This window comes from Narcine bancroftii, chromosome 2 (genome assembly GCF_036971445.1).
Source record: "Narcine bancroftii isolate sNarBan1 chromosome 2, sNarBan1.hap1, whole genome shotgun sequence".
Classification (NCBI taxonomy): domain Eukaryota; kingdom Metazoa; phylum Chordata; class Chondrichthyes; order Torpediniformes; family Narcinidae; genus Narcine; species Narcine bancroftii.
In genome coordinates this window covers 236,261,867-237,264,562 of record NC_091470.1, presented here as the reverse complement: position 1 = coordinate 237,264,562, position 1,002,696 = coordinate 236,261,867, and the positions used below count along the sequence as shown (strand labels likewise).

Here is a 1,002,696-nt window from a genome sequence, read left to right as displayed (position 1 = left end):
AGGTTAGCTGAGCCAGGACTTTTCTATTTGGAGTGAAGAAGGATGAAAGGAGACTTAATAGAGGTCTACAAGATTCTGAGGTGCATAGATAAGGTGGACAGCCAACATCTTTTTCCCAGGGTGGGAGTTGCAGACACCAGAGAGCATCTGTAGAAAGTGAAGGGAGAAAAGTTTCGGGGAGACATCAGGCGTAAGTTTTTTTACACAGTTGTAGGTGCCTGGAATGCTTTGCTAGGGATCGAGGTGGAGGCTGAAACAGTTGGGGCATTTAACAGACTCCTAGACAGGCACATGGATGAAAGTAAGAAAAACAGAGAGTTATGAGGTAGGGAGGGTTTGTTTTCTTATTTTTGGTTGGATTATATAGGTCGGTAAAGCATTGAGGACCAAAGGACCAGTACTGTGCTGTAGTGTTCAATGCATTCTTTTAAAATGTTCTTTTGAGGTGATCAACCATTCTACCCAATTCACCTCAGCAAAAGCTAAAATATCTGAAGATTTTGAGTCTCTTCCTTTTTGAATTCTCCTGATTCTTGGATTACTTTGGTCCCTTTGGTCATGATGGACCAATAGACTCCAAAAAGATAACTATCTGCCATGTTTCATACTTGATATTTGCATTTGCAAATACTTCAAAAGGGCTTGTGTCTAATAGATTATTCTGTTATGGAGTAACGTCCTCGTCTGGTCAAAGACAGCACCCTCTTCCATGCAGGCAGATTACACCAACAATTAGAGTGCAGTACAACTCCAATTATCCAAAATGCTCAGGTCCGGGCATTTTTTAAAAACAGCCCAGTAGCAACAGCAAATCACTTGTAGTGTGTTTAAAGAACATCAAACAAGGTAAGGCTTTTTTAAGCATTAAAATAATGTTTAATGCTCACCAAAAAAATGCTAGCCACCTCCAATCACTGACACTTCTCCACCGAGGCCCCGCTTGTGCTGGGAGCCCGAAGGTCCCGCTCCTGCCCTGGAGCCCAAGGTCTGCTACTGCTACCATCGGGATTCCGACATCCCAGTCAGCTCTGAAAATAATTTCAGATAAATGAGGATTTCTGATTTGTTTTGGATATAGTCATTTTTCAGAAATGTAAAAAAAATGGATAACTGCGGATTTTGGAGAATCCAATTTTGGATAATGGGAGTTGAACCTCAAAGCTGAATCACACAGTGCTCTGTTTTTTTTTTCATTTAATATACTGTGGGACTGGGGGGTGGGGGAGCATTTTGGGGGTGGAGGAAATGCCAGGAATATCGTCTGATGGATTATTTCATGAATTAAGTTTCTCTTTTGTGTCCTTTGTGGATCCAATAACCTTGCACATGAGGAAGTCAGAGCATGTGGTGCATTGTCCTGTGTTTGCCTGCTTTCAGAAAGAGGTCTGTTAAAACAGGTAATTACGAGCTTGTATGGGGGCACCAATACCTCTGAACAGAAATCCCTGCAGAAGCTGACACAGCCCAGCACATCACAAGCAAAACCTTCCCCACCATCAAAAAAAAATCTACTTAGAATGTTGCTGTTGGAGAGAAGCAGCATCATCAAGAATCCAAACCACCCAGAGCATGCTCTGTTTTCTCTGCAGCCATCAGGAAAGAGGTATAGTGCCTCACAACTTGTACCACCAGGTTCAGGAACAGTTGCTACCCCTCCACCATCAAACTCCTCAACAACAGACTCAATCAGACAATCAGTCAAGGACTCTTGCTTTGCATATTATTTATTGTTGAATATTTATTTTCTGCATTGCATTTCATTTGTTTACATTTCTTTCTTTTTGTTTCCTTTCCTCTTTTTTCTTAAGACACATCTTCTTGGGGTTGATAAATAGGACCAAGTTTTACAATCCCTGACATTTAGGAATTGGTTAAATTGATCATCTCTCATAGAGTTAGTACAGTTGGTTGCCTCAATTATAATAATGGAGAATGATCACTAGAGAATATTATCCAGTATCAATACATCTTCATTTGTATTCACTGGTATTATTGGGTGTTTTGGCCTTTTAAACAGACAATATATTCTGCCAAGGCAAGCCCACCACAGGCTGATCAGACCTGGGTGAGTGTGCCAAAACTATTTCTTCTTGTGGACATTTAGAGCGAGATAGGATCCCTCCTTTTCAGCCAGAGCCATTGACTGGTGTTTTCAGCTAAGTCAGAAACTTGGTTATGGATTTGGCAATAGTACAGTTTACAGTTACCGATAATTTGAAATGCTGCCTGGTGTACAGGAAAAAAATCTCAGGGTTTTGTGTGAAGTCATGTATGAACTCTGACATAAATATGAACTTTAGAACATTATTTTTGAACGTGTGAATACCGAAACAGGACTTGTGAATGCTGGCCACACACCCCAGGATGGTCCTACATTATATTTTGTATTAATGGCAGCCCTCCATTTTTATCGTCCTCATCCCTATCCATGGGAATGAACTTCTTCCATCTCATTTACTGCTCTATCACTGGTTTCTCAGCATAAGCCTCTTCTTCCTCAGTTATCTATTATCTGCTGCTCCCATCAATCTTTTTTCTCCACCCAAATAATTCCCAACAGCTGATCCTCAACCTTGATTTTGCTATTAACCTTCCATGTTGAACCTCGACCCAACTGCTCCATAAATCAATTACAGCCGATAATAATCTCTCCTCCTTCATAATACACCAAATCCAGTGGTTTACAACTCAGTGCCTGTACAACTCCAGAGCTTCTCCTTGCACAAAATGCAACTGACCTTCAATCTCCTTTGAGCTCCAATTGATCTTATGGGCATCAGGCACTGTAACGTTAGGACATTAAAAATTGTGATGCCATAATTATTTAATCTGCTGAAACAGGTGCTATCCTTTTTCTTTTGGACCATGATCTTGATCACATGGAACCAGATTAGCATTGTTGCAGACCAATTGAACGAGTCTGCAACCGTATTAATCCTGCAGTGAAGATAAATGGTTCATTAGTTCATACTCGATAGTGCTCATTAAAGCAAAAATAATGATCACATTATCAATTTTTAAATTATATTATTGGATTTTGTGTTCATTTGACACATTACAATGTTTGCGAAGCACAGCACAGTTAACATTTAGTATTGCTTTTGTAGTTTTACCCCTGGTTAAGTTTGAAGAGTGTGTTGAAGATCCAACTCGGTGAGAAAGAGACAACAGTCCTTCCAAATAAACCAGACTTGTAATAGTCACCTGTCTATTCCTGGGACTCTGTGCATACAAGAGAAGGTGTTAAATAATAGACTTATAATATGCATTATTAATTTGTAATGAAAACCAGTTACGTGAAACTAATAAATTCATTGGACCATCTGTCGTTCAGTTGTTATCTCTGAACCATTCAGAATTCCCATTTAATTTTATTACTCTGATGGATAAATCTCAGCGAATAATGACTAAATGCAGTGAAGCTTTATAAGGAAATTTGTTTTTTCATAATCTTCATGATTTTTTTTTCAATATAACTTTATAATCAGTTGGTGGACATCTGCAGAGAAATTTTAAGATGCGTTGGTGTTTATAATATATAGCGCAGTAAACTGAGGCCAATTTAATAATAAATGAATTACACTCATATACAAATTAATTTAGAATCTTGAAAGGTGAAAAATTATTTTCTAACTAATAATGATCATATCTCTCAATAACTAGTTGCACTTTATGAAGTATTAAGGAAGACAATTTCAATATTAGCATTTATTTTGAGAGGATCAGTATATTAAGGCAAAGATGTAAAACTGAGTCTTTACAAGGCATTGGTTAGATCAGTGGCTCTCAACCTTTTTCTTTCCACTTACATACCACTTTAAGCATTCCCTATGCCATAGGGGCTCAGTGATTAGTAAGGGATTGGTTAAAGTGGTATGTGGGTGAACAGAAAAAGTTTGAAAACCACTGTTTTAATGATCCCTTATTGACTAATTATGTGTATGGTTTCACAACTCCAAAGGAAATGGGCCAATAACAATTTTCTCAAGTAAAATATTTCAGTAACTGTTGGGTGTAGAACAGTGATTCTCAACCTTCCCTTCCCACCTTAAGCAATCCCTTACTAATCACAGAGCATCGATGGCATAGGGATTACTTAAAGTGGTATGTGAGGAAAGAAAAAGGTTGAGAACCACTGGGTTAGATCCTGTTTGGAGTATTGTTTTTGACCCCTCATCTGAGGAAAGATGTGCTGAGGAGTCTTAGATGACTCAAGACTTGTATTCGCTGGGCTTTAAAAGGCTGAGAGGGATCTCACTGAGAAATGGGTGGGTGGGGGGGGCAGACACATTTAGCAAAGTGGTTAGTGGAACGCTATTCTTTGGCGGCTTCGCGGACGAAGATTTATGGAGGGGGTAAAAGTCCACGTCAGCTGCAGGCTCGTTGGTGGCTGACAAGTCCGATGCGGGACAGGCCTTCCCATCTGGTGCTGGCCGTAAGGAGTTTGTACATTCTCCCCATGTCTGCTTGGGTTTCCTTCAGGTGCTCCAGTTTTCTCCCACCCTGCATCAGAGTCATATGTTATTTGGGTACTTGAGGACCACACGCTTGTGGGCTGGAAGGCCGGTGACTGAGCTATGTGTATATATATATTTTTAAAGTAAATACCTAATCTTGAAAGGGCTTGATAGAGTGAACGTGACTTTCCCAATAGTGGGAAGGTCTAGGATCAGAGGGCATAGCCTCAGAATAAAAGGATCTTCCTTCAAAGCAGAGATGAGAAATTTCTTCAGCCAAAGGATGATGAATCTGTGGCATTTGTTGCCACAAACAGCTGTGGAAGCTACGTCATTGGATATATTTAAAGCAGTTGATAGGTTCTTGATGAGGTTATGGGGAGAAGGCAGGAAAAATGGGGTTCAAGGACTAATACCTCAGCAATAATTTGAAAAGCAGAGCACATTCAATGGGCTTAATTCTGCTCCTAAGTCTTCACATGTTATGGTCTTATTTAGAATTATATCAATTTGAAGGAATATTCCTGTTCTTCTGAGCCCTGAGGGAAAGTTATGAAAAATAAAATGCTGATTAGTTCCAGCATTTAACACATCTCAAATTAACACATCTCAGAAATTGATTTTTTTTTATATAAGGCATCTGCTTGACAACCTCAAATTTAGCCAAGAGACCAAACCTCCTAAATTTATTTTTGCCTGTTTTTTTTTTAAACCAAGAATTCACTGCCTCATTGTTCACTTTTAATTGTTGGCCGTGTTACATCGCAGACCAGCAGCAATAGAAAGTCACCAAGAGACTGTTATTGTTTTTTTTTTCTTTTAACAACTATAATGACTTATCTAAACTTAACCCTCAACTATGTGCAGCTGAGGCACAATTCTGGAAAGTCAGTTCACAGTTCAATCTTAGAAATCCTGTGCTGAAACTCAGGCTTTTTACCAGAAAAGGGTCAATCAAAGTGACCTGTTCTTTGGTCATGATGTGGTTCAGTAATTCTGACAGGGAGAATCAACCAAATTGTCCAATTCACTCAGAGTCATTCCAGCACCATGGTCATGGTGGTCAAATCGGCTCTTTCTTTAGGTGTCCCAATCATGTGTCTCTCTCCCCACCTGTGTTCCGAGATAAAGCAATAAAATTTTCTTCCTCTTCCTGGCGAGTATCAACATTGGGCACAGTCAGTACCTGATTGTTGCCGTTGCAGCTGGTACTAGCCCTTAAAGTGACAGCCACTAATTGAAACAGGAGCTTGGAATAGTAGAAATGCTGTAATTTGACTGCAAGTTGGGTGTCATTGCCTTTAATGTGATACCAAACAGTCTTGAAATTGATATCACAAGGAATCATTACCTCTATACCTGATATTCTTTCAAGTTGCCACTTTTTTTTTCCTTTTCCTCTCATCTTTGCTTTGATTCATTTATTTTTCTGGTAAGTTTTCTTGTCTAACATTTCTAACACATGGATCAATCTGTTTCCATTTATCACCAGTTCCTGTGTCTTTCCTCAATCTTACAATGACCATTTTTCTGTCACCAACTTACCTATTTCCTTTCCTTCTCAATCTTTTTTATGAATTCTTCTTATATATCATATTTATGTTTTCATTTTTTCTCATAAAAAATTATAAACCTTGTTGAATCAAGGCCAGCTCCCAGAATATCCTGTCAACCCCATCTGAGCATCCACCTTTCTTTCACCAACTCTCGTTCTTGTGCCCAAGGCCTCACTTCCCAATCCCTTCCTGCCCACCTGCAATCAAGGCAATCTGCAATAATTGATCAGTCCAGGATGTCGTTGCAAACCAGAGCAACTGCTTAAAAATCCTCTGAGAATATGTGGCCTTCACATGGATAGTACAGGATATTAGAATCAAAGCTGAGTTACTGAAGCCGTGAGACATCAGCAGTATTTGCAGCAGGAAGGGATCAAGGGACATCAGTGTGGTTCAGGCTGATCTAAAAGACCTGTCATCAAGCTTAATATAAAAGCAAGTTGTTAGATTGCGGTGCAACCATTGTCATTTTGGATGGTGGCATTTAAAAAACCATATTTTAGACATACAGCACGGTAACAGGCCATTTCAGCCCATGAATCCGTGCCAGCCAATTTACACCTACCTAACCAACAGGCCCGGTATGTTTCAAATAGTGAAAGGAAACTGGAGCCCCTGGGGAAAACCCACGCAGTCACAGGGAGACCATATAAACTCCTTACAGACATCGCAGGATTCAAACACCAGTCCAGATCGCCGGCACTGTAAAGGTGTCGCACTAAACGCTACGCCAACTGTGCCACAGTGGCAAACAAAAGATATTTTCTGTTATGGTTCTATATTTACAGATAATGAACCGATAAAATCCAAACTCTTTTCTTTTATGGTAAACTTCATTTGAAAAGTAATCACTGTGAAGAGAGATCAAGTGTCACGAATTATGGAACAAAATGGAAGCACAGATGCTTATGTTGCACTCTGTGATGCAGTTATTGGTTACAGCCAAAGTGCTTGAAATGGACCACTGGTTTGCATTCAGATTTATTGGGAACAGCTTGTACCCAAGGACTGCCAGTACTGTGAAAATATCTGTTAAGTGTTCTGGGACCTGTGCTTAATTTCCATTGCAAATCAAGTGTGGCCATAATGAAACTTTGCATGTGTAAAATACTAATTTTGTGATTAATGGAAAAACTGGACACTTATGTGGTGATGCAATTTATTTATGGGTGTAAGATATCTTCACCATCACTATATGGTACATGAAAATGATGTATCAATTGCTCACCTCAGAAATGGTTAAAATGACAAAATGGTTAAAAGTTTGAATATTGCTTGCATTGCAAGCAGGTGTGTCCAGCCACGACTGCATATAATGTGTTAATGTGGTCATTGGGCAAAAATAGGTGGTACTTATTTTCTTTTGCTAGGATATTTCAGCATATGGTTCCTCCAGACTAATTAAAAGCTGTAAATCACTTCTGATATACAAATGAAATTAAGCAAAAACATTTTAAATTTTAAATATGGCATTTGAAATATAATAAACTGCAATTGAACCTCATCACCGATTACAAATACCAATATATTGCAATGTTCTGAACACAAATATGACGTTAGGTTAGATGCTGAATAAATCACAATATTTGTCGTAATCACTTAAGAACGTTCAGTGTCCCTTTACATCTTCATTGAAGAAAATCAAGGGGAGAAAACTCATTTTCCCTCTGTAACACAAAAGTTAGCATCACGCACTTTTAGTCAAGGTTTGCCATGACTCAAGTAGAGAAAATGTTATCTCTCTTGGACTCTGTATAAGTTTTTTATGCTGATAAGACTTAATTTTTCTGGAGCTTGAACATCACAGAAAAAAACAAATATTGTTCCATCTGAACTGATTAGTTTTCGATGTAATTGTCTATGATCCTGTGTCTTTTAATGCCAGTAAAACAATGGAAAGTAATAAAAAGATCAAGATACAGCATAGTTTTGTTGGAACGATGCAGTCAGATGTTACTGATGTTAATTTGAATATCTTGAGTGGAAGATATTTAATAAGTTGTTATAAGTAGTGACGATGTTCAAAATCAGGTAGAATTGAAAAGTCTCCACTTAGATGAGGTATAGAAAGAAATTCTTATGAAGCAATGAGTAGAGAAATATCCTGTTCATCTTGACAATGGCATTTCCATACCAAAGGAAGGCTGGTGATGACACCTGGAATTCCCTCAATACTCATCTCCCTGCATCAGAACAAATGCTATAAATTTTCAACATTCTTGTCAAAAGAGCAGAGGACATGTTACGCAAAGATGTCCAACAAACTTGGCCAGAAATAAGCCAGTGATATCAGTAAATAATTTGACTAACACCTCACCCACATCATGTTCACCACCACAGAAAGGAAGGCCACCAAGCAAGGTTGGTTCCTTCAGAAACACCTCCCTTTATTCTCACCAAACCATCCACTCACAGTAGGTCGCCATTATTTGAAGAGCGTGACCCCGGTTAGACATTCCACCAAACAAGATCAGGAATGAGAGTTGTCTGTGAGATGTCCATCAGTGCAACCAAGTGTGAATGGTAATTACATAGAATTGCAAGTTTTTGGCTCCTTGTCCCTTTGGCCATTTCTGAGCCAAATGTACATTGGGAAGCGTTCATTCCATATGTGCCTGACTTATTCATCACAGAGCTCAGCTTGTTCCTTAGGTTCAACAAATTTGCATTTACAGAACAAACCATCAGGGTTTGAAATGGCATTCATTCGAAATGAGATTTGAAAGGTAAAGACTGCTGGAGATGTTCAGCATCTGTGATTGTGATTTGTGATTGTTCATAACAGCCTGGAAATGGTCAGAGTAGAAGTTGAAAGGCTGTTTCCAATGGAAGGAGAATCTAGGACAAGACGGCACAACAGGAATTTATTCAGCTAGAGCAGGGGTGGCCACACTTGCTTAACATAAGAGCTGCATACCATAAACTTCAGATGTTTGAGAGCCGAAGCAATCACACGATTGCAAGCCACACCCACTAACACTATCGTTAGCTCCTTTCAGGTGGCCATAATACCCGGATGTAAAGCTGCCTAAAATTCCCGAATGTGGCTATCAGGAGGTCATCTGAACTTAGAGAACCCGTCCCTGAGGTGTACTTACTCAACCAATCTCGGGGAGGTATATTCTCAGCTTCCGAGCGCTTCCCCTAGGCACCTGAAAGCAGCAGACAGGCTGCTGACAGTCAGCTGGCGACCCACTGACAACCACCATCTCTGCTGATGACAGCCATCCTCCCTGCTGCCGACATGCACCATCCTCGCTGCCGACACCTATCCTCCCCACTGCCGACACCTAACCTTCCCACGAGCCGCACATTACATGTCAAAAATCCGCATGTGGCTCGCTGGCCATGGTTTGGCCACCCCTGAGCTAGAGGGTGGTTCATCTGTTGTGAAATCCAATTCATTGGGTGTATTTAAGGAAGAGTATGATAGGTTTTTGATTAGCCAGGTTACGGGGTGGGGGGGGTGGGGGGGGAGGCCAATCGATGGAGCTGAGTATAAAAATGGATTAACTCACAAATCAATGGCAGGGCAGGCCTGATGGGCTGAATATCTTATTTCTGCTCCTACATCTTTTTTGTCTTATGGTTCAATTTTAAGAGCTGAGTGGATTTTCTCCCTGCCGTGAAGCTTTGCAACAGCTTTTCTCACTTATTGATTACTTGCAAATACCCAACATGTTTATTTAGATTTCACCTTGTCATGTTCCTTAAGAATGTGCTAAAACATGTGATTTTTGACAGATCTCTGTTGATGAAATGAATCCCATTCAAAGCACTTTGGTTTGTTGTTGGTGATTGCAGAAGTTAAATCCATGTATAAATCACACCTGAAACACTGGAACGATTTACCCTTGAAGGAAATATCAACAAAAAAATTCTCTCGATTGCACAAATGAAAAGGGATGAAATTTAAGGCTGCAATTTTAACTTGGAATAGTTCAACCATGACTGAAAGAGATTAAATTCTGTGGGAAAAAGAGGGTGAAAGGAGAAAAAAAACACTTTGTCGGTGTAGGTGTAATGGAAAAATTGTATGAACTTAGAATATTATATAAAATAAACAATTATTTTATGCGACAGAAAATCAAGGAAATCACATCGACCCTATCAGCGAACATTTATATGAAACACTGCTAAGAATCCCCTGATTGGTTGATTAAATTATTTTTATTGTGCATGAAAAACACCTTGCATAAAATCACATCTGATACCCATGGTTTGTCTGATCAAAGAACAACACCCAATAAAGTAAATCAAAATGATAATGATGATTTTTTTAATCCTTGCAGGAGAAATTTGGTCGTTGTCATTGTAGAGTTGTGATAGCTTGAAGAGCCACTTGGGCTCATGCCCTGATATTTGACTCCATCATCTGTGGAATTAAATTATCAGAACGCTTCTGTATTTGGCCATTGATGTTCTAAAATCTCTCCTTTTGATCGACGACTGCAAAGAATTGGGAACTTTATTAATTTCTGCAAAGGCTGCAGGTAGCCTGCTGATCTCAAACCTATTGCTAAAATGTGAAAAGAAAGCAGGCCCCACTGGAATTTTTTTTCAACAATGAAATAGAAAGAGAAAGCTGCAAGCAGGAGGTGAGGGAGGGTGAGGTCAAGTGGGATATTACAAAGGGCCTAGAGATAGTGAGGGAGGAATGGATAAGAAGCCGGTAGTGATGGCTTGATGTGGGTCAGGGTGGAGGAAAAGTCAGGGTAATGAAGGGAGGTGGGTGGATTCAGTGAGTGAGAGTGGATGTCAGACGTCTGAGATCTGTGGTGAGAGCGTAAAAGTAAAATCAGGCAGATGGCAAACTAAAGAGAAAAAAATATCTGAAGCTTGAGCGAATGGTCAGTAGGCAGAGTCGAAGTGAAAAGGAGGAAGCGAGCAGAGGAAAGAAACAGTGGAAAGAAATGTTGCCCCATAAAGCAGAGGAAGCCGGCTCAAATGTAACAGGGCATAGTGGGAAGGTTTGGGACAGACATGTTTCGACTATATTAGGGGAAGAAAAGAGTTACGGTTAGAAATTTGGTTTGCAGAGCCACATCATGGTTAAAGTCTGCAGTTGCATCCAGTTATATAATATCCTGAAAGGATAACAGATTTTTAAAGTTCAGACTGCATCACTTTAACCAAATATGCAATGCTACCCCAATATATACAACAAACTCAGCTTCAATTAATCAGTGTAATTGACTTTTGAAAACAAATTTTAGAAGTGACCAATAGCAAATGGCTGTTGATGTTGGTAAGTTGGATGTAAGTGAGCATCACGAAATTCAAAGTTGACATAAATAACAACTAAAAATTTCCACTTATCCGTGAGATTCAATGATGAGAAATTTGCAGATGCATGATTTTGAGCGCAGACAATAAAAACCCATGACTGGAAAAAGTGTAGAATTATTTGGAATAATTATAGAACAGAACAACACAGAGGGAAGCCATTCAGTGTCTGTTGGGTTTTTAACCAAAGCTTATCGATTTACACTGCAATTTTCCTCCTTCAGGAATATATGTTCAATTCTACTTTGAATGTCATGAATGAAATGGTGAATAGTATTTCGTATTAGCTCCTGACTACTTTGTATTAAGATATGAAAGTCTGCAGTCATTGTGATTGAAGAAAGATCACAATGGTGGAATAAGATCACAGCAGGTCAAACATTGTACTTTACAAAGCAAAGATAAAGATAGATAGCCAACATTTCACGCTTGAGTAGGCAAAAAAATGTAGGAAGGCGTCCGAACAAAATCGTAGGTGGAGCAGGGGGGAGGAGCATAGTCCCACAGGCAGGAGGAAATAGGTGGATAAAGGAGGGAGGGTACACCAGCAAACAAGAGGAGGAGAAAGGTTCTGTGAATAGAGAGGGAAGGGCTAGAGAGCTGGAGGATAGAAAACAGAGAGATGGGGAATATAGGGAGAATAGTGAGTGGACTAGCAGAAACTAGAGAAGATTATGTTAATGGCATCTGGTTGGAAGGTGCCCAGATGGAAAATGAGGTGCTGCTATTTTACAGTGGTCTTAGTTTGGCATTATATGAGACCATGGACAGACATGTTAGTGTAGGAGTGGGGCACAGACTTGAAATAATTGGCCACTGGGAGATCACTGTCACTGCTGTGGACAGAGCAAAGGTGCTCAGTGAAGCAACCTCCCAGTCTGCATCCAGTCAATCATGCAGATGTAGAAAAGGCCACATCGGGAGAACCTGATGCAATAGATGACACCCACAGATACATATGTGAAGTTTTGCTTCACTTGGAAGGACTGTTTGGGGCCCAGAGGTGAGGGAGGAGGTGTGGGCACAAGAGTGGTACTTCTTGAGGCCATAGGAGAAGGTTTCAAGGGGATGATTAATGGGAAGGGATGAGTGGATGAGGGAGTCATGGAGGGAGCAGTCCCTTTGAAGGCAGAGGGGAGGAGAGGGGAAGATATATCTATGGGTGGGATCACGTTGTAGTTGACGAAACTTACAGAGGATAATGTGTTGGATGCGGAGGCTGGTGGGGTGATAGGTGAGGACTAGGGGAATCCTGTTTGTGTTGCATCTGGGGGCAGAGGGAGACCAAGCTAAATGAGTGGGAAATGGAGAAGATGAGGATAAAGGCTAAATTGATGGTGGTGGAGGGGAAGCCACATTTTTGAAAGAAGGAGGATATTTTGGATGAACTGGACTGGAAGACATCAACTTGGGAACAGATACGACAGAGACAGAAGAATTGAGAGAAAGGAATGGAATCCATGCAGGGAACTTGCGGGAGTTGATGGGTTTGTAAAAAAAAATGTAATTAGACAGCTTGTCTCCTGAGATGGAGACAGAAGGATCAAGAAAGGGGAGAGTATTGCTGGAGATGAACCAAATAAATTTGAGGTTGGTGTGAAAGTTAGCAACAAAATGAATAAAGTTAACAGATTTTTTTAAGGTTTCAGATTTATTGTAAGAATACTGTACATGACATCACAAACAACCCTGAGATTCTTTTTATCTCTTTGGAAGGCAAATTTACCACTTATTAGAAGGGCAAAAAAAAACTGTACAGGGTTTATATATGTAAACAAATAAAGAACTGTAAACAATTAATGAGCGTAAACTGACTGCAATACGGAAAGAATTACAAAAATCAATAAAATGCACAAGTAAGAGTCCTTAAATGAATCCCTGATTGAGTTTGTTGTTGAGGAATCTGATGGTGGAGAGAGAGCAGCTGTTCCTGAACCTGGTAGAGCAAATATTGTGGCACCTATGCCTCTTTCCTGATGGTAGCAGTGAGAACAGAGCGTGTGCTGGGTGAAGTGGATCCTTTATGATTGCTACTGCTCTCCGACAGCAGCTTTCCCGATGGTGGGAAGGGTTTTGCCTGTGATGACCTGGGCTGTGTCCACTACCTTTTGGAGAGCTTTAACACTCAGGTCTATTGGTCTCCCCATACGAGACTGATACAGCCAGTCAACACACTTTCAAATTTTTTGTAGAAATTTGCTAGTTTTTGGTGTCATACCAAACCTCTGCAAACTCCTGAGGAAGTCAAGGTGTTGATGAACCATAGAAACATAGAAACATAGAAGATAGGAGCAGGAGTAGGTCATTCGACCCTTCGAGCCTGCTCCACCATTCAACGAGATCATGGCTGATCTTAAAGTTCAGTACCCCATCCCTGCCTTCTCTCCGTAACCTTTAATACCCTTATACTGAAGAAATATATCTAATTCCCTCTTAAATATATTTAATGAACCTGCCTCTACTGCCCTCTGTGGCAATGAATTCCACAGATTCACCACACTCTGGGTAAAGAAATTCCTCCTCATCTCGATCCTAAATGGTTTGCCTATTATCCTCAAACCATGGCCCTGGGTTCTGGACTCCCCCACCATTGGAAACATCCCATTTGCATCCATTCTGTCCAGTCCTGCCAGAATTTTATATGTCTCTATGAGATCCCCTCTCAATCTTCTAAACTCCAGCGAGTCCAATCCCAATTTGCGCAATCTTTCCTCATAAGTCATTCCTGCCATTCCAGGTATCAGCCTGGTGAATCGCCTCTGCACTCCCTCCATTGCAAGAACATCCTTCCTTAGATAAGTTGACCAAAACTGCACACAATACTCCAGGTGTGGTCTCACCAAGGCCCTGTACAGCTGCAGTAAGGTATCCTTGTTCCTATACTCAAACCCTCTTGATATGAAGGCCAACATACCATTTCCTTTTTAACCACCTGCTGTACCTGCATGCTCGCCTTCAGAGACTGGTGTACAAGTACCCCTAGGTCTCTCTGCACTTCCCCATCTCTTAATCTATTGCCATTCAAATAGTAATCTGCCCTCCGGTTTGTATTACCAAAGTGGATAACCTCACATTTAACCACATTGTAGTGAATTTGCCATGTATCTGCCCAGTCCCTCAATTTATCCAAATCACACTGGAGCTTCCTGACCCCCTCTTCCGTGCGCACAACCCCTCCTAGCTTAGTGTCATCTGCAAATTTGGAGATATTACATCCAATCCCCTCATCCAGATCATTAATGTAAATTGTGAACAGCTGGGATCCCAGTACAGATCCCTGTGGCACCCCACTGGTCACCGCCTGCCACTCAGAAAACGAGCCATTTATCCCAACTCTCTGTCTTCTACCTGCCAGCCAGTTCTCAATCCACATCAATACTTTGCCCCCAATCCCATGAGCCTTGATTTTGGAAGCCAGTCATTTATGCGGGACATTATCGAAGGCCTTTTGGAAGTCCAGGTACACCACATCCACTGGCTCTCCCCCATCTATTTTACCTGTCACCATCTCAAAGAATTCCAATAGATTTGTCAAGTACGATTTACCTTTTGTAAATCCATGTTGACTCCGTTCGATCCCTTCTCTGCTAGTCATATGCTCTGCTATTGCATCCTTAATAATGGATTCCATCATTTTGCCCACTACTGATGTAAGGCTCACCAGCCTATAATTCCCCGCTTTTTCTCTACCCCCCTTTTTAAATAGTGGGGTAACATTAGCTACCCTCCAATCCATGGGTACTGATCCTGAGTCTATCGAGTTCTGGAAAATAATTCTTAAAGCATCTGCTATCTGAATGGCCACTTCCTTAAGTACCCTAGGATGTAGATTATCAGGCCCTTGGGATTTATCTGCCTTCAATCCCATCAATTTACCCAAGACCATGTCCTTAGAGATACTGATTTCTTTCAGTTCCTCCCTTGCATTAGTCTCTATGTTTCCCAACATCCTTGGAAGGTTATTTGTATCCACTCTTGTAAAAACAGAACTAAAGTAAGAATTTAATTGGTCTGCCATTTCCTTATTCCCCATTATATATTCCCCTGATTCTGACTGCAAAGGACCTACTCTGGATTTCACCAATCTTTTCCTCTTGACTTATTTATAAAAGCTTTTGCAGTCGGTTTTTATATTTGCCACAAGCTTACTTTCGTAATTTATTTTTGCTCTCTTGATTAATCCCTTTGTCCTCCTTTGCTGCATCTTGAACTGCTCCCAGTCTTCGGTTGCGGTACTTTTTTTGGCCAATTGATATGCTCTCTCTTTGGACCCAATGCTGTCTCTAATTTCCCTTGTTATCCACGGTTGAGTCACCTTTTTTGGTTTATTTTTATGCCAAACCGGTATAAACGATTTTTGCAATTTCTCCATTAGATCTGTGAATGCTTTTCATTGTCTATCCACAATCAACTCCCCCATAAACACCACTCAATCAATCTTACTCAACTCCCGTCTCATACCATCATAATTCCCTTTATTTAAATTCAGGACTTTAGTCTCGGTTTTAATTTCATCACTCTCCATGTCGAGTGAGAATTCGATCGTATTGTGATCGCTCCTACCCAAAGGGCCTCGCACAACAAGATTGCTGATTAGCCCCTTATCATTGCATAATACCCAATCTAAAATGGCCTGCTCCCGAGTTGGTTCCTCGACATATTGGTCTAGATAACCGTCCCATAAACATTCAAGGAATTCCTCCTCCTCAGTATTTTTACCAATTTGACTAGTCCAATCTATATGCAAATTAAAGTCTCCCATGATGACAGCTGTTCCTTTATTGCACGCTTTTCTAATTTCTCTTTTAATGCCTTCCCTCACCTCTACACTACTATTTGGAGGCCTATATACCACCCCCACTAACGTTTTCCACCCCTTGCTATTCATCAGTTCTACCCATATAGATTCCGCATCTTCTGAGTTAATATCCTTCCTGTCAATCGTGTCGGTCCCTTCTCTCACCATCAATACTACCCCACCCCCTTTTCTTTCTTGCCAATCCCTCCTAAATATCGTATACCCCGGGATGTTAAGTTCGCAGGCTTGCCCACCCTGCAGCCATGTTTCTGTAATCCCAATCAAATCATATTTGTTTATCTCAATTTTCACAGCTAATTCATCTACCTTGTTCCGAATGCTTCTTGCATTAAAATATAAAGCCTTCAGATTTGCCTTTTCACCCTCCTTGCTCTTTCTGATTTTTTACTTTCGCTGCCTAACCTAACTTTTCCTGTTTTATCTTTTCTGTCCTTTGCCCAATCATACAGGTTAGCACCCCCCTGCCAAATTAGTTTAAACTGCACCCGATGAGAGCTCCAGAGCTCATTACGGGTGCATGAGGCATCACCGATGTTGTCTATGTAGTGGAGGAAGAGTTGAGGGGCCTTGCCTGTGTAGGCCCTCTTTCCCCACTGTTCTACTTAGTTCTCTTGCAAATCACTCTTAATTTGGTTCTTGAAACTGCATCTTACAGCATTGCATTGTGCTGTCACCAAAACACTGCATTTTTTACACTATAGTGGATGGCCCGTAATACAGTAAAACTGCTCTTCATTTTAGCTTTCAGATGCCCACCTGAGTTTCCATATTGCCATCAGTCTGTGGAAATGGACATAATGGCATGAATGCAGTGAGCTATGAAATCCCAGGATATGAATAACATGTTCATTTATAGAAGTAGGTTAAGGAAAGTGGAGTGAGAGGATTTAGTGAGTAAGCTGATTTGATTTCATGCCTTTGATGTTTTGTTTTAATTAAAGCAGTCTGTCTTCTTGACTTTCCAGATAAATGAATTAACTTCAAACTGTGTGCATGGTCTTAAGAACAAGGACCACTGCTTTTCCTGATTATGCAACTAATAAATTAGATTTGGATGACAATAAACTTTGAGGAGTGAAAGATCATTCAAGAAGTTGGTGGAATAGGCAGGCAAAACAAGAGACAACTTAATAACAGAGGTATAATTATAAAAGGGAACAATGAAAAGAGATCCTGCAGGTTCACAAATCTTTGAATGAAGCAGGACAGGTTGAGAAGACCCTTCAAAACAAGGTTCTGTGAAATGAGCAATGAACTTGAGTAAAAGTCATTGTTGAGACCCTTTTAAGCATTAGTTTAGCTTCAGCCTCTCCTTGCCATTATGCTGCAGGGAGTGTGCGAAAAATTTAGAGAGGGTGCAGGAAAATGTATGTATTGATCAAATTAGTCTCCTTGATGCAATGAAGGCTGTGAGGTGTTTTGATTAACTGTTTGGAAACATCAAAGATACAGACAAAATAAATGAAGAAAAACTGGTTCCACTGATAGTGGACTGGAACTAAAGGGTACAACTTTAATATTATTGGGAAAAAAGCAAGGGATGTTAGGAGAAGAATTTGGTCTCACACTGCAAGTGGTTATGGTTTGAAATTCATAAAATGGAAGGGTGGGGAAATATATTTAATTGTTACTTTTCAAAGGAAGTTGGATAGCTACTTGTTAAGAGAAAATAAATCAGTCCAATGTGGAACAAGTCAAAGGACCTCCTTCTGTGTCGCAATGATTTTTAACCTGAGAGATCATGTATGAGCTCCATTTCAGTCCAATTTATTTAAATTATATCCCAAGTCATGAAGCATTCTCTCACAATATCATTTAAGTGAGTCTGAATTTTCCAATCAACTCTCTTCATTTCACAATCTTCAGCTTCGAGGAACACCGAAATTGAGAGTTCAACAAGAGTAAAGGTTTAAGATGGGGCCACAAGGTTATTTTGTCGAATCCATTTACCTTTGGATTCTGGATTGGTTGCCATGGAAAATTCAGAATTAGGTTAGTGACCACAATGATGATGAGATTGGATTGGGTGGGGGGGGGGGGGGAATGAAGTTGGATGTTGGGTCTCTTCATAGTTCAAAACCCTCACTGTGTTATTTGGGGTTGAGTTGAGCACAGGCCAATTAATTAAATATTTAATGATGATTACAGTAGTTCTAAATTAAAATTTAGCCATACAACACAATAACAGGCCCTTCCAGCGCACAAGCTCGACCCACCCATTGATCTACAACCCCTGGTGTATTTTTAACTGTGAGGGGGGAACCAGAGCCCCCAGGGAAACACACACAGTTATGGGGAGAACAGACAAACTTCTTAGGGACAACGCAGGATTCGAACTCTGGTCACGCGTTATAACAGTGTTGCACTATCCATGCCATCCATTCATAAGCATTCTGTATGAAATCTCTTTGATCAATCTCATTTTGATTTGGTATGATTACAAGTCTGAATGTAAACCTATCCCAATTGCCAATTTAAATCAAATTGTTGGCTTAGATCCAAGTGGGATGTTGGTATTGCTTGCCTGCATGTTAAAGACACAGAAAAGGAACTATCCATATGACACTTCAGTCAAAAGTAGGCATTAAAATATTCCAATTAGATATGAAGATCAGGACAAATCCTTCAATGCTCCTAGAGATATATGCAAGATTTATATCATCTTTAATTGTCTCAACATACGAAAGGTAAAAAAAAATATCCAAAATCCTTGATCTTCAATTTCCTTTCAAAAGGATTAAAAATTGCTTGATGGGAAATCCTGTTATATCCCTGGTTGATTTAGGATTCTGTATGATTTAGATGCTGAGTACGTGAACAGCAGTCCCCAATGTGATGGATATCCGCTGGAAATAAGAAATTAAAAGTGGAAATATTTAAAAGCACACTTTGGCTTCATCGGCATCTTAAACAAGCAATGAAAATGAAAGTGTGGAGGCTTTTGAATGGATAGAAGGAAGATCATGTTGCATCTGAGCATTACTTTTTTGCAGATTTGAAGCCAAATATCTAAAAGAAGAAATAGAAGGAAAGGAACTTCTTCCAAAGAACATTGTTAAAGTATGTGGAATGAAAATACCTCATTGGTTTCAGCTTTTTGTTATGCTTCCAACAGAAGTAGGGCCACTTGAACTTTTGGTGCCAAAGGTTGAGGCCTATCCAGATCTCTCACATCTGGACACCCAACTTTGTTCCTTCTATAAGCAATCAACGTGAAGCTGGATGTACTCACCATCCATGAGTAGAAATGATCAGTGATCATCAGGACCCTTTAATGAGACTGTTCCTGCCAAGTTGTCCAAACCATTTTGAGGCCTGGCTCTCACTTCAACAACCTGCCTCTATAAAATTAAGGCAGCAGGCACACTCTTGTTGGCCAAGGCAAATACTGAATTAAAGGATTTGGGGCCATTTCTTGCAACACCCTCTTTAAGAAACACTGAAAAGGCCACACTGTTCTCGAGAAGCGAGGTGCAATTGGAGTAATTCCGGAAATAGTGGCCCCATTTGATCTCTCAGGTCATAAAATCAATGCAGCATGGAAATAAATCATTTGCCACCTAAGCCATCGTAAACAGATTTTATCCCTCTACTTTGAAAGACATCCAGTCAAGGTGACAGCATGAAACCATTTCCAGGATTCCTTGGAATTGTTTTTCAGGGATTAGTTGAGCTTTTGTGCATTTCTGTCATTATTCACTTGTTTCACTATAAATATTGTTTCCAGCATCTCTCAATTCTAATGTCTCATTTGAAAGACAAAACAGTATTGATTTATAGATCACTTGTGTATGAATTACAGGAACTAATGGCTTGACTTACATATTTATGTACTGTGTGCTATTGATTATTTTTAGGATATATTTTCAGCTTCAAATTACTAAGAATCATATTCCAGCTTTGTTATGCTGAATTTTATTCTGCAATTGTTCATCCTCTTTGAAGCAAATTAAGTAAATTAATTTTTCTATTGCAAAAAAAAAAGAAATTACTGTAATTTTCCCTGCGTTTAATTTAAATTATTGAAGGAAAGATAGGTAGACATCCTAAAAATAAGAATTAACTGAACACAGGATGGTTTCTCTCATGTAACTGGATCAATTGATTTCAATGAAATAGGAATGTCAATAATTGATCAGATTATTCTTGTATTAGTGGCTGGAGGTGGACAATCCCTTCAACACCTCTGGGATTGGCTTGTGTTCCTTCATTGCACCAGCTATACCAGCTCATTTTTTAATCATCATCCTGAGTTTGATATTAGAGCATAAAATACTCCAACACAGTACAGGCCCTTTGGCCATCGATGTTGTGCTGACTCATCTATTCTTTAAAAAAATACTAAACCCTCCATAATCATTAACTCTATTTTTCTTTCATCCATGGGCCTGTCTACAAATCTTTTAAATGCCCCTAATGTTTCAGCCTCCACCACCATCCATGGCAAGGCATTTCTTGCACCCATAACTCTCTGCATAAAAAACCTACACTTGATATCTCCCCTATGTTTTCCTCCCTTCACTTTGTTCTTATGTACTCTGGTGTTTGCTATGCCTGCCCTGGGAAACAGGCATGAGCTGTCCACGCTATCTATGTCTCTCATAATCTTGAAGACCTCTCATCCATCTAAGCTCTAAAAAAAAGTCCCAGCTCTGATAAACATGCCTCATAAGACTTACTTTCCAATCCATGTAACATCCTGGTAAATCTCCTCTGCACCCTCTCCATAGCTTCCACACCTTCCTATAATGAGGTAACTAGAACTGAACACAATACTCTAAGTGTGCTCTCACCAGAAATACATAGAGTTGTATCATGACCTATCTACTCTTGAATTCAATCCCCCCATTAATGAAGCCCAGCATCCCATAAGCCATCTTAATTATCCTATTAACCTGTGCAGCGCCTTGAGGGATGTATGGATTTGGATCCCAATTTTCTGCTTTCCATCCATACACAAGTAATCAACCATTAACCCTGTACTAGGCCTTCTGGTTTGTCCTTCCAAAATGCATAATCACACACTCCATCTGCCACTTTTCTGTCCAACTCTTCATCCTGTCTATATCCTTTGTAACCTTCGAAACCTTCAGTTCCATCTACAACTCCACCAACCTTGGTATATTCCACAAACTTACTGACCATCCTTCAACCTCTTCATCCAGGTTATCTATAAAAATTACAAAGAGCAGCTGTCTCAGAACAGATCCTTGCTGTACTCCACTTGTCACTGACCTCTGTAATGCGCATTGAAAGAACCAAAGACGTTGATCCAAACCAATGCTTTTATTAACTAAAAGACTGGAGCATATCAGAAGTAGGTCGACCAGTCCAGAATGACCTGGTCTGGCTTGGAGCAAACCTTTAAGACCTGCCAATAGGTGTGGCTACACTCTTAGCCAATCACAGTCATCCTACACTACAATCTGTACATATACACATTGGTGATTGAATCTGTACTATCACAACCTCCAAGAAGAATACTTTCCTTCCACTGCTACTCTCTGCTTTCTACCTGCAAGCCAATTTTATATCCACACAGTAAGGCTGCATGGATCCCACGCTTAAAGATTTTGGAATGAGTGTCTCATGTCAAATGTCATACTAAAATCCACGTAGACGACATGTACAGTCTTTCCCTCATCAATTTCTTTTGTTAGCCAACCGCGGGGTCTTATTAATCTTAATTTTTTTAAGAAGATCCAACACTTCCTCTTCCTTAATGTCAACACTGTCCACTGGCCTTTTCTATTCCAACTTCAGCCTGATTGAGGACGTTTTCTCTTCTGAATACTGAAGCAAAGTATTAATTTAGGACCTCCTCCACTTCCAGACACATGTTACCTCCTTTATTCTTTAGTGGCTACACCTTCAGTGGAAAGATCTCTCTGCTACCTTAATCATTACATCAAATATACATTTTATTACTGATCTTGTTGAACTTGAAGTCCAATATTCGGTATCTGGATCAGGGTAGTGCTGGGTACATTATGCCTGCACTTTGGAATAATCTAGTGCTAAAGAAAGTCCCAAAAGAAATGTAATCACATGCAGTAGAAAGGAACAAGGAGAAAAAAAAAGAATGGAGGATTAAACAAAGCAGAAAACTGTAGCCTTGGAATAATGCATGTAATGCAAGAGTGGAACACGGGCTAGTTTCTCACCCCACAGGCTAAGTATTGATCAGGGATTCCCATCCAACCAACTGTCCATTTCACCTCCACTCCTCATGGCCCACCAGCAATGGTTAAGAGCCAAGTTTACTAACTTGATATTAGTGCCAGAAATCTGTGGAAATTGAGATGTTATTCCTTCGGTATTTTTTAAAAAAACCTCACTTGGGAGAATCCTACACAGAGGAAAAGAGGATACTAATGATCATGAATTTATTGTCATATGCATTGTGCAATGTACATATGCACTGAAATGACTTGCTGCAGCGAAAAGGTTCTTTCCATTAAAGAGAATGCTGCAATAGATCACTTAGTTGAATTAAAAAGAGACAATCAATACAAAAGATAGATAATATCATTTTTATCCTAGCGCAACAAAAATTGTGCAGACAGTCCTTTTGTGGCATTGGAGCAGTCTGTAATAAGTGTATCAAGGGGACGTTCAAGATGGCAATTTCACAGAGCAGATATTTTCAATAGTCAGGAGATGGACATGGGTCTGTTTGCTACCTCTGGAGTCTGTGCATTCCTGAACAGTTGATTTACTAAACCAGGATATGATGCAACCAGTCAGTATGATTTCCACAGTTCATTGATTGAAATTTGACTGATTATTCAATCCCACACTGAATATTCATTCTCCTTAGACAGTATTTTTATGCCTTATTCACGGTTGCCCTGGATGTACCTGCTCTGTGAGAGGTCTTCTGAAATATGGACGCCGAAGAGTTTGAAGGTTCTAACCCACTCCACCTTCACCCCATCAATGCAGACAGATGTGTGATTCCGTCAACCATTCTTCCTGAAAAAAGCAATAAGCTCCTCATTCTTGGAGATGTTGTCTGGCACCTCCCAAAGAGGTTCTCCATCTCCACTATGTATTCTGACTCATCATTTCCAGTTATTTAGCCAGCGATGGTGGAGTTGTTAGCAAATTTGTGGATTGAGGAAGAGCCAAACTTGGCTACACGCTCATGTATGTACAGGGGACTAAGTAGGGAGCCTTGAGGTGTCCTTCTGTTGAGGAAGAGGTGATGTGCTAACCCACACTGATTGGGATCTTCTAATGAGGAAGATGAGGATCCAGTTGCAGAGGGATGAACAGAATCTCTGAACCTTCAGTTTGATCAGAGGTTTTGCTGGTATGATGGTGTAGAATGCTGAGCTGGAGTCAATGAACAACATCCAGACAAGGGTGTTCCTGTCATCAAGGTGATGTAATGAAGAGTGGAGGGCCAGCGAGATAGCATCTGCAATTGACCTGTCGTGACATTAGGTATAGTATATTGAAATGGTTCCAGGTTCTCCCTGCAATTGGAGGCTACATAACTGACGTCAAATTATTTCATAACGGAAGACATCAGTCCCACTGTCTGATATTTGTTGAAGCAGGTCGCCTTGCTCTTAAATTTTAATTTTAAATTTAAATTTACACATACAGCAAGGTAACAGGCCATTTTGACCTATGAGTCTGTGGTACCCAATTTACACCCCATTAACCTACACCCTGGTACATTCCAAATGGTGGGAGGAAACCAGTGCCCCCCAAGGAAAACCCACCCAGGAATGGGGAGAACGTCCAAACTCCTTACAGACAGTGTGGGATTAGAAACCTGGTCCTGATCACTGGCACTGTAAAGGCATTGTGCAAACTGCTACGTCAACAGTGCCACTCCTTCCTGGGAACCAGAATAATGGATGTCCTTCTGAAGGAGGTGGGACTTTTAACCATTGTATGAAAAGTTGAAAATGCAAAAAAACTCTAGCCAGTTGGTTCTCACGGGCACAGCCATATATATAACCTGAGCCAGACACTTTCTGAGGATTCATCCTCCTGAAGATTCTATTTACATCAGCCTTTAAAAACTAGAAACATAGTCTTCCAGGCTGTGGGGCTCGCAAGGATTCTGCATTTTTTGCCTCTTCTAAATGAACATTGAAGCATTGCGCCCGTCCAGATAAATTTGCCCTCTTGCTTTATGAGCTAAATAGGAAATGTGATGATGTTGCAATATGAAACATTGCGTATGAAATTTCATTTTGATTTAAAGACAATGAAAGCCATTGCAAAGAGGTTTCACAGAATGTGCTCTTCCATTCCAAGCCTGTTTATTGTAATTAGGTGACTGAAGATATTTCTATTTGATTAAATATATTCAAGCAAGGGCTTCCAGTAAAAATTTAGGATATGAGAACATTTTAGAGAACTTTGAAAGGGAAATGTAGCTGTGATATACAGGGAAGTGACTCTGGATGGATTTGATGGCAGAGGTAAGGTGAAGGCAGCCCATCTGAAAGTTTGGGATAATAATTCACGGCTTCAAAATAAACAAAATGAATTATCACAGAGAGTGGTTCTATTAATTGACAACAATCTGCAATGCATTGTTTATTTTTCTTTAGTACACATTTAACTTTAATGCCTGACCTAACATTTTTAATGATAAAACAATAGGCCATTTTATGTTTCACATGATAAAGTACATATTTTAATGAGATTCATTGCTTTGTGTGTCAGTGTTATTGACATGAAACATGAAAGTCTGCAGATACTAATTGCAGTAAAAACACAGAAATCCTAGAGGAACAGAGCAGGTCTTGCAGTGCCTGTAGGAGTAATGATATATAACTGATGTTTTGGGTCTGATCCCTTTTTCAAGTTAAAGAGTAGGCAAGCAGTGGAATTAAAAAGCTGGGGAGGGAACAAGGGGTGGGGGTGGGGGAGTACCGACCAACAGACAAAAGGTGTTCATTGGATCTGGATGGGACACAGGAGGAAAGAATGGTGAGAATTGACTGAGGAAAGGGAAGGTTGTTTGGGGCTCTGTGGAAGCAGAGCTAGGGAAAAGAGACACAGGGAAAAAGAGGTTGCGGGGGAGGGGGGGAGTAAACAAAAACTGGAGGTTGATATTAATGTCATCTGTTTGGAGGGTACCCAGAGAGAATATGAGGTGTTGTTCCTCCAATTTCCAGGTGATCTCAGTCCAGCAGTGCACGAGATTATGGACAGACATGTTGGCAAGGTGTTGGGGTGGGGAGCTGAAATGGGTGGCCACTTGGATATACCTGCTATTGCAGAAGACAAGAAGCAAGATTCTGAATGAAGCAATCTCCCAGGAGGTGTCCAGTCTTTCTGATGTAGTGGAGAACACAACAGGTGTACTGAAGGCAGCAGATGTTCCATGCAGATTTACAGGTGGTATTTCATAAGGCCCATGATCCTGTGTGCTGCCAATTACACACAATTTTGACTGGTGGAAGGAAACCAGAGCACCCGGAGGAAACACACGTTGACATGGGGAGAATGTACAGACCCCTTACAGACAGTGCCGGATTAGAACCCCGGTCACTGGCGCTGTAACAGCGTTGCGCTAACCACATTGATTTTTTTTCTGTCCAGCATACCCGGCAGCCACAGTTTGAAGATGATGTTCATCGAGGTGGTTGCATTCTTCTCGATGCTTTGAGCTTCTATAGGAATATAAGAACAAAATAGCAACAGCAGGAAAAGGCTAATCATCCCCTTGATCCTTCACTCTCATTCAGTCTGACTTTGACGAACCTATTATTGGCCTCAGCACCTCTTTTCTGCTTTTTTCCATTCACTCTGACTTAGCTCTGCCTTGAATATATTCAGTGACTGTCAAATGAGTCATGACCATGTGAAAGTCATAATTCGCCTGTCTTTGCTTGGCTTCTCGAATGAAGATTTAGGAAGGGGGCTGTCCACGTCTGCTGCAGGCTCAGTGGTGGCTGATGAGGCCAATGTGGGACCGACACGCCCGACCATAGCAGCTGCAAGGAAAATTCTGTTCTGTGTTTGGTGCTGTGTCAAGGTTCTTCCTCCATCTTCTTTTGTCATCAAGGCCAACCCTGCGTGCGTTCTCGAAGAAGGAGACAGAGTGGTGAATGATGTGTCAATAGGTCGTGCCATCAGAGGCTAGAGCAGACCACTGGCAATGAGAAAGGCACCAAGGGATTTCTTCAGAGAGTGCTTGTACCTCTTTTTCGGAGCCCCTTTATCACGGTGGCCAGTGGAGAGTTTGCCATACAGCATAATCTTGGGCAGGCAATGATGCTCGGTACCACTGTGAGAAATTGGTAGCTCCTTGCAGTGGAATAATGCTCCCTCGTTCCCCGTGAGAGAAAAGAAACCATCTGCTCAGCCTCCATGGTATCAATTGTCTACATAGTATAATATGTTTCAGCCAAATCATCTCTCATGTTTATATTCTCCAATGAACATTGGGCTGACTGAGTTACCTTTCTTCATGTATCAACCCCTTTATCCCAGGAATTAATCATTATGACTCATCCACTATTATGTTCAGGGACTAAGACTGGAGCAATACTCCAGGTGCAATTTTATTAATCCCCTAACAAAATACCATCCAAACCTCCCTTTCCTTACACTACTATCCCCTTGCAATGAACTTTCCATTAAAATCCTGAATTAGCTGCCATATCAGTCTGCTAATAGATACATTTTCAAGCTTAGAATCCCAGATCTCTTTGAATATGTATTTTTAAAAACATATGAATAATGTCTTTTTTCTTCTTACCAATAACCTCATATATTCCACACCATACTCCACACTTCAGACTGCTTTCTCCACTTTGAAGAACCATGATAACATAGCAAATATCATCAAATTAACAAAATTGAGAAAATAAATTAAATTTGCAGCCATCGAATTAAAGGGATTTTGGAAATGAAACAATAATTGGCTGTCTTTACTCTTTAGCTCAGGTTCTCCAAATGAAAGGAGCAACAACCTTAATTTGACCATTTTTGGAAGGAAATTATGATGCATTTTTGCTGCAGGTTTGCCATTGCTGTCACTGAGTCCAAGCAGCTAGTGCTACTATTGCACATAGCTCCAGTGACCCATGTGGGAACTAGATTTTGGGAGTTGTCCATGTGCATTCTCCTTATGAACTCGTGGGTTTCCTTAAGGTTCTCCGGTTTCCTCACTCATCAAAAATGTGGTAGTAGGTTAATGGTTGCTGTGCACTACCCTTCATGGAGATGGGTGAAATTAGAATCAGGAAGGAATTGATGCCAATATGAGAGATAATGGGTGACAGAGAATAAGTAAAGGGGTGAGATTAATGAGATTGTTCTGGGGACTCAGTGGGCATCCTGTGTAAACAAAATATGAGAAAGATGAGGCCATAGCTATTGGCCTAATGTTATAATCAGGTTTGCTGATAAGCAATTTGGAGCATGTAGATCGGATATTGAAATACAGACAGAAAAAGTTGTGGGGTGAAACGACACTGTTGATAAATATCTCTCTCTATTCCACAGGCCACAATTCTAACTCAGATTTCACATGTAACATATTTGCAGTCTCAATTTTATGATACCTTTGATGAGTTTTGATGTTTCATAATGAACTGTGTGAGATTGTATTAAAATACAAAGCTAAATAAGACAAATATTTGAAATACTGACTAATATCAATTTAAGGCTGGTGGCAAAATAATATTTATATTTTTAGCATGTACAAACTGACATGCATATTTAAAACATGCAAATCAAAATTTAACATTTGTTCCCTGAGATAATATATCACCATAAAATTTGCAGGTAAATTAAATCAGTGCAGGTTTGTATGCGATTTACCACACAGGCATGATTGTGTCTAAATAAATAAGTGATTTCACTTGTCAAACACCAGCCACTACTGGCATTTAGTTGTCAGTGTCCTGGAATGTCGAGAAGGTGAAAACAGGTTCTTTTAATCTGTATTTTCCTTGATTCTCTGAAGTTATGCAATCCATCACTGTTCGATTTGTCAGTTCAAATGCTACAACGTGTGGCTGTGAACACAAATGTCCAGCTCAGTGCAATCCTCTCAGTACATTTAGCCGATTGCACTTTCTGGAACAAGATAGTAGCTTGAGAGATATTGCGACATCTTCGGTTTGAAAATGAATAATCTGAATGCTCGCTCCTTGACAGGCAGAATGCTACATGTAACTTCCCTCTGACCACCTTTATCCTGTCGTCTGATTACGTGGCTTCAGTATTTTCTCTTCTCTCAATCTTGCTTCAGGCGATATAATTTTTAAGTTGGTAAAGGGAATTGTAGCTTTTAATCCCAATTTCCAGGGTTAAGTTTAATTGATAGGGGCCATACATATTTAATGTATGTTTTATTTTTACTCCATTGTTGGGTCTTAGCTGATATTTAACTGAAAAAAATAAATAGTTTAATGCAACAATTGAGAGTTCACCATTGATAGCTAATTCCAAGTCTGCCTGCCACTGATTCTTTTGCAATGAATTAATAAAACTAAACTGTAATGAAACAATTGTTCAAAAATTATTTTGATGATTATAAAACATGAGATGTCTTGAGGTCATGAAACAAAAGTTATTTTCTCTGTGCATTTAAGTATAAAAGAGACAAATCTCCCTGAAAAATCAATTTTCATGTAATTCCAAAACCTTTGAACAATTTTCTTTTACCTGAAACCTGTCCATGAATGGATCACTGCTAAATAACCGATGCTGAGTCTCATAACCATATAACCATTTACGGAGCAGAAACAGGCCATGTTGGCCTTTCGAGTCCGCACTGGTTCACTGATTTGGTGCGCCCTCTTCAGGCATTGATCCCGGTAGATCTTCATTCAATAACGATGGGCGAATTCAATGCGAAGGTGACAATAAATGGATAAATAATCGAACCAATTTAAATTAAATAGGTCAACTTGGCAGAACTGATAAGAACAGAAAATAAAAGGAATATAAAATCAGTCTATTTGCAGATGATGTCACAGTATGCTTAACAGAACTATCAATAAAAGAATTACATAAGAAATTGAAGGAATACAGAGAAGTATCAGGGTACAAGATCAATGCAAATAAAAGAAATATTTGACAAAGTTGTATTTTTTAAAAAATCAATACATTTTGTTTAAAACTTAATGTTACTAATTCCATTACCATGTGATGTACTTGTAAATGCAATCACTGTGAACTTCATTCAGGTGGTCTCAGGATAAAGGCATAAACAATACACATGGAAGCTGGTCTTCATTACATTTGTGTTCTCTGCTTTGGATAAACTATTGATCCTGCATCAATTATTCCCAGCTCCTCCATTATGGCATAAGGAGCTAGATTCAAATGATATTGATATGATGTGAGCACAGAGGTGCTGAAATTGTTTCTTGTTGCTGCCACATGGGTATATAACATGCACCAACACAACAGATGCATGCTAAATTACCACAATACACCACAAGACAAATTAAAGTTATAAATATTAAAGGATAGATACATTTTCTCAGTTGCATTTAGTCTAAGTGTGTTGATTCAGAAATGCATTGGTGGTTCTGGAGTGGTTTATCTTGAGGTTCCCAAGCCTGATAGCTGTTTGAAGGAAAAGGTACTGAATCTGAAGGTGATGGACTTGAAGATTCTGCACCTTCTGCCTGAAAGTACAGTTAGATTGTATCCAGTGCGATGGGAGTCCTTAATAATATTTGCTTGTTTCTTGAGGCACTGCTTCACATAAATGTCTTCAACGGGTGAGAGGTTAGTCTCTGTAATAGACTTGGCTAGATTTGCCAATATCTACAGCATTCTACCTTCTGGGCTTTTGATCATCTTTGGAGTCTGTAGTTGCCATTTTCCAACAAGGACCAGAGTTGTGCCAATGAAATCAAAGAAGCCATTATGAGGCTGAAAAACAAGAATAAAACAATAAGAGGCATCGTCCAAACCTTAGATTACCAAAATCAACTGTTTGGAACATCTTTAAAAAGGAAAAAAAAACGTATTGGTGAGTTCAGTAATCACAAAGGGACTGGCCAGCCAAGGAAGCCATCCACTGCAGATGACAGAAGAATTCTCATCATAATGAAGAAAAATCCCCACACTCCTGTCCAACAGAATAGAAACGCTTGTCAGGAGGCACGCATGGAAGTGTCAATGACTACTTACCACAGAAGACTTCATGAATAGAAATACAGAGCCTAAATTGCTAGATGCAAAACACTAGTTAGCCACAGATACAGGATGGCCAGATTAGTTTGCCAAGAAGTTGCAGCCAGCTGCACTGATCCACAAACAAACCGGGTCATGGAGGTGCAGGCTCGCACTGGGCTGACATCACAATAGTCCCGGTGGGAGGGGCCAAAAATGTCTTTGGAGTGGTGCAGATAAGCTCTGAAAGTTCCAATAAAGTCATTTGGTTGGTTCAACTCACTCACAGCTTCTGTGTGCTGTTTTTTTCCTTTCATTCGCTGCACAGTACACTGATCACAAAGTATTAAAAGGAGCCTGCAGAATTCTGGAAAAAGGTCTTGTGGATGAATGAGTCCAAGATTAACATGCATCTGAGTGATGGTAAGAGAAAAGTGTGGGGGCATGAAGGAACTGCCCTAGATTAAAAGCAGACCACCTCATCTGTGAAACATGATGTTAAGCCTGAGTAAGTATAACTGCTCCAGGTACTGGTTCACTTAACTTCACTGATGATGTAACTGCTGATGGAAGTAGCATAATGAATTCTGAGGTGTATAGAAACACCTTGCCTTCTCAAATTCGAGCAAATGCCTCCAAGCTCATTGGTCAACACATCATCCTACAACAAGCAATGATCCCAAACATACTGCTAAAGCAACAAAGGAGGTTTTCAAAGTAAAAAAAAAAATGGAAAATTCTTGAATGGCCAAGTCAGTCCAATTGAGCATGCCTTCCATAAACTGAAGAAAAAACTTAAGGGAACAAGTCCCCGAAGCAAGCAGGAGCTGAGGATGGGTGCAGTATAGGCCTGGTAGTGAAGTTATCAACACCTGGCAATGTCTATGAATCACAGACTTCAAACATTATTGCATGCAAGGGATATGTAAAAAGTTCTAAATGTGACTACTTTAATATACATACCATTGTTACATCCCATATTATTATGGTGCCCTGAAATAAGGGGGGGGAGGAAGGGGGAGGGAGAGACTCTATCAATAACTCCAAAGCCGTAGAGTGAGGAATGATAGGCTTTATTATACTTTAGATGTAGCTGGCCCGATTCCAAGTGCTCGATTGAGGATAGGGAGAGGGAGCTCAAACTTTATTCCAAGTTGACAAGGAGAGGAGTTACCAGGGAGTGAGTCACCAGTGGGGCACGGGCCAGCTATCCATTAGCAGTTACATATTTGTATCACCACATTCATTCCCCTCTTTTAAAACAAAAACCTTGCCGGGTTTAAAGTCCTAGATGCTCAGCCGGTCAGGTGGTCAACTTGGCCTCTGTGACTGGCACAGTTCCACTGGTGGTATAATGGTCGGCTCTATTGCTGGTCATGTGTCCTGAGGCTGGGGAGAGAGGGCTGGCTTCATCAGACGTGGGGCTTGGTTGTATGTGGGAGCAGTCTTGGTGGTTGGAGCAAAATGAGCAGAGAGAGCTTACCTTCACTGAGTCCTAATAGGAGGCAGTATGGGTTTAGGTAGGTCCTGGGTGGAAGGGGGTGGGGAGTGGACAGGGGTCTCCAGTATGCACCAGGTTCCAGATGGGGACCGTGTCCTCATGGCCATCCAGGTACACTACATAGGCATACCGAGAGTTGGTGTGCAGGAGTTGCACCTCTTTGACCAATAGGTTGGATTGTGATCCCTCGAATGTTTCCGCAGCAGGATGACCCCAGGGATGATCTGATCCCCGACTTCCTGAGGAAGGAAAATATGCATTGTGTTGGTAGAGGTGCAAATCAGAGATCAGATGGCAAAGAGTGCTTCCGACAGGACTTCCTACCAATGGGACAATGCTAGCCCTTTTGATTTAAGATCCAAGAGGACAACTTTCCAAACTGTGCTGTTTTCGCTCTCTCTCTGGCTGTTCTCCTGGGGGTTGTAGCTGGTTGTCCTACTAGTGGCAATGCCTCTATCCAACAGGTACTGTCGCTGTTTGTTGCTCTTAAAAGAGGACCTCCGATCACTGTAGATGCAATTCGGGTACCCAAAGAGGGTAAATATACTGTAAAGTGCCTTAATGATGGTGGCTGAGGTCACGTCAGGACAGTGGTTGGCAAAAAGGAACCTGGAGTTACCTGTCAATGATATTAAGGAAATATATATGTTCCCGTTGGATGATGGCAGGGGTCCCTTGAAATCGATATTGAGACGTTCAAAGGGGCGTGTGGCCTTTATGAGGTGCGACTTGTCAGGCCAGAAGAACTATGGCTTTTTCCACACAGATCGACAATGTCTGGTCAATGATCTGACATTCTCAATGGACTAGGGAAGGTTCTGGGTTTTCACGAAGTGGAACAATCTTGTAACTCTGGGATAGCAAAGGTTGTTGTGGAGCGAGTGGAGGCAGCCGAGATACATGCTAGTGAACTCCCCTCGGGATTGGGTATCTGGGGGGGGTCAGTGATCTTGCCCAGCAGCATAGCTTGTCATAGTATTAAGTGGAGAGCTCGATTCTCCACCTCAGGAATTTGTCATTTTTGATCTTACCCCACAATTTGGTATTGAACATGAACACAATGGCTAGTTGGTCCATTAGCAGTGAAAATCTCTTCCCAGACAGGTAATGACCAGTGATGTACCTTCTCAACGATGGCCTGTGCCTCCTTATCGACAGAGGAGTGCAGTATCTCAGGATGGGAAAAAATGCTACTGGCTGACTGCCTAGTTGAGAGAAGTGGCCATCGCGAAGTCAGAGGCATCGCTTTTCATCTGAAATGAGATGGATTTGTCCACTCGTGCATTGTGGTTTTGGCGAAGTCTCACTTGATTTGGGTGAAGGCTGCCCGGCTTCTGTTGATAAGGGGAAGGTTGTAGATCTTACCGGGGGTAGGCTTTATCAGCATAGATGGGCACCCCTTGGGCATAATAGAAGAACACCAGGCACACACACTTGTCCGCGTTGTAGGTCAGATTGAGGGACTTAGCAGTATGGAGGAATTTGATGTGCTTGTCCACCATCTGATCAATTTCCCTCTGAAATACAGAAACACCATTGGTGACTCCGAAGGGTACCTGGAGGAAGTGGTAGAGCCTGCCATCCACTTTGAATGTGGTATACTGGCAGTCTCCTGGGCGTAGGGAGAGTTGGTGGAACCCTGACTTTAGATCAGTGTACTGGACGATCATGTTGACCACGTCAGCAATCCATGGAAGGGGGTATGTGTTCAGCTGAGTGAAGCAGTTGATTGTTTGGCTATAGTTGATCCCCATATTGGGTTTACTTTTGCCCCGACCACCACAACTTGGGCTGTCCAAGACCTGGTGTTGTGTGCTATGAACCCCACCCCCCCCCAACTCTGCCAGGAGTCACTGCATCTCAGACTTTATAAATGCCCTGTCCTCAGCGCTGTAGCGTCTGCTCTTAGTTGCTATGGGCTTACAATCCGGAGTCAGGTAGAGATATGTGGAGGGTGGAGCGACCTCAGGTGGGGGCTGGCTGCAGGGTGTCCGTGAGAGGTGGATGAAAAAGGCAGAAGTGATATTGTCCATTTTGGTGACCCCTGGGTCGAGCCATTCAAGGCCGGAAGTGATATTGTCACTATGGGAGGAAGTGAAGTCACGTTTGTTGGCTGACCCTCAGGGGTGCACGAGGTGCTGCTCGGTAGGGAAGGCTTCGACTTACACAATCTCTCTTCCTGCATTTCGAGCAGGTGGTTTCTCTCACCGGGCAGGTGCTCAGCTGGGGCAGTGGTGGTGGGGACAGAACTTCACTGTATGGAGAAAGTCTGTGACACCCTGTTCCAAAATAGCTGTGCCCACAGCCTGCATGTGGAGGTCGTTGCAGGCAGTAATGGGTTCAGCATGGCGGTGGGCTGAATCTAAAATCTTAGCAAGGTGGAGGGTTCTCTGCCATGGCAGCCTGTCTTCCCCTAGCAGTCGCTGGTGGATGTAATCAGACCTCACACCAGCCACACAGGCATCCCGGATCAGCCTTCCACATCCTTGTCTGCTGATACTGGGTGTCAGGGATATTGCCCCTGTAATCAGATCATACAGGGTCAGAAAGAAATCAGCCAGAGACTCATCAGGTTGCTGTTTTCTCGAGGCCAGGAAGTACCATGAGTAGACGTTGTTTACCCATGGTCTGTAGAGGTTGTGGAGCTCAGTCATGTTGCGGAGTAAGTCGTGCAGTCCCAAATTGCGAAGTATGCATGGTGGCCGACCCTCACTCACAGTAACTTGAGTTTCTTCTCGTCAGAGCTAACAAGGTCCTCATAAGCTTCCAGGAAGTCAATGCAGCATTTAATTCAATGCTCTTACATCTCTGGGGCTTTGGGCGCCTGTGGGTCAAGGTCCAGTCTGTCGGGTCACAGCAGTTTGTCCATTCTGTGTAGATTTAAAGTGTAATAAATTGATAGGCTCTATCACTAACTCCAAAGTCATAGAGTGAGGAACGATAGGGTTTATTATACTTTAGACGTAGCTGGCCCGATTCCAAGTGCTTGACTGATGATAGGGAGAGGGAGGTCAACCTTTATTCCAAGGTCATAAGGGAACGAGTTATCAGGGAGCAAGTCACCAGTAGAGGATGGGAGGATGGGCACACATTCATATAACCACTATATATATATATATATATATATATATATATATACACATTAGGGATGAAAGGGATGAAAGCGCTCCAATGGATGTTGAGGATGGAGCGGAGACAACGCTGGTGGAAGCGTTCTAGGAGCCATAGGTGATGCCGGTAGAGGACCCATGATTCAGAGCCGAACATCCTCAACATCCATTGGAGCGCTTTCATCCCTAACGTCGAAGTACTCGAGATGGCAGAGGTCGACAGCATCGAGTCCACGCTGCTGAAGATCCAACTGCACTGGGTGGGTCACGTCTCCAGAATGGAGGACCATCGCCTTCCCAAGATTGTGTTATATGGCGAGCTCTCCACTGGCCACTGTGACAGAGGTGCACCAAAGAAAATGTACAAGGACTGCCTAAAGAAATCTCTTGGTGCCTGCCACATTGGCCACCGCCAGTGGGCTGATCTCGCCTCAAACCGTGCATCTTGGTGCCTCACAGTTTGGCGGGCAGCAACCTCCTTTGAAGAAGACCACAGAGCCCACCTCACTGACAAAAGGCAAAGGAGGAAAAACCCAACACCCAACCCCAACCAACCAATTTTCCCCTGCAGCCACTGCAACCGTGTCTGCCTGTCCCGCATCGGACTTGTCAGCCACAAATGAGCCTGCAGCTGACGTGGACTTTTTACCCCCTCCATAAATCTTCGTCCGCGAAGCCAAGCCAAAGAAAAAGAATATATACACATACACACACACACACATATATTATATATAAAAAGTGCTGAATTTCTGCATGGTTAAACCAGAATGTATTCAAATAGCCTTGAATAAAATCTGGAATGTGCACTTTAATCACATGTGCACTGCTTGATTACAAATTTAAAACTGTAGAGCGTGGGGCAAATAAAGTAAATAAGTGTCTTTGTCCCAAACATTATCGAGGGCACTGAATTTGCAATTAGTCAAGCTGGTTTTATATTAAAAGTGTGTTCTTTAATTCTGGACAGATTTGCTAGGCTGATACATTGTAATAAAAACTGCACTAAATATTTGAACTTCAAGCCCTGCCAGCCCATGCAAGCCCAATGGGATCTGACAAGATTGTTGACGCTGAATTGGGTATTAAAAAATATTGCGTGCAGAGAAATGAAACAATTTATTTGATCTGATGTGAGATGTGGTTAAAGTATAGAACGGAGAGTAATTTCTGGGTCAAGCTGGTTTTAATTTTTGTGCTTTAAATAAACTTACTGAAAAATTACAAATATTTTGCAATAATTTTACAGAAAAGGTGTTGTGTCACAAATTATCCTGTGTGATGGAAATTTTTCAGTTTATCTCTTAACTAAAGATTGGACACATAAACCAGAAAATTGGAAGTCTTGGTCCAATGCTTGTAATGAGGATATTGTGAATTTCTATCATTAGGGACAGAATTACTGTACAATTGAACAGTGATAAAAGAGAATCGGTATGGATTTTTAAAATGTGCACCTAGTTTTGGTCTCATTATTTCTTGTTAATATCTTGTTATTTTCAGAAACAGTGTCTATCCCTCCATCATCAGACTCCAAAACAACTAACTCAATCAGGGGCTCCTTTAAGAATTCTTTCTTTGCACTTTGTTTATTATTGGATATTTATTTGCTGTCTTGCACAGTTGGTTTGTACTTGCTTCTTGCTTACCTTTCTCTCCTTTGTGTGCGCATCTTTTCTGGAGCACAGTTTTTTTTTTGCAATACCAATGAGAAATTCTGCCTGGCCCTCAGGAACAAGAATCTCAGGGTTGGATGTGATGTCATGCATTTACGCTGACAATAAATTTTAACTTTGAAAATTTCTTTGCATGTTTCAAGAAAACTAACAAAAGTGAGAGCTTGTTGAATTGGAGACAGTCTATTGGCTTGAGTTGGTGGTTAATTGAGAAGTTAGGACAGCTACCTCAAATTTTGTTTCTAAAAACAGTAACTGAGAGCATGATATAGTGGCCATGTTATATTCTGCACTCATCAAACTGTGTTTTCACTTTTTTGAGCTTATGATTGAATTTCAAGACAATTGAGTGGCAATAATGTACGCAAATGTTAGCTGTCTGCTAGAATTACAAACCCAAGTCTATAAATGCTTTAGAAGACTAAGTAGAATCATACATTAAAAATCTGTTGTCAAACAAGTGAACAGCATAACAAACAAGACGGAAGAAAATATTCAAAGGTTTATTGATGCTCTTGATGTGGGGAGACGTGTCACCATCAGTGTGTTGAGTGTCTTTCATTAAGGCTCTGAGAGAGAGGTCAGAGTAGTTTCTAGTAACTGTGGATAATCAAGAAGGTTTCAAGATTGAAGATCTCTACAAATTAATACATAGATAATTCAAAAGATGGTGGGATGTTGCCTCCATCGAAAGAAGATGGAAGATCATAAGGTGAGAAATTGGATAAAATTCAACAATGTACTGAGAACTCTACATTTCAGAAAGATTGAATGAATGCAGTGCCAACATAAAGTTGAAAGTTGCTGAAATTAAAGGAATTAGGTCAGAAGATGCATTCCTTTCTGCAAAGCATGAAGAAAAGTAATGAAAGGGAGCTATCTAAAATTATAAAATGATGTGGTAGGGCAGTTAGTGAGAAATTAGCTGTAGTTGATGAGGGAGTCCAGAAGGAGTAGAATGCCTTAAAATGAGACAAGGCATTCATGAACAAAAGTCACGGAAGGCTGTGATCCTGCCCCATCAAAAAGGGAGCTGAAAATTTTGAAATGCAGATTGACACATTTTGATAAGAAATGTAATGAGGAGGTAGGTGGAAAATTAGATCAATGGAGATGGAATCTAACTGGGAAGAAGAAAAGGCATAAATGTTCATGGTCACTGCCAAATTTTCTCTCATAATATGCATAAAACATGATGATTCACAAAAAGAATATTTTGAGAAGAACCTGTATGATCTCATCTGTGGTGCCTGTGATAGGTTTTATCCTGATCTGCCAATCTCACCACTGTGTGGAGTTAAGTTCCGTGCTGCATCATTCTTTGGTGGGTTCCTTTGGTTGGTTCCTTCTATTTCCTGTGGTAAAGCAACAATTGCAGATCACGAAAGGAATGAGAGTTGACCCATGAAAAACTTGCAGATACAGCAAGAAAGAAAAAAACAACAAATAGTGCAAGAAAGAAGAATAAGCAGGAAAAAAGTAATGAATAAAAGTGGTGAAATGCAAAATGACTCTTGAGGATACTCAGCAGGGGAATAAAGACATGACATGACCAGGCTTTGTTGAGAATTATTAGAACTATAAAATTGCCATGAGAAACACAAGGTTGCAATTAGAGTCAAAGCTTATAAAATGTACCTGTCGTAGCATCTGTTACTCTACTTGTCGACACAATTTTTATTTATCTCAGAAGTACTGGTGGAAAACAAATTGGCAATTCCATTGAATGAAAGAACACTACAGCACAGAAATAGGCCCTTCAGCCCATCCATTCTATATCAAACTATTGCTCTGCTTTGACTCATTGACTTCTACCTGGACCAGAGCTCTCAATATTCCCTCCCATCTATATATCTGATGAAATTTTTCTTAAATGTTGAAAAATATCCTGCATTCATCACTTTGGATTAAAGTATAACATGAAAATCTGTAGACACTGTGGGATCCTGTGCGATTCTCCCTCACGACTCCACATCTGTAACCCCTGCTACTCTCAACCTCTACGACCATAGTGTTTTTACTTCAGATGAAAGCTCATTCCACACTCGCACCACTTTCTGCGTGAAGAGTTTCCCCTTACTTTTCCCTTTAAACATATCACTTTTCATCCTTAATCCTCTTGATCTTGACTCAACCAATCTCAGTGGAAAAAGCATGCTTGCATATTTTTCTATCTATACCCCTCATAATTATATATACCTCTTTCAAATCTCTCCTCATCAACACTCAAGTGAATAAAGTCCTAACCTGTTTACCTTTCCTTGTGACTCAATTCTTAAAGTCCTGGTAACATCCCAGTAAATTTACTTTGCACACTTTCAATCATATTGATATAATTTCTGCAGTTAGGTGACCAAAATTGTACTTTATATAACATCCCAACTCTGGTACTCAATACTTTGATTTATGAAGTCTGTAGTCCAGTCCCTTGGCAACTGCTGCAATCGTGTTGCATCCACTGTACTTGCTCTGGATTGGTGGGCTGGAGTTCAACGGAGTCCAGGCACAGAGCTCCCACTTATCTGTAAGTAGTAGTAAATAGTTACTGTTGTAACCTCTCCTCTTGAGTAGTATCATTGCTACCACATCAATAAAGATGGTGTCAGAAGTTGGATGGAGAGTGTCCTGAGCTTGAGGCTTCCCAGTCGACTTGCAAGTGAGGAACCACACCTCATTGCAGCAGTCATCATTTCAGATGGATTCAGATTTCCACACCCACTCATCTTCAAGGGTAACATTGTTGAGTACTGACATATTTTCAAACAAGAGTATGATATATTTATCACAATGGCGCATGGTGACAAGCCTGCCCGCACCAGAGCGAACATTTTATAACATTTGGCAGGTCTGAAAGCAATAGAGATGGAGAAATCATTTGTTTATGCAAGTGAAGTATGTGAAGGGGAGTGTTTCATCTTATATTTGTATGTGTGAGTTCTTAGACAATGTGTAGATGAAGGAAAAGGTTTTCTATTTTAAATTTGATATATACAGTACTATGAGGCTGCAAGCCTATTACAGATCTAACATACTGCAGTCTCCTGCTCTGTGTCAGCCCCCTGCTGGCAGCCTAGTCTAATCAAACAAGAACTATAATCAAGGCCTTTCTAGTGGCCATGCAAACATAATTACTATCATTACAGGGAGCTGATCCTTAGTTCAGCAGAATCAACACAGGGTCCTGAGTGCTTGAAAAAGAATTTAGAGAATGTGCATATATATCACAATGGAAAGGCACACATTTAATATTAGAGATCAAAAGCCTGGTGAATCGATCAATTTATATGGCAGCAATTTAAAGATAAGAGCAAAGACATGTGAGGAACTAATCAGAGACAGGCTGGTCTGTGGCATTTATAATGACAGCATGAGGAAGGTGTTTGTGCATGACAGTGACTCAATGTTAGCCAAGGCTATTATGAAATGACTGAGGAAAATATCAAGAGGTGAGCCTCTTCACAGCAGCCTACCACAAGCTTTGATGCAGTCCAGGCGGGATCTGCAAAGAAACAATGGCTGGAGACCAGGAGGAAGAGCCAGCCAGTCCAAACCACATCATCATCCATTGTAAAATGCAACAAGTGTGGAGGTGATCATGCAGCGAGAAAGGAAATGTGTCCAACTTTTGGCCAACATTGTCGAGCCTGCAGAAAGTGGAACCATTTCAAAAGATGCTGCAGATCCAGACAGCAGATCAATACTAGACCCAGACCCAGAAGGACAATTGATCAACTAGAGCCTGAACAGGATGAAAGCAATACAGAAGAAACATATTTCATCAATGGGCTGACATTGCAGATGGCAGTGGACTCAATGGAGGCATGGATTATTGGAAACAATGAAGTTTTCATAACCATAAAGGTCAATGGCAGGCAGCGGAAATGAAGGTTGACACAGGAGCCAAGTGTAACGTCATGTTGGAGAAGACATTCAGTCGACTAAGGGGAACAGATCAACCCACATATCTGCCAAAAAGAGAAGGGGCAGTGTTAGATCTACAGTTGGGAAATGAGATAGGTCAGGTGTCAGGTGAAGATGGGGAACACTTCAGGTCCAGAGATCATAGTAACATTAGCTTCAATGTAATTATGGAAAGGGATAAGACAGGACCTAGGGTTGAGGTTTTTGATTGGGGAAAGCTAGATTTGAGGAGATGCAAAAGAATTTACAAGGAGTGGATTGGGATGATTTGTTTTATGGGCAGGATGTAGTAGAGAAATGGAAGTATTTTAAAGGTGAGATTTTGAGGGGAGAAAATCTTTCTGTTTCTGTTAGGTTAAAAGTCAGGGTCAAAAGTTTGAGAGAGCCATGGTTTTCAAGGGATATTGGAAATTTGGTTTGAAAAAAAGAGCGAGACATACAATAAATATTAAAAAAAAAACAAGGATAAAAGGAGATGTTTGGAAAATACATTGAATATAAAAAAAAGAATCTTAAGAAAAAATTAGAAAAGCTCAAAGAAGGTAATGAGGTGGCTATAGCAAACAGGGTGAAAATAAATCTAAAAGGTTTCTACAAATATGTTAATAGCAAAAGTAGAATGAGGGATAAAATTGGTCTCTAAGAGGATCAGAGCAGAGAAGTCTATGTGGAGCCAAAAGAGATGGGGGAGATTTTGAACAGTTTTTTTCTTTGGTATTCACTAAAGGAGAAGGATATTGAATTCTGCTGGGTAAAGGAAACAAAGAGGGTAATTATGGAGACTATAGTTATTAGGAACGAGGAAGCACTGGAGCTTTTGAAGCATATAAAGATGGATAAGTCTCCAGGTCCTGACGGAATTTTTCCCAGGACCTTGAGAGAAGTTAGTGAGAAAATAGCAGAGACTCTGACAGATCTAAATGTCATGAGAGATGGGTAGAGTGCTAGCAATTATTGGCATGTAAATTTGATGTCTGTCGTAGGCAAATTAACAGGAAGCATTCTTAGAAATAGTGTATATAAGTATCTTGGAGAGGTAGGGTCTGATCAAGAACACTCAACATGGATTTGTGCGAAGAAGGTCATGTTTGATAAATCTTGTTGAATTTTTTGAAGAGTTGACTAGGAATGTTGATGAGGGTAGAGCAATAGATGTTGTCTATATGGACTTCAGTAAGGACTTTGATAAGGTTCCACTTGGAAGGTTAGTTAGGAATGTTCAGTCATTAGGTATTAATTTTGAGATAGTCAAATGGATTCAACAGTGGCTGGAAGGGCAATGCCAAAGAGTTGTAGTGGATAACTGTTTGTCAGGCTGGAGGCTGGTGACAAGCAGTGTGCCTCAGGGATCTGTATTGGGTCCACTGCTGTTTGTCATATACATGAATGATCTGGATGATGGGGTGGTAAATTGGAGTAGTAAATATGCAGATTATACTAAAATTGTTGGATTTTAGATAATTAAGAAGCCTTTCAAAGATTGCAGAGGGATTTAGACTGCTTAGAAGAGTGGACTGAAAGATGGCAGTTGGTGTTTAATTTAGATATGCGTGAAATGTTTCATTTTGGTAGGAATAATCAAAACAGGAGATACATAGTAAATGGGAGGGAACTGAGGAATGCAGTGGAGCAGAAAGATCTAGGAATAATGGTGCATCATTTCCTGAAGGTATAATCTCAAGTGGATAGGGTGGTGAAGATGGCTTTTGGTATGCTGGCCTTTATAAATCAATGCATAGAATAGAAGAGTTGGGAAGTGATGTTGTGACTGTTCAAGGCATTGTTGAGGCCAGATTTAGAGTACTGTGTGCAGTTCTGGTCACCAAATTATAGGAAGGATATCAACAAGGTAGAGAGAATGCAGAGAAGGTTTACGAAAATGTTACCTGGGTTTCATCATCTCGATTACAAAGAAAGATTGAGCAAATTAGGTCTTTATTCTTTGGAGTTGAGAGTGGATTTGATAGAGGTTTTTAAGATTATGAGGGGGATAGATAGAGCTGATGTGGATAGACTTTTTCCATTGAGAGTAGGAGAGATTGAAACAAGAGGTCATGAGTTAAGGGGCAAAAGTTTAGAAATAACATGAGGGGGGACTTCTTTATTCAGAGAGTGGTGGCTGGAAGGAATGAGCTTCTGGGAGAAGTAGTAGTGGCAGGGTTAATTTTGTCATTTAAGGAAAATTTGGATAGGTATATAGATGGGAGGGGAATGTAGGGTTATGGATAGGGTGCAGGTATGTGGGACTAGAAGAGACTACTTAGTTTAGTGTGGACTAGAAGGGCCAAAATGGCTTGTTTTTGTGCTGTAATTGTTATATGTTATATAGTTATCGTCAATATGTCTAGTGGCATATGGAGGCAGCAAGATCAAAACCATTGGCATGGTGAAGCTGCAGTGCTACCTACAAGGACAGTTACATTTACAGATATTCTTCATTGTCCATGAGGTCATGCCTCTTCTTGGTTTAAGTGCATGTATGGACATGGGACTCATCTCATTTAATAGAGATGTCCACCAAGTGTGCCCCTCTGAAGATGGTCTGTCACAGAATATTTTCTCAGACAACAGTGATCTCTTCTCAGATGACCTTGGGAGGCTGCCAGTAATGTATTCCATTAGGCTCAACTCAGAAGTAAGACCTATGGTTTGTCCAGTGCATCACATACTTGTGGCCATGAAGGACAAAGTCAAAGCCAAGTTGAACAGAATGCTGGAATGGGGGTGATAACTCCAAATTTTGAGCCGAGCGCATGGGTGTCTTCCATGTTAGCAGCCAACAAGAAGAATGGGCAAGATATCTAGATATTCATTAACCCGCAGGCTCTCAAAGCACCCCTGAAGAGACAACACCATCCAATGTGCACCATGGCAGAGGTTGCTCCACAAATGGCTGACACAAATGCATTCTCAGACCTAGATGCCAAGAGCTCCTTTTGGCAGATCACGCTCGACCACAAATTATCATTACTGATCACATGTAGCACTGGTTCTGTTCAGTACAGATTTCTGCAGATGCCATTTGGAATTAATTCAGCCAGTGAAGTGTTCCAAAAATCCATGGAACAGATTTTTCCAGGTAACCCTGTGCCATCATAGTCGATGATATACTCATGGATGGCAAGAGCATAGAAGAACATGATGCCAATTTAAAGAAAGTGCTCGACCGTGCCAGGAAAGTGAACATGAGGGCTCAACCCCCTCAAGTGCAGGTTCCAGCTGAAACAGGTCTGCTACGTTCCTCACGTTTTTACCAGCAAAAGCCTGAAAGTGAACCCCTTGAAAATGAAGGCAATCTGCGAGATACCAGTGCCAGGGACGTATCAGCCCTACAGAGGTTGCTTTGTGTGGTTAACTACCTGGGCAAGTTCATTCCGGACTTGAGTGAACACACAGCCCCATTGAAACAGCTTAAACATAAGGACGTGAAGTGGACTTGGCACGAGCAACAACAAAATGCTTTCTACACTTTAAAGAAGTGCATGTCATGCTCACCAGTTCTGTTGTATTACAACATCCAAAAGCCAGTGGCTGATGCTTCAAGATCACTCACCGACACAGAGACCAGGTACGCACTAATTAAAAAAGAATTGGTGGTGGTGATTATTGCCTGTTTCAAGTTTAATGACTACATCTATAGAAAGCCAGTGACCATGGAGACTGATCACCAACTCCTGGTCACAATATTGAAAAAGCCCATCCATGCAGCACCAACGAGGTTATAAAGGATGATGCTCCGACTTCAGAAATACAATATCACCCTGATATACAACAGCAGAAAAGAGATGCACCTAGCCAACACGCTGTCTCATGACCCCAGAGACTCCACTATCCATCTATTAGAGGAGGAGGAGGAGGAGAATTTTAACGTAATGACAGTCACTCACATATCCTCGTCTCACCTGGAGGAGCTGAGGAGACACATGGCAGAGGAAGCGACTTTAAAGGTCCTTGGATCTTTCATCAAGGGTGGTAGGCTGAACAAGCAGCACAGTCTGTCACCAGCAGTGTGCCCCCTACTTCCCATTCTGTGATGAACAGCTCATCGAGGAAGGGATCATCATGAACGGCCAGAGAGCTGTGACTCCCAACAGTGCAGAAAACATATGTCAACATCCTGCACAGAGGGCATCCGGGAGCAGAGGCAACAAAACAGAGGACAAGGGACATAATTTTTTGGCCTGGGATGACTGAAAACATAGACGAAGAGGTACAAGCTTGCTTGGTGTGTAATAGCATAAGCCAGACCAGCAGAAGGAACCATTACAGCTTCGTCCAGTTCCAGATTTAATTTGCACAACTGTGGCAACTGACACTTTCAAGTGGCGATGTCAGCAATACCTCGTGTTGGTTGACTCGTCTACGGGGTGGTTCAAAATAGACCTGTTATGTGATGCTACTTCCTCAACAGTCATCACCAAGTTGAAAAGGCACTTCTCAGAGCACGGAACACCACACACCCTGTTATCAGATAACGGCACACGTTTACAAACCAAACATTTAAGGGCTTCACTGCAGAGTTGGGACTTTACTTACATCACCAGCAGTCCAGAATATACACAGTCTAATGGGTTGGTTGAGAGAGCTGTAAGAAACATGAAACAGCTCATGGAAAAGTCCTACAGAGAAAAAACGGACGTATTCCTCAATCTGCTTAACCTGAGGAACATCCCTTGCATCCCACACTTGGGTCTCTGGTGCAGAGACTGATGTCGAGACAGACATGAACAACCTTACCTGTGGCAAGGAAGTTTCTGGAACCCCAAATGAGAAATCAACAGGAGATCAAGGCCCAGCTGTTGAGCAAAAGTCTGTTGCAGAAGGAGTGCCAGGACAAGATGAGCCGACCGCTCAAGTCTTTGACGGAGGGACAAGTCATCAGGATCCAAACTCTGCAGGGCTATGACTGGACTGGCATGGTAAAAGAAAGCTGCCAGGAGCCTGGGACCGATCAAAAGGGAAAGTGTACAGGAGAAACCGACGACACATACTTCCTGTGAGGGAGCTCATTCCAGTTCAACATGATCCTGACGAGACTGTGTACCAGAACACAGGACTTGACCTAAAGACGGTGGTACTCCCTCAGTAGCCACACCTGAAATAGCGAGCAATGGACCTTCTCAGTCTGAGATACCACAGGCCTCTACCTCCTGCAGAGGGCTATTACAGGACATGCTCCTGGTGTATCTGTAAACCTGACCCTAAGTATAAAGACTGATCCACTTCAGTTGGGTCCGTTGTGTCATGTGAACTTGTGAACTGTTACTTTGGGGATTCCTAAAGAAAGGGGATGTAGACCAGTTATTTGGCACCTGCTGCAATTGTGTTACAGCCACCATACTTACAGTAGCGTTCTGTGGATAGAAACATAGAAAATAGGTATAGGACTAGGCCATTTGGCCCTTCAAGCCTACACTGCAATTCATTATGATTACGGTTCCTGTCTTCTCCCCATACCCTCTTATCCCCTTAGCTACAAGGGCCAAATCTAACCTCCTCGTAAATATTGATAAGGAACCACCCTCAACTACTTCCTGTGGCAAAAAATTCCACAGATTCACCACTCCAGATTGGCAGACTGGAGTTCAACGGCGTCCAGGCATTGCATGGCCACCATGGACAGAGCTCTCACCTACTTGTAAACAGCAATAAATAGTCATGGTTTTAACCTCTCCTCTCAAGTAGTCTCACTATTATCACATTGACAAGCAAGGACTAATGTGCCAAAAGATCTCTTTATGACCCAATCTGCCCGTGATGCCAATTTAAGGGAATAATCAATCTGTATTCCTGGCTCCCTCTGTTATATTTCACTCCTCATTGCCATAAAATTCAGTTTATCTGTTCACCCTCTCCCCTTCCCCAATCATCTCATGAACCTGTGACATCAAGGCTAGTTTAAGTGGACTTGCAATCAGTTGTTTGTTGCCTTGCCTGAATATATTTTTCTTGTGGTGGTCTTTTTACACAACATAAGGCTGCTACTTAGTTTATATGATTCATATATAGTGTTAGAAATGTTGAAATAATAATGTACTCCTTGAAAATAGTGATTTTATCAATTATGGAATTATTTCAGATCTCCATATGCTTGTCAGAACATCATCTACAATGATCTCAATTCCAAATTAGCGGTTCGTTAATTATGGTTCTGATGTGAAATCACATTGGGAGGAATGGAAGAACTTGGTTTCAAATCCATTCCAGGTTTCTTGAAATGACAAAAGCAGAATATAACAATATAAATGTGAATCGTCACCTTTATGCCATGTGTGTGACATTATTGCACGCGTTAACATAAGTTGCAACGCACTTGAGTTTTATAGTTGCAATCTGTTTGTGAGAATACCCTTTCATATATATTCAGATCATGATGGCTTTCCCAGCAAATGATGTTTTTTAAAAAAATATTGCCTGTTGAGTTTTCTAGTATAAAAGCACGTTTTTTTCAGCATTTTGTTGATTATCTAATACTTTGCATCGTTCCAAGGATATGACCAAGTGTTTTATAAATTCTTCATCAAATCTTTGTCAAAGGACATTAAAATATTGCAAAATTAATATCTCTGCTTGAATACAAGTGTATGAATTCATAATTATAATTTTGTGATATCATACAATGCCTGCCAACAGTTTCCATGGTAACTTTCAAAAGGGAAGTATAATTTCCTGAATTGCTGTGAAGAAATTTCTGTATTTGCCTCTCAAGCAACCCCTATCAATCAAGTTGATGTTTCTGTACCTGTTACTTGCAGCAGGCACCTTGCTTGCTCCTTTTGCTGTGACAGAGTTTAGATAGTGACACCACAAATGGAGGACACTCCTGACATGTCCGTGTTCGCTCAAGAGATTCCTATTGTACTTTACCACATTTTAAATGTCCCATTAAGTATATTTCATTAAAAATCTAATTTGTCCTATGCTTCATGAATTGCAACATTCAGCCGCGTCCCTGATTGAAGTTCACCGCAGTATGCATGCAGTTTTAGCTAAGACTACAATAAAAAAACAAATCTTACTTTACATATTTTGTTAAATGTCTGCTTAAAATTCTCATTTAAAGTAATCAAAATCCAAACTTGAGATGCAGTGAATTACCACAATATTGATTGACTGTTATATTCAACAGAACTTGCAATACAGGAAAGAGAACACTATTTTTGAATAACGTTCAAAAACTAACATTTCAAGTGGATTTAAAAAAAACAGTAAGTGTGAAAGCAATCCAGCTTGAAACATTTAATTGTTCCTCAGTGTAATCTGAAGAAAGTGGGAAAATTTCTCCAGAAATTTGGACAAAATTTTCATTCTGCAAGTAAACTTTTATTATTACTTCATTGACATCTGAAAAGCTGATACACTTAGCCTTGGGAATATCAATATGCTTCTAATGCAAAGACATATTATGTATTATCAGTGAACCATGACAAAAATGCAACTCCTTTGTATCTGCAATTTCAAAAATCAACTTTTATGAATGAACAAATTGTTTCTTTGTTAAAAGGAATAAAATATATCTTTAGCATATGTTCCTAAGGCAAAAAGTGCAATTTTTTTGTCTCATTCATTCATGGGTACAGTCAGCATTTAATGCATATCCTAAATTGCCTTGAAGAAGAGATGATGAGCTATACTGAGAAGGTCTGAACTTTTCCAAACTTTTCCTTGTTAATAGGGCCAATTTGCCCGTATCAGGTACTCAGGCAAGATGCACTAGTTATTTTTGATTATCTACTCATAGGTGGTATGCCCTGAAGGAATTCCCATGTGCTTATAAACAAGGAATTCCTGGAATTTACTCCATTAGTGATGAAGAAGTGATTTTTTTTAAACAGTGGAAGATGGCAAGGGAGAACTTGGAAGTGCTGTTATTCCCATGCACCTGCCCTTCTTGAAGATGGAGTTTTGTAATGTAGTTTAATAATCCTTTGCATTCTAATTCTTTATGTTTAACATATAGTCCAACATAACATACCTGTTCATCTGGTGAACCAGTGACTGCTGTGAAAGAGCAACTGACAACTAGGGAAAGCCCTTGTGACACCATGAAAAGACAGCTGGTAGGAAGGAACAGACCCACTGAAGCTTCCATGGGATAGCTACATGCCGAAGCGGGATCTACCACAAAAATTGGAAGAAGAAAATAACCCCTGAGTCAGCGAGAGCGGAGGTCAAAGATGACTCATAGGTAGATAAACTTGGTAAATGATACAGGAATGGAACAGACAATGAGTTGAATGATCAGCACACCTGAGGCTGCAACAGCTACAGCAGCACACAAGCTCCAAACTTGCATGTATGGCTGGGCCTGAAAATACATCTGGGGAGGAAAGGATGCCTGAAGAAGGGGCAACAAGGACCTCGCATCGACAGCTACTTTTTTGAGAAGCTGGTCACATCAGTTGACTGAAGTTCAACAGCAGGACAAAACCTAAAGTTTACATGGCATCAATATCCTTGTCTTAGTGGAGGAAGAGCAAGGCAAAGGAGAACAATCTGAACCCAGCCCATTTTGACTGGAAATGGAAAAAAAGATCCAGGGCAAAAGCTATTGATAACATGGCCAAAATCCTGTAAGAAGGAAATGTGGGGGGAGGTCGATACTGACCTCTGGAACATCTTAGAGGCAACACTGAGAAGAAGTTGGAAAGAATGGGGGAAATTAATCTATAGCTATAGAGCAGAGTGTTTTGGAGTGCCATAGAGGATGAAGACTACACTGACAATCCCCACCACATCCAGGAGGCAAAAGGAGATAGATTGTCTGATCGAAGAAACAATGGAGGAAGGCCACAGAGGAGGAGAAGGAAGGATAAACCTATTATAAACAGATATCCCGACCAGGAATGCAAAACCGAGGAGAGCAGAGAACCTGGTATAGAAGCACAGGAAGAAGGAACGGACAAGAACAGGCTTCTATATAGATCGCTTCAAGTTTGTGAAGGGCCTCTTTACAGAGGAGAAGAGTGGAAGTCTCTGAGTGTCAAGGGCAGAACTGGGAAAACACCTGGAAAATCTCCTCACAGACAACCGAGGTCATAAAGAGATCACCATCCCACCTGACATACCACCAATCCATCCATCAGAACACCAACTTGATATCAGCCCACTTAGATGGAACGAGGTGGAGAAAATCATGTATAGAACAAGAGGTGGGTCAGCCCCAGGTCCCAATGGAATGCCATACAGACTCTACAAAAATGTACAAGGTGGACTGTGAATCTTCTGGAGACTCATGCAGGTGTTATGGTGTAATCAGGAGATACCAACATCCTGTCAGAGAGAGGGAAGAATCCTGATCCCAAAGGAAAAGGGTTCATCAGCCAATTCCACCAGATCAGTTTCCTGAATGTTGAGGACAAAATATTCTTCAGTGTGGTGGCTCATAGGCTGTCACGATATCTGTAAAGAAACCATCTGATTGATCAATAATCCAAAACCAGGGATCTCAAGCTACTCTGGCTGTCTGGAACATGCTTCCACTATCTGACATCTGATCCATGTTGACAAGAAGGAGGGAACAGATCTTCATGAAGTGTTTCTAGACCTCGCCAACACCTTCAGCTCAGTCTCTCATAACCTCCTCTGGACTGCTTTTGACTTGTTTAGGGTCCCAATAGCCCTCACAGGGCCCAATAAGGCCTACTTGCAGGATGTGCTGATGTGTTTGACACCACAGCATGGCACCATCTAGAGGTGGGAATCATGGTTGGTTGTACCATCTCCCCGCTAGCCTTCACCATGGCCATTAGAGCATCATGATGGGTTATTGGAGGGCAGCGCATAAGACCTGATTTGAGACTGCCATCTATCAGACCATATATGGATGATTTCACAACACTGACCAAAACCAAGCTTTGTACTGTACGTCTGTTGAGGAAGCTTCAAGAGAACATTGAACAGGTTTGGATGAAGATCAAGCCGAGCAGGTCCAGAAGTATCTCCATCATTAAGGGGAAGCTGGTAGATCAACACCTACATGGGCAATGAGACAATTCCAAAAGTCTTTGAGAAACCAGTGAAATATAAATTGGTGGTATAACACATCCCTCAAAGATACAGAGCAGGTCCATTGGCTCAGAAAGGATCCCATCAGTAGCCTTGAGAGGATCAGCAGAACCACAGCACTTTGCGAGTTGAAGCTCTGGTGTATGTCTTGGTCTTTGGGGCAGTATACCATCCTGGAACAAGGCTACTCCATCTCAGAGATGTAGGCTTGTGACAGAAGAGATACGATGGCAGGAGGAGGTGGCAAGATACGCAAAGATTGTCACTCAGGCAAAGCAAAGGCAATGGACAAGATGGAAGGGAGTGGAGTAAAGGAAGATCTCCTTAAAAAAAAATTTCAGGGGATGGAGACCTTCAGAGCGAGCTTCACCATCACGGCTGCTTACAATATCTTGGTGTCTGCTATGAATGTCAGCCAATGGTATGGAGAGAACCCCACATACACCCTCTGGCCAACTTCAGCAACACTAAAACATATTTTGGTGGGCTGCAAGGTCTCATAACTAGGTGCAGCAGTATCTTGCAACAGTGCTGGAAAATTGGTGGAGAGTATTAGCACTCTACCTTCCCTTTCATCCTTTGTCTGGGAAGGTGAAGGTCAAGCCGGAATTGCCATGTCAAGATCAGATTCTGGGCAGTGAGGCAGGGCATGTGATTGGAAGATGGTGGAAAACTTAGGCCAGGGGCTCTGCTTTCTAAATGAAATAGCAGAAACCAACCTGACATCAGACCTTGTGCTGTGGTTGGCCTCGTTCCATCTCATTTATATAATCGAGTTTACAGTGTCCTGGGAGGATGCAGTGGAGGAGCCCTATGCACGCAAGAAACTGAGTTACACTGAGCTTGCAGCTGATGTGCAGCATCGTGGCTGGAAGGCAAGGGTCCGACCGGTTGAAATGGGTCGCAGAGGATTTGTAGCGATGTTGACATCAAGGCTACTCGGGGACTTGGGAGTGCGAAAAAAATATACTCCGACAAGCAGACAAAGATCTCTTCAGAGCTACTGAAGAGGGTAGATAGTGGAACTAGATGAGGAGAAAGGATTCCAACTGGGCCCCCAGATGAGTGAATGGCATCTCAGGGGTGAGCCCAGGATGCTGGGATTCACTGCTGAACCCTCCGGAGGCATATTGAGGAAGGAAGGTGCCCATTTGATAACCCAGAAAATGCCACCACTCACTTGGCTACCCTGCAAAGTGTAGGCAGCAAGTCTCAGGAGTGCAATAAGGGAATATTAACATTTGGTCCTATATAACATACATAACTCCTGTGCATAGTCTACATTGTACAAGCTACAGCCAAATTGTACCAATGATGGATGGGATCATTATTGAAGGTAGTGGATAAAATGCAAGAGAAATGGGTTGCTTCACCCTGGCACTGATAAGGTTCTCAGTGATATTGTAACCTCGAGGTATGTCAAAAGTCAACCAGTACATCCCTAGCCTGCACTTTATGGCTTGAGGAAAGAATTGGTGTGTCAGAGGTTACGTCCCATCTATTCAGATACCTGAAATAAATAAAAGTGCTGGAGAAAGTCAGCAGGTCCTATTTAAAAAGCAAGTGTCCACTGATATCTACACATAGAATCAAGGGTGCTCTGTAGATTTTGGTGAGAAAAGCGAAGGGAGCAAGAGTCAATGCAGCAAAGGTATTTGCGATCCTTATGGGGGGGGCAAATGGAGACCTGGAAACAGAGCTGGAAACTGTGGCCTTAGATGGCTGCAGAGGCAAGTAGCCTGGAAGGACACGTGCATATAGAAGTGTCTGAGTTATTGCATGGTCATAGAGCTTGAAAGCAGCAGGGATTGTAGAAGGAGAACATTGAAAGAGATTCTTCAATAGAATAGAACTTCTTCAGGTTAGTCAACCCTTGAAGAGACTTCACAGTGGAACAGCTGAATAGAGTAGAACAACATTAGAGAGCAATAATCAACCACACTTGATAGCGGGGATGGTCCATAGAATTCGGCAAGAAGCAAATTTATATGTAACTGCACTTTAATTCCACATATATTTATTTTGTGGGTAACTGAATAAAGTGGAATTAGTCTTGCACATTAACTGATTAGACATAGAAGGGTCTGACATCAAAATGGAAAAATCATCAAGGAGCACTGTTTTCTTTTCATTTCAACTTCTCAATGATCTGTGATACGAACATATTGAGAAGATTTGACCTGTGAAATGCTTTTGCCCATCATATTCATTCCTGCTCTGATTAGGACAGAAAGATTACACTACAGGCCCACTCCAGCTTGGGCAATATGAGAAATATTTCTATGAACTCTGAAATATCAGGAAAAAGCTGTGAGCTCGAGATGTGACATACTCACATTTCAGGTGCACAACGCCACAACTCCAGTTGATGAATTTTAATGGAATTGAATAACAGAAATAAACTTTACTCACATGTGTGAAATTGTATCTGAATTCAACTTTACTACGTAAAAAATCCAAGCTCCACAATCTTACACTTGGTTTTATTTAAGATGCCATCTAGAGAATAATTCTGTTTGCTCTCCCTATTATCCACTTTCTTTCCATGATTAATTTAAAATTAAATGTATTTATTTATTTACAACCTGGTAGAAGCCAATTCTGGCCAATGAAACTGGTGTTGGCCAATTTAACCCAATTAACCTACAGCCCTCTATATTTTGAAGGGTGGGAGAAAACCAAAGCATCCAGGGAAAACCCACATAGGTCAGGGGAATAATGTACATACTCTTTATAGACAGTGCAGCATTCGAAATCGGGTCACTGCCGCTGTAATCACATTGCACAATAGAAATTTGTCATCCGTTCAATAAATTAAAATGATCTTGGTAATTATTTGAAAATTTAATGGGCATTGAACACTGTAGGTTATCATAAATAAATCATGTGCAGAAGAAAGTAATAGAGAACAACATTTCTTAAGAACAGTGAAGTTGAATTCCGATGATATTTTGCTACCAATTGAGTACATTTGATGTATAACCACTTTAGAAGACAGAAAATGTTTGAAAAAAAATGTTTGTTAATATATTGTCAGAAACAACTTCTCCCTTATACTCTAAATTGTAGTTAAAATCTGCTGTTCATGAGTGTTTAACTATTCAGTGAAATTAAATAGAAAAGAAGGATTCACATGATGTGCTATCTACTTTTGTATTTTCCCCTTTGAAGCAGTCCACAACAAAACACTGGCCACAGACCACATCCTTGATATTCATATGTAGACTTTTGCAAAAGTTCTTAAAAAATGGCTCATTTATGTCCAAGAGCGCAAATGGGAATTTCTCAAATGTATTTGAATTTTGTTAATGTTATAGGAAGTGATTTATAAATACCATTAAGCCATTTACAGTAACAGTTACAGAAAGGGAATAAGCACAAGATGATGTTTTAATATTGCAGCATAAGATGAATTTCAGAACATTTTGTGGGCATGAAACACTCAAAATCAGCCTCCTTTGTGCATCATGGTGCGTGATATGCATTTGATGGATATTGCAACACCTGCTTATTTAGGTAAAAACGAGGAATTTTGCATGAAGTTTGCATCCACTCCCCATACCATAGAAAGTCTCAGCAAATGCATTGTTGTCATTGCCGGAGGGTGATTTACTAAGTTGAGACCTCTCCAGGCCAGTTTAATTTACCCAGGGAACAATGAAGCTGATGACAATTAATTCTCAGGGAGATTCTCCTCCTTTAAATGAGGCAGTTTTTGTCTTAACGCTGAGAAAGATACACAACATTCAGTTAAATGATTGATGGAAGTGACCAAGTTGATTATAAAAATGAATTGTAAAGAAAAGAGACGACAGATGCTGGAGAAACACACCAGATGGTGGATGAAATCGGTTGGACAGCAAATTCCATGGCAGGCAAAAGATAGTCAATGTTTCAGGCTGGAATCTGTCATCAAGAATTGCAAGAAATTGGCAGATGCCTGAATAAAATTGTGATGAAGGGTTTGGCAGGTTATAGATAAATAAATGCAGGTGGGGAGGGGACAAAATGGAAACAAAAAGTAAGAAGCTTATAGGAGGAAGAGGGTGAAGGACTCTGGCTGGAGGAATGAAGGGAAAAGATGGGGAGCTAGAAGAAGGAAGACGTAGATGATGGGCTGATAGAGAGGACAGGGAGGGGGAAGGGAAGGAAAAGGGGAGGACGAAGGCAGCTAGAATGAAAAAGAATTTAATAAGATGTTGCCTGGATTGAAGTATCTAGAATATGGAGAAAGATAGAGTAGACTGGGTCTTTATTCATTGGAGCGTAGAAGGTTGAGGAGGGATTTGATAGAGGTATATAAAATTATGAGGGGAATAGGTAGAGTAGATGTCAATAGGATCTTCCCCTTGAGGGTAGGAGAGATTGGAATGAGGGTTCATAAGTTAAGGGTTGGGGGTAAAACTTTAGAAGTAACATAAGAGGAAGCTTCTTCACTCAGAGAGTGGTGGCTGAGTGGAATGACCTTCTGGAAGAGGTGGTTGCAGCAGGGTCAATTTGGTCACTTAAGAGGAGGTTGGATGAGTTCATGGATGTCATGGGGTTGGAGGGTTATGGGCAGGGAGCAGGTTGGTGGAACAAGTGGAATTCACAAATCGGTGCGGACTAGAAGGGCCGATATGGCTGTTTCCGTACTGTAATTGTTATATGGAAAGCTAAGAAAGGGGATGGGATGAGACATTACAGATTGGGGGGTGGGGGTGTTACTGGAAAATAGTAGTCAATGTTGATGCAGTTTAGTTGGACATTACTAGAATGGCATATAAGGTGCTATTCCTCCAATTTGCAAGTGGCCCAAACTGGTAGTGCATTGGGCCAGGAATGGGCATGTCAATATGGGACTGGAAAGTAGAATTCAAGAGGCTGGCCCCTGGGTTATCGTAGATGTTGCCATATGCAAAGTGAAGATGATCAGTGAAGTAACCCCCAATATTCGCTTAGTCTACCTAATTTAGAAGAGGCTACACTGGGAGCACTGAATCCAGTAAAAAGATCCCTGAGGATTCGCATGTCAAGTGTTGTCACATGAGGTAGAACTGAGCAAGGAAACATTGTGGTTGGAGAATGTAGAAGGGAGATCTCTGGAGACAATAATGTCAGTGATAATGAGGGGGATGGTGTTCCCACTCAAGGAGTGTCTGCGAGCTGCTGTCTTCCCTCAGCAAGATAGATGTCAGTGCACAATGGCACCACACTTGTCTGCGAGTTTGGTCGTGAGGTTGAGATTACTGCAGAGAGCAGAAAGTTCTGCGGTGATGAGGTTAGAATAAGTGACGGAAGTGGTGGCCAAAACAGTTAACATCTTGTCAGCAACTGGAAATAAAGAAGAGATGGGACAGGTAGAAAGCCAGAATGGAGTGCCCAAGAGGAAGAAGAGAGCTTAAGGTGGGTGAAGGAAACCGAACATTTTCCAATTTGATGGACATGAATGAATACAAGTAAGAAAAAGACATCCAACTGCAAATAAATTATCAGCCAGATTAGCTGAAGTGAGGAATTGCTGTTTCTGCTTCAGGTAAATGAGGTGTTCTGTCCCCAGGCTTGCTGCTTTCCCTGATGTAGTGTACAAAGCAACAGGAAGTGTCAGAGAGCGGTGACAGAAAAGGAAAATGGAAGTTTTATAGAGATATTTTTTAAAAAAGAAAAATGGAGCAGGAAAAAGGATGATATTGATACTGCAGGACAAATGACTGCCGTCTGAAGTGAAGAAAATGTTGTTCAATGAGTTCTCAGATCCACAGTTGCGTCTATGTGAGAAGAAAGTATGGAGTGCTCTTTTGGATGCAGCAAGCATGGGATGTTTGTCTGCATGGAATGAGAATTGAGGTCACCAAAATTTCTCCTGCTTCTGTTCTAGCTCTTATCCACACATCTTTTGTTCCAGTGTTTGCTGACTTACATTAGCTCCCATCTACAAAATGCCACGGTTTTATAATTATTTTTATCTTGAAATCCCAACCTGACCTTCTCCCTCTCTCTCTGCATTTCCTCTTGCCCTGAGATACATGCTCTCATCTCCTGGGGACTTCTGAACACAGGCACCATGACTTTTGCTTCTCTATATTATTTGTTGATCTGTGAGTTCAGAAATTCCTTCCCAGCAACCTACTTCCCCTTTGCCTTTTAAAATGGTTATTAAATCACACCTTCTTTTGTATATTTTTTTCTGACCAGGTGTCAAATATATTTGATATCTCGCCACCTCCCTGTGCAGCAATGTGGGAATTTACAATACTATTGTTGGGAATTAGCTGTATTGTTTATCTTTATAATGTTGGGAGAGAAGCAAGGGAACGATTAATGTTTAGGAACATTGGGACAGAACTTGCCTAAGAAATAAAAAGAGAGAAATGGTTTGCTGCTCTTCCAGGTGTTGAATTGTTTTTGTATGCTTGCACATCCAGAAACTTTTCCAATGAGGTGGTCTTGTGTGTTATTTGGAAGAACATGCTTGCCAATACCTTGGCCCAGATTTTTCACGTGTCAGGAAGGAAAGACTGGTCAATGCTCTTTTACATAATGGCATGAAATTGCCACCAAGTTCTGGAGAAGGCAAAGGAGTTCCTCCACATGCTCTTTTGCAACCTTAGCCAGTTTGATCAGAAATCAATGTGAAGAGAATTCTAGGGGCTTTCAATTCATTTTTCTTCTAAAAAAAATTCCCCCAAAATATTAAGCTATTTTGCATAAGGAATAAGTGTGGGTTTTAGTGCTGTGCCAACCCAATTATTACTGCTTAGAAACATATTCAGGCTTAAAAGAGTAATCTTACATGCATGAACTGTTGTTTTCTTGGATAATTAATTAAATTATGTATTCATTGTTCAATAAAAAAAAGCTTGCTACTTCTATCTTCATCTTGCATGTCTCAATCTGCATTTTACAGAAGGTTTAAAAAACGTATTTGAAAGACTGGGCAACCAATTGGCCACTGTGTCATACAATGGCCCCTGACATTTCTTTGGCCCTTTCAATGGCCAATTGGCCATTGTGTCATACAATGGGCCCTGACATTTCTTTGACACTGTCCACGATCATGCTCACCATTTGCCTGCCTCTTCATTCTCCTCAAGCTTGACACTCCTGGAAGCTTATGAAAGTGAGCAGGCTCTGAGCTCATGAGGGATTAAATAGCTCACATATTTGTGATCTAGTGAATGCCATCCATGGATAAAGCATCTGTGAGGAGCTTCAAAAATGTTCTTCAATATCTTTGAAAGTGCTATTTTATATTCAAAATTATTCAAGAAAAAATAAATACATTACTTAAGCATAATAAAAAAAAACTTAAGCCCTTAGAAAGGTTCAATTAAGCAAATCCAATTTAAGGATGGCATGGTTTGCATGGCAGTTAGCATAATCGTATCACAGCACCAATGACCCGAGTTAAAATCCACCACTGTCTGCAAGGAGTTTGTACATTCTCCCTGTTTCATCTTGTATTCGTATATGTGACAACACATGGATGAAGGAAAAGGTTCTTTACTTTACAGTTGATGTAAACAGCAGCATGAGGCAGGCCATGAGGCTGCAAGCCTCCATCACAGATCCAGCATACTGTGTGTCAGCCCCTGGTGGCAGCCAAGTATAATCAAACAGTAAGGCATTGCTAGTTGACTTGCAACCACGACCACTATCATTACACTCCCCATGTCTGCATGGTTTCCTCAAGGTGCTCCAGTTTGCTCCCACATTCTAAAGATGTATGGGGTTAGTCTGTTCATTGGTCTCGTGGGTATATTTGGGCAGCATGAGCTGGAATGGCCTGTTGATGTGCTGTAACTTTAAATTAAATTAAATTATAAAAATGTAATCACCTTGTAATTTTCTCTCTCACATCCATTATAGTTCATTGATCTGAAATTACTGAACCTGGACAATGTTTCATCTGGAGGAGATATACAAGTTCTCAATCTATTGGCAGCCATTCATCAGGAATAACAGTTTTCCATAATGGGGGCACTTGCTGTGAAGTGGTGAACTTTCTCGTTAAAACCCATCTGTTCCATATTGGACCGATGACTAATTTCTATAAAAACAGGTTATTCAAAGGCATTTTGGTATGGTTAGTGTTCTTGTAAAGCACCTGCAATAATAGTGCTTTATGGAATGGAAGTCTGATGTGCATTTATTTAATAATTCACCAGTAAAATGTTCTTCCTCTTTAAAGATTTGTTAGGAAATCACAAGACAAGCCAAAACACGTCAAGCAGATGATTCACTGTTCCAAGAGATGTTCCATGTCAGCACTGCATACAGTATAAATTGTTGAAGCTGTTAACTGAATAGAAGTCAATGGTTAACACACCAAAATGCTGCATGGTTCCCTCAAGGTGCTCCAGTTTGCTCCCACATTCTAAAGATGTATGGGGTTAGTCTGTTCATTGGTCTCGTGGGTATACAAGTCAACTAGCAATGCCTTACTGTTTGATTATACTTGGCTGCCACCAGGGGCTGACACACAGTATGCTGGTCTTTTCGGCATCAATAGGAGACGAAGATATATTGTCGATGTTTCGGGCCTGAGCCCTTCTTCGAGGAAAAAAAATCAGAAAAGGTAGAAGCAGGATGAATCAAAGTCTCACAATTCAAACAAAAAAAGGGGCGGGGGAGGAATCCAGATCAACAAAAGATATTAATTGCATATGCTTCGGGACAAGGTAGAATTGATCATATCTGTTCAAAAGACGGTGGGGAAGAAGGGGTTTAATGAAAGTCAGAGAAGTTGATATTAATGCCATCCGGTTGGACAGTGTCCAGTCAGAAGATGAGATGTTGTTCCTCCAATTTACTGGTGGTCTCGGTCTGACAGTGTATGAGGCCATGGACAGACATGTCTGCAAGGAAATGGAATGGATAATTGAAATGAGTGGTCACTAGGAGATCCATGCAATTGCGGTGGAGAGAGCCAAAGTGCTTAACAAATTAATCTCCCAATCTGCGTTCAGTCTCTTTGATGTATAGGAGACCACAACAGGAGCACCAGATGACCCCTACATATTCACAAGTGAAATGTTGCTTCACTTTGGACCTTTTGGGGTCTCCAAATGGTGCTGAGGGAGGAGGCGTGGGCACAAATGGAACATCTTCTGCGGGGACAGGGAAAGATCCCAAGGGGATGATTGGTGAGGAGGTAGGAGTGGACAAGTGAGTCACAGAGGGAGTGGTCCCTGCAGAAGGTGGAGAGGAGAACATGTGTCTAATGGTGGGATAACATAGTAGGTGGTGGAAAAGACATAGGAGGACATGTGGATGTGGAGGGTGGTGAGGACAAGGGGAATCCTGTGCTTGTGTATGGTGATGGAGGGGGGCAGGAAAGATGTGAGGGTAATGGATGAATATCAAGTTGATGGGGAGGGTGGTGTAGAGGGAAAGCTGAGTCACCAAATACTTATGTTTTCACAACTGTGCAAAGCACTCAGTTGATTTTAAATAATTATTAACATAGTTCATTCATTATAAATAATGTTCCCAGTTGACAAGATTGGTTTATTTATTTTAAAAGTAAAATAAAAACAAATATACTTTTGGTTTTATTTTTGCCTGCTGTCAAATACATTTATACTTTGATATGCACTGTAGGCAATTGATTTTCCTTTGGGAATTATCTCTATCTAATTTGATGGGAAGAAAAGGAGGATCTACAGAAATCACAGGCAGCTTGTAAGACTAATACCCACCTTTACGACACAGTCTATCTTAGATAGTCATGATTGAATTTTAACTGCCAAGATCTGCAGTGCATTTCAAAGGTAACATGGACTGCATCCATCGGGATCACCAGGATACGAGAGGGTGAAAGTGGACCGGAAAGAAAAGAGGTCTGACGGACCATACAGGGTGAACCAGGAGCAAGATTGGACACCACAATGGGGAGCCACTTGAAAATGCACATTACTATTTGGATAGAGAGTGAGCTCAATGATTAGAAGTGAACTACGAACAGCATGGAACTTAATGACAGCACAAGGGTGAGAGGTCATAGTGATCTAAGTTGTGGTTTAGTGCCAGCGGGCAGATTGAAGTGGCAGCCAGAACATTTGGATTGGTTCTGGCAAACGGTACAAGAACCTGGTTGATGAAGCTTCGAGCAGACCTGGAAGGAATATGGCAGGAAGACACAAAAATGAAAGAGTGCGGTGGGGCAAAAACCAAATGTGATGGCCTGACAATGTGTCAGGTGAACCAGGAGCAGCATTGGATATTGCAAAGGGGAATACAACCAACAAATGTGCACTAGTATCAGGATAGAGGGGAACTTGAGCCATTAGAACTGAACTGTGAACCATGTAGAACTGCAAGATGTGGAGAGAGTACACCAGGTGAGTCGTCAGAGCGAACCATATTTAGCTCCTGTGGCTAGAAAGCAGCACAGAAATGGGAGGCAATGAGAATGATTCTGATTTGTTGCAGACCAGGCAAGGTAAAGCTCATGCAGGCCATATAGGAATATGACAGAGCATGGTTCAGATGGAGGTGAAAATGAAGTAACAAGGCAGGCTTAAGGTGGACCGAGTCCGGTGGGACCTGTAATGATAATGATCATGGTTGCCATACAACTAGTAATGTCTTCCTGTTTGATTAGACTTGGCTCCCATTAGGGGGCTGATACACAGTATGTTTGATCTGTAATGGAGACTTGCAGCCTCATGGCCTGCCTCATGTGCTGTTTACAACAACTTTAAAGTAAAGAACCTTTTCCTTCATCCATGTTGTCTAAGAACTTACACCTATGAATACAAAATGAAACAGACAGCAGAGAGAACAGAGCATGTGCTTGGCGGTGAGGGTCTTTGATGATTGCTACCCATGATATCCTGGGCTGTGTCCACTACCTTTTTGAGGGCTTGACAATCGGGGTATTGGTATCCTTATGCCAGATTGTGATGCAGCTGGTCAGGACACTTTCCACCACACATCTATAGAAATTTCCAGGGTTTCTGATGTTATGCCAAACCTCTACAAACTCCCGAGGAAGTCGAGGCACTGACATGCTTTCTTCAATATGCCATTCATGTATTGGGTCCAGGAAAGATCCTCTGAAATATTGACTCCCAAGAAATTAAATTTTCTCACCCTCTCCCCCTCAAATACCCCAATGATCACTGAATTGTACACCTCTGGCTTTCCTTTATTGAAGTCAAGAATCAGTTCCTTAGTGTTGATGACATTGTTAATCACATCACTCTGCAAAAGTTAGGACCTCCTAGTGGCCAACCATTTTATTGCATGCTGTATTGCCATACTAACATGCCTATCCATGGCCTTGTGCTCTGCCAAGAAGCATCATAAATTTGAAGTAAACCTCATTCTGTCTCAACATTCTCTAACGAGACACCATCAATATTGATCTCTAATTTATGGAGACCCCCTCTCCATCCATCTCTTTTCCCTCTCCTCTGACCTCCTTCCTTCAACTTCACACACCCTTCCATCAGTGAGCTATCTTTCTTAGCCCTCATCCCCCATCATTTCTTAGCTTACCTCTCCCCTTCCCCCACCTATGGCCTGTGTTCGATCCCCTCCCACTCACCTATTTTAGTCTGGCATCTGCTGAATTTTTGACACTCCTGGAGAAGGGCTCAGGCCTGAAACAGCAACCATTTACTTTATCTGGATGCCCTGTGACCTGCTGAGTTTCTCCAGTACTTTTGTTTCCTGTATCCCTCCACCACCACCCTGAGTCTTCAGTGGCTATGCCAAATTTAATCTTTTGAGATCATCCTTCCATGGGGGGGGGGTGCTTGTTAAATGACTGAAGACCACAGAAAACATTCACTGCTCTACCCTTATAAATCATCTTTATCTCTTTCTCATAGAACTCAATTAGGTATATTGGAAATGACCTACTGTGCCAGAAGCTATGCTGACTTTCTCTAATTAGCCTATACTTACAAAATGCTGTCCTGAAGCATCTTCAATAATTTCCCCACCTCTGACAAGAGGTTTGCTGGTCAATGATTTGCTGGATACTACTCATTTCTCTTCATATGTAACAGCATTGGATTTTCTCCAGTGTTCTAGGACCTGCCGGTCACTATACAGAATATAATGACCTCTATTAAGGTCTCAGCATTCTCATCTTTGACCTCCCTCAATAGCTTTGGAAAGATTCCATCAGGTCCTGGTAATTTATCACTTGTGTTAGACAGGAAAGTCCACAGATGTTATTATCGTAGTGCAACACAGAAAAGCACTGGACAAACTCAGCAGGTCACATAGGAAGCAAAGCTATATCACTGACATTGCAGACCTGAGCATTTAATTAAGGTCGGAGCAGAAAGCAGTCTGTCATCAGAATAAAGAGGTAGGGAGTGGAGGAAAGAAAGGGCAGGGGAGGAGTTGTATTCAGAATAGGTTTGATGGGTTCAAAGAGAATCAAGTCTTTTACGAAAGGCTGAAACATTGGGAATTAAAAATATTCCTCTTAAAAATACTCCCAAGAATTTTAAGATGATTTTTCTAGGACTAACCTAGAAAAATGCACAAAGAACTATGCATCAGATGCAAATAAATTGCTGTTAAACATTCTGGGCTTCTGATTGGGAATGCAAGGTAACACATTATCCATCCACCCACAGGCACAACACACTAATGAACAATAAATTAATTAGAGCTAACAAGTATGTCAAAGCATCAACCACACCACAGGATACAAAATGAGCCCATTGCAGTTGACCCTCCAGTGCTCACCCATGGCCAACAGCAGCAGCAAAAAAAAACAATTTGGCTCCATGCATATCTTTTTAATGCAGAGCTCATACAAATGACTTGCTCGGATCAATCGCACATCAGCCTCACCTGTTGGCAGATCTAGCAATTGATTGATACCCAGAGGATCAATCACATGCCAGCTGCAAGAACCAATCACACATCAACCTCAGATGGCCAGATCTAACTTTTTATTGGCAAGTGAGGTCACTTCTCATCTTAGGCTTACTGGAAAAGCCATATGATTCTCCACAATCTACAGTACAGGAGCATAGGATTTTGTGTAACTTGCCATTTGTCATGCTCTTCAAGAAACCAATCAAGGCAAGTCATATACAAGGTAGGCTTCTGAGGATAGTTGTGAAAACAGGGAGGCCTAGGGTTACAAAAAATTATTCTTTGAATGTAGTCATGTAGACTGTACTTAACAAAGCTTTGACGTACTTGCCTTCATTGTTTTGGCTATTGTGTGTGAGAGTTGTGTTGTCAGGTTGCAGCTGTACAAGATGCTTGAGAGACCACACTTGAGTATTGTGTGCAGTTCTGGTTACTACATCAATGGAAGTATGTGATTGAGTGAGAATTGGTGCAGAAAATCTTCACAAGTATGTTTTCAGGACCGGTGGGCTTGAGTTGTTAGGTGAGGCAGGACAGGAGGGATCTACATTCATTGACCAAAAGTGAACTTTGCAGAGGTTTACAAAATCATGATCGTCACCGATAAGGTGGATGATTACATTTCTCCCAGTGTAAGGTTGTCTTAAACCTTTTATTTAAAAAAAAAAAAAAAATTGATGTTAAAGGAAATGAAAATAAAATTCTTTTTAACAGTGATAAATGGGGGGGGAAACTACTTGGTGAATTAGAAAGGAAGGTCAAATTGCAATATTAAAAAGACATCTGGACAGTTACATGGAAAGGAATTGTTTTGAAGGATGTAGACTAAGCGTAAGCTGATGAAACTAGCTCTCAGAGCTACCTGGTAAACATTGTCAAGTCATGCTCAAGGGCTAGTTTCCATGCTGTACTCCATGATGCTCGTTTACCTCCTGCAAAGCAAAAGTCAAATATAATTATTGGACTGTTAGTACAGAAACTCAAAATTACTTTCCTGATTTTTCTCCTCTGTGTTTGAGTGGGAAGATGTTATCATTTGAATGATCTTTTATTTGGCCTTGAAATAAGAACAAAGCCTAATTAGTTTTGTCAAAATACAACTGACTGGAAATTCTTTTCCAAGATGCAATCTTCTTTTGCATTACAGATAGTTTCTGAGTTGGGAATTGATCACTGGAAATGGTTTCCATCGCTCTATGACATAATGCATCTTTATTCATTGTGCTCCCCTGTATGTGTGCCTGACTATGACATATTTATTGCAAGCTGCTGAATACACAGCAGGTAGTTTTCCAATATACATTATATTATTGACTTTGCCACACTGTTATGGGAAGATGTGATTCAGAAACACAGAACAGACTTTCACGATAGGGAGCAGCATGTTCCAGGGCTTGTCTCTGCTGGAGATACTGTCAGAAGTTGCCCGAAAATCCTATGAGATTTCATTGTTCCTTAATCTTGGACTGAGGGGATGGGATGTTCAGCTGAAAACAATAATTGTTCAAGATTCCCACCCTTTGACTCTATAATGTCCCATTGGAATGTAATTGCCTGCAGTCTGACCTCATTAATCAACTACCAGCTGAAAGGAAGGCTGCTTCACTAATTGAAACAGTGGTCCCTGTTGGAAACCACCTGATTAACAGGCTTGTGCCTCTCAGGTGACTTTGCACTTTTGCGAAGGCAATTGAGGGAGGCAAAAGAGAAGATTGTGCACATTGGTCTCCTTTCAAATGTGTTGAACGATGAAAAACCATATGTATCAGAACATTTCTGTGCAAAGCTTTGTCAATCAAATGTTCAATATCCACTGCATCTGCTCACCTTGTAAATTAAACTACCTCTCCAGTTTTAATTCTAAATTTTATGTATGGAAACAGAACACTACAGGATAGAAACAGATACTAGTCAGGGTCAAACTATTTTTCTGATGGTCCCATCAACCCGCACCTAGACCATAGCCCTCCACACCTTTCCCCCCACCCCCTTTCCATCTACCCATCCAAATTTATTTTCTTTATTGAAATAAAACTGCACCCACCATTTTCGTTGGCAGCTTGCTCCATATTCTGAGTGCAAGTACCACCCCGCCCCCCAAATATTCGCTTTCAACAGTTCACTCTTATGTGTCTTATTTCAATCAACTTCAGTGGAAAAAGCCTGCTTCCATTTACCCATCTATACTCCTCATAATTTTGTGTACCTCTATAAATCTCCATTCACCCTTCAATGCTCCAGAGAGTCAAGTCCTAACCTATTCAATCTTGTATAACTCAGCTCCTATCAGCATCCTTTTAAGTTTTCTTTGCTCTGTTTCAATCTTATTGATCCCTTTCCAGTCGGTGGGGTGAGATGCCACCGGCAACAGTGATTGGGCCCGGGATTCAAAGACTCTAATTCCATGTGACACTACAGTTCATATGAATAAATGTAATAACAACATTTGAAGAAAAACAAAATAAGAAGTGAGATTAACTGAATGGTGATGGTTTTGAAAGAGGAGCATGATGCTGAAAAAGGAATTCAAGTTCATGAAGCAGTTGGGAAGGTAAATGTTTGTTGAAAGAGAATAAACTGCCATAGTTTATAGATCTTGGAACAACCCTATTTCAAGTTTCTAATCAAAGGAAGATTTTCTTGCAATGGAGTGAGTGTTATGAATATTCAATCGATTGGTCCTAGGCTCTTTTGTTCAGGTGCCTGCCAGTTTTTGCTTAAACTCTACAAATGGCCCCGAGACATTGGTTACCTTTTCCTCCTTGTGGACATAGAGTTGCATGACCTGCAGAGTTCCTCCAGCACATTTGTCCAGTGCACTTGATCCCAGCATCTGCAGTTTTTCTTGTTTTAACTACAGTTAACTATGGGATGACAGAGCAAAAATACAAGAAGTGATTGGGAGGGTTAAGCCCATTCTAAAGAAGAATGAGTGAGGATCTGATGGAAAAACTAAGGTTTCAGCAGGACTAGGTACAGAGATGCTGTTCCTGAAGGCTGGTGGTCACAACCTCAGGTTATGGGTTTGCCAATTCAAACCAAGATTTGTAGAAATCACTTCACCCTGGAGGTTAGACTGCTGTCACAGACATTTGATGGAGGCCGAATCAATTTAAAAAAAAAAAATATGTCAGCTATCTTAATGCCAGAGGGATCAAGGGTATGTGAAAATGAGGTTGGTTAAGTGACATGATCATGTTGAATGAGGGAGCAGGGCTCATGGTATGAACAGTGCTTTCCTGTTTTTATCTTCCATTTCTGTACAAAGTGATAGATGTACAGGTCTTGAATAAGCATGACAGTTCAGTTGTAATTTAAATTTGAAGGATAGGAAAGGAGTAAAAATAATAAATTAATAGAAAGAATGTAAACTGATGCTCGGAAACTCTTCCTTTGATCAAGTTTTTAGTTCATCTCCAGGTTTCTGTTAATATATGGTTCTACTCATGTTTGTTCTTAGAGACCTTGCTATCTCAATGACTGTTTGACCACTGACATGGGTGGGGGTGGGGGGTGGGTGGTGCCGCTTTGAGGCCAGCTCCATTGGTGGAGAAAAATGTGCACTTAGCTTTTTATAGAAAGGCCTAAAAGGCTGCTGCAGTATCACTTTTATGAAAAGCGGGGCCTCATTGCGTCCTCTGAGGTGAATGGAGGCGGGGTGACTGCTGCTGTCACCTGGCCTGTCAACATGATGGCATACATATGTGGCAAACATTGGCCGTCTTCATTACCCATTATCCCCCATGCAGCTGGAACCGCTCTGGGAAACACAGAGTGTTTCCAGCTGCATGAGGATTCTGGGTAACGAATATGGCCATTGATCTTTCTTTTGCCCGATGCTGCCCCTCTGGCATGTAGAGGGACTCTGACCTCCGGCAATTATGCAGTGTTACTGCTTCAATGACGAGGTTCTGGGTTGTGGGCTGACGGCATTATCATGACTTTATCAGCCTGACCCAGCCAGCAGCTTGCAGCGGTAGTACATATGTGGATAAAGGAGGAGGGCTTCGCTCAGCCTGAGGAAGGATCAGATTTGGCAACTTGAAGCTGCGTGCAGAGAATTTATGGAGTTATGCTCAGTGATGTGAGGGCGGAGAAATCTGCCTTTACATTTGCAATTTTTTTCTCTATAAAAGGGCCAGGTGACTGCAACAGTATCTAAAGGTGCTACTTTGTGTAACACAGTTGACAACAAACACTATCTTCCTGTGTGATTAGACTCGATAATGCAGAAATCCTGAAAACTCTGAAAGCAAAACCTTGTCTCAATAGAGTCTAACAATTGACCTTGATGTCTGTCAGTTTCTTTCTTATTTTACATTATCAGTTGACAAGAAGCATCAGCTGAACAATGTAGTAGCATGCTTAATGGACTTTGGTGAGAAAAGATGGACACCTTTTCTAGTTGTAGAGCTGTTGAAAAATTATTTTCATGACCAAATTAGATTTCATCTCAACTCCTGCCAAGCACACTAAATCCCTCACCAATATCTGTATGAAAACAAGAACATTATCTGTGGGGGTCACATGATAGTGAGTGTCTAGGAGGTCGCAGATCCTAGGATCTCCCAGACCTAGATCAGAAAACAGCGTTTCAAAAAATCCAGAAATCGAAAAAGGAAAAAAATCCTGCCCAATCAAGAGGATGAAGAAGTTTCAATTAACAACCAAAGGGAAAGCACAGTGAGGAAATGGGTCGCCCAACAAGGATCTGAGGTGTGGCAATGCATTGTGTCAAGAATTATGACAGTGCTGACCAAAGAGCCACAGAAAAAAGATGCGGTCACCCCAACCCGGCACCAACAGGAGTCTAGCAATCAAGCTGCTGCCAGAATGGAGGAGTGGTCCAGTGTGGCCGGGACAGGAGAAGGGGAGTGAGTGGGGATGTGAGAGGAGACAGCTGCTTCTCACTCAACACACACATTCACGCACAAATCGGTGGGCTCTCTGATGCCTGGGATCTGCGAGCAGTGTGTCAAATTGAGAGTCGGTGGGCTCGAGTAGAGCCAGCGCAAGCTTGGTATTGACGAGCTCAGACGAGGATACAGAGCAGGGTGGCCAGGACAGTGACGGCGGTAATAAAGAAGACAGTCGCGTCGGTGACGTGGGACTGCAGGATAGCAGCGGTCAAGAGAGTGAGGGACGCAGTCACGAGGCCAGAAGATGTCAGAAGGCAGAGCTGCTAAAGAAAAGGGAGGAGGAGGTCCTGGAGCCTTCCTTAAGAGACATTTTAGAGACTCTGATCCAACTGGAAAATGGGTTCGACAAGGTAGTGGACAGAAGGGCCAGAGACGTGTCAGAAAAATTAGACAGGATAGAGGGGGCTCTGGTGAATATAACAGGCAGGGTGACTGAGATAGAGGAGAGGTTGGGGGCAGGAGAGGATAGAATTGCTACAATGGAGCAATAAATTAAAGGTCTCCTAAAAGAAAGATGAGGTATCGGGAAAGTTGGACTTCCTGGAAAACGTCACAAAACACTGCAACATTAAATTAGTGGGATTGAAAGAAGAATCTGAGGTGGGGGAAATCTTTGATTTCCAAACTAAATGGATCCCCCAAAGTAATCAGAAAGAATTTAACTGAAATTTTATGTTAACTGCAAATAAAAGCTTTTAATGTTATTGTCCTTCAAGGAGGAAGAGTGTACATTTAATTTGAACTGCTCCAGCTGTCGATCAACATGTCTTGCTTGCTTTTCATTGAAAATCACGAGAAAAGTAGTTGTGAGCGAACATCTCCCAAAATCCACTGGGTTCTCTATGCTGCATGAACTGTATTGATTGGCCTCAGATGACAAAAGCCATCTCTCTTTGTGCAAAATCTGACTCCAACCATTGGAACATTTGATCAGTTTGACCAGGGCACCTTGACATTACATTCAATCAAATCTTTGGTTTGGTTTGCTGAGCAGTTGGTCTCATTTCATCTCTGGAATTCATCTCTTTGGTTCATGTTGATGTTGAAATGCAATAATCCTGGCAAATTTCATCTCTGGAATTTACAAGCAGGTTATTGCATATCTTTACCCACTCTAGATGCTGTGAGACCTGAAAAATTCCTCCATTATTCCAATGTTTTTAATACAATTACAGTGTCCACAGACATTGGTCCATGTTTCACTCCAGCAGGTTATTGATGTGCAGATATCACTTGATCACACTGTCAATAACACCTATCAACTAAGTGCAGATTGGTTCAATGGTAATTAAGGATATTGAGAACTGACTATAAATCAGCCACTTGCTATATTGTTGAATGGATGTCTGTGTCGTAATTGTACTGAATTGATTGACCAGAAACACTGCTAATTCTGGAGCACTGGTCTTCAGAACTGCACCTGCAATCTTGACTGTATTCAATGCTCTCGATCATTTTTACATTACACACAGAATAAAATTAGCTTGAGACAGAATTCTCAAGTCAAATTTATGGTCCTCTGATTGTACAAATACAACCTGACAAAACAGCATTTACTAGTCCCAGTGCAAAACATGTAGACAGATAACCAGACATAATGCACTTACAGATAATCAATTTATATGCAGTACAAGTATTTCATCTATACCAATAAATGAATAAATATTGCTTTGTACCTGTCAGATGGTTAGTGTGAGCAGGTCTTTTGGTTGTTCAGCATTCTTGCTGCCTGTTGCAGGAAAAAAACTGTACTTCAGCCTGGTGGTACTGGCTCGGATACTCCTGTATCTCTTCCCTAATGGTAGCAACTGAAGATGCGATGTGCAGGATGAACTGGGACCTCACTGATATTTGCACACCCTCTTCAGGCAATGATCCTGGTAGATTGTGTTGATGGGAGAGTGGGCGGGAGACTCCAGTGATCCTCTCTTCCACTTTTGTTTGTTTTCCTGTGGATTGACTTCCAATCCATTTCTCTGCAGCAAATGCACCATGCTGTGATGCAGCTGGCCAGGAGTGGCTCGATAGAGCTCCTGCAGAAAGTTGACATAATGGTGGCTAGTAGCCTTGCTGTTTCACTCTTAGAAAGTGCAGTTGCTGTTACACCTTCCTTATGAGTGAGGTGATGTTGTGGGTCCATGATGGGTCATTAGTTAAGTGAACTCCAAGGAACTTGGTACTATCAACTCTCTCAATTAGAGTTGTTGATGTGTAGTAGAGAGTGGTAGTTCCTGGTCCTCCTGAAGTCCATGATCATTTCCTTTGGTTTGTCCACATTGAGACTCAGGTTGTTATTCTCACGTCATTTCATGAGATTTTCAACTTCTTTTCTGCAATGAGTTTGAGGCATGTGTGTCGCAGTACAAAGCTGAGATTGATCATAGATATACATGTTCGGTTGTAGATGTTTGTGAAGTTTCAGCCTGGTCTTTAGCATTCACAAATTAGGCCCAAATATTGGTGAGGATGGGCAGTAGATGGGGTCACCACCATTATCAATAAGCAATAGTCATCCTCAGACTGTATAGATGTGATCTGATGTATTGATGGGAGCTTTGCACGATGATCTTTATTCATTGCCATCAGCAACTTTTAATCTTGGGCTGAATTGCTCCTGTACTGTGTAGCGATGCATCCCACTTGGACACTTTCAATGGTGCACTTGCAGAGGTTAAGGCACATGTGGGACATGCTGAATTTCCTATCCCTTCTAAGATGGTAGAGGCATTGGTGTGATTTTTGCCCATTGGTTTTGGACAAGTCATTTGAGGTGTTAAATCCCATGAACGTGAAGCTATCTACTGTCTTCACTTCAGTGCCATTGATGTGGACAGTGAAATTGCTCTCTTTCTGCCAAATCATTTGCATCTTTCATCAAAATTGTGTATCAACATGTATGTTCATGATTTTTGTCAGCAATCTGGATGAAATGCCTTAAAATGCCTTTATTTCATAGCTGACTCAAAGAATCTGGAGAGAGTTGGTGGCAATTTGCAGCGAAAAGGTTGCAGTGAAAATTAGCGGAATGGAATTGTTCTGTGAGCTGGCATGGACTCAACAGGCTGAATCATCTCCAATGTCATCAGGAAATAAGAAATATAGGTGGTAGTGCCATTTTCAGAAGAATAATTACTGGAAATGAGCTTATGATCTGTTATCTAGGTGAGCATCCTATCAAGAAGCAATTGATGAACCTACTTGACATTGAACACACAATGGACATTGTTTCTGCTTAAGTATAATTTTGTTTTGAGCTTCACACAGAAAAATCACAGGTTTCTCTTGCTGTCTTCCATTTTGTCACTGAGCTCTCCATGGCACGATGATGCTTTCCATTGATCGGATTGAAATATGCAGAAATCAGCCACCTCCTGTGCCATACGTATGTCGTATATTTTTCCACCTGCAATAAATGATGCATCAAAGTGCTATTCCCTATTCTGGAAGAAAACATGAATAATTTTACACTGTCCTCATTAATCTCCATTCAGATGCAGTTCTTTTGTTAACATTTTGGTCATGTAAATCTTGGGGTTTGCCAAATTTTGGTGGTCAGTGGTGATGGTCGCTTCTTTAATACTTCTTTTATAAAGGCTATACACCATTTACATTCGCTCTCAGACCCAGAAAATAAAAAATAAAAAAATAAACTTCACATTGTGCCTTTGAGATTGCTGTAGCATTTCCTTCAGAATTTGTAGATCCTTCCCTTTAGCATGCTGATGAAATGAAGTGTGGTCTATCCACTGCAACATGTTGTTCAAGGTGCAGCAAAAAGCTAAAAGGGTAAACATTGGCCTTTATTGCAAAGAGGATAGTGTTTAGAAGTAGGGTGGGGGGGGGGGGGGTGAAGTTGTATAGCATTTGTATTGGTTAGTAAAGCCACAACTGGAGTGCCATGCACAGTTTTGATCCCAACTGCATAAGAAAATACAAAATGTCATTGGAGGCAGTCCAAACAAGATCCATCGGGCTAATTCTGGGGATGAAGGGACTGCCCTATAGAGAGGGGCAAATTGGCTGTATCTGTATTCTTTGCAGTTGATGAGATTTTTTTTGAAATGTATAAGATTTCAATATGACAGGATAGATGTCAAAATGTTTTCACCAATGGCAGTACATGCTTGAATATGTCTTTCTTTCATGCTGAGTTCCATGGAATATTTTTCTCACAGAGGGCAGTCCAGAATTCTCTGACCCAGGGAATTGTGGAGTTTGGATTGCTGGAAGTTAAAGTGGAGTGAGTTTGAGAAATTGCAGGTCAATGGGCACCTGGCACAAAGGAAGAAATGAGGCCTTGGGTAGATCTGTCATGATCATATTGACTGGGGGTCCATACGCAGGCTTGAGGGACCAGGTGGCAAAGTCCTTTTTTTTGTATTCTTCTGCTATCTGCCACAATCCTGTTCGAGCCATGGGATGTTTTATGGACACCTTTTGATTTGACGGAGCCTTGATTTAAAACTTCATTCTCATGACCTAGAAATTTTACCATGCAGCTGAACAGTTTGCTTAAATTTTACTGAAATTTCAGTTACTAAATGAAGGCCAGGATTTTTGATCCCTACTGCATCCATCTGCACAGAAGCCACGTAGCATGCACAATTAAGGCAAGTGGAGTGCTGCACTTATTTTGAAATTACTTTGTTGATGAAGCTGACAACCATTAAATCTTTCACCCAAGATTTGAAACTTGCTTCATTGTGTTTCTTGAAGATGCCAAATATTATTTTGGCCATTGATAATGAGTTGTCCTTATTCTCCAACATTTCTGGGAAAGGGGAAGTTTTTAGCTCTCTGTTCCTGATCCTTTCCCTAATTCCACCGCTCAGATATCTTAACTCACCCACACCCCTGAACATCTTCCTTAATTTCCCCTGTTGTACAATTATCTATATAAATCAATAGTTTTCAATCTTTTTATTCCCATTCACATATCATTTTAAGTCATCCCTATGCCATAGGTGATTAGTAAGGGATTGCTTAAGGTCGTATGCGGATAGAAAGTACAAGTTTGGAAAAACTACTGTTTTAATCTTATTGACTCATTGCGTGCATGGTTTCATATTCCAAAGGAAATGGGCCAATAATTTTTCTCAAGCAAAATATTTCAGTCACAATTGGGTCTAGTGCAATGATTCTCAACCTTCCCTTCCCACTCACATGCCACCTTAAGCAATCCTTTACTAATCACAGAGCACTTATGGCATAAGGAATACTTAGTGATATGTGAGTGGGAAGAAAAAGGTTGAGAGCCACTGATACAAAGGATTAACCAGCTCAAATGATGATCCGCTTCCTCAATGTTCCTCTGCTTAATCATTTCTCTGATCAAACCATCTCCGAAATCCTCACAACTATTCTCACCAAACATCTCTCACCCTGACCAACCCTTTTCAGATTCTTGAACCAAGATGGTTATCTTGCCTCACCCCACCCCCCCCCACCCCCAAACCCCCACCACTATCCATCAAATCAGGTCTTGAATACACTCCTTTGATGGTTTCCTAAATTCATAATAGTTAGTGTTTCCAGAAAGGCCTTTGTATGTGAACTGAGTTGTAAACTTGACCATGCGATTATACAATATTATTGCTAAGGTGCTGTATGGAAAAACTGGTATTGGCCCTACAAGCTGGATTGGTTCATGTACTTTTAGCAAGCATCTTTTCCAATTGTGCACTGAAGAGTCAACCTAGATTTTTTTGAGCGCCAGCCTCAGCAGAGGGATTTGAACCTATAACCTCAGTTCTCCCAATGCAGAGATAGCTTATAATGATTTATTTTGTTTGATAGTAGAATTTCATAGGAGATTTGCTCAATAATTTTTGCATTATTTTTGGGCATGTTGTTTTGATTAAAATTGCTTACCTTCTCTCTGAGGTCCAGGACTAAAACAAATCTAAAATTTATGACTAGCAAAATATTGAAATGTTTATTTCTTGAAATTTTATCTATTTTCCAAAAAAAAGCAGTATTGAAAATATTTCAGTTTTCAATGTTGTTTTTTTCCACAAACCAAATTTGATTTTTTTTTCCTCAAAAGGGCGTATTTTTAGAAAGTGCACATTGTATGTTCCCTGGAAGTCACAAAGTACTTCACTGTTAATAAATCATTTCTGACATTTGTTCACCATTGTGCTGCAGACATGCTCAGCTGACAACATAGATTCAGGAATGTTCCAGTGACATCAAATGAATAGTAATTCTCAATTGATGGAGAAAGTTGAGAGAGAATTCTTTTCTGTGAGATAAATTTTTGGCCACTACCTCTATTCTCTTCTGAGTATGGAATATCTCATTATAGTACATATTCATGTAATAGCATGGATAGAGGATTGGTTAACCAATAGAAAGCAGTGAGTTGGGATAAAGAGCTGTTTTACTGGCTGTCAATCAGTGGTGAGTGGGGTGCTGCAGGGGTTGGTGCTGGGACTGCAATATATCTAAGTTTGCTGATGACCATAAATTCAGTGAAAAAGCAAATTGTGCAGAGGATATGGAGAGTCTGCAGAGAGGTATAGATAGGTTAAGTGAGTTGGCAAGCTCTGGCAAATGGAGTGCAATGTTGGTAATTGTAAGGTTATCCACTTGGAAAGGATAAATGGAGGGTCAAATTATTTAAATAGCAAGCGATTGCAGCATGCTATCTTGCAAAAGGACTTGGGAGTAGTTGTGCATGAATCAGAAAAGGTTGGTTTGCAAGTGCAGCAGGCCATCAATAATACAAATGTAATGTTGGTCTGCATTGTTAAAGGGATTCAATTTTGGAGCAGGGAAGTTATGCTGCAACTGTACAAGGTACTGGTGAAGGCCACATCTGGAGTATTGCATGACTTCTGGCCTCCTTCCTTGAGGAAGGATGCAGTGCTCTGGAGGCAATCCAGCTGAGTTTCACCAGCTTGATTCTAGAGATGAGGGGGTTAGTCTGTGAGGAGAGTGAGTCATCTAGGGCTGTACTTGCTTGAATTGAGAAAAATGAGAGTGGATCTTTGAGAAATATATAAAATTATGAAAGGCATAGATAAGATGCAGGTTAAGTTATTCTTATTAGTGGGGGAGACTAGAATTGGGGGAGAGCCTCAAGATCTGGCTGGTAGATTTAGGACAGAGATAAGAAGGAATTGGTTTTCCTAGAGGCTGATGTACCTCTGAAATTTGCTCCCCATTGAAGCAGTGGAGTTGACCTTAATGAATATATTTAAGATGAGGTTGGATAGAATTTCACATAGTAGGAAAATTAAGTGATATAGGGAAAAGATGAGCCTATTATCAATCAGCCATGAGCTTCATGGGCTGGATGGCCTACTCTGCTCTTATTTCTTGTGTTCTAATATTTACCTGAACAGATATGAAAAATCGGCCTAACGTATTCAAATGATATATGAAACATTCTTACTGGGAAATAAAATGGTCACCACTGAAATTGTTTGAACATTTATCATGTACTTCTGAGAAAAACATAAATGGTTATCAATTGAAGAGAAAATTTACATGCCCACTGAGATATCCTGTGGCCAAGTATGGTCCTGTTGTCCTAATATACAGACATGCCCAAGAAATTGGAATCCAAATTTGAGAGAAGATACTGTCCTCACTTAATGCTTATTACAATGTAAAGCCAGAATAGTGTTTCTATGCAGATGCATTAAGGTGTTTTATACCATACTGAATAATGCAGAAAGAGTGAATGGAAAGCTGAGTTAGAATAGATATTCTTTTTCAAGAAGGAGCCCAGAGAAAGGCAAAGATGAAGAGTGCTTTCAATTGACAATCTATTCTGTGCATTTATCTTTATGGATTGAATTTGACAACAATATTTCAGCCAACAACACATCAGAGCAACAGAATGTTCAACAGTGGTGATTAGGGAAGAATAAACAACAGAAAATGGTTAAGAATAGTTAATAATCTGGCTCAAGAAGGTACCTCAGTTGTGAGTTGCCAACTTACTCCCAGAAATTCAAATCAAAGAGCTGAGGCTGCATTCCAAACTGTGGCAAATAGCTATGAATAGATATAGGCAAGATTTGGACAAAAGTTTGAAGTATTTTGATATAAGGCATCTAATTAAATATTTTTTTTAAATGTAGTCCAACACACATGAAGACCTTGTGTTCAAAGGTAAAGGTGTTTTATCTAACTTGGAAGGAGAAACAACTTGACTAATGGGCTTGGAATTGTGTCCTCTGCACAATTTGCTTTTTAAGTTAATTTATTGCCATAATCTGTAAAACTGCTTTAGTTCATATTACATTGTTTCAACCAATGGAGGAGCTGAACTAAATACCAGCTCCCAATGGTTTAGAAAAATTTTGAAGAGACATCAGGAGCATGACGTGACAACCTTGAAGTTCCTGAAATACTGCATGAAGAAATCTAATGAGCAACATCTATTGATATCCCCATGACTGCTTGGATCAGAAAGACACAAAGATAAATAGCACTGTGACCTCCAAACCTTTGTAAACTCTATTGTATGCTTCTTGTTGGAAAGACCAGATCACACTCCATCACCCAGAAAGGGTTCAGCATCTCTGATATTCTCTCCACACTGTACTGGCTTTGAGAAAAACAAAACTGTTCAATCGTCACATCTCCACGTCATCTTTGTTGATCTACGTAAGCCCTTTAGAATGGAACAGAATGTTCAAGATCGTGTTGAAAGTTGGAAATTCACAAGATTTCTTGCCTAATTTAAGCAGTTGCATGAAAGAGTGAAGAAAAGACATTAATAATATTAAAATCATGTTTTTGTGCATATATTGTCTTCATTATTTGCATGGTTCTTGAACACACCTTTGGAAGTGATCAAACTAGTACAATTATGGAATTGAGGATGGATGCAGCTGGAACCGCTTTAGTCAATTTTGATACAAAATATGTTTCCCACCTCACCAAATGATATCTGCCCTGTTGCGGACGTCACATTGTTGAGCATGTTGATGATTCCAAGCGTCTCTTTCAAAACTTTTTTTTAAACTATTTATTAGTTCAAAATACAAATAGTAGATAACATATACAACAATTAACCATAAACATGAACATATTTATATATAGAAAATAACCCCCCCCCTTCAGCCAGCTCTCCTAAGGAAAGCCATAAAGAAAAAAAATAAGGAAAAATTAAACATGCATATCAAGATCTAATCAATGTAAATATTCTGAATATAACAACCACTTACTAATAAAAAAAACTGTAATTAACATGTGAAATGTATGTAATTTTTTCCATTATTAAACAATATTTCATCTTGTTATGCCATCTATTAATATCATTCATATTTGTATCTTTCCATGTACTAGCAATACATGTTTTTGATCAACTTTGACATATCTGCTAATATTACTAAATACCAATAATATCTTTACATGAAAACTCAAATCAATGTATATAGGCCCTGTCTCTTTCAAAACTTGAATCATTAATGAAGCTTTGGATAACTTGCATCACTTCTGTTATCTTGCTTTTCATCTCACTTGGAAAAGCCTCCATCTGCAAGAACTCAACCTGATGCAAGAATTTGAAGCTTTGATCCAGTGATGAAGCCATGAAAGATCTTCCAAGTAATTCTGTCACTCCTAACAATTGGAAGAAGCTTAACCACAACTGCTCAGTGTGGACAAGCAGGTTAAGGCTGCTGCAGTTATCATGGGAAAACTGACAGAAGGTTCAGGCTAAAGAGTACAGAGCTAGCAGCTGCATCCTCCACTAGTTCGAGATCAAGTGGACAAGGATGTGCTTTGTCATCAGTCTTATTTGTTTTTAATTTGTAAATCTGAGCAAATTATCTGGCAAGATCTTTTAGCTATCGAAGAGCTTGCCCAGATAATTTGCTCAGATTTACAAATTAAGGGTTTTAGGGTAGGTCAAGAAGAACACAATCAGTTTATTTGCAGATGATGCCATAATATTTTTAACAGAACCCAAGTTATCTTTATGTAGATTGTGTGCTCAACTGGAAGAATATGGGCAAGATTTGAGTTATAAAATAAATTGGGATAAAAGTGAAATTATGCCTTTGACAGTAGGTGATTATACCCAGTGTCAGAGAGATACGCAGTTTAAATGGCCAAAGGAAAGTATTAGATATTTAGGAATACATACAAATAGTAATTTGAAGAATTTGTATAATTTGAATTTTTTATCTTTAATTGAAAAGATTGAGCAAGATTTTTTGTAAATGGATAAATTTATCTATAACTTTATTTGAAGGGTGAATTGTACAAATATAAGTATTTCCAATGATACAATACATTTTTCAGATGCTATCAATATTAATGCCTCAAAAAAAAATCAAGAATTAAATAAACAAATAAGGAAAGTTCTTTAGAAGGTAAAATGGCAAGAGTTTCTATAAAAAATTTAACATGGAAATGTAAATTAGGAGGATTACAGTTCCCCAATTTTAAGAATTATTATCGAATGCCATAGGTGAATTTCCTCGCTGATTTATTTGAAAATGTGAAACCAGCATGGGTTAACATAGAACTGAACAAAATTGGAGAAAATAAATCAGAAGAATTTATATTTAAGTGGGAATTGAAATTGTTGGTTGCTGAGAAAGACACACCACTATTGAAGCATTTACTTAATGTTTGGAATAAAATGAATTAAGATATTAGTGGAGGGTCTTTATCACCTAACATGCCATTGATTGATACTCTTGTTGTTCTCAAGAGACAATCAGATCTTAAAATCTTTGTATCATAAAGGAATTATTAATATGGAGGACTGCAATGAGAGAGGACAATTAATGTCGTTTGAACAGTTAAGGGACACACATGATATAACACATTACTCTTGTTATTTTCAATTAAGAGCATATTTGAAAGATGAATTGGGGCCAGCGATGTTTTTGTCTAATTGTCCTGAGGTAGAACTTATTAGGAGTGAGAATGTCAATAAATTTATTTATTTGATATATTTGTTGTTGCAAGTAATAACTCCTTAACTAGGATTGTATAGAGCTGGACAGAGATGGGAAACCAACTTGAATATTATGATAGAGTGACAAATTTGGGAAAAATTTGAAGAGATTCCATGACTCATTGTAAGGGGCAGATTAGTTCAATACAATTTTTTTTTACATCAATTATACACCACAGAAGTTGAATAGTTGGAAATCTGATTGATCAGATCTATGTTTTAGATGTGGTGAAGATGTAGAATCTTCCATATTTTCAACCTGGTCTTGTCCAAATGTGCCCATGTGGGTGTCCAAAAATTTTTTTTACAAATTACAGGAGCTGTTTTTCCTAAAATCCTGATTTAATTTTATTAGAAAATATTGAAGATACATATCCAAAATTGAAATTTTCAATTTATCAATTAAAATTTTGTAAAATTAGATGAGCAATTATGAGAAAATGTATTGCAATTACCTGGAAATCAGATATATTTTTAACATTGCCAAGGTGGCATGTTGAAATTCAAAGTTGTATTCCTTTGTGGGTGGGGGGGGGGAGGGGAGGGAGAAATACTTATAATCTGAGAAATAAATATTCTATGATTTTACAAATTTGGCACCTGTATACTCGGGTAATGGGATTAAATTTATAGTGTGTTACGAACTGAGTGTAACAAACAGTAATAGACATTAATCCAGATAGTGTTTAATTTTAAAACACTAATTATATTTTACTCTTATGGTCTTCTAAACTATCCTCGGTAGGAATTCTATCCCCAACTGTGCATGTGTACTAGTGTATGTCTGATATACCCAAACCATTATAGTCTAAGCCAAAATCTAGCAAGTTACTTCAATGTTCAGTCTTTTAAATTCAGTGTTGAAGTGTGAGCCTTTGAAATTTGAGGCCCAGAATTAATAATGAACTAATGGGAAGACTGGAATTGTCGCTGCTACAAACTCATCGATTCTCTTTGCATTTCCTTTGAAGAAATGCCCATCCATATGAGCTGTGGTCATAACACTCCTGGTCCTTTTGTAGGCAAGATTAGAACTGCATAGCCTCCACAAAGCTTCCAAGACCCTGGCTCTGGTATCTCTCCGTGACCTTCACTGCAAAGAACCCAATAACCCCAGAATGCCATCAAAAGATCTTCAGTGTAATGGGAACATTGGTGATATTGTTAACTGCAGCTAGAAAAGATAAATTTTATGATTGGCAGGCATTCAAGATGGTCATTAATGATGGGAAGTGCAACAGAAGGCTTATTGGAACCATTAATAGGGCAATAAAACTGCAGCCTCTATTTTTTTTGCAAACTAAAATTGTCTCCATGTTGTTCATAATAGGCATTTACAGCTCATTCTCCAAAGCCTGTTTTGCCAATTATAAATGGCACGCCAGGGTATCGATTTAATGTACTTTCCACACTCAAATCATGATACCTCTGAATAAATTTGTGACTTGTATGTCTTTAACCTGCATCCACCACAATTTGTCTGGATTCTTAATAATTAGAATTTGCAGCAGATTCTACTTTTGACTAGCAATATACTTCATTGCCTCAAGTTTTTAATTCCACAAGAATCCACATGAATGCAGAAGAACTTCCATTTAAATGCTAATAAATATTGTGAAATAAAATGAGAAAATGTATATTTTTAACCTTGTCACATAATTATTGTTTTGGATGCATGTGGGACAAAGCTGATGTGGAATCTGAAGCAAAAGCTAGCCTCTTAGAGAAACTGTTTCTTTCCATCTGTTTCTCTTTCTGTCTCTGTGTTGTTCTCTCTGTCATTCTTGCTGCCATTCTCAATGCTTGAATTTTGATGAAATAGTTGTGACAGAATATAGATATGTTTTTGGGAGATAAATTGGGACAGGATTTTTATTGTAGGTCACATACAAACACTTGAAAACAGATCTTATTTAAAATACTGGGCTCTGATAATGCTAGACATATCAGCCCCAGAACCTTTGTAGAAGCTTTGGAGAGTGCACAAGAGACTACACTAATGGATTGTTGCTTACAAAAAGGCAACAGATGAAAGAACCTGTCAGAGCCGCAGATTGCCTGGAGAGGAACTTGCTGTTCTAAAAGTGTCATGTGGTTTTGCAAGCAGAGAGAATCAAACAGCCTCTCTCAGAGAGAGAGAGAGAGAGAGAGAGAGAGAGATAATTTCTACAGTTTTACAGTCAGCAGCAGGGACTGGAACAGGACAAGCTTGTGGAAAGCCCATGTGGGAAGACAGCCTGGTCAAAGCCCTTATGAGATAAATAGCTGTCTAATGTTTCACTTGGAATAAGTGAAACAAAAAGCAACTCTGTGGTGACCTGAAAGAAAGAGGTTATCATCTGGATAACCCTGAGGGAGCAAGTTTTGTCAGCAAGACACTGAAGTGGCTGACGGAAGTAGATCACTTGTGAGTGTCCTGGAACAACAAATCTCCCTCTGAAAACCGGCAAGAACCTTCCTGAGCGGTAACCATTTACCTTTCAAGTACCAAAGCCTGGTAAACATTATAAATGTTAAATTCTGTGCACAGTACAAGAATTGCCTGTCTGAACTTGCACACACATTACATATATGTGCGCTTAGAATTAGAAGGGGATTAAGTTAGGTTAGTTAAGTCAATAGTGATAAGTTAAAGGGTGATTCTGTTTTCATGTTTAAAGATAATTAAAAACAACTTTTGTTTAAGTAACCATTTATCTTGATTATTATCTATTGCTGCTGGGTTTTAGTCTTATGGGCTCATAACATAGTAAAGATTCAACTGAATTTTTTAAAATTCCATGCCTAAAGGTAGTGTCTCCCCAGGCTACAAAAGATGAGACTTGCAAATTCTACCAACACTTCAACAAGTTGGCTCCAGAAAAGGTTTTCTGAAATATAGTCTCACAGGAACTTTAAGGGACTAACCTTCTCTAAATCTATCCCATTAATGAGGACAGGTGCATGGTCCCTTGGCCTCTCCATCCAAAATCAACAATATGCTCCTTGGTCTTGATGAGACAAAATAGTTGTTCTGGCACCATCCAATTGGTTCTCAATTTTCAACCAGTATACTGACATAATTTCCATTTAGTCAACCAACAACAGTGGTTTCATATGTGAATTTGATGCTTGAATTGGTCCTGAATCTGGGGTATCTGAAATGTGTGAAGAGATTTAATAACTATGGTCATATCTATGCAGGGGATGGTGAATGGGAATAATGAGCATTTGTCAATGATGTTGAGAAAATGCACATTCTGATTCGTCAAGGGAAGGAGTCAATACTTAGGCATTTGAAGGGTGGGTGGCTTTGATCAGGTGAGTTTTATTTGGCTGGTAGGTGCGGATTACCCTCTGGGCAGCTGCGGGTCAACTCTTATGTCTTCACCTGAGTATGGGAGGTTGCACTCTCTCACAAAGGGATAGAATCTAGTGACCCTGGGGTGGAAGAGGCTGTTGTGAAGGGCTTGGAGGGGGTCTGCTTGATCATTGGTGCAGGTACCCCAGAACAGGGCATTAGGAAGCTCGTTATGCTTCCTGGGCCAGTTCAAGATCTTGTAGTTGCAGGTGGATAGCTCTATTCTCCACCTCAGGATCTTGTCATTCTTAATTTTAACCATTTTGCTGTTAAACATGAATATGACTGCACTTTGGTCAGTCAGCAGGGTGAATGTTTTGCTGGCTAGATAATTCCTCCAGTGGTGCCCAGCTTTCAGTATGGCCTGGGCCTCTTTCTCAATGACTGAATGCTGGAGTTTGGGTCCCTGGAAGGTACGGATGAAAAATGCCACCGACTTGCTCACCTTGTGAAGTATGGCAGCAAGGGCAAAGTATGACTCATTGCTCTCCACCTGAAATGGGATGGATTCATCTGCAGCATGTATTGCTGCCTTGGCAATGTTGACTTTGATGCGAGTGAAGGCCGCTTGGGCTTCTGCTGACAGGGCAAAGGTGGTAGTTTTTACCAGAGGGTGTGGTTTGTCTGCATATTTAGTGACCCATTGTTCATAATATGAAAAGAACCCCAGGCACCTTTTTCTGGGCCTTGAGGCTATGGGGAAAATGGGAGATCAGCAGGGCCTGCATATACTCAGGGTTGGGTCCAATGACTCCATCCTCCACCTCGCACCCTAGTATAGTCAGAAGTGAAGTGCGGAACATGCATTTCTTCTGGTTATTCATGAAGTTTTTGGCTTGGATGTCTGGAGGAAATAATGCAGGTTAGCATTGTTAGCCTGCTGGTCATGGCCACAGATGGTCATGTTGCCCAGGTAGGGAAATGTGGCTTTCAGTTGGTGGTCATCCATCATTTGGTCCATTTTCCTCTGGAAGACTGAAATCCCATTCGTGACTCCAAAAGGGTCCATGAGGAAATGGTAGAGGTGGCCATCCACCTCAAATGCTGTGTATGGGCTGTCCTCTTGGTGGATTGGGAGGTGGTGATGGGCCAACTTGAAGTCAATGGTGAAGACCCAGTACTGAGCAATCTAGTTCACCACATTGGGAAAGGGGGGTTGGCATCCAGGAGGGTGAACTGGTCTGGCTGTAGTCTGACCATTCTGTGCTTCTCTCTGCTCTTTACCACCACCAGGTGCTCTCCAAGGCTTGGTGTTGGCCTCGACAATGCCTTTGACCAGGTGTCATTTAACCTCAGCCTTGATGATGGCTCTGTCTGGGTCTGTATCGCCTGCCCTTAGTGGCCACAGGGACTTATAGTTGGGAGTGAGGTTTTCAAACAATGTGGGCAGTGGGACCTGGAGGGTGGACAGACTGCAGGTCATGAGCAGTGGGTGGTGTTCTGGTCACTGATTGGCCATGTTCAGTGGGGGGTGGGAGGAAGGTGGGTGGCTTAAAAGTTGTTTATTACTGACTGTGAGGGAGAACACTTTTAATTTGGCATTGAAAGTCCACCCCCCCCCCCCCACCCACCAGTATGATTGGTGCACAGAGTTGTGGCGTAACAAGCAATTTAAAATTCTTGTATTTAGTGCCACCCACGGTTACCGTTACTGTGCAGCTCCCTCAGATTTTGGTTGAGTGGGATATTTTACACTGGACTGGGGTCACTGTGAGTGAACACCACTATACATTGCCCGTGTAAAGCTTTCTGTGTCAAGCAAACAGTCTGTAATGTGGCTGTTTACCCTGATGTACATGCTGGATCCGGTAGTGCCGTAGGTGGGTCCTCTACCGGCACCACCTATGGCTCCTAGAACGCTTCCACCAGCGTTGTCTTCGCTCCATCCTCAACATTCATTGGAGCGCCTTCATCCCTAACGTCGAAGTACTCGAGATGGCAGAGGTCGACAGCATCGAGTCCACGCTGCTGAAGATTCAGCTGCGCTGGGTGCGTCACGTCTCCAGAATGGAGGACCATCGCCTTCCCAAGATCGTGTTATATGGCGAGCTCCCCACTGGCCACCGTGACAGAGGTGCACCAAAGAAAAGGTACAAGGACTGCCTAAAGAAATCTCTTGGTGCCTGCCACATTGACCACCACCAGTGGGCTGATAACGCCTCAAACCGTGCATCTTGGCGCCTCACAGTTTGGCGGGCAGCAACCTCCTTTGAAGAAGACCGCAGAGCCCACCTCACTGACAAAAGGCAAAGGAGGAAAAACCCAACACCCAACCCCAACCAACCAATTTTCCGCTGCAACCGTGTCTGCCTGTCCCGCATCGGACTTGTCAGCCACAAACGAGCCTGCAGCTGACGTGGACTTTTTACCCCCTCCATAAATCTTCATCCGTGAAGCCAAGCCAAAGAAGAAAAAAAAAAAGAAGACATGCTGGATCTTGCTAATTGATGCGGGCTGCTCTGGTTCAGAACAATACATGCTAGTGGCAGCTCATTGTCTGACTCACTGCGGCGGTATGTGTGCATTGGCAACTTTCAAGATGTCTGGCCCGAAGATGGTGGGAGAGTTAAGGTACTGGCACACTTCAGTTGATGATGTGACTACTGATGAGAATAGAAAAATGAATTCTGAGGTGTTTTGAAACATCTGCTCAGGTTTGAGCAAATGCTGCCCAGCTCAATGGACGGCGCTTCATCCTACAGCAAGACAATGATCCCAAACATATTGCTGAAGCAACAAAGGAATTTTTCAAAGCTAAAAGCTGGAAAATTCTTGAATGGCCAAGTCAGTCACCTGATCTAAATCCCATTGAGCGTGCCTTCCATATGCTGAAGAAAAAACTTGAGGGGACAAGCCTCTGAAACGAGCAGGAGCTGAAGATGGCTGCAGTAGAGGCCTAGCAGAGCATCAGCATACATACAAGGGATGTGCAATAAAGTACTTAATATGATTACTTCAATACCATTGCTATGCCAAAGTATTATGGTGCCCTGAAATGAGGGAACTATATACAAAAAAGTGCTTAATTTATGCAGTGTTCAACAAAAATGTACTCGTATACCCTTTAATAAAATCTGGAATGTGCACTTCAAACATATGTGAATTGTTTGATTACAAATTTAAAACTCTGGAGCACAGGGACAAATAAAGGAAAAAATGTGTCTCCCAGCAAAAATAAAATTATGGTGGATACAGCAGCACCTTCGTGATATACAAAGTACATTATGTGTTGTTGCTTTTCTAATAAAAAGGGGATAAGAATCAGCCATATTATGGAATCTGTTAGTTCCAAAGAGAACAGATGATGCCTTGGTTTATGGGGCTCAATCATTTGACCCATCATCCACCTGCCTCTCACTGTTCTGTTGTGGGTGTAAAATAAATTACTCAGAAATTATTGGTGAAACACTAAAACTCTCAGATGAGTTCTGCAGACAGAACCTTTCGCAGATTCCATGCTGCTTAAAGTACTATGGTTATGTGAATTCCCCTTTCACGTTGAGATGATTTCATCCTCGCATTCTCCCTCCATCCCTTCTAGCACCAGGTTATAATTTGTCTCTATGTGCATATTTCTGAGAGTCAAGCCAATAACAGGGATATTGGAGCAAGTGTTAAACTATCCCCTCTTAAATGTTTTACTGACAAAGTACAAATCTGAGGAGCAGCATTTGGACCAATGTTTGTTCAAGTGAGCCAGGAAAATTGAAGGTTGCTTGGAGGAAGCAAGGGTCACCATATTCCATTTACTTGTTTATCTGCTCAAAAAGAGTAAAAGCACAGAAAACAAAGGAAATCTGAATGGATTGCATGACAAGCCTGCTCATGAGAAATGCAGGGATGGGTCTGATTTGAATAAGTTGTTTGTGCATCTGAGAGGCACCTTGATCCTTTTAATATTACTGGGATCTGGAACATGGATGCATTTCTGACTAGGAATTTCTTTTTCATTCTCAATCCTATTGATGAATGGTGCAGTCGGGGATTTTGTTTCAGTTTTTAAAATTAATGTACAATTCTGCTCTCTGCATTCAAATGTATGCTTTGGCAATTTCTGACAGCACGTTTTAAGTAAATATTAGTCCAATTTAAATTTTGTTTGTGTTATTCTCTGTGTGCATGTGTTTGATATGCATCGCCTTGGCTTTAATATTGTTGAGGGTTTAACTGTCGGCAAAAGCCAACATCAAGCTGCTGTCTTTGAAGAGAAAGAAATGCATATATTTCATAAAGAAGTTCCAGTAAATGCTGAAGCATTTGCTTTTCTTATTTTTCTTTGATTGCTGTAAATACAGTTCCTTTGGGTAAATAACTTCCCTAATCCAGCTGGTTCAATAATAAATTGACTGTGAGAACCCAATTAATAAATAGAAAAATAAGATCAGGAAAATTATTAACGAATCTACCTCCAGTCTTCTCTCATAACATCGCAGATTGAGCCAAGTGTCTTGTTTCTTCCTGTGCTCTCCCACAGTGAATCAGGTATGTTATAAACTGATGGATTCTTAAGCACCTCAGCCCAGTCACTGAAGGTGAGGGATAGAAATCTCTGTGATCACGAGACTGCTTTAAAAACCTTCTTCAATTGTAATTAATGTTGTCATGAGGTCAGTGGAATGGTAATGCCCGAGTACTCCCCACTGATCCAACCCCCTAACTAAAACGAAAGGAGAGGGCAGATGCGGAAATACCTTGGTACTTGTGTGTTATCAGGTTTGGTGTTCTGGCTCTTGGATTCATGCAAATTATAGCATTTTGATCGTAAGATAATCTAAGCATACCAGTTCAGAGGTGTTGGTCCAGATTTTTGTGCTCGAGTCGGTGGAGTTGGGTTTGAGCCCATAGTCTTCTGGCTCACACACAAGAGCCGTCCTCTGAGCCACAGATGATGTTTAAGCTGCTGCAAAGTCTTTTGCTATCAAAAACACGTGTAGAATAGACTTGCTCTTATTTAAGATTAAACACTCACAAGAATAAAAAGATTTTTTTTAAACTTTCCACAAAACCTATCAAGGTGACTTTATCACTCCCAATCCAGATTTTTACTGTAATGCTGATTCTCAAACAATTTGTTTCAGTATTTTTAAGCATTGACTTTAAAAGGTTGATATTTAAAAAAAAAACATGTTCAGTGACAAAATTAGGAGGATTTAAAGAGGCAGAAATGTGAAGGTAAAATGGAGATAAAATATGGAATGAGATGCTTCTCATGCCAAATAAAAAGTGATTAAAAGACAAAAGCCCAACAGTAAAATGGATTTCTATTACAGAACATTGGCTGAGAACAAAAGCAAGTACTGCATTTCAGTGTCTTGTTCATCATGGACTATTGTTTCCTTTTGACAAGTCTTCTATTCAGTGCTGAGCACTGATCAAATGCACAATAAAATATCATGAAAATTGCATTCTCTGCAAATCCAGTTTCTGTGATTAATTAATAGCTTTGCAACCTGCCCACAGTTGGAAAGGGACCTCTCTTCTCCCATGCTCTTATCACAACCATAGAGGTTAAGAAGAGGAAAGATCACAACTCCTGAGGGATGGGGGCATATTGCACAACTACTTGGAGGAACTTTAAAAGAACTGACCTATCAGTAGGTATGGTTTCATTTCATCTGTTCCCTTCTGATATTTATTTTTTATAGAGATGTGACCTCATCCAGCTCATTAAAATCTTGTTAATTTTTAATACAACTCTTCTGACCCTTCAAGATCTATCCTCTTTCTGAACTACCACCAATGTTTTCTCCTTGCAGACACTTTTTTAACAAGTATAGCACAGTAGCAGGCCCTTCTGGCCCATGAGCCGATGTCGCCCAATTAAGCTATAGCCCCCATATGTTTTGAAGGGCGAGAGGAAACTGGAGCACCCAGAGGAAACCCACACAGACACTGAGAGAACAAAAGCAAGTACAGGCCTGAACTTGCTTTTGTTCTTGGCCGCAACCCAGGTTGCTGGCCCTGTTACAGTGTTATGCTAACTATGCTGCCCAGGTTTTAGTTGTGATTTCTCGAGTACAAGCCTCGGGAATTGCTCAACAGTTTTGAGTACAGTTTCAAAGCATTCAAGCTGGTTTTAATGAACTACAGCCATGCTAGTGCAACCTCCGGTGGTGTGTTTCTGCCAGTACGTGGGCATCAGCTGAATACAGCAGTCATCTTTGTTCTTTTCGGATGCATTTCTGGCTAACATGACAACACCAGTTAGAGGCTGTCATATAATTGACATCAGATTGACCATAGTTACAGAGCAGACAGTCAAAAAAAACCTGTCCTCCTGCAGCAACAGGAATTAAAACTTTCATCTGGCTCATGGAACCAAGTGGTTCTATTGGGCTTGCCATCCCTCCCATAACATAGCTTACATTAGGTTTTAGCAACGACATGTTCATTCTAACATAGAGCTTACATGCCATATAAATGGCACTTTAGAGCAGCCATTCTTGACCTTTTTCTGGCTATGGCTCCCTTGGGATTCTGCACAAAATTTATGGGCCCACTTCTCTGTGAAGCAGTCAAATTTTTGTTTCTTCTGTACAACATTAAAGCATAACAAATATTTGAAAATAAAACCAGCTTTTCACTTGAGTTGTGTCCACAGAAAGTGTGAGAAACAGAATTTGCTCGAGACAAAAATTGAGAACAAACATTTATTATACAACAATGCAAAGTTGGGTGATTTCCCCTTACCCTGGGAATACACACATACACTGGGGCTCACCCAACTTTTATACAGTTTATTTCAAAACATTGGCTGAGAACAAAAGCAAGTACTGCATTTCAGTGTCTTGTTCATCATGGACTATTGTTTCCTTTTGACAAGTCTTCTATTTCAGTATAGAAGTACCCTCCCCCTTACATTCTTCTGCCTCCTGGATGAGTTTGGCATTAGGCAATCCTGTCTGCCTATGTGAACTTGGAGGACCAGGGGGTATCCTGCCGGTGTCCCATCATGTCATTGTCCTTATTCACAAATCTGCCTTTGTTCTTATTCACACCTTCCCTACTCTCAGGCTACAACCTTGTATGCAGAACTTGCTAATTCTGTCTAAAAGGCTAGAAGACCCTTATCTTATTCAGACTAACTTTACCTTCCTACATTCTATTATCCTTATCCTATTCGTACTGGCTTTATTCATTACACATATATCCATACTAGTTTTCTTCATCTTTCATATTTTCATATTAGTTTTACTCATCTCTCACAATCCTCACTTTTCTTTTAGCTACGCTTCGTGAATTCTCAACTGGAATGTATTACTTGTAAACTTGGTCTTTTTCCCAGCGAGTCAGTAAACAAACTGCAGTCTCAGCATCATCAGACAGAATTTGGGAAACATACATCCTTTGGGTTCTAGTATCTGACGAGGGGTCCGTTGAATTAAATGCTGCATACAAGTCTTTAGGCAGGGGAGCACCATAATGGTCATAATAGCGAGTCCAGCTGCTATAAGGGCTGTGGGTATCAGACTCCAGTTACCAATAAAAAATCTAGTCCATCCCACCAAGGTTGCCAAGTCTGAACCTGGGCATGGGAAGATTTTCGAACTCCTGAAGAAGTGTCTTTAACCGCCTGACCGTTGTGAGCTTTGTCATTAATCAGTCTTTCACAAACGCTGCCTTCAGCAGCCAACGAGTAATCGAGAGCCAGGCGGTTTTGTTGAACTGTGGCTCATATCTGTCGTCTTTCTTCAGCCCATAAATTCAGGGCCATCGCTGTCTGATCGGTGATGATCTCCACAGCTGCCTGGAGTCTGATTAAATGATTTAAATGGCAAGCAGCTGTGGTGTTCTGGAGCAGCTTACGTCGTTTACAGCTGGAACTCCCCTTATCGTGGTAGTGCTTAACATTCCGAATGTCTGTGTCAGGGGTGTCAAACTCAAATTCACGGAGGGCCAAAATTAAAAACTTGGACTAAGTCGAGGGCCGAACTAAATATTTATTGAAAATTTTCAACAACATCTGAATGTTTTCTCTTCTTTCAACATATGTAATGTTAAACTTTAGGATATAACTTTAGGAGGATAATGTTACAGGTCAGGAGTAGGTAGCTCAAGTTCACCCTTTGCTTGACCTGAGGGAAACATATTTGGTCCCTGTGGAGATGTACTCAGCATTCACAGGCTGTGTCCATTTTGGCCTGCATCAAGACTCAGCATTTCCTGCTCATTCCTCAGGCTCTAGGCCTCTATTCACCCTCGACCCACCATCCCTCTACTTGACCAGTCCTTTACCCAACCTCTACTCACCCCTCACTCCACTCGCTCTGCCTCTACCCACCCCATCCTATACACACCCCTCTACTGCCTCTCCCCTCAACCTGTTCCTCCTTCTACCCGTCTCTCACCCTCTAATCACCCCTCCCCTACTTGCCCTGCCCCTCCCCTTTTACCTCTTCCCTATCCACCCCTCCTTCTACTCATCCCTCCCTCTAACTGCCCCTCGCACCACCATAACTTCCCCTGCCCATTACTCCTCACCTACACCCTCAGCCCACTCCTGCTTACCCGCCCACTCCTGCTTACCCACCCACTCAGGCCCAGCGCGCAGCTGATCAGCCCTTGCGGACAGCCACCATCTCTCTCTTCACGTGCAGGGCCGAACCAGCCGTCCCTGGGGTCCACGTGGGTGCAAGCGCTGAAGGCCGTGGCGACTGGGAGAAGTGCGCTCGCGCTGTGGAAGGGCCATCTGGCAGCAGTCGCGCAGGGCTCGCGCTGCCCGGGGGCCATACACAGCCTGCCATGCCCGTCGCGCCGACACCACCACATCGCTCGACAGGTGGGAGAAGTGACTGGTTGTGCGGGGAGCCTTCCAACCGGCTTGCCAGCTGATGACATCGACAGACTTCTCGTGTTACAATTTCTCATGTTACAATGGGGAAGGATGTGCAATGAAGGGGGAGGATGGTGGGGGTGACATTACCAAAAAACAGCATCGGCTCTCGCTGAAGGGCGGGCCACCTCTAATACATTTTTGAAATGATCTTGCGGGCCAAATATAATTATATCGTGGGCCAAATTTGGCCCGCAGGCCGGAGTTTGACATGTGTGGTCTGTTTGACCCAAAGGATGATTTACAGGAGACCAAGTTGGGGAGAGGTGTTTCTTGTCACTGGACCTGTGAGTTGCAGCTTGTCTGCGAACATTAGCATATGTATTCACTCTCTCTGCTACATGTACAATCCTGACTAACATTCTGTCTGTCATTGTCCCACCATCTTTGTGCTATCTCTTTAAAACTCCTCGTTTTAATACCTGTAGAGGCTGAAATACAACTCAAATCTACTCCTCTAGGGCCGTTCTGTTCCCCTGGTCCATGTTGGGATCCTATATTAACCCATACCCCACTATGACTATACTCTATACCTGCACCCTATCTACATTCTAAAGGTAAATAATTGTCACCTCTGCTGCCCTTGTTCCAGGAGGACTTAATACATTGTGAGCAATTTGGTGATTTCCCAAAAATTGGGAACCAACAAGTAAACAAAACAGCAAATGGTAAAAACGACATTACAGCACTTTTTCCTGGCGTAGTGTAACTTCCAGATCAGAAGGATGAAGGACTGCACGCCAGGTGGAGGGTAGATTATCAATGTCGTTATTCTGCGGTTCAGCAGCTCATTTAATTCGTTGGATGTGGGTCCATCCCTTTTCTTTCATTCGCACGGCAATGTCTGTAATCAAAAGTACACAATAGGAGCCATCCCAGACAGGTTTTAGTTGGTGATCTTGCCATGCTTTTACGTATACCCAATCACCAGGTTTAATAGAATGAATAGGATACTCCAGGGGTGGGGTTTGAGCTAATAAGCCCTTCTGTCGTAAGTCATACCAGAGAAGTAGAAAGTCCCTTTAAATATTTAGATATGTACTGGTCATTAGCCTCAGGGATAGGGGTATCAGTGTGAAATCCCATGTAAGGAAGACCAAACATCATTTCATATGGTGAAACAGCAAGGTCCTTACGAGGAGCTGTGCGAGTCCTAATTAAAGCTAAGGGTAAGCATTTAATCCAGGAGAGGCCAGTTTCCTCATGAAGTCGAGTGAGCTGATTTTTCAAGGTCTGATTCATTCGTTCAACATGGCCTGAGCTCTAGGGGTGCCATGGGGTATGTAGCTGCCAATCTATTCCCAGTATTTTACACACACCCTGAGAGGTAAAATGTGTACCTCGATCTGAGTCAATGATTTGAATCATACTGTATCGTGGAATCAACAATCAACAGACTCCAGTAGTATCCTGATAATGGTGCTGGCACGATCATTAGGGGTCGGGAAAGCCTCAACCCATCATGTGAAATGATCTACCATCACCAGGAGGTATTTGTAAACCCCTATCATAGGTAATTCCGTAAGATCAATTTGTATCCGTTGAAATGGGTGTACAGCTATATCGCAACCGCCAGGCAATACCTGGCGCATAACTTTCTTATTTACTCTCTGACAGATTGGAGAACCCCGAGTACTTTGCTTGGCTATGGTGTATATGCCCGAGCAATGAAAAGATCGTACAAAAGTATCCACAAGTGCCTGTGTTCCCCAGTGTGTCTGCTGGTGGAGCTGATCAATAATTTGCCGAGCCAAGGCTTTGTTCAACACTTGGCGTCCTTCTGCCGTCCACCACAACCGATCAACAGTTTGACACATTCCCTGGTCTTTCATGTAAACCTCCTCTTCCTGTGAAAAGATGGGAGTCTTTTGAACCTCATGGGGTGGGCAGTAACAGCTGCATGTCTATTTTCTCTGTGAGCGCAGCCTGTTTGGCAGCTGCATCTGCTTGTCTGTTCCCCTGTGCTTCAGGACTGTCACCACTTTGATGGCTCCGTACATGAACTACAGCTATTTCCTCAGGTAATGTAAGAGCATCTAGAGATTGGACAATTAAGTTTTCATGGATTAACTTTTGTCCTTTTCCAGTTATCATTCCCTGCTCTTTCCAGATCTTCCCAAAGGTGTGCACTACACCAAAAGCATACTTTGAGTCTGTGTAGATCGTGCCCACCTTGTTCTCTAGACCCTGGAGAGCTCTACAGAGGGCATACAATTCACAAGATTGTGCTGAGCAATGACCTGGAATGCGACCGGCTTCAATCACTACTCCTTCCTTTCCATCCACTACACTATACCCGCTATAAGGAGTGCCATCAATGCAACGGGAAGATCCATCAATAAACCACCTTTCACCCTCCTGTAAAGGCTCATCGCTTAAATCCTCTCTAATTCTGGTCTGTAAATCTATTACCTCTAAACATACATGCTCTAACTCATTCATGGTATTGTCAGAATTTGGAGAAACCAAGAAAGCTGCTGGATTGTGTTCTTTATTTGTAATCAGGGTCAAATCATCCCTATCCATTAGGATCGCTTCATACTTTAAAATTCTAGAGTCTGTGAGCCACCTTCCAGCACATTGTAAGAGAATATTGCGGACTGTGTGAGGGGTGTGAATTATCATCAGGGCACCAAACGTAATCTTTCGTCCTTCCTCAACTAAAATAGCAGTGGCTGCGATGGCTTGTACACATTCTGGCCAACCACGACAAACAGGGTCTAAAACTTTTTGACAGAAAAGCAACATTCCTGCCCTGTCCTCTCTTGTGTTAGTACTCTGGTGGCCACACCTCTTTTCGCAGGTCGCGCTGTTTCACGAAGTTAAAATCTTTAATCTCTTCCTCTGTCCAGACAACAGCTTCGCCCCCTAGAATTGTGAGTTTATCATAGAGAAATCTGACCAGGCTAGAATAATTTTCAATCCAGATTCTACAGTATCCCACTAAACCAAGGAATTTCATAAGTTCTTGGGCATTCTTGGGAGGTGGGATCTGTAGAATACCACATATCCTCTCTGGACTTATTTTCCTAGTTCCCTGACTCACCAGATGACCTAAGTATTTAACTTCTGATTGAACAAATTGTAATTTGGATTCGCTCACCCTGAGACCCTTATTCTCCAGAAAGTTCAAAAGTTCAACAGTATACTTTTTAACTAATTCGTACGTTTTTCCCGTAATTAACAAATCATCAAAATATTGTATCAACTGGCAATTCTCTCTCCGAGGAGCCTCATCTAGTATTTGTTCTAATAAGACCTGGCCGAATAAATTTGGTGATTCTGTAAAGCACTGGGGAAGGACTGTCCACCAGTATTGATTCTTGCGTCCAGTAAAAGGATTTTCCCATTCAAAGGCAAACATATCTCTACTCTCTGTTGCTAGTGGACAGGTCCAAAAAGCATCTTTGAGGTCAATCACACTAAACCATTTACTATGGGGATCGATTTTACCCATTATCGTATAGGGATTAGATACAACCGGGTGACGGGTGAGAATAATTTTGTTCAGCTCCCTCAAGTCCTGCACTAATCGATAGGTACCGTCTGGTTTTTGGACAGGTAAAATTGGGGTATTAAAAGGTGACATGCAAGGTCAATTACTGGCTGCAGCCCCTTTCGGCCAGCCATAGGAATTGGGTACTGTTTTCGTTTAATTACTCGCTCAATTACTTGGCCAATATACCGAATTACTTTTAAAGTAACTTGCAGGGGAGGAATATCTAACACTCCTCTATTGCCTCTTTTTGCCCATACTCCAGGATTTATTAGTTCCCGATCTTCCTTGGTTAATACATACAATTGAACCCCGATACCTGATTCCTGTGGTCTGATGCCGATAGCCAATTGGTCCTGTAAATCTCATCCTAGCAAACAAACTCCAGCTTGGGGAACTAGTAAAATATCCTCTGTTATTATCTTTTCTCCCATTTGTTTTCTTACATCCCTTAATGCAGGGACCGTAAAATCTCTTCCTCCTACTCCTGAAATCATCACTGTCCCCTCTATCTTAACACCCTCGGGTGGTTGTAAAATACTAGACTGGGCTGCCCCAGAATCAACTAAAAATACCATCTTGTCACTGTGGGGTCCTACGCTTAAATATACCAATGGTTCTCCGTGCAGCCCCACGGTGTGTATTGACTGAGAACCGTGACCCCCCATTCATAATCTGCTTCCATCAGGGCGTAAGATCGCGTCTCCCTGGCTCGCATTGGGCATTCTCTCTTAAAATGTCCCTCCTTTTTACAATGGTAGCAAACTAATGCTCCAGTTTCCCAATTCCTATCAGGGTCTCCACGGGGTCCCGGGAATGGTCGTCGTCCCTGGAATTCTCCTCTACCCCTGCCTCTGCTCTGGTCTCTACTTCCCCACTCCTGGCACTCCTCCCAATGTCAAGGAACTGGCACACAGCCCCTACCCTTTCCTTGCTGTCCCTCCTTGACTGCCTGCATCAAAATCTTAGCCTTTCCTTTCTGTTTATCCTCAGACCTCTGGACGTATGCCCTTTGTGCGATCTGTAAAAGCTGTGTTATTCCCTGCTCATGCCAATTCTCAGTCTTCTGCAATTTCCTTCTAATGTCTGGGGCTGAGTTTGTAACAAAGCCCGTTAATACCAATTGTTCACCCACTGGGGATTCTATATCCAGACCCGCATATTGCTGTATGGCCATACGCAATCTATTTAGAAATGCAGAGGGGGTCTCCTCGGGACCTTGGGGAACCTCAAATGCTTTCTTAAAATTCTGTCCCTTTGGAACAGATTCCTTGATTCCTTTTATCAGATTAACCCTATATTCCTCCATTAATGTGCAACCATCATTAGTATTCTTATCCCAATTTGGCTTTGCCAGGGGGAATTTAAGTTTCCCAGGTATCGCCTCTGGTCCCCCTTGGTGTTCCCTATCCCAGACTCTAATCCCTGCCTGGCGAATCATTCCACGTTCATCCAAAGTGAACAGAGCCCTAAAGATTGATGTTAACTTATCCCGTGTGTGTGTGTGTGTGTGTGTGTGTGTGTGTGTGTGTGTGTGTGTGTGTGTGTGTGTGTGTGTGTGTGTGTGTGTGTGTGTGTGTGTGTGTGTGTGTGTGTGTGTGTGTGTGTGTGTGTGTGTGTGTGTGTGTGTGTGTGTGTGTGTGTGTGTGTGTGTGTGTGTGTGTGTGTGTGTGTGTGTGTGTGTGTATATCTAAATAAAATTTTTGGTCCCAAAAATTGATCTTAATTGTTCGGCACATCCCTGAGGATCCTCTATCAGGGAGGTCATTTCTCTCTTAAAGTTACGCACCTCCGTACTAGTCAGGGGCACATTTATGAAACCGAGACCCCCTCCCACGGGAACTTCCCGTGAAGGTCTCATCCAGTTAATTTCTGGCTTATAATGTCTAGGTTCCTGCTCTCCGGGAAATGAATCAAAGGGTTCTGCCCTTTCCTCCTGGAGGGTCTCGCACTGTTCTGAGTCCCAGTCTCCTCCCTCTCTTGTCAATAGAGGTGGTAATCTAGTACTTTGTGAACGGGTCATCATACCACCCCTACTTTCTTCTCCTTCCTTTAGCTGTGGGGGAGGAGGGGAAGGTGAAGAAGGGTAGAGCATAGGAGAGAGGGGAAAGATAGGAGCTGGCATAGGAGCATAAGGTGGAGGAAGGGAATGTAACACATCCCATTCTTGTGTTTCAGGGACAAAAGATTCCTCATCCTTCTTTCCTTACATTCCTTTTCATTCAAAACCACTTGATCAACTGATCCACTTAGCCAGCAGGCTGCATATTCTCTGCTCTCAATATTATGTCTTTGGTTTTGATAGAGCCAGATGTTCAATGCCTGACACATCCAGTCCTCCTTGGATCCGAACTTTGGCCAATATACCGAATTCCCTTTTATCGGGCTTTTAACCCATTCCAGACAGCGATACCTGACCATGGTCTGTTTGTCTTTCCCGCGGGTTCTCCCCGCACCCCAATCAGATAGCATTAATCCTAACGGACTTTGCTTAGTTATCTGATCGTCCCATCCTTCGCTAGGACTATCTTCCATGCTACTCACACCTCCCATACTAACAGGTAAGTAAAATTCCTTTTACCGGGATCCAGTAGCTATTCCTAGCACGCTTCCTTAACGTCCTCCCATCGTTTGTTCTCGGTGCCTCTTCTCGGATATCACTCGCTTCATCCACTGACCAGTCACCCGCCGTCTGTGAGTCCAGCTGAATCAGCTGGGGTGCACCTACCCTCGTCGTCGGGCACTCTGTCAGTGGAGGGAGTGGGATCCCGGACAAGCCCCCATTTGTGAGAAACAGAAGTATCTTCACAGAATTTGCTCGAGACAAAGATTGAGAACAAAGAACATTTATTATACAACAATGCAAAGTTGGGTGCTTCCCCTTACCCTGGGAATGTACATACACTGGGGCTCACCCAACATTTATACAGTTTATTTCAGTATAGAAATACCCTCCTCCTTACATTCTTCTGCCTCCTGGATGAGTTTGGCATTAGGTAATCCTGTCTGCCTATGTGCTGTTTCTGTGAACTTGGAGGACCAGGGGGTATCCTGTCGGTGTCCCATCATGTCATTGTCCTTATTCACAAACCTGCCTTTGTCCTTATTCACGCCTTCCCGACTCTCAGGGCTACAACCTTATATGCAGAACTTGCCTTGCTAATTCTGTCTAAGGCTAGAAGACCCTTATCTTATTCAGACTAACTTTACTTCCTACATTCTATTATCTATCCTTATCCTATTCATACTGGCTTTATTCATTACACATATATCCATACTAGTTTTCTTCATCTTTCATATTTTCATATTAGTTTTACTCATCTCTTACAGAAAGGGTTGGGGGGGGGGGGGGTGTGGCAGGGAGGGCTTAGGGCCTTCATTGAGATTTGCTGCATTAGAATGATCTGTGCTTTGAGTCTTTTAGAAGCAAGTTTCTTTAGGATTTGGATGCTAGAAATGTGTTAATCTTGAATGCTGAATTTATTATAGATTAGATTTCATAAAAATACCTTTTCTAATTTCCCAGTGTTTTAGATTAGCTCATGACATGCACTTTCACAGAAATATTGTTTCATTTTTGAGTTGCCTCAATTCTGAGTTTTATTTGCCTGTTAAACCTTGCAACTGTCATATCTTGTTGCAATAATTGTTGAAAGATCATGGGTTGAATGCACTTATTATTGAATCCTCTCGTGTGTCCTTCTGTTTAATGTAGCATAGGTGAAGTTTCACAAGGTCTTTTGCCTGATCAAATGAAGGAATTTTTGAGCAATAAAGTAGGTGGGTAGCCTCAGTCCTAAAATTCGGGACCATTATTTATATTTTAATTATTTACTTGAAATGATGTTTGAATATTCTTTATTGACAGAGAACACTGATAAATTTCTTCCATCTTTTGAGAAAGTCGAACAGTGTCTTTATTAAAGTCTTCCACTCCACATCCTTCCAGTCAAAATATAGCTCAATTCATGTCATTTCAATAGAAGATTTGGTGTACATAATTTATACAATATTCATTCAGTGTGAATGTTTTAACTACAAGTGACTGTGCAACCCAACAGTGATTTACGTTTTCAACCTCATCTTAAAAGATGTGGAATGATAGATGTAGTTATCAAGGATAAATGCAAGGAAAAGATAAATGAATAGGCAGAAAGATAATGAGATGAACAATTTTCAACCCATCTTTTCATTTCATGCTTAATATTTGATTTAACCCTCTGCATGTATGTATCTTGCAAATAGCGTCGATCTTGGTATTTGATATTTGTGTAGAAATGAGTAAGCTTGAGTTGTGATTTACAAATTAGAGGAGTGAGTTCAAAATTAAAGTTATCTTTCTACAAGTTGGTGGATTTCAAAAACTGGTGAACATCTGGTTATTTTTTTCCAAAACAGATAAATGGGCCTTGAAATTTGCAAATTTTGATCAAAACTTTAGTGGGCACGTTCTCATCTCGCCTTTCTGTAAAGTATTGTAACATTTTCTGGATTGTTCTCGTGGAATTTCCAGATATTGGTTGACAAGTAATTAAAAGATTATAGAGGTGAACTTTTATGCAACAGATGGAAGTAAAACAGTAGATCAGCACATCTTTTATGTTATTAAATGCAAGGCAGTAGGAAACTGGCTCCAAACACTAAAGACAAGCAGAGAAATTCACAAACTTGAAGCCTGCAGATGTTACATCCCTGTGCAAACAATGAGCTACTGCATGGACACTGTAGATCAGATAACATTCGAGAGGTTTTTTTGGGTCTGGACTCTTTATCAAGGAAAAGGGTGATCATATTTTATCTATAACAGGAAAAGATGTTGGGGGGAGGGGTCAAGGTGACAGGTTATTGGACAGAAGATGTGAAGAGTCATTGAAGAGGAGATGCTGTAAAATTGGTTATATTTATCTTCATGCCATTGGGACAAAGATCACCCAGGTCTCTAATATATGGTTGGTCTTGCCATCACAGTGGATGAGGCTGTGGACAGACATACCTGTGTTGGAATGGTTCGGGAGCTGTTGTGATTCACAGCAAGAATGTCAAGCTTAGACCCACGAAGTACAAGTATTCAGTGGAGCAAAGCCTTAAATCTGATGACAAATCATTGATTTCTCCAATTTTAGGAAACCCCCACCTCCATCTGATTCCACTGTTTCTATGTTTTCTTTACCTACTCATGACTTTTTACCTCTAATTTCAATACCACCCCCCCCTCAGCTTCTTTCACCCTGTAAACATGCAATAACACCATCTTTTTCTTGGGTCTTGACAAAGAGTTCCAATCAGAAAGGTTGAGTGACCATTTCTACTTATGGATACTCTCAAACCTGGTGAAACCCTCCAGCAGCTCATTGATTAGTTTTGTTGAACAGGCAAAAGGCTAGAAAGAATGTTTGGATAAATTCAGTGAGCTGAGACTAAAGTTCATCCATCACACCTAAATGCCATTAAATTAATATGTAGTTGGGAATTGAAAATATGATTTATTTGAAACAATTTCTGGAAAATTGAACATGAGCAGATTTATATAATTTAGGGTTTTGGCTTCTTAAAAATTGTTCTTGGAAACACAAACATTGTTCTCTTGTGTATGAAACCATCTCATCCGATTGTAAACCTGACTGTCATCATGAGCAACATGCAAGTGCTGAAGGAACTCAGCAGGACAGGGCCATTGTTGAAAGGTTTTAGCCCAAAACATTGACTGTCCTTCTATTGTTCTATTGCAATTTGGTTTTGCTTCAGCTTTTCAACATCTGCAGGTATCTTGTTTACCGTCATTATGAAGTGAATTTTATAGCACCAGCCACTGCTTAGACTTAATTAAGTGTGGGAGGTGCTGAAGTTAACTTTTTTTTTCTTGGCAGAAGATCTTACTGATAATAATTCATAACAATTTGACCACTTTCCCTTTGTAAAGTGTCCAAAACAAAATAGGTTTAAAAAAATGTCACCTTTGCAAATCATGGAGGAATGCTTAAATAATATCGGATCTGTGCATATCATTTGAAGATTGACATTGTGAACTATTTTATGTTATTGATCAGAAGAGATAAAAATAAATATTGTGGGAATTAATTTTAAAGTTTACTATCAATTGCCTGAGACAGAATTGATCCTCCATGACTATATTTTGATCCCACTTTGTCTTTTATCCAATATGGCAGCAAAATTCAACTTGCCATAATTTTGAACTTGTCCAAGATTCTGCTATCTTTTGTTCAGTGCCATTCACTTAACATTTGTGTTCATTAATTTGTAATGTATAGTCTTGATTTGAAACTTTTCAAACCTTCTATGTTTTTGAAGTTCGAAATCTTTAATTTCCTCCAGCTCCAGACTCCTCGACAAGGCCTCATTCTATTAATTCTGGCTTCTTGACCTTGAGAACATCAGCAATCATCAAGTATCCACATCACCCAGGATCTTGTCTGTCCTTGCTGCTGCCATCAAGAGGAATAAGTGGCAGTAGACTGATAAACAAGGTTCAGGAACAATTGCTGCCCTCAAATTCTTTGGCTTGGCTTTGCGGACGAAGATTTATGGAGGGGTAATGTCCACGTCAGCTGCAGGCTCGTTTGTGGCTGACAAGTCCGATGCGGGACAGGCAGACACGGTTGCAAGGGAAAATTGGTTGGTTGGGGTTGGGTGTTGGGTTTTTCTTCCTTTGTCTTTTGTCAGTGAGGTGGGCTCTGCGGTCTTCTTCAAAGGAGGTTGCTGCCCGCTGAACTGTGAGCACCAAGATGCACGGTTGGAGGTGATATCAGCCCACTGGCAGTGGTCAATGGGGCAGGCACCAAGAGATTTCTTTAGGCAATCCTTGTACATCTTTGGTGCACCTCTGTCTCGGTGGCCAGTGGAGAGCTCGCCATAGAACACGATCTTGGGAAGGTGATGGTCCTCCATTCTGGAGACGTGACCTACCCAGCACAGTTGGATCTTCAGCAGCGTGGATTCGATGCTGTCGGCCTCTGCCATCTCGAGTACTTCGATGTTGGTGATGAAGTTGCTCCATTGAATGTTGAGGATGGAGCGGAGACAACGCTGGTGGAAGCGTTCTAGGAGCCGTAGGTGATGCCGGTAGAGGACCCATGATTCAAATATCAGTCTCCTAAACTACAGTCTCGATCAGAGATTTTACATTTAGAGCTTGTGATAGTACGGATTCTCTCACCAATGCGTATATGTACAGATCGTAGTGTGGGATGGTTGTGATTGGTGAGAGTGTATAGCCACGGCTACTGGCAGGCCTTAAAGGGTTGCTCCTAGCCAGACTCTGATCATTCTGGACTGGTCGACCTCCATGTGATACGCTCCAGTCTTCTAGTTAATAAAAGCTATGGTTTGGATCAATAAGCCTTTGATTCTTTCGACGTGCACTACAGAGCTACAGCAATTTAACAAGCCATTTTGGCCCATGAGCTTGTGTTGCATTAATTTTTGAAAAATGGGAAGAAACCTGAGGACCTGGATGAAATCCACACAGACATGGGGAGAACATACAAAACTTTTTATGGACAGCATTGGATTCGAACCCTGTAAACTGCTTCCGTAATGCTGCCGCCTTTAGATTTAATCACTCTGGAAGCTGTACCTGCAGTTTACAACACTCATTTGTCTCAAATTCCCTTCCTCTCTTTCTTTCTGGTTCTAGACTTTGGACCTTACCACAAAACCTTTGGCGTTTTTTTTTCCCCCATTGATTAATTATGTTGAGAGGGAATTTAATTTAAGGGATGGTCTGATGGAACTTTATAAAATTATGAGAGGCATGGATCGTATATAGACAGTCAGAATCTCCCATAATAAAAATGACAAATACCAAAGGTCAGGCTTTTGAGTTGGGGAGGGGGTTGACTGGATGGATATGTGGTGAGGTATTATTTTTACACAGAAAGTTGTGGGTGCCTAGAATTGCCTGCCAGAGTTTGTGATGAATTAGACGGTGGGATTTAAGAGATTTATTGATAGATGAGTGAATATGCAGGGAATAGAGGGAATGGAGCAAGCATAAGCGGAAGAAGTTTAGTTTTATCTGGCATCATGTTCAGTTCAAACTTGTGTTGTTCTGCAAAGCAGTTGGCTCTCTTTGAATGACCTCATTTGTGAAATGGTGGATGGCAAATTGTGATACATTACAGATATTTCAAGCTCCTCTCTGAAGGAAACCAAAGACAAAATTTCCTTAGTAAATGAAAATGATAACAAAAAAAAACAACCGACGCTGAAATCCGAAATCTGAAACAGAAAATGTTGCAGGAACTCAACAGATCACGTGGTGTCTGTGGATAGAAAAACAGTTAATATTTCAGGTCAAAGAGCTTTCGGGGGTGGAGTGGGGGGTGGGGGTGGAGTGGGGGGTGGGGGGGGAAGGGAGGGAAGAAACTCTTCCTTCAAATTCAATACTAATAATCTCGCCTGAAACTTGTAAATTATTTTTCAGCTCTTTCTATTTTTATGACACATGCTTTCAAGCTTATTGTGTCCTTAATAGGGACTTGCAATGTTATTCTCACTCTAATCTAACAATTTGGCTTGTGGCAGGTGATGCATTTCAATGAGGCCATCTTAATGAACACTACCACCTGTGTATTGCCCTTTCCAGTCGACATGGCGCACATTTCCTCAAATGCTGCTCCTTTCCAAGCAGCTTATCCTCTTCATTCCTTCAGTATAGTAAAAATCTTGTTGAGTGCCTTAGGATGTCTGCTCTGTCAGAGACACAATATATGTAAGCTATTTTTAAAGATTAACAGAAGTGTGGCACAGCTGAGATAAGGATCAAGCCATAATTGCTGAGGCCACTTAATGATAACAGTGACCAGATGGACTTGTCAGCGATTGGGATTTGGTTCATGAAAAGGTGAGTACTTGTTAACTGTCTCAAAACCTTGTAAATTTCCTCACATAATTACATGTTTGTTGCTCTGCATTTCTACTTTGAAAGTGCAAATGTTTACATTCAGCTTTTTGGCCTTGGTATGGCAAAAATTAGTATTTATGAAATTTAACACACTCAATGCTGATGTTTTATTCACAGTTTGAAATAGACAACATGTATCATGTTTTATACTCTTTTCATTTTTAAAAAAATGATGCTCACTTGTTGCTGCAGAAGAATCCAGGAGGTGAAAAATAAATCACCATGGGTTATAATTTACTCAGAAATAAAAAGGTTATATTCCCAAAATGCCAAAAAGTACACATCTTCAAGACAAAATCCTTTGAGAAATTTGGGAAGCCCTCTTGTTTTATCGTTGAGTAAAATCATGGGATATGTTTCCTCAGTCCCATTTCCTCTATTGTAAGTACAGCCTCTTTTAGTTAACGAGGCCACACATGCACAATATTGTGGGTGCTGGTTATCTGAATTTTTAGAATGTGGGGCTTCATCTTGCAGGATGCAATGCAGCCAGCAAGAGGTCATTCAGTTTCCCTTGAGCCTGCATTGGGATTTGTTGGTACAGTGTAAAAGCCTGAGTCAGAAAGGTCATAGTGAAAATGGGATAGAGAAATAAAGTAATAGGCAAATGGAAGCTCGTGTTCACTCTTGCAAACTGAATGGTGCAGTGATATTTCAATTTTAGTCAGCCTGCCTTTCCAATTTGTCAGAAATGGCCCATTCTGATGGAAGTTCCTCAGTGTGTAATGTTGCTTCATCATGTGTTCTTCATGAAAGTGCATGTGGAGGTCTGTACTGTGTGCAATGTTCATCTTAAGGAGAATATACCTTCTCTAGCGGGACTGAAATAAGTATTCTGCAAACTGCTTCATTCAGTTACAAGTCTGCCTGATGAGAACAAAGGCATCTGTTCACCAGAGATCAGGATCGTAATAAGCAAATTTATTGAAACATGAAAAATTCTTGGCGATGAGTCAAAGCAAATGTTTCCCCTTGGTGAGAAGTTTAGAATCTGGAGTCATTTTTACAAAATAAAAAAAAATTAGCCAGTTCGGACTGAAAAAAAACATGTTTCTTTACACAACATAGAGTAAATCTTTGGAATTTCCTCCATGGATTACAATAGAGGTCTGGGCATTTTTTTTTGGGGGGGGGAAACATCAATATGTTTCTGGATGTTAGAAGAAGCAGAAATATGGAGAAAATAGCAGGATAATGGAGTTGAAGTGGAACATCAGCCACAATGCCAGAGCAGGCTTCAGAGGCCAAAAAGATCATTCCTGTTCCTGCTTCTCGTGTATTTACAGCAAAACTTACTTTCTCCTCAGATGCTATCTGTCCTGCTTTTCATTTTTGCATTTTTAAAAAAATATTTTGGATGACCAGCAGCAATGTACAGTTCCAGCATTGTTTCCTCTCATGGTTTCCACCATCATTCATTTCTTCTTTTACATCTCCTTAAGAAAGAATAACTTCAGCACCCCACCTTTTGGAGTCACTAATTTTTCCCTTCATCCATCCACTCAAAGAAATTCATTTTGTCCTTCTCGGTGACTTGTTTTCATAATTCTGATATGTCGACTCATTTATTGTCCCCACAGACATCACATGGCTTGCTGAATATTTGTAGCATTTTCTGCATTTATTCATTGTTAAAATAGCCAAATTTACTTTTTTCTTGTTTTACTCTTGGTCTTGCTTTTCTATCTAACTCCCCCACCCCCACAGTGGCCTGTCTCTCAACTCTTGGAGTTTAATCTGGACAGGTATGAGGAAATTATTCAGTTAAGGTCAGTGCTCTCAATTTGGGGGTCCTGGTCAATAGCTCATTTCAAATGTCCACTCTCAAGTAGATGGGGTGGAAAAGAAGGCGTGGAAAACTTTGGTCAGGAACAGTATGTGCATTTCTGGTCACCTCATTGCAGGAAGGATGTAGTGACTTTGGAAAGGGGAGTAAGGAGGTTTATTGGGATATTATCTGGTTAAAAGGGTATTTGTTGGGAGAGATTGGATAAAGTTGGATTATTTTCTCTGGAGCAAAGGAAGATGACTGGAGATCTGACAAATGTTTACAAGATCATGAGAAGCATTGGTAGGGTGTACAGTCTGAAACCTAACCCCATGGTAGAAGTGTCACACATAAGAGGATGTGTATTTAAGATGACTGAAAGAAATTGAATGGAGATGTGTCGGGCAACTATTTTATAGTATTAGATGCCTTGAACCGACTGCCATGTGTTACGACGGAAGCAATGACAACAGCAGCATTGAAGAGGCTTTGAGATGTGTATATCTATGTATGAAGGAAATGGAGAGATGACTATCATGTGTAACAAGCAGATTTTTAGTTTGATTTGGACATGTTCAGCTCAGACATGTGGGTCAAAGAGCCTGATCCTGTGGTGTTCTGTGTTGGATGCTAAATAGTTGTACAGAACATTAGAAAGTCAATTAAAGCTGCATTATCTTTAGTAGCTTATTTCTTGCATCCTTCTGAAGTGGAGAAAGGAGGTGAAGAAAATGGCAATCAAATAAAAGTGCCCGAGTCTGAAATGATTCCATGAATCTTCCATTTCAAAAGCCTATTTATTCATTTGCCTAACTGGAGCTCGATAGCTTTATGACATGCACATGGACTTCTCCTTCATGCATATTGCAAGAATAGAAATGCTTCAATGGTCAAGCATAAACTTTGTCAGGTAAGTGCAATAGTTTCAATGCTGCAGAAAAAAAAAACTGGTCGTGGATGTGATGGTGCCACTCTTAAGCTTTGTGTGGAGTGGAGTGCAATCAGCAATTGATGCTTGTACTGAATCATAAATTGCACCCTCAGGTTGAACCAATGACTTACTTTACTCTCTGTTAATGTTTGACTTGTACTGTATTTGACTAAATTTCTCAGTAATTACAACCTGTAGGTAGAATTAGCTCTTTAACTGTGAGTTGCTATTGCCGACTGCTTGCACTCCCATTTTCTATACTTTTGGCTCAAAGCTTGAATCAAGTTGTCATTTTGCAATGTTTTTTGACTTTTTTTGGTCATATAAGCTGAGATGGAATGACACACTTTATTTTGCAAACCATCTGGTCACGTGTACCCATACTCAAGTACAGTAGGCAGTACAATAATAAAATGGAAGTGCAGGATGCATTGTTAGCCAGTAGTAAAAAAAAAAACACAACAGACTGAACAAGTATCATGAATGAAACTAGATTGCACCTGTTTTATTTCTATCCTTGGATTTTGGCCAATGGTCCCTGTTGAAAAGTTTTGCTATTAATTTATTGTGTAAAGAAGTGAAATTCAGGTAAACAGAGTGATCTTGCATTGAGTGCAGCACATAACTGCTGGAGAAAGTTAACAGGCTATGCCGCATCAGTCGAAAGCAAAAGGTACTTTTGAGATTATAGAGATTGACGTATTTGATTAGTCAGGGCATCAAGGATTACAGGGAGTGGGCTGAGGATTGGGACTGAGTTGGGGATGATTCAGCTCATGATAAAATGGCAGAGCTTACTAGGTGGGCTGATGAGTCTGCTTCTATATCCAGCATCTGGAGACCTCTTGTCTACCTTGAAATAGAACTGAGCATTAATGATTGCAGTACATAAATAACATTTGCTTTTTAAATATTGGTGAAATATGCTATGTAACAAGCATTTTGTTTTTAATGGGGAGAGCAACGTGGTATTCCCCTGATATTGATAAGTTAATTCAACAATATCCATGCATTTTAAATGCAAGCCTATTTAGAAGATGTGCCAAAAAAAATCAACACTGCTTTGTTTTTCACAAAAGCTTCACTTGTTTGATTAATACTTTAAAATTTAAACACGCAATCTTTATGTGAAGATTAATATTACCCCTTCCATCCAACCAAACTGTTTCCTTTAATTCTGACATTGACCCAGGAGATGATGCAAATGAAAGATAAAAACGTGAATGACAGAGAACAATAAATTTGCTGATAATAACCAAAACATTTCCATTTTGGATTCTTGCAGGTTGTCGGGAATGAATCTGCCTCCACCCATTATCAGCAGTAAAAACTGGCTTAGGCTGCACTTTATATCCGACAACAACCACAGGCACAGGGGATTCAGCGCTCAATATCAAGGTATGTTTACACAGGGAAATGATGCTTAACTTGAATGATTTTTTTTGCAATGACTAAAACAGATACATTGAGCTGCAAACTTTCAGCCGTTATGGACACATTTAAAACAAGTCGTAAAATGATGCATGTCTTTATCCAAAATAAGAAAGTGGCAATTGTAAAAGAATAATCTTCAGAGTGCAGAGCCAAATTTGTCAGTGAAGTTGGGGTTCGTCAACATTTTGTTTTCCTGTTCAAAGCAGTTCTGCCACATCTTGCATTACGACAGATCATGCTTATTATCATTATTCAGGTTAACTTAAAAGCAATGCAGTGATTTCCTGACTCCTGTTGATTTTTTTTGGGGGGGACCAGTTCATTCTTGTGAGTTCCTGTTCACTCCTTGCGAAGTGTAAAGGAGTTGAAAAATATTTTCTTATCAATTCAAGGTGATTGCAATTCATATTAACTTTGCCTGAGAGTTCAATTTATAAATTACTGCAGAAAATTGCTGGTTGACTGTTAAATAGAATGTGTGGGTTACTATCTGCAATGATAACAATGAAATTGCAAATGAAATGTATGTTTTGAATCTTCTTTCGAAGATTGTTCCTGGCTTACATCAAGGAAAATCCTCTAAATGGGGTGAATCTCAATTCCTCAATCCATTCAGTTCTATATTTCTTTATTACTCTGGACTCTAAGAGCAGCGCTTTTATACTTTTAAATTATTTTTTGGTGCCTTTCAACTGTTTGGTGGTACATCAGTAAATAAGAGGACAAGCTATCAACATCATGAATTGAAGGCAGTACTCTGAACAAAATGGGAATATCTCAATGTTGCTCCGACAAGCCATAATGTATGCTCAGTTCTTAAAGACCTGGATGTAAATTTCATCAAGAATGTCAAGACGTTACATGAAGGACAAATCTGGGAATAAATGTTAAAATACATGTGTTTATTTTAGACAACAATCAGAAGCAAAAAAAGGAAGACTACTGTAGTAATCAAAAGTTAGATTAAAATGATCCAGAAAATTGATTATTTTGCGATATCTTTTAAAATTACCCAGAAAGAAATGCTGCCTTGAAAAATAATTTATTTTTTATGGTGGTTATTTCCCTTATGGAGCATTTCACACAGCCTCCTGCTGCTGTTTCCAACATTATCCTGTGAACTATATCATAAGTGGATTACCATTGTGAAGTAAATAACTGTACCTCAGCATATCCCAGACATCTTCAACAAAAGTAACTCCATTTGATATGGCTTTATGCAAACAGCTACCAATTGGTGAGCCCCATGTGTCCAAGATTTAAAGTTAATCTCATTTCAGGTGGGAATGTAAATTAACTCCAAAACAAGAAGTAATATGATCATTGCAAAAGCATTTCGTCCATTAAGATAGAACGAGTGGAGGTCCTGATATTAATTGGAGAAAAACATTCATGTGTATTTTGCTGTTACAGCATATTGAGGAACATTTTGAGAATTCATTCTGATATTGTACTGAGCTAGCAGTAAATCCTGATTTCAATATACTCCAGCATGAAACTCGTACAATGCACAGCATCCAAATAGTGCAACTGATAATCATTTGATATCGCAGCTGCCTTCATAAATATTCTCAAATGCATCCATGATGATCATACTCGTCACTTTCTGCTCTTCATCCTTAAAGATTATATTCCTCATTCTCAGATAATTTTCAAACTTGTGAAAGAAAATTGAGTGTCAGAAACTATTTTGTGCTGAATATCTGAGCAACAGCGAAGTTTTTGTTTCAGCAAATTTTGAAAGAGAATATCGGGCATAACATTAGAACCACTTGGATGTGCCATCCAAATGTTGACATGTGAAAGATGCACCCCATTTACTCATTTGTTTTAAATATTTTACCACTTTCGAGGCTGAGCTCATAGGAATAACCACACACAAATCACCACATCTGTTATTAGTTGAAGAAAAGAAAGGAGATCCACCAAACAATCCATTGTACGGGACTGTTTATAATCCTAGCAGATTTGTATGGTGTGATGTCACTGGGTGCATGGCAGTTTGAACCATGAAATCAATTGCCACTCTATATGAAGATTATGGAGAGGGTGTAGAAGAGGTTCACAACAAATCTATATGCAATAGTTAGGCAAAATTACACTTTTTTCTGGAGTGTTAGAGTCTGAGGGGCAACATGATGGAAATATATCAATTTATCTAAGTCATAGGATTGTTAGGCTTTTTACCAGGGTGGAAGTGTAGCTTTACAGTGAGGAGGGGAACATTTTAAAAGAGACACGAGGCAAGTTTATTTACACCCAGCCCATCTGGAACACACTGCCAGGGGTGGTGGCAGAAGTGATGAGGCATTTAGACAGTACAGGGGATACAGATCATGTGCAGGCAAATGGGATGTTTAGTTTGGTGTCATGGTGAGCAAATGCATGATGGGATGATTGGCCTGTTCCTGTACTGAATTGTTACATGTTCCACATAACTTTGGATCTAACATTAAGAATCTCAGTTGATTTGTGCCTTTATTATTTGGGGTTTTTTGAAGTGAGGGCAAATTTGCAAACAATGAAATTCATGTAAGCCACACAGGCTACATGTACAATGCTTACTCCGTGTCATTACATTTCTCTTTTGCCTTGTTTACATTGAGAAAATTCTCCACTGGGGAAAGATCTGCTGCTGTCACACCTCAAGCCTGTTGATAATATTAGGGCAAGGTCTGTAAATCTGGGGGTGAAACTTCACAAAACAACCAAGTGGATTTTTGTTTTATAGAATTTCCATGTCAACTTCTGTTCTTTGCCTGGAAATTTAAAAGCAGATTTAGCTTCAACTGGCTTATCAGATTACTAGACCATTGTGATCTTAACATTGGTACTTGTGTATTATTATTTTTAATGTGCCTGAATCTAGCACAAGGTCCAAATTTGCACGATGACGGTCATCATTTCATTTGCAACAGCTTACCTTGTGTCATTTAAAAAAAATCAACATGGTCAGTGAAATAAAATCCTACTTTATTAAAATCACAATCTTCCTATTGAAATTGGATTTTTAATGGAAACTGGAGGCACAGCTTTTCTTAGCAACCAAAAATTAAAATTATAGATTTGCTCTTGTCTGACACTTAAACATTTTTCACAGCATGAATTATTTTATGCTCACATTTTCTTGTCAGTGTTTGCTGGAATATCTTAAGAGTCTTTGTACTAGTGAAAATAGTTATTTATGGAAGTTATATTCTCATTTTACAGCAGATGACATCATAAAATATAATCCAAATTGATGTGAACCTTGGATGAAATAAAACAAATGCAAAAGTTTACTACTTGAATTTTTTTCTACCTTCATCCTTCTATTATAGTTTCTTAGTTGACAAGGAACTGAAGATGATTGACAAAGAATTATTTTTATTAATAAAAGAGATAATGTCCTGTTGTTTTCATTCAATTGATTTCACTTTCCTTTTCAATGGTAGTGATAATGGAACAGTTCAGTAAAGAGCCAAGCCCAGTTAATAAACCCCAAGATCAAGTCTTGTCAAGTTTGTCATCTGATTGTAAGACTAACCAGTGTTCTCCGGTCCTTGTCGCAAAACACATAGACATGACACATAAACTGACTAACAATATAAATATTATTTGGTGAATATGAGCGTCTCAGACAGTTAGGGCGAGCAGGTCCTTTGATCGTTCAGCATTCTCACTGCCTGTTAGAAGAAGCTATTCCTCAACCTTATGGTGGTGGCTCTGGTGCTCCTGAGGGAAGCAGCTGGAAGATGCTGTGTGTATGGAAGAAGGGGTTCCCCTATTGTGAACCCTCTTCAGACAACCATCCCAGTAAAATGTGTCAATGTAGGTTGGGGGGGGGGGAGGGAAGGATGGAAGGCTTTCCGTGATCCTCTCTGCCACTCTTATAGTCCTGTGGATTGACCTCCAAGACCCATTAGCATTACAACCAATGTGATAAATTCACTCTGAGCTATCTTCAGTAAAACTAGAAAATATTGAAAATACTCAGCAGGTCAGGTTGCAAACTTCAGTAAAATTTGTTATTTCAAAGTTGTATTCCAAAATGATGAATTGGATTAAAAGTAACACTAGATTAACAGCAGTCAGTGGAAGTGTGGAGCATTGAGGCTTTCAATATTTACTGTTGCACAGTGTTGGGGCTAATTTGCAGAATCACTTTCATTCCTCAGCACAAGATAAATAATAAGCTATGATTTATAAATTGTAGGAAGCACACTCCTTAATTGGTGAATGTTTTAAGATGTATTGTAATTGATTGTACCCTCAGGATAAATCATGTCCCAAAATCTCCTGTCCAAACAGGAGTAATTCAGTCCATGTTGATAAATATCTTGGAGTATTTCAGCAGAAAAACCACACAGCACCTTTTCAGAATTTGTAATCCAACTATTATTATATTCCCCCATGAGAAATTTTAAATCATCTAGTTTGTTGTTGTTATTATATTGACGTCATGGTGCCACAGTGCCTATTAGAATCCCTGTGATATCTATCTCTGAGGGCGATGACAGAACATCATTCAAGAGGGTGAATCTTTGCAAGGCATCAGTAGCATTAACTTGTACTGTGATGAAATGCTTTCAGAGGTTGATCATGTCCAGAATTAACATGTACCTAAGCAAAGATCTGAACCTGCTGCAACTCACTTATTGTTACAATCGCTCCACAGCAGATGCAATATTGCTGGCTCTCTACTCAGCTCTGGATCACCCTGAAAACAGCAATTCATACACATGGCTGTTCTTCATGGACTATAGCTCGGCCTTCAATAGAAGGTCAAGAAGCTACAAACTCTTGGCCTCTCTATCCCCCCTTGCAACTGGATCCTTGACTACTTCATTGGAAGACCACATTCAGCAGTAATCAGAAACCACATCTCCTCCTCATTGATCATCAACACAGGTGCACCCCAAGGATGTATGCTTAGCCCACTGCTCTACTCATTATATATCCATTACTGTGTTGTCAGACACAATTCCAATGCTATCAGCAAGTTTGCTGATGACATCATAGATGTCAGAACATTCACAAATGGCAAATAAGGAAGCATACTGGAGGGCGATAGATCAGCTCATTGAATGGTGTAATGACAACAACCTTGTGCTCAATGTCAGCAAAACCAAGGAGATGATTGTGGACTTCAGGAGGAAGTCAGGGGAACACGACCTAGTTCCCATCTACTGCTTTGGTTTATGCCCAATCATTTAATGAAAATCTTTGTAATAAGAAAAAAAACCCACTAGTGTTGTAGTATTAGTTGGTACACTGACTTTTCACCTGTGATATATTTGGTTCACATGCAGTGCAGATTGAGACGATCTTTGAGTTTCGCAGTGGTGGGCTGAGGCTATTATGGTACACTGGTGAGAGAGTGGCTATTTGTGTAACTAGGTTGAATTATCAGAACTAAAATCATTTAGTCAAGAACTTGAATTTGCATTAATTGGATAAGTTCGAGGGAGAGTTGGGATTTGGGCATCGTATTTGATCCACAATGCAGGTCAAATCTGTGTAGATAGAATGACTACCATAATTCTAAATATAGACTGACTCATTATGATTTTCTGCATCAATTATATCTCACACCTCAAAAGATACATAAAAGTAAACCAGAATTTTCTGATAAGTGTTTTAATGTGTGATAGATGATGGTAACTTTTTGCATTCTATCTAGTTATGTACGAAATTAAGACCCTTTTGAATGGAATTAGGGGAAGATTGAGACAAAACTTGTTGGGGTGAACTTCCCTCTAGACCTGGAATTTTTTCTTCTGGAGAATTTGGCAGTATTAAAAGTAAACTTCTCCAAAAGTAAATCTAAATTTATTAAAATTGTGTTGTCAATGGCCAGGAAATGTATAGTGGTAACATGGAAATCTGATTCCCTACGTCACATTGGTTGTTGGAACATGGAAGTGCGAAGTTGTATTCCCCTTGAGAAGAATATTTATTGTTTTACGAATAGATCTAGTATGCTCAGTGAAATTTGGCAATCGTGTTTAGGTTACTTGTGTGCCCAGAGTGTATAATTTATTTTGATATTTGTCAATTAGTATGCTCCTTATTAGAAATATAATTATTTTAAAATGATGTGATTCTGAGATCTGACTGTTGCTTTATCTTATATTTCTTTTCTTTTTTATCTCCCTCTTCCCTGTGGTCAGTGCCCTTTTTAATCAAATCTGGGGAGGGGGCACGGGACAAGGGACACTTTTTTTCAGACCATATAAATGTTTTTCTATGATTTTATATTCACTATTATTATTTTGATTGAGTCCTATATGTTCTTAAAACTTTAATAAAATATTCAAAAAAAATTGGATGTATAGAATAGAGATGAGCTTTAACTCCTGGAGAGTTCATAAGCCCATTTGCAGTAACTCAAAAGCCCCAACAAACTCATGAATTATACCCTATCTTCAGGTGAGAAAAAGGGTGAATAATTATCTTGCTGATCAATAAGAAGGCAAAGTTCACATGCTCTCATGATTTTTGTGCACAAGTTGCATTGTTTGCTTCTTTTTTCCATTGAAGCATTAAAATTGTTATAATCACATTTGAAAATGAAAAATCAATAGCTGCCTACTTTATTTTTTTAAAATGTTGATTCTTTCAGGATAATAGATTAGAATAGATACCAGGCAGTGATGCAACCAGCCAGAATGCTCTCCACGGTTCACCTGTAGAAGTTTGAGACTCTCCGGTGACATATCCAACTTCCTCAGGCATCTCACAAAATTATACCCTCTGATGATGGCATCAATGTGGAGGCTCCAGGACAGATCCTCAGAAATGTGGATACCCAGGAATTTGAATTTCTTGACCTTCTCCACTACAGAGCCCTTGATGAGGACTGGGTTGTGTTCCCATGACTTCCTCCTGAAGTCCAGTATCTTATCTTTGGTTTTACTAATGTTGAGCACAAGATTGTTGTCATTACACCATTCCATGAGCTGATCTATTTCCCTCCTGTTCACTTCCTCAATGCCATTTGTGATTCTGCCGACAACTGTGGTGTCACTGATAGACTTAGAGATAGCATTGGGATTGTGGCTGGCCATGCAGCCACGGGTGTATAATGTGTAGAAAAGTGTGCTTGCATTGTAAGTCAATGAAGAGATGTTTCCAATTTGTACTGACTGTGGTCTTCTACTGAGGAAGTAAAGGATCCAGTTGCAGAGTGGGATACAGAGAGCTAGAGCTTGTGGCTTCTTGACCAGCACTGAGGGAGAAATGGTTTTGAAAGCCAAACTGTAGACAATGAAGAGCAGCCGTATGTATGAATTGTTGTTTGAGGTTATCCAGAGCTGAGTGGAGAGCCAGCGATATTGCATCTGCTGTGGAGCAACTGTGATGATGGGTGAATAGTAGCGGATCAAGATCTTTGCTTAAATACGTGTTAACTTGGCCATAACTAGTGCCTCAAAACATTTAATCACAGTAGAAATTAATGCTACTGGGCTGTAGTTGTTGAGGCAGCTCACACGACTCTTCTTGGGTACAGGGATGATCGATGCCCTTTTGAAGCAGGTGCAAACCTCTGATGGCAACAACAAGAGCTTGAAAATGTCTGTGAACACTCTAGCTAGTTGGTTGGTGGAGATTTTCAGTACACTGCCAGGTATGCCATCAGGGCCTGATGTCTTCAGAGACAGATATTACAGGGTCCTCAGCCTTTTCAGGTATATTAATAGACAACAAGGTTGGGTCAGATACAGCAATGAGCTCTCTGAACCCTTCTCCATTAACAATGGCGTGAAGCAAGGCTGTGTTCTCGCACCAACCCTCTTTTCAATCTTCTTCAGCATGATGCTGAACCAAGCCATGAAAGACCCCAACAATGAAGACGCTGTTTACATCCGGTACCGCACGGATGGCAGTCTCTTCAATCTGAGGCGCCTGCAAGCTCACACCAAGACACAAGAGAAACTTGTCCGTGAACTACTCTTTGCAGACGATGCCGCTTTAGTTGCCCATTCAGAGCCAGCTCTTCAGCGCTTGACGTCCTGCTTTGCGGAAACTGCCAAAATGTTTGGCCTGGAAGTCAGCCTGAAGAAAACTGAGGTCCTCCATCAGCCAGCTCCCCACCATGATTACCAGCCCCCCCACATCTCCATCGGGCACACAAAACTCAAAACGGTCAACCAGTTTACCTATCTCGGCTGCACCATTTCATCAGATGCAAGGATCGACAATGAGATAGACAACAGACTCGCCAAGGCAAATAGCGCTTTTGGAAGACTACACAAAAGAGTCTGGAAAAACAACCAACTGAAAAACCTCACAAAGATAAGCGTATACAGAGCCGTTGTCATACCCACACTCCTGTTCGGCTCCGAATCATGGGTCCTCTACCGGCACCACCTACGGCTCCTAGAACGCTTCCACCAGCGTTGTCTCCGCTCCATCCTCAACATCCATTGGAGCGCTTACATCCCTAACGTCGAAGTACTCGAGATGGCAGAGGTCGACAGCATCGAGTCCACGCTGCTGAAGATCCAGCTGCGCTGGATGGGTCACGTCTCCAGAATGGAGGACCATCGCCTTCCCAAGATCGTGTTATATGGCGAGCTCTCCACTGGCCCCCGTGACAGAGGTGCACCAAAGAAAAGGTACAAGGACTGCCTAAAGAAATCTCTTGGTGCCTGCCACATTGACCACCGCCAGTGGGCTGATAACGCCTCAAACCGTGCATCTTGGCGCCTCACAGTTTGGCGGGCAGCAACCTCTTTTGAAGAAGACCGCAGAGCCCACCTCACTGACAAAAGGCAAAGGAGGAAAAACCCAACACCCAACCCCAACCAACCAATTTTCCCCTGCAACCGCTGCAATCGTGTCTGCCTGTCCCGCATCGGACTTGTCAGCCACAAACGAGCCTGCAGCTGACGTGGACATTTACCCCCTCCATAAATCTTCGTCCGCGAAGCCAAGCCAAAGAATAGGCACTGTTTAGTTCTTCTTGCACCTCATGCATAATTTGCTGCTTCCCTTCAAAGTAAATGCAAACTGTTATCTATTTGATGTTTAAGTTCATTTTATCACAAGATATCTCGTATAGAGAGAAGGGTTCTGCAAACAGACCAACACGTAATGTTGAGGATTGCATACAGGCATGTGTTGAGCACAATTTATAGATTATAGAATTACAATGAAAAGGAAGGGCATTTCACACCAAGTAGGGGCAGCATGAGAACACTGTTATGGGGTTCATTCAGGTCCCTGATGGCTGCAGGGACAATTTTTGTTTAAGTTTAATGTATGGTTTCACACTCTTAAACCTTCCCAATTGAAGGTGGAAGAAAAGAGTGTGTCTGGGGTGTGTAATGGATCTTTTGGTATGTTTACTACCTTTTCTATGGAGTGGGTGACCGGGACAGAAGTTGCAATATTTGCTGAGCTGCATTCACCTCCTTCTACAATATATTTCAATTTTGATCTGACCAGCTCCTGTGCCATGATGCTGTAATGTATCCAGTAAGTATGCTTTCAAAGGAACTTTTGTAGAGCTTGTTGACGGACAAGGGGGTTGTGCTGAACTTCCTTCATTTTCTAAGAAAATAGAGGCATTGGTGTGTTTTCTTCATCATTGCATCAATGTGCTGTCCCAGGTCAGCTTCAACACTATTAATATGGCCAGGAGTGTGTGGACTCTAACCTTTCAAATGAATATATAATTTATACAATTAATAACTCACTTTTTAAACTTCCTCATGCTACACCTGTTTGATTCTCTGGACAGTGCCTGATGAAACTATCTCGCACTCAATTTTCATTGATCTATATTGATGCAAAATATTTCCCCATACATTTTATTATAACCTTCCAAATAATTAACATAGTAATTTGATTATTTTTAACTGACTTATTTCCAAATTTAATTTATTGTTTTAATTTTTAAAATTTTAGGTAATTATTCTCTCCTTTTGATACGTGGAGCTCCCTTGCCTTTTTTTTGCTTCCAAGGTAACTGGTATTTGGTAGTCAGACAGACTTTGAGAATTTGGTTACAATTTAGAAAACATTTTGGTTTTTATTTTTAATTTTTATTTTTATTTTTGGCCCTATTCTAAACAACTCCTTTTTTTCCCTATGGTCTAAGATATCACTTATACTCCGTGGCTAAGCTTGGGTATCCAATCTTTTCTAGATTTATATATTGATCATAATTTGCTGTTTTGAACAATTATCCATTAGATTTAAAATACCTAAACATCACTTTTATTATTTACAGAATAGGAACTTCTTAAGTTCTTTAATGTTGAAGCTTCCCCAGGATTTAACCTTATTTAGGAAGTATATAATTTTAAACCTAATTATAAAGGATTGCTTTTTGTCCTTTATGAATAACTTTTAAGAGCTAGGGATAATTCCCTGGGTGGTGTTAAGAAAATATGGGACTCAGACTTTCAACATCCATTTGCTGAAACTACATGGGATTCTCTTTTGAAACACATTCCCTCATCTTCTCTTTGTGCTAGGCACTCATTAATTCAATTTAAGATAATCCACTTTTCAAAGGTTCATTTAGCTCAGTTTTATCCCAATATTTCCTTTAAATGTGATAAATGCATAACTGAGGAAGATGTATGTTTTGGTTATGTCATCATCTCTTTAAATTCTGACGAGGTATTTCACACCTCTTTGTTAGTATTAATTTGACTTCTTTCTCTTTCATTGCTATATTTGGAGTGAGTGGGCCAGTGGATTTAATATTGACTTCTTTTGACAATCCCGTGTTGTGGCTTTTGCTGCCCTTATTGCTAGAAGGGCCATCTTGCTGAGATGGAAAGATGCTGTCCCTCCCACTCATACTCGATGATTGTCAGATGTGATGGCCTGTCTTTGGGGGGGGGGGGGGGAAATAGCTTTCTACTACTACAATGGATCTTAACTTTCTTTCTCTTTGTTGTCCTTAATTATTTTCAAAATTTGTAGATTAATTATCTTTTTTTTTTTAAATGGCCCCATAGTTATTATTAGTAGTGGATTCCTTAAACTTTTGTTCCATGTAATAACATGGATTCATATGTACCTGTTCATAGTTTTTTGATACTTCTAACTTGGTATTAATTTACTTTATTATTACCATATTTACCTATGTATTTTGCATATGTTAAAACCAATAAAATGTTTGAAAAGTAAATGTTAATGATACAGCAGGGTAGATGGCCCTTCCAGCCCATGAACCGACGCAGCCCAATACCGACAATCTCCGAACATTTTTGGAGGGTGGGAAGAAATCTGAGCACCCCGAGAAAATCCACACAGGTCACAGGAAAAATGTATAAACTCCTTACAAACAGCACCAGATTCTAACCCAGGTTGCTAGTGCTACAATAGCATTGTGCTAACTGACATGAACTGCAAAATGGAAAACCCCCCACATTGAGTTTAATGATGCCACACCAGGTCTCATTTTGTGTTGGATCAAAGAGGCCATTTCCAAGTAATATGGACTTGGCCCCTGGCCATGAAGACCAGGGACAAAGAAGAGTGACAGATGGAAAAGTTGCCATTCACCCAACAAGAGTTGTACTGACGTTTTTTTTATTTCAATTTTCTTTTTATTTAATTGTCTGTAAATGTTACTGTGATTGGAAAGGTAGCATGCTAATATGAACTGGTAACTTTTACTTCAGGCATCAACCAACCTCCTTATTCATCAAAATGTTGAAGGTCTTGAAAAATTATTTCTATTTGTTCTGCTGATCTAATTATTTATGGCTGCCCTGTATTCCGAGATATCCCCCCTTAGGCCACTTCACTTAATCTGCAGCATAATATTTGCATTCATTTATTTGAAAACAGATTGGCAAAATGATCTAATTGAAGGATTTTGTGTTCACTAATTTTTAATTTGAATCTTATTTTCAAAACTACTTCATTAAAATGTTATTTGACATTCTTATAACTTCTGCCTAATTATATTTCAGCAATAATATGTATTCTGAAAACAATTTCAATCCAACGTCCTTGCTTATTTTGGCCTGGAGCTAGCACTGGTTTTGAAATGGACTTGTAAATGATAGCTCATGCATAACAAATCTGATTGAATTTAAGGAAGTGGCGATTCAAGGTTTGGAGAGGGCAATGTTTCTGGTAGTTATTCATTTGTGCTTTCAGAAAGCATTAGATAAAATATTTTCTTAGTAACTGAGTTAAAATTAAACCATATCAAAATGAAAGCAAATCATTGATTTAGTTAGAAAATCAATTGAACAATAAGATATAGGTTGAGCTGATGGGCAGGAACTCATGTTGTAAGGATAGGCTTTGTGGTGTCTTATTGTGTCTGAATTATTAGAGACTGAGTCATGAGTGGTAAAGGCTTCAGATATTTAGAAACACCACTCTTGAACTTGTTTACTGAGTTGATTTATAAATCTATATTTTTTCCTTCATTGCTGCATTGTCCAAAGCCTGGAACACACTCTCCTACAGCACTGCTGCGGTTCAAAAGGATAATTCATTATCCACTTCTCAAGGGCAGTTAGATGTGGGTGATAAATAGTAGCAAAGCCTTGATCCTGAAAAAGATTAATTAAAGGGATACAAATTGTTATTGCAGTTCAGGAGAATGGCCAAAATGATGCAAAGCAATTTTCCTCATTGAAAATATCAGGTTATCCATTTTGGATACAAAAATACAGAATAATTTCTAAATCTTCAAAACCTGGAAGCAATGGACAATCAAAAAGACTTCAAGACAGTTTTGGTGGATTTATAAGATTTTAGAGTGCTGGTCCTTGCATCTGGGGATCTATTAATACCAGTAGACATTATAATATAATATTACTGCATCTGCATTACCTGGTTTGCTTGCAGATCACCTTCAAAGTAAATGCAAACTGTTATCTATAATATTGCAAAAAAAATATAATACAAAGTGGGCCTGGAGTTCATGAGCACAGCTTTGGGGATCACACCATGAGAAGGAAAGTGTTGGGAGAGATGCAAGAAGACCTTGGAATTGTGTCTCCACCCAATGGACTGACTTTCAAGGTGGGAATTCTCTGAAAATGGGTTGTGTTTCTCTGTAACTGAGAAAGTCGTGTTTTCATGGAAGAGAAAAAGCAAAGGAAAGTTAGCCATCCATTAGAAATAGCTTTTCTCAATCTATCTCTGTCTAAACATTATATCACATAATTAAAATATAAGAGTAAAAATGGGAAATAATCCCTTCTGCTGAAAATGTTCATAGTTTATAGCTTTACATTCCCAAAGGACAGATAATGCTAGGTTAGTTATTCATTTCAAATTCAAGATTGATATTCCTTAATATCTTTGGTGATCAAAAATATAATAAGAGGAAGGTTGATATTTTTAATTGGGTAATTGGTCTCATTGAATGGAGAAACAGGCTGAAGTGGTATATTGTTTGAAGTTGTGTACTTTTAACTAATATTGATGTTAGAAATCTGGTTGCAACTTTGCTGAGTTCTCTAGACATGAATATAATAATGAATAGATATTGTGTTTTTAATTATATTAGTTAAGATCCTGTCCACTTCAAAAACAGTGCCAAGAACCCTCTTTATTTTTAGGGTAGATCAATGTTCAATAAAATATATTCCTCAAGCAGAAGTCAAGATTAAAGTTTGGGCATTACTATTTCACAGGAATAAGTAAGGGAAACCCAAACCTGCTGGCACTCAAAGTGAAAATACCAGTTTAAAGGGGTAGGAACAGGAGATCAGGCAAACTAGATGTGAATGATCATTGATATTGGTGCAGGACAAAAGGAAGGCAATCAAGAGAACAATGAAGGAGCAGCATGGTGTCAGACAAACAACAGAAATAACATAGCAAGCCGAAAGCATTCGCTATCAAGTAAAATAAAAGGCAGAAGTGAATCAGGGGGTAGGATCGAAAAAAGGACATGGGGCTATCAAGATTATAGAGGCAGTACTGTCAGAATTGTGGTTAGTGCAGCACTGTGACAGTGCAGGTGACAGGGGTTTTAATCCGCCACTGTCTGCAAGAAGTTTGTACGTTCCTCAATGCGTCCATGCAGGTTTCCTCAGAGTGCTTCCGAGTCCTCCCATGTTCCAACGAGGTTCAGGTTTGGCACATGGGTGTATTTGGGCTGCGCAGAGACAGCGGGGGCTGTTGTTGTGCTGTATTTCTAAATTTAAATCCCCAAGCCAGAGGTATTGACAGGAGATTCTCCTACAAGGTCCCCCATTCCCAGAAGCACCAATGGACACAAACAGCCACAACAGATGCCTCATTCTGAAGCTCACATTTGGGGGGGGGGGGAGCATACTTAAGGAGGCTTCAGCAAAAAAAAAAGGCATTTCTTTGCTTGAGAAAAGAAGGCAGGAATGCTGCCATTTGCCTACTGATGCAAACTTCATTTTTGACATTGTGCAGAAGGTGAAGTGCTAAATGTATGGAAAAGAATCCTAGAAACAGACAAAATAGAAATGGGCACTGACAGTCCAGTCCACCATGATGCTTATCTACATTCACCCTATTTGACCACTTTAGGCTTGTATCCATTTAACATCTTCCTTGTCCACATACCTGATCACTGTAATAGAACCCCCTCCTGTTTCTAAAGCAGTGTGTATTATACTGACGAGAATGGTCGGAGGGGAACTCTGTCCTGTCCATATTCTCACTTGACAGTTCCCAGTGATTACCCAACTTCCTGTCATCAATGTTTGCACATCACAGGCGCTATCACCATTGGAATACATTTTGAAGAGAAAATTTCTTTCTTTCTCCAGTATTAATCACCTGGATCATTTCTTTCAAGCTGCAAGACTTTCAATTGAGCATGTCACAGTGACCTTTAAGGAATTGTGGTCGCTGATCCTGAATAGAGTTAAAATGATTTTTGAAATATTCATTCATGTGGCATATTCCTTACACTCTTGGGATGACACTCATTCATTTATTTTCATTGTGATTGGATGCCATTTCTAACAATTTGTCATTAGTGTGTTTGTGAATTGTTTATATTGAGATAAATGCAGGGCAGTATGAGATTTTACTTCTCAATTTAGAAAGGAAATTGAAAACAAAAAAAAATCACATGTAATTGCATTTCATTTGATGGCAAATGCATTTTGCAAATTTGTATCAACAATTTTGCTATTTGGACTTTACACAATTATGCACATTTCCTATTGTGTCATTATATGCAAGCCAATTGCCCCATTGGGTTATTTTATTTCCTTTTATAGTTGTGCACTCTCAGTCGTAATATCATCCTTGTAAATCTTTTGCACTTTTTTTTGTTCTCCTATATCCTATTTGTAGCATGGAGGTAAGAACTGATGCATTCCACCAATTTGAATTTTATTGGGTATCAAATGGCTGAAGTTTTATCTACTCATTTTAAATTAATTGTATGTGGTAAAACAATCCTTCTGTCAGGATGTCTGGGTAACTTCAGGAAATTGACTGCTGAATGAATGCAGGGGTGGTATTCTGGAAGAATGGGATCCACCACAGTTCATATCCACATTTATCTTACTCTGAGAAACTGACCACCTCAAAATACACGAGTCTTAGCAACAATTAGTGTGCAAAGTTTTCCACCAAATACTTTTCACACTTGAACGTGTTGGAATGAAATCTGGCAACAAATGGGTCTCGTTTGATGTGTTGGAAACAGGGTTGGTGGTGGAGGCTGGTACAACAGAGAAATTTGACCAACTCTCAGATAGGCTCATGGTTGTAAGAATATCAAGGGGAATGGGCTGTGAGCCTGGAAAGGGTTAAACTGATTATGAAGTAGAGTAGATTTATGTAGATCAGTGCCACATCATTGGTAGAAGGACTGATATTTTGCTGTACTGTTCAATGTTCTTTTACAATTTGGGTAGATTTTGCATAATTGCTGTTGAAAATTCTATTGCAATCAGTGAAGAATGGATCTTTTTACTGAATAGAATCAGGGCTGGATTAACATAGTAGTGTGTAGTGAACTGGGATTCACTAGAAGTGTCCTGTACTGTCAACTGGCCCAGCCTTGTATATAACCCTGGTTTCCTGCCTAAACCCTGCACACCTCTGAAGCCTGTGTTGTAAGCTAATAAAAGCGTTAGCTCTCCCTCCAGTCGAGTGTGAGCTTTTATCAACGCTACATAGTGAAAGTAGCAAATACTAAGAGCCCCCACATTTATGCACTATGAATTATGAGAAACTTTTTTGTTTTCATCTTTGTCCAGCACCTTTAAGATCCACACTGATGGTGTTAATAACCCTGATAAAAGGTGACAATTGGCTAAAATTGCTAAGCTTAAATTTTAGGTTAACAATTTTAGCTGAATATCACCTTTAATCAGGGTTATTAACACAGTCTTTGGGTTTTTATCTCACAGTTGCTGCACAATAGTCTGATTAAAGGTGATAATAGGCTATAATCACTAACCTTGAGTTGTGGGGGAGGGGGCGCCACTGACCTCGCCAGACTGCCTTGCTCCTAGCTGCGGCTGCCTTCCCCCTTCTCTAACTTCCAATGCAGCAGCAGGGGTGCAGTGCTGCCAGCACCTGAGCACTGCTCCAGCATCTGATCAGGCCGCTTCGGGGCTGCCTCAGCACCTCACAATGGTGACTCAATGGGGGAGCAATGGCCATCTTCGTTACCTATAGTAACGGCTATTGCTCCCAGATTGTGCCAGTCGCCAGTCACTGCAGCTGTCAGTAAATTCAGTTTTTACAAAATGTGTAAGTAAGTTTTAACAGGGGAGGGGAGAGGAAGGTTGGGCACAATTTCACTGTAAGTGTAATATAAGTGTAAGTGCAAAATGTGTAAGAAAATTTTAATGGGGGGGCTGTGTGTAATATTAGTTCTTGCCACAGGTGCAATGTTCCCTTGGTACGCCACTGGGAATCGTTGAATATATAGTGATCTGAGAAAGCTAGCATCATTTTGTTCAGAATAATTAAGACTATTTCATACTTACCAAAATGGACATGCAGAACCAGCGTCAGAAACTCTCTCGGGATGGGGGCGGAGCAGCAGTCACATTTCCCCTTCACCACGCATGTGCCACTGGCACTCTTTAGGACTGCACATGTGCTAACTGGCACAATTTAGGGCCCCTTTAAAATAAATGCTACGGCCCCGCCATACCTGAATCTGGCGTTGATTAGAATGTTTATATTTTAAAAAAAGTCTTCAGAAGTCATTGGTTATTTGGGGCTTTATTCAGTTAAAAAAAATCAGCCATTGGTTTTACAACAATTCCAGTTTTCTTTTTACAGGATTTGAATTGTGCATTAAATGAAGTAGCATTTAAAGCAGACTGCCAATTGCCAATTTATCATAAACTCGCATTTTGACCTTGGGGAAGACTCATTTCAAATATATTTTCCCAGTTTTAAAGATGTAATTGTGAAAGACCAACTCAAATGAAGTATTTGATTGTTATGATGTAGAGCATTGCACAAAGGAAATCATGAAACCAATTTTATTTGGCTCTTTTTGATTTTGTTTTCTATTGATTCAGTTTTACTTCAAATATCCATCTCAATTAAATTTTGTTCCAGTGGCCCTATTCAAAACATTTTTATTCTTAATTTTATTGGGTGACTGAATAATTGACCAAGTTGAACCAGTACTATTTTACCAAGTCTGTGAGATGAGATGGTCTTAGTCAGTCCCCATTTTTCCCCTTCAGGACAAATGTATAGTTTTCAGTTTGCTGACCAAACAATCTTATCAAACCAGTGATGCTCCCAAATACACTATTACAGGGACTGAAAATAAGAAACAGAAACAAAATAATGCTCAGCACTTCTGTCATTTATTAGTAAAGGTGTGTGATAAATCTGCATAATAGTGATGGACCCTTCACTGTTCCAAATATAACTCGTCCTACCATACTACTTCAGTATCCATGATCATGAATTAAGCATTGTATCCAGTTCAGTATTGATTCCACTGTCATATTTAAATTAATCAAAACATCTTTTGAAAATTAATCCTTTAACATAATTCAGTTAAACTCTGTATATGTAGTACATGTTAAATAATTCTGTAAATTCACTGCAATCTTTATAACTTCTGGAAAAAATAAAACAATTGAAAACAAGATGATTAGGAACTTGGTAAACTGGGTTTTCCATTTTGAAAACTTGCAACTTAATAAGCAGCCATAAAGATGTTCTTGGAGAAGTATTTATTTTTCACTATTTTTGAATATCAAAGTACAATCAGTTTCAGAAAAGAACGTGTATAAATCCTCCATACATACTGTATGCACAGAACAAACTGGGTCGAACTGACCTGATAATTATGGTGATATGCAATACAAGGCATCTTTCTATGCCTAAGAAATTAGATGATCTGATCTTTCCTCCAAGTTCAGTGTATCAGCTGAAGTTCAGACGAACATTGTAACTAAGCCACAGTAATTCACTAATTTGATTCCTCTTCCTCCATGCAGCAATTGACTCTCAACTGATAACTTTTTGAGCATGAATAATGTCAGGACCAATCCTGTGGGGAACATTACTACTATTCCAAGTCACGGCATCTTATGTGCTCAAGATGGTGTGCTCACAACCTTCTAAGGCTTGCTTTATTACATAATCCATGGTTGGAGGATCCTGTACAAATTCTATCAAGCATAAATCAGAAGTGACTTGTGAGGGATGAAAGAAATTCCAGGGTACATGGGAAATAAGAAGGGGAATGGGACAAATGGGATTACACATTTTGGTACAATATGAACTTGATCATCTGAATGACCTGTGTTATTATAAAATGAAAAACAGAATTAGAATAAAGTTACAGAAAAACACTCTGAAACTGTATCAAAAATCAAGCAAACATTCTTGTCATGGTGATAAGGTTGATTAATGATTGTGTATTTTGAAAATCCCATTGTGACTATTTTTAATTCAGCATCTAAATTTCCCTTTTGGTTTAAACACAATGCTGGAGAAGCTCAGCAGGCCAAATGTTGATAAAGGGCTCAAGCACGAAACGTTGGTTATGTGTTTTTATGTTTGCTATATAAAGGGCACTGTTTGACCTGCTGAGTTTCTCCAACATTGTGAGTTTCGCTTCAACCACGGTGTCTACAGATTTTAGTGTTTTACTTTCCCCTTCGGTTTAATCAGTCTTGCTTTAATCAGTCAGCTAAATAAACTTCAAAATGGGCTTGATTACTTAAAAAAACACACACAACATTCTGCTTGAGAATATCAAGAAAACATTTGTAGATTTGGTTTTATAAGGTTGAATAAAACAGTTATAGCCTAAACACGATTTGGGTCAAATAAAATAAATGGGTCATTAATTTTTCTTGCGATGCTTCAAACTATCTGATTTTGTGTTAATTGGAGAATCTTCACTCTCTGGATGTATATTTTCAAAGATTTCCCCATCACAGATATTTTGCATCTATTGAATGTCAAAATTTCTCCTCAAGCTTTCTATAAACTTATGAGATGGAAACTGGAAATGAACTGAGAAGCAGCTTTTAAAAATATATATTGACATAATGCTGGTTGTGGTTTATACGTTCATCTTTTCCTTGCAATGAATTGTATCACATCAACACTGGAGATTATTGAATAACAATTCTTAAAGAAAATTCAGCTTTATATTCAATTGTTTCTTCTGATGTGTATTTTTGTTTGTTTTTCTAAATAGTGAAAAAGTCCATAGATTTTAAATCTAGAGGAGTTAAATTGTTCCCAGGGAAAGACAACAGCAACAAGTTTTCTATCTGTGAGTCTACCTTTTTGTTACCTTTTCTAGCAGAATAGTGAAATAAGTCTGTGTCATTTGTGATGTGTACTCTGTGTGTTTTCTGTGCTTTATCTTGTTTTGTTGCTGGTCATTGTAATGGATACAGCTTTGTGACCGTATGCATGGATCTACTTACTGTTCTTGTTATCCGCACGGAAAGAGACATAATTGTTTTGGAACCAGATTGTGGAAAACGTTATTAAAGTTACACCTCCAAACCCCTGAACAAATCAGGTCTGAATTATTCAATCATTCTTGCATGTTTATTGTGCATGGGCCATAGGACAAAATGTATTTGCATTGATGATTACTCCACATGCATGGAAGCCCACTCGAGAAGCTAGGATTCAGGACTTAGCATGGGACTGAATTAATGTATATAATGAAAATGTATTTTGTGAAATCTCTTAGCACAGCTAGATTTGCCAATTGTCATTATGCTTTGAGACGAACTTCATATTTCAGCAGTTATGGTGTGAACATGAAATGGACTGGATCCTTGCCACGATGAAAAGTTCATTCCATCCTTCTCTCTGACAACTGTCTTTAATCTGAATTAAACTTTTATTATGACTGGCTCCACTTTCGATGCCAAAGTGAACTCCTGAAAACGAATTCTCGGGAATAATATTCTTACTCAATAATGTCACCTGATTCCTCCACATTTCAGGTCATGTGTTAACTGGAACTCAAAAACGTAATTTTGTTTCCATGTTGTTTGAACATTCTGAGGCACTCCTGACTCCTCCTATTTCCATGGACTTGTACATCTTGGAGTAACCTGCATTTTAACCTCATGCTCACTTTCCATGTTTTAATTTGTCTATTTTCATCTTTGCCTTCAAATCTCTCCCTTCAACCTTACAACTCTTAAAGATTTCCATGTCTTAACTTTTGCATTTTTTTAAAAATCACTCAACATTTTGTGGTATTGTCCAAAGTTCATCCTTAAATGTCTCAGTCCCTTGAATAAGTTTCCCTCCTTTAAATTGAACATACTCCTTTCAATGAAATTCTTGTTTTATTTCTTAATATTTCTTTTTATAGCACAATGTCAAATAGTATTTTATAATGTTCTTGGCCAATGCCTTGCATCGTTTTGTTAAAATGCTAAATAAAAGCAAGTAGGCATTGTTCATGTATATTCCTTCACAACTAGAATGCAATCAAATAAACAGTGTGATTTTCCAAATGACTGGTCAAGTTTATCCAATGAATAAATGAATAGAATTCCTGCCCAGTTCCTCTTGCATTATCCACTGTAACTTTGAAAATTAATATAGATGCAAGAAACATTCAACATGCCAATCCCTGAAATCAGCCCCAATCCCATCCTTATCCAGTTGAAATCATAAACCTACAAGATATTGATAGATGCAACAAAATAGACCATAGGAAACAAGAACTGTTAGCTACTTGACCCCTTGATATTATTTTATTATTCCATAAAATCCTGGCTGATTCAGTCTTGGCCTCAATGTGACTCTCTTGCTCTTTTCAGAATGTACCTATTTAATCTCTTTAGTTCTCTCACTTTGACCTGTAAAAGTTTCAAAAGATGACCATAAATATTGAGGTACTTTCCAGTTTTGCTTCAGTAAAGAAACCACAGATTATACGTATATGTATTCCCCATCAGTTTGAACACTAAAATAAATCTAAATTCATGAATAGCCTGGGTATTGGGAAGACTTTTACAAAAATTTAACCAATCGTCAAAAATGTGGAAAAATAAATATGAAGAAGGGTGTCAGCTGAATTCAGAAGAGCAGAGCAGAGCAGGCGGGTAGCATAAGGTGTTTTATTTCACAAGTTTTAATGTGAAGAAGTTTGAAGTATTGAACTTTGGCATGAAACAACTGGCCACATAAGGTAAGTGGAAGAGTTTTATGGTGGATGCAGAAGTGAAGAGATCTGACAGTCTGCTTGCGCAAACCTTTCAATGTAGCAGACATTAATTATGCAAAGAAAAGTATGTTTGGAATCCATGACAATATGTAAATTGCCACAAAAATACAAAGTAATTTATATTTTATATCTATCTTGTTGGATATCAGCTGAAGCATTGTATGCAATTCTTTGCACCAGAGGTCTTGAAAGAGTACAAGAAACACTGGAGTGATTCACATAGTTGTGTCATTTCTGTGACACTGATGAAAGGTGAGATGTGGTTTAAGGAGAAATATGTTGAAGGGGAGATTTAAAAAGATAATGAAACATAATCTTGGAAGGATATTCCTGTTGGAGGTTTCCCAGACACGGAGCCTTTGACCAGTTGAGGCCATTCTGTCCAAGGAGTTTTAATCTGTGAAGCAGACAACATGCAGATGATCTTAAATGAGCATGTCAGGTGGAAGTTTTCACCTTTTCACAGAATCGTAGTCCAGACCAAAGTCCAATGTGAGGTAAGTGCAGAAACCAGAAATAACGTAATGAGGTGTGTGCATGAATAAAGATGGTATGGAGCTGGGTATTCACCTTCAATTACATGCACTAAAAATATAATCTCGTGGCATATACTTAATAAAATCACAAGGATTTTTTCTATTGCGGTCAATTTCTCCCGTTAGTCGTGGTCAAAGTAAGGATCATTGAAAAACCTAATGGCACCTCGTGCTTTGCTAGACACTGGTTGATTGTAGTTTTGTGGATATATCCCTATATTGTAGCATTATTAATTAGTACCACTGATGTACAGATTATCGCACTATCATTTTACAGTTTCTGAAGTAAATCTGAATATTTACAGTTTATTAGTAAACCATTTTTATGAGTAAACCTAATTGCTGACTGAAACTGCTTCTCACCCATGGTTTCTTCATGGTTCCCATTTTGTCCGTCCATCATAGTCACCTCGTTCTTCGAGTTTTTCACACCACAGTTGCAGGCACAGAAATGTTAACAACAAACACAAGGAACTTGTTCTGTATGTGTAAGCGTTTTGGCGGACGTGGTTGCCTCGAAATTCAACTGCACATTGTTCTTTCCAGAATTATTAAATTAGTAATTACTGTTTCTTCTGGAAAAATAATGATTTCTGGGGTTCTCACCTCTCGCAATTCAACTGGTTGTTTCTGGGCATGTCATCATTGTCTCATCAGGGGATTGCTGGGTGAGTTTATTTCCATGAAGTGCTTTGAAAACATCTAAGCGACATTCGATGATGTTGTCCTGAAAATTTTGTGTGTGTGGGTGTGTGGGTGTGTGGTAACTCTTGAATCTCTACATTGAACTAATCATCCATGGTTGCCAAACTTTGAAGGACCAGTTTCAGTTGCAAATTGAAACATTAGGTTTAATTCACATTTATTTGCCTCTATGAAAGATTTTTTTTTTCAAGTCAAGAAAGTTCAAGGGGGTAAAAGCATTGTAATCATTGCCCTTTAATTTTTCAATTTTTCTGCATTCCTATCACCCATCCTTCTCTTTTTTTAATCTTAATATTAGACATAGATCCCGGTAACAGGCCATTTTGGCCCATGAGGCTGTGCTGCCCAATTAACCTACAACACTGGAAAGAAACCGGGGGCCTCAGGGAAAGCCCACACAGACACGGGCTGCCTCCAGTGAAACAATATCCTGTTCTTGATTTTTGTATGATTATTGCTCCACTTGTGGTTCCCTCACTGCCCCCTGCCCCCACCCTTGCCAATCCTAGTACGTCATAAGCCTGATTCATCTTTATCACCCATCCTTTTTTGAATATTTTATTTAAAATGATCTCCATACATGCAGAAATCAGAATTAATACAATGATAGATTTCAAAAGTTACATACATGATGGTGTTCACCCCCTCCCAAAACCCTTCCTTTCCTAACCCATCCCCCACAAAATAATCATGGTTAATATAAAGATATAAAATAACTGTATAAAAATAGAAAAAAATAGTAAAAGGAAAGAATTTTTCAGGATTGGACAGAGAGATGTCATCCAACACAAGTACGAAGGGTAGACGGCGGCGGCCCCGATACGGGCAGGAGCAAGGGGGAGGCGGCGGCCCCAGTCCGGGCACAGGGAGAGCAGCGGCGGCCCCGGCCCCGGTCCGGGCGAAGGGTAGACGGCGGCGGCCCCGATCCGGGCAGGAGCAAGGGGGAGACGGCGGCCCCAGTCCGGGCACAGGGAGAGCAGCGGCGGCCCCGGCCCCGGTCCGGGCGAAGGGTAGACGGCGGCGGCCCCGATACGGGCAGGAGCAAGGGGGAGGCGGCGGCCCCAGTCCGGGCACAGGGAGAGCAGCGGCGGCCCCGGCCCCGGTCCGGGCGAAGGGTAGACGGCGGCGGCCCCGATCCGGGCAGGAGCAAGGGGGAGACGGCGGCCCCAGTCCGGGCACAGGGAGAGCAGCGGCGGCCCCGGCCCCGGTCCGGGCGAAGGGTAGACGGCGGCGGCCCCGATACGGGCAGGAGCAAGGGGGAGACGGCGGCCCCGGCCTCGGTCGAGTGAGGCAGACGGAGGCCCCGGTCCGGGCAGTATGGACCGACCTAGGAGGGGAGGCAGGCCCCTCCAGCCCGGGTAAGAAACCTGCATAGGAGAAGGCCACTCCGATATAAAACCTACGACCCAAGGACCTCGCTGCCACGTCCCAGCTTGCTTGGCCACGGCACACGAACCATGGGTGTAAAGGGTGGGGCCAGTACTGCGCGCACTGCACTCCACCTAAAAGCTCCTTTGCGCAGGCCCGAGGACAGGTCCACGTCCTCCCCCTCCACGTCCTCCCCCTCCACGTCCTCCCCCTCAAAAGATGCTCACAAACTCAAGCTAGCATGCTGGAACATCAGAACCATGCTAGATAAGACTGACAGCCATCGACCTGAACGTCGGTCTGCCCTCATTGCACATGAACTCCTCAGACTTGACATCGACATAGCCGCTCTCAGTGAAGTCCGCCTGGCAGATGTAGGCAGCTTCCAAGAACGCGGCGCGGGCTACACACTCTACTGGTCTGGCAAGCCTTCGGATGAACGACGCCTATCTGGTGTAGGCTTCATGGTCAAGAGCTTCATTGCCTCCAAACTCGAAAAACTTCCGACAGGCCTCTCGGACCGAATCATGTCCATGCGACTCCCACTTCAAAACAAGCGTCACATCACCCTCATCAGTGTCTATGCTCCAACCCTCCAGGCGGAACCAGCAGAAAAGAACAAGTTCTACACCGACCTGTGCAACCTCATCCAACGTACCCCTACAGCCGACAAGGTTGTCATCCTGGGCGACTTCAACGCTCGTGTCGGCAAAGATTCAGAAACCTGGCCAGGAATCCTGGGCAAGCATGGCGTCGGCAAGTGCAACGACAATGGGCGCCTCCTGTTGGAGCTCTGCGCAGAACAGCGGCTTGTCATTACAAACACCCTTTTTCAGCAGAGGGACAGCCTTAAGACCACCTGGATGCATCCCCGATCCAAACACTGGCACCTCCTGGACTACATCCTGGTGCGAGAAAGTGACAAACAAGATGTGCTCCACACCAGGGTCATGCCTAGCGCGGAATGCCACACTGACCACCGGCTGGTTCGCTGCAAGCTCAACCTTCACTTCAAGCCAAAGCCCAGGAACAATAAAGCCCCCAGAAAGTGGTTCAATGTTGGAAAACTGCAGTCAGACGAAGCGAGAGGAAACTTCCAGGCAAACCTCAAAGCAAAGCTCGACGTTGCAACCCGCCTCACGGACCCGTCCCCTGAAACCCTCTGGGATCAGTTGAAGACTACCATACTGCAATCCACTGAAGAGGTACTGGGCTTCTCCTCCAGGAAAAACAAGGACTGGTTTGACGAAAACAGCCAGGAAATCCAGGAGCTGCTGGCAAAGAAGCGAGCTGCCCACCAGGCTCACCTTACAAAGCCGTCCTGTCCAGAGAAGAAACAAGCCTTCCGTCGCGCATGCAGCCATCTTCAGCGCAAACTCCGGGAGATCCAAAATGAGTGGTGGACTAGCCTCGCCAAACGAACACAGCTCAGCGCGGACATTGGCGACTTCAGGGGTTTCTACGAGGCTCTAAAGGCTGTGTACGGCCCCTCACCCCAAGTCCAAAGCCCGCTGCGCAGCTCAGACGGCAAAGTCCTCCTCAGCGACAAGATCTCCATCCTCAACCGATGGTCAGAACACTTCCAATCTCTTTTCAGTACCAACCGCTCAGTCCAAGATTCCGCCCTGCTCCAGCTCCCTCAACAGCCCCTAAGGCTAGAGCTGGATGAGGTTCCCACCCTGGATGAGACATATAAGGCAATCGAACAACTGAAAAGTGGCAAAGCAGCAGGTATGGATGGAATCCCCCCAGAAGTCTGGAAGGCTGGCGGCAAAACTCTGCATGCCAAACTGCATGAGTTTTTCAAGCTTTGTTGGGACCAAGGTAAACTGCCTCAGGATCTTCGTGATGCCACCATCATCACCCTGTACAAAAACAAAGGCGAGAAATCAGACTGCTCAAACTACAGGGGAATCACGTTGCTCTCCATTGCAGGCAAAATCTTCGCTAGGATTCTACTAAATAGAATAATACCTAGTGTCGCTGAGAATATTCTCCCAGAATCACAGTGCGGCTTTCGCGCTAACAGAGGAACCACTGACATGGTCTTAGCCCTCAGACAGCTCCAAGAAAAGTGTAGAGAACAAAACAAAGGACTCTACATCACCTTTGTTGACCTCACCAAAGCCTTCGACACCGTGAGCAGGAAAGGGCTTTGGCAAATACTAGAGCGCATCGGATGTCCCCCAAAGTTCCTCAACATGATTATCCAACTGCACGAAAACCAACAAGGTCGGGTCAGATACAGCAATGAGCTCTCTGAACCCTTCTCCATTAACAATGGCGTGAAGCAAGGCTGTGTTCTGGCACCAACCCTCTTTTCAATCTTCTTCAGCATGATGCTGAACCAAGCCATGAAAGACCCCAACAATGAAGACGCTGTTTACATCCGGTACCGCACGGATGGCAGTCTCTTCAATCTGAGGCGCCTGCAAGCTCACACCAAGACACAAGAGAAACTTGTCCGTGAACTACTCTTTGCAGATGATGCCGCTTTAGTTGCCCATTCAGAGCCAGCTCTTCAGCGCTTGACGTCCTGCTTTGCGGAAACTGCCAAAATGTTTGGCCTGGAAGTCAGCCTGAAGAAAACTGAGGTCCTCCATCAGCCAGCTCCCCACCATGACTACCAGCCCCCCCACATCTCCATCGGGCACACAAAACTCAAAACGGTCAACCAGTTTACCTATCTCGGCTGCACCATTTCATCAGATGCAAGGATCGACAATGAGATAGACAACAGACTCGCCAAGGCAAATAGCGCCTTTGGAAGACTACACAAAAGAGTCTGGAAAAACAACCAACTGAAAAACCTCACAAAGATAAGCGTATACAGAGCCGTTGTCATACCCACGCTCCTGTTCGGCTCCGAATCATGGGTCCTCTACCGGCACCACCTACGGCTCCTAGAACGCTTCCACCAGCGTTGTCTCCGCTCCATCCTCAACATCCATTGGAGCGCTCACACCCATAACGTCGAGGTACTCGAGATGGCAGAGTTCGACAGCATCGAGTCCACGCTGCTGAAGATCCAGCTGCGCTGGATGGGTCACGTCTCCAGAATGGAGGACCATCGCCTTCCCAAGATCGTATAATATGGCGAGCTCTCCACTGGCCACCGTGACAGAGGTGCACCAAAGAAAAGGTACAAGGACTGCCTAAAGAAATCTCTTGGTGCCTGCCACATTGACCACCGCCAGTGGGCTGATAACGCCTCAAACCGTGCATCTTGGCGCCTCACAGTTTGGCGGGCAGCAGCCTCCTTTGAAGAAGACCGCAGAGCCCACCTCACTGACAAAAGGCAAAGGAGGAAAAACCCAACACCCAACCCCAACCAACCAATTTTCCCTTGCAACCGCTGCAATCGTGTCTGCCTGTCCCGCATCGGACTGGTCAGCCACAAACGAGCCTGCAGCTGACGTGGACTTTTTACCCCCTCCATAAATCTTCGTCCGCGAAGCCAAGCCAAAGAAGAGAAAGATATATAAAAAAAATTCATTACAACACAGAGGAGAATCTCATAGGTGTGGAGGGACAGAAAGGACATTACAAATTTAAGCCTAAACTTTGAGTATACAGGTGCCAAATTTGCTAAAGCATAGGGTATTTATTTCTCAAACTATATGTAATGTCTTTCAAAGGAATACAACTTTGATTTTCTGTATGCCATCTTGGCATTCCTAAAAATGTATCTCATTTCCAAGTGACTGCAATACATTTCCTTGAACTGATAATGCTAATTTAACAAATTACAATTGATAGACTGATCATTTTAATTTAGTAATTGTTCCTTCAATATTTCCCAATAAAAATTTGTTCGGACTTTGCGGAAAGACAACTCCTGTAACTTGTTCCAAAAAAAAACTCTGTAAATCTACCCAAAAAGATCTTGCATGAGGACAAAGCCAAATTGAATGCAAGAAAGTTCCTACATTTTCATTACATCTAAAACATTGTTCTGACAAATCTGATATTATTCCATTCATTTTCTGTGGTGAAAGATATAACTGATTAAAAAAAAAAAATTATATTGAACTACTCGATATCTTGCTAATATTGGTCATAGAATCCTTACTTAAATCTGCCCATGTTTGGTCATACATTACAATATTTCCACCTTTACTTGTAAAAATAATATACATATCTTAGAAGTAAACATTTTAAACATTTTCTCTTAATAATGAGTTCTACTTCAGTACAACTGGGCAACAACCTGGATGATCCTAACCTATCCCTCAAATAAGCTTAATTGAAAACAACAACAAAAAGTGTTGTGAGTTTTAACATATTTAGTTCTCAATTGCTCAAATGACATTAATTGATCCCTTTCATCAAAATCTTTAACATTTTTAATCCCCTTATGAAACCAACTGCCCAAAAATGGAATGTCCTTAGAAAAAGATGAGGATTTTGAATTAAATGCTTTTTAAGTGATAAACCTCCTTTTACATCAATATATTAATCAAATGGTTCAATAATGGCATATCTTTATAAGTAGCCATTAATTTTGATTCTCATTTATATATAAAGTCTACAGCTTTTCTCTCTGCTATTTTATTCAATTATACTTTCACCCCTGCTGATTTTTTCCCTTTTAAAGAAGTGATAAATCTTATTTGAGCCACTCAATAATAATTTTTAAAATTTAAAAGTTGTATACTTCTCAATTCTTAATTCCATGTTAACTTCTCTGAAGAAACACTTGACATTTTTACCTTTCCAAGTGAATTTCCTTACATGTATTAAAACAGGCAATGTTTGGAAAAGATATTGCATTCTTGGAAATATATTCATCTTAATACATTTAACCCATCCCACCAAAGTTGTAGGTAAATTCATCCATTTTAAAAATACCTTTCTCAATCTTTTTAAGTAACAGTGAATAATTCAATTTATATATTTTCAAATTATTATCTGTACAGATACGTACATATTTAATACCCTCTTTTGGGCATTTCAACTGAATATCCCTTTGATATTGAGTATAATCACCTTAATGGCATCATTTTTCTTTTATTCCAATTTTATTTTATAACCCGAAAATTTCCCATATTCTTTCAGTTGAACATATAATTTTTGCAAAGATGTCTCTGGTTCAGTTAATTTTTTAAAGAACAAATCTACAAATAAACTAATTTTGTGTTCTTCTTGACCTACCCTAAATCCATTAATTTCCAAATCCCTTCGAATTGCTTGAGCAACAGGTTCTAATGCTAAAATAAACAAAGCTAGATATAGAGGGAAACTTTGTCTATTTGATCTAGCTAATTGAAAAGGTGTAGCTATTTGTTTGTTCATAACTACTTTAGCTTTAGGATTATTATACAGTGCCATAATCCAATTTATAAAGTTCAATTTAATTCCAAATTTTTCTAACACCTCAAACAAAAAAAAATCCCATTCCCATCTATCAATCAATTTTCTGCATGTAAAGCCATTTGCAACACTCAAATCGTATCCTTTTTGAGATAAATTAATTATATTAGGTAGTCCTGTTTGACCAATGTTTATTAATTTAGGAAGGAATTTAGTTGATCTGTTTGCCAAAATTTTTGCAACAATTTTATAATCTGCATTTAATAATGAAATGGGTCTATAAGATGAAGATTTCAAAAGATTTCTATCCTTTTTAGGAAATATTGTAACTTTTGCCATCAAAAATGATTCTGGGAGAGTATGGGTCACCATAGCCTGATTTGATACTTGCATAAATATCAGAATTAATAAATCTTCAATTGTTTTATAAAATTCAGTTGGAAATCCATTTTCTCCCAGAGATTTATTACTCTGTAATGAACACTTAGCTTCCTTCATGTCTACCTCTGTAAAAGAAACATTCAACTCAGTCTGCTCTTCCAAACTTAAACTAGGCAACACTATCTGTGATAAATGACTTTTATTTTTATCTTTTAAAGATTGCAAACAATATAATAACAGATAAAAAATGTTATTTTTTTTCTTGAGGCTTACAAGCAATTGCACTGTTATTCTTTTTAAGTACATTCATTATTCTCGAGGTCTGTTCTGCCCTTAACTGCCAAGCTAATGCTTTGTGATCTCTCATCTAATTTGTAATATCATTGCTTTGTTCTTATAATAGCTTTCTTATTTTTATAAGATTGCAACTATAACATTGAAGTTTTTTTTGTTAATTGTCTACATTTTTCATTCGATCTTTGTTTTTGAAGATCCTTTTCCAAAATTGTTATCTCTCTTTTTAATTGATCAATCTCTCTCGTACAATCCTTTTTTAATTTTAGAGGTGAAACATAATTTGGCCTCTTAAATATGATTTTGAACCATCCAGTATAACAAACTTATAATTTACCAAGTTCAAATTATTATTAAAAACTGTCTGAATTTGTATTCAGACAAAATTTAAAAAAAAATTCTGTTCAATAGCAAAGAATTCAATCTCCATCTATAAATCATCTTATCCTTTTCAGGCATTTCCACCATTATTAACAAAGGAGAATGATCAGATAAAATCCTCATTTTATAATTGACTTCAAGAATCCTAGCTTGCATTTGTGCCAAAATTAAAAATAAAATTGTTCCAGAATAAGATTCATACCTATTCAAATAAAATGAATAATATTTCTCTTTGGATGAACCTCCTCCATAAATCTATTTAATTCAAATATTGTAACAACAATTATAATATGTTCATACAGAGTATATAATTAAATTTAAAAAAAACAATCTTCATCTCCCTCCCCACTAGCACCCACCCTCCTCCCCTTCTACCCACTAAGAAAAAGAAATTAGACCATCATTTAAAAAAAATACATTCAACTATTTAGCTGTGAAAGCTGAGACACCACACCAGAATGGATTGAGAGATTAAATCTTCAAACCAAGAATTTTTAGGTATGACCTCCATACTTTTTACAAAGAAATTGTATTTATCCCTCAAATTATATGTTATCTTTTAAAGAGGAATACAAAATGCTATCTTTGCATTCATTTAAAAAAAAACTTTATTTATGATTTCAGAATACATATAAAAGAATAAACAAAAACAAACAAAACCACCCCCCCCTACACACAACAGACCCCTCATGGGGAGCAAAAATCATATATCCATTAATTACATATGCTGTATGATGTGTCAAACTTACAATGAAACAAAAATTAAAATATTTCCAATCCCATTAATTTCAAATAAGGTGACCACATCTGAACCAAAACATAATAATTATCATGCAAATTGTATGTTATTTTCTCCATATAAATACAGGATCTCAACTCATTATGCCAGCGGGCTCTAATTAATTCCACATTATCTTTCCATGTAATCGCAATACATTTCCTCACTACAGCTTCTGCCAAATCAACAAACACCATCTGAAACTTGTCCAACCCTAAACCAGTAACTAACGATGCAGAATAACCCAACAAAAATTTAATGGGTCCAATGGTAATTTAATATTAAATAATTCTTCCAAAAAGATTTTAATGTTTTTCCAAAATGATTAAACTTTATCACAAGACCAACCTGCATGTAAAATGGTTACAATATGAAGTCCACATCTAAAACATAAATATGAATTACTAAAGCCGTACCTTTTTAACTTCTCGGGAGTCATGTATAGCTGACGTAAAAAGTTATAATTAACTAAACTATACCTTACATTATGTAACTTGGTCACACTATCTTGACACATAACTTCCCATTCCTCCTGAGATACATCAAAAGATAAATCTTCTTTCCTTTTAATTCTAGATTTACTTAAATCTGATTTGTTCATCTTGTAGCAAAGGATACATTTCTGAAATAAATTCCTTTTTTATTGTATCCAAAATGAAAAGCTCAAACTTGGTTAATTTAGATTGCATCATTTCTCTTCCAAAATTATCTATCTCAAAAGCTCACACTTTATAATATACAAATAGGGAATTATATGGTATCCCAAACTTCTCCCTAAATCTAGTAAAAGAAATAAACAGTCTGTCTTCAAGACAAACATCTATCACCTTTAAACCCTTAGAATTCCAAATCTTTAAATACGAATTATTCATCGAAAAAGGGATAACTTTATTTTGATATAATGGGGTTTGGGCCACAATCTTACCCCTAGAACCTATAACATAATTTCTTTTAGTCCAAATCAATTCAATTCTAGAAAAGGATCATGTCATGATGAATAAAAAGAAAAAACCTTTTTCCGTCGGATTTAATCTTCTCCAAACCAAATTTCAACCAAATTCAAATCTTTAATCAACGCTGCCATTTTTACAGCCATCTTAGATTTCTTTACACTTTTTGGAGATTTATCCAATAACGGATCCAAAACACAATTAAAATATCCTCCAATCAAAATATTTTCATTAGCCTGATTCAAAGTCAAAAAAGTTTCAGATATAAACCCTTCATCTACACTAGGTGCGTAAACATTCAACAATCTCTAGGATTCTGCAAAAATTTTACAATTCACCATCAAAACTCTGCTGGCAGTCTCAGAAAATGATTCCAATTCAAATGGCAAAATTTCCTCTCCTTGCACCTTAGAATTAAAAGAAGAAGCAATAACATGTCCTACCCAATCCCTTTTCAACTTCATAAGTTCTCTCTCGGTCAAGTGTGTTTCCTCTTTTTTAAAATAAATATCAATCTTCATCTTGTTAATATATACCAGAACACGCTTTCACTTAATCAGATTATTAAGACCCTGAACATTAAAATTCAAATTAGCCATATTTTACTAAAAAGAGGGCACCTCACACAGCCAATAAAAATCCCCTTGTGTAAATAAAAATATTCCTCTCTAAAACTACACACAAAAAACCCTAAAAAAACCCCAGAATAAAATATATATTAAAAAAAAACCTCCCCTAAACTACAACAAAGATAGTAAGTCCCCAATTAACTGGGTGTGGACAATACCACTAGTGGCAGATGACTTTCGGAAGTATCAGAGCCATCTACACCCCCCCCCCCCCACAACCTCAGCTGAGCTTCTTTAGAAATTAATCGTCTTGGTCAAGTTCATCCAACTAACTCCATTCCAGAAAAAGGTTGTTCTGGGTCCTTCATATCGAGCAGACTTTGCGTCATTTCCCTCTTCTTCCCGTTCCCATTCTCATTCCTCTTGTCAGATACTCTCCTCTTAAGTAATTGTGGTCTATCAGATGAACACACACATCTGGCAAAGAATTAGCATAAAATTAATGCATCCTGATCACTCTCAAAGAATTGAGATTGATAATTCCCATAAAAAAAGCTTTCAACACAGTGGGATATCAAAAGATAAACTTGCACTCTTTTCTCCACAATACCTCTTTAGCTGAATTAAATTCCTTGCATCTCTTATCTCTTGACTCAAATCTGCATAAAATAATACTCTATTACCCTGAACTATCAATGGAGCCTAACTTTGACGAGCTTTTTGAACAGCCATCTGCAAAATTATCTCCCTATCCTGATACCTCAGATATAGAAAAAGGACAGCCCGAGGCGGTTGTCCTGGGTAAGGTTTCTTACTCAATGCCCTATGTGCTCTATCCAATTCTAAGATGTCCGGGAAAAATTCAGCACCCAGAGTATCTGGAATCCACTTCTTAAAAAACTTAACCAGATCCGAGCCTTCAATATCTACTGGAAGTCCCAATATCTTCACATTATTACTCCGACTTTGGTTTTCCAAAAAATCAATTTTCTTCAACAACTCTCTTTTCTGAATTTCCCAGCCTGTAAAAGAATCTTCCACTTTTTCCATTTTTCCTCTATTTTGTTTCACTTGATCTCTACATTCAAGAAATGCCTCTTCAATTTTCTTAAAATTATCCTGCACTGTATCAACCACCTTCAGATATTTATTAATATCAGTTTTCACTGTGGACTTTTTTTTTAAACAGATGACACTTCTTCACAAATATTGTTCATTCTGCCCTTCATATTCATAAATTCTTGATTAATCTGTGACTTCATCTGAAAAGATATTCTCCATCTGTTTAGCAATACCTTCTATAACAGTAAAAAACTGCTTCAATCCCAGACTCTACCATCCCTTGAGACATTTCAGTTAAAGCACCACTTTGAGGCCTACCTTCCTCAATTGTGGCTGCTGCAGTTAAAGTTGCTTGGTCTTGTGCCTCCAGCAGGACAGGACTTTCTTCCCCTTCTTCACCTGCAATCACTGCTGGGCATGCTGTCCGACTACAGGTTTGGGCCCCTGCCAATATCGGGCCAACTTCTTCTGCTCGACACTGGATGGGTCCTCACACAGTACAAACTCACTCCAGCAGGTCGCGCATGTGCGTATTCCCATGCATGACTGGAAGCCTCGAAGGCCGCATAGGCGCGTCTTCTGACCACTGCTCTGGGCCATCGGCGATTAGAGGCTAGACATCACTCGGCTGCCTCAACTGCACACCTGGCAACACGGGCACACGTTTGTTACCCCACTGAGCGGCTAGAAGAACCGGTGCCATCTTGCGGCTGCAAGACGGGCACCGGTGTAATAATTAGCCTGCCAGGTGTACGTCCTGACTTGGGAGCCACGTCAATCAACTCCGTGGCTTCTTTCTTTTGTAATTAAGTTTTAGCTTTCTTCACATTTACAGCCATTTGTATGATTTTCGTCTTCAAATATCTTCAGCAAATTTTCCCAGGTTTTCCAAACTTTTTAATTTGGGCATTATAGTTCAACTGGGGAGAGGTGGTTTTCTTCTTCCTATACTATCAGACCACGCACCCCTCCCCGCCTTTTGTTTCTGTTGTTATTCAAGTAGTTCTATCTAACAATGGATCTAAACAAAAATTGAAGTCTCCTATTAAAATATTCTCATGTGCCTTTGCTAGATTAAGAAATGTTTCTTGTATAAACTTCTCATCATCAGTATTTGGAACATACAGATTTAAGAGTCCACAATTCTGAAAACATTTGCCTGTGTACCATTACATATCTCCCTGCTGGATCTATAACAACATTTTGAATTTTAAGTGGAAGATTCTTTTTTATTAAAATTGCCACACCTCTCATCCTAGAATTGAGTGAAGAAGGCCCTACATGTTCAACACAATCCCTTTTAAATTTCAAATGTTTTTCAGCTAATTTCTTGAAGAAAGACCACATCAATTCCCATTTTCTTTGTATATGTTAAGACTCTCTTCCTTGTTATTTCTCACTCATCCAAACTCCAAACAAATTTTCCAGTTCTTTTTCACTCTCAAGACCAGGCTTGCTGTCAAACATCAGGGAATACCTTCACACATACATCAGGCACAATGAGAAGTTCTCCTGTAAAGCCCCCTGTGGATCATACACATTTCATTAAGGTCACTCCCCATTATAAATTGCAAAGAATACAGATCCAAACTCTTTAGCCTTTCTTGACAAGGCAACCTTCTCATCCAAGGAATTAGCCTGGTGAAAGTCTTCAGGCTGCCTCCAGTGCAGGAATATCCTGTTCAGACCAGGGGATGAAAACTGTTCGAAGTATTCCAGGTGTGGCTGCACCAACACCTGTTCAACTGTGAAATAAATGTCAAAATGTAATTTGCTTTCTTACTGATTTGCTAGAGCCTGCCAACTTTTTTTTGGTGATTCATGCACAATAGCTCCTTCATTTCTCTGATCTTCACTCATTTTTGGTCCATTTCCATTTAGACTGCAATATGCTTTTTTATTCCTCTTAGTAAAGCCATGTTTGCCATATTTTTTTCCATCCTATCTATATTCCATTGCAGAATCATGAAATCCATGCCACAACATTCCCTTGTATATCTTAATATCATTTGCAAAATTGGAAACCTCATTCTCTTCTCCAGATCAGCAATATAAATAATTGTGAAGAATCAATTTGTGGTGTCCTCCACTAGTTATATCCCTCCAATCTGAAAAAAAACCCTACTTTATCCTAACTCTTTGCTTTTAATGTGACAGCCAGTTTTCAATCCAAGCAAACATGTTTCCTTCAGTATCCTGGCCTCTTCTTCTGTAGAAGCCTGTTCAGTGATACATAATTAAGTGCCTTTTGGAATTCTAAATATATTACGTTTACAGATTCCCTCTATCAGCACTCCCCATCACATCCTCTAGAATTCAAGAAATTTTATCAAATATATTTACCTTCAATAAAAACATGTTGACCAGACTTGTTTATATTTTGGCTTTCCTTAATTCTTTCCTCTTTGAAATGTCTAACATTATGCCAAACATGAATGTCAAATTAACTGTGCAATAATCAATTATTACAAAGGAGTCATGTTAGCTGGTTTCTGATGTTTTAATACCTTCCTGGTATTCATCAAATTTTGAAAGATTTTAACCAATGGGTCCCTTCTCTAGTCACCCCTTTCCTTTCAAGCTCACGGGTGCAAGCCATTGGTTCTTGGCAATCTATGCATGTTTGCCCAATTAATTTCTTGAATAATGTATCCCTTGTGTTTTGGCTTCTGAAAGATCCCCACTTCAGCAGTGGAGTTCCATCCCTGGTCCAAAGCACTTCTACTGCAGCTAGCCCTGAGAAAGATATTTTCTTAAGGGCAGCATGGTTATCAGAGCAGTTTGCTCAACACTCCTCCAGCACCACCGACCCGGGTTCAAAACCTGTCTGTGAGAAATTTTACATTTTCCCTGAGTCCTTTGTGGATTTTCCCCGGGTGCTCTGGTTTCCTTCCACCCTCCAAAAATGGATATGGTTTGTAGATCAATTTGTATATTTTGGAGGCACAAGCTTGTGGGCTGGAAGGGTTAGTTAATACACTGAATCTCAAAATTAAAAACATTCCAAATGTTATGACAAATTCCTGATTTTCAGCCAGCCTTGGTCCTCCAGAAAAAAACAAACTCCTCAATCACTTTTTTACTTTCATCTTTAATGTCCTTGGATGACTAGAAATTTCATTGCTTACCATCCTGGTAGCTCCCCTGATATAGCACTTGATACCACATTAAAAAAAACCATCTGATTTATCATTGTTTTCAGATCTGTATAGAACAAATCAGGTCTTTCTTTGCTCTACCAAAACTTTTATCTGATCAGGAATTCATTTATTATGCAAATTAAGCTGACTTTTCACTGCCAACATCTTGAACCCTTCTCTCCTGTTCCATGCTTCCTAAACCTTCAATAAATGTGTATATTATGGCCCTTGTGATTGAAAATACTGAAACCATTTGTTCAGTTGCCTCTGTTTTCCCTTCTGTTTTAACCCAACCTTACTCTGAGCTTCATATATTTCCTAGGCCAGAACTTGTCTGTTTCTCTAAAATCCCTGCAATTTCCCTGCATCTAATCTGTGATAAACACTTCCTGCTTTCTCAAGAAATGTTGACTGTCCAATTTCTCCAATTGCCCTCATTCATGCTGATCTATTTTCCTTTGAAATTCATTTTTAAGCAAAACCTCTCACAAATAAAATCAGAGAATTTTTTTTTTCTTTGCAAATGACTGACTACCTTATCCATGGGTAACCTTTTGGCCCCAAACATTTTGAATCTGTGCTCCTTTTTCCAAAATGAATTCAGGTGACCTTTCCAATTAAGTTTTTCACATTGATGGAACTGACGTGGGCATCCATATGTGGCTGCAATTGTTTTGCAATACCTTGTGCCAACACCACCGTTTTATTACACTGATTGTAACTTCTAATTCTTCCTTTTCCCCTTATTTATTCAGCTATGAAGAAGCATACCCTTATTTTCTTTAATTCACATTGTGACCCTCAATAAGGGGTGGTACACTTTGCATACCTGTTAGTGCAATACCTTTATAACACCAGCGATTGGGACCGGAGTTTAAATCCCTCACTGTCTGTAAGGCAATAGACAATAGATGGAGTAGGCCAATTGGCCCATCGAGCCAGCACCACCATTTACCAGATCATGGCTGATCTTTCTCTTTCAATAACCAATCCCAGCCTTATCCCCATAACCCTCAACTCTCCTGCCCACAAGAGCCTTATCCAACTCTCTCTTAAATCTATCCAGCAAATCCGCCCCCACTACCCTCTGTGGCAATGCATTCCACAGATCCACAGCTCTCTAGGTAAAAAGATTTCTCCTAATTTTAAGGTCTTAAATGACCTTCCCCGTATTCTTAAACTATGCCCTCTCGTCCTAGTCTCTCCCATCCTTGGGAACATATACTCCGATTTCATCCTGTCAAGTCCTTTGATAATCCTAAATTCCTCAATCATGTCTCTCCTCATCCTTCTAAACTCCATCACATATAGTCCAAGTCTTTCTAACCTATCCACATATGACAATCCTGCCATCCCGGGAACTAACCTTGTAAACCTGCGCTGCATTCCCTCTATAGCAAGTATGTCCTTTCTTAAATATGGGGACCAGAACTGGACGCAATACTCCAGGTGAGGTCTCACCAGGGTCCTGTACAACTGCAGGAGGGCTTCTCTCCTCCTATACTCCAATCCCCTCTTTATGAAAGCCAGCATACCATTCGTTCGCCTTCTTCACCGCTTGCTGAACCTGCATGCTCGCTTTCAATGACTGGTGAACAAGTACGCCAGTTTGTATATTCTCCTGTGTCTGCGTGGGTTTAACCCAGGGGCTCTTGTTTCCTCCCACAATTCAAAAATGTACTGCAAATGTAGGTCAATTGGGTGTCATTGGGCAGCATGGGCTTGTGGGCCAAAATGGCCTGTTATTGTGCTGTATGGCTAATTAAAAAAAAAATCTAAGTAAAAATAACATGGGAAGACCAAATTGATGCTGGATCCCATGAGAAGGAATTTACTGAATGCCCTCAGGATGGCTTCTGAGAACAGCTTGTGGCTGAGCCAACCAGGAGCATGGCAATTCTGGTTTGGCTATTGTGTAATGAACCAGAGTTGATGAGTGAGCTAAAAGTCAGGGAATAACTGGGAGGCAGTAATCATAATATAATAGAATTTAAGAGGAATAAAATAAAATCAGATGTTTCAATAAATCAATGGAATAAAGGGGACTACATAGGTATGAGAGAGGAACTACCAAAATTGATTGGAATGACACACTAACAGGGATGAGGGTAGAGTGGCAATGGCTAGATTTAATGTGAGAGATAACGTGCTGTGTGAGAAGGGAAAAGTTGAGTGGGTTCAAAGAACAAGAAGTCTGGACACAGGCTGAACCCAGGAGGGATCTTTATTACAACACACATAAAGGGATTGCAGCAGTCACAAAACACAGTATTATCAGTCATATCAAGACTTGACACTACTGATGATAGCAACAAGATGAACAAGCTCAGTACAACCCTGTCACGTCAGACTTAACACTAGCAATTGTACAGACTTATAGGAACCAAAGATTACAATATGCTACCCGTTGTTCCGTGTCTAACATGGACATAGCTCCAATGCTGTTTAACAGCCCTGATTTCTGTGTAGTGCATTTCTTACCAATAACTTCTCCAGCATTGTCCACAGTTCGTGAGTTGGAGTGGAGCAGGATTCATCTCAGGACTGAAGAGCAAAAGAAAGAGAGAGCTACTGCATGTAGTGGGCTTCATAGTAAAGTAAACTAGCAGGTCTGACCAAGGTAATCACTTGGTGATTAAAGGGACAAATGGTCATGTGTTCACGAATGGGTGGGCAGAGTCCAACTTTGATTGGCTAGTAATGCGACTTCCGAGTAGATTCCAGATGGAGAGGTCACTAGATCCTCCACAATTCACATTCTCACCAGGTTCCAGACGGAGAGGTCACATGACCTTCCACAATCCACAGCATGATGAGGAAAGAGCAGGATGGGTATATTCCAAAATAGAAGAAATATTTGCATAGAAAATGAAACTACTGTGGCTGACGAGAAATCAAAGCCAAAGGAAAAGCAAAAGAAAGGGTATAGAAGGAAGAAAAACAGCGGGAACAGAGAACTGGGAAGCTTTTAAAAAGCTTACAGAAGGCAAATAAGAAGGACATTAGGAAGGAAAAGATTAACTTCAAAAGGAAGGAAGCAAATAGTATAAAAAAAAACCAAAATCTTATTTTTAATATATTTGGAGTCAAAAAAGAAGCAAGAATAGACATGGGACCAAAAGAAAATGGTGCTGAAGGAAGTGTAATAGGAGACCAGGAGATGGCAGAGGAACTGAATGAGTATTATGCATCAGTATTTGCTGTTGAAGACATTAACAGTATACCAGACATCCAAGGGTGGCAAGGTCATGAAGTGAGTGCAATCATGATTAATATAGTTGCTTGGCATCTGAAAGGTCTGAGGGTAGATAGGTCTCCTGGACCAAATGGAAAGCAGTAACTACAGAGATGGTGGAGGTATTAGTAATGATCTTCCAAGAATCAATAGATTCTTGCATGATTCCAGTGGACTGGAAAATCGCAAAGGTCACTCCGCTATTTCAAAAGGAATGGAAGCAGCAGAAAGGAAATTATAGACTGTTGGGCAGTTGTTGGATTGATTATCAAGGATGAGGTTACATAGTAGCTAGCAGGGCTTGACAAGGTAGGCCAAAGTCGGCAGTATTTCCTTGAGGGCAAACTTGTCTGATAAACCTGCAATTTTCTGAGGAAACCATAAGCAGGTTAAATCAAGGAGATGCAATGGATGTATTTGAATTTGTATTTGTGTATTTGAATTTTGAAAAGGCCTTTGACAAGGTCCCACAGATGAGGGTGCTTAAGATGAGAGCTCATGGAATCACTGGAAAGATACTAGCATATGTAGAGCATTGGCTGATCATCAGGAAACCGAGATTAAGAATAAAAGGATCCTATTCTGATTCAGTACCAGGATCAGTGATGTTCCACAGGGGTTGATGTTGATGCCACTACTTTTCATGTTGTATGTTAATGATTTGGATTGTGGAATAAATGGCTTTGTGGCTAAGTTTGTAGATGATACAAAGATAACTGGGAGGGGGAAGTTGGTAATGAGGAAATAGAGAGACTGCAGAAAGGTTTAGATGGATCAGGAGAATGGGAAAAGAAGTTGCAAAGTCATGTACTTTGGTCATCGGAATAAAACAATGGATGGGGAGAAAATTCAAACTTGGGATACTTTATGCAGGATACCTGAAGATTTACCTCCAGGTTGATTCAGTGGCGAAGAAGGTGAATGCAATGTCGGCATTACTATTTAGAGGAATAGGATAGCAGAGCAGTGGTGTGATGTTGAAGCTTTATAAGGCACTGGTGAGGACTCATTTGGAGTAATGGGGACAGTTTTGAGCACCTTATTTCAGAAAGGATATGTTGGCATTTGGAGAGGGTTCAGAGAAGATTGATAAGAATGATTCCTAGAATGATTAGATGAGCATTTGAGAAACATTTTTGCTCCTTGGAGTTCAAAAGATTAAAGATTCAAAAGATTTTGAATGCTAAATGGACTGGGCACTTTCGGTGTGGTGAAGTTTACCATGATGAGGGAGTCTAGAACAAGAGAGCACACTTCAGTATTGAAGGGCACCCATTTAAAACATAGTTGTGGAGGAACTTCTGAAACCAGAGAGTTGTGAACCTCCAGGATTTACTCCCATGGGCACCTGTGGAAGCCAGATTGTTGGGTGTATTTAAGGCAGAGATCAATAGTTACCTGAATAATCAGGGTATCAAAGGTTATGGGGGGGAAAGGCTGAGTGGGAGAATGGAACAGCTCATTATGGAATGGCAAAGCAGACAATGGCTGATTGGCCTATTTCTTGTTCTATATCTAATGATCCATTTTTTAAAACTTTATTTATTCATTCAAAAAACAAATAATATAACATATACAGCAATTAAACATTAATATTTATATATATATATATTTTTTAATATATATATATATTAATATATATATCTATATATATTAATATATATAGATATATATATCTATATATCTATATATCTATATGTATATATCCATTGGAGCGCTTTCATCCCTAACGTCGAAGTACTCGAGATGGCAGAGGTCGACGGCATCGAGATCCAGCTGCGCTGGGTGGGTCACGTCTCCAGAATGGAGGACCATCGCCTTCCCAAGATCGTGTTATATGGCGAGCTCTCCACTGGCCACCGTGACAGAGGTGCACCAAAGAAAAGGTACAAGGACTGCCTAAAGAAATCTCTTGGTGCCTGCCACATTGACCACCGCCAATGGGCTGATATTGCCTCAAACCGTGCATCTTGGCTCCTCATAGTTTGGTGGGCAGCAACCTCCTTTGAAGAAGACCGCAGAGTCCACCTCACTGACAAAAGGCAAAGGAGGACAAACCCAACACCCAACCCCAACCAACCAATTTTCCCCTGCAGCCGCTGCAACCGTGTCTGCCTGTCCCACATCGGACTTGTCAGCCACAAACGAGCCTGCAGCTGATGTGGACTTTTACCCCCTCCATAAATCTTCGTCCGCGAAGCCAAGCCAGATATATATAGATATAGATAGAGAGAGAGATAGAGAGAGAGAGAGATAAGAAAAAAAGAATATTTTTTTAAAAAGTTAAATATATGTTAAAATCTAATCAATATAAATTAAAATGTAGATATCCTGAGTATAACAGCCACTTATTAATAAAAAAATTATAATTATCATGTGAAACATACGTAAGCTTTTTCCATTATTAAACAATATTTCATCTCATTATGCCATCTATTAATATCAATCATATTTGTATCTTTCCATGTACTAGAAATACATTTTTTCACTATGGATAAAGCTTAATATACAAAAGCAAGCTGAAATTTATCTAATCCCAAGCCTTTGAGGTTACAAACTACCCAATAAAAATACTGTTGGATCTAAAATCTTTTAATCTTATACCGATATTCTAAAAATGATTGAATTTTCTTCGAAAAAGATTGTATATGTATACATGACCAAACAGCATGATAAAAAGTTCCAACCGTATCACTACATCTAAAGCACAAATCTGACTCATTAAAACCATATTTTTTCAATTTTTCAGGTGTCAAACACAACTGATGTAAAAAAAATTGTAATCAATCATTGCATAATGTGCATTTATCAATCTGGTTACACTATCATAACAATTATCTAACCAATCTTCTTCAGAAAAAGTAAAACCAATATCTGCTTCCCATTTACTTTTAGATCTATCCCAACCCTTTTTATCCATACCATCCTGTAATATTTGATACATAAATGAAATATAACCCTTCTCTGGTACCTTCATTTTTCTTTATCTATAACTTCATTAAATGTTTAAAAAGGCAATATCAATTTTCATTTTCTTAATATACTCCAAGACTCGCTTACGGTTAATCATACTATTTAATCCTCGAACATTAAAAGTAGCAAACCTCAACTTCGACATATCTACTATTATTACTAAATACCAATAATATGATTTTTAAAAATCTCAAATCAATGTATATAGGCCCTCCAATAAAAAAAATCACAAATTAAAAACTAAGAAAAAAGTAAAAAAAAACTGAAAAAATCCCCCCCCCCTCAAAAACCTACCAGAAGGTAATAATCCCCTAAACAAAAATTGGGTGTGGGTCACCCAGTGGGTGATGACTAGTAAAGAACTTGGTGCGAATCTCCCCCTCCCCAGCCAAACAATCAGTAACATCCAAGTATCATAATAACAAAAGAAAATATAAAATAAGAAAATTCTTCTTTTCATCCAAAATACTCCAATCTCGAAGATCCTATTTCAGAAGGAGGTGGACTCTTTCCATTCCAATTTTTCCCATTTCTGCCATTTCTTCCATTTCCAGAACCACCAGACTTTTCTTTAGGAGATAATGGTGGGCTACATCTTTGTCCTCTTATATCTGACAATGAATCAGCATAAATAATTGCTTCACAATCAGTTTCAAAAAACCGAAATTGATAGTCAACACTGCAGGGTAACGAAAAGTAGACTTATAACAAGACTTCATTAACTGGATTAAATTGACGTCGATGTTGAATGACATCTTGACTCAGTTCAGGATTTAAAAAAAGACTACTATTCTGAATCAATAATGGGGTTTGTCATTGTCTCGTATTTTGTACTGCAAGTCGAAGTATTGCTTCTCTATCCAAATAACTCAGACATCGATTTATTACCGGTTTCGGGGGTTGACCAGCTGAGGGTATTCTTCTTAAAGCTCTATGGGCTCTTTCCAGTGCCAATCCCCCAAGAGAAAAATTCTTGCCCTCATATTTGCGGAATCCAGTCTTTAAAAAAAAACAAAGAGGATCTTGTCTTTCTATACCTTCCGGCAAACCAACAGTTTTCACATTATTCCTTCTGCTTTGATTTTCCAAATAATCTATTTTTCTTTCTAGCTCCTTCTCACGATCTCCTAATTCTGACTGATTTTTCCACCTTCAACACTTTTTCTGTGTTAGAAGTCACTTGTTGTTTACAGTCCAAAAAAGCAGTCTGAATTTTTTTAAATTCTTCATAAGATGCATCCACATGTGTCTTAACCATATTTAATTCTGAACTTATACCAGCATTCATTTGAGATGTCAACAAATCCATTCCAGGTTTTATAACAGCTTGAATAATTGCATTTATTTGCATACACTGTAATTCGGTAAATCTCAGCTCTGCTCTCTCTGACATGGTGGCAGAACAAGGTAACTGCAGCTCCTGCTGCAATTTAACAGAAGGCATTTCAAAAGTTTTACTGTAGGTCTGGTCTGGACTCCCAGCGAAGGCATCCTGACTTCTTCAGGGAGTTGCCGCAGGTCTTCCCCCCCCCCCCCCCCCCCCCCCCCCCCCCCCCCCGCATCTTGTTGTTTTCTCATCAATTCGCAATACAAAAACATTTTCTTCAGTTTGTAATGCTGCCTGATGCATTTCCTTTTCAGTCTCCACAGGTGACTTTGGGATTTAGACAATGAAGAAATTGAGCCTGGGGCTGTTTTAAGTCATCTAGGCCCAGATCTTCAACACTTAATGTATTTTCCTTTGGACTTGAGATTTAGTCTTTTTACCATTAGTGGCCATAATAATTCCTTAATACTTTAAACTAAAATTTAAAAAAGCTTAAACTTGGAAACAAAGAGTAAAAAAACTGGTATTTAAAAGTCTGGCCAGAGAGGTCGAGATTGTACTCTAGACTCTATGCCATCTTTCCACACCCCCCTATATCTAATGATCCTTATAAGATTATTAAAAACCACTTAGCCATATTCCACATGTGCACGAACAACATTAACTGCTACCTTTCCTGTCCTTTCTACTGCTTCATATTCAACAAATGCAATGTTCTCCTAATGACTGTTTAGAGGTCATACCAAACCAATTAGGTGATATCTTTACCCGGCCTCTGGTTGAGGCTGAAGATTATTTTCACCTAAAATTTCCCATTTAACATTCAGTTCAACTTTGAATCTTGCATGTTCTCTCTCTACAAAAACAAACCTCAAAATGATGCTTTTCTCTGCCTTTACCTTCTTCCATCTATCTTCTGCAATCTCCATCATTCATATCTTTTGCATCTCTGCTGGAGTGAATGATTTCCATCTTCTATCCCAAGCACTCAGTCTTACCCATACACTGATGTCCTTATCCTCTTTAAACCCATTCCTTATTGCAATCATGTCCTATCTGAATGCTTGCATGGTCTTGAATTTCAAATTCTCAGACGCATGGTCAAATCTCTCTCATGCTATTTCTGTAGAAGTATTTTCACTGAGCCTTACCAATATTTCTAATTAGTTAGATTCAATTTCTGCCAGCTTTACAATCAATTAACCCAGGGTCTTAAATGACAGCCAACCAAAATGTATAAATCGATGATCTTCATTGATTTGAGTTGAGAGTTTACAATAACCTTGCAATATGGCTGACATGAAAGCTTTAATGCTTTCAAAGTGACATTTTAACCCCCTGTATTCATGTTTTATTTGCTGGTAAATCTGTTGATTATCTGGTGTTTTATGTCTTCAGATGACAAACCAGGTAACATATTTATCATTGCAGTCACTTTACAAACATTGGAACTTTATTCAGGGTAAAAATGTTTCCTATGTGTAGGGGAGGGTAGTGAATTTAAAGGAGATTCCTGTATCATTTTTTTTACTGGAATTTGGCTCGTCAGGGGTAGTATTAGAAGCAAATCTGATAATAGTGTCTAAGATGCTTCCAGGTAAACCTATGAATAAGTTAAGAATAGAGGGATAAATATCATGTGCAAGCATGTGGCAATGTAGGCTTGCCTTTTACTGCTTTCCTCAGTCGTTTCATACACGAAGCACATTGTGATGCCCGTTGCTAGCGTCAACTCGAAGGAGCGCCTTCCACATATTATCGTCACAAATGCCATAGACATTTCTGTCTTTAATTAGTTTGTGGCAAAGTATGCTGATATAATAGGTTTTCACCCTGATTTTTAAATCCCTGACATATAAATGTATTGATTTGCCAGGTTTTTGGTGTCTCATGTTAAATTTGTGCCTTTCCATTGTCACATTCCTCTGAGGGTTGTACATTTCTCTGAATTTATGCCTTAAATATTTGGGGTCCTCTCTTGACCATACATCAGCTGGGCTGGTGTGGGCAGCAGCAATGTCCATTCGTGGTGCTGCAGGGTCCCAAAGATGGCACTCCCCCCCACCCCCACAGATTGCACATGGTCCTGCTGAGTAATGACAGATTCTGGGACGGCGGCCCCCATGATCTGCATGTGACACTGTTAGGAAGGGGTCCAGACTTTCACACTCTAATGTTGTTGCCCGCCCACAGCTGGAGCAAGTTGAAACATTTACCGGGAAGGATTTCCTCTGATGTTTGCCCATACCATAGAAGTATCATTTTGAGTGCTCCCTTAGGATTGTGGCTGTGGTTGGGTCGCCACCTGAGCCAGACGAATGCAGCAGGAAGTGGTTGCATAGCATTGCTGCTGTGGTTGAGTCGTTAGTGGAGTGAGGGGGTGGCAGCGTGCCCCTAGATGGCGGCACCCAGGATAACCATGAGGCAGCCGAGTTGTCAGAAGAGAAGGCCTCCATTTTCTGGACAGCCACTTCCAGCATACCTGCCAGCTCAACTGCTCTCTGCAGACTGAGCTCCCCTTGCTCCAAGATTCTCTGTCGGATGTAGTTTGACTTGATCCCTGCGATGTTGGTGTCCCGGATCAGGTCCTTGATGTACTCTGCATTGGACATGATCTTGCATTCACAGGCACTGCTGAAGGATTTTAGGGCCCAAAGATATTCGGCGTTGGTCTCGCCAGGTTGTTGTTTTCGAGTCACTGGGAGGTGTCTGGTGTACACAACATTGATTTTATGCAGGTACTGTCCTTTGAGAACATCCATGGCTTCCTGGTGCATTGTAGCATCCCTTATCATGGAGTACACCAGGGTGCCATCCTGGGAGTACAGCACTTGCAGTTTTTAGGTCTCTGATCACTCAATGGTGGAGGAGGCCTGCAGGAATGCTCCAAAACAGCACAGCCAGAGCTCAAAGTTGGTGGATGCCTCAGGCGACTGAGGGTCGATCTCCAGCTTTTCTGGCTTCAGGATCTGCTCCGTTGTTTATAAAAAAAAAACTGTGAATAAAATTGATGCACCATCAATTACTCAAAAGACTATTGTAGAGAAACCAATAGGCTTTCATTCACTTAAGAACATAAGCACATCCATACTGTTCAATTGTCCTGCACTGAGCTGCAGTGGGCTGTGGAACAGTTACCTTTATACAGGAGCCTGTGGGGAGAGGCCACAGGAACAACCTGACCAGACAATTATATGCAACAGTGGTTTACCACAATGGGTTGTTCTGAAATAGCTGAAGCATTGTACCCTTCATGGATCAGCTGCATAACTGATTGCATCCAATAACCTGTGCTATCAGAAGGGTTGATTGGTAAGGTTCAATGGGCATTGGTTCCTCTCTGGAATGTTGCCCATTATTCATAGCATAGACATTGATATTTTCTTTTAATATGATGATGCAATTAAGCCCATTTTTTTGTCAGTTAATATAAACACAGAGGTTTGTGCTCACTTAAGCCCAATTCCTCCATTCACTCTTCAGCCTAGAGAACTGAAGACCAGTGATCCCTACAATGTGAAGTTCAAATCAATATTTTTTTTTCCATTCAATAATCAGAACTTTTGTGACCAATTTAATTACGTTGCACTTAGTTAAGATTTAGGCCCACTGAAATGAAATTAATTAATTTGTAATGGCTTAATAGCCGACTAATGAACCTATGATAAATCAAAGAAAAATCCTAGTCAAGAAATGTTATTGTGTAGCATAATAGTTTTGGGCATTGTGCAACAAAATTATATTGAGACACTTGATTAGGCATTTGGTGCATGCTCCTGTTTTGGGGTCTAATTATGCATGAAGTTTGAATGCACAGAAAATGCCAGGTTTGAGAAAGACATCAAATTTAAAATTATATAATTTGACACCACCTACTTAAAATGATAGTGAGCAGACAAGATCTGCAAACAGCATTGAGTTGTCCATTGAGTTTGTTTAGGTTGCGGCCAGAGAGACCCAAATATCCATCATCGTTCAGATATGTGATTCTTTGAGTATTTTTCAGTGATTACAGCCACCTCACAGACAACATTCTCATCTCTGATTATCTTGATCCTTTGACTGCTTGCCCACTGTCTCCCCAATAACTCCCCAGCTCATCACCTCCATTTTCCTTAATGAAATGTACATCTTGCTCCAAATTATTTTTCCCATCATATCCCCAATTACATGTCATGTTTCCCCTACCAATGGTACCCCCCTCCAAATATTCTTTCAAATTGGAGGCCTCCATGTCTCCCTGCTGTACCCAAGACCAATGCTTGTGGAAGGACATTCTGACCAATTTAGTTCCGCCTTGCTCCAGTCATTTTGAATGATGAAACATGTAAGCATAACCATATCTGTGGACAAAGAGAGGTGGCATAGTTCATCGAGTCCCAAAGACACCAATGTGGACACAGATGGAAATGTTATTTCTTGAACTGATGTCTGGCTTTATTTGAGCAGTCAGTGTTGGAGATGGAGAGGTGGGAGTGCGATAGAGAACAATGGTCGAAGCACGGGAAATAGAAGTGAATCTCTGTTTCATTTTAATTCTTTCACTTTCTTTTGTATCTACCTGCCATTTTTTTTTTTAACTTTGAAGTAACCATGAGAGTTTTGGTCTGCAACCTGTTCTCATCACCCACCCTATACCACAATATAAAGGACACATGTCTTCTTAAATTTTCAGTTCTGATGAATGATCCATCCATCCATCCCCTGAAACATTTGCTCTTTTCTTCTCCCCTCTGCTGCTTGCTTGGCACTTTCAATATTTTATACTTTTGTTTTGAATATTCTCAAATACAATTTTTGTTTGTTTTAATATTTTCCATATAATGCAGCTTCCACACATCTATTTCCTGCTCCTTTTAAAAATTACTTCCATGGATCATGTCTTAAATAACATCAATTTGACATGATGTCAAATTTTGTCTGATTTCCCAATGAAGTGCATTACATTGTTACATTAAAATGATTAGATTAAAGCCCATTGTTGATGATAAATTTTACTCTTCTTCCTTGTTTTTAACCATTCTTCCAATCTGGTTTCTCCAGATTTCATTATTGGATAAATTGGTATTTATGTTTGTATCCAGTAGGTTTGGATTTCTCGAACTGTAATCATAATTTTTGTATCCATTTAATGTCATGACATAATTTTAAAGATCCTTTATCAGGTCAGTTCATGAAGTGTTGAATCCAGGCCTATCCTGAGCAAATAACAGCCACTCATTATAGCAATATCCATCCCTGACAATTGTTTATTTACATATCTGTGGTTCTCGGCCCTGCTTTTTTCCTTCTTTATGATGATCCTCTCTTCTGCCTTTTGAACTCTTACTTCCTATGGTAGCAATTTAACCCAAACTCCTGATTCTTTCCTCCAATCCAAGAGAGGGTGTGGCCTTCAATGTGGCATTGAAGTTGCTTATCTCCAAAATGACTGACAAATCTTCGTCTAACTTTGCCAACAATAAAACCTCCTAAAAGATTTTTTAATCATTCATTGATGGTTCTAGCATTTGGATTTATTTAAAAATGATTGGAACCAAAATTTATAAAACTTTGCCATGGTCTGGGAAGTCTCAGATGAAGTCAGCACCATGCTCAAACAGGAGGGTGAACAGCAACATGTTGTGAGCCACATGTCAATGAGGGCAGAAATAGGAAGGTCAGAAGTGGCTGAAGAGTTGGTGCTAGGGCAAGAATTCAGATTTGTGGATCTCTTCTGGGGAAGGTATGACACGTACAAAAAAGATATGTCGCACCTGAACTAGAAGGGAAGAAATAACTGGTTGGCAAGTTTGTGAGACCTGGGGAGGGATTAAACTTGTTTGGCAGGGGATGGGAATGGGAATTGAGTGGATGGTGGAAAAGTTGATGCAATGTGTGATGAGTTTGAGGAAGGATGAACAGTGGGCAAGATGTAAATGTTGTCATTTGGAGGATTTGAAATGTATTTATTTCATTGCAAGAAATATCAGTAATAAGCGTGATAGACAGAGCATGGATCAGTAAGTACTTCATAACATTGTGGCTGCTATAGAGACTTGGCTGATGCAATAATGGGATTGGCTGTTGCAGGTCCCAGGGTTTAGATGTTTTCAAAGGGATAGGATGGGAGGTAAAAGGGGGAGGAATCACAATAGTCATTAGGCATCGTATCACCGCTGCAGAAAGAGAACATACTGCAGAGGGAGTGGCCACTGAGTCAGTGTGGGTGGAAGTCAGAAGCAGGAAGGGAATGATCACTTTATTGGGAGTAGTCTGGAGGCCCACAAATCTTCCTCATCTCTCTGGTCAAGGAGTAGACACATAAGAGGACAGATTTTGGAAAGGTGCAGAAATATAAATGTTGCTGTTATCAGACACTTCCACTTCCCAAATATTGGCTGGCACTTCTTTACTGAAGGAGGGATGAAAGAGGCAGAATTTTTCAGATGTTCCAAGAAGGATTGCTGACCCACCGTGTGGGCCAGCTGATGAGGGATTTACTGGATCTTGTACAGTTTAATGAACCTGGTCAGATGACAGACCCCTTGGTTGGGGAGTATTTTGGTGATGGTGACCACAAGTCCCTGAGGACAAGGATAAGAGTAGGTAAAATTGTTGCGTGTCTAATTGGGGAATGGCTAACCACGCTGCTGAAGATCCAGCTGCGTTGGGTGGGTCATGTCTCCAGAATGGAGGACCATCGCCTTCCCAAGATCGTGTTATATGGTGAGCTCTCCACTGGCCACCGTGACAGAGGTGCACCAAAGAAGAGGTACAAGGACTGCCTAAAGAAATCTCTTGGTGCCTGCCACATTGACCACCGCCAGTGGGCTGATATCGCCTCAAACCGTGCATCTTGGCGCCTCACAGTTCGGCGGGCAGCAACCTCCTTTGAAGAAGACCGCAGAGCCCACCTCACTGACAAAAGACAAAGGAGGAAAAACCCAACACCCAACCCCAACCAACCAATTTTCCCCTGCAACCGCTGCAACCGTGTCTGCCTGTCCTGCATCGGACTTGTCAGCCACAAACAAGCCTGCAGCTGACGTGGACATTTACCCCCTCTATAAATCTTCGTCCGCGAAGCCAAGCCAAAGAAGAAAGAAGAAGACAGGAACTGGAGAGAGTAAATTGGGAACTGATGTTCTTGGGAGGGAAAAACACAGAACCAATGTGGAGGATGCTTAGGGACCATTTGCCCATGAGTTCTTGATAGGTTTGTTCCACTGATACATGGAAAAGGTGGTTGTGTAAGGCAACCATAGCTGACAAAAGAAATGAGGCAACGAGTTGAGGGAAAGAAGGAAGCGTACATTAGATTAAGGAAACAAAAGACTGGAAGGTCTCGTGAGAATTGTATCATAACCAGGAAGGACTTGGGAGAGCTAGAAATGGGCATGAGAAGGCTTTAGAGAATAGCATTAAGGAAAATCTGAAGGCATTCTATGCATATGTGAAGAACAGAAGTATGACAAGAGTCAAGGTAAGGCCACTAAGGTTAAAGGAGGTAACATGTGCCTGGAGACATAAGATGGGGACAAGTCTAAATGAATACTTTGCTTTGGTGTTCACCAGAGACAGGGGAACTGAACAATGTGAGGTCAAAATGGAACAAGCTTGGGTGCTGAAGCACATTGAGGTTAAGAAAGAGGAGTGCTGGATCTTCTTAAAACAATTAGGATTGATAGGTCACCAGGACCATATGAGATATACCCATGGTTACTACAGGAAGGAAGGGAAGAGATTGCTGGGGCATTGGCAATTATTTTTGCTGCAGGAGATGTTTTAGTCGATTAGAGAATGACAAATGTAGTCCCCTTATTTAAGAAAGGTAATGAGAGAATTGTGGAAATTATAGACCATTAATTCTTATGTCAGTGGTGGGAAAGCTATTGGAGAATATTCTTAGGCATAGGATTTGCATGCATTTAGAGAAGTATAGTCTGATCAGGGATAGTCAGCTTAGCTTTGTGAGGAAGTAACTAAAGAAATTAAAGATGGGGTAGTATATGTGGTGAATGTGGATTTTACTAAGGCATTTGACAAGGTTCCCCATGGTAGACTAATTCAGGAAGTTGTATGGTATGATATCTATGGAACCTTGGCTTTGTGGATTCAGAATTGGCTTGCCTGTAGAAATTGTATTCTGCCTGGAGAACATCGATAAGTGGAGTTTCACATGGATCTGTTCTGAGACCCCTGCTATTTGTGATTTTTTATAAATAACCTGGATAAATTTTCAAAGAATAAGTCAGTAAATTTGCAGATGGCATAAAGGTTGGATGTGTTGTGGATAATGTCGAAAGTTGCTGTAAGCTGCAGCAGGATATAGACAGGATGTAGAGTTGGGTGGAGAAGTGTCCGATGGAGTTCAATCTGGATCATTGTGAAGTGATACAATTTGGAAGGTCAAACTTAAAGGTGGAGTATGTCGTTGATTTTAGGATTCTTAATAGTGTGGAAGAACAGTGGGGCCTTGGGGTCCAAATCCATAGATCTCTCAAGGTGCCCATGTAGGCTGATAGGGTCGTTAAAAAGGCTAATTGTATGCTGGGCTTCATTAGTAGGGCAATAAAGTTGTTGAGTCGAGAGGTAATGTTGTTGCTCAAAACTTTTTTTAGACCACATTTGGAATATTGCGTAAAGTTTTTATTACAGGAAGGATATGGAAGCTTCAGAGAGGGTGAAAAGGACATTTACCAGGATGTTGCCTGGACTGGAGAATGTGTGTTATATGCAAGGTTAACAGAGCTAGAATTTTCTCTTCAGAGCAAAGAAGATTGAGAGGTGATTTAATAGATGTCTATAAGATTGAGAGGTATAGATAGGATGGACAGCCAGCACCTTTTTTTCCTTGGGGTGATCACAGCAAATACCAGAAGATATCTATATAAGGTGAGGGGAGAACAATTTAAGGGAGATATCAGGAGTAATTTTTATTTATTCAGAAAGTAGTGGGTGCTTGGAATACATTGTCAGGGGTGGTGGTGGAGGTTGGTACAAAAGGGACAATTAAAAGACTCTTGGACAGTGATGCACCATCAAAGACTACAAGTTATAGAGAAACTGATAGGCTTTAATTCACAACAGAATGGATGTCCGTCCATGCTGGTTGACTGCCTTGGACTGAGAAGGAGGCTGTAGCACAGTCGCCTTTCTTCAGGGGGTTGATCTCAGTCATAGACAACAAGCAGCATGTCCAAGCACATCCAAACATATATACAGTTTTTTTACCACAGATAAGCGCATGGATGCAAGAAAAATGGAGGGTTATGGATATGAGATAGGGAAGGTTTAGATTATTGATTATGTTTATTGTATGTTGGGACAATATTGTAGGCCATAGGGCCTGTTCTTTGCTATAATGTTCTCGGTATTCTGTAATGGGATGTCCAAAATTGTACACTGTATTCCCAGTGCAGCTTTCTCAAATATTTATATGTTTGCAATGTGTCTTCTTAATTTTTATAGCCAACATCCCACCCAATGGTGGGATCTTTACAACCCTATCCACTTGCATGGCCACTTTAAAGATGTAATGGATATGAACCCCTAGCTCCCTCAGCACATCAATGCTTTTGAGAGTTTTGCCATTCACTGTACACATTGCTGAGATATTTGACTTCCTAAAGTGCAACACTTCACACTTGTCCATATTAAAAGGCTATTAGCATTTCTTTGCCCATGTCTGACTTGTGCACTGAAGTATTTTTGATAACTCTGTACTATCAACAATTCCACTGACCTGTTTATCATCCACCAACATTTCCATTCAAGTCATTTAGATCCCAACACTGATCTGTGTGAAATACCACCATTCACAAGCCTACAGTTGGAATAAAACCCTTCCATTGCTATACCCTGTCTTCCATAGCCCTACCAATTTCATGTCCAAACTGTCAACTCACCATGGATCCAATGTATCTGTACCTTCTCAATCAGCCCATCTTGAGGGATCTTGAGAAGTACCTTATTAAAGTCCATTTATTCAACTTCCAGTGTCCTCCCCTCATCAACCATCTTTGTCATCTCCTCAAAAAACTCAAATTGGTTAGACATAACCTCCCCCTCAAAGGGTATGTTAACTGTCTGAAATCTGATGATGACTTTCCAAATGTGCATAAATCCTATTCCTTATTATCCTGAGTATCAATAGCATAGCACTAATATGAAATATACTAACCCTATGGTTTCCTGGAATATTCTTCTTTCCCTTGTAAAAAGATAGAATATTGCATGGCATCCTGATGAGATGGGGAACTGGGCTAAGAAATGGAAGATGCAATTCAAGTTGGAGGAATGTGGAGTGCTCCATTTGGATAAATCAAACAATGGGAGGAACACGGATAACAGCAGTGTTCTAAAGTATGTTATGGAGCTGAGGGGCCTTGGCTTATAGGTTCTTGGCTCTAGGAAAATAGTAGCACATGTAGATAGAATAGAGCTTTTGGGATGATTGCCTTTATTAGTTTTGACATTGAGTGGTGTCACTTGGGTTGGTGTCACCACCCCCACCAAAATGTGGATTTTTTTTCACTTTTTCTCCTTTTCCTTTAATTATAAGTTCACAAATACTAATTACCACAATATTGTAGCTAAAGCACCAGAAAGTTTAACAAAAATCAGCAACTATAGAAGCGACAGCAACCACAAAAACAACTGTGCTTGCTTGTAGAACAAGCAGATGAACCCACGTGATTTGAAGCATCATGGTAATTGGAAAGGATACAGGAGAGTTTTGCCAAGATTATGGAAGTTGCATTATCATGGGAGACTGAAAAAGCAGGGCCTGTTTCTCCTTTCAATGTGTTCCTGTGTATGGTTCGAACTCCACAATCAAGTTCACTGATGACACCACGGTGTTTAGCCTGATCAGAGGGGATGATGAGATGGCCTACAGAGATGAGATCCACCACCTGGACATGTGGTGTGTTGACAATAACTTGGCCCTTAACACCCAGAAGACCAAGAAGATCATTGTGGACTTCAAGCATGCTGGGAGCCACACTCATGCCCCTATCTATACCAATGGAGCTGTAGTGGAATGTGTATCAAGCTTCAAATTCCTTCATGTCCTCATTTCCGATGACCTCACCTGGCCGCTGAACTCCTCCATCCTGATCAAAAAGGTGCAATAGTGCCTTTATTTCCAGAAAGCTCAGCTCTGGCCCAGGATACTGATGGATTTTTACTGTTGTACAGTTGAGAGCATACTCACCTATGGCATCTCAATGTGGTATGGCAAATGTCCTGTATTGGACTATAAAGTACTCCAGTGGTTGGTGAAAACTGCCCAGTGGATTATCAGCACTCAATTGCCCACCATTGAGAACATATATCAGAAATGCTGCCTGGGCAGGTTGAAAAGCTTTATCAAGGATGCATGTCACCCTAAGTATGGGCATTTTACTCTCCTTCAATCTGTCCCTGAACCAGCAGGCTCAGAAAGAGCTTCTTTCCTGAGGCTGTGATCTTGCTGAACCTTGCATCACAATGCTGAGCAGTATTGGCAGCCATATTGTACTGTCAGTACTTTTATACTTATTTGTTTGCTGGAGTGCTTGCTTTTATTCACAGTTACTTGTAAATATCACTATACTGTATTTCTGGTTAGATGCTCATTGCATTTCATTGGCTTTGTATCTGTACTTGGCACAATGATAATAAAGTTGAATCTAATCTAATGCATACAGATGGAATGGAAGTAAGAAGGTGTGAAACAGGGCCTGTGGGCCTATTTCCATGCTGTGGACTCTTCAGTCCTCTGAAGCTCTCCCAGCAATCTCTTCTCTTGCCTCTTTCAAAAACATCTGATACATCCAATCAGATGCAGAACACATAGTGTATATTAATGTTCCTCAGAAGAACCAACACCATCTTGTTCTTCATCTCAAAATGCTCTAACTATTCTTTATATCCTGCTCTTTTCTCACTGTCTTCCTTTGTAAAAAGTGATGAAAAGTAAATTTTAAAATTAAATTTAGACATACAGCCTGGTAACGGGCCCTTTCGGCCCACAAGCACATGAGGCCTAATTGCACCCAATTGACCAACAAACCCTGGGACATTTTTGGACAGTGGGAAGAAACTAGATACTCACTGCTTAGTAAGTTCCGAGCTGACGAACTTACTCTGTAGAAGAATGCTTCATATTTCACTTATATTTTAATGCTTTTGACTTGTATCTCAATGCCAAAGCTTTTGATTTTAACACAAGGTTTGCTGACAAACTCTTTGTGTGACATATGATGGCTGAAAAATTAGACCTTGCAAACATGCTTTGAGAATAGGCATCGAATTGTGCAGACTCTGCAAGGTCATATGCAATGGAAAGCAAAGAAAGTTAGTATACACATCATTAATTTTGTATTTTGGGGGGCAATCTCAAACCAGAACATATTCTATTTTTTCTTATGAAAAGTAAACACCAAAAATCCAAGTGTCAGGGCTGGGAAACCATTTTTTTCATATATAGAATGATGTATCATTAAGAGTGAGGGTCTTTCTGTCCCTTAATCATTTGAAATTGTATAAATATAGAAGCTACTATCTGTATCTTTGAAGTAAGAGCTGAGACTTCAAAAGGGTGTCTTGTAACTCGTCATCCTCACTTCCCATATAGAGGTTGAACATTTATAATAAAACCTGTGTGCTTTGAAGAGATATTTTTGCTGTGCGTTCTTTGCAGTCTGATTTAATTTCAAAGGCACGGGCTAACTTCCGCAACTCTTTGACCAGCATGTCCAAGAAAGCGGTAAGCTTAGTGCAGCCTAAATGTTGGAGTCCTAGTCATTCTCTTGGGAAAGGTTGGTAGCTGCAAGGAGATTCAGCCTAATGATTTGGCTTGAAGCCCTTGGTTGATTTGTGTGTGTGTGTGTGTGTGTGTGTGTGTGTGTGTGTGTGTGTGTGTGTGTGTGTGTGTGTGTGTGTGTGTGATCATCATTTGCTCTGGAACAAATTGAGTGGACTGTACTTTCCTTTTTCCAAAATATCTCATTATTTCTTTTGAGTTCAAATTTCTTTTGAAGTTGAGAGGTAATTACAGTTATCCTTTTGATCTCCTCTTGACAAAGAATGTATTTTTCCTTTACATCTTTTAGCAGCTAAATTGTACAAAATAGAGAATGTAAAAAGGAATTTATTGGTTGCAATCTGCTTTCATTGCCTTGAACATGAAAGGGAATTGCTTTTCTCAGGGAAATATACTGAAGGGAATGTTATTCTTCTCAACTATTCCACTAGCTTTGGGATACCATTGATGCAGATGGGGCGTGCTATCGGTCAGAAGCAAACACATAAACCAAAAGACTGTACAACAGGATGTATTCAACATAAACTTCCACAGAGCCAGCTGTGAGATCATACTGCTGTACACTCTGAGAGTGTCTTCAAAGGGCCGGCTCAGGCTTATATCCCGGACGGTCATTGATAACTGACCGGGTGGGGCTTGGTCTATTCAGGTCAGCTGATTGACAGCTGGCCAGGTGTTGTCTTGTCCCCATGCAGAGGTTTCCCCCTGCAGTAGGCCAGTGGTGTACCACCGCAGCAGACATTTAAAAAAAAATTTACAGACTATTCCCTGGTGGTGTGTGCAAATGGAGTTGGGTTCCATATGAAGACTGACATTTTTATCGGAGTGTTCATAGTATTCAAAACAACATCAGTGAACTTATGGCATAAATCAGTACAGTAGGGTATGATTTAGTGACCATTATGATTGCAGGGTGGAGAGGATTTGAAATTAAATATCCAAGGATATCAGGTGATGCAGAAGGACAGGCAAGGAGGTAAGGGAAGTAGGTAGTGCTCTAAGTTAAGGATGAGATCAAGGAAATAGTGAGGGATGATGCAAGATCCAAGGTACAAAATGTTGAATCCATCTGGGTGAAGATTGGGAATATTAAAGAGGGCGGGGGGGGGGAAGGGAGAAACACTGGTGGTAATTGTCTATAGGCCACCTAATAATAATATTACAGTGGCCCAGGCAATAAACTAAGAAATGTCAGTCATATAAGGATGGAACAGCTATTATCATGGGGACTTAAACATGCACATCAACTGAGTGAATCAGGTTGGTTGAGGCAACCTTGGGAGGACTTCATTGAATGTATTTATCATAGCTTTCTTGAACAGCATGTTACTGAAACCTGTAAGGGAACATGCTCTCTTGGATCGGATCCTGTGCAATGAGATATGTGTAATGCCAAGGGAAACAACAAGGGGATGAGGGAGGAATTAGCCAGGATAGATTGCAAATGCAGGCTATATGGAGGAACAGTTGAGGATCAGTGGAAGACATGCAAAGGGATTTTTCATGGTGCTCAACAAAAACAGTTAAAAGCAAGGACAGGAAGAATGGGGACAGCCAGTTTTGGATAACTAAGGAAATAAAGGAAGGCATTAAACTAAAAGCTCATGATACAAAGTTGCCAAGAGGAGTGGGAAACAAAAAGATTGGGAAAACTTTAAAAAGCAACAAAAAATCACGAAGCGAGCAGTTAAAAAAAAGATGGTAATTTTTGTTTTAAAGCATAAAATATAAAAACAGACAGTAACTTTTTTTATAATTATATAAAGTAGGTAAGGGTGGCTAATGTGAAAATTAGTCCCTTGGAGGATAAGAGGGGGGAATTAATACTAGGTAATGAGAAAATGACAGGATTTAAATGACTACTTTGTGTCAATATTCACTGTGAAGGACACATTTACCATGTTAAAGACAGATGTTATGGACTTGATGGGAGTGAGGACCAATGGAATAGCTATCACTAAACAGCAAGCATGTGGATTAAAGATAGACAAGTCCCCTGGTCCTGATGGAATGCATCACAGGGTACTGAAAGGAATGGCAGAAGTTTTCGTAGAGGCTTTTGTGATAATTTACCATAATTATCTGGACTCTGGGGAGGTTCTGGCAGATTGGAAGATGGTAAATGTCACACCGTGATGTGAAAAAAAAAGTAGGCAAAAGGCAGGGAAACACAGGCCAGTTAGTTTAATATCTGTGGTTGGGAAAATGCTTGAAGGTCTCATTGAAAAAGAAAGGATGACATATCTGGTGTGAAATGGATTCCTCAGGTAAACACAACAAAGTCAGGTCCTGTTTGATTAACTTACTGGAGTTCTTTAAGGATTTAGCAAATGTTGTAGATAGAGGTGAGCAGATGAACGTTGTTTGTTTGGATTTCCAAAATGTGTACAATAGGGTACTGCATAAAAGATGTACAGAAGATAAAGATGCATAGAGTTGCGGGTGATGTATTAGCATGGATAGAGGATTCATTAACCAATAGAAAGCAAATAGTTGAAATACAGTGGTGTTTTTCTCGTTGGCAATCAGAGGTGAGTGAGGGGCTGTAGGAGTCAGTGCTGAGCCCACCATCTGGAAGAGGGATGGAATGTACTGCATCAAAGTTTGCTGATGAGACTAAATTGAGTGGAAAAGTAAATTGTGCAGAGGATATGGAGGGTCTGCAGAGAGGTATAGATAGGTCTGGCAGATGGAGTGCAATGTTGGTAATTGTAAGGTTGTCCACTTGGGAAAGAAAAAAATGGAAGATCCGTTTATTCTTTAAATGGCAAACTATTGCAGCGTGCTGCTGTGCAGAAGGACTTGGGAGTCCTTGTTGCTGAATTGCAAAGGTTTGGCTTTACCAGAGTGATTGCATTTAGGAGTAGGGAGGTTATGATGGAAATGTACAAGGTACTGGCGAGGCTGCATCTGAAGTACTGTGTGTAGGTCTGGTCTCCTTACCTGAAGGATGTACTGACTTTGGAGACAATCCAGATGAGGTTCATAAAGTAAATTTCAGAAATGAGGGGGTTAGCCTCTGAGGAGAGATTGAGTTGTCTGGGGCTTTACTTGCTTGAATTTAGAAGAATGAGGGGACATTCCTTTAAGGTCCAAGGTAGTAGATTTAGGACAGACTTGAGGAGAAATTGTTTTACCCAGAAGGTGGTGAATCAATGCAGTTTTGTGCCCATTGAAGCAGTGGAAGCTACCTCAGTGAATATATTTAAGACAAAGTTGGATAGATTTTTTACAAAGTAGGTGAATTAAGGGATATGAGGGAAAAGGCAGGTAGGTGGAGATGAGCCCATCATCAGATCAGTCATTGAATGACAGAGCAGGCTCAATGGGCTGGATGGCCTATTCTTGCTTCGATCTTATTCTTTTATACCCTTTAATCCAGGCAACATCTTGGTAAATTTCTTTGGTACAATATCCAATACCTCCACATTCTTCTGGGAATGGGGCAACCAGATTTGCATTCAATATTCTAGGTGTAACCTGACCTAAGGTTTATACACTTGCAGCATGAATTCTTTATGCTTATACACAGTGACCAATGAGGTTAGCTTTTTGTGTGCTTCCTTTGCCACCCAATCTCTTTGTTTGGCCATTTTCAGGAAACCATGGGCTTGGAACCTAAGATCCTTCTGTCTATCAAAGTTGGAAATGGTCATGCTGTAAACTGTATACTTACCCTTTACATTCAATCTACTAAAGTACAACATTTTACATTTATTTGGACTGAACTGCATCTGTCATTTCTCTGCTCATACCTGTAACTTTAGTACATCCTGCAGTTTTCTTTGATTACACTCTGCATTGTCCACAGTGTGAGCAATTTTGGTGTTATTTGCAAACTTACGAACTGACCCATCAACACTTTTATTCAAATGACAAACAAAACATTGTCCCAGCACCAATCCTTGTAGAATACCACTGGTGATGGATCTCCTGCTAGTAAAACACCCTTTCTGCACCATCCTCTGTCTTTGATGTTCAACTCACTGTGGAAGCCATGCATCTTTATTTTCTGAATCACCCTACCTTGGGGAAAAATTAACTTTACTCAAACGCACGCTGAGAACCTTCACTACTCCATTCTCAGAAAACTCAATAAACTGTTTACAGCTGGACTTTCTTGGTCAAACACCAGAAGTTTGGTTATAAATATGAACATATATTATACCTCCCCAACCCACCACTAATTTTGACATCCACTTTAAAAAAAAAAGATGCAAAGGGTGCTTTGTTGCCAAACTAAATTCATAACAGTATATCATGAACAGTCTCAAAACGATCACAATACAACTGGTGTCGGAAATTCAAACCTTCAGCATCATTGTTTATACAATTGCCTTTGGATGACCATTATTGCCATGATGAGATTATACAACTGTATCAATATGGAAAATCTTCCAAGAGACTTTATTTACAATACTCAATAATAGTGATTTGAACAACTTAGAGACAGCAAGACGATGACCACAATCCTGCTATTTTCCTTCATGAAAATGAAAGTGAAAATACTTATTGCAAATTGTGTGCATGGAAAAGACCATCTGTAGCTATAACATTGAGAATCTGACTCATTTTTTTCATCTTGTATAAAATGTGAGCAGTATTCTGACTGCCATTATTAAAATATGATTATTTTCATAAGACAGAAGTGTTTGGCTTTGGTGTGATGTGTGTCCAGTGGATAAACTCACCACCATGTGGTCCAAGCTCAAACTCCCCTGAAGAGATTGCATTCTTCCATGGCTGGCTGTCTTTCTCACCCAGGTGATGCAACAAGACACGTCGAATACATCACTTCAATCTTTGCATTGTTTGAAATTTTGCAGCAGTCCAAATTATAAGTAACATTAAATATATGAAATGCTTAACAGGCACTTTACAAAATAAAGTCAATCATAATGCAGGAATATCCCTCATGATAATTGGATCCCACAACAACTGAGTGAACTGAATGACTTGGCAAATTAATTTTGATTGCACTTTACCACTTTTATTTTAAATTCTATTTAAGCAAACTATCCTCCCAATCTTGTTTCCATTTTCACAAGACAAAGGAGCAGAAGGAGGCCACTAGGCCCATTGAGTCTGTTCTGTAAAACTACACAAAACTACTCTACACTAGTGACAATTTCTGGCCTTTTCCCCATATCCCTTGATGCCCTCACTAATGAGATATTTGTCTATTTCTTGTTGAAATACTCCCAGTAATCTGGCTTCCACTGCTGTATACAGCAGCGAGTTCCACAGATCCACAACCCTCTGGCTAAAGAAGTTCTTTCTAATCTCTGTTTTCTATGGATAACCTCTAATTTTCAGACTATGACCCTTTGTCCTCGATTCACCCACCAAGGGAAACATCTCACATCCACCCTATCTGAACATTTCAAAATACAAAATCCTCTATGAGATCTCCTCATTCTCCTATACTCCAATGGATACAACCCAAGAGTTGCCAAATGCTCCTCATCTGTTAGCCCTTGGATTCTGGGAATCATCCTAATAAATCTCCTCTGCAGTCTTTCTAACAACATCACATTCTTTTTAAGATAGGGGGCCCAAAACTGCACACAGTACTCCAAATGAGGTCTCACCAGTGCCCCATAGAGACTCATCAACACATCTTTACTCTTGTACACTATTCCTCTTGAAATGAATGCCAACATAGCATTCGCTTTCTTCACTGCCAATTTCACCTGGTCCTTAACTTTTAGGTTTCCCTGCACGAGGACACCCACGTCCCTTTGCACATCTGAGGTCTGAATTTTCACCCCATCCAAATAGTATTCTGCCTGTTTGTTTCCACTGCCAAAGTGTACAACTGTATATTTCTCTTAAGTTGAATCTCATCTGCCATAGTTTTGCACAGTCTCCTAATCTGTCTATATTCTTCTTCAACTTTACAGTTTTTACTACACTTACTACTTTGCCACCCATCTTGGTGTCATCTGCAAATTTGGCCACAAAACCATTTATACCACAATCCAAATCATTAATATAAATTGTAAACAGCAGTAGTCCCAGGGAGATGTAATCAATGTAGATAGGTGAGAGCAGCAATGATAACAAACCAAATATACTGTGTAAGAAAACATAAGCTACGTTGCTTTCAAAAATTTTGGATTGTGACGAAGAAGCAGCTGGTTTTTTAAAAATAAGAGTTGCAGATGAGTTTTGGAATCATGTGATGTCAAAATTGGGAACATGGTAGATGGAAAATCATGGCCATGATCTATTGTTCCGTGTTTCTGGCAACAAATAATTGTGTTCTTAAAACTAACTTGTAACATGACCCCTTAGTCAAGGATTGCTGAAAATATGGATGCTCTGCCAAAACTAAAGAACAAATGTGCAACCTCTTGGTAAAGGATGAAATGGATATTGATTTTCAAAACTATTTATTTAATTCAGTATGCATAATTCCTTTACAAGAGGTCTCAAATTGCTTTATAATCCATTACATACTTTTTGAGGTGTTTTCACTGTTGGAATGAGAAACACAAAAGAAAATTCATGTATAGAATGCTTCGAAAAACAACAGTCAACTTTATAAATGTCGAAGGCTGGATGAAACATATAGGTATTTATAATGAGGTGCAATTCTCATAAATTAAAATATGTAGGTCAATGACGTTACATTAAAAAAAAACTCATAAAACAATTATCTGTAAACTAAAGACAATGTCTTTAAAGAGAGATGTAGTTAAAGGAGGCATTAATGACAAATTTTCATCCCTTATCAGAATCTTTGGTTGACAAAGACACACTCATGAAGTTGGACTATTTTAAATTTATGCTTACCTATAATGTTTGGGTCTGATCAGTTTCTGTGATGTTTTAGAGAATGTGCTTTAGCATGAGTTATAGCATCCTTGACCCAGCTGGTTGATGAAGAACTGATCTGCCGCAGCACCCTTCCATACTGATCCCATTTTCCAGCATAGCCTTTTATCCTTTGGTGGTTTCAGTGTTCATTCAAATGTTTCTTAAAGGTTGTGAGAAAGTTCATCTTCAACAGCCTGCAGTGCATTCAAACTTTTATCCAATCAACCTATGGGTGAGAAAACTTCTTCAGATTTTTTCTAAACCTCATTTTAAACCCATGCCCTTTGGCTTTCAAAACGTCAACTATGAGGAAACTAACTGATGTGCACCCCGCCCCCCCAAACCCCCACCCTCTAAACTGTAATTTTATACTTTCCCACAGCATACTCTCCAGTCCAATCACATCGTTTCTAGTCTGTGACCAGAAATAGACATACTGCTCCAGTTGTGTCTGAACCAACATTTTATAAAATTAAACCGTGATGCCTATGATCTGATCGTCTCTGCCTTAGCAATGCAGGCAAATATTCTGAAAGCCATCTTAATTATCTACCTGTGATGCCATCTGATGTACAAGTTCAAAGATCAACTTGTTCACCAACTTTCCTCTCTGTTTCTCATCTCTCATGTCCTACCCTTGCATCATCTCATACTTAACAGGATTAAATTCCATTTTACCAAATGATCAATATCATTACATCAACCTAAAACTATCTACATCATTATCAACAGAACCAATTTTATTTGTGAAACCTGTACATTTGTTAATCATAACTTTTATATTCACATTCAAAACATTCATGACAAACAAGTCTTTGTACTGATCCTTGTAGTACACCATCAGTCACAGGCTTCCAAATACAAAACTGCTCTTTGACCATAATCATCTATTTTCTTTTACAGGCTCATTTTGGATCAATCTTACCAACTTGCCTTATCTTCTCTTGAACACCAGGTTTTTGGATTGATCCCCCATAAAGACCACACTATCTAAACCTTTCAATTAAATCAGTCAGATAGAATCTCAGAATTCTGAGGACTTAATTTCACCCTGCTTTTCCAAATCTTGGTTAATTCTCTCTCAGAATATTTTCAGATAACATCCCTTCCACTGACATGATATTCCTTGACTTATCCCTCATGTTCTTCACAAATAAAGTATCACATTTTCTATCCTCCTGTCATCTGCTGCCTCACGTGTCCAACAAAGATTTAAAAGTTTATGTTGGATTTACAGGAATCTCCTCCTTTTGTTCCTGTGGTAATCTGTGATCTTCCACATCAGTACTTGGGGATTTGTACATCTTTAAGACTGCTTAGGCACCTCTGATTTTCCAGGGGTAATTTTTACCATACCCTTCATTGAGTTCATTAACTACATTGCCTCAATGATGAGAAAAAAACATAATTAAAGACTTCACTTGCATCCTGTGCCTTTGATGGCCACTTTGGCCTACAAAGTTCCCTTCTCTCACTTGTTTTCATTTTGGTCTTTATATACTTTTAAAATTTGGGATGTTTCTTGATGTCCAACGTAGATCAGACCCCTCACAGTTGGTCATCCAACATCACCTGTGGACCGCAATCTGGAATGGAGCTCAGGGATTTTGTCAAGGAAACAAAGAGGGTGATTTACTCCATGTGGTGGGCTTTATGCTCGAGTCAGGTAGAGGGGCCAGCCCAAGTGACCTGTGAAGATGAATGGCATCTGCAGGAGCCAGACCCAGAATTGTCCATATGACTGAGGAGAACTAATTGCTTAGCAGCCTCATCTGTGGGTGGATCTCTCTTTGATTGATATGGGGAAATAACTTTCAACCTGCTTCCTGCATGGCTGGTCAGATAACCCTCGAGGAACAAATGCATGGAAATTCTTTTTTTTTTTTTTTTGGAACAATTTCCTGTCCAACCTGTTGGATAATCCTCCAGATAACACCTGATCATTACTTTTTTTTGAATCACGCACATACATAACAGGAATGCACTATTCCTGAAATGTTCCTCTTGCATTTTGTAGACTGAGGAAACATAACATAACAATTTACAGCACGGAAACAGGCCATTAGGCCCTTCTAGTCCGCACCGAACCAAACACCCCTCTCTAGTCCCACCTCCCTGCACAATGCCCATAACCCTCCATCTTCTTCTCATCCATATACCTGTCCAACCTTTTCTTAAATAATACAATTGACTCTGCCGCCACTATTTCTCCCGGAAGCTCATTCCACACGTCTGCCACTCTCTGAGTAAAGAAGTTCCCCCTCATGTTACCTCTAAACCTCTGCCCCTTGGAATAACCTCTGCAATAATTGGATACAATGACCTCTTCTCAGCTCATATCCTCTGATGTAGAGGCTGAAAATCCCTGCTGGACATATTTAAAATTATCTATATCCTTTAATCCAGTGATTTTCAAACTTTCTACTCACATACCACCTTAAGTAATCCCTATGCTATCAGTGCTCTGTGATTAGTAAGGGATTGCTTAAGGTGGTGTGTGAGTGGGAAGGGAAGACTGAGAATTACTGCTCAATAGCCAATATTTTGCTTGAGAAAAATTGTCATTGGCCCATTTCCTTTGGAGTGATGAAACTGTGCACATAACGAGTCAATTAGCTGCAATTAAAATAGTAGTTTTCAAATGTTTTCTTCCCACTGACATGGCATCTTAAGCAATCCCTGAATAATCACAGAGTACTTATGGCATAGGGAATACTTTAAATGGTACCTGATCTGGGAAGGACCCCGAGTGACTATTCTGATTGGAACTAGAGATGTAAGTCAAAAATGCAGATATTTTTGCAGAATACTGTCAAGGATGAGGTCACGAAGTACCTGGAGGTGCAGGAAAAATCAGTACAAGGAAAATAGTGCTTGCCAAACCTATTACAATTTTTAAAAGATCACAAGTAGAATAGGCAGGGCAGGTGCAGTGGATGTTGTATATTTGGACTTTCAAATAGCCTTTGACAAGGTGCCACACAGGGCTGCAGAACAAGATGAGAACCCATGAAATAACAGGACGAATACTAGTACGGCTGATTGGCAGGAAACAGAGATTTGGAACCACAGGTGTCAGTGTTGAGCTGCCTCTTTTTTATGTTGTGTAGTAATGATGTTGATTATGGAATAGATGCCTTTATGGCTAAATTTGCAAGTGATACCAAACTAGGTGGACAGATGCTACTGAGGAGGTTGCGGGGAGACTTGGATAGATCAGGAGACGAGGCACAGAACTGGCAGATAAAATACAATGTTAGAAGGTGTACAGCAGGGGTGTCAAATTCAAATTCACGGAGGGCCAAAATTAAAAACTTGGACTAAGTCGAGGGCCGAACTAAATATTAATTGAAAATTTTCCACATCTGCACATTTTCTCTCCTTTCAACATATGTCGTGTTAAACTTTAGGATTATAACGTTAGGAGGATAATGTTCCAGGTCAGGAGTAGGTAGCTCAAGTTCACCCTTTGCTTGACCTGAGGGAAACCTATTTGGTCCCTGTGGAGATGTAGTCAGCATTCACAGGCTGTGTCCATTTTGGCCTGCATCAGGACTCAGCATTTCCTGCTAACTCCTCAGGCTCTAGACCTCTATTCACCCTCGGCCCACCATCCCTCTACCTGACCAGTCCTTTACCCAACCTCGACTCACCCCTCACTCCACTCGCTCAGCCTCTACCCACCCCATCCTGTACACGCCCCTCTATTGCCTCTCCCCTCAACCTGTTCCTCCCTCTACCCATCTCTCACCCCTCCTCTACTCACCCTGTCCCTCCCCTTTTACCTCTTCCCTATCCACCCCTCATTCTACTCATCCCTCCCTCTAACTGCCCCTCGCACCACTATAACTTCCCCTGCCCATTACTCCTCACCTACACCCTCTGCTTACCCACCCACTCAGGCCCAGCGCGCTGCCAATCAGCCTTTGCGGACAGCCACCATCTCTCTCTTCACGAGCAGGGCCGAACCAGCCGTCCCTGGGGTCCGCGCAGGTGCAAGCGCTGAAGGCCGTGACGACCGGGAGAAGTGCGCTTGCGCTGTGGAAGGGCCGTCCGCTGCCAGTCATGCGGGGCTCGCGATGCCCAGGGGCCGTGCGCAGCCTGCCATGCCCGTCGCGCCGACAGGAAATCACAGGCGCTCGCCCATCCGCCGCACCGCTCGACAGATGGGAGAAGTGACTGGTTGTGCGGGGAGCCTTCTAACTGGCTTGCCGGCTGATGACATCGACAGACTTCTCGTGTTACAATTTCTCGTGTTACAATGGGGAAGGATGTGCAATGAAGGGGGAGGATGGTGGGGGTGACATTACCAAAAAACAGCATCGGCTCTCGCTGCAGGGCGGGCCACCTCTAATACATTTTTGAAATGATCTTGCGGGCCAGATATAATTATATCGCGGGCCAAATTTGGCCCGCGGGCCAGAGTTTGACATGTGTGGTGTACAGTCATGCAGTTTGGTAGAAGGAGGCGAATGCAATGTTGGCATTCATTTCCAGAGGAATAGCATATAAGAGAAGAGATGCAATGTTGAGACTGATTAAGGAACTGGTGAGACCTCAGTTTTGGCACCTTATGTGAGAAAAAGGCGTGCTGGTATTGGAAAGTATTCTGAGATTCACTGGAAAGAAGCCAGGAATAAAAGAATTAGCACACGAGGAAAGTTTGTCAGCTCTTGGATGTACTTATTGGAGTACAGAAGGATGAGGGGGGCCTTATAGAGGCATTTCAAATGCTGAAAGGCCTGGGAAGTGTAGATCTGTTAAGAAGGATTCCCATAGTAAGGGAGTCCAGGACAAGAGGGCATAATTTCAGGATAAAAGGGCATCAATTTAAAACAGATGCGTAAAATTTCTTTAGTCAGAGGGTCATGATGCTGTGGCACTTGTTGCCAGATGCAGCTGTGGATGTGAGGTCATTGAGTGTATTTAAGGCAGAGATTGACAGATATTTGATCAGTCAGGACATCAAGGGTTACAGGAAGAGACGGGGGAGTGGAGCTGAGTGGGAGGATGGTTAGAACGGCAGAGCAGATTCGATAGGCCAACCTCTCTTGTACCTTATGATCTCCTGACTCTGATATGAGCTAAATTTTCCAACCATTGACAATTGCATAGGTGAATGAGGGATAGAAAATCATGAAAAACCATGTGGCTAGGCTTTCTATCCAATGATCAAAGTGCAACATTTTCAAGTCCTAATTATCTGACGTTCTATCCATAATAGGTTAGCGTAGCCATTAGTGCAACACTACTACAGCACTAGTGATCCGGGTAAGGAATTTGTAGGTTTTCTGTGTCTGCTTGGGTTTTTGTTCGGGTGCTCTAGTTTTGTCTCACCCTACAGAACCTACAGGGGTTCTAGGTTATTTGAGCATCACAGGTTCGTGGGCCAATAGGGACTGTTTACTGTGCTGTTTGTTTAAATATTTTTCAAAAACAAGTTTAAAAATTGGTATGTCCTCCCTCTGCATTGCTATTCTGAGGCACCCTTTCAGAGCAGTCAAATTACTCTGGGCTTATGGTTATTTTGTTTTCTGTTCAAATCCAGACAATTGTCAAGGTTCAAGTTTTCTTCACTGTGAAAAGTTTGCTCACTTTCCTTTGTCATAAATGTACACAAGGAGCCCAGCAATCCCAACGATCAGAGAAAGAAAAGCAAAAGAGCATCCCTTTAGCGACACCATGGATTTGTCTCCTGTGCTCAAGTAATCTCTGTTGCCACTCTTTATCATTCCCACAGTGAACATAAGCTCCTAGTTCCAAATCACCGATATGATTAGGAAGCTGTTAACACCCAAGGCCCTTTGGGAGCCCTGCTCACTATCTGTGCCCTGATGAATCCTGATCTCTATACCTGGTTCGCAAGTCTCTGGAAGCCTGGTGTGAGTTCTTTGACCTCCAATATCCTCCTCGGTCTGCTTCCATGGACACCTTTCCCATAACATCCTCTTCCAGGCTCCTTCTCCTCAAATGAATGGGTGCACTTTGTCTGTTCACGGATGTACCGGAGTCCACAAGCCTTGTCGTCTGCCGACGAACATGAGCACCATCATCTTGGTCTTGGACCTCTGTGATTCTATCAATGTTTAAAAAAAAAGGAACATCGCTGGCCCCTTCCGCAGGTAGTTTAATACTATAAAGCATCCTCAGCTCAACAGGCGGTGGTAGGATGCCATGGAGAGGCACTGAGTCACTGCTACCTGTACTCCCAGATCCACATCAGTAGCACTGTGATTTCACCAGATGTAGCAGTGCAGCCATTTCTTTTCATTTCAGTGTGAATGATGTGCTTGCTATTCATACTCTACCTCCTACTGGTGCTCATCCTTGTAGCTGAAGGATAACTCTCCATGGGTTACTGCAAGGCTGCCCATATTTGCCTTGCTCTCAGAAGAACTTTACACGTACTTTCAGTCTAATTTTGAAGTCTGCAATCCTATTATCCCACATAAATTTCAAACATAATGGTAATACTTAACCTGTTCTTTTTCAGAACAAGTTATATGGTATCGAACTGCCGTCATTTTGGGATAACTTTAAGTCGGAAACAATCCCACTATAACTTACTTTATTCCAATAGTCAGTTTGAGAAGATTTAACATTCTCAATAAATGGAATTTGTCATTTCTTTCTTAAATGCTGTTTGGAATTTATAATCTTTGAAGAATGCTGCCCACAAAGGTGCAGTCATGTATGAACTATTCCTTTGTCCATATAACAATTACAGCATAGAAAAATATCAGTTTAGCCCTTCTCGTCCATGCCAAACACCTTCGCCCACCTCATCCCATTGACCCACACCCGGCCCATAGCCTTTCATACCTCTCTCATAGACCTAGCCAACTTTTCCATAAACATTAAATTTGAACCCACATCTCTCACTTTGGCTGGAAGCTTATTCCACATTCCCACCACACTCTGAGTGAAGAAATTCCCCTTCATGTTTCCCCTAAACTTTTCCCCCTTCCATCTCAATCAGTGTCCCTCTTGTTTGAATCTCCCCCACTCTCAATGTCCACATTGACTCTATCTGTCCCCCTCATAATTTTAAATATCTCTATCAAATCACCCCTCAGTCTTCTATGTTTCAGGGAATAAAGTCCCAGTCTACTCAACCTTTCCCTGTAAATCAAACCATGAAACCCAGGAAACATTTTTGTACATCTCCTCTGCATTCTCTCTATTATGTTTTGTATTCTTCCTATAATTCAGTGACCAAAACTGCACACGCAATTCTAAATTTGGTTTCACCAATGCCTTATACAACTTCAATGTGGTATCCCAACTCTGATTTATTTAGGCCAACATACCAAATGCTTTCCTCACCACCTGATCTTCATATGTCTCAACTTTCAGGGAATTATGTACCAGAATTCCTAAATCCCTTTGATATACTACATTCCTTAATTGTATGACCTTAGCTGACTAGTACTACCAAGATGTAGCACTTTACATTTATCTATATTAAACTTCATCTGCCATCTTTCAGCCCACTCTTCTAACTGGCCTATATCCCACTGTAAGCTTTGATAACCTTCTTCACTGTCCACAGCACCACCAATCTTTATATCATCTATATACTTACTAATCCAATTTACCACCCTATTATCTAGATTATTTAATACATAAGAAACAACAATGAACCCAGCACAAATCCCTAAGGCACACTACTAGTCACCGGCCTCCAAATTGACAAAGAATTTTCCACTGCTACTCCCTGGCATCTCCCATCCACCCATTGTTGAATCCATTTCACTACTTCAACATTATTACCTAATGCTTGAACCTTCCTAAAGTCCATATAATCAACATCCACAATCTTTCCCTCATCAACCTTCTTAATATCCTCCTCTAAATTCTGATTTGTTAAGCATGATGTACCACATACAAAACCATGTTGATTACACCTAATCAATCATTGTCTTTCAAAATAATTGTAAATACCATTTCTAAGAACATTCTCCATTAATTTACCCACCTCTGACATCAGACTCACAGGTTTACTTTTGGATTTTTTTTAAACAATGGAACAAGATGAGCTATCCTCCAGTTGTCCAGCTCCTCCTCCATGGCAGGTGACCTTTTAAATATTTCTGTCAGAGCCCCCATTATTTGTACATTATCCTCCCGCAGGGTCCTTTTCAGGACCCAAAGATTTATCCACCTTTCTTCTTTTTAAAATAGCCAATACTACTTTCTCATTGATCTGTATATTTTCCATGACCTCACCACCAGATTTCCTGACTTCACTTGAATCAATATTCGTTTCCTGAATGAATACTGAAGAAAAAAAAATAATTGAAAATTTCCCCCATCTCTTCGGACTTCCCATAAAGTTTACCTCTCTGATCGTCAAGGGGCCCAATTTTATACCTCACTATTCTTTTACTTTTAATGTACCTCTAGAAACCTTCTGGATTTATTTTTACCTTGCCTGCCAAAGCAACCTCATAATCTCCTTGTAGCCTTTCTAATTTTCCTTAATTTTTTTAATACTCCTTGTATTCCTCAAACACCTCATCTATTCCCTGCTTCCTATACTTGTACACACCCCTCTTCCTCTGAACCAAATTTCCAATATCCTTTGAAAACCAAGACTCCCTATATTTTCTAACCTTTCTTTTAATCCTCACAGGGACATACCAACACTGTACTCTCATAATTTCCCCTTTGAATATTCTCTATTTATCTGTTGCATCCTTCTCTGAAATAAATGATCCCGATCCACACCCTCTAAATCCTTTTGCATCTCCTCTAAATTTGCCTTATTCCAATCAAGAATCTTAACCTTAGGCCCAGCCCTATCCATCTACATTATTAACCTAAAACTAATAGTATTATGATCACCAGGCCAAAGCGTTCCCCAACACAAACTTCTGTCACCTGACCTATCCCATTTCCTAACAGGAGATCCAATACGTCCTCCTCTCTTGTCAGTTCTTCTATGTATTGATTTAGAAAACTTTTCTGAACACATTTGACAAACTTTTAGAGTATGGATGCCCCAGTCAATATCTGGAAAGTTTAAGTCTCTTATAATCATCAACTTGTGTTTATTACATATTTATGCTTTTCCTTACAAATTTGTTCCTCTAATTCCCTCTTTGCTACAAGATCTGTGGCATCGAGTCAGCAAACACAATGAAGAATTTTTGAAACTGATTTTAAAATATTTTACAGAGAACGGAAATTGTGCTGAAGCATCATAAACTTTTTTTTAAAGTCTAAAGTGCAATGTATTTGTTTGTTTAAAAAAAAAAATTGGTTAATTCTGTACTCATCAGTTCACTGTTTACACAAGTCTGAAATTGGGAATCCTGTATCAGAGAGGGATTGAGTGACTGTAGCTTCTCAATTTATGCCTTTAGCTCCACATGAAGGAATGCTAAAGTTGCTGTCAGATTTCCTACATGATTACAAAGATCACTGACAACCCCATTATTATTAACACTACACATTCCAAGCCAATAACATTGGTAGTCATGGACTCATTACAAATTTCCATCACCTAATTCCCATTTGTGGTTTCTAATTGTATTCCAATCAGTGGGGTTTTCCATAAGCAATTTGCTAGCAGCATTCGACAACCCTCTGACATGTTGTATTTTCTTGCAATGGAGTCAGCCAAGGAGCAGATCAGGTGCCCTAAATTAGAGGACATTATACTATAATTCAATTTAGATTCCGTACTGCTTGTTCAGCAGATGATTGAGCATGAAATTCAGAGATGATAGTATTTGAAAGCTTCTTTGGAATTAGATTAACACATTCACCAGCAGACAAGTATACATAAAACACTGGCAAAGGAAAAAGTTACAGGTTTCATTTTCATACCAATACACTGCAGTTGATGTGTATTTTCTTCAGAATTAAATGCATGGATAGATTTTATGAATTAGTCGTACAGAAGTTGTGTTTTATGTATCTTTCTCGTAAGATGGGCGACTGGCCACAGAGATGACAAAACTTCTTGATTCTATCTGTGACTAAATGGAAAGACCTTTTCTGCTCGTTTAATTCCTGAACCATCTGTTGCAAGTAGATTTTTGAGGCACTAACTTGTGAAATCTACCCTTTCAAATTCTTGGATATCCATACTATTTCTGTAAATTTTGCGGATTCAAAGTGGGATCACAGTTGTGTACAAGGTAAACCTCCATGAACTGGATTTGCTGATATAAAATAAGTGCTGAACAACTTGTTTTGAGATTCAAAAATAATGTCTATCCAAAAAAGATCATTATTTTAAGTGTCACTCCAGACTATAAAATGTGCATTGCATTTTTGCATGTGTTGGTCATGGATAGCTCCTGCTTTAGACTTAATTGCAGGAATTTAACCAGAGATGAGTTAAATAGATGTTAACCTGCTCTACAAATTGAATGCATATTTATTTGATGCCAGGTTTTATAAAATACTTCCTGTCCATGTTATGCCCCTAAAAATTGGGAGAAATAATCACAAAAGTGATTGGGTGATCTTTCCTCAGTGGGACCGTGAGCTAAAATCCAATTATCAAATATATACACAATTTCCAAACAACATACCAGCTCTGTTATACAGTAGAATACATACTCTCTGTAAATTATAATGATATACAGCATTTCCGTGAGACATTATTCTCATTTTCTCTACTGCTAAATAGTATGTAACTTCTTCTTTTCTTTGACTTGGCTTCGCGGATGAAGATTTATGGAGGGGTATGTCCACGTCTGCAGCAGGCTCGTTGGTGACTGACAAGTCCGATGCGGGACAGGCAGGCACGGTTGCAGCGGTTGCAAGGGAAAATTAGTTGGTGGGGTTGGGTGTTGGGTTTTTCCTCCTTTGTCTTTTGTCAGTGAGGTGGGCTCTGCGGTCTTCTTAAAGGAGGTTGCTGCCTGCCGAACTGTGAGGCGCCAAGATGCACGGTTGGAGGCGATATCAGCCCACTGGCGGTGGTCAATGCAGCAGGCACCAAGAGATTTCTTTAAGCAGTCCTTGTACCTCTTCTTTGGTGCACCTCTGTCTCGGTGGCCAGTGGAGAGCTCGCCATATAACACGATCTTGGGAAGGCGGTGGTCCTCCATTCTGGAGACGTGACTCACCCAGCACAGTTGGGTCTTCAGCAGCATGGATTCGATGCTTGCAGACTCTGCCAGCTCGAGTACTTCAATAGTGGTGATGAAATCATTCCAATGAATGTTGAGGATGGAGCGGAGACAGCGCTGATGGAAGCGTTCTAGGAGCCGTAGGTGATGCCGGTAGAGGACCCATGATTCAGAGCCAAACAGGAGCGTGGGTATGACAACGACTCTGAACACGCTGATCTTTGTGTGCTTCTTCAGGTGGTTGTTTTTCCAGACTCTTGTGTAGTCTTCCAAAGGCGCTATTTGCCTTGGTGAGTCTGTTGTCTATCTCTTTGTCGATCCTTGCATCAGGTGAAATGGTGCAGCCGAGGTTGGTAAACTGGTTGACTGTTTTGAGTTCTGTGTGCCCGATGAGGGGGGGGGGGGGGGTGCTGGTGGAGGACCTCAGTTTTCTTCAGGCTGACTTCCAGGCCAAACATTTTGGCAGTTTCCGCACAACAGGATGTCATGCGCTGGAGAGCTGGCTCTGAATGGGCAACTAAAGCTGCATCATCTGCAAAGATTAGTTCACGGACAAGTTGCTCTTGTGTCTTGGTGTGAGCTTGCAGATGCCTCAGATTGAAGAGACTGCCATCCGTGCGGTACTGGATGTAAACACCGTCTTTATTGTTGAGGTCTTTATTGGCTTGTTTCAGCATCATGCTGAAGAAGATAGTAAAGAGGGTTGGTGCGATACAGCCTTGCTTCACGCCATTGTCAATGGAGAAGGGTTCAGAGAGCTCATTGCTGTATCTGACCCGACCTTGTTGGTTTTTGTGCAATTGGATAACCATGTTGAGGAACTTGGGGGGGCATCCGAGGCACTCTAGTATTTGCCAAAACCCTTTCCTGCTCACGGTGTCAAAGGCTTTGGTGAGGTCAACAAAGGTGATGTAGAGTCTTTTGTTTTGTTCTCTGCACTTTTCTTGGAGCTGTCTGAGGGCAAAGACCATATCAGTAGTTCCTCTGTTCGCGCGAAAGCCACACTGTGATTCTGGGAGGACATTTTCGGCGACACTAGGTATTAGTCTGTTAAGGAGAATCCTAGCGAAGATTTTGCTGGAGAGCAGCGTGTAACTATTGGCTCAGTAAACACTCGCAAAATTCTAATAGTTCCTAAATACACAATATACCAAAACTTTCAAATATATTTACTTGTGTACATTTGACTTTACCACATGGTGGAATCACTCCGCACGGCTAACGGTTGCGCTCGACTAACACGCAGGGGTTTGCCCACACATACACCTGGTCATACTCGGCAAAACTGTACTTGAACTTACTCAAAATGTTACATCAACGTTCTCTTGACACTTGAAACATCTTAATGAATTATCACAACCACTCCACTAGTGTGGAATACCCACAGCGTACCTGAAAATGGGGAGAAATAATCAAAAGTGATCAGGTGATGTTTCCTCAGTGGGACATACTGTGGGTAATGTGGGCGGAGACATTATTATACTATTATGGTTCCATTCTTACCAATAAAGACTGAAATAAACAATGAATTAATTGAAAACCTTTTGGCTTTTTAACAGTTTTTCACATAATGTGTTTCTACTGTTTTAGGCACCTTTTGAACACATTTTATAAATACCTTTTAAGTACCTTCCTTTTAAACACATTTTTACCCTTATCATAGAATTTTCACCTTATTACAGACCATGAATTTACTGTTTTTTTAGACTTGTCACATCAGGGCAGAAGAAACATGAGAGCTCTTCCAACTCCACAGTTGTTGGCCACAATGCTAAAACCTAATGCTATATATTGGAGCAGCAACATGTGGTATAACAGACCATGACAATTGCCTGTAAATTTGCCAATGTGTAAATCGGCAAGACAGGTGATCAATGTGGTTGGAGAAACAAAGATTAGTGCTGCAAACCCATGGAAGATGCTATGTGTCTGTGATCCCATCATTGCTGATGGGATCATTTCAGATATTTCGGCATCCATCTTACTGATATCAAAACTTATATGAGTATTGTATACAGATATGATTTTGGGAGATAAAGTGTGGCAGGTTTTTTTTAGTGTATGTCACATACAAACACTTTAAAACAGAGCTTATTTGAAACACTGGAGCTCTGCTCATGCTTGGCGGGCAGGCTCCGAATACCTTTACAAAAGCTTTGTAGAGTGCCCAAGGGACTTCACTAATGGATTGTCAATTTGAAAAGCAACTGTCTGTGTGGAGGTTGCTGTTCTAAGAGGGTCATGTGGTTTTGCAAGCAGAGAGAGTCAACAGGTTTTTCTATGAGTGAGAGAGAGAGAATTCAGTTCAGCAGCAGCAGCTGGGACTAGAACAGGACAAGCTGGCAAACTTATGGAAAAACCCCATTTTGAAGATGGGTTGTAAGTGCTTAGTTCACCCTGGTCAAAGCCCTTGTGGTTCATACAAGAGGAGAGGACTGGCTGCCTAATGTTTCTTTTGAAATTAGACAAACATAATGGAACTCTGTGGTGAATGGAAAGTAAAAGGTTATCATCTGATGATGGGGCAAGTTCCTTCAGCAAGCCACTGCACTGACGTAGCTGATTAAAAGGAATCCATTTTGTGGGTGTCCAGCAACCAGCAAGAACCTTCCTGAGTGGTAAACATTTACCTTTCAAGCACCAAAGCCTAGTGAAATTCAGAAAAGTTTAATTCTGTGCACAGTACAAGAATTGCCTGCAACCAATGAATTTGGAGGAATGAGAAGTCAGATTGAACTGCAAATTAAAGAACTTTTCTAAACTTAAACCAATTGACGTGCCAGCTAGTTCCTTTGCCCAACCATAATGATGTTGCATATGTTATTTGTTTGCTGAGAAGTTGTCTTGCAGCATAAAGAGGGTCAACATTTTCTGGCCTATAGTTGCTCACTAACCCAAACCCCTCCATAAATCTTCGTCCGCGAAGCCAAGCCAAAGAAAGAAGAATGCAGATCCAGTCTCAGACCATTAAAAAATTGGAACTGTGCAAATTTTAAATACAGTACAACTACGATTATCCAACAATTTTATTTTGGACCCAGAAGTGACGTCTTTTCGGCTCTGATATTTTTTTTGCGGACAATTGAGGATCCGAGAAAAATCTGAAATCCTCATTTATACGAAAAATTTGGCAGCTGAAATGACGTAATTTGTGTTCGAAAAATTTTGGGGATACGAGGATATCCAAAACAATCAGAAATCCTCAGTTATCTGAAATTTTTTTGGAGGTGAACTTAATGTTGCTGTTTGAAAGAATTGTGAAATTTTGGAAAAACCTTTGAGTAGAATTTTGGGTTTTGGTGTTGGATTTATCTTATTTTGTTCAGGTTGGTTTTTGGTGAGATTGAAACATAACAAGGGAAGGCTTTTAAGGCATGAAATTGTTGTTGTTTAAACACTGTTTCAAGTAATTTGCTGTTGCTACTAGGCTGTTTTTAAAAAAGGACCAGTTATCTGAAAATATCTGAAATAGAGCCAGTCCCGACCATTTTGGATAATCAGAGATGAACTCTATTGGCTGTTTCCTGTTGCAGCTTTGCCTGCTTTAAGAAATTGATCGTATTTATGCTACTCAGTGTCCCTGTCGCCAAAAAAAAACAGTGTATCTGGGTCTTATTGTTGATTGTATATGATTCAATTGTTTCTTTCTTGTATCCACTTAGGTCACATTGTTTTTTTATGATAAGTCAATAAAACTGCAAAGAAAAATACCAATTTTATTTTTAGAGCAGTAATCATGATCCAATTGGTCCTGAGAACTTCACGGGATTGTTGATAAGTAAAACTCATATGTTCAGAAATGGAATTTCTTCTTCAAATCTTCATTTAATGTGGGTATAAATCTCTTTAGTACCTGTTTAAGGCCTGCAATATGGAGGAGTCAATAGATGTTTGATGGTTTAACATTGAATTTCATTCAACATTTATTTCAGTTTTATTCAGTCTTTCACAGAACACAAATTCTGCTGTTAGTTCACACATGGCAAAGACTATTTCAGCTCTTCATTGATATATTTTGAATCCTTATCAGTACCCATATGTGTGACCTAATCCATTTTGAGCAGGCATTAATGAGCACAAGGAAATGATTGTTTACCTTTTGACAAAAATCATTTTAGGAATAGATCTGTTGACCATTTCCCTGCTCTTTAATATCACTACCTGGGCTCTCCAGGGGCTCGTACTTTGTTCTATCACCCACTCAGCGAGGATGCATCTCACCTCTGACATAATGAATGCCCCGTCCTTGGCACTGTATTGCCGACTTTTAGTGGCAATGGGCTTACAGTCAGGGGTGAGATGAGCAAACAGGGGTGGGGGTGGGGGAGGAAATCCAGAGCGTGGAGAGGCCACATGTCAGGTGCAGTGATCTGACTTGAGGCTGCTGGCCGACTACATGGTAAGGGGGCAGCGTCCAGTTCATGAATTGCTTGTTGCAGACCGTGAGGGAAAGGTGGGGCCCATCATACTCCATAGTGATGCTCTTAAGTTACATTGGAAGTCCAATTCCAAGATGACAGGGGCACAGAGCTGTGGCAGAACAAGGAGCATAAAGCCGGTGCTTACTGTGTCTTTGACCATCAAGGTTACTGTGCAGCTCCCACAAACCTTTGCCGATTTGGCTAGGGAGACACTGAATTTCCCTGGCTGCCCTTCCAGGGAGTATTGCTGTACAGTATTAGAGTGAATGAAGCTCTTGGTGCTTCCACTGTCAAATAGGCATGAGGTGAATGGTCATTTTCCTGGGCATTCATCGTGGCCCTGGAGAGTTGATGGAATCGGCATTGATCCAGTGTTACCGATGCCACCATCACCAAGGGGTTCATCATCTGACAAGATGGTGGTCATGATGGTGGTCCCGATGGTTCGCACGCAGCCCTGTCATTACTCACCGGAAGAGAAGAAGGAGAAAGCGGAGGTGATGTCATCACCAGAAGTGATGAGGAAGAAGGCGGAAGTGACACCATAGCAGTCGGTGGTCTCCATAGTGCACATGCATGGACATTCCTATTCCCCTGAAGAGGCGATCCCAGTTCACATGTGGCACTAATGGGCTTGGGGCTTTGCTTTACCAACTTACAGACCTTTGAAAAGTGTCCCTTTTTCGAGAAATTGGTGCAGGTGGTGTCCTTGGTGGGGCAGCATTTCCTCAGATGCTTGCCCTGACCACAGAAATAACCTGTTGGGAGGTCGCCAATGGATGTGGAAGACAGGTCAGAACGGGAGGCTTGCGATCCCACCTCCCAAGATGGTGGCACCCGAGTTCTCCATGAGGTGGGCGTGTGCTCGCTTGAGATTGATTCAGCATTGTGGATGGCACCTTCTAGGGTACTCACCAGTTCGATGGTTTGAGGTAGACTCAATTGTTTCGTTTCGAGTAGTCTTTGTCTCACGTGGTCAGAGCGGGTGCCCACCACACAGGCACCTCTCATTAGTAGCTGTGAATGCTGCTCTGCACTCACAGGTTGGCAGCTACAGTCCCTTACAAGCTCCTGCAGGGCCCTGACAAAGTCATTGAATGTCTCCCTGGGTCGCTGCCTGTGTGAATGCAGTATATGCCATGCATAGACCTCATTCACCTGTACTTTGTACTGGTCTTTTAAAATGTCCATGGCATTTCCGTAAGTTCGGCAGTCCTAGACCATCCGGTATACGAGAGCAGTAAGTGGAACTTACCTTCATCGGATCACATCTGTGGAGACTAAGGAATCTTTCGAAGCAGCGATGCCAGAGAGTGAGTTTGTCGGCTGCTTTGGGTTCTTTTGGGTCAATTTCCAGGTGATCCGATTTCAGATACTTGTCCATGTTCCAAGGAAGCAAAATTCTAGTTAATAAAATTGATGTGCAATCAATTAACCCAAAGGCTGAAGGACAGGAACTGAAGGGTTTTTTTAGCTGGAGATGGGCAGCATCTCTTGAATTTCTGGCTCACACTGACCCAGGCTCGAGCTAGGGGCAGGGTTGTGGCATGACAGGCTTTATGGGGAATAAAGGGGAAGAGTCACGAGCTGGTCAGTGAGAGAAGGGTCAAACATACAAGGTCAAAGTATTTACATACACATGTGGTTTCACCACAGGGCCTTGGAGCTTCAAGAGATCCTTTCAACTCTTTGACCACATTCAGATCTGTCTCTGGGTGCACAACCTTAAAAATTTTTTCCAATACTATAATATCTCGGTTTGGCTTTTAATACAGCAGTGTAATTGTAGATAGTTCTCAAATTCTGGTTGTGTCTGCTGAATTTATAATCCTCCTTCATTAAACAGTAATGGATTAAAATATCCTTCTACTCTCCGGGTGGGTATTTGACACTCAGACCCAAAACTTTGGATACTCTTCAGTTATTATAGCTTGCTGTGTTGTCCTACCGAGTTTCTCCAGCATGTTTGTGTGTTCTACTTCTATCCTCTGACCTATCCCTGCAAATAATGTGTCTGCAGCTCCTTGAACAGGGAGGTTTGTGAGAGTGCAATACACATGAAACTATTTCCATGAATAATATTGCTTATATTCGCAGTTCACACTGCATTATTCAATATTTGTGCATTTTTAATATCTTATTCTAGCTCTGAAGTTCTCGAAAGTGATAGATGTGAGTGATTCATAATTGTTGTTTCATGTTGCGTTGTGTTGAGCTGCTCTGTGATTGATGTACCATCACAACAGTAGTCACTGGATATTAACCAGCATCAAGAGTTCTTGCCATTTTTTTGTCCCATGAATGAATACAAGGATTCCAGGAGCTCACTTCCATTTTGGCTTGGGTTTAATCAATGTTCTTCCCAAAGAATAAAATGTTTCAGTTGCGTAATAATAAAAACAATTTGTTTGCCCTTCTAAACAGATGCTGGGTCAAAGATAACATTGAGTCAGTCACAGTGCTCAGGCATTTCCTTCGCTGTTTAAACAGGGTTTCAGAGGTTACTAGAGAATTAACATTAAAGGTGAGAACCGATAAACTGAAAGATCTGAAATGATTTTCATTGGACTTGCACCTGGCAAACTCTCAGCAAAATCATAACTGTCATTTTTGACTGTCAAAGCAATTCACATTTTTCACTGCATCGGTACATTGTACTAACTCTAATTCATTCCTTCATTCATCCATTCAATTGGCCATAACAGCAAGGAACTAACATGTCTCCTCTCAACAACCAGATACATTTACTTTCCAGCATGGATCAAGAAATCAACTGTGACTCTTTTTATTTATTTTCTGTTCAGGCCTTGCATTTGCTCCTTGGCCTGCTCTAATTAAACTAGAAAAAACAGATTGAAAAATATATATTTCAAGGAATGCTTCAGCAATATTGTGGTTGTGTTCTTCACCTGTGCTTGATCTCTTTAATTATTTATTATTATTACTCTCTGCAGAGTTATTCCTTTTCAATAGTTTTTATTGAATTTTACATAATAGTACATACATAAGTGAATGATGCATAAAAATAAATCAAACTGTAATAGAGCAGACAAGCACAATATGTCAGAAGAAAATAAGTTTTCTTATGCATTAGTATTATTCACAGGTAAGTTGGGAAATATATATATATCTCTCTGGCTTGGCTTCGCGGACGAAGATTTATGGAGGGGTAATGTCCACGTCAGCTCCAGGCTCGTTTGTGGCTGACAAGTCCGATGCGGGACAGGCAGGCACGGTTGCAGCGGTTACAAGGGAAAATTGGTGGGTTGGGGTTGGGTGTTGGGTTTTTCCTCCTTTGTCTTTTGTCAGTGAGGTGGGCTCTGCGGTCTTCTTCAAAGGAGGTTGCTGCCCGTCGAACTGTGAGGCGCCAATATGCACGGTTGGAGGCGATATCAGCCCACTGGCGGTGGTCAATGTGGCAGGCACCAAGAGCTTTCTTTAGGGAGTCCTTGTACCTCTTCTTTGGTGCACCTCTGTCACGGTGGCCAGTGGAGAGCTCGCCATATAACATGATCTTGGGAAGGCAATGATCCTCCATTCTGGAGACGTGACCTACCCAGCGCAGTTGGATATATATATATATAATTAATCTAAACCCCAAACAATTCCTAATTTTCATTGCAATATGGAAAAAAGAACTGCCAATAGAAATAGAAAGAAATGCATAATCAGAAGAATCGCAAAGAACCTGATTAAGATTCCCATTAAAGTCTATGAAAATAATTCAAAAAAGAACCCCAAATGATTGGGCAAGTTTAAATTTGAGCCACTTATGGAGCATCTTATTTTCTCCAAGGTTAAATATAACATCACATTTTCTAGCCAGTGATTATAAGTAGGTGGGGCAGCATCTTTCCATCGTTTTGAAAATTTTATTATCCATATGCATCAAACACAAATAATTAATCATTCATCCAAAAATACAGTACAATAAAATGATGCACAACATTTTATCTCGCCCCTCCCACCCTTAACCCTCCCCCAGATAGAAAAAGAAAGAAGAAAGAAAAGAGCAATGCCTGGATGTATAGAGAGAGAGAGAGAGAGAGATAACTATTCATATTATTCTATTAAGATTGTTTTATCTTCAAAATATGGCAGGAGTTGGAAATATGAATGATATAAGTGGACTCTTACCAATTAAATCCATATATGGTTGCCAAATCATATTAAAAACATTCCCAAATTGATTCCTTAAAATATAAGTAATCTTTTCCAAAGGTGTACAATTTTGTCTTTCAATCTGCCACCTATCTAGTCGAATAGAATTTTCCAATTTCCATGTTCGTGCCACATAATTCCCAGCATCCGTCCATATGATCAAAATATCTTGCAATAAGAGAAGCAAAGGCTAATACATAACATTGAAATGAAGGCAATTTCAGTACCCTCTTTTCAACCATCCCAAACAAGGTGCGAGGTTGACATTAATAATTATTGATAAAGTTTGAAAGACCTCTTCCCAATACTTGGCAAGGTTCAAACAAGACGAAAACATATAAATTAATGATCCATCCTCATTCTTTCATCTGTCACAGCATGAAGTAATATTAAGGAAAATACTAGCTAATTTAACTTTAGACATATAAACTCTGTGCACAATGAGTGATGGGCAGAAAGAGAAGATGTCTGAACCAACATTAAATATGTTCCAAGAGTCATCAGCAGAGCTTCATATAAAATAGTTATTAATCTTTTCTGAGATGGTTGAGGATTGTAAATTGTTTCTATCAAATTCATAACAGGAACCTGCAAGAATTTGGTAGCTTTAGGATAGGGAAAGTCCCTAATCTGCATATATCTAAAAAAGTGAGTATTTGGTTAGTTGAACTTTAAAGAAAGTTGCTGAAAGTAGCAACATTATTATCAATATATAAATCAAAAAATGTTTAATGTCTAATCTGTAGCACTCCTGAAAAGCAAAATCTTTCAAAGAAGGTTGACAAAATTTTATTAGATAAAATTGGACTGAAAGAAAGAAACCTTTGGAGCCCAAAAGGTTATCTGGACTGAAACCAAATCCTAATTGAAGGTTTAACCACCAGAATATCAATCTTTTTACCTATAGGAAAAGGTGGTAGTATTGAAATATTAGAGAATTTCTGGGTCAGATTCAGCTCTAAATCAACCAAAGTGGGGCCACCTGTTTTACTATAATATGCTGTTTACATCCGGTACCACACGGATGGCAGTCTCTTCAATTTGAGGCGCCTGCAAGCTCACACCAAGACACAAGAGCAACTTGTCCGTGAACTACTCTTTGTAGACGATGCCACTTTAGTTGCCCATTCAGAGCCAGCTCTTCAGTGCTTGATGTCCTGTTTTGAGGAAACTGCCAAAATGTTTGGCCTGGAAGTCAGCCTTAAGAAAACTGAGGTCCTCCATCAGCCAGCTCCCCACCATGACTACCAGCCCTCCCACATCTCCATCGGGCACACAAAACTCAAAATGGTCAACCAGTTTACCTATCTCGGCTGCACCATTTCATCGGATGCAAAGATCGACAACGAGATAGACAACAGACTCGCCAAGGCAAATAGCACCTTTGGAAGACTACACAAAAGAGTCTGGAAAAACAACCAACTGAAAAACCTCACTAAGATTAGCGTATACAGAGCCATTGTTATACCCACACTCCTGTTCGGCTCCAAATCATGGGTCCTTTACCGGCATCACCATTTACGCTTCTACCAGCGTTGTCTCGCTCCATCCTCAACGTTCATTGGAGCGAATTAATCTCCAACATCAAAGTACTCGAGATGGCAGAGGCCGACAGCATTGAATCCATGCTGCTGAAGATCAAACTGCGCTGGGTAGGTCACATCTCCAGAATGGAGGACCATCGCCTTCCCAAGATCGTGCTATATGGTGAGCTCTCCACTGGCCACCGAGACAAAGGTGCACCAAAGAAGAGGTACAAGGACTGCCGAAATAAAGCTCTTGGTGCCTGCCACATTGACCATCGCCAGTGGGCTGCTATCGCCTCAAACCATGCATCTTGGCACCTCACAGTTCGACGGGCAGCAACCACCTTTGAAGAAGACCGCTGAGCCCACCTCACTGTCAAAAGGCAAAGGAGGAAAAACCCAACACCTTACCCCAACAAACCAATTTTCCCTTGCAACCATGTCTACCTGTCCCGCATCGGACTTGTCAGCCACAAACGAGCCTGCAGCTGACATGGACGTTACCCCTCCATAAATCTTCGTCTGCGAAGCAAAGCCAAAGAAGAAGAAAGATTACCAAAATTTAACATAGTGACTATTGACAGCCCAATAACAAAATCTGAAATTTGGTAGAGCCAAGCTTCCATTCTTCTTAATATCTTGGAGATGTACTTGTCTTAAATGAGGACATTTATTTTTCCAAATATATGATGATATGATGGAATCAAGTGAGTGAAAAAAAAAGATTTAGGAACAAAAATTGAAATAGCTTGAAAAATATATATAATTTTGGTAAAATATTCATCTTTATGGCATTTACTATTCCAATTAAGGACATCAAAAGAGGAGACCATTGTAATGATGATTTCTCCACCAGATTAAATGAGGCAAAGGCAATCTATTTAAACAGATGTTTATGACAATTTATAATTTGTACACAAAGGTGTGTAAATTGGGCTTTAGCAATCATAAAAGGAAAAGCAGTATGTAAGGGGGCTAGTGTGTTCAAAGGAAATAATTTTCCCTTTTTAAATTTAATTTATATCCAGAAAACTGACAAAATTGCTGAAATTATATTTGTAAAGCAGGAAATGAGGAGGAAGGAACCAACACTAAAAACAAAAGGTGATCACCAGAAACAGAAACTTTATAAATCAATCTTATCCTGAAATATCCTGAGATTCTCTAAGGACAATAGGCAGAGGTTCTAAGACTAAATTATACAACCATGGACTACGAGGGCACCCCTGTCTCATTCCACGATAAAGTTTGAAAGCTTTAGATAATGTAGAATTTGTAAGAATAGAAGCAACAGGAGATGAGTATAAATAACAATCTATAAATAAATGTATGGCCAAAATTATACCTTTCTAATATTGGAAGTAAATATTCCCATTCAACTCTATCAAAATCATTTTCAGCATCTAAGGCAATAATATATTGCAAAGAAGAAACAGAAGGGGAATATATAATATTCAATAAGCAGCAAAAAATGAAATGTGAATAATTATTATTTTAATAAAACCCACCTGATTCTCAGATATAATAAAAGTTGAGATGTTTTCAAATATTTGAGAAAGATTTCTGCATCAACTTGGAAAAGAGAAATTGGCCTGTCGTAGGCACAAACTGAAAAATCTTTATTCTTTTTTGGGATAAGGGAGATCATTGCATCATAAAATATAATTGAAAATGTGATGAGCCCAGAGGACCCCAAAACCCAGCAACAATAGATATTCACCAAGACAAATGGTTATTTAAACAAAAGTTGCTTTTAATTATCTTTAAAGATAAAAACAGAATCACACTTTAACTTATCACTATTGACTAAACTAACCTAATTTAACCCCCTTCTAATTCTAAGCGCATGTGTATGTAATGTGTGTGTAAGTTCAGAAAAGTTATTTGATTCACAGTCCAATCTCACTTCTCATTCCTCCAAGTTCACTGGTTGCAGGCAATTCTTATCCTGTGAACAGAATTTAACATTTGTAAAGTTCACCAGGCTTTGGTGCTTGGAAGGTAAATGGTTACTGCTCAGGAAGGTTCTTGTCAGTCTTAGAGAGAGATTTGTTGTTCCAGGTGTCTTTGGTAAACTTGTACCTCTCACTTTGTTCGTTTTAGATTGGTCACAGTGTTCGAACTACTGAAAGAAAATAGACACACACACCGAGAGCAGTTCAGTTTATACAAGTCTTTATTACTAAATCTAAAGCTGAATTCACACTACAATATGCAAGCCCTTCCCAATTATACTTATCAATGCCTGGACTGGTCCCAACTGCCGAAGCGAGGCACACTTGTAGTAGGTTGTCGGGGCGCCGGAACCAGCTTCTCTACCTCCCTCAACCAGGACGCTAGCTGGACTCTTGAAGTTCTTCTTGCTGAAAGATGTAGTCACCTCTTCCAGAGTCTCTCTCTTCAGCAGTGGGACCAGGGCTTATATTACCCAAAAGTTGTTTACTTCAGATCTTATCTTTTTGAACAAATGGCTTAATTATATTCCTCTTGCTGAGAGATGTTGCCACCTCTTGGAGAGTCTCTCACTTCAGCAGTGGGACCATGGCTCATATCACCCCAAAATTTGTTTACCTCAAATCCTATCTCTTTGAACAAATGGTTTAATTATCATCAAGGTCTCCTGACAGACTGCGACCAACAAATGTAAACTGCTCTGGGCCTCATAAGTGTAAATTAGGTAATGTCTTCCTATTCAACTGCATCCTAGGCCCAATGGTGAATGTTTACTAAATATGCATCCTGGGCCTCATAGTGTAAACCAGATGTGTCTACTAATCCTAAAAAAACAGGCAAGTTCTCAGCTTTGCAGTAAAAGACACAATTTAAATCTTCCATTACACAGGACACCCACAACTGATTCCTTTTTAATCAACCACTTCAATGTCTTGCTGACAAAATCTGCCCCCTCAGGGTTCTCCAGATGATAACCTCTTACTTTCAGGTCACCACCGCGTTTCTTTCAAATCAATACTCTCCTCTTGCATGAAACTACCAGGCTGAACCAAGCACTCACAAACCATCTTCCAAATGGTGTTTTCCACAAGCTTGTCCTGTTCCAGTCCCTGTTGCTGACTGTAAAAGTGTACAACTGATGTCTCTCTCTCTCTCTCTCTCTCTCTCTCTCTCTCTCTCTCTCTCCCCCCCTCCCCCCCTCTGAGAAAAGGCCTCTTTGACTCTGCTTGCAAACCCACATGACCCTCTTAAAACAGCAAGTTCCACTCCAGACAGAATGCAGCTCCAACAAGTTCTTTCATCTGTTGCCTTTTTGTAAACAACAATCCATTAGTGAAGTCTCTTGGGCACTCTCCAAAGCTTCTGCAAATGTTCTGGGGCCAATATGTCTAGCATTAGCAGAGCTCCAGTATTTTACAAAAGATCTGTTTTAAAGTGTTTGTATGTGATCTACATTAAAAACCATGGCCCAATTTTTCTCCCAAAAACATAACTATATTCTGTGACAGTACATTGCCAGAAGAGTCAGAAAACACAGCACAGATAGCGTACTAATAGATGGGAAAAAGTTTTATAAAACTCAAAAAGAAAGCTATAATATTTACATGGACCACTGGAACATGGTCTGAAATAACAACAGACTAATATTTACATGCAGAAAACAAAGGAATCAATTGTTTATCAGTTTGTTTTTTTTTAAATCAATCCACAAATACATATAATGAACATCAGGGGGAAAAAAAAACAGGAAAAATCCTTATCATTAGGATGGAGAAAATGCCATACATCTAAAATGCTATTCTTTAACAGAAAAGAATGAATAATTAGAATAGACTTGCTTAATGTGATTTTTTGAAGAAGACAAATGGTCTAAGGCAGGGCCAAGCCAACAATTAAAGTGCCTTCCTAAGGCAAGAACAACTTTTGAAAATCTGCACCAGAGTGTCAAAGACAACCCCTTTCACTGTTTGTTCTTGCTATTTAAGTGAGTATCCAAAGGCAATCAATTTTGTAGGTCTGTAAATAAAGCAAAGTGGATGAAAGGAGTAATACTCGACAGTTAAACTTGTATTCCCTGAACTAATGGAGTAAAATGGATAAATAGGTTCAGAATTAAATATCCCAACTGCATTTGTTGGAAACCACATCTATTAAGATGATTAAACAAACTATCACCTAAATGTAGAGATTCCAGCAGTCACCTTTGAAAATACTCTTTGACTTGAAATCAATTTCTGAAGGGCCTTGTGCAATAGTGCTCTGGAGGCATAGACTGGTGGAAAACCAAAGGAGACTATTCAGCCAATCATGCCTGGTCAATGCCTTCTCTTCCCTCTTCTCCCCGCAAACGTTTCTGCTGCATGCACTTATCTGATTTTAATTTTCAAATGACTATATTCAGATAAAGAATTCTGACAATGTATTGTGTAAAGGAGTTTTCAAACAAATCTCATTCAAATCTTTGAGAGTCTTTTCAGAGGTGATACCATATAACTATCCTAGTTCTCAATACCTAATCACATGGTACCAATCCTGTGATGCTGGACATTTCTTCAGGATAATAAAAGGGTATTTATGGACTAGAGAAACACAGAAAATGCAGAAAATGAAATCTTGAGCAAACAACGAGAAGCTAGAACCCAGCAGGTCAGGCAGCATCCGTGGGTCAGTCAACATTTTGGGTCAGGACCCTTAGGTTCAATACTGTTAAGCTGTACTCTATTGTTTGAAGCTCAAATTGTCACAAATGGCAGTTGAACCAGAGTTTAAATCACCAGGAAGTGGTACTTCTCTGTCCTCGAAAGGGCAATGCAGCATTCAAGCACGACATGGGGTCTTGTGCCTCAGTCAAATAGTCAGTTAATTAAAGTTCACAGTTGAGAAATGCTTATGCTAAGCCAAAAATCAACCTGATATGTGTAAAGTCCCACCAATAGATTGAAACATTTAAATTTTGGGTTGTGTTGTTCAAAAATAAAAGCATAATTACATCAAAACAAATGATAAAAAATTGGAGTAAACCACAAAACTGGAGAAACTCAGCTGGTCAAACAGTGCACTTTAACAAAAATAAAGAGATATAACCAATGTTTTAGGCCTGAGCCCTTCATCAAGGTGTAAAAATTTGTAGATGGCATGAGAGCAGATGATTGCAGTTGAATGAAAAAATTCAATCATTTTATGGATTCAATCCATTTCACTGCTGTAATTTGATGATATTGGAAGATCCACGACATTATTGTAAGATGACTGAATAAAGTGCAGAAAGGGGGCAGAATATTATTAGGGAATATATAGCCTGATCAAAGAAAATAAAAATACAGATTTATTGTCATGGCATCACAAACAACCCTGAGATTCTTTTTTCCTGTGGATGAGGCAGAATTACCACTTATTGGTAGTGCAAAGAAAACTGTACTCAATGTACACATGTAATTAAAGAAATGTAAACAAACCAACTGTCCAATACAGAGAAAACAAAATGGCATGCAAATTCAAGAGTCCTTGAATGAATCCCTGATTGAGTTTGTTGTGGAGGAGTCTGATGGTGGAGGGGTAACAGCTGTTCCTGAACCTGCTGGTGTGAATCTTGTGGCACTGACACTTCTTTCCAGATGGTAGCAGCGAGAACAGAGCATGTGCTTGGTGATGTGGATACTTGATTATTGCTGCCGCTCTCTGGCAGCAGTGTTTCCTGTCAATGTTCTCAATGGTGAGTAAGTTTTTCCCATGATGTCCTGGGCTGTGTCTAATACCTTTTTTAAGGGCTTTAAGCTCAGGAGTAGTTGCAAAGTATAGATTCAGAATTTATGTCATGAACGAGTCACAAAATTCAGAGTTTTGTGACAGCATCATGGTGCAATCATTTATATTACGAACCATCTGCAGCAATAATATAAAAATAGAATACACAAAAAGAAAGGCAATGTCTTTGGATAATTGATTATTCAGGAAGTCCTTATCTTTAGGCTCCTGTACCTTTTTCCCAATGGTAGCAGAGTGAAGAGGGCATGGCCTTGGTGGTGGGGCTCTTTTGACGATAGAAGCTGCTTTCTTTTAAAGACACCACCTATTGTAGATGTCCTTGATGGAGTGAAGTCTGTTAACAACCCTCTAGAGTTTATTCTTGTCCTGGAATTTGGCAGCTCCATACCAGATCGTGATGCAACCTCCCAGAATGCTCTCCACCTGTAGAAGTTTTGAGAGTTTCCGGTGACACACTGAGTCTCCTGAAATACCTCACAAAGTCTTGCCTCTGGTGAGCCTTCCTTGTGATTCCATCAATGTGGAGGCTCCAGGACCGATCCTCAGAGGTGCTGCTGTTTCATCTTGCATTCATATGTGTGAGTTCTTAGACAACACATGGATGAAAGAAAAGGTTCTTTACTTTAAAGTTGAAGTAAACAGCACGAGGCATGCCATAAGGCTGCAAGCCTCCATTACAGATCTGCATGCTGTGTGTCAGCCCCCTGCTGGAACCCAAGTCTAATCAAACAGTAACTGTAATCAAGGCCTTGCTCGTGGCCATGCAAACATGATCACTATAATTACATTTGACACCCAGGAATTTGAAGTTCTTACTCTCTCCACTACTGAGCCCTCATTGAGGACTCGGTTGTGTTCCCCTGACTTCCTCCTGAAGACCACGGTTATCTCCTTGGTTTTGTTCACGTTGAGAGCAAGGTTGTTGTCGTGTGACACCACTCAGAACTGATCTTCTTCCCTCCTTTACACTTCCTCATTGCTGCTTGTGATTCTGCTGACAACTGCGGAGTCATCGGCAAGTTTGTAGATAGCAGTGGAATTGTGCTTTGCCACACTGTCGTGAGTGGAGCAGTGGGCTGAGCCCTCATCCTTGGGGTGCGCCTGTATTGATGATCAGTGAGGAAGTTTGGTTCTTTCCAACTGCAACTGAGTGTTGCTTTACAATGAGAAAGTGGCTGAAGACCAATATGTTTTGAGTCAGAGGGAGCTTTTGCTCTAAAGCTCTTCTTGCTCTCTTGAGACAAGTCCACATATTTTAACTTGAAAGGTGACCACAGAGATAAATTTTGACACTGACATTCTTGTCCCTGCCATGAAAAGCTGAAACTTTTAACATCATAGATCAAAGGTTTTTTCCCCTGTCTCGGAATGGCTGCATACTACATTGCAAGTGTACAAAATGCAAACGGTCTACAGCAACACAGATCGCTGCAAATCTGCATTTTCTGAAACATTATTAAGAGGTTATTTCCTTAATTTTGAAAAAAAAAATGCCTATTTGTAAGGGAAAGTTCTTTTGTTTACCCTCCACCCACCAGTTTTTGTTTCTGAAAGTCAAAAACATGGGTTAGCTTTAAGTTGAATGATCTCCTCAAAAAATTGTCAGAGTACGTACATGACAGCACATACAACTCTAAGATTTTTTTCCAGGCAAAATCTCTACTTATTGGTAGTGCAAGAAAAATGGTAGTCAACAAAAGATAGGCATACAAAAGAGAGAAATGTAAACCAATAAATAGATAACAAATAATGTACTAAGTAAGAGTCCTAAAATGATTCTCTAATTGAGTTTGTTGTTTGGGAATCTGAAGTAGTAAATGACAAATATCAAGCAATTCAACTGAAGAGATGGATTATTAGACACAGTCGTCAACCAGCAGAGGTTCAAATGGAGCCAATGTGTTTAAAATGTCACAAATTATAAAGATATTAAAAGAAAAAAAACCAGTGGCCTCCATAGCATCAGGATGGCAAAATATTGTGGGACAATATGAATTTCATATGGAATATCTCTATGAAAGGATTTGTCTTCATATCTTCAGTGTGAGATACAAGCTATTACAAAAGGCACCCGGTTACAAAGAAAAGCTTATTAATCATGTGCATTTGATTACTGAGAGTCAATTCATCAGCTGTATGGCTTTGGCAGGGAATTGTTCCTGCTGCTCTTCCAAGCTTTCCAAAAGAACAATCTAACAGATTCAGTAAATGATGCTTGACCGATTCATGTTTTTAGAGTGGAATGCATCAGAAGCTTTTGCCTTTTTTTTCAATTCACAAAGTATTTTAGTGAAAAAGTACATTGCAATTGCAGACCCCAGTGCTTCATTGATCTGTTCACATGGTATTTCTGTGTCACTAGTCCAGACTTTAAATTTAGACACACAGCACAGTAACAGGCCATTTCGGCCCATGAATCCATGCTGCTCAATTTGCAGCCGATTAACCCCCAGCCCCAGAATGCATCATGCAGAGGGAGGAAAGCAGAGCCCCGGGGAAAACCCATGCAGACACAGAGAGAATGTACAAACTCATTACAGACATTTCAGGATTCAAACCCAGTCCCTATCCCTGGCACTGTAAAGGTGTTGCGCTAACTGCTATAGCCAACTGTGCCCTCCCCAAAAACATACCGTTGTTTGATAAGTAAGCTGAGACAGGCAATCTGTATGATGTAATTGTGCTGTTGGTACCAAAAGATGGTTCTTTGCTGCTTGTCAATTATTAGAATTTGTCACATGTGTGAGAACATTGTACAAAAACACTGAAATTCTTGCTAGCTGCAGGTACCCAGGAACAGCTAACAGTAAGAATGAATTACCAAACGAGAGGTAAACATCATAATAAATATGAATGGATAGATAAATATTAACAGTTGCAGTTCAAGCAAACTAAAAAGAAATGGGATGTTACAATAGTGTAGATAGATCTTTAGTCCTGCAGCAGTTTTCTAGTTCAAGGTGTTAGAAAAAAAATGTTCTTGAACCTTGAAGTGTTGAGTTTCAGGCTTCTATATATTCTGCTTTAAGGTAATTGTGAAAAGAGGGCATGACTAGGGTGATGGGGATTCTTCATGATTTTGATTAAGTTCTTGAGGCAGCTTCTCCAATAAATATCTTCGGCAGAAGGGAGGTCATTGCCGATGATGAACTGAGCTACGTTTGCCACTTTATGCTTCCTTATATTTTCCTCAGAATAACATTTTAAGATGTACAAGTAGCTCTTTTCACACAAGTGATTACCACTGCAAAACTATTAACATATTGATGAGTAATGTTGCATTTATCTAAGATGAATAATTGTAAGAATTTCAGAAGTTTTGAGAAGATTAAAGAAAAGTTTTGATTTTAAAAATGTTCAACAAAACACAAGAAAATCAATGGACAATGTTTTCCCAAATGGAGCCCAATTCTGCACTCAAATCCAACATTCCTGATTTCCCTGAAATTTCCTTCTCCTAGTCAAAAGGTTGTTATCACTGTTCAAACAGCTCCATATATTCAAATACTCTTATTAAAAGTTTTTAGTCGTCCACTTTTCGAAGTAAAGACACATACGTGAGTGTAGTCAGGTATAGCTCTGGTTTATTGAGGCTGAAGCCCGACTTTTATGTTCCTGCCATATGTCCCCATTTGCTGACATCACCGCCCGCATAACAATAGTGGGTTTCCTGCGCGCGGGTACAATCTTAAATGGCAGGACCTTCTTCCCAGTACGCTGCACCTATCAGTAGGCTGTGTGGTGGGGCGGTTGCCACTTTGGGGTTGCTGGCCCCTATGCTGCCTTAGCCATTCAACTGTTGGTTTACTTGCTGGGGCCAGTGCCATTGCGCGGTCTGCTGGCACTTGGTTGCGCTTGCCGTCAAGTGCGCCGGCCCGAATGCCACGGGGGCGTGCCGCTATAGGTTAATGATTGAAATGTTTAAAAGTAAATAAAATTCATATGCACTTTAAAAATAATCTATGTATCTGAAGTGGAAAAATACATCAATGCTGGAGAAACTCAGCAGGTCAAACAGTGCCTTTATGTAGCAAAGGTGAAGATACATCACCAACATTTTGGGCTTGATCCCTTCACCTTGATGAAGGGCTCAAGATCAACATTGGTGATATATCTTTACCTTTGCAACATAAAGGCACTGTTTGACCTGCTGTGTTTCTCCACCATTGGTGTGTTATTTCACCTATCCTTGGTGTCAACAGAATCCTGTGTTTTACCAATGTATCTGAAGTAATAATCTTAAAGTAATTTAAATAAATAACTTATCTATGAGGACTCCAGTGACACAGAAAGCCATTGGGGATTCACTCATAACCTAACCTTTAAATCTGGGACTTCGTAATTCATGAGAAAAACCTAAAGCTAACCAGTACCTCTGATGAGAAATGTCAAGAGTTCCATGTGGAATTGCTGTCAAAATACGGATTTTTTTAAAAAAAAAAGAAAATTCAGGTCATTCTCAACCTTATTGCAGAAAGTTGACTAATTATTTAGGGCAATATCTGTCAATTTTATGGGTAGCATGCATATATTTTTTTCCTCCTTCAGGTGCTCTGTTGGTTCCATTAATATAGCTGGATGTTTGCATCAGCATTTATTAAGCAAGTTATGCCAGTCATCATACAGAAGAATGTGAAGACGCAAAGGTTCAGAAATCTTGAACATTGTAGGGGCACCAAATTAAACTTCATAGGCTCAGCTGATACCATTTATTAGCAAAGCAACATGTTGAGCAACTGATAATAATTTTCCATCAATGTTGTTTAAAGGTTCCATCAGCTTTTTGTGACTCAATTGCTGCTTGTTTTTCAGTTTCAAACTGTTCTTCTTTCATAAGAGCTTCGGTTCTTCAAAAGTGCTCGCAGAGTACTGAGAACCTTGTGCAAGGAAGTGAGAGGGTTACATTTTATTTTGTGACTGCAATTTGCAGTTGCTCCTGGACAAGAGTGCTTTGAAGCTGTTCTGCTGAGAGTTGCAGGATTGGGAGAATGGTCAGAGAACATTCAGCATCCAAACCACTTAATGAATGCAATGGAAGGAATGATGGAGTCTCAGCAGATCCACCAAGGATATTAAAGGAACAGTTCTCCTGTACCTGGTTCAGTGAAGAACAATTGCAATTCTCAGGGAGGTCCAATATACCACATTCTCCAATCAGAACATAAATTTGAAACCTACTTTCCCATAGCGATTGAGATCAAATTGTAAATGTTTGGCTTGACCTGAAGTTAACCACATAATTTAACAATATGCTTTACATTATTGCATAAGAGAGGTCATAGAATATTCCTGTTCCAAGAAATTTTGATACATTTAGTCCTCCCTTGTTATGGTATCACTAAAATTGGAGGGGGGGGGGTGTCCTAACTGAGCAGGATTTTGATACAATTCTTTTGATTGATGTTGAAGCATCAAGTATCCAATATTTCTCATAACATGTGATTACAACCTCCACGATCTGTTTTCTCATGTATATGTCAAACAATCAAATCAGAATTAGGAAACTCCTTCGCTAATAAATTTGGATATTTCACTTCTTCTGGCATTATTGCTTTTTCCAATCTTCCTCCTACTCTCAATACATCATTTACAGAAATAGAATTTAGCATGTAAACACAACTTGTTTTTGTAACAATCGGAACAATGGTGTAATTGAGCAAATGTGGCAGTTCCAAAGTCTGTTGGATTAAAACATCTGTTGACTTCAAAATTTTCTCACATTTTAAGATTCTCAATCAATTCATCCAATCTTGTGCAATGGAATCTGATACAGTTTCATCCCATTCAATTTTTTTTCCTTCACAATTCTTGCAGAATTTTCTTGGCTATTAATACTATCAGTGCCAATATTCCCAAAGGAAGATTGAAACAATACCTCTTCTTGTTAAAGGCCATATCTTCAAAATAATCTCGAATTTGAAAACATCAGATTGAACACATCATTGCCCCCCCTAGAATTCTTTCAATGGGTAGAAGTTCACAATCCAAGTCAAGCTGTTTTATCTCCTTTGCTCTTTCTTCCTCAGGAATAACAGCCAACACATCTCGACTGTTGCTAATCCATTTCATAAGGAAGAAACCTCCTTTATTACAGGTCTCTTTTAACTCATGATAATGATCTATTGATCCATTTTCTGAAAGCACTGAAGATGATCGTCAACACAGAAATTATTTCTGATGATGTTTATAGCTTGAGAACTAAATTGCTCTTTGTTATCTTCAACACATTTTCTGAGAGTAAAATTTGTACAACTTGGTGATGAAGTTGTTCCAAATAAATGAACTTTCATTCTGTATTTAATTCATATCTTTTCTGTAATCTCCATTTGGCCACCATAATAATTGTTAAAAAAAAATCACGATCGTCTGTTGGTACTTTTCCTTGATAAAACATCGCTTCAATATCTGCAACAATTACAATAGGCTCTTTACAAAATCTTACCAGAACACCTATTAAAGTATTGGTTGAGTCTGCACATTGAAGAAGTTGAGAATTCAATGAAACTCCTTGAAATGATGGCCCACAATCAAATATTATGCATAGTTTCTTCTTTTCTGGATCTATAACTCCATGATGAGATAAATACCAATTTTTAACCATCTTTCCAAGATATCTTCTGATACCTTTTTTACATAAACATTGAATATCTTGTCCAACATGACATCTGTATATTCCAAATAAAAGGAAGAATTTATCTTGAATTTTCTCTTCAAATTCAGCATATGCTCTTCTGCAATTATTTTATTGGTTGCCATACAAATTTCTCTGTTCGTCAAAGGTAATGCTGTACAGAAATGACCATCGATGTGTTTAACAGAATTTGAAACAAAATCCAGAAACTGCATATCCTCCTTTGAAGGATCTTGAATATCAATTTTAAACTGTTGTTCCCACAGATCATTGTTTTACAACTGAAATTCTGTTGACATTCACATTCAATGTCTCCTTATCATTATTAATTTTTCCTCCTAATGGTTTGTTAATTATCCATTCAAGCAACGTTCTCACAGCATAAGGTCCGTCATTTTGACTCATTACTTCTAGAGGTTCAAGACCTTTTGGTACATTTAATCCAATTAACATCTCAATCTTGGCATCAATCTGAGATGAGCCCACTGTTTAATATCATCCTGATATAAATATTCTCCTTATTCAGAGCCATAGCCCTCTGAGTATATTCACTTGGAAGATCACAAAATTCATTGCTATTCAATCCAGTAGTCTGTAAGCCTGAAACTATATTAGTTTCCAGTTTTTTTTCATCATTCATTGTCTTCAATAAGTTCCATGAAGATAAAGTTTATTCATTAACTCAACAGTACAAAATGATGCGGTATTTCCTGGATCAAGAAATGCGTATGTCTTCTCTGTGAATCTCCCCTTTTTAGCTGTAACCTGCACAGAAACTATTGAGAGATATTTGTCACTGGCCCCAGTCAGACTGTTTGTCTGAACTGAAGCTGAAGCATACTTTTTAACTGTGTCTTTAGTCTTGGATTCAGATTATTTGTCTTTCTTCTCAACTTTAATTTGTTGAGTTTGCAGTAACTTGGGATGCTTTAAACTGCATATATCACAAATGAGTCACTTATTACAAGTTTTGCTGATGTGTCCTTTACACAGCAACTAAAACGCATTTCATTCTTTAAAAAGGTTAATTTCTCGTCATGCGATCTTTTCTCCAATCGTGAACATCTTTCTAAAGCATGCTTATCTTTGCAATAAAAAACAGCTTTCCTGAACAGTCTGATCTTCCTTTTCCATTGTTTGCTTGTTCTTTCCTGTGGTTGTATCTGACACAGCAGTAACAAATATACTTCCTTTTGGTTTCTATTGAGACAATAACTTGGACTTCTTTACATCTTTAGAAACTAAATATCCTTAATATTTCCAAATACCGGTACAGTGTTAACATGCACATGCCATCCCAAAAATTGTACAACATCCTCAAAAGTGGCATCCCATCGGGAAGAATCTTAAGCTCGGCAACTTTGGTTCTCCATAATTTCTTCATCTTATGAGGTGATTTGTTTATAATAATTGATAAATTAGCAAGCAAATTCAGCTCTTGCAAATGTACACTACTTCCCATTGCATTGCAAGATCCTCTCAGAAAGAGTGTATATGCTTGTAAAGCCTTTGTGTCCTCGAATTTTATTGCTCTCCAAGAAAGAATCTTGTCTCTGTGGGCCCTTGTGATTTTATGTTCTTTTCCATAATGATGATGCAATAGAAATTCACCAAGACAAATGGTTATATAACCAAAAATTGCTTTTATTTATCTTTAAGCATGAAAACAGTGATTAAACCTATTACTATTAACTTAACACCCTTCTAATTCTAAGCACATATGTATGTAATGGGTGTGTAAGTACAAAGTTTTTATTTGATTCACAGTCCAATCTCACTTCTCACTCCTCCAAGTTCATTGATATCAAGCAATTCTTCTACTGTGCACAGAATTTAACATTTATGAATTTCACCAGGCTTTGTTGCTTGAAAGGTAAATGGTTACCACTCAGGAATATTCTTGTCACAGTTTTCAGAGGGAGATTTGTTATTTGCTGGACACAAACTGATTCCTTCCGATCAGCCACTTCAGTGTCTTGCTGATGAAACTTGCCCCTTCAGGGTTTTTCTTTTTCTTTCAGGTCTCCATAGAGTTCCTTCTTGTTTCCCTTATTTCAAGTGAAACATCATACAGCCAGCCATCTCCTCTTGTATGGACCACAAGGGGTTGGATGAGGCTGAACTAAGAACTCGCAACCCATTTTCAAAATGTTTTTTGTTCCACGAGCTGGCCATGTTCCTGTCCTAGCAGCTGTTGCTGAACTGAAGAACTGAAACTGAATTCTCTCTGTCACAGAGAAAACCACATGAACCTCTTCGAACAGCAAAGTGCATTTAGACTGCGGCTCTGGACCCAATCTTCTGAGTTTGTTCATCTGTTGCTTTCCAAAACAATAATCCATTACTCCACAGCATGTCCAATTAACACCTACTTGTGAAGTCCTTACAGGCACTCTTCAAAGTTTTTGCAAAGGATCTCAGACTTGGACTGTTTGACTTGAGCCAAGCTCTTGCATTTTAAATGAGATATCTGTTTTGAAGTGTTTGTATGTGACCTGCACTAAAAAAAACCTGCCACAATTTATCTCCTTTAAAACATATCTCTATACAATATAAAATATAACATAATCTGTCACATCTACAGTAGAGGCATTATTATCATGGCAGCTAAACATAATTTGCTGGAATTCAGTGGATCAAGCAGCTTCAGTGGGATAAAACAAATAGGTTTTATGAAGATTTTGACTTAGAGTTGAGCATTCCTTTTTCCCCCACTTGTACTGCTCAACTCACTGAATTCCTCCAGCAGACTGTGTTTAGCTTCACATTGCAGCATCTGCAATCTCCTGGATGCCCCTGATCAACTTTGCATGGTTAATGTCACACTGATATTGCTGATGTAGGATCTGACATTGTTCTTCGTCATACCCGAAGAAAAGAATTGTGTACAATGTAGCATCATAAGCTCTCTAGATTTTGGGCTTTGGGGTGCAGCCTTTACTTTTTCCTTTGCTGGTTGTAGGGTTTAGCTGTTAACATTAAAACTAATATGCACTACTTTCTCTGCAAAAGTGCACATTTGTTTCAATGTAATGTCATGTTCTTTCATATATAGCCTCCTAAACACCTGCAAAAATCAGAGCACTCTTCCTCTGATCAGATCTGATGAAGGTTCTTTGACCTGAAGCATCAACTCTGTTCCTCTTTCCTCAGGCACTGCTTGAGTCACTGAGTCTGTTGAGAATTTTTAGATTTCATGCATCTTACATTTTTAACATTTACAAAGGGTCATCTTCATTTCACAATCATCCATTGATGCATTTAGATTGAGTACTTTCTTCTCCTGTGGTAACTTTTATGTGAGCGGAGCTCTTTGTTTATGGTGATGGTTCTACATTGCTGGCTGTTTTGGCCAATATTCAACTGCACTAAGAAATATCTAATATTAGGAATAAACTTGATTATTCCACTCTGTGTTTTAACCTTATGAAATGAGTAAGAAGTTTGTTCATCATCGACAGCTCAGTTCAGAGTGACTTCATTGCCTCTGTGAGCAGTTGACAGTTTTCCTGCCTTGGACAGAACCATTACTACCATGGTCAACTCACCAGGGCATCAATTCAACCTGATCTATCAAATTCCTTCTCAACATGATCCTTCAGTGCATGTGGGACTGGTGTGGGACCATAATGGGCCAAAAATGCATTGTGCTTGGTGTGGATGAGTAAAAGGATTGGTGGGCCAGAAGTCCTGTATCTGCACTCATGGTGCAAACTTGTGCAATTCACTCTATCATGCTACTAGACAAAGAACAGACTTGCAAACTACAGGTATCTTGAATTCCTTCAGTTACTCCTTTCTCATTAAAATTGCTTACACTGTTGGCTGTGGTGGTGGGTAAGTGTACCTGAAGATAAATAAAGGAGCTGAATTGAGAGGAAATCCAAGCCATAGCCGAGACCTCATCAAGTCAAAGCTCAATTGAAACATGATTGTCCTGACCAAGCTATATGACAGACAAGGCTCAGAACAGATCTTTCTGGGGAGTAGTCTGAAGGACGCTTGGTGGGAAATAATGTAAAGTGAAAATATGAAAATTGTGTCATCATTACAAGTGAATGGATGTCCCAGTTAATTGTTAGGAGTGGTTCGATGTGACCCTGAGGTCAGTGCTGGGATATTTAACTCTGGAAATAACTGACATTGGTCAGCTTGGCATTGAAAGAGATGCACAGGATTTCTAGTTTTTAATTCGAAAATACCTGAGTTCTTCCAACTCTTGACACTTTTGCAACAAGTCAGCTTTTCAACAACAATGTTTTTGGGTTTGGTCAAACTTGTTTGATCTATGTGTAAAATATGGGATTCATTCAGCAATTACATCTGGTTATCAGTTGACTACATTGAATTGAATTTGTTTGAAACAGTAAAGATTGCATTTGGTGAGTATTTATCATGCAAGAGTTTTAAGTTTGCAGATACATTGTCATTCCAAATGTTAAATAATGGCTCGGCATAAAGCCATTGGACTTTTTATCTGCTTGGTAATTTAAATAACTATATTCATGTATTTTAGAGGTGACTGACCTTTATATTCAGTGGTTACTTAATCACATCTCTCATATTGCCAAGTCATTCAATAACAGGGGAACTGAACATAAAATATTCATGTGTGTCTTAGAAAGCAATTCTTCTTTTATGTCCTCCTTGTATATTTTGGCACTTTCCTGGGCTGTTCATATTACACAATGAATCCCTCTTTCTACATCTTATCAGATCGAACAACAGTCACATGAGGATTATTTCTTGGTTAAATGTTCTTGACAATTAATGATCCGTGTAAAAAGGTCTCATCCTGAAAATTATTAGTCCTTTTCAAATCCTAAAGAGATGAATTGACCTGGTTCTGCATGAAATGCTGGCAAGCAAGCTGGGAACTAAGTTATTAAGAGAGAATGTGCATACATTTTAATTAAATATTTCAATTAGCATAATTATTCCCATGCGGAATAGAAGATTAAATATGACGTGGTAAAATTAAACTGTTATTTCTTACAAATGTTAAATAATTTTGCTTGAGCCTAACAACCATCTCTTTTTAATTATCCCTCTATAATCTATTTCATATTTGAACTAAAATGCAAATAACCCAATGAATTAATAAAAAAAAAGCACAATATAGGTTCTATGCTTTGTTTCTGCATTGGGCACAATTGGCAACAAATATGGAGCAGGAATAGATCACTGGCTCTCACTTCTCTGCCTCCATTATTCTTGAGAACATAGAACCTTATAGCACAGAAGACCCAAGTGTCTGTACTGAACATGATGTCCAAATCTAACTAAAATTCTGCAACTTGCACCTGTTCAATATTGCTCCATCCTCTTCATATTGATTTCTTTCCAGAGCTTTTTTAAGTGTGTGTGTGTGTGTGTGTGTGTGTGTGTGTGTGTGTGTGTGTGTGTGCCCATCCCTGTGGGACACCACTGGTCACAGACCTCCAGGTAGAATAACACTCTTCCACTACTACCCTTTGACTTCTGTGGCCAGCCAATTATATATCCAAACTATCAAATCACTATGAATCCCTTAAATCTGCACATTATGCTCCTGTATATTGTCTGCGTACTTTACCTTGGTAAGCACCTATGAGAAGTATAAAGTTAGCACGTCATCCAATTCCTCTGACACCAAACATAAATTGGTCCTCCTTTGTCTTTGAGTATGTTAATCCTCTTGCTTCTCATGTACAGTACTTTTCATGAATATGCAAAATGCCTTACAAGTTTCTTTAAGCTTGCTTGATCTAGGAACTTACAAAGATTAAACCTTCATAGAGAAAAGGTTTTGGTGCCCTCTGTATTAAATTGGTAATTCTTTATCTTTAACCTGGCTCTTGATTCTCACAAGAGGAATTTTTATCACATTCATTTTATCAAGATCTTTTAGGATCATATTTTTCATGTTTTTAAAAACTGAAGTCCTGTTTCAAGTTCCCACTCCCACTGATACAGTTAAAATTATTGTCATTTTTGTTTCATAAATCCATTTGGTTGAATAGTGTTTTAAAATGTGTCTTGTTTTGCTTTGATAAATTATTCTTGGTGACGTTTGCTTAATACTGCTGTAAGTGGAATTATCAGAAGCATTTTTAACAAGTGTCTGCACGGAGCCAAATGAGATGGGGGAGACCTTAAATGGGTTTTTATTTTGAATCTGCATTTACTTAGGAAAATAGCAGAGTCGTGGGAAGTAAGGAAAACAAGCAGTGAGTTCATGGAACCTACATAGATTCAAAAGGGAGGTGCTTGCTGTCTTAAAGCAACAAAGGGAGAATAAATTCTCAGGGCCTGGCAAGATATTGCCTCAAACTATGATGGAGGCTATTATAGAAATTGCAGGGGGCCTGCAGAAATATTTAAGATGTCCTTATCCGCTGGTGAGATGCCAAAAGATTGGAGGGTAGCTCGTGTTGATCAGTTGCTTTAAAAAAAGGCTCCAAAAGTTATCCAGGTAACTATAGGCTGGTGAGCCTGACATCAGCAGTAGGTGAATTATTAGAAGGTGTCCTAAGAGATTGGGTATCAAATATTTAGATAGCTACAGACAGATTAGGGACAGTCAACATGGTTTTGTGTGTGATATGTCATGTTTTGCTAATATTAAAGTTTTGTGAGGAGGTTGCCAGAAATGTTGATGAAAGCTGAAAATGTCTACATGGACTTCAGTAAGGTTTTTGATGAGATCCCACATGAGAAGTTAGTCAAGAAGATTCAGATGCTGGGTATTTATGGTGAGTTAGTAAACTGTATTCAAAATTGGTAAAGGGTGGTAGCCAGATGATCGCTTCTCAGACTGGAGATCTGTGACTTGTGGTGTTCCTCAAGGATCATTGCTGGGACCATTGCTGTTTAATCTACATCAATGATTTGGATGATAATGTGACAAATTGGATCAACAAATTAGTGGATGTCACTAAAATTGGAGGCATTGTGGACTGCGAGGAAGGCGTTCAAAACTTGCAGATCTGGACCAGGTTGAAAAATGGCCTGAAAAGTTGCAGATGGAATTTAAGTGTGAGGTGTGGCATTTTGGAGAGCAAACTAACGTAGGAAATGTCTGGTAAATGGTAGGTTACTGAAATTTGTGGTAGAACAGAGTGATCTGGGAACACATTTACATCATTCCCTGAAATGCCATTACAGGTAGATGGGTTGTAAAAACAGCTTTAGGCATATTGGCCTTCATGAATTGAATTATTGAGTGTTAAGAGTTGGGATTTTATGGTAAATTTGTAGAAGACATTGGTGAGGCCAAATTTGGAGTGTTTTGTGCAGTTTTGGTCACCTAACTACAGGAAAGATATCAATAAAATTGAAAGAATATAGAGAAGCTTGCTGGGCTTCACGAACTGAATTACAGTGAAAAATTAAAGTAGTTAGAACATCATTCCTTGGAGCATAAAATAATGAAGGGAGATTTGATAGCACTTTGCAAAATTATGAGGGGGATAGACAGAATAAATGCAAATAGATATTTTCCATTAAGGGTTTATGAGGTACAAACCAAAGGACATGGGATAAGGGTGAAAGGAGAAAAGTTTAGGGGAACTTTTTTCCACACAGAGGATAGTGGGAGTGTGGAATGAGCTGCCAGCTGAAATGGTGAATGTGGACTCAATTTTAACATTTAATTAAAAAATTTGACAGGTACATGGATAAGACATATTATGGAGGGTTATGGACTGGGTACAGGTAAGTGGGATAAGGCAGAATAATATTTTGGCACAGATAAGAAGGACCAAAGAGCCTATTCTCTATGCTGTCATGTTCTAAGGATCTATAGTTTAATGTCTGCACAAAGTCATAATTAGTGAATATTTACCAAACTGATGAAGGTGCATTAAAAAAAAATAGCATGGCAGTAGGAGCTGCTCTGCTCAAGGATGGAAGCTGCAGAACCTGGTGAATGCAGCTTAGAACATCACTCAAAGTTATCTCCCCTACATGGATTCCATCTGCATTTCCTGCTGCCCTAAAAAGGGAGCCATCATACTGAAAGACCCATCACCCTCAGGACACATTCACGTCTCCCTGCTCCCATTGGGGAGGACATTCAAGGGTGTGAATGGGTGCACCAAAAAAGGTTAAAATGGGTTTCTTCCTTGCAGCCATCAATTTCCTGAATGAAATCCACAACACTGCCCTTCTTTAGTATGAATTCATCAATGTCATTGTGACTCTATATTCTCTAATTGAGCACATCCTTTAAAGTTAAATTAATCAAAAGAATCAAAGATCAAATTAAAGAATACAGGTGACATCACATCCAATCCTGAGATTCTTTCTTCATGTGGGCAAGGCAGAATTTCTGCTCAACAGTATCTGTGAACTGTACAGAAGAAGAAAGACACATATGCAAAAGAAAGAAATATAAATAAGAAAGAAATGTGAACAAATTGTACAATACAGGAAAAATTTAAATATTTAGTAATAGCTAATGTGCAAAGTATGAGTTCTTGCATGAGTCTCTGTGTTTGTTGTTGAGGAGACTGACAGTGGAGGGGTAGCAACTGTTCCTGAACCTGGAGGTATGAATCTTCTGGCACCCATAACTCTTTCCTGATGGCAGCAGCAAAAACAAAGCATGTCCTGGAAGTGGGGTGGGGTGTGTGGTGACTCGATGATTGTTGACAGCGGCATTTCATGAGATTTTCTTGATGCTGTGGAGAATTTTGTCTGTGATGTACTGAGCTGTGTTTACAACCTTTTGCAATGCTTTTGCAATACTCATCAGTATTGGTCCCCCAATACCAGGCTGTAATTCAGCTTGTCAGCACACTTTCCACTAAAAGTTTGGAAAAATTTGCCAAGGTTTCTGATGTCATACTGAACCTCCACAAACTGCTGAGGAAGTAGAGGCGCTGATGGGCTTTCTTCACAATAACATTAGTACATTGGGTCCAGGAAAGGTCTTCTGGTATAGTCTCCTTGGAATTTAAATTTGGTCATGTCTGCAACTCTGATTTCCCCAATGATCAACTGGATCATGCACCTCTGATTTTCCCCTCCTAACATCACGATTAGTTCCTTGGTTTTGGTTACATTGCATGAGAGGTTATTGTTCATGCATCATTCACCTAAATTTTCAATAACCCTCCTAATATTCTGACTCATCTCTTTGTACAATCCACTACATCAGCAAATTTTATGGATTGCATTATTGTGTTAAAGTCTGATCATGCTAAAATGGAAATCCCCAGCAGAACCATGGCGAATTCAACCAAGTTTATTCACATCGGTCACAATTATTACGCTGGAGGGAACAAGGGATACAAGACATGAGTTCATCTCTGACTCTCATTTTGTATTGAACCTTGTTCCAATTACAGGTGGCAAGGGTACCCTTTTTGAACCATATTTCTGCATATTCACCAGTACATAACATTACAAGCAAGTTATTTCCATGCTTTGTTTGATTGGCTTTTAATACAAGTGGGTGGAAATTATTTATGTTATACAAGAGGAAATGGGAAATGATCAGTCTTATACATTAGCCTGATAATTGTCTTAGAGTTTTGATCCTTTGATAGAGTCTCACATGTTACTTGTAAGTTTCATTGGGTTGCATTGTTCATCTGGCTTGGTTTCAAGTTTAATTATAAGATGTTAATTTGTCCCATAAGAAGAATGATTCTGTTCCTGTTTTTGTTCATTGTGCCATTCTTTGTGTGATCTCTGGCAGTGTAGTATTAATGCTGTCTCCACCTGACAATCTGTGTTGATTTCAGGATAATTAGTTCAATCTCTTGTTATATCTGTGGGGCAATTCAACGGGACACAATTTAACATATGGATGAGTTCTCCAGCAACTGTGTTGGATTCAATAGGACACAATTAGCCTTGTGGCAGCATGTAACATTTGCAGACCTGTACGAGATCAGATTTATTTCTAACCTCTAAGTGATGTCCTTATAAATTTTTACAATTTGTCGTACCGAGCCACAAATTCATTGGTGTAAAGTGACCCTGTGGTGCTTTGGTACTGATGGAGATTGTTGAGTTGATGTTTTCACCATCCTTATTGATTGTAGTCTGGAGTTGGGGAAATCCATGATCCAACTACACAGTGGGGTGTTGAGTCAGTTTCGAGGGGATGATGGTGTTAAATGCCTAAATGTAGTCAATAAAGAGAATTCTGATGAATGGATCATTACTGTCAAGGTGTTCAAGGGCTGCTATTCTTCTTTCTTTGGCTTGGCTTCGCGGACGAAGATTTATGGAGGGGGTAAATGTCCACGTCAGCTGCAGGCTCGTTTGTGGCTGACAAGTCCGATGCGGGACAGGCAGACACGGTTGCAGCGGTTGCGGGGGAAAATTGGTTGGTTGGGGTTGGGTGTTGGGTTTTTCCTCCTTTGCCTTTTGTCAGTGAGGTGGGCTCTGCGGTCTTCTTCAAAGGAGGTTGCTGCCCGCCAAACTGTGAGGCGCCAAGATGCACGGTTTGAGGCGATATCAGCCCACTGGCGGTGGTCAATGTGGCAGACACCAAGAGATTTCTTTAGGCAGTCCTTGTACCTTTTCTTTGGTGCACCTCTGTCACGGTGGCCAGTGGAGAACTCGCCTTATAACACGATCTTGGGAAGGCGAAGGTCCTCCATTCTGGAGACGTAACCCACCCAGCGCAGCTGGATCTTCAGCAGCATGGACTCGATGCTGTCGACCTCTGCCATCTCGAGTACTTCGACGTTAGGGATGAAAGCGCTCCAATGAATGTTGAGGATGGAGCGGAGACAACGCTGGTGGAAGCGTTCTAGGAGCCGTAGGTGATGCCGGTAGCGGACCCATGATTCGGAGCCAAACAGGAGTGTGGGTATGACAACGGCTCTGTATACGCTTATCTTTGTGAGGTTTTTCAGTTGCTTGTTTTACCAGATTCTTTTGTGTAGTCTTCCAAAGGCGCTATTTGCCTTGGCGAGTCTGTTGTCTATCTCGTTGTCGATCCTTGCATCTGATGAAATGGTGCAGCTGAGATAGGTAAACTGGTTCACCGTTTTGAGTTTTGTGTGCCCGATGGAGATGTGGGGGGGCTGGTAGTCATGGTGGGGAGCTGGCTGATGGAAGACCTCAGTTTTCTTCAGGCTGACTTCCAGGCCAAACATTTTGGCAGTTTCCGCAAAACAGGACGTCAAGCGCTGAAGAGCTGGCTCTGAATGGGCAACTAAAGCGGCATCATCTGCAAAGAGTAGTTCACGGACAAGTTTCTCTTGTGTCTGCTATAGACTTGCTGCAAAGGCCATTTGGAACAGATCCACCTTGCTGCTCATAGGAGGTGATATGCTTGAACACTCAAAATTATTTATCACTGTAAATGTGAGTGCCACTGATCTATAGTCATTTAAGAAGGTTACCACTCTCTTCATGGGCACCAGTATGATTGAGGCCTGTGTAACAGATGGGTTCCAAGCCTTCCTGGGTGAGATGTTGAAGAATCTGTGAATATATTTGCAAGTTGGTCAGTACTGGTTTTTAGTACTTGACTGGGTACTCCCTCTAGACCAGATGCATTCCTTGAATTCACTCTCCTGCAAGATCATCCTTCAATACTGAGAACTGAGAATCATCAGGGGATTTCGCAGTGGTTCATCCTTTTTTTCTGCTGGTCAAATCAGGTGCATTCGGCATTGAGTTTATCTGGGAATGGATCTTTGCTGTCTCCTACTGGTTCTGTAGCACGTTGTCATTTCAGCCCTGCCTCAGGGGACAGGTTTCCTTTGTTATTTCCATTTTTGTCCAGAACCTCCATTTTGACCATGAAATTGCCTTTTGCGTAGTGTTATGGATCGGGGCGGCCCCGATACGGGCAGGAGCAAGGGGGAGACGGCGGCCCCGGCCTCGGTCGAGAGAGGCAGGCGGACGCCCCGGTCCGGACAGGGAGTGGGAGGCGGCGGCCCCAGTTCAGGCACAGGGAGAGCAGCAGCGGCCCCGGCCCCGGTCCGGGCGAAGGGTAGACGGCGGCGGCCTCGATCCGGGCAGGAGCAAGGGGGAGACGGCGGCCCCGGCCTCGGTCAAGTGGGGCAGGGGGAGGCCCCGATCCGGGCAGAGAGTGGGAGGCGGCAGCCCCAGTCCAGGCACAGGGTGAGCTGCGGCGGCCTCGGCACCGGTCCGGGCAGTATGGTCCGACCTAGGAGGGGAGGCAGGCCCCTCCAGCCCGGGTAAGAAACCTGCATAGGAGAAGGCCACTCCGATATAAAACCTACGACCCAAGGACCTCGCTGCCACGTCCCAGCTTGCTTGGCCACGGCACACGAACCATGGGTGTAAAGGGTGGGGCCAGTACTGCGCGCACTGCACCCCACCTAAAAGCTCCTTTGCGCAGGCCTGAGGACAGGTCCACGTCCTCCCCCTCCACGTCGTCCCCCTCCACGTCCTCCCCCTCCACGTCCTCCCCCTCCACGTCCTCCCCCTCCACGTCCTCCCCCTCCACGTCCTCCCCCTCCACGTCCTCCCCCTCCACGTCCTCCCCCTCCACGTCCTCCCCCTCCACGTCCTCCCCCTCCACGTCCTCCCCCTCCACGTCCTCCGCCTCCACGTCCTCCGCCTCCACGTCCTCCCCCTCAAAAGATGCTCACAAACTCAAGCTAGCATGCTGGAACATCAGAACCATGCTAGACAAGGCTGGCAGCCACCGACCTGAACGTCGGTCTGCCCTCATTGCACATGAACTCCTCAGACTTGACATCGACATAGCCGCTCTCAGTGAAGTCCGCCTGGCAGATGTAGGCAGCCTCCAAGAACACGGCGCGGGCTACACACTCTACTGGTCTGGCAAGCCTTCAGATGAACGACGCCTATCTGGTGTAGGCTTCATGGTCAAGAGCTTCATTGCCTCCAAACTCGAAAACCTTCCGACAGGCCTCTCGGACCGAATCATGTCCATGCGACTCCCCCTTCAAAACAAGCGTCACATTACCCTCATCAGTGTCTATGCTCCAACCCTCCAGGCGGAACCAGCAGAAAAGGACAAGTTCTACACTGACCTGCGCAACCTCATCCAACGCACCCCTACAGCTGACAAGGTTGTCATCCTGGGCGACTTCAACGCTCGTGTCGGCAAAGACTCAGAAACCTGGCCAGGAATCCTGGGCAAGCATGGCGTCGGCAAGTGCAACGACAATGGGCGCCTCCTGTTGGAGCTCTGCGCAGAACAGCGGTTTGTCATCACAAACACCCTTTTTCAGCAGAGGGACAGCCTTAAGACCACCTGGATGCATCCCCGATCCAAACACTGGCACCTCCTGGACTACATCCTGGTGCGAAAAAGTGACAAACGAGATGTGCTCCACACCAGGGTCATGCCTAGCACGGAATGCCACACTGACCACCGGCTGGTTCGCTGCAAGCTCAACCTTCACTTCAAACCAAAGCCCAGGAACAATAAAGCCCCCAGAAAGAGGTTCAATGTTGGAAACCTGCAGTCAGACGAAGCGAGAGGAAACTTCCAGGCAAACCTCAAAGCAAAGCTCGACGATGCAACCCGCCTCACGGACCCGTCCCCTGAAACCCTCTGGGATCAGTTGAAGACTACCATACTGCAATCCACTGAAAAGGTACTGGGCTTCTCCTCCAGGAAAAACAAGGACTGGTTTGACGAAAACAGCCAGGAAATCCAGGAGCTGCTGGCAAAGAAGCGAGCTGCCCACCAGGCTCACCTTACAAAGCCGTCCTGTCCAGAGAAGAAACAAGCCTTCCGTCGCGCATGCAGCCATCTTCAGCGCAAACTCCGGGAGATCCAAAATGAGTGGTGGACTAGCCTCGCCAAACGAACCCAGCTCAGCGTGGACATTGGCGACTTCAGGGGTTTCTACGAGGCTCTAAAGGCTGTGTACGGCCCCTCACCCCAAGTCCAAAGCCCGCTGCGCAGCTCAGACGGCAAAGTCCTCCTCAGCGACAAGATCTCCATCCTCAACCGATTGTCAGAACACTTCCAATCTCTTTTCAGTGCCAACCGCTCAGTCCAAGATTCCGCCCTGCTCCAGCTCCCTCAACAGCCCCTAAGGCTAGAGCTGGATGAGGGTCCCACCCTGGATGAGACGTATAAGGCAATCGAACAACTGAAAAGTGGCAAAGCAGCAGGTATGGATGGAATCCCCCCAGAAGTCTGGAAGGCTGGCGGCAAAACTCTGCATGCCAAACTGCATGAGTTTTTCAAGCTTTGTTGGGACCAAGGTAAACTGCCTCAGGATCTTCGTGATGCCACCATCATCACCCTGTACAAAAACAAAGGCGAGAAATCAGACTGCTCAAACTACAGGGGAATCACGTTGCTCTCCATTGCAGGCAAAATCTTCGCTAGGATTCTACTAAATAGAATAATACCTAGTGTCGCCGAGAATATTCTCCCAGAATCACAGTGCGGCTTTCGCGCAAACAGAGGAACTACTGACATGGTCTTTGCCCTCAGACAGCTCCAAGAAAAATGCAGAGAACAAAACAAAGGACTCTACATCACCTTTGTTGACCTCACCAAAGCCTTCGACACCGTGAGCAGGAAAGGGCTTTGGCAAATACTGGAGCGCATCGGATGTCCCCCAAAGTTCCTCAACATGATTATACAACTGCACGAAAACCAACAAGGTCGGGTCAGATACAGCAATGAGCTCTCTGAACCCTTCTCCATTAACAATGGCGTGAAGCAAGGCTGTGTTCTCGCACCAACCCTCTTTTCAATCTTCTTCAGCATGATGCTGAACCAAGCCATGAAAGACCCCAACAATGAAGACGCTGTTTACATCCGGTACCGCACGGATGGCAGTCTCTTCAATCTGAGGCGCCTGCAAGCTCACACCAAGACACAAGAGAAACTTGTCCGTGAACTACTCTTTGCAGACGATGCCGCTCTAGTTGCCCATTCAGAGCCAGCTCTTCAGCGCTTGACGTCCTGCTTTGCGGAAACTGCCAAAATGTTTGGCCTGGAAGTCAGCCTGAAGAAAACTGAGGTCCTCCATCAGCCAGCTCCCCACCATGATTACCAGCCCCCCCACATCTCCATCGGGCACACAAAACTCAAAACGGTCAACCAGTTTACCTATCTCAGCTGCACCATTTCATCAGATGCAAGGATCGACAATGAGATAGACAACAGACTCGCCAAGGCAAATAGCGCCTTTGGAAGACTACACAAAAGAGTCTGGAAAAACAACCAACTGAAAAACCTCACAAAGATAAGCGTATACAGAGCCGTTGTCATACCCACACTCCTGTTCGGCTCCGAATCATGGGTCCTTTACCGGCACCACCTACGGCTCCTAGAACGCTTCCACCAGCGTTGTCTCCGCTCCATCCTCAACATCCATTGGAGCGCTTACATCCCTAACGTCGAAGTACTCGAGATGGCAGAGGTCGACAGCATCGAGTCCACGCTGCTGAAGATCCAGCTGCGCTGGATGGGTCACGTCTCCAGAATGGAGGACCATCGCCTTCCCAAGATCGTGTTATATGGCGAGCTCTCCACTGGCCACCGTGACAGAGGTGCAACAAAGAAAAGGTACAAGGACTGCCTAAAGAAATCTCTTGGTGCCTGCCACATTGACCACCGCCAGTGGGCTGATAACGCCTCAAACCGTGCATCTTGGCACCTCACAGTTTGGCGGGCAGCAACCTCCTTTGAAGAAGACCGCAGAGCCTACCTCACTGACAAAAGGCAAAGGAGGAAAAACCCAACACCCAACTCCAACCAACCAATTTTCCCCTGCAACCGCTGCAATCGTGTCTGCCTGTCCCGCATCGGACTTGTCAGCCACAAACGAGCCTGCAGCTGACGTGGACTTTTTACCCCCTCCATAAATCTTCGTCCGCGAAGCCAAGCCAAAGAAAGAATGGATCACTGGACTGAAATATCTGTGATCTGGCTCTCAGCATGTTCTGAATTTAATTGTTCATTGAGGACTTCTATTTTATACATCAATATGCTGGTTTGAGTTGACCTGTTAGATACTTGGCAGGAGGATTCTCTTCACTGTACTGCTATAAATTGACATTAAACTTAAACTTTTAAACCTGCCACAGTATTGTATCCTCACATTGAATATCTATGCTTACATTGTCTAAATAGTGGAAAAGCATTTAATCTCTGCAATGTTTAGTTGACCACAATTGGCAATTTGGTTTTGAATCTTGCATTTAGCAACAAATTACTTGTTCAATGTTAAAGCACTTTGATATATAGCAAGACAAACTGGTGAATGATAATCAACCGTTCTTTTATGAGGAAACACCTGGCTGCGAAATACTTTCCAAACCAAACATCCCAGGGATTTCTCAGTATTTGTCAGTGACCTCAGAAAAAAAATGGATTTGGACTCGAACATTACAATTTAATAACCAGGCATCAAATCACAGGGAAAGGATGTTTACTGTCTGAACAAAATTCCTCAGAAAATTGAATTCTCAACTAAAGTATTTCTTATAATGGGAAACTCTTGACTTTACAAATAATGAGGGCCTGATAATTTCAAATTAGAGTTGGAGTTATTTTTGTTGCAATGGAAATACTGCACCACTTGCAATTTTTTTTTCCCCCCTTTTCAAAGTTTATTTTGATGGAGTTAAGAGGGTGAGACAGAATGCAATGTGAAGTGGCATAAAAAAGAACTTTACTGTTTGTGGTTTTCTCAAGGAAGTATAAGGTCCAGCATGTAGTTTTGTGGGAAATAGAAAGTCTGCCCAAGGCCTGGATAAAGGGAGCTCCATGTTGGCTATAATGCTAACTAATATGCCCAAATGATTGCCAAGCTGCTAATCTGAATAAGCTATGCAAAATAATGTTTGCCGATGGTACTCATTCAGGAAATTTAGTTTCATGGATTTAAATTGAACTGCACTTAAGGAATGGAGTCACCTATGTTGCTACTTTTTGTTTTCAATGATGCTGACCGTTTCATCTTGCATTTAATTTAATAAAGCAGAGAATTCTAGAAATCTAATTAATTATTAACTAACCATATACTTTTCTCCCAGATTTTATCTGACAGCTGAGGTGTTTTTCCATACATTCAGGACATATGTGAAAGACTTTGGGGACAAATGGGAATTTTGAACATTTGCTCATAGCACAAGTATCTTATTTTCTTCATTGTTTATATTTTTGAAAGTGGGAGTAAAACTAAGCTCCAGGGACAGAACTTGAAGCAAGGAATGGAGCTCAGAGATATGCTGATCAGTTGGACTGAGCAACATTTTGAATGTAGATAACATGAGTTAGCAAGCTGATGAAGACCTCATGTGATGTTTAGCTTATTTCAAATTTATGGAGATTGATCAATGAATGTGTCTTCACGCGAAATATTCCTGGCATAAAACAAGGACAGGAACTGGAGGGAAAGGAAGCCAAACACAATCTGCTGGAGGAACCCAATGGGTCAAACAAGAGTAGTGGGAGAAATTTTGGAAAATCTGCAGTGTGCAAATTAGCTTGTACTTGATGCCTGACCCTGCACAAGGCAGCAAGAAAGTGCATGTATCTGAACTTCTATTCTGAGTCCAGCAACAGAGCTGAGCTGATACGCCCCAGATTTAGCTCTGAGACTGGATGCCTGACAGGGCCTGTGTATGTAGACTCTATTCATCTGAATGGGACTGGGTACAAAGATTAGAAAGGAAAGGGCACATAAGTCGGTTTGAATTTTTCCTCTTAATCTTTTTTAATTCGTCTAAAATATTTTTTTCTATTTTTTTTATTTTTATAACATTTTCAACATTTAAGTCTGCTTTAGTTTTTTTTTTAAAAACACGTCTCCAATTGTCAGAGACATCTGAAAAGGCAGCAAGTGGTCAAAAGGCTATCAAGAAACACATCTTACCAAATTGGAACGTGATAAATTAAAAAGAGGATGGGTGGGACAAATTAATATCATTTTACTTTGGTTCAAAGGCAAGAGGGGTTGGCTATTCTAATGAATAAAAATACACCATTGTTGATAGAAGATACCTCGATTGAACAAGTTGGAAGGTATGTAGTGGCATATTGTAAAATTTATGGAGAAGCCTGGACATTTATGAATATTTATGCACACAATTATGATGATGAACTCTATGAAGGATATTTTCTTAAAAATAGCAGAGGGAAGACAAAATATATTAGTTAGAGGAGACTAATTTCTGCTTAGAACCAATACTAGATTAATTCAGCAAGAACAATAATGAGGATGAAAGCAGCAAAAAAAAACACAATTTCATGTATGAAAATTCTAAATCTTATCAATGTATGGAGGCAATTGAATCCCACTGAGAGGCTACTCTTACACAAGGGTGCACAACTCTCACAAAAGGATTGACTTATTTTTAATGTCTGCCCAGTTAAACAGTAGAGTGATAAAAAGAGAATATCTAGCAAGGCTTCTATGGGACCATTCTCAATTAATATTAACTAGGGCAATAATGGAAAAGCAAGAGAAAGTTTACAGATGGCCTCTCAATACTACATTGCTTAAAAGAACAGACCTGCGAAGTTATAGAGACAAATATTTAGTGAAACAAATCTGCCGTCTACTAATAATTGCTTTCTGATATGGGACGCACTCCTAGTATATTTAAGTGGGCAAATTTTATCCTATACAAAGAATCTTCAGATGGGACGTGTGACAGAAGTAAACTGTTTGGAGAAGGATAGAAAAGAATTAGGAAAAAAAAAATCAAAGAACAGGACTACAAGAAGAATACAGATTACTGCAGAATAAAGCTAAGATACAATACAAAAATTTAGGACATATAAAGCTATATTAAAAACTAAACAACAATACTCTGAGTTGGGTGAAAAGGCAGACAAAATTTTAGCTTGGCAGATTAACACAGAGAATGATAAATGATATAAAAACAAACATACAATGTAGTATATAAGCAAAAAGAAGTTAACAACACATTGATATAATATTGTTCAAAACCATACAAATCAGAATTACTAGATTAGAATGAAATGGAAAAATTTTTTGGTGAACTTCCAAGGCTGGAAGACAGAGAAAGGATAGAATTAGATACTCCCTTCACAAGAGAAGAAATTGAAAAGGCCATGGGCACCCTACAGGTGAATAAATCACAGGAGAGGATGGATTTCCACCTATGTTTTATAGTAAATTCAAATAAATATTAATGCCCCTTTTAATTGAAATCCTGGGCCAAGCTGTGGAAATAACTACCTTTCCGGAGTCATACTAAACCATGATTATTATAGGGTCACCAATAAATAATAGGGACCCACAAAAAAAAACTTCATACAGACTAATTAAATGATGATTATTCTTCTTTGGCTTGGCTTCGCGGACGAAGATTTATGGAGGGGGTAAAAAGTCCACGTCAGCTGCAGGCTCGTTTGTGGCTGACAAGTCCGATGCGGGACAGGCATCACTTTCATTTTGATTATAAGATACTAGCAAAAGCACTGGATAATAGGTTAGGACAATACTTGCCAAAACTGATATATACGGACCAAGCAGGATTTCTTAATGGAAGGCATTCCTGAAGTAGTCTAGGATAAATATTTAATATTATACACATGGCAAAATTGAAACAAAATCTAAGTATTACAGTCTCCCGAGATGAGGAAAAAGCTTTTGACCCTTTAGAATGACCCTTTCTATTTATAATACTGGAAAATTTAGTATGGGCAAACATTTATAAATTGGATAAAAACTTTATACCATAAACCACAAGCTAAAGTAATAAAAAATAATCGGATGTTGGTAGTGTTCTTCTTGAGTAAATCAAGCAGACAGGGATGCCCCCTATTCTCAGCACTTTTTACTTTAGTGATTGAACTGCTGGCAAAGATGCTAAGAAGGAATCAGGATATAAAGGGTTTCAAAATCAGACAAAAAGAACATAAAATCAGTCTATTTGCCATTAAGTGCTTTCAGAACCAGCTAAATCTTTGGAAAAATTAAATATGGATAATAGTGAGATAATGCCATTAACAATTTTTTTATATGAAAGGTACCAAAAAGGAAATAAATGTAAGTGGAAGACAGATGGAATAAAATGTCTTGGAATAGCAATTGATAATTATTTGAAGAATCTGTCCAAACTATATTCTGTTTCTTGGGTAGATAGAAAGAGGCCTACAGAAATGGAGAGACTTACTGATTACTTTGGTTGGAAGGGTTAACTGTGTCAAAATGAAAGTGATGCCAAGACTGCAATTCCTTTATCAATCACTGCCTATTCAATTACCTAAAAACACTTTAAAGCTATGAAACAATCATATTAGACAGCTCCTATGGAACAATAAGGTATCAAGAATTCCAATGGAAAATCTGACCTGGGATTTCGGGCTGGAAGGACTTCCAGATTTAAAAATTTTTACCAAGATACACAGGCTAGATTTCTTGCTGCCTTCTTTGCTGTAGACAACCTTGGGTTCATATGGGAATGTACTCAATGGAAAAGGGGGAAGAAAAGGTCTTTAGTGATTTGACACTCCATTTATAGATAAAGAAAAAGATGGATAACCCCATTCTAATATATTTGATAATAACATAGCAAGAAATTAATGAATGTATGGGAAAAAATAGGGATATCAATAAAACAACATTGTGTAAAAATATGTTATTGCCTATGAATATGGGCAATAGAATATTAAATTTATGGTATGACAAAGGTATAAGATATATTGTTACACAGAAGGAACTCTTTGTCCTTTGAACAATTGAAACACAAATATGGAATGGCCAATGGACCTTCTTTTGTTCCCTCCAGCTTAGATAAAAGAACCAATGTTGACCCCACCTGAAATTAGTAAAACTGAATGAATGGTCTGGATGTGGAATGCATCCAAATTTATAACAACGATGTACTATGCTCTCCAGAGAGAGAGTGCAAAACCAGGGTTGCAGAGGTCAAGGGAACGATGGGAGTCGGACTTAGGTGTGGTGATTTCATAACGAAGCAGGTCAGCTTGGTGTAAGGACAGCATGACATCAATTATAAATGCAAGATATGGATTGGTTCAGTATATTTTTTTTACACCAATCATATCTTACCCTACAAAAGTTACATAGATCAAATGCTGAAATTTCAGAAATGTGTTTCAGATGTTGGACACCATGTGGTCATGCATGAAAGTGAGGCCATTTTGACAAGAAATAGCAGAAAAATTAACCAGGATACAGGAGTGACCTTCACAGGTGACCCAGAGCTATATCTAATAGGTAATTTCATGGACAACTTGACCAAATATCAAATCGCATCTTTAAAAATAGCTCTGGCAGTAGCGGAAAAAATATATATTGCGATCACTTGGAAGTCTGACTCCTCTCTACTGACAGCATGATGGTCTGTGGAAATGAACCGCTGTATACCTATGGGAAAGAAAATCACAGAATAAATAGGACTCTTTTGTTAACGTATGGCAGCCATATCTGGACTTCTTAGGGGCACAGATACTAATAAAAATGTAAAAAAAGTTACATACATATGTGTGTGTGTGTGTGTGTGTGTGTGTGTGTGTGTGTGTGTGTGTGTGTGTGTGTGTGTGTATATATGTATGTGTGCGTGGACATTACCCCTCCATAAATCTTTGTCCACGAAGCCAAGCCAAAGAAGAAATATATATATGTCTGTGTGTGTGTGTATATATATATATGTGTGTGCATGTATGTATGTGTCTATATACATATATATATGTGTGTATATATATATGTACGTATGTGTGTATACACACACACACACACACACACACACACACACACACACACACACACACAAAAACTGTTTCCCCAACTGTACTCTATATACTTAAAAATATATGTAAGCTCTGACGGTGAATGGACTTGTATGTATAGAAAGGGATGAAGGAGGGAGGGACTGTTTGGATTTTTTTTGTGTTTGTTTGTGAGAAAAGTTTAATATTGTAAATTTAAATTGTTACTATGCATTTTTTTAAAAAAGCCCAGAACATATTTAAAAAAAAAACTCTTGGCTGAAGGGAACAGGGTCTCTTTGTGCCATGGGTGTTTAGTTTCAGGCTTCTGTACCTTCTTCTTGATGGTAGCAGTGAGAAGAGGGCATGGCCTGGGTTGTATGTATCCTTGAGAAGATTCCATCTCTTGTAGTTATTCTTAACCAGCAATAAGGTGTACCATGGAGAGCATTGTGGCTGGTTGCATTACTGTCTGCTATGGTGGTGCCAACGCTCAGGATTAGAAAACTCTCCAGTGGTTTGTTAACTCGGCCTGCGACATCATGGCACCAGACTTCAATCCATCGAGGACATCTACAAGAGCTTAAAAAAAGCACTCTCTATCCTCAAAGACCCTGACCACCCAGGCTATGCCCTATTCACTCTGTTACCATTAGGGAAAATGGTACAGGAGCCTCAAGGCGAGCACTCAGTGGCGCAAGTGTAGCTTCTTCCCCTCTGCCATCAGATTCCTGAATAATCAATGAACCAGACACTTTTTGAGGACGATTATTTAAAAATTTATTGTTGTAAGGTGGTTTATATGAATGTTTGCACTGTGTTGCGATCGCAAAACAACAAATTTTGTGATTTGTTCATGACAATAAAATCTGATTCTGATGATTATTGGATCCCAGTTGGCAGAAATTCACCTTGGTGTGTAATTTAATATTGGTGCTTTGCAAGTTATTGCAAGTGTCTGGCATCCAGTGGGATATTTCTGATTACTTTGAAAGAGTTGCAGAAACTCTTGCACCCACATTCTGCTATCTTCTGGATTGGTTTCAATTATTTGGTGTAAAATTGCAGTCAAACGAAATGCAATCTTCCTGAAACTTGGCCAAAAAGAGGAAAGCTAAATATTATTGAAGATTTGAAGTGGAATCTCATTGGCACTTGGAATTGTTTGTTGGATATATCAATTCATTCTGGCAAAAATAAACATTGGGTACTTAAAATCTTCACACTTGCTTTTCTTCCATGTACCCTCCTTTTGAAGACTGCACTCTCCATGGCATTCAGTATGTGCTTCAAGGCATTCAACCTTTCCCATCGACTAATATTACTGCAGGTTGCATTTGATGCCACCACACACCTGACCTCATACAAAACCATGCTCAGGGTTCACGATGTGCATCATCAGCTGATAAGATCCACTGAGGTGTAAGAACATTCCCCATAAATTCTTCACAACGATCACTGATTATCACAATTGCCCTGCCAGTATGCTTTATTCCTGTGTCTCAATCAAAAATTTGCTCTTCAAGCTCCACGTCACTGCTGTCATTAATTTAATGGCCCATTGGCACAGTTCCTGCTTAAAAGAGATATTTTACCATTGGCCTCAGAAACAATCTATCGCCAATAAAAGCAGATAAGCTGCTGGTTCATCATCTTGCTTTTGGTTCAATTTCACCATTGCACGTTGTCATCAATGTCACCCCAGATAATATGTCTGTGGCACAGCTTAATAGAATTGCTAACACACAACTCCAACATTCCAGTTATGATCCCAGTCTCTGGTTCTGTCTGTGTGGATTTCGCATGTATTCCTGAAGCTGATTTCCTCCAGGCATATCGATTTCCTTCCACAAATGTGAGTTAATTGGTGACAAAATTCTGGGGCAAATGGTGATGTGAGGAAAAAAAATGGTAGTACTGACAGACCTGCTGTAACAACAGTACTGCCGCTGGTGTAGACCCACAGAGAGCAGAGACACAGCACTCCTGCCAGTTCCAACAGCTCAGTCTGACTTCCATCAGCTCCGTACAGGCTTCCAGTGGACCGTTAAAGGAGCTGATGTTGGTTTTATTTAAAATTCCCTGACTATGGGATCTGGACCCAAGATGGTAGTGCGCATGATCGGCAGCAACCATGAGAGGTTGCAAACTCCGGAAGACTGGCGCAGGGTACCAGAAAATGGGGATACCAATCCTTGCGTGGTCTGAGAGGAAGAAGCAGAAGAGATGACTCATGGGATGGCGGCAGTGAGGAGTTCAGCAGCTGAAGAAACCATGCAAGGTCGAGGGCTGCAGCTGACTCAATGTGAGGAATCCACAGTGGCTGTGTGTGCTGAAGACTTCGGTTAAGGGACTTGCACCTGGCTGAAGACTGCTGGAGACAGGCTTGAAACTGGCTGAAGGGGATCACATATCAGAACTGTGATGCGAGAGGGTGCCAAGGGTGTTGAAGGGTTCATAATTATATTGGAAGTTCGGATCTGGAGCTCGGGTTGCCAATGGTTTGGTTTGGACTGGAGTCTGTGTGGCTGCGGAGGTTGCAAGAGCACTAATCCACAGAAATTTGGTGACTCTTGGCGGGGGGTGGGGGAATCTCTTTTGTTTCTCTTTCTTTGACTGTCTGGCAATTTCTGCCGATAGCAAATCCATCTGCCTTATGACAGACAAAAACTATTTCATATTATATAGCCCTATTTTTATTACATGACAATATATTGTATCTTGAATGGATAGGATTGGATTAGTAAAAAAAAAAAGGCCTCTTGATGGTCATCATGAGCAATGAGCCACAGGACTGAGTTTCCACGATTTTCTCTGTGATTAATTGTGGCTGGGATTAGAGAAAAAAAATTATATTGAATGCTGAGAAAGAGGAAGTTTGAATACTCAAATGAAGCTACTTAAATACACATTTTTCTTTTAATTAGAACCTTCAGATCCATGGCTATTTTGGTGATGAGATCAGTCTCTTGCATAAATTCAGCACTAATAATAAAACCCCTGGTATCTGGGATTAGTAGATGCCAGATAAGTGAATTTATTGGTTGCTTGAGATGGTGTGTTGCATGACTGGCCAACTTACGGCGAGATGTGCCAATTTTAAACATCCATTTTTTTTACCTATTCCCTCAATTTTTTTTTGCCGGTTGCTTGAGGATGCTGGTTGCTTGAATTACAGATAACGAGGCTTTTATTGCATATTTTATGTTTGAACAGTAAGAAACCATGTGGTTTTACTTCAGTTTATTTTGATGCTTCATTTTATGCAATACAAAATATAATATTGAGACCATCTTGACTTTTATCACAAATATTTTTCACCAGAACTCCACTGAAATTACTGAAAATAATTGTTAATGGAAAAAAAATCCTGTTTCTGCTTTTAATGTATGTTGATGGATCTCTGTTTGTTTGCGATCTTTTACAGTGAATGAGGGAGGAGTAAAGCAAGCATCCAATTCTTGTCCAGATCCTGGAGAGCCTGAACATGGAGTCAGAATTGGTTCTGATTTTAGGTAACCAATTAATTTAAACATTTCTGTGAATTGCAATTATAGGTTAACAATGCAACCGATTTTCAAAAAAATTCTTCACCCACTGACCCACCATCCCCTATCATTCTGCAGAGCAACTGTGACAGAAAAACAACCAATCCTTTTCTAGAATGCCTGTGATATCAGACAGTAGACGTGGGAGATGATATATCTGCTTCCCTTGGCATGTGGGAGGAGTAGGGATGCTATTTGGTGGGTGGGGCTGTTTATTTGCCACATTAAATTTGGGCTAAAATCTAATCAAGTTTGTTTTTCTGCCAAGTGTTGAAATTGATTGTCTTTTTTTAAAACTGAAATAAATTTAGCTGCTGAGCACATCTTATGGACACACAGAGTTCAAATTGAAAGAAATAACCTTTTGCTGTTGAGAACCTTCTGACATTCTAGATTTGACCCAAATAACCTCAATGAAATGAATAGAATGAAATAAATGTGAGAATAACCACTGCTGGATTATTTGTGGATCACATGGTTTACCTGGTTCCGATGCATCCTGAAAGAAGTGGTCAGAGAAAGAATAGATTCATTGATTCTGATTTTCCAAATATCTTGAAGTCGTAACAAAGTTTTATTTCTACACATCAGTATTCAAAAAGATGTGAAGCAAGAAATGAGTGCCGGTACATTGTTCAGAATAATGTTTATGGTTCAAAAAACATTATAATCAACTACTTAAAAAAAAAAGCAGCAGATCATTTGGAAAATTACAATCTAGCCAAGTAGAGTTAGTATGAAGGGGAACCAATTTATTAAAGTTCTTTGAGAAGATTAGGGTTCAGTGGATTGATAAAAAGTAATCAATGCAACCTGCTTGATTCTTAAAAAGTATTCTATATATTGCTTTGCGAAAGGTTATTTCACAAGTTAAGAGCTCGTGAACTTGGAGATAACCGTAGAACACTACAGCACAGAAACAGGCCCCAACCATTTCTATTTGCCCAGTCCTACTGACCTGAACCCATAACCCTCCATACCTCTCCCATCATCGTACCTGTCCAAAATCTTCTTAAACGTTGAAATTGAATCCGCCTTTAACACTGAGTTAGAATTGAACATGAATTGAAAATGGAGCTTGGTCACATTTCTGAATGGTGAGAATTGCAACAGAGCTGATTTCAGTTCAACTAATGACTTTGCTGGTTATCCTTGACCCGAAAAACAGGATGAATCACATGCATCTGTATCCATTTTTGACAAAAATGTTCAGGTTCTTCCTCTTGGAACCATAGAACATTACAGCACAGAAGCAGACCCCTCTAGTCCATGCTGGAGTTCCCATTATTTTCTCTTGTCCCACTGAACTACACATTTACCATACCCTCCCAACCTCTCCCATCCATGCACCTATCCAAATTCTTCTTAAATGTTAAAACTGAGCCTGCATTCACCACCACAGCTGGCAACTATTTCAACACTCCCTCTACACTCTTTATGAGGAAGTTCCTTCCTAAACTTTCCCCATTTCACTCTTAATCCATGTCCTCTGGTTTGTATCTCACTTAGCCTCAGCAGAAAAAGTTTATCTACATTTACTGTCTATCTCACTCATAATATTAAACGCTTCCCTATTAACTTTTTCTGCATTCTACTATGCTCCAGGGAATAAAGTCCAAACCTATTTACCTTTCCCTGTAACTCAGTCCCTGAAGACTGGGCAACATCTTAGAAAGAGTGCAGAGAAGATTTAATATCTTAGTGATATTTTTCTTGTAATTAGGTGACCAAAGCTGCACACAATACTCCTCTAAATTTTGCCTCACCAATGCCTTGTACAATTTTACCGTAACATCTCAGCTCCTATACATATTTTTATTTATGAAGGCCTATATATCAAAAGCTCTCTTTACAACCCTATCCACCTGTGATCCCACTTTCAGGGAATTATGTATCTGTATTCCCAATCCCTCTGTTCTATTGCAATCCTCAGTACCCTCCCATTCACCATGTATGTCCTTTCTTGGTTTGTGCTTCGAAAATGTAACACCTCACATTTGTCTGCATTAAATTCCATCTGCTGTTTTGCCAGTTGATCCAGATCCCTCTGCAAGTTTTGAAAACTTTATTTACTCTCCAAGACTCCTCAAATCTTTGTGTCATCTGGAAACTTGCTGATCCAATTTACTACATTATCATCCAGATCATTGAGTATAAATTACATATAACAATGGTCCCAGCACTGACCCCTGAGGCACAGCACTTGTCACAGGCCTCTAGTCTGAGAAGCAATCATCCACCACTACTCACTGGCTTCTGCTATCCAGCCATTGTCAAATCCATTTTGTTACTTCACTATAAATTCTTAGCTTCTGAACCTTCCTGACTAACCTCCCACATGGGACCTTGTCAAAGGCCTTACTAAAGTCCATGTAGATAACATCCACAGCCTTTCCTTCATCAACTTTTCTGGTAACTTCTTCAAAAAACTCTATCAGATTGGTTAAACATGACCTCCCATGCACAAAGCCATGTTGGCTATCTTTAATCAGTTTCGGGCTATCCAAATAATTGGATATCTAATCCTGTAGAACATCTTCAAATAATTACAAGCTCACCAGTCTATAATTTCCAGGGTTATTTTGGAGCCTTTTTTAAACAACGGAACAACATGAGCTACCCTCCAATCCTCTGGCACTACACCCATGGGTAAGGACATTTTAAATATTTCTGCCAGAGCCCCTGCAGTTTCTATACTAGCCTTCCTCAAGGCCTGAAGGAATATCTTGTCAGGCTCTGGGGATTTATCCACCCATATTTGGTTTAAGACAGTAAGCAGCTGCTCCTCTTTAATCTGCATAGGTTCCTTGAATAACTGTTTGTTTTCCTTACTTCCAACAACTCTTGCCTGTTTCCTGAGTAAATACTGAAAAAATATATATTTAATATGTCCCCATCTCCTTTGGCTCGATACATAGCTGACCACTCTGATCTTCAAAGTGACCAATTTATCCCTTACTATTATTTTGTTCTTAAGATACCAAAAGAAGCCCTAAGGATTTTCCTTGATATTGTTTCCCAAAGAAACTGCATTTTTATTTTAACCTTCCTGATTTCTTTTCCTGAAAATCAAAATAAAATATCCTAATTTATTACTTGATGGTTTTTCATGCAGTTTTTATACTCCTCAAGTACCTCATTTGCTTCATGTTTCCTATACCTGCTATAGATCTCAACCAGATCCTGAAAATCTCTCAAAAACCAAGGATACCTATGCCTTCTAATCTTGACAGGAAAATTAAAATTTCACCTTTGAAAGTCCTCCACTTCCACATCCTTGCCTGAAAACAACTTCTCCCAGCCCACTCATTCTAAATCCTTTCTCCTTTCCTCAAAATTGGTGTTTTGTGGCAGTACACATAATTGCAGCAGTGAATTGGCCCCGCTTCTCATGTGTGGTCAGGGGGTCTGCCACAACAAAGATGGTGTTATAGGTCCTTCTCTTCCGATGCAGACCGGAGAAGAGCATACGCACTTGCGTCAGCATGACGCTAGTTCCAGGATGCGAGGGGTGGGCTCCGGATGGCCTTAAAGGCTGCAGCATGAACTTCAAAGTAAATCGGTCGTGTTAAGTGATCTCACAGCCTCCTGTCTCAGTTTTTCTCAATGAGCTTTCACACAACTTGCGACACTTTCTCCATTTTAGAAACTCAACCCTAGGCCCAGACCTATCCATAAATGTCTTTGAAACTAATGACATCATAATCACTGGACCAAAGATGTTCCCCTACCCCTATTTCTGTCACCTGTCCTGTCTTGTTCTCTAAAAGATCCATTATTGCATTCTCTCTAGTTGGTACTCCTATGTATTGATCTAGAAAACTTTCCTGAACACCTTTGACAAATCCATTTTACAATATGTGTAGTCAATATGTGTAAAATAAAAATCACCTTCTATCATAATCTTGTGTTCCTGCAGCTTTCTGCTATCTTTCCATAATTTGCTGCTCCAATTCTCGTCGACTATTTAGCAGTTGATAATAGAACCTAACGAATTTTGTCAGACCTTTCTCATTTCTCAGCTCCACCCATATTGCCTCAGTAGGCGAGTGCTCTGTTCTGTCCTGCCGTGATATTTTCCCTGACAAACAATGCCACTCCTGCCCCTTTCATCCACCTCATTCCAAAGCAATGGAAGCATGGAATATTGAGCTACCAGTCCTGCCCTTCCTGCAACTAAATTTCAATAATGGCCACAATCTCATAATTACACGTGCCAATCAATGTTCTAAGCTCATCTGCCTTTCCTACAATTCTCCTTGCATTAAAATGAATGCACTTCAGAAAATTTCAACCATGTACAATCCATTGATTTCTGACACTGCATCTAATTTTCACATGATCTTTTCCTTCCTCCACTCCTCTATCTGCTCTGGCACTCTGGTTCCCATCCCCCCTGCAAATCTAGTTTAAAACCCACTGGAACAGCATGAGCAAACCTTCCTGCAAGGATATTAGTCCCCCTCCTGTTCAGATGCAAACAGTCGCATCATAAAAGGACAAACCTTCCCTGGAAAAGAGTCCAATGATCTAGAAACCTGAAGTCCTCCCTCCTGCACCATGTGTTTAGCCACGTGTTTATCTGCATAATCCTCCCATTTCTATCCTCACTAGTACATGGCACTGAGATCACAACCCTGGAGGTCCTGCCCTTCAACTTAACTTCAGCGCCTAACTCCCTGAACTCTCCTTGCAGGACCTCCTCACCTTTTCTACACATTTCATTAGTCCCTATATGAACCAGAACATCTGGCTGCTCACTCTCCCTCCTGAGAATGATGTGAACGTGATCTGAGATATCCCGGACCCTGGCACCAGGGAGACCACATACCATCCAGGATACTTGATTTATTCCACAGAACTCTGACATTTCCCCCAACTATGGAATCCCCTATCAAGACTGCTCGCCTCTTCCCTTCCCTTCCTTTAGCCACAGGGCCTGACTCTATGCCAGAGACCTGATCACCATGGCTTGTGCCTGGTAGGTTGATCCCCCACAACAGTATCCAAAATAGTATATAGGGGAACAGCCACAGGAGTGCCCTGCACAGCTTGCCTGTTCCCTTTGCCTCTCCTGACTGTCACCCATCTACCCTCCTCCTGCCTCCTAGTTGTGTTAGTGTCCCTGTAACTCCTCTCTATCTCCCCTACTGCCTGCTGAATTATCCAGAGTTCATCTAACTCCAGCTCCAATTACTTAACCCAGCTTGTCAGAAGCTGCACTTCTCACAGATGACATCATCAGGGATACTGTTGGCTTTCCTGATGGCCCAGATTTCTCACGAGGAGCATTCCTCAGCTTTGGCTGCCATTCCCACTGTGAATGACAAGAGGAACAAAAGATAATATCTAAAACCTCTCCTTATCTCTGCCTACCTGCTGAATCCTATTTGTTACTCAAATAGGGTGTCCCTTTCTAAATTCAACTCCAACTATCCTTTGTCTCTTACTGGTTAACACCAAAGCCTGTTGAACCAAAGCCTTACCTCTCTGACGATGAATGCTCCCTTGGTTACATAGTCACAAGGATAGAAGATTGGCTAACTCATAGGAAATTGCAAATAGGGATGGAAGAGTTATTGCTAGGTTGGCAGTTTATAACAAGTCAGCTATTGCAAGTATCAGTACTAGGAAAACAGATGTTTGCAAAAATATTAATGAGATGGATAATGTTTATTTTTAAACACATTGGGCCAAGTAAAATGCACCAAAATTAAATTTTTAATTTAGACATACCATACAGTAACAGGCCCTTTCGGCCCATGAGTTTGTGCTGCCCAATTTACACCCAATTTGGCGGGCAGCAACCTCCTTTGAAGAAGACCGCAGAGCCCACCTCACTGGCAAAAGGCAAAGGAGGAAAAACCCAACACCCAACCAACCAATTTTCCCCTGCAACCGCTGCAACCGTGTCTGCCTGTTCCACATCGGACTTGTCAGCCACAAAGGAGCCTGCAGTTGACGTGGACATTTACCCCCTCCATAAATCTTCGTCCGCGAAGCCAAGCCAAAGAAAGAATCCTTAAACGTCTCATCCTTATATGTCTCATCCTGGGTGAGGACCTCATCCAGCTCTAGCCTTAGGGGCTGTTGAGGGAGCTGGAGCAGGGCGGAATCTTGGACTGAGCGGTTGCACTGAAAAGAGATTGGAAGTGTTCTGACCATCGGTTGAGGATGGAGATCTTGTCGCTGAGGAGGACTTTGCCGTCTGAGCTGCGCAGCGGGCTTTGGACTTGGGGTGAGGGGCCGTACACAGCCTTTAAAGCCTCGTAGAAACCCCTGAAGTCGCCAATGTCCGCGCTGAGCTGGGTTCGTTTGGCGAGGGTAGTCCACCACTCATTTTGGATCTCCCGGAGTTTGCGCTGAAGATGGCTGCATGCGCGACGGAAGGCTTGTTTCTTCTCTGGACAGGACGGCTTTGTAAGGTGAGCCTGGTGGGTAGCTCGCTTCTTTGCCAGCAGCTCCTGGATTTCCTGGCTGTTTTCGTCGAACCAGTCCTTGTTTTTCCTGGAGGAGAAGCCCATTACCTTTTCAGTGGATTGCAGTATGGTAGTCTTCAACTGATCCCAGAGGGTTTCAGGGGACGGGTCCGTGAGGCGGATTGCATCCTCGAGCTTTGCTTTGAGGTTTGCCTGGAAGTTTCCTCTCGCTTCGTCTGACTGCAGGTTTCCAACATTGAACCTCTTTCTGGGGGCTTTACTGTTCCTGGGCTTTGGCTTGAAGTGAAGGTTGAGCTTGCAGCGAACCAGCCTGTGGTCAGTGTGGCATTCCGGGCTGGGCATGACCCTGGTGTGGAGCACATCTCGTTTGTCACTTTCTCGCACCAGGATGTAGTCCAGGAGGTGCCAGTGTTTGGATCGGGGATGCATCCAGGTGGTCTTAAGGCTGTCCCTCTGCTGAAAAAGGGTGTTTGTAATGACAAGTCGCTGTTCTGCGCAGAGCTCCAACAGGAGGCGCCCATTGTCGTTGCACTTGCCGACGCCGTGCTTGCCCAGGATTCCTGGCCAGGTTTCTGAGTCTTTGCCGACGCGAGCGTTGAAGTCGCCAAGGATGACAACCTTGTCGGCTGTAGGGGTGCGTTGGATGAGGTTGTGCAGGTCAGTGTAGAACTTGTTCTTTTCTGCTGGTTCTGCCTGGAGGGTTGGAGTATAGACACTGATGAGGGTGATGCAACGCTTGTTTTGATGGGGAGTCGCATGGACATGATTCGGTCCAAGTGGCCTGTCAGAAGGTTTTCGAGTTTGGAGGCAATGAAGTTCTAGACCATGAAGCCTACACCAGATAGGCGTCGTTCATCCGAAGGCTTGCCAGACCAGTAGAGTGTGTAGCCCGCGCCGCATTCTTGGAGGCTGCCTACATCTGCCAGGCGGACTTCACTGAGAGCGGCTATGTCGATGTGAAGTCTGAGGAGTTCATGTGCAATGAGGGCAGACCGATGTTCAGGTCGGTGGCTGTCAGCCTTGTCTAGCATGGTTCAGATGTCCCAGCATGCTAGCTTGAGTTTGTGAGCATCTTTTGAGGGGGAGGACGTGGAGGGGAAGGACGTGGAGGGGGAGGACGTGGAGGGGGAGGACGTGGAGGGGGAGGACGTGGAGGGGGAGGACGTGGAGGGTGAGGACGTGGACCTGTACTCGGGCTTGCGCCAAGGAGCTTTTAGGTGGAGTGCAGTGCGCGCAGTACTGGCCCCACCCTTTACACCCATGGTTCGTGTGCTGTGGCCAAGCAAGCTGGGACGTGGCAGCGAGGTCCTTGGGTCGTAGGTTTTATATCGGAGTGGCCTTTTCCTATGGAGGTTTCTTACACGGGCTGGTGGGGTCTGCATCCCCTCCTAGGTTGGACCATACTGCCCAGACCGGGGCCGAGGCCGCCGCAGCTCTCCCTGCGCCCGCCGCAGCTCTCCCTGCGCCCGCCGCAGCTCTCCGCCTGCCTCACTCGATCGAGGCCGGGGCCGCCGTCTCCCCCTTGCTCCTGCCCGGATCGGGGCCGCCGCTGCCTACCTTTCGCCTGGACCGGTGCCGCCGCTGCTCTCCCTGTGCCCGGACTGGGGCCGCCGCCTCCAACTCTCTGCCCGGACCGGGGCCTCCGCCTGCATCACTTGACCGAGGCCGCCATCTCCACCTTGCTCCTGCCCGGATCGGGGCCTCCGCCTGCCTCACTCGATCGAGGCCGGGGCCGCCGTCTCCCCCTTGCTCCTGCCCGGATCGGGGCCGCCGCTGCCTACCTTTCGCCCGGACCGGTGCCGCCGCTGCTCTCCCTGTGCCCGGACTGGGGCCGCCGCCTCCAACTCTCTGCCCGGACCGGGGCCTCCGCCTGCATCACTCGACCGAGGCCGCCATCTCCCCCTTGCTCCTGCCCGGATCGGGGCCTCCGCCTGCCTCACTCGACCGAGGCCGGGGCCGCCGCCTCCCCCTTGCTCCTGCCCGGATTGGGGCCGCCGCCGCTTACCCTCAGCCCGGGCTGGGGCCGCTGCTGCTCTCCCTGTGCCCGGACTGGGGCCGCCGCCTCCCACTCTCTGCCCGGACCGGGGCCTCCGCCTGCCTCACTCAACCGCGGCCGGGGCCGCCATCTCCCCCTTGGTCTTGCCCGGATCGGGGCCGCCGCCGCTGCCTTTACTAGTCATCTAGTAAAGAGATAAACCCCACCCCATCCTCTTCCCTGCCCATCCATTGTGTGAGCAGGACTACTGGAATGGATGGAATCCCCCCAGAGGTCTGGAAGGCTGGCGGCAAAACTCTGCATGCCAAACTGCATGAGTTTTTCAAGCTTTGTTGGGATCAAGGAAAACTGCCTCAGGACCTTCGTGATGCCACCATCATCACCCTGTACAAAAACAAAGGCGAGAAATCAGACTGCTCAAACTACAGGGGAATCACGCTGCTCTCCATTGCAGGCAAAATCTTCGCTAGGATTCTCCTAAATAGAATAATACCTAGTGTCGCCGAGAATATTCTCCCAGAATCACAGTGCGGCTTTCGCGCAAACAGAGGAACTACTGACATGGTCTTTGCCCTCAGACAGCTCCAAGAAAAGTGCAGAGAACAAAACAAAGGACTCTACATCACTTTGTTGACCTCACCAAAGCCTTCGACACCGTAAGCAGGAAAGGGCTTTGGCAAATACTAGAACGCATCGGATGCCCCCCAAAGTTCCTCAACATGATTATCCAACTGCACGAAAACCAACAAGGTCGGGTCAGATACAGCAATGAGCTCTCTGAACCCTTCTCCATTAACAATGGCGTGAAGCAAGGCTGTGTTCTGGCACCAACCCTCTTTTCAATCTTCTTCAGCATGATGCTGAAACAAGCCATGAAAGACCTCAACAATGAAGACGCTGTTTACATCCGGTACCGCACGGATGGCAGTCTCTTCAATCTGAGGCGCCTGCAAGCTCACATCAAGACACAAGATAAACTTGTCCGTGAACTACTCTTTGCAGACGATGCCGCTTTAGTTGCCCATTCAGAGCCAGCTCTTCAGCGCTTGACGTCCTGTTTTGCGGAAACTGCCAAAATGTTTGGCCTGGAAGTCAGCCTGAAGAAAACTGAGGTCCTCCATCAGCCAGCTCCCCACCATGACTACCAGCCCCCCCACATCTCCATCGGGCACACAAAACTCAAAATGGTCAACCAGTTTACCTATCTCGGCTGCACCATTTCATCAGATGCAAGGATCGACAATGAGATAGACCAGAGACTCGCCAAGGCAAATAGCGCCTTTGGAAGACTACACAAAAGAGTCTGGAAAAACAACCAACTGAAAAACCTCACAAAGATAAGCGTATACAGAGCCATTGTCATACCCACACTCCTGTTCGTCTCCGAATCATGGGTCCTCTACTGGCATCACCTACGGCTCCTAAAACGCTTCCACCAGCGTTGTCTCCGCTCCATCCTCAACATTCATTGGAGCGCTTTCATCCCTAACGTCGAAGTACTCGAGATGGCAGAGGTTGACAGCATCGAGTCCATGCTGCTGAAGATCCAGCTGCGCTGGGTGGGTCAGGTCTCCAGAATGGAGGACCATCGCCTTCCCAAGATCGTGTTATATGGCGAGCTCTCCACTGGCCACCGTGACAGAGGTGCACCAAAGAAGAGGTACAAGGACTGCCTAAAGAAATCTCTTGGTGCCTGCCACATTGACCACCGCCAGTGGGCTGATATCGCCTCAAACCGTGCATCTTGGCGCCTCACAGTTTGGCGGGCAACAACCTCCTTTGAAGAAGACCGCAGAGCCCACCTCACTGACAAAAGGCAAAGGAGGAAAAACCCAACACCCAACCCCAACCAACCAATTTTCCCCTGCAACCGTGTCTGCCTGTCCCGCATCGGACTTGTCAGCCACAAACGAGCCTGCAGTTGACGTGGACATTTACCCCCTCCATAAATCTTCGTGCGCGAAGCCAAGCCAAAGAAAGAATCTATACCCCCATTATGTTTTGACTTCAAAATTATTTCTTGCTGTAGCAGAACAGATACTTGTGAAGGAAAAAAGTAAACATACCTAATTAAATTTTAAAAGACAATAAATACATTAATACAATATCCTAGTGCAAAACAAAGTGACTTGCAATTTTTCTGTTTTGCTATTGGAGCAGTCCAAGTTGTGTACCAAGGGAAGGTTGAAGAAACAATAGTTGTTGGAAAGAAAGTGAATTTGGACCTAGAGGTGACATACCCTTCCAGTCTACGAGGCCCTGTTATGCAAACATTATTCTGAACATTATAATTATTGGGAAATGCCAGGGTTGAATATCATTCAGTGTTGTGTTAGGTTATTTCAGTTTTGATGCCAACAAAATGTGTCAATTAGTTTCCATGCACATGAACTATTGGTTCATTTTTTTCAGTCGATTCTTAGCTGGAATAAACAGGAATTGGTATCATTAAGATGTGGTGGATTGAGCTGTGAAATCATCCACAAATAGTCCATCAGTCCAGATATGATATGTAGTCGCTCAAGTAAAATACAGGAGGACACTTGATTCAATTTGATGTTTGTGGATGAAAATGAATGTAACTGTGGAATAGAAATCCAGGCAAAGTGAAATCAAAGCCTGTTGAGAGAAAACATTTATACAAAGTGATGCTCATATCATTCTCTTGCATATTTGATAGTTTTGGCTCTCCCCATTTTTCTTCAAGTGGAAAACTCAAATATTGAAGAGGCAACCCGTTGAATTGTATCTTGTGAGAGGAGAAGGCTCCATCCCCTTTTGTGCCATTCAGAAGTTTATCTGCATCCCTCATACAAATAGAGTGATTTTATGGTTTCCTGCTTGGTGTGGTCAGCGTGAAATAAATGTGCTGTTTCATAAAAAAATAATAATTTTGCCCATTTGTTGATCAGACATTTCTCTGAGGAATTCAGAAGTTTCTATCCTAATGTGGAACTGATCACCAGGCTTTTTCTAAAGAGTCAAACACAGTCTCAAGCTTTGGTGGAGATCATTGATGCAGTTACAATGCATCTGTCCCAAATCATCCATTCATAAAACTCACCCTTCGGTTTGATAACAATTTAATTACTGTTGTAAGGAGCTCAATTCTGTAAATTCTGAAATATTGACGACTGAATAATGAACTCCAATCACAAAACATTGCACAATAATGAGTGGAAGGTTTCAGAAATATTTAGACATCAGATTATATCAAAATCACTTAATCCTTTCCAAATAAAATAAAATGTGTGGAAACAAAGAGATATAATGCAGTGCAAGAAAGTAATGGGAATGCAGCATAGTTAAATATACACCTATGAAATCCTTGCAAAGTTGGCTTATCGTTTTTTTTCCTTGATGAAATCATTTCCCCCTCAGATTCCGACTGATTGTCGCCTTTCAATAGCCCACTGACTTGAGTATTCACAGCACTGTTCCTTCCAGGAGTGTCACTCAACTGGAGGCCTCTTGCCACCTAGTGAAAAATCTGAGCGAGTATGGATTTCTAAAAGGGGAGATGTTGATTTGGATACATCAGTAAAAAGTGAAATAATTATCGATCCTCCTGACACTGGAATCAGTTTTTACTTAACAGAACCAACAAATCCTCTCAATTTTTAAGATAACTTCTTTCTGTTCAAATTATTGAACTTATTGAGCATTACCCTTCCTCCTGTTTGTCTGAGCAAGTGTCAAAAATGTACTTTTTGCCTAAAGACATTAATGCTGCCTGAGTTTCTGCAGAGTCCTCCCAATCTGCTGTAATACTTGAATTAAAATCTTACAAGTGCGAGCTTATTTTTATTGCACAACACTTGCAATTACACCTCCAAATTCAAGTGCACATAGGTTCAAAAGTTGGATTGGCTGGTCAACAGAAAAGGTGACTGCTATTTCAAGAATTACTCATGTAATTTACATACATATGTGTTGAAAATGGTTATTTGTTTTCAGATTTTACATTATTGTTCCAACATGCATTCTGCCTGTGTCTTATCTTCTCAGTTGGCACACCTGATGTGCTGTGCTAATTGCATTCATTTAATTCATTTGAACCCTGATTCTGTTGTGAGACTGAGATATGCACCCATTGCTATTATTCTAAATACATTATGTACAAAAACCAGAATGAGCTGCCCAAATGACTAACTCCCAGTAGCTCTCGCATCTACTGTGATGAAATGCTTTGAGAGGTTGGTCATGGCCAGTATTAACTAGTACCTGAGTAAAGATCAGGGCCCATTGCAATTCATCTTTCATCACAATCGCTCCACAGCAGATGCAATATTACTGGCTCTCCATTCAGCTGCGGATCACCTCGATAACGGCAACATGCACATCAGACCACTCTTCATCAACCAGAGCTCAGCTTTCAATACCATCATACCCTCAGTACTGGTCAACAAGCTGAGCATCTGCACCTTTCTCTACAACTAAATCTTTGACTTGCTCATCGGAAGGTCACAACAAATTTGAATTGGAAACCACACTGATAATCAACACAAGTGCAGCTCAAGAATATGTGGTTACTCACTCCTCTACTCATTAAACACCCATGGACTGTGTGGCTAGACACAATTCAAATTTGTCGAAGGCACCATTGTCATCCACAGAATGATAGACAGCAATGAGGAAGTGTACAGGAGGGAGATAAATCATCTGGTTGATTGGTGTCGCAACAAGAAGCTTGCTTACAACATTCGAAAAATCAAGGAACTCATTCTGAACTTGAGAATGGGAAATCAGAAGAACATAAACCAGTCCTCATCAAGGGAATGGAAAGGTTAAGAACTTCTAATTCCTGGTTGTCAACATCTTTGAAGATCTGTCCTCGGGCCTCCATGCGATCATGAAGAATAGTCATAAGCAGCTATACTCTGTGAGGATATTTAGTATGTCACCAAAGACTCCTGAATTTCTACAGGTATACATTATGGCTGGTTGCATCACTGCCTGGTACGGACATAGCAATGCACAGGACAGGAACAGACTACAAAAAGATGTGAACATGGCCAGTGCCATCGTGGGCATCAGCCTTCACTCCATCTAAGACCTCTATAAGCCTGAAGAAAGTAGCCTTCCAACCTCAAGGACTCTCATCACCCAGGCCAAGCCCTCTTCATACTGCTACAACTACAGCAAAATCATTGAGGACCCCTTCCACTCTGCACACAGCATCTTCCAGCTGCTCCCATCAGGAAAGAGATACAGGAGTATCAGAGCCAGCACCCAGCCCCAGGCTGAGGAACAGCTTCTTCCCAGGGACAATGAGAATGGTGAGCGACCAAAGAAACTATTTGCACAAACCATCCGAGACTTTCATAATTCATGAAGCAATATTTATTTGTATACATTAATACTTGTCCTGCGTGCGTATTGTTTGACTGTAGTTGTATTGTGTCTGTGTGTTTTGCGCCAAACTCTGGAGAATGCTGCTGCTTTAGGTTATGCCTGTGCAATCAGATGACAACAAACTTGACAGCCATCAAGGAGGAGGTACAGGAGCCTGGAGACAAATACCTAGAGGCTCAAAAACAGCTTCTTCCCCTCTGCCATCAGAAATCTGAATGGACAAAAGAAAATAAATCCTCACTTTCACTTCCTTTGCACTAATTTATTATTAAATGTATTTCATGGCAATATTTGCACCTAAAATGGTATCACAAAATAAAATGCATGTTCCTCAGAATAAATTCTAATTCGTATCTCTTAAACTTGATTTTAAGCATAGTTTTCTGCTATAAAATCAGAAGATTATTTTGTGTTATTTTAAATTTTCAGTTATTGCAAATCAGAACGAGAGTTAATTGTTTTTTTTAAAATCTTATCTCTCTCAAGCCTTGGAGCTTTGGTGCAGTTCACATGCGATGAAGATTTTGTTCTGCAAGGATCCAAAACGATAGTATGCCAGACAATTGCTGAAGTCTTTGCAGCCTGGAGTGACCACAGACCTGTATGTAAAGGTATGAATGTTGATAAGTTTCACTGCATATAAAATGTTTCCACAGAGGGGGGGGGGGGGCATTTGCATGTTATGAGAGTAGAGTTATTTGCATTAGTACAGGCATAACTCTGTTGAGCTGCATCACTTGATCACAACACTCAACGTCTTTCGACACCTTCTGCTTTTATTAAAGCAGTGTCAACTGAAGTGGTTTTCTTTCACCTAATGTAATCATTTTCTTCTTCCCCAGTGAATTCAATTGATAATACAACACATGAATTTCACATCCCATTTTTCACATGATGAAGGTCACAATGTATTTGTGACATTTCAGAAAGGTTAACCAGGTTGTCATCTAGGGGAGGAAGGGCCGAATGCAAGGCATCCAAGTTTGTCAGTTGAATAAAAAGAGGCATAAGTCAAATTGAGATGAGGATATTGTGGATCTGCAAAAGGATGTAGGCCCAGATGAAGTAAAACTTGGCAAATGAAGTTCAATATGGGGAATAGTGTGGTCATGTACTTCGGTTACAGAAAAGTCATCTCTCATCTCAGTGGGGGAAAAAAAGTGTAGAAATTAATGAAGTCAAGAGGGATCTCAGCTTTCTTGTGAATTAATGACACAAAATTAGCAAATAAGTACCAAGTTAGTTGAGAGAGCGAATTGTACCTTGTCATCTTATCGAAAGGGTTGAAATGTAGAAATGCAAACGTTCTGTCATGATTGTGCATGGTGTTAGTGAGGCTGTCCCCAGAGCACTTGGCAAGTTTTGGTTTCCTGCCTTGTCAATAATTTATAAACACGGGAGGCAGTCCAAAAGAGTTTCACTAGGGTTAAGAAGATTGTTCTATCAACCTTGACCTCAGCCGCTGAATCCATGACTTTTCTTCCCGCAGTACACAATCACCCTGACCACTGTTTGCCCTGCAAGGCTGCATGCTCAGCCCCCCAACCATGCTCCCTGTGTACCTATGACAGTGTAGTCAAACACTGCTTCAACTCCACCCTAAATTGGCAGATGGCACTACTATGGTAGGCTCTAACTCAAACATAGATGATTCAGACTATAGAAGGGAAATGGAGGGATGAGTGCTTGATTCCAGGACAACAAACTTTCCTGTAATCTCATTAAGACTAAATAGCTTCTATTGGAAGAGATTGAAAGAGGTACTGTATAGATGGGAATATATTCATTTTAATCGAAAGTTATCAATTTATTTAAATCAACCTCAATTTTAAGCAAAGAGAGGAAGTAATTTTATACAATTTTTTTCAAGTCATTATCCATTTTGATCCCCAAGTACTTAATCCCATTCTTAATGTCTGGATCCTGTTGAATAATTTCTACCAAAGGTTCCATAGCCAATAAAAAAGAGCCGGAGATAATGGACATCCTTGTCTCCTACACTTGGATAGTAGGAATGTTGAAGATACTTGGTCATTCATTACAACTCTGGCCTTGGGTTTATTGTTTAGACCTCAAATCCAGTTGATAAAGTTTTGACTTTATCTAAATTTCTCCAATACTTTAAATAAAAAGTCCCACTTCAATCAATCAAATACCTTTTCTGCATCCAAGACAACTGCTATACTTAAAGCACCTCTTTTGGGCAAAATGAATTATACTAAGCGATCTGGTTACATTGTCCTCTGATTGCCTTTTCTTAACAGATCCTGTTGGGACTTTATTTATCAATTTTTCCAAAATATTTGCCAATCTGTTTGCCAAAGATTTGACTGGTACTTTATAGTCTGTTATTCAGCAAGAAAATAAGCCTAAAATGATGGTTTCAATGGATCTCGATCTTTTTTGGGGAATTACCATTATTATTGCTATTGAGAAAAAAATAGCAAGTTATGTGATCCAACCGCTTGATTTAGCACCTCCATAAAAAGAGGAATAAACAAATCTTTATAAAATTCCATTGGAAAACCATCCTCACCAGGAGATCAATAAACATGCAATGCCTCTCGTATTTCCAGTTGAGTAAAAGATGCATTGAGTTCCATCTGCTCAACAAAACTTAAATTTGGGCAAACCAATTGTGACAAATAATCATTTAATTTATTCCTAACTTTTTGAGATTCTAATTTGTTTAATTTGGAATAGAATGATTTGAAAGTCTCAATAGTTTCCTGTGGCTTATAAGAAGTTCTATTAGCTTCTATTTCAATTGTCAAGATAAGACCTTATGAGCTTTTTCCCCAAGCTCATAGCACTTTTGTTCTCATTATTGCTTTCTCTATCTTTTAAGTTTGTAATATATTATACTCAAGCCTTTTATTAATAAGAACTCTTTGCTTCTGTTCTGAACTCAACTGCAGATCCTTCCCTGATGATATATAGAAACATGTCCCATGTAGTAAATTTATTGGCAATAGTTAGTCTAACAGAAGATTGCAATATGTATTCTAATAAAGTCACAAAATTCAGATCTTCTGAACAATAATGGATAGAAATGCCATCTATATACCATGTCCTGCTTTCAGACATAATAAATGATAATAATAGAGTTAAATGCTCTGACAGGACTTTCATCTGATACTCAATTTCCACAATTCTGTTCTGTGAATGCCTTGTTAGTAAAAATAAATCTATCCTGGAGTACATGTCTATTAGAGTGAAAAGAGTAGTGTCTTTGTCTTGGCTGTAATTTCCTCCAGACACCCATTAAATTCAGCTCTCTCATTGAAACTAAGGTGGCTCTAGCCATCATTGTCCTGGCTACTGCTCTTGTTGATTTTTCCAAAATGGGATCCAGACAAGAATTTAAATCCCCTGCCACTATTATATTTTGATGTGCATCTGCCAATTGAGAAAAAAAGGTTTCTTTTATAAACCTTTCATAATCTACATTTGGGATGTATAAATTTAACAGGGTCCAAGATTCAGAATATATCTTACAAAGAACCTTCACATACCTACCTTCCGGATCAGTTACAACATCATGTATTCCAACTGGAAGATCCTTTTTTATTAAGATCACCACTCCTTTGCATTAGAATTAAATGATGATTCTAGAACCTGGCCCACCCAGTCCTTTGGTTTTCACAGGGTTATTTAAACTATTAAGGCTAATACTAACAGACTTTACCACATTTAACATTCACACAGATTATTGCAATAATGAATCTGTTGTCCTTTGTCCCATCTATCCCCAGTCCCTCTCTCAGAGATCCAAATTTACTTTTCTTCTACCACTGGACTCAACCCTGCCGACATTTCCAATATAAAAAGATCAAATAGAAATATATATAGATATAGAAAGATATGTTAATATCTATAAAGAAAATCAAAACAAAACTTAAATTCCACCTACAAGTGTTCAGAGATAACCTCAAAACACCACCCAACTTATTATTATGAGCTGTGTCTAATATACAAATACACATATGGTGTGAGGCAGACATCCTTGATACACATTTTGATTTACAATTTTCTCAGAAAGGTTTAATATCTTATTTATAACAATTTGCTTGATTTGAGGATAGCCTCGTAACTTAAAACCAAGAACGATTGGGAATATGATTTGAATCTTTCATTCTCAGATGAGATTTGGGACTCTATTTGTAATTTGATTAATACGACCTCCCTTTGTGTATGGCACTGTGGCAATTTAAAGTTGTCCATAGAGTACATGCGCCTAATGTTAAATTGTCTTGTTTTTATTCAGACATAAATCCTCTATGTGACAAATGTTTAATTGCTGATACTTCTTTGGTTCACATCTTCTGGACATGCCCTAGTTTAGAAACAAATTGGAAAGATATCTTTCAAACATGATCAGTGATTCTTAAGTTCCAATTTGAACCTTACCCTTTAAATGCTCTGGATCATTTCAAGATGATGTTTTACTGACTCCAACTCAAAACTGAATTTTATCTTTTACTTCATTGACAGCCAGACGTGCAATTTTGATTAAATGGAAAGACATACACACAATGGTTAAATTATATTATGTCTTGTTTAAGTTTAGAAAAAAAGTAGATATGCCATTAAAGATTCAAATATTAATTCCCAAAAGATGTGGGGCCCATTTATAGACTATTATCATAAACTAAAGATTTAGAGTTGTTCTCAAGCATTGAGCCATGCTGTCCATCTCCAGGTTGTTGTCACTTGCTTTTAACCTTGCTCTTAGGGGTAGGGGTTTTGATTTACAAGTTTTTAAAAAAAATTATTTTAGGTTTTGAAATACAATATATAACTACTGTTCAATTTCTCATTACGTAAACATCAATAAAATATTTTTTTAAATAAAGAAAGAAGATGGTCTGAAAGTGAGTGGAAGTAGTTTGGGATGATTGCTCGATTGCCAAGAGCAAGCATGCTGGTGGAATGTGATCAGAGATGTTTCCAACCTGAAATATGAAAGAAGATTCCTGATTCTTTGAGCTCCGATCATTCTTTTGTAATGTTTTCTCAATAATTCTGGTGATGAGAACACACATGAATGGTTGTGCTGGCCCAAGGGCCCTTTTAAATATTAATATTCCAGAGTCTAGATAGTATCAAACTGAGCTTGCTAACTCACAGTGTATGAACTTCCAGGGCGATATTTCAGTGTCCTTGATTTGTTGTTCAACAAATATGTATGCGGTGTATTTAGGCCATGCGAGCTCATCGGCCGGAAGGACCTGTATCCATTCTGAATCTCTAAATTAATTTAAAAAAATAATTAAACAACATTGTCAGCCTTCTCCAGATGCCTGTGCATTGAATTTCATAGCTGAATTCAATGTGACAGAATTTGGGTGTGACCTCAGCAATTGGTGACATGGCATCTTTGCTGCACATTGCAGCTGTCTTGGCTACAACTGACTTGTGTATGGATATTCAAAATTTCTTGGCCTCTAAAGTTACTCTTTGTCGAAGGAAAACAGTAGCAGGCATCAGCTGGTGTCTGGTCAAGTTTTGCCTTTAACTTCATCCATCTTTCGGTCCCATAGTCGAAGATGCTACCATTGATAAACATACATGAGGTTAGTTGATTGGCTTTCATGGACATTTAAGGAAGAGGTTAACCCACTCACCTCATCTGAAACAGGATGGTGGCAAACGCATCAACTCCATCATCTCTATCCATGTGTTTGGCCTGGATGCTGAAGAGGCTGGTAATGTCCATGGAGTTCTCTGTTTTTAATTATACTCCAGCTGTGTACTTAATTATCCAAAATTATTCAGGTCTAGATGTGATTGTACTGCAAAACTTCATTGTGTTGTTTTGTGACATTGCTCAGACCGTTCCATTGTTTGCAGCAGATTTTTGTTAGCATTTCTGTGTGGCGGTTGCCCAGTACAAAGTCCAGGGTTCATGGTAATGGTGGATTGACCAGTCTGCTACATCATGAGGTTAAAAACTGAGATGGAACACAATTCTGCTCCTGCAATTATTGCCTGGTGCTTCATTGTCCCGATTACCCAATGAACCTATCAAGAGCACAGATATTTGGTTAAAACTTTGGTTTGGCCACAGTTATAAGACTGTATCCTATTCCTGTCACCAGGAAGGATGTAAAGATCTCAAGGAAGGTGTGGGAATAATTTATCAGAATGAAAAGACGGGTAAAGAAAGGAGGTTCCAGGAGCAAAGATGAAGCAGAGATTTGCAAGAGGTTTACAAGATCTTGATGGAAATTAAATAGAAGAAATAGGGAATGGACATTTACATTCGTAGTGCTTTAAGATCAAAAGTATACAGATCTGTGATGGAAATTTATTTTCTCAAAATGAATACATCTTGAATTCACTATCTGCCAGGATGGAGGAAACAGAATAAATCAATGGCAACAAACTGGATCTCTGACATTTGAAGATGGGCTCCTTTAAGGAGACAACTAATTTAGCAGATAAAAGAGTCACACTACAGAGTGAATCACCCATCTCCATCAGATTCTTGTTTAGTTTTCTACACCTTGATTTCTCGTGTGTTGGTCTGGCAGATACGAAGCTTTGGGGTTACAAGTGGGTGAGTTTTGTTGAAAGTGCAAGCAAATGTCCTCCCCTCCCGTCCCTCCTATTGCATTACATGTTGTTTGAGGGGAAGAATTGTGAGATGATCATATCATTCACTCATCCATTCCTTAACTGCTTTACTAACCACCAATTAATTCATTCAGTTACCTCCATCAACCTGACTCAACACAGCAGCAGCAGAAAAATTGCTGCAAGGGAATCAATGTTGAAGCTCTCTTGAATCCCACAAAGGCAGCTGTTCTAAGAAAGTGCCCGATAGAAAATGTGTACGCTCATCCTTTTGAGGTCTGCCATAATATGTACCTGTGAAGAAAATATCGGCTTCTCAATGAAAAAATAGCAAAACTGATATGAAGAGAATAACAATGAGGTCGAGGAATTATTCATTCACCAGCTCAAGGCATTCCTGAATTTGAAGCTTTACTTTCCATAAAAGGAAAAAAAAAGTACTGCAGGCACCTGATTGCAAAGGTCCAACAATAAACTCACAACCTAAAGAACAGTTGGTGGGTGAAGAGAACACAAAGACTCAACAGCTTGGCCACAGAAATTATGTTATACTTTGATAACTCAAAGCAGGGAGGAATTTCACAGCAAATGGGAGAGCCCTGGAGAATATTGAGGATGTGGGTTCAATAGCAAGACTTAAATTACATTAAAACAGGTGTATGAATAGGTATAGGGACTAGCTGATATGGACAAGTTAGGCAGAAGGGACTGTTTCTGCACTTTTATAACTCTGTGATCCTATTGCCATGATTGTTACCATGTAGAAGAAAGACAAGTCTGATTGTTGTAATTACAGATTGTCTTCCAACTGACTGCCACATAACAAGTGGTCACTGTGGATTCATGTGGGCATTTGTTTCTGCTTTCTGTGGCTGCCATGCATCTGAGCAGCCATAAAAAATACAGGTGTGATTATGGCAAGCAGCTGCCATTCTTAATCAGGGAAGTATAAATGCTGCAAATGATGGCATCCTGAGCAAACAAAGAATTGTTGGATGCAATCAGCAGGCCAGCCACCATCCATGGGTAAAAATGGTCAGTCAATGTTTTGAGTCAAAACCCTTTATCCTCATTAATCCAAATGATTTGTTGCAGGTCAGTTTCACCAATTTCATGATTTGTAAGATGCCCCAAGATGCTTATAATCACATTGATTTAGCACATTGTTCATAGACGAAGTTCAGTTTTTTTAAACTTGCACAATATTGCTAAATGATTTGAAATGGAATGTGAAGAATGCTTGTATTTACTCCTAAGTTTACTTGAATAGACTTTTCAAGTGAACAAAGCTATAGGAATTACATCTTTAAGGTAAATAGCCATCTTGGAAGTTTTTATTTTTTTACAGATTGAATTATATATTAAGAACATACAATTATCCCTTTGAGATGCTCCTTTAAGATAGAAAATGACGAAAGCTGCAGAAGCTGAATCTTGAGCAAGCAAAGAATTGCTAGAGGAGCACAATGGGTTAGACAGCATGAATGGGTAGAAATGGCCTTTCAATGATTCAGATGTGAACTCGTTATCAAGACTAATCTAAAACACAGAACAATACAGCACAGTACAGGCCCTTTGGCTCTCGATGTTGTTCTGATCCATATATTCCCTCCAAAATAGTACTAAGCCCTCTTTCTTTCATCCATGTGCCTGTTTCAGAATCTCTTAAATACCCCCACTGTTTCAGTCTCCACCACCATCCCCGCAAGGGCACCCACAACTCATTTTTATTTAAAAAAAATTCATCCCTGATGCTCCCCCTAAACTTCCCTCTCTTAACTTTGTACATATATACTCTGATGTTTGCTGATCCTGCTCTGCGAAACAGGCGCTGGCTGTCCATCCTGTCTATGCCTCTCAAAATCTTGTAGACCTCTATCAAGTCTCCTCTCATCCTTCTACGCTCCAAAGAGAAAAGTCCCAGCTCTGCTAACCTTGCCTCATAAGACTTGTTCCAATCCAGGCAACATCCTGGTAAATATAGATAATATAAATCCTCCAGCAATTGTTTCTTTCATGAACATCAGGGCTACTGTTTGGAAGAGATTCAAAGCAATCTGCAGATTTGTGATGTTGCTGCCTGGAGATAAATGGGTAATCAATGTGCTTTAATCATCCTTCTTAGAATTGGAATGTGGTGGATAATTTTACTCAAATTAAAGATTTGACCACACAGTCACAGACAACACTGGAGAAGTTGCTCTTTGATAGAAAATAGAGATCAGACTCAGTGAGGGCCATTGTTTCTTCAGGAACTTTTCTAACAGGGAAACACAACACAAAAGCTGCAGTTGCTGGAATCTTGATCAGACGAAGAATTGGTGGAGAAACTCAGCAGGTCAGGCTCCATCCATGGGTAGAAATTGTCAACCAACATTTCAGGTCTGAACCCTTCATAAAGACCAAGATAAGAGGGTCATATTACATTTATAACAAGGGGAAGATATTGAGGGATGGCCCCCGTTGCGATAGGGGAATGGAAAATGTGTGAGAAGTAATGAGACAGCTCGTGGGAGAAACCATTAGGAAAGGAATGGAGAAGAAAAGTAGGAAAAATTAATGCTGGGGAAGGTAAAGAGATAGAAGCAGTTTTTAAAAAGGTTTGATGTCTGCCCATCTAAATTCCAAATGGTCATGTTTCCACTTCATTTATCTTTGTCCAATGCAAACTTTAAATTCAAATGACTGAAAATCATGAAACAATTCAAGTGATGCACTTTTCTACATTTATGTGTGGCATATTGCCACTTGACCTGTTGAAATGTTCATGTTTTGTTATTTAGCCATGAAATACTCCTAAACAATTGATCTTTATCAATCGATTAGTTACATTTCAATTCCCTACACTATCAATATTCACAGCTTTTCACATGAGGGAGATTTCTCAAAATGGATGGAACATGTTTATATTTCCACTACAGCATCGGACTTGTCAGCCACAAACGAGCCTGCAGCTGACGTGGACATTTACCCCCTCCATAAATCTTCGTCCGCGAAGCCAAGCCAAAGAAAGAAAAAACAGCTCCTATATTTAATCAGAAACATGGATGTAGAAGGATGTTCTCCAGGGACACTTACTGGCTTGTTTTCTTGTCTGTCCTGCTGGATGCTGATGGGATTTTGAATACTCAAATAATTAATGAGAAACTGATGTGAAATGGTGAGATCAGGATAACATGAACCTTTGAGTTAAATTGCAGTGGATCCATTTTATTAGCTTTTATTAAAATGTGCATTTCAAACAGAATTAAAACTTTTCAAACAAAATACCACAACATACCTGATGAAGGGCTCGGAGTGAAACATTAATAAACTTTCACTTTCTGTGGATGCTGCGTGACATACTGAATTTCTCAAGCACCTTTGTGGATTGCGTTTGACCCTGGAATCAGCAGATTTTCTTATTTAATGCCACTAGATCACAGTGTGCTCACCACTACCTACTCAATACCCATACATCTGTTTGCTACACATCAAGGGCTGAACAGGCTGGTCCTCCATACCCAGGAGAGATGCTGCAAGGCAGTGAAGGTTTCGAGAAGTGAATTGGCCTCACCATCCAGTTAACAATTTGCTTTGAAAGGCCTCTCATTTAAGCCAAAGGACGGTGATGGTGACAGTCAAAGTGAATGCTTGTTGGGGTAAATATGAGTGGAAAACATTGATGATTCTGAGAGGTATTGGCTTATAGGAAGCTGGTGAAAACCTGTTAATAGGAGCAAAACTTTCTGAGGTGGATGACTTAGAACAAAAGGGGGAGAAAATGAAACAAAGTTGGGTCTGTGAGGTGGAGAACATTGCACATGCTACAGATCAGGAATTAATTGTATGGGTTGATTCTTCTTTCTTTGACTTGGCTTCGTGGACGAAGATTTATGGAGGGGTAATGTCCACGTCAGCTGCAGACTCGTTTGTGGCTGACAAGTCCGATGCGGGACAGGCAGACACGGTTGCAGCGGTTGCAAGGGAAAATTGGTGGGTTGGGGTTGGGTGTTGGGTTTTTCCTCCTTTGTCTTTTGTCAGTGAGGTAGTATTAAAACCAATTCTGCCAATAATCAGGAATGACTATCTGCTCTTCAAGATATGAGAGTCAAGATTCCTTTATATGTTCATAAATACGCAACATTTGTCAACTTTTGCTTGTCATTCAGGGGCACAGAGAGACACCACAGCTCCCTGTCCATTCCAGTTGTGAACCCAAGCTCCTAGTCCAAACCTCCGATATGATTCAGGAAGCTAATAACATCTGGAAAAGTTAAAACAGCAACAGAAATGAAACTAAAGCAGAAGGTACCAGAAATGATAGAAATCTGCAATGTTAATAAAGCCACCATATCAGTTAAAAAAAATTATCCCAGTACGACAGAGAAGATTTCAGTCAACTACAAAAATCCCCACTACAAAAATAATTTATGATATCTCTATTATAGACAACCTGACACTATCTTAATGATTTTGTTTTTGTTCTAATTGATCTCTCATCCTGTATCCTTGAGCCAGTTGTGAATCCTTTAGCCTGTCCATCTATGGTCACTTGCACTGGTCCTCTGATCCTCTAGAGCGGGGAAACTCTTGTGATCTGCTGTCAAGCATGGGTACCACATTCGCGGGCACAGATGTCTGTAGCTCTGCCGATATTTAAAAGAAAAACTTTGCCAGCCTCTTTAACTATTTAAAATCTGCATGGGGCCATTGGCATAACAACCAGGCAGTATCACATTTTCCAAATGACTCAGCAGCTGGAAAAGTGAGCTTGAAGTCCAACATATTGATATCGGGTAGAAATCCTTACCAAATGGTACTATGGACAGCTGAGTAAGGGTGGTGCTTGTGAAGTAATCATTGTCCAAGCTTGGTCATGCATGATATTTGGAACCACAATGACTTTCTTGAGTACTCAAATGCATTCATTGAAGCTCTTGTGGAACTGCATCTGACTGATGAGTATTTTATTCTTGGCATTGATCTCCATGGCTCAATAATCTGATAGTCATCTAGTTTTGTGTCTAGAGGACCACTAGGTCCTTGTTGGTAAAGGTTATCCTTACCACCTTCATTTGGTTGAGAAAGGCCTCCTGTACCCCCTCTAATTTGTGTGGAGCCCAATTTCCCTCTCATTATATCAATTTTCAGTGAAGTGCTATGTTGAATGGTGATTTGAGTATATGATGTTCAGTGAATTCACTGAATCATCAAGAAAGTCTACCTTTCTGTTAGTAGTCTGTTAAAATTGTTTATAACAGTGTAAATGCTTCCGGATCCTTCTAAATTCTTTTTTCCTCCATCATTGACAAATTGTGGAACTCTTCTGTTCATAATCGATTGGTGGCTCTCGGAGAATTTTTGCTTTCCTTGTTGATGTCTAATGCTGTCGATCATGAGGTTTATCGAGCTGGCTCTCATATCACTGGTACAAGGCAAAATAAGATCAATCTGATCGTCCAGTGATGATATTGAATGGTGGTGCAGTGCCATCAGCATTTAATGTTGTTCAGCATGAAAATATTGTGCAACAGTATTTCTTTGGCACTGACATGATTTCCGTTGATAGTGATGAGAGATGAGCTGGACAGTTTTCAGATTTAATGATGTTTAAGTCGATGTCTATGTTTGTGTTCCAATAATTATAATAATTTTTAAATATTTCAATTTTCTTATGAATAGTGGTGCATTTTCAGTTATCAGAAAATATTTTGTTTATTTGACAGTCTTGACAGTTGTTGAATGATGGAGGAAAAGCTTGGCTCACGATCAAAAGCTAATAGAAACTGCATTAATTGTGTAGCTGGGACACCTCCTATGAATGCTGTCTTCCTCCCTTCACTTCCAAACACATCCACCAACCACATCCACTCACTGCTCCTTTTCTAACATAAACTAGCATTGATGCACAAACCATTTTGCACGCACTGGGATTACCTTTTTTCATAGGTTAGAAGGAAGCTGTGATGACTTACTGCTAATTTAAAAAAAAAAAAAAAAAAAATTCTTGACTATAATTTTTAAGTGTACTCAGGAATGCAGGTGAACATATATTCCCTATTAAAGGTGATAAAATCACTCCTCAGGTAAACAGTGTAGTGAATTCACATGCTGTGTTATGTATGAAAATTATTTTAATAGACCTTGACAGGGTGATAGCATATGGAAACCAGTACATCAATTTGATATCAGAATAGTGTATGCAGTTCACTAGAGGGAAAACAAAATCATGGTCCTGTGAAGAAAATGTGATTTTGCAGTCTTGTAAACAACAGGAGTTGTAAATGGAATTTAATGCTGTACGACATAAAAGACTGAAGTAGTTTTGTCTGAGATGAAGTTTTTCTTCATTTTCGTTGTGAACAAGTCAAGTCAGTCTACATCAAGTATCATCTTTAAACAAGTAACATCGTATCATGTTTTTTTTCAAAGATTGAATAAATTTGGATTGGGTGAAAGCACAAAATGGATATCAGTGAACGGCCAGTTCCTCCCCATTTAGATGATTGAAAAAGACAGCCTGACTGTAGTTAGGTCAATACTATCCAGTTTATGGCTCTACATGGACCAGATTTGTACCCCAACATATCACGTAGAATGCTTAAGGAAGAAATCATATTGCAATGCCGTGAGCAGATGAGTCTGAACACCACAATCGCTCAATTTGAAAAATGAACTTCCAATAATTACCTTCTCATTGAAGATTCTTATAGTTTTGTTCACAATATTATTAGATCCAGAATTTATTGTCATGAACAGGTTAGGAAATTTGGTGTTTTGCGGCTGCGTCATATTGCAAACATTCATATTCTAACCGTCTTGCAACATTACTATAAAAAATTAAAATAATATTGTGTAAAATATAGGCAGTGTCTTTGGTTCATTGATCATTCAGGAATCTGATGGCAGCGGGGAAGAAGCTGTCATTGTGTAGCTGAGAGCTCATCTTTAGGCTCCTGTATTTTTGTCCCAATGATAGCAGAGTGAAGAGGAAATGACGTGGGTGGTGGGGGTCTTTAAGAATACAAGCCACTACCTCATATCCTCGGTGGAATGAAGTCTGGTGTCTGTGATGTTGCAGGCCAAGTTAACAACCCATTGGAGTTTAGTCTTGTCCTGAGAGTTGGTGCCTCCATACCAGGCAGTGATGCAACCAGCCAGAATGCTCTCCATTGTACACCTGTAGAAGTTTACGAGAGTCTTCGGTGTCGTACCCAACCTCCTCAGGCACTTCACAAATAATAGCTGCTGCCAAGCCTTTTTTGTGATTGCATTAACATGGAGGCTCCAGAACAGATGTTTGGAGATGTTCACACCCAGGAATTTGATGAATTTGTTCCCCTGACTTCCTCCTGAAGTCCATAACAATTCCCTTAGTTTTGCTGACATTGAGCGCAAGGTAGTTGTGGTTACACCATTCATTGAGCTGACCTATCTCCCTCCTGTATGCTTCCTCATTGACGTTTGTGATTCTGCCAACAATTGTGGTGTCATCAGTAAACTTGTCGATGGCATTGGAATTGTGCCTGGCCACACAGACATGGAGGATGTATAACAAGTAGAGCAGTGGGCTAAGTACATATCCTTGGGGTGCGTCTGTCTTGATGATCATTGAGGAGGAGACATTGTTTCGTATTTGTACTAAATGTGGTCTTCCAATGAGAAGGCCAAGGATCCAGTTGCAGGGGGATACAGAGGCCTAGAGTTTGTAGCTTCTTTACTGGCACTGAGGGGATAATAGTGTTGAATTTGAGCTGTAGTCAATGAAGAGCAGCATATGTATGAATTGTTTTCAAGGTGATCCAGAGCTGAGGGGAGAGCCAGATATATTGCATCGGCTGTGGACCAATTGTGATGATTGGTGAATTGCAATGGGTCCGTATCTTTGCTTCTGTACTTGTTAATTCTGGTCATGACAAACTTCTCAAAGCATTTCTTCACAGTAGTTAGTGCTACGGGTTTGTAGTCATTGAAGCAGTCCACACTACTCTTCTTGAGTACAGGGACGATTGATGCCCTTTTGAAGCAGGTGGGAACATCTGACTGCAACAATGAGAGGTTGAAAATATTGTGAACGCTCCAGGTATTTGGTTGACACAGATTTTCTGTACCCTGCCAGGTAAGCCATCAGTGTCTGATGCTTTGCGAGGGTTCACCCTCTTGAATGATGTTCTGATGTTGCCCTCAGAGACAGATATCACAGGGTCATCAGCCTTTTTGAGTAAAATAGTAGGCATTGTGTAGAGTGAATAAAAGCTCTCACGACTAGAGGGAGAATGAATGCTTTTATTAGCTCCAACTAAGGGTAGAGTTAAACAGTAGTCCTCAGAAGGATTCTGAGTTTAGGCAGAAAACCAGGGTTACCTGCAGGCAGATGGGGGCAGAGCAAGTGAATCCCAGTTCACTGTTTGGTTCTTCTTCTCAAATACAAATTAACAAGTGATTTGTTCAATGTGTCTTAATGTTATCACTCTGACATTTAAAAAAAAAAAAAATTCTATTCAAAGTTGGAAATATTGAATCTAAAGATATTCTGGCTTTCAATCAGAAATATATGCAGAAGACACAAAGATGCAGACAATCAGTGGCTGAATCTTAAAGGGTCTGAAATTAATTTAGAATCAGAATTTGTCATAAACATATCATGAAATTTTGTTTTGCTCCACCATTATTACTACAAATTACATTTAAAAATTAAATAAGTTAGGGCAAAAGAAGATAAAGTGAGGTTGTGTCTATGGTTCATTGTGCATTCAGAAATATGATGGCTGAGGGGAAGAAGCCATTTTTGTACCAATGGGTGTTTGTCTTCAGCTTCCCGCACCTTGTCCCTGATGATAGCAGTGTGACAAGGACATGGCCTGGGTGCTGATGATCCTGGCATCTTTAGGCTGCTTTCTAAAGATGGAGTGATGACTGATGCCCATGATGTCACTGGCCAAGTTCACAACTCTCTGAATTATTTTCCTGTCCTTCCTCCAAGTTTACAGATAAACCCTCACTAATATACTTAATAATATACTAATAAAGATAAAGATTTTTTACTAAGGAGGAATAAGGCGACCCCCCCCTCCCACCACCAATGGCAAGTTATATTAACCAGCTCAACATCCTTTGTGACACCACTTTATTCAAACACAACTTTATTCGAACAACTGCTACAAACAAAGCACAACCAAGGACCTCTGCTGGCTGAATATTTTCTCCTCACCAAAGGTTAATAGGTTACTTCAGAGAACATTTGGTTTTATAATTTTGTACCTTTATTTAAATTTTACTTAATCTTGTTGATTCTAATTTATTTTGTCTGTGGCTTGAATTGCAGATAACGGAGGTTTGACTGTAGTTCCATTTACCTGCAGTTGATTTGCATCCCTCTGGAGTTTCACAATTAATGTACCTGTCAAAATGACTTTTGAACATTTTCTCCTACTTCCATCACTTCCTCTGCTAGCTGATTCCATATATCCATAACACTCTGCATGAAGAAGGTGCCCCTTAGGTCCCTTTTAAATAGTTCCCTCTCACCTTGAATCTATCACCTCGGGTTTTAGTCAAGTTTATTGTTATCTGATTGGACAAGTACAACCCAATGAAACTACGTTCTCCAGTCCTTGGTGCACAAAAAAAAGCAGACATTTCAGACATATAGACAAACAATACATATGCAGGACAAGTATTTCACCTATACAAATAAATATTGTTTTGAGCCTATGAGAGTCTTCGATGGTTCATGTGAGCTGTTCCTTTTGTCGTTCATCATTCTAAGTGACCGTGGGGAAAAAACTGTTTCTCATCCTGTTGGTGCTGGTTCTGATAAGGAGCTGTGTGCAGGGTGGAATGGGTCCGCGATTATTTTGTGCGCCCTCTTTAGACAACAATCCTGAAGGATCACATTGATTGGGAGGGGGTGAGAGAGACCTCATCCTGGAAAAAAGACTATCACAATTTAGCTTAGCTTTGTCACTTATGATTTCAAGAGTCTCCCTTTGGGCTCCTCTACTCCAGGGAGAAAAGTCCCAGCATATACAGCCACTCATTATAATGGAATCCTACCAGCCCCAATGACATTTATGTGCGCAACTTAAAATGGGGTCCATAAGATGCAAGATTAAAAATAGCCTATTCAGCCAATCGAGTCTGCCCTGCCTTTTAATTATGAGCTGATCCATTTTCACACTCACCCCTACTGCCTGACCTTTTCCCCATAATCTGTGATGCTGTGTTTAAGAACCTCTCAATCTCTTCCTTAAACACACCCAATGAACTGGCCTCCACCACAAACTGTGGCAACAAACTCCACTGTTTTACCACCGTCTGCAGAAATCTCTCAACCTCTCCATTCTAAGTGGACACCTTTCAATCTTGAAGTTGTGCTCTTTTGTCCTAGACTCTTCCACCATGGGAAACAGCCTTTCTACATCTACTCTGTCCATGCCTTTCAACATCAAAATGTTTCAATGAGATCCCCCTCATTCTCCTAAATTCCAAGAGCTAATAAACACTCCTTAAAACAATAATCCTTCCATTTGCAGAATCATCCAAGTGAACCTACTCTGAGCCTTCTCCAATATCAACACATCTTTTGATAAATGCGGATCTTAAATCTGCACACACTCATACCTGTTCTTCTATTCTATTTCTCTTGAAATGAATGCCAACTTTGCATTTGCCTTCTTCAGAACTGACTCAGGCTCGCCCTCACAAGGAATCCCAAGTCCCTTTGCTTCTGGATATTTTCAATTTTCTCCCCACTTAGAAAATAGTCTGCCTGTTTATTATTTCTAACAAAATGTGTGGCAGTACCTTTTCAACATTGCGTTTAATTTGCCATTTCTTTTTCCATTCTCCTTATCTGTCTAAGTCCTTCTGCATCTTTCCTGTTTCCTCAGCACTACCTGCTCCTCCACCTACCTTCATATCAGCTGGCAATCTGGCCACAAAGCCATTCATTCCATATTCCAAATCATAAATATACAATATAAAAAGCTGCCTCAACATTGAACCCTGTGGAACACCATGAGCAACTGACAGACAACCAGAATATGATCAATGTTTTGAACTCTCTGCTTCCTATTTTCAGATTTATTGTCAGACTAAATACAAGATATCGCATACAATGTTGAAATTCTATTTTCCCTGCGGGCATGGCAGAATTACCTCTAATCAGTAGTTCACAAAATAAATTGTACATAGCATGAAACATGTAAACAAAAGAAGAACTGTAAAGAGGTAATGAATGTAAATAAACTGCAATACAGAGAGAACAAAAAGCAATCAATAAACTGCACAAATAAGACTCCTTAAATGAGTATCTGATTGACTTTGTTGTTGACGAGCCTGATGGTGGAGGAGTCTGATGGTGGAGGGTAGCAGCTATTTCGGAACCTGGTGGTGCAAGTCTTGTGGCCCCTAGGCCTCTTTCCTGATGGCAGCAGTGAGAATAGGGCATGTGCTGGGTGGGTCTTGATGATTGCTCCTGCTCTCCAACAGCAACATTCCCTGGAGATGTTTTCAATAGTAGAGGGTTTTGCCTGATTTATCCTGGGCTGAGTCCACTACCTTTTGGAGGGCTTTATGCTCAGGGATATTATTGTTTCAATACCAGACTGTGATGCAGCTGGTCAACACACTTTCTACTACACCTCTGTAGAAATTTTCCAGGGTTTCTGATGTCATACCAAACCTTTGCAAACTCCTGAGGAAATAGAGCCACTGATGTGGCTCATGATGCCATTGGCATAATGGGTCGAGGAAAGATCCTCCGAGATGGTGACTCCCAAGAACTTGAATTTGTGCACCCTCTCCAATTGGATTGTATATCTCTGGCTTTCCTTTCCTGAAGTGAACAATCAGCTCTTTAGTTTTACTGACATTGAGTGCAAGGTTGTTGCTACACCATTCAGCCAAGTTTTTAATCTTTATCCTGTAAGATGACTTATCCCCTTTCTTTATATAACCCACTCTCGGTGCTAGTATATTTCCTGTCATGCCATGTACACTGACCTTGTTAAGTAGCCTTATGAATGACGCTTGTCAAAAGGCCTTCTAAAAATACAAGTACACATCATCCATTGCATCTCCTTTATCACACATCCCTAAGATGAACACATTTCTAATAAATTGGCCACTAACTTGTTCCTTGTTTGTGTGAGTGGTGGAAAATTTGTGAAACTTGATGGGTATATGGAAAAAAAATATACGGATGAGAGTCGGGTTTCTTGATGATGGGCACAGGTTTGGTGGAGTTGAAAAAGCCAAATGGCCTATTTCTGAGGTTTTAAGTATGTGCAGTTATATGGAATAAAGAGCTTGTAATCTTTAACTGTTATACACAGCTTGTGGTTTATGTCAGTATTTTTGATTACCATTTATTATCAATTTTTTGTTCAATGTGGACAATGATGGAATTACATTAAAAGCAATCTTATAAAATACTTTTAATTCTTGTTGTGCATCTCTCAAATAATAATGTATTTTAGCAGATTTTCTCATATTTTACATATCTGTTTCCATTGTATTCAGTTGTTGCTGGTGCTAAACTTGTTGAGTGATTTAGAAGTGGTCTCTTTCATCAGTCCACAGATGGACAGTTATTGTTCTTGCATGTATCATTCATCTTTAATCTTGTAATCTTTCTACTGAGGCCACATATTTTATATTTGTTCATGCTAATGTTTATTATCCTTTGATTCTCTTTAAAGGATTTGTTCATATTTTTATTCATAATCAGTAATGTGTTTAAAATTTCATATTCATGGCATGGAAATTCCTGACAGCAAAGATGATATACTTTCAATAAGTATTATCCATTATTCAAAACTATCTTAGCTTTTGTGAAGGACATTAGTTATATGAATTTGTTCCAGCATCTCGAGTATCTATGTAATTGTGTCTTTGGTAAAATTAGAGCAGGTTATATACATACACACATTTCAAAACAGATCTCATTTGAAATACTGAAGAATTCATATTCAGTAACATTAAAGAAGCTATGGAGCAGGCTATGCACATTTCACAAGCAGCTGCTAATTGAAATGATGCCATCAAATGAATCGACTGGAGACAGGTCGTCTGTGTTGAACATTTTTACAAGACTTCTGACCCTACTGCAAATTGCACAGAAAGATCACTCCTGACAAGTTTGTTTACCTAAGACAACAGATGGGAGCAAAAGACTGACTCCTATTGTTTGCTGGAGAAAGTTGGGGGGGGGGGGGGGTTGCAAGTGAGAGAGTCACATAGGCTTTCTAACAGTTGGAAGATGAAGAGAGGGAGAGACTGAACAGTCACAGCTGAAGCAAGCAGGAAAAGCTTGTTGGAACTGAAACAGAAAGCTCCAGAGTGGTTGATGGCTGGAAGTGCTATCTCTCTTGAAATAAGTGGAACAGAAAGAAATGCTGTAATAGCCTGAAAGAAAGAGGTTATCATCTGGAGAACCCTGATGGGACATGTTTCATCAGTAAGACATTGAGGTAACAAATGGTGGTACCTCAGTTGTGGAAATCCTTGAACAATGACTCTCTCTCTGCAAACCCTACAAGAACCTTCCTGAGCGGTAAACATTTACCTTTTCGAGCACCAAAGCCTGGTGAACTTTATACATGTTAAATTCTGTGCACAGCATAAGATTTGCCTGCAACCAGTCAACTTGGAAGAATGAGAAGTGAGATTGAACTGTGAACCAAAGAACTTTTCTTAAATTTGCACACACATTACATACACGTGCGCTTAGAATTAGAAGGGGTTAAGATTAGTTAAGTTAATAGAAAAAAGTTAAAGTTTGATTCTGTTTTCATGTTTAAAGATAATTAAAATAAACTTTTGTTTAAGTTACCATTTGTCATGGTGAATATCTATTGCTGCTGGGTTTTGGGGTCCTTTAGGCTCGCAACCACACACACACACACACACACACACACACACACACACACACACACACACACACACACACACACACACACACACACACACACACACACACACACTATATATATGATACATGCTCTGGCAAATTTGTCCTGCATGCTCTCACTTGCTTCAACTAAAGACTACATTTAGTTGTCTCCAAATAAAAATAGACTAGTCTTTTATATTTTTAGTGCATTGTATGTTTCAACCAGTCAAATTGTATGTCCTGTCATTCACCATGTGGTAAAATAAATTAAGTTGTACTCGTGTAGTTAGATGTACTTCAGTTACTGCTATAATCGTATATCACTGCTCTCTCTGCCTGTCAATTCAAGAAGGTATCATTTATTAGTTTAAAGGAGCTTTCAAATGTAATATGTTGAATTGAGGTGCACAAGAGATTGATTTACACAGGTATCTTAAATGTTGAGAACTATTTCTGGCTATTATGAGTGGATATTTCCAGTACTGATTCCATTGTTGTACGTATGGGCTGCATACAAGTTCTGATTTCCATTAGCCCAAACAGCTGTCTTGTAAGCAAACTCAATCTCTCTAGTCAGACTCTTTGAAACAGATATTGGGCAAGAAAAATGTTAAGGAACCATGATAAAAAAAAAAATTAGGGCCTGAAGTTAGAACTGATCCATTTATGTCCATAAGTCGATAGAGTTTTGCACTCAGATCTTATATTTCAGCTTCTGCCCCTCTTTCATTGGCACTCAGTTACATCCTGAGTGTGTAGTTTAAATGCTCCTTGGGAATGTAGAAAGATGTGAGATGACCATGAAACTGGAGGAGTGTTCCTGCTCCTCCTGGCTTCATTATTTTTCAAGGAAATGCCTAACTGTTAGCTTTAGAACCGTACGGGTAGAGGGGAGCTTGTCACAGAACAATGAGCAGTTGAGGCCCAATGTTTGTATTTTTCATCAGGAGGTATTGGGCATTTCATTGATTTCAAAGAAGGGTTGGCAGTGGAATTTGCATCTACAAGGATTAGTAGAGGGTTATTCTTTATTAAATTATTGCATGTCTTGCCCATTTTACTCTCAAAACAGGCATCATACATATTAATTAATGCATTATGTATTTTTCTTTGTTTTGTCTGATGTGAAATTCACCTCAGTAGATAAACAAACTTATTCCCCTCAACAATGGGAGTTTGACATATGTTGTATGATGTTAAATTGCAATTGTTGTTTTTGGTGCTTTTAGAAAAGCAATTGTGGATAAATTTTAATTTTATTTCTTCATTTTATTGTCTCTACTGAATAACTGCAACTCTATTAATAATTAGTGTGGTTTGACAGAAATGAAAACAACTGGCAAATAACTGGTTTCTGCCATTTGATATTTCATTCCCTAAAATAAGCACCATGATTAAAAAATAATAATTATTTAAACATTTGTTTTTTTTCTCTCAGTATTATAACTATGGAGAGGTATTTATTTGCAATTAAAGCATTGATATGGTGGTGCAAAGTTCAAGGAAGTTTAAGTTTCTGAATGAAATATTACATTTTCAAGTTGACTCAGCATTAATTATGCTCATCATAGGTCAGATAGAGATTAAAACGCCCTACCAATAACAGTTTGCATCCACTGTATGGGATTGTGGGCATGTTTACCTCCATTAGATGCTGCTTGGTCCATTATATCTCTGATATTGCCAGACCAATAAATCACACTCATCTACTTTTCCCTCTGCGTCATTCCTTTCTATGATTAACCATGTCTAATTTTCTCTCAAAATGCCATATGTGGCTCAACCATCCCTGTACATAACCATTGAATGTTCCTGGATCTGTCTCCATGAAGAGGTTTATTCCAAATTGCCTCCTTGCGCATGAAGTTTATCTCAAAGGACCAATATGCCATTTGCTATTTCTGTTTCACCATCTCTGTTCATTCTATTTCTGAAACTAGCAGCTCTTGCAGTCTATTAATGCTAATTAGTCCTGGATCATGAAAGATTTTATATTGCATATTGAAACCCAGAGAAACTAAATTAAGTTTGGTCAATGTCACATCTCATTTTCTATTGTCAATTCAAACTAGACCTTGATGTAAAATTGAAAAAAAAAATTCTAGAAATGTTACCATGCAATGAGCTTAATGTGTACTTATTAGCTACGTACAATTCAAAAGGATTCCCTTGAAGAATATGATGATCTGGTATTGAACGTCTAGTCCACTGTTAGACTTTCAGGTCTCATGTGCATGTGAGATACAAAAATACATGCATGCGCAGTTCTGTCTCACGTTGGGTAATGTATGCCTGTTTGAATTGTTTATTGTCATGTGTACAAGATGTGTGGATGGTGAAGATTGAGCTGGTGGAAGGGGAATTTGGAGTTGCATGATGGCATTGGCTGTGTTCACACTTTCTGTGGGGTTGGTGATCTTGATGCAGGATACATTCTACGGTCCGTCTATGAACATTGGTGAGAGTTATTGAGGAAATGCCAAAATTCCCGAATCTTCTGAACACCATGATTTTCAATGACCTTCACAGCACAAGCTTTGTTGTTAAAGAGAAACTGCCTGAAACCTTCCAGTCTATGGGATGAGTGCTGGGAATCTGTTTCATCTGGACTCAATTTGATATAACATGTATTCATCCTTTGAGCCTCCTGCACCTACCTCACAGTTTATAACCTCCATTGCATCTGTCTTGTCACTAGTTTGACCTTCTCTCCATGCCTGTCCAGGGTAATAAATCTCATGGCCCAGCAGCTGATTACAGTCCTGACAATCATACAACTTCATTCTTTGTCACGATTTGTTTCTCCTTCTACCAATGTCTTTCCTCTCATGTTGATGCTGACACCATACTTTCCACTGTGGAGTGTGACAATCTCCTTCACCTTCAGATCCCATGATTGAGAACAGGATTCATGATTTCTATACATGCTCCATAACGGTAGAGGATAGGAGGGGAGAGATTTTGTGTCTTGTGTGCCACAGAATTACATCACCTCTCATCTCCATCAATCCAATGAGAACTCTAGCTCAGTCAAACTTTCTTCTCCAGATGCATTCTCCAATCCAGGCAACATCCTGGTAAATTTTCTCTTCACTCTCTCCAAAGTTTCCACATCCTTCCTGTAATGTGATAATCAGAACTGAACACAATACTCTGAACTATGGTCTAATTGGAGTTTTATAGATCTGCAAAATTAACTTGCAGGTCTTGAACTCAATTTCTCAAATCATGAAGGCCAACACACCATATACCTTCTTAGCCAACCTATCAGCTTGTGCAGCAACTTTGAGGAATCTATACATTTGGACCTCAAGATCCTTCTGTTTGTCTATAAGTACAATCTTACAAAGTCTATCACTCACTCTTTTCCAGATTAAACTCCCTTTGCCATTTCTTCACCAAAACCCACATCTCATTTAAATTCATTTGTAACCTACGACAACCTTTCACACTATCCACAACACCTCCGAGCTTCATCTGCAAACTTACTGACTCACCCCTCCACTTCATTCAAGTCTTTTACATTTACATGATGCATTCAATGTACAATGAGCCAAGGGTAAATCTCACGGGCTCTCAGGCAGATCAAAGCACATGAAAGCAGTTAAGTCAAGTTTATTGTCATTTGATTGCACATGTACAACCCGTTGAAACAGTGTTCTCCAGTCCTCGGTGGAAAGCACGCAGACAAGCAACCATATATAACACACATACGACAAATGATCCAAATGCAAGAAAAACATTCATATACGCAAATAAATATTGTTTGGTAAATATGAGCGTCTTGGATGGTTAGTGTGATTGGTTCCCTTTTTCATTCAGCAAGATGAAGGAGATGATCGTGGACTTCAGGAGGACCACGAATGACTACCCTCCACGACGCACCAAGAAGATTGCAGTGGAAAGACTGGAGAGCACCAAATTCCTTGGAGTCTACTTAACTAGTGACCTATCGTGGACACATAACATCTCCTCACATGTCAGGAAGACACAACAGTGATTGGTTTTCCTGAGAAGACTGAGGTGATCAAGGCTGCCAGCCATTGTTATGTCAACCTTCTTTTGAAGCTCAATTAAGAGCATCCAGTTGCTGCAGAATAATGATTGGAAGTCAATCCACAGGTCCAGAAGCGTGGCTGAGAGAATCACTGGAGTCTCCCTTCCCCCATTTGATGTGGTCTACCGGGATAATTGTCTGAAGACGGTGTACAAAATCAATGAGACCCCTTCCACTTTGCACACAACACCTTGCAGCTGCTCCTGTAGGAAAAGAGATACAGGAGTATCAGAGCCAGCACCAACAGATTGAGGAACGGCTTCTTGCCACTGGTAGTGAGAATGCTGAATGACCAAAGGAACTGCTCACACTCACTGTCCGAGACTCTCATTTGCACACAACAATATTTATTTGTGTAGATGAAATACTTCTCCTGCATATATATTGTTTTTCTGTATGTATGATATATCTAGTTGTGTCTGTGTGGTTTGCACTGAAAACTGAAGATCACTTGTACAATTAGATGACAATAAACTTGACTTGATTTTCCACTGCCCTTGTGTAGAGGCTGTTAGTCAGCCTGCTGGTGCTGCCTTGGACAATCCTGTATCTCCTCCCCAATGGAAGGAACTAAGAGATGCAGTGTGCAGGATGGAAGGGACCCTTAATGATTTTTGCTCGCCCTTTTCAGACAACAATCCTGGGAGATCATGTCGATGGGGTGAGGAAGACTCCAATGATCCTCTCTGCCACTCTTATGATCCTATGGATTGAGCTCTAATCAATTTCTCTGCAGCAACTGTACACCACTCTGATATAGCTGGTCAGGATGCTCTCAATAGATCTTCTCTGGAAGCTTTACATAATAGTGGCAGGATACGTTTCTAATTTTATTCTTCTCAGGAAGTTTTGTTGCTGTTGTGCCTTCCTAATAAGTAAGGACATTTTGCATAATAGGGTCACTAGTGTAGTGAACTCCAAGGAACTTGCAATGTGGGACTCTCTCCATGACCGAGCTCCTGATGTGCAGTGGTCGATGGTTGTTCCTGGTCTGCCGGTAGTCCCCTTTGTCTTGTCCACATTGAGACGCGGGTAGTTTCTCTCGCACCAGATCACAAGGTTTTCCTCCTCTTCTCAGTAGGGCAACTCATCGTTGTTGCTGATGAGGCCAAGTACTGTTGTGTCATCTGAAAAATTGATGACATTTTTACAGCTGGTTCTGGTGATGCAGTCATGGGCGAGTAGCATGAATAGCCCTGAGCTGTGCAAGTTAACTTGATTCTCGTGATTTGTTTTGCTCAGTATTTATCTCAGATTTTCTCATTCTCTGTTTAATCCTAATATATTTTAATCTATTTTAAGTTGCTATGCAACTTCATGCAAGTCCATTTTAATCACATCCACAGACTTGTGATAAATAACTGGATTAATTAATTGGACTAAACTGTGCTATTACCAGTGCACAGAATACCACAGAAACATTGACTGATAATTAACTTCAAGTCATTCTCTCAGTTTCTCTGTCACCTGTTGTGACACTTTAAACACTATTGCCTTTCAGATGTCCTTTTTCCTCAGCATGACTTACCCACACCTATACTTGATTGAATCTCCTCTATTATTCTGCCTCTTCTTTTCCTTTCTCCTTCCTGTCAGAAGCAGATAGTTCCTCCCCCCTCCCATCTCATTAACCATTATGCTCACCTTCTCTAATTTCTGCTACCTTCAATGAGATTCCATCATCAAATCTTTGCTCCATAAGAGTGTTGACATTCTGATCCCTCTGTGACACCCAGGTGCATTACTTTACCTCCAACAAATGCTCCTTTTCCCTCCACATTCTCAAATGCAAATTCAGGAGTATCAACACATCCCCTTGGCCCCTTCCTTTTCTGCCATCCTGAGACCCAAACAGTCCACTATGAGGCAGGGATGCAGTTGCATTTTGAATTAAATATTTTGTACTCCGTGCCCACATCTCATACCCATATGAAGAATCTGATCCACATTTGAAAACTACTATGCTGTGCATTCTGTTCAGACCACAAGAGTGACATGGAGGAGAGCAAGGGTCCAGTTGGCTGTCACTTTATTGTGCATCCCACTCTCAATCTCACCTCCCTGTCTTTGATGTCTTTCCACTGCTTCATTGTTAATTCATTAATTTCAATGTTTTTAATGATTAGAATTTAACACTTTAAGAAAAGTATTAAGATATAAATTTTGATAATCTATTTAAATAGTGTTTAAATATTTTTAACAACCAGCAAAATATCCAAGGCCATGAAGCATTGAGAGATTAATTCTCAAGGCTTATTTGACACTTGGAGTCTCCACTACCTCCTGAACATCAAAGGATTGATCAGCCCATCTGGGCCTCTGCAGCTGTGTGAGTTTCATACTTAAGAGTATTGGGTTCAGTTCACATTATAGGAAGGATGTGGAAGCTTTGGAGAGGGTGAAGAGAAGATTTTTCAGGATTGGAGAATGCATCTGGAGAAGGAAGTTTGGCCGAGCTAGAATTTTCTTTGGATTGATGGAGGTGAGAAGTGATGTAATTCTGTGGCACACAAGACACAAAATCTCTCCCATCCTATCCACTACCATCATGGAGCATGTATAGAAATCATGTATCCTGTTCTCAATCATGGGATCTGAAGGTGAAGGAGCTTGTCACACTCCACAATGGAAAGTATGGTGTCAGCATCAACATGAGAGGAAAGACATTGGTAGAAGGAGAAACAAATCGTGACAAAGAATGAAGTTGAACGATTGTCAGGACTGTAATCAGCTGCTGGGCCATGAGATTTATTACCCTGGACAGGCATGGAGAGAAGGTCAAGCTAGTGACAAGACAGATGCAATGGAGGTTGTAAACTTAGGTAGGTGCAGGAGGCTCAAAGGATCAATACATGTTGTATCAAATTGAGTCCAGATGAAACAGATTCCAGCACTTGACCCATCGACTGGAAGGTTTCAGGCAGTTTCTCTTGAATAACGAAGAAAAATCAGAAATCCTCAGTTATCCAAAATTGTTTCAGAGCTGAACTGATGTCACAGGTTGAAAATTTTTTTGAAATTTTGGAAAAACTTCTGAGTAGAATTTTGAGGTTTTTGGTGTTGGATTTATCTTATTTTGTTCAGGTTGTTTTTTTTGATAAGAATTAAACATTGTTTCATGCTTAAACAGCCTTCCCTTATTGTTTGTTGCTTAAACACTGTTACAAATGATTTTCTGTTGCTACTGGGCTGTTTTTTAAAAAATGACCAGTTGTCCAAAAATATTGTTTATCCGAAATAGGCCCGGCCCTGACCATTTTAGATAATTGGAGTTGCTACTGTACCTGCACTAATACCTGCTTCAAACACCTCCTCCTGCAACCCTCTCCATTCACTCTGTAAAAAATGTTTCCCTTCATGCTCTTATGAAATATCCCTCTCCTACCTTAAAACATCCTCTGGTTACCAATTCCCCTACACTGTGTAAAAGAATGTGCATTCACCCAAACTATTTCTCTCATTATTTTGTAAACCTCTATCACCTGTCCTCCTCTTCCACTCCAAGGAATAAAGCCCAGTCTCCTCAGCCTTTCCCAATAGCTCAGGCCCCTGTGTCCTGGCAACATTCTCATATATCTTCTCTATACCCTCTCCAGCTTGACAAAATGTGTGGAACAGATACTGTACTGAATCAATAGAATAGCTGGAGGGAGGAATCAAGTGTATAATTTACAACCAGGACAAAAGCCTTTATCAACATGAACACTGCAAAAACTGGGAATGAGGTTTCATGCCTTTTGGTTGAATAGAAAATGGAATCAGAAGCATTATGTGATGACCAGAAAATGAAAATTTAAAACATTAAACTGAAAGATGTGAATGATTTAAAATCGACAGAAGAGAGGGAATATCAGGCATTCAAAAGAGAGTGAATCAATGTTATCAGTTATTGACTATTCCAGACAGATCACTCCCAGAATGAAGAGCAAGGTGAAAAGAGTGATCAAAGCTGAGATCTGGGGAATTGTTAAAATTATTTTGGAGTCACACTAGAGTTAATAATATGAATATTTTGAATCTCATTGCTGACCAGGCAACTGTTCTGTAAAAAATCACGTCCTCGCGACCATGTGCAGGTCAATTTTCTCCCGACTTCCACGTAGCACTGTGGGAGTCATCAAGCATCTTGTGTTCTGACCTCATTCTGCTGCTGAACTCAGCACTACATTGAAGATGGAGCACACATATGCTGAACTAAGGGACTGGCAACCCTGGCTTATCCATTCTTTTGAAATGGATTTCCAATCTTGATTCAAAACTAAATGCAGGTTGATTTTGATATTTTTAAAAATAAATTTCTATTATTTCAACAAGTTTTCAAGTGCTTTTAATTGTGTTCTTATTTTGAACACCTTTGACAAAAGAGTTCATGTGTAATTGAGCCCATTATCAAGTATCAATAATTAAGAGGAAAGCATGATTTAGTTTTCACTGCGGATACTGTATGTTATAACTGGAAATAAAGCTTTACATGTAGTGTGGCAAAGCACATATTTGATGACCAGGTGAACCGGCTCCATGTGTTAAGCGCGTGTCATCGGAGCAGCTGCATCAAAGATGGCGTTGTGTGGCCTTCTTTTCCGGTAGAAGCTGGGGACCTGCATGCATGCAGGTAGCGCGCTTACACCAAAATGACATGATCTCCGGTGTGCTGGGCTAGGAGCTTTAAATGCCTTAAAAGCGGCAGCGTGTTAGTGAAAACAAGTTCACGAGTTCCAGTGAGCCCACCGACTTCTGGTCTCGTTCATTCACTCAGTTAGCACGCTCACCATAGTACCAAAATAAAACGGAAAGTCTGGCTGGAAAAAAAAACACATGGTGGTGTTGGAGGAATGATATTCATGATCTATGAAAAATACGCCTGCTGAGTGAAAAGATGTCACAATGCCATTGTCATTTGCAATTATAATTCAAACACCAGTTGCAAGTTGTACTTATCATGTGTCGTGCAGACCTCCTAAGTGGAACCTATAAAACTAAATCATTTTAATGTGTTAATGCATTAAAATAAAGTAAGCACTCTATATAGATGTCTTTAAATGGAAGGTTAATTTTACAAATTGAGGCTCGCTAGAATTACAGCGCTGTGACAATAGCCCCAGTGGCATTATAAAATGAATTAAGTTCTCAAAATTTTAACCGTAATCTCTGTTCATCACTATGTGAGTTGGCATGATTTATAGTTACTGGTCCGTTTAAATTTATGGTCCACTGCTTAATAGATTAAAAAAACACTATCTTGTATTACGAACAGGAATGTAGAAGTGGGTAACGTTCTGGAACATTGATCTAATGTTCATTTTATCTCATCAACCAGCACATCAGCCTGGTAGTTATTTTCAAAAAATGTTTTATTTTGATGGAAGTGCAATCTAGGTTTTATGATCTGCCCCCCCCAGGATAATATTTTGAATATGGTAGCTTGAGTTCCTTGTGTAGGGCCCAACCAAAATATTTTATTTAATGAAAAATATTTAATTATGCCAATTTAATTATTATTTCTTAAATATTCAATTACATTCCATTAGTAAATTTAAATAACATTTAAGACCCTCAGGCACTCATCTCTCCCCACTAATTTCACTTCCTCTCTCCCCAACCCCCCCCCCCCCCTTCCCCTATGCCACACTTGCACTCATTGTTGTTATTCTATTAAAGGTGCTCTGTTATTACAGCCTTCATTATAGACTCCAGTATTTCCTAAACTTTTTGGCTAACAGATCAGTAGTTCATGTTTTTCCTCACACCCCCCCCCCCCCACCTCCTTCCAGAAATAGTGAGATTACACAGAAAAGAATTTCTAGTAACTGGAGGATCAGAAGATGATAACCAAAGCTGAGAGTGAGGTGCTTCATTATGGGAAGAATAACCAAAATAGGACATATGCAGTGAAGGGGAGGGCATTGAGGAATGCAGAGGAACAGAGAGATCTTGGAATAACGGTTCAGCGTTCTTTGAAGGTAGAGTCTCATGTAGATACAGGGTGATGAAGAAGGCTTTTGGTATGCTGGCCTTCGTAAATCATAGCATAGAATATAGGAGCTGGGAGGTAATGTTGAGACTGTTCAAGGCATCGGTGAGGCCAAGTTTGGAATATTGTGTGCATTTCTGGTCTCCAAATTATAGGAAGGATATCAAGAAAATAGAGAGTGTACAGAGAAGATTTACTAAAATGCTGCCTGGATTGCAGCATATAGAATATGGAGAAAGACTGAGTAGACTGGGTCTTTATTCATTGGAGCATAGATGATTGAGAGTGGATTTGATAGACGTATATAAATTTATGCGGGAAATAGATGTGAATAGGCTCTTTTCCCTGAGGGTAGGGGAGATTGGAACAAGAGGTCATAAGTTAAGGGTAAGGGAGCAAAACTTTAGAAATAACTTAAGAGGAAGCTTCTTTACTCAGAGAGTGGTGGATGAGTGGAATGACCTTCCGGAAGAGGTAGCTGCAGCAAGGTCAGTTCTGTAATTTGAGAGGAGATTGGATGAGTACATGGATGTGAGGGGATTGGAGGGTTATGGGCAGGGAGCAGGTCGGTGGAACTAGTGGAGTTTCACTTAAATCGGTGTGGACTAGAAGGGCCGATATGGCCTGTTTCCATATTGTAATTGTTATATGGTTATAAAGCATCCCACATTGGAAGTTCCCAAGTCATGTTGTTTTCTATTCCTCATGACTCTGCAATCTGATTTTACCATGAGTCAGAAATAATTTCAATGAGGTTTGCTGAACATGACTTATTCTTTCATGTCTTCCTGTTTGTAATTTCAATAGTTCAGAATGTGTAGTGGCTAAATTCATCTCAACGGAAGTTGCATCATTGATCAAGTATTTTACTAGGATCAAAATTACTCTGAGCGAAAGCCTGTTTGACTCTCTCTGTTGCAAAACCACATGATACCTCCTAGATTTCCTGGAACCAAGGAGCTAGTGGAGTTGTTCAAGTGAACCAGTATGGACTTGAAAGGCCGACATGGCCTGTTTCTGTGCTGTAAATGGCTATATGGTTAATACAGGAGATTGAGCCTCATCAGTTTCCATAGTAAATCTCCTCAGTGGCTAAATGCTGTGAACCACCAGTGTGTTCATAACCACAATTTATCTGTTGAATTACAGCAGGAATGTTACATGGAAACAGCTTTGTTTTAGGACTGGTTGTCTTTTGAAGTAATGCATTGCCACTTCTGAAGATGTTTCAATTTCTGTAACTAACGTTCCTGTCTCGAAGAACACTTGAAAATGTTATTGAATAATTTGCAATGTGTAATATTTCTCTAACAAGAGCAACAATCAAGTTGCTGGAAGTCCTCAGAGTGTCAGGCATGATCATTGGAGTCAAAAGGATACTTAATGTGTCAGCATGAGCCCTTGCGTTGGAGCGAATGCTCAGAACCTTTGGAAAATAAATTGAAGAGAAACCTCATTGCAGAAGAAGTGCGAGAGAACTTAAAATGCAGTAAGATAAAATTCTGAGGCCTGACCAAGTGTAATCTTGGATATTGTCGGAAACTGGAGAAGAAATGAAGGGGAACATAGCAGGAATATTTGCAACAGTGTTACCGTAACACTGGTGGATGGAAAATGTTGCCTTATTTTAGAAATGTTCCAAGGAGAAACCAGAAAAAGATAGACTGATGAACATCGTGCAGCTTGTAATTTGGATTGGAGGACTGTAACCAGAGGTGTGTAGCAAGGATCAATGCTGTGCTCACTTGTTTGTCATCTATATTCATGATTGGGATGTCAATGAGGCCAGCACATTGTGACAACAACAAATGGACATCTAATTTAATATACATCCTTTGATAATTTCATGAGATAGTAATGAACTGCACATGCTTAGGTTGTTAGGCAAACATTGAAATGACATATTATTGTTAAGACCCCAGAGGACCCCAACACCCAGCAGCAATAGATATTCACCAAGACAAATGGTTACTTAAACGAAAGTTGCTTTTAATTATCTTCAAACATGAAAACAGAATCACATTTTAACTTATCACTATTAACTAATATAACTTAACCCCCTTCTAATTCTAAGCGCACGCATATGTAATGTGTGTGTAAGTTCAGAAAAGTTCTTTGATTCACAATCCAATCTCATTTTTCATTCCTCCAAATTTGCTGGTTGCAGGCAATTCTAAAACTGTGCATAGAATCTAACATTTATGAAGTTCACCATGCTTTGGTGCTTGAAAGGTAAATGGTTACCACTCAGGAAGGTTCTTGTCGGTTTTCAGAGAGAGATTTGTTGTTTCTGGACACAAACTGATCCTTTTTAATCAGCCACATCAGTGTCTTGCTGAAGAAACTTGTCCCCTCAGCGGTCTCTAGATGAAAACCTCTTTCTTTCAGATCACCACAGAGTTATTTTTTGTTTCTTTTACTTCGAGTGAAATATTAGGCAGCCAGTCCTATCCTCTTGTATGGACCACAAAGGCTTTGACCAGGCAGAACTAAGCACTCATAACCCATCTTCAAAATGGGGTTTTCCACAAACTTTCCAGCTTGTCCTGTTCCAGTTCCAGATCAGCTGCTGACTGTAAAACTGCAGAATTGATCTCTCTCCTCTCTGAGAAAAAGCCTGTTTTACTCTCTCTGCTTGCAAAACCACATGACCCTCTTTGAACAAGCAAGCTGCACTCCCAGACAGCCTATGGCTCAGAACTCCTCTGATCTTTTTCATCTGTGGCTTTTCTAAACGACAATCCATTAGTGAAATCTCTTGGGCACTCCCCCAAGGAGCATAGGCCACCAGGAGCCATCCCATCTGGCTTGAGCAGAGCTCAAGTATTTTAAATGAGATCTGTTTTGAAGTGTCAGTATGTGACATACACTAAAAAGCCTGCCCCAATTTATCTCCCAAAAACATATCTATATACAATACAAACACAACATAATCTGTCTCATTACTGAGAAAATCACATTTCTTTTGAGAAGCCATAGATGTATATGGTGCAATGAAATAGAGCTCATATTTCAAGGTTTCAGCATAGTGCTTTCAGATACACACAAAGAACAAGATTAACTCCTTGCTTTAGACCAAAACAATCTTTTTTTAAATTCAGTTGAAGCTGATACTGGCTATTTAAACTCATGCTATAGAATTACCAGGACTTCCAAATGAACCTACTACCCCATATGTTTTTGAGGATGGAGCATCCAGGAAAAACCCACGCAGACATGGGAAGAATGTACAAACTCCTTAGACAGTACTGAAATCGAGCACAGGTCTCTGACATTGTCATACCATTTTGCTAACCATGCCGCCCACTAGAGGTATTTGAGTAATTATTCCAATATATTAATTCTACCCATTTTCCTTTTGAAATTGCTTGGTATTCTTCCCTTTGCTTTAAATTTGATGCTTTATTCTCAAAATCCCAAAGCAGAGGAATTTGGTTGAAAGTTTAGGGTCTTGGGTGAGTGGTAGGGATAATGTTGAACTATTAATTGTGTCTATATTTTGAGGACAGTTAACAGCCTTTTTTATGGATTCTAATTGAATATAGAGAAGGAGATGACAGACATCTAAACTTTGAGATTAAGTGTAGGTAGAAGATTGTGAGATCAGTGAGTCAGGAGACAGAAGAGAACTCTGAGCTGGTCTGGGCATTGATTAGGAAGGGTAAGAAGAAGATGATCGACAGAAGAGTCAATGGGTAAGTAAAGGGGATCCACAGGTTGAGTTCCTCATGTGAGGCTGTGACCAGCCTAGGGTAACCTCTTTAGAACATACTGCTTTGGAGACAGAAAGCTATTAAAACCTATGAGAGAGTCTGGCAACAAGAATGTTTCAGATCTAGGTGAAGAACATACCTGTTTGGATGCAGTGAGTAAGAATTTTGATGCATGTTGTATTTGTATGTATCACAATAAGCTCATCAACATTATTCAAAGTTCAGATTTATTGTCAGAGTATGTACATGATGTCTCAGATCCTTTTTCCTGTAGGCCAGGCAGAATTTCTACTTATCGGTAGTTCAAAACAAAGACGGTTAACGTAGTGGTTAGTGTAACACTGTTATAGAACCAGCCGTCGGGAATGGGGTTCGGATCCCACGCTGCTTTAGAGAGTTCTGCCCATTTCTTTCTGGGTTCCTCCAGGAGCTCCAATTTGCTACCACCGTACGAAATGTACCGCGGGTTATAGTTTAATTGGGTGCAATTGAGTGGCAAAGGCTCGTGAGCTGAAATGGCCTGTTGCCTACTGTATATCTAAATAGGAAAAAAAGTGTATAAAAGTGAACAAAAAAAATGAAATGTAAACAAATTGACTGTTCAATGCAGAAATAAATATTTAATAATAAATGATGTACAAAGAAAGACTCATAAATGAGTCTCTGATACTGTTAGTTGTTGAGGAGTCTGATGGTGGAAAGGTTGCAGCTGTTCCTGAACTGATTTCTCCAGTGAAACACTAAACTGGCAGTGCATGAGTCCTAATATCAATAAATTCAGGACACTTGTGATCACATGATCAGAAGGATCCTGTCGCATTTCCAGAGCTGTACAATTTAACTGAGAAATATTTGACAATTTTAATTTGCCTCACCACAAGAAATATGCACTTCTTCCTTATTTTTAACATATTTATTCTCAAGAGTTTTTGTCTCTTAGTTCTGCTACATTTTCTATACTTTGTATGTCTTTCCAAACAATCACATTTGGACACAAATTGCAACACTGAGCTCCTTTAAAGTTGCAAATTTATTTTGCTCAAAATTTTACAAAAATGTATTTGCATGTGACTAAACCTAAGCTTCCGTATGAACCATTGCTTTAAGGTGATGTTTAAATCTTCAAAAAAAGTTGCAGATTTTTTTTTTTTTTGCATCATTTATATATTCAGGCATAGTAGCTTGGCATGGTTTTATCCATGCAGCTGAAAGTGAATTATTTGAATCATTTGTACGTTAATTCATAGCAAAACAAAATAAATGATTAACAAATGGAGAATCAATGGTTCTTATTAAATAAGAAAAATTTGGAAGTATTTACATCTGCCCTATTAAAATCTCAGTCCACTCTCATAGACCTTGGTTTGAATATTTTCTTGAAGGAATGCAAATGCACTCAATGAGAGGGATTCACCTTGGAGACATGACCATTTTACTGGGGCAGAGAGCTTCCAATTTATTTATTTAAAACTTGTTCAAAAGTTTTTCACTGGTTCTAAAGCAATTTATTAATTCTTAAATCTTTTCCAATTGGCTAAATACAGCTAAGATGCACTGGAAAGTAAATACAACTCTATATACTCCTGCTTATTTAATTAATGTCGACTTTACTGCATTATATATTACAACAAAGTGATTGTTCAAATTATCAGACAAATAAATTTTAATATTTTGAAGAATAGTTGTTATTCTAAGTTTCTTCCATAGTTTGTTTCCTTATGGATGTTTACTCCAATCAATTACACTTCTAAGTGTTCCATGCATTGCTCCATAAATGCAGCTTTTATTCATCTTTTAATACTATATGTACAATTTATGTGGTCATGGTCATGTGAAGGTCCTTTCAAGATGGTACAGAATGATGGCCCCACGTTTGTTATAGACAATGGTGGCAGGCAAGAAATGGTTTCCTTAGAATGCCTTAAGCTGGCACATGTGGACCTAAATCAGCCAGTACAGCTGGCATTCCCCCAGTGTACAGGGTGTCCACTGGCCTGTTCTAGCTGTATAGGTGAGACTTTTGTGTCACCTCCAAACTCTGGTTCTGGAATGGGGGGGCAGGGTGGTTTATGTGGTGAATAACACCACCCCATTAACCGATGTCCACATTTGCCGGCCCAGGAATTCGCGGTGGCCGGGAGGCTCACTGGGAGGCTTGTGACTTCAGAAGTTGGATGATTATGAAGCCATGCCAACTGTAATTATTTAAACTCCTTTGAAGATTCCAATAAACAGTTCTGGTGGTTCAGAATTTCTGTTGTGCTTTATTCATGCACCACTCGCTACATGGTAATAAATAATGTGCATAGTTTGAGTCCTGAAATAAGTCAATGAATCTATTGCTTAGATAGTAGAGAGGTAGTAAATAGCCCTGAACTTGCTGATATGAGAGTGTGGCACCAATACATCTTTCCTGATGGCTGCAGTGAGAACAGAGCATGTCCTGAGTGGTGTGGATCCTTGATGCTCTCTGACTCCAGCGTCCCTTTAGATATTATTGGTGGAGGGGATGGTTAGCTTTGTGATGTGTCCACTATCTTTTGCAGGTATTGGCGCCCCCATCTGGCCATGATCCAGAAAGTCGGCGCATTTCCCAATATTCACTGTAGAAGTTTGCCAAGGTTTACAATGTGATACCAAACCTCTGCAAACTCTTGAAGAAGTAGGGGCACTGACGTGCTTTCTTCATGAGGACATTAGTAAGTTAGTGCAGGGAAGGTCCTCTGAGTTGACTTAGATTTGCTCATTCTCACCCCCCAGTGATCACTGGATTGCCCACCTCTGGTTTTTCTTCCTAATGTGTACAATCAGCTCCTTGGCATTCGTGACATTGAGATCAAGTTTATTGTTGATGCACTGCTTAGCCAAGTTTTCAGTTTCCCTCCTGTGTGCTGATTAATTGCCCCTTTCAATACGGCCCATTACCATGGTATTGTCAGCAAATTTGTAAATGGTGTTGTCATACAGTCGTAGGTGTAAAGCAAATACAGTAAAATCCCTAGTGTCTGGTATTTAAGCAACTGTTAACCCAACCAACCAGCAAAACAAAATTGAAGAAATTTAAAAATATATTAAAAAAAATCTAAATAAAAGTCTAAGATTGTAAAAGTAAATATTCTCTGAAGCAACACACCAACCCTTGGTGAAGATGGGAGTAAATAATCAGCCCAGTCATGTCTGCCCACAGTAGCTGTTTAAATACAGTTTTGTGCTAACAACTGGAGTTAGAATTTAAATTTTATAAGTTACATGGTTTTCTTGATTGAAGTGAACTTTACATAAATAAGGACTACAGTACTGATTTTTTTTTAAAAATTACATTTTGCACTCTCTTGTTTTTAAAACTGCTTATTCTTAATGCATTGTAAAAATGTGTTTCTGGCATCCACAATCCCCAAAGTTGCTGGTTAGCAGGAATTTTATTGTAGAGCAGGGCTTAGTATGCCGCTCTGTGGTGCACCGCTACTGATGGAGACTGTTTTGGAGACGTTCTTTCCAATTCTCACTGATTGGGATCTGGATGTTAGGAAATGCAGGATCCAATGACTCAGTGGGATATTGAGCCCAAAGTCTTGCAGTTTGCTGATCAGTTTTGAGGGGATGATGGGGTTGAATGCTGAACTATCGTCAATAAAGAGCAACCTGATGTATCCAATTTTGCTGTTCAGGTGGTACAGGGTGTTGTGCCGAGTCAGTGAGATAGCCTCTGTCATAGACCTGTGAAGTGGTTTCTTGAATCCTTCAGATCACCTACTCTAATTTACAAGAGATTGTTAGAAAACCCATCCAGTGTTATTTCTTCTTCTCTGCCAAAGTTACTGCTGCAGATGGGGAAAAAAAGCTAATCTGGAAATATCTTGTGACTTTTTGTGAGAGTTCAATATACTTATGTTTAGTTTGTTACCTGAGGAAACTCACATCAAACAATCATCTTGTCTTTTTCAGTGAAAACTTGTGGTGTTAATTTGAATGGTCCAGCTGGCAGCTTTGTGTCTCCCAATTTCCCCTTCCAATATGACAGCAACGCTCAGTGCGTCTGGATAATTACAGCAATAAGCCCCAATAAGGTAAGAGACAAATGTGTCTACGTTTATTTTTATATACATGAGTAATGCCATGCCTTTATCTTATGAAAAGATAAAGCTCATTTGAAAATAAAGGGAAGACTTCACTGTGTTTCAGTATTTTAAATATGATTGGAATATTTTATGGGTTTTCAAGATACAGTTGAAATGGTTTTGTACAAAGCTTCCTGAATCACTTACACACACCCATAAGATTTGTATATATTATGTACCTGATATTCAATGTAAGGTATCTTTTATATCCATTGTTTACCATGAAGAGATATGCCATCATTATTTCTTTACGTTTATCACCTGTGATAAGGTGAAGAGGTTGTTAATGTTAATTTAAAATGTCTCATAAAACAGAGGGAAAGAGAAGTTAAACCAGCAAATGCAGAAAAAGTGTCAGAGACTATTTATCCTTTTAACAATTGACGACTTTATTGGGCTTGGAAAATTTATATTTGTATAATGAGCCATTGTGTCAAGAAACATTTTTTACACAGGGGTTAAGTAAACACGCCAACCATTTCTGAGTGCAGAGAATGATTTTTTTTAAATATAATGCATCTAAAGCTCAAAATGTACATTTCATTCCAGTTGCTTGAAATTTTATGTCACCATCAACAACATCTTTGTTTTGCATGTGATTATTCCAACTTGCTCTTATTTCTCCATCAATGTGAAGCCTCCTAAAAGTCTGCCATCCTCTGCCATTTTATGAATTCAATTTTAAAATTTGCACCCTTGTTTTTATTTCCCTTCAAGGCCTTAAAACCCAAATCTCTGTAAATTCGGCCTTTTTAAAACTTGATAAGAGATTTGAGCAGAGCCATGAAACTGCTTTCGTGCAGTTCCAGCGAGCATGGTTCATTCCTGAACTCTAATACTGTCTGTGAGGGGTTTGTTCATTGTCATGTAAAGATGTAGATTTCTCCCAGTTCTCCTCCCACATCACTATCATGTGTATGTTGGTAGATTAAATGGGCACTGTAAATTGTTCTTAGGTGATTGACAGAGTGAATGGGAATAAGTTTATTGTCATCTGATTGTACAACTACAAACTGGCGAAACGGTGGTCTCTCGTTATTGGTGCAAAGTATGCAGACACAAACCCACACATAACACATATACAGAAAACAATACACATGCAGGACAAGTATTTCATTTATACAATTAAATAAATGTTGTTTCTAAATATGAGAGTCTCAGATGGTTAGGGTGAACAGTTCCTTTGGGCATTCAGCATTCTCACTGCCCATGGGAAGAAGCTGGCTCTCTATCTCTCAAGCGAGGAGATGTCATGTGTCCATGATAGGTCACTAGATAAGTGGACTCCAAGGAACTTGGTGCTCTCTACTCTCGCCACTGCAGAATTATTGATGTGTAGTGGAGGGTGGTTGTTCCTGGCCCTCCTGAAGTCATCAATAACCTCCTTTGATTTGTCCATGTTGAGACTTAGGTTTCCTTGACGACTCACCTTGAAGGGCTCAAGCTGAAACATAGGTTATGTATCATTATTATATAAAGTCCACTCTTTGACCTACTGAGTTTCTCCAGTATTGTATTTTTACTTCAAACGTGGTGTCTAAAGACTTTCATGCTTCACTTGAGACTCAGGTTGTTATTCTCGCACAATATCACAAGATTTTCCACTTCAACTCTGCAGTGCGACTCGTCGCTGTTGCTGATGAGGCCAATGACTGTAGTGTCAGCTGTGAATTTGATGACACTGTTCGCGCTGGATCTAGCGACGTAATCGTGAGTCAGTAGTGTGAGCAGGAATGGGATGAGTACGCAGCCCTATCGTGTGCCTGGGCTCAGCCTGACAGGTTCGATGTTCTGCCACTGACCCGAGCAACCTGTGCTCTTTCTGTTAGGAATCCAGAATCCAATTACAAAGAGAGGCGTTGAGTCCCAATGAGGACAGCTTCTCCACCAGCCTTTGGGTAATGACCGTATTAATGCCAAGCTGAGGTCGATGATCAGTAGCATCATTCTCCAGGTGGGTCAGGATGGAATGAAGGGACAAGGCTAGAGCATTGTCAGTGGAAGAAGTTATTCTATAGGTGTATTGAAGTAGGTCCAGTAAATCTGGGAAGTATGCTTTCCATCACCAGAGGCTTGAAGTATTTCATTATGGTGGAGGTCAATGACACAGACTGGTCATCATTAATGCCTGTTATTGTCACCCACTTGGATACTTGGATGATGATAGCTGACTTGAAACCAGTGGGGACAATGGACTGCTGCAATGACAAGTTGAAGATGTCCTTGAAAACCTCCGCCAATTGGTCTGCATAGCCCTTCAGTACCAGGTATGTTATCTGGTCCCGCTGCCTTGTGTGGTTTCACGGGTTCTCCTCACATCCACTGCGCTATGGAGGGTTCCCATTCATCAGGGAGACACTGAGCTTTCTTCAGTATCATCCTGTTCTTCTCATCAAACTGTGCATCAGTGTTCCGTTTGTCTGGAAGGGAGCTGACATTATCTTTAGCTCACAAGGTTGACTTCTGATTTGCGATAGTATATGGGGAGAATAAAACAGGATTACTCCAAATGAGTTATTGATAGATAGCCCAGACTCAGCAGATGAAGGGGATTCTTTCCATGATGTACGACTCTAACATTCAATTTGTGTTCGGAAATAGTAAATAAAATTGCTCTCGATCACACCACCATCGATGGTCATTTCTGTAGCTCCCAAAACAAAAGTTATTATCTTTTCAAATCTGTGCTCATTACTTCTCACTCCTCAGTATGGATGATCCTTCAGCCCTCCTTCTTTGACGAATGTTCTAATATCTCCTGATAATGATTTGTTTTGTGGCATATTTTTGGAATCACCCTGTAGGGTGGTGTTGCATTAAATGGCCTATAAATACAAGCTATTGTTGCTGATCTTGCGAATGTTTTCTCACAGCTATATAAGTCCACTTATTTCTAAAAATAATTGTCATTGTTATTTGTTTTGCTATCCCAATCAATCTTGTGTACTGAGGACTGAGAATTATAGATTTTTTTTCTCATGTGATACAATCTTAACTGGAGGATATTTTAGGAGGATTGTAAAAGTGATGTTTTTATAGAGATGTCATTGAAAGAAGGTTATTTTTTTCAATGAACTGCATCTGCCTTCATTGTGGGATTGGAACTAGTTTTCTGCTATTATCTACAATTTCAGAGATGTTATATCGCCATCTCATAGCTACGGTAACAGCTCAGGCTTCTGCAGACTATCATTCCAATGGCATTGAAATTTTATGGTTGACAAATGCAGCAGAGGGTAGAATACGTTTGCAGAAGGGCCAAAAAGATGATTCAATGGCAACTTTTTTAATGAAACAATTATGAAAATGCAGGGAGCATTGTGTGACAGTTACCAGTGCTCAATTCAAAGAGAGCAGATGACAACAATAAATGGACAATAAAGTTCTGAAGTCAGGATTAGCACATCATCTGAAGCTTTTTAGTTGATGCACTAATCACTGATTCAGTAGGTAGGGGCTAAGAATATGATGTAATCAGAATGAGTACTAGATTCAACATTCCTTTATTGTCATGTAAAGTCCCTGTGAACATGAAGTCTCTCTTTCAATAAAGCTCTTGCATTTTAAATGAGATTGCTTTTGTGAAGTGTTACTCTGTGAAGTAACCAACACACTAAATCCCCAAAATCTCTCTTTTAGAGATATATTAATATATAATATAATGTACTCTGTAACACACTACCTCCAAAAGAATTATCCCAATCTTGAGAGTTTGTATTTTTTTTAATGTTCAATTTTAACATCTTGAATAACAATCTGCCATCACATTATTTGTACCTTTGATATGATTAATTTGCAGATTATATTTTTGTAATTTTAAACTCCGGTTTAACAGTCTTCTGTTTTTATTCTTCATTTTATTCAAAAACACCAGAGGATTGTGGTCAGTAAATACAATTGGTTCATGAGTGGTACCCAGATTCACATCAAAATTCTGCTGAGCAAATATTATAGACCACTGTTCCTTCTCAATAGTGGAATAATTCCTTTGATGAACACTAAATTTTTTTGAAAAGTGGGCAACTCGAAGGTAAATTTCTTTTTTTTTGTAACAAAACTGCACCGACTGCCCCCTCACTGGCATCCACTGCTGAAGAAAATGGTCTGTCAAAATCAGGAGATTTTAAAACTGGGTAATGGCATAGCATCTCCTTTAAATGTTCTAAAGCTCTCTGACAAATCTATGTCTTATAGCGTGCTGGAAGTGAGTGAGTGAACAGACTGCAGACACAAAATGTGAGCTCTGAGGTCATAGCAGGAATATTTATTTAAATTTTGCGCGCTTGCTTTCCAGCTGTGCAGTCAGGCCGTGTGTATGCTCTGCCACTTGGGTGACACTGACACAAGCGTGCACACCAACTTGCGTCATGGAGTGGAAGAGATAGGAAAATGTCACCATCTCTGCTGCGATTGCCCCGCTGACCTTGTGGAACATGCAGGGCCAGTTAATCACAGCAGATTTGTGCGTCGCCACCTAACACCCACCCTCCCCCAGAACTGGCATTGGTGGCAACTTGGCATGGTGGCCACTGCACAGGGAAATGCTGCATCTGGTCAAGATGTGCTGGTTCCAGGCGTTCCACTGTGAAAATCTCCTCCCTGTCACCAACCTGCAAAGTGAAAGCAGAGGTGGTGCGGTGGAGCACTTTGTAGGGACACTGGAGGGGTGCTCTGTGTCCACCCCTATGCACACACGCAAAATCACAAGTCATTAAATCTGTGGACACACGAGTCTGGGGGGTTGCAGTGTCTGGATGGAGCTGGCCGGGCCATGGTATCCAGTTTCTGCTGAAGACACTGCAGGTCCATACAGGGCTCCTGGGGCTGTTGTGAGACAGAGGTAGGAACTGACCCGGCACTGTGAGGGTCTCACCGTAGAGCAGTTCAGTGGTAGATGCCTGCAGTTCCTCTGGGGGGGCTGTGTGAATATGAAGAGGACCCAGGGAAGCTTATCCACCCAGTTGGAGCTGTCGAGGTGTTCCATCAGGGAAGCCTTGAGGTGGCGGTGGAACTACTCAACCAGACTATTGGATTGGGGTCGGTATGCCATGGTGTAGGTCTGTGCCCAGGAGTTTGGCAAGGGATGATGTGAATTGGGCTCCATGGTCCTTGGTGATGTGTGATGAAATGCGGTAATGGGTGATTGAGGATTCATGAATGCCCTGGCACAAGTGTCTGCGGCTATGTCATGAGGGGAACCCCCTCAGGCCACCTGGTGTGCCTGTCCACCATTGGGAGTAGGTATTTCTGCCCCTTAGAGATGGGGAGGGACCTGACAATGTCCACGTGGACCTGCTGGAAACAACACATAGTGAGCTTGAACTGGCAGGCGGATGTGGGTCTGGACTTTTGCCAGTTGGCAGTCGGGGCATGCACATGCCCACTCTGTGACAGATTTGCAAAGGCCATGCCAGACGAATCTGGTGGAGATCATGTGGACTGTTATGTGGATGGAAGGGTGAGAGAAACCATGTATTAGGTGGAACACCTCCTTGCACCATTTTGCTGGGACCACTGGCTGAGGAATGTCAGTGGAGACATAGCAGAGGATAGTGATCTTGCCATCATCGAGGGGCAGGTCTACCAGCCGGAGGCCAGTCGGTGCTGTGCAGAAGCAGGCTGTGTCTCGGTCTGCCCCCTGTGCGGGGGCCAATTCATGGTAGTCTACACCCTGTGATAAGGGGTGGATTGCTGGCCTGGAGAGGGCATCCATGACAAAGTTGTCTTCACCTGAGAGGTGGCGTACGTTGGTGGTGAATTCGGAGATGTGCAATAGGTTTCTCTGCTGATGAGCTGACCAGGGGTCTGAGACTTTGGTGAATGCAAAAATCAGCGGTTTGTGGTCATTGAAGACTCTGCCTTCAAGGAAATACCAGAAATGGCATATGGCCAGTTATAGGATCAGCAGTACCCTGTCAAACGTGCTGTATTTGCATTCTGGCAGGCCCAAATGGTGACTAGAAAAGGCAAGTAGCTTCCATTTATAGCTCGAGGACTGCTCCTATCGGTGTTGCGGAGGCATTAACCATAAGGGTGGTTTGGGCCTCCATCTGTGGGTGTACAAGCATGGTTGGGCATGGAGATGCTGTTCCACAGATGGAATAGGCTGTTCCTCTGCCCAGATGTTGCGGCCACTAATGGTGGCTGGCCCGCTTATTTCCCTGAAACGAGCAGGATTAACAGCAGTTTCTTGCTTCTATCACCCCAGTGCTGGTGATAGAAGCACAGACATGACTCCGTGGAATTCTGAGTCTTGTGGGCAGGGTGGTTCTCTGCTGATGGGTTCAGTTTGCAGGGCGGTTGCTGTGGTGGTTTGATTAGTCTGTGGAGGGGCTCTGGATTTTCACATTTCATGCAGTGGAGGATGTCAGCCAAGGCTGCTACCTTCCGAGGTTCAGCAAGCAGAAGGTGAATATCCTCGGGCATTTGCTCCAGGAAGGCCTATTTGAATACAAGGCAGGGCTTATGTCTCTCCGCCAGTACAAGCATCTCGTCCATCAAGGCGGAAGGTAAAACGTTGAGATTCAAGAGTCTTGCCGCCCTTTGGCGGGACGAGAGACATTAGGTGTCTATGAGGAGGTTCTTTAAGGCTAGGTATTTACCCTTCTCCAGCAGTGTTTAGATGAGGTCGTCCATGTGCCAGCGGTCTCTTGATCGAGGGAACTGACAGCGTAGAAGTACCTGGTGGAGTCCGAAGAGATTTACTTGAGCTGGAACTAGGCCTCTGCCTGTCTGAACCAGGTGCAGAGCCAGTTGGTCCAGAATGTGGGTAGCTTGAGTGCGAAAGCACCAACTGCTGCAAGATCCATGTAGCAAGAATCTGCAGAACGTGGAGACTTGTCGGGGTCACCAAATGTAGAGTGCTAGATGTGAGTGAGTGAACAGACTGGAGATACAGACTGTGAACTCTGAGGTTGCACCAGGAATGTTTATTTAATTTCTGTGCGCTTGCTTTTTAGCTGTGCAGCTGAATCATGCGTACGCTCTGCTGCTTGTGTCACGCTGTCGCAATAATAATCCGTTCACCTCTTTTGCCACCCCCTCTGTCGTGGAGCACAAGAGATGGGAAAGCGTCGCCATCTCTGTCTAACTTCCCCACTGATCGCGTGTAACAAGTGGGGCCTGTTCATCGTGGCAGATTTGTGCATCGCCACAGTGCCACACAAATTTCTCCCCCTTTCGTTAAAAGATTGGTTAAAGGAAGAACAACTTCCAGAAAATTTCTGCAAAATTTCCATTAATATTCTGCCATTCCTTAAAACTTTCTCACTGCTTTCTTGCCATTGGGAATAGGAAATTCAGAAATTGCATGCACTTTAGGTTGAATAGGTGCAATTTTGCCTTGAGGACTTAAGTATGTCACCATAGCTCAATTGACAGTTTAGTTTGCTTTGGATAATCTTGCAAGGTTCAGAATTATCCTTATTAATTACTGACTTTAAACTGAAAGACGTGATCAGTTTCCAAAATGCTTTCCAAATGGAAGTCAGTCACCTGGCCAGGATCATTTTCCATAGGAAGGTCCAGTATGGTTCATGAGCCTATCTTTGTACTGTTTTAAGAACCCACTTGGATGCATCAAAGAGATTCAGATCCATCTGAGCCTCTTACATTGAGGAAGTCCCAATCAAAACTGGGGAATTTAAATTCACCCACAATGATAACTTTGTTGCTTCTACAATTTTTCCATCTACATATCTGTTCCTTTATCTCCTGGGAGGTCTATGGTTTAACGCCATCAGTGTGATTGCAAATTTATTATTTTTAATCTCGACCCATATTCCCTCAGTGAGTGAGCTTCCATTATTCCTCTCTTAGTGCAGCTGTGACATTTTGACATTCTCCCTCATTAATAATATAGCCTTTCACCTCTTTTACCACCCCTCTGTCAAAACCTGGGAGTGACGAGCTGCCAGTCCTGTGCTTCTCACAGCCAAATAAGTACATTTTCGTTATCTGTATTTTGACTAAGGCAGAAGCAATCCATTTATCTGTTTTTCCCTCTCTTCAATGAAGTATCTGTGATTAATGATGTGTATATTTGTTCAAATTACTTTTAAATGAAATTGTCATCAAGAAGCTTTAATCAAATAAAATTTTAAAAAATAGAGATGGGATTAATTCATCAAAGTCACTTTCATCGGTTAGAAAGTGATTTAGTTTTAAATGGTAATATTTATAAAAGTACATGGAATTTGACAGATTTTTTCTTCCTGAGATAATTATTTCCAAGAATACTTCTGCAGAATTAAATTCAAGTCTTTCACATCATTGTTCTCAATTTAAAACATTAATCACATTGGCATGGATGACACATACCACTGACAATATACTAAATGTAATGTGCATATCCTACATGTTCCTTTAACTTAGTGTCCACATTTGATCTGTTTCACTTGCTCACCAGAGATAAATTATTTCAAGTTAGTTACCTGGTGTAATGCTGATTGATGGAATATGTGACGTTTATTAATTGAAATCAAGGGAGACTTATATTTGTGCTTATTTGCAAACAACTAGAAAGTGAAATGCAGTTGGGAATGTACAAGTAGAAGAGAACAAACAAATGTGACTGTTGTAAATCTTCTTGAGTGGAAGGATTCCTTTAAACAACAGAAATTGAATTATGGGTTTCTTTATCAACTTCAGGTTTGTTAATGAAAATATTTATATGATACAAGCTCTGTAACTACGAGTCAAGATAAGAGATCAGTGAAAAATCCTGGATGAAAATTTGAACGGATTATTTTGCATACTACACAACTGCCATGGAACAGCTTTCATAATAATATAGTCCTATTCCTTTAAGGCTGATGGGAGAGTGACACAGCAACTCCCAATATCTTGAAGCCCAGCTTGGGCCTTCATTTACTGCTGAGTTTTTGAATTGATTGGATAGTCGTCAAAACTGTTGCTTGAGAATTTCTAAGCAAGAATTTTCCTTCAGTCTGCCTTGAGTGCTGACCTTAAAAATATTAATCATTCCATAAGACCATGACACATAGGAGCAGAAATAATCGATCCAACCAATCAAGTCTGCCCCTTCATTTAATCATGAGCTGATCAATTTTCCAACTCACATCCACTGCCTGGCCTTCTCCCTGTAACTTTGATATCCTGGCCAATCAAGAACCTACCAATCTCTGCCTTAAGTACTTGATGACCTAACCTCCACACTGCCTGTGGCAACAAAATCCAGATTTACTTCACATCTCTGTTCTAAATGGATACCCTTCAATCCTGAAGTTGTGCCTTCTTGTTCTAGATGTTCCTACCATGGGAAACAATCTTTTTATATCTACTCTGTCCATCCCTTTCAAATTTGGAAGTGTTTCAATGAGATTCTCCCCTCATTCTCCTAAATCCAACAAATTTAGGCCAAGAGCAGTCAAACCCTCCTCACATGATAAACCTTTAGTACCCAGCATCATCCTTGTGAGCCTCCTCTGAACTCTCTCCAACATCAGCACGTCTGTTCTTTAATGAGGAACTCAAACCTTTTCACAATGCTCCAAGTGAGGTCTCACTAGTGCCTTATAAAACCTCAGCATCATATCTCAGCTTTTATTTTCTATTCTTCTTGAACTGAATGCCAACATTAATGTAGATTATCATCTTGTTCAATAATTTATTGACCATAGTCAGTTAAGGCTGCATATCAAAAATTGCAGAAGTGACATTACTTCACATTTCCACAAGGGTTCGACCACCAAATTCTATTGGAGTTATTTTGGTCACAGTTACCTGAATTGATGTAAAGAAGCCTTCACTTGATTTTGAGTGTAAAATATAAGTTTAAGAACTATAAAACAAAAGGTTCTACTGTTGTACATTTAGCTGATTCTGTATTATATTTTGCATTTTTAATGTAAAAGTGAATGGCATCATTTTGATGTTCGTCAATTTACCCATCGAGTTCACTCAGAGCGCCGCACCTCCACAGTACTTTCTCTCTGGATACACAAAGAGGACTGAACTGGTTGGCTTATCGTTTCTGCCTGCTCTTGCCTCATCAAACTGCATACTTCAACTGTATCCCTTACGATTATATCTGTGAATCCTCTCCTGCCCTCCACCATCTTGCAGTTCCCAATTCCCTGGCCCCACTCCTCATCTTCATCATGGGTAACCTATCTTTATATTCCTCATCAAGAAAACCAACAATTTTGATTCCTTCCCTTTTAATTTACAAATCAGAGAAACATTTACATGGATCGCAAGTATGCCTTTCTTTTTGTTGGTGATATCTTTGCTTCAAGCCTACTCTGGCACGTAACTCTCACCACTCTACGGATAACTGTATTGATTCTGCTTCCTGCATGTATGTGAAACTTCTCTATTCCACCGTGCCCTTATTGTATGGGAAGGAAAATGTTCAGTGGGTTCAAAGTGCGATGAGTCTAGACACAGGCTGAACACAGGAAGGATCTTTATTATAAAATTTTATAGTAAGAGGATCACAACATGGATAACACAGTAATACTCTCAATCACAAAACACAGAGTATAATCAGTCACATCCAACTTAACTGTTCCAATACAAGTAAATGTGTACAGACATACAAGCACTGTACCACCCAGTCACATTGGGCTTATCACTACCGATACTAATAATGTCTATAGACATAACAACCAACAATTACGATAAGCTACCCATCATTCCTTTTCTAACGTGGGCGTGGCTCCAAGGCTATGTACAACCTTACCAATAAGTCCGCTAGCATTGTCCACAGTTCACGTCCTGGAATGGAGCAGTGTTTGTCTCAGGAATGAGGGGAAAAAGAGAGCAAGCAACTCCATGTGGTGGACTTTATAGTACAGTAAGATGGAGAGTCCAGCCCAGGGAATCAGTAGGTGTTTGAAGGGGCCAAATGTCCAGTATGCACTAATGGGTGGCAGAGTCCAACCTTGATTGGCAGGTGATGTGATTTCTAACTAGGTTCTAGACAGAGAGGTCACGTGACCCTCCGTAATCCACATTTCCAGCAGGTTGCAGACAGAGAGGCCACATGATTGTCCACAATCCATACAACAGTCCTCCAATTCCTTCTCTGAATCTTTGAGTCTGCACCTCAAGAGACATCATCAGCTAACTGTTGGCCACAGGGGAGGTTCTGGAGGATTGGAGAATGGCAAATGTCATCCCCTTGGTTAAAAATGGTAATGGGGGAATCCTGGGAATTATAAACCAGTGAGTCTTATGTCATTTGTATGCAAACTACTGGAGAGGATTCAAGGATAAAATTTGAGAGTACTTGGAGAAGTTCAGTCTATTCAGAAATGCTCAAAATGGTTTTATGAGGGGAGGATCATGCCTTGCAAGCCTAATTGAGTTTTTGAGGGGGTAACAAAAGAATTTAATGAAAGTAGGGTGGTAAATGTCTACATGAAATTTAGTAAGGCATTTGACCATGTCCCACATGGGAGACTCATTCAGAAAGATCCATGGAACCATGGCTGTGTGGATTGAAAATTACCTTGTGTGTAGAAAGCAGAGTATATTAGTGGACAGAAAGTATTCTGCCTGGAGGCCATTGACTTGTGGAGTTTTTCAGGTCCCCTGCACTTTGTAATTTTTATAAATGACCTAGATGAAGAAGTGGAAGGATGGGTCAGTAAGTTTTCAGATGATGTGAAGGTTGGAGGAGTTGTGGATAAATGATGTGGAAGGTTGGAGGAGTTGTGGATAAATGATGTGAAGGTTGGAGGAGTTGTGGATAAATGATGTGAAGGTTGACACAAGGTTAATAGATTGATAGGATAGTGAAGAAGCCTTATGGGATGTTGTGTCTCATCACTAGAGGGATTGAGTTTGAGTTGAGAGGTCATGTTGCCACTCTACAAATCTTGGGTGAGACCACACTTAGATTTCTGTGTTCAGTTCTGGTCATCTCATTATAGGAAGGACGTGGAAGCTTTGGAGAGGGTGCAGAGGAGATTTACCAAGATATTTCCTGGACTGGAAAATTAATCTTAAGAGGCAAGGTTAGTAGAGCTGGGACTTTTCACTTTGGAGCAAAGAAGGATGAGAGGAGACTATAGAGGTCGACAAGATTCTGAGAGGCATAGATAGAGTGGACAGCTGCATCTTTTTTTCCCATGGCAGGAATTCCAAACACCAGAGAACATCTGTACAAAATGAAGAGACAAATGTTTAGGGGACATATCATGGTGTGATAGTACAGATTCTATCACCAATGTGTATATGTATAGATTGTAGTGCAGGATGATTGTGATTGGCTGAGAGCATAGCCACGCCTACTGGCAGGTCTTAAAGGGTTGCTCCTAGCCAGACCAGGTCATTCTGGACTGGTCGACCTACATGTGATACACTCCAGTCTTCTAGTTAATAAAAGCCTTGGTTTGGATCAACATGCTTTGATTCTTTTGACGCGCTCTACAATGGGTAAGTTTTTTTTTACATGGAGAGTTGTGGATGCCTGGACTACCTTGCTAGGGATGGTGGTGGAGGCTGAAACATTTGGGACATGTAAGAGACTCTTGGACAGAAAAATAGAGGGTATGAGGTAAGAAGGGTTTACTATTTTTGGGTAGGAATATATGGGTCGGCACAACATTGAAAGCCAATGAGCATATGTTATGCTGTAATGTTCTATGTTCTCCCTTGACCACACTTGTTCACAGCTTATCTTCTCTAAAGAACCCATTTGGCACCTGACTATTGCTCTAAGCATTTCTTCCCTCTGACTGGCTGCAGTGTGTATTGTGTGGAAAATGCTCCTCAAGTATTCTCTTTAGCTACTCCAACAACTGCACAGACCAAATCTATATCTGTTGCCAAGGATTGGTCAGAGCATCTCCTCCAAAATATCCATCAGTACCGGAGCAGCACAGAGCAGCATTCTGTGAAGATGTCACTTCAATGGGAATATCCCCAAATATGCCTTGCCTTACAAATCGTACAATCTTGCCTTGGAAATATATTACTGTTAATTTTTTCATTGTTGTATGAAACCTGGGAGACTCCTCCCAACATCATTGTTGGCGTATCTTGGGAAGGACTGTCATGGTCCAGAAGGTTGCTCACAAGCACCTTCTCAAGGGTAGTTGGAGAAGGGCAATAATTTTGCCCTTGCCAGTAAAATCCAGATCTTGAAGGCAAATAAAGAATGTCACCATTTTCTTTGAAAGTTAGGAATAAAAGATAATATAAATGAGATTAGATCAACCACCATCATTAGTCTTCATGTTAATTTTACACTTATATAAGCATTATTTTTTTCAGAAAGTATTGTTTTATTTCTTTATTTACTCTAGAATGAAGTCTTTCCATGTTCCTTCTGCCAATCTAACATTGTTAACTTCGAAGCAGAACTTGGAAACCCTTTCAGATGTGGAATATGGCAATGTTCACTTATTCCTGCTTTTGATTTTTATGTATTATAGTGAGGATTATCCTGCTTCAATGACTTTGTCTTTGTTTGCAATAAAACTCAATGCATACAAATCCATCAAAGCAGTATAGGGTCACAGATGCTTTCTCCCTCATTAGCAAGGCATGCATTAACATGCTGTTGGCGCCTCATCAAAGAGACATAGAAAAAAATCAATTCACTCCAGCACATGAACTTCCTGACAGATTACATGAAACAAAAACAACTGTGAAGCAAAAAACTGAACATTATTATTGGCAAATCTTTGAACAACAGATGAAAAGGTTACAAATCAGAAAGAAAAAAATGTCAAATGATAAATGGGAGAAGTAGGTCAGTTTCAGGCTAAATGGTTATCATTCACAGCTCAGAACCCAAATAAAGTTGGGACAAATGTAAAAAGATTAAATATAAAAGCTAATATTGAAGAAAATATTCAAAGATAATAAAAGATAATCAAATTTGCACATTTTTTTTTGGAATGTAGCCACAATATTAAAAGGGAGAAGCTTGGTGTCCAGTGAGTGAAATTGATACATGTCAAGGAAACAGTTTGCTTCCAATTTTACTCCAGAATTTCAGATTTATTTTCAGAGTACATGCATGACATCACATACAATCCTGTGATTCTTTTTCCTGCAGGTTGTTATTGGTTGTGCAAAAAAAAACTGCTCTCTATGTACACATGTAAATAAATAAAGGTAAACATACTGTGCAATACAAAGAGAGAAAATATAAATTACAAAATAAGGGTCCTGAAATCAGTCCCTGATTGAGTTTGTTGTTGAGGAGTCCAGGGATGAACTCGTACCCGAACCTGGTAATGCGAGTTTTGAGGCCTATATACTTCTTCCCTGTTGTCAGCAACGAGATCAGAGCATGTGCTGGGTGATGTGGATTGATTCCTGCTGCTCTCCACAGCAGTGTTCCCTGTATATGTTCTAGATATTGTGGAAGGTGTTGCCTGTGATGTCCTGGTCTGTGTCCACTCCCTTTTGCAGGGCTTTTGCTCAGAGGCTTTGATCTCCCCATAGCAGACCATGATGCAGCTGATTATCACACTTTCCACCACAAATTTGCCAGGATTTTCAATGTCATACCAAACCTCCACAAACTTTGGAGGAAGAGAGATGCCAACGTGCTTTCTTCATGATGCCTTTAGTATGTTGGATCCAGGAAAGATCCTCCGAGAGAGTGACTCCCAAGAACTTAAATTTGCTCACCCTCACCACCTTTGATCCTTAAATAATCACTGGATTGTACACCTCAGGTTTTCCCTTCCTGAAGTCAACAATCAGCTCCTTAGTTTTGGTGGCATAGTGTTATTGGTGCATCATTCAGACAAGTTTACAATTTCCCTCCTGTAAGCTGACTCATCACCCCTTTTTATACTTGCAATATCATGTATTGTCAGTGAATTTGTAAATGGTGTGGCTGTTGTATCAAGCCGCACAGTCATAAATATATAGCGAGTAGAACTGTGGGCTAAGAACGCAGCCCTGTAGTGCTCTGGTACTGATGAAGATGGTGGAGATGCCCTCACCAATCCTCACTGATTGTAGTCTGGAGGTGAGGAAATCAACAATCCAATTACACAGTGCTGTGTGGAGACGCAAGTTTGGAGTTTGCTGATCAATTTTGAGGGGATGATGGTGCTGAATCCTGAACTGCAGTCAATAAAGAGCATCTTGATGTACATATCTTTGCTTCTAGGTGTTCCAGGACTTGGTGTGGAACCAGTGAGATGGTATCCATCTGTCCAAATGTGAAGCATTTGTACTGGAAGATAACACTTTATAAGACAGGAAGCTCACACATGGATTTCTGTTTCTCCCTCTTCTTTCTGAAATGATTTAAATTATAAAATAATATGGTTTGTCTACTTCTAGGCAAGTTAAGGATTAGTGCATAGCAATCGTTACATTGCCTAAACAGGCAATGTAATGTCAAAACGTCTGATGCAAATTCAGACAAAAACAAATGAAGGGGATCATTCTTATATTTTGTGTTTGCTTTAGTTCAATTTAATTTTGGTGTAAGAATTTTGTTTTGAGTTTCTGTGAAAGTTATGTGGCTTATGCAAGGCACAGCGATAAGGATTGGTTGTTAGAATTTGCAAATACACACCTGCTTGAGAAAATTTGATATATTTTTTTGGGGGGGGGAACAGACCTTTTAGGTAAAGGAAGCTTCATGAATTTTGAGGGGCAAAAGTAAACATCTCAGAGCAGACAAGTCAGCAGGCATTGAAAACAATATAACCAGTTAGATGGAGAGAAAGCTGATGGTTGCAAATTGAGATATGATGACCAATCATGATCCACTATTTAATCTGAATTCTTCCAATTTTCTCTTTCCACAATCAACGATTGCACTGTTTGCCTTGGTGGGGAAGTTGCTCATTTGAAAATGATGCTTCAGGGCGCAGGCTGCAGAACATCGTGCAATGAGACTGCAGAAGTGAGAATTTTAAAATAATGTTAAAATAAACAGCAAATCACATCAGCCATTGATCTTCAAATTCTCCATGTGCGTTCCATCTTGCAAAGGTCAATGTGTCTAGCCACTAGACCTTTGCTCCACTTGATACACTGAAAAGTTGTGTGCCACTGTAAGGCCCATTTAAAAATCTGTATCAGCAGGGGTGATCAGGGCATGATTGGATTTTGATTTTTTTTTTATTTATTTGATCTTGAGAGTTTCTTATTTCAAGTATATCACAAAAAAAAAGAACTTTTCAATTGTCAAGTTGTACGCAATTCACTTAATATCTTAACTTTTCCCTTAAAAATTTCTGGTATTTGGAACCAATTTAGTTAACTGAATAGTTTTGTAAACTATAGACTGGAGTTGATCAAATATCCTGCCCCCACAACAAACTGGTTGATACTGTTAGCATAGCAATTAACACAACGTGATCACAGCACCAGCAACCCGAGTTTGAATTTATCACGGTCTGTCATGAGTTTGTGCGTCCACCCTGTGACCATGTGCGTTTCCTCCCGGTGCTTCGCTTTCCAAAGACATAGGACATTGATAGATTGATTGGTTACATGGGTGTAGTTGGGCAGCCAGAAGGGCCTGTTACTGTTCTCTGTCACTAACCTAAAAAAAAATTCAGTTCTCAATGACAATGATACTAAATGTTAAATTAATTTACAGGCTAATTATTTGATTTCATTCGATGTCTGGCCATTTTTCTGCAGGTTGTTGATGTCTTGCATATTTGCAGTTTGTACAATGCATCAGAATACAATTGCAAGATTTATTATCAGTCGGCAAATAGTACCATCAATTAACTCCATTCACTCATTTAAACTCCAATTCTTAGTACCATCAATTTGGCTTGGCTTCACGGATGAAGATTTATGGAGGGGTATGTTCACGTCTGCTGCAGGCTTGTTGGTGACTGACAAGTCTGATGCGGGACAGGCAGGCATGGTTGCAGCGGTTGCAAGGGAAAATTGGTTGGTTGGGGTTGGGTGTTGGGTTTTTCCTCCTTTGTCTTTTGTCAGTGAGGTGGGCTCCGCAGTCTTCTTCAGAGGAGATTGGTGCCCGCCGAACTGTGAGGCACCAAGATGCACGGTTGGATGCGATATCAGCACGTTAGTTAAATTAATCAGGTCCTGGGAGTTATTTCTTCTCAGCACAGTTTTCAATATTTATGGTGGAATGTACTTACCAATTTTACATTAGCCATCTCAAGTGACATTAATACCCTGTAGTTCTGTTCCTGAAACCTGTCCATAGACAATTTGTAAGTCAGAAATGTTGGTTTTCCACCATCCGCCATATCATGCCCTTCAGGTATAAGCAAAGATGTGGCATGAACATTTATTAAAACACCAGGACAAATCTCGCTTGCCTTGGGTTGTATGGACGCAAAGAGTCGCTCTTCCTAACTGCCTCCCCATCGTTCTCAAATGTATCTTCTTTCGGTAGATTTCAGTTGAGTGTTGAATATTATTTAAGGCGCCATGGTGGAATTAGATGCTGTCTGTATTAAACTTAAAGAAGTTAAAGTTTTGTGAAGATCATGAGCATCGGAGGAACCGTAATTGAAGCTGATGGAATCCTTTAAAATGTGCAATGGTTGGATCCCTTGGAATGAGAGAGTAAAACTACTCAAAACCAAAACTGAAGACTCAGATCACAGACAACATTTAATAAACTAACTGCTGGAGGAATTGTGCAACGTTTGTGGGGGAAAATACAGAGTCAATATTTTGGCCCTTAATGAAAGCAACATTAACGTTACTTTTGACTGTATAGCTGCTGTTTGAGTTGCTGAGTTTCTCCAGCAACTCATTTGTTGCTCGATATTCTAGGATTTTTAGTATCTTTTATTACTTGATTATACACATCCTTGGTTACAATTGACAAAGAAAGGGTAAAAATGTTATCATTCATGAGGATCGAATGGACCATCCCAATCTAGAATTATAACCAGTGAATACTCGAGCAAATAGGTCAGTTGGGGGAAGTTAAGACCATGCAACGTAGGAGCAGAAATAGGCCATCTAGCTGATCCATTTTCCTACACAGCCCCACTGCCTGGCTTTCTCCCCATAACCTTTGATCCCTGGCTAATCAAGAACCTAGCTATCTCTGCCTTAAAAACACCTATTGAACTCGCTTCCACAACCACCTGTGGTAACAAATTCCACAGATTTCTCTTTTTCAAGCTAAAGAAATTACTCTGTATCTCTGTTCTAAGCAGATACCCTTCAATCCTGAAGTTGTGCGCTCTTGTTTGAGACTCTCCCACCATGGGAAACAACCTTTCCACATTGTCTATGCCTTGCAACATTCGAAATGTTTCATTGAGATCCCCCCACATTCTCCTAAATTCCAACAAGTACAGGCCAAGAGCCATCGAAAGCTCCTCGCATGATAACTCCTGGAATCCTTCTTGTGAGTCTTCTCTGAACTGCCTCCCACATCAATACATCCTTTCTTAAATGAGACCAAAACTGCTCACAATACTCCAAGTGACATCTCATCAGTGCCTTATAAAGCTTCGACATCACATCCTTGCTCTTATGTTTAATTTCTTTCAAATGAATGCCAGCTTTGTATTTACCCTCTTCACCACTGACCTAACCTGCAAGTTTACCTTCAGGCTGTCCTGCATGAGGATTTCCAAGTCCTGTATTTGGTTATTTTCAATTTTCTTCCCATTTAAAAACAAAATAGGTTGCCCGTTTATATTTTCTACCAAAGTGCATGACTATACACGTTCTAACATTGTTTTTCATTTGCCATTTTTCTGATCATTCTCCTTATCAATCGAAATCCTTCTTCAGCCACCTTGTTTCCTCAACATTACCTGCTCCTCCACATCATTGAATGATACTGTGATTGAATTAAATCGAAATAATTCAAAAATGTTTTGGGTCTTCCGCAGTCTGAATATTTTAACGTGAAATTTGATGTGCATTTTTTTCCTTTTGCTTTTTGTAATGGTAATACATTCAACAATGATTAAATCTAAAAAAAAAAGTAGATATGAAACAAGTTTAACTAAAAGCTGAATCCTGGGTACATTTTAATTTCAAGGTGCTTTGTATCATTATTCTTAATTTATCCATGTACATCTCAAGGAGACTTGGAGTTGTGACTTTGTCTGGAATTTCAATAATTTGGAATATCTATAGACATTCAAAGAATAGGGTGAAAATTGATAACTCCATTCACTCATTTAAACTCCAATTCTTATTGCAGAGATGCTGTGTTGAGATTCCCTTTGTAATGTTTAACATTCTAATTACAAATCACATGTGAGTTGGAAATGTCGGACTCTCAAATTGAATGCAACAGAGGTTTTCTGACAAACAATTGAAATCATTGCCACAATTTTTATTATTGTACTGGATCTAATTACAATTTAATTGGATACGAATACGATTAGTGTTGAAACAGAATTAATTATTCTGCAGAGCTATCACCTCTTGTCTGTTGAATCCATGCAATCTGATTTGAAGGTTGCAGAATGTTTGTTTTATTAGCAGAAAGGAATTGAGAAACAAAGCATGCTGGTTTCATGATTGACCCAAGTGATTTATTTTTAAAATGTTAAATCAATATTGTGATCACTGTGAAAGTTCCACCAAAACTAATAAATTCAATTGTAAGGTTTGGAGAAGAGTTTTGGATTTCCCTATGTAATGCTGAAAAGAACATTGTCAATAATGTTGCTGTGTTGTAAGCTCTCAAAAATCTCTGCATGTATTAAACTCTTATCACAGGGATTGCTGCTACTGGAGGGAAGTTGCAGAGAAAAGCAAGGGTTGGAAGATTATCCTTTGGAGAGTCATTAGGACCTGAAAGGCTGGTGAATGGTATTGTCCACAAGAGGCATGTTCTTTAGACCTGGCATCTTGACTTAATAGAATGATAACCAGATGCTCCTGGATATTTGTCAGGGGAGTTAGTTAAAAGACATGATTCCAGTCTTCAAATGCCTGCATTTGAGAGAAGCTGACAATGCAGGGAAATCTATGTGTCAATCCTCCTGTTCCAATGGGCTGAAGTAAAATAAAGTCTTCACTTCTTCCATGTGGAGTTCTATGACTACACTAATGTTGTGTGTAGCAAACCATGAGATGTGGCAAAAATTCAGAGCTTAGGAATCAGAGAGTGTCTCTGTGGCTCATATTTCTGTGAGTAAAGCAGTCAAGACCTATAAGGACTAGAGTATTTGAGGTTGTAAAAGGGCAACAGATCTAAGTGATGCAGAGAAGCATCGTAAAACTTTGCAGTTCTATGATAAAAAATTAACGGCTATTTTCAGAACAGTGAGAATGAAAGGAAAAAGTATGAGGAGAAATTAAATCTTGCCATGTTTTTCCATTGCGTGAGAAGGCAGCTAAAATGGGTAGACAATTATACCACCAACTTAAGCTGATTTTCAACCATTTTTTGGAATAAATGTTGAGATTACTGGACTTCGATAAGGAAACCGTATTGCTTTATGCATTTAAAAATGACTGAATAGGCCATAAATCTTGAATTTCTGATCATTATGCAAACCATTTTAAATTTCACTAAATCCCCCTTCTTTACGTACATACTTTGCAAAGGGCAGACATTAACAAGTCTTCAGCACGCCCTTCTATTTAGCACACATTTCAAGCATCTTCCCTGAGGCTCCTCCTATCACAGGTGGTCACTTAATTCTCTCCATCCCTTTCTTTTCTCTGCACTTTAAAATATATCTGTTTTCTGAATGTTCTTAGGAGGGCCATTGACCAGAAAATTCAACTGCTTCCCTTTTTACCAATTCTGCTTGATTTGTTGGGTATTTCCAGCATTTTCTGTTCTTATTTGAATTTTATAGCATATGAAGTGTTTTTTTATTAAACATTCTTCTGAGAGCTTTTTGTATGTTGTAGATATTGCATGCGATGAAGTTCATTAGTCATTTCATTTTCGAACTGTCAAAATTAATTATCAGTATTTCTTTAACATCAAAATGACATTAATATATTGATTATATTTGTCACCAATTTACATTTCATTGGTAATATTGTTTCAAATGGCTCAAGAAGATTTTTGCAGTTAATTATGAATCAGTTTTCTCAGAAAACTACCAATGTACTGGGAATTTTACGATTAGATAGTATTCACAATTTCTAAGTAAACAAGCTATATAATTTACGAGTTACAAAACAATGTATGCAACACAAATGACAAAGGGCCCAGGCCTAATGTATTGGTTACCCTATACTACCTACCAATGCTGCATGACATGCTAAGTTTTTCCAGCATGTTTGTGTGTTACAGTTGTCATACTTGTTTCATATTGCCTGCATATTTGCTACTTTAGAATCACTGTAGCCTTTTTTTGTTGAGTGGGCTTAAAGAGTGGCTGCAGCAGAACAATCCAACACCCTCTAGAACCATTAACCTACATTTTTACCAACTAACCACTATCCACATTGTAATGGTTAAAATGACTGGAAAACATATTTTTGCCAGATTCTAGCAGTCTGTAGAAAATTGTTGACATTCTTTGGAGGGTCTCTTTAGGTACAGCCTTCCAGTCAAGGTTAAAAGCTCTGTTTTCGACCATCTTCGAGAAACCGAACCAAGAACAGAGCTGGTCTTGATGATTTCTTTGACTGTGTACTTTTGAATATATTCATATTGTATTGTCCATTTATTCATTTTTGTTTTATAGTATAGCTAACTGTTTAACAGTTCAAATGAAGAGTGAAAAACTCAATGCTAATTTGGAACAGACTTTTCATATTTAATGTATCAAAAACAATGATGCCTCCATGTTGCTCAAGGATTATAAAGGGAAATAGTTACAATACACATGTACCACACATCCAAGCCATTGCTCTGAATTTATCTGATTGAGTCCTGAGGTTGATTTTGCTGACTGACACTGCACCAGAATTTCAAATCATTCTGCTTCATGATGGACAATGTAATGAAGACAGTATGAACGTCTCCATCGAGGTGATATTTGATTTAGAGTATTATTCAGGACCTTAGATCCTTAAATCTTTGCATGCTACAAATTTAGTTTAATCAGCAGATGAATTAGACCTGAAGAACGAATAATAGGAAATACAGTTTGCACAATATTTTTATTTTCATTGCAGAATATCATAAACATCATTGAAATGCCTTGTAACTTTGCTCATGTAATCAATGATCAGCAAACAATGAAAAGCTGCACCACTCTAAATGTGTGATAAATATGATTTGCTTAATTCGTATGTTTTATTGAGAGAGTAAACATTCAACCTTCCCAATCATTCTCAATACCATGGGGGGGGGGGGTGGGGAGGAGACAGAAAATGTTCATGATTGATTTGTCAGCACAAAACATGTGATAACTGTATCATACTGTTGTGTTGAACTAGATATTAGGTGACAATTTTCAGTTATGAATTAGCCATAGTCTCTGCAAGATATTTTTTGAAGTTATCTGCTGATCTTCTTTATCTTTTCTGTTTCAACACTAGGTGATTCAGATTGATTTTGAAGAATTTGATTTGGAGATTGGCTATGACACCTTAACAATCGGTGATGGGGGAGAAGTTGGTGATCCTGCCACTGTGCTTCATGTGTAAGTGCATTAGTGATCGTTGGAAAATTGTACAAGTATTTGCATTAAATAGGAGTTTGGATAATTATTTATGAGAGTGTTTAAATGATGAGAAATATACTTTATAAATTTTATTCTTAAATATTGAATTTTCATTTTATATACAAGAAAGTATGTCATGGCAATTTCATTAAGACCCAAAATGATATAAATTTGGGCAAACAAAACCATGCAATGTGAGAAAATACTCTACATCATTCAATATCAAAACAAAATAACTAAGGTTAATATTCTGAAGAAAAATTGAAAATATTGCATGAGTTAAAAACAAAAGAAGGCATGATTCATATAGATTTGTCAAAGATGAAGGCAAATACAGGGGGTGACCCTGGAGCTTCCTGTTGCCTATCACATCAATTCTCCATCCAACTCCCACCCTGATCTATCAACTTCCTGTATTGATGCAAGAGTCCCAATGGACATCAACACATCTTCTGTCTTGACAAGTTTCATTTTTTTTTGTATTTAGCACAGTATACAATCCTTTATCTGGAACCCTTGGGGGAAAGTGTGACCCGAATTTCGGATTTTTCTGGATTTCGGAAAGCCAGATTTAAACCCACCCCAATTGTGTTGCCATATCTAAATCCACCCAAGCCCCTTCCAGTCATGCTGCCAGCTCCCCACCTGACTTGCGCTGCCGGTCTCTCGCCTGACCGACTTGCACTGTCGGCTCCCCCTCTTGCCCGCCCAACTCGCACTGCCGGTCTCCCGCCCGCCCGACATGCGCTGCTGGTCTCCCGCCCATCCGGTGTGCGCTGCCGGCCTCCCCCCCCAGCTCGCCCACCCAGCTCACACTGCCAGCCTCCCGCCCGCTGGCTCACACTCCCGGTCTCCCGCCTGCCCGACTCGCACTGCTGATCTCTCCCCTTCACCCGCCCAACTCGCGCTGCCGGTCTCTCCCCAATTACCGAATTTTTGAGCTTTTTGGATTTTAGGTGTCCGGATAAAGGATTGTGTACCTTGAATTCTATAGTTCTTAGTGGGAAATTAGGAATGGCGAATAAATTCCACCTTTTTTAAAATAATCCTCACCTCATGTGCAACTATAAACTCAGTACATTGAATCAAAGATATTCCATAAGGAGTATTGTGGATAAGGCTGCTCAACTTAGAACAAGTGCATGGAATTATGATGATGTGGCTATAATAGATTTCTGATTGCAAGAGGAACAGGACTGGCAGCTCAAAGTTCCTGGTTTTGATGTATTACATGGGATATTAATGGAGGCAAAATTGGTGGAGGGGTCATTTAACTCACCAAAAGAATGTCACAACCGTACTTAGCAAGGGAATGCTGGAGGAGTAATCCACTGAGGCATTGAGCTGAAATCTAATATCAGAAAAATGAAGTCACGCTGATGGGGTGATGCAATAGGCCTGTCAATAGCTACCATGTGAGAAATCAACAGATATGTAAACAAAGATGTCATAATAGGAGACTTTAATTTCCTAACATTGATTGGGATGTCTTTCGTGCCAGAGGCTTAGATAGGGCAGAATTTGTTTCACGGGGTGAGCATTTCAGGAATAATCGTTGCAAAGAATTGTGAAACTTATTGAGATACTTAGAAATAAGGACAAGCCTAAATCTCATGGGAGAGTATTAAATTGACGGAAGACAAATTACAATATTATTAGATTAGAACTAGAAGATTTAATTTGGAGCACCAGTTATCGGACAAGTCTAAAACTGATATGTCAATAGAATCTAGGATAAGCAGCTTTCAGAAATGAAAAAAAAGGTAAGGCTTATAACAGAGGTCGTGAATTTAGTCAAAAAGGAAAAGGAAGCATTACAAGCTAAACTGAGATAAATCCCTTGACAATGATTGCAGGGAAGAGATCAAACAGGGCATGAGGCCACAAAATATCCTTGGTGAATAGGATTAAGGATAATCCCAAAATACTTAAAATTAGCATTAAAACAAGAGGATAACCAGGGAGAGAACAGGACCACTCAAGGACAAATTTATGCTTGGAATCTGAGGATGATGTGTTTTGCACCACTATTCACCAAGGAACTGGACATTAGTAATGGAAAGTAGTCTCGAGAATACTAATGCATTAGAGCATTTTTAAATCAAGACAGAAATGGTGCAAAGTTTTTCAAAGAGCATTAAGGTGGGTAGATCCTCGGGGCATGACAAGATATAATCCAGGTTATTGAAAGAGGCCAAGGAAGAGATGGCTGCGGTCTTGATGAAGATCTTGGTTTCCTCGTTCAGAACAGATGAGGTCCCAGAGACCTGGAGAGTGCCCCATGCTATTCCTTTGCTTAAGAAGGAAAATAAGGATAATCCAGGAAATTATAGGTTGGTGGGGAACTATTGCAGTGGATAATTAGAAATAGGATTTATGCACATTTGGAAAAGCATGGTCAGATTAGGCCAAGGCTTTGTGCAGGGAAAATCACACCTTACACATTTGATTCAGTTTTTCGAGGAAGTGACAAAGATGAATGATGAGGATTGTGCATGTTGCCTGATTGATTGTTGCTAAAGCATCGCAGGCTGATTTGAAGGCTACAGTGCATGGGATCCATGGTAAATTGATAGTTTGGATTCAGAATTGCCTTGCCCATAGCAGACAGAGGATTGTGATGGAAGAGTGTTATGTGGGCTGAAGCCTCGTGTCCAGTGGTGATCTGCAAGGATAGGCGTTGGGATCTGCAATGTTTGAGATGTGTAAAAATGACTTGGATGTAAAGGTAGGTAGATGCATCAGTCAGTACATAGATAACACAAAGATTGGAAGAGTTATTGGAGGTGCACAGAGGGCTATCAAATAATTCAGGAGAAAACAAATCAGTTGCAATATGGCCAGTGAAATGGCAGATGGAGTTTAATCTGGACAAGTATAAAGTTTTGCACATTTGGAAGTTAAATGTCAGGGGAAAATTTACAATTAATGGCAGGACTGCTAAAAGCATTGATGTGCAGAAGTATCCAGACCAGGCAAGGAGGGTGGTAAGGAAAGCTTGCGGTACACGTGCCTTCATTGGTTGGTGCATTGAATATATAATCTTGGTTGGGCAACAAATGGGAGTATTGTGTGCAATTTTCACTGTCTCAGGATGAAGGTGGAGGCTTTGGACAAATTACAGAAGAGATAAACTTGGATGCTGTCGAGGGTATGCTCTACGAGGAGAGGTTAAACAATCTTGAGTTGCTTTCTGAGGAGTGCTGGATGCTGAAGTTTGTAAAATTATGAGGGATTTTTATAAGGTAGATAGTCAGAATCTTTTTCCTTGGGTAATAATGTCACTTACTAGATGATGTGGATTTTAGATGAGGTGGGTGGTGGGAGTTTAAAGGACGTGTGGGGCAAGATTTTTACACAGACAGTTGTGGATGCCAATAATGAGCTGCCAGGTATTGTGGTGGAAGCGGATGAGAAAGTTGCACTTAAGTCGCTTCCAGATAGATATGACAATCTAGGGAATAGAGGGATTTGTATGATGTGCAAGCAGCAGAGGTTTAGTTTCATTTGGAAATCAAGTTCAGCACAGATATTGTGAGCCCATTACTGTGCTGTTCTCTGTTCTCTCTAATTATGCTCTTCACTGATATTTAAAGTATGATCTCTCACTTTCCTTGGATTTTCATGGTGTATTATTTTTTCATTCAGTAAACCATTTCATTTTCACTTCAACAGAAGGATATCTTCTGTCTGAAAAATGACTGTTATCATGATGGTTATAATGCATCATCAGAGAAGGACACTGAGTGAAGGACGAACACAAATATACAAACCAGAGGGATGGTCAGAACAGTATTTAGGTGTTTGCTTTGGATTGGATTTAATGCTGCTTCAGAGTCATCCACATGAATTGTATTAGACACATACTTTATTATTAAAAGGTAATCGATGGCAGAGAAAAAAAGAATAATTTTTTTGTCGATGATCCACTTGTAAGAACATTGTAAGTGAGACTATAGTTAAAAGTTGAAATCATTCTTCACCTCTCAATGGATGAATCGAATGCTGTTATTTAGAAGATTCAATTCCCTAGTAAACTTCTATCACAAAAATAAATAGTTGCTTCTCACAGTTAACCATCCCTTCCTATAGTTGATTTATATTTATGTATTATAGAAACATAGAAGATAGGAGCAGGAGTAGGTCCTTTGAGCCTGCTCCGCCATTCAACGAGATCATGGCTGATCTTGAAGTTAAGTACCCCATCCCCGCCTTCTCTCCGTAACCTTTAATACCCTTATACTGAAGAAAAATATCTAATTCCCTCTTAAATATATTTAATGAACCTGCCTCTACTGCCCTCTGTGGCAATGAATTCCACAGATTCACCACCCTCTGGGTAAAGAAATTCCTCCTCATCTCGGTCCTAAATGGTTTGCCTATTATCTTCAAACCATGGCCCCGGGTTCTGGATTTTGGAAACATCCCATCTGCATCCATTCTGTCCAGTCCTGCCAGAATTTTATATGCCTCTATGAGATCCCCTCTCAATCTTCTAAACTCCAGCGAGTACAATCCCAATTTGCGCAATCTTTCCTCATAAGTCATTCCTGCCATTCCAGGCATCAGCCTGGTGAATCAGCTCTGCACTTCCTCCATTGCAAGAACGTCCTTCCTTAGATAAGGTGAGCAAAACTGCATACAATACTCCAGGTGTGGTCTCACCAAGGCCCTGTACAGCTGCAGTAAGGTATCCTTGTTCCTATACTCAAACCCTCTTGATATGAAGGCCAACATACCATTTGCCTTTTTAACCGCCTGCTGTACCTGCATGCTCACCTTCAGAGACTGGTGTACAAGTACCCCTAGGTCTCTCTGCACTTCCCCATCTCTTAATCTATTGCCATTCAAATAGTAATCTGCCCTCCAGTTTGTATTACCAAAGTGGATAACCTCACATTTATCCACATTGTAGTGCATTTGCCGTGTATCTGCGCAGTCCCTCAATTTATCCAAATCACACTGGAGCTTCCTGACCCCCTCTTCCATCAGAAATTAAAGAAGTGATGAGTACATTGCAAAATAATAAGGCCCTGGGGGAAGATGGCTTTCTGGCTGAATTCTGTAAGGAATTTAAAGACTGATTACTTCTCTTATTTGTAGACATGATACAAGAAGCATCAGTAATACATACTCCACCCAAATCTTTTTCAGTTGCAGTAATGAGAGTAATAACCAAAAAAAGAAAGATCCTCTAAAGCTTAATTCATACTTTAAAGGGCAGGTTAAATGCAATTTATTGCACCCTTTCTTCGAGGGAGAGACAACACCAGCATGGGTCAACATAGAATTAGGAAAAAATGGAGAAAAATCAGTTGCAGTTTTATCTATGAATGGAATTCAAGACTAATTAAAGATATAGTTATATTAAAGCATTTAATAGATATTTGGGGTAAGATAGATGGGGAAATTGGAACAAAAGGAGGTGTATCACCTAAACCCCTTTGTTCCAGAATAATTTATTTTTACCTTTCTCATGAGACAACCAGTTTTTGAAATTATGGTCTGATAAATTATTTAGTGTCATTGGAGATTGTTATGACAGCTAATGCCCTTGACTAAATTGAGAGATAAATATGGAATATCTAGAAGTATGATTTTTTTTTGCTATTTTGAAATAAAAAGATCTTTAAGAGATAAACTAGAATCAGATATTATTGCCCCCTTGGCGTGAAGTGGAAACTTATTGGATGAGGGACTGTACAGAAATGTGCTTCGGCCATGTATCTTTTGTACTATTACAAAGAGCAACTTCTAAACCCAGGCTGTATAAAGCTAAATAAGAATGGGAACAGGATTTGAATATTATAATGGATGAACTTAATATGTATATTTATCTTTTTTAAAAAAATTCTTTTTCTTTTTCTATGGCTCTCCTTAGGAGAGTTGGATGAAGGGGAGGGGGGGATATTTTCTTTTTTTCTTTTTTAATATATATATAAAAATGTTCATGTTCATGTTTAATTGCTGTATATATCATATATTTGTTTGAACGAATAAATAAAGTTAAAAAAAACATGGATGAACTTGTGTAGAGGTTGTATGAATAATAAAATATAGATTAGTACAGTATACAATTATGCATCAATTATATATTACACCATACAAGTTACATAAAATATAATCGGATTTATCAAAAAATGTTTTAGGTGCTGTTATATAGTCAGGATAATGTGAATTATTTTGTAACCATGTAGGAATACACCCTTCTCACTGTAGTAACTGTAGTCCACCACTGTGGGTCCTATGCGTATGGATAGAGTGGGTGGGTGAACAATTTCCTGAGATGGTGGAAGTCTCTTTTGTTATTTGAATAAGTGATTTATGAAGTCTCCCAGAGACATAACATGGAGGCAGCGGTATAAGATAACAGAAGTAAAGCCATAAAATTGATTGTAGATCTCTGAAATATGAAGAGAAAGAAGAGAGAAAAAAAACAGTCTTGAAAAAAAAATGGCTGGAATAACAGCAGTTCCCCCAGTGATGGACTGGGAGGCTGAAGACATTGTAGAATTGTTTAAAAAGTTTCAGCAGAACTCCAATTTAGCATTTAAAAGCCATTTTTAAAATGCAACAGCAGAGGAGAATGTCAGTTTTATACTTCTCTGGACAGGGGAGCAAGGTCTTGACTTATTTAATAGCTGAGAGCTTACAGGGTTGGAGAAAAATGATCCAGAGCAGATATTTGCAAAGTTGGCTTCTCATCTTGAACCCAGGTCTAATCATTAGAATGAAACGCTATGAATTTCAAGGCTTAATGCAAGAGGCTGATGAGACTGTTGATAACTTCCTCACAAGACTAATATTTGTTGCTGCAAAATGCAGATATAAGGATATAGAGGATAGATTAGTTGATCAATTAATATGGGGAAGAGCGCATCCCGAAGTGCAAAAGTCTCTTAAGGGGAAGGATAGCTTGAAACTGGCCAAAGCTACAGACACAGCCAGAGCCTTCGAAGCCACAAGGATGCAAATGAAATCCCTATCTATGCAGACCCACCCATAGCAAAGAGAGGAAAGGGTTGATGCTATAAAGATCACAATCAGAAAAATGCAAACCCCCAAGACCTGCAAGTGGTGCAGCAGACAACACCCCTTCGATGATTAAAACAAATGCCCTGCATACAGTTTTGAATGTAGAGCCTATGGTAAAGCAAACCACTGGGTGAAGATGTGCAAGACTGGTATGAAGAAAATGGTAGTACCAGTGAAGAAAAAAGTCAGGAGAAGATCCACCACATAAAAAGAAACAACGAGGACTCTGACACCCAGGTACTGGACATAGAATCCATACACCATCACGAGATGTCACACAAGATGAAAGAAGGCAGCAATTTGCACACTACTATACAAATACGGAGGACAATCCAGAACAAGTCTATGATATTTAACCTGAAGGTGAAGCTGGATACTAGATCACAAAGCAATGTTCTTCCACTCAGACCTTACTGCCAGATGATCCCAGAGAACATAATAAAAGAGTATCCAAAAGACAGTGCATTGAAAACAGCAAAAGTCACATGAACAGCCAATGGCAGACCCATGATCAAACAGCTAGGAAGAGCCAAGATCAATGGCTGCTCCAAGGGAAAGAAGATCCTCTGTACGTTCTACATGGTTGATGCAGACAGACCAGCAATTCTAGGTCTGGATAGCTGCCGGGAGTTACAATGATCTCTGTCAATTATGAGATCCAGATGAAGAAGGTATCCAAAAGGATTAACAGAGACACTCCATTGGAGAACCGACCTCCAGTCACAAACAAGGCTGAGCTCATGAGCATGTAGTAAGGTTAAAACCTTGTGTTTTTGATTTGTAGTTAATTTTATGACAATCCCTTGAGGAAGAAGAATTGTTTGTACTGTTATCATACTAACACTGCGAACTGTGAGTTTGTATTTAATTGTTTAAGAATAATGAGAGATGCAAGTTCTCGAGATGCTTTTCTTTAAATTCATTTCATTTCATCTCAATCTCATCTCATATTGTTGATTTATTTTATATTTGTTTCAAGTTGATTATTATTATAATACAGTATAAATTGTTACTCATCATTATGGAAATCTCAATGCGAAGTTACACAAAATGTTTTTTCATTATATTGACAAATTAAAGCTAGTTATATCTGAAACTACAAAATTTGATTTATTGAATTAATAAGATGGCAATTTGGAATATCATCGCTTATTTTTCCGTGAAGGTGATATGTTTTGAAATTGGGAAATGTTAGAACTTGTAAAGGTGTCGTCTATACATGCAGCCGGAATGCATTGATGACTCATTTGGATGCTTTGGAGACTTTGAATATCACATATCCACAGGTCCGAACTCCACATCAGTCGTCCATGCTTCAAAGGAAGTACAACTGGAGCTTAAGAAGAAGCTGGAGCACGAATTAAAGGACATGGAAAGGATACAAGTCAGAGCCAAAGTGACTGAGCCGACTGACTGGGTAAATTCCATAGTGGTCAAAGAAAACCCAAATGGCTACATGAGAATATGCCTGGTCCCTAAACACTTAAATCAAGCAATAAAAAGGGGTCACTACCCAACACCGACACTAGAAGACATCATAGCAGAACTAACAGCATCTAAAATCTTTAGCAAGCTAAATTCTAAGAATGGATACTGGAATGTGAAACTAGATGAGGAAACAACATTACTAGAAACATTCAATACTCCATTGGTTGTTACAGGTTCCTGCAACTACCTTTTGGCCTAAAGGTGAGCCAGGACATGTTCCAACAGAAAATCGATGAGACCAACAGAGGGTGTAAAGGTGCTGTTGGCATCGCGGACGATATCCAGATTTTTGGCAGAGATAGAATAGCTCATGATCTTCATCTACACGAGGCCATGGAGAGAACAAGAGGAGCTGGAATTAAACTTGATGCAGACAAATGCATTATAAAAGAGAAGAAATACCAATTCCTTGGAATGGTGTACACTCCTGATGGACAAGGCTAAAGCCATTTTCGAGATGGAGCACCCAAAGGATAAAAAGGAACTCAGAAGTTTCCTTGGTTTGGTCCAATACATACCACATACGTCAAACTACACAGCAAACATCAGAGAATCGAAGGAAGATGTGAAATTGCAGTGGTCACCATCACATCAGAGAAGTTTTGACCAGCTTATAGAAATAATATGCAGAGAAGTGGAGTAGAGATACTATGATAGAGGAAAAAGACCTCACTCTGCAAGTAGATGCATCGAACTGAGGCCTTGGTGCAGCATTAGTACAAGAAGGAAAACCAATCGCTTGTGCCTCAAAAGCACTAACAACAGTTTAAGTGATACACCTTCTTTTGCCTAAATTGAGAGAGAGATTTTGGCGGTCGTATACAGATGCTAGAAGTTTCACATTTCCATATGGAAGAAAGTTTATGTGGAAAGTGATCATCTCCCACTGGAACACATCCAGAGAAAGAACCTAAACAAGGCACCAGCCAGACTGTGGAGATTATTTCTATGACTACAATGCTACGCCTTCAACTTAAAATACATACCAGGCAAAGAGTTGGTGCTTGCTGATACCTTGTGACGACTTTCCCCAAATGAAAAATATGAAATGGAAGTCATGGGGATCAAGATACATCATCTCGTCAGTGTGTCCAGTAATAAATTAAGCCACATCAGAGAAGAAACCAGTAAGGATGATGTGTTGCAAATGCTTTCTCAATAAGTAATACAAGGATGGCCAGAGAGGATAAAGCAGATAGAGCCTTCAATACATCAATATTGGTCGATCAGAGATGACATATCATTGGAGGATGGTGATCTGCTGGCTGGATCAAGACTGATTATACCTGAAACAATACAGGAAGAGATTCTCCAGGAAATACCTGAAGTTTACATGGAATGGAGGAATGCAAACTCAGAAAAAAGTCAGCTGTGTACTGGGCTGGTATATGCAGACATCAAAAATATGGTGGCTACATGTCAAATATGCCAAAAGCACAGAAACTCACGAAAGAAAGAGGAAATGATTTCCACAGAAGTATCTCCCAGGCCATGGCACACAGTGGGAGCCGACTTCGTCACTGAGAATCGAGAGTGGTATTTAAGAATAGCCTGTTACTTCTCTAAGTTTCCATTCGTCAAAAGGGTGAAAGACCTGAGAGCGTCAACTATCACTACAGAAATAAGAACATTCCTTGCTGAACAAGGAATACCTGAAAAATTAGTTTGTGACAATGGAACACAGTTCACATCACAAGAATTCAGAAAGCTGGCTACAGAGTATGGGTTTGTTATCACTACATCATCCCCACACTACACCAAAGGTCATGGGTCCATTGGAAGACAAGTGCAAACTATGAAACACACACTAGTTAAGTGTCGCCAAACAAATGGAGACCCAAACCTAGCTCTTCTATCATGACAAGCAACACTTCTAAGGGCTGACATGAAGTCCCCACCAGAACTTCTAAATAGAAGGAGATATAAAACTATTCTGCCAAGCAAAATCCACCCTCCAGAAGACAAGGAGGAAACCAGAAGAAGACTGGCTGACGTGCAAGAAGAAGGATGCTAGCATTATAACAAACATGCAGAAACATTGCCAGATCTCTTCAGAGGGCAGCATGGGCATATTCAAGAGACTATGTTGAAAACATAGACCTCAGCAAAGGTTATTTATCAGAGAAGCTGAGACACCAAGATCATACAAAGTCAAGACAGACTCTAGCAATTAGCTGAGGAGGAACAGAATTCACATTTGACCAACACAGGATATGATGAAGCAGAAAGCTTTAATACCAGCAAAGCCTCCAACACCAATATCAAATGAAGAGACCACAACCACTAATACAGAAACATCAACACAGCAGTTGTCAGGTGCAGCACAACAAGCTACATCACCTACACGTGTATCAGCAACACAGAGCCCAATGGTCGCAGCCAAATCCACTAGATGGTGAAGCAATATATTGCCGAAAATGTGATATTGATAAGAACTATGTAAAAAATAGTTGTGTAAATAAACTAGTTTACAAGTTCAGTTACTTAAGTTGCACTGGAAAGAGAGTGATAAAGAATACAATTTTTTTCTTTATTTTAAGAAGGAGGGATGTTATATAGATAGGATAACATGAACTATTTTGTAACCACGTATGAATACACCCTTATCACCGTAGTAACTGTAGTGCACCACTGTGAGGTGTGTGTGTGTGTGTGTGTGTGTGTGTGTGTGTGTGTGTGTATATACAGGTGCAGTATAGAAGAAGATACTTTTCTGCACTCTACATGGATTTGTCTGAAAATGAAACCTTTCTTGTTGAAAATAGGGTAACTATTAGAATAAATCACTGGTATTTCATACCCAGAAAACCCTGACCTATCTTTATTGGGGAACATGGAAGGAACAAACGGTAAATTGAAACTTCCATTAAATCAAAAGAAATTTGTGAAAATAGTATTGGTGGTGGCAAGAAAGTGCATTGCAGTTGCTTGAAAATCAGATTCGTGTTTAGGCATAGATAGATTACATGTAGAAATTCAAAAGTGTATTCCATGTGAATAAGTATAATATATATTTACAAATATTGAGCCCATATATGCAAAAGATAGGTATTGTTGTTTAATTTTATCTTTTGCTATTGCTGGATCCTACGACACCACTCATCAGATGAGTTAAGGTACTTTGTTGGTTTGACAAATTCCTTGGTGCCCCATAGCCTATCCTCGTACAATCCAGTAGTTCTTTTTAGTTTGTTTTTTCTTTACTTTTGTATGTTGCTGTGTAATACTAAAATAAGTAAACTGTTGATTTTGCTTTAGGGGGTTGGGGTTTGTTAAGGGGAGGGGGTATAATTTTTTTAATTTGTATACAGGATTAATCTGGACAATATGATGGATGGAAACAAATGATTATTTACTACATGTATGAAAACTTAAAATAAAGTATTCAAAAAAAAAGAAAAGGCAAGAATAGGAAGGGCAGGAGTACAGACCAAGAGTCAAAAGGTGTGAATAGGATACAATAAGAAGACTGAAGGGAGGGAAGGTGAGCGAATTGATTGGGGGACTGGAGTAGCGTGTTCCTCTGTGAAAGAAGACAGAGGGAAAAGAGAGAGACAGAGAGGGAATCCTAGGGAATCATAGGGGGAGAGGGCCAAACAGAAACCAGAGAAATTGATGCTAATGTCATCTGGCTGGAGCTGGCCTGGAGGTAATATGTGTTGTTCCTCGAATTTGCTGTAGAACTGACTTTTCAGGCCTGAGCCTTTCTTCAAGCAAATATTTTCTTATAAATATTTCCCTTCTCCTGACAAATCCTTCATGTTCAAAATGCATTTTGCTTTGTTTGATCAGTGTCAAGCTTAAAAAAGAGAGTAGAAAGGAATCAGATCTTTTCCACAATACTATCACTGTAACAAAACCCTTGGAAGATTTTTCATTGGAAGGAAAAATAACAATTGATGTTCGAAGAATAATGAAGAGTGATTAAAACCAAAGTAAAAAAATTAAAGGAAATGATAATTGGGAAACAAATAATTAAACTGCTTGATAACGACACTCAACTTCAAATTACCATAAATTACGGATGTGTCTGAAAGAGACGAATTAAGATTTCTTATTCTATCACCAGAGAATCAGGAGAATGGTGCATCACTGGAGTCAGATAGCCCAAATAAGCTGCAATCATTTTTTTCCAGACTGTAAACACCTATGCATTTTCTCATTTATAAGCTTTTATTCAATTCTGTTAAAATGGGAACAATATTTCACTCCTTTCCCACGGCTATATAGAAACTTTTTGAAATGCAGTAATTTGCTGTTGCCTCTGTGCTTTGACAGAATACTGAGTACACAGGTAACCAACCTCAAGAGGGTGAATTTAAACTCTGCTGCTTGGCCATTAATCTGGTGTAGTGGATCACCTGCTCCCAGCAGAACTTCTCTGATTTATGGCTCAATGATTTCTCTTGACTTAGATAAAGGACAGTCGATCTGTTCTGACAGATTACTATCCAGCCTGCAAAATTAGAAATCACTCCCCAATGTATAAAATAACTGCATTAGCACTGAAATAATACATCCAATTGAGATAATACTTCAAATGTTCAAGAATTAAAAAAAAAAGTGCCTGTCTCACTTCCTTTTCCTTCATCGAGTGCAGTTTGTTTATTTTTAATCTCTCTTCCCTCTCTTTGTGCAAAACCATTTCCACCCAGCTGAATGGCCATTGCTTTTTTGATTCAAAGTATCCTTTCCACAAATGCAAAAGCAAAATGCGGCAGCAGGTGGGATATTATTGAAGTGGGAGAGTGAAAATATGAGTTAACATTGCAGATCAGTAATTCTTTCCAAGAACATAAGATATAGTAGCAGAAGTAGGTCATTTGCCCCATCAAGTTTTCCCTGCCATTCCATCATGAGCCGATCAATTTTCCCACTCAGCCTCATTCCGATGTCTTCTTCCCATAACCTTTGATATCCTGTCCACTGCGATATCTGTCAATCTCTTCCTTAAATACAGCAACAACTTGGCCTCCACAGCCTCCCATGGTATAAAATTCCAGAGGTTACCCACTCTCTGGCTAAAGAAATTCCTCTGCATCTCTGTTTTATATGGGTGCCCTTCAAATCTGAAATTGTGCCCTCTTGTTCTAGACTCACCCACCATGGGAAACAGCTCTCTCCCCCCCCCCTCCCCACCCCAATCTACTCTCTCCATGCATTTCAAAATTTTAAATGCTTCTCTGAAGTCCCCTCAAATCCCCTCTCATTCTTCTGAACTCCAACAATTCTTCCAAGAGCCATCAAACATTCCTCATGCTAACCCCTTCATTCCAGGAATTGTTCTTGTGAATTTTCTCTGAACCCTCTCCAATGCCAGCACATTCCTTCTTAAATAAGGAGCCCAAAACTATCATGTCCTCACAAGTGCTTTATAAAGCCTTAACATCACATCCCTGTTCTTGTATCCTATACTTTTGGATAGGAATGCAAAAATTGCATTCACCTTTTGCACCACCAATTTAACCAGGAGGTTAACCTTTGAGGTATCTTACACAAAGACTCTCAAGCCCTTTGCACCTCCAAATTTTGAATTTTCTTCCCATGCAAATAATAGTTCACACTTCTATTATTTTTTACCAAAGTGCATACACTTTCCAACATTGTATTTCATTTAACACTTATTTGCCCATTCTCCTAATCTATCTAATTCTCTCTGCAAACTTTCTGATTCCTTCTCAGTACCAGCCCCTCCACCTGTGTATCATCTACAAACTTAGCCACAAAACCATTTATTTCGCAATCCAAATAATTAATGTACAATGTAAAGGGAAGTGGCCCCAACACTGACCCCTGTGAAACACCACTGGTAGCCAGTAGCCAACTAGAATAGGATTCCTTTATTCCCATTCTCTGTTTCCTGCTGATCTGCCAATGCTCTACCCATGCTATATATTTCCTGTAATTGTATGGCCTCTAATCTTGTTAAGCAGCCTCATGTATGGCACCTTCTCAAAGGCCTTTTGAAAATCCAGATATACAGCATCCACTGCATCATCTTTGTCTAGCTGGCAAGTGGTTTCCTCAAAGAAATTGCAATAAGTTTGTCAGTAAAGATTTTCCCTCAAGAAAACCATGCTGAGGGAGGTCTATTTCGTCATTCACCTCCAGATGCTCCATTATCTCATCATTAACAAATTATTCCAACAACTTCCCTGTCACTGACATCAGGCTAAAAGGTCTATAATTTCCTTTCTGCTGCCTCCCTCCTATTTTAATTAGCAGAGTGACCTTTGCAGTTTTCAAGAACCATGCCAGAATCTATTGATTCTTGGAAAACCAATGGCAATGCCTTCACAATCTCAAAAGCTACTTCTTCCAGAGCATGAAATTGCATTCTATCACTACACTCTCCTCTCTGCCCTGACACACAATGAAAGTCCGGTGCGCTGCTAATGTACTCCACTGGGAAGAATGATGCAAAATAATCATTCTGTTCCTCTGCCATCTCCTTGTCTTCCATAACAATGTCTCCAGCAACATTTTCTATTGGGCCTATTATCTGCTCTTGCCTCTTTTTTTAACTATTATCATACTTCAAAAATCTTTAACTTTTTTGATAATATTTACTAGCTTTCTTACAAAGTTCATCTTTTCCTTCCTAATGACCTTCTTGGTTGCCTTCATCACTCCTGTCCCCCCTATTTATTTTTTTTTTAATTTTACTTCCTTTTATATCCTTTATTTTGCTTTTCCTTTGGCTTTGAATTTTTGTCAGCCATTTAAGTTTTTTTTTGGTCAATACCCATCCTGAACCTTCCTTATTTCTCACAGAAACTCCATTTCTCACAGAAACTCCATTTCTCACAGAAACTCCATTTCTCACAGAAACTCCATTTCTCACAGAAACTCCATTTCTCACAGAAACTCCATTTCTCACAGACACTCCATTTCTCACAGAAACTCAATTTCTCACAAAAACTCTGCCAACCTCCATGCTACATTTCCAATTAACTTTTGCCTGTACCACTCTCATACTACTGTAGTCCCCTTTGTTGCACTGGTACAGTATATGGACAGCTCTGATTTTAGTTTCCCCCTTCATCCTGAAGCTTTCAATAAATTCCATCTATTGGCCTCCGGTATCAACTTGGTTTTCAGATTTATGCACCTGAAATATTAACCCTTCTTTGTCTCTCCATTGATATTGCCTGATCTGTTGAGGGTTTGTGTATTTTTGGTGCTTGAATACCATTTACCTTGTTTTCAAATTCAGAAACCTGGTCAATTTGAACTAATTTGTCCTCAGAACTCTATGCATTGACCTTCCCTCTCCTTCATGACTATAACAAAACTGACATTCAGGTATTTCTTTTGGAGACCACCTGTGATTTAAGCTTTTTTTTATTTTTATTCTCCTGGCATGTAAATAGATATCTGGTATCATGTTGAATAATATCATAAAACATTTGCTTTGGTAACATTACTCAGGTATTTGGCATTGGCAACAGGTATTTAAAGAAGGGATGTTGTTAATGTTAGAATCATTATTAAAGCATAACCATTACTGCTCTTTTAAATGTAACATCAGGGCTTTGAGATGCAAGACAAATCAAAATGCACAAATTACTGAATTTACTTGAGTTATTGATTTGATAATAGACACAAGCCCTGGAGTTAGAAGGCTGTAATTGAACCAGGACCGGCGCCAAGGGGGGCACGATGGAAATTGCCCCTCCCAAGTGAGGTGCTGTACCCCCCCCAATTGGTCACGGCCATTGCTCACTAGACCTGCCCCCACCCCCTCCACATCACTAAGGTAAAGTGTCACTAGCATCTAGCTTGACACGCGAGGGAGTCTCCACCAGGCCTTGTCACTAGTATCGTGTCACTGGAAATTAGTTTGATGCATGCTAACAACTCTGAACCCACCCCAGGCCACGTCACTAGCATGTGTCGTGTCATTAGCACTTATGATACTTGACATCATAAAAGCAGGGCTTTTGGTACCTACATCGGAGGGGCAGATTTTGGTAACAGCACCCTCCATTCCCTTCCCCTGGCTGAGCGAGTTTATGAGCCTTGCACCATGCCCCCCCTCTAACACACTAATGCCCCCCTCTAATATTAATTCCGCTGCTGAATTGAGCACTTTCCCCCAGAAACATGAGCATTTTGAGTAAGATGTACCCAGAAAGAATGGATTTGAAGAAGTCGTATTTAGTGTTTAAAATTTCATTTTACTTCTGTGATGAAAGCGGTGACATCAGAGATAGATACATATGGTTTTTGACTGCAATCCTAAACTCAGTCAAATCTTCCCTTTACTCTGAATTCAGAAGATTTCATTATACTACTTGGAAATAGAGGGGAAGTGTCTCAGCTAAAATTATTCCCCCTCTGAGATAAAAGACACAATTTAGTCATTTGTCACAAATCTGTGTGTCCGTAAATTGGCTGACTATCGTGTTTCTGTTCGTCATCTGTAAGGCCTTCCGGGGCACTCTTGGGTTGATATGTTCAATGTATAAATGTCTTTAATATTTACCATTCACAGATTGATTACCTTAACCCTCTTTATTATCCTTTGAATGAAACCTATAAAATATTTTAATAATCAAGTATTATGATTATATTATGCCTGATACAGAGAAAAGGGTTCTTCTGTGAGCTGTATATTGTAGCATGGCAAAAGCAGAGAGATAGAGCATCAACTTACAATGAAAAAAATCAAACTATAAATCAAGGGCACTAAGAGGTGGTGGGGATCGTTCAATAACTGATAGCTGCATGGAAGAAAATGCCTCAGAGCTTATTGGTGCGTGATTTTATACTCTTGAGCCTTCTCCCCTATGTGATGAAGGAGAAGTGAGGGATTTCAAGTTGGGCTGGTTCTTCAGTCGTTGGCAACCTTTCCTGAGCAGCAGAGGTGTAGATGGAGATGATGGAGGACAGGAAAGTTTGTGTGATATTCTGAGCTGCATTCATCAGCTTGTGAAGCTTAAGATCTTGGACAGAACCAAGAACCATTAAATATGCACTCACCAAAAGACCATCGATATCAGTGGTTTTCAAACTGCCTCCTAAACTCACATTCCACCTTAAATAATCCCTGTGCCACAAATGCTCCGTGAGTAGTAAGGGATTGCTTAAAGTAGTAAGTGAGTGGGAAGGGAAGGTTGAAAATCACTGCTCTAGACCCAATTGTCACTGAAATATTTTGCTTGAGAAAATTGTCATTGGGCCATTTCCTTTGGAGTTATGAAACCGTGCACACAATGAGCCAATTAGGGTCAATTAAAACAGTGGTTTTTCAAATCTGTTTCTTTCCACTCACATACCACCTGAAACAATCCCTTACTAATCACATTGCACTTAAGGCACAGAGATTGGTTAGAGTGGAATGTCAGTTTAGAGGGGCAGCTTGAAAACCACTGATCTATATCAACTAAATTACCCAAAATAAAGACAGTTGAAATTCCTTCATTTATTTTCTGAATGATAAAAATGATCTATTACAACATTCACAGTTCAAAACTATGAGGTCCTAAGTGGCATAAAATGCAACAACTGCCTGATTTCATTTCCTTGTGATTTAAGGATACTAATTACCCCACTGGGAGGAAAAACATATGTTGCCAATACTGAGCTGGTCAAGCAGCATCGGAAGATTTATTATTAACCTTACTGAAAGATCAAGGAAGAATGAAAGGCATGGGTGAACCAAGTTGTCTGATGCTCTCAAAGGCTTTGTGGGTTGCTGACAGTTTGAAGTCAAGCCAGAAAATAACAAGATCTCTAAAAGGGTAAAAGGGGGAGAAATAAATCTCTGATTTCTTAGCATCTGAGCTTGTGCATAACATTTGATTCTTTGCACAGAGGTATAGAAAATAAATTGTAAAATATATATTTATGTTGCTTTTAATGGACTAGAAATAAGGAGCTTCATTGGAGAAGGATATTCAAGGTCTCAAAAATATTATGAATTTTGATATATTCCATTAGTTTGATAAATTTTAATTATTATAGTTACAAAACCTATCTTCAAACATGCTGCAACCTGTACTCAGCTACATTGTGCTGTGATTCAACAGCAATCTCAGTCACATCATGATGCTGTTATCCGACATTTATGTTGAAGACAGATTGAATGGTGATAAAATGGATTGCATTTGGTTTCTCAAATCTTTGTTGGAAATAAAATACGACATTAGCAATGGAGCAGTTGTAAACTGGCATTTAACTGAACAGATTCTTTGTTTTCTTTTCTTATTGGCTTCAGGCTGACAGGTAGCTTTGTTCCAGACCTCATCGTAAGCAAGAGCAATCAGATGTGGTTACATCTGCAAACAGATGAAAGCATTGGATCAATTGGTTTCAAAATAAACTACAAAGGTAAAATAATGAAAAGCAACTTGCATAGCAAGCAGGTGCACTGCATGTTTTGATCAACATTTTCAACTGTGTGTTTGAATGCCATGAACTCTTGCATGAAACATAAATATTAACCTGCTGTTGAGAGGAACTAATTTTCTGCTCATTGTGCTTTGTAATTGTAGAGGAGAAATATAATGCATAAAAAAATCCACAATTAAGCTCAAAATAAGATGACAAATGTAGATAATATAAAAGCCCCAAGAAGCAGTATATTTACAGCTTGCATTTTCTTTATTTTAGAAAAAGTCTTCTCAGATGTATCTGTTCGTTATGTCATCATTCTATTGATCTTATCAAACAACATTTAGCGCATCTGAAATTCTTTTTTACAGAGAAGAATGGGAAGAAGCAAATTTTCATATCAATCCCCAAACACGAACTTCACTTCTTTAGCTATCAAATGCAACCCTCTCCGTGACTATGGTCAGAGTGTGAATGATATTTCGGAATTTCAGAGTCGTATTTAACGCTGCTAAATAAGTTAAAATTCTGCAAAACGTTTCTATCATCATAAAGTCACGTTAGGTCTGAGTTCATCCAGTTACAAAACTCTAATTGTTCATACTTGCTTTGGAATTGACAAATGCAATGCACTCCCAAAATTTCCAGTCAACTTAATGTCATTTAAAACTTTTTTTTGCATGTGTCCAAAATGCTTCACCTACATTCTCATTTCGGCAGCTTTCAATCTTAACATTCTCACCCTTATTTTCAGATCTCTCCTTAAACCATAACAGATAGGAGCAGAATTAGACTATATGGTCCATCAAGTCTGCTCCACCATTCAAATATTGGCTATGTATTCTTCTTTTGAACCTCGTTTTCCTGGCTTTATCTCATAACTTTTGACACCTATGCTTTGAATATAAATATTAAATTTATTTACAACATGGTAGAAGCCAATTCCAGCCACTGAAACCCATGCCACCCATTTACAGCCAATGAACATACCAATCCTGTAGATGGAGAGAAATCAGAGCAACCAGGGAGAATGCACGTTGGTGATGGGGAGAACATACAAACTCATTGTAGACGGCATTGATTCATAACCAGATCATTGGTGCTATAATAGTGTTGCCTTTAAATGCTATGCCAACCATGCCACTTGGGCTCCACAGCCGCCTGTGGCAATGGATTTTCTACTCCAATCTCTTCTAAATGGTCATCTTTTACTCTGAGGCTGTGCTCTCTGGACAATTTATCAAAAAGGCAGCACGGTGAGCATAACAGTTAGTGCAACACTATTGCAGAAGCAGTGACCTGGGTTTGAATCCAGTGCTGTCTGTAATGAGTTTGTTTGGATCCAGCACTGTCTGTAATAAGTTTGTATATTGTCCTTGTGTCTATGTGGGTTTTCGGCAGGTGATCCGATTTCCTTCAAAACATATGGGTTTTTTTTGTGAATTGGGGCATTTGGATGGCATGGAATTATGGGCTGGGAGGGCCTGTTACTGTGCTGAATGTCTAAATTTAAAAAAAAATGTTAAAATCCTTTCAATATTTGATTTGTTTCAATGAGATCCATCCACTCATCTTTCTAAGCTCTTGCGAGTCTAGACCCAGAACCACCAAACAATCCTTGTAGATTAACCCTCTCATCCCTGGGATCAATCTTGTGAACCTCCTCAGGACCCTCTCAAATACCAAACACATCCTTCCTTAGTTATAAGGCCCAACACTGCTCACAATACTCCAAATGTGGTCTGACCAATGAGTTTTCAAGCCTTAGCATGACATATTTCCTTATATATTCTAGTCCTTTCAAAATCAATGCTTACATTGCATTTGCATTCCTTACTGCTGCCTCCATCTTCAGGGAATCCTTCACTGGGACACCCAAGTCCCTTTGGACCTCCACTTTCTGATTTTTTTTTCCTCTCAGAATATAGTCTTTGTCTTTATTCCTTCTACATCACTGTACACTTCCCCACACTGTATTCCATCTGACACTTCATTGCTTGTTTTCCCAATCTGTCCAAGTCTCTTTGCTTCCCCAACACTACCTGACCCTAAACTTATCTTCATCTCATCCACAAACTTGGGCACAAAGCCATCAATTCCATAATTTAAGTCATTTACATTCAGTACGAAGAGTAGCAGACCCAATACTGACCCCTGCGGAACACCACTAGTTGCTGATAGCAGTCAGAAAATAGCCATTTTGTTCCCACTCTTCATTCCACCAACCATTCGATCTTCTATCCGTGCTGTTACCTTTCCCCTCTTATTTAGTTGCTTTGTGGGTGGCACCTTGTCAAAGGCTTCTGAAAATCTAATTAAATAACATCCACAACTCTCTCTTCTGCTTGTTACTTGTTCAAATCAAAGAACTCCAACAGATTTGTCAAACAAGATGCCCCTGAAGGAAATCACGCTGACTTTGGCTTATTTTTTCATGTGCTTTCAAGTGCCACAAAATCTCATACTTCATAGTAGATTCTAGAATCTTCTTGACTACTGAAGTTAGGCAAGCCGTCCGATAATTTACTGCTGTTTGTCTCTCTCTGGTAAAGAGTGGAATGACGTTTGCAATTTTCCAGTCCTCTGGAACCATTTCTGATTTTGGTGATTCTTGAAAGATTAGTACTAACATGTTTAGCCCTTGATCTTGGCCCACTCTATCTCAGTTTTCTAAACAGGATAAGGCACTTTTTGAGATGCTGTGAATCCTGACATATACCCTCTTTATTATCCTTGGAATCAAAGAAGATGTCAAGTCTCTGAAGAAATATGCATATTTAAATTAATTCACATTTTCTTCATCTCAATCCTGGAGACCAAAGGTATTGCTTCTAAAATCCCCTCATTGAACAATCTAATCCACCTGGTAAACATTTATTGCAGTTTATTGCCAATATGTCCTTCCTTGGGGATGGAGAGGAGACCTGTACACAGTTAACCATCTTCAATTTAAGCCCATGGAAGGTACTGTTAGTGTTATCTTGACTCGTACTCAAATCAAATTTGCTGTTTCTCTCCATGTTACCTGCATGTTAACTTTTAGATCATTCTGAAGGCTAACAGCTTTCAAGCTCTAATCTATAAAACAAATCCACATATTCTAGCCAAATGGATGATCTCACTTTTTTTTCAATTTTTTTATTCCATCAGCTATTTCCTTCCTCATTTTCTTCCCCAGTCCATATCCCTGATGTCTTTTTACAACCCCCATCACAAAGCAGACTTCCACCCTATTTTATCACTTGCAGGGTTGAATATATTACATTGTCATCTCATCTGAATCATTGTTGTAAGTTACGAACAACTGTGTTACCTGCACCAATCCTTGGGTCACCAACTGCTTGCAGCCTTCCTGTCTGAAAATGACCCAGTTATTCCTTCTATTACCTCTTAGTCTGTTCTAATTGTCTTTAATCTTTTGTATGCTATGCTTTATGATTATCCAAATAGACTGCTTTAGCCATTTTTCTATTTTGCTGGTTAGAGTCTCAGAAAACTTTCCTAAATCAATGTTGATTATTCCTAATACTGTTATTATTTTCCAAGCAGCCGATGAACATTTTCTTAATACTAGTTTCTAGCATTTTTCTGCAAATGATAACAGATAGAGGAATGATTTGAACTTTTATCCTGGGTTGCTTTTGACTTTAATAACTCCACAAATGCTGGCTTTGCCTTTTACTCTCAAGGCCCAAGAGTCTGGATTTTTCTCTGAAACTTTCCAACCTGTTTACCTCACTTTCAACCAGAAATATGCAAAGAATTTGGTTCTCTGGCTATTCATTTACACAGCTTGGCATTAATTTTTAGTTTGCCGATATTTCAAATCCCTTCAGTTATTTTACTTTGTTGAGGGCATCATAGGCATTGAGATAATTGAACAAAGTTTGACCCTGGAAACTATAGGGATTGCAAGAAAATTGCTTAAAATTTATATTTTCCCTTTAGTTGAGTCTCTCAAATGGCTTAAATATTAGTTGTAATCACTGTTGATGAAACTGTTCACAATCCATTGTCTATCCCTAATTGGTCAAGGAAGGAAATGAAGGGTTTTGAGATTTCAGCTAACATACCAGGCCATTCAGTGGACAGTCAAGCATCATGTAAAAATATGCATCATTGCTTTAAAATCATTATTGCCCACTTCTGCTTTAAACGAAAGTTTCTGACAATGAAAAGTGAACAAATTTGTTTTATGACATATAGACAATCTGCTGAGTTTCTTGAAGTTGAATCAACTTCTAAAACAAGATTTTCATTTTTGTTTTCATTCAATGTAGAATAAATTGTATCTTCCAGCATGTCTGACACTCTGTCCTGCTTTTCCAGGTCATCGTTTCAATGTTCTTTCATGTTCAGGACTTGTCAGCCTTTGTTTTTGATCCTTGATTCCATATGGAATTTAAACTCGAGGTAGGGGAGGGTATGCTAAAGGAGGAGTTTTCTGAAGAAGAACTACCTAAAATTTAATTGGGTCGAGTTGTGTGAGTATGGGAGGATAAAGATTATTCCACCTTAAGCAATCACTTACTAATCACAGAACACTTATGGCATAGGGAATACTTAAAGTGGGATGTGAGTGGAAAGTAAAAGGTTGGGAAATGCTGCTGTATATGAATCATGGATGAAAACATATGTAGTCGGATTGGTCACACTGAAGGTGATGAGAAAATTCATGGAGTTGTGGATAGTGAGCCAATTTGGCAAATGTTACATACAACCTTGTGTGTCAGTTGGAAATTTGGACAGAGAAGCAGTGGATAGAGTTTATTTCAGGCAAATTGAGGAGATATAATTTTGAAGTCAAATATAAGAGTAAAATCAAAAACACCCTAAGGAACATTGACGTGAAGAGAGACCTTTGTGTGCAAGTATTTAGATCCCTGGAAGTGGCAACTCAATTGCATAGGATGTGAAAGAAAGCATAAACCATTTTTGACTTCATCTGTCAGGACATTGAATCTAAAATTCAATGTCTCTCCCTTGTTGACATTATTTTACAGGAGCACAATTGAGAGTCTCCTGTCTGGCTCTATCATTGTGAGGTATGGTATCTACAGAGCATCAGACGGGAATCAATACAGAGGATCATTAAAATAGCCAAGAAAATCACTTGGGTTTCACTCTCCTCTATTGATGACATTGCTCCCATCAGATTCCTGAATAATCAATGAACCAAAGACACTCCCTTATATTTTGTGCGCTATTATTTAAATTTTTATTAATAGTAATTTTGTAAGATGGTTAAAATATCAATGATTGCACTATGATACAACCAGAAAACACCAAATTTCATGACTGGTTCATGACAATAAATACTGATTCTCCTGGAGCATTGCTTAAACAGGTCTCAAAGAATTATTGAAGATCTCTACCATCCAGCACACAGAACCTTTGACCCATTACCATCAGGAAGGGGGAAGAGGAGCATCAAAATCAGGATTGCCTGGCTCAAATATCTTCTTCCCACAGGCTGTGAGATTTATGAACAATATGCTGTAACCAAACAAACTGTTGCAAAACATCCATATATATTTATTTTATAGTATTATATATTTATTCAATGTGGTCTGGAGAAAGGTTGCTTCATTTGGTTGTATATGTACAGACAGATATATAATAAGCTTACATTTTAAAAAAAGTTAGGAAGACTTGTCGCAGCTGCAGTAAAATGTTGTTATAATATATTTTTCTTTTTGTTTTTTTTTCCTTCCTTATAAGGAGTGAACAACATCTCCAGCTGAATCATTTGGGTTTTTTTTCAGAGTAGATTGCAACTTGGTGTTGATCATCAGTTATGGGAAGTTTGGAAGGGTTTCTTTTTCCAGGGATAATTATGTCACCATAGTGACCAGCTTTTATGGTTTGCTTTTTCCCTATTTAGTATTGAGTCAAGGGTGGAGGTTTTCGGAAAGTCAGTGGATGCTGCTGGGGCATCTAGCCATATCAATCAAAAGTGATCAACCATTCTGATGATTTCTCCTATTAAATTTATTTTGAGGAATATGAAAAGTGTGAATGGGACAATTAATCAATTAGAAGCAGATATTGTTTTTTTTAAACATATTAGAAACTCAGATTAGATAGACTTATATTTAATGTTTTCATCTTCCGAAGCTAAAGTGATTGATCGAAGTATTCCATTTTTACTCCATAATAATATTTTAGACAAACAAGATCATTTTGTTATTCTCTCAGATAAATTATGCAATAAGTTGGTTATATTGACAAATGTTTATGCTCCAAATGTCAAAAAGCAGGCATTTTTGATGATATTTTTTCAGCTTTGCCTGACTTAAATCTATGCTCATTGATTGTGGGTGGGGATTTTAACTGCTGTTTATATACAGTTTTAGATCTGTCTTCCTTGAGACCAGCTACTCTCTCGAAATCTGCAGTTGTGATTCAATCTTTCTTTTCTAATTTTAGCATTTCAGACATAAGGTGTTTTTTTTTTAAACCCTTAGAGAATACTCCTTCTTCTGAAATGTACATCAATCTTATTCTAGAATTGATTAATTTTTTAATTGATAATAAATTAATTCCTTTAACTAAAACTTGAGTATCAAGAAATAGTTTATATCTCCTGTTATTTTAACTTTGTATTTTTTTATATATCCTCTATTTAAAAAAACAGCAGTGGAGATTTAATACCTTACTACTTGCAGATAAAATAATTTTTAAGCTATATTGAGAAACAAATACATTTTTTTAACTACCAACTCTTCTCCAATGATATCTAATGTGATTGTGTGGGAGACAATGAAGGTCTATTTAAGAGAGTAAATTATCTCATATCCTGCCAATATTAAGAAGAAGGCCAATAAACAAAGTGATTTATTAATGGCTCGAGATAAGATTCCAAATTTACATACAATAAGAATAGAACTTAAATCTCAATTTGACCTCTCATCACTTAACCTATTGAACAGCAATTGTTAAGGAGTTGGAGCTATTTTTACAATACATGGAGAGAAAAAAATGTAAAATATTGGCTGGTCAGTTAAAAGGAAATTCAGCTAGAAAGCAATTCAGTAAGATTTGGAAGAAGGATGGTATATTGACTTCAGATCATTTTGAAATAAATTAGATTTTTAAGGAATTTTATTCAAAACTGTAATTTGGAATTCAATAATGATATTAATTCTGTGGTGGATCTGTTAGGTAATTTAAATTTACCAACTATTCCACAAGATTAATGCATAAGTCTCGAAGCACCTATTTCTCAAGAAGAAAAATTTGTAGCTATTTCTTCATTGTGATCTGGTATAGCCTCAGGACCAGATGGCTATCCTGTTCAATTCTATAAATCTTTCTCCAAGTGCCTTATACCTCACTTAAGCTCTGTGTTGGATGGTTCATTTAGAGAGGGGAAAATTCCTTCTTTGAATGAATCAAGGATATCTCTTGTATTGAAAAAAAGGGGGAAAAACAACTATGTGTGCTTTTTATAGATTCATTTCATTTCATAGTAAATATGAAGATTTTCTCTCAAGTTCTTGCTCATACATTAGAAAATATCTTATCATGTCATTAATACTGATCAGAGAGGTTTTATTAAAAATCAGTATTCTTATTATAATGTACATTGATTATTGAATATTTTATATTTACCTTCCATTCCAACAAATCTCATTGGATGCTGAAAAAGCATTTGATCAACAGGCATGGATATATATGTTTGCTACTCTAGAGAAATTCAAATATAATCCAATTTTTATCAAGGAGAATAAACTATTCTATTTATGTCCTAGGACTTCAATATGGTCAAATTTAAAACAATCAACATTTTTTAAATTAGTCTTTAACTATTTTAAAAGGGAAATTGGCATAGATTGCTATAGATCTCTTTTAAAATAAAGGTCAATTCAAATTCAAATATAAAAAAATATAAAAACTTATTGAAAGATAATTTTTCAGTATTAGCTAACCAGACTAATGAGTTATTATTGGGATGGTTCCTCTTGTGCATGACAATGATTGGGCATATTAATGTTGTTAAAATGAACATTTAACATTAATTTTTGTCTATGTTTCAATCTTTACCAATTTTCATTCCTAAAATTTACTTTAATTTATTACATTTAATTGTTTCTTCATATATATGGCAGGGTAAACAACCCCGTATAAACAAGGCCTATCTTCAAAAGACTAAAATGATTGAGGACTTATCTCTTCCTAATTTTAAATTTTATTATTGGGCAGTTAATATATGAAACTTATTACTGCTATTACCTTTCGATGCTTCAGATTATCAACCACCTTGGATGAAAATGGAACTGAGTTTTTAAAAAAAATTAGCTATTTTGGTAATTTTTGGCTTTTCCTTATCCTTTTTGCTTTTCGGAATTCATGGACAATCAGATAATGAGAATTAGGTTGAGAATATGGGCACAATTTAGGAATTTTTTTGTCTATATTAATGTTTCTCTTGCTTGCCCTATTTTAAAGAATCATCTTTTTCAACCTTCTATCTTGGATGCAGGTTTTATCAATGTGTTGTATTGGGAATAAAGAGATATAAAGATATATATATATATATATATATATATATATCAAGGCAATTTTAACAGTTAAATTCAACCTTCCTAAAAGGCATTTTTATTTTAGATATCTACAAATTAGGCATTTTGTTCAGTCTCAATTCTCTAATTTTTCTCAATTTCCGATACCAATGTTCTTGATTTTTTTTGATTTAAAGTTTTTCCATGGTGGATCAATAGCAATTATCTATAACAATGTCATGGACCTAAGAATGTGTACAGGGACGGGAGTCAAAAATGAATGGAAATAAAAATTGAATATATCAATTTCAGATGAAAATTAGGATAACACGCTTGATCTAATTAATAATACTTCATTCTGTGCATGACATTGTTTAATACAGTTTAAAGTTGTACATAGAATACATATGCACAAAGTTAGATGATCTCATTTTTGTTGTGATGTTGGTCCATTTTGTGACAAAAAGTAAAATTTTTGAGGCCTTTCTGATTCATATGTTCTGGGAGTGTTCAGAACTACAAGAATATTGGGAGCAATTCTTTAAAACCCTATCCAAAATATTAAGATTAAATTAAAAATGTGCCCTTTTATTACTTCATTTGGTTATTCTCTTGAAGAGAGGGTTTCCTTGAATTCAACTCAATATAGAATAGTAAGTTTTACTTCATTGATGACCAGATAAGATGGAAAGACAGCAGAACACCAACTCATAGACTACAGTTACAGGATGTTATGTCTTACATGAGTTTGGAGAAAATTAGATATTACATTAAAGAAATCTGGATTGAATTTGGCAAGATATGGGGCCCATATATGGTTTATTAGGCAGGGGGTGCTCTGGGGATTTTCTATCCGATGTCAAAGAGCTGACACTTGATTCTTTACATTTTATTTCCTGGTGACCGTGTTTAATGGGAGGGGTTAGATTATTATTATGGAGGGTTACATTTATTTTTAATTGTGAGGCCATATTTGAAATGTGGTGCGTAGGTCTCAAAGCAAAGTCTTTGGCAAGGTATAAGAAAGATTCTGCTGCATGTATTTGGAATCCATTCACAAAAAGAGAGGAAAGTTGTATTGTTTTCTCAGGAGCATAGAAAGCTGAGAGCAACCCAGTAGAATTAGGGGAAATACTGATAGGAGAGAGTTTTTTTTTCCCCAGGGAAAAAATATCAAATAGCAGGGAAATTAAGTTTAAGGTGAGAATGGAACGTTTAAAGAATATTTGCGAGGAAGTTATTTTTTATGCATACTGTACATAAGGTGGTATAAACCAGGAAATTGTTGGAATCTAGGGGTTAAAACATTATGGAAGAAATGATTAATTAATAAGTTTATATGTACTGCATGGGTCAGGGAAAAAGAGGAATGTGATTAAGTGGCAATCACAGCATGGAGCAAAGTTGGCTGAGCAAAATTGTCTGCTCCAAAATACAGGGAGAGGAAATGCATAAAACGATTTAGGAGGAATGCTCAAACTGAAGGAGGTGGTGAGTAGCACAGGAGACACAGGCCAGTCCAGAACAAAGAATGACCTGCAAGAAACAAAGGGAATGGAAAACCAGTCTAGGAGGAAGATTAAGGCATGAGGAGGTGTTAAAGAAATTGGCCAGACAGGAACAAAATGGTGATTAGAAATATCTGGGGATGAATTAATTTCTGATCCAATCAACAGGATAGTCTGGCTTGGAGGATTAAGATGGGAGTGCTACACCCCAGATATCTGCAAAACAGGAGATGACTTGTGATAACCCTTATGCAAAAAGATCTAGCAAAGGAAGACAACTTTTGTTCTGTATGATAATGAAATCTAGCAAAGGAAGCCAACTTTTGTTCTGTATGATAAGGTTGATCTATATAAACTGAGCCAACTGGACAATAGGGGTCAGTCTTGGGGAATAGCTCACTGTGCAGGTGACTTATGAACTAACGACTGACCCAGAGCTCTGTTAAGTTTTATTCTTGTGCCGTGTAATAAATTGACTGTTGAACCGAATACCTTCTCCTATCACTTCATTCAAAGAACACGCTGGACTCAGACTACACATAAACTAAATTAAGAGTAAGGTAAAGCCAGAGTCCGACAATTCCCTTTTGGTCTCATGAAAATGAGAACAACCACCAGTTAACTTATGGGACCAAGACCTGAGGAGTTTTTGCAAGGACCGGCATCTCCAACCCCTTGTTAAACTTAACCTCACAAACTTGGCCATTATGAACACACTTCAGTCCAGTGGGGGCCCCAACACAGTGTTCACGAACGTCAGTCCAATCAGCAAAGTACTGTTTCGGTTCGTTATGGGCCTCCCAGGCTGACCACAAACACTTCGTACAGTGGTTTTCTTCCCCAGCCCCTTCAAGGGCTCGGAACACCAGTACCCATAGTCCCCACATAGTATTCATCCCAGCTCCCTTCATTGTTTTGATGCCAATAAATTGATTATACCGTCAACCACTGATATACAGTCACCGTAGTCCAATAGTCTCTTTAAAAAGGGACGTGTTAAGTGTTCTTAGTCCGTGGTTTCTTCACAGAGTCCCAGTCACCTCCGTTCGAATCTGTTCCAGTGTCCGTGTTGGTGGGTCCGTTGCTGCACACTGACTCCAATGATATCACGTCTCGCCTTTTCCCTGTAGTCGAACCGCGTGTCCTCTCCACCACTCTGTAGGGCCCTGTCCACCTGGGCTCCGACCACTTTCTTTTGATGACCTTTAGCAGAACCCACTCCGCGACTGAAGGTATCGGTGTTTCCCCTTTTCTGTTGGGACTTGTGACCTGTTGTGAAAAATCTGACACCAGAGCTGTTAGTTTATCATAATAAAGCTTGCATCCCATTGAACTTAACTCATTCTTCGTAGTCTGAATTCCGGCTCCCGGTCCCGGAAACTGGTGCCCCATTTGTAGTTCATATGGAGTAAATCCTGTCACAGAACTTACGAAACTTCTTATTGACATTAATGCCAGGGGCAACGCATCCACCCAATTTAGTTTGGTCCGTGCCTGTACTTTCCCGATCTTACCTTTTATTGGTTGGTTCATCCTCTCCACTTTCCCTTGGGATTGTGGATGGTACACCGTTCCAAAGGCATGTTTCAATCCCAACATCGCTTCTACCTCCTGTAGATCATTATTCTTAAAATGACTTCCATTATCGGACCTAATTTTTCTAGGAAATTCGTGTCTTGGAATATACTGGTTGATCATGAATTGACATACCGTCCTTGCATCTTCTCTTTTGGCAGGGATTGCCTCCGGCCACCCTGTGAACACATCTACTGCTACTAAGAGGTATCGATAGCCACTTACCCTCTTAATCATGTCCGTATGATCAAGTACGATTTCCTGCCCTGGTAACGTAGGTAACGGGAACTGTCCTTCATGTGGCTTTACAGTCGCCTTTACATTGAAAGTTATACATACCTCACACTCTCTAATATGGTTCTCCACCATCGCCAGCAGGAAGGGGTGCCACCAATGTATCAAGTACCTTATCATCTGCTTCTTTCCACAGTGTGTTAGCCCATGCACCTCCTCGAGGAGGGGTTTCATGAGTCCAGATAGTAAAACTGGCCTCCCGTCTATCGATCTCCATAGTCCTTGATCTTTGGTTGCCCCCCTTTCCTCCCATACCATCCTTTCCTGAGGTGATGCCTTTGCTTGTTCCTGTACTATTACTTCTACCCTACACGGTGGTAATAAGTCATGTGCTATTCTGTCTGCCTGTATCATAATAAACTGAGGGCCGTATCCTGCTGCCCTTTAAGCGGCCATGTCTGCTTCCTGATTTCCCCGAGCCACCATCGTATCTGTTCTATCATGTCCTTTACATTTAAGAACTGCTAATGCCCTTGGTTTCAGGAGGGCCTCAGCCAGTTTCCTAACGTCCTTCTCGTGTTTAATTGGGGTCATTGCTGCTGTTAAAAACCCACTTCTAATCCATTGACTAAGTTCAACCTGTATTGTCCCTACCACATATGCCGAGTCTGTATATATATTGACCTCCTTCCCTTCTGCCCATTCTAATGCTGCTATCATTCCCTGTAGTTCTGCGAGTTGTGCTGACTCCTTTCCTCTCACTGTCCCTGTAATGATTTCTTCAAATCCTCCTGTAGTTTTTCGTACCACCGCATAGGCAGCTTTCAATCCATCTGTGGGGTGTCTGTAACAGCACCCATCTGTAAACAAGTTTCATCTGGTTCTCTTAAGGGTGTAGCCTGTAAGTCAGGTCTTATTTTAATATCCTTCACTACCCTCTTCTCACAACAGTGTGGTTCTCCCTCTCCCATATTGTCTGCCATGTTAATGCCTTCATGGGTAAATGTAACATTTGGAGCATTCAGGATCTTTTCTAGTCTCGTCTGCCTTAGCGAAGTCATTGTAAATGCTGTCGAGCTCACAAATGCTACAATGCTATGTGTTGTTAATACCGTCAGGCCATGTCCTATTACTATGTGTGCCACCTTTTGTAAAATCTTCGCTACTCCCGCTGCATGTCTCGTGGGTGTCTGTCTTCCGTCGGGTCTAGTGTGATACTCACATACATGAGCACACATCTTCCACCCCCTTTTTTCTGAAAAAGAACACCATCAATTGTGTGTGCTTTTTCAGAAACATCCAAAAAGAAAGGTAGTTTATAATTTGGAATCGCCAAATCTGTAGCTGTTGTAAGCGCTTGCTTCAATAGAATAAAACTCATCTCAGCCTGTGCAGTCCAATCAAGTGTAGCTCCCAGATTCCTCATCCCCTGCTCATTCACCAAAGTTCGCAGTGGATGTGTCAACTCACCATACGATGGGATAAACTGCCTACTATAACCTGACAAACCCAAAAACGAAAGCATCTCCTTTACTGTCTTTGGTTTTGGATGATGTAGTATCGCTGCTCGATGTGCAGGGGAAATCCCTGTGCCTTTCGCTGAGACCATTCTACCTAAAAAGGTGACCACCTGTCTGCAGCATTGCAGCTTTAAGCGAGAGACTTTAAAGCCTGCCTTGAACAGCTGCACTAGCAGGAGACAGGTGGCCTCCAAACAGGAAGTATGATCAGATGCTGCTAATAGGATGTCATCTACATACTGGATCAGAACTACCCCACCTGGCTGTGCTAGACCCCACAGCTGTTCTTTCAACACCTGATTGAAAATCCCTGGAGATAAGATAAAGCCCTGCGGAAGCCTAGTATACTGCAACTTTCTACCTCTATACGTGAACGAAAACACATATCTTAATGGTTCTGCCAGCGGCAAGCAAAAGAAAGCATTCGCTAAATCTATGCAAGAGAACCACTTGTGGTTAGGGGTTAAAGCAGTCATGGCAGTATATGGGTTTGGTACTGAAACTGTGGGTGTTCACACAATACCATTGATGCGCCTTAAGTCATGGGCCATCCGATATTTGCCCGTGTCTTGTTTAGGAACAGGTAAGATGGGTGTATTCCAACTAGAACACGAATGTTCCAACACCCCTGAATACATAAGGCCATCAATGGTATCTGCCAAACCTTCCTCAGCTTCAGGTTTGTGGGGATACTGCATCTGCCAAATAGGGGTGTAATCTGACAGTTCGAAGGTTATGGGATCAACCTGCTGACAAAAACCCACATCTGCTGATCCCACTGACCACAGGTTCTCAGGGAGAGAATCTAGCATAGGGGCCGAGTCGGGGTGATCCATCTTCTCTCTACCATGAAAGCGTTCAATCTGTCTATGCTCAAGGAGGACTCGATCATATGTCGGAGACAAAATTCTGTATGCCTGACCAGATGAGGAGAACTGCACTGTCGGTATTTGGGTGTCAGACCAGTCACTTAGGGACATCAAGTTCCGACACATCGGTCCCAAATCTTTTGCCTGGTGAGTAGTGCCAATTGCAAGGGTGACATGAGGAATGGCCTCACCTGCCATCTCATACCATTCCAGCTGTTTAGATGTCAGTGCCACCGTAGCGGCCACTCCCTCCTTTCCTACCACTATGTAGTCCGAATTAATTTCCCATAGCATGCCCTCTACCTCTTCATAAAAGGCATGCTGATACATTTCATCCCCATCCCTATCGTAAAAGAGGGTCATATGGGGAGGGTCCGAGGGAGGGGTATACGGGTGTAACGTCTGGATCCACGGCTTCCATTGATTATAAAGCTTTAGCAGCCCTCCCTTTTGTGGGTCCTCTGGTTCCAACAGCCCCCAGTAAATGTCAGCCCATTGTCCCTCAGACACGGATCCTCCAGCTGCCGCCAACAACATCTGAGAACCGGAATGAAGTGTAGTTACTGAACAGTTCATAGAATATCCATTTGGAAAGGTGACCTCTATTCCGCTGGGTCCACAAAGGATCGATGCTCCGCACCTGACCAACAGGTCTCTGCCCAAAAGATTGGTAGGGCACCTGGCTGACAAAATATATTGATGTGTAAAAGTCTGTCCCACCACAGAAGTGACTAGTGGTGTAGAAAACGGCAGATTTTCTGGTGTACCAGAGAACCCTATCAGCTGGACGCTAAAGGATGATGTTTTATCTTGAAACTCAGCGCCAGTGAGTGTTGAAAATCTGGCTCCCGTATCCACTAAAAAGGATACTTCCATGTCTATTACTTTAATCTGCAGGAAAGGGTCTGCCAACCTAGCCTGCTCGTGGGTGCTCGGGCTCCATCACTGTGGGCAATATTGCTCCTCCTCTGTCAGCAAAGGGAATTGTCTCTTCGGAGCTAGAGCCGCATGGGGTGCCTGATGTACCAGGGGTGGCACTGACGATCTCTGGGGCTGGACCCAATGCTCATTTTGTTGTGGTCCATATCCCCTTCCCCCAGTGTCCTGAGGATCCCAAACTAGGGGGCAGTCTCTCTTCCAGTGTCCTGGCTGACCACATACAAAACATATGGCTGGTTGCATTCGTGGAGCACCCCGACCTCTCGCTCTTACTCGGAATCCCCCCATTGCACCTCCCGTTTTGCCCACATAGGTGGGACCTGGTGCCCAATATGGGGCCGGGTGCCAACTCATATTATTCCCTTGTGGTGGCTGCGGTGGCTGCTGAATCATCTGGTTCGCACCCTTTGAGGAATTCTTTTTTGCCTCGTTTGCCTTTTTCCTAGCCTCTTCCAATTGAAGCTTAAGGAGTTGCACTTGTGCCGACTCCGTAGTTTGTTTGTCCTCCTTTTGCTTAGCCCTGTAACGTTTCATATGATGGGTCAAATGTTTTTCCCATTGCTCACTCGAGCAGCCAGGAATATCAGGGTTATTCTCTAACGCCTCCCTAACTACAGCTGGCAGTCCGCTCGTTACTGCAGCCCTAAAGAGTGTAGTCTGCAAGGGATCTGTGGCTGGGTGTACTCCTGCTTTATCCATCCAACTCTCCTTACACTGACTCCAAAAGGTCAAGATCTCCTCATCCTCTGACTCCTTTTGTCTATTGTGAGGAGTGGGGGTGGTGTGATCCTCTGACATTCCTACCGAGAAGGCATTCTCAAGTGTCTGTTCTTGCTCTCTCTCATTTGTTTTTTTTCCAGTGGCATACTAGTTTCCCTTACTTTACATACATTCTGTATTTCCTTTGTTAACCTTCATTTCCTCCACCCTTTCCTGCATAAGTCTCTCCTTCGCCTCCTGGAGTTCGTGACCTGCTAATTCAGTGACATTCACTATTCCCTCATTTATCTGCATCACTGGCATCTGGGGAATTGGATAAGGTGGTGGCAATGTCTCTGGTAACTTTGGATATAGCGGGGCTGACAGCTTAACCTCCCCCGTATTCTCCTTAGTGATATGGGATCCCTTTTTCGCTTCCACAGCCATGCAAGCCAATGTCATATTGTGTAAATCTGCCCTTCTCTGTTCCTTCACTTCTTTCTGTTGATTAAGCCTTCTTCTATTCCATATAGATCCTTGTCCCTTTGCCTCATGTTCCTGTACCTCCTTGGCTGCTTCCCTCTCTGCTTCTCCTAAGTACAGTACCAGCCGGATTTTTTCAAACCCTCGAGGTACCTTCCCCTGACTCTGCAGCTCTTTCCATATCTGTTCGTACCATGCCATAGCCTGTACCTCCTCTCCCTTCGGTAATCTTCCCAGTAATTGATTCCTTGTTTTTTCCCACTGTCGGTTTACAGATGGGGGAACTCCTCTGCTTTCCCCGAGCTCTTGCCCTACATCCCTATTTACTCCTTCCATCTCTGTTCCGATTTTTAACCCTTTAGACTTCGTACTTCACTGGGTCTCTCCCCGGGTAGGATTTTGACACCCTGCAATCTACTTCGACCCTTCCCACGTTATTATAAACACCAGCGGCACACTGTACACAATCCTTAAACAAATACTTATTATAAACTATTATGATACACTATACGATTCTTAAACAGATACTTATACACTATAGAAACAAATAACTATAACACAATACACCTTATACAAATACTTATACACTACTATGGTACACGATCCTTAATCAAATACTTATTACACACTATAGAAACAAATAACTATCACAATACACCTTATTCTAATTGGCCAAGTGTCTAAACCTATCTCTCGAGATCGCTACGAGGGGACTCCAACCCTGTTCTACTAGGGGGACTCCAACCCCCTTTTTTCTACAGGGGACTCCAACCCCGTTCTACTAGGGGGACTCCAACCCCTTTTTTTCTACAGGGGACTCCAACCCCTTTTTTTCTACAGGGGACTCCAACCCCGTTCTACTAGGGGGACTCCAACCCCCTTTTGTTTTATTCTTTGGCTTTAACGAGGGCTTTTGCAGAGTAGTGACAACACACAATTTTATTGTTGCCAATAGCAGAACTTCGTTTAAACAGGCGTCTGCTTACCTCCCTTTGTAGAATGGTCACTTGTTGTTATCACCACACCACAATTGACCGGTGTTTTGTATCTTTTTCTTCCGTCACTTCTCCATCTTCATCACGTCGGGGTCACCAAATTGTCGGACTCTGGCTTTACCTTACTCTTAATTTAGTCTATGTGTAGTCTGAGTCCAGCGTGGTCTTTGAATGAAGTGATAGGAGAAGGTATTCGGTTCAACAGACAATTTATTACACAGCACAAGAATAAAACTTAACAGAGCTCTGGGTCAGTCGTTAGTTCATAGGTCACCTGCACAGTGAGCTATTCCCCAAGACTGACCCCTATTGTCCAGTTGGCTCAGTTTATATAGATCAACCTTATCATACAGAACAAAAGTTGGCTTCCTTTGCTAGATTTCATTATCATACAGAACAAAAGTTGTCTTCCTTTGCTAGATCTTTTTGCATAAGGGTTATCACAAGTCATCTCCTGTTTTGTAGATATCTGGGGTGTAGCACTCCCATCTTAATCCTCCAAGCCAGACTATCCTGTTGATTGGATCAGAAATTAATTCATCCCCAGATATTTCTAATCACCATTTTGTTCCTGTCTGGCCAATTTCTGCTGTTCTCTTTAACACCTCCTCATGCCTTAATCTTCCTCCTAGACTGGTTTTCCATTCCCTTTGTTTCTTGCAGGTCATTCTTTGTTCTGGTCTGGCCTGTGTCTCCTGTGCTACTCACCACCTCCTTCAGTTTGAGCATTCCTCCTAAATCGTTTTATGCATTTCCTCTCCCTGTATTTTGGAGCAGACAATTTTGCTCAGCCAACTTTGCTCCATGCTGTGATTGCCACTTAATCACATTCCTCTTTTTCCCTGACCCATGCAGTACATATAAACTTATTAATTAATCATTTTTTCCATAATGTTTTAACCCCTAGATTCCAACAAAATCACTGTCAGGGACATGACAGCAATGTTGAAGAGGCATTTGCACAGATATGTGAGCAGCTAGGGAATGGAGAGATATGGACCAGATTGCAGTAGTTCAGTTCAGCATCATGGTCAGTACAGATGTGACGTGCGGTTCTATATTCTTAGCAGTTGTTTATATATTTTTGCCTTTAAAAATATTCCTTTATAGGAAGAGGGATGGGAATATTTACTTAGTGCACAGAAAAATATTTTCACAATTAATTGAGTCATTCAATTGTGTGTATTTGAGAATTAATTTTAAATTCAATAGTAATTTGATGTTTGTATTGGCCCACAGTTGACAGTTTGGTACCATTTCTAAAAGAAATATAAAACATTTCAAACAATTTGCATTTTTCTTGCATGACAGAAAAGATTGTGGAGAATTGTATTTAGAATTCTTCATTTGTGTTCGGTTCAATGAATTTGAGGCAATTGAAGAATAAAATAGAAACTCTTAATCTTTATATCATATGTATTATTTCACAGTTTTGAAAAAAGGGAAGAAATTTTAGAGAAAGATATCCAATTACTCATTTCTCGATCTCATCCTCTGTATATATGGCAGTGGGGTCAGAGGAATACAACCTCTGCATGGACAGTTTCCAATAGTTTTATTAAAGAATGTGTGTGGAATATTTGCAGAGAAATAGGTGTTTCGCAAGTTATTTGAACTTCTTAGACAAAATGAAGGGCTCATAGAATCTGAAGTTAGCAATTGGCTTCGTGTAGGCACAATTTGAGGTTTTTTTAAAAAAAAGTCTTTGAGTTGTCTGTCTGTCAAGGTCACCCTAGCCCCCAACCAGTTTTCAGCTGCATTCCTCATGATCTGAACTAGTGTCTGAGTCCCTGATATTCTCCTGATCTGACACCTTCCCACATTCCTCTAACTGTTGCATAATGTCTCAGTTGCTTTCCTTCCAGATCTGTCATCAGATGAGACCCGTTTTAGGACCCTTGTTAAATAGAACTTAGCAGCAACAAGCATTAAAAAAATGGTCTTGCCGCACAATCCATAATTAATATGTATTTCTCAGTGCCAAAATAATTCTAGGCTGTTACAACCATAATTTCCTGATGAGCCATTTGTGAAATTATTTGGGAAGTTCTTTAGCATTGATGTGGTTGTCATGTTGATCATAATGTATCAAATATTTTTGGACAATCTTAGATAAGATTATCCTTTTGTGGAAGAGAGTGATATCGAGGGCTATTTTTAATGAAAATGCATGAGCTGTTGTATAAAAATGCAATCAAATCTCATGCATCAATATTCAAGGAATAATGTTTTCTACATTCCACATTGATAAATAAACTAACAGAATTGTTATTTTAGTTTATGCTTTGCCTCCCTTTATCATGCAAAACATGATAAAATGCAGACCACCCAATCAGTTTTAGTATTTTTTTAAATTAAGAAGTGAAAGCTATCCATTTTGTTTAGTTGTGTAGCATCTGTGTTACGAGCCCAAAGGACCCCAAAACCCAGCAGCAATAGACCTTCAGCAAGACAAGTAGTTATTTAAACCAAAGTTGTTTTTAATTAACTTTAAACATGAAAACAGAATCAAACGTTAACTTATCTCTATACTTAACTAACCCAAATTAATCCCCTTCTAATTCTAAGCCCACATGTATGTAATGTGTGTGTAAATTTAAGAAAAGTTCTTTGGTTCCCAGTTCAATCTCACTTCTCATTCTTCCAAGTTCATTGGTTGTAGGCAATTCTTATACTATGCACAGAATTTAACATGTATAAAGTTCACCAGGCTTTGGTACATGAAAGGTACCAAAGGTACTGCTCAGGAAGATTCTTGTAGGGTTTGCAGAGAGAGATTTGTTGTTCCAGGATCTCCACAACTGAGGTACCACCATTAGTCACCTCAATGTCTCACTGATGAAATTTTCCCCATTAGGGTTCTCCAGATGATAATCTCTTTCTTTCATATTACCAGAGTTCTGTCTGTTCCCCTTATTCCAAGAGAAATATCAGACAGATAGCACTTTCAGCCATCTGCCTCTCCTGAGCTCTTCTGTTTCCAACCAGCTTCTCCTGGCTTGCATTGTTCAGTTTCTTTCAGTGTCACACACATTGGCTGCGAGAGCTTGTTGAGCTTGTTCTCTCTCTCTCTCTCTCTCTCTCTCTCTCCCCCTCTCTAACTGCCAACTGCCAGGAATCCCATGTGACTCTCTCACTTGCAAAAACCCCCACCTTCTTCAGCAAACAACAGGAGTTATCCTTCTGCTCCCATCTTTTTTCTTAGATAAACAAAACCCAGGAATTACCTTTCTGTGACCACTCTGTAGGTACTTGCAAACAGCCAATTTGTCTCCTCCAAGACAATGGTCTATTCATTTCATGACATCATTTCAATTAGCACCTACTTGTGAAATGTGCATCACATTCTCCATTGCCTCTGCAATTTTACTGAATATGAATTCTTCAATATTTCAAATGAGATCTGTTTTAAAATGTGTGTATGTATGTAACTTACTCTAATTTTTCCAAATTCTCCAAAATATTCCATTACATCTGTAAGTTCTTTCATGGTATCAAAGGTAAATAATAATGTAAAGGCACTAAATCTCAGGTGATTGTGGTGATGTATATTAGAGCAATGTATCAAGTCAGACAACACAAAATATCTTCCCCAGCCACTGATAATTGCAGGGGATAACCTCACTTAAGGCCTTGCATACATCTGAGATTCCGTCACAATAAAATTTAGCAATAACAACAGATGTAAATGCTATTTTTTTGCATTACAGAGGCTATGCATCCAGTTAATCTCATTTGTAACACACCTTTTAATTTCCTCAATTAATATCAATTCTCTCAATTTGTCAAAATCATTACTTATTCCTTTTGAGGCACACCAATGGTCAAAACATAGATTTTTTTCAGAGCAAAATCCATATAAGATTGATTCCATGTTTTCACTAAACTCCTAAATTTTTGTCTATATGCTTCTGGAACCAATTCATAAGCTTTCAGTTTGGAGCATAAGAGGCCGTTTTAATTTTGGCCACCTTGAGCTCTTAGCCACCTTTTCAAAAGCTGAAAATATGTATCTATCTGCATCATCAAAAGGAGGAACTAGATTTACCTCTCTACTAGGAAGAAAAAAAACCTCTCCCCAATTCTTTTTGTTTTTCAGTTTGGTCTGCCTCATATTGTCTCTGTTTCTCAGACACCCTCCATTTTTCTCTTTCACCTTTCACCCTTAATTTCTCCAATTCCAATTGAAACTCAACAGATCAATCCTCTGGTAATTTTTCTAAGTCTTTCTCAACAGATTTTCCCTCACCTATAGAATATTTCACTATAATCCTCTGTATTTTCCTCATCCAATGCTTGACTTCAGTCAGTTTTAATGCCTTAGAAATAACCATCAGTTCTTCTTTTCTCTTGCTCTGCAGCTCTGCAGGTGATGGTTGTGACAAAAATATTCCACACACAAGCTTTAAATTAGCTTGGAACAAAATAATTAAACTAATAAATCACAAAAACTCCAATTTTCACTCTGAAAGGACGGACCCTAATAAAATGAGGGTCAGAGGACCCCAAAATCCAGCAGCAATAGATATTCACCAAGAAAAATGGTTACTTAAACAAAATTTGCTTTTAATTATGCTTAAACATGAAAATAGTATCAAACTTTAATTTATCTTAACTAACCTAACTTAACCCCCTTCTAATTCTAAGTGCAGGTGTGTATAATATGTGTGCAAGTTCAGAAATGTTATTTGGTTCAGAGTCCAATCTTACTTATCATTCCTCCAAGTTTACTGGTTGTAGGCAATTCTTATACTGTGCACAGAATTTAAAATTTGTAAAGTTCACCAGGGTTTGGTGCTGGAAAGGTAAATGGTTTCCGCTCAGGAAGGTTCTTGTCAGTTTTCAGAGAGGGGTTTATTGTTCCAGGACATTCACAACTGATGTACTTCCATCAGCCACTTCAGTGTCTTTCTGTTGAAACTTTCCCCTTTCAGGGTTCTCCAGATGATTACCTCTTTCTTTCTGGTCACCACAGAGTTCCTTTTTGTTTCGTTTATTCCAAGTGAAACATTAGACAGCCAATACTCCTCTTGCATGAACCACAAGGGCTTTGACCAAACCGTCTTCCAAAATGGGGTTTTCCACAAGCTTGCCAGCTTGTCCTGTTCCAGTCCCAGTGCCAGTTGCTGGGTGTAACACTGTACAATGATCTCTCTCTTAGAGAGAAAATCTGTTTGACTCTCTCTGCTTGCAAACCACATGACCTTCTTAGAACAGCAAGCTCTACTCCAGACAGAAGGCAGTTCAGACAATATCTTTCATCTGTTGCCTTTTGTAAACAACAATCCATTACTGAAGTCTCTTGGGCACTCTCCAAAGCTTTGCAAAAGCTGTGGAGCCGATATGTCTTGCATTAGCAGAATTCCAGTATTTCAAATAAGATCTGTTTTACAGTGTTTGTATGTGACCTTCTCTAACAAACCTTCCCCAAATTATCTCCCAGAGCATATCTATATATTCTGTAACACTTACACTTACCATTTTATTCTGTACTTCCTGTCTATTCTGAAATTTTCCTACTATCCCTTTTGAGATCTCTATATAATTTTCTTTTGTTTATCACTTTCTGGACTATTTTCATTATCTCCAACTCTCTCGGAACTGTTTCGTTCTGTTGTGCCACACTCTGGCTGCTCAATATTTTCTTACTTTAATAACTATGTAATTGTTGTAACATCCCTCATGGAATCTTCAGACCTTTGGAACTGTCTCCACATTGCAAAGCAACATCCTCCTGAAGTTTCTTTTTCAAACTGAGTTTGATAATTGCCCTTAAACAACTCTGTGAAGAACAAAAGTTCTGTGTACTCTGATCACTTCCCCATAACTTGTGCAGTCTGGTATTCATTTCAGCCCGACTTAACCATGACGACTCACTGGAGCAGCTTCACAGAGTATTTTCCTTCTTAAATGGTTTCTGAACTTCTGTGGTGGCTTAGCTGATGTCCTGAAACTCTTGAAAAGTGGATAGCTCAAAAACTTTTATTGTTTTAAATGTTCTGAAACTTTTTTTCAGAACTTTTGCAATTTTGTTCCAATAAATAGAACATATTTCAAAAGCTCATCTCCTGAAAAAATCAACACAATTAGGAATTTCTTGAATTAATATTTGTATCATGCTTTATAAGATTCACATTAAGCAAAAATATTTTGTTAATTGCAGTCCCTATTTCCCTCATGTTTGATTTTTAAAAATTATATTATTTTCTCAGTTGTTGTTCTTAATAACACTGTCTAGCATAGGAACTCAAACTGAAGCATTGACCATTTCAATCCTTAGAAACTGCCTGACGTTGAGTGCCTTCAGCTTCTGTTTATTCTTCTGTATTTCTTGTGGTTTTTTTTTTAAGCAGTTAAAAAGAGACAGGGGAAATGGGTGAATCGATAGATTTGTTAACCTTGGCTAGAAAGAAAAGCTGTGGTTGGTGAACTTCAGGCATGAGCTGATTAATGCTTGGATCCATGAAAAAAATAGAAGCAGGAAATTTAACTCATCATGCCTCCTACACCACTCATTATGATCACAGTTGATCTTTTACTTCAATACCACTTGTATTCATTGATTATTTTAATATACAAAATGTACTAATTTATTGTCTTCAATGACTGAGGCATCTTATTATTTTGGAACAGAATTCGAAATATTCACAAACCTCTCATTGATAAATGACAAACAGATTAATTTTGAGATTGTCAGTTCCCATTTCCGGATAACCCAGCTGCTGGAAGTATTATTCCCCTGCTCCCATCTACTCTGTCAATTTCCAGAAGAATTTGGAATGTTCAAAGGGATTAACTGTCATTTATAAGATTGCTTCAAATCACAACTAGAAAAATTAGGAAATATGCAAAAATAAATGCTCTTTATCTGAATGCAGATAAAATCCTTTTTTTGTATTTTGCCCATTTTTTTCTTGCTGTGATTCTTATTCATTTATACTTGCTGAGTTTTCTTGGAAGCTTGAATGATCTCTAAATATCCATGTCAACCTTGCAATATTATCTTACCTTTTCCAGTTAAGTCCATTTCAAGATAAAATCTTCTTTCGCCAGTCATGATGCCAGTGTTCCATGAAGTTAAACCAATTTCTACACACACATCACTGAGACACACATTTATCTCGGAGATCTTATGGACTGTATGACAATTTGCACTAAGCTCAGGTCTATTTACTCTTTCTGGTTATACTTTTTGATACCCACTGCTCAAACATGATCAGAAACTCCTCCTTACCCCATTGATGCGGTTTGTTACTGCATGGATCATTATGATGAGATTTTTTCCCCCATTCGGATCAGGTTCTCCAAATCTAAGAGGCTTGTGTCCTCCTTAATCCTTGGCCTACAATTTTATGTCTAGCCAGAGGATCACTCCAGATACTCCCTGTTTACATATTGCTCAGGAGAATACAGAGATTTCTCTTGCACTTTGCAGCTTGCAGCAACCATTTAAGGGTGGGGTGTGGGTTGCATATGGTCACTTTCATTTAATTATTTCAGAGCAAACCAATATTCTCCAACAGCTTTCAAAACTTCCCAAGAGTCGGGGGCTACATTGACAAACATCTTGGCTTGAATGTAAGGAGGCATGTTCCCATTTTCTTTCTGTATTGTTGGAAATAGTAAGAATCAATGGTGCAGGCTTGAGAAAAATCCATTCCATTAGTCTAGATTTTTCAAGGACCATCAAACTGAGATGGGTGCTCACTTGAAATTGAAGTCATATCTTATGAGAACATGTCCTTGGGAGTAATCTTCACAATTGGCACCTCATGTAGTATTGTCAAGGAACTTGAATGCCTAAAAATCTCTCTGATGTTCTCATGCTGAGATGATTTGAAAGCAAAAAAAAAACACAATCCTATCACCTGAAACTTTGTTAAAATCATAGCAATAATCAAAATAAATAAATAAATAAAAATAAGCACCAATAAATAAAGGAAATGATTTTGTTTGCGCACTTCCCTTTAAGGTCTCATTTGACCCATTAAAAAACAACACGCTTGCTGGACTCACCCTGAGTTAGCCTGGCACAGGTTCGATGGGTAGGTTCTATTCCTAATTGTTACAATATATGCAGAGATCTGAACTGCGTGAAGGTTGCAAGTCCATTTATCTCAGACTGGTGATCAACATTGTGACAATCCAACAGTTTAGGACTTTGCTGTTAATTTAGGAGCTCTGAATTCCTGCACACTTGCATTGGTAAAAGTTTTGACATAGGAAGGGAAGAGTTAGCCAAGTGTTTTAAGAGTGCAATATGATATCCAGGACATAATTTTAAATTAATTTGCTCAGTAGAAAGCTGGCTGATTTGAATCAACGCTGTTCTTTTTTGCATTGCACAAATTTCAATTGAAGTGAAATTTATTCCATTGTAAAACGAACTGATATTATTTGCTTACAGCAAGGAAGGTTTATTGATATCACTCCATTATTTTACAATAAATATTGTGTACTACCATTTACTCAAAAAAAATGTGGTGGCGAACCTTTGGAAAAAATAATTTAATGACATGAAGAGAAAATAGGTTAGAATCCCCTAATACTGATTTGATGCTCCAATCCTGAAGAGCAAGGCCAATGTGACGGCAGGGCTCTGCACAGGAATCTGAGGGATCGCTGATGGATCAATGGAAATTGGTTGATTAGGATGAACCTATTATTGCTGAAATTTGAAGCGAGAAAATGAAGACCAGAACAATATTGGTGATGCAGATTGTCAAAAAAAAATTGAGAATTGCACAAAGTAAATTATTAAAATAAGAGTGACTGCATTGCAAATATTTCAAATATATCTTTATAGATCATAGCTCATTAAGGAAGAAGTAAAGAAATCAGTAAATAATGGAAAAGGATAACCGGTCCCATAGCATTAATAAGGAGAAAAAAAAACTCCCAAAAGTTTTAGATTTAACAAGTTAATTGGAACTGTTGATTTCTATTTCTTACACATTTCACCCAAAATTATAACCATCATTTTTATTCAGTTATTTTGTCTGACCTGCCTATCCATGTTCTATAATATTAGATTTGATATGTTTAAGATTATTGCAAGGTAATTGACTTGACACTGGTTTTCCAGACTTTGCTACGCAAAGTTATGTAGGATTTATTGAGCAAATAGAAGAAAATTTTTGTATGCTTGTAATTACACAGATCTCTCTGGATCCATAGCAGAATCAAGACCTGTTCTTCAATGAGTTTATGTCCACAGGAATAATAATTCAGTGCCCTTTTTTTCTTAATTATTTCAGTATATATTCCACATTGTTAGTTTGATTCAATCAGGAATGAAATAGAAATTTCTGCATTCTCTCACTTTAGGACATCAGCAGATGCTGGAAGCTGCTTTTGTCTTTTGTTCCACTCCTGTTCGCTATATCCATTGTAACAGTGGGGATCTCCTAGTGGCAACCCATTTCAATTCCCCACCCCATTTCCCATGCTAGTAGGTCTGTCCATGGTCTTATGCACCAGCAAACTGAGGCATCCTGCAAATTGGAGAAACAACACCTCGTATTCCATCTTGGTACCCTTCAACCAAATGGCATTAACATCAACCTTTCTTGTTTCCATTAGCCCCACTGCTCTCCTCTCACTTTCCTTATCCCTCTTTCTCCTTTCCTCTGGCTTCCCCTGTCCCTCCACTCCTTTACTCCAACTCTACATTTTCAGAGCTATCCCATTCCCCCAATCAACTCACAGCATCTTCTCCTGCCCTCCTATTCATATCCACCTTTTACCTCTTTCCTATTGGCCTACAATCCTGACCCTTCTTTTTTCCTCCCCCCACTTTTTTTTTTAAATTCAGGTGTCTCCCTGATTTGATAATGGGCCCAGGCCTGAAATGCTGGATTTATATTTTTGCCTCCAATGGGACCAGCAGCGTTTCTCCAGCACTTTTGTGTATTTACTTTTGTCTTTCGACTTTGGTTTGTTTTCCATTTAAACTGTTCAATGTTAAATTATTCAACTAGATAATGCATTGTGTTTTAATCTATAAAAATTGAACCTCTCAAGTTATAATTACTGATCATTTCTAATGGGGTAAATAAAATCGTGACTCTGAGATTAATGCAACCTGCTGAGTCCCATGACCATGTCACTGTTGATCACTTGGACCAACTTTGTGCAGTGATGTTAGATGCCTGTCATACATGCAAAATGCTTTTAACATCAAGTGAGGCCAATCAGCCAGGGTCACTGACTTTTGCCTATCAAAAGTTAGATTAAAATTGAATGTTTTTGAATCATATGTATTCAAAAAAACTTGGAAACAACTCAAAAATAAAATATTTATCCAAGAATTTACATTATTCTAATAATAGCATGATAAAAAGAACTAACTCTCTTTATTTAAACACATAATCTTGAGGACTCTGATGAAATACAGACACTTACCCTACTGTTCATTGTTACATGCCCCCATTGATTTTTAATGGAGCCGTTGTACTTTTGTTAGGCCCAAAAAGTATTTTCAAGCCTAACCAAATTAGCAGAACTCTGTCCCATTGCACTTTTCACGACAGTTATATCTCTATGGTCGTTTATGGGGGCAGCAGTAATGTGGGCTGGCGAAAAGGAAAGCTGGTGGGAATGTAGAGGAGGAAGAGTGGACAGTATCTATTCTGGTTGGGTCATGTGACAACCATGCTGGTGTCATCGCAACAGCATGTTTTACCATTGCCATTCCTACTTTAATCCTGCTTGATTTATGATCAGATAAAAAGGAGAATCTCGACACTTATTTATTGAGGTGCCTGCCTCCTTTTTGCTCATATCTTGAAGAAGGGCTCAGGCCTGAAGCGCTGGTTACATTCCTTTACTTGCTATAGACGCTGCTTAACCTGCTGTGATTCTCCCGCACATTTGTGCATTGCATCTAACCAGGCAATTATTATAGTTTTTTTTTAAAAACATGTGCCTCCTGAATGGGATTGGCATTTTTCAAACATATTATGGGTAGCTGCTTGGAGTTGTGAGCTAAAGAATGTTTATTGCAATCTCTTCAGGTTTGATTTCACTTTGGGCCATCGAGAATAAACAGCAATGTCCCAACAAGCAGGATCATTCTGCTCTGAATGAGCTAAGTGGGTTCTGAAAGCCTTCCTTGTGATTGGAGCAAATAGACAACTTTGTTGGTTTTCATCAATTAGCTTAAACAACATAGAGAAAGTCTTAATTAGAATTAAATTACTTGAATTATACTTGGGTTCAATGGTTCAATTTAATCAGTGTCATTGCAATTATAAGAGTGTTTTCATATTATTAGTTATGTCTTTTAAGCTTTTTCCTCTCTCTCCAGATGCAGCTGGTTAATCCATTGAAAATGATCTTAAATTGGATGAAATATTAATTGCAACAGCTTTAACAATATAAACTAGGTCTATTTTTGCATTAGTTCCAAACAGATGATGGCCATTATGTTGTTTCAATTGCAAGATGGCTTTTAATCAAAGATGAAATAAATAGAAATAGATCGGGCTGTAAGGAAGTCAGATGTTAAGGATGACAGCTGAAATTGATTGAAATGATCAGGAGATAAAGCAGCATCTATGGCAAGAAAATATTTCAGGTCAATGATATATGCCAATTAAGTCTTGATTTTAGTGTCTATGAAAGTCTGTCAAGTTAATGCAATGCCCTTCCCTGTCCAATGTCACACACTATTGTTAAAATGCTGCTGATATAATTCCGCTCATAAAGGCTTTTCTGTTGCTGAAGTAGGACTTGTGAAATTTTCAGGTGAGTGATTATTTGACTGACTTTTGTGAGAAGTGCTATATTTCCAAATATAAATACCAGCAAGCTTAAAATTCCCACATGGAGTGCACATGGACGGAAGTCCCAACTTCATTGTAGCCATTCACAAGATTTTTTTTTCCCCTGACGATGCTCTGCTTCTGAATTCCTCACAGCTGAGCACCAAGCTAAACTAGTTCTCCACAGGTACAATGGTTATTCCAATGAAAGGACTGGGTTTGAATCAGACTTGGTACAAGAGCAATCTCCTTCCATTGGCATGGAGATGAACAGCTGAAAGGAGACAGTTGAAATTTAATTAAATAATGTTATGTTTAATTTAAGTTAATATTGTGATTTGTGTCAAATTTTTAATGCTTGTAAACTTTGTTTAATACCCTTTGAATCTTGCTGCAAACAGTGACATTTAATTCAGCCAGGTATTTTGGCTTTGCTACTTGTCAACAGTTTTCTTTCTATATATTCATGGGCAAGTGTTGCTCGACACACCTGGAAACTCCTGTCCCTTCTCACCCCACCCACTACCATTCCCCTTCCTCCATGCCTTCCAATATTGCACAAAACTTTAATCAGTGCTTGACAACATCTTCATTGAGCAATAATCACTCGGGAGAATGGTACAAATAAGTGAGATCTTACTTTAGACATCTGTGGAGAACATAGTGTGGAGTGCCACTTTGGGGTGTTGCCATCTTAACTTTTGCTTCAGTTGATTAGCTACCTGAAATATGTGTTATCAATAAGTATTCTTTTGGTAGATATGGTTTCTGTAATTAATCTTAACTTGCCACAGCATTAAATCTTGTATTGTGATAAAAACCTACAATGATGTTCAAGAAAGGTCAACATGTGCAGTATTGCATAAAATCAAATGCAGAGCCACAATATATTTATCAAGCTGTCAGTTGTTTGCAAGGAATGAGTAACATGCTGTGAGATAATACACCGTGAGCTATTTGATGTTTGCTTTATCAAATCCTAATATTTATGTGTGACTTGTTTATTTTCCCCCCAAGAAAAAAAAAGATAAATAGGGATTGGGAACCTATCACTATCTTTTTCAAGGCACAGAAACAGGAAATGCTGGCAGTATTCAGCACATTTCCAATGTTATAGTATCTTGCCTTTGTACCTTTTTCTTTAGTGAAACTGGTGATTCAGCAAAGAAGCTTTCATCTTGATTAGAATCCCTGATTAGAACTATTTTGTCATCCTTCCAAGAGGACTATTATCTAAATGTTTATGAAAGGGGGAGATGCAGAAAGACTTGGGTGTTGCTGTGCATCAGTCGTTGAAAGTGGGCGTGCAGGCGCAGCAGGAGGGTAGGAGGGTGAATGGTATGTTGGCATTCATAGCAAGAGGATTTGAGAACAGGAGTACAGAGATCCTGCTACAGCTGTACAGGGCTTTGGTGAGACTACGTCTGGAGTACTGTGTGCAGTTTTGGTCATCTTATCTGAGGAAGGACATCCTCACCATGGAGGGGATCTAGACTGATACCAGGAATGGAAGGACTTGCATATGAAGAAAAGTTGGATAGACTAGGCTTGTATTCTATGGAATTTAGAAGATTAAGAGGGGATCTTATAAAAACATATAAAATTCTTAAGGGTTTAGACAGACTAGACACAGGTAGGTTGTTTCCAATGCTGGGAAAAAACAGAACCAGGGGTCACAGTTTAAAGATGAGGAAAAAAATATTCTCTCAGAGGCTGGTGGTTTTGTGGAATTCTTTCCCACAGGAAGTAGTTTAGGCTGATTCCTTGTCAATATTTAAGAGTAGGCTAGATTTGGCCCTTGTGGCTAAGGAGATCAAGGGGTATGGGGAGAAGGCAGGAACTGGTTACTGATCGATCAGTCATGATCATATTGAATGGCAGTGTAGGCTTGAAGGGCCAAATGGCCTACCCTTGCACCAATTTTCTATGTTTCTATAATGATCAAGTTTGATTCGAAAAATTAATGGATTATCCATGTATAGAATTTTCTTCATTTTATTTATTTAACAAAAGTGAAATTCTGGGTCATTTTACCCCAAATTAAACACATCTACAAATGCTGGGATATTGAAAGGGACTACTCAATATATTATTAATTAAGGCTTAATACATTGGGGTACAAATTAGGTTTGTAATTATTTTTGATAGCCTCTTAATAATTGTGCTAGAATGTTTTTGATTCGAGAAACCAACAGTACTCACAATTTTATAAGAAATAATACCATTGTAGCATCAGTAAATCTATTTGAATATTTTGTTTTCACCTGAAATTTGAAATAAATGCTGGAAATGATTTAATATTTCAGGTCACAAATGAAATTAAACTTCCCCCAAAAAAAATCAGTCTTTAAACTTGTGAAGACATTAAAATGTATTTGAGGTTGACTCCTCCGAACAAAATCATTCCCTCATGATGTACAAAAGACAAGTCATGAAAAATATCACGGTGTATTTTACAAAACTAATAAGTAAACTAATCTTTTAATCCATTGCTTCTATGTTAATACAGAGTGATACACACTTTATCAATGTGTGCTTTCTTTAAAATTATAATTGTCTTCTACCTTTCCTTTTGTATTTTTACATTCCTCAGAGATCTCCCCAGTCACGTTCTTTTGGATTTTCATGATCACGTGGCCCAAATATATCTTTAATCAACCTCAATAAGACAGATCATCTCCCTTCACTGTTTATTATTTCATAATGATGTCTCACCAATAACATTGGGCAATCAACACCTGCAGTGGTGTGAACCAATTTTGATGCCAGACAGCTAATGATTCCCGCCGTTGACACTTTATACCCTTGAATTAGGACATAAACCTGTTTCAGATAACAGTACCATTTTTTTCCCCATTAAATATTTGGAGAAAACTGACTTTAATGAAAATAATAATTTTCAAAGTACCAAATGCTTTATTTGCTTTGATAGAGACAGATGAATGATCTCAAAAGGTGAGCAAATAGTGATCAAATTTGTGGATCTGATGTTTGGTTGCTGGAATTAAAGCTGAAATAGAAATATAAGAGGTGGGATTGATGAGAATTACAAGAGGGTTAGCAGCCATTATGCTGACATTGGACGAGAGCCCCATCACTCAACTGAGTACAATCTGTGGAGCAACACAGATCATCAATTAGATATCAGCCAATAAAATAATATGCCACCACTGTAATGAGTGTTATTGGCCATTTTAATTATCAGTCCCTAGGCCCCTATTCTTTCTGTAAGCATTCCTTGTATTTATTTCCTTTACCTACCTGTGAAGGAAACAATGCACCATTTTGTGATAGGCTAAGTTGTGAATACTAGAATTTTGCACATGTTTTGAAGTGTTTGCATCCATTTCTTCTTGATGTCTTGCACAGTGGGAAATTGAATCATGTACAGCTGTCATTTTTCACCCAGCAGTGAGTGTCATTTCCTCTATGTCGGGCATTATCAAGGTGTGCAGCACAAATTGATTACTTATCACATTCAATGAGAAGACCTGTATACAACTCTTATGTTCTTAACCCATTGTCAACAAGGAACATCACCCTAATTTTGAAAATCATAAATATGTAAAACCATTTTCAGAGATGTGCTTATATACTTTATACTATATTCTCCACCCCTGTGGTCAGTACAAAGTGTAAATGTGCATTGCTATTTCAAAGCTACAGGTCCTTCATTGCTGTTAAATACAAAACTCTGTGGTTAAAGTAAAAACACATACCTTGGGTCATATCTCGATGAAGGCCTCCAGCCTGAAATGTTGGTTAAGTCTCTTTATCTTTGCTATATAAAGGATTTTGTTTGACCTGAGTTCCTCCAGCATTGTGGTTTTACTTCAATCATATTGTCTACAGACTTTTGTGTTTTACTTCAGGTCCTTCATCGGGATCCACTGCTGCCATTTTGTACCAGCGCTTGCACAGGGTGCTGTTTCCCACAATGTAGCATGGAAGACATCGATCTAAAGTGCATTGTTCTACTTGCCCTTCCCACTTGGTAGCCTGTGCCTCTTCTTCCCCCCCCCCCACCTCCCCATCCCCCAGTTTCTTAGTCAAGCGCCTCCCTGATTTTCAGTCATCTTGACTCTTCAGAAGCGCCGTCTGCCTTTGGCTTTCTATGGGCGCTGCCTGACCTTTTGAGCTTCTCCAGCACTTTTGTGCACTGCACTTTTGCAATTTTGTGGGATATTTTTTAGTGTAGCAAAAATGGTTGAAATCCAATTTCCAAGGTGGAGTACTTGATGACGTGTCAGCAGAGTGAGTTGCAGCTCAGGACAGCTCCGTGACTTCTTCATAGACTTGTTGAGCAGTTAAAATATCCACTGAAAATTGGTCAACATAAATTAAATATTTCCTACCCTTATTTCAAGAAAGCCATGAAAAAGTAGGGATGAAAAAGTTTCAGATCATCCAAGTCTGGTGGTTGACATAAGTAAAACACAAAAGTCTGTGGACACTGACTGAAGTGAAAACACAATGCTGGAAAAGCTCAGCAGGTCAAACAGTGTACTTTATATACCAAAGATAAAAATACATAACCAATGTTATGGGCTTGAGCCATTTATTAGGGTATGAAAGAATATGGGCAGGCATCCAATCAAAATGGTGGGGTGAGAGGCACATTCCAGTGGGCAGAAGGAAATAGGTGGATAAGGGAGGGAGGGCGTACCAGCAACAGTTGGGGAAGGGGATGGCTCTGTGAATGGTGATGGAAGGGGGTGGAGAGCTGAAGGAAAGAAGACAGGGATGGAGAAGAGAGGGAGAACAAGGAGTAGGTGACCAGAAACCGTGAATACCATCCAATGGGAGAGTGCCCAATTGGAAAATTAGGTATTGTCCCTCCAATTTGCGTGTGGTCTGAGTTTGACAGTACATGAAACCATGGATAGATATGTCAGCGTGGGAGTGGGGCGCAGAATTGATGCGGTTGGCCATTGGAAGATTTCTGTCACTGAAGCAGAGCATAGGAGTTCAGTGACCTCCAGTCTGCATCCATCCTCTCTGATGTAGAGAAGGTTGACATCATTTAAATACCATCATTGCCTCAATTTTTATTCTGTCTAGTGCAGCAAGAGAAGAAAGAACTGAGCTAAAGAAAGTAACTGCACTTTGCTGCAGAAGAGAGAGACATCAGAATGACAGTGGCCAGATTTCAAGCGACTTGCCACATTTTCCACAATATGCAGATTATCAAGGTCCTGCATTTTTATCATCCACAACTGTACATTAAGGGACAGATGGGAAAAGATAGATGAGGGAGGAGCTTAGCAACTTGCTTTGGGCTCTCGTGATGAGTAATACAGCAATCGTGAGATATGTACCCCATTATAAAAATTTAGACTACCACTTTCGCATGCTTCCCTTTTCAGGACCATTAAACAAAGCCACCACCTGCCTTCAATCCTTGAGATGTCTTTCCATGATCAAACTGCGCACTGTACATTTGCAAACATCAAAAAATACTATAAATATTATCAGTTGAAAAAGACAAAATTAGCCACCTTTGCTCTTTTTGAACTTTTCAGGTACTAACCCTTTATTGTCCTAAAAGTTTTATTTCTGATTCTATTTCTCCACCAGGACTATTTTGGGTTTGGGAAGATAATGGATGGAGAGGATTAAGATACAATAGAGCCAATGGTGGGTCACATATTCTGCTAAGATGTACTGTGCACGCTGACAGACTTGTCTCTTAATATTCCTCACCCTTGCCAACATCAATTTCTCACTTAAACATGCACATTTCTATTGTTCATGTGAATAATCAAATTAAGGGCAAGGGTAGACTACTTGGTCATAAATCCTGCTCTCGACTACGTGATAACATTTTTTGCATATCAAGTGTCTACCTCTTCTCTGCCATTGCCTCCACCCTTCTCTCCTCCTTCTGCCCATCATTTCCTCCTTGCTTGGATTGCAAATCACTTGACAGCTTCCTGCCTCTCACCTTCTCCTCATCTCTGGCTACCTTCCCTTTTCATTTTCAATCCTGATACAGGGTATCAACGTGAAACAACAACCACCCTTTTGCCTCCACAGATGGTACCTGACTTGTGAAGGTTTTTTTTGTTCTAGTTTTCAGATGAGTTTTCAATTTGTTAGCAATGATTCCTACAGTTTCTTCTTTGGCTCCTCAATAAATCTTTGACTCCAACTTTGAGGTACCATGCTAAATTTAATGTGATCTTCCAGTTGATTTATCTTTTGAATGTAGACATCCGGAGTTCCATTTATACCTCTACCTTCAGCTCCTAGTCTCCTTTTATTTTGAAGAGCTTTCTGTGATGAGTTCCATAACAGAAATTGAGGAAGAAACATATTTCATTTGTGAAGTTTAGAACCTACACAAAAAAACTTTTCGATCCTATTGCACTTGCAATCAATATGTAATTTCATAAAAATACTTCAAGCAGTTAAAGCTGTGAACTCCGCCTGTGTGTAGTTTGGCAAGACACATGTGGAGCTTACCCTTTTTTTAACAGCCCTTGGTTAATTAACTGCATTTCTGCTTTTAATAGCAGAATGTTGCTTAGTGTATTTCTTCATTAACCATTTGTTATTTACGTATGCATGCGCCACTTTGTGACTAGTTAAATGTATTGAACACCAGAATTTAATATATAATTTAGAGTAACTATAAGTTGTCTGACTTGGACCCCAAATCAATCTTCCTGCACCTTATGTTGTGTAATTTGAACTTTTAGACACTGTAATTCCCCAATGTAGATTTTTGAGGTTTGATGGTCAATTGGTGAAAAAAGGGAATCTTCCCTCTTGTTGAATGATTTTAAAAGTAGTACAGCTGTGAATTTCCACAAGCACTCTTGTTTATGAAATGTCAATAGATGTCAAATCAGAAAATGTTACTTGACCTTCCTAATGTCCAAATTATTTGCAGAGGTTTGCTTCCGCTGCTGGTACTTGAGGAGTAAATTGAAATTCTTTGCTCCATCTGATATTCTTTAAGCAAAAAAATGTGATGCTTTTGATTAAAATCAGATGAGGCTTAAATATTTTTGGATGTTGTTCAACACAGTCCAATTAGTTTTGTAACATACAGTATTTAATTTTTTCCCTCCCCTTGGTTTATCTTCCAAATGAACTGAAGGTCATGATGCTAATAACCTCTTGATGAATGTTTTTAATGGATTCATGTATTTGATTGATATTGGAACTACTCAACCTACAATGGGGGTTGTGTTCCGGCAAAACCATCATGTCGAAAAATCATAAGATTGAAGAAGAATACCGCACGTACCATTTTTTTATAATTAAATTTTGAATACCTTTGTTTCACACTGAATAAACCATGAATGTACACAGCTGAAAGCACACTGAAGAGTGTTTTAAGCATTGAACTACAATTAATTGCTAGACGGTGGAGGTGCTAAAGCAACAGGGTCATCAATTTCATTCTCATATCCGCATATTGCAAGTGCGGGAACAGTTCGGAATTCAAAATTGAAAGTATGGATTTGAACCATTGTAACTTTGAAAAATCATAAGTCGGACCATTATGAGTAGGTGAGCACTTTAATTAGAAATCTCTTGGTGCCTGCCACATTGACCACCGCCAGTGGACTGATATCGCCTCAACCCGTGCATCTTGGAGCCTGACAGTTCGGCGGGCAGCAACCTCCTTTGAAGAAGACCGCAGAGCCCACCTCACTGACAAAAGACAAAGGAGGAAAAACCCAACACCCAACCCCAACCAACCAATTTTCCCTTGCAACCGTCTGCCTGTCCCGCAGCAGACTTGTCAGCCACAAACGAGCCTGGAGCTGACGTGGACATAAATCTTCATCCGCGAAGCTAAGCGTTTTCATTGGAAAGAGATCATACCAGTTAAGTCATGAACTGGGTCTGAAGGATGATACAGCATATCTATGACGATCATCTTTGTGTCTCTGATGTAGTCTTAATTAGTAAAATAGAGAAGCCTGGGAAAAACTAAATATATCAGCCAAAGAAAAGAATTGGCACATAGCTCAATGCATTCTGTTATCAAAAGACTTCCTACTCCTTGAACAATACTGCTTTGAAGATGTGTATCAAAATACAGAAGAATGTCATTCTTAACCCTGTCCTACCCCTCTTTCGTCTGAAGGCACACATCGCTCAGGATGGGGTGAGGCATGTTCATAGTTCTTAAAATTTATTCAGTTAAAAATAAGTTATATGAAGAAAAGTGACGCAGGTAACTTTGCTCTGAACATTTTTTGAAGCACGTTATTATGATATGTGCACACAAACTGGTGCAAATTTGCCACAAAGTAACCTTAGTTTGAGGCTATCATGGATCAGGCCAAAGGATTTGCTACTCTTCCCTCCATTGGAGCATTTGTGTGTGTGAACTTTGAAACCAGAGAGGCAAGCTCATCTTTGCTCTCCCATTGCTGGATATTCTTACCTGCTGGCTCAGAAACAGCTGCCTAATCATCTGCCTGGATTGCCTTTTCAGAGCAGATGTTTTTAAATTGCACAGACTTGCATCTATCTCAGTCCCTGCCCATTTCTACACGGCATCTGCTGCAAGATTCCAAGGCTCATAAATATTTGCATATTCTAGATGTTGGTTCACTGGCAGAGAAAATCATTGAGAAATGAATCAGATTTGAGGGCTCAATGGGCTCACACTGGTTGGTATCTTTGGGAATATTTCATTGAAATTGATAGGCAAATCAAAGTGATTCCACATTGCAAGCCTTTCCATGGTTTAATGTGGCATCTTTTTCGTGATATTGAAAATGAAGTTGGTAAACATCCCTGTAAATATAATCCTTCCACTGTTTTTTAAAAAAAATGCAGCCTATGCTACAAGTATTAGATCAAATATAATGCTGAATTACAGTCAATTGTATCTAAAAAGTTCAATCTTCTCCTTCATTTTATGACACAGTATGCAAATGAAAATCAGGTATTCTGTGACTTGCTGCTCTAATCTTTGGGAATTTAATTCTTAAATATTTTTCAGAAGTTCAATTTTTATATGCTTTTCAATTATACATTATCTTTCATTGATAATGTGCTTCTTGTATTTGTGCTGCATACTTGCACTGAAAGGATACGGTAGTTTTCGCAGAACTATTTCTCATGGCAACATTGCTGACAAGATATGATTCATCTATAAATAGTACAATGTTTAGCATGCCATAACTCATTCATTGACACAGAGTAGGACAAGCAGTCTTGGAAAAAGGATTAATCAAATACTATTGACAGAAAAAGGTGGCTATCTTGGATGCCCAACTTTCTTGTAACAATACAGAAGAACACTATTTTGCCTTTTGGTCCAGACTGACTCCTAGCAGATGAATCCCATTTGTCCAAGGAGCACTCTGCTAATTTCCATGGATCCTTGTTATTTATTGTCTTTCACAAATCGACATTAGCTTTCTTTTTGCCATTGATGCCAAGGCATAACTTTCAGTCATTGATGAGCTTATCAGCAAAAGGCCCATTTACCTACATTTTTTGGTATGTGGAGAGATATCGCCACACAACCATCACACTTATTGGTGGGATTGTCAAAGTTTCACCACTAATTGCTGAATTGCTGTGCCATCCACAGACAGACATTTTGCTGCCCCTCCACTCCCTTTTGATTTTGTTTTGGCCATTAACTTGCATGAAGGGGTAAACTGGAAGCATGGCCTGTAGTTTGCCTTTGAGAGTGCCATGAGCTCACATCTGCAGCAACCTGGGTTCATTCTGGAAGTGGAGATTGCATATATTTCCTGTGAACCACATGGGGTTCCTCTGCTACTCCAGTTTCCTTCCACATCCCTAAAGTGGAAGTTAATTGAGGTGGAACGGTTAGTGTTGTGTAAAACACAAAAGTCTTCAGATGCTGTAATTGTAGTAAAAACACATGCTGAAGGAACTCAGCAGGTCTTGCAGCATCCATAAGAGGTACAGATATGTTGCTGATGTTTCAGGCCTGAGCTTTTCCTTAGTGCAACGGTGTAACGTTGCCAACAACCTGGGTTTGAATTTGCGGTTGGTCTGTCAGGAGTTTGTACATTCTCCCATGGGTTTCCCCCAGCTGTTCTGGTTTCCTCCCACGTTCCAAAGACCACTGGCATTGCTCAGTCTCATGGGTGTAATTGGCGAGTTCAGGCTTGTGGACTGAAGGGCCTGCTACTGTGCGGCACCTCCAAAATTCTAAACAGTTGCCGCTAATGTGGGTGTGTTGTATAATCTAGTGGACTGAATAGGAATGTGGGGAGATTGAAATGGATCTGTGTGGAACTGATGTTGCTTGAGGCTTGATGGTCAGCACAGCTGCACTGGGCTGAAGATCCTTTCTTCTCTACGATTCTTTGGCTCTCTGAGCATGTTCTCAGTAATTTCCCTGCAGGAAAAGTCGGTCTTATCACCACATGTGACTTCCATTCAGGTGAGCTCTCTGTAGCAGTCCACAGGGGAAGAAAGAAGGGCATGATTCTGTTACTGGGCACTTAGGGCCCTAAGCTCTGTACCCTAGGGAAATCTGATCCTGTTTGATTCACAACTACTGTCTGCGAGTTGGCAAAATCTCCGATTCCGTTGGGAAAATCAATTTTGCTTTTCATGGCCATTACTTTGTACTTTTGAAGTCTAAAGCCATGAAAAGCTTCCTTCAACTATAAAGTTTGCTAAAGCCTGAAGAACTTGGTCATCCAAGCAAAACAAATTAAATCTGAAGCTGCAAAAATGATTACAAGAGTTTGGTTGTCATTCTATTTCTTGAGATTCGCAATCACATTAACCCCAATAGGAAGCAGATATGTTTGATTTTTAACAGCTTACCTGCTCATTAATTCCCAGTCCTTCACTCTTAAAAAAAAATCATTACCAGATGTTTGCCCTCCACTGAATGAACTTAACAGGAACATTGTGCTTTCATGGCATTTCCAACTGCACTTATTTTATTGAAAATTTTATTTAAAGATAACAATCAAATTACAATGATAACAAAGAAAAATAGAGAAAAATATATTTTTTTACATAATATTAAAGAAAACCCACTCACCCTCCCACCACTTCAGCCAGCTCCCTTAAGGGGAGCCAAAATTAAAAAAAAACAATACAGTAAATATAAAATATATTTCAAACTATGTCGAGATTCATATACTCCAAATCAGGAGACCACATTTGAACAAAAAGCAGATAATTATTGTGCAAATTACATGTAATTTTTTTCCATAATAATACGTTCTCAATTCATTATGCCAACATGAAATATTAACGTCCACATTATCTTTCCAGGTACTAGCTACACACTTTCATGCTACAGGGAAAACATGCAAACATACAAAAGCAGTTTCAAATAAACCATATATCCCAAAAAAAAATCAATGGATCTAATGGTAATTTAATTTTAAATAATTTTTTCCAAAATCAACCTAATTCCTTCCCAAAATGATTGTACTTTAACACAAGACCAGACTGCATGTAAAAAAAAAAGTTCCAGTGGATAATTCACATCTAAAACAAAAATCTGAATTACTAAACCCATACTTTTTCAATTTTTCTGGAGTCAAATGTAACTGATGTAAAAAAAAATAATTGACCATTCCATATTGTACATTGGTCATTTTAGTTACACTAATTATGACACACATCCTTCCAATTATCTTCTGGAAAAATATAAGTTAAATCACTTTCCCATTTAAGCCTAGATTTCTCCCATTCTGGCTTATCCATAGCTTCTTGTAACAGTTGATACATATCAGAAATATAACCTTAGGTACAGAAGAAATCAAAGACTCAAATTTTATCAACATGGGTAAATACATCTCTGTACCATAATTATCCTTTATCAAAGCTCTAACTTGATAATACACAAATAAGGAATTTACTGAGATATCAAATTTCTCCCGCAATTGATTAAAAGAAAGGAATGACCTTCTTCAAAATAATCCTGAATTATCTTTATACCCTTAGAACTCCATCTCTTCAAATGATTATTAAACATTGAAAAGGGAATAAGTTGATTATGAAATAAGAGTTTGAATTGACAGTTTATCCACTGATCCTAAAACCCTATTTCTTTTAACCCATATCTTTAACAAATGTTTTAATACCGGCATATTACATCCTCACAACAAATTCAAATCCCACTTAAACATAAACTGATGTATCTCAGCTTCAAATATACAAGCCATTTCCACCTTTGCCCAACTCGTAGGTTGATCCATATCCATCAATCTGCTAATAAATTTCAACTGAAATTTTGAAAATGAGGTAACTGCAATCCACCTAGGGCATAATAAAGCTACACAAACTAATTTCCCTCTCCACAAAAACACCCTCACTGCTCTATTCAAATCTTGAAAAAAAACCCTTTGAAAGTGAAAATGGTATGGACTGAAACAAATATTGAATTTGAGGAAAAATAATCATTTTAATGCAATTTACTCAACCAATTAATGTCAATAGTAAATCTTTCAACTTAATCAAATCCATTTTAATCTTTTTTAATAAAGGATCATAATTTAATTTATATAAGGACTGATAATCTGCACTTACTACCACTCCTAAGTATTTAATCTTATCGGACCATTTTAATTTTATAATACTTTTATACTGAATAATCCCCATCCCCAACTGGCAATATTTCACTTTTATTCCAATTTATTTTATATCCAGACAATTCTCCAAACTTTATCAAACAATCTTGTAAGTGTTTCAAAGACTATTCAGGCTCTGTCAAATATACCAACACATCATCTGCAAATAAATTAATTTTGTATTCATCATCTGCAATTTTCATTCCTTTAATCTTATCATTCTGTCATATTGTCTGAGCTAACGGTTCAATGGCCAATGCGAATAAGGCTGGTGACAATGGACAACCTTGTTGGGTTGATCGCATTAATTAAAATGATGGGGGAATTTGGCTATTTGTCACCACCATAGCAACTGGGTTTGTATATAAAGCCTTAACCCAGCCAATAAAATGAGAGCCGAAATTAATCTCTTCTAATACCTTAAATAAAAAATTCCACTCGATCCTATTAAAGGCTTTTTCCTCATCCAGTGCAACCACCATTGGATGGTTTGGTTGCTGTCTCAATGCATTGACCAGAATTATCAATCTAAGAATATTGTCAGATGCATTTCTATTTTTAATAAAAACCCATTTGGTCTATATGTATCAACTGAGGTAAAAACTTAGCAAGTTTATTTGCCAACATTTATGCTATAATCTTATAGTCAATGTTTAATAAAGACATAGGCCTATATGAGGATAGTTTCAAAGGATCTCTATCTTTCTTAGGAATCACTGTAATTATAGCACTCGAAAAAGATTCAGCTAACGACTGTTCTTCAGTTAACTGATGTAAAACATTTCCAAATACAGAAGATTAATCTTCATAAAATACTTTATAAAATTCAACTGAAAACCATCATGTCCTGGTGACTTTCCATTTGGCATCTCCTGTATAGCTTCTTTAATCTCAAAATTCATAATGGATCTTCTAATTCTCTAATATGCTCCTCCCCTAAAACAGGTAAATTTAATTTAGATAAATAAGATTTGATAGAACCGATGTCCTGCTTTCCCTCAAAAGTATACAACTTTTGGTAAAATAAATAAAATTGGTCATTAATTTCCTGAGGTTTACAGGTAACTATTAAGTTCTTTTTCACAGCATTAATAGTTTGCGATGCCTGTCCTGTTTTTAATTGCCATGCTAATACTTCATGAACTCTCTCACCTAATTCATAATAACGTTGCTTAGATCGATTAAATAAACGCTCATACTGATAGGTTTGTAATGTATTATAACGCAACTTCAACTTCATTAAAGCAACTTTTTTTATCCTGTAACATCTTTCTGAAATTCCTTTTCCAATTCAGTAATTTGTTTCTCTAACATTAAACTTACCACCACACATTGCTTTTTAACTTTCGTAGTAAAGCTGATAATTTGCTCTCGTAAATATGCTTTCAAAGCATCACACAATACAAAATTACTACGCACTGAGTTAACATTCTCAGCCAAAAATAATTCAATTTGCTCCTTAACAAAAGTAATAAATTCCGGTTTCTTCAATAACATTGTATTAAATCATCATCTATAAGACGACTTTACCACCTCTGAACTCACACAAGAGAAAAATAACATTGAATGGTCCAATATAACCCAGCTTTTATATTCAACCTGCACTCCTCTACCCAACAAATGTGCCGAAATCAAAATAAAATCTATTCTAGAAAATGAATCCTGTCGAGACGAATAAAAAGAAAAATCTTTCTCGGTAAGATTCATTCTCCTCCAAACATCAACCAAATTCAAATCTTTCATCAAAGCCCCTATTTGTATTACTGCCTTTGATTTCCTTATACTTGACGTATATCTATCTAATAAAGGATCCACAACACAATTAAAATCTCCCCTACCAAAATATTATAATTGGCCTGATTTAACAACAGAAAAGACTCTGACATAAACTGTTCATCATCTACATTAGGTGCATAAATATTTAACAAAGTCCATGATTCAGCAAAAATTTTACAATTGACCATCAAAACTCTATCCGCATTTTGTTCAAATGATTCCAACTCAAATGGTAATTTCTTATAAACTAATATCGCTACTCCCCTTGCCTTAGAATTAAAATAAGAAGAAAACACATGCCCAACCCATTTTCTCTTCCAACTTCAAATGTTCTTTTTCAGTCAAATGTGTTTCTTGCAAAAATATCCACATCAACCTTTTTTTTTATATATAGGCCAAAACTCGTTTATGCTTAATCGGGTTATTCAAACCCTGGACATTAAATGTTGCAAAATTCAAATTAGACATCACTAAATCTAATAATATATCCCACTACTATAAAATAATGCTCCTCTTCGAAATATTACTATATTCTAATCCCCCCCATTTAAAAAAAAATCCAAATAAAAGAAAAAAAAATTCCAGAAACAAACTACTAGTAGCCCCCTAAAAGTCTGGGTGTGGTAAATTCCACAAGTGGCAGGTGACTAAAGATCTCAGTGTCACCCACCCACCCCCCCTCCCCAGTCAGACTTTACAAAGTACTTAAACAAAAACATTCAACCCAGTGATTCCAGTTCCAATGATTGTTCAGGATCTTTAATATTGAGAAGACTTTGCGTCAATTCAACTTTTATCCCATTCTTTCCATATTTTCCATTCTTTCCATTTCCATTACCATTGAGCCTTCTGTGAGGTGACAGTGATGATGATCGCCCATTTCCTCATAGATCTGGCAATGAATTAGCAAAAATTAATGCATCATGGTCATTTTCAAAAACTGAGAATGAAAATTCCCATAAAAAACTTTCAATACAGCCGGGTAATGAAAATCAAATTTGTATCCCTTTCGCCTCAATACTTCTTTAGCTGAATTAAATTTTTGGCATCTTCTAATAATTTCTTGATTCAGATCAGATATTAAAAAATATACCTTGTTATTTTGAACCATCATTGAAGCCTGATTTTGCTGTGCTTTCTGCACCGCCAGTCGGAATATAATTTCTCTATCCTGATATTTCAAACAGTGAAATAACTCTCTATGCGCTCGGTCTAATTTCAGACCATCTGGAAAGAATTCCTTGCCCAACACTTCTGGGATCCATTTCTTAAAAAACTTCACCGGATCCGAACCTTCCATATCTTCCAGAAGACCTACTATCTTAACATTATTTCTATGACTTTGGTTTTCTAATGAATCAATCTTCTTCAATAATTCCTTCTTCTGAATCTCCAATCTACAAAAGAATCTTCCACTTTTTCCATTTTATCTCTATTATGTTCCACTTGATTCTTACATTCAAGAAAAGCCTCCTCAATCTTTTTAAAGTTATCTTGTACACTATCCACTGATTGTATACATCTAGTAACATCACTCTTAACTACATTAATATCTTTCTTTACGAGAGTTATGTCTTCACACATAGTGTTCATTTTAGTTTTCATTTCCAAAAATCCTTGAGTCATCTGATTAGTCATCTGCACTGACGTATTTGACATATGTTCCATTTGCTGCACAATCCCTTCCAGAATTGGAAACCCAGAATCCATTCCAGGATCCATCACCTCCCTTTGAGGCCTACCTTCTTTCGTCTCAGTCCCCAGTTTTACAAATTCTAATAAAGTTGAATTCTCTTCCTCCTCCAAAGCGATGGGATCTTTTCCGGTGCGGCTGCAGGTCTGGAAACCCGACGACAACGTACCGACCTCGGCAGCCCGCCACCGCTCAGGTTACCCCACAGCCCACACCTCCAAAAGTTTGCAGACCCACAATGCACTGCACATGTCTGGTAGAGCCACCAACCGTGCTGGTGCGAATTCCGACGCTAAACTGCATGCTCCCGGACCACCAGGCAAGGCCGCAGGCTCATGGGTCTGTCCTCACGGCTGGCCCGCCCATGCAGCCGGACTCATGAGCATGCAAGTCAGACCTGGCTGAACTCACCACTAAGCCAGAGCCATCATGTGATCGCGCATGCGGTGCCAATGTAATACTTAGCCAAGCAGGAATCCTCTGAGGTTTTGGGACTCCAGTTGATGACTCCGTTGGCTTTTGTAGAGTAATTTCATCTGTAACTGAGTTTTCAATTTTTTCACGTTTGCAGCCATTTTGATCCTCCACTATTCCAAAGTCTATAAACAGTATTTTTAATCACTTTTACAACTTTTAAAATCAGAGATTTAATAGTCTAACTGGGGAAGGTGGAACCGCATGTCTACCCTCTACGCTGTCTTGCCATGCCCCCTTCCAACTGCACTTTATGGACAAACCTCTGAGAGTATTAATGCTTCTGGTATTTGTGGGGAGGTTGGGAAGTGTGGTAGAAATGGGTAAGGATCCCAGCATATAACGGCACTGGGGGAAATAGTTGCTGGATTGGATCTTGTGAACAGGTTTTGATCAGTTTTTTGCCTAGTAACCACCAAATGGTCAAGAGGGAATGCCAGCATCAGCTAGCAATATTTGTCAATTGAGATTCAAAGTATGACAGAAGGAGTGGGGGAATGGAAGAGATATTGACCATTAGTGCTAGAGTTAGAAATGCCTGGTAAGTTAGCAGAACTGGTCAGACAGTTTCATCTTCAGTGCTTTTAAAATCTTGGTGTCCTGTTTCTTTCCAGCCTGACAAAGAGCTGTTTCGCCACAAGTATGAATATCTGATCAGTTACCACCTGCTTTACAGGTATAAATCATACATAGAAATGAAGTTTGGAATAGGCCAGCCAATGGAACATATTTTAGTGAAATGGCACCCATTTGAAGATTGAACTGGGCACAATCAGATGTGGATCTAGGCACAACAGCTCAAAAATCCAACCAACAATACTCATGGAGCTGTCGTTATTGTGTGAGAAGAATATTTGGCCATTTTTTGGCATTTGAAGGGACATAAAAGCACAAGAAACAGGAAAAATTGAAGGCCTGTCAGTCTTTTGAGTCTTTCACCATTCATGAATTTCAAATATTTGCCAGTCTCTGCCTCGGATCTGTACAATGATTCACTTCTGCAGCTCTTGGGGATAGTGGAAAAAAAGTTCACGATCATTCAGGTGAAATAATTCCTCAGGAAAGAACAACAATTTGAACTCTGGGACCCTTAATTAGAACTAGGGCAGAGAGGGAAAAAAAATGTAGATGGGTAGAAAAATTGGAATAATTCTTCTCAGATGGGTCCCAAGGGGATAATGAGGGCAGTTGCAAGAACATGGTTCATTGTCTGTGTAATGGATTGGTAATAGCAAGGTTGTGGGACCAACTCAGCAGAACAGACAAAAGGAATAGAATAAGAAAAACTGAATCAAAATGGCTGGATTTGAAAGCACATTGACTGAAAGACTGTGGTACAGATTCAGATTTCAGATTTATTGTCAGTACATACACGCCAGCTATGGCAGGGAATGCAGTCCATTACAGTCTACTAAGTAAGGGGAAACATTTCAGATGGTTGTGAAGCTTCATTACCAGATGAGCTGAACACCTTCTATACCTGCTTTGAGAAGAAGAACCAAAAGGAGGAGGACCTTGGATATTAGTCTCTGAGGGCAACATCAGAACATCATTCTGGAGGGTGAAACCTCGCTAGGCATCAGTCCCTGACAGCCTACCTGGCAGGGTACTGAAAATCTGCACCAACCAACTAGCCAGCATGTTCATGGACATTTGCAACCTCTCATTTCAATAGTCAGAGGTTTCCACCTGCTTCAAAAGGGCATCAATCATCCCAGTGCCCAAGAAGGGTAGTGTGAAGTGCCTCAGTGACTCCCACGCAGTAGCACTAACTTCTACTATGATGAAATGCTTTGAGAGGCTGGTCATGACCAGAATTAACATGTAAATAAGCAAAGATCTGGACCTATTGCAATTCACCTATTAACACAATCACTCCATGGCTGATGCAATATCACTGGCTTTCCCCTCAGCTGTGGATCACTTTGAAAACCAGTTTATTGACTACAGCTCGGCCTTCAATACCATTATTCCCTCAGTGCTGGTCAAGAAGTCACAAACTCTAGGCCTCTGTGCCCCACATGTTGATGCAATAACAAAGGCAGCTCACCAGCGCTATACTTTGTGAAGTATCTAAGGAGATTCGATATGTCACCAAAGATGCTCATAAACTTCTACAGGTGTACCGTGGAGAACATTCTGGCTGATTGCATCACTGCCTAGTATGTAGGACAAGAATGAATTCAGACAGTTGTTAACTTGGCCTGTGGCATCATAGGCATCAGACTTCACTCCATGGAGGACATCTACATGAGGAGTTGTCTTAAAAATGCAACATCTGTCCTCAAAGAAACCTTCCACCCAGGCCAATACTCTGCCGCAAGAGTCCAAAGATGAGCACTCAACAGCACAGAGACAGCTTCTTCCCCGCTGCCATCAGATTCCTAAATAATCAATTAACCAATAATACTGCATCTTCTCTGATGCCACTGCCTCCAGGCCCCAGTAACCTCTGGAGCAGCAGTGAACCTGAGCACCTTTGTCAGCCTCTCTCCACTCCACTCCTAACAGTGTACTTCTTAGCAAATATTTCCATTATTATGACTTGAGAGTCCCATGTGGTGTTCTCTCTCTCTCTCTCTCTCTCACACACACACACACACACACACACACACACACACACACACACACACACACACACACACACACACACACACACACACACACACACACACACACACACACAAGTCTTTGTGTTCTCCATGGATGATTGATTGTGCTTTTCTTCCTAATGTCTGCCATGGCCTTTAAAGGAGATCTCATCAGCAAAACAATGCCAGTTGCATTCAACTGTTCCATGTCATTTTGTGACCATGCAGATCCTGTTTTGGTACCTGCTTCTCGATGTGAACTACTTGTATGTATTTCAAGTATCTTTTCAAACCAATTTTAATGATTTTCTTTTGTGGGCATCTCCAGAAAATACATCAGGAAAAGGCTGAAGTTCAATTTCTCGGTATTATGTTGTGCAATTGGCAACTCTTGCTTGTTTCTGTTTCGATGGCAATGCCTTTTACTGAAGGTAGGTGGTTCAGGAAGACTGGGCCTCAAAATCACCTCTTGGACAAGACTTGATGGCTTGGATCAGTTTGAGTGCAACTTCTGGGATTATTTTACCTCAAAGATGGTCTGGGCATTTTATCCATTTTTGGGTCTCTCCATCGATGTTTGATGAGATGAAGATGCATTCTTCGTGACAAGGCCGAGTAGTTCAATGAGTCAGGCTGAATGGATCTGCAAGTGTGGGCCATTGATCACTTTTCACAAATTCTTGCATGCAATATGGCAGAGGACCTGCCAATCTGGCTCCAGGATTGGCTGAGATTGCTTAATCTCCTTATCATTTCCATGATGCTGTTACATTCTCCGAATGTATTTCTTGCATTGTGCCAATGTACAAAATGAATATGTGTATTTTATTCTACATGATCTATAGATAATATGTATGAAATGCATGGACTAAATAGGAATCAGTAAATATTGCCTCATCTATAATTATTTTTAAATGAAATGAGAAGCCTGCTGCATATGGAATTCAGTTGAAAGGTTGATTTCATCAACAGAACACATTTTTGGATTGTTTTGAACAATGATATTCAATATATTTGCTGATTTCTTAATTGCATTGTTACTGGATCCTCATCTTTTTAGATTTTTAATTTTTGAAACATAAACCAATTCAGTCCATGTAGTTAGAAACTTGCTGCCTTCTGCTGAAGAAATATGTTTTAACTTTAATATCAGAAAATTGCTTTTATGCATGAGGCAATATTTTATGATTTGCTTAACGCAATGTCAGAAATCCAATCCGTCTGCAGTCAATTTGATGAACTGACACAGCACATAGAGTAGTGAAAAAAATCATTAAAATTGTGAAGAAACAATTTTTCACATAATTATATGTTGAAAATAAATTATATTAATAGATGTGCAATCAAGACACACAAATCACATTCTTGAATTGTTCATTCACAGTGATTAGGAAACAGAATTAGTGTTCATCATTTACAAAATGTGATTATTGTAGCATTAAGTTTTTATATGTTTTTCTTGCTAAACTTCAGTGTAATTAGGACATTCAGACTCAACATGAGCATCTAGCAATATTTTCAATCATTTTTTTAATCAAGTGTGATTCTTTGTGATTGCCTAACACTATTCCTGCAGCCAGACTTGTGCCAAAAACTGTCTTTACAACCCTGTCTACCTGTGATGCCATCAATCGATATTGAGACACAAGGTACATATCCGCCTGTTAATTGATTTTTGGAGTCTGTGAATGTTATTGTTGGAGATCATTTGCCATAAGCTATTGATTCTCAGTTGCCAAACAGGATTATAGTTTTCTTTGAGAAATGAAAGCAATTATGGATGAAGACCATTGGCATTAAAACGTGTGTGTGTATTCTTTTATCTGGCATAGAAGAATATGTGATACCTCAAAGATTTGGATGCTGTGATACATCAAAGCCTGCAAACATTAGAACTTGCAGCAATTTTGACGCAGCCCACTCAGTCAACCACAACCTCTCACTTATACATTAGTATGTATGTATTCTAGATCAATTTGAGTGCAACTTCTGGATCAGATTGAGTGCAACTTCTGGGATTATTTTACCTCAAAGATGGTCTAATTTCAGCAAGTCTGTTGTTTGCTTATCCTGAGTTATACTTTTGCAATGAGGTGATGCGGAATATTTTTCAACAAGCTTTAGTATGTATGAGAGATTTCATTTCTGTTGAATATTAGTTGGGGTGGCATGGTTGGCGTAGCTGTCAGCACAATGCCTTTACAATGCCAGCGATGGGGGCTGGGATTCTAATCCCACACTGTCTGTAAGGAGTTTGTACGTTCTCCCCATATCTGCATGGATTTTCCCCATGGGTCTGCTTTCCTCCCACCATTTGAAGTTTACAGTGGGTGTAGGTTAATTGTGTGTAAATAGGGAGGCACAGGGACTCATGGGCCTAAAAGACCTGTTATCTTGCTGTATGTCTAAATCTATTAGTTCCTGCAGACTGTCACTTCAGCGTCTTGCCAAAGAAATTGCTCATCAGGGTTTTCAAGATAATAACCGCTTTCTTTCAGGTCACCACAGAGTTCCTTTTTGTTTCCCTTATTTCAAGTGAAACATTATCCAGCCAGTCCTCTCCATTTATATGGACCACAAGGACTTTGACCAGGCTGAACTAAGCACTCACAACCCATCTTCAAAATGGGTTTTTCCACAAGCTTGCCAGCTTGTCCTGTTCTAGTCCCTGCTGCTGCTGCTGAACTGTAGCACTGAATTCTCTCTCTCTCTCTCTCTCTCTCTCTCTCTCTCTCTCTCTCTCTCTCTCTCTCTCTCTCTCTCTCTCTCTCTCTCTCTCTCTCTCTCACACACACACATACAAGCCACATGACCCTCTTAGAAAAGCCAACTGCACTCAGACAGAATGTGGCTCCAGACCTAATCTTCTGTGTTTCTTCATCTGCTTTCCAAAACAACAATCCATTACTCCACAGCATGTCCAATTAACACCTACTTGTGAAGTCCTTATAGGCATCCTTCAAAGTTTTTGCAAAGGCATTCAGAGCCTAGACTGTTTGGCTTGAGCAGAGCTCTGGCATTTTAAATGAAATCCATTCTGAAGTGTTTGTATGTGGCCTACACTAAAAAATCCTGCCACAATTGATCTCCTTTTAAAACATTTATGTACAATATAAAATATAACATAATCGTCACATTAGACATACAGAATGGTAACAGGCCACTTCGGCTGATGAGCCCACCCCATTAACCTACACCCCCTGTAAGTAGGAGGAAACAAGAGCCCCCAGAGAAAACCCATTCAGACGCGGGGAGAACGTACAAACACCTTACGGACACCACAGGATTTGAACCCTAGTCTAGTCCTGATTGCTAGTGCTGTAAAGGCATTGTGCTAACCACTACACCAACCACTCCATCCTTGGAGGAGGAACAAGACCTTGAATTCCATTTGGGTACTCTTTAACCAGACACCATTAACACTGACTTCTCCAATTTCTGTTGAATCCCTTCCTGAGTCTGCCTCTTTCCTATCCCTTTGTCTCCTTACCTCTACGTCCCCATCCTCTTCCCTTTCCTGTCAGAGAGTTATCCCTTCCCCGTCACTTCTCAGATTTTTTTCTTCTCTCCTACCTGTGTATCCACCTTTAATCTCTTGCATGTTGGCCTGTGCTCTTGCCCCTTCATCCCTCCTTACCTCCTACATTTTTATTCTGGCACCTGCCTGTTTTTTTGCTCATACCTTGACCAAACATTGGTAACCCATTATTTCCCATGGAAGCTGCATGTCCTGCCGAGTTTCTCCAGTCCATTTGTTTATTGTAGTTGATCAAGTGTGTGGGTAGAAGATGGAAGAAACAGGAGAAGGTTGGAAGAGGTGGACCAGAGAAGAGAGAGAGGGAAACACAGGAGTTCTCTATTAACTGTAATTGAAAAGCTCCATGTTCATATCATCAGACTGTTGACTACCCAAGGGGAATATAGGATGTTGTTCTAGTTTGGTTGGGGTTTACCCTTGCAATGGAGAAAGTCAAGGATGGACAGGTTGATGTGGGAATGGGAGAGTTCAAATTGGATGTCCATTATAGACAGAGTATGGGTGCCCCGTAAATACTTTGCAGAATCTGTATTTTGTCCTAGTGATGTGAAGGAGACTACATTTGGAGAGTTTAATGCAGTAGATGAGGTGAACGTGAATCTTTACATCACCTGGAAGAGATGCTTCGGACCCTAAACGATGGTGAAAGAGGAGGTAGGAGCACCCTTGCAGCTGCAGGGGATATTGGTGGGGATCAGGGAGGATGGAGTAGGAAGAAGACGAGTTGACCTTGGAGGAAATGAGTTGGGAGGTGAAATTGTGACTCATGCAAGGATCCCATTGCAGATGACAGAAACAATGAAGGGTTATGTGCTCAGAGGGAGAATGGGGAGGATTCAGGAATTCTATTCAGTTTGGAAGGAGGGATTTGAATCCGGAACATGCAGCAGGGGGCTCCATCAACTGCAGCAGTAGAGAAAGCAGATTTTTATTAAAAAGGAGAACATTTCAGATGTTTTGGAACAAAAGAGGCAAAAAGAAAAGACTGCAGATACTGGAAAGTCTTGAGAGGAGATGTGGCATTTAAGTTGATTCAGCAAGCCTGTTTTCTGCCTATCCAGAACACATCTAAGTTACACTTTTCAAAGAAAGTGAATGTGGAATATTTTTTATTGACCTTTCAGATGTGGTTGAGGTTGCTTTTCTGTTGAAAATTGGTCAGCCTGGATTATCATAGAATGTTGATTTTTAAAAAAAATGAAATCTGCCTGGAATTGTGTGAATCGGAATGCTTTAGTTTGTGTTCGGGCACACATTTTCTGCTATTTGAATCATCCTAGCTCACTAATGACACTGAATTTAGCTCACAAAATGCATGAGCACCAAACTTATTGTCATAATTCATGAGTGTGATTTCACATAGAATAAAGTGCTACATAAGAAGGAATTGGTTTAGTAGACTAAAATGAGGTAAAAAGGTTAACATTTTACTCTTGCAAAATGAATAACCTTCCTAATGTCTGCTGTAGATTTTATTGAATGGTCATGAATTTAGGTTTTATTAGTCAAAATGTCAATGTTGTAAGCCATGCAGCGAACTTTATGTAGAAAAGATAAAGATACATAACCTCAAGGTATCTCCTCAAGGTGAAGGATAAAAGCACGCAGGTGCCTGAATAGAATGGTGGGGGTGAGGGACAGGGGGAGGACCATGGACCTGCAGGCAAGAGGTCATAGTTGAATGGGGTGAGAGGGCACAAGTGAAAAAAGTTGTGGTCAGGCAAAGGGATGGCAAGGGTTAGGGGATGGGTTTCAGGAGGGGTGAAAAATAAGGTTGGGGAAAGTCAGCCCTCCATTCCCCCCCCCCCCCCCATGGTACTGTCCTCCCCCTTCATTCAGAGAGGTATACCCTCCCCCTAGCATCTCAGCTTTTTTTCTCTTATGTTCTCTCTCCCCTACCAAGTCGGTGGGTCTGAGCTCTTCCCCTAGCTGCCACACCCACTATTTTATTCAGGTGCCTACCTTCCTTTGGCTCATACCTCGAGGAAGGACTTAGGTCCGAAACATTGGTTATGTATCTTTATCTTAGCTACGTAAAGAACATTGCCTGACTTGTTGACTATCTCCAGCATTTGAAGTGTAAACTACAATCGCAGCTTTTGCAGATTTACTTGTTTAAGTCAATGTGGTAATGCTGTTTTTATAATTAATTATTTTACCATCTGCTACAACAAAACTTATGACCACTATTAATTTTCACAGAACTCTTACACTGAAACCTCGCTTCGTTAATCCGCAGAATCGCTGATAGCGCGGGTGTCTGTGGACCCCAAACTTTACAAATAAGTTGATTAAAATCCAGAATGCTAATATTAAAAGAATGCATTTGCTTTCTTTCATTGAAATTGTTAGTTATAGAAAGCGGATCCTTCGAAAACTGGTAATATTTTGATTTGATTATCCGTGGGCACTCTGACATATATGCATCTGTTCTGCGACTCATTTGTAACACAGTATGAAATCTTGGATGCCAACTACCACGTTCTGACAAGGTTTTTTTTATTTTTAAAAATTTTTCACACTAGGAACCATACTGACCAAAATATACACAAGCATTTCCCTCTTGAATATACAAAATGTCATTTTCTCCCCTTTTTCCCCCTTCCTTCCCTCCCTCCTTCACCCCCCTCCCCACCCACTCAATGTTCAACATATATGATATATTAAACCCATTAAAAAATGTCATCACGCAATTAAAATAAAAAAGAAATTTGTGTGTTCTACTTTTGCATACTGGGTCAGTTTATTTCATCTTCTTCTCCTTCTGTCATTTAGGTGGTGGAGGTCCACTGTCGGACTTCTCTGTTGTGTTCCATGAATGGTTCCCAAATTTGTTTGAATACTGTGATGTTATTTCTTAAATTATATATTATTTTTTTCCAATGGAATACATTCATTCATTTCTATGTACCATTGCTGTATTCTCAGGCTATCTTCTAATTTCCAGGTTGACATAATACATTTTTTTGCTACAGCTAAGGCTATCATAATAAATCTTTTTTGTGCTCTATCCAAATCGAGTCCAAGGTCTTTACTTCTTGTATTACTTAGAAGAAAGATCTCTGGATTTTTTTGGTATGTTGCTTTTTGTGATTTTATTTAATACCTGATTTAGATCTTCCCAAAACTTTTCCACTTTCTCACATGCCCAAATTGCATGTACTGTTGTCCCCTTTTCCTTCTTACAGCAAAACCATCTGTCTGATACTGTTGGGTCCCATTTATTTAACTTTTGGGGCGTATTGTGTAACCAATTATATTGTATCATGCGTAACCTTGTGTTTATTGTATTTCTCATAGTTCCGGAGCATAGCTTTTCCTATGTTTCATCCTTTATCTTTATGTTTAGATCTTGTTCCCATTTTTGTTTGGGTTTACAGCTTGTTTCCTCATTCTCTTTCTCTTGCAGTTTGATGTACATGTTTTCTATAAATCTTTTAATTATCATTGTGTCTGTAATCACATACTCAAAATTGCTTCCTCTGGTAACCTCAGCCTGCTTCCCAATTTGTCCTTCAAGTAGGTTTTCAGTTGGTGGTATGCAAACATTGTACCATGAGTTGTACCATATTTGTCCTTCAATGTTCAAAAGATAGTAATTTATTTCCCAAAAAACAATTTTCTATTCTTTTGATCCCTTTTCTCTCTTATTCTCTAAAGGAAAGGTTATCTATTGTGAAAGGGATTAGTTAATTTTGCGTCAATATTAATTTTGGCAGTTGATAATTTGTTTTATTCCTTTCTACATGAATCTTCTTCCAAATGTTGAGCAGTTGGTGCAGTACTGGTGAATTCCTATGTTGCACCAGCTTTTCATCCCACTTATATAGTTTATGTTCAGGTAACTTCTCCCCTATTTTATCTAGCTCTAACCTGGTCCAATCTGGTTTTTCTCTTGTTTGATAAAAATCTGATAGATATCTTAATTGTGCTGCTCTATAATAATTTTTAAAGATTGGTAGCTGTAAGCCCCCTTGTTTGTACCATTCTGTTAATTTATCTAGCGCTATCCTCGGTTTCCCCCCTTTCCATAAGAATTTCCTTACTATTTTCTTTAGCTCATTGAAGAATTTCTCTGTTAAGGGAATTGGTAATGATTGAAATGTTATTGTACCCTTGGAAAGATATTAATTTTAATGCAATTTAACCTTCCTATCAGTGTTAGTGGTAAATCTTTCCAATGTTCTTAGTCATCTTGTAATTTCTTCATTAATGGCTGATAATTTAGTTTGTATAGATGGCCTAAATTATTATCCAGTTGTATACCTAGGATTCGGATTGCGTATGTTTGCCATCTAAATGGTGATTCTTTCTTAAACTTTGTGAAATTCGCATTATTCATTGGCATTGCTTCACTTTTTGCGTTGATCTTGTACCCCGATACTTCTCCATATTCCTTCAATTTCTTATGTAATTCTTTTATTGATATTTCTGGTTCTGTTAAATATACTATGATGTCATCTGCAAATAGACTAATTTTATATTCTTTCTCTTTTATTTTTATCTCTCTTATTTTATTTTCTTATCAGTTCTGCCAATGGTTCTATAGCTAACATGAACAGTGCGGGAGATAGTGGACATCCCTGCCTAGTTGATCTGCATAATTTAAAGTCATTTGATATATATCCATTTACTGTCACCTTTGCCAATGGTCCCTTATATAATGCTTTAATCCAATTAATATATTTCTCTGGTAGGTTGAACCTCTGTAGTACTTTGAATAAATAATTCCATTCTACCCTGTCAAAGGCTGCCACTGTTGGCGTCTAGTTTCCTTGTACTGCATGGATTAAGATAATGAACTTACAGATGTTGTCCATTGTTCTTCTTTTCTTAATAAATCCAGTTTGATCTAGTTTTACTATTTTTGGTACACAGTCGGCCAATCTGTTTGCTAATATTTTAGCTATTATCTTATAATCTGAGTTAAGTAGAGATATTGGTCTATACGATGCTGATGTGAGTGGATCTTTCCCCGTCTTTGGTATTACTGTAATTATTGCTGCTTTGCATGAATCTGGGATGTTTTGTGTTTCTTCAATCTGGTTCATAGCTTCCAGGAGGCGAGGAATTAATAAGTCTTTAAATGTTTTATAGAATTCTATTGGAATTCCATCCTCTCCTGGCATTTTATTGTTCATTAGTTTTTTAAAATATATCCTGTATTTCCTCTATTTCAAATGATTTTATTAATTTATTTTGCTCCTCTTCTTGCAATTTCAGTAGTTAAATTTTACCTAGAAACTCATCTATTTTGTCTTCTTTCCCTTTGTTCTCAGTTCGATATAGTTGCTTGTAGAATTCCTTGAAGTTTTCATTGATTTCCGTTGGGTTATATGTAATTTGTTTGTCCTTTTTCGTTGATGCCAATACTGTTCCTTTAGTTTGTTCTGTCTTAAGCTGCCAAGCTAGTATTGTGTGCATTTTTTTCTCCTAGCTCATAATACTTCTGTTGTCTTCATTATGTTCTTTTCCATCTTGTATGTTTGTAGTGTTTCATATTTTAGTTTTTTGTCCGCCAATTCTCTTTGTTGTATTTTCCCTTATTGCTAATTATTTTTCTGTACATGCTATTTCCCTTTCCAGCTGTTCTATTTCCCAATTGTAGTCCTTCTTCACCTTAGTTACGTAGCTTATTATCTGCCCTCTGATGAATGCTTTCATTGCATCCAATAGTATCAATTTATCTTTCACTGATTCCATATTTATTTCAAAGTGCATTTTAATTTGTCGCTCAATGAATTCTCTAAAATCCTGTCTTTTAAGTAGCATGGAGTTTCATCTCCATCTATACGTTCTTGCTGGGATGTCCTCCAGCTCTATTGCTAATAACAGGGGTGAGTGATCCGATAACAATCTAGCTTTATATTCTGTTTTCCTAACTCTCCTTTGGATGTGGGCTGACAACAAGAACAGGTCTATCCTTGAGTATGTTTTATGTCTACCCAAATAATATGAGTATTCCTTCTCCTTTGGGTTTTGTCTCCTCCATATATCCAAAAGTTGCATTTCCTGCATTGATTTAAGCATAAATTTGGTTACTTTGTTTTTTTTTTTGCTAGTCTTTTTTCCAATTTCATCCATCTTTGAGTCCAAATTAAAGTTAAAGTCCCCTCCTATCAGTATATTCCCCTGCGTCCCTGCAATCTTCAAAAAGATATCTTGCATAAATTTTTGATCCTCTTCATTACGTGGACATTGAGCAAATTCCAAAATTATGACTATATCTGACACTTTATCATTATATACCTCCCTGCTGGATCTATTATTTCCTCCTCTAATTTGATTGGTACATTTTTATTGATTAATATAGCTACTCCTCTGGCTTTTGAATTATATGATGCTGCTGTTACGTGCCCTACGGAGTCTCTCCTTAATTTCTTGTTTTCCACTTCAGTTAGATGTATTTCCAGCATGAATACTAGATGCACGAATGCTATATCATTTTTTTTCTTTCTTCAGTAAATTTAACAGCCTCTTCCTTTTGATTTGGTTATGTATTCCATTAATATTTATAGTCATATTGTTCAACATGTCCATTTCATACTTTGTTTACCTCTCATTTCCGCTTCCTCATCACCACCTTTCCTCCTTATACATTTCTGTTTCTTTTTTTGAACACAACACTTCTAAAACATAAAATATTTTCACTATTCCCACATCTAAAATTCCCTTAACCCCAAATGTCCCCCCTCCCCCTGAGTTGCCCCTTGTCCCTTGCTGGGCAACCACAACTCTCCTCTCCATTTGGATTGCAAACCCGCTCGCAAGCGTCAACTGATTTTGCAGTGACTGTTATTCTCTCCCACCCAGCCCCCTCCAGAAAAGACTTTTATCTTCACATATAACAAAGCTCACCCTCTTAATTCCCCCCTTACTTCCTTTCTTCCCTTTCTTCCCCTTCTTAGTTCTTACTTATACATTATTTTTCTTCTTTATATGAAGTTTGTCATCTTTCTTGTTCTTGTTACATCTCTTCATCTCTCTGTCTGTTTTCCAGATGTTCTGTAAATTCTCGTGCTTTCTCCGGATCTGAGAACAGTCTGTTTTGTTGCCCCGTGATAATTATTTTAAGCACCGCTGGATGTCTTAACATAAATTTATAGCCTTTCTTCCATAGGATCGATTTTGTTACGTTAAACTCCTTCCTCTTCTTCAGGAGCTCAAAACTTATGTCTGGGTAGAATTTTTTTTTTTGATCTTTGTATTCCAATGGATTTTTGTCTTCTCTTTTTTTTCAGTGCCTTCTCCAATATATTTTCTCTTGTCGTATATCTCAAGAATTTTACTAGAATGGATCTTGGTTTTTGTTGTGGCTGCGATTTTGGGGCTAATGTTCTGTGTGCCCTTTCTATTTCCATTCCTTCCTGTATTTCTGGCATTCCTTGGACCCTGGGGATCCATTCTTTTATAAGTTCTTTCATATCTTTGCCTTTTTCATCTTCTTTAAGGCCCCCTATCTTTATATTATTTCTCCTATTACGTAGCCAGGAAACATAAAGCAGTGACATTGATAGGTGATCTTCAGAAATGAACAGCTGCATTCCATTTGAAATGATTATATATAGTCTTAGGAATGGATACAGCACCTTCCTAAAAATTTGGCAACCTTATTTAGAGCATTTTGGCCCTTCACTGACCCCACCATAGGGTTGTGATTGCTTTGAACAAGTGTATAAGATGATGAAAGATACTGTTGAAGGTTGAGAGTAAGAGACCTTTTTACAGGATGGAAATATCAAACAGTAGAGGACATAGGTTGAAGATGAGAGGGAAAAAGTTTAAAGATTTACATTTATTAATTTTAATTTAGACATACAGCATGGTCACAGGCCATTTCGGCATGGGTCCGTGCTGCCAAATTACATCCAATTAACCTACAACCCCGATACGTTTGAATAGTGGGAGGAATCCGGGGTCCCTGCAGAAATATGGGGAGAATGTACAAACTCCTTACAGACAGCGTGGGAATTGAACCCTGGTCCTGGTCTTGATCGCTGATGTTGTAAAGGCATTGCCCTAACCACCATCCATTTATAGGGAAGATTTTTTTTATTGCACAGAGAATGGTAAGGGCCTGGAGAAGTAGTAGAAGCAGATTGAACAGTCAAGGTGTGGAAAGATATGGACAATGTGCTGACAGATGGGATTAATTTAATTTGGCATCATGCACCAAAGAGTCTGCTCTTGTGTTGTACCATTCTTTGAATTCATAAAAGGAGGCTTTGAAGGTCAAACAACTTCATGAATGGTGTTTGTGTAAAAACTTTTAAGTTTATTTGTCACATTAAACCTGGAACAATGCAAAGAGCTCTTCTGTGAGCAGTCAAAAAGTCAACTCTAAGATTCATACAACCATAAAAGTAGAAGAGAACCACATGATTATAGTAGGGGTGGGGAGGGGGGAGATCATTCAGGAGTCTGTTAGCCACAAGGAAGAAAATTTCAATATATTGGTGCATGGTTTCACATTCCTGATCTTTTTCTCTACTTGGGAGATGGGAAGACTGTGTCTGGGGTGTGATGTTGCCTGCCTTTCTGAGGCAGGGAATGATACGGACGGAGCCCATGAAGGCGAGAGAAGTTTGTATAATATTAAACTGCATTTGCCATCTTCTGCAACTTCTGATCTTGAGCAGAGCATCTTCCATACCATTGCTGTGAAGCATCAGGCAAGTATGCATTCAATAGTGTACTTGTCGACGATGTTAAGGGACATAGGGGACGTGCCAGACTTTGTTAACCATCAAAGAAAATGGAGGCATTGGTGTGCTTTTTGACCATTGCGTTGGCATATTTTTACACTTTGTTTAAGTTTCTGGAAATAGATGAATCACATATGTTTCATTAAAGTACTTTGCTGATTTTCTTTTTCCTGTAGTAAAGGATTGTGGCAGCTCACCCACGTGGCTGGTGAACTGGCCAAGCAGTGGTGGTCGAGTCCACAGTCAGAGAAAGACTCAGGAGCTCTCAGTGCAGGACAGGAAGTTGATGACACTTCCGTCCGACACGAGCACTGGGACTAGCATGGACTTTTTAATCACGCGAGTTTGAATCAGTAAAGCAGTTGGCTTGTAACTCTACTCAAATCAGCGTGTTTCTCACTCACTGTTGGCCCCCGAATGAAATATTTATTGACCATGAGTGTGAACTGTTGAACTGGAGATTTTCTTTAACTTTATGAATATAAACTATGCCGACTTGGCAACATAAGAAATAATGTGATTTGTGCTCTGAGTAGCCATTTAAACTTTTTCATTTCTGGTGCACTGAAGCATCGTTCCAAAGCACCAATTTGTGTACTGAACCCACTAGTTGGATAAATGAGAAAATTTATTAATTTCATAAATAATTCAGTTTAAAGGAGGGATATTTTATTTGTTAATATTTTGAGGTAATTTAGCCATTTGATAGCTGGTGAAGTTTTATTTTTGTACACCATAAACACAGAATAGATTAATCATTGAATCTTATGTAGCCATTAGCAATAAATGTGCTGATGAAAGAGGATAAGATTTTTAAGCAGAGATTATTTGATCCAAAAACTATGGATTATTTGTGAAGTGTCCACTTCCTCCTTGGGGTAAATGTACTTCCTTTTCGCTGATTTTAATATATTGCTTATTGAAATGCAAATGACCAATATTTTCTTCGTCAGACCAAAGCATGCACACCTGCTTCATGCCTAACAAACTGAATACATTTTAACTGAACTTAAGAGGATCTTTACTCTCTCCACCAAGTTCTATGGATAAATAACCTGTTGTGAGCCTCAGCAAAGTCTTCCCTTCAAAGTCTTGACGAGGAGATGATGGATTTCCCCACCTCCAGACCACAATCAGTGAGGATTGGTAAGAACATCTCCACAATCTCCATCAGTACTTGAGCAGAACAGGTGCATTCTTAGTCCCCCCTGCTCTACTAGCTTTACACCTATGGCTGTGTGGCTCGGTGCGACAAGACCATCTACAAATTTGCTGACAATATCACAGAAGTAGATTATGTAAAAAGGGGCAATGAGCCAGCATACAGGATGGAGAATGAAAACTTGACTGAATGGTGCATCAACCTCGCAGTTAATGTCACCAAAACCAAGGAGGTGATAGTTGAAATAAGAAAGGGAAAACTAGAGCTGTATGATCCAGTGATCATTGGGAGGTGAGAGGTAGGGAGGGTGAGCAAATCTAAGTTCTTCAGAGTCACTATCCCTGAGGAACTTTCCTGAACACAACACACTAATGGCTTTGTGAAGAAAGTACATTAGTGCCTCTACTTCCTCAGGAGTATGCAGAGGTTTTGTATAACATTGGAAACCCCTGGCAAATTTCTACAGAGGTGTGGAATGAGCTGCCAGCTGAAGTGGTGAATGCAGGCTCAATTTTAACATTTGAGAAAACATTGGACAAATACATGGATGGGAATGGTATGGAGGACTAAAGACTGGGTGTAGGTCAGTAGGAATAGACAGAAAAATGGTTTTATACAGACCAGAAGGACAAAATGGGCCTGTTTCTGAGCTGTAATGGTCTTTGTTTGGTGGTAAGTTTGCTGATGGGCTGCATCATGGCGTGTAATGGGGACACCAATACCCCTGAGCAGAAAGCCCTGCAAAAGGAGGTGAACACAGCCCACGACGTCACTGGTAAAACCCTCCCCACCATCGAGAACATTGACAGGGAACAGTGCTGTTGGAGAGCAACAACAATTATCAAAGGTCGACAGCACACAGCACATGCTCTGTACTCATTGCTACCACCAGGAAAGAGGTAGAGATAGAGGTGCCACAAGACTCACTCCACCAGATTCAGGAACAGCTACTCCTCAACACCAAACTCAATCAGGGACACATTTAAGGACTTTTACTTTTCACTTTATTGATTTTTTTTTTACTTCTCTCTGTTGTGTGCAGTCAGTTTGTTCACGTTTCTTCATTTGTTTACACATATTAAGTACAATTTTTCTTTGTACCACCAGTGAGTGGTAATTCTGCCATGATGATAAGAAAAAAATGCTCAGGGTTGTACATGATGAGTGTGTAATCTAACAATAAATCTGGATCTGAATCTGGAGCAGGAAAAGACATCAAGACTTTGGATATCATAAAATGGGGTGGGAACGAAGATGGGTGAAGATCTTCTTTCTTTATGTTCTGAAGGTCAGAATATAGGATTTAATTTGGATGCATGATCAAGCACACTGAGTCTGAGAGGCAATTGATGACCAATTCCAGGAGGCATCCTTGGGTAGGAGCGTATGGGGATGAGGCAAATCGTTCTCACTTTTAGATTCTGAAGCAGTGATGCAAGATCATGTTCATTTTTTTTTCATTTTGATCCCAGCATTCACCTGCTCAGCAACTAGTAAATACATAGCATCATTTGTATAACAACAGGTCCACATCAAGCAAATAGTTATTAATTTTTCTTATGATTTTGATGGTTTTAGAAAATAATTCTCCTTGAAATTGTAATTAATAACATGTCAGAAACTGTCAAAGTCAAAGCATGCACAATGTTCGGTATCAATTGTAACGGGTGGTATTTGATATTCGGTGATCAGAAATACCACATAAGGTTAAATAATCATTCACCTGCAAATGGCTTTTAAAAAGTTAATAAATCTTTGAATTTGAATTTGTGTTCTGAAACTTCAATGTTACATTGAGAACATGAAATACAGCCGTTGGTAATTTATGTGCCTGGATTTATCATGTGTTTGCCAGAATTCCCATATTTAAGAGATTGTTGGTAAATAATATCTAATTAATTGGAATACAGTTGATTTGAAAATAAAATAGCTCTTCAGTGGATGAATTAGGTGCATTGCCCGAGGTTGTTTGCCAAACGATTTATATTCTGATTCATCAAGAAATTAATTTAATATTTTGGAGGCATATGTTGTTTTGTTCCATTCACAGTAAATGTTGGGATTCTAATTATTGCTGCATCATATTAAATGTTCATGAAGCCCATGAACAACTATTTAACTTTAATGGAGAGTTAATAATCTCCTCTGCTGGTGTGACTGATAGGTGAGGCCTTCAGTGTTGAAATTCGCTTGGGGCTGATGCTTGGAGTGTTGAAGGTTAATGGATTAGACAAAGTTGTTCAAAGTCATGAGGTTTTTATTTAGTAAAATAATAAAGTAATGCTTTTTGTTTCCCCATGAAGATTTGGAGAGATGTAAGATGATTGAAAGGAAAGGCAACAAGTGAATAAGGAATACAGGCCAATCTGTGATCATTGCTGAACTATTTTTTATCTTAGCTGGGAGAATGAAGTCATTGTCACTTAAGTCCATTAAATATAAGTAAGGCACCTTCTTCCTACTGATCCTGTTACTTCTATAGATTTCCCTTTGAGGAGAGACAGAGATGTTGGAACTTTGAGCAAGCAAGGAAATCACTGAACAGTTCAGAATGCATTCACGGATAGAAATGGTCAGTCAACAGTTCTGGTTCTGGCACTTCATCAGGTCTTCACAAACTTGAAAATGGTTGCACTGCTTGTTCTGCTGTGATGGCAGGGCTGCCACTGGTGCACACCTGGGAGAGTGGGGAGCAGGGTGACAGGACTACACTGCAGGGTCCTACTGCCAGGTCGTGAGGCCAATAGTCCTACATAGGCTTTAAGGGAGGAGGCAACAGTGTTTCTTTTAACATTCTGAAACCATGGTGGTCTGCCGAAGAAGCTGGCATCCAATGCTTAGTAATGGACCAAGAGAGGTTGCAGGCTCCAGGGGAGCAGTGGACTGGCAGGGGGAACCAAAGCAGGAGAGCACACCACCTCCACCTGCAAAGGGATGTCTGGGAGATGACCCTGCACAGAAAGTGACTACAGAAGTGGACCAGTGAGGGGCTTATGGGAACCAGATGTAGAAACTAGGATACAAAATGTTATGAGGGTGAGAATGGCTTCCAAAGGGTCCCCTTCTATTGAAATCTTCCCAATCAACTTGAAAATTTGGATCATAGTGGTGGGTTTGCCAATGGATTAAAGTGGAAGCACTGTTGCTGCAGAGGTTGCGGGAGTTTTAGAGGCGAATCCAAGGACGTGGTGTCTCGGAGGGACTCTATTTTCTTCTATTTGTCTTATTGTTGGGGGTCCTGATCAAAGCTAATGGTGCCTCTTTGTGTGCCTTTATGGCAGGCAGAAGTGTTAGTGCATGATAATAAAGGACTCTTGATAAAGAGCCTTGATCCAAAACATTGATTGACCATTTCTACCCATGGATGCCATCTGAGCTGAGCTGTTGAGTTCCTCCAGAATTCTTTGTTTGCTTGAGATAAGGTAGTAGTCTTGATTGATTCATCTACTGAATCATAATGGAGTAGAATGTCTGCCGGTATTTCCGTCAGATTTATCTGCATTTCTTTATTGCCATTGCAAAGTTTAGTATTGGCTTAAGCCTGTAGTAGAATTTTCCACCTTGTCTGCCCATTCAACCTGCACCAGCAGTCCCATGGAAAGAAATTGGTTCATGAATATCAGCGACAGCAAAAGATCTGTCCCAATCTCAAAGCTAATGTAAAAGTGATGTCTATTTGAATATTAGTGAAGGATCGCTGACTGTGAAATTATTAGGATTCAATTCCTTCAGGAAAAGAGGTTGGGGTAAATATAATTTGTTAAAATTCTTTATTTAAAGTTTTAAATACAATTTTTGATAGATACCCCTAGTACAGTGTCACTGCTACAAGGTATTCATTGAAGATGAGCCTGATGGCATGAAGTGTCCATCTCTGCCTGGATATTTTAGTTAATTGAAGCTAAATTATTTAAACAAAGGTGGGATTGTGAAAGGATCTGAAGGAACTCAACAAATCAGTCAGCACCCATGGAGAGAAATGGACAGTCAACGTTTCAAATCAAGACATTTTTTTTGACATCTGGTAATCAGCAACTCCCCTTTACATCCTGGTGTCAAGTAGAGTTGGCTATCCATTTATCTCCATGGATGCTGACTGACCTACTAAGTCCTTCTAGCTTCTTATTCTTTGCTTCAGATTGCAGCATTTACAGTTCCTGTTTCTAAAATGAATGAATCACATAGGAATGAAATAACCATGTTAAGAAAGGTATTTAGCAGCAGATAAATTACAGTTCTAACTGTAGTAAATAATTAATTGTTAAAGTTTTCTTTCATGGTAAAATTTTCTTCCCTAACACGATAGGGCCATAGGCTATGAGAACAGCATGGGAATAGAGGGGATGATGAACATTTTGAGTTTTCTCGAATATATGTCTCTTAGGAGATAAACGGTAAGACTGGGGCAACACAGGCTGAACAATGAGAGATAAGGATAACCCGCGGGTAAAGGTTTGTATCAGAAGAAAGGGAGCTGAAAGTAATGAGCTCCCGAAATTCCACATTCAGTCAGTTCTGACAAACAAAAATGAAATTCAAAAACAGCTGTAGAATTACATTAGCAATTTTATTTCAGTTCAGTAGCATTAGGCTCTCCATTCGTTTAACCACTCTTTCACATCCACCTTTGTTGTCTTGAACATCAAGATCAATATTTTGGTGTGGTCCCCATTTTTATTCTGGTTTGCAACCATGTGCCATCACACACTTGACTGAACAGAGCACATCCATTACTTTTAAGAGGTAAACAAGATTTCTGCAGATGCTGAAAAAGTGGAATAAGACACAAAGCGCTGGATGAACTCAATGTATCAGGCAGTTGGTGTTTTGGCCTGGAATACTTCACCAGAAATTACATGATTTTTTTTGGTTTGCTTTCACATTGTACTTTTTGGCTATAAATCCAGATTTTTTAAAAAACACTGAATTATGGGGCAAAGTTCCAAATTTTAACAAACTAATGGAAGGAAGTTTCTGCTTCCATCCTGTGTTTGAGTCTTTCTAATGCCCATCAGTCAAAGATAAAGGATAGCATGTGCCTTCTCTCCACAACATGGACAGAATAAATGTATTAGTGGGCTAATTTACCAGGCAGGGGGTAGACTGACAAACATTTCTGTGAATTGCAGACTTACCTCTGCATTAAATTCAGAACATCTGAATTATGTTACAGAAATGCATCCATTATAAGATCATTTAGTGGAGAAAAGTCATTCCTGATTTTATTCCTCCATTCCAAGTACAGCTCAACAGCTGCACAATCATTGCCCCTGTCATTACCTGTTTTGTATAATTTCCAGTGATCTGCAAGGACCTTGGAGGCCTCGACAGATACTACTTCCAACAAATTCTGTGACTCCAACTTACTCTTGTGCAATCTGATAATTATAATCTTCATTTGCATGCTGATTTAGCCTTTCTGGTAAATCCTTTCTTCAAAGTGATTGATCACGAGAGGCTCTCTTGCTCCCATGGCCCCATAACATTTAATCATCGCTTCTCTTTCAGGATGCCTGCCTACTGTCATTGCAAATCTTGCCTCTTCTTCATTTCCTCAAGGAAGGAAACCTGCCTTTCTTCCAGAACAGAAAGAAAATCCATTACTTTCCATGACAGTTACCATACACCATCAAATCACCATTCCTGCCCTCAAAGCTCTTGATGTGCATTCCCAACACTGGTTTGGTCAGAACCCTATATTCACCTCTCTGAGATCACCCAGTATTTTTGGATGCAGACATTGGTGATTCTTCTGTTGCTTTGTTATATTGTCTCTAGGACCATCTTTTATTTTGGTCAATGAAAATCAAGAAAAAAACAGATGATGGAAATCTGAAATAAAAGAAAAAATGCTACAAATATTCTGAAGGTCACCCAGCATCCGTGGAATTTAAAAAAAAACACAGAGCTAAACAAATTGATTCTCTACTTGTCTCATTGGCACCCATTTTTGCCCTTTTACCACTTACTCTATCTTGCCTTTCACTGTATTGCAGACACCCACTTTTGTTCTTTCATTCTCTCCTGTCTCTGCCTCTCTCTGTAACAGAGTCACAAATGTTAACAACCCTCTGGAGAAATTAATTCTGTCTCATGTCACTCTCAAATGAGTGGACTTTGTTCTGAGACCATCCCCTCTGGTCCTGGTGTCTCCTGCCTGCATTGTTGAAAAGCCACACAGGACTGAGAACTAGGAAGGGACGTCACGAGGTGAGATAGTCAGGAAGTAAAAATCCGACTCTCCTGGAAATTAGTTTAAAAAAAAAAGATAAAATTAGCAAAGAGACCAAAACCAGAGTATTAGAAACTGTTTAAGAATAAATTGAAGGTATTTTTTTCAATGTTACCAAATGGGGAAAGCATCACTGCCCGTCAGGAATGCACTAAGAAAAATGACAAGAACAAGAAGTAAGGCCTACCACACAGATGGATCCGGGTGCTGTGGCACGAGCTCCCAGCCAAATGATGAGGGGGCTCCTAAGGCTTCTACAATGTTTTATATATTTTATTCACAATGGTAATACATGACGTAATTAACAACCCATCAGATAGTACCTTGATTATGTTTTGGGTGAGCCTAATTAGTACATTTGGAATGCCCCATTGGCCTGAAAGAATTTATGCTTTATCATGCAAAACACCTTAGCCCTGAAATGCTTGGTGGTTGTTATGCCTGGTCCATTCATCTATTGATTTCCTGAATTGACGGCTGTTTATGGCCATCTGGAACAGTTGACCAATTCTATGATTTGATTATTTCACTAAATCCTGATCTCATCAGCGTGTTCGGGGTTAGAATTTCTACAAAGGGTGGTTGGAAACATTGTTTGTATCTGATGTCTTGTCATCATGTCTTTAGTACCTTTTACCAATCACCCTGCTTCTTTTCTTTGGCTTGGCTTCACGGACAAAGATCTATGGAGGGGTAATGTCCACGTCAGCTGCAGGCTCGTTTGTGGCTGACAAGTCCGATGTGGGACAGGCAGACACGATTGCAGCAGTTGCAAGGGAAAATTGGTTGGTTGGGATTGGGTGTTGGGTTTTTCCTCCTTTGTCTTTTGTCAGTGAGGTGGGCTCTGTGGTCTTCTTCAAAGGAGGTAGCTGCCCGCCAAACTGTGAGACGCCAAGATGCACGGTTTGAGGCGATATCAGCCCACTGGTGGTGGTCAATGTGGCAAGCACCAAGAGATTTCTTTAGGCTGTCCTTGTACCTCTTCTTTGGTGCACACCTGTCTCGGTGGCCAGTGGAGATCTCGCCATATAACACGATCTTGGGAAGGCGATGGTCCTCCATTCTGGAGACGTGACCTACCCAGCGCAGTTGGATCTTCAGCAGCGTGGATTCGATGCTGTCGGCCTCTGCCATCTCAAGTACTTTGATGTTGGTGATGAAGTCGCTCCAATGAATCTTGAGGATGGAGCAGAGACAACACTGGTGAAGCGTTCTAGGAGCCGTAGGTGATGCCGGTAGAGGACCCGTGATTCTGAGCCGAACAGGAGTGTGGGTATGACAACGGCTCTGTATATGCTAATCTTTGTGAGGTTTTTCAGTTGGTTGTTTTACCAGACTCTTTTGTGTAGTCTTCCAAAGGCGCTATTTGCCTTGGCGAGTCTGTTGCCTATCTCGTTGTCGATCCTTGCATCCGATGAAATGGTGCAGCTGAGAAAGGAAAACTGGTTGACCGTTTTGAGTTTTGTGTGCCCGATGGAGATGTGGGGGGGCTGGTAGTCATGGTGGGGAGCTGGCTGATGGAGGACCTCAGTTTTCTTCAGGCTGACTTCCAGGCCAAACATTTTGGCAGTTTCCTCCTTAGCGACAAGATCTCCATCCTCAACCGATGGTCAGAACACTTCCAATCTCTTTTCAGTGCAAACCGCTCAGTCCAAGAATCCGCCCTGCTCCAGCTCCCTCAACAGCCCTTAATGCTAGAGCTGGATGAGGTCCTCACCCAGGAAGAGACATATAAAGCAATTGAACAACTGAAAAGTGGCAAAGCAGCAGGTATGGATGGAATCCCCCCAGAGGTCTGGAAGGCTGGCAGCAGAACTCTTCATGCCAAACTGCATGAGTTTTTCAAGCTCTGCTGGGACCAAGGAAAGCTGCCTCAGGACCTTCGTGATGCCATCATCATCACCCTGTACAAAAACAAAGGCGAGAAATCAGACTGCTCAAACTACAGGGGAATCACGCTGCTCTCCATTGCAGGCAAAATCTTCGCTAGGATTCTCCTAAATAGAATAATACCTAGTGTCGCCGAAAATGTTCTCCCAGAATCACAGTGCAGCTTTCGCGCAAACAGAGGAACTACTGACATTGTCTTTACCCCCAGACAGCTCCAAGAAAAGTGCAGAGAACAAAACAAAGGACTCTACATCACCTTTGTTGACCTCACCAAAGCCTTCGACACCGTGAGTGGGAAAGGGCTTTGGCAGATACTAGAGCGCCTTGGATTTCCCCCCAAAGTTCCTCAACATGGTTATCCAACTGCACTAAAACCAACAAGGTCGGGTCAGATACAGCAATGAGCTCTCTGAACCCTTCTCCATTAACAATGGCGTGAAGCAAGGCTGCGTTCTCGCACCAACCCTCTTTTCAATCTTCTTCAGCATGATGCTGAACCAAGCCATGAAAGACCTCAACAATGAAGACGCTGTTTACATCCGGTACCGCACGGATGGCAGTCTCTTCAATCTGAGGCGCCTGCAACCTCACACCAAGACACAAAAGCAACTTGTCCGTGAACTACTCTTCGCAGACGATGCCGCTTTAGTTGCCCTTTTAGAGCCAGCTCTTCAGTGCTTGACGTCCTGTTTTGCTGAAACAATCACCCTGCAATGCCTCATGGTATTGTCACTTTTGCTCTGACTCTATATTGAACTAAAGCATGCACATTGAGAAAACATTTATGCTTGCATTATGTGGTTTAGTTATCAAGCCACTTTTGTCAGATGACTTCCAGCTGTGCAACACTGAAGCTGTTCTTATTCATTGGCAATGGTGTTTGTTCATGCAAATACGCCTTATGATTTCATACGTGAAGACTGGTTGCACTCAGTAGAAGTATTTTAAAGGCTGCTGCTTGCTTGTATCATTATTTCCAACGTTAACTTTGTCTGACTCCTGCTTTCTATTCCCCAATGTCATCCACTCAGGATTTATCCTTGTATGTTTCACAAAGTATCTTGTAAGTTTCGATGAGGTTGTCTCTCATTTGTTCTGAACTCCAATAAATAGTTTCAACCAGTTTAATCATAACTTATGGAACAATCCTCTATTACTGTGATCATTTTAGTGGAACTTCTTGGAATGGCGTCCAATTAATTAATATATTTATTTAAATAAAGGAACCAAAGCTGTTTGCAACACTCCTGCTGTGCATTTCCAATATTTTTGTTGATCATTGAAGATTTCTAATCTATGCATTTATTTTGATTTTTATCTTTTGTGAACTTGGGCTTGTTCCTCGAACATCCCTATGTAGTTTTTCCTTAACTCGTTGTTACGTTAATCCAATTTCTGTCCTTCCATGGGAACAACATAATACTAAGTAAGATAGCAAGTAATAACTGTGTTATATCTCTCACGCAGAACCGTTCTCTTCACTATACAAACTTTGATATTGCTGATTATGATATTTTCAACAAACATTTTGTTTTATTGCCAAGGCAAAACATCCTTAATCATGGTACCCACTTTGGCTCTCGAACTGATTTTCCAAGACACTTCCAAGTGCCAGTTCTTGACTCCCACATCTCATTTTCACCTGAACGTTTCCACTGGGAAAGATCTATCTTCCAGAGGTGCACAAAAAAGTCGAACCACCTCCCCTGTAATTCACCTCTCCCCTTAATTCTTTCATTATCAGAAGACTTTTTTTAAATTATTAATCAGGCTTGAAAGAACCATTTTATTTATATAAAATATTTATATCAACACAGTTTGAAAACTGTTGACTCCGTATTTCCCTAGTTTTTGTTTCAGGCAAAATAAGAGCATTCGTATGCATTGTGTCCTATTCAACCTTGAACTCATCTTTCAAACCATTGTCCTATTCATTGGAGAGAATACCTATTTCTACCTTTGTAATATTTTCCTTGTCTTGGATCATGTTTTGCCAGAACTCTAATTCTTGGCTTTGTCAACTCTAGAGTTAACCATTCCAAAGGAGTTCTCATCAAACAATTTTAAACTTTACCTTCCACTGATGTTACTACATTCATTTATTCTCCTCATGTCTTCTACGAAGTGTTCACAGATTTCTTTACGAATAGTTGAAGCTATTGACTCCAAATTCATTTTTCTTAAGAGACCTTGCAAGCAATTTAAAATATCAATGTTTATCTTTGTTGAATAGGAAAAGATGTATTTTACAATCTATTATTGCATTTATTTTTGACATTTCATTTATTCAACATGATCACAGAAATTTATAGGCAGATTATATTTTATCCAAATCATATGTAGACACTTCATTAAGTTTAGAGGGAAACTGAACAGTCTTGATCTTTTACTGAATTTAATTGCTGAATTAAATCCATAACCCCTTCATCCCGAAAAAAGGTGTCCATATACTTTTACTGCATCATCCTCTCAGCAAGAATTGGAAGGCATTCTTTGTTGCTTTAATATTAATATTTTATAATTAATTTAGACATTCAGCAAGGTAATAGACCCTCCCAGCCCATGAGCCTCTGTCGTTCAAATAACCAATTGATCTCTGATGCCGGCACGCTTTAAAAAGTGGGAAGAAATCAGAGTATCCAGGGAAAACTCATGCAGACACAAGGAGAATGTATGTACTCCTCATAGACAGTGCTGGATTCAAACCAAGGTTTTTGGTGCTGTCATTACATTGCGCTAATCATGTCACCCTTACCTACCACAATGGTAGGTACTTTCTCTTCCAATTGTTAGTTACGTGCTACACATAGGAATAATTCAACAAATAAAACCAGAACTTAGCACAGTCTAAAGCTTGATCTCATATTAAGATATCTGCATATCATTCTTTAGGAACTTCCTGATAGTTCTGCCTCTGCCAGGTAAAGACTGATTGAGTGATATTTTATTCATATCACAGTTCGAGCATGGATGGGTGATTCAGTAAAATAAGAATAAAATACAGTTTCTCTAATCATCAAGTATAAATATATTACCCAGTACAGCAGTGAAGTATTTATATCAGAAAATCCTATTTGTTGCATGTGCATGTATATTCTTCTCACTTTCAGGATTGAGCATGGCCTACTTCCAATCCTGTTCTGTGGGTCTTCCAGCCAATGAATGGTCAGTAGACCTCAACATCTGCAGCAAGTGGTGCAGGCTGTCAAGTAGTGAGGGAGGTGATATATTTCTTCTACTGTCCAAGTACACCTTTGTGTGTGCTCACGAATGTCTGCGAGTTTATCATGTCCTATCCTGGTTTTCCAGTCTGAGCCAATTAAAAAAAGGCAGGAATTACTGAGTGTCAATTATGTTTTTTTAGATAGAATTTGCATGATTTTGCTGGTCTGAAATATGTCGGAGGTCTAGGAATTGGTCATTGACACACAAAGGACAAAAACACGAGTTTAGACAGCCAGGAAGTGCAGTGTAATTAGAGAGGAGGGACTTGGAATGCACATCATTGATATGTACTATTCATTAGCCCATTCTTCACTGAATGCCTGCAGATAACTTTAGATTGCAGGCATTCCAGGAAATTTACCAGGATCTAGGTGGTAAAATATCAGAATAAGAATGGCATCCTCTTTCCCATTCCGACCTTTTCACACAGACTGCATTCTGGGAAAATGGCAATAATTTACTGGAACATAGCGGGTGTGTGAAAAAAAAAACATAAATTAGGATGTTACTTTTCCTCCCCAAAGAGTATTTGAAAATAGTGATGAGGAATTTTCTTTCTGTCCTGGTAATTTTTTTTAATACTTTATTTTAACATTTTAAAATTACAATTACATCTAATTCTAATAAAATTCATTTTCAGAAAAATATGTGGACAACATATAAAAAACAAAAAAAAAGCCAACCTCCCTCCCTCCTATTACTTTCCAACATTCCCACCCTTCTTCTCCTTTAAGAAGAGGGAGATCATCAATTATCTATATAATTCAACTTTGCAGCTGTGAAACCAAAAATCACCACCAGAATGGATTGAGAGCTCAGATCTTCAAACCAACAATTTGCAAGTAGGGGCTCCATAGATTCAAAAAGAAATTATATTTATCCCATAAATTATGTGTTATCATCTCAAGAGGGATACAAGATTTAATTTCAGTCCTGGTAATCTTTCAGTACAGAGTGTATGTTTCAATTATTATTATTTATTTATTTTTTTTACACAGTTGCTGCGGTCTGGGAAATTATTCCTAAACTCCTGGAACTCTGTGTTTATTTAAAAAAAAAGATGGAGGAGAGTGAACCCTACAGAGAAAGATTTTTCTTTTAATTCGTCTAGATATGGCTCATTTTCTAGAATAATTTTTTTTAATTTCAGCAGATTTGTTAGGTAGAGTGTTGCAGGCTGAATATAAAAGCCGGGTTATATCGGATCATTCTGTTATCTTTTTTATTGTGTGAGTTCAGAGGTAGTACAATCATCTTATAGATGGAGATTTAATACAATGCTGTTGAAGAAACCAGAGTTTATTACTTTTGTTAAGGAGCAGATTGCATTATTTTTAGTTGAGACTGTTAATTGAGTACGCAGTCATTTTGTACTGTGGGACGCATTGAAAGCATATTTATGAGCGCAAATCATTAGTTATACTACAAAAGTTAAAAAGCAATATGTAGCAGAAAATTTAAAGTTAGAGAAACAAATTTCTGAGTTGGAAAAGGAATTTCAGAAAGATGTTACAGAAGATAACAAAAAGCTGCTTTAATGAAGTTGAAGTTGCGTTATAATACATTACAAACTTATCAGTATGAGTTCCTACTTAATTGATCTAAGCAACGTTATTACGAACTAGGTGAGAGAGCCCAAAAAAGTATTACCATGGCAATTAAAAACAGAACCAGCATCACAAACTATTAATGCTGTGAAAAAGAATTCAATAGTTACCTATAAACCTCAGGAAATTAATGACCAGTTTTATTCATGTTCTTTGGCTTGGCTTCACAGACGAAGATTTATGGAGGGGTATGTCCACGTCTGCTGCAGGCTCGTTGGTGATTGACAAGTCCGAAGCGGGACAGGGAGGCACGGTTGCAGCAGTTGCAAGGGAAAATTGGTGGTTTGGGGTTGGGTGTTGGGTTTTTCCTCCTTTGTCTTTTGTCAGTGAGATGGGCTCTGCGGTCTTCTTCAAAGGAGGTTGCTGCCCGCCGAACTGTGAGGCGCCAAGATGCACGGTTGGAGGCGATATCAGCTCACTGGTGGTGATCAATGTGGCAGGCACCAAGAGATTTCTTTAAGCAGTCCTTGTACCTCTTCTTTGGTGCACCTCGGTCTCGGTGGCAGTGCAGTGGAGAGCTCGCCATAGAACACGATCTTGGGAAGGCGATGGTCCTCCATTCTGGAGACGTGACCTACCCAGTGCAGTTGGATCTTCAGCAGCATGGATTCGATGCTATCGGCCTCTGCCATCTCGAGTACTTCGATGTTGGTGATGAAGTCGCTCCAATGAATGTTGAGGATGGAGCAGAGACAGCGCTGATGAAAGCTTTCTAGGAGCCGTAGGTGATGCCAGTAGAGGACCCATTATTCGGAGCCGAACAGGAGCGTGGGTATGACAATGGCTCTGTACACACTGATCTTTGTGTGTTTCTTCAGTTGGTTGTTTTACCAGACTCTTTTGTGTAGTCTTCCTAAGGCGCTATTTGCCTTGGCAAGTCTGTTGTCTATCTTTTTGTCGATCTTTGCATCAGATGAAATGGTGCAGCCGAGGTAGGTAAACTGGTTGACTGTGTTGAGTTCAGTGTGCCCGATGGAGATGTGGGAGGCCTGGTGGTCATGGTGGGAAGCTGGCTAATGGAGGACCTCAGTTTTCTTCAGGCTGACTTCCAGGCCAAACATTTTGGCAGTTTCTGCAAAACAGGACGTCATACGCTGGAGAGCTGGCTCTGAATGGGCAACTAAAGTGGCATCATCTGCAAAGAGTAGTTCACGGAAAAGTTGCTCTTGTGTCTTGGTGTGAGCTTGCAGGCGCCTCAGATTGAAGAGACTGCCATCCGTGCAGTACCGGATGTAAACAGCATCTTCATTGTTGAGGTCTTTATTGGCTTGTTTCAGCATCATGCTGAAGAAGATAGTAAAGAGGGTTGGTGCGAGGTCGCAGCCTTGCTTTACGCCATTGTCAATGGAGAAGGGTACAGAGAGCTCATTGCTGTATCTGACCCGACCTTGTTGGTTTTCATGCTTTCATGTTACCAAAAATTATATACCTCTGAGGGAAAGCAGGATGCTGGTTTTATTGAATCTTATTTATCTAAATTAAATTTACCTGTTTTAGTGGAGGAAGAGGTTTAAGAATTGAAAGATGGATTTTGAGATTAAAGAGGCTATACAGGAGATGCCAAATGGAAAGTCCCCAGGAGATGATGGTCTTTCACCTGAATTTTATAAAGTATTTTATGAAGATTTATCTTCAGTATTTGGAGATGTTTTGCAGCAAGTAACTGAAGAACAGTCATTACCTGAATCTTGTTCGAGTGCTATAATTACTGTGATTCCTAAGAAAGACAGAGATCCATTGAAAGTATCTTTGTTTAGGCTTATTTCTTTATTAAATGTTAATTATAAAATTATAGCGAAAGTGTTAGCAAATAGATTTACCAAATATTTTCCCCAGTTGATACATATACATCAAACAAGTTTTATAAAAAATCGAAATGCATCTGACAATATTCTTAGATTGATAACTTGAGTCAATGCATTTAGACAGCAACCTAACCACCTGGATGCAGGAAAAAACCTTTGATAGGGTTGAGTGGAATTTTTTTTTAAGATGTTAGAGAAGTTTAACATCGGCCCTTATTTTATTGGCTGGGTTAAGATTTTGTATACAAACCCAATTGCTAGGGTGGTGACAAATAGCTAAATTTCTTCACCATTCAAATTAATTCAATCGACCCAACAAGGTTGTCCATTGTCACCAGCCTTATTTGCATTGGTTATTGAACCGTTAGCTCAGACAATACAACAGAATTATAAGATTAAAGAAATGAAAATTGTGGAGGATGAAGATAAGATTAATTTATTTGCATATGATGTGTTGGTATAGTTGATGGAACCAGAACAGTCTTTGAGACATTTACAAGATTGTTTGTTAAAATTTGGGGAATTGGCTGGATATAAAGTAAACTGGGATAAGAGAAATATTGCCAGTTGGGGATGGAGATTATTCAGAGTATTAAAGTATAATAAAATTAAAGTGGTCTGATGGAATTAAATACTTATGAGCGGTAGTATGTGGAGATTATCAGTCCTTGTATAAACTAAATTATGTCCCTTTATTAAAAAAAGATTAAACTGGACTTGATTAAATGGAAAGATTTACCGTTCACATTAATTGGTCAAGTAAATTGTATTAAAATGAATATATTTCCTTGAATTCAATATTTATTTCAGTCTATTCCAATGTTTACTTTCAAAGGTTTTTTTTCCAGGATTTGAATAGAGCAGTGTGGGAATTTTTATGGAAAGGGAAGTTAGCTCATATAGCTGTATTTAAACTTAAATGGAAATATGCAGTTAATTCATTTTCAAAATTATTATGATGCAGCTCAGTTGAAATATATTAGTAGATTGATGGATCTGGACCAACCTCTGAGTTGGGCAAAGGTGGAAATGGCTTGTATATCCAAAATTGTTGCAGGGATGTAATATGCTGGTATTAAAACATTTGTTCAGGATATGGGTTAAAATAAATAGAGCTTTAGGATCAAATGGTAAATTACCAATTCAAGCCCCATTATATCATAATCAGTTTATTCCTTTTTCATTGTTTAATAATCATTTGACAAGATGGGCTTTTAAGGGTATGAAGATAATTCAAGATTGTTTAGAAGATGGTCAATTCCTTTCTTTTAATCAATTGTTGTGGAAATTTGATATTTCAATAAATTCTTCATTTGTGTATTATCAACTTGGAGCTTTGATAATATATAATTATGGTACAGAGATGAATCTACATGTTTTTTTTTAAATTTTATTGATCATGGTTTTTATTTAAATGGTTAATGGTGCCACATTAATAAGGTCAGGGGTTCATTTTTCAAACTATTAACCATTCGCAAGACGCTGAATCACACTACCCTCTGAGTTGGCAGTAACCCCTTGCACGCCTCCAAGCAAAGTAAATTTGGTTATAAATGCACAAGTGATTACACAATCGAGCATGACAAAATTTGAGTCTTTAATTCCTTCTGTACTTAAGAAAGGATGAGGAGAAACTGGGTAGGGCACGTAATGGCAGCATCATATAACACAAAGCCAGAGGTGTAGCTATATTAATCAATAAAAATGTACCAATCAAAATAGAGGAGGAAATAATAGATCCAGCAGGGAGGTATGTAATGATAAAGTGTCAGATATATTCAGTATTTGCTCAGTATATATGCATCTAATGAAGAGGTTCAAAAGTTTATGCAAGATATCTTTTTGAAGATTGTAGATATGCAGGAGAATATATTGATAGGAGGGGAATTTAACCTTAATTTGGACTCAAAGATGGATAAAACTGGACAAAAGACTAGCAGAAAGAACAAAGTTGCCACATTTATGGTTAAACCAATGCAGAAAATGCAACTTTTGGATATATGGAGGAGACAACGCCCAAAGGAGAGAGAATACTCATATTATTCAAGTAGACATAAAACATACTCAAGGATTGTCCTATTCCTGTTGTCAGCCCGTATCCAAGGGAGAGTTAGAAAACCGAATATCAACCTAGGTTGTTATTGGATCACTCAGCCCTGTTATTAGCAATAGAGCTGGAGGGCATCCCACCAAGAACATATAGATGGAGATTAAACTCCATGCTACTTAAAATACAGGATTTTAGAGAATTCATTGAGTGACAAATTAAAATGTACTTTGAAATAAATGAAATCAGTGAAAGTTAAATTTTTATTATGGGATGCAATGAAAGCCTTCATCAGAGGGCAGATACTAAGTTATGTAACTAAGATGAAGAAGGACTACAATTGGGAAATAGAACAGCTTGAAAGGGAAATAGTAAGTACAGAAAAAGAATGAGCAACAAGGGAAGAAACAACAAAAAGGGAATTGGCAAACAAAAAAATAAAATACGAAACATTACAAACATATAAGTTGGAGAAGAACATAATGAAGACAAAGCAGAAGTATTATGAGCTAGGAGAAAAAATGCACAAAATACTAGCTTGGCAGCTTAAAACAGAACAAGCTAAAAGAATGGTTTTGGCATCAAGGAAAAAGGACAAACAAATTATATATAACCCGATGGAGATCAATGAAAACTTCAAAGAATTCTATAAGCAATTGTACTGAACCGAGAATGAAGGGAAAGAAGACAAAATAGATGAGTTTCTAGCTAAAATTGAATTGCTAAAATTGCAAGAAGAGGAGCAAAACAAATTGATAAAACCATTTGAAATTGAGGAAATACAGGATATATTAAAACAGCTACCAAACAATAAAATGCCAGGAGAGGACAGACTCCCAATAGAATTCTATAAAACATTTAAAAATATTAATTCCTCCTCTCCTGGAAGTAATGAACCAGACTGAAGAAACACAAAACATGCCAGATTCATGTCAAACAGCAATAATTACAGTAATACCAAAGACGGGAAAAGATCCACTAACACCAGCATTGTATAGACTAATATCTCTACTTAGCTCGGATGATAAGATAATAGCTAAACTATTAGCAAACAGATTGGCTGACTGTGCACCAAAAATAGTAAAACTGGATCAAACTGGATTTATTAAGAAAAGATGAACAACGGACAATATCTGTAAGTTCATTAACTTAATCCATGCAGTACAAGGAAATAAGACGCCAAAGGTGGCAGTTGCTTTAGATGCAGAGAAAGCCTTTGACAGGGTAGAATGAAATTATTTATTCAAAGTACTACAGAGGTTCAACCTACCAGAGAAATATTTTAATTGGATTAAAGCATTATATAAGGGACCATTGGCGAAGGTGACAGTAAATGGACATGTATCAAATCAATTTAAATTAAGCAGGTCAAATAGGCAGGGATGTCCACTATCTCCCTCACTGTTCGTGTTAGATATAGAACCACTGGCAGAACCAATAAAAACAGAAAATAAAATAAGAGGGATAAAATTTAAAGATACGGAATATAAAATCAGACTATTTGCAGATGACATCATAGTATACTTAACAGAACCAGAATTGTCAATAAAAAAATTACATAAGAAATTGAAGGAATATGGAGAAATAATGAGGTACAAGATCAACTCAAATAAAAGTGAAGCGATGCCAATGAATAATGCGGATTTCACAAAGTTTAAGAAAGAATCACCATTTAAATGGCAAACATAAGCAATCCAATACCTAGGCATTAAACTAGATAATAATCTAGGGCATCTATACAAATTAAATTATCAGCCATTAATGAAGAAATTACAAGATGACTTAGAACATTGGAAAGATTTACCACTAACAGTGATAGGAAGGGTAAATTGCATTAAAATGAATATCTTCCCAAGGTACAATACTATTCAATCATTACCAATTCCCTTAACAGAGAAATTCTTCAATGAGCTAAAGAAAATAATAAGGAAATTCTTATGGAAAGGGGGAAACCGAGGATAGCGCTACATAAATTAACAGAATTGTACAAACAAGGGGGTTTACAGCTACCAAACTTTAAGAAGTATTATAGAGCAGCACAATTAAGATATCTATCAAATTTTTATCAAAGAAGAGAAAAACCAGATTGGACCAGGTGAGAGCTAGATAAAATGGGGGAGAAGGTACCAGAACATATATTTTATAAGTGGGATGAAAAACTGGTGTAACATAGAAGTTCACCAGTACTGCACCATCTGCTCAACATTTGGAAGAAAAGTCACGTAGAAAGGAAAAAAAACAAACTACCAAAATTACTATTGACGCAAAATCAACTAATCCCTTTCATAATAGATAATGGGAGAGAAAAGGGATCAAAAGAATAGAAAATTGTTTTTTGGGAAATAATTTATTATCTTTTGAACAAATGAAGTACAAATATCGTATAACTCATGGCACAATGTTTGCATACCACCAACTGAAAACCTACTTAAAGGATAAATTGGGAAGTAGGCTGAGGTTACCAGAAGGAAGCATCTTTGTATATGTGATTACAGACATAATGATAATTAAAAGATTAATAATGAACATGTACATCAAGCTGCAAGAGAAAGAGAACGATGAAATAAGCTGTAAACCCAAACAAAAGTGGGAACATGATCTAAACATATAGATAAAAAATGAAAAATGGGAAAAGCTATGCTCCAGAACTATGAGAAATACAATAAACGCAAGGTGACACATGATACAATATAATTGGTTACACAGGCTATATATCACACCCAAAAGTTAAATAAATGGGACCCAACAGTATCAGATAGATGTTTTCGCTGTAAGAAGGAAACGGGAACAACAGTACATGCAATTTGGGCATGTGAGAAAGTGGAAAAGTTTTGGGAAGATCTAAATCAGGTATTAAATAAAATCACAAAAAACAACATACCAAAAAAATCAGACCTCAAATTGGATGAAGCACAAAAAATTTTTTATTATGATAGCCTTAACTGTAGCAAAAAAATGTATAATGTCAACCTGGAAATCAGAAGAGAGCCTGAGAGTACAGCAATGGTACATAGAAATGAATAAATGTATTCCATTGGAAAAAAATAACATAATTTAAAAGATAAAGTCACTGTATTCAAACAAATTTGGGAACGGTATGTGGAACACAACAGAGAGGGCCTACCGCGGACCACCACCCCATAAAATGATAGAATGAGAAGAAGACGAAATGAACTGACCCAGTGTGTAAAAGTAGATGACACAATTTTCTTGTTTATTTTCATTGTGTGATGACATTGTTTAATGGGTTTATTGTATTGTATATGTTGAACGTTTAGTGGGTAGGGTGGGGGTAGGAAGGAGGAAGGAAAGGGGGGAAAAGTGGAGAAAATGACTCTGTGTATATTTAGAAGGAAATGTTTGTGTGTATTTTGGTTAATATGGTTCATAGTGTGAATTTAAAAAAAAAAAGAAAGGTTATATTTTTTGATATGTGTCAACTGTTACAAGAAGCTATGGATAAGCCAGGTTGGGAGAAATCTAGGATTAAATGGGGAAGTGATTTAACTTGTATTTTCCCGGAAGATAATTGGGAGGCTCTGTGTCATGATAGTGTAACCAAAATGAACAATGTACGATATGGAATGGTTAATTATAATTTCTTACATCAGTTATATTTGACTCCTGAGAAATTGAAAAAGTATGGGTTTAGTAATTCAGATTCTTGTTTTAGATGTAGATTATGTCCTGGATCCTCTTTGCATGCAGTTTGGTCCTGTGTTAAAGTACAGCCATTTTGGGAAGGAATTAGATTGATTTTGGAAAAATTATTTAAAATTAAGTTACAATTAGACCCATCAATTTTTGCTTGGGATATATAGTTTCTTTGAAAGGATTGGGGTTGGACAAATTTCAAATTGTTTTTGTACATTTATTTGTTTAGTGTTATCTGTGGCACAAAAGTGTGTAGCTAGTATTTGGAAAGGTAATGTGGAAGTTAATATTATTCGCTGGCATAATGAATTGATAACTTATTATTATGGAAAAAAATTACATGTAATTACATGTAGTTTTTTGTTCAAATGTGGTCTCCTTATTTGGAATTTATGGATTTAGAAATACTTTGAAATATTTTCTATACTTACTGTATTATTCTTATATTTGGCTTCCCTTAAGGAGCTGCCTGAAGGGGTGGGTGGGTTTTTTGTTTTTTTAATATAATTGTTTTTGTTTTTTTCATTTTTCTTTGTGATATTTTATTGCAAGTTGATTATAATCTTTAAATTAAGTCTTTTAAAAAAGAAATAAGTGACTCATTCCCATTGCGAAATTTTACCTGCGGCACCCCTAGACATTATTGCAGACCGCTGCAGTCTAAACTGAACTGCAGCCAATCCATAGCAATTGTGTTATGAATAATATGTATTTGCAAGACCCACCTCTACTTATCGCACTTCCGGTATTTAGTGTAAACTTGCGTAAGAAAACGAAAGGTAGGAAAAAAAAACTTGAGAGCAGAAAAAAAATAAATTCTTTGTAATAAAAACAAATGTCAGGCATGTAAAATGTGACCTATTGGAGGGGATGCTGGCCTTCAAAAGCACGCTGACATTTGTTAACATCTGGTCGATGGAAGTGGAGTCAAATTAAGGTTGAACATGAATATTCATGTTAATCCATTCTTTTGATTACTTCATTGAACGAGTTGATAATGACTTGAAATTTACCTTGAGTATGGGGAGGATGGTGAACAATTGTTACCTGTTTTGTTTACTCCCTTAAATTTGTGAAACCTTATCTAAATTATGTCACCCCTAGCGATGGGAATGATGATACCACACACTCAAGGTGGTGTCATTATCCAAATCATTTCTGATGAGCTGGTTCTTTCATGCCAGGCCTCCATGTGGAGGCCGGCTATACTGTGGAGGGGAAACATGGAACTTTCCTTTCATGGAGCAGCCCTGTAAGGCTGCTGCCTCACGGCGTTCATGTCAAGCAGCATCTTGTAGTGCCCCTGGAGCCGATGGAAGCATTATAATTCCACCCCTAACCATTCAAGCCAGGCGGTGCTTCATCATTTATCCTTCCCCGACAAGGATTGCAGTCAGAGCCTCAGAGATGTCCACAGTGCATTCAAGAATGTAAGTCCCCTGACATGAGGGCAGAGAATCTCCATCTTTACATTTGGGCTTTTTCATTGCTTGAAAGGGCCGAGCTTCGAGCAGATCTGATGGAAATGTCTGTGTATTGCTGTTAAGTCACAACCCAAATTTATTGTTATGAACAAGTCATGAAATTTGTTGTTTTGCAGCAGCGTCAAAGTGAAAACATTCATATTATAATCATCTTACAATATTACTATAAAAATAATACTGCATGAAAGTCAGGCAGTCTTTGGTTCACTGGTTATTCGGGAATCTGATGGCAGCGGGGAAGAAGCTGTCCTTGTGTCGCTGAGTGCTTGTCTTTTGGCTCCTGTACCTTATCCCCAATGGTAGCAGAGTGAAGAGGCCATGACCTTGGTGGTGGGCGTCTTTGAAGATAGAGGCTGCTTTTTTAAGACACCGCCTCATGTTGATGTCCTCGATGGAGTGAATTCTGGTGCCTGTAATGCCACAGGCCAAATTAACAAATCTCTGGAGTTTATTCTTGTCCTGAGAGTTGGTGCCTCCATACCAAGCAGTGATGCAATCAGCCAGAATGTTTTTCACAGTGCACCTGTAGAAGTTTACAAGAGTATTTGGTGACATACCAAATCTCCTCAAATACCCACAAATTATAGCTGCCAGCGAGCCGCCTTTGTGATTGCATCAACGTGAAGGCTCCAGGACATATCCTCAGAGATGCTGAGACCCAAGAACTTGAAGTTCTTGACCCTTTCCACTACTGAGCACTCATTGAGGACTGATTTGTATTCCCCTGACTTCCTCCTGGTCCACAATCATCTACTTTGTTTTGCTAAAGTTGAGCACAAAATTGTTGTCATTAGACCCTTCAATGAGTTGATCTATCTCCCTCCTGTTCACCTCCTCATTGCTACTTGTGATTCTATGTGTCAATGAAAGTGTGCATGAAGTTTAATGATCCTTGAGGTCAAATAGGTTGTTCATATATACTCGAGACTCTCAAATGAAAAGCAGGATATGATCAGATATTGAGTTCTAGTCTTTATTAAATAAGTATGGATGGATGCTTGAGGGTCAGCATGGAATATGCCTATTGAGCTGATTGAATCATGTAATTTAGGCCTTCTGTTGCTAGTTCCTGCAGGCAAAAAGGTGGAACCAAATAATTGAAATCATAAAACTAATCTCATGATGAAAGCTGAGTCATTTTAGAATTGCATATTTCCAGTTACCTTTTCTGCTTGTAATCTCCTATGCTATTCAAAATATTAGTTCAGTTTTTGTCTTTCATTTCCTATGGATACTGTGTGATCTGCTGAGTTTCGACAGCACTTTTGTCGACTGCACTTGACCCCAGCATCTGCAGCTTTTCTTGTTGGTGAATTACCTACTTATCTGGCCTGAAACCAGCACCCCTAATACTAGTAAGGTCTTAGACAAAACCTGTTGGCTATAAACAACTCCAACCTCACTGTCCTCCATCTGATCTCTGCAAACAGACCTTAACCTTTATTTCTCAAAGTTTCCATCTCCTATTCTCTCCTTCATCCCCTCTTTCCCCTTCTCTCTATCCCTTCTCCCTACTCCTCTCTCACTCTCCCTTCCATCCTGTGCAATGACTTCAGTGATCATTGTAGCCTGGCATGCCTCATTTCACTAGATCTACTAATCTCTAGTCATACTCCCTGCAAGTTAGGGAAGCAGAAATTATCATCCAGGTGAGCTTTTAGCACTTCTCTGTATCACAATCCCCAAGCTGCTTGTGGCACAGGAGAAGTGGAAGCCCACAATAACTGGAGAAGAGTTTGGGCCTCTATTTGACCAAGTTGCAAAAAAAAGTGGGGCATTGCCCTAAAGTGCCATCTGCTCTTTTGCCTGCATAAACCTGGCAGAGGTCCTGTTTCATTGGCTCTCTGCATCCTTTGGGTTTGCTGGTGAGTCCTATAGCGGCATGGAATGCCACTGCCCAAAAAACTCCTGAAACGACGCTGGAGTTTGCACTTCAGAGTGAGGCTTTGCCAGAAGTAAAAGTTGGAAATGATTTTTGCAAGTGATTTTTCTTTTTAAATGGTTCTGCTATCTTTCTCATTTTGGAGCTGAAATTCTAGATTTGGTGTGCCTGGTTTGGAATTTGAGGTGATTCCCCAACATAATATCTCTGCTATAAAATCCAGCAATGTTGTATAATCACAGATGTCACTTTGGAAAGCAGATCCAGAGAAGCTGATGACTTTCATCTGTTTGAGTGCCTGGTGCTTGCGATTTTCAATGCATCTCTGAAATATAGTCAGGATTCTGCAAATGGACAGAGCCTCGGAAAATTGGCATTCAGCTTGGATTTACATTTCTTATGTTTAATAAAGCCTAATTCACAGAACTGATGCAAGATGTATTATCATTGTGTTAATAAATGATGTGTGAAAAATAATCTGAAATGTCGCAAATTCAAGTTATTTTTCTCATTAGCATGGATATTAAAATCAGAATGAAAGTCCTTCCAAATGGGCTGCCGAGATGAAATTTGAACAACTATATGAATGTGCATGGGTATCTTTTTAAAGCACTTTCTCTGCTAACTGAGTTCTGTCTAATAAACCACACCAGTGCACATTTATGTATTTGGCTCGTATTTGGCCTTTATTTAGTTGGCCAACACAAAGGTGGTATCATTTCGCTCAAAATGTGTTCAGTTGAAGTTGTCTTGAATTAGTTTGTCTCGAAATCGCCCTGTACTCATTTATTCATAGAATAATAGATCATTATGACACAGAAAACAGGCCCTTCTTGTCTGTGTTGAATTATTTTTCTGCCTAGTGCCACTGACCTACACCCAGTCCATTGCCCTCCATACCCCTCCAATCTATATTTTTCTTAAATTGAAAATTGAGCCTGATTTCATCACCTCAGCTGGAACCTCGTTTCACACTCCCACCACTTTGTGTGAAGAAGTTTCCCCTAATGTTCCCCCTAAACTTTACTCTTTCACCCTTAACCTATGTCCGCTGGTTTGTATCTCATCATCCTCAGTGGAAAAAAGCCTTCCTACATTTACTCTTATCTATATCCCTCATAATTTTATATAATTCTATCAAATCACCCCTAATTTTTCTATGCTCCAGGGAATAAAGTCTTAACCTTTCCCAGTAACTCAGTTCCTGAAGTCCCAGTAGCAACCTAGTAAATCCATTCTGCACTCTTTCAATCTTATTAATCTCTTTCCTGGAGTTGGGTGAACAAAACTGCACACAATACTCCACATTTGACCTCAGCAAAGCCTTATAAGCTTTATCAAAACATCTCAAATTCTACACTTGACTTTTTGATTTATGAAGGCCAATATGTCAAATACTCTCTTTACAATACTTTACAATACTATCCACCTGTTGTGTTTCGAGATCCCTCTGTTCTATTGCACTCCTCAGTGCCCTAGCATTTACTATGCATGTCCTACCTTGGTCTGTCCTTCTCACACTTGTTTATTAAATTACATCTGCCATTTTTTTCAGCTGGTCCAGATCCCTCTGCAGACTTTGAAAGCCTTCTTCACTGTCCACTATACCTCCAATCTGCAAACTTGCTGATCCAATTTACCACATTATCATCCAGATCACTGATATAGTTGACAAGCAACAATAGTACCAGCATTGAACCACTAGTCACCACTACTCTGAGAAGCAATCATCCACTACCATTCTCTGGCATCTCCCATATAGCCCCAGCCTTCCTGACTAACCTCCCATGTGGAAACTTGTCACAGGCCTTATCAAGACCACGAAGGCAACATTCACAGCCTTTCCTTTGTCAACGTTCCTGGTAATCTCCTTGAAAAACTCTAATATTAGTTAAACATGACTTACCATGCACAAAGCCATGTTTACTCTGCGTGATAGGTCCCTGGCTATTAAAGTGTGTGTGTATCCGATCTTTAGGACACCTTACAGTAATTTACCCATGACTGACATCAGGCTCACCAACCTCTATTTTCCTGGGTTACTTTTGGAGACTTTTTTTTTTAAATCAACAAAATCACATGAGCTATCCTCCATCCTCTGGAACTTCATCTGGCTGAGGATATATTTAAAAAAAATTCTTGCCATGCGATTTCTTTGTCCATTTTCAGAGGTGTGAAATCGAGTCACCTCATGCATTTTGTTAAGTCTTGAGTTCCTAGCACTACACAAAAAGAAAAACTTGCAGTGAAACAGCGGGGCCCTTTAATGTCCTCACAAATGTTGATTTTTTTTCTTGATGTGTTGTAATTTATGCATAGCAAGCTCTCAAAAACAGCAATATTCTAATGAATGGATAACCTGTTGCATTTTACGTTGAGTGAAAGATAATTATTGGTCAGGATATGAAAATAACTCGTGTTTGACTAATGATGGAAATATTGAAAAGGTCATAATGCAAGGTTAATAAAAATAATACATTTGATGTATAACTGGAAATTAATGGCACTACATTTTTTCAGCCTTAAGCAATTGGAAATTAACATTACTTTGAGTGAAAGAAAAGCAGTTAATATTTCTGGATTTTTACGTAACTGTTGAAATTTAACAATGCTTCCTGACCTAATTCAAGTGCATTTTTCAGCATTGTATGGAAAATGGGATTGCATCACACTGTGGGGCAAATGTCTGGCCTCTTCTAAAATTTATGCCACTACAAGAAGGGTTTTGCATAGTTAAAATACCAAACCTCGCCCCCCCCCCCCGCCCCGCCCCACCCACCCCATGCAAGATCTGCATTATGACACTGTTTAGGCCACTGCTTTATTAAAAAGTGCAGTTTGCACATACCACGGAAGGAAAAAGAGGTGGCTGAGATTGCCTTTTTGTCATCTAAGTGTTTTGAGGACCGTTTTCATCCCAAAATCATGCAATTTTTGTCAGAGCGAACCAGATGGAATGTTTAATTGATGATGACCTGCAGAATCCTATTAGATCTCTTCTTATTGTGATCTCTATCTTCCACTATAAATGTGAAGCCTGAGTGTTCTATTGACTTATATTTAAAAAAAACCTGGAGTGATAGCTACACCTCTGAATTATCCCTTCCATTAAGTGGGAAGATCATTATTGAAGAATGCTTGTCTTCACTGAACCCACTATCACTACTTAATCAATGACCTGTATGCACCAGATATCCTGTGAGGATGCAAGTTTTTATTTCCCTATCAAGCTCACAATTCCCAGGTCAATTGTAGTCGGAGATTTCATCACCAGAAGAAATTTTGATGAGTATATCTCAAGCTAGTTTGAACGGGCCACTCTTGGAGCCACATCCTGCATCAGACAGTGCATCGTTCAAGAAGCATCCCTACCAGCAATATCTGTACCTTGTCTGAATGGATTTCTGCTGCTCAGATGAGGCACCTGATACATTTCTAAGGTTATCAGTGATTCCCTCTGTTTGAGGACAACTCTAACCACGTAGTTCTGTGGCAGATATTATCCTCAAATTGAAAGACCTCCGATACCTTTCGCAGGGGAGGGGAAAATCTCAATAACTAAGGTTTGATGATTCTGTAGAAGGATGAGAAGGAAGATGAAGAGCATGTTTTCTTTCAAAAAATAACAGTGTGAGGCTGTCACTTCATAAATGAAAGAGTGGTGGAAGCAAAATCCTTCAGCATACTTTAACGCTGTTGGGGATTGGATAGGGATGCTTCAGATCCGTCATCTTAAAGCCTTGGGCTAGTATGTGAGAAGTGGGCAGAACTGAAATAGACCTCTATTTGTCTGGCATGAACAGAATGGGTTCAATAAGCTCCATCTGAGCTAAACATTTCCATGTAAGTATCACGTCAAATCTTTTGTAACCTTTTTGTGGCGCAAGTCAGGCTTCAGTTAAATACCTCATTCTAAGGATCAAACCTAAGATTGTCCAAGTATCCAACATTGTGTAATGGGATTTTCAAATGGGGCTCGAATTCAGAATAATTTCATTCAAAGCTGAGACCAAACTGACACAAAGGTCACTGTCATGATAATGAATATGTATGAGATATACCGGAAGTCACGTGGTAGGAGAGAGAGATAAGAACACAAGCAAGAGAACAAAGGAAACGGGAGAATAAAGCCACTAAGAAGTTTACCTGATTAAACTTGTGTTTAATGTTTTATTAACTTCACATTTCGGGCCACAAATGTGACATTGGCGAGGAGGATGAAAGAAGCTTGAAGAAAATTAAAGACTAAACAAGATTACAGAGGTTTACAGACAACTTCAAGGTGATAAGAATTTTCTCTGTGACTCAGTACTTTTGGGGCTGGAATATTTCCTCATGGCTGGGGCAGACGGTAACTTTCTAACACATAGTGGAATTGCTCATTTTGACCCGACTGGTGATGCAAGCACTGTAAGTGTGAAGTGGAAGGCATGGCTGGAAGAATTTGAATCCTACGCCGACAGTCGTGGCCTGTTTCTAGATACCGGTACAGTTGAACAAAAAGCGCAGAGAAGGGCATTACTTCTTTTCACTGCAGGATCCGCAGTTCGGGAAACATTTAAGACACTTTTGAATACTGGAAGAAAGGATGAGTACCGGAAAGCGGTAGATGCATTAAATGCACACTATGTAGTGACACCGAATGCTACATTTCAACACCATTTGTTTCGGAGAACGAGACAAGAAGATGGCCAGACAATTGCTCAGTACGTGACGAGACTACGCCAGCTAGCTGTTGGATGCAATTACATGCCAGCTGATTTGGACAACCAATTATTGGATCAAGTTGTACAGCACTGCAGATCAGATAAACTCAGAAGACGTCTACTGGAAAGAGGGAGTGAGTTGGATCTCACCGATGCTTTAACCATTGCTGCTGCGTTAGAGGCTGTTGAAGGGCAATTTCATACCATGACCCTGAAAGACAACTCAAGCCAGCAAATTAAGAGGCTCTCACATCGCCATAATCAGCCAAGATATACGTTGACACAGGACGTGGAGTGTTATCGATGTGGAAACGGAGGTCACTTTGGAAAAGACCCATATTGCCCGGCCAAAGGCAAAGTTTGCAGAAAGTGTGGAGGTAAGGACCACTTTGCAAAGAAGTGCAAAAGCAAGTCCAATGAAGACCAGAAGAGGAAGAGTACAACTTCTAAAGGCAAAGTCTGGGGGAAAGGAAAGTATCCTGGAAAGAAAGATACCATTCGCCAGATAGACGGTGACGATGATGATACCCAGGAGGGACAGAGTTGTTACCAATTTACGTTGAATGAAGTACATCATGAGAAAGTCCCAGTGATCATTGGTGGAGTGACAGTTCAGGTCATTGTCGACTCAGGCAGTGACAGCAATGTGATTGATCGACATTTATGGGAGAAGTTGAAAAGGAAAAAGATCATCTGTACCTCAAAGAAATGTTCCAAGAAACTGTATCCATACACAGCAACCAAGCCATTGCAGACCATTGGATGTTTTACTGCAACTGTTGAAGCTGGAGATAAGTACACCGAAGCAGAGTTTATGGTCATAGAAGAGAGGGGAGAACCATTGCTGAGTAGAAGCACAGCGCAAGACCTGGCAATACTTCATATTGGAGCTTGTGTCAATTCAATTCAGTCATACGAGGATATGAAGCAAGAATTCCCCGCAGTCTTCCAAGGAGTAGGAAAGCTGAAAGGTCGACAATTGAAGCTAGCGGTAGATGAAACTGTCAAACCCAAGGCACAACCAATGCGCCGAACTCAGTTTGGACTTCGTGGGAAAGTCGAAGCTAAAATTAAAGAATTGATCGAACAAGACATTATTGAACCGGTGGAACATTCGACACAATGGGTCAGTCCAGTAGTGATTGTGCCCAGACCAAAGGGTGACATAAGACTATGTGTTGACATGAGAATGGCCAATGAAGCTATAGTTCGAGAACGACACCCTATACCAACAGTGGAAGAAATACTTCAAGAACTAACTACCAGTAAGATATTCTCAAAAATTGATCTGAAATGGGGCTATCATCAATTAGAGCTGGATCCAGGTTCCCGAGATGTGACAACATTTGTGACTCACTGTGGATTGTATCGTTGCAAGAGACATTTGGAATTAATGCAGCTTCGGAGATCTACCAGTATGAAATCCATCGAGTGATTCAAGGCATTCCCGGAGTTGCCAACATTTCTGACGACATCATAGTCCATGCACCAACGAAGGAAGAGCATGACAAACGGTTGAGGCGTGTACTATCTAGACTACAGGAAGCAGGTCTTACCGTGAATGGAAACAAGTGCCAGTTCGGTGTGTCAGAAATGGACTTCATGGGAGACAGACTTACACGGAAAGGACTAAACCCTGCAGAGGCCAAGGTGAAAGCTATTGCAGATGCACGTGCACCTCAGAACACAACAGAGGTGAGGAGTTTCCTGGGATTAGTCAATTTTTGTGCAAAGTTCATTCCTAATTTCGCTACAGTGGCAGAACCACTAAGGAAACTAACCAGGAAAGGTGTACCATTTTGTTTTGGATCTGAGCAGAAGAAAGCGTTCACAGCGCTGAAACAAAGCCTGACAGATGCAAAATCTCTTGGATATTACGATCCGGCAGCATCAACCAAAGTCATAGCGGATGCCAGCCCAGTTGGTTTAGGAGCCGTGTTGGTCCAGATGCATGATGGAGGACCAAGAATCATTGCCTATGCCAGCAGATCGTTATCAGATGTGGAAAGAAGATACTCTCAGACAGAAAAAGAAGCACTCGGACATGTATGGGCCTGTGAGAGGTTCCATGCATATTTATACGGCATTGAATTTGAACTCATCACAGATCATAAGCCATTAGAGGTGATCTATGCACCTAGATCCAAACCATGTGCCAGAATAGAGAGATGGGTACTCAGACTACAACCCTACAAATATAAAGTAATCCACATTGCAGGGAAAGCAAACATTGCTGATCCACTGTCCAGATTGGTGAAGGATGGTGGTCCACAATCCAAGTCAGAATTGGGAACAGAAACAGAGAGCTTTGTACGCTTCGTAGCTATTCAGTCGACACAAAGCTGTGACTATGAAGGAAGTCGAGAGAGAATCCGAACGTAATCCAGAACTCATGGAAGTAAGAGAATGCATACAGAGTGGACAATGGGACAAGTGTACTCACAAGGCTTACATTCCCATTAGAGATGAACTTTGTTGCATTGGACAGTGTGTATTGAGAGGTTGCAGATTGGTGATACCGCAAAGATTGAGACCGAAGATCGTATCCTTAGCGCATGAAGGACACCTAGGCATTGTTGGTACCAAGCAAAACCTCAGAACCAAGGTATGGAGGCCAAGTTGTGATAAAGACGCAGAGAAATTTGTTAAAACTTGTCACGGATGTCAAATCACAAGTAGGAGTAATCCGCCAGAACCGATCCGGAGTACGCAACTTCCGACAGGACCATGGATCGACGTAGCTGTTGATTTTCTTGGACCTTTACCGACGGGTGAATCAATTATGGTAATGATAGATTACTACAGCAGATACTATGAGTACGTGGTGTTGAAGTCCACAATCACTGAAAAAACAATACAAGCATTAGCAGAGATATTCGCAAGATATGGATTACCTGTTACATTATACTCTGACAATGGTCCACAATTCATTTCAGAGACATTTGCGGAATACATGAGGACCACAGGTATCCACTATCATAAAGTAACTCCGAAATGGCCGCAAGCCAATGGAGAAGTAGAGAGACAAAATCAGTCCATTGAAAAACGATTGAGGATTGCACACGCAGAAGGACAAAATTGGCGAGAAGCATTGCTATCTTATGTGGCTGTCTATCGAGCAACGACTCATGCAACCACTGGAAAAAGTCTTGCAGAAGCATTTTTTGGGAGAAAAATCCGCACAAAAATGCCAGAAATAAAGGAAATCCGAGACGACCAGGAGATGAGGGACCTCGATGCTGAAAAGAAAGGTGCAGCAAAGCTGTACACAGATTCGAAACGTGGAGCCAAGTACTCAGACATCATGCCAGGAGATAATGTTCTAGTGAGGCATGAAACTGGTGGTAAGCTAGACACACCTTATTACCATCAACCCTATACTGTCGTATCCAGAAGTGGCAGTATGGTGACAGTCAAGTCTCCGACTGGAGTCCTGTATTAGAGAAATGTCTCAGGTGTAAAAAGGTACCAGTCCAGAGATACATCGAGTGAAGAGGTTGAAAGGCCAATACGAGATGCTGAAACTGAGAGACCTGATGATGTTCCAGAGGCAGTTACCAGCACTCCTGATGAAGTGACTAGAGCACCAGAAACACCCGAAGCCGTGGCGAGCAGTATTTCCGACGCCGAGAGTGAACAACCGAGAAGCGACGACAATATCGCAGGCAGGCCAAAACGAAACCGGAAAGTGCCCAAACGATACGAAGACTTTGTGCCATAGTTTTAATAAGAACTTTGGGACAGTATTTTAATCTTATATCATAAAGTGCATGTATGAGTGCTGTAGGAAGTAAACTTTATGTAGTTGAGTTATAGTATTACCATTAGTTACGATGCTTGTATGTTTACGAGGGATATTGGTAATTGAAGGTAAAGGTTATTTCTGATTAAAGGAGGGATGTCATGATAATGAATATGTATGAGATATACCGGAAGTCACGTGGTAGGAGAGAGAGATAAGAACACATGCAAGAGAACAAAGGAAACGGGAGAATAAAGCCACTAAGAAGTTTACCTGATTAAACTTGTGTTTAATGTTTTATTAACTTCACATTTCGGGCCACAAATGTGACAGTCACTAGAGAGGATGCTCTCTATTTTCATCAATAACCTACATATATTTTGTTATATAAGCGATGTACATAAAAAATTAAATTGAAGGTCAGAAGAATTACGTTTTATTTGCGATCTCACCTTCAATTTCAATTAATTCAACTAAAGGCTTGTCATTTAGTAAATAGAATTAATTTTCATGCCAAGTTTTACATTAGTGTGCTGAGGCAGCAATTTTGATTGCCACTGCAGAACTGTACAGATATCTTCAAAATCAAATTGAATTCTAGAATTAATGATGTGATCTCCATTAATCCTTTATATTTAAATTACTGTACATTCGTTTCCTGATCGTGAAGATTTGGCAACTGAGGGTCAGCCATAATATTTCAAGAAATAACTTTGCAATCTAAGACTACCTGACCTTCACCGACTTTAAGGTTCCATGTGTTGCATTTCATTCATTGACTGCACGCATGTTTCACATTAATATTCTTTCACGTTAATCCTCAGGGGTGGAGGTGGGGGAGGGGGGTAGAAAACAAAGTTATTTGTGATAGTGCAGAGAGTCACTGCACTGTTGAAGCAATCCAGAATCCGAATCATAATTTATTGTCATGCAAGTGTCATAAAATCCATTGTTTTGTGGCAATATTATTGTGCATTACAGAGTGCAAATATTGTTATACATTTCATTGAAAAAAAAATCAAATAAATTTGTGCAAAAGAAGGATAAGTGAGGTAGTGTCTGTGATTCATAGTCCATTGCTGGCAGAAGGGAAGAAACTGTATTTGTACCATTGGGTGTTGGTCTTCAGGCTCCTGTACATCCTTTCCAATGGTGAGGGTACTTGAGAATAGAGGCTGCTTTCTTAAGGCACTGCCTCTTGTAGATACCTCGATGGATGTCCATGATGGCGCAGGTTGAGTTCACAACAATCATTTTCAGTCCTGTGCATTTGCCACTCGATACTAGTTAGTGATGCAACCAATCTGAATGCTCTCCACAGTACACCTGCAGAAATTTGCAAGAGTCTGTTGTGACATACCAAACCTCCTCAATCTCCACAAACTCCTCACAAGTATAGCCGCTGATAAACCTGTTTCATGATTGCCTTGACACCCCAGATCAGATCTTCAGAGGTGTTAAACACCCAGAAATTTAAAGTTTTAAGTCCATGATTTGTGTAATAATGGGAGGTTCAGGAGTCTGATAGCTAGTGGAAAGATGCAACTCTTGAAATTAGAGGTGCTGATTTTAAGATTTCTGTATTTTCTGCCTGAAGGTAGCAGTGAGAAGAGGTCATGACCAAGATGATGAGGGTCCAAATGATGTTGGCAGCCGTCATGAGGCATCACCTTGCATCCATGACTTCAATGGACAAAGCTTGTGATGGATATTGTCATCTGATTGAACAAGTACAACCCAACGAAAGAGCATTCTCCAGTCCTTTGTGCAAAACATGCAGGCACAACACACAGAGAGACAAATAACAAATATACAAGACAAGTATTCATCTTGTAGTGGGCGCACAGCGTGGGATTGAGAACCGCCACCGTCATTTCACAGACTTACCTGACACATCGCAGATTAGCAGTGCTGGGTGCCAAAGTACAGCGAGTGGATCAGATGAAGCCATAGTACCCACTACAAGTTAAGGCAAGCACACGCAAAGGTAGTCAACTAAAGACTGGTTTCTTGCAGACATACACAGACATTTTATTCCCTGCCTGTTAATGAGCTCATTAGTGAACAGTTTCAATCCCAGCAAATGTCTGCCAAGTTTTTGCCAATCAGAAGAGCCCATTTATGTTTTCTTTGTTTGCCAGAGCAGTCTTTTATCAATCAAATATCAAATGTTCATTGAGCTTTTATTTTGCACAATGATATTTTAAACAATTCTTTATAAAGTCCCTTCTGTTAAACAAAAAACATTGAAAGGTTATTTTTTTAATCCACAGCAATATTTATTCTCCAGACTGCCAGGAAATTAGTCAAATAATTGTTCTCAAACTTGGATTGATATTGCTTAATTACTTGATTTTTTTTCTGAATGCTCTGTTATGAAAAATTCCACATAGCTTCTATCATTTTCACTTTGGATTTGTCCTTTTTAAAACTTTCTTCATCTTTTGAATAAAGGAACTGTTCTTTCTCAGCCAAAATGTTCCCTCAATTTGGAAAATTAAAGCCAAGCCATCAACCATCACATAAGCCAATGGCAAGATCTTGTGAGCTAAACTGAAGGCTATTGGAAATGTAATCCAAAGTGGAGCAAGGACAGTTTCTTCCCCTCTGCCATCAGATACCCGAATGAACAATGAACCACAGGCACTGCCTGTATTTTTCTTTTTCTTGCACTATTTTTAATTTATTTTCTAAAGTGGTTTAAAAAAAAAAATCACAAATTTTGGGACTTCTTCGTGACAGAAATTCTGATTTTTGATTCTGATTCTGAAGACAGGCTGGCTGATTGCACCCAAAGTTGGCTTGATGAGGGAGGCAGAGGGTTGTAGTAGATGGATGTCCCAGGCCCAAAACATTGCTACTCTTTATTTCTGTGGATGCTGTGTGACCTACTGAGTTTATCTTACATGTTTGAATATTGTCTTTTTGATTGGAAGTCCACGAGCAGCAATTTTCTGCAAGGATTTGTTGATTGTGATGTATATTAATTATTTGAATGTTAATATATGAGGCATGGTTGCCCAACGATGACAAGGAAACTGGCAGTGCTAAGGATTGCAAGGAAGGTAGCCTAATGCTACAGAACTGTGGATTTTACACTTTTTTCTTCCCACTCACATACCATAGGCATTCCATGACTAGTAAGGGATTACTTAAGGTGGTAGATGAGTGGAAAAAATAAAGTGAGAACCACTGCCCTAGACCCAATTGTTACTGAAATATTTTGTTTGATAAAAATTGTCATTGGCCTATTTCCTTTGGAGTTATGAAACAGTGCACATAACGAGTCAATCAGGTACAATTCAAACAGTGGTTTTCAAGCTTTTTCCATTCCACTCATAAACCACCTTAAGTAATCCCTTACTAATTACAGAGCACTGATGGCATAGGGATTACTGAAAGTGGAATGTGAGTGGAAATAAAAAGTTTGAAAACTGCTGCTACAGAAGAATATAGATGAAGTGAAAAGTTTGATAGAGCATTGATATATGGAACTTAATCCTGACAATGGCAAGATAATGCATTTGGTAAGTCAAATAGGCAGAGGACATTTATGCAGTATGACATTAAGGAATGTTTGATGAACAGGTGACCTCGGAGTTCAATCCATCACCCTTGGAAGTGGCAACGCAGGGAAATAGATTGGTGAAGAAAGTATATAAAAGGTGGCCTTTATAGGTCCAGGCGGAGAAACGTGAAAAAAAAGACTGTTGTCTAACTTATTGTTTTGTGGTTAGTGTTGAAGGTTGTCATAAGTTATAAGAGGATACAGACAGGATGTAGGGTTAGGCAGAAAAATAGCAGATGTAGTTCAATCTGGATTAAGTGTGAGGAGTTGCATTTAGAAGGTCAAACTTGAAGTACATGGTTAATGGTAGGATACTTAACAGTATGGAAGAACAGAGGGACCTTGGTTTTGAAATCCATAGATCACTCTAGGTTTCCATACAGGTTGGTAGGATAGTTAAGAAGGCGTATCCTTTGCTCTTCTTCATTAGTCAGAGGGCTGAGTTCAGGAATTGTGAGGTAATGTCGCAACTCTGTAAATCTCTGGTGAGGTCACATTTAGAATATTGTGTTCACCTCATTACAACAAGGATGTGGAAGCTATGGGAGGGTGCAGATGAGATTTGCCAGGATAATTTTAAGCTAATAAATATGATGAAGAATGTAATTAAATTTTGCATTAATAGTCGAATGTGTAATGTGGTGGGAGGGAGCTGTGTGAGAGGATGAATACTGACATGGATCAGTTGAACTAAATGGTATGTTTATACTATATGTAGAACATTTACAGCTCATAATGATGTTATTTCAACCCACATTTTAATGCTTGTCATTTAAATTAATCACACTTTGAAGATCTTGATCCTTAGCCCTGCTGATTAGAGCTCTTCAAGTGATTATTTTATTTCTGTTTTCTATCTGCACACCCTTTTATGGCCCTTGAAGTTACACCAAGGCTGGTTTGACATCTGCCATGCATTAATGGCCTCTTCCGCGTACATCATGTATGTTGATGGAAACTCACAGAAGTGGAGCAGTGAAAATGGGGATCAACTTTTAAGCTCCTAATCTTTGTAATTTTTTCAAGCAATTTCAATCGTATAATACAATATTATTCGACATTTTAGAATTCCAACACGGATGAAAGTAATAAGTAGTCAGCGGCTTAAATATTCTTATTTTATCTGTGTAATCCAGTTTAACTATGTAGGTGTAACTTAACAAATTTTGGAGGAACACAGGACAGAAGCAGGAGAGGCATTCTTCACCTCCTGTACTTAATGTAGAAATAGCTAATTAAACCTCATTACATCAAATATTAAAGCATCCAGTGAGATGATGCCGGTTGGTGATGCTACTGTGCAAAATAAGTATTTGTTTATACTTAAAAGTCTTTTTTTTCTTTATTTCTGGGTGATGACAAGCCAATTATTGGATAAAGTAAGAAAGGTTTTTGAAGCTCGTCTGATAGTTTCTATTTGCGTCCATTATTGTGCCTGGCCAAGTATCAGCTGACTGATCTACAAACGGAAACAAAAACAAGTTGATTATCATCCAGTTGTACTAGTACAACCCAACAAAACCATGTTCTCCAATGCAAAACAGTGAAAATCTACATATAGACATAACACACATACAGACAAACAATGGGTATACGCAGTACATATATTAAAATAAATATTATTTAATAAATAGTAGAATTTTGGAGAGTTGTTGAAGCAGTTGAACAAAATTGCTGGAAATACTTACCTGCCCACAGGAGCCATCCATGGAGAGATAAACATAGCATTCAGATTGATGACTCTACTCCCTCTACACCCAGGATTTTACAGCTACAGATGTAGTTCGAGTTCCACCTTCAAAGTTGTCAATAACACCACAGTCAAATACTGATGGGAGCTAATGTAGGAATGTGGTTGGACGTCTAGTGCCCTGGTCCCAATGTCCCAATCTCTCAACATTAATGAAGGAGGTGAGCAGTTACTTGAGGAGAGGGGGCAGAGTCTGCACCTCAGTCCACATTATTGGCACAGAATGGATGTAGTTATCTTCAGAATCTTAGAAAAAATATCTCATATCACCTGACCTGGCACAAGCACATTGATGTGAAAATCGAGGAAGCACAAAAAGTCTCTATTTTGTTAGCAGACTAAGGAAGTTCAATAAGTTAAAATATCTTATGTTATAAGATGCAGAGAGAGGACAAGTGGGAAAGAGAGTACAAAAGGGGCTCTGCAATAGATTTGGAATCACCCAAACTGTAACAAATTAACAAAAGGGAATAAAAGTGCAGAGAAGTAAATGGAAAATAATTTTATGCAATTGCAGATTTAGGAGTATACATGTACTTCGCTGTTGCACATTCAGCATCCGATCTCCTCTTAATACAACCATACAAATGTGAAATTGCTGGAAACACCTGGCCACAAAGGTCCAGATTCACAGTGGTATCAGAACAATGTAGACGTAGGCAGGGGGTGTTCCCAGTGCCAAGATGTATCTTTCCAGTTCTGTCAGTCTCTATTATACTACATTATTGGTCAGATGATTGAAATTTTAATGGTGTGTTGCATAATTGTCACGATGCTTTGTTTGCCTGTGCCTTTACCTGTACATTGGCTGACAAATGACCAACTGTGGTTCCAAGCATCAAACCAATGCGAATGGTAAGCCAACTAATCCTCTGACGTGTAAATGACCCTACAGCAGTCTTACACAAACACAGCCATTCTGCTTTCAGGACACCGGCCAATTTCTCGAGACTGTCTTTCTCAGTAATCACCACCTTTTCTCTTGGAGATTTGAATGCCTCAGTAGATATGATGGTCCAGCCTCAAATTTTTTGCTGGTTCCCAAGTCGACTGGACAAACGGTATCTCCTCTCAATTCTTTCTCCCCACAGTTACACAAGCAGCAATAATTGTAAGATCAAAATGGAAATTGTGGTCTATTTCCACCTTTAAACTGTAAAAGAAGTTAGACAAATATTTCTATGGGCAGTCCAGGGAATGCAGTTCCTTTAAGTTCATCTTATTGTTTTTGCTCAGTTTGTGAAATCTGTAGCCAATTGTAGCTTCTCAGTCATATTTGTATGTTCTCTTTTGCAAAGCAGTTCTACAGCTGACACTTTGTGAGATTTAAATGGTGATTTGTGAAAAAGATTGGAAGTTGTTCGTTCTAGTACTTGGCACGTTCTAAAACAATCCAATTTCCCCTGCTCAAAGGGATAATGGGCATAATAAATAATATGAGAGAGGTGAGAAATGAGATTGAGAAACTTATTTTATTACGGGAGATCTGGTGCTGATGGTGTCTCCAGAGCAATTCCTTTCCAAACACAAGAGAGCACTTGACAGTTAACTTTTGCAGCTAAACAGAGAGTGAGGTTTTTATTCCCTGTGTATAATGGGAGCTCTTTGCAATGCTGTAATTATTTCTTCAGCTTGCATCTGATCCATAGTTTTCAACTCATTAGTCTGCACTGTGGGGGGGAGGGGGGGAAGAACCTGAACTCTATTCCACTTTCTAGTTTGTTACAAATATGAAGAAATTGTACTTTTTTAAAAGTCGGTGTATAATGAGGAAATAAAGAATTGAATTACATTTACATGCCTTGGTCTTGATACCTATCAGAAATAATCTTGTTTGATCTGAATCCACACCAGTCACTGGTTCTCCATTGTCACCTCCTCTCCTATTTTTTTTGTGTTTTTCCATCGATCCCAACTTTCTTTGCATCGTTGAACCTTTCACATCATTCAGCCTCACAGATTTCAAGTTTCAAATGCTTCATTCATCACCATCTGAGTATTTCCTGAATTGTTTTAATCTATGATTGGAAAGGTTGCTTTAATAGTTTAGAATGATCTGTGGGAGAGATCGAGTATCTCGTTTGGTCTGTTGTCTCCCTGGTGCCAGAGTCAAAGATATCCCTGATCGAGTTCTCCCATTTCTAAGGAGGGAGGGTGAACAGCCAGATGTTATGGTCCATGTAGGGACCAATGATGTAGGTAGGAAGGGTGAGGAGAGTGTAGGGAGTTAGGTGCAAGGTTGAAGCGCAGGATCTCTAGGGTGGTAATCTCAGGATTGCTATCCGTGCCACGTGCTAGTGAGGCTAGAAACAGGAAGATAATGCAGCTAATCATGTGGCTAAAGGGATGCTGCAGGAGGGAGGGCTTCATGTTTCTGGATAATTGGGCCTTGTTCCAGGGAAAGTGGGACCTGTTCTGATGGGACGGTTTGCACCTGAACTGGATGGGGACTAGTATACTTGCAGGTAAGTTTGCTAGTACTGTTCCAGGGGGTTTAAACTAGATTTTTGGGGGAGGGGAACATAGGAACATAGGAAGTAGGAACAGGAGTAGGCCAAAAATGGCCCATCGAGCCTGCTCCACCATTCAATAAGATAATGGCTGATCTAATTTCTGACCTAACTCCACCTACCTGCCATCTCCGCATATCCCCTAATTTCTCTATCATGTAAAAATTTATCTAACCAAATTTTAAATATGTTTAATGAAGCAGCTTCAGCCACCTCCCTGGTTAGAGAATTCCAAACATTCACTACTCTCTGGGAAAAACTATTTTTCCTCCTCTCTGTCCTAAATCTACTCCCCCGAATCTTAAGACTGTGTCCTCTCATTTTAGTTTCCCTGGCCAGCTCAAAAAACCTTCCTACATCTATCCTATCCATACCCTTCATAATCCTATATGTTTCTATAAGATCTCTTCTCATTCTTCTGAACTCGAGCGAATACAATCCTAGACGATTTAATCTTTCATCATAAGTCAACCCCTTCATCCCAGGGATCAACCTAGTAAACCTCCTCTGGTCCGTCTCCAAAGACAGTATATCCTTCCTCAAATATGGAGACCAGAACTGGACACAGTACTCCAGGTGCGGTCTCACCAGTACCTTGTACAGTTGCAACATTACTTCCTGAATTCAATTCCTCTAGCGATGAAGGCCAACATTCCATTTGCCTTCTTAATAACCTGCTGCACCTGCAACCTAACTTTTTGCGATTCATGCACAAGGACTCCCAAGTCCCTCTGAACAACAGCATGCTGTAGTTTTTCACCCTTTAAATAATATTCAGCTCTTTTATTTTTCTTGCCAAAGTGGATAACCTCACACTTACTAACATTGTTCTCCATCTGCCAGACCTTTGCCCACTCATCCAAATTAACTATATCCCTCTGCAGACTCTCCACATCCTCATTACAATTTGCTCTTCCACTCAATTTGGTGTCATCGGCAAACTTGGCTACACCACATTTTGTCCCCTCCTCCAAGTCATCAATGTAAATGATGAACAGTTGTGGGCCTAACACCGACGCCTGCAGCACCCCACTGACCACTCTCTGCTAACCTGAAAAATTCCCACTTATCCCGACTCTCTGCCTCCTGTCAGACAACCAATTTTCAATCCAGGCCAATATACTTCCCCAGACTCCACTTTCTTCTAACTTACTGATAAGTCTCTTGTGCGGCACCTTATCAAATGCTTTCTGGAAATCCAAATATACAACATCAACCTGTTCCCCTCTATCCACCGCACCCATTATATCCTCAAAGAATCCTAACAAGTTTGTCAAACAAGATCTTCCCTTTCTAAAACCATGCTGCATCTGCCTGATTGAACCCTTACGTTCCAAAAGTTTCACTATTTCATCTTTAATGACAGCTTCAAGCATTTTTCCAACTACAGACGTCAAGCTAATTGGCTGATAATTTCCAGTCTTCTGTCTACATCCCTTCTTAAAAAATGGCGTGACATTTGCTGTCTTCCAGTCTGCCGGGACCTGCCCAGAATCCAAGGAATTTTGGTATATGACCACCAATGCATCAACTATAACTTCTGCCATTTCCTTCAGAACCCTTGGATGCATATCATCAGGACCAGGTGATTTGTCTGACTTTGGTCCCATTAGTTTCTCCATCACTACTTCCTTTGTAACAACTATTTTATCAAGGCCCTTCCCAACATTCGCATCCTTAACTCCGTACTTGGGCATGCTGAACGTGTCTTCCACCGTGAAGACTGACACAAAATATTTGTTCAATGCCTCGGCCATTTCCTCATTTTTTGCTACCAGTTTTCCTTTCTCATCCTCCAAGGGTCCTATGTTAACTCTGGCCACCCTCTTCTGTTTAATATATTTATAAATTTTTTTGTTTTCTGTTTTTTTATTTTGTGCCAATTTACTTTCATAATCCTTTTTCCCATTTCTTATTACCCGCTTTGTAACCCCTTGTTGTCTCTTAAAGTTTTCCCAATCTTCCAGTTTCCCACTGCTCTTTGCAGCTTTGTACACCTGCGCCTTCAATTTTATACTCTCCTTTATTTCCTTTGTTAACCACGGTTGATTTTTCCCTCCCTTGCTGTCCCCTTTCCTGACCGGAATATATTTTTGTTGAGCATTACAAAATATTTCTTTGAAAATCTTCCATTGTTCCTCAACTGTTTCATCAATTACCCTGTGCTCCCAGTCCACTCTGCCCAATTCCTCCCTCATCCTATTTCCCCTTCCATCTGAATGAGAAATTCAATCATACTATGATCGCTATTTCCCAGATGGTCTCTGACTATTACATCATTTACTCTACCTATCTCATTGCACAACACTAGATCCAGGAGACCATTTTCTCTTGTGGGTTCCTTAACATGCTGCTCAAGAAAGCTATCGCGGATGCATTCTATGAAGTCCTCTTCCAGACTCACACAACCAACTTGATTTTCCCAATCTATGTGGAAGTTAAAGTCCCCCATGACTACTGCCATATTATTACATGTCTCACTTATCTCTATTTATTTCCTGTGCCACTAAACTATTGTTATTTGGTGGGCGATAGATAACACCCACCAATAATTTTTTCCCTTTGTTATTCTTTATCTCTACCCAAATGGACTCAACATTATGCTCTTTAGATCTTATATCATCCCTCATGACTGCCTGGAGCTCATCTTTGATTAAGAGTGCAACTCCACCTCCCTTACCATCCTGTCTATCTCTTTGCACCACTTGATACCCTTGAAAGTTTAATTCCCATTTGAGGTCACCTTGTAGCCATGTTTCCGTGATGGCTGCTAAATCATAGACATGGGTACCGATTTGCACCTCAAGTTCACTAACCTTATTTCTAATACTGCGGACATTCAGATAAAGTGCCCTTATGCTCTTTGTCCTTTTAATATCTAGTGACTTCTGTAACCTTTTCTTTTGATTTTTCTGCCCACTATTTTTCTTTGTAATTTTCGGAACACTATCATTGACCCGAAAACTCACTGCACCATCTGATTTTTTACTTGCTCCTCCCAACATTACTTTTCCTGGCCATTACTTTATCTTCCCTACCCTTTTCTCTATCACTCAGGTTCCCATACCCCTGCCAAATTAGTTTAAACCTTGCCCCACTGCTGTATCAAACATACTTGCCAAAATGTTGACACCTTTTGGATTTAGGTGCAACCCATCCCTCTTGTAAAGATCATGCCTTCCCCAAAAGTGATCCCAATGATCCAGGAAGCCAAATCCTTGCCCTGTACACCAGCCTCTCAGCCACATATTCATTTTCCTTATCCTGACATTCTTTTCATCACTTGCATTTGGAACAGGTAGTAATCCCGAGATCACCACCCTAGCGTTCCTGTCTTTCAGCTTTTGTCCCAGCTCACTGTAATCCCTTTTCATTACCTCCTCCCTTTTCTTGTCAATGCCATTTGTACCCACATGTACCAAGACATCAGGCTGCTCTCCCTCTCCTCTCAGAATATTTTGGACCCGATTTGTGATATCTCATGCCCTTGCACTAGGGAGGCAGCACACCATGCAGGTATACTTATCTGGCTCACAGAGCCTCCTGTCTGTACCCCTGACAATGAGTGATAGAGCAGGTAGTGAGGTGGAGGACAGTAAGGGCCATGAGAGGACTGCATATAAAAACAGAAAGCAGATGTTTGTACGTGATAGAAATGGTCTCAGATGCATCTGTTTCAATTCAAGAAGTATTGTCGGTAAGGCAAACAAATTTAGGGTGTGGATTTGCATGTCAGATTATGACGTTATTGCCATTAGTGAGGTTTGATTGCAGGAGGGGTAAGACTGGCAGCTCAATGTTCCAGGATTCTGATGTGATAGAGGGGGAGGGATGAAAGGTGGAGGAGTAGCATTGCTAGTCAAGGAAAATGTCACAGCTGTGTATAGACAGGACTATATATTCGCTTATAGAGGCCATATGGGTGGAGTTAAAAAAAATGGGAAAGGTGTGAGCACACAAATAGGCTTGTATTATACTCCGCCCAATAGCCCGAGAGAATTGGTGGTGCAAATCTGTCGGGAGATGGCAGACCATTGTAAGAAATAGAAAGTTGTGGTAGTAGGAAATTTTAACTTTCCATATATTGAATGGGACTCCCATACTGTAAAAGGACTGGATGGCTTGGGGTTTGACAAATGTGTACAGGAAAGTTTTCAAAATCAATATGTAGAGGTACCAATAAGAGAGATGCAATACTTGGTCTCCTGTTAGGGAACCAGGCAGGTCAGGTGGCAGAAGTACGTGCTGGTGAGCATTTTGGGTCCAGTGACCTTAATGGCATTAGTTTCAAGTTAATTCTGGATAAGGATTGGTCTGGTTCTCAAGTTGAAGTTCTAAATTGGATGATAAAAATCTAATAGTTTGGTGGGAAGGAGCAGGATTGAGGGATTGTGGGATAGGATTGAATCCTGCCTTTAATCTCCAGTATTGTGGATATCATCAAAACAAGGAAGAATTTAGAAGCAGCCCCCCACCCCCCCCCCCCCCACAATGAACACAACACGAGCCAGGCCGCCACTCTGATTTAAGGTCATTGGCATCAGAATCGCAAAGAGCTGTTAAAGATTAATTTACCTCGAGTCACTCTGATCCACACCACACTGCCTGAAAAAATAGGGTTTAAGGGGAACATTTAAAAGTTAATAGGCTGAGTTTGAGTGTCCCAAGGGTATGGTGGGGTGGGGGAGGGGTGGACAGAGACTGGAGGAGGGGGACAACTTTATTCCCTGAATTTCACCACTTCATCACTGTCTTATGTTATGCCATGAAGACAGGGACAAAGTCATCGCCTTTCAATCAGCTCACTGTTTGCTGAGAACATCTCACATCCCAGCAATGTCCCAAGTTAACATGCTTCATAAAAATAACCTTTTTCTTCCGAGTCTCCCAACTAAATAGAAATATATCTGTGCATTTTTAGTGTGGTAATTATGATTTAATAAATCTGAATCGATTGACAGAGACGCTTTCAATCATGTTGTCAAAGCATAAACAAAAGTGGATCCTAGTCAGGGCATTCTCATTTAATCAATGTAATTAAAGGAAAGTCAAGGCCAGGGAACTGTGTGGAAGTAGAAATATACGTTTAATAATTGTGATGCGCTATCGAACAGAAAAGCAGACACAGAACATAATGACTGTTCAACAGGTTTTATTCCACACAAACTTTCACAGAGCTGGCTGTGAGAGTAGCTGTGCTGGCTCTGAGATTGACCTCAAGGGGCTGGATGTAGCTTATACCCTGGAGGATGATTGGTAGCCAACCGGGTGGGGCTTTGTCCATTCAGGTTGACTGATTGACAGCCAGCCAGGTGTTGCCTTGTTCTCCAGTGCTGTTCCTGCAGGTACACAGGTTGCGCCCTGTAGTAGGCTAGTGGTGTAGCACCACAATAATAGATTAAATAAAAGTAGATTGCATCTTAGAAATACACCGATGACTGATTTTTATTCAGCTATTTTTTGACTCCAGTTACTTCTCTGAACCTGAGCTAGAAGGGTCAGAGGATAAAATACCACCAAAACTGGTTACATAAGCAGTCACCTGTGTCAGAGCCTGGCAATGAGGACCCTGCCAGAGGCTGGCATCACGGCAGCCCACTACCTCCCCTCCTCAGGTACCCTTCTCCACCAGGCTATTGACATCCAGCCCATCAATTCTATTTTGCCATCACCGAGCTTAGTATACACATGCACAGCCCAAGTACGTACCTGGCATATAAATTTAGTATAAGTGAGGGGAGGGCATCACCCAGTTTGTTAGGGGACAAGGTGGAGGGTGGGTGTTACTAAACCTCAGCCAAGTGGCCTGGGTGATAGTTAATCTGGTACTGGGGATTTTTTTTTACACACAGAATTGTGGGTGCCTGGAATGCATTGTCAGGGTGATGGTTGTAGAAGAAACATTCAGGACTTTTAAGACACTCTTAGACAGGCACACAGATGAAAGAAAAATAGAGGGTTCCATGGTAGGAAAGGTTTCATTTTTTTTTTGGTAAGAATATATAGGTCAACACAACATTGAGGGCTGAAGTTTCTGTACTGTACTGTCGTGTTCTATGTTTTTGTTTCTATTCTTCTACTCCATGTAAGTATAAAATTCTAATTTTGTGGTTGATATAATTCTGAACACTAGACCCTGTAGAAATGATAAAATGCTACTGTTTTAAAATAAAATGTCCACTTCTTGACTTTTAGATAAAAATCCAAATCAACTGATGTTAACTCTGTCACATTAGAAGTAAATAGTTTATATTTACTTAGCAGTCCTAAACTAAATCTAGAAACAAACAAGAAAACACACTCACCCTCACACAAACATACACTCATTGGTAAGGAAGGTGGTGTTATTGGAAGAAAATATATAGATTAAGGAAACATCTTTCATTTGTCAATACTTTGAAAGACTTGGGGTTCTGTCTGAAATTGTTGAAAGACAAAATAATCCATATATATCAAACATACTATGATATTGGGTATGAAAGATGCCAATTTGGTTCAAATTTCTTTTGTATACTTTCTGCATAATGGAAACAGAATCTAATGTTTGATCCTCAAAAAGTGTTTGCATCCATGTATATCAGTGGTTTTCAAACTGCCCCCCTAAACTCACATTCCATTTTAAGCAATCCCTATGCCATCGGTACTCTGTGATTAGTAAGGGATGGCTTAATGTGTTATCTAGGTGGGAAGAAAAAGGTTTGAAAATCATTGTTTTAATCGTACCTAAATGACTCATTAAGTGCAGGGTTTCATCACTCCAAAGGAAATGGGGCCAGTGACAACTTTTCTGAACCAAAATATTTCAGTAACAATTGGGTCTAGAGCAGTGGTTCTCAATCTTCCCTTACCCGCTCACATATCAGCTTAAGCCATCCCTTACAAATCACAGAGCACCGATGGCATAGGGATTACTTAAGGTGGAATGTATGTTTAGGGAGGCAGTTTGAAAACCACTGATCTAGACCATAACATTTAAGATGTAATATGTGGGAAGTACCTGATAAGCAAAAGCAAGGAACATCTCCAGCAATAAAATGAACGACTGCTGCTTTTTGACATTTAACGACATTGTCATTATCAAATCTCTTGCTATCAAATCTTAGCTTTTGATTGCCATTGGTTGAAAATTTAGCTTGGTCAACTACACAGGTGCGTGGCTTCAATAGGTCAGAGGCTGTTATTCTGTATGAATGATTAATAATCCTTTCACTCGAAATAAAGTGGATTATGGAAATTTCATAATTTACTGGGTTGATTCTTGCTTCTTCGAAAAATGTTGAGATTGTCAGCATTTGTTCTCAAATATTCATCTCATGCCTGTGCTGGGCAAAAATTCATTGACTTTAGAAAGTAATTATTAATGAATTTGTATTTAAGAGAATCACCCCATTTTGAACATCCTTGAGTTTGCTATGACTTAGTTCAGCAGTGTGTCCAACAGTCTAATGATTCCTTATATTGTATTATTCACAAGAAGATGAAATTTGTAAACGTACTGTTAGCTCTCTCGCCCATTTGTTGTTTTTAAGATTTTTCAGATTTCCATACTGTTGCTTCTACTCTTCCAAAACACTTTGACCAATATATTTCTGAAAATGCATTTACCCAGATGCTTTGTACTTTTTTATGACAAATAGGTGCACGTGCACATGTACAGAGTATCACTCACACACACTCAATCCATCATGAAATAATTATGCTCCATCTACAGTAGCTTTTAGAGTTCCATGCCTCTGCTGGATGGATCAATTCCCCAGGTAACCTGCGACTTAAATGGCTGAAATTATATAGAGTCTCTCGTGTTTTGTTTTTACATAGACTTCGGGATTTTACTGTTAGGAAGAGTCTCCCGACATCCCGGCAGTGGTTGTTCACACACAAATTATCGAAACTGCAAATCTCCTTTTCTGACCATGAGTTTTCACAATGTGCATCTGTGAGTTTAGATAACATACCGGCAGATAGCTTTGCATGAGATCACTACGTCGTATTCATTAACTTCTTGGTCACGGAATGCCTGTAGTATAGTTTAGCTGCAGGCGTTCTGGGAAAATGACTGGGGGTCTAGGTGGTAAAATGATGGAAAGGAAATGATACCCTCATTCCCATTCCAAGCTTTTTGCACATATGCATTCCAGGAAAATGGGAATTATTTCCTGGAACACAGCGGCTGTGTGTATATAAAAAAAAACAACAAAACACAAAAGTGAGTCATAATTACCACAGAGTAACAGGCTTTCCAGTCAATTGAGTCAATATCAACTACCCATTCATACTTGCTCTACATTAATCCGAATATTATTATTGACCCACATACCCATTAACTCTCCTCTCCTCAAGATTCCATCACTCCCCAGCACAATGGGGAAAATTTACAGTAGCCTATTAACTTTGCACTCTTTGGCATGGGGGAGGAAATCGGGACATCTGGAAAAGACCTATATGGTCACAAAGAGAATGTGCAAACTCCACACAGACAGGACCCAGTGTCAAGATAAAACACATGCATCTGTTGATATGGGATAATGGCTCAACTAGAGGTGCCACTGTGCTATTCCAGTGTGACACTCAGAATTTGAGCACAGATGACATTTTGGAAGGAAAGGATTTAGAAATCCATTCTTAATTTTAAAATGTCACTTTTTATTTCCTCCACAGAAATTGATGAGGAGAGCTGTGGTGACCCTGGGACACCTTTATATGGCATTAGAGATACAGATGGATTTTCCAATGGGAATATTTTGAAATTTCAGTGTCAATCTGGATTTGAATTGATTGGAGAAAAATCCCTTCTTTGTCAAGATAACAATCAGTGGTCAGCAAATGTACCAATTTGCATCTGTGAGTATTGCTCTTGAACTGCATATATCATGAATGTAAACCAGGAAACTTTCTTCTGTTGAGGATTTTTGGTTGTTTGCCCTTTTCCAATTTGAATTACTTTTGGAGGGATTCGAGATTATGATAGTCATCTGGACCTTCATGTTCATGTGTTATCTAGGTAACTGACATTATTTTAACCACTATAAAATTCAGCGGAAGTATCCAATTAGTTTCTGGGACTAATTGTTAGAGAGTATTGATCAACAGTTGCAGGCACATCCTACATATTTGGTGTCATTGAAATGGACATGAAGTTTGGTGGAGGTATTTGCCTCCTGGAATCAAAGACGACTCTCTACCCCCTTAAACTTTAAAAGACCAGGAGCTACACCACGAGTTGAAGTTGATAACCAGTTTGTCGATGCAAATATCAGGTTCACTCATTATCAGTATAGGAAGGTATAGATAACTTCATTGTCCATGTAGCTTATCTTTGGAATAATCAGGAGTTATAACCAAAACTTTTCTGTTTGTATTCATGTGAACACTGACCATTTGCAAAGCTGTCTGAGAACAAACAAGGCAAGTAGGGTTCTCTCTTGAAAAATTAGTTGGTTTGGATAGCAAGGAAGGAATAAACCAGATTTTAAAAAATATCAGATTTCATGTGATGGTGTTTTCCATTGGTGAGTCAATGGCATGAGGTGAAGACATTGGTCTGAACATGCCTCCAGACAATTGAGTAGCAAAAGGAATTGGGAATTGATGAGCCTAAATTGGCGATGAACCCCTCGAACAATTAATATCACCTTGCTGCCATGATACTGCATAGGATAATGAGCGGCCAACACAACAATGTACAGAAACAAAATGTATGGATGAAATGGCATCATGCCTCCAATAATTTTTTTCCTTTATATAGATTCTTTTTTTAATTGTGAATTAACTTTTTGGGCTAAAAAAAATAAAATCAAGAACTTGGAAGGAATAAAAATTACCCCAGGATACAAATAACTAGCCAGGTACCTGTTTTTAAAAAAGTCACAGACTTGGTTAAATCCCAATAAGCCAAATTAAGACTTTAAATTCAATTCCTCATCTGGAATGACAAAATAATAAATTATTACCAATGTAAACCACAATACCTCTAAATTGATGTGGTACAATAATGACCTTCAAAAAATAAATCTGCCTTTGTTAACCAGCCTGGTGTTTAAGTGACTACAGTATGCTTGGCTTTTCAATGGGCAATATCGAATTCATTCAACTTAAAAATGAAGCTTGGTGGTCTGAAAATAACAAATGCAATTTTATTAACCATGAGAGAGCATTGACAGTTGCAATCACATCCTATTCCTTTTGATGTTATTGAAATCACTTAAAATATTTGGAGTAGTGAGGTGCAGTCATTTTGCATGAGGAATCAAAAACAAACCTTTCCCCTGCCCAAACTTCAAATGACCATGAAAAGAGCTTCTCTGCTGGCTAAAGTCGATAAGTGGTTAGTTAATGTAAGTACCAAGGTCAATCACCATCTGTGCAGTTAACTTAATTGTCCATTTCCAGATATGTTTAAATAATTGTTCTTTCAAATTTGGATATTGTCTTTGGAATTTACATGGTTTAGATTTTTAGTCCCGGGCTTCCACCTCTAGTCTCTTCTCCCTGCATTATACAGGCCATTGGACCCTAATAACTTCATGGAGAATTAAGATGGGGTTGACAGCTTAATTCATGGTAATGTCAAATGGATTTGTCTCATGAAGAAGTAATGATGCTGTTCTATCTCAGCTGATGTACAAATGAAACCATTTCACTGGAGCAGGTCTACCCTAGCTGAAGGGCTCACTTAACTAAAACTGCCCATAACCTATTAATTATGATGGTTTGCATTTGCCGACAGAAAAAATATCAAGACTTAAAATTAAGGTTAAGAATTATCTTAACCTGAAAGTCAGATTAGCCTAAATGATGCTTCAATCTGTCAGATTGAAAGTAAGATGATTTTGCTCCATTTGTTAAATATGAAGGCAAATTTGCACAGAGGAATCCTGCCCACTTAGAACTGCTGACAACTGTCCCAACTAATTTAACTTAAAAGCCTTAATAGCCGGGAGAGAGATTAAATTTTCCTGCCATATGCCTGAGCTGGATATTGTCCCAAGTCCCAGTTATGAAAGGGCATTGTTCCAACATGCTGCACCACAGAGAATATCTTTGGAGATTTTGCCAGCTGACTTTATATTGACTGTGATTTGATAATTAATTCTGCAAAATAATAATTTATGTTGCTTAATGCATATTTTATTATATCAGTACAATGCATCCAAGGACATTGCTTTTGGTGTTGTGATTTGTTTTGTCATGAAATACAACATAATAAAATCCACACAAATTCCATAAAAGCCTGAATTTATTTAACTGCCAATTTATTTTGTACCATCATTTCTACAACCTTAATAAACCCACATATGTTAACAAATATAACATGATTACAAGTTTAGCTGCTCTAATGTTTAGATATACAAAACAGAACAGGAAGATAATAAGTTGAGATTAATTGGATTATTTTTGACAGTTTATGCCATTTACAAATGGACAATTTTGTAATTAACTCAATATAGTTTAATTATAGAACAGCATGAAGCAGCATTATCCTCTTTATTTGCTGTTAGCTATTTGTAGCTTGTGTGGAAAGCAATCCAAGTGAGCCTTGTAGTTAAATCTCAAGGACCCGAGTTTTGCATGTTGGTGCTTACAGTTAAATTTGCAAGGACATCTTGATTGTCATTCTGTCAGTAAGCAGTATTATTCATTTGCAATAGTCCACATATTATTCTACTGTCATAACCAAATGCTTCATAATAATGTGTGATATCATTATTGCAAATGCTTTATATGATAAATACTCCTCTGAAATAATGCTTTCATAGTTGGTATTTTCCAAATGTAACATATTTGATCTTATCTTTATAGTTCCTTGTCTGTCTAACTTCACTGCACCTGTTGGAACTGTACTGTCACCTGACTATCCTGACGGCTATAGCAACAACATGAACTGTGTCTGGCTAATCGTTGCTGTTCGAGGCAGTCGAATTCATCTTTCTTTCAACGATTTTGACTTGGAATCTCAGTTTGACTTCCTTGCCGTGAAAGATGGGGAGTCTGTTGATTCTCCACTCTTGGGAACATTCAGTGGATCAGAAGTTCCTTCACATCTCACCAGCAATGGTCACATTCTACGGCTGGAATTTCAAGCTGATCACTCTATGTCTGGTCGAGGATTTAACATCACATACAGCAGTATGTATACCTTACTAATGTGTTATACCTGGTGACAGAATTATTATCATTCCACAAGTACCACAAAAGTGAGCGCACACCTGACGGTGCACACATCCATCAAACAATAAAATATAAAGACAACAACCCAATAAAGCAATACAATATTTAATATTTGGCGGTGTTCAGTTCACATCTGGCTCTGGGGTAAGAACTGTTTTTAAATCTGATTGTCTGTGAGTTAATGGACCTAAAACGTCAACCGGAGGGCAGCAGTTCAAACAGTTGATGACCAGGGTGGTAAGCGTCCTTCAGGATTTTGGCCACTCTACTAAGGCAGCGAGAGCTGAATAAATCCTCCAAAGAGGGTAGTGTGTAGCTGACAATGTTCTGGGCTGTATTGATGACCTTCTGATGATCCTTTTTGTTTGCTGCCGAGCAGCTGGCAATCCATGTCAGGATCCAGTAAGCCAGTACACTCTTGATCGAGCAACGATAGGACACCAGCAGTTTCTCCTGTCGTTTGATTTTTTTTTGAATCCTCGGGGCATGGAGTCATTGCTGTGCCTTTTAAACCACTGTGATGCTGTTGGTTGTCAAGGAGTGATCTTCAGCAAAATGCATACCTAAAAACCTGAAAGCAGTGACCCTTTCCACACAGTCCCCATTGATATATAATGGGTCTGGGACTATACTATTCCTCCTTAAGTCTATTACAAGTTCTTTTGTTTTTGAGGTGTTCAAGATGAGATTGTTCTCTGAACACCACACTCTCAGTCTTTGGACTTCATCCCTGTAGGCACTCTCATCTCCTCTTAGTTGTCTCCTCCAACCACAGTTGTGTTGTCCGCAAACGTGATGATTGTGTTGGTAGAATAGGCAGAGGCACAATCATGGGTAGAAAATGAGACTCTACACACCCTTGTGGGGAGCTGGTACTGAGTATAAAGGTAGAGGAGAGATGAGTGCCAATTTTAACAGTCTGGGAGTGGATCATTTGAAAAGTCCTTAATTTAGAGACAAATAGATTGGGAAAATTCTAAATCAGAAAGTTTTTTTAACTAGTTTGCTTGGGATGACGGTCTTAAAGGCAGAATTGAAGTCTTTAAAAAGCATTCTCACATACCTGTCCTGGTGTTCAAGGTGGGTTAGTGCAGTGTGAAGAATAGTGGCAATGGCATCCACAGTTTAGTCAAACTGATATGAATCAAAGGTGGATAGGAGGGTGGCTTTTATGAGTTGCAAGACCAGCCTCTCGAAACACTTCATGATGACTGGTGTAAGTGCCAGTCATTGAGGCCACTGATGACATACTTCTTCAGTAGTGGGACGATAGATTTTAGGCAAGGTGGAATGATGGATTTAGACAGGGTCAGCCCTTTGTCCTATCCAACCCATCTTGACTCCAATGTTCTCTTCTTATCTGGCCTGTTCAAGTGCCATCAACATTAAAAAAAAAACATATCTGTTTCATTTTCCATAGTTGATGTATATCCACCATTTTCAGTGTTTTTGTTATATTAAAAGAACATCATCTTCATGGGGTCTTGATTATGGTAGAAACTACGACCAAAATGATGTTCTTGGTGTAATTACTTTCTTCAACATATGAACGAGGCACCTCATGGTTGGTAAATGCAGAGGTAATTTCCAAATGTCCTTCATTTAGGCTGATTCAAAAGGTAAATATGGGTAGGATCCATATTGAGTTGATAGTTTGAGAACTTGCGGATAGGAAACAAGGTAATGGTGGGTGTTGTTCTGACAGTAATGTTCTGCAGAGATTAATGATGGGACCTTTGTTGTTTGTGATGAATATATAAATAAAGTGGATGAAAAAAGTAAGTGGGTGGTTTAGTAAGCTTGCAGACTACCCAATCTTTGGTGGTGTTAGGGGCAGTGTACAGTGTAGAGCTCTGTCAAAAAATACAACGGAATATCAATCATTGGATATTGTCTGTGAAAAGACTCAAGATAAGTATGAGATGTTTCACTTTACGAGGTCAAATACAAGAGGAAAGCTGACAATTAATGGCAGGACTCTTAACAGCATTGATTTGCAGAGGGATCCGAGGTTTCAGGTCCATAAATTCATGAAAGTGCCCATGACAGTTGATGAAAGATGTAAGTTCACTCCCATTCGAGAAAGGATGTTGAGGCTTTAGAAATCATACTGAAGGGATTTAGCAAGATGCTGTCTGGATTAGAGGATGTGAGTTATGGGGAGAGGTTGGACATATTTGGTTGATTGATCTGGAACAATGGAGGGTGAGGGGAGATCTGATAGAAGTTTATAAAATTATGAGAGGCATAAATAGAGTAGACGGGTCAGAATATTTCTCCCAGGATAAAGCACCTCATGTTAGAAGCCTTGCATTGAACATGGGTGGTGTGAAGTTTAAAGGTGAGTGGGCAAGTTTGTTTGCACAGAGATTTGTAGGTGCCCGGATTGGGGGACCAGGGGTGGTAGTATTTAGAGGCATCTAGATACTGAAAATCTGCACCAACCAGGCATGGCCTGGGTGCTGTCCCAGGATAAAGCACCTCATGTTAGAAGCCTTGCATTGAATATGGGTGGTGTGAAGTTTAAAGGTGAGTGGGCAAGTTTGTTTGCACAGAGATTTGTAGGTGCCCGGAATGGGGGACCAGGGGTGGTAGTATTTAGAGGCATCTAGATAGACACATGAACTTGCAGGGAATAGAAGGCTATTTATCATATGCAAGAAGCAGAATTTTAGCTTAATTTGGGTATCATGTTTGGCGCAGACATTATGAACTAAAGTTCAAATACCATCTGACAAGGGCTTCATTTCCTTAAGGTTTCTAGTTCCATTATGTTTGATTAAAGATATAGTAGCTTCTTTCATTATTTAGGGTTTTTTTTAGTAACAGATCCTTCCAGCCCAAGAGTCTCTGCAGCCCCAAAACCCCAATTGACCTAAAATTGGGGAGGAAATAGGAGCACCCTGAGCAAAGCCATGCAGTCACTGTGAGAATGTCCAAACTCCTTACAGAACGCGCAAGATTCAAACCCCAGACTCTGGCATTGTAATAGCATTACGCTAACTGCTACTCTAACCTGCGTTATCAAGCAGAAATCATATTCTGATGGATTCCCTAAAACAAAGACAACAATAACACATTTTATTAAATAGAATATGGTAACATATATTCTTCTACTTTATTTTTTATTTAGTGAATACCTATGTATTTGGACATGTTTAATGCACATTTGTGGTGTTTCTGTGCCAATACTCATGTATAAACATAAAGAAAAAAAAGCACCAATTAAGTAATAAATAGGATAATATTTTGGGTTAGACCATTCAACAGAAAGTTCTTCAGGGATGCTACCTGAAGCACTAATCCTTTTTTTTGCTTTCTGAGTTTCTTAAACCTCTAAATATTCAGATGTTTCAAATGCAAGAGAAATGTAATTTGCCTAGGTTGTTTTTATATCTATGTAAAGTAATCTATGGGGGATGTCAGTATTGGAAAAAGAGCTGCATTTATTATAACATCTATCAAGCTGTATTGCATTAAAAAAAATTGAAATACAATGCCTGAGGAAACCACAAACAAATCCGCTGACAATTAAGATGATTAATTATTCTGTCCTCGAATGTGTTGGTTGAGTACATTGTGAGAATTCTATTCTTCCTCTTTAGAGAATGTCATGGGATATTTAAAAAAAATGAACTGAAAAGGGCAGTTGAGGTGTCAGTAATATTTCCCATCCAAAATCTTTTATTCAAACTGATACTCCCAACACTAAAATGTTAGTGTGTGCATAAATTCGAAAATGCTCTGAATCCATCAGCAAAAAGCAATCTGCTGGAGGAACTCAGTGGGTCACATAGCATCTGTGGAGGCAAAATAATAATTTGTGTTTCAGGTCGCAAGTGTGGCCATGCACCAGGGCTGGGAGAGTGCAAAGGGAAGACAGCCGGTATAAAGAGGGGTGAGGAAAGGGTGAGATAGGAGCTAGTAAGTGATAGGTGGAAGAGGGTGAGGTGAGGATGATGGGCAGATGGGGTCGTAGAGTTCCACAGCAAGGAAACTGGGCTTTTGGCCCAATTTGTGCATGCTGTCCAAGCCAGCCTCATTTGCTTGTGTTCTTCTCACATCACTCTGCCTGTCCAATCTATGTAGCTGTCTCAGTCTTCTCCAAATGATCATACCTTTATCCCTTTCTCCCATTTCAGTAGAATGTCTTCTGAATGGCCAGTACTTGTGCTCCTTATCTCTTGATTTGCTTTATCCAAAAATGGCATTACCCTTGAATTGAATCATATAAAAAAAGAACCTTTGGAGCTGGGTGGGGGAAAAGCAGGAGTTAAAAAGCAGGGGCTGGTAGGTGAAGATGAAAACAGATAAAAAAAAGAAAAACAATGGGCAGATGAGGGAGGGCAGAAGGGAATTATTTGAATATTTATTACCCATTACTTAGTATTGATGGTCACTTTTATTTGATTTTGTACATGATTAAAAAAAACCTGTTCAGCTGCAGCAAGTAAAAATTTTGCAATGTATCTCAGGATTTATTGATATTAACAAGACCTGAAATGCAGTATTTTGTGGCAGTGTCATAGTGAAAACATACATATTATAACCATCTTACAACATTACTTTAAAAAAAATAATAAGGCATGAAAAGTAAGGTAGTGTCTTTGGTTCATTGATCATTCAGGAATCTGATGGCAGCGGGGAAGAAGCTGTCCTTGTGCCACTGAATGCTCATCTTCAGGTTCCTGTACCTTTTTCCTGATGGTAGCAGTGAAGAGGGCATGGCCTGGGTGCTGGGGGACTTTGAGGCTAGTGGCTGCTTTTTTAGGACACTACCTCGTGTCAATGTCCTCGATGGAGTGAAGTCTGGTGCCCGTGATTTTGCAGGGCAAGTTAACAGGTCTCTGGAGTTTATTCTTGTCCTGAGAGTATGCACCTCCTTACCAGGCAGATGCAACCAACCAGAATGCTCTCTTTGGTACACGTATAGAGGTTTACAAGAGTCTTTGGTGACATATCGAATTTCCTCAGGCACGTCACAAAAGTATAATTGCTGGCGAGCCTTCTTTATGATTGTATTAATGTGGAGGCTCCAGGGAAGATCCTCAGAGATGTTGATGCCCAAGAATTTGAATTTTTTTACCCTTGTGTTCCCCTGACTTCCTCCTGAAGCCCACATTCATCTCCTTGGTTTTGCTGACGTTGAGCGCAAGGTTGTTGTCGTTACACCATTCAACAAGCTGAATCTATCTCTCTCCTGGATACTTCTTTGTTGCTATTTGTGATTCTGCCGACAACTGGGGTGTCATTGACAGACTTGTTGATAGCATTGGCCACACCTTTATGGGCATTTAACGAGTAGAGCAGCAGGCTAAGCAGACATCCTTGTGGTGTGCCTGTGTTGATAATCAGTGAGGAGGAGAAATTGCTTCTAATTCATATTAACTGTGATCTTCTGATGAAAAAGTTAAGGATCCAGTTGCAGAGGGAGGTACAGAGACCTAGAGTTTGTAGCTACTTGACCAGCACTGAGGAAATAATGGTATTGAAGACCAAGCTATAGTCTATGAAGAGCAGCCATATGTATGCATTGCTTTTTTCAAGGTGATGCAGAGCTGGAGAACCAATGATATTGCATTTGTTGTGGAATGATAGTGACGATAGGCAAATTGCAGCAGATCCAGATTTTTGCTTAGGTACGTGTTAATTCTGGCCATGACCAGCCTCTCAAAAACATTTCAACGCAGTCGAAGTTAATACTAATGGGTAGTAGTCATCAAGGGGAGCTCACTCTGCTCTTCTTGGGTTCTGGGATGATTGATGCCCCTTTGAAGCTGGTGGGGACATCTGACTGGCACAATGAGAGGTTGAAAATGTCCATGAACACTCCAGCTTTTTGGTTGGTGCAGATTTTCAGTACTCTGCCAGGTACACTGTCCGGGCCTGATGCCTTGCAAGGGTTCACTCTCTTGAACGATGTTCTGACATCCCCCTCAGAGACAAATATCACAGGGTCCTCTGCCTTTTCAGGGATTCTGGTAGGTACTGTTGGGTTCTTCTTCTCAAAGCTGAGTAGAAAGTGTTCAGCTCATTTGGTAATGAAGCATCACAGCCATCTATATTGTTTGCCCTTGCTTTGTAGGCTGTAATGCCCTGCACTCCCTGCCACAGCTGACATGTATCTGCCTGTCTCTAGCTTCCTCTGGAATTGCCACTTTGCTTTGGAGATGACCTTCCGCAGGTCATACCTTGACCTTGTAAAGTTCCTGATACCCGGCCTTAATCGCCCTTATTTTTGCCTCAGCAGGTTGAAAATTCTCTGATTCATCCAGGTGTCCTGGCTAGGGAACACACTGTATTTGCATGTAGGCACACACTTATTCCCGCAGGTCTTGATTGAAGTCTCCAACAAGGATCAGGAAAGCATCAGGATGTTCTGTCTCATGGCTGTTTCTCACAGTGCACAGTCCCTCCAGTGCCAGCCAGATGTTAGCCTGGGGTGGAAACTTCACTACAACCAGGATGATGGCGGTGAAGTTCCTCACCAGATAGAATGTGTGACACTGATCACCAGAAAAGTAAGTAGAACCAGATGGGGCAGGTGAGCAGATGGAACCAGATGGGAGGGGGTAGGGGTGTAGTTGAGGGGAGGAGAAATTCAGTTTGAGTGGTAGAAGAGGAGTGAGAGTGGTTGAATATCTGAGAGGCTCAAGACTTTCAGAGAGCCAACATCTTCTCCTACGTAAAAAAGCAATGCAGAAGAAACTCAGCTGTTCAAACAGTGTATTTTATATAGCAGAGATTAAAAAAAATACCTAACCAAAGTTTCAGGTTTGAGCCCTTCATCAAGGGCTGAGCAAATTTCCTTTCTATTTTTGCTTTTTTCCCTCAACCCTTGATGAGGGGCTCAAACCTGAAATGTTGATTGTTTCTTTATCATTGGTATATAAAGGACACTATTTGGCCTGCTGAGTTTCTCCAGCATTGTGTTTTTATTTCAATCACAGTGTGTGCACACTTTTGTGTTTTATTCCCTTCTCCCATGTCTTCTCTTCTTTTGAAAGGAAAACAAGGGGAATGGATCTCTGACAGAATAGATCAACACTGGCACATGCGAGTTAAATTATCTACATGCAGAGATTCTAGCAAATGTTACTGGACCCCTTGGCAAATAAATAAAATGGTTTATTTTTCTGGACTGAGATTTTAACCAGGTTTCAGGTCACCTTTTCAAAAATATGTTGGCTTGGTTCAGCACAAATTATGTTCCTTACAAGTCCATGAACTGTTGTGCAAAACACTTCCTCATTAAAAGTACATAATATTTTTTAAAATTCTCCTCCTTGACTTTCATTCTTTGATCTTCTCCCTTCATTTCCCAGACCCATCAGTCCACTCTCTTGCCTTCATAATAAATTTTGTGATTCCATCAGAACCACACTGTTAACTTTTAGTAAGCTGCACATCTTTGCATTTATAATACAAAATTTCTTCAAGGATACTCACTACCCAGCCATGCCCACTTCATCCTGCTACCGTCAGGAAAAAGGTACGGGACCCTGAAGATGAGCACTCAGTGGCACAGAGACAGCTTCTTTCACTATGTCATTAGATTCTTGAGTGAACAATGAACCACAGACACTACCTTACTTTGTTCTTTTTCTTGCACTATCTTTTTATTTTGTCAGGTGGTTTATAAAAATATTTGCCACAAAACAATGAATTTTGTAACATGATCATGAAAATAAATTCTGGTTTTGATAATCGGTTGTAATTTAGCCAAAGAGCCTGAATATCCCTGAGACTGTCTGATCTCAGAAGCTAAGCAAGCTCATGCCTGGTCAGTACTTGGAGAGGAGACTGTTTCTGTAGGTTTCTGTGAAGGGCACTGGATAAAGTGGCAACTCTCTGTCTGCCTTATGGTAGACTAACATTAAAGAATTTCATGTTTGTTTTAAATGTAGTCTTAGGTTACAATAATGGAATTTTTCCCTTTAACTGTGCTGAAACTTCAACCATTATTTGTCTCTTTTCTCCCATAGCATTTGGTCACAATGAATGTCCTGATCCTGGCATTCCCATCAATGGGCGACGCTTTGGGGACAACTTTCAGTTGGGAAGCTCAGTATCTGTTATCTGTGAAGAAGGATTCATCAAAACTCAAGGGACAGAAACGATAACCTGTGTGTTGAAAGATGGAAAAGTGATGTGGAGCGGGCCAATTCCTAAATGTGAAGGTATTTGATAAAATTGCAGAATGTGGACCAAATTGTGCTTGACTTATCTTTTTCTGGATTTGGAAGGCCATATGAGTTATCCAAATGAGATATATCCAAATACAAGATATCTTGTAAGGCAGAGGGTATCCAAGTGACAAGCAGGCCTTGGGCACTGCTCTACACCAAGATGGTCTTGCTATTTTCAGAGGTTTTTGATTTGTTTTAACATGTCTCTGATCAGGTAAAACATTAAAAACTGGCAAAATATGTTTGTATAAATATGCAGCATACAAATTAATTTATACTAATCTCAGTATTTTATTCTCACTGCATTCCCATCAACTTAGATTACACCCATACACAAAGGGGGCTTTACAGTGGCCAAATAATCAGCCGACCAGAAAGTTTTTGGGAATGTGGGAGCAGATCAGTGCACTTGGATAAAACTTAGTCCTGGATGAACCCAGGTCTCTGAATCAACAGCCCTACTAGATACATCACAATGCCTCTCAACAGATTGAAATAATTGTTAAAAATTTTCAAAATTGTTAATAAAACTTAAAACATTAACAGATGATTAAACACAAATAAATGAAAATAAATTAAGTTACTGAACTACATTTACAATTTGTTTGTCCAGAAATAGATACATTGCTAAAATCTCTCAGTTAACTTAATTCAGCCAGATTAAATGTGAAGCTTTTCAACAAACTATGGATTTTACCATTTATTAACAGCTCAAATAAAGGAATGGAGAATTCCGAGGGATGCTATTGAATAAATATAAACTGCAGAGGTGGATAGGAATAAGTTTCAAAAATTTAACGGCATGTGGGTGAAAATATGGCACATATAATTCGGTCAATGGAGGTGTGAGGTAGCTTTTGTTTTGAGAAGTGAATATGATTTTTTTTAATGCTTCAGGGTGGAATTAAGAGGTTTAGACATCAATGCACACAAATCAATCAAAATTAGTGTTGAGAAGCATTGATAATAAAACACCACCTTAATTTTAAGAAATTCAAACCTCAGACCACTGCATTTAGCTTTGAACATGAAAGTACAGGTCTTCAGGAACAATCTGTTGATTAAGAGTAGGGTAGATTTTTGATTCACAAGAATACACCAGATTTTAAATAATTAGTGGCATTGACTTCATTCCCATGCTGATAGATGGTTTAATTGAGCTGTTTACTATAGTAGTTTAGCTCAATCAATTGAATGATGATCAGACATTTTTTAAATAATATCTCTACTCTTTGTATTGACTTCATTGGACACAGAACATTACTCAGCATGAGCTGAGTGTGTAAAAAGAATGATCTTCATTTGAATTTTTCTTTTGTGATCCAGAAATATACTTTGCAATACTGTCAATTTTTAGAACAAGAATGTGCATTATATGATGAGTATTAAAGACACGAACAAGAGTTCACACTAAATGAGTCCAGATTTAATTTTAACGTTCATTTGTTTAACATAACTATCATGTATATGATAATGAAGTGTATTTTTCGTCATTTTCAGGTTGGTAGTTATATGCCAACTTATGAATCTATCACTTTTCTTTAGCTCCATGTGGTGGCCATTTTTCTTCCCCTAATGGAGTAATCCTGTCACCGGGCTGGCCTGGATATTATAAAGACTCTCAGAATTGTGAATGGGTGATTGAAACTGAACCAGGACATTCCATCAAAATCACGTTTGAAAGGTTATCATACAGACTTTTTTCTTTGTATTTTGATACATCTTTGAAAAAAAATTGTAAACTATGTTTGATAGGCTTTTGAAGATGTCATACATTATGATGTGAATGTTTTGTTTTCATATCTCAGTATTTAATTGGACAATGCAGAATACCAGTGGCATGTACATTGCAATTCTAGCATGAATTTTTTTTCTATCTATCTATCTATCTATATATATTACTTTTATATGTGTGTGGTATATATATGTGTGTGTGTGTGTGTGTATATGTATATATATATATACACCATACACATATAAATAAAAATGAAAGGAAAGTAGAATTTTAACTATAATGGTTTTAATCTGACTTAAAATATTAATAATTCAAAAGGTCTTTACTAAGCATTGCTTTTCTCAGTTCTTAATGATTAAAGATTTATGATTAGTTCATTTCATGTTTGATCATTTGAACTACATTGGAGGTGAAGGATGATTAGGCAGAGTATGCCAGGAGGTAACTGCCCAGTTTTAAATCAGTTTGATCATCTGTCCCAGACTCTCAGATGCATTTAAATCTCTTTAACTGCAGGTTTCAGACTGAAGTCAATTACGATGTTTTGGAAATTCATGATGGCCCAAAGCTTCTCTCCCCACTTCTTGGTTCTTTCAATGGTACACAAGTGCCTCAGTTTCTCTTTAGCAGTGCTAACTATCTTTATTTGCTGTTTACAACTGACAATAGTCGCTCAAATATTGGTTTCAAGATTCATTATGAGAGTAAGTACTCCTTATTTCTGCCTTCTTATAGGATCTTATATCATTGGGTTCATTTAGATTTTTTATATTGGTAGTCACAATGGATAAATTAGTTCTTTTAATATAAAAATATGTTAGAATAAGATTCCTTGTGTGACTTTTGTTTCTTCAGCCTTTTTTTTAAAACCACCTCCCTTCCCATTCCCACAGGTGTCACAGTCGATACATATTCTTGCATGGATCCTGGAATCCCTGTGAATGGGTATCGATATGGGCAAGATTTCTCTATTGGTTCCACTGTTGCATTCAGCTGTGAATCTGGTTACACAATAAGTCACGAGGAGCCTTTAATGTGTGAGAAGAATCACTGGTGGAATCACCCTTTACCTACTTGTGACGGTAAAAATCTATTAACAATTGCCACTTCTTGGAATTTGTTGCACATGATTAATTCTAAAAGAATTACCAAAAATTCTTGCTTTAACAAATTCTACCTGCTTTAATATCATGTTACTATTTATAGTCTTTTGGTATATATTTCACCATGAGAGCAAGACCACGAAAAACCTTTAATCTTGCCCATCTGTTTTAATCTTCCATCAGGTGATTGGTATACTCTTGTGATATACTTGGGAAAACAAAAAACAAAACAAAAATTATGCTGTCAATTCATCTCTATTAACATGTGATCAATGTTAATGCTGCCTTCTTGACATGTTAATTGCATACTATTGCAAAAAAGTTCAGTTAAAATGAGTATGAAATAACTGCTCAACATACTGACTAGTTCAGGATGTGTAAAGCAACAGTTCAATGGTGATCACACTTGTAATCAGCAGCCAGTCTAGGGAGAAATGGATTTGGATGGAACAAAATTCTCAAGTGCAGTCATCTCTGACCAATTGTAAGGATCCCACCAGGTATGCACTAGTCATTTTGATTCTCAATTTGTTCAGTATCCATGTTTAAGCTCCTTGCAGTTCCATTCATGTAGCAAGGGTCCTCCTGGTCAGGTGATATGAGTGGGATGGACCTTTTGTTGGGTCAAGAATCACAACAACAAGAGCAAGACACGACCATGGAAGGGCAACTGCTTGACAAACATCTCCAAGAAAGTGCCATCCAGCAACAGAACTGAAGCTACTGCGCTCGCCTTGAATGTTCTGTCTACGGAGTGTCTTGGCAGGCATTCATTTTTTCCCATTGCTCTTGAAACTTGCATGGGTCACACTACACCAGTTCACTGGGCCTTTTAAAGTATCACATCACCTTTTTGTGAGTCATCTTTCCCTTCCTTCCTTTACATATAAATGGCTCTTCTCAGCATTAAATGCTCTATGATGATAGTTTATAGTTCAAATGTAAAATGAGAGCAAAGGGAAAAACACAACAAAATGCTGGAGGAACTCAGCTAGTCTTCCAAAGTTTAAGGCCTGAGCCCTTCTTCAAGGAATAAACATAATAAGCCAGAAGCAGGAAATCTCAGAATTCAGACAATGCTGGCTCGGGGAAGAATTAACAAAAGTTGTTAATTGAATATGATAAGGTGAGGGTGTGAATTTATCATGTCTGTAAGGAAGGAGACGGAGCTAGTGGGGGGAGGGGGAAGGTGGTTGTGGGGGTTCTAATGAAAGCCAGAGAAATCTAAATTAATGCTATCCGGTTGGAGAGTGCCCAGTCGAAAGATGAGGGGATGTTGCCACAATTTGCAGGTGGTCTCAGTCTGGCAGTGAATGAGACCATGAACAGATATGCCAGCGAGGGAATGGGACGGTGATTTGATACAGGTGGCCACTGGGAGATCCATGCTATTGCAGCGGATGGAGCCAAGGTGCTGAACAAAGTGTCTCCCAGTCTGTGTTGAGTCTCTGTGATATGGAGGAGACCACAACAGGACTGGAAAAATGTCCTTCCCTTGTCCTCTTTAACTCATGATGTTTTGACGCTCTTCCTCTTGGCAGCGCATCAGTCAGATTGCAACCATGTTCATGAAGCAAAACTGGATAATTCAAAATGCAAAAATGTCATTTTCCAATGCCAATGGCTGCAAGCATTGAATGCAAAAGAATATGATGACACAAATTAATCATCCACCAACATCATTGTTTTTGTGCCTCTGTGTTAAAGTTAGTAACCCTAGCTTTGTCCTGTGTCAGGGGCTCCTGCAAGTTGCATTATTTAACGAGGATTGGTGTTCAGTTTTGGGCTTCTTCTTCATTAAAAGAAAAGTTTAGAAATAATATGCCAGAGAATCCAGAGCAAAACAATTCATGTGAGCATTTCTCTCTCAGCTGAACCACGTTAATGGTGTTGACAGGCACAGGACAATAAGCTTCACAAATGCTCCTACAATTATGTTCATGAAGCAACCCCATAAAAGAATGTTAGCTCGTCTGGGACTCCCCCAGCAAGCTGCAGACTGTCAGTTGCTCTATTGGGGTTACTTTTTACAATTTCTCTTTTGCACTTTGGAAGCTTCACTCATCTGTACTCTTCATCCTTCTGATACATGCAAGCCACCAATAAAGCGGAAAACTCGGGGAGCTTTGCCCCTCAACTTGACTCACAGATTACCTTGTTTGAGGTGATGGATGCCACGGGTAGGGGAATCTTTCCTCAAAGTTCCAGGATGCTTTATCACAAGGTTGAGATTGAGGTTCTGGTTAGTGGATATGGAAAGGCCAACTAGGGAAGGGCCAATATTGAGCCATGTACTGGGGAATGAAGCTTGGCATGTAACTAAGGTATTGGTAGGAGAACACTTTGGCATGAATTAACACAATTCTATTAGCTTTAAGACAGCAGTGGAACAGGATCATACGGGCCTTCAAGTTAGAACCTTAAAATGGAGCAAAGCCAATTGTGAGATGATAAGGAAGGATAGTTAATGGGACTTACTTGTTGGAGAGTAAAAGGATGTCTGCTAAATGGGAGGCATTTAAGAAGGCGATAAAGAAGGTCCAAAATCAGCATGTTCCCAGTAGGGTAAAGGACAGGAATGGCAAGATAAAAAAAATCGAGGTTAACAAAAGATATTGAGGTAAAGATCGGAAATAAAAAGGAGGAATTTATCAGATCTAGGCAAACAGGATCGAGGGAATCACTTGAGTATAATGAATGAAGAGAGAAATAAGGAGGGTTTAAAGAGTTTTGAAACAGGATCGAGGGAATCACTTGAGTATAATGAATGAAGAGAGAAATAAGGAGGGTTTAAAGAGTTTTAAAACAAAGTTGGCAGACAATGAAAGGGAAATATAACAAAAAGGTTCTCAAGGGAAAATAAAAAGGTCCTCTAAAGCATTAGGATAGGCTTCAATATGTAGAGTCAGAGGAGATGAGGATGATCTTAAATAATTTTTTTTGTCAATATGTTTACTGTGGAGCAGGATAAGCAGGAATGAGTTTTAAGGTAGGTAACTAAAGTCAGCTCATGCCAGTTGTTCTCAACCTTTTTCTTTCCATTCGCATACCACTTTATGTAATCCCTATGCCATAAGTGCTCTGTGATTTGTAAAGGATTGCTTAAGATGGCACGTGGGTGGGAAGGGAAGGTTGAGAATCAGTGTTCTAGACCCAATTGTTATTGAAATACTTTGCCTGATAAAAATTGTCATCGGCCCATTTCCTTTGGAATTATGAAACCGTGCATAAAATGAGTCAATTAGGTATGATTAAAACAGTGGTTTTCAAACTTTTTCTTTCCACCCACATACCACCTTAAGCAAATCCCTCACTAATCACAGAGCAACAATGGCATAGGGAATACTTAAAGTGAAATGTGAGTGGAAAGAAAAAGGTTGAAAATCACTGGCCTAGAGGGTGATGGGCATATGGAATGACCTGCCAGGTAAAGTAGAAGCAGCAGGTACATGAGCTTTCTTTAAGAAACCAGGATAATTCCATGAATAGGAGGTCCTAGTATGGACAAGTGGGACTAAAACAAGAGTGTTTGTTTCTTGGCCTGGACAAGTTGGGCCTTTAGCCGTGTTTCTATGCTGTAGGGCTCTGGTCTAATGACTGATTTCAACACAATTAGTTTTAGTAGTTTATTTCAACAATTATTAGTAAAATAAACAAACAGTTAATTTACTAATGTTTTGCATTATTAGTTCGCCTGAATGCAGGAATCCTTTTTGCTCCTCTTGGCCCCTGTCCAGTATTTTTTCATCCAGATCTATTGGAAAAAAATTATTACTTTCTCCTTCATACATATGCCCAATCTCTCCTTAATTACGTTCCATGAAGTTTTATTCAACTGCACCTATGGAAGAAATACACCAATTCTTGGATAAAGAAGATTCTTTTGAATTTTTTTCTGCATTTCTTGATGGCGACTGGGAACATTCATTCAATCAGAGTTTTAAAGACTATTTTAGTTCACTCCCTTTGCTTTATCTAAAGGGTCAAGATCTGACCTGTTCGTTCTTTTTTGATATATACATTTTCACAATTCTGGTTTCAATCTTGTAAATTCTCCTTGCACCTTGTACGCCTTATACATTCCTATCATAAGATAATGACCCGAACTGTACAATGTGTGTTTTAACCAGGGTTCAATATAAGTTGAGCATAAGTTTTCTACTTTACACTTCAATTCCTCTAAAAATAATCATTAGTTCCTGTTTTTCTTTTCTATATTTAACCTTGCTAACCTGTGGTGCACCTTCAGTGATTAATTACAGTGCAACTCCAATTATCTGAAATTAGATTTTTTGAAATCCTCATTTATCCAATTTTTAAAAAAAAATCAGTTAAATGAGGATATCAGAATCTACTGTCATGAACAAGTTATGAAATTCAGTGCTTTGTGGCAACTTGATAGTGCAAGCATTATATTATAACCATCTTATGATATTACTATGAACATAAAATAAAATTACCAATAATAGTGTGCAAAAAGTAAGGCAGTGCCTTTGGTTCTTTGATTATTCAGGAATCTGATGGCAGCAGGGAAGAAGCTGTCCTTGTGCAGCTGTGTGGTTGACAATAGGCTCCTGTATCTTTTCCCCAATGGTAGCAGAGTGAAGAGGACACGGCCTAGTTGGTGGGGGTCCTCGATGGAGTGAAGGCTAGTGCCTATGAATCCACAGGCCAAGTTAACAAACCTCTGGAGTTTATTCTTGTCCTGAGAGTTGGTGCCTCGTACTAGAAATGATGCAACCAGCCAGAATGCTCTCCACGGTACACCTGTAGAAGTTTAGAAGAGTCTTCGGTGGAATACCGAATCGCGTCAGACACTTCACACAGGATAGCTGCAGGCCAGCTGCCTTTGTGATTGCATCAATGTGGAGGCTCCAGGTCAGATCCTCGGAGATGTTGACACTCAGGAACCTCTTCATTGATAAGCCCTCGATGAGGACTGAGTCATGTTCCCGTGACTTCCTACTGAAATCTACAATCATCTCCTTGGTTTTGCTGATGTTGAGTGCAAGGTTGTTGTCATTACACCATTCAACAAGCTGATCTATCACCCTCTGCCGAAAACTATGGTTTCATCTGCAAACTTGTAGATGGCATCCGAAACAAATCAGAAATTCTCATTTATTTGAATTTTTTTCAGAGCCATAATGACTGGGGACCACGGGCTCCTGGCAGCAGTGGGGCCTCGGCGGGAAGGTGCTGTGATCACTGGTGGCCAGCATTTTTTGGTGGGAGTTAAACATTATTTTAATGCTTAAAAATCCTTCTTGTTGTTCGTTGCTATTTAAACACTGTTACAAGTGAATTATAACATATATAACAATTACAGCACGGAAACAGGCCATTAGGCCCTTCTAGTCCACACCGAACCAAACACCCCTTTCTAGTCCCACCTCCCTGCACAATGCCCATAACCCTCCATCTTCTTCTCATCCATATACCTGTCCAACCTTTTCTTAAATAATACAATTGACTCCGCCGCCACTATTTCTCCCGGAAGCTCATTCCACATGGCTACCACTCTCTGAGTAAAGAAGTTCCCCCTCATGTTACCTCTAAACCTCTGCCCCTTAATTCTTAACTCATGTCCTCTTGTTTTAATCTTTCCTCCTCTTAACGGAAATAGTCTATCCACATCCACTCTGTCTATCCCTTTCATAATCTTAAATACTTCTATCAAATCCCCTCTCAACCTTCTACGCTCCAAAGAATAAAGACCTAATCTGTCCAATCTCTCCCTATACTCTAGATGCTTAAACCCAGGTAACATTCTGGTAAACCTTCTCTGCACTCTCTCCACTCTGTTTATATCCTTCCTATAATTAGGCGACCAGAACTGCACACAGAACTCCAAATTAGGCCGCACCAACGTCTTATACAATCTCAACATCACCTCCCAACTCCTATATTCCATGCAATGATTGATAAAGGCCAGCATACTAAAAAGCCTTCTTCACCACCCTATTCACGTGAGTTTCTACCTTCAGGGAACGATGTACCGTCACTCCTAAATCTTTCTGCTCTTCTGTATTCCTCAATGTTCTCCCATTTACCACGTATGTCCTATTCTGATTCTTCTTACCAAAATGAAGCACCTCACACTTATCAGCATTAAATTCCATCTGCCATTTTTCAGCCCACTTTTCTAAGCAGCCCAAATCCTTCTGCAATTGGTGTTGGTACTGGACTGTTTTTACAAAATGACCAGTTTTCTGATAAAACTGTTTGTCCAACATAGGCCCTGCGGCGACCATTTTGGATAATCGGAGTTGTACTCTACTTCTACTTGGACAGCTCTTTGTTCCTTTACCACACCTGCTCCATACCAAAATCTACTATTGATAATCATCTCTGCTGAACTTTATTTGCTAATTGTGTGGCTGTTTTGCAAGTTCATTTATGCCCTGATGTAATTTGTAACTGAATTCAATAACTTCAGTAGTAGTAATTTCTCAAAACTAATGTGTAACGTTAGAACAGCTGAAATTTTAATTGGCATGGCAAATCGATTGTTTAGTCCTTTAATTAATTCTCCTTCTTCAGAGAATCTTTATAGAAGATGTCTGTACTTTTGTAAACTCCACGGCTTTTTAGAGAACCAATTGCATGTATAAAAAAGAACAAAATTCTGCATTCCAGTTCACTGACCATGGAATTCATTGGTGTCTGGAAAGATGCCACCAATCTATTTTCTGTGGAGAGACAAGGACTGATTGATTATTTTTCCTGCAGACTATCTGAACAAGTTTCTGTGTGCAAAAGGCTCAGGGCTTTGTGCGACATGTAAGGCCTCACAGGGTTAATGTCCCCAGTCATTTCTCCACTAATTTCTATGTCTGTGGAATTCTATGTCCTTGGGAGTCATCAGAAAGGTTTTGGCTGTCCAGTAAATTGGGGTAAAGTCAGGCATCACTGCAGGAGGGCCAGGTGCCAGTGTCGAGGGCAGATGTTGGTTGGATGGGCTGGGAGGGAGATGGTCTATTGAGGTAGAAGAGTATTGCTTCAGGATCATGATCATGTTGAGGAGTAACCACAGGACTAAGAGAACCTTGGGCATGTTGGGAGGAGCCCGAGGTTGATCACTTAAGCAAAGCACTGGAGTTTACCTTAAAATGGAAATTTAAGCCATACTAATGATTGGTATTATGAAGATTGGTCCCCATCATCACCAAATTAACCTGCGATCCCTGGTACGTGTCAAAAGGTAGGATGAAACAGGCGCACCCAAGGAAAATGCACACAGACACGTGGAGAACTTACAAACTCCTTACAGATGGTGTGAGATTTGAATCCCCGTCCTGATCGCTGGTGCTGTAATGGCATTGTCCAAACTGGTACGCCAACCGTACCAAGCAGATTAGGACCTGTTTCTCATTAAAGTCACGTCTCACTTAACATCCACAATATGTTCTGTGAAATAGGGCACTATGCTGTATTGACTAAATAGCCAAGACTCTATATATACAGTACTGTATTTCAACTAATGTATCTGGCAAGATAATATATGAGTTAAATAGGTTAATATTGTACAATGCTGTAAACTTTGTAAGTAGGGAAAGTTCACGTTAAAATAACATTAGAAAGTACAGTTAGCAAAACCATGGAGATGATTGTGGACTTCAGGAAGAAATCAGAGGAACACAACCCAGTCCTCATTGAAGGCCTAGTAGTGGAGAGAGTCAAGAATTTCAAATTCATGGGTATCAGCTGTCCTGGAGCCTCCATGACAATGTAACCATGAAGAAGGCTTGGCAGCGACTATACTTTGTAAAGTGCTTGGGGAGATTCGGTATGTTATCGTAAATTCTTGAGAACTTCGACAGGTGTACTGTGGAGAGCACTTCGGCTAGTTGCATCACAGACTGATATGGAAGTGGGAACTTTCAGAACAAGAAAAGAACTCCAGAGGGTTGTAACTTGGCCTGGCAGAGGAGTCTTGAGGGGCCAGATGGCCTACTTCATCTATTTTTTAATGTTCTTCATTCCTTTAATTATTAATATAATATTAAATTATCAATTAGTTTTCCTTCTATTTTTGAGATTGACCTTAAAAGCACTCACGACACAATATAACTTTGAGCATTCAGACACCATCAAAGTTCCTGACCTCTATTTTCATGTTGAATTATGCGACAAAGCAAATATTTTGGAACAGCAAACATGTTCAAAATGTGAAGTCTATTCCACTGCTCTAGTCTGCCTTTATATCAGCTAAATTGGGCTGGACCTGAGTATGCCTCATAGTTGGCCCGCACTGCAGCTGGCACTGAAGCAGTGCTAATATTTTTGCTGCTGTATGGCTCTCGACGGCCTCAGTGCCTTGGCATAGAGGCCAAGCAACAAAATGGTGATGGCCATGAGCTGTGAGTCAGACCATACAGTGCAAAATCAAGCCCATAAACCAGTAAAAATCAGAAGGTCTCTTCACTTTTGCCAAATGCTTATTTTTTTAAAAATAGATGGAATGGTTCTCTCTGTTGGTTGGAAAACATGTGCATACTTAACAAAACAAAGTTTTAAAAAAATGCATTTATTCAATGCATATTAAACTGCTTATATTCAATTAATAATAAAAATATTCAGTGAAATAAAGAAAAACTGAAAAAAAACCACTAAATTGAAAAGCCTTCAGTTCAGCATTTTAAAGCACGCCCCCAATTTAATGGGAGCCCAAGAGATCAGCAAGAGGGTCAAGCATCCATTTTTGACTCCAGTGCATTTCCATCATTCTCATTGCAGTGTACAGACATAAAGATTAGCATCCACCAATGCTGGTCTTGCCAGTTCGATAGCTCAGCTGTTTCATATGTTGTTTTTGCTCTTAGTGATTTGAGCATGGTATTTGGATAATTATTTCTAATTGACACTTGTTTTCAAAAGCTAGAGCAGAAGATCAACACTGTACTGTAATGTATGCTCAATTAAATTAGGTATTATTGTTTAGTTGATTAATCTTAACAAAGATTGTCGTTGAGTCACAGATTTACTTAATTATTTACAGTTCATAAAACATAAGTCAATTTGATTGTGAATTATCCATCAAAGTGATTTTTTTTAAAATTTGAATCCCAATATCAGTTTAGTATTATGGAAATGTCAACAACTTTGCCTCAAATTTATCTTGGAACAAATTGTAAACTCTGTGACAAAGCCTGTTCAGTGGGAGCATTTTGCAAAACAACTTCCTTTTCAGAAACCTGTGCCTTGGAATGGTAAATGCAATATTTTGAGTTTGCCAATATTTCTTGCCTGGTGAAGGTATAGCACTGAGTACCAGTGATGGAGAGATTGAATGTTTGGTAAGGATAAATGGGTGCCAATAAAGCAGGGTCCAATAAAGGAACAGCACCCTCCTGAAATCGTGTGTGCATCAATTACTTTGTTTGATGGATGTCCAAATTTTGTTTTTAAGTATAAATATTTGTGACAAATTATAGCTATTCACAGAATAAAAAATCAATATGTTCTCCTTCGGATTGAAATAGGTTCATACCTTTCATGATTTTTCTACTGTGAGAAATCTAAAATGTTTGCCAAACACCTGCCATTGGGTCTGGAAGTGCTAATTATTTTTTTTTAAAGTTAACCTGTTCTATTAAAAATTGGCATTATGAATGTGGGGACTTGTACCAAAAATGATTTGATTTTATGGAGTGTTGATCAGACTAAAAAATTCTTTGTTTTCAGGTAAACATCTCTCTGCTATTTCTACATTCATTTTAACTCAGTACCTCTGTTCTGATTGTAATCAGTTCCATTTTTAAAATCATCCCTTCAGTATGCCTCTCACACAATTCAAAATTTGGGTTAGAATTGCCTTTTGCTTGGCCACTATTACATGACATTTGAGAACCTTGGGAACATTTGTCAGTCACATTCCCCAGACTCCATGTTTATAAATTGCAGTTTCTTGGATCATTCCATCTGTGGGTGTTCTAAGTCAGTCATTCTCAATGGGGGCTGGATTACTTCTTGCCTATCTCCATGCACCAGAGCACATTTAAGGGTATCACAGACTGAAATCATAAAATATTTTAAAAGTTTTTTTTAATGTAGTTGCTAGGAAAGAAATATAGAAGAAGCCTACTAAGCATGACAGTTTCACAGGGGAGAGGGCCCTTAAACTTTGAGCAGCATCCCATGGGGGCCATAGCCAAAAATAATTGAAGATACCTGTTCTGGGTCATACCTGCCATTTTGGAGCCTGATGTTTCATCCAATACTTTTTTCGTAAACATTCATAAATAAATAGTCAGCAGTATGAAGAACTTTGTGTCAGCAATATTTTCTTTACCAATCTGATGGAATTGTTATTATTAATCTTTAGTTATAAAACATATATTTCTTTGTAAAGTTATTTTGTAGGTTAGATTCAAGGGCAAACAATTACAATCAAACAGAAGCCATGTTTGGAGATGCCAAATCTGGTAAACAACCCAATAAAACTAGAAATGTATGTTCATTGAAATATCTAGGACAATGGGATTGTTCAAGGAGGTCATCTAATTAAACAAAATACTCTTTGGTTGTTTACCTCTGTTGTTAGAATGGAAACTCAGATAACATCTGTTTGAACAAAGAAGCCTTTTGCTTGTTGTCACCAGACCATTCAGAACAATATTAACATAAAATTTTGGAAGACATAAGCTTCAAAAAAAGACAACAGTCCTTATAAGGTGATTGTGCGATTTCAAAAGGCATCTTTAATATTACTGAACCAAAAACATCTGAGGTCAGAAATGTGGTAACATTCTGTGAGTAACACAGACTGACAGTGGTTTCAGAAGGGATGACCAATCTGCTGCTTCTCTTGGTCAAGAGAGAGAGAGAGCAGTGCAGCGGTGGCATTTTAAATAACCATTTGTGACTGACCCAATTCTAGACAAAAGAAAGTTTCTTTTTGTTTCTGGATCATAACCATGTTAATGGTTACTTTGTCAGACTCATACCTGAGTTTGTGAAATCGTCATGGAAGAAAAGACAAGTTCTGAAACCTCCATGTAAGAGAGGGAAATCTTTTCTATGAAGAAACAATTCTCTGAAAATAACTGTGCAAGAAGTTTTGAGAAGTCCGATGCTTTGCACCTACTCCATAATTGCTTTTGAGCAACAATTTAAATAATATCAGATTCAAAACAAAACTGACTGAACTTTAAAATCATCTCTTCAGAATTAGACTTGAACTGTAATGGTTTTGCAGCGCACGCATAGTGGGGTTAAGTTTGGAGTTCAGTTAGAAATGTAATATTATTTAATAGTTATTTGTAAAAAAATATTGTTTTGAAGATACCATTGTCTTGATGAATTTCTATTGCTGCTGGTCCAGTACATAACAACCAAGGATAAAAAGGTGCATTGGAGCATTTTAATATGAGGAAATTAATTCCAGTCCTTGAAGATTTCAGAGTGTGGTGCTGTGGAAATGTAAAGTTAGGTCTTTGACCTTTGCCACTTGTATCTGAATGTGTTGAGTTTTGTGACACAGTAGTCTGGTGATCAATGCTTCACTTCAGGCTTTGATTTCAATGGCACTTGTTCCCACTGCCGATGTATGGCTCGCTCAGAGGGAATAAGGACCTGTTTAATATTTTCCACCTCCTCTGACCAATAGCACATTGAAAAAAACATAGGGCTTCTCACTATGTGCAATTTTTTATTTCCCAGATCATGTCAGAAATTTAAATTATTTTTTTATATTTTGACATACAACACAGTAACCAGCCAGTTTAGCCCACATGTCCATGCCACCCAATTAAATTACAAGCCCCAGTACATTTCAAATGGTGGAGGAAACCAGATCTCCCAGAAAAAAAACCATGCAGACACGGGGACAGCATTGGATTTGAGCCCCAGTCCTGATCACTGGTGCTGTAAAGGCATTGCATTAACTGCTACACCAACCGTGCCGCCCCAAAGAAAGAATATCTCAAAATAGTTGCCCTATCCACAATGTGGATTAAAAGGTGCAGATGTCCTTTAAGCAGTGCTGACTTGTTTCACTACTACGAGTCATTCATTATTGGTTACCATGGAAACATTTAGCAAATAAATATTTGCATTTGCACTTGATGCTGGGCAAGGATTTAGCTAAAGTTGATCAATAGAATTTTTATGTTTATGCATTAGCATCAGATGAAAAAATAATATTGGGATTTGATTGGTTGAAAAGTCAATAAGAACAAGTACTTAATAGATAGAAAAAAAATAGGAGAATCATACCTCTGTTGTGGATGTGTAGCTACTGAAATACTCACACTTAGATTGCAAATCAATCCTTAAATAAATCCCTTAATAAATGATTTAAGTTAAATTTCAGAGCAATTAGATTTTATAGCACCTTGTTCAATCCAATTTCCATGAAAGATAGAACTTACCATGTGGATCACTAAGTCTGTGATATTTGTTACATAGAGGAAAGCTATTAGCAGCACTCATGCTGAAGTATTCACAGCTCCTGTGAGGCCTGCTTATACATTTGCTCCATCAAGTCAGACTGATTTCCTTTAAGAACGAACTTACCTGGCTGTCATTTGCCCTCAAACACCTTGTTTGCCACTTCCCCACCATCCAAACATCAGCCTTCATCTCATCTCCTCAAAAGTTTTGACAGTGTGAGACACCAACATCACCTCAACCACCAGTCTTTGACCTAACAGGATCTGCCAACCCTCCACGGGAGCCAACATTTCTGATATTAAGTTCCATTCTCAAATTGACTTCCACCCCTAAAACCTCTGCCAAACATTGACACAACATTGAATTAACAGTCTACACCACATTTTCTAACTTTCAATCATACCCTTGTGTTATCTATATTAACGGTCTGTCCTGGGTAAACTTGTACCTCTCACTTTGTTCGTTTTAGATTGGTCAGAGTGTTTGAGATACCGAAAGAAAACAGACATACACGCCGAGAGCACTTCAGTTTATGCAAATCTTTATTACAAAAAGTACAATATGCAAGCCCTTCCCAATTAAACTTATCAATGCCTGGATTGGTCCCAACTGCCGAAGTGAGGCAACGACCGCACACTTGTATTAGGTTGCCGGGGCGCCGGTAGCAGCTTCTCCATCTCCCCCGACCGGGATGTTGGTTGGACTCTAGAAGTTCTTCTTCTTGCTGAGAGACGTTGCCACCCCTCAGGGAGTCTGAAACTTCAGCAGCGGGACCATGGCTTATATTACCCATTCTAGCTTATCATTTTGAATACAATGATTTACTTAGCTTCAAGGCCTCGCCTGACAGTCTGCGACCAACAATCCCATCAATCTCGAACAGCAACCGGCTAACAAGCAGGAAGATTAAATGTTCTTGGTACCAGATGTCTTTTTGTCAGATAACTGCATCTCTGGGCCCCATGGTGGAATTTAGCTTATGCCTGCTGATTCTTACAGTATTCTCGAAGTAGGTTACTGATACTCAGCCTTGCATAAGCAAAAGCATGGTCTAAATCCTCCATTACATGCTCAAAGTAAGCAATCCCCATCATCCATCAGTCTTATCTCTTGCATGGCCTACTCCAATGCACCTTTGTAGGAATACCCAATTTTTGACCATGTTTTGCAGAGTATTTGATTCCTAAGAAAAGTCTAATAATGTAATTCATTTTAAAACTGCTTTACAAATCTGTCTTTTGTGTGAACTTGATATCACGTTACAAAGCTAAGCTTTAAGTTGAATTTTCCAACCAAGTAATGGAATATGTTATCTTTTATGTTCAAATCCAGTTGTGAATTACACTACTTATTCGGTATGGAGATTTTACAGTGCCTGCCAAAGTGCTGCAGCTGGGATTGGAAGGAAAATTATTATAAATTTATACAATAAAAGGGGACATTTTTTAACGCTGCTGGATTTAGATATGAGAAACATTTATCCCAAGTGTAACTGGAGTAAAATTGGGTGATACCTATCTCACAGATGAATATTATACTTTAGCTGTTGAAATTCTTGCTTGGCAACCATTTTGGAGCGTGGTTTCGTAGTCATTGCCAGCCTGCTGCAACTTTATAGCATACAACAGCACTATCGTAATACTAATTATTCAGAGTTAGCTGTTTCCAGTCTCACTGATTTATAAAAAAACTTGTGGTATTTTAAACTGACACAGTTGGTGTCATCTTCGATAAAACAAAAATATATCGTATCTCCAATAATAGTTTGAAAATTGTAGTTCCTGGCAAGACAAAAGTAGTTGCCTCTTGGCTGTGGCATGAGCTCCCCTATGCTGCTATGAATTCTAATGAAAGTTCATTTCAGTGGGATCTCTGGCATACAGCAGTATTGAAAATATCAAGCAGCTACTTCATTGAAATTCACAGATAATAAACCAATCATAAAGAGATCAATTTTAAAACAGCATGTTAACTATTTTGCAAAGGGCATATTAACATACACATCAGATTATCAAAGAAACTGAAATATTAAGAATTATTTTAACAGGTAAAATTCATATTGTTTTGAAATTTAGCTGAGCAAATAATCATTTGCATGTGTAAAAGTATTGGGTTAGGTTGTTAAGTATAATTATAAATTAATATCATTTTAAAATCTCTCACATCTCATGCAATGAAAGATCATTTGAGTTATGTTACAATAAGATGAAAAAAAATGAAATGTTTGTGTCAACATATTTCAGTGAACTCTATGCCAGTGGCTTTTGATCTCAAGCCATGGATAATTGGGTATTGTATATTTTTGGCACAAAAAAAATCACTTGAGACTTGACCATGTCCAAATGAACGAGGGAATAGAAAAACTGGTCCTGTATTAAATAGTGGAGTGGAATCAGAACACCAGCACAACTAGATTCAAAGATAGGTGAATTGGGACATCAGCTCAGTTTAAATGTGGATTTGGGTGGGAGTAGATTAGTGACAGAATTTTTGACAGAGGACATCCAGGATGTGAGGGGATAGATTAGGTTAACAGGCATTGGATCTAGGGGATCACAAAGCAACTGATGGGAGATTTGGTGAGGGTTTGGTGAAGAACTCTCAAAGGACAGTAGATGGAAGAAAGAATGAAGATAGTTAATTTATCAGCAGGCGTACCAGTCTGCTCTACTTTGAAAAGATTCTTCCGCAGGATTGTTCTATGATGAGCATTCAGGATAGCTTGGTATAATTTTCACGCACTGTTCCAAAAGGACCATTGAACAAGAACAAAGTCGTACCTTGTGCCCAAATGATAAAAATTACATCAAGGCAACAGGGTGAATTATATATGCAAGTCTTTTATCTGAATATCTGAGTGATGGAAAATGATTTTGAAATTGATGATATTGTATTCACTCCAGAGCCAATGCTGGAAGAAAATCAGTGCCTATTTTTTACAACGTTGCACAATTGAATGAATAATAATTAAACTTTTGTTTCCATTTAATTGAAGGGTTATCTGTGGGTCCTGTATTAGTTTGCTATTTAGAAAGATTAGGAACAAGACATGCATGCACAGCCAATGCAAATTATTTGATTTTGCTGCAGAGTGAACACATTCAAGTTCAATATTATGATTACTGACAGAGGCATGGATACTTAATGTATATCTGTAAACTTTGTGCAGTAACTAAAATTTAAGAATCGAAGGCCACTTTATTTTCCAATTCCTGACACACTTTTGATCTTCTAAATTAAATTATTATTTTTCTAATGAATGAAAGATCATTTCACTTTTATATCTGGATTATATTCAAGATTTTAATTAAACTTCTTCACCATGTATTGCTTAATAAGTCTCTGAGTAAAGGGATACAATTCCTCAAAAAAAACTCCTTTCAAAGAATATTGATCCTATCAAATTGTTGTTCAATTTGATAAGTAATAGGTCTATATACGTTAATTATGACACGAAGATCAAGACATCAATTTGCAGGTGTCATTGGTGAATATCATTGCTGTTTAAATAAACCTATTGATTTGTGAATAGCTGTAAAATTGCAATTTTAAGACATTGTGGGAAACTTGGCGAGGTAAGTTAAGCAGTGAAGAATCATATGTGCTGGCTTCTGTTTGATGTAGTTACCTGAGGAGATGCTGTGGAGCTGAGATAATGTCTAAGTTCCATTTTGGTGCATTAACTATTAATGCAATCAGTACCCTTGTTTGTTGTTTAGAAAAGAATGACCAAAAGCAGGCTGAAACTCTTAGATTATTGATTAGTGGAAAGAATGGCTCACCTTCGGGTGCAAATGCAGCATGGGGGGTGGGGTTGGGGAGATAATTTGACAAGAGACTGGATTACAAAACACAGTGATTGTGTGTGTTCTCCACATAAAGACAGTAGATTGGAAACTAAGAAGGAATTAAACTGAGTGGAAATGGGACTTCATTTGACGTGACAGACAGACTGAGTTCCAAAGAATTATTTTGGAACAGAATGGAGCGGATTCCAAAAGGAGTTTGGAAGCATGGATACCAGTGCTAAGCTCTGCTGATAATCCATGTTTTTCTTTGTTTAAGTTAGAGAATACAAGAGTACAAAAAAAAGGAACAGATACCTGGACACTCAAGCCTGCCTTGCCATTTAATAAGATTATGAGGTACAAGGACTGCTTAAAGAAATCTCTTGGTGCCTGCCACATTGACCACCCCCAGTGGGCTGATATCGCCTCCAACCATGCATCTTGGCGCCTCAGTTCGTCTCCTTTGAAGAAGATCGCAGAGCCCACCTCACTGACAAAAGAGAAAGGAGGAAAAACCCAACACCCAACCCCAAACCACCAATTTTCCCTTGCAACCGTGCCTGCCTGTCCCGCATCGGACTTGTCAGTCACCAACGAGCCTGCAGCAGACATGGACATACCCCTCCATAAATCTTTGTCCGCGAAGCCAAGCCAAAGAAAAAAGAAGACAACCATGTAACAGGTCTGATCTCTTCTTCTGCAACAGTTCCCCAAAGCCATTGATTCCCTAAAACATCTGAAGTTTATACAACCATGGAATCAGAATTTGAATTTATTGTCATGACCATGTTGCAAAATTCATTGTTTTCGAGCAGCATCACAGTCCAAATATTTATGTAAACCACATTTCAAAATAAATAGAGTGCAAGAAAGAAACAAGATGAGGTCATGTCTGTGATTCATTGTTCATTCAGAAATCTGATGGCAGAGAGGAAGTAGCTGTCCTTGTGTTGCTGAGTGCTTGTCTTCTGGCTCATGCACTATTTTCCTGAAAGTAGCAGAGTGAAGAGGGCATGGCCTGGGTGGTGTGGTTCCTTGAGGATAGAGGCTGTTTTCATTAGACACCACCTCTTGTAGATGCACCTCATGGAGTGAGGTCTGGCATTCGTGATGTCACAGGTTGAGATAACAACCCTCTGGAGCTTTTTCCTGTCTTTACCATTGGCATCTCCATACCAGACATGATGAAATCAGACAGAATGCTGTCCATTGTACACCTGTGGACATTTTCAAGAGTTTTTGGTGACATACCAAATCTCTTCAAACTCCTCACAAAGTATAGCCGATGGTGAGCCACCTTCATGATTGCATTGGCATGGAGGCTCTAGGATAGATCCTCAGAGATGTTGAAAACCAGGAATTTGAAGTTCTTGGCCTTCTCCACTGCTGATCCCTCGATAAGGGCTGGTATGCGGTTTCTTGACTTTCTCCTGAAGTTCACAATCATCTCCTTGGTTTTGGTAATGTTGAGTCCAAGCTTACTGTTGTGACACTACTCCAGGAGCTGATTTATCTGACTCGTATACACTTCCTCATTGCCGCCTGTGATTCTGCTGGCAACCATGGTGTCATCGGCAAATTTGCAGATAACATTTGATTTGTGCCTACCCACACAGTCATGGGTGTAGAGAGAGTAGAGCAGTGGGCCAACCATGCTTCTTTGAGGAGTGCCTGTTTTGATTGAGAGTGATGAGGAGACCTTGTTTCTAATTTATATTGATCTCCTGATGAGGAAGTCAAGATGTAGAGCAATTCGATCTATATGCGAACGGCTGGGGTTCCAGGGAGGGGGCAGCAGGACGCTGATGTGCCCCATGATGAGACTCTTGAAGCACTTCATGATAGTAGATGTGAGAGTGACAGGAGAGTAGTCATTTAGAGAGGACACTGACAACTTCTTCGGCACACGGGCAAGGGTGGTGGCTTTGAACCTCATTGGAACCATGGTGCTGCTCAGGGATATGCTAAAGATGTCAGTGGCAACATCTGCTAGCCGAGCCACACATCTGTGAGCACTCTGCCAGGAATCAGGACCAGTAGCTTTTCATGGGTTGATCTTGCCTCACACTCCTCATGTTGGTCACTGTAGGACACAGCACCTGATCATTTGGAGGAGAAGTGGTCTTATTGATTTTTTGCCTCAACATGCATAGAAGTTGTTCAGTGCATCTGGGAGGGCAGGCATCACCAGTATAGGCAGATGTTGTGGTTTTGTGGTGGGTGATATCTTGAATGTCCTTCCACATGTGTCATGTATCTTTACTGTCCTGAAAGAAACTATTGTTACGAACCCGGAGGACCCATAAACCCAGCAACAATAGATATTCACCAAGACAAATGTTTACTGAAACAAAAATTGCTTTTAATTATCTTTAAACATGAAAATAGAATCACACTTTAACTTATTGCTATTGATTTAACTAACCTAACTTAACCCCCTCCTAATTCTAAGTGCATGTGAATGTAATGTGTGTTTAAGTTCAGAAAAGTTCTTTGGTTCACAGTCCAATCTCACTTCTCATTCCTCCAAGTTCATTGGTTGTAGGCAATTCTTATACTATGCACAGAATTTAACATTTATTAAGTTCACCAGGCTTTGGTGCTTGAAAGGTAAATAGTTACGGCTCAGGAAGGTTCTTGTCGGTTTTCAGAGGGAGATCTGTTGTTCCAGGACATCCACAACTGATTCCTTTTTTTAATCAGCCACTCCAGTGTCTTGCTGACGAAATTTGCCCCCTTCAAAGTTCTCCAGATGATAAACTCTTTCTTTAAGGTCACCACAGTGTTCTTTTTGTTTCTCTTATTCCAATTGAAACATTAGACAGCCAGTCCTCTCCTTTTGCATGAACCACAAGGGCTTTGACCAGACCATATTCCAAATAGGGTTTTCCACCAGCTTGTCCTGTTCCAGTCCCAGTTGCTTCTGCTGGCTGTAACACTGTAGAAGAAGTCTATCTCTCTCTTAGAGAGAAAACCTATTTGACTCTCTCTGCTTGAAAAACCACAAGACCCTCTTAGAACAGCAAGTTTTCTTCCAGACAGTCTGCAACTCCAACAAGAACTTTCATCTGCTGCCTTTTGTGAACAACAATCCATTAATGAAGTCTCTTGAGCACTCTCCAAATCTTTTGGAAAAGCTGTGGAGCTGATATGTCTAGCATTAGCAGTGCTCCAGTATTTCAAATAAGGTTGGTTTAAAGTATTTGTATGTAAACTGCTCTAGCAAACCTTTCCCAATTTATCTCCCAAAAACATATCTATATACTCTGTCACACTATAAATTCACTGGGCATGTACATGCTTTTCCTCCTTGATGGTCTTAGATAGCTTGGCTCTCACAATAGCTAAGGCTACTTTGTTGCAAGCTCTGAAGGCAGAGCCTCGACTCCTCAGCAGCACTCGCACCTCCGCAATCATCCATGGCTTCTGATTGGAGTATGTAAGATGGTCCTGGGCACAGTGACAACATCAGTACACTAATGTCACTGGTCACTGATGCTGTATATACTCCTCTGGGTTGATGGAGTCTCCATCAGTTATTGCTTCCTTCAACCTGTACCCGTCAGTGTGCTCGAAGCAGTCCTGAAATGCATGGATGGCTCCTGCTAGCCAGGTTTTAACCTGCTTCAGAACTGGTCTAGAGCATCAGATGAGTGGTCTGTCTTCTGGGGTTAGCATTACAGAGATGTGGTTTGAGTATCCGAGATGGGGGTGGGGCTCCACCTGATATGCATCAGAATGCTCGTTAAACACAGGGTCCAAACGTTCATCCCTTTCCTAGCAATATCCACATACTGATGAAATTTTGGTAGCCATGACTTGAGTTTCACTTGGTTGATATCCCAGTAATAATAAACAGTCCATCTGGGTGTGTGGATTGCAGTTCACTTATAGCCTCATACGGTTTCAAAATCGCCTCCTTAGTGTTGGTGCTGGGGGGGGAGGGGGGGATTGTACACTCCGACTATGAGGACAGTGGTAAATTCCACTGGTAGATATAAAAGTCTACATCTGACAGTCTCAAATTCCACCAGCGCTGAACAGTGACTGGAGACTGGTAAAGAGTCCTTACTGATGTAAACACATAAATCCTCTCTGTGGAATTTACCACACAGAGCAGCATCTCTGTCAGCCCGAAATAAAGTGACCCCCATCCAGCTGAATGGTGGCATCTGGGACTCTGTCACTGAGCCACGTTTCAGCGAGGATCAAAACACAGCAGTCCCTGTACTCATGCTACACAGACCTCTGGAGTTGGGTGTGGCCAATTTTGTTCTCCAGGGAACAGACATTGGCGAGCAGGATGGCATAAGAGCCAGGCAGCAGGGGGTTCTCTCTCAGCCTAGCACAAACTCCTGCCTCACACATCGCTTCTGTCTTTTCTGCCATCCTGAGGCCTTAAGGCCTATTCCCCGCAGCAGCCCGTGGTCACGCACCTTGACCCACAGATCTTCCCAAAGGTAAGGAGAGGAATTTCTGAATATCATTAAACACTGGAGATTGTAGATGCATCAGATAACCATATTACATGTGTTTTGTAAAAAAAAAATTAGACACACTATTTAAGCTCATCATAATCATTCAGGTTCCTTCCATTCGGTGTAGGTAATCATGTCTGTCCATCTGTCATGATCTCTGACCCTCTGAATTGTAATTGCTGCTTTCCCTGTTCTTCTTCAGTGAAAGCTCGATCTTTGAGCTGAGACTGTAGTCGATGTTGAGTTCATGATTATACAAGGGAAAAATACTGAAGTGGTTTCCCATTGCCTTCTTCAGTTGCAGTGTCCATTCTGGACAGGTAATCCTGGCCATTGCTCAGCGGAATCATCTGCCCAGTGTTTTTAATTTTACAACCATAAATTCCAATTTGTAGAATCTTCTTGTAAAAACCATTCACCATCTGCAATCCATGGCTCTATGTGACCCTGACTAAACCTTGCCCAAGGGTGGCCTGTAGGCTACCGAATGGAAGGAGCGCCTTACATCTCCTTTTGCTGAGCAATTACACAGCACTGACACCAATATTTAATGCTATATAACTGTAAAAAATAAAAATAAAGTAATGGTCCTGGAGAGTCACTGCATGCCTCATTGCGCCACCTACAAATGAAGGAAAAAAAATCTGTCCCAAATATTATGGAAGGCACTTGAAATCAAAATTTCTGCCATACTTCAGTTTGTTCTGCACTCAATCCCAATAACCATTACCCTCCAAAAATAAAATAATTAGGAAGACCTCATTGTGACCAAATAGCCCACTTTTTCATTTTCCACGACCTCATCAGTCTGAATACTCTTAATCCCAAAGTGAACTAATCAAACTTAACAATGCCATCTCATCTCAGCATCCTCTAATCAGATTTGATTGGCTCTCTCCCAGACTCAATACCTGAGGCACCTTCTCTTTGGTCCCTGCATTACAAAAAATATTATGTCCTGGCCATATTTGATTATTTTACTCTTGTCTACTTGGATATATAAATAGCTGAATTCTTTCAAGTTAATTAGTACAGAGTTCTCTGTTTGTACTGGGAATGTGTCATATGTTGCACAGAAAGAAGAATTTCTTCAAATCTATGGTATAGGTTGAGACTTATTAATGCTAAATATAAATTTTCTTCCTCTATTTCCACACAGTCAGAGTCAAGATGCCTTGATGCATTTTGCATCATCTGTGCTTTTCAGCCTTTCAAAAGCTTGGATTGTTTCTCCCCCATGAAATCCCTTCCACAAATTTTCCTAACTTTAATTGAAATTTATTCATTGCAGAAAGTCTTTTTCTCAGAGCTTAACATCTTAAGTTTCTGAATCTTGTTGTTCTCTTTTGAACTGCATCAAAATTATTTCTGAGCTATGGAGCTCAAAATTGGACACAAGGGAGGTGATTTTGAATAGCTGCTTTCAAGGAAAGCAGCGAATGCATGTCAGAAGATTAAGGTTAGATCCATGTTTTATTCTGTTACTGATGTCTCAGAATATTATCCAAACATTTCATTTGAGACTTCTTTATTGTTTAATGGAATTTGTATCTACAGAAAATAGAACCAACTCTGCTGAATATTTCATCAGGATATTACTTTCCACAATTTTGTATATATTTTATATTTAGACTTTAATTTGCCAGAAAACAAATGGAAATTTTCTCAATAGGACCATCAGAAAACAATAGGATTTTATGTCTTGCTCTAGGATGCTCTGTTTTATCTTAAGCCTTCCAGATCCAGGAAAAGCAGTGTAATGTAGCCACAAAACAGGGCCCTTGGATGTACTGTATATTTTGGTGTATAAGTTCAATATTGAAACCCTCAAAAAACAGCATTTGATTTGTATACCAGTGTGATAGTACAGTGTGACTGTGATTGGCTGAGAGTGTAGCCACACCTACTGGCAGATCTTAAAGGATTGCTCCTAGCCAGACCAGGTCATTCTGGACTGGTCGACCTACTTGTGATATGCTCCAGTCTTTTAGTTAATAAAAGCCTTGGTTTTGATCATCAAGTCTTTGGTTCTTTCGACGCGCTCTGCAACCAAATACAAAAATGAGACCTTAAATGCAACTAAAAAAAAAAGCCACCTGACCTAGATTCAGCATAGAAGATGACCCGAAACACCAAAAAAGAACCCAACCTATAACAAATTTTCAAGATTTAATTAAATCTTAATTAAAAATAACACATTTAAAATCCTTCAAAGCCACTCTCATGATTCATTGCCTGCATATAATTCATTTGCATTCCATGTGAAATATGCCTATTCGAGTCAAAATAGGATTACAGTCCCAAACCAATATGTTTGCCTCCTACCTGCCTCTGAAAGGCCAGAGGAAACTCCATTCACACCTAAACCCCTCAGCATGGATTGTAAATGCAAGGCTTCCAGTGATTTCTACATTCTGGGAAGGAATTTATTTCTAACCAAATCTGTATTTATCTATTTTTTGTTTCAAACATGAATGAAAATTTTGGATCCATGTCATCAAATGAATGAATTGCAGTCTAGTTCCCAACTGTTCAAATGAGAGAAAACAGTGCCTCAAACTTTAGCAAAGGTCAAACCTTAGTTCTTCACTTTATTGATGAACACATTGTTTCCTGTCTGAGCATATTATTACATCCCACTGATAAATTGGGAAGGTAATTATAATCTCTGTAACAGTAAGGGATTATTAATGCTTTTCTGAATTGTTTGCACTCTGTTTTGCATTTCCTTGATCTTTTGAAGTATTGTCTCTTCATTATTAGTCAATTAGGATGCATTTCTTAATTACTTTTTACAAAAGCCATCAACTTTCATCTTCTCCCTTTTCCTTCAGTGCACATTGAAACATTTTGTGATTTAATTAAGAAACTCAAAATGTTATGTTGAAGTATTTAAGTGCATAAGAGATAAGTGAAAAGATAACAGGTAACATAACTTGTTTGGGGTAAAAAAGCTCATTAAACCTCTGTCATTTTGACAAAACGTGAAGTCTTAATTTGCCTTCTGTCATCCTCCAGCTATGCTTTGCATTTTGCAGTGGATCCAGGAAGTTGATTGCGGCCATTAATGAAAATAATTCCCTCTGGTTCATTCATTAATTACAGTTCAGATGATCTGGCTACCTGAGGCATAATAATGTTGAATAAATGATTGGAAATTCACAAGATATTCTCCCCTTCCATCTGCTGTCCTTTGTATAAAGTTACTTTATAATTTCATTTAATGTTTGCTGTTTAGTTCTCTAAAATACTCTTTCTCAAGCAAATCTCCTGGTGCATTTTCATGTTGAAGACACGGACTGACAAAAGAATGCTTTTCTGGTGTTCATCTTAATTGCATTAGTTAGATGTTCCATCCTTGTCAACTAAGAACAAAATCTGTTAAGATATTTATACGATGTTTGTTTTTTTCTCTAATTATCAGTTTCCATTTTTCAAACATGGCATGCTGAAAACTTAAACGTAATGGAATAATGTCCTGAACTCTCAAGGTTTCAAAAGGAGCAAATTTATTTCCACCTTTGCTCTTTCCCGGCACTTTCATTCCTCTGTGAGATTTTTAAATGATTACAGGATAAAATGTGTATGTGTAAACAAAGAGATTCTGGAGAAACTCAGTAGGTCAGCGGCATCCAAGGGCAGAAATGGTCTTTTGTTTTCAATATAAACTTTACTTGCCATAATTTACAATGCAAGATCATCAAGGAATCTGCAGATGTTGGGGTCAAGAGCAGCACAGAAAAAAGGGCTGGAAAAACTCAGCAGGTCATGCAGCATTCAAGGAAAGCAAAATATGGTCGACATTTTGGGCCTGAATGCTTGTTCAGGTGTGCGTAAAATCAGGTAGATGCCCAAAAAAGGCTGGGTATTTGGGGTGGGGGGGGGGGGTTGGGAGAAGAGGAAGGAGAAGGAGGAGGAGCACATGCTAACATGTGATGGGTGGATACAGTGGGAGTGGAAAGAAGAAAAAGGAACTTGGAAGTGATGGGGGTAGGTCACGGACAGTTGAGAAAGATGGTTTCTGATTGCTTAAGAAAGGGAAGGGGTTGGGAGCTGGGGGAAAGGTGACATTGAGATGAGGTAAAGAAAGGGACCTAGGGGAGAGGGTTAGTAGAAATTGGACAATTTGTTATTGATAGTGTCTGGTTGAAGATTGTCAAAACAGAATATAAGGTGTTTTTCCTCCAACTTATGAGGGCCCTTGACTTTACAGTACATGAGGCCATGGACAGACGTGGCAGTGTGGCATTAGGTGTGGAAACGAAATGGTTGACCACTGCAAGGCCTTGCTTGATTCTCCTCTTCCCCTTCCTACCTGCTAGACTGTGCTCATTTCCCCCTTCCACCCCACCCCCTCCCCCTTTAATTCAGGTTCTTAACTGCCCTCTGAAATGGCTCAGAAAGTAATGCAATAGAAGATCATTAAATGTTGGGCTTGGCAATGATGTTTGCATCCATAAATAACAAAGACATATCAAAAGATTGCACATAGCAAAGAAAACATTTATTATTGATCAAAAAGAAAATTAATACCAGGGACATTACAGACTATCAAAATAGCTGTTGGCAAGTGTATCCCCACCAAATCATTCTGGGTTTTTGTTAACACCAGAAGCCCAGGCTGAATACTGAAATCTGGAACCTGCTTGGAGCCAGATCACAAGCAGTCAAATCTCAGAAATCCAGAATACTATGCAAAAAGCTTGTGTGACATGTGATTCTGGACAAGAATGGAAATAATGAAGGATATCCGACAGTCGTGTCAGGGCTGAAGTGACATTGACTAGTACGAAACCAAATCCAGTGCAGCAGGAGACAGAAAAACTTCACTCCCAGATGAACTAAGAGTTTTCTATGCTCGATTTGACCACCAGTACAAGGAAGAACCACTGCACACCCCCACATCCCCCGATGAACCTCTACTGTCAGTATCTGAAGATGACATGCAGACTGCCTTCAGGAGAATGAATCCAAAGGAAAGCATCCAGCCCAAATGTAGGACCCAGCTGAGTACTGAATGTATTCATAGATACCTTCAGGAATTTACTCCAGCAGAGCATGGTACCCACCTGTTTCAAACATGTCTCAATTGTATCAGTGTCTGAGAAGTGTGAGGTTACCTTCTTAAATGATTATTGACCAGTGATTAAGTATTTTGAGAGGCAGGTGTTGAAGCATATCAGCTCTTGTCTGAGCAGTGACACGGATCTGTTCAAACTTGCCTACCGCAGCAGCAGGTTGTTGTGTTCAAGAATAGGTTCGATGGGTTCAAAGAGAATCAAGGCTGGGCATGTATTATCAACAAACAATGGGCTTTATTTACCCACAGGGGAATTCACAAAAGGGCAAACACCCAGACTAATGTACACAACACAGTCACGGTATACCTAGAAATGAGGGTTTAACTTCAGCACCCACTACCCACAGGCACAATATACCACAATGACTACATGCACATGAACCTGATCTCCAGTGTTGCCACTGCTCAGGATCGGCCCATTCAGTTGGCTCATGGAGCTGCTCATGTCACGCAGCCTGGAGTTCAGCAATGGTCACAACTAATGAACACATCCACAGCAATAATAAATAAATACACAAATAACTACACATTGGGTGTGAATAAATCACTGCTAAATATTCTCAACTCCTGTTTGGGAATGGGAGGGTTAAACACACAGTACCATCAATTTTCTCTATCTCCAGAAGGTGCAGTTCACTAACAAATATTAATTACAACTAACAAGTATATCAAATGAACTTAGTCTACTACATTCCCCATGGCTCAGGATCCGGGATGGGCCCACTGCACTTGGCCCTCCGAAGGTGCCTATGGCTTGCAGCCTGGAGTTCAATGATGGTCTCCATGCAACAGCTGCAAACAGAGAGAGGGGAGAGACTGCAGATGCTCAGGTTTTTTAATGCAAGACCCATCCACATGCAATCGTGCATCAGCCTCACCTGTGGGCAGATCTAACTCTTGATTGGCAGGTGAGGTGACTTCTGACTCGACTCCAGACAGAGAGGTCACATGACTCTCCACAGTCCACATTCTCATCAGATTCCAGACAGAGAGTTCACATTATCCTCACACTCCCACCAGCTTCCTGATGGAGAGGCCACATGACCCTCCACAAACAAATGCATTCTCATTGGCTCTTCTCAAAACCCTGCTATACCTGGACAACAGCAATGCATACATCAGGATGCTATTTATTGACTACAGTGCATCAGTCAACACCATTATCCCCTCAGTCTGATCAAGAAACTCCAAGACCTGGGCCTCAATATACCATTGTATAATTGGATCCTGGATTTCATCCCCTCCATACCACAACTGGGTGCGGATTGATAAGAATATCTCTGCCACAATCTCCATCAGTACTGGAGCACTGCAGGGGTCTATAATTATTTTACACCTATGACCGTGTGGCTTGATATCACAACATTTAAATTTCCTCTCAATACCGCGGTAATGGGTTTATAAGAAATGACATTGTGATAGCATACAGGAGGGAGAATGAAAGCTTGGCTGAATTGTGTATTAATAAAAACCTCACGATCAGTTTCACCAAAACTAATGGAGCTGATTTTGGATTTCATGAAAGGAAATCCAGAGGTTTACAATCCAGTGATCATTGTGGAATCAAAGGTGGTGAGGTTAAGTACACTTAAATTCATGGAGTCACTCTCTCAGGGTACTTTCTGGATCCAACACACTAATGTCATCGAGAAGAAAGCACATCAGTGTCTCTACTTCCTCAGGAGTTTGCAGAGGTTTAGTACGACATTGGAAACCTTGCAAATGTCTACAGATCTGTTGTGGAATGTGTGCTGACCGGCTGCATAATTGTCTGATATGGGCCACCAATATCCCTGAGTGGAAAGCAGTGTACCAATGTATTTGACACATCCCAGTATATTACAGGCAAAACTCTTCCCGCCATTGAGAAATTCTACATGGAACACTGCAGTCAGAGAGCAGCAGCAATCATCGAGTATCCACACCTCTCAGGACATGCTCTGTTCTTCTTGTTGCTATCACAAAGGAGGTATTGGTTCCACATGACTTGCAGCACCAGGTTCAGAAACAGCTTCTACCCCTCCACTATCAAACTCTTCAACAACAAACTCAATCAGAGACTTGTTTAAGGACTGAGTTTTCCCATTTTTTTTTCTGAATTGCACCATTAATTTGTTTTTTTTTTGTTTACATTTCTCTCTTTGAATCTTTGCACTACCAATAGATAAAAATTCTCCCTGGCCTGGGGAAATAGAATCTTAGGGTTGTACATGATGTCTTATATGTTCTTCAATGATAAATTTGAACTCTTGAATTTCACTGCCTATTTGAGGATTTTCTACTGCCAAGACAAGCTTTATACTCATGTCTACACATGAAGGGTCAAGAATATCTCTGAAGGGATTATTTCTCTCACTTTTCAATACCCGTTCTTACATAGCATATTTTTAACAGTCTGAATCAAATAATGGTTTCTATTTTTCCTTTCTGGTTGAAATGCAAATGAACGGCTGTAGTTCTACATGCTGAGGAATTCTTTCTTTTTTATTTTTCACACTGTGAACCATATCAATCAAAATACACACAAACATTTCCCTCTTAAATATACACAGTGGCATTTTCTCCCTTTTTGTCCCCCCTACCTTCCCTCCCCCCTTGACACCCCCCCCAAACCCTTTAAACACTCAACATATACATTACAATAAAACCATTAAACAATGTCATCACACAATGAAAATAAATAAGAAAAATGTGTCATGCACTTTTACACACTGGATCAAGTCATTTTGTCTTCTTATCATTTTAGGGGGGGTGGAGGTCTGAGGTAAGCCCTCTCTGTTACATTCCATGTACTGTTCCCAAATTTGTTCAAATAATGTGACTTTATTTTTTATATTTTATGTTATTTTTTCCAATGGAATACATTTATTCATTTCTATGTACCATTGCTATATCCTAAGGTTCTCTTCTGATTTCCAAATTGACATTATACATTTTTTTGCTACAGCTAAGGCTATCATAATAAATCTTTTTGCACTTCATCCAGTTTAAGGCCTAATTCTTTACTTATTATTTAGAAGAAAGATCTCTGGATTTTTGGTATGTTGTTTTTTGTGATTTTAATTAATACCCAATTTAGATCTTCCCAAAACTTTTCCACTTTCTCACATACCCAAATTGCATGTACTGTTGATCCCATTTCCTTCTTACAGCGAAAACTTCTATCTGATAATATTGGATCCCATTTATTTAACTTTTGGGGCGTGATATATAACCTGTGTAACCAATTATACTGTACCTTGTGTTTATTTTATTCTTCATAGTTCCAGAGCATAACTTTTCCCATGTTTCATTTTTTATCTTTATGTTTAAATCTTTTTCCCACTTTTGTTTGGCTTATAACTTATTTCATCATCTTCCTTCTCTTGCAGCTTGATGTACGTGTTTGTTATAAATCTTTTAATTATCATTGTGTCTGTAATCACATATTCAAAGCTGCTTCCCTCTGGTAATCTCAATCTGCTTCCCAATTTATCCTGTAAGTAGGCTTTCAGTTGATGGTATGCAAACATTGTACCATGAGTTATTCCATATTTGTACTCCATTTGTTCAAATGTTAACAAATTATTTCCCAAAAAAACAATTTTCAATTCTTTTAATTCCTTTTCTCTCCCATTCTCTAAAGGAAAGGTTATCTATTGTAGAAGGGATTAGCTGATTTTGCATCAGTAATAATTTTGGTATTTGGTAATTTGTTTTTTTTCCTTTCTAAGTTCTTTCTGAAGGCACATCAGCTTGATAGTGTAACAGTAGCTGCATTTACAGTAATTGCTGGAGCAATTTGCTGGGATTGATACCTATGCAGAGTCAGTGATTAGAAAGGCTTAACTGGACTATTCATTTCACACCCACTTTTGATGGGGAAAAAATGTGGGATATTAAACTTCGTACTCATCATATTTAACTTTTTGAAACAAAGGTTTCCCAGTGAAAATTGCAAGAATTATAAATATGTAAACAAGTTGGCATGGCAACCAATCCAAGGTTGTGATGATGCATGTGATGTAATCAAATTTTAAAACCATTACTTGGATGTGTTTTTTTTTCCCAGTAATAACTACTCTCCTTGCATACTATTCTAAACACTAAATGGTACAAGAACTGCTGAACATTTCCACAAATAATAATTTTTGGTTTCTCTTTACAGCGCTATGTGGTGGAACTATTCAAGGGCCCACTGGAACAATTTTATCACCTGGTTATCCTGACTTTTATCCAAATTCTCTAAATTGCACCTGGACTGTGGAGGTCTCCCATGGAAAAGGTCATGGTATCGTACGATTTTACTTGTCTTTTCCTTAAAGTTTTTTTGATTGTATTCTAACCTTTTCATCAATTTTACATAAAAAGGTAATCATTTTGAAATAATGAGTAAAAGATTACTCAGAATAGCAGTTGTTTAAAAAGATGAACATCAGCTAACCTAAAAGAGCGACATTAATCCAATCACCATCCTGATAATTTCAGCCAAGAGATTGAGAAATAATTATTCATTGTATGTTAAATTTAATGCTTCAGTCAGAATTTGGAGGAGTTGGAAAAGAAGAGGATGTTGAGTTGAGAAAACTGGAATATTTTCCCTGAACTAAGTCGAAGATAAATAATCAGAAACTTATTTTCTGTGTGATATGGTATTATTTCTTCTAAAATATTACATTACTTTTGAAAACCACCTTGTCTATTTGATATGTGGCAGAAATGGCCTTTTCAGAATTTTAGGCAATTGAGAGAGACTTTTCTGTTTTCCATGATCAGATTATTCTCATTTTAACCAGAACCTGGCTGGCCAACAGCTGAGAGAACCAGGCAAAATCAAATCACAGTGTACATTTTACTTTGTGCTTTTGAAAATCCCTTAAAATTCATAAATGTGTATTAGCACTGCAATGGAAAATATATTTTGGGGACCATTCTCCATTCAAAAGTACCAAATCATTCTGACTTAATTTATTGTTGTTTAAATCTGTATGGCCAAACTTTAAAAGCAATTGTTAAAATTAAAGAACCAGTTTGAGACGCAACTTTCATCCCCATAAATGACATTTAGAAGAAAGTTGTGTTTGCATTACCAACACTGTACATGTTGTGGTGATTGTGGTCATAATTCAGAAATATCTGACTCAAATTTTCCAAATAATGTTGCCAGCAATATATACTCCAAATTTCAAGGTTCCATCACAACAAGCCTGCACCTGATTCCAGAATTATTAAAAGCAAATATGAAGGACTGTGTTTTTGTTAAGCAAATAATTGCACCTACATAGATCAATAGATTGCTTGAAGGAATGTTTTCTATCAGGATGACTAGAATGGAGTCAGTGTGTTCCACAGCTGAGAGAAAAAAAATATATAACTATAGTACTGGAGGCCCCTTGGCTTTGATGCAAACTCATCAACAATTGTGACAGATGCACACATGTGACATTCTGAGTACCTCCAACATTGCAGTTAATTAAGCAGCCATCCATAATCATGGAAAAGTAGCTTCTGGGAGGACATGTCACGAGAAGCAGACTACAATAGATGTGTGCATCACTTAACCTTGTAGCTATACTGTGTTAGTACAATGTATTCTATAACCTTTCCATTATAAAGAAATAAGCATAATATAATGGAATTCTGTAATCATATCACCCAGGGTAAGGCCATTCACCTCATTTTGCCTGTCCTGGATCTTTAAAAATCTTAATTCATTCAACCCATTAATCATTCAGATACTTTGAATATTAGTGCTAAATCTATTTTCAGTCTTACAATCCTAGTATTTGAGATCATAGCTCAATGCATTGAAATAAAATGTTCATCCCCCTTCTGTTCCTTTTCCAGTTATCTTAAATGTAACCTCTCATTGCCAACTCTCTGACCTGTAGATATAATTTTTCCTTTTTAAAAAAAAACTGTTGAAATTTGTCATGAATTTTAATGCCGCTATCATATCCTCTAAATCTTTTCTGCATTGAATAGAATAACTCTTCTCACAACCAAAACTCCTTCATCCATGATGGCAGTCCAATAAACTTCTTTATGCCTTTTCTGCAGCTTTCATATCTTTTTAAAATGGTGGTGCCCTGAATTGGATGCAATATTCTAGTTGAGGTCCAACAGATGACATAGGGTGACTTCCTTGGTTTTGTCTTTGACCTGCATGGGTGACAACCTTGAGTCCCGAGATGACTGTTTACTCAGTGCAACATTTTACTTAAATGTTTTAGTGTCATCAGTCAAAAGAATTGTATTCTTGTAGCGAGTTGAGCGCGAGTGCAGTGAAAAGATTGAGACAGCAGGCTGTGAGCTCGGTTAGCACAACTGATTTACCATATTCCCTGCCGCAGCATTTAAGACTATCCTCGGCCCACCCCACACATCATGCTGCCATAGGAACGCATGTGCTCTTCCAGTCTGGACCAAAAGAGAAGGTCCTGCAATGCCATCTTTGCCGCGGCTGCCCCACTGACCATGTGGAACAAGCGGGGCCGGTTCACTGCTACAACTATGTGCATCGACATATTCTCATCTTTGTCCATCTTTGATTGTGCCATTGTGGGACAACAGAGCCTGGCAAAGCTACCCCATAAATAAGTCATAAATTTCAAAACAGAATTTGTATTTTACACAGAATAGATGATTTTCCTGTCATGCCAGTCAGCAGTTAGACTATCCAAAACTATCCAGAAAGATTCAACTTTGAAGTAAATCCATCTACATTTGATGGAAGGGCAAATTGAGATGGAGTCTGAGTGAAGACAAGTAATGTTCCATTATGGCAGCAATGAACTTTGCAAGAAGCTGGGATGTATAAAGTTAGAGCACTTTAGTATAGCAAACATGAAGGCAGTAGCACAAAGACTTGCCTATTGTCTGGCAGTAAAGAATTGATACAGACCATCTAGTTGATGGGTGCACTGTATACCAGGATTGCAGGAGAAGTTTTAAAAATAAGAATCCAAGCTAATATTCTGTCTGGGTGCTCTCCAACTGGAGGGCATTAACACTGATGCCTCCAGGTTCTGTTAGGGCACTCCACTGTCTCCCTTTCTTCTCCATCCCTCTATCTCCTTTCCTCCACTCTCCACCCCCTTCCCTTTCCATTCAGAGAGCTACCCCTTCCCTATCACCACATTTTTTTTCCATTGTGCCCTCCCACCCTTATCCACCTATGAACTCTTGCCTGTGCTCCTCCCCTACCCCTCCTCCCACCATTTTTTTTCAGCCGCCTGTCTGTTTTCTGCTCACGCATTGATGAAGGGCTCATACCCGAAATGTCAGTTATACATCTTTATCATTGCTGCATAAAGAATGCTGCCTGACTTACTGAGTTTCTCCAGTATTTTTGTGTGAACTTCTTGTTTAACTCAAAGCTTGGGAGTAGCTTACAATGTCATTTCAGCAGATTTATATTTTATTTACATTTTGTAGATAGATTGATAGAGGGTTGAAAGTTTGTCAAATGTGTTCAGGAAAGTTTTTGAAATCAATATAAAGAGGTACCTACTAGACAGAGGGCAATACTGGATCTCCTATAGGGAACGAGACAAGACAGGTAACAGAAGTACGTGTCAGGGGTCATTTTGGGACCACTGATCAGATTGCCATTAGTTTCAAGTTAATTATGGACCTCAGGTTGAGATTCTAAATTGGAGAAAGGGCAATTTTAAAGAAATGAGAAAAGATCTAGAATGCATGGATTGGGATATATTGTTTTTGGGTAAGGGTGTGTGAGGTAATTGGAGGACCTTCAAAGGTGAAATTTTGAGAGTACAGAGTTTGTATGTTGCTGTCAGGATCAAAGGCAAGGTTAGAAGGCACAAAGAACCTGTTTTGCCGAGGAATATTAGGGATCTGGTTCAGAAGAAGAGAGAGATGTACAACACGTATAGGAAACATGGAGCAAATGAGGTTCTTGAGGAGTATAAAAACCTCAAGGAAGAAATCATGAAGGCAAAAAGACATGAGGTTGCTTTGGCAGACAATGTGAAGGATGTGAAGGAAAGTCCTCAGGGATATTAAGAGTAAAAGGATAGTAAGGGACAAAATTGGTCCCCCTTAGGTCAGCTTTGTATGGAGTCAAAAGGGATGGGAGAAGTCCTTTTTTTTTGTATCAGTATTCACTCAGGAAAAGGGCACAGAGTCATGGGAAGTAAGGAAAACAAGCAGTGAGGACATGGAAACTATACAGATTAAAGAGGAGGAAGTGCTTACTTTCTTAAAGCAAATAACAGTGGCTAAACCCCCAGGGCCTGACAAGACAATCCCTTGGACCTTGGGGGAGGCTACTGTAGAAATTACAGAGGTTGTGGCAGAAATATTTAAAATGTCCTTAGCTATGGATGTGGGGCAGTAGGATTTGAGGGTAACTCATGTTGTTCTGTTGTTTAGAAAAGACTGCAAAAGTAATCCTGGAAATTATTTGCCAGTGAGCTTGACATCAGTAGCAGGTAAATTAATGGAGGGTGTTCTAAGAGATTAGATATACAATTATTTGGAGAGCTAAGGACTGATTTGGGATAGTCAATATGGCTTTATGTGTGGTAGATCATGTTTAACCAATCTAAAATAGTTTTTCAAGGAGATTACCAGGAACGTTGACAAAGGAGAGGCTGTGGCAGTTCTCTTCATGGACTTTAGTAAGGCTTTTGACAAGGTCTCACATGGAAGGTTAGTCAGGAAGGTTCAGATGCTAGTAGTCAACTGGATTCAACAATGGCTGGATGGGAGAAGCCAGAGAGTAGTGGTGGATGATTGCTTCTCAGATTGGAGGCCTGTGTCTAGTGGTGTGTCTCAAGGATGAGTGATGGGACCATTGTTGTTTGTCATCTATATCAATGATCTGGATGATAAAGAAAATGATAATGCAAGTTTGCAGATGACATTAGGATTAGTGGTGTTGACAGTGAAGAAGGTTTCAAAGCTTGCAGAAGGATCTGGACCAGCTGGAAAAATGGGGTGAAAAATGGCAGATGGAATTTAATGCAGACATGTGTGAGGGGTTGAATTTTGGAAGGACAATCCAAGAAAGGACATGGTAAATCATAAGGCACTGAGGAGTGCGGTAGAACAGAGGAATGTCTGTCGGAATACAGATACATAATTCCCTGAAACTGGTATCACAGTTTCAGGGTTATAAAGAGTGCTTTTGACATATTGGCCTTCATAAATCAAAGTATTTAGTACAGATGTACAAGACATTGGTGAGGCCAAATTTGGATTATTGTATGTAGTTTTTTTCACCTAACTACAGAAAAGATATTAATAGGATAGAAAGTGTGCAGAGAAGATTTACTAGGATGTTGCCCAGACTTCATGAACTGAGTTACATGGAAAGGTTAAACAGATTAGGGCCTTATTCACTGGAGGGTAGAAGAATGCAAGGTATTGATAGATGTATTTAAAAATATGATAGGGAGAGGCAAAGTAAATGTAGATATGCTTTTTCCACAGAGGGTAGATGAGATACAAACCAAAGGACATGGGTTAAGAGTGAAAGGATTAAAGTTCAGGGGGAACGTGAGGGGGAACTTCTTCACACAGGCAGTGATGGGGGTGTGGAATGAGCTTCCAGTTGAAGTGGTGAATACAGGCTCAATTTTAACATTGAAAAGGAGTTTGGACAGGTATCTGGATGGGAGAGGTATGGAGGGCTATGGTGTAGGTCAGTTTATGGAGGGCTATGGTGTAGGTCAGTGGGACTGGGAGAAAAAATGGTTGGCCAAAGAGGGCTGTTTCTGTAATATTCTATGATTCTATGTATCTAGACATTTACAACCCTTCTCTAATTGTCTATCTGGTGAAAATTATTATTATATTGCTGTAGGACAGGGAGTTCCAGGATTTAAACGCAGTGAGGATGAAGGACCAGCAATGTATTTCCTGATCATGATTGTTCCCGATTTACTTGGAAACTGCAGATGATGGTGTTCCCATGTCCCTGTTCTCCTCTGAGGTGATAGAGGCTGCATGTTTAGGAAATAAATTGGAGCAATCTGAGTGTATCACTGCAATATTTGCTGGCACACATTTTAAAGTTCAGATTTATTGATACAAGTCATGATATACAACCCTGAGATTCTTTTTCCTGCGACTCTTATTGGTAGTGTGGTAGCAAGTCTTCCAGAACCTGGTGGTACTAGACTTGTGGCATTCTTCCATGATGGAAACAGAAAGAATAGAGTATGTCCTGGGAGGTCTGGAACATTAATGATTGTTGCTGCTCTCATACAGAGAGCGTTCCATGTGGATATTCTTAATGATAGGAAGAGTTTTGCCTGTGATGCAGTGTCCACTAGCTTTCACAGAGCTTTCCACTCAGACGAATTGTGCCCCCATCCAGGCCATGATGCAGCTGGATTTGCCTACTTTCCACTACACATTTGTAGACATTTGCCAATGTTTCCGATTTCATACCAAGCTTCCGCAAACTCCTGAGGAAATAGAGGGGCTGATGTGCTTTCTTCACAATGACATTAGGGTGTTTGGTCCAGGAAAGGTCTTCTGGAATAGTGACTTCAGGGAATTTCAATTTTATCACCCCCACCACTTCTGATACCCAATGATCACTAGGTCATAAACCTCTGACTTTTCCTTCCTCGAGTCAACAATCACTTCCTTGGTTTTGGCAATTGAGTGCAAGGTTGTGGTTAGTGCACCATTCAGCCAAGTTTTCAATCTCCCTCCTGTATACTGACTCATCACCTCTTTTTATACAGCCCACTCATCAGCAAATTTTGCATTACCAAGCCACAGAGTCATAGGTTAAAATAGGTAGATCAGGGGACTAAGAACTCAGCCCTGTGGTCCTCCGGAACTGATGGAGATTGTGGAGGAGATGTTCTTACCCATCCTCACTGATTGTGGTCTGGAGGTGAGGAAATCCATGATCCATTTAGGCAGTGGAGTGTTGAGTCCCAGGTCATTTTTGAGGGGAAGATGGTGTTAAATGCTGATCTATAATTGATAAAGTGTATCCTGATATATGCACTTTGGAACAAATCCTGTCACCATTCAGACATTGTGTGCCTCTGGTGGGGAAAGGAACATTAAAGGAGGTTCATGTCAAATGGCTGCTTTGTCCTGGATAGTATCAAACTATTTTATTTTTTTAAATTCAAACATGCAGCACGGTAACAGGCCGTTTTGGCCGATGAGCCCAAGCCGCACAATTGACCTATAACCCCCAGTACATTTTGATCAGTGGGAGGAAGCCGGAGCCCCCAGGGAAAACCCATGTTGACACGGGAAGAAGGTACAAATTCCTTACAGACAGCATGAGATTTGAACCCTGGTCCCGATCGCTGGCGCAGTAACTGCTAGGTTAATCTCACCGCCCCAAGTTGATCATTGTTGGAGCCAATAATTACCTCAGCAAATGGCGTGTGTTATACTCTTCAGTTGTGAAAAGAAGCAGACAGCTTCTTATTGATATCCATTAACTTCCATTTAAAATGGTCAGAAATAAATAGGTGGGAGAGGAGGGGCAGAGATACCTCACATCACTTTTGGCAGTGATCTGTCTTTAACACACGTGGATTTCATGACAAGTTGTATCAACTATTGTTTCACAGTTTAGATTGTTGTTGGATTCATGAAGTGCAATGGCAAAATAGGCACTTTTTTTTCTTTCCCTTATGGCTCGGCTTCAGAGAGGGGAGTTGCCTGGTAAAAGGGACATTAGAGAAATAGATTGATGCACAATCATTTACACAAAGACTGAAGTTATTGGAACTGAAGGCTTTTATTAGCAAGAGATGGACAGCATCCCTTGCGTTGCTAGCTCACAATGACTCGGGCTAGATCTGGGGACAGGTTTGTGGCAGGACGGCCTTTATGGGGAGAGAGGGGAGGAGTCATGAGTCAGCCAGTGAGAGGAGGGTCGAACATATAAGGTCATGTCATTTATGTATGCAATCATGGTTTCATCACATAGATTATGGAACATTGATCAAATATCACTGTGAATCTTAAACTCACAGCATTTCACTTACACTATAGAATAGTGCCAAGCTCTACAACAAGTTTTACTCCTGCTGAAATATTTATAAATCAAAGACTCGGAACGTGGTTGAATCTTGTTCAAACTAATTTGGAAGGGAAATTGGAAGGCAGGCAATTAAAACACCACCAGTATCATAGCAAAAATATCACAAAAGAGGCTTAGTCACACAGCAGAATATCAAGTCTTTTATTAGGTCAGAAATGAGGAGGTGGGATATTGGGAAATTACTATGCATACATGAGATCCAGACATGAGGAAAAGTAGTAACTGATGAGGTCAAGCAAGGGATATTTTAAAAAATAGCAAAGGAGTTTGTGAAATATTCTAAAGAAGGCCCAACTATTTAAAAATAATTTCTTTGTTGAAGGTTCCAGAAAGATATGTGATAAGCTCTTGAGTAAGCGTATCCACTTTGAGCTCTGCACGGCTCATGTGTCAGACTGTACAGTGCCACAACAAGCACTGCTCCTGCTGCATGGTTCCACTGTTGGATGCTATCATTAGTTGCATGTTTTCCCTGAGATTAGATTCCCTGTGACGCTTCCATTTCCTGCCATATTCCTGAAACATGATGTCTGGTAGGTCATTAGATATTGTAAATTACCCCTGTTGTAGGTGGGTGGTTGGAGATCGAGTGTTTGATAGGTATCTGAGAAAGAACAAATTTCAGGGAATTCATGTGAGGACTGGGATTGCTGTGTGACCAGGCATGACTCAATAGGACTGATGCCTCATTTTATGTCATGAAGACGTGTGAAATATGAACTTTTGATCTATACAAGTTAAAAATGAACATGTTTACCTTTGTAGCCATGGATGTTTTTGTAAGAGCCTTGTCCTGACACTGAAGATCTGAGTGAACCCTGAGATCTTTCTGTCCCTCCATCCTGCTTTAGCATTACAGCTAAGATTTTCTGCTCATTATTCAACTGTTAAACAATGATTTGGATTACAGGGTTCAGTTGATCAGTTTATCACAAATTATTTCAAGTTTCTAATGGTGTCTCAAGACATAAGAGATGTTAGAATCAGGAATGAGAAACAAACTTCTGGAGTAGGTCAGTGGGTCAAGCAGCATCCAACAAAGTAAATGAATGGTTAACATCTTGAGTCGAGAGTCTGGAACAGGAGTGAATGTGTGGAAGGAAAATAGCCAGTATAAAGAGGGCTGAGACAGGTGATAGGCAAAGCAAGTTGAGGTGGAGGATCATGGGGAGATGGATTCAGGTGGGAGAGAGAGAGGGAGGGGAAAGGTGGAGAGGTTGAAAGGTGATGTGGACTCAGATAAGGGAGGGTTGATGGTCAGATGGAACTAGATGGGGCAGGGTTCAGAAAGGATCTGCCAAGAGAGAAGGAACACAGGTGGATCTGCTTGTGTGTGCGTGATGGGCAGGCAGAATACTTATTTCATTGTTCCTCACGATGACTTTGGATAATGGATTTAATTAGATTACAGACAACTAAACATCTGTCTATCTTTTTGTCATTCTTTTCTTTGTGGGTGTGAAGTTTAAATTGTGTTAGAATGCAAAGGCTGCATTCAATTTAAGAAATTGCATTTGAAATGCTTTTTTAATTCCATGCAAAAAGTCAGGATTATCCTTGAATGCTTGAAGCTATCATTAAGAAATTAAGAGTGTGACATCTATATTGAAATAATTTAATCAGGTGGACAGCATGAATTCAGAAAGAGAATATCAAGTTTGACAAATTTACTGGAGTTCTTTGAAGATATAATGAGCACAGTGGGTAGGAGATATGTGGACGTTGTAGAATGCAGAGAGTTGGGATAAATAGGTATTTCCTCAGCAGAAATTAAGTGGTGAGCAGAATGTCATAAGAGTTATTGTTCACGTAATCTGATTTGGAAAAAAAATTAAATATATGACACTAAACTGAGTCGAAAAACCAATTGTGCAGGGAGATATAGATAGGTTAAACAAGTAGGCAATGGTCTGGCAAATAGAACACAATTTTGGTAAAAGCAAGATTATCCACTTTGGAAGGAAAAATAGATCAGATAATTACTAGAACGGTGAAATAATTCAGCATGCTGGGCAGCGGGACTTGGAAGTTTGTGCATGAATTGGAAAAGGTTGGTTTGTAGGTGCAATACATAATCAAGAAGACAAATTATCTGTTGGCTTTCATTGCTGGAGGGATTGGATTTAAGAGCAGGAAGTTTCTGCTGTAACAGCACAGGGTACTGGTGAGACTGCATGTGTGCAATTCTGGTCTCCTTGAAAAAGGATGTACTGGATGAAGGAGTCACGTGATGGAGTAGTGGCCGGACGGTGAACTCCAGCCCTCTCCAGAAAAGTTGGGAAAAACAAAGGAAAACACAAAGGCACAGAAATAAAAGTTAAAGAAAAGTGAGTATAAAGGTGGAAAGAAGATGGCGACAAAAAAAGAAAAATCGAAAGCAACGGTAAGAAGAGAGGAAGAGAAGACAACGGAGGAAGAAGGTGAAGGCCTTACCTGTTCGAAGAGGCCCGCGGTGGAGAGAGAAACCAGCTCCCTCAGGTCAGTAGATAATGGACTACAAAAATGGCTCGCTGAGCCGAGTAAAAGTGCGCAACCGCGCATGAAAAAAAACACACCGACGGGAGGGGGGACCAGCTGGGGAGTCGATCTCCACAGCCGGCAACAACAGCTGCAGAACACCTGCAGCAAGAAGAGAACACAGAAGACAATGGAAACAAGAAAGAAGAGAAGAAAAGTGCAACAAAGAAACAACAGATGGCCAAACCAGAGGAAGAAGAAGAGGAAGAGGAAGAATACAGTGAAATAGAAGAAGAAAAGAAAGGCAAGATAAAGGTTGTACTTTCTCTTATTAAAGGATACATGGAGTCATTTAAAGAATGGCAAACACAGGAATTTAATGATTTAAGAAAAAGAATAAACAACACAGAAGAGAAAATGAATAAAATAGATATGACCTTAACAGAAATGGGAAAGAAAATGGACAAGATGGAAGAGCGGGCAGTAGCAGCAGAAATGGAGGTAGAAGACTTAAAAAAGAAATTGGAGGAATCTAATAAAAAAACTAAAGAGACACAAGAACTACTAGCTCAAAAAATAGATACAATGGAAAATTATAACAGAAGAAATAACATAAAGATAGTGGGCCTTAAGGAAGATGAAGAAGGCAAGAATATGAGGGAGTTTATAAAAGATTGGATCCCTAAGACCCTAGGATGTCCAGAACTACAGCAAGAAATGGAAATAGAAAGGGCACATAGAGCATTGGCCTCTAAACCACAACCACAACAAAAACCAAGATCTATTGTAGTAAAATTCCTAAGATATACTACAAGAGAAAAGGTACTGGAGAAGACAATGGAAAAAGTAAGAGAGGGCAACAAACCACTGGAGTATAAAGGGCAAAAAATCTTCATTTATCCAGATATAAGTTTTGAACTCCTAAAGAAGAGAAAGGAGTTCAATACAGCAAAGGCGATTTTATGGAAGAAAGGGTATAAATTTATACTAAAGCATCCAGCGGTATTGAAAATATTTATTCCAGGACAACAAAACAGACTATTCTCGGACCCAGAAGAAGCACGAAAATTTGCAGAACAATTACAAAAATAGACTGAGGGATGAAGACGGGTAATGAGAGTAAAAATGATCACGATTGATATGTATGTGGGTAAAGAGGTATAAGAGTGAATAGATACAATGTGCATACGTGAATGTATCTGTACTTAAGAGGAAAATATAGATAGTATAGACAAGAATGAATAAGGGAAGGTAATGGAATAGAGAGAATAAGGAGGGAATTAAAAGAGTGACCTTTGTTACATATGAAAAGTGAAATCTTTTCTGGGGGGGGCTGGGTGGGGGGAAATTGCGGTCACTGCAAAATCAGTTGACGCTTGCGAGTGGATTCGCAAACCCAAATGGAGAGGGGAGATGTGGTTGTCCGACAAGGGATAAAGGACAACTCAGGAGGGGAAGGGGAGATTGGGGATAAAGAAGATATAAATAGGAGAATAAGGAAAATGTTGGATGTTGTAGGAATGTTGTCTTATAAAGAGTTGAAAATAAGAAAACAGAAATGGAAAAGGAGGAAAGGTAATGATGGAAAAACGGAAGGAGAAGATAAACAAAGTATAAAATGGCTACGCTGAACTATATGACTTTAAATATTAATGGAATACATAACCAAATTAAAAGGAAGAAACTACTAAATTTACTGAAAAAGGAAAAAATTGATATAGCATTTGTCCAAGAAACACACTTAACTGAATTGGAGCACAAGAAATTAAAGAGAGATTGGGTAGGACAATTAACAGCAGCATCGTATAATTCAAAAGCAAGAGGAGTGGCTATATTAATTAGTAAAAATGTGCCATTTAAAATAGAAGAGGAAATAATAGATCCAGCAGGGAGATATGTAATGATAAAATGTCAGATATATTCGGAGTTTTGGAATCTACTTAATGTATATTCACCTAACGAAGAAGATCAAAAGTTTATGCAAGATATCTTTTTGAAGGTAGCTAATACGCAAGGGAACATACTAATAGGAGGGGATTTCAACCTGAATTTGGATCCAAATATGGATAAAACGGGAAAAAAAATTAACAGAAAGAACAAAGTAACCAAATTTATAATTAAATCAATGCAAGAAATGAAACTTTTGGATATATGGAGGAAACAAAACCCAAAAGAAAAGGAATACTCATACTACTCGGCTAGACATAAAACATACTCAAGAATAGACCTATTTTTGTTATCAGCTAGTATGCAGGATAGAGTAAGAAAAACAGAATATAAAGCGAGAATACTATCGGACCATTCACCCTTAATATTGACAGTAAAGCTAGAGGACATCCCTCCAAGAATGTATAGATGGAGATTAAACCCCATGCTACTTAAAAGACAAGATTTTAGAGAATTTATTGAAAAACAATTAAAAATGTATTTTGAAGTAAATACGGAATCAGTGGAAGATAAGTTTATACTATGGGATGCAATGAAAGCATTCATTAGAGGGCAAATAATAAGTTATGTAACCAAGATGAAGAAGGACTATAATCAGGAAACAGAGCAGTTGGAAAGGGAAATAGTAAACATAGAAAAAAAATTAGCAATGAAGGAAGATACAACTAAAAGAAGGGAATTGGCGGATAAAAAAATAAAATATGAAACATTACAAACATATAAGGTAGAGAAGAATATAATGAAGACAAAACAGAAATATTATGAACGAGGTGAAAAAACGCACAAAATCCTAGCATGGCAGCTTAAGACAGAACAAGCTAAGAAAATGGTATTGGCATCAAGGAAAAAAGACAAACAAATTACATATAATCCAAAAGAAATTAAGGAAAACTTTAGAGAATTCTATGAACAATTATACCGAACTGAAAACGAAGGGAAAGAAGGGAAAGAAGGGAAAATAGATGAATTTTTGACTAAAATTGAACTACCAAAACTACGAATAGAGGAACAAAATAAATTAACAGAACCATTTGGAACAGTAGAAATACAAGAGATAATAAAAAAATTACCAAATAATAAGACACCAGGAGAGGATGGATTTCCAATAGAATTCTACAAAACATTTAAAGACTTATTAATCCCGCCCCTCCTGGATGTAATCAACCAGATTGATGAAACACAAAGCTTACCAGATTCATGTATAACAGCAATAATTACAGTAATACTAAAACAAGGGAAAGATCCACTCTCACCAGCGTCATATAGACCAATATCTTTGCTAAACACAGATTATAAGATAATAGCTAAACTATTAGCAAACAGATTAGCAGAACAGGTACCGAAAATGGTAAATTTAGACCAAACTGGATTTATCAAAAAAAGACGCACAACAGACAATATTTGTAAATTTATTAACTTAATTCATGCAGTAGAAGGAAATAAAGCACCTGCAGTAGCAGTTGCTTTAGACGCAGAGAAGGCCTTTGACAGAGTAGAATGGAATTATTTGTTCAAAGTATTGCAAAAATTCAGTTTACCGGAGAAGTATATTAATTGGATTAAAGCATTATATAAGGGACCGTTAGCGAAAGTGACAGTAAATGGACATGTATCAAAGCAATTTAACTTAAGCAGGTCAACGCAGCAGGGATGCCCACTATCACCTTTATTGTTTGCGCTAGCTATAGAACCACTAGCAGAATAGATAAGAATATAAAAGGAATAAAAATAAAAGACAGGGAATATAAAATCAGTCTATTTGCGGATGATGTTATAGTGTACTTAACAGAACCAGAACTATCAATAAAAGAATTATATAAGAAATTGAAGGAATATGGAGAAGTGTCGGGTTACAAGATAAACATAAATAAAAGTGAAGCAATGCCTATGAATAATGCGGATTTCTCAAAATTTAAGAAGGAATCTCCATTCAGATGGCAAATGCAGGCAATAAGATACCTAGGTGCACAAATAAACAAAAATCTAGGCCAATTATATAAACTCAATTATAATCCACTAATGAAAAAATTACAGGACGATTTAGAGCATTGGAAAGATCTACCACTAACACTGATAGGAAGTATAAACTGTATTAAAATGAACATTTTTCCAAGGATATTATACTTATTTCAGGCACTGCCAATACAACTGACAGAAAAATTCTTCAAAGAGTTAAGGAAAATAATAAAGAAATTTTTATGGAGAGGGGGGAAACTGAGGATAGCACTAGATAAATTAACAGAATGGTATAAACAAGGAGGCTTACAATTGCCAAACTTTAAAAATTATTATAGAGCCGCACAATTAAGATACCCATCAGATTTTTATCAAACAAGGGAAAAACCAGACTGGACGAGATTAGAATTAGATAAAATAGGGGAAAAGATACCTGAACACATATTATATAAATGGGACGAAAAATTGGTACAACATAGAACTTCTCCAGTATTACATCATCTCCTCAATATTTGGAAGAAGATTCATGTAGAAAGAAATAAAACAAATTATCAATTACCAAAACTAATATTGACGCAAAATAAGCTACTCCCTTTTACAATAGATAACCTTTCCTTTAGAGAATGGGGAAAAAAAAGGGATTAAAAGAATAGAAAATTGTTTTTCAGGAAGTAGATTCTTATCCTTTGAACAAATGAGAGATAAGTACAATATAACTGGAGATACAGCGCTGGCATATTACCAACTGAGATCCTACTTGAAGGATAAATTAGGAAGCAATTTGAGTTTACCAGAGGGAAGTAACCTTGAATAGGTGATTACAGATACAATGTTAATCAAAAGATTTATAACAAATATGTATATTAAACTGCAAGAAAAGGAGAATGAGGAAACAAATGATAAAATTAAACAAAAATGGGAACAAGATTTAAATATAAAGATAAAAAAGGAAACATGGGAAAAATTATGTTCTGGAACGATGAGAAATACAATAAATACGAGGCTACGTATGATACAATATAATTGGTTACACAGACTATACATTACACCACAAAAGTTAAATAAATGGGACCCAACAGTATCTGATAGATGTTTTCCATGTAAAAAAGAAATGGGAACAACAATTCATGCAATCTGGACATGTGAGAGAGTAGAAAAATTTTGGGATGATCTCAATCAGATATTAAATAAAATAACAGAAAACAATATACCAAAGAATCCAGAGATCTTTCTCCTAAGTAACATAAAAAACAAAGAATTTGGAATTGATTTGGAGGATGCACAAAAAAAGATTTGTTAAGATAGCCCTAGCTGTAGCAAAAAAATGTATTATGTCAACCTGGAAATTGGAAGATAATTTGAAAATACAACAATGGTATATAGAAATGAAGAAATGTATTCCATTAGAAAAAATAACATATAATTTAAGAAATAATATTGAAATATTCGAACAAGTATGGGAGCCTTACATTAAATACAACAGCGAAAACCTACCGGGGACAAACATTACCTAAGTTGATGGAAGGAGAAGGAAAGAAAAGAATGGACTCAGTAGAATTTCTGGTGTATTTTTGTTGAATGACAACATTGTCTGACTGGTTTAATGCAACCTAGATTGTATACCTAAAATGGATGAGGGGGGGTGGGGGGGGGTGGCTTGGGAGAAGGGAGGGGGGGGGGGGAGAAAAAGTCACTGTATATGTGTGAAAAAGAAAAAGTGTATATCATGGCTAATGTGATTTATGGTGTGAAAAATAAAAAAAAAATAAATAAATAGAAAGAAAAAGGATGTACTGGCTTTTGACATGGTGCAGTGCAAGTGCACCAGGACGATTACAGAGATGATAGGATAAACCAATGAGGAGAGTTTGAGGCAATACTTGCTGGAATTCAGAAAAATTGGAAGGATATTATAGAAACAAATAACTTTATGAAAATTATGAAAGGGATAGATAAGATGGAGAAAGGTAAGGTTTTATTTCTGCTGGTAGGTGAGACTGGAACAAGGGCACATAGCCTCAAGGTTTGAGCGATTATATAAAAAAATGGACGGATATGAGGAAGAACTGTTTTTCTGAGACTGTCGTAAAAACAAAAAAAGAAATGCCAGAGGAACTCAGCTGGTCTTTCAGCATCTCTACGAGACAAAGATAAATTGCTGATGTTTTGGATCTAAGCCCTCCATCAAGGAAAATGTTTATTTCATGCTCAGGTCTGAAATGCCAGCAATTTATCTTTGTCTCCTATGGATGTTGAAAGACCATCTGAGTTCCTCCAACATTTCATGGTGTTTTTACTACAATCACAGCATCTGGCGACTTTGTTTCATTTCTTTTTAATTCACCACATGGTGAATCTGTTGAATTCTCTGCCCAAGAAAGAAATAGAGGGTGCCTCATTGAATGCACTAAAGACAGGGTTAGAAAGAGTTTTAGCATCGTTGGGGAATTATGGTGAAAAAGCAGGTTGGTGGAGCTGAGTTAATAGCCAGATTGACCATGATATGGAACGATGGAGCAAGCTCATTGGGCCAAATGGCCAACTCCTGTTCCTTCCTCTCATATGATATTATAAGTCATGTCCGTTTAGAGCTCTTTAAACAGTGTATGCAGAATTGCACAATAGAATCATATGTAGAAACATATGAATTGGCAAGAGGAGCAGACCACTTGATCCTTCAAGACAGCTCAAACTCATTTGTTTAGTAATTTTATGGCCATTTTCTATCTATTGAAATGCATACATAATCATTTATATTCATTCTCAAATCATACATTTTAAGCATGTAGATGGCTTTCATCCAGTTAGCTCGATTCACTCCAGTCAAATTGTAAGGTAACCCACCATTTTTAACCATCAATGAATTCCTCTGTATAATTACTTTAGATCAAAGTTGGTAATGTTTCAGACTCAACAACCAATACTGAATTTGGAAGTGAGAATCCATTGTGTCATTAATTACAATTGTGACTGCTTGTCCACAATTATTTTGCCCTTGTTTTTTACTGCTGTAACTGAGAATCCTGTATATTTATACTTTAGGATTACAACTATAGTATTCATAATTGTTTGCCAATAAATAATGCAGATAAGAGAAAACTCTTTAACACAATAAAAGCTGGAAAACATTGTTCAGATTGGCTTAATTCCCTAAATATTCTATTGCAGAATACAATGTCGAACAGACCCTTTACCTCACAATGTCTCCCAAATTAAACTAATCCCATCTCCCCACATATGATCCCCGTTACTCCATTCCCTGCTTGTTCGTGTGCTGATGGAAATATCTATAAACTTCACTGTATTGATCTGTTTTCACCACCTCGCCAGCCAGTGCATTCTAGGCACCTGCCACTTTCTGTACCACATAACTTGTACGTCTCCTTTAAACTTTTCCCCTCACCATCATCATGCCCTCCAGCATTTGATATTGCTACCCTGGTAATGCGCCTTCCAAGCCTTTATATTTTTATCAGATTGCCCTCGGCCTCTGCTGGACCACAGAAAACTACTGAAGTTTGTCTGACTTCTAATGCAGGCTCCATATGGTGAACCTCGTAAACCCTTCATGTTCTTCCTGTAACATTGCAACCAAAGCTGCACACAATATTCCAAATGTGACCTAAGCAGCATGACTTTCTGACTTTTATACTCAATTCCTTGACCTATGAAAGCAAACATGCCATCTGCTTCCATTTACATTGTCAATTTCATGGAGCAATTAATTTAAAAGACCAGTTGTGCAATCATTCAGAGCAAATAAATTGCTTTATCAATTATAATTATTTTTTCATAATCCATTTTGTAAATACTATATATTTTGACACAAGAGCTTGTTGCAATCAAGAAAAATCTAATGAGGAGTTTTTATTTTGGATTAGCATCCACTCAGTGAAAGGAAATTCCTGGCAAACAGCAAGGTGCTGTGATTTTAACACTTCTTCATTTTTTTTGCAGGTGTGCAATTCACCTTTCACACCTTTCATCTAGAGGACCATCATGACTACTTTATAATCACAGAGAATGGCAGCTTTACTCAGCCACTAGGACGGCTGACAGGCTCAGAACTGCTTTCACCAATTAATGCTGGTCTCTATGGAAATTTCAAGGCTCAACTACGCTTCATTTCAGACTTCTCAATATCATATGAAGGTTTTAATATTACATTTTCAGGTAACGATATAGGCAAGAGCAGATTTGATTGGTCCAGTTTTGATTTTAGTTAAATTCAAAAGGTGTTCTTAATTAATTGTGTTACTTTAGATAAAACCTGATATTTTCAATTATTAAAAAAGTTCGCCAGGAGACATGCCAGCTTTTGCAGTCAAGTTAAGATAATTAATGATCACCTGCATGCTAATAACCATATTTACATTTTAAAATTCACCACCAGCTACCGTCTGCATTGTCTCGTCATTGCCACTGCACTACTTGTAAAACACCCTCGACTGAGTGGCCAGGCACAATTCCAATGCCATCTACAAGTTTGCCGATTACACCACAGTTGTCGGCAGAATCACAAACAGCAATGAGGAAGTGTACAGGAGGGAGACAGATTAGCTTGTAGAATGATGTAACGACAACAACCTTGCACTGAACGTCAGCAAAACCAAAGAGATAACTGTGGACTTCAGGAGGAAGTCAGGGGAACATAACCCAGTCCTCATCGAGGGCTCAATAGTGGACGGGGTCAAGAATTTAAAATTCCTGGGTGTAAACAACTCCTGGAGCCTCCACATTGATACAATCACAAAGAAGGCTTGCCAGCAGCTATACTTTGTGAGGTGTCTGAGGAGGTTTGGTTTATCACCAAAAACTGTCAAAAACTTCTACAGGTGTACCATGGAGAGGATTCTGGCTGGTTGTATCACACACTGGCATAGAGGTGCCAACTCTCAGGACAAGAATAAACTCCAGAGAGTTGTTAACTCAGCCTGCAACAACACAGGTACCAGACTTCACTCCATTGAGGACATCTACATGAGGCAGTCTTAAAAAAGCAGCTTAAACCTCAAAGAGCCCCCTACCACCCAGTCCATGCCCTCTTCACTTTGCTACCATCGGGGAAAGGGTACAGGAGCCTAAAGATGAGCACTCAACAGCACAAGGACAGCTTCTTCCCCACTGCCATTATGGTTCCTGAATAATCAATGAACCAAAGACACTGCCTTACTTTTCATACACAATTATTGTAATTATTATATTTTATAGTAATGTCGTAAGATGGTTATAATATATATGTTTGCTCTATGACGCTGCCACAAAAACACTGAATTTCATGACTTGTTCATGACAATAGATTCTGATTCTGACCACCTAGCTCATACCTTAAGCAAGTTGGTTTTCATTGTGAAATGAACATCTACCATTCTTATTGCAAAATGATGGAAAATGTGAACTGGTTGATATTTATTGCTGGGATTGTTTGGTGAAGAAAAACTTCCAAGAACTTTTATTGGTTAAACTGTAAAATAAGTCTTGGACAGCAACAATACCAATCAGGAAATTAAAATTGTTGAAATGAAAGGAATCTACCCATAAAGAGCACAGCCATGGAGTAAATAATAACTGATCACTGTACATTTCACATAAGTATAAAATGTTGATAACTAGACTATTTAAATTTATAAACTCCAGTCATCGTTCCATTTTCCCTTATTCTAAACAACAGTAAATTAACAGTTTAAGAGAAGATAATCTTAATATATTTCCAGTAGATTCTATTTTGAGCTAAATTTTTGATGTTACATTGATGAACAATTTCCTTCTCTGAAAATCTTTTCAATGCCTCATATGTTTCTGTGGTGATATTGCTAGAATACAACCTGGAACCCTGTGAAGACCCAGGCAATCCAACATTTGGCAAACGTATGGGAACATCCTTTGGTATTGGCGATTCATTAACATTTTCCTGTAATCCTGGTTACCGTCTGGAAGGGGCATTCCAGATCACGTGCCTGGGAGGTGGTCGTCATGTGTGGAGTGCACCTCTGCCAAGGTGTGTGGGTACGTGGTCAGCTGCTTTTGTTTGCTTGTACATGTAGTTATTGTTTACTGAATTGCAGTGAATAGCATGTGCATGTCGATGAAACTCTTGGTCACAGCAGTGGCCATATGGGTTCAGTAGGATAGACATATTGATGTTTGAGTGGGGTGGAATTAAATGAGCTATCATGCTTGAATTGCATTCTAAAATTATTGACTGAATTTTAGCAATTCCCATGCCATGCAGTTCAATGTGGATTAAATAGGAATTGATTAACCTCTAAAATCTAATAGTCTGTAGCTAATAAGTGCAATTAAAGATTAAGGTCTGTGAAAACGAATGATGAGGAAATTTTTCATTCTTGATCTGGGGAATGGGCTATGGAATTGAAAATAAAAACAATCAAGATTATATGGAAGCAAAATCTTTTAATAAAATGCTTCATAAAAATGCCTTGACATCAGAGACAGTCAAATTCTAAATATTCCAGGTTAAGAAAATATAATATACAATTTGAAAATAACTTAATACAGCCTGATTAACTGGCCAAAATATATGGAGAAAGTACAGGTTGAGATTCTTCCTCAAGTAATCAAGATCTATAAATGTACTTATTAGTATAACAAAGTATTCTATTATAAACTAGAAATTGTAATGAATTTTGAAACACAGGAATCACCATTTCATTCTGTTTTCCGCTTATTATATATTGGCTTGGAAATGTTTAATGAACCAATCATTCCATGAAATGGAAATTTGCTGTTTTCTCTAGTATCTCAAAATTTAAATCTGCGTTCCTTGAATCATGGCAGTAGTGAAAGTGCTACAATTGCCTCCAGGACCTTTTAGACCTTTTGCAACAATATCTCTTCGATTTACACATTTGCAGACATTGGGCAATATCGGAATTAGATGTGGCGGGATTCATTCAAGGCTCAGTAGCCAGTGTTAGAAGATCAAACCAGCAACCACCAAGAAGGTATATCACACAGGGGTAAAGATGAACAATTACTTTACTAACAAACAAAATTCACCTTCAAACTTTAATTCAAAATCCCCCCTTTTATAACAATGCCCACTGGTTGCTATGCAAATTTCAATAACAGTATAAAACTAATAAATTCCCCAGTCTAAATATAACAAGTGTAATTAAAGTCTAAGTTATATTTCCAACCAGCCCACAAAAAAACTTAGACACAAGACTCACAAAACTTCGATCGCAACCGAAGCAAAGATCATAAACAAAATTCAGTTTCTTTGGTCAACTGAAGCCGAAAGATCTTTGAGAGAGAGAGAAAGCACAAAATTCGAAGTTGTTTTGTGTTGTTTGCAGAGAGAGGAACCTCTGGCTTGGTCCCGATCCTTCTGGCTGCCTTTGGAATGTTCATCCCTTTTGAAATCCCAACATTCTAAACTGTCCTCAGACCATGATTCGTCCTCTGGGCCACCTTCCACTCCACAGCACCACCCAGTGGTGGTTTATCATCCAAGTCCAGAAATTTTTAGATCATTTTCTGCACATGCTCAGTCCGTCTCCCACTCTCTCAGAAGTCCGCCTTCACCTTGGCTCTCTAAGGCAAACTGTCACTTTTTAAAATAAAACCACGCAACACATAGGTCAATACACAACACAGAACTCTGTAACACCAGCGAGCACTGTTGTTCAGATTTAAACATGAGTGACGATTACATTGGGAGATGCCGCAGAATAATTACTGCCTCTGAATGTTTATTGGAGCAAATAAGTTCAAGAAAAGAAAGAACAAGGGAAATGCCAAGAGAAAAAGCAATATAAATGTAATTGATAGCAGAAGCCTGGTTTCTTCATGGAAGTAATAAAACAATTAAGTTTCCTTAAAGATCGTTGATTATTCCTGTGTTCAGGTATATAAAAATACTGAAAATATTCAAAACACTTGGAAATCACATCTTATTTGTTTACAAACATCAAGTTTCTGCACAGTTGTGTTGGTTCTTTCATCTCATATGCTCATAGTCGGCAAAATGTTGTGGAATTTTAAGTGGAATTTTTCTCCACCACAGTCAATGAAATTCTGTGATTGTTTAAATGCATCTTGTTAGGAGCAAAACCCCATCCCCAGCATAACAGGCCACACAATCTTCTGCACTGCTAATTACTTTTGTTTGCATGCTAGTGTACAGGCTCCACAAATTAAGTTATTTTTAGATTCAAAAGCAATGAAAACTCTGATTAAAAGCTTTTGAGTGTTTTTTTTTCTGAATTCACTGACAATGGATACTCTCTTCTCTTTGGCTTGGCTTCGCGGACGAAGATTTATGGAGGGGGTAAATGTCCACGTCAGCTGCAGGCTCGTTTGTGGCTGACAAGTCCGATACGGGACAGGCAGGCACGGTTGCAGGGGAAAATTGGTGTTGGGTTTTTCCTCCTTTGTCTTTTGTCAGTGAGGTGGGCTCTGCGGTCTTCTTCAAAGGAGGTTGCTGCCCGCCGAACTGTGAGGCGCCAAGATGCACGGTTGGAGGCGAGATCAGCGGGGGTCAATGGGGCAGGCACCAAGAGATTTCTTTAGGCAGTCCTTGTACCTTTTCTTTGGTGCACCTCTGTCACGATGGCCCGTGGAGAGCTCGCCATAGAACACGATCTTGGGGAGGCGATGGTCCTCCATTCTGGAGACGTGACCCACCCAGCGCAGCTGGACCTTCAGCAGCATGGACTCAATGCTGTCGGCCTCTGCCATCTCGAGTACTTCGACGTTAGGGATGAAAGCGCTCCAGTGAATGTTGAGGATGGAGCGGAGACAACGCTGGTGGAAGCGTTCTAGGAGCTGTAGGTGATGCCAGTAGAGGACCCATGATTCAGAGCCGAACAGGAGTGTGGGTATGACAATGGCTCTGTATACGCTTATCTTTGTGAGGTTTTTCAGTTGGTTGTTTTTCCAGACTCTTTTGTGTAGTCTTCCAAAGGTGCTATTTGCCTTGGCGAGTCTGTTGTCTATCTCGTTGTCGATCCTTGCATCCTATGAAATGGTGCGGCCGAGATAGGTAAACTGGTTGACCGTTTTGAGTTTTGTGTGCCCGATGGAGATGTGGGGGTGCTGGTAGTCATGGTGGGGTGCTGGCTGATGGAGGACCTCAGTTTTCTTCAGGCTGACTTCCAGGCCAAACATTTTGGCAGTTTCCGCAAAACAGGACGTCAAGCGCTGAACCAACAAATCATTAGTATATCTTCAAATAATAATTTTATAATTTAAAATCAGATTACTTGCCGATGGTGGATTAACAACATGAGTAAATATGCTAGTAGCTTGCAATCTACAGTGGTGCTGAAAGGAGACATACACACACGAGGAGTTGAAGTCGAAGACTGATTTATTGCACTGGCATCTCTGCTTTTATTCTCTCCCTACTGCTGATGTCAGGAGTGATCTCACCACAGTGCCAATCTCCGAATGGGTGGCATTCCTGCTATTGCTCGTTGTTTCCTGCTGATAAGGAGGTCCCCTGGGATGAAGGTCAATGGCCCCCATGGGGTCTGCTTGGCCATTTTGTGTGCTGTGTCATGACCTTGTTAGCGGACCACTACATGACCCCCCCACCAATAACCGAATGGAGCACTGTTCGCTGCTTTTTGTGGTCTACCTCTGCATCGGGGAGCTGCATGGAGGCTGGTTTAAAGCGGTTGATAGTGAAAGACTCTTCCTTACTGTCAGTATCCAGAACACGTGTTGACCCATTGTGTCTCACTACTTTATACGGCCCCTCATACAGCCGTTGCAGAGATGTTCAGTGTGCCCCCTCTGAATGAACATGTACTCAGAGGTCTCTGTCTCTAAGCCTTTGGGGATGTAGGCTTTAGCTTGGCCGTGTGGCAGAGGCTGCGGAGGTGCTAAAGTGCCCAGTTTTTCCCTCAGCTTAGTCAAGGAGGCTGTGGGGTCCTCTGGGTCCTTGGAGGCAACCAGAAACTCCCCCGGTATCACCAACAGTGTACTGTATACCATCTCAGTTGCTGAGGCATTGAAGTCCTCTCTCAGTGCAGTGCAGATCCCCAGGAGGACCCAGGGTAACGTATGCCCAGTGTGGTTCCTTGAACCGAGCCACCAAGACTGCCTTTAGGTGCCTGTGGAACTGGTCCACCAACCAGTTGACCTGAGGGTGATAAGCCATGGTATGGTGGAGCTGTGTTCCGAGCAACTTGGCCAGAGTCGCGATGTGAACTGTGTACCTCTTTCAGAGGTCATATGTTCTGGTACTCCAAACCACGATGCCCAAGTGTTAATCAGTGCCCTGGTACAGGTGTCGGTGCTTGCATTGACCAGTGGACCCCCTTTGGCCACCTCGATGAGCAGTCAATCATTGTGAGGAGATATCTCATTCCACGGGAGATGGCAGCGGGCCAAAAATGTCAATATGGATATGGCTGAACTGATGTCACACTGGCTCGAAAGTCTGGGGGGGCTGCTTTGATGTGCATCTGCACTTTGGATGTCTGGCAGAGCGTGCAGGTCTTGGCCCACTGACTGACCTGTTTCCGAAGGTCATGCTAGATAAACCTACTGACCATCATTTTAAAAGAATTTAAAAGTACTGATGGCTGGGTGTGTCAGGTTGTACACTGCTTTGAAAACTTGCCACCTCCACACTGCTGGTACCATGAGGTGGGGTTTGGCAGTGGAGATGTCGCAGGACAGCATCTTGTTGCCAGGACCAATAGCGACATCCTCTAGCCAGAGGCCGGAAACTGCTGTACTGCATGTCAGAATCTCAGAGTCCTCCTGCTGTGTCCTGGCTTGGATGGCATAGTCTATTCCTTGGGACAGGGCCTGGACAGATTCAATTGCAGGGTGGGACAGTGCATCGACCACCACATTGGTCTTATCCGCAATGTGTTGGATGACTATAGTGAACTCAGACACATGAGAGATGTTGCTGCAGCCTGGCCGACCATGGGTTGGACACTTTGTGGAAGGCAAGGTTAATGGTTTATGGTCTATGAAGACCCTGAATTGCCTGCCTTCCAAAAATACCTTAAGTGCCTAACTACCAGGTACAACAGCAATAGCTCCTGGTCAAAGGCGCTGTATTTGGGTTTGGGTGGCCGGAGGAGCCTACTAAAGAAGGCCGGGGGATGCCATTGCCAGTACATCCCCAACTGCTGTGCTGGAGACACCTAATGTGAGTGTGTTTGACGCCTCTGGTCTGGGGTGTTCCAGTAGAATGGCATTGGCTAGTGCATCTTTGGCCTTTTGGAATGCCTCCGAGGCCTCATTGTCCCAGATAATGTCTTTACCCTTCCCCGCCATGAGTGTGAAAAGGGGCCACATGATGCGGGCTGCTGCCGGTATGAAACAGTGATAAAATTAATCAAACTGTTGAATTCTTGCAACCCTTCACTGTACAGGGCTGGGTGGAATGCCGAATGGCTTCTACCTTTTAGAGCAGGGCTTCACCCCATGCTTGTTGAATCGATGCCCCAGGAAGTTAATAATTTCCCAGCCAAACTGGCACTTAGCAGGGTTTATAGTTAGCCTGAGTTCCTGCAGCTGGGTGTACAGTTGCCTTAGATGAGCCACGTGGTCTGTTGTTGCAGTTGGTGATAAGAATATCGCCCAAATAGATGAATGCGAATGTGAGATCCCGGCCCATTGCATCCATCTACCCCTGGAAGGTCTGAGCTACGTTCTCAAGTCCAAAGGGAATTCTCGGTTTCAAAAAGTCAAAAAGGGGTAATGATGGCGGTTTTATGGATGTCATCAGGATGGACTGGGATCTGATGTTGGCCCCAATGAGGTAGACTTTTGAAAATACCCGTGTCCCTTGTAAGTTAGCGATAAAGTCATGGATATTGGGCATGGGGTACCTGTCATGTGGTGGCCTCGTTGAGGTGGTGATAGTCATCACATGGCCTCCACCCTCTTGCTGTCTTCGGTACTATGTTCAGGAGGTAGGTCCAGGTGCTGTCAGAATGTTCCACTACCCCAAGCTCTTCCATTAAAAAAAACTTTCCTGTGGCGAGGGTTAGCTTCTCGTGGGGTTTACGGTGCACCCTGGCTGGTGCCTTGCCCCATCCTTCAGTTCAGTGGAGGAAAACTGTGGTGCCGTGATTGAAGGGAATTCTGCTAGAATCTGTGTGAATGTGTTGTCAGACAGAGTTACAAAGTCAAGGTGAGGGGGCAGGTAACTTGGCTTCCCCTGGGGTGAAGTTTGAGTAGTTCTGGTGTGCCCCAATTGCCACCCTTTAAGATCCACCAGCAGGCAGTGGGCTCGCAAGAAGTCTGCTCCCAGGAGCGGTTGCACCACAGCCACAAACTTGAATGTCCACCTGAATTGCTTGCTGCTGAAGTGGAGGGGGATAGTGCGGATACCATAAGTTCGTATAATGGTGCTGTTCACTGTCCTCAGTGCCAGGCCCAGCTTGCCGTTCAGGGTCTCATAGGCCGAGGGGGAAGGCTTCCTGACAGAGAGTCCCACACGTGGAAGAGGCTGTCACATTGGCCAACCACCGCAGCCATCAACGACATTTGGCCATGGCATCTCCCTGAAATGTGCAGGGTGAGTGCCATCAACGGGCCCCTGCACCCTATCATAGATGATAGTAGCAATACTGTTGGTTCAGGGGGTCCACGCCTCTCTGTTCGCTGTGGCCTCGTTGTTAGCTATGGACATGGCCTAGTGACCTGCTCCACTGAGGCACCATTTTTTGCTTTGCTCTCTTGGGGTCGCTGAAATCCTCATCAGTGAGTAAGAATTGGATATCCTCAGGCAGCTGCTCCAGGAAAATCTGCTTGAAGAGTAGGAAAGGCCTGTGTCCCTCTGCTCATGAGAGTGGATGGGGCTCTGTCCCCTAAACGGTACATATGCAACAATCGGGCAGTGCTCTTGCGTCGTGAGAGCCTGAAAGTTTGGGTTAATAGCTCCTTGAGGGCATCATAATTGCCTTTCTCTGGAGGCTGCTATAGGAAGTCAATGACCCTTATTCATCACATAGTAATAACACATGTCATCAGAGTGACGTGTTGAAGGTGGAAATGTGCCTCGGCCTGTTTGAACCACATGTGTGGATGTGACACACAAAAAGTTGGCAGCTTCAACGAACAGCATGAAGAGTTGCTTGATCCATCATCTTCGGGTCCAACTGCTGGTTGGACCTGTCGGGGTCACCAATGTAGCATGTACTACTGTGAATGGAGATAAGACGTGCACATGAGGAGTCGAAGTCGAAGACTGATTTATTGCACTGGCAGCTCTGCTTATATTCTCTCCCCACTGCTGACAACAGGAGTGACATCACAGCAGTGCCGATTTCCAATTGGGCGGGGTTCCCGCCATAGCTTGTTGTTTTCCGCCACGCAGGCAGTCACTGGGGATGAAGGTCATTGGCCCCCACAGGATCTGCTTGGTTGCCGTGTTCGTTAGCGGACCATTACATACTTACCATTTGTAAAAAATATATTTTATCTTTCTTAATCAAACACATTTAAATTTACTTTTTAAAGTTGACTTTTTAAAAAAAATTGATTTATACCATTGCTAAGTTGGTTTGCTTCACAGCAGATAATGCAGTTCATACTTCACCAGGTTCACGCCTGATCTTTGCCTCCTGTGGGTTATCTTTTGCAATACTTTACTGACCACTTTGCTCCCCATTCCCAACCTGAGACCCCAATCACTGACTACCATGATCTGGTTTTCTGATGGGTTATCCTATCAAAGGCCTTTCAGTTCTTCCAATGTATTTCAGCTGGTCAGCAGAGATGTTTGGTATCAGTTGAATTATATGCAAAAAAAATGAAATATCTGGGGAAAAAATTGATCTGGTACACATTCGTAAAATATTATTTTAAAAGGAAAAAAAAATCATCACCTTTGCTTTTAATTGCGATCCCATCAAAACTGAGGGGACTGAGCTAGATATGTAAAGCTGTTAATCCAGACACAAAGTGCATGTAGTGCTATAATGAGCTGCCACTGGAATCTGACCTTCAGCCTGCTACATCAAAATTAGAATGTGCAGATGAGGATGTCCACAACATGCTGACACTTGCACTGCAGGCTGACGCCCCATCAATTACTTGAAAGACTATTGTAGAGAAGCCAATAGGCTTTTATTCATGTAAGAACACAAGCACATCCATACTGTTTGGTTGTCCTGCACTGAGCTGCAAGGGGCTGTGAAACAGTCACCTTTATACTGGAACCTGTGGCGAAGGGCCACAGGTACAACCGACCAATAGGTGTGCATGACCAGACAATTATACATAACAGTGGTTTACCACAAAAGTGGCCAGCTAAGAGACAACACAAACCACATCATTGTTTTCACTTGTAAAAATGAGTTTGTGGAAACAAGAATGTCCTTTAAGTGGGTAGAATTCTCAGTGCAATTTGCAGCCAGTTTGCTAATTGATGCCAAAATGGATGGCCAACTCCAACTACCTTATTCTTGTTTTTTGTCACGGTTCATTATTTTTCAGTCCATTGGTAATGTCAAGTTCATTTATTTATCATCTGCTTTAACAGTACAACCTGACCAAACAGCATTCTCCAGTGCAAAATCAGTGCAAACACACATGCGGACATAACACACATACAAGCAAATGATACAGATACACAGAACCTTTATAGGTGTCTGATATTCATACATTAAAATAAATATTATTAATAAATAGCAGAGTTTAGTAATTGTTTTAGCAACTGCAGTCAGAGTTATTGTAGCAATTTAGAAGTGTCGCTGCCCATGGAAAGATGATGCTCCTCAGACTCGTGACTGGCTCTAATATTTCTGTATCTCTTTTCTGATGGGAGTAGCTGGAAGTTACTGTGTGAGGGGTGGTGGGAGTCTTCGCAGATTTTGCGAGCTCTCGTTAAACATTGATGGGGGGGTTGGAGGGAGACCTCAGTGATCCTCTCTGCTGCTTCTATGGTCCTGTGGATTGACCTCCGATCTGATGCTTTAGAGCAACCATACCACATTATGATGCAGACAGCCAGGACATTCTCAGCAGAGCTCCTGTAGAAACTAGACAAAATGGTAGTCAGTAGCCTTGCCTGCCTTAGCCTTCAAAGGAAGTGCCATCACTGATGTGTTTTTCTGATAAGTGAGGAGACGTGATGTGTCTAGGATAGGTCACTTCTTAATTGGACCCCAAAAAACTTGGTCTCCACTACCAAGCAAGGGCAGCATAATAGCACTGTTCATTCAGGATCCTGATGGCTGCAGGGACGAATCTGTCTTGAAACCTATTGTTGCACGGTATCAAACTGCTGAGCCTTCTTCTCAATGGGAAGAGGAAAAGGAGAGTGTGTCCAAGGTGCAACGGGCTCCTCAGTAGGTTGGCTACCTTTGCTCGGCAGCTAGAGTAGAGTGCATGTATGGATAGGCAGATTTGTGTCATTTCTTAGTTGCATTCAGCATCTTCCAGCCTTGAGCAGAGCAGCTCCCATACCACGCTCTGATGAAGCCAGTAAATATGCTATTGATTATACATTAGTTGTTGTTATTAAGGGACATGGAAGGACATGGCATTGGTGTGATTACTTGGCCATCAAATCAATATGGTTAATACAGGTCAAGTCATTAGAAAGAACTTGAAGCTATTAACTCTTTCCACTTCAGTCCCCGGCCTCACCTGAGGTCAATAATAATCTTATTGATATTGGAAGAGAAATTGTAATCTTGGCATCAGACCACTACACTTCCAATCGCCTTCCTGTATTCCATATTATCATTATTTTATTCCCAGCCTTACTCTCTGATTTTCTGATCAATTTTCAATTTATTTTTTTTCTCTGTGGTTGCGACAGAATTACCACTATTTGCCAATGCAAAATAACTATACTGAACATACACATATAGACACATAAAGAAATGTAAACAAACCAACTGTACAATACAAAGAAACAAATCAATAAAGTGCAAAACTAAGAGTGCTTGACGTGAGACCTTGATTGAGTTTATTGTTGAGGAGTCTGATGGTTGAGGGATAGCAGCTGTTCCAGGACCCGGTGGTGTGAGTTTTGTGGCACCTTCCCCTCTTCCCTCATGGGAGCAGTGAGAACAGAGCTAGTGCATGGTGTTGTGATTCTTGATGATTGCTGCTCCTCTCTGTTGTCAGTGTACCCTGTGAATGTTCTTGATGGTGGGGAAGGTTTTTCCTGCGATACCCTGGTCAGGGTCTGCTCTCTTTTGCAGGGCTTTACAGTCAGGAATATTGGTGCTTCCCCCCCCCCCCCCAAAACCAGACCGTGATGCAGCCAGTCATCACACTTTCGACCGCACATCTGTAGAAGTTTTTCCAGGGTTTCTGATGTCATACCAAACGTCCACAAATCCTGAGGAAGTAGAGATACTGACGTGCTTTTTTCACAATGGCATTGGTGTGTTGGGTCCAGGAAAGGTCCTCTGAGATAATGACTCTCAATAACTTAAATGTGCTCACCCTCTCCACTTCTGATCCCCCAATGTTATCAGTGAATTTGAAGATGTTATTGGAATGGTATTTAGCTGTTTAGATGGAGGTCAGAGAGAGTATGAAACAGGACTGAGTGTGCACCATGTGGAGAGCCAATTTTGAGTGTTACTGTGCTGGAGATGTTGTTACCCATTTTAGTAAAACACCAAAATCTGCAGATGCTGTGATTGTAGTGAAAAAAACATACAGAAATGCTGGAGGAAGTCAGCTGGTTTCTCAGTGTCTGTAGGAGGTAAAGATATTTTACCAACATTTTGGGCCTAAGCAGCTTCTTCAAATTTTAAGGAAAGAAACATGAGGGCATATGAATAAAAACTGAAGAATAGCAGGGATTAGAGTCCAACCAGCAGCCAAAAGGTGTTGATTGGATATGATAAAAGAAAAGGTGAGAAATGATTTTGGCTCTGTGAAAGGAGACAGAGGGAAGAGAGAGAACTGGGGATAAGGTGGCAGGAGGGATGATGCAGATAGGGAGTGGAATTTAACAGAAATCTAAGAAGTCAACATGAATGGTATCTGGTTGCGAGGAGCCCAAATAGAAGATGAGCTGTTGTTCCTCCTATTTGTTGGTGGTCTCAGTCTGGCAGTGCACGAGACCATGAACAAACAGGTCAGCAAGGGAATGGGACAGGGAATTAAAATGGGTGGCCACTGGGAGATTCATACTATTGCAGCATATAGAGTCAAGATGCTCCACAATGTGATCTCCTAGTCTGTGTCCAATCTCACCGATGTTGAGAAAACCCATCCTCAGGGATTGGGGCCTTTTAGACAGGAAGTTATGGATCCTATGGCAGAGGGGAGCACTGAGGCCCAGCTCCTGAACCTTGGAAATATATTTGCTGAGCTTGATGATTTTTGGTGGAGCTGTTGTCTGACCTAGGTGTTTATGGTCAAGTGGAAAACTGAGATAGTTTCTGCATGGATCTGTTTGGATGGTAGGCAAATTGAAGTGGGTTAAGGCTGTCTAGTAGGTTCGAGATGATGTGAGGCATGACCATTCTCTCAAAGCATTTTATGATGGTGGACGTCAGAGCTAGCAGTATGTAGTAATTTAGGATGGTTAATATTCATTTCTCTGGTACTGGTATCATGGTGGCTTTTCAGATGAAAAGAAAAGCAATAGTAAATGTTCTTGTCCTGATCACAATTCAGTGATTCCTGCAGTAAAACAAATCTGTGTGGTGGATAATAATGAATATAATTTCACCTGACTTTGAAACATAATGCAATGGATACAAACAATGATAGTTTCCATGAAAACGTCTCCATCAAGTGCACTCAAGCTAAAAGGGGAATGACACCACAGCAATTTCGTTGGCACATAAAATATATGTCTTCCCATCTTCAAAGAATTTTGTTCATTAAGTCTCCATTGAAATGTTTAGTCACTTTTCGATCTTCCTTTCCAACGTCATCATGTCAGAGTGCTTAATTTGGCTATATAATCCAAACCCTATTTGAAGGATCAGATATTAAGAAGTATCATATCAACATGTATATTTTCAAGTAATGTACTTAATTTAAATGACTTCCTTAAGTTTCTAGAAACTTAAGAGAGAGTGGGGCATGGGCTATACTCTGATCATTCCATTGTCCTGAAGGCTCCAATCTTTCTTCTTTTCTCTCCTAACTTTGTGTCATTATTCAGTACTTTCTTGTGGCTTAGGTAGCATTTGAGAGGCCTCACTAGGTGGGTGATTAATCTTTGCTTGTGATCTTACCTAACAAGATTCAAAAATTAATGAATTAAAAATTGGTGTAGAAATTGCTGCAATGTAAATGCTAGGCTATTTCAGATGATGGTACAACTGAATTGCATTGCAGTCGGCCGGAAGTCTTCCCAAAAAGAAATAATCTGGTAGTATTGTGCTTTCCTAATATTATCACTTGTATTATGACTGGCCATTTATTCTAACGTTCAATTAACTGAATATAAGCTCTGTCAATGTCATGATGGGTTTCAGACATGCATCCATTATTAGATCAGTTGGATTGTTCATCTACTTACACAGTGCATTTACTAATCTCACTGCAAGTCATCCCTTTAATGCAGCCATCAGCTGTATGGTGCCTTTGTTTCTCAGTTCTGTTGTACGATCATTCTTTTTTAAATACATCCTTCAGCAGGTCCCTGATATTTTTTCTTGTATTTCTTTGTCAAAACCAAAATGCTGAGGCTGCAAATTTGCAAAAATGAAGCAGAAAATGTTAGATATTCTTAAAATCTCTTGCATCTTCTGTGGGGTGAGAAACAGATTACCTCATCAAACCAGTCTCTCTTCCATCAACTCTGTCCATATATCCCATTGTCTCACTTCAGCTTCCAACACATTAAAAGTTCCATTCCACCATCCCCCATTCATCCATCAGGCAGGTCATATCGTTGATAGATGTCAGTAGATATGTTGTCTCTTGAAAGGGAGACAGAGGATTGATAAAGGGGAGAGAGTTGCCAGAGATGGACAGTGTACTTTATATAGAAAAGATAGGTAATGAGAATGATAGATAATGCCAGCAAGCAGGGAGAGAAGGGGAGTCTCTGTGAATGGAGAGGAAAGGGGGTGAAGAGTTCGAGCAAAAAATGGTAAAGAAAGGGAAAAAGGGAGATTGAAGAGTAGAAGAGCAATCTTGATAATGGACTCAGAGCTGAAATTTGATGGACCAGTTCTATGCATGGATGCTGCCTGACCTGCCGAGTGCCTCAAAAAAAATCTGTTTGAGTAGGCCAAAAATGGCCCATCGAGCCTGCTCCGCCATTCAATACGATCATGGCTGATCTAATTTATGACCTAACTCCACCTACCTGCCTTCTTCCCATATCCCTTAATTCCTCTATCATGTAAAAATTTATCTAACCGAATTTTAAATATGTTTAATGAAGCAGCCTCAACCACTTCCCTGGTTAGAGAATTCCAATCATTCACTACTCTCTGGGAAAAACTATTTTTCCTCATCTCTGTCCTAAATCTACTCCTCCGAATCTTGAGACTGTGTCCTCTGGTTTTAGTTTCCCCGGCCAGCTCAAAAAAACCTTCCTACATCTATCCTATCCATACTTTTTTGTTTCTCAGTTTCTATCTGTGCTGATAGGAAACTCATAAATGCACCTCTCATTGGTAAATAATGATGCCCCTGCTCTGTTTTAATTGCACCTTCTTTATACTCTACACTTTGTCAATCTAACATAGTACCCTGCACTCTGACTTACTGTAACACAATACTCTTCATTTGTTTTTATTCCTTGTGTATGTGTTGACCTGCCTGGAGAGCAGGCAAAACAAAATGTTTCAGGTACACATGACAATAAACAATTCGATTTGAAGAGAGAGACACTGGAAGTAAAATAGAATATAAGTATACAAGAAGGGTGAAGAGAATAATACTGAAATAAAGAAAAAAAAAATTAAATGAGAAAGTCTGCAGATGCTGAGGTCGAATGCAATACATAAATGTGCTGGAGAAACTCAGCAGGTTGTACAGTATCCATCGGAAGTTAAGGGCAAGCAATGTTTTGGGCCTGGGCCTTGTACTTTGTGAGCTGCTGAGTTTCTCCAACATGTTTGTGTATTGTACAAAGAAAGAAAAAAATCTGTTTAAGAATGATGTTCTTCTTCAAATTGTTTTGTTCTCACAGTCAGACTGGAAGCATTCAGTTGTTCTCCCATGACTTCAGTTGAATCCCCTCAGTTAGAGGAGCTCACTGTTTTACCTTTGTCAAATGTAACAGTTCTTTGAATTGCTTTGTTATGATCATCCCTTTACTGACAGTACAAAAAGCTACTCGAAAGTCTAGAGAATTGTGTTGGCAATTTTGAACTGAGAATGGAGTTCAGGCATATTTTTGAAGATTCAAGATTCCTTTATTGTCATGACAGAACATATTATTATCTGAAGTTGCCTTCTGCCCACTGTAAGGCAGGCAAAGAGTCTCCATTAGTGTTGCCTGGTGCCCCTTACAGTAAGAGAGAAAGAGAAGCAAAGGAGAGTCTCTTCAGAGTCACCGAGTGTCCGTGGATTAGCCTCCAGCCCCCCTGCACCCTCTGAAGTCGCACAGACTCCTATTTGAACCATCAACAACCCGAGCTCAAGATTCAAACCTCCAACACAACCAGGAACGTTCAAAATATTTAGTGCTTTATACAATGAATTAGATACACAATCCTTCAATATAAAACCCAAAATAACAAGCTATAACACACCCACGACCGATCCTGAGTGCTGGAGTTTGTGTCTTGCATTGATCTGGTTTAATCTCAAGTAAAATTATTTTAGTTTGTCAATGGATCCAAATGGTTTAACTTGTGAAGTCTCACACTACCTATATCCCCAGTCTTTATCTTTCTGGTTTATTGTTAGTATCCCTCACAGTTTATATATTTCCACATTTTATGATTTCAGCATCTTGGAAACTTCTCTAAATTTAACATATTCTGAATTTTGATGTAGAGAAGCATGAAGCAGTACAATGGTTGGCTTTGAAATGATTACTGAACCGTAATATTTTGAGTGCTATTCATAGCACTCACTGAAGGTTTGAAGGTCATGTGGCGTCGCAGATTCACATGGCAAGAGTTCATTTATGTCATGTCATATCCTGGACACACAATTTCTACACATTTGTCAGGAAGGTGCAACAGCGACTGCACTTCCTGAGAAGACTAAAGAAGGCAAGGTTACTGGCTACCATCCTGTCGACTTTCCACAGCAGCTCTATTGGAAGCATCCTGGCTGGCTGCCTCCCAGTGTAGTATGGTTCCTGCAGAGCATTGGATTGGAGGTCAATCCACAGGACCACAAGAGCGGCAGAGAGGATCAATGGGATCTCCCCCACTGCCCTCCCTGCAATGATATAGATTGAAGATAGTCATAGGCTGGTAAAGGCATGGGCTGGCATGCCCCCTGATGGCACTCTCCCCTGGACTCCTCCCCTGTGGCCTAGGCCATAAAGGTCGAGATACCTCTCCCTTCCCTGCACTTCCCTAGCTTGGATCCGGGCCATCTCATCTTCTGTCCAATAAAGTTCATCATTCCTCTCAATCTTTGTCCTTGTGGTTATTGGGGCAACTGGTAGTGCCCATCAATTTATTGTACAGAAAATTTTACATCTCCAGTAATGGAGAAGTTGCTGCTCCCCGATCAGCTAGAGATGGATCCCCAAGTCCCAGGTGCATCGGAACTCTTCGAACAGTGGATCAGTTATTTAACAACTTTCTTGAACCCGCTGCTGAAGTGGTTGACTCGGATGAGAAGATGCTGAAGGTTCTACAGGGAAGAGTCGGCCAGAGGGCTTTCCAGGCCATCAGAAGCTGTGTGACCTACACTTAGGCGATGGCTGAGCTACGGGCACTATACAAGCCCAAAATCAATGAGGTTTGCTCCCGCTCCCTCGTGGCGTCAAGTAAACAGCAGCCTGGTGAGTCGGTAGAAGAGTTTGTCCGAGCCCTGATCACACTGGGAAAAGACTGTTTGGGAAACCCCATGGTCCCTGTGCCGGGGGCCCAGTGCGTGGAAAACCTGGTCCGAGATGCTTCCATGTCAGGGATGAGTCGGACTATATCCGGCAATGTCTCCTCAAGGAGGATCAACTACTGCTAAAAACAGGCGATCCATCTGGCCAGGACTTTAGACTCAGCCCAATGGCACACGGAGTCGATCACGGACAGAAGCGGGCCTACCCAGTACGTACTGCCGTGAGAGCTGCCATCCTGGGTGGGGGACGGCGGACCCGACCGCAGCTGCAGTGGTGCCGGGATCTACGAGATGCCACTTCTCTGGGCAGGCAAGACACCTACAAAGTCTCTGCCCCACAAAAGGAGCTACCTGCTCGGGTTGTGGGATAAAGGGCCATTATCAATGGGTCTGTAGGTCCAGAGCCTCATTCCAAAGCAGCATGGTGTGTATGGCTGAGGATCTTCCGGTGCTGGCTGTGTGCACGGTAAGGGGGTGCCATCTTACTCGCTGCCGCCCCCATCCTCTACATAGCGGCATCCCTCATCGACGATGTCACTTTCGCCCCCAATGACGCCACTTCCGCCTTCTTCATTGATGTTGGCAGCATGGTCAACATAGAGGCCACCATCTTGGATATCGGGCCTCCCAACCGATGACGAAGATGACGCACCCATCCTGGCATTGATCACCTTGAACCAAGCCAGCCCTCATGAACTCCATGATGCAAATCGAGATGAATGGGCACAAGTCAAACTGCCTCTTCGATAGTGGCAGTACAGAAAGTTTTATCCACCCCGAGTGGCCCGTAGACTCTTGATCCACATATGGCCGATAACCGGATCTGTGTCGATGGCAGCAAAAGACCGGCGGACTTGTATCCGGGGTACTGTGTGGTATCTCTGATGGAGGAGGAGAAGTGTTATAATGACGTTGTTGTTGGTCATGCCCCAGCTCTGCGCGCCGATCCTCTTGGACCTCAACTTCCAGAGTCAATTTAGGAGTTTGACGATGGTGTTCAGGGGCCCCCACCCACCGCTCACCATTTGCAATCCACAGCTTACGGACCTCCCCCCCCAACTGAGCACTCAGCCTCTGGCACCGACCTGCAGCCTCACCACCCAGATGGCCCCTCTGTCCCTATTCGCAAACCTCGCCCCGGACTGTAAACCAATCGCCACCAAGAGCAGGCACTACAACACTGAGGATATGGCGTTCATCTGGGGAAATGTTCAGCGACTCTTGGCAGAGGGGATCATAGCCCCTAGCTCCAGCCCCTGGAGGGCGCAGGTCCTCATGGTTAGAGGGGCAGACAAGCTCTGGATGGTGATTGACTGCAGTCAAACCATCAACTGCTTCACCCAGTTGGATGCGTACCCTCTACCCCGGATAGCCGACTTGGTCAACGAGGTCACACAATACAGAGTATTTTCGACCATTGACCTCAAGTCGGCTTATCATCATCTTCCCCTTTGCCCAAGCGACTGGCTCTACACGGGCTTCGAGGCCATTGGCAAACTTTTTTCACTTCCTGTGGGTGCCTTTCGGTGTAACTAATGGTGTTACCCTCTGCTTTTCAGAGGGTTATGGATTGGATGGTGGAGGAGCACAAACTGACGGCAACATTCCCATACCTTGATAATGTCTGTAGGTCCAGTGCCTCATTCCAGCAGGACCACGAAGCGAACCTTGCAAAGTCTCTCAACTTGACGTACAATAAGGACAAGTGCGTGTTCAACACAGACTGCCTGGCCCTTCTCAGAAGTGTTGTGGCACATGGTGTCATTGCCCTGGACCCCAACCGCATGTGACCTCTTATGGAGCTCCCAGTCCCAAACACCCTAAGGATGCTGAAGGGGTGCCTGGAGGTGTTTTCATGGTAATGACTGCCCAATTATGCCGATAAGGCCCACCTCCTGATTAGGTTCACAACCTTCCCGTTATTGGTGGAAGCCCAAGCTGAATTCCTTCAGATGCGAGGAGACATCGCAAAGGCCACGATGCATGCCTTGGACGAGTCCATCCCTTTTCAAGTGGAGACTGTTGACTCTGACTTCGCATTGGCCGCCACTCTTAACCAAGTTGGCAGGCCAGTACCATTTTTCTCCCGTCCCTGCACAGTCCCGAGGTACTTTACAAATGTATGATAATAGTAAACTTGAAATTGAAGTTCGTTTATGATCACCTGTACCAAGGTGCAGTGAGAACACTTGTTTCCAAATGTTCCTTTAGCAAGTTGAAATTCATGCCTTGAAATATTATTCGATCCATTCAATTGTAATAAAATGCCAATGCCAGTTTCCTGTTGAAGAAGATGCAAAACTGAAAGCATGCTATCATATTTTCTACCTGAAAAGTCATGGAAAGTCTAAACTGAGCAGGAGCTGCATGAAAACATCAATAATGGTGAGCAGGTCAAAGGGATGATTGTCAGCTCTGAAAGAACTCTCCCACAAGCTGGTAATGGCAATTCCATCAAGGCAATGAAGAGGTGAGGGGTGGGTAGAGAAGGGCATACACAGCAATCTGCTGTGTGATCGGCCATATCCCACACAATTTCTTGTTGTAGTGGAACCCCTTGCTGCAAGTGGCCTGAGGTCACTTTAACGGCCATTATTATTATTGGGTTCAGCATCACAGACTGATGTAATAAAAGGACAGTACTGCACAAGATCAGGCCCTTGGGCTCACAATGTCAGTGCTGAACACCATTTCAGATTAAACTAAATCTCCTTGACTGTCCATGATCCATGTCCTTTCATCCTCCGCATATTTGTGTGTCTATCTTGTCTGCTTCCACCACTTCCACTGCCAGTATGTTCCAAGCACCTGCCACCTATGATCCCCTCCACACCCAACAAACTCCCCCCCCCAAAAAAAAATCTTCTTTAAACTTTACCCATCACATCTCAAATACATCCCTCCAGTATTTGATGTTGTTACCTTCGGGAAAAGATTCTCATGGCCTCTGATACTATTAGGTCTCCTCACAATCTCTGATGCTCCATAAAAACAACCCAAGTGTGTCCAACCTCATTGGTCACCTAGGATCCCTCTGTACATCAGTGCTTTCAAGGATATTGCCATTAACTTTATGCAATTGCCTTACATGTGACCTATAGACTGGACAAGGTTTCGAATCCTGCGCTCTCTGTAAGAAGTTTGTATGTTCTCTTCATGTCAGCGTGGGTTTTCTCTAAGTTCTAGTTTCCTCCCACCATTTGAAACATATTGGGGGTGTAGGTTAATGGGCTATAAATTGGGTGACATGGACTCGTGAGCCAAAATGGACTATTACCATGCTGTATATTTAAATTTTAAAAATTAAATCAAAAAGATTAGGTGACACAGTTAGAGTAGCTGTTAGCTCAAATCCTGCATTGAAGTACCACACTATTAGATTTGATCAAAATATAGAAGACATAATGAAGATCCTTTGAACTTTGTTTCCCTAGGGACTTCAATGGGTAATGACTGGTTCTCTGTTCCTCTTATACCACCTGTGGCTTATACCACTCTCTCTAAATCAAAGGTGTAGCTATGGGTACTCCTGTGGGTTCCATCTATACCTGTTGTTTTGTTGGATATGTGAAGCAATCCATGCTGCAACCTTACATGTGCAAGGCTCCTCAATTCTTCCTCTGCCTCATTGACAACTACATTGGTGCTGCCTCCCTGTACCAATGACGAGCTCATCAAATTTATTAGTTTTGAAGCCAACTTCCAGGCTTGCCTCAAGTTCACTTTGTCCATCTCTGGTAAGAGTAAGACATGAAAGTCTGCAGACGCTATGGTTGTATTAAAGGCACAATGCTGGAGAAATAGGAGGTCAAACAGTGTACTGTATATAGGAAAGATAAAGATGCATAACCAACATTTCAGGATTGAGCCCTTCATTGAGGTATTAAAAAAATGTAGGCAAGCACTCAAACAAAATGGTGAGGGAGGGGAAGGGCAAGGAACATGGCCATTCGAATGGCATTAACTGACTTGTTTCTGCTAGCCTACTCTTCAATCTCCCTTTTTCCCTTTCTTTCCCATTCTTTGTTCAAACTCTTCACCCCCTTTCCTCTCCATTCACAGAGACTTCCCTTCTCTCCCTGCTTGCTAGCATTATCTACCATTCTCATTACCTATCTTTTCTATATAAAGTACACTGTCCAACTCTCTCCCCTTTCTCTATCCTCTGTCTCCCTTTCAAGAGACAAAATATCTACTGACATCTTCTATAAATCCACTGACTCCCACAGTTATCTTGACTACACTCCTCTCTCAGTTCCTCTATCTCCACCACATCTTGCCTCATGACGAGGCTTTCCATTCCAGAATATCTGAGATGTGATCCTTCCTCAATAAACATGGGTTCCCCTCTACAGCCAGTAACTCAGCACTCATCTGCATTTCTGGATCGTTCCCCCCACAGATGCAATAAGAACAGGGTTTCCCTCATCCTCACCTATCTCACCACCAACCTCTATTAGATCCCACTGTCAGACACATCTTCCCCTCTTCTTTAAGCTTCTTGTAGGGATTGCCCCCTCTGCAACTCCCTCAGCTGCTCATTCCTTCCCATCAATTCCCTCTGGTACCTGACCTCAAAAAGCACTTGCACTTACATCTCCTATGCCGAAGGGAAGCAATAATTCACCTGTGAATCTGTAGGGATAATTTACTGCATCGAGTTCTATACATTGGGGACACAACAATGACCTCTCAGTGGCCAATCACTTCAATTCCACATCCCCTTCCTACTTTATCATGACTGTCCACAGCCTCACACACTGCCAAGTTGAGACCATCTTGACAGTCTCCAACCTGATGTTATCAATATCAACCTCCAATTAATCCCTCCTGCAGCCTCCTTTCCTATAGCTTCCTAGCCCTTCTCTTCTTGCTCCAATCAGAGAGCATATCTCTCATCTTTCTGCCCTCTCCCTCAAACCTCACATCTCCTATCCCTTCTTCTGCCTTTTAAAAGTATCCACTAGCACCTGCTTCCTCCATTCCATCCACCCCCCACCCCCCCCCCCCTGCTCCCCACTTAACCTCCACCTTCACCTTCTTATTCTGGTGGCTGCCTGATATTTGGTAGACCTGAAAAATAGCTCAGGCCTGGAATGTTGACTGTCTCTTAATTTTTGTGGATGCTGGACGATCTGCTGAGTTTCTCCAGTACTTTTGTGTACTCAATGCATTATGCACCTTGTTTTATGTTGTATCCTGTGCAGTCTTTCTCTTGACACGAGAGCTATAATTTTGTTTCGTGGGGTGTGAAAGGTGTGGTGCAGAATGCAGGATAGCTTTGTATGTGCAAATCTGTGCAGATACTAAATGTATTGATAGGGTTTCTGATCAGAACCTCCTCTTCAAAATTCCAGAAAGTCATGATTTAATGAAAAAACTATTGAATTAAATTAATTTTAGATTACACATGCGATAAAACAAAAATGCCATTCAATCCAATTTCTAGATAATGTGGTCTAAGTTTTATATCTGGAAGAGAAAGTTGCAAGGGCTAAGTATGTGCAAATGTAGTGGTAGTGCTCAGCTCACAGATTCAGTTACATTTAACAAACACACAGGGACTTCATGGTATAGCATCAATTCATTTCTCTGTCCTCATTGCATTGGAAAAGAAATAAGTTTTCAGTGAATGCTAGAAACATTTTGGAAACAGTAGATCAGGCATTATGTTGGGTGATTCAGGTCAATCATGCCATTGCTTTCACTCTCATTGTTCAGTTGTCCGTCAGCTTATGATATTCAAATCCAGACAAAAGATATTTTTCTCTTGTGCTCTGAGAACAACTTTTATTTATAAGATCACGAGCGTTGTCATACACAAATGCCCAGTGGTACCACAGGAGTGCTTTCAAGTAAAATTTCTTAAGACCAGATCAAAAGAATATTGGGAAGCATAATTAGATAAGGAAGATTTTATGGAAGGGAAAGATGAACAGGATAAACAAAGCACACTGGACTCTTCAAGATTATTTACATACTAATTACAAAAATGGTGGAAACATTTAAATAATTTTTGTTATTATCAATCATGGCCTTATTTGAGAGGAAAACTGAGTCCAACAATATCATTACTGAAATGTGGTGATATAGAAATAGTGAAACGTAGTAGATATATTAATAAAGTAATATCGAGGGGTGTGGTGATGCACCACTAGCCTACTGCAGGGCGCGATCTCTGTTCCTGCAGGAAGACCACCGGGGAACAGACCACACTTGGTCGGCTGTCAATAAACCGCCCGGGATATAGTTGTGAGGCGACCCCTCCCGAGCAAGTCTAATGGAAGATTTAAACTGTGTTTTTTACTTTTGCAGCCTTTGATTCTGCAAGGCTGAGAACCTGCTTGTTTTTAGAATCAGCAGACATAATCTAATTTACACCATGAGGCCCAGGATGCATGAATTAGTAGACACATCTAATTTACACTTATGGGGCCCAGGGATGCATATGAATCAGTAGACATTATCCAACTTCCACCATGAGGCCCAGAGATGCAGTTTTCTTTTGTTGGTCACAGACTGTCAGGAGACCTTGAAGATAATTAAATAATTTGTTCAAAGAGATAACATCTGAAGTAAACAACTTTTGGGTAATATAAGCCATGGTCCCACTGCTGAAGTTTGAGACTCTCCAAGAGGTGGCAACATCGCTCAGCAAGAAGAACTTCAAGAGTCCAACTAACGTCCCGGTCGAGGGAGGTGGAGAAGCTGTTACCGGCACCCTGACAACCTACTACAAGTGTGCAGTCATTGCCTCGCTTCGGTAGTTGGGACCAGTCCAGGCGTTGATAAATATAATTGGGAAGGGCTTGCATACTGTAGTGTGAATTCAGCTTTAGATTTAGTAATAAAGACTTGTATAAACTGAACTGCTCTCAATGTGTGTGTGTCTATTTTCTTTCGGTAGCTCAAACACTGTGACCAATCTAAAATGAACAAAATGAGAGGTATAAGTTTACCCAAGACAGCAAGTCACTCCGGAGTCACCAGTACAGCTACCACTGTAGCAGAGACTTTTAACTGAATAAAGCCTGCTGTACAGTCTTTCTCGAGTTTTGTGTCTGCTTACTGCTGCAGCAGTGCATGACAATGGGATAAGGGTTGAAACTATTTACATATCAAAAACAATTTTAAGATTGCTTTAGCAGTAGGAAGAAAATGTTTAGCAGTGTCATGGAAATCAGATACCCACTTGGGTTTGGATTGCAGAAATGCATAGTTGTGTTCCATTGGAGAAGATTACTTATAATTTGAGAAATAAATATGATGTATTTTTTTGAAAATTTGACACCCACACTTCAGAATTGAGGATATTAACATATAGACCTTTACTTTGAGCCTCGAACTTCGTTAGCCTCCTTGAAATATTATGTCTGTGTTGTAAGAGGGAACTTGCAGCAACCAGATTTGACTCTAGTTTCTTACTTATGTTTTCTTACTATTTCACTTTTTTTCATTCTCTTTTTCTTTTGGGGTTAGTTTAGTCATGGGGGGGTTGGGGTTTATATCATCATGCAATAGATTGGATATTAATATTTGATTGTTATATTTTGTACTTGGATATTATTACATGTATGGAAAACTTTTAATTGAAATTTTAAAAAATAAATGCCTTTTATAAAAGTATTGTGCAATAAATAGCTATTTTTAATTCCACAATTAAAAATCCATGATCGAGTGTTCATTGTAGATAAATCCAGTCTTTTGTTTTGTTTCGGCATTTTCAATCTTTCTGCTGAAGGTTTGCATGAAGTCGATTCTCAGTGCTGTCTTTCAGAAAAAAAAATCCACAATTTTATGTTAGTGCAGATAATAAATTTTCTAACAATTTAAACTAATGATATTACTTAAATACCTTTAAAACTGCTACAAAAATTCAGTATTCAATCCCCCCCAAAAATGCTGTGAATATCTAAGAGAACTTACTCTTTGACCAGAGTTGATATATTTAAAGTGCTACCTTTTCTAACTACAGCTGAGTGTGGAACATCCATCACGAGCAACGAGGGAATCCTGCTTTCTCCCAACTATCCTTTGAACTATGAAAACCACCATGAATGTGTGTACAGTATACAGGTGCAAGCGGGCAAAGGAATTAATATCTCGGCCAGAACATTCCACTTAGCACAAGGAGATACTCTTAAGGTATGACATTTCAAAAAAAAAATGTGAGTTTGTGTACCTTGATATACTTTTAAATCTTTGCTGAAATTTTAGCAAACAGCCATTTTAAAATATAATTAAGGTGATGAAGAAATTCCAAGGAAAAATATTTTGTATGAATTAATGTATTCATAACTTATCATTATCAACAGGCAGTAAGCAAAGCAATATTCAAAACTTTCTGAAATTGTGTAATCTTATATTTTCTAATACTATAGGATACAAAGGAATGCTTGCAAAATGGTTTTAAAAAGAAAAAAATTCCTTTATGATATTCATTCATTCTTTCAGTTTTCTTTTATCTGAGGGATATTTTTTCCAAATGTTATGAGTTTCATTAAAAATTATCTCCAGCACCAAAGACCAATTGTGTCCTAATCTTTGCAAGATGATGATCGTGAGAGTTTGTAATACATAGAAGTGCAATGTACAGATGCACAGAAATTTTTGATTGTTTCAGTCATACAGGTACGTAAGATTTTAATTTAATTTAGAGTTACAGCATGGTAACAGGTCTTTCCACCCCATGAGTCCATGAACGTACAAATCCCATACAGTTTTGGAGGGTGGAAGGAAGCCAGAGCACTTGGACGAAACCTACACAGGTCACGAGAAGAACCTACAGACTCCTTACACACAATGCTAGATTCAAATCTGCCACTTTGTAAAAGCATTATGCTAACCGCTAAAATGGTATGAATCACCCCAAAATGCTGTCTGAAAAAGAGGTGCTAAATATAAAAGTGACATTTTGAAAATATGCACAATTGGACTTGATGCAATTTGATAAGTGCAAACAGATCTTTTGGTGGTCCCAGATTAGTTTATTGTTAGGGAGGTTCAAGAATCTTATAGCTATTCATGATTCTGGACCTTCGTCCTGAAAGCAGCAGTGAGAAGAGTTTATGACGCTGGCGAACTTCTTGAAGCATTGCCTCACGTAGATGTCTTCAGTGGAGAGAAGGTCAGTGCCCTTGATGGACATGGCTCAAATCGTAATTGAACTTGGTTTGAATCTTAGTGGAAATCCCAATAACTGAGATCTGCAGAAGTATTGGAATACACAGAAAAACCTGCGCAGAATATGGACTGAAGATTCTGCCAAAGAAATTTTGGTAATTCTCATCACAATGCCTCATCTTTCTCAAAACCTTCGAGGTTTCAGCAGTAAAGGTTCAACATATTGGATTTTATCACTGAATTGTCCTCTTTTATTGAACCTAAAATGTCCATTTTTTAAAAAAAAATCATTTTTTGATTCTTCGGCATTTTGGCTCTCCCTGAGGGAATAATTAGTTCCTCATGATGTGCACTGCTACAAATCACTTTGAATACCAAATGTTATTTGAGTGATTTGATTAAAAACAAATACTGATTGCAAAATAGTTATGTATTTCATGCCTACTGAGTTTACTACTGAGCCAGTGAAAAGAAAATTTTTGAATTCAACGTTGACATATTTAAACATGATTAATATTTATTAAAATGTAAAGGATTGTTAGTGAGCATAGGGTTCCATATGATGCTGAACCCTCAATTCAAAAGTGCCACAAATACTGAAATATGTTGCATTTTGGAGTTTGATGGAAGAACATTTTGAAATAGTTTGATTCTCAAATATCTTTCTGCAGAAGAATTGGAGGTAATCATTTGATTGTTAATTGTTGTTCTGATGGCTGTGCCATTTCATGTCTGCTGTGAAAGCTTAGCCCAATTTTAAATCACATGGCTGTGAAAGTGATAGACCACTGATGTTAAATGAAGTATCCAAAACTGTTCTATTTTGCATTCAGCCAAATGAAGATGATACAAATAGTAAATGTATCATCAAATTGACAATGAAACTTTTTTTTAACTTTGATTATGTGGCATGAACACATTGCCCAACTGATTTCCAAAGTATTGACATGAGCAGGATCTTGTTTGTATTGTAATAGTGGTGACCAATGATTGACAGATCAAACCTCAGAGCCTGCTTACTGAATCAGTGGATTTGATGTGTGCTGCAATGCAGACCATATTTCAGTTCGATTGTGGAACCAATCAATGTTTAAAAAAACGAGGCCCTGGATAGACCAACAATGTGCCAGGAAGGCTTCCTCTCTGCTGAAGTGAACAGAAAAGCAGCATATCCCACCATTTCGGAAAGCGCCTGTGTTCCAAACTTGTAAACGGTTATTTACCTGTAAAAGATAGCTTGATATATTATAAAGTATCTGGCAGAGGCAATTACAATCCATGCATGGAAGATTATTTTTCAATAAGCACAAAATATGCGAGCAGCAATTGTACCCTTGTTGACACTAATCTCTGAAGGTTATGTTGGAGAATGTTGAGCAACTATGCCCCCTTTGGAGAAATATTTAGAAAAGGACTGACAGAATCTTCTGGATGTCTGTTTTTAACTGTGCACTTGTATTCTGACTGCTTCAGTATCATGGTGGGATGTTGGGGAATCCTAAGATCGTCAGTGTCACTCAAACATTAGAGTTGCTCCACCTGACACGTTGGGAAGTGACACACAGTGCTCTGGTTGCTTTGTCCATTGATGCCAAAACGGAAAAGTGGAACTGAAGTAAACAAGATTTAAATAAACTGTTCATATTTTGATACCCCTTTAAAATCCGGAATAATATCTGACCTCTGTGATCAGATAAACTCACTCAGAAGAATATAGAGCAATAGGTTAAGAGAGATTAAATAAACATTCAGGTGGAAAAAAGATGAAGTTGCTTATGCTAATACTCATCATTAACCACCTAAATAGTCTTCAATGTAGTTTCATTTCAGATCATTAAATGATTGTTAAGAAAATTAAAGGGGACACTTGTTTAGTTATTAAAGTATTGGACTCGAGTCATGACTTGAAATCTCACCACAACAGTTGGGGAATTTGCATTTAGTTAATTGAATAATCTGGAATTTAATAAATATCCTAAGAGGTTACCATGAAGCTAATAGGTGGTTGTAAAAATCCATCTGGTTCATTCAAGTTGTTCAAGAAATAAAATCTGCCATCCCATGACAGACAGACAGGTCTGTATATGATTCCAGAGCTACAGTAATGATCTGAAACTGCCTAACAAACTATACAGTTGTAGCAAATATGACACATGTGACAGAATATATAGAAATATTTTGGGGAGATAAATTGGGAAAAGTTAGAGTAGGTTACATTCAAACACTTTAAAACAGATCTTATTTGTAATACTGGAGACTTCATGTCCACAGTTACTTTGCAGAAACTTTGAAGAGTGCCTGTGGAGACCTCACAAGTAGGTGTTAATTGGATTGGATAAAGCAACAGAAGAGACATTAGCTTCTCACACCTTTTTTTCAGGAGCTTTGAAGAGTGCTCAGAGAGGTCATTGATGGGTTCTTGTTTACCTGAAAGCAACAAATGAAAGAGCAGGCTGGTGCCCTGTTATCTACTGAAGACTTGCTGTTGTAAGAGGGTCATGTGGCAAAACACTGAGGTGACTGATGGAAGTACCTCAGTTGCGGATGTCCTGGAACAATACATATCTCCCTCTAGGCTTCTTCAGGTGCATTTCTGCCACGAATGCGCCTGCAGAAGCAGAAGCGGCCCTTTGAATTGCCGTTCAGGTGGCAGCGCTAAAAGCGCAGTCCACCTGCTGCCCCAGATGCGCCTCTGAGCTCACTCCAGCTCCTGTCCCTTCGGGGTGTCAGCATTTGGGATGGCTGGCTGTCAGAGCTGGGACAGCCGGCGTGGGCTATCAGTGCGGGGACGTCCCCACACTGACACTGCTGCCCCACTCTCCCAACAGCCCGACACGAGTCCCCACACTGCGGGGCAACTGGCGTGGGCTGTCAGCACGGAGATGCCCTGCGCAGGATGTCCCCACAATGACAGCCTGCGCCAGCCGCCCCACAATGTACGGGACCTATGCCAGGCCATTGGAAGAGGGGGCATTGGGACCCACACTGGGCCACTGGGAGAGCAGATGCTGGGACCCATGCCAGGCCACTGGGAGAGCAGGCATGGGAACCTACTCTGGGCCACTGGGAGAACGGGCGCGGGGACTCACGTTGGGCTGCTGGGAGAGCTGGGCAGTGGCACGGGGATGTCCCATGCAGGATGTCCCCACACCGACACCCCGCGCCGGCCACCCCACAGTGTGGGGACCCATGTCGGGCTGCTGGGAGAGTGGGCGTGGGGACCCTCGCCAGGCCGCTGGGAGAGTGGGCGTGGTGACCCATGTCGGGCCGCTGGGAGAGTTAGGCTGTGGCATGGGATGTCCTGTGCCTGCCGCCCCACAGTGTGGGGACCCACGTTTGGCCGTCGGGAGAGCGGGTCAGAGATATCAGTGTGGGGTCCTTCCACGCGGGAGTCCCTGCACTGACAGCCCATGCCGGGGAGGGGGGGGCAGGGGCAGCTGGAAGGGGAGCTGTCAGGCACTCTCTAGCTGACTGTCATCCCCTTAGCAGCTGCTTTTAGGTGGCTGCATTCACGTGCAGGGGGGACCTCAGTGCTCCGGTGATTATCCCTCCCAGAGGAGGTTTACAAAGTTCACCTCACAGGCACCTCCTGCGCTTTCAAGTGGCCTCCCAACAGCTGCATATTGGTATAATATGCGGCTTTACAATCGAGGATTTTGGCCACCTGAAAGTGCCTTCTGAAAACCTACAAGAACCTTCCTGAATGGTAACCATTTACCTTTTAAGCACCAAAGTCTAGTGAACTTGATAAATGTTGAATTCTGTGCACAGTATAAGAATTGCCTGCAACCAATTTACTTGGAGGAATGAGAAGTGTGATTGGACTGTGAACCAAAGAACCTTTCTGAACTTACATACACATTACACACACGTGCGCTTAGAATTAGAAGAGGGTTAAATAAGTTAGACAAGTTAAAGTTTGTTTCTATTTTCATGTTTAAAGATAATTAAAAGCAACTTTTGTTTTAGTAACCATGTCTTGGTGTGTTAGGTCTGCTTTGTTCATGAATGAGTGAGTCAAACACCAGACTGAGTCGAAATCAAGGTTCTTTGTTCTTTATTGCCGGATTGTAACACTTGCAACTAACAGTGTTAGTTGGAGAAGGCGCATTCTGCCGTTATCAGCAAGTGGTGTTTTTTATATACCTTAGGATACGTACTTAGTAAATTATCATACCATGACATTGTCCAATGAATAAACTGTTGCTATCCTTCTCTGCTAGTTTCCTGCACATCAATTTGTCATCCCCACTCTTATCTTGAGAGTACAAGGTCACAACTGCATCTTGTTACGGCCCAGCACTGGGTGACTCCTTCTACATTCCCAGCTCATGATGTTTTTACCTTACAGGTGAATATCTATTGCTGCTGGGTTTTGGGGTACTTTGGGCTCGTAACACACAATAGAGGTTGACTTCAAATTCTAGTGTTGCCAACGATCCCGTATTTCCACAAGGCAATCTTACATTTTTGTCTCTTGGTCTTGTGGCATTCTTTCATTCATTTTTGTCATTAAAAAGTCAAAGTTACCCATGATAATTAGTCATGGCTAATTTGCAACTGGAAAAACCTCAAATTGAATACATATGATTAGGATTGGTGGTGGCTTTTTTGTTAAAATGTGGACTTTATATCTTAGATGTTAAGTAAAAATTTTATTTGTGCTTAAATATGTAAATAGTTGACATACCACACAACAGCCTGTTGTGATTTTATGTATATTTTTTAAATAAGCTCCAAGGGGAGAGGGTTGTAAGGGGTGGGGTAGTTGGGAGGTGGGTGGAGTGGGGGGTAGTATGTGGTAGTTTTAGATATTATTTTGTATTTTACATACTTGTATTTTGTAAAATTCTAAATATTTTTTTTAAAGTCTAAGTTACAAAGAATTTTTTTGAGCATCGTGTGGTTTAAGTCGTAAAATCTGGTGAAACTCAAGATCACCCTTTCCCTTCTAAGTAAACTTGCTTGTTTGTTGTAGTCATTTATACCATGATAAAGTGAAAAACTCTGTTTTGCGTCTATCTGGGCACATCAAACTCTACATAGTACAGCAGTAAGAGAAAGAAAAATACAGTTAAACAGTGCAATGTATAATCTTATCCTAATAGGAGATGCATACAAGAGTCTGGTCACAGCAGGAAAGAAACTAGTCTTGAATCTGGAGGTGCATTTTTCAAATTCTACATCTTCTGCCTGAAGAGAGGGAGTAGAATAGAGTGTGGCCCAGGTGGGACATGCCCTTCAGTATGTTGGCTACTTTTGTAAGATGGTAAGAGGTGAAGATGATGGAGGGGAGGTTGGTTTGAGTGATGACTTGAGCTGCATTCACAACTTTGCAGTTTATTGCAATCATGGGCAGAACAATTCTGTACCCATCTCTGATGCACTTTGACTGGATACTTTCTAGGATGTCTAAGCCAAATTTGAGAAGAGGCATTGAAGATGTGCTGAATTTTGCTGGAAGTAGAGGCATTGATGAGTTTTCTTGGCCATAGTATCAATGTAGTTGGACCAGAACAGATGGTTGGTGATGTTGTAGCTAGCTGCTATAAGCTATGGCTCTGCAAATCCTATAGCACAGGAGAGGTTATAGCTGCATGCAGGTTAGCTCAGAAAGAAACCAGTGTTCCCAGAAAGAATGACACAAACCCTGTTGAGTGTAGTTAACATTGAGCTTTATTGGGTTCACAGTCCTGCTTTTATTCTCAAGCTGATGGGCGTGGTTAAAACCCTCTCAGCACTGATTGGTGTGTTTGATATCCACTTTCTCTGATAGGCCAGTTAACCTCTTTTGGTTGTGGCCAATTGGAGGACAGCGCTGCGGGCCTCGTGCAGCCTGCTGTGTCCTTCATTTTGTGAGTCCCCATGGGGGAGCTGCGAAGGACCGCCACAATGTTTACACCTAAAGCTCACTGTCATCTTCGCTTCAGCACTATTTTAACAGACAGGGCCATGGACTCCACCCGACTTTCTGAAACAAATGACCAGTTCTCTTGTCTTCCTGTCCCAAAGAGGGGGAGGTTTTTGTCCTGACACCATGCTACTAGATTTCAACCTGTGCTCCATCTTGTCATTAATCACCCTTAGATGGTTGAAGTTTAAAACACATGATAGAAGATGAGAGTCCAGTGCCCTCATAGCAGAGTGCTGCGCTATCGTCTGAGGCCATTCTCTTGATGAACAGTCAAGTAGAAATCCTATCTCCCCTCTGGGTAGATGTAAAAGTCTTGTTATTCAAGGAAGACAACAGCATAAGAACGGATGCAAGAGATGTTCTCTTCCTTTAATTTTTTTTTTGTTCCTCATACTATATATTTGCACACCTACCTTTCTGTGTGCTGGAAGCCACTGTGTTCTCTGCAGTAATATACAGGAAAAACTCATGTGTTTCCTGTCAGGAAACCAGATCCTACCAAAAATGTTAAATCTGCTTCAATATTAGTTCAAGCCTGAGTCACCGATAATGTTCTTATGACGATTACAAATGTATACCCCCACCCCCCCCACCCATGTATCAGCCTCCCCCTTTTTTTGAATAAAAGGCCTTTAACTTTCAACCTCCATTGACATCAAATGTCTCTCTCAGCAACAGGTTATTTGATTTAGATGCACAATTTGCCCTTATAGAAGTGTTCTTTAACAAATATGCATAATAGATTACTGCCGTCCATTTTCATGCATCAAATTTTAAATCTTTCATGGGCAAATCTCTCAAAAATCTGCAAAAAACATGTGGCAACTTGAAAGCCTGAGGTGAACATCCTGACCTGATTTAACCCAAATACATTTGGCATGTTGGAAAACCTACTCATGAGTGTGACAAACTTAAATGTGCTAACTGCTTGCTGTGATTTGGGGATTGAGGACTAAAATTGTCAGTTTCCAGAGCCTTCTGAAAACTACCAGTGAAATTCTGTTGTTAGCAGTTCACCCAGGCTTGAATTTAATTGCTGCTAATGTAGCCGATGTTGTGGCTGTGGATTAAAAAAGACCATCTCAGGGGCATCAAGATATACACCAGACAGGTTTTGATATACCAAAATGTGCAAGTTCATGACAGGTTTCAGAACGTACATCACATTTGTCAGGAAGAAGCTATTTCCCTGATACACTGGAACATCAATGCCTCAGGAGGCTAAGGATAAAACAGCAGTAGTGGTGGCAGATCATCACCACCTCCAGCCATAAGGCCAGCTAGATCAAGTTCACATGCCAGCTTCTGGATCCATCCAAGGCTCTTCCAAGACAATTTAATTGTGTGGCACTCACAAGTATTCTAGGCAGCTAAAGGACACTTAGCTTATGAGGTCAGCGTACAACTTCACCACAGATGGCCTTAGTAAGGATAAGAGTGTGCTCAGATTTCCTACTCTGACTAGATTGCTGCAGGTAAAGAAGAAGTGGACTACACTCATCTATCATGAACAACATTGGTGGAAAGGATTCCATTTCATTACCACACAGTTGATGTGCAGCCATAGAAGGAAATTCCTTTCCTTTGTTGCTGGATCCTGGCAATTGCACGTTTCTTTCATCCGCTGTCATTCCACCCTCACCAATCCATGAGAGTTGATGGCATTCTGTTCCAAACCAAGAGATACTAGTTGAAAACAGTTGATGATTCTAGATGAATGGGCCACATGACCAAAATTATCTGCCCACCAAAAAGTTTGTTCAACAAACCATCTCATCAGCAGCTGAAGATGTTTCTAAAGCTTCTTGAAAAGCTTGGAGAAGTCCATCAATCAGGGCAAATCAGAAATAAATGGTCATAGTTGTGTGGTGATACAACCACCAGCAACTGCAGGGGGTGATCTCTGTACCTGCAGGGAGACTACCTAAGGGGCTGACTCCACCTGGCTGGCTGTCAATCAGCGGACCTGAATATAAACCTGAGCCAGCCCTTCCTGAGCCAGTCACACAGGGAGCTGCCAAGGCATGTACTGGTGTTCAGACTTTTACTGGAATAAATTGTGGTGCACTGAGGTAGCAGCAAGCAAGCACAAAACTCAAAACACTGTACAACAGGCTTTATTCCAGCAAAAGTCTGAACACCAGTTCATGCCTTGGTGGCTCCCCGTGTGACTGGCTCAGGAAGGGGCCGGCTCAGGTTTATATTCAGGTCGGCTGATTGACAGCCGGCCAAGTGGAGTCAGCCCCTTAGGTGGTCTTCCTGCAGGTACAGAAATCGCCCCCTGCAGTAGGCTGGTGGTCATATCACCACAAGTTGACAAAGTGGAATAAAATGTATTCTTTAGAAGTGCAAAATGAGTAGGTAGAACTATTTTGCACATCAGGGCACAATATAAAACAACGTTCATGATTCTTTTTTTATTTTTTATTTTTTTTATTTTTCACACTATGAACCATACTGACCAAAATACACACAAACATTTCCCTCTTGAATATACACAGTGTCATTTTCTCCCCTTTAGTCCCCTCCCTTCCCTTCCTCCTTCACCCCCGCTCCCCACCCACTCAATGTTCAACATATATGATACATTAAACCCATATGATTCTTGATGTCATTCAACTGCTTGTTGAACTAAGTCCAAGTGTCAGTCAGTGAAGTTGAAGTTGTTGCTGAACTGGTAGTTGAAGGGAAGGATTGGTGGTGGGAAGGAGATAGCATACACAACACTGTGGACCTCTCCAGATTTGTAATTTGATCTCGACTGTAAGGTTCCCTTATCAGGAAATCTAATTGTCATATGCGCTTTTACAGCCTGCTAGTGAGTAAGAATTGAATCGGTTGAGCACGTATCATTTGGAGTCCAGGCAACAACAAATATAATATCGACAACCAGTCTTGCGTTACTCAAGCTGACCCTGTGTCTTGTTCCTTATCAGTGGGCCCATTCAGCTCAATTTGTGATGAAACCTGGAGCTCTTATGCTAAATGAGAAGCTAAGAATGCCCAAGGAGAGTATGATGACCTCCCTAAATGACAATCAATCAGTGGGACTCACATCCACAGTAATGAAATGTTTTGAAAGACTGGTGCTGAAGCATATCAGCTCCTGTCTGAGTGGCAAAATGGATCAATTTAATTTGTCTACTGCAGCAAATGGTCTATAGTGGATGCCTTCACACTGGCTCCACACAAAACCTTGGACCACTGGATCAGCAAATTCCATTCTCTAGGCCTCCATACCCAACTGTCTAATTGGATCCTAGATTACCTCACCTCCAGACCACAATTAAAAACATCTACTCCACAATCCCTATCAATACAGGAGCATCACAGGGCAGCATACTTAGCCCCTTGCTCTTTTCACTTTACACCGATGACTATGTGGGTCAGTATGACAACAACACCATCCACAAATTTGCTGACAATACCGTGGCAGTGGGTTGTATAAACAGAGGTGATGAGTCCATACATGAGTGAGATTGAAAGCCTGGCTGAATAGTGTATTAACAGCAACCTCACACCCAATATCACCAAAACCAAGGATCTGCTTGTGGACTTCAGGGAGGTAAAATCAGAAGTGTACATCCTGTTATCGTTGGGAGATCAGAGGTGTAGAAGGTGAGCAAATTTAAATTCCTGGAGTCACCATCTCTGAGAACCTTTCCTGGCCCCATCATGTAGAAAGTACATTAGCACCTCTTCTTCCTCAGGAGTTTGTGGAGGCTATGTCATTGGAAACCTTGGAAAACTGCTACAGATGTATGGAAGTGTGCTGAATGGCTGTTTCATGGCCTGGTATGGGGACACCAATACCTTTGAGTGGAAAGCTGCGCAAAAGGTGGAGGTCACATCACAGACAGAAGTCTCCCCACCAAGGAAATCTACATGGAATGGTGCCATTGGAGAGGAGCAGGATCAACATCACCCAAGACGTGCCCTTTTCTCACCGCTACCATCATGAAAGAGGTCTAAGTCCAACAAGGTTCATACCACCAATTTCAGGAACAGTTGCTACCCCTCCACCATCAAACTCTTAAGCAACAAACTCAATCAGAGACTCATTAAACAATTCTTACTTTGCACATTATTTATTACTGAATATATTTTCTGTTTAGGTACTATTTATCGTCATGTAGTAAGACAAAAATATATTACATAAAATTGTTTTGCACAGTCATTTTCTTTACATTTATTTCTTTGCTTACATTTCTCTCTTTTGTATACATATAATTTCTTCAGTACATTTTTTTTGCACAACCGATATGTGGATTATTCTTGCCTTTCCCATAGGAAAAAGAATCTCAGATTTTACGTGATTTCATGCATAAACTCTGCCTTTAAATTTGATCTTTGAGTTAAGTTTGTCCCAATAATGAATTGCTGGGTTGCTCAACAGATCCAACAGCAAACAAGATCCCTTGTCCGGTCTCAAGGTGTCAGCAAGTTAGAATATCTCTGTTCACCCTCCCCCCAGAGAATTGGTCTAAATCATGTAATTGCCCTAGTTTTGTACAAATAAAAGGGAAATTAAACAATTAACACAGGACTTAAAATTGAGAATGCATGATTGTAATTCAATTGACTGAAGACTTTAAAAATAATGATTTTAGAAGCTAAACATGAAGAGAAATGGGCAGATAGTGGTACCAATAAGAACAGCATATACCAACATGTGCATTTTTTTTACCCACTGTTACTTGTGTTTTGGTTTGCTTTGGTCTGGCAGATTACGACTGATTGCTATGGCATAATTATAGGTGGAGAGTTCGACCCTCCACCTAGTGATCTTATCATTCTTTATTTAGCCTCTTTTTGCATAATTAAACATAAATGCCACTGATCATTGGTCGGTGAGCAGTGTAAATTTTCTACTGGCCAGGTATACTCCAGTGCCTGATGGCCTCTACAATGGTTTAAGCCTCTTTCTCCACAGATGGGTTCAGAAGCTCATAGCCTTGTAGGGTGCAGGAGTAAAAGGCAAACAGCCTGCCTGCCTGGTTAAGGGTAGCAGACAGAGCTATGTCAGAGGCATTGCTTTCCACCTGGAAGGGTCCATTCTCATCCACTGCATGCATGGTGGCCTTTGCAATGTAGCTCCTAACATAGTCAAAGACTACCTGGGCTTCAGCTGACAATGAGAAACATTAATGTTGGAGAACCAATTGGGTCTAGTGACCATAATTCTGTTATTTTTGGGATAGTTTTAAGGAAGAGCAAGGAGAGGCCTAAAGTTGAGGTTCTGAATTGGAAAAGAGCAAATTTCGTAGGAATAAGAAGGGATTTGGGGAGTATTGAGTGGGACAGGATATTTTCAGGTAAGGATGTTAATGAAAAATGGAGGATATTCAAAAAAGAAATTTTGAGGGTACAGAGTAGTTATGTCCCAGTCTGGATCAAAGGAAAGGCTGGAAGTCATAGGGAGGCTTGGTTTTCGAGGAATATTGGAAATTTGGTTAGGAGAAAAAGGGAGGTGTACAAGAGGTATAAAGAGCAGGGAGCTGAGAAGTTGAAGGAGGACTACAAGGAGTGTAGAAGGAATCTTAAGAAAGAAATTAGAAAGGCCAAAAAAGGCATGAAGAGGCTTTGGCTGACAGAGTAGAAATAAATCCAAAGGGTTTCTATAAGTACATTAAAAGTAAAAGATTAGTGAGAGATAAAATTGGAGCCCTTGTAGATAGCGAGGGTAGGCTGAGTGAGAAGTCTGAGGAAATGGGGGAAATTTAGAATGATTTCTTTGCCTCGGTATTCATTAGGGAAAAAAATGTTGAACCAGTTGAAGTAAAGAAAAATAGTGGGGAGGTCATGAAGCATATAAGGATAACCGAGGAGGTAGTGATGGCTGTGTTAAAAAAGATAAAGGTGGATAAATCTCCCAGACCGGACAAAATATTCCCTAGGACACTCAGGGAGGTTAGTGGACAGTTAGTGGGGCCATTAACAGAGATATTTAGGATGTCAATGGCCACGGGGGTGGTACCAAAGGATTGGAGGGTGGCGCATGTGGTTCCTCTGTTTAAGAAAGGGTCCAAATGCAAACCTGGGAATTATAGGCCTGTAGGTCTGACGTCTGTGGTGGGCAAGTTGATGAAAAGTGTTCTGAGGGATGCTATTTACAAATTTTTGGAGGTACAAGGATTGATAGGGAGTAATCAGCATGGTTTTGTCAGGGGTAGATCATGCTTGACAAACCTGATTGAGTTCTTCGAGGGGGTTACAAAAAAGGTTGATGAAGGGAAAGCTATGGATGTTGTCTATTTGGACTTTAGTAAAGCTTTTGACAAAGTTCCCAACAGGAGGTTAGGAAAAAATGTGGAAGCATTAGGTATAAATAAGGAGGTAGTGAAATGGATTCAGCAGTGGTTGGATGGAAGGTGTCAGAGAGTAGTGGTAGAAAATTGTTTGTCCAATTGGAGGCCGGTGACTAGTGGAGTTCCTCAGGGTTCGGTCCTGGGTCCACTATTATTTGTTATATATATTAACGATCTGGATGTAGGGGTAGAAAATTGGATAAGCAAGTTTGCGGATGACACAAAGATTGGTGGTGTTGTGGACAGTGAGGTAGATTACCGTAGATTAAAAGGTGATTTAGGAGGGCTGGAGGTGTGGGCTGAGAAATGGCTGATGGAGTTTAATACAGATAAATGTGAGGTGCTGCATTTTGGAAAGGCAAATTTTAATAGGTCATATACATTGAATGGTAGACAATTGAGGAGTGCAGAGCAATAAAGGGATTTAGGAGTTATGGTAAATAGTACCCTCAAGGCTGATACTCAGGTAGATGGTGTGGTGAAGAAGGCATTTGGAATGTTGGCCTTCATAAATCGGAGTATTGAATTCAAGAGTAGGGAGGTTATGATGAAATTGTACAAGGCATTGATGAGGCCAAATTTGGAGTACTGTGCACAGTTTTGGTCACCAAATTATAGGAAAGATATAAACAAAATAGAGAGAGTGCAGAGAAGGTTCACGAGAATGTTGACAGGATTTCAGGGTCTGAGTTACAGGGAAAGGTTGTGCAGACTGGCGCTTTTTTCTCTGGAGCATAGAAGATTGAGAGGGGACTTGATAGAGGTGTTTAAGATTTAAAAAGGGACAGACAGAGTAAATGTGGATAGGCTTTTTCAATTAAGAAAGGGGGAGATTCAAACTAGAAGACATGGTTTAAGATTGAAGGGGGAACATTATAAGGGGAACATGAGGGGAAATTTCTTTACGCAGAGGGTGGTGGGGATGTGGAATGAGCTTCCGGCAGACGTGGTCGAGGTGGGATCATTGGTTACATTTAAGGAAAGACTGGATCGTTACATGGATAGGAGGGGACTAGAGGGGTATGGACCGGGTGCTGGTCAGTGGGACTAGAAGGGTGGGGATTTGCTACGGCATGGACTAGTAGGGCCGAACTGGCCTGTTCTGTGCTGTAAGTGGTTATATGGTTATATGGTTATAAGTGAATTTTAAGAGGGGGAGAACCTTATCCACTGGGTGTAGTAGGAGAAGAAGCCTAGGAACCTTCTTAAGGCTTTCATGGTTTTCAGGATCAGGATGTCTAACAGGAGGCGCATTAGATCAGGGTCAAGGACAACAATGCCATTCTCCACCGCAGAGCCCAGATTCACCATATGTTTAGTCTAGAATATGCACTTACTGGAATTGTACTTGAGGTTCAAGGCCTTGCCCATGTGGAGAAACATCTGGAGGTTGGTGTCATGGTCTTCCAGAAAGTGTCCACCAATGTTGACAATGTCGAGATAAGGGAAGGTGGCCTTCAACCCATACTCATTGACCATTTTGTCCATCTGTCTCTGGATTATTGAGATCCCATTAGTGATGCCAAAAGGAACCCTCTGGAATTGATAGAGGTCTCCGTCTGCCTCAAATGCTATGTAGGGGCAGTCCTCAAAATGGATCAGTAACTGTTGGGATGCAGCTTTCAAGTCGATGGTCGAATAGACCCAATATTGTGCAATTTTATTTAGCATGTCCAAAATTTGAGAGAGGGTGTGCGCGTCCAGGAGTATGAAATGATTAATTGTTTAGCTATAATCAATCACTAGCCTGGACTTTTCTTCCCCTTTCACAATGACCACCTGGGCTCTCCATGGGCTATTACTTGGATCATTGATGTTTTCTTTGAGCAGCCGCTATGTCTCGGCTCTAATAAATTCCTAATCCCCTGCATTATATCACCTGCTCTTTGTAGCTATTGGTTTGCAATCAGGAGTCAGCTTCAGAAACTGGGGGGGGCGGGGGGGCGGGGGGGCAGGGAGGGATCAATATTTAGGATGGAGAGGCTGCATGCGGTGTCTGGCTTTTGGGACCTTCTGTTCTGTACCGTGATCGGAGGAAGTAAGCCTGAATACTCCATGGTCACGCTCTTAAGGTAACACAGGATGTCCAGTCCCAGCAACACAGGAGCACACAAATCCTTCAGTACATACAATTCCCCCCTTTTACAGTTAGATGTACTATACAATACCCCTGGATCATTGCAGAGTGCAAGAAGGAAGCTAGGAAAATACAATAGTTCATCGGGTACACACTTAAGTTGTACCGCAGAGCTGTCCCAGAGTTTATAACTCTCTCAGTGGAGCCAGTGTCTACTAAACAATCAGTTTGTAATATCATCAGGATAATGTGAACTTTTTTTAAAATCAAGTTAGAATACACCCTTCTCATTGTAGTAACTGTAGTGCACCACTTGGGGATTGAATGTATATGTGTGTACGCGTTTGTGTGCGTGAACAGTTTCCTGAGATGGTGGAAGACATCAATAAGTAAAATCACTTCTTTAATTTAATTTTGCATCTCTAATTTATTTAAGAAGCCTGCCAAGTAACAACAGAGACATAACATGGTGGCAGTGGTATAAATGAACAAGAATAAAGCCATACAATTGATTGTAAGTCACTGAAATACAAAGGGGAAGAAGAGAAAAAAACATCACTGAAAAAAAATGGCTGGAGCAGCAGCCAGTGATGGACATTGCTAAATTGTTTAATGTTTCAGCGGAAGTGCAATTTAGCATTCAAGTGCTATTTAAAAAATGCAACAGCAGAGGAGATGGTCAGTTTTATACTTCTCTGGACTGGGGAGCAAGGCCTTGACTTATGTAATAGCTGGGAGCTTACAGAGGTCGAAAAAAATGATCCAGAGCAGATATTTGCAAGGCTTGCTTCTCACCCTGAACCCAGGTCTAATCATAAAATTAAACGCGATGAATTTCAAGGCTTAATGCAAGAGTCAGAGGAAACTGTTGATAATTTCCTCATTGGACTAAAAATTGTTGGAGCAAAATGATGATTTCAGGATATAGAGGAAAGATTAGTTGATCAACTAATATGGGGGAGTGCCCAACCTGAAGTGCAAAAGTCTCTTCTTGGGAAGGATAGCTTGAAGCTGGCTGAAGCTATAGACACAGACAGAACCTTCAAAGCCACAAGGACATAAATGAAATCCCTATTTATGCAGACCCACCCACAGCAAAGAGAAGGAAAGGTTGATGCTATAAAGAAAACAATCAGAAAAGTGCAAACCCCCAAGACCTGTAGGAAGTGAGGCAGATAACACCCCTTCGATGACTGAAACAAATTCCCCGCATACAGTTCTGAATGTAGAGCCTGTGGTAAAGCAAACCATTGGGTGAAGATGTGCAAGTCTGGTCTGAAGCAAACAGCAATACCAGCAAAGAAAAAAAAACAATAAAAAGATCCACCACATGATGAAACAACAATGAAGACTCTGACACCCAGATACTGAATATAGAATCCATACACCTTCACAAGATGTCGGGTGGGATGAAAGAGAAAGCGAGTTGCACACAAGGATCCAAATACAGAGGACAATCCAGAATAAGCCTACAATATTTAACCTAAAGGTGAAGTTTGATACTGGATCACAGGCAACGTCTTTCCACTCAGACTCTAGTGCTAGATGTTCCCAGAGAACATAAAAGGCTATCCAAAAGACTGTGCATTAGAAACAGCAAATTTCACATTAACAGCCGATGGTGGACCTATGATCAAGCAGCTAGGGAGAGCTGCCATAAGAGAAATAACATCTTCTGTATGTTCTACGTGGTAGATGCAGTTGGACCAGCAATTCTAAGTCTAGATAGCTGCCAGGAGTTGCAATTGATCTCTGTAAATTTTGAGATCCAAAGGAAAAAGATATCAAAAGGATCAATAAAAACAGAAAACAAAAAAAGAAGAAATAATTAACACAGAAGTACCTGCCAGGCCATGGCACACAGTGGGAGAAGACTTATTCACTGAGAAACAAGAGTGGTATTTAATAGTAGCCTGTTACTACTCTGTTTCCATTCATCAAAAGGGTGAAAGACCTGAGAGCGCTGGTTGCTGAACAAGGAATACCTGAGCAAGTAATATGTGACAATGGAACACAGTTCACAACACAAGAATTCAGAAAGCAGGCTGCAGAGCATGCGCTTGTTATCACTACATCATCCCCATACTACCCCAAAGGTCATGGGTTCATTGAAAGTCAAGTCGAAACTGTGAAACGCACACAAGTTAAGCGTCGCTAAACAAAAGAAGACCCAGACCTCGCTCTTCTATCATTATGAGCAACATCTTTAAGGGCTGACATGAAGTCTCTGACAGAACTTCTAAATGGCAGGAGATCTAAAACAATTATGCCAAGGAAAATACACCCTCCAGAAGACCAGGAGGAAACCAGAAGACTGGCTGACACAAAGAAGAAGGACGTCAGCATTTTAACAAAGATGTACAAACATTGCCAGAACTCTTCAAGGGGCAGCATGTGCATATTCAAGAGCCAATGTTGAAAATATGGACCCTAGCAAAGGTCATCAGAGAAGCTGAGACACTGAGATCGTACATTGTCAAGACAATGTCTGACAATTAGCTAAGAAGAAACAGAATTCACATCCAGCCAATACAAGATGTGATGAAGCAGAAAGCTTTAATACCAGCAAAGCCTGCAACACCAATATCAAGTGAGGTATCCAGTGAAGAGACCACAACCACTAATACTGAAACATCAACACAGCAGTTGTCAGGTGAAGCACAACAAGCTACATCACCTATACATGTACCAGCAACGCAGAGCCCATCGATTGCAACCAAATCCATAGGATGGCGAAACAACATATTGCCGCCAGTGTGATATCGATAAGAACTATTTAAAAATAGTTGTGTAAATGAACTAGTGTACAAGTTCAGTTACTTAATTTGCACTGGAAAGAAAGTGATGAAGACACTAAATTTTTCTTTATCTTAAGAAGGAGGGAGGTTATGTACTCATGATAATGGGAACTATTTTTTTTAACCACATAAGAATACACCCTTCTCACTGTAATAACTGTAATGCACCACTGTGGGGCGTATGTATATGTGAGTTTGTGAACTATTTCCTGAGATGGTGGAAGACATCTGTAAGTAAAATCACTTCAGTTATTTGAATCTTGCATCTCCAAGTTATTTAAGAAGCCTCCCAGGTAACAATAGAGACCTAACACAGTCAAACGTCCATTTACCCGCATCTCCATTGTTGTGTTATTCAATTGGTGAGGTATTGCTTGATCCAGGACAATCAATATCAGTGCTCCAGAAACCTCGAGACTCCCCATGCTGATCTCGACTCTCTCTTCTTGGCCTGGGGGCAGACAAGATGGCGTAAACCATGAGTGTGGCAAGATCTTGCCCTCCATCTTTATCCGACGAAAGACTTAGTGGCGTTGACCTTGAGGCACGGCAAGATGGCTGCTGTGGCTTCCAACAATGCTTTACATCCGGTGGCGGTCCCCATCATGAGACACAACAAGACTCTGGCCATGAGCAGCATGGAGAGGTTGAGGCCAGCACTTCAGGACTCGAACATGGGCCAAGTGATGAATCTGGGGCTGCATACGCTGTTGCCCTCTTTGGATTCTCTTTAGCCTAGCAGACCTTCACCTAGTACCTTCACCCTGAGCACACATAGTCCTTCACAGGATATCAGGTGTGGGGGTGCAGTGCCTATCCACAGAAGTAGCATTCCTGGTTGTGCATGGATGTAGCAGTCAGTGCTAGAGCTGTGGGGATTGCCAGTGCCCTGATGACCTGGTCCTCTGAAAAGGTGCCACTTTCGCCATTGAGGTCGTCACCTACTAGTTGGGCATGCTCAAGCACTTTTGCCAGCTCTGGGGTGCTCGCCAAGTCTTTCTTCCCCAACTCTAGCAGTCACTGCCTCACGTACCTTGTCCTCACACCTGCCACGAGGGTGTTCCAGATTTATTCCTCCTCTCTTACATGGGCCATGGCTGCTTTTTAGGGGCATTTTTTAGCCAGGGCCCACAGTTCGAGAACATAATCATCCAATGACTCATCCAGATGCTGCTGACGTTGACGGAGCTGGTGCCTTACCAGCACATCATTCTGGGGCCTCATGTAGAGGGCCTTCAAGCCTTCTATTGCCTACTCATATGTAGCACAGGGTCTGATGACAGAATACCCTTTGGGGCCAACTTGAGAGCGAAATGCCGATCTCTGGAGACTATCTGAGTTGAAGACATCTTGTGTGGCCATCAGGTAGGACCAGCCAGTAGCTTGGAGCATGCCTGACTTCAACAGGGCTTCCATCCTATTTCAAAGTTAAGCTATTAAAATTGTAACGTGACTGATTGCACTCTTTTAATAGCTTAAAATCAATGGCCGGTAGACACAATAGTCCTCTGGTGAATGTGAGAAGGTGGGAAAACCAGGGTTTATATTACATAACCATGTATACTTGCATTGTGACAGAGTGCAGAGAATTTAGCAGTTGTTTCAGTGCCAGAGGAATCCAATTTAACAGTTCAGGACCCTCTACGCTAAAGATATGAACTATAAAACATCAAGAGAAAACCCATTCAAAGAGGAACAATCAGCCCAAACAAACAGCCAGATTTTCACTTTCAATGTTTTTTTATTAGTTCTATTAGTTTTATCATATAAATGTTATATAGGTACATGAAAATAAAATAGAATATTAACAAATCCTATAGAATAATACATATGGTGTTGTAACAAGTGAAAAAAAAATCAAACTACTATTCTACTTATCTCACCCCACCCTACAGAGGCTATTGGCTTAACACAAACAGACCACTACTGATTTAAAACAAAGGTATCCAAAGGAGTTGGAAAACTAGAAAATAGTTAATCTTTCAAATTTTGAAAGTAATTTAGAAAAAAAAACATAAAGAAACAAAGTTAAGTTTCAATTCAATAGTGGACCACCATCTAAATTTTTACAAAGTCAAACATGCCATCATATCCGATAACCATTGCGTGTGAATGGGAGGGACAGCATCTTTCCATCTCATCAATATGGCCTTTCTAGCCACTACATGGGTTTGTAATGCATTCAGTATCAAACCTGTTGGCCCTCTTGTTCCAAAGAGAGTGAGAAAAGGATTTGGAGTCAAATTAATATTAGGAACTAAAGACAAGGTATGAAATACCCCTTCCCAAAAATTGGAAAGAGAAGGACATAACCAGAACATATGATACAGTGAACCTTCTTCAGTTCGACATTTGTCACATTTAGAAGGAAGGTTACAATAGAATTCAGCCAATTGGGCTTTCAAATAGTGGACCCAGTGTACTACCTTAAACTGTAATAATGTGTCTCACACAAAGAGAGGATGAATACACTCGCTTCAAAATAGAGTCCCATGTAGATTCACAAAATGGCTTTTGAAATTCCTGTTCCCATAGCTTTTAAAAAAAAAAATTCTATCTCGGGAACTATCCCTCGAATTTAGAAATAATTCATAAAGGCCAGATACTACCACCCCTTTATAATTAGGTTGAGAATTATAAATTATCCCCATCACATTAGGCTCTAGGTCTTCAGAGAGCTTCAAAATTAAAGAATTCAAAAATCTTCTATCCTGTAAATAGCCAAAGAATTGGTGTCTAGGTATTTTATATTTGAATAATTGTTCAAGAGAGGCAAGATTTCAGTCAGGAAAAATAACTAAAAAGGATTGGAAACCTAAATTTGACCAATGTTGAAAACCAATATCTTGAACTGATGGTTTTAAAAAAAGAATGACCGAAAATAGGGGTAATTAATAAAAACGAACAGCCAGATTTTGATCAGAAATTTGCTTTGTAAAATTCTGTGACCTACCTGAAAAACTGCATTGAATTGTCATGTCAATAATGAACCACGTTAAATTCCTCAAATCAATATTTTAAGATGCGATAATCTTTTATTTTACAGAACAAAGATTTATGCTCTTAGTTGTCCAGACTGAACATTCAGAAGCATGTAATGAACAGAAAAAAATGCTCATTAACAATTAGTTAGCTTGAGTGCTAACCTGCTGAGTTTTGTCCAGCATGGCAACAGCTTTAATTTTTGGGTCAAACTTGCTTTATCACAGAATGTTTTGATGGAAAATCTTCAATCTGAAATGGCAATTCTATTTCTCTTTCTGCAGATTCTCCCTTGTGGTTTAGGGTAGTTTCTGCTTTTATTTCAGATTTCAATTTTCTGCAGTTATTCCCTATTTTCACTCACAAAAGGCAGCTGCAAAGGCAATGTGCTTCTGCGCTGGGAACCTGGTGCAAGTCTTTGCCATCTGCTGTTGCTTTTTCTTGCAAAGAATCACCTCAGGGCCTGGAGGGGTAAAGTTTCCTTTGAGAGTTGGTGTTGGGCAGACTGGGATGAGCTTTTTGAGTCTCTCTCATGACCTCTTATTGGACGTGATGGAAACTGATATCTTCCTCCCCCCCCCCTTTGCTTGCTGCATGCCTTTACTGTAACAAACTAAATGATAATTTGCATATTATGCAACAATGATTTCTTTTTGCACTTATTTCCAAAGCACCCTCATTCCAGGGAATGCATCCTCAGTGTCAGATAACCGATTAAGGAACATCACTGTGGTGCGCTGTTAGATAGAATCAGACACACGCAAGGTAAAGACTGTACAACAGGCTTTAATCCACAAAGACTTCCACAGAGACAGGCTGGCTGTGGCTGCAGCAGCTCTGAGTGAGTCCTCGGGAGGCCGGCACAAGCTTATATCCCGGAGGGTGATTGACACCCGACCGGGTAGGGCTTGATCCATTCAGGCCAACTGATTGACAGTCGGCCAGGTGTTGTCCTGTCCCCTTACACTCCTACAGGTACAGAGGTTGCCCCCTGCAGTAGGCCAGTGGTGTACCACCACAATCATGTAAATATATTAATATAACAACATAATTTCAATTCTTTAATAATAAGAAATGTGTAAAGTGACCTTGGTAATCTAACAGATTTATTGTTCTATTTTTTCTCTAAGATGATTGGTTCAGAAACACAATAATGTATACAGCCACTTTTTTTTCCATTAATATCTCACACATACCTTCAGTCACCAGTGTTAATTATTTTCAAGATTCACGAGATGAAATATTTCGCCACATTGGATTCAGATACCAGCAGGTTATACACATTCATTGCAGGCTATGTAAAGTTGTTAAAAGGTCATCCTTCCCCCTTTCAAATGTACTTTTCCTCACAACCCCAGTTTCCCACCTTCTCCCCTGCAAAATAGAGCGTCATCTACTTTGGTCACAAACCATGTAAACCAGAGTATTATTACAATGCCAATACATAGAGAAATATCCATTTTCAGAGATACTTGGGTAGCCTTGCCCACAAATAATTGTGTTGACCTGCAGCACAGCAAACAATTATGATGATTAGTGATTTTTTTACTTTTCTCTTCAGAATATTTGAGCTCAAGAGTAAAGACATGTTATCACAGATACATAGAGTGGGACAAGAATTAGAATATTATGTGCAGATCTGGTCTTCTTTTGCTGGATGTTCTTTTGATAGAGAATGTTCACTAGATTAATGCCCATGAGACGAGACTGAGCAGATCATATTCATTGATGTTAATGCAGGGCAGGCACAAGTTTTATATTTCTCCTGGTTGCGGTGTCCAGATCCACAGATCAGAGTCTTAAAGTATAGTGTTTGCCATTCAGAACAGAGATGGAAAGAGATTTTCTTTACCCAGAAAGCAGCAAATCCTTGGAATTTACTACTTAGAAAACCTGCTGCAGTTTTGTTCCTGAATATAATAAGGACAGAGATAAATAGAGTCTAGATTTTAAGGGAATCAAGGGTGTTGGTCACCACCATGTTAAGGGAAAGTGTATGTTCCTGAAAAATGGTGCTTATCATGATTTTTGATCACACGAAGCAATGTCATCTACATTTACATGTTAATAAAATAATTGATTGTATTTATTGTATTTATTTACCTTTTTCCACCCAAATTCTGTAAGGCGAAATTTCATTATTTACTTTAAATTTTGGCATTGCGATGTTTGAATTCTGTAAGGACGAATATCCAGAGCCAAACAGCTCTAACACGGAGGTTTGTAGGTAAGTGCTGCCAAGATGATAAAACAGTGACCTTGTTAACATAAAGGAGTAGGTGTGAGGGACTCTGTATTTTTTAAGCCTGTTCTGATGACCCTAACCATCCACGCTACTAATGGTCCACTCATTAACATTGTTGGGTCAACCACATTTTTGCAGTATACAGGTAGCGTGAATATTATGGTTTCCACCTTTTCTTCCCGCAAATCACATCGCAATTATATTTGTGGGTCAGTTGTTTTCAATTAAAGTCCTATCATTCTAGCTGCCTTTTAGTGTTGAAATTATGTTTTCAAAGCTCATTACAGATGGCAGCTGAGGTATCTTTCATCAAATAGAAAAAAAAATCTGTGAGCCAAAATTGAACACAGAGTCTGAGGTCGTGGTTCATGTTAGTACCAATGACAATGGTAGGAAGGAAGAAGTGGTCCTGCAAAATGAATATAAGGAGTTAGGCAGGGAGCTCAGAAGAAGGACCACTAAGTGTGTAATCTCTGGATCACTTCCTGTGCCACACAATAGTGAGGTTAAAATAGAGTTAGGTGGACATTGAATGTGTAGAGTAAAAGACAGGGTTTTAAGTTCTTGGACCACTGGGACCAATTCTGGGGGAGATGGGACCTATAATGTAAGTATGGGTTACATCTAAATCCCAAAGGTACCAGTGTCCAGGCAGGAGCGTTTGCTCGGGCTTTAAACTAGTAAGGTTGGGGGAAAGGGTTCATGTCAGGGAGGAGAGCAAAAACAGAGTCTTTAGGCAAAGAAAAAAGGCTTTTTCACACAATCTGGAGGTGGAACAGCAGCAGGTAATAAATAGTGGCCATAGTAACTATTGTAGAGAGGGTAAGAGGCAGAAAGTTAAATGTGAAAGATCTCTGAGTTGCATTTATTTCAATGCAAAGAGTGTGGTAAAACTAATGGTGTGGATTGGCACGTGGCATTATGATGTGATAGCAATTAGTGAGACATGGTAGAAGGAAGGTTGTGACTGGCAGTTAAATATTCTGGGAGTTTGCTGCTTTAGGCATGACAGAATTGGCAGGGTACGAGGGGGAGGTGTGGCGTTGCTTGTCGGGGAAGATATTACAGTGGTGCTGAGGCAAGATAGACTGGAGGACTCATTGCGCGAGGCTCTGTGGGTTGAAATAAAAAATAAGAAAGGTGAGACAACAAATATAGGGGTATATTAATGGCCTCCAAAAGAGGATGGGGAACTGGAAGAGCAAATGTGCAGGGAAATAGCTGAGATGTGTAGTAGAAATAGGGTTGTGATAGTTGGGGAATTCAATTTTCCTATCATTGATTGGAAAACACAATGGGAGAGATATTAAACGATTTTTTTCTCATCTGTGTTCACGGAGGAAAAGGACTTTGGACTACGTGAGATAAGTGAGGCAAATGGTTTAGTTGTGGAAAAGATAGGGATTAGTAAAGAGAGAGAGTTTTGGAGCCTCTAGGGTCAATAAAAGTGGATAAGTCTCCTGGTCCTGATAGGATTTTCCCCAGGACGTTAAGGGAGGTCAGGGAGCAAATAACGGAGGCACTGTCAGTGATTTTTCAATGATCACTGGAGGAGGGTGTGGTGGTGTGGGATTGGAGGGGTGCTAATGTAGTTCTGTTGTTTAAAAATGCACGAGGTGTTAGCCAAGTAATTATAGGCCTGTAAGCTTGACTTCAGTGGTAGGGAAAGTTGTGGAGGGTTTTCTTAGAGATGGTGTGTATAAATATCTAGATAAGCAGGGATTGATCAGGAGCACCCAGCATGGGTTTGTGAAGGGGAAGTCATGTTTGACCAACCTTGTTGAGTTTTTCAAAGAAGTGAAAAGAAAGGTGGATGAAAGAGGGGAGTTACTGAAGTCTATCTGGATTTTATCAAAGCTTTTGACAAGGTTCCACATGAAAGGTTAGTTAGGAAGGTTCAGTCACTAGGGATTAATAGAGAAATAGTAAGATGGGTTTAGAGGTGGCTGGAGGAGAGACAGCAGAGGGTCATAGATGACAACTGTCTGTCAGGATGGAAGCCTGTGACGAGCATTGTGCCTCAAGGATCGGTGCTAGGTCCCCTGTTCATAATTTATATTAATGATTTGGATGATGGGGTAGTTAACAGGGTAAGTAAATACACAGACGATACAAAACTAGGGGGAGTGGTGGATAGCAAGGAAGGTTTTCAGGGATTACAGAGGGATTTGGTTTGTCTGGAGAGTTGGGCTGAAAGATGACAGATGGAATTTAATGTAGAGAAGTGTGAGGTGCTTCATTTCGGTAAAAATAATCTAAATAGGACGTGTAGTAAAGGGGAGGACATTGGGGAATGCACAAGAACAAAGAGATCTTGGAGTTATGGTGCAGCGTTCCTTGAAGGTGGATTCCCATGTTGACTGGGTGGTTAAGAAGGCATTTGGTATATTAGCCTTCATATAGCATAGTGTATTGAAGCTGGGAAGTGATGCTGCAACTGTTTAAGGTGTTGGTGAGGCCAGGTTTGGAGTATTGTGTTCAGTTCTGGTCTCCAAATTATAGGAAGGATATAGGTATGGTGGAGAGGGTGGAGAGAAGATTTGCAAGGATTTTGCCTGGCTTAAAATACCTAGAGTACAGAGAAAGATTGAAGAGGTTAAGACTTTATTCATTGGAATGTAGACAGTTGAGAGGGGATTTGATGGAGGTGTTTAAAATTATGAAGGCAATAAATAAACTAGATGCAAGTAGACTCTTCCCCCTGAGAACAGGGGAGGTTGAAACAAGAGGACACAAGTTGAGGGTAAGGGGGCAAAATTTTAGGAGAAACATTAGAGGATGTTTCTTCTCTCAGAGAGTGGTGGCTGAATGGAATAATCTTCAGGAGGAAATAGTTGAGGCAGAGTCAATTCTTTCATTTAAGAGGAGGCTTGATATATACATGGATAGGAGGGGGTTGGAGGGTTATGGGTGGAGAATAGATGGGGGGGGATCTAGTGGAGTTGTTTGAGTGAACCGGTGTGGACTTGAAGGGCCGAAATGGCCTGTTTCTGCGCCATAAACTGTTATATGGTTATATTTGCAGAAATTTAAATTTAATTAAAAACATTTTTAGACATACAGCATTGTAACGGGCCATTTTGGCCCTACAAGTTCATGCCGTCCAATTTGAACCCCATTAACCTACAACCCAGTATGTTGTTGAAGGGTGAGAGGAAACCAGAGACCCTGGAGAAAATATGCACAGACATAGGGAGAACATACAAACTCCTTACAGACAGCATGGGATTTGAACCCAGGTCCGGTTCCGATTGCTGGTACTGTAAAGGTGTTTTGCTAACCGCTATGCCAACCATGCCAACCAACAATATATGAGCTGGTATTTAGTTGCTAAGCCACATTTTACTGTCAGTTCACAAATGCTTTATAAACTGGTGAAATGAATTATATAGAGAAAACTGAGTTAGCTTCAGGCTTGATATTATCTAAGTTTAATGCTAAAGTGAAATGATAGTATATGCAAAATATATTCACAGTAAATGCAATTCATTACAAAGTTCAAAGTACATATGTGTTTGATAAATGCATATAATCTACCAATGTACTGCTGCTTGCCATGGTTGTTTGGGTGTTTACTGTTTTCAGATAGAATTAGAAGCTAGATAAGAGCACTTGGCCCCTCCCACCAATACTGTTATTCTTTACATCACAGTTAATCTGATTATAATGGGAACAGATTCACCATTGCACAAGTATCTAAGTGTTGGCTGACTTGTTAGAAGAAACTAACAAATCAAAACAAAGCATTGTGCTGTTGGAAAGCAGAGAGAAAAAAGAGAACCTCTGTTTATACTTTCTTTTTAGCTCAGGCATCAAGTGGAATGAACAGATTGCTTTTACATAGTTACAACTAGAGGGCTGACAGCATGGAGTAAAGTGGCAGAAGGCAATAAAATGTGATGCAGTAGATTCAGGCTTGTGGAGCAAATCTTATTCTCTCATAGTACCAATTCACATTTGAGAATAAAGCCTTTCTACTTTTGTGTTTTCCTAGTCTTGATTCTGGGAAAGCTGCCATTCACTCTAATGTCATCAGTTAACACCTTAAAGGTTTTTTTAAATTTATCCCATCTTTTTTGATACCTGCCATCATGATATGTTCTCTTTCCATAACCATAATTATCTCGGCAGACCTTCTGATGTACATAAAAACACATACCTTATCCCGTCCCTGGAAGAAACAGATGAGGAACTTCATTTGGGTAAATAAAATATTAACCAATTAAAGAACGTTGCCTTAATACATATGAAGAATTTGGACCCAGAACATGCAATGAGGATCAATAATTCTTCTTTGGCTTGGCTTCGCGGACGAAGATTTATGGAGGGGGTAAAAAGTCCACGTCAGCTGCAGGCTCGTTTGTGGCTGACAAGTCCGATGCGGGACAGGCAGACACGATTGCAGCGGTTGCAGGGGAAAATTGGTTGGTTGGGGTTGGGTGTTGGGTTTTTCCTCCTTTGCCTTTTGTCAGTGAGGTGGGCTCTGCGGTCTTCTTCAAAGGAGGTTGCTGCCCGCCAAACTGTGAGGCGCCAAGATGCACGGTTTGAGGCGTTATCAGCCCACTGGCGGTGGTCAATGTGGCAGGCACCAAGAGATTTCTTTAGGCAGTCCTTGTACCTTTTCTTTGGTGCACCTCTGTCACGGTGGCCAGTGGAGAGCTCGCCATATAACAGGATCTTGGGAAGGCGATGGTCCTCCATTCTGGAGACGTGACCCATCCAGCGCAGCTGGATCTTCAGCAGCGTGGACTCGATGCTGTCGACCTCTGCCATCTCGAGTACTTCGACGTTAGGGATGAAAGCGCTCCAATGGATGTTGAGGATGGAGCGGAGACAACGCTGGTGGAAGCGTTCTAGGAGCCGTAGGTGGTGCCAGTAGAGGACCAATGATTCGGAGCCGAACAGGAGTGTGGGTATGACAATGGCTCTGTATACGCTTATCTTTGTGAGGTTTTTCAGTTGGTTGTTTTTCCAGACTCTTTTGTGTAGTCTTCCAAAGGTGCTATTTGCCTTGGCGAGTCTGTTGTCTATCTCATTGTCGATCCTTGCATCTGATGAAATGGTGCAGCCGAGATAGGTAAACTGGTTGACCGTTTTGAGTTTTGTGTGCCCGATGGAGATGTGGGGGGGCTGGTAATCATGGTGGGGAGCTGGCTGATGGAGGACCTCAGTTTTCTTCAGGCTGACTTCCAGGCCAAACATTTTGGCAGTTTCCGCAAAGCAGGAATTAAATCAATAATTAAATTTAGACAATATGTGTCAAGGTAAAAACCTTGTGTTTTCGATTTTTGTTAATTTTATGACTTTCCCTTTAAGGATAAATTACTTTTGTAGTGTTACCATAGTTACTATGATGTCATATGTTGTAATATCTGGGCAAACGGGGAGCTTGAGTTCACTCTTAGAAGAACCATGAAGGAGGCATAAGCATCGAAATATTTTTCTTTGAATTCATCTTATTATTGTCTCTTATCATATTAATCATCTTATTTCATTTTAATCATCTTAATTTTGGTTTAACTGTTTAAAGAATATAGTTATTATACAGAATAGTTTATTTACTTAAGTTATGAAAATCTTGATGCAAAGTTATGCAAAATGGTTATATCAACTCATTAAAGGCGACATAAAGCTGAAAATATGACGTTTGATTTATTGGAGTGATAAGATTGTAATTTGGAATGTCAAAACTTACATTACCTAGAAGATGATATGTTTTCAAATTGGAAAATTACTAGAACTTTTAAAGTGTCATCTATAATATGTTATAAGTCATTCATACATGTTTGTATTGACCTCATCAATATAATAATTGAGGTAACAATATTTAGATTACTCATAATGACAGCATAATGGAAGATGATATATCAAACATTCATTTCAGGGGAACACTGCCCATTTCTTGACCAATTATTAACACTAGAATTTATCTTTAATGTGCAAAAATAACCCAAAACAAGGGAGCATTCAAAGGCAGAACTTTTAAAATAATAAACAATTTGCATTAAAGAAGAAGGCCATTCATGAAATTGTAACTGGGTGTTTTGTGGAATGCAATAGTTGATCTACTTGCTTGCTCTCTCATTGTCAACCTGTACATTATTTTTCCTTGAGCCAAAGTAATTCTTTATTTGAATAGCTTGGTTGATCACTTCTACAACTGACAGCACTTGTGCTTAACTTTGAGCTAGGATTTTCTTTTAATTTATACATGGAATGTTATATGGTTTGAAGCCTCTGCTTGGTTCAACATTTTCTCTGTACAATTGGCTTAAAATTGTGCAAGCTTTTGCTGACCGCAGTGAACTGGGATTCACTGGTAGCGTGCTGTGCTGATGGCTGGCTCCGCCCCCATCTGCTCACATATTCCCATGGTTTCCTGCCTAAACCTAGAACCCTTCCAAAGACCACTGTGAGACCCTACCCATATTTATAAGCTAATAAAGGTGTTTGTTTTCCCTCCAGTTGTTTCATCTTTTTTTGACGCTACACTTGACGTCATAGAATTTCAATTATAAGTCCATCTCTGCTCAAATTAAACATCAGCAATCTTTTCATTATATTAAAATTTATAAAGATAGATGTGAACTCTCTCAATAAAGTTCCAAACCATTTGTTTTAAATTACTCAGGAATTCTTCCTCAATACACGTAACAGGTCAGTGGTTTTCCCATAGCTTTTCAAATGTATTTGGTTTAAATCCTGATGTGCAAAATATTTTCATAATAATGATATTTTTGGATTTTTCAGCTCCACTGTTCAAACAGTAAATTATCTTTTTGTTTGTATTTGTGATTGAACTTTTTCAATTGGAAATTAAGTTTGCTTAAAGTTACACAGTTCCATTGGCCCATGATAAATTTCTCATAACGAGATGAATCATCGGGTGCAATTTGTGTTCAAGCGGAAAGACTACCCACGTGCCATTTTACATCCAGAAATTCCATTCTTTGTAGATGCTTTCACATTTTATTCCACGCATTACCACACAATATAAACTGGGATAAATACTGAATTAATTATTCTGACATCAACTTGGACGGACATATTAATACAGTTGAACATAAGTTTAATCAAAGAGAGAAAATTAAAACAGTTTATTGAAAAAAGAAAAAAAAAGTCTCATGGGTTCTTGGGAAAGAGTTTCAGAAGAAGCCCAGCTATTCTCAGGAAGAATGTGCAACTCCACATAGATAGCACCAGAGGTCAGCATTGGATTCAGATCATGGGAGCTGCTAGAAGCAGCTCCACCAGATTTGATGCACCACTGTGGCATGTATCGGCACACCTGCTTATCTTCAAATTGACAAATGTTCAATGAAAATTATGCAGTTGCTGAAAATGCTGTCTATAACTTAACCGATGAGGCAACAGTGGATTTAATTTGGTGCATAGCCTTATTCACGATTTAATAGAGTGAAGTGATAGATTTTAAGCTTGCATAACTTGGCCACTTATACATTGTAACTGGAGTACCAAACTAACTGTCAGTCAGAAAACTTATTGAGTCCTTCAGCAACATAGACTATATAGTATCCAAAGCCTGATGCTCAACAGCGAGAACAGAACATCCCGTTGAACAGGGTCTGCTATTCAAGACTACTTTAATCGCTCCCTCTAAAAGTCAAGGTCCCCTTCAAGAAGGCCATCATCATACCAATGTCAAAGAAAAGCATAATAACTGGCATAAATTGCTACTGACTGGTGGCTCTGACGTACACCATCATAAAGTGCTTTGAGCTGCTCATATGAATTCAAGCCTGCCAGCCAGCCTTGACTGGCTTTAACTTGCTTATTGTTCGTACAGATGCAGAGGAAATGCTATCTCCCTAACTTTCCACTTAGCTGTAGAACACCTGGAAACCACGGGCACTGATGCGAGATGAGTGCACATAGACGACAGTCAATACCATTGTCCCCAGCAAACTTCAGGATCTTGGCCTCAGCATCCTCCTCCGCGACTAGATCCATCGCTTCCTGTCAAACAGACTGCAATCAGTGAGGATGGGTAAGAACGTCATCTCCAGGATCACACTTAACACTAACGTTCCTGAAGGATGTGTAATCAGTCCACGACTCTACTCCCTCTACACCCAGGATTTTACAGCTATAGATGTAGTTCCAGTTCCACCTTCAAAGTTGTCAATAACACCACAGTCAAATAATGATGGGAGCTAATGCAGGAATGTGGTTGGACGTCTAGTGCCATGGTCCCAATGTGACAATCTATCTCTCAACATTAATGAAGGAGGTGAGCAGTTACTTAAGGAGAGGGGGCAGAGTCTGCACCTCTGTCCACATTATTGGCACAGAATGGATGTAGCTATCTTCAGAATCTTAGAAAAAATATCTCATATCACCTGACCTGGCACAAGCACATTGATGGGAAAATCGAGGAAGCACAAAAAGTCTCTATTTTGTTAGCAGACTAAGGAAGTTCAATATGTTTCCCTGTGCTTCAACAACCTCTACAGGAGTAGCCTCGTAAGCTTCATAGTGCATTATGTAAGCTGGGATGCTCATAATCAGGAGAACCTGCAGAATGTAGTGAATGCAGCTCAGAACAAAATGAAAACTTCCCTCCATGGACTCCTTGGAAAGGCAGCCAACGAATTGAAAGACCTATCACACATTTTATGCTCTCTTTTCCCTCCAAACATTGGGGAGAAGGCTTAAGAAAGTGAAATCATACATCAACAGGCCTAAAGATACTTTCTTACATGTAGCCATCGGGCTCCTGAATGAACTCCATAAGAGTGCTTTGTGCTAAATGACCTTCCTTTTCATTGTAAATAATCTGTTGATTTATTCATGGAAGTCCCTCTTCACAGTACAAGGTATCTTGTGACAAATGAACTTAAAGCTAGAGCAGCATAACTTTTTGCTACACTGCTGTGCAAACTCTTCTAATTCAATATCTGAAAATACAGACATTAATTAATGAGAATTGAGAAGCACTTTTAAGAAATAGAGCTGTGCAATTTGCAGCCTCTGTTGTCTCTTTCCAATCTCTCATGCCCAGCTTAGATATTACCATGGAAATCATAGATTTGCTCAATAATTAACAGACAGAATATATTTTGTTAATTGGAAAATAAACAATAATAATGTATTACAAGCTCCCATTTCATTTTAGTGTGGCTGTCACTTTAAGAGTGACAGCTTTGGAGAGACTGGGGTTGCAGCTACTTGTAGAGCTTGTACCAACTTCGCTACTTTTGAAGAGAAGAGAGGAAATGTATTGCCTTTCCAGGGACACAGGTGGAGAAAGTCATGTAAATGAAGATCATTAAAAGAACAGCATACTTTGTGATCAGCAGCCATTTTAAAGGAACAGCACTTTGTAATCAGCAACTGTCTGAAGAAACACTATGCTGGATTAGCTCAGTATGGTGATTCTCCCTGTCAGGGGAATTATTGAACCATGCCGTGACCAAAGAAAAGGTCACTTTGATTGACCCATGCCCGAGTTTTAGAATCTTTGTGGAAGTCACACATTTCAGTTCCCCTACGAAAGGAAAAGGGGAGTTGTGACAACCACTCATCTGAAAGGACTTTATTTCTGGAAGAAACTCGACAAGGATTCATAATTTTTTGGCAGTCTGGTCACACAGTCTCTTCTACCTCCTTCATGATTACTTCTTTGCATCAGTTTAAGAGTCTTTGTTTCAACATTGGATTTCTAAGACTGACTTTGGAATGACTTTCCAGAATTATGCCTAAGCTCTGACGGTTTTGGGTCTCTCTCGCTCTCACGCACACGTATATTTGCACAAAGTGGGGAGTTAAGTTACTTAAAGTGTTATAATATTAGTAATTACTCATCAAAATATTGTTTTAAAAATAACAGTCTCGACGAATTCTATTGGTGCTGGTCTGAGACATAACAAAAGATAATTAATATTTTCATGCCCAGTGACTGAACAATAAGCTGCAGAATGCTATTAAAGATTAAACCAACTCCCATAGCTTGGAGAATTACTTATAGACTGAGCACCACATCTTTGTCAAATTAAATTTGAAAATAAAAATTTAGTTCTAAAAGGACCACAGGTTTACCAATGGGAAAACATCATAGACAGTTGATATATCTGAATTTTATTTCCAACTATAGAATTTAAATCATTTTTTTTCCATGATGCAGGCTCTGTCATGCCTGATTTTCACATTCTATAAAGAATGCAAGTTGAGATGATCATTCTGCTGTTGGCCCAAGACATCCTGTTGATTTGTAAACAGTGGTACATCTGCAACTTTAGGTTTATTTAATTTTGCAATAGCTCTGTGAAATTGTAGAAGAATTCAGGTTTGCCTTAAATTGCCCACACTATAATGCGCTAGGACATTTGTGCCACTTTGCTAAGTTTCTTGCTGACACAGCGCAAAACTGATTATCAGAGTGCAATCTCTCTCTCTCTCCCTCACACGCATATGTTTATAGTCATCAATTTCCTAAATTTAAATTTGTGTTATCAGATTGCCAATTGAACCATAATAAAACTGTGCTTTTCAATTAATTCTTGAGCACAGACTAATCAATTGAAAATAAAATCATTCTTAGTCAAGACTCATCAAAGCACATTTTCATCATCATTAACAGGTTTAATATATATAAGATAACTGATATTGAGCCACTGATTGTGCTTAAGAAATTGTAGGTGAATTCTTTGGCTTGGCTTCGCGGACGAAGATTTATGGAGGGGTAATGTCCACGTCAGCTGCAGGCTCGTTGGTGGCTGACGTCCGATGTGGGACAGGCAGACACGGTTGCAGCGGTTGCAGGGGAAAATTGGTGGGTTGGGGTTGGGTGTTGGGTTTTTCCTCCTTTGTCTTTTGTCAGTGAGGTGGGCTCTGCGGTCTTCTTCAAAGGAGGTTGCTGCCCGCCAAACTGTGAGACGCCAAGATGCACGGTTTGAGGCGATATCAGCCCACTGGCAGTGGTCAATGTGGCAGGCACCAAGAGATTTCTTTAATAGCTCCATGGAAATTGGATGTTGAGCTTCTTCTGATTAATTGTAATGAGCACAGGGCATCACATTGCACCTGGTGTTTGCTTGAATATTGGCACCCAGGACTAAAGTGAAGTGGAAGCAAGTTGTCAATGTCAAGATTATTGGCAGCAAAATGGTGTAACAAACCTCACAGTCAAATTGTGTCTGGCTGTATCACTGATCATGGGGCTTCATGAGCTTTCCATCAGAGTTCTCAACTGTTTTAATTTGAGTATTTATTGAATCTGTTGCATATTTTAAAATAGACAACATACATTTCTGTTCATTGAGGAAATGCATTGCAGAAATAGATTTCTACTTCTAACACTGCTCTCTGTATTTGTCTTTCTGAACCTAACATCAATGCAACCAGATGGGGAAAGTTATATTTTACATTTTATATACATTGAATAAATTTGACCATGCGCTCAAGATTATTTTTTGTCATGTAATGAAACAAATGTGATAATACACAAAATTTCCTTTACTCTACTACGAGGCAGACAAAGATTTGCTATCAGCAGAAATTGCCCAGGACCCCTTTTAGCTGAAAGAGAAGCCAAAGAGAGTCTCCCCAGTGTCACTGAGTGTCCATGGATTTGCCTCCAGTGCACCCACAGCTACACAGCCTTAAGTCCAAACTATCAGTAACCCGAGTCCAGATCCAAACCTCTGACATGATCAGGGAGTCTCCAGGACCCAGTTCCAATACCTGGTACCCCTCCAGCCATCTCAAAACTCCATCAGTTCACAGCCTGATGTGAGTCCAGGGTCTGCGTCTAGGGGTGGGGTGCATTCGTGGGCATAGCCCCCCACCCATGAGGTCGCAGTCATTGCTCGCCATCAGACCCATCCCAGCCCGTCACTAGAGTCCATCAAGCACCACTAGCGTCTAGCTTGACACACTCTATTGACTCTCCACGCAATAAAAGCAGCATTTTCGGCTGCAACGTCAGAGGGACGGAGGAGGGTTACATCCGTTTGGCAGGTAGGCTACCACCAGCACCCTGCCCGCTGAGCGAGGCTGCAACTGTCAGAATGTGCCCTGCCCCCACCCCAGTTATCCTAATGCCCCCCCTCAATCACTTGTTCTGGCGCTGACCCTGTTGAGTCCCTTGAATGCAGTCACCGGGAGCCCACAGCCTGTGTGGGTTCCTCACCTCAAGTCACCAGCAACTTGCTGCCTGCCTGGTTCTTCAGCTGCAGAACCTCTCGCTGGTCCATCGACGTGGTCATTGCCCTGTTGGGTCGTCTCCTCTTCTTCCCATTTTATGGTGCTCTGCTTCCTTGGAGTTTGAAACTCCTTGTGGATGGTGCCCATCATAGGCAGTGTCATCTTAGGGCCTTACCCTGCAGTTTCAGATTTTAAAATAAACACCATTGGCTTATTTAACATGCTGTTTAAAGCCTCTCTGGAGCCGATGGCAGTCGGACTGACTGATTGAACCCCACTGGGGAGCACCATGTCATGGCACCCGACTTTCTGTGAATCCAGACCAGCAGTAGCATGGCTGTTACAAAAGCTGCTGGTGTACCTCCTTTTTTTCGCATTAGCTTTCAACTTACTAAAATTAAGATGCATGTGCCAGGCAAGCACAATTTTCAGTGTTAGAGTTCAATTTATTCGGCTGTGATCGAGCTGTAGCAAAAATCTTAGTTTTGCATGTTGTCCCAACAGTGTGGGGGCAATTTTTGAATGATGTTTATAATCTTTGATTTGTTATGAAGGTAGAAATGTTGACTGATGAGGTAATTTATCTCTCTGATAAGAATTCTGTCTTTTTTGGGGCCAAATGGCTTCTTTCTTGGTACTGCATTTAGATTTTACTTTTATAAATAAAATAATAAATTATCAATACAATATAATCTGCTTGATTAAAATGTGGAGTACCTTGGATGAAATGATATGATTTCAGTGTTAATGTAACTTTTGCGATTTTAGTATGTACTCTGGATGCGAACTTTCAATGTTATAAAAAAATTGAAAAAGAAGGAAATTTCATTTATTTTGATTTGTTGACAACTGAAAATGTGTAGATATTTTAAAAAAAGCAAATAGCATTTTTAAATTGGCAGTTCAGCGTATATCAATTCTTTGGCTTGGCTTCGCGGACGAAGATTTATGGAGGGGGTAAAAGTCCACATCAGCTGAAGGCTCGTTTGTGACTGACAAGTCCGATGCAGGACAGGCAGACACGGTTGCAGCGGCTGCAGGGGAAAATTGGTTGGTTGGGGTTGGGTGTTGGGTTTTTCCTCCTTTGCCTTTTGTCAGTGAGGTGGGCTCTGCGGTCTTCTTCAAAGGAGGTTGCTGCCCGCCAAACTGTGAGGCGCCAAGATGCACGGTTTGAGGCGATATCAGCCCACTGGCAGTGGTCAATGTGGCAGGCACCAAGAGATTTCTTTAGGCAGTCCTTGTACCTTTTCTTTGGTGCACCTCTGTCACGGTGGCCAGTGGAGAGCTCGCCATATAACACGATCTTGGGAAGGCGATGGTCCTCCATTCTGGAGACGTGACCCATCCAGCGCAGCTGGATCTTCAGCAGCGTGGACTCGATGCTGTCGACCTCTGCCATCTCGAGTACTTCGACGTTAGGGATGAAAGCGCTCCAATGGAAGTTGAGGATGGAGGGAGACAACGCTGGTGGAAGCGTTCTAGGAGCCGTAGGTGATGCCGGTAGAGGACCCATGATTCAGAGCCGAACAGGAGTGTGGGTATGACAACGGCTCTGTATACGCTTATCTTTGTGAGGTTTTTCGGTTGGTTGTTTTTCCAGACTCTTTTGTGTAGTCTTCCAAAGGCACTATTTGCCTTGGCGAGTCTGTTGTCTATCTCATTGTCGATCCTTGCATCTGATGAAATGGTGCAGCCAAGATAGGTTAACTGGTTGACTGTTTTGAGTTTTGTGTGCCCGATGGAGATGTGGGGGGGCTGGTAGTCATGGTGGGGAGCTGGCTGATGGAGGACCTCAGTTTTCTTCAGGCTGACTTCCAGGCCAAACACTTTGGCAGTTTCCGCAAAGCAGGACGTCAAGCGCTGAAGAGCTGGCTCTGAATGGGCAACTAAAGCGGCATCGTCTGCAAAGAGTAGTTCACGGACAAGTTTCTCTTGTATCTTGGTGTGAGCTTTCAGGCGCCTCAGGTTGAAGAGACTGCCATACGTGCGGTACCGGATGTAAACAGCGTCTTCATTGTTGGGGTCTTTCATGGCTTGGTTCAGCATCATGCTGAAGAAGATTGAAAAGAGGGTTGGTGCGAGAACACAGCCTTGCTTCACGCCATTGTTAATGGAGAAGGGTTCAGAGAGCTCATTGCTGTATCTGACCCGACCTTGTTGGTTTTCGTGCAGTTGGATAATCATGTTGCGGAACTTTGGGGGACATCCGATGCGCTCTAGTATTTGCCAAAGCCCTTTCCTGCTCACGGTGTCGAAGGTTTTGGTGAGGTCAACAAAGGTGATGTAGACTCCTTTGTTTTGTTCTCTGCACTTTTCTTGGAGCTGTCTGAGGGCAAAGACCATGTCAGTAGTTCCTCTGTTTGCACGAAAGCCGCACTGTGATTCTGGGAGAATATTCTCGGCGACACTAGGTATTATTCTATTTAGTAGAATCCTAGCGAAGATTTTGCCTGCAATGGAGAGCAACGTGATTCCCCTGTAGTTTGAGCAGTCTGATTTCTCGCCTTTGTTTTTGTACAGGGTGATGATGGTGGCATCACGAAGATCCTGAGGCAGTTTTCCTTGGTCCCAACAAAGCTTGAAAAACTCATGCAGTTTGGCATGCAGAATTTTGCCGCCAGCCTTCCAGACCTCTGGGGGGATTCCATCCATACCTGCTGCTTTGCCACTTTTCAGTTGTTCGATTGCCTTATATGTCTCATCCAGGGTGAGGACCTCATCCAGCTCTAGCCTTGGGGGCTGTTGAGGGAGCTGGAGCAGGGAGGAATCTTGGACTGAGCGGTTGGCACTGAAAAGAGATTGGAAGTGTTCTGACCATCGGTTGAGGATGGAGATCTTGTCGCTGAGGAGGACTTTAATTATATCAATTAATATTCTGATTAAAAGATGTTTTTGTTTACACAAGACATTATTATGAATAATACTCCGCCAACCTATCATTTTTCGACACATGAAGACTTTTGTAAAGCAATTGAAAAAAAAAACTTTTGACTCTACTACTCCAGGAAAAGACAATGACTATGTTATCTTATATATGCCCTTAATGAATTGATTAACCTCGATAAAGTCATCCCTCAGCCTCCTTAGTTCAAGGATAAAAATGTCAATATTTTTCCAGCCACTTCTTGTTACTCAAGCTCCCCATTCCCATTCACATCCTTGTGAGGAATAATATCCTCATGAATCTTTTCTGTACTCTTCCAGTTTTGCTTCCGATAGCTGAATCACAGGAATTGCACACAATACTCTCTCTGACATGTTGCACAGGTGTATTTATTTTTCCCTATCAGGTCTGATTTTGACCTTTTAGACTTTCCTTATGACAGAATGGTATCCAGATGAAATTACTCTGAAAGAAAATAAAGATAACTCAATTGAATTGATTCAATGATGAGTAATGGCATGAAGTTTGATTAAGTGGAGTTTCAACAACTTCAGTAATAAGAAGCAATCACTTCAAATCCAATTCTGTGATCATTTCCATTTGAATGTTTCCTGAGCGAAACAGATTTAAATTCTGATTTTCTTTTGTGCAGTTGCTTATCTCAGTGAATAGCATTGACAGGGAAAAAGAATGTACTGATTCTTGTTACTTTGTATGCGAATAGAAAAAAAGAGAATAGGTTTCACAGAATGGTGATGAATAATAATTTTGTACATTTTGCTTGTCCATTACGACAGGCTACTTACTGCTAATTAAACAGCAGCCAGAGCAGTGGTACTGATTGTTCAAGTTCCTTCAGAATCTTTGGATCAGAAAGAGAATTCCGATGATCTCATTTTCTTAACTAATTTTGAATGAAATGTACCCATGCTTTTTATTAATGTCTTGTCAGTAAATATAAATATTGTTGTAAACTTACAGGAAATATCCATTTGTTATCTGTCATTCCAGTTTGACTGTTGCACAAGGGCTGAAATTAATTTCACTGTAATTCGTCACCTTTCCCCACTCATTCCAGGAACACATACAAGAAGGTCGAACCCTACTCGCAGCCCCAATTGTTAGGTGAGATTAAAGTCAGATTCTGTGGGTACACAGAGAAGGAAATCCAGACACGTTAACAAACAAGGAGGAACCTTTATAGAGCACACGGGGAAATCGTATCGGGGAAGACACAAAGTAACATGATACTAAAACTACACAGGCATTCACATCAGATACATTGATCTCTGATACCAGTGGTTACCTTCTTTCTTTCTCTCTCTTTCTTTGTTACAGATGTGCAGTAATGTATGGGTATTAAAACACTTACAAGACAGGAACTTCAACACACACTCCCGATTCCTTGGACAAATGGGAGCAGTTTAATGTTAAGTGTTCCCACATAATACTACTGTCAAATTCTAAGTGTAGTACATCCTTACCAATGACTCATCCAGCAATGTCCACAGTTCATGACCTGGTATAGAGCAGAGTTCTTAATCAGAACCAAGGAGCAGAAAGACAGTAAGCTGGGTAGCCTGGCCCAGGATATCGGTATGTGATTTAAAGGGACAAATCTGTCACATTCAATGGAATTTCAGTGTAAAGGATAGATTCACATCTGCCAGAGGTTTTACATGAACGATGACAGTTGTCAGAACTTGGAGTAAAATGAGCTCAAAGCCACGCTTTGAATTTAAATGAATAATTCTTCAGAAGGGTAGCAACACCTGAGGAAAAAAAAAGAATTACTAAATTTTCAAGAGTTCTTATTCTTTGTATGATTATGGGTATTTCATTAACACAATACTATCAATGAATTATTTCTGATCAGTTAATTTATAAAAATGAATGAAATTGAGAGAGCCATGGTAGCTTATTGAACTATTGTGGATCGCAATACTTGTGAAATAATTATTTTGTACTATCTATGTCCCTTAGCTTTAACTACGTCGGAGATGAGGTAAAGTTTTCTGCAGTCACGTATTAAATTTTAAGTTTATTGTCAAGTACAATGAGAAGGGATATTCAGCAAGTATAAAATTACTGGGTAAGAAGAGCACAGGGCTACATAGCAAGGGCAGCATCAGATAATTTTCATCAGGTTTATTCAGGACCCTGATAGTTATTGGGGGAAATGTCTTTAAGCCTGTTGGTGCATGAATAAGTGTGTCAGGGGTCCTTCAGTATTTTGGCTAGCTTTCCTAAGTAACAGAAGGTGTAGATGTAGTTCAAGTAGGGGAACAAGTTTGCATGATGTTCAGAGCTGCATTTGCCAGGTTTTGTATCTTCTGATCTTGGGGAGAACAGCTTCCCTGCCAAGTTGTGAAGGATGATTTTGATGGTATGAGTCTAGAAGTTGTTGAGGGGCACAGGGGACTGTGCCAAATTTACATTGGCTTCTGTGAAAGTAAATGTGTTGGGGTACTTTCTTGACTATTGTTTTTATGTGGTTGATCCAAATCAGGTCATTGGAAATATATAATCTAAGGAACTTGAAGTGGTCTCGTGTCTCCATTTCAGTGCCATTGATGTGGACAGGAGGGTGGGCTCCACATCCTCTCCTAAAGTCCATGATCAGCTCCTTTATCTTCCTGATGTTGAGAAAGAGGTTGTTATCATGGCACCGTGCCCCTCAACTTTTGATTTCCTTTCTATATTCAGTTTCAGCATTACTTGATATTCAACCCACAATGGTGATGTCATCAGTGAAACAGAAGATGGGGTTGGCTGTATTGTTGTGGGTATAGAGGAAGTATAATAGTGGGCTGAGTGTGATCGTGGCAGAGATGCTGTTACCCATCTTAACTGATTGCTGTCTGTCAGAGAGGAAGTTGCAAAGGGGGCAGGAATGCTGAGGTTGAGAACATCAAGATTGGCAAAGAGTTTGCTGGGGAATTATGCAATTTAAAGCAGAGCTATAGTCAAAGATGGGAGTAAAACATGAAAGTCTGCAGACACCGTGATTGAAATAAAATTGGGCTTAAACTCTTGATGATGCCCTTGAAATGTTGGTCATGCCTCACATTAACTCCAGCTTGCTCGCCACCCTTGACCCACTCCAATTTTCATACTGCCAAAATAGGTCCACCAAAGATGCCATCTCCCTGGTCCCACACTCAACCCAGGAACACCCTGACAACACAGACGTTAGACTGCAACTCTGCTTTCAACACAATAACGCCAAATAAACTGATCACCAAGTGACATGACCATCATCTCAGCACCCTTATGTGAAATTGGATCCTTGAGTTTCCATCCTGCAGGCTGCAAGCAGTGAGGATTAGTGACAGTGCCTCCTCCACGATCATCCTCAACAATGGATTGTGTATTCAGTCCTCTCTGTATACCCATAGCTTCCTGATCAAAAGCCACCCCAACTCCATCTGTAGATTTGCAGATGGCATCACTATGAGAGTCAATATCTCTAACAATGATGAAATGGAGAGATAGATTTATTCTTACATCCTTAATGATATTTCAGCTTCAGTTTTAGAACATAGAAAATTACCACACAGTACAGGCCCTTTTGACAAACAATGTTACGTGACCTATTTTAATCATGTTGAAGAACCAATTCTTAATTGATAGATTAAAAGCTTAAATTTGTTCTTGGTTTATTTTATTTGAGAATTCTTCACAAATTAATTTCTATTTTGTTCCTCCCAACCACCCCCCCCCCCCCACCCCACCATGCTCCAGTCCCTCCCCACCTACATCTGGGACACTTTACACACCCTCAATCATTCAACAACTTTCAATTCCTTGGACTCTATCATCTCATATTTTCCATGGATATCCAATCCCTATACACCTCCATCCTCCATACAGAAGGCCTCTTCATTTCTTTCTAGAAAATAGAACCAACCAGCTCCCCTCCACCACCACCCTCCTCCAGCTTGCAGAAATTTTCCTCACCCTCAATAATTTCTCCTTTGACATCCTAATTTCTTTGGGTTAAAGGGGTAGCCATGTGTTCCCACATGGACCCCCGCTATTCCTGCCTTTTGTTGGTGATGTGGAGCATTCCATGCTACAAGCCTACATGGGCAAGGCCCCTCTCAATTCTTCCTCTGCTACATCGATCACTACTTTGATGCTGCCTCATGTACCCATGATGAACTTGTTGAGTTCATCCACTTTGCTGCCAACTTCTGACCTGGCCTCAAATTAATGGTCCATCTCTCGCAGCACTCTCCCTTTCCTGGATCTCTCTCTGGCTCCATCTCAGGAGACAAACTCTTGTCTAACATCTTCCATAAACCCACCAACTCCCACAGATACCTTTTCACACCCTGTCTCCTGTAAGGATTCCATTCTATTCTTTCAATTCCTCCATCTCCATTGCATCTGCACCAACGATAAGGGCTTCCATGCCAAATCATCAGAGATGACGTCCTCCTTCAAATATAATGGCTTTATCTCTACCACCATCAACTGGGCACTCACCCGCACATTCTCCATTACCTGCACATCTGCCCTGACTCCCTTCATCCCCTCCTCTTGTCCTTACCTACCATCCACCAGCCTCTACATCCAACACATTCTCCTCCATCATTTCCACAACCAACTGCATGATCCCACCACCAGACACATATTCCCCTCTCCTCCACTTTCCACCTTCCGCAGGGATTGCTCCTTCTGTGACTTCTTTGTCCACTCATCCTTCCCTACACCTCATCCCCTTGGGTCATCCCCATGCCCACACCTCCTCGCTCACCACCATTTGAGGCCCCAAACAGTTCTTCAAAGTGAAGCAACATTTCACTTGTCAATCTGCAGGGGTCATCTACTGCATCAAGTGCTACTCTTGTGATCTCGTCCACATCTGAGAGGCAGAAGCAGACTGGGAGATTGCTTTGTGAGCACCTTGCCTTTGTCCTCTGCAATAGCGTAGATCTCCCAGTGGCCATCCATTTCAGTTCTCTGTACTATTCCCTTACCAACATGGTCTCATGTACTGCCAGTCTGAGACTACCCATAAATTGGAGGAGGAACATGTTAACTTCTGACTGGACATCCTCCTACCAAATGGTATTAATAGCAACTTCTCTAGCTTTTGTTAAACTCCACCTCCCCACCCCTTCCCTCATCACTTTTCCCTATCTCTATATCTCCATTTGCACAAACATGATAAATTCTTACCTGGTCCCTTATCATATCCAATTAACACCCATTGTTTGAATTCTGAGACTTTCTGAGATTTCTTGCCTCTGGCTTATTCAGCTTATTCCTTGAAGAAGGGCTCAGACCCGAAACATCAACAATGTATCTTTGTCTCCTTCAGAGACAATGAAAAGACCGACTGAGTTCCTCCAACATTTTGGTGTGTTTTTAATCTATAGATGGTGGTTCAAACAAAATAAATAATGCAGAGCTTGCAATAAATACTTCCCTTCTTTTCCTTCTACAAGGCCTGAATGGTTGGGTTGAGTTCAAAGAAAAGATTTTCATGCCTGCATAAAGTTGCTAAAGGCCAATTATTGCTTCTGCTCCAAAATAAGATTGCATCCAACCAGAAGTTCAAAAAGATCTGGCATAGGGTAACAGTTAGTGCATGGTATTACTGTACCAGTGACCCGGATTGAAAACTGGTGCTGTCTGTAAGGAGTTTGTACGTTACCCCTGTCTTCATGGGTTTCCTCCATGTGTTCTGGTTTCCTCCCACTCTACAAAAACATGCAGGGATTGTAGTTTAATTGGTACATTTTGGGGGTGGGGGGGATATGGGCTTGTGGGACAGAAGGGCCTGTTACCATGATGTATGTCTAAATTAAAATAAAAATTTGATGATTAGTGATAATGAATTTATTGTCAGACACATTGTTTCATGTATACATTCTTTGGCTTGGCTTCGCGGACGAAGATTTATGGAGGGGGTAAAAAGTCCACGTCAGCTGCAGGCTCGTTTGTGGCTGACAAGTCCGATGCGGGACAGGCAGACACGATTGCAGCGGTTGCAAGGGAAAATTGGTTGGTTGGGGTTGGGTGTTGGGTTTTTCCTCCTTTGCCTTTTGTCAGTGAGGTGGGCTCTGCGGTCTTCTTCAAAGGAGGTTGCTGCCCGCCAAACTGTGAGGTGCCAAGATGCACGGTTTGAGGCGTTATCAGCCCACTGGCGGTGGTCAATGTGGCAGGCACCAAGAGATTTCTTTAGGCAGTCCTTGTACCTTTTCTTTGGTGCACCTCTGTCACGGTGGCCAGTGGAGAGCTCGCCATATAACACGATCTTGGGAAGGCGATGGTCCTCCATTCTGGAGACGTGACCCACCCAGCGCAGCTGGATCTTCAGCAGCGTGGACTCGATGCTGTCGACTTCTGCCATCTCGAGTACTTCGACGTTAGGGATGAAGTCGCTCCAATGAATGTTGAGGATGGAGTGGAGACAACGCTGGTGGAAGCGTTCTAGGAGCCGTAGGTGATGCCGGTAGAGGACCCATGATTCGGAGCCGAACAGGAGTGTGGGTATGACAACGGCTCTGTATACGCTTATCTTTGTGAGGTTTTTCAGTTGGTTGTTTTTCCAGACTCTTTTGTGTAGTCTTCCAAAGGCGCTATTTGCCTTGGCAAGTCTGTTGTCTATCTCATTGTCGACATACACCAACACTTAATTAATTTATTTTTCTATTTTGCTCACATTTGGCCAAGCGTTACTCTAATAGTGACTGATCTGTTGATTTGTCTATTTGAATAGATATATGACGGAAAAGACAATTCTGCTCATCTTCTGGGGGCGTTCATTTACACTGGAATGCTGGGTATGACATTAAGCAGCACATCCAATCACCTGTGGCTGGAGTTTAATACCGACTCTGAGGCAACTGATGAAGGCTTTCAACTTGTTTACAATGGTGAGTGCTTCAACCATTTTTGTGTTGAGCGGTAACAGTATTTCATTTGGTTAGTTTTCTTGTTGAGGTATCAAGCATTATTTAAAAGAAATCCACCCTGTTATGAAATTTATTAATTGCAAATTAGTGCAAATAAGTTATTGCAAAGAGATTTGCAATAAGTTAGCATTTGCCGATTTATTTCAATGTAAAATTGGTTAAAGATTATCATAATCTGGCAAATTTATTGATTTAGTTCACAGAGGCAACTTGAAAATGAAAGAATTCCAAAAATATTTGGGGTAAAACATGTTTGTTTAGTTGGCAGAGGGAGCATACTGTGAGGGCGGCTGAGCATGCAAACTCAGTAGCAGATGGGGTCACAGCAGGAACTGGGAACATTATTTCAAGCTCTCATGTTTCCTTTGCCGCTGGGTGAATCTGTGTGGAAAAGAATAATAAAATAAATCATTGATGACCCTCCACATCATTGAGCAAATTAAATGGAAACAAACATGCACATTTCAGTTTATAAGGAAACAACCTTCTGATTTTCTGCTCTGCACTGTAAAACAAAAGTAGAACTGAAAGAAAAGGCGATAAAGATTGAGAGAGAGATTGTGATGGAGAGGAGGGAGACTGAGAGAGAAGAGAGCTCAAGAATGTATGAGAGAAAGAGGAGAAGGAAAATTTCATGTGAGAGAGAGGAAAGCTAAAAATTAAGAGAGAAGATGGTAGCTGAGAGAGGTAAAGATTGTGAAAGAGGGCAATAAAAATTGGGAGGACAAAGAAATTGATTCAGAGAGAAAATAAAGATTGGAAAAATTGGGATAGGAGATATAAAATTGATTGAGAAGAAAGAAGATTGAAAAATTGAGAGAGAAGATAAAGATTGAGTGATAAAGGTGTTTAATCCAGACATTTGTGAGGTGTTGCATTTCAGGTGGGGTCTCAAATATCAGGGGAATGTACGAAGCCAATGGCAGGACTTAAAAGCATTAACATGTAAATGGATTTGGGGATTGAAATTTTAAGATCCTTGAAAGTAGGTGTGCAAGTTGATGGGATGGTAAAGAAGATAACATAGTATGCTTGCCACAGAGTCTGGTATGTGCTTTAAACAGGTTGCAAAAAGTAGTGGTGGAAGCATATACAATAGTTATTTTAGAGACTTCCATATAGACACATGAATATGCAGATCACTGAGAAATGTGCATTATGTGCAAGCATCAAAGTTTTAGTATAAATTGGGCCTCATATTCAGTGCAGACAATTAGTCAAAGGGCTGGTTCCTGCGTTATATCCAATGGTCTAAATTGAAAGAGAGAGAGTAAATAAAAATTGAGACCTTGAGAGAAAAAAGTTTGAATGAGGGAGGGAAGAAAAAGATTATGAAAGAGAGGTGATTTAAAGATTGAAATATAAAGAGGGAGAAGATAGATAAAAGCAAATCAAAGGAAGGGAGGAGACAAAGATTGTGACAGCGAGGAGATAAAGATTGAGGAGGTGTAACAAGTGGGAGATCGAGAGAGGTAATGAGAGCAAGGGAGCATGAAAGATGGAGGGAGAGAGAGGTGATAGGTAGGAAGCAGATGGGAGGGTGAGGAGAAGTGACTGAAATGGAAGGGGGAAAGGAAGGGAGGTTGAGGGCAAATAATGCAACAGATTGTGAAGGAGGAGAGATTGTGAGCAGGGGAGGGTCACAGAGAGAGAGAGATTGTGAAGAAGGGAGCAAGGGAGAGAGTTAAGAAAACTAAGCTGGCCAAAAGCTGACCTGAATATGTTTTGTTTTTAAGTGATCAGATTAAACTTTTTTTGGAGAAAAATGGGTGATCAATACAGAGTAAATTTTCATTGTAGGAAGCTTTAAAAGTATATTTGAGTGGTCAAATTATTAGTTATGTGGCTAAAGTGAAAAAACAATATACAGTGGAACTTTTTGAGTTAGAGAAGGAGATTGAAGATATAGAGAAAAATAATACCAAGATAATAAGATACAGTTATCTAATTTGAAACTTTATTATAATACGAAGTAAACTTCTAATTATGAAAGATTGCTTTTGAGATCAAAACAATGGTATTATGAGATAGGTGAAAAAGCACATAAAGTATTAGCATGGCAGTTGAAAATTGAACAAACCTCCAGAACAATTAATGCAATTCATGGAAATTCTGATGTTACTTATAAATCACAGGAGACTAATGAAGAATTGTGCACCTTTTACCAAGATTTATGTGCATCTGAATTTAATGTGGATATTGAACAGATTGACACTTTTTTGTCTAATTTGAATTTATCTTCTTTGGACGAGCAAGATGGAAAATTGTTAGATACTCAATTTACAGATTTTGAATTAAAAGAGGCATTACATGATTGGTAAATCACCTAGTGAGGATGGATTTATGGTAGAATTTTATAATGAATTTCATGATTTGTTGTTCCCAGTATATATGGATGTATTGAAGCAGGTTAGAGATAGTGGGTTATTTCCTTAATCATTTTCGAGAGCATTGATAACAGTTATACCAAAGAAAGATAGAGTTCCAGTGAAAATTGGTTCTTATACCCCTATATCTTTACTTAATGTAGACTATAAGATTGTAGCAAAAATTTTAGCAAATAAACTGGCTAATTTTTTACTGAAATTGGTTCATGTAGATCAAGCAGGGTCTATCAAAAATATTCAGCTGATAATATTACTAAATTACTTACAACAATTAATGCATCAAGACAGCAAATTAATCAACCAATGATATTAGCATTAAATGCTGAGGAAGCCGTTGATTGAGTTGAGTGGAAATTTTTATTTAAAGTGTTGGAGATATTTAAATTTGGACCATCTTTTATTGGTTGGGTTAAGGCATTATATATGAATCCTTTTGGAGACAAATGGTCAGATTTCTCAAGTATTTACTTTGTATAGATGAACTAGACAGGGCTGTCCATTTTCACCAGCCTTATTTGCATTAGTTATAGAACCTTTAGCCCAGGCAATTCGACAAAATGTAAATATTCAAGGCATTATGATTGGGCAACGAGAGTATAAAATTAATCTATTTGCAGATGATGTGTTGATATATTTATCTAAACCTAAGATTTGTCAAAATATTATGGGTCAATATCAGGGTATAAAGTAAACTGGGATAAAAATGAGAGGATTATTCAGATTGTATGCAAATTACTAAATTTAAATGGTCAGAGAAGATTAAATATTAAGGTGTAATTATTGATAAGACATTTAAGAATTTGTATGGTTTAAATTATTTACCTTTGTTAAATAAGATTAAATCTGATTTAAATTGATGGAAGGATTTACCATTGGCATTAATTGGTTGAGTAAATTGTATTAAAATGAATATACACCTGTGTATTCAGTATTAGTTTCAATCAATTCTGTGTCCGGTACCAGGGAATTTTTAAAAAGAATGAAATAAAGTGATACATTCTTTTTTATGGCAAGGTAAATTATCCAGAGTATCGATGCAAAAGTTGACATGGTCATATGATTTGGGAGGCCTTCAATTTCCACATTTTCAAAATTATTATCAGGCAATATAGTTGAAGTTTATTCGTAGATTGTTTGATACTGATCAACCACTGATGTGGGCCTATGTTGAAATGGATCAGATACAAGAAAGATCAATACATAATTTCACATATAAATGGAATTTATTCCTTTTACAAACATATAAGATACCTGTTTTAACTCATTTATTTAAAGTATGGAGTAAATGGAACCAACTTATTGGTTCGAAAGAAGTATGTTCAATTAAAACTCCATTATATCAAAATCGCTTGATTCCTTTTTCAATGCATAATTCTCATTTGAAAGAATGGGACTTAAATGGTTTGGTATTAATTGAAGATTGTTTTGAGGCAAATTTATTTCTTTCATTGATAGGCTTAGGGAGAAGTTTGGGATATCACAAAATACATTGTTTGCATATTATCAAGTATGTGATATTTTTAATGAATAAATTTGGTCGAGAAATGGTATTACCAACACAATCGAAGTTTGAAATATTGCTTATGGATAAGGGAAAGAAAGGGTTTGTTTCTGAAATATATTCGATGTTACAATCAAAAATGAAGAAGATAGGTATGTTGCAAACAAGAGATAAATGGGAACAGGAGTTAGCTATGTTTATTCCTGAGGAAGCATGGTCTGACTTATACTTACATAGTGTTACAAAATTAGTGAATGTGCGTTATAGTTTAGTTACTTATCATTTTTTACATCAGTTATATTTAACCCCTGAAAAGTTAAAGAGGTATGGTTTTAGAGATTCTGACTTGTGTTTTAGGTGTGGAGATCAGATAGGTACTTTTGCACATACTGTGTGGAATTGTCAAAAGGTTAAACCATTTTGGGAAAAGATTATTAAATTTTTGCGAGAATGATTTCAAATAGATTTATATGTGGATCCATGGTTGTGTTTATTAGGATATATGAATCCATTAACAGTATGTTTGGATAAATCTTGGATTGCATTTATTCAATTGAGTTTGGCAGTAGCTTGGAAGTGTAACTTGGAAAAATGATGTAGAGTTGAGTAAACAGAGGTCGCATAATGAAATTCAAACATGCTTATGTTTAGAGAAAATTACATATAACTTGAGAAATAATTATTTCTCTTTTGAAAAAATGTGGACCCCGTATTTGAAATGTATGAATTTGGGTGTAAATTTTTTTTAAATATTTTTGTTTGAACTGTTGAAATGATGAATTGAAATTTAACCCACTTTATTTGTTTGTTTCAATATTTTTTTTGTGTGTATATTAAGCTCTTGGGGGGGAAGGGAGGGATAGTGAGAGGTGGGATTGGGGGTGGGGGGTAGGGGTTATGTGGAGCAATTTAGAAGGGTTTTCTTATGTATTTTATGCTTACATGTAATTTTTTAAATAAACCAAAAAAAAAGAGAAGGGAGCAAGGGAGAGAGTTTGTTTGGGGTGAGTGAGACTAGTTGTGAGAGGGGAAAATAAGCATGTGGGGAGAAAGTGTGAAATTGGGATGGGGAGAGATTGAGGGAGGAGGGTGAGCAAGAGATTGGGGAAGAGTGAAAGAGATTGAGGCAGGATAAAGAGTGAGATTGAGGTTGGTTGGGTGGAAGTGTAAGTATGAAATAGGAGGTGAGACTTATAATTCCACTCTCTCTTTCTCAGCATCAGTCTCACCTCCTATTTCATACTTACACTTCCACCCAACCAACCTCAATCTCACTCTCTATCCTGCCTCAATCTCTTTCACTATAAGAAAGTTCAAACTCTGTGAGAGAGAAATATTATGAGATGCGAAGGGACCCTTTCCCTCTCTAACCTCTTGGTCCTCCCCATTATTTTCCATTGACATTCAGTTGAGAAATGAGATTTTTTTTGCTGCTTTTCCATTTAAATCACAATTAATTCCACTTTTTTTTGATTGCACAACAGCCCTAACTTAAAATCAAGATAACTTTGCATTGTACGACACCCTCAGTGTAGGCAATGAATAAATTATACTAAAAGAATTCTCAGTGCAAAATTCTTCAGGAATAAATTTTATAAATGTTATTTCATGAATTAAATATCGTTTTGATGTAATTTGACCTTGTGTAAAATTATTGTTGAAAAGGAAAACCTTCCATGTAGCAATTTCACAGTAAATTGCATCATCAATGCTGAACAAAATAGGGAAAAGGATGGGAAATCCCAAGGATGCAGACTTTACCCTCCTTATAAGTTAAACTCCATCAGCTACCTTATTGGTGATAGTTAACAACAGTTGGTTTAATTAACTAGTGTATTCTTATTTGTTTTAAGCTTTGTGTACCACACAATTTTTGAAGTCAAATTTATTTTCATCTGAAGAGCGTTCTCCAGTCCTCTGCATGAAACATTGAAGTGCACAATCAGGCATAACACACATGCAGGGCAATTATTCAAATAATTAAATACATATTGTTTCATGAATATGAGTAGGCCTCCAAACTAAAATCAGTCATGTGAGGGTTTTAAGCAATAAATTCTCAGTTACACTCAGACGAATTTTTATTATTTTAATGGATAAACAGAATTTTATCAAAGCAAAACATCTTCTATTATAACTTATAGCTGGGACAACATTCATCCAAGGGACCATTTGTGACATCAGTGGCAGGAAAAACAGAGTTTTTAAATGAAGGGCATTTTAAAACCTTAACCTTCCAATGAAACCATTTATTTGTGACTCATCAAAAGTATATAGAAACACTATAGCCACTGATGTTGCAATCCGAGAGGAGAGGGTAACAAGTCGCAGTTAAGAGGAAGTTCAAACAAAACTGTTTACAGATGTGCGCAACCTTTTTAAAACCCCCGCGGCACGCACCCCGATGACATCCCCCACATTGTGACGTCATGATGTTTGGCAGCCAGTTGGCTGGAACTTGGAGTTCTGCTTCCTGGCCCTCTACCCCCTTAGAACCAGCTCAGAAAGGTCCAGTACATTTGTCTTTGGCGGTCGGCAACTCCATGGAACTGTTGGGTGTGGCACAGTCGATGTGTGCAGGTTTAACCAGACTGTGAGTGTTTGAGGTTGTCCCCCAATGTCTAAGAAGCATGTTGTCCTAGAGCTTTGTAGCACTTCGTAAGGTGTTTGTAGGGATGATCCATTTTCACCTTCAGATGAAAACATACTCACCATCTCAGAGTTGCTTGGGAATGAAGGAAGATAGTGTGCCATGTCTGGAAGCTGGTATGGGAGCTAGTTTTCCTACCCACTCCCGCAGCTTGTACAGTGTTACTGATGGCTGGTTATCCCATCCACAAGGAGATGGCACAAACTCTCCAGGGATGACCAGAGGTGGTCCAGAGACCACCTCTGCTTGCAATTATGAGGATTTCTTTTGGTGTTGTTCTGATTCCTAGTAGCACTCACGGAAGTCTATCTGCCCAATCTGGTCCCTGTAAGCAGAACCATAATTGTTGCCTTCAGGTGCCGATGGAACTGCTCCACTATACCATTGGCCTGTTGATGATAGGCTGAGATATGATGGAGCTACCATCCTAGGAGTCTGGATAAAGCGCTCCAGGTGGCAGAGGTAAACTGCAGACCTCTGCCCAAAGTGACACATGCGGGCAGATCAAAATGAGAGTCCCAGGACAAAACAAAAGCTCTTGTGCATGACTCAGTTGAAGCATCAACCATGGGAACCGCATATGGCCATCTAGTAAACCTGTCGATGGTGGTGAATAAATATCTGAATTCTTTGGACACTGAGAGCAGGCCGATGATATCGGTGTGTACATGGTTGAATCTGCACTTTGGTGGTTTGAATGGCTGGAGTGGAGCATTTTGGCCTTTGTACCTTTGATTCTGGCAGTCCATACACACATCACCCAGTGAATGACATCATTATTCAGGCCGTGCTAGATGAATTTTTCAGATGTGAGGCAGACCGTTGACCTAATGGAGGGATACAATAGGCCATGAATGGTGTAAAATATGGTGCCTCCACAAGGCAGGAACGATAGGCTATGGTTGTCCAGTCGAGATATCGCAAAGTAACGTATTGCCCTAGGTCCGAAAGCCATGTCCTGGAGCTGCAGGTTTGTAATGGCCATCTTGTAATCAGTTATCTCTGCATCTTGCCATTGAGCTTCTGCTAGGGTGAAATAGTCAAAACCTTGGGAAAGTGCACATACTTGTTGAAAGTGGCACAGGAGTGAGCATCATCCACCACATTTCTTTTTCCGGAGATGTGCTCTATCTTCGTAGAGAACTCTGAAATGTAGGATAAGTGGCAGGCTGACCAAGGGTCCAAAGCTTTTCTGAAAGCGAAAGTTAATGGTTTATGGTCTGTAAACCATAAACCAGGAAGTACCAAAAGTGCCTGACTGCCAGATAAAACACCAGCAACTCCTTATCGAAGGTACAGTATTTGGTCTCTGCATGGCAAAGGTGTCAGCTGAAGAATGCTAGTGGCTTCCATTTTTTTTTTACATATTGTTCTAGCACTCCTACATCCATGTCAGACACATCTGTTGATAAGGCAGGTGGCGGATCCATCCGCCGGTGACTCAGCATGGTGGCGCTTGCTAATGCAACTTTCGACTCCTGAAAGGCATTTATAGTTGTCTCCATCCAGCAAAGTTATTTTTTTATTCTGAGATATCAGGTCAAAAAGGGGCCTCATGATATGTGCTGCAGCAGGAATGAAATGGTGGTAAAACTTTACCATCCCAAAGAAATCTTGGAGACCTTTGAGTTGATAGTTTTGGGAATCTCATGATGGCCTCGACTTTAGCGGGTAGCAGAACCACATCCTTGCATGTGATTCTGTGTCCCAGGAATTTGATGGTTGATTGTCCAAACTGGCACTTTTCTGGACTAAACGTGAGCCCGAACTCTTGCAAGCAGATAGAGTAAATGCAAGTGTTCTGAATGTTCTTCGTCAGTGTCATTTAACTAGATGAAAATGAAGTCCATGCCACACCCCACTGCATTCATCAGGTGCTGAAAAGTTAGCAAAGCATTTTTCAGCCTGAACACCATCTGCAAAAATTCAAATAAGCCAAATGGCATTACAATTGCTGCCTTTGGCACGTCTTCTGGGTTAACAGGTAACCATGCACCAAATCAATTTGAGAAAATCCTGGCACCATAAAGATTTGTTGTAAAGTTTTGTATGTGGGGCATAGGATAGTGGTCTGTTATTGTTTCATTGTTTAGGCATCTGTAGTCACCATAGGGTCTCCAGCCACCCATGGCTTTGGGCACCATATGCAACGGTTATCTAACCTGCATATAATGCCTAACTCCTTCATTTTAGCAAACTCCTACTTCGCAAGATGCAACTTTTCAGGCTGCAGTTGATGGGATCGGGCAAATAATGGCAGTCCTTGGGTAAAAATATGGAGGCCTACACCTATTTTTGCAGTAGCAGTGGAGAACTGGGGAGTGACAATGTCAGCAAGTCTTCAAGGATTCTGGCAAATTCATTCTTCGTACATTTGAGGGCGTGGAAATGCAGGCCGGGTAACCTTGAATCTCCGAGGTGGAAGGTTTGGAAAGTCATACTGTCCACCAAGTGGCATCCTTTCATATCCATGTTTGGATGCAGAGGAAGTCTTCTCTCAGCAATGGCCGGGACACAGCAGCAAGAGTGAACCTCCATGTAAACTTGCTGCATTTGAATTTCACAGCCACTGTTCTTGTCTCATACATACAGATAATGCTGTAATTTACAGCCGTGAGGTTGGGACCTGCTCCCCAGTATGAGTTTTGAACCCTGAAGGAGGAAGGATGCTAACCTCCTAACCAGTGTCCACAAGGGATTTTTGCCCCCAAGAGCTCATCCCAGTCATAAAGCAGGCTGTTTTGGTGGCCAGCCATCGCATTCACTAACAACGGCTGGCCTGAGCATTTCCTGAGAAACCACGAGAACCACGGCATTTGCGGGCACCAGCATCCCAACATTGGAGATAGAAGCACCAGCTGCTGGTGTTTGAGTCACATCTGTCTGGCAGAAACCATATTCTCGTTGTTGGGACTTGGGGCGTGACGATACTCTACTGCTTCACGCGCCACAGGATGTTCACCTGTGCAGCCACTGCTCGAGGGTTGCTCAAATCCTCGTTGGATAACAAGGCAGATGCCTACTGGCAAATGCTCTGGAAATAGCTGTTCAAAGAACAAACATGGATTGTGGCTGTCCACCAGTGCCAACATGTCACTCATAATTGGTCTCCTAGGCATCAATCTGGAAGAGCCGTGCAGCTTGCTCACGCCGGGAGAGCCCCGTAAATATTCAGGAGGAGTACCTTCAGTGCCTCATCCTTGCTGTGCAGTGGTAGTTCCCAAAAGAAATCCACAATGTGGCTGGCTGTGTGCTGGTCCAATACGCTCACCACGTGGTAATATTTGGTGGTGTCCACCTCTATTTTTCTGATGAGGAACTATGCCTCTGCCTGTCTGAACCAGAGTTCAGGTTGTGACGTCCAGAAGACAGGCAGTTTTAGGGAGACTGCTACGCTGTCCACTGTTGGTCCAAAATTTCATTTTGGGCCTGTTGAGGTCACCAAATGTAGCCACTGATGTCACAGTAGGTAATTTGAAAGGGAGAGTAACAAGTTACAATTGAGAGGAAGTTCAAACAAAACTGTTTACTTTACAGACACGCACGACCTTTTTAAAAACCTCGCGTCACGTGCCCTGATGATGTCACCATGTCGTGACATAATGATGTTTGGCAGCCAGTTCACTGGAACTTGTGGTGCCGCTACCACACCAATTCTGACTGGGCTTGGAGTACAGGTAATTTACATTGAACTTTCCATTGAAGTGAATGGCCAGGGAAAGACTAAGGTGAACTATACCTCAGGGCCAAAAGAAAAAAAAATCTTTTCTGTTCTTGTGACTCAACAATGAAACTTAAAATGGCAAATTGAAAAGTAATCCAGCTGTTAAATTGCCAGCAGCTTTCGATGGTTTAAAAAAAAAAGTTATTAAACAAGTTTCAAATCCAAAGCTTGGAGCAATCAACACATTTTGCATCTTGGACCAATACACGTGTCTCGAGCTCACTGTGGCACCTTGTCAGTTTTTTTTTGTTTGGTGTTGAGGAAGGAGAAATATTAGTTTGGATGCAAGGTATCCTGGTACCCTTCTCCCAAAGTGCAATGAAATCACAAGACAGCAATTCATTTTCGGAACCTGCTTGGAGTGGTAGATTCCAGCTGCTCTTCATGAAACAAAGCATGTAGAGAAATACCAACTTATTGATTCAACACAACATAACCTTAAGTAAGCACCGAAACAATTGTACATTCTCCGAAACTCATCAAGTGAGTATTATGTGTCAAAAATTGACATCAAGCCTCTTGGAGATTTTTGGTCAAGTGACTAGAAGCTGTGGTTACTTAGCTGGTGATTTGATAAAGCTGTCGATGGATCAAAGGATACAGCCAGTGAGAGTACTTCTGATTATTACTGTTGTCTTTATCCATTGTGTGCATTCCTGATGAATTTTACTTGTAGCACTGATACATTAGCAGGTGTGTGGGCAGTTACATTCTCTGAGTGTGATAGTACAGATTCTATCACCAATGTACATATGTACAGATGATAGTGTAGGATGACTGAGATTGGCTTGAGAGTGTATCCACACCTACTGGAAGGTCTTAAAGGATTGCTCCTCGCCAGACCAGGTCATTCTGGACTGGTCGACCTACTTGTGATATGCTCCAGTCTTTTAGTTAATAAAAGCCTTGGTTTGGATCAACAAGTCTTTGGTTTTTTTTGACACGCATTACATGAAGTTCCTGGTAGCAGATCAAAAGCTGGGAATAGATTTACAAAGAATTTGCTCTGGTTCAATTTAAGATAGCACATGATTAATGTATAATAGGATTTATTGCTATGTTATCAAATGACCAGCCCAAGATAAGTAATTACATTAATGCATATTTAGGCTGTGATAGCTTTAATGCTGTATCAATTTTCAGGTGTGCAAGTAAGAAGCTCAAGTTATTCAGGAGATATTACAGTAGTCACTAAAAGCTTGTTCACAGGGCAAGGTTTCAAATAACGTTTTCAAAGAGAAAAAAAGAGACACAGGTTTGGAAAATGATCTCCAAATCTATGACTCAGGAGCCTAAATTTATTGCTTCCAGTGATGGAGCAAATAACTGGAGGGTGCAGAGGAAGTCAAAAATGGTGATCACAGCTGAAGCGCTATCAATAACTCGAAATACTGGAGTTACAGAAAGACAGTCTTTTGTTCACAATAAACTTGAAGTGTATCCCATGCTATGATCCAGGCTTTTGGGAGAGGGGTTACAGCATTGAAGCCTTTATACTGGGTCAAGAGGGTGGAGCTACAGGTACAGTCAAAGCAAGAAGGCAGAGCCAGATAAATGAATAAACAGCAGCTATAAACCACAACTATAACTACACTTCTCTTATTCTAATATATCCTAATTTCAAAGTATCATCTTCCAAAGCATGAGCTGCAATATACCAAATTTAGATCTCTTTAACCATATAACCAGATAATCGTTTACAGCACGGAAACAGGCCATGTTGGCCCTTCCAGTCCGTACCGGTTCACTTGAACAACTCCACTAGCTCCTCTGCAAACTCTTGAGGAAGTAGTGGCTTTCTTCATGATACCATTGGTGTGTTGGTTCCAGATTCATGGATATATTGAAAAAAAACAGAAAAAATGAAAAAAAATTATATAATCCAAGCCCTAAACCATTCCAAAATTGCATGATAATATAAAGAAAAAGTACACTACTAGTATGTGGTGAACTGCTGTACCCTTATTAATCTTTAATCCAACAAATCAAACTCTGCTACATTAATTCATTGATAGAACGGATAAACATTTTGCATTGCTTCGCCACAAGACTTCCATAACAATGAATAACAAAGCATCTACTCTATGATGGAGGTACAAAAAGGTGTTTAAAGAGATACCAAAATATGTAGAGATACAAGAACTTAGAGACACAAAAATTCAAAGAAAATTTCTCGTGTTCACACTTCCTTCACATCTTGTAGAAAAAGAGGCAAGCCGTTAGCCTGGGAGAATATTACAACATATTCACTGTGGTAATATTATAAATAATAGTTCTTTAAAAAAGAGACAGGCACAAAATTAACTAAGAATCAAAAAACACAAGGTTTTAACCTTTACAACAACAGCCATTAATTGTTTAAGGAGCTGGAGTAATTTACACAAATAAAAAGAAATTTTAAACTGATTCATGATTGTACTGGTGGCCACAGCAAGCTGAGTGCAGAATACCATTATTCCCTCAGTGCTGGTCAAGAAGCTACAAACTCTGGGCCTCTGTACCCCACTCTGGAACTGGATCCTTGACATTCTCATTGGAAGATCACAGTCAGTACGAATTTGAAACAATTTCTCCTCCTCACTGATATCAACACAGGTGCACTCAAAAGATGGGGACGTCAAGTGCAAGACTGACACCTTCAGGCATGCATGCTGGGCTTATATACATCACTACTTCTGTCAGTATGACAGGAAGTTACATCATCAGTGATGTCATCAGCTCAGATAAAAACCTGTGTTGGATGCAGGTCAATTTCCTGCGTTTTCCACAGCATGTCCGCCATTTTAGGAGCCGGTTCGCTTGCTGGTAAGTGGGTCATCACATGACACCACCCCAGAACCGGCAATTCTGCTGCAGACCACCAAAGTCTGTGTACATTTTGTTGTTTGGGCAGCCTTCCTCTCCGCCCAGATGCCTGAACCACGGCTGGCCAGGTTTGAGTAGGTCAATTGCAAAACCTTCCTCTTTACCTCCAATGTCCAAAATGTACATTGAACCATTGCATCTTAGTGCCTCGAAGGGACCCTCATACAGGCGCTGTAATGGTGCTGGCTGTACTCCTTTCTATATGAAAATGTACTTGCAGTCCTGAAAGTTCTGGGATATATAGGACATGGCCTGACCGGGTTGAGATGTCAGTATGGCCGCTAAAGAACCGAGCTTCTCATGGAGCTTACTTAGGATTGCTGAGGGCACCTGCTCTCATCCTTGTGAGTCTGATACAAATTGTCCTGGAATCATCAGGGGCACATCGTAGATCAGTTCTCCCGATGAGGCACCTATATCATATGCCCAAGAGTACCCACGGCAATTCATCAATCCAGTTAGGACCCTGCAGATGTGCAATAAGGGCCGATTTCAAATACCTGTGGAACATTTCTACAAGTCAATTCGATTGTGGGTGGGACGCAGATGTGTGGTGAAACTTGGTTCCAAGCCAATGCTGACCACAGGCTTGACATGAATTGGGCGCCCCTGCCAGATGTGCTGTGTGCTGGCAGACCAAAACGTGCTATCTAAGCGGAAATAAGGTGTCAGTAGTCATGTCCGCCAGTGGAACTGCCTCTGGCCACCACGTTGCCCAATCCAGTATAGTAAGAAAACGGAAACCATATGACACTGGCAGGGGACCTACAATGTCCACATGTACGTGGTCAAACCTCCATTGCATCGGCTCAAAAGATTGTAGTGGGGCTTTCATGTGTTGCTGGACTTTGGTGTCTGGCAGATCAGTCACACAGGAGTTTGAGCTCCCCCGAGCTGACCGGAATTTCTTCCAGCTGCAGGTTCAAGTTTCCTGTTCTGTAACACAGAATTTCTTCATCTGCCTGTTGCACTTTCACAAATGCAACATAGTCCACCTCTTGGGCTAAGGTCTGCACCGATTGTATGTCCAGGTGAGACAGCGCATCTGCCACTATGTTGCCCTTTCTTGAGATATGTTCGATCGCCACCATGAACTCAGAAATATATGATAAATGTCTCTGTTGACGAGCCAACCATGGATCTGATACCATAGTGAAGGCAAATGTAAGCGGCTTGTGGTCTGTAAAAGCCGTGAAATGCCTGCTTTCTTGAAAGTACCTGAAATGTACCAAGTGAGGCAGAGTGTCAACAATTCTCGATCAAAAGCACTATACTTGAGCTTTGGTGGTCTTTCGTGTTTACTAAAGAAAGCCAATGGTTTCCAATGTCCACCGATGTACTGTTCAAGCACCCCTCCTACTGCCGTACTGGACGCATCCACTGTCAGGGCCGTTACGACATCCATTCTTCGGTGGACCAGCAATGCAGCATTAGCCAGTACTTCCTTGGGATTCTCGAATGCCACCGATGACCCTTCGTCCCAAGTGGCATCCCTTGCCTTTCCTGAAACCAGGGCGAAGTGGGGGCGCATAATGCGAGCTTGCTGATGGTAGAAACCAGTGATAAAAGTTCACTATTCCAATGAATTCCCAGAGGCCTTCAACTGTGTTGGGCTTATCGAATGCCCGGATTGCCTTGACCTTCGCCAGTCGTGGCTTTGCTCCTTGTTTGTCGATTCTGTGGCCTAGAAAGTAAATAGTTGCTAACCCGAATTGATACCTGGCTGGGTTGATGGTCAGCCCAAACTCATTCTGTAATGCATGTTGAAAGAATCAAAGGCTGGTTGATCCAAACCAAGGCTTTTATTAACTAGAAGACTGGAGCGTATCATATGGCGGTCGACCAGTCCAGAATGATCTGGGTCTCGCTAGGAGCAATCCTTTAAGACCTGCCAGTAGGTGTGGCTATGCTCTCAGCCAATCACAGCCATCCTATACCACAATATATACCTACACACATTGGTGATAGAATCCATGCTATCACACATTCAAATGAGTGAAAAACTTGTGCAGGAGTGACAGATGTCCCTGACAGCTGTGGCTCATGGTAGGTATGTCGTCTAGATATATGAAGGTCAAGTCGAGATTACTTTCCTCTCCGTTCATTAAACGTTGGAAAGTCTGCGTGGATTTCCTGAGTTCAAAATGCATCATTTCGGAATAATAGCTTTTTTTTTTGGGATGTCATCTAGGTGGACAGGAATCTGATGATACCCCCGGACCAGGTCCACCTTGGAAAAGATGGGGGATCCCTGCAGATTGGACGCGAAATCCTATTAATGTGGTACAGGGTAGCGATCCAGTGCGGTAACCTTGTTCAACCTGCAGTAATCGCCACAGGGTTTCCATCTGCCTGTGACCTTGGGTACTATGTGGAGCGGGGAGGCCCAGGAGTTATCAGACCATTGTACAATACCCATGTCCTCCATCCTTTCAAACTCCTCTTTGACCAGACGAAGTTTATCTGAAGGGAGCCTGCATGCTCGGGCATACAGTGGTTGCCCTTCGGTTGGTATGTGGTGCTACACCCCATGTTTTTGCATAATCGAGGTGAATTGCAGCGTAATCCACCAACAACATGGTGAATTCATTCTATGAAAGAGAAATGGAGTCTAACTGTGGGGCTGGCAGCTTGGCCTCACATAGGGTGAAGGTCTGGAAAGTGTTGGCATGAGCGAGCCTTCATCTCTCAAGATCACCAGCACGCCATGTGTTCTGAGAAAATCAGCTCCCAGCATTGATTGTGCGACCGCGGCCAACGTGAATGTTCCCATGAACTTAGTATCGCTAAGCTGAAGCGAGATCCTACACGTGCCAAATGTTTGGATAGTTCTGCAGTTTTCAGCTTTCAATGATGACCCAGGTTTTCGCCCAAAGGGCGAAGCGCGCTGATCTCAGCCCCTGTATCCACCATAAAACGCCAGCCAGAATGTCCATCCCAGACATATAAAAGGCTGTTTCAATGGCCAATTGCCATTAGCGATGGCTGGCCCTGGTGTTTTCCCTGAAGCGCATAGGGAGGTCGGGTGCTATCTTAATCCCATTGTTTCCTGTCTGACTGGTGGTATGACAATGGGTTTGATTGACCCTGCTGCTGATCTAATGTTAGAGTTGCATGGTCCTGCTGCTGTCAGCGGGATCTGGTGACCTGCCCTATAGACATCATGTTTTATTGCTTCGCCCACCATAGAATGTCAGCAGGGGCCGCAACTCTCCGTGGGTCACTGAAATTCTCATTGGTGACCAGCATGTGGATATCTTCTGGCAACTACTCTAAGAAAGCCTGCTCGAACATGAAGCAGACCCTATGTCTTTTTGCTCATGCCAGCATTTCATTCATGAGCGTGGAAGGGGTCCTGTCTTCCAAGCTATCCAAGTGAAGTAAACAGGCCGCTTGCTCAAGTCGTGAGAGGCCAAAGGTATGGACGAGCAGACTCTCGAGTGCCTAGTCTTGCCCTCTCTCCAGAGGCCTGCTGCAGAAAATCAGAAACTTGGCATGTCATCTCTTGATCCAGGGCACGTATACATAGTACATGATGTTATCAGATGTTATCTGCCCCAATTGGAATTGGGCTTCTTCTTGGTCAAATGTTAGCTGTTTCAGAGCTATGGCATGCATCAAAGAAAAATTTTCAATGTTGGGGTCCAACTATTGTTTGGACCATCGGGGTCATCAATGTAGCAAAGTATTCTATACTGAACTAGTATAGACTTCGGTGTATTCATTATGGAATCGCTGTCCAGCTTGTCCAGTTGATGTACATGCAGGGAAGTTGATGTACATGCTATGGAGTCTAGGGCAAGGCTGACAGGAAGTAACATCATCAGTGATATAATCAGCTCAGATAAAAACCTGTATTGCATGCTGGTCAATTTCCTGCATTTTCCACAGTACCCCCGCCATTTTTGGCGCCAGTTTGCTTGCTGGTAAGTGGGTCGCCACAATCTAAACAATACATACATGTAACATTTCTTGCTATCAAATTAATAAAAATGCTTAAAAAATGAAAATGATGAAATATGATCTGATGGCAAGATCAGGCTCCATTCGCACACCCTAAAGATAAGAACATTTAGCAATATTTCTAATCAGAATTTGCACACAAAAATATTTGATAATTGTCCATGATATTTAGAAATGGCTTGGCTAAAATCACCATTAATTAAACATGCTATAAATGTCAGCTTTAATTATTTTAAAAATGGTGATGCAAAAAGTTAAATAAATAATTGGATCTATCCAATTAAAGGAATAAAGGATTTCAACAAACTTGAATGGCTTATATCTTAGATAAACTTTGTAACTAATTTAATATTGTTGTATCTATGAGGATTCATTTGGTTTTTTTTCCCCTTATCCTTGCATGACTTGTTTCCAAATATTGATGCAATGAGCTCTGACATTTCCATTTGTGCTATCAAGATGAGACATATAGTTCAAAAAGTTGAACATATACTGTTAATTCCTTTCAGGTTTTGAGCTCTCTCACTGTGAAGATCCAGGGGTGCCTCAGTTTGGATACAAAATTAGTGACCAGGGCCATTTTGCTGGAAGCACAATTTCATATGGTTGCAATCCAGGGTACACTCTCCATGGAAGTAGTATCCTAAAATGTATGACTGGAGAACGAAGAGCCTGGGATTATCCACTGCCTTCATGCATTGGTAAGAAGCTTAACTGGTCACACTGAACTAATATCAATTTAGAATATATTTTTTTTGTGACATTGTTTCAAAGAAATATGGGGCATAAAATATTTAAGTGAAACATTATTTTGGAATTCACAGGTGAGACAGCAATCTTTTTCAAAGTTTATCACGACATTCCCATATACTGTTATAAAGTTGCCTTCATGCAGAAAATATTCATATGTTAAATAATCAGTCATATTATGGCAGGCTTAATGTTGCATGGAAATGTATTTCCACCGTCAATAACAGTTATTGTTATCAATTTATTTGACATAAAAATTACAGTCATTTTGGAATTTAGTGTTAATTGTATCAATTGAATTTGTATCAATTAGTTTTAATTGCATCCATTTAGGTATTGACTTGGAGCTTTCTAAATTGAAGCAGCATTGAAATGAGAGTTGTGTTTGTTATGTTAATTTGGGAGAATGTTGATTTCTGTGTCGCGTAAACAATTAATTATTTGTCTTTTATTAGTTGCTTGTTAATTGGGTACTTTGCAAAATATCTGTGAATCGAGTTCTTTGCAAATATTTTCTGCACAGTAATTTTTTATTATTTGTGTAATAGGATTTGTATTCAGCTTTTGAAAATAATTTTGATACTATCACTGAAAGTGTGCTGGAAATATTCATCGAGTGAAGGAGTAAACGTAACATTTCAGGCCTATGACTTTTCACCAGAGCTTGATTACAAGGATGCACCCTCTTTGACTGTTTCGTCTCCAAAGTTCAATTTAAACTTTAGCTTGATCTTTCTGAGCCTTATTGCTGATTGGTTTTAAGTACTGAGCTTGAGCTATCATTGAATACTCTACCTAATAATTCCATCAGAAAATTTGTACGAATGAATATGGAGAGGAAAAGGTTAGTATTTTTGGAGATCACTGGGAGATCAGAGGTCGAGAGTGTGAGCAAATTTAAGATCTTGGGAATCACTATCTCGGAGGATCTTTCCAAGATCCAACATACTAATGGCATCACGAAGAAAGTTTGCAGAGGTTTGGTGTAATAATGGAGAGCTGGCTAATTTCTATAGATGTGTGGTAGAAAGTGTGCTGACTGGTTGTATAGTGATCTGGTATAGGGGCACTAATTATCCTCAGCATAAAGCCCTGTAAAATATAATGGACACAGCCCAGTATATGGAGAAAAAATCTTCCCCATCATTAAGAACATCTACATAGAATGCTGCCATTAGAGAGCAACTACAACCATCAGGGATCCACAAAACCCAGGACACGCTCTGTTCTCACTGCTACAATCAGGAAATCAGTGCCACGAGACTCACACCACCAGGTTTAGGAAGAACAGCTACCCCTCCACTATCAGACATCTCAACAACAAACTCAATCAGGAACTCTTAATTAAGGGCTCTTAATTTTGAAATTTATCGATTTTATTTTCCTCTCTGGATTGTACAGCCAATTTGTTTATATTTTTTCATTTTTTTAATGTGTACGTTGTGTACAGTTTTTTTGCACTACCAATAAGTGCTAATTTTCCTTGCCCACAGGAAAAAGAACATCAGTCTGAAAATAAATAAATTTGAAATAAATCTAAAATCTGAAATTCCATTGGCCACACAATTTGACTGAGCATCGCAATGTTTGTGTGCCATGTTCACCTTTATTTGTCCTGCTGTATTTGGACTTCATGTGCACAATTAGGAGATGGTTTTACACAAAATGGCGGGGGGAGGGAGAGGGGCAGGGGGAGGAGCTCAGGCCCACAGGCAAGAGATCATAGGTGTAATGTCCTTTTATTGTTATAAAGAAACTTGGGTTCATTTAAAACTATATTTATTAGGTGGAACACATACAGACAAAACCTGATGGAGGCATCCATCTTGAATCTACCCAAGCTGTAACAGCTCATCTCCCAGCTCCCTCCAATGGTCAAGATTAGCACTAGCATTCACATGAGATTTATATCAGTGCATTCCTTTCTATGAGATGTTTAATCTAACAACATGACACATTTTCATTTAGAGTTCAACACAAATGTAAATACAAACATAAACAGCACAAACTTTTAAAGTGTGCAGTCAAATGTCCGTTTACCTTCACTGTCACCATCGAGTCGCTGAGTTGGTGAGGTCTATTCTGATTGAGGACCAGTGTTGCCAGGTCGCCGGAGATGCTGTGTTCTTCTCTTGAGTGGTCCCCTCCATCCTGAGTCAATCTGTACAGGTAAGATGGTGCCGACCTTGTGGTGCGTAAAAATGGCTGCCCTCCTTCCTCCTCCTCTGATGATGATCGCGCTGAATTAAAAATCAGGCCCCTGCAAGATGGTTGCCGGGCCTTTTTGCGACATTTCTGTAGATGATGAGTTGCACAGCAGGCGATCTCGGGTAAGTCTGGCGCAGCCGACGGTGCTGGGATCGGATCCAGGAGTGGAACTGGCCATGGACATCCCCGGACCTCCCTTAGTGCGGCAGACCCTCACCCAAAGTCCCTTCTTCGGCAGCTGGAGCATGCCGAGTCTTTGGCTGGGCAGCAGGCACGGGGGTGCTGTCCCTTGCCACAGAAAAACCACTCATGGGCTTGGCAGCCTTTCAAGTGGGGGCTGCAGTAGCGGAGGTGCTCATCTAAGAGCGTGAGTTCACTGACCTCAAGGTCGTCATTCTCGAGACTGCCTATTCCAGTAATTTGGCCAACTCAACTTGACTAGTGAGGTCCTTCCTTCCCGACTTGAACAGTTGCTGCCTCATGTACCTCAAGCAGACCCCTGCGACTTGGGTGTCCCAGATCTGTTCATTTTCCCAGATGCAGCCTGAAACGGCCTCATACCTGCCCTTCTTTGCCTGTGTCTGCAGTACCAGCAGGTAGTCGTCAATCAACTCTCCAGGCTGTTGGCAGCATAGGGCGAGCTGGTACTTCGCAAGGATCTCATTCAAGGCCTTCATGTAGCGGGCCTTCAGCATCTCGACAGCAGCCTCGTACGTTGGGCAGTCTCGGACAATTGCGTGCCCATTCATCCCTACCCTTGATATGAGCACTGACCTCCGGAGCTCGTCTGTGTGGAAGAGATCCCTGGTCGCGTTCAGGTAGGCCTGGAAGTAGTCTAGCCAATAAATGAACTCCTCAACCAAGTTAGGGGACTGGGTGTCTATTAACAGTATACTGGGCTTGAGCAACACATCCTTGTTTATAAGCTAATAAAATTGTAGCATAGATAATCACACTCTACTGGAGGGAGAACTAATGCTTTTATTAGCTTACAACACAGGTAGGATTCACAAATAGGCTTCAGAGAGGTTCAGTGTTTAGGCAGGAAACCAGAGTTATATACAGGCCCCTGGGGAGGGGCCAGGAGGCGGGACCAGTCGTCAGTACAGGACACTTCTAGTGAATCCAAGTTTACTACAGCTACAATTCAGGATAAACCTCAACAAATATCCTTGAATCTCTTTCTGATCTTTTTAATGAGCTATGTGATTTATCATGATACATGTTAAATTCTCCACCCTCAGCTTCCAGCTACAGAGCCTGGCAATGGCCACTTTGTCAGTGGCTGCCATAATTATAGTTGATGTATACCAATCTCTTTCAGACTGGGTTATAAGCAGGATATTTGAGTTTTCCATTCAAAATATTGAAGAAGAGAAATCACAGATGTTTCTTGATCCAAGATTAGCAGGAGAAACAAGTCTGTGGGGATTAAAGACATGCCCACAGCGCAAGATGTTATTATTGACATGTCACATCGTGTATATATTACAAGGGGACTCCATTAACCCATTTCCCAGCTGACATTTGAGCATACACATCTGATTGTCCTGCCTGATATCATGGCAGCAGTTGAACCTCTAGTATTTGTCAAAATCGATTGTGGAACTTGTATTTGAGCCTTCACAATAAACAGAGGTGTGTTCACAGGATGATAAAAGTTATCAAGTAAGCACAAGATTCTTGGCTCTGCTGAGCAAAACGCACAACATGTCGACCACAATGGAACTCTCGAGCAGCACTGCAGGCTTGTGTTATCAAATGGCTCAAGATTCGGGGTGGTCTTAAAATGATCGAGCTTACATTTGTAGAACAGAAAGTGGAAGAAGGGGGAAAAAGAACAGGAAAAAAAAAACAGTTTTACAACATTGCACTAAGGTTTCCAATCTTACCTTCCTTCCTGTGACCACCAAACACAAAATGGCATTCACTAGTCGTTGATGTGTCAGCTTGAACAGGGGTGCAGTGCTAATATTTTAGGTGCCAGAGCTCACCAAAAATGGTGACAAGGAGGTGCCTGGAGTTGCCCCATGGGGTGACTCAAGTTGCCCCCTGAGGTGCCAGAGCGGGGGGCTCCAGTGAGTTCGGGCAGTACTGCACCGTTGAGCTTGAATCCAAACATTAATACTCAGTAAGGTACTAAAGGCTGCAGGAGCTGGGCAGAGTTTGCAATGAAAGTTATAAAAGTACAACACAATATTTTTATTTATTGCATAATATTACAGCAAAATGTGTACTTACTTGGTGTTCCACAGATATGAAAATGTAATTATTTGTGCAAAATAGCACATGAAACACCAATCAAAATATTTTCTTTTTTATAAAAAGATTTTATTCTTCATCTGTAAAATCATCACTTGGAAAATAATCAGATTAATAACACAGTGTTTTCCATGTCCCAAAGGATGCTCTGTGTCTCTTTGGATGAAGTTGTCGTTTGATCCTGATTCTGATATGAGGGTCTGAGCACAGATGTGAAATTATGCGTATTTCAAGTGTGAAAAAGGAAGGGTTCAAACTCTGAACTTTCCCCATAGTTTTATCAATTATTTGCAGAAATCTATTGATGGTAACCTACTCATTCCCATGAGGAGGTGGATGTGAATCTCATGCACTTGAGTCAATTTAATCTCAAAGCCTTTAAAGACAAGTAGAGGAATTTTCAATTCACTGTGCCATGTGTAGTGTCAACAATGAATGAATCCATAGGTGGAACAGATCTGCTCACATGATCTGTTTAATTAGCTACCTCTTATGAAGAGGATGCATGTATATGTGTAATGAAAGATTTATTTTTTATTAAATTTAGAGTTATGGTAACAGGCTCTTTCGGCCCACATATCTGGGCTGCCAAAATAAAACAATGTAATTAATCAATCTACCAATTCTGTACATCTTTGGAATGTGGGAAGAAAACCAAAGCAGCCAGAGGACAACATATAGACGGTGGCAGATTTGAACCTGGGTCGCGAGCGCTGTAAAAGCATTGTGCTAACCACTACACTATCTGTGCCATCCTACATTAATTTGTTCTTATATTTTAATTCAAAATATTGAAATGCTGTAATTAAACTCTTGGAATGCCTCAAAATAATGCTGAAAATGTATGAATGCATTAAAATTCATAAATACTGATGTTTAAGTGTAAACAAATTTTGCAATGCCACGCAACATTTATGTTTGCAATGTGAAAGAATTTCAACAATAGACAGATCATCAAATACATTTTTGAGCCTGAAGATTGCAACTTAAAACATAGAATATGGAATATAGAACAAAGAACATTACAGCACAGTGCCAGTCCTTCTGCCTACTGTGTTGTGCAGACCCATATACAGTACACCTACCAAAAATAAACCAATCCCTCCCTACCTCATAAACCTCTACTTTTCTTTCATCCAAGTGCCTGTCTAAGAGACTCTTCAATGTGCCTATTGTTCCAGCCTTCACCACCACCCCTGCCAATGCATTCCAGGCAACCACAACTATCTGAGTAAAAAAAAAAATCCCCAATATCTCCTTTAAACTTTCCTCTCTTCACCTTGTACAGATGTCCTCTAGTGTTTACTACTCCTGCCCTGGGGGAAAAGGTGCTGTCTACCTTATCTATTCCTCTTATAATCTTATATATCACAGGCTGTCTTAACTGTCCTATCAAACTGTGCATTGGGCTTAAGAGATCTATAGATTTAGACCCATGGTCCCTCTGTACTCCCACACTGTTAAGTATCTTACCATTAACCATCGTCTCTGCCTTTAAGTTTGACCTAGCAAAGTGCATCATCTCACATTTATCCAGATTGAACTCCATCTGCCACTTTTCTGCCCAACTCTGCATCCTGTCTAAACCCTGTTGTAACCAACAACAGCCTTCAACAATATCTCTAACCTTCATATCATATGCAAACTTTCTGGTTGATCCCTCTAATTCTTCATTTAGGGGTCCCAGAACAGATCCCTGTGGAACTCCACTAGTCACTGACCTCCAGGCAGACTGTTTTCCATTCATTACTACTCTCTGCTTTCTACAGGCAAGCCATTTCTGAATCCACACAGCCAAGATTCCATGGATCGCATGGCTCATGGACTTTTGGAACGAGCCTCCTATAGGGGACCTGCTTCCAGCTTTCTATGTTTGTGTCACGTGCCAATGACTTTCACTGTGGCATCTGATGACCTACCATTTTGTGTATTCCAAATTAGCAAACTGAGCAGTTAAGAGCATCTGAGCACATTACATCTGCAAGGATTATTCTATCGTACATAATAACTGGAGTCATAATGAATCATAACTAATGACAATTTATCATCAAATACGTTCGTGTGATGAACAGATACACTGAAATTCTTACTTATTGCAGCTAACTAGGTATGTATAGGACACTAACTGCAATAGTGTTCATGAAATTACCTAAATATTGCCAAAAGAGAAAAGATAGATAAATATTCACAGGTGCAGTTAATGCAAGAAAAAGTCATGTTTCAATAGCACTGACAAATCTATGACAGTCCTGGGGCAGTTTATTATTTGGATAGTAAAGAAAATCTGATAGCTAAAGGATAAAATTTATTGTTGAACTTCAGACTTCTGTAACTTTCTGAAAGGAGTACTGTTCAAAATGTACTGGGGATGTAGGATGTGGGTGTAAATTGGACAGCACGGATTCATGGGCCGAAATGGCCTGTAAATGCCGTAGGACTAAATTTAAAAAAAAATATACAGTTTGATCAGCAAGAAGAGTTCTGATATTGGACTTTCTTCTTGAGGTAGCAATTCATATTGATAACTTCACTGGACAGGAGATCGGTGCCTCTTTCTGCAGCCTTTTGGATTCCTCGACACTCAAGTTACCAAACTAGGTGGTAATGCAACAGTCAGTATACTTCCCACTGTGAACCTGTACAAATTTGATGTAATATCTGACAACATGCCATGTCCTCAGACTTCTTAGAAAGTGGAGGTGTTGGGGCGCTTTCTTCACAGTTGGTTCAATGTACTGGCTTCAGGAGGGGTCATAAATGCAGGGTAATTTTACAGTGGCCCCAGTACAAAAGATGCAAGAGCCTACTGAGCAATGTGCATTTAACATTCCTCTCATTGCTGCTCAGAATATTAGATTATGGTGTCATATTGATGCCAATTATGTTAGAAGTTTGTCTTTGATATCCACTTTTGGTGCATGTGTCATTCCATCCAATATCTAAATGCACAAGAATGTACCTGGGCTGCTCCAATAAAATGTTTTTTTTAATAATAAAGATCAGATCTTACTGCTTTTATTTCCCTTTCATATATTTGCCCAAATGTTCCATTGGAGAATTTAGGAAAGAATAAAAACAGGCATTATAATATCAGATATAAATCAGCTAACTGCTTTATTTGATAGGGAATGACAAACTTTGTTAGCCAGTATAACTCATCTTCACAGACTTGCCAAATTAATGAATATACTAAGTAATACAGAGCTCAAAATAAGTGTGAAATATGTTGTTTAAACAGCCGCTGCATTCTGGGAAATTATTCCCAATTTTCCAGTATGTAGTCTGTGTAAAAATGATGATAACAGGAATTCCCGTTCTAAAATTTTACCTCCATGACATTGAGGCATTTTCACGGATCTCCTGCAGTCTAAACTGAACTTCCTGCAATCCGTGAACAATGGACTAATGAATAGGACTTAAATGCTGCATTTTGGTATTCTGTCTAAACTTGTGGTGTGATACGGATATAAGGAGTTTTGGTCATTTCTGTGTGAAAGGTCATTCCCAGAATATAGAAAAACACTTGAGAATGAAAAAAAGTAAGCTCGATATTTAAATAAAACATAAATGAAAACAAAACAACTTCCAACTGCTTTCCCATTCTTCCTGATGGAACTTCTAAAAACAGTCCCTGAGTATTCCTTTCCATTCATAGCTAAGGAGCATATGTTAGAGCAGACAGTCCTTGCAGAACACCCCAAATTCCCAATTTGATGAGTTAATAATTATCAGAACATTGATAAGAAATTGATCTTTTTTTCTCTGTTTTGAAAAACCATCTTCAACAGTAGATCTGTCAAGCTTTAACCATCTTATTGTCTTATTGATAAAAAAAGAAGGGGATGAATATACTTTGGTTTAAAAGATTAACATTGAATAAACAAAAAATAAAATCTCAAATATTTGGCAAGAATTTACATGTTCTGATATTTTTTGATTAGCTGAATGTGGAGGCCAGTTCAAAGGTGAATCATCTGGAAGAATTCTCTCCCCTGGTTATCCTTTCCCATATGACAATAATCTCCGCTGCATCTGGACAATTGAAATGGATCCAGGAAATATTATAAGGTACAGTATGTTTTATTATATATAGGTGCAGTGAAACATTGTTCATAATGTAGCCAATCAAGATGATTGGCTACATTATGAATTAATTGGAAAATTTGACTTCAGTGTATTAAAAATTCAAGTTTGTTTTATGTTTTGGAAACTATTGAAATTTGAAAGAAACATACAATATTGAAGTGAATTGTTCTGGAACAAGACTATGACCCAGATTTGTCATTCAAAGACCTCCTGCAATTGCACTACACTTCTTGATGTACAAGATTGGAGAAGATGAGCATTGCCCAATCCTCTCCCCACCCAAACACCATCCTCACTAGATCCAACAGGCAGCTTACCAAACAGTGTGAACTAGGAACTGCCAATCAAACTGAGGCCAGGAGTGCCCTGACAGTCTTTGACAGCTCCCCAGGTTTTTAAATTTTAAATGTATTTAGATTGACAAGGCTGACTGAATGGGTGATAGCACCAATGCAACATATACAGCATCATCAGAAGGAACAGAGAACAGGAAATGTAACACTACTGCACAAAATATTATGGAGCAAGTTGATGTTGCTCGAATTCTAAATGAATGATTCCTAAATTATTTTAGAGAAGGTCAACAATACTTGGGGTTCTGCTGTATGCTCTCATCCTGAAAGCATAATTCTTGCATTAGCTGTACAGTCATAAAGAAAGCATCGGCTTCATTTTCACCAATTCTCGATGAAGAACTTATTCCCTGCTATTTCACTGATCATCACCCCATTCATCTGCACTTGAAGTTGACATGCTGGCATTCTGGCCGGTTGCATCACTGTCCGATAGGGGGTGACCAACGCTCAGGACAAGAAAACCCTCCAGAGGGTTGTTAACACGTCCTGCGATATCATGGGCAATGGACTTCATCCAAGACATCTACAAGAGGCAGTATCTTAAGAAAGCAGCCTCTATCCTCAAGGATCCCCACCATCCAGGGCATGCCCTCTTCACTTTGCTATTATCGGGGGAAAAAAGGTACAGGAGCTTAAAGACGAGCACTCAGTAACACAAGGACAGCTTCTTCCCCGCTGCCATCAGATTCCTGAATAATCAATGAACCAAAGATACTGCCTTACTTTGACTTTTTGTGCACTATTTTTTACTTATTTCTGAAAGGTGGTTTATATGAATGTTTGCACTATGATTGCTGCCATTAAAAAATGAATTTCATGACGTGTTTATGAGAATAAATTATGATTCTGATTCATTTCTAAATCTTTTATTGTCATGTAATAATAGACTGAAAAATGTAAGGCAGACAAATAGTCACCATTATTATTGCCCGACTTCTCTTACAAAACAGGAGAAAGAGTAACAAAAGAGAGCCCCTTCAGAGGGACTGAATGGGCATGGATTCATCTCCAATGCTCCCTCAGCCTCTGCAATAACACATACTCCTGTACCATTCATCAGCAATCTCAGCTCCAGATGCAAACTGCCGATACGATCAGGAAGCCTTCAGCGCCTGAGGTGTTTTGGGATCCACTCTTGCACTCAGCTACCTCTCAGATCCCAGCTTCAATACCTGGTTCTCGTGAGCCAGTCTCCTGCAGCTCCCAACTTGTGCAGCTCCCCTGACCAAGTGCTTAATTGGTCAAACAGCAAAACTGTCTGATTTTTTTTCCCCCAACTTAAATTGATGCATGTAACCATGTTGCTAGGAATGTCAACATTCACCCTTGTGTATTCCTTCATGTCTGCCTTCCGTATCCCTCTGCCTGTCTCAGTGCTCCTGGGCAGTGTCGTCTGGTGGCTGCTCTATAGCTGGAAAGCTGCTGACTCTCCATAGGGAAGACTGCAGATGAACTTGGAGGATGGCTTCGAAATTCTGAGTCTGGAATTTGACTTTGATCTTTCAGCATGGGAGACAACTGTCTGAACTAAATGGATTTCAGGCTACAGGCTGGTTGGTGGAATTGAGATCACAAATATTGTCATTCTGAGAAATGTTAGAAGATTTTGCCCCAAGGAAATAATTTAACAATCGTGATCATTCAAAATTGGTGGATGGCCATGCCACTCTGTAAGCCATTTTGAACACAGATATCCAGAGTCATGTTGGCAAGTGTCTTCATACATGGCAACAAGGGAAATTTGCAAGGCAAAGCTATTGGCTACTTTAAAGCAATGATTGCTGTTTTTGCAAAAGCTCCAATGAGAGTTACAAAGCTGACCATCAAAGGTCTATGTAACGGTTGGGTTCCTACTGACCACTCCTACACTGGAAATGGATAGGCTTCAATGCTACCATTAAGCCAATGGGGTCATTGGTGCTGGATTCCACGTTGGTCCTTGAGATTGCATACAAACATTCTAACAAGCCTGAGATTGTATCAAAAAATTCACTGATGGTATCAATCAGCCACTTTCTGCAATTTAAAAATAAATAAACCACGGATGTGGGACAACATCGACACATACACTTGGCTGCTCTTCATCAACTACAGCTCATCCTTCAACACCATCATTCGCTCAGTGATGGTCAACAAACTCCAAACCCTAGGCCTTTACACCTCCTCCCCTTCTGCAACTGGGTCTTTGACTTGCTCATCAGAAGACCACAGTCAGTATGAATTGGAAACAGCATTTCCTCCTCACTAATGATTGCACATGCGCACCTCAAGGATGTATGCATAGCCCATTGTTCTACTCAATCTACACCCATGACTGGTGTAGCTAGGCATAATTCAAATACCATCTACAAATTTATCAATGACGCTCTGATCATCGGCAGAATCACAAATTTTAATGTGGAAGCGTACAGGAGGGAGAAATATCAGCGAGTTGAGTGGCAGTGCATTCAACGTTAGCAAAGTCAAGGAGATGATTGTGGACTTCAGGAGGAAATCAGAAGAGCTTGCCCCTGACCTTATCAAGGATTCAGCAGTGAAGAGGGTCAAGAACAAATTTCTGGGTGTCAACACCTCTCAGGAATGGTCCTGGAGCCTCTATGTCAATGCAATCATGAAGAAAACTCACTAGTGGTTATACTTTGTGGGAAATTTAAGGAGATTTGATATCTCACCAAAGACTCTCAATTTCTTTTTCAAGTGTACCGTGGAGAGCATTCTGGGTGGTTGCACAAGACAAGAAAATGCTCCAGAGTTGTTCTCTCAGCCAGTGACATCACGGGCACCAATTTTCACTCCATCGGGGACATCTGCAAGAGGCGATGCAAAAGAAAGCAGCCTCTAACCTCAAGGACCCAGTTCACACTGTTACCATTTGGAAAATGGTACAGGAGCCTGAAGACAAACACAAAGCACAAGGACAGCTTCTTCCCCTCTGCCATTAGATTGCTGAATGAACAATGAGCCACAGACACTACCTGACTTCCTCCTGTTTTCTTGCACTATTTATTTTTGAAATATATAGCAATATCTGTACTGTAATTGTGCTGCAAAAATCAAGAATTTTGTGTCCAGTTCATGACCATTCTGGAAATTAGAAAGCCTAAATGGAAAAATCTACATCCTGAGAGTGCATGCAGTCTTCTCTTCCATGCTGGTATCCGTCTCTGCAAATCTTGTGTGAAAAGGAGATAGCAGACTTCACCATTATTGAGCTTTCATGCAGACCTCCCAATGACCCAAAATTTCATAGAGCAAACTCATTCAAATCTATGCATCACTTGTCCCTTTGAGCCTTCAAATGGCTCCCTTGTGGTGGGTGAAACTTGTAGTTTACTTCACATTCCATCAAGACAGCAGACACTCTATCCTTTCAACCTGTATTACCATCAGTTGCTCCAATTCATGTCTCTCCATGTTCAGATCTCACAGCCCAAACACTTGTTAATTTTTCCCCATTGCCCCTGGTTGAGGTGGTGGTTATGAGTGCAAAACAAGCAATATTTCCTCATTTGCCCTGGCCACTTTTGTGGGGGGGGGGGGGGGGGGAGGGAGAACCTCCACAAAGTTTTAGTCCCTTCTTTCCTATTGCTCTCAGAGACATGAATGGTGGATATTTATGCTGTTCAACTTTGTCACCTTTATGGGAGGTAAAACAGACTACTCATTTCACTCGTTCTGTTTAGTTATTGTTGTGTCTAGACATGTAAATAGTGGCCAGCAAGGAAAGAGAAATGCTTTTCGTGAATTTTGTGCGAACCAAAATGCGCAGATGGCACAGTTTAATATCTGAAAATATGTGTATAAGCAGTGAGCTTTGGTTGTAAGCCATGCTAAACTCCTATGTACATGAAGAGATGGTGATTTATGCTTTGTTTCTGATACAACTTGTTGAGTGGGGAGTGTTGGTGGGAGGGGATGTGATTGTTAGCCTGGCGATGCAATTACTGCTGTTGTACAGAGCATTTGATGCTGCTTTCACAGACTTGACTATTTGTGGCTTTGCATCCAGGTCAATGAAGCAAGGTGTGGTGGAACACTGTACTCCGGGCATGTCCTCACTCTACTGGGCATCCTCGCCCGCCTTCTGTACCTGCAGCCCCTCCCCATAAGATCCCCTAATAAAGGCCAGGTGTCCTAGTCTCCTCCCTCAAACTTGCTTTAGACATGAGCGAGCAGCATGTAGAGAAATGCCTGAGTTTTCTGATCAATAAAGTCTTCGGCTACTTGATTTGTGACTGCGAGTGGTCATTAATCGCATTACAATTTATTAATCAGAATTTTAAATGCCATGGACAAGGCAATCCAACTGGAGAAGCTGTAGATTAATCCAAAGGAATCAGAGATCTCGATAAATTTGATATCTGACTATACTCTTTGAAGGGCTACAGGAAATCACAAAATCACAGCCAATAGTGATCGGTATAACCAGCTCTTTGCAGCTGTGGTCCACTGAGCATACCAATTAATTTGCAATTGCAATGAATATAAAGAGGCAATGCTCCTACTCCGACAGCAGTATGGAACTCCGAGGAATGCGATGCGTGCATGCTTCCAGCTTGGCTCCCGATGGTCGACAATTTTGTGAAGGCCATGCAGGATCTGGGACAAGACTGTGGGTGCCGGGATGTGACTGCAGAGAACTACCAGGAGGAGCTCATACGTGGCAGGCTAGTCGCTGGATTCCGCTCCCATCAGATATGGGAACGACTCCTGGAGAAATGCAATCGGTCCCCACAGGAAGTGGTGCAGATGGCCCAAGTGATGGAGTCTGCCCAAAAGAATACTGAGGCCTACTTAATGGGCCACACAGCCACCAGATGGGGAGAACAGGTGCACCATCTTGGGATTCAGGGACCTTAACTGCCTCTGCAACTACTATGGCCAAAGCAAATACCCATGGAAATACATCCCAGCCCGTAGCATGACCCACTCAAACTGCTGGAGGAAAGGACACTATACCAGAGTATGTCATTCTAAGTCCCACTCTAGCAGCACCTCGTGTGGACTGCGACCTGCGTCACCATCTTGGGCCAACCCACTTCCACTGTCATTTCCGGTTGCTGATAACCGAATTTCCAGACCAAGAGCGTGATGATACGAAGGAACATCACACCTGCTTCACTCTGGACTCCACTACATGTGATCCGTGGGATGGCCATTTTCACAATTTCTCAGCCGCCATCTTGGTGATAGCCAACCCAACAGCATAGCAGCAGTGACTCGGACAGTGAACTGACATTGGCTTCCATCGTGCTGGACCAGAGTAGACCACACCAGCTGCGACGATCAATGATGGACATCGAGGTAAACGGCCACACCACTGACTTCCTGTCTCTCGCTGCGGAAATCCGCGGAAGATGCACCATGACCCTAACCGTGGGGGGGGGGGGGTATAAAATATAAAAATTTCAGATTGCTGGTAATGCCCCACCTCTGTGCACCCGTCATGTTGAGGCTGGATTTCTAGTCCCAGCTTAAGGGTGTGCTGATGCAGTTTGATGGCCCCTGCCCCCATCATTAATCACCAGTTCCGGGAGGCCCATCCCCTCCCCCCCGAAGAGGCTCAATTTCTCACACCAATGCTGGGTTAAGCTCCCAACCTGCAGACTGGCCACCCTCCGGGTCCCTACACCTCTGCTGTTCCAAAACTTCACTCCCGATTGCAAACCTGAGAGCAGGCGATACAGCCCTGAGGACATAGAATTCATTAAGACAGAGGTGGAGCGGCTACTGGGGGAGGGCATAATAGAACTGAGTAACAGTCCCTGGAGGGCCCAAGTAGTGATAGACTACAGTCAGACCATCAACCGGTTCACCTTACTGGATGTCTACCCTTTGCCCACATAGCTGATATGGTGAATGAGATCACCAAGTATAGAGTCTTCTCTACCATAGACCTCAAATCAGCATATCACCAAAACCCAAAAGACCAGCCGTACATGGTGTTTGAGGCCAATGGCCGACTCTACCATTTCCTACAGGTCCCATTTGTCCTCACAAATGGGGTGTCGGTGTTCCAAAGGCAAATGGACTGCACGGTAGATGACAATGAACTAAAGGCTATGTGTCCATATCTGGACAATGTCACCATCTGTGACCATGACCAGAAGGAACATGACAAGAACCTGCAAAGATTCCTGGCCACCGCAAAGGCCCTCAGAGTCACATATAATAAGGAAAAGTGCATGTTTAGCACTAAGTGAATGGCAATCCTGGGCTTCATGGTGGAGCCTGGTGTCATCACCCCTGACCCCGTGCACATGTGGCCCCTTCTGAAATTACCTCTGCCACAGAACCCCAATGCTTTAAAAAGGTGCTTGGGGCACTTCTCGTATTTTGCCCAATGGATCCCCAACTATTCAGACAATCCCTAGTGAATATTTCTCCCATTGACAGAGGCCTTTAAGGCTTTCGAGGACACCAAGGATGAGATTGCCAAGACAGGAATGCACGCCTTTGATGAATCTGTCTCATTCCAAGTGTAAAGTGATGCCTCTGTCTTCACTCTGGCCACCACACTGACCCAAGTAGCAGGCCAGTGGCATTTTTTCCAGCATCCTCCAAGGCACTCTGCCATTGAGAAGGAGACACAAGCTCTAGTGGAGGCCATATGTCATTGGAGACACTACTTGGCCGACAGACCATTCACCCTGCTGATGGACCAGAGATCCATCACTTTTATGATTAACAATAAACAGCAGGGTGAAATCAGAAATGACAAGATCATGACATGGAGAATTGAGCTGTCCACCTACAATTATGAGATCTTGATTGGGCCAGGCAAGCTCAATGAGCCACCTGAAGACCTGTTCAGGGAAACCTGCACCAGGTGCGAGTTGATCACCTCCATGGCTTCCACAATAGCCTCTGCCACCTCAGGGTCACAAGGCTCTATCATTTTGTGAGGGCCCATAACCTCCCCTGCTCAGTGGAGGAAGTCAGGGAGCTGACTCGCAATTGCCCAGTCTGTGCGGAATGCAAGCCACAAATTTACAGACCAGAGAGAGCCCAACTCATCAAGGCCACTCCCCCTTTGAACGTCTCAGCATGGACTTAAAGGGGCCCCGCCCCACCCATCCACAAATTGGAACATCTACTTCCTGAGCCTCGTGGACGGGTACTCACATTTCCCATTCACCATCCCCCACCCCAACATGACCACATCCACAGTCATTAAAGCACTCCACACAGTATTCACTCTCTTCGGATACCCCAGTTATGTTTATAATGACCGGGGATCCGCCTTCATGACTGAGGAGTTGCAGTAATACTTCCTTTCTATGGGCATAGCTATGAGCAGAACCATCCGCTACAACCACAACCCCAATGGGAATGGGCAGCTGGAGAGAGAGAATGGTACAATATGGAAGGCAGTCCATTTGACCCTCAAGTCGAAAGGCATGTCCATATCCCACTGGCAAGAGGACCTTCCAGAAGCGCTGCATGCCACTAGGTCCCTACTTTGCATGGCAACTAATGCAACGCCCCGTGAAAAATTGTTCTCCTTCCCTAGGAGTTCAGCATCAGAAACCACACTGCCAGTCTGGCTGATGACCCTAGGGCCAGTGCTTTTCCAGAAGCGAGTTGGAATGCACAAAATGGACCCACTGGTTGAGGAAGTGCACCTCCTGCATGTAAACCCCCAATATGTGCTGGTAAGGTACCCTGATGGACAGGACAATACAGTGTCCATCTGGGATCTGATGTGAGTGGGGACTTCAGCACGGGAGGTGCATCTGATACCACCGGGCAATGACCAGTTGACCCCGGGGATCACCCTGACAGGGAAAGTAGTGATCCCACTTCCAACACAACCCCCTTAGTGTTCCCCCCCACCCTCCCACACTGGAGTGTCTTCCCCCCACTGTTACAAACAAATTCCCCACCCATTATGGACCTGGTACACAGAGACACTGTTCAGCCCTCCAATACCCAGCCGAGCCACTGTTCCACTGCAACCAATGATACAGCCAGCAATATTTTGGAGATCTCAGTGCCAAATAAGACTGCTGGAGATGCTGAATCTTTGAACTGTCTGGAGTACAAGACCCATGCTAATGGACATTGTGTCACATCACCCCATCAGACTTCATTCATTCAAAGGAGGGGTTAATGTGATGAAAAATGGTACTGCAGCATGTCCTCACTAGCCTGAGCAGGCTGGCCCACCTTCTGTACCTGTAGTCCTTCCCCAAAGATCTCCTAATAAAGGCCAAGAGCCCTAGTCTCCTCCCTCATCACTGCCTTGGATTTGAGCCAGCAGCATGTAGAGACATGCCTGTGTCTTCTGATCAATAAAGCCTTTACTTACTTCGAGTCTGTGAGTGGTCATTGATTGTGCCACACAAGTCGAGGGAGAGATGGGAGTCGATTAATGAAAATCGGTGGGAAGACTTGTGTCTAAACAGCATGACAGGGATTATTAATGCTAGATGCATGCTGGTGCAGTACAATTTCCTGCATCAGTTGTACTTCACCCCACAAAAACAATAGGTAAATCAAAGTCAGAAATTTCAGGTCCGTGTTTCTAATGTGGTGTAGAAGTTGGAACCTTTATCCACTCCATCTGGCTATGTACAAAGTTGAGATCCTTCTGGGTAGAGCTGGCAGACATCTTAAAAAAAATACAGAGGTGGAGTTTCCACAAGACCCAGATTTGTTCCTTCCGGGAGATATCAGTGAAATAGTTTAGATCATCCAAAGACCAAATTCAATTTGTGAAGATTGCCTTGTTGGTAGCCAGGAAGTGTATAGCGGTTGCATGGAATTCCAGCTCTCAACATGAGTATTACACGATGGAGTACGGAAATGCAGAGTTACTTTCCCCTGGAGAAAATTACATACAACTTGAGGAAGTATGACATGTTCATTGAAGTGTGGCAGCTGTACCTGAGGTACATAAGTGCACAGATATGATCTATACCCGCCTGCCACCCCCCCCCCCCACCCCACTTAAGAAATAAGTTAAGATACCTATTGTCCTGACAGATAAATAAAGAGGCTGATTTAAAGTTGTGGTACAGGTGACGTCTGTTTTCATTTTTATTTTCTTTGCCTTTTATGGTTTATTTAATATCCGGAGAAGGAGTGAAAATATTTTAATTTTATATATATCTATATCTATAGATACCTATATCTATAGATATATAGATGTTAACTTGTGTGATACAAAAATGTCTACATTGTTTATATATTTCCTTGTGTCTTTTAAAATAAAATATTCAAAAAAATGAAGCATGGTTTCTGCCATTGGTCCCAAGGCTATCTGTTTCCACTTTGTTTTACATTCAAAATGTCATTTCTCCTCTCTGTCTTCTTCCTTGTTTCAAGCCCCGAGTTTGATTACTATCAAACTTGTACCATTCTTTAGAGTTTCTGGCATCAGCTTCAGTTGCAGAATGCCTGGCAATCTCTGCTCCTGACACACTTTTCTTCTTATTTATGTGACACGGAATAGTCTTAAACAGTGAAGAGGCACTTTAACAGTTAGTTCCAGATTGATGCTGTAATACTGCATCATGGTGCCTGCATTTCAATGACACAATGACATTACTCATCCAATTATTATTTTCAGGGCTGTCTAATAGGACCACAGTTGGTTCTTACATTTCTACTTTAAAAAACAATCACTTCTAGATATTTAAAGTGATGCTGTTTTCACATGAAATTGACAATCAAAATCACCCTAACTGGCCCATCAACTATGAAAAGAATGTTTTGAGATGACAGCTCTAAAGCACTGGGTTAAAATAATGTTTCTGTGTTAAATAATTGCACACAATAGATTTGACTGGCAGGATCTATTCATTGCCCTGTTTTACACAAAGTTGTGTTTTGTGGAATCTAGTCCAATGGCACAATCAGTAGCTTTTTTTTTAACAAGATGGCTTTGAAGGGAAGTTAGCATACAGTGACATTGTCAAAGTACTGGAAGAAACTTCAACAAACTGTCCTTTAACTTAAGCAGCGAAGAAGTCTGAAAAGGCTGACCAGTTAAGGGGTGGGGGGTGTCAGAGATGTATTTACTGTATTAGAATTATGTACAATTCAGGTTACTTTACAGCAAGGTTGAGTCTACTGAGAATATTTGTTTTTGTTTATAAAGCACAGTACTATGTATGGTGAAATGAAGATACTGGATCTATTCAGTAGTACAGGCAGCAACTGTGCAACAAAGAAACAAAGTTTACACTTCTGGTTGATGATACCTATTTAATAAATATGAAATCATTCATGTAAATGTGACAGAATATTTGTTTTAGCCTAGTGATTACTTTCTTGAGGTACTTTTCACTCATTCTGCTTTGAGACACTTCCAGAGCCTTGTTTGGCTGTTAGTATCTTAGTTCACTTTATATTATTCTAAGGACTTGTTATTATTCAAAATTCACTCAAGATGTTATTCCTAAATGTTTATGGAGCAACTGATGTCAAGATTGCTTTACATGTGATATCAATGATTCCTGGTTGCACTGTAGTCACTGTCTGCCAAGAGGAAAACTGTCCATAGGATACAGGGTTGCCTTTCTCATCCATAAAGAGAGTGAGTTTGTCAACCCAACATTTCATTATTGATATTTTCCAATTTGTACTGTACATTCAATGTTGTGCCAGTCATGCAGCTATGTGTTGTCAATTATAACTATTATGTATCTTCATTTTACAGTCTTCAGTTCATTGCATTTGATTCTGAGGCATCTCATGACATTTTACGTGTGTGGGATGGTCTTCCTGAGAACGAGATGCTTCTAAAAGAAGTTAGTGGATCTCTGATTCCTGACAATATCCACAGCACACTCAACGTTATTACAATCCAGTTTGACACTGACTTCTTCATCAGTAAATCAGGATTTGCTGTCCACTTCTCAAGTAAGTATTAGGCTCCATTTTGTTGTACAAAGTACAGGCCCATTTAATAAGGAAAATATTTTAATATTTTAACCTGTCTTGATGAAAGATTCTGGTCCAAAGCAGTGCCCATTCTTTTTCTCCAATAGCTGCTGATGGTTTTCAGATCCAGATTCCACCATCTGCAGTGTTTTGTGCATTCCTAAACATACAGATGTATTTCTAAAATGCTTACAGTTCAATTTTAAATTTAGATATTCAGACCTTTCTGACGCATGACCCCATGCCACCCAAACACCAAATTAACCTATAACCTTCATACTTTTTTTGAAATCACAGCAGGGTTTTGGATTATATTTTGTGAAATTATTTTTAAGCAAAAACAATTGGTGAACACAATTTAACATTCAATCACATGAAAACAGAAAATGTTGGAAGGCCTCAACAAATCAACCAACAACTGCAGGGGGTGGGGGGATAGTGGGAGTTAATAATTCAAATCAATGGCCTAACATCCCCTTACAATATTTTCTCTTTGTATTTCAGCAAAATTTAACTTTCCTCGTTTGAGGTTGTTAGTCTGTATATAATTGCCATTTTTACCTCAGGTCAGCGTATTAGATTGATGAAGCTGTTCCCTAAACAATGATACTGTTGCATTCTGATATTCCTTTCAATTATCCCGATGGTTCCCTGACGTTGAAAGGTTTTTGGGCAGCACTGGCTCATAGGCTGGCAGGGCCTGTTACGGTACTGTATCATAAATAAAAACCTCATGCATTTGTGATCAGTAGAAAGGTTAATTACTGTAATTGTCCATGTTGAATTTTTTTCTGTTTATTTCAAACTTTAATATTCACTTGTCAACCTTTATAATTTAGTATTACAATTTTTTTTTCAAATTCTCTCTATTTACTTGTGGAAATGTAATATGGTAGATTATGTTTATGAGTTCTACTTTCATTTTGATGCAAATATAAAATCCATGTAAATATGGTAGTGAGTCCTTCATTGTACATTATGATTCAATTTCACTGCCTGGTGCTGAAAATGCTGTCTAAATTAAATTAAAACTCTGCTGCTTGCACATGATAGCTATCCCTCTGTTCCATTCATGTTCATGTATCCATTGAGAACCCTAAGGTAATGCTACTATTGTATCTGCTTCCACCACTACTTTCGGCAGCTCATTCCAGACTGCACTATCAGAATTTATTGTCATGAACAAGTCAAGGAATTTGTTGCTTTGGAGCAACATCACGACATCACACGACACCCTGTGTAAAATAAAAAATTGACCTTCCCACCCCCAATTGAACTCCCCACCAACCTTAAATACATATTCTGTACTGTGTGAGCTTCTACCCTGGGAGAAAGGTTCTGATTATCCATCCTATCAAGTCATCTCATAATTTTATTTACTTTTATCAGGTCTCTTCACACAGAAAACAGAATTGCTCAACCTCTTTCATAACTTGTGCCTTCTAAACCAGTGGTCTTAAAACTCTTCCTCCCGTCCTGCCCCCATAAACTCACATACCACTTTAAGTAATCCCTATGCCATCGTTGCTCTGTGATAAGTAAGGATTGCTTAAGGTGGGAAGGGAAGGTTGAGAATCACTGCTCCAGACCCAATTGTTACTATTGGTATGATGTCAATGTTTTGTTTGTATGAAGTAATAATAAAGGAACTATTGCTAGAAATTGGAGTTAATCTTTGGTCCTTTTAATGCGTGCTGCATTTAAAATTCTGGAAAAAGGTGAAATATATCAAATGCAAATTACATATGCAGACACATGTGTGCTTGCTTAATGATTCCATCAAATGTATCTGAATGCAACCTGCTGTGCTGTCTGTTGAATAAATCATCTCAAACTAGTTAACATGGGACCTGATCAGTGATTAAATTAATTAAGGACTGGCTGCATGCTACTGGAGATAGTTTCTTCCTCTTCCCCACATTCTCCCTTGTCACTTTTTTCTGTATCTGCCCAGAAATTTAGAGAGCTAGGGAGAGAAATTTCATTGAGGTCAACCACCTTTCTTGTGATCAGAACGATTTGGTGGCTATTGCATGATCTGCCCATGGCTTCAGTTTTAGTGCATTAATTTATGTACAAAATCCCATTGTTTTAGAGAGTGAGGGAGAGAAATTTCATTGGGGTCAACCACCTTTCTTGTGATCAGAACAATTTGGTGGCTTTTGCATGATCTGCCCATGGCTTCAGTTTTAGTGCATTAATTTATGTACAAAATCCCATTGTTTTAGAGAGCGAGGGAGAGAAATTTCATTGGGGTCAACCACCTTTCTTGTGATCAGAACGATTTGGTGGCTATTGCGTGATCTGCCAATGGCTTCAGTTTTAGTGCATGAATTTACGTACAAAATCCCATTGTATTGCATTTGATATATTTCACCTTTTTCCAGAATTTTAAATGCAGCACGCATTAAAAGGACCAAAGATTAACTCCAATTTCTAGCAATAGTTCCTTTATTATTACTTCATACAAACAAAACATTGACATCATACCAATAGTAAATTAAATCCAGTTTGTATTTTCTTTCTTGTGTTGTGAAATTATGATACTGAATAATTTAATTATGCCTTCAAACACTGTTGATATTAGGCTTATCGTCCTTACAATGGTGAATCTTAATAACTTATTCTGCCTTTTGAGATTATTTCCTTACATCATCTACTGGCTTATAATTAATCTCTTCGATCTCTTATATTTCATAATGTCACCATCATCTGAAGCTTATGCTTCATAAGGTGCATCTCTTCATTTTTCTTTCTCAACCCCATCTTATTCTCCTACCACTCTCGCTGACATTTGAAGCCTTAATGCCACATTGCAAACTGTTGCAAGCTTTCACATAAGGAAGTACATTTCAATCCAGATTATAGGGAGGGGTTTGAGATGTGGGTACAATACTACAAGACCAAACCAGGCAGCTAATTTGATCTTACCTTCTTTAATTTTGCTGTATTCCTTTTTTGGAAAAATCTTCTATGAGTTCATTACCTTGCTTTTACGTCCAATAGGAATTTTGGTCTTAATTTCTGAATAAAATGCCTAGAGCCTGAAGACCTGCCCAGTATCATCCATGTGCACCTGTGGAAGCAAGACATCAGCAGTATAAGGCAGTGGTTTCCAAACTCCACCACCCCCTCCCAACTCAAATTGCACCTTAAGTAATCTCTATGCCAAAAGTGCTCTGTGATTAGTAAGGAATTGCTTAAGGTGGTATGTCAGTGGGAAGGGAAGGTTGAGAATCACCGCTCTAGAGCCAATTGTTACTGAAATATTTTGCTTGAGAAAAATTGTCATTGGCCCATTTCCTTTGGAGTTCTGAAACCATGCACATAATGAGTCACTTAGATACGATTGACATAGGGATTGCTTGAGCTTAGGGGGGCAGTTTGAAAACCACTGGTTTAATGCCTTAGTTGATCATTGTAAATTTGTAAGTTAGCTGAGATAATTAGATGAGGAAATAGGGAGGAGATAAATCTAATCAAGTGAAGCAAATGGGAATACACCTGCTCATTAAGTTTTTCAAGACAATCTAAAATCTAAGACTCCCTGAGACTCTTCCAACCCACAAACTGAGCACAGGTCAGACCTAGTGGGGAAAACCATTGCTGCATCATTGCTTGTACTTATGACAACTCTTTGAACTGCATCCAAATGAACCAGATCTGTATATAAAAAGAATGGATCCTGCTTCTTCAAGCATCCAGTTCACCTGTTCAGTAGAACAAATAAAGATCAGTAGAATGATCAGAGTCAGGAGGTATAAAAGGAATTGCTCTCCTGTTTCTCTCAGGTAGTGGCTGGCAAAATGTTCAATTTTACTTGCAGTGGGTGTTTTTTTTTTCAGAAGTAGTAAGTAAAAAGCATGTAAATGGAACTATTGTTCTACTTAAGAGTTAAGATTTTGGGTCAAAGACCCTCTATTCTGAAGAAACACAACCTAAACTGCTGTGCTGAGTGGAACTAGCAAATTTTATTTCTCATGATTTCTTTGTAATTTTCATCTAATTCCGTTTTGATTCTAGTTGGAAGAGTACAATGAAATTGATAGATTGGCAAATAAAATAGGTTTACATCATGTTAAGTAAATCAAATGTCATAACATTTTTTAAAACAGTTGAATTTGTCCATGCATTCAGTGGCCCAAATAAGACAAGAATAATCAAGTTCAAATTCATTGCCAGAGTACATACATGATATCTCATACAACCCTGAGATTCTTTTTACTGTGTCAGGAAGAATTTCTACTTATCTACTGTACTCAAGAATAAAGATGTGCATACAAAAGAGAGAAATGTAAACAATGAAAGAAATGTAAGCAAACTGTTTCAATATTTAAAAAAAGTTCAGTAATAAATAATGTGCAAAGTCATGAGTCTCTGAATGAGTCTGCTGTTAAGGTGTCTGATGGTGTGCCTGAACCTAGTGGTATGAGTCTTGTGGCACCTATACCTCCTTCTTGATGATAGCAGTGAGAACAGACCATGTCCTGGGTGGTGTGCATCTTTGATGTTTGATGCTGCTCTCCACGTCAGTATTCCATACAGATTTCCTCAAGGTGGTGGGGAGAGTTTTGGCTGTGATGTACTGGACTGTGTCCAATACCATTTGCAAGCCTTCCTGCTGAGAAGTATTGGTGCCCCCATACCAAGCCGTGACACAGCTGGTGAGCAGACTTTTCATGACTCATTTGTAGAAGTTTGTCAAGGTGTCCTACTTAGCTATGTAAATATGTCAAGATACTGGTCTTAAAAACAACCGTCTCTTTCCCCAACTGAGATGGTTCAGCATTGTTATAGGGTCAGCAGTAATAGTATTTTAAATATATTCTGTTGTAGAGATTTTTGAATTGCCTAAATTTGTGTTGTGTAAAATGCAGACTGCTTAGAGTCAAAGTTATCTTAAATAAAATGACAGTGGTGATATATTAGAAGCAAGAAACCTTTAAAAGAGGTAAGAAAAATAGAGGGTTGCGTGCTATGAAATTGAGATTGGTTAGATTTATGGTGGAGTAGGTTTATATGCAATAGGTTGGCACAAAATCACTGTACTATTCTATGTTTGTTACTGCAGGAATTCTTGTTGGATACAATTTTAGAGAAGGACAATTTATGAAAAATAGGGGAATATATCACTGTTCTCCCATGGGGAAACAAATGGCATTGGTAAAAATTTAGACATCACTCTAGTTTATATAGTCAATTGTCTGCAAGGACTTTTACATAATGGACATTGTACAACTCCTGTAGAATTAGAATGTCACATCTCATGCTTTACATTCAGAAATATTGTATTTGAGGTCAAACTTTGATGTCTCAAAGGTGACCACATTTTCTATTCAAGATAAAGAATTCAATAAGCAAGCAATGTAGTGAATTTATTGGGGACTTCAACTAATGTAGAAGAGGCAGTAGAGTTAAGGAAATAAGCGCAAATGTGCTAGAGAAACTCTGCAAGTCATGTGGCATCCGCAGATTTTAAAGGCAATCACCATTTCTGGCTTTAGCCCTTCTTCAGGAGTGCCAACATTCAATCAGATGCCTGAATAAATAGGTGGGGGGATGAGGGTAGAGAGAAGAATACAGGCTAATAGATAAGAGATAAAAAGTGGATACAGGTGGGAGGGTAGACTAGACTACACTGTAGTTTCTGATACAGAACGCTTGTTCCCAGTATACCAACATCAAAATGTTTCCTTGAAGCCTGTTAATTGACCATTTATAAAAAGTGTAAGAACATTTCCCCCATTAACCTCATATCTTATTGTCTGCAAATCTACTGTTTTCATCCTTGAATAGATGTAAAGGTCCACAGCATTCTGGGGGTAAAGGATTCTGTAACTTACACTGAAAGTTTCCCTCCTCTGGTTTTAGTCTGGTTGTCCAACCTAAGACAAAAACTTGATCCAGATTTCTCAGCCAAGGGAAACAACCCATTAGCATCTACTTTGTCAAGGATGCTCAAGAATGTGATTTATTAGGCTGAAATCTATTCCATTTTGTCTAAACACAAGTGTGAATTCATCCAACACTGCTTATGTTCAACACTATAAAACATTGCTTCAGAGTCGATTGGATGAGAATATTGAAATCAGTTCTCAACACTTGATTTTTGAAAGAACTTTAAATCTCTTGAGGTCGTGGGAAATTGAATTAAAGTCAGAACAGTTTAAATGTCAACTTATTTCTTTATTTCATTTCCTAACTTTTTAAAATTTGTTTGACAGGTATTTAATTCATATCTTGGCATCATGGGTCTGCATAATGCCATGGATATTATAAACATACAAGTTTTGGCTTTTTTTTTCAGACCCCTCAAAGGGTTATAGACATGTTCTCTGTGAATGGATGTTACCTGACCAGCTGAATGCTTTCAGTGCTTTCAATACTTGCAAAATGTCTGGTAGCATTGTTATGGAGTTGAGCAAATTCAGTTACATGGATAGACTAGAGAAATTAAAATGGTTGGGAGCAGAAAAGCCTGAGAGGGCATTTCATTTTAGTTTAAAATCTGATATTTTGATCAAGGAAGGAAAATAAATGAAGTGGGTCATGGTGTAGATGACATGCTCTTGTTTTGTATCTTTTACATTTTACTTTGTGTTATTCTGGATTTATATTTGCTTCTTTTAAAGGTTGGTGATTATAGATTTTTATGTTTGTTTAACGTGCATAATCTTTTTCCTTGTGGTATTTGGGTATGGGAGGACAGTGAGGGGGTGGGCGGGGGAAACTGGACTCTGAATGTAATATATCATTGCTGAGAAGGTTGTGCTGTTATTTTGGATTTGTGTGAGTCTCGGAAAATTTAAAAAAAAATGTTCAAAAATAAAGGAAGGAAATAAATTGTTTTAATTAATCCAGGTGTTAATAACCAGAGTACATAGATTTAAATGATTGTTAAAGTAATAATCTCGTATTCAAATATTATAATATTAGTGAAGCTTGAAATAGCAATTTGCTCAAACTTGTATGCATTGCTTAAAGTGTTCAGGAAAAGCATCTCTATACTTTCTTTCTTTCTTTGGCTTGGCTTCGCAGATGAAGATTAATGGAGGGGTATGTGCACGTCTGCTGCAGGCTTGTTGGTGACTGACAAGTCTGATGTGGGACAGGCAGGCACAGTTGCAGCGGTTGCAAGGGAAAATTGGTGGGTTGGGGTTGGGTGTTGGGTTTTTCCTCCTTTGTCTTTTGTCAGTGAGGTGGGCTCTGCAGTCTTCTTCAAAGGAGGTTGCTGCCCGCCGAACTGTGAGGTGCCAAGATGCACGGTTGGAGGCGATATCAGCCCACTGGCGGTGGTCAATATGGCAGGCACCAAGAGATTTCTTTAAGCAGTCCTTGTACCTCTTCTTTGGTGCGTCTCGGTGGCCAGTGGAGAGCTCGCCATAGAACACGATCTTGGGAAGGCGATGGTCCTCCATTCTGGAGACGTGACCCACCCAGCACAGTTGGGTCTTCAGCAGCATGGATTCGATGCTTGCGGACTCTGCCAGCTCGAGTACTTCGATGTTGGTGATGACGTCATTCCAATGAATGTTGAGGATGGAGCGGAGACAGCGCTGATGGAAGCATTCTAGAACCTCTATACATTACTGCACTAAATCCCCACCACTTCCTGAATTCTTGCCATTTAATATTGCATTTATCAGCTGAGCACTGACTGCAATTCTGGGTTTTTTCCCCCCATTTTTATTATCTGGGCATCACTGGCAAAACAAACACACACTTTTTTCTCCATCCGTACCTGCCATTGACAAGGTGGTGGTGAGCTGCCTTCTTGAAATGCTGCTGCTCTTTTAGTGGGTGTAGTGCCACAATGCTATTGGTAGAGCATTCCAACAGATAGACGCATCAGTGACGAAGGACCAAATCAGGATGGGAACCTGCTATTCACTTGCTCCTGCTGCCTTCCTTTTTTTGATGATAGAGGTTATGTGTTTGTCAGGTGCTTTTTGAGTTGCTTGACTAGATGATCCAGGTTTGCAGTTATTGGGTGTTGCTGGGATTAATTTTTTCCATTGGTAGATTAGGTAAAAAAAAACCACTAATTCAATAATCACAGGCTTCTTGTACCAATCCGAGAATTGTAAAAGCTGTTTCAATTAAAGTTGGATTTTTAAAATTCTTGTACTTCAGCAGTGAGGCATATAGTTTGTGACTTACTGGAAAAGGAAGTCGATTATAACTGCTCAAAGGAAAAATATACTCATATTATAAATCCTGGCTCTATTGAAGAAAGCTATCTGTGCATCCAGGATAACTCAGATCCTTTTTGAAAAGTGTTTAAAACAAATAGCTGGATGAAATATAATGCAGAGGGTGTGTAGAATTCCTCTGAGGTGAGATTGTGCAGTCCTGTTTCATTAAAATTATGGTACAACACCCTTATCATTTTGCTGTTGAAAAAGATAATTAGTTTGACTGAGAACTCACAAGTAATTTTTTTTTAAGTTATTCAAGTTTGGATGAATGATCAATATTTGCACCAACAATTTCACACGATTTTTTTTTCCCCCAGTGGGTATTCAGTAAATCAATGTAAGTGCTTGAAAGTGGAAGTTTATGCTTTTTCCCAACGTTTCCAATGGCATTCAGCCTCAGTTACCAGAACATTTTTTTTTTCCCATAGGCATTACTTCATGTATACTTAATGGTTTAAACCATAATCTTCTGCTGGGCAGTAGGAGTCACACTTTTGCTGGAAAATCACAAAAATATGAAACCCCCGAGTTATTCTAAAAGTTGGGCTTCATTTCTCACATTCTCGAAACTGAAGGTAATTAAAATTTGTCAAAGGAGAAGACGAGCAGCCTTCAGCCAAATAGCTGCTTAAAATTTGTAGAGGTGAACTGTGAACAGTGGAACTGTGCATAGCAAGTGACTTAGAAACAACTTTATGACAAACTGCGCAATGACATGACAAAAGAAGGAGCAGAGATATTTTTTTTTCCTGCCTGCAATGTAAAGGTTATCCAAGCCCAGATGCAATGACTACAACTCCAGTTTTCACTCTACTTTTATTCACAATGCTCATCCAAAGTCCAAACATAAAGGCCAACAGAATATATAACTAAATGCATTGAATATGTACATCTCAAGCCATGGACTACCCAGACAGAAGAAGGGAGACAGCAAAGCTTCAGTGCCAGATGCTTTCTATACTAAATTTGACCACCAAAACAAGGAATAACCTGTGCATTCCCATTCCCCTTGATGATCCTCTCCTGTGCATATCCAATGTTGATGTGCGGGCTGCCTTCAGGAGAGGGGATAAGAGGAAAGGATCCACTCCGGACAGAATATCTCACTGATTATTTAAAAGCCTGTGCTGATCAACTTGCTAATGTATTCACAATTATCTTCAAGATCTCACTCCCTCTGGGCATGCTACCAACCTATTTCAAACTGGGCTCAATCATCATGTCAATGCCCAAGAAGCCTAAATGGCTACTGAGCAGTGGCACTTACATCCACAGTGATGATGCTTTGAGAGCCTCCTATTAGAGTGGAGAGATTGATCCATTCCAATTTGCCAACTGCAGAAACAGTATCTCAGTGGCTCTACACAAAGCCCTGAAACACCTGGACAGCAAAGAGCATACATCAGGATGCTCTTTATTGACTACAGTTCAGCATTCAGCACCATCATCCCCTCAAAGCCGATCAGCAAACTCCAAGACCTGGGCCTCAATATCCCATTGTGTAATTTGATACTAGATTTCCTCACCTCGAGGCCCTAATCAGTGAGGATTGGTAAGAACATCTCCTCCAAAATCTTCATCCATACTAGAGCACTATGGGACTTTTTACTTAGCCCACTGCTCTACTCACTGTTTCATCTTGTATTCGTATGTGTGAGATCATAAGAAAACACATGGATGGAGGAAAATGTTCTTATTGATAAAGTTATTGTAAACAGTACCATGAGGCAGGCCATGAGGCTGCAAGCCTCCATTACAGATCCAACATGCTGTGTAACTCCTTCTCTGTGTTAGCCCCTGGTGACAGCCAAGCATAATCAAACAGTAAGGCATTGCTAACACTAAGAACTTAGATTTTCAATATTATCTATATTGTTAACATTTTTTAAACTTGTTTTGTGTGTTTGATGACTTTTCAGCTGTATATTCAGGTTGTTCAACAATATCTGTCTTTCCATCAACTGTGGCAGGTACCATTTGAAGGTCTTGATGATTTCTTCACAGAACAGCACCTTCATCTGTCTAAATGGTGTATGATCTTGGTTGGACTTCACTAAGACAGTTCCCTTCTGAGTCCATAAGTTTGTTTTGTCTTTTAGCCTTACTTGGTCACCAGTGCAGAGTTCCAGTAGGTTTTCTGTTCCTCTATCAAAGTAATACTTTTGTTTTTTCTGTTGTTCTTTGAATTTCCTCACTTTCTCCCTCTCTTTTGTTTTTAGGAGGTTCTCCTGAATGGGTAGGTTTGATCTTAGCCTACGTCTCATAAGAAGTTGTGCTGGTGACATACCACAGTCAAAAGATACTAGCATGCTCTGGTAGAAGTCTGTACCTCTGTCTTTTGCCTTGTTCATCACTCTTTTCATTGACTGTACTGATTTTTCCACTAGACCATTGGACTGTGGAAAATGAGGACTTGGCATGGTGTATACAAATTCTGACTCTTTGGCAAACTCTCAGAACTTCAAATTGCAAGACTGGGGCCCATTGTCTGTGAAGATCTCGCTTGCCACGCCATGCCTGGAGAATATGGGTTTCATACTTGTTATTACAGCATCTGCAGTGGTGGTGTTCAATTTTCACACCTCTGAATACAGGGAGTAATAGTCTGTGACTACCAAATAGTCCTTCCCTTGACATTCAAATAGGTCAGCACCTACCTTCTGGTAAGGCCTGTATGGTGTTGGGTGTGGCTTTTGTGGTTCTGCAAGATTGCTTGCTTGATATTTCTGGCATATTGTACAGTTTGACACTTCATTTGTTATATCATTGTTGATTCTTGGCCAGTACATCATCTCTCGTGCTCTTTTCTGAAACTTTTCGATTCTGAGTGGATCCTTTTTAGCATCTCTTTTCTCAGACTCTTTGGGATTAGGATTCTGCTTCCTTTGTAAATTACGTCTTCAACCATTGGTCATTCATCCCTGCAGTTCCAGTACTCTGCAATGTTATGTGAGCAGTCCTGCTTCATGTTGGGCCATCCGTCCAAGATGTTTTTTCTCAGTTGTCTCAGTGTTTCATCTTTGTTTGTCTCTGACTTTGAGCTCCATTTTTGATATGGGCAGTGCACTTGTGATCATGAAGGCATTCCCATCTTCATCCATTTTGGTGTTTGCGGGCAATAGCTCTAGACAACATATCTGCTGTTTACATTAGCTTAACCAGAGTGTACGTCACATTCAGTGCATAGCATTGCAGCCTAATTATCATTCTTTGTATTCTCAGTGGACATTCATTTAATGGCTTTTGGATCAATGCAATCAAGGCCTTATGGTCAGTCTCTATACTAATTGCTTGTCCTGACACAAACTGATGAAGTCTTTCACAGGTTTATGTGATGCTGAGCAGCTCCTTTTCAATTTGAGCGTATCGCGTCTCCACGTCTGTCTTTGAGCTTGATGCATATGCAATGGGTTGCCAGTAATCATATTTTTGTAGAAGAACTGGACCGAGCCCACTATGTGATGCATCTGATGATATCTTGATGGGTCTCGCTGGGTCGTAAAACCTCAGAACTGGTTCCTCTGTGAACAGTTTCTTTAGTTCGCTCTACGACTTTTTATGCTCGTGATTCCACTCCCATTCAATGTTCTTTTCTGTTTGTCTTCTCAATGGAGCCATCTTTTCTGAGAGGTTGGATATGAATTTACCCATATAGTTGACCATTCCGTTAAACCTCTAATCGTCCTTTTTGCATCGTGGCCTTGTCATGTTCCCAACAGCAGACATCTTTCTGGGATCTAGCCTGACAACACATGGATGAAGGAAAAGGTTATTTACTTTAAAGTTGATGTAAACAGCACCATGAGGCAGGCCATGAGGCTGCAAGTCTCCATTACAGATCCAGCATACTGTGTGTCTCCTGCTCTGTGTCAGTCCCTGGTGGCAGCCAAATATAATCAAACAGTAAGGCATTGCTAGTTGCCTTGCAACCATGATCACATAATACCTATGACTGTGTTTGGGTATGACAATAATGCCGTTTACAAATTTCCTCGATTCCATGGGAGTAGGTTGAATAAAAGGGTGATGAGTCAGTATACATAAGGGGGATTGAAAACTTGGCTAAATGGTGTACTAACAGCATCCTCGCACTTAATGTCACTAAAACCAACGAGCTGATTTTGGAACTTCAGGTAGAGAAAACCAGTGATCAGTGGGGAATCAGTGGTAGAAAGGGACAGCATGTTTAAATTTCTGGGTGTCACTATCTTGGATGTCCTTTTCTAGATCAAACACACTAACATCATTGTGAAGAAAGCATGTCAGCATCTCTACTTCCTCAGGAGTTTGTGGAGGTTTGGTATGACATCAGAAACCATAGAAAACTTCTATAGGTGTGTAGTGGAAAGTGTGATGACCAGCTGCATCATGGTCTTTATGGGAACATCAATACCACTGAGGGTAAATGTAGCACACCCAGCCCAGTACATCACAGGCAACTCTCTTCCCACCATTGAGATCATCTACATGGAACAATGTCGTCGAAAGCAGCAGCAATCAGCAAGTATCCACACCACCTAGGACATGCTCTGTTCTTATTGCAATAATCAGGAAAGAGGTTTTGATATCACAAGACTCACACCACCAGGTTCAGGAACAGCTGCTACCCCTCCACCATCAAACTCCTCAACAACAAACTCAGAGACTCATTTAAGGGCCCTTACTTTACACATTATTTACTACTGAATTTTTTTTTCTGCATTACATGGTCAGTTTGTTTACATTTCTCTTTTTTGTTTACATCTCTTTTTCTTGAGTACAGTTTATTTTGCACTACCAATAAGTAGAAATAACGCCTGACCCACAGAAAAAAAAAGAATCTCAAGGTCGTATGTGATCTCTCTGTACTCTGCCAATAAATCTGAACTTTGACTTTAAAGCAATAGACATCCCAGAACTGATCCTAACATTGATCACCATCTTTTTCACACAGAATTAAAATCCTATACCACCACTCTTGGTTTCCCATATTCTGTAATCAATTTTGGATCTAATTTGTCAGATTACCTTGCATCACATCAGTTCTTATGATTTTTCTGCATCCCTTTTAATCCCTAGGCTCTGTGGCAACAGCCTGCCGTGATCCTGGTGTACCTATGAATGGAAGTCGCAATGGAGATGGCAGAGATCCTGGAGATACCGTCATCTTCCAGTGTGAACCTGGCTACGAGCTTCAGGGTGAAGAGAAAATTACCTGCATTCAAGTTGAAAACCGATACTTCTGGCAGCCTAGTCCTCCTGTGTGCATTGGTATGTGATTTAAAATTCAGAATTACATGATATGATAATGAGATAATTGTCATACAAATTATTCTATGTATATCTGCACTGAAATTCTTGCTTACTGCAACCTAGCAGATAGTTTTAAAGTTACAATTCTAAGCTAATTGAATTAAATTAAATTAAAAGGCAACAAATACATCAGATAATTATAAATATTCACAGTAAGCCTCATGCAGAAATAACGGATGGTTGCAATCGTGCAGACAGTCATGTCGTGCTGTCAGAACAGTTTATGATTAATATATCAATGGGAGGTTCTTCAATCTATAAATACAACAGTAACAAGATTATAAATAAATACCACGTGAAACAAAAAGCAATCTGCTGGAAGAACTCAGTCAGTATATCGGCATCAGAGGAGAGAAGAAGGAATTTTCAACGTTTTGGGTTGAACTTTTCATCAGGGCTCAACCCGCTGAGTTCCTTCAGCAGATTATTTTTGCTTCAGATCTCAGCATCTGCAATCTCATGTGATTCCCGTTCTGAGAAGACTGTTTTCATTAATGTTCACGTTGGTTCTGGTTTGTTGCAGCATTCTCAATAATAATGACCAAATAGAGTAAAGCAGCAAGTCAACGTGTTTTAAGAATTGCACTCAATAAACAGCTTAGATCTCTGATTCATTGTATCTAGATCGATTAGTCATTGTCAATGTTAATTATTTAGACACCCAATACAAATAGTTAAAACACAAATTTAAATACCTTGCTGAACAGGTTAGCCATTAGTTTCCATCACACTTATTTGCAAGGATTTATATCCTTGGAGATGAAGGAATTTTGTAGTCTGCCTTGTTGGGAGATTTAGAAGAGTTGTTGTTGCAGATTGCATAGAACATAGAATATTACAGCACAATACAGGCTCTTCAACCCTTGATGTTGTGCCAACACATATATACCTTAAAAAACGTACTAAACCCACCCGTCCTTGTAACCCTCTATTTTTCTTTCATCCATGTGCCTGTCTACGAGACTCTTAAATGCCCCCTATGTTTTGGCCTCCACCACCATCCCTTGCAAGGCATTCCAGAGACCCACAACTATGTGTGTTTTTTAAAAAAAAAACTTTCCCCTGATGTCTCCCCTAAACTTCCTTCCTTAACTTTGTACAAATGTCCTCTGGTGTTTGCTATTCCTGCCCAGGGAAACAGGTTCTGACTGTCTGTCCTATCTATTCCTCTCATAATTTTGTAGACCTTTCTGAAGTCTTCTCTCATCTTTCTACACTCCAAAGAGAAAAGTCCCAGCTCTGCTAACCTTACCTCGTAAGACTTGTTTTCCAATCCAGGCAACATCCAGGGAACATCTCCTCTGCACCCTCTCCATAGCTTCCACATCTTTCCTATAATGAGGTGATCAGAACAGAACACAATACTGTAAGTGTGGTTTTACCAGACATTTGTAGAGTTGCAACTTGACCTCTCTACTCCTGAATTCAATCCCCCTATTAATGAACTCAGCATCCCATAGACCTTTTAAACTATCCTATCAATGTGCAGTGACTTTGATGGATGTATGGATTGGACCCCAAGGACCCTCTTCATCCTAACTCTTAAGTAACTGACTATTAACCCTATACTCAGCCTTCTGGTTTGTCCTTCCAAAGTGCATCACCAGATTGAGCATCATCTCCAAACTCTACATTCTGTCAATATCGTCTTGTAACCTTCGACAACCTTCAGCTCCATCTACAACTCCTCCAATCTTCATGTCATCCGCAAACTTACTGACTCATCCTCTTCATCCAGGATCCTCTTCATCCAGGTCATTTATAAAAATCACAAAGAGCAGGGGTCCCAGAACAAATCCTTGTGGCACTCCAATAGTCACCGACCACCAGGCAGAATATTTTCCTTCCAATACTACTCTCTGCTTTCTACCTGCAAGCTAATTTTTTAATCCACACAGTTAAGGTTCCACTGATCCCATGCCTCATGACTTTCTGGATGAGTCTCTCATGGGGGACCTTGTCAAATGCCTTGCTAAAATCTATGTAGACCACTTCTACCAACCTACCCTCATCGGTTTCTTTTGTTACCTCCTCAAAAAACTCAAGTAGACTTGTGAGGCAAAACCTTCCCTTCACAAAGACAGGTGACTATCTTTGAGTTGACTGTACTTCTCCAAATACTCATAAACCCTATCCTTAAGGATTCTCTCCAATAGTTTGCACATCACTGACAGAAGACTCACCTGTCAAGAATACCCAGGATTCCCCCATTACCTTTAAAAATAAGGAGACTACATTTGGCATTGCCCAATCCTCTGGCATCTCCCCTGCAGTCAAACATCAAAGCCCCAGCTATCTCCTCTCTCACTTCGCACAGCAACCTTGGTAAATCATGTACAGTCCCGGGGACTTAACAATCTTGATGTTTTTAATAAGATCAAACACTTCCTCTCCCTTAATCTCCACATTGACCAGCACATAGACCTGTTCTATTCTGACCTCACCCTGATGTAGGTCTTTTTCTCATGCGAATACAGACACAAAGTATTAATTTAGGACCTCCCCAACCTCCTCTTCCTGCTGACATGTTGTCTCCTTTATCCTATAGTTGCCCCACCTTCATTCTCATGGCTACTTCTCATGAGTTTCCTGTTTTCTGCTTCCTAAATCTAACATATGAACAATAGTTTCCAATTTACTCTCGCTTGTTCCTTCATAATTAGCCCTTCCCTATTTAAGCACTTTCCCATTTTTTATCCTCTTCCATAGCTATGCTGAAACAAAGGGAGTTGCGGTCACTCTCACTAAAATGCTCCCCCAACGAGATGTCTGCCTTTGGGTTCATTACCCAGAACTAGATCCAGTATTGCCTTCCTCTATCGGCTGGTCCACGTACTGTGTCAGGAATTTTTCTAGTATAAACCTGAAAAATTCAACCCCATTTATCCCTCTTGCAGGCAGGAGGTGCCAGTCAATATTAGGGAAGTTGAAATCACCCATAACTACAACCATGCATTTCCTGCACATTCCAAAATATGCCTGCTGATTAGCTCCTCACTGTCATGGAGGCTGTCTGGGGGCCCAGAAACTACCTTTATGTTTTATCCCTACCTGTCCTTCCTCACCAACTCAAAGCGCATAGCATCATACTTTTGTCCTACTACGCTAATCTCTCCACTCCCCTGCCAAACTATTTTAAACCCGACCCAACAGACCTAGTAAACCTTCCCACCAAGATATTGGCCCCTTTCCAGTTCAGGTAGAGCCCATCCTTTTTTGCACAGGTCAGATCTTCTCCACAAGAGATCCCAATGATCCAGAAATATGAACCCCTGCCCCCTGCACCAACTCTTCAGCATTCATCTGCAACAATTTCCTGTTCCTGTCCTCTCTGATACATGACACAGGCAGCAATCATGAGATTACCACTCTTAAGGTCTGCTTTTTAACTTTTTTCCCAACTCCCTATATTCTCTCTTCAGGACCACATCCCTACTCCTATCTATCTCATTGATCCCCATATGGACCAAGACATCTGGCTGCTCACCCTCCTATTCCAAAATGCTAAGAATTTGATCAGAGATATCCCAAACCCTGGCACCAGGGAGACAAGATACCATCCAAGAATCTTGATCGTGTTCACCAAACCTCCTATCTTCTCTCCTAACCAATGAATCCCCAATTACTATAGCTTTCCTCTTCTCCCCCTTCTCTTCTGAGCTGAGGGGCCAGCCTCTGTGCCAGAGACATGACTACCATAACTGGTCCCTAGTAGTTTGTTCACCCAGTAGTATCCAAAATAGTATACTTGTTGTTAAGTGGAATGACCACAGGAGTGCTCTGCATTCTGTCTCTTCCTCTTCCATCTCCTAACAGTCACCCAGTTACCTGTCTCCTGACTTTTAGGGGTGACTATCTCCCTGAAGCTCCTCTCTACTGCCTCTGCCTCTGCATCCCAAATGATCCCCAGTTCATCCAGTTCCTTAACATGGTCTCCCAGGAGCTGCAGCTGGATGCACCTCTTGCAAGTGTAGCCATCAGAGACAATTGTGCTGTCCCAGATTTCCCACACATTTCAATCAGAAATGCCCCAGCTGCTGTCTCATTAACCTTTCCTAATTTAACTTCAAAGATCTTACATTATTGGAATCACGCTCATCTCCACCTCCACTCACACACTGATCGCTCTGCCAAGCTATGCCTTTTTATTTTTCACTACTCCTTATCAATTATTCTGCTCACCAACCACCTTTCTGCTCTAACCCATAACTTCCTTTTTAAAGGCACTCACCTCCAGCTGGCTCCCAAAGATCCCAGGTCTCTCAATTCTCATGCTCATCCTCTATCAATAAGAATCTGAGCTTTTCAATTCTTGCCTCCAACTACTTGAGTCACCTGACCTCAATTGCCCAATACTGTATGTCAATTATTTTTCCAGCGCTGTTCCATGGTACTCATCCTGGAGTGAAGCGGGTGGGGAGTCCTCAAAGATGGCAATTCTTACATTCTGGAACCCAATGAGGGGGAACCATTGTAGATTTGTATTAAATAATGAATGAAACATCATGTCTCCATGTGCAGTGTATTTCTAAACCTAGAATACAAAACAGATTGTTGATGAGGATGGAATAGAACCTCCTCTATGCTCCAAACGTTGGAGTGAAGATTTAAAGAGGAAATGTAAGATTATCCTCACAGTGGACCCAACAAGCTCAATCACAGAGAACAAAGAAAAGAAGACTCAAAATGGTGGAGGCACAGTTTGAAAAGTTTGTGGACTCGGAAGAAAATTGGTATGATTATGTCGAAAGATTTGATCATCACTGTTTTTCCCATAATATTAGGTATCAAAGGATTCCACCAATACTTATATGGTAGTAAGTTTACCTTAGTAATAGACAACACACCACTGAGCTTCATTCTGGGCCATAAAATGCCGATGAGCATCCAAACAAAAGAGTGGGGGATGGAAAGGTAGAAAATAATAGGTGGAGAAAGGAGGGAGTGGACAGCAGCAATGAGGGGTGGGGGGATGGGGATGGCTGGGCTGTGTGGGTGAAAGAACTGGAATGATAGGAAAATGGAGGAGGGGAAAGTAAAGCCAAGCAGGTTTAATGGAAAGCAGTGAAGTCAATGTTCATGCCATGTGGCTGGAGAGTGCCCAGATGGAAAATAAGATGGTGTTCCTCCAATTAGCAGGTGGTCAGGGTTGGACAGTACATCAGGCCATGGACAAATGTAGCGCAGGAGTGTGACCCACAATTGAAATGGTTGGTCTCTGGAGGTCGTTGTGGTTGCAAACTCCCAGTGAGAGGTGTTATTCTTAAAAAAAGCTAAATCCCTTTTCTTAATCTATACTGGTGGGAATTGAAGTATGGAAACGTCACATCAACCAGTTGAGAGCAGTGGATGATCCTATAGCCATACCCACTGCTCACGATCATGATGAGATTCCCTGGGCTTATTTCAGTGTCAACATTCCAGAAGTATCTTCGAGAAGTGAAGCCCCCTTCTTAACTGAGCTGTCCTACGACTCAGGAGAGCAGTCCTGCTCTACGGCCTGTTCAACAACACAAAGTCCGAATGGGGTTCGTCAAAGACAAAGTTCACAGTCCTTGCTACCAACCAAGGTGCTACCCCAAAAGGCAAAGAGTCCAGAGAAGTTGCAAGTATCCCGATGGATTCTACCTCTGAGACGATCAAAAAGGGAAAAATGTGCAGTAACTTGGCAGTTTATCATTTCATACTTGCGTTATAGTGTAATTGTAATCTTCACCATTAGTATTGGGCACCATGTGGTTATTGTAGTTTACTATAAGTGCTGCCCATATGTTATTTTCACAAAGCATTTATTTTTTGGGGAGAGGGAGAAGAGTGTTATGTATATATGCCTGGATGCATATAACGTTATCACGCTTGGCATGATGGCATCGACACTCTTATATTCTGTGTACTGTGTATTAAAAATGAATGAAGCATTACGTCTCCATGTGCAGTGTATTTCTAAGCCTAGAATACATAACAATTTGTACAGCAGTCAACAATATTTTGGTTCCCTGTTGTAATTGAGGGCTGTTAAAGATTACACTGGAGGTCAAATTCTGGAATTTCTTTTGTTTGGACATGAATAATCATTCTCATAACTGAGTCTGATGTTTTTTGAATGAATAAGTAGGATTTGAATCAGGTCGAGGTACTGGTTCATTTTGTTCTGATTTAAAGACACAGTCACTACTTGGGTATCTGACCTGAAATTAATATCATGTGCCTTGTGCCAGTCAGTAACACATATGCTTAAAGAATAAGATCATTGGTTTAGAGAACCTTGAGTATATTTGGGGAAGATCTTCTTTGCAAGTGTTAAAAAAACAATGGCAATCCCAAATGTCTCTTCATCCACATTGAATTGAAAAGGCACAATATTATGCACACACCATCATCTTAGATAGTTTCAGAAGCCTTGTACTTCAGACTGCTCTGCCAACCCTGAGAAAATGCACAAACATGCCTAAAAATCTGGCCTAAAATGAATTCATGGATGAATTAGGATTAGAAGAATTTGGTTCAATGCAAAACATTGCTTCAAGAGACAGTTTGAGGATCATGATAAAGTATCAGAATTCTCCCAGAGTTGTGGTCAACAGATTTATCAGCTGTCCTTGTCCACTGGTTCTGAACACAGAAACTTTGGAATAAGAATAAATAGGTCAGGTTGCGGTTCTTTAACAATTTAAAATACCTTGGCATTGCTGCCCTCAGTCATTTATTTCAACTGATTTGCTCCCATTACAGTTTCAGTGCTTTCTCAGAACCAGTTAATGAGCTTTCATAGTTCTTCATAACAGCTGAGCTTTAAATGGTGGGTTTATTAAGATCCACTTAGTGCCTAATATTATCCGATTTCTCCGCTATTAAGTTAAGATATTTTCTTCCTTAAAGATGGTTCATGATGGTTGTTGTTTTTGGTTATTCCATTTTAACTCTCAGCATTACATTAGACTGCTTAACTTCTTCTGTCGTTCATTTCTGAAGGAAAATGCCAGAATTAGTCATGTCACATTTAAATTTTTTGTAATATTTAATGTGAAGATTGAAGGTAAAAATGTACCATCGACATTTAAAATGACATGAGTATTAGGCAGCCCAGTTGATTGTTTGATTCTCACTGTTATTAGTTTAGAACTTTCACACTTCCAGGTGAAATAATTGAAACTGATTTATTTAAGTAAAGTTTTCCAAGAGTAGGAGAATCCAAAACTTGAGGAGTTGCCAGAGGAGATAAGGAAGATATAATTTCAAACTATAAAAGATATTTAAATGGGATATGGGCCAACGCAGACAAATGAGACTATTCAGGTAGGCAACTTGGGCAGCATGGACATGTTGGGCCAAAGTGCCTATTTCCATTGGAAATTGCACAGCAGCAGACACTTTCTTCCCTCAGCTATCAGGCTTTTGAATGAACCTCATTGTTCTCTTGTTATGTACAGTTTTTTTTACACTGTCAAACTCTACACTTCTATTTTGGGAGGTTGTATATATTGTTAAAGTTGATTTGTTTAGATTACCCAGAAGGACCTATCTCACTCTACCAGATGTAACATGACAATAAACAAACTTGAACTTCTACTTTACTGTATCTTACTTGGTTTGGCAGAGCAACTAGGTCTGTTTGATTTTGTCACTGGCTTGTAGAACACAGCTTGCTTTTTACAACAGGTAACATCTATGAATAATATGTTTCCAAGTTCAAAATGTGAACCTCCAGGTGCACTTTTTATCTAATTCAACACTCACACAGAACATCAGAATGCCTCGATGCAGAAGGAAGTTATAAAGCGCATTGAGCAAAATCGAATGAGTCCCTACAGTAACTAGATAAAATACAGTATCTTTTATTGGACCAGGATGATTGGCTAGAATGGAAATTCATGTAAATAATGCAGCACACACAAAAATAATTATTAGACAAAGAATAATCTTTATTGCTTATGAAGCACACAGAATGTTCTTTCTTGGCATCGGAGAAAGTAATCTTTAAATGTTTCTGCTAATCTAGTGTTCCTGGAGTACTGAATGGTGCTGACGTTAAGTTCATAAAGAATCAAATGGAGAAACAAAATGTTTGCCTCAGAAAAAATATAAGCAAATTATTTGTGCATATGTATATAAAGATACTTTAGTATTATTTATATTGATTTTATTCTTCAGCACCATGTGGGGGCAACCTGACCAGTTCTTCAGGATTTATTCTTTCACCAAACTACCCACATCCGTATCCACATGGCAAGGAGTGTGACTGGACCATTATTGTTAACAACGACTACATCATATCTTTGACATTCATTAGGTAAATATCTGTCCCTTTTTACTTTATTACTGTTAAATATCGACTGTAAGTTCAGCCAAACTTTGATCATGGAAGGCAGAAATATTTGAGGTTCACGCACAAGGGAAGTGCAATTAGCAAGAGAGACATTGTTTCTAGGTTATTATTGATAACAAATAAATGTTTGTTGTGGCATGATAAAATTGAGTAAGAATATAATTCCTTTCCAAACAAATTGTCTGTCAGCATTCAGTTACTCAGTTCAAGTATGAAGAAATATCTTTTTTTGGAAGTATAAGCCCAGAAAAATCAAGATGAACATTTTGAGAATTATGCTAAATAATGTGCTGTCTTGATTCAGTGAACATGGGTTAAAATGTAAGGAAGACAATCTAAAAAATGGATTGGCTTTAATGTGGTCTGGAGAACATTCCTCTTGATAAACCATAAATTCTCATTTACACGTCATCTGGTCCCAACTATTATTTTCACCAGAGATCTACACAGTGTCCACAGTGGCTTTTTTTTTCACTTAGTTGTTTAATGATGAGCGGAAACAAAGAGAGAAGAGCTCGTCATGAGAATTCAGAATTCATCTCTTCATATTATTGAAATAAATCAAATTTGTTTTTATCGTAAAATATAAATCGTTTGATTTTGTTTCATTTGTTTTTATGCCTCTTCCTGTGTTACTTTTGATAAATGTTGCATGTGGGATGCTTTGAGGAATGTGAAAATTTTCATGGATTATTTTCATGTTGTCTGCTGAGGAATCTCATTTCCCAATCATCTCCCAGAGACTGTTTAATTGAGGCCAGGAATTAATATGTACACTAACAAATTCCACTACTGTTTAGGTATTTTTAAGTTGATTTGTTGACTGTCATCAATGTTTGAATGATTAATGCATCTGTTTAGATGAGATTTTATGCTGAATAAATGGCTTCCACACATAGCAGTTATTTTAATGCAGTGATATTGAAAATGTGGAAGCTAATATCTAACAAGTGAGATTTGCAAGTAGCAATGTTCACTCCAAATAAATCCTACTTTCAGAGCACATAGATATAATATTATTTCATTGGATCTTATTGAGTAGAGTTGATGTATAACAAAGATCAGTGTGGGTTTACAGTTGTTTGTTCTCTATAATCAACGTCTTGGATGATGCCAAAATTGGTGGTATAGTGGCCAGTGAAGAAGGCTATCCAAGATAGAAATAGAATCTAGATGATCTTGGAAAGTGGGCCAAGGAATAGCAGGTGAAATTTAACTTAGTCAATTGTATAGTGTTGCTCATTGATGGGTTAAACTGGGCAGTACTTGCACAATGAATAATAGGGCTCCTAAGAGTTTAGTCAAATAGAGGGACTAAGAGGTACAGATACATAATTCCATGTAAATGGAGGCATAGAGAAGGTGGAGAAGGTATTTGGCATCCTTTTCCTTCATTGGTCATGGCATTGTAGGCAGCAGCAGGGATTTCATGTTACAATAGTTCAAGACATTGATGAGATCCCACCTATTGTTTTGTGTGCAGTTCTAGTCACCAAGCTACAGAAAGGATATTATTAAGATGAGAAAGATACAGAAATGATTCATGAGAATGCTATCAGGATTGGCAGGTGTGAATTATAACAAAAGGCTGCATAATTGGGGACGTCCTTGGAGGGTAGAAGACTTAGGAGATCGTTTTGGAAGTTTATAACATCAGGAGGACATAGGTAAGGCAAATAGTCATAGTCTTTCTCCCAGGGCAGAGAATCTAAAACAAGAGAGCATAGATTTAAGGAGAGAGGAGAAAGATTTAAAAGGGATCTGAGGGGCTTTTTCACAAAGAGGGTGATGGGTGAATGGAATAATCTGCTGGAGGAAGTTGTAGAGGTGGGAACAAATGTAACATTTAAAAGATGTCTGGAGAGATTCATGCATGGGAAAGATTGAGAAGAATATGGGCTAAACACAGACAGATAGGACTAGATTGGGTAGATATCTTTCTTCTTCTTTGGCTTGGCTTCACGGACGAAGATTTATGGAGGGGTATGTCCACATCTGCTGCAGGCTTGTTGGTGACTGACAAGTCCGATGCGGGACAGGCAGGCATGGTTGCAGCGGCTGCAAGGGAAAATTGGTTGGTTGGGGTTGGGTGTTGGGTTTTTCCTCCTTTGCCTTTTGTCAGTGAGGTGGGCTCTGCGGTCTTCTTCAAAGGAGGTTGCTGCCCGCCAAACTGTGAGGCGCCAAGATGCACGGTTTGAGGCGATATCAGCCCACTGGCGGTGGTCAATGTGGCAGGCACCAAGAGATTTCTTTAAGCAGTCCTTTTACCTCTTCTTTGGTGCACCTCTGTCTCGGTGGCCAGTGGAGAGCTCACCATAGAACACGATCTTGGGAAGACGATGGTCCTCCATTCTGGAGATGTGACCCACCCAGCACAGTTGGGTCTTCAGCAGCATGGATTCGATGCTTACGGACTCTGCCAGCTTGAGTACTTCGATGTTGGTGATGAAGTCATTCCAATGAATGTTGAGGATGGAGCGGAGACAGCGCTGATGGAAGCGTTCTAGGAGCCATAGGTGATGCCGGTAGAGGACCCATGATTCGAAGCCGAACAGGAGCGTGGGTATGACAACGGCTCTGTACACGCTGATCTTTGTGTGTTTCTTCAGGTGAATGTTTTTCCAGACTCTTTTGTGTAGTCTTCCAAAGGCGCTATTTGCCTTGATGAATCTGCTGTCTATCTCTTTGTCGATCCTTACATCAGATGAAATGGTGCAGCGGAGGTAGGTAAACTGGTTGACCGTTTTGAATTTTGTGTGCCCGATGGAGATGTATTGGGGCTGGTGGTCATGGTGGGGAACTGAGGATCTCAGTTTTCTTCAGGCTGACTTCCAGGCCAAACATTTTGGCAATTTCCACAAAACAAGACGTCATGCGCTGGAGAGCTGGCTCTGAATGGGCAACTAAAGCAGCATCGTCTGCAAAGAGTAGTTCACGGACAAGTTGCTCTTGTGTCTTGGTGTGAGCTTGTAGGCACCTAAGATTGAAGAGACTGCCATCCGTGTGGTACCAGATGTAAACACCATCTTCATTGTTGAGGTCTTTCATGGCTTGTTTCAGCATCATGCTGAAGAAGATAGTAAAGAGGGTTGATGGGAGGACGCAGCCTTGCTTCAGGCCATTGTCAATGGAGAAGGGTTCAGAGAGCTCATTGCTGTATCTGACCCGACCTTGTTGGTTTTCGTGCAGTTGGATAACCATGTTGAGGAACTTGGGGGGGCATCCGAGGCACTCTAGTATTTGCCAAAGCCCTTTCCTGCTCACGGTGTCGAAGGCTTTGGTGAGTCAACAAAGGTGATGTAGAGTCCTTTGTTTTGTTCTCTGCACTTTTCTTGGAGCTGTCTGAGGGCAAAGACCATGTCAGTAGTTCCTCTGTTTGCGCAAAAGCCACACTGTGATTCTGGGAGGACATTTTCGGCGACACCTGAGATTACTCTATTAATAATGCCAAGGTGGGCCAATTTCTGAACTGTGAAACTGTATGAGTAGCTTCAAACTATATTGTTAATATAAGTGTTCATGTGGAATTTGAACCCACAAGTCTTTAGATTGACACTGTAGACCACCCATGGAGTCAAACTGGTGTATGCATTAAATTGGGATCAATCAGTCATTGTTCCAAAACCACAACTCTGTGAAAAGTATTTATTTACTAGATTGTATTATTTACTGCTAAATCCTGTTTTCGGAGAGTTCTGAAATTATGCACTTCCATTTGATGACCCACTGAGTCAAGATGCAGTCAATTAACAAGATAGTTTTTTTTTTACTAATTGCCAATCTGTTCTGCATGTTTGGTTCTAATATAATTATCTCCCAGATAATTACTTTATGATTGATAACTGAAGAAAACTGTTCAGAAGTCACTGAAGATTATATATTTTTTCAATACTTCAAGGTAGATTTTCATAAAGATTATAAAATGTAATTCTCAGCACATTTGGACAAATGATTTGGTGTGGTATGCATTAATGAGCAAGGCCTATAAATTGCTGTCGTGTCACAAGTTTGCATCACCAAGTTACACAAACTCCAAGAATGGCATTAGATGGTAGAAGCCAATACTTTTTCAGACCTGCTGTCTACAAAAGGTCAATGAGAACTCTGGAATAATTATGCCAATTGCACATGACCTTCTGGATTTTTACCTTCTCCTGGATTTTGCAGGTCATCTGACAAATTTATTGTGGACAACAGCTGTACAAGACCTCAAACAAACTCGACGAGTGTTTTTACTCCCTGCAGAGTATTCAAACTCTGTTGAGTTTGTGACTTCTTTTCCCAGCTGAGCACTACCCAAAAGCAAGTCAGTTGTTTGAATAGGGCGAGAGACCTGCACTCCCAAGCCTTAATATTTTGTGGAAAATTTCACTTAATCCAATTGATTTGTAGTGTTGTAGGTGCTGGCAATTCATTTGACACCTTATGGGTAGATTTTTCACAGAAGTTTTAATTTGCTTTTGTATTTTGTTTTGATGCTTGTCTATTTATTTCTAAATTAATTGTGGGTCCACGGATTGTGATATTTGCTGTTTTTTAGTCGTACTTACGAGTGACATTATTGGAAAACACTCTGCAGTGCTTGACAATATTTAACAGATGGAAATGCTTAGGTCAGGCATTTCACTCATGGAGAGAAACCCCTTTAATGATCAGTTAAAATGCTGGATTGGCTACCAGTAACTTTTGAAACATACGCTATAAATTAGCAGGTAATGTGATTGAGAATAGAAATGGTTTTAACTATTTTAAAAGTGTCTGGTGTCACATTTGTGGCCCGAAATGTGAAGTTAATAAAACATTAAACACAAGTTTATCAGGTAAACTTCATTGTGGCTTTTTATTCTCCGGTTTCCTTTATTCTCCTGCTTGTGTTCTTATCTCTCTCTCATACCACGTGACTTCCGGTACATCTCATACATATTCATTATCATGACATCCCTCCTTTAATCAGAAATAAACTTTACCTTCACTTTCGAATATCCCTCGGAAACATACAAACATCGTAACTAATGGTAATACTATAACTCAACTACGTAAAATTTACTTCCTACAGCATTCATACATGCACTTTATGATATAAGATTAAATACTGTCCCAAAGTTCTTATTAAAACTATGGCACAAAGTCTTCGTATCGTTTGGGCACTTTCCGGTTTCGTTTCGGCCTGCCTGCGATATTGTCGTCGCTTCTCGGTTGTTCACTCTCGGCGTCGGAAATACTGCTCGCCACGGCTTCGGGTGTTTCTGGTGCTCTAGTCACTTCATCAGGAGTGCTGGTAACTGCCTCTGGAACATCGTCAGGTCTCTCAGTTTCAGCATCTCGTATTGGCCTTTCAACCTCTTCGCTCGATGTATCTCTGGACTGGTACCTTTTTACACTTGATACATTTCTCTTATACAGGACTCCAGTTGGAGACTTGACTGTCACCATACTGCCACTTCTGGATACGACAGTATAGGGTTGATGGTAATAAGGTGTGTCTAGCTTACCACCAGTTTCATGCCTCACTAAAACATTATCTCCTGGCATGATGTCTGAGTACTTGGCTCCACGTTTCGAATCTGTGTACAGCTTTGCTGCACCTTTCTTTTCAGCATCGTGGTCCCTCATCTCCTGGTCATCTCGGATTTCCTTTATTTCTGGCATTTTTGTGCGGATTTTTCTCCCAAAAAATGCTTCTGCAGGACTTTTTCCAGTGGTTGCATGAGGCGTTGCTCGATAGACAGCCACATAAGATAGCAATGCTTCTCGCCAATTTTGTCCTTCTGCGTGTGCAATCCTCAATCGTTTTTCAATGGACTGATTTTGTCTCTCTACTTCTCTATTGACTTGCGGCCATTTCAGAGTTACTTTATGATGGTGGATACCTGTGGTCCTCATGTATTCTGCAAATGTCTCTGAAATGAATTGTGGACCATTGTCAGAGTATAATGTAACAGGTAATCCATATCTCACGAATATCTCTGCTAACGCTTGTATTGTTTTTTCAGTGGTTGTGGACTTCAACACCACGTACTCATAGTATCTGCTGTAGTAATCTATCACTACCATAATTGATTCACCCGTCGGTAAAGTTCCAAGAAAATCAACAGCTACGTCGATCCATGGTCCTGTCGGGAGTTGCGTACTCCGGATCGGTTCTGGCGGATTACTCCTAGTTGTGATTTGACATCCGTGACAAGTTTTAACAAATTTCTTTGCGTCTTTATCACAACCATGAGTTCTGGATCACGTTCGGATTCTCTCTCGACTTCCTTCGTAGTCACAGCTTTCGGTGTCGACTGAATAGCTACGAAGCATACAAAGCTCTCTGTTTCTGTTCCCAATTCTGACTTGGAATGTGGACCTCCATCCTTCACCAATCTGGACAGCGGATTTGCAATGTTTGCTTTCCCTGCAATGTGGATTACTTTATATTTGTAGGGTTGTAGTTTGAGTACCCATCTCTCTATTCTGGCACATGGTTTGGATCTAGGTGCATAGATCACCTCTAATGGCTTATGATCTGTGATGAGTTCAAATTCAATGCCGTATAAATATGCATGGAACCTCTCACAGGCCCATACAAATCCGAGTGTTTCTTTCTCTGTCTGAGAGTATATTCTTTCCACATCTGATAATGATCATCTGGACCAACACGGCTCCTAAACCAACTGGGCTGGCATCCGCTATGACTTTGGTTGATGCCGCCGGATCGTAATATCCAAGAGTTTTTGCATCTGTCAGGCTTTGTTTCAGCGCTGTGAACGCTTTCTTCTGCTCAGATCCAAAATGAAATGGTACACCTTTCCTGGTTAGTTTCCTTAGTGGTTCTGCCACTGTAGCGAAATTAGGAATGAACTTTGCACAAAAATTAACCAATCCCAGGAAACTCCTCACCTCTGTTGCGTTCTGAGGTGCACGTGCCTCTGCAATAGCTTTCACCTTGGCCTCTGCAGGGTTTAGTCTTTCTCGTGTAAGTCTGTGTCCCACGAAGTCCATTTCTGACACACCGAACTGGCACTTGTTTCCATTCACGGTAAGGCCTGCCTCCTGTAGTCTAGATAGTACACGCCTCAACCGTTTGTCATGCTCTTCCTTCGTTGATGCATGGACTATGATGTCGTCAGAAATATTGGCAACTCCAGGAATGCCTTGAATCACTCGATGGATTTCATACTGATAGATCTCCGAAGCTGCATTAATTCCAAATGATAGTCTCTTGTAACGATACAATCCAAAGTGAGTCACAAATGTTGTTACATCTCTGGAACCTGGATCCAGCTCTAATTGATGATAGCCCCATTTCAGATCAATTTTTGAGAATATCTTACTGGTAGTTAGTTCTTGAAGTATTTCCTCCACTGTTGGTATAGGGTGTCGTTCTCTAATTATAGCTTCATTGGCCATTCTCATGTCAACACATTGTCTTATGTCACCCTTTGGTTTGGGCACAATCACTACTGGGCTGACCCATTGTGTCGAATGTTCCACCGGCTCAATAATGTCTTGTTCGATCAATTCTTTAATCTTGGCTTCGACTTTCCCACGAAGTCCAAACGGAGTTCGGCGCATTGGTTGTGCCTTGGGTTTGACCGTTTCATCTACCGCTAGCTTCAATTGTCGACCTTTCAGCTTTCCTACTCCTTGGAAGACTGCGGGGAATTCTTGCTTCATATCCTCGTATGACTGAATTGAATTGACACAAGCTCCAATATGAAGCATTGCCAGGTCTTGAAATTCGTCGCCAATGTCACATTTGTGGCCCGAAATGTGAAGTTAATAAAACATTAAATACAAGTTTATCAGGTAAACTTCTCTGTGGCTTTTTATTCTCCGGTTTCCTTTGTTCTCCTGCTTGTATTCTTATCTCTCTCTCATACCACGTGACTTCCGGTACATCTCATACATATTCATTATCATGACATCTGGTTATCTTCACATTCACTATAAAGCCTTGGGACCTCCAATTTCATGGCTCGGTCCATCACCTCCCCAGTTTATTGACTTCACCACAATTATTCAAACAATGCCTGTCTGATCACCAACTTAAAAAAAAAAGGCTCTGGCACAATTATTCCATTGCTGTATCCAACTTGCATATTGCCTCCGTGAATTTTATCAAAATATTGAATATTTGACTTGGCCAAAATCATGAATTTCGTAACTCTGAATCCTTTGTATGTCATAAAAAATATAATCGATTTTCTATGACATTCCTAAGATCAAATTATTTATTTTAACCTTTGATTTACTTATTTACAGTTCAGTTTTGTTTTCTTCATTCATACTCACCAATTTCCCTCTTTTGTTAATTTCTGATTCTTTCTCATTCACTTTCCAATATTTCCTTTAATATTTCCCTGCATCACTCGATTGGCTTCCTTTGTGTCTATATTTTTCTCACCTCTTTTCTCCCTCTATTTTGGTATTATCCTCTGCAATCCTTCCACTTGGTTTTCTTTCAATACTATATTTATTTCAAACCTTCATTTCTCTTTCACCATCTGGACACCAATATATTTTCTTGGCTTTAAGTATCTGAAAGGCATGCCATTTTCCAAGAACAACCAATCTTTCTCTCGTGATCCTCAAACCTTTCCATCAATGAATCCCACCATAAGGCCTGGAAACATTTCTTGAATCACACAGGAGACTGCAGTTGTTGGAATCTGGAACAACAAACAGGCTGATCAGAGGAACTGAGCACAATGATCAGCATCAGTGGGAGAAAATGAATGATTGATGTTTCAGGCCAGATCCCATATTCCAGTGTCAATGAAGGGTCCCAACCCAAAGTGTTGACCATTCTTTTTCTGTCACTGGTGCTGTTTGACCTGATATGCTCCTCAAATAGATTGTTTGTAGATAGTAAAGCAGGGGCCTTACCTTTGATCCAAAATCATGGGTCCAGACACCTGCCATTGTTTGAAATCTTTGGAATTTCAGAATCATTTGGTTCCTTTAAGCAAATTCCTCACACCAAGCTCCCACCATCCCCCTCCCCATCATCGAGGCCATCCATCCATCAGCCCCCCTCCCAACCCCCCAGAGATGATACCAGACTATTTTCAACCCTAGGCCAGGCTGAGGGGGGGTGGGGGGATGCTGACCAGGATGAGCGGTGGTTCATTGGAGGCTCATACAGGAGGCTGTCAACCAGCGCGTCAGTCAGGTGGAGGTCAGAGATGATGGGGTGGCCAAGAAGCTCAGCCAAAAAGGCAGACATTTTCAGCTGCTTGAAGCCGGTAGCAAAGCGAGGTACAGAGCTGCAGGAGGAGTGGGCCGTCGGGATGGTGGAGCTGAGCGCCAGTGTCTTTCAGATGCTCCATAAGCTCGTGGGGCCAGCCTTCAAGTGCACCCCAACAGTGCAGTGCCATCTGTCGACCCCCCCCCCCCCATCTAACTCCCAATGCGGCTGCAGGGGTGCAGTGCTGCCGAGCCCAGAGCTTACAGATTGTTGCACCGGATCGAGGCGATGGCTCAATGCCGGAGCAATGGCTGTCTTCATTTCGCTTAATCCCCCATGCAGCTGGAACCGCTCTGCCAGCGCCAGAGCAGTTCCAGCTGTGTGGGGGATTATAGGTAAGGAAGATGACCATTGCTCCCACATTGAGCCATCTGCCGCATGCTTCCCTCAAACCTGGTGTTGGGGGCTGTGAGTCTCCTTTCCACCGAAGTAAGAGAGGGCACCCACGGGGGCAAGGATGACGGTGAGTGGGGGGTCACCCTCTGAAAACAGAGAATTTATTATGGGAAATTAATGTTACTTATGTGCCAGTTTTTGGAGGTTGCTGGTTTTCAGAATTCCAAAAAAATATTAGGCACCTTTAGTTTCTAATCTGACATGGAAAGACAAAAGAGCAGTTTGGACAGAGAGAATGGCATGAAATTGGCATGAACAGAATGGGTGAGCATGAAGTTAGAACCAAAATATCAAGCACAGGTAATGGAAGAATTTGAGATACTTGAGGGTTGGAAGGTAGCAGGTTAGGAGTAGAACCTCAATTGATTAAGAAATATTACTTGATCAGGGATCACTGCATGTTAAGGGGAAGAACTTGTCATGGAAGGATAAGACAGCAGCACAGTACCAAGACTCCTTGAGTAATAATTTCATGGCAAGAAAAAAGTGAAAGAGTAGATTGTGAATTGTTTGCCAACATTTTACAAGTCCTTAATAAACCTGGATGCTCATAAATCTAAACGTTTATATTTAGAAGTTGGATCACTCAATATATTGCACATGTGACCATGAGAAAATTGCACACCTATTGAAAAGATGGCAGCATATCTTAATGTAAATATGACTGTAAAACACCCATCTCTTTGTGATTAATGTTGTCATGCAAATCACATTATGGCTGTCAGCTAATTTTGCATGTGAAAGCAGTCATACCTTGACTTTACTAGGTGGTGATAACATCTGTTTAATTCATCTATGAATGAGAATTCCTCATCTTAGTTATGAATCACTAGTGAGCACATCAATGGGTGACTTATGAATAGAAACAATAAGGAATCATCAGAAATTCTATTGTCTTTTGTTTCAGACAGGGATGGTGTCATTTTGTGAGACCTGGTTCCTCCTGTCAAATCTCATAGTGTGTGTGATTGCAGAAACAAGGTTAGTCTGAACCTGTTACCAGGTTAACCTGTTTTCTGGGATAACTAAGTGGAAGAGTCTCAGCACTATGGGAAATTAGGTACAAGCCATTTAACCCCTCACATCTATTTTGCCTTTCAATTAAGTTGTGATAAGCTGTTCCATATTCCTATCATTCTTTTTCATATATCCCATTCTGTAATACCCATGTCGAACAAAGATTTATTGTTAATCATTTTGCAGTTTTATATTTACCCATTCGCTGGCTGATGGAGGACCTCAGTTTTCTTCAGGCTGACTTCCAGGCCAAACACTTTGGCAGTTTCCGCAAAGCAGGACGTCAAGCGCTGAAGAGCTGGCTCTGAATGGGCAACTAAAGCGGCATCGTCTGCAAAGAGTAGTTCACGGACAAGTTGCTCTTGTGTCTTGGTGTGAGCTTGCAGGCACCTCAGATTGAAGAGACTGCCATCCGTGCGGTACCGGATGTAAACAGCGTCTTCATTGTTGGGGTCTTTCATGGCTTGGTTCAGCATCATGCTGAAGAAGATTGAAAAGAGGGTTGGTGCGAGAACACAGCCTTGCTTCACGCCATTGTTAATGGAGAAGGGTTCAGAGAGCTCATTTCTGTATCTGACCTGACCTTGTTGGTTTTCATGCAGTTGGATAATCATGTTGAGGAACTTTGGGGGATATCCGATGCGCTCTAGAGGTCCTCCATCAGCCAGCTCCCCACCATGACTACCAGCCCCCCCACATCTCCATCGGGCACACAAAACTCAAAACGGTCAACCAGTTTACCTATCTCGGCTGCACCATTTTATCAGATGCAAGGATCGACAATGAGATAGACAACAGACTCACCAAGGCAAATAGCGCCTTTGAAAGACTACACAAAAGAGTCTGGAAAAACAACCAAATGAAAAACCTCACAAAGATAAGCGTATACAGAGCCGTTGTCATACCCACACTCCTGTTCGGCTCCGAATCATGGGTTCTCTACCGGCATCACCTACGGCTCCTAGAACGCTTCCACCAGCGTTGTCTCTGCTCCATCCTCAACATCCATTGGAGCGCTTTCATCCCTAACGTCGAAGTACTCGAGATGGCAGAGGTCGACAGCATCGAGTCCACGTTGCTGAAGATCCAGCTGCGCTGGGTGGGTCACGTCTCCAGAATGGAGGACCATCGCCTTCCCAAGATCGTGTTATATGGCGAGCTCTCCACTGGCCACCGTGACAGAGGTGCACCAAAGAAAAGGTACAAGGACTGCCTAAAGAAATCTCTTGGTGCCTGCCACATTGACCACTGCCAGTGGGCTGATATCGCCTCAAACCGTGCATCTTGGCGCCTCACCGTTTGGCGGGCAGCAACCTCCTTTGAAGAAGACTGCAGAGCTCACCTCACTGACAAAAGGCAAAGGAGGAAAAACCCAACACCCAACCCCAACCAACCAATTTTCCCCTGCAGCCGCTGCAACCGTGTCTGCCTGTCCCGCATCGGACTTGTCAGCCACAAACGAGCCTGCAGCTGACGTGGACTTTTACCCCCTCCATAAATATTCGTCCGTGAAGCCAAGCCAAAGAAGAAAGAAGAAGAATTTACCCATTCTCAAAAGTCCTTTTGGAAAATAGTCTCAGGTTGTATTTTTACCATTTATCATGCCCATTGATCAATTCTTGAATGCCTTTGCTCTTTTTCTTGCTCAAAGTTGATAGAGAAACCCCTGTCTCAAGCATTGCCATTCTTCCATAGTGACATCCACAATTCCTCAGTTGATATCTTGATTCTGTGATGAGAAAGGAATGGTAATAACTTTTCACGTCAGAATGGTCCTTGTGGGACATATGTAGATGGTGATATTATTATCCATGCTGCTCTTTGGTTTGCCTGGAGGCAGACATCAGGGTTGAGAATTACTCTCCAAGTCAATAACTTTGGAGCATTTTGTAAATAATACATCCTTGAGCCAAGTGTATTGGTGGCAGGAGAGAGATAGGAAGGGTTTTGGCCCAAAACATAGACTATTTTTTTTACGTTTCCTCGATGCTCTCTGTCCTGTTGAGTTCCTCCAGCATTTTTTTATATATATTAGGCATAGGTAGCTGTTCTCTCATGTCAGAATGTTTATTGTCTCAAATTTGTTTCTTGCAAATGGCAGATGTTGTGTATCAGCACATGCTTGAAACCTGATTTGATGCTACTCTAGGTGGGCAAACTTAATTTGCTTCACAAAAAAAAATTGAACGTTATGTAATCATGAGAGAACATTCTCACTTCTGATCTTTTGATGAAAGCAAGGTCATTGATTAGGCAGCTAGAATTTTGCTTGGCTTCAGCCAATGTTCAGAGAACTTGTGCAGTGATGTCCTGGGGTGAGAATGATTGGCTTCCAACCATCAACATCTTCACCCTTTATTAAAGCCTTGACCTCAGTGTGATGCGCTGTAGTGCAGCAGGCAAACACAAAACACGAGAAGCTTCAATCAGCTCAAACTCTGTACACACCAGTCTTAATATCTTTTCTGGCTCAACGTGTGCTGGGCTGTCTTCTGCTGGCTCCAACTGGCCACAGGAGGGGCCAGCTCAAGCCTATATACAGGCTGGTGATTGACAGCAGGCCAGGTGAGATTAGCCTTCCAGGTTGCCTACCTGCAGATACAGTGGTTGTCCACTGCAGTAGGCTGGTAGGAGTGCGGCCAGTGTAGTGGTTGTATCACCACCTTCACCCCTTCTTTAAAATGAATCCTCGGAGTGGGGGGTGGTATCCTTGGGCACTGGGTAGTGTTTACAAGTTCAGGCGGTCCGGCAATTGTCTGTGCCTCTGAGACAATCGCAGGGCCGGCTCCTGTTCAATGTTCGGCAAGGAATGGGCTGCCTAAGGGTCGGCTGGGTCTGGGGTGGCCGGTGGTGTGAGCAGGATGATGTCTGGCAGCGTGAAGGTGTAGGTGTGGAGTGGGTCTGTGAGGAGTGGGTCCCTCCGGAGAGGGTCGGCTCCCAGGCAATCTTTGGTGGTATGCTGGGGCGACCGGGTGTTGAGGGTCGATATCCAGCCTCTCGATGGTGAGGAACATTTAAAATTCTTGAGCTGATTAAATTGTGATGCACTCTGGTGCAGCAAGCAAACACAAAGCACGAGAAGACTGTACTACCTACAGGCTTTAATCAGCTCAAACTCTGTACACAACAGTTTTAATATCTTTGCTGGCTCCATGTGTGCCTGACTGTCCTCTGCTGGCTCCATGTGTCCAACTGACCCCGGGAGGGGCCGACTTAAGTCTATATACAGACTGATAATTGACAGCCGGCAGGTGGGGCCAGCCTCCCAGGTTGCCTCCCTGCAGGTACAGCAGTTGCCCCCTGCAGTAGGCAGGTGGGAGCTCAGACCAGTGCTGTGGTTGTATCACTACACTCATCTTGTGTTTTCCCCCTTCATTTCTGACTTCTTTTTACCAGGGCTTCATGGTGCTTTCATTGGATAAACATCTCTTTGATATTTTCTTTCATTTACTTTTTCAATATTTTTATTGCAATTAAAATTTCACATTGAAAAATGCAGAGTACATAAGAACACATATTTAAAATAAAAAAACACATTGCACATGTCATCCAAGGTACCCCAGATTCTTAATCAAACTAATCATATTTCAGTAATATTTTATTATTTTAAAAATAAAATCGAAGCTCACTTCCAAAAAGGAAGCTGTTTGTCAGACGAAAAAACATTCTTATTAGAGTAATAAATCACCTATTCGTCAACACCTCTGCATTAATACCAAAAAGTAATTCAAAGAGTCCATACAGTATTTGAAAATTTAAATTCAAATTGGAAATAGAGCATCGAATTTTCTCTAAATTTAAACGAGTCATAACATTACGTAGCCATTGAGCGTGGATAGGCGGAGCAACGTCCTTCCATTTGAGCAACACTGCCCACCTAGCCATAAGAGAAATAAAGGGTAAGACATCCAAATCAGATGACATTAAAGTTATGCAATCTCTCAAACAATATCAAACAAGACAGTTAAAGGATATTTTAATTTTAAAAAAAATTTATTTGTAATTTTATAAATTTTAATGATAAGCCATTTCCAATTAACTTACACTCCCATATGTTTTTGGAGGGGTGGAGGATAGCACCAAATTGGAACGTGGGTTTTTGGCGCTATAATAGCATTGCACTCTAACCGCAATGCTCGCCGTGCCATCCAAGGTCAGTCACTCACGTTATTGAATTTCATCCTTCACACATGTTTGTATCATGGCATTAATGAGGTGTGGAGTCAAGTGGTCCTGGTTGTTTTTGGAAGAGTATCAGGTTCAGTGGGTTCACAGAGAGACAAGTGTTAAAATCACAGCTAATTTTAATGAACACATAGGAGACAAACAGGGGAGAACATTAAACAGTACTCAATAACTCTACTACTAAGCAACGTTATAGATATTCACATTGAGCCCAGGTTGGACTCCAATACCAGTGGCTGCCTATATTCTATGCACTCACACACTCTACACACAGGGACTTCCACACACACTCTCAGTTCCCTGTACCAATGGGGGTGTGACTCTCTGCAATCATTGATCTATCGCAATTCTACAGCTCTGCTTAAGTGTAGTGCACACCTTACTCAGGACACTTCCACTGTAGTGACCTTACTTTGAGCGATGTTTGGAACTTGGATCATGAGGCAGAGAGAAAGAAATGTGCTATGTATCGATGTTATATACAGTTCTGATCTGGGAATTTAGCTAATAATAACCCTATGCAATTTAAATGAGCCAACAGCAAGGGATGTACTAATGGGTGGCAGGAGTCCAACCTTGATTGACAGGTGATGTGACTTCCAAATAAGTTTCAGACAGAGAGGACACATGACTACCCACAATCCACAATATTGCAGACAATCAGGAAGGCCACACATTCTTCACAATCCACCCATAACACTAGTATAACCCAAACTGAATCTCATGAGCAAGCTAGTGGTGAGATGGTTAGTTGATGGCTAGTGGTGAGATGGTTGGTTGATGGCATGATTGAATAGAACATTGATTACTTTGTAGGATAGCAAAACTTTGACCTGTTCATTGTTTGTGCGATTGCTTATATGATTGCATGCTGTTTCTGGTGTTAGCATAAACATAGTCCTGCATCAATCTGAGGCGCCTGCAAGCTCACACCAAGACACAAGAGCAACTTGTCCGTGAACTACTCTTTGCAGACGATGCCACTTTAGTTGCCCATTCAGAGCCAGCTCTTCAGCGCTTGACGTCCTGTTTTGCGGAAACTGCCAAAATGTTTGGCCTGGAAGTCAGCCTGAAGAAAACTGAGGTCCTCCATCAGCCAGCTCCCCACCATGACTACCAGCCCCCATACATCTCCATCGGGCACACAAAATTCAAAACGGTCAACCAGTTTACCTATCTCGGCTGCACCATTTCATTGGATGCAAGGATCGACAATGAGATAGACCACAGACTCGCCAAGGCAAATAGCGCCTTTGGAAGACTACACAAAAGAGTCTGGAAAAACAACCAAATGAAAAACCACACAAAGATTAGCATATACAGAGCCATTGTCATACCCACAGTCCTGTTCGGCTCCGGCATCACCTACGGCTCGTAGAACGCTTCCACCAGCGTTGTCTCCACTCCATCCTCAGCATTCATTGGAGCGACTTCATCCCTAACATCGAAGTACTTGAGATGGCAGAGGCTGATAGCATCGAATTCACACTGCTGAAGATCCAACTGCGCTGGGTAGGTCACGTCTCCAGAATGGAGGACCATCGCCTTCCCAAGATCGTCGTGTTATATGGCAAGCTCTCCACTGGCCACCGTGACAGAGATGCACCAAAGAAGAGGTACAAGGACTGCCTAAAGAAATCTCTTGGTGCCTGCCACATTGACCACTGCCAGTGGGCTGATATCGCCTCAAACCGTGCATCTTGGCACCTCACAGTTTGGCGGGCAGCAACCTCCTTTGAAGAAGAACGCAGAGCCCACCTCACTGACAAAAGACAAAGGAGGAAAAACCCAACACCCAGCCCCAACCAACCAATTTTCCCCTGCAACCGTTGCAACCGTGTCTGCCTGTCCCACATCGGACTTGTCAGCCACAAACGAGCCTGCAGCTGTCGTGGACATTTTACCCCTCCATAAATCTTCGTCTGCAAAGCCAAGCCAAAGAAGAAAGATATATACAGTAGATCGGCCAATAGTCAGAGAGAATTGGTGGAGCAAATCTGTAGAGATAGCAGACCAAAGTAAGAAGCAGGACGTTGTGATAGTAGGAGATTTCAGTTTCCAAATTTTAACTGGGACTCCCATACTATAAAAGGACTGGATGGCTTGGAGTTTGTCAAATGTGTTCAGGAAAGTTTTCTAAATAATATAGTTTTCTATATTAATAATAAAGTTTTCTAAATAATAAAGTTTTCTAAATAATATAGTTCTAAATAATAAAGTTTTCTAAATAAACGAGAAAGGATGCATTACTTGATCTCCTACTAGGGAACAAGGGAGGTCAGGTGAATGTGTAGGTGAACATTTTGGGTCCAGTGTCGATAGTGTCATTAGCTTCAAGATATTTATGGAAAAGGATGTCTGGCCCTCATTGTTGGGATTCTCAATTGGAAGAAGGCAAATTTTGTGGAAATGAGAGAATATGTAGGAAGAGTGGATTCGGATATGTTGTTTTCTGGAAAGGGTGTGTTAAGTAAGTGGATGGCCTTCAAAGGGGAGCTCTTGAGAATACAGAGTTTGCATTGAAGGCAAAATTAACAGGCATAGGGAACCCTGGTTTTCAAGGTTCTTGAAGAGTACAGAAAATGCAAGAAAATACTCAAGAAGGAAATCAGAAAGGCAAAAAGAAGATGTGAGGTTGCTTTGGCAGATAATGTCAAGGTAAACGTGATGGGTTTTAATAAGTATATTAAGAGTGAAAGGATAGTAAGGGAAAGAAAATGGTCCCTTGGAGGATCAGAGTTTTTAACTGTGTGGAGCCTCATGAAATGGGGGAGATTTTAAACAAGTTTTTTGTAACAGTATTTACTCAGGAAACTGGTATAGTGTGTAAGGAATGAAGGGAAACAAACAGAAGGGTCACAGAACATATGGAGATTAAGGATGAAGAAGTACTGCCTTACAGCAAATAAAGTTAGATTAATCACCTGGGCAGGATATAATATTATCTCAGACCTTGAGGGAGATTAGTGTAGAAATTTCAGAGGCCCTGGCAGATATATTCAAAATGTCCTGAGCTGAGCGTGAAGTGCCAGAGGATTGGAGGGTAGCTCATGTTGTTCAGTTGTTTAAAATAGTCTCAAAAATAGTCAAGATAATTATAGACTGTTGAACCTCATGTCAGTAATAGCTAAATTATTGGAAGGAGTTCTGAGAGGTAGAATATTATAAGTATTTGGATAGTCATGGGCTGATTAAGGTCAGTGAGCATGGCTTTGTGCATGGTAGGTTGAGTTTAACAAATCTTGTAGAGTTTTTTGAAGATGTTACCAAGAAAGTAGATGAAGGAGATGTTGTCTACATGGTGTTCAGTAAAGCGTTTGATAAAGTCCCACATGGGAGATTAGTTCAGAAGGTTATGGCACTATGTATCTATGTCGAGGTTGTAAATTGGATTTGTAATTGGCTCTGTAGAGAAAACAGAGACTAGTTGTGGATGATTGCTTCTCAGACTGGAAGTCTGTGATTAGTGCTGTGCCTCAGGGATTGGTGTTGGGACCATTGTTGTTTGTTGTGTATATCAATGATCTTGATGATGATGTGGTAAATTGGATCAGCAGGTTTGCTGATGACACAAAGATAGAAGGTGTAATGGACAGCGAGGAAGATTTTCAAACCTTCCAGAGGGATCTCAATCAACTGGGAGAATGGTCCAAAAAATGGCAGATGGAGTTCAATGCAGACAAGTGTGAGGTGATGCTTTTTGGAAGGGCAGATCAAGGTAGGACAGACAGAGTAAATGCTATGGCAATGAGGAGTGTGGAGTAGCAGAGAGATCTGGGAATACAGATACTTATTTCTCTGAAAGTGGCATCGCAGGTGGACAGGGTTACAAAGAAAGCTTTTGGCATCTTAGCCTTTATATATCAAAGTATTGAGTATAGGAGTTGGGATGTTATGAAGAACCTGTTTAAGACATTGATAAGGCAAAATTTTGAATATGTATACAATTCTGTTTGCCTAATGACAGGAAGGATATCAAAAAGATTGAAAGAATGCAGAGAGGATTTACTAGGATGTTGCCAGATCTTCAGGAGTTGAGTTCCAGGGAAAGATGAAACAGGTTAGGACTTAATTCATTGGAGCAAAGAAGAATGAGGGAAGATTTAATGGAGGTTTACAAGATTATGGGAGTTTTAGACAGAGTGGATGCAACTTTTTCCACTTATTGAGGGAGATAAATATGAGAGGTCATAGTTTTAAGATGAAAAGGGAAAGGTTTAAGGGGAACATTAGGGAAAAGTTCTTCACTGAGAGTGGTGGGAGTATGGAATGAGCTGCCATCTGGTGTGGTGTATACAGTCTCAATCTTGAGTTTTAAGAATAAATCGTTATTTTATAAAATTAAGAATGATATAAATCGATGGAAAGATTTACCGATAACATTAATTGGTAAAGTTAATTGTATCAAAATGAATATTTTCCCTAGATTACAATATATTTTTCAGTCTATTCCCTGCAAAGTTCCTCAGAAATTCTTTAAAGATTTAAATTTTATAGTTAGGAAGATTTTATGGAAAGACAAAATGGCAAAAGTGTCTTTACAAAAATGAACATGGAAACATGAATTAGGAGGCTTACAAATTCCAAATTTTCAAAATTATTAGAATGCGGCACAATTAAAGTTTATTAATAGCATGTTTGATTTGGAAAGCCAATTGGTATGGGCAGAAATTGAATTAAGTCAAATTAATGAGAATAAAAGGGATCAATTTATATATAATTGGAATTTGAAGTTGTTGCATAAATATAATTTACATTTTGTTATATATTTGATGGAAATATGGAATAGGATAAATAAAGAAATAAGTACATGTGGTCAAGTTATTATGAAAACACCTCTATATCAGAATAAACTTTTTCCCTTTACGGTCAATAAACAACTTTTGAAAATATGGGATCAAAAAGGAATTAAACTTGTACAAAATTGCTGTGAAGCAGGTCATTTTATTTATTTTCAAAGATTGAAGGACAAATATGAAATGCCATCAAATATTCTTTTTTGTTATTATCAAGTTAGGAGGTTTGTTATTAGATCAATTTGGAAATACTTTGAGGTTGCTCAGACAGACTAATTTTGAAATTTTAATTTCTGTATGGTAGAAGAAAAAGATTTATATTTGAAATTTATGCATGATTGCAGAATAAAATGCCTAAACCAGATTTACAAAAATCTAGGTTAAAATGGGAAAAAAGATTTAGGAACAGAAATTACTCAGGAGGATTGGAGAAATTTGAGCAAAGATGGTATGACAAACATTGTGAATGTAAGATACAGATTAGTTCATTATAATTTTATAAATCAATTATATTTAACTCCTGAGAAAATTAAAGAGATATAATTTACTTTCCACAGATTGATGTTTTAAATGTCAGAAAGAGGTAGAAGCATTTTTACATTCTACGTGTAAAGGTTAAACCCTTTTGGCTGCAGTTTAAGGAACTTTTACAAAATAATATTAAAGTTCAACTTTCAATGAATCCATCAATATTTTGCTAAGTAATTTGAAAAAAAGATTTGTTTGGAAGTAAGATTAAATAAATATCAAATAGCATTTTTGAGATTAGCGTTAGCTGTAGCAAGAAATTGTATTGTGATTACTTGGAAAAATGATATTGAGTTCAATTTATATAGGCATACAGAATTGAGATCTTGCATACCATTGGAAAAAATAAGATAATTTACGAGATAATTATCTTTCATATCATAAAATTTAGCCCTTATTTGGATTATATTGGTTTAAAATTTTGAATGCTTCTGCCTCGGTGTGGTGGAAGTACCTCAGTCCATGACAATTCTCTATGTTATTGTAATTTACATCTTTTTTTTCTTCCATTTCCTTATTTTTGAGGGTGGAGTTTAGGAGTGGTTTAGGTAGGGGGAATGAAAAGGGGGAGGCTTTATTGATTAAGAGGTGGGAAAGAAGGGTTTTTGTTATTCACCATGTTTACTTATTAATGTTATATATTGTGTGCTAATTGTTTATTAATTGTATGTTTCATGCTTTTAAATTTTTAAATAAAGTATTAAAATAAAGAATAAGTTGGATGGATACATGGATGGGAGAGGTCTGGAGGGTTATGGAATTGAAGCAGGTCAATGGGACTAAAAATAATGGTTGGCATAAACTAGGACTGAATAGCCTTTTTTCTGTGCTGTAGCATTCTATGGTTATATATAGTTTTTCCTACTAACTATGTTGACATGCACATCTGCCTCAGTTTGATCTTTTAGTATAAAGTAATAGTATAAAGTATAAAGTATCCTTCTTATTACCTTTTGTAATAAGAAAGGGCTCAGAGATATCATTGTGAATGGTGGTGGTCATTGAAGCCTGGATCTCGGGAACATTCTCTACTATTACTTTTTCCAAATGTCATTCTTTATTGATTCATTAGCTTTCTTTATTCTCTACTCTATTCATCATTCTTTATTCATCAGCTGAAGTAAGAGGACAGTGCTTCCCAACCCCCAAGTTAATAAACAGTTCTTCTCGTTATGAGCTTTGAAAGAACTTTTCAAACAGACTTGGAGTGAAAGGCTTTGCTGTGTCCAAATCCAGGTTCAAGGTCAACATTGGGTGATGCATCTGCTTTTATGCAATTCGGAAGATTGATAGGTTCTTTAAGCATTATTAAAAAGTAAGCCTTGCTGTGTTTAGTTTAGAATCACTGGGTAATGATGACAGATTTCACCTTCCTGCAGGATATTAATGAATGAGATTTTTTTAAAAAACAGACTGGGAGCTTTGTTGTCACCATAATTAAGATTTTCATTCAAAACTTGTTATTTAATTTAATTTAAATTTCCCAAGTGCTGAGATGAAAGTTGGTTTCAGCATTGTTAGTCTTGGCTTCTGAATTATTAACACCATTGTACTGACTTCCCAGAGCCCGCGAAAAGCATCCGGATTAGATTTTTCCTACTCTACTATTAAAACGTTTGTTTGCACAGTTCAGAAAGTGGATTGAATTTAATTGTTCAGGCATTGAACTGCACTTCTGTTTGAGAAACATGTTTTTTATTCTGATGTGGTGTCCCTTTTTGGAAGTTCTTCACCATAACTGTCATCACTGGAAAGAGTTTAATTTTGCAACGAGAAAAGAACAGAGAGATTTATTATCCCTGTCACAAAAACATGAGATCGTAACAGTTAACAGGAAGAGTTTTTGTTTCCAATGGCTGTGGCATTCTACATGAAATGAGACAGAATATTTTCAACTTGGTTCCTGGTGGGATCAATGCCACAGGGTAAGACGACATGTTGCGTGACAAAATTGGTGCTAAATTGGCAATCTTGTTCAAGGCTGGAGAGCTAGTGGGGGAAAGAAAACACACATATTCAAGTTATGATTCTGAGATTAATGCATTCTTCGTCTGCGGCTAACCTATGCTAAACCTGCTCTTATGTGCTGGCACTAATCGCATTATGTAAAAATAAAACCTCTTGCTGAAAAATAAACCCTTCACTTTGACAACCAGGAAAAGCTGCTCTTTTAATATGTAGCATTTGTTTCTCAGAATTTGACATTCAGTCCCTCTCTTCATTGTGCAGTACTGAAAAGCTTATTTTATTCTTGTCACTACCAAGCTTAGAACATGTCTATTTTGTTTACCATTGCTGAATGTAGATTTTGGACAGACATCTTTAGAATGCACGCACACGCACTTACTTTATAATTTTTCTTTTGCTGCCCATTCCTTTCATGTTGATAAATGAATTTAATGTGTTTTGGCCATTTTAACTGAACTTTCAGTGGCTAATATTGCCCCCTAACTAATTATAGGATGGTGGCAGAAATCCATATCCTTTAAAGCTCTTCCTATCCATTATTTTGTCCAAATATCTTTTGAACGCTTCAATTGTACCCACTTCAACAGTTTCCTCTGGCAGCTCATTCCAGAAACAGACTACCTTCTTCTTGAAAAGTGTATTTGTCAGATCCCTTTTGATATCTCCCTTCTCACCTTTATCCAATGTCCTCTATTACTAGAATCGTCTATCCTGAGGAAAAAAAACATTGTACACTCACTATATTAATGCCCCTCATGATTTCATGAAAATCTACAAGGTTTCATAATTTGTTAGGATGATTAAATCAATCTAAAACAATGAAAATTAATATATTACCCCTTTGCTTTCATCTTTATAGATTAGCAATCTTTGTTGAAATCAGTAGGGTGATAGATCCAGTGTGAGTTTGAATATGTTGCAAGATCTGAAACATTGACTGCCTTGTGCTTTCTCTGGGTGCTGCCTGACCTTCCAAGTTTCTCCAGCACTTTTGTGCAGGTCTGAAGGCTGTTTAATTACTGAGCAATATCTCCAAGAATAATTTCCATTTTCTTATTCCATGGGAGGTTCTGCAGCAGGGCATCTTGACAAATATGGTTTGTTGTTTTATTCTTTAAGTTTATATGTTTGAAAAGGCAATTTGGAAATCATGGACTTGCTTTCATTTAAAAATAATTGACATATCTCTATCAAGACTCATTCGTTTCAGTTGCCACTGTGGTCATATGCCGTAAAATTATCTTCATTTTTATGGTTATACATATGTTAACATATTAATTGAAAACTATGTTCCTGATCCATTTTTGACAATATTACACATCCTAGAAATTTTTAAAGCTACTCTAATTAAAAATTTCTACATGACATCTCAAACAATATGACTTGAGGTGCATTTGAACATTTTGTAGCATCTGTTAATGGCAGTGCTACCGAAATGAGAGACGTCCACCAGCCTGAGGTGAACTAGTAACTGAACTTTATTTTTAATTCATCGTTCTGCTCAAGGGGACTGGCCATTTCCTGTGAGGGGAGCGCAGGCCTGAGGAAGTGACATCAGCATGTCGTGGCATCACTGCCCATCCAGCGGTGCACAAGACAGAAGCAGCGCCATTCCCCCAGGCAACATGTGTCGCCAACTGCAGGCTTCTCCTCAGAAGGGAAGGGGGGGCCCATGCTATCTTGTGTCAGATGACTGGGGTGACGATTCTGCCTATCTAATCACTCGGCCCGCTACATCTTGATTAACGTCTGGTTTCTTTGAAAGTTGAAACACATTTGCCACTGATTTACTTTACCACATTTTATTTGCAGCCACAGTTTGTACTGCTTACAACAGGAAGTATGTGATAACATTAGCAGGAGTGTGGAAGAAATTCATCAGGAATTTACTTGGAATGGAAAGCCTTAAATATAAAAATAGATTGAATAGGTTGGGTTTATTCCCACTACAATGTTGGGGGCTGAGGCCTTGCCAAGGCTTATAAAAGTATAAGGGCATAGATAGGGTAGACAGTCTTTCTGTTTTTCTACGTTGTGTGAGTCTAATATTAGAGAGCATGAAGGGGGAGGAAATTGAAAGATATCTGAGGAGAACGTTTTCACCCTGAGCGTGGCGGTTATATGGAATAAGCTGGTAGAGACGGATAAAAGCCTGTGTTTTATGCCATTTAAAGAAGTAAAAGTATATGAGCTGAGTCTAGGCAAATGGGATTAGAGTATATGGGCAATGCAACCCTCTGACTGTGATTATCCATTGTGCATTATCTCTCTTGTGCATCCACAGAACAAATAACAAAGAATTTATGGTGCAACATCATCAGTTGTCTAGGCTTCTTGAAAAAAAATGTGGGAGAGCAGAAACAGTCATAATACACCCCCTCTAATCTACTCTACTCAAGGCAAGCACATAGCCTGTTGCCATATGAATTATAAAGATTAGAATTTTTTTTCTTATTTTAATCGTACTTACTACTAGTTGCTCTATGGAATATTGGTAGCAGCAGCTCTGACACAAATGATACATTTGAAGCTAAATAAAGCTGCAACTCTCACGTGTTTTGTAGCTGTTCTTTGATTATGCAGCAGTGGTGTTATTTGTGCATTCTATCCTTCACTTCAGTGTTGATATCGAAAAATACCTTTCTCATAGAAGCTTAAGTTTGAAGCCAAGATGTTACTGGATACCAGTGAGTTGAAGTCACAGAAGGAGCAGTAAATACCATGTTTCACAGGTTTCCAAGTTACTTTCAAATGTCAATGTTATTTCACTTCCCAGCAAGAGACCACCCTTTATAAAAGAAATATTTATGATCCCTGCTGCCCAGCAATTTGATGTGATAAGATTGCTGGTCAACAGCAGAGATGGTGCATTCAATGTAAGGCACTCCTCTGAGTGACAACTGCGGCTGAATTTTATTAGGTGCAATTTTTCTTTGTGTTACTGGGATACTTGTATGATCTAATAAATAAAATGTAAACTAAAGAATGACATGTGAAGGAAATAGGAAGTAAATGCTGGGCATTATTTTAAAATTAAAATTAATTGTACCAGAGCAGAGTGTGCACAGGATTGATGTTGGGAAGAAAACCCAGTAAATCATTCAGCACATTAAGGGTGAACACATAATGTTTTTTATACACACTTGTTTGAAGAACCTTCCAGAAGCAATCTTTCCTGAAAGTGTCCCAATGCAGACTCTTAGCAGTCAATAAAATCACTTTTTAAAAATAAGATGATTTTCCCTTTAAGTCAAAAGTGAGGTAAAAACTTTGTCTCTTGGACAGTTGTGCATCTTTGGCATTCTCTTCCTCAATGGGCAGTTAAAGCTGAATCTTTGAATCTTGTTAAGGCTGAGTTAGAATATTATTTAAAGATTTCTACAATGAGGAAAGATTGCAAATTTGAGGATGCAATCAGATTTCCTTGAACTTATCAAATGGCAATGCAGGCTTGAAGGGAAAAGTGACCTATTCCAGCTCCTAACTCATTAGTGTTATATGCACACAAGCACGCTGCTGGCAGATAGCTGGGCAAACAATAATGTAAACAGATTTGGTCCGATGCGTGCTTATGTGATTTTTTTTTCGTATTGCTGCCTCTGATCTACCTCACGTCTTTCTTCCACATTGGCTGGAGCTTGGAGGTCTAAAATATTCTTCTCTTTCTTCAGCTATCTATTATCATCTGTGTGTGCCCCAATTTTGTAACTGCCAAAATTGGTTTTGTTGTCCACAATGCTGCCTTCTGCCATGGAGCAGCTGCTCTGACAATCTTCCATTGTTTGCACTGCAAATATTTTCAGCCAAATTCACTGGTTGCTCTTGGTAACTCACTCTTCATGCTGTTAGTATCCTCCAGTGTGCTTGCTAATGAGCAGTCCTGCTACTTGATATAAATTTAGATTTAAATAAATATTCAAAGTTTTCTAATTATTGAGCATGCCTCAAAAGGAATACTCAAGTTTCATGACCAGGAATTAAATTGAACCTTCAATTAATTGACCAACTTCATACCACAGTGATTTCAAACAAAATGATTTAAAACAATCAAGATACTAACAGGTTCACCAGCGAAGTCTGCAGACACTGAGATTGTGGTTTAATACACAAAAATGCTGGAGAAACTCAGCAGTTCATGCAGCTGATTTGACCTTTCACTTCTCAGATATTTTCTCTTCTGCTCTCCCGCGCATTTGCACTCTGATCTCTCGCCTATTGACCTGTATTCCTCGCCCTCCTCTCCCCACCTTTTCATTCAGACCCTTGCCTGCTTTTTGCTCATTCCTCGATGAAGGGCTCAGGCCTGAAACGTAGGTTATGCATCTTTGCTTCCTATGGAGGCTGCGTGACCTGCAGTGTTTCTAAAGCACTTTTGTGTGTTAATTCAAATATCAACAACTTGTATTTGCATAGCATCTGCAATGCAACAAAATATCTCAAGGTATTACACGGAGACATCATCAAAAACATTGATACGAAGGTGTAAAAAAAGGCATTATGGTAAATGTCGAGTTTGATTCAAGAGTGAAGCTTCTAAGATTTGGTTTAAAGAAATTAGAAAGGTGGAAGGATTTAGAGAATTAATGTGAGCACTTCTAGCCTTTGTAAATTAAAGTACAGGTAACAATGGATAAGTGATTACATTTATGGATGATCCAATGGCCAATTTGGGGCACTACTGAAATTCAAAAATGAGTGCCAAAAGGAAATAGAGTGGATGAGAGAAGGTGAGACCTTAGTTCAAATTGGAAAAAATAATGAATCTCTTATAGTTAAGGCATTACAGTGCAAAGATGTATAATTGAAATATGTGCAGGATATGGCAGAATTTGTTTATCCATCTTCTGGGCTTTGGACATCACCAGCAACACTTGACAGTAGAATTTGAGAGGTGAGCAGATGTACGTTGGTACTGTCAAGTTTACAGATATTACAGGCAAAATTGGGGGTTACACCAACAGGAGCAATGAGGCAAGGGCAAAGTCAGGCAATGATATGGAGGTAGGAAGAGGCAACTTTAGTGATGGTGGGAGACATGTTAAAAGATAGAGCGAGCAGGAGAACATAATTCGATTCTTAAAACTAAACCTATGATTTCAAAGAATAATGATGGATTCTGATTTTTAGGGTGTGCCTTTTCCTACAGGAAATTGTCTGAATATTGTGCATCTAATAATACAGTAAATTATATGCTTTCCTCATCAATGAATAAAGCCCAAAAAACAAAATAACCAAAACCTAGAATTTGATAACCTGTTCTGCACAATGTTTTGTACCTCCAGAAAACTAGAATAACATTCTATATCTTATTAATCAACAATTCTACTAAATTACAGCAACATAAAGCATAAAGTCAATTTTACTCCAGAGGGATTTTTTCTTTCTTTTGAACCCAAATCAGTGAAACATGATGCTCCTTCAAATTCCGGGATTAACTTGCACATTGATATTTCAATATTATTCATTTGTTAACAATGGCAAAAATTAAATAATATATGAAACAAAAGAGAGGTTTACATGATTATTCTTCTGCTTGACATAATCCAATTGTCCATGCTGATGGAAAATTAGTTAGCCATACCTTGCCAAAATTAATTAGCAAATTATTTCATTGAAAATATGGTGAAATTGATTATTCTGAAAGTTCTGACCAGCACCTCAAAAAAAAATCATAGTGAAAAAGACTGACATGCTTAATCTGGTCATATCTTTCAGGTGACAAACTCTAGTTTGTTAAACAGGACTACATGGGCCATACAATTATTACAACATATTTTCTTTTTCTAAGCTGATGTGATTCTAAAAAAAGATGCCTTCAGCTATTTAAATTACTTTTTACATCCAAGAGGTACAGTCTAATGGTCAGTTATCAACGAGCAAGCATAAAGTGGAAGGTTATTTTGTGAATGGTTCTCAATTTCATTATACCAGTTTAAAAAAATTATTGCCTATTAAACAAGCAACATATTTAAATACACAGCTGATTTTATCCTATTGCACAAAGTTAATTTGCACCACATAATGAAGTTTTTTTTTCCTAAAGATAAAGCTTTCTGAAGTCTTGTGACTTTCTTCCTAACCCGTTGTGTTTCCTGTGTTCCAATGCAATGGTACCCAGTAGAAAGCAACACAAATCTGAATGGCACTTCAGTAGCTTGACTTGTAGGCAACTCATGCAAAAGCAAACCTAATGAACATATGACACTTGCTGGAAAGTTCTTTAAAGGTTAACCTGCTTGAGTAAGTCTGAGGATTCTGGCATTAGGAACTTGTTTAAGCCAAATCTTACATGAATCTATCATAGAAGCTCTTCTTTTGGACCCTCATACTATATCTAATGAATCAACTCCCTTTTGTGCCACTGGTCATCGCAGAAGAGAAGATTGTGAATTCCACTACCAGAGTATCAATATAACATTCCAACCCCGCAATTGATTCTCTAGACCACAATTTCCACAATCTATGATCTACCTGTTTTTTTTTAATTTAATGTTTTTTTTTAATTTAGACATACAGCACAGTTACAGGCCCTTTAAGCCAATGAATCTGTCCATCTAAATATCCCGATTAACCTACAACCATATTTTTGAATGGTGGCAGGAATCCTGAGCTGCCAGAGGAAACCCATGCAAGCAAAGGGAGAGCGTACAGACAGTGCAGATTCGAACCCCAGTCACTGGTGCTATAACAGTGTTTCACTCACTGCTGCACTAACCATGCCAGCTTATTGCTTTGTTTGCTCTATGATTGCTTTCCATCTTGAATGATGGAGAACTTTGAGGAGCATTCAAAAAAAGTTGGAGTGCTGCAGATTTTTATGTTTCATCAAATAATCCTTATGTCATCATTCTTAACTCAATAACACTAAATGTGTCCAGTTTCACATCTTATTTGACATATGCTATTCAAGTGTTTGTCATTTCCAAAGCAATGATGAGCACTTTGAACTGTTGTTCAAAGGCCACCAGATGTAAGGAGGACAAAGCCCTTTCACCTCTCCTTTTTGATCTCAATGTTGGAGAACTTTAGGATTTGGCTCAATTTCAGTTTGACTCTTTGGAGCACTTCATTCCCTGTTATTATAAATTATCAGCTCCGACAAGTGTCATGTTTCCACATTTCAATTACCTGTCACTGCTGGCCCTCCTTGCTTTGAGAACTACCACTCAGAAGACACGTGAAAAATATCCCTCAATCCCCTCCCTAACCCAATGAAGTTAGTTAGGTCTGGTGAATGACAAATTTCTCATGATCTGATATAATGTTGTGTATTGATTTCTAAATGGGTAATTGCATCTTGATTACCCTGAAATCTGATGAGATGTGTACATTTTAACTTTTCTTTGGTTCTTCTGAGAATATTTCACTTTGATGTCTTTTAATTTTATCTGTAATATTTGTTATTTAACTTTTCTCAAGGGAATAATGTGGGTTTTTTTTTGCTATAATTAATGCTGCTGCTAAACATATGGCAGGAAATATTGCTATCTATCCACATATAATGGAAGAAACAATAGCCAAAGAATTTAAGAATGTAAATGTATGGAAGGGTGGTCGGGATGGAGGAAATTTTATATATATATATATATATATATATATATAAATATATAGAGAGAGGTTTATATAGAGATAGATATATAACACACACACACACACACACACACACACACACACACACACACACACACACACACACACACACACACACACACACACTATATTTGAGGTACTCTATGATTATCGGGATGCATGATATTGCAAATTGGGCAGTAGAGTGAATGAGGTAAAAGTTTCTGAAAATGGAAATGGTAGACATCAAGAGAATTTTGGAACAGTCATATATGGGTCCAAGAGTGAACTTGCGTTTAACACAACAGGTGTGCTGAGACATGAGCAAAACTTGTTGATGCTACAAATATAAAATATAGTCAGACATTTAGTTCATATGTAAGCAATTGTGTCCCCTTCTGAATGACCAAAATGGGAAATAAAAGCTAGTGAAAAGCTCTGTTTTACAGTGTTAAAACACACTGGAAATTAATGTTGTTGTTTGAGCATGTAATCTTTCTACTTTGCAGTTTTACCATGGAACCCAATTATGACTTCCTTTACCTTTACGATGGACCAGACAGTAACAGCCCTCTGATCAGGAGCTTTCACGATAATAAGCTGCCTGAACGGATTGAAAGCAGTTCAAACAATATGCACTTAGCTTTTCGGAGTGATGGTTCTGTTAGCTTTTCTGGATTTCACATTGAATATAAAGGTTAGTTTGATAACTTCTGATATTTCATTTTACATTTTTTCCTAATTTGTGGGAATATGCTTGAAATCCATGTAAGATCTCATTTTTGTTATTGCATTATTGTTTGGGAATCAGGCTTAAGTGCTTGATTGCTATTGTTGGTTATTTTTCAATTGGAGCCATGAAAATAATTTAATTGGAGAAAAATGCGATTGGAAAATGTTGGCCTCCTTATTTGTAAAAAAATATTTTTTATTGATAAAGTACCATAACTATATATTTTCTGGTTTAGGCAGGTTCTAACCAATAACAAAAGCAATAAATTTTGGCCATCAGCAATAAGTTTAATTTTACACACACACACACACACACACACACACACACACACACACACACATTAATTATTCATGGATATAGAGGAAGAACGTAAATGAGGAAATGATGCACCACCAAACTGAGTATACAAGATTTAAGATTTAATTAGATCAAAACAGATTGAGAAAAGTTTTGTAAGATCTAAAAAAATGAGGGAATTTCCATTTTTATTTCACAAAGAAATATCATCTGCTCTTGAACATGAGTGGTGGTAATGGGATCGCTCAGCTTATTTAAATGTTATGTGACCATACATAATGAAAGGATCCTGATGCTGATCTGTTCGATCTTAGATGAAGCCTAACAGGGATCATAATTATCTTTTGCACTTTCGGGTAAAAAGTTTCAATCGGATATTAGTAATTTGAACCAATTCCAAAGTCTGCTTTGTTTTATTGAAGGTCCTGTTGCACCAAGTTGAACAACAGTAAGTTGTCCCCAGTGTCCTGGAAAAACAGATAAACTGAAATCCATAAGCTAAAACATCTGATATCAACTGTTTCATCACAATTTGTACATTTGCAACGATAACAACTCTTCATATATTTCACTATAAATCACTCTGAAAAATGATACATAAATTCAAATATTTTTTCACCAATAGGTATGTAACCTGGCAGGCATGATTGTAAAGTCCATTATTTTAATTCCACTAAATGACTAATCTGCACAAATTAAGACTTCCAGATTTGATTGTTACTGACTTTCCCGCTGTTATGATGTTACAGATGGTACCAATGATCTTAATCAATTTAAAGGGGGGTGGGGGAAAATGACAGTAGTCTGATCCAGATCATTAGCTAGTGTAGTCAGAAATCTGTGCAGGTTTCAAGTAAGGTTATGGATCTGGACTCAGTTATGCGTTTCACATTCAGATCACTTGACAAAATTCGCTGTCAAGCTCAGATGGATTAGAAGCAGAGAGCAGCTGGCAGCCATAGATCCATATTCAATCAAGTCAATGCCTTCATGAGGGAGAGAAAGAAAATTTGATTCTCATGCCAACTTTGAATAAAAAAGCACTGATTTTTTTCAGTTTTGCACTTGAATTACTCTAATCTGGATCTTTATAATCCTTTTTTATTGCACAAAAATAATTCTTTGATGACGGATGATGGTGAGAACATTTTACAGCTGAAATTGTAATGGCAAAGCAAGATTTACACAGAATATATGCATCACATGGAAAGTTTTTACTCATTTTTGAGAAGTAACTGGATTATCTGCCTCTATTTGGTTGCCTTTTTTAATGGTAATACCTGATTAAAATAACCCTAGCTGGAGAACTGCTCAGACAACCCTGCCTCAGAATTTCTGAAGATCAGAAGTCCTGCTGAGAACTTCAAGTTCCATAAAAAATTGTTCTTACTTTAGTGTACCCCCTTAGCTTGTCATCCCAAGTCATATTGAGTGTAAGGTCCACTCATACTTGTTTGGGTAGTTAGAATTGTATAGGAATTTAAGTACAGTATGAAGATACTTATCAGCCTCCTCCATCAATAAAATGGATGGTAAACCACCCAATGAAACAGCAATGTTAAAATGTTGCAGCTGTGCTTTTATTTGTGGAAAGAAGTATTTGTTGGTGATCAATCTGAACAGAAGAGTCACTTAAGAGTTAACAAGGTTGGAAAGTTTGGAGTCTCAAATCGGTCAGACTGGGTAATGATGGCATATTTCTTTCTTGGAGGATGTCAATTATGTGCTTTTATGATGATTCAATTTTTTAAGGAAACACTGGAGATTGCAGATGCTGCAATTTGGAGCAAAAGGAAAACTGCTGGAGGAACTCAACTGGTGGAGCAGCATCTGTATGGCGATGGGGAATGGGTGAAACATTTTAGGTCAAGACCCTGAATAAGGACTAAGAGTGGAGAGGGAAGGTAGTTGGAATAAAGAGGAGAGGAGTAAGGATGAGAGATGGTTTTGGTAGCTGATGGGTAAGGTTGATGGGTAGATGGAGCCAAGTGGGGAGAAGGAGGAGTAGAGTTGAGAGACAGAACCAGGTAGGTGATTGGTAGGAGCAGATAATGGAGAAAAAAAGAAGCATATGGAGGCACATTTCTCAGAGAGAAATGTTATGAGTGCTGGCACCTGAAGTTGTTGAAGGACAATTAAGGGAGAGAAGATGAGCAGATGGATGGGGAACAGGTCTAGTGGGCAAAGTGAATAGGTACTTGATGGAGGTCTCTCACCTTGACTTGAACATCTTTATTAACATAGCTACTGCCTGACTGACAACACTGAGCAGATCAGGGTCTTACTGGAGACAGCCAGTGAACCCACACATTGATCATCATGACTGTGTGGTAAAATCACACATACAATATATGCCATCTTCCGACAAAGGACTTGCTCTTCATTATACTATATTCTATATTTCACTGAATATATCGAGAAATGGCAAAAACAAACCCACTCCCCCAAAAAATGCAAACATGTAACAAATTGTTTTGAGCATTTTCTTCTGTCTTGATTATTTAGCAAAGCTTCGAGAATCATGCTTTGATCCTGGAAACGTCATGAATAGTACCAGACTGGGAAGTGACTTTAAACTGGGATCGACTGTTACATATTATTGCGATGCAGGCTATGTGCTCCAAGGTTATTCAACTCTTACATGCATAATGGGAGATGATGGAAGACCTGGATGGAACAGAGCTTTGCCCAGCTGTCATGGTAGGATCCAATTGATTCAATTTTTTCTGTTCAATGTGTTGCGATTAAAGAAAATAATAACAGAAATCAAAAGGTACTTAAGTTCAAAATAAAATGAAGCATTTAAAATAGAATTATATCTGTTCACAACTGACATAAAAGACCAAATCTCATTCCAAATTTTTCAAGTAGTCTGATAGAGATTAAAAAATTGTGGTGTAAGATTCTGAATTGCAGTTCTTCATATTTAGTCTGAAATCCAAATAGCCATTCTTTGTAAATCAACTTAAATCTCCTGAAAATACTTTTGTTTATGGCTGAAAAATGACATATTTTGATAATTTTGTTTGAGAGACAATGTAGAAGTGACAAAGTTAACTTACTTCAATAATGCAATGAAGACAGATGTACCATAGGTGCTATAATTGTGAAGACAACTCTCAAAAGCCTTGGCTGAAATCTAGTCATAATAAGATCAGCTATCTCTACATTCCATATTAGGGATTAATTTGACTGACAGCTGTTTGGCTAATCCACATTTGAATGCACTTTGAGGTCGATGAAAGTGCAAAAGATGGTGATTTAAAGATGATCTTGGATTTAGTTGTGAGGATATAAACCACTAATGTTGCAACAGAATGCAGAGAGCTAAAAAGATCCAAATGAGAAAATTGTATATCCTCAAACAAAATGATTTTATTCCTGAAAAATAGTGGAACATTCTGATGGAACAGTATAAATCAAAGTCTAACACTAATATGTTGATCATTTTAAATACATTAAGATTGATAAATCCCTGGAATGGGACACACTATACCCCAGCTTGTTGGGGGAAGGGAGGGAAGAGACAGCTGGGGCATTGGCTATGAACTTTGCATCTATGTTGGCCACAGGGGAGGTGCCGACATATTGGACAATGCCAAATGTGATCCTCCTGGGAATTATAGACTGGTAAGTCTTAAGTCAATGGTGCACAAATTACTGGAGAGGATTCTTAAGTATAAAATTTATGACCATTTGGAGAAGTGTAGTCTACTCGAGGATAGTCAGCATGGCTTTGTGAAGGGATGGTCATGCCTCATGGACCTAATTTAGATTTGTGAGAATTTAACAAAATAAATTGATGAAGGTAGGGGAGTAGATGTGGTCTATAGGATTTTAGTAAGGCATTTGACAAGGTATCCCATGAGAGACTAGTTCAGAAAGTCATGAGGCATGGGTCTATGGAACCTTTGCTGTGTGGATTAAAAATTGGCTTGCATGTAGAAAACAGAGAGAGGCATTGGACCAAGTGTATTCTGCCTGGGGATCGGTGACTAGTGGAGCTTTGCAGGGATCTGCTCTTGGACCCCTGCTCTTTGTCATTTTTTTAAATTACCTGGATGAAGAAGCAGAAGGATGGATAGGTAAGTTTGCAGATGAATACGAAAATTGGGGAGTAGTGGAAAGTGCTGAAAGTTGTTGTAGGTTACTAAAGAATACAGAGGAAATGTGGAGTTGGGATGAAAGGGGCAAAAGGAGTTTTATCTAGATGTGTGAGGTGATGCATTTTGGAAAGTCAAACTGATATTGTTTGTTAAAATTTAAGGTGGTGCATAGGATATACATGTCCAAAAGTCAAAATATCTCATTTTTACGCGGCTAAGTGTAAAATCTTTGAAACCTCATTGATTTATATGTTTTGGGAGTGCCCTAATTTTGCCAAGATATTTTTCAGACTTTATCAAAGATTCTAAAGATCAAATTAGAACCCTGCCCTCTCATTACTTTGTTTGTTTTTATCTCGAGAAAATGATTAACCCTTGACTTCAACCCAAGAGAGAATTTTAGTTTTTACCTCGTAGCTAGATGAGTAATTTTAATGAAATAGAAGGAAGACTTTCCACCTACTTATGCCCAATGGTTACATGATGTTATGTCCTGTTTAAGCTTGGAGAAAATTAAATACAACATTAAAGATATAAAGTTTCATTTTGGTAAGATGTGGGGCCCATTCATAGATAATTTAATAATTCTGGATGCCCCAGAGCAGAAAAAGTTTGAAAACCACTGTTTTAATTGTAACTAATCGATTTGTTATGTGCATGGTTTCATTACGCCAAAGAAAATAGGCCAATGACAATTTTTCTCAACCAAAATATTTCAGTAACAATTGGTTCTAGAGCAGTTATTCTCAACTTGCCTTCCCACCCACATACCACCTTAAGCAATCCCTTACTAATCACAGAGCACCAATGGCATAGGGAATACTTAAAGTGATATGTGAGTGGAAAGAAAAAAGTTGAGATCCACTGCTCCAGAGGCTCTCTGTCTGGTATCTAAAGGTCACCATTTGATCCATATCTTTACCATTTTACATTAACCTTGTTTAGAGGGAGGTGTAGATTAGTCAGAGGATGTTTGTTTTTCTTTTTATCATTTTTTTAGATTAATTAGTTAAACATAAGTTTAAATATAGTTTATCATGGATCATACCATTAATTAAGGTGGAATTTACCCTTTGTTTATATAAAAGGATTTTTAAATTTTGTCTTAGCTATTTTTCATCCAGAATTATACTGGAATATATTATCGGAAAGGGATAAAATTAATTACCATATTTATAGAATTTGATGTCTTAAAGCAACACATCAAATAACCTATTATGGTTAGTTTTTTGATTTACCTTATATATTTAATATGTGATTTGTATAGAACATGACCTTTCATTTGTTATTATTATATGATTTTAAACAATAAAAATATTTTAAAAAGAAAAGGAAGGTCAAATCAGAAGGCTGAGTACAGAGTTAATGGTGGGATACTTAATGGTGTAGAAGAACAAAGGGACATATCTCAAGGTTGCCATGCTGTTTGAATGGATAATAAAGAAGGCCTATGGGGTGCTGGGCTTCCTTTATAGAGAGATAGTGTTCAGGTGCTGAGAGGACATATTGCAACTCTACTAATCTCTGGTGAGACCACACTTTGAGTATTGGGTTTGTAGCTGGACACTTTGTTAATATGGGAAAAATGTGGAAGCTATGGAGAGGGTGCAGAGGAGATTTACCAGGATGTTGCCTGGATTGGAAAATGTCTTAAGAGGCAAGGTGAGCAGAGCTTGGGCTTTGCTCTTTGGAGAGAGGGAGAATGAGAGGAGACTTTCTGAGAGGCATAGATAAGATGGACTGCCAGAGCCTTTTTCACAGAGTAGGAATAGAAAACACTATAGGACATCTGTACAAAGTGAAGGGAGTAAAGTTTAGAGGAGACATCAGGGGTAAGTTTTTTACCGAGAGAGTTGTGGGTCACTGGAATTCCTTGTCAGGGATCGTGGTGGAGGCTGAAGCATTAGGGACATTTAAGAGACTCTTGGACAGGCACATGGATGAAAGGAAAATAGAGTTTTATGAGGTAGGAAGGGTTTAGTATTTTGTTTTTGGCATAACATCGAGGGCCAAAGAGCCTGCATTGAATTGTTATCTTCTAATAGCTTAAAGCCACAGGGATGGTAAGGATTATATCATGAAGAAGTGATGCAGTTCCTCTGACCAACTCCCTTGTGGCTTACTTTGAAATTCTTTGGGTGAAAGGAGGTAAAGCAGATTATTCCTCCACTGCAGTTTAACTGGTTGTGCAAATCAACACAAGTTGCGATGTTATCAGAAAGCAAAAGTCTTGAGTAATCTGTTTGTACCGCTACATTCCAGGCTGTAAAGTGAAATTGTTAGCTGGTTAAAGTTGGTCAAACGGGAAAAAAAATGGAAATTTACCGTTGCTTCAATTTTTTAACTTTATTCCTCAAGGGAATCACTTATCCCTTCAGTCTAAAACTGACATATGCCTCTTTTCTCTCGACCAAGGTTCAATACCTCTGGTCAATCAGGGTTTCCTAATTTTTGGCCAGCCTTTACCCTTCATCTTCAGAGGAACACGCAGGTCCTGAACTTGACTTATCTCTCTTTTAAAAGCCTCTTGCTGGCCAGACATCTCTTAACCTGTAAATAGCCTCTCCTAATCAGACTTTGCAACTTTTTATCCAATGCCTTCAAAATTAGCATTGTCCCATTTAAGACCAGTCCTATCATTTTCCATGACTATTTTAAAACTAAAAGAGTTATTGGCCACTGGGGTCCTGAAGAACTTTTCTATTAACATCTCAGCCACTTACCCTGCCTCATTTCCCAAGAGAACATGCAGTGATGTGGCCTCTCTGATAGGAATCTCGACATATTGTTTGAGAAAACTTGTCTGGACACATTTAATATTTTCCACCCTGTCCAAGCCCTTTGCATTGTGAATTCCAGTCAAATGAATGAAAGTTGAAATCCTGTATTTTTACGTTTTTAAAATTTGTTTACCCAACATATTTGTTTTTCTGTTTTCTACTCCCCATTAGGTGAGAGGCAAAGCGATAATAGAACTCCATCAAAGTGATCTATACTTCCTGTTTCTAAGTTCTATTGATATCGTCTCATTGGCAGATTCCCCAATAATATTCTACTCTACATGCTACTGGGATATTCTCACTTCCCAAAAATGCTCCACCTCCCCCTCCCCCTCATCTCTCAGCTCCACTTCAATATTGCCTGTTGTGGCAGTATGCCATTAGCCGGACTGGGAGTATAAGACCAGCCAGGCAGCCTGCAATAAATCAGTTTTGCTCACTGAACTCAACCCGTCTGACATGCAGATTTGCAAATAAAGCAAATCTCAAATTCTACATTCAACCACAGTTACTTTTGTGAAAAACTATGGAAGTAATATTACACACTTTTTGCTAATACCTTTCATTTCAACCAATTTCTGACACTAAAAATTGATTATCTCCAACTGTTGATAATCTTTAAGCCTTCTTTTTAGAGCAGTACTTTTCAAACTGCCTCCCTAAACTCACATTCCACCTTAAGCAATCCCTATGCCATAAGTGCTCTGTGTTTAGTAAGGTATTACCTCAGATGGTATGTAAGTGGGAAGGGAAGGAAGAGATTAATTGCTCAAGACCCAATTGTTACTGAAATATTTTGCTTGAGAAAAATTGTCATTGGGCCATTTCCTTTGGAGTTATGAAACCATGCACATAATGAGTCAGTTAGGTACGATTAAAACAATGGTTTTCAAACTAATTCTTTTTACTCACATACCACCTTAAGCAATCCCTTACTAATCATAGATCACTTAGGGATAGGGATTACTTAAGGTGGAATGTGATTTTAGGGGAGCAGTTTGAAAACCACTGGTGTCGAGCTTGTCCATCATTCTGTCTATTTCTCCCTGATCCTTTTGTATTCCCATGGAGTGGACAGATTGTGCTCTCATGCTATTCCCCATGAAAGGATTTGCCAGCAATCCTGTCAGCTGAAGTCACGACTTGTTGTCTGTAGTCTATTTGGAACAGACCTCACATATTAGACTAATGTGCAGAACCATTGGAATTATCCCCCCCTCCCGAAAAATAATAATAATATTTATACTAATTATTTGGCAATTGGAGACAAGGTTACAGATTGCCTAGTAATTCTGGTCAATGCAGACGCTATTGAGTCAATTATGCATCAACTACCCTGCGATGTCACTGTCCTACACACTGGCCTTTAAAAGCTGTATACAAATTCATTTTACAATATAATGGAACCTTTCAATGTAATCCATAATCCATTTGGAAATTCTCAAAAAGAAAACAGCTGCAATCTGACATTGAGCAATTAAAGAGAAAAACTGTAGAAGAAAATGTGAAATAATGGAAAATGAAAAATATGCTGATGCTAAAGTTAAAGCAGAAAATTATATAGAAAGGATTAACTGCTCAGTGTTAAAGTTTCAGGCCTTCACCCTCTCTTCAGAATGTATGGGATGTCATCAGCCTGTAACGTTGACTCTGCTTCGCACTATTGGTTATCCAGCTGAATGTTTCCAGCATTTTCTACATGTATTGAAAAATAATAGACCAGATCAAAAGAAAATTTAACACAATTAAGTTTTTTGTCAATTATTTACAATTCAGTTTCATCTTTTTCACTTAAGATGAAGCTGTTATTAAAATGTCTGGACATGTTTTTGACTAGCAAACCCTCAGTACTGGTCAACAAGCTCCAAAACAAGGGCTACTGCATCCCTGCCCCATGCCTCCCAATGCAAATTAATCCTTGACATCCTCATCTGTATGAATCGGTCACAGCACCTCCTCCTCACTGATAATCAACACAGGTCCACTCAAGGATGCATGCTTAGCCCACTGCTCTACCCACTATACACCCATGACTGTGTGGCCAGGCACAATTCAAATGCTATCTACAAGTTTATTGGTCACATCATGGTCATTTGCCGAATCACAGAGAGCAATGAGGAAGCATTCAGGAGGGAGATAGACCAGCTGGATGAGTGGTGCTACAACATCAACCTTGCACTGAATGTTAGCAAAACCCAGATTGTGGACTTCAGGAGGGGGAATCAGGAAAACTTGAACCAGTCATCATTGAGGGGTCAGCAGTGGAAAGGGTTAAGAACATCAAATTCCTGGGTGTCAACATCTCTGCGGATCTTTCCTGGGGCCTCCGTGTTGATGTAATCATGAAGAAGGTTTGCCAGTGGCTATACTTTGTGAGGAATTTGAGAAGATTTGGTATGTCACCAAAGACCATTGCAAATTTCTACAGGTGTACCATGGAGAGCAGTGTCTTAGGAAAGAAGTTTCTATCTTCAAGGACCTCACCAACCATGCCATGTCCTCTTCACATCAGGAAGGAGGAATAGATGCCTAAAGATGAATACCCAGTGGCATAAAGACAGCTTCTTCCCCTCTAGCATCAGATTTCTGAATTGTCAATGAACCACAGATACTATCTCAGTTTCTCATGTTTTTGCAGTTGCAATTTATTTATTTTTAAATGTAAATTTTAGAGCAATATTTGCCCTATAATGCTTCCGCAAAATATTGGATTTCATGACATGTTCATGACAATTGATTCTCATTCTGATATCCCAGGTTAGGGCTCAAAGATGCATTTCTGGTTTAGATTGAACAATGCACACTAAACATTTTCCATATATTTCAGTCAGCAAGGCTTTCCAATTAATTCATTAAATTAGATAATCAACCTTTTTGTTAAAATTGGAAGGTTTCTGGTTTTACTGTTTTTAACATAATTATGAATATCATATTTCATTGGATATCTATTTTAATTTTAATTTTCTGTATGGGCAAAAACTCGTGTGAAATTTATCAGTGACGTACAAATATATGCGTGATGTGTCAAATATAAAAATGTGCATAAATATCATAAATCTTGTCGAGATTAACTTATGTTACATTTCTGTTACATTCGTAAGCAAACTAACACACACACTATCTTCTCTCAGCACATAAAATGCTGGAGAAACTGAGCAGGTCCAGCACCATACATGCAACATAATAGATAATTTGGCCAGAGAGTTCAAGGAAAGTCAGGTGGAGGAATGTTACCTGAAACTAGAGAAGTCAAGTCAAGACACCTTTATTTTTCTTTCATACCATGCTAGCATGGTAAAGTTGAGATTGTGTTTCTCCAGGGCCATGGAGTATATTTACATATGTAAAACTTTGAATAGAAGTTCAACACATTGAAATATTAAAATATTAAGATGTGTACAGTAGAAGTCCACTGTGCACTATCCACATATGTTCTGGGAATTCAGGACTTGGGGGGGGGGGAAACATTGTTACCCAATCTGGATGCAAGACCCGAGTCCTACAGTACCTCTTACCAGATGCCAGAAGTGAGAACAGTTTACGTGAGGGGTGTGTGGAATCCTTCACAATGTTTATTGCCTTTCCCCTGCATCGAGTGTTGTAGACATCCTTCATGGTAGGAAGAGACCCCCCAATGATCTTTTCCACTGACTTCACTATCCTCTCCAGGGTCTTGTGGCCTGAGGTGGTACATCTTCCAAACCAATCAATGTTGATGTCACCTGACGGAAAAATATTCTGATTTGTGTATGACCTCAACTTGACAGTATATCTTCAAGCCAGGTGTTTTCCTTGCCTGTAGCCTGATGGCATTTGTCCTGACAAGAGAGGGTCAGAAGCTCCCCTTATGCAACAGTTAATGTTGAGAATTTGGATATTTCTCCAGCAAAGGAAATCAATGCATTGCTATGGTCACTTTGACAACTACAGCCATATGGAATGTACTACACCTTCAAAGACTTGTCACAAGTGGAAGTTAATGATCAAATTCTAAACAAGTAGTAAAATCTATTTAAAAAATAGTTGATCTTTTTTAATCGTGTTGACAGTAATAGTCATTGTGCTGCAGAATACAAGATGTATGGATTGGATACATGCTAAATAGTTGAACATTAAAATTATATTGTTGCTGAATCGAGTTACTCGATCATAATATTTTACCTTCATCGTATGCTCTGGCAGACATTAACTAAATACACTAAACACAAAATCTAAACCTATCTCTTCAACGAGGTTGCAACTCTTGACGGAAATGAAATATTGTGGGCAAGATTCATAACAGAAAACTGTGATTGAAATCTTGCATCATTGTGTTCTCTGTCAAACTTTCAAAGCTCCTTATTTTGCAAGCTTCTTGAATCTTGCTCTGTATATTCTCCAGTGTCTTCCATAATTTTAAAAGCACTTAATAACCAAATACAGTTACAATATTTCTACAAATGTTTGCAGCTACAGTTTTACTTTAGGTTTCGTGATTCTTAAAGGTAATGGTTCAAGCAGCAAGTAAACAGCTCCTTCTCACAGAATTTTAAGGCAGGTAATATACATTGATTTGCTATTATTACTGAAGTCCAATAAAAGTACCTGGAGGTATATATTCTGGGTCAAACCTGTCACTCCCAATGACATTTAGGTCTGAAAGTCTCTCACTTAAGCATAACATTGTAATGTACCTTCAGAAGCAATTTACAATTCATTCAAAGAAATAATGAACATGGTTAGTAAAGTCAAATGGATGTAGAGTATAAGGATCATAGTTGACGTTCTGAAGACCTCAAATATTAATACCGGTAGCAACTGGTTTACCTTTCCACCCACCTTGACTTAACAATTTAGTATTAATCATACATTTCTGAAGTCAAAGTAACGAGAAGAATAATATTCTGTACCATCAGTACTGTTGGTATAGAGGGTGCACAGTTCGTGTAATGGTCACCAAAACACTATTTCAATGATCAGAGAACAGCTTCAAATCCAAAGGCATCTCTAAGGTGTTTGTAGATTCTACCTATGTCTGTGTGGGTTTCTTTTGGATGCTCCAGTTTCCTCTTACATTCCAGATGTATAGGGTTAGTAGGTGAATTGGTCACATGGGTATATTTAGACAGTGTGGGCTCATGGGCCAGCAATGCCTTTTACAGTGCTCTATCCTTCATAAAATTAATATCCTTTCAGACAAATCTGAAACATGTTGAATCAATGTCATTTTGAGATTTTATTTTCTTTGAGATCATTTGGAGTAATCAGACAGTACGCTGTTGTTAGAAGGGGAGATAAGTATTTCATTGTACTTTCCATGATCCCCTGGAGAACACAGAGTTCGTCATTATGTACAGTCTTGCAAAATGCAGATAATATTGCAAGAGCATCCCGTTGGCCTCTGCTGGTTCCTAATGTTGTCAAGTTCTTTTTTTAATATATCTTCTTTGGCTTGGATTCGCGGACGAAGATTTATGGAGGGGTAATGTCCACGTCAGCTGCAGGCTCGTTGGTGACTGACAAGTCCGATGCGGGACAGGCAGGCACGGTTGCAGCGGTTGCAAGGGAAAATTGGTGGGTTGGGGTTGGGTGTTGGGTTTTTCCTCCTTTGTCTTTTGTCAGTGAGGTGGGCTCTGCGGTATTCTTCAAAGGAGGTTGGTGCCCGCCGAACTGTGAGGCGCCAAGATGCACGGTTTGAGGCGATATCAGCCCACTGGCGGTGGTCAATGGGGCAGGCACCAAGAGCTTTCTTTAGGCAGTCCTTGTACCTCTTCTTTGGTGCACCTCTGTCACGGTGGCCAGTGGAGAGCTCGCCATATAAAATTACAAAATGCACATATAAGTAAAAGCCCTGTTTTCTGGAATTCAAGCAATTGTCAGCTTTAAGTAACCAGCAAAAAAAATAAATAGATAAAAAATACATAAGTTTAAAATTGGTGTGCATGCACGTAACACGTAATCTGAAACACAGGAATATTTATTTATCCGACATCTATCTATTTCCATAGGTACCGGATACTAGGGGTTTTACTGTAATAAGAATGGATTTTCTTGAAATAAAATGTAACATGAAGCAAAATTGTTGGTTCACTTATCTTAGTAAAACCATTTTCTTCCAAGCAGTGTTAGAATTTTGGTTTCAAATATTTATTAATATTTCTGAATCACTCCTCTGTAATGTCCACATAATTATAAGACTATTTCAATCAGATCATTGAATGTCTCAGAGACAATGTTAAACATTTAGCTCTGAGATAGGAATAATTGTGGGCACAAGTACAGACTTGGCATGTATACTGTGCAACGGTAATGTTCCATATGGCAGAAAGGATGTCAGAAAATAATCTTGTTCTCATTTTGAGAACAATGCGAGAGGAGTCACGTGATGGAGCAGTGGCCGGTAGGAGAATACCAGCCCACTCCAGAAAAGAAGGAAAAAAGTGAGGAAAAAACAAAGCCCCAGGCACACAAATCATAACAAATAAAAAATAAAGGTGTGGAGAAAATTACACCTAAGAAAGAAAAGCCAAAAACAACGGGAAGATAAGAAGAAAGAAAGACACTGGAAGAGAAAAGTGAAGCCTTTACCTGCACGCAAAAGCAGGGACCTGCCATGGAAAGAGGAGCCCACTCCTCAAAGTTAGTGGAGACCCCGCCCACCGACTGCAGGACTGCAAAGATGGCTCACGGAGCCAAACAGAGGTGTGCATGCGCGATGCGCATGACAAAGACAACACCGACGGCGGGGGGGGGGGGACCAGCTGTGGAGTGAAACTCCACAGCAGAACAGCTGAGAGAGACCCGACAGCAGGGCCCCCAACTGGAAGCGACCCAACAGCAGGGCTCCCAGCTGGAAGATAAAGAAAACAATGGTAACGGGAGGGGTGAGAATGAAAAAAGGAAACTAGAGACACAACAGATAACCAACTGAGAAGAAGTGGACCAACATCAAGACACCATGGAAAAAAAAATCCAACAAACTGAGACAAGCAGCTCAATAAGAAAATCAGAAGAGACACAAATACAAGGAGGAGAAATAGAAGACACAAACCCAAGAGCAGACACAGAAGAAGATGAAGAAAATGAAGAAGAAGAAGAAGGAGAATGCCAAGCTCTGCACAGAGGAATAGGAGGTAAAATGAATGGACAATACATAGATAAAAAGTATTTTCAAGAACATATGAAAGCATTAAGAGAATGGCTGACACTAGAATTTAGTGAAATAAAAAGAAAAATGAAAAGTACAGAAGAAAAAATGAGTAGAATAGAGCTGGTCATAACAGATGTAGGAAAAAGATTAGAAAATGTGTAAGTACGTGTAATGGCGGTAGATATGGAAGAGAACAATGCAAACAATTGCCATTATTACTGAAACCAAACCTGGAGGATTTTTTTTATATATTGATGCAAACATACAAATGTCTTCTCAGCTATTGGGACCTAAATATACTGTGCAACCTCAAACAAGTATTTGCAAATCCTATTTAACATCATGTAAAAATGTCACTGAACCATTCTCTCTTTAATCTCCATGCAGTTGATCATGAAGATAATTATTAATAAAATCTTACAAGCACAAGCATATAAAAATGAAAAGGGATTGATAACCCAATTAAATTGAAGTCCAGCATTGGAAACTCAAATATTTAATGTTCATTTCCAATCTGCTGTTTAATATCATTGTTATTCCATTTAAGATCGATGGCTCACTATTTATTTTAAAAGATTGGAAAGAGGAATGTGGTATGAGTAAGTGCAATAACATTGCTCACTTATTGGTGCCAGACTTTTTCTCTTTTTGTCTACTGTCATTGTTATTTATGATCAGCTGTTCATCCTTACTAGATTGGGAATATTTTACAGTAGTATAAAGGAGTGATGGAAAATAGTGAATGGATGTACATTGTGAAGGACAGAAGCTTGTCAGGAGTACATTGGCTGAAGCATCTTGGGCCCTTGGATAATTCTTCTTTAACATTGCACATTTGCTATGGTCTCTTTAAGTAATGCACTTTACTTGAGTTCTTTATGAATGCCTATTCCTGGTAATGACCTCTGCCATCCACCTGTCTTACAATGCATTCCGAAAGCCTTCCCTCAAATGACAGATCTCAAACCCTTCTCCCCTCTGACTAAATCCTGTTGGCTAAGTCTTGTCAGGTAGCTGTACTGAAACCTCCACTGGTTAACCATTAATCAAACCTGTCTATGCCAGACTTTCTCTCCTTCAGACCCCTATCCCTTTGCTGAAAGCACTCCTCAACCTCTCTCAGTTGCAATCTGGTGACGGACTTACCGTCTTTCCTTCATTTGAACCACAATAGAGAAAAGCAGCAATATAATATTTTTCAAATGCAGAGGTTTTCCAGTTGCATTCAAGCATGTACAATTAAATTTTCCAGTGGTGACCTCTCCATCAGAGTACTGGTTAACCACAGGGCAGAAAGTGTCAAACAATCTGAAGGAAAAACCATTAATTTTCTCAGCATTCCTTCTTGAAAGTGGGATTTATTGCGGAGAGTCCTCAAGCACATGATTTTTCTTTGAATAATAATACTTAAGAAGGTAATTTTCATTGTACAAAGCAGGGGCACATTTTTTTTCAGCCAAAAAAAAATATTCAGGTTCTGTAATCTTTGCAAAACTGAAACATTGATTTCTGAATCCAACTTTCCACCTAATACCCCAATTAACCTGCAATCCCCATGCGTTTTGAAAGATGGGAGAAAACCTATGCAAACATGGGGAAAATGTATAAACTCCTTACAGACAGTGTCGGATTCAAACGTGTTTTACTGACGCTATAATGGTGTTGCACTAATCACTGCACTAATAATACTGCCCAAATTGAAAATTGAAATATTGAATATTTTATTGCACCTATTTACAATAATTATATTCAACAAAAATGTTAACATCTGTAACATTTTCAAAATAAAGCATGCCCTGAGGTTCTATGTAGTTTTATGCAAGGACAATAGATGATACTGCTGGTAAAATAGAGACAATTTGAGAAGTATTTGAAAAGGAAAAAGATACAACTGTGGAACAATTTCAAAAACTGGTCTAATCAGTTCTCCTTGTAACCAATTACCCCATAGCTAATTACTAGATATCATGGGTTGGGTGTAAAGTAGATCTTGGTGGACCACCTGAGCACCTTGGGCTCCTTGGGTATCCTGGACCCCGTGTGATGGAAGGGTAGTGGGCTGGGGCTCCAGCTCAATTATGGGGGGGGGGAGGTTCACTGTCCTCCTGAACCGGATCCCCTGAAGCCCTGAGCAGGGGTGGAGAAAGAGCTTGGTAGCTCGTGGGGCACCTGAGGCAATGGACACTCTGTTCCAGCAGGTGCCAGGTCCCTGATGGAGATGGCGTCCTCCCTGCCATCCAGATACTCCAATTAGGTGTATGTGGTGTTGTCATGAATCAGTTTCACCCTCTCCACCAGGAGGTCGGTCTTGCTTCTCCTCATGTGCTTCTTGAGAAGAACTGGACCAGGATTAGTGACCCAGGCTTGAATTGTAGTCCCCAATGCCGACCTTCTGTCAAACGTCAACAGTAGCTTGTAAGGCATAGCTTTGGTCACAGTACAGAGCAGTGATCAAATTGAGTGGAGCGCGATGCGGAGGACATCCTGCCAGCATGAGTCTGGAAGGCCTTTTTGCTTCAAGGCAAGATTGATAGCCTTCCTGCCCATTCGCCCAGGTGTTGTAACTGATAGTCCTGCTGGATGTGATGCCCCTCACCAGCAAGTACTGACGCAACTCAACACATATGAAGGCTGAGCCCCGGTCGCTATGAATATAGTTGGGATTCCCAAACAGGGTTAAAATAGAGTCTAAGGCCTTAATAACAGATAAGGCGGATGTGTCAGGGCACGGGATGGTGAACAGGAAGCGGGAGTACTCATCGATTCAGAGAGAAAGAAGATGTTCCCATTCTTCGTGGAGGGGAGAGGTTCCTTAAAATTGACACAGAATCATTCGAAGGGCCTGGTTGACTTGATCAGGTGCGCTTTTGCAGGGCAATAAAAGTGTGGCTTTCACTCAGCGCAGACCTGACATGACCTGGTCATCTCCCTGGCATCTTCTACTGAGTAGGGCAAATTGCGGGACTTGACAAAATGAGCCATTATGTATGGTCCGCAGTTGGCTGGTGTGTACAGAGGCACAGCATCTCCTGGGCAAGGCATCTGGAGGGTCATTAGGGGCTTCTGGCTGATTGGTAATGTCATAATTATAGATGGAGAGTTCTATCCTCCACCTAGCAATTTTGTCATTCTTGATTTTGTCCCCCTTGATGTTGCTGAACTTGAATGCAATAGGGCACTGATCCATGAGGAGGATGAATCTTCTACCAGCCAGGTAGTGCCTCCAGTGCCTTATGGCTTCTACAATTGCCGAAGCCTCCTTTTCGACTGATGGGTTCCAAAGCTCATAGCCTGGTTACGTCCATGGAAAAAAAGCAACCAGCCTGCCTGCCTGATTGATGGTAGTGGCCAGGGCTATGTCCAAAGTGTCACTTTCCACTTGGAAAGGTACATTCCCATCTACCAAGTGCATGGTGGCTTTCGCAATGTAACTTTGGAGGTAATTGAAAGCAGTCTGGGCTTTAAGAATGAGCGAAGCTTGTCGACGTATTGAGGGACCCACTGGGTGTAATATGAGAAAAACCCCAGGCATCTGCTCGAAGCCTTTTGTAGTTCCAGGGAGCCGGAGCTCTAACTTGGGGCGCATCATATCATGATTGGGGCCAATGACGCCAGTCTCCACCACATAGCCAAGGATAGCTAGTCGTGTAATCTCAAATACACACATGTTGGAATTATAAGTGAGATTCAAGGCTCTCACTGCATGGAGAAAGCTCTGAAGACTGGCGTCATGGTTTTCCACAGTGTGGCCACAGATGGTGACATTATCGAGGAAGGAGAAGGTAGCCTTCAACCCATACTTGTCCACCATTCTGTCCATCTGCCGCTGGAAGATAGACACCCCATTGGTAATGCCGAAAGGGGCCCTCTGGAACTGTTAGCCTAAAATGGTGTATACGGGTAATCCTCGCAACAGATTAGCAGCTCTACTTATTATACATCCATGACCGTGTGGCCAGCCACAAATCCAATTCTATCTACGACTTTTCCAATGACACCACAGTTGTCAGCAGAATCACAAACGGCAATGAGGGAGGGTACAGGAAGGAGATAGATCAGTTCGTTGAGTGGTGTCAAGCCAATAACCTTGCCGTTGGCTAAATAGACCTGATTCTGCACGATATCATTCACTGTATCTGAAATGCGAGGGAGGGTGTATGCATCCAGGAGTGTATATCCGTTAATAGTTTGGCTGTAGTCAATTGCTAGCCTGGTCTTGTTTCCCCCTTTATAACCACCACTTGCACTCTCCACGGGCTGCCTCTGGGCTCAATGAACCCCTCCTCCAGCAGGCGCTGGGACTCCGTCTTTATAAACTCCCTGTCTGTCGCGCTATACCTCCTGCTCTTGGTAGCGATGGGCTTACAGTCGGCAGACAGATTTGGTTAGAGAGGAGGATGATTGATGTTCAGCATGGAGAGGCTATGTGGGTTCTTATTTTGAGGGCCCTCCGTTCCAAACCGTTATCAGGGGAGGGGACCAGAAAACTCCAAGGTCACGCTTTTCAGGTAACACAGGAATTCCAGACCCAATAGCACCAGAGCACACAATTCATCCAAAATATACAGACAAAATTCCCCCTCCCCCCAATGATAAATGATTTTGTACATGCATCGAATGGGACTGAGACACAAGAAAGGTTTTATAATTAGAAGGATACATTTTTAAGTTATATTTTCGTACAGTCCGTGAGTCTATAAAACTTTCTGTGGACCTCATGTTGATTAGGCACTTGGTGGAATTGGTACATTTACCTTCACTGTTACCATAGAGTTACTGAGCTGGTGAGCTCTGTTCTGGTCGAGGACCAGCAATGTCAGTTCGCCGGAGATGCCTTGTTCTTCATTTGAGTGGCACTCTCCATCATGAATCGACCTGTGCAGGTAAGTTGGCGCTGATCTTGTGGCATGGCAAGATGGCTGCCTTCCTTCCTCCTCTGATGATGATGTCACTGAATTTGAATTCTGGATGTGGCAAGATGGCCGCCAAGCCATTTCGCACTGTTTCCAAAAGCAGTGGGTTGCACAGCAGGTGATCTCAGGCAAGTTCTGGGCAGATGGCTTGGGGCTGGAATTAAATCCAGGAGCGATGCAGGCCATGAACTTCCCCAGACCTCCCTTCACATGGCGGACCCTTGCCCAATCTCCCGTGTTTCTGCAGCTGGAGCACACCAAGTCTTTAGCGGGGCAACGAGCTAGGGGTGCTGACCTTTTCCACAGTAAAAGCACTCCCTGGTGTGGGAAGGGGCAGCTGTTAAAGCAGGAGTAGCTGTAGCTTCTAGTCCAGTCATTGGAGGTACTTATTTTGCCCACTTGACATGACTAGCGAGGTCCTTTTTTCCCAACTCGATTAGTTGCAGCCTCACATACCTCGAGTGGACTCCTGCAACCAGAGAGTCCCGGATCTGCTTGTCTTCTTGAATGCAGCCTGAAGCCATTTCATACCTGTCCTTCTTTGTAAGCATCCATAGATCTAGTAGGTAGTCATCGATCAACTCTCTGGGCTGTTGGTGATGTAGAACGAGCCAGTGGCTCACTAGGACCTCGTTTGTGGCCTTCATATAGTGGATCTTCAGTGCCTCGATGGCAGCTTCATACGTCTGGCAGTCTCTGATGACTGCGTACCTCTTCATTCCTACCCTGGAGATGAACGCCAACCTTCAGAGTTTGTCTGGGTGGAAGACATCTCTGGTCACATTCAGGTAGGCCTGGAAACAGTCTAGCCAATATGCGAACTCCTCAGTCGCATCGGGGGTCTGAGGGTCTATTAGCAGCATACTGGGCTTGAGTAATGCCTCCATCCTTGTTTGTAAGCTAATTGTAGCGTAGCTAGAAGCTCTCACATGACTGGAGGGAGAACAAACGCTTTTATTAGCTTTCAACAATGGGTAGGGTTCACTATGGGTTGAGGCAGAAAACCAGGGTTATATATCGGTAAATGGGGTTGGAGCCAGGAGACAGGGCTAGTCACCCTCCCAGCACCCTCCCAGTGCTGTCAGAATTCAATGGTCATACAGCATTGATGATAGTCAATGTTTCAGGCTGAAAACCCATCACCAAGAAATGTTGCTCCAGCTTTCCAATTATCTGCAGACTTTTCATTTACCAATGTTGTAAAGAGACTTTCATTTGTCACTATCCACTTTGCTGGATCCAATTCTGCCTAAACTCACAATGAATTTTTTTTTTCTTTTCTATTCATGCCTGTCTCTGTCTCTCTCTCTCTATCTCTCTCGTCCATTTCTCGAGTACTTCGACGTTAGGGATGAAGGCGCTCCAATAAATGTTGAGGATGGAGCATTGTCTCCGCTCCATCCTCAACATTCATTGGAGCGCCTTCATCCCTAACGTCAAAGTACTCGAGATGGCAGAGGCCGACAGCATCGAGTCCACACTGCTGAAGATCCAGCTGCGCTGGGTGGGTCACATCTCCAGAATGGAGGACCATCGCCTTCCCAAGATTGTGTTCTATGGTGAGCTCTCCACGGGCCACCGTGACAGAGGTGCACCAAAGAAGAGGTACAAGGACTGCCTAAAGAAATCTCTTGGTGCCTGTCCCATTGACCACTGCCAGTGGGCTGATATCACCTCAAACCGTGCATCTTGGCGCCTCACAGTTCGGCAGGCAGCAACCTCCTTTGAAGAAGACCGCAGAGCCCACCTCACTGACAAAAGACAAAGGAGGAAAAACCCAACACCCAACCCCAACCAACCAATTTTCCCCTGCAACCGCTGCAACCGTGTCTGCCTGTCCCGCATCGGACTTGTCAGCCACAAACGAGCCTGCAGCTGACGTGGACATTTACCCCCTCCATAAATCTTCGTCCGCGAAGCCAAGCCAAAGAAAGAAAGAGACTTTCATTTATCACTATCCACTTTGCTGGATCCAATTCTTCCTAAACTCCCAATGATTTTTTTTTCTTTTCTATTCATTCCTCTCTCTCTCTCTCTCTCTCTCTCTCTCTCGTCCATTTCCAACACCTCGCTTGTATTTTTTTCCTGACTCTCCCCAGTTGATCATTTCAACCATATTGAAGCTTGCCTCTTCACCCGGGCCATTCACTGAGAATTGAGAACTTGACCTACTTTTGAAAAATGTAAAGTACTATTTATGCAAAGAACACAGCCAACATAAAATATTGTATTGAATGTTGTGTATTCATTAGGTAGGTAGAAACTTGTTAATTATGCAAAAATTTGACAAGATATTTCTGTTTTTGCATATTGACCATAATGGACACAGGACAAATGCAGTTAAATATCTTAATGTCCTATCAATTATTCATTACTGCTTACATAATTGTTGACAGCATAGCGATTCGTGCTACTCCTTTATAGCGCCAGAGATCTGGGTTAGAATCCTGCGCTGTCTGTAAGAAGTTTGTTTATTCTCTCCTTGTCTATGTGGGTTTTCTCTGGGAGCTCTGGTTTCCTCCCACGTTCAAAATGTACCAGGGGATTGGTTAATCGGGTGGCACGGGCTCGTGGGTCGAAATGACCTGTTACTGTGCTGTATGTCTACATTTAAATTAAAAAAAAAATAAACATGACATTTCTTGAGGCTAGACATTGAACAATTAGGAAGAATTTTGCAAAACGATGTGGATTTTAAAGACTTAATAAAATGAATACTTAGCAGGAATTTCCTGGGTATTTCTGTTCCATGGTGCTCCAATTGTGGGTCAAGTCCCGGTAGAAGTGATTTCAACCATATTGCACTGGGAACCTGGCTGTCAAATTGCAATCCCACCAATTGTAGCTCTTGAACACTTCTTCAAATTTTAATTCAATCCTTTTCTCTAGCTCAGCTTCCAGCAGTCCGCATCGCTCACTGAGCACAGTAACCTGTGAGGAAGGATGCTGGGAACTGAAGTTAATCAACAAGATGTAAAATTTTACTTCAGAAATCTTTGCAACGTTGAAAAGCTATCAGGGAATTTGAGATCAAGCGGCAACCTGAATTGTAAATTTGGCAGATTATCCCAGCTAGAGTTCTGACTCTTATTCATAGTGGATCAGTAAAAGTGACTCAGTTGATTGCATTCTCCATTAGAAAGTTTTGGTGTGAAGACCCCACTCCAAATATCTGAGTGAAACAATGTAGACTGAGCCTTCAGGTTTGCACTGAAGAAGTCCTGCAATTTCAGAGGAGCCCAAGTGATTGTAAAAGACTTCATTGCAGACAAATAGACAAGTTGTCCCAGTTTTGTGACTAATATTTATCTCTCAATCAACAACACTCTAACAGAAGATTATTGGGTGACAAATGTTACAACTTCTGACACCATCTTCTCTGAATAAAATGTGCATCTTATTAATAGGAAGAGAAGGTTATACTTTTGGGTAGCTTTGCAGAGACCCTGAAATTAAATTTCATGCAGAAAGGTAGCGGACTGATCCTAGAGCCAATGCATTCTCTTTCTGCTATTTAATAATGATACTTCAGGCACCAGAGGCAAACTGCTATAATATGTTGATATGAAGGTCTGCGCCATGATGGTAACAAGAAGAAACTATTGTATTTATATCATGCCTTTGAAATTACAAAACTCCCCCAAGGTGCTTCACAGCTGACTTGAGAAGAAATTATTGAGAGACACCTAAGAAGATAAGAGGACAGGTAAATGGAGATAAACAAGAACATTTGCAGATGGTGTCTAGTGCAATACGCGGAAGTGCTGGAGAAACTCCGGAGAACACATAGCTCCTATATGAAGAGCAGAGCAGTCAATATTGTGACTATTTCCCTTTATAATCACTTGGGCAGCATGTAAATGGCGTTATTTGACTCATTAAAATGAATAGTCTGTTCCGGTCACATTCAGTATTTCACTGTTTATTAGAATTAATGAAAACAATTAAACTATACTTAAAACAGTTAATAAAATGGACAATAAAATATTAATATGTTAATACTTTCAAAAGAAGTAAAAACAAATATCTGGTCTGCCTACATTTTGATCTGGTTCTATCCAGTGCAAAAGCAAATTCAGAACTAACTTGTTTATCTCAAACATGCAGAATAAAGACATTGGCTAAAAGCTGTTACTATGGAGAAGTACTTATGGAATTTGTAAACATTATTCTAGCTGATTGCAGTCAATATTTTGGGCCTAACGAAAGGCTCATGCCTGAAACATTGATACCTTTTACTTCGACAAAGGGCTCAGGCTTGAAACGGTGATTGCTTTTTACTTCCTATTGATGCTGTGTGACCAGCTGAGTCCAGCACCAAATAACCAAAGCTTGGACAAAGCAGCTGGTTTGAAGAACTATCCCAAATGAAAGGGAGCGAGGGAAAGATATACAGAAAGGGAATTCTACGACTCATGCCTTATAAGATGAAGGCAATTTGTCGAATGACTGATAAATTGAAGTGAGCGCATGGACATAGAAAGATTTTTAAAGTCCAATTTAGACATACTTCATGGCAACAGGACCTTTAGACCCATCAGCATATGCCATTAAATTATACCCAATTGATCGACAACCCTTGGTACATTTCAAACAGTGGGAGGAAACCGGAGCCCCCAGGGAAAACCTCTGCAGACATGGGAAGAACGTACAAACTCCTTGCAGACAGCATGGAATTCGAACCCCAGTCCTGATCGCTGGCGCTGTAACTGCATTGTGCTAACCACTGGGCTAATTGTGCTACACAAACCTTGTATTGAATGAACAGAAATCTCTAACAACTAAACACTGAGAAACCAAGGCCATTGTCTTTAATAACTGCCTTAATTCTGTTGAGCGATTATATACCTTTCAGAAACCTCTTGCCAAGTCAAAAACAAACTATTCACAATTTTGATGTCACATTTAACTCTCGAACTCAATTTCCACCTCCTTTATCCTCCAGCATATCCAAGTTCACAGCATGTGTCTGTCATTCATTTTTCTCCTGCTCATTGCTTTTATTCTGAAATAAATGTCCAAATAAAATATGAGAATATTGATCTGGTGATCACTAATCGAAGGACTCCTTCATTTATCAGTTTCGTTGTGATATAGTTTGCATCTTGTGGTGTGAATCCAGTCAGCTTTCTCCTTCGCTTTCACAGCTGTCTGAGATGTTGACAACACCAGGTAGGAGAGGATAAAGAAATCATGAGTATGGCTTTCGTATAAATCACGTCACTGACTTTAAACCAGCTTCTGGCTATCCTGAACTCTGGAGTACCCTTTCTGGGCTGTTTCACACTTAGCTTGAACATGATTTAGGATAGCCTGTTCTATTCAAATTAGCAGTAACTCGAGGTTTAGATCCAGTAGGCATCAATATCTCATAAGGAGTTAACCTGGTCAATGTATTTTGCTTATTTCTCAACATGTACATTGCAATAGGCAGGGAATTTGTCCAGCTGAATTTATGATGTGAACAAATCTTTCTAAGACCTCCTTAATTTCTGCATTCATCCTTTCGATTAATCCAGAGGACTGAGCCTGGTATGAGATAAGCAATACCACTTGAATCCCAGAGATTCAGCCAGATCTTTTATTAACATATTAATAAAATGAGACGCCCATCACTGTTGATCCCCAAGGGTATGGCAGAACCACTTCCTTCAATGGGAATTTTACAATTGTTTTCACATCATCATTTTTAGTCAGGTAAGCTTCCAGCCATCAAATATAACCAACAAATATTTGAATTGTTTGCTGGCAGGCATGTGTTAAAAAATATCAATTTGTATCTGCTCAAATGGCATCTCAAGACCAAGCTAGTGATCAAATTTTACTGGAGTCCTGGCTCTACTGTGTTGTTGACAGACTACACATGTCTGTACCTCCTGGTCTACTGTTACCAATATTCTGGGTGCAAACCATCGCTGGGTAATTTTCATGCAGCGTCCCTCCTTTGTCCATATGAGCCTGCAAATGAACCACGTGAACCAGGGGCCAAAAGAGTGATCTGAGGAAAACAGGTCAGCTGTCAGGGTGCACTCAGTTCGCGACACCTTTGGGGCACCCAGCATATTGCCAGGTCCGTGTCTCTTGCAATGTGGCCGTACTTTGGACTCTCTGCACATCAGAAAAAAAAAATGGGTGAAGACATTTGGTAAGGGCTGGTGACAGTAAAAAGGGTGATTGATGTGGTAGTCAGTAAAAGTGTTGCCGATGGAAACTGGATCATTTTTGGTGGGGTGAGCATATTTAATAACTGCAGCATGTAGAACGATAGCATCAAGGAGGTTGTCGATTAAATGGTAACATTTGATGGAGTGATCCGACGAGGCGACCTATCCACGATTTTTCCATAACTGTCCAAAATCGTGGACTACTCCAAATGCACAACGTGAATCAGTACAGATATTAGCAGAGCAGTCCCAGGCGAGGATGTAAGCGTGTGTCAGGGCAAAAAGTTCAGCTGCCTCAGCAGAGGTTCCCTATGGAAGGGCAAAGGCAAAGTTCAAATGGTGAGAAAATATAGCATGATCAGCCAGAAGAACATTATCTGAAATGTCAGTTTAGTACAGGCGCTTATCTCTTTATCCATAATTCTGAAAGCTGAAAACCTTATAAAATCGAACTTTTTTTCCATGGATATTATGTGCTCACCAGGCATGACCTGACGCGACCCACACTCAACTCATGCTTGAAAATCCCGTGTCGATCCTCATCACTAATTAATGGAACACGAGAGAATGCTTACTTTATAAGTGCCAGTGGGAAAAAAAGCAGAGTCCAGAGCCTCCGATTGGCTGTGTAAGAATGTACGATTCATTGTAGATGGCACAACATTGATGTCAGATGCCTATGCGGGTAACAATGAGAGCATTTGTCATTATCGATAGCACAGAAAGTAGAGTTATTGGAGAAGTTTGATCGTAGTGTATCTGTGCAGCGCTTTACTGAAGATTATAGATAGTACCACCATATCTGAATTAAGTTTTTCAGTGTCAGTGATGACCAGAGACTAATGAAAAATAGGAAAACATTGCAGCCATAGGGCAAAAAATAACTCAGATACTGACCATGTGCTGATTGAGTGGGTTCAACAACGAAGAAGTGAAAGTGTGCCACTGAATGGGTTGATTGTCATGAAACAAGCTAGAAAATTCCATGAACCTTAAGGGCGAATGTGAATATTCACAAAGTTGGCTGCAGATATTTAAGAGAGTCACAGTATAAAATATCTGAGAATCTCCGGAGAAAAAACTTATGCTGATTATGATGCAGCAGGACATAACGCTGATGAATTTACCGAGATGGTGTCTGATCCAAACCTTAGACCAGAGCAAATTTACAATGGTGAAGGAATAGCTCTCTACTGGCGCTACGAGAAAAACATGTACAGCGGCTGATGAAAGAGCACCATCAGGCTTCAAAGGACAAGGTGACTGTTCTCGGGTGTGCAAATGCTGCAGGGTTGGCAGTGCTTGGAAGAAGCCAACATTTGAGATGCCTCAAAGGTTAACTGCGCATTGTTGTGCTAACAAGAAAACAGGGATAACCAGAGAAATATGTGCTGATTGGTGCAATAACCTCTTCGTATCAGCTGCACGAGCATAGGGAGGTTGGACTAGAAGAATACGGCAAAATCATATTGGTCCGAGACAACTGCTCAGCACAACCCCCTGCTGAAGATCTTGTTCAAAATTATGCTTTCAGCATTTACCTTCCCCCCCCCCCCCCAACCCCACAATGATACATTGTTAATACAGCTTTGTGACCAAGGAATTTTACATTCAATGAAGACCAATTATAAAGCCTTTTTTTTTCAGAACTGCATGCTTGATTCAGTCAACAGAGACATTAGTATCAAAGACTACCTGAAACAGTTCACTCTTAAGGATGCCATTTATGTGCTTGGAAAAATGTAACTAAAGCCACTTTAAAAAATGCTCGTCCTGCAACGATGTTCGCTGAAAATGATCCTGCAGCTGAAGACTTTGATGGATTCCATGTCGGCGTTGCAGCAGAAAATGTAAACATGGCAGAGGCAGTTGGCATCGAAAAAGTGCTGAACATTGAAAAGGATGCACCTGTTGTGCATTCCTTGAGTGATGGAGAAATTGCTAAAATAATGATAAAGCGTGACTAAACTTGTGATGAGGAAGAAGATATTGTGAGCACAGGTGTAAAAATTACCCCAGATGATACGGTCAAACGGTGCGATCAGTTAATTGGTGACAAGGAACAATGTACATTTATCACTGAACATGTGATTATGGCAGTTTATTCAATTAAAGAGACCATGCTTAGACAGAAACCTCTTTTAATGAGGCTGCAAGAAGTCCTGAAAAAGACTCCGACCTGAAGACAATGATGAACACATTGTTGTTATTTGCTTTTACTGCTTTTATGTTTGAAGTTTTACTGCAAGTTTAACTTAAAAGCTTATTTTGAGTAGGTTAATGTTTGAAGTTTTAATGTATGTTTTAGTGAAAAATTAAAAATCACACTAGTGATTGTATGGTCATTCTTTAGCTCACCCCCACCCTGTTACAGCACCCCTTCAACCGCCCCCTATTCAACACCGTGTGTCTTTATTTTGCGCTAATCTGAACCGCCACCATTTTAATTTCATAATCTGAATACCAAGAAGTGTCTGGTCCCAAATATTTTGGATTAAAGGATAAGCACCTGTACACCAGAACAACATTTTCCAATGGCTGGTCTGACAGGTCAGGACGAGGTGAGGTAATGACTGTAACGAGAGTGGTGCAGTCATGTTCAGCATCTTCAGTCCCTTCATCGATTGGTTATGGTAGGAACAAGGCAAGGTTGATAGCTGTTAAATACTAAATGGTGTAATTAGGATGAGATAATAAAATAGCTTCATAACTGGTCTGTTGTAATGTTGTAAAATCCTGGGTTGCCATGGACTGAGTAGTAACACCACTACATGCGATAGGCAAACAACATAGGGGCTGTCCAATACAATAGGAAAAGTCTTTTCCACTGTTGTGGCACTATTGCACCATCTCCAAATTTGTCAACGATACCACAGTAGTGGGTCGTATAAAGGAAGGGGATGAGTTAGCTTACAGGAGGAAGATTGAAAACTTGGGAAAATGGTGTACCAACAATAACCTCACTCACTGTCAGCAAAACTAAGGAGCTGATTGTTGGCTTCAGGAAAAGAAAGCCAGAGATACACAATCCAGTGATTATTGGGGGATCAGAGGTGGAGAGGGTGAACAAATGTAGGTTCTTGGGGCTCACTATCTCGGAGGATCTTTCTCAGGAGTTTGCGGAGGTTTGGCGTGCCACCAGAAACCCTGACAAATTTTAAAGAAGTGTGGTGACTGGCTGCATCATGGTCTGGTATAGGAACACCAATATCCTTGAGCATAAACCCCTCCAAAAAGTAGTGGACACAGCCCAGGACATTATAGGCAAAACCATTCCCTCTATTGAGTACATCTACAGGGAACACTGCCATCAGAGGTCATCAGCAATCATGAAAGACCCACATCACCCAGCACATGCTCTGGTCTCGCTGCTGCCATCAAGAAAGAGGTCTAAGTGCCACAAGTCTCGCACCACCAGGTTCAGGAACAGCTGCTATTCCTCCACCCACCATCAGACTCTTCACCAACAAACTGAATCAGGGGCTAATTTAAGAACTCTTCCTTGTGCACTTTATTGATTTTCTTTGTTCTCCCTGTATTGCAGTCAGTTTGTTTACATGTGTTATCTGTTTACAGTTCTTTTATTTGTTTGCAGTTTTTTTTTGCACCACCAATTAGTGGTAATACTTCCATGCCCACAGGGAAAAGGAATCTCAGGGTTGTACGTGATGTCATGTATTTGAAATCTGACCAAGACACAATGAATTTCTAATTTGGTATGCCACACTCTGTGGTAGTTCCAGAAACATTCCCAGAGTTGTTCAGTAAACTGTGGCTCCCAACTTACTTCAGATATTGGGTGGGGGTGGGGGGGGCGGGTGCACAAAAGGCACTGCTCTCCTCTAAAGCCAATATCAGGAGCTTTCCAACTTGACTTTGAACAGGGAATTCTCTTTCATATTGCTAGACAATTTAATCCCAATCGCCTGTTCCACAGATCCCTCATGTCATTGGAATGGGATTATTTAAAGAAAAGATGAAAGAGGAGGAGGAGGCAATTCTTCAGGTTGTGTTTGGGCACAAGGCCGAACAATGCCATGCCAACTGCCCTTCAGGACCACACCAGCAGCATTCATCCTGTGACCCATCGTGGGCTGGCCTCCACCTATTTAAAAACTGTAAACACCTCATGTTTCATCCCATTCCTCAGCCTCTTATTTCCATTGTTGGTCCTTTGATAGAAACTGATCCATGTGCTTCTCCCTTTTGTCACTTACGGGGAAAAGATTTTCTCAATCTGTATTAGCCAATGTAGACATTGCTAATGTAGCAGTAAAAGGGAAAGCATGGTTAGTACAGCAATTACAGGATCAGCGATTGGGACTGGTAATCGAATCCCACGCTGTCTGTAAAGAGATGGTACATTCTCCCCGTGCCTGAGTGGGTTTTCCCCCTGGGGGCTCCAGTTTCTTCACACCATTCAAAATGTACCGGGTGGGGGGTTGTAGATTAATTGGGTGTAATTGGGCAGCCCAAGCTCATGGGCCGAAATGACCTGTTACCGGGTGGTTTGCCTAAATTTATATAAATTTTAATTTAATTCAGCCAAGGTTTTTATTTTCCAATCAGAATTCATCATTTTTAAATGTTTAGGTATGTTTTGGCAACATGAAATTTAGCAAAGTTTGGATAGCCAGCCGTTGATTATCTGCTAAGGGAAAGCCAGCACATTCATCACATTTACTCTGATATCTTGCCAAAAAATCTACCATTGTTTCCCCTGGCTGATGCAAAGTCTCAGTCACTTCTCCGCTATCCCCAGCCTTCTGGGTGGCCTGCATAATGGACTGTTTGCCAGCCAGAGAGTCATCTCCCTGTGCCAGTAATAGAAGTATCGGCTCCTCATCAGAATCTGATGATTCACACTTAATAGGTTTTATGACCTACTTTTACTTTATGCTCTCATAACTAGCCTTTAGCAGGGGAGCACTGGGCTGAGTAGAAACAGATACAGTCCCAGCAGCTGCTAGAATAACACCATCTACATCAGAACATAGGGGCTGGCATGTAAAATTTGGACAGGCAGGGCCAATGGCTGGAAGGAATTGATTTAACCCATCATCCTTTACAAAGGGTATTTTTGGATACTAAGAGGTAGGTGGGTTAGGGGACTGCAGCATAAGATAAAAGCTCACATTTGACTGGAGGGAAAAATAATGCTTTTATTAGATAACTACAGCTGACGTGGACTTTTTACCCCCTCCATAAATCTTCGTCCGCGAAGCCAAGCCAAAGAAAAAAGAAGACATAGGTAGGGTTCATGAATAGGCTCTGGAGGGGTTTAGGGTTTAGGAGGGAAAAGAGGGTTATATACGGGCTCCTGGGGGAGGAGCCGGGAGGTGGGACCAGTCGTCAGTACAGGACACCTCAAGTGAATCCCAGTTCACTAGATTCACCTCTTCCTTCAGAATTAAGGGTCTATGGATGAAGAGAACAAGAATCAGAAACTGGTAATAGATACAGAGGAGAAATATTTACAATACTGTCTACAGATTCAGGCTGTCTGGAGATCCTGGTGGAGCGCCTTAGCACTGGGGGGGCTTGGGTTCCTTTAATCTCCTGGTCCACCTGAGAGCTGGGGTTCCGGCTCGATGATAGGAGGGGTTCGCTCTCCTTCTGAATCCGGTCCTCTGAGGTCCTGTGCGTGAATAGGGAGAAAAAGCTTAGTAGCTTGTGGGTCACCTGAGGCAACAGATCCCCTGTTCCTGCAGGTGCCAAGTCCCTGATGGAGATGGTGTCCTCCCTGCCATCCGGGTACTCCACATAGGTATCTGTGGGGTTGTCATGGAGCAGTTTCACCCTTTCCACCGGGGGGGGGGGGGTGGGGATCTGTCTTGCTTCTCCTCATTTTTATCTTAAGAAGGACTGGACCAAGACGAGCGAGCCAGGCAGGGAGTGTCGTCCCTGATGCTGATCTTCTGTTGAATGTGAACATGAGCTCATGAGGAGTAGCATTGGTCGCAGTGCAGAGTAGCGACCAAATTAGGTGGAGAGCGATGGGGAGGACATCTGCCAGCGTGAGTCTGGAAGGCCTTTTTGTTTCAGGGCAAGTTTGACAGCTTTCCAGATCATGGCATTCTCCTTTTCAACCCGTATGTTCCTCCGGGGGTTGTTACTGGTAGTCCTGCTGGAAGCAATGCCCCTCATGAAGGCTGAGTCCCGGTTGCTATGAATATAGCTGGATACCTGAACAAGGTGAAAATAGAGTCTAGGGCCATCATAATGGACAAGGCGGATGTGTCTGAGCATGGGATGGCAAACGGGAAGCAGGAGTACTCATCGATGACTGAGAGAAAGTAGATGATCGTGTTCGTGGAGGGAGAGGTTTCTTAAATTCAATGCTGAGCCATACGAAGAGCCTGGATGATTTGAACAGGTGCACTTTCACGGGGTAAATAAAGTGCGGCTTGCACTCAGTGCTGACCTGGCATGACCTGTTAATTTCCCTGATGTCTCCTTTTGAGTAAGGAAAATTGCGAGACTTGACAAAATGAGTGATACGAGTGACCCCGGGATGGCAGAGTTCATTGCATATGGTCTGCAGTTGACCGGTATGTGTGGAGGCACAGCATTCTCTGGACAAGCCTCAAAACTGTAGGTGGAGAGTTCAAACCTCCACCTAACAATTTTGTCATTCTTGATTTTTCCCCCTTGGCATTGCTGAACATGAATGCGACTGAGTACTGGTCTGTGAGGAGCGTAAATCTTTCACCAGCCAGGTAGTGCCTCCAGTACCATACAATTTCTCCAATGGCCTGAGCCTCCTTTTCCACAGACGAGTTCTGGAGCTTGTGGCCTTCAAGCGTCCGTGATAAAAAAGCAACCGGCCTGCCCACCTGATTGAGAGTAGCAGCTAGGGCTACGTCTGAAGCGTCATTTGGAAACGTACATTCACATCTACCGTGTGCATGGCAGCTTTCACAATGTAACTTTGGATGTAATTAAAAGCTGTCTGGGCTTCGGCCAAAAGGGGGATATTAGTAGCCTTTAAGAAGGGATGAACCTTGTTAGTATATTGAGGGACCCACTGGGTGTAATATGAGAAAAAAAACCCAGGAATCTCCTCAAATGCTTTGTGGTTCAGGGGAGGGCAAGCTCTAACAGGCGGCACATCCTATGAGGGTCGGGGCCAATTACACCATTCTCCACCACATAGCCAAGGATAGCCAGTCAAGTAGTCCTGAATAGACATTTGTCAGAATTGTAGGTGAGATTCAGGGTTCTCACAGCGTGGAGAAAGCTCTGGAGATTGGCATCATGGTCTTCTATGGTGTGGCCACAGTTGCTGACATTTTGAACGTAGGGTAAGGTAGCCTTGAGCCTATACTCATCCACCATTCTGTCCATTTTCCGCTGGAAAATAGACACCCCATTGGTAATGCCAAAAGGGACCCTCCAGAACATATAGAGTTGACTGTTAGCCTCAAATGCTGTGTTAGGGTTGTCCTGGGAATGGATTGGCTGGGGGTGATAAGCAGCTTTCAGGTCAATGGTTGAATAGACCCAATACTGCGCGATATCATTCACCATATCCAAAATGCAAGGGAGGGGGTATGCAGCCAGGAGTGTGTATCTGTTAATTGTTTGGCTGTAGTCAATCACTAATCTGGACTTGTTTTCCCCTTTTACTACCACCACTTGCGCTCTCCACGGGCTGGTACTGGGTTCGATGATTCCCTCCTCTCGAAGGCGCTGTGTCGCCATCTTTATAAGCTCCCTGTCTGCCTGGCTTACGGTCGGCAGACAGGTTTGTGAATGGTGGAGGTGGGGGGGGTGGGTGGTCGATGTTCAGCGTGGAGAGGCTGCAAATGGGTTCTGGTTTTGAGGGCTCTCCATTCTGAACCGTTACCAGGGGAAGGGGTGCAGAAAACTCCAAATTTTAAGGTGGCACAGGAAGTCCAGACCTAACAATACAATTCATCTAAAATATACATGCAAAATTTACGAAAATCCCTCCCTTCAAATGACAGATGAACTAAACAATGTTTCTGTATACATGCCGAATGGGACTGGGACGCTAGGAAGATTCAGTGAGTAGATGGGTACATTTTTAAGTTATATTTTTGCACTGTCTGTGAAACTTTCCGTGGAGCCTGTGTCAATCAGGCACTTGGTTGAATGTCCGTTTACCTTCACCATTACCATCGAGTTGCTGAGCTCTTTTCTGGTCAAGGAACAGTGATACCAGGTAGCCGGAGACACTGTGTGTTCTTCCCTTGAGTGGCCCCCTCCATCCTGAGTCGATCTGTGCAGGTAAGATGGCGCTGACCCCATGGCGTGGCAAGATGGCCGCCCTCCTTCCTCCTCCTCTGATGATGGTGCCAAATGCAAAATTGGGCCACTGCAAGATCGCCACCGAGCATTTTTGCACGGTTTCCGTCAGCAGCGGGTTGCACAGCAGGTGATCTCGGTCAAGTCTGGCACAGATGAGTTGGGGCCGGAATCGGATCCAAGAGCAGAACAGGCCATAGAATTCGCCAGACCTCCCTTCATACGTAGACCCTTGGCTAATGTCCCTTCTTCCCACAGCTGGAGCACGCCGAGTCTTTGGCCAGGCAATGGGCACGGGAGTGCTGCTCCTTGCCGCAGAGAAAGCACTCCTGGGATCGGGAAGTGGCAGCTGTTAGAGCGGGGACCACCATAACGGGAGCAGCTGGTCCTTGGAAGTGCTCACTAAGAAACAACACAAGTTCTCTGGCCTCTTGTTCTCAAGACTGACCTATTCCAGTGATTTGGCCAGCTCGATGTGGCTAGTGAGGTCCTTCCTTCCGAACTCATGCAGTCGCTGCCTCACAAACCTCAAGTGAACTCCTGCAACCATAGTGTCCCGGATCTGTTCATCTTCCCAGACGCGGCCCGAAGTAGCCTCATACCTACATTTCTTAGCCAGTGTCCATAGATCCAGCAGTTAATCGTCAATCGACTCTCCGAGCCATTGGTGGCATAGGGCGAGCCAGAACCTTGCTAGGACCTCGTTCGGAGTCTTCATGTAGTGGGCCTTCAGTGTCTCACCACCAACCTCATACGTTGGGTAGTCTCAGACGACTTTGTACCCCTTCACCCTATCCTTGAGATGAGCGCTGACATCCGGAGCCCATCTGTATGGAAGATGTCCCTGGTTGCATTCAAGTAGGCCTGGAAGCAGTCTAGTCAATATGCGAACTCCTCAGCCACGTTGGGGGACTGTGTGGGTCTATTAACAGTATACTGGGCTTGAGCAACGCCTTGTTTGTTAAGCTAATAAAATTGTAGCATAGATAAAAGCTCACACTTGACTGGAGGGAGAACGAACGCTTTTATTAGCTTACAACACAGGTAGGGTTCTCGAATAGGCTTCAGAGGGGTTCAGGGTTTAGGCAGGAAACCAGGGTTATATACGGGCTCCTGGGGAGAAGGGCCGGGAGGCGGGACCAGTCATCAGTACAAGACACCTCTAGTGAATCCCAGTTCACTACGGGAAATTAGATATTTCAGAAAATGCAAACATTTTCTTTTTTTAAAATATTTTATTTGAATTCTTGAACCATGATACATATTAAAAAAAAACAAATAATATATATGACCAAAAACAAAACATGATATATATGATATACTACCCCTACCACCCACCCTCCTCTCATAATAACCCTCCCGTCCACCCTATCCCCCACATACCCAACCCTACAACCAACAAACCTCACCTGCAAGAAAAAAAAGGAGATATAACAATTAATTACCATGGATTAGCGTAACACCCCTACAGTGTGGCTGGAGAATTCAAGTGTTAAACCCATATAATCCAAATAAGGACTCCAAGTTTTCCAATTAAAAAAGTGATTATCATGTAAATTATGTTATTTTTTCCAATGGAATACAAAATCTCAATTCCGTATGCCATCTATGCATACTCAAATCAGTCTCATTTTTCCAAGTAATCACTAAACATTTTCAAGCTACAGTTAATGCTAATCTCAGACATTTATTTTTCCTTCTCAATTCTGGGAGGTTGCTGTTGCCACTAAGCATAACTGAAAACAATCTATAATCCAAATCCCACTGAGGATCTCTGTTCCTATCTCGGGTTTAATCCTACCAAGTTTGAATTTTAGTTAAATTAAAAGATCCTCCATATGGCATGTGTCCCTGAGACCCACCCATACAAAGGTGACAGGTCACTGATAATGACCATTTTCTTTAATTACCATCTCGGCTGGGAATCCAAAAGGGTCAATAGGATCTCTTACTTGTTGCTGATGTTTTATCAGTCGTTTGACCTTCTGATGCATTTTCCTTGTCAAGCAAGGAGCTCATAACATAACAATTTACAGCACGGAAACAGGCCATTAGGCCCTTCTAGTCCGCATCGAACCAAACACCCCTCTCTAGTCCCACCTCCCTGCACAATGCCCATAACCCTCCATCTTCTTCTCATCCATATACCTGTCCAACCTTTTCTTAAATAATACAATTGACTCCGCCGCCACTATTTCTCCCGGAAGCTCATTCCACACGTCTACCACTCTCTGAGTAAAGAAGTTCCCCCTCATATTACCTCTAAACCTCTGCCCCTTAATTCTTAACTCATGTCCTCTTGTTTTAATCTTTCCTCCTCTTAACAGAAATAGTCTGTCCACATCCACTCTGTTTATCCCTTTCATAATCTTAAATACTTCTATCAAATCCCCTCTCAACCTTCTACGCTCCAAAGAATAAAGACCTAATCTGTCCAATCTCTCCCTATACTCTAGATGCTTAAACATGGGTTTACCTTTCTTTGTTTCTGAGTTGTGCTGTCTTTAATCCTGCATTATCTTTGCTCTGATGCTCTCCCATAAGTGTGTAGAGATCTAATTTCTTACACAATATATTACTGCTTATGTCATTATATGAAACAATCCTTGAAACTGGAAAAATGTCATCTTAAAATTGGGGCAGTCCTATGCAAAGAATCCAAAATTCTTGTTGAAAAAAATCACAATACTGCTGCCATCTTCCTGACGGCTCTGACGCAGTTTCGTGCATGCCCTGTTAGTTATTTGCCAAGTCTCAGGACTCCTCCGCTGGGTCCAAGCTCAGGTCCTGTACAGGCTTTAAATGGCCTGTAACAGGAGCTGACCATGATTTATTTTAAAATATCCAAATAAACTTTGATCATTTGTTATCAAAATATTGTGGTTTTGCTTTTAACAGGATTGACTGGCCAGCGGAAGGTGTTGGATTTAGGGGTTGCCTTGTACAAAGGGTATCAATCAAAACCAATATTTTAGGTGTAAATTCTGGGGTTGTCCTATACAGAGTCATCCTATACAATGGCATATACAGTAAACAAAGCTAAGATTTACAGGATATAATATACAGTACAACTATGAACCAAGACTAAAACTATTTGCCAAGAGCACTCACCAGTGGTCTGTGAAACAAGCCTAGAACATCTCCAATTGCAGCTTATATTTTGCTTGGTTTTGCCTTTAATTTTTCAAAACTTCTGTCTGGTACTTCTCTGGTTCTCTCACTCCTTCCCTCAATTCTTGTCTCAGCCCATTGGCATCTTGGCTCAGCGTGGGTCACTGGCCAGGGGTCAGGGACTTTTAACTTCTTTGTCGCTTTTTCTTAAAAATCTTTTGCCTCAGCCGAACAGGGATTTTGGCTCAGAAATTACAGATAAAGCAGTTTGCCAAATCTATCAACAAAATTAATTTTATGTACTGTTGTCAACTATGCCAAATCTGTCCAAATCAATTTTATTACTTTTTTTCTCATTCTGATGTTCTGATCAATTTTAATATGGATCCTGCCGATGATGCCAAATTTGTTAACAAAATAAAGTGGTTTGGAGACCTTGAGTATTGTTTCATAGACTTGATTTCACATGATATATCACGGGGAGTAGGCAATTTCCACTGCTCACCATCTCTGAACTCTACTTCTACAAGGATGTATATTCATACAGAGAGACAAGCAAGCTGTAACAGAAAATAAAATCACATTATGGAATAAACCCAATGAAAATTACATCAAGACGTTTACTACAATTTTTGTCTTAAATTCTTAGTTTTATCTAATATGAAAGAGAGAGAGTGTCAACAACCACTGCTAGCACCATCGACAATGGTCAGCTTAATTTATAAATAACATCTCGCTGAATAACTGCTGTATCAAAGAAAGGGCTGTTCGCCAGCTAAGTTTGTGTCAATGTCAAAGCTGCAGCATGAACTTTATTTTGCAGAGTGGCTTCATCATAACATTTCTTCCACATACTGTAATCAAACCCTGTTTACCCCGAATTATTATGAGAACCACAAGTTAAGACGGGTTGCAGCAGCTTTTCTCATCCTCACACCATTTCCCTGTTCAAAAGGGAAGCAAATCTGGCAAAGCATGCTGTGAAAATGCAACCCAAGTGGCTTATTGGTTTTCATTTAATAGAATAGCCAGCATAAGCCTTGGGAGACAGACTTCCCACTCCAAGTAAATTAGTAGGAGCTGTCTCTCACTTAAAACATACGTCATTATAACAGCTTCTATTTATCTAATGCCTTTAATATGGAGAAAACTTTCAAAAGAGCACATTGACCAGATAATCAAAAGCTGAGACAAATGTTTTCAAAAGCATCATAAGACTTTAGTGTTAGGGTTAGGGAAGAGCACTAAGTTAAAATTTAAGGAGGGAATTCCAAGCTCAGGTCCTGTACACCTGAAGGATTGCTTAAATTTGGTGATAAGCTGAAAGCCAGAATTGCTGAAGAGTTCAAGAGCAGGAGGTATTTTGTTTGAGTGGGTCAGACTGTGGAGGTATTTAAAAGTGATACCACAGAGCAAAATACCATCCCAATAATTTCCTTGACGTCTAGAGCAGATGGAGTACCATATTGAATCCCCATACAAAATGAACTGACTTTTTTAAAATGGCTGGTGAGCAACATCTTGAATATACTAAAATGCTCATTTCCAACGGAATCTGCATTGATCCAAATTCCATTCTTATTGGGCGTACACGGGGTGCAGATTCAAACATTCGGAGTATGTCCTTGACTATTGAACCAAAGGTGCAAGCTCCCATCTATGGGATGTTGAATGAATGCGGCTTAGTCAGAAAGTTAGGTTGTCTTGGATAACAATGATTAATTGACTTTATAAGATTGTATTCTATTCCATGTGTGTCTGCCAAGGCAAAAGAATTTAAACCTTCCGAAATCAATATAAAACTCTTGTTCTTCCTTTTCGTCATCTCAATTTCAATTTGAGATTTTAAAGGTGAAATATAATTAGTAAATGCTTCTGCCTTAAAAATAATTCTCCAGAACGCTTTGGGATTTTCAATTTGTTTAAAATTTACGGTAAAACCACTGTTGTGAGAACAGTGAATTGGAGTAGGAAGGCTGAGTAGAGGCAATATGCAGAGAAAAATAAATTGAAGTGTGTTTGGGACTAAAAAATAGAAGCATAACAATTGGCTGAAAATAAATGTTTTCAAGAGAAACTTGACTTATCAGCAATTTGCTGCTTCTAATATTTTTTCCTCTGATGTGAATCCTAAATTATGTATTACTATTCATAAAATACAAATATATCTTTCAGCTCCATGTGGAAGTCGATCTACCAGTTCCGATGGTACAGTGCTGTCGCCAAACTATCCTCGAAATTATAGTACTGGACACAATTGTGTTTATTCCATCACTGTCTCCAGAGAGTTTGGTGAGTGATATTTAACTACATTATTTGAGGTTTCCGCTGTGTTATTAATAGTATATATTTGGTGTGGAGGGGAGTGGGGGGGGGGGTGTTTATTGAAGTCTTTATTGATTGCATTTACATTGAGGCACATCTATCACAGCCAGTTCTCCCAGTTGACCTGAAAAACACAGATACAAGTCTGTAAATTTAGGGAAACAGATAAAGTGGGTTCTGAAAGCATCATGGAAGTTGCACATTTTGTTTCCCCTAGAAGAGAGGAGTTGTAGCAATCATTTGCATAAGGGGACCATTCTCTGTAAGCAACTCAACAAGGATTCATGAGTTCTTGGCAGTCTGATCATACACTCTCTCTCACCTCCTTCATGATTACTTCTGTACAACAGTTTAAAAGTCTGAGTTCAACACAATAATTCTTAGACTGAACTTTGAATTAACTTTCCAGAATTGTGCCTAAACTATAATGGTTTGGGTATTATATATTTACACACACACACACACACACACACACACACACACACACACACACACACACACACACACACACACACACACACTCACCAAGACAAATGGTTACTTAAACAAAAGTTGTTTTTAAATATCTTTAAACATGAAAACAGAATCACACATTAACTTATCACTTTTGACTTAACTAACCTAACTTAACCCCCTTGTAATTCTAAGCACACATGTGTGTAAGTTTAGAAAAGTTCTTTGATTCACAGTCCAATCTCACCTCACTCCTTCAAGTTTACTGGTTGCAGGCAATTCTTATACTGTACACAGAATTTAACATTTATGTATCTTCACCAGCCTTTGGTGCTTGAAAGGTAAATGGTTACTGCTCAGGAAGTTACTTGTTGGTTTTCAGAGTGAGATTTGTTGCTTGTTGGATATAAATTGTTTCCTTCCAATCAGCCACTTCAGTGTCTTGCTGAAGAAACTTGCCCCATCAGGGTTTTCCAGATGATAACCTCTTTCCTTCAGGTCACCACAGAGTTCTTCTTTTATTTCCCTTATCTTAGGTGAAACATTATATAGCCAGCTATATGGACCACAAGTGCTGAACTAAGAACTCACAACCCATCTTCAAAATGGGGGTTTTCCACAAGCTTGCCAGCTTGTCATATTCCAGTTCCAGCTGATGCTGCTGAACTGTAGAACTGAATTTTCTCCTTTCTCTCTGAGAAAAACCTGTTTGACTCTCTCTACTTGCAAAACCACATGATCTTCTTAGAACAGCAAACTGCATTGACAGACTGTGACATGGGTCCCAATCTTTTGAGTTCATTCATCTGTTGCTTTCTAAAACAATAATCTATTACTCCACAGCATGTCCAATTAACATCTGCTTGTGAAGTCTCTATCAGCATTCTTCAAAGTTTTTGCAAAGGTGCTTGGAGCCTTGAGCAGAGCTCTTGCATATTTAATGATATCTTTTTTGTGAAGTGTTTCTGTGTGTTTGTGAACTACACTAAAAAAATCCCACAGATTATATCCTTTAAAAACATATCTATATACAATACAAAGTATAGCATAATCCGTCACAACACACACACTCACCTATCCCACACATACATGTATATTCGAGTATAGCTGGGGTTAAGTTTAGTGAAGCTGTCATGTTTATTAATCATTATTAATAAATATATTGTTTTAAAAATAACACTATCTTGGTGAAATTTATTGCCGCTGGTCTCCTTTGCTTGTCAGTATGTTCTGACTCTAATCCAAACCATTGGAGGTCACATTGTGGAATTTTGACTTCTTTGTCTGTTTGAAAACAGGGGAAGAGTTCAGATATCCTGAAATGGATGCTCATTGTATTTGGTTCCTCATCTTTGATTGAAATCTTCATAGCAAAGCATAGCCCACAAAACCAGCGGTATTTATTGCATCCACTGTCCCTGGTGTCATCTCCTCTATATCGACGAGACTTGAAGCTGATTGGGGATTGCTACTTTGAGCACTTACATTCCATCCACTGCAACAACCAGGATCTTGTGGTTGCCAGCCATTTTAATCTCACTCCCCATTCTCATACTGTCATATCTGTCAGTAGCCTATCTTACTGCCAAGTTCAAGTCACACACAAATTAAAAGAACATCCAGCCTCCAACCAGATGGCTTCAACATTGAATTTTCAAATTTCCAGTTATCTCCCCCCTTGTTTACCCTGATTCCTGTTGGTGATTCCTCTTCCCCTCCCTCACATTCTTTGCCTGCCCATCACCCACACCTTCCTTTCTCTATTTCCCTGTGGTGGTACACCACTAGCCGACTGCAGGGGGCGATCTCTGTACCTGCAGGAAGATCACCGGAGGACAGACCATACCTGCAGAGACTTTTAACTGAATAAAGTCTGTTAATAGACAATAGACAATAGACAATAGGAGCTGGAGTAGGCCCTTTGGCCCGTCGAGCCAGCACCGCCATTTTTCACATCATGGCTGATCACTACTATCAGTACCCCTTTCCAGCCTTATCCCCATAACCCTTAACTCCTTTGCCCACTAGAGTCTTATCTAACTCTCTTTTGAACATAATCAGCGAATCTACCTCTACCACCCTCTATGGCAGAGCATTCCACAGATTCACATTTCTCTGGGTAAAAAAATGTTTTCTCATCTCCGTCCTAAAGGGCCTACCCTGTATTCTTAAACTATGCCCTCTAGTCCTCGTCTCCCCCATCATTGGGAACAAGTAATCAGACTTCACCCTGTCTATCCCCCTGATAATTTTGTATACCTCAATCATGTCCCCCCTCATCCTTCTAAACTCCATCAGATACAAGTCCAGTTGTACAGTCTTTCTCAAGTTTTGTGCCTGCTTACGGCTGCAGCAGTGCATCACACTCACCACCCCTTCCCTTCGTTCTATGAGCTACTGTCCTCTTTTCAGATTCCATTTTCCTCAGCCCTCTACTATAACCTCCCAGCTTCTTACCCATTTCTCCCCCCAACCTGCGTTCACTGTTCTCCTCCTCTCTCCCATCCACCATTCTGTCCTGTTCCTTCTTACTCTTGATGAAGGGTTTTAGCCTGAAACATCGACTATTTATTGCCTTCCACAGATGCAGCCTGACCCATTAAGTTTCTGCAGCATGTTGTTTTTTTTAAATTTAAAAAAATTAGATGTACCACACTGTAACAGGCCAATTCCACCCCTTAAGTCCGTACTGCCTAATTTACAAACCATTCAACTATATCATGGTACATTTTTGAAGGGTGGGAGGAAACTGGAGCCCCTGGAAAAAGCCCACACAGACACGAGGAAAATATACAGACAGCACGGGATTTGAACCATGGTCCCAATCGCTTGTGCTGTAAAGATGTTGAGCTAACCACTACACCAACCAGGCTACCCTAGTTGCTCCAGTTTTCTTGGGACTGCAGTCTTTTTATTTGCCGAAAGCACAGGGGTGTTTTTTTTAAATTTTAATTCATATTGATATATTTGATTAACATAAATAATTGCTCATACAGATATTGATTTTTCATTATTTACAATGAACACATTTGATTTTTTTTAAATTCAATCAATTATCAAAGGTACTTATAATTGGTTGGCAAGATCTTTCACATGAATTTTAGATGATGTATTTAAGTCATCAGGACAGCCCTCAGTTATCTTAGGGATAATTGCAACTCAATTTCCCAACTCTCTGGGATAGTAGTGGCAGCAAATCCTGGAGGTTGATAAGACTCTTGGGGTGCAAGAGGTTGGTGTAGCAATTTCTTATGGCACAGGTGTGGGAGAAGTTGTAGTGGTAGAGTGGGAGTTTTCAATGCAATCCAACCTACTTTACTTAATTTGTTTAGTTGCATGATTCACTGTACACTATGAGATTAGGTCCCAAATATGGCTCATTACTCATTGCTAAATCTATTATGGTATGCTGTTTTATTTGATTAGGATAGATGTTGCCAAGATCTACCATAAATACCTTCCAGGAATTCACTGTATTTCAAACATGAATACTTATTTAAAGCTATAATGATGGTTATAATTTTTTTTTGAATATTTAAATTTTCATAGACTTTTAAAAGATGATTACAATTCTTCTTGAAAACTCCTCTGCCTTCGGTGGTGCTGCCAGAGCTGTTATAATGCCAGCGTTGACACTGGTGTGGACCCACAGAAAGCAGAGAGCAAAGTGTCAGCACTCCCCCCCCCCCCTCCCTGGGGTCCATCACCCAGTCCAACTGCCGTGGGCTCGTGCAGTGTTTAAATGAGGTGAAGGTGGTTTATTTTAAAATCGCATGATCGCATGGTTTGGGCCCAAGATGGCACCACCTAAGATTGGCAGCAGCCACGAAGGGTTGGAGACCGTGGAAGCAAAGGACTGGTGCAGGGCAGCTGAAGGGAGACCACCACCCATTTGAAAAGCAGAGGAGACATCCCATGGGAAGGTGACCCCGGCAGTGGACCAGTGAGGGGCTCTGAGGCTGAAGAACACACAGGCGGTGGACTGTTGGTGACTCAAGGCATAGGCTGTATGTGACTGTGGTCAAGGGACTCGCATCAGGCTGCAGAGTGCTGGAGGCTGGCTCAAGTGGTACCAGGTATTGGAACCAGGATGCAAGATGGTGCTGGAGGCTTCCTGATCATATCTGAGGTGTACATTTGGAGCTTGGGTTGCTGATGGTTTGGACTGAAGCTTGTGTGGCCTTGGAGGCTACAGGAGCACTGGAGGTGAAACTCTGGGTGGGGGGGGGGGGGAACTAACTCTCTTTTGCTTTTCTTTCTCTTGGTGAAAGGGGCACTGGACAATTTTTGCTGATAGTGAATCTTTGTCTGCCTTACAGTAGACTAAATGAAATTACGTGCAATATCACATTTTCTGTAATATTACATGAAATAAAATAATTGAATCTTTGGAGGATGAGGTAGGGGACGGTTATGGTTAGTGGTTGAAGAGGGAGAGGGATGCCTCAACACATCTCCTTTCTTACTTTGTCGTGGTGCCTCTCATCTCAGTTTCCTCATGCTTGCCTGTCATCATATTCTTTTCATATCATCCCCCAACATTGAAATGATTTCCTTAATCACTGAGGATACCTCTGCAATCCTGCTATATTCCCTGTCTTTCGTGCTGACTGTGTAAAGATACAAATTGAGTTTCCAGCCACATCTCAGCATGTGATGTGTGGAGGAGGATAATTCATGGCAGAATAGACTAATCCATGAACAGAATTATTGCTGTGGTAGGGAGCGATTCCACTTGCAGCTCTAAACTTTGTCAATCGTACACATATTCTCTGAATTCTGCATTGAAGCCTGTCATGTCCAAGTCTGAAAGCACATTATTGCCCCTGACAAATCTCAGTCATCCAGACATATTCTGAAGCTGTATTAGCTTCCTTAAAAATGCAAATCTTATCTTACTCTGTCTATTGGATTCTGAATATGATTTTTTAAAAATTTTCTTTTTATTTTGACATACAACTCCTAACTATTTATCCGGGATAGTCAGGACCTGCAATTGTTTGGACTATTCCGGATTTCAGAATCATTTTGATTTCTGTCCCTTTAAGCACAGCAGAGACATGCTGCTGCCTCCAACCCCACCCCACTCACACTACTGTCCCTACACTTGCTCACCTGAGTTGCACTGTCATCTCTCCCTCTTGCCCCACTGAGTCGGGCCGCCATCTTCACCCATCACTCCAGTCACGCTGCCGCCTACCCCTCAGCCACTTGAGTTGGGTTGCCATCTCTCCCCCTCACCCAACTGAATCACACTGCCATCTCTCTTCCCTCTTGCCAGCCCGAGTTGCACTGCTGTCTCTCCCACCCTCACCTGCCTGAGTTGCGCTGCCATCTCTCCTCTTGCCTGTCTGAGTTATGCTGCCATAAACGAACCCTCGCCCACTGGAATTGTGCTGACATCTCTCCCCCCCCACCCCCCAAGTGCATGAGTCACGCTGCCTTCACTCTCTCTCTCTCTCTCTCTCTCTCGCTCTCGCTCTCGCTCTCGCTCTCTCTCTCTCTCTCTCTCTCTCTTCCCACCCCCCACTGTACCGGCTCCAGGAAAATGGCCTCCTTCTCAGTTCTCCTGCGCTAGCATTGATACAGCAGTTTCAGCTGTTTGGGGAATTATGGGTAGCGATGAATGCCATTGAGCTGCCACTGGACTGACTGAAAGCGCTGCAACGCTGGACGGGCAACAGTGTAGGCGATTCGGTGGTGCTTATAAAGTAGCAGAACATGACAGGATACACAGGAGTTGAGCTAGGGTCGCATCTGTTCATGTTTGGGTCAAACTCCATCTTTGATGAGTGGATGTCATCTACCAACAAAGGTGTCAGGTTTTGGAGGTTGCCGGTTTTTGGAATTCCAGATAAAATGTACAGCACTGTTTTAATTGTACCTAACTGACTCGTTATGTGCACATTTTCATCACTCCAAAGGAAATGGGCCAATGACCGTTTTTCTCAAGCAAAATATTTCGGTAACAATTGGGCCTAGAGCAGAGATTCTCATCCTTCCCTTCCCTCCCACATACCACCTGAAGCAATCCTTTACTAATCACAGAGCACAGATGAGGATTACTTAAAGTGGGATGTGAGTGGAAAGAAAAAGGTGGAGAACCACTGCCCTAAAAGGTCAATTCTGAAAATTTCCTAAGTGTTTTATTTTTGCAGTTCCTCGCTTTTGTCATAAGAGTTTATAATCTTCTGTGAAAACATGTGCTCTCCGGTTTGCTCCCTTTCTCTAAGAGTCAAGCCAAAGATCATATCCCAGTCCTTCCACCTGCTGTATACAGTGATTGCCTACCTGCCATTTATATGGGACCAAAATTGTATTGTATTTAGTTTGTTTTCAAAGACTGATGTATCTACGGAATGCGCACTGCAGCATTTAGCTTCCCCCCCCCCCCCCCCACCACGATGAAAGTAAAATACCCTTCCACCAAATATTTTGATCATAGTATTTGGTTTCTAGAGACAGCTCATCAACAGGTCATCAAAAATGTAAATAGAATTTGGCATTCATTGTTAAAGGGATTGAATTTAAGAGCAGTGAAGAATTGCTGCAACTGTGATGTGTACTGGTGAGGCTCCATCTGGAGTACTGTGTGCAGCTCTGGTCTCCTTACTGAAGGTAGACTGACTTTGGAAATAGTGCAGAGGAGGTTAACCAGGTTGATATCAGAGGTGAGAGGTTAGCCTGTGAGGAGAGATGGTGTTGTCTGGGACTTTACTCATTAGAATTCAGATGAATTCTATACAATTACATATACAATTATGAAAGGGAGGCAGGAAAATTGTTTGCACTGGTAGGTGAGACTAAAACTATGGGACATAGCCTCAAGATTCAATAGAATAGATTGAGGATGGAGATGAACAGGAACTATTTTTCCAATGAGTACAGGTGCTCCTCAACTTATGATGGGATTGCATTCCGCAAACAAATCATTTCAAAGAAGAATACCGCACCTATCATTTTTTTTATAATTAAATTTTAAATACATGTGTTTCACACTGAGTAAACCATTAATGCACATAGCTAAAAGCAGGCTGGGCATGAAGACTGAAGCATTGAAGTAAAATTAATTGCTGGATGGTGGAGAAGCTTACCATATTTCGCAAGCGCGGAAAGAGATCGGAATTCAAATTTGAAAGTATGGATTTGAATCTTTGTAACTTTGAAAAATCGTTAAGTCAGACCATTTTAAATATGGGAGTGATTCTGTGGAACTCTCCGCCCCCCCCCCCCCCCCCCCCCAAAAGCACTTGAGGCTGTCTGGTTAAATATATTTGAGCCACAGTTAGATTTTTTTCATGCCAGAGGAATTAAAGGTTGTGGGGGAAAAGGAAGATAGATGGAGCTGAGTCTGCGGTCAGATAGATGATGATCTTATTAAATGTGAAGTAGGCTTGATGGGCCAGAAGGCTGACTCCTACTCCTGTTGTCTCACCCAACACCATATGGCTGACATGATCATTGGTGACATTCATGATACACTTTCACTAACTCAACGGATCTCAGTGCCACCTGCCAAGCACGTGCTTATATCTTCAACTTACATCATCAAATAATATACATTTTTCAGATCATTTACATTTTCAAATAATTTACATCTTCAGATAAAAGCTCCCAATTTAAGATGCTAGTTGTTTTCAATCTATGAAAGATACCCAAGAGGCCCAGTAAAGCCATAAACAAACTGCATCATGTTCCTTTTGACAGTAACCATCACAGACCATGTAGGTATTTGTTTGTCATCTTTAAGCAAGTAAATATGAAACACAAGTCTATACATTATAATGAGGCAACATTGATTAATTCAATGCAACAGGTGGAAACAACCAGAATCGGCTTATTGTAACAGATTTTTCTCTTAATTTTATTAAACAAGACCATTTTTTTCAATTAAGTAATCTTTCATTCAAAACACACAAACTGCACATACATGATGTATTGCAGGCTGAGGCTCTTAGTGCAGTGCTTCTACCTATATTGGGATGGAAAGTCTGGTGAGAGAATTGTCAAACAAAATAGTTCCCATTGAAGTAGTCAGTTTTATCATACTTTTTCAAGAATTATGCTTCTTTCATCTCATTTTATTCTCCTCAATCATTTTATCTTCCTGTTTCAAGTTTACAGACATTTATTTTAAAAAAAATAAATTTAGAGATATAGAACATTAACAGCCCAGTTTGGCTCACCAGTCTGTGCCATCCAATTAACTCACAATCCCCTGTACAGTTTGAATGGTGGGAGGAAACCAGAGCCCCTGGGGAAAACCCACGCAGACAGGGGGAGAAGGTACAAACTCCTTACAGACAGTGCGGGATTTGAACCATAGTCCTGATTGCTGGCATCATAAAGAAGTTGTGCAAAGCACTACGCCCTCTGTGATGCAGTTATTTTTATTTTCATTGGAAAATTGCAGGAAATCATTGTTTTATAAGTCAGTTAAGGATTTGATACTGACCTTTTGCTGGTGGTTAAATCCAAGCTATGCCTTTCTAATGTAGGACTGATCATTCATAAAAACCTGAACATACCTCAAAATGTAGCATGGCCTGTATTTGATTAGTATTGTAACACACTGCAAGAAACAAGATAAATATGGGGAAATAAAGACAAAATATGTGGCTTTGGGTTTCTCAACAAGATTCAGTTCAAAAAACACACCATTCATTTTAAAGTCCCAAAGAAGCATTTGCAGTTGAATAAGTGAGTTGAGAAAAAAAAAACCTCCTCCCACAAAGTACAACATTGCATACATTACCTTAGAGCCCAAGTGGTATATGAGTGGAAAGGGAAGGTTGAGAACCACTGCTCTAGACCCAATTGTTATTGAAATATTTTGCTTGAGAAAAATTGCCATTGGCCTATTCCCTTTGAAGTTATGAAACCGTACACAAAACAGGATTTGCAACCTTTTTCTTTCCACTCACGTACCACCTTAAGCAATCCCTTACTAATCACAGAGCACTTATGGCATAGGGAATACTGAGGTGGAATGTGAGTTTAGGGGGGCAGTTTGAAAACCACTGCCTTAAGCAATGGCCACTAAACCAGAGCATTAAACTATTGTATAAATCTCAGAAGATTGTAAACTGTATTTTACAATTTTTACTTTTGTAGTGTTAACCTAAAGTGCATTTATACTGTGATGTTTTAACTTGGTGTTGGATGTTCACTCATTTCAATCATCTTTTTCTCCAGTGAGATCAAGGTTGATGTGTATCCAATGTTCCCTTCTGAGGTGTTGTTTTCTCTAATAAAAATACCGTACAACCAGGATTAGGTTCATAAGTATAAATGTAGCTAGAATTATTGTTTATTTTGATGGGATAAAGTTCAATATTTTACGTGGAGAGATCTTCCTAAACTTCTGAATGATCTGTCTAGATTATCTGGTTATGTTCCTTCTTTCTTGACATCTTCACTTGCTAGAAATGTTTATCTCTATCAGTACTGTCAATTCCCTTAAAAATCCTTGAAAACCCTCATCAAATCAATCACTTTACATGTTTATGGAAATACAAGTTTATGTAATCTGTTCTGATTTTTTTAATGGAAACTCTAGTATCATATTGTGAATATGTACTGCATTTCTTCTAAAGCACAATGCCTACAACAAAATTACTATGCTATATTCAGCTGTAGCCAATCCAGGCTAGAGCAAAATTAAAATTCTGCTGCTTTTCCTCTCCATCTTACTTTTTTTCTTTCTATTAGTATCCAAATGATTCTTACCTCATACATTTCTTATAACCTCGTCAAATTGGAAATTGAATTAAGCATTAAGTTTTGGTTTCTACTATGGTCACAAAAGGGATAATGCCTGCAGCAATTCCCCTTGGGCTTTCCATTGAGTGGAAGTACTGAAGGTTATGATTTGGCAGTGGAGTTGCTCATTATGTTGCAACAAAAGTATAAGACATGATAAATTTAAACCATGCAAAGTTTATATAAATGTTTGCCCAGGAACATTTGCTTGACCATTCTTGTAAAACTTTATTGGACAATGTCAACTGAACTCTTTTTTGATCAGCAAATTTATGATTCCTGTGGTCGTGATGCTACGAATAACCGACCCCTATTAGCACTAACACAGGAACAGCAATGGAAGATTCGCTAGACAGTGATAAATTGAAAATAATAGTTTTTATTAAACTACTAATCACATAACAGTTCTCACTTAACTCTAAGCTTAAGCCCCATTATGCTTGTATTTGTATAAGTGTGTGTGTGTGTGTGTGTGTGTGTGTGTGTGTGTGTGTGTGTGTGTGTGTGTGTTAAAGTCCAAACTATTTCAGTTTAAATGAGTCTGAAAATTTATTTTTAAAGTCTTGTTGAACTTGAAGGTCTATTAACTTGTAGTTCAGAAGTAATTACGAATCCATCAAGTTCTTTTGAATTGTTGCTTAAAGCAATAATGAAGTGTTTGTTAGCACTGACTTACTCCTTAGACTGTTCAAATTCACAAATCTTGTTGAGTTGATTTCCCAGGAAGATATTTCTTTGTAAACTCTCACACTGGTTTTCTTCATAAACTCTCACGTTGGTTTTCTTCACTCGCTTTTAACTTCTTCAGAGTTCTGGAGCTTTGTTCCACGATGAGGCTGTACCCTTTTATTTCTTAAAAGAGCTGTCAAGAAGTGGCCTCCCTTTTGAAGTCCATTTACTTCTGTAGTCCCCTTTGGTTAGGAGTCACATGACAGCACCTATTCTGGTTACTGTAATTCAACCCTTTGTTTCACAAAGGTCTAACACCAGTGTGTCCTGTAGGAACTCTCTTTCTCCTATTCAAGTTACTGTAATTCAACCCCTTGCTTCATAAGGGTCTAACACCAATATTCCAGCTACTATGACATAATATAGATCAGTATCTCCCTCTCTTCCTAGAGATTTCTGTTTTACCTATGTGTGTGTCACATGGTCTTCTCAACTCCTGCAGTCTTCTGATTCAAAATGTCCAAATTTGATAATATATTTCTCCAAATCATGTGACATTTACATCATCAATGAGGTCAGTTCCAATTCTTTGAAATCATGTGACCATTTACTAGAATCTTTAATAGCTGTTAGCAACAGTTTCTTGGAAATCATGTGTTTTTCATATTTCTGACCTGTAGATGCCACAGGTCCGAAAGATGACATCACTTCTGAATGTATTGCATGGGTGTATGTGTAACTCTTTTCCAAACCCATTATATTACTTAAGACATATAAGAAATGTTGCTTAACCTTAATCTAAATATCACTATTAACATAGATCCATTACAACCATATTTTGTAAACTTTGCATTCTTGCTTGTGTCTGATCAAATAAATTTCTTGCTGAAGAATTTCCTTGAAAGAGATCTGTCAATAGTTACCACAACAATTGCTTTAAAAAGTTTAATAATAATAATTCCGATTTTCTTTTGTTTGTAGCTACTAATATTGAATAATTACTACAGTGATCAAACTGATGGCTTCAAAGTGTCAGCTGTTACACCTTTAGGTTGCCAAGTATGGGGTTCATTGGTAGTTGCACTGTAAAGTTTGTTTTTTTAAATTTATTAAATATATGACTAGCAATCAGTACAGAAATTAGGTTTTTGTTCCAATAGTGTAAGCACTACTTTAAAATTATCTGTGAATATTGACTTACACAAACTGAATAAGCTGGATTGCTTTTTCCAATATGACTTCCTTATGTTCATTACTTTTAGGAAGCATTTGCCCTTTTAAATGAATAACATCTTTTTTTTTAACTCTCTCTCTCTCTCTCTCTCTCTCTCTCTCTCTCTTTCTCTCTCTCTCTCTCTCTCTCTCTCTTCTCTCTCTCTCTCTCTCTCTCTCTCTCTCTCTCTCTCTCTCTCTCTCTCTCTCTCTGTGCTGGTACCATCACTCTTGTGACAGTGGTGTTTGGCCAGTTTGTGTTTTTTCAGACATCCCTTCATGATGTTGTTGATGTGTACAACGGACCAACTCAGCAAGCTTCACTGTTGACTTCACTGTCGGGGTCTCATTCAGGTAAGGGCAGCATTGCTGTGAGGGGTTTGGACATTATTTTTAAACTGTAGGTACATTTATTTAATTGATTTTGACATTATTGCAAAACATGCTTTAGTCAATATGCTGGCACAGGACATTTTTAAGATCTCAGTACTGCAAAATACAGAAATTCTGCATTCGTTTGTAGTTTCAGAAGGATGGCAAACTGGTTATCAAATCTAGCTGGAATTGCATCCTCAAAAGGAGCATTTCTTGAATTTGAGTGAAGTTTCTTCCAAATAGAAATATTTCTGAAACTCATTTGAAACAGCATTAATAATATAGTGTCTGTGGTTTGAATAGAATTTCTTTTGAAGTTACAGAGGGCCATAAGATCCACCACAGAAGTTTGTTTATTTTGACAATTAAATCATCTACTTAGAAAACTAAAATTTGAATTAAAAAAATTACTTATCGGCCAACATGCAGTGAAGAAATCCAGTGCACAATCAGGGGTTGTATCACCTGCTTTTCATGGAGGGGTAGAAAAAAAAGCAGCTATGTTCTAATCTAATTTAGTACAAATTACCAGAATATGTTAAAAATAGATCTATTATATTTTGAGTTCTTATTTTAAAGTACTTAAAGCATTTATTACTGCTAGGTTCTAAGCAAATGTGGATGCCAATCTACCCCAAGCTCATGCAGAACCAAGTGTTTACAAAGCAACATGTGTTTTGCTCTTCCAAATGTATGTTACCCGCCTCCCCATGGCTAGATGTGTCATTAACAGTGAGAACAACAAGTAATGCAGTCTCCTAAAGGAACCCACCAGCCATCAAATAAATACCTTTTCAGAATATGTGCTAAATTTTGATTAAAACAAAAATTAGATTGAACTGCATTAAAGTTAGAAATGAATGTAGACCTTGGTATTCAAGCATATATCATGCTTTCTAAAATCAGTCAAAGGACAACATGCAGAATGTACATTCATGATGTTGCCATCTGATAATAAACTATATTCTGTTATATTTATTACCAACTGTCTTGTCGAAAGCAGCATGTTTAATTTTGTGGTCTATTGAGATTATTGATCATTGAATTATATTTTATTCTACTAGATAACTGTAATTCAGCATAAATATCTTTATTTAGGAGAGTCTCTTCCTTTAAGTTCGGGTAACCAGATCACAATCAAGTTTAGATCAGTGGGTCCAATAACGGCCAAAGGATTTCATTTTGTTTATCAAGGTAGGTTGTCAATGGAAATCTATCAATTAGAATTCTGAGGGAGTTGCCTGATAAACATTGAGATTACAGTAGCTAATTATAAAACAAAAGACATGGGAATTTTGAGCTTGATATGAAGAAGAAAAATCTTCACACCATGAAGAGTTAACATTTTCAGAGAGCAAAAAAGAGGAAAATATTTTAAATTTTCAAGAGTTTGTTGAATACCACTTTCTGATGGATGAATTAAGGTGGGCCAAATAGCCATCCTTCTCTCTGTTTATTAAGTGAACTTGTGTTGTGGCTATCATTTCAGTGTGACAATCCTAACTACCTGAAGTTAATGTTTTCAATTTTTTTTAGTTAGGCTTTTCTATGACAGAGTAAACACACTGAAATGCTGGAGGAACTCACCTGGTCTTTGCAGCATCTATAGGAGACAAAGATATATTGTCAATGTTTCAGGCCTGAGCCCTTCTTCAAGGGTTAAAAACAGAAAATGCAGAAGCAGGATATATCAGAAAGTCTCAGAATTCAAAAAATGGGGGAGGAATCAAGACCAACAAAAGGTGCTAATTGGATGTGATAAGGGACTAGGTAGAATTTATCATGTCTGTGAGAAAGCAGAGAGGGAATGGAGAGACGACGGGGGAAGCAGGGGGTGGGGTTTAATGAAAGCCAGAGGTCGATATTAACGCCATCCTGTTGGAGGGTGCCCCTTTGGAAGATGAAGGGTTGTTCCTCCAATTTATGAGTGGTCTCAGTCTGGCAGTACATAAGACCTTGACAGGCAAGGGAATGGGATGAAGAACTAAAACGGGTGGCCACTGGGAGATCCACGCTATTGCAGCAGGCAGAGACAAGGTACTCAACAAAATAATCTCCCAGTCTACAGCCAGTCTCTCTGATGTAGAGGAGACCACAACATGAGTACCAGATGCAGTAGATGACCCCTGCAGATTCACAAGTGAAGTGTTGGAAGGACTCTTTGGGGCCCTGAATGGGTCTGTCCATGGTCTCGTACTGCCAGACTGAGACTACCCATATCTTGGAAGAACAACACCTCCATTCTGTGTCTTGTTTCGCACAGACATGATTAACCCACCTAGTCCTGATCATATCAATTAACAACTTTTGTTAGTCCAGATTCCTCCCCATTGTTTGAATTCTGAGACTTTCTGATATATCCTGCTTCTACCTTTTCTGATTTATCCTTGAAGAAGGTCTCAGGCCCAAACCGTCGGCAGTATATCTTTGTCTCCTAGAGATGCTGAAAAAACCAGTTGAGTTTCTTCAGCATTTCCACGGGTTTACTACAATCACAGCATTTGCAACCTATCAGGTTTCACTTTGTATGACGTATTTCAGAGCTGCAAAGAAAGGGAATTAAGTGAATCAATCAGAATTACTTGTTGAAGTGAAAAAGTTATTTATTGTTGAATATGCTTGAATTCTTTGAGGATGTGACAAGGAGAGGTGATAGAGGGGAACCCAAGATGAAGTGTAATTAGATTTCGAAAAAGGCATTTAACAAAGTGCCACAAATGACTAGTGCATAAACTGAGAGCCCAAAATATTTGGTCTGGGGGATGGGTTGTGTGTGTGCTAAAAACCTTCTGTCACATAAAAAACAAGGAGTTGGTATAAATAGATCCTTTTTTAAAATGGAGGAATGTAACCAGAGATAAGATTTTGGAGCCCAGCACTGTGATTGCTATTTATATTAATGGCCTGAAGAGGGGTAAAAATTAACATTATCCAAGTTAGCTAGTGCTCCAAAAGTAGATGGAAGGGTTTTTTTTGTGATGAGAACATTGTGATTCTGCAGCATCATAGAGGTAGATTAAGTGATTGGACAAAAAATAATACCTGATAAATAGAATTTAATTAGGGAAGTGTGAGGTCATGGATAAGAAAATCAAAAGATGGATTATTATCAAATTATAGAGAGACCGCAAATAAATGATGGTTAGAGCGGTCCAGTATCTGAATATATGAATCTGAAAAAGTGAGCAGACTGGTCCAAAAAGTAGTTAAGAAAGCAAATCGCATTTTGACCTTTATTGCAAAAGGGTGGAGGTTAAGAATTAGGTTTTTCACAGTGGCAAAGTGTTGGTGAGGCTGCACCTGGGATACTGTGTACAGATTTTTTTTCTTTTCCTTACCTTAAAAAAAAATACAGTAACATTTGGGGGCAGTCCAAAGGAGATTTGCAAGCTTAATACCTGGGATGAGAGATGCCCCCATCAAGGGAGGTGACAGTGTGGATCTATTTTCAATGGACTTTAGATGAATGAGTGGTGATCTTATTTAGACATATAAGATCAAGTCAGGCTTGACAGGATAGATATTGAAATATTCTCACTAGTAGGAGTGTCACACACAAGAGAACATAGTTACAAAACGTGCCAGTCATTTAAAACTGAGGTGTGCATACTCTTCCCTCAAAGAGCTCTGGAATTTCCTGCTACCAAGGCTGCCGGAGGCCAAATCATTGGATGTATTTAAGATTGAGAAAAATTAATGTGCAAAAGTTTAAGGAGTTGCATGCTATGGAGAACTGGCTCAGAAGAAGAATTGAGGGAAACATAGATCAGTCATGACCATAGTCAGCATGTAAAGAGGCCATGCAGATCACTATCTCCAATACTGACCAATGGACACCCATCTGTAGGAATCAAACCTTCTCTGCCTTCATGATTTGTGCTCATCCTGGCAAATGCTCTCCTTCCATCAATCTCACAGGCTATGTAAAATAGGTCATCTCCACTGATGCAAAAGCTCATCAAATTCTTCCTAAATCTTCTACACCTCTCATAATTTTATCTAGTTTTATCTATATCTGAAAAGTTTCCTGCACTTGAGTCTATCTCTACACCTCATTATTCTATGTACCTCATCATATCCCCCCCACCCCCCCCCCCCCACACCCTTTGCCTCCTCCACTTCAGAGAAAACAGACCTGGGCTCTCCAGTCTCTCCTTGTGATGGAAACAATCCATCTTGGTGAATCTCTACTGCACCTGCTTCATATTGAATTGTGGGTTAAGCTTAAGGGATAATGTAGCCTTTTGCTTCTTTTTTTGTGTGTGCTTGTGCTAGCATTAAAACAAGATCTTTGAAACTAGTTACATTTACTTTGGTATTGCTCCATTTTGTGCTTTAAATGCACAGAAGAAAGCAGCAAGGATGAAAGATGTCAGGAACTTTATTTAGTAAGGAAAGATAACTGACTTCAGTAGAAATTGCAGGATCTTAGGGTGGCAATTTAATATGAAGTGACAAAGAAAACTCTCTCAGAAGCGATTGTTGTTACATTGGGGAGAGGAGTTAAAATAGATTAAAAGTAGGACAGCTGAGCAGCACATTTTATCATGGAGAAATGGAAATGAATAAAATGGAAGAATGAAGAATATTCTCCACTTTTAGAAACCAAGGATTAATGATAATAAAATAAAAAACTGAGTACCTCAGTTCGCCATTTTATTTTCATTTCAGGTTCATATCTTAATCCTTGAGTGGCTTAATTATCAAATAGATCAAGACCTGGTTGACAACATCAATTTATAGTCACAATGATGTGGAAATGGTAGAAATTTAGACAAAATTGCACATTTACACAGCTTGGTTCACTGCTAATTTTGATTGTTATCTGTAGATTTTTGACAGAAATGATGTGCATTGCATTCATAACAACTGTAATTTAAAGTCTCAGCTCTTTCCAACATTCTTTGTTCATGTAATTTCTAATTTCACTGCCCAAACCGGGAGACATTGTGTTCCGCAAGAGAACACAAATACACAAGTGAACATGCATCTGGATTTTTCAGCAGTTTATTGCGTCTCTGATCTTAAAACTGCTCAGCTAATTAAAGGCCCATTGACTGCAGAAGACAGTTTAAAGACTCAACGTAATTGAAATGGAGCATTTGTTTTCCAGCCATCCACCTTTCATAATTATTGGAACAAATTATGAAAAATCTCTATTGAGCAGAACCTCTATAAAGATTTTCCCCCTTTAAATGATTTTGTGATTAGCTGGCAAATTAAGGGTTAGCACCACGCTTTTACAGTGTCAGTGACCCGGGTATGAATCTGGCGCTCCCTGTAAGGAGATTGTACATTCTCCCACTTCTGCATGGGTTTTCCTCAAGTCCTCTGGTTTCCCCATCCTTCAAAATGTCTTAGGATGCCAGTCAATTGGATGTAATTGGGCAGCATGGGCTCGTGGTGCATAAGGGCTTGTTACCGTGTTGTATGTCTAAATTTTAAACATTTAAATTGAATTACTGCCTGATTTTAATTTTGTCCTATGGAACATCGTTGCATCTATCTCTAAAGCCTTCAACAAGCAATATGATAGTTTCCGTCAAAAATGGAAGCTGTTGCCAATATTCCTAGCTGTTATTGGGTGATATCAAGCGATAAGCACAGAAGAGAGGAAAAAGATTTTAGGATTTTTATCTTTCATTTTCCAATTTGTTATTAAATACTTGCTGCTGTTAAGCAAGGAATGAGAAACATTCTTCTTCCCTACCCTCTTTTACATTGTCATTTGCCAAGTGGGCAAGATTAATGTGAATGAAATGAGTTTATTTGATATAATCATTGAAATATTTGATTCATTTTGAAAAAGATGTATTTACATTTCAAGACAAGCTCAATATTCCACAATTATATACTGCAATCGTAGTGTTTTGTTGATCGATTAAATTTGTGCAACCCATTTGCAAAATAATAAAATCACAATTATTATCTTAATTTCACATTGAAATAAACTTTTCTTTCGATGTAGTTCTTTATAACACCAACTTCACAGAATTTTGAAATAAATCCTATCTTCAATTTGTAAATGTTTTATTGTTTCTTTTTAAAGACAAATACTAAATGTTGTCTTGGATTATCTTTAGCTGTGCCAAGGACCAGTGCAACTCAATGCAGTTCTGTGCCAGAGCCAAGGTTTGGCAAAAGAGTTGGGAATGATTTTGCAGTTGGCTCCATTGTTCTGTTTGAATGCAATCCTGGCTACGTTCTCCAAGGTTCACCGGGGATTAAATGTGCATCAGTACCAAATGCCCTGGCTCAGTGGAATGACTCTCTGCCTACTTGCATCGGTGAGTATTGACTCAAAGTTTTAAATGTGGTGGTTGTGAAATTAATATATTATTTGGGGCATATTGATGTACTAATCTGAATATTTATGGATTATTATTAGGTTTTGCAAATTACTTAATCCCTGGGCTATCTGCTAACAGTGCATTAGATTATTTACATGTTCACGCTGTATGCAGTGAATTTTTGCACTACCAATTAGTGGTGATTCTGTCTTGCCCGCAGGAAAAAGGAATCTCAGAGTTGTATGTGATTTCCTGTATATACTCTGACAATACATCTGAAATTTGAAATCTGATCTGAAATCTGACAAGTACATGCCAGAGTATAGTCACATTAGGGGGAATTTCAATGACAAAATGAATTAGTATTCAATATTTGGAACAGAGAAGAGAAAGCAGGGCAGAGAATGACTGAAACCTTTTAGAAATAGAGCAAAAGAAGATTTAGTTTAAAAGTGCAATATCTTGCTGACATGGACCTTCAAACTGTGACCAATCGCTGCATGACCATGCGAATCCACTTCTGAAGGCTGATCACGCTGGTCAAAATCATTCTGGGCACAGCGATGTGTTTTGTGCAGCTGCGTGGTCCTTGAAAAGCACCCAAATGTGCTGTCAAAACTGTGAGGATTTTCGAATATCTTTGAAAGTCTTTGACGTATTTGGAAAGTGTTGGCAATTAAAATATTTTAACATCCTGTGGCAACACACACATTTGATGACCAGGTGAACCAGCTCCCTATGTTACGCGTGCATCAGCAGAAGCGCGGGACTCGCATGTGTGTGGGTAATGTGCTTGCATTGTGATGACGAGGTTTCCGGTGCATGGGGGGCAGGAGCTTTGAATGCCTTAAAAACTGCAGCGCACTAGCCAAAATAAAGTTCACGAGTTCTGACGAGCCCACCGACTGGTGATCTTGTTCATTCACTCAGTTAGCTCGCTCGCTACAATCCATTAGTTTTTGCTATTTTTAATGCAAAATGTATTGAAAAACATTTGAGACTCTCATTTGTACAAAACAATATTTATTTATTTTATTTTTATAGGGAAGAATACTTGTCCTTCATATGTATTATTTGCCTGTATGTGTGTTATGTCAAGTTGTGTATCTGCATGTTTTGCACTGAGGACCAGAGAACGCTGTTTTATCAGGTTGTACTTGTACAATCAGATGATAATAAACTTGACTTGTTGTTGAATAGAACATTGAATTCAACCAAATGAATTACTTTTTGTTTGCTTTAACCACAATTCCTCGGTCTAATTTGAAATCAGTAAGACAAAGAATATTGTACCAGGTCAAAATAAAGTTGAAGTGGCAAAGTGAGTTTACAGAGACAGTGTTCCCAATCCTTTTGTAAATTCAGGGCTTGTGCCTTTGCAAGGCTCCTGGTCATTCTTTATTGAACAACCAGCATTTGCCAGCAAGACCAAGATTATTACAATCTCTCTCTCTCTCTCTCTTTTATCTTCAATGCAATGAGAAATGTTCATAGATTTATAACAACTTTATTCATATGAATAGAATTAAATGCTAATGACAAATAAGAAGGAGATCAGAAATATTGTTGAAGGGACATATATCTTGTATAAAAAAGTTTTATTTTAGAGAATTTAATGTTGGTAATTGATGGTATTGTCTATCAATGTTGGAGGCAAGGATGACAAAATTAAGTGGAAATGTTTTGTAGAAGGAATGTTTAGTTTGTGTTTGTGTAGGAGTAATTTCAAGAGGAAATAGGCACAGAGCAGTGTAATATCAAGATATTGTGTGACAGAAAATTACAATTGATGCACTTACCGAGCAATTAGATTTTGATGAGCTAGGATCTTAGTCAGATGAAATGCCAACCAATCATGACTTGAATGAATTGACTTTCAATTTGACAAATACATGAAGATTTAAGTTGCAGATGGAGATAGGCAGACTTTGCAATGGAGAGTTTATTTATCCCCTGTTCTAAGCTTATTCGGAGGTTTGCGTAATCTCGTTTATTTGTAATAGTGCTGAAGAGAAAGAACGAGAAAACAAATATATCTGCAATTTGTTCAAGGAAGCAGAATGGATCAGAAGACAATGGATTGGACTTCAAGATTCTCAATGTGGGGTATTCCGACTGGACCCAGATAGTACATTAGAGACGTTGAATGACAGCAAGCTGGTGTAATGAAATAGGTGGCAATATAAGCTTGCAACTGACGCCTTGCTTGTGGTTAAAACAAGGATTCTGAAAACACATGTCTAGAGTTGAGAAATAGGCCTGAAGATGGAAAGTTTGCAGCAATTTACAATAGAAAGAGAGTGGGATCACGCTGAACTCAACCCATTCAAATCTTGTGGTCATGCAAACTTGTATCAGCCTGTGGATACACTGTCCACATCTGCCTGCCACAACTGTCTTGCAAAGCAAGACATCAGGTGCTATGAAAGGTCATTTTAACTGTTTTTAAATGTACTGATAATGAGAGATATTTAAAAACCAGTGAATAGGTTGGAATTTCTTCAGCCTGAGAGTGGTAAATCTGTGGAATTTGCTGCCACAGGCGGTTGTTGAGGCCAGGTAATTGAGCATATTTAAAGTAGAGATTGATAGGTTCTTGATTTGCCAGGGCATTAAAGGTTATGGGGAGAAGGCCAGGTAGCGAGGCTGAATGGAAAAATGGATGAGCTCTTGTTTAAATGATGGGACAGACTCAGTGGGCTGAGTAGCCTATTTCTGCTCCTATGTCTTATGGAATAAACATTAGTTGTTAAATTTATTTAAAATACAAAAAAAGATGGTGGATTTGCAGATATCAAAGCTGCTACAATCCCTGAGCCTGAACAAATTGCTACAACACGGAGATATCCTCAGACAAATAATGGGCTCTTCGCTCCATGCAAGACCACAGGCAAGGGTTGATCAGGCTATGACTGAACCTCATGGCAGTTTATGCAAGTTTTCTGGCACGTCAGACAATTACCTAATCATTTCAATGAGCATGTGCATTGGCCTCTTACTTTTCATCTTCGTCTTGTATTTGAGCTTATATTCTGGAGACCTGGCCATGAGTTAATGTGTCTTCCTGCTCGATAGCTCTCCATTGATTTCTATTCATTTATGATATGGGATATGATATACCACCTGCTGCTGTAAATAGTGGCTAGGAGCGAGCTAGTAAATGACCACAGTACTTAGTTTAATATCATATACATTGTACAATCTACTGTACGTATGCTACAGCTGAACATAAACTTGATAAAAGCAAATTAATTATCTAATATGCATTACCTATATAGCAATAATTGCAACACCTGCTTTCTAAAGTGTTATTTAATTTCTGGAGAAGTCTATAAGACAGTGAAAATGAATGGAGGGTAATTCTAAAGGGCAGCACAGTTCTAGTTTGCACGATGTTATTACAGTGGCAGTAACCTGGGTTCAAATCCGGTGGTGTCTGTAAGGAGTTTGTACCTTCTCCCTGTGTCTGCTTGGGCTTTTCCCTGGTGCTCTGGTTTTCTCCCTCCTTCCAAAATGTACGTGGGTGTAGGTTAGTTTGGGTGTAATTGGCGGCATGGGTTTAAGTGGTCAGAATCAGCTTCCATCTTGCTGTAAATACATTTAAAATTTACAATACAGGGGTCTCAAATATGTAATTGTGGAGCCTTCAAATCTCACTGCTTTGAAAATAAAAGCAAAATGACAATTTTACCCGAGACTCTTTTGGTTATCAGTTTTCACCATCGAATTGAATTAAACATATTCCTGTAAATAGAAGTAAAATTTAGCCTGGTCTCGAATAACAACATAAGGTACCTATAGAGGGTGATATTTAAAGTGGTGAAATACACAAGCATGTCAGCAATATGTTACCGAAACATTTGCTTGCCATTTTTGCTTCTCATAAATACCAGCGATAAGAAATTTTATTTATATTACTTATTTTTTTAAATTTGGAGATACAGCTTGGGAACTGGCCTTCCTGACCCATGAGTCCACACCTCCCAAGTACACTCATGTGACCAATTAACCTATTAAACCGAAACCTCTTTGGAATGTGGGAGGAAACCGGAGCACCCAGAGGAAGCCCACACAGACACAGGGAGAGCGTACATACTCCTTACAGACGGTACCAGATTCAAACTTGGGTCACTAATGCTATAATTACATTATCCTCACTACTACACTAGCTGTGCTATCCTATGATCAAGGTTTTGACCTTAATCTCATAGCAACCTGAGTTAGAATAGAAAATGACAATGTCTCGATTTTTAAATTCCCATCCTTAGTTTCAATTCCATCGTTGACCTCATTGCTGTCCTTTGATCCACCTCCAGCTCTCTCTGTAGTCCTGCAGTTCTAGCAATCTATTTATTGTGTGCTTCATCATTGATAAACCCTTTTTGCTGATAACTTGCCTTCATTAATGACCTGTCTTAGAACTTTGGAATTCCCACCCTAACACTCTATTTCAGATCAATTAAAATTAACATTTGTGCCAAGCCTTTGATCATGTTTTTCAAATATCCCTTCATGTCGCTTAATGTCAAGCTTTATTGATTACATGTCTTGAATATTTTAAATAGAAGTTGTTGTTCAGGATGCGAGACATAGTTTGGAGTCTACATGCCAGGTTAATTTAACTTCAGTGTATCAAGCAGGTGTGTATATTTAAGAGGGAAGTGTTTGTATGTATTTTGATTGAAAAATAAATTATTTTTTTTAAAAGCAGGAATTGCTGAGCAAAAATAAAGATTGTAAAGAATGTAAGTTTTGTCTTGGCTGTCAGGTTCGATCTCCTGATAGTTGTCAACACCTGTCTTTCTATTAGAAATTCAAAGTGCACAGAGTTAGATTCACTTAAAATCTGGCTGGAATTAAAAAGTATTTGGGAGGTTGGAACAATGCAGAATTCACTATTAATTTGAATACATTGTGTAGTGCTGTCCACTCCAGATAAATTCAGTCGGTTATATGAAGGTTTGTCTTCCAGGAAAATCTAGAGGAGTTCTGCTTACTTATGGAATTCTTTGATAATCTCAGATAAATAATGTTTGGCAACTCCTTACCCTCCAGAGCATCAATCATTGAAAGACCCATTTCATATCCAAATGCTTACTCAAACAGTAATCTATAGTTTATTTTTGTAACCTTGAGCATCTTCCTTTATTTATATCAGGAGCTATATATTGCAGCATATATATTGCCCTTCTCTTGCTTTCAGACTCCACACAATTTTTCTTTACATTAAACAGAACTATTTCCAGTTACCTTCCAATAATCATTTGCTTGCCAATAACCATGTTGGGCAGCACAGCTGGAGTAGTGGTTAGCGCAATGCTGTTACAGTGCCAGGAACCCAGGTTTGAATCCGGCGTTGTCTGTAAGGAGTTTGTACGTTCTTCCCATGTCTGAATGTGTTTCTTCAAAGTGCTCCAGTTTCCTCTCACCCTTCAAAAACTTATGTGGTCATAGGTTAATTATGTGCAATTGGGCATCAGGGGCTCATGGGCTTGAGAGGCCTGTTGCCCGTGCTGTAGGTCTAAATTTAAATTGAGACTAATGGAAGTAATGTGTGCACTGAATATTTGGAGTCTGTGAGGTGAATGAAGCGAACTGCTGATTCCATATTAGCTCAGCTTTTCAAGCTTCAGTAGATCATGGATTTCCACACATACACAGTGAAAAGTGGAAGTCAAAGGAGGCTGAAAATCCAATGCCAGCATACCTCACTATTGGCTGTGCCACTGGGATCTCAACAACACTCATGAGCAGAGGTGAGAGTCTGCTCTCACTTTGTATCTGGCACGCAATTTTGTGCCATGCTTGGCTGGTGTGTGAATATCAATGCCACTCATTTGACTGGAATTGCCAGCTCTGTGTTCTGTAATGTGAATTTCTCATTTTACTTTACATTTATATTGAATTGATAATTTAATCACATTAATGTTTTATATTTGTGTTCATACTTTTAACATTTATTGAGACATTTTTAAAAATGTTTGACAGAGAGCTGTCTTTAATCAGGAATATTAGTCAAACAACACAGAAACAGGCTATCAGCCCATCATGTTATTGCCAACTATAAAGTATCTGCTTACACTAATATCATTTAACACTATTTTGACCATTTCCGTCGACGCTTTGATAAATGAAATGCTTGTTCTTAAATGTTGTGAGAGAATTTCTCTGCAGTATCATCTCAATCATTTCATTCTGGAATGGACCGACTCTGAGGTGAAAATATTCTTCCTCAGGTAGTCTTTAACCCTCTTATATTCACCTTACATGAGTTCAAGAATATTGCATTCAGTTCTGGTCACCTCATTATAGGTAGAATGTGGAAGCTATGGAAAGGAGATTTACCAGAACATTACCTGGATTTGAAAATAAGGCTTATGAGGCAAGGTTAGTAGAGTTGGACTTTTCTCTTTGGAGCATACAAGGATGGGAGGGGAGATTCTGAGAGGCCTATTTAAGATAGACAGCCAGTGCCTCTTTCCTAATGCAGGAGTAGCAAACACTAGAGGACATCTGTACAAATGAAGGGAGAAATGTTTAGGGGAGACATCAGGGGTACGATTTTCTAAACAGAGAGCTGTGGGTGCCTGGAATGTTTTGCCAGAGGTAATGATGGAGGCTGAAACTGTAATGATAATGATCATGGGTTGCATTTGCTACTAGCCAGGTCTGAAGGATTATAGTTCCTATATGATAATACTTGGCTTCCAACAGGGGCTGTATGTAAGATCTGTAATGGAGGTTTGCAGCCTCATGGCCTGCCTCATGGGCTGTTTACAGACTTTAAAGTAAAGAATATTTTCATTTGTCCATGTGTTGTCTAAGAACTCACACATATGAATACAAGATGAAACAGAAGCATTATGGGTATTCAAGAGACTCTTAGACAGGCACATGAATGAAATAATAATAGAGGGTTTTGAGGTTGGAAGGGTTTTTTTGGTTGGAATATATAGGTTGTCACTGCATCAAGGGCCAAAGGGCCTGTTGTGTGCTGTAGTGTTCTATGCTCTACTTTCCATGTAATGTGGGGTTAGTGCAATGCTATTTCCATGCCAGTGATGTCTGCGCTGTGTGTAAGAAGTTTGTATGTTCTCCCTGTGTCTGTGTGGGTCTTCTTGGGTTGTCCATTTTCCTCCAACCCTCCAAAAATATGTAGGGATTGTAGATTGTTGGGGGCATTGACTCGTGTGCTGGATGCTCTCGAAATTAAACTGAATGAAAATTACTTACTTTGATCTCCCCTCAAAACATCCAATATTCTTGTGTACAATTCAACATTCCCTGCACCCAACATGGCCAACCTTAAATGCTGATCGGAATTTTGTGTTGATTGATTTGTTTTGAACGGAATCCTTTGCTCTGGAGAAGGTGAAATGTTTATTTTAGCATTATTATTATCTTGCCTATTCAGAATCATGACCAAAATGTTTTTTTTAATGTTTATTTTATAATCATAAAATTTGCACTTTGTTCAATTCCTCCTCATTATCTGGTCTTTTCACCTTTTCAGACATTCTGGTTCCTCTCTTCTGTTTTTCAAGAGCTGCATTTGGCTTTTTGCATTGAGGTGTCTTGTACTGAACAAACGGTTCAAATTGAAAGGCATGGCAGGAAGCTAGAGAAAGGAAATGTTTTAACAAACTATAGAAATATAACATCTTAGAGGAAAATCTGGAAGAAAGGAATCATAAAAAGAATATTATAGAAAATACTATAGAAAGCAAAAGTGACTCTCACTATCAAGACACAAGTGAGCAAAAGGGATCATTGTTCTATCTAGATTATCAGTTATTTTCTGACTGTTTTGTAGGGGGTTCGAATGCTTAAGTTAGTGTGGAATATAAAAGGGAGACCAGATGCAATGTATTTACGGTTGGGAGTATGGTACAGCAGAAGAAAGTTTGGAAGTAAACGGATATGTTCTCTTGGTTGATAAATTGCATATAGATGCTCCTCAACTTAATATGGGGTTGTATTCTGGTCAACCAATCGTGAGCAGAAAAATTGCAAGACAAAAAAGATTACTGTACTGCAATTACTGAACATCATAGCCTCGCCTAGCCTTCTTAAATGTCCTCACAATACTTATCATAGCCTAAAGTTGGGCAAATCTATTTAATACACAGCCTGTATTATAATTAAATGCTGAAAACTTTTTTATTCCACAATGAAAAAACAATTTTTAATCATAAAATATAGTGATAATAACCGTCATAAATTCAAAACAATCTAAAGTCAGATTATCGTAAGTTGAACAGCATCTGTGTACTCAAATAATATCTTTAACAGTGTATGAAGTTGATTGCTAAATATAACAAAGATGAATTCCAAGGACTTGCTCTGCAACATAGACTTTATTCTCCAGAAAACAGTCTATTTATGCTGTGCTTATAACTATTCAAAGAGAATACATTACAGTGTTCCAAATGTTAGTTGCATCTCTCTAGATATTAAAATTATTCTATTATTCATTGCTCTTTTAATAAATCCTCACTAAGCTGTTGTCAAGTAGCAACATGTCATTTTTGCCCTGTGCATATTTCTCTTCATTTGCACTGATTCCATTTTCTTTCAGTGCCCTGTGGTGGAACTTTAACTAAACGCAGAGGGAGCATCCTGTCTCCAAGCTATCCTGATCCGTATGACAACAATTTGAACTGCATCTGGAAAATCACAGTGCCGGAAGGCGCTGGCGTACAAGTAAGGACATTCTTTTTACATTGCTTGTTTTATTTACTTGTATCTAATCCAATTCTTGAGATTTGAGGCATTTGCTTTAACTTGGTTTGGATTGCATAAGTATTGATGTGACATGAAAACACTGCTGGAATTTCCTGGATTCATACTAAAGTGAAAAGAGAATGCGGCAAACCTGAAATGCATAAAATGATGAACACTCTTAACATTCTTAAAGATCAAAAGGATGAAAACATTTAAGAAAAGGCCATCCTCTCCATGACGAATTAATCGCAGATTTTTGTGCAAATGACATTGAATTTGGACTTGCTGGATAAATACACATATCTCAAACATGCTGGGCTCTCTTTGTTGGCATTTTCCCACCTGCCTCTGATGTTGGATATTTCACATGGTGCGGTGACAGAGTGAAAACTTGCCACAATTCTCTCGTCCTAACACCACAAATGGACTGAATCCCATTGGCCTCTTCTGTCCACAGCGAACCAGCCCACTGATATCATCCTGCCATTTAAAAAGTTATTTTTGTAGCAAACATAATTATTGGTAATGCAAAGAATTTTAACAAAGCAGGAAAGTTAAGTGACCAAAATGTGAGTCACCCAAGTGCATACAGTTAACCAGTCACTTGATCTTTCCCTTTTGATTTCTACCACGCTCTCCCAATTTTTAACCTAGCTTTCACTTTCCCATGGAGCCATAAGACTATCAGGCATAGGACCAGAAGTAGGCTATTCACCCAATCTATCATGAGCTGATCCATTCTCCCACTCAGTCCCACTTCCCTGCCTTCTCCCCATCATCCTGGATACCTTGACTATTCAGATACTACTCAATCTCTACCTTAAATACACCCAGTGACTTGGCCTCCACAGCCACTTTTGCAACAAATTCCAGATGTTCAACTCTCTAGCTAACGAAATTCCTCCATATCTCTGTTTTGATTGAGTGCCCTTCAATCTTGAAGTTGTTCTATCATGTCCTGGACTCCTCTATTGCTTTTGCCACATCTCAAGAATCTTGTACTTTCATGAAGCATCCACATCAAATAAGAAGTATTTTTTTTAGTCAAATGCACATATTCTACATCAAATACTCTACCCACATCATAAATATTTGTGACTTCCCCCTCATATTCAATTGAGTTATTTTGTCGTTACTTTCTCTTAACAGGCTTGTTTGAATTAATCAGTGCCTCTTAAGATGCTTATTTATACCATCTCTCTGAAGGACTCTCAACCATCTCTGTTGTGCTGTCAGGCCTATAGCTATTTGGTCTCTATCTTTCTTTCATAAACAACAAAACCTTATAATTATCCTGCTAGCCTTGATCCCACTTGGAAAATTGGACAACGATAATCAAAGCCTGTGCCATTTGCTTCATTTCTTGGTCTGGACATTTTATTCATGTCCAGTTATTCATTCAATTTTAAAGATCTCAAATGGACAACTCTTACCTTTCTTGTCCTCTTTCCTTTCAAGTATTCATTGAACATCTTTGTTTTTTATTGACATGATTGCCAAGGTATTTTTAATTTGCCTTTCTCTTAATTTCCTTTTTAATTTCACCCTTGTACTTTCTATATTCCTCCAAGCTTTATGCATTAAATATCAACTTTTCTGTTAACATCACCCCATCTCTTTCTTTCTCTATCCCTTTCTTCCAGCTCCCTGCCCCATCTCTCTCTCTCATGCCCTATCTTGCTGTTTCCTCCAGCTCTGCATTCACAGAGTTACACCCCTCTCCTGATCAACTTTCAGCTTTTCTCTTCTACCATCCTACCCATGACCATCTCCGGCATCTTGCATGTTGGCCTGTGTTGCTCACCTGCCCCTTCTTCCCTCCTCCCACCACCTTTGTATTCAGATGCCTGTCTGCTTTCTGCTCATATCTTGACAAAGGATTTAGGCCTGAAACATGGGTGTTAGATTTTTGCCACCTATGGAGGCTGTGGGACCTGTCGAGCTTCACCAGCATTTTGGGTATTTTGGGTACAATCACAACATCTGCAGGGTCAGTGCCAGAACAGATATCAGAGGGGGGCATTAGCATGTTAGAGGGGGGCGCAGTGGAACGCTTTGAGCAGTGATTCTCAACCTATTTTTTCTATTCATGTACCACTTTAAGTATTCCCTATGCCATAGGTGTTCTGTGATTAGTAAGGGATTGCTAAGATGCTATGTAGGTGGAAAGAAAAAAGTTTGAAAACCATTGTTTTAATCATAACTCATTGACTCATTATGTTCACAGTTTCATAACTCCAAAGGAAATGGGCCAATGACAATTTTTCTCAAGCAAAATACTTCAGTAACAATTAGGTCTACAGCAGGGATTCTTAACCTTCCCTTCCCACTCACATACCACCTTAAGCAATCCCTTTCTAATCACAGAGCACCAATGCTATGTGAGTGGAAAGAAAAAGTTTGAGAACCACTGGCTTAGTGGTTAGTTCAGCAAGGGTGGAGGGGGGGGGGTGTTATTGGACACTGGGACCTACCTGTCGATGTAGGAGAAGAGGGCGCCGCTTTTATTGCGTCATGTCACCTGATGCTTGACACATGCTAGTGATGCAGCCGGAGGTGGGTGAAGAGTCACTAGTATGCATCAAGCTAGACACTAGACTGATGGCGAGCAATGGCTGAGATCATATGGGGGCATGGCACTTCGCTTAGGGTGGCAATGTCCGCAGATGCCCCCCCCCCTTGGCGCCGACTCTGGTTATTTCACAAGATTTCTGCAATGTTGGGTTATTTGAATCTTGGAATGAGCGTCCCTTTTTGATGCTGTATATTTCTCATTTGTTTGCTTTTTAATTGTATCGTGTATTTTATATCCTTACATTTTATTCATTTTTAACAATTTTCCTTTTGGTCGATTTTTAATTTTGTACGTCAAAGATTTTCTTAGGATCATACACTTTCAATGAGAAGTCTTCTAAATAAATATATTTATTCCCGTCAGATTCAAGTAATAAGCTTTGCAACTGAACATAACTGGGACTCACTGGATTTCTTTGATGGAATTGATATTAATGCTCCACGACTGGGAAGCTTTTCAGGTAAGAAGCTGAATAAGACAAATTTACATTAACTACATTCAGAAAATAAAATTGCAATATTTATTATGATTCGTTCATTGCTACTTGAATGACACAAAATGCATTAATCAAGAAATGTCAGTGACTGGAGGTTCCTCGAAATTGCAATTGCATAATTTACACTTACCACTTAAATCTTAGATAAGATAACCAAAAATGTTGACTTTAATTTTTAGCCAATCATGGTTCATTAATGATCATGTTTTTTTTTCAAATATGTGATCTATTTCAGATTATCTCACCAATAAGAACCAAATTTTTGGGTTTTGTTTCCGTATTTTGGAGTCTTTGCCTAGTTATTATTTTATCCAATATGTTATTTGTTTCATTTGTCAAAAGAGGTAGCAAAAGCTATCGATGCGCATTTGGCAGATGACTTAATCAACTTCTTCCTTTTTGGGTTCATATGTGTGTAAAGTATTATTTGAAGATCTTTAAATTCCAATACATGCATGTTGCAACAAGCTTCAATCTGATTACTCTGAGATTTGAATTCTTCTAATAGCAATGAAAATTGAGGACAAAGGAAAATAAGAATGAAATTGATTCACAGGCAATTTAGTCAGAGCAACGGCAGGTGGAATTTAATCCTGCTAAGTGTTAGTTGTGGATTTTAGGAGGACTGGAATAGTCAGCCTGTAGGAAATATTGAGAGGCAGATTTTGGTGTCCAAGTCCAAAAACTCCTATTGGTGCCGCAAAGGTAGGGAATGTGGTGAAGAAGGTAAGCAGGTTATTTGTTTTTATTTGCCAAGGCATGGAATACAAGATCATGGAGGTTTTTGTTATAACTGCAACTTTGATGAGGCCACAGCTGGAAAATATTGAGATGCAAAGATTTACCAGGATTGTGCCTAAGGGTCAACAGCAGGCCAATCGATCCACAGAGTGAGAGAGCTTCATAGGTGGGGGAGAAGAAATTAAAAAAGATTGTTTTGCGGGTCTCCTCAGGGACTGCGAGAATGGGATTGTGAATGAGAGGAGAAGCATTTAAAAAGTAACGGGAGAGATAAGTGCTTGTTTAAATTTCTTCATTGGCTAATTAGCTACAGTCAATCAAAGGAAGGTATGGTCAAGTTGGGAAGTGATTGTGTGAGAAGCCCAGTATAGGAGGAGGAATTTAAGGCTTTGGATTGAAAGGCCCAGTGTAGGTGTGGGAATTTGCGGCTTTGGTTTGAGAGAGCCAGTGTAGGTGTGAATATTTGAGCATTTTATTCGAGAGGCTTTGGTGAGAGAGACTGAGGTGGAAGTTTAGGAGTTGAGGCAAGGTAAGGACAGGTTTGTCCAACTCTTTCCTCTTTAATAGAGAGTGGAATGGCAGCAAGGCAATGACATGCTCTGCTGACAGAATGAGTAAGGGAAGCCAATAGTATCCCCATTGACTTCATCTGCAAATGCATCCAACTGCAGCTCCTTAAGACTGTGTTCAGGAATTGAATTTAGAGCTGGATGAACTCTGGATCATTAGGGAGCTTGAGGGGCTGATGGATAGGAGTTCAGAGATCCAATCACACCGAGGAGGCAGGAGGGAGGTAGCTGGATGATAGTTAGGAAGGGGAAAGGGAGCATGAAGGCGGTGCAAGGTACTCCTCAGCAATAATTTACAGCTTTGCATTCTTCTGAGATGAATGACCTATCTGGGCAAGAGAGCATCCAGAAAATTTTCACTGTGGTTGGCTCTGAGTCTTAGAAGGGAAGGGTGAAGTCAGGTAGAGCCATAGTCATAGGCAACTCAATAGTCAGGGGAAATGGTCCAAGATTCTGCATCCACAAAAGTAACTCCAGGATAGTGTGTTGCATTCTGGATGCTCGGGTCGTGGATGTCTCTGAGCAGGTGCAGGATATTCTTAAAAGGGAGGGTAAGCAGCTGGAGGTTGTGGTACATATTGGTACCAATGACTTAGGCAGGAGTGGGGTAGAGGTTCGGCAAAGTAAGTTTAGGGAGTTAGGAAAGAGGCTGAAGAGCTGGTCATCTCAGGATTACTCCCGGTGCCACGAGCTAGGGAGGGTCAGAAAAGGAAGACAGCGCAAACAAATGAGTGGGTAAAAAAATGGAGCAGAGTTTCAAGTTCTCCAATCATTGGAACCTTTTCTGGGGAAGGGGTGACCTATACAAGTATTGCACCTGAACTTGATGAGGAACCAATATCCTGCGAGGGAGATTTGTTAATGTTGTTGTGATGGAAGAGTTTCAGCTTGATTTGCAGGGGGATGGGAACCAAAGTGAAGAGGCTGTTGGTGCCCAAGTAGACGCAGCAGGTAGGGATTTTGTATGGAAGGACATGCAGATAGGGCAAAATTGCAGACAGTGGAATGAATTATAATGAAATAGGGACACAGTGTCAGAAGTAACAAATAAAGTTTTTGCATTTAAAAGGACATAGCGTAAGAAATAAAGTGGATGATCTTGTAGTACAGCTACGTATTGGCAGGTAAAATGTTGCGGCCATCACAGAGTCGTGGTTGAATGATGGATGTCATTGGGAAATTAGTGACCTCGGATACACAGAGTATAGAAAGGAAAGTCAAGTAAGCAGAGGTGGTGGTGTGGCTCTCTTGGCAAGGAATAACATTAAATCATTAGAAAGAAGTGACAAAGGATCAGAAGCTATTGAATAATTGTAGGTTGAGTTAAGAAATGACAAGTGTAGAAAGACAGTGTTGGCAGTTATACACATATCTCCAAACAGTAGCTGGGAAGTGGAAACAAATTACAACAGCAAATAGGAAAGGCATGTGTGAAGGGCAATATTATGGTAGTCTTGGCGGATCTTAATGAGCAAGTAGATTGGGAAACTGAAATTGGCGATGAGTCTCTAGAAAAGAATTTGTAGAAACCTACAAGATGGCTTTTTAGTACAGCTTGTTGATATGCCCCTTAGGGGATAGGCTGTACTGGATTGGGTGCTGTGTAATACACCAGAGGTAGCAACAGGTCTATGGCAGATACCATTTGTCTGGCTCCACACAAAGGGGTGGAACACCCAGACAGCAAAGATGCATACATTAGGATGATCTTTATCAACTACAGTTCGACATTTAACACCATTGTCCTTTCAAAACTGATCAGCAAACTCCAAGACCTAGGGCCTAATTGGATCCTTGATGTCCTCACCTACAAACCACAATCAGTAAGAAAATCTCCTCCACAATCTCCATCAGAACTGGAGCACCACAGGAGTAACCCCCTGGTCTACTCACTTTATAACTGACTGTGTGGATCAGTAAAATAACAAGACCATCGATAAATTCATGGTAGTGGGTTATATAAAAAGAGCCAATGAGTTAATATACAGGATTGAGATTGAAAACTTGGCCAAATGTTGCACCAAGAATAACCTCACTCAATGTCACCAAACCAAGAAGTTGATTGTTGACTTCAAGAAGGGAAAATCAGATGTGTGCATCCACTGATCATCAGGGTATCAGAAGGGGAGAAGGTGAGAAAACTTAAGTACTTGAGAGTGACTATCCTGCAGGATCTTTCCTGGACCCAGCACACAAATGGTATTGTGAAGAAAGTGCCTCTAATTCCTCAGGAATTTGGTATGACACCAGAAACCCTGGCTAATTTCTACAGGTAAGAGGTGGAAAGTGTGCTGACCAGCTGCATCATTGTCTGGTATGGGGACACCAATACCTCTGAGTGCAAAGCCCTGCAAAATGTAGTGGACCAGGGATGGATGTCACACGCGAACCCCTTCCCATCATCGAGAAAATATAAAGGGAACGCTGCCATTGGAGAGCAGCAGCAGAAATCAAAGATACACATAACTCAGCACATGCTCTGTTCCTGATGGTACCCTCAGGAAAGAGGTATTGATACCTCAAGACTCACACCACCAGGTTCAGGAACAGCAGCTCCTCAACAACAATCTCAATCAGGGACTTTTACTTTTGTATTTTATTTTTTTTCTCTCCTCCCTGTATTGCAGAATTGGCTTTTACATTTATTTATATGTTTACATGTATGCACCATTTACAGTTTGTTTTTGCACTAATAATAAGTGGTAATCCTGCCCCACCTGCAGGAAAACGTATCTCAGGGTTGTATGTGATGTCATCTATATACTCTGACAATAAATCTAATTAGAGAGCTTAGAGTAAAGGAACAATGAGGGGGAAGTGATCACAATATGATTGAATTCAATTTGAGATTTAACAAGTAGAAACTAAAGTCCAAAGTGTTGATATTTCAGTGGAGTAAAGGGAATTACATTACCATGAGAGAGGGATTGGCCAAAGTAGATTGGAAGGGGGCACTAGTAGGGAAGATGGCAAAGCAGCAATGAATGGCATTTCTGCAAAAAATGAGGAAGATGCAAGATAAATACATATTAAAAAAAGCGGAAATATTCTAAAGGAAAAATATCACAAGTGTGGCTGACAAGATGCAGATTTCAGATTTAAAGTTAAAGTCAACGTAAAAGCAAACAAAAGCAGACAAGGAAGCAAATATTAGTGGGAAGATAGATAACGGGCAATTTTTTTTAAAATACAGAAGGTAACTAAAAACCTCATGAGGGAAAAGATGAATATAAAAGCAAGCTAGCAAATAACACCAAAGTGAATAGAAAAAACTTCAAGTATACAAAGAGTAAAAGAGAGGTGAGAGTCGATCTAGAACCAGTAGAAAATGACGCTGGAGAAATAATAATTGGACACAAGGATATGGCAGAGGAACTAAATGAATATTTTTTAAAGTTGAAAATTTAAATGTATTGTCAATGTATGTCCATACATGACATACATGCCAAGTTCCTTGGAGTGCACGGCAGAGAATCACACCTGGTCCCTGAACACCAGCTCTATAGCCAAGAAAGCCCAGCAACGCCTCTACTTCCTGCAAAGGCTGAGGAAAGTTCATCTCCCACCCTCCACCCTCACTACATTCTACAGAGGAAGTATTGAGAGCATCTTGTGCAACTACGCCACCACCTGGTTTAGAAGCTGTACCACTTTAGACTGCAGAGGATTGTGAAATCAGCAGAAAAGATCATTGGGGCTCTCTTCCTACCATGAAGGACATCTACAATACTCGATTTAGGCAAAAAGCAATAAACATTGTGAAGACTCCACACACCCCTCAAGTAAACTGTTCTCCCTTCTGCCATAGGGTAGGAGATACTGAAGCACTCTGGCCTGAACATCCAGATTGGGCAAGAGCTTTCTCCCCAAACCCATCAGACTCCTGAACTCCCAGGACATTTGCGGATTTGGTTCCATGGATTGTTACTGCATGCATCTTAATATTTTAAATGTGTTGAATTTCTATTCTAACCTATATTTATGCAAATATGCTCTATGTTACTGGAGAAAAGCTATCTTGTCTTAACTGTGCAAGCATGGTATAAATAAGAAATAAAGGTGACTTGACTTGACTTGAAGACGCTGCAGAGGATAGTGGTCAGCGCAAAAGATCACTGGGGGCTCCCATTCTACCATGAAGAATATCTACAACACTCAATCCAGGTGAAAAACAATAAACATTCTGAAGGACTCGACACACCCCTCATATCAAGTGTTCTCCCTTCTGCCATCTGGTAGGAGGTATCATAGCACTCAGGTCCTTATGTCCAGATTGGGCAACAGTTTTGTCCCCCAAGAATTTCCAGAACATATGTGGATAATGTTCTGTGGACTTCGACTGTATGCATCTTAATATTTGAATGTGTTTAATTTCTATTCTAATGTATAATTATGTAAATATACTTCATGGTCCTGGAGAAATGCTATCTTGTCTTTACCGTGTGAGCAAGATGTGAAAGATAAATAAAGGTTACTTGACATTCCATACAAACCTGAGGGTGAGGCAGAATTAACACTTATTAGTTAGTGCAAAAACAATCTGTACTCAATGTACACATATAAATAAATGTAAGCAAACTGACTGCAATACAAAAAAAACCTCAATATTGCAAAAGTAAGAGCTATTAAATAAGTTCCTGGTTGAGTTTGATGATGGAGGGGTAACAGTTATTCCTGAACCTGGTGGTGTGAGTCTTGTGGCACCTAGACCTCTTTTTGCAATGGTAGCAGCGAGAACAGAGCATGTGCTGGGTGATGTGGATCCTTGATAATCCCTGTAAATTTTCATGATGGTCCGGACAGTTTTGCCTATGATGTCCTGGGCTTTGTCCACTGCCTTTTGTAGGGCTTTATGCTGAGAGGTATTGGTGTTCCCATGCAGCTGATCAGCACCTTTTCCACCATCCATCTGTAGAAACTATCCAGAGTTTCTGATGTCACACCAAACCTTTGCAAACTTCTGAGGAAGTAGAGGTCCTGACATGCTTTTTTTTTCATGATGCCATGAGTGTGTTTGGTCCAGGAAAGATCCTCTGAGATAGTGACTCCAATGAACTTAAAATTTCTCACCCTCTCCACCTCCAATCCTCCAGTGATCACTGGATCATACACCTCTGGTTTTCCCTTCCTGAAGTCAACAATAAGCTCCTTGGTTGTGTGTCAGTGATTGTGAGCTTGTTACAACATCCAATCAAGGTTTCAGCCTCCTTCCTGTATGCCTACTCATCGCTCCTTTTGATACATTCCATTAACATGGTATCATCAGTGATTTTGTAGACAGTGTTGTTGTCATAGTGAGCCACACATTTATAGGTGTATAGGTATATTTTGCATCAGACTTCACTGTAGAAGATATAGCAGTGTGCAAGATATCAAAGGGTATCAGGAAAGGGAAGTGAATGTAGTTACTATTTCAAGGAGAAGGTACTCAGAATGCTGAATGGCCTATGTGTGGCAAAGTCTCCTGGATCAGATGGAGTGCACCCCCATGTTCTGAAAGAAGGAGTGGTAGAAATTGTGCAGGCATTGGTAATGATTTTTCAAGAATCAATAGATTCTGTTATGTTCCCGGAGAAATGGAAAATTGTAGATGTCACCTCACTTTTCAAGAAGGGAGGGATGTAGCAGAAAGGAATTTATAGACCGGTTAGCCTGACGTCAGTGGTTGGAAGATGTTGGAGTCAATTGTCAAGGGTGAGGTTGTGGAGTATTTGGAGGAACATGACAAGATAGGCCAAAATCACCGTGGTTTCCTTAAGGGAAAAAATCCTCAATAAACCTATTGGAATTCTTTAAATAAATGACAAGCAAGCCAGATAAAGGAGATGCAGTGGATGTTGTGTATTTGGCTTTTCAGAATGCCTTTGACAAGGTGTTGCAGATGAGTCTACTTAATAAGGTAAGAGCCTCTGTTATAACAGGAAACATATTAGCAAAGGTAGAGCATTGGCTGATTGGTGGGAAACAGAGAGGTGGAATACCAGGATGACATTGTGGTTGGCTGCCAGTTGCTAATAGTGTTCCACAGGGTTTGATGTTGGAGCACTTCTTTTTTGCTTTATAGTAATTATACAGCAAATAGAATGAATAATGCATTTATGACCAAGTTTGCAGAGACATGAAAGTAGGTGGAGGAGCAGGTTGTGTGAGGAAATAGGGAGGCTACAAAAGGATATACACAGATGAAGGAGAATGGACGGAGAAGTGGCAAATGAAGTATAACATTGTAAAGTGTACAGTGATGCATTATGGCAGAAAAAAATAAACAGGCAGACTATAGTTTTTAATGGTGAGATTCTAAGGGAACTTAGGGTCCTCGTGCAGGATAGCCTGAAGATAAACTTGGATGTTGAGTCATGGTGAAGAAGGCAAATGCCATGCTGGCATTCATTTCAAGAGAGAGGAATAGAATGTAAAAGCAGGGATGTGATGTTGAGGCTTTATAAGACACTGATGAGATCTCACTTGGAGCATTGGGAGCAGTTTTGGGTAACTCATTTAAGAAAGGATGTGTTGACATTGGAGACGGTTCAGAGGAGGTTCACAAGTATAATTCTGAGAATGAAAGGATCATCTTACGAGGAATTTTTGATGTCTCTTGACCTGTACTTGTTAGAATTTAGGAGAATGATGAAAGAACTCTTGAAACATTTTGATAGTTGAAAGGAGTGGACAGAGTAGATGGAAAATTGTTGTTTCCCATCATAGGAGAGTCTAGATCTAGAACTTGAGGGCACAATTTCAGGCTTGAAGGGTGTCCGCTTCAAACAAAGATGCAGAAGAATTTATTCAGCGAGAGGGTGGTAAATCTGTGCAACTTATTGCCTCAGGCAGTTGTGGAGGCCAGGTCAATGGGTGTATTTAAGTTTCTTGATTAGCCAGGGCATCAAAGGTTATTGGGAGAAGGCCAGGCAGTGGGGAAAATGGATCAGCTCATGATTAAATAGCGAGCAGACTCAAAGGGCTGAATAGGTTATTTATGCTCTGAGGTCTTATGGTCTTAGTGCTCTGATGGTGGAACATTTCATTTCTGAGAAGAAACTGCTATGGGGAGGGTTTGTTTTCCTTGGTGCACTAGAGACTGAAGTGGGACCTGGTTGGGTAGAATCTGGAATGCAAGAGGAGTTGGTTGAAGCAGACATGTCTCCAACATTTAAAAAAAAGTATCTGAATTACACTTGAATTTCCATGCATCAATGGCCATATATCAGGTGTAGGTAAATGGGATTACTATGGTCAGGCACTTGATAGACATGAGAGATTGAATGGCCTGCTTCTTTGGTTTATGGCTCCATAAACATTCACTGCACATTGATCAGTTGAAAAAAGCATATTCTGGAAGGTTTGGTCTGGTGAAGATTGTGGAGGATCGATCCAGCCATGAGTACTTGGAAATGTGGTAATTGCTGTTATAAAATAAACGTAGCAAGTTCCTGTGCTCAACAAATTCCCATAGAAAGGATAATAATGGCCAAATAATTTTAAGGTGTTGAGTGCTCGATAAATAATTGGGCACTGGAGATAATAATAATTGTAGTGCACCACCTTTTATAACCTCAGTTTGAAGTTGGATTTGAAGGGCTATATCTGACAGCACTGTAATCCCTTACTGAAGTGTCAACCTGGAATGTAATCAACAAGCATAGAACTTAGATCCATAACCTTGACAAGTTTGCTACTAACAGGAACAGTTGGCACTGTAAAATGAATACCACAAACTTTCAGACAAAAACATATAATATGAACTATTGGTCATGTTTATAAGCTTGTTGAGTTGGAGACATTAACATCACTCACACATTTTCTGGAGCCTTTGAGAATACTCACTATCCATAAAAATGTGAATATATTTATTGCATACTTTGGAGAAACAAATCAATTAAACCGGATTAGTAAGAGTCTGGGAGTTGTTCAGGGAAAATAAACTTATACTGATAACATATTGGGCTGAATGATTGTCAAGAGTTCTGATAGGAATGACCAACTGTTATCAACTGTTCCCACTTCGGAATATCCTGTATCGCAGTGGTCTGCAGTGAAAGGCGGATGCCCAAGATGAACTGGTTAGGTGCCAAAAAGATCTCACTGCTTACTCCATTGTTGGATTCATTATTGAGTCTGGACAATCTGAATGCAAAAGTAAGTAGGTGAAGCCCTGATTGTTTTCTGCCTTATTGGGGTATAAATCCTTGCTCCTTCATTAATTGAGTATGTCATGAGAAACTTGCATTTGTCTATGAATTTTCTCCCACATATTTCCTGAAGGATTTCAGCTAGTGTAGACTTTCACTGTATAGACTAGAGACAAATTCATGAGAAAAATGAATCAGTGTTAGATTATAAGACTTTATGTAAAGTGGCATTTGCTCTTATGGGAGCATTATTTTTTGATAGTAGAACTAATTTGTCCAAGCCTCCTGTAATGTTTCCATGAAAATTTGAAACACCGATGGTTGAGAAGAATTAATACTAGATAGAAAGGGGTATCAGCATCCCGAGAAATAATTCAATCAAGAATATTTACTTTGCTTGCAGAAAATAAGAAGGAATCCAAGAAAGCCAAGTTAGTGATTGTCATTAAGACATTTTACCATTTTGTCCTCAGCTGATATCTGGAGAATGCCAAATTCTAAACTGCTGCATTCTCTGAGGAAGTAAGTTATCCTCAGGGCAAGGATGACTTATTCCTTTCCATTTTTAAGATGACTGATGAATCCCACACCGGATCCACACACTCTCCAGAAGTGAAGTCGATGTCGGAACACTTCACCAATTTTAGCCTCCCCTGTGCAAGTGCCTGTCATCTTATCTCCTAATTAGCTGAGAGAGAGCTTGAACTTTTTTGATGTGTGTAACTCACATTCACATTCATTAAACTCCATTGTGAAAGGTTGCTGGAACCACAATGGTGAAAATGGGCAGGGCATAATTGCAGAGCAAAACGGGTGTTGTCAGTACATCAGCCAGTTTTACAGCTTACTCATGTAGGTAAGAAAATTAACTGGGCCTTAAACAAGCAATGTTATACTTTTTTCCAATGCCAATTCCATCAGTCACAGAGAGAAGAAGGTACAAACTTCGATCTAGTCCTAGTTGTATTACCTCATAATCAAAGGATGAATACCTCCATGAATTAGGTTTGAGTAAACCAGATCATTTTGATAGCATCTGTAATTTATAGCTTTTCATTGATCAAAATTGATATGGAGATTCAATCACCAATATCAATAATGTTGAATTCATTTGGAAAATGTGTGAAGATTTTGTTAGGAGTCACTAATTCTGTCAAAGTTGGACAAGATGGAGTCATAACCTATCCCTTCATTATAATTTAAAATGCAGGACCTCCTGGATTGTAATGTCAGTACAACTCCTGGTGTCAAGAGCTAGCAAGGCAGAGAATAGGAAGATAATACAGCTAAATCCATGCTGAAGAAACCAGTGCAGAAGGGAGGGCTTCAAGGAAAGCAGAGACCTGAACAAAATAGAATGGTTGGACCTGAAATGGAAAGACACCAGCAAGATAAACTAGTGTTACCAGGGAGGATTAAAATGTCTGGTAGTGGGGTGCAATGCAAGGCATCAGCAGATGAGAAAAATGAGACAAATTTAAATGTCAAAGTGAGTAAGTTCTGCAGAGAGGACAGGTAGGGCCAAATCAGAGAGGAAGGAAAGTCTGACAGACTTTAGTGTATTTATTTTGAAAGGTAAGACAGATGATCTCAGGGTGTAGATGAGTACATGGGACTGGGATATTAAAACATAGCTGAGGGTCAGGACTGCCAATTCAGTATACCAGGGTACAGATGTGATAGAAGTGCAGATAAGAGGAAATTGAGTTATGTTTCAATGAGATGAACATCACAGTTACACTAAGAGAATATATCCTTGGGATATCATCCAGTGAAGCTATATGGATTAAAAATAGAAATAAGAATTTGATGATCACTTTGAAGGAATTGTCCTATTGGCATCCCAATTCTCAACAGGAATTAGAAGGGCAGTTTTGTAGGTGGATGGTAGACATCTGTACGAATTACCTATTATTAGTAGGTGATTTCAACTACCCTCATCTTGACCATGCCTCTCTGCAGTGTAAAGGGTATGAATGGGGCAGAATTGATTAAATGTTTCCAGGAAAGTTTCTCAAACAAGATGTGGATGGCCCAACTAGAGAAGGTGCAATACCAGACTTTGTCTTTGGAAGCAAGGGAATACAGTTGATTGAAGTGTAAGTAAAGGAGCACTTTGGGACCAGAGACCATAATTCTCTTTGATTTTAAATAGCTTGAGATAAAGATCAGGCAGGACCACAATTTAAAGTTCTAAATTAGGTCAAGGCTAATTGTGATGGCATTAAACAAAAACTTGTAAAAGTGAATTGGGAGATGTTGTTTGCTGGTAAGGGAACATGTGGCAAATGAAAAGAGATGCAGGGAGAGTTCAGAAACAGCGTATTCCTGTTAGAGTGAAGAACAAGACCAGAAAGAATTGGGAACCCTGGATGGCCAGATCTATTGAGGCTCTAGTTAAGAACAAGCCAGGTATATCAAGATGGAATCAAGTAACTCCCATGAAGACCACAGGGGATGTAAGAGTCTGCTTAAGATGGAAATCTTTTGGGAAAAGAGGGGATATGAGATACTTTTGGCAGATAATGTTGAGAATCCAGAGAGCATATTAAGGCCACAAATATAATGAGGGAGAGAATAAAACCCCTGAAACTTCCACATGGTGGAGCTACTGATGATGATCGAGGTCATCATATTTACCATGGAGAAAGACATGGAGGCTGGGGAACTCAAAGAAGTAAATAGTGATATTGAGAAGAAAGTCATTTTTAAAAAGGAAAAGACGCTGGGGTCATACATTTTTTTAAGGTAGATAAATCCATGAAGCTTGGCGATATATCTCCTAGGACATTGTGGGACGCCTGGCAGAGATATTTGATTCATCTCTAGCCATGGCTGAGGAGCCAGTGGTGAAAGTTGTGCTTTTATTTGAAGTTTATAAGGTAACATCTTGAAAATTTTCGGAGACAGGATCCCTCAGAATTTCAAAATGCATGGATTGATTAGAAATGGTTAACATGACTTTGTGCTGGGGTAATAATGCCTCAGAAATGTTATTGAGTTTTATGTGGAGGTGATGAAAAAGAATGGAGAGAGCAGAGCAGCGGACATTGTCTACATGGAATGTAGAAAAGGCTTTGACAAATTACTGCATGGTAGGCTAGTCTATAAGATTGTTTCTTGGGCAAGCTTGCAAACAGGATACTCAACTAGCTTGATGGAAGGGGATTATGGTGGAGATTGTTTTCTGACGAGAGGCCTGTGACAAGTGGTATGTCATAGAGATTAATACTGCATCCATTGTTGTTCATCAATTATATTAATGATCTGGATAAGAATACAGGTGACATGTTTAGTAAGTTTGCAGTTGACATGAAAGTTGGTGGTGCAATGGACAATAAAGAAAGTGGATCGTGATCCACCTTAGCATTCTATGCTAAGAATGCACCTGAAGAAGCAGGAGCGGCCTTTTAAATTGCCGTTCAGGTGGCAGCATTTAAAGTGCAACGCTGGCCACCTGAAGAACACAGCTGCACCAGGTGCGGCTCTGAGCACACTCCGGCTCCTGCCCAGTGTCAGCTGTGATCCCACCCACTGACGTGATGCCATTTTGAGCGCAACAAGAAGGAACAGAGGATGATGGCAGACCCTGTGCAGGCAGGAGACATAATGATGATTATTTCAGCATTTCTGAGTGTTCAGAATGAGATACGGCAGATCCTTGGTAAGGCTATTTGTGCTGTTGAAGCTCTTCAATCATCCTTGAGATCTGAAGATCATATGGGTGCAATCAGGAGAAGGTTCCTGCAAAGGTTGAGGGCAAGAAGACAGCAGTTAGTGGTTGAAAGGTGCATGGAGTGTAAGCACCACAGACAAAGGCGAATGCTGCTGGTCAGTCAATTAGCTATGGTGACACGTCGGTCTCTCTGGAGGTTGAACCGACCGCAGGGTGCTGAGTTCTGGAATAATGTCCTCACCAAATTTGATGATGCTGAGTGGAGCAGACACTTTCGTATGTCACGTGGCACCTTTCACTTCGTGCTAGAACTCATAGAACCTCACCTGAAGCCACATAGTCTGGACTTGCAGCGACCATTGGAGCCTCGACTTTGATTAGCTGTGGCCTTGTGATGGTATGCCACCCCTTGTGAGTATCAATCCATCAGTACCATCTTTGGAATAGGCGTCAGCACCGTGTGCATGGTGGTGCAAGAGGTGACTGCCGCCTTGAGGAAGTTCTTCGGTAAATGTTTCACCTCCCTGCCAATTGGAACACGTTTCCAGGAGATCATTGATATCTTCACCCAAAGGAGATACCCAACGTGTGCTGGTGCCATTGATTGGTCACACATTCCAATGATCACACCCAGCGTGGATGCTGCAGCCTACTACAATCGCAAAGGGTGGCATTCGGTGGTTCTGTAAGCGGTGGTTGACCACAGATTCTGGTGAGTTAAGCCTCTATTGATTTACATCACATCACATTTCAAATGACTATAACTTCACTGTGTGATTTCCACTGTGATTTCCATTCATATTACAGCCATGAAAGACCTCAACAATGAAGACACTGTTTACATCCGGTACCGCACGGATGGCAGTCTCTTCAATCTGAGGCGCCTGCAAGCTCACACCAAGACACAAGAGCAACTTGTCTGTGAACTACACTTTGCAGATGTTGCCGCTTTAGTTGCCCATTCAGAGCCAGCTCTCCAGCGCATGACGTACTGTGTTGTGGAAACTGCCAAAATGTTTGGCTTGGCAGTCAGCCTGAAGAAAACTGAGGTCCTCCATCAGTCAGCTCCCCACCATGACTACCAGCCCCCCCACATCTCCATTGGGCACACAGAACTCAAAACGGTCAACCAGTTTACCTACCTCCGCTGCACCATTTCATCTGATGCAAAGATTGACAAAGAGATAGACAACAGATTCGTCAAGGCAAATAGCGCCTTTGGAAGACTACACAAAAGAGTGTGGAAAAACAACCACCTGAAGAAACACACAAAGATCAGCGTGTACAGAGCCGTTGTCATACCCATGCTCCTGTTCGGCTCCGAGTCATGGGTCCTCTACCGGCATCACCTAGGGCTCCTAGAACGCTTCCATCAGCGCTGTCTCCACTCCATCCTCAACATTCATTGGAATGACTTCATCACCAACATTGAAGTACTCGAGCTGGCAGAGTCCACAAACATCGAATTCACGCTGCTGAAGACCCAACTGCGCTGGGTGGGTCACGTCTCCAGAATGGAGGACCATCGCCTTCCCAAGAACGTGTTATATGGCGAGCTCTCCACTGGCCATTGAGACAGAGGTGCACCAAAGAAGAGGTACTAGGACTGCTTAAATAAATCTCTTGGTGCCTGCCACATTGACCACCGCCAGTGGGCTGATCTCGCCTCCAACCGTGCATCTTGGCACCTCACAGTTCGGCGGGCTGCAACCTCCTTTGAAGAAGACCACAGAGCCCACCTCACTGACAAAAGACAAAGGAGGAAAAACCCAACACCCAACCCCAACCAACCAATTTTCCCTTGCACCCGCTGCAACCGTGCCTGTCTGTCCCACATCGGACTTGTCAGTCACCAACGAGCCTGCAGCAAACGTGGACATACCCCTCCATAAATCTTCATCTGCGAAGCCAAGCCAAAGAAAGAAAAGAACAGCTTCTCAGATGTGTTTGTGGGGTGGTTGGGCTGCCCGCATGATGCCCGACCGCTTGCCAACTCTCCTCTGTATAGAAAAGCTGAGGACCAGGGTGGATACCTCTTCCCACATGACGCGAGTGTTCACCCTTCAACGCTCCATGTTTCAAATGTTATGCACGGTGGCTGTGACAATGTTCAATTGCATGAATTAACTACATGTCTGCATCATTGTGCCTGCAGGTGTCCAAGGATGTTGAGGGAGTGGAGATTCTAGCGCATCTTGTGGGTGATGCGGCATACCCCCTAAGAAGCTGGCTGGTGAAGGGGTTCACTCAGCACCAAATACTGGATCAGGATCAGCAAAGATTTAACAAGGCCCTTAATTCAGCAAGGATAGTGGTGGAACATGCATTTGGACACCAAAAGGCCGCTGGCGATGCCTGTCCAAGCACCTAGATATCTCTACCGCCTTAGTCCCAGATGTTGTGTTTGCCTGCTGTGTACTGCACAATATATGTGAGATTAACAAGGAAGACTTCCCTTCAGAGTGGACATTGGTTGAAGCAGATGGTCCTGCACCCAATAGCACAGATTGTGCTGATCAGCAGGGCCATGGGCACTAGGCCATCCATTCTGCCATCATGTCCATCCTGTAAGGGTGTGTCCCTGATACCCAGCTCCCCATTTCCACAAGTTGTACCCCCCACCACCCTCCCCACCCAATGTGGTGACATGAACCTGCTGCCTGGCATGTTATGTGCTCTCACGAATGAACAGGTGCATATAAATGAAACTTGTGACTTGTGTGCTTGTCTAAAATTCAATAAAATTTTATAGAAGACGTTCTTTGAGAAATCACAATGCCTCATAAATATCTGAGGTAGATATCTCAACGTTAACATTTCACATCATTCTTAAACTTGAAGGAAACTATGGAATAGACAAATAACGGTGCAAATCCACTCCACACTTGAACACAGCAGATCAAACATTAAAACAGTAAACACAACAAACACAACCACCCGGCACCATAGCATCTCACTGCTGAATGTTTACATCCTTAAAGTGTTGCACAGAACATTGCACTTATGAGGGGCTTCAGGAACAACAAAAGTGAACAGTGAGTTAGCAGTATTAAGGATGTTTAATCCGATACAAACCTCATTCCAGCATTGAGAGGAAAGAGTTTGGGGGGGGGGGGGAATGAGGAATCTGTCCTGGACCCCAGCATCTCACTCATGCCAAAGCGTCCACTACTGTGATGCACTGGTGTGGAATGGAATGGCATGCTGGATGGAGGGGCCAGGTACATGGGATGAGGCTGACCATTTGACTGTGGGGATGGGGAGGCCTCCAATCGCGTGACCAATCTGTTGAAGATGACTGACTGCCTGTCCATTCCCCACAGGGAAGCTGCAAACTCAGACATCGAGTGGACAAGCTTCTCCACTTCGGAGCGGCGCGTTGTTTCCTTTTCCTCCCTCTGGTCGGCAAGCATGACTCTTTCGTGATCCAGCGCCTCCTCTGCACGCTGTCCTCCCTGTCAAGTGCCAACATAATTTCCTGCAGCTCCTTCGTGCGAACCTGCCCCTTCGTCAGTCGCTGGCGCTTGCGTCTGGGACCAGAGGCTGTGGGTGGGAACAGGAAAAGTGCATCAGCATTGGACTTTGGTGCTTCTCCATAAACACAACCTCAATGCTACTGTACCTGTGTTCTCTGTTGAGAGTGCCGCCTCACCACTTCCAGGGACAGTGACCTCTGTGCTTCCTCTCTTGGAAGCATCCAAATCCATGGCTGCCGGGTCCTCGGCGGTGGCCTCCTCCTCCTGGACCAGCATGTTTCCTCCATTGCCGTTGGGTGAACCCTGAGATCCCTCAGAGATGAGCTCTGGGGATTCAGAGGACTCCAGAGCACTGGCTACATTCAAGGGAGTAGCTGAGCAGCTAGCCCCCCAGAGAGTGGGGCACTGGTCGAAGTATTGCCACTCCTTGCGCCCATTGCCACCGCTCCTGTTGTGGTCCAGGACTGTGTGGAATTCCTTCCTCATGTTCTTCAACTTCGTGACCACCTGATTTTTACTGCGCTTGTGCCCTTGTGCTGCGAGCACTCCAGACAGCCGCTCAAAAGTGGGACCATCCCTAACTGTCCCAGTGAGCTCCTTTTCCTGGGATTCCTGAGTCAGATGGTCTAGAAGCAGTCTTACCTCTTCTTCAGACCAGTTACTAGCCTTTCTTGGAGCCATTGTTCAAATGCACTGTTTCCCTTCATTGTTAAACAAAATGACTGAATCTTCACTAGCCTGTTTGGACAATGTGCTTCAAAATTCGTGCCAGGTATCTCAGGCTGACGACGTCACTACCACGTACCTCGCCTCAAGAGCACCTCCTGCACATTCAGGTGGCCTCAAAACAGCCGCATATTGCCTAAACATGCAGCTTTACATGCAGGGCAATTGGCCACCTGAAAGTGCCTAATGTATCTAATTATCCGAAGAATGTCAGATGGGGCTAAATTTAGATAAATGTAAGGTGTGGAATTTTGTTCAGGCAAACCAGGGTGGGACTTGCAATGTGAATTGTAGAGACTTGGGGATTGTTGTAAAGCAGAAAGACCTAGGGATACAGATATACAGTATAGATCCTTGAAAATGACAGCACAGGCCCACAGGATAATGAAGAAGGCATGAGACACATTTCATCAGTCCGGGCATTGAGTGCAAGGGTCAGGACATCATGTAACACTGTACAGGATGGTGGTAAGGGCACATTTGGAATCATGTGCAGTTCTGGTTGTCTTGGCACATCAAGGATTTCATGAATTTGGAAAGGACACAAAAAAAATTTACAAATATGTAGCAGGGTAAGTGGACTTCTGTTAAAAGATAGGCTAGAGAGTCTAAGCCTTTTATCCCTGGGGCACTGAAGACTAAAATCACAAAGGAAGATGATAATGTGAATAATCACAGCTTTTTCCATAGTGCCGTTCAGGGGTGGAAGATTTGAAAGAACTCGAGGGGCAAGAAATTAGTGTTTATATAGTCAGACGAAATGTTAGAATCAAATACAATTATGTCATTTCAAAGACATTTGAACAAGTGCATGGATAGGAAAGGGCAAGGGAGATGTGAATCAAATGCAGGAAAATGGGACTAGCTTAGATGGGATGAGTTTGGCCAAAGAGCCTGCTTCCATTCTGTAAAACTTAATTACTCTAAGTCAACAACATTCACAAGTGATAATTTCTCCTATCCTTGTCCTTTAATTAACTGGCTCAATGCAAGCATATGCAGCATAAATACTGCAAACAGAAACACAAGCATTTAGCTGTGAATAAAATCGGCAATTATTACAATATATGCAGGCTCCAAAAGATCTGGTGAGTTTGGATGCCAATTCAGGAATATTTTCCATTTAAACATTGATTTACTGCATCTGGTGCTCACTTTGTGGCCTTCTCTACATCAGAGAGACTGGGCACAGATTGCGAGATCATTTTGATGATCACCTTTGCTCTGTTTGCACTGGTGACAAGGACCATTTCAGTTCTGTGTCCCTCTCCCATACTCACATGTCTCTCTCTGGCTTCATGTACTATTCCGCCATGATCACCTGCAATTTAGAGGAACAACACCTGAATTTCTGTCTGGACACTCTCCAATTGTATGGCATTGACATTGGCTTTTAAGGTTTCTGCTATCCTGCTCTCCCTTCCCCCGTCTTCCTTCCCTTAGGTCTCCACCCCCTTCCATTTCTTTTCACCCTCCTCCTTTTGATTTCTGCTGTGCCCTTCTCTTCTCCAATTTTGTTTCCATGCTCCTCCCTCATGCCACCCCCTCACCTTTTTATTTGGACACCTGCCAGCATTTTCCTTAACTTGATGAAGGGCTCAAGCCCGAAACGTCAGTATTTTTAACCTTTGCTATATCAAGGACACTGTTTGACCTGCTAAGTTTCTCCAGCATTGTGCTTTTACTTCAATCACCGTGTCTACTTCTTAATATTTTCTATTTGTTGCTGTATTCATACCCACATCTGTCTGAGAAGAATATTGGCAAAAACAGAGAGTGAAATATATACAAAATTATGAACACATACTGGTTGAAAAGTAAGGGACTTACACACTAACATCTTTGAACTTTTATTTCACCCTCAGGCACAACAATACCAAAGCTCCTCAACAGCACATCCAATAATTTGTACCTAAACTTTCAGTCAGACATCAGTATTTCAGCCGCAGGCTTTCATCTCGAGTATACAGGTAATGTAGTGATGGTCTGTGGCCTCTGTTCAGCTCTTCTGACATTTCATCTTCATTTTACCCTTCTGACAATTTCCTACCTCTCTAAAGTTCTGATATCATTTCCACAGTATTGTTTCTGCTGAGCTATTGTGAGGCAATTTGATCTTTATTTACAGAGTATCTTTAATTTTATCATTATTTTCCCCTGTCTCTTAATACCTGTTTTTCTCCTCACAGACATTTGGATATTCAGGAACAAATTTTAATTTGAGCACAAATGGATAGTAGAGAGAGATCAAGGGAAATATCCATCAGAAATTCCGTGAGGTCTGAGGCATTTTAATTCATGCGCATTCTGCCTTCTACAGTACAGAGTGGGTGTGTGATGACAAAAGTTATGGAAAACCATGAATTTTGAATTTAAAGCCAGTCCTCACAGGGTTCCATGTTACCAAACATAACATTGGACTGGAATTGAGCAAAAGGTTTATGTTCACCGTCTCCTCAGCAGGCACTATTATCACCATCACAGCCCCTTACCACTCTTCCAGTTCCCTTTTCCATTTAAACCAAGTTAAAAAAAAATACATTAAGAAATGTTGAACAGCCATTCTCAACCTTTTTTTTCCAGCTCTCAGACAATGCTCAAAGTTTATGGGCCCCCTTCCCTGTGAAGCAGTCAAGAATTGGTTTCCTCTGCACTTCTCTCCTACTGATACATAAAAAAATATTTATGTTCCATGGGTGAAAATAATCAAAGCCTTTACTTAAATGTGCTGTGGCCCCAGAGGGGCTATAGGCCCCAAGTTGAGAATAGCCGACCTTGACCATTGTGGCTTTAATCCATGACAACAAAAAAAATTGGGATGTTTAGCGTTCTGCCATCTATAACTATTTAAGACAAGCTGTAAAAACAAACAAGTAAATCTATCTCAGGGAGTGGAAGAGAAGATGGTTTAAGAGTTGTTTCACAAAATATCAGTTGTTAATATTCATGACTCTTTAATGAGAATGTTGCATTTTAAATATCAGTGTCTAAAATGACGTATGGTTATGCAGCAATAGGATTGGATTCCTGCCCAGAACCACTTACTCCCAGCAATGGAATCAAGAATGGAGATAGATATTTGGTTGGAGATGTTATATCATTTCACTGTGATCTGGGATACTCACTGCAGGTAAGAAATTGGTATCATATCAAACAACCATTACTTGTTTTGCAAAACTTTAATGTATTGCCACAGATCATTTGATTCAAGGACACACAAGTCATATTTTAAAGCTTTAGAAGAGTATAAAATTATATCAGTTGTTTCATTACCACTTGATTTTTATCTAAGATTGTTTTAATAAGCTTGATTCTACTTTTTTATTAGTGACTGGACCCTGTTGTCATTGGGAATCCTGTTTATTTATGGGAGATAGTGGAGGGAGGGGGTGTGGGATTGAAACTACCTACTCAAAGAACTGCATGTCCATCTTTTATTTTAATGAGCTGTTTTGTCATGATTCCCTTTGCTTATCCAACTCTCCTTGGATCCCCAACTCCTATCTACCCAATATGAGAAACACAGTCAGTGAACTCGAGATGCCATTCAGCAAACCCAGCTTCCTGGTTTGAATGCCCCAGCTGACCTACCTGACTGACTGCAACCTCATTTGACCAATGATCAAAATCTCCTTGAGTCTACTACATGCCCCCACACCCAGCTGATGATTAGAGGCCACCTCTACCATTATCACCTCAAATTCCTGACAGCGAGTCCTACCCACAATCCCTCAATTTACTATCCCTTTCCAAAACCTCCAACTCACTCTTACAAAATCAGGACTACCAGGCTGGGAAATAGCTTCTTCCCGCAGACTGAAGAACAGTATCCTGTAATATTGGGTCTCTTATAATTGAAGCTGAGTAAATTATCCAGAATACTTGTGAATATTTATATTATGTTATATTTTTAAATATTTATGCAGATAATTATTTAGTGCTGTGTGAAAAGCTGTATTGTGTGTGTACACTATGATCTGAAGAAATGTTGTTTTGTTTAGTTGTATATGTGCAGCCAGATGATAATGTACTTGAATTTGAAACCCCATTTCTTCCCTCCCTGCTCCCATCCCCGTTCCAATTTAGTTTTCCACCAAGCTCTGAGGTTTCAGTTATCTTTCAAAATGTCATTTGAATTTCTCAGCCATTTTTAAAAAGAAACATATACCAATGTTAAATTCAAGTGCAGTTTTAATTTTATTTAAAATGATGCCCTCCTACAATAATGAAGTATGCCATTGTGTAGACTCTAGTATGGTTATGTTTCTAATCCATTCTGAACAGTTTCATATCACTTCCTTGTTTTTATTTAAATAACTGATTGATCTTCAAATAAAATATATTGCTTTATTTAGGGGCACTCCCATATTACATGTATGCCAGGACCAGTCCGAAGGTGGAATTATCCTATCCCCATGTGTGTAGGTATGTTTGCAAATTGTGGAACTGTTAATCAGATGATTGTTAATGTATTCCTGTTTACTGGCCCTTATGGTCCTCTCACACACATGAACCTTTTAAGTTCAAAGGTGATTTTGCTTGATTTTTGTTGAAGTGAAAATCAGGTCGCTTCTACAAGTCATTATGAAAATTGAGGTGAAATGTGAGAGGTGTTGCTGTCCTGAGTCAGAGGATTTGAAATCAAGCCATGAATTATTTAAAGGAAAATAGAATGGTTTATTTGGAAATAGGCATTTAATCAAGTGTGAATATTTCCTGTCCAAAATGTTGGACTCACAAAATGAAATATTGTGAAATTCAAGTTCTTTTGCTGCCCCTGTTCCTGCTGCACCTGGACCTGCACTGATTTACTGTATAAATAGTTGGCAACATCATACATGGCCCAATGTCCATTCTAGTGTTAACCTTTCATTCATTTCTTCTCCCATCCTTTATTCACCCAGCTCTACCTAACAGAAGATGGTTGTCATTCTAATAAACAAAGCTTTTTTTATGTTTGTCCCAGCAGAGGTTCATAACCTGAGCCATAACTAAATGAAAGGCCAGAAAATTTTCAAAAGGGGCAGCTAAGATACTTAACGGTATAAATTTAGTTTGTTTTATTTCAATCGGCAGGGTCAGGAATGTACTACCACCATCTCTTTGGAGTTGTGAAACATTTCGATTGCTTTAGCAGGAAAGGATGGTCTAGTGTTCACTCAGATAGGTGTGGTTTGTGAATACAATGCTGATGCCATATTCATGAATGAGCGAGTTCAATTATCCATCTTGCATTGCACTGTGATTATATCATTGCTGCCTGCTGGTATGCAAATATAAAATTCAATGTTGATTCATCACACAATGCACGGACAGTGTAGGTGTTAGCACAATGCTATAGAGTTCCTTTTATTGTCGTGTAATAAAACAGGAGTAATATTACACAAATTTCCATTTAGTCTGCCGTAAGAGCAGAGAAAAAGAGAGTCCCTTCTGAATCACTGAGTTCCTGCAGTCACACGGACTTCAGTCCAAACGACTGGCAAATCGAGCTCCAGATCCAAACCTACAACACATTCAGGAAGCCTTCAGCACCCTTGGCCCCTCACAGCACCAGTGACCCAGGTTCAAATCTGCCAGTGTCTGTAAGGAGTTGGTACGTTCTCCCCGTGCCTCCGTGCGTTCTCCATGGGTGCTCCAGTCTCCACCCAATTTCAAAGAAGTACAGGCTGGTGGGTTCATTGGTTACATGGGTCGATCTGGGCATCGCGGGGCCTTGGGCGGGACGGGACTGTCACCATGCTGTATCTCTAAATTTTAAATTTTAAATCACATGCCTGCATTTTTAACCTGAGTGACATTTAAACAAGAATTTTCTCTTTGATTGACTGGAGACTGTCAACAAGGGGAATCGGCTTATTTTCACAGAGAACAGGGATCAGTAAAGTTTTTTGTATAATTATTGGCTAAAGCCAGGAAAACGAATGAGCAACTTCACTGCTGAACTGCTCAGTTATTGAAGTGCTATTTCAATGTTTATAAAGCAAACAATCTTTCTAAATGGTCGCCACCAGTTATATATAAAGTGAGATGATGCTCGACTTGGCTTCAAATGCTGTCTACAATCATTGGACAAGGACTATATGACTGGCACAATGCACTCTGTGGTCCAATGGCATGATCAGGCTAGTCAAGTAGTCTGGAGGCACCCCCCATGAAATATCCCTGAAAATGAACACTTTTGGAATTAGGAATTTGCTATGGACCCTGTAAGTGATCTGGCAATCAGATATTAACATTGAAGCATGCAAGTAAAAGAAGAAATTCTGACCAGATTACTAACTTAACTAATTCAGCAAATCAAACCTCGGCAAAATTACGCAAGAAGTGGCTTACTTTCCTCTTTAACTTTCTATTGTTCCATATAAATGGCTGAAGACCAAGAGTTACAAGTGGACACACCAGCAAAACCAACATAATTTGGCCCCATGTTAACCTGATTAAAATACTTCCTCCAAAATCTTTCATTATTCCTAGAATTTCTCAAAATTGCCAGAGTTGTGCATGCATTGATGACTTCTTTCTCAACATTTGCAATTTTTCTTTTTGATCCATTATGAATGCACCAAATGTCTCCGGTGTTGAGGGCCTGGAATTGATCATTTGTTTTAATTCCCTCAAAACCTCAATTAACCTTTGGAAGAATCAAGGAACTCCAGAAAGATATTCAGCACATCGAATAATCCATCAAAAGCCACTTTCCTTTCAAAAATCTCATCTCTTCAATCTTCATGCAAGTTTATAAACTTAGGGATAAATTTTGATTCCAAGGGTAAGTTGACAGCTTTACTGCCCTGTGCACCCTGCTTATTCAATCTCTCCAGCAGTGCTGGGCATGTGTTCCAATGCACCATCTTCTTTCCCAGGAAGGATTATGAATTCACAGCATTTGGTGACTCTCCATTTGGTGACTCTCCAGGTTTCCTGAACCTCTGATCTTCCCAAATGAGCCTGCATGTTTGTTGTTGATTCAATTATTGATTCAATTTAACAGAATCTTGCCTCCACTGAATTAACATCTGGTCCACATGTTTGATCACATAACTCTTTGATATTCCTTTGTACATCACTCAGAGGAATTAAGTATTTCATACATCTTCTTAATATTGACTCCTGAAGCTCTCTCTGCAACAGTCCCATTATATTCCCAGTGTCATATTTTTGAATATTATAGGTAAGCAAACACTATCTCATTGTTTAAAATGAGTATCTCCATGCAGGAATCACAATTTTGCTTCTATATCAACTATTTTTCTTTCACTGTTCTTGCAAGATTGTGTTTTGAGCTGTCTTGAAGAGGCATATAACCCATTGTTAAATGTAGCATTGTCATACAGTTGGGCACAGTATTTATAACTGATGTTTCATCTAACTTTGGCAATTGATCTTGGATAATATAATGAAATTGGTCATTTTGTTGCATGACATGCTCAAATGGAAATGATCAAAACTGGGAATTATTAGCTGAGACAAACTCTTCTGGTAAGCAATGGCATGAAGAATTAGATAAAAAGTATATTCTGTTGTGAGATCAGTCTCAACATATGGCACTTCAAATAATTTTGAGCAGTTATCAATGAGTCCTAGGAGATTATTCATTTGTTTTCTTACAATTATCAATTTGTACTTTTGGAATAGTCTCATAGACCTTTTCTAACTCTGGAAAAAAGTCTTCACTTAAATATTTGAAAGATTTCCTCCTTTTTCATCAGTTTCTAAATTTTCTTTGATTGGCTGAATTTATTTGAATTCACTTTTGAACCCAGATAAAGTTTTTTTTTGTACCCATGCACGCTTGCTTTCTGAACTTTATATTGTGTTTGGGTAGCTGCTTAACCACTTCTAATAATCAAACATCTTTGTTTTGCTCGATGCTTATGGTCATCATCATTGCACAGACCTCACAGTTTCTTGTCAATGGTAGCCTCACGGATCTCTGCTGATGACATCACACCATGTCGTCATGTCTGAAAATTCAGGTCTCCATGTGTGCACATGAATAATGAAATATTACTGAATTTCCTTATCCATGTTTATCTGAGCATAGACATATGGCAGATTTAGCCTGATATCAATTATATGAAGAGAGGGATGGCAAAACCTCATCCTTATTATTGTTAATATTAAGAATATTACCTAGAAATCAATGCACAAACAATTTTGTTTGCTTTACGCAGTGCAATATTTGTTACAGCCTTGTCAATCATTGTGGCTTGTCTTTTCTTGATCACTCTTTGATTTTCATGCATTCATGCATTCAACATCTTAATCCTCCTGGTTCTTTGAGAGTTATGGGACAAGTTGAGCTTCACGTGATTGCCCCTGGATATACGTGTAGCCTAAACTAAAATGCCCTTATTGGTGTCATGGAATTTGCTGCAAACACTTCCAATTGTGATTTTGAAATTCAAGATTCAATATTCCTTTTATTGTCATGTAATCACACAGAACATGTAATATTACACAACATTGCCTTCGGCCTGGTGCCCCTTAGAGTGCAAGAGAAAGGGAAGCCAAGAAGAGTCCCTTCAGGGTTACTGTGTGTCTGTAGACTTGCATCCAGCCTCTGCAGCCACATCTTGACAACCTGAGATCCAGATCCAAACCTCCAACATAGTCAAGAAGCCTTCAGTTCCTGAGGCCCTTTGGGAGACCCTCCACCTTGGCTTCAATTTCCTAACCTAATTTATTTTTTTGTAAACATTGGTTGATTAGTGGTAATGTATTAAATCTAGTGAAGTTTTCATTACTCTATTTGAATAAATTTTCGTCTTTCTTGTAATCTTTATCCTAAGTTAAGCAATCTGCTGCCATGATAATGGCCACTTTGATGTACAGGCAATTTAAGTATATTTTTCTCCTGCATTTCTGCTTTCTTCCATTGATATCGAAAACATAAATCTGACATAAGACCAATTTTGGATTGTTTTCAGTGTTTCTCAACAGCATAGATTTGTTCTTTGTGTTTTTTTTTCTCTGAAAATATCTCCTTCATGGAAAATTCTTGTTATGTGCAATTTTTTTCTCATCCATAAAACATTTTAATATTTTGATTAATACTTGTGCAATGCATGGCTACTGTAGTATCTCTAACATGTCTGTATCCCATGCATTAGATTTTAACTTGGAACTCTTGCCTTCTTTATTGCTTGATAACTTTAAATCCCTGCCTATATGTACCTTGCAGTGAATAAGTTTATTTGGCTTTCCTCAGTGCCATGTTCAAACATGACACCATTTTGCATGGTAGATCAAATGTGTTATTCTGTGTGCTTGATGACAGTGGATGAGAATTTATTGTCAAACTCAATGTACAGATACACCAACATTCTTACTTCCTGCGGCCACACAGATATATTAACTACAATAGTGTAAATTATATTTCCATTACATGTCAAGACAGACAAAAATAAAAATAAAAATACAGGTAAGTATTCACAGTTGCAGATGATGCAAGAAAATAAAGTGAAATTTCAATAGTCCAAAAGAATATTTTGGTGGTCCCAGACTCATTTCGTAGCAGTAATATAATGAATCAAAATATAAAGGAATCTTTATAGTCATGCGTTTTCATATGTTTGCTCTGTGAAGGCACACAATCAGGCATCACTTGCCCTCTTCTGGGTAGTCCCAATATCAAAATTAGAAAGAGAAAATGGAGGATGGTCCCTTCAGAGACATTGATTGTCTGTGGATCACTACCTCAGATATGGTTGCCTCCTTTGGCCCCCCTAACCTCTGATGCTGTAAAGCTTCTTGTCTGGTCCAGTTGTGTACCCAGGCAAAGCATCTGAATCACCCTCCACAGTCCCTGGTTCCAAATCCTAAAGTGATCAGGAACCTTCAGGGTCCGAGACCTTCAGTAACCCAATTCCCCAAATCATTGAGACACATGGGGGACAGCTAAAACACGTGCCGCTTATGAAAGCAAACATATGGAATAAATCAAATATTTACATCATATTGTCTTGTAACCATTTTTTTGAACCACCATGATTCATAAAAGTGGATATTCAACAAAGTGACATCTGAGATCCATTGTTCTTTCGTTCCATTATTCTAATTTTGAATGTAATAAATCCTTATTTAAAGCTGCTATTGGGCCTCTCTGCTTTTTGGCTCTAGTTACTAATGATGAATTATTCATGAAATCATGTAAATGATAGAACATCTCAATCTTCAATCTGCAGACTTCTTTCAAGCATTTCCCCCAGAATATTTCTACAGATGGTTTTTCATAATCAGTGAGCTTTTTGATGTCTGGGCTTAGTAGTTCACGAGTTTCTAAAGCAATATAAGATGATAATTATTAGAAATACATTGTCATTAGTTGCTATATTTATTTTGTAAGATTTAATTATATTCATAGGACCTGGATTTCAAAATAGCACTTTCTTATCTTCAGCAGTCAAATGATAAATTTCAAGGAACAGGATTATTCCTCCTTAATATCTGAACAGTGGGAGAAATTGTGCTCAATTAGATTTCAGATTTATTGTCATAGGACATACATGACATCACAAACAACCCTGAGATTCTTTTCTCCTGCGGGCGAGGCAGAATCACCACTTCTTGGTAGTGTAAAAAAAACTGTACACAATGTACATGTGTAAGTAAATAAAGTGATGTAAACTGCTGTCCAATACAGAAAGGAAAAAAAAACAAACAATAAAATGCAAAAGTAAAAGTTGTTAAATGATTGAGTTTGTTGTTGAGGAGTCTGATGATCGAGGCATAGCGGCAGTTCCTGAACTTGGTGGTTTGGGTCTTATGGCACCGATACTTCTTTCCTGATGGCAGCAGTGAGAACTGATCATGTTCTGTGTTTGGATCCTTGATGATTGCTGCTGCTCTCCAATGGCAGTGTTCCCTGTTTATGTTCCTGACAGTGGGGAAGGGTTTTGCCTGTGATGTCCTGGGCTGTGTCCACTACCTTTGCATTCAAGAGTGTTGCTGTCCAAATAACAAACCATGATGCACCCGCTCAGCACACTCCCCACCATACATCTGTAGAAATTTGCCAGGGTTTCCGATGTCATATCCAACCTCCGCCAATTCCTGAGGAAGTAGTGGTGCTGATGTGCTTTCTTCATGATGCCGTGTATGTGTTGGGTCCAGGAATGGTCCTCCGAGATAGTGACTCCCAAGAATTTGCTCACCCTCTCCACCTCTGATCTCCCAATGATCACTGGATCGTACACATCTAGTTTTCCCTTCCTGAGGTCAACAATGAGGTCCTTAGTTTTGGTGACATTGAGTGCGAAGTTACTGCTGGTGCACCATTTAGGCCAAGTTTTCAATCTCCCTCCTGTGTGCAGACTCATCTCCCAATTACTTCAAGAAGGTGAATTCTCAGATATGCTGGGCATAATGTGTAACAATGCAGTTATTTAGAATACGGTTGAGATTAATCAGGAAAACTTGAGTATTGTGGTGACTATATATATAATTTTGTGGATGCAAAGTTGCACCTCAATGTTTGGAAAAAAAAATGTTGATCCTTTAGTTGTTTTACTTTAGAATGAAACAGGTAATTTTAGTTGAAATCTCTAGAGTTAAAGCTCTGGAGGTACATTTCAGTAGTTCAGCACTGACTTCGATCCCTGATCCAGGGAACAAGTCTATAATCCATCAAGAGTTGAGCTATATCCTATAGAAAATATAGGTTTTAGGGTTCTTTTGGAGAAAGCATGAAGCAAGATCTAGCTAAGGTTGTTTCTGTCACCCAAGAAGAATACAGATGTATTTCATCTAACATATGACTAGAAGTATGTTCCTCTCAGAGCAACTAGTAATTGATCCATCTTTAAAGTGGACCACACTTGCATGCATGTGTCATGTTGTATTTGGCTGTATTTCTGGAGGGGACCCACCAACTTATCTAAAATGATCCTAAACTGATGCTGAGACAAAAAATTAGCCATTTGCCTCCTGTTTTGTGCTAAGAAAATAGGGTTGGCAATTTTGTGATTGTTTAAAAGCTGAAAATATATTGTTGAGAGTATTCATTTATTATTTTCATGATGTTGACTTCTTTCTGTCTAAACTTGTTCTTTTGCAGCCCAGTGCGGTGGTTCTTTGACTGATTTCAGTGGAGTCATTCTGAGCCCTGGTTTCCCTGGTAACTACCCCAGCAGCTTAGATTGCACATGGTCAATCACGCTACCAATTGGCTTTGGTAAGTTAAGAGAAGTTTAACGATTTGCACATGATTTTGACTTGTTCAGTCCCTCTTGCTGAAATGATCTTTCTTTCATCTGAGTGACAGCATTGTCTTTTCTGCACATCGGCACGGCGAGTGCAGTGCTGTTACAATGCCAGGGACCCAGTTTCGAATCCAACGCTGTCTGTAAGGAGTATGTACATTCTCTCTGTGCCTGTGTGTTTTTCCTTTGGGTGTTCTGATTTCTTCCCACCCTTCATAACGTACACCATTAAGATTAATGGTGGTATTTGGGCGTCACAGGTATTTGGACCTGTTAGCATGCTGTATGTCTAAATTTAAATTTAAAATGTAACTTATGTGGCCACCATCCTTGACGCTGTCATAACAGAAATATTCTTTGCATGTATGTTTTAAGAATTATATTTATTTCAATGGCCTCTTTATTTTGTTTCCAATTCTTAGGTGTTCACTTGCAATTTGTCAATTTTTCCACGGAGACAATCCACGATTACATGGAAGTGAGGAGTGGGTCTGCGGCAACTGGGGCAGTAATTGGTCGATTTAGCGGTCCACAGGTTCCAGCACCTCTCTTCAGTACGACCCATGAAACCACCATTTACTTTCACAGTGATTACTCCCAAAACAAACAAGGTTTCCGCAGCATGTATCAAGGTAGGTCTCAGCAGATGCAAACAGTGAGCATGTGCCTGTAAATTGGGTGGATAACACATTATTCCAGTTCATATAGTGCACTTTATGTGGAAGCAGTTGGTACTGCATTTGGTGAAGGAGCTGAACCAAATTCGGAATAGTGTTAATCAGGATGAAACATTCAAACCTAATGATAATAGAGGGAGATGTTGGATTAGGATCCTGCTTTTTTTAATTACATTTTTCAAAGCAAGAGTGAGTTGAGTGAGCAGGCAACTGGTAAACACAATTGTCTCACAGGTCACTTGAAGATATCAGGCCATTATGTTTCATTCAGTAAAGTAGGGAGCAGTGGTACAGCTAAAACCTCAATTCATGCAGCTCTTTAAGCGCCACTGCTAGTTATGCACAGATTGAAACTTAAACAAATAACTTAAAGTGAACCCTTAGAGTGGACTGTGGGCCCTTTGAAATCACACCGAGCCTTTGTAATTGTTGCATAAAAATGTTTCCATTGAAAACACTGATTCATAAAGCAGTAACTTTCCTGTTCAAATGTATATTTGCCATCCAAAGAAGTGACCACATTGTGATGGAGAACAATGAAATCCTGTGAGACAGAAAGCAGTTGCCAGGCAATTGGTTGACTGATGATAAATCCTCTGGCAAGAAAATCTGTCAAGTGATGAAGGAAGAGAAGAACAAAGCTATTTTTTCAATTAGCCTGTCAGATTTTTTTTCCCCCATGTATTCTGAGTAAACAAAGGAAAAATTAATTGTTCAACCCGATGGGATGATGTATTGTGGGAAGTTTTTACTTTTCATGTATCTAAAACACTGTTCAGGATACAGTAATAAGAGGAAATGATTTGGTTTGATCTGCTATAAAAATGGGCAGGTTTCTAAAGTTTACTGAACAGTGATTAAATGACCATGCCAAAGCATTATTTGCATACATATGTTGCTGCCAATCCAGATCACATTTATGCTTGTGCACACAATTTTAAATTAAAATTTTAATTTAAATTTAAACATATAACACAGCCTCCATTTCAGACCATGAGTCCATTCTGCTCAATTAACCTCCATCCGCCCCATGTACGTTTTGAACAGGGGAGGAAACTGGAGCCCCCGGGGAAATCCATGCAGGTGTGGGGAGAATGTACAAACATCTTACGGACAGCACAGAGTCAAACCCTGGTTCCTATCACTGGCATTGCATTGGGATTGTATGTGACTCTCTCTCCTGTTTGTAACTATGTTGAGCAGACAGATCATGAAATTAATTAATGTGATATTGGTCAAACTGGGGCTCAACAATGCAACTCAGAGATTAGTGCCACCAAAATTCATAAAATTCCTATAGCTCCAGCTATAGCTCCACTTTTAAAATGGGTAATGGAGTACTTGGATTTTCTAATTATTTTGAAAGACATTTCATTTCAAAGAAGAATGATTTGACTTTGGGGAACTTGTCATAGTTTCTGATCTCCAAGCTGTTATATGGGAGTGGTGTATCAGTAGGTACAAAGATGTCCTGACTTCTTAATAGTATCTAAGCCCAATTGTTCCCAGAGCTGTGCATTTGTGGGGTTGCTCCCTTTGGTCTGCAGTATCCTGGAGAAGTTGAGGTGTGGGTATACAAAGTAGTGCCACCTGTTGAAACATTACATTCTACAGAGGATGTATTGAGAGCATCCTGTGCAACTGTATTGCTGCCTGGTTTGAAAGCTGTACCACCTCAGACCACAAGACCCTACAGAGGATAGTGAAGACAGCAGAAAAGACCATTGGGGAACCTCTTCCTAGCATGGAAGGCATCTCAACACTCAATGCAGGCAGAAAGCAATAAATATTGTGAAAGACTCCACACATCCAATGTAAACTGTTCTCCCTTCTGCCGTCTGGCAAGAGGTACCAAAGCACTCGAGCCCTTATGTTCAGAGAGGGAAACAGCTTTTTCGCCAAAACCATCAGGCTCCTGAACTCCCAGGACAATGTGCCATGGACTTTCAGTGTATACATCTTAATGTTTTAATGTGTTAACTGATTTCCTATCTTATATCTATGTAAATATGCTCCAATGTCCTGGAGTAACGTGATCTCATCCTAGCATGCAAGTATGGTATGAATGATGAATAAAGTTGACTTGACTTGATGGGGTCTTACCTTGATGATTACCAGGAAGTATTCCTCTCATCCTCAAATCAAGTAATACTTAAAAAGGTTGCTTCTTTTTGGAGATACAAATTTTAAATGTTTCATCTTCAGAACAGAGCAGAATTAAGTTGCCTGTGGTATCGATAGTGATGTTGTCAGTGCCTCTCCGTCTCCTTTTGCACTACTCCACTGCTTTATGAAGATAAAATTGGGTTCTCTCCTGCATGAATGGCAAATATCGTTGCAATAGAGGCTTCAGACAGGAAGAACACATTGAAATGCCATAATTGCAGGCTTCATGGTGATGCAGGGAGCCATTTACTGCACTCACAGTGTCCTGAGGGGACCTGAGGTGAATCATGAGATGAGCTGCAAGAGCAAAATATTGAACTCCAATGATCAAATGATGATCTGTGCTCATCCAGTGATTAAATTATGGCTCTTTCACCTTGTTATATTTCACAAAATGCCCTCCATAATTTGAAGACTGGAGCCATCCTCTGACCACCAGACAGCTAACTCCTCGCTGAAATCATCATGCTGTAGTTCTTATTAGGTGTGTCTCAACCTTCACTGAAACCCATCTCTATTGATATGATTGTCTGGAGGAACACTTCCAGTGTTTGGGCAGTTATGAAGAGGTCCTGCAGTATGTTGCAAAACAGTTCTCAAAAATTTGGCAAAAGAGTAGATGTAGCCCTTGCCAGTAACTGTGAATCTGTAAGTGGTGGGGTAAGATGACCTTCAGTAAATATATTTAAGACAAGGTTGGATAGATTTTTTACATAGTGGGGTAATTAAGGGATATGGGAAAAAGACATGGAGGTGACAAAGAGCCTATCTCATTGATCAGTCATGATCTCTTTGTATGGTGGAGCAGGCCTGACAGGCCAGAAGACCTACTTCTGCTTCTATTTGTTATGTACTTATGATGAATTTCAAAAGCAAGGATACAATGTTCCAAACTCCTTCCTTTATGGACAGTCGCAGAAAAACCAATCACACTATGATTTCAAAGAATACGAGATAGGTACTTTCTTTTAACATTCCATTTGTCCTTCCCCAAAATTGAGATCCTTTTGGATAGGTTTGGCATTTTTTTTTTAGCACAGGTTACAGGAATCAAATTCCCACAAAACCAATGTTATTTTTATTGAAGGGATAGACCCAAAATTGAAATTATCTAGATATCAAAAATAATTTGTATAGATTGTGTTCGCAGTAAGAAGAAAATATGCAGCAATAATATGGAAATTGGACAGCCATTTAGGCCTGGAGTGATGGAATGCAGAAATGCAGAGCTGTGTTCCTCTTGAGAAGATTACTTATAATCTGTGAAATAAATATGATGTAGCTTTGCAAATTTGGCACCCGTATTGGTTAATTGCAGGAATTAATTTATATATGTTTTACCTAAACTTCAGAACCTCATTAACCTCCTTGGAAGTATGAAAAGCTACAAATGGTCAGAGCCATGTGTTGAGGGGTGGCAACCAGGTTTCTATTCTTGTTTTTCCTTTCTCTCTTTTTCTTAATTCTTTCCTTTCACTTTGGGGTTTGTTAAAGGGAGGGGGTTGGGTTTTTATAGAATCATGTATAATGAACTCAATATTAATATTTGACTATTATATTTTACATTTGGCTATGATTACATGGATGGAGAAATTTTTAAATTAAATCTCAAATTATTATTATCCTCCAAAGCCTCCATATTGCCTTTGGCCTGCTGCTGATCATCTCAGCATACTTTCATCCACAGAAATTCCTGATTCTTGATGAAGGGCTACAGAGTAAAACATTGACTGTCTATTGCCCTCCATGAATGCTGCCTGACCCTTTGTGTTCCTCCAGTATTTTGTGTGTTACTCCAGTGTACCAGGATACACCTACACCTCAGAGCACCAACAATTTTCAATCCAACACTATATTTAAAATGCTTCATATTTTTTTACTACTTCTCTCGAAGTGGATGCCCTCACATTTTCCCCAATTAAATTGTATTTGCCGTGACTTTACACATTCATGTAACTTTCACCATTTCCCCCTGTGCTTCTGCCTCTCCCGTTGCCACATTCAGTCCTTATAACCTGTGTGGCAAATAACGCTGAAGAATTGTGACATCATCATATCTTTAAACACTCTTACAGAGACTTGTGCTAGTAACAGAATGTACAGGCAGAGCTCTGTAATTCTTATTCTTCGTAGCTTTGATGGTGTGATTAGGACTTTAGCTGTTGAGCTCTTCACAATAATTATGTCTGCAAGTGATGACAATTAATTTATGATAATATCCACATTGCTGTCATTGGCTCCAATTATCATACAAAGCCTTGTGCAAAGGTGAACTGGAATCCACCATGCTAATAAAATTTCAGACTTTCGCCCTTCCAATGCACTGAGAATTTTATTGAATATTCCAATCATTTTGCAGTCAGCTGCAATGAAATCTTCATCTGAATCCTATATGTTCACTGTGGTTGTTCTTCAGACAGCTGGAAACTGGGCAGCCTTTCCCCTGCCCTTGCATCTGGTCACCACAACTGAACGCAGATCCTGTCTCTCTATTGGTATCACAAGGACAGAAAATTTCAGTGTTCAAGCTGGTGGCTGCAAGGCTCAGTTCAGGTTCCTCCATCATAACTGGCTTGGAGGGATCTTCTGGTCATCAGAAAGGAGAAAAACACAAGGATAAGGTTACTGGGACAAACTGAAAGCAAAATGAAGTTCTTGTAGGCATCATTTGGAACTTGTAGATCAGAAAAAATTGTGTGATTCCTTTTTCTACCTCCTTTCATGAAGTCCTCCAAAGCCAAAGTGAAAAACCTGTACACCTGCTGCCCCTCACATGCAGATTTGTCTTTCCACATGCTGCCTACCTCTATGATATGAATTCCACAATTAAATGTAGCTATAAAGTGCCTTTTTCTGTAAGAGATGCAAATGAATTTAGTTCTTGATGGTAACTTTTAGTTTGTATTAATGGTACAGAGTTGGACCCTGCAGTAATAATTCAGTTAGTGCTGTGGGTTGAAATCATATTTTTTGAGGTTGTGAATACTATTTCAGCATGAATTCTTCAGCAAGTAGACTGGATGTAGTCTCATTCCACATCCTGTTTCAATGCTTGATTTCCAATGCTATCTGTTTATCAAAATTGTTTATGTTTGTGAAATATCTTAAGTTGCTATGTTCATATCCATCAACAATCAAGCAGCACAAGACAGAGATCTTCTCTGAGATGATAGAGTCAGAGAACCATAGAACACAACAGCAAAGTAACAGGACCTTCAGAGTATTTAGCCCTTGGAAAAGTATAGTCCCATCAACCTGAACCCGCACCATAACCTCTCCTATCCACATACCTGAACAAATTTATCTTAAATGTTGAAATCGAACCCACATCCACCACTTCTATTGGCAGTTTGCTCCACATTCTAATTACCCTCTGACTTCCCCCTACTGTTCCCCCGAAACATTTCACTTTTAACTCATATTCTCTAGTTCTTGTCTCACCAACCTCAGTGGGGAAAAAGCCTACTTGCTTTAACCTTTCTATACCTTTCTAATTTTGTATACTTCTACCAAATCTTCGCTCATTCTCCAGCACTCCTCAGAGTCCTAACTTATTCCTCCTTTTCTCCCAACTCTGCTCTGAAGTCCCAACAACATCCTTGTAAATTTTCTTTGCTCTCTTTCAATCTTTATACTTGAGGCTAAGTGACCATATCTGCACAGAGTGTGGCAAATTAGGCTTCACCATTCTTTTAGTCAACCTTCACACAACATTCTAACTCCTGTACTCAATACTTTGATTTATGAGGGCTACTGCGCCAAAAGCTCCCTTTATGGTCATGCCGTCTTGACACAGTAATCAAGAGGATATCGGTGAAAGAAAATATGATACAAAAGTCCAGTCAATTGGTGTAATTCTGAACTAGAGGGGAAACATGTCACATTTTTTAAAAAAACCTAAACATTAAATGGAGGGAAAAAAAAACTTAAGAACAGCTAAGTGTGACCTAGTTGTATGGTTCACTAGTACAGCTGACATCTGAAATTCAAGTGAAGAACTCATCAAACTATTGAAGATGAGTTCAGTGGTAAACATTGAAAACTATTTCATATAAATAATTATTTTATTTTTCAATATTTTTATTAACTTTGAAATTTCACATCCAAAACTACAGAGTGCATGTTAAAATTCAAAAAGATACATTATACTTAAATTATGTCATTTCATCCAAGGTACTCTACACTTTTAATCAATCAGATTATATTGTATTAAGTTTTATGATTAAAAAAAAAGGAAAATCTAAACCCATTTCTAAGAAAGATGCTGTTTGGCCAATAAAAAGGAAAGCAAGACAAATTATTATCAGTGATAAATTTAGAATCAGTATTTATTGTCATGAACAAGTCATGAAATTTGGTGTTTTATTAGTCAACACTTCTACCTTCATAACAAATCAATGATTATAAAAGTAATTTAAATTATTTTATTTTTCAATCTTTTTTATTGGTTTTTATAATGTATAAAATACAATGAAGAAAATGGATCAAAACTGAAAATACACTATCACATATGGATATATATCAAGATAAAACTTCACTGCACCCACTGCATTGGGTGAAGGGAGAAAAGATATCAAAAATATATATCATTTTTTTCTTTAAAAAAAGGATCTAACATACACTATTTAAAAAAAAAGAGAACTTACAAAAAAAAAGAGTTTGAGCAGCTTGTCCTGAGGGTTACATATATTTTGTAGCTTTTTGAATAAAAAATACAAAGTTAAGACTATATCTCATCTGGATCAGTGAGTACATCTAATCATATTAAAAGCATTTACATCAAATGAAAATGATATAAAAGTTCAACATATATTTTTAAATTTCTATGATGATTCAAATACAAACATATTTTTTCTAAGCTTAAGCAGGACATAATATAAGAGAACCATGAAAACACTGTTGGAAGTCCAGAGTCTTTCCATTTGAATAAGATGGCTCTTCTAGCCAACAATGTAGAGAAGAAAATTTAAATTCAAATCAGAAATTGAACATCTAATCTTCTCTAAATTTAAATGTGAAATAGCGTCTCATAATAATCGAGTGTGGGTAAGCGGGATAATGTCCCTCCATCTGAGCAACACTGCCCACCTAGCTTTAAGAGAAATAAAAGCTAATACACATCCATTTCAGATGCCATTAAAGTTATGTCACTCTCTCCAACAATCAGTTAGGGGACTTGGTTTAAAATTAACTTTAAAAAGTGCAGAGAAAGTTTGAAATACTTTGTTCCAATATTTCTCAAGACTCTGGCATGCCCCGAAAATATGAATTAATGAAGTATCTCCATTGTTGCATCTATCACAATGAGGAAATACATCCACATAAAAACAAGATATTTGGACTTTGAACGTGTGAGCCCTATGGACTACTTTAAATTGTGGGAGAGGTGGTGGGCACACAAAGAATAGTTATTAATCAACTTGAAAATTACATTCCAAGTTTCTTCAGGAATTGGAATCTGTAGGTCCTATTCCCAGGGTTTTTTTGACATTAAAAAAGTGTTGCCTTTCACTTAATCTCTTGTGAAAAACAGTGGCGCTGCCTGAGCCGCTGTAATGGAAGATCCACAGAGACCAAGGGAGTGGAGATGGAGTGCTCATGCGGGATCCAGCTGCCCAGTTGACTGCTGTCGGCTCTACATGGGCTTTGAACAGCTCGTTGAGGGAGCTGGTGGTGGTTTTATTTGAAATCCCATGACCGCGAGTCTGCACCCAAGATGGCGGTGCCCATTAATTGGCAGCGGCCATGAGGGCTGCAGACTCCAGTAAACAAGAGGACTGGAGAAGGGCACCAGAGATCGGGAAGATCACGTCTGAGAGGGAAAAGTGGAGGAGACAACCCACAGGGACAGTGACCACGGTGGAGAACCAGCTCTGCAGCTGAGGGACCAGTACATGCAGCGGGCTCCTGGCGACGTGAGGCAAGGAAACTGTGGGCTGCCAGAGACTGCTGTCGGAAGACTCGCACTGGGCTGCAAACGGCTGGAGGAGAACCAGAATGTGAGGAGATGCCAAGGGTGCTGGAGAGTCCCTGACCATGTTGGAGGTTTGGATCTGGAGCTTGGGTTGACCATGGTTTGGACTGGACTCTGGGTGGATGTGGGAATACTGGAGTTGAATCTATGGACACTCGATGACTCTGGGGGGACTCTCTTTTGCTTCCCTCTCTCTGACTAAGTCTGACTGTAAAACTTTAAGAGGCACTTAGACAATCCCTGCCAGTGGTGAATCTGTCTGCCTTACAGCAGGCGAAAAGAAATTACATGAAATATGAAATTGTTTTATTATTCTGATAATAAATTGAATCTTGATCTTAATTGAGATCGTAAAAAATCTCTAATCTGTAGATAATGAAAAAAATGTGTATTTGGTTGACCGCATTTAAGTGAAAGTTGTTCAAAGGAAGCGAGACTGCCCTCGACAAACAAATCTATAAATAATTAACTGTTCCAAGCATATTTAAATTTCAAAAAGATTTAATTTAATTATTAAAAGAGGAAACATGCCTTCTGTAACCCAGCTGTATTGAAGAGGTTGCTATGAAAAATTCTTTTTCAAACTTTTAAAATAAACCTGTTAAACATCTGTGGTGATTTAATTAAAGAACACACTGTGAGCGCTAAATAAATGAACATTACTCATTTTCATTCGGGAATTCAGGCACTGATAAAATGGCATTGAATTGTTTTATCAGCTTGAATAATTCTGATTTTCTTTAAAAAAATCCATTTTATAAATTGCTATCCAAATTGTGTAGTTGATTTGGATATTTTAATGCTTTTTTTTTCATTTTACAGAATGCAATTTCAAACTCCATTCAATATGTTTTTGGAAGATAAGTAAAAGTTTTAGGTGATTGCCTTTCCTGAGGTTTGCTGCTTCACCCCACTTTATCTAAATATTATCATAGTGGTAAACAATGTCAAACCTTTCTTTCATATACTTATCACAATGGCATTTAACTGCTCCTACACTTGATATACTTGATATTATTATGGAAAAAAGATTGTGTTCAGTTTATTTTGACAGTGACATATGTATCAAACAAAAGGAATTTGTTCTGGTTGATATTTGATGATGATTAATTTAAGGTCATCTACATTGTAAGAGCACTAGGCCGAGGTTTTAATAGAATCTGAGATTTGTTGGAAGCTCGTTAATTCACATACAAGCCCTTGCTACTGTTGAAACACAAAAAAGCTGAGTGGCAATAAGACTCATGATATGTCAAGACTGTTTGTAATCCTGCTGTGTTTTGTGTTCATGCTATCTATTGCAGCATTTATATTGCCTCTTCAGGAAAGACACAAATATTTCAGAGATGCTGCAGGTGAGGTTTACGAACATAATTCCAAGGACAAAAGATTTCAGTTAAAAAGATAAAACCAACACGTCTGTCGATGTAACTTGGAGTTATCCTTGGAACAGTGGAGGTTGAGAGGGATCTGAATAAAGTTATTTAAAGTTATAAAGGTAGTGAACAGAGTGGATGCAGAGAAGCTGTTTCTGTTGGCCCAAGAGGTGAAAGACACAAAGGAATGATGAGATTGGTCATGCAACCAAAGCTATCACGTGGAAATATTTTTATTTTAATGCAGCAGGTAAGTAAGGTTTGGAATGTCCTGCCAGAGATGTTATTGGAAGTTGATTCCATCATCAGTATTGAAAAGCGGAGAAAGGTTTAGTGTGCAAACTTTGGCAAAGGGCAAATGGTTTATCATTAGGATGAGCTTTTTTTAACAGATGGCCCAGGCAGAATGTGCCTGTGCACTACGGTTCCTCTCTTCCTTTCTTGGTTGGTGGTTCTTTAGCTGTTGGACACAGTTGACTCCCTCATGATGGTGGTGCTGTGCATAATGTCAGAGGTCACAGCACCCACTCTGTCAACAACTGTGAGGCAGTTTAGATAAAGGCAGCCGCATTTCAGCATGTTACTGGTGAGCCATATCACAATTTCTCTGGCAGGAAGTTGTAGCTGTCTGCAACATCAATCATTGAGAAGCTGGAGGGTCAGTGGTTCAAGGAGCATCCTGGGCAGAAATGGTCAGGATATTTCCGTTCAGGGCCCTCTTTTGAGACTGAAGGGGCAGAGGAAATAACAAGCATAAAAAAAAGTGGTATGAGAGCTGGGAAGGGGCCAAGAGATAACAGGATACTGGACAAATAAAGGTGCCACAGGCGGAGACACAGGTAGGAGAAGAGACCACAAATTGTGGGAAGAGATGGTTGCTGAGAAAAGTAAAAATGGGAGCAGGTTAAAGGACAGACAGAAACAGTGAAACAAGATCAAAGTGAAGTCACTTGAAATTGGGAAATTCAACATCTGTGCCATTGGGTTTAAGGCTCTCCAGGTGGAATGTGATATATTATTCCTCAGGTTTATGTACGGCCGACTGAATGTGGGAGGGAGCACAGTCCATATAAAAGAGCGGAGGATGAGGGGTGAGGCAGGGGGCAATAGGTCATTAATGGGCCAAGAAGGGGTGATGGATTGAAGGAGTTGGAAGAAAAAAGCCAGGTGATTGATTGATAGCAGACCGGAGAGAACGAGAAAGTGACAGCAGAGATAGCTGCTTGAGGGTGAGAAGCAGGATCACAAATGCTCCTACCGCTGGATTGCGACAACAAAGGACTCCAAGAAATGAACCAAGATGTGAGGGACAGATAGAGCCAGGTAGGGTAGGGCATCGTAACTGGAATATGACTGATACATTAGGCAACTGCAGGAGGGAATCTTCATAATTGAAACCAGGAAGCTTTGACCAGAAGGATATGGTATAAATTAACTGCACATTCTTGCAGTCCAAAATGTCAACTGACTATTACTTTCAATGTATCCTGTATGACCTGCTGAGATTGTCCAATTCTTTTTTTCTTTTGCTGTAATTCCACATCATTGGGAGTCACCTTGGTTACCTCTGCTTTTAACCAGTGACAACCTGAACCACAGGACTATTTGTAACCTCAGCAATGTCAATGTTCTGCTCACTGATTTCTCACAAGAGAGAATGAGGGTTTTTTTTTATGGTTAACTAAGCAGTACATTTCTTGCTCTTGAGAGGAAAATCTTTGTGAGATATCCTTATTTAAGAGTGAACACTTCAAGATTCTTCCAACTGAGGTTCAGGAAGTGAATTTCTTGCTAATTATCCTGGTCAGGTTACTCGTCCACTCTCTCTTCCCCCTTTCTGCTCCGCCTCCACCTTCCCCCTTCTGCTCCACCTCCACCTTCCCCCTTCTGCTCCACCTCCACCAGCTGATGGTTCCGCTTTCTTTGACTCCATTCTCTCAGCTTTGGTGCCTTTCTCCCCCTACCAATGTATCTTTATCTGGGAGAAACTCTGTGCCCAGTCCTTCCATAATTCCATGCAATTTGCTTTGGATTTCTGCAATCTGAAACAATTATGGACCATGTTATCTACCTTTATTCAGGTAAATTAAGGGATATGGGGAAAAGGTTGGTGGCTGGAGATGAGCCTATCATCAGATCAGCCATGATCTCATTAAATCGTGGAGCAGGCTTGACGGGCGAATGGCTTATTTCCGGCTCCTATTTCTTGTGTTCTTTTGTATACCAAGGGAACAGGAAGAATTTAATAAACAGCCAAGCTATAAGTTACTAATGTAAATGCGTGTTCTGGGTTATTTCTGCTCTTTAGCACATGGTCAGTGATATTAGGTGACACAAAGATATTAACTGTAGCAGTGGATTTCAAAATGGCAGCGCTGGTGTCATAGCAGCATTACATGCAGATCCATGATGTGCTGGCATCTGTTTGTTTCAGGCAGATATTAGGTTTTTTTGGCACAAATTTCCTGTGAAATGTGCAGCCACACTGCAGATAATATCTCAGACAATGAAGCAAAGAATGAGCAGAGAGTGATCTCAGTTTTCACACTAGAAATAAAGTGTTGGAGTTATAGTTGGAAATTGAACAGATGGTGAAACTACGAATATGATTGGATTAGCTGAAGCTTTGAGTGGGGCTTTCCAAGGCAGAAAGTGCACGTGATTCAGAGGTAGGGAATGAACTGATGATGAGCAACAAATGCAAACTTCATGTTTTTTTGAATAGTTGAAGGAATTAATATGACTCACTTCTTTTTGAAGAAATAGAGAGTCACATTAATGTGTTCTGCAGAATCTTCCTCAATAGAGTCTATTTGGAAGTCTGAGAGTCTAATTTTAATTGACTTTTTGATATTTTCAATTTTGGGTTATTATATTTCCATTAGGGTTAAATACTTCAAGTGATTTTTAAAGGATTTTTAGTGAAATAGAATCTTAATGTTTTCCAAATCTGGCTTGTTCATTTGGCAGTATTCAAACTTTTTGATGCTCTATTTCCATTTAATTTCTGAAACTGTAAAGTAATTTTGAAAGGAATTTTTGCAAGGCAGTGCTGCCAATACAAAGCTTCATTCAATGAGAGCAGGTGTCAAAAACCTATCTCCATTAGTAAGGTCAGCATGGTTGATTCATAGCCCACTCTAAGTTCTGGTGATTACTTTTTTTAATGACTGCGGAGAAAAGGTGCTCTGACCTCTGACCCCGATTCCAGAATTTGCATGTCCTAAAGCAAGGCTATGCCTCAGGAATACATCCATGTTAAATCTGTCCTTTCTGCTTTCCTGTGAAGTCAGAAGTAACTATTAACAATACATAAGATCATAGTGTAGAGATTTACACAATTGCAAAAATTCAAAGAATCTGATGCTTAATGAAACGTTTATCCCATCCTCCTCATACCTGTTTTGCACTGAACCAAGTGATTTTAAAAGCAGACTGCGGCAAGAGGGTTATTCAAGAGTGGAGTTGATGATCTCGCTATCTGGTGCCCTGAACCATTACATGGACTTTGTATCAATTACAATATGACTCCAAGCCATTGTAAGGCTAAATTTAAGAAATCCATCGAAAGGCCAAAAAAAAGTTGATTTTTTTTTAACAGCACATTCATGTCAGCTCTTTCCTTACATTAAGATTTAACACACCATTGAATGGAAGATCTTTGTCATGTCAGATCAAAAATGACCAGGACCCACACCGTGCAGGGTCATGGTTGCAGTATTTACAGTAACAGAGCCACAGATCAATACATGATGCACAATACCCATTGAATCTCTATTGGCCATCTGCAAATGTCTGCAGCAATACCTCTGTTCATTTGGTTATGTGTAATGATATATTAGAGTTGTCAGATGCCAGAATCTGAAGCAAAAATAAACTGCTGGAGAAGTGCAACGGGTTGAGCAGCATCAGTGGGTGATGTTTTGGGCCAAAGCCCTTTATGAAGACTGATGAAGCATTTTGATGAAGGGTTCCAGTCTGGAATATCAATATTTTTTTTCTCTCCCGCTGATAATACCTGACCTGCTGACTTCGTCCAGCAGACTGTATTTTGTTGGTAATATATGGTGCCATGTTTCACAGTCGCTTTGCCTGCTGAGAAACATTTGGCAAAATTTCTTTTTTTTCTCCAATTGTGTCATCGATCAGGAGGTGCTTTTTCATTTCATAACATCCGTACGCTTCTCAGTTTGCAGGTTCGTATCATTAACATAATGCCCTAATCCTAACCCTAAAGTGTCCTATCAAACTCATTTCTTCTGTAGCCCAGGTACTACTAATTTAATATCAGAAACAAAATTCTGAGAATAAATCCTTCCACTCTAACCATTCCTTGAAGGCAATGGAAGAAAACATCAGGAACATCTACCATTTCTCCTCAATGTATGAATTCTGCAAAACTACTTCTTACATGTGATGTTGTCAAGATTCCTTCATTGTCATGTATAATGCAAAAAAATGCACACAATTCATCAACTTTTGCATGACATAAATACACACAAAGTAGTGCCACTAGAATTATCCTAATACCCCTCCCCCCTCCCCAAAATAAGAGAAAGAGAAACAGCAGAAAGTCACTTCTGAAAAACTGCACACCTTCCTGTTCAATCCTTTGGAAATTCTGAGCTCCTAGATTGGACTCTCCAATACAATTCAGCACCAAGCTCTTTTGGGGGCCCTTCTTCCCCTCAGCAATATCTTGAATCCTAGTCCTAATACCTGGTGCCCATGAGCCACGCTGAAGCAGCCCAAGTCTGTGAGATTCCTCAGCTACTGAGCCCCTCGCTGACAGGGTCATCTCCTCGGCTTCTCCTTCTTATCAGGGCTTTTCTCCTACTTCTGGTGCCCTTTGTTGGGCATGGACCTCTGTGGTTTCAGTATTTAAAGAAAAAATCTGTCAGCCTCTTTAACAGGCTGCTTAAAGCTTGCACCATTCACATTATAACTGGGCAGTTGAAGCGCTGTCTCTGTTGTCCCCACTATCTTGGGTTCACACCAGTAACAGCTCTGTCATAACAGCAGCTTCAGCAGTGCTGCAATGTTCATGCCTTATGCCCAGAAGTAAAGAACAGTTTTATACCAAATTACCTCTTCCTGTTGTCATTAATGTGTGCTTTTTCAAATAATAATTAAAATTAAAATAATGAAACCATTTTTTCAAACTTAATATAAATGGAAAATTAATTAAACTTGATTTTAACTTTTAACCACACAATAAAATAAACATTGCCATTTGTAAAATCATTTAGCAAGATATTACAAATAAATTAGAAATATGTTTACTTTAACAAAATGAGTATGCAATTGAATCCCAAGATCTAAATAATTTTCCAAAATAGCCATTCATGTTGTGATTACTTTATTATTAGTAATTTATGTTTGCTTGCATACACTTAGTGATCATCTACTGCACACATGTCAAACTCAGGCCCGCGGGCCAAATTTGGCCCGTGATATAATTATATTTGGCCTGCAAGATCATATCAAATATGTATTAGAGCTGGCCCGCTGGCCGCCGCGCCAGTATAGCAGATGCACAGCTAATACTACAAATCCCAGAATGCTTTCCAAAGGCGTTGCCGCCAGTCCGTCAGCCCGCTAATCGCCCCCACCTCCTCTCTTTACTTTCATTAGCATCTGCGACCTGTCGCCCAACTCACGTGTAATAAACCCCTTACGAAAAATGGCCATACGAAAGACAGAAAACAGGACCTTTCAAGACAGGTGGGAGGCAAACTCTGACCCCAGAGTTTGATGAACTTGCATCTAAGAAGAGATGCCAAGTATCTGGTTTAGCCCCAGGTGCATCAGAGTAAATCACAGTGTAGCAAGCTAAGCTTTGATTAATATTTTCTTTGGTTAACTTTGGACTGTTCATAGTTGAAAGATTGGATTTTCATTGAAGCAAGTTGTTATTTTTTTGACTTGTTGGCTTGTGAAAAAAATACATTTAAAAGGAGCTTAAAGGCTATAGAGAGATATTATTTATTGAATATTTTATTTCTCATTTGTTAATGCTTCTTCTGGAAAGAGTTTAACCAAAACTATTATTAAACATTTATTTTAATAAGAAAAAGTTTAACATTACATATGTTGAAAGAAGAGAAAACATGCCGATGTTGTTGAAAATTTTCAATAAATGTTTAATTTGGCCCATGACTTAGTCCAAGTTTTTAATTTTGTCCCTCTGTGAATTTGAGTTTGACACCCCTGATCTACTGCATCTATTGCTCCTATTGTGGTCTCCTCTATATTGGAGAGACTGGACGCAGTCTGGGAAACCACTTCGTTGAGAACTTTCGCTCTGCTGTAATAGCAGGGATCTCCCAGTAATGACCCATTTCAATTCCCTTGCTGACATGTCAGTCCATGCTCTTATACTCTGCCAACTGTGACCACCCACAAATGGAAGGAACAAAACCTCATATTCTGTCTGGGCACCCTCCAACAAGATGGAATTAACATCTCTTATATATCTAACAAAATCTGGTCTTTTCAATAACATTTCGTTAAACTTCCATCAATAAGCTGTCTCTACCAATTCAGTACCTAAACATCTAATTAACAATAATGAATGATCTGACAATAATCTACTTTTATATTCTGCTAAAACAAATGTGCAGAAATTAAAAAAATAAATCTATTCTAAAAATTGTTATGTTGAGTTGAATAAAATGAATAATCTTCTTCTGTTGAGTTTATTTTCCTCCAAATTTCCACTAAATTCAAATCCTTTGTCATTTCAAGCAATCTTTTTGCCATCTTAGACCTTCTAACAATTTTTGGACATTTGTCCAACAATGGATCCAAACAGCAACTAAAATCCCCTCCCACCAATACATTTCCATTTGACTGATTCAAATTTAAAAATGCCTCTGAAATAAAAGTTTCATTGTCTTCATTTGGTGCATAAACATTCATTAAAGTCCAACTTTCAGAAAAAAATACAATTAACAATTAACACTCTTCCCGCATTTGCAAAAGAGAAATCTACCATTAAAAAATATTTTCTTATTAACTAAAATCACCACACCCCAAGCTTTAGAATTAAATGAAGATGGAATTACATGTCCAATCCAATCTCATTTTAATTTTAAATGTTCTTTTTCTGTTAAATGAGTTTCTTGTAAAAATGCTACATCTTCTTTTAATTTCTTAATACAATCTAAAATATGTTTCCTCTTTATCAGATGATTTAACCCCTTAACATTAAAGGTTGCAAAATTTAAATTACTCATTACAATCTATATAATGGCACCCAATCTTTCAGTACTTACTTAAAAAAAAATCGGGTGCGCTTAAAAGTAACAATAGCTGATGACTTCGGATTTAGCTGGGATAGCATCTTCTCCCTAGCCAGAGAGCAAAGAAACCCTTCATTTATTGAATGCTTCTGGAGTTTCTTCTTGCAAGTCCATCAGTTGTTCAACTTCCAGTTTCTTCTCAACTTTCCTATTTCCAGCTTTATCTAACACCATCAACGGTTTCAATGCAAATTCTTGTGTCAACTTAGAATTTGGTAAAGAAACAGCAAAAGTTAAAGCTGCTGTGGATTTTCAAAAAACTGAGATTGATATTGCCCATAAAATATTTTGAAGATTGCTGAATATCTAAAAGTAGATCTGTAGCCTTTTTTTCCATAAGAGTTTTAGCAGACTTAAATTATTTCCACTTCATAACTACTTCCTGAATCAAATCCGCATAAAAAAAACTTACTGTTTTGAATTACCATTGGACCATTCCTATGTGCCCATAACACCGCTGCATGTGAAATCATCTCATGATCTTGATACCTCAAACACCTCACGAAAACAGCTCTAGGTGGTGGCCCTGGTAATGGTTTTTTTCTTAATGCACAATGAGTTCGATCTCCAAACCCTCCGGAAAATACTCTGGACCAAATATTTCAACAATCCATTCTTTAAAAATCTCATATTCTGTCTGGGCACCCTCCAACAAGTTGGCATTAACATCAACTTCTCTGGTTTCTGTTAGGGGTCCCCTTCCCCATCTCTCTCTCTATCTCTCTCTCTCTCTCTCTCTTTCCCTATTCCGATGTTTCCTTTTGCCCAGTTTACACCCCCCCCCCGACCCCATCTCTCCCTCTCTCTCTTTTCTGATCCTCCAGCTCTGCATTTACAGAGCCATCCCCCTCTCTTGATCAATCCTCTGCTGGCCTCGTATCCATCCACCAATGGCCTCTTGGCTGTTGGCCTGTGCTCCTCCCCACCCCATCACCTTTTTATTCAGGTGCCCCTGTCTCTTCTTTGGTCTCACTTTGATGAAGAGCTCTGGCCTGAAATGTTGATTATTTATCTTTGCCTCCTATTGACACTGCAGGACCAGTTAAGTTTCTCCAGCACTTTTGTGTTTTAACATGAAACCCATCTCGTTTTGATTCACTCTTGTACATTCTATTTGCGGATGAAATTCCTTTGACAAAACAAAACACTTTCAGTGAAATAATTGTTCTGTGAGATGTTCGTAAGTAAAAATTTGCATCGCAGGAACTGACAAGAAAATTATGATTAATGGGCTATTCCTAAACATGATGAGGAAAAGTAGATGGTGTCAGACTTTCAGAATGACATGAAGGCAAAAATAATTGCAGGGCATAATTTAAAAAAAAAATCAGATATATGCCTGATTCATTATTTTATCTCGTTTCTGCACTTAAATTTTTCTCTGCTGTTGGAAGGTTTTTTTTTAAACGACTGAGTCTGAAAATCTAATTGAAGACTTTTTTTTGTAGCATACCAGCTTCAGAGTTGTCCTGACCCCCGTCCATTTCGAAATGGCTTTGTTATTGGATATGACTTATCAGTGGGACGAACCATTTCATTTGACTGCCTCCTTGGTTACACTTTAATTGGAGAGCCAGAACTCACCTGTCTTCATGGTATAAGTCGTAACTGGAATCACCCAATACCGAGGTGTGAAGGTATGTCACACATAAATGTTTATTATGTGCTTTTGCTACATAAACATATATTTATGTTTTTGGTGCCATTTGATGAGGACTTTTTTATCTGTGTGGCGATCCAGAACTGCTTGGTTTTTGAATCAAATCTACATTGAGCAGAATAACTGAGATCGTACAGCCTCTCTTTTTCCTCCTTTTTAGTTTGGGTGAGCACAACATATAGGCCTATTAACCATCAGTGGCTGCAGAAGGAAATCAAGTTTTAAAAAAGAATAATAATTGTTTGAAGCATACCTAATCTTAAAAAAAATCTTTAAATGAGGCTCATTTCCCAACTATTTATTAGCATTGAGGTTTAGTGGTGATTTTCTTCTTTGTCCAATTTTAATGTGAAGATCCTTGGCCTTTTGCTGACAAACCAGTAATTTTTAGAGTGACTAGATCTGATTAAATTAGTGTTTTCAGGGAACATTGGATGAAAATAAAGAAAGTATGCTTTATGTCATTTCAAAATAATCATTTTTACAACTGAGCTTTGTTGCATCTCAAGAGCTTCCCAAAATGCTATCCCACTCATGAAAGAATGAAAATGATGGACCTCACTCAGTAACTTTAAATGCCAGTAGAAATCTGCTGGTTTTACATTATATATTGAGAAAAAAAATTATAATGGAGTGATTTTTGTCAGGTACTGTTGAAAACTCAATGTGAAGCTGTCAGTGTTTCCCTGAGTTATTGGCAACATGGGTGCATAAACATCCAAGTCCCAAATCAATGGCATTTCCTTGGCAATAATTTCCTGACTGCTGCAAAGCTGGTGGTCTGTGCAAAGTGCAAACTTGCCAATCCTAGGCAATGCATTTGGTCAATGCAGGGGAGCAGCTCAAAGTGATTAAGATTAATATTTGCACTTTTTGATTTATTGATGTGGGACTTACTTAAATGTTTCTCATTGATTTGTGCCTTTTTAATAGTTGGATTAATTTATAATAGATTGGTAAGCTATTACTCTTTTCTGAATGTCTAAAAAGGTTATAGATTGGACAAATTAGAGAGGCATCCAACCATGGAGGCAAGGGTATCAGAGAATCATTGCATGGAAACAGTCCAACTTGTCTATGCTGGCAAGCAATCACAACTAATCTCATTTGCCTAGCTTTGGTTCATATCCCTCTTAACCCTTTCTATCCATGTACTTGCCAAAATAGTTTTTAAACATTGTAATTGTGTTGGCCTCTACCACCTCTATATGTCCTTGCCCTCTGCAAAAAAAAAACATGCCCCTCCTATCCCCTCTATAGACCAACAGAAAGCAGGGAATGGAAACACAGTGATCTTCCGCAGTGTTCTACTGATCAGCCTAACTACTAACATCTCTGTCCAGGCTTTAAACAGTGTTTTTTTTTAAAATCCTGTTACCGTGGGATGTTGGCCCAAGATGGCAGCACCTGTGTTCTGCAGCAGCCACGAGGGGTAGCAGAATCCAGGGAAGCAGAGAATAGGAGCAAGGCAACAGAAAATGGGGAAACCACCCCTGTCTGAGAAGGTAAAGCAGAGGAGATGACCCACAGGACAGTGACCCTGGTAGCGGACCGGTGAGGAGCTCTGCGGCTGAAGAACCCACAGCGGGTGGGCTATTGATGACTCGAGACGAGGAACCCACACAAGCTTCAGGCTGTTGGTGACTGCGGTTAAAGATTCACATCAGACTTTGGACTGCTGAAAGGGTATCAAGTTACGGAACCATGATGCAAAAGAGTGCTGAGGGCGCTGAAGACTTCCTGATCATGTTGGAGATTTAGATCTGGGGCTCGAGTTGCCAATGGTTTGGACTGAAGGTTATGTAGCTGTGGGAGTGATGGAATCAAAACCATGGACACTCAGTGGCTTTGGGAGGACTCTCTTTTGCTTCTCTTTCTCTGACTGTAAGGGCAATTTCTGCTGATGGCAAATCTTGCTCTGCCTTACGGCAATTTCATAGAATATTACACCTGTTGTATTACATAACAATAAAGGAATCTTAAATATTAAATCTTTCCCCTCTCACAAACCTATACCCTCCAGTTTTAGATTCTTCAACCCAAGGAACAAGGCTCTCACTATCTACCTTGTCTATGTCCCTCATCATATTACAAGGTTGCACAGAATTATACCTCCAGAGAAAATAGTTCTATTCAGTCTTTCCATAAAACTAAAGCCTTCCAGTCCTGGCACTATCTTTGTGAATCTTTTCTACACCCAACTGTTATCCATTCCTGGTCAATGTTTGTTTTTCCCCAGTATTTTTGTGGATGGAGTCTGTTGTGAATACCTACAAGATGGCACTCACAAACAGAAACTCCTGCCACTACACAAGACGACACCAATGTGTTGATGCAGGGAGTACTTTCAGCTAGCAGCCATGGAAACTATGTGTGGTCTTTCTTATTTGGCCACCTTCTGGCAATGTCAAACTCTGAGCCATAAATATTGAAACTGTGTTTTACCATTGAGTCCATTCTTAAAATTATTTTACAAGTACAATAAAACCCTTCTTATCCAGAATTCAAACAACCAGCATCTGCAAACATCTGGCAAAAACAATCACGGAAAATAAATAGGCAAAAAATATAGAAGTTTAAAATTGGAACACCTCATCATTAGTTTGCCAATCATGCAACACACAATCCCAAGCAACTGGAAAATTCTCTTATCTGGCACTTACCAATCCCCAAAGGACCCAGATACCAGGGATTTTACTTTATTACATTTCCTGGTCACACTTTTCACTTTCCTGCCCCCTCCACGCCTCGGCCCTTTCAGAAAGAAGCTTCTTGAGTGTGTAATCACCCACCAACTTGTTCAAGTTTCTTTCAACACTTTCTTTCTTTCCTGCTATCTTCACAATGTTAAAATGATCTTGCCTTTGCTCTCTAAGAAACGGCACTTTTGTACTGTGTCTTATTTGCAATACTATTTACCGAATTTCTATCTGCACTGCTTGCAAAACAAACCTTACCACTGCATCTTACCACTGATGTGAACCTGATTTTAAATGGAAAAGCCTTGAAGATTTTCCAGGTGAATGTGGGCTGCTCATGTGTTTCAGCACTAGATATTTTGTACGAGATTTCGGAGCATTGATTGGTGCAGCTGAGTAATATTTATTGATATTTAATATCAATGAGTTAATGCAATCAAAAGGGTTCTTTGCTCATTGTTGGGTGAATGGCTTTCAGGTCGTTCCACAGATTTAAAATGCTATCTGTTGTAGATGCAAAGAATATTTAGAAAGAATAATAATAATAAATAATAAACTTGCAAGCAAATTAATTTATAACAAGCGACCTGTATTTTATCTTGGACAATGTTTCAACATTAATGCTAAAAGTTATTTAAAAAAAAAACATATTGAGATATTCACAATGTTAAATAGACATCACCAAAAACAACCAGTCTAAAATGGTATTTACATATCCCATACATAGATTGTCCAGAATTAGTTTACTTTTCCTAATGCTATCTTTTGAATTTTACTCATCTTGAATTACATTAAAGCATTCTGGTTACCATATTGTAATACTTTTTTGTCTTGGATATTAAAACATAAGATGGTTGAAATCTGAAATAAAACAAAAGTACTAGAAACACTCAGCAGGCCAGGTTGCATCTGTAGTCAGAGCAGCAGGGTGAGAATTTCAGTTCAAAGACATCTCATCAGAAATGGGAAAAAGAGAAACAAAAGGTTACTTTTAGGTTACACAGAAGATTGGGAGAGATATGGATCAGATAAAATGAATATTTGTGTTTAGGATGCATAAGGATAGATAGTGGTCACTGACATGGACCAAGGAGTGCAAAATAGAGGAAGACTGATGAAAACAAAGCATGTAGCAATTTTAAGCCACTATGAATATTGTAATTACAATCTCAAGTCACTGAGGTTTCAGTATTACAAGGAAACACATCTAGAACCTTGATGGTTCAAAAGACATCTGTAAAACATTAGAAATGAATGCCAAAAGAAAAATAAAGCAAAAATGTGATCAATCTGATATTCCACAATTTGTAGTTATTAAATTTTATACCATTTGGCTTGAAGTAGAAATAAGTTGGACTGTGAATAAAATAATTTTCTAACAAATTGGATATTGTTGCTTCTCCAGCTCTCTGCGGAGGCAATATAACTGCACTAAATGGCACCATCTACTCTCCTGCTTACCCTGATGAGTACCCTAACTTTCAGGACTGCTTTTGGATTGTCAAAGTCCCTCCAGGCCATGGGATCTACATCAACTTCACTGTCTTGCAAACAGAACCAATTTATGATTTCATTACAGTATGGTAAGCCATACATTTTCTCATTGATTGAGTCATAAAGTTGAATGAGCAGACTGCACCTCCGTCACTATACTTATTTGATTAGATCTTTATTCCAAAGTCATGTTATAATGTCTGGATAACTATAGTCTTTGCAAAGAATGATTCTTTCTCATATATTTCTATTGTAACAAACCTATTCTAAAAATGTACCTCCTTGGTGTCATTGACAATCGTGAAGCAAACATGCATTAAGCACGTCAGGTCAGACACCAACTGGGAAGAAAGAAACAGGTTTAACATTTCAAATAAATAATCTGCAAATAGAAGAAGGAAATCGTAGAGGTAAAACAAGTTTTAAGTTGCTCAGGAAAGGAGAAAATTGAACGAATGGCCTGCAGAAGAAAAGACATTAAAGATTGGTTAACAAAAGTGGTAGTAACAAGAATCAATGATTATGATAATGAGGGAAATAAGGGAATTAAAGGTTAGCCTGGAAATGTTTAAGGGCATAATTATTAAAAATTACCAGAGTAAAGTGAATAAAATTTCCAGATTAATTTATAATCAGGATACACACGGTCCCTAAGGGAAGTGGCCCAGTACAATGATAGTATTCTTCATTATTATGAATTATGAAGTAGCTTGATTGGAAATTGAAGCATCTATAAACTCCAGAAGTATGAGTCAGTTGGTTATGATAGATTGAAGAGCATTGATGAATAAGCATTGGATAACATTTAAGAAAAATGTCAGATCTGCAACAACTTTGCCCATACTCCTTTCTGGAACAAAACTCAAAAGAAAAAATGATTCCATCTTGACAAATGAAAGAAGTAGTGGAAGATTTTAGATCCAAAGGGAAAACATATAAAATTGCCAGAAGTAACAAACATGGTGATTGGGAATAGTTTGGTATTCAGCAAAAATGAACCAAGGAATTCATTTAAAAAGTAAAATCAGAATTTGAAATTAAACATTAAAAGAGGATAAAAGTGAACCATGGAAGTTTCAATGCGTAAAAAAAAAGATTAGTGAAGACAAATGTAGATTCCTTACAATCAAAAACAAGAGAATTTGAAATAAGAAATGATAAGCAGTTAAGCAAATAGTTTGCCCTCTTCTTTGAAGATAGAAGCACAAGTAAATTCCCAAAAATCCAAGGAACAGAGTCCAATGTTGAAGAGGAATGAAAAGCCCTTCATATTAGACAAATAAAAACTGGATGAAAATTATTGCGACTGAAAGCTGGTAAATCTTCAGGGCCTGATCATCTGCAATTTGGAGAATCAAAAGAGTCCGCTTTGGAAATAGTGAATTCATTGATTGTCATTCTCCAATATTCTACTGATTATGATGGAGCGTAAAAGGCTTCTTAAATTAATTATGTCATAGTGGAAATTCATAAGAGCAGATGTGGAAATTGTAGGGCACTTGTAGTCAAAGCACAAAGAATACTATCAAATCTGCAGACAAAGGAGGGCTTGCGTGGTCTGGCTGAAGCCAGAAGAAAACTCTCAGGCACCTCTTCTCACTTACTCCTTTAAATTTTTAAATTTATATTTAAATTTAGACATATAGCGTGATAACAGGCCATTTCAGCCTGCGAGCCTGTGCTACCTTCAACAGGAGAAACTCTCACCATGGCACATCTCACCCTCTCCCCCTGACTTACCCAACCTTTCCCTTCCAACTTTGGATCTCCTTGACCCTCCACCTCCTGATCCACCCCATCCTCCTCCCCCTGACAACTTCCATCAGAGTGACCCACACTCCAAACCCTGCCTGGTCTTTATCATCCCCACTGACCTTCCCCTCTCAGAACTGGAATGTTCTATCTTCAGTAGAGGCCTCACCTTTGTCCCTCTTCGCCTGCACCTCAATAAGCTTTGTGCATACCATGATGTCAATCTCTTCCCTCATCGTCTCTGTTTCCACACCTTCTTCTTCCACCAGGATTCTCACTGAAGATCCCCTTCTCACACCTGAAGCCTTCTTCATCTTCCTGGACACCTTGTTCTGGCCTTCTGCACACTCTAGATCTTTATATTTCCAACTGCCTCACTTATGCTAATCTTATCCCCTCAGCACACTCTTCCCACCCCTCTCTCTGCACTGATCCCAAACTCACCAGTAAACCTGCAGACAAGGTTTGTGCTGTTGTGATCTGGCTCACTGACCTCTATTTAGCTAAAGGCAGATGATAACTTTCATTTCCCCCTTCAACAGGGTCCCACCAAAACTCACCAAAGCACCATCCTATGCACTAACTCTGAACTCATCACTTGCGATTATCTCCCTTCCTAGCCTTCCAAACTTAATGTTTCCCAACCCCACACTGCCCAGTTCTACCTCTTACCCAAGATCCACAAATCCAATTGTCCCGGTAGGTCCATTGTTTTTGCGTGATCCTGCCCCATTGATCTAGTATCTGCTTACCTTGATTAAGTTTTGTCCCCTGCTCCAGTCCCTCCATACCTACATCTGAGATATTTCACATGGCCTCAATCTCTTCAATAACTTCCAGTTTCCTGAACTCAACTGCCTCATCTTCACCATCCGATCCCTATACACTTCCATTCCCCCATACTAAATGCCTCAAAGGCCTTCATTCCTTCCTTGACAACAGACCCAACCAGTCCCCCTCCACCACCACCCTCCTCTGGCTGGCAGAACTTGTCCTCGCCCTCAATAGCCTCTCCTTTAACCTATCCCACTTTCCTCAAAGTCTTTTTGTGGTTATGTGGAGCAATCCATGTCACAAGCCTGTACAGGCCACACTCTTCTTCCATTTCATTAGTGCAGTCTCATGCACCTTTGATGACTTTATCAATTAAAATGAAAGTAGTTTCTTCCAAGTAGATTAGCATGTTCAAAACTTAAACATTTTATTACTTCAAATTCAGTTCGCTATGGTTCTTCATGATGATCTTCATTTAATTTCTTTCAGTTTCACTGCCTTGTTAATAGTAAAACATGACTTTGAAATGCACTACGGGTGTAGGTTAATTGGATGTAAATTGGGCGGCACGGAGTTGTGGGTCAAAATGGCCTGTTATTGAGCTATATGTCTAAATGTTTTTTTAAAAAATTAGATAGGAAAATCAAAAATAGCTCATTTGGTGGCCAGATCAACTTTTAGTTGGCATCTAAACACAGGAGATGGTAAGTAATATAGGTGATTAGTTGCCTTTAATTTGATAAAACCTCACAATCTCATTTTCATTGCTAAATCATTCATTCACTCCACTACTTTTGCTAATTCTTGCATCTAACCTGATTTTTTTTTTAATTAAAAATTATTTTCTATCCTAAAATAAAAAAGCTAAATGTGGGACTTTTGTAGAGATAAAAGTAAGCGATTATGGCTGGTACAGTATATCGTTTAAAAAAATCTTGAACTATTCTGTGTAATCGGATTAAAAATGTATATTTAATGATTCAAATTTTAAAAAATTAAGTTACTTTCCTAATGGTTAAATATGGAGGAAACACATAGAGTTGCCTTTCGTACATCCAGATGATTCATATTTTACTTGCCCCATTCAAAGCTAGAAATAAAAGGAACAGAAATGAAGGCACGAAGTATTCTATGTGGTGAAACACAAAAGTCTACAGTCACTACGATTGTAGTAAAAACGCAGAAATGCTGGAGGAACTCATGCGGTAAATAGGCGGTAAAGATATATAACCAAAGTTTGGGACTGAGCCCTTGTTCAAGGTTTGAATAAAAAGGCTGGGTGAGGATAGAAGAGAGGGCAGGGGGAGGACCACAGGCCAACAGGCAAAATGACACAATTTGACATGGATAGGAGGACAGGAGAGGAAAGGTAAGAATTGCTGCTTTGTGAAAGCAGAGCTGAAGGAAAGGAGGCAGAGGGAAAGAGAGAGAGATACACACAGTCAGAGCTAGAGGAAAGGTGATGAGGGATAATGGAAGGGTTTCAGAAGGACTTTACATTTACTAAAAGTGCATAATGTGATTTCAAGCAGTTAGTCTTTACCTTTAAATTCATCAACAATTGAGAATCTAACCTTCATCTGTAGGTAATGGTAGTAATCAATGGTAATTTTTCAATGATAAATTATAATTTAGGAATCTTGTGTTTCCATTCTATAATTACTGACAGTTTTATTTCTGCTTAAATTTTAAATTATTTTGCTTTAGATGCTTACTGATTGCAGGCTACCACTTTGCCAAAATATAAGTAAATGGATACTACCCATAATGTTACTGCCATTGCATGGTTTAATAGAATCTAAAATTCTTTTGAAATTTTGATGAGATAAAAAAAAAGAAATTAAACACTTTAACTCTTAAATCTATTTGTATTCAAATATCTTAATAATTTTTTTCTTAGCTTCTATTTAAACATCTATTTATGCCTTCCAAATGTGGGCATTGATGCACTGGTTGCAGTTAGTTCAAGCATCAATGTGAATGCTCCAGATCTATATAGAGTAAGTGGCCTCTCAAAAATAAGGTGAAAGAATAAGTGAACAGAGTGTTCATGACTTAAATTTTGAAAGATGGAATCGACTTAATGCAGACTCGAGTTTCTGGAAGCACATTTATTATCCACAAGCAAAGGGAACAACGTGTCTCATTGATATCAATTGCCAGGTTTCATTTTAATTCATCTCTGCATTCCAGACTGAGTATGAGCAAGCTGACTCGCTGCTGGTCAGAAGAGATAATGTAGTCTTTAACTGCCTGTAAATAATGAGGAAGGGGCTTTTGAATATTTCTGCAAATGGGATGAACATCTTGGATTATGTTAGGGAGGAAGGAAAGCTACAAATGTTCTCAAAAGATCTTGAAGGCAAATTTGTCTTCTGTCGCGTGGAAAATCTGTGGTGATAGCAAGGTCATGAGGCAAATTTAAAACTAATGTACCATTGTCAGATTAATATTGGAAATTACTTACATGTGTGCAGCTATGAAACATACTCAACATTGATGATTTGAACACACATCCATGATTTTATTATTCCTGGTTTTTACTATCCTGAGCTACTGCTGGCCTACCGATTTCCTGTGCTTTTTGAACATGCTGCTTGTGTTCTAATTTAGAATAAATCCTGTTCACCCATTGCAATTCTATTTACTAATTAATGTTGGCATCCAGTTAATCAACAGTTTGATTTTCAAATTCAAATGTTAATAAATCCCACCATGGTCCCACTTTCCTCTATCTTTGTATTTTCTTTCAGCTTCCAAAATATCTGCACTCTTCTAATTTTGGGCTTCCCCTCCTCAATTATAATTAAATTACAATCCCGGAATCCAATTGCTTTACTTCTATCACTGTTCGTTCCACAGTGGAATCCAAAATGCTGAAAATTCTTCCCTATTCCTTTGCCTTTTCACCTCTTTTTCCTGTTTAATTGAACTGCTCTTTTTAATAATTATTTGGTCACCTGCCTTAAGAGCTCTTTGTGTAGTTCTGCTTCAGTTTTCGTGAGATAATAGTCCTGTGAGATCTCTTCCTTGGATGTTTTGTGCCATAATTAAAGTGATGTATAATTGAAAATTCTTCTTGTTCATGGTCTTAACACTATCCATTAATTATTAAGTGTTGAAATACAGAAATATTTCCGCAGGAGGTTAAGAGGTACTGTTAATACTACGTGTGCTTGAATTTGCTATTGGTTAACAGCCTAAATGGATACTCATACTGGCACTTATTTTTCTTAGGGATGGTCCAGACCAGACAACTCCACAGATTGGACAATTCAGTGGAAATACAGCTCTGGAGTCCGTCTACAGCACATCAAATCAGATCCTTATCAAATTCCACAGTGATTTTACAACAGGCGGCTTCTTCATCCTCAGTTACCATGGTAGGTTTATGCTTAGTATTTATACACTTCTTCATTTAGATGGAATTAATTTTATATCACATTAATGCGTGGTCTATGTTCATGAGTAAAAGAGAGTTTATTTTCACATGCATCAGTGCACAGTACAGATGCACCAAACTCTTGCTTGCTGCAGCCAGATAGGTAGAATACAACTACAATTTTTTTTCCTATTACTACAATTTGCCATGAGAGGAAAGGAGATAATAAATATAAAAGGATATTCATAGTCACAGTTAATGCAAGTAAAAAAAAAGCACATTTCAATAGTGCAAACATTTTTTTGGTGGTCCTAAACTGGTTTATGGTTAGAGAGAGATTCAAAAGCCTCAACTTCAGATGGAAGTAAATTGTCCTGGAACTTACAGGTTCTGCTCTTCAAGTTTCTGTTCCTTCTATCTGAAAGGAGCAGCAAGAAGGGGCTGCAACCAGTGTGATGGGGTCATTTATGATGTTAAATCCCTTCTTTTTTTTTAATTAAAAAAAAATTTTCACACTATGAACCATATCAATCAAAATACACACAAACATTTCCTTCTTGAATATACACAGTGGCATTTTCTCCCCTTTTATACACCCTACCTTCCCTCCCTCCTTCCCACCCCCTCCAAACCCATTAAACGTTCAACATATACAATACAATAAAACCATTAAACAATGTCATCACACAATTAAAATAAACAAGAAAATTGTGTCATCTACTTTTACACACTGGATCAGGTCATTTTGTCTTCTTCTCATTTTATCATTTTAGGGGGTAGATATCTGTGGTAAGCCCTCTCTGTTATGTTCCATATACAGTTCCCAAATTTGTTCAAATAATGTGACTTTATTTTTTAAATTATATGTTTTTTTTTCCCAATGGATTAATACCTATTTCAATCATTACCAATTCCCTTAACAGATAAATTCTTCAATTAACTAAACAGAATAATAAGAAAATTCTTATGGAAAGGGGGGAAACCGAGGATAGCACTAGATAAATTAACAGAATGGTACAAACAAGGAGTTTGCAGCCTCCAAACTAAAAAAAAATTATTATAGAGCAGCACAATTAATGTATCTATCAGATTTTTATCAAACAAGGAAAAAAACAGATTGGACCAAGATAGAGCTAGATAAAATAGGGGAGAAAGTACCAGAACATATACTTTATAAGTGGGATGAAAAACTGGTGCAATACAGAAGTTCATCAGGACTGCACCATTTACTCAACATATGGAAGAAGATTCACGTAGAAAGGAAAAAAAAACAAATTACCAATTAACATAACATATAACATAACAATTACAGCACGGAAACAGGCCATTAGGCCCTTCTAGTCTGCACCGAACCAAACACCCCTTTCTAGTCCTACCTCCCTGCACAATGCCCATAACCCTCCATCTTCTTCTCATCCATATACCTGTCCAACCTTTTCTTAAATAATACAATTGACTCCGCCGCCACTATTTCTCCCGGAAGATCATTCCACACGGCTACCACTCTCTGAGTAAAGAAGTTCCCCCTCATGTTACCTCTAAACCTCTGCCCCTTAATTCTTAACTCATGTCCTCTTGTTTTAATCTTTCCTCCTCTTAACAGAAATAGTCTATCCACATCCACTCTGTCTATCCCTTTCATAATCTTAAATACTTCTATCAAATCCCCTCTCAACCTTCTACGCTCCAAAGAATAAAGACCTAATCTGTCCAATCTCTCCCTACACTCTAGATGCTTAAACCCAGGTAACATTCTGGTAAACCTTCTCTGCACTCTCTCCACTCTGTTTATATCCTTCCTATAATTAGGCGACCAGAATTGCACACAGAACTCCAAATTAGGCCGCACCAACGTCTTATACAATCTCAACATCACCTCCCAACTCCTATATTCCATGCAATGATTGATAAAGGCCAGCATACTAAAAGCCTTCTTCACCACCCTATTCACGTGAGTTTCTAAATTCAGGGAACGATGTACCGTTACTCCTAAATCTTTCTGCTCTTCTGTATTCCTCAATGCTCTCCCATTTACCACGTATGTCCTATTCTGATTCTTCTTACCAAAATGAAGCACCTCACACTTATCAGCATTAAATTCCATCTGCCATTTTTCAGCCCACTTTTCTAAGCAGCCCAAATCCCTCTGCAATCCTTGAAAACCTTCTTCATTATCCACTATTCCACCTATCTTAGTATCGTCTGCATATTTACTAATCCAATTCACCACCCCATCATCTAGATCATTAATGTATATAACGAACAACAATGGGCCCAATACAGATCCTTGAGGCACACCACTGGTCACCGGCCTCCAACCTGACAGACAATTATCCACTACCACTCTCTGGCCTCTCCCTTTCAGCCAATGTTCAATCCATTTGACTATCTTAAAATTTATACCTAAAGACTGCACCTTCCTAACTAACCTTCCATGTGGTACCTTATCGAAGGCCTTACTGAAGTCCATATAGACAACATCCACTGCGCTACCCTCATCCACATTCCTAGTCACCTCTTCAAAAAATTCAATCAGATTGGTCAAACATGACCTTCCTCCCACAAATCCATGTTGAGTGCTCCTGATCAGACCCTGTCTATCCAGATGTTTATAAGTACTATCTCTAAGAATTTTCTCCATTAATTTACCTACCACAGACGTCAAACTTACAGGCCGATAGTTGCCAGGCTTCCTCCTTGAACCCTTTTTAAATAACGGAACCACATGCGCAATGCGCCAATCCTCCGGCACTATCCCCATATCTAATGACATTTGGAAAATTACCGCCAGAGCCTCTGCTATTTCCTCCTTCACTTCTCTCAATGTCCTGGGGAAGATCCCGTCTGGTCCCGGAGACTTATCCACCATTATATTCTTCAAAAGCCTTAAAACTACACCTTTTGTAATCTCTATATTCCCCATATTTACCCAATTTGCTTTTTTTTATCTCACATCTCCCAATATCCTTCTCCTTAGTGAATACTGAAGAAAAGAAACTGTTCAATATCTCCCACATTTCTCTAGGCTCCACACACAGTTTTCCGCTCTGATTTTCTAAGGGACCAATTTTGTCTCTAGCTTTCCTCTTACCATTAACATATTTGTAGAACTCTTTTGGATTAGTTTTCACCCTGCTTGCCATAGTTTTCTCGTACCTTCTTTTAGCTTTCCTAATTCCTGTCTTAAGATTCCTCTTACATTCAATGTATCTTTCAAACATCTCCTTAACTCCATGCTTCTTATATCTAATGTACGCCTCCCTTTTTCTTCGAACCAAGTTTCCAATATTCCTTGAAAACCACGGCTCTCTCAAACCTTTTGCCCCTCCTTTTAACCTAACAGGAACATAAAGCTTTTGCACTCTCAAAATCTGATCTTTAAAAGACTTCCATCTCTCTACTACATCCTGCCCATAAAACAAATTGTCCCAATGCACACCCTGTAAGTCCTTTTGCATCTCCTCAAATCTAGCTTTTCCCCAATCAAAAACCTCAATCCTTGGCCCTGATTTCTCTCTTTCCATAATGACATTGAAGCTGATGGCATTATGATCACTGGACCCGAAGTGCTCGCCAACACTAACCTCCGTCACTTGACCCATCCCATTTGCCAACAGTAGATCTAACACTGCTCCTTCTCTGGTCGGCACCTCTACATATTGTTGTAAAAAACTATCTTGCACACATTTCACAAACTCTAACCCATCCAGTCCTTTCACAGAATGTGTTTCCCAATCTATATGTGGAAAATTAAAATCTCCCATAATTACAACCCTGTGCTTATCACAAATATCTACTATCTCCCTACAGATTTGCTCCTCTAGGTCTCGGTCCCCTCCGGGTGGTCTATAATACACCCCTACAAGTGTAACCTCTCCTTTCCTACTCCTCAGTTCCACCCAAATAGCCTCCGTGGATGTGCCCTCTAATCTATCCTTCCTAGGCACCGCTGTAATATTTTCCCTGACAAGCAATGCAACCCCACCTCCTCTTGCCCCTCCGACTCTATCACACCTAAAACAACGAAACCCAGGGATATTTACCAAAATTATTATTGAAGCAAAATCAACTAATCCCTTTCACAATAGATAACCTTTCCTTTAGAGAATGGGAGAGAAAAGGAATTAAAAGAAAATAAAATTGTTTTTTGGGAATAAATTTTTACCATTTGAACAAATGAAATACAAATATGGAATAACTCATGGTACAATGTTTGCATACCACTAACTGAAAACCTACTTGAAGGACAAATTGGGAAGCAGGCTGAGATTACCAGAACAAAGCAGCTTTGAATATGTGATTACAGACACAATGATAATTAAAAGATTTATAACAAACATGTACATCAAACTGCAAGAGAAGGAAAATGAGGAAATAAGCGATAAACCCAAACAAAAGTGGGAAAATGATTTAAACATAAATTGAAATATGGGAAAATTTATGCTCTGGAACTATGAAAAATATAATAAACATGAGGTTATGCATGATGCAATATAATTGGTTACACAGGCTATATATCACACCCCAAAAGTTAAATAAATGGGATCCAACAGTATCAGACAGATGTTTTCTCTTTAAGAAGGAAACAGGAATAACAGTACATGCAATTTGGGCATGTGAGAAAGTGGAAAAGTTTTGGGAAGATCTAAATCAGGTATTAAATAAAATCACAAAAAGCAACATACCAAAAGATCCAGAGATCTTTCTTCTAAGTAATATAAAAAGTAAAGAATTAGGCCTCAAACTGGATGAAGCACAACATTTTTTTATTATGATAGTCTTAGCTGTAGCAAAAAAATATATAATGTCAACTTGGAAATCAGAAGAGAGCCTGAGAGTACAGCAATGGTTAACTGCCTTCTTGATGCAACATCTCACACAGATGTATTCAGTGGATGGGAGGTTGGTGCCCATGATGGACTTGGGTATGTCCAAGTTTCTTTTATTATGTATATAAATACAAAAAAAAAAGTTACTTAATTTTTAGTCTGTAAAGATACTCAAAGAGGCACCATTAGTCCAGAGCTCCTACCAAGGAGAAAGAGAAGCAAAAGAGAGTCCCTTCAGAGATGCTGAGTGTCTGTGGATCCCTTCGCTGCCACCTCCTGCACTCCCATAACCTCCATTACTGCACAGCCTCTTCTCTGACCCAACAGTGAATCCGAACTCCAGGCATCTGTTGCCCTCCTTGGCCCAAGTTCCAAATCTCCAATATGATTAGAAAGCTGTAAATGTTGGAGGCCCTTTGGGAGCCCTTTTGCCATTGGCAGTCCGATATCTGATTCCCATGAACCAGTCTCTACAGGCAACCTGCAACTTGGTGGTGTGTCTTTCTACAACTGAGACCCATGATGGTTCACAGCTGTAGGATCAGATCTTTCCTAAACTTATACTTCTCAGTTGAGTGCTGTTCTCCCACTCTGGTGGCTTCCACGGGTCTGTTTCTCCCTCAGAGCTTGCAACCTAAATGATCTGCAATACCAAGCATAGGCACCACCATCTTTGGCATGGATCTCTAAAGGTTGTTCAATGTTTTAGAAGAAAACGCTACTCTCCTTTTTTCTTTAGGCAGTTTAAATCTATGCAGGGCCCACATCATAACAGTAAGACCCCCACGGAGGGGGAATACATGTTTCACCTCCCAGTTCCATCTGAGTCTGTACCAGGGGCAGTACTGCCATTTCTGTAGGATTCTGCATTTTTTGGCACTTGAATTAGCAGATCAGACCATGATGCAATCAGTCAGCCTAGTGCACCTGTAGACGTTTGACAGACTGCAGGGGACACACATTTAATTCTGCTGAGTTTCACTCGGAGTGTAAATGTGGCCTTGGATAAATTCTCTCTCTCTCTTTCTCTTTCTCTGTCTCATATCAATGACATGCCCTGCTCTCAGCCTCATCCAAAATTTTTATCCTGCCTCAATAAACACTAATGACTTAAGTTTCCTAATCTTGTGGTCTCAATGTAGCATTACTGTTTAATGGAAATAAAGCATTTAAGCATCAAGAACAAGATTACCTGACCAATATTCCAGCAAGCCAAACCATAATGTTATACTGAACAAACACCAGCTCCCAGAACCTTCCTATGTTGCAAGGTTCAAGAGCAAGACTGTTTCTAAACAATCTTCAAATGATTATTTTAAAATGGTATGGGATCTTGTATTTCACCACATTTGAATTCATTTATATAATTGCACATTTACAGCTTATAAATTTGGGTTGAAATTTGTCTTTAGTTGTTTGTGCTAAACATTTTCCATGATTTCATAGAAACTGAATTTTGAAAATGGAGGTGCATTGTGCAGGTGATGTCACAAAGCATATTTAACACAAGCAGCCAACGTTAAAATTCCAGTAAAAGATCAAGAATCCAAGTTTAATTAATGAGTTAACCAAGGAGTTGCTCACAGGAATCCACGTGTTTAATCGGTAAACTACTGTTTTCACCCAGGATGCATGTTCCATGAATTTAAGTTCAAATTGTTTAGTTTCAGTAAGATTTTTTACACTAAATTAAAAAGAAAAATTAGCTTTCCTTAAAAATGTTTGATTTATAATCGCAGATCTAGTTTATGAAATAACCACTGGGTACAGTAAAATCCCTGGTATCCGGCACCTATGGAGATTGGTAGATGCCAGATAAGGGAATGTTCCAGTTGCTTGAGATTGTGTATCGTGATTGGTGAACTAATGGCGAGGCGTGCCAATTTTTTTTGCCATTACTTGAATTCTGGCTAATAGAGTTTTACTGTGTTTTATGTTGAATGTGATTTTACAGCATACCAGCTGCGAATCTGCCAGTCCCCACCAACGATGCTCACAGGGCAAAATTTGACAGAGGATGATGAATTTGAAATAGGTAAGTCTGAACTCCTCTGGAGCCCATCGTTTGTACTGTTTTTGCACTCTCATTTGTTCTGCAATCAACTTCAATCACTTTTAGGAATTGCCGAACATGAGTGAAGTTTGATAATTTGCACCCCGCAATACTTGAAAAGTAGTACTCAGGGCATTCTTGTAAACTTTGTTCTTCCCGTGGAAATGTTAGAAATAACCTGTATAAAATTAGTAGAGGGTTTATTGACAAGTTATTAAAGTTTGTGAATGGCTGGACATCAAGAGTTTTAAAGTGGGAACAAATTGGATGTAAATTTGGTCCGTTTTCTTAATGAGCCTATGGAAAAAATGGTGTCTGGTGATGTAATGATTGTTTACTGACTTCTTTCCTTCAACAGAGCTGAGTAGATTACATGGAAGATTTCAGTAGCATGTGATTTTCTGAATTGGCTTTGATTGTTGAGTGGATGAGAATACAATTTTCAGTTACTTTTTTTTCCTTGATGGTTATTTTTCACAGTATGTTTTGCCCCTAAGGAGGGATCTGTTTTGCCATTGTCCTGTGAGAGACTGAAAAATTAATGACTTGTAAACCCCAAACATGTGCAATTTAAAGTTAAAATGTGAAGAATAAATCAAAATTTGCATTGTTTTAAAAATATCAGTACTATGCTTTAACTGTTTAAAATATTTAAAAGTCACTTCAATTTGAGTTTGAAAAGAGTTTTTAATGACATCTGTGAAAATGAAAATAATTAACTACAGTCATTCCCCATTGCCTATTATTCAATTTTGATGAAATTAGATAGTACTCAAATATAAGCAGAAGCTTTTTTTTCAAATAATATTAGTTTCAATACTATATTTTATTTTCTGGCATTTCAGACACTAGGCTATTTCATGCCAGGTCTCCACCTGGAGGCCGGGTACAAGTGTGGAGGGAAACATAAAACTTACCTTTCAGACAGCAGCCCTAAAAGGCTGCTCCAGTGTTGCATTCACCTTGTTGCGCCCTCCAGAGCTGATGGAGTCGGGGCAACTGGTGCCATAGAGCCACCCATCATAAATACACAGCAGAATAATGGCCGTCTTCCCTACCCATAAACCCCCATGCAGCTTGAAGCTCTCACTGGCCTTCGCAATTGTGGCAGCTCCCACCGGCCCCTGCTGCCCTGATGGCTCCCGCTGGCCCCCACTGTCTGACAGCTTCTGCCCGCCACCCCTGCCTTAAGGGGGTCACAGAGGGAAAGGGGTGAGTGGACTGACTGACTGACTGTATCATTAGCCCACCCCTAACCAGCCAATTGCAGTAGCCTTGGGCGGCAGTGTGCTGCACTCTGCCGATTATCCTTCCCGAGAAGGGTTGCCTTCGGTGCCTCAGCGCATTCACAAAGGTAAGTCTCCTGACATCTTCCTTGCTTGAAAGGGCCTACTGATTGATGTTGCTTGACAGGGATTCTGTGTCAAATGTAGATAACATATCTTTAAATAGTCACGTAGAAGTAGATTTTGTGATTAAAATGCAAATGACCTTGTGTAGTATACTTTCCAAACTAATGTATGATTTTATGTTAAAAATGTACTTATTCATGCAACAAGATTGTAAGTACTGATAAAAAGGGATTAAAAATTATTATTTCAATAATCTTTGCTGAGAAATAGGTAATTATATTTAATTGATCAATAGTATCAAATGTTTTCTGCATAAGCCTTTCAAAACTTTATAATAGTGCTTTGGAGACTGATTAAACTCAATTGGAAGGGACTAGAAGCCCATAGGAAGAAGAAACCAAGATTTCAGATTTATTGTCAGAGTACATACATGATATCACATACAACACTGAGATTCCTTTTACCTGTGGGCGCAGCAGAATTACCACTAATTGATAGCGTTACGAACCCCAAGGACCCCAAAACCCAGCAGCAATAGGCATTCACCAAGACAAGTGGTTTTCAAAAGAAAAGTTATTTTAATCAACTTCAAACATGAAAATAGAATCAAACTTTAACTTAACGCTATTCTTATACTATACTCTATACTAACCCATATTTCCCCCTTCTAATTCTAAGCGCACGTGTATGTAATGTGTGTGTAAATTCAAGAAAAGTTCTTTGGTTCACAGTTCAATTTCACTTCTTCTTCCAAGTTCTCTGGTTGCAGGCGACCACCATACTGTGCACAGAATTTAACATGTATAAAGTTCACCAGGCTTGATGCTTGAAAGGTAAATGTTTACCACTCAGGAAGGTTCTTGTAGGGTTTGCAGAGAGACATTTTTGTTGTTCCAGGATTTCCACAAGTGAGGTATCACCACTTGTCACCTCAGGGCCATGCTGATGAAACTTGCCCCATCAGGATCTTCTAGATGGTAACCTCTTTCTTCAAGCTACCACAGAGTTCCATTCCTTCCTCTATTTCAAGAGAAACATCAGACAGATAGCATTTCCAGCCATCAACTGCTCAGGAACTTGCTTTCATCAGTTTCAAATAGTTCTCCCTGGATTGCACTTTTCAGTTACTTGTCAGTGTCCCACACATTGATTGAATGACTGACTGAGCTGTAAACTCAACTCTCTCTCTCTTCCAACTGAAACTCCAAAGAGAGCATGTGACTCATGTCTTGCAAAATCCCACCTTCCTGAGCAAAACAACAGGAATTCTTTCTTCTTCTCCCATCTGTTGTTATCTGTGGTGCCCTGTTAGACAGAATCAGACACACACAAGGTAAAGACTGAACAACAGGCTAATATCCTGGAGGGTGATTGACACCCGACCGGGTGGGGGTTTATCCATTCAGGCCAACTGATTGGCAGCCGGCCAGGTGTTGTCCTGTCCCCTTACACTTCTGCAGGTACAGAGGTTTCCCCCTGCAGTAGGCTGGTGGTGTACCAGCACATTCTCCCCCTTCTTTAAAATTGTCCCGGGGGGTGGGGGGGGGCAGTAACAAGGAATCACACCAACTATGTACACACAATATTTACAGGTTGAGACGATTCAGAGGCTGCCGGGGACTCTGTGACCATCATAGGACTGCCTCCTGGTCGCTGGTCAGAGGGGAAGTTGTGGGGGGGGGGGCTGGCAGTAAGGCATGCGGAGGGATGGCCAGGGGAGCTGGCGTCGACGTATGCGGGTCGTATTGGATGGGTGGGGGTCAGGTTCATCTCTTAAGGCTGAAGGGGGCCACTGGTCATCAAAGAGGCCCTGCGTGCCCCATATCTGCCTGGGGACGGGGATGTATGCCCGGTCAGCATTGTCCTGGGTTGGAGGGGGGCATGGTGTGGTGGGTGCTCCTGCTGGTGCCAGGTCCCTGGTTGAGATGGTGTCCTTGCTGCCACTGCCGAACTTAATGTAAGTGTAGTTATGATTTGCATGAAGGAAGAAAACCTGCTCCACCAGAGCTTCGGCCTTGTGTGTCCTTACATGCTTACACAGAAACACGGGTCCTGGGGACGCGAGCCATGCTGGGAGTGACATTCTAGTCGCCGAACTCCTGGGGAATGAGAACAGATGTTCGTGAGGGGTCTCATTGGCAGCCATGCACATCATTGACTGAATAGCATGGAGTGCCTCGGGCAGGGCGTTCTGCCAGAATTCAATGGCCCACCCTTTTGACCTGAGAACCAGGAGGACTGCCTTCCAGACCACCTCATTCTCACATTCCATTTGCCCGTTGCCTCTTGGGTTATAGGTTGTCATGCGACTGGTCGCGATACCCCTTGTCGTCAGCTACTGCCGCAGCTCATCACTCATGAAACTAGACCCCAGGTCACTGTGGATGAAGGCAGGGTAGCCAAACATGATGAAGATCTGCCCCAGGGCCCTGATGATGGTGGCCATGGAGGTGTGAAAGGGAAGCGTGAGTACTCATCCATTACCGTGAGGAAGTAGACGTTTCAGTTCGTGGAAGCCAGGGGCCCTTTGAAGTCTATGCCGAGATGCTTGAAAGGCCGAGTAGCCTTTACAATGTGGGCCTAGGGGTGGCGGAAGAAATGTGGTTTACACTCCGCACAGACCCGACAGGTCTCGGTCATGTCCCTGACGTCTCTGATGGTGTATGGCAGATTTCCGGACTTAACAAAATGGTACAACCGGGTGACGCCCGGATGGCAGAGGGACTCATGCAATGCCTGCATAGACGTGCAGGTGCGAGAGAGGACGTCAGGGGAATTGTTAAACTTCCCAGGGTGGTACTGGATATTGTTGCTGTAGGTTGCCAGCTCGACTCTCCAGTGCAGGATCTTGTCGTTCTTGATCTTCCTCTTGTGGGTAGTGTTAAACATGAACACCATGGCCCGTTGGTCCGTAAGGAGCGTGAATCTCCTGCTGGCCAGGTAGTGGCACCAGTGGTGGACTGCTTTCAATGACGGAGTGCCCTAGCTTGGAGCCGTGGAGGGTCCTGGAAAAGAAGGCAACAGGGCACCCCCTTGGTTGAGGATAGCTGCGAGGTCCACCTCAGAGGCATCGCTCTCCAGCTGGAAGGAGAAGTCCTCATCCACAGCCTGCATCGTGGCATCTGCAATGTCTTGCCTGATGCAGGTGAAGGCTGTCTGCATCTCAGGTGGGGAGGGGAAAAGTTGTGGCTTGGGCCAGTGGGCGGACCTTGTCCGAGAAGTGAGGGACCCACTGCGAGTAATAAGATAACAGGCCCAGGCACCTGCAGAGGGCCTTTAGCGTGGGGCGGAGAGGTAACTCCATTAATGGGTGCATCCTTTCCAGATCTACACCGACGACTCCAGGATGGTGAGGCGGGTGGTGCTGTACACACACTTCTCCTTGTTGTGAGGTTCAGCACCATGGTCATCAGGAGGAATTTTTCCAGGATAGCATCATGGTCCTGCTGGTCACAGCTGCAGATCATGACATTATCCAGATATGGGAATGTCGCCTTCAGCTTATGCTGGTCGACCTTGCAATCCATTTCCCGCTGGAAGACAGAGACCCCGTTTGTGACCCCAAAAGGAACCCGGCAGAACTGGTACAGGTGCCTGTCCGCCTCAAAGGCGGTGTAGGGCTTGTCCTTCAGGTGGATAGGGATTTGGTGATATGCCGACTTCAGATCAATCGTGGAGAAAACCTGGTAGCGGGCAATCTCATTGACCATGTCGGTGATCCTCGGCAGGGGGTAGGCATCCAGCTGAGAGTACTGATTAATGGTCTGACTGTAATCCACGACCATCCTCGGCTTACTTCCGACTTTGACCACCAGGACTTGGGCTCTCCAAGGGCTGTATATCGCCTTCCGCCAGGAGTCGCCGCACTTCTGCCTTGATGAAGTCCCTGTCTGCAGCGCAATAGCACCTAATTCTGGCGGCGATTGGCTTGCAGCCAAGCATAAGATGTGGGAAGAGCGCCAGTGGAGTGATGTGCAGTGTGTGAGGTCACAGGTTGGCCGGGACTGGTAGGTTGGTGTGCTGTGCAATGTGAGTGGAGTTTGGGGCCCCCCAAAGGCAAAGGTGACACTCTGCAGGTTGCACTGGGAATCCAGGCCTAGGAGGAGTGGTGCGCAGAGTTTGTACATGACCAGGAGCCTAAATCCTGTGTGTCTCCCCTCCCACCATTATATCGACCAAGCAGTGCCAACAGTCTTATCCTTGGTGGTGAGGGCGATCGAGCAGGTGGTGGGGTGCACCTTTAACATTAGGGAGTGGGCTATACTTGGGTGAACAAAACTCTCGGTGCTGCCACTGTCCAACAGGCACTTTGTTAACTGCCTGTTGAATCGCACGTCCATCATCGAGCGCCCGAGATCGTGGGGACTGGTCAGCATGGTGGCGGCCAGGACCATCTCGGAGTCAGAGTCATTGCTATCCGGAGGGATGGGGAGCATCGATAGAGCGGCCTGGTCATCGCCCGTGTTGACAATGTTGCCATTGGTCGCTGGGTGCGGCGTGCGGCAGCTGATGGCATCTGGAGGCGTGGGGAGTGTCGGTAGGGCTGCCTTGTCATCAACCGTGTTGACCACGTCATTCTCAATGTCGTCGGGGGCCCTCCGTGTCGGGCGCTGCCTGGTCCAAGATGGCAATGGCACGTGGGGAGACGCTGCATGGCTGGCCTCCTTCCCCAGCTGTGTCAAGTGATGTCATCATGGCTGCTGGCAGTGATGTCATTATGTCAGCTGGCATTGACGTCGTGCTGTGAGCCAGAAGTGACGTTGCTGTAGTTCTCAGCGAGCGGCGATGGTGAGGGCTGGTGCAGATGCTTGGGGCACCCGCTGTGACAGTTGCTTGTGGGGACAGATGTTGCATGGTCGAAGTCAGGAAAGACAGAAGTCATCGTAGGGACAATGGTGCCGTCCAGCAAGCGCACGTGGGGGCGTCTGCGAGGGAGGTATGGAGGTCATAAAGGGCCGCTGAGCTGCCGGCAGGTTTAGAGAGGCACACTTTTGCAAAGTGGCCTTTCATGCCACATCGGGAACAATACAGGTGCCTAGCTGAGCAGTTTTGGCGTGATCGTTGATCTGACCCGTACCAGGACTTACAGTACTTACACGGGCACCGGGTGCCTGCCGCAGCGACGTTTTCCTCCCTAGCCTGGCCTGGGGCTGCAGCTTCAGTGTGAAAGGGCCATGAGGGAGCCTGGGAAAAACCAGAATTGAAGGCTTCGACATGCAGGGCTGCTGCTTCCAGGGTTTGGACCACTTCCAGAGTCCTGGTTAGGGCATAGATGTTTTCCTCCAGCAGCTTCTGCCAGATGGCCCTCGAGCATAGCCCTCGGATGAATGCGTCCCGGATCAGCCTCTTGACCTCCTCTACACCAACCCCGGGTTCAGCCAGACATGGTCGGGCCAACTCTCGCAAGTGTCCCAGGTAAGACTCAGCCGTCTCCCCGGGTTGCTGGGCTCGGGTGTTGAGGAGGTACCTTGCACAGACTACATTCATGGGGGGGCTTGTACAAGTTCTCAAGAGTTTCCATTGTGCTCTTGTGCGTGGTGCAGCCTTTGGTTAACTTGAAGGCTCAGGTTTGACCAGAGTAGGACCAACTTCTTCCGATCGGAGTCCAGGATGTCACCTTCATGTGCCTCGATGATTGCCTCGACCGTGTACTCCCAGATCTTGAAGCATGTCTGGGCTTCCAGGTAGCATGGGTCGACCTCAAGGCTCCCTGCGCACAGGAGTTTTTCCATATCAGCGTGGGAAATTTTTGTGGATTAAATTGTGGTGCGCTGTTAGACAGAACAACAGTCTTATATTCTGGAGAGTGATTGACACCTGACCAGGTGAAGCCCTGACTGATTGGCAGCCGGCCAGGTGTTGTCCTGTCTCCTTACACTTCTGCAGGTACAAAGGTTGCCCCCTGCAGTATGCTGATGGTGTATCACCAAATTATCTTAGGTAAACAAATTGAATTGACCTTTCTGTGAGCACTTTGCAGAAAGGGTACTGATAGACAGCATAACTCCAGCAAGACAACGTTCAAGCATTTTATGAAGTCAGTTCAATTAACACCTACTTGTGAAAGGTGCTTACGTTCTCCAGAGATCTTGCAATGTGAATTCTTTTGTGTATGTAACCTACTCTAATCTTATAAAATCTCCCCAAATATTAATATTGTTACCAATAGTGCAAAAATAAACTGTACACAGCATAAACATGTAAATAAATAAAATAACTATAAACAGATAATGAATGTAAACAAACTGACTGTGTGACCCAGAGAGAACCAAAGAAAATTAATAAAGTGCACAAGTAAGAATCCTTAAATGAGTCTCTGATTGAGTTTATCATTGAGGAGTCTGATGGTGGAGGGGTAGCCATCTTTCCTGAACAGTCTTGTGGCACCTTTACGTCTTTCTGATATATTCATGCCAACAAAGGATAGAAAAGGGAATGAGAAAATTGGAAGGCAGAGAGATGGACAATAAACAAGGAGAGCTACGATGCATAGTCATGTTCTGAAGATTTAAAATATTAAAAAGACACATACAAATTTTTTTTTGATGCATGGAGTCTTCGCAATAAGGTTGATGAATTAACCGCACATATAAATATTAATGGACAGAATATAATTGGGATTAAGGAGACATGTCTTCAGGGAGGTGAACGATGTGAACTGAACATCTGGTGGGATGCATTGTTTACGAAGGATGGGCAAATAAGACAAAGATGTTAGAGCGTTATTGCTTAAAGGGATCAACAGAATAGTAAGGAAGGATATCAGCTTGGCATCTGTAAGGGTAAAGATAACAAATACAAAGGAACAGAAGAATTTTGTGGGAAGTGTATACAGTTTCCCTAACAGTGGTCGTGATGTTGGGGTTGACATTAACCAATAAATGATAGGTGCTTATAATAAGGCTACAACTACAATTGTGAGTACCTTTAATCTACATATTGATTGGGAGGTGATGCACCATCAATAACTCTAAAAGACTAGAAGTTATGCAAAACTGATAGGCTTTTATTAGCAATAGAATGGAGGCACATCCATGCTGGTCGACTGTCCTGAACTAGGATGGGGCTGTGGGACAGTCACCTTTATTCAGAAATCTGTGGAAGGAGCATGTCCTGACAGCTAAACCTACTTGCAGTGGTTTACCATATTCACCCCTTGTTATAGAAAGAGTCAGGTGGAATGAAGTGAATTAGGTGTTATTACAAATTAGGTCTTTCAGGTTGTCTGGTCTGCCGCTACGACTGTCGTAGAACCGGCTGCACACAGCTGAATCCTAGACAGTCTGGAATGCCTGTATGTAGTTGTTGGTGTTGGCTTGGTGGATGTGTGGAGTCGAGACTAGCATGCCATCCGCTGGGGCTGGGGTAATATGCCATGGCCCTGGCACATTGAGGGTAACAATAGATGAAGGAGGTGTGGGGGGGATTGCTAATGGTCACTAAGGGGGCCAGCTCTAACAGAGACTGTGTCCTTGTGCCCATCAGGATATGCCACATAGGCATATTTGGGGTTGGTGTGGAGAAGATAGAACCTTTCAACTAGTGGGTCAGATTTGTGGCTCCTCACGTGCTTCTGGAGTATGAATGGCCTTGGAGACGTCAGCCATGCTGGCAGCATGGTCCCTGAAGCAGACTTCCTCGGAAAAGAAAATATTATTTCATGTTGAGCGGCATTGGAGGCTGTACATAGGAGTGATCTGATTGAGTGGAGCACCTCTGGGAGAACTTCTTGCCAGCTAGAGACAGGAAGACCTCTAGGCTTCAGGGCTAGGGGGGATGACCTTCCAGACAATAATGTTCTTCCTTTTCACCTGCTCCTTCCCTCAGGGGTTGCAACTGGTGGTCCTGCTCATAGCAATGCCTCTGGCCAGTGGGTAGGACCACCTGTCGCTATGGATATTTCAGGGGGTACCTAAACAGGGTGAAGAGATTGTGTTGGGGCTTGATGACTCTAGCTGTTGTCATGTCTGAGCAGGAGATAGAGAACAGGAAATGTGAGTACTCATCAATGATGTTGAGGAAGTACACGTTGCAGTCAGAGGAGGGTAAGGGTCCTTTGAAATCAATGCTCAGGCCTTCAAAGGGGCAGAGGCCTTTATCAGATGTGCTCTGTCTGGTTGATAGAAGTGCTGTTTGCACTCCGCACTGACTTGGAAATCATAGTCCTAACATCTTTAATAGAATAAGGCACATTGCGGGCTTTGATAAAGTGGAAGAACCTGGTGACCCAAGGGTGGCAGATGTCATTGTGGAGGGCTTGCAATTGATCTATTTGTGCGCTGGCACATGTTCTGTGGGATAGGGCATCTGGTGGTTCATTGAGTTTACTGGGCCAGTACAAGATATCATAATTGTAGATGGAAAGTTCATTTCTCCTCCTCAGTATCTTGTTGTTTTTTTTAATTTTACATCACCGCTGGTTGTTGAACATGAAATTGATTGGACGTTGGTCAGTCAGCAAGTTAAATCATTTCCTGGGGAGGTAATGTCTCCAATGCCATACTGCCTCGACAATGGCTTGGGCCTCCTTCTCGATAGAAGAGTGTCAAATTTTGTGGCCCAGGAAGGTGAGGGAAAAGAAGGCTACAAATCTGTCCACCTGGTTAAGGATGGCAGCCAGAGTGAAGTTGGATGCATCACTCTCCACCTGGAATCGGGTGGACTCATCCACAGCATGCATCGTGGCCTTGGCAATGTCTGCCTAGTTAAGGCTGCATGGGCCTCTGACATCAGGGGAAAAGAGATGGATTTAACAAAAGGACAGGCCTTGTCTGAATAATTGGGGACCCACTGGGTATAGGAGGTGAAGAAGCCCAGGTACCTCTTTAGGGCTTTGAGGCTGTGAGGAAGAGAGAGTTCCGAAAGTGGACACATGCGATTGGGGTCAGGGCCAATACTCCATTCTTCATGACACAGCCAAGGTAGTTTGTGCAAAACACACATTTAACCATTTTGTATGTAAGTTAAAGAGTTTGGCAGTCTTGAAGAATTTTTGGAGGTTGGAGTCATGATCCTGCAGGTCATGGCCACAATGGTGATGTTATCCTGATACAGGAATGTGGCCTGTAGCTCATACTGGTCTACCATTCAGTCTATATCCTGCTGGAAGACTGAGACCCCATTGGTGGCACCAAAGGGAACACTCAGGAAATGGTAGAGACAGCCATGTGCCTCAAAGCCAGTATATTGGTGGTCCTCTGTGTGGATGGGGAGCTGGTGGACAATACACAATTTTGAGCGATTTGGTTTACCATATCACATATGTGGGGAGCTGCGTAAATCTTTTAATGGTCTGACTATAGTCAATGACCATTCTGTTTTCCTCCCTTCCACCACTTGTGCACTCCAAGGGCTGGTTCTGACTTCAATTATCCCCTCATTGATTAGCCACTGCACCTCTGACCTAATAAAGACCCTCTCCCCGGCACCGTACCACCTGCCTTTGGTGACAATGGGTTTACAGTTGGGGGTGAGGTTGGTGAACAACAGTGGAGAGGTGATCTTGAAATTTGAGAGCCCACAGTCATGGACGTGGGCAATCTTCAGGTTGTTGGCAGGAAATGGTGAGGGAAGAAACCAGGGGATTTTTGCTAGTGGAGCACAGTGAGCTGTTTAAAAACTGCTGGCTACAGACAGTAAGTAGGGATGGGGTCCATCGTACTCCATCATCATACTTTTAAGTGGCATTGAAAGCCCTAGTAGCACAGCAGCGCAGAGCTGTGGCATCTTCAGGAGTTTAAAGACTTTGTAGTCTGTGCCCTGCACAGTCAGAATCACTACACAGTAGCCTCAAACTTCTGCCATATAGAACTTTGAGGCCAAAGAAATTTTGTGGTTTAATGGTCTTATGGCAAAGGAGTAAGACTGCACCATGTCAGGGTGCATGAAGCTCTCCGTGCTCCCACTATCGATCAGGGAACTCGTCATGTGGTCATTTAACTGGAGGTCTATCATCGATCTGGTGAGTTGGTGCAGGCTAACTTTATCCAGTGTGATGGAGGCCAATATTGGATCACTGTTGATGCGGTGGAGTGTTTGGGTATGCGGTCTCAAGATGGCTGTGTTCAAGATGGTGGCCCGCATAGCCACATGCAGTGCTGCTGGGTTGGCGTTATTTGGACTTGCACACTTTTGCATAATGTCCTTTCTTCCCGCAATTAGAGCAAACTGTCTTTTGCCGGGCAACGTTTCCTCAAGTGCTTGTTCAGGCTGCAGAAGTTGCACTTCGGGTGTTCGTGGAGTACAGTGGACATAGTTGATTTGCTGGCAGAATGTGGTGGTAGCGGTGGCAGGTGCTCACAGAAAACAAGTTGTGGTCAGGTCTTTGGTGGGACATGGCAGTGGCGGCGTTCCACAGAGTTGCAGCCCTCCCATGTCCCAAGATGGTGGCATGCAGGGGAACCACGAGGTGGCCAAATAGGCCTCCATATTCTGGTGGACCACCAAATATGCCTGCCAGTTCAACTGCCCTCCGCAAGTTGAGCTCACCTTGTTCCAACAGCTGAATGTAGTTGAGCCTGATGCCTGTGACATAAGCATCTCTGATCAGGTCCTCCATGTTCACTGCGACCATCACATCCTTGCAGTCGCAGCCCATCTGAGAGCTTGCAGGGCCCGAAGGTACTCAGAGTTTGAGTTCCACAGCTTGCTGTTTTCAGATAGCCAGGAAGTGTCTGTCATAGACCTCATTTAACTTCTTCAGATACCAGTCTTCCAGGATGTCCATCGCCTCTTGATACGACTCGGTGTCCCTGATCATTTAATATATCAGGTGCCCGACCCGGGAATGTAGTACTCCAGCTTATCATTTTCTGATCGAATGATGGGAGATAATGCCTGCAGGAATGCTTTGAAGCAATGCAGCCAGAGTTTGAAATTGTTGGAGGCTTCAGATGATTGCGGATCGATTTCCAACTTCTCTGGTTTTAGGATCAGCTCCATTATCAAAATCTATTGCTAATAACATTAATGCACCATCAATAACTCCAAAAGACTAGAAGTTATGTAAAACTTAGGCTTTTATTAGCCATAGAATGGAGGCATGTCCATGCTGGTCGACTGCCCTGAACTGGGGAGGGGACTGGGGGACAGTTACCTTTAGACAGGAATCTGTGGGAGGAGTCACAGATGCAGTCGACCAAAGGGGCATGTCCAGACAGCTAAACATACATGCAGTGGTTTAACACATGGTGCTAACTAAACTGAAAATAATATTGGAGAAGAGGCATTTCTGAAGCATTTACTGAGTTGTTTTTTGAGAGCAATATGTGAAGAAATTAACAAGAGAACAGGCTTTTTTTGAGAAAACAGGGACTTGATGCCATGGTAAAGAATCCCTCATGACATGAGTAATAACAGAGCATATTGAAAATAGGATAGGATTTACAAAAAAAATGTATATTGTATAAATAAATTACTGAAATATTACAAAAAAACATAAATAGAGGGTGGAAGTAAACCAGTGGATCTGTTGTATTTACTCTTCCAATGGGCTTCAGAATACATTTTGTGGAGTAGAAAATTAAAGTATGTCATGGGAAGTTAATGTGCTGACATTGATAAATCAGACAGAAAACAAAATGTAGGAATAATTAAGTTTGTTAATGAGTGCCAGGCAGTGGCTCTTAGGGTTCTACAAAGTTCAGTGCTTGGTCTCCAGCTGTTCACAATGTACAATACTAATTTAGATGATGGAATTAAATGTTGTGAATGTCAGCTACTAAGAGGCTCCAGTATGATTGGTATAGATTTTAGGAAGTGGGTGAATGCTTGGCAACTGTGGTATAATGAGTGGATTGGAGTACAGGAGCAGAAAGTCTTAGTAACATGAAAGCAGATGTTTTTTTCTGATGTATCAAGAGCAAAAGAGAGGTGGGAATGGACCTGGGACTGCTGGTAAATGACACTTGGGAGATAGTAATAGGGAACAAAATCATGGCAGATGAACTCAAAACAATATTTTCCTTTGGTTTTCACTGTGGAAGACACCAGCAGTGTGCCAGATGTTCGGGGGCACCAAACGCAGAAATATGTGTAGTTGCCATTAATAAGGAGAAGGTACTGGGGGAATTGAAAAAAAATTGCAGATGGATAAATCCCAGGGTCCCCAAGAGGTAGCCAAAGAGATTTGTGGAGTAGTTCCAAAGGAATAGAAAATTACAAATTGCATTCCACTGAATATCATTATTAATCGGCACAGAAATAGCCCATTCATGCCCATCTGCACCACTTACTCCCAACTCAATGTTCCATTGCAAAATATCACTCTAGATTTCAATGCCCTGGAAGGATATCCCTATGTTACAATAAATGGCATGAAAAGTGATCATGGATATGCAAACAATCCTGATCATAGGTTCATTGATTGGTCTGGTTTATGGTTATGGTTAATGGAGTCAATATTTTTTGAATGTGCATTTGAAGCCAGCAGTGGGGAAAAAAATCCTCTCCTGCTGTTGAAAATCGTATTTCTTCAAATTGATATCTTGTGATTGGAGCTTTCAAACTTAAAGGTAATCTGTAAAATCAAATTTATAATTGAGACCAGAAAGCTACCTTTGACAGAAAAGTAACAAGTATTGGACAAGTTTCTGTTCTTGATAACAAGAACAGAAACATGTATGAGTACCTGGTGAAGCCTATTAAAATGCAAGCAGCTCCAAAATAACTGTTGAAATAAATTATTTCGCTGTTGCACACACATCTTATATATTGATATTGTATTGAGTCTTTGCAATTGCAGGTTTTCCATAAACAAACTGTGGCCAGGGAATACACTGAACTAGTTTCCTTATTTACTTCAAATTTGTTGAAGTGGGATGAAAGAATATAAAGTAATGCTTTATTTAAGCTGCCTGAAATACTAGTAATTTCAGTTTTCAAATAATTGTAACTGCAGTTGCAGAGTTATTGAACATTTTCACCATTTATAGATTGTTATTTCAAGGGATGAGGAAAAAAATAACAGAAGACCTTTCAAGTAACAATGAATATTTGATGAGTGAGTACTGGCAGTGGCCAACAACCTGCTGCACTGTTAGCATTTTAAATCAATAGATAATAATTCCCATTTTACTGTGTACAGCAACGTGATTGCAGGAAAATGAAAGGTGGTTGTAAAGTTTAAAACCTTGTGTTTTGATTTGTAGTTAATCTTTTTTTTTAACTTTATTTAAAATTTTATGACATGAATAAAATAAAAATTACATTTAAAGAAATAATAAAAAATAAGATAATAAAAATTGGAATACTACATCATTAAACTGCACAAATTAACCCGCCAATAATTATAACACAACATTAATCATCTAATTTAAAATTAGTCCAACCTTCCCCCCAAAATAAAGAGTGAAGAATTAATTAACAATGTTGTAAATAAAATAGAAAAAACCCCACTTACAAACAAAAGGATAAAATTTAACAACAAAAAAAATTACTCGCAACAAAAAAAATATCAATACTAAAATAATACCCTTAAACATATATTTAAATCAAACATAATACATGTATTTAACAAATGAAATCCACTTTAAAACTAAGTTCAAATATTAAAATCATATATCAACCACATATCTGTTATACAAAAAATCATAATTAATAATACATAAATACAGAATTTCCATTAATACCAAGTTTCCTTTATAATTCATCGAGAGAACAAAAACATCCCTTAGAAAAACAATCAGATAAACTTTTTATTCCCTTCCCCTCCCCTTATATAAAAAAGAAAAAAAGTTCAAACTCATAAAATTCTCCATATTCTTCATTTATAACATCTTTAAAATTCTCTATCGAAATTAACTTAATTTTATTAAACTCTTCTCCCTCAATGTATTTGTACTTAATTTTCTTATTTTTCTTCTTATCACCTTTCCCCTCATCTTTCTCTTCATCTAATTCAACATCCTCAATTTTTGACTTATTATCTTCTGTGACATCATCCTCTTAAAAAAGAAAGAAAAAAAAGAAAAAAAAACCCAAAAAAAGAGAAAAAAAGGAGAAAAAAAACCTTCTAATTCCCTCTCAATTACAATCAGAAAACAAAAAGAGTTAAAAAAAAAATTATTTAAAAAAAATAATAAAAAAAAACCTTCACTTCTTAACCCAAAAATTAAAAAGAAAAAAAAACAGGTCGGAGGTCACAACTACCTTCTCCTGTTTAAACCGCCCAAAGCGGTAACTCCCCCAAAATATTGGGTGTGTGATAACTCACAGGTAGCTGATGACTTCTGGAAACTAGTGCCCACCCAGTTCCCTCCCCAACTCCCATTTCATTAAACTATCATAATTATTTAAACTATTTAAAATCTTCTCAAAAAAAAGATAAAAGATTTATTTTTTTTTAAATCAACGTTACCACTTCGGTCACCATTGCTTCCATTTCTTTTAAAAATCTGGATCCCACCTTACATCTCTACTCTCTTTGGAGACCTTGAAGGACTACATCATTCCTGAAACTGCATGATTGGTAGAGACTGAGCAAAGTCCATAACCTCTTTAGGATTGTCAAAGAACTTTGGCTATTTTCCATCCTAAAAAATCTTCAGTACCGCAGAATACCTGAATGTTGCCTTATGTCTTTTTTTCCACAACTGTTCTTTCACAGAATTAAATTCGCGTCGTTGAAACATAATTTCTTGACTCAAATCTTGATAGAAGAAAACAGGATTATTCTGAACCATCAAAGGAGATCTAATTTGCTGGGCATTTCTAATAGCCGTACGTAAAATTGTCTCTCTGTCACAATAGTTTAAACAACGGATCAAAACAGATCTTGGATTCTGTCCTGAAAAAGATTTTCTTCTTAAAACTCTATAAGCACGTTCCAGTATTAAACCTTCAGGGAATTTATCCTGTCCTAACACTTGTGGAATTCATTTACCTTTTTTTTGCATATAAACCATTAGGCACTAATCCAACACCTCTTATTATTTATAAACTTTTAAAAGAACTTTAACGGGCACTTAAAGACAAAACAATAAATCAGAGTCAGGAGAGGTCTGGAAGGCACGTCTGTTCCCTACACCATCTTGCCACGCCCCCCCCCCCATTTGTAGTTAATCTTATGACTATCCCTTTAAGTAAGAATTGTTTGTAGTGTAACCATAATTACTATGATGTCATATGTCATAATATCTAGGCATACGGGGAGCTTCAGCGAATCATGACAGAGATGTAAGCACTCGAGATAGTTTTCTCTGAATTCATCTTATAATAATCATCTCTGATTATTGTTTTATATAATTAAGTCTTAGCTGAATGGTTTGTTTACTCATCATTATGAAAGAAATCTCAATGTGAAGTTATGCAAACTGTTTTATCAACCAATTAAAGGCTACATAAAGCTGAAAATATGAAGATTGATTTATTGGATTGATAAGATAGTAATTTGGAATATCATTGCTTACATTTCTGTGAAGATGACGTGTTGAAATTGGGAAATACAAGAACTTGGAAAGTGTCATCTATATTATTATTCAAAGAAAACTAATAAAATTGTTAACTTTGTTTGGAAGAAAGGATGAAAGAACTCAATTTTTTAAAAGCATTTAAACTTTAAATAAAGTTCGTGAGAAAACGTCTGTTTGAATTGTGCAATTTGAAACCAGCTGATGTCTTGCAAGGCATCTATTAACCTTAAGAGATAACATAGAGAGCTACCAGTCAGAGACTGGCAGGAAGCCCAGAAAATGTTTTGAGGAGTTATTGAAAACAACTGATATGGAAGCCAGTTTGTGAAATACCACATAACACAGATTTAAGACAGCCAGAGAAATCCTCTTAAAGGGACCACGCAAGATCCAAATTTGTTTACAGTTCCCAGGATCCATAAGAAGCGAGGAGAAGACAGACTGAAGTGTGAAGAATCCAAGATGGAGAAGAAGAGGTCTCATCAGGCTAGAGACTTTGAGGAAGCAGCTCCTGTCAAAGAACTGTTTGATTTTGAGTTGAGCCAGCATGGAGGACTGAGAACGATTGGCAGGAGGTTGGATCCAGCCACCATAGAAGAAGCAACTTCAACTACCAAGCAAGAAGCGGACCATGATAAGGCCCTGCAGACCTCATTCACTGACTTAGAGGTTAGTGGAACTGGAGCAGATGAGTGTACTTTGCAAGGCCTCAATGGTGCTGTACCAAGCAAAATGCTGAAGATAGAGACTCAATCAGTGGTAGCTTAATGTTCATATGTGAATCCTGATGATAGTATTTCCAAGGTTATGAGCATAGGAAGATCTTCAAAGTCTCCAAAGACATCTAGAGCAAGTACAGCTTTGTGTGCTTCAAGCATATCAGCTGTGCCTGGTTGGAGAAAAGACCTGCTCTGGAAGATAAAGAAGCAGAAATGGAGAATCAGCTAAGAAGCTTAAATCAAGAAACAATTCTAGTAAGAAGAACAAACAAGATTATTGAATAGACAAAAGAAAAAATTAGATCTTGAGGAACAACATGATATAAATATGGTCAGAGTAAAAGCATTAGCTCAGGCATCTGTAAGATGTGTCACTCAAAGTGAAATACCCAAAGGTCTAGCACCTAAACTTCCAGTAGGTCAGTGGGTTCTTCAGCCACAAGAATTGAGTATACTCAAGCAAGGAGCCACGGGTGCTGGTGCTGGTGCTCAAATATCAATGACCAATGCTACTTCCTTTCTCTCTCCACCTAGCCTAGCCTCCTCCCCCACCTCCTGCAGTGTTTTCTCCCCACCCCTCTCCACCTATTATCTCCCACCCTCACCACCCCAACCTCCCGCCTTTCCCGTTTTGTTTGGTCATCTCTCATGTTTCCCCACACCTTGACTAAGGGCTGCAGCCTGAAACGTTGGTGATGTATCTTCACCTTTGCTACATAAAGGCACTGTTGGACCTGCTGAGTTTCTCCAGCATTTGTGTGTGTTTTTTTTTCACTCGCCACGGTGTCAACAGAATCCTGTGTTTTATCTTTGATTACTTCAACAACTCTGTGAGAGCTCTCCAAGGGAGAAGCCCTGAAGAAGTTTGCCTTTGCCCTCCACAGGGAGTTTTGTGAGATTGTCTCTTACTGCTCCCCATCTGTCTCACCTAAAGCTCTCAAGCTCTACAATCATGTACTCATCCAGACTCGATTTCACAGCCATATTGCCTTCTTCGCTACTTGCCTCCACCTCCACCACTTCCATCCCCAACATCCTCCCCAACCCATCTCCTCTGAACTCATGTCTCACAAGTTCCAGCTACTTATGATACCAGGCCTCTCAGTTTGGCCTACACCAGGACCTCAGGTACTTGCATCATATGACCGCTGCTTTCCCCGCTTCTCCCAATGACTCCTACGCATCACCCTCACCTCGATGCGTAGATACCAGCGGTAACACGCCCTCTTGCAGCCACAGCTCTGGACCTTGCTGGCCATGGCCTGCAGTAGACCCCTCCTGTACTAAATCTGCTGCCAGATCCACACGTTCAACCACACTCACCTGGCGTCCATCAAGGATCGTAAGCTCGCCTCCCTGAAGATCTCAGCCTCTGCGACCCTCCATGTGCATCCTCATCTCGGCTCCGATCACCTGCCTTCCAGAGCTCCCACCACCATGGCTGCTGACCCAGACTCAGAACCTGGCCACCTCAACCACAGAGCTCCCACCACCATAAAAGGCCCAGACCCAGGCTGCCTACTCTATGGAGCTCCCACTGCCATGATCACCCATAGTACCACCCTACTCACCAGACCTGCAGACGCCATCTCCTACCGGTATCTGGGCCATGGTCATCAACCCAATGGAGCCCCTGGTCACCAACCTGAAGGAGCTCCCTATGCCACCACCGCCCACCCAAACCCAGTCCCCAACCCCCTACTCACCGCAGCTCCTGATGCCACCGGCCACTGCTGCCGACTCCAGCACTGGACTTGCAGAAGATGCTGGAGCCTTCCTCACTGACTCGTCCCACATGGCTCCTGACACTGCCTCTATCTGGAGCCCTGATCTCTCTATTGGATCCCACTTTACTAACCCCCCACTCCTCCTTCCCCAACCTCCCACTACTTTACCCCATCTCCCCGTCTCCCCCACCCTCCAACCTCTTTCTTCCCCCTCCCTTATGCTAACCCTTCTACCCTTCTCTCCCCTCTCTCTTTCTCCCCCATCCTCCCCCATGTACTTCCCTATACCCACTCCTGCCCTACAACCTCCCCAATCCTTCTCCACTGAACCCTTGATGTTCTTCTACTGTCAAGTTCACCGAGCAGCACCCCAATGCCATGATGGAGTGGTCCTGGGCCGCGAAGGTGATAGCAAAGTTTGCTGGATATACTTTGAGTTTCAGCGGTCGGACCATATTTGGATGCACAAGACTCTCAATACTACCGCTATCAAACAAGCTCTTTATTACTTTACCATTGGTAGTGATGTCTGTCACTGACCGCATGAGTCTGTAGGGAATATCCTCCGTTAGCATGGTGAATGCTAGGACCACCTCAGGGTCTAAGTCGCTGCTCCCTGATGGTTATGGTGAGTAGTGGCCAGTGGATGACTTTAGGAGTGTGGGGTGTGATGAGTGCACAGTTTTGTATGTGCACTTGTTGACCACGTTGTCTGGTCGGCCAGCCAGGCAAGTTGGATTTGGGGTTGATGGAGGTTGGCTGTCCTATGATGGTGGTGCCATGGCATTGGCGTGGTCCGGCAACCCGGCCGGAAATGACATAATCAGTGCAGAAGGAAGTAATGTCATGGCAGAAGTTGGACAATGAAAGATGGCAGCGCACGTGGTGAACATGTGATGGCAGTGTGGATTGGCGGCCAGGCCGGAAATGGCGGGCAGAGTAATGGCACTGCCTGGCATTTGCACATGGGGGTGCCCAGAGGGTTGAGAGGGGCTCCCGGTTGGCCGCAGATGACTGTAGTACTCCCGGTGGGCTTGGAGAGGCACACTTTAGCAAAGTGGCTTTTCTTGCTGCATTGGGAGCAATGTGAGTTCCTTGCAGGGCAGTTCTTTCAGGAGTGCCTGTCTGACCCACACTGGGACCCACGGTACTTACAGCGGTGGACTGTTTCGGCATCAGCAACCATCTCTTCCACATGGGACCCCTCAGCAATTGCTGGCATCAGCCAGGCTGGAAGATGGAGGAGGCAAGCATCGAAGACCTCTACGTGGTGTTCTGCAGCTTCTAGGCAGCGGACCACTCCATGATCTTGGCAAGGGAAGCATTATTCTCCTCCAACAGTCCCTGTCGTATCGGCCTTGACTGCAGCCCTCAGCTCAGACATGTGGCTCCACTTCCTCAGCAGTCACCCAAATTTCAATCTTGCACGGACGTGTTAGTTCTCGCAGTGCACCCAGGTAAGCATCTGTCATCTCACCTGGCTGCTGTATCCTGATGCTGAGCAAGTACTGGGCATAGAGTACGTTCATCGGGGTGTTATAGTTTAGTCCTGTCAAGGTACAAGCAGTACAACCAAACCACAAAATATAACACAGAATTTATTAGAGACATGCTAGTGGGAATGAGCAGTACTTATACACATTCATTTCATTACATTGTCAACCAATACCACAAGGGGCTGATAAATGCCTTCCAGGATGGCCATTGCTGATTCTAAATCCATAAAGTTTCGAATAACCTGGAAAGTGCGCGGGCCCAGCTTGGTGCATAGTACTTTGGGTTTTTTTTCAGGTTTGTATTGATGACCTCAGCCTGTGAGTGGATGATTGCCTCGATCGCATGCATTTAGATCTTAAAGTATGCTGGAGCATCCAGATGCTGAGGGTCGATATCCAGACTCTTAATGTTGAGGAACTTCTCCATGGTCCTTTAATATTAAGCTAATTAAATTCTAAGCACTGCTGTGCAAATCATTCTGACGCAAAGTCTACAGACTGTACAACAGGCTTTAATTAGCTTAAGCGTACACACCAGGTCTCCACATGCCTGACTGCTCCCAAGGGGGCTGGCTCATCTATAAACAGGCTGGTGATTGACAGCAGCAGGTGGGGCCAGCCTCCAGGTAGTTGTATCACCACATTGAGAGATGTCCTTAAGTTGGACGAGGTGCAGAGAAAAATCACAAGAATATTACTGGGCTTGGTTGATGAGTTGGAAAAAGTTGGATTGGCTGGGGCTTTTCTTCTTGAAGCATGCAACGCTGAAGGGTTAATTTATAGTGTATCATATCATAAGGAACATAGATAAGGTAAATTGCCATATTCTTTATTTTCACAAGGAGGGGTATAGAGGGCATAGATTGAAGGTGGGAGGAAAAAGATTCAGAAGGGACCAGAGAGGTTGGAATAAGCTACCGGAAGAGGTGGTTAAATCAGGTACAACTCCAAAGTTTAAAAAGATACATGGACATGAAAGGTTTAGAGGGATGTGGGCCAAATGCAGGTAAGTGGGATTAGCTCAAGATGGTAACTTGGCCGGCAAGGACAAGCCAAAAGGCTTGCTTCTATTCTGTCACTCTTTAAACGCAATGACGAAACAACATTAATATATTAACTTAAAACACTGAATTTCCTAAAGTTCTCCAGAACCAATTAATTAGCAATTTAAATGTTCTTCCAAAACATACAGCTCTGGGGCACCAAATTATTTGGCTTAAACACAAGACATCAGCAGAAGAGTTCTTCAAAGTAGCATCCTCACCCCAACAATCTTCAGCTGCTTTATTAATCATTTTTCCATCATCTTAAGATCGGAAGCATCACCACTGATTTATTACTTCAATTTCAATCAGAAATTCTCAACACATGCCTTCACATGGTGCAAACCCGAGAGGAAATTCAGGATTGGACTGATAAGTTGAAAGTAATGTTCCCCCCCTTGAAAGTGGGAAGTAGTGACCATCCACCCTCATTTTGCAATGGTGTTACCATTGTTCAGTTCCCCCATCACCAACTTTCTGGTGGTTGCCAGTTACAAATTTATCCACCATCTAAAAATATTAAATAAACAGGTTCAGAATAGATATTCTGTGGAGAGGGATTTGCCACCATCGGTAAGCTGCAAGTCAGGTATGTGATAGAAAACTCCCCATTTGCCTTTCTACACCTGAGAAAGAAGCATGCTGTGAACAGGAGGCCAGCTCTAAGCCGAATAAAGCAGAGCACTTAATTTTTACCCATGCACCACACAAAATGTTTCTTTGCTCCACTTCCAGTACACAGTGGCCACAGTGTGTACCGACTGCAAAGGTCACTGAAGTTTTAACATGCAGGTTTTTCTGAGAGCACCTCCTAAAACCAAGGGCAAGGGCAGTTACCACCAGCTGCAGGCTCTTCCTCCAGGTAGTACACCAGACTAACTGGGAATTATATCTCCCGTCCTTCATCAATGCTGGTCATGTTGGGCACTCTCTGTTGCCCCAATAATCACAAAGACTTAGGGGAATGATAGGCTTTATTACATACAAGACTTGCTGGCCCGGGTCCAAGCTAGGGAAGTGCAGGGAAAGAAGAGGGGACTCGACCTTTATGGCCTGGGTCACAGGGGAGGAGTCTAGGAAAGGATGTCATCAGGAGGGCAGGCCAGCTTGTGCCTGTACTGGAGAGTATATACAATAAACATTACAGGGTCTAAATCATGAAATTCCCTACCCAACCACACTGAGGGCTGTAAAACAAGAAAGTCTGCCGATGCTGGGGTTGAGTGCAATTACACAAATGTGATGGATAAACTCAGCAGGTCACACAGCATGGCATTTCTGTTCTCTCCAATTACCATTAACTTTCTTCCCTATACCTCTCTCTTTCCCTATCCCTCAGTCCCCTTACCGCCAGTTACACACTCTGTACCCTTCCTTCTCCTATCAGAGAGCTACCCTTCGTTCTTGCCCCCACTTCTCAGTTTTTTTCTCTTCTACCCTCTCACTGTATGCACATATGACTTTTTACCTGTTAGCCTGTGTGTGTCCAGTACTCCTTCCTCCCTCCTCTTCTCCCTATCCCCCCATCTTTTTAAGTACCTACCTGTTTGTGTTTATATCTTGATGAAGGACCCAGACCTTTACTTTCTCTGGATGCTCTATGACTTTCTGAATTGCTTCAGCACTGAGGGCAATCTTAACTTGCAGTTCAAGTCGACACAGCACCACTTTCCTAAGGTTACACTGGGATGAGCGATAAACGCAGGCCTGAAAGGTGATACCCAGATCCCAGAAAATAAATAAAACAAATACATCTAATGTTTATCACAACCTTGCAAATTTTAAATGGAGGCACTTATTCAAAACATTACACATCACGATAATTTTGGAGCAAAATTTGGGTGAATGTTTGACTGAAGAACAATATCATCATTTAGGATATAAATTCATTCCATTGATATTTTAGGCCAGCCCAGGAGACATTTGTCCCAAAAGGTAATCTGTGATTAACAGTCACACAATGGGGTGAATTCTAATATATCGACAGTCTCATGGTTTCGCGAAAGAATATTTAGGAAGGATCATAGACATGGGCATGTCCTTCGAGGTGGAGTGCAGTGTGCGCTATACTGGCCCCACCCTTTACACCCAGGGTTTATCTGACATGGTCTAGCATACTGGGACTGTGACAGCCAGGTCCTCGGGTCCTTCTCTGAGATGGATGGTCTAATGAGACTAACGAGCCCCATCTGCACGGGTTGAAATCAGAGTTTTCCTTCTCTTAGGCTGGCTGTCAAATGAGGCTAACAAGCCCAGCCCACTGATTCAGTTATACTGGTGGATATTTGGTCGTGGCAAACTTAGAGAAAATGGGGGCCAACTGGCAAGCCAGACAGTGGCCACATGGTGTACACTATACCAAGAAAGAAGAGGTGATGTATTACCCATGCACTATATTTGGCTGAACGGGAAATCAGGCCCAGATCTCACCTTCCCCCATATCTACAGTATTGGCATTTTTTTTGGAAAGGAGTCATTAGCTGGAAAGGATATGAAACTTGGTGCACATAACATGGCTTTCACGTACGTGGATTCACAGCTGGTCCACATCTGGCCTGCATGAAGATTAATCTTTTATGGCTAATTTCTGTCCAGGTTGTTCAGCTGTTATCCCACAAGCAACTATTATTATACAAGTGACCCTAGAGCCAACATAATTTAAATGAAGGGAAAGAATTAACAGATGACGTTTAGGCCGATCTTCACCATAAGTGATCCCATTGAGAAAGGCCCCAACAACACAAGAGCACAATAGCATCTGCTCGATGTGCCTTGCCTGTCACCTGGTCTGTACAGAAGTGTGCTCCAGGAATATTGAGTATCCAGAAGCCATGAGTGCAAAGGTGGCAATAGTTGTCCCCAGTGATGTCTTGTTGAGAGTTCATTTCTTAGAACCCTTGCCTTGCTGCCATTCTTTGCTTGCTTATTTCTTATGAATAGCCAATGACAGCCTGAAAAGGACCCATATTTCCCCACAGCTCAACCTTTTCAATTCAGGTTTATTTATCTGATCACTATCTATCCGTAGCATCCTGAAAATAGATGCGGTGATCTGTAAAATGTTACATATATACTGTGTAATCTCCATATAGAGTCATGTTGATGCACAGCATGGTAACAGGTACTTTGGCCAGGCTCAACCATGCTGACCAAGTTGCCGATCTGACCTGGTCCTATTTATTTCTCTTTGGCCTATACCATCTGAATATTTCATGATCATGTACCTGTCCAGGTGTCTTTTAAATGTTGCAATTATATCCACCTCAACAGCTTCCTCTGCAGCTTGTTCGATATGGACACCATCCACTGTGTGAAAAAGTTACTGCTCAGAACCCTTTTAAATCTTTTTCCACTCTCTTGAAATCCTATCCCCTTAGTTTTCATATCTCCTACCCTGTAGATAGACTATGACTATTCCCCTTATCAGTTCCCCTCAGGATTTTATAGACCTCGACAAGGGTTAATCCTCAGCCTCCTCCAGGTCCAGGGAGAAAAGTCCCAGCCTTTCTGCATCCTTTCCAGCTTAATGACATTCTTCATTTTGCAAGGTGACCAGAACTGCACACACTACTCCAACTTTCAAACTTCTCATCAACATTGCTGTTTGCCACTTCTTGTAACCTCTTTGAAACCAATAATTTATTTTTTATCCAATAATTTCTCTTTCATTCCTTCCTTCTCGCTTTTGCAATCCTGTCCACTTTCACAAATAAGACTTCAGTACTGGCAATGATTTCCTTTTGTGTTTAAAAACTAAACACCTATTAAGTAATTTTAACCCAACCTGAGTGTACAGAATGATGTCCGAATCTAAAATGCAACAAATCTGGACTCAAATCTGAGTTCTCCTTGATTCTTGTTCAGGTGCCTTTCCGTTTGGCGTGGGCAATCATGTCTCTCCATCCTTCATGATCTCAGACCCTGTTGTTGCCTCCCCTGTTTCTAACCATGATGTTAATCCACCTATCATTTCATTCTCTGTCTGCCCCTACTTCTTTTTTCTTCCAGCTTTCCAGTTGGAACAAAATGTTCCAATGTATCTCTTTGTATGATGTGACCATAGAATTTTGATTGCTGTTTTCTAATTCTTTTAAGTAATGTACGTTTTGGTTTCATTCTTTGTAGAAGTTCTTCCTTTCTTATCCTGTCCATATATGATATGCATAGCATACTTCAGAGAAACAACATCTCTGCTGCATTAATTCTTTTTTTCCTTTCTATTTGTGATGGTCCATGACTCGCGGCCAAACATCAATATAGAAAGAATGTAGCAGCTGAGAGTTCTAAGGCAGATGTCAATTGTTCGTTAGGATGTTTCTCTTTTCTATAAATGCTATTCTTGCTTTTATGTCTATTTCACATTTACCATCAGATGTTACCCATGATCAAAGGTACTTGAAGTTGTGAACTTGTTTCAGGATTTTATTTCCCAATATGATCCTACAATTTGGAGTATCAGGTTTCTTTGATTCTATCCTTTCTTCCGTTTTCTTTTTATTTAAAGTTAGGCCAAGTCTTTTGCTCTCTATGTTGATAGTAGATACTAATTTCCATCTGCCTTTAATTGTAATTGATATAAGATGTTGGGCAGATAAATAATTTGTTCAGTGGAGGTAGGAAGGTTACTTAGGTACAAGGACTGCCTAAAGAAATCTCTTGGTGCCTGCCACATTGACCACTGCCAGTGGGCTGATATCGCCTCAAACCGTGCATCTTGGCGCCTCACAGTTCGGCGGGCAGCAACCTCCTTTGAAGAAGACCACAGAGCCCACCTCACTGACAAAAGACAAAGGAGGAAAAACCCAACACCCAACCCCAACCAACCAATTTTCCCCTGCAGCCGCTGCAACCGTGTCAGCCTGTCCCGCATCGGACTTGTCAGCCACAAACGAGCCTGCAGCTGACGTGGACATTTACCCCCTCCATAAATCTTCGTCCGCGAAGCCAAGCCAAAGAAAGATACTATTGACTTCCTGCCCTCAATGGAGCAATGATTTTAGTTTTCATTGAGAAAACCTGGTAGCTGAAACAAGAGCAAAATGTCTGAATCTAGCTCAGTATGTGTAAAATATTGCCTGTGACCAGAAAGAACAGGGGCATTCTTTTACCTCCTTTAAGATTGCTTTGTAAAAAAAAACCTGCCACCTATCTAAACTTCTGCCCTCATTGTGAACAGTTTGTTCCACACCCTCTCATCTGTACCTCAATCAGCAAGTGCCTCACCGTCAATTAAGAATCCCTACTGTTCACCATCAGACTATTCAATCATTTATAACCTATTTCATCAGTTTTACGTTGAGATTTCAACATAGAATCAGGAATGCCACTGGAGCTTTCCATTTCTCCCTCTCCCTTTCTCCCTCTCTCTCTTTCTCCTCCCTCTCTCTCTCTCTGAGCTTTATCCTTCAAAACGGGTCATTTACCTGTCCAAAGATCTACATCCACTTCCCAAATTTGCTGAATTGTACTCCCCCATTTTTCACTGACTCTACCTCCACTTGGCATCTTTTCTCCAATCTGATATTTCTTTCAGGCTGTTGCATTCTAAACAGCGGATCACCTGCCTGTATGATGAAATTTGGGCTCTTTGTAAGTACAAGCAATTCTTCTCAGACCTGTATATTTCAGAACTGCAGGATTTTTAGGAAACCTATTCTTCTGGCTTTACATATACCATAGCAGACGCCACAGTATGCTCTTAGCCTTCTTGACGTGGTCAGAATTTCTGTCGCATAGAATTTGAAATTGCAAGTTTAGATTAAAATGCCACCGTTTTTCTAATTCCTCCCACAGGAGATCTCATAAGATTCCATTGTTCGCCAGGATTCACATTAATTGGTAAAGAGATTCTTACCTGTCGACTTGGAGAACGTTTACAAATGGATGCTGCTCCTCCATCTTGTGAAGGTTGGTGCTCAACTTTTCTTTACATTGGAGAAGGGCTCAGACCCAAAATGTCAGTTATAAATCATTACCTCCTATAGTCGCTGCAAGACCTCCATCATTTCTGGGGGTTATTACTGTTGGCATGGCTCATTGACTGGTTAGTAATGCTGAGGAAAACTCAGTAGCTCCCTGAATCTTGTTAGTGGGTCACCAGGGATCTCCTGGAAAACAAAGGAAAATGTCTTCAAGGTTCTTTGACTCGATCATGAGCAGTAATTCAGGCATAGTGATGCCCTGGGGATTTTTAGTGGTCTCAGCAGAACTCATTTTCTGATGGAATTTTCCACTTGGCTCAGGAATTTATTCCTTTTATACTCCCTGGATTCATGAACTTGTCGGGTGTGATTGGGAATGAGGGTGTGGTCAGGTGGAAAAATTAGGGAAAATATCAGAAAACTATACCTGTCAATCATAAAGCAATGGAATTAAAAATGCAATTTACAGATGCAACAGGCTTCTCTTCCTCTTTATGTTCTTGTTCAGAGATCATTCAGAGATATTTTTCATTTTGCATCAGAATTTAGAGCATATAGTTCAGTGAGATCAAATGAACAAATAATTTCTTCAGTGTGAATACATGTCAGCTTTGGATTTTGTTGAACTGCATCACTCACTTCAAACACATTTTAAATTTAAATTTCAAACAGGCAGCAGAAGCTTTGTCATTAATTAAAATTTTGGGGTGTAATGTTAAAATAATTTTCTGTGTCTAACGAAGTGATGGTGTTTTCCTAACCAATTAACTCCCTGACTCCAGTAGCCAGAATTCAAACTGAAGGGCTAATCTGAAATTGATACCAGAATTTTGTAAGTTTGCAGAATGAATCTCACGAGTAAGAGAGATGCAGACTGCAGATCGTATGACCCCAAATAGCAGCTGAGATTTTAATTCCAATTCTTTATAAATGTTTGAACACCACCATATTATAGCAGATTTAGCAATCAGCGAAGGATTAGTATTTTCTCTCAACAAGCAGTCACATTAAAGATACTGAACTTGATGGTCAATAGTTGATCATTTTTGTCAGGTATAAGAGGTAAAACACAGAATCCTGTGGACACCGTGGTTGAAGCAAAAACACATAATGCTGGAGAGACTCAGCAGGTCAAACAGTGTCCTTTATGGAGCAATGACATGTAATGCGACTGATTGCACTCAAAGACAAGTGAGGAGAACAAACCTGCTTTTAATAGCTTACAATCAATGGCCAGTAGACACAATAGTCCTCAGGTGAATCTGAGGTAAGGTGGGAAAAACGAGGGTTTATATTTTGGTAGGTGAGAGTGGAGCCGAGGGTGGAGTCAACCATCTGAACAATATATAGACAGTGAATTCCAGTTCACTGCATTCACCCCTTCCTTCAGAATTGAGCCTGTGGGTGAAAAACAGAGACCATTCATTAAAAAAAAAAGTAATACTTTACAAATATTTACGTCTGTCAGGGGATCTGGTAATTCTGGTCAAGCACTGCAATACTGGAGGACTTTGGGCTTCCTGAACTTCCTGGATCCCCTGTGGTACAGGGTCAGTGGGTCTTGAGGGCTCCAGCTCAGGTCATGGGGTAGATTGGTCCACTTCCCAAGCAGTGTCCTCCGGGACCCTGAGTAGGGTACTCGGTAGTTCCTAGCACTCTTAAGTCATTGGACCCTCAGTTCTGGCCAGTGCCAGGACTCTGATCGAGACAGTGTCCTCTCTGCCATCAGGGTATGCCATGTAGGTATACGTGGGTTGGCGTGCAGCAGGTGCACCCTCTCAATCAGGGGTCTCCCTTGCTCCTCCTCACATGCTTCCTCAGCAGGACTGGCCCAGGCAAGGCAAGAGAGTAGTCCCAGATGTGAATTTCCTCTAGAATGTAAACATAAGCTCCTAAGGAGTTGTGTTGGTCACTGTGCAGAGGAGCGACCTTGTGGAGCAGAGCACATGGGTAGAACTTCTTGCCAGCATGAGTCTGGAAGGCCTTTGGACCAGAAAACCAATTTCACAGACTTCCATACAGTCACATTCTCTTTTTCAACTTGATGATCCCCCAGGAATTGTAGATAGTCGTCCTTCTAGAGGCAATGCTCCTTTCAAGCAGATACTGGCATAGCATTTTGCTTATAGATTATGAGCCCCATTCGCTATGGATATAGCAGGGATACCCGTAGAGGGTGAAAAAAGTGTGCAAGGCCCTGATGACCATGGTAATGGTCATGTCTGGGCAGTGCATAGTGAACGGAAAACATGAATACTCGTCAATAACGTTAAGAAAGTACACTTTTCTGTTGGTGGAAGAGAGGTGCACTTTTTCAGGGCGTTAGAAGTGCTGCTTGCACTCCGCACAGACCTGGAAAGACCTGGTCATTTCCCTGATGTTCTCAGTGAAGTAGGGCAGGTTATGTGTCTTGACAAAATGAGCCATGCGGGTGATGCCTGGGTAGCAAAACTGATCATGCAGTGACCGCAACTGGCCAGTGTGCGCAGAGGCACAGCTTCCTCTTGACAGGGCATCTGGAGGTTCATTGAGAATACCTGGCCCGTACGCTATGTCGTAATTATAGGTGGAGCATTTGATCCTCCATCTGGCGATCTTATCATTGTTTATTTTGCCCCTTTTTGCATATTAAACCTAAATGCCATTGATCACTGATCATTGACCAGTGTAAATTTTCTACCAGCTAGGTAATGCCTCCAGTGCCTGATGGCCTCTACAATGGCTTGAGCCTCTTTCTCCACTGATGGGTTCTGAAGCTCCTGGCCTTGTAGGGTGCAGGAATAAAGGCAACCGGCCTGCCTGCCTGGTTAAGGGTAGTGACCGGAGCTATGTTAGAGGCATCGCCTTCCACCTGGAAGGGTTCATTTTCATCCACCGCATGCATGGTGGCCTTAGTGATATATCTTCGAACATAGTCTAAAGCCAACTGGGCTTCGACTGACAATGGGAAAGAGGTAGACTTTAAGAGGAGGCAAATCTTGTACGCTTAGCGAGGGATCCACTGGGCATTTCAGGAGAAGAGGCCCAGGCACCTCCTTAAGGCTTTCATGGTGCTCGATATCTGGAGGTCTATCAGTGGGTGCATTTGATCGGGGCCAGGGCCAATGACACCATTCGCCTCCATATGGCCCAGGATCATCAGATTTTCTTGTCCACAATACATACTTACTTAAGTTATGCATGAGGTTCAGGGCCTTGACCATGTGGAGAAGCCTCTGGAGGTTGGTGTCATGGTCTTCCAGAGAGTGACCACAAATGGTGATGTTGTTGAGATATGGGAAGGAGGCCTTCAACTCGTACTCGTCAACCATTTTGTCCATCTGTCTCTGGAAGACCAAAACCCCTTTGGTAATACCAAAAGGGACCCTCTGGAACTGATAGAGCCACCTGTCTGCCTCAAATGCTGTGTAGGGGCAGTTCTCGGAATGGATAGGTAACTAATGGGATGCAGCTTTCAGGTTTATTTCATTTACCATGTCCAAAGTTCGTGGGGGGGGGGGGATAGCGTCCAAGAGTGTGAAATTATTAATTGTTTGGCTATAGTCAATCACTAGCCTGGACTTTTCTTCCCCTTTCACGGCGACCACCTGGGGCATCCATGGGCTGTTGCTTGGTTCAATGATGTTGTCTTTGAGCAGTGGCTGTGTCTTGGCTCTGATAAATTCCGAATCCCCCACACCATATCGCCTGCTCTTTGTAGCTATTGGTTTGTACTTGGGAGTCAGGTTTGGAAACAGTGAGGTGGATCAGTAGATGAATTCTTCCGGGGCCTCAGGAGACAGAGGGTCAATCTGGAGCATACCTGACTTCAACAGGGTTTCCATCCCCTTTCAAAGTTAAGCTATTAAAATTGTAATGTGATTGATTGCACTCAGAGACAAGTGAGGAGTACAAACGCATTTAATAGCTTTCAATCAATGACCGGTTGACACAATAGTCATCAGGTGAATCTGAGGTAAGATGGGAAAATCAGGGTTTATATTGGGATAGGTGAGGGTCGAGCCAGCCATCTGAACAATACATAGACAGTGAATTCCAGTTCACTGCAAGGCAGAGATACATAACTGATGTTTTGGGCTTGAGCCCTTCATCATTGTATGAGAAAATGCTGGTGAGCGTCAGAATAAAAGAGTGGGAGGGGAAAGGGGGTGGAAAGACAGGAGATGATAGGTGGAGAAGGGAGGGAGGGGACAGCAGTACTGTGGAGAGGTGGGGTTGGAAAGGCAGAGCTGTGTGGGTTAAAGAACTGGAAAGGCAGGAAATGGGGGAGGGGGGGGAAGAAGAAACAAGCAGATTTAATGAAAAAGCAGTGAAGTCAATGTACATGCCATTTAGCTGGAGGTTTCCCAGATGGAAAATAAGGTGTCATTCCTCCAATCTGGGGGTGGTCAGGGTGGATAGTACACAAAGCCATGGACAGGCATGTGAGTGTGGGAGTGAAACCCAGAATTTGAGTGGTCCCAGTCTGAAACCATGAATCTGATGTAGAGAATACCACAAAAGATGCACCAGATATAGTAAATAAGTCCTCTGGATATACAGGTGAAATGTTGCTTAACATGGAAGGCCTGTTTGGGGCCCTGAACTGTGGTATTTTGCATCCAATTGCAGCACTGCTTCTGAAAGTAGAGTAAAATGTGCAGCCATTTCCATGTTACATGTTAAGGCCTTTGGTATTCCTATTTTATAAGACCCACAAAGTTCACTTTGTAGCCTGACAGAAATATCAGTAAGATATAAACCAATGGTTCTCAACCTTTTTCTTTCCACTCACATATCACTTTGAGTAATCCCTTTGCCAGCAGTGCTCTGTGAAGGATTACTTGAGGTGGCATGTGAATGGGGAAAAAAAGGTTGAGAACCACTGCTCTAGACCCAATTGTTACTGAAATATTTTGCTTGAGAAAAATTGTCATTGGCTCATTTCGTTTGGAATTATGAAACCGTGCACATAACGAGTCAATTAGGTATGATTAAAGCAGTGGTTTTCAAACTTTTTCTTTCCACCCACATCCCACCTAAAGCAATCCCTGACTAATCACAGAGCACTTATGGCATAGGGAATACTTAAAGTGGTATGTGAGTGTAAAGAAAAAGGTTGAGAACCACTGGGATAAACCAAATGTAGGCAAATAGGAATTGCCCAGAATACTCACATGGATGGGTTGGGATGAAAGATCTGTTCTGTCTTGAATGACTCCAAGGCTCCTGCACAAAGCATGAAAACTGCAAGGATTTAAATATCCTTTTTGTCATCTAATAGTACATGTAATATGACACAAAATTGCTTTCTGCCTGCATTAAGGCAGCAAGGACTTGCCATTAGTGTCGCCCAGCACCATTACAGTGGGAGAGAAAGTGAACCAAAAGAGAGTACTTCAGAGTCACGGAGTGAATATGGATTAGACTCCAGCCCTCCCAAAACGTCTGAGCTGCACAGATACCTGTTCAATCCACTGGCATCCTGAGATCCAGATCCAAACCTTCAATATGATCAGGAAGCCGTTAATATTTGAGGAGCTTTCCTTGCCCTCGGCACATTCTCATATCCTGGCTCCGATACTGGCTTCCAATGAGCCGGTCTCCAGCAGCCCACAGCCCGAACAAGTCTCTGCAACCTCATCGCCTACAGCCTGTGTGGGTCCCTCAGACATTGAGCCCCTTGCTGGTCCGCTGCTGTGGTCACAGTACTGTAGGATCATCCCCACTCCTTCGCCTTCTCAACAGGCTGCGGATGGATGGGGTGTTTTGCCTGATGTTTTTGCCCTCTGTGGCAGTTCTCTGCTACCCAGAGTCTGCAACCCCTTGTGGCCCCTGCCAAGCACAGGGGCCGCCATCTTGGGCACAGACCCGTAATTGCAGGATTTTAGTTTAAAAACACTGTCAGCTTCTCTCATAGCCATTTCAAGCCATATGGAGCTGCTGGCATTAGGACCAGCTTGTTGAACCCTTTGCTACATCTCTGCTCTCCACGGGTCCCTGCTCGCGGCAAGGCTGGCATTCGAGTAGCTCCAGTAATGCTGCTCCCATTTTTGCTCCTTCACCTTTAAAATTCCCTATATTTTACCATTTAATTTAAAGTTAGTATAAATTAAGATTTGTATCATACACTGATCACATTAACTCTCCTTCTTACTACGAACTCTCAGTCCATTTTCTCCTACACTTTTCCAAAGCTAAGAACCTGACACAATTTTTAATTAACGCATTACAACTTTGCAGAATCAAAACTGAGTTCAACAATTGCAGGTAAAAAGCATTTTCAGCATTTTATTCCAGATTTTCAGTGTTTCTTTTAGCTTTCTTTGCTAATTTCCAATCATCTGGGCTTTTGTTTTAACTTTGTGCATTTTATAACTCCATTTGTAATTTACCGGTAATTGCTCCAGTCTTCCACCATGCCACCCACTTTCCTCTTTATCTTTCATTGCTCTCTTTGAATTTTAAACCCTATTTGTTTATAATGGTTCTTGGATTTATTGATTGGGCATTGAGCTAAAACTTTGATCTGGTTTCCATGCATTTTCTTTTTTTATTTCAGAATCAGATCAGAATTTGTTGTCATGAGCAAGTCATGAAATTCGGTGTTTTATGGCAGCGTCATAGTCCAAACATTCATATATAACTATCTTACAATATTACTATAAATAAAATAAATAACAATAATACTGCATGAAAAGTGAGGCAATGTCTTTGGTTCATTGATCATTCAGGAATCTGATGGCAGCGGGGAAGAAGCTGTCCTTGTGCCGCTGTGTGCTTGTCTTTAGGCTCCTGTACTTTTTCCCCAATAGTAGCAGAGTGAAGAGGACATGATCTGGGTGGTGGGGTCTTTGAGGATAGAGGCTGCTTTTTTTTTAAGACACCACCTCATGTAGATGTCCTTGATGGTGTCTTCATTTCTACTGCATAAACATTAATTTGATTTTTATAAAGACTACTGATATGACAAGACTAATTTGCTTTCACCAAATGGGGGGAGGGGTGGCAGAAGGGGTTGTATAGCTAGAAAACAATTCATATCACAATTTTCTAGATTTGAAAGTTGGATCTTCTGTTTGTGCATGGAGAACTTGAAAAAAATGTTCATTTATTTACATTTTTCACATGAATTCTGTGAAAGCGAATTGCATTTTTAGTGGAAATTTAGCAATTGTGCAAGGGCAGATTTCCATTACATGAACAGTTATAATATAAGGGTCACCTGTATTGTGTCATTGTAGCTATTTTTAAGTTGGAGACCACCTATGTAGGTTCACAATTCCTGGGGAAAAACAAACCAGAGGTAACACTGTGTGGGTGGGTAGCCATCAGAAGTAATACTATTGATACTATTCTCCCTTTATTAACCTGAGGTCCAAGTGCAGGTACCTACAGTAAATTACATTCACATACAGTAATTACATAAGCTGGAGGCTTCACTCCTGCTGGTGTCCTTTTGCCAATTCCGAAAAACTAATTTCAGTCATATATGTTCTTCTCCATCAATGCCATGAATTCCTCATTTAGAAATTGCTGTAGAATTTGCATAGTGAGTGCTTTAAAGTTCCTCACCTTAACGAAGCAGAATAATAAATTGTCTACTTGCCTTCCCAATAAATGAAATGTTCAATCAAAATCAATAGAAATGCTATCTTTCTTACCAGCACATTAACAATCTAATAATTTTATCCTTGAGGCATATTGTGTTGTTCAGATTCTCATTTTCCTTATTCATGTGGGTAAATTTGCTTGATTTCCATATGGTGCTTAAAAGTAATTGCTTTCTATTCCTGCTTTATTTTCAGTGCTATGTCCTGTCAATGAAGTGCGGACTGATTCAACTGGGGTTATATTGAGCCCAGGATACCCAGACAGCTATCCTAACTTCCAGACTTGTGCTTGGAGCATTATTGTGGAAAAGGGTTACAACATTACCTTGTTCTTTGAGTTTTTCCAAACGGAGAAAGAATTTGATGAGCTGGAGGTTTTTGATGGTAAATTGAAATTGTTCTTTATGATTCTTTTTATCGTGACTTAACTTCTTGTTCCTATTTTGCCTCAGGCATCAGGATGATATTAGTGTCTTTAGTAGAATCATGACCAGAATGAAGATGTAACTTTAAACATTAGGTAGTTTACCATATCCTGAACTTCTCTGCCAACAACCACCTTGTCAATAAGTATGTATTTGAATTTTAGCATTGATCCATATTGTGAAGTACCCTCAGATGGTTTTTTTCTTTACTGTAATTAAGACAGCAAATATTGGGGGGGGGGGGAGGGGGGGAAATCTCAGCAGATAAGGTGATAGGATTAATATTTCAGCCTGATGATGTTTAGTCAGAATTCCATTATTTTATCTTGCTTGTGGAAAAGTAGTTCACCCATTCCTATTAATCAATATTAAATTTTCTCTAGAACAATTGCTTTAATTTTCTGAATAAACAGAAATTTTATTAAATATTCTTTTCAGTTGTGTCAGGAAAATTCTGGATCCATAATCAGCAGATGTTTTGGCTAGCGATGGCTTCAGTTCAAGAAAGCCATACCTGCAATTGAAAATTACTCATTTAGATAAAAGATTGAAATTTATAGGATGTTCAGGGAAGTTAATTGCAAATTATTTCCCATACCTCATGCAAGTTTCCAGGTTGATGATGTAGTCTTTTCAATTTAGATTTGTTTGAAGTTTTTAAAGTTATGGCAGGTCAGTCCTTTTGAGTAAAGGATTTGAAAAATGGAAAAGAACATAAAGAAAATTCATTTATTTGCAACTACGTGTTCTTCACCACATTTTCACTAGGATTGGTCATCATCTAAACTCTCAACTCACTGGGCTGAATCCTGCTGAGAATTAGCTGGCAGCTCCATGGGGAATCAGCGGCTCCTATCATTCTGCTGTGGTCTTCCATCGTACACTTCATTTGAATTGCCCTGCTGACTTTATGATGACAAGTTTGGCTGGGTTTTGCATTTTTCTTTGTTTCTCTGTTTAAAATGTTTCGATCCATTTATTTTTTTTTTAAATATTTTAGTAATTTTTAATTTGTTCAAGATTCAAGGTTTATTGTCATGTAATAGTATAGAACATGTGATATTACAGGCAATTGTCTCTGCCTGCCATAAGACAGCCAAAGAGTCGCCATTAGGGTCACCCGGTCCTCTTTACAGTACAAGAGAAAGAGAAGTAAAATAAAATCCCTTCAGAGTAATTGAGTGTCCATGGGTCATTTCCACGAAGGATGTTTTCCCTGTTTCTGGTGCGCTGCTCTGGTCCATTACTCCCCGGAGTCTGCAATCCCTCGTGGCTACTGCTGAGCACAGGCGCCGCCACCATCTTAGTTCAAAAATAACCAGCTCCTTTAACAGGCCAATTAATGATTGTATGGAGCTACTGGCATTCGGGCCAAGTGTGTCCCTTCTCTGCTCCCCGCTCTCCCAGGTCCACATCATCGACAGTGCTGCCATTTAGTTTGTAGTCAAATTCGGGGATCCAGCAGATTAACTTCCCAACAACTTGTGATTTTGTTTGTTGAAAATTGTCCAGTAATTGTGTAAATAATATAGTCCTTATCATCTAACCTTCCCTCATGGTTATAGTTTATGCCCCCTTTCTCACGATAGTGTTCCATTTCAATAAAATCCCTGATACTGGGACCAATTTCAACTGATATTAAATTTTTATTTGAGACAATTAAGAAATTGATATTCATTCAGTGGTTAATGGCCACCAGCATAGCACTGGTAGGAGGGCTTCACATTGCACCATCAGGAGGTCTGGTCGCTGGAAACAACCTAACTGCTTAGACATTAGTTTCAGAACAAGAGCCTTAATGTAAATGGTAGATTGAACAGGTTAGTGCAGCTGTAGAGTTAGTTTGAGGGAAGAGCATATTCTGTGGGTTAGATTTCACTGCCTGAGCACAAAAATATCCAGGCATGAAGTCCAATGTTCAATATATCCTTGAATAGATTCTGCATTCCACTGTCAACCTATATTTTGATGAAAGTAATTAAACATTTCACTGGCCGCAGCTGAATAATGAAAGGGATGTATGAAGTGTCAATATTTGGACTTAATGGTGTACAGTTTCTTTAGAAGCTATGGTTGAGAATGAGTGTCAAAAATAGCTAAATGAATATTTCATCTTCTGCTGAAATTCATTAGTGTATCCACACATTAATTTTCTAGTGAGCCTTCACAATCTGCTTACAGTATATTTTAATCTCTCCTTGTACTTTCAAAAGAATAAACAAATGAGTTGTATTAATGCAATCTATTATTGACTTAACACTAAAAAATAAGCAGGTAGCTTTGAGTAATAATATTTAAAGTTCCTAAAATTGCATTAAAAACCAATCTAGACTCATTTTATAGTTTCATCTGAGGCATCAATTTGTTTTTGGTAAATGAATCAGTTCGTAAATTGATATTATTTTAAAAATGTAGCTAGCAGTATTTTTACATGAGAGGAGGAGACTTCACTAACTGGCGCAATTAGCAAAATCATACAGTTTTGATGTTCATTCTAAGGATGTGACCACCTTGTTTTGCTGAACTAAACTGTTTATTGTCCTATCAAGGGTTCAAAGGCTTTTATTTAATTGTCATGTAACATGTAACATACATGATGTACTTCAAATTTTGTCTGCCATAAGGCAAACAGAGCATTGCTAGGATTCCCTAATAATAGGAGAATCCCTTCAGAAACACTGCTCTAAGACACAGTGAAATTATTTGTTTTACATGCTACCCAAGCAAGTCAGCCTGTATGTGGTACAGCAGATAGTGTAAGAATAAAAACAAAAGTACATGGTAAAGTGTCTCATTAGATAAAAGGTACATGGCACAGTGATAAAGAGAAAATAAAAGTAGATAACAGAGGGAAAGAAGTAGCTCCTGGATTTGCAAGCTTTTGTATTTTCTGCCTTATGGGAGGGGGGAGAAGAGTGTGTGACTGGGATGACATATGTCCTTTCTGGACAGGGCGCTACAGCCCAAGGGGTTCACCCTCCCCCACGTGGACTTGTCACTGGCATCAGGAAAAACCAGAGGAGGCAATTCATCATGGCATCCAAATGTGACACTTAAGTTCCAGTCTTTCTCCTTGACCTAGTTTATCTGGAAATCACCTCTCGTCCATTCTATTTGCCAAGGGAGTTCACCATCATCATCCGGCTCGCTATATGCATTCTGCCCCAGGCTAACATCAGGCAGGCACTGGAGGGCTGAGCACTGTGATTACTAGCCATGAGACAGGACATCCTGGTACCTTCCCGATCATTGTTGGGGCATCAACCAGGCCAACGTGAAGAGGACTCGAACAAACTATCACCAACGTGTTACCTGTGAAACCAGACAAGTCATCATGCTTGACCACCACAACATGACCATGAACAACGCCACTTTGGCAAGTCTGGTCACCTGGCTGTACTTCTAAACTCAACGTGAAAGTAGAGAATGAGGACTTCAGCACCAGTAGTGAAGAGGGTGAAAGTATGATTGAGGGAGGCAGAGGAGCACCTGCAGGACTGCTTTGCATCAGTGACTGGACCATATTCAAGGACACATCCTCAAGCTTGAATGAATATGCCATGGATGACACTGAATTATTAAACATTGAAAAAGAAATAACCTGATTATTATATAATGGAGTTAAAATTGATAATTTATCTTTTGATCCCAAAACCCTATTTTTTTAATCCAGATCTTTAACAAATGTTTCAATACCGGCATATTATATTCCTGCAACAAATTGAAGTTCCAACGAAATTTAAATTCATGTACCTTGACCTCAGAAATACACACCATTTCCATCTTAGCCCAGCTGGAGGTTGATCTAGATCCATCAACTTGCTAATAAACTTCAACTGGCCTGCCTCATAATAATTTTGAAAATGTGGTAACTGAAGTCCAACTAATGCATATTTCCATGTAAGTTTATACAATGCCACTTGAGCTAATTTACCTTTTCGTAAAAACTCCCGCACTCCCTTATTTAAATCCTGAAAATACCCTTTGAAAGTAAACAAGGTATTGACTGAAATAAATATTTAATTCGAGGGAAAATATTCATTTTAACACAATTGACCCTACCAATTAAAGTTAATGGAAGATCTTTCCACTTTATCAAATCTGCTTTAATCCATTTTAATATAGGCACATAATTTAACTGATACAATGACTGATAATTAGCATCTAGAAACACACCTAAATTTTTTTTTTGTCCACCTTAATTTTGTAATAGTTTTAAATTCTGAATAATCTCCTAATGCAACTGGTAAAATTTCCATTTTATCTTAATTAACTTTATATCCTGACAATTCTCCAAATTTTGACAAACACTGTTGTAACTGCTTCAACGACCATTCTGGTTCCATCAAATATATCAATACATCATCTGCAAATAAATTAATCTTATATTCTTCATTCATAACCTTCATCCCTCTAATTTCATAATTTTGTCTAATAGTCTGAACTAATGGTTCAATAGCCAACACAAATAAGGCTGGTGACAATGGACAGCCCTGCCGAGTTGAGTGAGTCAACCTAAATGGTAAAGAAATCTGACCATTTGTCACCACCCTAGCATTTGGGTTCGTATATAAAGCATTAACCCAACCAATAAAAAAGGGCCGAATTTAAACTTTTCTAACACCTTAAATAAAAAATCCCACTCAACCCTATCAAAAGCCTTTTCTGCATCTAGTGCAACCACAATAGGATGGTTAGGCTGCTTCTGGTATGCATTGAGTAAAGTAATTAATCAAAGAATATTATCTGATGCATTTCTGTTCTTAATTAAATCTGCTTGATCAGTATGTATCAACTTAGGTAAGTATGTAGCAAGTCTATTAGCTAATACTTGGGCTATAATTTTATAATCTACATTTAATAAAGAAATAGGTCTATACAAGGACACTTTTAATGTATCTCTAACTTTTATTTTGAAAAACAGTTATTAAAGCACTTGAACAAGATTCCGGCAACTTCTGTACTTTCGTAACTTATTTTAACACATCTCCAAATACATTAGATAAATCATCATAAAAAAATTTATAAAATTCCACAGGAAATCCATCATCCCCTGGGGACTTTCCATTTGGCATTTCCTGTATAGCTTCCTTGATTACAAAATCTGTAAATGGAGATTCCAATATCTTTCTCATCTAATACCAGCAACTTTAAATTAGATAAATAAGATTCAATAGAACCATTATCCTGCTTCCCCTCAGAAGCATATAATTTTGATAGAATTAATAAAACTGATCATTAATTTTCTGAGGCTTATAGCTAATTATTGAATTATTTTTAATGGCATTAATAGTCCGAGATGCCTGTTCAGCTTTCAATTGCCAAGCAAGTACCTTGTGAGCTGTTTCTCCCTACTCATAATGATGTTGTTTAGATCAATTAATTAAATGCTCAAACTAATAAGTTTGTAAAGTATTATAGCGTAATTTCAATTTTGCTATGGCAGCTTTTTTGTTTTCAGTCACATTCTTCTGAAAATCTTTCTCTAACTCAGCAATCTGATTTTCCAACATTAAACTTTCTGCCATATATTGTTTCTTAACTTTCGTAGAATAACTAATAACCTGTCCCCTCAAAATTGCTTTTTCCAACATTAAACTTTCTGCCATATATTGTTTCTTAACTTTCGTAGAATAACTAATAACCTGTCCCCTCAAAATTACTACAAAATGACTATCCACAGAATTAATATTCTCAGTCAAAAATAAAGAGATGTGCTCTTTAACAAAAGTAACATTTTTCAGTAACATTGCATTAAACCTCCATCTATACGACAAACATACCACTTCTGAACTTTCACAGGAAAAAAGAAATAATGAATGGTCTGATAGGACTCTATTTTATATTTAGCTTGCTGTGCTCTACCCTGTAGGTGTGCTGATACAAAAAAAATCAAACCTAGGAAATGAATCATGTCGTAATGAATAAAAAGAAAAATCTTTCTCTGTAGGATTAACCTTTCTTCAAATATCTACCAGATTTAAATATTTCATCAACGCATTGATTTGTATTACCATTTTTGATTTCCTTATACTCTTCGGGTTTCTGTCCAATAGAGGTTCCAAAACATAATTAAAATCTCCCCCAACTAAAATATTTTAATTAGCTTGAGTTAACAATAAAAAAGCTTCTGAAATAAACTGCTCATCATCTATATTAGACGCATAAAGATTAAGCAAAGTCCTTCAGCAAACATTTTACAGTTCACCCGTAAAACTCTACCTACATTTCCCTCTGAAGATTCCAATTCAAATGGTAAAATTTTATGAATCAACTTGCCACCCCTCTTGCCTTAGAATTAAAAGAAGAAAACACATGTCCAACCCAATCTCTTTTCAATTTCAAATGTTCCTTTTCAGTCACATGTGTCTCTTTTAAAAGGGCAATATAAATTTTCATTTTTTTATTATAAGCCAATACCCTCTTTTGCTTAATTGGATTATTTAATTCCTGAACATTAAAAGTTGCAAAATTCAAATTAGACATTTTTACTAACTACTAATATATTTACACACTATAAAATAACGCTCCCCTTTATAATTCTTCAAAAACAAAAAAAAAACCCACTCCTCAATAAACAAAAAAAAATTAAAAAAAAACCCCAAAATAAAAATAAAACACCCAAAGGAAGTAACACCCTAAATATCTGGGTGTGGTAAGCCCACTGGTGGTAGATGACAGTCAAAGCTTTCAGTGTCATCCACCCCCCACCCCAGCCAGATACATATTCATTATGTAATTAAGAACAATCAAATAAAATAAAATTAAATTAAAAAAAATAAATAGTAAATATAGGCTCCAACCGTGCATCTTGGCACCTCACAGTTCGGCGGGCAGCAACTTCCTTTGAAGAAGACCACAGAGCCCACCTCACTGACAAAAGACAAAGGAGGAAAAACCCAGCACCCAACCCCAACCAACCAATTTTCCCTTGCAACCACTGCAACTGTGCCTGCCTGTCCCGCATCGGACTTTTCAGTCACCAACAAGCCTGCAGCAGACGTGGACATACCCCTCCATAAATCTTCGTCCGTGAAGCCAAGCCAAAGAAGAAAGAACATAGTAAATATATTCAACGCAATGATTCCAAGCCCAATGATTGTTGCGGATCTTCAATGTCAACAAGACTTTGTGTTAGCTCTTCCTTCCTTCCATTCTTTCCATTCTTACCATTCTTTCCATACCCATTCCCATTCCCATTTCCATTTCCATTTACCCTGCTCTTAGGAGACAATGGTGAAGACTGCCCATTTCTTTGGAATTCTGGCAATAAATTAGCAAAAATCTTCAAAATTGCAGGATAACGAAAAGCAAACTTATAGCCCTTTCGCCATAAGGCATCTTTAGCCAAATTAAATTCCCGTTGACTTCTAATAACCTCTTGACTCAAATCAGCATTAAAAAAACACTTTTATTTTGAACCATCAATGGGGATTGACTCTGCCGCACTTTCTGTACCCCCATTCGTATTAATTTTTGTTTTCACCTCCATAAATCCTTGGGTCATTTGAGTTGACATTTGTTTTGACATATTGTCCATTTGGGAAACAATCCCTTCCAAAACAATGAACACTGAGTCCAATCCAGATACCATAGCCACTTTTTGAGGTCTACCTTCTTTAACTGCAGGCTCTTTCTCCTGGGCAAATTCCAATAAGGTAAGTTTCTCTTCTCCTTCAGTCACCATACGTCGCTTAACTGTGCAGCTGCGGGTTTGGACACCGGATGCCATAGCCCACACTTTCTCCAAAAAGTTTCGGACCCAGGATGCCCCACGCATCCCTGGCAAAACCACCGGACGTGCTCTTGATTTTGTGCAGATGCTTGTGGAACTTCACAATAAGTTTGTTACAATAATAAACTATGCACTTAACTGAAATTGTTCTTCGTATTAAAGAATGGGAGTTACATTTCAACATGTGAATCAGAACCAACCAAGTTCCAAATGCTGCAAGTATCAAATTTCTCACATCATATTGGAAGAGACAAAAACATATGTACAAGCATAGGTGGTTTAAATTTCCATCTGTAACTTTTTAATTTTGAATGGAGGCTTCCCTGAAAGTAAAGGGCAAGTGTGTTTAAGCATCTTATTGATGAACATCTGTGATCAACACAGTTGGAAGTCCCAATCCAAATTATCAGCAATACATTAATCTCCGGGAGTTTATTTGAAGACCCAATCTGGATACATTGTCACTTTGATTCAGTGAAACATTTAATCCAAAAATAGAACTGTGATGGAAACAGGATAGCCAAGTAATAATGAATTCCTCCACAATTTATTTTCCTCTATCTCCACATCTTGTAACCATGGCAAAAAAAATTTAAAATGCTAATGTATTGCAAGAAAAAGAGTGAGCTTCTGCAGAGAAAGAAGCCAAGCCCTGGTTTCAAATCAAGTTTATTTTTATCTGATCCTAAAAATTAAAATGTAGCGAGACCTTCAATTAAGTTGAACAAAATCTGGTAATAAAATATTAGCTCCTGTCAACATTCTTTTATTTGTCCTTGCATCCATCAGGCTTTACTTATTTGTAATTTTGTACTTGTGTTCAGTCAATTGACACCAGGGTCAGTTTTTCCCATCTTTTTGCCAATTTTAGCTCTTCCCTTATTTGCCACTTATTGGTCTAAGATCCTCTTATACTTTTTTTGTTTGTTTCAGCTTCTGCAATGTATACTTTGTATACTCAGAGTACACTGGAGTAATTTATCCTTGGTAAACAGAGTTAAATGCAGATGACAATACAAGTTGTGTGTTCAATTTTTCTTTGCAAATTTGGTTTCATTGAAATCAATAGGATTGATTGGTGAACAGTATCGCCTGCAGCAAAAAAAATCTTTATGCATTTCATATTTGTGATCAGTTTCTGCCTTTAATGTGGCCTTTCTTTTTGAAGTTGCAATTGAAATGTAACGTGAATTTTCTGCCTCTTTTAAGATGTATATTATTTGCAGATATTTTTATTTGTAGTGTGGTTAGACATAACCAAAATTTCCTTTGCTTCAATCAAATAAAATGTCACAAATAGAATTTGGAAAATACAAAAGGAAACATGACACAGGAAGTCAAGACCTTAGACAAAAATATAAAAGGAGCAATATAGAAGAACAAAATATCCTCAGATTGAGGATCGAGTTTAGCAAGTTGAAGCAGATGTTTATAGTGACAAAAGACCAATAACCCTGAAGGGAAATCCACTAATTGCACTGTTATCTGAAAACTGCAATGTGAGCTTGAAAGTGAATTATAAAATATCATAATAAATCTCAACAGACATTTTCTGCAAACCCACCAACTCCTGCCGCTACCTTGATAAAACCTCCTTACGTCGTGTCCCCTGTAAGGATTCCTTCCATTTCTTTCTCGCAGTTCCTCCATCTCTGTTGCACCTGCTCACAGGATGAGGTCTTCCATGCGACATCCAAGATGTCTTCCTTCTTCAAATAACACGGTTCTATCTCTGCCAACTGAGCCCTCACCTGCATATTCTCCATTACACAAATATCAGCCATGGCCCCCTCCACCTCTATGGACGATAAAGACAGGATTCCCCTCATCCTCAAATACTACCCCATTAGCCTCCATAGCCAACATATCATCCTCTACCATTTCCACCACTTGTTATGTGATTCCACCACCAGGCACATCCTGCCCTCTCCTAAACTCTCCATCTTCTACAGGGATCTCTTTATATGTAATTTGCTTATTTACTCTTCTTTTTACACCAGTTAGCCCTTAGCACCTAAGCTTGTGACCGCAGGAAGTGCTGCACTTGTGCTCACTTCTCCCATCTCACCACCACTCAGGAGCCCAAACAGTCTTTCCAAGTGAAGCAATTTCAATGCAAGATGTAATGTAGGAAAGGCAGATGAGCTTAGAGAATGGTTTGGCATATGGAATTATATTATTATGGCCATTTGTGAAACTTGGATGCAGGAGGGGCAGGACTGGCAGCTCAATGTTCCTGGCTTCCATTGTTTCAGATGTAATAGAACAGTGGGGTTGATAGGGGAAGAGTGGCATTGCTCGTTAGGGAAAATATCACAGCTATGCTCAGGCAGGAGATATCAGAAAGCTAGTCTACTAAGGCTGTATGGGTGGAGCTGCGGAACAGGAAAGGAGTGACATCACCCATGGGGTTGTATTAGAGACCAGTAGTCAATGAGAATTGGAGGAGGAAATCTCTAGAAAGATTGCAGACAGCTACAGGAAACTTAGGGTTGTGACAGTAGAAGATTTTAATTTTCCACATATTAACTAGGACTTCCATACTGTGAAAGGGCTGGATAGTTGGGAGTTTGTCAAGTGTGTTCAGGAAAGCTTTCTAAATCAATATATAGAGCTATCAATGAGGCAGTGTGCCATACTGGATCTCTTATCAGGGAACAAGACAGGACTGGTGACAAAAGTATGTGTAGGGGAACATTTTGGGTCCAGTGATCATAATGCCATTAGTTTCAGGTTAATTGTGAAGAAGGGAAGGTCTGGGCCTCAGATTGAGATTCTAAATTGGAGAAAGGCCACTTTTGAGGAACTGAGAAAGGATCTAGAATGCGTGTATTGGGATGTTGTTTTCTAGCAAGGATATGTAAGGCCTTCAAAGCTGAAATTTTGAGAGTACAGAGTTAGTATGTTCCTGTCAGGGTAAAAGGCATGATAAACAGGCAAAGAGAATCCTGTTTTTCGAGATATAATTGGGTTTGGAGAAAGAGAAAGGTGTATAGCAGGTATAGGCAAAACAGAGCAAATGAGGTACTTGAGGAGTATAAAAAATGCAAAAAAAACCTCAAGAATGAAATCAGGGAGTGTAAAAGAAGATATGAAGTTGCTTTGGCAGACAATATGAAAGAAATTTCAAAGGGTTTCTCCAGGTATATTAAGAGTCCCTTACATTCCAGGAACAAAATTTGTTCGCTTGAAAATCAGAGTGGTCTCCAATGCAGGGAGCCAAAAGAGATGGGGGAGGTCTTAATTGAGATTTATACATCAGAATTCACTCAGGAAAAGGGCACAGAGTCAAGGGAAGTTAGGAAAACAAGCAGTGAGGTCATAGAACCAATACAGATTAAAGAGGAGGAGGTGCTTGCTGTCATAAAACAAATAAGGGTGCATAAATCCCAGAGCCTGACAAGTTATTCCCTCCGATCTTGAGGGAAGCTAGTGTAGAAATTGCAGGGGCTCTGGCAGAAAAAAAATTTAACATATTGTTAGTCATGGATGTGGTGTTGGAGGAGTGCAGGGTAGCTCATGTTGTTCCTTTGTTTAAAAAAAAGTTCCAAAAGTAACTCTGGAAATTATAGGCCTGACATCAGTAGTAGGTAAATTATTGCAAGGTGTTCTAAGAGAATGGATATACAATTATTTCAATAGCTATGAACTGATAAGGAAAAGTCAACATGGCTTTGTGCATGCTTAATCAATGTTAGAGAGTTTTTTGAGGTGGTTACCGGGAAGGTTGATGAAGGTAAGGCAGTGGATGTTGTCAACATGGACTTTTAGTAAGGCCTTTCACAAGCTTTTACAAGAGCAGTGGTGGATGATTGCTTCTCAGGCTGGAGGCTTGTGACTAGTGGTGTGCCTGAGGGATCAGAGGTGGGACTATTGTTGCTTGTCATCTACATCAATGATCTGGTTGATAATATGGATCCGCAATTTGCAGGTGACACTAAGAATAGAGGTATTGTGGGGAGTAACAAAGGTTTTCAAAGCTTGCAGAGGGATCTAGACTAGCTGGAAAAAAATGGGCTGAAAAATGGCAGCTGGAATTTAATGCAGACAAATGTGAGGTGATTCATTTTCAAAGGACAAACCAAGAAAGGACATACGTGGTAAACAGTAGGGCACTGAGGAGTGTGGTAGAACAGAGGGATCTAAGAATGCCGATACTTAATTTAATGAAAGTGACGACACAGGTGAATATGGTGTAAAGATAGCTTTTGGCATATTGGCCTTTATAAATCAAAGTACTGAGAATAGGGGTTGTATAAGTCATTGGTGAGGCCAAATTGGAAATATTGTGTGCAGTTTTGGGCACCTTAATACAGGAAAGATATCAATGAGATCGAAAGAGTGCAGAGAAGATATACTAGGATGTTGCTCAGACTTCAGAAACTGAGTTACAGGGAAAGGTTAAGCAGATTAGGTCTTTATTTCCTGGAGTGTAGATGAATGAGGGGAGATTTGATAGAGGTATTTAAAATTATGAGAGGGATAGACAGAGTCAATGTAAATAGGATTTTTCCACTGAGGGTAGGTGAGATACAAACAAGAGGACTTGGGTGAAGAGTGAAAGGGGAAAAGTTTAGGGGGATCATGAGGGGGAACTTCTTCACACAGAGAGTGGTGGGAGTGTGGAACGAGCTGCCAGCTGAAGCGATGAACATGGGCTCAATTTTAACATTTACTAATAATTTGGACAATGGCATGGATGGGAGAGGTATGGAGGGCTATGGGGTCGGTGCAGGTCAGTGGGAACAGGCAAAAAAAAAAGATTTGGCTCAGACTAGGCATGTTTCTGTGTTGCAATGTTCTATGGTTCTGCATTTTGGAAGGACAAACCAAGAAAAGACATACATGGTAAAATGCCAGGCAGTGAGGAATGTGGTTAACAGATGGATCTGTGAATGCAGGTACATAATTCCCTGAATGAGGCATCACAGGTAGATAGGGTTGTAATGAGAGATTTTGAATACTGGCCTTCATAAATCAAAGTCTTGAGTATAGGAGTTGGTATGTTATAGTAAAGTTGTGCAAGATATTGGTGAGACCAAATTTGGAGTACCTTGACTCAAGCCTGAAATGTCAGTTTTGCATTTTTATCTTTGCTATATAGAAGACACTATGGACCTGCTGAGTTTTTCCAGCATTGTGTTTTAACTTGGAGCCTTGTGTGCACTTTTGATCATGTAACAACAGGAAAGATGTCAAATGAGACTGAAAGAATGAAGAAAATTTAAGAGGATTTTGCCCAGACTTCAGGAACTGAGATGCAGGGTAAAGGTGAAACAGGTTAGGACCTTTTTCCCTGGAGCATAGAATAAGGGGAGATATATAGCCACACCCTGACAAAAATTACCAATAGGTGGATTAATAAAATAAATTACATAAGGGGGCAGCGCCGACACCACATCCAGTGTTCTCTTTTTGTTTTTTTTTTCTTTCTTTCTCTTTTCTTTTTTGAAAGGAGGGTTGGAGAGGGAGGGGGAAACATCATATGTATGTCGATGTTGGAGGGTATCTGTATATTCTGAAGCAGTTTGAGTTGTTGTTTTCCTGTTTATTGATGGAAAACAAAAAATATTTTTTTTAAATAAATGAGGGGAGATTTGACAGAGACATTTAAAATTTTGAGGGATATAGACAGAGTACATACAGAAAAGTTTTTTCTTCCACTGAGGGTAGGTGATATACAAACCAGACATAGGTTAAAGGTAAAAATGAAAGTTTAGGGGGGAACTTCTTCACACAGGGAGTGGTGGGAGTGTGGAATGAACTGCCAGCTGAAGTGTGAATGCCGGCTGAATTTTAACATTTAAGAAGAATTTTGACAGGTACATATATAGGAGAAGTATGGAGGGCTATGGAATGGGTGCAGGTCAGGAAAATAGTTTGGTGCAGACTAGAAAGCCCGAAGGGCATGTTTCTTTGCTGTAATATTCTATGGTTAACTTGTAAATCCTTGAGTTAATTTACTGCATTTGGTGCTCCTCTTGTGGTCTCCTCTACATTGGAGAGACTGGGCACAGGCAGGGAGATCACTCCCTTCAACTTCTTAACTTTGCCTCAATAGCTGGGATCTCTCAGTGGCAACCCATTTCAATTCCCCGCTCCATTCCCATGCTTACATGTTTGTTCAAGGTCTTATGCACTGCCAGACGGAGACCACCTGCAAATTGGAGGAACACCACATATTCTCTCTGGGTACCCTCCAAGGAGATGGCATTAATATTGATTTCTCTGAATACCATTAGGCCCCCCTCTCCCATTTCTCCCTTTTTTCACTATCCCTATTTCTCCTTTCCTCTAGCTCTGTCTCATTCAGAGAGCAATCCCTCCCTCCCCCCAGTCATCATTCCTCTCTTCTCTTATCCATATCCAATTATCACCTTTTGTCTGTTGGCCTGTGTACCCCAACCCCCTGCCCTTTCTTCCCTTCTTCCCCACCTTTTAATTCAGGGGCCTGCCTTTTGCTCATACCGTAGAAGTCCAAATATCTGGACTGCTTGGCTTTCAGATTGCTCAGATTTTTTTGGATTCTTGGGCAGTACATCTGTGGTGCTTATGCAATGCATACAAGTGCGCTGGTTGTGCACACACACACACGCCATGAACACACACAATGTCTGCATGCAAAAGCCGAGAGCTTTTGAGAAGTCTGGATTTTTGGGTGATTCGGATTTCTGGAATCCAGATTTTCGGATGTTTACTGTCCCTTGAAGAAGGGCTCGGGCCCAAAATTTTGATTACATCTTTTTATCTTCTATGCTCACTGTGAGACCTGCTGAATTCCTCCAGCATTTTTTGTGTTTTTGCTAAAATATTATTTATATTTGCATTTGAAATTAGATTTAGACCATTATGTCCCAGACTAAAGAAAGATGTTATAATCCAATGGTATTTTCAGATTTTGATTTATATCATGATCTGGGATATCAGAGATCCTTTCCTAACCTTGAACTGAGATAGATGGAGGCCGCCCTTTAATAATTTGAGATTTTTTTGTAATTATGTTTCTGAAGAATGTTTTGTAACATTCCAGATGGCTGAATTATTTGAAGGGACGACACAACATTCTTTATCCAAAGAAATGGAATAACCTCAGACACAAAAATAAGTCCCAAATGGCATTGAGCAAATTTAACTTGCATCAAAGCTATTTGGACTTAAGTAGATAGTGCGACTTTAGGCAGAAACAAATGCAATTTAAATGTTAATTGCAAACAAACATGTATGGAGGCAAGGACATTTTGTTTGTCGAATACATAACCAAACACTGATTTTGTGGATTAGTATTTGAAAATACAACTTGAATTGTGTATTAGTGTATTTAATTTTGAGGAGCTCTTCAAATGTAAAATGGTACTGGTCATGAAACTCACTATAAATTACATCAGATTACCGCAGTACAAGTTTCACACTCAATAAAAATTTAAGCACCACTTGAGACAACTGGGACACAGTTAAGAAAAAAATAACTTGATTTTCCCCAAATAAATATTTCATCAAGATTATTCATAAATAGCGATTGAAGTTATTATTTTTGTCCCAAGTCCTAAGGTGGCGTGGTTGGCGTAGTCGTCAGCACAATGCCTTTACAGCGCAGGTGATTGGGACCAGAGTTTGAATCCTGCGCTGTGTGTAAGGAGTTGGTACATCCTCCCTGTGTCTGCTCCGGTTTCCTCCCAACATTCGAAAAGTACCGGGAGTGTAGGTTAATTGAGTGGCACAGACTTGTGGGGAGTTACCGTGCAGAATGTCAAAATTTTAAAATTTCAAATTGAATTTTCAATAATTTAAATTTAAAAGTCTGCCCTGCGTCACTACCTTCCCTCCCACCTAAACTATGATAGCTAAGTATAGCTAATAGCAAGGCTTTGAGACACCCCAGGCAAGCTAGGCTGGACTTTTGAGGAGATAATTTTGGGAGACTTTTGTCTTTATGAGGAGACTTTCGTCATTTAATATTCTATCAAACTTCTGCAGGTATAGGTGGAAAGTGTACTGATTGGTTTCATCCTGGCCTGGTTTGAAATAGAAGGTGGTAGAAACCTAGTCAAGTCCATCATGGGCACCAACCTTTCTACCATTGAATACATCTATGTGAGGCACTAGCTCTAGAAGGCAGCCAAGATTATAAAGGATCTCCATCACCCTGGTTATAATCACTTTCACTACTACCTTCATGCAGAAGGAACAGAGTCAAAAACTATCAACTATCTGGCTATTTAATCTCCTTAATTATCCTAACTATAAATCAATCCAGGACCTTGCTACAAAATCATTCTGCACAATTGAAATATGGCATCTTTGTTGCACTAACTGAAACTATGAATATTTATTTATCCTTTTGTATTCATTGCATATTTTACTGTCTCATGATGCACTATATAGTAATTTAATTTATGCTATGGCTGTTATATCTTACAAATATATCGGTGATGTTGCAGCAAATAAGAACTTTGATGTCTTCTATGTTTTTGACAATAAACTCATGTCATGCCATACGTGTAGAGATAGAAAAATAAAATGAACCCAAATCCTGGATGGATGGCAGGCAGAATGGTTATTTCTGATATTGACAGAAAAAAAGAAGCAAATTACCTGAACTTGGAGAAACTGATATTAAATCCTAAAGCTTTTTTATTTTCTCTATTTCCTCTTGTTAATGAAATAATCCAGACCTGATACATTATCTCTGTTTCCATTTCCACATATGCAGCCTGCCCAACTGGGTATTTCCATCATTTTTTTTTGGCCATTTAAATATCACATTTCAAGCATTTGCAACATTTTTAATTGATATTTTAATCTCCTGCCTTTGCATTATTTTCGCACAAACGTACTCCCCATTCAAACTCAAACTTCCTTGTTGTGTTGGGAGCAGAAATAAAAATCAATTTTGCTACTGTAACAGATATATTAAAAATATGTGGATTTGAATGTAAACCACAGTGCAGAAGAAAAAAAAAAGCATATTAAGTTATGCAAATTCTGAAATTAAAGTAGAAGGTTATACATATGGGAGAGGTGGGGAACAATTACAATACTTTCAAATCAACATTCCAATATTAACATGAACTAGCAAAACTTTAATTTCATGAAATAAAATCTACAAATCAACTAATGGCTTGAATAGTTAACCAATAATTGATTGATTATTACTTTTTTTTTAGCCATTGCGCTTAACCATATAACCACTTACAGCACAGAACAGGCCAGTTCGGCCCTACTAGTCCATGCCATAGCAAATCCTCGTGTTACTTTTTCATGGACCTGATTTCAATGGTTGTTTAAACATTTAAAAAAAAACCTCTAACATTTTTATGCACTCTCGGATGTAAGGAATACAGGTTATTGACATTGTCAAAATGTCATGTTAGCCCAATCTTTCTGATATTCCATGATCTGGTTGACATAAAGTAAATTGGATTATCTAACAAAGGAGGTTTAAAATTATTTTTCTTTGTTCTTTGGTTATGTGTTTTGGCTGCGTTTACAATTTGTAGATACTTTGTAATTTTTAAAGTTTCAAAATAGTGTTTACTTTTACCATTTCAACTGGTAAAGCTGATAGAGGACTTTGCTTGCTGTCAAAGGAAATTTGATGACTGACCCAACTTAACTGCAGTCCTATCAACCAAATCAGGAGACCATGACGAATGATTCAACACCTTGGGAATCACTTTTTAAAATGCCTTTATAGGACCTCTTCTCAGATAGAACTTCAATAAAAGCAAACACAGGGGACAGTAAACAAATTTGCTGTGACTAAGATATCGAGTGTTAAGCTTGTTAAAAATAATTGTGAAAATACAATATTTGCATCATTCACGTGCATTTTCTTTCTGGTGAAATATCTCATAAGGTTAAAACTTCTGGTACATTATCATTGGAGTGTGAAGGTTATCAAAATTTTTCAATGTTGAGTAATTTGTGGTTAAAAATATTGTAGGTCTTCAAATATTAATAACGCACTACTTGTTACAAGCTGCCTAATCCAAAGTAGGTTTGATGTGCAAAGCAATTGATCACAGCATATTATTAAACATTTGATCTGCCATCTCGCTTTGTAATTGCATCCTACTTTCTTCAGTGTTTAAAACTGCATCACTTTGATTTCTGATTGTGCTATGAATATCAATTATTCTTCATGAAAAAATGTTGTAATTTTAAAATGTAGATTCAGATTGTCATACTAATTGTCCGCTTTAACAAAGGTCCAAACAACCACAGCCCATTGCTAAATTCCTTCAGTGGAGACTACTCTTCCCCTTTCAATATCACTAGCAATGGCCACCAACTTTTTCTTCGTTGGTCTGCTGATCATGGTACCAACAAAAAAGGCTTCAGAATCCGTTACGTTGGTAGGTATCTCATACTGTCCTGCTTTCCAATTCCTCCAAATCAAAATTAAAACAAGCTGAAGTGCAATTGAAAAAAAAACATTTTGTGAACATCCCCTGCTTTATTTTACCAGCCTTTTATTGCAGCACTCCAGAGTCTCCTCCCCACGGTATCACACTCAGTCAAACAGGAGGTCAGCTCAACAGTATTGTTCGCTGGGCATGTGAACCAGGTTACAGACTTATTGGGAACAGCACTGCCGTGTGCAGGAAATCACCATATGGATTTTATTCTTGGGATGTACCTGTTCCTGCCTGTCAAGGTAAACATTCCTGATTCATGATTTTGTGTGGTTATTCCTCTAAATATGACAGATACTCCTAATGTTTTTGTTTTCTTCAAGTTACGATCTCTGGCTTTCATTTTTGTTTTTAACATGTTACTGCTTCTGTAAAATTACCCCTCACCCTTCCCCTAAATGCCCCAGTTTTAGCCAGGGACCTGCTAATGTACATGATTCATCATATCACTAACCACAATGCAGGTCAAGGGTGAGGATCCAACAATAAAAGAAAAAAGGTCACTAATTTCTGTTAATTATTCAGAGACAAAAGTCAGACACAAAAGACTGCTTCCAATTACGATTTGATAGCAAGTCGTCACTTCAGTTCAGTTGTTTTCAGGAGTGCATTTCTGCCGGAGCTCACCGGAGTGTCTCTCCAGCACCTCAGGAGGCCACTCCAGCTCCTCCTTGTTGCTGTTTTTGGTGAGCTCCGGCACTTAACCAATTAGCACTGCACCCCTGGTTGATTTGGTCTGATGCTTTCAATATCATGTCTGATCTCGCTGTAAAATACCCAGTAGATGTTAAATCAAACAAGGAATTTTATAGTCTACAAGGTGTTTTGTCACAAAATTGGCCTTTCAAAATCTAGATTATGGTTTGATGATAATAATAATCCAGACCAAAATCCAGAGGTAGATACAGAATCCATTCTCTGGCTGTTTCAACTGGAGAGATTTGACCAATTTCCAAACATCCCGCTGGAAGAAAATTACAAACCAAGTGAGAAATAAAACACCTATTTGAAGGGGAGAAGAACTCGACATGCACTAATGTTCAAGGTTTGTCTTCTGCTAGCCAGAAATATCATTGGGCAACCACGTGGAGACGATGGTACAAATTGGCATCTGGCTCAGAAGTGCAGCAATATAAAAGCCTGCATGGTGGATAGTACATCTGTGTATTGAAAATGCAGCCAGTTAACTAAGATAAAGATCACGTTGACATATTGTTAATGCTTCATTGAATGAAGTAAAGAGCTCTGTTCTTAGTATCATCCTTCTATATTGACAATAGCTGTCATGGAATATGTTTTGAACTGACATATAGCCATATGATTTGTTACAAGGAAAGATTAACTCTACTGAAATGATGCCAAAATCTATAAATCCAACAAATAAATCGAGAGACTAATATTGGAAAGGTCACCAATGGAAAGATTGCTCCTGGCAGTGAAATTTATTGAATCATAGAGAATCAAAGTATTGTCACGCCACAGAAGGAGCCAATTTTGCCCATTAAACTAATGCTGGCTTCTTGTGGAGCGATTTGTTCAATCTGATTCTCTAACTTTGCTTATCGACCTGATAACTATTATCCCTGATGTGTCTCTTCAATTCCTTCCTTTATAATTTCTGCTCAGATGGTGAATTCTAGATCAAAACAGTTGTGGCTGTAAAGTTTTTCACCCAGTACTGTGTCTTTTGCCCACTACTTTTAATCTCAGTTATTTCAGTATATTTGTCATTTTTTTTAACTTTAGAGATACAGCATGGTAACAGTCCCTGATGGCTGATGACCCCATAACACCCAATACATCAATCAGAAATTTTATCTGAAAATGAGTGCAGCTTTATTCTGTACACTTTATGGCGCCTATTATTATCTTGCCTATCTGCTTGAAATCACTTGAAAACCTTCTGTGCTTCAAGGCAATGTACAAAGACTACATTGTTTGCATCAAGATTCGCACCCTATCTGCAAAAAAGAGGGAGAGAGAAAGGAACTGAAAAGTATCAGATAAGGTTATAAACAGTGCAAAAAAAATCTTTTAACTACCTGAGTTAGTTTTAATAGCCATGTGATTTTCACGGCTTCATGGCACTTTAATAAAAATGTTTATCAGCTCCTATTAAGACAAAGTTGGCACAGCCATTAGCACAATGCTGTAACAGCATCAACAATCAGGACCAGGGTTTGAATCTCACACTGTCTGTAAGAGTTGGTATGTTCTCCTCGTGTCTGTGTGGGTTTTACCCAGGGTCTTTGGTTTCTTCCTACCATTCAAAACACACAAGTGGTTGTAGGTTAATTGGTTGGGTGTCATTGGACGGTATGGGCTCATGGGCCAAAACGGTCTGCTCCTGAGCTGTATGTCTAAATATAAATTTAACATTTAAAGTTTTGACCTGGGGAAGTGACCATTACAGACTAATTTCAGTGCAAAGGAGTTATACAGAATGCTAGGGCAAAAGAAAGCAGTTAATCGAGAGTACCCGGGCCTATGTATTTCTCTAACTGAGAGAATAATGGAGAGCTAAGTTACATTGATAAAATTTTATGTCAAGTTACAAGATCAAATTGATCACCCCAGCCTCTGTTTACGTATCTAAATAAGACGTAGAATTGAAACATAATGTAAATTTTAAAAAAATTAAATTTAGACATATAGCTCGGTAACAGGCCATATTAGGCCCATGAATCTGTACCTCCCAATTACATCCAATTGACCTAGAACCCCCATTATATTTCAAACAGTGGGAGGAAACCGGAGCCCCTGGATGAAACCTAAGTGGACGTAGGGAGAACATACAACTCCTTACAGATAGTGTGGGATTCAAACCCAATTCCCGATTGCTGGTGGTGTAACAGCTGATGCACCATCATTTACTCAAAAGACTGTTGTTGAGAAACCAATAGGCTTTTATTCCCTTAAGAACACAAGAACATCCATATTGTTCATTTGTCCTACACTGAGCTTTAAGGAGCTGTGAAACAGCTATTTTTACACAGGAACCTGTGGAGAGGGGCCACAGGTACAATCGGCCAATAGGTGTCCCTGACCAGACAATTATACATCACAGTGGTTTACCACATTCACCACTTGTTTTTAAAAAGAGATCAATGGGTGAAGTGTATCCTACAAGGTTACAATTCAAAGTCACAAGTTCAGTCCTTCAGGTGGTCTGGTCAATTGCTCAGACCGTCATAGCACCCGTTGTGGCTTCAGTGTCATGGTGGGATCCTGGATGGTCTCAGGTATCTGTACATCCTCATCAGTGTTCTGATGGTGGGGAGGCACCAATGAGTCCTGTGTAAGCTCCCTTGGGACATGGGCAGGCTATCAGGGGTCAGGTGCATTATGTGTGTTACATGGTGAGGGGGGGTGTTGGGGGAACAGCTGTAGTCTCCAGGTCCCCTGAGGGAGCCAAGTCCCTGACAGAGATGGTGTCTTTGTGTCTGTCCGGGTTGGTTTGGAGGAAGTAGACCCTTTCGACTAAGGGGTCAAACTTATGCTCCTCACATGCTTACAGAGTAGGATGGGCCCTGGGGACATCAGCCTCATCGATAGTGTGGTCCCAGTCACAGATTTTCTGGGAAAGGAAAACATACGTTCAGGCAGTATGGCATTTGTAGCCATACAGAGCAGGGATCTAATGGAGTAGAGGGCCTCCCGGAGAACCTCTTGCCAGCGGGAAACTAGGAAGTCCTTAGACCGCAATGCTAGAAGGACAGCCTTCCAAACCGTAGGGTTCTCCTTCTCCACTTGCCTATTACCTTGGGGGTTGTAACTCGTGGTCCTGCTCGTGGCAATGCTTCTGGCCAACAGGTAGTGGCACAGATCATCACTCATGCTATCCAAATATAACTGTGGAAGACAAACAGAGTGAAGGGGCTGTGCAGGGCCTTTATGACTGTGGCAGCAGTCATGTCTAAGCATGGGATGGTAAATGGAAAACAGAAGTATTCATCAATGATATTCGGAAAATACACATTGCAGTCTGTGGAGGGCAAGGGACCTTTAAAGTTGATACTGAGTTGCTCAAAGGGGCAGGTGGCTTTAATTAATTGTGCCTTGTCTGGCCAGTAGAAGTGCGGCTTGCACTCTGGTAACTCCGGGGTGGCAGAGATCATTGTGGAGGTTTTTAAGCCGGTGGCACAGGTTCCACAGGATAGGGCATCTGGTGGCTCATTAAGTTTTCTGGCCGGTACACATTATTGTAATTGTAGGTGGACAATTCAATTCTCCACCTCAGTATTTCATCATTTTTGATTTTACCTGCTGCTGATTGTTAAACATGAACGCAACTGCACATTGATCAGTCAGCAGGGTGAATCTTTTACTGGCCAAGTAATGGCCCCAGTGCCACACTGCCTCAACAATGGCCTGGGCCTGTTTCTAAGCTGAAGAATGTCGAATCTTGGGGCCCTGTAAATGACGTGAAAAGAAAGCGACTGGCTTGCTTGCCTGGTTAAGCATTGCTGCTAGGGTGAAGTCTGACGCATTGCTTTCTATCTGAAACGGGGTGGATTCATTCACAGCATGCATTGAAGCCTTAACATGACTGAAGGCTGCACGAGCCTCTGCCACCAGGAGGAAGGATGTGGATTTGATGAGGAGATGGCCCTTATCTGCATAATTACAGACCCACTGAGCATAATAAGAAAAGATCACAAGGCACCTCTTCAGGGCCTTGAGACTGCGTGGAAGGGAAAGCTCCTGGAGCAGCTGCATAGTCAGGGTCCAGGCCAATAACTCCATTCTCTATGACACAGCGAAGAATGGCCAGATGGGTTGTGCAAAACCCTTACTTAGTCTTATTATAGGTAAGGTTAAGGAGCTTGGCTGTTTCAAGTAATTTCTGGAGATTGGTGTCATTGTCTTGCAAGTTGTGGCTAAAGATGGTGATGTTATCGAGGTATGGGAAGGTAGCCTGCAACTTATACTGATCCACCATCCAGTCCATCTCCCGCTGGAAGACCGATGATTCGATTGTGGTCCCAAAGAGGACCAGCAGGAAGTGGTAGATCCGGCCATCTGCCTCGAATGCCGTATACTAGTGGTCCTCTGGGCGGATAGGGATTTGATAACATGCTAATTTCAGGTTAATGGTCAGAAAGACCCAATACTGGTTAATTTGGTTGACCATGTCGACGATGCATGGGAGCGGGTATACATCGAATTGCATGTACCTGTTGATGGTCTGACTGTAGTCGATAACCATCCCATTCCGTACTACCACTACCTATGCTCTCCAGGGGCTGGTGTTGGCTTCAATGACCCCCTCCTTGAGTAAGTGCTGTACCTCTACCCAGATGAAAGCCCTGTCTCTGAACACTTTACTGCCTACTTTTGGTGGTGATGGGTTTACAGTCAGGAGTGAGGTTGGCCATTAATGACAAAGGGAAAATTTTGAATATGGAGAGCCGCAGGTCATGTGTGGTAAGTGATAGAGTTGCCGGTTCAAAAACTGTCGATTACATACAGTGAGGAGTGAATGGAACCCTTCAAACTCTATCATCAAGCTTTTAAGGTGACACTGATAAACCAGTCCCAACAATACAGAGCTGTGACATTACCATCAGTCTAAAGTTTTTATATTCGGTACCCTGCACTGTTAGAGTCACATCGCAGAAGCCCCTGAGGTCCACTGTGTTCGACCTAGGTGCCAAGGAGACCTTTTGGTTCACCAGCAGTACTGTGAGAGAAAAACACCGCACTGTGCCTGGGTGCATGAAGCTCTTCATGCTTCCACTATCGAATAAGCAACTCGTCACATGGCTGTTTACCTGAATATCCATCATCAACCTGGCAAGTTGATGTCAGCTGTCCTGATTGAGCATGATGGAGGCCAGTGTCAGGTTATTGCAGTCAGTAATGTCCAAAATGGTGGCCCCAGTGCCCACACATGACACTGCTGGATCCCGAAGATGGCACCTAAAATGGTGGCCTCCATGGCCCTACTTGGCCTTGAAGATGACACCCTAAATGCAGCTCTCACAGAACGCATATGTTGCTGCTGGCTCTCACTGATGACGTGTCTGGGACAGTGGGCCCCACGATCTGCACACGGTGCTGCTAGGAAGAGGTATTGACTTACATAGTTTGGCATAGTGGCCCTTCTTATCACAGCAGGAGCAAGTCGAATTCTTCGTTGGGTAGCGGTTCCTCTGATGCTTGCTCAGTCCACAGAAGTAGCTCTTTGGATGCTCCCTTAGCACTGCAGCTGTGGTCAGGTCACCACCAGAGCCGGAGGAATGCAACAGGAGATGATTGTGGAGCACAGCTCCCATGGTCAAGTCATTAGTGGAGCAAAGGGGTGGTGATGCATCCAAAGATGTCTATGCTCAGGGTAACCACAAGGCCTCCAGGAGAGTCACCTCCAGCATACCTGCCAGCTCAACTGCTCTCTGCAGACTGAGGTCCCTTTGCTCTAGGAATCTCTGTTGCATGTAGTTCAACCTGATCCCTGCAATGAAGGCATCCCGGATCATGTCCTCTGTGTATTCTATATGTGAGGTCTATAGCAACCTAATCCTCCAGTCTATGTGCAATAAGAGGTGACTTTTTGCATTGTAATTGGACAAATACATGTATCATTCATGTCCAGTCATGCGCAGGTGGGCAGAGAATGTGACACTAAAAGAGACAGATGGACAAAGAAAGATTGGCAGGTTGAGAATGGTGGATATATACACAAGTGTGAGAGAGAAGAGTGGGCAGTGCATTAATGTGAAGAGATAATGATTCGGTCATATCAGAACAGGATCGTAAGTCCTCAAGCTTTGGTTTATCTCCAGTTTAGTTCAGAGAAAATCTCTGCAGCCTGTTGCTCAGTCAAAAGCTTTCTTTGCAAATATTCATGCTTACTCTTCTGGTTTCCAGAGAAAAGACTACTTTGACTCTCTTTCTGCCGAGATTCTGCACACTTCATAAATACGTCAGTGTTTGGGATACAAATGTAATCTCCACTGTACTGAACTGAGCTAGACACACAGAAGTAGACCATCTCTGTGACCATCACTGCCACGGTCAGAGTGGTCTGGAAACACTTCTTCCTGCTGTTGGGGTAGACCCCAGTGATCAGCACATTGGAGAATATTTTCCACTAGTGATATAGCTCCTCTATCAGGTAGATATACAAACAAACATGTTTTTCTGAAATATTAAAGAGACTAAGCCCTCCTGGCCATATCTCTTCTCCTCTTTCCTGCCACCCCATGTCACGGTGCCAAATCAGCAGTTTGCATATTCAAAGTTTTCATTTTTGGGTCCAGAACGAATGGATACAGAACATGAAATGTACATTGACAGGAGTCGTGAAATTCATAACAGTTGTACAATTGTGGTTTGAAATCAAAATTCCAATCAAATCACCATCAGCTCCCTGTCCAATTTCTGGGCCATTATTTTCAACATTCAGACTGGAAGATGAACACTGGCATTTGGTTATCTCCAGCTTCCCCCTCACTGTGAGTTAGATTTCACATAGGTTTGATTGGCCTCTGTGGTCTTTCTTGGCATAATTCTAAAATCAATGCTGAAAGAAACTATGTAAGAACACAAAATGCAGGAGAAGCTCAGCAGGTCAAACAGTGTCCTTTATGTAGCAGAGATAAAGATACATCGTCGGCGTTTCGGGCTCGAAATAAACTATGTTCATTCTGATTCTCATCACTCACAATTTTTCTAAATACTGAGAGGATCAAATCCCAAATAGGTTGTTTTCATTGGCAAAATAGCATGAGGATGCCAATTGGCCCTCAGTGTGCATGTTAGGGGTTTCTGCATGTGTTAGGCTGGGGATCAAGATTGTGGCCCATCTGAGGATAATCAGACAAACACATTTTGAGGACTTTTTTTGCTGACAAGCACAATTATTTAGGAACCAAAACATCCTGAAGAGTAAAGATGTAATCACCACCCACATCCCTTCAAGGAAACTGCAGTCAGAGGTTGTCTATTTTCCATTTCGTAAAGAACTGTGAATTCCTGTAATGGTTACACCAATACCTTTCAGATAAAGCCCACCAAATGTACTCCATATTATTTGCACATTCCATCTTTGTCAAGGGAAAAAAAAAATCACTCCTGTGAACTGACATTATTTTCTTCCCCTGGACTTAACATGTTTGTTCCAGATCTGTACCCTGCTTACGATGTTGATTTACTTCATTCATAGGATCTCTGGCCCATCACATGCATGTACACATTTTGCCCATCTATACTCATACCATTTATCTTCATTTTGTCTATATCCTTCTCTGCCTTGTCTATTTGTGCCTGTTTAAATGTCTCTTAAAACTAGAGATTGCACCACCTCCATTGACAGTAAGTTCCAGATATCACATGTTAACACATCTTTTATAACACTGTCACTGTCCCTTGGGATTCATGACAACAAACATAAATGAGAACTAAATATATCAAATGTTCTCTTTGCAAAAATAAATTCTCCTCAAATCCACCTTAAAACTTCTTTCTTTCACCTTAAACCCAGACCTTTTGTTTTTGATGCCTCTAACATGGGAGAGAGATTCTATTAATGTTTCTTGTCATCTTATGTACCTCTTTCAGGTCACCTCTCGACCTGCTTTGTTCTATGGAAAAGCCTATCCAATCTCTCGCCATAACCAAGCCAATTTTGGATTAATTTTATCAACTCAGTTTGAATCCCATTTTCCTTAATCTTCTAGACCAGCCTAACATGTAGAACCTTATACTGTAGAGTGCTGTACTAAAGTCCCCATAGACGGTGTCTATATCCTGCCATCATCAGTCTTCTCAGTTACCTTCTCATAAAAAACTAATTCAAATGAATGAGGCAAGATTTTCTCCTCACAAAGCTGCTGACCATCCTTGATCTATCTGTGTCTCTCCAAATGTACATAAATCCTATCCTTTGGTATTTTCTCCAATAATTTCTCCACTCTTGACATAAGACTTACTGCCCTGTAATCATCCAGTTATACCTGTTGCCTTTCTTCAATAAAGGAACAATATAAGCTATCTTACAGTCTTTATCACTTCACTTGTAGATAACAAAGATGCCCTAATGGCTCCAGGTCTCTGCTTGTATCCCATCTGTAATGATCTGTGATAGATCTCATCCATGTACCCATTTCTGGGATAGATCTCATCCATGTACCCATTTCTGGGATAGATCTCATCCATGTACCCCTTGCTAAACTCACTATCTTCCTTATCCTTCTACTTGGTGAATACATATGAGACATTTTCATTTCAGACATTGTCCATATTACCTGGCTTCACACATAGGTCATCCCTTTGGTTGTCCCTATGGTGGTTCTTGACCTTTTTCTTTCCACACACATACCACTTTAAGTAATCCCTATGCCATTGGTGCTCTATGATTAGTAAGGGATTGCTTAAGGTGGGATGTGAGTGGGAAGAGAAAGTTGAGAATCACTGCTCTAGACCCAATTATTACTGAAATATTTTGCTTGAGACAAATTGTCATTGGCCCATTTCCTTCGGAGTGATGAAACCGTGCACATAACAAGTCAATTAGGTCCGATTAAAACAGTGGTTTTCAAACTTTTTCTTTCCACCCACACACCACCTTAAACAATCCCTTACTAATCACAGAGCACCAATGGCATAGGGATTACTTAAAGTGATAAGTGAGTGGAAAGAAAAAGGTTGAGAACCACTACTCTAGATACACTTACAGAACTTTGTGGAATGATCTTTAATCCTACTTGCCATCCTATTTCCCTCCTAATTTATTTCTTAAGTTCTCTGTGACACAATGTATTCCTCAAAAGATTTCCTCAACTTTACCTATACCTGCCATTTGTTGCCTTTTTTTCTGGTCAAACATGATTGCTAATATGGCTTCATTAAATATATGTACAGTATATATAAAACGTTAGTACGTAGCATTCATGAGGTGGATGATTTGTTCCAGCAATATCATGTGGTGTTCCCAAAGCATCAGTGAATGGAGGAGTGTTTGCCACTGATTACTCAGTAAGCACGCGTGTCAACTACTTTTGCAACGATGGCTATCGGCTTCCATCAAAGGAACACTCCTCTGCTGTGTGCCAACAGGATGGTACATGGAGCAATCAGAACCGTCCACCAAGGTGTATAGGTAAGGAATTTAAACAGCCCGCTTTATATTTGTGATGTGTATTGTGTTTTAAATGACAAGTTGTATATTGATAGAGATGAAAACTTAATTATCTGTTTCTCAGAAACAGTCCTAGAACTTCATTTTTGATATTGTACAAATATAAAATTAAATTTTTATCTTTGGAATAGGGCAGGAAATTTAAATATGTGTACAATTTTTTGGTCTCTGGTCAAGACAAATGTTCTGTTCAGATATCAGATGGGAAAAATTGTATTACTTTATCCTTCTGAAGATATTCATAATTTCAAAGATTTTAGTTATTGTTGACATATTATCACGGTCATGAAAACTTCTGAAGAGCCTTTTGTGAATTGTTGTAGAAATAAGTATTCAATTACAGAAAGGTCAACACAGAGTTGGTAACATTTTAAGTTGCATGGATTTTTCTTATGTCTAAACAACAGTGAACCAGAGAAAAATGCCACATAAAGCCTTTGATAATTATATGAGGTTATCCTTCATGGAGGGTCTCAGTGATATTGTCGTCTCTGATCTCATTAGCATTAGGAATATATTCACACCACTAGTCGATGAATTGACACATGAGAGAACTGCTGGCAAACCCAAATGGATTAAAGAGGCAGTGACTGTGTAATTGTTTCAGTGATCTCGAAGTGAACATTATATTTATGTCTGAAGGGAATCTGCTACTGCATCCCCAGACTTAATGTTGGGCCACTGCCTCTTTCTGATACGGATTAATAGCATTCACTTTGGTATGCATGGCACAATTTCAACATTTACATTTGACTCAATACTTGAGAAAGGAGCAAGCAACAGATGGATAGATTCCAGGAGAAATTGAAATTAACCCATTTTTAAACTGTTAATTTGGGATTGCAGGTGGCCCTGTTGCCAAATCGCGCATTTTCAGAAATATATATTTAAAGTGGGGCATTCTTGTTTCAAATAAGCAACATTATCATTTTAGCAGCATTAAAGCAGAATCTGCATATTTATGCAGGTAGCTGCCCTGTAATTTGTACACTCACTCAGTGGCTGAAACAGAATGCCATAAATTGGAGGTGCTGAGGGGAAGGGAAAGCATGGAGTGACTTCAGTCGAACCTGCAGAGTATCCCAGCTAATACCTGCATCAGCACCACAGATAATAAAGCATTTGCAAATGGAAGATAATGGTGCACATGTTTAGAAAATGCATTGTAATAATTGCGAGATATAAAAAATATAAAAGCGATGTCCCAATCTGAACATCTAAGCTCACACATAATTTGCTACCTTGAGGATGATGTCCTCCGTATTATATTCAGAATGAAGGAAACAATGATTGTAGGTCTGAAACTGACAGTTCATTTTCTCTCATGGGGTAATCAGTTGCTGTTATCACAGGCATAAAATGCAGATGGGGAAATTACCCTCGCAATTCACTGGCAACAAGAAGTGCCTCACCCAGTTCTTAGTGGGGAGATTTTCAATAGAAAATTAAAACATTATCTTCAAAAGGTGTACAAGCCACTTTGCACCCCTGCAATTTACTTACAAGTGTAACCAAATGGCAATTTATACTTAAAGCAGGATTGTTTCAGGTGATTTGTTTTGATGGACAGAAAAAACATGGGGGAATACATACCTAGGTCTTTGAAGGTGGAGGTAGAAACTATTCTAGTGATAATAAATAAAATATAGAGTACAAAATCAAGGAAGTGATAATAAATATCATAAAACATTGAGCAAGATCTTCTGAAGCCTTGTGAATAATTACAGGAAAGCCTGTTCAGGATGTTGTAAATGTTTTGGAGAAGGAACATGGGAAATTTATTATAATTGTGACAGAAATAAAAGACTATACTTGTATGGACAAACCGAGGTTGTTCTTTGCGGACAATTAAGAAGGCTATGAGCAATAAGTAGATATATGTTGCCAGGAGCAATGAAGGGGTAACCAGCAGAAGATGCTGAAAAAAAGATGAAGAGAATTTACTCTGAGTAAATCATTTGTTACAAAGAATGATAGGTGTAAATGGATCCAATAATAATTTTCCAAGAAATTGGGGAAGCATTGGAAGGGAAGAATTTTTTCATCAAAGACCAGACAGAAGTCTGATTGTGTCAAGGATCTTGTGTATTTCATTTTATTCCATTTTCCCCTTATTCTGGGGAGAATCTGGAAATAAACAACAACAATACTTGTTAACTTTGAATATGTCATGCTTCCTTTGATTCAGTTTTGGGACATTACTGGGGTTAAAATCTTGGAGTTTGATCTTAATGTCATAATCTCATTAATAGCCAACACATTTTACCTTCAATCTTCAAACTTTATTTATTTATTTTTGGCTCAGTTAGTGGCACACTCCACTCTCACTTAGAAAATATAATCAGTAATCTATAGACTCAAATGCATACAGGAGAGGTCATGAGAAAATGCAATACAGTCAAAGGTGAGCTCTTCTGATAAAATGAGGCACTCATTCTCCCCTCAGTAATTTAGCATTTTCCATGGAGCTAATCAAAGAGAAGCAAAAGTATTTTCCAGGACTTTAGCCAATATGTATTCCTCAGCTAACATTGCTAACCACATTCACTAGTTATTTTTCTCATGACTGATTATGCAGCCTTGCTGGTGAAAATTGGATGCCACTTTTACTGAATGATGACATTTCAAAAGTACTTAATTTTTTAATATAAATGCATTAGAACCTTCTGCTTCAAGTCATAGAATTGTACAGCTCAGAAACAGGCCCTTCATTCCTCCATATCCATCCCCCATGGTACCTACTGAGAGGAGACCCAGTCACATACATAGGTCCATATCCTTCTATGCCTTGGAGATTCCTTGTCTGGATGCTTCTTAATGTTGTGGGGGTACCTGCCTGCATCACCTCTTTAGCCAAATTCCAGTCACCCCCCACCCCCCTCTTCATACCGCCTTCCTTTCATGATGCTTTATGGTCTTAGATAACCCCACAGTCTGAAAAATATTTGTTACTATATTCCCCACACTAAGATCATCTCTCAGCCTCTTCTGGTGCAGGGAAAATAAACCCAGCTTAACTAATTTCACCTTGTCACTGTAGTGCTTTGATACAGACAATATCCTGGTGAATGTCCTTTATTGTCTCTCAAGTGCAATCACATCCCACTGAGTGTAGTGACCAGAACTGCACACATTACTCTAGATGAAGTCTCTACTGTAAAATGATGTTCCATCTGAGATATTGTATGTCACAATCAAGCCAGCCATAAGCCTTTTTAGCACTTTATCCATCCCTGCTAACACCTTCTGAATTTATAGCCTTATAGATCAACCTGTTCATGAACACACCCCAAGGCCCTTCCATCTACTCTGTATGCCCTATCTTGGCTTGCCCTTCAAAATTACATTACCTCCACATTTCACGTTTAAATTGCATTTGCCATTGCTTCACCCAACTTTCCAGTTGATCTGTATCATGGTGCTGCCTTAGACAAGCTTCTTTTCTATCTACTGTGTCATCAATTTGCATTTCATCGTCTGGGCATCACAAAAATCCAAAGTCACAGCACTGCCACTTGTGATATACCACTGGTTACCAATTTCAAATCAGAAAAGAAACCTTTCACCCTGTTGCCCCTTGCCAAGTCAAATTTGGATGCAATTTGCCAGCTTGCCTTGGATTTCATGTGATCTAACTTTTAATGATTTGGACCAGCTGCCATGGGCTCAAACAACATGCTCCACCAGTCTGGAAATTTAATGATTACATCCATTTAGTTGATGGTTGACTGAAAGGCTTATTTTCATGCTATAAAACGCAATGAAATAGTTTTTTTTTTTGCATTTCTGCCAAAGGAGGCCAGAATTTGTTTTTTTAAAAGCCAATTATTTCCCGAATGAAACACAATCGCAACAATTTCAGTATGACAGTGTGCCACCTTGAAAATTCATCCCAGCATTTTGGATTGTGATTTTTGTTTTCCATACCTGACTGATATCCATTTCGGTCATCCATTGAGTGACACCATTCCCTGACATTTATCACTCAGAAAATTATCACATTATTCTGGAGTGTACTTGTCTGAGAAGACTAACCATAGTTTTATAAACACTGCACTCTTTTCAGCAGCATGGCTCCAGTGCTCTACTGGGAACATCCTTCAGGAAGCTTCTCATTCATTTCTGAAGTTCAGTCACTCTCCTCAGACCCTCTGTCCATCTGCATCCCATCACATATCCCCGACCCCACCTCCAGCATCTAAAATATCCATCCAAGCTCCACCCTAAATCACATAGTGGTAACATAAGCTCTACTCTTCATAAATTCTGTCACAGGCTTCAATTTGTACTTTCCCACCATCAAAGCTCTGATATTTGGGTATCTGCTCTGATTGCATTGAGGTGCAAGACTTTCATGGTTATCTCTGGTTATTTTATGCTTTCAGAATAAAATAAATGAAACTGGATGTTCCTGCAGAAATATCAGGGAGATTAATAACATTCATTGCTATTCAAGGGTAAATTTAATACCTGTTTCCACCTAAGTAGATAAACGAGGTGGTGTGGGAAGGTTGTCATCTAGGGTTCATTGATTCTCCAACAAGGAATGCAAGAATGTTGCCTTGCTGAGATAATTGACATTCAAATACATCGAGTTATCATATTCAAGCCCATTGCTTGAAGTGAAAAATAAAGGCAGGGTCTATATATTGCCAGGTAATATCATGGTAAGTCTGAGCCTGCCAAAAAAAAAATTATGGCACTAAAAAAATAACTTTATCTCATGCATAGTTTCATCTCTTCACATGCTATTGGTGATTTGCAAGAGATGATCATTTCTTTACATTTTTATTCTGATTCTTTCACCTCTCAAGCTTCTCTTTTGTTTGTTTTCTGAACTTGATTTGATATGATACACTCTATCAATGACTCCAAAGGTGTAGAATGAGGAATGATAGGCATTATTACACTTTAAACTTGTAGCTGGCCCAATTCAAAGTGTTCGACTGAGGGCAGGGAGAGGAAGGTCAACCTTTATTCCAAGGTCACAAGGGCAGGAGTTTCCAGGGAGCGAGTCACCAGAGGGGGACGGGCCAGCTACCCTTTGACAGTCACATATGCACATATTTGTATCACCATATTCACCCCCTCTTTTAAAACAAAACCCTGCCAGGCTAAAAGTCCTAGAGGCTCAGGCGGTTGAGTGGCCTCCTTTGCTTTAGCAACCGGAGCATTTCCACCAGTGGTACAATTGTCAGCTCCATTGCTGGTCATGTGTCTTGAGGCTAGGGAGGGAGGGCTTAGTTGTAAGTAGGGGGAGTCGTAGTGGTCGGAGCAGCTGGAACAGGGTGTATGGCCTGGTGGGTGGGGTGGGTCACTGAACTGCACTGAGTCCCTGATGGGTGCAGTATGGGTGTAGATAGGACCTCGGTTAAAGGAGATGGGGAGTGGGCAGGGGTCTCCGGCACTCACCAGGTCCTGGTAAGGGACTTTGTCCTCATGGCCATCTGGGTTCACCACGTAGGAATACTGAGGGTTGTCATGCAGGAGTTGCACCTCTTCAAACAACGGGTCAGATTTATTACCCCTTGCATGTTTCCACAGCAGGACAGGTCTGGGGGATGAGAGCCAGGGTGGTAGTGTGGTTCCGGTTGCCAACTTCCCGGGAAAGGGAAACGTGCAGACCAGAGATCGGATGACATTGAGTGCTTCCGGCAGAACTTCCTGCCAATGGGACACTGCCAGGCCCTTAGATTTGAGAGCCAGGAAGACAACTTTCCAAATTGTGGCATTTTCTCTCTCTACCTGGCCATTTCCCTGAGGGTTGTAGCTGGTTGTCCTACTAGTGGCAATGCCTCTAGCCAAAACGTACTGCCTCAGTTTTTCACTCATAAAAGAGGACCCCTGATCACTGTGGATGTAATTCAGGTAACCAAAGAGGGTAAATATACTGTGGAGCACCTTTATGACAGTGGCTGAGGTCACATTGGGTCAGGGTTTGGCAAAAGGAAACCTGGAGTACTCATCAATGACATTCAGAAAGTATATGTTCCTGTTGAAATCGATACTGAGTCATTCAAAGGGCCATGTGGCCTTTATGAGGTGTGACCTGTTGGGCCAGAAGAGCTTGTGGTTTGCACTCCGCGCAGATCCAACAGTGTCTGGTCAATGACCTGACATCCTCAATGGAGTAGGGAAAGTTCCCTGCTTTCTTGAAGTGAAACAATCTTGTGACTCCAGGGTGGCAAAGGTCATTGAGGAGAGACGGGAGGTGGCCGAGATGCATGCTGGTGCACATCCCACAGGATGCGGGGGTCATTGAGCCTGCCCAGCAGGTATAGGATGTCATAGTTGTAGGTGGAGAGTTCAATTCTCCACCTCAGGATTTTGTCATTTTTGATCTCACCCTGCAATTTGGTATTGAACGTGAAAGCAACGGTTCATTGGTCCATTAGCAGAGTAAATCTCTTCCCGGCCAGGTAATGACACCAGTGGCGTACTGCCTCAATCATGACCTGCTCCTCCTTCTCAATGGAGGAGTGTTGTGTCTCAGGACTGTTAAGGTTGCGGGAAAAAAAATGCTAGTGGCCTGCCTGCCTGCTTGAGAGTGGCGGCCAGTGCGGTCAGAGGCATCGCTTTCCACCTGCAATGGGATCGATTCGTCCACAGCCTGCGTCGTGGCTTTGGCAAAGTCTCCCTTGATCTGGGCTTCTGCCAATAAGGGAAAGGTTGTGGATCTTACTGGGGTTAGACTTTATCTGCATAGTTGGGCACCCATTGGGTATAATAGGAGAAGAACACCATGCACCTTTTAACAACTTGAGGTTGTGTGGGATCAGGAGTTCCATAAGGGATGCAAGCGGTCAGGGTCAGGGACAATGACTCCATGTGCCACAACGTATCTGAGAAGGGCCAGGAGGGTTGTGCTAAACACACACTTGCCCTTGTTGTAGGTCATATTGAGGGACTTGGCAGTGTGGAGGAATTCGGGTAGGTTTGCATTGTGGTCCTGTTGGCTGCAGATAGTGACATTGTCTAGGTAGGGGAACATGGCCGTCAGTTTGTGCTTGTCTACCATCCAATCCTTTTCTCTCTGAAATACAGAGACACCATTGGTGACTCTGAAGGGTACCCAGAGGAGTATTAGAGCCTGCCATCCACTTTGAATGTAGTATACTGGCTGTCTGTTAGACGAAGGGGAAGTTGGTGGTACGCCGACTTTAGGTCAATGGTGGAGAACACCCTATATGGGGCGATCTTATTGACCATGTTGATGATCCGGGGAAGGGATATGCATCCAGCTGCATGAAGCAGTTGATCATCTGGCTATAGTCGATCACCATTATGGGGTTTACTTCCACCCCTGATCACCACGACTTTGGCTCTCCATGGGCTGGAGCTGTGCGCTATGACCCCTTCCACCAAGTGTTGCAGTACCTCAGACTTTATGAATGCCCTGTCCTCAGCACTGTAGCATCTGCTCTTAGTCACTAAGGGTTACAGTCCGGGGTCAGGTTCTCAAATAATGATGGTGGGAGTATGCACAAGGTCGAAAATTCGCAGGCAGAGGCTGACTGCTGTTGGGGGGGAGGGGTTCATGAGCTAGGGTTTGTATACAGTGATGGGTGGTTGGGGCCCGAACGTGATACTCCTGAACTGGATCTGGAAGTCCAGCGCCAGGAGAGTTGAGGCATTAAAAGCAAATGGAAATTGTCATAATGTTCACCAATGCAATACAATATCCGTGGATCTCGGCAGATTGATCCTGTGTGGCCATTGATATCATGTCGCTCATTGGCCTGATGAGGAGAGAGAGTTTGTGAGCAGAGTCTGGGTGGACGAAGTTTTCAGTGCTTCCACTGTCGAACAGGCAGTTTGTTTGTTTCCCATTTATCTCAATCTCCATCATCAAGTGGGTGATTGGGTGAAGGCTGACTTGATCTAAGATGTTGGACGCCAGAGGCGGAAGTAGTTCGGTAAGATGGCGGCCCCCACCTACTCGTCTGCCAATTTTAGGACAGGGATTTTGCCCCTGCATTCTTGCCCCAGATCATGCAGGGCCAGAAATAAATCATCCAGGGACTCACCAAGTTACTGTTTTTTCAAGGCCAGGAGTTACCATCAGTAGACTTTATTTACCCATGGACTGTAGAGGTTGTAGAGCCAGTTTATGGCAGTGGTGTAAGTTGTGCAGCCCCTGATCATTACATATGCACAGCGGCCGACCCTCACTTGCAATAGCTAGAGTTACTTCTCGTCTGAGTCCATGAGGTACTCAGAAGCTTTCAGGAAGCCTATGAAGCACTCGATCCACTGCTCGTACATCTATGGGGCTCTGGGCATCTGTTGGTCGAGGTCTAGATCGCAGCAGTTTGTCCATCCCATGTGGAAGATTAAAAGTGTAATAAATTGATACGGTCCATCAATGACTCCAAAGCCGTACAATGAGGAACGATAGGGTTTATTACACTTTAGACGTAGTTGGTCCGATTCCAAGTGCTCGCCTGAGGACAGGGAGAAGGAGGTCGACCTTTATTCCAGGGTCACAAGGGGAGGAGTTACCAGGGAGTGAGTCACCAGTGGGGGGTGGGCCAGCTACCCATTGACAGTCATATATACACATACTTGTATTCCCACAATGGTTGAAATTCTCCCTGGTTCATGACTGATTTTTCACTATGGCTGGCTTGATAATAAAACATCCAGTATTCCTGTCAAGTGTGTGATATTATATTGCTTCAGTATTTGCAGTTTGTTTCTGTACAAAATTGCTTGCTATGGGCAAAATACAACCTATTCATTTTAACTTATGGTTTACCCAAACTGTAATAATTGCAAGAGGGAATTGCATTGTTTCATCACACTGTACATTATTGATTATATTTAACTTTGTCTGATTTTCCAACCTGATAATTGATCAGTTAATTATTTTTTCTTGTCAGTGGTGACATGCCCCAGCATCAGTTCCTTCTCTTTGGAGCACGGTAGTTGGCGAGTGGTGAATGGATCAAATTATGAATTCAAAACAAAGGTTGTTTTCACCTGTGATCCTGGCTTCTATCGACTTGGACCAACCACTATCACATGCTTGGCTAATGGAACTTGGAGCTGGGGGAGAGAAAGACCACGCTGTCAAAGTAACTATCTTTTAACAATTGTTTTGTTTCACCTTCAACAGTCCCAACACTGATCAATTATATTCCTGTGGGAAAATAAGAACTTAACATCTCAAACATAGGAGCAGAAATAGGCCATTCAGCCCATCGAGTCTGTGCTGCTGTTCAATCATGAGCTGATCCATTTTCCCACACGTGATCCACAAAGTCACAAGTTATCCAGTAAAATTATGTCTTAAAGGGATAGAAGTGAAGAAGATTCACAGAGTAAAAGTACTTAACCAACTGTACTCTCGGGTGGTTAAGATGCCACAATAGAAAACCAAGCAAAGGAATTCATTTATAAAGTGAAGATACATGCATTAAATCTTGGCAAGAGCACTTATGAAATATTGTGGCTAGATCAGAGAAGATGAGAAAAGGTTGGAGTGGAGCATAACTGCCAAATTGATTCCATGGGCCAAAGTTGTAACTTCATATAATTTTCACTGTGAATATTATTTTTTTTTTAAATCCTTCAACACTACAATGAAATTGAAACTTCAAATTAAGGAAATTTTAATTGTTTATTGTAATTAATGGTTTTATTATCACTATCTTAAGTGTCAATCTGAAAATATGTACATATCTTTATAAATAATGCATTCTTGCATACCATATATGCAACCACCATGTGTCAAATTAAATGGTTTGAATTGTCCCAAAATGTCAACATATTGTCCAGAAAATAGTAAGAGAGGTTGGAAACACAGGACACCACAGATGCTGGAGAAGCAATTATTGGGAGGAGAGGAACTGTTGATGTTTTCGGTTGAGAGACTGCATTACAACTGAGAGTGGAGAGAGAAGAAAGATGAGAGGGCATGGGGTGAGTCAAGGGCCACCAAGGAGGCATGAGGGTGAGGAGGAGCCACAAAGAGGAGGGAAAGGGTAGAGTTGGAAGCTGACAAGGAAAAAACGAGCGGTTCAGCTCTTTAATCTCTTGATAAAAGACCCTAATTCAGAAATCGTGTGAGGAATCGTAATTACATTTTTTGTCCCACTGCTCTCTGGCACAAGACAGTGGGATGTGAATGATAGGCTATGAGTCCTGTTTGATTACCCTTCTGTGCCATTTTATTGTGATAAATACAACCCAATCAATCTATTGTCTCATCAATACAGTAATACAGTAATAAATTATCTTTTTATTTTGTAGTTATTGCTTGTGGAGAACTCGGGCATCCTCCTAATGGTAAAAAGATCGGAACTCAAACTACCTTTGGAGCTACTGCCATCCTAACCTGTGACATAGGCTACATATTAGTTGGTTCAACGGTCAGGGAATGCTTGGCATCAGGGCTTTGGAGTGGAACTGAAACAAGGTGTTTAGGTATGACATTTGTAGATACTATTCCTCTTTTCTTTTGTACTTGCCTTTAAAACTTAGACTACAGCTGTAGATTATCAATGATGTTACATAATGTTACATAAATTACATGATTTTAAATACTTCATCATAAACATTAGTTGTAATAGCAATAATTTTAAAAGAATATATTCCCTTGAGATTGAAAGTGACATGTTACCTTTGACTTCTATTTTTAAGCTGGCCACTGTGGAGTTCCTGATCCGATAGTCAATGGCCAAGTGGTTGGAGAGAATTATGGTTACAGAGATACAGTGGTTTACCAATGTAATCCTGGGTTTCGTCTTATTGGTTCATCTGTACGAATATGTCAACAGGATCACAACTGGTCTGGACAGCTCCCAATTTGTGTGCGTAAGTAAGCATGTTGAGACTTTTTCTAGCATGTAGGTCCAAGAATCCATGACGGTGGCAGCATTAGTGGGTAAGGTGGTGAAGAGGGCATCGGGCATATTAGCCTCATTACCCAGGGGATAGAATATAAGAACAGGGATGTTATGAAGCAGATTTACACAACATAGTTAGGCTATAGGTTGAGCACTGGGTGCAGTTCTGACCACCATAGCATGTGAAGGGTCAGATTCCACTGGAGAGGGTACAGAGGAGATTCACTCGGATGTTGCTGGAATGCAATGTTTCACTTTTGAAGACGCAATAGATAGGTTGTGATTTTTCTTTGGGCAGAGAAGGCTGAGCGGGGACCTGATTGAGATGCACAAAATTATGGGTTGCATCGACAAGATAGATAATAGGAAACCCTTCCCCATAAAAGAAAATGTCATAATCTCAAGGATTGAGGTTGAGGGAAATAGGGGAAATGTTTAGAAAGGATCTGAGGAAGAATACTCAGAGGAATTTGAAATACCCAATGGGTCTGGAATCCGATGTGGGTAATGAAAGCAGATACTCTCAGCTTTAAGAAGTTGAAATTATTGGCTACATACAAACCGTTTGGATACCTGGACAGCAAAGACGTGTACATCACAATGCTCTTTATCAACCACAATTCACCATTCAACACCATCATCCCCTCAAAACTGATCAGCAAACTCCAAGACTTGGGCCTCAAAACCCCTCTGTGTAATTGGATCCTGCATTTCCTCACCTCCAGACCCCAATCAGTGAGGATTAGTAAGAACATCTCCTCCACAATCTCAATCAGTACAGGAGCACCACAGGGCTGCATACTTAGCCCGTGCCCTACATGCTTTACACCCATGACTATGTGACTCAGTATGACAACAGCACTGTCTACAAATTTCCTGATGATACCACTGTAGTGGGTTATATAAAAAAACGGCAATGAGTCAATATATAGGAGTGAGATTGAAAAATTGACTGAATGGTGCAGTAAAAATAACCTCACATAGTGTCATCAAATTGTCACCTTTAGCAGGGGAAAACCAAAGGTATATAATCCAGTGATCATTGTTGGATCAGATGTGGAAAGAGTGAGCAAATTTAAGTTCCTTGGAGTCACTATCTCGGAGGACATTTCCTGAACCCAACACAAAGAAAGCTCGTCAATGCCTCTACTTCCTCAGGAGTCTGCGAAGGTTGTATATGACATCAGAAACCTTGGCAAACTTCTCTAAATGTGTAGTGGAAAGTGTGCCAACCAACTGTATGGAGGCACCAGTACACCTGAGTGGAAATCCCTGCAAAGGGTAATGGCGAAGACTAGAACATCAGATTCAGATTTAAAGGCAAAAATCTCCCTACCATTGTGAAAATCTGTATGGAACGCTGCCATTGGAGAGAAGCATCAATAATCAATGATCCACTCCAACCAGGACATGCTTTCTTCTCACTGCTGCCATCAAGAAAGAGGCACAGTTGCCACAAGATCTGCACCACCAGATTCAGGAACAGTTGCCTCCCCTCCATCATCAAACTACTGAACAACAAACTCAGTCAGGAACTCATTTAAGGTCTCTTACCTTGCTTATTATTTATTACTAATTTTTATCTGTATGACATAGTCAGTTTATTTAAATTTCTGTATTTCTTTACATTTCTCTCTTTTGTACATAGGCTAGAAAGACTTGGACTATATGTGATGGAGTTTAGAAGGATGAGGGGAGACGATTTAAATATTTAGAATTATCAAAGGGCTTGACAGGGTTAACTCAGAGCACATGTTCCCAATGATGGGAAAGGGCAGAGTTTAAGAATACAGGGAAGGCCATTTAAGACAGAAATTAGGAGAATTTCTTTTTACCCAGAGAGTTCTGGATCTGTGGAATGCATGGCCACTGAGGGTGGTGGGAGCGGATTTGTTGGATAGATTTAAGAGAGAGTTGGATAAGGCTCTGGTGGGCAGGGGAGTCAGGGGTTATGGGGATAAGGCTGGGATTGGTTATTGAACGATCACCTATGATCCAATAAATGGTGGTGCTGGCTCGACGAGCCAATTGGCCTACTCCGGCACCTATTGTCTATGGTCTACTATCTTTTCTTGAGTACAGTTTTTTTTTTTGCATTACTGTATTACTACAGGAAAAATAATCTCAGGGACCTATGTGATATCATGTATGTACTCTGACGATAAATCTGAACTTTGAACTTTGAATTGAGATTTGGAACCCATGCTATGAGAAGAATATAATTGATAAGAAGTTTATAGTCAGGGTCAAATAAACACACAAACTTTATGTTGCAGTATGTCATACGATGATGCCTATATACTTTGGAGTAAAAGTAGTTTAAAAGCCATTTAGCCATACATCTCTGGACTAATGAAGCACATTAAAGTGCTGGAGAAACATAGCCTTCATAGAAAATAAAAGATGCTCAATGTTTTGGCCTGACCCTCTTTTTCACCAGTGCTGAAAATAAGACACAGTCTTGACTAAAATAGTGGTGGTGAAGGGGGACAGGTTAGGCCTGTTATTGAGGAAGAAGTGGAGAGCCTTAAGGCCCTCTTTATGGAGGATGGAAGTGTATAGTGTTATGGAGTTCAGAGGACCCCAAAACCAGCAGCAATAGATATGCACCACAACACAGGGTTATTTAAACAAAAGTAGTTTTTAATTAAATTTGAACAGGAAAACAGAATTAAACTTTAACTTATTACTTAACCTACCTAACCCACTTAATCCCCGCTCTAATACTAAGCACAGGTGTGTGTAATGTATATTTAAGATTAGAAAAGTTCTTTGGATCACAGTCCAATCTCACCAGTTGCAGGAAATTCTTGTACTGTGCACAGAAGTTAGCCTTAACAAGGTTCACCAGTCTTTGGTGCTTAACAGGCAAATGGTTACCACTCAGGAGGGTTCTTGCGAGTTTTCAGAGAGATTCCTTTTCCAGGACATCCGTAACTGATTCCTTCTCAAACAGTCTTGCTGACAAAACTTGCCCCCTTCAAGGTTCTCCATATGATTCTCTTTCTTTCAGGTCACCTTTCAGACCACCAGTCTTCTCCTTTAATCAGGCAGCCTTCCAAAGTTTGCCAGCTTGTCCTTCTGGAATTGATTTCTGGGTCTCTCTTCTCCCTCTCTGAGAGCAAAACTATTCTGACCCTGCCTGCAAAAATCACATGTTCTCTCAGGCCAGCTGTTTTCTGCAACTTTGTTACTCTTTCTGCCAAAAGCATTCTGCAAAAATTGTGTTTTAAAATGTGTGTGTGCAAGATACTCTAGCAATTCACCCCAAGCCACCTCAAAATACTCTGTCACAATAGAGACTATATTTTCATGGTAAAAAATTAGGCAGTCCAGTTTCATTTGTCAAAGTTACGGAGAGTATGTGAGGTGTCAGATTCAGATTTCAGATTTATTGTCAGAGTACATATATGACATCACATACCACCCTGACATACTTTTTTTTCTTGCGGACAAGGCAGAATGACCACTTATTGGTAAATCAAAAACAAAACTGTACACAGCATAAACGTATACACAAATAAAGAACTGTAAACAGATAACAAATGTAAACAAACTGTGCAATACAGAGATCATTTAAAAAAATCAATAAAATTCACAAGTTAGAGTCCTTAAATGAGTCCCTGATTAAGTTTGTTGGTGAGGGGTCTAATAGTGGAGGGGTAGCAGCTGTTTCTGAACCTGCTAGTACAAATCGAGTGGCATCTATACCTCTTTCTTGAGAGTAATAGCGAGAACAGAGAATATGCTGGATGGTGTGGCTCCTTTATGATTGCTCCTGCTCTCCGTTGTTCCTGTTAGTGGGGAGGGTTTTGATTGAATGTCCTGGGCACTGTCCAATACCTTTTGCAGGGCCTTATGCTCAGGGGTATTGATGTCCCCATAGCAGACCATGATGCAGCTGGTATGCATACTATCCAGCACACATCTGTAAAATTTGACAGGGTTTCTGATGTCATATCAAACCTCCACAAACTCCTGAGGAAGTAGAGGCACTGACGTGTTTTCTTCACTATGGCTTTAGTGTTTTTGGTCCAGGAAAGATCCTCCAAGATAGTGATTCTCAAGAATCTAAATCTGCTCCCCCTCTCCCCCTCTGATCCCCCAATGATCACTGGATTGTAAACCTCTGGCTTTCCCTCCCTGAAGTCAACAATCAGCTCCTTAGTTTTGGTGACATTGAGTGCAAGGTTGTTGTTGGCACAACATTCAGCCAAGTTTTCAATCTCCATTCTCTATGCTGTCTCATCCCCATCGTTTATACAACCCACTGCCATGATGTCGTTGGCAAATTTGTAGATGCTTTTATTTTTTTTACCAAGCCACACAGTCTTAGGTATAAAGTGAGTAGAGCAGGGGACTAAGAACACACCCTTAAGGTGCTCTGGTACTGATGGAGATTGTGGAATAAATGTTCTTACCAATCCTCACTGATTGTGGTCTGGAGGTGAGGAAATCTATGATACAATTACACAGTGGGGTGTTGAGTCCCAGCTCTTGGAATTTTCAGATCAATTCTGAGGGAATGATGGCGTTAATTTTGAGGGGATGATGGTGCTGAACTGTAGTCAATAAATGCGTCTTTATTGTCCAGCTGTTCCAGGTTTCCAGGATGTTAGTAGGTAGGGACTAGACCAAGGAGGATATGTAAAGTCTGATACGGAGATTTGCAGGTTTTAGCTTTCCAGTGTGAAAGATCAGTGCTGGCATATCGGAGGCTATTCCTATCGGAAAAAAATCCCGCAAATACTGTGTAAAAATCATAATAATGTCTACCAGAGAAATTGGGTTTGTGGACCTTGGGTAGGAAGTAGACTTGTGTAGCGTGGTGCCAGAAAACAGTAAGGTTAGATGTGGAAGGAAGACACCAGAAGTGATGGTATAAAGTGGTTTCAGACTCCCAAGTGTAAAAATGTGAAGGAATAAATACAAAAATTTACATTTAAACAAAAGCACTTCACAGAGGGAATCGAGAGAGATTTAAAATGAAGAGCAGGTCAACCAATGTTATAAACAAAAACAGTTTGAATTAAAAGACAATCATAATCAAAGCATTTTCACCAATATGTGATAAAAGAAATCTATAATCTCAAAAAGGCAGACTAATATTTTGACTTAGACACTTCATCAAAATATGTTTAAATTCCAGATCCCTAATGTTTTTAGTTACTCCCTTTTTGTCTTTAGCTTTTGTTTAAAATAGTTTTAATGAGCTTCATTATGGAGGGATTTTCCTTTGACATAGTTTACCTGTATAGTTTGAAGTTGAAGTCAATTTTACGGTTGGGGAATAGATATTGATTTTATAAATCAAGTCGTCACCTTTATTTGTTGTTTATACCATAACTACTAATGCAATGCACAGTAAAGACAAGATAGCATTTCCCGAGGACCAAAGACCAGATTTACATAAATAGCAGTTAATCCACGCTGCTGAAGATCCAACTGTGCTGGGTAGGTCACATCTCCAGAATGGAGGACCATCGCCTTCCCAAGATCGTGTTATATGGCGAGCTCTCCACTGGCCACCATGACAGAGGTGCACCAAAGAAGAGGTACAAGGACTGCCTAAAGAAACCTCTTGGTGCCTGCCACATTGACCTCCTCCAGTGGGCTGATATCGCCTCAAACCGTGCATCTTGGTGCCTCACAGTTTGGCAGGCAGCAACCTCCTTTGAAGAAGACCGCAGAGCCCACCTCACTGACAAAAGACAAAGGAGAAAAAACCAAACACCCAACCCCAACCAACCAATTTTCCCCGGCAACCGCTGCAACCGTGTCTGCCTGTCCCGCATCGGACTTGTCAGCCACAAACGAGCCTGCAGCTGACGTGGATATTTACCCCCTCCATAAATCTTCGTCCGCGAAGCCAAGCCAAAGAATACATGATATACTAGTACACATATGTTCTAGGAATTGAGGAGCCTGATAGCTCTGGGAGAAAAAAAACTGTTGCACAATCTGCAGATTTGGGCCCGAATGCAACAGTAACTCCTTCCAAATGGCAGAAGGGAGAAAAGTTTACAAGAGTCCTTCACAATGTCATTTGCCTTCCACATGCATCGTGTGTTGTAGATGTCCGCCATGGTAGGAAGAGAGACTCCAATGATCTTCTCCACTGACTCCACTATCCTCTACAGGGTCTTAACGTCTGAGCTGTTATAGTTTCCAAAGTTCAGAAAATAGAAACAGACCATGGGTCCTGAGGTGCTGTTTTTTTTCTTCAAGAAGGGTTATGCAGTTTGTGCACATTTGAGGGTAATGATTTACAGCAATGGTTTTCAAGCATTTTCTTTCCACTCACATACCACCTTAAGTAATCCCTATACCATAGGTGTTCTGTGATTAGTAAGGGGTGGGGCAAAATAAAGGTTGAGAACCACTGCAGCAGTGGATTTGAATCTGGGTCACTGGTGCTGTTATAGCATCACAGTAAATTCGGGCTTCAATTACTGGAAAGTGTTTGGAACAGGCTGTGAGCACTACTCCCGCTAATCTGTGCACATGTATATATGCACACATTTTGCAACCAGTGCACAAAGGAAATTAATGTGCACACAAAAGGCTAGTTACCTAAAATAATGTGGTAATTAAAACACATACTTATTGAAAATAACCTCTTAGGTAACTGTTTCTGTTAACTAGTTAATCAGTTTTTCAAATACCACATTTGCACATCATTAATTTACGTCACCTCACCTTTCCTGTTCCGGTTTGCACAGCTGATGGACATAGCGGAAACTTTCTTTAATCTAGTGGGTTTAGCCAAATGAATCAACTCAAAAACAAGCTGAGAAACTGTTTAGGTGAATTTAATTTGGAAATGCTAATGAGAATCAAAAGCTATCAACTGGGTGGAAGTTCTATTAGTCTAGAATGGGTAAGTACCAAAGACAGGAGAGAGAAAAAAAATAACTGCGTGACTTAAATATGTATGTTATTTTGTTGTTATTCTGCGCAGTTTCATGTCAAATCCTTTTGTAAACTTACATAAACTGTGCTATGTGCGAAGATTTTCATATTGAGCATCTGGATAATTTGTCAACTAGCTTTGTAATTGAATGAGTTTTAATTTAACCATTTCCAGCCACATTAATAATAATGTGTTATTATTTAGACATTGCATCACATATCAGTAGAAGAAATGCTCATTAATATTTTATTTAATGGAACAATAAACTGAACAAAGTAGTTTGAAGTATAGAATAAAACCTTAACTAAATATGTTACTTTGTAGAATGCAATCATACTTACATTAAAACATGCCAATGCAGTTTTATTAGCCATGAGAGATAGGCTGTGCCAAAATTATTATGAAACAATTTCAAGTTTACATTGGCACAAGCTATCAGTGTGTACAAGATTTTGTCACAGGAGAAAAATTTGCACGAAAGATATTTGCACACACCGACTCTGAAAAATTAGAGGAGACATTGCCTGTGAGGGGTGGAGAGTGGAAGCAGATAAAACAGTAGGCACGTGGATGTGCAGGGAACAACGGTATAGATATCAGATGCAAGAAACACAGTTTCAGTTTCATTTAATATCATATTCAACACAAACAACATGGGCCATGGAGCTGATGAATGTTCTTGAATTTCAGTGAACCAGGTTGAATGGCCAAGCACCAGCACAAGACAGAAGTATGAATTGTGCAGTGTCAGGAATAGATTGTCCTAAATTTTAGAATTTAGAAGTCCATCATCCTGGTTGATTGCCCAGGGCTGATGCCATAAATAGTCTGTAAAATATCATAAAATGTTATCTGAGTCTGAAAACAGTAAAATACTGGAAATACGCATTACGCCAGGCTCTGTTTGTGGAGAGAGAAAAAGACTTAACACGGTGGTATTCAATTTTTTTCTTTCCACACACTTACCACTGCTCTAGATCCAATTGTTACTGAAATATTTTCTTGAGAAAAATTGTCAATGGCCCATTTCCTTTGGAGTTATGAAACTGTGCACATAACGAGACAATTAGGTACGATTAATAGTACCTAGTACCTAAGTTAGTTTTTAAACTTTTTCTTTCCACTCGCATACCACCTTAAGCAATCCCTTACTGATCACAGAACACCTATGGCATAGGGATTGCTTAAGGTGGTGTGTGAGTAGAAAGAAAAAGTTTGAAAACCACCAATTTACAGGGACCACATTTGTGCACATTGCTTGTGCCTGCGATTTGAAAGCAAAAGTATTTTGCTTATTTCTTGACATTTGCCATCTTGTGCATTTTGATTATTGCGTGAACATGTGCTTAATTTGTGTCCCTGGTGTGAACCCAGGAGAGCAGAAACACAGCGCTGCTTTGCAGGGTCCAACCTCCAAGTTCTAATGTCTAGGGTCTCAGTACAGGTGTTCCCTACTTACGATGGTCGAAACTACAGTTTTTCAAAGTTACAATGGTTCAAAACCATACTTTCAATTTTGAATTCCGATCTGTTCCCATGCTTGGATATGCGGGACTCTCTCATAATGAGGGACGATAGCAGCATTGTGCAAGGGTATCATACAGCATACCCTCTCGTGATGCTGACTCAGCCACACAAGCAGTCACTGTAGCGATCATGCGAACGAGTGAAATTGTTGACCCTGTCACTTTAGCAGCTTCACCATCAAGCAATTAATTTTAGTTCAGTGCTTCAAACATTCTTCATGCCAGCGTGCTTTCAGCTGTGCATGATAATGTTTTTTTTTCACAGTGTGGAATAAAGGTATTCAAAATTTAATTATAAAATATGGTAGGTGTGGTATTCTTCTTCACCTTACAATTTTTTCGACTTGCGATGAGTTTTCTGGAACGTAACGCTATCATAAGTTGAGGAGCACCTGTACAGGCTTCAAATGGCTTGTTAAAGGAGTGGAGGGTGTTTTAAATTAAAATCCTGTAACTGTGAGGTCTGTGCCCAACATGGTGGCACCTGTGCTGGGAAGCAGCCATAAGGAGTTCCAGTCTCCAGGGGAGCAGCAGAGTGGTGCAGGGCACCAGAAATGGAGAGAATACCCTCCCTACCCCCCCATTGAGAAGAAGCATATAAGATGCCCTACAGGATGGTGACCATGGCAGTGAACCAGGTAGAACTCAATGGCTGTAGGACCACCCAGTCTGTGGAATACTGGTGACTTGCAGCTGAATGACCCACATGTGTTGCGGGCTGCTAGAAACTGGTTCATTGGAACTAAGTATCGTAACTGAGGTTTGAGAGTGGGTTGAGGGCAAGAAGGATTGCCGAAGAGCCTCAGGTGCTAAAGGATTCAAGATCATATTGGAGGTTTGGATTTGGGACTTGGGTTGCCAATGGATCAAACAGGGGTTTGTGGGAGCATTGAAAGCAAATCCATGGACACTCAGTGCTTCTGACAGGACTCTCATTTGCTTCTCTTTCTCTGACTGAAAGGGGTACCGGGCAATGCTGATGGTGATGCTTTGTATGTTTTACAGCAAGCAAACAAAAATGTTCTGTAATATTATGTTGTCTATATTATTACATGACAATAAAGGAATCTTGAAATCTTTAAGAACGCAAGGACATCAACTGCCCTGCCCCACTGTTCTTTCCATAATTCCTTGTCCACCTGATGTTAGCTCGGATGTCCTTTTGCAAACTATTTTCATAAGTTCTTCATAACTCCAAATGCTACATTGCAAATAATAAAAGGAATTTTGATTCTTGCTTGTGGAAGGCCAAAGTCATGCATATAATGCAAAAGGATTATGAATCATCGAGAGACAAAACAGATGGCAATGTAAGTAAATAAGTTGCTGATACAGGGATGTTCTGAATCCTTTCAAATATTTATATTTTCAAGAATAAGAAATGTAACAATGCTAAAAAAATGATGTGTCCCTGCTAGGCTTCGACAGTATTCCCTTCTTTCTTATCCTGGTCCAAATGCACCAGTGAGTTATTCTGAGCACTATATTATTCCTTTGATATGATGTGGCTTTTATTTGTTCCTTTTAACATCTTTTGTCAAGTTTGTGAATATTAATGTTTGTTCAGTAACACATTCTCATGGTGGGTGGGGGGAGGTGAAAGAGCACATTTCAGGGGGGCCATGGACTGAAGTCATAAAATAATTTGTATGTGTTTTTTTATTTAGTGGGTAGAAGAGAAGTACAGAAGAAACCAAGTAAACTTGACAGCTCGACAGGGCAGAAAACCCATAAACTTTGAGCAAAGTTCTAAGTGGGCCCATAGCCAAAAAAAAATGGTTAAATCAGAATTAGAATTTATTGTAGCGAACAAGTCACAAAATTCAACAATAAATAAAAATTGTGTCTGGAAAATCAGAGAAAGGCAGTCTCTTTAGTTCATTGATCATTCAGGAATCTGACAGGAGCGGGGAAGAAGCTGTCCTTGTGCCGCTCAGTGGTCATCTTTAGGCTCTTTACCTTTTCCCCAATGCTAGCAGAATGAAGAGGGCATGTCCTGGGTGGTGGGGGTCTTTGAAGATAGAGGCTGCTGTTTTAGGACACCACCTCTTGTAGTCGTCCTTGATGGAGTGAAGTGTAGTGCCTGTGATATCACAGGCCGAGTTAACAACCCTCTTGTCCAGAGTGTTGCCACCTTCAAACCAGACTGTGATGCAATGAGCCAGAATGCTCTTCATGGTACACTTGTAGAAGTTTTTGAGAGTCTTCAGAAACATGCCAAATCTTCTCAAACTCCTCACAAAGCATAGCCGCTGGTGAGCCTTCTTCATGATTGTATTGACACGGAGGCCCCAGGACAGATCCGCAGAGATGTTGACACCCAGGGGTTTGATGTTCATGTCCCTCTCCACTGCTGATCCCTCGATGAGGACTGGATCGTGTTCTACAATCACCTCCTTGGTTTTGCTAATGTCGAGCGCAAGTTGTTGGAATGTCACCACTAGGCAAACTGATCTATCTCCCTTCTGTATGTTTCTTCATTGCCATTTGTGATTCTGCCAACAACTGTGATGTCATCAGTAAATTTGTAGATACCATTGGAATTGTACCTGGCCACACAATCATGGCTGGACAGTGAGTCGGCTAAGCACACATCCTTGGGGTGCACCTGTGTTGATAGTCAATGAGGAGGAAATGCTGTTTCTAATTCCTACTGACTATCGTCTTTTGATGAGGAAGTCAAGGATCCAGTTGCTCAGAGGGGTTTTGAGCTTGTTGGCCAGCAGTGAGGGAATAATAATGTTAAAGGCTGAACTGTACTCTCTGAAGACCAGCCATATGTATGAGTTGATGTTTTCAAGGTGATCCAGAGCTGAGTGGAGAGCCAGTGATATTGCGTCTACTATGGAGCAGTTGTGATGATCGGCAAATTGGAGTGGGTAAAGACCTTTGCTTAGGTATATGTTAATTCTAGTCATTACCAACCTCTCAAAGCATTTAGTCACAGTAGAAGTTAGTGCTACTGGGCGATAGCCGTTCAGGCAGCTCACGCTACTCTTCTTGAGTATTGGGATGATTGATCTCCTTTTGATGCAAGTGGGAACCTCTGACTGTAGCAACAAGAGGTTAAAAATGTCTGTGAACACTCTGGATATTTGGTTGGCACAGATTTTCAGTACCCTGCCAGGTACACCGTCAGGGCCTGATGCCTTGCAAGGATTCACCCTCTTGAGTGATGTTCTGACATCAGCCTCAGTGACAGATTGTTCAGGGATTATAGTTGGCACTGTTGGGTTCTCCTTCTCAAAGCAGGCATAGAAGCTGTTCAGCTGATTGGGCAATGAAGCATCACAGCCATCTATGGTGTTTGCCCACACTTTGTAGGCTGTAATTGCTGGTCTAGATATAACATTTCTCTTTCATTGCAGTAGATGGTTTTGATTTTCAAAGTTATGATTAATATTTATGGTTAATTTAGGAGAATTATTATGAATCCCTTCCGTGCATGTTTTAAGTCACTTCAAAGTTAAGTCATGCTTAGACCGGAATTTCTGATTTTTAGTCATGGATTTCTTCCAGCAATCAGTTGTGGTCATCCTGGAAATCCAGTTTATGGGAAAACCTCTGGAAGTGGTTTCAATCTCAATGATGTTGTTACATTTTCTTGTAACACTGGATACGTGATGGATGGATCAGCCAGGGCCCAATGTCAGACAAACAGGCAATGGAGCCAGCCATTGCCCACGTGTAGAGGTAAGGGGATAAAATTATTGAGATTATATCTTGCACTGCAATAATTTATTAGCATGAAGAAAACAAACATCACTCTGAGATGGTATTTGTAATGGATTAAATATATTTTAATGTGGATTTGATTGTCGCATTTAGGTGTGCTTTGTTACATTAATAATTTCTAATTCAGCATATCATGTTCAGCTTCAACCAGTCTTGAATAAAGAACACTAATATTCAGGCAGAGGCCGACAGAGCTGATAACCAGGGTTTTTGCCAAATATCAGCAATATTGCAACCTGACCGTGAAGAACCCTTAATCTCAATTGTGCCATAAGAATTGGTCACCTTATGCGCAATCCTTTATTATCCGATGTGGAGGAATTAGTTTAAAAAACATCAACAAAAGATAAAAGTGCATCTGATGCTTTGCCAATTTAATGTGAAGTGATACTGACTTTCTCATGTCTTATTTCAGAGGAGGAGCATTAAGTGAAGGATATCATTAACAATAAAATGGTGGCACTGCCGGCACTGCCACAATGTCGGTGCTGCCGCTGGTGTGGACCCCCATGTACCATGTTATTAGCAGTTGCGGGAGGTTGTGCTTTTGCTTTGTATACAGGCAAACCTAAACTAGAAGCAGGATAGGCCAGGTTGTTCCTGAAACCCTTTTCTTTAATATTTCTTATCTGATGGTTAACTCAACTCCACATTCCTCCCTATGTAAGATGTGATTTGAATTTCAGAGTTGATGCATCCTTCTTGTGCAGAGATCGTGTTTTATTGTAAATTCAAGAATGAGTGCATAATGATTTCTTTCACAACAAACTCCCTGCCTCTACCCAGTATCAACAACTTTCATGTCTATAGATGTATGTGGAGTGATTGTACTGCAAACAAATATTTCATGATGCTTCTGCTTTAAAATATTGAATTATCCATTTAAGAATGACATTCTGTGAATAATAGAATGGAAGAAATGTAATACTAAAAGGTTATATCTTTTGAATTCAAGTTAATAAGCAACATCGTTATCGGTTATTTAGTTAAGACTATATCGCCTCAAACCGTGCATCTTGGCGCCTCACAGTTTGGCGGGCAGCAACCTCCTTTGAAGAAGACCGCAGAGCCCACCTCACTGACAAAAGGCAAAGGAGGAAAAACCCAACACCCAACCCCAACCAACAAATTTTCCCTTGCAACCGCTGCAATCGTGTCTGCCTGTCCCGCATCGGACTGGTCAGCCACAAACGAGCCTGCAGCTGACGTGGACTTTTACCCCCTCCATAAATCTTCGTCCGCGAAGCCAAGCCAAGAATATCAAATGCATAATTAACACTTTAGATGAATACTGGCAAGCTTTAAAGGGAAGAGTAGTATTTAATTTTCAAGGAATTGCCCAGTGGGAAAAAACGGATATAACTTTTATTAATGATTATTTAAATTTTTCACTTTTGTCATCGGCTTTTCAGAGTTCTTTCCTCCAGCACAGACCTAAGAATCACTTTTTAAGTAGGGTGAGAACTTTCTATACATTGAAATTAAGATGGATCTATATTGGGGTGGGCAACCTTTTTAAAAAACTGACATTGCACTTTATGCTCCCTGTGCTATAAGTGCTCTGTGATTAGTAAGGAATTGCTTAAGGTGGGATGGGAAGGTTCAGAAGAACTGCTCTAGATCCAATTGTTACTGAAATATTTTGCTAGAGAAAAATTGCCATTGGCCCATTTCCTTTGGAGTTATGAAATCGTGCACATAATGAGTCAATGAGGGATGATTGAAACAGTAGTTTTCAAACCTTGTCTTTCCACCAATATACCACCTTAATCAATCCCTTACTAATCATAGGGCACCTAAGGCATAGGAATTGCTTACTGTGAAATGTGATGTTTTTTTTTAAATGGTGGCCCACCTTTGATTTATATTGATCTATCCAACTCTGGAGAAACAAAAATACTGCTGACCTAAAACTACTCTGAACAGATGTGAATCAACAGCCTGGATATCCTGCAGTGTCAGGGGCTACATAATTGAAGGATGCATTCCCCCCTCCCCCCATCATAATAAAGATTCCCTTTTATGGCCCAACAAAATGCAAAAGACATTTGTATTCCTTCAATTTAAAATCACAAACTCCCCTGCTTAAATGTTGAATATTGGTTTCATTCACCAGTGGAATGTTTGCTGAGAATTAACTGCTCTGAAAGTAAAGTCATGGCAGTTCTCAGTTGTTTAAAATTGTGATTAATTTGTTGCACTTTTTGTCTTGCTTAGTGGTGAACTGTTCTGACCCTGGAATTCCTGCAAATTCCATTCGTGAAAGTAAGATAGAACATGGAAATTTCACCTTTGGATCTATGGTATTTTATGACTGCAACCCTGGATATTTTTTATTTGGATCTTCTGTGCTGACTTGTCAATCTAATGGATACTGGGATAAGCCCTTACCTGAATGTACCTGTAAGTACTTATTTATTGCTTATATGTAACATATTGAATTTTTTGGGTTTTCTGCATTCACTTGCCTATTCAATTGGTTTTCAAGTATTTGACTGAAAAAAAATTAAAATCAAATTTTTGAAAGATTATTTGAGGGCATGTGTTCTTAATTTATCTTGTTTATGTTTAAATAATGAAAACATAGGAATATCTGTTGGCAACATTACCTGATGATCCTTGAAAGCATGATTTATTTAATTAATTATTTTAGAGGATATTAAATTGGTTGTTCTTATGTTAAAAGATAGAAATTTAGCCACTTGAAGCCCATATCAAAGCAATTTATTGGTTGAAATCTTTCGTATTTTAGCAACACATTCTTCTTATGACTGCATGTATAGAAAACAAATCTTCACAATAAAATAAAGCTTCGAGGGTAACCTATGAGTTATCTTTTTACATAGTGGTTGACTGTGGCCATCCTGGCATTCCACCAAATGCAATTTTGACTGCCGATAAATACACCTTTGGGGCAACAATTCACTACTCTTGTGTTGGGAAAAGGCTACTGATTGGGTCTGCAACGCGTACCTGCCAGAAGAATGGACACTGGAGTGGCTCCATGCCACACTGTTCTGGTATGATTCATACATAAATCATCTAACCCATAAATCAACTGTTCATATGAAGAGAAACTGCAACACAGAACTTGAATTAATTCAACCTCAGTTTGCTCAAAATATTGGGCTTTTGATATTTTTGACTGTCTTCATGAGCGCATAGAAGGAGTGTTTTGCTTTTGGGTTAGATGGTTGAGCAATTGATATGACCCAGAAGGAATGAATTGCAATGTGTTTAACATTACTGTCATTAGGAAATGCCAAACTTTGTTCCATTTTGTCATCTCACCGTGGTAATTAAAGGAAATGTAATTGATCTTGCCAAATTAACAGCATGGACTTCCAGGAATATATTTCAATCAAACATTAGTTTGTAATTAAATACCTGCTGCTTGACAAATGGAACATTGAAGATTGCACTTAACTCAAGCCACTCTAATACCACTGCTGAGAATGTCATGACAGAGCCAATTTCATCAACAGAGGTTTATTTCAATTAAGTTGTTGAAAATGTCCATTTTGGATGGCTTTACAATAGCAATTATGTTGAGTTATAACTATAATTTTAGGTGACTTATTAAGGCTACAAGAACACAATTTTTCAGATACATGAAGGAAATTTTCAGATCAATGTTCATTCCACGCCTTTCTCCTTGTTTGATTTTCTGCATTGTTTTAGATTTTTTCTGTTATAAATGAGTGACCAATAATTTTTAAACAGTTTCAGATACTTCCACATAATGAAACAACCTCTCGATATCTAAAACCCCTCAAGAACCTCTTTGTTTCAATGATCCCCTCTCATTTCTCCAAACTCTAATAGATACAAGCCTTGTCTACTCAACCTTTTTTTAAATAAGACATTCCATTTATTCCAGGTACTAGCTGAGGTGCGCTGTTAGCCAGAATCAGACACATACAAGGTAAAGACTGTACGACAGGCTTTAATTCACAAAGACTTCCACAGAGCCAGGCTGGCTGTAGCTGCAGTAACTCTGAGTGAGCTTTGGGAGGCCGGTGCAGGCTTATATCCCGGAGGGTGATTGACACCTGACCGGATGGGGCTTGATCCCTTCAGGCCAACTGATTGACAACCCCCTTATACTCCTGCAGGGACAGAGGTTGCCCCCTGCTGTAGGCCAGAGGTACACTCCTGCAGGTACAGATGTTGCCCCTGCAGTAGGCTGGTGGTGTACCACCCCATTCACCCCTTCTTTAAAATTGTCCCCGGGAGTGGGGGTCGCAGTAACAAGGAATCCTACTCCCTATACACATACAATATTTACAGGTTGAAATGGTCCAGCGGCCGCCAGGGTCTCTGTGAATGTCATAGGACTGGCTCCTGGTCACTGGTCGGAGGGGAAGTGGCGGGGGGCTGGTGGCAGGGGTCTGTGTGACTGGTGTGGTGCTGCATGGAGGGGTGGTCGGGGTCACCGAGGTCGACGATTGAGGGTCGTATTGGATTGGTGAGGGGACAGGTTCATTTCCCAGGGCTGAAGCAGGTCCCTGGTGGTCAAGGAGGTCCTGCATGCCCCATAGCTGCCTGGGGTCGGGGATGTATGCCCGATCAGCGTCGACCTTGGCTGGAGGATGGCATGGTGTGGTGGGTGCTCCTGCTGATGCCAGGTCCCTGGTTGAGACGCTGTCCTCCCTGCCACTGCCGAACCTAACGTAGGCATAATTGTGGTTTGCGTGTAGGAGGAAGACCTGCTCGACCAGGGCTTGGCCTTGTGTTTCTGTACATGCTTATGCAGGAGCACCAGTCCCGGGAACGTGAGCCATGCTGGGAGGGACATTCCAGTTGCCAACTTCCTGGGGAATGAGAACAGACTTTCATGAGGGGCCTCGTTGGTAGCCGTGCACAGCAGCGACCGAATGGCATGGAGTGCCTCGGGCAGGGCGTCCTGCCAGTACACCATGGTCCAGCCTTTTGATCTGAGAGCCAGGAGGACTGCCTTCCAGTCCACCCCACTTTCGCATTCCACTGGCCCATTGCCTCTCGGGTTATAGCTCATCGTGCGACTGGTCGCGATTCCCCTCGCCATCAGGTACTGGCACAGCTCGTCATTCATGAAACTAGACCGCCGGTCACTGTGGATGAAGGTGGGATAGCCAAACATGGTGAAGATCTGCCCCAGGGCCCTGATGATGGAGGTGTCCGGGCAAGGGATAGCAAAATGAAAGCGTGAGTACTGGTCCACTACCATGAGGAAGTAGACATTTCAGTTCCTGGAAGGTAGGGGCCCTTTGAAGTCCATGCTGAGATGCTCAAAAGGCCAAGTAGCCTTAACAACATAGGCCTGGGGTGGGCAGAAGAAATGGGGTTTACACTCCGTGCAGACCCGACAGGCCTCGGTCATGTCCCTGATGTCCCTGATGGTGTACGGCAGGTTCCGGGACTTAATGAAGTGATACAACCTGGTGACACCAGGATGGCAGAGGGACTCATGCAATGCCTGCAGCCTGTCGTCGTGCATAGACGTGCAGGTGTGAGAGAGGGCATCGGGGGAGTCATTAAACTTCCTGGGGCAGTACTGGATGTCATAACAGTAGGTTGCCAGCTCGACTCTCCAGCGCAGGATCTTGTCGTTCTTGATCTTGCTCTTGTGGGTAGTGTTAAACATGAACACCATGGCCCACTGGTCCGTGAAGCATGTGAATCTCCTGTCGGGCCGGTAGTGGCGCCAGTGGCAGATCACTTCCACAATCGCCTGGGCCTTCTTTTCAATGGGGGAATGCCCTAGCTCGGAGCGACAGGGCACCCTTCTTGGTTGACAGGCATCGCTCGCCACCTGGAAGGGGGAGTCCTCATCCACAGCCTGCATCGTGGCATCCGCAATGTCATGCCTGTTGCGGATGAAGGCTGCCTGCGCCTCGGGTGGGAGGGGAAAAGTTACTGGTCCAAGCTACCGAGAGGCGAGGGACCCACTGCAAGTAATAAGAGAAAAGGCCAAAGCACCTGCGTAGGGCCTTTAGCGTGGGGGGGTGGGGGTGAGGTGACTCCATTAATGGGCGCATCCTTTCTGGATCTGGGCCATTTACTCCATGGGCCATGATGTACCCCAGGATGGTGAGGCGGGTGGTGCTAAACACACACTTCTCCTTGTGTAAGTGAGGTTCAGCTCCCCGACCGTCTGGAAGAATTTCTCCAGGTTAGCATCATGGTCCTGCTGGTCACAGCTGCAGATAGTCACGTTATCCAGATAAGGGAATGTCACCTTCAGCTTGTGCCGGTCTACCATGCGATCCATCGCATGAAGACCCCGTTCGTGACACCAAAGGGAACTCGGTGGAACTGGTACAGGTGTCTGTCCAACTCAAAGGCGGTGTAGGACTTGTCCTTTAGGTGGATGGGGATTTGGTGATACGCCAACTTCAGGTCAATCGTGGAGAAAACCCGGTAGCAGGCTATCTCGCTGAAAATGTCGGCGATCCTCGGCAGGGGGTAGGCATCCAGCTGGGTGTACTGGTTAATGGTCTGGCTGTAATCCATGACCATCCTCAGCTTACTTCCCCCTTTGACCACCAGGACTTGGGCTCTCCAAGGGCTGTTACTGGGCTCTATGACACCTTTCACCAGGAGTCGCCGCACTTCTGCCTTGATGAAGTCTCTGTCTGTGGTGCAATAGTGCCTACTTCTGGCGGTGATCGGTTTGCAGCCTAGTGCAAGATGTGGGACGACACTGGTGGGGTGATGCACAGTGTGGAGAGGCCACAGTTTGGCCGGGGCTGGTAGGTTGACATGCTGTGTAACGTGAGTGGAGGTTGGGGCCCCTCGAAGGGAAGGGTGAAACTCTGCAGGTGGCATTGTAAATCTAGGCCCAGGAGGACTGGGGCACAGAATTTGGGCATGATCAGGAGCCTGAACCCTGTGTAAGTCTCCCCTCCCACAGTCATATCGGCTGAGCAGCACCCGAGGGTACAAACAGTCTTATCATGTAACAAATTTATGTTTCCCATTATTAATTTCCTCAACTCACTTTTTAATAACCTAAACTCACTTAGTAAGGTCCAACAAATTGTTCTGGAACATTGCTGAAGTAGACCATGTTAATAGATTAAAGGTGATTGAGGAAGAATGTGAAATTGCAAGCAGATGTTAATTGATTTTTGAAATAACAGGCAGGTTTCTTGGCCCCAAGACTCATGGGGTGAAATGAATAAATGTTTCCTTTCGGGAAAGCATCAGATTTTTTTCTGCTGTTTGTGCATTGTTGAAAAGTCTGCTTCCTCCTCTTATAAACTGCTATTCAAAGCTAGATTCTTCCTTCTTGATTTGAAATTAGATTTTAGATTTATTTATTATTGCCACCTGTACCAAGATACGATGAAATGCTTTATTTGGCATGGCTAGGGAGCCATCTTTCTGAAAAAGAAAGGAAAGAAAATCCTTTGAGAGAAAGCAAATGGTTGAAGGTCACAACATCTCATCCAACGTAGCCAATTCCACCACCCAACCACTGTAGGTGCCACTGATGCCGATCTTCCTTGTGGTCCAGTGGCTGGAGGCTTGTGGATGCTGAGCTTGATCCCCCATATCCAGCTGCCTGGTCTCCATCACACCTGCTTGACCCCTACACCGATTGCCAGTTGTTCATATCTACGGCCTGTTGGGAGGTCTTTGGGCACTGAGCTTGAGGTGAAGTCTACCTATGCTCCACCAATTTTAGCTGCCAGTGCTCCATATCTCCCCAGCAGTATTGTGGCCTAGATTCCCAGGTCCAGATATATTCAAAATCAGAATGTCAGGAGGACAAAGGTCCCAAGAAGATGTGAAGTAGGACTATAGATAAGGGAGAGGGTCAATGGGAATGAAAATGAGCAGAGAGGACGTAAGGGAATGCGGAAACATATCAGAAATCAATATTGATGGCTGGAATTGAAATTTAACCTAATTCATTTAATTTTGTGTGAATGCTTTGTCTCCCATTCAATAACTTGGTTTAATTAACATTATTACTTTCTCTTAGACTTTCAAGCCTGTGTAAATTTTTGCCGCATAATATTCCATGAGTCGTCAACAATGTAAACCTTTATGTCAAGTGCACTTAACTATAATTTTAAATTCACTTCATTGTCATGTTGAATACCAATCCAAGTTACATCACTTTTTAAAAAAATTTAGACATGCAGCATGGTAACAGCCCCTTCTGGTCCATGAACTTGCGCTTCCCGAATACCCCAATTGACCTACAACCCCCTGTATGTTTTGAAAGGTGGGAGGAAACTTGGAACGCCCAGAGGAAACCCACGCAGACACAGGGAGAACGTATCAACTCTTTACAGATAGGGCTGGCTTCAAACCCAGGTCGCTGACGCTGTAATAGCATTTCTCTGACCACTACGCTAACTATGCTCCCCACATCTGGCAACAGTAACCTCATTTTATAAGCACATATCTGCTTTTACATCATTCAGTTGTTTCAATGTGGGAGTGTACTGCAGCATTAATTCACCTGGGCTTGGGAACTTCAAGAAAAGTTTTCAAATATAATTGTAACTAAAGTATCTCTTATCATCGATACCTGCAAGGGAGACATAAAAATGCAACTTAGATTTCATTTGAAGTATCAAGAGTACTTCTTGTTAAGGAGATAAAGGCATAATGAGTCAGGTTCTGGCTCCACTGGGCAGTTTGACTTGCTTTATTTGTATAAACATCTTGAAAAGAACCAGTGATTTTGGTAACCACCCTTTGTTAGTTTATTTCCAAACAAAATTGCTACACTGTGATGTTAGACTCCACAGATTATTGTAATAAGTACACGTTCCCCAAATAGCTTCACTAAATTTTACAGTTATGAATCAGGATGGAGCAAAAGAAGTTGTTTCACTGAAGATAAATTGTTGAGACTGAATTGTAGTGTTTTTGTTTCCACTGAGGGACAGATTTCTGGTGAATCTGCTCTGATCATTGAGAAAGGACAGGTCAGATGAAAATAAAAGTCTTAAATTCATGCACAATATTGAGTTGTGTATTTCACATAGAAATATTAAAAATATTCCTTTTGAAACGATGGTTGTAATGTTGCCAACTATGTGCAAAACTCAGATCCACTAATAGATAAACCTCAATGTCTTATTACCATTGCATTGGCTGAGGAATATCTTATTCAGAAGGCCATTCTTCTAAATTGAGTCACCCTCTGATGGCAAAAAAAAAACCCACACAATGTACACAACAGGTGTTTACTCTTCCTCCAAATTGGGCAGCAATTTCAAATGAGAATAAAGGTTAACTATGAAACAGTTAATATTACATTGCAGACTAGCAGAAATAAAAATTCACCAAGATACTTTTACAGTTTTTATTTAAAAACAATGTTTATTAATAACTACTAATAATATGACACCTTAATTAACTTCAACTATGGGTGAATATACGCATGCACACTCATGTGTGTGAGAGAGAGAAAGAGATACTCAAACCCATTACAACTTAGGCGCAATTCTGGGAAGTCAGTCCAAAGCGGTCTTAGAAATCCTGTGTTGAAACGCACACTCTTTAACTGATGCACAGAAGTAATCACGAAGGAAGTGGGAGAGACTGGGTGACTGGACTACTGAAAAGTCTGCAGTGCTATCAATCAACCACATTATACAGAGAGTCGTGATTCATAGGCTTTAATCACCTTAAGACATCAACACATCTCACATGTTGGTGGCCTGGTTCCAAGGCAGAGACTAAGGGAGGAGTTTGGGAGCAACATCCTTTATAGGGGTTTCTGAGAGGGAGGAGTCACAGGTTCAGGGAGTGGGCCAGCCCATACACTACATGCATAACAATGGTTGTACCACATTCACCCTTTCTTTTGAAACAAAGTCTGCTGGGCTGAAGTGATTCAATGCTCATTGCAGGTTCAGCACGTCCAGTGGTCTCATCTGTCGCTGCAACCATCGTAAGGTCTGCTGTAATGCAGTTGCTGGTTCCTGGGTGACAGGCTGTGCCCCCCACTGGCTGAGGGCGGTTAGTAGGACCATGGGGTTGCTCGGTCTGAGGTTGGGGTGCTTTGTCGGGTGCAATTAGTGGGTCCAGTTGACCAGTTACTGTAAGGGGATGTTGATTGGTTGGTCAAGGGTTTGCCTGCATGTGGCAGGTCTTGGATGGAATCTGTGTCCTGCTGCCCTTCTTGGTACTCCACGAGAGCATATTGGAGGTTATCATGGAAGAGGTGGGCCTTCTTGACCAGAGGGTCAGTCTTGTGGCATCTGATATGCCTCTGGAGCAGTATGGGCCCAGGGGTCATCAGCCAGGATTGCTGTGTGGTTCCCGATGCTGACTTCCTGGGGAAGGAAAAGAGCCTTTCATGCGGTGTTGCATTAGTTGTGGTACAGAGGAGGGACCTGGTGGTGTGGAGCTCTTCAGAGAGAATGTCTTGCAACCAAGAGATGGGCAGACCTTTCATCCTGAGGGCTATGAGGACTGCCTTCCACACAATGGCGTTCTCCCTCTCTATGTGGCCAATCCCCCGGGGGTTATAATCCGTGTTCCTGCTCGTGGCTATTGCCCTTGGCCAGCAATTATTGGTGAAGCTCCTCACTCATAAGCAAGGATCCCCGGTCGCTATGGATATAGCAGGGGGTATCTGAACAAAGTGAATATGCTATCCAGGGGATAGCAAAAAGGAAGCGGGAGTATTCGTCGATGATATTTAGGAAGCATACATTCCTGTTGGTGGAAGGGAGGGGTCCCTTGAAGTCCATACTCAGATGCTCGAAAGAGCAGATGGCTTTGATGAGGTGGGTTTTGTCTGGCCAATATAATTGGGGTTTACACTCAGTACAGACCAGGCAGCTCCGGGCCAGCTCCCTGATATGCTCAACAGAGTAAGAAAAATTACAGCTCAAACAAAGTGGTAGAGCCTGGTAACCCTGTGATGCCAGAGGTTGATGTGCAGGTCGTGGAGGCAGTCTAACTGCATGTAGGCGCATGTCCCATGGGACAGGGCATTGGGAGGCTCATTGAACTTCCTAGGCGGGTGCAAGATCTTGTAGTTGTAGGTAGATAGCTCAATTCTTCACCTCAGGATTTTGTCATTCTTAATTTTTCCCCAATGTTTGTTATTGAACATAAAGGTGACTGCTCATTGGTCAGTCAGCAGGGTGAAAGGTTTGTGGCTAGGTCATGTCTGCAGTGGCGCACAGCTTCCACAATGGTGGGCCTCCTTCTCGATGGTTGAGTGCTGAAGTTCAGGGCCCTGGAGGGTTCAGGAAAAGAATGTCACTGGCCTGCCCGTCTGGTTGAGCGTGGCAGCCAGGGCAAATTTGGACGCATCACTCTCCACCTGGAAGGGGGATGGATTCGCCCACAGCATCCATCGCCACCTTGACAGTGTCGGTCTAATGCATGTGAATGCTGTTTGGGCTTCCGCTGATAGGGGAAAGGTGGTAGGTTTCACCAGGGGCAGGGTTCTCTGCATAATTATGGACCCAATGGGCATAATATGAAAATAAATCCAAGCACCTTTTAAGGGCCTTTAGGGCATGGGGCAATGGGAGTTCCAACAGGAGGTCAGGCCCAATGTCGCCATTCTCCACCACACAACCCAGGATGGCCAGCAGTGAAGTACTGAACACACATTTCTTTTGATTATAATTTAGGTTGATGCTGTTGGCCGTCTGGAGAAATTTCACTGGGTTAGCGACATGATCCTGCTGGTCATGGCTGCAGATGGTCACATTGTCCAAGTAAGGAAATGTGACCTTTAGCCTGTAGTCATCCACTATCTGGTCCATCTCCCTCTGGAAGACAGAAACCCCATTAATGACCCCAAAAGGGACCTGGAGGAAGTGGTCATCTGCCTCAAAAACTGTATAGAGTTGTCCTTTTGTCAGATCAGGAGTTGGTGGTAGACCAACTTGAGGTCAATGGTTAAGAAGACTTGGGACTGGGTGCCATGTTGGCGATGCGGGAGAGTGGGTAGACATCCAGTTGGGTGAAACGCTTTATGGTTTGGCTGTTGCTGATGATCATGTGGTGTTTCTCCACCACCTATGTTCTCCAGGGGTGTTGTTGGGTTCTATGATCCCCTCTGCCTGAAGCCATTTGATTTCTGCTTTGATGAAGTCTCTGTCCCCAGGGCTGTATCACCTGCTCTTGGTGATGACCGGCTTGTAGGCGGAGGTGAGATTCTTGAACAGGGGTGGCGGCGGGACCCAGAGAGCAAAGAAACTGCAGGTCATGTTTGGAGGGGGTTCAGATGGTTTAAAAATTGCCAGTTGCATGCAGACCATGAGTTTGGTGGGGGGGGGGGGGGAGGGTGGAGGGAAGGTGTTGGCCATCAAACTACATTTAGATGCTCTTTAGCTGGCACTGGAAGTCCAGTCCCAGTATGTCTGGTGTGCAGAACTGTGGCATGATGAGGAGCTTAAAGATCTTCTACTCCATGATCCACACAGTCAGTGTCATGGGGCAGCAGCCATGGATCTCAGTCGAGTGCGATTTGGTGGCCAGGGAGACTTTACATTTTGCTGGGGTTACCACGAGGGAGTAACGCTGCACTGTGCCCAGGTGAATAAAGATCTCCGTGCTCCCTGTATCGAATTGGCAGTTTGTGATTTGACCATTTACCTTGATGTTCATCATAGCCCTGGCCAGTTGATGTGGGCTGTCCTGATCCAGGGTAAATGAGAGCGACGTTTGGTCACTGTCTGAGTCACTGCTGTAGAGTTGGTTCAGGGGCACCCGCCAAGGTGGCCAACCCCATGCTGCGCACGGAGTGCTGCTCCTCATCACCGGAAGTGGTGCCGTCCCAGTCTGCCACCCCCATAGTCCCGCCAAACCATTTCCCATGACTGGAAGTGATGCCGGAGGTGAAACCAGAAGTGACGTGGTCCAAGATGGTGGCAGCTGCCGGCTGCACATGGCACTGCTGGAAAGGGATTGGGACCTACATATCTTCCTGTAGTGTCCCTTCTTCCCGCAGTCGGAGCATGTAGCATTTTGTCCCAGCAGTTCTTTCGGGGATGCTTCGCATATCCGCGGAAGTAGCACTTCAGGTGCTTGATGGCAGTGACTTGGGACCCCACATCCCAAGATGGTGGCGCCCGAGCTCTCCACGTGGCTGCCACATTCCCTGAGGCGAAGACCTCTGATTTCAGCTGCGCTGTCTCAAGCGCTTGAGCTAAATTTTGCAGGCTTCGCTCGACCTTTTCCAGGAGTCTCTGCCTGATGTAATCAGACTTGAATACAGCCACAGATGTATCATGTATCAGGCCTTCTAAATAGGCAGCAGCAGAGACTTCTCTGCAGCCACAGGCTCGCACCAGCTCTGACAAGGTCCACATGTACTCATCGACTGACTCACCAGGCGCTTGTCTACGACTGCCCAGAAGGAATCCGGCATCTATAACATTCGTTGGGGACAGATATTATTTCTGCAGGAGCTCCATTGTGGTCGGGTAAGTAGTGCAGTCCCTTAAAATGTGGTGGCCGACCTGAATGAAGAGTAGATCTCATTTGTCTTCCTCACTCTGCACATTGTTGTATCTCATGAAAGTTTTGAGGCTGTGGAACCATTGACTGAGGCTTTTGGATCTTTAAGGTCAGTGTCCAGTTTATCCGCAAGTATTGCCTTGTCCATGGCCCAAAATTAAGGTGATTAGATTGTAGCACATTCAATCAACCACATTAGACAGAGAGTTGTGATTAATAGGATTTAATCACCTTAAGACATCAACACATCTCACATGTTGCTGGCCCAGTTCCAAGGCAGGTAACCGAGGGAGGAGTTTGTGTGTAACAACCTTTATAGGGATTTCGCGGAGGGAGAAGTCACAGGTTCTGGGGGCAGGCAAGCCAATACAATACATACATAAATACATACAGTGGATGCACCATAAAGTTACAAATCCTTTTGGACAAACAGTTGTTACGACTCCTCTTTTCTTCGTGTAGAAGAAATGAAATGTATGACTTCACTATGCTTCCAAAATCCCTGGCACCCATCAGTCAAAGTGACCTTTCTTTTGGTCACACTTCGGTTCAATAATTCCCCTTCAAAATAACCTTTACTATGGTCATGGTGGATTTAATCATTAATCTGGCAGGGAGAATCTGCCAAATTGTCCGTTCCACACAGAAAGTCATTCCAGCATGGCCGCTGATCGCCAAGTGTGCTGTTCCTTTAAATGTTTCGATCAATGTCTCTCTACCCACCTGTCCCTGGTTAAAGCAACAAATGTTTCCTCTCTTCCTCCAGAAGATCAACTTTAGGCACAGTCAGTTCCTGATTGCTGCCACTCAGGACTCTCCACAGCTGTGAATGGTTGCAGCCAATACTAGCCCTCAAAGTGACAGTCACTAAACGAAACGGGAGCTCATAAGATTAGTTTCATTTTTGTATAACCTCTAAGTTATCGGTGGTCCTTTTAGCCCCACATAGTACTTTGACAGGAGATGTTTTCATTTCAGATTCTATACAAAACACCTTAACCTGGCCCTTCAGGAGGCATCACGTCAGGTCAAACAAAAATGATCAAATAATAATGGCCGTCATTGTATAACTCATGCTCTTTATTTACTCTTGGAATCCCAGGATCACATGAAATGTATTACATTTCCTAATGGAATCAATTTCACTCATACATTTACAAATAAGAGCATCACTGGCATAAGTGTTCAATTTCTAACTACCTCTAATGTCTTTTGTTTTTGAATTGCCTACTTTGGAAAGGCCACTTTTAAAGCAAAGTACTTTGATGCAGTGTAAAACGAAATGCACAATTGAAAGGAAGTTGACATCCAAATGAGACAGATTTGAGGTTGTCAGAATAAAATACATTGACAGGACCATATAACACTAGCTGATGAAGATGAATTTCAGGCAGCGATCGCCATGTATTTTCAACAAGTCCTTGACTTATGGTAGGACTTTTGAGTTGCACTATTGCTAATGAGATTTTGGTACACACCTCTAAAAATGAATGGTGGAAGTGAACGAAAGTGAGAAAAAGATAAGTGTAAAATTTATAATGTAATTATTTTTCTCGTATTATATTCATGACAATTTTTGTTTGATTTTGCAATTGTTTTTCATGATTTCTTAATCTTTTATGTTCTTTTGCAGGAGACACAGTTGGAACATGTGGTGACCCTGGCATTCCAGCACATGGTTCAAGAGAGAAGAGTGAATTCTGGGTTAAGGGGATTGTGCGTGTTTCTTGTCAAACGGGATATGTTTTGCATGGTTCTCCTGAACGAGTTTGCCTCTCCAATAGCACCTGGTCAGGGAAGCAACCAGAGTGCAAAGGTAAGCCAGATCTCTTTGATGAAGACTTGTAAATAATTGAAGTGCTGTTTATGTTCAGAATACACAAGTGTACAGCCAGGTACAAAGTAAGCAAGGGCATCTGATTCCTAAATAACCTTGTAATTGTGCTGTAGACTTTCAGGTGATATCCCAATAATACTTAAAGTGGATTAATCATTGGAAGGCAAGTTTACATGTAATATTGGGGTATCAAAATGACATCAAAATTGAGAACCTATCATTCCACAAGCTCCAGACTTATTGTGGCTCCACAAAAATTCAGGATAGACCCAAGAGCGGCTGAAAACCAACATTTCCTTTTCTCAATGGTGAGGAGAGTTTTGCCTGTGATGTACTGGGCTGTATCCACTACCTTTTGCAGGGTTTATGTTCAGAGGCACTGGTGCCACCATACCAAGCTATGATGCAACTGGTCAACATCCTTCCCCCTACACATCCATAATAGTTTGCCAAAGTTTCTAAAGTCATACTGAACCTCTGCAAATTCCTGAGGAAGTAAAAGTGATGACATGCTCTCTTCACAATGACATTGGTGTGTTGGGTCATGGAAAGGTCCTCTGAGACAGTGACTCCCAGGAATTTACATTTTCTCACCCTCTTCACCTCTGGTCATACACCTCTAGTCTTCCCTTCCTAAAGTCAATAATCATCTCCCTGGTTTTGGTGACATTGAGTAAGAGATTGTTGTTGGTACACCATTCACCAAGTTTTCAATCTCCGTCCCATATGCTGACACATTGCCCCATTTTATACATTTCACTTCTATGTGATTGTCAGCAAATTTTAAATGGCGTTGTTGTCATACTGAGCCTCAAGTCAGAGGCCTAAAGTGAGGAGAGCACTGTGATGCTCCAGTGCAAATGAAGATTTTGGAGGAGATGTTCTTGTCATTCTTCACTGATTGGGATCTGGACATGATGAAATCCAGGATCTAATTAAACAGAAGGGCAGTCACCAGTGATAATGAATCAAGATATTTTTCTTGTGATCAATTTCAAGAATCAATTAAACAGGTGCATGTTTGTTCTTTTACTGGCCTTAGGAAAGTTGCTGCAGTAGAGCTTCCAGTTGCAGTTGAAATAATCCTCTTCCCACCTCTACACACAAAACATTCCTGGTTACACATCACTGTTTTTTAAAGCAGGCTGGAGTCTGAACTCTCAGCCAACATCTTACAAGACTCTTGTTTCAATCATTTTATAAAAACTTTATTTATTCGTTAAAAAAACAAATAATATGACATATACAGCAATTAAACATGAACATGAACTTTAAAAATATATATATAAAAAAAAGAAAAGAACCTGCCTTCAGCCAACTCTCCTAAGGAGAGCCATAAAAAAAGAAAAAAGAAAGAATATTAAAGAAAAAGTTAAATATACATATTAAGATCTAATCAATATAAATTGAAATGTAAATATTCTGAGTATAACAGCCACTTATTGATAAAAAAATTATAATTATCATCCGAAACATACGTAATTTTTTTCATTATTAAACAATATTTCATCTCATTATGCCATCTATTAATATCAATTATATCTTTCCACGTACTAGCAATACATTTTTTCGCTACGGATAAAGCTAAATATACAAAAGCAAGCTGGAATTTATCTAATCCCAAACCTTTCAGAGGTTGCAAACTACCCAATAAAAATACTGTTGGATCGAAAACTATTTTAATCTTATACAGGTATTCTAAAAACAATGGAATTTTCTTCCAAAAAGATTGTATATGTATACATAACCAAACAGCATGAAAAAAGTTCCAACCATATCACCACATCTAAAACACAAATCTGATTCATTAAAACCATGTTTTTTTTTTAATTTTATGGTGTCAAATATAATTGATGTAAAAAATTGTAATTAATCATTGCATAATGTGCATTTATCAATCGAGTTACACTATCATAACAGATATCTAACCAATCATCTTCAGAAAAAATAAAACCAATATCCATTCCCATTTAATTTTAGATCTATCCTAACCCTTTTTATCCATACCATCCTGTAATATTTGATACATAGATGAAATATAACCCTTCTCTGGTACCTTCATAAGAAAAGTCTCAAATTTAGTCATTTTAGGTAAAATCATATCTCAACCAAACATACATTTTACCAAAGATCGAATTTGTTAATAAAGAATTCTTATCAATACCAAAATCTTCCCTCATCTGATTAAAAGATAAAAACTTACCCTCTTTAAAACAATCTCCCAAATTTTTCACATCTTTAAATCTCCAATGTAATAAATTTTGATTATGTATTGAAAAAGAAATAAGTTGATTATTATACAATGGAGTCAAAGCCAATAATTTACCCCGAGAGCATATCATTTTATTTTTCTTTATCCATAATTTCATTAAATGTTTTAGTATAGGCACATTATATTGTTGTAACAAAATTATATTCCACCTAAACAAAAATTGATGTATTTCAAATTCAGAAATACTTGCCATCTCAATTTTAGCCCAACTAGGAGGCCGTACCAAATCCATCAATGAACTAATAAATTTAAGTTGAGCTGCCTCATAATAATTTTGAAAATGTGGTAAACATAGTCCCCCTAACTCATATCTCCAAGTTAATTTATTCAAAGCTATCTCGAAAATTTACCCCTCCATAAAAACTCCCTCAACATTTAATTCAAATCTCAAAAAAAAATTTATCAAGTAAATATGGAATAGATTGAAACAAATATTGTATACGTGGAAAGATATTCATCTTGTATTTATCCTTCCTATTAAATTAATAGGTTAATCTTTCCATTTAATCAAATCAGTTTTAATTTTTTTCATTAACGGAGCATAATTTAATTTATATAAAGATTGATAATTAACATTCAAAATTATACCCAGATATTTAATTCGATCAGTCCACTTCAAATTAGTAATATTCTTATAAACTGAATAATCTCCTTCACTTACCGGTAATATTTCACTTTTTTCCCAATTAACTTTATATCCAAAAAAGACATCCATATTGTATTAAACATTCCTTCAAATGCAAAAGTGACTGAGCTGGGTTTATTAAATACACCAATACATCATCAGCAAATAAATTAATTTTATACTCCTCATCTAAAACTTTCATACATTGTATCTGTGTATTTTGTCTTATCAATTGTGCTAAAGGTTCAATCACTAACACAAATAAAGCTGGTGATAAAGGACAACCTTGATGAGTTGATTGAGTTAACTTAAAAGATTCTGAAATCAAACCATTCATCAATACTCTAGCTACTGGTTTACTATATAGAGCCAAAATCCAACCAATAAAAGAAGGACCAAATGTAAATTTCGCCAAAACTTTAAACAAAAAATTCCATTCAACTCTATCAAATGCTTTATCTGCATCTAAGGATATCACCATCGGGTAATCTAAAGATTGTCGAAATCTATTAATCAAACTAATCACACGCAAAATGTTATCTGAAGCATATAAAACTTGTTTAATCCATATGAATCAATTTTGGTAAAAATTTAGCCAATCTATTTGCTAATTTTAGCTATTATTTTATAATCTACATTTAACAACAAAATTGGTCTATATGAAGATACTTTCGAAGGATTTCTATCTTTTTTAGGAATTATTGTAATTAAAGCACTAGAACAAGACTCAGGTAATTCATAATGTTCTCCAACTTGATGTAATACATCCCCAAACACTGTAGATAAATAATCATTAAAATTTTTATAAAATTCAACCGCGAATCCATCATCACCAGACGATTTACCGTTCGGCATTTCCAGCATAGCCATTTTAATTTCCAAATCAGTAAGTGGTTCTTCTAACTCCTGTTTATCTCCATCCTCTAATATCAGTAAATTCAATTGTGATAAAAAAAGATCAATCAATCCAGTTTCCTGTTTTCCTTCAGATGTATATAACTTTTTATAAAATGAATAAAATTCATAATTAATCTCACGAGGTTTATAAGTAATAAGAGAATTCCGTCTAACAGCATTAATAGTCCTCGATACCTGTTCTTTCTTTAATTGCCACGCCAATACCTTTTGTGCTTTCTCTCCCCATTCATAATACCATTGTTTAGTCCCATTAATCACACATTCAAATTGATAAGATTGCAAATTTCAGCCTAGATAATTCTATTTTCTGATCTTCTGTGGCATCTTTCTGAAATTCCTTTTCTAACTCATCGATCTGTTTCTCTAATTCAAGACTCTGATTTAATCAATTCTTTTTTATTTTAGAAGTATAACTAATTATTTGTCCTCTCAAATAGGCTTTTATAGCATACCATAATAAAAACTTACTTTGAACAGAATTAGAATTTTCTTTCAAAAAAATATTAATTCGTTTTTTCAAAAAATCAATAAATTCCATATTTTAACAACATTGTATTAAATCTCCAATGATAAGCTATTTGAATTTTCTCAGATGTTTCATATGTAAAATATAACAGAGAATGATCTGAAATCACCCTACTTTTATATTCTGCTTGTTGTATTTTCCCTTGTAAATGTGCTGATGCTAAAAAGATGTAAATCCTTGAAAAAGATTCATGTCTAGATGAATAAAAGTAAATCTTTCTCTGTCAGATTAAGATGTCTCCAAATATCTACTAAATTAAGATCTTTCATCAACACTTGGACCTGAATTGCCATCTTGGATTTTTTAACTTTCTTTGGATATTTATCTCATAAAGGTTCCAAAACACAATGAAAATCACCACCAACTAAAATATTATCATTAGCCTGTCCCAAACATAAAAATGCATCTGAAATAAATATTTCATCATCTGCATTTGGGGCATAAATATTAAGTAAAGTCCAAAATTCACTAAAAATCTTACAATTCAATTTAAGAATACATCCTGCCTTTTCCTCCATTGATTGTAATTCAAAAGATAAATTTTTATGTATCAAAATTGCTATACCTTTAGCTCTAGAATTAAATGAAGAAGCATATACATGCCCAACCCAGTCCCTTTTTAATTTCACGCTTTCCTTCACATTCAAATGTGTTTCTTGTAAAAAGGCAATATCAATTTTTATTTTCTTAATATATGCCAAGACTCGCTTACATTTAATCGTACTATTGAATCCTCGAGCATTAAAAGTAGCAAACCTCAACTTTGACATATCTACTATTATTACTAAATACAAATAAAATCTTTATATAAAAGCTCAAATCAACGTATATAGGCCCTCCAATAAAAAAATCACAAATTAAAAACAAAAACAAAAAAAAATAAAGAAAAGCCCCCCGCAAAAAAAAAACTACCAGAAGGTAGTAATCCCCTAAACAAAATGTGGGTGTGGGCCATCCACCAATGGCTGATGACTAGTAAAGAACTTAATGCAAATCTCCCCCTCCCCAGCCAAACAGTCAATAACATCAAAATATCATAGTAACAAAAGAAAAAATAGAATAAGAAAATTCTTCTTTTTATCCAGAAGATTCCAATCTTGAAGATCCCATTTCAGAAGGAGGTGGACTCTTTCCATTCCCATTTTTCCCATTTCTGCCATTTTTTCTGTTTCCAGAGCAACCAGATCTTTCTTTGTCCTCTTATGTCTGGCAATGAATCAGCAAAAATAAATGCTTCACGATCAGTTTCAAAAAAACTAAATTGATAGTCTCCATAAAACACCTTCAACACTGCAGGGTAACGTAAAGTAGACTTATAACTTTTACGCCACAAAACTTCTTTAACTGGATTGAATCAACGTCAATGTTGAATGACCTCTTGACTCAAATCAGGATAAAAAAAAAGACTCTGCTATTCTGAATCAATAATGGGGTTTGTCATTGTCTCGCATTTTGTACTGCAAGTCGAAGTACTGCTTCTCTGTCCAAATAACTCAAACATCAAATTATTACTGGTCTCGGTGGTTGACCAGCTGTGGGTGTTCTTCTTAAAGCTCTATGGGCTCTTTCCAATACCAATCCCCCGCAGAAAATTTTTTGCCTGAATATTTGCAGAATCCAGTTCTTAAAGAAACGAAGATGATCTTGTCCTTCTATACCTTCTGGCAAACCAACAATTTTCACATTATTCCTTCTGCTTAGATTCTCCAAATAATCTTTTTTTTTCTTTCTAGCTCCTTCTCACGTTCTCTTAATTCTATGATTGATTTTCCCTCCTTCAACCCTTTTTCTGTGTTAGAAGTAATTTGTTGTGTACAGTCCAAAAAAGCAGTCTGAATTTTTTTTTTAAATTCTTCATAAGATGTATCCACACGTATCTTAACCATATTTAATTCAGAACTTATACCAGCATTCATTTGAGCCATTTCATTCATGTCAACAAAGGTTTTATAACAGCTTGAATAACTTCATTTAATTGCATACACTGTGATTCAGTAAAGCTCAGCTCTGCTCTCTCTGACGTAGTGGCAGAACTGCAGCTCCTGCTGCAACTCAACAGAAGGCATTTAAAACATTTTACTGCGGGTCTGGACTCCCAGTGATGGCACTGCGACTTCCTCAGGGAGTCGCCGCTGGTCTCCCCCCCCCCCCCTTATCTTGTTGATCTTTCGTCAATTCATGAAGAAAAACGATTCCTTCAGATTAAAATGCTACCTGATGCATTTCCTGTGTGCTCCTTCCATTGAAATCGAAAGACTTTCCAAATCGGGGTCCACTTCTTGGGAACACGCACCTTCTTCCGGAGAATGGGTAATTCCATCGCCATCCTTCACTTGGTGAGTAATAGGTTTTTTTTTCAACCCGCACAGGCAATTTTTAGGGTTTAGACAATGAAGAGATTGAGCCTGGGGCTGTATCAAGTCGTCTAGGCCCCAAATCTTTAGCACTTCGAAAATGTAACTTCTTATGAACTTGAGGTTTAGTCGTTTAACCATTAGTGGCCATAATAATTCCTTAATACTTTAAACTAAAATTTAAAAAGTTTAAACTTGAAAACAAAGGGTTAAAAAAACAGGTATTTAAAAGTCTGGCCAGAGAGGTTGAGATTGAACATCTAGACGCTAGCCATCTTGCCACATCCCCCCCACCCCTTCAGTCATTTGTCATGGAAATGAATGTAATTTTCCAAGCAGTATCTGTTGCTTTTGGCAAACTGAGGAAATGAGAACCCTGTTCCTTTTTGTCGATTTGCAGGTCCTATAAAAATCTCAAGAGCTTCTTGGACAATTTGAAATAGCTGTTGTAAATAGAATCCATTAAAGCTTAACAATTTTTTTTAAAAATTCCCTATCAAATGCATTTGTGGAATATCTTTTCAGCTGCAGGACATTGCAAAACAATTAACTTTTGGCATGTAATGTAATGCAAAAAGCTTAACAACTAATTTATGCAGATTCCACAGAACTATAATGTGATGGTAATCAAAAAATCAGTTCCATTGAAGTTGAATGAGTGGTGACCCCACTTTTCAAATTGTGAAATTGTTTGCAACCATCTGACAGAGCTGAATGGGTCTTAGTTTAACCAACTGAACAGAATGATGGCACTACATCCACATTGCACCCATGTGACTAGATTTTGTGTTTTAGTCTGTAATGTGTTACAGTTTATGTTATTATGGTTATGGATAAATATATCTTTAAAAGAGATAGATTGTGGGGGGTTTCGTGTAGGTCACTTCACAACAGAATAACACTTCACAAAAGACATCGCTTTTAAAATGCAAGAGCTTCGCTGAAGCTGGACATTCAGGCTCCGAGTGGTTTTGCAGAGTCAATGGAACTGCTTTAGAAAGAACTTCAAAAGCAGGTGAAAATGTAAAACTCCAGGCTCAAGTGCTGGTAAGATCTTTCAAAAATTTAAGGAGAAATGTTGTATTTTATAAGCAGAGAGGTGAAAGAACAAGCAGGATTCTTCTCTTTGAGAGAGAGGGAGAAGTCAGTTCTGTAGTAGCAGTTGAGACTTAAAAATGGCAAGTTGGCAGTCTTTTTGAAAACCCCATTTTCAAGATGGGTTGTGAGTTCTGAGTTCAGTCTGTTCAAAACCCTTGTAGTCCTTACAAGAGGAATTGGCTGGCTCTAGTGTTTCTTGTGAAATAAGGGAAACAAGAGGAACTCTGTGGTGACCTGGAAGAAGATGTTATAATTTGCAAAAGCCATGAAGGGGCATGTTTCTTTGGCAAGACACTGAAGTGACCAATTGGAGGAAATCAATTTATGTGTGTCCAATGAGCAACAAATATCTCTCTGAAACCAACAAGAATCTTCCTGAGTGGTAACCATTTACCTTTAAGGACCAGAGTCTGGTGGAGATTCATAATTGTTGAACACTGTGCACAGTATAAGAATTGCGTGATACTGGTGAACTTGGAGAAGTGAGAAGTGAATGACTGGACTGTGAAACAAAGAACTTTCCTGAACATACATACATGTGCACTTACAATTAGAAAGCAGTTAGATTAGATTTAGTTAAATTAATAGTAATAAGTTAAAGTTCAATGTTTAAATAAAATTAAAAGAAACTTTTGTTTAAGTAACCATTGTCTTGGTGAATTTCTATTGCTGCTGGGCTTTGGAGTCCTCTGGGCTCATAACAGATGCCTCACCTAAAGGCTAGAATGCTAACCTGAGCACCAGTTAATACCTACCTAATTTCAACACCAAATTACACATTTCCTAATAAAGTTTTAAAGCTATAATTAAGATTTGAAAGGTGGATAAGCATTATTCATGCTGTTCATGTTTTCCCAATAGAACCATGCCAGAGATTTTATTGCGAGCACTTTCACTTCAGTCAGTCCACTGTACTTGATACATTCCATTTTGTGTAGTTCTGAAAAAATAGAATTGACAGGATACTTTGTCACATGGAACAAGAGGCAGAGAATGGGAAGAGCCATCAAGTGCTGCAGTAAACTATTGCTCCCAGGTTTACCATTGCAACCTTTGAGGGTCCAATAATTTAGTAGTCTCAATTACTTCAGTAACTCAAAAGGCAATTCTTACCAAATATATCCCGAGTGTTGTCATCAAAATTTTCTTTATTATATCCATGGGTAACATTCATTTAAAGAATGACAATATTTTCTCTAGATTTGAGTTATTGGAGATGTGCAGTAGTGAGCTTTTGCCTTGTTGGCTTATTGACTAACTCAAGAGAAAATCATTTTGCCAGTTGACTTTTATCATGGTGAAACAATATATTTTTTTAAATGGAACAGAAGATATGTTGGGGAGAAGTTTCTTTATTTCCTGTCTTCCTATTGATACAACTGTTTCAGTTGAGTTAACTCCATGATGTTGATGTTGGGGACTCAGGAAAGGTTATAAAATTGAAGGCCAAGGATTTTGCCTGACCACACTTGAGTAAAAATGTTAATTGCTATTTATCAGCCAGTGCCTTAATTTTCTCCATTTTATGCTCCATGTGAACATGGGTTGTTCATTTGCTGAGGATTTATGAGTAGAATGGAACATTGTGCAGTCATTAAAAACACCACTTCTGAGCTTTTGATGCACCTAATTTTATTGGAAGCAGTTGAAGATGGTTGGGCTGAGAAACTCTTGAAGTGATGTCCTTAGGCTATGACATTAACTTCGAACACCCTCCTGTGTGTGCAAGGTATGATTCTAACCTCTGAGGCATTTGCCATTCTGATGCCAATTGATGTTAGGTTTACCAAGTTGCAGTTAGTCATGGAGTCCAGGTCTTCAGTTGTACAAGCTGAATTGTTGCCTTATTTTGTAGCCTTTGCTGTATCCAATGCTCTCAACTCTTTCTTGATATCAGGTAGAGCAAATCAACTTGACAGAAAACTTACTAAATTAATGATCATTGGATCTCAGAAGGAAGATATACTGGATCAACTATTCGCACTTACTAGTGAACATGGTTGCAGATTTTTCAACCGTTTCTTCCATTTCTCACAAGCTGATCACAGTCCATCAAGAAAAAAAAAAAACAAATTCTTAGCTTTTCCAGTCAAGGCAGTGCATGCAGTTAATTCCATTTCCGGTACAAATACTGGATGTAAATGAATTCTGCTTCTCTTAAAATCGCTCAGCTGATTAAAATGCTCCTGGTTCAAGTACCTGATCCTGGTACATTCAACCTATTTAAAATGGAGATTAGCTCATTCATTACTGAAAACGATGTACGAGGTGTTCAAGCTACTTGGTTACATAGAGTGTCCGTGACTCATCAAACATAGAACCTACAGCACAGTACAGGCCTTTCAGCCCACGATGTTACGCCAACCTATTTATTCCTATAAAAATATATTAAATCCTTCTATCCTCATAACCCTCTATTTTTCTTTCATTCATGTGGCTGTCTAAGAGTCTCAAATGCCTCTATTATTTCAGCATCCCTAGCAAGGCATTCAGGATACTCGCAACACTCTGTATTTAAAAAAAAATCCCTCCCCTAAACCTTCCTCCCTTCACTTTGTACAGATGTCCTCTGGTGTTCATTACTCCTGCCCAGAAGAAAAAGCCTTATCTATGCCTCTCAGAATCTTGTAGACCTATACTGAGTCACATATTATTCAATAATAATATTTAATTTACTATATGTTCAGTGTATATGTTTAATATATCTATGTGTGTGTTAGGTCTGTACATGTGTTTGCACTGTTCTGCACCATGGACTGGAGAATGTTGTTTTATCAGGTTGCACTGGTACAATCAGATGTCAAATAAACAAATTTAAAGTATGTTTTGGACATTTGATTATCAGTAACCTCCCTTAAAATGATTCAAATCCTTGTCAGTTAGCTTCTCGTATTCAGCCTCTCATTCCTACTTCTGAATGAATTCAGTGATAAATCATATCCAAGCAACTCAATCTGTCTTTAATTTGAACAGTGTGGTGAACCGAGCCACTCCATTATCAAACCAGTATCTGTAGTTGGGGGCCCCCATAGGACCAGGAGTTCCCAGTGGTCAGAGGCCACAAAAAACTCTGGGAGGCACGTGACTTCAGAGGTCGGGTGATTGTGATAGCACGCCAACTGGAATTATTTAAGCTCCTGCGAAGATTCCATTAAACAGCACTGTTGGTTCAGCTCACAGACAATTTCTCACTACATTTATGACCCCGAAAGTCCAAGTGACATTTTGGACCTCACTATGGATGTGTAGAATGCCGTTGCGCTAAAACTTCCAGTATTTTGGACCTCGCAGCCACAGGTCTGGTTCGAGCAGGCTGAGCCCCAGTTCCATCTACACCAGATTACTGCACATGCAACGAAGAACTTCTATGCTGTTGCTTCCCTGGAACAAGACACTAATTTCTTACACCAGCTTCAAGCTAATGACGGATATGAAATCATCAAAGTCCATCTCATACGTATTTTCAGCCTTTTTCTGCACAACAGGGTAGCACAACTTCTCCATATGGACAGCTTGGGTGACCACATTCCTTCTGAACTAATGAATGAGATGCTGGTGCTCAATGACAGACACAAGCCCTGTCTGCTTTCGAGCAACTTTTTCTCGAGCAAATGGCAGAAGGCATCCATTTGCTGCTTGGAGATGAGGACTTTAACAACCCCCGTCGCTTAGCAGTCTTTGCTGATGAGTTGTGCTTCGTTAAGCAGCATGGTAGACGTTCAGTTGAGTGCATAGTGATTCTTTGGTAAAGGGCACAAACCCTGCCCACTCTGGATAGGGGTGCAGTGTCAGCTTCAATTAGATACAATGCAGACAGAGAGCAGTGGTGCTATTGCCATCAGAGATGGGGAGCTGCAGCCCGCTGCTGCCATCCACCCTGCACTCATCTGGGAAATGCCAAGATTAGCCATTGGTAGTGGCCGCAACAGCCACAAGAACAACCTCCTTTTCCTCTGGGATTGACATTCTGGCCATTGGTTTTTGGCCCAGACACACGTTCAGGAAAGAATGGCCCTCCTCTCATGGCCTCCAACAGCATCTGGACATGAGGGTCATGGACAATTCCACTCCATTTCTGCTCGTCGTGGTTCAGCTGGTCCTTCACCATTGCTGATATATCACAGCCATTCCTGGGAGCTGATTTTTTGCGAGCACACTCCCTTCTAGTAGATCTCAAAGGTCGCACCTAGTTAATTCAAAGACTTTCAAGTCGCTCACCTTGCACCCCACGGCATTTCCCTCACCTCGCCTCAACTTGGTGCTGCTCTTGGACAATGAATATACCAGAATTCCCCAGCAATATTACTCCGCAGTTCTCGATGTCGCAACCGAAACATGGAGTACAGCACCATATTCCAACTCATGGACATCCCCTGTATGCTCGAGTGTGCAGGCTACCTCCAGATTGTCTAAAGACAAATTTTACCACATGGAGGACACCTCTCTGACAGCCTTTGGGCATCGCTGCTGCATAGGGTACCTCAGGCACTTGGAGAGTGAAGACCTTGTGGGGACTATTGGCATCTGAATGACATCACTGTGGCAGATCGCTGCCTGATTCCCCACATACAGGATTTCTCTGTTATCCTTCACAGCACTAAGATTTTCTCCAAAATTGACCGAATGCGCAGGTCCCATCAGATCCCAGTTCACCAAGATGACATTCTTAAGACTACCTTAATTACCCTGTTTGGGCTATTTGAATTCCTCCAATATGCCTTTTGGTTTATAAAGCGTGGCCCAGACATTTCAACGCTAATGGACACAGTGACCTGGAGCTTGTATTTCATATTTGTTTATTTGGTCAACATCCTTACCGCCAGCCACTCATGACAGCAGCACTGGGCCCATCTCTGTCAACTATGTCAGCAGCTAGATGACCATGGGTTAGCGATCAACCTGGCTAAATGCCAGTTTGGCCTCATATTGATCAATTTCCTCAGCCACTGCATCGGTCAGCATGGAGCAGTTCCACTACCTTCCAAGGTTGAGGACATTTGCAAATTTCCAAGACCCTCTGCCATTAAAAGCCTGTAGGAGTTTGTTGGCATGACTAACTTTAACCATCGTTTCATGCCAGCTACAGCCAAAGTTTTGCAGCCACTTTTTAAACTCTTGATCAGACATCACAAGGAACTGTAATGGAATGACGAGGCAGTAGGCCAGATTCGAGACTGCCAAGGGAGTGCTAGCAAGAGCCACTATGTTCATGCACCTGAGGGTTGATGTCCCAACGGTTCTGACGGTGGATGCGTCAAGGACTGAGGTAGGTGGGGTCCTGGAGCAGCTCAGCAACGGCATCTGGAAACCCCTAGCTTTCTTTAGTTGTCATTTGAGACCATTGGAGAAGAAGTATAGTGTCTTTGACAAGGAGCTCATTGTCCTCCACTTGGCCGTATGGTATCTTCGCTATTTCCTAGAGGGCAGAGATGTCATGGTCTATACGGATCACAAGTCATTGACTTTCACCTTCACCAGGATGTCAGATTGTTGGTCAGCACGACAACTCTCCTACATTTCAGAGTTTAGGACTACGATAAAACACATAGCTGGGAAGAACAATCTAGTCAGCGACACGCTATCCTACACCACCATCACTCCCCTCCATTTGCTATCTCCTGGTATAGACTACACGGCTTTGGCAGCAGCTTAACAGGAAGATGAAAAGATGGCCGTGTATCGTACTGCCATATCGGGACTGAAATTGGATGACATACATTTTGGTCCAGCACATGCCTCCCTACTTTGGACCATCGACCAACTGAGGCCCATTGTACCTGCTGCGTGGCAACGTCGAGTGTTTGACACCATACATAGTTTGGCTTACCCTTTGATTAGGACAACAACAAGGCTCGTGGCAGGCAAATTCATGTACACGGCCTGAACAAGCAAGTCGGTGCTTGAGAAAGGACATGCATCCAGTGCTAGACCCCAAAATTTCAATGCCACTCCCAAGCCCCACTGCAGGTTTTTCCACCCACGCAGCATAGGTTTGATCACATCCACGTGGATATAGTCAGCCCATTGCCCACATCCAAGGGAGCTACTCACCTCTTCACAATAGTAGGTAAGTTCCTGAATAGCCAGAGGTTGTCCCACTCTCTGACACTTCCACCTCAGCTTGTGCGAGAACCCTCATTGCCAAATGGATAGCGCATTTCAGATGACCCATGCACATCTCCTCTGAGAGAAGAGCTCAGTTTATGTCTGGGTTATAGTCCACAATCGCACAGTTGCTGGGCAATGATGGCCTATCATCCCCAGTCCAATGGCTTAGGGGAACACTTTCACCGTCATATGAAAACAGCTCTCCTAGCATGTCAAGGGACAGAATTGGATAGCTGACTGCCTTGGGCACTTTTAGGTATCCAAAGGAAGATCTAGCTACGTCCGCTGCAGAATTGGTTTATGGAGCCCCTTAATAGTCCCAGGGGATTTCATTCCGGCAGCATGTGGGCAGCAGGAATCTCCCACTTCAGTTGTCACATGCTTAAGGGAGAAGATGGGTACACTAGCACCTATCCCGGCCACCCGGCATGGGACAACGACTTCACATTCCACCTGAACTCAAAGACTGCCTTTATGTACTCCTGCGTAGGGATGCGCACAAGACACCATTGCAATGACCATTTGAAGGTCCTTTCAAGGTGGTATGGAACGACGGCTCCATGTTAGTTGTTGACATTGGCAGCAGGCAAGAAACAGTTTTGGTTGATCGCATTAAGCTGGCACATGTGCACCTAGATCAGCCGGTACAGGTGACATGCCCCTGGCACGGGGACATCCACTGGACTGTTCTAGCCGTATAGGTGAGACCATGGTGACTCTGGTTCATTGGGGTGGGGGGGGGGTGGTTATGTGGAATCACGCTACTCCATGATTAAACTGGCATCTGTAGTTGCGGGTTACTGTAGGATCAGGAGTCCCCGGTGGCCGGAGGGGGGCAAAGAACTCTAGGAGGCACGTGACTTCAGAGGTCAGGGGATTGTGATAGCGCACCAACTGTAATTAATTAAACTCCTGCGAAGATTCCATTAAACAGTTCTGTTGGTTCAGCTCACAGGCAACTTCTGTTGTGCTTTATTCACTGCATCGCTCTCTACAACAATTTCAACCTGATTACACTAACTGAATAAGAGCATACTTTATAATCTCCATATTTTATAATATGCTGAATTTTGTTCAATTTGACGGTACTGGATGCCAAAGTCAATTTCTTCAGAGTGTGCAATGACTCTTATTTTCTGTCCAAAGCCTGAACAAACACTAGATCCGCATGAGCTCCTGTCTGCCTAAAATGTCTTGTGCATACAGTCAGGAAGAAGATCATTGATTAATCTCTGACAACAAGCTACTTTCTTTTCATTAGATAGTTTTCAAATGATTGATGTCTCTCATCACAGTAGCTTTCATTATCTCTCACATCCTTCCCCTTTCTTCACTGGCTGACCTGAAGATCAATAACATACTCTTACCCTAATTAATGTATTTTCCATATGTAAGATGATTTAGCCGAAATCTTTGAGCTTTCCTCCTTTCAACAACATCAGTTAATTTTATCTCCCTGGTGTCCGCTGATATATATTGCTTCTTATTCTCCCTTCTCACTCTTCCTATTTTCAGCATTAAGTTTCAGCTCCAATTATCTACCCAATCCACCAACCTGTCAATATCTCCTTAAAATCCATTACTACCCTTTCTCATATCACACTGTCATTTGCAAATATGGAAATTGTGCTGTATACACCCACTTGAATTATTTGGTGCTTATTGAGTTCAAAATTTGATTTTTCATATTGAAGCAATGTTATGGAAAAATGTACCTAAACAAAATTATGTATCAGTGTAAAAATGTATTATGATGTTAATCATAATTTTATAATGGTGTGAATATTAAATTAAAAGCAAAATAGTATCAAATATGTGATAAAAAGTTTAGGCATAATAATTAAGGAAACAACGTGAACTGTAATCCAACACTGTCAATGTTCAAGCAATCTATCTCTTGTTATTGTTTGCAGTCCAGAATTCTTATAATTTAAAAATAAAACAAGAGGAATTAATATTTTATCTTTACTGATTAGTTTAGTCTTTTCTTTGAGGGAGTCTTCAACATATAGTGAAGGAGATATGTGACAGAATAAATAAAACAAGAAACAAAAATTAAACTCAAATATTTTGGCAACTATGGTTCATTTTTGCAAAATTAATGAAAATAGGGTCTATAGTTGAGTCTAAGAACTAAAGAAATGATTCCCACACTTCACACCCTCATTCAATATTTGCAGCTGTCAAATGCGGAAACCCTGGAACACCTGCGAACGGTAAGGTGTTTTGGATTGATGGAACATCGTATTCCAATTCAGTAACATACTCGTGCCTGGAAGGATATGTCCTCTCTGGTTCAACAACAAGATGGTGCACAGTTAATGGTACATGGTCAGAGAATATACCTAAATGTACAAGTAAGTCAATAACAGAATGAGTATATTTGAGTAAAGGAATATAGTTGGTATTGTCATTTGTGAAGTTGTTTCAGATATCAGACTTGAAGCAGTTTGAAATTATGTACAAATACAGATTAAGATTACTCTACCCCAATCAAAAATATCGATGTCATACACCATCCACTTCTTTTTTACAATGAAGTATTTCAGACTAGTGGGAAAATTTAGTGATCAGGTAAACCTGATGTTATTTTAATTCAGGGCTGGCTAACCTTTTAATTTTTAATTTAGACATACAGCATAATGACAGGCCATTTCGCCCCACGTGTCTGTGCCACCTAATAACCTACACCCCCAGTACCTATTCCCGGGCCAAAATGGCCTCTTACCGTGCTGTATGTCTAAATTAAAAATCAAAAGTTTGGCCACCCCGGCTCTAACTCATTGTCGATAAATTGAATCAATCTGAAACTCATACAGCTACTTTATTGTACAGCAATAATATATTCATTTTTGGGACAGTTTGGTGCAATATTTATTCGACCAAAGAGAGATTCACATTAGATTATGAAAGATAGATGAACTGCTCCTATCCTTGTTTATTTTTATTATAATGATTAAAAGTTTGCATTGATCTTTCACAAGCCTAAATGATGTGCATTGTCTTATTTTTCCTTCTTTGTTCATTATCTCAATGCATGCCCGACCTTAAGTATGGTGAAAATATTTTGATTTATATTTGACTAATTGTTTCAATTCTCTTCCTCTTCCATCACTTATTTTATCAAATCTGGTCTTTTGTAGTAATTACCTGTGGAGATCCTGGAGAACCAGCAAATGGGATCAGATTAGGGAATGTTTTTACAGTGGGACAAAATGTGACTCAAATGTGCCAACCAGGATACACAATGGACTCCAAGGCTTCAGTGACTCGCTCCTGCCTCAGCAATGGCACATGGAGTGGCTCAATGCCATTATGTGAAGGTAATGATACTTTGGCCAGAAGCAGCAATTATTTGAAGACTCAGTGTCTACAGAATCAGCCCTCAGAGCTTGGAGAAATAAATAAACCTTTGGAAGAATTCTGCAGGTCATGGAACATGGTAGTTGTAGTGAGATGGTCAACGTTTCAGATCAATACCCTGCATAGGATTGAAAGTGTAATGGGGAGATAGCCAGTATAAAGAATGAGGGTGAGATGTGGGACAGGAGCTACCAGACAATAGGTGGAACCAGATCAGGAGCCAGCTGGAACCAGGTACAGGGAAGGGGATGGTGGAGGTAGATACAGGGAGTGAAGAAATGATAAAATGGAATCAACCAAGGGAAGCAATTCCAATTTCAGGAAGATAATGTAGAACACCCATCCCTACACCTCCTCCCTCACCACCATTGAATGACCTACATAGCCCATTCAAGTTTGTCAGTGATTGGAGTTCACCTCCTCCAACATGATAGTTTTCATTCAGTGCACCCAATGTACCCTCCTTGACGTTGGTGAGACTAAACACAGACTGGGCAACTGCTTTGTCAAGCATCTGTGCTAAGTCTGCTGTGGCCATTTTGGTGTCCTACTTGCAAATCATTTCAACTCCCATGCCCACCCATATTGAACTGCCTACCTTCAGTCTTCTCCACTGCCTGGACAATGGGCATCACAAGTGTCATATTCTACCTGAGTTGTTTATTACCCAATAGTATGAATTTTCTAATTTTGGCTAACTGGTGTCAACTTGTGTTCCATTCTTTCTCCTTCTGAATCACCTAGGTTGTTTCAAACCCTATTCCCTCATTACCTTGTTTCTTCCCCTGCCTCCACCTGTGACATCTGCTCATCAACCATTCATTTAACGCACTGGCCCCCTGACCATCTCCTCACTATTTCCATTGGCCCATCATCCCTCCCTTTTCTGGTTCCAGTTGTCATCTTTACTTATCAAATTCAAGAATCTGCAGCCCTTTCTTGTCTCCACAGCACCTTCCAACCTGTGACTCTACCTTCATCATCCCCTCCCCCTACCTAGCTCCATCTGCCCTTAGCTCCCTCCTCACCTGCCAGCTCCTGCCCTCCTCCAGCTCCAGCCCCGCCCTTCTCCATCATCATACTGGCACTCACCTCTTTCTCAGTACTGATGCAGGGTTTTCTCCTGAAATGTTGACCGTCCATCACCTCCACAGATGCTGACTGATCCATCGAGTTCCACCAACATTTTTTTTGGCTGCAGCTTTTATTTATGATGAAATTTTAGATGGGGACTTAAAAAATTATTTAGCAAGTTGTGCAGCATGGAAGCATGCACTTTTCCCCAACTTATCCATGTCAAACAAAGTGCCTTCCTGAACTAGTCCCATTTTCCTACATGCAGTCCTTACCCCTCTAAACCTTTCATATCTATGGTTTTGCACCTTGTCTAAATTTCTGGTGAATGTTATAATTATCCATACCTTTTCCACTTCCTCTAGCTGTTTTTTTCTAGATATTCACCACCTTTTCCATTATTTAAGTTCGACCACCATTTTGCCTTCATCAAATCTCTTCATTACCTCTTCAAATATCTCACTTAAATGCATGACATAATTTCCCATGCAGAAAGCCATGCTGACTATATTTAATTGGTTCTTACTTCTCAAAATGCAGATCTATCTCTCAGCATCCCCTCCAGTAAATCATCCATCACTCACTGGGCTGTCATTCCCTGGCTTAAATGAAGACATAACTTTAGCCATCTTGCAGTTGTCCATCACCCTTAGCTAAGAAAGACAGATAAATCTGTGCCTGGGCACCAACAATTTCCTTCCCATAAAATCTGAAGATACACTTGGAGATTTATCCACTATTATTCACCTCAAGATTCTACACACCTCCTCTTTCATAATATTGATATGTTTCAGGAAATCATTGTCCTCTTCTCCAAATTCCCTAGTTGTTATGAGCAGTAAATGTTGAAGTTAAGTATTTTAAAAATATATATATTGCCCATTTCCCATCGTTCCAAAGATTGATGTCCACACTCATCCATCAGGGGACCTCCCCTTTTCCTAATTATGCTTGTGTTGGTAATGTACTTATGAAATCTCTTTATCCATCCTGGTTTCCTTCTTAAGTGTATTCCTTTATCCCAGATGTTTTGGAATTATATTTTATAATATTTATCAAGGCAAAGCATTGGCAGTGGAGTTGTTAATTTATACAATAGGGAGATGTCCAGTCTTGATGTATTGTTGATTGATAAAGAATAAATCTCATTGATTAAGTATTTTCCGTAGGCATTGCTTCTTTTGAAGTAAAATTGAATAAAGATATCTCGAAGAGCAACTACAGCTTTCTTGTTTAACTCTGAAGACGTCTGGAAATGTATTGGTGATTGGTAGCATTAAAAATGCTGCCTGGTAAACTTTGTCACCAACACTTTGGAAGCAGAGTACAACATAAAGCACATTAATCATTCCCAAATAGAGTGGGACTTTGAGGCAAATAAATATTATGCTATTTTATCTGCAGCATTGTGTTTGCAAAATGATAGAATTCAGCAGTGATGCATTTTTTACAGATATTATATTTGTACCAATGACAAGATGATCCAACTTAGATTTCAAAGCTAAGTGACATCTGGTACAATCTTATGTTTAATACAATTCTATGACATTGCAGCTTTGACGTGTTCAGCTCCACCACTGATTTCCAATGGAAAGATGGAAGGATCAGTCTTTGACTGGGGATCAAGCATTAGCTACAGCTGTTCTCCGGGATACGAGTTGTCTTTTCCGGCAATTCTCAGTTGTGTGGGAAATGGAACATGGAGTGGAGATGTGCCCCAGTGTCTGCGTAAGTAGACAACGAGATCATCGAGGAAGATAATGATCATTCATGATATAACTGAAGCAAAATACTGCTGCTGGTGGAAATCAGAAAGGCAAAACTCTGGGGATGCTTTGCATGTCAGGCAGGTATACAGAGGAATGCATATTCAGAACCAAATGCAAAGTACCAAACAGAAACTTGTATAAGAGAATTGCTAGGATTTTTGAAACATTGTTTGGGTCCCTGGCTGGTGGGAAGAGATAAAAGGGACAGTGTTGTATCTCTTGCAGTGGTGTGGGGAAGCACTATAAAAAGGGGAAGAGGTTGGTGGAGATGGAGAAGAAAACCAAGGTGCCTTGGAGAGAACTGTCCAGTTAGAATGCTGAAATAGAAGGGACGTTGAAGATGCTTCTGTTCTTTGAAGATGACAGACATTGTGGAGTAGGATCTGTTAAATACAGAAGCTGATGATCTGGAAGATGAGGTCAGAGGAAATACTATCCTTGCTCTGCCTGCAAGAGAAAAAGTCAGAGATTTCCAGGAACTGCTGTAAACTGTATCTCAAAGTTCCAATACAGTGAAACCCCAATTTTACACCCCCCAATTTTAACACTAATTCAGATATAACTCAATGAGGTATTGGACACGGGCATTGGGGTTTAGGCAGGAGTAGGATCATCGTGCTTTAGATAGGAGTGGGGGCAATGGACTCCAGGGCAGGAGAAGGGGCATCGGGCTCCCTGGCAGGAGTGGGGACCTCAGGTTCCCGACAGAAGCAAGGACATCAGGAAAGACATAGCAGTTTCAAACACAGACACGGGTTTATACTCAGATGCTAAGATACTTCAAACATAAGCACTGGATCATTAGGTCAGGTAAATGTGTCCGTAAGTACATTCAGCATTGCACACTTTGTTTCCTACCAGTAAATTGCCATTTCTGGTTTACTAAAAATCAATTTGTGATTTAATTTCAACTGTAACAACAATTTATTGAAACCCCAATTTAGCATGTTCCCAATTTTTTCACCATGAGATTTTATAGATGCTAACGATGGCATTACTCTATATTCTTCTGCTTCTCTAACTGCCTTCAAAAAAAGGGAGAAAATGACACTGTGTATATTCAAGAGGGAAATGTTTATGTGTATTTTGGTCAGTATGGTTCATAGTCTGAAAAAAAATAATTTAAAAAAAATCATCTATTAATTAGATGGGACTGAAAACAATTACATTACCTGGACAATCTTGTTTTTCACCCTGTCACTGTCAATCTCTTTGTTCGCTCCACCATCCCCACCTGCTGCAACTTTAAACATGCATGTTTTACACTTTTTTACGTGTCCTGAAACATCTATTTCCCTCTCCATGCATACTGAATTGCACAAATATTTTCAGACATCTATGGTTATTAAGGTGCTTAGTCAAAATTCAGCTGTAGGACTAGAAAAGGTTATTCCATTTGGAAATTGTACTGTCATTGTACTGATGCCACAATTTCTTGAAGAGTCCAACTTGGATTACAGGATCAGTTTTCTGTATCTCATGTCCATCAAAATGCTCAAATTTGATTGCAGGGTCGGTGCCAGAACAAGTCTTAGCAGGAGGCATTCAGGTAACCACGGGGGGCACAATCTGACACTTGAAAAGTCGCTCAGCAGTGGTGGGGGGGGATGACTCACGTCGAGTCAAATGAGTGACGCTAGATGCTAGTGATGCTTGATGGGTGGGGCGGCAGGGAGGGGGATGTCCTCGAGTGGGTGGGGAGATTACACTACCTCATTTGGGGGGGCAATACTCATGGATGCCCCAGCTTGGCACTGACCCTGCTTGATTGAATTGTATTCTTCATAATTGAACGTAGACATTCATACAGACAGACATACATATAGCACGGTAACGAGCTCTTTCATCCCACAAGCCTTTGCCACCTCATTGTACCCAATTGATCTACAACCCCAAGTGGGAGGAAATCAGAACACCAAAATGAAACTGCTTAGAGACAACATGGGATTTGAAACCTGGTCCTGCTTGCTGCATTAACCATTACACTAAACTTGCTGCCCCACTGTTCAATGATAAGTAATTATATATGTATGTTTACATTTTTTTTGCTGAAAAATAAAATATAGGTGAAATTCCAAATAGGTCTATTTAGATAAACATTGCTTCAGGATATATTTATTTGAAAATCAGATATGATGCTTTTACACTTAATTATAATATATCACAAACTGCACTATTTTACTTTATAATATTTATGATAGTCAAAATACCGGTTCACTTATAACAGAGTAACTGCCTGAAGGATTGTGAAGATAGAAAGATGAAGTTTTAAGGAGCTATGAAAATAATAAATTGCGAGGGTCAGAAGCCAGATCTCCAACTTTACAAGTGATAAATTCAGTAGGGTAGGGGATCAACTAAAATAGAGAGATCAGGTGGATAATTTAACAACACTTCAGGGGAAGATAAATGTGAAAAGGTGGGATGAATAAATTGCCAAAACCAAACTCAAAATAAACAGACCTGCCTCTATCAATTAATGAGAAAAATTAAAAATGACAGGGAAAGAAGAAAAATGGTCTTTGCCTTTTCTGCGGGGTGAAAGTGAATGTTCTCTTTTGTTGAAAACAAAACAGTTTAATGCAGGAATCACAAAACACTGGGGGGAAAAAACCATAGCAGCTAATACCATGCACAAGGGAAAGAATTGCTTCCAATAAATCAAGGCCAGGAGATCTGATGGAGAAGAGCGCCAGAGTAAGCTGAGAATTGGCAGAAAATAGTAAACACACTGAATGCCAACTTCCTTCATGAGAGAAAATTGGACCAATTAAGGATGCATGAAATTAAACAACAGCATGATAAATTGTAAAAAAAAAATCCCAAGAGAAGAACAAACAAATAATTCCTTAATTTTAAAAGAGGCTAAGGAGCCAATTAGGAGAGGATTGACAATTGTTAATAGGAGCCCTGTTAGCACTGTTGGTGAGCTTCTTGAAGCTCAGAAATAGGCAGTTAGAGTGCCAATACTTTAAAAGAATAAAATATTAGCAAAGAATAACAAAATGACCAAGTCACTTAATTCAGTTTTACACTAGAAGGTGAATGAGGCCATCATGTGTATGTATTTCTTGAGCACCTAACAGCATAATTCAGATTGTGTCTCACCAACCATTTTAAATATTTAATTGACAATCAAAATGCATTGTAGTAACACTTACAGCGTGGCTTAACAAGGCTTCCTAAAGACTTCTGCTCACACCGAAGAGGGTATTAGCAGTAATGCAATATCAGAACAAAGTGGACAAAGCATTTTGAACAATATCTATTGCAAATGGATGCAGAGAAATGTAATGTGTAACAAATCAGCGGTTAAGATGGAGAGTGCTGTGGATGAAGCTGTATAAATAGAACAGTTTTGGTTGAGTTGAAACTGAATGTGCCCAACAAGAGCGCTAACTAAATAATTAAATAAAACTCAAACAATCCAGCGCTTCCAATAATCTGGACTTCGATGGTGCTACATTTGCAAATTTTCAAAACTATTGAGTGTAATTTGAATTAAAAGCACAGTTTTATTTCACTTTTTTATATATGCAACTCAGTACAACGAAACATTTTAATGGGAGCACAGGAAGCAGGTCCTCACTGAGTTTAAGGCAGTGCAAGAAACCAAACCCCATAAAATTAAAGGGAGAATGAGAATCTAAGCCCAATTAGTTTAAAGGAAGAGCAAGAAAGTCCTCCTAGTGATGCTCTAGTGATTTTACAGGGAGTGTAGGAATCAGAAACTAATGAGTCAGATGTCAAACCATAAGGATTGCCAAATAGTCAGACACCATATTATTGCAGCTTTGTTGCATAAAGTTAAACTGTAATTAAGCAATACAGAAATCAGCCAAACAAGTAGAAACCAGGCATTACATTACCAAAGGCCACTTGTTTGAGTATCATCTCTAATTTTGATTATCAAGAAATAAGAGAAGCAAAGAAGTCATTTCCTTGTATCGGGGTCGAACATGGTTGTATTTTTCATACTAAGACTAGAAAGTGCAAATTGAAGCTTGTAAAAGATCATTTTAGCCCTGATATATAAAGTTGCATATTCACAGAGGATAATTAAGTTATGAAATAGATTCCTCAAAACCTGAAGTTTCTTGAAATGAACAATGCACTAAAAGCATGTGGCCTGAAATAGTCAATCTGGAAACTCTGTGAATAATGGGCCACATTATGGCTCCTTCATGTGTGAGTTTGAAAATGAAAGATAATCATGAGAGAGGAACAGGATAATTTGGAGTATATTTGAAGAAGGAAAAAGAGACAGTCAAAGAAACAACAATTTATTATATTCAAGAATGAATCTAAACAATATGCATTCTTCTAGGAGCCTGGTTGAATAGTGCGTTAACAGTTATAATATTGTTAAATGTTTATTCAGTCCTAAAGTTACAAATCTATGCTTTAAATTTAAAGTGTAACTAGCACTTTAACAATAACGGAACAGTTAAGGAAAAGAGGCCTCAGATTCATTGTCACAGATTAGTGTAAATTAACCAGCAAAGTCTGGTGATTCAATGTTCTCACTGTATCTCCGTGCATTCAATATGCTGGTTCATTTGTACATGCACAATAACATTTTTAACCTTTTTTTTCAGCAAAAGTTCATAAGCCACATACATTGTTATCACAATATCCAAGTAATGGAGCATCCTAATAAAACATTTCATCGTTTTTTTTTTAAATTTAGACATACAGCATGGTAACAGGCCCATCCAGTCCACAAAGTACATGCCCCTCAAATACACCAATTAACTTACAACCCCATACATTTTTGAAGGGTGGTAAGAAACTGGAGAACCCACAGAAATCCCATGCAGACATGTGGAGAACATACAAACTCCTACAGACAACGCCAGAGATGAACCCAGGTAGTTGGTACTGTAATAGCCCGTGCTAACTGCTACATTAGCCACGCCACCCCAATTAATATTACTGGTAAATGGAAAACCAGGTGAATGTGGGTGAGTCCAAATCAATTCCTGTAAAGTTAGCTATAATGTACATATTGATGTTGAGTTTGGACTAGCTTCAAAGATTCATTGCATCATGTCCTTTTCCCTGCTGCTCTCTGATAAAATTGCATCCATGAAATGCTGCAATTCACATTCAAATTAACTTTCAAATACTTACACTTTTTTCATTTATCACAGCAAAGTTTTGTGGAGACCCTGGGGTTCCAGCACGAGGAAGGAGAGAGGGGAAGAGCTTCATCTACCAATCAGAAGTTTCCTTCACCTGCAACAATCCTTTGATCTTAGTGGGATCAAGCACGAGGATTTGCCAGGCTGATGGCACTTGGAGTGGGTCACAACCTCGCTGTATAGGTACTGAAAAGATAAAATGCACAATGGACTATAGAGTCTACGCTTCTGAATTGATGATTTCCTTATAATTACAAAAGATGTGTTTCAATCTTAAATTATGTTTAGGTAAATTATTTTATTATTAGAATATATTGAAATATTCATCTATAATTTGATTAAATCGACTGAGTCTATTTTTTGAACAAACAGTTTCAAAAACCAACATATTTAGCCAAAAATGTCCATACTCAATTTGTACACTAATTCAGGCTCATACAACATTTTGCATCAAATAACCTACACTGATCCATTCAGTGAATGTTATGGAAACCATCAAAAGCTGAGTTATGTATTTAATCTAAGTTCCTGTAGAGCCATGAAGCCTTTTTATTCTCCTTCAAGAGTCCTTTTCAGATATTTCCCCTGACTCCTTGAGTTTGCTATAGGCAGAGAAAGGGCCAATCATATGTCCATGCCTCATATATCACGTGTGTTGTCTCAGTCTCTGAGTGGGGCTGCCATTATACTTGAACAAAGCTGGATAAAGATGTGTTCCCATTAATACCAAAATTAGTGGTTGGTTCAATGAGTCCAATGTGGTTATTCTTCAGATCTTAGCTGAAGGATATCACTGGTTCAGAAAAGCAGCACAGTAAAATCTGTTGTACATTTCTGAATGGATTTTCCGAATGGTTTTGCATTTGATAGTTTGATTTTGAAAATGAAAATGAGAAATACTGTTTTTGCTCACTGATTTTATGTTCTCATTGTGTTGTTATTGGAAGGCTGAGACAGATGGTATGCCTGTTTCAGAATCAGAATTTATTGTCATGAACACGCCACAAAATTTGTCATTTTGTAGCAGCATCACTGTGTAAACATTTATATAAACCAGCTTACAAAATAAATAATAATTATTGAAAGAAAAAGATAAAAGTAGTGTCTATGGTTCATTGCTCATTCAGGTATCTGATGGCAGAGGGCAAGATGCTGTCCTTGTACCACTGAGTACTCACCTTCAGGCTTCTGTACCTTTTTCCCAATGGTAGCAGAGTGAAGGGGGGGGGCATGGCCTGGATGGTGGGGGTCCTTGAGGATAGAAGCTGCTTTCTTAAGACACTGCCCTTTGTAGATGCTCTTAATGGAGTGATGTAACAGGCTGAGTTACCCTCTGTAGTTTTTTTCTTGTCCTGAGCATTGGCAATTCCGTACTATACAGCGAGAATGCTCTCTATGGTTTCTGAGAGTCTTTAGTGACATACCAAATCTCCCATATTCCTCACAAAGTATAGCCACTGACTAGCCTTCTCAGACAAGGATCTCATCAGAAGTACATAGAATCAATTAGTAATAATTTAGATTACTGTCTTGCTAAAACCATAATCTCTTTTGAATTTCATGGCATATATGCAGCATTTCATTTACAAGTATTTAACATTTGTTTTTGTTTAGAACCTTCGCATACGACATGTGAAAATCCCGGAACACCACTGCATGGAACACAGAATAATACATCTGGTTATATGGTGAGTAATATATGGAATACAATTCATTCCCCATTGTTGTTTTACAAAGACACAAACAATTAAAGGAAGGTATCTCTCCATTTTCTTGGTCCTTATTCTCATCTACATTTTTGCATAACGTGATTAGCATTTTCTTATTTTGTATCCACTTATTTTATAAATTACAATGTGCAAGAAAGTCACCTGAGCCATGATCTAAATGATGGAGCAGATTGCTGGGGTAACTGGCTGATCCCAGATCATAATTTGCATGTTTGTGCAGGTGCCTAACTTTTATCCAGGATCTGAAAAATGGTAACCTTCTAAAAAGCAGCACTTTATTCGGTAGATGACCTCTGCTCATCAAAGATGGAGTTTGGTGTCAAACATGTCCCTTTGTGACCCTCACTCAACTCCCGTGTATCCTGTCACATTCTATGTTGCTAACTGATGGTATCGTTACTTTATAAATGCCCTTCATATCAAGCATGACCTTCGCTCAACTCACTTTGGAATATCCCATGTCATTCTGCTACTTTATAAGCGACTCTGAATCTCCATATATTGACAGCTGTCCAGTATCACAGCACTTTCATTCAGCCCAGTGCCAGCTCAATGTGGGATCAATGGCTGTCATTGCTACCCATAATCCCCCACACAGATGAAATTGCTGTGCCAGCGCAGGGAAACTGATAAATGGGCCATTCCCCCTGGTGCTGGTACAACGATGGGGAAGAGAGAGAAAGAGAGACGGCAATGTGACTCGGGTGGGGGAGTGTGTGCAAAGAGATAGCAGCATGACTTGGATGAGGGGGGTAGAGAATGCAGTGCGATTCAGGCCGGCAGGATTAAAGGGACACCCATTTTTAAATGATTCCAAAATCCAAAACATTTCGAACAATGACAAGTGTCTGGTCCCGATGATCCTGTATTCTATTCTCATATCAATAAAGGGATAACCTTGAAATGGAAAAATTAAAGATGATTACGGTAGATTATTACTGTCAATATATGAAATTAAAACAAGAGTGCTTGGTTCAGCCAATAAATTATTATTAAGTAATCTATTCTGTTTTAAATAAAATTTGTGATGCAACAATGTTGATCGGGTGTTACCGATAAACAAATTAAAATTATTGCAAAATTTGTAAAACAAAATCATTGAAAAAAAAATTAAGGCTTGCAATATAGTAGTACTAAATGATTGCCTCAGTTATCCTGAGCTGTTCTTCTTGGATTATAATTTGATGATTAATTCTGCCAAAAGGATTTATTTTATTTGTGTTGGATGGAGCAAAATCAGTGTTGCACGAACCCACACAATAGTTTAAATTGTGTTCTTTAAAAGGCCTAAAAAATATTTATACTTCACTGCTTAAACGAGGAATAGTCCATGTAATTAGCTTAATTCACTTAACCAGTTCTGAGTACTTGATTTGGATGAGTTAGCAGTTGAAAGAAATAACTCAGCTGATCAGTAGTCAGCCTCCCATAACATTAAAGTTAAAATAGTCCTATATTGTGACATTACACTGTTCTTTGATTGGAGCGCCAGATTTAGAATTGGCAAATAGCTCTCTTCTCAATTGCTTAAAGAACAATTTGTGCAGTGTGATTTGGAACACTTCATTGGAGGATAAGCGTAAAGCAAGCCCCTAAAATGGCAATCATTTGGAAATGTCACTGTATGTCAGCAACTTTTAATTCATCTAAGCACTCCCTAAATATGGAAAACTTCAGTAGGCCATTTCAGATACCCCAAGAGTTGAGATGTGAAGGGGGAGAAACTCTGCCAAAATGCATAATCACCTACCTTTTTGAATGTGCGGAGGTGGTCTCCAAGTATATTACCTATAATTTCCGCAGTGCAGCCCTCCGCCAATCAATCTGAATGTACAGCCGTGCTAAGCGGCTGTTTAGGGCTGGGCTAAGAATGCCATCAGCCCACGTCCCATCTCCCCTCTCACCCATCTCCTTCCATTAGGAGCAGTGGGAGTCATAGGAGCAGTCGGAACAGCGGGAGGTGTCAGCAGGAGCCGGTGGGGCAGCAGGGGCCGTCAGGGCAGTGGGGGCCAGTGGGGTAATGGAAGCTGGGGCCGCTTCGGCTTCGAGGCTGCTTTCTGCAGCTCAAAACATGGTAGAGCAATGGCCGTCTTCCCTACCCATAATCCCCCCACACAGCTGGAACTGTTCTGGGAACCATAGAGCAGTTTCAGCTGCCTGGGAGATTATGGGTAGGGAAGCCGGCCATGGCTCTCCCACATATTTATGATGGGTGGCGCTACGGCACAAGTCTCCCCACCTCCATCGGATCTGGAGGGCACTACAAGGCAACTCTGGATGTGAATGGGACACTGGAGCAACCTTTTAGGGCTGCTGTCTGAAAAGTAATTTCCCATTTTTCCATCTGCTCCGTAGCTGGTCTCAAGGCGGACATGAAATGGCTGAGTTAAACATCACTCTGTGCAAATGAATTGGCTTCATTTCAACCATTAACTTTAATGTGAGAAATCGGTACCTATTGAACGTAATTAATGGTTGAAGAAAGTCGATCTAAGTATTGTTATACAGGTACACAATCCTTTATCCGGAACCCTTGCGGGACTGTGTGTTCCGAATTTCGGATTTTTCAGGATTTCAGAACAAAGCCAGCTGCCCCAGATTTAAGCCCACCAACATTGTGCTGCCGTATCCACCCCCTTCCAGTCGTGCTTCCGACTCTCTCCCCCTCGCCCACCCGAGTCGCACTGCCGTCTCTCCCCCCCCCCCCCCCAGCCTGCCCAGGTAGCGCTGTCACCTCTGCCCCCTGCCTGCCATCTCTGCCCACTTTCACTGTGAGATCAATGAGTATATATATCATTCGGAACCCTGATAATCTGTGACTTATTAACATGGTTCTTAATTGGAGGAAGTTGAGTCTAATTTTCTCTGAACTTCATAGGAGAAAAAGAAAGCTTAAGGATTTAGGTACAATGGTTAAAATCTCCAGCTTGCTGCTTCTCCTGACAAAGTATTTATCAAATAATAAGCAGTGATGCATTTCAAAAGCAAAAATAAATAGATGCTAGGTATTCAAAATAAAAATTTAAAAAAATACTTGAGATACTGAACAGATCAAGCGGCATTGGTGGAAAGAGAAAGTGTTTCATTTCGTGCTTGTAACCCTTCATCAGAAATATTTCTCTGTTGGGAACAGCAAAAGTTTAAGCCAGAGAGCTGTCCATTAAGATCAGCAGTGGAATTCCATTCTCTTCAGACTATAATTATTTTATACCATTGCTGATATTTTCATATTTTCTTATTTTAATTCAAATTAAAATAAGAATTAAAATTCAAACAAGGGGTCACCGGGGGTGATGTTCTGCGCTCATCTAATCCCCAGTCCAAAACAGTTGGGAGAAACCACTGTCACCTCCTTTATCCTAATGAAGTGTAATCAGCATTACAAATTATAGGTTTTTTTTATATATTTATGGTAGAAACTGAATAGATACTTCATTTACAATTTAAAAAATGCTTTTTAAACTAAATAATAGATGGTGGAAGTTTGCATTCAATTTAAAGTGTGTTCTCCGTTAATTATGTAACATTTCTCAATGCAGCATTCTGTTTGGACTACACTGATTTTATGAAAATAGAAATGCTAAAGTAGAAAATAAATTTTCATTTGGAATTTGAATGTGTGTGGTAAAAGGTTGCAATGTGAGTGCTACTTTTGTAGAATATTAATTTTAAATTTTAAATTGTGTTTGTGCTGTTATCAGGCGATAGAGCAGGTTAAGTGACTATATAAATATGGAACAAAATGTTGAAAATTGTGAGGTTGTCCACCTCAGTTGAAAGAGCAGAGAGATCTGAACATCCTTATACATCCAACTGACCTGCATTCCTATTTTTTTGAGAGTGAGTTTATTCTTGGATATTGGAACAATTTACTCCTTCTGGAGTAATACCCTGCTACCAATGGTTAAATTCCCCACACAGAGTAATCTTTTCATATGCAAAAACATACAAAAGGACAAACAGGAGAAGATGTCTGTCTGCAACAGAGGCATCAAATTTTCAGATGATATGACAATAGTTGGCCTCAACAGCAACAACGATAAGTCGAAATAGAGAGAAGAGGTAGAAAATCTTGTGAAAAGGTATGAGAATAACAATCAAAGTCTCAATATGGATGACTGTGGACCAGGAAGACCAGGGACAAGCAGCCTCCACTGCACATTAAAGCCACAATAGTCGAGAGTGTGGAGAACACCAAGTTCTTCAGAGTCCATTAATGAAGTGACCTATCCTGGACACATAGCATCTACTTTCTGGTCAGGAAGGCACAACAGCAACTGCACTTCATTAGAAGGCTGGGGCGGGCAAGACTACCAACCACTATCTTGTTAACTTTCTGCAGGAGCTCCATTAAGAGTGTCCAGGCTGGTTGCTTTAGAGAAATGAATTGGAAGTCAATCCAGAGAACCAGCAGGAAACCAAGAGTAGGAATAAAAGCAGCCTATTCTGGTTGGCTACTGGTTACTAGTGATGAACAACAGCAGTCAGATTTGGAGACACTTCTTATTACTTTGTATGTTAATGATTTGGATTGTGGAATAAATGTCTCTGTGGCAAAGTTTGCAGATAGGTGGGTGGAGGAGTAGGTAGTGTTGAGGAAACTGGTAGGCTGCAGAGCACTTAGATTCAGACAATGGATAAAGAGGTGGCAAATGAAATACAATGTTGAAAAGTGTACCTTAGTAGAAGGAATAAAAGTGGAGACCTATTACTTGGATGAGGTAAAAATTCAAAATTTGGAGGTGCAAAAGGACTTGGGAATCCTCATTGTAGGATACCCTAAAGGTCAATCTCCAGTTTGAGATGATGGTAAGGATGGTGGATGCAATGTTGGCATTCATAGCTAGAGAAATAGGATGTAAGAGCAAGGATGTGATGTTGAGGCCTTGTAAAGCACTGGTGAGGCCTCACTTTGCGAATGGAGTACAGTTTTGGCTCCTTGTTTAAGAAAGGATGTGATGGCATTGGAGAGGGTTCAGAGAAGATTCACAAGAATGATTCCTGGAATGAAGTGATTGGCATATGAGGAATATTTAACAGCTCTTTCTCTGTACACCTTGGAGTTCCAAAGAATGAGGGAGGACTTCATCGAAGCATTTTAAATGTTGCAAGGCCTGAACAGAATAGATGTGCCAAAGTTGCTTCCCATGGTAGGGGAGTCAAAGACAAGTGGGCACAATTTTAAGATTTAAGGGCACCCATTTAAAACAAATGCAGAGAAATTTTTTTAGACAGAGAGTGGTGAACTTCTGGAATTAGCTGCCACACATGGCTGTGGATGGCAGGTCATTGGTTATATTTATGGCAGAGATTGATAGGTATCTGAATAGTCAGTGTATCAAAGGTTATGGGGAGGAGGCTGGGAGTAAGGCTCAGTGGGAGAATGGATCAGCTCATGAGCAGCTGACTCGATGAGCTGAATGGCCTAACTCAGCGCCTATATCATTGTTTTATGGTCATATAGACCACTAAAGTGGCAAAGAGGATCACTGAGATTTCCCTCCCCTCATTAATGTGATTTACAAGGATAATTGTTGAAAGAGGTCTTGCAAAATCAGGAAGGATCCTTACCAGCATCTTCCAGCAACTCCTGTGAGGAAAAAGATACAGTAGTATCAGAGCCAGTACCATAAAGCTGAGGAATAGCTTCTTCCCACAGGCAATGAAACTGCTCAACCAACTCTCCGTGACTCTACTATTTATTTATTTTAATGTATGTACATATAGTATGTACTGTATATATGTATCGTTTGTCTGTACGCATGTTTTAAACTGTTCTGCAACATGAACTGGAGAATGTTGTTTCACTGCGCTGGGTAGGTCACGTCTCCAGAATGGAGGACCATTGCCTTCCCAAGATTGTGTTATATGGCAAGCTCTCCACTGGCCATCGTGTCAGAGGTGCACCAAAGAAGAGGTACAAGGACTGCCTAAAGAAACCTCTTGGTGCCTGCCACATTGACCACCGCCAGTGGGCTGATATCGCCTCCAACTGTGCATCTTGGCGCCTCACAGTTCGACGGGCAGCAACCTCCTTTGAAGAAGATCACAGAGCCCACCTCACTGACAAAAGACAAAGGAGGAAAAACCCAACACCCAACCCCAACCAACCAATTTTCCCCTGCAACTGCTGCAACCGTGTCTGCCTGTCCCGCATCGGACTTGTCAGCCACAAACGAGCCTGCAGCTGACGTGAATATTTACCTCTCCATAAATCTTCGTCCTCCAAGCCAAAGAAGAGACTGGGTGATAAATAGATTTGAACTTGAACTTTATTAAAGAGGCACAAACACAGTCAAGAAAGGACCAGAGCTAAATCAAGCAGGAGAAATTCAGGAATTCCATTCTTATATTTAAAGACATTCAAAACCAATTACTGCTGATCAAAGTAACCTTGAGATACACCTGTCGAGATCATTGCGAGATCAAAACCTTCGAAGAACATTTACAGTAGGTTTTTTTTAAAGATTGCAGGATGTTTCTTGTTTTTCACTTAAAGAAATGTTACCTCAAAGTTAACCTTGATGCAAACTTGAATAAACAACACTCAAACCTCTCATTCTTCTTAACCAATCTCTACATACAGCTGTTCCAATCTGTAACAGTCTAATCTCATCTTTATTTTAATTTGTTTCTAAATTGATATCTAAATGTTAGACTTTTTGTAGAGTAAAACCCAACACTATCTGAATCTGGCAAAGCTACCAAAACCTTTAAAGTGAGGATAATTTCTTGATTCTTCACTGACCGGTTTTCATGGCTTCTATATTACTCATCATGCAAGTGTGGTGTGATGTATGGCTTGACCATAATGTGGATCATTATAGCCTTTAATCTGAAAAGTTCAGAAAAATCTGATGAATTGATGAATAATGCAAAGCTATAAATTATTAAATAAATCTAGTTCCACCATTCAAAATACCTCCTTTTAGATTATAGTTCATGTACTCTACATCCATGCCATATGTGATTGTCAATATCCCAGACAATTGACCAGACACGTTGCAGGCATTCTCTACATGCTAGTTTTCAGGAGGATTCAGGATTTCCATACACTAACAGATATATCTTAGACCTTGAACTGTTATTCACTGTTTTAAAACTCTTGAGTTATAGTATGAACAATGGAAATAATTGATTTAAGTTGTTTAGTATTTCTTGCTTCCTTTCTGCAGGTGGGAAGTGTAGTCCAGTTTCACTGCAAGAAAGGACATTTACTACAAGGATCCACCACTCGAATTTGCCTTTCTGATCTTACGTGGAGTGGAATTCAACCTGAATGCATACGTGTGTAAATTAAAGTAAAACTATAAAACAGAATCGATTGCAACAAAGTAAAACTTATGTTATGACGTCTGGCAACATTTTTCAATGTCTGCAACAAGCTAATTTTATTTGGTTTAAAATGGAAGAGCTGTGGATTTATCATTTACAAATTATTTCAAAGAAGTTGGATCATGGATGATATTTAGCCCATTTTAAATTCAATATAAAACATGAAAATTCATTCTGAATAGATTTCTCCTAGTGGCCTATTATTTGGACACCCCTGACCAAATAGTGTTATTTTACCTCGTTATCAGGTTCCTGCCTTTGAAACTAGTCTAGGATTAAACTTAAAAATAAACAAAAAAAATGATGCATGATTTTTTGAGATCTATTTATTTAAATAGTTGACATTAAAAGGTCATTGGACCAAGTCTAATGTTGCTGTTCATTGACCTCAGCCTACCACTTCTTTGGCCAAAGTACCATGTAAATCATTGCTAATTTGATATAGTCAAGATAATATGATAAAGCTTAGTAATCAAATTAAATACTGCATTTATTATTCACTGTCATATCTCCTAAGTGTTTTAATTAGTGACTCGTGAAGCTTACAGAATGACTGATCCCTTGTCCATCAACTTCAGAGATCACAATATTGGATAATGATCAGCAGAAGAGACTAGTGCATGAACATTACTGGATCTGTACACAAAGATCGAGTAGGTTTATTGTATTCTGAAATGTTGGTGCAAGGCAAAAGGAGTTAAAGATCGAAGTTCAGTCATAAACAAATGGGTTCAAAGAAAGATGTTTAGAAATGCAAATAATTTGGGGTATTAGATTAGATGAGGAGGAACGAAGTATAGAAAATGTGCAAGCCTGTTGACATCACTGTGGCCACGTCTATGCTGGGAGAAGAGAAGATAGAACCTAGGAATGCAGCCTTATATTGGTATGTGATCATCCCCTCTGCACCATCACTGATATAGTTTTTTTTTTCCCCATATTCACTATCTGCTTCAAAGAGAAATAGAGAGTAGTCCTCCAGTTATGATCAAATATAATCATGTTGGTCAAAGAGAAATTGAGCATTAAAGTACAAAGTAACAGGAAACCCCAATCATATTTTCACATTCTTTACAGTGAAACCCATCATCCATTTCTGCATTTAGTCGCCTCCATATAGGTAAGAACACATAGTGAGAAATTATTATCTACATCAAGAACAAAGGGGATATTGCTTCTTCATCTTGTGGAAACATTTCAAGTTCTGTATAATGGCTAAAGCAGGAAGGGTTAGATTTGGATTTCCAATACCAATATGGGAAAGGGCTGAGAGAAAGGAGCAGGGTGTGTGAGTGACAATAGGGCAACATTTCCTGAGAAAATTTCATTAGCTAACTTCTGTTTCACCAAACAGGTTGCTGAGGACTTCCATTATGTTTTATTCTTTACTATATTCTTCCATTTTTTTTTCTCAGTTATTTCCTGTATTTGTTTCTGCAAACAGATTTTTTCAATCTGAAAATTAGAATTAGTCAATTACAGAAGTACTGCCTATTATATGTCTGATTTTGACCAACCTTAACATTCATTTAGACTTGTTTAAATAGATACCAGTCAGTGCATGTTTGGAGAAAGTATACTTATAATTTGCTGACTTGAAGAGAATGATTTCACTGCACCAAGTTGAGGGAAGTACGTTGCTGAAGCAGCAGAATTGAATTGGGCTCTCTGACCAGAATTGCCTTGTGTCCCCACCACCTGCATGCATTTGTCTGGGCTGGGTGTAGAGGACCAATCTCATTGATACTCCACAACCATGATTTGGATGATGAGGTTCAATGATATCTCAGCAACATGTAGGTCAGCTTTGTGACAGAAGATGTTTAAAAATGATATCAATCATTTAAACAGTTAAAATGCAGACCTTAAAAGTAGGCAATTAACAACACACTAAAACACTCAAAAATGGATAAATACATTTAAAATGAAAACACCTCTTCTCAAAGCTGAGATTTTTATTAATTGAAATCAATAAGGCCTCCAACAGATACACCTGTTATGCAATAAGTCTTAGACTTAAAACAAAGGCAGGTGAGTCTGGGCCTTAATTGCAAAGGAACTGCCAGCTATAGCCAGCATAACTTGTACCATTTTTTGTTGTCATTATAAATAAAAACATTGCTGTTTTCTCCTTTTGCTCAAATATACTGATTTCTTCTGCAGCACACAATTGCAAACAGCCAGAGACTCCCACTCATACCAATGTGGTTGGGATGGATCTTCCTTCACTGGGTTATGTTCTCTTGTACACCTGTCAGCCAGGATTCTTCTTAGCTGGAGGATCAGAACACAGAGCTTGCAGGTCAGATGGGACTTGGACAGGGAAGTCGCCCATCTGTCAAGGTAACGTTGATTTTTAAAAGTTATTAATTTGGATGTAAGCATTTGCTGAGTGCCACTCCTTTGGAAGGTGTGCCATAGAGTTTCTATTTACAGAACGAAAGAGGAGATAATTGTCACTTTCTGCCATGCATGTCAGTGTTACATTCAAACCTGCCACTGCAAGGTCATGTACTATTTTTTCCTCTCATCCTTTTTAAAAAAAAAACATAATATATTAAATCTCCCAGTAAAATTATAGTCTCTTTGCAGAGTTAGAAACAAATAATATTAAAGTAAATTAAACAAAAATAAAATAGTAAGAAAAATGGTGGAAGAAAAATAAAATCCTTTCAATGAAAACCAATTAGAAACAAACTGCCAAAATAAATCCAGCAATTCATAAGATTGGATAACACCATGGGCCAAACTCATGCCTGTGCTCACCTATCTTAGCACACCCTCAGAATATTAACTTTTTTTGGGGTGCTCAGCTTTCATTATCTTATCAGCCTCACTGTTGTAGCTCTTCTCTATGATAAAATGGCCCATGAGAGATGACTGGACTTCAACTACAGAATAGAGGACCTTCCCTGGGGCCACCGTGAGGGTTTTCAAACTGCTTGTGGTGTTCCTTAATGTTTCTGATAGTGAGATGTACAGGCAAGATTAGAAAAGATGTAATCAATATAAAATAGAACAATATTATTCTTGTAAAATAGTGAAATATTCATATTAATTAAAGCTAAGAATGAGTCTGTTATCTTTACTTACCTATTTATCTTGATCATGTTAATGAAGCTGCATCAGATGATGTGAAGCTGAGGAGCCAGACATGGTATATCCAGTCTCTTGGCTCATTATGTTATGGAATGTGGTAAATCCAGGGGCAGAACGTGAGATCAAATGCCACTCAGCTGATATTCTGCATGCTTTACATTTCTGTACTGCAGTACACAAGTGTGGTGGTCTGGAACATGTTAATGCATTCTCTGAAAGTAATCAACATGGCACACCATCACAGAAATATAAATACATGTTACTGTGACATGGATAAAGTAGTATCATTTTGTTCAATTTAACAGTGAGTTTCAAGACGATTTTTAGAACATCAATCATGTTAAATTCTTAGAATATGTAATTGAAGTTAAGACAATAGATATTATACATTGAATAAAATGCTTCATATAGATAAATTAGAAAAATAGAATCACATGGGTTGAGGATAGTGATAACATGAGTAGGTTCAGGTATATCTACTTATGGAACTTTGCATAAACCAAAATGGTATAAAGCGAAGAAGTGATTATCATTGATTTCTATTCGAAAAATTTTTGAGTGTTCCCAGTCCCAAAAAATAACCTACCAAATCATACCAAATAACATATAAAACCTAAAATAACACTAACATTTATTAAAAGCAGGTATGATATGATAAAAACACAGCCTAAAAAGTAGAAATAATGTATGTAGAGTGTAGCTAGGCTGTGTCTTTGGAGGTTAGGTGGTAGGAGGTGAAGGAGACTTGGATGTAGGAGCGAGAGGAAGAGCGAAAATCCTTTCGTAAAAACGAATTTGCGTAAAGCGAGTATTTGTAAAGTGGGGTATATTTGTACTATGCAGAAGGGTAGTATGCTCAGGGTGGATTGGTACCCCCAGTAAATAGGTGCTGCAGGACTGATGCTAACTCCTGTCCTATGATTGTGATGTAAGGAAATTTGTCAATATTGTCTGCCTGCCATCCCTCCAAATGACAAGGTATTTTAAACTATGGCTACAGTCAACTGTTGATTAACTGGATGCATCAGCAGGGATCGATATCAAATTGGGTAAGATTAAGGTAATGCGAGATTAATCTGCCAAAGAGGAGTCGCGAAGAGCCAGAGCAAGTGAGTGCAGGTGTCCTGAGGAGGAATCTAAATTGGGCAACACTGAAAATTTGCATAATGTGGGACAATGTGGATTTCTATGCTTATAGATACCCTTTTCTACATTCATTTTTGCTTATAAATTGAATGAACCTCATAGAGTAGCAGTTCTTTGACCAAGTAAAGGACTTCACCAGGCGAAAGGGCAAGCTTTAACCCCAGCAAGTGTTCTGCCTTTTGCCAAGAATGGCTTGAAGACAACTTCCTTTAACTTATCATGAGAATGCCCAGAATATGCAGATAAAATAATTTGAGTAATGTGCCTGTTTTTCTGCAGTTTTTTTTTTCCCTCCAGTTATCATCCCTAACTGGAGAAAATCCAAAAAATTGCTGATGTAGCCACTGGACCTGTTTCACCAGGTTTAATCTGCTCTTCTTCTGAAGGAAAAGTGGTGTTCCTCCATGGGAATTTCGAATGTGCATGTGGAATTTCAGTTAATAATGTACTTTTCACTTTATATTTCCATAGCTGGTTCAAAGAAATCGGAGAAAAGCAATAGACCATCAATTGGAACCCCAAGCCCCAAATTAAGTGGTAGGTTAATTTCAATAAAATAAAGTAACACATTCTGCTGGCTACATATGTGGGTAACAATGGAGATTTCTCAGTTCTTCTACATTTTATTTCAATATCATGTTATTTCTTTGTTAGCTAAATAGAAATTCATCTTGGCTTGAACTTCCAATCACTTTCTGAATTTCCAAAGCAGGGTGTGGAGCACTTCCTGAATTACATAGCATGTCTCACTCAAAAAATAAATCTTATGACTGGTATAGGCAACTACAATCCAATGAATCCCTTGAGAGTGTAGAAAAATATTTAAGAAATTACAAGGGCAAAAATTTAACAAAATATTTCCTAGATAATTAAGATTATGAAAAAAATCTTAAATAATTTTAAAAGTGTATCAGAAGGCTATCTGGAGGATGAATGAGTCTCCTTAGGAACTAAAAGAGTAATCTTAGCAAGGAAAAGGACATGAAGGGTCATGAGTTCAGGGAAGGAATGCTCATTGTCTGGATCATGTACATGTTAGGAGGTTGGAGGCATTAGATTTTCTGAACCCTTTAGGATAAATAAATCTCCAGGCTGGATGACATCTATTACAGTCTTCTATGGGAAACAAGGGCGGAGATAGCTGGGGCCATTAAAGATAGATTTGCTAAGTTGTTAGCTACAGCCACTTTCAGGTGTTCGGAAGTAGATAATGCGCCAGCTGGGGGAGTGCAGCTGGCATATTCAGGTGGCGGCAGAGAAGTCACCTTTCTGTCACCTGAACATGCCGCTTGAAGGAGAGCTGTGTCCGAGTGAATGCCAGCTCCTGTGGACTGTGCTTTCAGGTGCAACGGGGGATTCTCTGAGCCATAGAATATACTTACAGGAGAAGGGTTAGGTAAGTGCTCCTCCTGGCTGGGTTCTCCACTTTCAGGTGGCCACCTGACAGCCGCATTGGGATAGAATAGGCAGCTTTACCGTGGGGTATTCTGGCCACCTGAAAGTGGCATAGAGTTGAGGTGCAAAAAGAATGTAAGATAGCTAATGATGTTCTTTTATTTAAGAAGGGCAGCGGTTATCAGCCAGGAAAACTTTGAGCCAGTAAGTGTCATGTCAGAGTTGGAGAAATCATGGGAAAAAATTTCAAGGGATAAAATTTTTATTCAGTTGGAAAGGCATGGAATAAGTTTTTTGAGGATGTCACAAAGGAGTTTGATGAAATGAAAGTGGTAATGAGTCCCAAATGATAAGTTCATCCAAAAGATAACACACATGGGATCAAGGATGAGTTGGTCAATTGCTCCAGAGTAGGTTGGTAATAGGAAGCATTCCTGCTTCAAGTCTGTGACCACTGGTATAGCAGAAGTCCATGATTTTTCTTCATGACGTGGAGGTGATTATACGAGGAATGTTTGTAAGTGAATAGAAAATTGATAATGGACACACACACACGAAACTGCAGATTCTAGAATCTGAAACTAAACATAGTCTGCTGCAGGAACCCAGTGGGGCTGAGCAATATTCGTGGGAGGAAAAGGATTGTCGTTGTTTCCAGCCAGAGCCCTTCATCGAGTCTTGATGAAGGACTTTGGCCAGAAACCTCAAACAAATTATTTTTCTCCCACTGATTCTGTTTGATCTGCTGTGTTCCTCAAGCAAACTGTGTCTAGCTTCAGAGAATTAATAGAGTGGTGGAGAGTGAGGAAGATTATATCAGGCTACAGCAGGGTATAGTTTAGTTGGAAAGTTAGCTAGAGTGTTAAAAGATGGAATTAAATCCTGATGTATGAGGGAAATAAGTAGTAGCATCAAGTTAAGACCCACAATTTTGATGCATCCATATAACATCAATAATTTTTGTATTTAGGTTTATGTAAAGCTACTCGTTCTAATTTCCCCTTCCATAAAATTTCCTGTACCATGCTATTCAAATCCTGAAAGAAACTCTTTGAAAGTAAACAAGGTATCTACTGAAACAAATATTGGATTCGACGAAAAATATTCATTTTAATACAATTTACTTGACCAATTAACGTTAACAGAAGATCTTTACATTTAATCAAATCTATTTTAATCCTTTTTAACAAAGGAACATAATTTAATTTATATAAAGATTTGTAATCCTCATTTACTATTAGACCCAAATATTTAATTCTATCTGACCATTTCAATTTTATAATATTTTTATATTCTGAATAGTCTCCTTCCCCAACTGGTAATATTTCACTCTGATCCCAATTTACCTTGTATCCAGATAACTCCCCAAGTTTCATCAAGCAATCTTGCAAATATTTCAAAGATTGCTCTGGTTCTGTCAAATAGACAAACACCTAATCCGCAATGCTCATATTCATCATCTGCAATTCTCATCCCTTTAATCTTATCATTCAGTCTGAGCTAACAGTTCAATAGCCAATGCAAACAAGGCTGGTGATAATGGACAGCCTTGCCAAGTCAATTGCATTAATTTAAATGGTAAAGAAGTTTGAACATTTGTCACCACCCTAGCAATTGGGTTTTTATATAAAGCTTTAACCCAACCAATAAAATAATGGCCAAAATTAAACTTCTCTAACACCTTAAATAAAAAATTCCATTCAACCCTATCAAAAGCTTTTTTCCACATCCAATGCAACCACCATTGGGTGCTGTCTAGATGCATTGACCAATGTGATCAATCTAAGAATGTTATCAGATGCATTTTTATTTTTAATAAAACCTGTTTGATATACATGTATCAACTGAGGTAAATATTTAGCAAGTCTATTCACTAATACTTTCACCATAATTTTATAATCTACATTTAGTAAAGAAATAGGCCTATATGAAGATATTTGCAATGGATCCCTATCTTTCTTTAAAATCACAGTAATTATAGCACTCAAACAAGATTCCAGTAACACCTGATCCTCAGTTATTTGCTGTAGAACATCTCCAAATACCGAGGATAAATCTTTATAAAATACTTTATAAAATTCAACTGAAAATCCATCATCCCCCAGTGACTTCCCATTCGGCATCTCTTGTATAGCTTCTTTAATCTCTAAATCTGTCAATGGAGCTTCTAATTCCCTAACCTCCTCCTTTCTTAAAACAGGTAAATATAATTTAGATAAATAAGAATCAATAGAATCAGTTTCCTGCTTTCCCTCAGAAGTATATAATTGTTGATAAAATGAATAAAACTGGTCATTAATTTCCTGAAGTTTATAGGTAACTATTGAATTCTTTTTAACAACATTAATAATTCACGAGGTCTGTTCTGTTTTTGATTGCCATGCTAACACCTTATGAGCCCTCTCTCCTAATTCATAATAATGTTGCTTAGATCAATTAATTAAACGCTCATACTGATAGGTTTGTAGTGTATCAAAACGTAATTTCAACTTCACTATAGCTGCCTTTTTATCTTCTGTAACATTTTTCTGTAATTCCTTTTCCAACTCAGTAATTTGTTTCTCCATTGTTAAGCTTTCTGCCACATATTGTTTTTTAACTTTCGTAGTATAACTAATAATTTGCCCTCGCAAATATGCTTTCAAAGCATCCCATAATATAAAAGTACTACTTACTGTATTAATATTCTCAGCCAAAAATAAAGCAATCTGTTCCTTTACAAAAGTAACAAATTCTGGTTTCTTTAATAGCATTGTATTAAGTCGCCATCTATAAGACAATTACATTACTTCTGGACTTGCACAAGAGTAAAACAACATAGAATGATCTGATAATACCCAGCTTTTATATTCAGCTTGGAGTACTCCTTGTAAATGTGCCAATACCAAAAAAAATCTATCTAGAAAATGAATCATGTCTAAATGAATGAAAGGAGAAATTTTTCTCTGTAGAATTTACTCTCCTCCAAATATCAATTAAATTCAAATCTTTCATCAAGGCCCCTATTTGTATTGCCGTCTTTGATTTCCTTATACTTTTCGGAGACCTGCCATCAAAGGATCTAATACACAGTTAAAATCTCCCCCAACCAAAATATTTTTCTTGGCCTGATTTAACAAGAAAAAAGCCTCCAAAAAAAACCTTTCATCATCCACATTAGGTGTGTAAATATTTAACAAAGTCCATGATTCAGAAAAAATTTTTACAGTTTAACCTCAAAACCCTCCCTGCATTACCTTCAAAGGATTCTAATTCAAACGGTAATTTCTTATGAATTAAGATCACTACACCTCTCGCCTTGGAATTTAAAAAAGAAGAAAATACATGACCAACCCAATCTCTCTTCGATTTCATATGTTCTTTTTCAGTCAAATGTGTCTCTTGCAAAAAAGCAATATCGACTTTCATTTTTTTAATATAAGCCAACACCCATTTATACTTAATAGGATTATTCAATCTCTAGTTATTAAAAGTTTCAAAGTTCAAATTAGACATTTCAATAAAAATTCTACTATAAATTATTACTAAATATTATAAACCCTCCCCTATATAAAAATACCACAGAAGAAAAAAACATAAATTAACTTCTCCTCAGTAAACTATTAAAAAGTAGTAACTCCCTAAAAATCTGGATGTGGTAAAACCCACTAGTGGCAGATGACTATCTGGTCACAGTGTCATCCATCCCCCCCCAATCAGACTTTCACAAAGTAATTATTCAGACATATTCAACCCAGTGATTCCAATCCCAATTATTGTTCCGGGTCTTCAATGTCAAGAAGACCTTGCGTCATTTCAACATTCTTTCCGTGCTTCCCATTCTTTCCATTCTCATTTCCATTTACCCTCCTTTTAGGTGACATTAATGGCGACTGACCAGTTCCTCGCAAATCTGGCAACGAATTAGCAAAATTAATGCATCATGATCATTTTCAAAAAAATTGAGACTGAAAATTTCCATAAAAAACTTTAAATACAGCCAGGTAACGAAAGGCAAATTTGTAACTTTTTCGCCACAACACTTCTTTAGCTGAATTAAATTCTCAACACCTTCTAATAATTTCTTGACTCAAATCTGCATAGAAAAACACTCTGTAATTTGAAACCACCATTTTATCATTTTTCTACCTTGTTATTTCAAACAACGAATCAAAACTGCCCTTGGTGGTTGACCTGGAAGTCATTTTTTCCTCAATGCTCTATGCGCTTGATCCAACTCTAGACCATCGGGAAAAAATTCCTTGCCCAGTAGCTCAGGAATCCATTTCTTAAAAAAAATTACCGGATTTGAACCTTCCATATCTTCTGGAAGACCTACTATTTTTGCATTATTTCTTCGACCTTGATTCTCTAATTAATCAATCTTCTTCAATACTTCCTTCTTCTGAATCCCCCAGTCCACATAAGAGTCCTCCACTTTTTCTATTTTTTCTCTATTACGCTCTACTTGATTCTTACATTGAAAAAAGCTTCATTTAAAAAAAATTATCCTGTACAGTATCTACTATTTTGATACATCTACTAACATCACTTTTAACTACAGTCATATCTTTCTTCGTAGAAGTCATCTCTTCACACATATTATTCATTGTAGTTTTCACTTTCATAAATCCTTGGTTTATTTGAGTAGACATCTGCATTGACATGTTTTCCATTTGATGAGCAATCTCTTCCAATATTGTAAACACAGAACCCAGTTTTCGCCTTGAGGCCTACCTTCTCTGGTCTCAGTCCCCATTTCTTTCTGTGTTAATTCCAGTAACATTGAGCTTTCTTCCTCCCCTAACTCAGTGGCTCCTCTTCCAGTGCGGCTGCGGGTCTGGACACGTGTCGACAGCGTACCGGCCTTATCAGCCCGCCATCTTTCGGGCTCCCCCACAGCCCACTCCCTTTCCAATAACTCACAGACCCACGATGCACTGCGCATGCCCGGCAAAGTCGCTGACTGTGCAGGTGCGTCTTCCGACACTATACTGCGCACCCATGGACCACCAGGCAATACTGCAGGCTCACAAGTCTGTTCTTGCTTGGTCAATCCACCTGTGCACCTGGGTACATGGACGCGTGAGTCAGGGCTGGCCGAGCTCGTCACTGAACAGGCGCCATCTTGCGAATGTGCGATCGGCGCCGGTGTAATATTTAATTGAGCAGGAGTCCTCTGAGGCTTGGAAACTCCAATCGATGACTCCAACTTGGTAGGTAGGCCTCAATTCTTCAACACTTTTATAAGGTAATTTATTTTGCAATTGAGCTTTTGATTTCTTCACGTTTGTAGCCATTTCAATCCTCCACTATTCCAAAGGCTGTAAATACTAATTTTAACCACTTTTACAAGTTTTAAAATCGGGTATTCATGTCTTCCCTCTACGCCATCTTGGAAATATGCATTGGGTGGTCTTCAATTGCCTCATTTTCAAAATTATTATGAAGCAGCTCAGTTGAAATATGTTTGTAGATTGATATGGACCAACCTCCGAGTTGGGCGAAGGTGGAAATGGCTTGTATTTCTGAAGTTGAGATACATCAGTTCATATTTAAATGGAATATGAATGTATTGCGGGAATGTAATATGCCAGTATTAAAACACTTGTGAAGGATATGGGGTAAAAGAAATATGGTTTTAGGGTTGAAGGGTAAACTATCAATTCAAACTCTGTTATAGCATAATCACCTTATTCCCTTTTCAATGTTTAATAATCATTTAAAGAGATGGAATTCTAAGGGTATAAAGATAGTTCAGGATTGCTTTAAAGAAGGACAATCGATTGAGGAAGAAATTTGATATTTCTGTAAATTCATTATTTGTGTAGTATCAACTCAGAGCTTTGATAAAAGATAATTATGGTAAAGAGATGAATTTACCTATGTTGATGAAATTTGAGTCTTTGATTTCCTCTATACCAAAGAAAGGTTATATTTTGGATATGTATCAATTGTTACAAGATAGTATGGATAAACAGGAATGGGAGAAATCTAGGCTTAAATGGGAAAGTGATTTATATTTTTCCTGAAGACAATTGGGAGGTTAGGTGTTACGATAGTGTAACTAAATTGACGAATGTAAGATATGGAATGGTTAATTATAATTTTTTACATCAGTTGTATTTGACTCCAGAGAAATTGAAAAATATGGGTTTAGTAATTCGGATTCTTGTTTTTGATGTGGACCATGTACTGGAACGTTTTTACATGCTGTTTGGTCTTGTGTTAAAGTCCAAACATTTTGTGAAGGAATCAAAATTATTTAAGATTAAATTACCATTAGACCCATTGATTTTATTTTTTGGTCTATTTGGTTTCTTTGAAGGGATTGGGGTTGGATAAATTTCAAATTGCATTTGTATGTTTAGCGTTATCTGTAGCACAAAAATGTGTAAATTGTACCTGGAAAGATAATGTGGAGATTAATATAGTATGTTGGCATAATGAATTAAGAGCTTGTATTCCGTTGGAAAAAGATTACATGTAACTTGCATGATAATTATTCCTTCTTTATTGATATGTGGCCTTCTTATTTGGAATATATGAATTTGAAAATACTTTGAAATATTCTCTATATTCTGTTTTGTTTTTCTATTTGACTCCCCTTAAGGGAGCTGGCTGAAGGGCTGGGAAGGTGGGGAGGGTTTTCCTTTACGTATCTAAAAAATTCTTGCTGTTATTTGATTGTATTTTGTTTTTAAAAAAATCTTTTAAATAAAATTTGAAAAAAAGAATTGTATTTATTTGGTCTTGCAAGCATAAAATAAATGATAGTACTTGTATTCAAACCTTTAATTCCTGTTCAGAATCTTATGTTCTTTGTTGGCCAAGTTGTTTATTCTTTGTTAGAATTTAGAATGTTTGTAATTTTACATTTTCTAATTCATCACTCTGCTATTTGTAATTTTCAGTTCCAGATGATGTGTTTGCTCCACGTTATATTTGGAAGGGATCTTTCAACTACAAAGGAAAGAAGCAGCCAATGACATTAACAGTCACGAATTATAACACGTCAACGGGCAGAGTCAATGCCACTCTCACAAACAGTCAAATGGAGCTGCAGCTTTCAGGTATGACAGTAATCTTCCTACAAGCCAACCTGGTTAATTCCATAAAGTTTGCAAAGCTGCTTTACTGCCACTGACAATCTCTCTTCCAGGTAGTTGCTTTTGAAGCATGATCTAAACTGAACAAGGTGACTGATTTCAAGTCCCACCTTGAATACGTTGAGCCCTACTGAGTGCACTCTCTTCAGTCGGTTAATTCACACAGATATGGGTTCAAATCTGTAATTGTCCTCATTTGTATGCCCAACTGCTCACTTAGATAAACTTGCTGAGCCATCATGTGTGTTTCAGATATTTTCTGTAGCTTGATAAACATGTGAAGAGCTAACTGTCTATGCAGGAGTTTTTCCCCAATGGTCTCCAATCTCTCATAATGTACCACAGAGAACATTTGCCTCAATTAAGCCTTTGCCTCTATACCAAAACGAAGCCTTCTCCTGCTTTACTGCCTCTTCCACATATTCAGCATCTATCTAAATTTTTAAAATAATTATATCAATGTCTCTCATTCTTCTTTTAATTTTTCTGAAGCATCGATATCTTATAGAATCAAAACTGTATGGCATAGTAACAAGCCATTTTGTCCATTGTATCAAGTTGTTCGAAATCTCAGCTAGTCAGGTCACTCTCACTTCCTCAATCTTGCTCCATAGACTTGTGGATAATGGCTCATCATATGGTCATCCAGGTACCTTTTCAATGGGAGTTTGAATTTTTTGAGTTGTAATGTCACTCAAATAGCACTTATAAATTATCAAAATAGAGTTTGCATAATCTATTCTGATTCACATTCCATTGTTGTCCAGATGCACCCAATATTGTTTGCTTTATTTATAATTGTGTAAAATTGTACGGTATGCTTCTAATTCCAAACATTTCTTGATTAGTTTTGCATTTCAGACATAACACCGGCATATGCATGATTATACACATTCCACATATTTTTATAAAATGTGAAATATCTTTTATTCATTCATATTTTTCATCAATTTCATGTCAGGTTCAAGTCTTCCTCAGAATAATCAAATATTGCTGTTACAATTTGTATTTGTCAATTCTTCTGAATATTAAATAAAGCACTTCTGCATTTCCCAAAACAAGATTTTAATTACACCTGACATTAATTATATTAGGTTTGAAAGACAAAAGTCTTGTGATTCCATTTCTATTAATTACAGATTATCCTTTTCTTAAACACAATAATTAGTCGAACTGGCTGCAAATACCAATTCACTTTCCAATTTTTATCTAAGATCTTAGAAACAAAATTGATCTGTTTAAAATGTATGAACTATTAATCTATGAAATAACTAATCTATGAAATAACAAATTACCTATATGTTTTGTTGCTATCCTAAATTTAAAAAAAACAATTCAGTACGATAGCAATGTGAATGCCGAACTAATGTAAAATGGCAATTGCGCAGGCACACTTATAGTTTGACTTTAGCTGGATACCGCATTCTGAATGGTCTTTAGATTCAATTGCTGGAAGTATTTAAAGAGGGGTTAGATAAATGTTTGATCCATCAGAGAACTGAGGGTTTTGTGGCACTGACAAAGAAGAAGAGATGAGACTGAGGACAGATCACCTAGGGTTATATTGAATGACAGGACAAGTTTGAGGGTGGCCTATTTCTGCTATTTCTACTTTCTTGTATTGAACTAAAATTACATATATCACCCATTTCATTAAGCTCACAACTGATTACCTAAATTTTGAGCCACCTTGATTCAAGCTCAGAAATGCCATTTCTCTATTTTATCATCTGGGGACTTGAGCTGTCATTCCAGCTGAAGCAGTGATTCGCATGCACTGCTTCCTGTCTAGTTTATTGCATTATGGTTCCTCTTCACTGGAGAAATCAAACGCAGATTAGGTGATCTCTTTGGGTGGCACCTGCTCTCAGTCCACAGTTGAACTTACTGACGTGCACCACTTTAATTCTCCAACCTCCCCCCATTCCCATCTGTTGGTCTGCGACCCTCTCACTGGCCTCGGGAGACCTAAAATAATGAAACCGTATCTTTGTGACCTTCAGAATTAATACTGAATTTCTAATATTAGGTAAATAACTTTTTCCATTTCCCATTATCACACTGATTTTTTTTTTAATGGTCAGTTCTCATGCTCTTTGTCACTTGCCCTAATACAATGTTACTGCTAAATGTAAGTAATCAATATGATCTGCTGTTTTGTTAAAGTCTTTCAAGTGAAAGTTGACAAAGCATCATTTTGACATATCATTCTTCATATCTGTTCATCCTTTTAGGTGTTTATAAAAGTCAAGAAGCACGTCTTATGCTTCTAATGTACCATATGATAACACCTGACCAAACTTGGGCCAGTAACATCAAAGATAAATGGGCCATGGATGGTTATGTAAGTGTGATCCTCATGCCTGGGCACTGGATTTTGTATTCTGGATTAGATCATTGCCTATCATTTTTTTTTGTTTCAGATATTGAAGCAACGTTTGTCTTTGTCCAAAGCAATTGATAGATATTTACTGCTTATTTTACATTTCTTACTTCAATTATCATTTTATCAATAATAAGATAAATATTTTGAGCTTGATAAATTGAAATTAAAACTTGTAGAGGTTTAATTGATTTTTGCTGATACTCACTTTAAACCATTGCAGAGACACCTCTGGTGTGAGATACAAGGTATACATTTGCTTAAGCAAACATTTACCATTGTGAGCACTATTTGAGACAATTCTATTTCCAATAAAATCCTATTAGGCTTCCTACCACTTTATTTAATAACTGCTGGTATTTATTCTAATTGGCTAAATTGCAAAGGCTTTCCAAGATTAATAATGGATATCAGAGATCATGCAATAAAAAAAAGAAAGAAACCAGTCAAGCTTGCCATTTCCTGTTTGCAGACTTGACTCCAGGTCCTTACAGAGCTTCCTACGTTCAAGTATTTTTCAGCCATTGTTCAGCACAATCTGCTATCTATTTTATGAATCATAAGGAAGTAATTAAGAACATGAAGACCATCAGGATAATTTCATTTTGTAATGTTAAAATGATACACACATTACATGCATGTGGGTTTACAGTATGAGTGCAGGAGTCAGAAAAGACTGAAATATTTCCATAACTGTATCTTGAGAAAACAAAACTGCTAATTTTTCAGTTCAGGTGGGAGGAGGTTCTTTACGATCCATTACCGTTGACATTACGTATTTTTGTATTATTCATGCAATGTCAATCAGTTAAAGTATGGCCTTGAAATAGTAACCATAAAAACACAGCTAAAGATGAGATGATTTATCTAAGTACATTTTTTCCTCAGGATTTTTTTTATCGCTCTGCTGTAGTAAAGATTTTAAAAGCCTTCCATCATCAGTATTAATCATTGTTCATGAAAAAGTTTCTCTTTTTTTAAAAATCAGGTATCTGCCGAACCTGATGGTGCCACATATGTCTTTCAAGGATTTATACAAGGTGAAGATTATGGACAATTTGGAGTGCAGAGATTAGGTAAAATGCTGTAATTTAGAAAAGAATCACAAATCGGATGTATTCTCCTTTACAGCTGTTTATAATCCAGATATTGAGTGAGTGAGTGTCTGCAGACAACAGAGACAGTGCTAACAGATTTTATCACCAGTGGGAAAAGGAAGAATATAAGGAATAACTCACTAGATCAACATCAATTTTTCTTCTCTGATTTGGATCACTGCTTAGTGATTTCCCACAACATGGGATGGATTCTTCCCATACCTTACCACTGGTGTTGGAGAACTTTTTGCATTGCATCACTCCAAAGTTATGCATTAAATAATACATTTGCTTACGCTATAAATTCAGATATGAACAGATGATGTGTTTTCCCCATAGCATTTTAGTTACCATATTCATACCATCTATGAATACTCAATAATTTCTGCTGCATTTGTGTTTCTGGTAAGGATATTGATGTCCAAACATCCTTCTGCATTGATAAAAATCTATCCAACCTTCAATGACATCCCATCTAAACAATCATTACCTCAACACCCGCTGTGCTATGATTGTAGTGTGCGACATCTACAAAATGCACCGCTGTTACAAATCCAAGTCTATTGCCTCCACCACCAGAGGACAAAGGCAGCAAGCAAGGAAGCATTACCATCTCCAAGGAATCCTCCATGGAAGTGATAGCTTCTGTTACTGCTGGCTGGCTGCCAAGTGGGGTGTGCCACAAAAGATGACATGCTTTTCAGATTTGCTTTAAAATGTCAGAAGCTATGTTTGTTTGAGTTTGGCCCTGTGATAAATCATAGAGGTGCAATTTTAACATGATTCTGACTGTAAACCAGTAAAACCTCCTGGTATCCTTTGAAGATGGGTTGATGCTGGATAAGTGTATTTTCCAAGTGCTTGAGACCTACTCTTACAATTCCTGAGACATTAAGAATAAACGGCTTAAAAAACAAAAATGCTATACTGTACTTACATTGAACAAACTTAACTTTCATGAATATGTAAATGGTTTCACTTTATTTCACTCACATTCTTTGAAAATATTTAAACATCGCTGTATCTGCAGGTTCCTCCCCCTCCATGAATCCACCCAAATGATGAACAATTATATTATACATAATTAATCTCCCTCCTCCCTCAAGTTTACAGATAAAGCCTTTGACTGGGGCGATTCATACTAAGTAGGGATAAGGAAACAGTTTAAGAGAGTCAACCAAATGGTGAGGGGTATCAACTAGCTCTTCATCGCCACTGCTGCTTTAGACACTTTATTCAACCACCTGCTACAAGCAAAGCATGAACATGGCCCTCTGCTGGCTGAATATTTGCTACCATCTTTACCAAAGGTTTATGTGTTACATCAGAGAATAATTACTTTTACAATTTTAAACTTGTGTATTTAACCTATGATTTTATCCTCATTTATTTTAATTTTAAAAAATTCATATTCTTTGGTTGTTTTTCTTTTGTCGGTTGCTTAAAGCTGCTGGCTGCTTGAATTATAGATACCAAGCATTTTATTGTATAGAAAATCTTTTCACATTTAGTCTTGCTGGGATCTGATTTTGCGTTCACACAATGCAAAGACATCAAAAAAAGAGAGGAAAAATAATTTCCAAGCATGTTTTAAACATGCAAAATTCAGGTGGCTAATTAGGTGAAGAATGAAATGGAATCCTTGACTTGAAACCATGCAAGTGATTGACTGACTGTACTGTTCATCTGCATGGTGTAAGCCAAGGGTTAAGAAGTAAAATTTGCTTGAATTGAAGCTATCGACGATATTTTGAGTGGTTTGCAGCTTTTTTCCCCCAATTCACCCAAATGTAGAATATCAGCCATGTGTATAATGTCACAATTTCACATTTTCAGTTTCTCGTAACAACAGTGCCCAATTAACTAATTTGAAGCAGATGGTGTCTTCTACATTCTGTTCCAATATCTTAGAATTCAAAAGGATAAGCAGTTGGACAACTTGTTTCATCCATTTTGCCAAGTGAGTTTGCAAATGTTCCCACTCGTTGTTCTCAAAATGTTATGGTAGTTTGGTGAAGCTGTCAGCAACATCAATTCTACAACAAACAGAATCAAGCAAGAAACCAATGCTAAACACATCTGTTTGCAGAGACAGCTGTTTTTTTTAAGTCAAAGGCAGAATATGATTACTATTCCAACTGAAATCACTGGAGCACTGATCAAAATGGTTAGAAATACTCCTGCATGAATTAAAATATAAGAGCTGAAATAAGTTCAGAATGAATTCAGTTATAATGTAGGTGCGAGGCAAAGTTTGCAGAAGGCTGAAACTTGCCTGCAGCATTCTGCAAACTTCCCACACCCTTGGGAATGACCTCATAGTTGGCCCTAGGATATCTGCAGGCAACAGACCTAACCAGCCTTAAAAGATAGATGCATAAACATAAATCCACATTATAAACTCCACAATGAAACTGTGCAGTACGGATCATAATGCCCTTATTGTGAAAACCTAACATTTAATTTACTTTCAATACTGCCAGGCAGTCCTGCTAATGTGTATATTTCAAACAATTGACTTTATTGAAACCCTCCTCTGTTGGGAAATATGTTGAAATTCAGTTGATTTTCCACTTTGACTACTTTTTAACTGATATTTAATAGTAAAGGAAAATATGGAACCTTATACAATGGTGGTCAGCAAATAGCAGCATGAAAAAGGTGCTATACAATGTTATCATTATGTTTGGACACCATATTTGTTGAAAACACTTTTATTGTCTTGTCAATACAGAACATAGAACAGTATAAACAGTACCTTTGTGAGGTTTTTCAGTTGGTTGTTTTTCCAGACTCTTTTGTGTAGTCTTCCAAAGGCACTATTTGCCTTGGCGAGTCTGTTGTCTATCGCATGGTCGATCCTTGCATCCTATGAAATGGTGCGGCCGAGATAGGTAAACTGGTTGACCGTTTTGAGTTTTGTGTGCCCGATGGAGATATGGGGGGGCTGGTAGTCATGGTGGGGAGCTGGCTGATGGAGGACCTCAGTTTTCTTCAGGCTGACTTCCAGGCCAAACATTTTGGCAGTTTCCGCAAAACAGGACGTCAAGCGCTGAAGAGCTGGCTCTGAATGGGCAACTAAAGTGGCATCGCCTGCAAAGAGTAGTTCACGGACAAGTTGCTCTTGTGTCTTGGTGTGAGCTTTCAGGTGCCTCAGATTGAAGAGACTGCCATCCGTGCGGTACCGGATGTAAACAGCGTCTTCATTGTTGAGGTCTTTCATGGCTTGTTTCAGCATCATGCTGAAGAAGATTGAAAAGAGGGTTGGTGCGAGAACACAGCCTTGCTTCACGCCATTGTTAATGGAGAAGGGTTCAGAGAGCTCATTGCTGTATCTGACCCGACCTTGTTGGTTTTCGTGCAGTTGGATAACCATGTTGAGGAATTTTGGGGGGCATCCGAGGCGCTCTAGTATTTGCCAAAGCCCTTTCCTACTCACGGTGTCGAAGGCTTTGGTGAGGTCAACAAAGGTGATGTAGAGTCCTTTGTCATACCCACACTCCTGTTCGACTCCGAATCATGGGTCCCCTACCGGCATCACCTACGGCTCCTAGAACGCTTCCACCAGCGTTGTCTCCACTCCATCCTCAACATTCATTGGAACGACTTCATCTCCAACATCAAAGTACTCGAGATGGTAGAGGCCACGCATCGAATCCACGCTGCTGAAGATCCAACTGCGCTGGATAGGTCACGTCTCCAGAATGGAGGACCATCGCCTTCCCAAGATCGTGTTATATGGCGAGCTCTCCACTGGCCACCGAGACAGAGGTGCACCAAAGAGGTACAAGGAATGCCTAAAGAAATCTCTTGGTGCCTGCCCCATTGACCACCGCCAGTGGGCTGATATCGCCTCAAACCATACATCTTGGCGCCTCACAGTGTTGCGGGCAGCAACCTCCTTTGAAGAAGACTGCAGAGCTCAACTCACTGACAAAAGACAAAGGAGGAAAAACCCAACACCCAACCCTAACCCACCAATTTTCCCTTGCAACCGCTGCAACTGTGTCTGCCTGTCCCGCATCGGACTTGTCAGCCACAAACGAGCCTGCAGCTGACGTGGACATTACCCCTCCATAAATGTTCATCCGCGAAGCCAAGCCAAAGAAAGAAATATAAACAGTATAGTGTAGGAACAGGCCCAGTGGCCCACATGTCTGCATCAAACAAGATTCCCAAGTTAAATTAAATCTCAGCTGCCTGCATGTGATACAATTTGTGGAAGATTGGTGTTGATTATTCAACCAGGTTCTGGGGTGAGGTCCCAATCAGTAATTTACTCTCCTGAGGAATGAAGGAGTCAAACTTTTCTTCGGCCAATTCTCCTTATTTCATGCACAAGCTTATTGGAAGTCCGTCTCCTCCTCAGAAGATCCAGGAGCTCCATGAACATACAAATCCATGGATTTACATTTTCCAATGCAATCTGACATTAGCCAATCACAAAACATTCTCCTCCATGTGACAAGCATTACCCTATAACCATCCAGCTGCGCATTATGCATGTATTATTTTGTGGATCAATCACAGAGACATATTCACTCTCACCTCAGGTACTTTTTTTTATAGTTTTGGTTCCCCTAACTCTTAGTCACTGGATTCCAGAGAGAATTTGTTGGAACTTTATCAGCCAGGCTGTACTTATCAGGCAACTCTATATCGTGGGGACTCCTGTTGCCCCTTGATCAGGGTTAGTGGAATGTCAGCTTGGTTGTTGTTGTGAGCAACACCTATCCTGGGGACTCTCACTGTCCTTGGGTATCTCCAACCATCTCAGCATAAGCATTAACCATTCAGTTTTTGCTTAATGAATTAATGTGCTAATCTATTTAATGTATTAATCAACATCAATCTAAACTAGAAAGACCCTTAATTGTATTATCTCCATATTAATGCATCTGTTTAGTTGATTTATTCTATACTTCACTCCTATTGACCACATAGGAAACATAAAAAATAATTTATGATTTCAGTCTGTGGCCCCTCCTTAAATGTACTGTGAGCCCTAGGGGGAACGTACATCCTCATCGAGAATGGTAGGTCTTGACCACAGAAGCACCCCTATGTCAGCCTGTGGATCTTTGAACACACCTCAGTTTTCAACACCATCATGCCAGCAAGCATGACCAAGTAAAAGATCTGGGCCACCCACCCACCCCTATAACCACAAGAAATGCTACACTTTCACTTGCATATCCTCCCTTACCAACAATTGGGGCCACAAACAAGTGAATTGACACTTCACCTGTGGATCCGTAGGGCCATTTACAATATTTGGTGCTCCCAAAGCAGCCTCTTCCACATCAGGGTGTCTGAACGCAGACTGGGAGATCACTTAGGTGACCACCTTCACTCTGTCTGCTGCAACGGCAAGGACTTCCCAGTGGCCAACCACTTCCATACCACACCCTAATGCCATACTGACATGTCTGTCCATGGCCAGAGTATGTACCGCCAAGTAGAGTACACACAAATATTAGAGAATCACAACATATTCCATCTCGGCCGTCTACAACCAGATGGCAAAAATATCGACCTCCAAATTCTTGTAACTCCTTCCCCCATTCTCATGCTTTCCCTAATCCTCACTCTTCTTTCCTCCAGCTCTTCACCCCATTCCTGTCTTTGCTCCTGTCACACAGCATCTTTCTCAGCCCCCTGTCCCCTCCTCTTTCATCTCTCAGTTCCTTTTCCTTCTTCCCCCTCCAACTTGCATCCACCTATCACGTGCTAGCCTGTGCTCCTCCCTTCCCTCATCACCCCACACCTTCCAATTGTCAACATACCTGATGAAGGGTTTAGGTCCAAAATGTTGACTGCTTATTCCTTTCAAAGGATGGTACAAGACCTGCTGACTTCCTCCAGCAGTTATTTGTAATGCAAAAGATCTAGGATCATCTCTCTGTAACTGGATCTTGACTTCCTCATTGGCTTGGAAATAAATGACTACATTACGTCCTCATGTGTGTTTAGTTCCCTAATCTATTCCCTGTTCACTCATGCTGTGTAGCACCAACTCAATCAACAAATTTGCTGACAACACCAAATAATAGGGAATAAATAGTCAGAACACAGGATGGAGATCGAGAATCTGGTTGAGTGGTGTAAGAGAAAGAGTTCTTGCTCTCACTGTCACCAAGACAAAGTAGCTTATTGTTAATTTTAGACAGGAGAAGCCAAGGGACCACACATCTGTCTGCATGGATTTGAAAGAGGTGGAGAGAGTTAGTACCTTCAAGTTCTTGCAAGTCTATATTTCATGGAGCCAGCACATTGAAGCTACCATGTAAAAGGTATACCAGTGCATCTACCTTCTAAGGAGCTCAGGAGATTTTACCTGTCATCAAATACTCTTATCAGGTCCATTGTGGAATGTATACTGGCTGGTTACATCACAGCCTGGTTTGGTCATTTAAATTCCCAGGAACGCAGAAGGCTGCTGATGGTAGCAGAAAAAGCCTGAAGATCAGTACTTCAGTTCAAGAACAGTTTCTTTCGAACAGGTCTCAGGCTATTGAACCTGATTAATGTACATCAATTATGGATTTCTCTGATACCCATAAAAGGACTGTCTGCACTATTGCTGAGTCACTTTCTTCTTGTGCTGAGATAACCAAATATTTATCTATCTATTTGTACTTAGTGTCTCTTTTTGATTCAACTTATTTTATTTACTATTGTATTTTTTAAGTACAAATTCAGCTTGTTCAGTTCAGTGCATGTGCACATTGTACAATGTATATGACAATAAACCCATTATTGTTATGGTTGACCTTTTAAGAAAACCTGAACATAAAATGCCATTCAGATTATACATTAATCCAATTTCTCCCAGGGATGCAAAGGCACTTGTAGTTTTGAATTTGCATGCTTTTGTTTGCGTTATTGGGTCTGATGAATATATTTTTGTCCGCAGGCCTGAACTCAAGTCATGGCTCAAATTCTCCCAATCAACCACATGGTACAAATAGTAGCTCCGTTGCTGTTGCCATCCTTGTGCCTTTTTTTGCTCTTATATTTGCAGGATTTGGATTTTATCTTTATAAACAAAGGTAGGTATCGATAACAGTTTATTATAATTATGAAGCAATTGGTATTATGTTTCCTAAAATAATTATCTGTATTGCATGTGATGGAGGACATTTGGAGGTTTATTTTTTAATAAGCGTTCGAAATGAGTGCAGTGCATGAAGGATAGCTGTTGACAGAACTCTCACTTTGAATTGAGTTATATTGAATTGCTTGTTGTCATGTACACCGAGGTTGAGTGGCATAATTTTTAAATATTATCAGTCAAGTCAACCTATCCACAGTACGGCAGATGGTGAAAGAATAAAATGGATGTACAAGGAATAAAACAGGAGTGCAGGATATAGTATTAAAGAGAAAGGTGCAGGCATCATCTTTTACTAATGGGAGGTCTGATCAAGAGTTAATAACAGCAGGAAGTAAACTGGAGGTGCATATTTTCAAACACATGTATCATCTGCCCAACGGGGGGGGGGTGAAATGGAGTATGACCAAGTCAGATGTATCCTTCAATATGTTGGCTGCTTTTCCAAGGAGAAGATGGTGTCAGTAGGGGGAGGTTGGCTTGTGTGATACCCTGAGCTGCATTCAAACCTCTTCTCTGCCATTATCTACCTAAAAAAAATGTAATATGAATAAGTTAATATGATTATACACTATTTGTTTAAAAATTAAAATGTGCTTATATCATTTTGATAAACAAGATTTATTATTCACAATACAGCTAAACTCAAAACATGATTCTCTTGGATAGTTGCAAGGAAAGGCAAAATTGCAGCAAAACTGCTTACAAACATTACAATCCCCTGGAAATTTTCTTTTATTGAATTTATCAGGTGTGTTAATTTATATCTGGCTAATAACGATGAAGTCAATGTGGTATTTAATTTAATTTTGTTGAGGCCACTGCAGAAAGGTATCAATGAAACAGTTTTAACTGTTTGGATAATTGGTTAAAAAAAGGTTTAAAAAAAAGAGGTAATAAGAATGAACTTAATAATCTAAACTAGAATCCATTGCCTTGAAGCATTTAGGATATGAAAAAGATATTGTTCATATTTTTAAAGCATATTGCAGAACTTGGGAATTATCCAAAGTACTACCAAGAGGTAACATTTAGACTCAATAGCTAAATGTTTCATTTGTGCTGTTTAATCTGATTCCCATAACATTGTGCCATGGAGTTAGATTAAAAGGTGTTATTTCTCTCCCTTTTTTTCTGCAGGACTGCTCCCAAGACCCAATACACTGGCTGCTCTGTCCATGAAAACAATAATGGTCAAGCAGCTTTTGAAAATCCAATGTATGACACAAATGCAAAATCAGCAGAAGGAAAGGCAGTTCGATTTGATCCCAATCTCAACACAGTCTGTACAATGGTATAAGGCAAAAACTTGATTTGATTACATAGCCTGATACACATCTAGCGCTTTGCATCCTTGGGACATCTAGATTTTAACTTAACCAACTTATGTACAATGCACATTTGGTTCACTGCTATTTAAAGCACACTTTTCAGGAATTTAATGTACCAGATTTATCTGAAGAACTAGAGAAAAAAAGGAACACGTTTTCATGGCTCACCCAGTGGAACAGATATGCTCTTCGTTCTGTTACTGGAGAGCTTTTCAGCGACTTTAGCTGCACTCTAAGAGTGCTTAGCCACAATTTTTTCAAAAAAAACATCCTAAGTACTTTCTCAGAAGAAAACTGCAGATACGTGAGGAGCATTGAACAACTGTTTTCAATGTTACAAGTGAAAGGGGCTAGGATTTGGCATGAAGATTGGGACACTGAATATGTAACAAAGACCATGAAGTACTGTATAGTAAGATTATAACAGGTTTTGCTTTCTAGTGTAAGTGTAAAAAGAAAACTTTATAAGGTACAACTGCAAAACTGATTTTGAATACTTGAGTATAAAGCAGCCAGTGTGGTACTCACTAAACAGATTTATATGAAATACTATCAGTCTTTTTTGATTGATGAGAAAAATCTCTTAATTTATTTAATTTCCTCCACATTTTTGATTTAAATTGGTACGCTGAGTACAAAATCTTGAGTTCTTGCCGCAGAATAAATGAGAAGTATTTATACTATATAATTTCCAAAAGATGCATATGCACGATGTGTTGCATGCTTCATTATTATTTAATTATTCTATTGTGTTTTAATTTCATCAAGCCATTTTATTTATTACCTAATGTAATCGTTTTATATATGTGCTTACAACAATTCATCGAGACCCTATCAAAATTAGGTGATTTGTGGTACGGATGTCATACATTTTGCATTATGGATATGGAGAGGGTTGTAGTTTGAACAAATATATTTGGTTAAATCTGACTGGAATTTTGTAAGGTAGAGAATGCAAAAATATTAACTTTACCAGGGTATGTTGTTTATCTTTCCCATTCTTTAATTAGCTGTAAGCATTTGTTTTTTTTTTCCATTGCACATCTGCACAGTAGATGATAATGAATTAAGAATCTGTTTATCAATGAGAAAAAAGAAATGTATCTCTTGCATGAATGATAGTGATGTATCTATCTGGGAGCTCATATTGGTATCAGATGTTTATTCTACTGTTATAATGGCAGCCTAACTCCACATGACTACACTCCTGTTGGTCACCTGCTCAACATTTGCCTTAAGGGGTAGAGCCATGTCATACGAAACATTGCAGAACCAACAAGTCTCCACTTTTCATCACTGAAGCTTAGCTCATAATGCGTTGAAAGATGATTACCAACTGTGATAGAGAAGCAATCGCATGAAAGAAGTACAATCCAAACTAAAATATCTGTTTAATTTTGCAAGTAGGATCAGTCACTAACTGGGGATATTTATTGCTGTTGTTGTAACTGTAATGTTTTTATTGTGCCTGTCAGAATTAATTGTGGCCCAGGTTGTTGCTTCTAAAATGTCCTGTGAGTGGTTTACTTCCTGATCCAAGATTAGGCATGAGGCTTTCAGATCCAACAATCTTGAATCACAAGAATTTATTACATCCAAATGTATGAATTCCACAGTGCATCTTAAGCTGTACAGAAATCAAAAGGATTTAGTTTACTTTAAATTGCTTCATGTTCCTGCTCACCCAGGTTTGTACCCATGAATGACTGCAATAAGTATGTTCACCAACATTAGAACAAATATTGAATTGTACCTGGAACAAAGTTCATGTAAAACCTCCTTACTCCTCTGTATCATGTTTATTATAATTAAATGCATAAAAATTTCTTTTGTAAAGAAATATATTTTTATGAAAAAAAGAATTTGTAAAATGTATGAATCTATGATGTAAATTTTCAATACATTGTAAAAAATAAATGGCTCAATGCTTTTGTAAGTTTTGTTGACGTGGACTATTTTGCTGTTCCTGCAAGTCGATGTCAGCTTTGCAATTTATTGTTCTTTTCTGGATTACTTATAACAGATAAAGGGCCTTTAAGCTGAATCATTAACTCTGTTTCTCATTCCACAGTTGCTGTCTGGCCTGCTGAGTGTTTTTTCAACAATTTCTGTTTTTATAACTGAAGCTGTCCACCTTTTCAGGGCAGAACAGAAGGTTTGCTTCATTGCCAACGATGCCATATTTTGGATTAATCTTTAAATGAAGAGCCTTTCTGCCTGTTTAGCTGATGTATGGCACAATTCAATGAATAAAAGATAAGTTTTGCTGGTACCATGTTCAAAGTTTATCTCTCCGTCAATATATAAAGAATAATTAGTTGCCATGCTTTTTATTTGTGGAAGCTTACTGTGTATCTCAGAATTTGTGGAACTTTGTGACACAGAATAATGGTGATCAGGTTTTATTAGCTATGAACATCTTTGGAATATTCTCAGGATGTATATGGTGCTGTATAAATCTAAGTTCTTTACTTTCCTGCAACTCCATCAATAATTTTCCAAGAATCAGTATCATGAATAATGTTGAGTCATTGCTTTGCTGAATAACTTCTCATGAGTCATCAAGATCAAACCTGTTGAAAAGTTTTGTTATGTTCGACCAGGTAAATCAGTGCATGTGTCTTGTAATCAAGAATTCACGAAGAGAGAAGTTATCCAACAATGGAGATTGTCTTTCAGTGTTACATATGCTCATTGATATGGGGATACTAAATATTTAGGATTTGAAATGCGCACAATCTAAAATAAAAGTGAGCCTTGATAACTTAAGGTGTCAAATTACTTGATTTTTTGAAATACAAGATTTAATCAAACACTGATTGACTTTTGCTTCACACCCCAGAAACCGATCATGACCTCCAGTGAGGTCTGTGTGGAGTTGCCAGGTTCTCCCTTTCACGACAGGTGTTCCTTCCCACATCCCAGTGATGTTCAGGTTGATAGATTATGTTGATAAATAATAGATCTAAGGAAGTTAATAGCAAAGTGGGGAGAATAAAATATGTTCGCATGGAATGAGTGTAAAAATGGTTGCTTGATGGTTGATGTAGACTCAGTGGGATGAAGGGCCTCATTCTGTAATGTAAATTCAATTATAAATTCATTATAAATTCAATTATTCATTATAAATTCAATAATATTATTGAATAAAAATTATATAATAAATCCAGTGGGAAATGGGCATTAAATATGCACAGGGCTGTTATGGGAAAATTCCATTGGATGTGAGACATTTAGCATTGGACATCTTACATGTTTAATTCACTTAAAATTCTCATCTCATTCCATCATGCAAAGCTTGTGGAAGAGAAGGGATTGTTTTGTACATCCAGGATCCAGAAGTGGTAATTATGATGAGAAAATTTTCAGTGGAGACGTGAACCATCAATGGTCATGAAATTATGAGAATTAAATGGGGCAATCTGAGAGACGTGGTTTGGGCGTAATTCCTGATGTCGAGATAATTGAAGCAGCCTTTATTTTAAAAAGCAGCTAACTGAAGCAAGTTCCCAGTAGAAGACTTCATGGGTTGGGTCTCACGTAGACAGCTTTAAGTTTTGCCAGACACCCACCTTGATCTTGAAGGCCTGCTGGCATCATCCACCTTAATGAATGAAGTTCACACAAATATCGATGTACCTGTTCCAGTTAATTTTTTTTTGTTTCTGTTGCTTTTTCTTAATGTAATTACAAATTAAACTATTTTGGTCTGGATCTGAATACAGTTATGAACTTTGTTCTCTGATGTTTTCCAGTTTTGTGTTGGATTTCCAGCTTCTGCTGATAATTTTGGTCCAGACACATTATGTTTATTGCCTTTTCAATGTGTCTTTACTGGGCAATGTAAAGCAGGAGGGCTCAGGCCCGCAGAGTCAACAGCCGTTTACTTTGGGTGCTGTGTGAGCCACTGAGCTTCACCACTTTTGTGTACTCACTGGATGTCAGAATCTGCAAATTTTCTTGTTTTATCTTTCCTCAGACTGAATAATTCCTTCTTACCATAAATGTTGGAGATGTCAGTAATGCTGACGTCCTGAAAGTGAACAAATCAACGGTGAGAATTAAGTTTTAGAGAAGAAAATTAAGCAGAAATCAAAATTACCTATTTCCAATGACCTGTTTTTCACTGATAGGGAGAGAATATTTCTCTTGATCTTATTCAAGTGATTTCTAACAGTGTGTTATAATTAATAGATTGCTCCCATTCAAAAATGTACATTTTGATCAAGAATCTGGTGTTAGATGGGAAAGGTGATCTGTTCCCTCCCCCATCATCGACATGATCTACTGGGATCGTTGCCTGAAATGAGCACATAAAATCATTGAGGACCCTTTCCACCCCACGCTCAATATATCTTTCAGCTGCCTCCATCAGGAAAGAGATATAGGAACATCAAATCCAGCACCACCAGGCCGAGGAACAGCTTCTTCCCATGGGCAGTGAGAATGCTGGACGACCAAAGGAACTGCTCACACTAACCATCCAAGACTTTCATATTTACAAAACAATATTTATTTACTTGTTTGTATATATTAATACGTGTCTCTCTATGTGTGTTATATCTGGTTATGTGTCTGTATGTTAGGCACTGAGGACTGGAGAACACTGCTTCGTTGTGTTATATTTGTGCAATCAGTTGACAATAAACTTGACTTGACTCAACTTGACTGCAACAAAATGATCAGGGATTCTGGCCTTAACCCTGATGCTACATCAATGCAGATTTATTTTTCCTTGCTGATCTGAGAAGCGTGAAGTTAGGAATTTTTGACTTCACTTGAAATTAGCCAACATATTGGAAGGTAAAATTGTGGATAACCTGGATAATTTTGAAAGGAAAAATGCTGCAAAACATGAATTTTGTTTCACAGTTCCAAATGCATTTTGGCAACTTTGATGTACCCAATAAGGTGGAGTTAGGTCTTCCTCTCTTATTGTTGGAAAATTGCTTTTAAAAGTACTGAGGCCAAATGGATGGCATCACAAAGACCATCAATGCCATTTTTCCCAAGTAGTGTATGTTATATTTGAATAACTTTAAAGTGCAGCAGGGAATCCAGCAGTGTTTATTGCTGTTGATTTTTTTTAGGCTTTGTGTTTTCTGAGTGACTCTATGACAGAGCTCAGTACTGGCCCCAGACTCAATCTTTGCAAAACAGAAATATTTCTCAAGTAGTTAACCCCAATTTACAATATTTTGTTCATTTCTGGTCACCTCAATACAGGAAGAATGTTGATGCAATAGAGAAGGTACAGAGGAGATTTACTAGGATGTTGTCTGGAATGGAGAGGAGTGCTTTGTGAGGATAGGTTGAGTAAACTTGGTCTTTTCTCTTTGGAATGACAAAGGATGAGAGTAATAGTGTTGTATAAGGTGATAAGAGGCATCGATTATGTGGATGGCCTGAGGCTTTCTTTCCCCAGGGATGAAATAGCTAACTTGAAGGGGCATAATTTTAGATGCTTGGGATTAAGTACTGGTTGCATATAAGAGGTAAGTTTTTTTTACAAAGAGAGTGTTAGGTGCATGGAATGCACTGCCAGCATTGATGGTGGATACAAATAAAATAGGCTATTAGACAGGTACATAGAACAGAGAAATATGGACAATTTTGCTGGAAAATTCCAGGCAGCTGTTAGAGTAGATTATTAAGTTGGCACAAGGGCAGAAGGAGCAATATTGTGCTGTAGATTTCTATTGTTTCCATGATATTTTAAATGGGGTTCCAATACTGATATTGCACAGGAAAGCCAATTCTTCATAAGGGAGAGGTTACCCCATTCAATGTAGGACAGTACTCTACCTAAGTCATCTTTGAGCTCTCCTCCTTCCCTTTCCCTAATGCCTTCTTTTACTCTTTTCCCTGTTAGCTTCCCCACCCTCTTCTCGTCCCTTTCCATTTCCAGCTTTGCTATTCCGTTTCTCTCTATCATTTCCAAAATGCTGAGTCCCTCACTTCTTCTGATTCTTAGCAGGTGAGTGTGAGGACAATCAGCTATGCTCCTGATGCCACCAGTATTGAACAGCTGCTGCGATATTGCTGGGCTCAGGCTTGCACTCACTTCCAAAAGAGATTGGGCAAGCTGTTTGAGGGTTCTCACTGGGAGAATTGTGATCTACTACACTTGTTGTTTAGCACTCAATGGGGAACATATTGTCTCTGCTATTTGCGAAATCTGGATATTTTGTTTTAACCCAGTTCTGGACTTAAACTTTGTAGATAACTGTCCATATCAAGAAAATTAACAAGCCTTTTGAAACTAAGTGACTGTTGGCAAACTGCAGAAATGCTTGAATCAATAGGATAAATAGTACTCCTCCAACTTTAAATGAATAAAGTGCTTAAGGTTTGATCAGATTTTTAGCAGCGTGTGTTCATATCATGTAGGAAATGAATGTGAAGTCATCTGTTTTACTCAATCATTTGTGAATTCATTTATAAGAAAAAAAGGGGTTATGGACTGAGATTTTGAACTAGCTTGATAGGGGTGGCATAATACTGTGAGCCAAAGAGCTGTACTATGTTCCATGAATTGTTCACAGAATATCAATCTTTTCATATAGAAAAAGAAAATTCTGGAAATACTGATATCTGACCCATTTTCAGAACAAAAAAAGTGCTGGACAAAATCGATGGGTCACACAGCATCCATGACAAGTAAAATGAGTCGATGTTTAGACCCTGAGCCCTGCTTTAGATACATTTTCAGATATTTATTGAAAATACACTTTCTCCAATATTAATGTTCATATACTATTAAAATAAGATGGGTTTATAATGTTTATTCAAAGTCATAAAATAATCCATGGAGTGGACTAAACAAAATTTGTCCTTGGGCCATAAACTGATATTAGTTAATCAGACCCTTGATTAGAAGAGATTTTGAAAAACAACAGTCATTAAGAAATGTAGAGCAAAGATCTGAGTCTCTTTTCCCTTAAGAAACCAGTTCTTTGAACAGCCGTTTTCACCAGGAAGCACATTTCTGAAGCAGTGAAATGTCAACAATAGGCTATTACAAATACAACAGCTAAACGATTGACACGGCATAGGGCACCCTGTCATTCTCTGTTGTATAATTTAAACGCAAAAAAATGACACATGTTGACCTTTTCATCTGCAACTTTTTTCTATTGAGGGCATAGTTCCACGCACATTGGAAGAAATTTTAGCTCATTCAGCAAGCTGCATAATAAAAGGTACACTGTGTCCATGGCAAGAAAAGTGATGATTGAGATATGGAAATGGATGTAGTCATCTACATCTAGAACAGGTCATGCTTTTGGATGACCTTGCCCCAAAGGATAACATGTTTTGAGAAATAAAAGAAAGTCAAAGTTAGTTCTGAAAGAACATTTAGAGACATATTTAGGTGGCATGTAGCTAACACAGGAAACATTGATAATAAACAGATACCAAACTTCAAACTGCTTTCATATTGTTTTATTGTATCACAATCTTTTATTGTTACTTACAATCCATAGTTTCAAATGTTGCAGCCATTTTTTTTTTAAAAAGATGTTTAATCAAAATTATCATGTTCACACAGGGAGCAGCCATGTTTGGCAAGGGCTCCTCTGCTGTGTACAATGCAAGCTCTCTCCTGGTTTTATATTCACTTCAGTAGTGCATGCATTTAGTTCATTCTTATTTACAAAAGCTCTTCAGCGCTTGACGTCCTGTTTTGCGAAAACTGCCAAAATGTTTGGCCTGAAGAAAACTGAGGTCCTCCATCAGCCAGCTCCCCACCATGACTACCAGCCACCCCCCCACAACTCCATCGAGCACACAAAACTCAAAATGGTCAACCAGTTTACCTATCTCGGCTGCACCATTTCATCGGATGCAAGGATCGACAACGAGATAGACAACAGACTCGCCAAAGGCAAATAGCGCCTTTGGAAGACTACACAAAAGAGTCTGGAAAAACAACCAACTGAAAAACCTCACAAAGATTAGCATATACAGAGCCGTTGTCGTACCCATACTCCTGTTCAGCTCCGAATCATGGGTCCTCTACCGGCATCACCTATGGCTCCTAGAACGCCTCCACCAGCGTTGTCTCTGTCCATCCTCAACATTCATTGGAGCGACTTCATCTCCAACATCGAAGTACTCGAGATGGCAGAGGCTGACAGCATCAAATCCACGCTGCTGAAGATCAAACTGCGCTAGGTAGGTCACATCTCCAGAATGGAGGACCATCGCCTTCCCAAGATCGTGTTATATGGCGAGCTCTCCACTGGCCACCGAGACAGAGGTGCACCAAAGAAAAGGTACAAGGACTGCCTAAAGAAATCTCTTGGTGCCTGCCACATTGACCACCGCCAGTGGGCTGATATCGCCTCCAACCATGCATCTTGGCGCCTCACAGTTCGGCGGGCAGCAACCTCCTTTGAAGAAGACCGCAGAGCCCACCTCACTGACAAAAGGCAAAGGAGGAAAAACCCAACACCCAACCCCAACCAATCAATTTTCCCTTGCAACAGCTGCAACCGTGTCTGCCTGTCCCGCATCAGACTTGTCAGCCACAAACGAGCCTGCAGCTGACGTGGACATTACCCCTCCAAAAATCTTCGTCCATGAAGCCAAGCCAAAGAAAAAAAAAATTACTAAAGGCAGTCAGTCAGTTAACCTAAGTGGTCCAGTAAATTAATTGTATGCAGAAAATTATTGATTCCTTGGCATGTATTATATTTATTATATGTATTATATTTAGCACGCTTCGTAATAGGAAAAGGCACAGCAGGTTGTTGATTCATTGATACTTTACTATATTCTAAGATGGTGTTCTAACAAGCATGCATATATATCAGTGTCCCCAGGTTATCATGTACACGTGATGGTGTCGTACATAAAATGTGTGTCCACTTGAGAAAATATGATGTGACCATGAGGCCTGGGATATTTGGTGAAATGTGCCATGAACATATAGGCCACCATGAGGCAGAGGAGATAAATGTCTGCATTAATAGGAATTCAAACCACACCATGACTGGCCATTCAAGCCATGATGCACTCAAGAGATAGGGACATGATAATATCCTAGCTCAAGGCATTGCAGGTGTAGAATGTACTAAATGGTTGAGGACAAATGGTTGATGAAGACAGACCAGACATTAGAGAAAATATATATTTTACAATTAATGTATTCCACAGTCTTGCTAATGGGTAGGAAGAAGAATTATCTGTCTCAAAATTATGCATAGAATTATATGAGCTCTGAAAATATCCACCTGGGCATCTCGCCTCACTGGAAATGGTTCTGGCAACATCTGATGGTCTGCCAATCAGCTGCTATTTATTATTTGCATATGTAAGGTATATCAGTCAACCTATTGTAATTCCTGGGAAGACTCTTCCACCTGATCTACCTGCATTAATGCTTGTACTGAAATTAATTGCATTTGATTAACTGAAGATGCGTTATGCCTTGGCTTCTGACTCACTCTTCAATCACAGCAAGGTGCTCCAAGGTACCATTTTGATCCAAACATGGCAATGACTGGAAGCGTTGGAAATTGATCAGGGGATGGAATTGAGGGAAGTTTATCATAAAAGGTCTCTGACCTGAAATACTGACTTTGTTTCACTACCCACAGATGTGGTCCATCCTGCTAAGTATTTGTAGCATTTTCTGCTTTTAAGATTTCCAAAACAGCATTTATTTCTTTCATTTTCAAGAATTTGAGTTTGTTGGTATAATCAATCAAATGGAGTTAAAGACTGCAGACTATTACAAGGTATTTCATTTTAGTGGGACTGACTCTTTAAGGGTTAACAAATTGAGGGCTAGAATAAGATCTGACCATTCACAACCGTGGAGAGAAGTGAGTTTGAGAGCAACTAGTACAGTGTGTACCCACTTCGCTACTTTGGAAGAGAAGAGTGGAATGTGTTGCTTTTATTCAGGCTTAGATGTGGACAGTCAGGTGAAAGGCACACTTAAAGGAACAGCTCATTTTGTGATCAGCAGCCATTTTAAAAAAGCAGCACAATGAACAGAAGCATCTAAAGGGAATGTGCTGGAGTGGTTCTGGTTGGTAATGGTCAACTTGTTTGTTTCTCCCTGTCAGGTGAAGTTTTAATCCCCAACGTGACCAAAGGAATGGTCACTTTTACTGACCCATATTTTAGTATTGGAAGCAGCAGAAATGCTGCATTTGGATCGTGACCATTGTGGACTCATCCATGTCCGTGTTCTGGAATTATTGTGAATGTCACTAATTTCATTTCCCTTATGAAAGGAAAAGGAGAACTGTGACTACCACTTGTCTGAAAGGACATTCACTCTGGTAGTTACTCCCCAAGGTTTCGTGGGTTTGTGGCAGTCTGTCCCTCCATCTCTCCCACCTCATTCATAATCACTTCTTTGCCTCAGTTTAAGAGTTTTCATGTCAAACCTGGAATTTCTAAGACTGAGTTTGGAATAACTTTCCAGAATTGTGCCTAAGCTGTAATGGTTTATGTATCACTCTTATGGAATGTTAATACAATTATGGAATAAAATAAATCTTAAGGGGTAAAGTTAGATTTTGGGGGTTTAGGTATTAGTTTGCATTCCACAAGATATATTAACATTTCAAAAAGACATCTCATTTAAAATGCAAGATCTATGCCTAAGTGTAGACTCAATGTCTGCCATTGACTTTACATAAAACATGAAGAGAGCCTGTGAAGACTTCACAAGTAGGTTTTAATTGGACTGGTTATAGAATTAAAATGGACTATTGTCTTTAAAGGAACAGCATGTTTGAACAGATGTCCAGTCTCAGAATCAAATTAATCTTTTATTGCTGAACTGGTGCCAGTGATCCAAATTTCTGGTTGAAGTCTGCTGTTCTAAGAGGGATCATGTGGTTTTGCAAACAGAGAGAGAAAAAAACATGCCATTCTTTGGGAAGAGAGAGAGAGAGAGATTACTGCAGCAGTTGGTGATGAAGACTGCAAGTTTGCACACCTGCTGCAAGAGCCCATTTCAAGACTGGTTTTGAGTTCCGAGTTCAGCTTATTACAGAGATTTTGGCTGGTTATTGTGTTTCTCCGGAAATAAGGGAAAAAGAAAAACTCTTTGTTGTTACCTGGAAGAAAATGTTATCTTTTTTTTTAAACTTTATTTATTCGTTCAAAAAACAAATAATATATGACATATACAACAATTAAACAAGAACATGAACATTTTTTATATATATAAAAAAAGAGAAAAAAAAGACCCCCCCTCAGCCAACTTTGCTAAGGAGAGCCATAAAAAAAGAAGAAATAAAGAATATTTTAAAAAGTTAAATATACATATTAAAATCTAATCAATATAAATTTAAATGTAAATATTCTGAGTATAACAGCCACTTATTAATAAAAAAATTATAATTATCATGTGAAACATATGTAATTTTTTCCATTATTAAACAATATTTCATTTCATTATGCCATCTATTAATATCAATCATATTTGTATCTTTCCACGCACTAGCAATACATTTTTTCACTACAGATAAAGCTGAATATACAAAAGCAAGCTGAAACTTATCTAATCCCAAGCCTTTCAGAGGTTGCAAACTACCCAATAAAAATACTGTTGGATCGAAAACTATTTTAATCTTATACAGATATTCTAAACAACTGAATTTTCTTCCATAAAGATTGTATATGTATACATGACCAAACAGCATGAAAAAAAGTTCCAACCCGTATCACCACATCTAAAACACAAATCTGATTCATTAAAACCATATTTTTTTAATTTTTCAGGTATCAAATATAATTGACGTAAAAAATTGCTTTGACTCCATTGTATAATAATCAACTTATTTCTTTTTCAATACATAATCAAAGTTTATTGCATTGGAGATTTAAAGGTGTGAAAAATTTGGGAGATTGTTTTAAAGAGGGCAAGTTTCTATCTTTTAATCAGATGAGGGAAGGTTTTGATATTGATAAGAAATCTTTATTTCTTTATTATCAAATTTGATCTTTGGTAAAATGTATGTTTGGTAGAGATATGATTTTACCTAAAATGACTAAATTTGAGACTTTTCTTATGAAGGTACCATTTATGTATCAAATATTGCAAGATGATATGGATAAAAAGGGTTGGGATAGATCTAAAATTAAATGGGAAGCGGATATTGGTTTTACTTTTTCTGAAGAAGATTGGTTAGATCTCTGTTATGATCGTGTAACTAGATTGATAAATGCAAGAAAATGTTATCTTTTGGAAAAACCCAGGAGGGGGCAAATTTCTTCAGCAAGACACTTAAGTGACTGATTGAAGCTAATCAGTTTGTGTGTGTCCAACAAGCAACAAATGTCTGAAACCAACACAGACCTTCCTGGGTGGTGACAATTTAAGTTAAATCATCAGAGCCTGGAAGATCATAAATGTTAAATTCTGCACATAATATGGAAAATTGCCAGATACCAGTGATCTTGGAGAAGTGAAAAGTGAAACAAAGAATTTTCCTGAACTCTTACACATTACGTACATGTGCGCTTAGAATAAGAAAGGGGTTAATTAAAGTTAATAGTAATAAGTTAAAAAATTAATATTATTATGTATGAAAAAATGTTTTAAAAACAAAAACATTTTAGTTTAAGTAACCATTGTGTTGGTGAACTATTGCTGCTGGTTTTAAAGTCCTCTGGGCTTGTAACAATCACACACACACACGCACACACACACACTCCCAACCCAAACACACACACACACTACAACCCCCCCACACACACACACACCACACACACACACCACACCCCACACACACACCACACCCCACACACACACACCACACCCCACCCACACACACCACACCCCACACACACACCACACCCCACACACACACACCACACCCCCCCACACACACACACAGACACACACACACCACACCCCACACACACTCACACAGACCACACCCCCCACACACACACACAGACACACACACAGACACACACACACCACACCCCACCCACACACACACCACACCCCACACACACACACATAGACACACAGACAGACACACACACACACACCAGACCACACACACACACACACACACACACACACACACACACACACACACACACACAATTAATCTGGGGATAAGTTTAGATAAATTAGATAAGGTGTTATATTATTAGTAATCAATAATAAAATTTTTTTTTTAAAAAGCAGTCTTGCCAAATTTCTATCGCTGCTGATCTGTGACCTAACAAGACAAATTGAAGTGAATGAGAAAGATTCCTTATCAGGGTCATGTTCAGAAAGATGACATGATATAGAATTACACTAATAAATGACAATATTTCTATTGCATGAAATATTACTTCAAACAATTCAAGGAAATTACTGTCAAATCCACCAACTTTAGTAACTTTTTTTCTGTCCATGTCAGAACTTCTGCCTGTTTTCTTCTTGCTTGTTTTGTTTCCTTCTATGCACACAGTTCATCTTTTAGGCAGTCTTACAGCCATGTCAATTCAATGGAAACACATTCCATGGACAAAGGAGCTTTATAAACTTCTAACAGTGCATTGCACTCACTGTCTTAAAAACAGTCTCTTTATTTAACCCATCCCAACCCACATTCTCTCCTACTGAAAACTAACTTGCTTTTCTTTCTTTCCCAGTTCTGACAAAACGACCCACATCTTTAATGTTCACTCTGCTTTCTTTCTCCAAATGGTGCCTAGCCTGCGGAGCCTCCATGATTTCTTGTTTCTCTATGTAGCTTGTTGCCTCATTATTCTTTGTAAAGACTTTGTGACACTCATTTCCATTTGGAGTCAATGCATGTTCAATAATTTAGCATCTACTTAGTGAATACTTTTTTTTAAACTCCAGCTTATGTACCTTCTGCATACTGTTTAGCATTTTTAGTTCTCACTTCTTGTTGACTTATTCTGGATTCATCAAATTGGATATTTATTTTTGCAAAGCACAGTTCTTTGATTGTGTTCTACCATTCTATTTCAACTGGATCAAACTCAGAGGATTCCAGTCTATGCTGCTGTCTTTGTATTGAGAATCTTATTAATGCTTATTAATGATTGTAACACATATCTCCCCTTTGGTTCTGTGGAAGGATCGCTGACCCAAAATATTACCTGATTTTTCTTTTCAAGCACTGCTGAGTTCTTCCACTATTTTAGTTTTTGTCTCCTTCACTTGCACAATGTTTGAAATAGAAAGCTTGCTGTAGACTGTACATAAGAACATGGAACATTGCATCACAGAACAGGCCCTTGATGTTGTGCAAAAAAAAATGGATTTAACAATGTTGACTATTGATGTTTCTTAATGCCGAGAAAAATACAAATGAACTGCTGTGCAAAATCTATCGTTTAATCTTATACAATATCAATCTTAAGCAATTAATTCTTCCCTTGAGGATCCATCAGTTTTTTTTTGTTGATGCAAAAGGTTTGGGAGAATGGATCTCCAGTCCCATTTGCATTTCCCTAAACCTATCAATTTTGGTTCACCCTCCAGGCAAACAATAATGGAGAAGTCAAATTGTTTGGTCATAACTGGTGCCAAATCATTTACCTTTCTCACTACTATGACCCAATAACCCCTGAACAGATCACACTCCTACTTGATTCCATCACTCACTCCATGCCAGACCTGCTCCAGAGAGCTCTTCATGTTAGTAAATGATCATGTCTAGGAAAGAAGCAAAATAAGGCATGTACCATGATAGTAAGCTAAGATAAGAAGGAGAACTACGTTGTAGATCTGACTGGTTTACAAGAAGGCCTCAGTTTTCTACCTCACCTCACCTCAGGCAAGTCCAAATATTGAAGGTAATCTTGGGTTGATAAAGAAATTCCACTTGTCTTACACATAGGAGTTACAATGGAAATAATTCCAAGATTTCTTCAGAGACATTGAAATATTCCTCGACCAGGACAAATTTAAAGAGCTTTCATTTCTTTCCTGATGGATGGTCTTCGGGGCAAGGATCTGTGGTCGGGAGTTTGGATCGGCAGGCAATGGTGGGGGGGGTACAGGATCCACAGTCAGGATTTCAGATGGCTGGGCGTTGGAGTAAGGATCCATGGTTGCGAATTCTGATGGGCAAGCACCAGAGCAAGGATCTGTGGTTGGGAGCTGAAATGGGCAGGCGTTGTGACGAGGATCTAAACTTTGGAGTTCGGATGGGTGAGCATCAGGAGAGGTCAAGGTTCCACAATAGGAACATTGGGTGAAGGGATGGGTGTGTGGCTGAGGCCAAAAATAGGGGGGGTTAACTTTGACACATGATGGACTATTACTCGAGTATATAAAGTAACCATGTTAACGCCCCCTCCTCCATTTAGCACTCCCTTCTCACCACTAGAACCCCGTCCAGTGGTGACACCCACCCCTTGACCAGCACTGCGACCCTACTGTCCAGCACCACTACCCGCTGCTGTCCAGCACTGCCAACCACCCCCCCCCCCCCCCGCCCCCTGGTCCAGGCTGGGATTTTATGCCTGGAGATCAATGAGGGATCAAATATTCTTTGAAGGGGTCGATGCTCTGAAAAATTTTGGAGACCCCTGCTTTAAAAGAAAAAGGATTACACATGTAAAATGTTTGTGCTGCTGATGTTTGTGTTTACATTCGTGTTTGACTTTAACTTGAAATGAATAGCGTGATACAGTGTAATGTTGCTAGTTTGAACATCTTAAGGAAAGGGGATGCAGGGATTGGGAGTTGGTGATCCTCTTAATCACTAGAAGGCATTGGAGTTTAATGTTTCACCTCAGGTTAGATGCAAAATGGATGTCTCATGAAGTCATAAGTTTTTAATCAAATATAATTAATACAAAAGAACCCAAGTTTCTTCATTACAAAAAAGAAACATCACAATAGGGATAGATGCCCGGGTGGTAGGGCAATTGGAATTTGGAGGTCGATGGTAATGCAATTTGGATGAAGGGTGCCCATAGGAAGATGAGGTGTTGTTCTTCCAATTTGTGTAGGGTCTCAGTCAGTGAGTGCATGAGACCATAGGCAGACACGCCAGCAAGGAAATGGGGCAGGGAATTGACATGTGTGGTCACTGGGAGATCCCCACTATTGCTATGAACAGAGCTGAAGTGCTCAATAAAGCAATCTCCTAGTCTCAGTCCTGTCTCTCTGATGTAGAAGAGACCACCATGGGAGAACTGTATGCTATTGAAAACCCCTGCTGGTTCAGAAGTGATGTATTTCTTCACTTAGAAGGACTGTCTGGTGCCCCATATGGTGGCGAGGGAGAAGATATAGGTGCAAGTGTGGCGGCTCCCATGGTTACAGGGGTAGGTGGCAAGGGTGATATTGTGGAAGAGGTAGTCATGGAAGCAACGGCTCCTGTGGAAGGTGGAGAGGGAAGGAGAAGGGAAGATATGTCTGGTGGTGGGATCATGTAGTAGATGGCAGAGGATGATATGTTGGCTGTGGAGGCTGGTGGGTTGGTAGATGAGGACAAGGAGTATCCTCTCCTTTATGTGTGTGGGGGTGTGGGAGGGTGTGGGGGGGTGGGGGAGGTGGGGGGAGGGAGAGAGGCCAAGGCAGATTCACATATAATGGAGGATATGCAGTGAGGATCAAGTTGATGATGGTAGAGGAGAAGCCACATTTGTTGAAGGAGGACTTCTCAGATGATCTGGCATGGAAGTCCTTTTCCTGGGAGCAGATGCGATGGAGACAGAGAAATTCAGAGGAAGGAATGGGATCCTTACAGAATGGAAGTGAGGCAGCAGTGGGAGTTGGTGAGTTTGTCAAAGATGTCTGTCCAGAGTATGTCTCCCGAGGTGAAGACAGTCAGATCGAGAAAGTGGAGAGTGTTGCTAGAGATGGATCAAGTGAATTTGAGGTCAGGGTTGAAGTTGGCAGCAAAGTGGAGAATGTCGATGAGCTCATCATGGGCACATGAGGCAGCACCAACGTAGTTGTTGATGTCGAGGAGGAAGAGTTGAGGAATGTTCCATGTGTAGGATTGTAGCATGGATTGTTCCATGTAGCTAACAAAAATGCAGGCATAGCTGGGCCCATGGCTACCGCTTTGACTTGGAGAGAGTGTGATTATTCCTTCAGAGAGTGGGGCACTGAGGGAGAAAGAGGGAGCTGCTCTGTAACAATGGGCTTCACTTGATTCTGGCATACACCAATGATCTGGTGAATCGAATAAAAATTGATAAGAATGAAGCGTAGCCCTGAACCTAGAAACTGAATGAAGAGGAGTGAAAAATAATGAGATTACAACTAATTGCATCCAGTTCCAATTACAAACATGATCAATTACGAGAACAAATAGAAATGGGTAGGATCAGATTGCCATCACAGAGACATGGTGGCCACATCTTACCCTGAGTCATGTGGAAATAAGATGGAATGTTAGGCACTGACATAAGAGAAGCAGAATTTTTTTTTGAAATTCTATTTATTAGCATTTATATACATTTCAAATTAACTTCCTATAACATTACAAAATAGGTACTAAATAATTTTCAACTTTCTCTGCCCCACCTCCCACCAACCGCAACCACTACAGATAGAAAAAAAAGAGAAAAGAAAGGACACATTCATTGTAATGATTATAACCACATTAATAATACCATAATATTTCTTGATGAAAATACCATTTCCAAGGGGGAATTGGATTAGCAGGTCTGGATTAGTCTATATTGAAGCAGAATTGAAAAGTGTCATGACATAGAGTAAAGTTTAAAAACCAGCAAACAATGATTAAACAAATGAAAGGCAGTAAACTAGAAAACGGTGTATAAATAAAGGGTAAGAGCTTCAACAGATTGATTAGAATAAGAAGAGACATGCTACTGAGTGACAGCTACTTGTGAACCATAATCCTTTCTCAAAGATCTGCAAAAATCGGACAGAAAATGAGAGATAGGGAAACCCACATTTTGACAAGTTGTGAAAGCCAAACTATTCACATTCAAGGCAAGCGCAATGAAAAGCACTTAGCTACTAAAAAACAAAATTCAGAAAGTGCATTGAAGAAGAAAAGTGAAGCAAAGGCATTAGTCTGCCTGAATTTGTTAGAAAACCCAGTGTTTGAAATGCCAAAAGATCACAAGCATTAGGCCCTGTCTGCTGATAACCAGAACTGCTACTGCAGTAAATTTTAAAATAACAAGGTAGCATTATATGGCTTAAAATTAATTTGTAAATCTGACCATCTTCTTCTCTTTGATTGACTTAAATTTACAAACTGGTTTCCTGCAATTCATTTGTATTATGGCTCAGAGGAGACTGCAAGTGTTCGATGGATAAATGAAACAAAAAACCTTTCACCTGTCTGCGAATATAACCATGCAAGGCATTTGGCTTTGTTTGCTGGGGTGTAAAGTGTAATATCCTCTTCTTCAGAAGCAATGCATGCCCAATCAATTTCAGATCGCAGGCATGGAGCAGTGGACGTGCTTGGAACGTGAACTTCTGTGAGAATTAATCAATGGCATCTGCACTGATCTATCAGTGGGAAGGAGAAGCTGCACACAGTTGCTTCACCAGAGGCAAATGGAGACCCTTCCAACTTGTAAATAATGTAGCTACCAGGGAGCAATTGCCCTAACTCAGTCATAACCTAAACAACAATGCAATCGATTAATCATCTACCTTCTAGCAAGATCTGGGTCTAACTTTTGGTTTCTGTGTGAATGCACATCCGGTCTCAGTTAGTCTGTTTTCCCCTGGAGCTCTTAAAGGCTAAATGCACAATAGTTTGAGGAGAGGTCCAGAATTTTCTTGACACATTGCCTTTACACAGTAAATGTGATTAGTTCAAGTTTATTGGTTACCCGATTGTACCAGAACAATCTGACTAAACAACATTCTCCAGTCCATGGTGCTAAACAATGCAAAACATGCATTCAGACATTACACACAAAGACACAAATGATTTACACATACAGACAAATGACTTACACAGTACACATATTAAAATAAATATTCTTAATAAATATTAGAATCATGTAGAGTTGTTTTAGCAGTCATTCAGCATTCTCCCTGCCCATGAGAAGAAGCTGTTCCTCAGCCTGGTGGGTCTGATACTTCTGTCTCATTTTCCCAATGGGTGTAACTGGAAGATGCTGCATGCATGGTGGTTGGGAAGCTCCCTGATTTTGAGAGCTCCCTTTAAACAAAGATCCCAGTAAATCACATCAATGGGGGAGGGGAGGGGGAGGCACAACCCCAGTGATCTTCTCCGCTGCTTTTATGCTCCTGTGGATTGGATGCCAATCTGATGCTCCTCAGCAACTGGACCACATTATGATGGAGTTGCCCAGGAGACTCTAAATAAAGTTGACAAAATGGTGGCCGATAGTCATGTTCTGCCTCAGCCTTCTAAGATCTCTCCAGTAGAAATTGAATTATTCATACATGTGGCTCTGAACCATTGGCTGATTGTTACCCAGATATAACCACATCACTTTCATCTTAGTCTGAAACAGCATTTTGAGTTTTCAATGACAAAGTGGGCATTTTTAGCCACAGTAAAGGTATTCACAATTACTGTATTCACAATTTTGGCATAGAAATCGACCAGCAGATATGTCGATCCACATTTTTAGCCTAATTTTAATGGTTCTAAGATAAATCCCACGTAAAAGTCAACCCCCATTTTCTGGCTGACTGGGCCTCCCAGCAACAACGCAATTAAAAAAAGAAGACCCCAATCGCCAAGTAACAAAACTGTAAATTACTTTCAGCAAGTAAAAAGTAACAGAAAACAAAACTTCTGCCCATGTGGCAGGAGCAGCGATCTCATTCTCCCAGTGGGAGCAGGAACCTTGGACCTACGTGGCAGGAGCGGCAACCTCGTTCTCCTGAGCAGGAGTGGTAACCTCAAGTTCCATAATCTTAGAATGTCTGGGTGGGTTATGGCGGCTCCGGTGGTGGGGAGGTGCTTTCAGGGTCAACTAATACGCCGAATTGACGATTCTAGGGCCAACTAATATGTAGATCGGGGTCAAATGAATTTAAGGTCTCAAAAGTATATCTGGGATATAAGTTGAGCCCCATTTTTTGAGTGATTTTTGAGGGTTTTATGACTCCACATACACTGAAATATACAGAATATGTTACAGAGGTAGGTATGTTTTGCTAATGTCATTATAAAATAACTGTAAATCACCGAATCCCATTTTCTAATCCAAAAATGTAATTAAATGCAACCAGATGAAATCATCTTGCTCACCAACTTGAGACCATGTTTGCTAAAACTGTTTCAGCTGAAGTTCATTTGATGCTCTGCTTAAGAAATACTGTAATTAGTTTGATAGACTGCGGAATTTAGGCTTCATAATTAGTATCCACGAGGGATTTGTTCATACTTATCATTGAACATTTCTCGCCCTTCCTATCAAGAAATTATTTTCATGTCATACTTCATTGCACCTCATTACCACTCGTCACTTGACAAGAGATAGTCTCAAATGTCTCTGTTGTAGTGAATCAGATAACTTATTTATTGTATGAAGCTATGTTTTACTGAGTTTCATTGATTTTTTTTCTCTAATTTTAGTTCGAGTGCTCAGTTAATTTTGTGCACTGACAATATAAATAAAAAGTAAACAAGGAGAAGTGAGAGAGAGAGAATCTATGGACTCATGGAGAAATGGTCAGTCAACGTTCTGGGACAGGACCCTTTCTGATGAAATTGATTCTTGTATCCTGACCATAATTCCATTTTAATTGAAAGTTATCATATGATGTCCCAAGTCATCCAATCATATTTAAGAATGAGACTCACATTGAGTGTTACGAGTTCAAGGGATATAGCACTTCAGAAACATAATGGTAATTTATATGAATAAAGCAAAGTCAGGATTATTTTTTGATGGTCATTCTGCATATATCATACTTTGACTCCATTCTGTTCCTCTTTGGTTAATCCTTTCCCACCTACATCTAGGACTCCTCACATGCTCTCCATCACTTTAACAACTTTCAGGTCCCTAGAATGGACCACCTCATTTTTACCATGGACATCCAGCCCCTATCCACTTTCATCCCCCATAAAGGCGGATTCAACGCTCGCCATTTCTTCCTTCCCAACCAGTCCCCCTCCAGCACGGGCATACACCACCTGATAGAGCTTGTCCTCACTGTCAGTACCTTCTCCATTGGCTTATCCCACTTCCTCCAAATCAAGGGTGTAGCCACAGGCACCTGTCTTTTCATTGTATATGTGAAGCAATCCAACCATTACTATGTTGCTACCTCCTGCACCCATGATGAGTTTGGCAACTTTATCCATTTTGCTGCCAATCTCCATCCTGCTCTCAAATTCATCTCTGAATTCCTCTTTTCCTGCCACATTTGCTCCTAGGGTAAGGCTTTCCTTTCCAGGATATCGGAGATGTTCTCCTTCTTCAGAAAACAGAGCTTTTCCTATACTGCCGTTATCTCAGCTTTCGCCTGCATCTCCTCAACTTCCCAGATTTGCCTGGGGCCTTTCTACCCCCACCACCACCACATATACTACAAGGACAGGGTTCCCCTTATCCTCACTTAACTCCCCACCAGCCTCCACATTCAACATATCATTCTCCACAATTTCTAATCCCAGCACCAGGCACATCGATCCCTCCCCTTCCTTCCTGTCTCCACATTCCATGGGGATCAGTCACTCTGGGATTCCCTCTTCCACTCATCCCCTTCTACCTTGGTACCTACCCCTGTGACCAAAAGAACTGCTGCACTTGTTCAGATGCCTACATGATTTTCAGCACTTCTGAAAAGGGCTCAGGTCCCCCAAAATGCAAGTGCCTTTTCTTTTCCATGGATGCTTCATGACATGCTGAGTTTTCTCCAGCACTTTTTTGTTCTGTATCAGAAAACCAAAACCATTTTATGAGCACAAATGTTCTGACCATTTCTCTCTGTGACACCTTTGACTATATTTTATGAGTAATTTCATTTTGGCTCAGAGCATGAAAGATCCGTTCCTGGGCTCAGGAACTGAATGATTAATTCTCAATTTGTCGTGTCTTTCGATTAACATTATGTGCTTTTTTTTATATAACCAGCTTCAGAGTGGCCTTTATCCTGTACAGGTTCACAATGCTGTATAAATTTGGATAATTTCAAGTATTTAAGACTCCTGAGGCTGTATTTTTGGGAAATTAAATAGTATAGTTGCAAACTGCAAAAAACTGATTTAAAAACTGTAAAATTAGAATTGCCAATCATCTAACTAAACAGCAGTAGGATGTGAAATGTAATTTTCATTTCCATGAATAATACTCATCATATTAAAGTATAAATGAGATACAATGACTAGTATTAGGTTATGTGTTAAAATATTATTAATGTATTGACTGTGATATGTTCCATATAAAATATCTTTAGTTTGCCCAGAGCATTCTTCTAATCTCTTTTATTTTCCTTTCAGAAACAAGGCCTGTTTTAAATACAAGTTTGATGGAGATGGGTCTCCACACGAAGGGTGTAGTGATCATCTTGGAAGGTGATTTCGCCTGGCTGGACGATCAGACCTACAGCATCAGTTACTGGGTTTCAGGAGAAAAAACTCTACCTGGAAGGAGCAGGCAAGTGTTTGTCTTGGGTAAAGATGACGATGAGTCTTTGAAAAATTTTAACCACCTTTGTGCTTTTAAGTACTGACCCACTTAAAGTTTTCTGGATTATGGGAAACTCTATAATATGTAGACATTTTACTCTACCAAATACTACTGTCATCCATCTTGGAAGTCATTTACTCTACATCCCTCTCCTCTAAGGATTCAGTGTGAGGGAACTAATTCATAATTTAGAATAATTATTGACAAAGTATCTGGTTTGGATAAGCCCAGCATGCCCTTGGGACGTTCTTCAAATCTTCCACATGGCACTGAATATTCAAGACCTAAATGTTAAACAGAATTCCTCAAGATTTGAAGTAAAGATGCATACACATCTTTTTCTTGCTTCCCTGGTATAACCAGACATGGGTGGCTTTTGCACATCTGTCTGAGAGAATGGCAAAAGAGATAATAATGTCATATTTATTTTTAACAATTTGTATATATAAAAGTCAGGAAGGCAGTACCAAAGGTACATCTGATTGCAAACAACTGTCTTTCTTATTTTAGTGTATATATAAATATATATACACATCATCTTCTTAAGTCACCTATCTGATTATGACCTCACGTTAATATCAGTTAACTTTTTGATTATTTTTTATTTGAAACGTTACTATTTCTTTGGATTTTTTTGCAGTTCTTATATTAAAATAGACATTTAACTTATTATAATAAGTCATGTACAACAATAAGTTAATAACCCTAATTAATGCATGGAACAAATAAAAATATTTTGCTTGATGGTATTGTCTCTTTTTTCCCTTGATCATTTCCTTGTTCTGTGCCTCTTATAACATTGGTTAGTTTACTACTATTCCAGTTTTTATTTTATCATTTTGTGCTTGGAGAGATTTGTTCCTTTTTCTTAATTTATCAAAATCACAAAAAGCAAATAAAAACATTGATAGTCGCCAATTGTTTGGCAACTAAAGGAATGAGAGTCCTGAAATGTGAATTGCTTACAGATATGATGAGGTCTGACAAACCTCTTACTTCCTCCTTCCTTCAGCTTCAACTCAACCTGAATATTACCTCAGACTTCCAGATGATTCCTTACCACTTACCATGTCCTTGCCTTGCCTGACTCCAATGGAATTGGATTCATTACAAGTTGATTTCAGTATATATTTTTCATTATTTTTAAGCTTCACCCCATCGTACTATGGCAGTTTTTTCTCAGCCACACACCAATTAGTATATTCCACTTGACTGAGACAGAGTGATTTTTCATTGTTCCCTTCATCTGCTCTGCCATTGGCAGCAAACCTAATCTTGCTGTCTGCAATTCTTCCAACATGTGTCCACTTTATTTTAAATTTTAAAAACTTGGAAAATCTGCACAGATCAGTTCTGTAAAATGTCATTTGGGTACCTCTTCCACATCTTTTCCTATTCTCATCTCTAGAACCCTTATCTCCTGCTCTTTTGAACTCCAGTTCACTGGTTGCTATTTAAGATTTTGACTGACTAATCCATATTTTTGAAATGTAAATTATATTTCAATTAAATACTGATTGCCTTTGATAACTAAACACATTCCTTCTCATCATGCAACCCAACTCCTTCAAAGACTTCATCTACATTTTTCACGACCATGGGTAAGCACCCAACATAGTAAGAGACCCATCCTACCCTGGTCACTCTCTCTTCTCCCTCTTTCTGTCAGATTGAAGGTGCATGAGTTTGAATATATGCAACACCAGATTCAGGGTCAGTTTCTACCCTCGCATTTGTGAAATGAGAGTTCCTTGGTCAGAGGATTCCAGATTTTGGAAAAAAGCAGTTCCTTCTTATTTCCATCTTAAATCGGCTCACCCAAATCATGAGGTTGTGTCGCCTTGTCCTATTCTCACTTAACAACTTTTTGGCCTCTATCTTATCTGTCCTTTACATAATTTTAAGTTTCTTTAAGATCCCTTCTCATTCTTCTGTATCGACCTGGACAACTCAATCTCTGCTCAAAGGTTAACCCCTCCATCTCCGGAATCCACCTGATGAACTTCCTCTGCATGGCCTCCAAGGCCAGTACATTTTTCTCAAGGAAAGAGACCAGAACTGTATGTAGTACTGGATTACTGGTCTCACCTGTACTCTATACAATTGCAACAGAACCTCCCTGCATTCATAGCATGGTTAGTGTAGCGATTAGCACAACACAGTTACAGTGCCAGAAACCCGGGTTTAAATCTGGTGCTGTTTGTAGGGGTTAATATGTTCTCCTTGTGTCTGTGTGGCTTTCATCCTGGTGATGAGGTTAACTCCCACCCTTCAAACTGTATGGGGTTGTATGTTAAGTGGAATATTTGAGAGGCACAGGGCTCATGGGCTGGAAAATATCTAAATTTAAAATTTAAATTTAAATGAATTGGTCTCACAATTAACGCCAAATATTCCATTTGCTCCTTGATTACCTGTTGCAACCCAACCTTTTACAATTCATGCACAAACACTTCCAAGTCACTCTGTATAACAGGATGCTACAAACCACCACAATTTAAATAAGAATCCGATCTATTTTTCCTTTTAAAATGGATAACCTCACATTCATTTCTGTTGTACTCCATCTGCCTCATGCTTTCCCACTCTATCTGTCTAAGGACTCTTTGCACAATGTGTTCTTCCACTCAATTTATTGTCATCAAGCTTAGATATGCTATGCTCTGCCCCTTCTTCCAAATTAATAATGTGTCTCATTTACAGTTGTGCGCCTTGTAACTCTACTCTGCTCACCACTGATTGCCAACCACAGAAACATCCATTTACCTCGACGCTCTTCTTTCTGTTGGTTCCTCAATCCTCTTTCCATGCTAATACATTACCTCCAACTCCATGCATCCATACCCTGCTTAATTTGTTGCAGGCTGTGAATTTAAGAGCAGGACGGTTCTCATGCATCTTGACAGGGTACAAGGACATGCTGAAGCCACACCTGCAGCTCTATGTGCAATTTTGGTCTCCTTACTTGAGATGATATTTGGGCTTTGATGGTGTTGCAAAGAAGATTCACCAGGTTGATTGCAGAAATGAGGTGTTAGCTTATGAGGAGAGATCGAATAGCCTGGGGCTTTAGAAGGATGAGGGTGGATCTTTCAAAGGAATATAAAATTATGAAAGTAACAGATAAGGCTGAAGCAGGAAGGTGGTTTCCACGGGTGAGGCGAGAGCTAGAAATCATAGCCTCATGGTTTTAGGGAGTAGGTTTATCATAGAGGGAGAGGAATTACATCTTCCAAAGAGTAATAAATCTGAGGAATTCTCTGCCCATTGAAGCAGTAGAGGCTGGCTCTTTCAGTATATTTGAAACAGAGACAGATTTTTGAAGAAGAGGGGAACAAAAGATTATGAGGAACAGAAGTAGAACTGAGTCCATGGCCTAATCCGCCACAATCTCATTGAATGTTGGGTGAACAGGCTCGATGGGCCAGCCACATACACCTGCTTCTGTTTCTTATGTTGTTATAAGTTCTCGAATTCAGATGTCAAATAATCTGCATTAAATTGTCAGAATTTTAAAATAAACTATTTCCTCCTCTAGGTTTCCCAATAAGATTAAGTTAGACAGGTGTTGAACACTGACCCACCTAAATTAAGATCCAATGTTGATCTGATTTAAGCTCAAATGAATGTAAAAATTGGCCTGTTAACATCTCAATATAACCTGCAATGTGATTAGGGTTAAAACAAATAAGCTTGTTTGGGAAAAATGAATGGCTTATATTTCCTTTACTAATATTTTGTACTTTAAAAACAAAAGAAATTCGATAGAAATCATGTCATAGAATTTGACCATTTGTCACAAATTACTCCGTGGTTCAGAGGATTGTACTCCAATCTTGATCTTATACTAACGCCACACTTTACTCATTTTCCTTATTAAACTATTATTTAATTTTCCACATCCATTCAATCAGCTTTCCCTAAATATTACTGCTGAACAATTCCCTCAGATAGCAAATTCACTTAGACAGCACTTATAGGGTAAATTCTCTCTTGAGTTCTTTTCCCATTCCCCATAAGATTATGGATTCAACTTAGTTTTCTCTACATGAAAACAATGTTACACATTCCTTATAGAATCCCTTAATCAATTAAAGCCATAAATTCTCCAAAGAGAAAGGAGCTCTTTCATCTGTTCAGTTATTCCGAAAAATTTATTTTTATTTGCAAATATTTTCACTTAACTGCCAAAATATACACATTTCTTAGAGTTCACACTTCAGTTATATTTTTTTCATTTTATTACATAACAATACCATTTGAGATTTTGGTTTCATCCCACAGCATTGTCATTCCGTTAATGCTTCTTTTAGCAAAAGACCGAATGAAACTAAAATATTTATTTTCGTTAATCTTTGATGCAATAAAATGCAATTTTGATTTTCTATTAAAAATAAACTCATTCATTAATTTCTTTGATTTCTATCTATCTGACAGAAAATTTCTTGTGCTGCGTATATGTATAAATTCTCTGAGTTAAATTTGTATTCTGCCTTTAGAGGATTGCTGATATTGGTAGCTAGTGTTCAATTTTGTCCACGGTCTCTTTGTTGCAGAATTAATCAGGAAGTATTCTGAATCAGTGGTTCTCAACTTTTTTCTTTCCACTCACATATCACTTTAAGTAATCCCTATGTCATCGGTGCTCTGTGATTAGTAAAGGATTGCTTAAGGTGATATGTGGGTGGGAAGGAAAGGTTGAGAGTCACTGCTCTGGACCCATTTGTTACTGAAATACTTTGCTTGAGAAAAATTGTCATTGGGCCAGTGATGAAACCATGCACATAACGAGTCAGTTAGGCACAATTGAAACAGTGATTTTCAACCTTTTTCTTTCCACTCACATACCACCTTAAGCAATCCCTTACTAATCACAGAGCACATATTGCATAGGCAATACTTAAAGTGGTATGTGAGTGGAAAGAAAAATGTTGAAAACCACTGTTCTAAATCATTGAATGATCTCTAGTTGACAAAGATCCCTGAAGTTTGAATTCTTTGCAATGTACATTGACTCTTTTTTATTGTTATTCAAAAAGATGAAGACTTTGATAAAGTATTTTCTATTGAATATAGCAAACAATAAATTACTGGAGGAATTCAGAAGCACATGAACTGCAGATACCAGATCTTGAGCAGATGAAGAAAAGCTCAGGGGTCTCATTGGGTCAGGCAGTATCAATAAAAAGAATTGGACAGTCAAGGCTTTGGCTCAGTATCCCTTCTCAAGACTGAAAATGGCCCCCAACCTGAATCACTGATGTTCCATTCCTCTCTATGTATGCTGCCTGAACTGCTGAGTCCTTCTGACTACTTTTTGTTTCGTTTCCTCAGTGGGTTGAGTAACATCTGTGGAGTTATTGATGTTTCCTTGTTTTGCCAATTTGTCTTTTTGCCTTGAGGTGACCTTGACCGATGCTTTCACAAATCAGTACCTTCTGCCCAAACATTGCACTGCAATGCTCATACAAAATCTGATAACTTGTACTGCCGCCAAATAAATGCACGAGCAGATCTTCTAGCAGACATCAAAACAGTTAATATTGCAAATATATGGCTGTTAAAAAAATGTTCTGGTGTTTTATTTACTCAGGAATATCACTTCCCCAGTCACTGTTGTGTGATTTCACCTTAACCTCTGGCTGATTTTTCTTTGATCTTTTTGACATGGATACTCCCAACTTCTGGATTACCTCCACCTGGTCGTTTCTAAACTTGTCTCTCAGTTTGTGCCACATTCCTTTTCAAATGGCTTGTCCTTGAACTGAATTTATGACTCTGTGATTAAATCAGTAACATTGCCAATGCATCAGTGCACATTCTTTGATCATATCCTCTGTCTTTGTGGGGAAAAAAAGCAGCCTATTATCTCTCTGGGCCCATATTACGTTGTTTTCTTTTACCTTCTTGGGCAGTAAATGCAGGCATCAACTGTTCATTCATCACAACCTTTCTGTTAAGGTAGCAGCCAGATTTCTTGATGTCTCTCAAACCCATTTGACCATTAGGGCACTCTAGTGGTTGAAGAACTCAATGTCTTGTGTGAGTGATTCCCAATGAAATTGTCTCAAACATAATATCCCTCAATCAGAATATCTAAATCTGATTAATGTTTGTGATGAAGGTGCACACCTCTACCCAATAATTTTTGATAAACAAGTGGAACCAGTTGTCTCTACTGACAACTTAACAAAATATTTTGCCTTTAACTGGTAGAGTTCCCCCTCCAAGAGTGCTCAACACCATTTTGCTCTGTCATAATGGAAAGTGGCTGAGGCCAATAGCAGACAAAATGTGCAGCAGTATTAATATGCACATTCATCATTAATGAGATGGTTTTGAAACTTTTGTCATTATCCTGTCCTTGAGGCGTGCCATAACCTCCATACAGTTTTCTTTGTGATCTGAGACATAGTTCCGAACCTCTGCTCCTTGCATCTGAGGCAAACTGGGATTGCCATTTTTCCAGCAGTTCCTTCCATTGTGGACACCCACTCCCATAGCCACCCCACCACCAACTCCACACATGCAACACCCCATATTCTGTGACAATATCAACAGAGGATGTTTAGAAAGAGCTTTGTGATATCTTCCACTTCTCAGCAATTTGTTAAACACCTAGACTCCATATTGGAATTTTCAAATATTTTTTGTGCTGTTATTGTTTCCAGCCTTCCTTTTGGCAACTTGTTCCGGTTAGATCCTTGGTCAATCATTCTTCCTAAGGTTAAATTACAAAATCTAGGACTTGAGTGCAGTCATCTTGCTGGTGCTACATAGTTTCCCTCCCTGTTATGCAGCAATGCAATTAAAATTAAACTCTTGGGAAAGGCTCAATTGTTTTGTCCAATGTCTGGTGTTGCCCAATCCTCTCTTCTCAGCATATTGCCCTTCTTTAGGCAGACAGCAGGATTGGGTCCTCCACAATTTTTATCATGAGATCTTTATGTATTTTGCCACAAACCTAGATGTAGCTCCAGAGACACTGGGATGGTCAGGTGGGAGAAATATAACTAAGCAGAATTCTGTTGAATCTCAGATGATCCCAATACTTATTATCCTGCAAAGTAAAAGCAAGCTTGCAAAATAGCCTACAAGGATTGAACTGTCAATCAAGATCAGTTGAGCGCTGTCACCAGAATTAGAAAATAAATATAAAAAACTGCAGATGCGATAAATCTGAAATAATTTTAAGAACACAGAAGTAGTTGAAGATCTTCAGTTGGTTTGGTTGGATTCTGTTGAGAAAGAAACAGCATCAGCTTTTCCGGTAAATGTCCCAACAGCATCATTGGAAACAAGTGTATCTAGAACACATAACATTTTTGGGGGGAAGTCTACTTAATAGATGAATGAGAAACAATAAAAAAAAATAAAATCACTGGAAATTCCTAGCAGATCAGGCATTATCCATCTACATTTCCAATTGTACAGAGCAGGAGTGGCAATGCTGTGTTTCCTCCATTTATTCCTTGGATGTGTAATATCTCAGGAGCTGAAATTTCAGGAGCTCGAAGGTCAGCCGTTGGGCTGTTATCATCATCATTGCTAAGTTGCCTCTCTCTCTCTCTCTCTCTCTCTCTCTCTCTCTCTCTCTCTCTCTCTCTCTCTCTCTCTCTCTCTCTCTGTCTCTCTCTGTCTCTCTCTCTGTGCAATTGTTTTGACTTTAGCTGCCTGTTTAATTGCAGGCCACCTGCACTTTAAAAGTGAACATTTAACTTTGATATGTCCTTCTGTTTTACAAGTGGCATTTAGAATTTTTGAAGAAATTGTTTTCTGGTCGGTGATTGTATTACCCACAACGGAAACATTGTTGGCGGGAAGACCTCCTGACCAGTCAGTCTGGTTGGCCAAAGTTTTGATCTGCCATTTCAGTACTATTAATTCTTTTATTTTCTCTCCACAAACAGACCCTGACATATTTCCAGCATTTTCTGTTTTCATGCTCAGATTATATTTTGTGATATTTTACAGCATATTTACAATCTCAGCCCTGGACAATCAACCAGTACAATTGACCTCTAAATTCTCAAAGTCAGGACCATCTATTCCTGAGACAGCGCAATTCATATATCTGCCTTGTGCTGGTACCCGGCCATTCACGTGGTTCTCTGAGATTCAGCCATATGCAAGAACATTCAATAGCTCCATGACCCATGTTGTCTGAGCTGAACATGATACTGAAGCTCTGCTTCTTGCCCTTGATATATATCCCCTTTTCCCCTGCATATCCATGTTGTATCTGCTTCCACCCTCGACCCCTCACAGCTTGTTCCAAGCACTTTCCTGTCATTGCAGCCACAATTTAGTGGTTACTGTGATGCTATTACTGCACCACTGACCCAGATTCAAATCCACCATTGCCTGTAAGGAGCTTGTGCATTCTCCCCATACCTTCTGGGTGCAAAAGACATATGGGGTAGTGGGTTAGCTGGTTACACAGGTGTCGTTGGGTGGCATGGGCTTCTGGGCTGGAAGGATCTGTAATTGTCCCCATCTTTGAATTGCTCCACCTATTTGCACGGTACCTTTTGATACCAAAATATGCAAGCGAGGCTTTGGTGATAGTATCAAAGATGTCTGCACAATGCAAGGACAGCCCATTAGTGGAATAGATGATGGACGTTAAAGGCCATTCAACAATACTACACTTGTTGGAAGGCTTGTTGTTGTTAGAAACCTTAGCTCAGGGATCATCAGGGGAACACTGAAACTAGGACACAAGTTAAATGAATTTCACAACCTCTCACTTGGAAAAAGAGGCACAGGCTGTGGGAAATAAGGGAAAGCTTCCAATATTGCCGACCAATCATCATTGTACAAAAAATACACATGGTGCTGAAAGCACAGGTGAGGCCAAAGGAATCCATGAGATGTATTCAACCATCAATCTGTCCCTTGGACAATCCCATCATTCAGTGAGGTGCAGAAGGATTTCATGGCCAAATTCTTCTGTAGCATAATTCTTGACTCCTTGACCTAAAGTGGTGTCTGTTGTATATGTGTGCAATTGAAACAGGAACTAACCAGAAGTTTAGAGGGTGTTGGTACATTCCCACTGAAAGTTTACAAAGAGTCACTTTGTTAAATCACTCAGTGTGGAAAGCTGAATTGACATTAACAATGCCATTTTGAGAGTCATTGCTCTCTTTTAAATACTTTTTTTAAAATGCCAACGACTGAGCACTCATCCATCAACATTACAACTGCTGCTCAAAGGGATCATCTCCTTCATACATATCAATTAGTTGCTGGTTGATTTCTTCTGACAGCTGCAATATTTTGTACTTTTTGGAATTGGTTCAAATTTTAGAAGGCTCAAGGGGGGATGTTGGTAGGTGACAAAGTATTATTTTGCTGACTTCAGGGTTCCTTAGAAATCTGTTTCCACCACACATCAGCACTTCATTTGGTGACGGTGTCTATGACAATAAAGTTTCATGCCTTTGGATTCATCCAGGCTAATGATGAAAATATTTGCAAAATGTGGCAGTTAAACCATTCATGGATACATATGACGTGCTGACAATTTTTTCTCTTCAAAGATAACTGCTGAGAGTTCAGATAAATAGTGCCTCAAAGAAACTTTGACATCAAACCTTCCTCAATGAAATGTTCCACATGTGCGTGAATAACCATCATTTCCACAATATATTTTCCATGCGTTGCCCTGGGCCTTCAGCAAAATTGATGCTAGTTTCTTCCAACTCCTTAACATTGTGCTCAAATTTCCTGGAATACTTCTTGATCCACACCCTGTTGCGGTCTCCTTCATCCTTTTTTTTACGAAAAGCCTCTTCTGAATTCCGCAGAATAGACCTCATGTGTGACTCCACTTTTCAGGTTGTTGGCATCTGCATCATTCCCTTCTGTTGTTCCCAGCAAATGACCATTCATGGCTGACATGTTTCTTGCATGAGGATTACACAGTGTAGAAGTCAGAAACTGATGATCTTCACTGCTTAGCTTATTCTTAACAGTAAAATGAAAAAGGAGCAAGAGTAAGGTTTTGATGTAGGATGAGGGCAGCATTAAGATGGTAGTGTGAGAATGGGAAGGGATGCAATATGCATCAGTGCAAACATGCCAAACTATTTTATCTGTTTAACCTTGATGCTGATAATGGCTTCAATAAAGGGAATCATAAAAGAAAAAAAAAAGATTTATATAAGTCAAAGTTGCAATGGGAGAAAGATTTAAATATACAAATCCAAGAGGAAATATGCTCAAAATTGTGTCTATATTTAGATATGTTTTAAAGGAGATAAATTGTGGAAGGTTTTTTTAGTGTAGGTCACATACAAACACTTCAAAACAGATCTCATTTAAAATACTGGAGCTCTGTTCAAGCCAGACAGGCCGGCTCTGAGTGCCTTTGCCAAAGCTTTGGGCAGTGCCTACAGAGATTTTACTAATGGATTGTGGCTTTGAAAAGCAACAGATGAAAGAACTTGGAGGATTAGGTCCGGAGCCATAGCCTGTCTGAGTGCATCTTGCTGTTCCAGGAGGGTCAGGTAGTTTTGCAAGCAGAGAGAGTAAAACAGGCTTTTTTCTCTGGGGGAGAGAGAGAGCGAGAAAGAGAGAGAATTCAGTGTTCCAGTTTAGCCCCACCAGATTGGACTGGAACAGGACAAGCTGGAAAGCTTGTGAAAAAACCCCATTTTGGAAGACAGGTTGTGAGTTATTAGATCATCCTAGTCAAAGCCCTTGTGGTCCATACGAGGAGGACAGGCTGCCTTCACTTCAAATAAGAGAAACAAAAAGGAACTCTGTGGTGACCTGAATGAAAGGGGTGATCATCTGGAAAACCCTGAAGGGGAAGGTTTCTTCGACATGATAAGAAGGGATCAGTTTGTGTCCAACAAACAACAAATCTCTCTCTGAAAACTGACAAGAACCTTTCTGAGCAGTAACCATTTACTTTTCCAGCACCAAAGCCTTGCCTGGTGAACTTCATCAATGTTAAATTCTGTGCACAGTATAAGAATTGCCTACAACCAGTGAACTTGGAGGAGTGAGAAGTGAGATTGGACTGTGAATCAAAGAACTTTTCTAAATTTACTCACACATTACATACGCATGTGCTTAGAATTAGAAGGGGGCTAAGTTAGATTAAGTCAGTTAATAGTGATAAATTAAAGTTTGATCCTGTTTTCATGTTTAAAGATAATTGAAAGCAACTTTTGTTTAAATAAGTATTTGTTGCTGCTGTATTTTGGGGTCCTCTGGGCTTGTAACAGTTATAAAATAAAGTTACCGCTTCATCAATTATAATGATACTCCACATAAACTGAATGGTCTTAATTCTAATTATCTGAATAAATGTTTTTGATATAACAAGGAAATAGGGACTTTTTCTACATTTGTTATGATCCTGTGTGAAAGTGGAACAATTTGGAAAGATTTGAGTATATTGTTAGGATGAATTATGAAGATAAAGATACAAAAAGATCCAAAAGTATTTTACTTGGGAATATATATGAGGAAGATATAAAATTGAAATTAGATAAATATCTAGAAAAACGTTTATATATAGTCATAGTGATAGCAAAGAGATGTATAGCGGTAATGTGGAAAACTGAAAGTTTGGTAACAATAAGCAGATGGCTTACTGAAATACAAAATTATATATCTTTAGAAAACATTATAAGGATTCCATTTGGAAACTTTTATAAAATTTTGGAACCATATATGGATTTTATGAATAAAACTCCATTCACCTCCTCCACTTCACCCACCCCTTTCAGTTAATAATTATAAAAAAAGTCAATGAATATTATTAATAATGTTCTATATCTAAAATTAAGTGTTCTTTCCTGTTCTTTTCTTCTTTTTGGTAAGAAGAATCAGAATAGGACATACGTGGTAAATGGGAGAGCATTGAGGAATACAGAAGAGCAGAAAGATTTAGGAGTGACGGTACATCGTTCCTTGAAGGTAGAAACTCACATGAATAGGGTGGTGAAGAAGGCTTTTAGTATGCTGGCCTTTATCAATCATTGCATGGAATATAGGAGTTGGGAGGTGATGTTGAGATTGTATAAGATGTTGGTACGGCCTAATTTGGAGTTCTGTGTGCAGTTCTGGTCGCCTAATTAGAGGAAGGATATAAACAGAGTGGAGAGAGTGCAGAGAAAGTTTACCAGAATGTTACCTGGGTTTAAGCATCTAGAGTATAGGGAGAGATTGGACAGATTAGGTCTTTATTCTTTGGAGCGTAGAAGGTTGAGAGGGGATTTGATAGAAGTATTTAAGATTATGAAAGGGATAGACAGAGTGGATGTGGATAGACTATTTCCGTTAAGAGGAGGAAAGATTAAAACAAGAGGACATGAGTTAAGAATGAAGGGGCAGAGGTTTAGAGGTAACATGAGGGGGAACTTCTTTACTCAGAGAGTGGTAGCCATGTGGAATGATCTTCCGGGAGAAATAGTGGCGGCGGAGTCAATTGTATTATTTAAGAAAAGGTTGGACAGGTATATGGATGAGAAGAGGATGGAGGGTTATGGGCATTGTGCGGGGAGGTGGGACTAGAAAGGGGTGTTTGGTTCGGTGCGGACTAGAAGGGCCTAATGGCCTGTTTCCGTGCTGTAATTGTTATGTTATGTTATATGTTATGTTCTTTTGGGGGGAGGGGGGTTGGGGAGAAAATTAAAATTTTTACTGTATCATTTTTATGGTTTATTAAGTTACTAATAATCATTGAATTTATACTTTATATTGATAAAAATGATAAATACAATTTTGAAAAGTAAAATAAATATGGGGTATCGTGGTAATGACCAGAGTGATTCCATGGCAATAAGGAACATAAGGTGGCACGCTCAGAGTTAGAGTGGTTAGCACAATGCTGTTAAAGTGCCAGCGATCAGGGCTGGGGTTTGAATCCTGCGCTGTCTGTAAGGAGTTCATCTGTCCTCCCTGTTTTTGCATGGGTTTCCTCCGGGCGCTTCAGTTTCCTCCCACTGTTCAAAAACATACTGGGGATCATAGGTCAATTGGGTGTAGTTGGGCAGCATGGGCTCATGGTCCAGAATGGCCTGTTTCTGAGCTGTATGCTTAAATTTAAACATTAACAATATGGACTGTGCCTTTCCAGTTACTTCATGCTTTATCCAGTGGCGCTCCACTTCCTTCTGTAGGAGTAAAGGAAGTATGCAAATCACAAACATCCAATGTATTGGGAGTTGTGTGTTTCCATGTGTGTGTACTTTGGGATATGCTGTTAGATTTGTAGCAGGGCCAAACATTTGAGGGGATGGATGGATGAATGTCAGGTATGACTGCAGATTATTAGGGACTGAAGAGAACTTCAATCTTTTCCTGCATAATTTAGTTTACAATGGGTAGGTATTGATTGACCACAGGTTGTGCAGAGTCTTGTCGAGGGATTTTAATACATTATTAAAAAGCAGAATTATTTATATGCAGTGGCATGACTTCACTTGATCATGAGAGATTACTCCTTTCTTAGTGTAATAGTTGACAGGACTATGCCCTTTCTTTTCTGTCTACACTTAATGTTATGAGCTGAGCATCTGTATAAATTCATTACCATCCTAGAAATCAATCTGACAATGATCGAATGAGACATAACTGGCTATCCACCCTTCCTAATTGAAGAGCCTTTGAGGCAAAGGGGCCCTACTTCAAAGATAAGCATCTTGATTTGTGAGCCACAAACTATCACTTGTTCAGCCATCTAACTTTGATAATGGAGGCAACAGTAAAGATTTAATATTCTTTTATTATCATATAATAGTACATAACATTCTTTCTGCATGCATTACACAAATTGTTGGTAAAAGAATTAGGTGGGTGTTTGAATCAGGTAGGTAAAGGTACTATTCATTTGAAGTCATATTTGCTGATTTAACGACCCATGTGTGGTGTTTCACATTCCTGGAACTGTGCTTCTCAAGGGTTATCTTATCCTATTGTCTTCTAACCAAGTATCTGAATGACTCCTGACCTTTTTTTTTTGGTTGCAGGACATCTTGTACTTCTCCCCCATCCAGTTCTCCAGGGCATTTTTTTTGTTTTGTTTCACAAAACTTGTTTTTTTTCCCCCTCTCTTGTGCATCTGTTCTTCCCAAGTTAGGGTTAGCTGCAGAACAGCTATCCAAGCCTGATGGAGTCATGGAGAAAGTCAACTGAAGAGGTACCAAACTACCTTAAAGCAACCTAGACAAGTACCAATTAGTTTTAGCTCAGTTGGATATTGGTCATCTGCTGGTGTGTTGCCTGAGAAGGTTGTGGACAATTGCACTTAAGGAAATAGGCATGTGTACTCTCTGAGTTGCAGTGAAAGGCTCCATTGTAATTGCAATCTCTGTTTCCACGAAACCTCAGCACTTGCTCCCGATATTGTTTCATGTTGTCCGTGGTTTCTACTTCCTCTTGAGTGGTTTAGAAGCACGATATCATAACATGAAATTATTGTCAAGCATCTGAAGCTAATATTTCACATTTCTATCTACAATGATGAAGGGAATATTTATTTACATTCTTACATTTTTTTATAAATTCATGTGATTAGAGGGCCAGCAATTGTATAATTCAGAAGTTATTTAAAAATTCCTTTTTATTGTCACGTAATGATACATTAAAAATGTAATCTACTTTAACTTTAGTCTGCCATAAGCCAAACAAAGAGTTGCCATGACCATTGCCTGATGCCCCAACAATAGGAAAATGAGAAGCAAAAGGAAGTCTGTTTGAAGACATTGAGTGTCCGTGGATTCACCTTCAGTGCACCCACAGCCTCTCCAACTTCACCATCTCCAGTTCAAACCATCAGCATATGGGCTCGCCATTCCCTCCTTCAATTTAAAGTAGTTCATAGGGCCCATATGTCATCTCACTTTTATGCAGATGTATCTCCTTCTGATAGATACAACAATGAAGATACTTCCCCAATTCATGTGTTTTGGACATGTCCAAGTCTTGGGAAATACTGGAAGGAAGTATTTCAAACTTTTTCTGTACTTTTTAAAGTAAATTTTAAGTCAATACTTTTATTGCCATGTTCGGTACTGTTGGAGAGAAAGCCATAATTTTAATGGCATCTGATTTGCATGTATTAGCTTTTATTTCTCTGACGGCTAGGTGGGCAGTGTTGCTTAGATGGAAGGACATTGCTCCGCCTACCCACGCTCAATGGTTAAGTGACATTATGTCATGTTTAAATTTAAGGAAGATTTTAGATTTTACTATTGGACGATAACATATGTAATTTACTTTTATTATTACATTTGAATAGGTCAATGAATCAACCCTCTTGGGTAGAAATGGAACTGCAATTTTAGGATACTTTTACCATTTTCCTTCTCTACTTTGACACAATCCATTAATGAGAAATAGGCTGAGAATATGGGCTCAATTTAGGAAATGCTTTCGGCTTAATTTTTTTTTTGGCTAATCCTATTATACAGTACAACTCTGATAATCTGAACTCGGATTCTTGGAAATCCTCAGTTCTTTTTTATAAATTAAAAAAAATTGGATAAGTGAGAATATTGGAAACAAATCATAAATCTTCATTTATCCAAAATGTTCTCAGAACCGAACTGATTGGAGATGACAGCAATGAACTTTGAGCTCCCAGTGATGAGAGCAGTAGACTTTCGACTCCTGGCACTGGCAGAAATGGACTTAGGGCTCCTGGCACCAGCAGCAGCAGATATCTGGCTCCTGGCAGTGGCAGGATCAGGACTCTCGAGCTCCTGGCACAAGTGGGACCTCAGTGGGGAAGTGTCAGTGATCGATGGTGGCCAGCATTTATTTTGGTGAGAATTAAACATTATTCATGCTTTAAAAGCCTTACCTTGTTGTCTGTTGTTGTTTAGGACGGAGAGGGGGGCCCGGCGCCCAACCCCAGCCAATCAGTTTTCCCCTGCAGCTGCTGTGGCCGTGTCTGCCTGTCCCGCATCGGACTTGTCAGCCACAAACGAGCCTGCAGCTGACGTGGACATTTACCCCCTCCATAAATCTTCGTCCGCGAAGCCAAGCCAAAGAAAAAAGAAACACTGCACAAGTGATTTGCTGTTTCTACTCGACTATTTTTTTTTTAAATGACCAATTCTCTAAAAAAAAAATATCTGAAATATCCCGGTCCCAACCATGTCAGATAATCGGAGTTGTACTAAAATAACTATCTTTAACAACTGTCCTTGCTAGACACAGGTTTCAAGGAATGGCAAAGATTTGGTATCTAAAGTTTTAATAATCTCTTTATTCAAGATAATTTTGCCTCTTTTGAACAATTATCAGCTAAATTTAATCTTTCTAACTGACATTTTTTTAGATATTTATAAATCAGACATTTTATTCAATCTAAGCTTTTGATTTTCCATGAATTTCAAATACTAATATTCTTGATCTATTTTTAACTTACAGTTTTATTTTCATTGATATCATTTTTTATACTAATTTATTGGATTTAAAATCAGTCTCTATGGCTGGGATCAAAAGTGATTTGGAACAAGATTTGAACATAACATTTTCAGATGAAGATTGGTATTCTATTCTCAGCTTGAGTAATGATTCCTCCATTTGAGCAAGGCATTGCTTTTTATAATTTAAGGTGGTGCACAGAACTCATATGTCCAAACTTAAATGATCTAATTTTTTGTGCAAATATTCATTCACTATGTGAGAAATGTAAATTTTTTGAAGCTTCTCTGATCCATGTGCTTTGGGAGTGCTGAATTTTAAAGAGATTCTGGAAAGACATGATGCAAACTGTATCAATGATTTTTAAGATGAATTTGGAACCTTGTCCATTAATAGCTCTGCTTGGTTCTTCTCATGAACCGATAAACCTACGTCTGGATCTCAAGAAAAATTTTAGCTTTTACCATGTTGATCTTACAGAAAGGGAAATATTATTCATCCCCTATCCATACACAGTGGTTATATGATGTAATTTCCTATTTACGATTGGAGAAAATTAGATAAAATATTATAAAGTTGTGGGGCCCATTCCTAGAGTTTTATTAAAATTGGAAGAATTAAGAACTATCGTGTGCTCCGGAAATTCACTGTCCAATGTCTGGGCATCATCAATTATTCTACATTTTCATTTTTATTTATTATATAAGATAACCTTGATTAGATGGAGGGGATAGATTAGGCGTAGATATTGGAGGTATTTTTTCCTTTTTTTCACTTTTTTTTGGCTTAACTCAGCAAGCAGGTTTAACATGGTTTTACAGATCAATTCAAATTATTGTTCCTTATGTTTATTAATGGATTCTTGACTTCACTTCATCTTTTTTTTTTCTTTTTATATGCTTACATGTAAACAAATGATTAGTTATGTGCTTTTTCTAAACTCTGTAAGCTTTTATGTTAAACTCAATAAAAAATATTTTGAAAGAAAGTTGATTTGATGCTCAATATCCAATTTTAATTTAAAATTTCAAACATCGTGGGGGCCCTTTTTGAATTACTTTCATAATCTTTGAATTGGTATTAAATGCAAAGGTGTTGACTAATAAGGTAATATATAACTATGACGGAAGTTTTTTCCTCTCTCGGCCAAACAGTTTTGGTAGTAGGATGAGATTTTATTTTCATAATAAAATATTACTTCAATATAATTTGTTTTGATTAAGAATATAGGTATTGGATGAAATAATATGATCTGAGTGCAGTGTGTACTTTTCCATTTTTTTACTTTTAATATGTTGTGGCGGCTCACCACTAAGCAGGCGAACCAGCCCCGCTTGTAATTCACACGGCGGGGCAGTGTAGAGCTCGTCGAAAGAACCAAAGACTTGTTGATCCAAACCAAGGCTTTTATTAGCAAAAGACAGGAGCTCTTCACAGGTGGCCGACCAGTCCGGAATGATCCGACCTGGCTAGGGACACAACCCAGACAATAGGTGTGGCTTAGCTCTCAGCCAATCGCTGTAAGCACAGTCTAGATATAGTAACTATATACACTATGTACATTGGTGATAGATCTGTACTATCACAGGCAGCGAGCCAAAATATGGCGCCATCAGGGGTTTTGCCTTCCTCCCAGCACATGCTCAGAAGCCCACACTGGGGGACCATGTGACGCCCGTGTGATGTTAACACCCTCCAGCGCGGTTCTCAGCCAGGTCCGGGCTGGTAGTATAAGTGCAGCCCAGCAGCCTGCAATAAACTAGTCTAGTCCGCTCACTGAGCTCAACCTGTCTGGTTGTGTGTTTTCTTTCAGGAGCAGGGTAGCTGCCGCTACAATGTATTCTTTTGTACTCTGTATTTTTTAATGCGGAATTTCAATTTTAATAAAAATATTGAAAAAGAACATCATTGGCAATTTGAGCTCTAGATACAAACCTCCGATATGATCAGGAAGCCCTCAGTCCTCAAGGGCTTTCGGGATCCCTTTTTGCCCTCAGTAGCCTCTTGAATCCCGGTTCTCATCTCTGATTTCCATGTGCCAGTCGCTAGCAGCCCAGAGACCTGTGTGGTTGCCCATTGGGAAGTTGCAAACAGTCCACAGCCAGAGTCGCTCAGCCCCTCGCAGGCCATGGACAATGTCCTGCAGGGTTGTCTCCTTTGTTTCTCCTTCTCATTGTGGGGCGAGGGTGTACTCCCCATTTCTGGTGTTCTACTGCTCCCCCAGAGTCTGCAACCCCTCACGATATGCTCGCCACTCATATTAGCACAGACTTCATTTTTACAGGATTTTAAAATAGAACACCATTGGCTCCTTTAGTGGACCATTTAAATCCTATATGGAGCCGTTTTCTTCATGACTGGGCAGTAGTATTCTGTGAAGTAGCACTTGTCTCCACTCCCTGCTCTCCTGGGCCTGCACCAGCAGCAATGCTACCATTACAGCAGCTTTGACAGCATTGCCATTTTTCAAGAAAGCGAATCCCACCCAGTTGTTGATCTGCATCCTGCCAAAATGACCTTACTGCTGTGTGATCCTGGAGGAAGTAGCACAGCCAATTCCTGATCCTATTCTCATCCAATATCTAATTTTGGCAAAGAAATGGGAATCCTGGTTAATTTTCTTCTCCTATGGATGTGATATACAGGATATCTAAAAATCATGTGGAATGGGAATAAAAAAAGGATCTTCTGTGTGGCAATACAGTATATATCAGCTAAAGCATTGCAAAAGTTGCCTGTCATAAAATTAAAAAGGTATCCATTCACCGAAGACTTCTAAGTTTACAAATCCACACAAAATTTGTGTCTGTGTTCAGAAGTTCTTCTGAAAATAGTGGAGTGAACCGAAAGAGTTTGAGCAACATTCAGAAATGTGGATTCTCAGATGGCTTACGATAAAAATATCACGCCGCTGCTGCGGTGATCGAGTGAGCACTACCAAAGGCCAGCAGCCTGTGGAGCAGCACTGACCCCAACAAGCAAACCAGTGGGTGAACGGGAAGATCAGCTTAAAGGCCAGCAATCCCAAAATGGCACTGGGCTTGCTGCGCAGCCAACAGACTGGGACAGCGCACGAGGAAGAAAGGCATTGTTTTTCAGGCAAGTACCCGTGCATGGGTAACCCACTTTTGTTATGCATGTTGTGCCATCAGCCAAGCTGGGTGTCACAGTGGGAACAGTTCAAGTATAAAAGTCGGGCCTGAGCCCTAATAAAACTCAGAGCTTAACCTGACTACACTACATGTGTGAATCTTCTTTCGAGAAGCGCGCGGCTACAACACAAGAGATTAGTAAACAAAATTAAAGTGAGAAGGGCTGAGCCCTAGTTGAAGGAGAGAAAACAATATAAAATCTAATGACACAGGAGACTGCAGATACTGAAACTTAAAGGCGATGTGATCTGGCGTCGGAACTCAGCAAATCAAACAGGAATCAATGGAAGAAAAAGAATGTCCACAAATCATAATCAAAATCTGTATCCATAAATTTAGGTTGTATGTTTCTGTACCAGCTTAACTTCAGAGGTATTGCAGGGTGGTGTCATGTTGAATCTGAAAGCAATGGCACTTTTCCAAGATGATCTTGGTTAAGATTCTTCTGTAATGCACCATTTTCATGTTGGCACAAATCTAGATTTGTTTTATATTTAAGTGCAAGTGGCATCATATCGGTTAGAATATCAAAAGCACATGCAGTAATTATCTGAAAAAGAAACATTAAAATATGACATGATGAAAATACCTGATTCTCAGTATTAATGATCACAGTAAACTATTTTGGCATTGGTATCGAAAGCAACTTGACAGGTTACTCTGACATGCAGAGGATCTCGTATCCAAGAGCAGTTAATCCATCCAGATATCATCTCACTAGTGCAATAATGACATGCTAACACACTTTGCAATGTATAAAATATCAGTGGTTATCTTGTCATTTTTCTTTCCTCAATTTAATTCTTCCCTTTCTTCATTAATGCCAGTGACATATGTACCACAAAAGTTACAACCACATTTTAGTATTTGATCAAATGGGCATTGTTTCCTCACATGGCAATGCAATTATTTGGCAATTGAACCATATAAGCCAGATAACCACAGACCAGATAACATAATCAGCTGACCACAGATACGTTCTCATATGTGCAAGAATTGGGGAGTTGTAAATTAGGAAAAGGAACGTTGGGCTGATGGGCTTCCTTCCTACTCAGTTCCATAAACACCTACTATAGCTTGATTATGGGACCCTTGCTTATCATTGTGAATACCAAATTCATTACAGCCATTGTCAATGGGGACCCTGTGGCTCCTTGTAAAAGACTTGCTTTCTTTTTACCTCACATAACATAAATATTTTAAATGTTTTCTATGTAGTCAGTAAGAGGGAAGTATGGAAGAAACCAAAACTTGACTGCTTCACAGGGAAGAGGGCCCATGAACATTGAGCTGAGTTCTGGGTGAGGAATGGGGAATGGCTGGACTATATTAATATTTTTTTCTAGAAGAATGAAAGGCTTGGAGTAATGGAAGTTCATTTAGCTTGTTTATTTGTCATATTATACGGGTATAGTGAGAAGGAATCTTCCGTGAGCTGTCCAACAGGTCAACTCTAACATGCTTACAGTTTTATCGGACATTAACACAATTATAGAGTGTGGTAAACCACTGTTGCCTCTCATTGTCTGGTCAGCCACACCTATTTGAACCTGTGGCCCCTCCCCACAGGCTCATGTACAAAGGTAACTGTTCCACAGCAACCTCCTCAGTGCAGAACAGTTGAAGGATATGAATGTGCCTTTGTTCTTAAATGAATAAAAGCCTATTGGTTTCTCAACAACTGTTTTTCAAGTAACTGATGGTGCATCAATTTTATTCACTTAAAATATTTTACAATGGAGCAGATCCTGGAGCCAGAAAAGCTGTAGATTGACCCTCAATCACGCAAGGTATCACCAACTTTGAATTCTGGCTACGCTATTTTGAAGCATTCCTGCAGGCTTCCTCCACTGTCGTGTAATCAGAGGCCGATAAAATGCAGATGCTGCACTCCCGGGTTGGCACCCTGGTGTACTCCATGATCAGGGATGCTATATTGTTTTATGAAGACAGTTTCTATAAATAAATGTTGTCTCCATCAGACATTTGCTGGTTACCAGCAAACAACATCCCAGTGAGTCCAACACCAAATATCTTCGGGCCCTGCGATCTCTCGACAGGGCCTGTAAGTGCAATGCTGTGTCCGCTGTGGAATATACAGAGGACTTAATCTGGTTTGCCTACTTCACATGGATCAGGTCGAGCTACATCAGACAGAGACTCTTGGAGCAAAGGGACCTCAGTCTGCAGAGAGCAATCGAATTGGCAGGTACGCTGAATGTGGATCTCCAGAAAATGGAGGCCAGCTCGACCAACAACCCAGCCACCTCATGATTGCCCTGGATGCTGCCATCTTGGGACGTGCTGCCACAGCCCCCACTCCAATTCAACCACAGCAGCAGTGCTCCGTGATTACGCTCTCACCGGCTCCAGTAGCGACCCAAGCACAGCCGCAGTGCTACTTCTGTGGCCTGGGCAAGCATCAGAGGAAATGTTGCCCAGCGAAGGATTCAACGTGCTCGAACTGCGAGAAGAAGGGCCACTATGCCAAAGTGTGTACATCAAAGCCATATGTGATCTGTGGGGCTGTTATTGTGAGCGCCATCTTCAGGACACACCAGCGCCACGTGTTGGCCATGAAGAATGCCATCTTAGGTGCCATCTTCATGGTCCAGCAACCCTGCATGAAGGCCATGAGGGCCACCATCTTGGGCACCACTGTCTTCCACAATAGCGACCCACCATTGGCTTCTATCACACTCGATCAGGACAGCCCAAATCAACCTGCCAGGTCAATGATGGATATTCAGGTAAGCGGTAATGTGATGAGTTGCTTTTTCGATAGTGAGAGCATGGAGAGTTTTGTACACCCAGACATAGTACGGCGCCTTTCCCTTACAGCATTGCTGGTGAACCAGAAGTTCTCCTTGGCATCAAGTTGAATACAGTGGACATCTGGGGCTTCTGCTTAGTGACTAATGGAGCGGGGTACTGAATATAAAAACTTTAGATAGTTGTAATGTCGTAGCTCTGCACTGCTGTGCTTTTGGAATTGATTTTCATCGTCACCTTAAAAGCATGATGGGCTCCATCCACCCATCACTGTCTATAACTGGCAACTTTCAAACCACACCACCTGCGCTCCTTAACCCCACATTGTACACGGCCAACAACCAAACAGCTCACCACACATGGCCGGCGGGCTATCCACACTTAAAATTACCCCCCCCCCAAATCATTATTCGCCAACCTCACCCCTGATTATAAGCCTGTCACACTAAAAGTAGACAGTACAGTGCCAGAGACAGGGTCTTTATCTGTGCAGAGCTACAGTGCTTACTCCAGGAGAGGATTATTGAACCCAGCACTATCCCTTGCAGAGGGTAAGTGGTGCTAGTGCAGAACGGGGAAAAAAGCAGCATGGTCATCGACTGTAGTCAGGCCATCCACACAATTGGATCCATAACCCCTTCCACACATCGCCAACAGAGTCATCCATATTTCCCAGGATCAGGCCTTTTTGACCATTGACCTGAAGTCAACATACCACCAGCTTCTATCCACCCAGAGGACAACCAGTATACAGAGTTCGCAGCAGATGGCCGCCTCTATCACATCCCGCAAGTCTTCTTTGGTGTCACAAGCAGCATCTCGGCCTTCCAGCATGAGATGGACAACATCGTGAATCAGTACGAGTTGCGGGTCACTTTCCTGAACCTCGATAACATCACCATCATTGGCCACGATGCCAATCTCCAGAGATTTCTCGAAACAGCCAAGCTCCTTAACCTGACGTATAATAAAGCCAAGTGCGTGCTCTTGACATCCTTGGCTGTGTTGTGGAGAATGGCGTTAATGGCCCAGACACAGAGCGCATGTGACCATTCATGGAGCTTCCTCTTCCTCACAGCCTCAAGGCCCAGAAGAGGTGCCTTGGGTTCTTTTCTTATAATGCTCAGTAGGACCCCAATTATGCAGACAAAGCCTGCCCCCTCATCAAATCCACATCCTGCAGCATTCACACTGCGTGAATGAACAGAGAAGAGAAGAACAACACATACATCAAAGCCTTAGAAAACGAGACTGGTTTACTGCTCTGGCTGTCGCCCTTATATGGACCCCAGCCATTGATGTCGGGTCCACGTCATCGGAGTGTCGGCCTGGGATTGGCCAATATTCCCTCTGGTGTTCCCCGTCTTCCCACCATGCGGGAGGTCACCTGGGATGACAGCTGGTGACCACCCATGTGGTCGCTGCATTCATCAGCCATTTTGTGGGCCGGTCCGTGTCTCCGTGCATGGACCACCACACGATTCCCCCCCCCACCCCGAACCAGTAATTGGCCCATTGTCCATTACCTTGGGCAGTCTGCCCCTGTGTTGTGGGGTGGAGTGGAGACCAGCTCATTACATTCCAGATATGCCGGTTTCTCCTCCTTACCACCAATATAGAGGACAAAGGTGGAGCCATTGTCCCTGACCACCCTGTGCACCCCTTCTCACAAATACATACTGACAAGTCTTTAAGTCCCTGGGGACGTAATTTTGGGCTGGCCATGAGGTGGGTTTGCCATGGATCCATGGACCTCAGTTTTCGCCATGTTTTCAATGGACCTGTGGGCTCTTCCGGGCATTTATTAGGAACTTCCCGGGAATGATTAGGAGGGTACCATAAACCAACTCCACCGCTGAGACATTGAAGTCCTCCTTCAGTGCGGTACAAATCCCCAGCAGGACCCAATGCAAGTCATCTGCCCAGTTAGGACCTTTAACCTGGGCCATCAAGGCTGCCTTGAGGTGCCTGTGAAAGCACTCCACCAAGCACTCCACCAAACCACTGGCCTGAGAGTGATACGCATGGTGCATTGGAGCTGTGTCCTCAGGAAGTTAGCCAGTGCTGCCCAGAACACAAAGTTGAAATGTGCCCCTCTTTCTGAGGTTAGGTGTTCTGGGACCCCAAATCTGGACCCTCATGTGTCGATGAGTGCCCGGGAGCAGGCTTCTGTGGTGATATCACCCAGCGGGAATGTCCCACGCTACGTCATGGAGAGATCAACCAAGGTCAAGAGGTATCTTGCCCCTCTGGTAGTGGCCCCACCATGTCAATATGTACGTGGCTCAACCTGTGCCACGTTGGTTCAAAAGTCTATGTGGGTGGTCTCATGTGAACCTGCACTTTGCAGGACTGGCAGTTCATGCAGGTTTTGGCCCATTGGCTGACCAGCTTATGGAGGCCATGCCAGACAAACCTGCTGGCCACCATTTTGACTGTGGGTCAGATTGCGGGATGGGCCAGATTGAGGATGACGTCAAAAACCTAGCACCTCCATGCAGCCGGAATGATGTGGCAGGGGCTGCCGGTAGAGATGTCACACAGCAGTGTCAAGTTACCTGGGCTGACAGGGAATTCTTCTACCCTGAGGCCAGAGATGGCTGTCCTATATGTGGGGATTTCAGGGTACTTCAGCTGGGACAGGGCCTGTACCAACTTGATTACAGCATTAGTTACACATTGCTTTTTCCCACGATGTGCTGAATGTCCATGGTAAATTCGAACATGAAGGACAC

General features: G+C 40.1%; 1 protein-coding gene and 1 long non-coding RNA gene across 5 annotated transcripts; one reads left to right on the top strand and one right to left on the bottom strand.

Annotated features, from left to right (window-relative positions):
* Positions 1–27,866: 27,866 nt before the first annotated feature.
* LOC138752636 (uncharacterized) lies at positions 27,867–30,398 on the bottom strand. Its single transcript, XR_011350795.1, has 4 exons — positions 30,252–30,398; positions 29,250–29,990; positions 28,770–29,023; positions 27,867–28,492 (listed from the first exon to the last, which is right to left on the bottom strand). It is a non-coding gene; the product is annotated as an uncharacterized lncRNA (long non-coding RNA).
* A 117-nt stretch (positions 30,399–30,515) lies between these two features.
* On the top strand, positions 30,516–957,575 carry csmd3b (CUB and Sushi multiple domains 3b). 4 transcript variants are annotated; one of them, XM_069920534.1, is made up of 67 exons: positions 30,516–30,656; positions 107,700–107,812; positions 127,455–127,532; positions 230,688–230,775; positions 245,086–245,210; positions 282,744–282,865; positions 305,291–305,394; positions 324,161–324,273; positions 434,618–434,800; positions 437,759–438,085; positions 446,113–446,307; positions 447,862–448,000; positions 448,568–448,755; positions 448,945–449,133; positions 479,044–479,160; positions 497,248–497,463; positions 499,108–499,296; positions 523,172–523,341; positions 568,426–568,582; positions 586,221–586,412; positions 594,873–594,999; positions 606,040–606,242; positions 619,520–619,711; positions 627,905–628,043; positions 658,280–658,467; positions 661,306–661,500; positions 697,450–697,566; positions 709,936–710,049; positions 711,169–711,264; positions 716,154–716,357; positions 724,939–725,063; positions 728,023–728,119; positions 747,341–747,445; positions 748,487–748,605; positions 749,831–749,900; positions 757,537–757,653; positions 758,104–758,313; positions 776,627–776,815; positions 780,943–781,120; positions 786,795–786,940; positions 793,723–793,803; positions 821,362–821,475; positions 829,277–829,465; positions 847,450–847,596; positions 847,710–847,898; positions 857,573–857,758; positions 866,680–866,874; positions 868,052–868,225; positions 868,442–868,615; positions 880,606–880,779; positions 883,039–883,224; positions 883,668–883,841; positions 895,892–896,074; positions 912,177–912,353; positions 913,140–913,319; positions 915,988–916,161; positions 921,356–921,529; positions 922,961–923,034; positions 930,252–930,363; positions 932,575–932,754; positions 935,128–935,193; positions 942,945–943,103; positions 945,374–945,483; positions 946,511–946,598; positions 953,536–953,671; positions 954,874–955,027; positions 957,136–957,575. In XM_069920534.1, the coding sequence occupies exons 2-67, from the start codon at positions 107,710–107,712 to the stop codon at positions 957,262–957,264; spliced, it is 10,005 nt and encodes a 3,334-aa protein (XP_069776635.1). In that variant the 5' UTR covers positions 30,516–30,656; positions 107,700–107,709; the 3' UTR covers positions 957,265–957,575. The 4 variants fall into 4 exon arrangements, with proteins under 4 accessions (XP_069776635.1, XP_069776636.1, XP_069776638.1 ...); XM_069920535.1 differs by having other exon boundaries at positions 30,516–30,741; XM_069920537.1 differs by lacking the exons at positions 30,516–30,656; positions 107,700–107,812; positions 127,455–127,532; positions 230,688–230,775; positions 245,086–245,210 and adding an exon at positions 260,319–260,376.
* Positions 957,576–1,002,696: the final 45,121 nt, after the last annotated feature.

Coding starts and splice junctions, on each gene's coding strand:
- csmd3b (XM_069920534.1), top strand. CDS start 107,710: ATGAATCTGCCTCCACCCATTATCAGCAGTAAAAACTGGCTTAGGCTG. Junction 628,044..658,279: donor ATATCTTTGACATTCATTAG/GTAAATATCTGT, acceptor TCTACTTTGCAG/TTTTACCATGGAACCCAATT. Junction 710,050..711,168: donor ACTGTCGGGGTCTCATTCAG/GTAAGGGCAGCA, acceptor ATCTTTATTTAG/GAGAGTCTCTTCCTTTAAGT.